Source organism: Pleurodeles waltl, chromosome 12 (genome assembly GCF_031143425.1).
Source record: "Pleurodeles waltl isolate 20211129_DDA chromosome 12, aPleWal1.hap1.20221129, whole genome shotgun sequence".
Classification (NCBI taxonomy): domain Eukaryota; kingdom Metazoa; phylum Chordata; class Amphibia; order Caudata; family Salamandridae; genus Pleurodeles; species Pleurodeles waltl.
In genome coordinates this window covers 222,498,293-223,510,046 of record NC_090451.1, presented here as the reverse complement: position 1 = coordinate 223,510,046, position 1,011,754 = coordinate 222,498,293, and the positions used below count along the sequence as shown (strand labels likewise).

At 44.8% G+C, this 1,011,754-nt stretch overlaps 1 protein-coding gene across 6 annotated transcripts; it reads right to left on the bottom strand.

Moving 5' to 3' along the window:
- Positions 1-100,217: 100,217 nt before the first annotated feature.
- Positions 100,218-743,322, bottom strand: NFAT5 (nuclear factor of activated T cells 5). Of its 6 annotated transcripts, XM_069216880.1 has the most exons (15): positions 742,473-742,698; positions 593,636-593,770; positions 532,318-532,379; positions 531,307-531,859; positions 470,280-470,472; positions 446,191-446,381; positions 409,307-409,479; positions 382,369-382,503; positions 329,704-329,756; positions 288,282-288,414; positions 231,101-231,175; positions 184,459-184,607; positions 154,079-157,028; positions 122,633-122,876; positions 100,218-102,708 (listed from the first exon to the last, which is right to left on the bottom strand). In XM_069216880.1, exons 4-14 carry the CDS (start codon positions 531,834-531,836, stop codon positions 122,641-122,643), a joined length of 4,818 nt encoding a protein of 1,605 aa, XP_069072981.1. In that variant the 5' UTR covers positions 531,837-531,859; positions 532,318-532,379; positions 593,636-593,770; positions 742,473-742,698; the 3' UTR covers positions 100,218-102,708; positions 122,633-122,640. The 6 variants fall into 6 exon arrangements, with proteins under 6 accessions (XP_069072981.1, XP_069072977.1, XP_069072978.1 ...); XM_069216876.1 differs by lacking the exons at positions 532,318-532,379; positions 742,473-742,698 and adding an exon at positions 742,957-743,322; XM_069216877.1 differs by lacking the exons at positions 532,318-532,379; positions 742,473-742,698 and adding an exon at positions 742,957-743,322 and having other exon boundaries at positions 100,218-102,703.
- Positions 743,323-1,011,754: the final 268,432 nt, after the last annotated feature.

The following is a 1,011,754-nucleotide window of genomic DNA, read 5'->3' as shown; positions in this document are numbered from 1 at the left end:
GAGAAACCCATAAAACCTCTGAGGAAGAGCCTGACTTTGAGCCCATTTTACAAATTGTGGATGAGAGACAATCCAGAATACACACCCATAAAGGGACAGGAAGAATTGTCACTGCACCTCCTTTTAAAACAAAAAGAAAGCTGGCTTTCCAAGAGGAACTGGACTCAGTACATCCACCAGCAAAGGTGCAAAAACAAAAGGAGAAGCCAATACCTCTTCATACTTCTCCTCCTCATTCTCCAAAATTATCTGTCTCACCTAACACCAGCCCACCACCAATGCCTTCTCCAACACATTCACTATATTCACAGGGAGATACTGCAGACCCATGGGATCTCTATGACCCTGATCCCATCCCAGATAATGACCCAGATACTTACCCATCAAAACCATCTCCACCAGAAGATACCACTGCATACAACCAGGTCATATCCAGGGCAGCAGCTTATCATGGGGTAACCATGCATTCAGAGTCATTGGAACAAGATTTCTTATTTAATACACTATCTTCTACACATTCCAAGTACCAGTGTCTCCCAATGTTACCAGGCATGGTAAAACACGCAGACCAAATTGTTTGCGAGCCCGTAAAAGCTAGCATTATCTCACCTAGAATTGATAAAAAATATAATCCTGCACCCTCTGACCCAGATTACATTACTCACCAGGTCCCTCCAGATTCAGTGGTGGTCAGTGCAGCAAGAAAGAGGGCAAATAGCCAGTCTTCAGGAGATGCACCTCCTCCTGATAAGGAGAGCAGAACATTTGACGCAGCAGGAAAAAGAGTTGCTATACAGGCAGCAAATCAGTGGAGAATTGCAAATTCTCAGGCACTTCTAGCTCGCTATGATAGGGCCCATTGGGATGAAATGCAGGATATTATACAGCATCTCCCTAAAGAGCACCAGAAGAGGGCACAGCAAGTAGTAGAAGAGGGACAAGCCATTAGTATAATCAAATAAGATCTGCCCTTGATGCTGCTGATACAGCAGCATGGAGCGTAAACACTGCCATCACAATCAGAAGACATGCATGGCTGTGCTCCTCTGGTTCTAAACCAGAAATTCAACAGGCTGTCCTTAACATGCCTTTTGATAAAAAGCACCTCTTTGGCCCAGAAGTGGGCACCACTATTGAAAAACTGACAAAGGACTCAGATACTGTGAAAGCAATGGGTGCTTTGTACACCACCCCATATAGAGGTTCATTTTGCAGGCCACAGTTTTGAGGAGGTTTTAAACCACAATCCTCAGAGGCTTCCACCTCCCAAACAAAGCAACCACAACAAACCCAGTATCAATGAGGTGGGTTTAGAGGATCCTATAGAGGTCAATACTTCAGAAATAGAGGTAAATTCCAAACCTCTAAACAAACATCAACACAACCTAAACAGTGACTTCCTTCCACTCCACACATCCCCTGTGGGCGGAAGACTACAGCAGTGCCACTCTCTTTGGCAAAATATCACCACAGACAACTAGGTATTATCAATTATCCGCAATGGCTATTGCCTAGAATTGATATCCACCCCTCCAAACATTCCACCAAGATATCACAAGTTGTCCCCCGAACATACAGTTCTGTTACAACAAGAAGTACAATCTCTACTGCTCAACAAGCAATAGAATTAGTTCCACAGTCCCAACAAGAAACAGGAGTATACTCACTATACGGCCTAATTCCCCCAAAAGATGGCACCATCAGGCCCATATTAGACCTCAATCTATGCATCTTGTCAGATCATTTTCACATGGTAACTCTGCAAGATGTTATTCCACTACTGCAAAAACAAGACTTTATGACTGCTGTAGACCTCAAAGATGTGTATTTCCACATACCCATCCACCCAGCACACAGAAAATACCTCAGGTTTGTCATAACAGGAAAACATTACAAGTTCAAAGTGTTGCCATTTGGCATAACAGCTCTAAGGGTGTTCACAAAGTGTCTAGCTGTAGTAGCGGCATACTTAAGAAGACAACACGTCCATGTCTTTCAATATCTAGACGATTGGCTAATAAAATCAAGAAATCTCACACAATGCCAAAAAAACATACTCGTTATGTGATAAAAACTCTCCACACACTAGGGTTTTCTATAAACTACCAAAAGTCACACCTTTAACCAGGCCAAGTACAACCGTACCTAGGTGCTATCCTAAATACTCAACTAGCTCTAGCATATCGAAATATACAAAGGATACAAGCTTTCCAAAATTTAATACCACTCATACAGCCAAATCAACAATACACTGTAAGATTTATCACGACGATTCTAGGAATGATGGCATCTTCCATAGCAATAGTCCCACATGCAAGATTAAACATGAGGCCCTTACAACAGTGCCTTGAACAACTATGGTCACAAGCACACTGTCAACTTCAAGATCTAGTGTTGATTGACCTCCAAGCACATATGTCCCTTCAATGGTGGAATCGCAGCAATTTAATGAAGGGGCGGTCATTTCAAGACCCTCTGCCTCAGACCATAATTACAACGGATGCATCAATGATTGGTTGGGTGGGAATCTCACCTAAACAATTAGACCATTCAAGGGCAATGGGATGTCCATCAGAAACAGCTACACATAAACCACTTAGAATTATTAGCTGTGTTCCTTGCCCTAAAACCATTTCATCCTCTTCTCAAACAAAACAATGTTCTCATAAAAACAGACAACATGATAACCATGTGTTATCTCAATAAACAGGGAGGGACACATTCATCTCCGCTGTCCTTTCTAGCCCAAACAATTTGGAAATGGGCAATTCACAATCAAATTCATCTACTAGCACAATACATTCCAGGAATAAACAATCAGTTGACAGATCTCTTCAGTAGAAATCACCAACAGACACACGAATGGGAGATTCACTCCCAAGTACTTCAAAAGTACTTTCAAAGGTTGGGAACACCAGACATAGATCTATTCGCAACAAGCGAAAACACAAAATGCCAAAACTTCGCATCCAGACACCCACATCCCCTATCCAAGGGCAATGCTCTCTGTATCAATTGGTCAGGGATATTTGCTTACACTTTTCCCCCTCTCCCACTCCTTCCTTTTCTAGTCAACAAATTACGTCACTCAACATGATACTCACAGCACCAACATGGGCACGCCAGCCTTTGTACACAACACTATTAGACCTATCTGTAGTACCTCACTCCAAACAGACCAGATTTGTTAACACAAAACAAAGGTCAAATCAGGCATCCAAACCCCAATGCTCTCAATCTAGCGATTTGGCTCCTGAAGTCATAGAATTTGGTTATTTAAATCTTCCATCTGAATGTATGGAAGTAATTAAACAAGCACAAAAACCTACTACTAGACAGTGCTACGCAAACAAGTGGAAAATATTTGTCTACTATTGTCAATCTAAGACCATAGATCCACTTACAGCATCTATACAAGTTATTGTATGTTATTTACTTCATTTACAGAAATCATATTTGGCTTTTTCATCCATAAAAATACACCTTACTGCAATATTTGCATACTTACAAACTATTCAACATGCTTCTCTATTCAGAGTTCCTGTTCTCAAAGCCTTCATGGAAGGATTAAAATGCATCATTCCATCCAGAACACCACCTGTTCCATCATGGATTTGAAATATTGTACTTACCAGACTCATGGGACCACCTTTTGAACCCATGCACTCTTGCCAAATTCAATTTTTAACATGGAAGGTCGCCTTCCTTGTGGCTATTACTTCTTTAAGAAGAGTTAGTGAAATACAAGCATTCGGTCTTGAAGAACCTGTTTTCAAAGTGTACAAACATAAGGTTGTACTAAGAACAAATCCAAAATTTCTACCAATGTTGTATCTCCTTTTCACATCAATCAAACAGTGGAATTGCCAGTCTTCTTTCGCAGCCAGATTCTGTGGCAGAAAGAGCTCTTCATATCCTAGATCTCAAAAGAGCTCTTATGTACTAGATAGACAGAACTAAACAATTTAATAAAACAAAACAACTTTTTGTTGCTTTCCAACAACCACATACAGGCAATCCAATATCAAAACAAGGTATAGCAAGATGGATTGTTAGATGTATACAAACATGTTATATCAAAGCAAAAAAGACAACTTTTAATCTTTCCTAAAGCACATTCTTCAAGAAAGAAGGGTGCAACAATGGCTTTTTTAGGAAACATACCAATGGATGACATATGTAAAGCAGCTACATGGTCAACCCCTCATACATTTACAAAACACTGCTGTGTTGATTCTCACAGCATCAAGCCACTGTAAGCCAAGCTGTTTTAAAGACGTTATTCCAAACAACTTCAACTCCTACAGTCTATGCATAGCAAGTGTATCTGCAGCTACACATGCCATTGAATGGAAAATGTCACTTACCCAGTGTACATCTGTTTGTGGACTGAACAGTTGTCAGGGCACTCTTGTACATATAATTAGAAGTTAGTATTGTGTAGAATCTTCAGTGTGTAATAACACCATAGAGAGTTCATATATCATTTATTTCTTGACGTACAAGGTTCACCATAATAATAGAAACTCATCCTTGAAATTCATTAATGTGTATAGCAACCAAAGCCAACACGTGTTTCGTCCTATGAGAGTATATTCTCACAGACTTCATCAGGGCTGCAAAAGATATACAAGAAGAAAAAAGCCATAGCTGTAGTACATATTCCACAACGTTAAGAGCAGACAAATAACCAACATTAACGTAAAATATTGTGAGAGTCAGAACATGCTGTATGTGAGAAAGAGTGCCACAGTAATCCAATAGAGATTGTTCTTATTAAATATAAACATACTATAAAGTTATCCAACCTATGGGATAACCATTTATTATGACCAGTAAGAAATTATGATTCTGAAACACAGAGATGTGTCCATGTGTAAACCGAAATCCTAACCAAAGTAAGCATATCTACAAATTAGAAGAAAGGGGAAATCACCCAGAGTCTAAAAGTATAAAAGAGTATCAACGAAATCAAGCTAGTTGTGAACCGGAAAGGGAAAAATCACACCGTGCCCAAGTGCCAGTGGGAAAGAAACTAAAGAACAGTACTCTAACACCCATAAAGTCATAAAGCATACCTTAAAATCAAGTATGTCATTACTAATCAACCAGTCAATACCAAAGTCTTATCTAATATAATCTGTGGAAATAACCATAAAGACTCTCAGTAATAATCCAGGACTTATGCACAGTCATAAACTGACCAGTATTATAAACCTGAATAATATAAAATCAGTATAAATATAGCCAAAGGGCCAGGACTGACCTCAGTTGAGTATATATAGTCCCAGAATAAGTCATCTATGAAGAGAATTTTCGTGTATTACCTATATAAAACAATAAGGGAAAAACGAATAATTTAAATAACTAATAATCCCTATGAAGCCAATAATAAGAGCAAGCACTAATGTCACCGCGAGTATACCAAAATTCAAAAAGGGGGCCCAACAGTATCACTCACCAATTCTCCGGTGAATGTAAGTAATATAGGGAGAACTCCGTGGTGCGAGTACTCCCACGGCAGTTCCCAGTATCTGAACGATCAAACGTATGAGGATCGTCCGGGACGGATGCACTTTTAACGCGTCCTCCTGTCCGATGTGAAAAAGAGAAAACGGACTAAGCGTCCATAGATGGGCGCCATCTTGGGCAGCCATGAAACCGCATTACTGAAGAAATAAATTGAAACTAAGCCAAAAACCCACAATTAAAAGTGATGTCTCAATAACATCATTTGTACTGTTATGTGAGGTCAGTGTAAACGATCAACGGAGAAACTAATCCAATCAAAACATCATCTAAGTAGAGAATGAGAAAATGATGACTAGGAATAAACAAACAGCATCTAAACTCCATAAATCAGCACAATTCGAATATTGCAACAATTATGCCATTACGCCCAGATAACGAATCTAAATCGAATGTCACCTAAGTAAAAAGAAGGAGAGAGATAGCAAGAGCCACCAAGAGAGTGAAACAAAATATTATTTTGTTGAAATGCAGAGAAAGAAGCATAACAATGAATAGAAAAAACGTATCTAGACTAAATTAGAGATAAGGAGACAAGAATAATGTGAATTGTTCATACTTCAACCAAGTATTGTTAATGATGGACTGATAAATAGGTTGCAAATAATACATGAAGAAAAATCTGAATAATTGCTATACATTATAGAGAAGTACAAATTTAAGTTGAGCATCCGTCAAGAGGACAGTACAAATCCAACAATCAACAGCAATTATATTACAATTAAGTCACCACAGGATTTGAAAGCCGATTTGAAATCGGCTATTGGACAGTACAGTACTGCCAGAACATAATAGCAACATAAAAATAGAGAACATATTACACAAGAAACATGAGTACAATTGTTTGAATAATTTCAAAATAAGGAGACAAGAGTAATGTGAATTAATCATACTACCACCAAATATTGTTGGTGATGGATTGATAAATAGGATGCGAACAATGCATCAAGAAAAATCCAAATAATTACTATATATTCTAGAGAAGTACAAACTTAAGATGAGCATCAGTCACAAGGACAGTATAAATCCCACCATCATCAGTAATTATATTATAATTAAGTCGCCACAGGATTTGAAAACCGATTTGAAAAAGGTTATTGGACAGTGCAGTACTGCCAGAGCATAATAGATTAATACAAATAGAAACATATTACACAAGAAACATGAGTACAATCGTTGAGACAACCAAAGTTAATCTCCCAAATAGTATTCCATTTCAAAATTAGTGTTAAGACCATCCTCTACCGCTCTGAGTTTGAGGATCCAGTAGCATTCTCTTTTTCTGAGTGCTAACTCTCTGTTACCCCCTCTAGGATCCCTGCTGATGTGGTCAAAACCAAAGAATTCGAAACCACAAGTGTTATTTTGTTTAGTGCAATGTCGCATGTGGCTCACTATGGGGTATCTCTCATCTTCCTGTCTCAGGGCTCTAAAATGTTCACTCGCTCTAACCCTAAGTGGTCTGATAGTGCTACCTATATAATATAGTCCACATCTGCAAATAATCATATAGATAACAAACTTAATTTCACATGTAATGTTCAAATTAATGTTGTATTGTACCCCAGACAAGCTCTTGAAAGAGGAGATACCAGACCTGGCCCATCTACACATTCCACAATGTCCACACTTGAAAAAACCTTTTCCACGGCTAGTAAGCCAGTTATCTTGGTTGAGTCTGCTGCGAAAATTAGGACATAGAAAGTTCTTAAGAGTTTTACCTCTTCTGTAGGTGAAAACCGGGGTATCAGGAATTATTTTCTTAAGAATAGGATCTGATGTTAAAATATACCAATGTCTCTTCATACATTTCTGTAATAAAGTGGCGGTTTTTGTGTAATTCACAATGCAACGAATCATCGTGTCACTAGGTCGGGATTTCTGAGCCAATGTGTCCGATCTTTTCAAAAGACTAGCCCTAGTCCGTGCTCTGTCTATCACCTGAGTGGAATATCCCCGAGCTTTAAATCTCTTACTCATGTCATCTATGCAGAGTCCAAAATCTTCCTCAAGACTACAGTTGCGTCTTGCCCTTACCATCTCACCATATGGTATTGCATTAATTTGATGGACCGGATGTGCACTCTTTGCATGTAAAATAGAGTTACAGGAGGTGCTTTTCCTATATAACCGACTCTCAATTTTATTATTGTGAATGAAAAGTTCCACGTCCAGAAAGGGAATACTAGTAGTACTGTATTCTGAAGTGAAATGAATGTTGCACTCATTACTATTTAAATAGTTAATAAAGTTGTCGAGTTCTTGTAAGTCACCTGTCCAGATCATCAAACAGTCATCGATGTATCTACCCCAATAGAGTATATCGGAAATCCACTTACTGCCCTCTATGCTCCAAATCTTATTTTGTTCGAACAATCCCATAAAGAGATTCGCATAAGCTGGTGAAAATTTAGATCCCATAGCTACGCCTTGTTTTTGGCGATACCAATCATTTTTAAACAGAAAGACATTGTTGTTCAGAATCAAATCCACCATATCTATTAACATTTGAGTGTGGCCATATAGGCTTGCCGGTCTTTTGTAAAGAAAGTGACGTAATGCTTCCTTCCCTTGTTCATGGTTTATACTAGTGTAGAGGGAGGTAACATCAAGTGTGACTAGAATCATCCCTGGTTTCCAAGCAATGTCCGTTAGTATGCTGAGAATGTGTTTGGTATCCTTAATATAAGAAGGTAAGTTACCCACAATGGGTTGTAAAAAAATGTCAACATATTCCGAAAGTTTTTCAGTAGGACCACCAATGCCCGAAACAATAGGCCTGCCAGGAGGGGAAGTAGGACTTTTATGTATTTTGGGAAGTACATATATAGATGGATTTCTAGGTCTGTGAACACGTAGATATATATGTTCCTCCTCCTTTAGGAGTAAGCGATCAAGACAACGTGTAGGAATCTATTGATTTTATTCGCCAGTGCAGGGATGGGATCTGTCAATTTTTTCATAGCAGGTAACATCTTCTAATTGTCTATATATTTCTTGGTCATAGTCAGAAGTGTTCATCATCACGATGTTACCACCTTTATCTGCCTCTCTAATGGTAATCTCCGTGTTAGTCCGTAAAAGTCTCAAATTGGTCTTTTCTGCTTGGGTAAGGTTTTGATGCCAAACGTGTTGTCGACTCTCATTTTTTAACTCAAATTTGTTCAAGTCTCGCCAGACAAATTTAAAAAAAGTTTCTATACAGTTCTTTCGTCAAGGTAGGTGTCCAGGTTGATTTCCTCCTCAAACCGCTTAGGAGTGAATCTGTTGGAATGTCAAGATCAGATAAGATGCGTGATATTGTGATAGGATCCTGTTCACAGTCCGTGATTGACAAAAGAGTAGCTGTATTATGAACGTCCATAATGGACAAATGTTGCCCCTCATTGTGACCATCAAATACAGTACTAGTGTCCCTGTTATCAAAGTGATTAGCAAAGTACTTTTTTAGTTTTAAACGTCTAATAAATTTGAAAAAGTCAATTTTAGTTTTTTGAAAGTCTCCAAAGTCACCTGGACAGAATCCCAGTCCTTTACTAAGCAAAGAAAAGTCATGGGTAGTAAATTCCAAGCTGGAGAGATTAATGACATTGATAGAGCCATTCCCAGAATTATCTATTTCCCCCTGTTCCATGATCTTGTCTTCATTCCTTTCCTTGTGTCTGTGTGTTCTACCTCTGCCCCCCCCGCCTGGTTTGTCTGGGTCTGTTCTGTACCGACTTCCTTCCCTTTGTCCCTGTCTTATCCTCTGCACCTCTGCTAAAAAAGAGGGTGTGCCCTGCTGTAATACCTTATCCTGTCTGGTCAGATTAGAACAAGTACTTGTCTCACTATTATTAGTAGAAACACTATTCAGCGAGGATGAGGAGCCTGCATCATAGTTTTGCGGGGGTAAATAGCTTGTGACTAGATGATCATATTTCCCGAGAGAATGTGAAAATCCTACCATTAATATAGTCCAACTCATCACGTGCTTTTCTTTGTGTAATCTCACTTTGATGTTGCTCAATAATTTCATTCAAAATTTTAAAGTTTTTGGCAGTTGGTTCTTCCAAATTCATATTTTTAATCTCTATTTCTAATTTAGCAATTTCTGCTTGTAGTCTAGTCACTTTCCTCTCTGAATTCTCTATCAGAATATTCATGAGTCTGAATGAACTTGACACCAATTCTTGTTCCCAACTATCGAACAGGTCTGGATCGAGATCATCAAAAGTGGGAAAAAAATTTGACCTTAACCCTCTAGGTATCCTGTTGAGTTTTATATATTGTTTTAAGGTGGCCACATCCCACCATTTGGACACCTCCTGTTTCTTTAATTTTTCTAACCTGAAAAACTTATCTCGAAGCCCCATTTTATTGTGTTGGGCACCGTTAGGGTGTGACTTAGGTATAGTCCCTGTCTGCTCTAAACTACTAAAGATATCTGCTGCTAATTTCTCACGATCCATATTTGCGATATGAAGTACAGGTATACAATATATCAAACTATGCAGATTGGGCTGGAGCAGCACCCCTATGTTAACAACAAAGTTTCAAAACCAAAGCACATAGGAAGAAAGACATTGGATTAGGGCGCTCACAGTGAGTCCTTCAAGTAGCAATAACATTTCCAATAATGCACGGTGCTCCTGGCAAGAGGATCTTCCTTAATCCTCCAATGTTTCAAGAGAAACTAGCCATGAACTGAACAGTTGTCAGGGCACTCTTGTACATATAATTAGAAGTTAGTATTGTGTAGAATCTTCAGTGTGTAATAACACCATAGAGAGTTCATATATCATTTATTTCTTGACGTACAAGGTTCACCATAATAATAGAAACTCATCCTTGAAATTCATTAATGTGTATAGCAACCAAAGCCAACACGTGTTTCGTCCTATGAGAGTATATTCTCACAGACTTCATCAGGGCTGCAAAAGATATACAAGAAGAAAAAAAACATAGCTGTAGTACATATTCCACAACGTTAAGAGCAGACAAATAACCAACATTAACGTAAAATATTGTGAGAGTCAGAACATGCTGTATGTGAGAGAGTGCCACAGTAATCCAATAGAGATTGTTCTTATTAAATATAAACATACTATAAAGTTATCCAACCTATGGGATAACCATTTATTATGACCAGTAAGAAATTATGATTCTGAAACACACAGTGATGTGTCCATGTGTAAACCGAAATCCTAACCAAAGTAAGCATATCTACAAATTAGAAGAAAGGGGAAATCACCCAGAGTCTAAAAGTATAAAAGAGTATCAACGAAATCAAGATAGTTGTGAACCGGAAAGGGAAAAATCACACCGTGCCCAAGTGCCAGTGGGAAAGAAACTAAAGAACAGTACTCTAACACCCATAAAGTCATAAAGCATACCTTAAAATCAAGTATGTCATTACTAATCAACCAGTCCATACCAAAGTCTTATCTAATATAATCTGTGGAAATAACCATAAAGACTCTCAGTAATAATCCAGGATTTATGCACAGTCATAAACTGACCAGTATTATAAACCTGAATAATATAAAATCAGTATAAATATAGCCAAAGGGCCAGGACTGACCTCAGTTGAGTATATATAGTCCCAGAATAAGTCATCTATGAAGAGAATTTTCGTGTATTACCTATATAAAACAATAAGGGAAAAACGAATAATTTAAATAACTAATAATCCCTATGAAGCCAATAATAAGAGCAAGCACTAATGTCACCGCGAGTATACCAAAATTCAAAAAGGGGGCCCAACAGTATCACTCACCAATTCTCCGGTGAATGTAAGTAATATAGGGAGAACTCCGTGGTGCGAGTACTCCCACGGCAGCTCCCAGTATCTGAACGATCAAACGTATGAGGATCGTCCGGGACGGATGCACTTTTAACGCGTCCTCCCGTCCGATGTGAAAAAGAGAAAACGGACTAAGCGTCCATAGACGGGCGCCATCTTGGACAGCCATGAAACAGCATTACCGAAGAAATAAATTGAAACTAAGCCAAAAACCCACAATAAAAAGTGAACATCTGTTCGTGGCTTGTAGTGCTGCAGATTCACATGCACCCTCTCTCCTCCCCCGAAGCCTGTAGTCATTTAAGTTTCTAACATTTGTACATATGTATATACATTTTCATTGACATCTCTTTTATGTTCTATACTCTACCTCTCCTTTCTTCACCCTCTGAGGGAAAACAATCTAACAATGGAGTTGAGCCCAATCGCAGTGGAACTGAGAGGAGGAGTCATTCGATCCCGTGACTCCAAAAAGACTTCTTTGAAGAAAAACAACTTGTAACCTGTCCGAGCCCAACACTAGATGTCAGAAGGGATATGCATAGCATGTGAATCTGCAGCACTACATGCCATGAACAGATGTACACTGGGTAGGTGACATTTTCCATATAAGGGCATTTTTTGATTTTAGGGTGGGCATGGGTTTTGGGGTGGTAAGGGCATTTTTAGATTTTAGGGTAGGCATGGGTTTTGGAATGGTAAGGTTATTTTTAGGTTTTAGGGTAGGTATGGGTTTTGGGGTGGTAAGGGCATTTTTAGGTTGGGTATGGGTTTTGGGGTGGTAAGGGCATTTTTTGGTATTAGGGTGGGTTTGGGGTGGTAAGGGCATTTTTAGGTATAAGGGTGGGTATGAGTTTTGGGGTGGTAAGGGCATTTTTTTAGGTGTAAGGGTGGGTATGAGTTTTGGGGTGGTAAGGGCATTTTTTAGGTTTTAGGGTGGGTATGGGTTTTGGGGTGGTAAGGGCATTTTTAGGTTTTAGGATGGGTTTGGGTTTTGGGGTGGTAAGGGCATTTTTAGGTTTTAGCGGGGTATGTTTTATTTTTATTTTAGGGTGGGCATGGATTTTGGGGTGGTAAGGGTAATTTTAGGTTTTAGGGTGAGTATGGGGTTTGGGGTGGTAAGGGGTGTTTAGGTTTTAGGGTGGGTATGGGTTTTAGGGTGGGTATGGCATTTGGGGTGGTAAGGGGTGTTTAGGTTTTAGGGTGTGTATGGGTCTTGGGGTGGTAAGGTAATTTTTATGGTTTAGGGTAGGTAGGGTTTTGGGGTGGAAAGGTGTGTGTGTGTGTGTGTGTGTGTGTATATATGTATATGTGTATATATATATATATATATATGTGTGTGTGTATATATATATATATATATATATATATAGATAAAATGTATGTAATACTTACCTCTAGTTTTTACCATGCATATGCCTTTACCACAAACTTTACGTGGTCAAGACATCTGTGGTAAAAGCATATGCATTGTAAAAACATTTTGTGGTAAGTGCATGCATGTTTGACCATGCATTGTACTTACTGCGTTGTAAAGGCATGCGTTGTTCCATCATACATCTGTGTCTGCGTGGCCAGTTGTACGCTGATATTTTGACCTGGCAAGTGGACCCACTTGCCAGGCCCAAACCTTCCCTTTTACTACATGTAGGTCACCCCTAAGGTAGGTCCAAGTTAGCACCATGGGCATGGTGCATTGTATTTAAAAGGTAGGACATGTACTGGTGTGGTTTACATGTCCTGATAGTGAAATACTGCTAAATTTGTTTTTCACTATTGCAAGGCCTATCTCTCCCATAGGATAACATGAGGGTTGCCTTGAAATATCTTAAGTGTAATTTCCCATTGGGAGCAGATAGAGCTGTGGAGTTTGGGGTCTCTGAACTCTCAATTTAAAAATACAACAAAAAAAACATCTTCACCAAAAGATTTAAGTTTGAAAAAGGCATTTTTAGAAAGTGAGCATTTTCTTGCTTAACCATTCTGTGCCTCTGTCTGTCTGCAGATTACACATCTGGGTTGTGGATACACTCTAGACAGTCACACAAAGGGAGCTGAGGTGCGCCCTGCATTTCCTGAATGGTCTTCCTGAGCTGGAGTGGTGGGATGAGCTGACACTTGCACCTGAATAGGGCTGTGCCTGTTCTCATACAAAGCAATCTCTAACCACCTGGAGTGCATCTGGGGCCAAGGCAGACTTCTCTTTGAAGTTTGCCTACTTCAAAGACAGAAATGTGTATAAGTATTGGACCTCTGACACAAACAAAGTTAGAATGCTTCTGGACTGAGGATTTTCTGCCAGGAAGAAGAGCTGGATGCAGTAGGAGGGACTACCACTCTTCCTGTTGCTTTGCTGTGCTGGCCTGCCACTTGCTTCTTCTGTCTTGGGAGTGAAAGGACTGGACGTTGCTTTCTACATCCTGATTACAAAGTTTCTCAAAGGGCTTGGCTGAGCTTGCCTCCTGTTAAGCCTCAGGGACATCAAAGACTTCATCTGGCAGCACCTGGGCTCCCCTGCTGAGAGCCCTACTTGCCAAGAGGTGCCAAATCCAGTTCCTGGTCCCTGGGAAGTAAGTTCTGGTGTAATTAAGAAGAAACCAAGCACATCAACTCCAGAGTAACTTCTGAACTGGCACTGCCGTCCAACTCCATGCCGATGCCTGCACCGGAGCCGTGGTCCCTGCTGAGTGCAACGACCGTGACCTGCCACACAAGCCCAACACCGCTGCAGTACCTCTGAAGTCCCAAGTGTCATGTCACTGACATCCGTGACATTCGACTTCGAAGTAGCACCTGTGACCCTGTGATGTGGTCAGGAAACCGCAAAGTCGACGCCTCACATCTTGACCTGGTGGACTCATTGACCCCGCCGGGTCATAAGAAACCGATGCCTCACCTCTGATGCCCCATCACTTCCCCTGCAGCTGTAAGGAACAGACGCCTCACCTCCTCTGCCTAGCAGTAAGGAACTGAAGTCTCACCTCCCGCGTAGCAATAAGGAACCAACCCTGCTCCTGCTCCAGCAACTCCTCACCTTCCTGGTTCTGTGCAACATCTTTATTTCCTCGTTGTTTTCCAAGGTACTGTAGCTGAGATCCGTGCGACTGGCACGCACTCCTACATGGGTGGCGTTGCACTGTTGGGAACGACTCAATCAAGGCGTCAAGATTGCTTCAGTTGGAGCTATTGTGTTTGTGAATGCTTTACTAAGATTTAATCTTTGAAATATTTGAAAATTCATATCTTGTGGATGTTGGATTTTTGTCGTTGTGTGTGTGTGTAAATATTTTACACATTGCCTCTGAGATAAGCCAGACTGCTCGTGCCAGGCTACCAAGGGGGTAAGCAAGGGTTATCGTAGATGTGTGGCCCCCTTACCCTGACCAGAGTGAGGGTGCCTTCTTGGACAGGGTGCAAACTACTGCCAACTAGAGACCCCACGTCTAACAGGAGTTCCTGGAGTTGGGAGGAAAGGGGTTGTGGTGCGATGTCATGCACAATGAAAAACACGTGAGCTCTTAAAGTTGCTGCCAATGCAAAGTGCACCATTGTTTGCACTAGCTATGTCACTCCAGGAAGAAGTAGATTCATGTCACTGTTAACAAAGGCTTTAATATATAGTCGCAAATTGATTACATCAGTTGTTGCTTTATCATTTTTGCACAGTCAACAGCAGTAAGCCATAATATTTGGTGATTTCTGTCCCAGTTTACTCCTTCTGTGAACTATATTGGTCTGTGACTTAACGTGACGCTTGTAATGTAGCAATCGGAATCAGTAAGCCAGGATCAATCAAATATAGCTGCCACATCTCTGCATGTAGAGCTCTGTCAAGGAAGGCTAAAAACCTCATAGATCCTGCCAAAAAGCTTCTGAGTGTGCAGGAGCAATTGCTGTCTTGTGCTGGGGTATCTTTGCTACGTCACAATGGGGGAGAAAATCAGCCTGGGAAAGAGCTTCAGTCGGGGAAGGTTGGACATAGTGGTTGCAGGTGGGAGGCACAGCTGACGTTTGGAGTCTAGTGGTGAACTGAGTGCAACCCTGCTGGGGTCTGTGGCGAGACAGGACGAGGCACAGCCGTGGGGGCCTACAAGCCAGGAAGCAGTGATTGAGATACCAAGGGTCTGCTGCAACGGCACGGACACCCCCGCACTGGAAGATTTTGCAGTGTTGGCCTACTCCTGGTGGAGAGGTGGGGCCCCAAGATGAAAACTGGCCTGAACGGATGTCTTCAGATTACGGAGTACCCAGGCTGGTGGGCCCTTCATGTAGTAAGTGTGCAACACTTAACTTGGTGCACTGTCAGGCCAAAGAAGTATGATCCGTAAGTGTTGGACTACAACGGGTGTACATAGAGGGCCAGGATGGCCCGAGCCACATTTGAGCGGCTACATGATAATAATTGAGGCCCAATAGTGACTGGAGGCCTCTGGGTCAGCCCAGTGAGAGAGATCCTACACAGGTGTAGTGAGCAATACACCCCTAAAGTACAGGGCTCTCAATTTCAAGGACACTGTAGCCAGATAGGCAGGGGCCCACCATGATTTGGGACAAATGGTCTTGCGTGCCTTCGGCCCACAGACTTGAAAAATGCACCTTTTGCGCTCAGAAGCAGAGAAACAAACTGGGAATCGAGGACCAGTTGACACGGGAACGGAATCTGAGTCTTCCATTAAAAAGATACTCCAAGCTTTGTGAGAAACCAAAACAATACTGGAGCACAAAATAGGCACTGTTACCCCCAACAGTAACCTCTTACGCACTGATCTGGAAAAAATCTTGGCCAGAATGGACATGGCAGAATCCACACTTGAGCAATGCAAGGGGGGACATTAAACAACTGCAATTCGAGGTCCTCCATCTCAGGGAGGCTATGACCTGCCTACACATATGAGCGGAAGATACTGAAGGGAGATGCAAAATAAACTTTGCTTGGTGGGCATCTTAGAGAAATTGGACAGCAGAAAGAAATGCTGAACAATTTGTGGAGAACTTTCTCAAAACAATCTTGCAGCCGCAGCACATTTCGGCACACTCTATAGTGGGTACTTAATTATAGAGACCGAAAACGGTACTGTAAGTGGCGAGACAACAAAGGCTGATATCCGGATCTTCCCTGACTACACACAGGAAGTGCAAGCCCAGCGAAGGTCTTCAGACAAAGCAAAAGTGAAATTTAGGATTAGGCATCTTCAACACCTGATGATATTCCTTGCTAAACTGAAACTCCTGTTGGAAAGGAAATTGAGTGACGTTTGGGACTGGCTGGAGGAAAGGAGACCAATGACATGGGGCTGCCAGAAAACAGCGGAAAATAGCCCCTGGGTTCCCCATGCTTGAACGACCAAGATTAGAGCAGCTGTGCACGCTGTCGCCCTTGGGAGAGTTGACCTGAGCTGCGGCTGCAGAGCAATGTCTCCACACATGGACTAGAGATACGCACATGAGGAGGTTGCTGGAGGAGGAGAGCCATTACATTGTGCCAATAGACCGCACATAACACCCACCCACAAGAGTTACTAGGACTTGTATCAAGTGTGGTTAGAAGTTATATAGCAGATCAATAAGTTAATAGGGTGAGGGCAACAGACACCTCAGGCATTGGGGGATGGGTAATTCAGTACCCATCACCTGAGGCATTAGGGAGGATGTTATTTGGAGGGATGGGGAATGACAACGGCATCTAGCGGAGGTATAGTTGAGGGCCGAATTCAACTGAGGACACACTTGTGACAGTGGCACATGTCACAGATACACACGAGGAGCGGTGAGCGCCTAGGTATTTCCATCCTTTCCAGAATGGTAACGGGTTGGGCAACAAGATGAAGAGGGGGATAGTTCGGAGATTCGTGGATAGACATAACCCAGATATACTCCTCTTACAGGAAAACCATTTGAAGGGTAATAATTGTGCACTCATAGGCCAAGGCAGATATAAAACAGCTGTGCACTCATCGTATACAATTGGCTCCAGAGGTATAACAATATTGATGAAAAAAAAATCTTTGTCCTGGGCACTCACTCATTTGTTAATGGATACAGAGGGGTGCAATGCAGTCGCCTTGGGAGTCTGGATGGGGGAACAGGTCTAGATTGTGTCCTGGGATGTCCCACCGGGACTACAAGCATTAGCCCTAGATCATATGGGAAAGGGGCTGAAGCAGTCCCCAGAAGCAACACTGATGTTAGGCGGGGACCCTAATGAAACAGTGTGCTCAGAATTGGACAGACTGACTCAAATACGGTCTACAGGGAGGGTGGACAATAGATAGAGATTTCGCCGGGGTGATGGGTCTACAGGACTTTTGGAGGGTGGAATACCCAGATATGAAACATTTTTCACGTGCGTCCTTCTCTATACAGGCCGGCACACAATTAGACTACTTCCTGGTGCCGCCAATGCAGGGGTATAGATATAGACACACTACCTTCCAGCCAGCGAGGGGGGCATGGGGGTCGGACCACTCACCCTTTGCAACTAGACTGACCACTTCCACACGGATTGAGACCACTGTGGCGCCTGGGACATTAGGGGCTGGGAAATGAAAAAATATCTTAAGGAGGCCACTGTAGACTATTTCAAAGATAATACAGGATCCGTAGATTCTGACACAACCCTATTGGAGCCAGTAAGACAGTGCTTAGATGCTGTCTAATATCGAAGATATCAGAGAAATAAACTGTGTTTATTATTGTTTTATTTTTAAAGGGGCCGAGCCATGGGGGTGATGAGCAGTGAGCGGAGTGCAGAGTACTTCCGTCAGTGCGCATGAATATTGGGCTGGCCGTCTCAGGCTAGTCAAACACACATGCACACAAGGGCTCTCTCCAGCCTTGCCTGTGTTACCGGGTTGGAGGGAGCAAGCCCAGGCTCGCAATCTGCATTGGAGCACCCAGCCAGGGTGCTCCAGCCAATCATAATGCTGGGCAGGCTTGGAACCTGCAGTGAGCGCAGAGCGGCGCCGACAAAGTTCAGGTAAGATATATATATTTTGGGTTTTAGTCCCCCTGCCCCGCCACTTTCCAAGTCGCTAGCAGTGACTCGATACTGGCCCTGAAATCCAACCACTTTTGTAAACTATCTAACCACCCCCTGCCAGCAGGGCACCGATTTAGATGAAGGGCCTCATAGAAGAGATATTCCTACTCAGATTCTAGTGAAAGAAGATATTAGCAGACTAAATAGCAAAATAGACATGGCTGAGATTGCGGAAGCCATGGGGCAGCTGCAGAATGGTAGGACTTCAGGACCAAACTGCTTCCCTGCAGAGTTCTTTAAATGCCCAGTGGATGTGATTATCAAGTCATTATTGCAGATATATTGGGCTGCCCTGTCGGGAGGCTGCCTGCCCAGGTGTGTCTGAACGGCCACCATTGACCTGATCGATAAACCGTAAAGCAAGCAGAGAACTGTGCCTCTGAGAGGTCCATTTCACTGCTGAATTTGTAGGTGAAGATACTGGCAAATGTTTTGGCCAACTGCCTTTATGATGTGGTGGACAAACTGATTAGGGCAGGCTGATCAGGGCTCATGCCACACAGGGCAAGGAAACATAATCTTAGATGCTTATATGGAGTCATAGCAAGCAGTAAATCCATCCAGGAGCCAGCAGTGATACTCTCACTAGATGTCGAAAAGGCATTCGATTCACTCTAATGGCCCCATCTTACTAGCAGTGCTGAACAACATGGGCTTCAGCCCAGCATTTACTGCATGGATCCGGCAGTTATACAATGCACCCCTGGCTAGAGTACGACTAAATGAGGCATTGTCTCAAGATTTTGATTTGGAAAGGGGCACTCAGCAGGGATGCCAGCTCGCCCCTCTGCTGTAAATCCTGGCCATTGAGCCTTTAGCAGAGTGGGTGAAGAAAGACCCCCTTTTGCCGGGCTGTGGTACAATCAGGGATGGGAAGAGACACTCTCACTCTGTGCTGAAGATAGGCTCCTTTATTTGGGAGATCCCACTCAATTTCAAGAGTACTAATAATGCAAAATACATTTGCAAATTACTCAGAGATCTGAACTAACTGACATAAATCAATGGCTTACTCGCTCATGGGGTGGGACTCCCGCGAGGACTGGGATTGCCCACTACAATGGTCTGTGTTGGGTTTCCAGTACTTGGATATTTTTATCATTATGGTCTGACAGACTTTATCTATTGAAACTTGGGGAGGCTCCTCACTAAGTATAAGAATGATGCTGCCTGATGGAAGAATGTTGCCGCTGTCCTTGTTGGGGAGGACTGCACTCTATAAAATGATATATCTACCAAAATTCTTATACCTGTTAGAAAACACAGCATACACAATCTCCAATCCCTTTTAGTGGGTTGTAATAAAGACAACCAGGGTACTGCTCTGGGATGGAGGCACACTTAGAATTGCCCTATGCAGCCTGATGCAGGGTCAATTTGAGGGGGGGGGAGGGTGGATTGAGCTAACCAACCTCAAAATGTACTATTGGGCAGCACAATTGACAGTGACCAATGACTGTGCCTTTGCCTAACAGGGAGACCCTGCTCTAATGGTGAACAGGCAAACTCTGCCACAAAGACTATATCCTAGGGCACTTTATGGTCAGGGCATCCCACAGGGACAGCAGAACTGCACAGTTGTTGTGGTCCAGATATGGAATGACACAACAAAGGCAATCAGCTGGAAAGGTAAGATTACCCTGGAGACACCCCGTATGGGACTCTGATATGCTGGCAGATTTGAAAAACCTAACAGGTTTCCATCAGTGGGATTTGAAAGGCAAATCTAAGGTGGGAGACATATAGGGACCAAGGGATATGCTCTCATTTGAAGAGCTCCGTGAGCATTTCCGCCTAGCAGACTTGCAGAGATTTAGGTATCTCCAGGTGAAATACGCTCTGGCCAAAAACACCTTGCATCTAAGAGAACTGTCCAATGAAACCCTGTTAGAATATAGGGTCTTGATGTCCCCCTTGCATAGGCATGCAATATCTCAGAACTATACAATTCATAGCCAAAACAGTATCCAGCCCCTGGACAAGTAAAAAGACAGGTGGAAGCACAATGTAGGGACGCTGAAGATACGGATTGGGAGACAGCATGTAGATACCCAAGAAAGGTCACATTTCAAGTGGGATTCAGGCTTATTCAGTTTAAGATAGAGCATATTGCATGCAAAATGGTTTATACAAGATGGGCAGAATGTAATGTAATGTAGTAGGTGGATTTGCGCTGCTTGTCACCCGTGAGGGAAGCCAGGCACTAAGTAGTTGAGAGTAGATGTTTGAGAAGGCTGGCCCTGAGTGCACATAGTCTTGATGATCCTGCAAGAAGACTAATTGAAAAGACAGGTTTTCAGCTTCTTGCGGAATTCAAGTACTGAGGAGGAGGCCCTGATGTGTTGAGGGAGGTTGTTCCAGGATTTGGCAGCTTGATAGGAAAATGATCAACCTCCTATTCTGCAGATGCAGGGTGTGTGAGTGAGAGTGATGGCCAAGCAAAGTTGTCTAGTGGGTTGGTGGCAGTGAAGCCAGTGACTGAGGTATGCAGGTCTTGTGTTGTGTAGTGGAGCTCTCTGCGGAGTGGTGTGGTGTGGGATCAGCGAAGGAGGTCAAGGATGAGTCTGGTGGTAGCATTTCAGATAGTTTGAAGTCTGTGAGGAAGATAGGTTGGAATGCTGGCATAAAGTGCGTTGTCATAGTTCAATCTGCTTGTGATTAGGGCCTGCTTGATGGTACGTCTGGAGCCACTTGAAGATTTTGCCAAATGTGCAGAGGATGTGGAAACATAAGGAGGTAGTGTGTTGGCCTGGGTCCTCATGGTGAAGTTGGTGTCCAGGATAAGGCATAGGTTTGTAACGTGATTGGTTGGGGTGGGTGTGAGTTCAAGTTCTGCGGGCCACCTGAGCTCTTATTCTTTAAGATCAGCACTTCAGTTTTGTCAATGTTGAGCTTGAGGCAGTTCTCTTTCATCCAGTAACGACACTGGTTATGCCTTGTTTGAAGTTTGTCTTGGTGTTGACAGTGTCGTCTGAGAGGGAAACAATGAGCTGTGTGTCGTCAGCTTAGGATTAGGAGATAATGTCGATTCTATGGAACCTGATGATGTTAGCCAGAGGAGTCATGTACATGGTGAAAAATGTGGGGCTGAGTTTTGATCCTGGTGGGATTCTGCAGATGAGGTCCTTGGATTCTGATGTGGACGGCATGAACCTAATTCATGTCCTTTCGGAGAGGAAGGAAGCTATCCATTTGTGTGCTGTTCCTTGTATTCCCGCTGTGTGTAGTCTGGCGATGAGTGTGTCATGGGAGACAGTGTCATAGGCAGCAGAGAGGTCTAGAAGGATGACATTGGCAGTCTGTGCATGGTTGAGGATGGTGAGTATGTCTGTGGCAGCAATGAGGGCTGTTTCCGAATCATGACTCAGTTGTCCATGAGTATGGGGCATTTTAGGTGGTGAGGGAGTTGTCTGTTGATGATCTTCTCAATTACTTTGACTCGAAAGGGGAGCAGTGCGATTGGTTGGTACTTGCTGAGTACTTCATGGTTGGCTGAGGCTATCTGAGAAGGTGGCTGTCTCGAGGGAGGTGTTAATGATGAAAGTGAGTGCAACGCTGATCGTGGTTCTTCCCAGGTTGTAGATATGGAGAGGGCAGGGGGTCTGTGGGCTCCCCTGAGTGAACTCTTTTCATTATTGGTGGAGTGTCCTTGATGGATTGAAAGATACATGAACCAATTGCTTTCTCATGTTACCTGACCGGATTACCAGGTTGTCCAAGTAGGGCGAAGCCTTTTACCTCTTAATAGGGGATGAAGTCTTCATGTCGTGTATGCGACGGTACCCTTTTGTGTTCATGCATTTTGTCTAGGGAGGACGTACGGTGGCTGTTTACCTCCCCTTCTTCAGTTGGAATGATTCTAAAGAAAGAAGGATGTCAGGACCAATGAATCAAATAGTGGTCATGTCTAGCATGTTATATTACAGGATCTTGGGTGGGCAGGGAGACGGGCTCTGGATATGTCTTTGAGATGCCAGAGTTCATATATTATGCCCATGTATGGTATGCTGTGCTTGTAACCAAAAACTTTTAAATTGTTTTAAACAAAAAAATAAATCATGTGACCTGTTGCCAAGAGTATCACTCATTATGGCTGGCATACACTGAGGGATGTTAGCCCAACCACTCACATATAGTGGGGGCCCAACCATTCAGTTGAAGACGACCATCTCCTAGCATTTAACCATGCAGAGTTCACTGCATTCTCAATAAACCTGGCACAGGAACATCAGCAACATATTTCGAGCCCTTCCTCGTATTGGTGCAATGCTGAATTGTATCTTTCTGCAGCCCTGCACAGGGCTCCATTCCTACTCCTCTGGTTCTGACAAGCTACCCAACATCTTTGAGTCTGTGCTAAGGAAGCTTTGGTGCCACTGATGACAAACATAAATCTGAGGTTTCTCTCCACACCTATGGATGTAACTAGATTTCTTTGCTTACGTAATATCAAAACCAGAGTCTTCCCCACTGGGCAGCAACTGCCGCCATTGGCATCCCTTAGATCTCCAGCTTTCAGAACACACATTACAACATGCCAAGTAAAGCCCAACACACAAGGATTTTTTTTTCTCCTCAAGCCTACATTTGTAACTGCATTCTGTTTGTTTCTTTTTACTGCAGACAGCTAAACAGTACAGTTAAGTATTAACTTTCTGTTAGGAAAAAACTCAGTTTTCAAGTAACTTTCCCATAATGGAATATAAAAAACATACATTTTGAAAGTCTGAAGACACTTACAGACCACTTGCTATTTATGCATGTGGTCTATGATGTCACCAGAACTCCTTGAAAATAATATTGAACCGTACTACGCACTATAGTCCTCTTATTCGCATTAACCTCTCAGTACTGCCTCCTTGTTTTAGACCCAAAGGGCATGGTTCAGATCAGACCTGCTATAAAGGCCCAGATGGCACCCCATAGGTCTTATACTCAGTGAGAAAGTGTGGAGCTCTTTAGTTTGAGCCTAGTATAAACCCAAAAAGGAACCTTAGGTAATAGACACAACAGAAAAGTGTGGTAGGTCACTGCATAGCAATAGAGAGTAATGACCAGAGGGGTCCTGGGACTAAAGGTACAGTGAAGGGGGTACACTCATTATAGTCACACAACAGCTTCATGTTGACTGGCATGATGCCAGACTGCCTCAAGCTCAGTCAAGTCACGCCACTGCTTAAAAAACGGGAGCTGACCCGTCTCCAATCTTCCCTTCCTTGCCAAAACTCTAGAGGGATGTGTTCTCTCTCAACTAAACCAACACATAGACAACAACAATCTCTTGGACCCTCATCAATCGGGCTTTAGAAAAGGATGCAGCACAGAAACAGCTATTCTGAACTTAGTAGATGACCTTCACAAATCACTGGATACAGACTGAGGATGCATGCCCATACTCCTAGATCAATCAGCGGCCTTTGACACGGTCACCCACAAGCTTCTCCTGGATTCCCTCCAAAAAAGGATTGGCGCTGGTGGAGTGGTCTACGCTGGTTCACATCTTTTCTACAGAACCACTCTCAACAAATAAAAAATAAAAAACTGACCTCTGACATAACAGCAATTTCCCGGGGTGTCCCCCCAAATGATCTGTCCTTTTGCCTACACTATTCAGTATCTACATGGAGCCGCTCAGTATTGTCCTCAACCAAGCAAACATCTCCTTCCATCTATACACAGATGACACCCAGCTCTACATGGGAATCTCCTCTCTACTTGAGGTACACCAGCTAAATGCCACTCTCAAAGAAGTACAACTATGGCTATCCCACAACCACCTGAAACTCAACCAAGATGAAACAGAAATGCGCCTCTCATATCAAAGACAGAGCAGTCCCCCTAAGTGCAAGAATGGATAAACTCCATAGATGCTCTTAAATGCAGTAGTACCCTAGCTGATTCTGTCAAGTCTCTACGAATCACACTGGACCACAATTTGACTGTGAGGACCATTTAAAGAACAGTGCGGAGAATGCTTTCTACAACCTGAAACTGCTGAACAAAATTAAACCCTACCTGCTGCCAGATGATCTTAAAAATGCCACACAAGCACTGGTGCTGTCCAGGTTAGTCTACGGGAACACCACCCTCATAGGCATGGCAAAAGCCCATATTGCACCCCTAAGATCCAATCTCATTGCAGCAACCAGAATGGTCACAGGAATCAAAAAATATGACCACATCTCCCCTGCCCTGAAAGAATTAAAGTGGCACCCAAATGAAGCTTGCTGTAGCTTCAGAACTGCCTGTTTAACTCACAAGCCCTTCCCACTGGCAAAGCAGCATACCTCGCCTCAAGTCAAAAAGGCGGGACAGACAAGAAAACCAAGACGCTCAAACACCCTACTTCTCATTCTGCCTAAATCCCACAAACAAAAAACACAGACACACTCCTTTGCGAGCAATGCCCCTATAATCTGGAACTCCATTCTAGTACACATCTGGACCAACCCCTCCTTGCTGATGTTCACTGACAGCTAAAGGATCTCATCCTCAACCAACATCTCAACTAGCATGTCATCCCCTACCACAAGACCTATTCTCCTCCACTGTGATTTCTCTTCCTAACTTCAGTTTATACTCTGATATGTTTGATACAATTCAGCTATACTGATTTTATGGGTGATCTGTTAGGAACATGTACTGATGTAAAGCACTCTGATACACTTGGATCTTCCCAGCGCTATATAAAACTCTTAAATAAATAAACAAATCCCCAAGTACACGCCTGTAGAAGTACATGGAACAAATTCACTGCAACAAAAGAAAAGTTCAGTTGTGAGTACACTCTCGATCTACTGCTAAAATTAGCAAAATATGATACCTATCAAGTTTCCAAATCTGCAGTCAGGTTTTGCAGATAATGAAGCCAGTCATTCTGTTAAACTACTGTAATATGTTAAATGTACGTGTAAGTACCTGTCAGAAAGCATGCACAGATGAAGGGGTGGGAACCAGTAATCATAACCTAAGAGGAAGCAAAGCAACGTTTTTAAAAGAAGTTTACCTATTCCAGAAAGCTACAGAAATGTAACAGCAAGAACATACAAACATCCACATTAAAGTCATAAAGTCAAATAGTTATATTTATCCATCTAATTTTGGACAGGTTCCTCACAGATATTGCAAATGATAGTTGCAAATCAGGTAATGAAGCACCTTGAAAAACGTAGTATGACTGATATACATATCACAATTACTAAACACTTCACAGTATTGAAAAAACTAAACCTGAATATGTTTAAAAAGACCATTTAAATAACAAGATAAACAGAAAGAAATTCACAGTGGAAATTGTGCATGACTCTGTTACAGTGAAAATAGTATTCAGCAAAACAATTAAAGTTGTTTATGATTTTCAAGAGGGATAAAAGAAATAGGGGGGATCATTAAGTAAGAAACATTACTTCTATCAACATTGCTTTCACAACAATAAATCCAATACAAGGAAGCTGAAGAAATTACAAAATTAAACTAAGAATGACCGTAAACAACAATAATCTATATTGATTAAAAAACAAAAACAGATAAAATATTCATGGTGGTTGAAAGTTTTCCGACTACGTACTATTTGTAGATACCATAGAGTTAGCACTATTATTAAGAAAAGAGGTTAGGGGTGGCCATAGCAATTAAGCTTTACAAGAAGTAAAAAACTGATGCATACACATAGTATCCAATTTATGATATGAAAAAAACAAAACCCCACTAAGTCTTGTATGATAATTTAGACAGACATTTACAATTAAAAGGAATTTGTTGAAAGGCAATTGCTGAGAAAATATGCAATAATTTACAATCTGAAAAGGTAGGAGAATGTATATTAGTTAAAGTTCCTAAAAATAAATGTAGACTTTTGAAGGAGTGTTGTAAATTTAAAATGTATTTTAGCTGTGACTACAATTTGTGCCAAAAGGGAAGTGTATTGGGAAACCAAAATAACACATATCATATCATTGTTGGGAAATTCACAAGACCAACATTGAGATGAGGTGGATGGAGAAAAGCTTTAACACTGTGTGGGTGTAAAATAGAGCCTGTGGTAAATAAAAGATAGGATTTGAGTAAAACTAGCTGTTCTGGAGACTTTATAAATGTGCGACCATACCTTATACCAAACAGTAATAGCCCAGATCACACCAAGGTTCCTTTCCCAAAGAAGTTTGGCTTTGGGTTTGGTTCAAGATGCGGTTGAGGACAAAATAACTCCGTAAATATTAGAAGCTTTAGGAGAAGAAGTAAGAAGGTTGGTTAGGTCTGACTTATGTGATACACAGAGAGCATTGTTCTGTAGGGAGGACGAAGTATCCAAGATAGCGTTTATAAGTAAATGAAAAGTGTTTATGAAGGGATTGAGGGCCTTTAAATGTCAGTTAAAATTGAGGAAAATAGATATAAACATAATTGTCAAAGAGTTGCTCTATGCACATAATGCTTTTGTTCTTCTAAAATTGCCAATAAATCGGTCTGTTATGGATTATAAACAGTTTATTATACCATATAGACATAGTGAGAAAAATTGCAAGAGTCATTATACTGGGAGTAAAAGTAGATCTTATTAAGCAGTGAGTATGTTTAAGAATTGGGAGAGGAAATGATATAGGATTTAGAAGAGAAAGAAAACATTTCTTGTGGAGAGAAAGGGTGAAGAAGAGCTCTTGCAACCTGAAGCCATAAAGAAGAGAAAGGTGAGGTAGAATCTGGGAACCAAAAATAAGCTTGATGTAAATAAAATGTATAATATATACTAACATTTGAAAAATTACCACCACCTTCAAGTTTTGATTTTTGTAGGAGTGATAGGGAAACCCTTGCTTTCTTGTTTTTCCACAAGAATTTAGAAAGCATAGTATTTAGTTTACTAAAGGTGGCTTTGGGAATATGCACTGTTAGCATAGAAATAATATAGAGCAAAAGAGGAGAAATAATAATTTTAATGGTTTCCAACCGACCTCCCCAAGACAAATCTAAGGGATTCCATGAGTACAATAATTTTTTGATTTTAGTAAAGTGTTCTTTAGAATTAACAATAATCATATCCTGTACAGATCTTGTAAACCAGATCCCTAAGTATTTGATCCTAGAGGATGACACCTGTTGAAAATCAGCTTCTATGAAGGATTGTTTAAAAGTATATTCATTTAACAGAATAAATTCTGTCTTATCCTTATTGATTTTAAAACTTGAAACTGCAGAGAAAATGGCTATTTTATTAAGTAATACAAGTAAGGATTGCTCTGAAAGAAAAAAAGATCATCTGCATAAGATGCTAATTTTAGTTGACTATCACCATATGGGAAGCCGGATATGGACTCATTTAGACGCATGCAAGTCGGAAAGGATTCAAGAACAAGGACAAATAATAACGGAGAAAGAGGACAACCCTGTCGAACACCAAGTTGTAGGGTAAACTATGAAGACACTGTACCATTAACCAGAGCAGATGACCATGAGGATTAATATAATTAGGAGATAAGAGCCATTATCTGAGGGCCAAAACTATACCAGGCTAAAGATTTTAACATAAAATCCAAGTTGATCCTATCAAATGCTTTCTCTTCACCTATTGTTATAGCCGCCAATTGAGTTTTAAGAAGAAGAGCTGAATTGAGTACATTAAGTAAAAATCTAGAGTTATCAGATGCTAATCCACCTTTTAAAAATCGTGACTATTCCTTCCCAATATGTTTTGGAAGAAAAGTTTCTAAATGAAGTGCCAAGAGTTTTGCAAAGATCTTAAAATTTACATTCAGTAGGGAAATAGGTGTGAAATTTTTACATAAAGTGGGTTCTTTACCTTCCTTATGTATTAAACATGTTGTGGCGTCCTAAAAAGTACATGTGATAGCTCCTGAGTCAGTGAAATGGTTAATTAAAAGTAGCAGACGAGGGAGGAGAATATTTAAGAAATGCAGAATAAATACTACAGTATAATCATCTGGACCTTGCATTTTCCCTTTCTTTAATGAATTTAGAGCTTGTGAAATGTCATTAGAAGTGGTGTTCATCTCCAAAGAAGCAAAATCTAGTTGAGAGGGGACAGAGTTGTGAGTTTGCTGTATATAACATTGTTATAGAAAGTTACAAATTAATACAAGCTATCTTTACATTTAGTCAAAGGAGTATGTCTGAGTTAATTAACGAATCTATCTGAAAATGTTGTTTCTTCACTTTAAGATAGTTAGCTAGTAGTTTATCAACCTTATTCCTTCTGCCATAATAGCATGCATTAGTGTTTTACAAAATAGAGGAGACTTCATTAGTCGAGAATATATTAAATTGTAATTTGGCGTTTAGTAAATTTGTAAGATCAGGATTTGATTTGGTAGGAAATACTTGCATGCTATGGCTTTAATGGAGGATAAAAAAAGATTTGTATTCTTTATTTCAAATTTTCTTTTTCTTAGAAACATATTCTATGTTGAAACCATGTTCAGCTGCTTTAAAACTATCCCAAATGAGAAGCGGCAGGTAAATGGGAAAATCATTAATCAAGAAAAATTCAGAGGCAAATGAGGGAAAAGATGTAGAAAATTGTCTCTCTTTTAATTAGTTGTTGAATCTCCATCTATGGGATTCAGTCTAAGGGGAAACCAAATCAAAATTGGTAATCACCATGGCATGATCTGAAAGCACAATGGGACTAATGAAGGAGTAAACTATATTGTGTGTCTAAGGCATGGAATCAAAAATATGATCTAATCTTGTAAGGGTACCATGTGTAGGAGAATAGAAAGTGTAATCACGAGAAGTGGGATTGGAAAGTCTCCAGGTGTCTGTAAAAGAGCCACTGGAAATAGTAGAGTGAAATTGCTTGTGTATTTTATGAGGAGAAAATTGGACTGAGGATTGTCTGTCTAAAAACAGGCCCATAACTTGATTGCAGTCACCACCTAGAATAAAGTAAGCATTGCTATACTGTACACATTTTTGAGTGACTGTAGGCCAAAAACGATAACAAGATTTTGTTGAAGCATAGCTATTGAAAACAGTTAAGGGGATATTATTGATTAAAAGTTTAATAATAATTCATCTACCCATGTCATCGTGTTCATGTGTTACTACAACACAATTCAATGTTTTCTTACATAAAATATTAGCACCATTGTTCTTATTAACAGTCGGAGACACAAATACAGAGTCTACCCAGTCATGTCCAAGTTTTAGAGCTTCAGTCTTGGTAAGGTGAGTTTCTTGAAGTAAAACTAAGGCCCACATTTAAGAGGGCCTTGCGCCATTCTAACGCCACAATAGCGTCATTTTTGTTACGCTAATGTGGTGTTAGAAGGCCAAAAACGCCATGCCATATTTAGACAGTGGCGCAATGCATGTAATGCGCCACTTTGTAACCCTTTGCGCCACATTATGCCTGTGCCATAGGAGATTTCCTTGCGCCATTGTTTTTGGCACTTTTAACGCCTGCTCAGAGCATACAAATGGTATCTATAAGTAGCCGGGTAGCAAAACTAGAGTGAACATAACCAATAATGATAAGCCCTCTCACTGAATCAGTCCAAACAGGAGAGGCACCATCTTGACTGCCTCTTTGTTTGCTGCTCCACAGTCTAGATAAGTGTTGCTCTATTTGTCTGTGCATTTTCTTGAACTTATCTACTACTTAGATTATATTTGATATTTTCAATTGCTGCTAGACATACTTAGCCTAGCATTAACATTTGTTTTCCCCTTTCAGTGGAGGATCTGTCTTGCCGGTTCTGGATGTGCCTCGCAACTTGCAGCTCTGTAGGAGTGCATGCCCCCGCTCAAATGCCTCCTGCACGCTGTCAGGCACATGATGTACCACTCCACAGGCTCACCTCAGTGCAAGGACACTCCCAGGCTATGCAAGAATGCAATACATTCTGAAGAAGGGCACGCAGTGAGACACGTCAGACCTATTTCTGTATTCAATGCCCCATAGATGCCTGCTATTTCGCATCCATAGTTCTTGACAGTCACCTATGTGCAGTTCCTGACCTCACACAGAAGCCTTACTGATTTTATGTAGTAATACCAACAGTGGTTGCAATACTTTCTAAATGAAAGTGGTATAACGGTCTTCTCCCCTTTGGACTCACCCATGTCAGACATATTTCCTGCTAGAGTTAAAATAATTACTCACACAGGCTCAGCCTGTAGGAGCTTTTTTTCTGGTACCACTCTTTCCACACCGTACTCCACCATATTTGTGCCCTTTCCTATTTTCACCATTCCTGGTCTGTGATAACCTCCCTCCTATTCACCATTGTGGCCAGTTCTAATTCACATTTGCACTAGTTACCCACTTATGCCTACAGGGTGTACCACTTTTGGATTCCCATTTAGTAACTACTCTCAAGTATGTGGTCACTTCCGGATAAATTCACAGAGAGCTCGCAATCCTTTCACACAGAACTCCATCTCCACTGACCTCCTAATTATTTTTGGCATCCTGCCACAATTTACATTTTGACATTGAGCGGCCTCAGCCTGCCGCCCTGACTTCCTTTTATTCTGGAGGCCTCCCTACTCAATTTACTTGTCCTATGGGAGCAGCCTCAACTTGCTGTCCATGATCCTTTCTCCTCTGGAGAAGTTTCTTGTCTCATCCAACTCCTAGTCGCCAAGTGTCATTACCTTCAACACTAGACATCAATCCGATTAGGTCACCTTCTACCATAGTGTCCTACTCTTGCCTCTCCTACTTAGCAGGAATCTCGATGCACATTTGTGTGCCCACCCCAATTTCTTCTGACCTGATGGTGACCTTGTACTGAGCGGAGATGAAACACCATCAACTACAGACGGTATAGACTGCATTTTTGACCCAGTTTCTGTAAATCATTTGAGGTGTCAAGTCTCATATGTCTTCTTTTTGTTCTGAGGCACCTCTCACTTCTTTATTCACATTAGCACCCTTCCATTTTTCAGCACTTTTTCTCGAATATTTGTTTTCTCAAATAATTGTTGCTGATTTTACTTGCTAACTTTCTGAATACATTTTATAAGGTGCATTTTTGCTATGAATGGTTCTCAGATTTATTGGTCATGTCAGTAAATGCTGTAACTGTGAACACTTTTGATTAATGTGTCACCTGTGGTTACCAGCTATTTTGCAAAATAGTCTACAGTGAACCACTGTTGTTTGTTATAGACTGTTGTTATATAGTCAATGTAACATTCACCTGTGCCCCTAGACTGCCACTTGTCTATGGCCTCCAGTTCCTGCTTGTTCCTGCCTGATCCAGTTGCTGCTGTTTGACCAAGAGACACAGCCGCTGCCCGGGTTTTCACTCTCACTTTTCTTTCTGGCAGCAGACACCCTGCCCCCCCCCCCCAAGATAAACTTAATGCAGGCCACAGCGAGACTGCACTAGTAGGCACCTTGGCACCTAGACTTGCACTTTCCTGCGGCCTCCAGGTCCGGCTTGTTATAGTCTGATTCAGATGCGGCCTTTTCCTACATCATTCTTCCATCCAACAGAAGCCCCGCCCACCCCAGGACCTACTTAATGCAGGCAGCAAAGTGACAAAGCAGCGGGCGCTCCAAAAGCAAGCACATGTTCGCCTGAACTGCACCCAACAGCACAACCCCTGGCCCTCCCACTTCCCGCAGATGCACCATTGCCGAGCTGTACACCCTCAAAATCGGACTCCACAACAAACATTGCTACCGGCCGACCCAAGCTCCACAGTATGACTTTTTTTCCTGCACCCACTGCCACTTCACTTGCCACAGCACACACACATATATATATATATATATATATATATATATATATATATATATATATACCTATACCAGTCCCACCCCGAACACACCACAGACACTACCAGAACAAAAACATCAATTTGCATGCGCCCTTCTCAACGCACACTAACTATACGCACACCACCGAGATTTGGGACCTCATCTCCACTCTCACACCCAATGTCCTCTTCCTCACTGAGACCTGGCTCAACCCCATTTCCATGCCTGACATCACTACCGCAATACCGGAAGGATACAAGATCACCCACTGCACCGCATCAACAAGCTTGGCGGAGGCATCGCCATCATACACAAGGAATCCATCCAATGCACCACCACAAATGACGACATCGCCACAGCCAAGGAACACCTCAACTTCTGGCTCCAAACAGACAGCAAAGCCTCAATCTGTGGCATCCTGGTCCACCATCCTCCAGGACCACATCCAGCCATCTGCAACTTCCTCAGTGACCTAAACTTCCATCTCAACGACCACAGTGACATCAACATTACCAGCCTCCTCAACAGCACGAACAATATCGGACTTACCCAACTCATCCACAACCCCACACACACAGCAGGCCACACACTGCGGACCACACGCTAGACCCCATCTTAACCTCAAGCAACTGCATTAGGTACAGCCACACCATGAAACTCACCTGGACTGACCACTCCATTGTCCACTTCAACATCACCAGCTCACAGACCTCTGCCCCCAGTCTGCACATAACCCCCCAGAGCAACTGAAGCAAAGTCTTAAAGGACACATGGATCAACACCCGCAACACAACCCACCATCTCCTCCAACAACCCACACCATCAACAATTGGATCACCAGCTTCATCAATAGTGTTGCTTCCGTCAGCAAAAACACCCACAGAAGGTCCACCAAACAGGCTAGCTAGTACAATGAAAACCTCAGAACCACTTAACGACAATGTAAACAATTGGAAAGGAGATGGTGCACCAGCAAGGACACACCTTCAAGACAGCCCTCAACCTCTTCCACAGACAGTTGAAGAAAAAGGCCTTAGCCTCACTCATCGAATCAAACTCCAATAACAGCAAAGAACTCTTCAACATCGTCAAAGAATTCTCCAGCCCATCAGCTGCAACAAACAACCTTAACTCCTCACAGGATCTCTATGACAACCTTGCAAACTTCTTCGTTGACAATATTGCAACATCTACAGAAAATTCAAACCCTATGCCACCAACTTCTTCAGGCAACAGAACGACCCTGCTACAACCATAAACATCTGACTACCTGGATGGAGGCAGCTCGCCCCACAGGACACAGGCTCCGTCATGAACTCAGTCCACTCAGAGGCCCCAACTGACCCATGCCCTCACCACATCTTCTACCTAGGCAAAACCAGAATCATGTAGTCACCACTGTGTTCACCACCTCAATTGCCACACCCACCTTTCTCAAGGACTAGAAACAGGCAGAAGTCAATACCCTACTAAGGAAACCATCAGCAGACCCCAGTGAACTGGACAACTACCAAACAATCTCCTTGCTCCTGTTCCCATCCAAAGTATTAGAAAAAGCCATCAACCAACCACTCTCCTCCCATCTGGAATAGAACCTCCTACTCTGGTCTTTCCAATCCAGATTCCACAACATCCACAGCATGAGACAGCCCTAATTGCAGCTGCTGACAACATCTGAGCCCTAGTCAACCAAGGAAAGACTGTCTCTCTGATCCTCCTAGATCTCTTGGCAGCTTTCACTATAGTGTCTCATAACACACTCCACACAAGGCTGCACTACATAGGCATCCAAGGAGCTGCTCTCAGATGGATCACTTTTTTATTTTCCAGAAGAACACAAATAATCCTACTTCACCTCTGAACCACAGGAAATAATTTGTGTAGTGCACTAAGAATCCTCACTCAGCCCCACCAGATTCAACACTTATATGACACCTCTGGCCAGCATCGTCAAACCCACGGACTCAACATCATATCCTACACCAACAACATACAACTCATCCTCTCCCTCCCCGAAGACACCACCAAGACCAACCTACACAATTGCATGACAGCTGTCGCCAACTGGATAAAGGACAACTGCCTGAAGCTCAACATGAATAAGACAGAGGTACTGATCTTCGGAAACAAAGTTCCCCATGGGACGCATTGTGGTGGCCCTCAGAACTCGAACCTACTCCTACCCCCACTGACCACGCTAGGAACCTTCTGGGCAATAAGCTAACCATGACGACTCAGGTCAACTCTGTCTCCTCCTCCTTCATCCTCCACATGCTTCGTGAGATATTGAAATGGCTACCCCAAAACTCAACATGCAGACTCACCCAGGCCCTCATCTTCAGCCTACTGAAGAGCGGCAACGCTCTACACAGGGATCGCAGCTCACCTCCTCCGAGGACTACAGACCATACAGAACGCCTCAGCCAGACTCACCCTGTATCTCCCTAGATGAATCCACATCACTCACTACATCAGAGAACTCCACTGGCTAACTGTACAGAAAAGATGCCAGGTCAAGCTCCTGACCCACTCATACAAGGCCCTACACAACTGTGGACCTGCTTACTTGAACTACTGCCTGAACTTCCATCAATCCAACAGATAACTCAGTTCAGCTCGCCTTTTTTTAGCCCTCACCCCCGCATCCAACGTAGCATATTCAGAGGTCACTCATTATCCTACCTAGCAGTGAAGACATGGAACGAGCTACTCTTTCATCTCTGGACTTCCTCATCTCTTCTAGAGTTCCAAATGTCCCTGAATACCTGACTATTCATCTAACCAACTGGACCCTGTCAATCAATCAGTCAATCAATCAATATTTGTAATGCGCGGCTACTCACCAGTGAGGGTCTCAAGGAGATGTCAGCATCTGGGTACTCTAACAGGTGACAAGCAGTGCTCTACAAATATACTGATTGATTGTTAGGGATCTCATATAATGCCCTCTAAAGAGCCCTACTCCTTGGAGGACAAGGAGTAATATGAGTAAGTTTCCTTTAAGAATTACTGTCTCTCTGTGAGGCCACCAATAATATAGTACAGCAAGCCATCCAGCAGGCTATGGCTTTAGCCTCAAAACCATTCAATAGGCAAATGAAATCCTTCATACCTGCTAAAGAAGGGAATGATTCCCAAGGTTCCCTTTCAGTTCCCATTCTGAAAGGGTCTAGATAGTTTGGGAAACAGGCAAAACAAAAATCTTAGAGCTCTGCACGTTGAGACGCTTTTGAAAGGTTGAAGTCTGTATTTCTAGCACATCATAGGTATTGTGCCCTAGGACAGTCCACTGGGGAAACACCTTCTGATACAAACTCCTTAAGTAAAGATTATTTAATATCCAAATTGGACACTTTCGACCGGTCTCTCATTGTTCTTGATGTCCTCCCTCTGTTTGGAGCAAAACATAGGAGGGTCATTTTTACAGAGGGACAGAATCCTTTTCCACAGTAGCTTTCAAAGAGCCCCTTCTGAGAGGCTTAATTTCAATCCTGAAGACATAGTATACCAGGTCAGCAGATTAGGTGGTAGCACCAGTAGTGGCAGCATATGTCTACTTCCCACTGAAGAAGTCCTTTGATAAACAGATCCGTAATCATCTCAGAGCAGAATGCTCAAGATCTTCATTGCAGAGCAAGATCACTGTTATTAAAATAAGATGACCTTTATGACAGTGGTGTAACACAAAATGATGCCCGTGCCGAATGTAAATAGGGAGTCAGTCTCACATATCTCACATATTTTCATTGGTCTTGGGCTTATCGGGGGGCACCCTGAAGTGTTTGGGACCTCTTGAGGAGTTGCACTCCCCGCACAGCAGGGGCTGCAGGTGCCTACGTTATGCACATGTTTTATGAAGGAGTTCACTAGGGATCCTAAAAAGGATATAAGTATGTCAGGGGAAGCATGTCAAAACAAATCTTCAAACTGTCTGGACCTTTAGTAAGATCTTAGAGTCAGCTTACCAATCCAAAGACTAAGGATCTACTATAAATCCTGGCATTCTTGCAGGGTGGGCACAAGGGAGAATTTGCCTTCTTCGCAATCTGTGTCATCTCATTTAAGAGATGTTGTTCCTTTTTAAAAAAAGGAATTGACCACAATCTAGCTGAGATGCCATTCTTTTAAACATCCGCTTAGGCAGAAAGTTTCCTTTTTGGGGATCCTTTCATCACAATTTTTGTGAATATATTCATAGAGATGGACAAGACACCCTTGCCCTTGAGGACAATTCTCAATAGTTCCCTGACTGTAGGGGGCACGCATCTGTCCGTGTATCCTTTCAACTCTCCAAACTCACACAGACAAAGAAGCAAGCAAAACTAGTCTCCAAAGCCAGAGCTGGATGAACCAGATTCAGAAGGGGCAGTGACAGAAACACTAACAATTTAATCACAAACCTCTAACTATACAGGTAATCACATCTTCCAAGTACAATTGGGAGGGCAGTCAAATCTTGAGTTTTGTTGGATTATGTAGACAATGCAGTGGTTCCACTTGGAGTTTATGATACTCCTTCTCAGTTATTTCCCCCAGAACCCTATTGTTTTTCCCTACAAGATCAGCCCATCATTCACCAGGAAATACAAGATTTGTTACAAAGGTAACAATCTGCAAAATGCTCCCATAATGCAGGCATTCTGTTAGCAACATCTTTATATTTCTGAAGAAAGACAGGGGTATCAGGTTGGTCTTAAACCTTCCTATGTTTAATGCCTGGATTCTTTATCGGCATTTCAAAGTGGAAAGTATCCATCTTTCGAGTGACCTGTTAGGAAAATAGTGTGCATCTTTGAGGTCTAAGTGATTCATCCAGTCACCTTCTCTATCTCATCAGTGATTCCTCCAGTTTCAGTGGCAAGACAAAACCTATGAGTTGACTGCTGTACCATTTGGACTCAGTTCAGACCCTTACTTCTTCACCATGTTAATGAAAATAGTTCTGTAATTCACAAGGGCGAAGGAAGGGTGCATGACAATTTATCTGGTGCATCATACAATCAATAAGAATTGTAGACTCATATACACTGGACAGCCTTCTGCAGAAGCTAGGTTTCATCATCAATGAGGCTAAATAGACACTCAAAGTCAAAAATGGAGTTCTAGGATTTCACACAGAATCTATTTCAACACTTATCCAACCTCAAAGCTGACATCTGTCAAAAAGGAGTTGAAAGCAGTTCTGCTCCGAGGCTAGATATCCCTGCGGCTCCTTGCTCAGATCGAGGGTGTTCTATGTTAATCAATTCAGTCTCATGAGGATTGTTTCACTAGATAGCCCTTCCAAAACTGAAAATTCAAAACCTTTGAAAGGGGCTGTCTTATGTAAATATGATTGCTTTGTTAAATCGATTCAAACAAGAGATTTGTTGGTGGTTAGGTCATATGAGGCTGCCTGGACTGGCCAAATGTGGTCATCAAACCACACATCAGTAGATGTGGTTGGGGCACAAAGTGCAGTTCCCTCTTTACAGGACATCGGTGTTCATAGAACAAATTTAAGTTGCACCTAAACTGCCTGAATTTTCTGGGTGGGGTTATTTGTCATTAAGTCCCTGTCCCCTCAGAAGCTGAATTGCTATCTCTCTTGAAGATGGACATATGTTTGATAGTCAAGTACACAAACAGATTGGGAGTCACACATTCCAAGATTCTGATAGAGATCACGTAAGACTTTTGGTATTACTTCCTTCAAATGTGACCACAGAATACCAATCCACGTTAAGTGGTAGAATACTAGAAGTCCTGGTGATTGAAAGATCATAGGGACTGTAAGCTGAATATACACATCTTCTAGGCATTGATGAGAATTTGGCTTGTGGTTTCTTTCAAATAGAACCATGGCACGTGAACAATTTCTGGACATGATATGATATGGACAGGGTCGGATTGGGATCACTCTCAGCGGTCTCATTTTTTGAGAAATGTTTATGAAATTAAGCATTTTATAGATTATAGAGCCAGTAACATTGGTGAAGACTAGGAGCACTGCAGTTCTGAAAACTGAATACTTACTTGCAGTTTTAACACACTGCCAGTGTAGTTAGATATACTTTTCCAACCTGCTATGTCCTTGACTCTGATCATCACATAAATCAGAAATCTAGTGCAAAGTCGAGGGGAAAGGGTTAAACTGGCATCTCTGGGAATAGAACCTGTAATAACAAAAATAAGAGAAAGAGCAGCTCTGGACCTCTGCCCTGGAGAATAGTACATTTAATGCCAAACATTTTGCATATCAGCCATAAAACATTTTGCAAAACACTTAAAAGAAATTAAATCTAGCTCCCTCACAAATTTTGCACTTTTTCCTGCACACAAGTACCATTTGCACAACGACTTGACTGTGCTAGCTCTTCTATGAGCCACTTGGCTGGGCCTCTGAGAATCAAACCTGTAATAAAAGAGAGAGAGAGAAAAAACATGGATATCACCTACAGAAAGCAGAGTCTAAATCTCCCCAAAATTAGCAAAATCTAGTGCCCTCACAAGTCTGGCTTTAACCCAAATTTATGTAGATTTTGACAAAGTATTTTATGGAACATCTCCTTGACTGGACCTGAAAATATAATACGTTTGTTAATACTTACTTGAAAATTAGAAATTTCCTAGCTAGCGAGAAGGAAAGTTTCGGTTCCATTAAAGACATGGAGGCGAGGATTATGCACATCTTTCTTCACTCTTTATTCAACAGGAGGTTCAAAGTTCAACAAAAAACCACAAAGAACTACAACACCCATGAGGACGTTCCCATGGTAACCAATGTCCAATCATCGCTCCTTCCGACAATGTGTATAAATGTACCTTGTCGCCGTCGTCCACCCTCAGCGTCACTGTGGAAGGAATTTCAGATATTCTCAGGTCGTTGCCGCCTCTGATCCTACGAGAGTAACATCATATTAAGCGAATTAAAGACTCTTTTCCAAATAAAACACAATAGATGAAATAAGCATATTCTGGATAAAGTGCATTTCTCCTTCAAACCATACTTTTTATATGAATCAATTAGCGAGTGAGTAACAAAGACAAAAAATGTTCTTATACATCCACCGTAAGCATATATACCACCTCCAAAGATGATACCTCCAGACAGCTCCCAGGTGGGAAACATAATCCTTGTGTAGGGTGGGATAATCCAAGCCTCCGTGTCCTTAATAGAATTGAAACTTTCCTTCTCGCTAGCTAGGAAATTACTCATTCTATGTCAGGGCGGGAGGCGAGGATTATGCAAGTTTAAAGCTTACTTACCACCAAATAGGCTGCTTCATGATTAGGTTTAAAATATAATTTTTTGAATGTAGACTCTGACGACCCAATCAGCAGCATTCATAATGTCTTCCAACCTGCTAGCTACCTGGATGGCTTTGGAGGCCATAGCACCCCAAGTGGAGTGTGCCCCCAAAAACTCACACATTGATGCCCGCTTCCGCCAAAATCCATCTGATCCACCTATCCATCGGAGAGGAGACTGCCTTAAAAGGTTTCTTCAGTGAAATCAACAATTGTTGTTCTCCAGGTGGCCGAATTTCATCCGTCACCTCTTTGAAGCTTTGAGGCATCTGACCACGCACAATTTCGGTGCATGGGGAAAAGCTGGATAGGTTACCGACCTGATATTACATTTAGTCCGCCTGGAAACAATAAAAGTCACCCCTTTTGGGGAAAAAACTCTTGCTGAGACATCCAGGGCTCTGACGTCCGACACCCTTTTGCACGATATAAGACATAGCAACATAGCCAGTTTAGCTGACAACTCCTTCTGTGAGAGATATTGGTTATCCTGTCACGAGTATAAGAGACGTCGAACCTAATTGATGCCATAACTCTGAATACCTGGGCTCTGGAGGTCTGGAGATTCTGATACCTTTAAGCAATTTGCACACCGAAGGGTGCTCTCCCACCGGCCGATTCTGCAGTGGGGGATGATCTGCCGAGATCGCTGATCTAAAGGAATTTATGGAGCAATAAGACAAGACAGATTCCGCTAGCTCCACAAGAAAATTCAGGGTATCTGTAACCTGGGCCCCCATGGGATCGATATGGCTTTCCACACACCAATGAGCCCATCGATTCCATGCGGATTTGTACAGCTTACATGTCCCCGGAGCCCATGCCTGTCTGATACATTTCTCAGCGTCCTGTGAAAGTCGTCAGTCCTTTCAGTGAGCCTGGAAATCTTTCAAGCCGCCAGAGAGAGGGGTCCCTGAAGTACCAGAGGGTGAAAGTGCCCTGCGGGTTCCCGGAGAATTGATGGAGAGTCCGGGAGAAGAATTGGAAAATCGCACGAGAGTTCCAGAAGGGATGGGAACCACACTTGTGACCTCCAAAGAGGGGTTATCAATACCACCGTCGTCTCCTGACTACACACCTTGGCCGATACCCTCGGTATCATAAGGAAAGGGGGAAACGCATATCCCTGGTGTTTCCCCCAGTCCTGCAAGAATGCATCCACTGCCGCTGCCCCCGGGTCCGGGCGCCAGCTGAAGTAGAACGGAACTTGGCGTTCCATCTGGATGCAAAGAGATCCACCGAACAAGAACCCCAGCGTTCCACAAGCGCCTGAAAAACTACTCTGTCCAGCTGCCAATCGCTGAGTCCCCCAGAAACCTGGGGTTCCAGTCCGCCAGAGTGTTCTGGGAACCCGGAAGGTACTCCGCCGTCACCGAAATCTGGTGCTGAAGACAGAAATGCCAAAAATCCTTTGCCAACTCCACTAGGGCCCTCGAACGCGTGCCCCCTAGGCGATTTATGTACTGCACTGCAGACACATTGTCCATCCTCAGAAGAACAACACAGGAGACTTTGTCCAGAGTCAGAGACCTGACCGCAAAAGAGCCCCCCGGGAGGTCCAGACAGTTGATGCGCATACTGAGCTCCTGTGGGGTCCATCCTCCACAGAATGAGACGTCCCTGCATCGGGTACCCCAACCCTGGCAGCTGGCGGACGATTCTATGATGAGGTCCGGTGAGGCTCAGAAAATGACCCTGCCGTTCCACACCTCCATGTGGTCCAGCCACCATTGGAGCTCCGTTCTCGCCTCCTGGGTAAGGGAGATGAGGTCAGAATCCGTTAGTACATGTCAAAGATGATGCGCCTTCAGACGCTGGAGAGCCCCGTAGTGAAGAGGGCCTGGAAAAATGGCCTGAATTGAGGATGAGAGAAGTCCCACTACTCTGGCTAATTGCCTGAGTGAGATCCTGTCGCGTCTCATAACTTTCATCAGTTCCTTCTTGATCTTGGAGATCTTCGAGCTCGGGAGACTGAGGGAGGCTGATTGGGAGTCTATGAGAAACCCCAGAAAAGTCACACCCAAAATCCTGGGGTTGATCAGACACCCCAAATCCTGGAGGAGTACAATAGTCGTGCGCGCATTGGATATAAGTTGGGCCCTGGATTGATCCATGAGGAGGTTATTGTCTAGGTAAATGATTAGGCGTATCCCCCGGGACCGAAGGTATTCCACCACTGGTTTGAGCAGTTTGGTGAAACACCAAGGTGCCGAAAAAAGGCCGAAAGGGAGGGACGTGAACTTGAACACCTGATCCGTCCAAAGAAATTGTAGAAACCTGCGATGAGGGAAAAATATGGGGACCGTCAGGTAAGCATCCTTGAGGTCCAGACGAATCATCCAGTCTCCCTGTAACAGGAGATCCCAGAGCATATGAATGCCCTCCATTTTGAAATGTCTGTAGATCACCCACTTGTTGAATGTTCTGAGGTTGATAACCGGGCGAAAACCCTTGTCCTTTTTCTCTACCAGAAAGAGATCGCTCACGAAACCTCTGGGGTGAAGAACAGACTTGCTTATGGCCCCCTTCCGAAGAAGGTGGTGGACTTCCGAGTCTATCAGAGCGGAATCCGCTTCCCAAAAGACTAAGGGTCTCGTAAAACACTCCTGGACCGGTGTTCCCCAGAACTGTATATGAAACCCTGTCACTGTCTATAACACCCAGGCACTGGAAGTTATATGTGCCCATTTGTGCCTGAATAAGCGTAATCTCCCTCTGATAAATTGAGGGGAAGAAAGGGTAAGCCTTACCAGTAGGGCCTCCTGGAGCGTTTGCTCCTCCCTGGGCGTTCTTGCTTGCTCTGCCTTTCCCTCTGCCTTGACGACCGTCTCGCCATCCATTATTCCTGTAGCCATAGGAATTGGGGCCTTGCTGATAGAGTCAGCCAGAGGAGCGGCCCCTGCCTTGTCCAGCCCCTCCAAAAACCTTCCCAGAGAAGATTTTCTTGATAGAAGATTGCGCCTTGTCCAGTGCCGAAAAGGTGGCGACAAATTTGCCCAGCTCCTTGACGAACGGATCGTCAAACAAATTACCATGAGCGAACGCCCCTGCCTCTGAGTTAGATAACTCCCCCAATTTGGGGTCTATCCTAATTAAGTAAGGAACGGCGCCTCTCAGCCGAGATGGCACAATTAGTGTTACCTTGGAGGCAGACTACCCTCTGGGCCCACCTGGCCACGACATCCGTTGGCAGGGGGGTGTCTGTCTGTCTTGCATGCTCGGCCAACTGAATTATTTGTGTTAGGGGACCTAACACGTCAAGCTGTTTGTCCTTGCAAGCCCTCCCGGACCGGTCAATACCCTTCTTGGGGTCCTTCACGTGCTTTGCAAAAAAGGTACACCTTTTCTGATCTATGTCCGGAGTCGCTGCAACTTTATCTGGCAAGGTAGAACGTGGACAATCGGCCTTCAAGCGGGCTCGCACCTCCTTGTCAAGAGGCTGTCGAATCTTACTAGCCACATATCCGGCCACCTTCTGCTCCGGCCGCCACTCCGATGATCGAGGATGATAGATTCCCTTGGGTTCAAACATGTCTGAACTGGACACCTGTGAATCTGGCATAGTGGCCCCAGGGTGCCAGGGGCGACCAGAGTCCTGTTCCTCCTCACAGGAGGAATCCCCTTCAGAGTCCCCTGCGATGCGTTTGGGTGACCCCACATCAGGGTCCAATATGTGGTGAAGCTCTTCACCAGTCACTTCGGGTTGAGTTCCCTCCCGGAAGGGTGGGTGCTTATGGGCGCGCACACGCACTCTTACAGAAGACATTGGCAAGGTGCTCAAAGTCTTCTAGGTGCCCTGCGTCGTGCTTGCGCGATTTCTTGGGAGCTGTGACATTTGTAGTCTTTAGTCCAGTCCCCGTCCCCCAATCATGCCAGTCCCCTTGGAAACCTGTTCCGCCAGTGGTGCCACACTCTCTTTAATAGGGGCCAAGGCCTGGGCTATAGCCTGAGAGAGCAACACATCTACCCCAGGGGGTAGAGTGCGCTGTGAAGGGCCCTCCCCTGGGGACATGTTGGGGAAAAAAATCATGGTCCTGGATGGACTGCATCGTGGGACTTCAGAGAGAAAAGTTCTGACAGAAGAACACCCTATAAAAAATAAGGGCAGCCCCCCCACGCTCCTGTCACCAAACCAACAAAATAAGGGACCTAACGGTCTCTAAACGCGCTCTGAAAGTCGCACGTCGTTCCCTAGGGGGAAGCAGTCATACCGCAATGCGGTGTTCCTTCAACCGCAAAGCAGTGTTTTTGTGGGGGTTGGAGGGGTTAAAAATGAGCCTTGGCTTGAGAAAACCCCTGTCGCGCTGAAATTCTAAGCGTCGAGCGCTACCGCGACTCGAACGTTAGAAAAACACGCTGTGGAAACGAGTGGCGCGAAAGAGCGCCCTCCAGAGGAGCCGATGCGTCACCGCATATCGGATCAGCGCTCAGGCAAACCAGCCTACTGCGCACACGGTGAGCGTCCCTGGTAATAAGGAGATATAAACAATCCTCAAGAAGTGAATAACAAATCAACGTGCAGAACAGTTTTTACAGACAATCGCTAGAAATACAAAAGTACTCAAGAGGCAGTAAGGGCAAGACTTAACTGACACTGGAGCAGTGAAGAAAGAGGGCGGACGACGGCGACATGGGACATTTATACATATTGTCAGAAGGACCGATGATTGGACATTGGTTACCAGGGGAACGTTCTCATGGGTGTTGTAGTTCTTTGTTGTTTTTTGTTGAACTTTTAACCTGCTGTTGAATTAAGAGTGAAGAAAGATATGCATAATCCTTGCCTCCAGTCCTGACATAGAATTAAACATCTTGCACAGCTTTGTGCTGGAGATTGATCATTAAACAAATCCGAAATCTCACACACAGTCAAGTGGGAAAGGGTTAGGTCAGGATATCTGGGAACAGAACCTACAACGGCCCAGAAAGAACAGGTCCTAAACTCTCATGAGTTCCAATTCACAATGTAGGGACTTTGGGGAACATAACCTGCAACAAGTTTACTTTTTAACCACACAAACTAGATCTTGCAGATTAAAAAAAAAAATTGATAAAATCTATCATTTTACCTGCAAGTATGGTTTGTGTTGGTTGCAACGCCTTTCTATTTCCAGCGAATGATTCCTTCCTCATTATGTACTGGAAGAGATGGGAACCTGTAATATAAAGAGAAAGAGAAATGACACCAACACCAAACAAATTCACAGATATATATAGTTTTGCCTGCTCACAATTGTTGTTTTTTTACCTAAAAGTATACAGAGATTTTGTCCCACATAATTTCAGGAAACATTCTATAGCGCTAGAGTGGGTTTGAAATTTCTGAGCATCCTTTCCTTTCCATGGTCAATAGAGAAGACTTTGTGGAAAACAGAACCTGGGGGACACAAATAATATATATCTGATTAGGGACAACAAAAATATACTATAATAATAATTCCAAAGCAAGAAATCTAGATCTATCAAATTTGTGTAGTCTTTTACCTGGATGTATAAATGCTTGCCCAAGGTTTTCACTGGTCTCTCTCTGCAAGGCTAGATTGTCTCTGCACCAAAGGCTCTTGCATTCATATCAATAATACCCCTGTCCAGCTTCACTGTGTAGGGCTACAGAAAACAGAACTGCAACAATATAGAAATTCCAAAAACAATATCTAAATGTCACCTGCAGAAAGTACCCTTACATAACTTCCACAAAAACATAATGTAGGTCTACCACAACACCTGATATTTTTCTCAAACTATGCATCATTTCTGCTGAGTATTTCACAGGATTATCCCTGAAGAGGACATTTCTGTGGATTTTTGTCAGGTCCTGTTTCACATGGGAAAGAGGAGTGGGCTAGTAGAGAAAATAACCCATAGAAAGAAAATAACACTTGATTAGGACCTACCAAAGGATATTCCCCAAAAATTAAAAAATTAACTCAAGCCAGCATAATTTGCTATCATTTACCTCTTGCCTAAAGTCCTCACTAGGCTGTCTGCACAGGACTAGAGTGAATCTCATTATTGCCTTCGACATTCATGTAGATACTTCCCTTGTTCAAATTAATTACAGAGGCTCTGAAGAATATAACCTGTACCCACAGAAAAAAAAAAATAATAGAAACAAAATTATGCAAAACCGAGCAACATACATAACATCCGATTCATGTAGTATTTGTGTTTTTTTACCTAAAAATTTGCAGCTTCTAGCCAAACTCTTCACTGGGTCTTTTCCAGAGGTTTGAGTGATGCTTGGTAAAAAGAGCAGCTTTGAAATCAGTGTGGCTTCTAATATCAATTATTCTGGTAAATCTTCTTTTGAATTCACAAACGAGGGAAAGGAAGTCTGGGGTGTAAAGAATGCCAAAAAAATGTATCCGTACAATCTAGTATTAAATTTCTTCCAAAGCCAGCAGAAGATGTTCATATACAGAAAAACACTGTTTTGTTCACATCTGTTGCTACTTTTAGGTCTGGGCTGTGGAGAGACTGAGCATTACTCAATCCAGAGTTCCTGCAGCAATGCACTTTTTTTTGCAACTAAGTCAATAATGTCATTGTTTTTCAACTGAGAAAGCACATTCCATTCAAGTGAAATGAGCATAAAGGATTCAAGGTTTTCCTGACCAGTTTGGTTTCTTAGGCAGGTTTTGATGCACTTCAGTTTAGAAAAACGTCTTTCACAGGCTACTTGTGTACAGGATAAGGTCAAGACATGTGTATGCCAAATACAAATGCTGGTAGGCACTGCTGAAAAGCAAGTAAATTTTCAAGATAGAGTAATAACAGACAGCACAGTTACAGCAAGTATTGCACTTTGTAGGTCCAGCCTCAGGTTCTTTGTCAAATTCTTCTAATTGCAGTGATGCGTCATCATTAGTCTGGTCTTTGTCACACTCTTCAAGTAGTGTCCTTTTTAAATTTGCCCATTTAGCAGCAACATCTTGAAGTTCTTCCTGCAAAGTCTGCACAGTTATAGAGCTATCTATGTTTTGCAGCAAGGAACAAAGTTTCACAAGAGCACTGCCTGGGAGACTCTGATTGAAGGTAGCCATAGGAATTGGGGCCTTGCTGATAGAGTCAGCCAGAGGAGTAGCCCCTGCCTTGTCCAGCCCCGCCAAAAACCTTCCCAGAGAAGATTTTCTTGATAGAAGATTGCGCCTTGTCCAGAGCCGAAAAGGTGGTGACAAATTTGCCCAGCTCCTTGACGAACGGATCGTCAAACAAATTACCCTGAGCGAACGCCCCTGCCTCTGAGTTAGATAACTCCCCCAATTTGGGGTCTGTCCTAATTAAGTAAGGAACGGCGCCTCTCAGCCAAGATGGCACAATTAGTGTTTCCTTGGAGGCAGACTGCCCTCTGGGCCCACCTGGCCACGACATCCGTTGGCAGGGGGGTGTCTGTCTGTCTTGCATGCTCGGCCAACTGAATTATTTGTGTTAGGGGACCTAACACGTCAAGCTGTTTGTCCTTGCAAGCCCTCCCGGACCGGTCAATACCCTTCTTGGGGTCCTTCACGTGCTTTGCAAAAAAGGTACACCTTTTCTGATCTATGTCCGGAGTCGCTGCAACTTTATCTGGCAAGGTAGAACGTGGACAATCGGCCTTCAAGCGGGCTCGCACCTCCTTGTCAAGAGGCTGTCGAATCTTACTAGCCACATATCCGGCCACCTTCTGCTCCGGCCGCCACTCCGATGATCGAGGATGATAGATTCCCTTGGGTTCAAACATGTCTGAACTGGACACCTGTGAATCTGGCATAGTGGCCCCAGGGTGCCAGGGGCGACCAGAGTCCTGTTCCTCCTCACAGGAGGAATCCCCTTCAGAGTCCCCTGCGATGCGTTTGGGTGACCCCACATCAGGGTCCAATATGTGGTGAAGCTCTTCACCAGTCACTTCGGGTTGAGTTCCCTCCCGGAAGGGTGGGTGCTTATGGGCGCGCGCACGCACTCTTACAGAAGACATTGGCAAGGTGCTCAAAGTATTCTAGGTGCCCTGCGTCGTGCTTGCGCGATTTCTTGGGAGCTGTGACATTTGTAGTCTTTAGTCCAGTCCCTGTCCCCCAATCATGCCAGTCCCCTTGGAAACCTGTTCCGCCAGTTGTGCCACACTCTCTTTAATAGGGGCCAAGGCCTGGGCTATAGCCTGAGAGAGCAACACATCTACCCCAGGGGGTAGAGTGCGCTGTGAAGGGCCCTCCCCTGGGGACATGTTGGGGAAAAAAATCATGGTCCTGGATGGACTGCATCGTGGGACTTCAGAGAGAAAAGTTCTGACAGAAGAACACCCTATAAAAAAATAAGGGCAGCCCCCCCACGCTCCTGTCACCAAACCAACAAAATAAGGGACCTAACGGTCTCTAAACGCGCTCTGAAAGTCGCATGTCGTTCCCTAGGGGGAAGCAGTCATACCGCAATGCGGTGTTCCTTCAACCGCAAAGCAGTGTTTTTGTGGGGGTTGGAGGGGTTAAAAATGAGCCTTGGCTTGAGAAAACCCCTGTTGCGCTGAAATTCTAAGCATCGAGCGCTACCGCGACTCGAACGTTAGAAAAACACGCTGTGGAAACGAGTGGCGCGAAAGAGCGCCCTCCAGAGGAGCCGATGCGTCACCGCATATCGAATCAGCGCTCAGGCAAACCAGCCTACTGCGCACACAGTGAGCGTCCCTGGTAATAAGGAGATATAAACAATCCTCAAAAAGTGAATAACAAATCAACGTGCAGAACAGTTTTTACAGACAATCGCTAGAAATACAAAAGTACTCAAGAGGCAGTAAGGGCAAGACTTAACTGACACTGGAGCAGTGAAGAAAGAGGGCGGACGACGGCGACATGGGACATTTATACATATTGTCAGAAGGACCGATGATTGGACGTTGGTTACCAGGGGAACGTCCTCATGGGTGTTGTAGTTCTTTGTTGTTTTTTGTTGAACTTTTAACCTGCTGTTGAATTAAGAGTGAAGAAAGATGTGCATAATCCTCGCCTCTGGTCCTGACATAGAATTAAACATCTTGCACAGCTTTGTGCTGGAGATTGATCATTAAACAAATCCGAAATCTCACACACAGTCAAGTGGGAAAGGGTTAGGTCAGGATATCTGGGAACAGAACCTACAACGGCCCAGAAAGAACAGGTCCTAAACTCTCATGAGTTCCAATTTACAATGTAGGGACTTTGGGGAACATAACCTTCAACAAGTTTACTTTTTAACCACACAAACTAGATCTTGCAGATTTAAAAAAAAAAATTGATAAAATCTATAATTTTACCTGCAAGTATGGTTTGTGTTGGTTGCAACGCCTTTCTATTTCCAGCGAATGATTCCTTCCTCATTATGTACTGGAAGAGATGGGAACCTGTAATATAAAGAGAAAGAGAAATGACACCAACACCAAACAAATTCACAGATATATATAGTTTTGCCTGCTCACAATTGTTGTTTTTTTACCTAAAAGTATACAGAGATTTTGTCCCACATAATTTCAGGAAACATTCTATAGCGCTAGAGTGGGTTTGAAATTTCTGAGCATCCTTTCCTTTCCATGGTCAATAGAGAAGACTTTGTGGAAAACAGAACCTGGGGGACACAAATAATATATATCTGATTAGGGACAACAAAAATATACTATAATAATAATTCCAAAGCAAGAAATCTAGATCTATCAAATTTGTGTAGTCTTTTACCTGGATGTATAAATGCTTGCCCAAGGTTTTCACTGGTCTCTCTCTGCAAGGCTAGATTGTCTCTGCACCAAAGGCTCTTGCATTCATATCAATAATACCCCTGTCCAGCTTCACTGTGTAGGGCTACAGAAAACAGAACTGCAACAATATAGAAATTCCAAAAACAATATCTAAATGTCACCTGCAGAAAGTACCCTTACATAACTTCCACAAAAACATAATGTAGGTCTACCACAACACCTGATATTTTTCTCAAACTATGCATCATTTCTGCTGAGTATTTCACAGGATTATCCCTGAAGAGGACATTTCTATGGATTTTTGTCAGGTCCTGTTTCACATGGGAAAGAGGAGTGGGCTAGTAGAGAAAATAACCCATAGAAAGAAAATAACACTTGATTAGGACCTACCAAAGGATATTCCCCAAAAATTACAAAATTAACTCAAGCCAGCATAATTTGCTATCATTTACCTCTTGCCTAAAGTCCTCACTAGGCTGTCTGCACAGGACTAGAGTGAATCTCATTATTGCCTTCGACATTCATGTAGATACTTCCCTTGTTCAAATTAATTACAGAGGCTCTGAAGAATATAACCTGTACCCACAGAAAAAAAAAAATAATAGAAACAAAATTATGCAAAACTGAGCAACATACATAACATCCGATTCATGTAGTATATGTGTTTTTTTACCTAAAAATTTGCAGCTTCTAGCCAAACTCTTCACTGGGTCTTCTCCAGAGGTTTGAGTGATGCTTGGTAAAAAGAGCAGCTTTGAAATCAGTGTGGCTTCTAATATCAATTATTCTGGTAAATCTTCTTTTGAATTCACAAACGAGGGAAATGAAGTCTGGGGTGTAAAGAATGCCAAAAAAATGTATCCGTACAATCTAGTATTACATTTCTTCCAAAGCCAGCAGAAGATGTTCATATACAGAAAAACACTGTTTTGTTCACATCTGTTGCTGCTTTTAGGTCTGGGCTGTGGAGAGACTGAGCATTACTCAATCCAGAGTTCCTGCAGCAATGCACTTTTTTTTGCAACTAAGTCAATAATGTCATTGTTTTTCAACTGAGAAAGCACATTCCATTCAAGTGAAATGAGCATAAAGGATTCAAGGTTTTCCTGACCAGTTTGGTTTCTTAGACAGGTTTTGATGCACTTCAGTTTAGAAAAACGTCTTTCACAGGCTACTTGTGTACAGGATAAGGTCAAGACATGTGTATGCCAAATACAAATGCTGGTAGGCACTGCTGAAAAGCAAGTAAATTTTCAAGATAGAGTAATAACAGACAGCACAGTCACAGCAAGTATTGCACTTTGTAGGTCCAGCCTCAGGTTCTTTGTCAAATTCTTCTAATTGCAGTGATGCGTCATCATTAGTCTGGTCTTCTCTGTCACACTCTTCAAGTAGTGTCCTTTTTAAATTTGCCCATTTAGCAGCAACATCTTGAAGTTCTTCCTGCAAAGTCTGCACAGTTATAGAGCTATCTATTTTTTGCAGCAAGGAACAAAGTTTCACAAGAGCACTGACTGGGAGACTCTGATTGAAGGTTTTTGGGTCTAGGCATGCTATATCTGCTGCCAAAGTTAAGTGGGTCTTGAAACGAGTGGTCAGACTTTGAATAACCATGTCCATTAATGTATTGTACACCCCAATATGAAATCGATCTTTAGCTAAGGTTATAGGCTCATCCTTTGTGCTCATCCCAGGCATCTTTTCAAAGGACACTCTCCTTTCAGGAAGGGCCATTTCTACTTCTTGGTTACAGTTCCTTTCTTCTAAGCCTGTGTTGGCCCACTCTGCAAATGTTGTGGAAGCAGAGTACAAAGTTTCAAAATTGTGGGAATCTGTGGTAAGGAGGTTTATAATGTCTTACATCATTCTCTGTGCTTGCAGGATATCCATTCCACTTGTTTGGAGGTACTTAGACAGAGATGTGGTTGATGCAAAAAGGCAAAGATACAATTCGGCTGTCAGGACTGTTTGAAATTTGCATAGCCCCTCAGCATATTGTAAGGCTTGGCACCGTATATGTGGAACAAATCTAAGATTGTCAGATGAAATATTATGAAGGACGTTGACCAAATCAATAAACATAGCATTGGCAGGGTTATTGAAATAGCCAAAAACTTTCTTGAGAGCAGCATCTTTTGACCACCACCTTGTTTCTCCAATGATCTGGACTATCCAACCATCCTTTGCCAGCTCACTCCACACATCCATCCTTTCATATGACTCCCGGCTAAAGACTGCACAAGAGTTCAGCAGTCCAAAGAGAGGTAGAAGCTGGAGATGCCTGGGTCACATCAATAAGTACAAAGTTTAACACATGTGGATAGCACCAGATGTATGTGGCTTGGGGATTCTTTGCTTAGCCAAGTACTGAGTCCATTGTACTGGTCTCGATGTTGGAAGCACCATCAGTTGAATGTCCAATGCACTTAGCTATGTCAACACCATTTTGTTGAATTGCAGTTTCTACCAACTCAAACAATCCTTTTCCTGTTGACAAACTGCAATTTCTGACTGCTATTAGGCATTCATGTACAGTGTCTGTGACATACTGGATGATAACTGAACACTGGTCGGTAAGAGTTATATCTTGAGTTGAGTCAATCTAGATTGAGTACATACCTGTGTTGTGTACTTCTTTTACTTCTTTAGTAATGTGTCTTTTATCAGTTTGGAAATTGTTTCTGTTACATAGGCAATAGTGGTCTTTGACATGAAGGTCACAGACGCACCACGGCCACCTTTCTGTTTTGCTTTGGAAGTGAGAGACTCAGTGTGTTGTTTAAGAGGTTGGTCATATTTTGACAGGAGAAGTGTAGGAAAGTACCATCTTGCCTGGCAGGTTACCCCCATTTTTCACTGTATATATGTTGTTTTAGTTGTATGTGTCACTGGGACCCTGCTAGTCAGGGCCCCAGTGCTCATAAGTGTGCCTGAATGTGTTACCTGTGTTATGACTAACTGTCTCACTGAGGCTCTGCTAACCAGAACCTCAGTGGTTATGCTCTCTCATTACTTTCAAATTGTCACTAACAGCCTAGTGACCAATTTTACCAATTTACATTGGCTTACTGGAACACCCTTATAATTCCCTAGTATATGGTACTGAGGTACCCAGGGTATTGGGGTTCTAGGAGATCCCTATGGGCTGCAGCATTTCTTTTGCCACCCATAGGGAGCTCTGACAATTCTTACACAGGCCTGCCACTGCAGCCTGAGTGAAATAACGTCCACGTTATTTCACAGCCATTTTACACTGCACTTAAGTAACTTATAAGTCACCTATATGTCTAACCTTTACCTGGTAAAGGTTGGGTGCTAAGTTACTTAGTGTGAGGGCACCCTGACACTAGCCAAGGTACCCCCACATTGTTCAGGGCCAATTCCCCGGACTTTGTGAGTGCGGGGACACCATTACACGCGTGCACTACATATAGGTCACTACCTATATGTAGCTTCACAATGGTAACTCCGAATATGGCCATGCAATATGTCTATGATCATGGAATTGCCCCCTCTATACCATCCTGGCATAGTTGGCACAATCCCATGAACCCAGTGGTCTGTAGCACAGACCCTGGTACTGCCAAACTGCCTTTCCCGGGGTTTCACTGCAGCTGCTGCTGCTGCCAACCCCTCAGACAGGCATCTGCCCTCCTGGGGTCCAGCCAGGCCTGGCCCAGGATGGCAGAACAAAGGACTTCCTCTGAGAGAGGGTGTTACACCCTCTCCCTTTGGAAAATGGTGTGAAGGCAGGGGAGGAGTAGCTTCCCCCAGCCTCTGGAAATGCTTTCATGGGCACATTTGGTGCCCATTTCTGCATAAGCCAGTCTACACCGGTTCAGGGACCCCTTAGCCCTGCTCTGGCGCGAAACTGGACAAAGGGAAGGGGAGTGACTACTCCCCTGACCTGTACCTCCCCTGGGAGGTGCCCAGAGCTCCTCCAGTGTGCTCCAGACCTCTGCCATCTTGGAAACAGAGGTGCTGCTGGCACACTGGACTGCTCTGAGTGGCCAGTGCCATCAGGTGACGTTAGAGACTCCTTCTGATAGGCTCCTTCAGGTGTTGCTAGCCTATCCTCTCTCCTAGGTAGCCAAACCCTCTTTTCTGGCTATTTAGGGTCTCTGTCTCTTGGGATTCCTTAGATAACGAATGCAAGAGCTCATCCGAGTTCCTCTGCATCTCTCTCTTCACCTTCTGCCAAGGAATCGACTGCTGACCACGCTGGAAGCCTGCAAAACTGCAACAAAACTCTGTAACGCTGATCCTGCCGCCTTCTCAACTGTTTTCCTGGTGGTGCATGCTGTGGGGGTAGTCTGCCTCCTCTCTGCACTAGAAGCTCCGAAGAAATCTCCCGTGGGTCGACGGAATCATCCCCCTGCAACCGCAGGCACCAAAGAACTGCATCACCGGTACCTTGGGTCTCCTCTCAGCACGACGAGCGAGGTCCCTTGAATCCAGCAACTCTGTCCAAGTGACTCCCACAGTCCAGTGACTCTTCAGTCCAAGTTTGGTGGAGGTAAGTCCTTGCCTCCCCACGCCAGACTGCATTGTTGGAAACCGCGACTTTTGCAGCTACTCCGGCCTCCGTGCACTTCCGGTGGAAATCCTTTGTGCACAGTCCAGCCTGGGTCCACGGCACTCTAACCTGCATTGCACGACCTCCTAAGTTGTTCTCCGGCGATGTGGGACTCCTTTGTGCGACTTCGGGTGAGCACCGTTTCACGCATCCTCGTAGTGCCTGTTTCTGGCACTTCTCCAGGTGCTGCCTGCTGCTGAGAGGGCTCCTTGTCTTGCTCGACGTCCCCTCTGTCCCCTGATGCAATTTGCGACATCCTGGTCCCTCCTGGGCCACAGCAGCATCCAAAAACCCTTACCGCACGATTTGCAGCTAGCAAGGCTTGTTGGCAGTCTTTCGGCAGGAAAACACTTCTGCACAACTCTCCACGGCGTGAGGGGTCCGTCCTCCAAAGGGGAAGTCTCTAGCCCTTGTCGTTCTTGCAGAAACCTACGCTTCTACTGTCCAGTAGCAGCTCCTTTGCATCCACAGCTGGCATTTCCTGGGCATCTGCCCATCTCCGACTTGCTTGTGACTTTTGGACTTGGTCCCCTTGTTCCACAGGTATCCTCGACTGGAAATCCATCATTGTTGCATTGTTGGTTTGTGTCTTTCCTGCAGAATTCCCCTATCACGACTTCTATGTCCTTTGGGGAACTTTAGTGCACTTTGCACTCACTTTTCAGGGTCTTGGGGTGGGCTATTTTTCTAACCCTTACTATTTTCTAATAGTCCCAGCGACCCTCTACAAGGTCACATAGGTTTGCGGTCCATTCGTGGTTCGCATTCCACTTTTGGAGTATATGGTTTGTGTTGCCCCTATCCCTATGTGTCTCCATTGCATCCTATTGTAACTATACATTGTTTGCACTGTTTTCTAATACTATTACTGCATATTTTGGTATTGTGTACATATATCTTGTGTATATTTGCTATCCTCATACTGAGGGTACTCACTGAGATACTTTTGGCATATTGTCATAAAAATAAAGTACCTTTATTTTTAGTATATCTGTGTATTGTGTTTTCTTATGATATTGTGCATATGACACTAAGTGGTACTGTAGGAGCTTCACTCGTCTCCTAGTTCAGCCTAAGCTGCTCTGCTAAGCTACCATTATCTATCAGCCTATGCTGCTAGACACCCTATACACTAATAAGGGATAACTGGGCCTGGTGCAAGGTGCAAGTACCCCTAGGTACTCACTACAAGCCAGTCCAGCCTCCTACATTGGTTGTGCAGCGGTGGGATAAGTGCTTTGAGACTACTTACCACTCTTGTCATTGTACTTTTCATAAGAGAAAAATATACAAAACAAGTTCAGTGTGTGTACACATAACTAAAAAGTTTTGCATTTCCTCTTTTCACTCTTTTCTAAAGTGCTGAAAAGTACTTCTAAACTTTCAAAAAGTTCTAAAAAGTTTTAAAAGTTTTTTTCTCTGTCTTTCTAAAAGCTCTGACAAACTTTTTTCTTTTTTTCTATCACTTTAACTCTCTCTAAAAATGTCTGGCACAGGCCAAAATGTTGATCTGTCCAAACTTGCATATGATCACCTTAGCTGGAAAGGAGCAAGGAGTCTCTGCATACTGTAGAGAGAGGTTTGAGTGTAGGGAAGAATCCTTCCTTGGAATTGTTACTTAACATGCTTAGAGAACAAGATAAGGCTAAAAGTGCCCCATCTGTTGAAAAAGTAGCTAATGGTTCCCAATCTGATCCAGGGACTCCCCCAGGAAAAGATTCAGGAAAGAAACTTCTTAGCCTGCCCATTACTAGACAGTCTAGCATAGTTGGTACTGAGGTGGAGTCACATCATACAGATGGTGTGCTCTCACATTACACTGTCAGCCAAGCTGTTAGGGTGCCCTCTGTAAGGGACAGGTCTCCTTCTGTTCATTCTCATCATACTTCTGTGTCTAGGAATGTCCCTCCCACCCACCCTGATGACAGATTGTTAGAAAGGGAGCTCAATAGATTGAGAGTGGAACAAACCAGACTGAAGCTCAAGAAGCAACAGCTGGATTTGGATAGACAGTCCTTAGAAGTAGAGAAGGAGAGACAGAAACTGTGTTTAGAAACCCATGGTGGCAGCAGCAGTATTCCCAATAGTCATCCTGCAAAAGAGCATGATTCTAGGAATCTGCACAAGATAGTTCCCCCTTATAAGGAGGGGGATGACATTAACAAGTGGTTTGCTGCACTTGAGAGGGCCTGTGTTGTACAGGATGTCCCTCAAAGGCAGTGGGCTGCTATCCTATGGCTATCATTTAGTGGAAAGGGTAGGGATAGGCTCCTTACTGTGAAAGAAAGTGATGCCAATAATTTTACAGTTCTTAAGAATGCACTCCTGGATGGTTATGGCTTAACCACTGAACAATACAGGATAAAGTTCAGAGAGACCAAAAAGGAGTCTTCACAAGACTGGGTTGATTTCATTGACCATTCAGTGAAGGCCTTGGAGGGGTGGTTACATGGCAGTAAAGTTACTGATTATGACAGCCTGTATAACTTGATCCTGAGAGAGCATATTCTTAATAATTGTGTGTCTGATTTGTTGCACCAGTACTTGGTGGACTCTGATCTGACCTCTCCCCAAGAATTGGGAAAGAAGGCAGACAAATGGGTCAGAACAAGGGTGAACAGAAAAGTTCATACAGGGGGTGACAACGATGGCAACAAGAAGAAGGATGGTAAGTCTTCTGACAAGGGTGGGGACAAATCTAAAAATGAGTCTTCATCAGGCCCACAAAAACACTCTGGTGGGGGTGGTGGGCCCAAATCCTCTTCTAATCAAAACAAAGAAAAGAAACCATGGTGCTATTTATGTAAAATAAAAGGCCATTGGACAACAGATCCCAGTTGTCCAAAGAAAAGCACCAAGCCTCCTACCACTACAACCCCTACTGCTACACCTAGTGTCCCTACTAATAGCAGTGGTGGTGGGAGCAAACCTACTAATAGCCAATCCAAGGGAGTAGCTGGGCTCACTTTTGGTAATTTAGTTGGGGTTGGTCTGATTAGGGAGACCACAGAGGCTGTGTTAGTCTCTGAGGGGCTATTGATTTAGCCACCTTGGTTGCTTGTCCCCTTAACATGGATAAGTAAAAGCAACTACCCCTAATAAATGGTGTTGAGGTTCAGGCCTACAGGGACACTGGAGCCAGTGTGACTATGGTCATAGAGAAACTGGTCCACCCTGAACAACACCTACTTGGTCACCAGTACCAAGTAACCGATGCTCACAACAACACACTTAGCCACCCCATGGCTGTTGTAAATCTCAACTGGGGGGCGGTTACTGGTCCAAAGAAAGTTGTGGTAGCTTCAGATTTACCTGTAGACTGTCTATTAGGGAATGATTTGGAGACATCAGCTTGGTCAGATGTGGAGTTGGAGGCCCATGCAGCAATGCTGGGCATCCCAGGGCATATTTTTGCTTTAACCAGGGCTCAGGCCAAAAAGCAAAAAGGACAGGGAAGCTTGGATCCTGGAACAATGGACCAAGTGCTCCCTAAAGCTAGGGCTAGTAGAAGTAAAGCACTTCCTACTATCCCTCCCTCTACAGTGGATTCTACTTCTGAGGAAGAAGAATTTCCACCCTGTGCAGAACCTACACCAGAGGAGCTGGAAGCAGACACTGCCGAGCTTTTGGGTGAAGGGGGGCCTGCCAGGGAGGAGCTGAGTGTGGCACAGCATACCTGTCCCACACTAGAGGGTCTAAGACAGCAAGCTGTCAAACAAGCTAATGGGATGTCAGGGACTCTCACAGAGTTTACTGGGAGGACAACCTCTTGTACACTGAAGCAAGGGACCCTAAACCTGGAACTGCCAGGAGGTTAGTGATTCCTCAGGAGTACAGAAAGTTCCTCCTAACTCTAGCCCACGACATTCCCCTAGCTGGGCATCTAGGACAAATGAAAACTTGGGACAGGCTTGTTCCCTTGTTTCATTGGCCTAGAATGTCTGAGGACACAAAATAATTTTGTAAGTCCTGTGAAACCTGTCAAGCCAGTGGCAAGACAGGTGGCACCCCAAAGGCACCCCTTATTCCACTGCCTGTGGTTGGGGTTCCCTTTGAAAGGGTAGGGGTAGACATAGTTGGCCCCCTTGACCCTCCTACTGCTTCAGGCAATAGGTTTATCTTGGTGGTAGTGGACCATGCCACAAGATATCCTGAAGCAATTCCTTTAAGGACCACTACAGCACCTGCAGTGGCAAAGGCCCTCCTAGGAATATTTTCTAGGGTGGGCTTCCCAAAGGAAGTAGTATCAGACAGAGGGAGCAATTTCATGTCTGCTTACTTAAAGGCCATGTGGAAGGAGTGTGGTGTGACTTACAAGTTCACTACACCCGATCATCCACAAACAAATGGACTGGTGGAGAGATTTAACAAAACTCTCAAAGGCATGATTATGGGTCTCCCTGAAAAACTCCGCAGGAGATGGGATATCCTTTTACCATGCCTCCTTTTTGCCTACAGGGAGGTACCCCAGAAAGGACTGGGCTTCAGCCCCTTTGAACTCCTCTTTGGACACCCTGTTAGGGGTCCACTAACACTTGTCAAGGAGGGTTGGGAACAACCTTTAAAAGCTCCAAAGCAAGATATAGTGGATTATGTACTTGGCCTCAGATCAAGGATGGCTGAGTATATGAAAAGGGCCAGTAAAAACCTTCAGGCCAGCCAAGAGCTCCAGAAGCAATGGCATGATCAGAAGGCTGTTTTGGTTCAGTACCAACCAGGGCAGAAAGTGTGGGTCTTGGAGCCTGTGGCCCCAAGAGCACTCCAAGATAAATGGAGTGGACCCCACATAATTGTTGAAAAGAAGGGTGAAGTCACCTACTTAGTTGACTTAGGCACTGCCAGGAGTCCCCTTAGGGTGCTCCATGTCAATCGCCTGAAACCCTACTATGACAGGGCTGATCTCACCCTGCTCATGGCAACTGATGAGGGACAGGAGGAAGACAGTGATCCTCTACCTGATCTCTTCTCTTCCACAGAACAAGATGCTCTTGTGGAAGGTGTAGTTTTGGCTGATTGTCTTACTGCTGAGCAGAAAGACCATTGCATAAATCTCCTGGGTCAGTTTTCTGAACTCTTCTCTACTGTGCCAGGTACCACTTCTTGGTGTGAGCACACTATAGATACTGGAGACAGCTTGCCTGTCAAAAGTAAGATCTATAGGCAGCCTGACCATGTCAGAGACTGCATAAAGGAAGAGGTGCAGAAAATGTTAGAACTGGGAGTGGTTGAGCACTCTGAAAGTCCATGGGCCTCTCCTGTGGTACTTGTACCAAAACCTCATTCCAAGGATGGAAAGAAGGAAATGCGGTTTTGTGTAGATTATAGAGGTCTCAACCAGGTAACCAAAACTGATGCTCACCCTATACCCAGGGCAGATGAGCTCATAGATACACTGCCATCTGCCAAGTATCTAAGCACTTTTGATTTGACTGCAGGGTATTGGCAGATCAAATTATCAGAAGATGCTAAACCTAAAACTGCATTTTCAACCATTGGAGGACATTACCAATTCACAGTAATGCCTTTTGGATTGAAAAATGCACCTGCCACTTTTCAGAGGTTGGTGAACACAGTCCTGCAAGGGCTGGAAGCTTTTAGTGCAGCATATTTGGACGATATAGCTGTCTTTAGCTCCAGTTGAGATGATCACCTGGTCCACCTATGGAAAGTTTTGAGGCCCTGCAAAAGGCAGGCCTCACTATCAAGGCTTCAAAGTGCCAGATAGGGCAGGGGAAGGTGGTTTATCTGGGACACCTTGTTGGTGGGGAACAGATTGCACCACTTCAGGGGAAAATCCAAACTATTAGAGATTGGGTTCCCCCTACTACTCAGACTCAGGTGAGAGCCTTCCTAGGCCTCACTGGGTATTACAGGAGGTTCATTAAGAACTATGGCTCCATTGCAGCCCCTCTTAATGACCTCACATCCAAAAAGATGCCTAAAAAGGTATTGTGGACAGCTAGCTGTCAGAAAGCTTTTGAGGAGCTGAAGCAGGCCATGTGCTCTGCACCTGTCCTGAAAAGCCCTTGTTACTCTAAAAAATTCTATGTCCAAACTGATGCATCTGAATTAGGAGTAGGGGCAGTCCTATCACAACTTAATTCTGAGGGCCAGGATCAACCTGTTGCTTTTATTAGTAGGAGGTTGACCCCTAGAGAAAAGCGTTGGTCTGCCATTGAGAGGGAGGCCTTTGCTGTGGTCTGGGCACTGAAGAAGTTGAGGCCATACTTGTTTGGCACTCACTTCATTGTTCAGACAGACCACAAACCTCTACTTTGGCTAAAACAAATGAAAGGTGAAAATCCTAAATTATTGAGGTGGTCCATATCCCTACAGGGAATGGACTATACAGTGGAACATAGACCTGGGAGTAGCCACTCCAATGCAGATGGACTCTCCAGATATTTCCACTTAGACAATGAAGACTCATCAGGTCATGGCTAGTCTTATTGTCCTTCGTTTGGGGGGGGTTGTGTAGAAAAGTACCATCTTGCCTGGAAGGTTACCCCCATTTTTCACTGTATATATGTTGTTTGAGTTGTATGTGTCACTGGGACCCTGCTAGTCAGGGCCCCAGTGCTCATAAGTGTGCCTGAATGTGTTACCTGTGTTATGACTAACTGTCTCACTGAGGCTCTGCTAACCAGAACCTCAGTGGTTATGCTCTCTCATTACTTTCAAATTGTCACTAACAGGCTAGTGACCAATTTTACCAATTTACATTGGCTTACTGGAACACCCTTATAATTCCCTAGTATATGGTACTGAGGTACCCAGGGTATTGGGGTTCTAGGAGATCCCTATGGGCTGCAGCATTTCTTTTGCCACCCATAGGGAGCTCTGACAATTCTTACACAGACCTGCCACTGCAGCCTGAGTGAAATAACGTCCACGTTATTTCACAGCCATTTTACACTGCACTTAAGTAACTTATAAGTCACCTATATGTCTAACCTTTACCTGGTAAAGGTTGGGTGCCAAGTTACTTAGTGTGAGGGCACCCTGGCACTAGCCAAGGTACCCCCACATTGTTCAGGGCCAATTCCCCGGACTTTGTGAGTGCGGGGACACCATTACACGCGTGCACTACATATAGGTCACTACCTATATGTAGCTTCACAATGGTAACTCCGAATATGGCCATGTAATATGTCTATGATCATGGAATTGCCCCCTCTATACCATCCTGGCATAGTTGGCACAATCCCATGATCCCAGTGGTCTGTAGCACAGACCCTGGTACTGCCAAACTGCCTTTCCCGGGGTTTCACTGCAGCTGCTGCCAACCCCTCAGACAGGCATCTGCCCTCCTGGGGTCCAGCCAGGCCTGGCCCAGGATGGCAGAACAAAGGACTTCCTCTGAGAGAGGGTGTTACACCCTCTCCCTTTGGAAAATGGTGTGAAGGCAGGGGAGGAGTAGCCTCCCCCAGCCTCTGGAATGCTTTCATGGGCACATTTGGTGCCCATTTCTGCATACCCCAGTCTACACCGGTTCAGGGACCCCTTAGCCCTGCTCTGGTGTGAAACTGGACAAAGGGAAGGGGAGTGACCACTCCCCTGACCTATACCTCCCCTGGGAGGTGCCCAGAGCTCCTCCAGTGTGCTCCAGACCTCTGCCATCTTGGAAACAGAGGTGCTGCTGGCACACTGGACTGCTCTGAGTGGCCAGTGCCATCAGGTGACGTCAGAGACTCCTTCTGATAGGCTCCTTCAGGTGTTGCTAGCCTATCCTCTCTCCTAGGTAGCCAAACCCTCTTTTCTGGCTATTTAGGGTCTCTGTCTCTTGGGATTCCTTAGATAACGAATGCAAGAACTCATCCGAGTTCCTCTGCATCTCTCTCTTCACCTTCTGCCAAGGAATCGACTGCTGACCGCGCTGGAAGCCTGCAAAACTGCAACATAGTAGCAAAGACGACTACTGCAACTCTGTAACGCTGATCCTGCCGCCTTCTCAACTGTTTTCCTGGTGGTGCATGCTGTGGGGGTAGTCTGCCTCCTCTCTGCACTAGAAGCTCCGAAGAAATCTCCAGTGGGTCGACGGAATCGTCCCCCTGCAACCGCAGGCAACAAAGAACTGCATCACCGGTACCTTGGGTCTCCTCTCAGCACGACGAGCGAGGTCCCTTGAATCCAGCAACTCTGTCCAAGTGACTCCCACAGTCCAGTGACTCTTCAGTCCAAGTTTGGTGGAGGTAAGTCCTTGCCTCCCCACGCCAGACTGCATTGTTGGAAACCGCGACTTTTGCAGCTACTCCGGCCTCCGTGCACTTCTGGCGGAAATCCTTTGTGCACAGTCCAGCCTGGGTCCACAGCACTCTAACCTGCATTGCACGACCTCCTAAGTTGTTATCCGGCGACGTGGGACTCCTTTGTGCGACTTCGGATGAGCACCGTTTCACGCATCCTCGTAGTGCCTGTTTCTGGCACTTCTCCAGGTGCTGCCTGCTGCTGAGAGGGCTCCTTGTCTTGCTCGACGTCCCCTCTGTCCCCTGACGCAATTTGCGACATCCTGGTCCCTCCTGGGCCACAGCAGCATCCAAAAACCCTTACCGCACGATTTGCAGCTAGCAAGGCTTGTTGGCGGTCTTTCGGTGGGAAAACACTTCTGCACGACTCTCCACGGCCTGAGGGATCCGTCCTCCAAAGGGGAAGTCTCTAGCCCTTGTCGTTCTTGCAGAAACCTACGCTTCTACTGTCCAGTAGCAGCTCCTTTGCATCCACAGCTGGCATTTCCTGGGCATCTGCCCATCTCCGACTTGATTGTGACTTTTGGACTTGGTCCCCTTGTTCCACAAGTACCCTCGACTGGAAATCCATCGTTGTTGCATTGTTGGTTTGTGTCTTTCCTGCAGAATTCCCCTATCACGACTTCTATGTCCTTTGGGAAACTTTAGTGCACTTTGCACTCACTTTTCAGGGTCTTGGGGTGGGCTATTTTTCTAACCCTTACTATTTTCTAATAGTCCCAGCGACCCTCTACAAGGTCACATAGGTTTGCGGTCCATTCGTTGTTCGCATTCCACTTTTGGAGTATATGGTTTGTGTTGCCCCTATCCCTATGTGTCTCCATTGCATCCTATTGTAACTATACATTGTTTTCACTGTTTTCTAATACTATTACTGCATATTTTGGTATTGTGTACATATATCTTGTGTATATTTGCTATCCTCATACTGAGGGTACACACTGAGATACTTTTGGCATATTGTCATAAAAATAAAGTACCTTTATTTTTAGTATATCTGTGTATTGTGTTTTCTTATGATATTGTGCATATGACACTAAGTGGTACTGTAGGAGCTTCACTCGTCTCCTAGTTCAGCCTAAGCTGCTCTGCTAAGCTACCATTATCTATCAGCCTATGCTGCTAGACACCCTATACACTAATAAGGGATAACTGGGCCTGGTGCAAGGTGCAAGTACCCCTAGGTACTCACTACAAGCCAGTCCAGCCTCCTACAAGAAGGATGAGTTCAAGAAACTTTCCATGATCAAGCAAATCATTATCCAACTCAAAACAGACTGATTTTCCATGATAGCGGAGCCCTCTTTTATCAATCACTTTAATAACTTCAACTTCACACTCCAATATTTCTCTTCTTCTTTTGACTTGTAGTGCACGATTTGTCTGCTTAGAGAAGAGGAGAGTGGGTATGTCAACTCCAGACATGGCCATCATGTATGAATCAGTGCATCTTTTGTGGGATTGGGATGCCTCATGCTTTGTAATGTACATGTACAAGTGTGCAAAAGAAAGCTTTTTGGATTTCTGAAAAGCTTAACCAGCGTTGCGTACTCCCATCTTTTCTCATAAATGCCAACTACCCATAAAACTGTTTACTTTTGGAAGGTTGGATCTGGTGACACTGAAAGAAGTCAGAAAACTCATCATGCCTTGGTCTTTGAAACAAAAAAGTCAACGGTCTGTGATTGGTCCATTCCTTGGGTCTCCGTCATATCTTGGATCCCAGTTTCTGGCACATTCAGTAAGATGGATACAGAGATCTCTGACACAGTGGATTAAGTTGCTTCATCTACTGGAGTGGCCTTTTCACTGGATTCTGTTGCTTCCACCACATTTGCTGCAGGTATTGTAGAAAAGTAAGCTATTAACTGTCACATAAAAGCTGCATGCAAATAGTAAGGTATAGATTACAGTGTCATGATTTATTCCCCCGTCTTTCATTATCCTAATGTTGCAAAAAGGGTTCATTTGGTAGAAATCAATTCTTATTATTAAAGAGAACGGCCAACCCTGGTGTCACATTTTTAATGCTGAGTTTGTGCTTCTCCAAAACAAGCACTATTAAAGTATACTGCCTACCAGTATTGATGACCCTTGAGTCCTATACCCTGTAGTCCTCTGTCTTATGTAACATTTCCTATACACTTGTTCACACACATTGGATTGATGATCTCTATGCTCTGACACCCTACCTACACTGGTATGAGTGGTGCTGTAAAACTAATTACATTAATTATTTGAGATAGTGTTTATTGAGACTTGAGTGGCTCTGTCAAAGGGTGGCAGTGAGGGAATCCATGGCATTCATTGGCGGGGGGGGGGGGGGTGGAGAGGGCACCTACAATCATTCTACTTCTATGTTGTTGTTTTTTTTTATTCGGGGAGAATCAGCTTGCACTAGGATAACGTTTTGTTGTATTCATATTTTCCACTGACTCCCTCCTCAGCATGCAATGGGGAATCTAGTTGGCTGAAGTTTGTGGCTTGCCCTCCCCAACAGAAAGGGATATTAAAATGTCCTGCCTCGCCTACATAAGGCAATACCCCTCCCTCATTGCCTGCATGAGTGGGAAAACAGCAGGCCTATGGGATTCTGCCTCGCTGCTCTGACCACACACTCTTTCTCGCACATAATCACCCCTCCTCATCCCACCAATGCCCCAGGGTGATTGCCTAGCAGGGGAGGGCGTCAAGGAGAGGCCACACCTGCTGATCGATGAACGTCCACTTCACACGGCCCCCAGCGCAAGGCTGCTTTGTTCCCCTGTCCAGTGCCCTCTGTGAGCTGGGAAGGAGAAAAATAAACTGGCCCACAAAGGGCACAGACACCGGCCCTTCGGCCAATGCCCGACTGCCTGCGTTGCCTATCTGTCCCTGGATATAGATGAAGGTGCGTTTTCCTCACAGATGAAATGAATTGCAACCACTCCATTTGCAATAAACTGACCACAGTAACCCGTACTCCGTGGCTGAAGGTAAACAGTAGAAGGTATACATGTGGATTTTGGATCCTGCTCAATGAAAATGAGATATTTAGACATGTTGTTTATCTTTTTAGAGTATCCATGTGTTCTGAGTCCTGAAGAGAACCCCCAGCTGGTTTAAGGTTTCAAAAGTGTCAACACACAAAGGCAGAATCCAGAGCATATGAAGTGTTTTTGGGACAACAGAGAAAATGATGAAAGGTTTGTGAAGTATAATACCCCTGTTACGTGCCACAAGTGTTGTTTGGCTTTTTTAGCTTCTGGTATAGTCCCTTTAGGTATGAGCTACTAAATGATTTGAGTTGGTGAAGCCCTTTTTTGATAGATGCTTCCAGAACCAGGATACAAGCAGTACTATTGTTTTTACATAGGTGAAACCGTATTGCACGTGTTTTGGTTTCTTATGTGTATGTGACGTTTTGTAAACATTCTTTTTTGTTGTGGGTTCAAATAATTGTGTTTAAAAAAAAAAAAAAAGTTTTGTTGATCTTTTTGCGCTGTCCTGTGTAAAATAAAGTATGTATGTAAAGGATTGAATATTGTTTTGATGAATACAAATATTAAATGGTGGCCGCATCAATTTATTTGTGTGCCCACGGATTTTCAAGACTTAGTTATTGATACATTAGTGTCAGCATTGCCAGTTTGTTTTGTATACACTGGTAGGACCTAGCCTTGCTGACTGTTACAGACCCAACCCATTACTTTTTGGATATTAACAAGTGATAAAGCGCAGTGCTCAGGAGAGTGGGGGAATAGTGTGTAAAAATGATAATATATACACATGAAAAAAGGTCAAGCTTAGGAAATTAAATACAAATATTAACAATTTCAGGCAAATATTTGAAATCATGATTTTTGGACTTTATAGCTGATATCCAAGTGATCAGATTGTAAAATGGTCAATGTTTGGACCTGTAGAAATAATTCTAAAAGAAAAAACTGGTCTTCGTCAGAAACCAAGAACGTGGATGCAATTTATAAAGTGTAGAAATGAGAACCAATGTGAGCTCAAGAGTTGAGGAATAGGTGCGTGTCTACCAATTTGACCGCCACTTCTCACCTATTAACAGTGTACTCCTTTTACCAATGCATAAATGAAAATCAATCATCTGATAAAACAAGCAGCCTCCCTACATATAGAAAAAGGCCTAGTCCTACTGGCAGTATACTGAATCAAAAGGAAAGAGCTGCATAGCAGGCAGACTGATAAATCAACACTTACCACTGGATAGGAATTACAAGTGGCCTTAGACGTATGTATAGCCCGGAGTGGTATCCTAGATAGATTATGAGAATCTTGTGATTGTCAAAGGAATCATAATAATCATAATGCCAGAAAGCATTTTGTATCATGTAGTCAACATCAGAACCAACAGCATAATTTTGCAAATATATAAGCAGACGGCAGTGACAGCTGTTGTCTATGGGGCAGAACTTTGGGGTCTGTGAATGTGCGACAACTTCAGGTGGCTGAGAATTACTTTCTTAGAGCCCTGTTGAGGTTCTGGTGGCACTTTATGGGGCGCTCAATTTCACCCTAATTTCCAAAAACGCAGCATTAAGACCAATCCTCTATTGGGTTAGGCTGATAAGAAACCCAAAGGCTGCTGTCTAAGAACACTAGAAGATGCTACCCACAAAAAGGAGTGCGGGGTGAGAACGTGGTGAGCTCATGTCCAGAATGGTAAATGACTTACAGATGGGATCCCTATGGGCAGCTCCCAGCAATATCAGACAAAACACTGCAGAGCTAATTGAAGAGCGGTACCGGGTGCATATAATGATGAAGTGGGGCCTAGAGTTGAGGCCAGGGTCTATTGCATTGATCTGGGGCAGACATGAGAGCTGTTTCTGTGTCAGGGAAATCTGAGTCGCTATCACTGCCATCCACCACTTTGGTACGTAGGCAGGCCAGGGTCTGAGCCCAAGCAGTGCCGGTCTTGGGGGGTGTGCGAACCGTGAGATCGCCCAGGGCCTGCAACTTAGGGGAGCTCAAAAATGTCTCTGAAACTTTCACAGAAATTTACCATCGACTGCAGAGCGCCTGCCCCTCAGCACCGGTGCTCTCAGCTAAAGAAGAGCTGGACATTGTCAGCTATGAAGGCAACAAAAGAACATTGGGGTAAGGAGGCAGAAGAGAGCGTGTGTGCCTCAGAAGCCCTGTAAACTGACACATCCCATAGAAAGCGGGAGGCTTTTCATGGCTTCTGTAAACACTGGCTATGCCACTTTTAGCTCTGAGATCGCAGAACAGTAGCAGGTGACGTAAGGGCACAGTGCCTCCGTGAATTACTGTCAGAACGTGCGCTGCGTGTATCGTCATTGTTAAAATCTGCTCCACCGCAGCAGGGGCGGCAGCCTCCCCTCCATTGGTCTGTGTGAGTTTTCAAACACGCACAGTAAGAAAAAAAAAGCAGCTGTTTTCGTGGTACATTTATGAACACATTTCTCAATTAATTCATAGCCAGTAAGAACATTTCCCCATTATCTGCAATGTAAGAAGCTCAAGCAACTTGTTTTAACGTGCATTAGGGATGATGCAGATCTTGTTTTAACTTGTAGACTGGGGCGTCGCTCATTTTAAAGTGCAGACTGCAAGTGGTCAGCTGTTTTCTGCTTTAGGATAGGAGCTCAAGCTGTTGAATGAGGTGTAGAGTCTACAAGTCCTCTGCTGCAGAGCACTGTAGTTCAGGTCCTGCAACCTTTCCAATGTGTTTACAATGTGGTATAGATTCCTGATCAGCAGTGCTTAATTTGTAAATAAAAAGGTGCCGGTGCCCAAATGCCCGCCTCTTAAACACACGACTGCTGCAATTAAATGTGTGAACACGGAATACTGAGGTGGCGTCATCCTGAAGCCAACTCGGGCCTCTTCAATCCATATAATGCCACTCCCTGCCCCCTCAGCTCACGCTTTCTAATTTCTCCCTTTGTGATGCTTTTTTTCGTTTTTCCCTTCCTCTGTCTTTCCCATATGTGTCTTTTGCTCGCAGCAAATGCTTGAGGCAGAAGAATAAGCACCGGCCCTCAGAAATAAGTGCCGGTGCTCTGCACCGGAAACAACAAGCACAAATTAAGCACTGCTGATCAGTTGAACATGAAGTTTGACAAACTCTCGACTACAGTGAAGTAATAAAAGAATTTGCAGACCAGAAAGCAAGGAGAGTTTCCTTTTTGTGAAGAAGTAGCATTATATTTTATTCTATTACAGGTGCACTTGTATAATTACATTTTACTTCTTGTATTTGTTAATCCACTAAAATAAAACTATTATCAATGAAAAACTATTTGACTTGTGTCATGGGGAAAGCCCGTACAGTATACTCTGCACAGGGACTGAAATATCCTAAGGCTGGCATTGGTCCAAGGCTAGCAGGCGGACAGTCCCTTCTATGGAAGCCTTTGACCATGCACAACAAAGGATTGGTTGATGGCCTTTTTGATGCTGTACTGTAATATCTACCTAAAACCGGATATTCCTGAATTGCCTTATTCTGATGTCTGCCAACTGTCAGCAACTTAATTGAACGGTATTACTGGATGAAACGTTTGTTGCTTCCATTGACTGATTTGTCTGATCTTGATTTATGAACAGAAAGCTAAACCTGCTACATGTTTGTGCTTTTATTCAAATGTATCAGCATACTGGCACTTCTTTGACTACAACCCTTAAAATATGCTCCCCTTGATAGACCTGCATGAAATTAAGAACACCAACAGAAAGTTAAACATGGCAAGTTCCTGCTAAGTTTTCAGACGATCCATCAACATGAGCCTAAGGTATTGGTAAATTAAAGATGTTTTAAGTACCTGCCACGTTTAACGTAGCTTTCCTGTCAAGGTCTACAAGTGTTAACCCTTTTTTGGACCACCTGACCCTCTTTTCAAACTGTAATATCTCCAAACACACGGCAGGGCGTATTTTATTCCTTACACTGCATGACTATGCCATCACCCTTCCAACAAACTGCTTAATTCCTTGGTGTAATTCTATTTCATATAGCTTGCATACATGAAGAATACAAATAGAATATGTAGTGGGTAATTAAATACACCAAAAAACAGTTATTTGCACAAAACATATTAAAATTAGATAATATTCCAATATCTCTATATGGTCACAAACCTCCTCAGTGGCTAAGAATATAATTATAATGTATGGTGGGGTAACTTCATGCCAGATATAATTTACAGCGGAGTGCATCCTACCCCATATATTACACTGAGGCAGTTACGGTTTACTTTTCATTGAAAATGCATTTGTCATTTACCTATAACTCTGTAACTCCTGTTGTCTGTTGATTGAGTGGAATATTATGTAAGCTTTCCATCACCCCATGGAAAGATATAGTTATGCTATGGAAAGGAATGCAAGAGATTTGTATTACAGTAAAGTGGATTAGTTCATAGAAGGTGTTTGTGTTTGTTGGTGGAATGATTAGAGCAGGTGATGTCTGACAACAAGGGAGCTATATCGGTATATGATGAAGTATATGAATACTTCAAAGGTTTTCTATTAGTTTATCTGAATGTACTTGAGCGTGCAAAAAGTTTGTAATTTTTGCTATAGGGTGTGCCCTTAGATTGATATACCAGGTCTCCATATGGGAAATATATGAATAACAGGTCTGATGTTGAACAGTACATACTAAAAGTGGGCCATCCACTAAGAGAACATATTTCCGCAATCACAACTTTTAATACTTGGCTTAGGAAATACTTGTGTTGACTACAAAATTATTTTCCAATATTATTTGTCTGTTTAAAGTGGTTCTGTTGTTATATTATGTTGATATTGTAAGGATAACATATGGGTAAATATATCCCAGAAAGATGTTTCTAATTGTTTTTTGGCAGAATGTATCATTATTGCTGGATGCTTAGCTTTATTGACGCTGCAATTCTCAAGAATATTGACGTGTTAAACATTTTGCTGTTTCTGAACTGAATTTTGAGTAGGTAATTGGACAATGAAAATTGTGAGTGATAGAACAAGACTCTAATATTAGGAGTTTGAATGGTTATCGAAATACATTTTTGTTTCTAACCCTTTTTAATTTGGCTTTGGTTGGGATCCATTAGACTCAATATAAAATATGGGTGAACGAATTGCTAGCAAGATGAATCTTCATTTGTTTTGGTAGTATGTATGATTATGATTGGACTGTTTATGTTTAGCATTACAATGGATAGGGAAGTCACTGTTGTGTGATATGGTTTTGTTATTATTAGTTTGAATTTTGATCTGAAAAGTAATTTATCTGATTCAGGTAATAATGTTTTGGTTGTTATATGTTGGGTCTAAGGTAAAACATGGGTGAATATATCTCTAGTAAGATGAATCCTGTTTTTCTTTTCTTTTGGTTTGGGGGAATGGTAATGATTGTTGGGCTACTTATTGTCACTATACTTGTAAATCTCTAGACCATTAACAAAAATATGCCTTTTCAATTTGAAGTTTGAGTAGCACAATGGTCATGGAAGGTCATGAGGTGTTGAGGACAAGTTTCAGTCACTAGGAGTTTGAATTCCGATCTCCCAAGAAGTAGTTCATTTTATATATGACTAGTTCTTGAAGTTTGAATCCCGATAACATTAGTATTTTCTACTTATCTGATCCATTTAATGAGGTTTTGTTTAATATATATGGGATTAAGATGACATACGGGTGAATTTTCCTAGCGGAATGAAACATCTCACTGGTTCACCTTATTGGTCTCAGGGAGCATACAATAACTGATGTTCAAATATTGTTATTAGCGTTGTTACTCGTTAGAATTTGAACAAAAATGTGCCTTTTCAAATAGGTCGAGTGGTATAATGAATAATGGAGTCCACGTGGTGTGAGGATCAGGTTTCGTCACTAGGACTTCGAACCTTGATCTCGCTTGAAAAGTCCCTTTTTTATCTGAGATAGTTTTTGCAATATTGATAATATTGTATTTTTTCCAATTTTTTTTTTTCAAGAACAGTTTGGATTTCAGTATTTGTAATGTGGTTTTAAATTTAATTGTAAGGACTTTTTTTTAACAGTTGATGCTGAATGACTATTTTAATGCCGGTTTAATGAATGCAGTGTGTTTGTGGCAATACAGTTTAATTTTCAAATATTTTGGTACTAATTAGGTAGAGGAAGTGATTTAAGATGCCAGGGCATATGAAGTCTAATTTAAATGAGACTTAAAATCTTTGTCAATTGTTTGTTGTTCAAAGCGTGATCACTGGGTGAAAAGAGAGATCAGTAAGTATTTGTGAAGACACAAACATGAATGGGAAAATTACACATTCATAGCTCAGTGAGTAGTAAGTGTGGCTGCAGTTAAAATGTTGTTTTATTGAACCATTTATATATTTTTTTATTGTGTGTGTCTTTAAGACCGATCTAAGAATTTGAGAGCGATAGGAATGTGATGTAGGTATCATATGGAGTGAATTCTTTAATAACCACAAGATGCAATAATTAAGGAATGTTATGCTGTATTCTTTTGGGCTGGAAATTAGAATTTTGGTATGGGACTGAGTCCATCAGTGTTGCAGTTGGTATCGCGATGGGATGGTAAACGGTGGACACATGACATATACTCATAAATCGTGGTGATTTATAAAGGTCGGTGTAATGATTTGAGAAGGTGTGAAATTTCTATAGTTAGTATCACCTAAAATTTTAATAGGCTGTTTCGTAAGGTGTTTTTTTTCAAATTCTCAATAAGAATTGAGCATGAAAAGAATTTGTGAAACTGGAATGAATGGATGTCAGTCTGGATTACATGAGGTAAGACATAGTTGAATCTCCTTTTAACAAGCAGTAGTATTCCTGCAGTTTTGACTATAATTGTTACAAACATATTTGTGCTTTATTTAGGTGAAGTATATATCCTAGAATTTGAAGTGACAAAGCACACTAAAGAGAAATATTGCCCCTTTTTAAGGTTTATGGATTGAAAAGTATAAGGAAGGGAGGAGTAAGGGATACTGAGGCCTAAGCAAGGGTTATAGATTTGTTTGATAATGTGGGTTCCTGTGAAGTTCAAATCTTAAGCTACTGTCTTGAGAAGTAGCCTATTAACAATTTAATTTAGCTTTCAAATTTATATGGAATGTTAAGTAATATCAAATTTTATCAGCTCCTCTTGCTCTCAAAAGGCGTTCTCACTAAGCTGCTTTTCTCCTGGATACTATAACAATGTTTGTATTGTGAGTGGAGACGAGACAGAGGGTCTTCAAGACGGCCGTACGACAGCTGTGCCTCCATGAGGCTCAGCAATACTGGATTGCTACACAGCACAGAAAATATACAAATGCAGGGGAGGGGATGGGAGGGAGGGACAAATCCAGTAACTTCTGGCTGGCCATGCACAGGGCAGAGAGAAGAGTCAGCCCTGCAGTGATCAGCCCAACCGGCCACAGAGCAATGGGGCACTCACAATTGCAAATACCTTCTCAGACTATTATGAACTCCTCCACGAGAGGAGGGAGCACCCCAGCAGGGAATACCCTTATTGCAGATCTGCCCACCAGTGCCTATCTGAGTACACCAGACAGAACCTTGATCAACCTGTTACGGCTGAGGAGCTTGACATGGCACTCTCTGATACGCAGACGGATATGACCTCCGGTCCAGACTGAATCCCCATGGTGTATTGCCAAAGGTCGAGGATTTCAGGATTTCCCCGGTTGTTGCTGCTACTTGATATGTATAATGAAGCCCTTACTAGGCTGCACCATAGTGGTGTTGCACAAGGAAGGGAGGCCACCAGAGGCATGTGTATATCAACCAATTTCCCTCATCAGTAGCACACTCAAAGCTTATGCTAAATGGTCGGCAAACAGATTTCTTAGGGTAATTCCGATGTGGTACATGTGGACCAGTGCAGCTTCATGCCCCACCGAAGCAGCATACATTGGGCACAAATGCCAGAGGCACTATGGAAGCATCTACAGGGAGATATCGTGCTCCTCCTCGTCAGACTTCGAAAAAGCTTAACACACCACAGACTGGTACTTCCTTTGGGGTGTTTTGAACCGCATGGGCTTTGGATCTAGATGCCACTCGATGGTGAAGCTAATATATGTGAATCTCAAAGCAAAAGTTTGGGCAAATAGAGCCTTACTGTATCACTTCCCTATTGAATGGGAACCTGAAAGTGGTGCCCTCTGTCTCCCCTCACCACACATAGAACCTCTGGCAATATAGGTCAAATGTGATCCACAAATATAGGTGTTCGGTTGGAGAGTAGCCGTAGAGGACCATACAGCATCTTACGCAGATGACATTTTGTTGTTTATTTCACAACCAGAGACTTCTGGTCAACGTATATTACAAATATTTGACCTACATGGGCAGACATCAGGACAATTAAACTGGTCCAAATCATTGGTGGTGCCTGTCATGGGAGTAACAGAAATAATGGGCTGACAGCACTCGATTCCTGTATTTACGCTGTGCTTCCAGTACCTCAGTGTATATGTAAAAGTGCTTCCAGAATTGGCCTGGACCCTAAATCTGAACGATCTAGTGGACATGAGGCAATTGGATTTCTATAGGCTGACCAAGTCCCACCCATTGTGTTTGGGGAAATGTGCCCAATCCACACTTGACAGAGGCATGGCAGCTGAATTTCTATGGTTTTATTACAGGGCCTCCCATGAATAAATGGCTCCACATGGGAGGTTGGGGGGGTGGGGGGGAAGGAGATCAGGCTTTTAGAATGGAGCTGGTCCATATCGGTATCAAAATACAGTAAGCATGCTCTATGGGGTGCCGCTCCCAGCTTCCATGCCGGAGTCGTCATAAGTAAGTTCCAAATATGGAGAGCCGCTCTGTGCTGGATGGGTGGGATAGGAAGATCGGCCTACAGACCCCACTATGGGCAGAGAGATGGCTTGAACAAGTCACACAGTTGGACGGGTTCAGAGCACTGGACCTGATTGGCATCTCCCAACTCAGAGACATATGGCAAAGTACCCATGTGAAAGCCTTTCAAGGCATTCAGGCTGAATAAAACTTGCACCAGTATTAATTCTGCAAATATCTACAGCAGCTCAGACATGTATTTCTGACATGGAGACCTCATGAGAAAAGCAGCGGGGTTCAGTCCAATGGAGACACAGCTCCTGACAGGGACACTGGAACAAGGTGAGACATCCCGGGTGTACAGATCATTAGTTATTAATCGCTCAAATTTATTCTGAGCACTTAAGACTGAGTGAAAGGCATGGATAGGGTAGTTAGATGACAGTGAGTGTGAGAGGCACCTATTTCCCCTTGTGATATCTGCCAACCTCTGTCTGGTCCAGCTGGACTACCTGCAAGCTACTTATGTGACAGGGATGAAGCTTTCTCAGGCTGGCAAGCGACGGATGTCTGCTTCCACAAGATGTAGTGAGGGGGACGCACAAAATGTTCATATGGTGAGTTCATGTCCTGTAATAAAGTCTTACTAGGAAGCTGTTTCTGAGCCCTGACATAGGTATTGATATGCCTTATAGACTGCTCGGCACAGACTGCGCTCCTGGGGCTCCTACAGGATCTGGGAGGTAACGGGCGCAACAGAGTGGACTGGTGTGCCCAGATGGAGGAACCCATCTTTATGGCACAGGGTTGCCCGCATAAACGTACGAGAATCTGGGGCAAACAGAACTATTACGGACTGATTTTAAGGGGATGGTACAGGTGTAGGCTCTAGCACGACAAAATTGATTTGATTCCTGACACTGTACAAGTTTCTGTTAATGTTGAGCACAAAACAATAAAATCTTGGTTGTAAAAAAAATGTAGGTATTGTATATTATTGGAAAAGTATGTTTTTTTTTTAGATCTAGAATTATAACAAAAGCAAGTTGGATATTGTTGGAAATGGCCCTATTTGCAGGGTCATCCCCAGTCTTTTTGCCTCCTTCCTCCTATTTTTTCTGACCTGTTTTTGTTGACTTTAGGACTCTGGGCACTTTACCACTGCTAACCAGTGCTAAAGTGCATATGCTCTCTGTGTAAAGTATACTGTTGATTAGTTTATCCATGATTGGCATATTTAAGTTACTGGTAAGTCCCTAGTAAAGTGCACCAGAGGTGCCAAGGGCCTGTAAATCAAATGCTACTAGTGGGCCTGCAGCACTGGTTATGCCAGCCACAGTTGTAGCCCTGTAAAATGGCTCAGACCTGCCACTGCAGTGTCTGTGTGCGGAGTTTTAAACTGCCAATTCGACTTGGCAAGTGTACCCACTTGCCAGGCCTAAACCTTCCTTGTTACTACATGTAAGGCACTAGGTAGCCCCATGGCCAGGGTGCAGTGTACGTTTAAGGTAGGACATATACTAGTGTGTTTTATATGTCCTAACAGTGAAATACTGCCAAATTCGTTTTTCACAGTGTAAGGCCTATCCCTTTCATAGGTTAACATGGGGGCTGCCTTTAAATATCCTTAAAGCACAGATTCCCTTTGAGAGCAGATAAAAAAGTGGAGTTTAGGTTCTCTGAACTCACAATTTAAAAATACATCTTTTAGTGAAGTTGGTTTTTAAATTGTCTGTTTGAAAATGCCACTTTTAGAAAGTATGCATTTTCTTGCTTATACCATTCTGTGACTCTGCCTGTTTGTGGATTGTCTCTCTGGGTAGGTTTGACAGTTGGGCTGTTTTGCACCTCTCCAGACAGTGACACAAAAGTGGGTGGGGTGTAGCCTGCATATCCTGATGAGCCATCTGAGCTAGAGAGGAGGGAGGAGTGGTCGTTCACTCCTGAAAGGACTGTGCCTGCTGTCACACAATGCAGTCTCCGACCCCCTGGAGTGCATCTGGGGCCTGGCCTGGACAACGAAGGATCTTGCAATCACTTGAGACTTTGTTTTGAAGTTTGCCAACTTTCAAAGGCAGAACTGGGTATAAGAAGAAGCACCAAAACCCCAGACTTTTAGAATCTTTCTGGAATCAAGAGGAACCTCTGCTCAGGAGAAGAGCTGAAGGATGAGTACTGTCCCTTTGCTGTGTTGCTTTGCTGGACTGGCCTGCAGTTGCTGCTTCTGCCTGAAAAGAGTGCAAAGGGTGAACTTTGCTGCGAGTCCTGCTTGAGAAAATGTTCCAAGGGCTTGAAGCAGAGCTTGCCTCCTGTTGGAAGTCTCAGGGACACCAAAGACTTCAGTTTCTTCGACCTGCAGCACTGGGAACTGTGTGTTTTGTGCTGCTCATGAGGAGAAACCACTGCGACGCCGCTGGCCTGCACCGTGACCTGCCGACGCCACACGGAGTCACATTGCCCCGCTTCGCACCCCGACCCTGGTCTCCCCGGTGCTGTCATCGGACGACTTCACCGAGCTGCTGCTCGCACCGCGACCTGTGGGCCCCGCACTCCGGCATCGCCTGCTCACACCGCAGCCTGTGCATCCCAAATGACGCCGCTCCTGCTGACACCGGCGCTGCTGCCTCCACCGTGGCCTGTGGACACTGCTTGTGAGGTACACGAAGCACCGTCCCGCACCGCAGCCCTGGTCCACCAACGCCAGCACCATCGACTCCTGTGTCATCACCAGGCATCCTGCCTGCACAGTGGCATGTGGACACCGCTTGTGAGGGTCACAAAGCACTGTCCCATCTAGCTGGCTTGGGCCTACCGACCACAGCGGTTCAGCAACGCCGCTGCCGCTGCCTGCACTGTGACCTGTGGACACTGCACGTCACCCCACCCCACTTCAGACCGCGGCCCTGGCCTCACTGACGCCGCTGGACTCAGTCACCGAGCCACTGCCTGCACCGTGATCTGTGGGCACCGTACGTCGCATCGTCCCATTTTGCACTGCAGCCCCGATGCCATCCACGCCGGCGCACCTGACTTCATCAGCCTGGAGTTCGATCTGCAATGCGTGTGACCTCAAGGGCCCACCACTCCTGCGCCGACTCCGGAACCGACACCGCAACGTCAGCGACGCCGCTCTCCGGAGCTCACCTCGAGGATCACGACGCCCTGCAAATCCAAGGTACTGTCTGCTGGTCTTCCTGACACTGTAGCTGGCTTGCAACGCCGCGGCCGGCCTGAACTGTTGGTTTTGCTGATCATGATGCTGTGATAGCCCCAGGTGGAGCTATCGACTTCAAGGAACTGCATTTTTGAGAAAATATTGCAGAATTCATATTTTGATTACTGTATGTTGGATTTGTATCGTACATGGTCTTGTTTTGTATAGATAAATATTGGCTATTTTTCTAAAACTGGTGTGGTGTCCTTTTGTAGTGTTTTCACTTATTACTGTGTGTTATGTGCAAATCCTTTACACATTGCTTCTGAGATAAGCCTGACTGCTCATGCCAAGCTACCAAGGGGGTGAGCAGGAGTTATCTGAGCGGGTATCTCCCTTATCCAGACTATAGTCAGGGTCCCTACTTGGACAGGGTGCAAACCGAATGCGAACTAGAGACTCCATTTCTAACAGATATATATTGAGGAGAACATGTGCGTTCATTTCTTTTTCAAATAAGAAGGAGGTTGTACAATGTTAAATGTTGATGAGTCTGTTATTATGAGTATCTTGCAACAACGAAGAAGCATCTCACAACCGTGAAACATGTGCTGGCTGTACTGGATTTTAATTATGTATTATCATGTCTAAAAGATCAACATCATTGATAAAAAAAAAAAAGTGTAACCGGTGTTATTTTTTCTAACAATATTGTCATTCTGTATTGTTATACATTTGAAAAAGAATGGAATCAATACATTTTGATAACAAGACATACAAATAAATATAATATTTAGTGGACTCGATTGAAATATGGTCTTTATTAGAATCACTGATCCTCATGTTTGTATATTTCTCATTTTATGTCCTGTAGGAAAGGTTGTCCTCTGCTATAGCTAAACACGCTTAACAGATTTACATCACACTAGGCATGAATATACAACTTTACTCAGAAAATATGCCTAATGTGGTCTGGGGTAAATTCGTTCAGTTTCTTGTTAAGATATTAACACTCGAAAAGGGTGGCAAGGTAGGCTTAGTAGCACTTCTGTATACACTGGCAGCTGAAAACATTTTTTGATTTGCAGAGTCTGACACATATGCCTGGACGTTGCCAGACAGCCTAGGCAGTTTACTCTGATTATCGTCAAGGGGTGGGTCGTGGGGAGAGGGATGTCGTCTGTAGGGAAGGAGGTAAAAGTGGGATTGGAAGCAATTAATAAGGGAGGTGGAAAAAATATTTTGCTAATAACTGGCCCTGTCTCACAAACTTGCATGAAATGTTGCATACGTTTAGAAGTATTCTTTTGGTATTTCAAGTTAGTACTATTCCATCAAGGAGGGGCAGTAATATTTGTATTTGCTGATATCACTTGCACTGTTAAATGAATGCATGAAATATGGCAGACAGCTTGTTACAACCAGTGCAGTTATGCCACATTTTGTGCAGCTCTAATGGGGACAGCGGTTGAGGGTGGAGAGAGAAATGCAAGTGAGGGTCAAAACATTTTTGGTTTGCTAATAACTGCCACCCTATGACTGATCTGCACAAAAGTAGGCACAGACTCGGCGTGTTTAGTTGATCCTTTATGTTTTCAATTTCATGCAAGTTGATCAAGAGGGTCACATCTGGAGGGGTGGGGAGGGGAGCAAATAAAGAAGTTATTCTTTTATTCTTTTCACAAACTTTGGCGGATATTTAGTAGGGTTAGCTGTCTATTGGTATGTTCAGTTGTAAGCAGATCTATCGGGAATGGGAAAAGGTAAATGTAGCGGGTTGGGGTGGGGGCTGAAAGTTTCATTAGCTATACATTCTGGTGCTGTTAGATGAATCTGCCTCAAACTTGGCTGAACCATTGCAACTTATGCCCAATGCAAGAAAACCAAGCGGTTTTATGCAGATCAGACATGGGCATAGGTGGAAAAGCTTAAGTGGCGCGTCAAAAAGGCCAGACCCTGTGGTCAGCCCCACTATGCAAGGCCAAAGTCCCTTCACTGCTCTGAAAAAGCACACTGCAGGTAAAAGCAGTATTTAATATTTTTAAAAAAAACATAATGCTGGGTTTAGAAAGCCCAAAACCGAAAAAAGCCCTGAATCTTGCCAATCGTGGTATGCAATGCACACCACCTCATGCCCACCTCGATGGCCAGTACATCACTTTGCTAATGGCATGTGATAAAAGAGAAGGATAACAAAAAAGGAAAACCTTGTAGATGGAGAGTTATTGTGTCTACTGTATGTTGCATACCATCACTGTCAAATGTAAGCTTTTTTTCTGTTTTGTGTTCGTTTAATCATAACTAACCTCTAAGTGTGCGGTTAGAGTTGAAACATAAAAATTCCAAAGTAATCACAGTACCGGTATATGAAAGGTAACTCTAATTTAAGAGATAACTACAAACATCTCGTGAGATGGTGAGTCAAAATGGTGGGATGTGCAAGCTACTTAAAGAACACAAATAAGAATACTGCCTGAAAGATAAATATATGGATCCGGGTAGAACTAAGCATGTTTTTCTGACAGAACATGGACAAAGGCTGATCTATCAGCATCAGACCGCCACCAACATAAATGGGAACAGACTGCTCTAATACAAATGTCAAAACGCTAAGAGCAACTTTGTCACATGTAATTTTAAATATAAAAAGTAGGCGATACTTGGGTGAAACTTAACTTGTGCAGCTCCTGGCTTCTACCTCCTATCTCAAATGCAGGGCATGCCAGTCAAGATTCATTCCCTACAGCCAACATTAAGATTAAAACATCTCACAAACGAGACAAAACTGTGGCAAAGTTGTAACTGCAGCTCAACAAAGTATGGGGGTCTGCAGACGTGGGAAAAGCAGAAGAATAATTTGGGTAGACCAATGAAGGCAAATATTAGGAGATGCAGGGGTGAATTTACTCCTTGAAGTTCCCACTGTTATGAATTTGCTGGTTAGTGAACGCTTGAAAAATACCTACTTTCTAGCCAGAACTAGAAACAATACCAAAGCAATTGCAATTTTGATTTACAATAAATATTTTATATGAGAAGAACTACCAATTACTTTTTTATGGACGGCAAAATGTGCAATAGTGCTCAACAGGATAGTCTAATCGGTTACATAACCCTCTAACATATTAATGCTAAATATTGCTTAATTTCCTGCAATTTAAGAAGCAGTATGGATGTCACAGCTGGAAAAACTCTGCATCAATACATTAGAAATCAGGTTAGTCAATCAAATGTGTGACAACACTGAGTCAACTACAGGTGCTTAGTTCATTAAAGCAAGTCAAACAGAATAGGCCAAAAAGTAAACTTCTGTTAGTTGTCACTTAACTATGCGCCTATTTTTATTGATCTGGGTGAGCTTAGTATATGATCCAAACCCAGACATATTAACTTCAAGTTACGTGCTAAAAACATGAGATTTCTGCTCTGCACTAATTAGGGTATTTTAAAATCTTGTCTTTAACCATTACTCAGACTTTGAATATATTCTAAGCTAAACGTGATCTAGATTTCTAAAATGAAAAGGTACAGCAACAAATTGTGTATTCAAGAGTGATGGTACTTGGAGCGGAAAGAACTAAAGGTAAGTTACTGAGTCACAGAAAATAAGATAGTCTCTTGAAAACAATTACAAATGTAACAGAATAACGCATGTTAATATTTTGGCTTACCCGAAAAGTATGCGCAGTGCTGCTGATTCAAATTTAGCCTGGGCTGGGAAGTGACCAGTGTGCTGTTTCCGTCACACACACAATGAAATTCAGATTCATCATGTAGAAGACTACATAGAAGAGTTAGATGGGGAAAGATACTCTGAGGGATAGTGAGAGTTGGCCAGCGAACTCAACCACACTTCCCCATCACTGCTCCAATGACTATAGCCTATTTAAGGGACTGCACTGCTGTAGGCAAATTTGAGAAACTCCTATACATTTTCAGAAAAGTCAGACTCTAAGACGAGCCCAGGCACTGCACTGAAAAGTAAGTGTTGCATGCCTGACTAGCTGTAAAAATATTCCATAATTATTCTGCTATGCAGACAATTTCATCAGTATGTTTTTTCCAAGCTGTGGGCCTCATTATGACCACCGCCGCAGGGAGGAGGCTGCTGTCATAATGGTTTCCACTGGACTGACCGACAGAAATATTGTGTTACAACTTTTCCGCTAGTCAGACTGGAGTAAACAGTGCCACGGCATTGGCCTCGGCTCCCTTAAGGGAACTGAGGCTAATGCGCCGTGGCACACCAGCACCCTCAGAACGCGCACTGTCTGCATTGCAGACAGTGCGCATTCTGAGGGTGCTGGCAGGGTGGCCCTGCACTGCTCATGCTATGGGTAGTGCAGGGACCCTCCTATGGCTCCCAGCTCTGGCTTTCCACCAGCCTTTTCATGGCGGGGACTCTGCCATGAAACGCGGGTGGAAAGAGGAACCGTGATCAGCATGGCAGCGTTAAACTTGGCGCCGCCGCCGCGGGTGGCCATGTCCCCAACTGCCGCTACCCTGTCGGGAACCATGTTCCTGGCGGTGGTTCCCCTGGCGGTCCTACCACCAGAGTAATAATTTGGCGGTCCAACCGTTACCGCTAGTCTGTGTTTTGAAGTTCGAGTTCTTTTTGAAAACGCCAGTGTTTTAGACACACATTTTTCAGAATTGTTGCTAGTTTCATATTCTCTTGCATATAATTTGTATATCTTTTGTGCAATTAGGACACAAAGGAAAAAAGAAAATTGAAAAATAAATAACCTCAGTACAACAAAAATGCTATACTTGAAGTAGAAACCAAACAAACTGGAAAAAAAAGTCAAAGTGTATAAATAACAAAAATAAAAAACAGTGAAATTAAGTCTTTTAAAATATTACATTAAATACAAACAGATAACATTTCTGTTAATTTGGTTACAAAATGCATAACATTAACCTGCAAGTAGACTGCTGAATAACACTTTTGCTTATTTTAAGCCACAAATGTGATAAGTGGTTTGTTGCATGTACCTCGAAAAAGGAACAATGCTTTCCAGACTTAACCCACATCAATCCATGTTGTAGCAAGTTTCCATCGATGGAACACTAATCAGAGGGCTGTCAGATGATAAAATTAAAATCAAAAAAAGAATGCAAGCATACAATACTCTAAGGGTGGGAAAGGGTTGGTTTCTACCTCCCTGTCATACAGTGTCACAAGCCTGGAAGTTTTTAGTTTTTTTAAAATATTTTTTCCCCCAATTTTATTTATGCAAAAGAAAAAGAACATATACATAATCGCACCATACATCAGAAGCGCATCATTAACAATATAGCTCGCCTTGCTCTTCTAAGTATAGCATCTGTTCGTACCAGTGCTTCAAACTGTTCTTTCTTACAAATGTGCTATAGTTTAGTGCGTATGTTTGAACTGGATAGATGTAACTGCATGATAGTCCATCACAAATGGCCAGATGTATCAAAGGATTTTGCATTCTCAAACGGTGTGAATCGGTAAATTCTACTGTTTGCGATTGCAAAATTGCCTTTCATGATGTATGGAAGGCATTCGCAGTGCAAATATACGGATTCACTAAAGTGGCGATTCCTTGCAACTGCGACATGAGTTTGTGGGTCGCAATCTGTGAATCGCAAATAGCGACATGAAATTGCGATTCACATTCTGCAAATTGCAAATAGTGATCTGAATTGCGTGATTCTCAGAATGTGAATCGCAATTTCCGTCTCACGATGCAATGCATCAACAAATCGCAAATCGTCGCAGTGAAATCAGGTGGTAAAAAGATCCAACCTATATAAAGAGGCCCAGAATGACTCAGCCTCTTCCACAATGGCTGCACTCTACGTCATGACGAGGATGATGAGGATCCTGGCAGGTTTGAGGAGAGGGAGGAGGAGACAGAAGTACATTTTTAGAGTGCGCATTACCCTTTTTGACCAGACAAAGAAGGAGATATATGTTAAGTACAGGTTAAGCTCAGCCATGATACTTGACCTGATAGCTGACCTACAACCCCTACTGCAGCAAAACACACACAGGACCAGTAGCATACCCACTCATGCGCAGGTATGATGCTTCCTGCACCCATTAGCCTCAGGGAGCTATCAAGGGGTCCTAGCAGCATCTGAAGGGGTCTCACAGAGTGCTCTCATGCTTTTTCAATGCATTTCTCAATGCTATGCTGAGCAAAATTCAACAGCACATAAGATTCCCCAACACCCCACAGGAATTACAACAGACAAAATTCAATTTCTACCAGATTGCCCAATTCCCACATGTAATAGGCGCCATCAATGGGACACATGTAGCTATCTGTCCACCATCAGCCACAGAGTATGTTTATCTGAACCGTAAAAGTACACATTCCTTGAACATACAAGTAACTAGCAATGCCTCCAACATTACAACGGATCTTGTGGCCAGATAGCCAGGTAGCACACGACTCCTACATCTTTCGGCACAGTGGAATATACACACGACTTCTTGCTGGGGAGTTTGGCGAAGGATACCTACTTGGTAATGTTATAGTTGACAATGTAGCCTTGATGTATATGTGATGTCCCGGATAACAATTACTCATTTTACTCTCCTGTCATTCTAGGAGACAGTGCCTATGCCGTGCGGTCATTCATACTGACGCCCTATCTGAATCCTGCAACGCAAGCCGAAAGGAGGTATGATGCTGCTCACAGGACATCCCGCAATGTTGTTGAGAGGACCTTTGGCCTGCTGAAGAGCCGCTTGAGATGCCTATACAAGAGTGGTGGTGCACTACAATACAGCCCTGAAACAACATGCAAAATCGTGGCTACTTGTGCCATGTTGCACAACATTGCAACGAGGGGCATACCTGTGGAACCCACCGGGCCGGACTCAGATGAGAATGATGATCCCTTGCCACCCCTTAACCCAGCAGACAGAAGCAGTGCAGCAGAGGGCAGACAAAGACGTGCTGACATCATGCAAAACTATTTCTGATGTAAGTAATGACATTACCACCTCTATTTTATGTATTGCTGTAGGTAGCATCTTTATTGCCTTGACTTCAGGTAATGTGTGTGTGATTAGGACATAGGTATGCACTATACACAAACAGGTGCGAGTAACAGTGTCACACTATTAGCATCATAGTATAACTGCTCTGCTAAATGTTATGCAAGTCCCCTGTACCCCTCAACATTAGTTCCTACGTCCACGCACTCAGTGGTACCTATTGTAGCGGGTTCAAAGACAGTACTGTGTCTGGTACTGCGACGCCTAGGATCCATCACAGGGGCTGTGAGACTGCTCAGGCTAGAGAGCTCCTCACTATCCCCACCACCAGGTTCACTGTTTGTAGCACTCCGTGCCGTCTGCATTGTCTCCAAAACATTGGTTATTTGCATCAATCCTTGTGCAACGTCCGACTGCAATGTGCCATCTCCACTTGTATGCTTACAGCACCTCGTGATACCAAGGCAGTTGTGGTAGTGAACCGACTGACAGATCTGCAGAACCCATCCTAACGGCCCATCAATTGGTGATGGCGCCTACGGTGACTGACATGCTCCTGCTGCATCACAGTGCAGAGTTCTCTAATGTCATCTCCTTTGCGTTTTCTGCTGCTGTTTGCTATCTCTCATGCAGCTTGCAAATGTTTTCATTGAGAGACTCGAACTGCTTTGTGCACTATGCCCATGCTTTCATTGAGTGCATCCACCTGCTTGTGCATTGATCCCATGTTGCCATTGTGAGACTCAAACTGCCTGTGCATTGCGCCCATGTTATGATCGATTGACACCAACTGCCTGTACATTGACCTCATGTGTTTACATTGCAGGCGCTGCACTTTCAGCATGGAAGCCTCAAGGCCACCAACCAGTGATGGCCTTTCACTTCCTCTGTGCACTGTCTGCCCGCTTTGCGACACCTGAGGGGAGTGGACTGACGCTGGGGCAGGGACTGCTGTCGGTCCGTGCTTCTAGCCTCTGGGGGTGGTGTGGGTACTTCATCTGGCATTTCATCAGAGTCTAGGTTATACTCAGAGAGAGGAAGCACTCTTGCCCTGCGTCTAGTTGGTGCATGTATGAAGGACTCACTAGTTTTTGAGTCGGACTGTGGCTGAGTTTCCCTATCCCCCACATTTCCACCTGATGCTGCGTCAGGGCCCGGAACATCTGCCACAACAATGTGCAGCATGTCACTTTTGATTAGTAATCAAATAGTTGCGTAATAATATTAAATGTACACTGGCATAGTATCACTGAGAGTCTTTTGTGTTGTTTCTCTATTTGGTTTTACACTATCTTGCTATTTATGTGGTATTTGCACTTTAGGGGTGTGGACTACCACTCCCATAAGGTATTGTTGTGTTGTATGTAAGATGTGGCATGGACTACTTATCACACTGAATAGTAAATAGCTATTTTCCAAGGGCCATTTGTACATGTACATATGGGGAAACACATCATTACTGCCCTTGCCTTTGCTGGGTGTGCCTGAGGTGTCAAAGTCCGTGACACCAATGACAGCTTCAGGATGCAGTGTGGACTCCAGCATGTCTTCCATTGGTGTAGACAGTGTCTAGGTGGGTGGTCCTCCTCCGGTGCTTCTTTAGCCTGCTGGCTACCTTCTCTTTGGCACATGAATGCAAGTCGTACCAGCGCTTCGTATCTCATCAACAGAGCGCTGCGCAACACCCACTGCGCATATTTTGGTCTGGATGTCTGACCACAGTTTCCTCTTCTCACTTTCAGGTACCTGTAGTGAGTTTTTCCCAAAAAGTTTGTTGTGGTCCCTGACCACCTCCTCTGTGAGCACCTCCAATTCCTGCTCACTGAATTTGAGCTTGCACTTCCTGTCTCATTTCTCCTTCACATTCCCAGCAGTAGCCATAATCCTGTTTGGTCCTGACTCGCTCTCCAGGATTCCTCCCTGGTGCTTGGCTAGGTCTCTCCGCCTGCTCCTCTGGAAACAGCATGGGCTGACTCACTTCCTGGTTGTGATGTCATCAGGCTGTTCCACAAGGCTGTTTTCACAATTTGCGATTTGCAAATACTGATTCGCTATTTTTTGCAATTCAGTATTTGCAACTTGCAAATTGCGAATTTTAAGAAATCGCTATTACCGACTCGCAATTTTCATACATCCAATTTTGCATTTCTAAAATAGCAATTTCCTAAAATTTGCTATTTAAGAAATGCGAACCGGGAGCTTGATACATCTGACCTTAAGTGTGAAATATTGGAATGTAGGAGAGGTAAGTACGCTGGTTAATAACAATCGCATTGTATGGAACATTAAACATTAACAACTAGATGGTGGTACTGTAAGGCATGGAGAGACAACAGCTATCGCGCTCTAGCGGACTAGACAAAAGTATTTGGGTGGTGCAGGAGGGGACAGCAGTCACCCAGTAAGCGGTTATACAGCTAAATCCAGTGAGGAGTAGAGGGAAGTCCCAGAGGCAGGAGAGAGAGAGGGAGTCAGCATATCGCCAGCTGTATTCAGCCTCGTGTCCGCAGCCGCCGATTTACTGCCCCATGGGGCTATTCTTCCTCAGCACTCCACTATTAGGATTTGTCTGCCGAGGAGTCCCCCATCTTCTAACTCGGCCTCTCCGTGCAGCCCTTCAGTCATACCACACCAGTCCTCCAAATGCTGCTCAGCATGCTCATCTGTATGTATCTTACGGAGACGATACTCCTCAGCAGTTGCCCATTCAAGGAGATATGACAGCCATTTATCATCCGTCGGGGGGGAGGGGTCAGGTCGCAATGCATCTCTTGGCCAATACAAGCCCCAGCTGTGCGTATCTGTATGCCATTTTACGCCTTTTTTGGGGATGGGGAGCAGTCCCAGCAAGCAGTGACTATCACAGCCGTCGCAGTCTTTGGCATCTGTACTATCTAGCGCCAGAAGAGTAGTAAGGAGCTGCATGTCCATGTGACATGTCTAAATGTGGTTGGGGAGGTGCCACAGCGAGCACACCTGTCGGGTCGTGTTGGGAATAGTATGTGAAGGTGTTGTGGCATCAAATATGCTCTGTGCAGATAGTAAAATTGCGACAGCCTAAATCTAGCATTGCTAGTCCCTTCCTGCACTAGTAAGCAGGCCCTATTCTATTCCCGGTCTGCAAGCGGAGTTCCCAGGTCTGCTTTTCACACAGCTCTCCTTCCATATATGTTTATCTGCCTATCCCTTTTTAGTGCCATGTATATTCGGGAGAGTAGACCACTGTCAGAACCGGGTCTATAAGAGCCTTCACTTGGTGAGATTCAGTGGGCTCCTCAGGGAAGGAGGTCCAGATCTCCCGAGCCCTCTGTGATAGGCTTGCATATTGCAAGAATTGTCCCTGGTCAGTGCCAAATAGTGGCTCGGCCTCCTCCTGTGTGACAAATGTGTCATTTTGGTATAAATCACCCACATTATTACACCCGCCTGCTCCGAAGTCCAACGTATTAGCTACTTTAGCAAAGGAGCGGATCCAGCAGATCGGGAGCAGGCACACACAGGGCGCTCTCCGCAGTACCGCTCGTTCCCATACCCGCGACAGCTGTGATATTAGGAAGGGGGTGCCCTGCGGTAGCTTAGATCCACCTGTAAGTAGGCCTGGAAGTCGGGGTATACATATAGAGCCTTCTAGCAATTTCTTTTCCCAGTTGGAGGCATCATCGCACCACATAGCCGCGTACTGTAGCAAGCCCGCCATGTAGTATAGATGGAGGTCTGGTAGCCCCAATCCCCCACCGGCCAGGTCTAACTTCAGCACCTCGAGGCGGACTCTGCACCTCTTACCTGCCCAGACTAGGGACAGCAGCATCTTATCTATCTGTCAAAACACAGTAGGGGGTAGCTCACAGAATGGGTTTTGCATGACATATAAGTAGCATGGGAGTAAGGCCATTATACTGAGCGTGACTCTGCCCACAACTGATAGGGGGAGCGTGGTCCGTCCATCACCCTACCCATGTTTACTTCAGATTGTAGTTGAGAGGAGTTACGTGGATACCCAAGTACTGGAAGGTCTTCGTCTCCCATCCCAGGCCCACTTGCTCTAGCGCCGCAACAGCCGCCAGAAATGCCATGGGGTACACCATTTTCTGTCAGTTGACTCAGAGGCCAGATATCCCTCCAAAGTCGTCCATCATATTTAATAGGAGTCGGATCAACCGTTCCCGGGTCTGTAACATACACCAGAGCATCATCTGCATAGTGATATGATGTGTGTTCTGGTCCCCACTTGCCCCACTCCTGCCCTTTGGTTGTACAGACATGGGCTCCACAACCAAAGCGAACAGAAGTGCTGACAGTGGGCAGCCCTGTCGAGTGCCTCGTTCAATATCAAACGTGTCTGACACTATTGCCCCAGTGTGCACCTGTACCTGCAGTGCTGCAGCAGGAGGCTCCCATGACAGGAAGTTCGGTCCACTGTCCCATCTACTCAGTACCTCCCACAGGTAGTCCTAGGACAGAGTATCAAAAGCCTTTTCTATGTGCAAGACAACAAGCACAGTGTGAGCTGCAGAGCCACGGGTCTCATGTATTACATGAGATAGCCTCCGCAAATTCATATTGATCATCTAGCACCAGATGGTTAACAACATGTCTCAAACGCATTGCCAGAACCTTTGCAAGTAGATTTACATCTACATTGAGCATGGATAATGGCCTATAGGAGCTTGGGTCAACTGGGTCTTTCCTTGGTTTCGGTATCATGACTATCAATGCCTCCCTCATATGTGTTGGCAAGGTGCCCTTTCTATGGGCCTCGCAAAGTGTTTCCAACAGTCTGGGAAGGACTGATGCAGAGTATGTGCCGTAAATCTCCGCTGGTAGGCCATCTGGACCGGGTGTTTTACTGTGCGACATGGCCACCTAAAGCTTCCTGCAGCTCTTCCAGCGCTACATACCCTTCCAGCTTCTCACTCGGCTAACCGGGGAAGTTGGAGCCAGTCCAGGTACCTGCGCATTTGGCACCCATCCTCGCGCTTAGGCAACGTGTATGTTTTTCTGAAGATCCCACAGGAGTATATTGACACGTGCTTGCCATAAAAACCTTTCCTCAGTTGGTCCACAGAGTAACAGGACTATTGGTGGGGGCGTTTGGGCTTGAGTAGCCAAGCTAACATGCGCCCGAAAGGTCCCCCTTGCAGTGCAGTTGCTGTCTAAAGTCCTTGCAGACATAGCTATCCAGCCTATTCCAAATGGCTCTTATTCTTCTATGTGCCTCTTGTGGCTTGTTTCATCTACGTTACTGATGCCTGCTCAGCTTTTGAGTGTAGCCAGGATATCCTCCTGCTGCATGAGCTCCCGTTCCAATTTGTTCCTAATACCATAGTATTTACCAAGGCTTTCGCCTTCTATGACCTTTAAGGCCTCCCATTCTATGCCGTACATGGGTCGTGGTCCAATTCTTGCTAAAATATCTATTTAGCGCTGCCTGCATGTCTCCCTTATATTCAGGATCTCCGAGCAGCTCAGGCTGCATTCGCCACACAGGATTGGTGGTTTGCATGCTTGTGCCTCACATTCCAGTAACAGAGGGGCATGGTCTTATAGGAATTTGACCTGGTATACCACTCGAACATCAAGCGTGCCGTCGTTTGCTAGCAGAAATCTATCCAATCTGCTATATGTCACATGTGCAGGCATGTAGCAGGCGTATATTTTGGACATGGGGTGAAGTCCCCTCCATTTATCTACAAAGTGCAGGCTAATCATGACCTCGCAGAGCTTGACGGTCATGTGGGACTCAGTGCTCAGTTTCATTGGACTACTGTCCAAGGCTCCATCTAGGACACAGTTAAAATCCCCTGCCCAGATAATGGGCATCCCAATGTAAGGTAATACATTGGTAATACAATAGTTCTTGCTCCAGTTTTTAAAGAACTCAGCATCATCCGAGTTGGGGGCGTATATGTTCAAGATGCAGAGTTCATGCCCATCTAAGTCCCTGTGTAAGAATATATAGCAGCCCTGCACGTCTGCCGTTAAAATTTTAAAATGGAATGGGACCCCAGGGGCAACCCAAATAGACACCCCACTACCATAGGATGAGTATGTCCCCGAATATAACTGTCCCCTCCACTTTTTCTGTAGTTTTTGCGCTTCATTGTCCATCAAGTGCGTCTCCTGTAGGAGGGCAATATGTGCACCTAATCGTCTAAGGTAAGTGTGTACTCTGTAGCGCTTTACAAAGGAGTTCAGTCCCCTCACGTTCCATGTAATAATCCGCATTAGATCACAAATCTTGATCTATTCTGACCAACAGTCGCAATACCATGCCCGTCAACCCCCCCACCCCGCCCGGGCCACCCATACCCTGCACTCAAGCCAAGCGCACACACAACAGTGCGACTCCATCTCCTCTCCCCGTCACCATGCATGCAGTATACCAAGTGTACTGCATAAGTGTACATTAAGTCCAACTCCAACCATGAACCCCATTCAAACACCTATATATCTCCCCAGGTAAACACCTCCAACAACTAGAGTCTGCCCAATCTGTCTGTGCGTCCTGCTACTCACTCCATAATATAGGAGGGGGGGGTAGTAGCTTGCTGTCCCCACTCGATAGCAAGGAGCTGCTCAAGATGGTGCGGTCAGCACGCAAGCAGTTCTCCAGCACCCCTCCCACAACCATCCAGAATACGCCACACTATTCCCAAGTATCTCAACTTATCACTACAAAGAGATCATAAAAAACAGAAGATACGAGCCACATAGACGAATAGAAGAGAGTAAGGCAAGGTTTAGACATGGCTAAAGCAGGGTAGCATGCTTGTTAGATCGCCCCATCCCCATAAGTTGTTGCCATCCGAGTCCCCGCTGCCCCCAGCGCGCACAGAGTGAAACAGAAGAGGAGAGGGAGGGAAGGAGTCAACTTTTCCAAGCCTGGTATGGGTCCAGTCACAGCATTTCATCCCAGTGCCCATTCGATGGCCCTCAGGTGTTGGTATTGTCTAAGTCTGAGGTTAGACCCTCCTCACCCCGTGGCGACTTAGAATGTGAGGATGTACCGGAGGTGACGGATTCCACCAATAGTCTGGCCTTGTCATGCTCTTGTCTCTTTTGTTCCAGGCTCAGGGTGCCATTGGGCACACTATTATCCTGTCGCTGTAGGGTGGCATCTGTTATTCCTGTGTGCAGTGGCCTGCGAATCTCCTGTCCTCCGGTCCTCTCTGCGGCCTCTTCTGTGGGGGCTTTCCAGGGGTCTCTCACCTCCTCTGAGTTCCAGCCAGTCCCAGACTGCTTCAGTTGTTTGGAAAAAATACAAGCGGCCCGCGTGGAGGACTTTCAACTTGGCTGGGTATAGTAGCATATAGGTGTACCCCATTTCTTTTAACTTTTGCTTAACACCTACTTATGATTGCCTTTGGAAATGGACCGCCCTCCTTTAGTCACGAAAGAAGCCTATAGTGCGATTCTCGTATGCAGGGTCAACATGTTTGCGTACTTCCTGTAAAATAATGTTGCGCTTTCTATAGTGGAGAATCTTGGCAATGATCGTTCTAGGGGGAGCTCCCAGCAGTGTCTAAGGCTCTGTGTACTCGCTCCACCATGAACACAGATGATATGGGAGCAGTGGGCATTGTCTTTCTGATCCAATCCCCTAGGAAAGTCTCCGGGACCATCCCCCCCGCTCCCTCCGGGAAGCCCACACCTCATAGATCACATCTCCTCGCCCTCCCCTCTGCATCCTTAGCCCTCTCCTCCAGTCTGCACGTTTTAACCTTGAGGGTGGCCACAGTGGCCTACGGAGTGTCTGTCTGTCTGCATACCATTCACCTGCTGCTCAGTGGCCACTGCACGCTCTGCCACCACCCTCAGATCAGCTCTCACTAAGTTAACGTTTACAGCCACAGCGGCGATTGTCCAGAAGCCTCGATGGCCACCAGGATCTGGGCCCCGGTGAACACACCTTTTCCATGGACCCAGAGGGTTCTTTCTGTAGGTCACCTCCTGTACCCTGGGCTGTGTACTGGTCCATCCAAGTAGGGGCGGCAGCCTATCGCGGCTCCAGATGGTGTGCCAAGTGTGGGCTATGTAGGCGATCTGGCCTCCTGCGTCTCCCAGGGCGCTTCCCTGTTCACCAGTCAGCTCTGTAGTCAACAGGCCCTCAAGCGACATCCAGGCAGAAGGAAATAGGGGGGCAGACAATATCCAAACCAGCTGGCTCGCTGACAGGGCCCCGGCTGCCTCCTAGAGCCTCCCAGCTCAGCTCAGCTCCTCACCAGTCGGCGAAGTCCAGGTAGGACATGTTCTGTGAGGGCCAATCGTTGGATCAGGTGTTCTCCGCTCGCACACCAGCATCTCCGACCCTCCGCTATTGTTCCCCTGCCCACTCAGCACGGCTCCCGGTCACCAGCCAGGTCTCTTCAAGGGGCCTCCCTCACCAGGGTATCATCTAGTGGCTGTGCTTCAACCATGTGGGAGGGGTGATGTGAGGGACCAAAGAGGGTCATTCACAATTCACAGGGCACCCCCGCCAGGCTCCACAGGACCAGGGGCCCCAGGCCGGGTCTGCCACGTTAAATGCCGCTGGTCCAGCGCGCATTAAAAATCAAGGCCGCCATACTGAGGTCAGGCACTCTCCACGAGTGCAGCGCTGCAGCTTCGTTTTGGGCATTTGTGCCCTCTGCCGTCACTCAATACCGGACCCCTGACCCCCCTGAACAGATCTGCCGGATCCGGGGGGCCTTGGGTGGCAGGATGTTGGCGGATTCGGTAGCTGGAGCTGGGAGCACTCATCTAGTGCTTCCAGTCGGCCATCTTGTTGGCCACGCCCTCCAGCTTGGAAGTTAATAAATGTTTTTGCCCAGTGGAAATAAGTCTTGGTTCTAGTTTTATAGTAACAGTTCTTCCCAAACTAAGATGCATAAGGGGGATCTGTGTGTATAACGCGTGTTCAGACATGGGTCCCATGTTTACTGGCCGCAGGAATCAAGCTATACCTCACTGATGTCTAAATAGGCTGAACCCAGCCTAAAATTGCTTGTGTTCTGGTTTGGCAGTTCGGGCTTGTCGAAAGGCGATTTGCACACAGTTCGCCTCTGTCGAAAGCAGAAGTTTTGATGGGGCCCGAGTACTTATCAGCAGCTGAGATTAATTCAAGCTTTGCACTAATCAAGTTTTTGTTTCCTGGTTAATATGGTTAGCGTCAAACACTTTTGGCCTATCCATGTATTTGTATTCGCCTATTTTGCAGAACTTGAATCAGGTCACATCTACATCATTACTGAAGCACTGCTGTATTTGTTCTAAATTCCATGCTTTCATCATTATGTTTGTGAACTGTTCATTAAATCATCAGTTGCCTCAGACCTTCAGTTTGGTTTTGCTTTTTGATGAATGATTATGCTCAATGTCCTTGATATACTGCCATAAAAGGCTTCCAACTAGTTCCTTCGATTGATTCTCTAATGGCCCTCATTAGATACTTCTGTTACTTGGCTTGAAAATATGCTGTGCTACTTTTGTAAAGTAGGATTAGTCAGATATTGCTGGTGGTTGGCACTGCACTTATTCTTGCCAGATGGACAGTAATCGGGGAGCCATCAGGCCACTTTGCACATCAAAGTTGTATATTTTGATCTTAAAGTCTATGGTGTGTCCAGATGTGTGTCTGGAGGCCAACACCAGTTAACTGAAGTTTAAATGTTCTATAAATACTACTCCAAGAGTATCAATCCCTTTCTTCCTTAGGCATTTCCATCCATGTGTTGAAATCTCAAAGTAGTAATTTTGTTTAAGAAAGTTAGTATAGAGTCATCTCAAGGATCCTGAAAGGACTTGTCACAACTACATCCATAGTAAGATAACTGCTTTACAAACAAAGGATTTGCATCTAATACGCTCTTAACCCCTCGGGTGCCCTGGACGTAACCATTACTTCCAGATAGGGGCCCTCGGGGAAAGCGCTAGCGCTCCCCTCAGGGTCCTCGCACCCCCCTCCCCTGGGCAGGGATGGAAGGGGAATTGCTTCCCCTTCCACCCCTGACCCCACGTGGCGTCTGATGACGTCAGGGCGCGATCGTGCGCTGACCTCATCAGAGGCCTACCCCTCCTCGCTGGAAGCTCAGCTTCCAGCACGAGCTTCCATCGCGGATTGGAGGAGAAATGCAAAAGCATTTCTCCTCCGATCACGTGGAGGGGGTGAGAGAGGCATGAAAGGAGAGGAAAGGCCATTCCTCTCCTTTCATGTGTCTCTCAGCATTTCTGCTGCCCGATCGCGATGCAAGTGGGCAGCAGAAATGCCACTTGACACCAGGGATTTTTTATATTTATTTATATTTATACATAAGCAGAGTGGCCGATTGGGCAAGGCCACTCTCCAGGGGGGGAAAAATATTTTACGACCTTTGTTGCCCCCCCTGGGGGCAGATAGGCCTATTATAATTAGGCCAATTTACCCCCAGGGGGGTGGGGGGGAGGGAGGGGGGCAGAAACCCCTAGACACCAGGGATTTATTTTTGTGTTTATATGTGGGAAGCGACCCCTTAGGCAAGGGTCGCGCTCCTGGGGGCAAAATTAACACTAGGCCATTTCTGACCCCCTTAGGGCAGATCAGCCTATTTTTATTAGGCCAATCTGCCGCAAGGGGGGCAGAAACTACTAGACGCCAGAGATTTTTTTTTTTTTTTGTCACTTTCACGTCAGGGGACCGACCCCTTGGGGCACATCCCTGTTGGCCATATCTGCCCCCCCTTGGGGGGTGGTGGTGTCAAATTCTACTAGATGCAAGGGAATAAAAAAAAAATTGTGGGGTGGTGGCTACCAACCAGTATGGGCATGGCTATACACCCACCCCCCCCAATAAAGGGGGTAACAGTTTTTCAGCTCTTCCCCCGCACACTAAAACATCTTATCCCACGGCAAGCAAGAGAACATTTGATTATTTTGGGGTTTGTTTTACATTTGGGCCATGAGAGCTTGGCTAACTCTCAAAATCAGCCCACTTGGAATGGTGAGGGCTGCACTTTTTGGACTTTGGGACGCTGCTATGTAGAAAAATCCACAAGACCTAGACACATCTGAAAACAAAACATTTGGGTGAGACCAGGGTGGTGTGCTTCACATGCACCCCGCATCATTTTCTTACCCACAATGCCCTGCAAACATGCAACTTTGCTGGAAATCACACATTTGTTCCACATTGTTGTGATGGAACCTCCCGGAACCCACAAAATTCCTTCCACCCAGCATTGTCTCATCTATACCGATAAATTTTCTGCCTCACTTGTCAGCCTAAAAATGTTTTTTTCCCCCTCAAAACTGTCCTTTTGGACCCGCTTTGGTTTCCCCTCAATTTCGACCTGTTTTTGGCTCTTCCCTGTCACAGGGACTTGGCCCACCTACACAAGTGAGGTATCATTTCTAGACTGAAGGGAACGTTGGGTGGTAGGAAATTTGTTCTGGTGCGGTGATCCCACACAGAAATGGTCGAAAATGTGATTTTTTTTTTTTAAGCTAAGTTTGAGGTTTGCTGAGGATTCTGGGTAAGAAAACTCTGGGGGATCCACGCAAGTCACATATCCCTGGACTCCCTCATGGGTCTAGTTTTTAGAAATGTCTGGGTTTGGTAGGTTTCCCTGTATGGCTACTGAGCCCAGGACCAAAAACGCAGGTGCACTCACCCCGCAAAAACAGGTAGTTTTGTATTTGATAATTATGATGTGTCCAGATAGTGTTTTGGGGCATTTCCTTTCACAGGCACTAGGCTTAACCACACACAAGTGAGGTACCATTTTTATTGAGCGACTTGACGGAACGCTGGGTGGAAGGAAATTTGTGCTTCCTCTCAGATTCAAGAACTTTCTGTCACCGAAATGTAAGGAAAAAGTTTTTTTCGTGGCCACATTTTGAGGTTTGCAAAGGATTCTGGATAACAGAACCTGGTGAGAGCCCCACAAGTCACCCTATCTTGGATTTCCCTAGGTGTCTAGTTTCCAAAAAAGCACAGGTTTGGTAGGTTTCCCTAGGTGCCAGCTGAGCTAGAGGTCAAAATCCACAGCTAGGCACTTTGCAAAAAAAACAGCTCTGTTTTCTTTGGGAAAATGTGATGTGTCCATGTTATGTTTTGGGACATTCCCTGTCGCGGGCGCTAGGCCTACCCACACAAGTGAGGAACCATTTTTATCAGGAGACTTAAGGGAATTCTGCGTGGAAGGAAATTTGTGGCTTCTCTCAGATTCCAGAACTTTCTGTCACCGAAATGTGAGGATTAAGTTTTGTTTTTTTGACAAATTTTGAGGTTTGCAAAGGATTCTAGGTAACAGAATCTGGTGAAAGACCCACAAATCACCCCATCTTGGATTCCTCTAGAGGTCTAGTTTTAAGAAATGCACAGGTTTGGTAGGTTTCCCTAGGTGCCAGCTGAGCTAGTGATCAAAATCCACAGCTAGGCACTTTCCCAAAAATACGTTGGTTTTTAATGTAAAAATGTGATGTGTCCATGTTGCGTTTCCCATCACGGGTGTTAGGCCTACCCACACAATTGAGGTACCATTTGTATCGGGAGACTTGGGGGAACTCAGAATAGCAGAACAAGTGTTATTGCCCCTTGTCTTTCTCTACATTTTTTCCTTCCAAATGTAAGACAGTGTGTAAAAAAGACGTCTATTTAAGAAATGCCCTGTAATTCACATGCTAGTATGGGGACCCCAAAATTCAGAGATGTGCAAATAACTACTTCTTTTCAACACCTCATCTTGTGCCCATTTCGGAAATACGAAGGTTTTCATGATACCTGTTTTTCACTCTTTATATCTCACCAAATGAATTGCTGTATTCCTGGTATAGAATGAAAACCCATTGCAAGGTGCAGCTCATTTATTGGCTCTGGGTACCTAGGGTTCTTGATAAACCTACAAGCCCTATATATATCCCCGCAACTAGAAAAGTCCAGCAGATGTAACGGTATATTGCTTTCACAAATCTCACATCGCAGAAAAAAAGAGTAAAACGTGGAGAAAATTGGCTGGTTTTCAGCTCAATTTCAATATTTTTTTATTTCAGCTGTTATTTTCTGTAGGAAAATCTTGTAGGATTCTACACAAATGACCCCTTGCTGAATTCAGAATTTTGTCTACTTTTTAGAAAAGTTTAGCTCTCCAGGATCCAGCATTGGTTTCATACCCATTTCTGTCAGTAACTGGAAGGAGGCTGAAAGCCCAAAAGTAGTAAAAATGGGGTATGTCCCAGTAAAATGCCAAAATTGTGTTGAAGTGTGAGGTTTTCAAGTCTGCCTGTTCCTGAAAGCTGGGAAGATGGTGACTTTAGCACCGCAAGCCCTTTGTTGATGCCATTTTCAGGGAACAAAACACAAGCCTTCTTCTGCAGCCCTTTTTTCCCCATTTTCTTTTTTTTTTTTTAAACAACATTTTCGCTGCATTTTGGCTAATTTCTGGGTACCTCTAGAATCCCTAGGATGTTGGAAAACAAGGACACAAATTTTGCGTGGGCAGCTTATGTGGACAAAAAGTTATCAGGGCCTAAGGGGGAACTGCCCTTAAATTGCCAAAAAAAGGCCTGGCAGCAAAGGAGTTAAAAAAGCTAATGAGGAACAATCTGAATTGAGTGCAGGGAAACTTCAGTGTATAATACTGCAACCAACCCTATGTTCCTTTTATTCCGGATGGTTTTGTAGTCCAGCAAGAAACCTCTATGGTAATTAAGTCTCCAGCATAACAGGTGCTTCTAAGACCTATGAGACAATATCTACTTTGTCTGATAATGTAGGTATTCAGTGCTTGTTTCCATGCTGGATATTTGTCAAACCAATTTTAAAATTCAGAATATTAACTGAAAACAGATCGAAGGAAGCCAAGGGGGCACGGTGCTGCTGTATCTTTCGGAGAAACCTCTGTGCATTGAGGACTGGTCACTCTTTGTATCAGTTTAAGCATTCTTATATTTGGCATTGAAACACTTCTCTCTGTCATCTTTAGAGTTGTGGGGGGTTACTGCAGAAAGTGTAGTTTCAGCATGTAATGTTTGTTGTTGTATGAAATGTTCCTTCCCCCCCTCCCCGGGTGCACATTCCCTTACATATAGGACTGTCAAGAGAAAGGCTCTTCGGGACTTGTCACACACTGAGATTGTGGTTGAGAGCCCTTCTACTGCTAATCTGGCAGATTTCAATTACATTTTGATACTTACTGTTTTAGGTAGGGCAATTTAAATGGTGTAGTTCTACTTTTTTACCCTTGTGGTGGGGAATTATGGTGCTTGAGGGAAGCCATTGGGTCCATGTTGAGCAAAGTATCTGCTACTGGTCTCAATTATGTCTCTTAAACTTCCGTATCATCCAGTAGTTTAGTATTTTCAATACATGTTGTCTGATAATCTTCACGCTGCTCTCTTCTCCCACTTCTTTGCAGCTGTGTTCTTGAATATTTTTGTTGATATGTAATTACTTAATTTGAGAAGCTCTCAATGAATGCTTTATTGTGCCAGTGCAGATATCTAGTTCGGGTTCTGAGACGTGCAATTCCTGCTGCGTAATGTTGATTTCCTACCCAGGTCTGTAATCCAGATGATGGAATGGAAATTTTTGTTTACCCAGATTATTGTAATTATGAAAAAGGAAATAATTATGAGACACTGAAGAGTAGATTATGAGTTCCCACTGCATATCAGCTGTCCAATTAATCTCAAAGTAAGACATTGTTAGCAATTTTCTGTGTGTTACAGGCAGTTTCCACAATTAATCATTACTGCTCCGGTAATCCACAAAGTATGGCAAATGTAGGGGTATCCCCGGAGTAGAAAAAAACATTTTATCTACTATACTTAGTACATTACGTTGTGTAAAATACGCTACAGCACAACTGTGGGGGAATCTGTGGCAGGTCGGGTGTTTAGGCATGAAATTGCAGGCGTAACAGCAATGCATTCTACAATGCGAGTCGATATAGTACACATCTTGGGTCACATTCCGTACACATTAACTCTTTAATGCTCAAATGTGTATATGACATTCTTTCCTCAGATTTATGGAGCTCAGAAAGAAACCAGGTAAAGAAACAATCTGTTAAAGGTTAAAATAAGTAACAACTGGCAAAAAGTGAATCTGTTGTAAGGACCACTTTATCTAAATGTAAGATAGTGCAAGGAGGCTCAGCAGATAATTAATGGTTGAGACGAACAATTCCAGCACAAGGCTCACAAAAGAAAAAAGTAACGATTTGCTGACTAAATGAGCCAATATGAATGAATTCAAAGAAGGCTAGAATAGGGTGAATGGAGTTAATGTTTTTCTCATCAATCCTCAATTACAAACTCTGCAAACCAATGGTTGGAGAAACTTTGCCTAAAGATATGTTTCATAACATGCATTATAAATAGCCATCTATAAATATATACTTTGCCGCTCAGTGAAACAGTTCCTTCAACAGGAAAGTAGTCCACATTTATAACTTTAGGTGGTTTTGAGCCACCTCTTTTAATGTCATTATTCTGAAAGTAACATTGACAATCCTACAAAGGACGTAAAATTAAGGAAATTATCCAGAACGAATCCAAATCTGCTAAAGTGAGCCTATGGCACGTATCAGGCAACACATTAACCCCATTCGTACTTCTAGTTTTGCCTCGTTAGGTTTCTAGAAAGAGCACCCAAATAATGATAAACAACTCTTTCAGGTGTCATACAAACACCTACTAAGAGGCCATCTTGTTCATGTAAGGCTCCTCCTGGCTCATTTCTTTCTGTGGGAGGGAGGTCCCCCCATGCATGACTCATGAATACAAGTGGCCCAAGTAAAAGAATACATTATTTATGGTCAGACTATATAAGAAAAACAATAAAACGCTTCATATAAGAGAATAAACCGACTAACGTAACATTATTAGACATGCCCTGTTAATTAAATCAATAGTGGACTTACAAATGAAATTAATATTGTACTTCCAAATCATCATACACACTTAAGGAAGAAAACGTGGTTTGATGTTGACAGTCACAGAGAATTAACATTTTACATGAAGAGCATTCTCACAACCGGTTGTCTGGGCTTGTTGAGACACATAAAAAATCACTGACAAAACTATTAAATAATTTTTCATTTAAGGCATAACAGACCAAGATTATCAATGCTACGGTTTAATTAATAGACCATAATAAAAATAGAAATTCGAAAACGTGATGGCGCACAGAGAGCACTTGGTTTCCTGTGATTCCAAAATACGCCGCAGATCTCATGAAGTCTTCTAGCACCCAATTAAAGACAGAATATGTAGTATCGCTCTGCATTTAAAAATGTACCACGTTTCTTACTGAGAAGGAACGAAAACAAACACAAAGCAAAACAACACTGTACTGTAGTCTTCAAGAGACAGTTTTGCAAATGAAGATTATGCAGTCCTTAATATTCACAGTGACTAACGAGATAAATGGCTTCAAAGTAAACTCCCACAAAGCTGAATGACAACACATGTGACAAGGTTTAATAGGACAGTCAAAGCACTTTTGGAGTGATACAACACAACCATTTCTTTTCACAAAAGCAGTTAACAACGTATCCTAGACAAAACCTTTTTATCAACGTACATGACTCTCCCACTCCCAATCGCATGGGTGCTTCATTTTACGTAGAACTGACCGTCTCACAAAATGACCACTAAAACACGTGGCAAGAGGATATCTTATATATGTATAATATATATTTATATATATATAAAAATTGTTAAATTCACGCTAATGTACCCCTTAGTACAAATAGCAAAATAGTATACCGTTTTCTAAATACAAAATATAGCTTTCCAAAAATTAAGCACACAAAAGATATAAAGCATCCAAAAACTAGAACGATTGAAAACTGTTTTCAAAATTCAATGACCCAGTACAGTTATCTTTCAAAAAGGTTCCCTTCATATTGGTGCCTTCCAATCACTGAGAAAGGCACAGATGCATATTGGGCATACAAAGAAAAGATACAAGAAATAAACTTAAATAGAGAAACGTTTAAGAGTACAACAGAAAAGAGACTTCAAAAAAGGAATAGGGTAGAGCACGTTAAATATGAAGTGAGGGAAGACAGAGAGAGTATGGGTAACTAGAGGTACAAAGTAAGTTAGTTAGAGATATTGAGGCAGGAAAAAACGATGAGGGCCAGGCCAAGATGTCCATGCTAAAGCGGTTAACAACATGGCGAACACAGTCATGGCAAGACATAAGGGAATAGACATAGGGAACACAAACAAATTGCAAAAAGGCAGTGACTGAAAGGTGAAGAAAATGAGTTACAGTTAGAGCCACATGGAATGAAGCAATAATAGTACAAGGAAAAGTCATAACAAGAAAGAGAGAAAAGTCTTAACAGGATGGCCAGGGAGAGAAACTGAGGGAGACAACAGTAGAATATCACCAGTGGGTAAAAACGAAGGCTACCATGCAGCAGCACTCCAGGAAAGGGTAAAAGCACGGAAAGAGACAAGGGCGGAAATGGCCTAAAAACAGACATGCATCAAAAGGATTAGCAGAACGATTTTCGAGAAAGATTCTTTGGAGAAAAGAATAATAATAATACTGTGCTTATTTAGTGCTTTTCTCGAAGATCATCAAAGCGCTTTGGAATAAGTCACAAAAGTATTATTATCCAACTGATATGCTAGCCAAATACACACACAGGTGGAAAAATTTAAAACGCCTAACAAAAGTTAAAAGGGGTCAACATAACATAAAACTTCAAAAATATCTACACCGCTCAAATAAGTGCACAGGTTTAGAAAAATAAACGGTACAGACTAGAAAAAAAGTAACTTAAAAATATATATTCTTCTGTACTCAAAAAGCGTGAATAGAGAGATGAAGTTTCCCAACCAGATAAAACTGGTTAAGAGCGTACAGTGTTACCTTCCTTCAGAGAGAAGTCAGAATGAAAAGTAAAGAATACAACTAAACCAGAGACGCTTAGTCACAACAATAGTGAGGTTTAGCAGCTAGAAACTACTGCAGACTGACTTAAAATTAATTGACGTGTTATATATGCCAAGACAGTTAAACCATTTTACTGTACAAAAATGACTCTGAATAGTTTAACATTTTCAGAGCACCAAAGGAACGCTTCCCCCATTGCACCGGCTAGTTGGAGCACAGGCACAGGAATCTTCACCACCGGATGTCCAACAAGCAGGCACCTTCAAAAATGTTTTACATTTCCCATTGAAAGTATCCAGTATGTATCATAAAATATGTCTCATTTTTTACAGAAACATTGGTTACTGAATGATTGAAGAGTCTTCCTCGTTGTTCCACTGTAAATGGCAGGCCTGCAAACTTCATATAAGGTTATAGCAAATCGTATGTTGACATTAAACTCTAGACAATACCTGGTCGAAAATAAGTAACCATTAGGAAATACTGAAATTAGGGCCAGCACCTGGATAAGCTACTGGTGTCATTACTAAATATTGTGACTCAACAATTTTCAAATGGTCAGACAGAGCAGTGCTAAAGCTTTTTAAAACTATGACAGGCTCTCGAGGGACTTTACTAGACATGAAACCGGAAACCTTCAGTAAATCTGGACCCATGCGTCACAGCTTCTGGTTGCGAATTCACACATTCCTTCTTCAGAAATCCTCAGCATTTCAACACAGTTTGTGAAGAACACAAATAATATTTAGAATAAAGTCAGGTAAACATCATGAAGGTTCATTTCCTTTGAAGATTTTGGAAATTAATGGTAATCTGGCAATGAAAAGCATAGGTTTCCATTTAGCCTCTGTTTAGAAAAAGTCTGAGTTCCACCACCAGTCCAGCCTTTCAAGGGCACACATGAACTTCCGGAGACAATATGGAAACTCAGCTTCAAAAATCACTTGGACTGTGCTGTAGAAAACAACTCGGATATTAGTTTGCATCCACAGAAAGAAATCCAGATGTCTTCTTCCGACCCATCTTCTACACCTGCCCTAGAAATAATTAAATAAACAGTATTTATTGCTCAGCAATCATACCAGACAACGAGTACAGCGGTTAATAAAGCAGCTCAAAGCATTCCAGAGGTATCATAAGAGCTGACCGACTGAAAAATGTGTCTCAATCAGAGAATTTGGTATCCGAACTTGGAGAGAGGCACCTGAACATATTTTGGAGATTTACCTTCCATTACAGTTTATGAAACATTGGCATTAACATTCCGCTCTGAAACAAAAGCTCAAGATTATTATCATGAAACTGTGCTGTGGCGTTCTGAAAAGTTACCAATGAATCAATGATCCTAAATAGAGAATCTGCAGCTCCTAAAATACAATCTGACACCATCTCTCCCTAAACAAAACACAAGAGGAAGAAAATAAGTTACTTACCTGTAACTGTGGTTTTCCAGTATTGGTATCTTTCACAGATTCACATGCTTGAATCATTCCCCGTCGTCGAAGTGGGAGTCCCACGGTACATAGAAAGCAATAAATAGATAAAGAAAAACCTTTTTTTTTTTTTCAATGTAGTCAATAGGAAAAAACACATTCAGTTTTGTAACTATCAGCCTCAGAAAAAGCCCAAACTTCAGCCAATCAGGCGAGACCACCCCTTTAGAATCCTCAGCACAGAGTCTCAGTCTCTCAGATTTCTCCGCACTAGTGATTATATGAAAATTAAAGAGGTGAGCCCCTATGGGGAGGCGGGTGGGTTGCATGTGAATCTATGAAAGATATTAATACTGGAGAACCACAGTTACAGGTAAGTAACTTATTTTCTTCTCCAGTATTGTGGTATCTTTCATAGATTCACATGCTTGAATCAGAATAGTCAGCAGTAAGATGGTTGAGTTCTGAACATCAGTAGCATGTCTGTTCACAATTCTTTCTATGTGCACTCACATAGGTAGTTAAATTATGCTAATCAACCTTGCAAAAGATTATATATCTATGAATATATACATATACAGATATACATATATATATATATATATATATATACCCACATGAAAATATTAGCCTGGTAATACATAGAGGATGGAGGGTAAAGAGATTATAGGCTCACCTTATGCGAATAAATTACGTAACACTGCTTGTCCTACCACGGCATCCATTCTGTCAGTAGCTTCCAGTCAGTAGTGCTGAGTGAAGGTATGGGCACGCGTCCACGTTGCCGCTCTGCAGATCTGGCTCAGCGGGACTCCTGCGAATAGAGCTGCCGAAGTGGATAGCGCTCTAGTGGAGTGTGCTCTGACATTGGATGATAACGGTTTCCCTGCTAAATGATGGCAGAGTTGTATGGCAGAAGAGATCCAGCGCGCTATGGTCTGTTTAGTAACTGCCTTGCCTTTATTGATCCGTCCATAAGTAATAAACAGTTGCTCAGATTTACGGAAACTGCTAGTCCTTTGTATAACATTTTTTAAACATCGTTTAATGTCTAGAGAATGTAATGCGCGCTCCGCTGGAGTTTGCGGATTTGGAAAAAAAATTCTCAAAACCACCGGCTCATTTAGATGAAGTCGATGGAACCTTGGGGATAAATTTTGGATTAGTTCTTAAAATGACCACCTCTGATTTGAATTGGAGAAAAGGTTGTGAGACTGTGAAAGCCTGGATATCACTAACCCTCTTTGCTGAGGTGAGGGCCAGAAGGAGGGCTGTTTTCAAAGTAATGTATTTGAGGTCTGCCTTATGAATGGGTTCAAACGGATGCTTCATTAATTGGGAGAGCACAATATTCAAATGCCACGGAGGTGGAGGATGGTGAATCGGCGGAAACATCCTGAACAAGCCCTTAAGAAACTGCTTTATTATCCTGGATGACCATAAAGATGGTGAATGAGATGTTCATCGGAAACGGGATATAGCAGCAAGGTGAACCCTTCTAGACGAATCGGAAAGGCCTGATTTAGCTAAATGCAACAGATATGGTAGAACCTGTTCCGGAGAGGACTTCAGAGGATGAACGTTGGAAGTTGAACACCATATGCAAAACCTTTTCCACTTATATGTCCTGTTTGTAGACTGAGCTCTGGCACAGGCAAGTACCTCCCTGCAATCTGAAGGGATATCTAGGCCGTCAAATTCATAGAATTCAGGAGCCAGGCTGATAATCGAAGAGATGTCGGGTTGGGATGATGGACCTGCCCCTGATTCGTTGTTAACAAGTCCGGCAGTGTTCTCAGTCATATGTGAGGCTGCTCCGAGAGTAATAGAAGTTCTGTGAACCAAAACTGGCGTGGCCATTTGGGAGCAATTAATAGAAGTCTGCATGGCTCCCTTCATTTTCTGCAGAAGTCGCAGGATGAGAGGAAGCGGGGGAAAAGCGTATGCATAAATCCCTGACCATCTGATCAAAAACGCATTCCCCTGTGATCCTTTCTGCGGTCGCCAGCTTGCAAAGTGTTGGCATTTCTTGTTGTCTCTGGTTGCGAACAGATCCAGACTGGGCTTGCCCCAACGACGAAAGAGGCGGTCAAGAACTGACTGAGTTCCCACTCGTGGCAGCTGGTTCGAGTCCTGCTTAAGGCATCTGCCCAGGTGTTGGTGATCCCCGGGAGATGTTCTGCTCTGATGGATATCTGATGTTGAATCACCCAATGCCACAGCTTCTGTGTTTCTAGGGACAATGCCTGCGATCTTGTGCTTTCCTTGTTTGTTGAGGTAATGCATGACTGTGGTATTGTCTGTTCTTATCAAGACTGAAGAACACATGATGTTGGCGAGGAAGGACTTGCGTGCCAAGGAAACTGCTCTTAACTCCAATACGTTTATATGAAGAGTCGACTCCTGAGTGGACCATTTCCCTCTCACTGATACATCCTGCAAATGAGCGCCCCATCCCTCTAAGGATGCATCTGTTGTTATAATATGCACTAGCTTGTCCTTCAGAAATGAGAGACCTTCCGAGATGAGGGGGGTATCCTTCCACCATTTGAGAGCTTGTTTTGCTGATGGGGTTATCCGAACTACATCGTCGAAAGATCCTTCTATTTGTTTCCATTGATTGTCTAATTGCTGTTGAAGTGTTCTCATGTGCAGACGACAGTTTTCTATCAATGGAATGCAAGACAAAAGCACCCCCAGAAAAGACTTGTAAGTCCGAACAGAAGTGGACCTTCTTTTGCTGAGACGTGTTGCTAGACCTTGAAGTCTCTTTCGTCTGTCGTGCGAAGCAAAGGCTCTTGCTTGGACTGTGTCCAAGACGGCTCCTAGAAAGGTGATGTTCTGGGAAGGATCTAGATGAGACTTGGGGTAATTGACTGTCAAGCCTAGTGTCCTGAAGAGAGACAGACATGTCTTGGTGTCCCTGGCAGCTTTTGACGCTGTTCGTGCCTTTATTAGCCAGTCGTCTAAATACGGGAACACCTGTATCCCTAGTTGCCTGAGGTGGGCTGCAACTGGTGCCAAAACCTTGGTGAATACTCTTGGGGCCGATCTGAGGCCAAAGGGCAACACTCTGAACTGGTAATGAGTGCCTGCAACCCTGAATCGTAAGAATTTCCGATGACTGGGGTGGATGGGGATATGGAAATATGCGTCCTGAAGATCTAAGGAAGTCATAAAATCCCCCCGGTTGAGTAGGCGTAGGACGTCTTGAAGGGAGATCATGCGAAAAGATTGCTTCTTGAGGTATTTGTTGAGAGAACGAAGATCTAAAATAGGTCTCCTGTCTTTTTCTGTATAAGGAAGAAACGGGAGTAAAAACCTGTTCCCCTCTGGTACTTTGGTACGATCTCTATTGCTCCCTTCTCCATTAAGATAGCAATCTGTGCCAGAAGTTCGCTGAGATGGGCCGGCGGGGGACCTCTTGGTGGCACATGAGGGGGAGGCTGATTGAATTCTAGTGTGTGCCCTCGGTTGACAATATCGAGCACCCATTTGTCTGAAGTAATTTTGGACCACTGGTGGAGGAATTTGGAAATTCTGCCCCCTATTAGAGTGTTGATATAGGGGTTGGATGCAGGCATCTGATGAAGGTCAGTGCTTTCTTGCTGCCTCTTTGGCTTTGTAAGTCGACTTTCCTCTCGCTTGCTGTCTGAGATGTGTGGATGACTGTTGTCTAAAGGAATGTGGTTAAAGTTGGAACGAAATTGTCCCTGGTAAGAGGAGTATTGACGGTACTGATGTGCGCCGCCTCTATAAGAAAAGGTTCCTCTCCCTCTCGCTCCCCGAAAGGGCTGTCTCTTGTATTGTAATGTTGCCAGAGATCTGGCTGTCTTAGTGTCTGTTTTAATAGATTGCAACGCATCATCTACATGCTTGCCGAATAAGAGTTCACCATCATATGGCATGTCTAGTATTTTTAATTGTACTTCTGGTCAGAATGATGTAGCTTTCAGCCACCCTTGACGCCCGAGTACGGCCGCTCCGGCTAGCTGGCGGAAACCTGTAGACGAGACGTCTATGGCGCAGTCTATTATCTCAGCCGAGATCTTCTCACCCTCCTGTAAAATCTTGCGCGCTTCTGCTCTACTATCTTCAGGTAACATGTCTATAAACTGCGACATATCGGACCACATCTGGCGGTCGTACCTTCCTAGGATTGCTAGGGAATTTGCTGCTCTAACTGTAGTGGCCGCCATCGTTGAGAACTTTTTCCCAATCAAATCCAACCGACGTCCTTCTTTATCTGGGGGGGCAGTCAAAGATGCAGATGGATTTCTGGACCTTCTCTGAGCTGCCTGTGATATGACGGAGTCTGGTTTAGGGTGACTAACCAAACATGCTGGAGAATTGTCTGCTGCTTTATATTTTTTCTCAAGTCTCGGTAATACTACTGGTATGGAGGATGGAGTCTGCATGACCTTAAGGCCCTCTTCCCAAATGAAGTCAACAATGGGTATAGCTCTTACTGACTTCCTAGTATCCTCCTTGAAGTCATATAGAAAACAGTCTGACTGCTTTGATGTTATTGGCAGTTGAAATCTTTTTGCAGCTCTTCCCATCACACTATGAAAACCATCAATATCCTGCGGTGGAGAGTCTACTGGTGGAGGCGTAGAAGGAGATGGTGTTTGAATTTGATATTCATCCCATTCCGGAATGACTGAGTCAGTGTCCTGAATTTCACCTTCTTCCTGCTCATCCTCAGACGAAGGTGAATCAACATCCTGTCTAGATGAAGGACCTGGGATAGGTTCCGTAGATTCAGATGGTCGAGCAGGGGTGGATATTGGAGTATGCGGAGGTTGCACCGGGGTAGAGGAGCCAGGTGGAGGAAATCTAGAATAATAGTCCTGCATCATTTGATGTAGGTTAGCTATCAAAGAGACAGGCATCTGAACCGTCTGCTCCTGCTGCTCTTGAGGTTGCAGGTGACTCTGCCTCTGCTGATCTAAATAAAGCTGGTCACTTTCTTCTTCATTCTCCTCCTGACATTTAATCCGTAGTTCTGAGGGGCTACGTGCTACCGGGAAAAAAACATAATCGGAATAAACATCATCATCCTCCTCGTCAGCAAAGAGATGTTGTGGAGGTACTGGTGTGACTTTACTAGGTGACGTATGGGATGGAAGTAGGAGAGAAGACTTGCTTTTTATTGGTAGAATTCTCTGAGGCAGGTAAGGAGATGCTCCAAAATGCTTGGGTATAGGATCAGGAAATTGAGCCGTCGACGGTGCGTTCATCGATGGTGTTCTCGTCGACGGTGTAGGTGTCGACGGAGCCGTCGTCAGTGGAACCGTTATCGGCGATGCGAGCGTCGACGAAACTGCCGTCGACGGTGCCAATGTCGAGAAAGTTTCCGTCGACGGGGCTGTCGTCGACGGGTGTGTCGCCGTCGCTGCTTCCGTCGGTGGGATCGTCGATGAGGAGCCCCGGAATTTACCCGTCGATGAGTGCGTCGACTATAGAGATTTCATCTTCTTACCCGTCAACGGTTTCTTAGCAATCTTCAAGGTGTGAGCAGGTGATGGACCGTATTTTAAGCTCACCGACGTTATAGTCGTAGATGACAGTGGAGACGAGATAACAATCATTGGCGACGACGGAGCCGTAAATGTGGCCGTCGCTGTTGTCGTCAATGAAGGAAGACCTGCTGTCGACGATGCGCTCGTCGACGGTGTGGAAACCCTGGACGTCGACGGTGGCAGGGAACTCGAAGATCTTTTGAGCTTCTTTGAGGAGGAAGCAGGTGTAGATGGCTCTGAACGAACCTTACCACCAAGTTCGCTGGATGTTGAAGCTTGTTCCTCAGATTTGTCCTTAAATGCATGCAGCTTCTTGGCTGACTTACTGCTCTTGGGGGAGAAGCTCTCCACAGACCTTTTCCTCTTCTTTGAGGCCACTGATGTGTCGCTGTCCTCCTCCTCAGAAAGAGCTTCTCTGGCTTTTCTTTTCTGAAGCCAAAGTAAGAGCCTGGCTTCTCTGTCTCTCAGAGTCTTGTTGGGAAAGGTCCTGCAGATCTTCCAGTCTTTGACCTTATGCTCTGGATGGAGACAGTATATGCATTCCTTGTGAGGGTCCTCACAATGAAGCCTTAACTTTCCACAGGTGCCACAAGGTCTAAACAAACCTTTTCTTGCTGTAGACATGATGGAAGAATTACTACAGTAAGAACGAAAGTAAAAGTTGAAGAATATCTCTTGAAGAGAAAGTAAACTGAACAGAGCTCAGGGAGACTCCCTTACACACGACGTGCGGTAGAAAATCTGAGAGACTGAGCCTCTGTGCTGAGGATTCTAAAGGGGTGGTCTCGCCTGATTGGCTGAAGTTTGGGCTTTTTCTAATGAGGCTGATAGTTACAAAACTGAATGTGTTTTTTCCTATTGACTACAGTGAAAAAGAAAAAAAGAAAAAAAAGTTTTTTCTTTATCTATTTATTGCTTTCTATGTACCGTGGGACTCCCACTTCGACGACGGGGAATGACTCAAGCATGTGAATCTATGAAAGATACCACAATACCGGAGCAGACCTGTCAAGGTTCTTTTTAATGCCTTTCAGCCATACCTCCGGTTTATTATAATTCATGAAGCTGTAACAACCAGTTCCATGTTCGCTGAGAAAGAGATGTATTCCGTCTTCAGGAAGGTTTGTCAAAGATGAGGGAGAAGCCAGTTAGGTTGAAAAGAATATCTTTCTTAACATGTTTAGCCCTTAGGTACAGTGTCAATTCAACTTTAGTCAAGGCTAGGCCTGGATGAAATTGAAATTATGCTGGCGTAATTTTGGGAATATTATGTTACACTTGTTGCGCAAAATTCCAGAAATTACAGCATGTGTCACTTGCAGTAATAACTTACAGTTAACAGAAGCAAGCAGCCGCTGTTCTTGGTGCTTCTGTTAAATACATATTGTACCAAAAACTTAAGTGTGGATGCATTTTGTGCTGAAATGTAGAGCAAAGTGACAGATTTGACGTTTAATTGTGTCATTTTGACAAAATTACACAAATGCAAATTTCGCAATTTCTGTACACCCATAGTCATGGCATAATTCTCCACCAACTTTAAGTAATTACCAGTTTAGACCCCCTCCTCACCCCACACACACGCATCCAACATTCTATTAGATCATCAATCACTCAACATTCCATACCCCAGCTCAGCTACACAGGATCAGGATCAATCAATCAAATAGGATTTGTAAAGAGCGATTAATAACCCCTGAAGGTTATCCAGGCACTTGCAGGTCTCGGCGGCTTATTCGAACAGCCAGGTCTTGAGGGCTCTATGGAATTCTGGATGAGAGGTGATGGTCTGAAGATGCGTGCGGAAGCTGTTCCCAGTTTTTGCTGCTATGTGGGAGAAGGCACGTCCTCCCCTTCTTCTTCAGTGGATACATGGGAGTGCGGGCAAGTGACAGGGAGGTGGAGCGTAGTCTTCTTGATGGTTGGAGGAAATTCAGGTGGTGGTAAATGTAGGTGGGCCCTTGGTTGTGTACAGCTTTGCGTGCCTGGGTCAGCAGCCTGAATACGCACCTCTTCTGTACGGGGAGCAAGTGGAGTTGCTTGAGCTGTGATGTGATTTGGGATTGCCGGAGAAGGTAGAGTATGAGTCTGGCTGCGGCGTTTTGTTTGGTCTGAAGTCTTTGTAGAAGTTGAGAGGTGATTCCTGCCTAGAAGGCATTGCTGTAGTCTAGTCGACTGGGGATAAAGGCTTGTGTCACGGTCTGTCTCGTGTGCAAGGGTAGCCACTTGAAGAGGTTTTGTAGCATGCACAGAGTGAAGAAGCAGGTGGAGGAGACTGTTAATCTGCAATTCATTGGTGAGCCTGTTGTCAGTGATGATTCCGAGGTTTCTGGCATGTTCGGAGGGAGTTGGTGCAGGACCTAGTTCTGAAGGCTACCAGGACTTGTTCCAAGTGTTGCTGTTCTTGCAGAAGTTCAGAACTTCAGTCTTGTTTATGTTTACCTGGAGGCAGTTTCTTATAACCAGTTAGCAATGCTTGTCATGCATCTGTGGAAGTTGGTTTTGGTTGTGGTGGGGTCATCGGTGAGCGAAAGGATGCTACAAAACCTTCCTAAATAGGGACACACAGTACAGGGACAAGCTTTAACAATCGCTCACCTTCCAACATGTTTAGGTCAAACAACAACCTGTTAATCACTCCAACATCCACACAAACAATCAGAGATAATAAATTCAGTCACAATGAGTGACTGGTGGGTCGAGGAGAAGTTGCAGCCCTAAACAGGAAGCTCCCCACACCTCATACCAAATAAAAACGAGACAACAAACAGGTTATCACTAACATTATACAATGGTCCATGCCCTGCAACCTTGCAACCTCTTTGGAAATGAGGTCCTACCACCACACATATGCACACTCAATTGTCAAGGATGCCTAGTAATGCAAACCCTCAGGCCTCCTTCGAGAAGGAGTTTTTCTGTCATCCTCAAACCTACAACTGCCCACTAAATTACTCAAGTAACAGGCAGAAACACTCATGCAATCTCAATACATACACAAGATAAATCTACACCTATATCCAATCTTCTACATGAACAACACTGCTAATATATGAAATCTCCATATTTTTTGGATTCTGAACCTGTACACAATATCCATAATCAAACAATATGTAAGCCACATTGTACGTAATCTCCATAAATAAATACCATTTACGCCAATCATACTAAATCTCCATACTTATTCTACATCGAAAGCTAGACCTCTACGTAATCCCCGCTGCATAAACATGAAACAATGACATCATCTCCATAACTTCAACACACCTACTTGCAATCAATCAATCATTTGTTAAGCGAGCTACTCACCCGGTAGGGTCTCAAGGAGCTGGGGGGGTGGGGGTGCTACTGCTCGAAAAGCCAAGTCTTGAGACGCTTCCTGGAGGTTAAAATGTCCTGGGTCAGACGCAGATTGACGGGGAGGAAGTTCCAGGTCTTGCCGGCGAGGTGGGAGAAGAATCTGCCACCGGTCATAGTAGGGTGGATGCGGGGGGACGTTGGCTCGGTTAGCGGAGTGGAGCTGGCGTGTCGGGACATGGAAGTTGAGACGCTCGTTGAGGTAGGCAGAGCCGGCGTCGTGGAGAGCCTTGCGAGCGTGGATCAGGAGTTTGAAGATGATCCTTTTGTTGATGGGGAGCCAGTGGAGGTCTCTGAGGGGGGCTGAGATGTGTTCATGGTGAGGGAGGTTGAGGATGGGTCGTGCTGAGGCGTTCTGAATGCGCTGAAGTTTTCTCTGGAGCTTGGTCGTTGTTCCCGCGTAGAGTGCGTTGCCGTATTCCAGTCTGCTGCTAACGAGGACGTGGGTGACCGTTCTTCTGGTTTCAATGGGGATCTATCTGAATGTCTTGGAAAGCACACAGAGGGTGTTGAAGCATGAAGATGAGATGGCGTTGACTTGCTGGGTCATAGTGAGCAATGAGTCCAGTATGAAGCCGAGGTTGCGTGCATGGGTTGTGGGAGTTGGAGCGGCTCCTAGAGTGGCAAGCCACCAGGAGTCGTCCCATGCTGATTTGTTGGAGCCGAAGATTACGACCTCGGTCTTATCCGAGTTCAGTTTGAGGCGGCTTATCTCCATCCAGTTGGCAATGGCGTGAAGTCCGTTGTGGAGGTTGGTCTTGGCGGTGGCAGGGCTCTTCGTGAATGAGAGAGGATCAGTTGTGTCATCCGTGTAGGAGACCATGTTAAGGCCGTGGGATCGGACGATGTTTGCGAGCGGCGCCATGTAGACGTTGAAAGGGGTGGGGCTGAGAGAGGATCCTTGTGGTACTCCGCAGATAGTCTTGGTGGCTTTTGACAGGAACGGAGGGAGGCGGACTCTCTGAGTTCTGCCGGAGAGGAAGGATGTGATCCAGTCCAGGGCCTTGTGGCGGATTCCAGCGTCGTGGAGGCGTGTGCGAAGTGTGTGGTGACAGACGGTGTCGAAGGCTGCAGAGAGGTCAAGGAGGATGAGGGCCACGGTTTCACCTTTGTCAAGCAAGATCCTGATGTCGTTAGTAGCAGGGATGAGAGCGGTCTCGGTGCTGTGGTTCTTGCGGAAGACTGATTGGGAGATGTTGAGCCGGCTGTTGTCTTCCAAGAAGCGTGATAGTTGTATATTGACTATCTTCTCGATGACCTTCACTGGGAGGGGGAGTAGGGAGATGGGTCGGTAATTCTTGAGGTCTTCGTGGTCGGTCATGTTTTTTTTTTAGCAGAGCGTTGACTTTGGCGTGTTTCCAGCTCTCTGGGACGGTGGCGGTCTCGAAGAAGCTGTTGATGATGGTGCGTAGCTAAGGGGCGATGATTTCGGCAGACCCCAAAACCAGAATTACTGGACAAGTTACTTACCTCTGGTAACACCTTATATGGTAGACTATCCAGCTGCAGATTCCTTACCTTAGAATTTTCTCCCAGCGTCAGCCGAGATGCAGAAAGTTTTTGTGAGCGGTAACACTGTGCGCTGGAAGGTGCGTGGCATTGCCAGACTCCTCGAAACATCTGTCACTACTGTCAGAACTGGCTGGGCAAGGCAGAGAGGGCTGCCACTGACCCAATCGCAGTTCACTAACCACTACGGTAGATTTTTTGAAGTGCTCTCAGAGATCTGGACATGTCAGAGAGACTGCTCTGATGCTGCACTCAGGAGCCAAATCGCTAGATTGTTTTGGGACTTGGGTGCCTGATTTGTCCTTTGTTTTGTGTCAACAGATCTGGTCGGTGTGGGAGTTTGGAGTGTGGTACTTCTGACAGGTCTAATAATGTTGTGTACCACGGTTGGCAGGCCCACGTTGGTGCTACGAGTATCATAGTGAGTGAGATTTGACGCAACTTGTTGACTAGAAACAGAATGAGTGGGAGAGAGGGAAAAGCGTAAGCAAATATCCCTGACCAATTGATCCATAGAGCATTGCCCTTGGATAGGGGATGTGGGTGTCTGGATGCAAAGTTTTGGCATTTTGCATTTTCGCTTGTGGCGAACAGATCTATGTTTGGTGTTTCCCCTTGTTGAAAGTATTTTTGAAGTACTTGAGGGTGAATCTCCCATTCGTGTGTTTGTTGGTGATTTCTGCTGAGAATATCTGCCAATTGGTTGTGTATCTCTGGAATGTATTGTGCTAACAGGTGAATTTGGTTGTGGATTGCCCATTTCCAAATTTTTGGGGCTAGAAGGGAGAGTTGGGACGAATGTGTCCCTCCTTGTTTGTTTAGGTAATACATGGTTGTCATATTGTCTGTTTTGATAAGGACATTCTTCTGTGTGAGAAGAGGCTGAAAAACTGAGTGCTAGGAAGACAGCTAACAACTCTAAGGGATTTATGTGTAGCTGTTTGTGCTTGGCATCCCATTGTCCTTGAATGTTGTGATTGTTGAGGTGAGCTCCCCAACCAATCACTGATGCATCTGTTTTAATTATGGTCTGAGGCACAGGGTCTTGAAATGGCCGCTCTTTGTTTAGATTTGTGGAATTCCACCACTGAAGGGACATGCATGTTTGGCGGTCTATCAACACTAGGAGGGTCATTCTGACCCTGGCGGCCGGTGGCCGCCAGGGCCACCGACCACGGGAGCACCGCCAACAGGCTGGCGGTGCTCCAACGAGCATTCTGACCGCGGCGGTTCAGCCGCGGTCAGAAGCGGAAAGTCAGCGGTCTCCCGCTGACTTTCCGCTGCTCGTTTGAATCCTCCATGGCTGCGGAGCGCGCTCCGCAGCCATGAGGATTCTGACCCCCCCCTACCGCCATCCTGTTCATGGCGGGAAAGCCGCCATGAACAGGATGGCGGTAGGGGGGGGTCGCGGGGCCCCTGGGGGCCCCTGCCGTGCCCATGCCAATGGCATGGGCACGGCAGGGGCCCCCGTAAGAGGGCCCCGCAAAGTATTTCAGTGTCTGCCTTGCAGACACTGAAATACGCGACGGGTGCCACTGCACCCGTCGCACCTTCCCACTCCGCCGGGTCGATTACGAGCCGGCATCCTCGTGGGAAGGTCGTTTTCCCCTGGGCTGGCGGGCGGTTTTTCAGCAACCGCCCGCCAGCCCAGGGGAAAACTCGTAATACCCGCCGCGGTCTTTTGACCGCGGCGCAGTATTTTGGAGGGCGGCATCCTGGCGGGCGGCCTCCGCCGCCCGCCAGGGTCATAATGAGGCCCTAGATCTTGAAGTTGACCATGTACCTGTGACCATTGTTGTCCAAGGCACTGTTGTAAGGGCTGCATGTTTAGTCTTGCGTGTGGAACAATTGCAATACATGATGCCATCATCCCTAAAATTTTCATGACAAATCTGACAGTGTACGGTTGATTTGTTTGTATCTGTGTGATTATATTTTGGATGCTTGTATCCTTTGCGTATTTGGACATGCTAGCACCTTTTGAGTATTTAGTATTCCGCCCAACTACTGTTGTATTTGTGCCGGTTGTAGATGCGACTTAAGTAATTTATTGAGAACCCTAGCGTGTGCAAGGTTTGTATTAATAATGTGTATAGTTTTGACTCTGCGTATGACTGTTTGATTTTATTAGCCAATCGTCTAGATATGGAAAGACATGTATATGTTTTCTTCTTAGGTAGGCTGCGACTACCGCTAGGCACTTTGTGAATACCCTTGGAGCTGTTGTTATTCCAAAGGGTAACACTTTGAACTGATAGTGCTTTCCTTGAATGACAAACCTGAGATATTTTCTGTGCGCAGGGTGAATGGGTATATGAATATACGCATCCTTGAGGTCTAACGTTGTCATGAAATCGTGTTTTGGAGTAGTGGGATAACATCTTGTAGAGTTACCATGTGAAAATGTTCTGACAGGATGAAGATTGAGGGTCCTGAGATCTAATATTGGTCTGAGGGTGACATCTTTTTTGGGAATGGGGAAATATAGCGAATAAACTCCTGTCCCTATTTGAGCTTGTGGTACGGATTCTATTGCTTGTTTGAGCAATAGAGATTGGACTTCTTCCTGTAACAGATTGACTTGTTCTGGGGATAGTTTGTGTGACCTTGGTGGAATGATTGGGGGAGTTTGTATCAATTCTAGGCAATAGCCATTGCGGATAAAGGATAGTGCCCAATTGTCTGTGGTAATGTTTTGCCAATTTGTGTGGAACTGTTGTAGTCTTCCCCCCACAGGAGAGGTGTGGAGTGGAAGGGGATGAGACGAGTCACTGCTCAGGGTGCTGTGGAAGTTGCTTAAAGGTCTGAAATTTACCTCTCTTTCTGGGATACTGCCCCCTATATGTGCCCATAAAACCACCTTGTTGGTATTGTGGTTGGTAGGTTGGTTTTGCCTGCAATGTGGATGCTTCTGTTGTCTGTGGTCTAAATCCACCTCGAAACTGCGGTTTCCCAAAGGATCCCCTGTACGGTGTGGAGTATAGTGCACCCATTGCTTTTGCGGTGTCTGAATCTTTGTGTAATGTTTCAATGACTGTGTCAACCTCTGGGCCAAAAAGTTGTTTCTTATTGAATGGCATATTTAAAACTGCTTGCTGTATTTCAGGTTTAAAACCTGAAGACCTGAGCCATGCATGCCTACGTATTGTCACTGCAGTATTGACACTTCTAGCAGTTGTGTCTGCTGCATCTTGGGCAGATCGAATTTGATTATTTGTAATCGCTTGCACTTCTTCCACTACTTGTTGTGCCCTCTTCTGGTTCTTTGGGGAGATGCCCTGTCATATCGAGCTAACAGTGGTTGTGAGTTAGCAATCCTCCACTGATTCGCTGCCTGGGATGCAACTCTCTTCCCTGCCGCATCAAAAATTCTGCTTTCTTTGTTGGGTGAGGAAGCATCTCCTGATGACTGTGAGTTTGCCCTTTTTCTTGCAGCGCTGACCACTACCGAATCTGGAGATACTTGGTGTACTATGTAATCAGGATCAGAGGGAGGAGGTTTGTACTTCTTCTCTATCCTGGACGTTATTATACGCGCCTTAACTGGCTCATTGAATATTTGATAGGTGTGTTTTAACATGCCTGGGAGCATGGGGAGGCACTGGTATTTTGAATGTGTTGAGGATAGGGTATTAAACAAACAATCCTCTTCCAGTGGTTCAGTATGCATGGTGACCCCATGGTGTGCTGCAGCCCTAGCTAAAACCTGATTGTACACAGTGCTATCCCCAGGTGGTGAAGGCTTAGAGGTATAGCTGTCTGGGTCATTACTAGGAATGGGATCTGGATCATAAAGATCCCATGGATCTACATTGTCCTGTTGTGAGTCAAAAGAGTGTGTGGGTGACTGCACTGGTGTAAGACTAGTAGGAGGAGAGGTAGGCAGGTGTGGAGAGTGAGGAGGAGAAAATTGAGGAGGTGGTGGTTTCTCCTTCGGCTTTCACACTTTAGCTGGAGGCTGCATAGTGTCCAATTCCTCCTAAAAGGCTAACTTTCTCTTTGGTTTTAGACGAGGTGCTGTTAAGATCCTGCCTATTTCTTTATGGATATGAATCCCGGCTTGACTTTCGCCCATAACTTCAAGTATTGGCTGAACTTGATACTCCTCTTCAGAGGTTTTGTGGCTTTCTTTTAGTCTCTTTGAAAGTCCAGGCTCCTCTGTATATGCTAGCCTTTTCGGCTCCAAAGCAGGCTTTTTCGGTATCGAAGAAGATGATGCGGTGGATGATCTTGGCTCCGGTAGGGATTTCAGATTCTTCGACTCTGAAAAATTGTGTTTGTTCGAGTCAGACACGGAGCCTTTTATTGCCTCCGATGTTTTGGGAGGAGTTGCCTTTTTCAGTGCCGAACTGGTAGTTTGGTCACCGGTAGTCATGGCCTTCTGGCAGTGGCATACCGAAGGCCTTATGTTTTCGTGAGGGTACAGTGGCAGGCGTACTCATGTTGTCCCGCCGTGACCAGTCTGTCCTCCTCGGATTCCTGTTCGGAGTCGGAACCTCGAACGGAGGCTACTGTCTGCATGATTTCTTCCTCCTCCACGTCAAGATGTTCGGTGCTTCTGGACGCCATCTCGAGCCTTCGTGCCCTCGTGTCTCGAAGAGTCTTTTTGGAACGGAAGGATCGACAGGCCTCACAATTTTCTTCCCGATAATTTGGGGAAAGGCCAAGATTACAGACAAGATGTTGGTCTGTATAAGGAAATTTCGCGTGGCACAGAGGACAGAACCGGAATGTAGTCCGATACATAAGGCTTCCACGCGGTCAGCTCGAGTTGGGCACGCGTGACCCGAAGGGCGAGTAGAGTTCTCTTCTCAGACGGTACCGATGTGTCAATGGAAGATGTAAACCCGATCGATACAATACAGACAAAAAGAAAGCGTTTTCAAAGTTTTCCGAATCGAAATCTCAGAGCGAGAGGAAACACGTCCGAACCTGACGGAGGAAAGAAAACAATCTAACATGAAGTCGATGCCCATGCGCGCTGGAACCGAAGAGGAGGAGTCACACGATCTTGTGACTGGAAAACACTTCTTCGAAGAAAGAAAAACAACTTGTAACACTCCGAGCCCAACACTAGATGGCAGAAGTATAATGCATAGCATGTGTAACTGCAGCTACACATGCCACTGAACACACACATACATATATATATATATATATATATATATATATATATATATATAGGAACAAATGCTACAGCAGTAATAACTTTTGAATTAAACATTAAATGAATTTAAATATATTTAATTTAAAGTATTTTTCGGACGTTCAAATCCCCCTAAAGTAAACATTTTTTATTATACATTATTAAAGGTCAGAAGTGATGTATAGATTTCATTATAATTAATTTAGCTATATTTTATTAAAATTTTGTCCTAAAGTTTTAACATTAACAAATATTTCAAAATGAAATAATGAACACTTTTTTTTATATATATATTCAATGATATTTATATATATATATTTTGTTTTAAAACTATTTTAGTTAGTTAATTTACCATCATTTCCTGTGGGTTTTTATTTCAAGTCCCTACCTCTAATGCTTTCTATGAGACATTCTTGCTTACCAATGGTTGACCATGTATGGTTCTGGACTTACTACTGTTTATTTGCTGGCAGTAAAACCTTACAATTGTATGCTTAGCTCCACTCTCTTTTTCAGGGGGTGGAGACATGCAAGTATACACTTTTGAGTAACTTTACACTTGGATTATGTGACTTGGTCAAAGTAGTAAAGTTACACCAAAGTATAAGAGTAAATCACATGTATTAAATTACTCACGTGTAAGCTACCTTTGCACTAGTGCCCCTCACCATCAAAGTACTTAGTGTCATATAATGCTCATATCATACTCAGAAAACAGAGGCATCCTATCCTATACATAACTCATTCCTAAGAGGCTATATTATAAATTGTAATCATCCATCCCTCGTGTTGGTGTTGTGGATGCCTGGAAGTGGATCAATATGCACATTTTTGCCATGGCTAATGTGGTTGCTAACAAACATTAAGTAGTGAGCTTACATTTATAACAGGGGTCTCTAACCTTTTATGTAGAAAGAGCTACTTCTGATCAGGGAAAATCATTGTGAGCTTCCGAAAGCTAAACTACTTGTGCGTTATTACCAGACACTCCCACTACTGCAGCTTCCTTGACTTTAAGCCTAATGTCCATAGAGCCAGATACTAAGGTTTGAATAAAATACTTTGACTAGGGGCACTGTGGCAGTGCTGCCATGTGTGTCAGTAAGGGCGTGATCTTTGGGGGATGTATGAACATGTGTGCATATGAATGGGATGTATGGGTAACAGAGAGCCTGTGTTATAGTACTTGTGGCACAAGACATACCTTTTGCCATATGTGGCATTGTTACATACACAAACATACAACCATTTTGTTAAATGGGAGAAATTTAAGGTGAATGTGAAACATTTTTCTGTACTTTAAATTACTCCCATATAACAAAATGAGAATTTTTTTCAGTTATAAATATGGCACAGTGTTCGACTGGCCACTGGGAACAAAATGCTTAATGTTTGTAAATTCAATGCTTAAAAAAATATAATTGAGAAAAATAAAATTATAAGTAAATGTAATTATACAGTGACTTTTCATTTTAATTTTCTCTGATTTAAAAGCATTGTGAAACCTCATTTTGTTCTTAACTCCAATACTGAGTTGACAAGGACTTTTATTACAGAGCTAAAAGCCTTAGTGCTTCAATTCTTCACCTCTGTGCCATGGGTCATAAATCGGACTTCAGAACTGGTCCTTATCAGGCCCTGCTATCTGCAGCTTAATGATAACAGTATAAAATAAACACCCTTCCTTTAACTTTAAAAGAAAAATCTGACTCTGTGCCTATTTAAATATGAACTCCAGGTTGAGACCTACTCTAAAGGGATCTGGGAGCAACTGGTAGCTCGTAATTGACTGCCTGGAGACACCTGATTTAAATATCTGTATTATCCTGCAGTATGGCTAGTCTGCCAGTCCCGTGGAGCTAGCAGTCTTCTCCTCCTCAGGCCGACTATAAGGTTTCCCAGGGATGACCAGTGGACACCTCAGAAATCTGAGGTTTCTGCCAGACAGCCCAGTGGAAACAGTGCAGCATAGAGGGTTTTCCCCACCACCCACCAAATACACACTGTCTGCAGCAGCAGACAGTGTGCATTCAGAGGGTGATGGGCAGGGGAACCCCCCCAGCACTGGCTGTCCGCCAGCCTTTTCATGGCAGAGTTCCCACCAAAAAGGCTGGTGGAATCTGGACTTGTGATTAGCACGGTGGCGGTGAACTCAGCACCACCATGGCTGACCATGAGTCTGACCGTGGCCATGCCACCGGGAACTATGTTCCTGGCTGTGGTGGCATCCCCTGGCGGTCAAACCGCCAGGGTCATAATGTACTGGTTGGACCGCCAGGAGTGCAGCATCCTGACCGCCACCGGGAGGCTGGCAGTCTCAAGACCACCAGCCTCATAAAGAGGGCCTTTGCATCTTTCTTAAATGATGTATCGTCAAGAGTTAGTAGTGTCTACTGCATAATCTATAACACAGCTGAAGTTGCCCCAGAGAATAACAGACGCTAACAAATCAAGTAAAAACCGGTTATCACCACTAGGCCCACAAATCAAGCAAATCACATACTTTATGGATTATATAACGTTCATTTACCCATCTTTCCTGATTATCAGACACAGTCTGATCAGTTAAAATCCCCCCCCAGAGCTAACACTGCCACATATGTATAGCCACCTGTTGAGTTGTGCATGTGTACATCATACCCCACGTGCTGTAGAATGCCTCTATATTTATAAGCTGTGTGAGTTTCTTGTAAATGAAGCAATCCAGCTTTAACAACAAGTACCACCTCTCTAATCACCTGATGCTTACTTGGATTAATAAGACCTTTTATGTTCCAGCCTGCAATATTCATGGCGATACGTTGCAGTATACAAGCTGTACACACTGTATTTGAGTCTGAGAATGTTGTGACTGTACACCAACAAATCCACCACTGAGTTTTTTTTGCTGCACCCCATAACTTTAACCATCTCCACCCTTTCCATTCTGTCCAAACTACCCATTCTAACACCTGGAATGTGCTCTGAGGCAAGATGCTAACACCATACCAAAGGGAGGCTAGCTCAAAACTAAAACAAATCTTTTTCGTTTTTTCTCGGTTGCAGCGTTTTGTACTTTTTTGGAGAAAGGAGATTGCTTCATCAACATTATAAGTAGCTTTGAACTTGAGATTGAAGTAGCTTTGAACTTGCCTTTCCATAGCGCTTTAAAGTGTGACTGGTGCACAATTTGGGCTAACCACTTCGAAAATTAGTGATCAGGGACTACAACTGTTTGGCACACCGAGCTGCCTCAAATGAAAACGCAGCGAATACCTGGAATGGAAAACTCGCATATGCTCTGAATGCTGCTACGGCCTGCACTCTACTTGAGATTTCTTCTGTATCACGACAGAACACCAAAGTTTTGCAAGGAGAGCCACTGACTTTAGGTCGTGAAATTGAAATCTGGGAGCTCTCCAAACAGTCAAATCTTGATCACCTCCTTTTGGTACTAATATTGTTTAGTGAATAAGATTGTGATGTTCTTAAATTTATTTATTTCTATTACTGATTTAAATGAATCCTATTTAAAACATGCAGGAGACAAGGATTTCCAGCTTTTGATATTTTTTTTTTAAATTCAAAATACGTACTTAGAAAATGCTTTGCTATCCATCGCAGATGCAAAGATATTCTATTTATGATTATCAGTGAGAATTCTGTGATAGAAAATACACAGTGGCCCTCCAAGGCAAGAATATGGAAGTAGGTGGATGGCACAAGTGCCATGCAGAGCTAGACTCCTCACTTATTTAGGGGATTAGGATCTCGGATAAGATGACCATGTTTTACTTTGAGGGGCTGAACTTCACTAAATCTCAAACATACAATGTAAGGCTTACATTCACTGCCCTGTTTCATGCTGTTTAGAGCTTGGTATAGATAATGTGGCCTCAAAATACCTGAACACTAAACTAAATATCAAATATAAATGCTTACAGTTATGCACCAAAGAAAATGATTGCATCAAACTTTACCATAAACTTAGCATACCGAAACATTCACTTACATGATTAGCTAGAAGGATCCAGGCATGCTGTTCGAATGGCTTTGTAAGGAAACTAGCAAGTCGTTTATCTTTTCCATGTTCTGGTTATTGCTGGCAGATGATGAAATCGAAGAAGTTTCGGACATCTGTTGGGAGAGAAGCGTTACCACAGACTGCTCCTCATCCTGTGCTTGTCCGTCTTGGCTGAGAGCCATCAACTGATCTGGCACTGTGGCTTGAGCTGGGGACAGAAGCTGTCCACAGTCTAGTAAGAAAAAAAAGAATAATTAGCACTCATCTGTGGTTAATGAAACAAGTAGCTGGAGAAACCACTATTTGGATGAGGAAGAAAAACAATTCCGATGAAATGGAAAGGCAACAGTGTCTATAAGTAATTAAAAAGGTTTTTCTAGATCTACTGCTAATTACATCAATGGGGTAGCCTTTACAGTTTAACTATGTACCCAATTTATAAAGTAGTATAGTAGGTAAAATAATACTAACAAAAGTAAACTGCAATTCCATCACCCATGTTTAAAAAAAAAAAAAACTTGTAAATCACTGGGCGCACTATCATCACAGAGTCTGCACTGATTTCGCAAGTGGTCAAATGGCAAATCCGCAAAATAAAATTAACATTCTATATGAACAAAAATGCTCTCTAAAAAGTAATAGTGTTAAATGTACTCAACAGCAGTGTCGGAAGTGATACCACTGTGGGGTCAGCCTATCATAATCACCACTTGTCAAAGTAGGATCTCCTCTTAAGAGGCAAGTAAAACTTTCCTAAATTGATCTAATAGGTATAATGTATTTAGTGCAGCTGTATGTTCATGTATACTTGTGATATCTTGTATATTTTCCAGTATTACGCTATCTCTGTGAGAGGCACTGATGTTCCCAAAGGCTTTTCCATGAATTCATAAGCACATCAGCTGTAAAACACTGAAAAGCATTTCATAGTTTATATTGGAGGTTGGTTTGAAACCTTCTCCAAATTTATGTTTCTGCAATCCATACGTTATTAAAATGCTAATCTCGTATATCACAGGATCTATCGCAGTTCCTTCTGTAGTCATAGTTGCTAAGAATCTTAAATATATCATTGGTTTAAAACACTAAGCAAAACATGCCCAGAAAGAGATTCAAATGGAGAAAATTCACATTTAGTGGGTGGATAATTATGTAGGTGCCCACCAAAATGATTATTAAAAGTATTATTTATCAAAGATTACGCCATCAAGCCTATCAGGATAGACCACTATAAGCTATAGAATGATTACAGTACTCCACCAGTACTCTTACACAAGTAACTGACAAGGTGTTGTTTAGGTGTCTTAATGAAGTACAAAGTTAAATAATACTACCCAGACCACTTCAACTTATACTGGTGCCTCATGCAATATTTTCAAGTAACGAGCATTTGCAACATTGTATTCAAAAGGAAAAGGACTGATATGTGCATGTATTCATTATTTGTGATGTTGAATTTCATGAATTTCTGGTGATATGAATTAAACGAACTGGAGTCAGGATATAGGGGGAAAAAAACCCTTCTCAGACCAGTTGAATCAAATAGCTCCTGTGCAAATGCCTTCTCAACAGCCATGTTGCAATAACATTCTGGAAAATGAGAATGGCTATCTATGGCAACCTAATTAATCACAAAAAAGGGCCTGGAGGTCATCTGAATAGTTTCCCGATGGCTCGCTCATTTGTTGGAATCATAAAAAGCCTTCAGATACCATTGGCGTCCACATTCTTCTCTTCCAGATGGGACAATGTAAGTGAAGTATTGTTCAGAAAAGCTCATTCCTTAACCTGAATAGATAGTTATAACAGGGATCAAGACTGGGTCCTTATTTGCTGGTTTTGCTACAACTGCAGTTTGAGATGTGGTCAAAGATATTCTGCTAAGTTGAAAGAACATATTATGTACTTAGAAACGGAGCCCCAGGTCTCAGATAGTTGATGTGAATCATTTCACTAAGAGTGGTCTAAAGCCAGTGTAACAGAAGTAGACAGTGGAATCCCTAGTTGCACTCGGAGACGCTATAGTGATAGTTATCTAAAGAACAAGAGCATGGTACGGTGAAACTTTCACACGAGTGGACTACACGGTTCACCACTGTACAGTGCCCATATTTACTCTGTGATTCTAAAGAGTGTTATCCATTGAAAACTAGAAAATTTCCAGCCTGACAAAGGAAACTACATTAATCTATAGGAAGCCAGCAGTCGAAGGGCCTGACTATGAGTTCGGTGGTGAACCGCCCAAACTCCAATACGGCAGTGGGGAGACGGCCGTGAAGCCGGTGGCCTCACCACCATTTGTATTACAATGTTTCCGCGGGGTGGCCGGTGGAAACAGTGCGCAGCATTCGCCTTGGCTCCTCAGGGAACCAAAGCCAATGCTGTCACATAGACGGTGTCCCCAGCACCCGATGAACTGCCCACAACATGGTCGTGGGCAGTGCAGGTGTCCCCATGTGACCCCAACTCTGCCTTTCCACCAGTCTTTTCCAGACAGGGCCCCCGCCATGGAAAGACTGGCAGAAAGGAAAGTGGTGATCTGCACGGTGGTGCTGAACTTCGCACCACCATAGCTGACCACAGCTTTCACAGCCACCAACCTGTCCGGTGGGCCTCCAGGGATGTGGCGGTCACACCACCACAGTGGGTACAGCGGTCCTAAGAACCGCCGTACTCGTAATCAGGCCCTAAGTTCAACTATCCTATTATCATAGCATTAGAATGAGAACATTGCATTAATTTTTCTTGTGTCACAATAACTACATTATAGAGGACCTTTACAAAGAATAGCCACAATAATCATAATAAAAAGGTTTTTTAAAGTAGCAGTACTTTTCTCATCACAGCAAACCTGATGTTTATAAAAATCCTTTTACTCACCCTCTCTGAAACCCAGCTTAGCCATGATCATATTATAACTAAGTAAAGCGTAACCTAACCCATATGCCTATTCCCAAGTGTAACCCCCAATTTTTTTCATTGCTACTGAAACCGCCACGAAAACACTAAACGTGTCTAACCCCATCTGTAACCGCAATACATTCACAACATATTCAAAATTCTTAACCTCAATCGGAAGTACATTAAAAACATACAATTTTCCTGAACTTGAAAGTGATGTTTTAATAGTGTACCTGAACTGTTCTTTTAAATGGTTTTTAAAGAAATCTTCGGATGTAAGGTGATGTGGCCTCCAACTGTTGCAGTTCTGGGTTATGTGGCAGACGCCATCTTGTCAACCAGGAGGCTCATAGTGATGCTTTTACTCTTGGGCAAACGTAAAGTATCCATGGCCTGGTGCAAAAGCCCAGCACTCACAACTGAGGCGTAGCTTCAGGATGTAGCTTACTGTAACAAACCTGCTAAAAGCTATGCCATGTTACAATGCAGAAAATGAGGCCTAAAGACATCTGTGGTCCATCGAGAGGATATCTGGTGCAGAAGTCACACTCAAGTGAGTAGTTGCTTAACAAAACTTTAATGGTCTTGACACTCTGATGCGCCTTTAACAATGACCGGCCAGATTACTAATATGTTGGCATGACAATGGCACTGCATGTGATGCTGATATAAAGTATGTAAATGTCTATTTTGTAGCAAACACAGTGACTACATCTATTATGTTCTTCGCAAACTGTTTACGCCATGTATGTGTTTTAACTAAAATTGTGCACCCAAGTCACTATGCTATGTATACTGTTGCCCAGTATGCACTGTACTGTTTGTCAACACTTAATGTTTGAAACTTAAATAAAAATTAAAAACAAACAAACAGGAATTTGTAATATTTTTTTCATTTGTCGATTTGTTGTTATACGATAACATAAGAAATGCCAGGCCTAAGAGCTGTTTCTTGATCCTGTCATGAGCTGAATCCTTTGACAAGGTACTAGTTTGGATCAGATCAGCCTCAAGAAGATATAATGTTAACTGTAGGACGTGAATAGGAAAAGCTGTGGTGTAAAATATGTGCATAAACAATTTCTGAGGAGAATTATGCGGAGTGGGAGGTATTTTTATGGATTATGTAGGTATTTCATTGTAAACTGGATAACCCTTGATCAAAATGGAAATTCAAAGAACCCATCCAATCTCCACTGTTTACACTCTCTAAAATGTGTACCAAAGTCACCATGCTGAAAGGCTCTTTTAACTCGAAATTGTCACAGCCCTAAAGAACCACAATAGGCTTCCCGTCTTTTTTTGGGACACTAAAGTATATGGAATAGAATACTTTGATTCTGTGCAATTATTTCTACTACATCCCAAAAAGAAGGTCTCTGAATGTTCCTCTAGGAGTTCTGACAGTAGACTTTTTTTTAATTTGTTTATTGACATTTATAAATACTTGAGAAATAACAGTAGATTCTCATGTCAAATTGTACATAGCTGAGATCTGTGCACAATATAACAGTTATACAAGCAAAACAGTCATAAATGCTAATTATCCATACACTGTCTAAGCTTGTAGATTACAGGGGGAGGCAGGGAAGAAGTGAATTTGGGAAGGGAGTTCGATCCACTGACTCGAATGTCGGTTGTTGGGTCATATATGCAGGATTGGTAACCAGGGTGACTATGTGAGCATTAGCAAGGAGTAGGAAGACTATTAGAGACTGGGGGATGGGTATATATGGGGAGTAATCTGTGTCAACAAGTGATGGCTTGGGTATCAGGCTCATGTCCTTGGGTGTAGTTTTGCCAGCACCTGGGAGGGAGGTGGGTTGGGGGGGAAGCATTCTGAGGCGTCTAGAGCAACAACTCCTAGCCTGTGGCACTGGGAGCCCCAGCCTTCACCCAGAGAGTCAGTGCGTTGAGCCAGACCTCAGAGGATGAGCGCATCAGAGGATGAGCACTCCAGAGGCTTCCGCCTCCTTGTTATGGATCTTTTGGCTAGATGAGCGCAAGATTTTTAAAAAAGTGTGCAGCCGTTTTCTGCTTGTGTAATAGTTTGTAGACACCTACAGTCTCAATCTCCCAGGATCTCGAGTTCTGTATGCCAGTGACCACCTCGATTCTTGACAGCACTGTCCCTCAGGAGGATGGCAGCTGAGGACAGTCCCATATCTCATGTTTCAAGTCTTCTGCCAAAGTGTTGTACCTTGAACAGGAGTGCAAGACTCCTGCTATGATACTGGCCAGACCAAGGGAAAGAGACAGGCTCTATGAAATATGGAAAAACTAATACATTTAGGTCCGGCATTCCTGGACACTTTTTGGGGCACTCTTCACTCTATCCCACTCCCTGTCATTTAAGGGTCTACTAAAATCAGTTTCCCACATGCCCCTCAAAGGCTGCAGTGAGATGCGCATTTCGGTCACTGTGTGGAGGTCTTAAATAAACTGGTGGGTATCTGGAATGTCTCTGAGGGCGCTCTGAACTGGAGGTGTAGGGTGAATTGACCCTCATGGATGCAGCATTTGTCCATTAGGAATTGAAAAGAGAAACATTGTCCGTTTTGGAATAGATCTCTCATAGTGAAGATCCCAGCCAGATCTCAGGGTTGAAGCTCCCGCCCAGTAAGTGGGCTGCAAGGTGTCCAGAGATTGAGCAGCGGTATCACGGGTGCATAGGAAGTTAAGCGGTATTTGAGCTTCAGAGCTGCAAAACACGAGAGTGCCACTTGTCAAAGGGTGGGATGGGAGACGGAGGGCTGAGTCCCCAGAGCCATTAGTGTTAAAAGCTCAGCTCGAGTAATTCAGGGGCCTGTCATACATTTCTCTTCAAGAAAGTGATCAGCCAGCCAGTGGGACAGCGCTGTAATTAGGCAGCTATGTAGTCATATTCAAAGTTAGGAGCCCCAAGGCCACCATGCTCTGAGAGGAGCTGCAATTTTAGGAGAGCTACCCCTACCTACGCTAGTTCTGCCATGTTATGTCTCCCAAATGTTTTGGGAGTTCCTGGAAGAATTTGAGAAAAAGAACTAAAGGGAAGTTGGCAAAAGTACAGGAGGCAAGGGACGTTCACTATTATGGAGACAGCACTACAACCCATCACGGGGGGGGAAAGACTGCCAGAATGACAACTGTCATTGAATCAATGTCACTGCTGCTGCAACATTCCTGTCTTGTAGGTCTTCGGAAGTGTGGTATATCCGGGCACTTGGATAACGGAAGGAGGCTGGCTCCCAAATTGCATATGTCCAGGGGGATTGGTTTGTGCCCTGAGTCAGCAGAAGGCACAGGATTTAGCCAGCTCATTTGGAGTCCTGGCATTGAGCAGAACTCCGCTAGATGTCTCGCTATGGGGAAGTGAACTAGTAATAAATCTGAGATATAAAATAGAACGATGTCTGCATAAACTGAAATGGCATGAATTCTAACTAATAAAGAAAGAGACTCCCAACTCACCACCTCAGCATCTGGCTCTAACCACCAAAGGTTTCATCGCAAGGACAAATAGAAGCAGCAGGAGGAGACAGCCTTGTCTCGTACCTCTGCCCACTGATATGGCTCTGAGAGGAGTTTCCAAAGCGGATCTTGACCGTTGAGTCAGGGTAGAGTATGCAAATTAATCTGGTGATCCGTGTACGAAAGCCGAAGGATGATAGCACGCTCAAAGAGAATTCCAGCTAAGGGCACTGAATGCTTTATGCCGGTCACATATGATGGTGGAAGCCTCGGGGCTGCCCTGGACTGGCTCCATGATGCAGTAGAAGTGCTTAATATTCGCAGAGTTTTTCTGCTAGGGGTAAACTCGTTTTGGCCCTCATGGACAAGGCAGGAAAGCACTTGTTGGAAATTAATAGCTAATCATTTGTATGTTTATAGGCCGGTACGAGGTGACATCCAAGGGTTCTTTCCCAGGCTTAAGTAGCGTAGCGTGGCCGTAAGTCGTCTGGCTTCTAGGGCGCTCTCATGCAGCCCAGTCAGCTTGGGAGCCAGGAGACCTGCAAATGTCTTACAGAACTCTAACGGGAAGCCATCCGTTCTGGGAGACTTGCTGGTCGTGAGCTCAGATATGACCAATTGGACATCCTGAACCATAAAATACCATTATGACTGAGGATAGATATCAATTGAGGTTGTTTAAGCTCCCTGTTGGTTAGCCACGCTAGAAGGTGGCCAGACTTACTGCCCTTGGCATGTGCCTGGGCAGTATAGGAAGCATAGTCCGGGCGGGGCAGTCACTCGAGCAGCTGGGCCTCGGCCTTGTGTAAGTGGGTCGCTGTGGATCGGAACAAGAGGTCTTCAACTGCCCTTCTTTCAGCTGACATGTAGTCCTCATAGGCTGTGGCAAGATCCTGCAGTTTCGTCTTTTGTACTCCCAGGACTGTGTGCATGCACGTTCACCGAAGAACCACCTTGAAGGCCTCCCATTTGACCTGTGGCAAGAAAGCTGAGCCATAGTTATACTCAAAATAGTCAGACATTTGAGTAGAAATTATGACTCTAAACGGCGAGTCTTCGAGAGAAGAGGCCTGTCTGCACCAAGTGGGAATGGACAAGGGGAATTCTACACCCATCCAGGCTCAGTATGAGGGGACTATGATTAGACAGTTCCCTGGCAAGGTAATCAGGAGAGGAGATAGAGAGGAAGAGTGAACTACCTTGTCTAGGCACTCGTAAACATCAGGAACTGGGGAATAATAGGAACATACTTGGGTTCTAGAGTTCTGGAGGTGCCAGGCTTTGATAACGACCACTGTTGGAGCCATGCTGTCAGGCTCCGTGTGTTGAAATATACCCAGAGGCAGGGCTGAGTGATCGAGCAGGGAGTACATTACATAATTAAATCACCCCTATCAAACAGTTATGGGCCCATTAAGTGAGGTGGGATAATAACTGTATGAGGCATTTTAGTTAGCCAATATTGTGGTGTTGATGATATCCACAAGGATGGGAGAACCATACAACTGGTCTTCGAGAAGAAAAAATCTTCTCTCCAGGTCTATGCCTTGGGAGAAGACTTTGAGGAGGGTCCCAGCTCTCACTCAGATTAAGGTGCACATGTCATAGGCTGAGTAATTGATTGAGTAAAATTGGCCTCTCCATCTCTTTTGGAGTCTATCTGAGTCAGCCTTAGTGAGATGAGATTCGCGAATAAAGGCGAAGTGAACCCCTTTACGCTTGAGATAGGAGTGAATTCCTCAAAGTTTGGCTGGGGTAGTTCTGACAGACTTTTTGAAGTTTGGAGGCGGTGAGAGAGATCTGATGATATGAAAAAAGGTCCTTGAGTAATTGTAGATGCTAAGGACCCTGAGTGATGGTACAACTGGGAACTCCACCTCTTCTAGGGAAGAAGCTCAACCCTAGGGAAGAAGTCAGCATGATTTCTTGCCTGACTGGATTAATACAGGGATTTTTTTTGAGCCATGCATTCAATAGTTTTGGAAGGTATTAGAGTGTATTAATGGTTCAAGAAAATGTTTAAGAAGAAGCCAGGAAAATGGTGCTTATTTTGCGGTAACCATTCCATTTTGCTTTTTTTTTTTATCCGTCTCAGAGGGTGGAAGCAGCTTTTAAGCACAGGAAGGCAAGTCAAGAACCTAATCTCATAGGTCATAACAAAGAGAAGGGAGCAAGTCAAGCATGTCTGTGCATTAACCTGGTAGCCATATCAGTTAGGTGTATGCTAATGTGCATCGGCAAAGTAGAGCTTTTCCTTCTGAAAGCCAAAAAGGTAAATTCCTTTACCAAAATAACCGTGAGAAAAATCAGTAAATATATTCAAGTTCTCAAATTTGAAAATGATAATATCATTAAGTATGGCACTGTACTGTAGTGGCATTTCTATAGCACTTTCTTACCACTTACGAGGCCTAAAGCACAATTGTGATACGCAAGTAATTAAAATATTTATTATGAATGGTTGGAAGTGCGTTGAATAATGTCTGTGCTATGAGTAAGACATTTTAGCGCCATGTGTGAGGAAAGGTCCAATCAAGCTGCAGCAGTCTCTTGCAGCACATTATGGCATGAGGTGAGATATAGAGCTGGAGTTTGTATACAGAGACAAGTAGATCAGTTGGGTACTACCAGGCTTTTATTGCTAAGTGACTGATGTATCTCTTTCTTCTCCCCAAAGATTGTTACAGAGCTTGCAAATCATCTGATTGTTTTGAAAGGAGGGACTAGCAAGAATGAAGCCATTCTGGATTTGAGGTTCCTACTTGTAACCGAGGTCATACTCCATGGATCGACCAATGGGCAATGCAGAATCTTCTGAATGAAAATACCTTTGCTTCAGATTGCCAGTGGAGGGCTTACGGTCATAAGAAATAGATTTAGACCTTGTACAGATGCAGAACTCTGGACTTGTTCTAGTCTGGTGACTAGGTTTCTAAGGAGCTTAACATAGAACTCACTAAAATAGTTTAATCATGACAGTACTAGATTTCTTAAAAGCCCAGTGGATGAATCCCAGGTGAGGGGAAATTCTGTGGAGCATTATCATAGTGGAGATGGCACATTAAGACCCGCTGTTAACCAGAGGTTGGAGTCCATGGCAAATCCTAAGTTCTTTACTTCTTTCAATGTGTTTTGCAATGGTGCCATCTGCTCTGGTGAAACAATGGCGGGGTCATATTTCTGTAAGGCACCACATCTGAGAATCTCTTTAGAGGAGTTGAGCTTCAACTGTTTCTATAACAGCCAACTGTCTACTGCCTTAAGTCAATGGTTGAATCTTGACACATCCGAATTGTGGGATTTTCCAGTCTGAGCTGGGTATTGACAATATTGAATTGAGGGACTCCTACCCTTTGAGTGAATAACGGTGACGGGAAAGGAAAAACTATGTGGGCAATGTCTTCAAGATAGAACTTAATCAAATCAGGGGCCGTTCCATGAATGAATTTCACACTTAGTTTCTGGAGTAGTAGCTGGAACCAAAAATGTTAAAGGCTGCAAACCAGAGGGTGGGCCACCACCCTGTAACAGTTACCAGTGTTCTTTAGGGCAATCCAGATTGAAATTCATGCAGAACTATTCCTTTCTGGTCTGGCACTTGTCTGTCATAAGGTTTAGCTTCAGGAAATTAGAGATATAAACGGACGTTCCTTTTTCCAATGTGCTTTCTCAGGAAACGCACACTTGATACAGGCCTGTGCTTTGCTTGTGGGGACTGATTAATGATCTTGCTTGTTTAGTACTGGCTTGGGGGGAGTGGGGGTCAGCTTGAGAGCCAGCAAAGCAGAGAACATTGATACGTTAATTCCTCTTATGAAGCACAAACTGAAGGAGAAGAGTTTGGGTTGTATGATGGCAGAGGTGGAAGTCAGCGTGACTGGCAAATGGGTGTGGTTGAATTAAAGTGTGTCACAAAGTCGTAAGCATCTTATAGAAAATAACTTGCCATGAGTTGCAGAGGTTCTGAGAGCAGATGGTACATGTAGTGCATTGAGGAAGGATGACTTTTCCTTTGGGGTTTCCAGGCTTTCGATTATCTGTCCTGTACTGAACAATTTTGAGATCCTGGACCCTTACGTAAGAGCTGCTCAAATGTGATTATTTTTGGCATAAAGTGTTTTAGAAATTGAGGCAGGACTCTTACAGTGGAATATCCCACGTAACAACAAAGCTCTCTATCAGTACACTCCATGACCAACTAGGGATATGATTATTCTGGCTACCCAAGAAATTAAAAAGGCAATGGTCTGTAGATTGTACAGGCCTTTAGTCCTTTTCTGAATCAGTAGTGTCAGTATAAAAGCACACTTGTAGTAATTTTTGGAAAACTAGCTTGTTGAGCAGGTGGGGCCTTTTACAGGCTTATGCTACCGTTGTGGGATGTTTCAGCTCACAGCTTGAGGAGTTTTATAAACTATGTTAAATTTGTTTTTTTTTAGATTTTTATAATCGTTTGTTTTTAGTCTTTATAATCTGAACAGAGAATGAATCCACTCCATTAATACTGATAATGTACCAGAGTCCTTTGTGACAGAAGTGGAGGATGCAGCTCTTCAAAAATAGGAAAAGTCTACTAGAAGAACTAACCCTTGAGCCATGCTGAAAAGTTCTGTTTGTTACTATAGGCATTTCACATATAAAGAAAACAAGAGTATACCCAGTCTACCAGACTAGGAACCTAGGGCAATAGTGTATAGCAAACAACCTTGGTTTACTGTAGACTTACTTACGAAAATAACAATTTGATGAACACGTGGATGCAGATACTATCCATGAGTCATACATTAATCAAAGGTGTTCATAGTTTTAGGATTTACTGGCACGCCCAATAAATGTAAAAATAACCATAGAAAAATTGCACTTAATTCAATTCACCTGCAAAAGTTAGTGAGTAATACCAGTAAGAACAATTTATGTGAGAAAGTGCTCAAAATGTGAAAGGTTGCCAATGTCACCTGCAAAGAAGGGGCAGTCTAAACTAACTTACATTAAAAAAAAGTCACAGCACTAACACAAAGGATCTTGACTCGGGGGTTCAAGAGATTCATAGATATCTTTCTTTGAAACTTTAAGCTTCTTCTATTCTATGCAAGGGTTTAATTTATTCAGTAACTTAAAATGTCATTAAAATGTGATTTAAGAAGTCTTTTGAAATGTTAAACATACAGGAGGTAGGCAAACATATTAATGCTACATTAATTAGGGTTGGTCTAAATTTAGTGGCTTGAAACAAACATACAATGTTATGTTTATCATTTTCACCTTGGCAGAACACAGTTTTGATTTAAAACTCTCTGTAGTGAGTTCTGTATTCTTAGCTCCGAGTCAACATATGAGTACATTGCTCAAGCACGAGTTACGATGGTGAGTCAGATGTACAACGTTCGGGATACAATCTGACCAAAAATATTTTTTTTTTTTACCATGGCACGACTGACCTTGGTATTAGCCCTAGAAATGAAACAGAGTAGGGTACTGTGAGGCACAAGTATACCTTTTTCAGTTGACAATGGCCTTAAGAGCTCAGCTAGGTTATAGTCCAACAGATTAGATAAAGTGCAAAACCAGGGATTACTTATGGACTCCAATCTCATTTTTGACTGAAACCTAGACTGTTGCTACATTCATTTTTTCCATCTTAAAATCATGAAGAATGTACCAAAGTTTCACAGTTTTCACATCCTTTGGAACCTCAAAGTTAGTTTAGACAACTATATTGTACTTGGTCATTTGCAAATATTTAATGTGCAAGCTACAGTCGCTGGAAAGTGGTTCACAAAAGCCCTGATGCACTCGATATACAGAGACAATGTATTGATATCCCTCTACTCTTTGCATTTGCTGCCCATCTCATTGACAACGGATTCAAAATAAAAGTGATTATTCTATAATGCAAGCCACAACGAAGGAGTTATGTTTGAGAAATGCACACTTAACCAGTGTATGTACACACACACAAACACACACATACTATGCTCTACTGGCTTGATAAACATCATAATTCCAAGTCCAAATGAAAGCTGCCAGGTCAGCTGCTGAGCTCCCTCCCATGCCACATTAAATGAATAAATGTTCACTGGCCTTTTGGATGGAAAGCCAAAACAAACCTTCTCCCAAAATCAGATTAAGATTACGACTAGGTGTGGTATTTGGGGATCTTTGGTCTCTTTGCATGTTAACTCAGTTGTAGACATAGCCCTTTACAAATGTACCCTATGGTCTGGTCAGTTTGTAGCTGGCTAGCAAAGGAGCACTCTACAGGGAGCAAGCCCTCGTGGGAGGGGACAGAGGGGAGAAGTACAGTTATACAGTTACTGCTATGGTGTTCCTTGAAGAGAAAAGGTTTCATTTTCTTCCTGAATTAATGGGCTGGTGACAGTGCTATTCTGATGTCAGACAGGATGTTGTTCCAGACCCTGGGGGCATAGGATGATAAGACTTTCTGCCATGTTTAGTGTCTAAACGGGGAATGTCGGAACACTTCGTCTGGTCTTGGGGTAAAAGTCCTTATAAATGATGCAGCTGATTTTTCTGATGATCTTTGTGCAGAGGTGATGTAGTCTAATTTTGTCAGCTCCTCGATGAGCTGTGCTACTAGGTGAAAGATGCCTTTCTGGTGAGCAAGGGTGGCCTCTGGGATTCTGCTGAGCAGGGCATCGCCTCTTTCAAAAGCAGAGAGGGCTTGGGCTTCTCAAGTCTTCTCCTTGGAGACAATGTTTCACTTTACTTTAGAAGAGAGTTAGAACCAGGCTGTTCTGATTTTCTAAGCAATGTTTTCTTTGAGCGAGAAGTTCATGCTGAAGGCGAATCAAAGGCATTTTGCCTATTCTGTCAACTGAGGTTTATGCAGGAAAGCCATGACTGATTCAGAGAATGTTTGGCATTGTTGGCAAACAGGAAGAATTCTGTCTTCATGAGGCTTAGTATCAGGTAGTTTGTTGACATCGAGGTATGGATGCATTTGAGTTTCTGTATGTTGCTGGTTGAGGAGAATAAGATGGAGTTAGGCGTTACCAGCATATTGGTGGATTTTAATGTTGATGTGTAGGGATCACAGGACTTTTTCTTATTGATGTGCTCATGTAGCTGTGTGGAGTGTGACCTCTCGATTTCTCTAACAAATGAGAGATGTGTTATAGGATGTTTGGTGATCTAGTGTAGGATTTTTCAGCAGATTGGGTATCTGTCTGGTGATGAAGCTGTACAGGGAGATACCCTGAGTTGGCAAGTAACTGATGAAGTGGAGAAGTGGGTGTGAGGGCTTCATCCCTGCAGAGACCTGGAGGATGGATGGAAGCACACCATCTATGAAGGAGGAGGACTTGTGTGACTTCAGAATGTTAGACAGGTTTGCATGAACACAAAGTACCGAAGGCTGTCCAGTTGGTAGTGTTTTGGCTGGGTATTGGTGATGATGTAGATGAATAGGTGATGTTAAATCAGATTCTGCTGATCTTCTCTGTGACAAAGTGGTGGATATCAGCTGCCTCAGTCAGCTGATGGTGGATTAGGGGTTTCACAGAGGGCTTTGCTCCTGGGTATTGCTCCATTAATGGGTGGTGCAGTATGTGGCTGTTGCTGTGGTGATGACGTTAGAGTTGAGTGCTTTCAGACAGTTGCAGACATTCTAGCATTTTGATTGTTTTTATTTCTTCTCTTGCCACCACATGGCATGCTTGTTTTTGGTAAAATCATGGGAGAACTTGTGTTGATGGATTAGGCTGGAAGTGAGAATTTTTAGACTAGTAGGGGCATATTTATACTCTGTTTGCGCCGGAATTGTGTCGTTTTTTTTTACGCAATTCCGACGCAAAACGAACTCCATATTTATACTTTGGCGTTAGACCCGTCTAGCGCCAAAGATCTTGGAGTTTGCGTCATTTTTTAGCGTGGACACCTACCTTGCGTTAATGATATGCAAGGTAGGCGTTCCCGTCTAAAAAATGACTCCGAGGCATGTGCGCCGTATTTACACTCCCGGGCAAAAATGACGCCCGGGAGTGGGTGGGTCAAAAAAAATGACGTCCAGCCGTTTTAGCGTCATTTTTTAACGCCTGGTCAGGGCAGGCGTTAAGGGACCTGTGGGCTCGGAAGGAGCCCAGAGGTGCCCTCCCATGCCCCCAGGGACACCCCCTGCCACCCTTGCCCACCCCAGGAGGACACCCAAGGATGGTGGGACCCATCCCAGGGAACTTAAGGTAAGTTCAGGTAAGTATTTTATTTTTTTTGTGGCATAGGGGGGCCTGATTTGTGCCCCCCTACATGCCACTATGCCCAATGACCATGCCCAGGGGACATAAGTCCCCTGGGCATGGCCATTGGGCAAGGGGGCATGACTCCTGTCTTTGCTAATCATTATCATTATCATTATTGAAAGCTGGGGCTCCCTAAAGAGTCATTACTGAAACCTGGGGACGTAATCTGTTAATATTATTTAACTTTCGAAGCAGTCCCCGAACACCTGGGTCCCTGGGAACCACTGGCATAGATGATGGCAGCATGGGTTTGGGGAGCAGAAAGGACCTCATTACGAATGTATGATGGTGAAATAACTGTAAAACCCATACCATGTAATCATGAGAGATCTTCATTCTCTGCTTCTACAACGTCTCTTTTGCGCCCTTCATGCAGTGACTGTATCAATTTATAAAAGCTCATATTACAAAAATTCCAAATAGAATCTTGCTGTGTAAAGCGTTAGTGACCCTGCTAGAAGACTTCCATAAATTGCACACAGCAAAACATTACATTTAAATCCGCCCACTTTATGAGTGACTCGCAAAGTACAGCTTCCCACTACACAAAATGGGCATTGGGTTAACTGTTTATTGGAATAATCCAGTCTCAACATTCCTTGATGAGGTCATGCCTATAGAATTTTAAGAGAGTTAGTTGTTCCGGAGAAGAAAGCTGACTAGTTGTGAACTGAATAATTTGTTATTAAACCTCTTTTGACAACCAGATATTAGAAGATTGATCTTTGGATGATCATGAATTTTACAATGGACCAGAGTCACCTGAGGGTGCCTCCCCCCTTCAAGTTTGGAAAGGGGAACAAGGTAGACATCTTTTATCTGGAGCCCCCCAGCTTCTGTGAACACTGAGCAATGTAGAAAGAAGGCCCAAAATAGAATCCAGTAAGAGAAAGCATTTTTGTGCTGGGCCTTCTCATTTGAGTCTATTGTTTGAGTGTGCAGATGTTTGGGATTCTGTCTAAAGATGTCTACAGAAGTCATAAAAACAAAAATGAAAAGTTTAAAGTACCTAGTTTAACTGTGCAGAGACTCTGTTTTTGACTGTGTGTATCTGTCTTTGACTGTGCAAAACACTGGGTCTAGGGATATAGAGAAGGGTTTTCAAAGTTTTGCCTTACCTTCGGCTCCAGGTCAGAAACAGCAAATTGTATTGGAGTAGTCTGTAACCTGTGAATCTAAGAAGAGCAGCAGCTCCTGACTGCTACACTTCTGTGAGCTAAGGTCACCAGACCACTATAGGAAGAATTTACATTGGGTAAAATTACTTCTTTGTTAAGGCTTGTGTACCCTTTGCTCCAGTTCTGGGGGTGTTTGATTGGTACTAAGGCTTAGAGCTTCTGATTTAACCTAAGGCTTAGGGCATAGGTTCATGAGTGGAACCAGGACTCAGGTCTTTGATTGGTTCCATGGTCTAGGATTTCCATAGGTTGTAGGGCTAAGACTAGTGTTACTATTCATGCCTAGGGCTATAAGTTCTACAGGTTGCAGGGCTACAGTATTTATTGGTTCTAGGGCTTAGGGTCTGAGTTTCTATTGATGGCTATGGGTTCTATTAGTTGTAGGGATAGGGTTTTTTATTAGTTTTTTTAAGGTTTCTACCGTTTCTTGGCACTAGGGTTCCACTGGTATAAGGAGTTACAGCTTCATTTTTAACTGGTTCTCAGGTTTAGTTTTAGGGTTTCTATTGGTTACTTTGTTTAAGGTTCACACTGGCACAGGTCACCAAGGTTTCAGCACCTATTTAAAGAAAGCCTTTATGGCGTCCAGGTAAATGGGATCTGGTTGACGGTGTTGTCCGTTTGAGCCTGGAAAGGGCATAGGAAGGGCCTAAGGCCAGAAACCCTGCAGCGCTACTTTTAAAACTTTAGGTAAGCAACCACTCATTTATAAAACCTACAACCATATTTACTAGTAACCACTAAGACTATCTATCCTAAGTAACCGACCTCATATACATTCACAGAGTGAACATTACTACTGAACCATCTACACCATCCATACTGCCCGATTAACAAATCCCGCCACCACACAAGCTATCAAAAAATACACAAACTGAAAAACCACAACCCAAGCAATTGACAAACACAATGTCACTTGCAAGGAGGACATCACAAGAGACCTCCCTACCCCATTCAAGCCACTAGACAATAGCAGTTACAACACCATCACCATTTACAAAAATCTCACACTCGCTTCTCAAACCTCAGAATTCTCAAATGCAACAAACTACACCTTAAGCAGCAGACTACACCCAATCCACCAACACTAATGCCCCATGTTAGAAATTGGTTCTCTAGTTGGTAGAGGTATCTATCCTGTCCAAGTAGAGACCACAAACCTAGTCAGGGCAAGACGAGTATACAACCTAAGTTAACCTGTGCTCACACTCTGTTAGCTTGGTACAGAACAGGTAGCCTTAACTCAGAAGGCAATGTGTAAAGTATTTGTGCAACACTCACACTCAGCAACCAATGATAATACCACAAAAAAGAATCCACACAGATTTAGAAAAATACGTAGTTATCTGATAAAAATATCACAAAAACAATGCAAATCCAATTGGTATAAGACAAACTATTCACTCTTTTGTAGTTCTTTGGATAAATTACAGAAAGTTAAGGAAAGGACTGAGATATGCTACGGGGTCTCTTAGGAATAATACAGTAAAATCTTCAGTTGTGTTTGACTCCAGGGTGCGGATGGTTTGAATGGGGAAGCGGTGAAGAGAAATGCAGCTTTGGGTTGCAGATACACAATGCCCCCGCCGGCACGCCAAACAGGGAAAGGGTGCTGAGCAGAGCAAGGCCGTCTAGTCCATGTACGTTACTGCTGCCAGAGCTTGGAGAGTGACACATAGCTCGAAGTATCAATGGGGGCGCAGCAGGGAGAAAGAAGGCGGTACAGGATGCGTTGAGCAATGACTGCCAGCGGCGCACTATGCAGCTGTAGGATGTTCTGGCCCCCGAATCCCTCAGTACTTGTGGAAAGGCAGCTGCTACTGCTAAGTGCACTGCAAGTTGCTCCTTGTACTCCGGCCCAGTGTGTGGCCCTGAAGCGGTGCCTAGTTGAATATGCTGAGGGGTGACTGTGGAACTCTAGTCGATCAGCAGGGAGGAGGTTTCCTTTTCTCAGGGAGGGTTGTCACTTCGCAATCACACACTGCACTGCTTATAGTAAGGCACACGGCAGCTCAACGCTCTCAGCAAGGTGATGCGTGGGACAAGTTCTTTGATGTCCCTGGGACCTTGCGAAGAACAGAGCGCAAGCCAACAATCCCTTGGAGTCACTCTGCAGTTAGGGATAGTTTTGTAGTCCTTGAGGAGGGCAGAGGTCAGCAGGCAGCACAACAGGACAGAGCAGCAGTCCCTGGGAACAATCAGTCAGATCTGGCAGAGTGGCAATCCTAGCACACAGCATTCTTTACTCCAGCAGTTTCCTTGAGTCCAGAAGTGTACTGATTTGAGTTGGTCAGAGACCCATTACTTATATTAGAAAAAACTTAGATGTAGGGGAATTACTTCAAAAGGTTTCTGTGATGTGAACAGGTCCTCCTTTCAGCTCAGCCTTGGCTCCAGACTATTGGTGCGAGGTAATAAGCCCCTTTGTGAGGGGCCTTGCCACTATCATTTGAGATGTAAGTGGGATCCCTTCCCACTCTCCTCCCCAGAAAGACCCATCAGTATGCATGGGAATGCAGATGCAGCTGAGTATCCTGTGTTGTGGGTTTCTGAAGGGGATGCACAAGTGTAGCTGTCAACTAGCCCAAGCCAGACATGTATTGGACATAGGTTGTAGGCACACAGAGCAGCGAAAGCAGAAACATTCAAACTTTCTAAAAGTGGCATTTCTAAAATAGTAATAATAAATCTGCCTTTACCAGTAGAGGGGAGTTATTACCATTCCAATGGTACTAAACATGATGCAGCTACTCCTCTTAGATCACGAATTACAGCTTGAAAGTATTATAAGGAATTCCAAATGCTGGCCCAGGAGAGGGGCAGGCCTCATAGTAATGAAAAACTACTTTGGGAGCTTTTCATTACTAGGACATGAAAAACTTAAAAGTACCTGTCCTGCCTTTAACTTACATGGCACCTTGCCCTATGGGCTACCTAGGACCTACTTTAGGGGAGTCATATGCAAGAGAAAGGGAGGGAAAGCCTTGGCCAGAGGTTTTATTTGCCAAGTCAGGGCGGCAGTGAGACTGCACACACAGGTTCTGCAGCGGCAAGCCTGAGGCATGTTTACAGGGTTACTTAAGTGGGTGGTAAAATCAGTGTTTCATGCCTACTAATAGCATTTAATTTACAGGCCCTGGGTGTATGGTATACCACTTTACAAAGGACCTATACATTAATTAAATATGCAAATTGATGACACAAGAATGTGACCATGTTTAGGGGAGAAGTATGTGGCCTTTAGCACTGGTTAGCAGTGGTAAAGTGCTCAGAGTTCTAAGGTCAACAAAAAGATACAGCAGCAAAACAGGAGGTAAGAGGCAAAAAGTCTGGGGTAAGACCACCCTAAGGATCTCAGGTCTAACACCCTCTATGCCCTAGTTCCTCCTCCCATACTAGACTACATCTCCCCCAATAAGTACCATTCGATCAAGAGGAAAGATACACAACAACAAAAATGCTTTCAAGATCCAAGAGCAAAAACCTCATTAACATATATGATCTTCTCTCAGAAACAACACCTCACCTTTATTACAGAAATATGGCTGAGTGAAGACTCCGCATCCACGTCACATAGGCGTTACACCTCTATCCGGCATCAACAAAAATCATATTAAAGCAAAGGAGGAAAGACTTTCATCCATTAAAACACAAAAATAGATGATTGCAAACCAAAACTCAAAGTGGACATGAGTGAAGAGGCAGCCCTATTGCTTCTGGATATAATAACAGTATTTGACACTGTCCATCACCACATGCACTGGTATTAAGAACTGGTTTACTTCTTACCTCACAGATGAAAAAACATGGCATCCATACCCCCATTCATACTGGCTCCTCACACTCAGTACTTTGGTGTCCTTTAGGGGTCTCTCATATCTCCTCCATTATTAACCTAACCACCTTACCAGACCTGAGTAAATCATTCAGCCTCCTTTATCACAAGTATGCCGATGGCACACAAATCATTCTAAAAATGGAAGGCCCACCATAGATCTCAAAATGTGATGTTTGCGTTTGTGCCAAAAACACATGGCTGATGAATAAGCACTTAAACCTCAACATCACAGGGACATTCGTCATGTCTTGTGGACAATGACAAAAAGGGCCATTACTCTATACAGAACAAGGAATCTGAGCCCCCAACAGCAATATCAAAAGAAGTAAGAAACCTAGAAGTAATTAACCAAAAATTCCAACCTATGTTAGGAACTATCTCAACAAGGTAACAAAAAGCACCTTCTTCCCACACCTTCTATACTAACAAATGCGCCAAGCTTGGCTAAGCCAACAGTCTATCATACCTGACGTTGTCGTAGGACTCTTACCTTAGGTTTTGGGCAGCAGCACCACCACGTGTGGGTGACTGAGTCTGTCCCTCACCAGTTATAAGCTGTCAGCCTAACCCGTTCCAGCCAGCTAGAAGCACCTCACCCAAACCTAAAAAGTAAAGGTGATTTGTGGCAGCCTAAATGCATGACACTCTGACGCCTCAGGAAAGTTGTGGATGACAGACTGTGCCCTTTTCTCTCATTTACACACTGTTCTCACACATGCAAAGGCAGGCAGAGACATACAGGACACGTTTCAATGCATTTATTGAAATGACTGCTTTGTAATATAAAATACATGAGCTGTGATTATTAGGAGAATGAAACATGACACGGTGATAATTGTACCATTAGGGAGAAACAGATAAATAGTCCCACCATCCTGGAATAAACATGTGTCTATGAATTCCTACCTACACCCTATTCTATACATGAGAGCATAGCAGTGTTGGCCTTTTCTGCTTGTACCAGTCTTATAGAAGGATCACCCACTCCATACCTGAGAAATAGGCCAGGGTCTCGCCTGGTGATCTGTTTGGCAGTTCTCTAGGTTGGCTGGGAAAATAGATAAAAATCAGCAGAGCTGCAATGAAGTGGCCCACAACATAAGATGGCTTCAATGTCCTCCTTTGGTTTGTGTGGTGTTTTATAACAAAACATATTGTGTTCTGAGAACAGGCCTGATGTGATTGTGTGTCCGTGACTCCATACTCTTGTAGCTGCAATACTGAGTAAACTATTGTGGATAAATATAACAGCCTTGAGCAGAGCACAGAAGGAAATGCATACAAAGTGCAGATAAATGCAGAGCACAAACAAAATGTATTTTCTAAGAATGGCAGCTGATAAAACGTATAGGCAACAAGCTGAAAAGATAGCTATGATAAAATATAATAAAATGAATAAAAGAAAATGTGTGCGTGCCTTAAAGGCACAGGCTATGGGCCTGAAGGCTAAAATATGGGTGCCCAAGCTAGGTGCCAAAAGGTGAACCCAAAACAACGTAGCATGATGTCCAAGCAGGCAAGCACTTCAGTGCTATATAAATGTTGCACATAAAATATAATGAAATTGGCATTAAAATATAAAAGGCATGGCATACAGACTGGCATGTAACATGCACAAGAACTACTCTCTGATCAGGAGCCATGAACACTATATAATGGGCTACTGTGCACAATAGGCAACAACTCTACTAAAAAAGAGAGTTTGTTAATAACAGACAGAGACCCGGAAGTAGTCATCCAACTGGGGTGGATTAAATCTCTGTGGTAATTCTTGGTAAAACTTCTGCCATACAGCATTATTTTAAACTGACTCTCTAAACTGAGAGAAGTAAAATCTATTAAATTTGTTTTATGGGGTGAAATTAATTTGGATGCAGCAGGACATTAGTATGTTTCTTTAAGATATGTTAACTAAGTATAAACTGAAGAAAGCCTGAGAGGAGGATACAATGTCCTTTGAAATATTAAAAAGGTCTTCAAGAGTTTATTGAACCCATTTAGTTAATCAGGCATATGATTAGGCTTCAAGAATTGGAACTATGTTGGCACACACCTCTATCATTAGCAGCAAAAGTGTAACTACGGAAAACGTGAACGAGGCCAACATGTATGCATTTTCCATTTCAATATGCCACCAATGGATTTTTGTGGTGTATGGGCTTACTATCTGGTAATCCTATAGGCAAAGGTCCAAGTAACTTTTTTTTAAATTAGTGATGGATCTGTGTCATGATAAACTACATCACCAATTAATTTCCTTAAGCTTTTCCCAGTCCTGTAAGTGTTGTAGGGAAAGACTAATTTGTTTTAAAAAGGATGTTTGCATATTGGTTCATAGACCTTCAGTCTAAATGTTATCTTAGGGGAAAATCTATTTTTGCAACCCAATTGTTTCACCAGGTTCCCGCTATGAAAGGGATGTTTTCACCTTGTCCAGTCATACATGCTGCATTTCTCCCTGCATCAAAGTTTGAAAGCTAGTTTATGATTTGGGAAACAGCTGATGCAGTTAATCTGATCAGCTCTTCTCAACAAAACAAATTCAGAGTTCACAAACACAACAGTCATATTCAGGGGCGAAGGTTTTTGCATAACTTCAAAAAGCTGTGCCAACCTGGTCAGTTTGCACTGTGATTTTCTTCACGTGAACTCAACAATCTTTAAACCCAAGGGAGGAGCTCCACATTGTTACACTACTGGTCTTCATAAGAGAGAGCCTGTGGGTGGGATTTAACATAAGCCCTCCCCATCCACTATGTTGCGTTTGGGGGGGGCAGTGCCCCTTAATCCCTGAATATTTTATATCTAGTGGTAGTGACAGTGATTATAGTTCAGGGGTATAGGCATTTTCCCTGCATTTTTACCTGCAACACTGTGGGGGAGCGAGCCTCTCTGCTCTTCCACGTATAAGTCCCTTCCCTATCCTCATATTGTGGGTTAGGAGGACTCACGCTCTTGCACAATTAACTGTAAAGGGAAAAAGAAGCCTCATTTTTATTTCTGTTTGTTGGAAGGTCGGTTTCTATCCCCTTTCCTCACAAAGATCTTACACCATGCACAACTTTAAATTACAACTCCCTGAGTGATTGTTAAAGTTAGAAAGTTTTACCAAAGTTGTTGAACAATTTACTGTTCTAATGTTAGATTTGTGTTCCTGCTGTGGTAGTTTCATCTTCCTTGTGGTTTGTGTGACACTATACATGCAGGTACCAGAAGAACAACTTGCATACAAAGATTCTGATATTATTCTGAGATTATATGTGTCCATAACTAAATGAGTCCGAACGTAACTATACTAGTTTAATAGTTGCCAAAGGCTAAACGAAGAGAACAATTTGATGTGCTTTTTATAATGTAGTAATATACAAATCAGTAATAGTTGCTCCTTTAGGCAAACATTCATCTTTCAAATTAATTTTCAGTTTTTTTGTGGTAGAAGGGGCAAGAAGTTTAAAAAAAAGGTCGGGTATGTTTTCCATTTGTTGCTTTATCATCAGGAGCAGAACTGGGCTGACATGAGGAAATAATGGTTGCTTGTGTAACCTTGAGTTCAATGGCAGACTTGGACTCAATCATCAGTTGATGTGTCAAACTGCATAATAGTTGACATAGAATAACAAAGTTTGCTGTGTGTTTTGTTTTTAAATAAACGATTACACTTCTACTCTTCTCAACAGTTAGAGGCTCGTTCAGGAGTTCACTTTCATGCACGTTCCACCATACGTGAGTGACTTTCAAAAACAGATATTGCTCCAGTGCCTTAATGTACATACTGGCCCCCAGCAGTAGAGCTGTGCACAGTATTCAGTTAATGTCCCCAAGATAGCTTCAGTGGTTTTACAGCTCTGCATCTTCATGTTTTATTTCTATGATGTCCCTAGTCCCCCATCTGAGTCAGAGCAGCCTGTCTTGCTGTAGCATATTCACCAAGATATTTAGTTCACAGTCCACCTCTGCTCTGAATTCTGAGAGCATGTTGCATACCTTCCACCCACTTACCCCCACCATCTTGTTCACTTGCCATGCGACGTAGCAGATATGTGTCTCTAATTGAGAATTCTTGATATTACTGTGCTGGGAGGAGCTTCTAGCAGGGGTCTTGGATCCAGATATCGGAGAGCTCTTTCTACCATGTATAGAGAGGAAAATTATTCCTCATCAAATATAGTTTTGAAGAGCTGTGTAATAAATTGATCTATTTTTTTCCCCAGTGTTGGCAGACACCGCAGTTCAACAATATGGAAATTGTTTCGCCTTGATCAGGCTTCAAGGTCTTTGTTACAAGCTTTGACCCCCCCCCCATCTAGAACCTTCTCTAGTTACTGCAGTTTTGAGCACTTTGCATTGAGTTATTGAGATCATTCTCAATGTTAGAGATGCACTTCTGGACACATCCATAGATCTGGCAAATGTATCCAACTTGCCTTTCACAGATTGATGAGTTTGGAAAAGTTATCTATTTTTCTGTCAATGGTTTGCAAAATGGTTTTGAAGTCTGCATCATCCATGCCATTATACCAGCTCATGATATATGCCCTAATAAGGGATCAAATATATTTCGGGATAATTTCAGGTGGAAACTAATTGGCATTAGCCTTTCAAATTGTTACTGAATTCACTTTAACAGCTAAATCATTTACTCAATTACTATCATTTTTACCTCCTTCAGTTAATTATTTTTCATCTGACCTAATTCTGCCACTAAGAGTAAAACATATCATCGAAGTATAACACCATACTAAAAAAAAAAAAAGGATCTAAATGTAGTGATACTCAACTCAGCTCATGAGGTTAATGGGCTACAAGCTTTTATGAATTAAAAGATAAGTATTAGTATGAGCCAGGACCGTTTTACCTAACTATCTAAACTAGAAGCTGGTTTTTACATGCTTAAAAGAAAAGCTAATGATTTTGAAAGCAGAAATGGCGTGTTTCTTAGGATTTCAAGTTTTATCTTACGCAGATGACACACAAATCATTGTGTCTATCTCTGACATCCTATCCTCCGTGATGAAGAAATTCAAATAGTGCATGTCCAGCATTAGCATCTAGATGAGGGACACATTTTTAAAATTAAACGCATACAAAACTGAGGTGTTGTTCTGGTCTGACATCTGATGGGCAGAGGCTTATGGCCCGCTACACACTCCTGTGAAGTCAGCTAAAATTCTAGGAGTTATCTTCGATAACAGGTGAGTCAGAAGACCAGCACATGCTTCTTTATTATTAGGACTCCAAGAAAGATTTTTGCTTTTATTCCTCTGGAAATGCGTTAATCAGTTATCATGGCTCTTGTTACCTCCCGTTTGGACTATTGTAATTCATTATATTTTAACATCAACAGCTATTCCTTGAATGAACTTCAAGTGGTTCAGAATGCGACTGCCTGCCTCATTCTGAAAATTCCCAAGCATCTCTGTCAGAGATTGGCTTTGCTACCTTCACTGGCTCACAGTTAAAAATCGGATCACTTTTAAGACTGTCTGCATGGTCTTTCTAGCATTCTACCAGAAAGAGCCCACACATCTGAATTATCACTTTCGTTGGTACATCACATGCAAACCTCCTAGATCCTTCCTCTGTAGGAAGGTGATGATTCCCAGGTATCAAAAAGCCAAATGGGGAGGATGCTCCATCTCTGCCGCCGCTGAGCTCTGAAATACTCTGCCTGCTCATATCCTGGAAGTAGATTCCTTCTCTACATTCAAAAACATCTCAAAACATGGCTCTTTTCCTTATAGGTACCATCATCTGTTGCTGCTCGGTTTCAGTTTGGGAGGCTATCTTTTGGGGCTCAGTGCTTTGACACCTTTGGGTTTAGTGCGCTCTACAACTTTTGTTTCCATTTTCTTTCATGTAACAATTTAAGGTTATATATTCTACAGGAAAATACTGACAGAAATGCTATTTTACAATTCTTTTTTTCCAAGCAGGCTTTGTCTCAACAATACTTCTTAGTTAAATGTACAAAGGTCTAATTTTCTTGCACTGAAACCATTCAACCCATGAAGTAAACCAAGAGGAATTATTATGCTATCCCCAGATTTAATTAAAGTGGTTAATTTAATTAAAAGGTATTTTCTACAAAGTAGGAATTTCTATCCAGGAGAGCAACTTTATAAGATCTTACCAGATGACAAGGCTTAGGATTCATCCAAGCATCTTTAGTATTACTCATGTATTTACTTATGTTTGGGGGTATTTGGGTAGCTTGAATGTAGCCACAGGGCAACAGAGCTCTGTGCCTTGATCTGGATTCTCTGCTCTCTCCCCAAGTCTAGCCACTTTCACCTCAGTCCAGGCACATACTTTCTTTTATGTCCCGGTCCCAGTTGGTCTACCCTTGCCAAGACTTGGTCTACAATGTCAAAAAAGAAACTTTTCATCTGAAAGAGGACTTAAGCCTAGCCAACTACAGGCTCATGTACCTCAGGTTCATGGCATGCGGCTTTTTTTGACTTGGTCAAAGGATTTGCCTTTGTATAGTTCAGGAAGACAAGGATCTTCTTTGACTCAAACAGAAACAAAAATTATTTCACTCTTACTTCCTTCGAAATCAGGTCCCTGTCACAACAGTACAAGAATCGAACAATGATTGGTTGCATAAGTACTTTAGGTGGTGGATAGAGTATGGTGTGCTCTATCAATGACAAAGCAAGGAAGAATTTGCTACTATCAATGATTTGTTTCAGTCATCGCTCCAGGACGTTTTCAGGTTTCATTCCCTCCAATACTTCAGAGAAGCTTAAAAACCACAAGTTGTTGTGTGTGAACGACCCTTTGCATCCTGAGCCCATTGTTGCTTTTCTTGTGCAAAACGGGATGAGCATGCAGCCATGGCCCAGAGACCCTTCACCCTGTCCTCCAACATGAAAATTTGGTCTTCTGCCTTCATGATCTGGTCTGCTGCAGTCACATCTTGACCCACTGCACCAATCTTTGTCTGCAGCACCGATCAGGAGGCCTGGTTTAGCCTAACTGACCATCAAAATGATTGCTTATTCAAATACTTATTTAGCTTTTGAAGATCTAAGATTGGGCCCCAGTCTCCTGACTTTTTCCTGATGAGGAAGAAACCAGAGTAGAAACCGAGACTTTGGGACCTTCTCTATTGATCCTTTTTAAACATAATAGAGACTTCCGTAAGTAGTTGTTTTAGATGAGAAGGGGGTGCCCCTGTGGGTGGGACATTTGGTGGTTTGTTGATGAATGCAAAGGTATGTCTCTCAGCTATAACGTCCCAGACCCATTTGTACATTGTTATAACAGACCATTGATGGAGGAGGAAAATACAACCCCAATATGTTCTGTCTGACTGTACGAAGTAGCCAACACCGGTGTAAAGTCACTGTTTTCTTGCAGTGTCTCGCTCTCTGGTGGGCTGCTTCCCTCTTGCTGGCTGTTTGTACAGCTGTGCATATTGCAAACAATATTGCCCCCGATAAGACTGATATGGTTGCCTATAGGATTGGCATTGTCCTCAATAGGGAAAAGAGCTTCTGCCCCTAGTCCCTCAAAAGGGCTACCTCAATCTGTAATGCTCCCAAGGATCTGGAAGTATTGGTGTCAGTCTTAACAGTTTGCCGAGCGTTATTGATATGTTTGTCGAACAATGCTTCTCCAACGTAAGGCATATACAAGATCTTACTCTGGACTTCTGGTCTGAAGGATGTTGCTTTCAGTCAGGCTTGCCTTCTGAGCACAGCTGCTCCCACTAACTGCTGAAAATCGGTTGAGGAGATCTCAATAGGGCAGTCTATCATGTCCACTGTGGCTTGTTCTCCCTCTTGAAGAATATGTTTGGCGTCTTCCTTAGAATCTTCTAGCAGAAGGTCTATAAATTGTGACATATCCGATTACATCTGCCTGTCGAATCTTCCTAGTATTGCTAGGGAATTGGCTGCCCGCCGGTGAGAACTGCCATGCTAGAAAAACGTTTGCAATGTTGTCAAGGTGGTGTACATCTCTATCTGGTGGTGTAGTGATAGGTGTAGAAGGATTCTTTGAGTGCCTTTGAGTTGCTTGTCTGATAACCAAGTCTGGTTTGGGGTGACCTACTAAGTAAATTGGTGCATCATCTGGTGCCTTATAGTTTTTTCCAATCTGGGCATGACTGCCGATACAGTGCCTGGGTTGTTCATTGTGTGAATGCCCTATTGCCAGATTAAATCTATTATGGGAACCACCTTTATGGACTTCTTCATGGGCTCCTTAAAGTTGTAAAGGAAACAGTCTGCTTGTTTAGTGATAAAAGGTAGTTGGAAGTGTTTTGCTGCCCTTTCCATGATATTATGAAAACTACCTATGTCGTCTGGTGGCGAGTCTAATGGAGGCGCGACAGCCGGAGATGGTGTGTGAATTACATAATCATGCTGCTCAGTAGTGGCTGAGGCCTGATCCATTATCTCTCCTTTCCTCTTGATCTCCTTCTGAAGTGTCAGGGCTATCTGCTGGCGGATCTGCCAATGGTAGTGTCGATAAGGGGGTACCAATAGAGAGTGTGTGCAAGGACGAGTCAGTCGAGTTTGCAGTCGTGGAGAGCTCGTAGGTGTTTATAGGTGCACAGAGGCTTGTATGCTACAGGTTCTGGGAAATTTTGACGACGGAGAAAGATTCAAGCATGTAAAACTATGAAAGATCTAATACTGGAGAAACAATGTTTCTGTCTGGTGATCAGTAAAGTGGGTGAGTGCAAGCCTACTCCCACTTTGACTACCGTGAATGAATTCTACCAGCCGCCTCAACAGAAGAATACTTATAAGAGCAAGCGTATGCTAAAATAATTGAAATAAATACGCTGTAAAATGTGAATAGAAATCAGCGTAGTCTCCAATCAAACCAGCGTAGTAAGGAAGCGACAGGGCTTTGTATGCTGCTCACTACAGGAAGCTGTAAGAAGAGTGTAGTTCTAAAAGGAGAAGCAGGCTTTCCGTTGTGATGTGCTCTTGGATAGTCTGTTTCTTCACTGAGAAGGCACTGCACACATCTGTGTAGTTTGGGATAGGATGGGTCAGACAAAGGCTGATGCAGTACTCAATTTTCTTGCTGTGTGTTTAGCTTCTGTTGGCTGGTTCATTGAAGGTGTTGCTATAATTCCTTACTTTGATTGGGGTGCTCAGCTGTCAACATGTTGTTTAGAGGGACTTCAGTAGAGTGAGGTTATCACAAGTTTGGTGTTTCTATTTTCATTCCTGTCTGTGGATGGCACATTTATTCTCAGAGAGGTCTATGGAGTACAAGGGTGCTGAAGGTTTTAGCATGCACTTGGATGTTTTAGTTGGTGCATGGTGTTCACATAGTTATCCAGAAAATTGTTAGTCACTTAGAAGGATGTTGGTATCAGAGAGTTAGGAAGGACAGAAGGTAAGTTTGAGGGTTTGGTTGTTTACAGAGGAGTCTGAAAGATCTAAAGGTTTGTTCTCTTTTAGGTTAACCTCAGAATGCTGGGTGGATGGATGTAGCATATGGAGATGGGGCTAGCGAGTTGGCCATTTCGGCCCAGAACATTTTTGTCCAGAGCTATGTGTAGTTTGCATTGAATGTCGATGGAGTCAAGAAAACTAGTCCAAGGATATTGACTTTAGAGCATTGGTTGGATGAATGTCTGTTCCACAGTAAGGTTTTGATTTGTGTATTTTTATTTCTTTTGAACTTTGTTTGCCTGGGAGTTTGCATTCATGCAGAAGGTTTGTGTGGGCATGTAGGGTGGAAGAGCTTTTGAGAAGGTCTACGAATTCTTCAAAGTTACAGCTGGTCAGCCTGGAAATTTAAACCCTGTGGAACAGATGGCTTTTCTGTGAATTTTTCGATTTTTCCAATATTCTTATCAGAAAATTACTTGACCTTTATAACTCATTTTTATGCAGGGCTAAGGAGATTTTTTTAATTTTTTTTAGAAGTTTGAACTACACTCTTTGCCAAACTTGAAGACTGCGCGTACTGCATAAGAATCATAAGCCCACTTACTTTACTAATAGTGAGTGGAACATGTCTGATTTTTTTTTTTAACTGTAACATTAACATCTTTCAGCCAGAAACGTACTACAAATTATCATGTTTGTTAACAGTAGACCTCCTGAAAATGCAAGTATGCCCTCCAGCATTATATTAAAAGGATCTTTTCTGGAATACTCCCTGTGCTTTGTTCTCCTTAAACGGAAAAAGCCTTTGATAGAAAAAAAAAATGAAGCCTTACTGTGGCTGGTGTTCCAGATCTTGCTGTGGCGTAAAATTAGCCTCCGTGGTGCAGAGGGCAAGCTCTAGGAAGCCCTCTGAGCACAGCCGGCACTGTTCACGAGCAGTGGGCCCCTGCCCTGAGCATACCCAGTGTTTTCCCAGGAGGCTGGAAGGGTGGCGTCTTCTTATTCGGGGTCTGTTTTGTAGCAGTGGAGCAGTTTTAAAAGCGCTGCTGACTCCCTTATATTTCCAGCAGTTTTCAGGCAACAATAAAGGAGCAAAGATAACTCTGATGAGTAATCTACCTGCTGCAGAGGGATCAGAGTTTTGTGTAGTGGCAGTTTTGAATCATCTATGTAGCGCAGAGGCTTACTATGCCTGCTGCAGAGAACGTGTACTATGCATATCACAGAACAGTAATTTATGTGCAATGCTCAGTGGGATACTGCTGTTGTCACAGAGATCCGTTACTGTGCAGTCATAAGTTACAATCATAATCTAGCACAGTGAGCTATGAACAACCATCAAAGAGCTGCAAACAAACAGCATGGTACAGATTAGAAAGTTATGTGTTTTTCCCAGTATTTGATTATCAGAATTTTGCTAAAGAGGGTTTGTTTAGGTAGAAATACATTTTTATTAGTTAAGTCAACCATAACTACTGTGTTACGTTGTGAATCCTGAGTTTATGCTTCCCCAGACCAAGCACTCTTAAAAAATACTACCATTATGGATAACATGAATCAGACGCCTTGTAGTCAGTCCCCTTTGTCTTATGAAACATTTTTTATATACCGATTTACACACGTATGATTCATTGTCTCTGTATGTGTGTCTGCTGGTAAGAGAGGTTCTATAAAACAAATGAAATGCATGTGAGAGAGAGATTACAGAGAGAAATGAGAGTCACTGTTAGTTGGTGATGCCTATAAAGATTGCCATGACCTAGTGCACTGGCAAGATCATCATTTACTATGCTTTAAAACTAAATTGAATATATAATGGAAAATATGTTGTAGAATGTCCCTCTTTTGCCATTTCTCCCAGATTTTCTTAGAGAGAAAACCCCCAAGCCTCGTATAGTGGCCAGGCTTGCTGGCTATGCATCCTATGGGGCTGGACTCACAAACTTTGCTAGGGCTGCTATGGGTTCCGAGTCCGGGCCTGGACGGAGGTGCCTTCCATGTACCTTGCAGGAGGGTCCCCTCAAGTTTTGTTTTGTCACTGGGTTCAGGGAGGACCTGTCCTAGTAGTTTGGGAGGGACAGTTTCCACTGTAACAGGGTCAAGACTGACTTGCATAAGGCTGGGTACAATGAGGTGGCATGGTGTGTAAAATAACAATGGACTGGGATGTGGCCAGAGTAATTACCTGTGGCTGAGATTACTTCAAGCATTCCATCCATTACTTTTTTACATAGTTTAATTTTTCTAAGTTAACTTGGTGTACAATTAATGTTTTTTTTCTTGAAGTTACTGTGTCTAGATTCTGATCTATCATAAACATGCATACAATATTGACCGTCAGTGTCAGGATACTTCACAAACGCTATCAGAAATAATTGTAACATTTGTATTGCAAAATTAAAAATATTTACCTATGTATTTAAACAAACACCTTTAAAACTGGTACTTACTGTTCTGGATTCCAAAAAGGAACAGTCCTGAAGTCTGCTGTGATGAAGGAGGAGAGTTTTGCAGCTGGTTTAGCGCTCCACCTGCTGTGCTGTGGAACAGAGAAGCCTGTTGTTGTGAGGCAGATGTGCTTACTTGAATCCCTCCAAGGTTGTTTGCAGAAGTGAATAAAGATGACTGTTGTATCTCTTGCTGATTAATGCTATTTTGAAGAGCAGACATTGAAGCTGAAGTGATGAACAGTGTTACTTGCTGTTCTTGGGAGTTTGGAGTCCCTTGGACTATTTGAATCTGTTGGGCGTTGTGAAATATTGATGACTGCTGCTGCTCAGATTGTGATGAGGCAGAATTCTGAAGTGAAGAACATGAACTCTGACCTTCAAACTGCATCGGCTGCTCCTCCTGGTTCATAGATGGCCTGTTTTGAGAGTGAAAAACAGTCTGATTCTGTTGCTCCTGATTTGACATTAGACTTTGACTGGTGGTGTAAAGCATGTTCTGCTGTTGTTCCTGAGAAGACATTGTATTTTGATTGCTGAATACAATTCCTTGTTGCTGTTCTTGTGATACAGACGTGTTTGGAATACCAACAATTGAATGCTGGGACTGAAACATTGACCCTTGCTGGTTTGTGCTCATTGACATCTGTGACTGAAATAATTCCTGTTGCGACTCATGCTGAGACTGAAACATATCTTGCTGTAGCTGCTGCTGGGTCTGAAATAGATCCTGTTGTGGTTGTGACTGGGACTGAAACAAATCCTGTTGTGGCTGCGACGGAGACTGAAACAAATCCTGTTGTGGCTGCGACTGAGACTGAAACATATCCTGTTGTGGCTGCGACGGAGACTGAAACATATCCTGTTGTGGCTGCGGCTGGGACTGAAATAATTCTTGTGGGAGCTGCTGCTGGGACTGTAACATGTCTTGCTGGGGTGACTGATGGGCCTGAAACATATCTTGTGGGGGGTGTTGTTGAGACTGAAATACTTCTAGAGAGGGTTGCTGCTGGGAGTGAAACACGTCTTGTTGAGATTGCTGATGGGATTGAAAAACGTCTTGCTGAGGTTGTTGGTGGGACTGGAACACATCTTGCTGGGGTTGCTGATGGGACTGGAACATGTCTTGCTGGGGTTGCTGACGGACCTGAAATATGTCTTCCTGTGACTGCTGTGGAGACTGAAACATGCCCTGCTGGGTTTGCTGCTGGGGTTGAAACAAACTCTTTTGGGACTGGTGCTGGGACTGAAACATGTTCTGTTGTGGCTGCTGCTCCTGGGAAAGAGGGGTACCCTGCATATGTGACATTTGTGACTGCTGCTGGAAAGTACTCTGTTCTGCATTTGTAGCGACTTGGTGTGGATTGTGAGAATTCTGGTTGGTAAAGAATGAGACATTTTTATCTTGAGATGTGCCATTATTTGGCAGAGAGTTCAGTGAATTTTGGGAAATGAATAAGTGTGCAGACTGATGATCCGGTGAAGTTGATGTCCCTTGTAGCACAGTCATTGTATTTGGAGAATGGAAAAGTGGGGACTGCATCTGGTCTGGCGAGGAGACTGAATTCTGATGCTGCTCTATAGTATTAGGGTTGTGGAATATGGATCCTTGATTTTCCTGGGACATATTCTGAGCATCGCCAATAGATTTTGAAGGGTGAAAAAGTGGACTTTGGGAAATATTTGAAGTTTGCTGAATGAAGTTTCCAGACTGAAGTGTCACCATTTCACCAGACTGCTGAAAAATGCTTCCTGCCTGCTGCTGAGTTCCACTAGTCTGAACAGCCATCATCTCTGGAGATGAGAAAATGCTGACCGGAGGTTGGCTTTCGCCGCTGTGTTGCATCTGAACTATGGCGGCCTGAAATATATTACTTTGCATCTGTTTTGTCTTGCCAGGAGACTCATCACCATCTGCAGAATTAGAAGATTGAAAAATATTTGAGCTGGTGGTAGATGCATCCTGTTGAGCTGCCCCATTGCTTTCATTCCCAGAAACTGAGGGAGAAAACAAGTCACACTGCATGTGCAAGTCTTCACTAGGAGCCAGTCCACTCATGATGTGGGAGCTGGACCCATACACTGGGGACTGCTGAATGCTTCCAGTTGTTGAGCCAGATGCTGCAAACAGATCTGACTGCATTGGGCCCGTGGTCTGATGGATACTTTGTTGCATTCCCATCACTAGTGAAGATGAAGTGTCCATGGCTTGCTGCTGGTTAGATAAGGCGCTCTCAGTTTGTGAAATAACATTTTCAGACCTTCCAGGCAAGCTATCCGGTCTGGAATGGGTTGAAGTATCAGGTGAAGAAAACATCCCTGAACCGACAGTGCTCTGAATTTGATTGACCCGCTGAAAAATCTCCGGATTCATTTGCTCCGACACTGTCTTTGTGCTTTCACCACTACCCGGTCCAGAAAACAACACAGCCGAGAGTTTCTGCTGGGCCTCCAGGACCTGCTGAACCAAGTCCACATTTGCACTGCTAGTAGTGACTGGGCTAGAAGGGAAACTGCCTGTCTGCATCTGTTGTATAGTGTTCTGTAAATGGTTCACAACATTTGCTGGAGAGAACATATTGGAAGACATTTGTTGATGTAATGTCTGTGCTTGCTCTCCAAACGCCTGTTGCTGCTGGGACAGTTCAGCCATTTGTGTCAAATTAACTACTCCTGAATCGGTTTGTAGAACATCAGACTGTGTGTCTCTTCTTGGAAATTGTACAGTCGGCTGCAGCAATGATTCAGTGTTTTGACTGGGGACAGGGACTGAACGGAATTGGACTGAATGAGGGATGTCTTGCGTTTGGAGAGGACTCATGGTCTCCGGATTGTATCCTTTTGTTTGAATAGGAGTTTTTTCCCCATCAAGAAGAGAGACAGAAGATGAGAATGACCCACTGGTAGGCATGTTCGTAAGTTGTTTCGGAGGTGGCCCAACAACATTCGTAGTCTGAAAAAGAAACAAAAATCTATTAAATCATCTGAGTAATGTACAGTACTTAAAATATATTTGTTGGAAAATGCCAGGCATATACATTTTATACTACTGATTAAAAGGTTTAACAGGCCAGATATGAATACATTTCCTTTCACACATTTAAGACTGTTAAAAAGGCATACTGCTTATTTCAAATATAGCAGATTAAGACACAACAGCCATGAAAATGTTTTTACCTGTAACCATGGATCTTAAAGCACTGTTACCTTTAATTGATTCAAACATGCTAGGTTTTCAAAGGCAACATACTGCATGGGTGTTAGTGTATTCAATAGTGTTTTACATCATTAAAGAGCAAAGGTTTTATTTCTTTGTTAAGATTTGTTTAGGATTGCACACAATCTGAGCCATTTCGGAGTGACACTGAGAAGGACATGGATGACGGAGTATGAATTTAATTAAAATACAAGCAAAGAAGAACTGTAACTACATTTAACATTCTCTTCTACAGCACTAGACCTTTTTCACAGAATCATAAGCCTTTGGTCTCCTTGAGCTAGCCAGATGCTTCAGATGAAAATGGCCCACTTTTATTGCTGTTCTGACATCATCAAGACGTAAGTGGTTGATAAACCTGTGAAAGATGATCCTAACACACCCATAGCTTCAAAAGAAAAATGTTACTTACCCAGTCAACATCTGTTCATGGCATGTAGTGCTGTAGATTCACATGCTTTGCATAAGTCAGCCATTTGGTGTTGGGCTCGGAGTGTTGCAAGTTGTTTTTGTTCGAAGAATCATCTCAAGCCACGAGATTGAGTGACTCCTCCTCTCGGTGATACTGCACATGGGCATCGAGTCCTTTGTTAGATTGTTTTCCCGGCAGGTGGTGAGGTAAGGAGTATATATAGAGAATAAGTAAAAGAGATGTCCATGCAGTGCATATACATCTATACAATATTTATATAACAATGTCACTACAACAACCAAAGGCTTTCAGGGAGGAGGGAGGGTGCATGTGCATCTACAGCACTACATGCCACGAACAGATGTCTACTAGGTAAGTAATATTTTCTGTTCAATGGCATGTGTGGCTGTAGTTACACATGCTTTGCACAGACTGTAAAGCAGTCCCCTCCAAGTAACCAGTGGCTATCCTGTAGGAGTTGCAGTAGCTTGAAAAAGTGTCCTGAGCACCACTTGGCCAACATTAGCTTGTTGCCGTTCTAAAACATCTGCACAATAGTGTTTAGTAAATGTATATGATGTAGACCAAGTAGCAGCTTTACAAATGTATGCTATTGGAATGTTGCCTAAAAAGCCATAGAAGCTCCCCTTTTTCTTGTGGAATGTGCTCTGGGAGTATTAGGTAACTGCCTTTTGGCTTTAAGATAGCAAGTCTGAATACACTTGACTATCCATCTGGCTATGACAGTTTTTGAAATTGGATTGCCTTTATGAGGCATAGAAAATGCTGCAAAAAACTGTTTAGATTTCCTAAAGTTTTAGTCCTATCAATGTAATACATAAGAGCACTTTCAACATCTAGTGTGTGAAGGGCTCTCTCTGCAACTTGGTCTGGCTGTGGAAAAAAAGACAGGTAACTCGACTGATTTATGTGAAATGGTGAAGCTACTTTTGGAAGGAATTTAGGTTTTCTCTTAAGAACTACCCTATCTTTGTGTAACTGGAAGAATGGCTCTTCTAAAGTTAAAGGCTGTATTTCACTTAAGTCTTAGAGAAGCGATAGCTACTAAAAGGCTACCTTCCATTAAAGAAATTGCAAAGCACAGGAGTGCATAGGCTCAAAAGGTGGACCCATGAGCCTAGTAAGTACAACATTAAGATTCCATGATGGGACTCGGGGAACCCTGGATGGAATGACTATTTTGAGGCATTCCATGAAGACTATGATAACTGTAATCCAGAATAAAGAGATATGTTGTCTATTTTGGAGGTGAGCAGCTATAGCTGCTAAATGATGTGTAATAGATGAGTATGCCAGGTTTATCTTTTGTAAATGTAGGAGATAACATTGTCTTGAACTGAGGCTTTGAGTGGGTTTAGTGTGTAGGTTGACAGTAGGAGACAAAACCTTTCCATTTTGCATCGTAACACTGTCTAGTTGTAGGTTTACATGCCTCTCTAAGAATTCCAATACATTCTGAGAGAAGATATAAATAACCAAACTCTATGAATTCAGGAGCCACATCGCAAGTGTTTTGGGGTCTGGATGTCTGATTTGACCTTGCTCTTGAAGGTCCGGCCTGATGGGGAGTTTCTTGTGCAGGACTACAGACATATCTTGGAGATGACCCTGTGACTGAGACCACTGATGAGATAGACACTGCTGTAAGGGACACATGTGTAGCCTGGCATGGGGAACAATGGCAATGCAGGACGCCATCATCCCTAGTAACTGCATCATTGTGCTCACTGTTTGTGGTTTTCGTGTAGAATGGAGAGAAAAGTCTGAATTTGAGCTGGGCTTGGATGTGCCAACACTGACTGAGTATTGAGAACTGCCCCCAGATAGGGTTGTTTCTGTAGAGGTGGATTTGAGGATTTTGAGTGTGAATCCAAAGGCGTGGAGAAGGTCTACTGTGTGCTGAGTGTGACACTTACATTGTTGGATGGTACTGGCTTTGATGAGCCAGTCATCCAAGCAGGGGCAGACAAGGATGTGTTGTATTCTGAGATATGCTGCAAATACCCCTAGACATTCTGTGAAGACCCTGGGAGCATTCATGACCCAAATGGTAAAACTTTAAATTGATAAAGTTTCCCCGCAATGACAAATCTGAGGTATTTGCGGTGTGCTGGATGAACGGGAATTTGAAAGTAAGTGTCTTTCAGATCTAAAGCGGTCATGAAGTCGCCTTGCTGTAACAGGGGAATGATATCTTGGAGAGTAACTATATGGAAATGCTCTGAGAGAACGTATAGATTGAGTGTCCTGAGATCTAGAATCGGTCTTAGTGACCCATTTTTCTTGGGTTGAAGGAAGTATAGGGAATATACTCCTAACCCTTGTTGTGAGAGGGGAACTGGCTCCACAGCCCCTTTGAGGAGAAGAGATTGTACCTCTTTTTAAAAAAAAAAGTAAGATGGGCATTTGAAAGTTTGTGAGTGCGAGGGGGAATATTTGCTGGAGTGGAGATGAGTTCTAGGCAGAAACCACGTTGGATAATTGACAGAACCCACTGATCTGTGGTGATATTGCACCATTGTGGATAAAAATACAGTAGTCCTCCCTCTACTGGAGAGGTGTGAGCTGGCGAAAGGTGTAAGTAGTCACTGGCGTGTGTTAGACGCAGACCCTCTAGAGGTAGATGCCTTTCCTTTACCTTTATTATTTGTACCTCTGAAGGAACCTCTATTATGGTAATGGGTGCCTTGCTTGGTTTGGGAGGTGGAAGTCTCAGTAGATGATGATTTGAAGCCTCCCCTGACTTGTAGGCAATGAAACTTACTCGTTTGTGGTGAGTAGGGCCCTCATAGCCTTTGCTGTTTCAGAATCCTTTTTCAGCTTTTCCATGATGGTGTCAACCTCTTGACCAAACAAGTGTTCCCTGTCAATAGGCATGTTGAGAACTGCCTGCTGAATTTCTGACATGAAGTCTGAACATCTAAGCCAAGCATGCCTTCTAATAATAATACTGGTATTAACACCACATGCTGCTGTATCAGCTGCATCAGTGGCACAACTAATAGTTATTTGAAATAGTTTGGCCTTTAGAAACTATTTCCTGTCCCCTTTTGCAATGCTCCTCTGGGAGGTACTGGAGAAGAGCCTCCATCTCATCCCAGTGGGCCCTATCGTAATGTGGCAAAAGCGCCTGCAAATTTGTGATACACCAATGACTGGCAGCTTGTGAAGCCACTCTTTTCCCTGCTGAATCTAGTTTTCTGCTCTCTTTATTAGGGGAAGAAGCATCTCCCGTTGATTGGCTGCTAACACGTTTCCGTGCTGTGCTAACAACTATAGAGTCAGGAGGTATTTGTGGTCTAATAAATATAGGGTCTGTAGGTGCCGCCTTATATTTTTTATTGACCCTTGGGATAACAACTCTTGACCTAATAGGTTCTTTAAAAAAGTCTGTGGCATGCCTAAGCATACCTGGTAACATAGGCTTAAAACTGACTTTCTTAATGGGAGGTAGACAGTGTATCAAAGAGAAAATCCTGTTCAATAGGGTCAGTGTGCATTTGTATGTTGTGATATGCAGCTGCCCATGCAATGACCTGGTGATAGAAGTTGTATCCTCAGGAGGTGAAGGGAGTGCAGGGTATAAATCGGGGTCATTAGGTAATAAGGGATCTGGATTGTATGACTACCATGGGTCAAGATCTTGTTTAATGTCCCCTAAATCATTTCCCTGAGGTGGTGGTGAACCTTGCGGAGAAAACTGTGGCTCAACAATAGGTGGAAGAGAGTGTGGAGGAGTAGGAGGGAGTACAGGACAATGAGGTGGAGAAGGCTGAGGTTGAACTGGCTCCCTGTCCTTGGAGACCTTTTTAGGAGGAGGAGCAGTGTTCAAGGTCTTTTGAAAAGTGAGTCTCCTCTTTATTGGGACGGGGGAGAAGCAATTATTCTTCCTGTTCCCTTTTGGATGTGGAGCTGGTGCTGATGAGTCCATCATTTCGAGGATTGGCCCCACTGGTGAAGCTGTTTCTGAGAAATGGGTGGAGTCTCTGGAGGACCGAATCTTCAGTTTTGAAGTTTTTGGAACGGAAACATTGTGTCGGCTGGAAGTTGTCTGCTCTGAAGCGTATGTGAACGGCTTCTTACTCGGAGCCGAAACTCAGACCGAAGGGGCGACTCGATCCTGAGTGTGTGAGATGCTGCCGGAGGTCGATGCTGAAGACAACTTAGTACTGAGCCGGAAGGCGAGGCATCAAAATTTTACTTTCAGATCCGACCATTGCCCGAAGGCAGTGGTCGACGACGACCTGTTATTGGGGCTTCTTTGGAGTCTTTATAAGGGAAGTCGGGACTGATGTACTCAGGGGTTGCGCTGAGGTGAGAGGCTGACTTTTGATGTCAGATTCAGCATCTGACTCTGAATCTTCTATGGAGAAGGCCTCCTAATGAAAATATCAGGAGTGTCATCTGGTGTCTTTGGCGCCATTTCCAATTGATGAGCTTTTTGGTCCCGGAGGGTCTTTTTTGGATCGAAATACCTACAGGTGTTGCAGTTTTCTTCTTTTTGATCTGTGGACAAGCACAAGTTACACACCAGGTGTTCGTAGGTGTGTGTGAATTTCGAATGGTATTGAGGGCAAAACTGAAATGGAGTCTGTTCCATCAACCCTGCATATCCTGACACCACTTGGACTGTAGGCCCGAGTCAGCGCTGGCTCCCCGACATAGAACTTCACTACGAGTATGTTAGATTGTGAAAATGCGACTGAAATACAATAAGAAGAGTTTGAAACAGACCGAGCCGAGGAATACTGGAGAGAGAGGAAGACACGTCCAAACCAGGTGGCGGAGACAAAACACTCCAACAAAGGACTCTATGCCCAGGGATGTGGAATTCCTATCGCCCGACGCCCGGGACATCTTGTTTGGGGTCAAGGGCAACAAGTTTTTATGTTTACTTTGTCCTTGGGACAAGTGGGCCCAACCCTCTGCAGCACAAACCCTTTGGCTGCCTGTTTATAGAGAGTGGAACTCTCTGCAGTTGAGGTAATGTGTTTCCAAAGATAATGCTGTTCGAACTTGTATTTAAGGTTCATTAGTTGAAAGCCTTCATTATTAGGGTGAGTGCTGTAAATAAATGTTTTAAGGTCACACTTCACTACTGACGTTGGTTCCAGTACCAAAAAAAAAAAACGTGTATACACATGTTTGAAAAGTTTAGGCTATGAGGCTAATTATAATGCTCCCAGAATGCTCTCTGATTAGATGCAAATGAAGTGTCATTTAGTAAAATGTGTTGATGCATACTAGTATTTCCCAAAAATATTTCTAATGAAAAATCAGTGTAACCATTTTCAACACGATTATGGGAAGCATGAAAATAAACAAACACTGACAAAGCCAACTGATCTGACATATTATTATAAGTCTTTTAGTTTCAGCAATGCGTGTCTTGTTTTGACATGGCTTTTGTAACACTTTATTGTTGTGGGAGCTACCAGGCCCTCAACATTGTAACAAACACTGGCAAAAAAAAAACAAAAAGTTTTTGAACTCTAAAAGCACACGCTGCCACCAGTGGCATAACAAAGGCCCTGCAGACGCCCTCCAGGGGGCCCCTTCAGCACAGCACCTGCCCTGAGTGAGTCTGGAGAGGGGGCTCCTCCATGTTCTTTGCAAAGGGGCACCCTCCAGTTTCGTTACGTCACTGATTGCCACTGTAGTTCCTGACACTGAACAAAACTACTTTGTGCGCCAATATGATTCTTGTGGAAGAGCAGAATGCGATCGCTCACAGTAAAGCCAGCCGAAAGAGAGAAATAGAAATTTAATAAACACAAAATGTCTTTGTTAACACCAGACCTAATTAGGGACCAAGACCCACATGTAGGTAGCTTTTTGCATGTCGCAAACAGAGACTTTTGCTGTTTGCGACGTGCAAAAAGGACATCGCGATGCACAAACCCAGTTTTGCGATTCGGTAACCTGGTTACTGAATCGCAAAACGGGTTTGCGACTCGCAATTAGGAAGGGGTGTTCCCTTCCAAATTGTGATTCGCAGTGCAATGTAGGATTGTTTTGTGACCGCGAACGCGGGCGCAAACCAATCGCAGTTTGCACCCATTTCAAATGGGTGCTAACACTTTCGCAAAAGGGAAGGGGTCCCCATGGGTCCCCTTCCCCATTGTGAATGTCACTGTAAACATTTTTTCAGAGTAGGCAGTGGTCCTGCGGACCACTGCCTGCTCTGCTTTCGTTTTTCTAATGCATCTCGTTTTCCTTTAAGGAAAACAGGCTGCATTACAAAAAAACAAAAACTGCTTTATTGAAAAGCAGTCAGAGACATGGTGGTCTGCTGTCTCCAGCTGGCCACCATCCCTGTGAGGGCCGCCATTCGCAAGGGGGTCGCAAATTGCGACCCACCTCATGATTATTCATGAGGTGGGCATTTGCGAAGCCCTTGCGAATCACAGATGGTGTTAGGGACACCATCCTACATTCGGATTTGCGACTCGCAATTTGCGGGTCGCAAATCTGAACCTACCTACATCGGGCCCCAAATTCTTAAAGAAAGTCACAAAAATGCACCCATGGTATATGTCGTACCCCAATAAAATATTTGTGAACTGTATTTTAGCATTGGGTAAATACGATGTGTAGATTTGCTCATGTGAAAATCTATTGAGCATTTGCAAGTTCATTTTCCCTCCAGCCACTTTCTTCCCAACCCTGGAAGAAGTTCTAATTCTGCCATTGTCAGGAGTAAATGTCCAACCTTTCTTATTATGGGAAAATATTAGAGAGAAGCTGGTGAAAATCTTTAAAACATGCAGGTTAGTAGGTTTGCAGACTCAAAGGCATTCCAGCCCTGGAACTATTGCTTACTGCTTCCTCCAGCCCCAGTATACAGATCTGCAGAAAGGTGGCAAAATAAGGAAATTGCTACAGGAGGGATTGAAACTGCAAGTATTCAAGCCCTACTATGGTGGTAGCCCTGGCATAATCAGAGAGGCTATTATCAGAGCTCTTACATAATGAGATTGCTGCCATAATTTGTCGCCACACTACATGGCACCAAAGGGACAAGTAGATCTTTTTACAGGACAAGTAGATTTGAGAAGCAACCTGTCCCCTGGACAAGTAGATATTTTAATAAATTCCACACCCCTGATTATGCCCATGCACAGTATCACCGAGAGGAGAAGTCACTTGATCTCGTGACTTGAAAAGATTACTCGAACAAAAACAACTTGCAACACTCCGAGCTTAACACTAGATGGCGGACTTATGCAAAGCGTTTGTATTTGCAGCCACACATGCCATTGAACATTTAAGTTACAGGCACTCCTCGAAAGAGCATTGAAGACACTCTTTTGCCTCTAACTGAACGAACTTAAGCCTAGCAAAGGTACTTTCTGACTAGCTTACAACCAATTATTACACAGAACCAACAGGTGCCAAGACTTCCTTTTTCTTACAGTCCACTCAGCTATAAGAGATAGAAGGCTTCTTCTTACTGTGCTGTTGGAATTAATTTGCCATCTCCAGGTGAAACTGGTCATACAGCCACATAGGCTTTTCCAAAAACGTTATGCGCCATTGTCTGCAGTTGCTTTTGTCATATAGTGTTATGCCTCACATTGAATGTCTGTTAGTGGGGTGTACAATAAAGAAATTCCACAGCACAACATGGTCAACGTGTACATTTGAAAATGAACCTTAGCACAACTTGTAATGTACTGTGTAGATATTGTCATTTCTCTGTGTTGCTGCCCTAAACATGCCCTGTGCATTTAGTCATCTTACAAATGAGGTGGGGGATTCCTTATTTTGTAAGCCAATCATCACTTTATTTTAGATTTGATGTGCTTAAAACATCCTTCACAATAGGGAAGGAAAATAATAGTTAAACCGGAAGCATCTGTTCAGAGTGTGTAGTGTTGTAGATTCACATGATTACCATAACTTGTCATCTCTATTTGGGCTTGGACGCTTGCAAGTTGTTTTTGTTTGAATAAGTCTTTTGTGTCATAAGATGGGGAGAAACTTCTCTTAGGGCACATTGGTGAACGGGTTCTGACTATATAAGATTTTCACACAGTGGGTGACAATATATATGGAGCGAGCATGTAAACAAGGTTGTGATGTGTACTGTGTAGTGAAAGGAGGAAATCAAGCAATCTGCAAAAGAAACAGGCTTTCGGGAGGAGAGCTGGTGATTATGAATCTACAGCAGTACACATTACAAACAGATGTTTACAGGACAAGTAGCATTTTCCATTCATACAATGTGTGGCTGTAGATACATATGCTTAGCATAGACTGTAAAGTCTTCTGTTTCAAAGTGGTGGCTTGGGTGATGCAAGTGTCTGGAACAAAGTCCTTAAACCATCTGGCAGACCATGGCTTGCTGACAGCCTAGGAAGTTCACACAATAGGTCTCCATAAACGTGTTTGGTGATGACCAAGTGGCTGCCTGGCAAATATATGTAAGCAGGATATTACCTAGAAGCACCATAGTGACTCCTTTCGTATGATTGGATTGTACCCGGGAGGCATGGTATGAACCCTTTTTCCTTTAAGATAGCAGGTTTGAATACACTTGACTACTGGTCTAGCTGTGCTTGCCTTGGAGTTGGTATATCATTTTGGAATCTTTGTAAAGTACAAAGAGCTTGCCCAATTTACAGAAATGCCTGTTCCTGTTAATGTAGTATATGAAAGCCCTCCCGACATCCATTTATTTTTTTCAAATATTTAAAGTAAGCTTTGGAATATGACTTACAAGCAGAGGAAAAGAGACTACAGAATGAGAAATCAGTAAAACAAAACCATACAGACTGGTTCAGGAAATAACTTCAAAAGTGGTAAGTAGGCGCAACAGCATCTTGCTGAAGGAGTCTGTGAAATCTTTGGCATTTATCACATTATTGGTGAGCATTTTGCATCCTGACATGATAGTTGGAGAACAGAAAAGGGATAAAAGGAACTGGGACCGGGGATGGGTGAGGTGATGTGCGGTGAGCGGTCTTGTGTATAAGGTTGTGGTAGTAGTGCGGCAAGTAGGGAAGGCAGTTGGTTGGGTTGCTATGCTTGTGCAGGGTGTAAGATAGTGTTGCAGTATTTTCGGCTGCAATGTCTTATGATGAAGTGAAGCAGCCTGTTAGATGCTTGGAGTTATGAGATGGGGGCAGTATCATTCACCTCCTGTTCGATGAGTACAAGCAACAGGTCCCATTGGGAGGAGAGGTGGGATATCAGGCGCCTTTGCAGGCGGTGCACCTCCTCAAATATGAGGGCATCTTCTTCTGCTGCACCCCACTTGCACACAGCTCCATGCCAGGCAGTTATGTGAGGGGCCACAGGGAGTGCCAATGCAGTGTCAGGGTTCGCTTTGTGAGGAAAAGCGCCAAAGATGCGAAGCAGGCTTGCACTTTCCACCGCTTTGTGTACTTGAAAATGCCCAAGTAGCTGAACTCCCATGTGTCAAGATCTGTGAGCTCTGTAACAGTTTGCAGCGTGGAGTGCACCGAGTGGCAGTGTGTGAGGCATGCCCTGTGAAGGATAAAGAACTGTATGTTTTTAAAGCAGGAGTTTTGGAACACAAGCTTAGGGAATTGGAACGCTGTATCCTGCTCCTTATCTCACAGCACCCTTCCAAAATCACCCTCCCATTTGTGTCGAAGTGTCTGGGAGGATGGGGGGGAGGTGGGAAGTGCATGAGCTAGTGTATTGCTCTGTAGATACATGCAATTAGATGGCGGCCAGTTCCCATTAGGTTGATGGACTGGAGTACCGGGTGTGTAGGAGGTTCCCCCTCTGTTATGTCCCAAAGTTTTTGGCATGTGTGAACAAGTTACCTGTGGAGGAGGAATTGCCCAGGCAGAAGACTAGTTTCCTTAGCCAGCTGTGTGAACGGAAGGAGAAGTCCATCCTGGAATAGGTTGCCCACTGTGTGCATTGAGTTGGCAGTCCACGTCCTTACGCGTCTGGTGGTGTAAAAACCAAATTGATGGGGCACCCCGATTAGAGGGAGCATCTGGGTGTATAACGGGGTGGTGCCGGACAAGTGGTGCACTCGGGCAATGCACATTCTGGCTACTGTTACTTTAATGGCCATGTGTAGGAAGGTTGTGGCTTCGGCAGAAGGAGGCTCTGCAGTGCTGAAATCGGGATGGGTCCCTGTGCATTGGTGGATTCCCCTAGGTAGCGGCCCGCAGTCCAGCGGGATAGCCATTGGAGTTGCTCTGCCAGGGAGTAGGCTTCAAAGAAAAGAGCCCTCTGACCTTCCCGTTCCGTCAGCAGTTGAAATTTAGGAAGGGCACCTCAGCCGGTGTTCCAGATAAGTGCAGATAAGAGAGTGTCAAGTTACACAAAAAAGGAGTGTGGTGGTATTAGTGGGAGGTTTTATGAAATAATAGAGAAGGCAGGGCAGGAGAATCATTTTTGCCAGAGCTATCTTGCTGATGGGTGCCAGTGTGAGGTCTGCCAAAAGTATACTTGGGCCCTGATCCCTGTCGAATCTCTTCGATAATTTCCGTCAAAGAGGCCAGCAGGGGTGTGATCTAGATGGATTCCCAGATATCGGGCTGCTTGTGGGTGCTAGTGGAGATGAGTGTAACCTAAACTCAGCTCACAGAGTCGTTGGCCTGGGCACAGTGGATATACAGCTGATTTCGACCAATTAGCCCACGGAGGAAGCAAAGTCCACCAAGGTGTGTCGAAGCATGGTGCGGTCCATGTTCACGTCATGAAAGTATAAAAGTGAAGTTGTGTGCATACAGGGACACCACATGCACTCAGTCTGTGAGTGGAATGCCCCACCCTCATCCCTCTGTGCGCAGTCATATGGTGAGCAAGGGCAAACAATAGGGGGGAGAGTGGGCACCTCTTCCTTGTGCCACAGCCTACAGGGAAGGGAGCGGAGATAAGGCAGCCCAGTCGAACTTGAGAGATTGGGTTGGTGTAAAGCAGTTGGGTGTATACTAGCAGTTCGGGCCCGACTCCCATACAGGTGGGGACCTCAAAGAGATTATGGCCATGTCAGAATGACAAAAGCCTTTCCCAGATCAAGTATAAGGCTAGCGGTGGTGACCCTGAACCTCGTCGTGTATGTGAAAAAGGTGGTGGATATTTTGTGATGTGTTGAGCCCTGGCACAAAGTTGTTTTGGTCTGTTTGGACAAGGCTGGGAACAATTTAGGCATACCTGTCAGCTAGGATTTTACACAAAATCTTGTAGTCTTTGCCTAGGATAGCTATGGGCCTGTATGAGGCCAGACAGGTCCGCCTCCGGCCCGGTTCAGGGATAGAGATTAGTAAGGATTGCTATAGCGTGTGGGCAAGTTCACCGGCGTGTAGTTCTACTTCGTACAGTTCTGCAAGGTTGTGTGCGAGCAGGGATGAAAAGGTGCTATAAATTTCTAGTGGCAGACTATCGAAGCCCGGTGTTTTATTGTGGGCAAGGTCTCAAATCGCGTGCTTAAAATCAGTGTTGGTGATGGTCAATGAAGAGTCTGGTGGAGACCGGAACGGACGGGAGGGGTACACGTGTAAGGAAGGCCCGGAGAGGTCATCGGAAGAGCTGTTGGAGCTTCATATACAGAGGAAGATTAGTCAGTAAAGGCCTGTAGGATGTCTGCTTGTGTGTGAGCCCTTGAGACCCACCATTTCAGTAATTGGAAGGGCTGCAGAGTCCTGCTGAACAAGCCAGGCTAGGAGCATGCCTGCCTCATCGCCATCTCTGTGTACCCTGAAAGCATACACCTTAAAATTGTAGGACCTCAGGTCCTCCAAGAGCGCTGCATAGGCAGTCTTCACCTCGGCTAGTCAGGGTGAGCTCTGGGTGGTCATCTGTTTCTTTACTCAGGCCGGCTAGCTTTTGTTTGGCCTGTTTAAAGCCCTTCTCCTGGATGCAAAAGACCGCCACAATTTATTGGATGCGTGGCCCATTGGTTACAGCTTTGAATTGCATCTCATTCAAGCATCTTAGTGGGAGCTGTCCTTCAGAGAAGTTGTGTCTAATGTGGTTGTTTAGTTCATGTTGAAACATTGCAGTCCTTTAGAAGTTTCAACGTGGGGACCGGCAGGGTGGCGTAGTCCGATGAATGCCCATTATGTGTACGTCAAGGTCTGAGATTACACGCCCGAGGTAGTCAGAGTGCTGGAGGAGGGGTAATAACTTGGGGGAAGCATAGGAATCTGCCAACAAGGTTCCCTTGTGTCTGTGGGGAGAGGGGGAGCTATCCAGGGCGAAGTCGAGCATACAACTGTAGTCACCCCCCAAAACCCATGGCAGATGGGTCTTATGGGCGAGTGTTGTGGAGCGGGAGTCCCAGAAGGGTCCTTGGTCAGTGCGGGGTGCATAAATGCTGCCTATGAGTATAAGTTGGCTGTTATGGCGGCCCTCAAGGAGGACATAGCAATCCTCTCTGTCAACGGTGAAACCTAACTTCTGTAATGGAACACCGGGGCAAATCCATATTGGAGTGCCTCTGGCATATGTAGAGTAGGTTGTGGCATAAATTTGTTCCTGCCATAGCCTGAGCAATCGGCCCAATTCCAAGACTGTTATGTGGGTTTGTTATGTGGGTTTCCTGCAGTAAGAGGATTTGAGACTGCTAATGCTTATTGTAGGAGTATACAATGTTTCTCTTCCTAGCAGTGTGCATTGATCGAATATTTAATTTGAGGAATCTAACATTAGTTAGGCGAGTCACAGGTATGGAAGAGTGTGTCAGAGTGTGGAAGGAGAATAATCGCTGCTGGGTGTCAGCGACTAGGCGCTTTAAGTGGGGCCTGCCTAGTTGCTGCAGTTGGAGCCGCTGGGTGGGAGCGTGTGAGTGAACAAGGGAAAAAGTATGAAAGAAGTCATAACAACAAGAAGGGGGCAAAAAGAACCAAATACATGAAGAGTGCCACAATGGGTGGCACGTCCAAATGAAACATTTGTTTCTTAGTCTAGCGAATCGTGTGGAGGTGACCAATAAAAAGGGCAGGGTTGTCGTTGTGATGTCTAGGCTGTATGCAAATGTGCCTAGCCAAGCCCTCCAATGGGAAAGGGCATGAGGTTGGACAGCGGCTGCCCAGTGTCCCTGTCTCTGCAACTCACTGTCCAAGGGAGCTCAGGCCAGGGGAGCACAGAGGGAAGGGGTGGGGGAATCCCTTAAAGGGGTGTGCCATGTGCTATATGGTGTTGGTTGTATGATGTATATTGTATTTTGATGTGTTTACCTTAGGAAGAAAGCATATGATCTGTGGGCATTCAGTAAGTTAATCAGTTGAGTGAGGCCAAAAGGGACATGAAGGCTAAATCAAAGTGTCCGCTGGGTCACCAGTGGGGGTGGGGTAGGGCTGTGAGTCACTCTGTGAATCTTGAGATGAGATAGTGCCTTCATCGGAGGCAAAAGATATGTGGTCCTTTTTCATCATCCAGGCTACTGGTGAAAGTTCCAGGTCAGCCGCTGCCTGGAGGGCGCGTCTGCGGTCGGCTAGTATCTGTTCGAGATTGGGCGAAGAGGTCAGCGCGGATCAGGGTGTAGACCTTATTTTAGGTCTTCCCCAGTGTCGCCCTCAGGAATTAGATGGGGCTGACGTGGCTTTGACTTGTGCAAGGGCCATTTTACCGTGATGTCGGTCAGCCCAATCGCATGTTTCCTGGGGGTCGTGAAAAAAGTGGTAGAGCCATCCCCATTATCTTGAGTCTGGCCAGGAATAGCAAAGATAAGTGCACTCCCAGTAGGCGCAATTGCTTCTTGACTTTGAGAAATCAGGAACGCTGGCGCTGAAAAGCACAGGTGTAGTCATGGAAGAGCAGGACAACCTTGTCCTCCCCTCGCAAGGGGACTGCATGTCTGGCATTCCAAAGGATCGCATCATGGTTGTTGAAGTGCAAGAGTTTGGCTAGCATTGGGTGAGAGGGAGTCCGCGAAGTATGGCGCTGGGCCTGCAAGGGGTGCCCCCATTCCAAATAGTAGAACGGGGGAGAGTTGGGGGCTTGGCCAGCCATCACCAGAGACGGCCGCACACTAGCGCGGCTCTCCAGCCATCACCAAATAAAATCCCCAACTATCTGTTACATTATCCTTCCATTGGAACTGGATATCCCTCCTGACCCGTCTGCCACCTGGTAGAAATACCAGCACTCTTAGTCCCGCGGTTGGAAGGTGCTGGAGCCCCGGAATGCGAGAGCAGGGAGGCACTCAACAGTGTACGACACTAGACCCTGTGGACCCGAGATATGGCGGCTATTAAGAGGACAGCACCAAAAAGTACTGCAGGAGCTGCATTTCACAAGGTGGGCCCCCTTGTTGGAGTGAGATTGGCTGGGTCCAAACTGGGGTGGCATGGTGAGCAAAAGAACAATGGATTAAACCCAGATCTATGACTGAGGGTGAGTGTTTGACAATGTTCAGCATTCCGTCCATCACTTGTTGTTTTTGCTTTGTCGCCCTAAGAAGGAAGGGTATGCCCAGACGTGGGTCCCGTGCTTCCCATGCCACTGGATTCAAGCTAGCCTGGCTGATGAGGGGTGAAACCCTGAAACCGGTCCCAGGATGCTTGTTTCCGGTCCAGTGAGGACCTGGCTTGGCAGTTCGGTCTGGACTGTTCCCATGAGGAACAGGGTCAAGACTGATTTGCATATGGCTGGGTCCAAACTGGGGTGGCATGGTGAGCAAAAGAACGATGGATTAAACCCAGATCTATGACTGAGGGTGAGTGTTTGACAATGTTCAGCATTCCGTCCATCACTTGTTGTTTTTGCTGTGTCTGGGCCCGACAGTGGGTGGGGTGGGCTGTGCAGCGGTGAGGCCTTATGTGGCTTGTCTTCTGGAGCAAAAGGGCTCCAGCAGAGGGGGAAGGGGCACTCCCCAGGGGACGGTCTCTCCCAAGCCATCTTTGACAGCGAGCTGGGTCCAACAAGATTCAGAGCGGCCGGGTTGAGAGCGATCTGCTGAAACACGCATGGGTGTGAAGAGATCCCCGCATTGCATTGGAGATATTGACATATCAGCTGCCTAATAGGGGCCTGTGAAGGGCCCAGAAAAGTGAAAGTGATGGTCCAGATGTGTGAGGTGAGCGGGGAGACAGGAACAAGACCCTGCCTACTCTGAGTGCAACCTAACAACGGCAGGATCTCTTCCCCCTTTCATCCCTCCTTCATTTCCCAGAACCTGAGGGCGAGTGTGCCCAACATCTAAGGCAAAAAGAGTGCGCCCCAAGGTCCAGCAGGTCCAGAGGACTCCCCTGGTCAGTTACTGCACCACATACTGATGCCTATCGTGGGCCCGCCACTCTTATTTTTAGGCAGCTATCTGCCACGGGTTGGGGCCTGAGGAAAGAACTGAATCCACGGACAGCAAGGCAACTCTGATGGACCTTGGGGCTGAGGTGGAGGCGACTTCCTGGGGTGATGGTCAGGAACCGAGGATCCTGCCCATCCCAAGCCAATAGCATGGATAAGTACCCAGTGTCAATGTTGGCCACTCAAATGTCAACCAGCCAGCTACCCCCCATCCCCCCCCCCCCCCCACCTCCAGCAAGCCGAGTCCTCCCTACGAGACATTATGGCCACAATACAAAGTGTTAAAGATTCTCTGGAGCCCAAAGTAGATAACGTAACAGTAGAATCAAATTTGATAAGGGCAGATCTACGTAAAGTGAGCAATAAACTGGCAGTAGCAGAAACACAAATTGCGGGGCTCCAGTCTGCTACCAAGTGCTTAGAGGAACATGTTCAGGTCCTAACAAAGCAAAACATGGCAATGGCACAACAAAATTGAGGACCAGGAGGGGGAGCGAAGCAGAATAATCTAAGTGTAGTGGGAGTACCTGGAGTTATAGAAGGTCTAAATGTTGAACTATACGTGGAAGACTTAGCAATACTATTCGCCCAAACAGACTCTCTCACTCCTTCACAGTAGAATGCGCACATCGAGCCCCAGTTCCCCTACCATGCCCGGGGGTTCCTTCAAGAACAATAATAGCGCTAATATTTAATTATAGAGATTAGGACGCAATCCTGCAAGTGACACGTATGCTAGGAGATATCAAAGCGGAAAATGATATAATCCGCATATTTCCTGATTTCACTCTACAGGTGCAGAGAAAGCACAGGTGTTTCGAAACCAATGCGAACGCTCTGTGGAACGAACTCAAATACATAATGTTATACCTGACAAAACAAAGTGATAGCAGAGGGAAAGACCTGGTTCTTCATGACACTGGAGGAGGTGTGGGGTTGGTTGGAGGGGTGGGGAGTGCAGAGGAAAGGGGCCACCACCTGCTGGGTTGTGGCCGGGAGTGGGGGGAGGGTCGAGATATGAGGTCCCTTTCCCCTTCCTACAGGCTGCAGGATACTTGCCAGTTGCAACGCAAGTGGGGATTTCAAAGGCAATACTCTATATTCTTAAAGTTTTGGCTTGATGGCGATGCCACACCCACTAATGTTTGTGCTATTTGGGCGACAGGCTATCTGCTAGATGGGGAAGGTGGGTGGTTTTAGACTCACATTGCAGGGCAGAGGGGTGAGGAGACATGGGACGAGGCTCATTACTAGCGACATGTGGCAGGGCTGATTCTTTCTTCCCTGTGCTACCCCAGACACTGATAATGCAAACACCACATAACCTACTGGTGTGGTCCTGGAATGTAAATGATTTAGGAAACAAAATAATGCGCACAGTTGTCCTACAATACCTTCGGAAACACTCCTTTGATCTAGTGCTCCTGCAAGAGACACACCTCTGAGGCGCAACATGTAAAGCACTGGACAGGGTTGGCTTCAAACTCCTGGCTTATGCAGGCTCCACGACTGACTCAGGAGGAGTGGGAATACTGATTAAGAAATCGATTCCTGGGGGCGTGGCTAGGCGCCAGTCAAGATGGCTGCAATTTGAGACAGCCCCGCAACTGCCACACCCTTGCCCCAACCATCCGTCCGTGAATTTGCCCACATCTGCGATGAAACTGTGCACCAGGGACTGTGAGGGTCCTGGAGTCCCGTGGGTGCAAAGAAATTAAAGACGGTGCTGGTGGGTGCTGCAGCGTATAAGATGGGAAGGCCGACTGACGCCACAGGTCGAGCTCCAGGGTGAACACTGCAGGACTGCAGAGATTTTGGTGGAACTAATCCTGCAGCAGGGGTGTAGTGGTGCTTGTCAGCCCCCTCCCCACGTCGGAAGTTGGTGCAGTGCCTCCCTCCCCCCCGCCTGCAAGGCACAGAGGACAGGATGGCGAGGGTGGCTGGGGGCGGAGGCCAGACTGACCAGAGATGAGGGCAGGCAGAGCCCCCTGTTGGCCTAGATGGTGAGACACAATGCATTGCAGCTGGACGGGGGCCCGCCCGGCCACAGGCGCAAGAAAAGAGATGCAGCAGGTTAGACTAGCAAGGGTCTGTGCAAAGCACGGCAGGCCCACCCATTGGGTTGATCGAGGCAGTCCGATCTGCCGCCTTCGCTTTGGGGCCTAACACATGGGCCAGGAAGCACATCCTGCAGAGCAGAGCCATGTCTGTCTGGACTCTGGGGGCGGGGGTTGCTGCCCGCACGCTCAGCTGCTTGCTGCAGGTGCTGAGTCCCAGGACCCTGTCTCTGGGAGGGGACGTGGGAGCCTGACAGGGAGTGCGGGCTCTCACGGGTGCCTGTAGTGGTGTGGGGAACACCCCTTCCTTCCTGACCCTCTTTTTCACTAGACTGTAGTGTGCAATGAGACAGAAGGAGGGGTCACCTATGAAAGCATCGACAGTACCCATCAGTTAAAGGAGAGAAGGTGAGGCTCCCCTGAGAGAGGGGTGCCCTTGAACAGGTGTAAATAAACACAAACTTATTGGTTGCGATCTTGTGACACAGCAGAGACCTTGGATGCAAGGGTTGAGTGGAGGGCTGGGGCGCCCCCATCTGCGCTGTCGCAGGTTCACCTCCCCGCCCCCTCTGGGGAGTGGCACGATGGTGAAACCTAACAGTCTGGCAACAGCGCAATCAAATAAAATGGATAAGTATGCCACACCTTGACCTCCCCCTGAGGTTGAGGACAGAAGTACAGAGAAACCGGGAGGGAAAGAGCGCTCCTTGAGTGCCACAATGGCAGACATCTGTGTTCTCAAGAGCACGCTCAAACCTAAAATTGAAAATTCAATATAGATGTCACATTCCTGAGGGCCGACTTCAAGAAAATCTCTGAAAAAGTGGCAATGGCTGAGATGCATATCAACGAGCTGAAGTCCACTACCAAGCGCCTGGAGCAGCAGGTTCAGTGCCTCATGAAGCAGCATAGACTCATGGCAGCCAGGATCGTGGACAAGGAGAGCAGAGGGAGACGCACCAACATTAGAGTGGTGAGGGTCCAGTGCTGATATCTTTCTCGCGGATTTGATTCTCAACACCCTCTGGCCCAAGTGCCTCTCAAAATTATTTTCCATTGAGAGGGCACATAGTGCACATGTGCCGCCACCGTGCCTGGGGGCCCCTCTGTGGACCATCATAGCCAGAATTTGCAATCATTGGGACTGGGACGCGACCTGCTATATGAGAACTCTACAATAAGCTTCTTCCCGGACTTCATGCTGCAGCTGCAGTGACAACACTGTAGATCAAAGAGGTGGAGAAGGTGCTCCACTCCTGCATGATGCTGTTTCTGGTGAAGGTGCGGGTGGTGGCAGAGGGGAAATCGTGGTACTTTACTACACTGGCAGAGGCGTGGGAATGGATTGAGGGCTGGTGAATGCCCAAACAGTGCTACCCCAGGGAGTCAAAGAAAGGGGCGCCCTCCGAGTCAGTCCACAGAAGATGGTGTAGATTCACAAATGCAACAATCTATAGCAGCTGCTGAGATGGGTGCAAGACTTACTGGCGAGGGGGGTGGGAGGGTCCCAGTCAAGACATGAGAATATGGCAACGCTAGATTTGGACACAGAAAGGGTGGAGAGAGACTGAACTGTATCCTGTGATCAGAGAACCCTTGCCCTTTTAACCATCTGCCTCTCAGACGTGGTAAAATGATTCTACAGTAATAAGGGACTTGTCATAGGGGGTTAAAGCGGCCTGATATATCAAGGTGGAGACAGTCAACCCTTAATGTTTTTTTCATTGTATTTGGGGCGACAGGTGCTCTGAAAGTTGGGGTGGTGGGTGAGTTACAACTTACCAAGCAAGGTGGCAGGGAGGGGAAGACCTTGTTGGGGTTTACAATGTTGTATCGTTCTCATGGTTTCACATGTATTACTTTGTTTATGCTCAGTAATTCCAGGTTCTGCATGGAGATGACTGTGCAAATGAGGAGGGAGGAAAACACTAGCTATTCCATACAATACAGTGGGTGGGTACACCACATTACTAGTGTCAACATGCTACCACACATGGGGTCGACCTAAAGAACAAGTTACCTACCTTCGGTAACGCATTATCTGGTAGAGGCTCTATCTTGCTGTAGATTCCTTACCTTTGAATTCCCTGGCGCCAGCTTCGAATCCAGAATTTGTTTGCTGAGCAATACACTGCGCACGCCGTCGGGTGGCGTTGTTCGGATCCACGAGCATCATTCGGCTCCGTGTGGCATTGTCAGCATCTCTGGAGCCGTCTTACACGTCATGGTCACCCATAAAGGCACCACCCCAGCACGCGTACGTCAGTTCTTTTACCCACAGAATTCCACACCAGAAGCGCAGAGTCATGGATAGAACCAACAGTTTGTCTGTGCAAAACTAGGGCCCTGAAAGGGATAAACCCTAACCCTACTAGAAATATCTGCAGAGCGGGGAGGCATGGGTGGGTGTAAGGAATTTGTAGTAAGATAGAGTTTCTACCAGATAATGCGTTACCGAAGGTAAGTAACTTGTTCATCTGATAGAGACTTCAAACTGCAGATTCCTTACCTTTGATTAGATACTCAAGCAATAACCACCTGGCAGTGGCCTGCAGATACCTCTACTACAGTAAAAAAAAAAAAGTACTGTAGAACTGAACGGGCAAAGTGTCTGTCTCTCCGTACCTGATAGTCCAGGCAGTAATGTTTTGCAAATGTGTGCAACGATGCTCCTGTTGCCGTCTGCCAAATATCCAGGACTGGAACGCCCGAGCTAGCGCAGTGGTAGAAGCTTTTGCCAAAAAGCAGCCTCCTGAGGGCTTGAGTGCTCATTCTACCAGGGGCAATGCGTGGCAGATCTTGATGCAGAGAACGACTCAGCGCAAAATGGTTCGCTTCTGCACTGCCTGACCCTTCTTTGCTCCAACGTACCCCACAAAGAGTTGGTCAACCACCCCAAACTCTTTTGTGCAGCCAAGGTAGAACGACAACGCTCTTTTTGGGTCCAGTTGGTGGAGTCGCTTCTCTTCAGGGCAGGGTGATGTTCTGATCCAGATGAAATGGGGTCACCATCTTGGCAAGGAAAGAGGCATGCGTTCTGAATAGATAGTGAGATACAGTGGCTTTGATAACAGAGCTTGCATCTCACTCACCCTCCTGGCAGATGTTATTGCCACAAAGAAGGCTGTCCTGAAGGTGAGAAGCTGGAGGGGACAATTGTGTAAGGGCTCGAAGGGAGCACACAAGAAATGGGAGGACCAGATTTAAGTCCCATTGGGGTATAACAAACGGCGTAGGGGGAAACATATATACAAGACCTTTGAGGAATCTATGTACAATGTGGTATTTGAAAAGTGAAGGCTGGCCAGGCAGCCGAAGGAATGCCGATAAGGCAGAAAGATAGTCCTTGAGAGTACCCAAGGCAGAACCCTGCTGGGCAAGGGAAAGTATAAAGAGAAGGATATCAGAAAGAGAAGCAGAAAGACGATCAATAGAACTTACTATACAATACTATACAAAGCATTTCCAATGGAAGGCGTATACCATTTTAGTGGAGGGATGCCTGGCTGCCAAAATAACTTTACAGACTTCAGGAAGAAGGCCAAAAGCCATTAACTGCCACTACTCAATCTCCATGCATGAAGGCGCAGAGTTGACAGGTCCGGGTGGAGACCCCTCCCCTGCTACTGCGACAGAAGGGCAAACTGATCTGAGGATTGATGCTCATTTTCAGAAGCTTGGGATATCAGACTCTCCATGCCTAATCCAGAGCCATTAGGATGACTTGGGCCTGGTTTTTCTTGGTCTTCTTGAGAGCTCTGGGCAAAAGTGGTATGGGCAGAAAAGTGTACAGGAGGCCTGAGCTCCACTCGCGGCGCAAAGCGTCGCTGAGCGATTGCCGCCTAGGATACTCCAACACGCAATTCTCATAACATTGCATGTTCTCTGCGGAAGCGAACAGATCTAACCAAGGCTCTCCCCACTGCTGAAAGAGTCCTTGTGTTACCTCCGGATGGAGATACCATTTGTGATCCACTAGGTATTGACAGCTGAGTTTGTCCGCCCTGGATTTCAGAGAACCTGCCAGGTGTTGAACCACCAGGGTTATGCCCTGCTGTTCCAGCCATGTCCAGAGACGCAGAACTTCTTGACAAAGGGTCAACGACCCCACACCGCCCTACTTATTCTAGTACCACATTGGGGTGGTGTTGTCCTTGAACACCTGCACTATCTTCCCTTTTACAACAGGAAGAAATGCTTTCAATGCCAGTCGGACAGCCCAGAGCTCCAGAAAGTTGATATGGAATCCAGATTCCGCCAGAGACCCGAGGCCTATGATCTCCGCCTCTCCCAGATGGCCGCCCCATCCGAGAGGTGACTCATCTGTCAGTGCTGTAAGAGCTGGATGGGGAAGGAATAGGAATCTGCCTCTCACCTAATCGCAATTGACTACCCACCACTGCAGGTCTTTTGCAGTTCCCTCCGAGATCTGAACCGTGTCGGTACAAGTCCCCTGATGCTGTGCCCACTGAAACTTCAGGTCCCAAAGCAGAGCTCTCATATGCCATCTGGCATGCTTGACTAAAAGGATGCAGGATCCATAAGTCCCAACAGCCTCAGAGTCTGTCTCACCGAAATCCAGGATATAGGCCGAAACATCGGTATCATAACCTGAATATCCTGGACTCGCTGCTCGGGAGGATAAACCCGAAACCGCACTGTGTCCAGAACGGCTCTGATTAAAGGGAGCTTCTGAGAGGGAGTCAAGTGTGACTTCGGCACATTTATAGTGAACCCCAATGTAGGAAAGTACCCTCTTTCTTAACATGGTTACCCCCATTTTCTGCCTGTTGTTAGTATGTTTGACTGTGTATACTGGGTTCCTGTTAACCAGGACCCCAGTAGTTTTGCTTCCTCCTCTAAATTGTACCTTTTTCTTTCCACAATTGGCATACTGGTCGCCCCATGTAACTCCCTTGTATCTGGTACCTACGTACCCAGGGCATTGGGGTTCCAGGCGAATCCTATGGGCTGCAGCAGTTGTTCTGCCACCCACAGGGAGCCCATGCAAAGGGTTCTGCAGGCCTGCGTTTTCTCTGCAGGTCACTACACCAGGTCACTAAAAGTACTCTTATGGAAGGCCCTTTCAGCCCAGAGGGCAGGGTGCATGTGCCTGTGTGTGAGGGAAATCCCTGTGCTAACAGAGGTGCCCCCACAAATTCTGGATCCTTTTACTTGGACTTTGTGAGTGCGGGGACGCCATTTACATGCGTACCGGACATAGGTCACTTTCTTATGTCCAGCTAAATAATGGTAACTCCGAACCTGAGCATATTTGGGATCAAACATGCCTGAATCATATGCCAATACTGTTGCAAGTATTGGAAGTATGATTCCATGCACTCTGGGGGCTCCTTAGAGGATCCCCAGCATAGCTACCATCAGTCTTACAGGGATTTCTGGGCAGTCCAGCTGCTGCCACCCCTCAGACCGGTTTCTGCCCTCCTGCTGCTTGATCTGATCAAGCCCAGGAAGGCAGAACAGAGTATTTCCTTTGGGAGAGGCAGGTAACACCGTCTCCCTTTAGAAATAGATGTGAATGGCTTGGGAGGGGTAGCCTCCCCAAGCCACTGGTTTGCTTTAAAGGGCACATTTTGTCCCCTCCATGCCTAAACCAGTCCACACTGCTTCTGACACGAAACTGGACATTGGAAAGGGGAGTGACCTCTCCCCTGTCTACCACTACCCCAGGGGTGGTGCTCAGAGCTCCTCCAGAGGGTCCCTGGGTCCTGCCATCTTGCTTCCAAGGTTGGCAGGGAACTCTGGGAGCATCTGAGTGGCCAGGTCAGGCAGGTGATGTCAGAGCCCCCTCCTGGTAGGTGCTTACCTGGTCAGGTGACCAATCCCCTTTTCAGGGATATTTAGGGTGTCTCTCTTGAGTGGGTCCTCAGATTCAGCTTGCAAGATTCTAGCAGGACTCCTCTGCAACCTCTGCTTCGATTTCTGGCCACTGGAACCATGACTGGACCCTCCAGGAACTGACAAACACTGCTACAATGAAGAAGACTTCTACAACTTTGTTTCCAAGTCTCCTGCCAGCTTTGCAACATTTCCCCAGCCGTGTATCCTCAAAAGACTAACTCTTCAGGATGCACAAGAAGAAGGAGGAATCTCCCTTGGAGTGGAGTCACTTCCCTGCAACCCAGGCACCTGGAACAAGCGACGACCAGCTGCGTGGATCTCCTCTCACCCTGAGCTGCGTGGATCCTGCACCACAGGTGGTGGTCCGGAGTGGTCCTCTTGGTCCTCTCGGCCAGTTGTCCAACTTTGGTAGAGGTAAGCACTTGCCTTCCCACGCAGGACAGTACACCAGTGCACTGAGTCTTTTGCAGCTGCCAAGGCTTGTTGGCATCGCCTCCAAGGGATTTTCAGGCTACGTAAAGCTCTGGGCCCCAGCAATCCTTCCTGCCACGCACAACCTTCTGCGTCTTGGGTTTCCTTTCTGTAGTGCTGCGTGGGCTCCTCCTGTGTCCCCGTCCTGTGGGACTTCTGTGGGTGCTGCCTCTGCGGGCTCTCTGTGTTGCTGAGGGTCCCCTCTGATTCCCCCTTCTGGGTTGAATCCTCCTGGGCCTTGCTGGTCCCTGGCAGCACTACTTTTCCACTAACCGCGAATTTGCCTTTGACAAGACTTGTTGGTGGAATTCCTGCACAAACACCCTGCCTCCAATCTTTATTCCAGTGTGATATCTTCTGCATCCATCAGGAACTCTTCTCTGGCTCCAGGACTGCAGTGCTGATCTGTTCTTTCTTACCATCGACCAACTACTTCAAGTACAGCTGGGTGGGTAGTAGCTCCTACTCCTCCTGGACTCCCCTTACACTTTTAGACTTGTTCCCCTCTCTCCACAGGTCTTCTTCTCCAGGAAACCACTGCTGGTTTCTTGCAGTCTTGTCTGGGTGTCTTTTTTCTTCTTTTCCTCCCTTTTGGGTGGTTTGGGAAAATTCCAGTGACTTAGTCCTGCTTTCCCGGTCGCGGGGTATTGTGTTAATTACCTCTGTGGTTTTCTGGTACTCCCAGCTCCCCTCTACACATTCCACTTACCTAGGTGGGGGTCCTGTGTTCACATTCCATGTTTTTTAGTATATGGTTTGGGCTACCCCATGGGTCACTATTGGTTATTACTATTTGCACAGTTTTCTGACCTTTTCTATGCCTCTTACTGTTTACTAGCATATATAATTAGAGTATTATTTACCTCCTATTGGAGGGTTGCCTCTAGTATTTTGTGGTATTGTGTGACCAAAAATAAAGTACCTTTATTTTTGTATAACTGAGTGTTTTCTTTCATGTGTGTAAGTACTGTGTGACTACAGTAGTTTTGCATGAGCTTTGCAAGTCTTGGCTGCTCATCCACAGCTACCTCTAGAGAGCCTGGCTTCTAGACATTGCCTACACTTTACTAATAGGGGATGCCTGGACCTGGTATAAGGTACCCACCACATACCAGGCCAACTTCCTTCATTGAAGATCTAGCTTTTGTCCAAACTTGGATTAATTCTCCTAAGCCAATTATTACTTTATGGCTTCTAAAATTCCTACAGGAAATCAAAAAGGGAAAAATGCGTTTTTGGAACCCTCCCTTTTGTTCTACACCCCACCTTGAGGGATCACTCTGAAACTTTCCAGGAAGGAGCTGAGGTGGATGATTTTTTTTTGAAAACTTTGTGAATATTTTCAAAAGTTTCCCAAAGTTATAAGCAAAACAAAAAGCGCTCTTCCTATGGAAACTCTGACTTAACTACACTGTGGCAACAGCCACTGTGATATATGGTATGAAGTACCGCTACCGTACAATATAAGGATACTGCAAGTCATGGAGGAGTCCCTGACCATATAGGGGAATGAGGCATAAGGCAAAATTAAACGCACCAAAAAAATGTAGATACTTGTTGCACAACGATAATAAAATCAGTTTATAACAAGTCCGATTTTAAAAAACTGTGTTGTAAGATTGGAATGAGATTCTATCTTTTCTATAATTACCTAAGGCGTGCAAAATATAAATATGTTGCCATAAATATCTACTTTTGGCTTACCATTGTTGATCTGCAAAAATGGATCATAAGGAGAAAAAGACATTTCATTTTTTTTTTTTTTAACTGCAGCTTTAATAATGCTCAGTGTCCTGGCTTTCACCTTGGCAGTAGGTATTGTGATGGTAGAACACAACTATAATGAGACATTACAGCTGAGCAGCTACGTCATTTCTTTACTACAGGTGATCAGGTGAGTTGTAAGTCGCATTTAACAAGAACATTTTTTGGAAGCTTTTATACAAGGATAGAGGGGTTGAGGGATCCCATCAATTATATGAAAATATATATATATATATACATCTAGCTCTCTACATAATCAGTCTTGTCTCCCTCCTTTTTAAACAGGTGGGCATCATAAAGGTTTTTCCAATGCATTTATTTACTAGGAAGGGTGCTTATTACAGTATCTTGTTCTCTTTCAATATGCTCCTACTTCAAGTCCTTCCTCACTTTCATGCAAATGTCAGTAGGGCACACATGGTAGCTTCCAACCACCTCCACTATCAGCAAAGGCAATGGGTCAGAACACTAATCAAGTCATCCACTGTAAGAGTGCTACTTTCGGTCACCTGTCACTCCAACATTTGTTTCAGCATTAGCCCTGGTGCCACACTACTTTTGACTTCATGGTAGACTCCCAAAAACTGCAGTGACAGAGATAGCTAACTGCACTGTAGGGCTTCAGTGAATATCCACTACTGCGGTCCTATGACTGCTCTACTCTCTCTAGTCCCATCACTTTATTTCAGTCTCCTGTTCGTGTTTCCATTAAAGTTTCATTAGGGTCTGGATACTTCTTTTAGAGGAAGTAAGGGGGGTGGGGGATCATTTACATTTATAAGAGCCTTGCAGATTTTGTTGTTTATGAGCTCCCATCTTGCTCCACCTCACAGTAAGCTACTGTGGCAGTCTTTGTGATGCATAGTCAATGTACTTCATTCCATACGTTGTGATTTATCCATTTGGTGAACCTTGAAAGTCTTGGGTCAGTTGTATCTTTGTTACCTCTATCTCTGATGCATAAAACAAAGATAAGCATAAAAGCAAACCAATCAAATGGAAAATGGAAACGAAATGAGTGATCAGAGTAAACAAGTTATTGAAAGAATTAAAAGAAAAAACCTACCAATATTATGAAAATAGGTAACAGAGGATGTGTCGGGCAAAGTCAATAAAAATACCATAAAGCTAGTCCACCTTACTTAAGAGTCCATATTTTATTAATCCAAAGTGCCTCCAGTTTACTTTTGTATTTCAAGAAATCTCTAAAACATTTAGTTTTTTTAAGCTAGCGTTTCAATAATAAAAAAGGAGAGATAAGGACAAGCTTTCTTTGGAAACAACTGCCAGTAAATGTGGCCTGACAATTTGAAGCACATAAATTAAAGATATAACTTACTTTGAAGACTGGAGAACCTTCTGATTCAGTGGTCAACTCCATTGGATCAACATCTTCACTTTTAACAATAATCGTCTGTATAAGTGGAGATGTCAAGGCACTAGAATGAGAGTTGCTGGAATCCATGTTGCAGCTTGTAGTTTTGATTGCTGTAGATGCAAAATTAAATAAAAGAAGCTGTAAACGTTCCAGCAAGTAAGCACTAGAGCATTTGGGTAGACATCCTTCATTATTCAGGTTCCCCATTACTTCAAATTTAATGTCTAATAAAACTAATGTAACATACCAGCAGTATGAAATAATAGTACAACAGCATTAAGGATAAATGAAAAGAAGTTAATATGTTTCAGTAACAACAGTTGTCTTGTATGTGTAGCCGTAATATCACATGCTTTAAACGTTTCACAGAACCAAGAAATAGTTTTGCAGGTTCTTTAAGGTAAGTGGTGCAAATTGAATGTTAACAGACCACGAGGAAGATCTTTGTAAGATCGAAATGCGTTGCCATTAAACTGCATTACAATCTGCTCTGGAGTGCGAGTTTTTAGTGTCTGTGATACGTGCCACTTTCCTTTGAAGATATATATATATATATATACATATATATATATATATATACATATATACACACACACACACAGAAAAGAACACAAAAACACTAATGTGAGTTAACTGAGTTAATACGTGTGCAAGTCTTTGTACCCTTTCAGAAAAGAAGCTGGAGTAATGGAAATTACCTCCGAGGAAGGATGCTTTGCAATGACACGTGATTACACAGAAGATCTTGGATAACCAGAGACAGTAAAATATCCTTTATATGCAGTGCAAATGCAGTGGTCACAAGTAGGCACAAATATGAAAATATTAACTCCCTTAACGTCATATGCATCAAACAAGACAAACATGCATTGTGGTCTCTAATGGTTCCCAAGAATTGCAATTACAACACTTCAAACCCTTACAAGCAAGAGGAAATGGGGGCCAAAGTGTCCCTACCCAGTGAAACAAGGCAAACATCCTCTGCGAGCGTTCCTGCAATTATACAACAAGTATACATGACTTCTGAGTGCAGCTGGTAATAAATGAAGCTCTGACAGTTATCACTCCGTCCACACTGGCATTCAGAAGATCAGTCATCAAGATGCAAGCAGTGAATTATTGGAAGAGTGGGGTGCGCATATTTTGGATTCATCAAAGGGATTAGTTTTGATACTAATCAAACATGCGGAAATAGCACTGAATAAGATTCAAAACCAATTGAGAGTTTTAGAACAAGAAATTGAGGGCATAAAGCTAACTGAAGAAGAGAGCAAAATCAGGAGTGAAATGGCTATAAAAATTCAACAACATGAGGAGACTGTGAAAACACGCAAACAAACTAAATTCCAAAGGGATAAAAGTGATTATGAAGAGGGGAGAATTTTTACCTTTGCAAGGAGATTTCAAAATGCAAAGTTGAAAGAACAAATCGATGTATCTCAAATCGAAAAATCGGATAAATCAAGTAATGAATCAAGGTCAACTGATAATGAATCCAGTGAAGGAGAATCAAGCTCCCCCAATACACAGGGAGCAAAACTAACTTTGTTAAACGAGATGCGCCTCGCCCTCCAACAACAATCCAAAGATCAGCAAGTGAAAACAAGAGGGAGAGGCAGAGGACGGGGCGCAAAAGGAATAAACCCACACGAAGGGGACAAAGAGGGAAGACAAAGAAAAACCAGGGCACAAACAGCGGCAATTTTCAAGAGTTAAACATCATTAATCTTTCTACCAGAGAAATGTCCCAATCGGAGGAATCTGTCCTAAAAAAGGGGTTACAATTCTGCCCATCTACTGATCTGGATTTAGTACAAACACAAATAGATTTTTACAAGTATATATGTAAAATTAAACTTGCAAAAACATTTGCAGAAGCCAAAATGAAAGAGAAAACTGACCCACTACCATATGAGCATGATTTAACTGTGGGAGATAAAGATACTTTGATGACTTTGGTGAACTTAGACCTAGGAGACAAACCAGTGGAAGCAAGTGACATAGTGAAACCTCTTGGGGCTGGCCTGACAGATAAAAGACCACCTTCCAAGTTTTACCCAGTTTTACCAGCAGGGAACAAAATAGACCTATTCGCGGAGATGGTCATTCATGATCTTTATAAAAAGAACTGGAATAAAAAAGTGGAGAATTTAACGATACCAGAGAAACAGGCGCTGCCCAGACTTCAAATGGAAACAACGGTGGAAATCAAACCCGCTGATAAAGGTGGAAACATCGTAATACAAAATAAACAGGATTATGTGAAAGAAGCCATGCAGCAATTATTAGACAAAACATGTTATGCACATGCTATTGGGAACCCACTAATAAAATTGAAGGAGGAGATAAATCTGTGTATTGTAAGGTGGGAAAATCTAGGTCTCATTGATCAAGTAGAGGCAAAATAGTTACAAGTGGAACATCCTGTAATTCCAACAATATACTTCCTCCCTAAAATTCATAAAAACTTGCAACATCCACTGGGTAGACCAATAATATCAGCCAAAGCATCTTTATTAGAACCTATGTCAGAATATATTGATTTCTTCTTAGCACCTTTAGCAAGAAATTTGAACTCCTATTTGCGTGATACAGGAGACCTATTGCTGCAACTGGAAGGCATACCCTGGCAGGATACCTACAAATTACTAACGATGGATGTGGTCTCACTCTACACAAATATTGAACATCATGTAGGGATCCAGGCATGCAAATTCTTCCTTGACCAAAGGAATATAAGTTTTTATCAACATAATGAGATGCTGTTGGAAATGATCAACATTTGTTTAACGAATAATTATTTCCTGTTTAATCAACAACTATACCTGCAAATAAAGGGCACTGCAATGGGTTTTTCTTTCTCCCCAAACTTTGCTAATTTGACAATGGGTTGGTTTGAACAGCGAATAGCTTGGGCAGAAGAGAATGAGACTTATCAACAAAAAGTAGTGATCTGGCTGAGGTTCATTGATGACCTTTTTCTGATCTGGGATGGCACTGAGCTAGAATTTGATGAATATTTTAAGATTTTGAATTCTAATGCAGCAAAACTGAATTTCACCTATGACATCAGTGCAACACGTGTGACTTTCCTAGATACAGAAATTTATGTCAAAGAGGGGACAATTCAAACCTCATTACATAGAAAAATAACAGACACGAATTCTATACTACATGCTAATAGTTTTCACCCACCACGAACGAAGTGGAATATCCCTTATGGTGAATTCTTATGAATAAAGAAAATCTGTTCAGAACCAAAAGAGTGTGAGGAGCACTTAAAATTATCGGAGGAGAGATTCCTGGCAAGACAATACCCGAACAAATGTTTAGCTGTAGCGAAGAAACGTTTGAAACAATCATCAAGAGAACAACTAATACATGGTGGTAACCAAGTTACTAAACATTCCAAACAACAGCAGTTGAGGTTTATAACTACATACTCTCAGAGTGCCACACAAGTTCGAAAAATTTTGAAGAGTGACTGGGCAATTTTACTTATGGACCCAACAGTGGGAGAAATTATGGGACAATACCCACAAATGACTTTTAGAAGAACAGCAAATCTAAGGGACAAATTAACACACAGTCATTTCCAAATTAGAAAAACAAACTGGTTACAGAAACCTGGGTTTTGGAAATGCAGTATCTGTAAGGCATGTAAAATTGGTGTGAACCAGAAAGAGTACTCTACAAATACTGGCATGGATAGAGTGATACGCAAACATTTGAATTGTAAAAGTCGTTTCACAGTATATGTGATTGAGTGCCCTTGTGGGCTGAAATATATTGGCAGTACTATATGTGAAACTAAAAAGCAAATTTTAGAACATATTCGAGCAACTATCAATACAGATAGGAGCTATGCAACGGCGAGACACATGGAACAAAAACATGATAGCAAGTGGGAACTCATGACATTTTATGCAATTGATCAGGTACCAAAACTGGAGCGCGGTGGTGATAAAGAAAAGAAATTACGCCAGCTGGAATCCAGATACATACTGGATATCCGATCTCTCACTCCGTTAGGTTTAAACCAGGATGAAGAGTTATTTGTACACCTATAAGGGTTAAAAAGCTTGCCATTTATCTAACTGAATTTCATCATTTTTAAGATGCTTCTCCTTGGGGGTTTGTTTTGGCCTATATGTTAGTAAAGAGAAAAGAGAAGAAAATATTCTTCCATTCTTTTATTTCTGAGGGAAGAATTATAGGCTTTTGCTTCACCCTTCACTTTCCCTTCACTTCCCCACCCGTCATACTCTCCTCTTCCCCCCCCCCTCCATCCCCCCTTGTTCTTTCTCACCTCCTCTCTCTGTCTTTCTTAGTTATTATTATGATGGACATATATATATTTTTGGCGCCAAAAATAGAAGTTTATTGCAGTAATAACATCAAAATATACTGATATCAGAGGTGTAGGTTTAAGTACGGGCCATTGTTAAAATAGAATTTTGGGGATTGTGCTATTATAGGCAAGAAATGAATATGATCCTTATTCTATTAATTAAAAATTAATGAGGCTCCATGTAGTATGTTAAAACACCTCTAGAACTGTTCTAATATTGTTTTTCAATCAATTCAAGAAACAAAATCTAAAATAATACATGTTAAAACAAATTAATTTATTTGAGGAGATGTTATAAACTACATCTACCAGAAGACATAGCAAATGGGAAATTCAGGAGACAAACATCTCGGATTTTTGTAACAATATTATTGTTGGTTGAAGAACATTAGTAAAAAAAGCTTTTGTTTTTTCTTGCTAAAGTGTATATATTTTGTGATGTTAAGGAGCATTTTTTGATTTTTTGGATGTTTGGGTGCAATTTTAGTAGTATTTTTTCTGTTGAGTCTAGTTAGTTTATTTAAAGCGCTAAATGAGTACACAGGAAACACCTGTGAACAAGGTCCGGTGTGACCGAAACGTGTCAGGGGATTCCTGTCTTGTTTGTTTGTAATCCCACGAATGGAATAAAAGTTTAATCATTAATTGCACAACGACGGAGTGCGGTTCTTTTCTCTTGACAGTGAAAGAGAAATCCCCTTCTTTTGAAATACGGACGTCCTGCCTTCAATCAGCACCACCGGTGAAATAAGTGCGCCACGAAACGCTTGTCAGGACAATTCTCCTCTTTTTATATATATATATATATATATATATATATATATATATATATATATATATATATATATATATATATATATATATATATATATATACATACACACACACACACACACACAGACAGAAAAGAACACAAAAACACTAACGTGAGTTAACTGAGTTAATACGTGTGCAAGTCTGTACCCTTTCAGAAAAGAAGCTGGAGTAATGGAAATTACCTCCGAGGAAGGATGCTTTGCAATGACACGTGATTACACAGAAGATCTTGGATAACCAGAGACAGTAAAATATCCTTTATATGCAGTGCAAATGCAGTGGTCACAAGTAGGCACAAATATGAAAATATTAACTCCCTTAACGTCATATGCATCAAACAAGACAAACATGCATTGTGGTCTCTAATGGTTCCCAAGAATTGCAATTACAACACTTCAAACCCTTACAAGCAAGAGGAAATGGGGGCCAAAGTGGCCCTACCCCGTGAAACAAGGAAAACATCCTCTGCGAGCGCTCCTGCAATTATACAACAAGTATACATGACTTCTGAGTGCAGCTGGTAATAAATGAAGCTCTGACAGTTATCACTCCGTCCACACTGGCATTCAGAAGATCAGCAAACGGCCTTATGGACAGCTGCATGCACCCCTGAAGTACTCTTGGATCTTATCCACACAACTCTGAATCAAACTCACACCATCAAACAAAGTGATGTAGGAAGGAAAAGGGGAAGGGGAGAGTGGGGGCATGGAAAAAGTAAAACAAACAGAATACCCCCAACTTTAACCCCGCTATATACATCACTACCTATCGTGCAGCTTTAGATATAAAATGTAAGGCAATGTTGTTTAAACCTTGCACAGATACCTTATCCCAGAAGCTCACCTGTTTACTGACCTGGAAGTCTCGATCAGATCGAGGCTGCGTGGAAAAAAAGTTTCAAACCCCCAAATCATAGGCATCCTGGCAGGACACCACAGATAAGCCACGGACGTGCTTGTTGGCAGGCCATGCTTTGCTGTCTGGAGGTCCGACTTAAATCAGGGACAACGAGCAGCTAACAGCCACTGAAGTATCAAGGACTGCAGCAGCTCGTTATTACTTTTGTCTAAAAGGGTTCTTCAAACTCAACTGCAACAGTCCCAGCACCTGCGGTTCTAGACCTGCTCCCCTAGAATAAATCCTTCCTGGCGTGTGTACCACTAGCTGTATCTCAGAGTCCGAACCAGAACCTCACATCTCAAAAAGGAATGCACCAAGGCTTTTAAATTGTATCCCTCAAGATGGGAAGGAACCCTTTAAACTCTGATCCTGTATGTTCTAGCAATATTGTGAAACACTGTGGACAATTACATTTGCCTTAGTCACACATGACGCATTCAAAGGAGGCTAAGAGACTTCAGTGAGAGCCTTTCATGCTTTCAAGTGGAAGAGGTTCAGCTAATAGTGGCAGAAAAAGGCTCAGAACCTTATTTGCTGCCAGTAAAACGTAATCTTGCCATGCTTGCTCAACGGGACAGGGGCTAAGCTGCAGATTCAATACAAGTTTACCTTACAGCTATAGCATTATATAGGAAGGATATCTCCTCCATTTGATTTTATACACAAGGATAACTCTAGTGTTTAGGACTATCAAAGCGGATTCCATGAAGTTGAAAAACTGGTTCTTCATCGTAAGAATCTTTTCTGAAGTCAGCAACTACCTGCACTCCTCCCCAGACATTTCTTCTACCATAAAGAGAAACAATTTTTACATTTGTATTTCTGAGCCTATCCTTCCAAAAGAACAGACTCCGAGGCAGCTGCCCATGCCAGGTATCCTAGATGATGGGAACTCCCTGAGTCTAAAAGAGACCGGATTCTTTTTATAATTTGGCTCTAATGATGCTAAGGCCTATCAGGCTACTTTTTCTTTGTTTTAGAGATGTTTTTACTTCCTCTTCGGTAGAGGCAGCAGGTTGGCTTTAGGTTCCACTATGTAGTGTTGTATGGGGGGGGGGGAAGCTGGGAGGGGGGAGGCCAGGGGAGAGGGGGAGCTGGGGGGGGGGGGGTATTTTTATTAGGTTGGAAGAAACTGAAAACTGTACCTTTTACAGGCTTTATAAAGTACATAGCTGCAATTAAAAGCTATTTTTTCACCCTTATTTGTATGTCTAAAATGTAAAGTGTCCCACAGGTCGCCACAAGCAGAAGGCAATTAGTTTAATGTTTAGCAGTGTAATGAAGATCCTACCATGCAGAATTAACAAATCTTGGATATTCTTCTATACTTAGTATTGTCAAAATTAGTGTCTCCGTATTATTCCAAGAGTAGAATCTCTTTGCTTATGTACAGTGTCCTGGAAGACAAAAGTAAATAAATCTATTTCTTCTAAAAAAAAAAAAAAAAAGTGCCTATGCCTCTTTCAATCCACGTCTTTATAATTTTTAAATAAACCATTTTATTGGAATCTTATATAGTTAGCAACTGGAAATTGACAGACACCAAGTACAGTAACGTGGACATCTGGACTCTATAAATGGGTACAAACGAAAGATGACAGAAACAGGAAGCTTAAATTAAGAACAGGACAGACTGGAATGATAAGGTGGGCCTCTCCTCTCTCCTACTGAAATGTGCCATGCGCGCATTCTGCAATCTCGAAGAAGGACTGCTGTTGGAAGCCTGGGGGCGGGGCCAAGACCCCTTTAAAAATCACATAGCGCGCCCACTTCGCGGGACACGTGCGGGACGTGCCCAGGCAAAGCCCGGGCCAAGGGTGGGCCCGTCCTTTGCCCCTCAGTGCCCGGAAGAGGCTGGGCTGGGCCATACCCCTTGGTTTTTAATTTTTCCTTGTGTTTCTTAGGGGTTTAGTGAGAGTTTCCCCTCTTTCCTTTACTCCCATTATTTAACATGGGGAAGCGTAAGGCGCGTACCAGTCCTGATCCTGCAGTGGTCAAATCTAAAACTTTAAAACTTAATAGAGTAACGCAAGTCCACTCAAACTGCGTCTCCAGAGAAATCGACGACTTAATCGAGGAAGGGGAATCTATTCTTAAAGAAAAGGAGGGTAACGCCTGTAAGAGACTGAAACCAGGGACTCTACTTCCATTTTTAACAACAGGCACTACCATTTCTACCGATGCCCAGTCTTTGAAAACTTCTGTGCAAGCTCCTGCCTCATCTAGGCAGCTGTGTTTGCCTAAATCCCCATCTCCACCTGGTTCCGTGGATAATTTGGATGCTACTCTTCTTGATCCTATCCTTTGTGGCATTCCTTGTGTTAATCGTTTTTCCATTTTGGACCGTTCTGATTTGGTGGGGGATAAACAACCTTTGATTCCTCCACCTCTCATCACTCTTTGTGATCGTCCAGGAGAAGATGTGCTAACAATAGTCTCCAGTTTAAAACGAGAAGTTGTGGAGTTGAAGGGTCTATTGTTTGAGGTTCTCAAACTACTCAAAAAATTTGACTCATCCTCTCAGTCCACTTCGATTCCAGTGTCAGCACAATCTTCCTGTCCTCTGGATCCGGTTGTTTTGACAGTTACTTCTTCATCACTTGGGGATCTCAAGAAGGGCCCCTCCAACAAGCCATCTCATGGGAAACATTTGGCCATGTCGGCAGTACATTCGATATCTCCTTTCTCTAACTCTCACCAAATAGTGGCCCATTCCGCTCATGTGCCTAACTCAAACTGTATTTATTTGTGCAATGTCCCTCCTCTCACATCTCATACCAGAGAAGATACTTCCTCCCTTATCAACAAGGTGTCATACTGGATCCGCCACACTAGGGGCTGTGCCTCTATTATTCATTCTGATATTGTCTTTGCTTCTCGTGTACGTAGTTGTTCGGGTGGACGTGACACCATTAAAATTACCCTTGCTAATTTTGAGCTAGTTAGGGGACTTTTGCAGATGGAAGCCCGCAACATGTTAAGAACTGACTTGGATATACATTTTAGAGAACACTTGCCTGTTACTGACCATAAGATCTTGCCCGCTCATCCTTTTAGGCCCAATAAAAATCCCTGTAACGTTCCGGTTTCTGCTGCTATGTCTGGTCTGCTGCCTCTTCCTGTTGATGGGGCTGCTTTGATCCACATTCCTAAAGGTGCTGATACTCGAGACCCCGTTTTTTTAGGGGATACATCTGACGTGGATTGACTACGCCCCCCTAATTCCTGTAAATCTAGTGTTCCATACGAGTTACCTCAAAGATCTTCAATTAACCTAGGTGGTCCCATCTTGAGTGCTTCATTCTGTATTCCTACAGCAATTCCCATTCCAGTTCCGGACGTTGATTCTGGCACGTTTATTTGTAGCAGTCCATCTCCTTCAGGGAATTTATTGTCCTGGAACGTGTCAGGTATCAAGAGCAAATTGGTTGACTCAGAGTGGGGGGCTTATGTTGAATCTTATTCCATCTGCATGTTTCAGGAAACTTGGGCAACAGATGGTGTGTACAGGCAAGGCTACAGTTCGTTTACAAAAAAGGCAATTCAATCCTCTAGGGGAAGGGCAGTTGGGGGCCTATGTACCTGGGTCAAGCTGTCGGAGATGGGCAAGGTAAAGGAAATTGCTGTTGACTGTTGTGACATTTTAGCTATAGCAATACAGCCAAGATCTGGTACCCCAGTATTATGTATCAATATCTATAACCGACCAGGCCCTTCTAATCAACAGTCTGACACTATCAATCTTCTGCATAATCTTTTATCTGAATTTCATTCTAAATATCGTATCATCATTGCAGGTGATCTCAATGTCCAAATTGAACTTGGCTCAGCTTTTGTTGAGTCCACTCAGGCTGAAGATGAAGTGTGGAATGTTCCCCCGCTTCTATCTCAACCTATGCCACTTATTCCCTCCCCTAGGGCGTCTCAGATAATAGATCTTGCACTTACATACGGCCTTCGTTTTGGAAATGGACGTTTTCCAAACGATAATCCTGCTAGGCCCACCTTTTTCAGAGGCCACTATAGCAGTTTTTTGGATTATGTTATTCTAGGTTTACGAGTTTGGCATTTCATAATTAATGTAGAGGTAGGTCTTCCCCGTACTAGTGACCATGCCCCCTTGCAAATTGCATATAAGACAGCCCTATTTTCAGTGTCTGATCTGCCCACTGTTTTGGTTGAATCCAATCATTTGCTGGAACTGTCGACTAATAGGCGTGCTGTAAAGTGGCCCTCGTTTCTGGAATCTAACTTGTTGAATAACAAGCTTGGCCCTATGGTGTCCTGTCAACAGCTTTTTGAGGACTCCATTGTATTAACTCCTTCAGAAATTATGTCTTCCCATGCAGTTTTTTTTGTGGATCTCAAGGAGCTTTTTACTAAGCCTTTTAAAACTCAATTAAAATCTTCTGCACCCAAATGTAAATGGTTTGACAAAAAATGCCGGGTGGCCAAGCATCTTTTATCTGAAGCCTTAAAGTTAAAAAAACGGGATGCAATTATACATGCGAGAAGGAACTACGCGTCTACTTGCAAGTTATCGAAACTCAAATATGAGGATCACTTATGGGAGTGCCTGGCGGAGGCTGTTAGTACTCGTGATGTCAAGCTCTTTTGGACCTTGGTTTCGCGTAGTGATTCTGCCCTGTCATCTACTCCTGAATGTCATATTGATTCAGGAACCTGGTTCTCCTATTTTGGGGAACTGTATGGCTCTCAGTCGGATTTTGATGACACTCTCATAGATTTTGCACTGTGCCAGCCTGAAATGCCGCCCTTTACCTTAAAAGAAACAGACTTGGCAATCTGCGCTCAAAGATCTGGTAGGGCCCCTGGCCAAGATGGTATTCCTTCGGATCTGTACAAATCAGATTTATCTGTATGGACCCGGTACATCAATAGGGTATCGAACACTGCTATGGCAACTCGATCTTATCCGGTCTCGTGGAAGATGGCAATTATTGTCCCCGTTCATAAAAAAGGAGACAAGAGTTCCCCTGGGAATTATAGACCTATTAGTTTATTAGATAACTTGCAGAAAATCTTTTCGTACCAGTTGTTAACTAGATTAAAACACTGGATAACGAAAAACCAGGTCTTAAGTCATCTTCAGGCGGGCTTTAGGGACAAGGTCAGTACCATCGATCAGATCTTCCGATTTACTACCATCAAGTGGAAGATTGTAGATGCAGATAAAGGCCACTTATTTGTGGCCTTTGTTGATTTGAAATCTGCGTTTGACCTTGTCCCGCGTGCCAAGCTCTGGGAGGTCCTTAGCACTACTGGTGTTCCGCGTTCTATGATTAATATTATCAAGGATCTTTATTCTGACAACTGTGCTAAAGTCCGCTGGGGTGTCACTGGTGACCTGACTCCAGCTTTTTCAACTGCACGTGGTGTGAGGCAAGGGTGCGTTTTGGCGCCCACTTTGTTTCTTTTGTTTATTATTGCTTGTTTGCCATACCTCTTGGATTGCCAAAGCGATGCCCCTAACTTGGGCGGGCAGAAGCTCCCTTGTCTTTTGTTTGCAGACGATACTCTATTACTATCACGTACTGCTATGGGCCTTTCTAGATTGCTCTCCAGATTTCTGGAGTTTTGTACTGATCATGGGCTATCAATTAATTCAGCAAAAACAAAATACATGGTCCTTGGAGACATTAGGCATAAAATGAAAAGGCCTGTATATTTAGAAGGTGTTCCCTTGGAAAGGGTGGGCACCTTTGACTATTTAGGCATCAAAGTGGAAGATTCACATCTCTGGCATGCTCAACGCCAAAAATCTTTATTATGCCTGAAGCAGAGGGCGGGTGGCATTGTTAGATTTTCCACCAGATCCCCAAAATTTGCAATGTTCCCTGCCCTCGAAATATATAAATCTCAAGCTAGGGGAGGCGCCTTATATGGCGCCGAACTTTGGGGCCATTGCAATCTGGCGAATTTGGCAAGGGCAGAAAATCAGTTTCTAAAAATGTTGCTAAAGATCCCATCGAGCACTCCATCTTTGCCTATTCGACTGGACCTAAACCTCTTCTCAATCTCGCAGATTGCTGCTTTAAGGCCTCTGTTGTTTTGGATCCGGTTATGGACAACAGATGCCCTAATTCCTTTTCGTTGTTGGCTTCTTAATTTGGTGGGCCGTGATTCTATTATTAAAATCAAATGGTGCGCCTTTGTTGAACAATCTTTTTCCCAGCTCGGCTTACGGTCCTATTGGCAGGATCCTATCTCCATTCCTAAAAACGCTGCACAGCTGTTAAAGGATGCTTTTTGGCATAATGTTCAGGTTGGCCAATTTGCTAGTTCTATCCCATTGTCTATGTCTGACAATTTCTTATCTGTCAAATGTCATTATGAATTTGAGCCTTTTATGGATGCAGCCTTATCTCCATTTGCTCGTGCCCTTTTTATTAGGTTCAGAATTGGGTCTCTCCCTTTGTGCTGCTTAACGTACAAATGGTCCAGCTCAACTAACCGATCTAAATTATGCCCGATGGGCTGCAAAAGTGAAGAGACTGGTTTACATGTTTTTTTCCATTGTCCTGCGTACCACAAACAAAGAGCACTTTGCCTCATCCCGCTTTGCAAACGAATAGGGGTTAGATCTAGTTTCCATGCTGAGAGAATTTTAAGATGCGACCCGTCCGTCCAGATAGTTTTACCTGTGGCAAAATTCCTCGAGTCAACCTGGCTGTTGAGATTAGCAGTTTTAAGGAAAAAGACTGGGTAGTTAATCTTTAGTTTTATTTACGCATATTTATTGAATTTGGATGCATGATTGTAGTTTCTGTTTCATAGGATATAGACAATGGTTTATTATATTATTGATTATTTATTGACCTATGGAACTGGTCCCTTGTTTTATGCTGTGAGAATTTTTAAATGTGTGATTCATCCGTCTAGATAGTTTATCAGTGGGAAAACATTTTTTAAATTATTTTGACGGTTGAGTTTAGTAATCTCAAGGAGTAAGATTGGGGAGTTAATCTTTATATTTATTTATGTATATTTATCAAATTGGATGTGTGATTCTAGCTTTTACTCTATAGGACATAGATATGGGTCCATTATATTATTAATTATTTACTGATTTATGGAACTAGTTTTTTGTATCAAGAGGTGTTCATCTGGTTATTTATTTTATTTGATTTAAAAAAATTTTTTTTTATTATTTTTCCATAAATTTTGTACTGTGTTTTTATCTTTAGTATCCTTTTGCTCTTAAAAAAAGTCTTTCTTTTCCTTGATGTGTATTGTACTTTTATGGTATGTTTTTACTTACCGAAATAAAGTTAAATGAAATTTGCCATGCAATCAGATGATAAACCCCTCTTAAGGAAAATATAGACAATAAATATAAGTAGGCCGTTCTTTCTTAACCATATTGTATCCTAACTGTGCAACAGTCCATACATCTTTATAATTTAAAACAAGACACAATTACAGCTGTTGCAAATGATTAAATAAATGTACAAGACGCTGACATTAGCCTGAAATGTCGCACATACTATGGTTTGTTAAACAATTAGGTATATCTTTACATGTGGAAAATGCACCCTAATGTATACTATATGTATCACTGGAATTGTACTGTACTGTATGAAACACTTAGGGGGTTATTACAACTTTGGAGGAGGTGTTAATCCGTCCCAAAAGTGACAGTAAAATGACGGATATACCACCAGCCGTATTACGAGTTCCATAGGATATAATGGACTCGTAATACGGCTGGTGGTATATCCGTCACTTTACCATCACTTTTGGGACGGATTAACACCACCTCCAAAGTTGTAATAACCCCCTTAATGTGGTTAAACTGCAAAATCAAAGAAATTATTTAAAAAACAAGCATTTGCAATGCAATGGGCCACACGTTTGCTCAAGTTAGAGATATTAGCGTTGTAAACTCCTAACCAGACTTTTTTTTCTTGCCACAAACCGAATATGAAAAGTAAAACAGTTTCACATAAGCGAGCCGACTTTAGCCAGTGGCGGCCCATCATTTAGGGTTGAGGGGCCACGCCCCCCAATCCATGAAGAGTGTCTGTCAGGCTGAACAAAGGTCAGCCTGACAGACACTCTTCATGTTCAGGTCAGGCAGCCAGGAGTGAGCCATGCGCGATTTGCGCAGACTCCTGGCTGCCTGAGCTGAACTTTGCTGGGTTGAGGAGATCACAGCTCCTTTGGGCGTGACCTCCTCGGCCCAGCAAAGGTGCCTCGAGGCCCTCCCCTGGGTGACGAGGAAAGCGTCACCCATTGACACACTCCTTGGGCGCTTCAGGTTTAAGCCCTGAAGCGCCCAGGGCGAGTGTCAATCAGTGACACTTCGTCACAGAGTGGGGTGGGGTCAGCAGTCTCACTGACCCCATCCCACTCTATGACGAGGGTGGGACTGCTGCCTTCCCTCACTGGCTGACCTAAGGTCAGCCAATGAGGGAAGGCAGCAGTCCCAACCCTCCTGGGACCTGGAGGCTAAAGGTAGGTGTGTGTGTGTGTGTGTGTATATGTATGTGTGTTATGTTTTACATTGAATGTTTGGTGCGCGCGTGCATGTTTGAGTGTTATGGGTGTTGTTAATGGATGTGCGTGCGTGCGTGCGTGTGTGTGTGAAAGAATGAATGTGTGTGATCTTGTAAAATGAATGTTTGGTGCGTGCGTGCATGTTTGAATGGAATGAGTGTTGTTAATGGATGAGCGTGCGTGCCTGAGAGAGAGAGAGAGAGAGAGAGAGAGAGAGAGAGAGAGAGAGAGAGAGAGAGAGAGAGTGTGTGTGTGTGTGTGTGTGTGTGTGTGTGTGTGTGTGTGTGTGTGTGTGTGTGTGTGTGTGTGTGTGTGTGTGTGTGTGTGTGTGTGTGTGTGTGAGTGTGTGTACCCCACCCGCCACTGCCTTTAGTGTAAGGAGACACAGAAAAAGAAGTGCAATTATCTATGTAGCAGGGTCGATGTCATGCGAAGTGCTCGACTACTGCCCAGGAAGATTGAGCTGCCAATGAAATAAATGGAAAAAGTAGTCCAGAAACTAAACGGAAAACGTGGAGCCTCGTATGTTTTCAGTAGTTGGCCAGTGCGCTAGAGGAGGGCTAAACACCAGAAAAGGCATGACGTATGCATGCCTTTCACTTATCAAGTCAAGCGAACTTAAAAAGGCAAGCCCACCAACCAAATAAGCTGATGGATGTGGTTATAAGCCCATTACGAGATAACAACAGGGACAGAGCGTTTTGCGTGCTTGACCCTAAAAATAGAGCTCCAATTTTATCATTTCATAGACATCAGAAAAGAAGCACAGTTTTTTGGCAGGTGCTTACAACTACCCTACTTTCTAAACAGGAACAGAGTGAGGACCTGGCGGTGGGTGGATTCAGCATCATCAAAAGCTGCTACAGTGAAGCTGACGTAACTACTGACACTGCACAGGGATAAACACCTTATTTAACAATAATCTGTCATTAAATGTAACGAGACAGATAGGGCACAGGCTGTTTATTTTGTTTTTTTTAACAGCCAACAAGGCGTAGAAGCTTTGGCTCTGCGTTTTATTGTTGTCATGCCATAAAAAAATACATCACGACTTCAACAGACAAATGAATCTGGTATCCCATGAAATGTCCGTCACTAGGTCTCCTTTAGCCCACAGTACACATCACCCAGTGAAGAATCACATTTAATGCATGTTAAGTTTGGAGCTTGAGACTTAGGTTAGCAGGACACAGATGCTGTTCCTTTTTGCTCGTGCAAGGAGATATGGAAAACTGAGTGATTGCGAGACAGTGTAGTAATCGATAATAAAGACGATACTTTGAAGAGTAGAGTCGCAGTAGAAACAAACAGTTTAGAATGGCTTCTGATGTCACTGAATCAGTTTGGAAACTAGCAGGAGGCAAGGGGCTGATTAGCCTCAAATATAGAAAAAGAACGTTATGTGCATGACTACTAACAAACGATGTATTGTATATTAAAACAGGTATTTTGATGGGCAATTCAAAGTTTTTGGTGCTAAATGATGCAAATTGTCAGACTATGGGAGCTGAAAATGGAAGCAACTGTAATTCCCTATACAATCATTCTGGCTCCCTGAAAATAACTGTTGTCCAGAGTTCCATTTTATTATTAGAATTTTTGAATCATTAGAGAAGTATTTTAGCTTGGCTAGACAGACATTGCTGATTCGGCCAAATTTTTCTGGACAGTTTTAAAAATGGAAGATGTATTGCAGTGATGATGTAATATTTCAGGAACGATGAGACCTATATTATTCATTTTGGTGTCAAAATATAGGTCTTAGGTGTCAAGTAGTCTTATAGAGACCGAAAATAACTCCTCAGAGCAGCACTTACGCCATTTTCCAAAATGGCTGCTATACTAGACGAAGAAGAGACATGTATAAAAAAGAAACAAAAAATGTTTTTTAATCCTTTTATGTATACACTAAACAATGTTTTTGATCTGAATGTGATCAAAATAATGTTCATCACTGTTTCAGCAATCATTTGTGGTACATTTGCAGAATGTTGAACATTTAAGAAGAGCATATCGACAGGGACATCTTATTGTAGCACAGGTTTTGCAAGTACATCGTATGTGTAAGTTCTGTGGGTAGAGGCTTTAGAAATTTTGTAGGCTTTAGCACACTGTCATTATTTTCCCAACCAAATTCACATGGATCTTTCCCTACATATGCATGATCCAGAACTTTTGCACATTTTCTGATCAAGTAGAACACTCTTTTAATGTGTCCACACATTGAATATGATGTCAGTGGAAGGTCACTTAGCAGGACTAATCTCTTGAACTCACTGTACCAAAGATCATCAAATGTATGATAGTCAAAACTTACTTTCCACATATGCACAAGGTATTTTTCTACATCTTTAAAGTCGCATTCTTCTTCTTTCTCAGCAAAACCCTTCAGAAAATGCACAGGTTCAGCAGTTAAAGCTCTAAACTTTGTTCCAATTTTGCTCAGTGTCATCACTCTTAAGAATAGGTGCCTTGATAGGAACACTGGGCATCTCTGTGTCATGTTTTTTGTATAGAATATGAAGCAGGATTAACTGTCTTTTCTTGCCTGTTCCAGAATGTATTCATAACTCAGAAAATCCTTGACTTATGAACATTGGAATAAATCTAAGTAGCACAATAATAACATGTGTCATGTGACAGTACGACTTGATTGGAACCATTTTGAACAGCCCACTCAACATGTGGCACAACAGGGTCAGCTTCCTCCAATTTGCTGTTAAATTGTTGAACAACAAGACCATTACCTTTTGAATATCTCTCTGCAGGTACCAAATCCTCATTGACTATCATTTCACTTGCAATTTTTGGAAATTCAGTGTTTACTGAAGCGTCAGCAATATTTTGTCGAGTTGACATCTCCAAGATCATCTTGTTCAATGTTGATCACCAGAATATATCAAGTTGCACAGGGTCAGGTGTTGAATTGTTGATGCAGGCAAGTCAATTGTTCCATTTGTAGACAGTCTTATTCTCTCACTTTCTTTGACAGATAGTTCAAGATAACTCTCAAAGTTTATGGGCAGTTCTTGCAAGGTGTGCACCGACTTTGATATCTGTAGAACAGTCAGAACAACCTCTCTGAAGATTTGCATGGATAAAATCTTGACCATTCGCAATTGTGACATAGTCCACAACAGCAGCACTTTTCATTGAGGGTAGCTTTTCGAATCAAAATCCTCCAGGTGAAAGGTTTTTTTTTCCTCGAAGTCTTATACAAGTTTGTGCTTCACTGGTTTGGTTGCAGCATCACTATCAAATAATACATTTGTTGGACGAAGATCATGCAACAGAATAACTTTGAAAAATTCATTCCTTTCTTTTGCTACTTCCATCTCTCTATGTGATTGCAAAAGTTGTTTTTTGTAACCTGTTTTGTAGTGGCTGGTTGGACAAAACTCTTACTATGGCAATTAAAGGATGGAAGTTTAGCTTTAGTGATTATGTCAAATAGCTTTTTCTCTTTCAATACAAATCTCTCCTGCTTCAATTCTGCGTATAGTTTTGATCCATGTTCCTGGATGTCTAGTAGACATGTCTCTATATCGATATCCACATATTGTTTGGTCACAAAGTTGCAAAGTCGCACAGGCGCAGTCATTTTAAAAGGGTTTCCTTGCTGCTGCATGAAATGAAGAAAGCTGACAACATTTTTATTAAAACCCACCCCTCTCATTCCCACAAGTTCATGGTGAGGAGCAGTTTCAAAATGGTCCATTAATTTTGAATTTGTTATCTCTCTGAAAACATTGCAAATAGAAAGGACTTCTTTATAAACTAGCTGCCATTGAGCAACATATTCACTTTTACATGTCTGAGCAACAATTCCCATGGAGCTTTTCCGTCATCTCTGGACTGCTCCAGTTTCATATCTGAAGCCACAGCATTGAACCTTCCCTCTCTGTCTTTCACCACATAATGTCTTTGGATTAATTTTCTGTGGAGGTATGGTTTTTCCAACTCTGGCTTCTTCACTCTTTCCAAATACCAGAACCCATATCTCTGGTACTTTCTGCAATCAAGGTTCCTGATCAGCATGTACCAAGTGTTTCACTAGAGCTATCATGTACTTGCAAAGTTCTGATTTTTCTTCACTTTCTTTGACAGACTCTACAAACTTGGTTTCAGGTTTTCTGATTTTGAACTGAGTGTATTGAACATTGCCTGCCTTTGCATTATGTCTTTTCAATAAAGTTCCCCCTGTGCCCTTTTCACTTCTGAGATAAGATATGCAAAACCTAATTTATCATTCTTGTTCCAGACAGCATTCCAACGCAATGTTTCTATAGCCTCCGATAAGATGAGCATACCTTGTTAACGAACTAACAAAATGAGTTCCGCTCAATACTTACTGGACAGTTTTGCTTCTAAAGATTTCAGCCTCAATAAGTGCATTGTTTATGCCACATCCACTTAGATACCTTCCTGCACACCAACCAAACCACAACTTTTGTCATCTGGCAAATGCCCATCACTGGATAAAGATCATAAAATTCTACTGGACTGCTCATAAAATAAAAGTCAGCTGCCATACGGAAAACCCCTTCATCGCAGACAATTGGCAGGATAGGCTGATCTTTAAGCTAAGCACCCACATTTTGGAATTATTTTTAGAGCTGTGTATACTGTTGGGTAGAAACTCGAGGTGGTCTTACTGGTAGAAATGCAACCTTCAGTGGGACAGTATTCTGGGAGATCAGAGCCAACAGAGGAACTGGCTTTTCTTCATCCTTCAGTCCGCACCAAATAGGCAATATGATTAATTCAGTTAAATCAAATTAGTGGACCGTGGTATCAGGTAGAAGAAGATCCATATCCTCAGCCATTTTCAAACTTTCTGGTAGACTAGGATGTGTTGGTGGCTTGTAGTGATTTTGCACACGTTGGCAAGGCAGCTGGGTTACGAGTTTGCAGCTTTATTTGTTTATACCAACAGCTGACACAGATTGTTTTCCAGCAGCTACTATATTGGTGCAGTCTTGAAAAAGCACCATGGCAGGACCAAGTGTGCTGGATGTTCTAGCCAAAGAGGAGCTGTCTTCAAAATCAAAATGATCAAGAGCAGCAATTGTAAGTCATTTCCTGGTAAGGTGACTTGTAAGTGGTGTGCAGTCAGATTCACAAGCTTTTACAGCATCAACTGCTTACAAGTTCCTGCTCTGTACTATGTCATTATACCTGCTGAAACATCAATCCTAATCACTTGAAGTGATTAGCTCTATATTTTTGCACTTGTCAGACTGTGTGGACAGTCATCATGTGTAGGGGAGTTTTATTTTTGCCATGATGTAATTCATAACACAGGCTATGGAAAAGAGAGTACATTTGCACAGCATACACTTGTCGGTTCACAGGATTGTCTTCCACATCTTCGTTTATATCTTGAAAACCATCACTAATGTTGTCGGCTTCTGTTCCGGACTCAAGAACTTAAGTTTGCAACAGTTTTGCTTTGCTGGTATTAAAAAATGACATAAAAATGGTAAGACAACATCAGGCATTCTGTGACTTCCATGATTTGCAGAGCTCGAGCTCATCTTAAAATTTGTCACTAAGTCCAAAACTCAAAAACCTAAAAAATCAGGAGTTTAGGTTCATCACCAAATACAAATTAGAAAGCTCCAATTATTAAAAACATTATTTTTTTTACAACACTGTCACTTAAGTTAAGGCACAGAAGTCTTACATTACGTGAGCCTTAAGCTTTTCATTATGTTTAAACCGGAAACTATACTGAAGAATCCTTTATGCCTCACTGATTCTATAAAATATTCTGAATTACCCATAAGTGATGGTGTTGTAATCAATATTGCTTTTTTTTTTATGTGGAGAATGCATCTGCTGCCCATTTATTGTAAACAAACGTATATCATTTTGGGAAGGTACAAAGGTGATCATATGCAGGAATTTCTAAAACGTAATAGTAAATATTCCATTTACATCTACATTTTTGACTCTGCTAAACTGTATGTTAGCTGTACGATTCGCCCAGTAAAAGAAAGATATAAAAGCACAAATTAGAGACTATAAAAACAGTGATACCAGGGGGCAAGGCAAAGTTGAGCATGGAGTCAGAGGCGCATAGTTACAGCTCCGCTCCTGTTCATGTGTTAGCCCTTCTCAGAGAAGTTTCAGAGAAGCCTGAGCAACCCTCCAAAAATCCATGACTTGGGCAGACTGCTCAGAGAAACTACATCGCAATAGCAACACACCCTTCACAGCAACTGGCCTGTGGAAGGACAGGAGGTGCCTGAGCCGCCGCCCTGGTAGGTGGGAGTCAGGGGAAAACTCAGGACCCACAGAAGCGGCACACCCAGGAACGTCATGTGAAAACTGCCAGATAAACACTGACCTGAGCTGTGGAGACAGAAAGACTTACCATAAGGGGAGGGAGGGTGGATGGTGCCACCTGCAGCTAGAGTGCCCTTGATCTTAGCACAAAGTACGCAGAGCGCAACAGAGATCTAATGAAGCCCCATCTGCTTCATAAATGCTCTTCATTAGCACCTGGAGACGGGGCGAAGACTATCATCTGGGATCCTTCCTGTGCGCTGGGGGCCTGAGGGAAAGGGCGCTACCAATCTGCAATCTGAGAGACTTAAAATGGAACACAGCCCTACTGCTAGCAGCGAGGAACAACTAGTTTGTCTGGTGGTGAGGGCTTTTGAGAGTTGGCAAACTGTGAAGCCTATTAACACAAAGTTTGAGCAACAGGCAAAAGAGAACTCTGGCCACACATTACCATTACACAGTGACCCCCAATGGTCAAAACAAACACTCTAAGGAACACTTAGTAGCAGTCATGTGGAGCAGAGCAGGAGAAGGACCCTCCAAACCTGTGGATGCACCCCTCCCCAGCCATACCCCGTGGTGCAATGCAGGTCACCCAAGACTACATGGACAAACAAAGTCCTGGGGGAGATTAAATTGGACATAGGCCTGTTGTGCCCCAAATTCAATATCTGCATACAGGAACTGAGAAGGATAGTTACAGAAATAGGAGTGGATGATCTGGAACACACAGTAGACATAAGGACTAAGAAATGCTGTGGCAACAGGTTCAGTCCTTGGAGTAACGCACAACCGACCTACAGATGAAGTAGGAAGACCTCACAAATCATGGCAGACACAACAACATCCATATCAGGAGTGTACTGGCAGAAGCAGGAGAGACTGGTATCATGAACTTCACTAAAGAACTACCATAGGCAATTAGAGGCAACCCAGATCTACTGTTTCCCAGAATGGACAGGGCCCAGAGTCTTCACCAATTTCACCAACAAAAGCCTAGCACCGAACATTCTGACAAGGGTACACCTTCAAGGAAAAGGAGTTATTACTGAGGAAGCTCAAAGGCCAACTTGTTCTTTCGGGGACACACACTTGCAGGACCTGTCAGCCAATACTATGACGCCATAGGGAATTGCAGCCAGCTGTAGACTTTCCCAATGAAAAACAAATTAAGTATCAGTGGGCCCACCCCTTCAGGTTATCAGAAACTGTCAACCTAAGGATACCCGGTCGGAAGAGGCCAAAGCGGATATCATCACACCCCCTTAAACTGACGCAAGAACCAGAATCGACATCTCCAGGGCAGTCCCCGGAGGTAAACCCATAGAAAGCAGGTAGCTGAGCAGCTGCGTCCCTCCAAAGCAGGGGCTACAGCAGTGGATTGATGGGTGGGTGACTGGTCAAGAGGTAAGGCACAGCATTGCCTCCTCCCCCTGAACTCAACATTCAGTCCCTGTTAGCAGTCTCAACTATTTGGAAGAGACTTAAGGACCACAAAGCCACAAATGCGAGGATCACTCCTCACATGGACACTCTTGGTGGTGCCCACACAACTTTTGGACTAACCCCACAAGGACTGGCCCCGTTGGTCTCTTATTGTTTACAAATGTCCCCTTCTCAACCTTTCTCACCTTTCTTCCCTGCACCCTTTATGACCCACACAGTACTTTGACATAAGCCTCCACCTGTTACTACAGCACCACAGCAGCCTGTTATTGCCATGACAGATGCAATACTTACTGGGGTAGCCTCACCCTGGACACTCCCCCACTCCACTCCAAAACGCCACTCCCTTAAAATGAAAGGGCTGAATTCACCCACCAAACTCTGTCAGAAAACAGGGTGCTGACTTAATTTTTCTGCAGGATACCGACCACCCCAGGGGAGATCATAGATGCATGCGTCATCCTGCATACCCTCATCAATACTGGAACTCCATTCTCTATAAACCACATATAAGGAAAATCCTCCTTCAGTCACTAGAGACCCTGAGGGCCAATATGTAAAACTCACTCTCCTTGGGGACGGATCAAAAACTACACTCCTCAACTTCTACACCCCCAGCGCAGCACTAGACTCTTACCTCCCGATACTTCTGCAACATCACCTAAGTCAGCAACTGGGCACATCATAGACAGGAGTGACCTAAACTAGTCTAGGACACGGAGCGAGACAGATAATCTTACTTATATCAAGGAACGGTTGTGATGTCTGCATTTCTTAAAAATTAGATTGCAGAGCTTGAGCAGACAGACGCCTAGCGCTACATGCAACCGGACGAAAAGGACTACTCCTTTTACTCCCATGCACATTCATCCTACTAACAAATAAACTATTTCCTGGTCACGCAATCCCTCATTCTCTACTAAATTCTGCATCTACGTCTGATATTTCCATATCCGATCACTCACATGTACCTCTCACCTGGAGAGATAATTTGGCCACAAAATAGGGTCACTGCGATGGTGACTTGATCCACAACTCAAACTCCTCTGTTTAGACAAGCAATTTACACTGCAATAGCTCAATACTTTGAACATAACAGGAGCTGTCCCTGCATACACTGCGGGACACTCTTAAGGCCACCATAAGTCGGGGTTATGATCTCTTTATACAGAGAAATCTAGGGAAACATGCACTGTCGAAGACAAAATCATCCATGTGATCAGGGAAACAGAAAAAGAGGATAAGCGCTCCCCTCTCAAACCATCAATCGCAAACTCTATGACTTCAGAGGCCAATTAAAAACACACAATCAGGCAGAAGGGGCATTGCTCATAATGAGCCAGAGCGTCTACAATAGGGGGGACAAAGTTGGCTCTCTCCTTGCCCATTAACATTAGGCTACATAGATCCCAAACACCTATCTCACAGATTCACAAGGCAGACCGCACCTACTCAACGGGGGAGGCTACAAAAAAGAGGGAAGCATTTTGCACCTTCTACCAGGAGTTGTATACATGAGTCCCAGACAACTGCAATGCTGGAAAAGCGTATTTAGAGGACTGTGATTGGCCCCTACTAGAGTACCACTGCTGGGACCTCCTGGAAGCCCCGATCGCCAAAGATGAGATTAGACCGGCACTTAAACTAATCCCCGCTGGAAATACCTAGGTCTTGATGGCCTAATGCCTGTCTTTCAATGAACGTTCCTTTTCGTCCTATTGACACCACTGGCAACCCTGTTTAACTCCTTTAAGCACAAGACTATCCTAAACCTGAAAATGTGTGAGGCAGAGATTACCCTAATTCCCAGAAACCCAGGAAGGACCCAGCATTTTCAGGGTCCTACTACCCAATTGCTCTGCACAACACAGATGCATAACTCTATGCTAAAATCCTTGGAAGGTGCCTGGACCTACTACTGCTTAGGTTTATTGACCAGATTAAGTTAGTTTCATACGCAAAAGACAAGGGAGGACATCCTTCGATGCCTTGCCAAAGTTATAGAAAAAACAGCAAAAGGGATATCCGGGCACTCCAAGTTTGAAAAAGCATTCACTAATGTCAGCTGGCCATTTATGGATGCAGTCCTAATGAAAATTCAGATGGGTTCCAAAATGAAAGGCCAAATAATTGCACAGCATATGCCTCCTCCGAAAGCAGAATTACATGTTAACAGTCACTGCACAGACCCACTCAAACTCACTAGGGGGATGAGACAACAATGTCCACTCTCCCTCCTGCTGTTTGGCTTTATGGTGGAACCTCCGGTGCTGATGATTAGGCAGAGGCACAATAGCACAAGTATTACCCTACTGGGGCAATGAGCATAAACTAAGTCTGTTTGCCGATGGAATCCTCCTCACCCTAACCAACTTGCCAGACTCCTTGCCAGCATCAATTTCGGTCCTGGACGGTTTTGAAACCGTTTCTAGGTTTGAAATTTAAGAGACAAATTGTTGGTGCTAAACCGCACAGTAGTGCAACAGGACATACCAGCTCTGAAGGCGCAGGCCCCTTTCCAATGGGCCCCAACGTCTGAACAATACCTAGGCCTGGAGATAACCCAGCTGGAAGACTGGTCTTTTATAAACTGGGCGCGCTATGCAAAGGCATTCTTAATAAGCTGAGGAGATGGAAACTGGTTTCTCTTTCCTGGCTGGTAGGATAAATGTTGTCAAAATTAATGTTCTACCTTGCCTAGTGTACCAATCCCTCCTAATACCCATATCTGAAGCAGATATCACCAACCTACAGAAGAGAGTCTGAACTTTTATCTGGAACAAGAAGCAGCCACTTATATATAATAAGCTTCTGATGCTTCCCAGAGAAAGGGGGTGGAGTACTTTTATATCCCAATCTCCTGGAATACTACTGGGCGGCCCAACTATGGCTTATTTTGTAATGGACAGTGCAGGAAAACAAAAAGCACTGGTTCTACATGGACAGGGAGATGGTCTGCCGCCCCTCCTATGGGACCTTGTCCCTCAAAGCTCGGCCCAAAAGTGTCCATGCAGCCACATCAACCAGAACAGCCCTGGATATCTGGGACTGACTGGCCACCAAAGAGGGCTTTACGACCTTCCCCTACCCTAACACACCCATAGCCCAAATTCCCACCTTCAAATCTGTCTAGGACCGTAGAATCTTAACTAGCTGGACAAATGGTGACTGTCGCACACTTGGGGAACATAATGGTTCAATCAAGATGTTTGAACGTGCTCTTGGGAATATTATATCCCTCAAACCCCAAGACTTCAATTCGGTCAATTATGCCATTGGGCCTAACACCCAATTAGCGCACAAGAAGCGATCTGCAAACTGACATCCTTCGAGGTCCTTCTCAGGCACCAAAGGCGGGTACCCAAGTTGTACATGACTGTACAAGCCTCAAAGCCAATTCTCCCCCACCTCTTCCAAACCTGCTGGGAATCTGCGTTAGGGGAACCCGTGGGATCAACTCTTGAGTGACGTTCTTAAAACTCTACTCAGCATCCCTCAGAGAGAAGCTACCTATAAAATAAGTTATCAATGGTATTTATCGTCAGCCTGTCTCCACCAAACGTACCCTAACACTCCAACGCTTTGCTGAAAATGCTGGCAGGCAGAGGGAACTCTCCTAAACATTTGGTGGGAATGCACGCTCATACAGATGTATTGAAAGGAAATCCTCAGGCATATCAGAGGCACTTTGGGAAACCCCACACCACCCTCCTAGGGATTATACCATCCACCATGAAGCGTGTAAAAGTAAAACAAAATGACAAGATTCTCATCTACCATTTGATAGCAGGAGCTAAGCAACTCATCACATCCAGTTGGAAAAATAAACAGCCCCCATCAGAGACACACCAGTTCTATAAAATTACTCACACACTCACAACAGATTTACCCAAGTGTGGCAACCACTAGAAGATTACAGAGCGATTGAAATTCCACAGCTTTCAGATTCAGCAGCTCCGAACCTGGTTGTATGTCAGAACAACGCATTCCATTGTAACACATGCCTTTACCACGCATGCATTACAACGTGAATGCCATTATTCCACATAACCTTAACCACGCATATCCAACAACGAATATGCATTTACCATGCATACTTTTACTAAGCATTTTGTGGTAAAAGCATGCATGTTAAATGCATATGCGTGGTTAAGGTTTTCCCTAGCCCTGCTCTAAACACTAAAACCAGACCTCTGCGCCCCCCACCCACAGCCCTTTTAAAAAAACACACCGACACCTGCCCTGAACTCTAAAACTACCCCTCAAAGGCCTATAGCCGAACACCACCCCCTACCCTGAGCCCTAAAACACATGTGTGGTTGAGGCTATGGGTAGTAACAGCTGTGTATTAATGGCGGTTTCCCAGAAGCCTTACAGCTTTTTTGTTAAGTGACACAATAACATACAAGTACCGTCCCACCACTCCCCCCCCCCCCCCCATAGTCCCTCCCATTCTTTGACACCACCAGTGAGTTCCAAACGCAGTCCCCTCCACTTCGTCATTGACAATGACCTGGAGAAGAACACATGCCTCTACTGGGGCGCCCCTCTGCCTCTTCCCCTCCTACCTCCGGCAGAACCCTCCCTCAGACCTCCTCTACCTACGCTCATTAACAACCACAACTCAGCTGCCCCCAAGAGCCTGGGGCAACATTAGTCATAAGGGAGCCTCTCTCGACCCCATCGCCCTTTTCCTTCCTTCCCTTTCTTCCTCTTTTTGTTATTACTGTTTATACCACTTTGTTACAGCAGCAGTGCACACCAGCTTGGTGATACCAAGCAAACTCTCCTTTTGCAAGGACACAGGCCTTGCCTCATTGGTCTCGAATGTTTTAAAGCACTCATTTGCTAATGGATATATGAATGTGAATGAAAATCCAATAAAAAGATTTATATAAAAACAAAACAATGATACCAAGTGTCCTATGTCCATCCATAAGTTTCTGATTGTTAATTCAAGATTACATACATTTGTTTTAGCAACTGAAAGTGTACACCAGAAGAAGTGAGAATCAAACTTTGACAGAAAAGAAGTTTCTGAATATTTAAATTAGGGTAATTTATTCATGGATTTAATCAGGATGAAGAAATACATATGTTTTTGAAATGTTAAAATATGAGTGCATCAATTTTTATAGTAATTGGCCACTTTACATATATTAACTAAAAGTCCAAATTTTGTGATCAGTTTGAGTAACCTTTGCCAAATGAGCCCTTCTTGTTTCAAATGGGATGAACTTAAGTGTGGTTATACGCAACTCTTTTTAGCCTTGCAAAATGAAAAAATGGGAACACTTATTTCAATTATGATTAACCCTATTAAAACACTTTCACCTTTGGGTTCATTTCTACATATAGGAAATTATACCAAATATGAGTCCTTTTTTAAATACAGTTTTACTGTCCTTATTCCCATCACTTTGTGGACAGTTTGGAAACATTAGGAACCATATATAATTGTCAAATATTAACATGACTGCAGCTCTGAATTCTTCACTAAATGTGTTAATGTCCAAATTCTTGGTCTGAATCTCCTAATGTGAATAAAATCATTAAAAAAAAACAACATATTTGTTGCAACAATGTACAACTGAAACTAGTCAGACAAAACAATTTGTGAAGCTTAACTCATCTGTACCCTGGCACATTCAAATCCAGGTTAGAAGTTTGTACTCCGTTACAGCAGGACTACAAAAGTGTGCTCCTAAGCAGAAATATTTGCAAAACCAGTGTTTAAATTAAGCTGTATTTTCTGACTTTTTTTTAGATTTGATGTATCTTATTAGCTGTATCAACACGTCATGTTCGATTTCAACCCTCCAAAAAAAGGCCACTATTATGTGAAACCTTCACAACCACAGTTAAACAAGTGTATCCTATTTTTTCTCTGATCCCCACACCATACAGTTTGGCACATTGAGGATGCATGCAAGTGTCACACCCAAGATTGTGAGCACAATTTATATCAGCATGGCACTGGGTCCAGAGCCTACATGCTGACCTTGAAACAATCCTTGAGTTATCCCACACCTAATTTTGTATGTACTTTTGACTGGTTTTCATGAAGGCACCCATACTAGCTATATTAGATCCTTATTCACTTCCCTTTTGAGTTTGGGAGTTCACTTTGACTCCAGTCGTTGAGGTTTGGGCTCCAAACCTGGAATACACATGTTTGAAATAAACAATTCTAGTAGGTATAACCAATTGATTCCTATTGATCAGCATCACTTCAGTTGTCTCATGAATACAATTTGTAGAATTACATTTTTACTTCTAGAGAAATGGCTTCACAGTGTTTCCCTTAAACAACCCGTCTGTCTTGAGGGCAGGTCCTTGAATACCCTTGCATCAATCTTGCCTTCCTCAACCAAAGTCTGACATTAATACATAAGCCACTGCACTATCACTCAGGTCTCTGAAGGTCCCAAAGGTTTTCTAATGAGGTAGCCCACAAGCTGTAGCAGATGATTAAACAACAAGACTCTACTACCCCCCTTTTATGGAAAAGAAAAGCTACCCATGAGGAAAGTTTGCATCTTCGATTCTGTAAAAACCTTGAATGAAAATTGTCAGTGTACAAGTATTTTTAACTGTTGCTATGAGACCAACTTTATGCACATCTTCCAGCACTGTGATGGCAACAGAATACATACTAGACAAGTGATCTATGATACTGGGCATGTCTTCTATGCACAAAATAAATGGACCTGTCACAGTGTGGATGGCTACAATGTTGCATGGATACCATTTATCATAACTGACAGACAATTTCCTGGTGACGAGGATTTCAGTCAGGAAGTGGAAAGCATCCATGGCATGGCACCTCGGGAAGCATGGGAAGATGCCTCTCAGGGACCATTCCTGAGATATCAAAAATCAGGTTCACAGATGCTTGGGTAGGAGCATAGCCCTTAACCGTCCTGACTTCTGAGGTTTCTAAACTAGGCAGCCCTACAAGGTCACAGAACCCAGCAATAGCTATGACGTTTTTCCCCTCAGGATCCCTCAATCCTGGAAATAATCCACTTTTGTGTTCTCAGAGCACTGCCCAGAAAGGACAATCAATAGAATACATTATGATTCATCTCAAACCACAGACAAGCAACATTCCAGAAAGAAAAAAGTGGTCCCCAAAGACTGAGAAAAAGTAGCAAAACACAGAGCTTTAAACCCAACTTGCCTCACAGACAAAATGTTTCAAAACTTTGGATGGGTACACAATGTAGAGCGAAGCATAAAAACACTCAGAAGCGTTTATTTGATAAACAGAAAAGAAAGGGCAGAGCCCCCCTGTGTTCTGGGATTCTTCTCACAGAACTAGAAAAAACAGAATAGGCAGCCTACATGCTTCTGTCCTGCCTGCTATTGTTGTGGAGGTCCAATTGCAGCCTTGAAAAAATAGTGCAGCAGTTTTCTCTGTGTTAGACTGTATGTCTATGATAAGAATTTAATTTCATTTTCAGCATTATTAAAAAGAGGAAATGACGAAATGTTCTTGAGCAGCATATATGCTATAAGGTTTTAACCCAATTTGTAGTTTGTATTATGGGGTTATGATCATATGTTACGTTGTATGAAGTTGTTAAAGGTGCAAACAAATAAAATGCACATGTTGCCTATTCACAGCTCTCTCTTTTAAAGCTGTTTATAGTTTTCTCCCAGATTTTGAAAGTATTCAGGGATACAGCAAGTGGGTGGTAAAAATCTGTTTTTATAAAGGTTGTATGAATGACGTCATTTGGACAATCCTGAACGAAATAGAAATACTGAGTGGGTGGTTTATCAGTGCTGGTATTGTTCAAATGTAGTCTGCATGCTTGTTGAAAAATATAGCAAATCGATTATTTCAGTTTTTTTATGGGATGCTGATCCTCAGTAGTTTCAAAGTTTTAGAAATTGTTTAGTTTATAATCTGTGGATTTAGTAATAATTCTAATGACTCAATCTGGAGAGATGAACTGAAAAATAATAAGTTCAATATCAATCATGGTTAAGTAGAATGTATGAATGTAATTCTATGTCAGGACCGGAGGCGAGGATTATGCAATTACTTTCTTCTTTATTCTACTCCAGCAGCAATTTAAAGAAAAACACTACAACAAACAACATTTCTCATGAAGCATAGGGAAAGAAAATGTCATCCAGTCCACCAATCCCAGCACTTCTATCCAGTTAAACTCCCGCGAGGATGCTCTATCCCCTCTTTCTTCGCTGCTCCAGCAGCTAGAGATAAGTGCCTTTTCTTTTCTTGTCTTGCTGGGTAGAATTTTGTCAGTTTTACTGTGTTGTTTTCGAAGTGCAGCGAGTCGCTTGCACTGTTATTGAATTTTATTGATCTATAACGAGGCCTGGGGAGCGTTCGCGCCTTCGCAGGAGTATAGGTGTTTTCCTGTCATACTCGAGTGACGACGCGACCATGGGGGTGTTTCTCCTCTCTTCGTGACTACATCTTCATTTTCTTCAGAGTATTTCTGCCTTCCCCATTTTTGGAGGCTTTGAACGACATCTCGGCCGCAGGAGTAATGGCCCCTTTGTGGCCACATCTCCATATTACAGCTCTCAGTGCGGTGTGGTCTTCCGACCGCTAGGGGAACCGCACTACAGTTTACATGTGTTACACCTTTATACCCCCAGCACGTCATTCACCCGTCTTGAGGCTTGGTAAAGAGCACACGGCCGTTATACGATCGGGGGCAGATTTGATCAATAACCCTTACTTGCCCAAATAAAAGAGCCACTGTCTGGATCTGGACACCCGTTTTCACAGGTAGGTTTCTCTGCATATTGGGACTTGCCCAGTCAGCTTTATTTCCCTCAGATTGTTAGGGAGTGGTGGTCCCAGACCGTAAAGGTCACAACAATTAACCCTTTTGGGGGCTTATTATAATAGGGGACTTCCCTAATTCTGTATTTCCCAGGCATATTTTATACCATCTTGGTCCTAAGAATGAAGTTAGGAAATTATTGTGAGGAAGAGCAGGTTACTTACCTCCCCACTGATGACCGCTTTTGCCAGATAATGGATGTCTCAATTTTTAAGGCAGTTTCACAAGTGGTTGCTCCAACAACTTCAGGCCCAGTGCCTAAAATCCCTTGGCTCGAGGGAAGAAACGCAAGGGTCTCTGGCCCTCTTACCTCCAGGGCAACTGTCCCTTTCAACCTCAGATCCCAAACGCAAACAAGAGGAAGACAGTGGGGTAGACCTGGATGCATTTGTGCGCCTCAAAAAGGCATTTATCGATTCCCATGCGTCTAGGTCACTGGAAATTGAATGTTCTTAATGACCTGAATTCTGGGGACCTTGAAGATTCACCCTATTCTTCCCCTCATACCTTTGACGGAGATGGGGATTCCTGCAGACCCTGGTGTCCGTCGGGGGCCAATCTGTCTGCGGGGCCTATGGACGTAGAATCTGAGGCTACCAATTCTGAAGGGGATATGTTAAACCCGGATGAGCTGGTAAATCCTTGCTCGGCGGAGTGGGCACCTGCCCCTAAAGTAGCGTCCTACATAGCATCCAGGTTGCGTAAACCCTTGGATACGAGGTCTGGAACTGACTGAAGGTGGAATGCCCCACACAATTCTTGGACGGGAAGGTGGCCCTCAACCCAGAGGTAGATATAAAAATGACAACCTTTCTGGCAAAGTTTATCAGAGATCCCAAGAAGGGTATTGATAGGTCCTGGTGGGCATGTCAGAATAAGTTGTTAAATACCACTGGCACCGTAGCAAAAATCCGGGACATGGCGGAGGATGACAAGGCCTCTGGCACTCTAATCTCCCCGGATGCTCTTTCCAGCTGGGCTCAGAGGGCGATCATATTCTTGGGAAATGCAAATTGCGCAATTTCCACGGAGCAGCGTAGATCACGCCTAATAAAGATAGACCCGAAGTTGGGGGAACTTTCCACCTCAAAGGCAGGTCCTATTGCAGAAGGCAACCTTTTTGGTGATCCTTTCTGAAAAGAGTTGGGCAAATTTGTCAACACTTTTAGCTCCCTTGACAAGGCTCAAATGTCAATGAAAAGCATTTGTTCGCCTTGTGTTTTTGCCGGAGCTGGTCATGGCAGGGGGCGCACGTCTGACCGTGCTTATCACCAAGCCTCCTACAAAAACAATGACTCCAGCAAGGGTCAGTGGCAGGACCCGTCCAAGTTCGAAACCTTCTACTCAACAAGAACCTATCCATATTGGCGATGGGCTAGAGGAAGTGGCAATGCTGCCTTTGCTTCCCCACAAAGTGAGTGTTCGGAGCCCTGAAGAGGTACGGATAGGGGGCAGGCCGAGTCTTTTCTTCGAAAGGTGGGAGGTCTTAACCTCGGATGCCTGGGTTCTACAAACAATCAGGGGGTTCCAGATAGAGTTCTACGAGTCCCCAACTACAATCCTCCCATCCCAAACTTCTTTTTTTCAACCCCGATCACATGTCCTTGACAGATGAGGAGATCTCCAGACTTTTGCACAAGGGAGCAATTGTTCCGACGCAGATTCACCCCAAGGGTTTTCTCAGCAACATTTTCCTGGTGTAGACGAGGAATGGAGGTTACCAGCCAGTTATCAATCTACGAGTATTCAATGGGTGGTTGGTATACTGTCACTTCAAGATAGAGGGCATCCATCTTCTCAGGGATTTGTTGCAATTCCAAGATTGGATGGTCGGATTGGACCTCAAAGATGCATATCTCACAGTGCAGATTTTTCCTCCATATAGAAGTTTCCTCCAGTTTCAATGGTGTTCTCGGATATTCGAGTTTGTCTCTCTTCCTTTTGGTCTATCTTCCGCTCCTTGGTGTTTCACCAAGGTAATGAGACCAGTAGTGGAACATCTGCAGGCTTTAGGGATACGATTGATTGTCTATTTGGACAATACTTTAATTCTAAATCAGTGTCTTGTCCGCCTCTCCTTCCAATTGCAGACCACCATCGATCGACCTGTTAGAGTCCTTGGTGTTTATGATCAACAAGTAGTAGTCAGTTCTCTCCCTCTCCCAGAACATTCAAGATCAACAGATCTTATAGGGGTAAAATTGACCAGCCAGAGCCTAGTTAAGGGCCTTCTGGCACTTGATGAAAGAGTGAGACCCGGTGCCTTATCCCAAGTGGCACTTGCCCATAAACTCCCCCGATCACTGACAAATCTGTTTTCCCAAGAGAGAAATAATACCATAACGGCCCAGCATACATGTACCTATAGAAGGGACCAAAAGCACAGTCCAACTTCAGCTATAGATTGACGTGTAGCCCCCATGGTGAAGGTCGGGAGAGATGGCATACCCAGTCTCGACCCTCTTATGCCAAACAACCACACACTATATACCTTGGGAGCGGAGTCAAAAGTGCATTGTCGCGACTTACTAAAGGAGAAGGTCCAGGGAGGAATTGAAAATGTCACTTACCCAGTGTACATCTGTTCGTGGCATTAGTCGCTGCAGATTCACATGTTTGGCACAGTCCGCTGCCTGGTGTTGGGCTCGGAGTATTACAAGTTGTTTTTCTTCGAAGAAGTCTTTTTTGGTCACGGGACCGAAGGACTCCTCCCTCTTCGGCTTCATTGCGCATGGGCGTCGACTCCATCTTAGATTGTTTTCCCCGCAGAGGGTGAGGATGGAGTTGTTTGCTATAAATAGTGCCCATGCAATGGAGTGAATATGTATGTACGTTAAGAGTTTATAATAATTATTTACAAATGTACAAATGTTTAAGATTTAAAATCTACTTCTAAACGGCTACAGGCTTCCCGGGGAGGCGGGAGGGTACATGTGAATCTGCAGCGACTAATGCCACGAACAGATGTACACTGGGTAAGTGACATTTTCAGTTCGATGGCATATGTTGCTGCAGATACACATGTTTGGCATAGACTATAAAGCAGTTACCTCCCCTAAAAGCGGTGGTTTAGCCTGTAGGAGTTGAAGTAGTTTGGAATAATGTTCTTAGTACAGCTTGGCCTACTGTAGCTTGTTGTGCATTTAGTACGTCTACACAGTAGTGTTTAGTAAACGTATGAGGCGTAGACCAGGTTGCAGCCTTACATATTTCGCTCATAGGAATGTTTCCTAGAAAGGCCATTGTAGCACCTTTCTTTCTGGTTGAGTGTGCCTTTGGTGTAATAGGCAATTCTCTTTTGGCTTTAAGATAGCATGTTTGAATACATCTGACTATCCATCTAGCAATGCCTTGTTTAGAGATTGGATTTCCTATGTGTGGTTTTTGAAAAGCTATGAACAGTTGTTTTGTTTTCCTGATTAGCTTTGTTCTGTCAATGTAGTACATTAGTGCTCTTTTGATGTCTAATGTATGTAGTGCCCTTTCAGCCACGGAATTTGGTTGTGGGAAGAACACTGGCAATTCAACTGTTTGATTTAAATGGAATGGTGAGATTACTTTTGGCAGAAATTTTGGATTTGTTCTTAGAACTATTTTATTTTTGTGTATTTGAATAAATGGTTCTTGTATGGTAAATGCCTGTATTTCACTTACTCTTCTGAGGGATGTGATTGCAATGAGAAATGCGACTTTCCAGGTTAGATATTGCATTTCACAGGAATGCATGGGTTCGAAAGGTGGACCCATGAGTCTCGTTAAGACGATGTTAAGGTTCCATGAAGGAACTGGTGGTGTTCTTGGTGGTATAATTCTTTTTAGCCCTTCCATGAATGCTTTAATAACTGGTATTCTAAATAGAGACGATGAATGAGTAGTTTGTAGGTAAGCAGATATTGCTGCGAGGTGTATTTTTATAGATGAAAAAGCGAGATTCGCTTTTTGCAAATGTAGTAAGTATCCTACTATGTCTTTTGTAGAGGCATGTAATGGTTGTATTTGATTGGTATGGCAGTAGTAAACAAATCTTTTCCACTTAGATGCATAGCAGTGTCGAGTGGAAGATTTTCTAGCTTGTTTTATGACCTCCATGCATTCTTGTGTGAGGTCTAAGTGTCCGAATTCTAGGATTTCAGGAGCCAAATTGCCAGATTCAATGATGCTGGGTTTGGATGCCTGATCTGTTGTTTGTGTTGTGTTAACAGATCTGGTCTGTTGGGTAGTTTGACATGCGGTACTAGTGAAAGGTCTAGTAGAGTTGTATACCAAGGTTGTCTTGCCCATGTGGGTGCTATCAGTATGAGTTTGAGTTGGTTTTGACTCAACTTGTTTACTAGATATGGAAGGAGAGGGAGAGGGGGAAAAGCGTATGCAAATATCCCTGACCAACTCATCCATAGAGCATTGCCTTGTGATTCGCGGTGTGGGTACCTGGATGCGAAGTTTTGGCATTTTGAGTTTTCTTTTGTTGCGAACAAATCTATCTGGGGTGTTCCCCAAATTTGAAAGTACTTGTTCAGAACTTGGGGGTGAATTTCCCATTCGTGGACTTGTTGGTGGTCTCGCGAAAGGTCGTCTGCTAGTTGGTTTTGTATTCCTGGAATAAATTGCGCTATTAGGCGAATGTTGTTGTGAATCGCCCACTGCCATATTTTTTGTGTTAGGAGGCACAATTGTGTTGAGTGTGTTCCTCCTTGTTTGTTTAAATAATACATTGTTGTCATGTTGTCTGTTTTGACAAGAATGTATTTGTGTGTTATTATGGGTTGAAAGGCTTTTAACGCTAGAAATACTGCTAACAGTTCTAGGTAATTGATATGAAATTTTGTTTGGTGTATATCCCATTGTCCTTGAATGCTGTGGTGATTGAGGTGTGCTCCCCACCCTGTCATGGAAGCATCTGTTGTTATAACGTATTGAGGCACTGGGTCCTGAAATGTCCGCCCTTTGTTTAAATTTTTGCTGTTCCACCATAGAAGCGAGAGGTATGTTTGGCGGTCTACCAACACCAGATCTTGAAGTTGACCCTGTGCCTGTGACCATTGTGATGCTAGGCACTGTTGTAAGGGTCGCATGTGTAGTCTTGCGTTTGGGACAATGGCTATGCATGATGACATCATGCCTAGAAGTTTTAGCACAAATTTTGCTTGTATCTTTTGGTTTGGAAACATAGCACTTATTACCTTGTGGAATGCCTGCACTCTTTGTGGACTTGGAGTGGCAATTCCCTTTGATGTGTTGATGGTTGCTCCTAGATATTGTTGTGTCTGACACCGTTCTAGGTGTGATTTTGTATAGTTGATGGAAAACCCTAGTTTGTGAAGGGTTTGTATGACATATGTGGTGTCGTTTGCGCATTTTTTTACTGTGTTGGTCTTGATTAGCCAATCGTCTAGGTAAGGGAACACATGTATCTGTTGTCTCCTGATGTGTGCTGCTACTACTGCTAGACATTTTGTGAACACTCTTGGTGCAGTTGTTATTCCGAATGGCAACACTTTGAATTGGTAATGTATTCCTTTGAATACGAACCTTAGGTACTTTCTGTGAGAAGGGTGTATTGGTATATGAAAGTACGCATCCTTTAGGTCTAATGTGGTCATGTAATCTTGCTGTTTGAGCAGTGGAATGATGTCTTGTAGTGTGACCATGTGAAAATGGTCCGATATGATGTAGGTATTTAGTGTCCTGAGATCCAATATTGGTCTTAATGTTTTGTCTTTTTTTGGAATTAGAAAGTACAGGGAGTAAACTCCTGTGTTTTTTTGTTGTACTGGTACTAACTCTATTGCATCCTTTTGCAGTAGTGCTTGAACTTCTAGTCCTAAAAGTTCTAAATGTTGTGGTGACATTTTGCGTGTTTTGGGAGGGATGTTTGGTGGGAATTTGTGGAATTCCATGCAATAGCCATGTTGGATTATTGCTAATACCCAATTGTCTGTTGTATCTGTTGCCAAGATTGGTAGAATTGGCTTAGTCTTCCCCCCACTGGTGTTGAGTGAAGGGGTTGCGTGACTTGAAAGTCACTGTTTAGGTGGAGGTGTTTTTGGAGTCTGGAATCTTCCCCTACTCCTTGGGAATTGACCCCCTCTATATCCCCTGAAACCTCCCCTTTGGAATGAACCCTGATATGGTGTGGTTCTTGTTTGTTGGCTGGTGGTGTCTGTGGGTTGGCCACGAAACCCCCCTCTAAATGGAGTTTTTCTAAAAGAGCCTCTGCTCTGCGGGGAGTAGAGTGCGCCCATGGCTTTGGCCGTGTCTGTGTCCTTTTTAAGTTTTTCAATGGCTGTGTCCACTTCAGGGCCAAAAAGTTGTTTTTCGTTGAAGGGCATATTAAGGACAGCCTGCTGGATTTCAGGTTTGAAGCCTGAAGTGCGGAGCCAAGCGTGTCTCCTTATGGTGACAGCAGTGTTGACTGTTCTTGCTGCAGTATCGGCTGCGTCCAGTGAAGAGCGGATTTGATTGTTTGAGATCGTTTGTCCCTCTTCAACTATTTGCTGCGCCCTTTTTTGGTATTCTTGGGGAAGATGGTCTACGAGAAGTTGCATCTCATCCCAGTGTGCGCGGTCATATCTGGCCAGTAGCGCTTGAGAATTTGCGATGCGCCACTGGTTGGCTGCCTGTGATGCTACTCTTTTTCCTGCCGCATCAAATTTTCTGCTTTCTTTGTCCGGAGGTGGGGCGTCGCCAGATGTATGGGAATTTGCTCTTTTGCGAGCTGCCCCTACTACTACGGAGTCAGGTGGTAACTGCGAAGTAATAAACACTGGGTCTGTGGGTGGTGGTTTGTATTTTTTATCCACCCTTGGGGTGATGGCTCTTGATTTTACGGGCTCTTCAAAAATTTGTTTTGCGTGCCGTAACATCCCTGGTAACATTGGGAGACATTGATATTGGCTATGTGTAGCCGAGAGGGTGTTAAATAAAAAATCATCCTCTATAGGATCGGAATGCAGTTGGACATTGTGGAATTCTGCAGCCCTAGCCACCAGAGTATGAGGTACTGTCCTCTGGCGGTGACGGCTTTGTGGGGTATGAATCTGGATCATTGTCCGGCACTGGGGTGTCGTATAGAGAGGGCGGAGGCGTGACTTTTTTAACCACTTTGGCTTGTGGTTGTGCGTCATCCTTGAGGAGACCGATCCTTCTTTTCCTCATTATTGGGGGAAGGGTTGATATCTTCCCTGTGTCTTGCTGGATGTACAGTCTCTTTTGTGTGTAGTCTGATTCTACACTTTGGAGCTCTTGTCCAAATCTGTGCATCTGGCCACTTATTCCTTGTTCCTCTGTGTAGGATGAAGGTGTGGAAATTTTCGGCGCCGAGAGAGAATCTTTTTTCGGCTTCGGCACCGACAGAATTTTTGTTCCTTTCGGCATGGAGTCTCGGTGCCGATGTTTTTCGGTGCCGGTATCTTGTTTTTGTCTCTCGGAGCCGCTATCTCGGCTCCGAGGTTGCTCCATGGCGGTCCCTCGACCGGAGTCGGGTGTCTTCGCTATGGGCGTGCCCTTTTTCGGCGCCTTCGACGGGTCGCCTGTTTTATGGGTCGAGCCATGGCCTGTTGGCAGTGGCGTCCCCTGGGCTTTCGTTTTCTCGATGGTTTTACTTTTCGACGTCTTACTCACAGTTTGTTGCTGTTGTTCGACGTCGGAGTCTCCGGATTCTGAGTCCGGAACCGAGAATGTTTCCTCTTCGTCGTCGTAACGTTGTTTTGTCGGCGTGGACGCCATTTGTAGACGCCTGGCTCTTCGGTCCCGGAGTGTTTTTCTGGACCGGAAGGCTCGACAGGCCTCACAGGTATCCTCCTTGTGCTCGGGGGACAAGCACAAGTTACAGACCAAGTGCTGATCTGTATAAGGATACTTACTGGGCAGAAACGGAACGGGGTCCGTTCCATCGGCTTCGATGTCGCACGCGGTCGGGCCGACCAGGCCCCGATGGGGGAATCGAAGCTACCCCAAAGTCTTCCGATGATCGGTGTCGATGTACCTAACTATCCCGATACCGAACGGAACAATACCGACGCTTTCTTCCGAGATTCTGACTAACTTTCCGAACCGAAACACGGAGCAAAAAGGAATACGTCCGAACCCGACAGCGGAAAAAAACAATCTAAGATGGAGTCGACGCCCATGCGCAATGGAGCCGAAGAGGGAGGAGTCCTTCGGTCCTGTGACCAAAAAAGACTTCTTCGAAGAAAAACAACTTGTAATACTCCGAGCCCAACACCAGGCAGCGGACTGTGCCAAACATGTGTATCTGCAGCAACATATGCCATCGAACACCTTGTTTAAATGAGACTAGAGAGAAGCCGCCAGATGAGGGGGATGGTCATGATCTACCGATCAGGATTTTATCTTGGAATGTGGCAGGACTGACTCTGAAGACAGCTAACCCTGACTAGTGTAGTTTTATAGATCAACACCATATTATATTTTTACAGGAGACATGGGCTTCATCTGCAATAAACAGACAAGGTTATTGGACCTTCCAGAAGACTGCGCTTCCATCACCATCAGGCAGGGCTTCAGGTGGTTTGATAATCTGGCTAAAACATGATTTGTTTCCAAAGGTAAAGGAGATAGCAACCCCTACGAGGGATCTATTAGCCGTCATGGTTGAAATTAGTACTGCTAGGGGTCCTGTTAGTATAATAATTGTAAACATATATGTCAGACCTGGCACCCAAAGGACCCAGACTGCTCAGATGAGTACGCTATCAGATTTTCTTAACTGCCTTCCTGGAGGGCGGGGCTTAATTGTCGCAGGAGATTTCAATATGCAATTGAGTTGCAGAGACGACAACCAGAAAAGAGAAATCCGGTTTGCAGATGCATGGGATAGATCTGGGCCGGTGCAAGCCACATCTAAGAAAGGAGGAGGAGCATTAGAACTATTGGAAGATCAAATAAAAATGAAGGGACTAAGAATAGTAAATGGAAACACCAGATCAGATACCCCGGCGTCGCCTACATACAGGAGAGGTCAATATTTTAGCCACCTGGACTACGTTCTAGTAGATGATGCTCTCTGGAAATCTCTTATTGACATGGTTGTTCTCCCTCGTATTGATAGTGACCATCAAGCTTTGAGTACCTCCTTTTCTACTATTCCATTCAGCTGTAAGACATTGACAACATGGGCCCAAAATAGTGTCCTAACTAGGACTAATGATTGTAAAAATGTGAAATGGGAATGGGTGGAAGATGATGTAAACTTCCAGCTACTAATCTATAGAATAGTTGTAACAACGCTTTCCCCATTGAAGCATACAAATATGATATTGGTGGATCTGATCAATCTGCATAGCATTCTGATCACCCGGTTAAAACCACATTTCCAGACAGTAAGGAGGCGGACAGAGACTGGGATTAGAGTATCGAGGTGGTTCACTAACACTTGTCGTCAGGCCAAAATTCAGCTATTGGGAGCACTTAAGGAAGGGAACTGCCGAGAGATAAGAAAATCTAGGGCTGCATACAAAATTGTACTTAAAAGCGCAAAAAAAGAGTGGGTAACCAGATATTGGAATAGGATGGTTTATGCACTTCACGAGAAGGATTTTAATTTATTCTGGAAATTAGTGGCAGACAAAAGTAGTTCCCAAAGTGTGGAGAACTACCCAGTAATCCAGCCAGAAACTTGGGTGATGCATTTTTCAAATGTATATAGAAAACCTCATTTTAGCAGTACTGCTATTCCTCCTTTAAAACCTAATGTCCTTTTTGCAAACACCTCAACGGGTGGGAGAGTTATACCACCCAAATTTGACCTGGACCTTTTCTCCCTAAAAGAAACACTGGCTCTTCAATCAATACGTAAAGGGAAGGCCCCTGGTCTTGATGGCCTCCCAGGTGATTTATATTTGTCCCGACCGACAACCTGGTCTCTGTATCTAAATGCCCTCAGTAATGAGATATTGAGGGGGGGGAGGACTTCCTACCACGTGGCAAGGAGCAATCATAGTCCCTATTTATAAGAAAGGGCCAAGGGAACAACCTACCAATTATAGGCCTATTAGTCTAATTGATGTTAGTCAAAAGATATTCAGCAAGCAGGTACTAAATAGACTACAGATATGGATAGAGGATTCTCAAATTCTCTCCGACTCCCAGGCAGGCTTTAGAAAAGGAATGAGTACAATAGACCAGGTTTTTAGGTTTAACCTCCTCTGTTGGAAATATTTCTCACTCAATAAGAGCCATTTGTATGTAGCCTTTATTGATTTAAAGGCTGCCTTTGACATGGTACCTCGGGATATACTATGGAAAGTTATGGAGAGTTATCAACTTGATGGAGAACTACTAAGATTGATTAGATACCTACATGAAGGGACTTATGCTCACGTTCGCTGGTCAGAAAGTGGAGCTCTAACGGAAGACATACCTGTCAATAGGGCGGTTAGGCAGGGGTGCATTTTGGCACCAACACTGTTTAACCTTTACATCAATGGTGCCGCGGACCAACTGTTACACTGTAACCATGATGCTCCAAGGCTAGCTGGATCCCCGTCCCCATTTTAATGTTCGCCGATGATACTTTACTAATCTCAAGAACACCCATGGGCTTACAAAATGAATTGGATGCTTTTTATAACTTTTGTTTTAAAAGAGGACTTGAAATAAATCCAACAAAATCGAAGTTTATGGACTTTAACCCGCATAAACTGTTTAGGGGGAAAATGACTATAGCAGGCCAACCAGTGGAGAGAGTCAGCAAATTTGATTATTTGGGGATCTGGCCAAGTGATGACCAATATTGGTCGCCACAGATCGGGAAGAGTCTGACAGCACTTAGGCAGAGGGCAACAGTGATAGGGAGGAAAATTGCCAATACTTTGGAAGGGGAGATATCACCTGCCATCACTGTCTATAAAGCAGCGGCAGTTGCAGCTTCAACTTATGGCGCTGAGCTTTGAGGACACATTAACTCTAGGTGTCTGTCCACGGTAGAAAACCGTTTTATACAAAAAAAATTGAGGCTGCCGATGGGCACCCCTCTCACCCCCCTTAGATTTGACCTAGCCCTAAACGAGATCCATAACGAAATTGCATTAAGACCACTCATGTATTGGATTCGTCTCTGGTCATCAGAGAATTTGTCCACCCTCCACGTAGCATTAGATGAGTTTCTTCTAAGTGACAGTGCACTAAAGATCCCTTGGTTTAGACATATTAGAGATACGTGTAAATTTCTCAAGATGGAGGAGGTGTGGAGTGCTCCTCATAATTTGACCAAGGAAGTAAAAGAGCGTGTAAAAAGGTGCTATTGGGAGAACATCTTGGCTCAAACTTGGTCTAAAAATTATGGCAGTCGGACATTACAGTTCCTAGACCATAAATGTAGCCCCAAATTTGAGGCCTACATGGATAATGTAAATCCTCCCTATACTAAAACATTATTCATCAAGTTCAGATTAAGGACCCTCCCGCTCAAGACATTTACAGCGCAATGGAGGATGGAGGACCGTAACTTAATATACTGCCATCATTGTCAAAAGACAAAAGAGACACTCGCGCACTTTATGTTTTTCTGTCCTAGATATTTGGTACCTAGGAAGAAGTGGATTGCTCCGTTATGTAGGTCAGTTGGGATAAGGGAATGGAATACAGCATTACGTCTTTTGATAACTGACACAAATGACAAAATAGTTTTTCCAGTTGCGAGGTACTTGCAAAGTGCATGGGCCATAAGAACCAGAGAATTGCTATAATAGTGTGCTTTTAACACATTAGTCTTAGATTTTATTTATTTAACATAGCAATTCTTAACTGGTTGGAGTTAAGACAAAATGGCCTAATATTTTTATTCTGGATCCTAAGATTTTAAGAAAAATGATTGCTTGCTCATTTTCTTACAACTTTGTGATTCTATAACGTATCTAGGGCTCTTAAAGTAAATTGTGGTGTGCTTTGCCTAATTCCTCCTTCTTGTACTCAACAACTGATACAAATGACAAAACAGTTCCCCCAGCTGCGAGATACTTGCAGAATATATGGGCTATAAGAACTAGAGAACTGCTAGATTTGTGTGTTTTTTAACATATTGGTCTTTGATTATATTTATCCAACATAACAAGTTTTAATTGATTGGAGTCAAGACATAATGATCTAATATTTTATATTTAATATTTTGGGTTTTTAAGATTTTAATAATAATGCATGTTTTACACTGTTTTTTTTTTTTTTTTTTACAACTATGCGATCTTATAACTTATTCAGGGCTCTTAAAACAAACTGTGTTACCTCTTTGCTATTTTCTCTTTCTTATGTTGCACAACTATGTTATGGTGTTCTACTGTTCACTTTTATGGCTTTTAGCCGAAATAAAGTTACTGATTGATTGATTGATTCTAAATCAGTGTCTTGTCCGCCTCTCCTTCCAATTGCAGACCACCAGCGATCGATCTGTTAGAGTCCTTGGTGTTTATGATCAACAAGAAGTAGTCAGTTCTCTCCCTCTCCCAGAACATTCAAGATCAAACGAGAACTAAGATGCTCTGTGTCCAAACCCACAATATCTTTACGCCAGCTAGCCAGAATAGTGGGTTTACTTTTGTCCTCGATTCAGGCCATCTTCCAAGGGCTCCTTCCTATCGAGCCCTGCAACGTTTGAAGACGTTTCATCTCCACAAAGGCCTATCATATTCCCAACTCATCCCTTTGTCAGACGAAGCGAAGATGGCGATCCGAAGGTGGAGATCCAAAGGTGGATCGCACATATGGTGGCTTGGAAAGGTTGGGCCATATTTGGCTCTCAACCCGATATAGCGATCGAGTCAGATGCCAGCAGCTCAATCTGCAGAGCGCGTTGAGGGGAGTTCTCCACAGGAGGAAAATGGTCTTCCGAGGAACAAGCTCTGCACATAAATTGCCTAGAGTTGTTGGCAAGGTCCTTTGCAGTAAGATGTTGGACCAAGGGAAAGGCCCGATGTTGTGTCTTGCTCAAGATGTATAATGTGGCCAGGGTTTGCTACATCAGCCATTTGGGCAGCACAAGGCCAAAGATTCTATCAGACTTTGCTCGCAGTCTTTGGGATTATTGCCTGAGCAATCAGATTTTGCTGAAGGCAGAGCATCTCCCGGGAGTCTCCAACCAGATCACGTATTGGCACTCCCGTCATTGGCAGGACAACAGTATTTGGAAACTCCAACCATCAGTTTTCCAGGCGATCCAGAATCTTTGGGGTCTACTTTCCATCTACCTTTTTGCCTCTCGACTGGACTAACAGCTGGAGAGATATTGCAGCTGGCGTCCGAATCCCGCAGCAATAGCGGTGGATGCATTTCTCCAAGTTTGGTGTGGAGAGGGGGTTTGCGTTCCCTCCTTTTTCAGGAGACAGCAGGCAAACCTTGTGGTGGTAACCGCGTTGTGGAGGTCTTAAGTCTGGTTTTCAGTTCTGATGGAACTTTCTTGGGATTTTCCAATCTGTCTACCCTTTTCTCAAGATCTGCTTCTGGATTCCCTGGGGAATTACCATTCTATGATTCTAGTGGGCACCTTCTGTCTGATGGTGTGACGAATACAGGGAACGTTGGCAGGTCCCAGGAATTTCAGCAGAAGCTGCCTCGTTACTATCCAAGGCCTGGACAGAGAGTACCAACAAAAGATACAGGTCTGCAAGGTCAAGATGGGGCAGTTGGTGCCATCAACAGCAGACGGATACGATGGGGGCAGGAGTTGTCCATGTCTTGAATTTCTTAGCCTTCTTGGCCTTGGAAGGTTTAGCTTACAGAAGTATAAATACATTCAGATCGGCAATCTCAGCAGGCCATTTGCCGGTAGAGGGACATCCAAAAGGTGAGCATCCTCTGGTGTACAAACTGTTATGGGGCATTAGTTTGTCCTTTCCTCCCGAGCCTCGCTATTCTATTTAATCGGATGTGAATTAGGTGTTAAGACTGTTTAAATCCTGAACGTCCAACAAATATCTTTCCAGGAAACAGATATCTGCCAAATTGACTCTCTGCTTTGCTTGATATCATGTCGTAGGGTATCGGATGTGAGAGCACTGTATTTAACAGGTAGAATATACACCTCTGAAGGGGTTACTCTCCATATCTCCAGGAGGACAAAAACCATTTCAAGGTCGGTATCATATCCTTCATTTAATGATGTGCCTAAATTATGTATAGTAAAGACTCTTAAAGCTTTTGAGTCGATGACCAAGGAGATTCGCCCTCATGGGGAAAGACAGTTACTCATTGCTCTTACAAAGCCTCAGAGGGCGGTTTCTTCCCCAGCTAATGCACGCTGGGTCCAATGGGCCATGCAACAAGCTGGAATCAACACATCTTGCTTTGGTTCTCATTCTGTGCAGGTAAATATGGCTTCCAAAGCTTTTGTCCTGGGGGCACGTTTGAAAGATATTTTTAATGCAGCAGATTGGTCCTCAGACTGTAGCTGCAAAAGTTTCTACTTCAAGACGGTTTCTAATCTGGCTTCATCGGTTGTTGACAAGATTTAAACTTCCCTAATCCTCGCCTTCGGTCCCGACATATAATGAAAAATGTCCTAGCTATCATAACCGAAAATTTCAATTCTATTAAGGACACTGAGGCAAGGATTAGCCCTCCCTTGACTAAAGTTTACCTTCCCATCCAATGGATCTGCTTTATCTAATGTAAGTAATTGGCTTCCAAGACTATTTAAGGTATTCTCGAAAAATGTCTCTTGTTCTAATGTATTCATTAAGTCTGTTTGTGCAGGATGAAAGTGGTTGCCTGGTGTTTATGGGATCTTTCTATTTCGCAGGGTCGGTTTCGAGTAAACAGGAGAATATATGAAGTTCAGAACCTGTGTCACAGGAAGAAAGAGGGGGATATAGCGTCCTCGCTGGAGTCCAACTGGATGGAAGTGCTGGGATTTGTGGACTGGATGATGCTTTCTTTCTCTATGCTTCATGGGAAATGTTGTTTGTTGTAGTGTAGTGCTGGAGTAGAATAAAGGAGAAAGTAAATGCCTAATCCTCACCTCTGTGCCCTTAATAGAATCAAAACTTTCCGTTACGATACCTTGGAAATTTTTAATTACATCTTAGCCTTGGTGAAGAGCATATTGCTTAAGCCACGGAACTCTGTATTTTCATTTAAACTACCAGCCTGCTTATTCACCTTCTGTTAAAACACTCCAATACCCCAGGCTTGAACAGGCAACATCTTCAATTCCAACAACTGATGTTAGGCTATACCTTAAAGGCCCTTCCACAGAGCTGCACCAGTGCCATCCAAGATGAAATGGCTGTTTCATAGAGTAAATGCATCAAACAAATACTGAAAATTCGGTCCAATTTCTACTCTACACATTTAACAGAAATGGACCAAAAGTGTGTTATTCGTTAGAAATATTAAATTCCTAAACAAACTTAATAATTTCAAGTTATAATTATTGTCCTCCAACTATATAGAGAAAATAACAAAGGATAGCTGTAAGTGGAAGTGGTAGTTAATGTACCTTTCACAGCATTTTCAAAAGAGCAGGGTTGTGCAGATGCAGCTAACTCTTTTTTCACCATGTTTGTTGACACACCTGTTGACAAAAGAATATTCAATGTATTAGAGGCTAATCTTTAATATACAGCATACAGACGTGACATTCCTGGCTACAGTCTTCTTAATTAATCGTAAACATGTTTTTCTTTTAAAGGGTGCAATGTGTTACAGTAATAATGCACTCTACAACAAAACACTGCAATGTAGAAAGCAGTGACAAAGAAAGTTTCTCATCACCCACATAAAATTAATTCACCTTATTCGTATCATCAATACACAAAATATACAGCCTTTATAATTGCCTGGTGGTGCTAATGGGTTTCCAAAGCTACAAAGCTATTTCATGAATCTCAATCAATCATTAACATGAGCAACCATAACATAAATTTCTATTTATTTTTACATTCAGTGCTCCACTTAAGGTCAATTCGGTAATAGAAAAAGCTAGATTGGGGAATTACTTGGCCATGAGTAGGCATGCGCTAGGGTGCACCAGACTCTCAGCCTTTAGCATACTTACATTATCACATTAATACATCCCAAATGTTCCTTTTTGTGGCACTGATTTCCAACTTCTGTGCTAACTACCTTCTCAGGCAGCATACAAGGTTGCTGAATTAACTTTAATGTCTCCAATTCATTATTGAGTCCAGGAAATGCTTTTGTGGTAAAGTATAGAAGAATGCAGTACCTACTTGGACCCATGCCATAGTCTAGCAGTTTACTAAAAGGTAGACAGCACAGCAGGTGTACTATTACAGCCATTCCAAAACCCTAAACTGTTACATTAAGAAAAAAACACGGTATTTGCTGCTCGGATACTGGCGCTTGTAACATTTATTGACACAAATCAGATAAATCTGATGATTTCGCTCATCAATAGTGGCACGTGATCTCTCCATAATAAGACATAATAAAGACGTGTTGTACTCCCACTCAAGAGTGATAGCACAGTAAGCAGTGAGGTGATGTAAAACATGCCAACAAGTGCAGGGAATAATCTCTTCAACCATCTCACCAAGGAAAGAGATGTGGCTAGTGTCTCAGTTGCAGACCCTGACAGAAAGTGACACAGGTTCTCATCCTGGCTACAACACTTGAAATCATAAGCCTTTGACAAGGCCGCTTCATCTCTATATGCCTGAAATGTTATATATGTAGAGTAATTTAAATGTCTCAAATTAGTGTCTATCAGTAATAGTATAATCAAAACCCTACTTAGTTAAGCCACTTCTCTGGCCATCCCACCACATAATGAATTCTGCATTCCACACTAAACCAGAGTTCAGAGATCATTCTGTTTTGTTTACTACAACTCATATTTGAGCTGCATCGGCTACAATAAACTATGTTGCCCCTAGAGCCAGATACCTTTCCATGGCGCTAGGTCCTGTAAGATGCACAGACTTCTCATCTGAGTTACAGGCTCAACAAACAGTTGTGGGACTTGGCACACTGGTGTTTTGCTCAGAGTTTTAGAAAAGGATGCAACAGATCTCCAGCTCGTCAGCATAAGCAGGTGAACAAGACTGACTGCTAGGGTAGGTGGCACGATGGCTGGAAACAACATGGGCAGTAATTCTCATCTAGCTCAATGATCATGGTATGGTGTATTTTTAAAAAGCAGAGTCTGTGAAACTATCATGCATGTACTGGACCTGTCAGCACACTCTCATAGAACATGTGATCTTAGCAGTATATGCCAAACCTGGACACGGCACTTTGGGCAAAAGACTGCTGTAGCCATGGATTTTCGAGAAGTGTTACCACTGGAGAAAATGCTGGCCTGGGCATGATGATTTCCCCCATAGAATTTCGAGGCTCTGACAAGGCATCAAAGAAAGACTAAAGATGAGGCAGTAATTAAAATCAGAAATGAGGTTTCAAGACAGAACGTTTGAGTTTCTCAGCCTGCTGAACATGGTGCTAACATGGCTCTGGGGGATACTGGGATGACTCTCAGGCATCAAGAACTGATGGATGAGCAGATATTTATTACTGTGTACTACAGCTTGACTGAGGTGACAGTCACTTTAAAAGGAGTTTTCAGCAGCAATGAATGTTTTAGGCAAGCATTTAAAGAAACCGAGAACATATGAGAAATTTTCCACCCCATGCTTGGTGGATTACAGTCACAAGCAGACAACTACACCAGGGTTAAAAAGATAGAAGATCCAGCACAGGCTGATGGCAAACAGACGAGGGCAGACTGCTCATTCTGGTGCATTTGGAAGACTAAAGACAACTTTTACGTCAAGCAAAGAAGGTTTGGTATTCTTTCAGCACAGGTCCAGAGAAGCAATATTGATAGGCAGTACAAGCTAATTCTTGACTCGAGACCACAGCAAGAGGAATAGTCTACAGATTCATAGGGATATGATGGCACATGATGAAAACTCATCAGAACATTCTGAGGATGGGTTTGAAGCTGGCAAACTACGGATGGTGAGGAGAAAAGAAGGCATGAATTAGTGTGAGGATAGAAGGGCACATCACCTGGGGATCAGGATGAATAGGGTAAAACTGGACACAAGGGTATATTTAATCCTGGTGAGCAGTAATGTAACATCCTATGTCACACTAGACTCCTTCATGCAAGGTAGTATTCTATGTGTAGTCCACCATGCATAAAACTATTAATAAGGATGTCTATTACCCATAGAAGATAGAATAATAAAGATCTTCAGTTGAGGGAAAAGTATCCTAGACCCTTTGATAGTGATCCCAAAACATCCAGCCTTGAGTACATTTTCTAGTGACCCAAAGAATGGAAGACAGATCCTGCAAGGCATGCCAAAATAAGTTGCTAATTCTGACAGGCCCACTAACATTTCAGATATGTTGAGGCAGCTAAAGCAGAGGGAATTCGTGTGGATCTGACCTCCCCAATTCAACCTCCTTGGTCTCTCGGAGGTGCTGGAGTGGTTTGGGTGACTCTTTAGCAAAATATAGAGCCAGCTGTTTGCATGAAGTCATGTGTTGGTGGTTTTGCATCTACGATCTCCCATGTGGTTCTGGGTATGGGGACTATGAACCTGTACGTAAGAAACTGCCCTCCATGCAGGGCGGACTGATCTTGAAGAGACTGGGTGGATTAGTGTGCCTGGTCTTTATCCTGCATGTGGTGACCAATGGAAAGAAGGCGATGTGGATGGATTTACTGGAGCAGTTTCTAACGTCCTTACAGTTTGCTGCAACAGATCTATGGTCGTAGCAAGTAGAAGATACATTTTACAAACAGTTTATTAGCGTTTTACAAATAGTTTGTGGAGTGCTCTTTGTGAGCAGTTTGTGGCACATGTCCACTACATTACACACAGTACTGAAGATGGACGGACTGGGACATAGTTGCACTAATTGTTTAATAACTGGGTCCTGGTGTTCTACTAGGTAAATAAAACCGCAATGCTGTCACTCGTGTGCCTGAGGAAGACCTTCACAGTTTCCGAAAAGGCTAAATCTCTTCTTGAGCACAAGGTGAAAATATCTTGCTAGTGCAGTGACCAGATAGTCCTTATGAACTTTATTCTGTCACGCTATCAGCAAGGCTTTTATATTGTTCACTGTAAACAAGAAATCAAAACTGGGTCAGAAACAGAAGTGTCGAACTGCCCACAGCCAGCCTTTGAGATAGCATCCTTACTAGAATTACATGTCTTTTGGGCATACTCCCACAACTTGAGGGTCACTAGATCAAAGTGACCACTACATCGACTAAGTACATTATTGCAATTAAGTATTGTAAGAAAATTGAGTTTATTTATTTAAAAAATAAGATACAATATGCAAAAGGGTAACATTTCATTTAAGAAAAAGTATATCTTATGAAGAAGAGGGTTATAAATCTGTGGTGTTACACCCCCTCTACGTCAGCTTGTCCCAGGGCCGGATTATGTTCAATAAGGGGAACATTTGTGATATTCATTTACCTTAACTGAAGTACATTTAAAATAAAAAAGGATGACTGCAACAGACTCAGAGTACTGGGAACTGCAAGAAAAAAAGAAATCTAAACTAATAGGAATGATGATCAAAATTCCACACAGGTCATTGCAAATCAATAATTGTCATCTTGCTATGTTGCTGAAAATTAGTGCCCCAAAATGAAGAGAATAAATGGCCAGGACTCTCTGGAGGCCCTAATTCCAAAAAGGTGCAGCACTAGCAACAAAATAAAAAGTGACACTGAAACTGCTGCCAAATTGATTATTGATTTCCTTCTTATCGAAGCAAACTATGAATCAACTGAAGACAGTAAACTGCTTATAAGAAATACCTCAACATCAGCCATAAATTCAGCAAATAATAACCTGCTAAGTACTAGAAGGAGAACAAGCATACTTAGCTGTATTGTGACAAGTCCCAACTGTGGGGGCCTTGAGAAAAAAACATAAAAACAAGGGGAATTACCTAAATGTGCAAGTCAAAATCTACACTGCAGAAATGGGAAAATATCAATCATGGCCCTTTAACCACATCTCAAGTAGTTCTACCCCCCCCTAGCAATTTCTCACATGATAAGGAATTACACTGTTCTTGAGGGTCCCATCCTAGCCCACCCCAAATCAGGGATACGTGAAAAGGCCAGCTGGCTCTAAGGTGCATGAACACTACTAAATTAATATCTTTATGGGTGAAAATAGCCCCCAGCAGTCTACTAGAAGATCTGAGGTTTTTGAGTGTCCCTATAATGTACAAAATACTTTTGCAAACCTCTTTCAATATGCCACTCTAGGATTTCCTAATCCTAGAAAGCTTGCAGGTGCTCAAATGAATACTAGGTTCTATCCGGTCATTATTTGGGAAATCTATGGCAGAAACGGAACATATCTCTGCACTACTGACTGCGATCTTGCAAGCATTGACAGTCTAGACTATCATTTACTAGTACAATGCAAATAGACACAAAAATACACCAACCAAGTTGACCAACGCCAACTGAGCATGTATGTCTGGAACCTAAAACTTTGCCACCAAGTGTAAAATGAAAACAATATGGATTGATCATTAGCCTGGTCTCTTTGCAGGGCATGGTAGCAAAATTAGATCGAACAATACAAATGAGACAGTACATGAGAATAGGCTCTACAAGAGTGCCCTCATCAGCTGTGATGGGAAAACATCTCCAAGATATAGAAGAAAAAATAAGAACAAGATAAAAAATAAGTGTATAATCTCAAGTGAAGAAACTCTTTGAAGATTCAAAACTGGATGGTACAACTATGTAACCGTTACAAATAGCAGCTGCAGCACATCAAATAAAGGCTGTAGATCTAGCAGCTGACAAACCAGTATATCCAATCTTCCTTTGTAAAGAATAAGGGTCCATTAATGGTGTTACACAAACAGACCACCCGTTGATAACTGCAGCAAAAAAAATAAAAACAATAAAATGCTAAGAATACTGAAAAAAGTAAGCAGAAGAGCTCATTAATGTAAGGCCTCTGGCATCCCCCTACCACTCCGAGATAACTACAATCATGCAAGTGGATGTATTACAAAGAAAGCAGATTTTGTAAACATACTTGTCTGACTAGATGCACTTCAAATTTGTGAATCTATTTTCAGATTTTTCTATATGAAGCCCCTTAAGAATTCATACACCCTTATTATAAATAAAACATTAGAGGCATCAACATTAAATAATAAGCGATTGAGCATGTACATTAAGTAACTGCACTCCTGATGTACTGACTCCCAATGTCATGGCTGATATAAAGCCACTCATGATATAGTGATACACAACCCAATGATTGACATACAAACTCTGCATGTACAGCCATACACTGCCTAGCTGGAAAATAGAGACCTTGTTTGAGAGCTTCCTCCAAGTCCTGACTTCTGCTTTTTGGAGATCTTCAGAGAATCACTACATGGATTCCAAAGCACTCTACCACAAAGTTCTCAAAGGAATCAATGAGTGGCCACCCTCAAAGTACGCTGACATGCTAAAAACCTTTCAGCCAACTAAATCTAATCTACGCTCCTTCTCAGAGTGGTTGTAAGATCTTCTTTTACCTGCTGAATGGGCTAAAACAATAGAATTTATTCATCTTATTTATGAATTTTTATGAAGAGCAATCCACTCAGGTTATCAGTATGCTGTACATCTAAAGCAGAAGACATAGTTTCAACTTATGGATGGATGAAGTACCTAAATCAAAAGACAACCAGAAACAGTCAATCCTAGTAAAGTACAAAAAAATTCCATGACAAGAAAAGGTAAATAGGAGAAGAGCAACAGTCATGTAAGGAGGGATCAGTAAGGGTCACCATAAATGGAGGAAGATCATGAGCCAGGAGGAGTGGAGGGGTAGTGAGGAAAACGGATTAGGAAACCTCTATTGGGAGTATGCATAAAATATAACATACCACAGATTATATGAGATGCAGGAGAGGCACGGGGAGAGAAGCAGTCTAGCAGAAACTAAGGGAGAAATTGGTAGCACACACCAGATTCCAAGCTGTGTAATCAGGAGTCAGCCAGGGTTGGTAGGATATGGGCATATACTAAAGCAGAGAAGTTAAACAGCCAGGTTTGTAAAGGTACATAGATGAGAAGCATCATTTAAAATTATGTTCAAATAAGAACATTTTCAATTTTGTGTGCAGAAGGACTGTAAGGAGTCTAACAAGGAGCTCGAAATAATTGTTGTTGCACCATAGAATCTTTGATTTACTGATGTTTGTATAATAAATCTGTTGTAATCCAAAGAGTTATTTTTTAGCTTATTTCGTTTGTTTCCAGATTTTGGGGGCTACACACAGGTATTCAGGTACGTGTAAGGTCTTATAGGTAGTTTATGACAGGGGAAACGTCATTCTGGCATCAAGAGGGAACTAGTGAAGATCATTAAAAACTGGTGGTATATATTCTTATCTTTTTGCATCTGAAACATGTTTGGAAAAAGCCTTTATGACTTCTCTAATTAACAATGGTAGAAAGTATGCATGACTCTAAAGAGTGAGTTACCATAATCCGTTTTGGATAACACCAAGGAATGCACTCTGTACTTGAAGAAGTTCAGAAGAAGAAAGGGTTTGAACTTTTTACTACCATGTGCAGTGTGAAACATGCTTTGGCAGCAGTTTGCTCATTGCGATAGGCCACACAAAGATGATTAGTCTACTAAGATGCTATATGATTTTCTTCCCTTTGACAATGTGAAAGAGAAGCTATCACATTTTAGTTTTGTAAACCATCCACCAGTTCTTTTGGAACGTTAAGGACATTTAATTAGGGACTATACTGTTTTTTCATCAAGTTAGAGGTTGGTTAACTTGCGCCCTTACATTTTCTGGAGGCAAACTTTTAAGAAGGGAATGCCTTGAGCAATACAACCTTTATGTAAATCTGGGTACCACCAGCAAATTGGTTTTTAACAGACTCAGTGGCTCCAGAAAGGGACTAAAGCACACTTAGATAATCCTTTGAAGCTTTGTTCCCAGTTCTGCTTCATTTGTTTTCAGATGAATAGGAAGCAACAAAACCAGTCCAGTGTAACACTTGACTGCTGCAGCCTATATGGTATTATAAAATCTGCAACCACCTATGAATATCTATGGTGTCAAACACTGTTTGACACCAACAACAGTTGTAAGGGGATCGGCAATGAAGAAAGGCCATCACCCAACAGCAGTGTATGTTGTTTACGATTTTGAGGGGACCAGTATATGCTGTATCCACGTTGGAATGCAGATGTATACAGGGCGAAGAGAATGCTCTCATCAATATGCCTGTTTACCAGATTTGCTGCATACTTCTCTAGTAGTTTCCTCAGCTAAAACAGGCTTGAATTTTTGCATTTCTTGCATGTTTTAGTGATGGAAGAGAGCTGGACGTTTTGCTGCCAAAGCCAGGTTCTCTAAATTCCTAACTTGCTTATTCATCTTGAGAAAACAATTGGAGAACCATGTGTTCCATTTGTTGTTAATAAATGCATTTTTTATGAAGGGGACCTGAAGTCTGCTTCTTTGTAGGCTGCATTATGGCAGGTATTAAATGCATTATTCGCACCACGAGTTATGACCAACAGATTAGATATATTATACATGTTGATTGATAATTCAGTCTTAGTTGCAGGAGGGATTTTTTTTTAAAGCAAACGTCCATTCCATCACTGTGGATATAGAAAGGAACCATTATGTTTTCTGCCCATTCAATGTCAATAGCTGGTTGCATTAGACTAATTAAATGTCATGGAAAAATAGCAAATATTTCCTTTGAAATGGGAAGGAAACTTGAAGGTTGAGGGAGTGGATTAGATTCATTAGTGCTTTGGTAGGGCTGTCATTTGGGCTGTTCCATTTATTATTATGGTCACCCAAATAAACGTCCCGTACACTAGATAATTGTTCATTGGTTAAACATTTGGTCTTGAAAGCTGGTTCTGAGAATTCTGCGACGGTAGCAAACAATGTGCAGTATAATTATGAATAGCATGTTGACTCTGAAGCCACTTTGGATTATTCAATGAAGGAAAACTTAAGGGAGTGAAGTTCTTTCCATGAAAGGTTACATCTATTGATTATAGTGACACTGCCTCTGATGTTGTTTACTATGTCTTATTTGACGATCTCATAATTAGTTGTAAATGAAAGGTCAACGATAACTGTGTGAGTTCAAACAAGATTCTGTTAAGGAAAATAAGTTTAATTTCAAGTCAATAATGATGTCAGCTATGAAAGAATTGTGCGCACTGGCTGATGATCAAGTAAGAGGCCAGTTTTAAGTGAAAAAGAAGTAGATGTGATGTTTGGGTATCAGAAAAGTGTTACTTCTTTTGTATCTGTAGCTTGTATTGCTGAATACTGCTGCCATCTAGTAGCAGATACTACAAGTTGTTTATCATCGAAGATGTCTTCAGTCTCAAAATATTGGGTGACGCCTCCTTTAGCCCACCGTGCACTAAGACAAAGACTCCAACCTCAGACTGTTTTTCACCTAGCAGTTGAATAATGTCAGTCGAGTGCAGTGAAACTTGACAGAATTTGTGCTCTGTGCATTATAAATTGGAAAATTAGGTGTTAACAGTAATTTGGATCAATGCTCTCTTCTGGCAGGTACGTGGGTGCATGTGCATCTACATACCTACAATTTGTGAAGAGATGCTCGAAGAGTGAGTAACCTTTTCAGTTCTTAGCATGTGTGGTTGGATATAAATACACAACATCAACTATAAAGCAGTTTCCTCAAAAGCGGTAGCTAGTTGGCAAGTGATGCAGATGTTTGCGACAATGTTCTGAACACCATTTGCCCAACCAAAGCTTGTTGACTGATGTCCACGCAGTTATGTTTTGTAACAGTGTGTGGGGTTTAATAGGTAGCACCCTCAGTCGCTTCGTTTATGTGCATGGAGTGTGCCTTGTGAGGTACAGTGAGTACAAGTTTGGCTTTGGCATAGCAAGTTTGGATGCACTTCAAAATTCATCAGACAATTCCCTCCTTGGAAATGGAGTGACTTTCGTGCAGTTTAGTAAAAGCTACAAAGATCTAGTTTTGCAAAAGGGCTTAGTTCTGTCAATATAGCACACATGACATGCACTCGCTTGGCATTTAGGGCCTGATTACAACTTTGGAGGAGGTGTTAATCCGTCCCAAAAGTGACGGTAAAGTGACGGATATACCACCAGCCGTATTACGAGTTCCATAGGATATAATGGACTCGTAATACGGCTGGTGGTATATCAGTCACTTTACCGTCACTTTTGGGACGGATTAACACCTCCTCCAAAGTTGTAATCAGGCCCCTAGTGTATAACCCCATTTCTGCTACCAAACCTCGCTGTGCAAAGAATATGGGCAACTCAAAAGTCTGGGTAATGTGAAAAGGTAATACTTCCTTGAACATGAACCTTGTATTAGTTCTGAGGACCACCCTGCTCTTTAACACCTGAATGAATGTTTCTTGAATCGTGAGTGCTTGTAACTCGCTGATGCTTCTGAGCAAGGTTTAGACTACTAACAAGGCAATCTTCAAGGACAGAAAACATAGGTTGCAAGAGTATGGGCATTCAAAAGACAGATCATAAGTCTTGTGAGAACCACATGAAGGTTGCACACAGGGGCTGGGGAAATTCATAGGGTTATTACCCTTTTAAGTCCCTCCATGAATGCCTTAACCAAAGGGATTTTGAAAAGGGTTGAGTGTTCCTTGTTGTGCAGGTATGCTGTAACAGCATAGATCAAGACGTACAGAAAATATACAAAACCTACCTTCTTAAAGTGTAAAAAGTAACAGATGATGTTTTAATGATGAACCTTGAAGAGGTCCAATTTCTTTGAGATGACACATGGAATAAACCTCTTCTACTTGGCCGCATAGCAGGCACATGTAGTAGGCCAACGTTACTCATGCAGAATGGTTATAAACTAAGCGGGAATATCTTGGATGCCAGATTGCTAGTGTGAGCCGCTTAGGAACCGGATGCTGCTTTGGTCATGCTGTTGATTGGGAAGGTCTGGCCTGATTGTAGCTGCTCGTGGAGACTGATGGAAAATTCCAGTAGCATTGAGTACCAGTGCCGTCGGGACCAACCTGAGGCCATTAGGATGAGGGTAATGGGAACGTAATTCATCTGCTCCACAAATGGGATAAGTAGAAGCACTATCCCTGACTAGTTCATCCATTGTGGACTGCCCATGGACTGTGGCTGGAGGAGTACCTTGTGCATTTTGTGGGTCCTGAAGTCAATGCTATTGGAAGTACTTGTGAAAGACTTGCAGTGGAGTTCACACTCATGCACTTGTTGATTCACCCCGCTCAACAGGATTGCAAAGTCTTTGGCCATCTCCCATAGGTGTTCTGCTAAAAAGTGAATCTTATTGCTGACTGCCCAGTACCAGATCTCCTGCGCTAATGCAGACAACTTTGGGGAGTGAGTACCACCCTGTTTCTGTCTGTAATAGATGCTCCTTTGTGTTGTTAATCTTTATGAGGACCTCTCTGCCCTGGTCAAGCACAAAGGCGGGTTTGGGCAAATAACCAGCAGCTTTAGGTAGCTGACATGCTGACACTGATGCTAAGAGATCCAAGTACTTTGCACAGTCATTCTCCCGAGATGTGCCTCCACTGTGTGAGTGGTTTGTTGATGGTGACCCTCACTTGTGGAAGTGGGTCCAAGAAAGGCCTTCCTAGCAGCAGGTTGTTGCTGATCTACCATTGCAGAGAACGCTGAGTACAGGCCTTTATCAACACTAGCTCTTTAGAGTGACCAGTCACTTGTGAGAACTTGCTCCTGAGGCACTTTTATAGCAGAATCATGGGCAGTCTGCCATGTGTCTATTGCTATACAGGATGCCATCACACCCAAGAGCTTCAACACAATTTTTACAGTAAGCAGGTGAGGGAACTGAAATAGAGGCAGCAGCTGCTGAAATACAAGCGCCTTCTGCTGGATGGGATATGCTTTCCTTGTGACAGGGCTGGTCCTGTTCGGGAAGGAGGATGGATTTGTTTTTGCATTTATAATTAACCCAAAGCTGTGAAGTGGGGTTGCAAAGGCTTGGGTCTTTGCTAGGAATTGTTGCCTGCTGCTGCTCTGGATAAACAAGTCGTCAAGGTATGGTAAGATATGGATGCAGCCTCTGCGAAGATGGGCAGCTAACACTGCCAGTAACATGCACTTGGTAAAGACCCTCCAAGTAGTTATGGAACACCTAATATTATAAAATAATGTATCATAATTTTACAAGGTAAATATTACCTACATGAGTGATAATCATATCTATAGTCTTTATTCTAGTTTTTGGTTTCCGTGTTCATTTAATCCTAAACAGTGAACAAGTGTCCTTTCCCATCTAATGGCTTGCAATCCATAATGTAACACTTTTACGATTCTAATGAATGCAATGAGATTAGAAAGCAATTCTTTACATGAGGATACAGGTTAACATGGGTCATAGTTGGAGAATACTCTGTGGGTGATTTTAGATGGTTGGTTTTCATCCATAGAAAGATGTGGCCTAGTCTTGGTAAAATATTTTTGTTTGTGTAGGTCATTTGCCATCAGATTTTGCTTTGCCTAAAATTATGATTAGTTTAAATTAGGTGTTTGCATTCCATAACTACTAAAATCATGCAATTAAATGTTGGTTTAACGGTCATACCCACTAGAGACAGTGAGTGGGTCAGTGATTACACATGGTGGCATACTACAGTGATTAGACGCCTTTGCCCCATTGGTGTGATGATACGAGCTATATTGCACCCTTGTGGAGAAGTGCTTGTTTCGCTTCCTCGAGGAGACTGAGGTGTTCTTGGCTAAGGACGTGCCGGGGGAGGAGGAATTGTATGCATTAGCCCTGCTGAACTACTGCTAAAACCCAATATTGGTCTGATGTGGTTTCTTACTAGCAAGGGTGGAAATCCTTTAGTCTCTCCCCCAATGACAGGAATTATGTGATCTTGTAAAGCGGGATGGGGTCAGGGGTGTGGGTTGGAGATTTGGGTGGAGGTGTAATGGAGAGTAGGCAAGTCAGTGTTGGCCCTGGTAGGTTTGTGACTGGACAGTGGGTGTGATCTAGAGTTGTTGCCTACAAAACGTTACTCTCAGAGTGGCAGGTTATGCAGTTGCGGTGTCCTTTTTGATCTTTTTCAACATCTCATCCACTTGTGGGCTAAAGAGATGTTCCTCAGCGACTGGGAAGTTTAGGAGGAGGTGTTGTACCTCTGGCCTGAACTCAAGAGATGTCCAACCATGCATGGAGGAGGAGCAAGATGCTGCATTCGCACAACAGAAGGCGGCATCTGCTACATCGAATGGAGAACAGATACTGGTGTTGGAGATGATATTCCCCGCAGCCACTAGCTGTTCCCCCCCTTTTTTTTCTAGGTCCCAGGGAGGTGCTTCACCAGTGCCTCTCTCTCCCCAAAAGGAAACTTGTCATATCACAATAGAAAGCCAACTGAATTGGCAATATGCCACTGGATGGTTGCTCCAACCGCCATATGCTTGCCTGCTTAATCTCCTTCTCTAGAAAGGGACATCACCTGTGGTTTGAGGAGGCTCACTTCTGTTCTGTACCCAACACCCGGGAGTCATGGGAAGCCTGGCGAAAGATGTAGAGTGGGTCAGTGATCTTTTAATTTCTTCCCAACCCATGGGGTGACCATCTTTGCCTCGACAGGCTTAAAAGGCCCTAAAAAGTAATTCTCTTGCCATAGGACTTTATTGTGGGACCTGCATTCAGACAGATGGTATAATATTCACTGGCATCATCCAGCTTGCATGGGTCGCAGAGTATGGCTCCAGGTTGGGGTCCTCCGAAGAGTCGACATTATAATCATCCCAAGGACTGTCCTCATCCCATGTCTCAGGAGGGTATTTGTGTCTCCCTTCACCATATTACCTTCCTGGGTCTGATTAGAAGTGTATCTACTTGTTAGGAGAGACTGGTGGAGGGAGAAGGCTAGTATGGGAGTGGTAGAGGTGATGGTGACAGCCTGAGTCTGGGTGGTTGTGTTGGCGGTTTTGTGCTTCTTCAGCATTGGATGTCATGATGCATCCAAAGCAAGCTTCTTATTCAAAAATGTACCTTGGTTTCTTTGGAACTGGGGTCAGCGTGGTTGACAATCACCCTGGGGTGGGTTAGTAGTGATCTTGCTAGTCTGTGGGTGGATGAAGAACCGCTTCTGCCTGCCATTGAGTTCCTTTACCAGCTTCTCTAAGATGGGAGCCTCAGATTCCTATATCGACTTACTGATTGGTTTCAGAAGTGCTTTTTGTTTTGATTTTTGAGTCAAAGGAGAATTTTCGGTGCCTTTGATAGGGAACGGGTAGGTGACGTCTCTGGTGTGACACCCATTCATGGGAGCTTGCTCATTTCCAAAGTATTCTCTTGGTGCAGACTAGACCCTGAAGGCGTTAGTGGACTGGACACTAGCAGTACCCCTCTGCTCAGGACTTCAGCATCACACGTCTGTATCCTCTGTATACACCTGACAACCCACTTGCCAATGCCACCCTGCTGCGGTTAAGCAAAGGCTTCAAATGGTTATTTAGCTCCAGGACTTAATCAACAGTTTTATCTGGGAGGGGAAAGCACTGCTGGTGGCTAGCAGGACACTGTATCATACTGCTTCACAAGGGGGTCTATCAATCCCACATAATCTTTCTCATACAGAGCAGTCCAATTAAAGTACCTGGTGGAGTGGAAGAAGGTGGAGACTTTGAAAACAGTGGTGCTTCATTTACCATCTAATTACTGCTGCCCAACTGTGGAAGAACCCATGCTTACACTATTGTGAAAGAAGCTGGCTGGGTGTACTCTTACCCAGTTATTAGGGTGACACTTTCACTTTGAGACAGGTAATATATAGGAATGATAGATAATGTTTCCCTACCCATTCACCCCATAAACTCCAATACAAATATCACCCCGCATTGGAAGAAAACCAATGTCAAAACTGGAGGGCTTAGACGTGATCATAGTTGGCTCCTTATTTCAAGCTGGGGCAATAAAACCTTTTGGGGACATACAAATACAATACATCCTGTCAGAATCTGAAAGGCTGGTCTATTATCAAGTGCACCGGGGGGTGCTGTATTTTACAATGAAACTGAAAGAATACCATCCATTCTTGGAATTTGAAAAAGTGGCTGAAAAATGGGCAACATATCAGCCACCTCATATTATGCGTCAACAGATAAGACTCCAGAACCATTTCTAAATGTATGAAGTCGATCTTGAAGAAACTTTTCTATAAAAAGAAAATGTCTCTTCCACCTCAGCTTCCTCCTGGGGTGATCAGGTAAGTGGGAGACAAGAAAATGGGTTGAGGTTTCCAAATTGTGTCCTCCTCATGGAATTTTCAATAGGAAAATTAGACACCTACAGTCGAAAAAGCTAAACAGAATTACACCAAATTTGTCAGAAAGCTAGATCTTGATCCATAAGCAGTGCTTTTAGTGTAAGTGTGTGGTTTTGGTGTAAACACGTTCAGTAGTAGAAATTAAGGTGGGCTCAACAGATCTAAAAATAGGATCTGATTGGCTGCCACTGTATCAACAAAGATGTGGTGGCAGCCATTTTAGGACTCAATCCCCTTGGAAATTCATCTCCTATTGTGGAGTTGTTGATGCATCCTACTTAGCAAGTCTGCAAAATTGTTGTTCACCCCAGCAGATGCTCAGATAGCAACTGAACACGAATATGGATGGCCCAGTGTCAAATCCTCTGCACTGACAGCTGGACTGAACTTGTCTCGTTTCTAGTTGCAAAATGTAAGTCATGTTGTCTGTTCTTTATGAGGACCACTTTTTCCCCATTACAAACATTGAAACGTAGTGTGCCATCAGAATTGCCGTCAGCTCTAACTAACTAATATGGTAACCCTCCTGGTGCTGCCACCAGGTACCCTGCACACTTAGGTGGTCAAAGTGTGCTCCTCAACCTATGAGTGAGGAATCTGCGAGGTAATGGTCACTTGTGACTAAGGGCCAATAAATAGCCTGTCCGTTAACACACCTCCCATGTTCTACCATTTTAGGCCTTGCTGGATTCTTGGCTTTTATCAACACTAAATATTGCAGTCAACCCCTCCACCTGTGGCTACTCTCCGGCTAGACACACTTGTAGTGGATGCATGTGCCCCTTGTGAGGAACTTCTGCTATGCATGAGGCCTTCCTTCTCAGTAGTTTCATGAGAATCCTTACAGTAATGGACATGGTGTCTGAATAAGAGGCAGCAGGGTTTAAAATTTAATTGCCCTCTGTTGGTTGTGGAATTGTTTTGTGTGACTTTGTTAACACAGCTACTACTAAGGGTAGAATTTGGAGTGCAAGTAGTTCTGACTTGTTTTTACATTTATAGTAAACCTAAGCAAATGAAAGAGATCTAGCCTCTTGAGTGTGTGCTAAGCATTGCAGTTTGCTGCTGTTCTGCAGTGTGGTGCGTAAGAGCTACCAATACTGCAACCAGTTTGTGAACAACCTTGGGGATCTAGTGGCCACAAATAGGAGAACTCAATCAATCAATCAATCAATCAAAGAGATTTATATAGCGCGCTACTCACCCGTGAGGGTCTCAAGGCGCTGGGGGGGGTGGGGGAAGAGGGGACGGGAGATCACTGTTCGAAAAGCCAGGTTTTAAGGCTCTTCCTGAAGAGTAGGAGGTCCTGGGTCTTGCAGAGGTGGGTGGGGAGGGAGTTCCAGGCTTTGGGGGCCAGATAGGAGAAAGATCTGCCTCCAGTGGTTGTGTGTTTGATGCGGGGGACCGTGGCGAGAGAAAGGTCGGCGGAGCGGAGGTGGCGTGTGGGAGTGTGGAAGGTCACTCTTTCGTTAAGGTAGGTTGGGCCGGTGTTGTTGAGGGATTTGTGTGCGTGGATGAGGATCTTAAAGGTGATCCTTTTGTCTATGGGGAGCCAGTGAGGGATTTGAGGTGTGGTGAGATGTGTTCATGGCGGGGGAGGTCGAGGATGAGTTGTGCTGCTGCGTTCTGGATTCGCTGTAGTTTGCACTTGAGTTTGAGTGTGGTGCCGGCGTAGAGGGTGTTGCCGTAGTCTAGCCTGCTGCTGATGAGTGCGTGGGTGACTGTCTTTCTGGTCTCTGTGGGGATCCATTTGAATGTTTTTCTCAGTGTGCGGAGTTTGTTAAAACATGAGGAGGTGATGGCGTTGATTTGTTGGGCCATTGAGAGGGAGGGATCCAGGATGATGCTGAGGTTGCGTGCGTGGTTTGCAGGGGTGGGTGCGGGGCCTAGCGTGGTGGGCCACCAGGAGGAGTCCCAAGTGTTTTTGTGTGGGCCAAAAATGATTATCTCGGTTTAGTTGGAGTTGAGTTTGAGGTGGTTGGCTGTCAACCAGGCAGCGGTGTCAAGGAGTGCAGCGTGTAGGTTGGTTTTGGCGGTGGTGGCGTTGCGGGTGAAGGAGAAGATGAGTTGTGTGTCATCAGCGTGTGAGAGGATGGTGATACCGTGAGGTTTGAGGATGTTGGCTAGTGGGGCCATGTAAATGTTGAAGAGTGTGGGGCTGAGGAAGGAGCCTTGTGAGACTCCGCAGGTGATTTTGGTGGCGGAGGATTGGAAGGGTGGGAGACGGACTTTTTGGGTTCTGTTGGTGAGGAAGGAGGTGAGCCAGTCTAGGGCTTTGTGGCGGATCCCAGCGTTGTGAAGGTGTGTGCCGAGTGTGTGGTGGCAGACAGTGTCAAAGGCTGCGGAGAGGTCCAGGAGTATGAGTGCAACGGTCTTGCCCATGTCGACTCTGGATCTGATTTCGTCGGTGCATGCGATGAGAGCGGTTTCCGTGCTGTGGTTCTTGCGGAACCCAGATTGGGAAGGGTCGAGTGTGTGGTTTGCCTCGAGGAAGTGGGATAGGCGGGAGTTGACTAGTTTCTCCGTGACCTTTGCTGGGAAAGAGAGGAGGGAGATGGGGAGGTAGTTGGAGAGGTCGTCTGGGTCGGCTTTGGGCTTTTTTAGGAGGGCGGTGACTTCTGCGTGTTTCCAGGGGTCTGGGAAGGTGGCGGTTTCGAATGAGCTGTTGATTATGGCTCGGAGTTTGGGGGCGATGGTGGGGCTGGCCTTGTTATATATTCGATGGGGGCAGGGGTCGGAGGGCGAGCCAGAGTGAATGGAGTTCCACTTACCATGAAGCGCTGATAGAAGTGGTGTGCTGGATGCCTGGGGATGTGGAGGTATGCGGTCCAAGGATGCCATGTGGTCCTTTTGTGCAGAGCAGCAGAAGGACTTCCTGCACTGTGGTAATCTTGAAGAGTGCTCAACAGGATGCAGCAGGTGAGCGGCCCAAGATCTAGGATAGGTCACAGTGCTCAGTCCTATATGGAGATGAGGAAGTAGAGATAGTAACCCCCTGGGCCTAGATGGTGTGGGGCACAGGTCCAATGGCACCCCTGCTAAGAGCTTCCACATCCTCTTGCAACAGCTGCAGGTGCATCTTGGCACAATGTACAGCAACGAAGTGGTATACTTGCCTGTGTTGGGTGAAAGCCTAGGCAGTACCCCTGCCGTACTACTTCGAGAACCCATTTGTCAGTGGTTATTTCCACTGGGGAAGAAATAACTGCAGTCCATCTCTGCCTCCTACTCCCCTACCTAACCCCCGAAAATCCCCCACTGCCCAACAGGTGTTTTGTGATCAGGGGAATGAGGGGTGAAGCACCCCTTCAGAAGCCATCTCTGCCCTAAACCCTATGGTTACCAAAGTAGCCAGCTGTTTTATAGGACTATGATGCCTGGCCTTTCCGAAAGTATTTGTGCTGTTCATTTCCCTGTTTTGCAAAAGGGGTTAATGACTTGCAGCCCCCTCATGGTTGGTTGTGAATATCCACTTTAGGTGTTTGCGATGTCCGGGTACCCATGACCTTGGATGTGTCAGTGCCCTTTTTCATTTTATCCATTGTTGAGTCAACTCGAGGGCCAAACAGATAATCCAATTCAAAAGGCACATCAAGTAGATGGTGGTGTACCTCTGGTTTGAAACCAGATACCCTAGACTATGACTTGGGCAGAGGATGATGCTTATATTAATAGCCCTGAAATATTATCAGCAGAGCCCAAGGTTCAGTGAATACCTGCATTCAAGACTATCTTTTCCTCTATTACTAGCTTTTGCTTCCTTTTACGATATGCCTCCGTAGGGTGCTTTACCGTACACTCCATTTTCTCCCAGGTAGAGCAAATAATAGTGGAAGAGGAGTCTGAGTCCACAGCCAATATTCTCTCCAGGCACGATTGTCTTGCTTTACTAGTCCAGAGGGCAAGTTTGCTTCCTGGTTAGATGCACCACCAGAGACTCAGGGTGAAGATGCCCTCTCATTTAGACAGGATCATCCTGGTCGAGAATGTAATTTCTTTCCACCCTTGGTGTTAAAATGCACGCCCTCACTGGGTTTTTGAAATGCTGCACACTGCACTTGGGTCATGCTCTTGAGAATTGGAAAATATTACAGACTTTTAGGTTCTGGACAGTGTTTCTAATAAAACATCATCCACTTCCTCTGCTCCCTGAAGTTTCACTTTATGATGCTGTGCTGCCCTCTACTTAACAGCACAATACCCTGTGGTGATAGGACTCTAAATTTGTATGGCCCTGAGGGTCAACACAATAATTATCCCAAAGGTAACCACTATCTCTAGTTGATGGGGCATCTAGATATAGGTACAGGTGTTGTGCATTGTACAGACTGCCTGGGTTTCAGTATGTGTCATCAGAGTGTATAGACTACTTTGGGGCTGGAGGAGGTGGTGATGTTTGAAGTCTAGTTGGAGGCTGAGGAGTGAGTGGAGGGAACTGCCGTGGAGGGCTAGTGGCCTTTTCCCTACACTTTTTTGTGACCTGGTAGAACTGCTGATCCTGTCCTATCTGCTCCTCAAAACCGAGTTTCCTCTTGCTGTTGGCTGTGAAATTTGAGTGTCCCACTGAGAGTTGGAGGCACAAGGATCGTTCCTGTTGAGGGATGTATTTCGCTGCGAGATACTTATCTATATAATAATGACGAGAGGGATCACTAGTTTTTGAACTTTTAGATAGACTTGCAAGGTGACTTTCCTAGTCCACTTCACAGCAGATTTTGGCACTGAGGAGACGTAGGGCAGAGCAGATGTACCACATAACTGAGGGGAGACTCAGTCAACATCGGGAACTGAACCAGAGGTACAGTGCCTCTTGTGGCCGGCTTTGGGGCTTGATGCCAGACTCTCTCAGGAGCAGTGCTCTACCTCTTGCTTGGAGTATTGAGGCCACTCACCTCAAGGCTGAATCTTGGGTAGGGGCTAAGGAAAAGTGGCCTTAGGAGTAGTCTTTATTCTAAGCCCTTGGTTCTGCTGTGGAGCCTCGGTCTCCTCCTTGATGTTGGAGCGTTTATGCAGCTTGGGCTGAAAGGAGACTTTATGGGAGTCCCAATATCTTCTGCCTCCTTTGTCACAGTTTCAGTGTCAAAACAGCCTGTACATCAATAGTGTCTCAACACTGTATGCTGTGGTGTACCCATCAGTATACGCATCAGTACTGAGGGGTCTTCTTGTTTTTAAATACCTGGCTAGCAGTGCAGGACGACTCCTTGAGAAAGAGAGAGGTTGCAAACTCTGTCTGAAAACTGAGATGGAGCGTTTGTCCTGGATTCTGATCTAAGACAGGAGTCAAGAGATATGTGTTTAATATTGAAGAGGTTCTTTCCTCTGAAGGAGCATGGTGCAAGTTGATAGTTTGATTGGTGACAGTATCCCATAGGCCTTTGAGAAGACACATTGTGATGATAAATTGTAGTGCAACTGTTTTCTGTTGAGGAACCAAGCAATTTTGTTAAGCGTTAATGCAGACAGCAGCAAGTTTTTGTGGTACAGGTTGTGTTTAAAAATTGTGCTAGAGAATTATTTGTTAAATAACTGCTCAGTATCTTAAAAACCAGAATTATCACAGTGAAATTAGAGACACAAGAAGTCAATTGGTGTCCCAAGTTGGTTTAGTAGACTTGCTGCACAGTGGACTTTTACTACATTCTCTCTTCGGACCTTCAGAGTAAGCCCCATTGAGATCTGCTTTCAAAGGCCTTTTCCCTGCGGGGGATATAATTTAACTGTTGTTCAAAGAGACCACTAGAATAAGCGGGTGACATGCCCTGTAATTTAAGACCAAATCTGCAGTACCTACCCCTCACCAATCTGCTGACCATCAAAGAAGTTTATGAGATTGCTGAGAGCAAACACATTCCTAGAGAAACTGATGAGCCAGCGTCCTTACATCTTGGACTAATTTTTGACTTAGTAGTATGCGAAAGGCATGGAATATATACACTACGGTTAGTAGAATATCCATTTTGAGGACATGGATCCTCCTCATCCAAGAGAGAAAAAGGCACAACGCGCATTGGTCCAGAGGTCAGAACTTAGCTTCAGGAGGATTGCACTGTGAAGTTTTGTGAGTGCCACTGTTATGTTGACACTCAGGTACCTGGTGAACTGAGTGGCCCGGTGGGAAGAAAGGACTGGAAGTAGTGTGTGTACTTACAAAGAGATTAAGAATTTCAGATTTTAGCCACCCTTTTGAAAATTTAGTTTTGCGTCATCAGTTGTAAGGATAAAAAACACTTTGGGGACAATAGGAAATACCATACGTGTATTTGGGACAAGGAGGATCTCATCTACCTAAAATCTTGTTTCTTATCTACCATGCAAAAGTTTCAAGACTATCAGCGAAAGGGCTGGGACTTGCTTGACTCTAGGAGTAAATTACTGTCTAGAGAACATTGTTTCATTTTATCCTAGATGCGGGAGAGACATATTCCGCCATCACCATGGGAACATAAGGTGGATACCTCCTCTAATGTTATGGATGTGGTGGCCAATGATGAAACCCAATTGGTTAAGAAGAACAATGTCAAGTAGCAGGGCCTCTAATCCGTTTGTCTCACTTTTGCGAATAATGGTTTAATGTATGTATCAATAGGGTTGTAGTACTGACATAGTTTAGGTTCTTTTTAAGGTTTAGATTTGAGAAATAACAGCTTCACCCATAGCAGTAGTCACTGTTTTACTGTCTGCAAAAAAATTACAGAGATATGTTTATTTTGGAATTAGAAGATTTGAGAATATTTTGGAAAATCTTCCTGTGAACCTATTCAAGTCTGGAGACTTTTTTATGGCGGGTACTTATAAAGCCATACTTCATCTGGTGTAATGGGGGACTAGCTCTTCACTGCGAGGGGGTTTAGTTGGCAGGGGGAGCTTTGATAGCCACTTTTTTTGCTATCAAATTGGGATGTCTGCCGAATATATAAAAGGCATTCTGTTTGTCAAGATCTGAAGTAAAATCCTCTTCAGTTTCAGTAGCACGCCCTTCTCTGTATATCTGACTTGGGATGTCAGGTGATAAGACCTGTTGGCCTAGTCCTATGTTGTTTTCTTGAGGCAGAGGAGGGTCATTTATTTTTCTCCGTTGCCAAGGCACCGAGTGTGCCACTCCTAGCAGTAAAATTGTGGCGTAGGATCAGAGAAAGAATCGCTATATACCCATGTTCCATAGTTTTGGGTTTTCTATAATTGTTCTTTCTCCTTGTTACAAAGTGTCTTCAGCTCAGATATTATCCCCACACATTTGTCTCAGATGAAAGCTTTAAGGGCTTTCCATTTACTACTCAGTTAAACTTCAACTCTGTCACTAAGGTTAACATATTCTTCAGTTTGCCATCTAAGTTCAGACTTAAGTACAGGCAGTCTTAGGAGTGGAGGGTCTACCACTGTTCCAGTTAGGGACCCTGGCCCATTGACAGGATTAATAGCACTAGACCAAGGGCTGAGATAGTTATTAGGTGCATGTAGATTCCACCTCTGAACAATGTATTACAAAATATAGTCAGTCTGAGATGAAGTCTGGTGTATTTGTGAGAATGTAAAGTCTTGTGTTGGCAGAATACTCTTCTCTTGGAGTCTTGCAGTTAATTTAATGCTTACTTGTAGGTTGTTGGAAAATGCCAACAAGTGTGGGCTATGCCTGCCCGTCTTTGTACTTTTACAAAATGCCTACATACATATTAGATTTTGCATGAATTTTACTTTGAAGAAATCGGTTTTAAAAGGAAATCACATAAAAACGAATCACTTGGGACTACGTAGGCAGCAGCATGGTAAAGCCTAAAAATAACAATAGACCTTTAAGGTGGGAGTCAGCTTGACTTCCTCTAAAATGGCATACATCGGCAATTGGTCTCTGTTTGGTTCACCTAGCTACTAGGAACAGAATCCTGGAGAACAGGACACTCTTTTTTTTCTGACAGAACTGACTTTGTCAACATTTCTCCTAGCAGTCAGTATTTTTTAGGTTCTTGTGCTATCTGTATTGATTTCAGATGGGAATAGTTATGGTAAGAGCAAGTTACTTTGATTACTCTCATTCTGGTGGACACTATCTAACCACAATCTACTCCCCTTGTGAACACCGTAGACACCAACCTGGATCTGGAGATTTTTCAAAATATTTCTTCTGCAGTCCAGCAGGTGGTATTGTGAGGCTCTCACCATTTGCCACATCCCACCCTGGAAGTGATGCTGGGTCTACCTAGAACCATCACTCCTACACGTCAACATCAATTGCTTTATAGACTCAGTCAGCACCGCCTGACTCTAAGCTTAATAACTGATAGGATGTGACAGTGTTCAGATTCCTAGAGAGGCCCTTCTCTTAGATGGAAAAAATATCATGGGGAGGGCGGTGACGAAATCTGTAGTTAAAGTATCCACCAGATACAGCGTTACAGAAGGTAAGTAACTTGTTCTTCTGATTGATCAATCAATCAGGATTTATAAAGTGCAGCAAATCACCTGTGAGGGTCTCAAGGCGCCAGAGTTGCTAGCTGCTTTGCGGTGCTCTGTTAATTTGAACAGCAATGTCTTGAGTACTTTTCTGAATTCCCAAAGCCATGTGGCATACCTGAGATGCAGGAGAAGATCGTTCCAGTCGCTCAGGCCACTAAGTGAGAGAAGGAGCATCCTCATGCTGTTGGATCAGGGTGTGTCTGAGAGGAAAAGGGCAGCGGATCACAGGTGCCTGGTTGGTGGAAGGCCATTTGTTTGTTGATGTATGCTGGTTGTGCAGGTCTTTGTATGTGTGGGTCAGCATCTTGAACTGGCATCTTGTCTGTATCAGGAGTCAGTGTAGCTTCTTGAAGTGCGGGGTGATGTGAAGTCTGTCTAGAGAGGTCAAGGATGAGTCTTGCTGCTGAGATTTATATTGTTTCTAGTCTCTTCAGAAGGAGTGCAGGAATTCCTACGTGAAGAGTGTTACCATAGTCCAGTCTGCTGGTGTCGAGGGCTTGAGTGATGGTCCTTCTGGTGTTGATTGGGAGCCACCAGAAGATCTTACAGAGCATGTGTAGGGGGTGGAAACCTAGCTGACAAGACTATGTTTATCTGTTTCTGCATAACAAGATGATGCCAAGTTTGGAGATGTGGCCTGTCGGCCTGGGAGAAAGGTAGAGTTCAGCAGGCCACCAAGTGTTGCTTCATGGCGGGGTGTTGTTCCCTTGAGACAGCTGTCCTTCACCCAGTTGGCGACATTAATCATACATCTGTGGAAGGTGGTTCTGGTGGCGGAGGGGTCTTCTGACAGCGAGAGGATGAGCTGGGTGTTGTCGGCATAGGAGATGATGTGGAGTTCGTGTGATCTGACGGTGTGGGCCATGTGTGGTCATGTACGTACTGAAGAGTGAGGGGCTGAGAGCTGATCTTTGTGGGATGCCACAGATTATATACTTGGGTTCTGAGGTGAATGATGGAAGACAGACTCTCGGAGTTCTTCCGGTTAGGTATGAGGCAATCCATTTCAGGGTGTCTTCCTAGATTCTGATTTGATAGAGTCTGTTGAAGATGTGGTGGGAGATGGTGTTGAAGGTTGCTAACTGGTCCAGCAGGATGAGGGCTGTTTTAATGCGGTCTAGGAGGGGCCTGATGTCATCGTTGGCTGCAATCAGGACTGTCTCAGTCCTTTGGTTGGCTCAGAATCTGAGAGGGGTCCAGGAGATTGTAATGTTCCAAGCGTTTGATGAGATGCTGTTTGATTGCCTTTTTGAGAACCTTTGCCAGAAAAGAAGGCAGGAAGATGGGCCAGTAGGTCTTCGGGTCTGCTAGGTCAGCAGATGGTTTATTCAGGAGGGGCCTCATTTCAGCGTGTTTCCAGACTTCAGGGAAGGAGGTGGTGGTGATGGAGGCGTTCAGAACTTTCTTGAACTCGTTGCCAATAATCTTGCTATTGAGGTTGAAGAGGTGCTGGGGAAATAGGTTAGGGGGTGCTCCCAAATATACAGAGTTCATGATGGAGTCTGTGGGTTGAATTGTGAGAAGGTCCCAATGGGTGAGCAGGTGTTTGGGGTTTGTGTTCACGGGTGTGAGTAGGCGGATGTCAGCCACAGGTGTTGGGGTTTGAAGTTCTCGTAAATGGTTGGGATCTTGTTGTGGAAGACGTCTGTCAGGGTGTTGCACAGTTATCTGGAGGGGTGATGTTGTTCCCGGTGGCTGTGGGGTTGGAAAACACCTTCACAGTGGCAAAGAGCTCCTTGCTGTTGTTTGTGCTGGCTTCTATGCGGTCTGCTAGAGCGTTCATCTTTGTTTCTCTCAAGAGGCAGTGGTACTGGTTGGGTGCTGTTTTGAAGGTGGTATGATTTTCTGTTTTTTCACTAGTACACCACTTTCTTTCTAGTTGCCGGCGGTTGCGTTTGGAGAATTTCTGCTTTATGGTGAACTAGTTGGCTCTTCTGGCTGGTACTTTAGGTTTGGTTGGCTTGGCAGGGGTGATTGTGTGAGCGCATTCCGTGATCCAATGGGAGAAGTTCTTTGCAGCCTGTTCTGGGTCGGGTGATGTGTCTGGGAGGTTGGAGTTGAGAGCGTTGCTCTATTGGCCGCCTTATACCTTTTTTCCAGTTTCTGTGTGAGAAACTGCGGGGCATGGTGCCAGTGTTGGTAGATCCTGAGATGGTGAAGTGTACGCTGAGATGGATAAATCTAACCGCAGATTACTTACCTTGAAGATAGATACCAAGGCAGTGCCTCCAAAGGTGCTGGGTCTATGGGATTGCTGAGACAAAAGCATCTAGCAAGACTGAAGGATGAACTACTCATCCAGATTGACCCGATTGTCAGGGTAATAATTCTTCATGAACATGTGCTGGATGTCAATGTAACTGCCTCACAGAGGTCTAGGACAGGCACTCCACATGCCAATGCAGCGGTAGCAGCCTTGTCTCAGTTAGAATGAGGCTGCAGACCTTTTAAAGGCTTCTTCTTACCCAATGAACATCAGATCTTGTTACAGAGGACACTTATGATGTAGTAAGCTTCTACACCGATTTGCCTTCCCACAGAAGCAGCTTTCTTTCTGCTCTAACTGGGCAACAGCAATTCTATGTCTCACTGCCTGAAGGAACACAGGGAAGGGAGAAACATATGTGCATTCTACCCAAGGATGGCTCGCTGCAAATTGCCTCAGAGGGGTGTCCTGGTGAGCCCAACACCATTTGTTTTTAAATGTTGGGGACCACGGGAGCCAGCATCTTTATTATTTGAGTTTTTGTGTTCTGTTTTTTAAACTGTGATGCCCCATACACCCCAGAGCATTTGGCACGTTGGGGGCTATGGGGTACCTAAGGCCCCTGCAGCCCCACCAGCCTTCCTCTCAGTTACCATCCCGGGTGCTGCCAGGAAACACATATGTGCTCCCATCCGGCAGGGAAGGACCACATTAGACTTCATGGCTGGTGCTTTCATGGGCAGAGAAATTACAGTTTTCTTGGGAGACAGGGTATCCGGGACAACATCAGTGAGCATACCTGGAGGGTGGGCCATAGTATGGCTTGGGGAGTGGGGCCCGACAACCACCATCCTTAATTTTGGAACTGGCCCAAAGGGATGGAGACCCTGGCGCCTAAAGGAGGCTAGGGGAGGGAGACTGCGGAATTCTAAAGTTGGCCCCAGGGGATGGGGTCCCTGGGACCTCATGCGTGCCCCTTCCCCTTCAATTATGTATGCCGCTCCTCTTTCTCCTTCCCCCAGGGACCCCATCCCTCTCGGCCACAGGGATAGGGACCTAGGGCCTCAGGGTCGCTCGGGAAGGGGGGAGTCATGTGCTCACTCCCTCCCCTTCAGTTATATATCAGCCCGAGGGAAGGATGCACTTTCTTTTTTTTTGTTTTTGAAATTTTATCGTAGATCCAACACAAGTTCATGATAAAATAAAAAAATAAAAAATATATGTTTTTGTTACCAGCAGTGGAGTGGCTCCAGAGAATCCTTACAGTGCCTTCTTATCTGTTTAAAAAAAAAAAAAAAAAACTTCTGTTCAGGACAGGGGAATGAATTTGAATATATATCACCTACTGGTGGGCACCAGTACGTAGTTATAGTTAGGATCTAGTTTCCATTGTAAAAGTGTTTTTAAAAAAAAAAAATGTATTGCCTATATCTTTGGTGCTGGTAGGTGAATCTTCACAGATTTTTCACAAAAAAAATTGGCTCTCACTTCAGCTGATGTCTAGGAAGTGGGTGATCAGTCAAGCAGGGGCTGAGAAAAAGGGGGGGGGGGGCTAAAACCCGTTTTCCCCCATGTTTTTTTCCACATCAATTTTGAATGCAACTACAGCCTGAACACCAAATTTGGCAGAAAGCCCTTTTTGTGAGATGGTGTAAATCCATTCAGTAGTTTTTAAGTTATTAAATAAAAACCAAATTTGTATTTGTGTGTGTCTGTATATGGAAAATGTCACTTACCCAGTGTACATCTGTTCGTGGCATTAGTCGCTGCAGATTCACATGCTGTGCACAGTCCGCCATCTGGTGTTGGGCTCGGAGTTTTCCAAGTTGTTTTTCTTCGAAGAAGTCTTTTCGAGTCACGAGACCGAGGAACTCCTCCCATTTCGACTCCATTGCGCATGGGCGTCGACTCCAACTTAGATTGTTTTGCCCGCAGAGGGTGAGGTAGGAGTTGTGTATGCTAGTAATAGTGCCCATGCAATGGAGTGAATGCGTATGTACATAATAAAGTTTTAAGTAATATATTTACAAATGTACAAATGTTTAAGATCAACTTCGAAACGGCTACAGGCTCCCGGGGAGGCAAGTGGGCGCATGTGAATCTGCAGCGACTAATGCCACGAACAGATGTACACTGGGTAAGTGACATTTTCCGTTCAATGGCATGTGTACCTGCAGATACACATGCTGTGCATAGACTAGTAAGCAGTTATCTCCCCAAAAGCGGTGGTTCAGCCTGTAGGAGTTGAAGTTGTTTGAAACAATGTTCTTAATACAGCTTGACCTACTGTTGCTTGTTGTGCAGTTAGCACATCTACACAGTAGTGTTTGGTAAATGTATGAGGCTTGGACCATGTAGCTGCCTTACATATTTCGTTCATTGGAATATTTCCTAGAAAGGCCATGGTAGCACCTTTCTTTCTGGTTGAGTGTGCCTTTGGTGTAATAGGCAGCTCTCTTTTAGCTTTAAGATAACAGGTTTGAATGCACTTAACTATCCATCTAACAATGCCTTGTTTAGAAATTGGATTTCCTGTATGAGGTTTTTGAAAGGCGATAAATAGTTGTTTTGTCTTTCGAATTAGTTTTGTTCTGTCAATGTAGTACATTAACGCTCTTTTGATGTCTAATGTATGTAGTGCTCTTTCAGCTACAGAATCTGGCTGTGGGAAGAACACTGGTAATTCTACTGTTTGATTCAAGTGGAACGGTGATATGACTTTTGGTAAACATTTAGGATTTGTCCGAAAAACTACTTTATGCTTGTGTATTTGAATAAATGGTTCTTGTATGGTAAATGCTTGAATCTCACTTACTCTTCTTAGAGATGTGATGGCAATTATAAATGCAACTTTCCATGTTAAGTATTGCATTTCACAAGAGTGCATGGGCTCAAAAGGTGGACCCATGAGTCGTGTTAAGACAATGTTGAGGTTCCATGAAGGAACTGGTGGTGTTCTTGGTGGTATAATTCTCTTTAGGCCTTCCATAAACGCTTTTATGACTGGTATCCTAAATAGTGAAGTTGAGTGCGTAATTTGCAGGTAAGCTGAAATTGCGGTAAGATGTATCTTAATGGAAGAAAAAGCTAGCTTTGACTTTTGCAAATGTAGTAAGTATCTTATGATGTCTTTGGCAGATGCGTGTAAGGGTTGAATTTGATTATTATGGCAGTAATAAACAAATCTTTTCCACTTATTTGCATAGCAATGTCTATTTGTAGGTTTCCTAGCTTGTTTTATGACCTCCATACATTCCTGTATAAGGTCTAAGTGTCCGAACTCTAGGACTTCAGGAGCCAAATTGCTAGATTCAGCGATGCTGGATTTGGATGTCTGATCTGTTGTTTGTGTTGCGTTAACAGATCTGGTCTGTTTGGTAGTTTGACATGAGGCACTACTGAGAGGTCTAGTAGTGTTGTGTACCAAGGTTGTCTTGCCCATGTTGGCGCTATTAGTATGAGTCTGAGTTTGTTTTGACTCAACTTGTTTACCAGATATGGAAGGAGTGGGAGAGGGGGGAAAAGCGTAAGCAAATAGCCCTGACCAACTCATCCATAACGCATTGCCCTGAGACTGATCTTGTGGGTACCTGGATGCGAAGTTTGGGCATTTTGCGTTTTCCATTGTTGCAAATAGATCTATTTGCGGTGTTCCCCAAATCTGGAAGTAAGTGTTCAGTATTTGGGGGTGAATCTCCCATTCGTGGATTTGTTGGTGATCCCGAGAGAGATTGTCTGCTAACTGATTCTGAATTCCTGGAATAAATCGTGCTATTAGGCAAATGTGGTTGTGAATCGCCCAATGCCATATTCTCTGTGCCAGGAGACACAACTGTGTTGAGTGTGTCCCTCCCTGTTTGTTTAGGTAATACATCGTTGTCATGTTGTCTGTTTTGACAAGAATGTGTTTGTGGCTTATTATGGGTTGAAATGCTTTCAGCGCTAGAAATACTGCCAATAGTTCTAAGTGATTTATGTGAAACTGTTTTTGCTGAGTGTCCCATTGTCCTTGGATGCTGTGTTGATTGAGGTGTGCTCCCCACCCTATCATGGAGGCATCTGTGGTTATTACATATTGTGGCACTGGGTCTTGGAAAGGCCGCCCTTGGTTTAAATTTATACTGTTCCACCATTGAAGCGAGGTGTATGTTTGGCGGTCTACCAACACCAGATCTAGAAGTTGACCCTGTGCCTGTGACCATTGTGATGCTAAGCACTGTTGTAAGGGCCGCGTGTGCAACCTTGCGTTTGGGACAATGGCTATGCATGATGACAACATGCCTAGGAGTTTCATCACCATTTTGACTTGTATTTTTTGTTTTGGATACATGGCCTGTATTACATTGTGAAATGCCTGAACCCTTTGTGGGCTTGGAGTGGCAATCCCTTTTGCTGTGTTGATTGTCGCCCCTAAGTATTGCTGTGTTTGACACGTTAGAAGGTGTGACTTTGTGTAGTTGATTGTGAAACCTAGTTTGTGGAGGGTTTTTAAGACATACTTTGTGTGTTGTGAACACCGTTCTAGTGTGTTGGTTTTGATTAACCAATCGTCTAGTTACGGGAACACATGTATTTGCTGCCTTCTGATATGTGCAGCTACGACTGCCAGGCATTTTGTAAAAACTCTTGGCGCAGTTGTTATTCTGAATGGCAACACTTTGAATTGGTAATGTACCCCTTGGAATACAAACCTTAAGTACTTTCTGTGTGAAGGATGTATCGGGATATGGAAATATGCATTCTTTAGGTCTACTGTTGTCATGTAGTCTTGTTGTTTGAGCAGTGGGATTACGTCCTGTAATGTCACCATGTGAAAGTGATCTGATTTGATGTAGGTATTTAATGTTCTGAGATCTAATATAGGTCTCAGACTCTTGTCTTTTTTGGGTATGAGAAAGTACAGAGAGTAAACTCCTGTTCCTTTCTGTTGGTTTAGTACTAATTCTATTGCTTCTTTCTGTAGCAATGCCTGAACTTCTAGTCCTAGAAGAACTATATGTTGTTTTGACATATTGTGTGTTTTCGGTGGGACATTTGGAGGGAATTTGAGAAATTCTATGCAATAACCATGCTGGATAATTGCCAGTACCCAAGTGTCTGTTGTTATCTCCTCCCAATGTTTGTAAAATTTGCTTAGTCTCCCCCCCACAGGTGTTATGTGTTGGGGATGTGTGACTTGGAAGTCACTGCTTGTTTTGTGGAGTTTTGGGGCTTTGGAACTTTCCTCTATTCTTTTGGAATTGTCCCCCTCTATATTGCCCCCGAAAACTTCCCCGCTGATATTGGCTTTGATAAGTGGGCCTTGCTTGTGAGGTTGTGGCCTCTGGAGGTTGACCTCGAAACCCTCCCCTAAATTGTGTTTTGCAAAATGTGCCTCTGCTCTGTGGGGAGTAGAGTGCGCCCATGGCTTTTGCCGTATCAGTATCTTTTTTGAGTTTCTCAATAGCAGTGTCGACTTCCGGCCCAAACAACTGCTGTTCATTAAAGGGCATATTCAGCACGGCTTGTTATATTTCCGGCTTGAATCCTGACGTACGCAACCATGCGTGTCTCCTTATTGTTATTGCAGTATTTACTGTCCTTGCAGCCGTATCTGCTGCATCCATTGCTGACCGTATCTGATTATTGGAGATACTTTGTCCTTCTTCCACCAATTGTTGTGCCCTTTTCTGGAACTCTTTGGGTAAGTGTTCTATGAAATGCTGCATTTCGTCCCAATGAGCTCTATCGTATCTTGCCAAAAGTGCTTGTGAGTTGGCAATGCGCCATTGGTTTGCTGCTTGTGCTGCAACCCTTATACCCGCAGCATCGAATTTGCGACTCTCCTTGTCTGGTGTTAATTGCTGCCTAATATAAACAGGGTCTGTTGGCGGTGGCTTGTACTTCTTCTCCACCCTTGGAGTTATGGCTCTGCCTTTTACAGGATCCTGAAATATTTGTTTGGAATGTTTTAGCATTCCAGGGAGCATAGGTAAGCTCTGGTATTGGCTATGAGTGGAGGATAGTGTATTAAACAAAAAGTCATCCTCAATTGGTTCTGCATGCAAAGTGACGTTATGAAAAGCAGCTGCCCTTGAGACCACCTGTGTGTAGGATGTACTGTCTTCAGGTGGCGACGGCCTCGTAGGATAACAGTCTGGGCTGTTATCTGATACAGGAGCATCATAAAGGTCCCATGCGTCGGGATCATCTTGACTCATTGCAGTATGAGTCGGGGATTGCATCAGTGGTGGAGTGGCTACCGGTGATGTGTGCACTGATGGTGGTGGAGATGGTGGTGGAGTTGTTTGTCTTGCCACCTTTGCCTGTGGCTGCTTGTCCTTTTCTTGAAAGGCAAGTCTTCTTTTCATCTTAATTGGGGAAAGAGTGCTTATCTTCCCTGTGTCCTTTTGAATGTGGAGCCTTCTTTGAGTGTAGTCTGCCTCTACTGATTCAAGTTCTTCTCCGAACTTATGTTTTTGCATCTGGGAGGACAATCCCTGTTCCTCTGTGTAGGAACCTGTTTTCGGTTCCGAGGCTGGATGTTTCGGAATCGAAACCTTTTCGGTGGCCTTTTTGGGCTCCGATGAAACCTTCTTTATTTTCGGCGTCGTGGTGTCTCAGTGCCGACCCATTTCGGTGACACTGTCTCGGTGCCGAATCTGCTCGGAGCCGCTGTCTCGGGCCCGAGATTGCTGTGTGGCGGTATCTCGACCGGAGTCGGATGACTTCGCCACAAGCGTGCCCTTTTTCGGTGCCGATGATCGTCACCTATTTTTCGGGTTAAGCCATGGCCTGTTGGCGGTGGCGTCCCCTGGGCTTTTGTTGTCTTCTCGTGAGTTTTATGTTTCGACGTCTTACTCATGGTTTTCGGCGTTTCTTCGGGATCGAGCTCGTCCAAGTCCGATTCCTGGATGGAGAAGGTTTCTTCTTCCTCCTCGAAACGCCCTTGTCCTGCCAACGCCATCTGCAGTCTTGCTCTTCGGTCTCTTAATGTCTTCTTCGACCGAAACGCTCGACAGGCTTCACAGGTATCCTCCTTGTGCTCTGGAGACAGACGCAAGTTACAGACCAGATGCTGATCTGTATACGGATACTTGTTATGACATTTTGGGCAGAAGCAGAATGGGGTCCGTTCCATCAGCCTTGAAGAGACACGTGGCCGGGCCGACCAGGCCCTGACGGAGAATCAAAAAAAACCCGAAGGGCCACCGGAGCTCTTCAAAAGTCGGTGTCGATCTGTTGTAACTAACCCGATACCGAACACAAACAATACCGACGATTTTTCCGAGATTCTAACTAACTTTCCGACCCGAAACACGGAGCGAAAAGGAACACGTCCGAACCCGATGGCGGAAAAAAAAACAATCTAAGATGGAGTCGATGCCCATGCGCAATGGAGCCGAAATGGGAGGAGTCCCTCGATCTCGTGACTCGAAAAGACTTCTTCAAAGAAAAACAACTTGTAACACTCCGAGCCCAACACCAGATGGCGGGATGTGCACAGCATGTGTATCTATTACCTACGAACTTCCACACCAGAAGTGCAGAATCATGGATTGAGCCAAAAGTTTGTCTGTGCAAAACTAGGGCCCTGAAAGGGATAAACCCTAACCCTTTTAGACACATTCACAGAGCGGAAGGCATGGGTGGGTGTAAGGAATCTGCAGCTAGACAGTCTCTACCAGATAATGCGTTACTGAAGGAAAGTAACTTGTTCATCTGATAGAGACTTCTAGCTGCAGAAGCCTTACCTTAGAATAGATACCCAAGCCATAAGCTCCTGGCGGTGGGCTGTAGATAAATCTCCTCACACTAGAAAGTCCTGTAGGACCAAATGGGCAAAGTGTCTGTCTCTTCTGACCTGATTGTCCAGGCAGTAGTGTTTCGCAAACGTGTGCAAAGATGCCCACATTGCTGCCTGACAGATATCTAGGACTGGAACACCTCCTGCTAGCGCAGTGGTAGTAGCCTCGCCCCTGGTGGAATGAGCCCTCAAGTGGCTGCTTCTTGGCCAGTGTGTAGCAGATCTTAAAGCAGAGAACGACCCCACGTGAAATGGTTAGTTTCTGCATTGCCTGACCCTTCTTTGCTCCCACGTACCCCACAAAGAGTTGGTCATCCACCTGGAACTCTTTTGTGCAGTCTAAGTAGAACGTCAATGCTCTCTTTTGGGTCCAGTTGGTGAAGTCACTCCTCTTTCTTAGAGGGATACAGTGGAGCAAAGAAGGTGGGCTGTGTGATATTCTGACCCAGATGAAATGGGGTCACCACCTTGGAAAGGAAAGATGCACATGTTCTGAGCACCACCTTGTTTGGATACATATTGAGATGCAGTGGCTTGGATGACAGTGCCTGCATCTCACTCACCCTCCTGGCAGTTGTTATTGACACCAAGAAGACTGTCTTGATGGTGAGCAGCCAGAGGGGACAGTTATGTAAAGGTTCAAAAAGAGCACACATAAGAGATTTGAGGACAAGATTTAAGTCCAATTGAGGCATAACAAAGGGCGTAGGGGGAAACATATGTACAAGCACATTGAGGAATCTATGTACAATGGGATATTTGAACAGAGAAGGCTGATCAGGCACCCGAAGGAATGCCGAAAAGGTGGAAAGATAGCCCCTGAGAGCAGCCAGGGCAGAACTCTGCTGGACAAGGGATAGTATAAAGAGAAGGTTATCAGAAAGAAGATCAATAGATTTTTCTGCACAGTGATATACAAAACGCTTCCAATGGTAGGCGTATACCGTTTTAGTGGAGGGACGCCTGGCTGGCAGAATAACTTTACAGACTTCGGGAGGAAGGTCAGAAGCCATCAACTGCCGACGCTCAATCTCCACGCATGAAGGCGCAGAGGTGACAGGTTTGGGTGGGGAACTTTCCTCTACTGCTGTGACAGAAGATCCTCCCGACGAGGCAGCCTAATCGGAGGATCGATGCTCCTTTTCAGAAGCTTGGGATACCGGATTCTCCTTGCCCAGTCCAGAGTCACTTGGGCCCGGTTGTTCTTGATCTTCTTGAGAACGCTGGGCAGAAGTGGTATAGGTGGAAGGACGTACAGGAGGCCTGAATTCCACTCGCACCAAAAAGCGTCACTGAACGATTGCGGCCTTGGAAACTCCAACACGCAATAAGGCTGACGTTCATTCTCTGCGGAGGCGAACAGATCTAACCAAGGCTCTCCCCACTGCCGAAAGAGTCTTTGCGCCACCTCTGGGTAGAGACACCATTTGTGATCTGCTAGGTATCAATAGCTGAGTTTGTCCACCCGGACGTTCAGAGAACCTGCCAGGTGTTGAACCACCAGGGTTATGCCCTGCTGTTTCAGCCATGTCCAGAGACGCAGGGCCTCTTGAAAAGAGTCCATGATCCTACACTGCCCTGCTCGCTGTAGTACCATATAGTGGTAGTGTTGTCTGTGAACACCTGCACCATCTTCCCTTTTACGATAGGAAGAAATGCTTTCAATGCCAGTCGGATCACCCGGAGCTCCAGAAAGTTGATATGGAGTCCGGATTCCGCTGGAGACCAGAGACCTCTTATCTCCACCTCCCCCAGATGGCCGCCCCATCCCAGAAGTGACACATCTATCACCCATGTGAGATCTGGTTGAGGAAGGGAGAGGAATCTGCCTCTTGATCCATCGCAGTTCACTAATCACTACTGCAGGTCTTTTGCAGTTTGCTCTGAGATCTGAGCCGTGTCAGTGAGATTCCACTGATGTTGTTCCCACTGGAACTTCAGGTCCCACTGCAGAGCCCTCATATGCCATCTGGCATGTTGGACTACCAGGATCGAGGTGGCCATGAGGCCCAGCAGCTTCATAGTCTGTCTCACTAAAATCCAGGATACAGGGCCAAAACAGCAGTATCATAACCTCAATATCCTGGACTCGCATTCTCGGGAGGATAAGCCAGAAACTGCACTGTATCCAGAACAGCCCCAATAAAAGGGAGCTTCTGAGAAGGAGTCAGGTGTGACTTCTGCACGTTTATAGTGAACCCCAGAGAATGCAGAGGGTTCACCATAGTCTGAAGATGGGTAATGAGAGTCTGGGGCGTAGGAGCCTTCAACAGCCAGTGTCTAGGTAGGGGAAAACTGAAATCCCTAACCTGTGCAGATGAGCTGCTACCGCCGCCTTCACTTTTGTGAACACCCGAGGGGCACTCGTGAGACCGAAGGTAAGCACAGTAAACTGAAAGTGCTCGTGGCCCACCGTGAACCTCAAGTAATGCCTGTGGGCAGGCAGGACGGGGCTGTGAAAATACACATCCTGCAAGTCCAGTGCTACCATCCAGTCTCCTGGGTCTAGGGCAGACAAGACCTGCGCAAGAGTAAGCATCTTGAATTTCTCCTTCTTGAGGAAGAGATTGATGTCCCGTAAATCCAAAATAGGGTGAAGACCCTTGTTCTTTTTGGGAATCAGAAACTAGCAGGATTAACAATCACTGCCTACTACAGACATAGGGACCATTTTTATGGCTCCCTTGGCCAAGAGAGCTGCAACTTGCTTGCGGAGCAAAACTAAATGATCCTCCATCAACCGTTCTTTTAATAGAGGCATAGAGAGAGGGAAACACTGGAAGGGAAGGGAATATCCCTTCTGTATGATCTGAAAGAGCCATTAGTCCAATGTTATGGACCGCCAGTGAGGGAGATGAAACTGAATCCTCCCTCTAACTGGACGCTAGTGGTCTTGCAGAATCATACTAGGAGGACTTGGGCACTGTAGAGGAGGGGGGCTGTGTGGCAGCCAACCTCTAGCTAGACTCTGGGTCTAAAGGACACACAACCTCGTCCCCATACTGGATGTTGAATGACGATGGCTGATTTGTGGGTGGCGTGGTGACACCCCTTCCAAAGCCTCAAAAGGCAGACTGTAGGCGAGCGGGCACTGAGAAGCGCAAGGATCTAGTCGTAGCCTGAGAATCCTTGAACCACTCAAGCACTGAGTCCGCTTTTTCTCCAAATAGGGTTGAGCCATCAAAGGGCATGTCCATAAGGTTTTCCTGGGCATCCCCCAAAAAGCCAGATGTACGGAACCAGGTGTGGCGACGAAGGGCCACCGTCGAAGAAATCGCCCTACCCAGCGAGACGGTTGGGCCAAAACCACATCGTATTGTAAACTTTGCGGCATCTCTCCCATCTTTACCAGCTTGTGAGAAAGTGACCTGCATACCCTTTGGGACCTGCGGCAGCACCTGTACCACAGTATGCCATAAAGTATGGGAAAAATGGCCCAATAGGCATGAGGTGTATACAGACTTCAATGCCAGGCTGGAGGAAGAAAACATTTTCTTTCCAAGCTGATTGAGCCTCTTGGATTCCCCACACGGGGGAGAGGAAGGGAAGGCACCATGGGAAGTGGAGGCATGGACCACCAAACTCTCCCGAGTGGGGTATTAGGTGAGGAAACTAGGATCTTTAGGAGCTGGTCTATGGCAGCGGCAGATTGTCCTATTAACAGGCGCCCCTTTGCTGGGTTTGGACCACGTCCCCAGCAGGACATCAGTGAGGGCTTTGTTAAAGGGTAACATCAGTTCCGATGTGGAAACCCCCAGCTGAAGCACCTCAGTCAGGAGGTCAGTCCTGAATGGCACTGAAGGCAAATCTAGGTCCAGCTGCCCTACGCACCACCATAGCATGTGATGCTCCCTCTTCCATAGCCACAGTAAGAGGTGAGAGCATGCCAGTATCCGGACAAGTATGCAGTCCACTGGTTTCCCCTAGTTACTCATACTACTCCATATGTCCAAACCATATTCTAAAGAATCATGGGACCCCTCCCATTCCTCACCTGTACTTGGCTGATCAAAATAAGCCTCTGGCACTGATCTGGCCCCTGTTGGCGCTGTCGAAGTCAGAACTGGCGTGGTACGTCGTCGTTCCGGATCATCTAGAATGAGGACGGGGCTCGCACCACCGGTGGGTGCCAGCGGAGCAGCAAGCGTCGACGATAGGAACGATGTGGGGGGAGGCCAACTGTGTGCACGCTGAGTCGTTCCAGATCCGGATTCGGATCTTGGAGTCCCCAACGGCGCAGAGGCCGAAGCCGCCAGCGTGGAGTTCGATGGGGCCCCTGCCTACCCCGTGGGACTTGAAGGGGTGGGGTACCTGAAGTTGCCCTGGCATCGGTTCCATGGAACCGTGCTCAGAACATCAGTGTTTCCGAGGCGCCTTGTCGCCCGAAGGGCATGGTGAAGTGGACCTTCGCTTGGACTTTTTGTGCCTCTTCCCTGAGTGCCTGGAGGACCTCTAGTGCGACGAAGAAGACTTAGGGCTCCTGGAGCAGTCCTGTGACCTCCTCCTCGATCAGGACAGTGACCTCCTAGGAGTCGCGCCAACCGAAGTTGACTGCCAGGCTGTCATGAGCTTCAGAGACAGCTCTCAAAGCTTTCGGGGCCATGGCCGGCAGTCGGAACACGACATCGAGCCGTGGTCTCTGTTGAGGCACCAGAGACATACCTGATGGGGGTCCGTCATCGACATGGCGCAATGGCATGTACCACAGGGGTTGAACCTAGTGTTCCTCGAGGACATGCTCGCACAGACTTGAAAAAGTGTAGACAAAAAGGTCGAAAAAGGGCCTGCCAAAAAAGGCAGAGGGTAACTCAAATCTCGACCTGCACTTAACCAGTGCGGAAGGAACAGAACTGACGTACACGTGCCGGGGTTGTGCCTTTATAGGCGAATGATGTCACAGACCGCTCCTACGAGGCGACGCTGATTCGAACGACGCCACCGGACGGTGCACGCAGGGTACTGCTCAACAAAAAATTCCAGTATCCAAGCTGACGCCAGGAAATTCTATGATAAGGAATCTGCAGCTAGAAGTCTCTATCAGATATTGCCCTTTTTTCATCCGATCCGTGGATCCTCCTCGGAAACTGGGGACAAGTAAGGCCTTAATTGGCTGGCCGCAACCTGATAAATATTAACATTTGCGTTAATAAAACCATAGAAATCCACTGAAAAAAACAAAGGACATTTAACCCATCGAAAACCATAGAAATTCAGCAGCTATAGTTATAATTATAGTTACTCATCTGAAGAAACTATAACTCGTGTTGGAACGTAACCATGGGCAACAAGGTATAGATTCTTAACATAGGTATAACGATAACTGCTGAATTTCTATGTTTTTCTATGGGTAAAACATCAACCTAACTATAACGTCCCATCCACATAAATACACCTTTCCAATGCTCATCATGAGTGCTAAAGGCACTAATATGTACCTTCTTGGTAAGGCTGTGTACACCTTTAACCATATGGCATCGAGGGACAGGATACTGGAACAGGTGTTAGCAGTGTAAGGCTAAAATGATGTTGAACCTGACTTACTGCCAAAAATGACCATTGATGTCAAAGCTTCATTGGAAATCAAGATGCACTATACTGTATTATATCAAGATGCAATGCATCTTAATATTTTAGGGAGGTCTCATTTCCTCAAAAGAAGAATTTGAAGGTCTTTGTGAATATCTGCATTAGTTAATTATTTTATGAGTCACTGAATACCACTGTCACCTTTCTTGGATGGTGACTCAAGAACACAGAAAATGTGCACTAGACCAGTGGTTCCCAACCTGTGGTCCGGGGACCCCTGGGGTTCCCCGAATCCTTCTCAGGGGGTCCAGGAGAGACTAGGAAATTAAAAAATATTAACCAATATTGACAAATTAGGTCCCCAGCTTCTAGTAATGACTCAGGTGGGGGGTCCCCGGATTCCCATGGTGATTCAGTGGGGGGTCCCTGGGTTCCATGTTAAAGTGGGGGTCCACAGAAATCAAAAGGTTGGGAACCACTGCAGTAGACCAATGCTGTTCTAGCATGCCTTGCTATCAAACAGTGCATTGTTGAAGAATCTCACATCACTCTAGAATTCCCCACTGCAGGATGGCGAGAACCCCTAGACCACAAAACCCAAGAGAAAAAGTGTAAATCCCAGTGGGATGTCTATTCCTTTGCATCTCCTTCATCACACTGATAGATGACATCTGTACATTACATTACATTTTGGCCAGCAGAGCAGCAAAGTTGAACATCTTGTTTAACAGCAACATTGTGATCTAGATTGTCGTCTACCACATGTTTTACTTCTGTCTCTGCCTAACTGATTACCCAGAAGCTCCGTCTTTGATTTCAATAAACTGCCAACTGGGCATCTAGAATGCCAACTGCTGCACCTCCATTTAATTTGTTGCCAACTTGATCCAACTTGCTATGGTCTTTAGAGGTAGTAAGTAAAGACACTGGCAGCAGTCCCATCCTGACTACAGAACTATGAGTTGCCACCACACCATTTTTAACTTGTCTTTCCAAAACACCAGTTACGTCTCTACACAGCATTATTCATAACATATTAATTTGGCTTTATTTCACTTTGTTGCCTTGTGGTCCTTCGATGACAGGGTCACCCTTTCTGTAACAAGTAGTCCTATATGGCAATCTATGTCATCTTTTAGTTGTTAAAGTGCTACACGTTATAAATGTCTACAAACTAGAAAGCTGATTCAACTCAGAAACACACTATATTTAGTATAGGTTCACAGTGCTACAAATGCCTTCTATCTGCCAAATAGAGTAGAGGCTCTGCAGTCAGCTTTGTCTTTCCACTGGGTTACTCAGTTCTCCAGGTACGTGTAAGTAAACATAACCTCTGTACTCTCAAAACTGCACACTGCAATTCTCCCGAAACTAATCAATCATCTCTGCACTAACCTTTGATGCGCCTTTTTCTCTCCTGGATAAGGAAGATCCATGAGCTCAACATTAATATTCTGCTAAGAATGTGTATATTTCAGGCCTTTCCTATGCTACCAAAGAAAGAAATATATGAAGACCTATAGTTTCTATGAGAAAGCAGTTTCTTTGGGAAAGCTGTTGGCCCCAGCTATCACATGCACTTCTTTAATGCCCAATGAATTAGCGAGGCTTAACCCTTACAGATTTTGTCTTATATTACAGGGCATGCCCCCTGTGTAGTCTGTCTCTTTGAGCAATGTATAAATTGCATCCCCACACAGAAAAGGCCCAGCAGGCAGATCAATATCTGATATGCTCTGGCTATTCAAAGAGAATAGACCCCGCCAATGCCTACCTAAGCACACCAATGAAAACAACCCTCACGATCTGGGATATTGTTTGCAGGTACTAAGGTCTTACTTTAACCTCTTTCCTTTGAACTCCCATTCCCTTCAATCTGGCTTTCACACTATCTTTTAATACTGCCCCCCTAAGACTGATGGATGGTGAAAAAGTACCTCAGATTTGCTTGAGGGGGGGCACTATCAGATGTTAACAAGCCTTCATCCTTGAAAAGGGGAGAAGTTCCAGTATGTTCAACTGAGGCACTGGGTGATGCCTCCGGAAATTAAAGCTGTGGCAACAAGAGACCTTTTTCCATAAAAAAAAATCCAGAACACAAGCAGCTACCACAATACCTAATATCTACTGATTCGTAATTGAATCCCCTGGGGTTCAGTTCAGAATATAAGGAGCGATGGAGGAGAATATTCAGCAAAGACATTCAAGATAAGCAGCAGGAATATCTTTTGCATGACAATAAGAAAAGGTCCTCCAGCAAGCTGGGTAGAGTGGACCATTCTAAGGTGATGTACGATTAGAATCTCAACCTTGCACGGTTATATAAGCACTTCTCAACCGCAAGCCCACTAAACTAGTAAGGCTGTGGTTTTATTGGGCATTTTTAATTTATCTAGTGGTAATGTCTCTCTATTAAATCTTTCTGGTAAGAAAGTGTAGCTGCCATGAAGGATTTCTTAGGATACCCCCATTACAGATGGTACTGCCTTTGTAATTGTGGGAGTAACCACCACCCCTAATAACACCAATCTAAATCCAGCAGACTGCTAATGTAGAATTGTCTAGGGGAGGCAAAAATCTCACTGGCTTCCCAATGAATTAGATCTTCACCTCTATAACACAGTGGTACCTTAGACTGTGGAATACAATGCTCACGGAAAATGTGTCTAGTCCCCCATGATAAATATAACGATTACAAATCTGTATGGAACCTTGTACTCTCATCTTTTCACTAGCATCCCTCTGCTATCATATCCTTCAATCTTTAAGGCTCTGAATTTTTCTTATACAGATTATCAGAAAAGATGTACTAGCTACAATTCTTTGGTTGAGTGATGGGGCGTAAGTCATCAATAAGAATAACCTTACAGCACATTATGTTAAAAAAAAAACCTTCAAAAGTGTATATGTTTTTTTCTGGAGGTGGGGGAGAGACATTGTGAGGGAGGTATGAGGGAAAGAGAATCCTGACACACTCAGTGATGACTGGGTGCACCTCTCTGGACTTTTTAATGAAGATGTGTTGTTTGTCCTCCCACTATTTAGCATCAATAAAAACATTCAATAGAAGGGGTCTCTGGAATCCCACATCTTTGTTTAGTGCTATTAAGAATGATTCCATAGAGACAACTAACATCCCTTTCTCCATAACTGATTAACTATGTGGTTAAAAAGGAGGAGCAGTACAGTCTTTTACATTAATTTGTATCCATCACCAGGAAGTCCTCAATGTCCTGTTATTTTAGTCCCACTGTAGAATATTTGGTTGTGAGCTCTTGTGTACATATTTTGTACTTGTATCTAATCCTTCTGGAAAAGTAACCTCCAGAAGTGGGAAATGTAGTTGAAAGAAGACATTACTGCGTGTAGACTGAGAGGCTGATCCTATTATCTTCAGTACCCTGCAACATTGAATAGACACTTTTTAGTCCTGATGCAACCCTAAGACTTATTTTATTTGCTCCCATCATAACTTTCGTTTACATCATTTATGTAGCTTTAATTTAATGATTTTGTCATTTTATATATTAAATCCCTGTTACAAGATGCCCTATATATTAAATTACTTTTAAATGTTGATCTTCTATACCAGTCATGGTGCAAATATTAGTATAATGACCAAAAGGTTTTATTCACAGTCCTGAATATCTACCATCTCATTTATTTGTGCACCAAAGAAAACACCAGATAAGGACACCCCAATGTTCTGAATGGTCTTCAATAACTGCCTGCCACGCATCCTCAGCCAGATTATTACACATATTTACCACAATGGTACTCATCACAGCACCATTCATCTTCCTTTAAATACTTTAAGGGTAGCTGAAGTCTTGAAGACCAGCACTATTACATTTACTTTACTCAGTTTCCTTTGTCAGCCATTCAAAATCTCAACATGAACTCTGCCATTATTTTCATTGTATAATTAACATGTTTTGAAAAATCGGGTATTCTGTAGTCAGATCTATATGTATACTATTAATATCTATAATAAATGTCTGTCAACCCAGATTCATCTGAACGGCCTCCTACTATTGACAGGCTTGTCCCTGCTTGGCTCCTTTTCACTTGCCCACAGCTGCCTGTCTCCAGCCCTAGAAAATAAAGTGTTTTGTGCTACTGATTATCAGCAATGTTAGTTCACCTGTGTTGGCATCTTTTATAAAGTGACATGCATTATTTTATAATTATGCCTTTTGTAGTAGTAAATGACTGGACAATTTAGTAAGGCTTGGTTCCTGAGCAATTTTAAATTCCAATATTATCACATTGTCTGTGTATATTAAACACACATCTTGCTAGCTATAGATGGGTGGTATATGCACCTGATTTACAACTACCCGTAAATTAAAGGGGCAATAACAAGCACAAATAGCAAGTGTACCAGTTTTGAATACTATTACTATTTTACAGCACAGGTTTGCAAGGGCAATTACCACCAAGAAACATTATAAGGCAATTGCCTGTGTAGACTGAGTGTAATTTGTGCTCACCCAGTATTGAGCTAGTGTAAAATCAGGAACAAAATGTTTTTAAAGTGACAACTGAGTCTAACTGACCCTGTCAATGCCTGCATAAAGAAAGCATGAAGGGTAGTAAGTGAATTTATGAAAGATAACAGCCAACAACGGAGTACTAGTTACACGTAAGTAACATTCTTCTCCAGCATTGTATCTTTCATATATGCACATTTATCTTGAACATAATACTAAGCAAACATTACCTTGAATAGCACGAGAGGAAACTGTTGCTTCATCTGCAGAAGTTTTCAGCACCACTTGCCCCATGTGTAAGTGCACTGCAGTAGTGTTTGACCACGTAGAAATCACAGCAAATATTTCTCAGTGGAGCCCTGTTCCAGGCTTACCTCTAGTAGAAAGCACAATTACTCATCTTGTTAGAGGTCCATTTCCCAGAAGGTAACTGATGCAACCACTTATCAAGCAATTTTGCTGCCTAGACAAGTCTTGGTCTTTTTTCACATTGCCAACAGCTACAATTCACAAATTCATGCATTTAAAGTGATTTAACGTGGCATGAAGTGCTCTCTTGACATCTAGGGAATACTATGCTGTTCTTACAACTCAGGTGGGATTTTGAAAGAAAAGTGGGCAACGGCAATGATTAACTGTCATGGAAATATGAAACAGAAGGAATAGTTTCTTACCTGTAACTCAAGTTCTCTAGTAGGGGTATTTCCATGATAGTCATAAGCGTTGAATAGTTCTGCCCACCTGCGGGGACCCCGGAGCACTTTTTCAAAATATCTTCTTAAGTGTTGATGTTCGCCTTACTTCAGGAAGGCCTGCAAAATCACTTAAGAATGCCAATATGCAGCCTAAAGGGAAAGGCTATAGAGTCCAAATGCCTTCATCTTGTCTGCTTTCAAGAAGGGCCGTATTCTAAGGCACATGCGTTCAAAAGCATGAAAGAGTTGAACATTTTTGCAGAAAAAATCCTTCACAAACCTTTTTGTAATGCAGAATAAGGATGAAGGAGTGCAGGGCAGTGTAGCCCATAGGCTGCCATTATAAATGAAGAAAAAAGGGGACTGTGTCTTTAATAACAGACAGACCTCCAGTATCCCTTCATGGCTAGAGTGAGGCAGTTACCTCAGGTATTTTTGTAGGCAGTTATCGCTGAGAGTCATGGTATACCTGAGATATTATTTTGTCTACTCCACCGCGGAAGGGAGAGGGTTGCTTGTGACTATTATGGAAATACCCCTACGAGAGAACTGGAGTTACAGGTAAGAAACTATTCCTTCACCCGTAGGGGATTTCCATGTATAGTCATAAGCGTTGACTAGAATAGCAAGTCCATCCCAGAAACAGCGGGGAAGTAGACAGAACAATACTGCAATGCATTATACCGCAAAGAGGTTTCTGAGAGAAGCTTGTCCTACTTGATCATCTGTCCTGGCATCAGAGTCAAGACAGTAATGTTTAGTGAACGTGTGGACAGACTTCCAGGTCGCAGCCCTGCAGAGATCTGCCATGGGAACATTCCTAAACAAGGTAGTTGTGGCAGACTTGCCTCTGGTAGAATGCGCTCTTGGTCTGCCAGCTAGGGTTTTGTTAGCTCTTTGGTAGCAATAAAGAATACAAGAGACAATCCACCAAGAGATTGTTGTTTAGAGGTGGCCAGGCCGGTACAAACCGGTCCATAATTAATAAATAAGTGTTGTGATTTTCGAATAGATTTGGTTTTATCTAAAAATAATTTTTAAACCCACTTTACGTTTAGAGAGTGGAGTGCCCTCGCAGCTGGAGTGGATGGGTTTTGAAAGAAAGTTGGCAAGGAAATCGTCTGGTTGACAAGAAAGTCAGAAATAACTTTGGGTAAGAATTTAGGATGCGTTCGCATCACTACTTTGGAGGAGTGGAACACTGTGTAGGGCTCATGAGCACAGAGAGCATGAATCTCGCTAACCCTGCATATTGATGTCACTGCCACAAGGAAAGCCATTTTCCAAGTGAGGTGTTGGAGAGATGCTTTGTGTATGGGCTCAAATGGATGATGCATGAGACGTGAAAAAACCACGTTCAGCTCCCATGGTGGAGAAGGAAGCCTAAGTGGTGGAAAAACGTTTTTTATTCCCTCTAGGAAATCTTTTATGACTGGCAGCTTAAAGAAAGAGGTTTCTGAAGAACCTTCTCTGTATGAAGTCAGAGCTTCCAGATGGACTTTAATAGAAGAGAAATGCAGACCAGATTTTGCTTTGTGTAACAAATATGGTAGGATGACATCCTCCTGGCAAGATGTAAGGTCTATCTTCTTGGAGAAACACCAGATGCAAGGCATATGCAGCTCGGGTGGAAGGTCGTTTTGCCTCTTAGAATTTCCATACAGTCCTGTGGAAGATGTAAGTGCCCATACCGTTCTAGCTCAGGACCCATGCTTGCAAACTCAAGGAGGAGAGGTTAGGGTGTCATCTGACCTCCTAATTTCGCCAGGAGATCTGGCCTGCATGGAAGCCCGAGATGTGGTCAGAGCGACAAGTGAAGAAGGTCCGAGAACCACCATTGTCTCGGCCATTCTGGTGCAATGAGGATCATTCCGGCTGAGGTCATTGAGAGTTTGATTAGGACTGCTGAGATCGGGGGAGTTGGTGGTAAGGCGTACAGAAATTTGTTGGATCAGTCTATCCACAGAGGATTCCCCAACGATTCTGGATGGTAAAATCTGGCGGCGAAGCCGCAGCATTTTCTGATGTCCGCTGTGGCGAAAAGGTCGATAGAAGGTGTGCCCCACAAACGGAATATATCTTGAACAACGTCTTCATTCAGTACCCACTCGTGGTTCTCATCTAGAACCCTGCTGAGGGCATCCGCTTGTACATTCTGAACACCTGGAAGGTGAGTTGCTATTATCTTCACATTCCTGGCCAGGAGCCAGTGCCAAATCGTCTGGGCCTCTTGAGACAAGACTCTGGATTTGGTTCCCTCCTGCTTGTTCAGGTAATACATGGGGATTGTATTGTCCATCTGGACAAGCAGGGTGTCGGTGTTGAACAAAGGGAGAAAAGCCTTGAGAGCTAGGTGAACACATGCAGCTCGAGGAAATTGATGTGGTAAGACTTCTGCCTCGGAGACCAGAGGCCTTGTATTTGTAGGTGATCCATATGAGCTCCCCACCCGAGGAGAGAAGCATCCGTCACTATGGTCTGCGACGGAGCATGTGGACGAAAAGGCATTCCTTGTTGCAGATTGGTTGGAGAGAACCACCAACTGAGGGATTTGATTGCATGGGTGGATAGAATGATTCTGTGTTCCCAGTTTCCCGTATGTTGGTTCCATTGGTCTTTCTGGCACTCCTAGAGGGGTCGCATGTGGAGGTGAGCATTGGGAGTTAGAAAGTTGCAGGAGGCCATGGAGCATAGAAGTGAGGAAACTGTGCGCACTGTTGGGCGACGGATAGTCTTGAGAATGTGGCACTTCTGTAGTATTGATAAACGTTGTTCCTCCGAAGGATACACTTTTTCCTGCAGCGTGTCTATGGTAGCTCTTAAGTAGTGCAGTTTCTGGACCGGTGTTGCCGTGGACTTGGGAAAGTTAACATGAAGTCCTAGGCGATAAAGGAGATCGCATGTCCATTTAAAGTGCTGTTGGACTTCTGGAAAGGTGGGTGTCTTGATAAGCCAGTCATCCAGATATGGGTGGACAAATATTCGGTGCTTTCGAAGATGTGCTGCCACGATAGCCATGCACCTGGAGCAAGTTCTGGGTGCTGACTTGAGACCAAATGTAAGGACAGTATATTGGTAGTGTTGTTTCCCCACCAGAAATCGTAGGAACTTTCGATGTTTTTTTGCAATGGGGATATGAAAGTAGGCGTCCTGAAGGTCGACTGAGCAAAGCCCCTGTTGTAATCCGTTGCCACTCTGTCAAGTAATTGGTGGCACTTTGCCCCCACCGGAGTGGTTAACGGACTTGGGGGAAGAAAACTTTCAGGGTTTTGTGGCTGGTTGTTGTCAAGTACCCTGACTGGGCTGGTGTGCCGCTTGTCCTCTTTGTTGCTTCCGTTGAGGCTGATAGGCTCGTTGGAATTGCTGCTGAGATCTATTAGACAGCCACTGAAGGGTTTGAACCCTCTGAGAAGGGTAGCAGAGCTGGAAGAGATGGAAGGATCTTCTGTCTTTAGATTTTTCAAGACCTATGCTTTCAAAGTGTCCAGTTCTGCCTTCATCCTTGCCATTTCATCGTTGGCATGAGAGCGAACAGTGTGGATCCTGAAAATGGCAAGTTCTGAATGCGCTGCTGAGCATCTGGTTTCAGGTACGTAAGAAGCAGCCAGACACGCCTCCTAAAGGATATTCCTTAGTAGTGTGCCGAGAGCAAGGATGAGTCCGCCGCTGGGCTAATGGTTTGGTTCGAGACCATGGCGCCTTCTTTTACAATTTCTAAAAAAAAATCCTCTTTCTGATCCCTCAGGAGATGGTCCGTGAATTGGAGTAGGGAGTTGAACAAGGCCCTATCGTAGCTTTCCAAGAGGGCTGTTGTGCTTGCTGCTTTTATGGATGTTGTCGCCAAACTACATACTTTGCGGCCAGCCGAATCCACATTTCCACTCTCTTTGTCAGGAGGTGAGGTAGCAGATGGAGAAGTGGCGTGAGATTTGTGGGCCGCCAGGATCACCACTGAATCAGGTGGAGGGTCGGAGCGCAGAAACAAAGCATCCTGTTCTGGAGGACAACACTTTTTTTATTAGTCTGAAAGGAGCAGGCTTTGTTGTGGTCGGTGTAAGGAAGGCTTCCATGGCGGGTTCTAGCAGACCTGGCACCAGAGGAAGTAAAGGTCTTGAGGCCATACGTTGTTGTAGTGTTTAAAAAATGACTGGAGTAGTCGGTGTTGGGACAACCAGAGGAATGTTTAGTTTTGCTGCGCCTCAAACTAGAACTTCCTGAAAGGTGTTAATGTCGTCCACTGGTGAAGTATGAGGTTGAGGTGAGTCAGACAGAGTGGGTGAATAGTAACTGTGGTAGCGTCGGAAAGAACGTGACCTTGATCTTTGTTGCGATCTGTGAAGGGAGTGTCGATCTCATTGTAGAATGCCAGATGTATGATGGCTATGATGTGAATGGTGGTGCGATCTTGAACGCGGTCTAGGAGTAGTGCTCGGTACATGAGGCATCGGAAGTGGTGTAGGTGCTGGGAGCACCGGAGAAGCCGGCAATAGGGTTGGAAGACCTTGAGGTGGAGGATGCGGTGGAAGAGTTGCAGCTGGAAGAGGAGATGTGGGAGGAGAAGGAGATGTGGTAGGAGGAGATGAGGGAAGGAGAACCAGCAAAGGAGAAATATCTCTGGAACGCTGTGACTTCAATGAGGAATAGATACTTCTCCTTTTAGAAGTTTTCTCTGTCCTTGATGTTGAGGGACTCTTCGACATCGACGTACCGACGACAGAGAGGTCGACATAGACCTCGAAGTCGGACTGTGACATTTCCTTCATCTCGTTGTCGAGTCAACCAATGTCGACACACTCCTCAACGTCATGCGTCGAGCATCCAGAGTCCTCGACGTCATGGAGTCTAGCGACTTCTTGCGGCCTCTTGACGTTGTGCGGTCTGTCGACGTTGTGCGATGACGCTTGTGCAACGTCGAGCCAGACTTTTATGGTGAACATGTCAGTGCTGTACCTACTCGACCAAAAGCGTTTTCTCACAGAAAAACGACTCTCAGACCTTCCACGTCCACTGGAGGCTGAGGGAAGAGCTCTGGTGGAAGACTGACCTTCCCCTCGCTCAGAGGTCCCACTGGCTTCTTGCTTGCGTCGCCTCTCTGCTTTCCCTTGAAGGCGAATCTTCTCTCTGTCGTGGCGAGTACGCCTGGGAAATGACCTGCAGATATTACATGAGGCAGGAAGGTGTGAAGAAGGTAGGCAGATGATACAGACATCATGAGAGTCCGTATTGGCCTTTTTTGTGCCACAATGTGGGCATTTGTCAAAAAGAGAAGGCATTTTCCTGGGAAAAATACCTTAAATCCTGTCAGAAAACGACACCATTCATGAAAGAAAGTCAAAAGACGTTGAGTGAAACAGTTGTTACTGAGATGGTCACTCAATTTTTTGTGAAAAAAAAAACCTAAAAAGGTCGAGCTCAATGCTCCAGTGTCCTGTCAGCAGGAGCCAAAAAAAAGAGCGTGTAAGCGGTGGCCACCAGAGTGATTAACACGTTATTGCTTTGCATTAAAAAAACTGAAAATTCGGTACACGCTATATTTATGCCTCACCTAATTTCATGGTTTTTCCATATTCCAGTTGCAAAGGATTCAACCTCTAACACAAAAATCAACATGAAAAGAGCACATCCTAGATGAGTGTCTGCAAGTTAATAAGCCTGATTTAAGCCAAAACTGCTCATGAGTATTCTAGTTGAGGGTTCTCTAACTTGTCATTGATATTTTCCTAAAGCAATCCCCAGACAAAAACATACGAGTTTAAAATTTCCTTTCTACAGAACTTTTAGGTTTGTTAAAACCTGTAATATTAATAGTGTGATAGGAGTGAAAATTAAAAGTAAACCAAGGAGTTCCTAAAATGGAAACCTGTAAGGAGTATAACAGCATAATGCCACAGAAATGCTGCTCAAAGAGCATAGCCTCAGCATAGCACTCTGGGCAGTGTCTCTTCAAGTACACTTGAATTGAACAATGTCTGCAATAAATTAAAAGGAGTGGCAAGACAATTTATTTGTTGCTTTACAAACACTAGAACTTATGGAGAAAGGTGCAAGCTGCACCTACTGCATTGGTTGGGGCTCATGGGGAGAAACCAGATGCATAGAATGTCTTACAACATCTTTGCAAGAATACTGTGAAACGATGCATAGTTTAGCAAGCACTGGCAATGCCAATATGTCTTGCTTTAAAAGAATATTATATACTAATATGAAACATCACAAGTAAATAGCATAGTAATAGATATGTATTTGTGTGCAAGTAATGAACAGTAAAATAATATTGGTGTATGTTAAAAGATGGTGACAGTTGCACCTAAAAAGCTTTGTAAGTTAATGACTGCCTTCCTCAGCTGTGCTAATGCCAGACAGACACAACATAAATGATCCAGTTATCTAAGACACTTAAAAGGCATTACAATATAATCTGTGTGCATATGAAAATATAGGTTTAGGTAGCTGGTTAAATAAATAAAATGATCACGGCTGAGTGGAGGGCAAACACTTTTTTTAGTGGAAGCACGCAACTTCTGCCCAATCAAAACATGTACTTCTGGCTCCCAACATGTGGGTGGAGCTAAAGCCCCTTTCTAGTGATGCTTATGTAATTGTATGGCAAAAGATGGGCTGTCAAGCGAGACCATAAACATGACTTTAATGCATTTGTCTGTATTCCTACTTGCACTGCCCAAAACCAGTACAAAAGAACAAGTTACTTAACATTTTTTTCTGGTGCGGATCGTCTGCAAATTCCTCATAGTGAATCCTTCCCAGTCCATAGTAGCACCTCTTCTTCACTGGAGTCAGGTGGCACTATTGCAGAATCAATAGCAGGTCAAAGAAGCCCCAACCATAAGTGAAAAACTGTCCTACAAAAGTGCCACACAGCACCTATGAGGTAAATTATTTCTGACTGCTGTCACTCAAGAGGTCCAGACAATCATCAAAGACAGAGAAAAGAAATGAAATACTGGCAGATGTTCCAAAGAAAATTACCCATGAACTAATTAACTACGTTTGAGTAAAAGAGGAAAGCTTATGAGGCAGCTACAGGAAGAACATGACAGAAACTAAGTAACTTCCACTAATAAATCATCTTTCACACAGACGGCATATCCACAACCACTGTCAAATCAGAGTCATAAGTAGATAGGTTAGGTTTTATGTCAATCAACCATTAGGAAGTATTTCCCTCATTTAAGCTGCCAAGCTTAGTGCTTTAAACAAGTGGCTAGATGCCTGCTTGGTAAATATGGGCAAATTAGACAACTAGATGCAGCACAGAGACAGCCGCCATACTCAAGGCAGAATAAGCGCTCAGCTCTGTTATGATTTTTCTTTGCCAAAGGTAAGATTCTCTCATGCGCATGTGAAAGCCCATTTGGTTACTTCTGAATGACCTTGCCTTTCTTCTTTCCAGAAAATCCAAAGAACTGGTCATCCGACTTCAAAGGCAGAATAATTTGCACTTGAAAGCTTAGGGCTCTCCTGAATGTGTGCTTGTGAAAAAACTCCACTGTCTCAGACGGATGCCGTGGAGGAAAGGGTTCGTTTGAACTCTGATGGGAAATACAGAGAGATTACAACCTCTGGAACGAAAGTAGGTCTGACGATATCACTTTGTCCCAATGAAAAGATGTGTAGTGTAAAGAAAATAAATTCACTTACTTTCATGGTTGGAAAGCGCAAGCAACAAGAAGGAAACAGTTCAAACGAAGAGCAGGTCTAGAAATTCACCACAAGATTGCAATTCCATCAAGGTACTACAAAGGTTTGGGCCAGTAACAGATTTCTCAAGCTTTTCAAAAACAATGAAATGTGGTAATTTATCAAAAAGAAACCCGTGTAGAAGAGGCAAGGAAACAGGCAATTTACATCCTGAATACCCTTGACTGATAAAACACGGAATCCCTTTTATCTGGTCACTGGTGACAGCATTAAGTGTAGATGTGTGAGAATCTCACCAAAGAGTGGCCTTTTCTGTCTGATGACCATGATGATGAAACAATCTTCCATCTGCTGAAATGTACAGAGTTTGTAGGATGTCTGGCCGTCAACTGAACAGCCACTAGAAAAAACAAAATAGTATCGCAACAGTGGCCTTTGTTCAATATCCTAGCAGAAGTATAACAAGTAAAGGTAATATGGCATAGTGATAAAGATACTAGTGCAAAGACAAAGGAAAATGTACTATGGTATAGGCAGAAGCAAAACTACTAGTGCAGAGGGATCATTAGAGGTACTAGGGAATAAACAGGGAGAAAGGTACTCTGGAATAGGCAGCGGTGGAGTTAGTAGGGAACAGGCAAGGGCAGTCATTCTGAGGTGCTTGGATATAAATTGGGGGAAGAAGAATTAAAGAATGGGGATCAACACTTGTATAAGTACTGCAGTATACATAGGGAAAGAGGTTCCAATGTGTAGGTACAATCATAGTTACCAGGGTAGAGGTAAAAATACATGGGTCTAAATAGGCAGAGGTGTCAAATGATCTATGGGTATCCATACCACGTTACCGGTAAGGGTATTGGCAAAAGCACTAGAGAGTAAGCAAGGGTAGCGTTACTAGGCTATAAGCAAAGGTGCATGCACTGGCATATTAGCAGGGGTACAGGTAATAGATGTATAGTTAGAGGTATACTTGCTAGAGTATAGGTTGTGTTAGAGGTACAAGTACAGGTAGAGTTGCTAGTACAGCCAGTAGTAGATAAAGTAGATTATACTTGGAGGTACTAAGGTAAAGCTGTCAGAGTATGGATAGAGGTGCCAGGGTGTAGGCAGAGGGAGCAGATGAGGAAAATGAAAAAATATACTTCAGGAATTGAGGGGGGGAGAACAGACCAGGTTATAGCATGAGGGATAAGCAATGGGAGAAAGAAAAGAGGAAAGGAGTGTGGGTGCGCCAGCCATCAAACAGGATCACTAAAAAATAAAAATAGAGGATCTATGGTATTTTTCCCCTGATAATAAAAACAATGGAACTAGGTAATCTCAGGAAATAATGATGAATGTTTTTGACATGAAGGAAGGACATTCATTTTTTCATCATTTAGTAAAACAATGAAGGAAAACGTTTTAATGACAATGTTTCTCATGAAAAGTTTTATTTTTTATTTTTAGGAAGTTTAACTACAAAATTACATTGGAGCCATCCAACTCCAGTCTAACAACAAGGCACTTGTGACTAAATTCAGTGATCGATTTGCATGAAGAAAGTTTCCGCAGTAAGACAAACTTCCAGGGCATACCACCAGTGGAGTAGTCACCAGTGAAGCTGTTAAGGCCATCTTCTGACACATATTTTTGAAGAGTTGGTTTGTGAGGAAACAGCCGCTGCGAAAAACATGTACAAAGGCCGAAGGCCTTAGAGACATAGAATGGACCACTCTGACTGAATTATATTGTTGGAATATTGAAACTACAGGGACAAAATGTTGTGTAACCATCTCGAGAGGAAGGAAGGCTCAAACCAGGGCAACGTCCACTATGGCTCTGATCATGCCCATATTATGACAAAACTATCATAGCACGTCATGTGCAACTGCTCATCATGGCTTGGTGGTTGGACTGGAGGAGGAGCATAAGAAGGTAGAGGAAGAAAGCTACTATAGTTGCAAGAGGCACCATGGTTTACCTCTGAGTCTGTAAAGACTAGACTTGAGAAAGTTGACTTGGCTCATTGTATTTTGGACTAAAGGCCCAAAAGGTTTCTGTTCTGCTGCTGGAAAGGTCTTGCAGGAGACATCAACATAAGCTCAGGCTATGGTCTGACTTTACTTCAATGTATCTAAGAAGAGGTTTACCTTTTCGTTGAAGATGGACAGGCCACCAAAAGGCATATCAACAAGTTTAGCCACAATGTTACAGTAGAATTCCCTGGAAATCCTTCAGGGATTGTGGAACAGAATAACTCCTAAACCAAGAGATATTTCTATAGCATCAAAAATATCGAGGCTAGTTTGCATGATATGTTGCAGCTTATTTACATTAATTTAACTACTGTTAAAATGTACCTGTTTTAAGGCAGCATGAAGTGGCCACCTCTCATCTCCCACAAAGAATAGCAAAAAGTGAAACAAGAAGCATGTCATATTTTACTGTCTTAATGGCTGAAGTGAAACCTTACGACCTAAAGCAAATGTATTCCCTCTCTAGTAGAACAGAGGGAAAATATATAGCTTTAGCATGGCTAATGAGACTTGGACAACCAGTCTTTTGGAGCAAGTGATGTGTATGCAAAAAGACCAGATCTGCTGGTGCAAGCTTGGACTTCTTCTGCCTGGCTGTAAGGATATCTGAAGACACTCAACTTAGTTTGTATTGTGTGGAAAGGAAGCTCTAATTTTGGATGGTTGAGACATGAATGGAATGCTCCTAAGACAAGGGATTCTGTGAAGATGGAAAATTCCCTTCATGAGATGTACTCAGAACCCTACTACTTAGGATCAAGAACAATTCTATATGTGTGTTTTAGAGAAAAGATGGCAACAATTGAATAATTTGCTTTATAGAAGGTTCTGTCTGCTTCTTGAAATAAACTGCTATCCTATTTATGGAAATTTGAAGGAGTGGATCTGTAACAAGTGTTAGTAATACACTGGTTGTGTTTGACTTTATTGACTCCTTGTTATAAACTGAGTTGCTGATACTAATTTCAGGGGCTGGCACTGAGAAAATCAAAGGGAAGAAGTGTGTCAGTGATACCCTGCAGAAGCCGCAGATCTATTTTACACCTATAGTACATATCAAACTGGGGTTTGGCTATACCAGCAGATTAAGTTGGCAGAATCTACAACAGCAAGTTACACTCAAGGTACATGAGGAACAGTAGTGGCTGCGGCGGGTGCACCAGGTTTATGAAAAATTGTTGAAGATGCCAAGCATAGCATCTTCAAATGATTTTCTTTGTTCTGCTGATGTCTCAGAAAAGGAGAAATGTACCTGCATATTCAACTTTTCCAAAATAGGTATCTGCAGTGATGAGGAAGAATATGAAGCATGCCTTTTTCTTTGCTTAGTCTTGAGGTGAGAAAGAAGACAGCCCCTGTGTATTATTTTTTTTATTTTATTTTTTTACAATGGCCATCTTTAGAAGAGGGGGTTTGGCAGATCGACTCAGGATTGGTGACTTGGGCTTAGACTTGTCCTTGATTGAAGCCATAGAGAGTTAACCTCCCTTTCTTTCATGAACGGTGTTAATAGTACAGTAAACCATATAACTAACATGGCTGTATGATGCTTAGAACCAAAGTACTACTGATGAAGATATATGTCACCTGCTATTCGAGCACTGTTTAAAGCCTGAGGCCTTGAGCGGAGACATCCACCTATTAAAAGGCTACATTTTCCGACAAAATATTTACCTTACAGTGATCTGGATATTGGTTTGTGAGGCTAAAAATAAAAAGAACTTGTGTCACGGACTCTGTACACCATCCTTATTAGGTCATTTCATCATTTCTTTTTCGTACCTCTCAGTGGGCTCTTGCCACAACTGCACTAGGGTGTGCTAGTATTGGATAACTGCTAGAAAAGCTACTGGAATATACTGGAGGACTAGGAAGGATGGAATATCAATTAGGAAATATTTTCTTTAAAGGTTAGACCTTTATTTCCTCTAAAGAGTGACTAAAAGTCAAACTGTGCACAATTCCTTTTCATACAATAGTTCCTTGAACTAAGTGAATGGCACAGGAAAGAAGCAAACCTGGAAAGACATTAGGTAATAAAATTCTATTCCAATAAAAGTCAATTGTCTAAACTTAATCCTGCAATAAGATATGCACAAGACGGTCCATGTGCAATTTAAATTTGGGAATTAATTAGTTTATTGTTGCAGCCGTATTCCACCAGATGCTGTTCATTATGTAAGGTTTTATGAAAGCGGGAAAACAAACCTTGGAAGGGTGGAACGTTAATTAATCATTGCCACTGGTAGTTATTTTTGGCTTTAATACAAGGGTCACATTTTACATTACTACAATAATCTAAGAAGCAGATGCTGATAGAAAGATGTGTCTAAAACATTTGGTTCTACACAATAAAATCTACTTTTTAAAATGTCAACTACATTAACACTGAGTTGAACTTGTGAAAGTAATAATGTGTCATTCATTATTATCTGTAACAATATCAAAAATGTATTTTAAAAGTCATTTTTATTACACACGTTCTTTAATTTATCTAGTTATACCCTAATTACCCAGTACTACCCACAACACTTCACATCACTGAACCCTTAAAACCCCAAACTGCCTCTTAATCCTATCAAACCTTAAACCCTACCACCACCTTAGTGCCCCTTATTGCTCACTTCTCTGAACCCTAAAGCCCCTTACTACCCTGTTACACACTCGTCCTTGAACCCTAAACACTTACCACTCTTTAATGCTACCCTTCCTTGAACCCTAAAAAGCTGTTACTACCCCTTATTCTACGTTTCTCTGAACCTAAATACGCCTTACTTCCCCTTAATGCTACCCTTTTCTTGAAACCTATAATTCCTTTCTACCTCTTTGTACTATCCTTCCATGGACCCTAAAAATCCCTTACCATTCTTTTATGCTACCCAAACATTAACTCTAAAAACTGAGAGCCATCACCTTGGTATTATTGTTGCCTGATCCCAAAAGACACTTTGCTACCCCACAAATCTTCCCTTCACTGAATCTTAAAAAAACAAAACTATTCCTTAAGACTATCAAGACCTGAAATCAACATCCTTTTATTATCCCTTAATGCTACCCTTCACTGAATCCTAAACCTTTCTTCTCTTCACTGTAAATGTTTTTCTCTACTTCAGCAGCAGGATGCCCCCCTCGCTCCTGCTCCCAAGAAAACATAAATTTGTCCTATAAGGCATGCCATTATTCCATTTGTTTTGCAACCACAAATTTTTAATTCTATTGTTTCAATATGCAATATTTTTGAAAATATTTTTCCCCACAATATGTTTTGCTTCAAATGTAACATTTATCTTTACAATACAAATGTTTCTATCTCATTCTACTTCAGATACTGTGCAATGCAATACATATACACAGTGTAAAAATCTAGATGTACCCAGCACTTGAAGTTCACATTGTTAAATCGTTTTAGGAAGCATTAGGTTTGTCTTTTTGCAGAGTTCCCCTCCCTACATCTCACCCATCATGCTTCTACTGATGTTTAAGTACATACATGCATCTGGAGTGTATGTGAAAGGATGCACTTCATGAGATCTTCCAGCATTCGTCACAACATAAATTCCCACTGAAACTGGAGAGGCGATTTCCTGGTCTTGATATGGAGGAACTTTCACAACTAGATGATTCTGGAGGTAACAACATTAGTTATTGTTATTGAGTGTTTTAGCAGCATAAATAGGTCAAAACACATCTAACTTGTCCAACTTCTAACAAAAAAGCTTAAACCAAAGAGCTAGCAAATAGCAAAATATCAAGCCATATAAAGAGCACGATCTTAGTTCTTAGTTAAGAATTTCTAGAGTAGAGTGCTAGTAATTCTACAGATTTGGTAATAGAAAGATAACTTCAGCATAGGGACCATCTCCCAGGCTTAATATTATGCTAAATAAATTGCACCAGCTATTGAAGTGTCATTATATTTATAGTCACTAGGCTATTTCTGCACATCCAGCCGGCCCACAGAATGCTAACAATCTAAATTATGTAAATCAAAAACAAATAAAGAGCACATTTGTGACTGAAAACTAAAAACGCAGTTTGCTGAAGTTGCTCATGGAATATTAAGGTGATGCCCCTTTAAGGGCTCAGGTTTTTTAGCAACTACCAATGCGCTTCACCAGACTCCGTTCTCACTTCTCTTTGAAGCTTCACAAGGTACATCATAGACTTTTCTTTTTTTTAATCACAGGGATGGATGGAAGGGACGTTTATGAATTAAAATAATATAGCTTTACAAGCACAGGAATAAAAGTTATCTTCTCAGTCATGGGATTAACCTAAACGTTTGTCTGCTGGATAAAGAACCAAGCAATCCCTCCAATAAAGAGAAATGGAGGCAAGATAGCTTGGCCTAGCCTAAATGAGGAAAAGGTCTGTCCCACTTGAAATTATACCACTGCATCCTGCTCAGGCAGCTGTTCTTTGAGAAAGTTAAACACTGACCTCTAAGTGGCAACAACACAAATTTCATAGCCTGGATTTTGCTGATATGGCTACAGCAGACGTTTTACCTCTCATTAAAGTGTCTTTCTGATAAGTCATATACAGGATAATATTCTACTAGCTATAATCGGCTCAAATAATCTTCCAGCTCGAATAGTTCCCTAAAACAAGCTAATATTTTAATTATTTTCCACTTTATTTAGTAATTTTTCATTAAAGGACTATCAAAAGCACAAGTACACTCACTACATTGTTTAACTGGATTTCTCTTATTACCTTAGGGGGAAAAGCAGAACAGACATGAAGGACAATGTTATCTCTCAAGGAAAAAACAAACATGGTGGTTCAGTAATATGAAAAAACGAAATTTCAGTAACAGTTCAAGCTGAATTAACATGAAACCTACACACTGAATTTTCAACTAGAATACATCAATTTGTAATACCATATCCAGACCCCATTTATAAGCCTATCCCCCAATGGAAGGAAAATAAGTACAAGCACTCTCTAAAAGGCCCCAACAGAATGTTTGGTGAAAAAGGAAACACAACAAGAGTTCTGTCAATAAATGGAGATAGCAGTGAAATCAACACATGAAGAATATTCATGGCTAAATTAATCAGAATGGAAGTGCATATTCTTGGTATATGTACACATCAGAACAAAACGTTTTTTCCACTTGCATAGCATCTTCTGATAGATGGTCTCATCTTGTCTTCTAGGGTCTGTGTGCAAACTAAAGAGAAATGTCCAAGTCAGTACCAAAGTACTGAGGGTGTCAATCTATGAAGATCAACAAGATCAGTGTCTGGTGTGATGCTTGCCTGGCAAGCAAGTCTGATCTGCGTGGCAAGGTCTCACGTGGTTAGTCTGGTAAATGGTGAAGGTTTTGGATAACCTCCAGGGGTTTGGAATTTTATGAAATAGCTAACTGTTCAAGGTACAAGAAATAGACGTTTCTCATTTGGTGGCAAGCACTGATTTGACAGTGGTGTTGACCTTGTAGGGTAGCTTTGATAGGACTTGCTCATATTATGGCCTGACATGGTTCCAGCATTTCTCGGATTACACCACACACTGATCTAAACAAACTGAATACACAAGAGCTCAGTGTCACATCTTTGAACAATTGTATTTTCTGAACACGCTCCAGGCTCCTGTTCATATATACCATTACTGTATTAGCCACGCTCTGCAAATCCACATAACATATATGGGTTTTTTATTTGGATGCTTTCTGATCACAGTAGGGCTCTGTCATTATGAAAGAGTTCTAATCACAGCAGAGTTCTGGATGCATCCGTGTTTTAATTATGCTCTTATTCTCTTTCTCATCAGAGTTTCAGAAGAATCATCTTGTCAATCTCTCTGTGTTACTTATTGTGAATGATTTGGGAGATCTTACATAACAGGACTGTAAATAGTCACAGAATAGATGTATCATCCAGTAAAAGAGCGGCCAACTGATAATCAAGGAAATCTCCCGCAGTCACTTCACCTCAATGTACACCAGTCCATTTGCTTTTTAAAAAAAATCAAAATAGTCACTATTTTCCAAAAGCTATACTAATGGCTGGACAGTAACATTTTACAAGAAGATGAACGCTGCATGGTGCTGTCAGGGTGTAAATGCTATGTGCCAGGTTCTTTTAAGTGTAATGTTGCCTTACGCATGGAAAAGGTCGTTGTTTGGCATTTGAGTCACTTATGCAAAGATTTTTATGTGAGTAAATGAACCATAAGAAGTGGGTAGTGCAGGGCAATAAAATGTCACCCGATTCTGTGTACACCTAGAAACTTGCACATTCATATATATTCATAAATGTTACACTTGAAACACAGATGTAAAACTTTTTAAGGTGAAAAAAAGACCCCCTCTGAAAGGGAGGGGAGTGCATTTGTTCTATAGATTTTCATGGAACCAGGTATACACGGTTTTGTTTACTCCTACAAATATGGAATGCACAAATGTTTGCTAAGATTACGCCTGGGAAATGTGACTTTTGCAGGTTTCCAAATGTACCTTGAGAAACATTTATGAACTCCTCAGCACTATGGAACTTAGGATACTTCCAAGTCGCATGTACCCATTGTGAAGGAGATCGCAAGGCAATTTCTCAACCCTATCACTTAGTAAAACGAAAAAAAAGAGGGAAGCAAACTAAACAGGTGTGCCTTTGGCTCTTGATTTCATACTGGTGTCAAGAGGTTTGTGGTAACTTTGCAGTCAAACAAGCTGACCTTCTGTCATCCTCAATGCCCCATCTGTAGAAGTCTCACCCTTGTCTCCCTGACAACTGCCCCTTTCTGTACAGTGCAGACACACTGGCTGCATGCTGTGTGGAGTGTGATCCATGCCACAGTAGTATGTAACATTTGAAGAACCACAGTTGCATGCTTCTCTGTTTTTGAGTCTCATAATTGGCCAGAGTCTAGATGTCGGGACAGTCCCTACACAGGTGCCAATAAACAAAGACTTTGTCTTCATAATAACTGCAGGATGAGACAGGAGAGAGAGAGCAGACTGAGGGAACCCCGAAAACTCTAGAAAGCGACACCTCATACCAAGGAAAAGAGGCTTATGAGCCAGGAACCCTGGAATGCGCATGCTGGAGTCCCACAGATGCCAAAGTCTAGAACAATCCATCCTAAGTGAGGCCAGGTGATCTCACCAAGCATATACAAGAAACTAACCAACTAAGACTAATCACAGCATGAGAACAAAGAGAAATCTAGACTATGGTATTCTCTGGTGGATAAGGGTGTTGACAGGTGTACTCCCAAGGCGCGCAGTATCCACACAACTTTGCTGAGAAGCTGCAGCCCCTTGTTACTGTTATCTGCCCCGCTGCCCACCTCTCGTCTGGAACTGTAGCAGTCACTGAGGTGTCCAGTGAGGACCGACACAAGAGCAACTGGTAGGATGTGGTGGCCCCTGCGCATCCACCCGAGTTGGGAGAAGGGCAATAGGGGGGGGGGGGGGGGTGGGGGGGGGGAATGGGAATGGGAGTATTGTGGCAGTGTCCCAGAGGCAGTTTCTGTTGAAGGAGTGACGTGAGGCCTCGTGCTAGCATACGGGGGCAGCGAGCTCAGTACTACAGGAGGATCATGCAGGTGAGCCTGTTGTGAGGTTAGGAGGCTGCTGCGTGAGTGCAGTGGTCAGATCAGCACCCCAAAGGTAGAGCCAAAGTGATGCAGAGGCAGCAAGGCCAAGTCCTCGGTGCAGCCTGTGCCACTAGTGTGCTCCCATGCACAGCTCACCCACTGCACTCCAATGCCACCAACAAACCGATAGTATAGCCCACTGCAGCCCAGCCACACCACTCTGATATATCAAATAGCAACAGAAATAGCCCTTATTTTGGCCAGCTGCATAACCTGTCTCAATCTGCATAACAACTCAGCCTCTGGCAGTCTCCCTGACTGCCGTTTACCTTGCGGTCCTTACTTCGGGGCCCAATCACCATCCTGGAGCAGTGCAGGGGCAGGAGGCGGACTAGCCCTCAACAGCTGGGTTTGGTATAATGTGTCTAATAATCTGTCAAAAAAGTACTTCGGCAAGGAGTGTATGCGTGCTTGTGCCCACACCCCAGGCCTTGAAAGCTGTCAAATAAACTGCAGGAGAGGTATGGAGACGCACAAAGTGATCACCTCAGTGCCAGTTCAAATTAGGCCTAACTACTGCAGTTACACCGGCCCTACCCGGCAACTTGTGTTCAACTCGTGCTTACAGTAAACTTAGCGGTTAATAGTTTCACCAGGTCGCTGGGCAACTCCCAGTATATTCAATAGCACCCCAAAGCTGGTCAAAGTATCAAGCACCTATAGTCACAACAGAGTATGAGATCAGGCAAAGCTAGACAGCAGCCAGTCCAAAAGAATCAGAATCAAAAGAAGCACCAAAAGGAAAAGAAACCCTGACGGGGTGCCAGGCATATTTGTCAAAAACACCAACAGCACAGGCCTTGATCTCCCTGCCTCAATCACGATTTGGTAAATCGATGTGTGCTTCCAAATTCTCTTTTTCAAAGAACCCAGAGGCAACTATTTACTCAACATCAGCAAACAAGTCCACTCCTAGCCCAAAAAACAAACCAACTAGCAACATGCCTCGTCGAGGGATCCAGCTCTACAAAACTGACTACTGCACCAACTCCCTTAGCGGCGAGCACCGTGCATGTAAGTGGCAACTTAATCACAACGAAGGCTCAGATTCATGCAGGTACTAATGTCTATCCCACCCCAAGGTCAGTCTCAAGCTCAGGACCTATTCGCTCTCTTTCGCACGATCCTATTACTTGTAATATCAACAGTAACACCAAAAGTATCCTTAAGGAGGAGGGTGACAACTCGTGCTTCGCTCAATGTCGCTAACAAACAGCGACCTTGTGAACGCAATGGAGGTCAAGACCATCAACCAGGCCAATAATGCCGAAGAGCATATGCAATTTCCTATTGAAATTTCAAGCGACCTAGACTCTAATGCACAGGCAGAACTAAGATATATTCACAATGCATCAGGGCAAATTAATTCAAAGTCAATACAAGTCACCACACAGCAACGATCAAACAAACCCCTTGTGCCGAGGCCGCAAATGGGGATAAAGTTCAGACAAAGCTTGTCAGGGGAGGGTACTTGGAAAAATAGGACGTGGTGAATATTTTAAACCTTCACTCCTCCTTGTCAAATATCCTCCAAACTTCAATTATGGCACTCAATATGCAATCAGGTAAACTAGATCTTCAAATCAACCTAATTAACATTATAGCCACCCACATTTCTGGTATTACAATGGAAACATTGATGGGCTTCATTTTTAAACGCCAAGGAAGGAACCTCCTTGATCCATCAGACTGCGGGTGTGGGCCAATTATTGATAAACTAAGTTCCATTCCAAAAATTCTTACCAGATTTACTATTTTAAATGAGAGGAAAAACCCTCAGGCAGATAAACCAGTTTTTAGGCACACCTCAGAATGGCCCAATTGCTCCCAAAACCATAGAACGTCTAACAACAGATTCTAGAGTAAGGACAGAAAAGCACCTATCTGTGGCATGGACACACAACTGACCGATTCAAGCCAAGCTGCATCTGTTTCTACCTAACATACCCAAGTCCGGAGGTCCATCGGAGGCTAAGCATCGACCTTCAAACAGGCCACAAGTCGACGAAGAAACAATGCGCTTCACTCCTCACAGCAAACCAGGCGGTTTAAGCCCGCCCGGTGATACATTTCAATTGGCTGACATGCCTCTGGCAGCTGTGGCTGAGTACAACAAGCCTAAGATCGGAGCACAAAGTAAGATACAGAAGAAACGGGCTAGGAAAGCTAGAAAGAGTCTTCATTGCCTAATGAAATTGAATGCACAGGGCAACAAAGTTTATCTGATTTTTTTTTTAATCAAACAGAAGCGACAATTTCCTAGCATAATAAATACCACATCGACCCCATTAAAAGATGCCGAATTTGAGGACCACAAAGTTAAGCAATCATCCTGGGACTCTTTGAACACATCGCAAACAGCTGGATTTTCAAACACTCCTAGGAAAAGGTTGGAAAAGCTTGCCTCGAATCCTAGCTCTGACCCTGGGCCACATCCCAAGATGGAGTGCCCTCGATCCCAACAACAAACAAAATCATGTATCAGAGAGGTTAGTGCCCTGGGGAATACAAAAGCCTTCACAAACCATTTTAACCACAGTAAATGAGGGTCCTCCTCTGAGAATAAAGATTGGTAATGGTAGCAGGATAGTTTAAATGTCTGGGGAAATACTTACGGGCCAGACTGATCTAACTTCTAGTACCCAGGACAGGATTGTCGTGAGCACAACAATAAAAATACCAGAAAGTGTAACTAATGGAAAGCAGTCATTAAACTCAGCCTTAGGAACCTCAGTCCACTCGCCCACATCAACTATAGCCTCGCAGTTAACAGAGGAGACAAATCATCAAGTCATTTTAAACCCACAGTATACTTCGAAAGATGCATGCCCATCCTCAATAGAGGAAATATTCTGAGGCTGGTGGTAATACCTTCTCTGAGGCACGTAAAGTCATCTGATCTGCTATTTATCAAGTTCCTCCCACAAGTTGACACCCGCCAACCTGAACAGACTTTACATTTGGTGAACAGAGGAGATATAATCTCGTATGCTCACTGAAACCCATAGCGCTTTCCAAACATACAAAGCTGTGTTATCCTTTGCCCTTGCTAATCCCTGGTAGCGTCCCACTGGGTAAATCGGGATTAGCTCAAGTTTATTCAGTGCTACACAGTGTGAGTGTGTAAGCAAATGTCCAACAAAACAGGAGACAACATGAGGGTAGGATACATACACAATGACTGGTATTGGTTAGCATAAGCTCTTAACCCGTCAACAAGCGACTGACTTCTTTTGCGGGGGTTGGGGGGGGGGGGGGACTTCATCCTATTGTGAACTGGTAAACATTCTCTCCTGGAATATTGCAGGATTAAAAAACAAACTTTATAACAGTGCTTGCCTGCCAAAGTGGTGTAAATTTGAGATCACTGCTCTTCAAGAAACCTGGCAAATTGAGCCATTGCAGCTGGTAGGTTAAGTCCTTCATCACGTGGAGGCCAGAAAGTCTTGTTACGAAAGACCAATTGGGGGGCCTAACAGTGTAAGTATCAGCAGCCTTAGACATTGCTTCAGAGAAACTACCTCTGTTACCTGATTTACAAATCATTAAACTCAGTAGGAGTCATAAGAGGATCCCTAAAACAGTCTTATTCCTCAACACGTACACCCATCGTAACACGCATCAAAAGTCGGTGTTAAACATGCAATTGTCTCCAAGATAACAGGAATAAAACTAACAAACCGTAATAGGGAGATAATCGTGACCAGCGATTTCAACTCCAATTTGATCTACACTCCAGATGACGAGTTCTTGGCTATCAAAAAATATATATAGGCAGTAGAGCCGCAGATAGATCTACTTAAGTATAGCAAGGTTCAAGAACTAGTCATTGTCTTGGAGAATCTGGGCTTCATAGTGATAAATGGCTGAACCCAGGAAGACAAGCCGCCCAGGTATACTTACTACAGTGCAAACTCAAGATTAACAATAGATAATACTATCTTTTCATTATCCCTTTTAAAACAAGTGAAGAAATATAAAATTAAATTCACCACTCGTAGCGACCACCTGTGTCAGCACCTGATGTTGAGTCTACATACTCCTAGACTTGTGTCCGCGCCGTTTGAAATCGACCTGCTGCGTACAACCAACCTGAAGCAGTTGCGATGGTCACACCAATCATTACAGAGACTAGCTGACACTGCGAAGACAATGCTGGAGGCTAGCCAGACTTCCAACGGCTCCAAAATAACAGAGGAAAAGGGACCAAGCGGTCAGACGGTTTAACATCTAGGTGTTGAATGCCGAAAGAGGAGCTAAGGAAAGCTGTTAGGCATGCAAGCAAAACGGCAGCCTTCACCTGTGTGTGGGATGAAACAAAAGATCTGAGGAAACAATATAAGAAGCAGCTCTGGGAAGATCAAAGAACAAAAATGAATGCCTTCTGGACAATGTTATTCTTTGACGTTAATCAAGTGAATTCCAGAGCATTCTGGGAAATAGTAAATGGCATCCACAAAGATGTACTAACAAATGTCTCAAGTATACCGGAGGAAGTTTGGGTTGCCCATATAACAAACGACATACAGATAAACACACGCAAACATGACTGCCACTGCAAGGATAGAGATGCTAAAGACATTTTCACCATTAAAAAAAAAGAGCACCTCTGACCACTCAATTGTGGTTGATAGATCAAGCAAGCCTTCACCCCCTACAGAGCAGTGGATGTGATAAGTGATGGAGAGTGGTCATAGGGACTGTGTGCATGGGCCAAACGGTATTCCGCAGGCCATTTACAAACTTGACCAACAATACTGGGCCTTCCACCTTTAAGAGCTATTAATTGAGGTGGCACTAACAGGCAGTTAGCAAGGGTCAAAAATAAGCCTGATTATCAAGGGAGGAGAAAGATCAAACCCAGCCAATTACAGATTAATAGCTTTCACTGATGCAGAGGCAAATTATGCCTCACTAATTCTGGAAAAATTGGTAGAATGGTCAAGCGCCAATGAGCTTATCTTTGTAAATCAGACTGTTTTTTGGAGCGTTTTTGGTATCACCACAAACATCTTAACTTTGGCAACAACAGCCAATAAATGCAAGCAATTGGACAAGCTGCATTTCTGTTTTATCGACATCAAAATCGGCCCTTTGACCGGGTGGATTGACATCTTTTGTGGCAAAAGCTAAAATGGTCGGAGCTCCCTCCTAAAAAACTATAAGCTATTGAGAAGCTATATACAAGACCTTACCTGGATTCAAGCAAAATTGGCTGACAGCACCAAATTATCGAAGAAGATTTCCATGGCACCTGGCTTGAAACAAGGCTGCGTTCTAGCTCCGCACCTATTCAACCTGTTTATTGCAGACTTGTCCTCAAAGCTTGACCGGACACATTCTCACCCACCACGACTGGGATCTTTATGTCTGATGAACAAGTTACTTACCTTAGGTAACACCTTATCTGGTAGAGAAACAGACTAGCAGCAGATTTCGTATCTCAGAATTTCCCCCCAGGAATCAGACTGGATCTGGAAACTTTTCTTCAGCAGCACCTCTGTGCATCGTTGGAAGGCGTTGGGTGACTCCATAGCGAAGTTGTCCCTGGATATGATGTCGACGGAGTCCATATAGTCCCTCCCCCGACGTCAGTTTCTTTTGTGACTAGAACCCACACAACAACGCAGAGCCACATAGATAATGGCAATGGAACAGTATATACACCAAAAAGGGTGGACATAATCAAAGTAACAACCACCAAAATAAAAACACAACACAACAAAAGAATGCCCTAAAGCACAACTGAAACCAGAGAACCCAGTTTGCAAAGCGGGGAGGATGGGTAAGTCAGTAAGCCTGCAGTTAGTCTTTGTCTCTACCAGGTAAGGCATTACCAAAGATAAGTAACTTGTTCATCTGATAGAAACAACTAGCCACAGATTTCTTATCTTAGAATTAGATTCCAAAGTAATAGAAACCCAGGAGGAGGGCTACGAACACATCTCACCCAGTCTCACAAGAAACAACCAGTCAACTAAGGAGTAGCAGACCAGCTGTGAGAAAGACAAAGGTGAGAAGTATGTAGTGCACTCCCAAAAAGTAGGAGACCCAAATATCCCAAGCAGATATGAAAAGTTATGGGTGTTTAAGAAATGGCCATGAAAATGAACTGGACATGAAGTGCTCCCAAGGAACAGCCGGATGATTGAGGCACAGAATCATACAATATGGAGCTAAGGCTGCTTACACCAAAATGGTTAGTGAAAATCTGCAAAAAGCAGAAGCACCACACTGAAAGGGATGAACCTTACAGCTGAATAAACATGTATAGGAACAAAGAGAAAATAGTTTGACAGAAAGCAAAAATGGGAGTCATTTAGACAGAACACCCTAAAGGTGTATCAAAAGCTTGTTACCAATGGGTAAAATAGTATGACTGGAAAGACCAGCTGGGGAACCCATACAGAGGGGCAGACTTGTCAGAATTTGGATATAACCAAGCAGAAAGTGTCCAGAAACACAGGCTCGGGTGTCATAAACAAAAACAGAACACCATAGGAGGGACTGACCGGTACCTCCTGGCTTTTCCCTGTGAGGTGCCCACTCCTGGACAACCCCAGGGTGAAGCCAGGCATCCAAGCACTGTCAGGACCATTGTGGAGATTAAGTAAGCTATTGCCCAGAGTTACAGAGTGGGACCCATTAATTAGATTAGGCACCGAGGTGAGAATGATCTGGTCCAAGGGAATTGAGCCCAAGTCCCGCTGAGGTGAGAATTGAACCCTGGTCCCGGGCCAGATCTCTGCATCAGGGTCTGCCGCTCTAACCATTGTGCCACACTTCTGCATGACATCAAAGGCACAAAATCTGAATATTGAGCATTGCTCCTAATGCAAGAAAAGAAGAAAGTACAAGGTTGCGGAGGAGCAACAACACAGGAGGAAAATGAAGAGGTGAAAAATAAAACATGCCTCAATACAGCAAAAGTAACCAAGGCTGAAAATAAGGCCAGTACATCAAAGGAAGTAGATGGTGGAGAGCCACCTTCTCTGATAAACTAACAGATATTGCGCAATACAGTAAGAACAGAAACAATGCAGAGAGACACCCTTTGAGGAGAGTCTAAGCACAAAAAGGGTGGAAGCAACAAATGGAGGAAATCCGTTAAGGAAGACGGAAGCAAGAGCGGTAATTCCCAAAAAAGAACCAGTACAGAGAATAGCAAGCCAAATGTAGACCACTCAGAATACTGCTAAAAGGAGTATAAAAAGAACGATTCCCGGAATGCAATCTAGATACCAGACCATAGAATCCTGTAAGGTCAGAAAGGAATATGTAATAGAAAAAGAGAAAAAAACCTTCACACCCCTGAGCCAACACTAAAGTAGCAATGCTAGGGGTAGAAGTCTGCAGTGAGATACCTGCAGTAGTTGACAACAGGTACCAAAGAAAAAACATACGGAAGGGGAAACAACCCTCCAAGACAGATACAAAGCAATTTATGAAAGAATAGGGGTCAACAACATCCCATATGCACACTATATACCTCCATTAATGATTAGAAAACTTGTCCATGTAATAGGTGGGGTATGCCTGAAAGGAAACAAGGGGTTTGAAATCAAAGGTGAAGGAGGGAAATGACAAACATATGCAGAAGAGAACCCTCACTACTCAGTGGGAGCATCCGTGAGCCTGGCCATGAAGTTACAGGGGAGCGCCCCACATATTTCCCCTGAGGGTCTGCAATCATGTACACCCACAACTTCACCGTAAATTTCCAAGCACAAAAGGAAAACATAACAATGAAGATTGTTGTGCAGAAAAACAGAACAATAAGGGATGACCCTCACGACCACTCTAAAAAGGATAGAAGGAAGGTGAAAGTAGGAACCACAAGGGGCAACAGCCGGTGGCCCCGAGTATGGAGAAAAGAGTTCCAGAAAAAAAGAACTGGAATAAAAGTATTAACCTAATTGACCAATGGAAATGCCATGGAAAATGGACAGAAAAAACCTCTGCCATAAGAGTGGAAAAAGGACACATGCAAAGTCATAGAAATCCTAACGACAATAGGAAACAAACTGCTCCAATAGGAGTACCAAGGAAATTCCCCATAGAGAACAAGAAGCAGGTATAGAGTAGTGAAAAGCTTACCCACCTGCTCCGAAGAGCAGTGGCTGAACGAAATCTCCATAGAAATCACACAGATTGGAAGCAACCCGCCTATAAGTAGAACACAACAGAAATCACATCATAGGTGGAATGAGAAGCAGACCTGGTCTGAAATAGCAACAAAAAGATCCACCATGCGTGAGACGACAGAGAAAAATTATCATAAATGTCACTGGCAGTTTAAAATCGCTGAACAGAAGCGGTCTGCACCACCAGATGCACAAAATTGTGCCACTAAGCAAAATTTCAATGATGGAGGAGAACACAATATTAACAATTGAACCTGCAAGGAGCAGGAAGTCACACTGGATGTTAACTGACAACAGAAACACACTCCAGAATGACAATACAACAGCTAAAGACCGTGCACGTGTACAGAAACGCCAGCAAGAGGACTCTCACAACTAAGTGGGAGGGTGTGAGACCATGAGCAGAATGCCATGGTAAATGCTCCTTAAAGGAGCACTAAAAGAGAAAGAGGATCTGACATTAAATCCCACCATAAGCATCTCTGAAGTGGCGCAAAGCCGAACTGACATGCGCACTAAAAAGCGACTTGCATCAAAGAGCATATCAAGCAACGAATTATGTACAGGTTCTGAGAAATTAGAAGAACATGACCAAGTCCTTTGCAGTAGCGCTGCTCTACCGATTAAGCCATAATCCACCCAACAGAATCGATGGTATCCATACCACAGCAAACACTAAGTTTGGCAGCCTGCTGGTCATCCTGTGGGCATCCCCCACGACCGCAGCACCAACCTGCTGCCTTCTGCCTCTGTCCCACGAGCACGCTGCCGTTTGCGTGTTCGAGGCCCTCCTCCACCCGCAGGCATCCTCCTGCGCCTCATCCCTGGTGGCTAGTGGGCTCACTTGACCCGTGTGCCGCTTCCGCCGTCTTGTAAGTGTTTTTTGGCTTTTTCGTTTTTTCAGCGCCTCGCCGCCGGCGCTTCTGCCCCCTTTGTGCCCCCCTGATTGCTGTCTCCCCGATCGTGTATTGTGCCATTATTGTATTTCTGATTGTATTTCTGATTGTATTTTCTCATTGTAACTGCTTGTAGTTTTGCTCGTTTTCAGTGTTTTTTGCCCCTTGTGCGCTCCCCGTTCCCTGCCGCTGCCTCCCTGCGGCCCGCCCCCCCTCGCGCCCACATTTGCCGCTCCCTCCCGCCTCCCAGCTGCTCCTCCCTCCCCCCTCCCTTCTTAATGGCTGGTGCTGCGCATCCGCGCAGCGGGCGCGCCGCTGGCGCGCCAGAGGCAAGCCCGTCCGCGCCTGGACCGCGCCCAGCGCCACACCCCCTGGCCCTCGCGCCCCCCGCATCCGCTACTCCATCAACGAACTCCGCGCCTTCAACCCCGGCCCCTCCACTGAATGCTGCTGGGCATCCCCGAAGCACACTAAAGGACCTTTTTCCTGCCGTACCTGCAACTTCTCCTGCATCAGAACGACCAATCCAACTACTGAAACACTCAACCCCAACCACCTGAACTGCATCCTCATCAACACCCGCTCCGCACGAAAACACGCCATCGAGCTCTGGGATTTGCTCGACACCACTGCTCCTGACGTGGCTTTCCTGACCGAAACCTGGTGGAACGACTCCTCGTCTCCGGACATCGCCATCGCCATACCGGACGGCTACAAAATCACCAGAAGAGATCGAACCAACGGAATCGGCGGCGGAATAGCCATCGCTCACAAAGCTACCCTCAAAATCCACACCCACTCGGACGACACCCTCAGGACAGCCGAACACCTCCACTTCCAGATCCACACGGACCCCAACACGACCCTCAGAGGAACCCTCATATAACGCCCTCCAGGACCAAGAGCCCCCTTCAGCGACACCATCGCCGACCTTGCAAGCACCCACGCCCTCGCTTCCCCGGATTACATCCTCCTGGGAGATCTGAACTACCATCTGGAAAATGCCAACAACGTCAACACCGCATCACTGACCTCCAACCTCCTCAACCTCGGACTCCGCCAGCTAGTCAACACGCCCACCCACATCGCCGGACACACCCTTGACCCCCTCTTCACCTCAAGCAACCACGTTTCCTTCAGCCACACCTCCGAACTCCACTGGACCGACCATCACTGCGTCCATTTCACCTATAAGAAAACCACAGAGCAACACCGCATCCAGCTACCTCCCCACCGCCGCTGGGGCAAAGTCACCCAAGACCAACTGACCAGCACCCTCATCAACAACCTTCCACCCGACGCAACCGACCCGAGCACAGCCGCCATCAACCTCCATCAATGGATCCTCGACTGCGCCAACACCCTTGCCCCTCTCAAGAAACCCACCGCCATCCAAGGAAAGAAAAAACCAACCTGGTTCACAGACGATCTAACCACCTCCAAAAGCATCTGCCAGAAGCTCAAAAAGAAATGGATCCAAGAACGCACACCCGACAACCTCGTCGCCCTCAAAAACGCCAACCGCGAACACCACCAACGGATCCGCATCGCCAAGCGCGCCCACTTCACCGAACGCATCAACAACAACGCCCACGACTGCAAAGAACTCTTCGGCATCGTGAAGGAACTCTCCAATCCAAAAGCCAACTCCAACGACATCCCGCCCTCCCAGAAACTCTGCGACGACCTCTCCACCTTCTTCCACCAGAAAATCGCTACCATCCACGACAGCTTCAACACTGGTCCACCACCAGACCCCACCCCCGACGTCTCCTCCCGCGACTGCCGCCTCACCGCCTGGACCCACGTGGACGAGGCAGAAACCATAACAACCATGAACACCATCCACTCAGGCTCCCCCACGGACCCCTGCCCCCATCATGTTTTCAACTCAGCCAACGCCACCATCGCCCCCGAACTCCGCAAGATCATCAACCTCTCCTTCACTTCTGCCACCTTCCCGGACAGCTGGAAACACGCAGAAATCCAACCCCTCCTCAAAAAACCCAAGGCCGACCCCAACGATCTCAAAAACTTCCGTCCGATCTCTCTCCTCCCTTTTCCAGCGAAAGTCATCGAGAAGATCGTCAACACTCAGCTCACCCACTTCCTCGAAGACAATTCCATCCTGGACCCCTCACAATCCGGATTCAGACGAAACCACAGCACTGAGACTGCTCTCCTCGCCGCCACAGATGACATCAGACATCAAATGGACAACGGCGAAACCTCAGCCCTCATCCTCCTCGACCTATCAGCCGCCTTTGACACCGTCTGCCACCGCACCCTACTGACCCGCCTCCAGGAAGCCGGCATCCAAGACAAAGCCCTCCACTGGATCTCATCCTTCCTCTCCGACAGAACGCAGAGAGTCCGTCTCTCCCCTTTCCGCTCCAAAGCCACCAACCTTATCTGCGGCGTCCCCCAAGGATCCTCCCTCAGCCCTACGTTGTTCAACGTCTACATGGCCCCCCTCGCTCAACTGGCCCGCCAACATCATCTCAGCATCATCTCCTACGCCGACGACACCCAGCTCGTCCTCTCCCTGACCAAAGACCCGCTCACCGCCAAAACAAACCTCCACGAGGGACTAAAATCCATCGCCGATTGGATGAACAACAGTCGCCTGAAACTCAACTCCGACAAGACGGAAGTCCTCATCCTCGGGCGCACTCCCTCGGCCTGGAACGACTCATGGTGGCCCTCCGTCCTCGGACCCCCGCCCACCCCTGCCAGCCACGCAAGAAACCTAGGCTTCATCCTGGACTCCGCCCTCACCATGTCCAAACAGGTCAGCGCCGTCTCCTCCTCCTGTTTCAACACCCTTCGAATGCTCCGCAGAATCTTCAAGTGGATTCCAACAGAAACCAGAAAGACGGTGACCCAGGCCCTCGTCAGCAGCAGACTTGACTACGGCAACGCACTCTACACAGGCATCCCAACCAAAGACATCAAACGACTCCAACGCATCCAAAATGCCTCCGCCCGACTAATCCTCGACATACCCCGCCGAAGTCACATCTCCCCTCACCTAAAGGAACTCCACTGGCTCCCGGTAGACAAGAGGATCACCTTTAAACTCCTGACCCACGCTCACAAGGCACTTCACAACACCGGACCCTCCTACCTCAACACCAGACTTAACTTCTACACTCCAACACGTCAACTCCGATCCGCCAACCTCGCCCTCGCCATCGTACCCCGAATCCAGCGCAAGACATCCGGCGGCAGATCCTTCTCCTTCCTCGCCGCCAAGACCTGGAACTCTCTCCCCACATCTCTTCGCCAGACCCAGGACCTCCTCGCATTCAGAAGGATCCTCAAGACCTGGCTCTTCGACCGCTAAATCAGCAGCGCTCCCCCCCCCTCTCAGCGCCTCGAAACCCTGACGGGTACATAGCGCGCTTTATAAATACTATGATTGATTGATTGTATCAAGGGCATAAGAGCAGTTCTAGGCTCATCAGGCAGAGAAAGTAAAATACTCTCTACTGAGTCCCACAGAACCTGAAAGAAGCGAGCAAGTACATAAGAGGTGTTAGTAGAATGCAAGGTCAAACTAGATGAGGAAAACATCCTCCTGCCAGAAGCGTCCAGCTGCCTGGCTTCTCACTCTGGTGAAACAGGAGGAATCTGTGTAAGACTGTGTGCAGCCAAATCAGTTGGCACCACAAAACTTTGAGTCATTGGGTGCCTGCAAAGGCATGATGGATCTTCCGGGGTTGGCCGGTGCCGGTGAGAGAGAAAACGCTCCACAGGGGAACCAGAAAGTTGCTGGGACCAGAACGTGGCTGGGACCAAACTCCCAACAGCATATTATAAAGAGCCTCACAATAAGGAAGGACTGGCTTTACAGAAGACTGGTCAGGATGAAATACGTCAAGTAATGATCTGTGGACAATTGCATAGCAGGAAGCTGTAAGTTCAACACCTCTGAAACCTGTTGCAATATATCTGCAAAAGCAGAACAAGCCTCAGTAGCCAAACTAGGGGAGGAGATGAGGCTGGATGCCGGCGAGGAATCAAGACCGCTCGCATTGGCCAAATCAAGCAACAGTCTGAGTGTGAAAACGGAATGGTGTCTGAATGAGGAGGCTGAGGATGTCCAGGTCCCTCCAATGGAGGAACAAGAGGTTGAGGCTCAGTTAATAAAGGAACATCTGACTCCAATGGTGCCGTTCCCGGCCTCAGTATCGACTGACACCGAGAGGGAGACACCTCGACCTCGGAGGTGGCGTCGTCCGGCTCTGGAAAAAATAACAATAGGGGCGTATGCGCCACCACTGCTGAGGTCAGTGTCGGAAGGGAGGAATCCAGCGCATTCGATAGGAGCTGCAAGAGGCTGTGTATCAGTGCCGATCCGACTCTGGAGTCGGAGTCGAGGGCTAAACAGGCAACAAGGACAAGGCTGCCGGTGAAGACCCAGTCGGAGCACCCACCACCTCCTGAAGGTGCTCCAGAAGGACGGGACCCACAAACAGCATGCAAGGACAAATAATAGTGCCACATTAAGGCCAGAGTCGCCCCGGCACCAGTATAAGGCAGAAGAAACAGGGTTGACTCCTGCGCAGACTCGTTCTCAGAAGTTCTAGGTGACTCCCGCGGGGCAGTGAGGCCGGCATAGGACGCGACTTCGCCAGAGGCCAATGTTTACCTGGAGGCGTTGTCAGAACAGGAGACGTTGAGGGACCCACATGTGATCGACTCTTAGAACAGTCTCTGGGATGCAAAGTAGAACATGACGGAGTAGGATGCCTTCAAGAGTCTTCTGAAAACTGAGATACCCGCTCTGCCAAGAGCTTCATCCACAACTCACGCAACGTCTTAGGCCTCAGTTGCTGACAGGCGTCGCAGTCGTCGGCGTCATGGTGGGTGCCCAAGGCACCACATGCAGACAGAGTGCGGGTCCGTGACCAATATCTGTCGATCACATGACCCACAGGGCTTAAAGCCAGTAGGCATTAACAGTGTTCCAAGTAAAAATACAATGAAAAAGGTGAATGCCGAAAATGGCCAGAGGAACTGCTTCTCTGGATCCGCATTGCTGCGCAGAAAAAAATAAACTGACATCTGCGCGTCAGTGGAGGGACTATATGGACTCCGTCTACGTCACATCCAAGGATGATGTCGGTACAGAGTCGCATGACGCCCTCTACTGACACACAGATGAACTGCTGAAGAAAATATTCCGGATCCAGTCTGACGCCTGGGGAAGAATTCTAAGATAAGGAATCAGCGTCTAGTTGTCTCTATCAGATACACCTTGCCTATGCGGATGATACAGTACTATTAAGTCACACAAGAGTGGGCTTGCAAAGGTTATCCACAGAACTGGCAGAATAAGCAATGGGCCTCGCATTTGCTCCAGTTAGAGATATTAGCGTTGCAAATTCCTGACTCGACTTTTCTTGCCACATAAATTGAAAATGTAAAGTAAAACAGTTGACATAAGCAAGCCGATTCAAAGCGCAACGGCCGCCATCAGCGCTAAGGAGAGACAGAAAGGAAAAATACGTTTGCTTGCAGTCAACCATATTGGCCCTAGTGAAATTATCCATGTAAGGGTCGATGGCCAAGGCGGTAACAAAACTGACCAAGGAGGGACAAACATATAGCATTTACCAATGATGACAAAAGATTTTTTGAATGACAAGCCCATGAAGGAGTGATAGTGATGGGTGTGCCATGGGTGTGGTTAAAAGCCCTCATAGATACCAACACGTCGGAAAAGCAGTGCTTGTGCGCTGCTATGCTCAATCTAAAAATGACCATCCAGAATCAATCAAGCTTGATGATTCCTTGCTGGAGGAAGTTAAAAGTTACAAGTACTTAGGGCTGTTCACAGACACAAACTTAACTTTCAACAATCATGAACAGTATATTGTGAAGAACCGCACTGTCATTTGCGATTTACACCCTGGCCAAGAGACTGGTTGGCCCCTCGTTTAAGCTGCTAATGGCATCACTGCAGCCAATCTTCTGATATCAATTACAAATACTAGTGTGGTTCTGCTAGGAAAGGATGTCACTATTGGACAAACTTCAGATTAAGTCATACAAGCATGCGTTTGGTCTCCCGCAGAATGCTTCAATCACACAGGTTCGACTAGAATTAAGCCCTATGAATCAAGCTTTAGGGAGAAGATACTCCACCATACGAGCATGGCACCAAATGAGATCAAATAGAGGTCGATTGTCAATTAATACCCTGTGGCAGTCGTTGGAAGAGGATCCCAAATCAACATACATGGTATATCTTTGTGAATCACTGGAAGCAACAAATACAACAGATCTATGGAATTTGAACTTATTCCTCAGGTAACAACTAAAGCTGCAAAAACGCACTCATTATTGACTGACTAGCAAGCACTAACAGCATGCAAACATGCCTGGATGGTTCTGCAATCTTACTACCATCTTAAGCCAGCAGCATAGCTCAGCACGCCCTTTCCGATGTATTTAAAAAGAAAGCGGATGGCTAGTCGACATGGCGTATTACCATCTTTGGATGATCTCCTATCGTGGAAACATTCTGGATCCAGGTCTTGTAGACCCTGCGGCGCCAACACAGAAAACATCGTTCATCTTGCATGCATATGTCCAATCCTAAAGAACATACAAGTTGCGTGGCTGAAAAGGGCTTTTAATAATCAAGGAATTAGATCCTGTAGAATGGCTATAAAAAAAAGCGTACAATTCATCAGACCCTCAGATGAATTGCAAATTGATGAAGTTTCTGATTACATGTGGACATCTTTCAAACGAGGCGGTACCTGTTAGAAAAAATAGCTCCAAAGACAAAGCACCAAGAACAGCAAATTAGCACAGTGGCAATACATAGGCAACAATATTTAGACATGGTCCTTTGTATATTGTTCATAGTTATATTTGGTTATCAAGTTTTGGTTTTATAGTGGATAGTCTCCATAAAAGTGTTCCATCCATCAGACCCTCACATCAATTGCAAATTGATGAAGTTTTTGATCACGTGTGAACTTCTTTTAAACGAGGCAGTACCTGGTAGAAAGTAACAGCTTTAAAGACAAAGCGCTAAGCGTAGCTAATTAGCACTGTGGTAATGCAGAGGCAACAAATTTAGACGTGGTCCTTTGTAAACTGATCATAGTTAAATTTGGTTATACAATTTTGGTCATATAGTGGATTGCCTCCTATTTTATGCTGGTTTTGCAGCATCGACATTTTTAAATTAACCAATAAGGATGATGTTATCTGGTCAAAGACGTTTCTACATAGGCAACAGAGCCGGCAAGGGATACAGAGTAATAGCTAAGGAAGGCCTTGTAGGAAGTAGCTATCAGCCAATTAAGCCACATTTATTACGTTTTTAAGAGGGGTCTGTCTCATGCGAACATGATAATATTGTTATGGTTTAATGAACTGAAACAAAGTTTTATTTGATTTGGAGACTAAACACAGTACATTGTCAGCTGTCAAAGCCCAGCAACATTCACTCAAATTGCTTCCTGGGGATGGCTAACAGCACATAACACGGTCATTGTAGAGAAGCAATTATTTTAATGATTTTTATGATCATTGTTCAGAAATTAAATACTGTTTTTCCCAGTTAGTGAGGGACATGAATATATTGGCCGGTAGTGAGGTCCATTTTTAACTAGTGTTGGGTCTGAGACCTGAAGGGTCTTGTCCCATGTTAAGCCTTGCACTGCACCCTCTCTTTCCTAAGCTTGACAGAAAATGGAGGATGATAACAGCTTCCCCAAACAGTAGACATCTACTGCCTGCATTTTCTGTGGCTGGAAGGTGGAAATCCAGACACTGAAAACAGGATGGGGACAGGGCACCCTTAAGAAGTTTCATGAAGACTTTGTTCACAAGGGGACTGCTGATTAGTTCTTCATGAGCACTGTCATTTTGTTGATGGTAGGGGTGAGTGGTGAGGCTGCAGTTTCTGTTTTGCAAGGTGAGAAATTTCTAGGTCGGACCTGCCTTTTTGCCTGTCCCTGATTACTCCTCAGTAAGACTGAGAACAATCAGGTGCAGAAACCTCACACTTCACTATGTCCATGCTGCAGGAGCTCCAGCTTTGAGACAGCTTAAGTGCTAAAAGCTTTAAGAATCCGTGTATCAAAGGCTATGTCTGGAGCGCAGTCCAAAGCAGGATATTTGAATGAAAACCATCCCAAACCAGTTTTGCTGTTTGAGACAGCTAATCCACATCCTAGACTTGAGAGTTCATATAGAATTGGAACACAAAACAATCCTTTTTATTCAGATCCAAATTCTTCATAATCAATGGAGTGCGCTCCGGAGAGTACTTGAAGGACTGCTGTGAGAATAGGGCTGATGTCTGCCTGACAGCCAGTCTCACAGATGTGAGGTACCATCTGCCAGAATATAAGACAGGCTGCTAGTACTTAGAAGTCTGCATGCTGGGTGAGGGAAGCAGTCTTCCTAGCCCTGAAAAAGGCAAGACTATCCTGAAGCAGAAGCCCAGTGTGGTCCTGGTCGAGGAACACCTGGAGAAAATGGTTTGCCTGAAGGACCAGCAATGAGCGAATTTCCTTGGGTCTCCTAGTCTCTCACTGCCTTACTTGTCGAGAAATGCACCAGCCCTTTGTTGGGCTGTTACTGCAGCACCCATCGAACTGCGTACATTCCTGCACTAGCTAATGGCAGGATGCATTTACTTGTCGGCATCAGCCTAGAAGGAGATGACGAAAGTTACGACTGAACTTGTTGCTCTTTAAGACTTGTAGGGAACAAAGTTAGCAACTGTACTTACTTTTATGCTCCTGCCACAAGTTACCAGGGAGTCTATCCAGATATGGTCACTCCGGTGGGAGAACAAGAAGGAGTCAACTGGGGAAATATGACCACAGGCATTATTCTGTATACTTTGATTTGACTGGATTGTGTAGGAAAATCTGCCTTTCATGAATGGTCACCCCAGATTTTTCACCTCCTGCTGGACCTTAATTTTTTTCTGGTCCACTTACACCTGCTAAGCAGTGGTAAAGAGCCAGTGCTCCCCCTTTTTAACATTCTGAAACTTGTATATATTGGTTGGTTATATCTAACTTAGCTATAAGTCCCTAGTATGCGGTACAAAATGTAAGTTATTTGTCACTAGTGGACTGCAGCACCTATTGTGCAGTGCACTATGGTGACAGTTTAAAACATGACTTCAGGCCGATCACTGTAGCAGCTTAAACACTCCAATTTAACTTGTCAAAACAAACCCCTTTGACAGGTCAAAAGCGCCCTTCTAAACATTGATAAGTCACCCCTTGGAGTACTTGTAGTCTGCAAGGTAGAGTGCAAGGTATTTAAAAGTAGGTCATGTAGAAATTTAACATTAATAGTTTTTTTTTACAGTGACTAGCACCCAAAAGCTATTTTTCACTGTGACAGGCCTAGCTTTTCTCTGTAAGAAAAGGTTCAGATGAAAATCCTAAAACAGTATCCCGGGAATCGGACTGGCTAGAAAAATAATTCAACAACTATTTTCAATAGTTACTAAAACGCAATTCAATTTCTAATAAATATTAAGGAAAATAATCCTTTTTGACGTTAGTGTGTCAAATCTTGCTTGACTAGTCTATTGGATTTAAACACAATACTTTGGAACACACTTGAAAAGCAGAGAAGAGGATGGCAAGAAAATTCTTGCATATCCACTGCCTGGTTGATGAGGAACCCTGCTTTGTCCTAACAAATTTCTGTTTCCTGGTTTTACATACAACACTGCGGGCACACTTAAAAGGAAGAGAAACAGGATAACAAAAATCTAATTTTGTTCTACCAGCCTTTTGACTCTGGGTTCATTGTGAGTACAGTGGCTGCCTTAAATTGGATTTTAGTGTTAGATATAGGAATATACTAGGATTACCATAGTACACTCCCTACGCATATACCCAGCCCTCAGAGCCGAAGTTGAGTGTGACTGAAGACTTTCGTCATCTTGAAAATGTCCTAAGTGGGTAGGATGAGCCCCTCGAACCTCTACTTCCATTGGTTAGGGTGTGCCCAGGAGTCATTCCCACCCACTGGCTCCTTCCAGGCATAAATGCAGCATTTCCAGGTTCTCGCTTCAGAACACTCTTGGCCTGATGAAGATCCAAAGAGGACGGATCTGCTGTCTGTGACCCGAAAAGAACCCAGACTGACTAGACCTGCTCTCTCTTGTATCCTGGACAAAGAAGGGGACTAAAAGGGTGATAAAGCTGATCTCCTGTTCAGGTTACACGGATACAAGCTACAAGAAGCCTTTTCTTCAACAGCCCAGCTGATCAATGACCATTGGCCCTGAACTGGCCCCTGCTGTTGGCCTCTGCTTGATATTCTAAGTCTTCAAGTGCCTCCCCTGAGATCCTGCTGTCTTTACAAATGTACTTCAGTGTTGAATTGGGACTTAAAGGACTAAGGTAAGAAGGCAAATACCTTGACCAGAATGAACTTGTTTGGTGTATCCAATCCACAGCCCATTGCAGTCAGGGTCGAATATCACTTAGGTCCCAGTCTGCAGCAGCCATTTGCACTTTCTGCTTCATGACTATATTTCTACTTAAACCTTTAAAAAGTAATGTCTATTTCACCTTATTGAAGTTTTGTAATTTTGTTTATTAAATGTTACTCTATTGTTCTAATTTGAATAATAATTTTTATTGATTTGCATTTCAACTTTATTACTGTTTGGTTCTGTATAAATATTTTACACATTTCCGTAAGTTAAACCTTTCTGCTCTACGTCATAGCTACCTGGAGGGTGAGCTCAGATTTATTTAGAGACTTTGATGATTCATCCTGACAAGGACTGTGATTGTTACTTGAAGTAGGAAGTCACCCACCCCAATTAATAATCCAATATCTTACATATAGTATTTAGTTTTGCTGTGTGAGTAAAAGCATAACATTTTCCCTAAAAAGACCCCAAAAAGACTAGCACTAGACTCAAAATAGATTGATAGTTTGTTTTGCTTGTCTGTTGTGTTCTTAGCTCATGCCCTCCCCAACACTACCTCCCTGAGAAGTCTGACAAAGCATAATTGGGCACTGTGACCTTTAGCCCTCCGAACAGGAGCTGACAACATGGCTATCCCTTTTGCTTTTCATATGGAGGACAAGAGGAAATGAAACATCAAATACAGACAGCATGACAATCCGCATCAGTAAGTACAAGCATTTGCAATACAATGGGTTTTGCATTTGCTCGAGTTAGAGCTATTCGCTGTGTAAAATTCTAACTGGAATTTTCTTGCCACTTACATTGAAAATGAAAAGTAAAACAGTTGGCATAAGCGAGCCAATTCAAAGGGCCATGGCCGCCATGAGCACGAAGGAGAAAACCAAAAAGAAAAAGAAGTCAGCTCGCAGTCAAACGTATTGGCAATCACGCAATTATCGATGTAACAGGGGCAGTCGGCAAGGCAGTAACAAAACGCCCCACGGAGAAACAAAGCATTACCAATGATGACAAAGGATTTTTGAAAGGCAGGCCCACAAACGAGTAAAAGTGATGGGCAAAGGCAACAATACTTACAACAGGTAAAAATACTTGTGGACTCGACTTAAAAAATGAGGTGCCTTACATGAGCTATGCATTTCGGTTCTTGCCTCTGTTGGTATTTTCCGTCAGTGGCTTCTGCCAGGAATGCTTACTTAGCCATTCCAGTAACAGAGGAAGGTGTCCTGCTCCGCAGTAACCATGCAAGGTCCTACATCTAAAAAATTAGAGCGCTAATTACAGTTGAGGATACCGGAATGAGTCTTCCTTGTGATATCAGAAAAATAATTAGGCAATATGAAGTTGATGTCAATCATCTGAAGAAAACCCTGGTTCTAGGTTCTACCAGTCAGATTCACAGGTTTGGGCCAGCACCTTTAGGAGTATGGCCTGATTCAATAGGTTCTCTGGCTCTAGAAAACATAACTTTAAGGAAGACACCCCCCCCCCCCCCCTCTATGTTGTGGCTGGTCTGTCTAGCAACCTAGAAGGAAGCATAAGGTATTCTGGTCTGTTCTCTGAATTTTTTTTCAGCAGGGGATGCAGCAGTCAGTAATCTGAATAGTACTGGAGCCAAGGAATTGCCTGGCTTCTCTTTAACTTTCAGAGTTTTAAATAACACCCCCCCTTTTAAGGTTTATAACTGCCCATGTATTTGTTTTCAGACAGCAACAAAAGAATACTGAGAGTTGCCTTTTCTGCCAATTTTCCAAACAAGATTTCTTTTTTTTTTTTTAACCAGATGTGCCATTAGTGATGTAAAAACATAATATGTTTAAAAAACAAGAATTAAGAAGTTGAAGACAAACAGCAGAAAAAGTAGAAGGTTAAGGGTAGTTTTTGGTAAATTTTGGCACCCTTTGGGATCAAGATAAAAAGGAACTAAGAGACTAATGACCTTAATGTGCAGCATTTCATTTCCACATCTGCAAGAAAACATTTTGTTTGAAAAAAGGAAAATGTTACTTACCCTGTAAGCATCTATTCGTGGCATGTAGTACTGTAGAATCACATGCTCTGCATACTTCTGCCATCTAGTGTTGGGCTCAGACTTGTGCAACTTTTTTGTTTTTAAAGAAGTCTTTACAGTTGTGAAGTATAGCAACTTCTCCTATGACTGTTAATACGCACTGGCATTGGCTCCATTGTTCAACTGTTTTCTCGCACAGCAGATGAGAATGCAGATAGAACCAAAAGTGACCCTAGATGACCAAGCAGAAAAAGTGGTTTAAGGTAAAGCATCTGCAACAGCCGAAATCTTCTGTGGAGGAGGGTGAGCGCATGTAAATCTACAGCACTACATGCCACAAACAGAAGCTTACAGGGTAAGTAACATTTTCCGTTCATGGCATGTGTAGCTGTAGATATATATACTCTACGTAGACTGTAAATGATTTCTCCCCTAAGTGGTGGCTAGCCAAAGAATGTTGCAGAGGATTGAAAAGGTGTACCTAGTACTGCCTGGCCCACCTCAACTTCTTAACATGCCAGGACATCCACACAGTAGTGTTTGGTGAATGTGTGTGATGCTGACTAGGTAGCTGCCTTGTGGATGTCAGCTATCAGGATGTTATCCAAAAAGGTGATGAAGCTGCTTTCTTGCATAAAGGATACTGCCTGGGTGGAGCAGGGAGCTGTTTTTTGGCCTTGGAATAGCAGGTGTGAATGCACTTGACTAGCCAGTGTGCCATCCCTGCTTTAGAAATGGAACTGCCTTGTTGTGGTTAAGCATAGGTGACAATTATTGCGATTTATTAAATGACTTTGTCTTGTATCAATATAGTATGTGAAAGTCCTCTCAACAGCTAGTGTATGAAGGGCTCTCTCAGCTACTGATTCTGTATATTGGAAGAAAACAGGGAATTCTATTTGTCTGACTGAGGTGGAAGGAAGAAACCACATTGTGTAGATACTTTGGGTTAGGTTAGTTCTAAGGACTACCCTGTCTGTGTTAACCTTGGAAAAAGGCTTTTCAAGCATGATGGCTTGCTTTTCACTTCCAAGCCTAAGAGAAGTGATCGCAACTGGAAAAACTAACTTTGAAGACAGAAACTGGCGACAGCAAGTATTAAGGGGCTCACAAGAGGGCCTCACATGCCTAGCGAGGACTATATGGAGGTTCCAGGATGGGCTAGGTGTGACGGGTGAGGGCATAACCATCTTTATTCGTTCATAAAATGCCTTAATAATGGGGATCCTGAATAATTAGGAGTGTTCCCTGTTCTGCAAGTCTGCTTGCACTGCAGCCATTTGCAAATAAATGGAAGTATAAGCAAAGCCTGAGCACTGCAAGTGAAACGAGTAGCAAAAGATGTCTTTCACTGCTGGCATGGTTGGATCGATGTGTTTGAACAGGGAGTAGTGGACGAACCTTTTCCACTTTGCCCCATAGAAGACTCGAGCAGTGGGAGTGCAAGCCTCCGAGTATGGACATACACTTAGTGGGCCAACTGAGGTAGCCAAAATCTAGGACCTCAAAAGCTATATGGGTAGGTTGAGCTGCTTGAGGTTGGGTTCTGACTGTGCCTTGGTGCTCATTGAGATGATACGGCCAGTTGGAAAGCTTCTTATGAGGGACTACAGATAACTCTAGAAGGTCTGTGAACCAGGATTTTCCAGCCCACGTGGGAGTCATCAGGATGAGGGACGTCTGCAGTGGCCTCCGTACCACGTAAGGAAGAAGAAGAAGAGGGAGAGGCGGAAAAGCATAGGCAAATAACCTGACCAGTTCATCCATAGTGCACAGCTCATGACTGTGGGCGAGTAAACTTGGAGCTGAAGTTTGGGCATTTGGCAATTTCAGTGGTTACAAACAAATCTACATCTGGGTGCCCCCAATGCTAGAAGGATGGGAGTAGGACGTGTGTTGGAAATCCCACTCATGGACTTGTTGCTGTATCCTGCTGAGCAGGTCTGTAAGGTCATTGTCCACTTCCAGAAGGTACTCCACTAGCAAAATGACTCTGTGGTGGAACAACTAATACAAAATGCTCTGTGCTGACGCAGAGAGCTGGGGAGAGTGCGTGCCCCCTTGTTTCTTAAGGTTATACATTCCAGTCTTGTTTTCGGTTTTGATCAGGTTTGTTTTGTGATGTACCTGGCAGAGGAAAGCTTTGAGAGAAGGCTTGCACTGCCAGTAGTTCCAGATAACTGAGGTGGAAGGTCTGCTGAAATGGTGGTCCACAAGTGCTGGACAGTGAGATCCTCCAGATGCCCCACCCAACCCATAAGAGAGGCATCCATGATGATCGTTACTTGGGGAACGGGGTAATGAAAAGTCCGGACCTCCAACAAGTTATTTCGGTTCCACCACTGGAGACAGCAATGTGTGCTGGCCCAAATCAACACTAGATCCTCCCAGAGATCCTCTGCTTGTGACCACTGCACAGCCAGGCACTCAAAGTATGTAATCAAGCATGGGGAATGATGGCGATACAGGAAACCATCATGTCAAGAAGGCACATTACTGTCCTGATTTAACTGGTAATTTGTCTGAAATCGAGGCAGCAGAAGCTCAAAGGCTTGCACCCTTGCAGGGGTGGGGCAAGCTTTCCCAGTGACGGAGTTTAGGGTTGCCCCTAGGAAGGGCAGTATTTGAAGGAGTTGAAGATGGGACCAGACCATGATGGCGGTGAAACAGAAATCGAGGAGCACATCTAGGTTGATCTGGGAGTGGGTCAAGTGCTGCTGTTAGCTTGCGCTCTTTATCAGCCAATCATCGAAGTACAGGAAAACGTGGACGTAGCTTCTCCGTAGATGAGCGGCTACCAGTGCAAGGCCTTTGGTAAAGACTTTGGGAGCTGTGGTTATCTCGAAGAGCAAAACTTTGAATAGAAAGTACTGTCCGCTTACAATGAACCTGAGGTAGCAATGGATTGGCATGTGGAAACAGGCATCCTTCAAGTCAAGGGCAGCCATTAAGTCACCTTACTGCAGCAGAGCATTAATGTTCTCGAGGGTGACCATGTGGAAGTTCTCTGACAGGATATACTTGCTGAGGGGCCTGAGGGGCTTGTCATTCTTAGGGATTATAAAGTACAGGCAGTACACACCCCTTTGCCATTTTGGTGTGGTAGAGGAGGATCTATGGTCCCCTTCAGTAATAATGCATCTACTTCCTCCTGGAGGAGACACTGGTGTACTGTAGAGAGGGAGTATGCAGGGAGGTGTTTAGTGGTGGAGCAGCGAGTTCCATGCAGTAGTCTTCCCCTTCAATTGACAGAACCCCATAGGTCTGAGGTGATGGTATGCCACTGTGAAAAGAACCCCTGAAGGTCCCCTAAACGGGTGTTGGCTCGTCAGGGGGGAAGGGAGAAGGAGTTACTGTTTGGTGGTCTACCTCTGCCCCCAGAGCTATTCCCCTTATAGGCACCCCTGAGGTAACCTCAGGATGGTTGCTGATGCTGTTGCTCCTGGTACAAGGTGGAAGCCTCTATGGAGGTTGTTTTGGCATGCACAGCCACAAAACTGAGAGCATCAAAGGACCCACGGAACAAAGGGGTCTGAAGAGCTCCTATTGCCTTCCGTGTTAATTTTCTGATCTTCTCCAGCATCTGATCAATTTGACTGCAAAGAAGTGTCCTCCATCAAAAGGCAAATTGATCAGATGCTGCTAGACTTCAGGCTTAAAGCCAGAGACATGGAGCCATGCAGGACTGCAGATAAGGATGCTGGAATTAATGCCCCTGGCAGCAATATCAGTGGCATCCAGAGCACACCTAATGGGGGTGTTTGAGACTGCCTGCCCCTTTGCTATGAGCTCCTGAGTCGTTGCCTGTACTGATTCGGGAGATGTTATTATACGGATCCTACAAGATCAGTAGGACTGTGTGTACATCAACAAGATCTTGAAAAAACAGCGACTCAGTCTACATATATATCATCAGTAAATGTTGGTTTGTTTTGGCCAGCTCACAGTACCACATCTATCCCCTAACCTTACCATGTTAATAGATGTTATTGATAACCTTGAATATAACCACTCTGATTCTCGAGGAATTTGTGGAAACAGATCTGACCCATTTGTTTATTACTCTTTCATGCCCAAGGTACACACAAGAAAGATCCCAAAATGCATTTTCAAAACATTTATTGAAATGATCGTATTCTTGCAAAGAAAGCGTGAGCTGTGATAATTAGAAAGATGAGATATTACTGTAATCAACATTATCAGAATGGTGAAAAATCAAACAATTCAACCATGTTAATTGTTACTAATCACGACTCGAAAAAGCTACTCGCCCACTCGCTATGGCGAGTCATATTTTATCAGGTCGAGCTATTTTAGGACCTTCTCAGCCCTTCTGGCGAGTTGCTAAAGAACAGTTGTTCTGTTCAGTCAGAAAGTGAAGGAGCAATAAAGACGACTTTAAATCTTGTTCTTGTCACATTTGCTCTGTGTTCAGAGACAGAGGTCTAAAGTCAGTTTGTCTTTTTTCCTGCTGACTGCAGAGTTCCAGGATTTTGTAAGGTGAACTGCCTCACCTGCTGTAAAAAGTGTGAGGCTTTTCCTAATCCACATATAAAAACTAAGTCAACTGTACAAACATTTCACAATATATGTCAGTAGTTGTGAAATTCCATTTTTTGTACTTGTGTGATGAAAAAATATTTGAATAGGATAAAAACACATCAGAACACTTTAACTGGTGATGTGCAAATGATAAATACGTTTTCTGAAACCCAATTTTCACAGATTATTGTTAAAACACTATATAGTTTAATCAGTACAACTCCAGGGTAGTGGGAGGGCTTCTGTACATTTAAAAAAAACTTTACTGTCTATAAATGACAGTGTGCTACCACATCATGTTTTAGTAATATATTTTTTTAAGTGAGTATTAAAACAAACTGAGAGACACTCCTGCAGTGATGGCAATGCTATTAGTAAACTAAGAGACAAGTCATGGATCATTTGTACCCTATATGTGGGCTAGATTCTTATTATGCATGGAGAAAACGTTTAGTCTATTTAATCAAACAAAAACGTATTTTTTTTGTACAGCAGAAATGCTGAGCTCACATATTTGAAGAGGGGCTCATATGCGAGAATGAAGAAAAAGGTGACTCTGCAAAATAAAATATTTACCTAGGATCACACAATTTGAGACGCATTTACTGGTCAAGTACATTACATTTAAGTTGAGTAGATTATTCAAGTTACTCGACCTGCAGGTCTAGTAATATTTTTATGATTTTTCAAGGCCTGCTAATGTTACTGTACTCCTATCTCTTACTAATACTATACTAAAAATAACATGGCAGGAGTAACATCTGCCAGATCAAATGGGATAGATTAAACCCATACCTTGGTCATAGGTGACAGGACACTGGTGTAAGTGTACAGGCTATCTTCCTTCACAAGATGAAGGCCCAAGTCAGTAGACTGTATCTTAGTCAAAGTTCACAGCGAGTTCATGATACTTCCAGCATGAAATGTTCCTCTCACTATGAGTCGCATGGATGCTGTTTAGTTAACAAAACATTGTCCTTATCTCACTGTGATACAGGTGCAGAACATCTACTTTGGTTTCTCACACATAAGCAAGTTGTCTTTTAACGGGCACAGGAAAAGAGAAACAAGGGCACTGCGTTCTGATTGTACCACCCTGGACTAAATGTGCAGACTACAGGGACACAATCCTTACCAAGAATTAATGTGTATGCAGGTCAACCTTAAGCTAGTGGAAATATGTAAAAAGTCACCATCAGAAAAAATGTCAAGCAAGTACATTTGTACTTTCTTTATCTGGCGGTGAAGCCTTCCCAGTGCATGTGCTCAGTTAAGGGAAGGTAGGCACAACCAGCATGTCATTTGGCAAACATATACTGAACAGTTTTGAGGTACTGGATAGTTATGTTTTTTTTTTCTTCAGATAAATTCACAGTAATTCTTGGTTTTGGGTTATAAGTCTTCTCTTTCCCATCTTTCCTTCTAGGTTCGTCCGGAATCCTGTTCACCGTTGCCCTCGAAAGAAGGAAAGAAGTACAGGTAAGTTCTAATCCAGTATAACTCACAGTATAGATGCCTAGATTGTGGGGTCAGAAGATTGTGCCTTGTCTCTGGCTGTCTTTTCAGGTTTATTCACTGTGAGGTTAGCCACACAGAATAAAATATAAAGAACGTATTTCTCTTTAAGAATTCCCATAGCTGCGAATTTTTTGCATTTCGCAAATTACGATTTCTGTTTCCTAAGGCCTAAGGCCCCCTCTCCTGCACCCCATTTATTTTTTTTCCACATGTAAAAGTACACACATGCCAAAGGGGCATGTGTGCTTTACATATCAAATTAAAAAATGCAGTTTTACTGCATTTTTAAATTTTGCACCAGGTTACCACCTGGTTGCAGGTCATGGTATTTTGCACTTGCAAAATACCATTCTGCGAAAAATCGCAATTTGCGATTTTTTGCAGAATTGCATTGCGACCTGGATTTTGCGAATCGCAAATTGCGATTCGCAAAATCCAGGTCGCAACGCAGAAAATCGCAATTTTTGCGATTTTCTGTTTTTGGTCTGCGAATACATTTGATGCATTGCAGACCTCGATTTTGCACTCGCAAACGGCCGATTTCGCTGTTTGCGAGTGCAAAATCTGTTCATACATCTGGCCCTCATTGATTTATATGTAGCTGTTTGTGTTGGGAATCCCATTGTCCTTGAATGTTGTGATTGTTGAGGTGAGCTCACCAGCCAATCATTGATGCATCTGTTGTAAGTATGGTCTGAGGCACAGGGTCTTGAAACGGCCGCCCTTTGTTTAGATTTGAGGAATTCCACCACTGAAGGGACATGTATGTTTGGCGATCTATCAACACTAGATCTTGAAGCTGACCCTGTGCTTGTGATCACTGTTGTGCAAGGCACTGTTGCAGGGGCCACATGTTCAGTCTTGCATGTGGAACAATTGTAATACACGATGCCATCATGCCTAATACTTTCATGACGAATCTGACAGTGTACTGTTGACCTTTCTGTATTTGTGCCAATGTATTGTGAAAAGCGTGTGTCCTTTACGTATTTGGACGCGCAAGCGCTTTTTGAGTATTTAGTATTGCCCCTAAATACTGCTGAATTAGTGCAGGTTGTAGCTGTGACTTTTGGTAGTTTATGGAGAATCCTAGCGTGTGCAGGGTTTGTATTACATAATGCGCATGGTTCTGCACTGTATATGACTGTTTGATTTTATTAGCCAATCGTCTAGATATGGAAAGACATGAATGGGTTGTCTTCTTAGGTAGGCTGCGACTACCGCCAGACATTTTGTGAATACCCTTGGAGCTGTTGTTATTCCAAAGGGTATCACTTTGAACTGATAATCCTTTCCTTGAATGACAAGCCTGAGATATTTTTTGTGTGCAGGATGCATGGGTATGTGAAAATACGTATCTTTGAGGTCTAATGTTGCCATGAAATCGTGTTGCTGAAGTAGTGGGATAACATCCTGTAGTGTCACCATATGAAAGTGTTCTGACAGGATGTAAAGATTGAGGGTTCTGAGATCTAATATTGGCCTTAAGGTTCCATCCTTTTTGGGAATGAGGAAATACAGTGAGTAAACTCTCGTCCCTATTTGATTTTGTGGCACAGCTTCTATTGCTTGTTTGATTAATAGAGATTTGACTTCTTCCTGCAACAGAGTGACATGGTCTGTGGATAGCCTGTGTGGTTTTGGTGGAATGTTTGGTGGAGTTTGTATCAATTCTAGGCAATAGCCATTGCGGATAATTGATAATACTCAGCTGTCGGTGGTAATGTTTAGCCAATTGTTGAGGAACTTTTGCAGTCTTCCCCCCACAGGGGAGGTGTGAATTGGAAAGGAATGGCACAAGTCACTGGTTACTTTGTTGTGAGGCTGGTTTTGGTGTTTGATATTTTCCCCTGCCTCTGGGGTACTGGCCTCTATAAGTGCTTTTGAAACCACCTCGTTGGTATTGAGTTTGGTAGGCCAGCTTTGGCTGTGACGTGGATGCCTCAGCAGTTTGGGCTCTAAATCCACCTCTAAATTGGGGTTTACGAAAGGATCCCCTGTATTGTGTGGTATACAGTGCACCCATGGCTTTTGCGTTGTCTGAATCCTTTCGCATCTTTTCAATAGCCGTGTCAACCTCTGGGACGAAAAAGCTGTTTTTGGTTGAATGGCATATTTAACACTGCCTGTTGAATTTCAGGTTTGAATCCTGAAGACCTAAGCCATGCATGTCTCCTTATGGTTACAGCAGTGTTGATGGTTCTGGCTGCTGTATCTGCAGAGTCTAGGGCCGACCTAATCTGATTGTTAGTGATGGTTTGCCCTTCCTCCACTATCTGTTGTCCTCTTTTTTGCTGTTCCTTGGGGAGATGCTGGATTATATCTTTCATCTCGTCCCAGTGGGCCCTGTCATATCTAGCCAACAATGCCTGAGAGTTGGCTATTCTCCACTGGTTGGCTGCCTGAGATGCCACCCTTTTCCCTGCAGCATCAAACTTCCTACTCTCTTTGTCTAGGGGGGTGCATCACCTGCCGATTGTGAACTTGCTCTCTTCCTGGCAGCGCTTACAACTACTGAGTCTGGAGGTAGTTGTTGGGTAATATAGACCGGATCGGAAGGAGGTGGCTTATATTCCTTCTCCACTCTAGGAGTTATTATCCTTGCCTTTACTGGCTCTTTAAATATCTGGTCAGCATGTTTTAGCATGCCGGGGGCATAGGAAGCGACTGATATGTTGCATGCGTGGAGGAGAGAGTATTAAATAAGAAATCATCCTCTAATAGCTCAGTATGCATGGTGACATTGTGATATGTTGCTGCCCCCTAGCTTTCACTTGAGTGTAGCCTGTACTATCCTCTGGTGGTGAAGGCTTAAAGGGATAGCAATCTGGGTTATTGTCTGGAATGGGGTCTGGATCATAAAGATCCCATGGATCCACATAGTCCTGCTGCAAATCAAATGAGTGCAATGGTGACTGCATAGGTGTAGGACTGGAAGGAGGAGAGATATGTAGATGTGGAGAGTGAGGAGGAGAAAATGGAGGAGGTGGAGGTCTCTCCTTTGTTTTTGGCACTTTAGCTGGAGGCTGTGTAGTGTCCAATTCTTCCTGAAAGGCTAATTTCCTCTCTGGATTTGGAGGAGGTGCGGTTAAAATTCTGCCAGTCTCTTTATGGATATGAATCCTGGCTTGCCTTTCCATTGCTTCTATTTGTGAGTCCTCCTCAGTACTTTTGTGGCTTTAAGTGGTTGTGAAAGTCCATGCTCCTCAGTATAAATAGTTTTTTTCGGCTCCGAAGATAGCTTTTTCTGTATCGAAAAAGATGGGGTTGAAGATGATCTCGCCTCTGAAAATGATTTTTGAGATTTCGACTCGGAAGAGCGGTGTTTGCTCGGTTCAGAGACGGAGCTTCGGCTCGAGTCCGATGGCTTCGGAGGGGTGGCCTTTATCGGTGCCGAGCTGGTGGGTTGGTCACGGAGCGTTTTCTTTCGGGTCCAGCCATGGCCTTCTGGCAGTGGCGTTATCAAGGCCTTATGTTTGGGCTTAGATGACACAGGGGCAGGCGTACTCATGTGCTGTCCTGCCATGACTGGTCTGTCCTCCTCAGAATCCGGGTCGGAGTCGGATCCTAGAACCGAGACTGCCACCTGCATGATTTCTTCCTCTTCGATGTCGAGATGTTCGGTGTCTTTGATGCCATCTCGAGCCTCCGTGCTCTTCTGTCTCGGATCGTCTTTTTCGACCGGAAGGATCAGCAGGCCTCGCAATTTTCTTCCCGATGACCTGGGGAAAGGTAAAGATTACAGACGAGGTGGTGGTCTGTATAAGGGAATTTGGCGTGGCACCAAGGACAGAATTGTAATGGAGTCCGATCCGTGAGGCTTCCACAGAGAGGTCTGTTCCGATGGTACCGAAATGTCGATAGAAGATGTAACGCGATTGATACAATACCGTCGAAAATTGAAGCGTTTTCAAAGTTTTCAGAATCGAACTATCGGAGTGAAAGGTATTCGCATCCCAGCTAACTTGAATCCTTTATCAGAGGACAGTCCTTGCACTACTCAAGTAATTTCTCTTCCCCATTGCGCTAGAAAAGTAGTAACAGAAAACGTGCACTTCTCCCCCTTACAGTAGACCCCACCCTGCCCCACTTGTATCTCCCTCCCTCTTCTGCTGTGGAAAACGGAGCTGCTCACAAACCGGTGCTTGCCAGGGTCCTACGGGGGCATGGCGGGGGAAGCGTCTTTCTGGCAGACCTCAGAGTTTGAAGAAATGTTCTCCACCACGATTTGGCTGGTCGGGAGGTGAAGTCATTTTGCAGATTCTGCTCGTGCTCTAGTTGCTCCATCAGCGTCAGCTGGGTTGGTCTCATCTCTTTCTGTGTCCTCCGAGGGTTGCTGGTCTCCCACGTTGTGCAAAGTCTTCTTCTTCAGAGACACACTGAGTCGTCTTCCTTTCATGTCCCTAGCGTGTGCCTGACCTTGTCCTTCTTCAGTATTGGTTCCTTGATGAAATGTCTAAGTTAAGAGGGTCTCTTTGCCTTCAGTCTCAGATGTAACGTTGAAGGCAGACCAGTGAGGAGAATCAGATAAGTAGTCACATTCACCCTCTTCATCCTGACACGGCAAGCCTGGTGTGAGTTGTTGTCTAATCTAAGGCAGGTCCGAGGGGGGGGGGGGTCTTATATTTTGTCAATCCTTGGTATGACTCTCCTGGCCTTAAACAGAGTGCTTAAAGACAGAGTGCTGAGTTAATTTCAACATACCCTTGAACATGGGTAGGTATTTGGGGAATACTGGGAGCGGGAGAGGGTTTCTTCCAGGAAGTCATCTTCCTCTGTGATGGTGGGCAAGTACACCTTGTGGTGGGTGGCTGCCATGTGTATATCCTCGTGATACGAGGTGCTATCATCCAGAGGGGGAAGGCTTGGCTGGGCTGAGGTCAGGGTCGTTGCCACCTGGGGGAACGGCACCATAGTAGTCCCAGGGATCACCCAGGGAATCTGGGTCATACAGGCACCATAAGAGTCCATGGTATTTAGGGGACTACCTTACCCATATGACAAATGTGGGAACCCTCTGGCGAAGACGGAATAGGTGGCCTCTCTGGAGGAGGGGGAGTAGGGACCTTGGGTGGAGGAGTAGGGACCCTGGGTGGAAGAGGAGGTGAAATGGAAGAGTGAAAGACTTGCCTCCCTTCTCGGTGCTCCTTCAGTTTGGTAGGTGGCGATGGCTCCAATGCAGGTTGCTGCTCAAAGGAAGTTTTCCTTTTGTGAGGCGGAGTGTCCTGCACCTTTGACAGCGGTTTGGGAGCAATTTTGCCCGTAGGAGGGAGGATGAAAAGCCACTTCAGCCTACACTGCAGAATGGAGGCATCAAGAGCCTCAGAGCCCACCAAGGAATGTGCCTTGGATGGACGCTGATGGCTGTTTCAACTACGAATCTGTTCTCTACGTCGAATGGTGCTTCAGCTCCAAAGAGCACGTATGCTCCAGCACCGAGGAACCAGGTGGCATTTGGGTGTTGCTGGCACCGATTGAGGCCAGTTCTTTTGCAGCTGTTTCGGAGTCAGAGTTGACTTCAAAGCTTTATGTTGGTGCCGACCATGGCTGGGATGCAGTGGCAGCCTGGAATACTGTTGTGCTGGTGGTAGGCTCGATGCCCACCCTCCTATGGGTGTCCAGTTGTCGCTGGGAATGGTAAACAGTACTCCTGGTCGCTGCCTGAGCATTGGCCCTGCAGGGATGGCTGGTCTTTGGCCTTGGGCTGAAGGACGCTGGTTTGATTGGCGGACGTGGAGGCACACACTTCCCCTTTGACGTCCTCACCAAAGATGTTGGGGTGTCCTGATCTTTTCACTGTGCCATTTTGTACCGACCAAGCAGGCGATCGCATTGGTAGCTGAAGGGCTTCTTGGACCGGTATGCTATGCGGACTTGAGGTCTCTTTGCTCCGGCACCAGACAGAGGTTACAGACGAGATGGTGATCTTGCCATGAGTACTTCAAGTGGCACTGTGGACAGTACTGGAAAGGGGTACTTTCTGTTACAGCATGCTCATTTTTGAAGAGGATGGCAGTGGAGAAGAGCCTGAGAAGGGCGATTGCTCGGATGAGGCATTAAGAAAATCCCCAACGCAGAACCAGTATAACCGAAACAGAAACTGCAAAATATATGACTGCTTCTTGCGAACAGGAGTGGAAGGAACAAAAGGCAACAACGACAAACACCACACGGTGTTGACTCAGCTTCATCAAGATGTCCAGAGAGCAAAAAGAAACAATCTAATAATGGAGCCAAGGCCCATGCACATTACCAGTCACAGGAGAAGTCACTATACCTTGTGTCTCAAAAGACTCCTGCAAAGAAATACAAGTTTTACACATCCAAGCCCAACACAAGATGGCAGAAATATGCAGAGCATGTACATCTACGGCTACACATGCCACAGACAGTTTTTTATTTGTAAAATATAATTTCGCAATATAAATAGTTTCAGTTTTCAGTGAATCAGTAGGCCGTTTGTCATTAGCAATGGTTTCCACTTACGAAGGGCTAAATACTGTTGTAGAACTTTGTTGCAGTCAACCTAAGGATGAAAGGCAAGCCACTGTTTCCAACTAGTGGAACACAGACAACACAATAGTGGACATAAAAATCCAAAAATGTGAAGTGGCTAAGGCATTAATGTCTCTCAGCATAAGGGATCCTTGTAATGTCTAAATCAGTTAGAGTATTGAAAGAAAATGGATGAAATAAGAATGCCCTGAATTTGTTACCAGGAATCTTCATTACACTGAACACTAGTAGACACACTCTAACAAATAAAGATATACACAAACATCCACAGATGCTGGGTTTAGATGCTACCAACGACGAATGCCAGTGGTTTAGACTATTTGCAAGCATTCTTCCCATCACCTTTTGTGTGCTCAATATCCATTTACGGTTCAAACCTTTTCTTGCAAAATGTCTTCCTAAAGACTAAATACATTAGAGTCACTTTCCCAACTAAATTTCCTGGGCCTGCCAAAGCAGGAAACAGATATGGTCAATTTGGCTAGAAAAAATATTACTTCGTGTAATGATGTTTACCAGTAATCTTCCTCCGCAATCCTTAAGGAAACAAAGATAAAGTCTACTAGTACACACAACACACCAATATGCTGCAAAACCAAATGTATTTTCTAAAACTAGCACCAAATCAGCTATTCAAAACTGAAACAGCAAAACCAACACTGGATAAAAAGATATATCCATATACATGCCCAGCCAAGGTTTAAGGGCGACAACGTTTCTAGGGTGTATCAAGGAACTCCCGCTGGACTGCTCTGATCTAGAAATGTCCCTACTTTGTACCATGGATGTGCTATTCTGCTGGTTGAATGATCCTGACCCACAGCCAGCAAAGGTACACAACCCACTAAAAGTGACAGTTGAAGGATTCGCTGTTCGTTTCAGGGCTCAAGGGAAACAAGAAGGGTGTGAGAGTCACCCATCCTGTTGCACCTAATAGAATACATTTTTAGTAAGGATAATACAGTGGAGCTAGCGTTGATCTGCTTCCTTCGGCAAAGGAATCACCCCTTCCGCTGCTTGCAGCTGATATTGGTACAGCTGTAAGAGCCTTTGTCAGTAAAAGCTGGGAGGAAAATGTAAAAGAGGCCGTTCTACAAGATACTTACGCTCTGGAATGCAACAGTAGAGCCAAATCCTGACAATTAGGCAGCTACTTTACCTTCTTCTGTGGACGGGGGGCAAAGATAGTCTGTTTCATGAAGTCTGAGCTGGCTCTGCCTTTAGCCATCACCCAGAAAACAATTCCAAAGGAACTATGATTTAAAGGCCACATCAACTATTGGTCTTGCACCGGTATTTGTATGAGAGCAGTGGAGAAGGAACCGGCAGTATCACAGTATTGACTGGCAATGAAGCAGGAAAGCCTTTGTTACATAGATTAAGTGAACACTGTTCCATAGCGAAACCTTAAACTCACTTGTCTACTACATCAGAGCAATGTCTACATCACAGCAATGTAATTAGATGCCAATAGCTGTGGCTATAAAACTAGAAAGCATGGAATCAGTCATCCTAACAGAATACTTGTTCAACAGTATCGGAAGAACCACATTCTACCATTCCTATAGGAAAATATAACATATTATAAATTGCACAGATAAGTACAAGAGTGCTGTACTGAACAAATCTTAAGGTGTACAGGCACATTGTCTCATCAAATCTCAGATAGAACGGATGACCGGTAGCATATTCTTCAGACATCACCTGATTGTAACTCACAATCTAATCATAGTCATTGTATGCTCTTGGTTATAAGTGCATAAATATTCTAAGGTTAAATGGCGCTGTTTTGCAGGAGCAACCACTTCAAGGGTCGGTGAGCCACAATCATATGTTGTCCAACGGAATCTTGAACTTTTGGCCTAGCCAACCAAGGAGTGATTGCCCCTTCTACTCCTGTCTCACCTTGTGTGCATGGCAAAGGTAGGAGGGAAGACGTGGCTCTTTCTAGATTTGAGCTTCCAATGATTGTCAAGGGACACAGCCTTTAAAGTGGTACACAAGACAACAACGGCTATCCCTCCAAACTAACAGGATGTCCTTTTGGGACAAAATCCACAACATATGTAGGTGCTGCTTTAGCAGCACTTTCCACTTATCGTCACAGGCCTCACCAACTACACTGTGTGGACTGTGCCCAACAGCTGCTCAACAGGATGGCGCATCCTTCAGGTTCAGGTCAGTTGGCAAAGTGCAGAAGGACATTTTTAGTTCCCAACACCATGAGCCACTATTGCAGGCTTCTATGCTTGGAAGCAGAACACTTGACACAAGTAAAACCCCACAGGAGGGAACAAACCCCATATCGACAATAGAGACATGCTATAACCCAGAAAAAAGGTGAGGTCCTGGAGGTGGGGTAAATAGTTAAAACAAAAAGCATTTTTACTAAGGCATTGCAGATGCCTCTGATTGGGGTATAATTGTCTATTGTGGCATAAAACAGCAAGTATGTTGTGCATACTTAGCCAGATTTGGGGAAACCTTATTGTTGTGCCAGTAGAAATTGGGAAAATATTAACCAAGTATATTTTCAAATCAGGAGACTCAAGTTCTATAAGACTCAACTGCCAAAATAATTATATAAACAAATGTTTAGATAGAAGCAATGGCCCTGCGCTTACATAGGGAAATTAGGTTCTTATCAAGAAGAATGTAAGATGTACTAAGCCATGTATATTCTTGACTCAAATACGAGTTAGAAAATAGGAACTTGTTGCTAGGGACTTGTGATAAGGAAAAGATGGAAAAGACAGCTATTTAGATATGCACAATCACAGGCCACCTTACTTCAAATGTAAGTGACATCATTTTTCTGGAAAAAAGAACATAGATCTGACTTGCTACAAAGTGCTTCAACATAAAGCATGTTTCAAACCACATTAAGATGATGGGCCAAACAAACCCAACGTAAATAAAAATGACATACATCACACTAAAGCACAGTTGAGTACTCCTTTCTACATATGTACAGACCAGAAGGTTAAACATAAATCCCTGATAGTCAAAGTGGTTTTATGCTCCTCTTACCTCGTAGTGAGTTTACCATTGTTCCAATGAATAATTGTTTTTTTTATTCATACGCAAATTACAGAACATTAATCATTTTTATCTTTGAGCAAGACATCTCATACCACAGGAACACTTCTGTATACCTTACAATATATATGAATTCAGCTCTTTCAACTTTACGACTGGATGAAGTATGTTTAAAGAAGGCATGAAAAACGAAATACCTGATGAAATAATTCCATATCTATTTCAGCTTCTGCCTTCCAGGAGTCTTCATCTGCATCAAGAAGGAAAGGGTATGTCAGCATATTGCACAATCTCAAAATATTTTGCTAAATTGGTACACATAGCTCATTTAATTCAAATGATGATGCTTTAATAGAAGGCACAATGGCTACCAACCGGTAATCACTATATCTAGCTCAGTCTATTCGGCGACATGCCGTATGTAATACAACACGGTTTATCATAGACCATTTAGACTACAACCACCAACTTTCATTTTGTAGCTGTCACATCAGCTGGACTACACAGAGATTACATCACTTTCATTCATGCACCTGGATGACCAGGACATCAAGCTTTCAAGTCCTAGGCCTTTCTATTACAGCCCATTACTATTAAGTGTCAAAGCAACCCATGGTCACAAAACCCAGAATACAATCAGCTTTGATATAAAATCCCAGAACTGGAAACATCAGGTCCAAAGCTGATACCTGCCATAACATCCGAAAGGGTTGGAGTATGGATTCTTCCTTAACAAATAACATGTCATATTTCCCTCCGGTTGATTCATTCTCCTCTTTTAAATTCCTCTCTTGCTATTATCACCACTTTAAAATACATCTGGTAGCTAATAAAGTCTGGAGGCACTCATTCTTTTCTTTATTCTCAGTGTTGGGTTTAAGTTCTCAGCAAGGCTTTGTGAAGCTATGTCTCAGAGGCCTGATACACTTTTCATAAAAGCCCCATGCATTTTTCCACAGTAAGCGCGAGGTTCCTGCATTCTACTCCAGTTGTAGTGTTGTTAAACATCAGAGCTAGGTTTTGATGTCTTAAATTGACAGTGGTTACTGCAGTCTTGATCCCGGCTACGAGAAACTGACAGTGGACACAGCACAAGCTCTGGTCAGACCCATGCAGAGATGGCCTACTGACTCCTATTAAGTATGGGTTTGTGCTGTCTCCCATAAATGGAGTAACCTATCTGCATGATGTCTGGGACATGCACAAAAGAAGTGAATGTCTGTTTGTGTTAGGTTCATGTGTGTGCCTGATGGGCACAACATAGACTCCATATATTTGTACTACACAAGACGGTGGGGCAGTGAGGCTGGCTGCCAATGTCCACCTTTCTATCCCTCTCCTTAAAACCATTTATCGCTCTCTGAGGCCCTAATTACGACTTCTGCGGTCTTTTCATAAGACCGATGAACCCGCAGGCGCCAGAAGACTGCCAGTGTTGAAGGTCTGAAGACGGCACAGCGGTTTCTTGACCGGCTGTGCGGTGCGGACTGTGGAAACGCCAAGACCCACCCCCTCCCAGATGACCGCCTCGCCGAGACGGGTAAGTGGACCATCCCGAAAAGGGGGAGGGGACGCATGTTGTGTGTGCATGTATATGTAGCATTATGGGTGTGCGTGAGTGCATGTGTGTATGTATGTGTGCAAGGAGGGTGTGTTTGTCAGAATGGAAGGGGGGTCAGGGTGGGAGTGCTTGTGTGTTTGTATGCAGAGGGTTGGGGGTATCTGTCTGAGTGCGTGTATGTGTGGGAATGAGGGTGTCTGTGTATGTGTTTGTCAGCAACCGAGTGGGGGTGTCTGGATGTATGCGTGCGGTTAGGGGGGGCCTGCATGTATGTGGATCGGGTCGGTGTTGGGGTGCAAATGAGTATGTACGTGTATTGGGATGCATGCAAATGGGGGTGTCTGTGTGTATGTGTGTGAGTGGTGGTGCCTGTGTGTGAGTGAGTGGGGGTGTCTGTGTGTATGCGTGTGAGTGAGTGGGGGTGTCTGTGTGCAGGTGTGCAGTCGGGTGGTGGTGTTTGTATGGAAGTGTGCGGATGGGGGTGTGAATGTATGCGTGCGTGGCGGGGGTGTATGAACGTGTGCATGGAGGGGTGAGGGTGTGCATGAATGCGGGGGGGGGGTGTGTGAGTGGGTGTATGCTTGTGTAAATGCTAAGGGGGGGAAGGGGTGTCTGACTGCGAGGGCATGGGTGTATCCGAGTGCGTGTTTGGTTGCGAGTGTGTGGAGGTGTAAGCGAATGCGTGGGTGAGAGTGGGTGCGAGAATGTGGGTGTGTGGTCGTGTGTCTGCCGGTGACAGGAATGGAGATTCCTGTCGCTCGGTGCATCAACGCCGGCATTTTTGTGGTGGTGCAACCGCCACAAAAATGCTGGTGGTCTGCTGAGTCGTAAAACCGATGGCAGTATTATGGCTACCTCCGGGCCGGCTGTACTGGCGGCGTTTTGGCTGTTTGGCAGAAGCCAAACCACCAAAGTCATAATATGGCGGTCTTTACAACCGGCGCGGTAAGACCGCCACCGCAAGTCTGGTGGTCCAAGGACCGACCAGACTTGTAATGAGGGCCTGAGTTTGAGACGGTTGCCCACACAGCCCTTCAGATGTAGCCTCACTTCCCCTGAAAGAATTAAACGTCCCACAGAAAGTCTTGAAAAGAGCATCCCAAAATGAACAAGCCTGCATAATTGGTCTTAGCAGGGAGAGCAGAGCTGCACAACCTGGACTAGAGATATTCATGCCCCCAAGGACTGAGGAGCCTCAGGAAATTCAAATAGTGACAACCCCTTGATTAGCAATGCCTCCCATCAGTAGACCATACATTCTGCCCCATCTGTACAGTATATTGATCAAATGAACAAAGCTGTGCACCATCATAGGAGAGAAGAAAGAAGTGGTAGGAATAGGACTAATGCTGCATGACAAATCTTCCTCATGGCTGATGTAGATCCAGGAAAGACTTAATGATGCCTTGAAGAAAGCTGGTAAGACAGGAAGAACTTATCTCACAGCACAAAAAGCTGAAGTCCCTTGCCAGAAGGAAGCATATATGAAGAGCTGCAATGCACAGCCCATAATCTATCATCCCTACTATCCCCTGCACGCACAACCATCACTCAATCCTCTGACGCCAACAAATATTTGAAATCTATATTTGTGCTTTTCGCTTCTAAATGTCCAAGCCCACTCTCTTGCCCTTTGTCTTAATTATATAGCTATTTTCTCACTTCACTCTCAATACTTGAGCAAAGACAATAACCATCCTTCAATCTTTAATCTATCATAGCACCACCTCTCAACCCTTCAGGCAACAGATATTTAAATATGTTGGGTTCACTTCCAGTGAACTGCCTCTCCAACCACTGTCAAAGCTCAGTTGCTGGGAAAAGAAGCATGGGGCAGTCTCCATGAAATGCCCAGGTTAAAAAAAAAAAAAGGGGTCAACACCAGCTCCCCATGAGAAGCCGGGGGCACGATTAAACCTGTTTCTAGGAATTTCAGAGCCTCCTTAAGTCAAGAAGGTCAGCCTGCTCCATTCCAGTCCCTCCTGGTGCCCTAGGGGTGCCCGGTCAGTATGTGATCAGCGGACTACGGAACGTTCCGCAGACTGTTTTGATCCCTGGTTAGTCTCTTGGTATCAGCTTGTTTGGGATTGTCTTCATTCAGGAACCATTGGAATAATTTTCTTAGTCTGTATAGTCCCAGAGACCAACACCTGAAGCAGCGTTATGGAGATTTTGGTCCTTGTCAGTAGTCCAGTGACCACTGGAATCCCCGGTATCCCTGATCGCTGCTGCACCACTAGGAAATTTCTACTGCAGCTCGGAGCGATACAGGCCAACTATCCCGTTTGGATCTTTACAGCCACTCAAGCAACTCACTGAGCTGTAGTACATCAACAAGTACTTGCCCCAGTGATTAAGCCAGTTCTCCCCCAGTAACTGGAGGTTTGACACCCAGTCACCCACCTTTTGGACAGAGCTGGTGAAACCCCCATGAAGCAGCTGTGGGCACTTCAGGTCTGTGGGAGGTGAGTCCTTGGGGGATTTGAACCATCATTCTGGGCTTTATGGCAGATGTGCACATTCCATAAAAGTTAGCTACTGCATACCAACACAGAATTGTTAGTTTTGGCTTTTAAGTGAATGCTAAAAAATACCTCTATAGTATTCAGGTACCAACAAACTCCAACAAGACCTATGTGCAGCTGAAACTTCTGCATAGGATAGCATTCGCTATATATAGGGCTCAATGATAAACTAAAATCTAATGTCTAATGCTGAGAAGCTAAAAAACTGAGGTTGGTTTTTTACGTCACTTTTGCCCCACTATTTAAGTGGAGCTTATCCCCATTCTCTAGTGTCTGCTAGTCTATCTTACACACCCTTCAAGAAACTTAGTTAAACACCTGGAGCTACCTTTCCTTCAAGACATTATTTATTCTTTACCTTGTCACCACAACTGTCTTTTTGGTTAGAATTTTTCCTTGTCAAACCTTTTTTAAATACATTTTTGTTTTCCAAACATAAATTAATGAAATCTAGTGCCAATCCACAACCTCCAAATGGTCCCAGACTAATTCAACTTGATATTTGAATGCCTTTTGTTTAGTCATATTGCATGCTATGACTCTGCACATGATCCCTCTCAATCTACTTTCTGTGTTCTACATAACAAAATGACCACAAACGCCTATGTTTTCAACATTATCATCTCTATTCTTCACAACCGCCCATGGTTAAACTGGCTTGACCTGTATTGGACAAAATCAACATCCAACACTGCTGACATCTAATTACTCTGGGTTACTGGTGCGATCCATATCACTCTTTATCCTTCCCTTTGTTTTTCTAATTTTCCTCTTGCTCTAAATCTAAACTCTCCTCTTGTCTGTCCCCCCCCTTTCAGTACTAGGATGTTTTCAATCTATCGTTACAGAGTGAAAAACACACCAATGACAATAAGTGTGGTGGTGTGTGCAATCCAGAGGAATGGGAACCCACTGTGACATCAGGAGATATTTCTTGGCATTGTTTACTCAGTATTGTAGGTCATGTCGTATGTGATTCTGCTGGTGATCACTGATGCTTTGAAGGTGGTGCACGTACTGTCTACATTGACTGCTTACATTTCAAGGGTGAAGCAGTTTTCTTTGGTGTGACGGTGATTAGAATCGCCGGTGGTGTTTCAGTGCTGGTCTAGTTTTTGCTATATTTTCTCATGACGCCAACAGTATTGCCTGATGTGAAGAGTATTGCTCTCTGTCTGGATGCCTAGGATGGGAAAGTGATGCACCCCATTTGGGCCTGCCGGTTCCTGCACTGGGGATGGCTGGAAGGGGGGTCTCCACATGCAATCCTGCCTGTTGCCTGTTGGCTGGGGTCTGACTGCGGGGGCCTTTCTGCCAGTCCTGTGTGTGGCCAGCTCCTGGCCTGCTTGACCATTCTGACAACTCCTCAGAAGCCTCTGCTGCTGCCTCAGACCATCTGATCAACCATCAGTTTGCAGAGTCCCAGGCCTCAATCTTACATTCCCAGTGGCCCTCAATGAATTTGGCGGACTTATAACTGTTGCAGCAAGGGGAGACACACCTTACAAACCGCAGTACATAGCAGAAGCCCTGTGAGTGGTGCAGCTCAACAGCCGCTTCCTGGAGGTAAGCTCATCTCCTTGAGCCACACCTTAGCTGAGTGCTCTCTGGACATGTGACGGACCCACGCCAAGGCCGTCCAAGGTGTGCGACATACAAGCATTGGATGATTGCAAGGAAAACCCAGGGAGCCATGGAGAGCTTACGCTCTCCCCGTACTTTGTTTTAATCATGGCTCTGACTCCAGCCATAATGGGAGAGGGCAGGCAGAAGTTGGTGGATGGACCTGGAGTTCTGGTAGGGGATGCTGGGCCTACTACTCACCTCAGCCTGGAAAATAGACATTGTGTTTGGCCGCCTACCCTAGCTTTCTATATACATGACTTGATCTTGCCTAGGAAGCACCAAGAATATGTCATTCTTATCTGTTTTAAGACTGCATGTGATTGCTCTGATCAACTTATCCCATCCTATTGTTAGGGGGCCTCAGCCCCCCTGGTCCCCTGATTCACCTTCTGCGAGACAGACCTGCACCACTAAAACTGGCTTTTGACTCTCAAATGCTCAACAAGGTTGGCCTCCAAGAGAGAATCTGACACTTCGAACCCAGAGACTCGTCCCACTTATTCAGACAAAGACTAAGACATTAATGGACTCCTAAATGTAAGGAATTTGTGGACTCTGTTACCTCTTTGGAAGCAGAAGGAACTAGATTCTAGGCAAAAAATGAAGGTTTGAAAATGTGTTCCCAGAACAATAACCTCCCCATCGTCGGCTTGTTGGAGCCCACCATTACCGGCTGGATGGAGGTGGAACAACTGCAGGGAGGACTGCTGTGCAAACAAAACTTCTATAATCTTTTTGTTGTGGCGTGTGCACACTGTACACTGGGCCCTTTCCTTCATCGGGGCCCCCACCACGCCTCATTGTGACCCACCTGCTTAATTACTGGGACCGAGATGTCAAACTGCTCTTGCCAGGGAGAAAGGCCAGTTGGACTACCAAGTTACTGCAATTTCCATCTTTCCTGACTACCCTTGCGGTCGAAGAGGTCAAGCAGGCCATTAATCTACCCGGCCCCTTTCTAGAGCGCTAAATTTGCAGCTTTCCATCTACTGCATTATCTAGCCCAGTGTTCTGAGATGACATTGCAACAGCGATGTATTTGAGGACTATTCAATATTAATATTGGCTCCCTACTTTAGTTTTTAACAATTGTGGAAGCTTTTAAAGTTTATACAAGGGCCTCACCCTCTCCAAACAAATGGTTGTCTTCCAATATATATGTACTTGACTGTCCCGCCTTGAATCCGCGCTGGTGACAGCTGACCAATGCTACGAAACAACCCACTATGCAGCAGCCCGAGGAAGTTCAAGGTTTATACATACAATTCACTAATCATGAGGTGGTATTTTAGGGCAAACATGCATAGGTGCTAGCGTTCTGCGATGGGGAAAGACTCCGAAGAAAATTATCTAGGCACCCAAAGAGACCACAGTCCAGCATTGTGATTTCATCATTCAGTCTTTACACTGGCAAGACTAATGACTAATGACTAAACAGACAATCCTTCAGTAGTTTACAAATAACTATACTGACCTCCACACATCTAAGGTGCAACACTCCAAGGAGCAACACTCATCCTTCCTGGAGATTACCTCTACACATCTAAGGTAAAACACTCCAAGGAGCAACACTCATCCTTCCTGGAGATTACCTGGGTCTGGGTTGGGGGCAGATGGCAAGAATATATACTTTTTTTATAGCTGTATTTTATTAGTTTTCTCTAACAAATAAGTGTAAGAAAACAGTGTAAAGATCAACCAAACTGTGCTATGGTTAGAATCCACACCATAAGATGATAGAGTAACAGGAGCACAAGAACTCTTACAATGAAATGACATCACATATGTCAGCACAGGTATCAGTAAAGTACCCAGCAGTGAAGTAAGCATACATCAGTACATGAAACAAACCAACAAGCGAAAGTCTTGATGCATCATAAGAAGCCTTTGCACATTTGGTCGTCACTAAAATTACACAAATATAGTTGCAGCAGGTATATCACTCTTCATCATCTGTAGGAGAGTCTGAACTGGAGTCACCCCCATCTGTGAAACGTTCAAGTAGCTGTCCCCAAACCATCATCTCTGCTGTTGCATGTTCACATGGGTGTGCTAGGTGCATATGCTGTTCTTCCACTAGCTCCATTCCATTAGGTCTTTCAGCCATTGTTCCAGGCGTGACCTCCTGGGCCCAGCCATCTGATGGCCACTCTCCTGTTCGCCAACAGACGGGCCAGCTGAGTACACTTGTATGGAATCTTCTGGCCCTTAGGTCTAACCACTACTCCCTGAAAACAAGCTAGCAGCAAGAGTGGAATCATCAGCCCTGTGACATCTGCTATCTGTGGTACCATCTCACTCCAGAAAGTCGACTCCACTACAGGCCCAGGCCAAATGTAAGAAAGCAGCACACTCCTCCACCCATCACATATAGTGAGCACCCCTGCTGGGGCCAATCCTATTAGTTTACATAGTGTTATATAGATGCGGTTAAAAAAAATTGAAATGCAACATTTACATTTTTTTAAAACTATTACTACATGAAATGGTACAATTCAGTTCCGAAGCATGTGCCCAACCAGAATTAGAAATTGTCACCCCCATGTTCCTCTCATAGGCCCCGCATGCTACATGTTATTTTCTGCATATCTCCCCTAAGAGCTTTGTAGAACAATGTGATCAAATGGTGCCCTTCCCCCACCTGAGGAGACCCTTCACTACATCCAATGACTGTGGTGCATCCAGAAAGTCACACCACACTTCCCATGCCACACTCTCCAGTTTAGTAAAGTGCAGACATTTTCCAGTCCTACTCTGATCATCACCTGTGTCTCTTGGGAGGTAATGAAACATTCCAGAGGGTAAATGCCCCCATCAAGTGACAACCTCCCCCTCTCCACTGTTTCATGGACATTTTTTTTTTTTTAAATCGCTCAGAATGGTACCAGTCCTATAAATTCAATTCCCTGCTGACGACCCTCCGGACCACCTGTTCCCATAATATTGCCGCTGTTTTAACTAAATGTGGAACAACTGCGACAACCGACCCCCCCCATCTTCAACAGCCGCTGCAGTGTACCCTCCCGCAATATGCCCTGAAATAATCTTTATCCCAGTCATTCAAGTCTGCAATCCACCTTGCAGTGTGTTGCAAATGCACTGCATAGTAACACAATTGCAGGACTGGGACTAACAGACCCTCATCCTTTAAGTCCCTCCCAAGTGTAGAAAGGGAGACTCTGCTGCGGTGACCGACCCAGATCAATGCGACCAGCAGACTGTGAAGTCTGCAAAATAGGTGGTGTTGAGCAGAAATAACGAGTTCTGAACAAGATACAGGCATTGAGGAAGCAAGACCATTTTTGCAAGAGCCGCTCTGCCCTACATGGACAATGGAAGCCTATTCCAAAATGTTATGGTGTTTTCCAGTCCTCTCACTATTCTCTCCACATTGAGACGTCTATGAGCCTCCCCTGTATTTGTGACCCAAATGCTCAGATATTGGAACCCCTCCAATTCCCAATGTTGGGCTACATCCAGGCGCTGTTCCAGCGGGGTACCAGTCAATCCCCCAAAGGAAAAAACAGCGGCTTCTGGGCACTTACCATAAAACCTGAGAAGCTACCAAATAAGGTCAGTTGTCACATCAACAATGGTACAGAATCCTCCTGGGATCGATAGATTAGAGCATGATCTGCATATAAAGAGATGATGCGAGTCGACATTCCCACCCAAATTCCAGAGTGATCAATCTCCTAGCGCAATAGCAGAGCGAGGAGCTCAATCGCCAGTACAAACAAGAACGATGATAGAAGGTACCCCAGTCTAGTTTCTCTGCCCACCATCCAGGCTTCAGACAGCTGACCTCCCACCCCGATGCGGATAGTGGGGTCTGTGTAAAGAAGTTGTACCCATGCACAAAGTTTGGGTCTAAAGCCCATACCTGTATTTCCGCCATCAAGTAGTACCACTCAACTGTGTCAAATGCCTTTTCCAGGTCTAAGGACATTAGCATCAATTCTCTTACATCTCTGGACATCTTGTGCAAAACATGGGTGCTTTGCGCTGGTATAAAACCACATTGGTAGTCATGGACTTGATCTCAGATCACACCCCTCAGTCTGGTTGCCAGGACCTTACAAAGGATCTGGACATCCATGTTTAGCATAGTGAGGGGACTATAAGAGGAGGGATCTGCCACATCCCCCCCAGCTTTAACATGAGGCAGACAATCCTGTCACACAACAATTCTATCAGGACTTCCTTCCCTGAACACTTCCAACAATTTGTCCTTGAAATTAACAGTATATGATTGATAGAACTCAACTGGTAATCCATTCCCAACCGGTGCTTTAGATTTATTGAGCGCTCATATATCCTCTCCCATATCCTCCAGAGCTATATCCTCCTCCAATTGTTGTCTACGTTCGGGTCCCAGCTGAGGTAGTCCCACCCCCACACAATGAGTCATCCAGCACCCCTTCTGAGCCTTCTGGACCAGATCTTTATACAGCCTGGAAGTGTTCTACAAAGATGGCCATAACTTCCCTTCTACTGATGACTCCCACACCAGCTGCATTCCTGACATGTAAGATGGGAGGGGGTTCGACCTTCTGTCAGAGTATCCAAGCTAGCAAGCAGCCTGATTTGCCACCCTCCCTATGTAATAGTTGATGGTATGTCCTAAGAGTCAGCCCCTCCTAATGCCTATGAATGTCCATGTGCAGTGTCAATAAGTCCCTGCGAGCAGCTGCCGAGTGCGTCTCTGCCCTCTGTAGGGCAGCCATAAGCCCCTTAAGCACTTTAAGCTCAGCCTCCATTTGGTAGCGCATCCCACAAATAGTTCCTATACACATCCTTCTAATGACACCTTCAGTGCCTCCCACTCCACCGCTCTATGTTGCAGTGTGTCCAAATTCAACTCCAAACATTCTGTCAAGGATGTTACCAGTGCTTCCTGACCTACTGTATCAGTGAAGAAGTCAGGAGGCATATGCCAAGAGCACACCACAACCCACCCCACCCCACCTGAGGCCCCAAAGTAGCACCAGCAGAACAGGAGCATGGGCCGATAAGAACCTTCCCAGATGTGCTACCGCAGTCATCTGTTAAACGGTTAGACCTCCGAGCAAAAAGTGATTTAGGTGGCTGTATGTACCATGTAATTTACAATTACGTGTATTCCCGCCCCTTCGGATGCAGTGCCGTCCAGCCATCTAGGAGATCCAAACAGTTCATGACCCTGGTGAGGGAACCCACCATCAGAGGCTTAGCGCCCTGTCTAGGCGGGTGGCAGTCCTGGTCTCCATCCAAGACACAGTTGAAGTCCTAAAAATGGAAGAATCCACCACATCCTCCAGCAGGTCCAGCATTCTATCATAGAACAAGCAAAAATCAGTACTGGGTGCATACTGCCATTCAATGTACCCTGCAGGAGGTGATATCGCCCCTCCACATCTGCTTCACTATAAGTGTGCCTAAAAGGGACCCAGAGTGCAATTCAAATGGCTACTGCTCTCGCAAAGGAGGAGTACGAGGAGGTGAATAACTGCCCCTTCCACGTCTTCACTAGTTTCTTCTCCTATCAAATGTGTTTCCTGTAGGCAAGCTATCTGCATCTGCTGCCTGCAAAGAAACAAGTGTATCCTGTACTGTGTAGGGTACTTTATGAGCACCCCGACATTCTAAATAACCATTTTCAATGTTCAACCATGAATTCAAGTGTTTCCTACCCCAAACGGGGACCACCATCCCACTCTCCCTCAATGTTGGAAATCTCCACAGAAACCACAGTGAAGTCTATCCCCCATACACACTGTACCACCAAACAAGAACATGCCTATAGCAATGCTACAAAATGAACAAATCAGCCCCCCCCACCCAAGATAAGCAGTAGAAACAACAAATAAACATGCTGCACATCCAATAGTATAATCACTGACAGGACCCCCAGCTTAAACCCATAACCGTCAACCATTGCCTACCACTACTGTCGAAGCCCTCTCCAGATCCCTAAAGACTATAATGCCTTATCAGACCATAACTGCAAAAAGTGGTAGAAAACACCCTTCACATTTAACTAGGATGAACGTGTAACAGTTTTGCAGATGCTCTATCGACACATCCCCCCACCTTACCTCCCCCGCAAGAAAGAAAAGCATACAGTGCAGAGGTAAAGTAGGCAGGGCCATATATAGTCCTATTAGATAACCGAAATATAAGTCATCACTCGACTCTCATCAGAAGGTAAGGTCCCCTTTAAAATTGACACCTGAGCAGAGGGAACAAGCACCACTGTGACATTATCCTGGATTACCACCATCTGCAGGTCACTCTCCACCTGCAGGAGGCTGTACTCTTTGGCCGTCGCATCATGCTGCCTCCAGTTGAGACTGCGAACCCCGCCTAGACTCACAGGGACCCAAGCGCCCCACGGGGTAGCCTTGTCTTTGGGCACCTTGTCCCACACCTCCAACTATGGCCATACATCATCCGGGGTATCAAAAAGTGAGACCTGCTCCCCGAAATCACCCGGAGTCTGGAAGGATACCACAACATATAGTGGATGTCTATGGATCGGAGCTTGGCCTTGACTTTCAGGAAGCTCTTCCTTGAGTTTTGGTCCTTATTAGTGTAAGAAGGATAAATGGAAATCCTCTGATTTTCAAAGCGGGCTAGATCAGTCCCCCTGGCCGCCCACAGAACACAATCACTGTCTTTATAGTTCACAATGCACACTATGATGGCTTGTGACGGTGCACCCGCCTGTGGGCCCCACCAGAGGATGATGTGCTCTCTCAATGGCAGACAAAGGAGATAGGGCAGTTGGTTTCAGGGTGGTACAAATCCAATGCTCCACAAATTGTTCAGTAGAGGCCCCCTCAGCTGTCTCCAGAAAGCCCAGGAGTCTCACATTACTACGGCGGGACCGCCCCTCTAAATCCTCCACCCGTGCTTTGAGGGCTCCACTTTTTGACGTAACCTTGGCCCCCTGTTTCCGAATGGTAGCCACCTCAGTCTGCAGTTCCACAATAGATCCCTTAGCCATTCCTACCTTCTGGAAGACCTTGTTAAGATCTGTACAGAGTAGGCTCACCTTGATCGCCATAGTTTCAATTTTCCCCTGCAATGCTTCCCCAGAGCCATGAATAGCTGCGTGCAACTCTACCCCGGAAGGTTCCCCCTCAGGTTTTGGTCATTCCTGCCAGCCATTTGCTGTGTAGAGTGCTGCAAAGAGGTTGCTGTGCTCGTGGTATTGCCTGCCTGTGCCTGCCCATGCCATACGCTAATTGTGGTTTGCATATTTCAGCTCAAACTGCACCAGGCAAGATTATATACCTGAGTCCATCTCCATAACTGAGGTCTATTTGGCCATCGACAATCCCACCAACAAGAAGTGTCCAGGAATGGATGGCCTGACCGCTGAATTCTATAAAGAATTCAAGGGCATTCTTGCCCCTCATCCGCTGACTATATCAAGAAGCCCTTGATTCCAACTTCCAGAGAGGCCATGATCACTTTGATACTAAAACTGGATAAGGACCCAGAAGATACTAAACCCTAGCATCCCATATCGTTCTTGAATTTGATACTTTGATACTAGCCCACATACTGGCTTACAGGCTAAATCCACTAACGGGTGAGCTGACTAGACCTAATCAGACAGGCTTTGTTCTCTGGAAGGCCAAAAAACCTGTCTCTCCTTGTTCTAATTCACCAGATCCGCTCGAAGGTCATGGCAGTCTTGGTTTTAGGCTTTCGATTTATTACAATGGTCCTTTTTGCTGGCGAGACTGCAGAAATTAGGTCTTCATTACAATTTCTTGCGAATGGCCCACTTATTGTATACGTCTTCCAGTGTAAAAAACACCTCATCTTCCACTTCCTACTCATCCCACCCGCATGGTAGGAAGGATGGCCAGGCGCCATTACCTCTTGCTATTGCCATCGAGCCACATGCTTCGCTCCTCTGAGAGAGACACTGTCACAAAGGTACTGTGTTCTCCACCCAAAAGATTCTCCTATCACTTTATGCTGATATATTTTATTGTTTGTGAAAAGACCTAGTGCAAACTTAGAACCTGTGATTTAGATATTATATTATTATATGGTTTGGGACCATTTAATAGAAAAGGGTGGCATGGTCACATTCCCTCTCACCCTGAGCCATCTACAAGCCCTGGGGACCCCACCTCCCCGGGCTGATGTTCAACTGAAAGGGAGGGGGCATGTGAAGGGGAAGCTGGTTTGGGCAACCGGGTCTTGGGGCACCCCAACTGGGTACCCCCTACATTAAAAAGAAAACAGAGTAGCCTGGCTCCCACTTGGGGAGCCAGCTGGGGCTACCGGAACGGTGAGTGCTCATGGTGCACACTGGGACACCCGCTTACACATGGCGGCTCCTGCAGTACCGATTATGGGTGCCAGCTGGGGAGTTGGCTGGGGAAGCGGGGACCCCTGGGTCACCCCCTCCACGGCCCACAAAGAAAATGTGTAATGTGGGTGTCCTGATTTGACACCAACACATCCACCCCAACATTTATTTTTAAAACAAGTGTCAACCTACTTTGAGACTTTGTACCAAAGTGTTGCGGGGATGTCAACCTAAAACATGTGGTGTTTAAACCTTGTGACTTCTGTCACAAAGTGTCTCTGACAGACCCCCATCTGGTTTATCTCTAGTGCCGAGCCTAGACTCCAAGGCCTGTGAGGACTGCACAACAAGAACCCCAAGGCAATGTGGGAGCATTCCATGAAGGTCCTGATCACCAGGGGCACCCTTTCCAGGTGCTCGTCAATGAGCTCAAAGTCGATTGATAAGTTCCACTAAAATCTTCATTGCGCCAGTCCAAGTCATCGGACAAGATGCAGGAACACCTGCTCCCATGCGTCAGCTGCGTAGCTTTCCTATGGGTCCCCTCCGCACATCCTCAAATTTCTCAAAGCTGGAGCGACTACCGCCCAGCTAGACGAGTTCTATGAAGCCATGCACCTATTTTTGGGAAAGCTGACCCCTTCTGGAGTGTCTTTGGGTCTCATTGTTACAGCGGGTGCCCCACTGGATTTCCACAGGTGGGTCTGCCCTTTGTGCCAGTCAGGCACCAAGGATCTGGTGGTGGATCTGGACCAGCTCCAGCTGCGAGACCACAACCTTCAACAGAGCCACTTCCAATTATGTTATTCCCAGAGCTGCACGGACGGCCTTCTTATTTTGACAGGTTGTATGAAGAGGATCCTTATGGCTACCAGAACTCCTCAGATAAGCCAGAGGACAACTAGTATGAGGAACTTGCAAATGCTAGTGGTCGGAACGCTTCCCAGACACTGACCTAGTCTCTCCTCCTAATGTTGCTATGGAGGAAAGGGCTTCCTTTGGCATGGTGGTCAGGAGGACAGCTGAGGTCTTGGATCACCAACATCTTGACAGAGGTGCTTTAGCCAGGAATCGTCCCCAAAGGACCTTTGCTCCTGCTCAGGGCATGGGCCAAGGCCTGCACAGGGGTCTTGTGCACAGAAAAAGTGCCTGCCGCCATAGCCCCACTTTGTGGGATCCAGCTTTCCTTACCCAGCATCTCACCCTGTAGAGTCTGGTTGTCCAGGCCTCCATCTTCAAAGTTAAAGGTGCTTTGCCTTCCTTCCTTACCACCAGATAGGGAAGCCAAGAGGCTGGATAATTTTGGCAAGAGGATGTTCCCTTGTGCCAGCTTTACACTGCAGTCGGTGAAAACCAGGTGCCTCTTGGGCTGATACACCCATATAGTTTGGGATTCAGTTGCGCAAGTGCAGTCCATGGTCTCGGAGAATGCCTGAGCCATACTGATACAGGCTATTGCCGATGGCAGGGATGCAACAAAGTTCACCATTCGCTGCGGTCTGGATACGACCAACTCACTAGGCAGAGCGACTGTGTCATCAATGGCACTCAGATGCCACACCTGTCTGACATTTATTGGCTTTTCGGGGGACCCCCCTATAAACATACCCCTCAATGGCACCTGCTTCTTTGGCAATAAGGCAGATTCCACGCTGGAGTGATCTAAAACGGACAACAGTCTGGTCGCTGGGTCTCTCCATGGCCCCACCACAACACCATTCTGCCTTTTGGCACTTTCGTTGCTGCCGTTAGTGATAACAGCGGCATCCATTCCCACCCAGCCACTAAGGCCCATAGGCTCCCTCAGTCCTTTTGTGGCCATGGACATGACTACCATAAGCCTCACTGAACAACAGCCAAAGGCCTACCCAGTACGCAACCGCTCCCCCTCCCACCTTCACTGGCAGCATCAAATCCATTTTAGTTTGCCGTCTTACCCTGACGAGACAAGTGGGTACTTCAAACTGTTTGATGAAGTTACTCTTTCCCTTTCTTGGAAACCCTGCCGCTCATGCCACCATCTACAAACTGGATGATGGAGGTCCATTTCTCCCTCTTCCATCAGGAAGTGCAGACTCTTTTGGCCAAAGGAACTATCGAGAGGGTGCCAGCATCGTTAGTAGGTCATGGTTGCTATCCCCGCTGCTTTCTGTTGTCCAAGAAGGATGAAGGCCTCCACCCTATTTTGACCTCTCAATTTCTTCCTGAAGAAAGAGAAATTCAAGATGCTTATGCTAGCTCAGGTTCTGTCCCCCTTCGATCCTGGAGACTGGATTGTAACTCTGATCTTCCAGGACTCCAACTTCTACGTTCTCGTACTACCTGCACACAGTGGTACAAAGTGGGACAGTTAGCTGTTCTCACTTTTGCTTCACCAGCATCTCTTGGGTGTTGACCAAGGTGATGATGGTGGTTGCAGCACATCTGAGGAAGTCAGGGATCAATTTTTTCCCCTACCATGACGACAGGCTGTTGAAGGTAAGCCTGTCTCAGGCAGTCATCACCCACCTCCAGACTGCAGCGGATCTCCTGTACTCACTGGGGTTCACTATCAGCCTGCCAAAGTCCCACCTGACTCCCTCTCAGACGTTCCCTTTTGTCTGAGCTATTCTGAACACTGTAGTTTCAGGCATATCTTCTGGGGTGGCAAGTCCAGGATATTCAGGCTTTGATTCAGATATATCAGCCTCTATCCTGGATTTCGGTGAAACTGACTGAGGCTGCTGGGCCTCATGGCCTTCTTCATCCGATAGGTAACACTTGCCCAATGGCACAATGGGGCTCTGCAGATGGCCCTGAAGTCCCAGTGGGCACAACATTAGGGGAATCTCTCGGACCTGGTTCAGATATCATAAGGACCTGCAAAAGATCTGCAGTGGTGGCTGATGAAACACGACAGGGTCACTGGCAAACCACTCTCCCTTCCCCACTCAGGGCTCACTGTAGGTACAGATGAGTCACTCCTGGGTTAGGGCGGCCCTCAGTGAGAGGTGGAGATCAGAGGAATCTGGTACCGAATATCAGCTTGATGGAGTGTACAGTGATTCGCCTGGCATTGAAAGACTTTCTTCCTTCTATCAGGAGTTGGGCTTCTATCAAGGAAAGGCTGGTTCAAGTGATTATGGACAACACCACCGCTATGTGGTACTGCAACAAACAAGGCGGCTGGTGTCATGCACCCTGTGTCTAGAGGCCCTGCGTCTCTGGACATGGCTGGGATGTCAGGACATACTCCTGCTGATTCAACATCAGGCGGGTTCTCTGAACATCAGAGAGGACAAAATCAGCAGTCTGTAACTTGGGAATCTGTGGCTAGAAGTCTCTATGAGATGAACAAGTTACTTACCTTTGGAAATGGTGTATCTGGTAGAGACTATCTAGATTCCTTACTGAACCTCCTATCCTTCCTGCTCTCTGAACGAATTTCTCTACACAAGGTAACCCTTATAGGTCCTTAGTGTCTGCACACTGGTCCATCAGCATTCTGTCATGTCTCTGTGCTTCTGGTGCAGAAGTGTGACAGAAAAGCTGTCAGCCCACTGGGAAGGTGCCTTCAAAGGCAGCACATGCGTCAATTAGGGTACAGACAACACAGTATCGAAGGACACCACCTATCGGCGCACAGGTACTGCTCGAATAGTTCTGGATCCAGTCTGATGCCTGGCAACTATTCCGAAGTAAGAAATCTACACCTAGAAGTCAATCAGATGCACAATTAAAACTGCACTTTAAAAAGAAACATGACTTTTCTGTATTTCAGTTTTTCTGCAAGAACAGTGATAAGTATAAGAGATATTTATCACAGCAGGTTTATTTTTTCCATGCTTTAGGTAATTATGAGAAACATAGAATCTCTGCACGCTTCTAAACATTCTGAGTTACATGGTTTTTAAATCTCACTGGTATCAAACTGATTGTGATATCTTTTTGCAACAAACATCTAACTGTCTTTTAGTGGATTTAATTTTGTGCTTGATATTCTAATTTCATTTTTCATGTTTACAAACGTCCTATGTATTTCATATGAAGGAGCACCACACCAAGGATTTAATTGGTTTGTGGAAAGGGTTATGGTGTAATCATGTATTATAAATAATTGGGTACCCACCTTTATTTTAGGATATTGCACGTGCCCTTGGAGTTCCATAACCTAATAAAGGAACTTGCCCTTCAGCCTTGTAATCCCTCTATATAGTCCTGTAATTTCTTGGTAACTTGCAATGTCCTTTTAACGTACTCATGAACATTAAACGAACATTGCAACTTACTGAGAAACTACATTCTTCAATACATATCTTGGAAGGGGGTGGGCAAAGGTCAGGAAGGGGGCAAACCTCACCACCAAGGAGGACCAGGCACACTGCACAGAAATATTGGAAAGACCAAACAAATCTCACAGTGGGTTCAGGTAGCATGGTGGATAGTACAGAGGATGGCTATATGGCCACATTCTGTACTCAGAACTGCTGCGCAATGTCGGGGATCTCTTATAAACATACCCCTCAAGTGTGGTGGGAGTAGAGAGAGGGTATGAAAAAAAAACTGCCACGCCTTAAGAAAATACAAGGAGTTAAGTCTTTAAGGAATAGCCAAAACCTAACAAGAATGGTTTTCCCAAGGTAAGTTTTGTCAACCTCGTGAAAGCTATTCTGAATGAAAAAATTGTCAGTGGTTTGATTAAATAAATTTGTCAGAACAATTTGTTTCTTGTATGATTTTCATATGAAACACACACAGCCAAGGCAAATAGTGAAAAGAAAAACTTTCACAAACCTTCAGAAGCAAAGTGATAGAAAAAACGGCAAATTAGTTAGAGTGGCTGAAGCTTTAAAAGGCTAAACAACTAACATTGCTCTGTTAAGACAGCACACTCCACCAACATTCCATGAAACTTTTTCACTGACGGTTACTTCGATTATTGTTGATCGGAGACACAGGATCCTGTCCTTTATACAATGACCGTTTCTGTTCTTTCACCGAAGAGTGGAGGGTTACTTATGATTCAAATAGAGATTTCCCCAGAAGGAGAACTAGGATTAATGCTCATCTGCTTTCCCTTCTCCTTTAAGGGATTCTCCACGGATGGTCATAAGCATGAACAGGAAAAACAGGCTCAACCCAAATGTCAGATGGCAAAGAACCAACTCCCTATGTCTTAGGCTTGTGTTGTCTGTTATTACATGTTGTAGAATCTATTTTTGGATTTTGAGAAAAAAAAAATCCTCTATTAAGATTATCCCTTGGACTACCAACAAGGAAAGGATTACATTAGTATGAGGTGCCAGATTATTCTCAATTGGAGCATAAAAACTCATTAGTGCAAGATGCACTAAAGTAATGGAGCAACTAAACCAGCACCAAAGGCACATTGTCACTGTCCCAGGCATGAATTTCAGCACCCACTTTTTCAAGCTGTGAATATAGCAACACCAGTATGTGCCCCTTGTAGTAAAAATTCCCTAAACCCTGCCTATTTCTTAAACATTGAAAACTTAGCCAGATCAGTTGAAGCTATATGAATCTCTTCTAACAGCACAACAGATTGCAACACATTATTCAAACCTTGATGGCATGTAGCTTCTTCCTGTTATTCACTCAATTGAAATTAAATAAGATAATTCACAAAGTATCTATCAGTCAAAAGACCCTGTGCTCTTCATACATATTTCAGACAGTCTACCAAGGGTTTAGCTTGGTCCCCTGTACACATGTCAAACCGAAACAGTCTGATTAGACTCTCCATCCCTCATATGTGAAAGTCACTTAGAAAACTGTGCCAACTCATTTTAACACATTTTTGCAAACATAGCAAAACTAACTTCACAATTCCATAGCGCAAACTGCAGGTGCTTGCATAACTTGTACTTATATAACCTGTGCAAAATACTCAACTGCTTTACTCCTCCAAACCTTTGTTTTTATATGCTCTCCACTACTCCCCATACCTCCCCCTACATGCTCTGGTGGGAGCCCCACCACCTTTCCCCCAATTTCCTGAAGCAATTTGGTGCCAAGACTGTCCTAATCTCCAACTTTACCTCCACTCCACTCCAGCTCCCCCCTCCCCCTTTCTTCTTATCCCTTCAAACTTTCAGTTTAATGTTAAACTATATAAGAGTTATCTTCTGTTTTTCAAAAACATAGCAGCCTCTTTGACAGAGATGAACATTTTAAATGCTCCCTTATGCAGTACTATTAATCTGGAAAGTTGGACTACCAAGGCCTGCGGCATTAAGTTGAGAGGGTATGTTCTTGAACTCTTTGCCTCTTAGAGCCATTTCTGCTGTAAAGTCCGAAACAACACGGAAGACAAAATATTTTGGGTACTAAATGATTTCACCATAATAGCCCTCTTGCAAAAATCATTCTTGTACCCTATAATCTGAAAAATTGACCAGCACATGGATAGAGATCTGTGCTGGCGCTAGGTGAGCGTGCATTATAGGTAAATCCTGCATATACTCTGGCATTACATATGATCTTATTAATCCTTCTACCAAGGAAGCAGGCCCCACACCGTCCTCCTGATGTTCTAGAATTCCTGTTATACTTTGAAAAGAGCACCTTGCAGGATTCTCCATGTGTTCTTGGTTATCCTTGACCCATAATACTTCTTTTTTAAGTTCATCCTTTGATTCAACTAAGGAATGCAACATTCAGAGACCCACTGTTCCATTCCTTCAACTCTTGTGTGTCAACTGCTGGCTCGCACTGTCTAGACATTCCTTTATTTTATCTGCCATTTTAACCTCCCTCAGTACTTCCTCTAACATGGCTACTAAGCAGCTTGAAGTCCTGCACAGTTTTACTCACATCTCCTCATGACTGATCCATGGCCTGTTGTCGTTCTTGTGGCACTGTCAATGGGCTATGTTATTATCAAGGTTCTAGGCTATTTAATTTAGAGGTGGGCCTTTGTGTCTGAACCTTTTCATCCTGGCTGCTGTGGTTTCCTTTGTTTACCACAGTTTTGTTTGCCTGGAATAACAGGTATACTTCACTTATCCCACTACCTTCTGATTCCATAGGGGCCCTGTCCTCCACCTGGGCACCTCTGAGTTTCCTAACTGATATTTACCAACTGAGAATACCAACTGGTGCTGCAGCCTCCAAGAAAGTGTGCCCTAATTTCTCCCGTTGTTGCACTGATTATTTTCATTGCTGTTGTGAAAGTCCCTGCACTTAATGTTGGAGGTGTCCACTGGAGGTCACTGGACTCACTGGACATATCTTGCCCAGCACCCAGGGATGTTAGACGCCCAGTCACTATGTTGATTGAACTTGCAGCACTAGCTTGTGTGGATTAAGTTATTGCTGAGACAGTGACTATGGGCAGTTTCTCTAGAGAAGCCCCCTGAGCACTTGTCAGATCGGAAAGTGATGTTTTCCTTCTTTTAGTCTAATGCTTTGAGGCAGTGATTTTAGTAAATTTACAAGCATTGTAAGGGCTCCCTCGTAGCTGGGGCTGTGAGACTACCGGTTTCATAAGGTTCCCCTACCCCAACCCTCACTTCTCATGCCACAATACCTCTACTATGAGCCCTCTGAATGCTCTACACATGCTAGCAGTGTGAACGACTTATAGCCAAAGGCATGGCAGACATTGCTTCTCTCGGTCTGGGTTACAGGGTGTACACTCTCACTGCCACTACTGGTTTATGTTATGGTAGTCCCTACTTCAAGCTATCTTTGGTCAGTGGAGTGTGGTAGCACTATGAACTCCTATTGGCAAAAGGCACCAGTTGTCTCACTTCATTATCGACATCTGTGGGCTCTACCACTTTTTATTGTCCCATGCTCTGCCGTGATGCCATCATTACTGTTACTGAACATGCCATAAACTTATCCCGTGGGGCATCGAAAGCACAGGTGTCAGATATGACAAAGGTACCGCCACTTCACAACGGACTACCACGTCGCAATCCTGCAGCCAAATCTTAAGATTTTCAATTTTCCCTGGGCCTCTCACTGCACAGCCCTGGCATGCGGACGAAGAGTTACAGCCTTCTGTGAGTCATGCAGAGCCACGTAGCTGCCATTAAGATGCGCTGAATAGGAGTGGAGGGGGAGTCAGAGGAAGAGAGAAGTCGAGTATGTGTAAGAGCAGATCCATAGTCCCCCAGCACCATCTGAAATCCGATTCTAGACATTAGTGTACTGATTGAGACTGAGCGCCATGTGGTCACCTTACAAATCTCTGATATGAGGATGGTTCTCAACAAAGTAGTGGTCACAGCTTCACCTCTACTAGATTGGACATTATGGGGGTCATTCTGACCCACCCGCCTGGAGGGAACCGCCATTTGGCCGCCCCGCGGTCAAAAGACCGCTGGGGCCATTCCAACTTTCCCGCTGGGCCGGCGGGCGCTACCTAAGGTAGCGCCCGCCGGCCCAGCGGGAAAGGGGCCTGCAACACTGAAGCCGGCTCCGAATGGAGCCGGCGGTGTTGCAGGTGTGCGACGGGTGCAGTTGCACCCGTCGCGCTTTTCACTGTCTGCTAAGCAGACAGTGAAAAGCAGGCTGGGGCCCTGTAAGGGGGCCCCTGCACTGCCCATGGATTTGCCCAGCCGGGGGAAATCCGGCGGGAAACCGCCGGACCCGGTTTTCCAACGGCTTTACCGCCGCGGTCGGAATGGCCTTTGAAGCACCGCCAGCCTGTTGGCGGTGCTTCAGTCATCCGCGACCCTGGCGGTCATAGACCGCCAGGGTCAGAATGACCCCCTATTTTTACTTTGTGAAGATCTTTTTGCTTTCTGATTAAAATTGATTATATTAATGACAATCGATCTGGAAAAGGACTGCTTTCAGTTGGGCAAATTTGTAAGATCAGGACCATAATTTACAAATAGACCTGAAGATGTCTTTAGTCTTATCAAGATAAAGAGCCCTCCTTACATCAATTATGTGTAAAGACCTTTCAGCTCGAATGGAAGAAGTGTTTGAATAGAAAGTCTACTTAACATGAACATCAGGGGCTACCAAGGGGAAAAAACGTGTGTGTCCTCATGACCACCGTGCCCTTAGGGCACACTGCTGTGTGTAGGTTATGTGGCAACATAAATCTTGGATTTACCTTACATGCAGATGTGACAGCTACTTAGAAAGCAGCTTTCCACAAAGTAAGGTGCAAGATTTGATAGGGGCACTTATTAGCTTTTAAAGTCCAGCAACGAGTTCCAATGGGGAAGATGATTTCCTGACCGGTGGGAAAACTTTTGATTGTCTTAAATAAAGTCCTAGGGAACAAGGACATGCAAGAAAGAAACATCAGGGACGGTAGGCTGGTGTGTAAGATCTGGCACCTGAACTCATGGAGGAGATCCATATGTACAGACGTCTCACATGCTGTTGGTCCAAAGGATTATGGACCACCTCTGACATGGCCATTTCCAGACTATCAGGATCATCCTTGACCTGGAGCAAGTTAGTTTGACGATTACTTGTGGTATCCGGGGTTCTGGTAGGATCGTGTGCAGAAACCTCTCTGACCAGCCTATCACAAGGGCAAATTTATTTGTTTTGTTCCTGGACTATAGTACATGGCATCTGGATATTTCTTGTTTTCAGGGTTTGCAAACCGATTTGGATGTGGATATTCCCAAGGGTCAAAGATTTGTGCAGCACTTCACTGTCTGTGACTCACTTGTGATTCTCTTGCATAACCCTGCTGAATGAATCTGTCTCTTTATTTTAAAAAAAATTGAGGTGGGCCACCATCATTTGCAAGTTCTTGGCTATGAAGCTTTTCAAAATTGTCGATGTTTCAAGAGATACCAGCTGCATCTGCTTACCCTCTACTTGGTCAGGTAATGCAATGTTGTATTGTCTGTTTTGAGGGCCAGGTGGGCTGATCCCAGCCCCAGAAGGATGATACAATACAGACTCCATGTTAGTCCATTTAACTTGTACTCATAGGTAATCGATATGAGCTCCCCAACTTACCAGGAAGATAGCTGTTATAAATGGTTGAGTCAGAACGTCCTGATGAAAAGTAATTCTTTGGAGAATATTTGCTGCCTTGCACTAGAATGTTAGAGATAGTTTTGTAGTCAGGAGTCAGAGTTAGTATGCATTCTCAACAGTCAGACAACTGAAATCACCAATCGTGAAGGCAATGCTGAAAAAGTCTCATGTTGATACAACCGAACGGGATTAGGAAAATGCAGGACTCAATAGACCACAGATGTGGCGAGCTGATACTTGGTCTATTCTTCAAAGATTTCAACAGTTCAGAAAGATGCACAATAGTCCCTCCTCTGAAGGACATACTTTTGCCACCTGCTCGTCTAGCACCACTCACAAGTAGTGAAATTACTGAACTGGCATTGAAAAAGACTATGGCTGACTCTTAGTGCCAGCCTGTATAGATTTCTCTGTAAATATGACTGATGTTGTTTGGACAACTGAGGAGTTTGACTCCCTGTAGGTAGCACTGACAACCATAAAGTTTGTTGTGTGTCTTTTACTACATTTTCACTTTCAGTCCTATTGCTTTCATGGAATCAATCTCTGTATTTATTTACTGTGTCTCTTCATCAGTGAGCACAACAAAGTGTATTACCAGAAAAAGGTAAAATGTGCTGCTATGCTTTCATTAAGACCCCATTAACGCTCTTACTACAGTCAAAGAGGAAGCAGAAGGCGGAGTGGAAACAATAGGTGCAGTGTCTTTGACAGGAGGGTGACCTCTGCCTGCATTGCCTTAACTGGCTGCAGTGAGATCTGTGATGTCAGGACGGAAAGAAGAAATTTCAAATAGACATAGCATCATTTACTCCACTAGCAGAGAAGAGGATGTTGCAGGTTGTGCACAGAGCTATTAAGGTCGCTTTGAGAAAATGAAACCGGTGTAGGTGGCACTGGCACAGAAGGCATGAAGGCTTATGGTGATTGGGTCTAAGTGATGATATAGGGGACGAGAGACTATGGAGAGGATAAAGCATTCACTGTTGATACACACCAAGAAGAATAGTATGCACAGGAAAACCCAGAATCCATAATCACAAGCATATTTCTCCCTTTAAAACTTCCAACCTATTCTACAGGCAGGAACAGCCTACTGGACAGTGTAGGTGGTGTTGAATGTCTCGAAGTCAAACCCTACTTCAATGTCAATAGTCTTGGTGTTTTCAACATTGTTCCTACTCTTGACAGCAAACAGGTAGCAATCGTCCCTGTTCTTGACCAGTAACAATGAAATGTTCTCCATGTCTGGACTACTCTCTGGACTTCTGAGCAAAAGAGCAGCAAGCTCTGGTACAGGCACACAGCACTCCATGCCCCTGATACCTCCATGACTTGGACCAGGGTTCTCCAACGTTTTCTTTAATAAGAGCTACTTAAGTTCACTTGAAAATCATCACAAACTACACATTTTTTGTGGTGTCATGGTGGGCACATCAAACAAGATTATACTAGCGGCCACTCCATGCAGACTTATCACAAGTGATCACCTCAATTCATCAGGAAGGGTTGTTAGCAGTAATGTGAAAAAAGGCTATATCATTGCTGAATGCCACCACATGGGACAATAAATAACAGCCGTAGCTGCAAAGCTGCAATGCCACTGGCACCCAGGTATCAATATAAGTAATATGTCCCTCCAACACAAAATAACTTTACACTCAAATATGAGCTTCATTAAGTATATTTGAGAAAATCAACCATTTTCCCCAAAACAACAGCCAATGAGCTTTCATGTACCAGTAGCACACAAGCTACTTGTGGGAGAACCAGAATTAGACTCTTGGCTCCTGTCTGTCCCCCAAAAAGCCATGGAAGTGACGTGCTGTCCTCCCTGACAACAGGGAAACTTCTCAATAAGATGTGAATCAGAAAGACTATGTAGAATTCATGAGAATGAGTCTGCATCTTCTTTCTACCAAGACGCAATGCATTCACAAAAAAATACCACTCTTCTGTGACTCAAAAATATTTCCTGGGAGGAAAGAAAAAACTATTCCTGATGTCCAAATATGTGAGCAAAGTTTAGCAAATGTATGGGAAGTTTTTTTCTTTTTTAAAATAAAGCTAAAAAGGCCAGAGTTCTGCAAGGTCAATGCCACCATCAGAGACTAAAACAGCCTCTGTGGTCTCCCTAACAAGACCAACCCCAACTACATTGCCAATAGTGAGTCCAGCTACACCCTTGGATTGGCTATTTTTAGTAGATTTCCCACCACCACTACTATTAGTAGGGGCACTAGAGGTTGCAGTTGGGGTTGTGGTGGTGGGAGATTTGGTGTTTTTCTTTGGACAAGTGGAATCACTTGCCCAATGGCCTTTGAGTTAACACAAATAACACCAAGGCTTTTTCCGATTGTTTGAAGAGGATTTGGACCCACCACCCCCAGAGGATTTTTGTGGGCCTGATGAAGACTCAGAATGTTTACTTTTGTCCCCACCCTTCTCAGAAGACTTGCCATCCTTCTTCTTGCCATCCTTGTCACCCCCTGTATGAACTTTTCTGTTCACCCTTGTTCTGACCCGTTTGTCTGCCATCTTTCCCAATTCTTGGGGAGAGGTCAGATCAGAGTCCACTAGGTATTGGTGCAACAAGTCAGACACACAATTGTTAAGAATATGCTCTCTCAGAATAAGATTATACAGGCTTTCATAGTCAAAAAACTCTACTGCCATGCAACCAACTTTCCAAGGCCTTCGCTGAACAGTCCACAAAATCTGTCCAGTCTTGAGAGGACTTCTTTCTGGTGTCTCTGAACTTAATCCTGTATTGTTCAGTGGTTAAGCCAAATCCATCCAAGAGTGCATCTTTCAAAACTTTGTAATTATTAGCATCACTTTCTCTGACAGTAAGGAGCCTATCGCTACCCTTTCCAGAGAAAGATAGCCACAAGATAGTGTAGTGTGGTTAGGTATATGTATCCTTTACGCGTTTGCTTCAGGCGTTAGGCCTTTGTGCACTTTGCCCTGGGTGTATTTTTATTCCTTTGCTTGCAGCATTGAGCCCCCGTGCACTTTGCTCTAAATGCATTTTATTCAGCTTCGTACTGTTATTTTTTCAATAGCCAATTCTACGGTCTTGTTTTATTTTCCAGTATCATACTGTTTAGCCTATTTCTGCGCTGGAGTTCTAATAACACATTCTTGCTCACTCTGGGCTCCAGTCAAGGATACAGTCTGTTACATTGCCAATAGAAGTGGTAGGAGTTTAGTCTTTGAATACATTCTTGCGTAGGGACATTTTGTGATCACACTGACATGTTAGTTATAAAAACATTTCCTTGTCCTAATACACGCGAGAGGGAGATTCCGACCAGGGAACCACAACTAGACGCTGACTGCCTTGTTGCAGATGCTGAACCAGATCACAGGCATTTGCTCAGGTATGAGGGTTGATGGCTTCCTAGGGAATCTGAAAGGCAAGCTAATAGCTTAACATGCTGTGCTCTAAATATAATCTATTGAGAGTGAATAGAATCTATTAACCCCTTCAATGCGGGCGACGGCCACTGGCCGATGCCTGCAGTACCTCCCTGGTGCGGGTCACGACCAGTGGCCGACACCAGGGAGGGTGTTAATAAATCCTCGGGTGCGTCGCACCTGAGGATTTATTTTTATTTTTTTCTTTCCCCGGGAGACACGGAAGCTTCTGTGTCTTCCCCCGCCCCCCACCCGCCCCTTTGTGACGTCCGTTACAAAGTTGTTTTCCCCATCGAAGCAGGGAGCAGCCTTGTGGCCGCTTCCTGCTTCAATGGGGAAAACGGCCTTCCCCACGTTCGGGAAGGCCTCGTAAGAAAGGGGAGAGTCTCCCCTTTCTTATGAGGCCTTCCTGAAAGTGTTTCCTGACCCCCGGTCGCAGCTGTGCTGCGATCGGGGGGCCAGGAAAACTTTCAAAAGGCCTCGTAAGAAAGGGGAGTCTCCACTAGATGCCAGGGATTTCACTTGGGGGGGTCGGCCCCCTCGGAAAACGGGCTGCCCCCCCCCCCCCCCCCCGGGCATTTTTTTTTTTTTTTTAAAAAGGTAGGTGCCCCCCCAGGGGATTTTTTTTTTCTTCAAAATAAAAAATACAAAAATAAATAAAAGGACAGGGGGTCGCCCGTGGGCAGGGCGACCCCCTGTGGGGGCAATATTTTTTTTAGATGCTGTAGGGTTTCCCTGGGGGCCATTTTGGCCCCCAAGGAAACCATACAACAACTAAAAAAAATAGATCTATATATAGATCTATATATATAGATATATCAATGTACATGGATATATCTATGTAGATAGATATATATATAGAGATAGATGAACGAGTTACTTACCTTCGGTAGCGACTTTTCTGGTGGATACATTAGCTACCTGAGGATTCCTCACCTAATGAATACTCCCATGGCGCCAGCATTCGACGGAAATCTTCTTACTAGTCTCTGCACGTCGACGAGGACGTCACTCTAGCCCACGCGACGCCGTCTGACGTCATACAGGCAATAAGAGGTCCTCGACGACGTGCGGACGTCAGTACCAATCATTTTTTACGTGCATGAGAACAACCAGGTAATGCAATGAAAGAGCAAGGCAACATCCCATTACATTGTAAAAATACACAACATTGCATGAATAACTGTAAATCTTTTATATATATATATATAACTCTCTCTTTTTAAAATATATATCTACACATCAAGTATATACACAAAGATGTATACCTATATACATATAATATATACAACATCTATTGCACCCTCAAAGACCAAGAGGAGCGTACTCAAGGATTACTTGGTAAGACCAGAAAGGCAACGGTGAGGCGTGTGGGACCGTGAGGAATCCACAGGTAGCTAATGTATCCACCAGAAAAGTCGCTACCGAAGGTAAGTAACTCGTTCTTCTGATGGATACAACTACCTGTGGATTCCTCACCTAATGAATAGAGTCCCAAAGCAGTACCACGCCCGGCGTGGGTGCCTAAATGGTCAAACCAAGAAATCCTGCAGCACTGGCCGTGCAAAATGGCCGTCCCTTCTAACCTCAGAATCCAAACAGTAATGTTTTGCAAAAGTGTGAAGGGACGACCAAGTTGCGGCCTTGCAGATGTCGACCACAGGAACACCTCTGGCCAAGGCCGAAGTGGCCGACTTAGCTCTGGTGGAATGAGCTCTAATGCCCTCAGGAGGATCCTTCTTTGCCAAAGAGTAACAGATTTTAATGCAAAGAACAACCCACCTGGATAGTGTTCTCTTGTGGACTGCCTTTCCTCTCCTCTTGCCCACGTATCCAATAAACAGCTGATCCTCCAGCCTGAAATCCTTTGTTCTATCAATAAAGAAGCTCAACGCCCTCTTTGGGTCCAGACGGTGCAGTCTTTCTTCCTCTTTGGAAGGATGAGGCGGAGGATAGAACGTGGACAAAGTAATTGCCTGAGCCAAATGGAAGGGTGAAACAACCTTCGGGAGGAAAGCAGCCTTGGTCCTCAACACCACCTTATCCCCATAAAAAGTTGTATAAGGGGGCTTTACTGATAAGGCCTGCAACTCACTCACTCTCCTTGCTGATGTTATAGCTATCAGGAAGACTGTTTTTAAAACCAAATACCTTAAGGGGCAAGAATGCATAGGTTCAAAAGGGGACCCCATAAGGAAAGTCAGGACCAAGGACAAATCCCATTGCGGCATAACGAATGGCTTTGGAGGATATTTATTTAGAAGACCTTTCAAGAATCTGATAACAATAGGGGATTTAAATAAAGATGGTTGGTCTGGAAGACATATGAAGGCTGACAAGGCCGATAAATAACCCTTAATGGTAGCCACTGCACAACCTTTCTGCGCTAGAGACAGAGCAAAAGACAAAACGTCCGATAGATGAGCATGCAAAGGATCAATCTGCCTCTCTCCACACCACGCAACAAATTTAGACCATCTATTAGCGTAGATAGATTTAGTGGAGTGTCGCCTGGCCGCTAATATAACAGGCGGGAGAGAGAAGGAACTCAGGTTGCCCCGTTCAATCTCCAGGCATGTAGGTGCAGACTCTGGAGGTTGGGGTGTAGAACCTGCCCCTGCGACTGCGAGAGGAGGTCTGCCCTGAAAGGGAGACGGAGCGGAGGGCACATTGAGAGTTGGAGAAGGTCGGAGTACCATACCCTCCTCGGCCAATCCGGAGCTATTAGGATGACTAGAGCCCGGTCCTGGCGAATCTTCCTCAATACTCGAGGAATCAAGGGTATGGGAGGAAACGCGTAAAGCAACTGGCCGCACCAGGTTATTTGAAACGCGTCCCCCAACGCTCCCTGCATCGGATACTGGAGGCTGCAGAATAACGGACAATGCGCGTTCTCTCGAGTGGCAAACAGATCTACCCGAGGAAACTCCCACCTCTGGAAGATTAAACGGACTTGATCTGGATGGAGACGCCACTCGTGGTCTGCCGAGAATTGGCGACTGAGACTGTCCGCACGCACGTTCAAGACTCCGGCCAGATGGTTTGCTATCAAGCAAATCTGATGGTCCTTTGCCCAGGACCATAGTCGAAGAGCTTCTCTGCAGAGAAGGTACGACCCCACTCCTCCCTGCTTGTTTATGTACCACATCGTGGTAGTATTGTCTGTTAGGACCTGTACCGACTGACCACGAAGGGAAGGGAGGAAGGCCTTGAGAGCCAGACGTACAGCCCGTAACTCTAACAGATTGATGTGAAACATCTGTTCCTCTGGAGACGAAAGGCCTTTGATCTCCAGATCCCCCAGATGAGCTCCCCACCCTAGAGTGGAAGCATCCGTTATGACTGTGGCCACTGGTGGCGACTGCTGGAACGGCTTTCCTTGTGAAAGATTGTTGCTTGCAATCCACCACTTCAAATCCACAGCAGCATCTCTGGAGATCTTGATAGTACTCTCTAGATCCCCTTTGTGTTGAGACCACTGCCTTCGGAGGCACCACTGAAGAGCCCTCATGTGCCAGCGAGCATGCGTGACCAACAGAATGCAGGAGGCAAACAGACCGAGCAGACGAAGGACCTTGAGGACTGGAACTACCGCTCCATTTCGAAACATTGGAACCAAATCCTGAATATCTTGAATCCGCTGAGGCGGAGGAAAGGCCCGACCCAATGTTGTATCCAGTACTGCCCCTATGAACAGGAGGCGCTGAGAGGGCTCTAGGTGAGATTTGGGCTCGTTCACCGAAAAACCCAGGTCGAACAACAACTGGGTTGTTGACTGCAGATGATGCGACACAAGCTCCGGGGACTTGGCTTTGATCAACCAGTCGTCCAAGTAAGGAAATACTGCTATCCCCTTCCTTCTGAGTTCTGCCGCAACCACCGACATCACCTTCGTGAACACTCGAGGTGCTGAAGTAAGACCAAACGGAAGGACCGCAAACTGATAGTGCTGCGATCCCACCACAAACCGGAGATACTTCCTGTGTGACTTGAGTATCGGGATATGAAAGTAAGCATCCTGCAAGTCGACAGACACCATCCAGTCTTCCTTGTTCAACGCCAAAAGCACCTGTGCTAGGGTCAGCATCTTGAACTTTTCCTGCTTGAGGAACCAATTCAAGATCCTCAGGTCCAGGATTGGTCTCAAATGACCATCCTTCTTGGGAATCAGGAAATACCTTGAGTAACATCCTCGACCCCTTTCCTGCTCTGGGACTAACTCCACCGCGCCCTTTGAAAGGAGGGCTTGTACCTCCTGTTCTAGCAACAGGAGGTGTTCTTCTGAACAATAAGAAGGACGGGGCGGGATGAGGGGCGGGAACTCCCGAAAGGGAAGGGTGTAGCCTTTTCCCACAATACTGAGAACCCAAGTGTCCATTGTAACAGTCTTCCATTTGGTGAGAAAATGCTGTAATCTTCCCCCTACAGGAGAGGAGTGAGTGGGAAATGGTGGAAGCCTAAGGCTGCTTCCCCTGCTGCACCCCGCCAGAGGATGAGGAAGAGGCAGAGTGCTGCTGAGAGGCTCCTCTGGTGCGGACCCTACCTCTCCCCCTAAAAGATCTATAGGGATGGGAAGAGGCAGGTTGCTGATATCTTCCCCGAAAGGAAGAGGAGGAAGAGCCACGCCCAAATCCACGAAATCTCCTGAAAAATCTGGAAGAGGCCGTGGAAGAAGGAGCTTGGAGCCCTAACGACTTAGCCGTGGCCCTGCTCTCCTTAAAACGTTCCAAGGCCGAATCAGCCTTGGCTCCAAACAGTTTGTCCCCATCAAACGGGAGATCCAACAATGTGGACTGTACATCCGCAGAAAAGCCAGAGTTACGGAGCCAGGCCTGTCTCCTTGCCACCACAGTTGTGCCCATTGCTCTGGCTACCGAGTCGGTGGTATCCAGTCCCGTCTGGATAATCTGGGTCGCAGCAGCCTGGGCATTTGAAACAAGATCCAAAAGACCCTGGGGAAGCTCTGTAAATGATGAGGAAATGTCATCCATCAGAGCATGAATATACCTCCCCAGGATACAGGTTGCGTTGGTGGCCTTCAACGCCAGACTGCAGGACGAAAAAATCTTCTTGGACTGCGCCTCTATTTTCTTTGAATCTCTGTCCCCAGGCACCGTCGGGAAAGAACCAGGTGCTGACTTAGATGAACAGGAGGCCTGCACCACCAAGCTCTCCGGCGTAGGGTGCCTAGACAGAAAACCAGGGTCAGTCGGAGCCGCCCGATACCTCCTGGCCACGGCTCTGTGAACTGCTGGGGAAGATGCCGGCCTCTTCCACACCTCTAACACCGGATCCAGCAGAGCGTCATTAAATGGCAAAAGAGGCTCCGCCGCAGCTGAGGCCGGATGTAGCACCTCTGTTAGAAGGTTTTGTTTAGCCTCCACCACCGGCAAAGGCAGGTCCAAAAAACTAGCTGCCTTCCGTACCACTGCATGAAAGGAAGCAGCCTCCTCAGTGTATTCCCCCGGGGACATAAGATCCCACTCAGGGGAAGTGTCCAGCCCACTGGCCGACTCCAGACCACGCAGCCCATCACCCGAGTCCTCTAGCTCTCCTTCCTCCAGGGCTCGTTGGTACTCCTGCTCCTCTAATACACGGAGAGCACGTCTTCTCGAATGAAGCCGTTGTTCAATACGCGGAGTCGACAATGCCTCCGCCGAAGTCGAAGATCGGCACCGATCTTCAGAAGCCACCGACACCGCGTCCGGCGCCACAGGTAACTTCAGCACCGACGAAAGAGCAGTTGAAGCAGATGGACCCACCGGAGTCACAGGCCAAAATCCCGACGTCGACGGGATGGAAATCCCCGGGGCCAATCCCTCTGAAGCCACCGGAGCGGCCACCGGCGCCGACACTGGCGCCGAGCCCACGTTCCCAAAAGGGAGAAAGGGCATAAAGGGTGCCGGCCGTAGAGGCGCAGGATCACCCAATGAAAAGGCCAAAGGCCCAGCCGGAGCACCCCCTGGAGCCATCTGTTGGAAGATGGCATACATCGCATTCAAGAATGCGGAACTATCGGCTCCAGGGGTGGGAAAAGCCGGATACTGGGGTGCCTGTCTCGGAGGCGACCCCGACGCCGGCCTCGACGTCTGCAACGCCGGAGAAAACACCTGAGGCTCCAATACCTCAATCACCGACGCCTGTCCAGGTGAAGTTGGAGACGCCGGAGAGGGCAACGGCGTCGAAGGATGCGGCGTAACCGTGGGACTGATCTCCCATGTCCTTCGGCGCCGATCCGAAGACCTGGAACGAGTCTCCTTCGAATGACGCCGAGATTCTCTACGGCGCCGGGAGTCTCGATGACGCCGATGTCTTGGAGAAGAAGACTTCTTGTGATGCTTCTCCTTCGATTTCGCCATAAACAGCTTCGCCTCACGTTCCTTGAGGGCCTTTGGATTCATGTGCTGGCATGAATCACAAGTCGAGACGTCGTGGTCGGAGCTCAAACACCAAAGGCAATCGGAATGAGGATCCGTCACCAACATCTTGCCTCCACACTCACGACAAGGCTTGAATCCAGACTTTCTCTGCGACATTATTACCACAGCGAAAGACTACGCAGCAAAAATACACTGTAACCACAAAAGTAACAGTTGCTCCCTCGAAGATAACCGTTTCGAATGCACGGAAAAAAGGGAACTGACGTCCGCACGTCGTCGAGGACCTCTTATTGCCTGTATGACGTCAGACGGCGTCGCGTGGGCTAGAGTGACGTCCTCGTCGACATGCAGAGACTAGTAAGAAGATTTCCGTTGAATGCTGGCGCCATGGGAGTATTCATTAGGTGAGGAATCCACAGGTAGTTGTATCCATCAGAACTATATATATCAATCAATCAATCAAAGAGATTTATAAAGCGCACTACTCACCCGTGAGGGTCTCAAGGCGTGGGGGGGGGGGGTGAAACGGGGGGAGGGAAAGGGGCTGGGAGGTTCACTGTTCGAAAAGCCAGGTTTTGAGGCCCTTCCTGAAAAGAAGTAGGTTTTGGGTCTTGCGAAGGTGGGTTGGGAGGGCGTTCCAGGTTTTGGGTGCAAGGTGGGAGAAGGATCTGCCCCCGGTGGTGGTGTGTTTGATGCGGGGGACAGAGGCGAGAGAGAGGTCAGCTGAGCGGAGGTTTCGTGTGGGGGTGTGGAACGTGACTCTCGTTGAGGTAGGCAGGGCCTGTGTTGTGGAGTGATTTGTGTGCGAGGATGAGGATCTTGAAGGTGATCCTTTTGTCAATGGGGAGCCAGTGGAGGGATTTGAGGTGTGGAGAGATGTGGTCGTGTCGGGGGAGGTCGAGGATGAGTCGTGCTGCTGAGTTCTGGATGCGAGTAGTTTGCGCTTGAGTTTTAGAGTGGTGCCGGCGTAGTGTGAGTTTCCGTAATCAAGTCTGCTGCTGATGAGTGCGTGAGTGACAGTTTTTCTGGTCTCTGTGGGGATCCATTTGAATTTTGTTTCAGTATACGGAGTGTGTTGAAGCATGAGGAGGTGAGAGCGTTGATTTGTTGGGTCATCGAGAGGGAGGAGTCTAGGATGATGCCGAGGTTGCGTGCGGGGGTGGGTGCAGGGCCTAGCGTGGTGGGACACCATGAGGGGTCCCAGGTGTTTTTGTGTGGGCCAAAGAGGATTATCTCGGTTTTGCTTGAGTTGAGTTTCAGGTGGTTGGCTGTCATATATATATATATATATATCACTTTTGTCAATATGTGTGTGGTTTCCCTGGGGGGAAAAGGGTCAGACTTGTCTAGTGGCAGTTTTAGTGCCATAAAGAAGCGCAGAAGGTTTATATGCCTACTGCAAAGAGCAAATCTGTATTTTATGTAAATAGCTGAGTACATTAGTAAAGTCAGCTATTACCTGCGCTATGATACCAATGAAATGTATGTGCGGGGTGGAGGGCGGCTATGGAGAGATGAAGGGCACTTTTGCTGGGTGGTAATGAGGGAATCCGAGGAGGAGGGAGTGGGAGCACCAATAATGATTGTTGGACTGGGCACAGGAGGTGCTAAAGACTGTGACGAATGGTATGTGATAAGGTGTTTTTTGAGTGTCTTGAAAGAACGTGCTGATTGAGGGAAGAAGCGCAGGTAAGGTGGCCTCTACTGTTGCACGTATCTCACACACACAATCGATTTTGTGACTGTCTACGTAGGCTAGTGTTTTAGAGCAACAGTTTAGCCAATAGCAGAGATGGCATCTTGATGGATGACTGCTGCCTGCACTCGGGTTATAGAGGACCGCTCTGACATAGGATCAGAGACTGAGACATCAGATACTGAGACAGCATCTGAGGGATAGGACAATGGCGCAGACTCTGGGAGTGATTTTTCAGTCGGAGGAGTCCCATTCGATAACTCCTCTTCCAGTACATTATGAGGGAGGTGATGAGGACAGTCCTGCTGTCCCTTCGCAAGCTGTTTGTGCAACTGGGTAATAGTGGGTTAGCCCAACCCAGAGAGCAGGTGAATGCGGCGGCAAGCAGAGAGAGAGAGTGCTCTCTTGGGAGCTCCCCAATTTAGTTCAGCCCCAAATTCCACCACCCAAATCGTATTGTGGAGACATCAAAATTATCTATGGCAAAACAAACTGGTTTTGTAAGGCAGGCACCTGTGTTTTTGGTCCTGGATTCGGCAGCCATATAGAGAAACACACTAAACCCAAACATTTCTGGAAACTAGACATTCGGGGGAGTCCACAGAGGTGTGACTTGTGTGGATTCCCCAAAGTTTTCTTACCCAGAATACCCTGCAAAGCTGAAATGTTGAAAAAAAACGTTTTTTCTCGCATTTCTGTCACACAAACTACAGGAATATGCTGGGATCCACAAAATTCCTACCACCCAGTGACTCCTCACCTGTCCTGATAAAAACACTACCCCACTTGAGTGCCTACACCTAGTGCCTGCGTCAGGAATGGATCACCCCAGGGTCAACAGCTGCCTCACGTAAGGACCAACATTGACTGTTGTGTGATCTATTCCTGTCGCGGGCACCAGGTCTACCCACACAAGTGAGGTATCATATTTATCGGGAGACTTGGGGGAACGCTGGGTGGAAGGAAATTTGTGGCTCCTCTCAGATTCCAGAACTTTCTGTCACCGAAATGTGAGGAAAACTTGTTTTTTTAGCCACATTTTGAGGTTTGCAAAGGATTCTGGGTAACAGAACCTGGTCAGAGCCCCACAAGTCACCTCATGTTGGATTCCCCTGGGTTTCTAGTTTTCAAAAATGCGCTGGTTTGCTAGGTTTCCCCAGGTGCCGGCTGAGCTAGAGGCCAAAATCCACAGGTAGGCACTGTTTTCTATGAACAAATGTGATGTGTTCACGTTGTGTTTTGGGGCATTTCCTGTCGCGGGCACTAGGCCTACCCACACAAGTGAGGTATCATTTTTATCGGGAGACTTGGGGGAACATAGAATAGCAAAACAAGTGTTATTGCCCCTTATCTTTCTCTACATTTTTTAAGAGTGTGTGTAAAAAAAACATCTATTTGAGAAATGCCCTGCAATTCACATGCTAGTATGGGCACCTCGGAATTCAGAGATGTGTAAATAACCACTGCTCCTCAAAACCTTATCTTGAGCTCATTTTGGAAATGCAAAGGTTTTCTTGATACCTATTTTTCACTCTTCATATTTCAGCAAATGAATTGTTGTATACCCAGTATAGAATGAAAACCAACTGCAGGGTGCAGCTCATTTATTGGCTCTGGGTACCTAGGGTTCTTGACGAACCTACAAGCCCTTTATATCCCCGTAACCAGAAGAGTCCAGCAGAAAAAACGGTATATTGCTTTCAGAAATCTGACATTGCAGGAAAAAGTTACAGAGTAAAACAAAGAAAAATGGCTGTTGTTTTCAGCTCAATTTCAATTTTTTATTTATTTCAGCTGTTATTTTCTGTAGGAAAACCTTGTAGGATCTACACAAATGACCCCTTGCTGAATTCAGAATTTTGTCTAGTTTTCAGAAATGTTTAGCTTTCCGGGATCCAGCATTGGTTTCACACCCATTCCTGTCACTAACTCGAAGGAGGCTGAAAGCACCAAAAATTGTAAAAATGGGGTATGTCCCAGTAAAATGCCAAATTTGTGTTGAAAAATTTGGTTTTCTGATTCAAGTCTGCCCGTTCCTGAAAGGTGGGAAGATAGTGATTTCAGCACCAGAAACCCTTTGTTGATGGCATTTTCAGGGAAAAACCCACAAGCCTTCTTCTGCAGCCCTTTTTTCCCATTTTTTTGGAAAAAACAAAATTTTCACTGTATTTTGTCTATTTTCTTGGTCTCCTCCAGGGGAAACCACAAACTCTGGGTACCATTAGAATCCCTAGGATGTTGGAAAAAAAGGACGCAAATTTGGCGTGGATAGCTTATGTGGACAAAAAGTTATGAAGGCCTAAGCGCGAACTACCCCAAATAGCCAAAAAAGGGCTCAGCACTGGGGGGGGCTAAGCAGCTAAGAGGTTAACACCACAATAGCGTTGTTTTTATGTTTCACTCTCATAGTGACTATTTCAATCCTACTGTGTTGTATGGTTCTGGTTATTGCGGCTCATGCCTTAATATCTAAACTACAGTCGTTTTATTAAAGACAATCTATAAAACTTAAACTGCCTTTGTCATTTGTATATGAGATCATGCGGTAAATGAGAGAGCTGGTTGGGACCTGAGTGACCACGACTTCCCTGAGAAGTTCTATAGATGTCATGCGCTCGGCTGCTTAATCATCCCTTCCCCTTGGGAGAGATGAGGCACTGCTAGTTAGCCGGAGCAAAACCGGATTGAAGGTAACAAAGGTCCTTCTAAGTGGGTAAGACTCAGTCCCCCACACCAGGAACGACCCTGCTGCCCAGAAATCCAGTAGTCTCATTTAGGATAATGAGAGCCCACGTGACATGGTGCCACCAACGATTGGTCAGGCTCTAATTTTCGGGTCCGGCCGACTCTCTCGGTCTCATATATATTTTGACTCCTCGGTTCCGTTAGCGGAGACGTCCGTGACACTGAGGATTTCCGCCACCACAATATGGGTACATCCTATTTTTGTGGTGGGTTGTTCAAGCTTGAACTCTGAAAGGAAAACCCCGATATTGGTGTGCCTTCTCTGTGCTGTTTTTATAATGGCGAATCCTCAAGTAATAAACATAGCACTTAATATGCGACAACCGCTCACAGGTCATCTGCTAGCACATGGTCTGACGAACCAAGGGGGTCCGGTCACTTTTGTGGTGGACGCCCATGCAGCCTATAGAACAGAGCTCTTTTATTCTTGGGTCGTATTTCCGGCAGGTGATGGGTGTACAAACACTTTTCATGAATACACTATTGCGAACGTCCCTGGACAGTACAGGGCGTATGCATATTTAGAGATACCTTTATCTTATCAAGAACACAATAATTGGCTTGATGGCGCCCTCCCACACACAGTAGCACAAGTTAGGTTAGGTCCGCTGAGTAATTATGGTCCTACCGGGCCTTTATTGACCACATATACACCTTATTCTGCGGTTGCTAACTTGGCGGTGGCTGACCTTCATTGTTTATATATAGATTTGACGACTATATATAGAAGATTAGTTCAGTTTGTGATGCAGACATTAAATACAAATGCAGCGCGTGCTGCTCCGGCACAACCACATGCAGTGGTACCGGGAATAAATCCGGCCACTGTACACTCAGTTATGGGTAAAGTACCAGCTAAATGAGAGGAAACTCCTTTTTGGCTGGCGCAAAAGATTAATACGCTGGAAGCAGTATTTCCCCATACGGGACCTCAGGATAAACATAGAATATTAACGATGTGTTTGCCGTATGGAATGGTTCCAACTGTGGATCATTGTAATACCTGGGGCACGGTTTTTGCCGCGCTTTACACTACAGCACACGGTACACCAACTTTAGCTAATCTACCGGAAGTGCTAAAGCAAATTCAAGATGAATATGGGGCTGCCCCAGCCTTAGATTTAGGGATGCAGCTGATGGGCAACTTTGCCGCAGTTTCTTCTATTATATTGAGTAATATGAAAGGGGAGGCAGTGGCACTAGCGGTGCGTATGCGTCTTCGAGACGTCCCGCAGCTTAATCAAGAGCGGGAGCTGGCGAGAATAATAGCGGAAACATATTCGAGTATCGGTCGTAATAGCCTAGGGGCTCGACCACAAAAACCACAGTTGCAGGGTAAACAGAGTAAGGATTCTACTAAAATACAGCAACCTGAGGGTAATAAGAAGCACTGGGAGAAAAAACAGCAAACACCTAAAAAAGAAAGGGGAGAATCTCCGCGACCGGAGACCCCGCAGACTAGGTATAATCTGAGGAATAGGGATAGTTTGAAAACACCTGATAGATATCAATATACTGATACACGCCAATCTCGTTCCTTTCAGGACTCATCGGAAAAGAGAAATGAGAGAGGTGGGCGGTCAGAGCGAAGAACAGAGTACGTGAAACCGAGACAGGAATCACGACGCCCAACGGAGGTTTCTGTGAAGAAAGAAGAGAAACCGATCCAACAAAAACAGCAATTTAAAAAGAAAAAGGTGGCGGCAGTCTCAGTCAGACATGCCACACAAGAAGAGAGTTCTCTTGAAGAACAAGACATGGGCGTTAGCATTGTTAGACAGCGCAGCAGAGGTCACAATAGTTCGCCGGAATCTTCTAGAGCATCTGGAGGTGAAAGCAACTGATGACTTCATACAAGTCGAAACAGCAGATATGCGTGTCTCTGATCCCGATAGAGTTTATACAGTAACTTTGCAATTAGAAGGGGACATTGAGCGCACTATAAGGATCGTGTAGTCAAATTATATGACATCCTGATGGCTGAACAGGATTGGCCCCCAGACTTTGTTCGCGACTGTCCAGTTGGGGAGGAGGTCATTTCGCCTTTATTCTCACCATTTGTTCCAGGAGAACTCGCAAAGTCCTATAGTGTCAAATGGGCCTGGTACAAGCACCCGCCTTATACAGAAATCATGTGGGGTGGGATAGGGATTCACCTTATCACGTAATTCCAATAAAGGGCGAACCTCAGCCGCAACCGCAATATCCTATAAAATTTAAGGCAAGGGCATCCGTAAGGAAAATACTAACAGAGTTAGAGTACCAGGGAGCTATTGCACCCTGTGTCTCGCCGATGAATAATCCCTTATTTCCTGTAGCTAAACCGGACCATTCTTATAGGATAGTGGTGGATTACAGACATTTAAATGGGCATACACATATGCAATACAAATGCATACATATGCAATACAAAATTCACACAGCGCAGCGCTCATGAATAATATTGTGCGTAAAAAATACAAAACTACTTTAGACATCTCGAATGGATTCTTCTGCCAAAATATAGCGCCCGAAAGTAGGGATTTTACAAGCTTTAGTGCGTTTGGCTCTCAGAATTTTTTTTGCCATCTGCCTCAGGGGTATAAGAATAGCCCAGGACTGTTCTCGGCTTGTGTGACTGAAATTTTACACGAGTTGGACCCTGAGGCTTTGTCATACGTTGATGATATTCATCTGACAGATGATGAGTTGCTACATCATTTAAGATGGGTAGCCCGCATTGTTGTGGGTTTTGCCGATATTGGCTACAAATTTAATTTTAAAAAATCAAAAATTGCCTTCCTCAACGTCATTTTCCTGGGATATGAGCTGTCAAATGAGGGCAAGAGCTTAGCGCCATACTTTTTGGAAAAATTTGACCAGTTGCAACCTCCTAATATGATTCGCAAACTCCAGTAGTTATTGGGATTTCTAAATTTTGGCAGAACTTACATTCCAGATTATGCTACACGTATAAAACCATTATACGAATTGATTCGTCCCAATTTTTCGAGTAGATTTTGGACGATTGAGCATACACATATTCTTCGAGATTTACAAACTGATCTCTTAGCAGTAAAGCATTTGCACACACGGGACAACAAGACACATCTGGTCATCAGGGTTATACCTGGGGCCGCTGGATTTACATATGTCACCTTCAATGAGGGTGAGACAGTCCCGATAGCATACAAGTCCCACTTGTTTTCTGCTGTCGAACAACGCTTTGCACAGACTGAGAAAATTCTCACTGCTGTACAGATGGCTGTGATTAAAGAACGACCTCTTGTCCAGGGCCAACGCATCATTTTTGTTTCCCCGATTCCGGCCTTAGAGGCTGTTACAAAAGCGAGTGTTCCTAATTCGAAAGCCTTACACCCGTGATGGATACAATGGGCAACGTCTTTGACAGCCACTGATGTAGATTACATATTTGACCCTAAACTGCAGACTCAAGAATTTCTTCAATATGAAATGGAGTACCCAGTTCCCGCTGGCACATTGCCTATTGATCAATATCAGGTGGTCATGTACACCGATGGCTCTGCGCAACCAGCGGTTGGGACTAAACAACAGTATTCTGCTGCATGTGCGGTCGTGAGCGGACACATGGAGGGGGAGAAGTTCTTCCCCCAACATACTTATACATAAACATTGGGAGACTGTACAGCACAGTTGGCTGAGCTGGAAGCTCTGTTGTTAGCACTAGAACATGTGGATCCAGCGGTATTAACTTTACTGGTTTGTGATTCCTATTACTGTGTTCAGTCTTTCAATTAATATTTACATTACTGGAGGTTGAATGGGTACAGGGATTCCAAGGGTAACACCATAAAACACAAATTACTGTGGGGGAAGGTTGCGGATCTGAAAGAAACGCTTCCTAAAGTCCATGCTGTGCATACACTTGGACACCAGCGCGTTGGAATACACGTTGCTAGCAATACTTTGGCTGATGAAGCCGCAAAATCAGCAGTGGCTGTTGCCACTGTGGCCGCAGTAACTTGTTTGAGTTCCAGACCAGACACAGAGATTTTGGCTGCTATTAAGGCTACGGCTGATGGCACACCATATCCTAAAGGATTCCCTTCTAAATATGATTACTGCATGGGTGGTATGCTTAACGCTGTAGTTAAAATCCCAGGCTTTGGTGTAAGTGAAATGCCCAATAAAATTGAACGACCTCGATTAATTACTGCAGCACATGAGGGGGCGGCATCTGCACATGCCGGCGTGGCTGCCACGATTTCACTATTACAGGCTCGTTATTGGTGGCCTGGTCTCTATAAAGAGGCAAAGCAGTATGTCCTTTGTTATGACGTCTGTCAACAAATTAAAGTTTCCACAGCTAGACGCCCGCAGCAGACGCCCCTTCTGATTTCCAATAAACCTTTACAGTGTGTGTACTTGGATCATTGTGGTCCACTGACACCAGATAGTGCATACAAATATATATTGGTAGCTGTAGATTCGTGCTCCAAATTTGTGTGGGTCTGGCCACAGCGCTCGGCTGACGCTCGGACTGTTATTAAAGATTTGCATATCTTTGTCGATACATATGCAGTTGCGGCTTTTTATTCGGACCAGGGCCCTGCTTTTGCCTCTGAGGCATTCAGGGACACCATGGCTTCATTGGGGGTCCAGCTCCAGTTCTCGTCTCCATTTCATCCCAAGGGAAATTCTGTTGTGGAGCGTTTAAATCGCGATTTAAAGCAATCCTTAACGGCCAGAGTTATAGGTACGGGTCGTAGCTGGCTAGCCCACCTGTATGGAGTACAGAGAGCACTGAATAACTTGCCTAGAAGGTCCCTGGGGGGTCGTACTTCATATGAGTGCCTGTTTGGAACACGTATGTCTGTTCCTGATCTTGATGGTCCTGGTGTGGGGGCGGCAGAAACGCCCTTTGACATAAATGATCTTGTCACTGTTTTGCAGGATTTACAACAATTTTGTGACGATAACTCCTCTGCCAGTGCTGCCTCCACAGGAATTACGGATGAACCAGTAACGCCTACTGGTTGGATTCCCAGAGTTTGGGATCTTGTGCATGAAAAGGTCACGGTGAAGAAAGAATTTGGCCCTTCATATCGAGCACCAGTCCCTGTACTAGGTATTCACGGCACAAGAACTGTGATTTTGCCACCGTTACAAGGGTCCAAAGGTAATCGCTTGGTCTCCATCGACAATGTCAAGTTACAACATGTGGCCGATTCTGCAGAGCAGACCAAGAGGAACAACCAGTAGTTCCCGAATCCCTCTCACTACTGGGGAAGATGTTCTGCTGCAGGTGATTTGCACCGACACTGTTTCCTCTCCGTGCTTGGCGAGGGTGGAAGATGATCTTGCGATTGTTCCACTGACAGCGAATAATTTGGATTCTTATGATCAAGTTGCTGTACCTACTGATGTTTCTGAAGGTGTTGTCTACAGCGTCCCACGGAGGGAGACACAGTCTGCTCCTTCTTTTATGGTTGCACCATTTGCGAGAACTACCTCCGGCTGCTTTAATAACAATGAAGACACTGTGTCGGACTCTTCATCCTCTTCAACACCAGCCCTGGGTCCACGTAAGCTGTTGTATAGGCTCAAAAGTACCTATTTTGTGTCTCTTTGGAACTATTTTTGGCTTTTGATGACTGTGATGGCTTTTTTCCTGTGGCTGGGGTTTGTTGTTACCTTTTTTCTGGTAATACATGGTCATTTTCTTCCTGAATGATCTGATGTTCAGCACGTGGAGAAGGTGTTGAAACCACATTTTTCATCACACATGGTTCGAAGAGACTTGTCCTTTGTGAACATTTCTGCCGTACCGATTCCGGATGGGATTGTGTGGGATAGAGTAATGTTTGATATATATGGTCCCACTGAGACAATTCAAATACCGTATGTTCTAAAGTTATCAATGAATGATATAGTAATACCAGGCATTGTATCTGATGATTGGGATGTGAAGACAGTTGATTCTATGTTGACAGAATTGCAGTATTATACTGTCTTTGAGAGTGAAGATGCTTACCAGTTTAGAGATAATTATGGTGACATGTTTTGTTACAATTATTATGGACACCACTTTATTCATAAAGCCAGTAGCCCTAAATCAATTTTGGAATATATGCAATGGGAACATTGCCCAACTCCTCCGCAGGGGAGTTCTAAAACTTATTATGATAAATTTGCGTATTTTTCTGGCCATCATCAACAAAATGCCAAGTCATATTATTTTAGGGTAACTCCGTATGTTAATAAGCAAATGTTATTGACTGATACCAAATTATTGTATTCAAATTTGTTTGTGTCCAAATTATCAATTGAAGGTTATGAATATTGGTCCAAGACAATTGATTTGAAAAGTGTTTGGAGAACAAAAAATTGGCAAATGCGGGGTAGGGACACATTGTTTAGGGCATGTATTATTCCTGTCCAGATGATATTTTTAAATGTTACTGTACAATAGACTAGCTGTTTAGGTTTAGCAACGATTAAGGAGTTAAATATGCCTGGCATACCTGTCCCTTCCAAATTGAAAGATTGGCAACATTATATTAATGCCACGTTTAGTGAACTTACAGACTGGGTCCAGAATGGTACGCTTAATGCTTCATTGACACGTCCTGGCAGGTGGTTATTGTGGCCCATAGACACTAATGGGTGTCATCAACGTTTTGTCACCTCTCCGGGGGGTTTCAGGACTAGTAGGGCAGACCCTCGCTACATATCACCAGAACATGCTGATATCATTACTACATATAGCGTGGGGAAGCTTTGTCAACAATGGTTATAGTCATCCACGCTAGATGCAGTTAAGACACATCTCATTTTACTGTCTAATTATACTGACTTGCAAGACTTTTTGTCAGGCCCAAGAGTGCCCTGGAGAAAACGTTTTTTGTGTGAAGTGTACAATGAGATATGGAAGCTTTCACAACAGGAGGCAGCGGCTCGGTTAAGGCAGATAGATCAGGAGAATTTGAAACAGGCATTGTCTGTTGTGGATAATGGAATGCATACCCTGTCCAACCGTGTATATACGATTGATAATATTGTTTCCTCTGCCATTGACATTATTAGATCAGATATGTCTTCTTTATATCATGGTCAGAGTCAGACGCGGTCCATTATGCAGTTGGGCTGGACTATACAGACATTGAAGGCGGGTCGCGTTCCAAGGCATTCCTTTAATTTGACACGTCAACAGCAGCTGATGGCTAAAAAGGAAGCAACATATGTCATGTTGAATATTGAAAAGTTGGAGAAGTTGACTTTTACTGTGGCTGAGATTCCGTCGGCTGAATGGTTAATACACAGGGTTATAAATTTGCCTATTTCTACTCTGCAATTCACTTCTTGTTTGAGGCATATTCTGGTGGGCAGATATGAGAAATTGGGGGACAGTTACATACATGAGGTGTGGGAGCTTCCCTTTTTATACAGATGTCTTAATGGGATGAAGGAGGTTTTTCTTAGCGGCAGCGAGTGTGAAACTTCTGTCAGCCATTCAATGGTTTGTAAGCAGTTGTCCTTGCATGGGGCGTGTAATGCCTCAGTTGCAAATTTAGCTTGCTATCTAAAGGGAGTTCCAGTCCCCGGGATTAAAAACACGTTCCAGGTGCTTTCAAACAGCAGCTACGTCCTTCTTAACAGTGAAGCCTGTTGTGGAATGCGTGCCGGAATAGTTTACGTAGTCGTTGTCACCAAGGCCGTTACGTGCTGCGGGAATGTGTTGTTTCCCCCCACTCAATTTAGGGAGGTAGCAGACATCTGGCCTCACATAGCTACTTCAAAGATTAATTTTGACAAGTTGAGTCGACTAAAGGCTCTATTGTTTCAAAAGCACGTGGCCCTCACATCTGCACGCGAGATCTATGCACTTCAGGTGGCGAGGTCATCGGCGGAAATACAGTCCCTTTTAAATACTAACTTTCCGAGCCACTTTGGTGAACTCATGGGACGTATATTTAATGCGTCCAGCACTGCTGGAATTGCACATTTTTTCAAAACCGTTGGTGTTGGGTTTGCTCATGCCTTCTCTTCTATATTCGGTTTAATACCTTCGGCTATTCATTCTATTTTCGGAAGCATCTTTGGGGGATTTCCGATCACTTTGGCTTTATTGGCTGGTGTTTTGCTGTTGCTGTTATTCTTCCGCAATGGCTGTCCCGCTACGTCAAGATCCAATGTGGGTGCTCCCATCAGTGCAGCTGTGTCGTGAGCGCATGATGCAGCATTTTGGAGCAGCACTCCTGGAACAATTGGAGTGTGACTGGTCTTTGTCATTCCGTCCAGTTCTGGATTGTGTGCAACCCGTGTTTCAGTGCCTCTGGTGCTCGTTTGAACATGCATTGACTCTCTCTCTCTCACTGCAGCGCCCCCCAGTGGTTGATGCTACTCTGTTGATGTTACCGATCAGGGCACATTCCCAGACATGTGCACTGTGGTTGCGTTTGCTTCGTGAGGCAGTTTGCGAGATTCCCTTCCTGGAGGAAGATGGTATTGTCTTGTTCATAGGACCTACACGGGGTGCCGCCTTGGATGGTTCTGGGGCTTTGTAACACACCTGCTCTGTGATACTATTTGGCGTGGATTTTCCGGTGTTGACGTCTGCCGAAGTGGAGGATATCCTGCTTTCCGTGGCTTCCCTTTGACATTGGGTTTTTGTCTAAATTGACATTATTTTTGATTCGGCTTTGCAGTCACATGCTTCAAATTAAATACGGTTCTGTGCTTTGCTATCCTCTGGACTTGTCGAAATATGTACTATGTATATTTTTTATCCGGGGCATATTATTCATGTTTGATTAGAACCACTTACTACCGACAAGGGGAGGGTGTAGTGTGGTTAGGTATATGTATCCTTTACGCGTTTGCTTCAGGCGTTAGGCCTTTGTGCACTTTGCCCTGGGTGTATTTTTATTCCTTTGCTTGCAGCATTGAGCCCTGTGCACTTTGCTCTAAATGCATTTTATTCAGCTTCGTACTGTTATTTTTTCAACAGCCAGTTCTACGGTCTTGTTTTATTTTCCAGTATCATACTGTTTAGCCTATTTCTGCGCTGGAGTTCTCAATAACACATTCTTGCTCACTCTGGGCTCCCGTCAAGGATACAGTCTGGTACATTGCCGATAGAAGTGGTAGGAGTTTAGTCTTTGAATACATTCTTGCGTAGGGACATTTTGTGATCACACTGACATGTTAGTTATAAAAACACTTCCTTGCCCTAATACACAGGAGAGGGAGATTCCGACCAGGGAACCACAACTAGACGCTGACTGCCTTGTTGCAGATGCTGAACCATATCACAGGCCTTTGCTCAGGTATGAGGGTTGATGGCTTCCTAGGGAATCTGAAAGGCAAGCTAATAGCTTAACATGCTGTGCTCTAAATATAATCTATTGAGAGAGAATAGAATCTATTAACACCATGATAGCGTTGTTTTTATGTTTCACTCTCATAGTGACTATTTCAATCCTACTGTGTTGTATTGTTCTGGTTATTGCGGCTCATGCCTTAATATCTAAACTACAGTTGTTTTATTAAAGACAATCTATAAAACTTAAACTGCCTTTGTCATTTGTATATGAGATCATGGGGTAAATGAGAGAGCTGGTTGGGACCTGAGTGACCACGACTTCCCTGAGAAGTTCTATAGATGTCATGCGCTCGGCTGCCTAATCATCCCTTCCCCTTGGGAGAGATGAGGCACTGCTAGTTAGCCGGAGCAAAACCGGATTGAAGGTAACAAAGGTCCTTCTAAGTGGGTAAGACTCAGTCCCCCACACCAGGAACGACCCTGCTGCCCAGAAATCCAGTAGTCTCATTTAGGATAATGAGAGCCCACGCGACAATAGCAGCCCACTACCTTTGAGGGACCAACTGTACCATACAGGCCCTCTCAAGTGCAGCAAACCACTTATTAATGTCATCCCCCTCCTTGTAAGGGGGGGGGACGATCTTATGCAGGTTTCTGGAATCTTGCTCTCTAACAGGATTACTATCTGAAACACTGCTGCTGCCTCCATGGGGAACTAACCCCAATTTCTGTCTTTCCCTCTCTATCTCTAGGGATTTCCTGTCTAAGGCCAGCTGCTGCTGTTTAAGCTTCAGTCTGGTCTCTTCTACCCTCAGCTTTCTGAGTTCCCTTTCTATAAAGTTATCCTCAGGGTGGGAGGGTTGGGTATGTTTGGACACAGAGGAAATGTGGGAATTTTCAGACAGAGACCTGTCCCTAACTGGCTGGACCCTAGTAACCTGGCCTCTAGGAGTGAAAGATGTCCTACTAATGTGTGACCCTCTAACACTACCAGTGTCACTAGGTGGCCTGCTAGGGGGCAGGACTTTGTAAGAACCTCCCCAGCATCTTCAGCGAACTCCTCTGAGTCTGACTGGGAAGTCTCCCCTGTTTCTACCCTCTCCTGAGATGGGCCAGACCTCTCAAACCTTTGTAGTTTAAACTTTCATAAGTTTCCTGAACAACCTTGGAAGTAGCCTCTACTGTAGACATGATAGAAAAAGGTTTAAGGATAGTGAGAGAAAAAGTTTTAGAACTTTAGAAAGCACAGAGAAAAAACTTTCTCAAACTTAGGGAAAACTTTTAGAAGTTTTCAAAACTTTTCAGAAACTTTTTTAGAAGTTTTAGAATAGAAAAGTAAACTGTTTTGGTTCAATGTACATATACTGAACTATTTGGTATATGATTTTCTTATGAAAAGCACCAAATGACAAAGTGGTAAAGCAGTTGCAAGTACTTATCCCACAGCTGCACCACCAATGTAGGAGGCTGGCCTGGCTTATAGTGGGTACCTTGTGGTACTTACACTCTGTGCCAGGTCCAGTTATCCCTCATTAGTAGAAAAGAGGTGTTTCTAGCCACTTAGGCTGATAGAAGGTAGCTATGGCAAAGCAGCTTAAGCTGAACTAGGAGACATGCAAAGCTCCTACTATACCACTTAGATCATATAGCACAATATCATAAGAAAAAACAATACTCAGAGTTACTAAACATAAAGGTACTTTATTTTAGTGACAGTATGCCAAAAGTATCTCAGAGAATAACCTCACTTAGGAGGTAAGTAATATACACAAGTTATATGTACACAAACCCAAAACAGGTAAGTAACAGTAAGAACAGTAAGAAAAGTAGTGCAAACAATGTAGAATCACAATAGGATGCAATAGGCAAACATAGGTTTAGAGGCAACACAAACCATATACTCCAAAAGTGGAATGCGAATCACGAATGGACCCCAGAAATATGGGAGATTGTAGAGGGTCGCTGGGACTGTGAGAAAACAGTAAGGGTGCCCAAAATACCCCACCCCAAGACCCTAGAAAGTAGGAGTAAAGTTACCCTACCACCCCAGAAAGACACAATAGTCGTGATAGGGGGATTCTGCAAGAACCACAAGCACCAGCAAAACACTGAAGACAAATTCCTGGATCTGAGGACCTGAAAAGGAAGGGGACCAAGTCCAAGAGTAGCGATAGTGTCCAGGAGGGGCAGGAGCCCAGGAAACCCCGGATGAAGGTGCAAAAGGGCTGCCTCCGGGTGGAAGAACCTGAAGATTCTGCAACAATGAAAAGGGCTAGGAACTTCTCCTTTGGATGGAAGATGTCCCACGGCGTGCTGAATGTTGCAGAAGTGTTTCCACGCAGAAATACCGCCAACAAGCCTTGCTAGCTGCAAGGGTTGTGGTAGAGGTTTTTGGGTGCTGCTGGGGACCAGGAAGGAACAGGATGTCGCCCCTTGGAGGAGGAGACAAAGGGGGCGCTCAGCAACTCAGAGAGCCCCCGCAGAAGCAGGCAGCACCCGCAGAAGTACAGGAGCAGGCACTTGGAAGTTATGTGAACTCAGAGTCACAAAAGGAGGGTCCCACAACGTCAGAGTCCAACTCAGCGGGTTGAGCACTGCAGGACGGAGTGCTGGGGACCCAGGCTAGGCTGTGCACAAAGCAATCCTTGGAGAAGTGCACAGAATCTGGAGCAGCTGCAAATCAAGCTGTACAAAGGTTTGCTGTCTGGCATGGGGAGGCAAGGACTTACCTCCACCAAATTTGGACAGAAGGGCCACTGGACTGGGGGAGACACTTGGACCCAGTTCCTGTGTTCCAGGGACCACGCTCGTCGGGATGAGAGGGGGCCCAGAGGACCGGTGATGCAGTCTTTTGGTGCCTGCGTTAGCAGGGGGAAGATTCTGTCGACCCACAGGAGATTTCTTCTTTGCTTCTAGTGCAGGGTGAAGGCAGACAGCCCTCAGAGCATGCACCACCAGGAAACAGTCGAGAAAGCCGGCAGGATGAGGCACTACAAATGTTGCGGTTTTGCAGGCGTCCTGGAGCAGTCTACGGTCGATCCTTGGCAGAAGTCGAAGAAGGAAGTGCAGAGGAACTCTGGTGAGCTCATGCATTCGTTATCTGAGGAACAGAGGAGAGACCCTAAATAGCCAGAAAAGGGGGTTTGGCTACGAAGAAAGGAGGTTTGGCTAGCAAGAGAGGTAAGAACCTATCAGGAGGGGTCTCTGACGTCACCTGCTGGCACTGGCCACTCAGAGCAGTCCAGTGTGCCCCCAACACCTCTGAACCCAAGATGGCAGAGGTCTGGGACACACTGGAGGAGCTCTGGGCACCTCCCCTGGGAGGTACTGGTCAAGGGAGTGGTCACTCCCCTTTCCTTTGTCCAGTCTCGCACCGGAGCAGGGCTGGGGAATCCCTGAACCGGTGTAGACTGGCTTATGCAGAGATGGGCACCATCTGTGCCCATCAAAGCATTTCCAGAGGCTGGGGAGGCTACTCCTCCCCAGCCCTTCACACCTATTTCCAAAGGAAGAGGGTGTAACATCCTCTCTCAGAGGAAATCCCTTGTTCTGCCTTCCTGGGACAGGGCTGCCCAGACCCCAGGAGGGCAGAATCCTGTCTCTGGGGTTGGCAGCAGCTGCAGTGGAAACCCCGAAAAGGCAGTTTGGCAGTACCCGGGTTCTGTGCTAGAGACCCAGGGATCATGGAATTGTCCCCCCAATACCAGAATTGTATTGGAGTGACAATTCCATGATCTTAGACATGTTACACGGCCATGTTCGGAGTCACCATTGTGACGCTACACATAGGTAGTGACCTATGTGCAGTGCACGCGTGTAATGGTGTCCCCGCACTCGCAAAGTTCGGGGAATTTGCCCTGAACAATGTGGGGGCACCTTGGCTAGTGCCAGGGTGCCCACACACTAAGTAACTTGGCACCTAACCTTCACTAAGTGAGGGTTAGACATATAGGTGACTTATAAGTTACTTATGTGCAGTGAAAAATGGCTGTGAAATAACGTGGACGTTATTTCACTCAGGCTGGAGTGGCAAGCCTGTGTAAGAATTGTCTAATCTCCCTAAGGGTGGCAAAAAAAATGCTGCAGCCCATAGGGATCTCCTGGAACCCCAATACCCTGGGTACCTAAGGGAATTATATGGGTGTACCAGTGTGCCAATGAGAATTGGTAAAATCAGTCACTAGCCTACAGTGACAATTTTAGAAAGCAGAGAGAGCATAAACACTGAGGTTCTAGTTAGCAGAGCCTCAGTGATACAATTAGGCACCACACAGGGAACACATACATTATGAGCACTGGGGTCCTGCCTAGCAGGATCCCAGTGACACAAGGGCAAAAACAAACACACATACAGTGAAAATGGGGGTAACATGCAAGGCAAGATGGTACTTTACATCAATAGGCCCTTTCCAAAGGCAACTGGCCTTTTTGGAATGTTCCACAATCTTTATTCAGGTCTGTTCTTATTCAACCTCTATTTGTAATATGCATCTATCAAGTCGCATAAATACACGGTGCAATCATTTTTATGTACACTTAAACTACTCAATTCTTAGTCTTAATGACGCAGTTGAAATCTACATAGTCCTTTACACATCATGTGGTGGATGTCAACCAAAGATCCTTCATTTCTCACAAACAGCACTTCAAAGGATCCTGACGTTGCTCTCTTTCGTGGGCCTCTGATTGTCCTATTCCAATGTGGTATGCTGCCACAGCTTCTTACTGGATTTAAGTCTTTGAAAAGCCTCCAGAATGACACACTGATCAGACGAGGAAAGCTTAAAAGCATACCCCATTCTGTCTCTCTCACCACATCACAGAAGTTGACGTCTTTATTATCACCTTGACAATAGGAATATTTTCGACCAATTGGAGCTAAAATGTACAATCAACAATAAGGTTAGCCAGCCAACAGCAAGTCAGACATAAGGTTCTTGCAGGGATTAGTTTTAAACAAATTAATGCGTCTATGGTCTGTGCTGTCTTCACTGGATTTACTCTGGAATGGTACTTCCTTAAAGCAATTCTGCTGCATATGTTGTATGAAGTAGGAACTATTTTAATGGTTTTTTTTCAGCATGTGCCACAATGTATTAAGACCTACTTCCAGGGACAGATGTTTATACCTTATCACCATTTAATGTACAAGGATAAGGAGTCTATCCTTTTGAAAGCAAGTGATCCATGTTTGTGATTCTATTCTCCATACCTTTCAAGAAACATAACAGCTGGACTTAGCAAATGAGAACATGGGAAGACCACCAAGTAGCTGTGAAAGTCGTCAAATCCAAGCACAGATAGGTAAAGATCTTTTCATAACATACTTGAGCTGCTTGCACTGACCTGAGATGTTTTCTTGGAAAAGGACTTTAGCTCCCTTCAAAAAGTTTTTGCCAATTAGGAAAACCTCCTCTCCTCCCTTAACTGAGCAGCTATGGAGGCTCTTCTTCAGGATTTCGGGCAATCCGGCAGGCTGAGCTAAAAGGATGGAAAAACTATAATTCAGACACACAAAAAACAATTTATAAAGCAGCGTTGTCATATATGAACCTGCATAATAAATCACTTATTTTGCTGTAACAGTAGTACTTCAGTGCTGGCAACATACAAAGAACGACGACCTTGAAACAACTTATGCAACACCTTTCTTATTTATTTTAAAATAAACAATATTATCAAGCAAACTGCACAGATAAATATGAGCAGACATACATTAACTGGATAACAGTGTCAGCCCACACTGTCATCTTGGTTAACTTTCAAATAAGAATGCCTCCTTATACAAAGGGTGGGCATGTTCAGCATGTCAGGTAAAAGGCTAAACAATAATTAAAGATGGAGGACCATATCTGAGTGACTCATGTTGCATCAATGGGAAAAATGCTCAAGAGATTGCTTATGAGTTTCTTAACTGGCTTCTGTGTAAGTAGAAAAGTAGCAGGACGATCAAATTCTATGTCAGGAACCAAGAGGCGTCAACAACATATAGGCTCAATAAAAATACTACATTTCCCACGAGTCCTTAGGAAAGGGAAAACAGTCCATCCAATCAGAGCACTGCATTACTTCTTAACAACCCTTGAGTACTATCCACCTTCCTCTTTCTTCGCTGATCCAGCAGCCTAAGGTAAGTGTCTTTTCTTCTTCCCTGTCGCCAAGCAAAAGTTCTGTTTTCTCGCTACGGTGTCTTCTGCTTACTGTTTAATTCCATTTTGTCCACAGTGCGACCCCTGGAGCATTCTAGTCTCCTATGCTGCCCCCTCAGTGTGCCCTGCTCTTGTGCGCGGTGCGGTCTCTGTCTGCTACGGAGCCCACGCATGTAATTTGAAAATCATCTCAAGCACCACTTTCACTCGTTGACAGAAGTGAAGCGGGTCCAGCCGCATACTTGAGCGGGAGGTGTCTCTTGTTAGGTATTTTATTGGATTTAAAAGAGCCACTGCCAGGAAACTAGACACCCGCGACGCGGGTAAGATCTTTCCATATAGGCTCAATAAAAACGCTACACTTCCCATGAGTCCTTGGGAAAGAGTTCATTCCAATCAGAGCGCTCTACTATGCCTTAACCCTTGAGGACCGTCTTCTTTCCTACTACGAACATCATTCCCCTCTGATATCACTCCTGTTTGCTGGGACTGGGCCCTAAAGCGTAATCAAATATCAAGCATTTGAATTTGTGCGACAAGAATTTAAACTGGTGCACACTGCAAACTATTTAAAGCATTCATTGACATATCAGCATGACCAACTTTTATGTACACATTCACATAAATGAAACGAGTCTGTTGTAATTTAATACTGCATCCCACTGGGTGGGCTTATACTTTGTCAAAAGAAAGAAAGGGTGAGTTAATCCTCACCTCCATGTCCTTAATAGAATTTAAACTTTCTGTTACAATACCTAGGGAATTTTTCATTCTATGTCAGGACCCGGAGACGAGGATTAGGATAGTTCAAAGCTTGTTCACCACCACAGTTGCCAAAGGAGTGATTGGTTTGAGATAAAACCTTTTAAAGGTAGAGTCGGGAGACCAGTCCGCTACTTTGAGGATGCCTTCCAATTTAGCACTCAGAGAAAAGGCCTTAGATGCCTTGCCACCACTTAATGAATGGGCACCAAATTGGAAAATATCAATACCAGCTTCTTGCTTGACCCATTTGGCACCTGTAGGGGAATACACCGCTTTGTGAGGTTTAGTAACAGCGATCAAAAGTTGTAGTTCCTCTGTCATAACCTCATAAGCTTTTACTGCTCTGACTCCACATAATTTTGGAACATCAGGAAACATTGGATAAGAAACAGTTTTTGAGTTACTTTTCGTTCAACTAGAAATATAGAAAGTAATCCCTTCCGGGGTAAATACTCTACCTGTTCTAGACCTGTTCTATCCAGAGCTCTCACATTCAAAACTCTTAGTCAGGAAATGAGACATAATAGTTATTAGAGGGCCATTATTAAAAAAAGGCACCATCCTGGCGCACATACGTCAGTTCTTTTACTCACAAACTAAATGAACGAGTTACTTACCTTCGGTAACGACTTTTCTGGTGGATACATTAGCTACCTGTGGATTCCTCACCTCATGAATACTCCCATGGCGCCAGCATTCTACGGAAATCTTCTTACTAGTCTCTGCACGTCGACGAGGACATCACTCTAGCCCACGCGACGCCGTCTGACGTCATACAGGCAATAAGAGGTCCTCGACGACGTGCGGACGTCAGTACCAATCATTTTTTACGTGCATGAGAACAACCAGGTAATGCAATGAAAGAGCAAGGCAACATCCCATTACATTGTAAAAATACACAACATTGCATGAATAACTGTAAATCTTTTATATATATATATAAAACTCTTTCTTTTAAAAATATATAAACACACCAAGTATATACATAAAAATATATACACATATATCCATATATATATATATATAAATATATTATATATATACATCTATTGCACCCTCAAAGATCAAGAGGAGCGCACTCAAGGATTACTTGGCAAGACCATAAAGGCAACGGGGAGGCGGGTGGGACCGTGAGGAATCCACAGGTAGCTAATGTATCCACCAGAAAAGTCGTTACCGAAGGTAAGTAACTCGTTCTTCTGATGGATACAACTACCTGTGGATTCCTCACCTCATGAATAGAGTCCCAAAGCAGTACCACGCCCGGCGGTGGGTGCCTAAATGGTCAAACCAAGAAATCCTGCAGCACTGACCGTGCAAAATGGCCGTCCCTTCTAACCTCAGAATCTAAACAGTAATGTTTTGCAAAAGTGTGAAGGGACGACCAAGTTGCGGCCTTGCAGATGTCGACCACAGGAACACCTCTGGCTAAGGCCGAAGTGGCCGACTTAGCTCTGGTGGAATGAGCTCTAATGCCCTCAGGAGGATCCTTCTTTGCCAAAGAGTAACATATTTTAATGCAAAGAACAACCCACCTGGATAGTGTTCTCTTGTGGACTGCCTTTCCTCTCCTCTTGCCCACGTATCCAATAAACAGCTGATCCTCCAGCCTGAAATCCTTTGTTCTATTGATAAAGAAGCTCAACGCTCTCTTTGGATCCAGACGGTGCAGTCTTTCTTCCTCTTTGGAAGGATGAGGCGGAGGATAGAACGTGGACAAAGTAATTGCCTGAGCCAAATGGAAGGGTGAAACAACCTTCGGGAGGAAAGCAGCCTTGGTCCTCAACACCACCTTATCCCCATAAAAAGTTGTATAAGGGGGTTTTACTGATAAGGCCTGCAACTCACTCACTCTCCTTGCTGATGTTATAGCTATCAGGAAGACTGTTTTTAAAAACAAATACCTTAAGGGGCAAGAATGCATAGGTTCAAAAGGGGACCCCATAAGGAAAGTCAGGACTAAGGACAAATCCCATTGCGGCATAACGAATGGCTTTGGAGGATATTGATTTAGAAGACCTTTCAAGAATCTGATAACAATAGGGGATTTAAATAAAGATGGTTGGTCTGGAAGACATATGAAGGCTGACAAGGCCGATAAATAACCTTTAATGGTAGCCACTGCACAACCTTTCTGCGCCAGAGATAGAGCAAAAGACAAAACGTCCGATAGATGAGCTTGTAAAGGATCAATCTGCCTCTCTCCACACCACGCAACAAATTTAGACCACCTATTAGCGTAGATAGATTTAGTGGAGTGTCGCCTGGCCGCTAATATAACATCCACTACCTCAGGCGGGAGAGAGAAGGAACTCAGGTTGCCCCGTTCAATCTCCAGGCATGTAGGTGCAGACTCTGGAGGTTGGGGTGTAGAACCTGCCCCTGCGACTGCGAGAGGAGGTCTGCCCTGAAAGGGAGACGGAGCGGCGGGCACGTTGAGAGTTGGAGAAGGTCGGAGTACCACACCCTCCTTGGCCAATCCGGAGCTATTACGATTACTAGAGCCCGGTCTTGGCGAATCTTCCTCAATACTCGAGGAATCAAGGGTATGGGAGGAAACGCGTAAAGCAACTGGCCGCACCAGGTCATTTGAAACGCGTCCCCCAATGCTTCCTGCATCGGATACTGAAGGCTGCAGAACAACGGACAATGCGCGTTCTCTCGAGTGGCGAACAGATCTACCCGAGGAAACCCCCACTTCTGGAAGATTAAACGGACTTGATCTGGATGGAGACGCCACTCGTGGTCTGCCGAGAAGTGGCGACTGAGACTGTCCGCACGCACGTTCAAGACTCCGGCCAGATGGTTTGCTATCAAGCAAATCCGATGGTCCTTTGCCCAGGACCATAGTCGAAGAGCTTCTCTGCAGAGAAGGTACGACCCCACTCCTCCCTGCTTGTTTATGTACCACATCGTGGTAGTATTGTCCGTTAGGACCTGTACCGACTGACCACGAAGGGAAGGGAGGAAGGCCTTGAGAGCCAGACGTACAGCCCGTAACTCTAACAGATTGATGTGAAAAATCTGTTCCTCTGGAGACCAAAGACCTTTGATCTCCAGATCCCCCAGATGAGCTCCCCACCCTAGAGTGGAAGCATCCGTTATGACTGTGGCCACTGGTGGCGACTGCTGGAACGGTTTTCCTTGTGAAAGATTGTTGCTTGCAATCCACCACTTCAAATCCACAGCAGCATCTCTGGAGATCTTGACAGTACCCTCTAGATCCCCTCTGTGTTGAGACCACTGCCTTCGGAGGCACCACTGAAGAGCCCTCATGTGCCAGCGAGCATGCGTGACCAACAGAATGCAGGAGGCAAAAAGACCGAGCAGACGAAGGACCTTGAGGACTGGAACTACCGCTCCGTTTCGAAACATTGGAACCAAATCCTGAATATCTTGAATATCTTGAATCCGCTGGGGCGGAGGAAAGGCCCGACCCAATGTCGTATCCAGTACTGCCCCTATGAACAGGAGGTGCTGAGAGGGCTCCAGGTGAGATTTGGGCTCGTTCACCGAAAAGCCCAGGTCGAACAACAACTGGGTTGTTGACTGCAGATGACGCAACACAAGCTCCGGGGACTTGGCTTTGATCAACCAATCGTCCAAGTAAGGGAATACTGCTATCCCCTTCCTTCTGAGCTCTGCCGCAACCACCGACATCACCTTCGTGAAGACTCGAGGTGCTGAAGTAAGACCAAACGGAAGGACCGCAAACTGGTAGTGTTGCGATCCCACCACAAACCGGAGATACTTCCTGTGTGACTTGAGTATCGGGATATGAAAGTAAGCATCCTGCAAGTCGACAGACACCATCCAGTCTTCCATGTTCAACGCCAAAAGCACCTGTGCTAGGGTCAGCATCTTGAACTTTTCCTGCTTGAGGAACCAATTCAAGATCCTCAGGTCCAGAATTGGTCTCAAACGACCATCCTTCTTGGGAATCAGGAAATACCTTGAGTAAACTCCTTGACCCCTTTCCTGCTCCGGGACCAACTCCACCGCGCCCTTTAAAAGGAGGACTTCCACCTCCTGTTCTAGCAACAGGAGGTGTTCTTGTGAACAATACGAAGGCCGGGGCGGGATGAGGGGCGGAAACTCCCGAAAGGGAAGGGTGTAGCCTTTTCCCACAACACTGAGAACCCAAGTGTCCGACGTAACAGTCTCCCATTTGGTGAGAAAATGCTGTAATCTTCCCCCTACAGGAGAGGAGTGAGTGGGAAATGGTGGAAGCCTAAGGCTGCTTCCCCTGCTGCACCCCGCCAGAGGATGAGGAAGAGGCAGAGTGCTGCTGAGAGGCTCCCCTGGTGCGGACCCTACCCCTCCCCCTAAAAGATCTATAGGGGTGGGAAGAGGCAGGTTGCTGATATCTTCCCCGAAAGGAAGAGGAGGAAGAGCCACGCCCAAATCCACGAAACCTCCTGAAGAATCTGGAAGAGGCCGTGGAAGAAGGAGCTTGGAGTCCCAACGACTTAGCCGTGGCCCTGCTCTCCTTAAAACGTTCCAAGGCCGAATCAGCCTTAGCCCCAAACAGTTTGTCCCCATCAAACGGGAGATCCAACAATGTGGACTGTACATCTGCCGAAAAGCCCGAGTTACGTAGCCAGGCCTGTCTCCTTTCCACCACAGTTGTGCCCATTGCTCTGGCTACCGAGTCGGTGGTATCCAGTCCCGTCTGGATAATTTGGGTCGCAGCAGCCTGGGCATCAGAGACAAGATCCAAAAGACCCTGGGGAAGCTCTGTAAACGAAGAGCAGATGTCATCCATCAGAGCATGAATATACCTCCCCAGGATACAGGTCGCATTAGTGGCTTTTAACGCCAGACTGCAGGACGAAAAAATCTTCTTCGACTGCGCCTCTAGCTTTTTTGAGTCTCTGTCCCCAGGCACCGTCGGGAAAGAACCAGGCGCTGATTTGGACGAACAGGAGGCCTGCACAACCAAGCTCTCCGGCGTAGGGTGCCTAGATAGGAAACCAGGATCAGTTGGAGCCGTCCGATACCTCCTGGCCACGGCTCTGTGAACTGCTGGGGAAGATGCCGGCTTCTTCCACACCTCTAAAACCGGATCCAGCAGAGCGTCATTAAAAGGTAATAGAGGCTCCGCCGCGGCTGAGGCCGGATGCAACACCTCTGTCAAAAGGTTTTGTTTCGCCTCCACCACCGGCAAAGGCAGGTCCAAAAAACTAGCTGCCTTCCGTACCACTGTATGAAAGGAAGCAGCTTCCTCGGTATATTCCCCCGGGGACGAAAGGTCCCACTCAGGGGAAGTGTCCAGCCCACTGGCCGACTCCAGTCCACGCAGCCCATCACCCGAGTCCTCTAGTTCTCCTTCCTCTAGGGCTCGTTGGTACTCCTGCTCCTCTAGTACCCGGAGAGCACGCCTCCTTGAATGCAGTCGTTGCTCAATCCGCGGAGTCGACAACACCTCCGCCGAAGTCGGAGATCGGCGCCGATCTTCCGAAGCCACCGACGCCACATCCGGCGCCACAGGTAACTTCGGCGCCGACTGAAGAGCAGATGAAACGGATGGACCCACCGGAGTCACAGGCCGAAATCTCGACGGGATGGAAATCCCTGGGGCCAATCCCTCCGAAGCCATCGGAGCGGCCACCGGCGCCGACACTGGCGCCGAGCCCACGTTCCCAAACGGGAGAAAGGGCATAAAGGGTGCCGGCCGAAGAGGCGCAGGATCACCCAAAGAAAAGGCCAAAGGCCCAGCCGGAGCACCCCCTGGAGCCATCTGTTGGAAGATGGCATACATCGCATTCAAGAATGCGGAACTATCGGCTCCAGGGGTGGGAAAAGCCGGATACTGGGGTGCCTGACTCGGAGGCGACCCCGACGCCGGCCTCGGCGTCTGCGCCGGAGAAAACACCTGAGGCTCCAATACCTCAATCACCGACGCCTGTCCAGGCGAAGTTGGAGACGTCGGAGAGAGCAACGGCGTCGAAGGATGCGGCGTCACCGTGGGGCTGACCTCCCATGTCCTTCGGCGCCGATCCGGAGACCTGGAACGAGCCTCCCTTGAATGACGCCGAGATTCTCTACGGCGCCGGGAGTCTCGATGACGCCGATGTCTTGGAGAAGACTTTTTCTTGTGATGCTTCTCCTTTGACTTGGCCATAAACAGCTTCGCCTCGCGTTCTTTAATGGCCTTCGGATTCATGTGCTGACACGAATCACAAGTCGAGACGTCGTGGTCGGAGCTCAAACACCAAAGGCAATCGGAATGAGGATCCGTCACCGACATCTTGCCTCCACACTCACGACAAGGCTTAAATCCAGACTTTCTCTGCGACATTATTTCCACAGAGAAAGAGTACGCAGCAAGATATACACTGTAACCGCAAGAGTAACAGTTGCTCCCTCGAAGATAACCGTTTCGAATGCACGGAAAAAAGGGAACTGACGTCCGCACGTCGTCGAGGACCTCTTATTGCCTGTATGACGTCAGACGGCGTCGCGTGCGAGACAGTGACGTCCTCGTCGACGTGCAGAGACTAGTAAGAAGATTTCCGTAGAATGCTGGCGCCATGGGAGTATTCATGAGGTGAGGAATCCACAGGTAGTTGTATCCATCAGAAATATATATATATATATATATATATATATTGCATCAAAAGTTTAGCCGTGCACTCCACCATGAACCATTCCTGTCCATTTGGTAAATTTACCAAATGGACAGGAATGGTTCATTAAACATAAAATTACATGTGAAACTAAATATGTAATCTACATAATAGAATGTCATTGTCGTCTAAAGTACATTGGCAGTACAATCTGTGCACTCAAAAAAAGAATCCTTGAACATATCAGAGCTATTACTCACAAGGACTGTACATATGCGTCAGCCAGACATTTACAAACACATACATCGAATGATTGGAGGACACTGAGATATTATGGTGTAGATCATATCCCAGATCATGAAAGAGGAGGGGATCGAGTTAGAAAGTTAAGGCGATTAGAATCGAAGTTTATAATTCGAATGAAAACTAAGGCCCCTTCAGGGATGAACAATGATGAGGAACTTTATGTTCATCTATGAGTGTATAACTCAAGCAGCATAAATGAACTGCAACAGTGATATCTCTGATCGGCTTAATTCTTAAATAATAACTATCCTAATTATCATTGTGAGCATTGGATACAAATCAAAATTAAATTTGATTTATTCTTCTTTGTTCTTAGAGCAAGTTCTAATTTATATCAAATTAGTAAAACTCGTAACAATAATAAAAAAATTCTATAATAGCATCACCAGAATAAGTGAGTCAAAGCATTAGTATAAAGTTAATTAAGGTAACAGGAGAAATACGAGATTGAAATCATACATAAATGAAGTAAATTTGTAAGATAATTAATTTTTAAAAATATGGAAATTTAATTATGATTGTGTTCTCACTATGAATAGATTGTTTGCAAAATTATGGAATCCTGATAATTTGTATTTAATATATGTAATATTTGTTTAACTACAGTTCCCATAATGCACTATATGGGTTTAATATATTCCACTATAAAAGGAACTTGCTTTGTGAATTAGTTGTTGAACTTGACAAAGACCATCCGGTCGAAACGCGTTGTTCTGTTCTTTTTTGTTTCAAATAAAACTCAAGAATTATTTTCACCCTGGTGGAGTGCACGGCTAAACTTTTGATGCAATAATTACTCTTGGGTTGGTTCACCCAGAGCTGTAGCACCGGTACTCGTTGAGCACGGCGCCTTCTAACGAACCGCGTTGTTGTTTGACATTTTTGATTTATGGCGGTACGCGCCCGGCAATCGTAATTGAAGAAACAAGGAAATCAACACAAGCGCGGCACGGCGCGGAAGCCAGCGCTCCGATTCGGAGTCGGAGGACGCCGGAAAGGAGATTGCTGAGCCGAAGGTAAGCCCGGGCATTGTGTTGTTGTTCTTCTTTGAAGGAAAGTGAAGCATTGCCGTTACAGCCCCGAGTTAACGCTACTCAATTAAAAGGGGCCACCGAGGTGTGGTTAACAATTCTATTGAAAAGCTTTGAAACATCAAGATAAAGATTTCTGTATCCTGTTCACGATAATGGAGGATAGGAAAGTAAAAAGAGCTGCGACTGCAGCTAAAATGTTTGACACTACTAAAACATTTATGGAAGAAAAATCGATATTAGGTGATGTAAATTCAAGAAAGGAGCCTTCTTTAAAACAGCAATTTTTTTAATTGGAAAAATATTACAAAAAGGAAATTAATAAGAGTTGGGAAATTTTATCTCTAGAAAAATATATCGAGGTCAAAAGGATTCCAAGGGGCTTACGTATATTTTTAATGCCAACTTATACTGGGATCAAACCTGAACTGTTGACAGAGTGGGCAGAAAATAACACACAATGTTCCCTTAACATGATGAGAATACTAATTAAGCATGCCAAATAGGACTTGGAAGAAACAAATGCTAAAATTAAAGAACTGGAGGATGTGTTGAATAATCAAAATGACACTAATGGGCAAACCACCTTGCGACAAGCTATGGAAACTCGTTTGAATAATTATGAAGATGAAGTCCAGCAGAGAAAAAAGAGTAAATTTTTAAGGGATGAAAAGGATTATAAGTTTGGAAGAGTATATACATTTGCGAAAAGATTTGACCAATTGAAACAAGAATCAAGGATCACTAGAGGACAATCAAACTATAGTGGAGAGGAGACTTCGATTGAATCTGAAGTAGAACTCAGTGAAGGGGAGGGCTCAGACACCAGTAATACTACTTTTTTAGAGGAAATGCAGGTACTCTACTTGGATCAAAAACTGTCAAGAGGAAGAGGCAGAATCAAAGGACGGGGTATGGAAACAAACAAAATCTGGCAAGATCAGTAAAAGACAAACAAGAAGAGCCAAAAGAAACAGGCAAAAGACAATACTCTCTCAGAAGCTTGAGAAAATAACAAAACTCCCGAACTTAGTAGTCAATCTTTCGAACTATGAACTAACGAATTTTGAGTTACAAACACTAAATAAAGGTCTATCCTTCTGCCCTGAAATTCATCACAATTTTGTGGATACTCGTATTGATATTTATAAATTCATCAGGAAACTAAAATTATTAAAATTCCATACACAACAAAGGAAGAAAACACCACCTGCTTCTGAAGATAGCATCATAAAAGAATTGGAGGAACCCCCACTTAAAATTGATCAAGTGACAGATCTCAAAACTTTATTTGACTTGACACATAATTTACAAGATGAGGACTATACGGAAATGGAAGTATTACAGCACTTAGATATAAATACTAAATGTCATAAACCATCTGGCTTAAAAGAAAAATCAAAGTTTTGTCCTATACTTTCACCAGGCAACAAAATTGACTTATATTCGGAATTAGTTTTAGAGGATTTAGAACGTCTTCAAAACAAAAGTTCATTAAATAAAATAGAAAATTTGACTAAGAAAGAGCGGCTGGCATTAAAAAATTTGAAGGCTAATAATAAAATTATAATAAAACCAGCAGACAAAGGAGGTAATGTTGTTATCTTAAACACATCTGATTATATGATGGAAGCCTATAGACAATTGAAGAATCCAGCTGAATATAAGAAATTGACGAAAAATCCTATAAAGAATATGACTAATATGTTACATACAAAATTAGGCATTTGGCATCAACAATTGCTACTTGATTGGGAAGAATATATGTATTTGAAAAAGGAGAATCCAACAATGCCGACAATATATTTTTTACCGAAAATTCATAAATCTTTGACATTGCCACCTGGCAGACCGATAGTATCGGCATGTGATTCATTATTTGAAAGAGTCTCTAATTATGTAGATGTTTATTTAGCTCCAATTGTTAAGACACTTAGCTCTTATATTAAGGACTCTGGAGATCTCTTGAAAATACTACTAGATCTAGATTGGCATGATAATTATCTCCTAGTGACAATTGATGTGATCTCACTTTATACTTCTATCAATCATACAATTGGTTTAAATGCCTGTGAATATTTTCTGAAACAGCGTAATATCTCAGAATTAGAACATTCAAAAATGCTACTGGATATGATCGAGATGTGTTTAAAGAATAATGTCTTTATATTTAACCATGAGGTATACCATCAATTGTGCGGTACAGCCATGGGTATCTCCTTTTCTCCGAATTATGCCAACCTAGTGATGGGTTGGTGGGAAAGGGAGATAGCATGGAACAAACAAAATGAGGAATTTGCTGAGAAAGCATTATTGTGGGTTCGTTTCATAGATGACCTTTTTATAATTTGGAATGGATCAAAAGATGAATTTGTGCAGTATTTCAATATTCTGAATAATAATGAAGTTGGTCTAAAATTCACTTATGAAACCAGTAAAACATCTATAAATTTCTTAGATATTACTATCTATGTTGAGAATAATAAAATTGAAACCACGGTGTACCGGAAGGAGACCGCTTGTAACAGTGTACTACATGGCAAAAGCTTTCATCCCAAACACTTGGTAAATAGTATCCCCTTAGGGGAATTTATTAGAATGAGGAGAAATTGTTCTCATGACAGGGATTTATTAACAAAATTGGATGAAACATATGAGAGATTTAAAACTCGAGGATATAATGAGAAGATCCTCAAGAGTAATATGAGTATTATTCAATCTAAGAAACGTGAGGAATTTTTGTTTAACAAAAGAGAAAGAGAATCTGAAGAAAGAGTGCGAATGATTATGCAATACACCAAGGAAAGCACGTTTATTAAAAATATTCTGTGCAAACATTGGGGAATAATAGGCAAAGATCCGGATTTGGGACCCATAATAGGTTCGAAACCCTTGTTCTCATACAAAAAGGCACCCAGCATTAAGGATATATTGGTTAGAAGTCATCTTGTGCTAGAAAAAGAGAGCAATTGGCTCGAGGTAGAGAACAAGGGCTTCGTCAAATGTAATTCCTGTAAAGCATGCAAAATAGGGCAATCAATGAAAAAAATTAATTTACCAAATGGACAGGAATGGTTCATTAAACATAAAATTACATGTGAAACTAAATATGTAATCTACATAATAGAATGTCATTGTGGTCTAAAGTACATTGGCAGTACAATCTGTGCACTCAAAAAAAGAATCCTTGAACATATCAGAGCTATTACTCACAAGGACTGTACATATGCGACAGCCAGACATTTACAAACACATACATCGAATGATTGGAGGACACTGAGATATTATGGTGTAGATCATATCCCAGATCATGAAAGAGGAGGGGATCGAGTTAGAAAGTTAAGGCAATTAGAATCGAAGTTTATAATTCGAATGAAAACTAAGGCCCCTTCAGGGATGAACAATGATGAGGAACTTTATGTTCATCTATGAGTGTATAACTCAAGCAGCATAAATGAACTGCAACAGTGATATCTCTGATCGGCTTAATTCTTAAATAATAACTATCCTAATTATCATTGTGAGCATTGGATACAAATCAAAATTAAATTTGATTTATTCTTCTTTGTTCTTAGAGCAAGTTCTAATTTATATCAAATTAGTAAAACTCGTAACAATAATAAAAAAATTCTATAATAACATCACCAGAATAAGTGAGTCAAAGCATTAGTATAAAGTTAATTAAGGTAACAGGAGAAATACGAGATTGAAATCATACATAAATGAAGTAAATTTGTAAGATAATTAATTTTTAAAAATATGGAAATTTAATTATGATTGTGTTCTCACTATGAATAGATTGTTTGCAAAATTATGGAATCCTGATAATTTGTATTTAATATATGTAATATTTGTTTAACTACAGTTCCCATAATGGACTATATGGGTTTAATATATTCCACTATAAAAGGAACTTGCTTTGTGAATTAGTTGTTGAACTTGACAAAGACCATCCGGTCGAAACGCGTTGTTCTGTTCTTTTTTGTTTCAAATAAAACTCAAGAATTATTTTCACCCTGGTGGAGTGCACGGCTAAACTTTTGATGCAATAATTACTCTTGGGTTGGTTCACCCAGAGCTGTAGCACCGGTACTCGTTGAGCGCGGCGCCTTCTAACGAACCGCGTTGTTGTTTGACATATATATATATATATATATATATATATATATATATATATATACACACAAATAATTCTACCCGCCCCCCCCCCCCCCCCAAAATCCTCAGTGGGACCAGGGTGACTGGCCTCTAACAGGATGTCCTCTCAGGGGAATCAATCAAGGAGGTCTGATGCTAGGCCAGTAAATGTTACAGCTGCAGGTATTTACAGAAGTGGGTTTTGTGCAGTTTGAAATAATTTTGGATGATCTGGAGCATCTTTATTTGTTTACCCTGCCAAATGTTCCTCAGCTTGGAAATCCCGATGAGGTCCCAGCGCTCAAACTCTTCAAATCAGGCATTGTGGATAGGTCATGTCCCCTGCCAAAGTAGAGCATCAAGAGTGTTTTTAAAACTTCCATCCTATCCAGTGTCGGGTCGAAAGCTAACTCAGAAGGGCTACCCTTTTTACCACTGGGAGCGATTATGGAATAGACAAGGATTTGTGAGGCCCAGCGATAGAGATGGAGGTCAGCCTTAGCCATGACAGTGTCATAGGTAGATGGATGCCTTTGGCAAACAATATACTGCTACCAAATAAAGGAATGTGCTCTGGATCTCAGGTCTGTGATCTGACTGGGGGAAAATCACTAGTAAACAACTATGCGAAACGTACAGGAACCTTGGCAAAACTATCAGTTCGACAAAGGCTACCCTCCCAAGGATACTGAGCAAAAGATGGGATGACCAGCTTTCATGTCCAGGGTAACAGTGGGGATAGATTTAGGGTCCATGTGAGCCCAGGTTGTAAAGCAACATGTATGCCAAAGTATTTGAAACCGAGTTTGCAAATGCAAAGCCAGGTTTGTATTACGACTATCTCCACACCCTCCTTGATTAGGGCAAGCAACAACTTTGTCCAGTTGACCTTCAGACTAGAGGCTATTTTTCACAGCCTAGCATGTATATCTCGGGGGGTATTGTATCTCGGGGAGGACCCACAAATGGGAGCACATCATCTGTATAAAGTGCAATTCAGCCTTCCAAGTCTCCTTTGTAATGAAATCTTCACACCTGGGCATCACACCTAACCGACAACCACCAGAGGCTCCCTCCACAAGGCAAAAGAGAGTGATGATAAGGGACAACATTCTAGTCCCTCTTCGAATTAGAAATTGGAATGGGAGGGTACGGTTCACTTTTAACTGGGCTTACGGTTGAGCGTACACCACGGTAACAAAAGATTAAAAGAGGCTTGTTTTGCCTGCAACTCAGTTAGTTTCTGGAAAGCCTACTGAGCCTTTGCTAAGCTGAAAATAAGATCTACGTTATTATACTGGAAACTTAAATCACTTTGCATCATTCAGACACCAAGTATTTAGATGCCATATGAGGCGTTACCTGCCCTAGTAGCCCCGATTTTGATTGCCACTGCGGACAGGTCTGATATCCCCTGGGGTGAGGTGAACGCTGCCAATGGCTGGCAGAAAGAGGAAATCAATTCTAGACATGGGTTTGTTGGCATTCAAGAGATAGGTGTATTTTTTGACATGTGGAAGCTATACAATCCACATATCACATAATTAAGATGTTTATGCTTTGTGGAAGATACAATACCACTGCTCTAAGTTCATAAAGGGCGGAATGTACGCGTTAAGTTATACTGCTTCTCCTCCAGCCAACCTCCCACTACCACAAACCTACTAAGGGGATCAGTAGTAACCTAACCTGAGAAACCAACAGTGGTAAGGATTTGTGCAATAAAATGGCGGTGCCTATTGAGTCTTTATCATGGCCAGCATGGAAAACCATATTGTAACCAAATTTGCCTAAGAAGGGACAATATAACCAAGTAGATGAGTTTTCTTGAAGAAACAGTAATGCAGGGGAGTGGTGTTTGGAGAATCTGACAACTGCACCCCTTTCTATATGATCACTGAGTCAAATAACATTCAACAACATTACACCAACGTACGTCATGTGCGCTATGGTAACTGGCAATGTAGTTTTCACTCTGCCAACAAACGCCAGAACTGGATGTGCATAGTGCACTGTGGGGAACCCTACACTGAGGCACCCATGGTTCACGTATGTCTTGAAAAAGAAGATCTGTAGGTAAAAACTGAGCATAATAGACCTATAACCAACAGGTTTGTTAACCCAAATCCCTCCCATTCACCCTCCATGCCATACTTCCACCCCAAAACCAGCTGTTGGCCTAACAAGCCCCATATAACAACTTGAACTCCAGGTCAGATGTCCAGGCTTCCTCAGGTGGCGTAGGCTGACTTTAGGAGATGCTGGGAGGGCAGGCCAAATGAGTTCCCGGTGCTAAATGGACAACGTTACAAAGCATGTGTTAATCATGCATGTAATGCAAAGCACTGTATTACATCTTGGTATATATAATGCTTAGGGGAGGGTAGAGGTAGGGAGTTTTTAGGGTTTAGAGAAGGGTAAAGTTAAAGGGAGGTAAGTATAAAAAAAAAAAAAAACGGATGTGAGTTGGTTGGATATATATATATATATCTGTATATCGCCTACCTCTACCCTCCCCTAAGCATAAACAACCCCTTAGCTCAGTTTACATCTACCTTCCACTAAACCGTAACAATCCCTTACCACTATTTACCTCTACCCTCCACTGTACCCTAAAACCCCTTGCCTCTACCCACCCCATAACCAAACAAAACCTTAAATCCATTGACCTATACCTCACCTTGAAACCTTTAAACCCCTTAAATCTACCCAGCTCTTATACTTAAACTACTTACCTGTCTTTACCTCTACCCTTTCCTAAACCCTAAAAAATCCTTCCTATTTCTTCCCTAACCCTTAACCCTAAAACCCCTTATGAACTCTTAACCCTACCCAACCCATTAAACCTATTTTTTAAATGAATGTTTAATACAAGTGTGTATGTATGAATGTGTTTAAACGCCATTTATAAAAATAAAAAAATGCATATGTGTATGTATATATATATATATATATATATATATATATATATATATATATATATATATATATATATATATGTGTGTTTTGTTTTTTTACCTGTGTGGTCAACTCGTGCATGGTTAAGTACCAAACAAAAAGCTCCATCGTACTTACCTTCTAGACCTCTGCCTGCCGAATGATTTTCCGGGAGGGCCATTCCACTAACCTTGGACTGCCTGGCTACAACCCAAGCAAGGCAGACTCCGCCTGTCCAAGCATCCATCCATCTGCCACTGCAACCCAGTGGGCAATCAATAATAGCCTGACCCTTGGTCACTCCCAATGCCCATCATGGGGGGCGAGCAGGAGACCTGCGTTGTTGCCACCCATAAATGCCGGCTGAAGTCAGAGAGTTTCCAAGGGCTTCATCCTCTCCCTGCACTTACCTATTCCTGCAACTGGATGCAGGAGAATGAATAAGGGGAACTGGGCCAGAGGGCTTTAGAATGTGAGCACAATCTTGGCCTCCCAGTCCACGTCCCCTAGTCTCAGTATATTCAATATTTACCCACAGTAATCTTTCAGGCATTCCAGTAAAAGTCACAGATGAGTTGACCCGCAAAAAAAAATACTCTACTCTGAGCTTAGCAGGAAATCCCACAGACGTTTTCATCTATAGTAGCCAGTCCCTTTCTGATTTCCTGCAGAGCTTTTCTGTGTGCTAGCATATCAGGACTGAGTAAATAAACAGCAGTCTGGCTGAGGCCAGGGTAACTGTATTTTGCTTTATCCCAGTTAAACACTTTCTCTCCATTTCGTATTAGAACGCTCCAGCATCACAGTGCCCAGTTTCATCATTCCCTTTATGCACTCTGGAAAGAAGTATGAAAGCTTTTCTCATAGGGATGCCTTTCCTCCAGCTCCGATCATAACAGATCTCTCATCACCGTAGACATTTCCTTGTGCAGGTTTTCTGCAGCACGGTCTGGGTGGACCTCCTGCAGTTCCAGAAAGGTGTCTCACCTTAAATGGTCAACAATCTTACTTCTAGTGTCGAGGCTTGCCACTGCTCTGAGAACACGTAGCTAAATCCTTGACAACTGAGTCCAATTCCAACTGTTTTTTTGTCAAAGTTTGCACCAAATGTATTATCTCTCCCTATTCATTTTTCACAGTTGTCATAGTTGCTATTAGGCTTTTTTGTTTTTGCTTCATTGATTTGACTGCACTTTCCACCCTTTCTGTTCTGAACAGCAGTTCTGATGTATTACTTCACTAAAGAACAAAAGTGTCCTTTCTCCTGGGGTCAGTATATCTTGTCACTCTGGTTCTTTCATCCATTCTTCGTGGGATTTTCTTCTGCTTTTGAGGTTGGATAAGTCTTCTTTTTAATGTCTTCTTTACAGATATGCTCAAAATCTTGATTAAACCACTCTACTGAAGATCCCCCACTTGGTGTGTAAGAAAACAAGTTACTTACCTGTAACTGTAGTTATCCAGTATTGGTAGCTTTCATAGATTCTCAAGGTTGAATCATTCCCGGTCGTTGAAGTGGGAGTCCCACGGTATCTTAGGAAAGCAGTATGCAGAAATCACCATAGGCTATAATGCCAGTAGCCATCAATCAAATGGCCTATATATGCCCTTTAGAAAAAAGGGCCAAACTTGACCTATGGCCAATCAGGCGCCAGCACCCTCTAGATTGCTCCCAAGAGATGCCCTTTCCTCAGATTTTTTAGCACAAGAGTGAAGTATATACTAAAATGGAGAGTGAGCCTCAAAGGGGAAGAAGGTGTGTCGCATGAGAATCTGTTAAAGATACCAATACTGTATAACTGCAGTTACAGGCAAGTAACTTGTTTTCTTATTCAGTATTGAGTCTTTCCTAGACTCACATGCTTGAATCAGAATAGCAAGCAATACTTAAAGCAGCTGTCACAACCCCTAGCGGGTGGTGAACCAGAACAAAAACAGTTCACAATAGTAAACATGAGAAACAAAATATCAATGCGTAAACAGTATTTTAAAAAATATACTCAATCTGATAGTAAATCCTTGCGATATTGTGAACATTCATGCAAGAATACCTGGTTAAGCAACACAGGGAAAACAAGCATTAGACAGTATGAAATTCATTTGCATTAAGAAAGAGACTCACCTTAATGAAATAGATGGCGCAACACAGCCTGTCCTACGACCAAATCCCTGAGCTATGCTGATTCAAGACAGTAGTGCTGCGTAAAGGAATGAGTAGTCTTCCATGTTGTATGCTCGGCATATCTTTTCCAGAGAGATACGAGCAACTGGCGTTGATACTCCTCTATTGGAGTGTACTTTAGGGGGTCTGGTCAGTGGTCTGCAAGCTTTAGAGTGGCAAAACTGAATGGCCGATGAAATCTACTGCACTTATTGTGGTCTTCGTTACCGCTGTTCCCTCACGCCCTTGACTATAAAAGATTAGCAGTTCATCTATTCTGGTCAACTGTTTAGTGTGGTGAAGATAACATTTTGAACATTGTTTGATGTCTAGTGTGTGAAGAGTTCTTTCAGCTGGAGTGGACGGATTTGGAAAAAAAAATCACAATATTATAGGCTCATTCTAATGGAAATAAGAAGGAACCTTAGAAATATATCAGTCATCTGTGAAAAGCAAGAAGGGTTCTTTAATGGTAAAAGCCTATATGTCACTGACTCTCCTAGTAGAAGTGAGAGAGAAGAAATGTGACCTTCCATGTGAGGAATTTCAGCTCAGCTCTATGTATCATTTGGAACTGAGATTTCATTACCTGAAAAAGAACAACGTTGAGATGCCACTCTGGAGGAGGTGGTCACACAGGTGGAAAGCTGCAAAATAACCCTTTCGTAACTGTTTTGAGTCTGGAGGAACAGAGAGGAATGTTTGCGGAGCCCCTGTATCTATAGATTGCACCCAGGTGCTGTTTAATTGAGGCATGGACGAATCTGGATTTGGCAAGTGAAAGGAAATGAGGTAGGAGTGCAAGTTGTTTTGTTGGCATCAAATGCAGAATCTTTGCTGCTTTAGTTTGTTAGTCTTGTTCGTACATTCGGCCTGTGCTCTGGACAGTATCGCCCTACATTTGTGCTCAATATTTATGTTCCAGAATTCAAATAACTCAGGAGCCATGCATGCAATTAGAGAAAGGCTGGTTCTCGGTGTAATACAGGTCCTTGATTCCACGTCAGTAGTGGGTGCTTCTTGTGAAGTCGGATGGGTCTGGTCACAGACAAGAGGTTGAGCTCCATTAACCAGTGCTGCCTGGACCACCTGGCTCTGTTTTCATATTCTTGAGAACCCTGGGGATTAATGGGGGGTGGGGGAGGTATGCAAAGAACTTGGACCATTGCATCGAAAGGGCATTCCCCCACGATACCTGGAGTGGGTATCGACTGGCATTTGGCATTCTTGTTGGTAGCGTAAAATCGAACACCCGTTGTTCCCAGCGCTAGAAGATCTTGTCCACTTCCTGTTGATCCAGTTCCCATATGTGGCAACTGTCTTCTGTCCTGCTGTGTGAGTCTGCAAAAACAGACGCCAGACTTGTGTTCTGCTCTCAGAGAGATCCTGTGCAATATGAGCCAATCCCAGAGAGCTTGAGCTTCTTGTGAAGGGGATAGGGATTGTGTACCTCGTTTGTTGATATAATAGATGTTGGTGGTGTTGTCTGTGTGGACCAGCACAGATGAGCCTGATATCCGAGGGAGGAAGGCTTGGAGTGTGAAAAAAATTGCCTTTAACTCTAAAAGATTGATATGCATTTGTTTCTGACAGTTGGACCATTTTCCCTGGGTGCACATTGTCCTGCAAATGACCACCCCAGCCATCTAGAGAGGTGTCTGTTGTGATGATGAAATCTGGAACCAGGGTAAGCAACGTTAACCCCTGGGAAATGTGTGATCGTTTTGATTCCACCACTGTAATGCTTGTACCATCCTTGGAGTGACGCTGATCAAGTCCTCCAAGGACCCTGGATATATTTGTAGCCCTGCATTCTAAGGCACATGTTCGCTACTGTTTTTCTGCATTCTTTGCCTGGTTACATTAAGGTGGTGCTTCTGTTCATAACTTCCAAATGTCCCATGGCAAATGTCTTACCTTAAGTCGGCCCCAACCTTTTAACAACCATCACAAGGTATTCTGGGACTTGATATCTGCTGGTAATATTGAAACTATGGGCTCAAACACCTGAGCAGTAAAGCACAGTCGGCAGAAAAGACAGGATTAGCAGAAAGTATCACATATAACAACTGGGCACCTTACAGCTATGAATATTGTTAGTAAGCCGTTTGCAGCATGCACTATCTTCACTGTCCTTTCCCAGTAATAATTAACTCTCTGCATAGGCATGTCATCTGAATAAATGACAATTCTGCTTCTCTGCATCTGGGTCAGAAGCAAGACCTTTCAAGGTAAATGTCCTTAATTTTTAACAGGGCTAAACATGCTGTAAGACATTAATATGCACTAATTTAAATCTAGGTTTGCTTGAGACCTCCCTCATTTGTTAGCATGAATTTTACTATTCTGATTCTGGAATGAGTCTTTTATGCTTTGCTCCCATTGTTTTTTTTTCACCTTTAGGATCACCCTTTTTCTATTCGCTGTTAGGGCTCCTTGTATTAGTGAAACCTGTCTGTTTTCCTGACCTAGGTTCAATTGGGACTCCAGTCCCTCCACGGACTCCAGTGTCTGGAACACTTCAAGAATATTTGGGAACCCTATCTAGATTTCTCTGATAACCCTCACCAGTCTAGCATATTGGAGAAATTGGCTAGGTGATATCCAAAAAAAACCTCCTAAACATTGTTGAATGTGATAAACATTTAAGGCCACCTTTAATCCATGGAGTCACTGACATATCTTGATTTATAACCCTGAAAGGCCTGCAACCACCATAGCTCAACTTCTCCACAAAAGGAAGGTCACTGAAGCACTAAACTACTTTTCCCAGACAATTCTAATTGTGTATCAAACATGGGTGGTGAGGTGCTATGATCCATTCTCTTATAAGGAGTGTTGTGAAGGGTTCACTGTTGAAAGATTCCTTTAATAGACTCTCACTGGCATCTTCTGTCAGACCCAATTATGCTGCATGTTGAAGCTGACTTGCTATATAGTCGATTTATAGCTTAGCTAGCAAGAGGTCTGTTCCCAAAATTGGCTTTCCTTGTCTGGGGGATGTGTGCTTTTGATGTGTACTTTGGAAGATGATTAGGAGTGGAGAGTCCATGGATACAGGTGAGACTTAAAACTACAAGTCAGAAAGTTTGAATGACAACCTTTTGAACTCTGGCGAACCAATGAATCTTGGCGAATGATCTATAAAAAAGAAGTCACTAGTAATTACTCAGGCTGCATCCATGTCCATTTGTAATTATTTTGAATACTTCAGTGTGACTTCTTTAGTGGGAAAAACCTATACCAGGCTGATGAGCCCTAATAACGGCCAAACCAGTCCTGGGATGCTTGTGTTTCAGTTCAGGAAGGAACTGGTCGAATTTCAGGCTGGACTGTGCCATTAAAAAGGGGCAATACTGATTTGAATATGGCTGGGACTAAACTGAGGTGGCATGGTGTGCAAAATCATTATGGGCTGAGGTGTGGCCCAAGTAATTACCAGTGGCTGAGATTAATACAAGAGTTCTAGATATCTTTTTTTGTATACATCAGCTTGACTAATGATAACATGACAGGACTGTTTTCCCAAGAATGCAGGATTCCCTAGTGGAATTTGAATCAGCTGCAGATTTTTGGAATAAGAGACAGACACATTTACTGCAGTCCAGATGGACTTGGATGAAAGCAATTGCTGCCAATATACATTCAGGCAGTTCCAAAGATATCAAAATAAGGTAAAGATTTAAGCAATGACCCACATCTCCAAATATAAAACTTTTGATGCTCACTGGGCCACTATCACCTTAGTGACAAGTCTCGCAGCCTTGAGCTCAGGCAGATCATTAAGTGGGCATGGTTCTTGGTATTCATGTGACGCATTTGCCAGAGAAACAAAGTACTGGTTAAATGACAGCACAGATATGGGCAAACCATGAGGTATGTTCACTGAACATTTTCTGTGCTGGATTCCAAAGGATTGCTGATGGATTGTACTCTAGCCAAAAGAAACAATTCAGCCCATGCATAGCACAAGCCTCTAATCCCATAGTCCATGAGCTAGTTAAGGAGGGAGTGTTTGATCATTAGTATGCATACTAAGATGAGTGCACTACATGCAGTTATGCATTTCCATCTTTGTTTCTGAAGGGATACTACAATAACCAGCTATATGCACGACTACTTTGAAATCAACGGTATTGAAAAATCAAAGAAATTGTCTGCTTCCAGGAACGCCCACAGCTTTTAGTTTATCCAACAAAGGAAGATGGGAAATAATCCAATTTTATAAGTCAGAATGATCCAGGGTATATACATGTGATGGATAAACCACATCTGTTTCCCTTCTGGGCATATGTTTGAGAAAGACAAATATTTATGGGATCTCAGAAAGCAACAAGTGCCAAAACCTGCAAAATCTCAGTTCTTTTGTTTTATGACCAGCTTCCAATCTCAGAGCAAAACACTGGGGTTAAAAGATTGCAAAGGGGATATGGTATAGGACAGTTTGCATGGCTAGAATGGTGTTAAAATCATTTTATAACCTAAAAAAATATTTTGATTGGTTTCAGGCCGCAATGTTAGGCAGTGACCCAGAAACCAATGGCAAAGTCATTAGGTATGGCCCACAGAGATCCTAAATATGGGCTTGTAGTGGTGATACACATCACAGCAGGTTGTCCTTGAGAAAAGAAGTTGGTAAATAGTAACTAGGAGGGATAGTTCTTTGCGAGTTGAGTGAGAGATGCTGATAAAGAAAAGCTACTTATCTACAATCCTACTTCTGCTTCAAGGGGCAACGTGTACCTGATGTGGTAGGGTAGTTCCTCACTATGCCCAGAGGGAAGCTAGGAAATCTTACCCTATCAAATTACTCTATCAAATAAGTTGGAGTAAAGTCATGGAGAAACCCGCAAAGTCAATCTTGAGAGAGTGGTTGATGTGACTGTACTAGAAGCCAGTGTAACAAGAATATGTGATGTTTACAAGCAATCAAGTATGATTGAATCTGATTTCAATCCAGGTAGGGTAAAACAGATGGAGGGTCAAACCATATTGATGAAGGGCAACTAACAACTTCAGCAGCAGGTGGCTTGTCTGCATGAAAAGACAAAAAAAAAAGTGGTCAACAATGGGAGGTTGAGGTGCAACAATGTCTTAAGGGTAAGCATTGTAGAAAAGGAGCGTCAGCATATGAAGCGGTTTAAGGAAAACTCGATTACCAAATGCTGGAAGCCTGAGTTCTGTTGTCCTTGTTCTCTGTCAAGAGAATACATACAACATTAATCCCTGCACTCAAACCAGATGACAACTTCAGCAGTGATTTCTGTAAACCACTAAACTACTACGTTATGGAGGCTACCCTTCAGGTGGTCATAAGGAGAGGACCCATAAGGTATGAGAAGGCAAACATAGGGCTTTCAAAAGGCTTTAACAGAATATTGTAGAAATAAAGGAACAGTATTAATTCATCCTAGAAGCAAGCAGCTTATGTCCCTCAAAGTCAAGCATCTGCTTCTGTTCCCAGAGCGTAGTGGACAGTACTCAAAAGCGATTATTTCGGTTCACTAAAGAAATGAAAATATCCACATGAGTGGATGGGGTGCTATGCTCTATCCTCAGTGCAAAAATTATCCTGTTAATGTGAAAATGTATGCAAATGATTAACTGACTAATACTTATGATCGGATACCTTTCTATCTACCGGTTATATTTTGCCAACTGTATATTTATGAAACATTGTATCAGTTTTAAAAGGTTATTGAGTGTTCTAACCCTGTTTAGAAGAGTATGACTTACCAGCTAATAGCCAACTATGTGTCACAGCTTGGCTGTCTTACTGTATTACGTGTTGTGTTGGATGTTTGAATATGACCTATCTCATTCTAAAATCAAAATCGTTGGCATATCTTGAGCCGTGTTGAGTTGCTAATGTGTAGCATTTCTAAATAAAGTCCAGTCAATAATGAACGTAACTGGCTATAAGGAGATGGCAATTAATCAGGGTCATGCATTAGATGGCAAAACTGAACTGTTGCTTCATCATGTAACCTACCACAGCAGATTGGGTGCAATGGGTAATACCTGAGCATTAGACTAACGCTTATAATGTAACATTTAGATGTTTAACAGCAAAAAAACATGTTTAAGTGCATGAAGTAGTAAGATGAATTAAAACAGTCTTTTTTTCTGACTGTGGAATACAGTCCAGTGTTTTAAGCTTTAATTTTCAAATCAGCTACACTGGGATCGCACTTATGAATTCCTCACTTGCCGTGTCAATGGGCTATTAAGTGAGAAGAACTAAGGTTGTTTCTGAACTCTGTGGCCCTTGCCTTAATTTTGGAGTATATTTACAAGCACCTGAATCTATAACCACAATACCATCAAATGTGAACCTTGTCCGTGCCCTTTTTCCTACGGGCTAGAACACTCATCCCTACACACTATTCATATGTTACTCCTGAAAGGTAAGAACAATCCGTTATATGAGGGATCCGTGTACTACCTCTGTATGTGGCCATACATTCTCTGAAAGGAGGTTCCTTTTCTTTCAAAGACACATTTATATTCTTATCTTTAATGGGCTCCGTTCAGTACATCTATACATGGCCATGGCATACTCCCAGTGGAGGCTCCTTTACTCTCAAAGTCTTATTAATATTTTTATTTTAAATAGGCTTAGAGTAGGCACTCCCTTTTTTGGATTATCATACACCTTGGTTCCAGCAGCTTGATATATGCCTCTAAAAGTCTTCAATGTATCGGTAAAACCAAAGATACAGGCAAATGAATAGCTACCTTGTTTGTGGGGCATGGTCATAAACAGAACTTCCCCTAGTTCAATTTTTTGGTCACCAAGTTCACAGGTTAGGTCCCCCCCCCCCTTTACTTCCGGGATCCATGACATGCAAACCCAATCTCTAATATGTATGTTGTGTATCAACGTGTGCTATATGTTGTCTCTGTGTTGTGCATCCTAATGTGCAGGCATCACTGTGCGCTATCACCCTCACCATTATTGATGATATTGTTCACATATGATTTTCACGTTTGGGGTGCTATATCATTATGCAAAGCATATTACTTATGTGCTATTAAGCAAGCCATGATTTAGCAGTTTAGCTCTCCCTTTATGTATTGAAGGCGATGTACCAATGCTCAACAATAAATAGGTGCATTATGTTTATACATTAATCACACTAGGGGTGTGCATTGGCACATTCCCTACGTAAGGAGTGGCACCAGGGAGTCACTCTTGGTCATTATGAAAAGCTGAGGGGTAGGCTTGAAACATGAAGACCACACCCAATAGAAAGGCAGGTTAATTGACTAACCCACCCCTTCCAATAACCCAATTTTAACCATACCACCACTAGGTTGTTAATTAAAACATTAGTTTACCCAGGAGGCAGTTATTTTTAAATCTGTTTTATGCCCTCCCACTCATATTACATCTCATCATAGTGGATTACAAATAAAGTACTCCCACTTATTTTGTTGCTCGCAGCACACCCCGTTCCGTAGCTGAACGGGAAGATTCCAATGATGAAGCATGCCACCAAGGGGTAACCCTGGTGGGTGAAGGTTTTCTTAGGAAATGAATCGGTTTCCAGATTCTGCCTGGGGGGTTAACCTTGTATTAAAGGGCTGGGTTTTTGTTTGGCTTTAGATATATGATCTTGTAGGAGGGTAAGCCCTTGCCCCTGTACATATAAAGTATTTTTGTCTCCTCCTCACCCCATCTGTAGTTCTTTGTAGTATATTTACAAGCACCTGAATCTATAAAAAAATAAAATGCTATAAAAATGGCAGCTGAGATAAAATAACTATTTTTTTTTTTAAAAAAAAGATCATTGTCATTGCTCACTTTCTTTTGGTAGTCTCTACACTGATGTGATGAGAATTTTTCCATTAGTTAAGAATCTGAGACATATCAATGTAAGGACCAGGTTAGATAATTATATTCCTTCCTTCACACAATGTTCACCTATACTCAAAATACATGTCTTTCTTGCCGATGGACTGAGTATCATATTTTTAGTTTCGGAAACACAATATTAACTGCTCATTTTAGGGAAAAGGAGTGTTGCAAAAATCAGAAGACTGTGACTTGCTCAGTACTTAATCACATCACCATCTGCCGTAATGTGTGCGGATTTTATAAGTGGTTTCCTGGTAAATGCGCAAATTCATAACTGCATTTGGAAGGGACTGAGACTTGCTGCCTAATTTCCTTCAAGAAAATAGGAACATTCACAAAGGGGCAGAATACAGAACGGCAGTACTTACTGCAAAGTATTGGAGAGGAAGAAGTCTGCAATGTTAGAACAGACCCATCCTTACGTGTTATATTAACACGAAACACCAGTCGAGCCCTTGTGCTTTTCTTCTTGGAACCAGCAATCCCAATTCGAGCCTCCACATCAGCATTTCTTAGCTTCAGAATCCCGACACAATCAACACTGCGAAAAATAACCAAGACACATGGGTGAGACCGATTTCTAAATAATTTAACAAATATCGACATTTTATATTCAGCAGAAGGTAAGCTGGTTTCCCGCAGAACAAGTATAGGACCGGGCGACTTAACTGTTAAGAAGTAACAGTTCTTTATTACTACAATTAGATCAGCAAACAACAAATACACTTAGCAGTTTGCTTTGAAATAAACTGAACATATACGCAAGGGTGGATAACCAAGCCAAGAAAAAAAAACAATTAGATAAAAATATACATTGTTAAAAGGTTTGTTTTATATATAAAAAAAAAACAAAAGAATCAAAGTCCTAAGTGATTTTATCGTAGAGAAGTATAAACATTGTGCATTGGGAATCACAAACCAGAGTCGATATGTGCAGAAGTTTGATCTTAAATAATGCCCCTCGTTCAATGAAATAAAATCCGGAGGATTATAGCCACCGTTATCATTTATGTTCGTTTTGTTTATCGCTTGTCCCATCGCTCTCCTTCTTCACTACCCTGAAATAACCCTATGAAAGAAAATAACTCTGGGTGAAACATTTGGGCTATCTCCCATTTGGCTCCCATACGAATTACAAGTGAGTGCAAGCCAAGAATTTACATTCTGTTGCACTTTCAGACTGGACTGTATTACTGACCAATTTATTTCCCAAAAATACAGATTGATTCTCAGTTGTGGAGGACCCGAGCTGGAACGGAAACAAATAGGAGGCACATGTCACATAACACCTCCACCAAGTTCAGTATATCCTTTGTGTCCGTAAACTAAGTTCTGGAACGATGTACTTCATCCTCATTAAGCCTACTCTCCATTTTCATGCTTAAAAGTTTCCATGCTGAGGTAGAGCATTGCCTTTAATAAACGTTGTGTAATAAAACTACACCTGACCTTTTGAATTTCCCTTGAGAGGTTTATTCGTCTAGTTCACCTGGTTGTTCATTAAACCACACATGGTAGTTGTGTTATCTGTATGAAGCATGATTGTGTTCAAGAAGTGCCCATAACAAAAGACTTTGAGGAACACAAACGGCAGTACCACCAGGCTGGAGTGCTAATCAGTTCCCCTTTCCCAAACAACAGCCAGATGTACTAACACTGCGAATACCCATTTCCTAATTGCTATTCTCGTGTGAATCGCTTTTATAAAATCGGTACCTCTAATGTATGGAATTAAGTTTTATTAGTGATTTCTGGGAGGTTGCAAATAGACCTATCTCATGAATGTTAATGTTCCAACTGTGCGTCCCATTAGGAATCACAGACATCACAGGGATGGTGGCCTGCTGTGCACAGCAGACCACCATGTATGTGATTGCTTTTTAATAAAGCATTTTTTTTAATGCAGCCTGTTTTCCTTAAAAGAAAACATGATGCGCTTAAAAAAGAAAAACAAAAAGTTTTCTTTTCATTTTTTAAGAACATGCAGTGGTCCGTGGGACTACCGCAGGCTCTTAAAAATGTTTTTACAAACATTCACAAAGGGGAACGGGTTCCTGGGGGCCCCTTTCCTATTGTGAATGGGTTACCACCCATTTGAAACTGGATGTAGAGTATTACTCTTTTGTGACCAGATTCGGTCGCAAACAATCATACATACCATACCAATATTGTATTTGAAAGGGACACCCTAAACACGTTCCTTTCCAAATACTGAATCGTGAAAGCAAAATGCTATTCGGTAACAAGTTACAAATTGTATTTTGACTTTGGTACATTGCAAAAAGCAGTTTTCCATTTGCAAATGGGCCAATAGGCAGTTTGCGACCAAACAAATACTTAGTACATCTGGCCCCAAGATTCCTGATAAAATTAGTTCAAGTGGATGCCCTCACTTCAGAAGCAACCCACACAGAGGACAATACTGCAGAAGAATTTTTAAGGAGGCTCACGTCGTGTTCTTTCCTGTAACCACTAGGGGAACTACTGCTGGTCCACAGTAGTCAATCATCTTTTCTAATTTCTGGGACTACTGGTTGATCAAGAATTACCTGAGAGGCCTAAGGCACAGACAAGCGTATGTGAACAAACAAAAAAAGCACAGTACCATCACACACAGCAGTAACATTATTCATCTTGCTGAAGGATCAGGAGTTGCTCAGTGCACACTATGCTTCTGGCTCAATGATGATAGTCCGTCCAGTGAAGAACACTCTACTGTGTCTACAATACTGTCTCAGGCCCGAACCAAGAAGCTCCCAAGTAATGAATGGCTTGGATTTGGGTGGGTGTCTAGTTGCTGTAAATTATGTGGCACTTCAACCTCTGTATTTTTGTGTATTAGGCATCAGAATTCAATCAGAGAGAAATGGAAATAAAGCCTTTAGGGCCAGATGTAGGTAAGTCACAAATTGCGACTTGCAATTTGCGAGTCATAGTGACTCGCAAATTGCAACTCGCAATTCGCGATGCAGAAAGGTATCTCAGACCCTTCTGTGACTCGCTATGGTGTCGCAAAGACCCACCTCATAAATATTTATGAGGTGGGTCGCAGTTTGCGACCCCATAGCGAGTCTAGCCACTCACGGGGATGGTGGCCTGCTGGAGACAGCAGACCACCATGTCCGTGACTGCTTTTCAATAAAGCAGTTTTTTTTTTTTTCTCTTTTCAGCCCGTTTTCCTTAAAGGAAAACGAGCTGCAAATAGAAAAAATACCGAAACCTTTTTGTTTCGTTTTTTTTTTCCAGAGTAGACAGTGGTCCATAGGACCACTGCCTGCTCTGAAAAAATAATTTTGTGAGCATTCACAAAGGGGAAGGGGTCCCATGGGGACCCCTTCCCGTTTGCGAATGAGTTACCATCCACTTCAAGTGGATGGTAACTGCGAGTTTATTTGCGACCGCTTTCGCGGTCACAAATCAACTCTACATCGCGGTGCGAATCGCAAATAGGAAGGGAACACCCTTTCCTATTTGCGAGTCGGAAACACATTTTGTGAGTCGGTACCGACTCGCAAAATGTGTTTCTGCATCGCGTGAGGCCATTTGCGAGCCGCAAAAGGCTACCTACATCTGGCCCTTAGTTCTTCTGAGAGGTGCAGAAATACTGCTATACATTTGGAAAAACATCTAAAGCTAATTTTTGGTCAAATTCTTATCCCCGACATGCAGGATTATGTTTCTAGAGTTCGTGGTAGACTCCGTTCAGGTGACTTTAAGCTTGCAACTCATAAAGATGACAAAGATCCGGCACAAATTAAAAAAAACACTAAACAAATTGAGGCCATCTCTATGCCAGAATGCTTGTGTGGTGGGCTTACTTTTATCATCCATTCAGGCCATTTTTCCTAGCCTGCTGCACTACAGGGCCTTAGACACCAAGATGTTTCACCTTTGCGAGGGACTCACATAGTCTCATTCTCAGAGGAACCCAAGAAAGAAATAGCTTGGTGGCTCTCCCACATGAAGCATGGAATGAGGGAGCAGTATTCCATTCCCGTCTAGATCTGGTCATAGAGTTAGATGCCAGCAGAAACATTTAGGGAGGGCCAGATGTCGAAAGTTGTCCACAGGAAGAGAGTGCTCTGCTCCAGAGCAATCCTTACTCATCAATTGTCTGGAATTGATGGCGGATTACAAGGATAGCTGGAAAGTTGCAGGCCTTTCGCAACAAGTATTTAGTTTTTTCAAGGCATGGGTTGAAGAGGCCATTAAGCAGGGGGATCCACCTTTCTCTGCCCCAGAACGAAGATATTCCATCCTTTGGGATGTGAACAAGGAACATCATTCTTTCACAATGGAGCATTAAGTATCTCTCTAGGAAAGAGCTATTGGGAAAACTGGTGATGTTCTGATGCCTAATTTCTTGCAGAAGCGTTTTAGATGTCAGAGCTCTGGGTGTAACAGGTGGAGGTTTATCCTGGATAAGGTTGCTTTTCATATTTCCAAGAGAAAGCAATGTAATTCCAGGATTGTGACATACCAATCATTTCATGATGTCCCATAATTGTTTGTTGTGAAACATATTAAGGAATGGGAGAGCATGGTGTAGGGTATTCATGCATGATGTAGGTTATTCATCCTCCAGGGGAAAGGCAGTTACTGATCATCCTGCACAAACCCAATAAGGCAGTGTCTCTACCCACAATCGCTGGATGAGTTCATGGGTCAAGCAGGAGACAAAAATGTTTGGTATGCTTCGATAAGGAGCACCATGGCTTCTAAGGCTTTTACTCAGGGTGCCAGATTACAAGATATCTTTAATGCTGCAGACTGTTCCTCTGATTCTACATTTGAGATGTTTCATTTGAAACCAGTTGCAGACATGGTTTTCCTGGTAGTGAGTAAGCTTTAAGCCAGCATAGTTTTCACCTAGAGTCCTGACAAATAATTACATTTTTCTAAACTATTGTAACAGAAAGTTTCCATTTTGTTAATGGGCCGAGGCGAGGATTATCCCACCCAGATATCTCACATTTGTTTCCTGCCCCCACGTTATTGGTATGAGTGCAGGCAAGCTGGGGGACTACACTTTTGGGTAGATAACCTTTTTGTATTGCATGCTGGTTCATGACTGGTACTTTATATATTTACAGTAATTGCAGAGGCAACATGCTATACAGTTGATTTTTGTTGTGTTTTTCGGATTAAACTATGGCTGGGATAGAGTGGTAATTTGTTATCATTTTTGCAGGGAACAATACCCACAAACAGGGCTGAGCTGAAGAGCTGTATGGGTGTCTGTTGCTCAAAGAAAGAAGGAGCATGACAGTGGACAGATGACTTCAAGGGCCAGCCTCCATTCTGATTACTTGTGATCTTCTTGTTTATCAGATTCACAAGCATTCACAGGGAGGTACTTTTTTTGATGTAAATGATGCTTCTGGAGAAATAAAAGTGTAGGGTTATCAGGATAAAACTCGCCTAAGTGTCCTTAATAGAACTGAACCTTATTGCTAAAATAATTTTGAAATGTTTCACTGGTAGTGACGATTCCTAATTTTGAACCTTATGGAAAATGTTATTTTCTTGCATACGTGAATGTGGAAATATATGCAATGGCGGTATACCTGTGCACTTCAGAAACAATTAAACAAATAAAGTTACAGGTGCATGACTAATTTCTTTCTTGCTCTAAAAATATATATTGGAGGACATTTTCTATTTTGCAGCCTTGATGAGTATACCAAAAGACTATCAGGTGCTAGTTCTTTTACAGTGCGGATACACATTCAGATCCAGAGCAGCTCCTCCAAACATCTTATTTACTGTCATCAGTCCTTAGCACTTAGATGCTGGCTGCTGACTCTAGTAAGTAAAAATAAAAACTGCAGGAGGAGAGGGTTCTGTATCATGATAGGAGCAAACTGCCCTTCTCTTAAACCTGTATGTGCACCCTAAGGAGGGGCCCATACCAAGTTTTCAATATAAAAAATACACCAACATACTTGCTTACTCATTTTCAATCATATACATGATTGAAAATCTCTAAAAATAGAACTCCATTCATATAAGTTATGAACAGATTTAGACCACGTTTTCCAAAGACTGGCTAGCACAAGCTCCTATTATTACACTTGCCTTTCTTTTAATTTTAATGAGTTGAAATCTCAAAGGTCAAAGGCACTTCATTCAGGTTTTTTGTTAGCAGTGCTGCCAACTAAGAATGGTAAATACTCTCTGGACATTAGGAGATGTTACAATGGGTCCCAAAGTAGCCCAAGGAAGAGGCTCAGCTTCCACATGCTGGTATAGGATTCCAAATCTGATGGAGCAAAGTGAATAGCAAAAGTGGCATTTAACTTCTCTGACTGGTCCAACTTTGACAGAAGGCAAGAAAGAAAATGAGTTACTTACCTGTAACTATAGTTCTCCAGTTTGAGACTCTTTCATAGATTCACAAGCTTGAATCATTCCCCGCCGTCGAGATGGGAGTCCCCAGTACCTTTTATCAAGCAGTACTAACATAGGGTTAAACCTGTACCTCTCCGATTAGCATTCTATTTGGGTCATTTTGAGAAAAAAGGACTAACCTTGAGTCCACCAACCAGGCAACACCACCCTTTAGAACCTTCCAGAAAGAAGCTCCAGTCCCTCAGATTTTCTTTGCACAAGTGCGTAGTGGACATAATGGTAATAAGAAAGGTAAATAAATGTGAGTTTCTTCGGGAAGGTGGGTGGGTCGCATGTGAATCTATGAATGATTCCAATACCGGAGAACAATAGTTACAGGTAAGTAACACATTTTCTTATTCCAGTATTGGAACTTTCATAGATTCACATGATTGAATCAGTAGTAAGCAGTAGTGATGCACATTGTAGATTAACTGTCAGTTTCACATATATAAGCATAAATTGTGCAAGTAAACATATGTACATTTTAAAAGTTCATAATGTATCTCAGTTTTTTGGTTGTTATAATTGGATAGATTTACAATAAACAATGTGCAGATCTGATCTTAGGATGGCGGGATGAGAGAGATAGCTCACCTTCACTGGAAAAGATGTCTCAGGATCACCTGGCCCATGGCTACTTCTCCTTGAGACACTGTATCCAGGCAGTAATGCCTGGTAAATGTGTGGCAGCTTTTCTACGTTGCTACCCTACAAAAGTCATGCAGCAGCACACCTTCAAACAGTGCTGTGGATGATGATACTGCCCGTGTAGAGTGAGCACAAACAGAAGCTTGCAGCGGGGCTTGGCCGCTGCTTGATGACAAAATCGGATTACTGAACAAATTCATCTTGCAATGCTCTGTTTGGACATTGGTTGATCTTGTCTAGGCACACTGTAAGCCGCAAACAGCTGGGTAGTTTTGCTGAAGGATTTGGTCCTCTCCAGATAGAACGTTATGCACCTTTTCATTTATAATGAGTGTACAGCCTTTTCCGCTGCAGTTGTCGAATTTGGGAAGAATGTTTTAAAAACCAGCTGCTCGGTTATATGAAAGTCGAAGGGAACTTTTGATATGAATAGTGGGTTTGTGCGTAGGATTACTTTATCCTGTCTAATCTGTAAAATAAAAAAAAGGGTCTTTAATAGACAGTGCTTGAATCTCACTGCCTTGCCTTGCCAATGTGAGAGCAATCAGAAGGGCTAGCTTCCAGGAAATAAACAATGATGAGATTCCAGGAGGGAGGAAGAGGTCTGAAAGGTGCAAAAAAAAAAAAAAAAATCAGAATAGGCCCTTAAGAAATTGCTTAAATATTCTGGATGACCACAAAGAAGGTGAATAGCTTGACTGTCTAAAAGACGAAATAACCACCAGGTGAACCCTAATGGGGGAGTGAGCCAAGGCCTGAGTGTGTAATATGCAACAAATAAGGCAATATTTGTTCTGGTGATGAGGATATAAGATGTATCTGTTGTTGTTGGCACCATAGATAGAACCTCTTCCACTTACATGAATATGTTTTATTGGTGCTAATCGCTCTGTCCATGGATGGTATATCTCTGCACTCTTGAGTAATGTCTAGATGTGCAAACTCATGGTGCTCAGGAGCCATGCTGGTAATTGCTTGATTGAGGATTCGGGTGCAAGACTTGTCTGTCGTTCACTGTCGGCAGATGCAGAGATATTTTCAGTGGGATGTGAAGTTTCACTGAGAACAGGAGAAGCTCGTGAACCAATGCTGTCAAGGCCAGTTTGGGGCTATTAATATCAGCGTGAAGGATTCCCCCTTCATTTTGGCTAGGACCATCGGGATCAATAGAATGGGCGGAAAAGCATAAGCAAAGACTCTTCACCATGCTATGGAAAACACATTCTCCAATGATCCCCGTTGGTGGTGCCAACTTGCATAGTTTCGGCATTTGGTGTTTGACTGGGTGGCAAAAAGGTCAAGGTTGGGTGTCCTCAACTGAGAGAATATGTGGTTGACTATGAACTGATCCAATTACCATTCATGGCATACTGATTTTAGTCTGCTATCGTGTTCTGATTCCCTTGGACATGTACTGCTCGTCGTTAGTACTGCATGCTGTATGGCTCAGTCTCAAATCTCCTTGGAGAGGGGAAGGTATATTGTACCTCCTTGTTTGTTGAGGTAATGCATTGTAGTGGTATTGTCTGCTCTTATTAGCAGCTCTGAATTGGCTGTTTTTGGAAAGAAAGCCTGCAATGCTAGGTGAACAACCTTCAGTTCTAGTAGATTGATGTGCAGTTTTCAAAGCGATGGTGGCCATTTGCCACTGATTTGCAACTCCTGCAAGAATGCTCCCCAACCTTTTAATGAGGCATCTGTAGTGATAACCCATGGAGATGGCCATTGTTGGAACGAGAGGCTGATGGAAAGAACAAGTTACTTACCTTCGGTAACGCTTTTTCTGGTGGATACACTAACTACCTTTGGATTCCTCACCTTATGAATTCGATCCTTGCGCCAGCATCCAACGGAAAGTCTTCTTCCTAGCTGTCTACGTCGACGAGGACGTCATAATGGCACGGCTCAGCGTGACTCCGTCTGACGTCAACGTGCCAATAAGAGGTCCTCGTCGGCGTACTGAAGTCAGTTTCACCTCATTTTTTTTCGTGCTCTTAAAGCAAATAGGAGTAAACCGACCATGAAAATTTATAATTAATATAGAAAGATATACGCACACAAAAACCTTGTCCATTTAAATCATCCATTCTTATTAAGAGCTTAAATACATGAATATACAAAAATATATCGAGAAATATCACTATATACATAAAAATATATACGCATTTATATACATACAAATATATATATAAATATAAGAATAAATATTAAACCAAAGACTGCAAGATAACTGTGTAATCAGGCAGGCAACGGGGAGGCGGGAGGAACCGTGAGGAATCCACAGGTAGTTAGTGTATCCACCAGAAAAAGCGTTACCGAAGATAAGTAACTTGTTCTTCTGATGGATACAACTACCTGTGGATTCCTCACCTTATGAATAGAGTCCCAAGCAGTACCGCACTCGGTGGTGGGTGCCCGCCTGATTACACTAAGAAATCCTGCAATACTGAGCGAGCAAAGTGACCATCCCTCCTCATCTCAGAGTCTAAACAGTAATGTTTTACGAAAGTATGGAGGGACGCCCAAGTTGCCGCTTTACATATATCTATCAATGGAACTCCCCTCGCCAGAGCCGAGGATGCAGATTTAGCTCTAGTAGAGTGGGCCCGGATACCTTCAGGAGGGACCTTTTTTGCCAAAGAGTAACAGATCTTGATACACAAGATGACCCACCTGGAGAGTGTCCTTTTCTGTACCGCTCTGCCCTTTTGCTGACCAGCATATCCAACAAACAGTTGCTCATCTAAACGAAAGTCCTTAGTCCTTTCGAGGTAAAAACTCAGGGCCCTCTTAGGGTCCAACCTATGGAGTATCTCTTCTTCTTTAGACAGGTGGGGAGGAGGGTAAAAAGCAGGAAGAGTGATATTTTGCCCTATATGAAAAGGGGTGACAACTTTCGGTAGAAAAGCAGCCCTGGTTTTTAGAACCACTTTATCAGGGAAAAACATAGTGAAAGGAGGCTTAACAGAAAGTGCCTGAAGCTCTCCAATCCTCCTGGCAGAAGTAATTTCGATTAAGAAAAAAGTCTTGAAGGCTAAATATCTCAATGGACATGAATGCATGGGCTCAAAAGGCGAACCCATTAAGAATGTTAAAACAAGATTTAAGTCCCACTGAGGCATGTGAAAAGGAGTAGGAGGAAAGCTATTCACCAAACCATTAAGGAACCTATGTACAAGGGAGACTTGAATAAAGATGGCTGGTCCGGAAGGCAAAGAAACGCCGACAGAGCTGCCAAATAACCCTTAACTGTAGCTATAGCACAGCCTTTCTTCGCCAAACTAAGAACAAACAAAAGTACATCTGAAAGATGGGCCTTTAAAGGATCTTTTTAGTTCTCTCCACACCACAGTACAAATTTAGCCCACCTTCCGGCATAAATAGATTTAGTGGACTGTCGCCTGGACGATAGTATAACATCCATTACATCCGGTGGGAGAGAAAAGGAACTCAGGTTGCCCTGTTCAATCTCCAGGCATGAAGGTGCAGGCTCTGGAGGTGGGGGTGTAAAACCTGCCCCTGCAATTGAGAGAGGAGATCTGCCCTGAGCGGGAGACGGAGCGGAGGGCACTGAGAGAGTTGAAGTAGGTCTGTATACCATACCCTTCTCGGCCAGTCCGGTGCTACCAATATGACTTGGGCCCTGTCTTGACGAACCTTCCTCAAAACCCGAGGAATCAAGGGTATGGGGGGAAACGCGTATAGCAACTGGCCACCCCAGGACATCTGAAACACGTCCCCCAACACCCCTTGCATCGGATACTGGAGGCTGCCGAATAACGGGCAATGCGCGTTCTCCCGAGTGGCAAATAAATCCACCTGAGGAGTACCCCACATCTCGAAGATGTGGAGGACTAGATCGGGATGGAGACGCCACTCGTGATCTAATGAGAAGTGACGACTGAGAACGTCCGCACGTACATTCAACACTCCGGCCAAATGATTCGCCATCAAGCAAATCTGATGGTCCTGAGCCCAGGACCAGAGTCGGAGGGCTTCTCAGCAAAAAAGATACGACCCCACTCCTCCCTGCTTGTTTATATACCACATCGCCGTAGTGTTGTCCGTCAGGATCTGAACTGACTGACCGCGAAGGGAAGGGAGGAAGGCCTTGAGAGCCAAACGTACCGCCCGCAATTCCAACAGATTGATATGCAACATCTGTTCCGCTGGAGACCAATGACCCTTGATCTCCAGGTCCCCCAGATGAGCTCCCCACCCTAGAGTGGAAGCATCCGAAATCACTGTGGCCACTGGAGGAGGCAGTGAAAACGGTTTTCCTTGGGAAAGGTTGCTGTCCTCTACCCACCAAAGAAGATCCGCTACAGCGTCCCTGGAGATCTTTATTGAATCCCTGAAATCCTCCTTGTGCTGGAACCACTGTCTGCGGAGGCACCACTGAAGAGCCCTCATATGCCAGCGAGCATGAGTGACCAACAGAATGCAAGAAGCAAACAGACCTAGCAGGCGTAAGACCTTGAGCACTGGAACTGCCGCTCCACTTTGAAACAAAGGAATCAGCACCTGAATGTCCCGTACCCACTGAGGCGGGGGGTAGGCTCGAAACTTTGACATGTCCAGTACTGCCCCTATGAACAGGAGGCGTTGAGAGGGCTCCAGGTGAGATTTGGGTACGTTCACCGAAAAGCCCAGATCGAACAACAACTGCGTTGTCAATCGCAGATGAGACAACACAATCTCTGGAGATTTGGCTTTGATCAACCAATCGTCCAGGTAAGGAAAAGCCGCTACCTCCCTCTTTCTGAGAAGTGCTGCAACAACTGCCATCACCTTTGTGAAGACCCGGGGTGCTGAAGTAAGACCAAACGGAAGGACCACAAACTGGTAATGTTGCGATCCGACCACAAAACGGAGATACTTCCTGTGCGACTTGATTATGGGAACATGAAAGTACACGTCCTGCAAGTCGACAGACACCATCCAGTCTCCTTCGTTCAACGCCAATAGCACCCGCGCTAGGGTCAGCATTTTGAATTTTTCCTGCTTGAGGAACAAATTCAAAATCCTCAAGTCTAGGATCGGCCGCAACCGACCGTCCACCTTGGGAATCAGGAAATATCTTGAATAACACCCCTGACCCCTTTCCTGCAACGGTACCAACTCTATAGCGCCCCTTGCCAACATGGTTACAACCTCCTGTTGCAACAACAGAAGATGGTCTTCTGAACAAAAGGAGGGACGGGGGGAAGGGAGGAGGAAACTCCTGAAAGGGGAGAGCATAGCCCTTTTCCACAATTCCTAGCACCCACGAGTCTGTTGTAATTGACCTCCTTTGCTGTAGAAAAAGACTCAATCTTCCCCCTACAGGAGAAGTATGACTGATAAAGTGGGGAAAACTAGGGCTGCTTCTGCAGTTGTCCACCAGAGGAGGATGAAGAAGAAGAGAGCTGCTGGGCTGGACCTCTAGCCCTACCCATACCCCGCCCTCTGAAGGCACGACAGGGCGGATTGGCAGGTTGCTGGGCATAAGATTGAGACCTTCGAAAGGCAGAGCCTCTAACAAATCCTAGAAACCTACGAAAAGGTCTGTACGATGTAGTAGAAGGGGCCTGCAAACCCAGGGACTTAGCTGTAGCCCGACAGTCCTTAAACCGTTCAAGGGAAGAGTCTGCCTTGTCCCCAAACAGCTTTTCCCCATCAAACGGAAGGTCCATTAAAGTGGATTGTACATCTGATGAGAAACCCGAAGATCTTAACCAGGCATGCCTTCTCGTAGCCACCGATGTTCCCATTGCCCTGGCAATAGAATCCGTGGTATCCAAGCCAGATTGTATAATCTGCTGTGCAGCAGCTTGTGCATCCAAGAAAAGGGACCCAAAAGATTTTTGCATATCCTGTGGCAGATCTTTTGCCATCTCCTTAGCAGAGTCCATTAGGGCATGGATGTATCTGCCTAGCACACAGGTGGAATTGGTAGCTTTTAGGGCCATGCTGCAAGAGGAGAACATTTTCTTCGAGGATTGCTCCATCCTCTTGGATTCTGTGTCCGTCGGAACACCTGGGAATGTACCGGGGGCAGACTTTGCAGAACATGATGCCTGAACCACCAAGCTCTCCGGAGTCGGGTGACGAGATAGAAAAACTGGATCTCCTGGGGCACTTCTATGCCTTTTCGCCACTGCCCTGTTTACAGCAGGAGATGTCACCGGCTTTTTCCACAGGTCTATAATAGGCTCCGTCAAAGCCTCATTAAAAGGCAGCAAAGGGTCAGCACTGGAGGAAGATGGATGAAGAACCTCTGTGAGCAGGTTAGTCTTTACTTCTGCCGTGGACAAAGGCAAATCCAGGTCCTCAGCTGCCTTCCTCACCACAGCATGGAAGGAGGCGGCCTCCTCAGTAAACTCCCCCGGAGAAGCAATGTCCCACTCCGGGGAAGTATCCAAACCACTTGCAGTGGCAAGCCCCTGGAAGTCATCAGAAGGCTCTATCTCACCTTCCTCAAGCCTTCTGTATTCCTCTTCCTCCAGAAGCCTCAACGCCTTCCTTCGAGATCTAAGATGAGTTTCCAGAGCCGGTATCGACAAGGACTCCATCAACGCAGACGATCTCAGACCCCGAACCGGTTCAGGAAGCCTCCTAGATTCAACCGGCGTCGGAGCCGGCGCTGGCCCGAAGTCGGCAGATGACCTCCTCGAAGCCGAATGAACAGAAGGAGATGGTGCCGGTCTGGATGAGGCCATCGATGAGGCCATCAATGACGCCGGATGGCGCGGAGAAGGAGTCGGATGAGAAGCCGACGGATCCACGGTGCCAGGCGAAGGACTCCTGCCAGGGGAAACCCCTGGCACCGGACCACCAGGCTCTGTAGGGCAGAAGGGCATGAATGGAGCAGCCCTGTACGACGCCGGAGAGCCCAAATTGAATGCCAATGGCCCCGTGGGACCAGCCGGTGCACCAGCAGGGGCCATGGATTGAAAAACAGCATACATTGCATTAAAAAATGCGGCCGGATCTGTCCCTGGAGTCGGGAAAGCCGGGTACTGCTGTGCAGATGTCTGGTGAACATCAGGATCCCTCGGCGCCGGTGAAAAGTGAGGACTACCTTGAGTGACCTCATACAGGGAGTGCAGAATTATTAGGCAAGTTGTATTTTTGAGGATTAATTTTATTATTGAACAACAACCATGTTCTCAATGAACCCAAAAAACTCATTAATATCAAAGCTGAATATTTTTGGAAGTAGTTTTTAGTTTGTTTTTAGTTTTAGCTATGTTAGGGGGATATCTGTGTGTGCAGGTGACTATTACTGTGCATAATTATTAGGCAACTTAACAAAAAACAAATATATACCCATTTCAATTATTTATTATTACCAGTGAAACCAATATAACATCTCAACATTCACAAATATACATTTCTGACATTCAAAAACAAAACAAAAACAAATCAGTGGCCAATATAGCCACCTTTCTTTGCAAGGACACTCAAAAGCCTGCCATCCATGGATTCTGTCAGTGTTTTGATCTGTTCACCATCAACATTGCGTGCAGCAGCAACCACAGCCTCCCAGACACTGTTCAGAGAGGTGTACTGTTTTCCCTCCTTGTAAATCTCACATTTGATGATGGACCACAGGTTCTCAATGGGGTTCAGATCAGGTGAACAAGGAGGCCATGTCATTAGATTTCCTTCTTTTATACCCTTTCTTGCCAGCCACGCTGTAGAGTACTTGGACGCGTGTGATGGAGCATTGTCCTGCATGAAAATCATGTTTTTCTTGAAGGATGCAGACTTCTTCCTGTACCACTGCTTGAAGAAGGTGTCTTCCAGGAACTGGCAGTAGGACTGGGAGTTGAGCTTGACTCCATCCTCAACCCGAAAAGGCCCCACAAGCTCATCTTTGATGATACCAGCCCAAACCAGTACTCCACCTCCACCTTGCTGGCGTCTGAGTCGGACTGGAGCTCTCTGCCCTTTACCAATCCAGCCACGGGCCCATCCATCTGGCCCATCAAGACTCACTCTCATTTCATCAGTCCATAAAACCTTAGAAAAATCAGTCTTGAGATATTTCTTGGCCCAGTCTTGACGTTTCAGCTTGTGTGTCTTGTTCAGTGGTGGTCGTCTTTCAGCCTTTCTTACCTTGGCCATGTCTCTGAGTATTGCACACCTTGTGCTTTTGGGCACTCCAGTGATGTTGCAGCTCTGAAATATGGCCAAACTGGTGGCAAGTGGCATCGTGGCAGCTGCACGCTTGACTTTTCTCAGTTCATGGGCAGTTATTTTGCGCCTTGGTTTTTCCACACGCTTCTTGCGACCCTGTTGACTATTTTGAATGAAACGCTTGATTGTTCGATGATCACGCTTCAGAAGCTTTGCAATTTTAAGAGTGCTGCATCCCTCTGCAAGATATCTCACTATTTTTGACTTTTCTGAGCCTGTCAAGTCCTTCTTTTGACCCATTTTGCCAAAGGAAAGGAAGTTGCCTAATAATTATGCACACCTGATATAGGGTGTTGATGTCATTAGACCACACCCCTTCTCATTACAGAGATGCACATCACGTAATATGCTTAATTGGTAGTAGGCTTTCGAGCATATACAGCTTGGAGTAAGACAACATGCATAAAGAGGATGATGTGGTCAAAATACTCATTTGCCTAATAATTCTGCACTCCCTGTAGACTGAAGGCGCCGGTGACAAACCCCGGACTCTACGGCTGAGGCGTGACAGTAGGACTCATCTCCCACGTCTTCTGGCGCCGTGACGAACGAGACCTCGAACGACTCCTCGATCGGCTCCACTCCGAACGGCGGCGAGAGTCATGACGGCGCCGACAGTCATGATGACGCCGCTTCTTATGTTTTTTGGGAGAAGCATGGGAGGAAACCTTCTTGTGCTCCCTCTTCTTTGTCTTGGCTAAGAAGAGCTTCGCCTCGCGTTCTTTCAGAGCTTTCGGAATTATGCTCTGGCACGAAGAACAACCTTCCACATCATGTTCGGAGCTTAAACACCAAATACAGTCCGAATGGGGGTCGGTCACTGACATCCGACCCCCGCATTCCCTACACGGCTTAAAACCGGATTTCTTCGGAGGCGACATTGTAACTTCGAGAAATTGTTACAGTTACCAACGGGCCAGGAAGAAAAACCGTTGGCGTCGAAGCACGGAAAAAGGAAAAACTGACATCAGTATGCCGACGAGGACCTCTTATTGGCACGTTGACGTCAGACGGAGTCACGCGGAGCCGTGCCATTATGACGTCCTCGTCGACGTAGACCGCAAGGAAGAAGACTTTCCGTTGGATGCTGGAGCAAGGATCGAATTCATAAGGTGAGGAATCCACAGGTAGTTGTATCCATCAGAAGATGATGCTTTTGAGACCCCTACACCAGAGCTTTGATCATGGCTGGAATGATCTGGATGTGGTCATCGAACTCCCCGTGTGCTTGAACCCATTGCAGGCTGAGTTTTCAGCATTCAAAACGGAACTAGAGGGATGCATTAAGACATCATCCCCAATAACGACTTGTAAAGGCGTACTGAAATGGATTTTATTCTTTGAACTGACTTAGCCAGCGATATTAGTCTTTGCTGTCTTTCCACGGTGAGGCAGGCTATGCTGGATTGGGTGTTCAGGTTTGCCCCTAGAAAAGTGATCATACGTGATGGTTAAGGTTTGGACTTCACCCAATTTATGGTTAGACCTAAGCTGTTGAGTAAAGCAATGCACTTTTTTGTTGACTTGTGTGCTGCTGAGAAGGTGCTTTTATCAGCCAATCATCTAAGTATGGGAATACGTGATTTAATTATCTCCTTAGGAAAGCCGATATAGGTGCTAGGCACTTTGTGAATATCCTGGGGGCTGATTGGAGTGAGATGTGGAAAGATGCGTCCTTCAGGTGTAGGGTAGACAGACAGTATCTGTGGTTCAACCAGAAGAGGATGTCCTGGAGAGTTATAATGAGGAAAAACTGTTTTTTGAGATAGTTGTTTAACTCACAGATCGAAGATCAGTCTCCAGTCTTTCCATTTCTTACGAATGAGTAAGAAGCTGGAGTAAAATCCTTTTTCTCATTGCGAAGGAGGCACCTCTTCTATTGCACCCTGGAGAAGCATTTTGTTGATCTCCAGTTTGAGTTGGTGTATACACTTTGGAGAAGAGGTATTTGTACAAGCTCCAGCATGTGTCCTAATTTCACCAGTTTTAAGACTCACTGGCCCGATGTTATGGATTGCCATTGCTGGAGAAATAAGAGATTTTGCCGCCTCGTCTAAAAGGCACATGTTTGGGGGTAGCCCTGAGCCTTGCATGAATCAGTCTGCGAGCTGAGTCTTTTGCTTGACGAGCTGGTCGTCCTCTGGAGGTAGCTCTATTGTAAGCTGCTTGTGGAGGTTGTCTTTGGGGATACTGCTGGCAAAATTGTTGAGAGATGGATGTGTACGATGGATATCTGTACTGTTGACAGCCTCCCTTATATGAAGGCATCACAAGTCCTCTCATGCCACGAATGGAAGACTTCTGAAATTGTAGCATCCCTAAAGATTTAGCCGTGTCTGTGTCCGATTTTATTGACTGAAGTGCTTCATCAATTTGCTTTCCAAAGAACCTCTGACTATCAAACAGAAGGTCTAGTATTTTATTTTGTACCTCCGGGCGAAACAATGTGTCCTTCAGCCAACCTTGTCTTCTGAGGACAGCAGTCCCTGCAAGTTGACAAAAAGCCGTGGTGGCTATGTCCATTGCACAGTCAATTTCTGACGATGTGTGTTTCCCTTCTGGCAATATCTTTTTAGCCTCTATTCTAGTGTCCTCCGGCAGTTGTTCGATAGATGGGGCGATGTCAGCCCATAATTGTCTGTCGTATCTCACTACAACCACCAGGGAGTTAGAAGCTCTTAATGTTAGACTGGACCTTGAAGAGAATCTTTCGCGGATATTGTCTAACTGTCTTCCTTCCTTATCCAGAGGCGCAGAAATTGGTATGGAGGGATTTTTGGATCTCCTCTGGGCTGCTTGTGTTATCACAGAGTCTGAAAGAGTCTGAAAGAGGGTGACCGTTTAAGCATGCTGGGGCATCCATTGTTTTTTTTTTCTCCTATGGCTACGGCTCAGCAGCTCCAGCAACCGTAGTCAACAACAAACAACAAACATTCCACCAGCATACCCCTCCCCTGCCTGCTGTGCCCCTTCCTGGGTTCTTTTTAGCTCACCCATTACTTATCCACCTTGCTCGCCCTTTGCACCCCCTCTGCCTCACTCCAGCTGGATTGGTACTTCAGTACATCAGTATTTTAGCATCTCAGGCGCCCTCGTGCCCCCCACCACCCCCATCATTCATCTAGTGCCAGTCAATTGCCTTTAGTCTGGAGGCGTGGAGGAGAGGTGGCGCCGAGATCACTAAGCCGGTTGGCTGGCTGTACCAAGCATTCTTAATCCTCTAGTCGTGTGCTCGTGCCCCTCCACTGCCTCCATCACCCATTCATTGCCAGCCTAGTGCTAGCTACAAAGTATAGGCGTGGAGGAGAGGCGGCACCCAGAACACACAATTAGATTGGACAAATTGTCTGGTCCACAAGGAACTTATTCATCGCATTATTCAAGACTAACTTGAATAAATCCCATCATAGGTTGCTGCTCCTTCAGTGTCATTAAGTAAGCCAGTATAATGCGTTCTGGCAAGCTTCGGTGGGGAGGGGGGGGGGGGGGGGGGGGAGACAAGACCCCCAAAAAGAGCAAAGCATTTCCATCCAGTGAACTCCCCAGTAGTATGTTTAAGCTCCTCTGGAATTGAAGGGACACAGCCCACTGAACAGAGGGAATCCAACTTGGAACCATCCTCAATGCCATCAGCAGAAAAAGTAGAGTATAAAATCACAGACTTCTTTTCCATTGAGCATTCACGCCCGCAGGAAAATAAAGTACCAATAGATCTGGCTGATGCTGTGACCGGGATAAGTTCTGAGAAGGATCTCCGTCTGGGAAGTCACTCTTCTACATGGCAAGAGTCTGAGAGGTTGGCCTTCGGTAAGGAGAGCTCGAAGGTCGAACCCGACAGACCAGATTGTTCCGGGTCAATTCTAGACCTAGATTTCAGCATCTGGGAGGATTCATTTTCAAGCTTTCAGGCAAGGAAGTAGTCGGATCTTCCGGATTTGGGTGGGACTCCTGACCATCCCTTGATTGAACTCATTGATATAGACTCCCATGAGGGTGACACAAGCACGGAACAAGGAAAAACCATTCATCCGCATGAATCCAGTCAAAAGCACGAAGCAGATATGTTGCGTACCATCATTTCCCTTAGTCTGTTTCAGGATAGTACCTGCAATTCCCAGCTCCAGTCGGATGTTCCAGCCAACACGTGGGGCACACTTCTGTCAACATTGGACATCATGGCAACCACAATAAAGCACCAGGCAGATAAGTAAGATATTCAAGTCGATTTACTTAATATCATGGCTAAATATATTGTGGGTATTGATTCAAAACTACAAGCCCTTAATGATTTGATTCAGAGAGCCCAAAAACAGAATTACATACAACAAGTGGCGTGTGACTGTGCGGTCTCAGGGGATAATTCCCAGACCATTGTCCCCATACTAATGATATATTAGCGGAGGGCAGAGCACAGGCCCTAAGTACAAGGGAAAGACTCCGTATTTTAGAATTTGAAGAATGAGGAAAAGTGAAGAAGAAAATAATATAATGGAAAATTTGTTAAGAGAACCCTTCAATGCATCTTCCCTACAAGTTACGACACAAAGCCTGGAAACTCACATAGCAGTTCACATGAAGGGGGCCACCAATTAGGGAACCATTGTAAGAATTCAAGTATCCCTAGAGAAATTGGGGTGAATACTCCCCATAATGCTTCACAAAGCTCAGTACTTTTAAGGTCAAAAAGGGAAAAGGAGAAGCAAAGGAAAGCAAGGAAAAAAACAAAACTAGCTAAAGAGAAAAATATATGTCAATTGTTTACGCATTACAAACAGCCAGTCGTTAGTAATGCTAATGCTAATACTTCTTTGCCATCCGATATCAAGTTATCCACAACGGTCCAGGAATGTCTCGGTTCAGGCCCAAGTTCTCAAAGTGTTTTTGTATCTTTAGCAACAGAGGGCCAAGGACACAAGGAACAAATCCGTCTTTTTGGTCAATCAATGGCTGAAACAAATGTGGCCAAAGTGTCATATACTACCAGTAAACTGATTAACAAAAGACCAGTCCCCAAGGTATGCACGCCAGTAAATTCTCAAATAAATACAGAGTCTAACGACATAGTAGATCTTCAGCAGTTAACAACAGAGGATATCAATCAGGAACAGGAAAAGGTAAGAAAGGCCCAAAGACGGATGAAAGAAGTCCATCCAGCTCCAGCACGCCGTCAAAATATCTGTTGCAGCATCAATCGGATACAGGTTATAAACATTTGATCCAGAACAATGAAGCATCCACAAATGCCTCATTGATGGCAGCACCCACAGAGGTACATAAACTACTTCTTATTCCCCATTTAATCCAGAGGGAAACTTTGATATCCTGAATGGAGGAAACATTCTTAAATTAATTGGGGAAATAAGAAGCCTAGCTCACATCTCATCAGTGGATCTGCTCTCTGTTGAGTTTAAACCCCACCCACTTGGGAACGATCGAGAAGCCACACTCACAACTTGGTCCACAGTAGGCCATGTGCATCAATTAATATCACACACCGAGGCGTTCTTGTCATGGGGCATCGAATTACATCAAATAGACCGCCCTTGTTACCCAGGTCCACTGCGGGCCCCTAGGAACTGTAATAAATCAGTGTTTAGAGGGGCGACAGGGGCAGATATAATCCCTTTGGCAAGGGGAAACTTATCAGTCGTAAAACACGATGGTGAAACAGGAATAGGCCACATATTTTGGGCCTCCAAATAATCTCACCCTTTTATTCTACAAAAAAATCCCTGACAGTAGTCAAAAAATCAGAAATAAGGGTGCAGTTAATCCATACGTTAAAATGTGTTCATGGAACGTCCATGGTATTCAAACACTGCTATATGATCAAGAAGTCCAAGCCTTTCTTTAAGAATATGATATCATTTTACTCCAAGAAACCTGGTGCACAGAGCTTATTGTGTCCGGGTACGACACCTCATACATTTCAGCAAGGTCTAACAGCAAACATGGCCATGCAAAAGGAGGCCTGGCAACCCTGATTTCCACGGCTCTCATATGCCATAAAATCCCAATTGACATAGAATCAAATTTGATCCAAGCAACCAAGATCACATTAGGCAGACCGCAGAACAGCCAATTAGATCTAATCCTTATAAATGTGTACATCCACCCAAAAAAAGCTCTTAAGGGGGAAACTGGAAACTGTGTGAATTTATTAAAACCATACTGAGACAATACCAGGAGTCCACACTTATTATTAGTGGTGATTTCAATCATAATCTATTGGCCCCAAAACAAGGAAATGCAAAAAAGCAAGGGGTATACGCCCAAAGACATCAGCTTGAAAAATTAGGCCTAACCTTACTAAATGGAAACAGCGAAAAGGATTCTCTGGCATCTTTTACCTTTGTAAGTGGGAAAAGAAGTTCAACCATCGATTACACCTTCATAAATTCCTCTGCAAGGGCACTGGTAAGGAACTTTCAAATTAAATGCAGAATGGAGAGTGATCATTTCCCACAATCATTGGAATTAGCATATAAACCCGAGTTGCTACAGTCCTCGAATGATTTAATAAATCCTCCAGAGTTGTTTAATCGTAAGAGATTGAAATGGTGTGAGTAGGAAACAGCATCAGTGATGAAGGAGGTGTTCCAGACGGCTGGTGCCCTGGGTGAAAGAAAATCCCTTGCAGATATGCAACAAAAAGAGCCAACCCTCAATGTAGATTGGAACAAAGACTGGGCCGTGCCATGTCGCGGCCTGCTGGCAAAATTCCCAGCCACCTCTAACTCAAACCTGCTGGGGTCATCCCACGAACACAAAAGGGACCATGTTAGTCAACCTTGGTTCAACAAAGCTTTGCGCAAACAGAAAACACAAATTGCGCGTCAAACCAGGAAAATGGTAAAAGCAATCCAATGAGGAAGAGACGAAGAAAAACGCATTTTATGGTCTCTGAAAAAAAAAGTATTGTCTTGATTGTTGGGTCGCAAAAAAAACCTATCAGGAACACGCATGGTCCAAATTATTATGGGCAAGCCGACTGTCAAACCGTAAGCTCTTTTGGGTGTTTGTGAATGATCTGGCAGTGTGGAAAAGCAGACATCATAATTGTGGAATATCCCAAGCAGCCTGGGTGAGCCATGTCAGTATTCTGTACGGGTTGGCAACCAAGCCGTCAAAAGGTGGAGCCAGACTCCTTCCCACAGTGATGGGGTCCGAACTATCAATAAGTAATAATCATCCACTAAATCTCCAAGTCAAGCGTAGGATCTTAGACAATGCCGAAAAAGGAAGATCAAATGCAAGTTTGGAACCTAGAGCAACTAGTCAGTCTGATCACGAAATTGAAGCCAGAAGGGGCAGTCGGACCAAATGGACTTCCAAATGCTATCTTTAAAGCTGACCCAGTATATTGGGCACAATATTTTCTGCCACTCTTTAACGCTATTGTTCACTCCAATCAGGTCCCAGAATCTTGGAGAGGAAGTATAGTACACACCATCTATAAAAGTGGCAATCCCACTCTTCCTTCAAATTATGGGCTGATAGCCCTCACTGACGTAGAGGCCAAGCTATACGGCTCATGTTTGCTGCAGCATCTTCAAGCCTGGGTAGACGAAAATAAGCTACTCCCGAGGTTTCAAACAGGCTTCAGGGCAGGCATGGGAACGTCATCAAATCTAATTGCACTTTCCCTTATAGTGAAAAAAGCCATGCACAAGAGGTTGGGCCTCTATGCATGTTTTATTGACTTTAAATCAGCCTTTGACCGGGTTTGAAGGGAAAGGAGACGGTTCAAGATTAACAAATAGAATACCTACAAAATCAGGCTTAAAGCAAGGTTGTGTTCTGGCACCAATTCTTTTTAATTTATACCTGGCTGGCATGTTAGCACAAGTGAATAGTCTCCCCCGACATTGGGTTCAGAGAAAATTGGGTGCTTACAATATGCAGACTACATCGTCCTGCTGAGCCACACTCCCCAAGGGCTGCAACTAATCCTATCAGCCCTCAACATCTTCATGGCCGAGCAAGGCCTGGAAATTAATCTGGATAAAACTAAACTGATAAGGTTCCTGGGGCAAATGATAAACAATTCAATTGGTACCTGGGAGATAAAAAAGTGGAGATGGTGCAATCGTACAAACATCTAGGCGTTCACCTTGAACCAGGCCTGAAATGGAAATGCCAATTACAGTCGATCAAGGCAAAGGCCAATTCATTAACATATAGCTTTAACCTGCTCACAAAGAAGCTGACTGCTCAAACTGGTCCCATTTATTAAAAATTATGTCTGCTCAGCTGCTTCCAGCCATCTCCTACGGGTCTGAAATATTGAAAGGCCGTGAGATCATAGCTCTGAATACCAGTCAGGTTAAAGCATACAAGGCCGTTTTTAACATCCCGAAAAGTGCCTCCCCGGTGCAGGTCAGACTGGAGATGGGCCTAAAAAACTAGTTTTCAGCAACAGGGTGTCTTCCTTAAATCATTGTGGAAGTTACGTGCGGCAGAGGGTTCTTCCATTCTCTACTCCTGCTGGCAAGAAGTGCAGGCGCAGCAGATTGGCAAAATGAAAGGAACAAGGGGAAGCTACCTAACCCAGGTTATCATTAGCCTGGGAATGGAAGAAGCCTGGAAATGTAACATTGGGAGGGCTGAATTTAACAGATTAGTTAATAAGACGGCTTGTTTACTCTCGCTTATCACAGACAAAGCCATCCTGGCTAAAAGACGGCATGCCTGGGCTGTCCTGGGGTCCTATTCGCATTGTCCCCACAGGGGTACTTGGCAGACCACTTTTCTGTTTATATCAAACATCAATTCCTGCTATACCATATGTATTTTTTTTTTTTTACACCAAAGAAGATCGTCCTTCCTGGAAAGGCCAGTACATCGATAAAAATTGCCGCTTATGCAGCTATAATCAAGAATCTTTGCTGCATGTTTTTTGTATTTGTTTGGCTTTAGGTCTGGAAAGAAGAAAACTGCTAAAACATGATTTTATAATTAATAATATCCATTCATGTAGATCGGCAGTAATATTCTAGCTCAAGGGTGAGTCAATTTCATTTTGCTGTAAAGGGGTAACATTTTTACAACTGCTCCATAAGAAACTGAACAAAGCGGACTTGGGAAAACTGCTGTAGGTTAGTTCTCAAAGGTTGATCTTATAAGTTTATTTTGGTTAGAAATGATTTTTAGCTGTCAAGCTTTTTAAAATGTCTTATTTTTAGTAGTGTTATTTTTATTGTGTAATGTGTTCGTTTTATATTGCAATTGTTTTTATTAACCGAACAATAAATCTAAAAAAAAATCTAAGCACTTTTTCACTCATTGACTACCTTGTCACCAGTGTTGTAGATTACTCCATCGACGGTGCAACAGGTGCACTTGTCATTGTTGTCTTGATCGTGTACGATTTAGATGAAATTTTAACTGTCAATGGCTTCGTGGATGAGGCCTCCGTCGACGAGGTCATCGTTGAAGATGACAGCAATAAAGAAACTAAGGTTGCCGCTGTGGATGATGATGTAGTATACATCTTCATCAACAAAGATGTTGTTGAGGTTGGATAACTCGTCGTCGGTAGAGTCATCGCTGGGATCGACAAGGAAGCAGTCATCGACAGCGGAATAGACCTCGCCGTTACCGCTGTCATCGACGGCAGGGATCTTACAGATGGCCTGTCGATTGGAGGAGCAAAGGAAGGCTTCCTAAAGGCGTGAGATGACTTAATTGGAGGAGTAGGAGGCACAGATGATGACTCTCTAGCCCCTTCTGAGCTGCCAGAATGTCATCTTTCAACTTAAGAAGAGGGTTTATAAGGAGGTGAAGAAGAGCTTTGGCCTTTGTAAGACCCTGAGGTGGTCTTTTTGTAGGCTTTTCTTGGCTGCTCTGAGGAGGACCTTGACTGAGGTGACCTTGCTCTTTTCCTTGATCTTCTGGAGGAAGTAGAAGAGTCGTCACTCTCAGAGTCAGAGACTGGATTATCCCTTGACTCAAGTTTTTGCAGCCATATCAATAATCTGCCTTCCCTGTACTTTAAGGTTTTGGAGGAAAAGGTGCGACATACCTTACAATCCTTTGCAGAATGGTCTGTATAAAGGCAGTATATACAGTTCTGGTGAGGATCTTCTGAATGCAACCTTTTCTTACCACATGTTTTACAGCATCTGAATAAACCGTTTCTTTTCTTGTCAGACATGGTGAAGGCCTTGACAAGTAGAAGTAAGAAATTTGTTGGGAAGAGCTAAATTCTTCTGAAATCCAAAAAACAGTGAAAAGCAGAGCACTGTGGAGACTCCCTAGCACGACGTTCAGTAGAAATTCTGAGGGAATGGAGCTTCTCTCAGGAAGGTTCTAAAGGGTGGTGTCGCTTGATTGATAGACTCTCAAGTTTAGCCCTTTTTTTCTCAAAAGACTAATAGAATGCTAAACTGAGAGGCCTAGGGTCTTTAGGTTTAACCCTATGTAAGTGCTACTTGAAGTTACCGGAGACTCCCATCTCGATGACGGGGAATGATTCAAGCATGTGAATCTATGAAAGTTCCAATACTTGTGTAACATCACCATCATCCAGTTTCCTGAAATACATTCCATACCAAATGCTGCACTCCTTCACAGTGTGACCATCTAGGAGAAAGATTATACAGTCTCTATGATAGTCTTTCAAGTGTATCTTTTTTGATAAACATTTTAATTGAATTTACACACAGAAACATAAAACCAGGTATTTCTGCGGCACAGAATAAGAATCGATACATATTGATTGTGTATTTCTACAGTAAATAATCAGCTGTCCAGAGCAGTCATTCCCTGCCTGGGGTAGTCCCCCAATTTGTCCCAGATCCTGCTGGGTTTTGGGGTCAGCCCTGTCACTTTAAATGAGCTCTTTTTGTTCTGTGCCCCTATGCCACACTGACAGAATAGGGGTGCAGGGATTTCCAAGCGCACACGTCCTTCTTTGCCACTAAAATGACCATGCCAACCATAGTTCTTGCACCCTAGGTACCGCCAAGATCCTCTAGGATTCCCAGTAAAGCAATCTTAGACGTCAGAACTATCGGTCATTCCAAAACTCAGGACAGCACACTGACAATCAGACATCAGCATCCCTCAATCAGGGGTCATTGCCAGACCATGGGATAGAAATCAGCATACAAACATGTGGGGCCTGGAATCAGCAGCGGTGGGGGGAGACATATGTGGTGTGTAAATAATTTAGCTACATGAGCCGAGGCGTTCATCTCACGGTTAGGTGAAGCATTGAAGGCACCACCAATTATGGTAGTACCCTGAGGGAAGACCATGGCGGTAGACTCTCTGTCCTTGCGGGAGGGATAGAGCATATAGGGTTGCACACAGACACTGAGGAGATGACATTGCTTTCCCTCCAGAAGACCCTTTACCTGGACAAATCTACCCTGGTGTTGTACAGGCAGTCACCGTAAGTAAGAAGTGCTTATGGAGGAGTATGGCTGAGCCCTTTGTGAACCCCGAGTGGAAGATCCTGTCATAGCCAAAGTGGAGCAAGAAAAGGCACATGAAGCCCATCAGGTATGTCTTCTAAAGCATAAGAATCATGGGTTGGATATCCTTAACGTAACATAAGTCTTTTGATATGGTCCAATACCCCATTTTTATTAGAGGACATGAGAGAAGGTCGTTGTGAAGTCTGAAATTTCTAATGCATGCATGGAAAGGAAAGCAATAACTGAATAAACATTCCCCACCAATAACCCCTGCCTCATAGTTTTGCCCCAGAAGCATCTGTCACCCCCAACTGTCCTACCAAAACAACGCATAATTGTTACAGGCAGTCAGAATTAGAGGTGGACCTCCTCCTACTGGAGGATAAACTACCAAGTCAACGGAATACTATATTGTAGTAACGTACCCTCTTTTTGGCATGTTTACCCCCACTTTTTGCCTGCTGTCAGTGTGTTTTGACTGTGTTCACTTGGATCCTGCTAACCAGGACCCCAGTAACTATGCTCTCTCCCTCTACATTTGGTTGCTTAGGACTTAGCACTCCCCACAATTGCCATACTGGTGCCCTCATATAAGTGCCACCCAGGGTTCCCTATGGGTTGTAGCATGTATTGTGCCACCCATGGGAGCCTTTGCAAAATGTGTCTGCAGGCCTGCCATTTAAGCCTGTGTGAAAAGGTGCATACACCCTTTCACTACAGGTCACTACACCAGATCACTGTAAGTTACCCCTATGGTAGGCCCTCCTAGCCGAGAGGGCAGGGTGCACGTACCTGTGTGTGAGGGCACCCATGCATGAGCAGAGGTACCCCTCTGAACTTAAGCTCCATTTCACTGGACTTTGTGAGTGCGGGAAAACCATTTTACCAGTGCACTGGACAAAGGACACTCACTACCTGTGTCCAGCTACATAATGGTAACTCCAAACCTGGGCATGTTTGGTATCAAACATGTCGGAATCATACCCCAATACTGTTGTCAGTATTGGCCGTGTGATTCCATGCACTCTGTGGGCTCCTTAGAGGACCCCCAGCATTGTTCCTACTAGTCTTCTGGGGTTTTCCGGGCAGCCTGCGTTGCTACCACCCCTCAGACAGGTTTCTGCCCTCCTGCTGCTTGACCCGCTCAGGCAGAGGAAGGCTGAACAAAGGGTCTGTGAGAGAGGGAGGTAACTCTCTCTCCCTTGGAAATAGGTGTTACAAGGCTTGGGAAGGGTAGCCTTCCCATGCCACTGTAATGCTTTGAAGAGCACATATAGTGCTCTCTTTGCATAACCCGGTTTGCACCAGTCCAGGGACCCCCCGTTCCCTGCTCTGGGGTGAAACTGGGCAATGGAAAGGGGAGTGACCACTCCCCTGACCATCACCACCCCAGGGGTGGTGTCCAGGCTCCTCCAGATGGCCACTTGAGTCTGCCTTCCTGAATCCAAGGTAGGCAGAGGTCCCTGGGAACATCGGATCGGAGTGGTCATGTCAGGCAGGTGACGTCACAGTCCCCTCCTGATAGGTGGTCACGCTGCTAGGTGACCAATCCCCCTTCCTGAGCTATTTAGGGTCTCCCTCTTGGGTAGGTCCTCAGATTCGGCATGCAAGATTCCGGCAGGACTCCTCTGCATCGTTTACTTCATCTTCTGGCCTCTGGGACAGCAACTGGGACCTTCAGGAACCGACAATCTGCAACTTCAGCGACAACTCCACTCTGTAACATTGTTTCTCCGGCTCCTTCCAGCAACTGCAACATTTTCCCAGCTGTGCATCCTCTGATGGTGACAAGTCTTCAGCCTGCACAAGAAGCGAGAAGGAATCTCCCTTGGAATGAAGGAGTCACTCTCCCCTGCATCCGCAGGCATCAACTGCAATGACACCCGGCTGCATGGATCTTCTCTCCTCTGGAGCAGTGTGAATCCCTGCATCACAGGTGGTGGTCTGGAGTGGTCCCCTTGGTCCTCTCTACCAGCTGTCCAACTTGGGAGACAGTGAGCCCTTGCCTCTCCTTGCAGGACAATACTCCTGTGCACTGAGCCTCTTGCAGCTACCAAGGCTTGCTTGTTCCTCCTCCAAGGGAACTTCAGGCTCCATGGAGCCCCAGCCCCCAGCACTACTTCCTGCAAAGCACAGTCTCCTGCCTCCTGCTCTGGAGACTCCTCTTTAGGTGTGCTGAGGGGGCTTCACTGTGACTCCTGTGCCTGCTGCCCATGGGTTTGCCTGTGGGTGCTGCCTCCTCTTCTTGTGACTCACAGCTGCTGATGGTCATCCCCAGACTCCCCTCCTTGGGTCGAGTCCCCTAGGCCTTGCTGATCCTCTTCATCCGTGCAAAACCTTCTCCGACTCTTGCATTTGTCAAGGGTTGTTGGTGTTTTTCCAGCGCCACTGACTAACTGCCGACGTGAGACATTACTTGCATCACCTCTGGAACTCCTCTTCTGCTCCTGTGCTGCACTGCTGGCTTTCTTTGTCCACCATTGTCCTGGTCCTGCATTCACAGAAGGGTGAGTAGTGGCTCCTGCCACAACCAGACACTCCAACTTGAACTGGACTTGGCCCCCTTTCTTTGCATTTCCTCTTCTGTCAGGATCCACCTTTGGGTTCTTTTAGTCTTGTCTGGATCTTGCACAATCCTCTTCCTTCCAAAGTCCTCCTGTTGATTTTGGGGAAAACCAGGTACTTAAATCAGCTCTCCCGGTTGCTGGGGGTCACCCTGGTACTCACCTCTTGGGGTTCCTAGTTCCCCCAGCTCCTCTACTAATTCCACTTCCTAAAGTGGGAGACTGCCTTTCACATTCCACTTTTTTTTAGTATGAGGTTTGGCCCTCCCATAGGGCCCTCACTATGTGCTATCGCTTTTACCAATGGCTATTGCTTTCAATGCTATGTACTGATTGCCGATGTCTATATAATAGTGTTTACACTTACCTCCAGTTGGGTTATTGCCTATACAATATTTTAGTGTTTGTCTTACCATAATAAAGTACCTTTATTTTTGTAACACTAAGGTTCTTTCATGAGTGTAAGTGCTGAGTGACTGTAGTGGTATTGCATAAGCTTTGCATGTCTCCTAGATAAGTCAAGGCTGCTCATCCACAGCTACCTCTAGAAAGCCCTGACTTCCTAGACAATGCCTACACTTCACTAACTGGGGATACCGGGACCTGGTATAAGGTGATTACACCACAGAGCTAGGAAGCAATGTATGCGCTCAATCATGAACCATGGGCAGAGTCGTCCATTAGACATCTAAGAATGCAACCAGGACTCCAAAAAATTCTCCGGTTCCACGAAGCGAACAATACTGCGTCCTGATCTGTTCTCTGCATCCTCCGTGTGACCTCTTTCGAGGGCTGAAGGAAGATTTTTCCTTTGCCCTATCTTCCTGGTGGTAGAATGGAGGAACATCATTTCTGTTCCACTCCCTACTGTTTTTAACCTTGACCGAGACCCTTCGTGTATAATAAACATACTGCTGTGAGGTTCTCAAGCCAATTTTAGCCTTTTCTCCAGCTCCTCTCTTCTTGTAGGCTTGAATCGATTCCTATATGTTACTATGGCATGCACTCCAAAAGATCTCTGGCAAAAAGCCCCCTTGTGGATCCCGTAAGATATTGCATCACCAGTCCAACGAGGAGCAAGCCTATGATGAAGCAGGACATCCAGTGGATGTGCGAGGGCTCTAGCTTCTATCTATAGAAGTGCAGCTTGGACCCATGGTCCTCTTTGTGGAACAGTGTACCTTTTTGATATGTACTGTATGCAGGGAGGCCGTACACTGGACAAATTTCTAATCTCCCTGGTCCCCCTTATCTTTTGATGTTCATCCACAGCTACCTCTAGTGAGCCCTGGCTTCCTAAACAATGCCTACACTTCACTAACACGGGATACCGGGACCTGGTATAAGGTGATTACACCATAGAGCTAGGAAGCAATATATGTGCTCAATCATGAACTATGGGCAGAGACGTCTCTTAGACATCTAACAATGCAACCAGGATTACAGAAAGTTCTCAGGTTCAGTGGATTCTGCGTCCTCTGGGAACCCAATGAAGCGAACATTACTGCGTCCTGATCTGCTGTCTGCATCCTCTGCCCGAGTTTTTAGAGTGGCACTAGTGGAGAGAAGTCTGGATACGTTATTCTTGAGGGCATCCACATCATCTGCCTGTGTCGAGATGCGACCCTACACCTCAGAAAGCCTAGTGGTGATGTTACAGAGATCCTGGCAAAGGAAGGAGACATCAACCTTCACTTTCCCCGATTCTCGTCTCAACTGACTCCTACAAGACCTGCATGGCTTGTCATATGGTGATCAGGTCCTCGGAGTCCGTGGAACTTTGGGACGGTGGGGGGCTGGGAGGAAATCTGTTGGGAAGAGGAGGGCCCTTAGTTGGCTTAACAGTGTAGAGGGTCTCCTAACTCCTCCACTGGCCTGACTTCCCCTTGTTAGTTGTGTGGGGGGGGGGGCAGCACGAGTAGCCAGAAACAGTCCGGGTCCACCATGGTCAGAGGCCCCCCGGAGGGCAGAAAACAGGGATCCAACACGGTCCTCAATGGCCACAGGAATCAGGAGTGGTGTAGCCCAGAATAATAAGGGACCCCCACCCCATCTAGCAATCAATCACATCCAAGCAGAAGAGTGCGGCCACCTGCATAACTGAGGAGCCGCCCGTGCAGCCCGGTGGTGGTGTCAGGGTTGCAGCACTGGTGTTAGGGCACACAGACAGGCATGCCCCCATGACGGAAGTCCAGGTTCAGAGGCGTGCTCCAGGAAGGGTCATAGCCACCTCCCACCTCTGATGCAGCACGGGGGCACCCACAGACAGCAGTGCCCAATGCAACACAGCCGCCGCAATGCAGGTAGGCTGCACCTGGAGCGTGAAGCTGCACTCAGCCGAGCCAGCCACTGATGCATTCGGGTCACTTGTTCAGCCTCTGGGATTGAAGGAGGGCAGTGCTGGGTTGTGTGAGCACCCTGATGCGGCTGTCAGGGCCAGATACCAGTAGATGGCAGGGGAGATCCCTAAGCACTCTTAGAGTGCATCTGCCTTCTCGGCTGGTAGGACCACACCCTCTCCTTTCAAGTGTATCCTAGCCTGGCAGGAAAGAGCTGTAACTAAGTACTTTTTATGATGATTGATCAGATACAAAAATGGAATTCACTGAGGAGAAAGAAACAGCACATGAATCCTACCTTTTCAAAAACATTTTTGGAAGGCAGCAGATGCCCAAAGACATAACATTTGTAACAGGAGAAAATGGGGCTGGAGAAAAGAAAAAACATACTCCTTTGCCTTCCCAGGATTCATATCCTTTATGTTTCGGAATGCTTCCTCTGTTTCCTTGTCAAAGAGTTCATTACCATTAAATGGTACAGCCAAAGCCTTAGCTTCAGCTTCCTGTCTAAACACAGATGGTCAAACCACAAGCCTTTATAATGACTAAAACAAAGTGTTTCCAATACAAAGGGACAAAAGTAATGAATGTATCTTCCACTCCACTACTAGGACATGTGCTACAATGTCTGAACTCTTCTAGGAAAGCTATTAAATTTGCCACTGTGTAATAATTCCCATTTCTATATTGAGATTTTAATTGTGGCATTCATTTTTATTACAGCTATGTTTTACAGATTTATGGATTGTGTCACGTCTCCTGACTGCCTTGTCTGAAGGAAGGAAAGGGTGGGTGCAATGCACAGTTGAGTACTTGTACTTCTAATTTCCTATCTGATATGCTATTGTTAGTTGCAGATGTGGGGAAGGGAGCCCTAATTACTCTATCCCTGCATGCATAACTCTGGATATAAGAATTGTTATGGTGGCTTGTGGCAGACTCTCAAGCTATATAGCTTGTTACCTCTGAAAGGAACAGAGGTCGGATAAATGTACCTCCATGATGGCATAGTCACTTAAGCTTTATGCACTTTCCCAATATTTATTATTTTTGTAAACTTTTTATTTCTTGAAGATTAGACTAACAGACAAATAAGTGGGTACAAGACTAAAACATGAGCTACATACTGCATGGCTTTCCCTGAGGCAACAGTTTCATTACACAGCAGACCATGAATGCTTGAAAGATTGATTAGATAGGAACTCTTTAGCCTGCATATGCATTGCTTAGGTATGAGAGTCTGAAACTACATAACTGAGGTGTGAGAATCTGAACCACTAACCACACTGAAGTATATGATACTAAGACTGCAACTCACCGAGTTATGACAACCTCGTAGAGGTAGGCATAACACTTAAGTTGCCCAATCACATCTCCCCTCTGCAATTACTTTAAGTAGTCTTGTTTTTTATTTCCTCATTGTAGGCCTTGTAGTATTGCACTTGAAATAATAAACTACAAGTACCAAAATGCAAACCCAAACCCTGGACAGGGTTAGACTCTCACTATGGTCCAACATAAGACATCTTCAACACTCAGTATGACAGCCTTGTATTGCAACGCAGTGGAATAGGAGGAACTCAATAGGAATCAATGGCGACATGATGGCCTTAGAGTGTTGTTCAAGTATCTCACAGAGGTAAAAAGGGTAAGTATGATAACCATTAGTATCCTGTTTTTCAACATCCCAGAAAAGATTTCTCCAAGGACTATAAAAGTAGTCCTGGCTGAAGGTGACAACATAGTGTATTGTAACTGCATTTATATAGCACTGACAAAAGTGTCATAACGCATGCCCGCAGGTCTTTACATCTGAAGGGGTAAGGTGATGGAAAGTCCTGAGGAGCTAACAGAATGTAAGTGCAAAAGCACTTTTATTCACTAGTAGAACACAACTTCTGCCAATCAAATGCTGTTGGGAGGAAGATCGACAGTTGATGAAGTCACGGTGGTGTATAGGCACCACCCAGGTACGCTGACATCAGTTTATTTTCACAAATTTCCACTCCAGTAGCACGGGCCATGAAGAACACTGAGAACGGTGCGGCATAACCAGGGTCCTTAAAGGAAAGTCCCTGTCCCTAGAAATCAGTTTGCAGGAATGGGCAGGTCGGTAAGGAATTCGTCTCTACCAGCTACATTGTTACCGAAGGTAAGTAACTAGTTCATCTGATAGAGACTTCTAGTTGCAGATTCCTCATCTCAGAATAGACACCCTAGCAATATCATCTCCAGTAGTGGGCTGCGAATTAAGATCACACCAAAAAGTCCTGTAGGACCGAACGGCCCAAATAGCTATCCCTGCAGACCGGACTATCCAGGCAGTAATGCTTAGTGAACATGTGCAGGGATGCCCACACCGCTGCCCGGCAGATGTCAAGGACTGGGACTCCTCGTGCTAACACTGTGGTAGCAGCTGTTGCTCCAGTGGAATGCGCACACAAGCCATAAGGAGTTGCTTTTTTGCCAAAGTGTAGCACATCTTGATGCAGAGGACAACCCATCACAAGATTGTCCTCTTCTGCACCGCCTTTCTTTTCTTTGCACCCACATAACTCAGAAAGAGTTGATTGTCCACCCGGAATCTTCGGTACGGATGAGGTAGAACGCCAAAGATCTTTTTGAATCCAGGCGGTGGAGTCTCTCCTTCTCATGAGAGGGATGTGGGGGTGCATAAAAAGTAGGCAAGTTGATTGATTGGCCTACATAGCACTATTTTGGGAAAGAAGGAAGCCTTGGGACGAATCACCACTGTCAGGATGGACAGCTAGAAATGGTAGCTTTGAAGAGAGAGCCAGGTGCTCACTAACTCTGCGAGCAGTGGTGATGGAAATCAAGAAGGCAGTTTTAAGAGTCAAGAGCCGCAGGGGACAGTTGTGGAGCAGTTCGGAAGGAGCATACATCAGATAAGTGAGAACCAAGTTGAAATCTGTACCAGTAACATCTGTGGGCCGGCAGGACGGAAATGTGGAAATAGGCATGCTGAAAGTCCAACACATCCAGTCTCCAGGATCCAGGGCAGACAGGACCTGAGCTAGATTTAGCATTGTGAACTTCTCCTTCTTGAGGAATAGATTGAGGGACCGGAGATCTAAGACAAGGTAAAGACATTGTCCTTTTTAGGTACCAGAAAGTAGCGTGAATAACAATCACAGCCTACTTCTGGCACAGGGACTCTCTCTATGGCTCCCTTGGCCAAGACAGCCATGACTTCCTTGCAGAGAAGTGCCAAATGATCCTCTGATGGTGGCATGGCCGGAGGGGAAGTCTCGAAGGGGAGGGAATAGCCCCTTTGGAGAATTTACAACACCCACTTCTCCTTGGTGATGGATTCCCAGCGTGGTAGGTTTTGGCAGATCCTACCACCAACTGGTCCAGGATGTGGTTGTTCCAATGGACTAGGAAGGCTTGGAGGCGTTGGAGTGGATGTACTGGGTGGAACGCTGGCTTCTTGATCCACAAGCACATGGGATCCCGCGGCCACAGCCTTTGTAGGGAGAGGAGCAGCTACGAGGCCAAGGCACAAGCTGTAGCCTGGGAGTCAAAGCTCTTGAGGGATGAGTCGGCTTTGTCTCTGAAGAGGCAGGTGCCACCAAAGGGCATGTCCTTTAGAGATTGCTGGACATCCCCTGAAAAGCCAGTGGTCCACAACCAGGAATGGCGCTGCAAGGCCACCATAGATGCAACCAGTCTATCTAATGAGTCAATCGCATCCAGTCCACAATCATTTATTTTGCTCCATCTCTACCATCAGTAACAGCTTAGGAGAGAACCGTCCGGTTTTCTTCCGGGGCTCGAGGCAGCACCTGCGTGACTGTATCCCACAGAGTACGGGAGTATTGGCCCAAAAAGCATATGGTGTTCACATACCGCAGCACCAGAGTAGCGGAAGAAAACAATTTCTTTCCAAAGTTATCCAGTCTTTTTGACTCCCTATCCGGGGGACCAGAAGGGAATGCTGCAGAAGAAGAGGAAGTCTGGGGCTCTCAAGTGTAGGATGCTGAGTCAGGACTTTTGCGTCGGTCGATGCAGGCTGATGGCCTCGGGCAACCGCCCTATTCACAGGAGCCACTATGCTGGGTCTGGACCAGGTACCCAGTAGGACGTCCGTAAAGAGCTTAATTAAAGAGTAGGAGGGGTTCCGATGTGGAAGTCCCAGACTGAAGCACCTCAGTCAGGAGGTTAGTCCCGACCTCCACAGAAGGAAGCTAGAGGTTCAAGACATCAGCCGCCCTTCTCACCACCATGGAGTATGAAGCTCCCTCCTCCGTAGCCACAGTAGGGGGACAAAGCATGCCAGCATCAGGAGGGGCATCTAGTCCTCTAGCATCGCGCAAATTCTAAACCCAGTCCATGTCCGGGTCAAGCTGGTATTCTAAAGGGTCTAACGACCCCTCTATACTATCCCAATATCTATACCCATAGAAAGAAGGATCAGGTTCAGCCCTAGGTCCAGTAGAGCCCATGGAAAACAGAATCGGCATCGAGTGACGCCATTCTGGCTCTGGATCGTCAGGGATGTGTATAGGAGTGATGTCTATTACAGGCCCGACCGATATGGGGAGCGCTGAAGTTTGTCCCGACGCCGGGAAAAGTCGTATTGGCACGACCGGCATTAGTACAGATCGAAGAGCAGATCTGGAGGTGCCCCCTAGGGACGAAGCCTAAGCTGCCGGTGTGGAACCTGAGGAGTCCCTCACCAACCCTCCAGGGCACTGAGGACGGGTCGGTCTGCCCAAAGAGGAGGCGCATGACCTCATAGAACTCTTGCAACTGGGCAGGGGCGGCTTCAGCTCCCAGAAAGCGTGGAGCCAACCCAGACGCAGGCTTTGAAGATGGAGGCCTAGAGCGCCGATGCTCTTCCCGCATCGTATCATTTGAGCGACTGGACGAAGTCAAAGAACATTTGGCCTTCTTTGACTTCTTCTTGTGACCCGAGCGTCCAGAGGACTTGGAATGGGACGAGGAGGAATAGTGCTGACTTCGAGAGCGGTCTCATTATCTTCCTTTAGACCGGGAGCGACACGCAATCTAGCGCATGGGCCGCGATGAGCTTTAGGGACTGCTCCCTCAAAGCCTTCGGGTTCATGGTCCGACATTCAGAGCAAGACTTCGGGTTGTGGTTGTGCTCCAGACACTAAAGACGGATGAGATGCGGATCCATAACGGACATCATTCGGTGACAGGAGTCGCATGGTTTAAAACCCATCTTCCGGGACATCGCTTGACGCATCCAAAACTTGTCAAAAAAAAATTGACAAAAGTGTCAAGGTTAGTCAATCAATGACTAGCGGTAGCTCTTTTCAAGATTTGCACGTAGGCTCGTGTGGAAAGAAAAGAACTGATGTCAGTGCGATGGGGTGGTGCCTATTTACAACCATGATGCGACCTCGACACCAGCGACGCATGCGGAGTCGACCCACGTCACCTGAAGGCACACGCAGGGGTACTGCTCGAAGAAAAGTTTCAGGATCCAGTCTGACGCCAGGAGGGAATTCTAAGGTAAGAAATTTGCAACTAGAAGTCTTTATCAGAGATAAGATAAACATCACAGTGATTAAATATTTCAGCTTCACAAAATTATTCCTACTGCCTTAATATCAAAAGAATGATCAAGTGCAGATAATGAAAAATCGGGAACTCATTCAGCTCAAATATTCTATTCCCAAAAACTAAGTTATGAAACAAATGGTTTACTTACGCAAGAGTCATCATGCTACTAGGGTCAAGGCTGACCTCTATAACGGTGGTGCCATCAATGTCAACTTCCTTGCAGGGTGTAGTATTTCGTCCAGTAACCCTACAGGCTTGATAGAACCCATGGGGCTTTACACGGCCAGAGTCATTGCCAACAAACACTTGCAGCACCACAGGTTCATTGTAGCCTTCAAGCTGGAACCAAAGACAGAATATGGTGAACAGATTGCAAACTGAATAGGACCAAGTTTTGCATAATTTAACAGTATCCCACATGCTCCCCTGGTCCCATGCTCTATAGTGATAATCGGTGGGCCTCGGTGAAAAACCTCTAAAAAGATTAAAAACTATATGAAACATTTGTAACTTTATCCAACCCATTTAGTATTTAAGATAAGTACTGCATTGTCAAACAAGCTAGCGCATCTTAATGTAATTAATAAAGACAGAACCCAAGAGCAGTCACATTCAGTTCACCTTTTTGGGACCCATATACCCTAAAATGTTCATGACACTGCTGTTCGTCCTCGTTTCTGTGGTCAGCATGTTAGATCAAAACAAATACCGCATGTCTCTTAAGGAAAACTTTTATGACTTAATGGATTCTTGAATTACTGTCCACTGCCTAGGTGAAGAGCCCTCCACAATATGCAGGATGAGAGGAAGATCACATAATAATAGTGTGTGTCAAGGCAAGTTTTGCAAGCAAAAAAAAAAAAAAAATCACCAGTACCCTAATTATTCAACTTTGTCATTTTTGGTTATTGCAGTCTTGGCAAAAGAACACAGAAGCCTTTGATTTAGGTGTAAAAGCCTACTTCAAATTTTCCTATTTTAGTCCAGTCACAATAGCAAATAGTCAACAATAAGCATCACAATGCTTGCTGCCACAGTCAAATGCCACTGTTAAACGAAAAACAAAATCGCTATTGTGGAAACAATGATAAGGAAAGCTAGCTTTTTAATTCTTCTCAGCTATTACTTCCCGACAACAACCTCCTAATAGCAGTAATGTGTTACTTATTTATTGCACTTTTAGAGGTTATTACACAAAAAAGCAATCAATTTACATGTCACTACACCTTCTGGTGTACATATTTTTGATAAAAGTGACATACATTAAATGCTTGAAAATATATATAAATGTCTCATGTGTTACACACATCAGCAACCCCATTATCCTTTTCATATGAAACCAGTTCTTAATTTATGCTTGTTGTTTCCGGTGCTGAGCACCGGCCCTTATTTGTGAGGGCCGGGGCTTATTCTTATGCCTCAAGCATTTGCTGCGAGCAAAAGACACATATGTGAAAGACGGAAGAAGGAAAAACTAAAAAGCGTCATATAGGGAGAAAGTAGAAAGTTGCAGGATGAGCTTAAGGGGCAGGGGTGGCCGTAAATGGATTGAAGAGGCCCGAGATGGCTTCAAGATTACGCTGCCTCAGTATTCAGTGCTGGCAGATTTAATTACAGCAGCCGCGTGTTTAAGAGAAGGGCTTTCAGCACCGGCACCTCTGAATTTACAAATTATGCACTGTATGAAACAGCTACAAATTAAGTATTCTTGCTTTTAGGGAAAATGCCACTGTGTGACTGCATTATTTAGGATAAACTACTCTCTGCTGTATGTTAAAAGGATACTGCAAGTTACCCTAGAACTGCGTGACTCCGTGATATGTGTATAATATACAGTAAAGGGTATGTATATTCACAGACATAACATTTAACTACATTACCTCATCTGAAACTTAAGCAAAGTAACCTTAGGTGTCCAATAAAATGAGAGCCACTAGGACAAGGGGACCATGGGTGTGGAATATTATAAAATATCTACTTATCCAACGGACAGGATGCTTCAGAAAGCAACTTTTCCTGTAAAAATAATCCTCATCCCTTTTGGTGCCCTGCATTGAGGTGACAAATTAAGGTTGCACCCTCATATCAGAACACTGTTACCAGCCTGTCTGATTACATCAGGGATCATATTATATCAGGTTTGGATTCTAGCAAGCTTCTGATTTTGAAACATCCAACAAATTTGCATGTTTAGGGGTGTTCAACTTCTTTACAAATCTCGTTCCACACTCGGAAAAAGGTTGGAAACTTACCTCTGACAAAGGATGGAGCAAAACATGGTTTTAAAAAAGGGGCTGTAAGTAAAGCGTGTTGGCAATCGCGCTGCAGATTTACATTCACAATTGTTTGCTGGGAGTAGGGTTTCTACGCCTATATTAGTAAACTCTTTGACATTTATGAAAGTCATTAATCAGACCCAATTCAAAGAACATACCTGTGGCTGTACTTTCCTGACTTTCTTTCAAAATTGGGACTGAGTTTACTTTAGTGCCATCTATATAGTTGTCCATAAAGATCTGTTTTTTTAATATTTTTTTGGTATTAAACACCTGCACAGTGCACAGTACATAATGGCAGTAAATTAGCAACAGGGTCAGCAACAATGGAGACTCAATTTTAGCCTACACAGCAGAGGTGAATACATTGTAATTATTAACAGTGCAACTCCTGTATCAAAATCTCAATCCTAGCAGCAGGGTCTAATATCCCCTCAGCTTCCATCTCTGTAATTTAGCAAATTGCCCCACACCTTCATCTAGTTTTTAGGGCATACTCTACTTTGGTATATCACCTGTTCAGCACGCTGGCACCAATCTAAGTCACATTCCCAATTTTCGACTCTAGGTGGTCTGTCTGCACCATAGGTTCTCGTTATATTGAATTTAGCCAACCCTGCTGCCAGTGTCAGCTAAATCGTCTGGTACCTGAGCCATACTTCCTTGCACATTATCTGTAGTAGGAACCAACGTGCTTATTACAGGAACAGTAAGGCCAGTCACATGGGCCATTGTTTGTGCTACCTCACTCCAATATTACTGGATAGAAGGAAAGGCAAAAAGTAGGTGGTAGAACGTCCCCATTTGGCCACATCCTCTATTGCACAGATCTAACTCATATCTTCCAAGGCGAAACAGAAGTGTTCTGGAGCAGTACGACCTATGCAGTATTCCCAACTGGACAAGGCGAAATCGGGTCCGGATTGCCACTTCCCTGGGCCTCTGCACTGCTTCCACCCAGTCATTATCTTCAATTAGCAGAAGGTCACTCTCCCAGGCCTCTCTCAAAGCACTCAATGGATCCGAGGCAGTCTTCTTATATGTTCGGGAGACTGCGTTCTGCAACACAGGGTCCAGGAGGAAACAGTCCTCCAGAGGCAGGAAGCCAGGGTATTTTTCTCAGTGCACGCCCTAACTGCAAATGACAGTAGCATTCAGGTGCAGCCATCCCATATTCATTCTGCAGGCCTTCAAAGGAGATGTATGCTCTGTCTCTTCAGATGTCCCCTAGGCAGTCAATTACAAGCAAGCCCTTACTTAGTAAATCCTGGCAGCCCTCCAACTTCCCTCAAAAAGTCATCATAGTGGTGTTTTCTCTGTCAACTTTAATTCCCAGCCCAGAAACCTATTTGTCTCCAGCCAGATGTGTACCACAGTTTGAGTGTGGGTCAGAAAGGTTTTTCCTATGGCTCTCCTATATAGCAGAGGAGATCATCTCGACTACCTCCCCCTCCCCCCAATGGATTCCCTGTCCACCCTGTAGGCTGGCCCCGTCTGCAAAGAAGCAGTGTAGGAAGCTTGCCTGGTGTGTGGTGGGTACCTAAGGTACTTACACGTTATACCAGGTATCCCCTCTTAGTGATGTGTAGGCAGTCTCTAGAAGCCAGGCTCTCTAGAGGCAGCTGTGGATGTGCAGCCAAGGCTGAAGAGTAAGACCTGTGGAGAGACAGGACCAAGTCCAAAAGTCACAGTGGAGTCTAGGAGGAATAGGAGCTACTACCCACCCAGCTGTACTTGAAGGAGTTGGTCGAACAGGTCAGCACTGCAGCCCTGGAGCAGGAGAAGAGTTCCTGTTGGATGCAGAAGATGCCCCAGGCTGGAGTGAAGATTGCAGACGGGTGTCGGTGCAGGAATTCCACCAACAAGCCTTGGCAAAGGCAAATTTGCGGTTAGTGGAAAAGTGGTGCTGCCGGAGACCAGCAAGGCCCAGAAGGACTCAACCCAGGAGGGGAAGTCACAGGGGACCCTCAGCAACACAGATAACCCACAAAAGCAGCGGAAGCGCCCACAGGAGTCCCACAGGATGGGGACACAGAAGTTAAAGAAGGAGCCCACGCAGCAGGGCAAAAAGGGGATCCCACACTGCAGGAGAACCACGCAGAGGGCTGTGTGTCGCAGAAAGGAGTGCTGGGGAATGGAGCTACATGTTGCCTAAAGAGCCCTTGGAGGAGATGCAAACAAGCCTTAGCAGCTGCAAGAGATGCAGTGCACAGGGGTACTGCCCTGCGTGGGAAGGCAAGGTCTTACCTCCACCAAAGTTGGACAGCTGGCAGAGAGGACCAAGGGGACAACTCCGGAACACCACCCATGATGCAGGATCCACGCAGCTCAAGATGAGGGGAGAGCCATGCAGCCTGTCGCCATTGCAGCCGGTGCCTCTGAATGCAGGGGAGTGACTCCTTCACTCCAAGGGAGATTCCTTCTTTCTTCTAGTGCAGACTGAAGACACGCTGCCCTCAGTGGATGCACAGCCGGTGGAAATGTTGCAATTTCTGGCAGAAGCCCTGGAAACAGTGTTGCAGAAGAGTTCTTCTTGGAGGCAGATTGTCAGGTCCTGGAGGTTCCAGTCGCAGTTCCGGAGGCCAGAAGTCAAAGTAGAGGTTGCAGAGGACTCCTGCCAGAATCTTGCAGGCAGAATCAGAGGACCCCCCAATAGAGAGACCCCTAAATGGCTCTGATAGGGAGATTGGTCACCTAGTCAGTTAAGCACCTATCAGAAGGGGGCTCTGATGTCACCTGCCTGGCCTGGCCACTCAGATGCTCCCAGAGTTCCCTGCCAACCTTGGAGACAAGATGGCAGAACCCAGGGACACTCTAGAGCGGAGGTCTTCAAACTGGGGGGCAGTCCCCCCTAGGGGGGGGCCTCCAGTGATCCCAGGGTGGCGCCAGGCTCTGGCCAAAAGAAGCATTATACAGATAAAGTTTTGTTTTAAGCAGAAGCATGCTATTGCATTTTTAAAAAGGTAACAGTACTTAAGGGCAATGTTTAAATAGGTCTAGACATATTTAAACATTGCCATCTTTATAAAATAATTGTGAAAAATTCTGAGGGGGGGAGACAATGATTTTTATTTTTCAACTGGGGGGTGCGGCATTGGAAAGTTTGGAGACCTCTGCACTACAGGAGCTCTGAGCACCATCCATGGGGTGGTGGTGGACAGGGGAGTGGTCACTCCCCTTTTCCATTGTCCAGTTTCGCGCAAGAGCAGGGGCTCGGGTCCCTAAACCGGTGTGTTTACGCACAGTGGGCACCAAATGTGCCCTGCAAAGCATACCAGTACCTTGGGGAGGCTACCCCTCCCAAGCCAGTCACGCCTATTTCAAAAGAGAAAAGGTGTTACCGCCCTCTCCCAAAGGAAATCCTTAGTTCTGCCTTCCTGGGTTTGATCAGATCAAGCAGCAGGAGGGCAGAAACCTGTCTGAAGGGTGGTAGCAGCTTGGGCTGCCCGGAAAGCCCTATAAGACTGGTGGTAGCAATACTGGGGGTCCTCTAAGGAGCCCCCAGAGTTCATGGATTTATACTTCCAATACTTACAAGAGTATTGGGGTATGATTCCGACATGTTTGATACCAAAGATGGACAGGTTCGAAGTTACCATTATGTAGCTGGACATAGGTAGTGACCTACGTTCAGTACACGCCTAAAATACCATCCCCGCACTCACAAAGTCCAGGAAACTGGGCCTGGAGTTTGTGGGGGCACCTCTGCTAGTGCAGGGGTGCCCTCACACACAGGTACCTGCACCCTGCCCTATGGGCTGAGAGGCCCTATCATAGAGTAGGAGTGACTTAAGAGTGACCTGGTGCAGTGAACTGGGGTGAAAAAGGGTGCATGCAACGGTTTCACGCAGACTGCAATGGCAGGCCTGCAGAACCCTTTCCATGGGCTTCCTATGGGTGGCAGAATGACTGCTGCAGCCCATAGGGATCCCCTGGAATCCTAATACCGTGGGTATCTAGGTACTATATACAAGGGACTTACATAAGTGGACCAGTATGCCAATTGTGGGAAGAAAAAGGTACAGTTACCAAGTTAGAAGGGAGAGAGCATAATCACTGGGGTCCTGGTTAGCAGGATCCCAGTGAACACTGACAACAGGCTGAAAATGGGGGTAACCATGGCAAGAAAAAGGGCACTTTCCTACACCCCCCCCCAACGAAGGATAAATATACACAGGACAGAGTTTATCTCTATATTTACAACCGCTGAGACTTAATCCCGAGCCATTAGCTTCTGCTTTTTTAGTTTCTTTTGAGACACCTTTTTCTTTATAGCAACTTCCTCATCTGGTTTAGGCACAATCTGCTCTTTTTCAGTGAATATCATCTCAATATGACAGGGACAGTTCATGTAGGGGTTGATTCGGCCATGAGCTCGGTATGTACTTCAGCGCATTTTGGGTGCCTTGTTCACTTGGCTGTGCTCGATGACCAGTGAATCAACATTCAGACCCTTGAGTTCAGCGTTACTCTCTGCACTTTTCAGCATATGAAGTAAAAAGTCAGCACTCTTTTTAGGCCAACGTCCCTGGGTCCTACCCCACTGCTTGGCCTGGGCACAACTTCCAACTCCACCACTGTAGCGACGGAAAGGGACACATTGCTTCTGAAGAGAGACATCCTTCAGGTATTTGGTGGCTTTACGGATATGCATACTCTTGATGGCTTGAGCAGTCTCGCGGGTGTTCTTGAAATGGACCCCTTGCCTTGCATGATTTAGTCGGGTTCTCTGGGTCGAGCGAGTAGCAAACCATTTTCAGAGATAAACTCAGGCCGTGCAGGAAGAGCGAAGGACAAGAAGGCTAACCTTGCCCAGATGACTCTTCATTGTGTAAGCGGAAATATCTGGAGAGTCTATCTACATTGGAGTGGTTACTCCCAGGTCTATGTTCCACTGTATAGTCCATTCCCTGTAGAGATATTAACAATTTGGGGTTTTCTCCTTTCATCTGTTTGAGCCAAAGAAGGGCCTTGTGATCTGTTTGAACAATGAAGTGAGTGCCAAACAAGTATGGCCTTAGTTTCTTCAAGGCCCAGACCACAGCAAAGGCCTCCCTTTCTATAGCTGACCAATGCCTCTCTCTGGGGGTCAACCTTCTGCTTATGAAAGCAACTGGTTCACCCTGGCCCTCAGTCTTAAGTTGTGAAAGAACTGCCCCAACCCCTACCTCTGAACCATCAGTCTGAACTATGAACTTCTTGGAGTAGTCATGGCTTTTTAACACAGGTGCAGAGCACATGGCCTCTTTCAGGTCCTCAAAAGCTTTTTGACAGCTGGCTGTCAATAAAACTCTTTTAGGCATTATTTTACATGTGAGGTATTAAGCGGGGCTACAATGGAGCCATAATTCTCAATGAACCTCCTGTAGTACCCAGTGAGGCCTAAGAAGGCTCTTGCCTCGGTCTGTGTACTAGGGGGAGTCCAAAAGCATTAATCAATCAATCATGCATATGATGATCAGAAACTAAAACATCCAAATTTGTAAGATGACTGCCATTAAGGTGACATTTTTAAACACATGAAATGTCAAACAAACTGAATGGATGCACCTGCAGATGTGACTAGTGAAATGCAGGTTTCTAATTTACAGAAGTGAGGTGCCATATGCAAGTAAGCATCTTCAAGATAAAACAGTAAATCCCCTTAAAGTAATGTTCGGAAAATGCAGTATGGACAGCAGATGTCTAATGACATTCCTCTTTTTTTGTTACCAAGAATAAGATAGGAATGGAATCTCTTCTAACCCTTCCCACCAGAACAGCTGAGAGCATTTTTAACAGGAGAAAATGGGCCCCCTTTTAGCTCGAGCTTTCAAGACCTATTGTATATAATTTAGCATATACTTTTTTGTGAGCTTAAAACACTGCTTTTCATTTGTTTCAGTGTCCTTTAAAAATCCTTGCTTGCTAATGCACAATCCTTCCTCGTTGTCCCTCCATTTTGTCTTTCGTTCCCTGCCAGGGAGCAGGGATCAAGTACTGTATCTTTATGCTTTAGTTCTTATCTGTCCCCTTGAGGTGCTATTTTTAAAATGTTGTTCCTGAGTGTGTTACACTGTGGGTGCGTGTTCAGCTTCAGCCCCAGTATTTTATTGCACCTTCGCTTCCCACCCAGTGCCGCCCCAGACTGCTCCTTGTATGTGCAGAGCTCGGGTCCATGTCTGCTGCTTTGGCTGGGCTCATAAGGTCTCCAATGGAGCCCTTTCATTGATTACTAAACATCAGCCCCTTTTCCTACCGTCCAACGAGCAGACCATGTGCCAGAGCCATGGGTGAGAGTAAAGGTTACATCCAAGATGGAGGCAGGCAGACTGCAGCATTGGCAGTGATCAGCTGGTGCTTTCTTTGGTGTCCTGCAAGCCTGTGCAAGGAGTATGGGCAGTCTTGGGAAATGCTACCTAAAGTTTTCTTCTATTTTGCCATGGCGGTGCCTGGGCTGGCTCTGCTGCACGTGCTGATGCAAGCCTGGCGTGCACTTTGCAGCCGGGGCTGGGCGCGAGGACATGTGCAGTAATAACTGCACTGCCTGTGCCTGTTGTGCTGGGAATTCGCCCACTTCAGGGGGATGGCTGCAGGGCTCTGCCCGGCAGGGGTACAAGTCGCTGTGTTTCAGGAATGAACACAAGCTGCTCGAGAAGCTGCTGTTGCATGTGGGGTTTTTGGTCGCGGAAGAGGAGCAGAGCTTCTTGGACATAGCAAGCTTGGTGCTGTGGTGCACAGCCAATCTCCTACGTGAGTGTCTACAGCAGTCAAGGTAAGGCTCCATATCCAATAGTTTCCTCTCCAATTCCTTTTCCCTGCTTGCTGAACTGTGAACATTCCTTGTTGATTGTCTGGGTTTCCAAAGTTGATCCAATACTATTTGGAGGAGTTGACTTCACAACTGTGTTGACTTCACAACTGGATTCATGTTTCGTTTGTAAGAGTGTGGAGGTTCTCCAATCCATGTACCCATCCTGACAGCCATAAGCAGAAAACTCAGAGCAAGGGAAAGTAAGACTCAGAACAACCGAGGCTAGATGTATGTCAGTGTTCATCTTCATAAGTCAGCAAAGTTTGCAACTCCTATTTTAAAGCTGAATGCGAGGAAGAAATTAGAACAGTACATGGAAGAAGAGGAGAAACCTTCACAAAGTCAGGCACAGCTCTCTTAACATGAAAGTAAATCCCAGCCACACCATGTCAGGCATGAACTTAAATACTTATACACTACACCTGGTAGCATCAATTACATAAACAATAGGTTAGCAGCTACACAGGTACTTGACTTGGGGGAATGGGACTTCCCTAAGGAAAAAGGCTAGTATCGACATCAGGCAAGGCATATCAAGTTAACCATGCTGTGAGAAATGGATTCCTTATTATCAGAAAACTTAAAAAGATTGTTTCTTTCCCCTGCACCATTATTGTGCTTGTGCAATAAACTGACTCAGTGATCAACTTACAGTTTGAGTATTGCTACACAATGTACAGAGGGCTATAAAAATGCATAATCTTATAACTCCTGAAGATTAATAACCTGGTCACTGGACTGAAGTTTGATCTTTCTTCAGCTGATGGTCTCTAGGCTGACTGTCACTGAAGGGCAGGAGATCCTGCAAGATATTTTTACTATTCTTAAAATGTCTCACTAGAGATGCTCCTGTCTCTTTTTCCATGACATTTGTCCTGTGCCTGAGCAACATATCAGCTCAAAAGGAAGACGCAGCAAATTAAGCTGTTTTGTAGTAGTATTTTTTTCAAACATAATAGTATTAACTTGTTTTATAGCACTTAAAAACATTGAAAATGTAGCAGGTAACATGAGTAGTTACCTATGTTAATGGAATTGAGTGTAATGGGGACCTGTCAGGGAGGTTCCTCCACCAGGCTGGTGTGCGCACAGGGGTCGGCTGACCTGTCATCATATGAGTGACATTCAGCCTGCCCTGGCCTTACAGACAGCAACACTACGCAATCTGGAATCAAAATGACCCTTATTTGCACAGACATATGAGTTCCAGCATGCTCAGGACTTCAAAGTGAAAACCAGGGATGGCTGAAAGACATCTTCATGCTAAGACGCTGACAGCCGAGGGTTTACCAGACAGTGGCCCGGTCAAAGGCACGCGTTATGATACCCCACGATACAAAGACCTTTAGAGAGCTCAGTCAGTTAAGCACTTCCTGAACCACTCTTATGAGTTCTAAAGGCCAAACTCAGCCTTTCTATGTGTGTCATTGGGTGTTGAGATCACCTACAGCTCTGCCCTCGTCGTTAGTGGTGGAACTGGGTACAGGCATTAGTGAAGTTTTCAAAGATGTCCTAAGGAAAAATTAGGCCTGTCACTTATTACCATAATGTAATGCCTCTTGGGTGGACTGAACGCACTCTGTGGGTAATCCTTTCTCTTTTGTGCAGCACTATACCACACTTGAGCAAGTGTAGACACCTAATTGTTTTTCAATATTTATTTGCACTTGGTCAACTCGCACCCTAGTTTACAAAAGTTAAAAGAATAATCTGAGTACTTAAAATAGATGAGAATATAGAACAAAGGCTGTGGGTGTGGATGGAGATGAACAGATTTCTACAGGATAAAAGGGCATTAAAGTGAAGAGGAACATGTGCAGGAAAGTAAAAAAAAGACAATTTGCCCAAAATGTGTACTGTCTATCTATTTTTAGGTCACAGCATAGCAGACAGCACAGCTCTCTGCTTTGCTGAAGACATGTCGGGGACTTTCATAAATTTGAATAAGTAATGCATTCCACTCGTTGACACGCTTTCTGGTTTGTAACTCTCACTTTTTAGCTTCTATTTGCTGGCTTTATTTTTTATAGGCTCTCCAGGTTCAGTTAGTTCCTCCCTTGCGAACACTGTGTTTTCTGGATCCTTTCAGGAACTCACTTTCTGTTAACTGGCCTTGAAATCTTGTTCTTATCTCATCACAACCGCTGTGCATTCAAAGACTGAGATCAAATGTTATGCGCTGTCTGCACTCTACGCCACTGCACTGTGTGCCAATACAGTCTACGCCAATAAACTTTACTCTGTAACAGTAAACTTTATCCGCTGCACTCTATGCCAATCCACTGTACGCCACTCTAATTTACTCTGCACCACTGCACACTATACCACTGCACTCTACATCACCTTACTGTACGCCATTACACTTTATGCCACTCTATGCAACTGCACTCTACCCTGCACGACTCCACTTTATGCCACTTCACTCTGCTCTAAAACAACCTCAGCTATGCCACTGCACACTATTCCACTTTACTCCACTCTGCGCCACTCCACGCCGCTGTACTTTTAACTACTGCACTTCATGCCTAGGCACTCTACACAACTGCACTCTGTCACTGCAGGGCATGCCACTGCACTCTACTCTGCATCACTAACTCCACACCACTGCTCTCTACTCCACTGCACTCTGACACACTACTCTGCAAACAGTGCACTGTCCGCCACTGAACTATATGCCACTCTACTCTGCACTACTCCACTCTACTCCACTGCACTCTATGCCAATCAATTTTACTCTGAGCTACTGCCTTCTGCATCACTCAACTCTACACCACTCTACTCTGCGCCACTCCAGTCTACTATGCACCACTCCACTCTACCCCGCTGCCTTCTAAGCCACTGAATTCAATGCCACTGCACTGTGCAACTCTACGCCAATGCACTCTACACCAATCCACTGTATGGCACTCCAGTGCATGCTACTATGCGATTCCACACTATGCCACTCCAATACACAACACTTTCTGCTACTCCACTCTATAATATTCTGCTCTTCGCCATTCAACTCTATGCCACTTTCCTCTATGTCACTATCTTTTAGCCATGTTGAACAGCAACTACACTGGTGAACAACATGGCTAAAACACACTGGCAAAGCCAATAGCCCACCCACAACCCTTAATATTTGTCCCCAGTAATCAGCCATTTCTGGACTCTGCCAGGCAAACAAACCCCCTCCCTAAGTCAGACGTCTGATGAAATTACATCAAATCTAGAAAATCGACTGATATGTCCTATATAGGAACTTTAAAAAAATCATCTTGAGTCTGTTATTCAATGGCAGGTATTTAACTTCTACACAACTATATTTTCAGACCTCCTCTGTCAGGAAGGGGAGGTTATCTTGGACCCATTGTTGCTGATAACAGGCCCTAAGATTACATCTAGTTTACTTACAGTGATTTAAATATCTGTTGTTTGAGTGTTAAAAAGGTGTGATTCCACGTAACAAAAGGGGAGAAAAGGCATGTGTTAGGGACATCTGCTGCATTATGCTACTCCATGCATGCATCAAACTGTAAGCAGTGCAGAATCGGTTCAGCAGGCAACGAGGTTTACCACAGACTGCAGTCTTCAGCAACCCCTCTCACCAAACAGATGCCTCTCAATAAGAATGTGTTTATAGTGTGGAGGGGGTAGAACCAATATTGTGCATAATGTGCTTGAGTAGATAGATGGAAGTTTTGAGGATACAGCACTGCCAGTCTACCCATCTTCCACTGTTCTAATCCAGCTGTCCCAGCTTACATGTGCAGTTTTCCCAGCCCATATTAAGCATAGTTAAATGGTACTAAGTTAAAAAAATTAAGTCTTAGGTAGTCTGATGGGAATGTTAAGGTATTTATATGGAAATTTCAGGAGGAAGGCTATCTTAACTACAGCCAGTCACACAAAGAGATAATCTTATTCTTTTATCCATCAGTGCCTCCAGGTCTACTAACGCTTTGCCACAGTTTTCTCTCTTCATATTGCTTATATCGCGAACATAGTCATCACAGCGGTCTTCAGTCCACGGATTTCTCAGAACCATACCATTTCATCGTAGATGGGGTGACCGTTTTCAGTTAGCTTGTGTATAAAAAGCAATACAGCATTGTCTACACATAGAGGTTATAAACGGCTTGTCTTATGTAAGCTTATCCATGGGGTGAATGTCCCAATATGAGTAAGCCATGGGTTCCACTTCCAATTGCAAACAGCATAGGTGATAATGGCACCCTTGCCTGGGGTGTCTGCTGATGCCCACTGTGTAACCCACCAATGGGCATCTTGTATAGTAGTGAAATAGGGTTAATAAAATATTGCCTCTCACATAGAGTCTGGTCAGTATCTTCAGAGAATCAAACACCTTTATGGAATCTAAACAAAAGCTTTGTAGCATACAGCCCAGGTTCTATATGAGCACCACTATTAGGGTAAATATATTCAGCAATGTGGAACGACAAAATAAATCTGGAATAATCTGTCCAATTAAATAAGAAATACATGGCGGTAGACTAACAGATTACTTTCACCAGTATGTCAATGTCCGAGTTCAAAAGCGAAAGGGGTCTGTATGGCAAGCAGTGCTATGGCAGCCTGTTGGGTTTGAGGAGGGTAATGATTATGGCCTGCCACACAGATTCAAGGAGTTTGCCATTTTGATTGCCTCCTCGAAAGTGTTAAACAGATAGGGAAAAAGTTTATCTGCAAAGGCTCTGTAAAGATCAGCAGTTAGGCCATCTGGCTTCAGGGCCCTGTCACTCAAACAATGATTTAATAGGCAAGAGTATGGACATATTTAGGGGCTACCTTAGTTGTCCTCTAGCCATGCTAAGGTAGTTTTATTTAACAATTCAGCAAGCTGCCAAGGTGCAGGCAAATTCTTTGATGAATAGAGGATTCCAAAATAGTTAGCGAATTAATGCATCATATGCTGAGTTGGAAAGAGATCTGATCAGTGTGTACCTGAATGTAGGGGATGTTAGGCCACTCTGAATTCAATCAGGACATGTAAAGAAATGTTTTACTGCCTCTGCTCTTTTCTCCTAACACTTGTTCTTGGTCTCCAATGCCAAAGTAGCACACGTCCCCTCTGCTGTTTCCCTCAATTCATGCAACGTGTCACTATCCTTAGCAAGAGTTTGTTCCACATTTGTGCATGTGTATTCTTATTCAAGCTGATTACAGGACTGTTCTCTGCAAATTAGGTGGCCTCGCAGTAATTAAGAATGCCAGCCTCCTTGGCTTTGCAGATACTTCTAATGTAAACTTAAAACATTTCTGGTGCAGCCGTTTCCTGAAGCACTGATCCCAGATTTATTTTTTATTTTTTTTAAATCAGTGATTGCCTTGCTCATCTCCAGTCTATAAGGCGTGTCTAATTGAATATCTGAATGAAATCCCTTTATCTGGATCATTTGGAATGAACTGGATACCTCAGTTTAAGAACTATGAGAGGATGATCCAAATATGTTCTTGGTAAGATGGCAGTGCTATCATGTTGGCAGGGACGACAAAATTATCCAGTAACCAATACTAGAGTTAGATTTGTGCACAGATGAGCAATATGTGTAGTGTTTGTTGGGTACGCCAAATACCGACATAAGGCTAAGTTTGTATTACTTATGAAAGGGTTAAAGAGGCATGTGAATGGGTTTCTGAGTGTTTGGAATGATCTGCCGAAATCCACATGCGTATGAAATTAAAGTCTCCCCACAGATCACATTAGCAGTGCAATGGTATCACAGATATGTTGTATATTGTCAAAGAACTCTAGAGAATCAATGATTGCGCCGTATATATTTATCAAAATCAAATGAACAGAATTCAACCTTCCAGACGTTATCATATACCTCCCATGAGGCTCATGGTCATTTGACAACACCTAAAAGTTTTTTCCTAACAAGTGTAGAAACAACTTTTGAATTTCATGCATGCGAGTAATAATCAAGAATTTTAATCTTGATTAAAACTTTCTAGCACAGGAGATGCTCCGCACACACGGGGAAGCCAGAGGCGCACTGCAGCCCAGGAGGGCACTTGTATCCTGCATAATATCAATTGATAAATTACTTACATTTCTTCTAATAGATTTGAACTCTAGCCATCATTTATCTCATAATTTATCCGACTGCGGATTGTGCATTTCAGAACACTCCCAAGAATCCAGACCGAACTTGGAAAACTCTTCTCTATTAGCGCTCATGTGTACCATGAGGAAGCACCATACAGCTCCATGATGGTTCCATGCCACCCCAAAGTGAGGGAGCAGAGCCGCATCTAAGCACCATCCTGCCTGCTGACAGCAGTTTCTTATTTTTCCCCCTCCACACCCTGGATAGTGTGTTGAATATTATTAACCTTGGAGCTTTGAGATGTTAAAAAGAGGTCACTTCAATGAATGTGATGAATATGCAGTTAGATAGAGCAGCCATATATAAGAGCGTGAACAAATGTAAGGAACTTGATCTTTCTGATGGATACATCTAAATGCAGATTCTTCACCTTAGATTAGACACTATGATCTCGGCCCTCTTCGGCAATGCTGGAAAGGTGGGATGATCAGATAATACCAAAAAACACACACATTTTTTTGCAACATTGTCATTATGGTGGCCAGAAAAGACACAGCCCAGCTATGGGGCAGTAAGACTATTTCTTCATTTGAGTACAGGAAAAAAGCTCATGACTGGTGTATGCAGACATGAGAAACACTATTTAAAGAGAGAGGATTCCTAAAGAAATTCTAGAAGATATGGTCCTCTCTGAAGGAACGTAGAATGTTATACAAAATAAGAGCACAATGTACACAGCATAAACTGATACTCCGGCAGGATGTGCTGGTCCAGGCCCGAAAGCCAGGACTGTTCAAGGGGGAAAAGGCCTATGCTTTTAATGGTCATAGAGAAAGAAGGTTGGAGAGGGGTCCCTATTGCACAATATCCTGCAAATTTGTAAAGCACCCACATGTTGTTCTCCCAATGTTGCATTGTGGTAAAATCAGTAAAAGCAACATTAAATAAAGGAATAGATATCAAAGCATTTACTCCCCAAGTGAAGAGTCTGAAGTGGACATTTCCTACAGGACAAAGCATAAGACGTGCCTCTCAAGCAGGATGTGGCAGTAGTGCTTCATCAACATCAGAGCCTGGCAGATGTCAAGGACAGGTTCTCAACAAATCAATGCAGTGGTAGCAGCCTTGGCCCTGGTCGCGTGGGTTCTCAGACCTTACAGCACTGCTTCTTGGTCATTGTGTAGCATATCTTGATACAGAGGACTGTTCAATAGGACTGGGTCCTCTTTGCACACCTTTTTCTTTCTGTGCCCAAGGGAAACCTGCAAAAGCTGATCATCCGGCAGATCCAGGACTCTTGGGTCACACAAACATGGAGACTGATGGCAACAGTGGTAGTACACCAATATGACTGAAATCCATTCACTGACATGTCACTTTTTTCCAAGAAAATACAGACAGTTGACATGCAAAACATATGTGATTGCACCCTTCTACCCGTAGAGGACTCTATAGGTAGCCAATAGCACATTCCACACCACACTGCCACCTCACTGATGCATTACAAATTGTCAAATAGCTCTTCTGCAAGTTTGCCAACCGGCTGGGACATACAGACACTGCTCTCAGCCTCACCTCAATTTTCTTTTAGCAAGTTAATAAAACATACTACTTACAAGAAGCATTCTAATAAACAGATTTCACAGACGTATTACAACAGTGGAAAGGTATAATTAAATATTACCACAGTACAGCTTAAATTATGTATAAAAAATCTTTTTATGTCCCTTATTCCATTTTATAATTAATTTGCAGAAGAAATCTGGGGTCACCCCTAGCATTAGAAAACTGGCATCTCTACTGAAGACAATTGCACAGCAGAAGGGCTAAAACGCTGGTATAGACCTGTTGATGTCAACTTTCCAAATCCTCAATCTGCACCCTCTAACTCTCCTGCTTCCATGCCTCCCCAGGGTATGTTGACTGTGGAAAGGAATATGAGAGGCAGAGGCTCTGGACGAGGGCTCACACTGAATCTTTACCTTTTAATGATCTAATTGCCAACAGGGTCACTGGAGCTGCAGAAGGAGGAAGGGTTGAATTACCCTGAGCTCTTGTGCCTCCAACAGCTTTGCCTAACAAAAAGCAGCTTGAGAGAGCCAAGGGAGACTCGGGCTGACCAAGTTCCTTTTAAAGCTCCTGCTTTGTTTATGTGCATGCTAGCATCTCCTGGGCACACGTGAATGGAACTAAACTTATTTTCTCTTTATCAACAGATTTAACCTTTTGTGCTCTAGGTATGTAACTAGGTAAGTATCTTGGTGCTTATCACTCCTGCCTATGAAACAACATCACGGCAAATTAAAGGCAGACGCGATATGTTAACATTGTGTAATATGCTATTCATTTCCACTATTTGAGGAGGGGAGTGACCTACTTGAGGCATCAAATTTCGTGAACTTCACCTTGCGTGAACAACAGCTCCTCCCCACACTCAACAATGGTAATAAAAGTATATGCCCTGCACATCTTTGTGATTACACATGCACACAACATGGCAGTGGAAATAAATGTGGTCCATTAAAATGTGATTTAAAACAAACATAGCACACAATTATTAGTGGAATGCAAGGCTCAAATTCTATGCTAATACCATGGTGAAGTCTGCCTCGAGAAATCACTGATTGCTGTGGATCTTTGCGGACGGTCCAAACTCAATTCCCAGTTAATAAGACAGTATTTCACAGTAGGGATTTAATCCCTTATGTTCTGGTTAAATGCCCTATTTTATGATTCCTACACATGAAAAAAAGAGAATTGCTATTAGGCCTAAAGTACTATGCTATTATCAGTAATGGGGGATGAGAATAGAATCACAACACTGAGTTAGCCTCATGTGAAAGCACAGCATCTCCACACCCATAACAAATGAAATAACATCATATGACACTGAACATTTGCACGCTACACACACACAATATTTTATACCAGATTTAGAAAAATATTTGTAAATACTTTTCTGCTAAGTAAATATCTTACACTCGGTTATCAACTCTATACATTATCCTAAATGTAACAATCCATTCCAATTTCAAAGCAGCATCTGTGAAGATCAGTGGCTTTGCCATTCTCAGCTCCAAGTGCAAATAGAAAGGTCGGAGCCTTGAACGGGGTGGAAAAAGCCTGCAAGTATGCCCTGTTTTTTTTGCAAGGTTATTTAGACTTCAAGGCATTTACAATAAGTCACTCCCACAATTAAAAAAAGATTATTTGTTGTAGTGGGGTAGAACGGACTGAGGTCAGTGGATGTTAATTTAGGACCTTTGAGATATAAATGACATGCTCTTGCTCTCCTAGGACATAGGTTGGTCCATGCAAGTTATGGTTATTCATGAAACAATTTGTTTTAGCATTTGTTATTCAGTTAATTGGGAGAAATGTAAAGGTATGGGAAATAATGAGAGAGGAGGGCGACAGGAGGCGCATATTAGATTTAAATAGACTGGAGATTTACTGAACTATTGGGTGATCAAATTTACTCAGAGGTGTAGGACTCTAACCAACGATTTCTGCCCACTTATTAAAGAGTTATGAGACTACGTGGACAGACAGAAATCAGAGGCTGAGTGTAACACAATTATACTGCTTCTTTGGATCTAGTATAATACGTGCAGACCTTCTGTTTGTTTCCCCTCTGCCTACCTTGGATTTTGTGTGGCCCCCACCATGTCCATCTGAAGTGCCCTACTGCCCTCAGACATAATGTAAAGCAGACACCTAGAGTAATCCTTAGCTTTAGCAGTCTTATAGGGTATGACTTCAGTTTTATGTGAGATTCAGAAACCATATCCAACTAGGTGTCTTTGCAAGGCAAGCGCAACTAAAGAAAATTGCTCATAAACAGGGTGAAACAGGTGAAATGTTCCAACATCATAGAAGGAAAAAAGCCAGCAAACAAATGTGAAGTAAATGCTCCGTCCACAGGTCTAATCTTCCACAAACAGTTAAGATGACATTTATGTTTGCTCCTTTAAATTTCCTACCTTTGGGCATAGTAACAAACATAACAAATAGGCACCTTAGGAAACCCTTCCTTAGCCATATATGGACTCTCGATCTGCTCACCTACTCACCCTTTTACCAAACAATGCATACAACCAAACACTTGACCAACAGCAGCCAGCAAAGAGCCCAGATCATCATTATGGATCAGTGGGAAGGTTGCAAGACTCAAATCCCCTCTGGAGACAATCTGGGAAAGATCATAAATTAGCATGTAGAGAGCAGTGAATAGAGAAACAGAGGAAAATTCCCAAGACTGAAGGCAGGGCAGCTACATGAGGAATATGCAAAGCAAAATGTAGAACATTCTGAGGACAGTAGTGAAGAATTAATCAATGAACGTATATTTTATGAAATGCAATATTTTGGTGACATACTGCACTGCTGGAGGTAGACTTCTTAAACTTTTCAGAATATTCTTGAAAGTTCATATAATTACTTCCTAATACAAATGCAGAGGTGGTGCATTCCTCAAACTGGGTACGAGCACGAAAAATTAACACTTTTTCTATTCTCTGCTGGAAAACCTAGGGTACAAATAATAAATTTGTACTTGAGGTTTGTTAAAGATTAAAATGTCTAAGACCCTATCCTCCTCCCAAGTAGGAGACCTCCATACTTGGACAGCCCTGAGAGAGACAGAGAGACAGAGAGAGAGAGAGAGAGAGAGCGACAGAGAGAGAGAGAGAGCGACAGAGAGAGCGACAGAGAGAGCGACAGAGAGAGCGACAGAGAGAGCGACAGAGAGAGCGACAGAGAGAGCGACAGAGAGCGACAGAGAGAGAGAGATCTGCTGCAGCAAGAATTGTCCCACTGAATTACCCTGTGGTTCAGCAAAAAAACCAATAACAGACTGAGGGATAGCAGGCACCATGGTATAAACCGACAGTCCCTAATTCACTAGTAGTCTGAAAATAAAGGCATGGAAGCAATAACTATGCGTACATACAAAAACACTAGCCAATAACTTTTCCATTTCCTATCATCAGCCTCTTAGCCACCTTAAACTGTGATTGGAGTTAGAATACTAATTAACGAGTTAAGACTTCCATGGGGGATGTTTTTGCATGGTCTTCATTTTGCGGTCTACATTTTTGTATTAAACTATTCATCCTGCACCTGAGAATCAATGCTATTGCATTAAATGAATTAAAATATATAATCCAGTACTTAGTTTCTGCAGCTCTCCGTGATTTATGAGATTTTTGTCACATACAGTGTCTGTTTATTTACTAATTAAATGTTTGGTTTGCACTAATTCGCTTTGCTGCCGATAATCACATACGGTTTACTACTGGATTATGAGGAAATCTGATTTAATAAAGTAAAGAGTCCAGTAGAGGGCTTTTGGCAGTCAAGACTACCTTACCCAAAATAACGTCATTACCTCCTTTTTACAATAAATTAAAATTAACTTCATTTTCAAGCAGTGGTACAAGACTAATTTAGCTAACTGAAGGGTTAGATAATTTAGAGGTGTTGCAGGGGCACCTTAAACTGAACATTTCATAAGAAAATGTGGATAAACTGCGCATCAATTTTTGTTACCCTACTATGGAGAACTATAAGAACCGGAAATTGCCCAAATCATGTTTTTCCAAATACTACAAAGCTGTAAATCACCTCTTTCTGCACATGAATGGTATAAAATATATTTTGGAAGAGGATTAAGTGGGAGAATTCTTTTATAAAGAAGATGTTCTATTTTACCAAGCTCTAGTCCATATGCCCACTACTAAGTGGTTGTGCCAGTTAAATGCCCAAAACCTGCCACTGTCTTCACATTGAGACAGAGTGAGGGACCTCACCAGCAAATAGCTTTTCGGAGGCTGCCCCTACTCCTTCAACACATTTAACTCTCTTTCCTCCAGCCCACCCTCACTCCATGATCCCCTTGTCCATTCCAAAAGCACTCAGGTAAGGGTGTCCACCTTACTCCATGTAATCAATGGTACTTTCAGTCCTGAACTTCATCTACAAATCACTGCTATCATGTACATGCATTCAAAAGCCGAGGACTGGAAACTGTGACTGTAATGAATTGGAGTGAGGTGATCTGATGCTGCTGCTGCATTGTGGTTAGCAGTATTTCTCAATATAACATACACTGGCAAAGCCAAGTGGTCTCGCCTATACAGGAGCTACTGGCTTTGGTAACATGTTTTAACCATGTTCTACACCAGTTTGGCTGCTGTGCAGCATGGCTAAAATATAGTGGGATGGGGTGGCGTGTGATAGACTGGAGTAGATTGGAATGGAGTAGAGTGGGGTAGATTGGAGAGGAGTAGAGTGGGATAGAAAGGAGTGAAGCAGAGTGGGGTAGAGTAGAGTGGGGTGGGCAACATCGGGATGGGGTAGATTGAAGTAGAGTAGATTGGGGTGGTGTGAGGAGGGTTAGATTGGAGTGGACTGGAATGGGATAGATTCATGTGGAGTGTGGTAGATTGGATTGTGATAGATTTGGGGTAGAGTGGGGTGTGATAGATTTGGGGTAGAGTGGGGTGTGATAGATTTGGGGTTCAGTGGAGTGTGGTGGGTTGGGTGGAGCGAGTGGAGTGTAATGGGGTAAGCTGTGGTAGACTGTATTGGGGTAGAATGGAGTGGGGTAGATTGGAATGGAGATTAGAGAGGGGTGGAGTGGGGTAGATTGGAGTGGGGTGGAGTGTGGTAGAGTGGAGTAGAATGGGTGGACTAGAGAAGGGTAGACTGGAATGGGATGGGTAGATTGGAGTGGAGTAGATTAGGATAGACTGGAGAAGGGTAGATTGGGGTAGACTGGAGTGGGGTTGAGTGGGTGTATAGTAGGGTGGGGTACAGTGGAATGGGGGTATACTGTGTTGGGTAGACTGGTGTAGAGTGGGGTGGAATAGATTGAAGTGTGGTGTGGGATAGACTGGGGTGTAGTGGGTTGGGTAGATTAAAGTGAGTTGAATGGAGTGGGGTAGGTTGGGGTAGAGTGGGTTGGAGTGGAGTGGGGTAGATTTGATTCGAGTGGGGTAGATTACGGTAGGATGGAGAGTAGTGGGGCAGAGTGGAGCTTATTGGGGTAAACTGGGTAGAATGGATTGGGGTAGATTGGAGTGGAGTAGTATAAACTGAAGGAGATTTGTATAAACTGGAGTGGAGATCGGAGTGGAGTGCGTTAGATTGGGGTAGAGTGGAGTGGGATAGAATGGGGTGGACTGCGTTAGAATGGATTGGAGTGGGGTAGATTGGAGAGGGATAGATTGAATAGAGTGGGGTAGATTGCAGTGGAGTCAAATTGGATAGATTGGAGTTGAGAATGGAACGAGGCAGAGTGGAGTGGGGTAGATAGGAGTGGGGGGATTCGGGTACATCTGGAGTGGAGTAGGGTAGAGTGGAGTAGCGTAGAGTGGAGTTGATTGAGACAGATTATAGCAAAGTTATGTGGGGGTAGATTGGAATGGAGAAGATTAGACTGGAGAGAGTGGGGTAAGTGTTGTGGAGGGGTGTGAAGGAGCATATAGTGGAGGGGCTTAGGGTAGAGTGGAGTGACTGGCATGCAGTGGCGTACACAGGATTGATGTGGAGTCCATCTTAGAGTGGAGAGGCGTAGAGTGGCATGTTGTAGAGTGGAGTGAATGCTTGTTGAATGGAGTGGCATAGAGTGAATGGGAAAAGAATGGAGTAGGGTGGAGTGGAGTGGTAAAAATTGGAGTATGCATGGTGTTATAATGCACTGCCATTACAGACAACATATTTTCATTTGAAATTACTATTACATTTTCATTGACATACTGTTTTACTGCACACAAACGAAAATGTATTGAAATGTCATCACCTAGTGTACTGATGTGTTTTGACTGTATTCAAATATCTGTTTCCATCACACTTCGGAATTACAAAAGAAAATGTGCTTCATTTGCATACATCCTAATTCTGTTATATTTTGAAACATCAGCACAGTTAATTTTTGTTGTATGCTAGGAAATAAAATAACATCAAGCTCCCTTGGAAGACAGACATTTGTCCTCTGTCTTTGAATGCACTGTGAATGTGATAAGATAAGAACAAGATTTAAAGGCCTGTTTACAGAAAGAAAGTACTTGGAAGGATATACTAAACAAGGGATGCTCATGGGAGAGACAAACTCAAACTGGACAGACTAAAGCAAAGAAGGCCAGTAAATAGAAAGCAAGCATATGGGAGAGACAAACCACAAAGCCAATGGTAATCAACGGGCGAATTACATTCCCAGGGAAGCTTTCAGAATGCCCACAGGAAGTCGTAAGCAAACCAGGCAGCTGTGCTATCTGGTAGGCTTCGACCTAAAAAGGAGATGTTGCACACACAGCGTTCTCCTAACTGTACTGAGAGTTAAGGGAATACTGTTGCACCTGCTGTTTGGCTAACCTGCCAATTACGAAGGAATGCACCAAAATCAAATACCTTTAAGTATGCAACTATTCTGGAGAGCAGAAAATTAAATAGCATTGGACAGGGCCTCCTCTAACTGTGCCACTGTTGCACTTTTCTTAACAGCAGCTGGATTCATTTCATGTACAGTAATTGATGGGCTGTAGTAGAAGTATTAAACACTGCCAAGCAAGTGCACGTTGTCAGGCCAGGAACCAATGACACTCACTCAAGGGAGGCTCCTCCACTATGGCGGAGGAGTGTTGCTCCCCTGCCAACAGCAGCAGATGCAAAACATTTATAGTGAAAACATAATAAACTCTGTTTATTATGTTTTTACTATATAAGTGGGTGGGCCACAGGCGTGATGGGGACAGAAGGGGAGTGCACAGCACTCCCCCCTCAGTGGGCATGTATGTTTGGCCGGCCAGCTCAGGCCAGCCAAACATACATGCGCACTCGGCTCTCTCTGACTGGCCGGGTTGGAGAGAGCAGGTAGAGGCTCCCACTCTGCCTCGGAGCTCCCTGGCTGGGTGCTCCGTCCAATCCTACCGCTGCTTTCATGCTGCCAGCAGCATGAAAGCAAGGGTATGACTGGATGCAGAGGAGGCTGGGAGCCTGTGCTTGCATCGAGGGAACAGAGTGGATGAAGCAGTGTGAAAAAAAGATTTTATAATTTTTGGGGGATCCGTCGCCACCCCTTTTCCCTTGCGCGAGCCGCACCTGCACTCACCTTTACAGTGGGAAAACCTTGCTGGGTCCGATCTTTCACCGAGCCACGGCTGCCTTCTGTTAGATACCGAGCTCGATGCTGAGTTTCTGGCTGCACAACTATCTTTAGTTCTTTTCCCTCACATTTACTGGGATGCTGACCACACAAGGTTGGACTCTTGTTTCCAACCTGTGCTTTCTGATTTTCCGAGGATCTGGAAAGAAATAAAAATATGAAACTCAGAAACAAAATAGAATACTGGACTAGTGAGAATGACAGATATGCAACAAATAGGAAAAGAAGCTAAAGCAGCATCTAGGGCACAGTAAGTATGTTAAGGGTTTGGGTTATTAGCCAAGTTTAAGCTAGTAGCAATCCTCTGGTACAGAGAAGAACAAAGGAAGAACATCCTAAAAAAAAAATAGGTCTGAATTTTTACTTGTAATAGTACATTGAGTGCAACCAACACTGATTTAACGCTAATGAAGCGTAATAAAAATATCAGCACATGAAGCAGCAAGTTATGTACAGGACAAAAAAGTTGAATTGCAACATCATAAAGAGTGTACTGCTGATCCTGAAAACCGCATCTAGATTAGTTGTCACTTGTCTCAAGATGTTCAGATCACCCTCAAACTTTACTGGGGCAGCAGCCGTTTCAAACGCCAACAGAGCTTCAAACGTGAAGAATGGGGTCTGGTGTGGATTTACTGCAGCAACAGCTCATCTGAATAACGTCGTCAGTAAGTACAGCAGCGTTTCTCGGGTATTAGTGTTGGTCACTGATCTGTCGCCACATTCGAGAAATCATGGTCGCTTTTAACAGTGTCTGGGCGGCCTCCCCTCGTAGTCTTTCCTTTGTTTGAGTTTGGAATTGTAGTTATCGGATAGCAAACATTACACTCAGTAGGTCAAACTTCGGTCTACGTTGATGTAATCAGCTGGACAGCACTGAAATAAACAGAACAGACAGTTTCACACACTTGATCTGGCACTCACGACACAACAAATAGTGCCTCTGGGGATTTGCAAACTCTCTGAGCCCCAGGGACAAATGCTTCTGGCATAGATCTGTGGCGGGAGTGAGCGATTTTTCAGCGCGGAAGGTTCAGGTTGCGACTGGATCCATGAGTCTGGCATTACTTTCTGCGAGACAAACGTTATTTCTTTGCCGACTGTCACTCGGAGTATACAGGATATCACTCTAAAACAGTACTGTCGATCCCGCAGAGCATGCACAGAGGAGATTATAAGGATCGGATCCACTGGATCTTCTGGTCACAGGGCAAAGGTGTTTGGGGAGGGGAACTTCAAGGGGAGGTCGGTAATCCTGCCAAAGCCATAGATAAGTATACGTTTACTCCCTGGTCTTCTACCCCAAAGGAATTGCAGCATTTGTTATTTCCTATCCTGCCCCCTTTGCCCACAGAAGACCTCTTCTGAAACTCTCTGCTACGACTTCTAATCCAAAGGTTTTCAATGATTTTCAGTGTCTTGCTTGCGACAGATCTGGTGGTTGGGGTTTATAAGCAAATTCCTATTAGCTTTAGGTGTGACTGTACTCAAAAGAAATCTTTCATGAAACTGTCTAGAGCCTGTAGACTGGAGGGGTGTAAGCTGTTGGATGTCTCCCGGTTAGGCACACAAACATGAAGTACGTGCAATAGAAAGCACAAGCAGACATGCATTCATACTTGGAAATCTGCCAGTACGGGTTATGTACGTGGCATGCATAAGAAAGGACTAGGGTAGTTTAAATATAACATCCTGCTTTCATTTGTAAGGAATTGCCTGCGTGCGAGTGCGGAGGACGCCCTAAATTACCTTTCTGCTTCGAAATTAAACTCATTACAATGAACTGCTGAACCGGTAAGTGGTCTTAACCAAGGAAAATAGTTTCTTACCCGTAATCCTAGTTCTATGTCAAGACCGTTATCTCAGAGTATGAGACCTTTTTCCCTTTATTTTCTCAGCAGCCATAACCAATACAACAGTACACATCAACAGTAACCATAGTCCACCAATCAGACTGCCATCCTTCCACATAAAACTCTCTCCAAGGAAGACTCCTCCCTCTTTCCTCACAGCACAGCAGCCAGGTCAATACTTTTCCTTGTAGACTGTTCTATGAACTTAATAGCTTTGTGTGGATCTTCAAGCAATGGCATTTCTACTTGAAGGGTACTATGATCCTTGGTGCCTATTTTATACTTTGGCATTAATCACTGTTTAGTACCTACAGTGTTGGGCCCTGCAGTGCCCTATTGTTTAGAGTGTTGGGCCTTTCATCAAAGCCCTTGGGAGCTTGTGACATGCGGGGATTGTTTGGGGATCCGCGACAAACCCCAGAGACTACAGTAATGCAGCAGCGCCACTAGAGGGTGCTTCTCCGGGCATCTGGATGGTTTCCCCACTGCCAGGTGAATCTGGTCAGGATACATGGCGTACCGAGCAATGGCAAATATAATTTCCAAAGATACGGAGTGCAGAAGCGGGTCTTTTAGCTTAAGTGTAAGTTGAATGTTATTTGTGCATCAAGTAGCCTTCCCGTAGTATCCTCTGGTGAAGGCAACAGTTAGTCTGCAGTGTAGTATATATGTATTCTGCACTACATCTCATAACTCTCTGATTCACTCACTCCTAGGGGAGTAATCTGGGTAATCCTATTACTGATTGCTCCAGAAGGTGCCTTATTATTCTTAGAATACTAGTATAAACTTTATGAGTCGAACACCATGGCAGCAACTCGTAGGGAGGATTTGAAGAGGAGATGAAAAGAGAACAGCCAAATCTTACCCCAGACGAGGAATTTGTAGATGCTATAGGTGCATCATTACAGAGGGCAATCTCGAATGCCCTAGAAACAGCATGAAAGCTTTTTGGTCCCCTAGGCCCTTTAAATCTCTGGGCATTCAGAATACCAGTGACAAGGCTGTTAAATCCTTCTCCGCCCCTTCTCAGACACACTCAAAAGTTTCAGATAGGCCTTTTTTAAAGAGACTGTCTCAGGCCCTTGAGGTTAGTTGGGAAGTAGGCTCAGAAAATGCCCTGAAAGGAGGTGTACATTTTCCATAGGGATATACCTTACCAGGTTGACGAATCAGGAGATTAACCTGGTCTGAGTAGACCCTGCTGACCAGCGGGTGGTCCCAAACACCCCAAGAGAGTGCCAGAAGCTAATAGGGCTGATGTTACACTCACAATCATGCAAGGGATGTTGGATACGGACAAAATGAACATGTTACCTTCAGAAACGCTTTTTCCGGTTTATATAGTATCTACCTGTGGATTCCTCACCTTCTGAATACTCCCCAATGCACCAGCATTAGAAGGAAATCTTTTCTTTCCAGCTCTCCACGTCAACGAGGACGTCACAATAGTATGGCTCCGCACTCAACTCCATCTGACGTCATCCAACCATAAGAAGGCCTCGCCGGCATGCAACGTCAGTTTCACCCACTTTTTTTTTTTTTTCCCGTGCCTTCAAGGCAAATGGGTGAGCACCAACATCACAAGTACAACATGTACGAACTCAATACAAGAACATAAACATTAATTTTGAATATATATACATTTCCAGAAATAGCTATATACAATATATATACAACTAATATCATTCTTGGTATAACCAGACAGGCACCGGGGAGGCAGGTGGGACAGTGATAAATCCACAGGTAGACCCTGTATCCACCAGAAAAGGTGTTACCAAGGGTAAGTAACTTGTTCTGACGGATGCATCTGCCTGTGGATTCCTCACTTTCTGAATAGAATCCCAAAGCAGTACCCCACTCGGAGGTAGGTGCCTGTTTGGCTATACCAAGAAATCCTACAGAACTGAACAGGCAAAATGAACATCTCTCTTCACTTCCGAATCTAAGCAGTAATGTTTTGCGAAAGTGTGGAGGGAAGTCCCAGTTGCTGCCTTGCAAATGTCAACCACAGATACACCTCGAGGCAAAGCAAAAGTGTCAGACTTGGCTCTGGTCGAAAGAGCTCTAATGCCCTCAGGAGGATCCTTCTTTGCTAGCAAATAACATTTTTATGCAAAAAATGACCCACCTTGACTGTGTTCTTTTGTGGACGGCTTTGCCCTTCATCTTGCCCACGTAGCCAATGAAGAGCTGATCATCCGTCCTTAAGTCTTTCGTCCTGTCCACATAGAAGCTCAGTGCTCTCTTCGGATCCAGACGAGGCAGCCTTTCCTCCTCCTTCGAAGGATGGGGAGGAGGGTAAAAGGACAGAAGTGTATAGATTGTCCTAAATGGAAAGGTGTCACTACCTTAGGTAGGAAAGCCGCCCTGGTTCTTAAAACCACCTTATTAGCATGGAAGGTAGTAAAAGGGGGTTTCACACTAAGAGCTTGCAGCTCACAAACACGCCTACCCAACATGATAGCTATAAGGAAAACAGTCTTAAACGTAAGGAACCACAAAGGGCAACTATACAATGGTTCAAACAGTGAATCCATCAAATATGGTAAGACTAAATTTAAGTCCCACTGAGGCATTATAAATGGGGTGGGAGGAAACCTATTAAACAAACCCTTAAGAAACCTTAATACTATAGGGGACTTAAAGAGGGTTGGTCAGGTAAACAAATAGAAGGTGACAGCGCAAATAGGTAACCCTTCACTGTCGCAACTACACGACCTTGATGTGCTAAGGAAAGAGCAAATTGCAAAACATTAGAAAAATGGGCCTTTAAAGGATCAACATGTCTCTCCTCAAACCATTTAACAAATTGTACCCATCTGCCAGCATAGGCAGTCTTGGTGGAGTGTCGCCTGGCCAATAAAACAATATCCACCACTTCAGGGGAAAGAGAAAAAGAATTCAGGTTGCACTGTTGAATCTCCAGGCATGTAGGTACAGGCTCCGGAGGTGGGGATGTAGAACCTGCCCCTGCAAGAGGAGGGCTGCCCTGAGAGGGAGACGGAGCGCAGGGCACTTTGAGAGTTGAAGAAGGTCTGTGTACCACACCCTTCTTAGCCAATCTGGGGCTATTAGTATGACTCGTACCCAGGCTTTGCGAATCTTCCTCAGAACCTGAGTAATCAAGGGTATGATAGAAAACGCGTAAAGCACCCCGATGCCCCAGCACAGCTGAAACGCGACCCCCACAGCTCCCTGTATCGGATACTGGAGGCTGCAGAATAACCGACAGTGCGCGTTCTCACAAATGCAAACAGGTCTATCTGAGGGATCCCCCACAACTGGAAGACGTGACGAACCACCTCCGAAAGGAAACACCACTCGTGGTCAGCTGATGAGTGCCAGCTGAAACTGTCTGCATCTATGTTGAGATTTCCGGCCAAATGGTTTGCTACTATGCAAATCTGATGGTCCTGAGTCCCGGACCAGAGCCGCAGAGCCTCTCTGCAGAGAAGGTACTGCCCTACTCTTTGCTGTTTGTTGATGTACCACATCGCAGTAGTGTTGTCTGTCAAGACTTGTACTGACTGACCGCAAATGGACCGGAGGAAGGCCATGACAGCCAGACATATCGCCCGTAACTCCAACAGATTGATGTGAAACATCTATTCCATTGAAGACCAAAGACTTTTGATCTCCCGATCCCCCAGATGTTCTCCCCATCCTAGAGTGGAAGCATCTGTTATGACTGGGGTCAGTGGAGGTGAAAGACAAAACGGCCTACCATGAGATAGGTTGCCGTCCACACTCCACCATCGAAGATCTGCTGCAGCATCTCTAGAGATTGTTATTGAATCCTTCTTTGTATTGCAACCACTGCTTGCAGAGGAACCACTGGAGAGCCCTCACGTGCCAATGTGCATGAGTAACCAGCAGAATACAGGAAGCTAACAGACCGAGCAAGTGTAGTACCTTTAGGACCGGAACCACCGCTCCATCCTGAAACATTGGAATCATAGCATGTATGTCCCGAATTCTCTGAGGAGGGGGAAAGGCATGATTCAATGTTGTGTCCAGCATTGCCCCTATGAACAGGAGGTGCTGCAAGGGGTCCAGGTGAACAACAACTGGGTTGTCATCTGCAAATGGTGCAATACTAAGTCCAGATAAGGGAATCCTGAAATTCCCTTCCTTCTTAGATGCGCTGCAACCACTGCCATCACCTTTGCGAAGACTCGAGGTGCTGAATTAAGACCAAAAGGAAGGACCACAAACTGGTAGTGCTGCGACCACACCATGAAACGGAGATCATTCCTGTGCGACTTCAGAATGGGGATGTGAAAATACGCATCCTGCAAGTCGATAGAAACCATCCAGTTTTTCTTGTCCAGCGCAAGAAGCACCTGTGCCAAGGTCAGCATTTTTATTTTTTTCCTGTTTGAGAAACCAATTCCCAATCCTCAGGCGTAGAATGGGCCTCAAAAGACCATCTTTCGCGGGAATCAGGAAATATCTTGAATAACATCCTTGACACCTTTCTTGCTTCGGAACCAACTCCGCCATGCCCTTTAACAGCAGATTTGTGTACCTCCTGTTGAAGGAACAGTAGGTGCTTTTGAGAGCAAAAAAGATTGTTCGGGAGGGAAGGGAGTACGAAAGTCACGAAAGGGAAGGGCATACCCATTCCTACAATGCTCAACACCCACAAGTCTGACATTATCAACTTATACTCTTGGAGAAAATGAATTAACCTTCCCCCTACAGGCCACAAATGCTGCTGAAAGGGGCGAGAACTAGGGCTGCTTCCCTGACAGGTTCCCAGCGAAGGATGAAAAGGAGGAGGAAGGCTGGTGAGTGGCACCACGTGTTGTACGTGTTCCACGACCTCTGTAGGACCTGTAGAGGGGGTTGGTAAGTTGATTTTGGAATTGCTGCCTCCCACAAAAGGAATAGTTACGGCCTAACCCCCGAAACCTACGGAAAGGTCTATAGGTCGAGGAGAGTGCTTTACTGTCCTTTAATATTTCACATGCAGAATCAGCTTTCTCATCAAACACTTGGACCCATCAAACGGTAGGTCCATCAGGGTGGATTGTACATCTGGGGAAAACCCCAATCCTCTAAACCATGCATGCCTCTTACTGGCCAGTGATGTTCCCATGGCTCTGGCAACAGAGTCGACTGTATCTAAGCCAGACTGAATAACCTGCCTAGCCGCTGACTGACTATCCTGCAACAATTCTTGAAAATGTTCCTGCACATCCTGCAGACATTTGGGAACAATCTCTCTCGCCACATCCATTGGCGCATAGATATACCTGCCCAACATACATGTAGCATTAACTGACTTTAATGCCATACTACACAAGGAGAAGATGATCTTTGCAGATTGTTCTACGTGTTGTAGGGAATGAACCAGGAGCTGCTTTTGAACAGCAAGACTTTTGGACCACCAGACTCTGAGGTGAAGGATGCGGAGTAAGAAATTGCAGGTCACCTAGTGCAGCTCTATATGTTCCGGCAATACTCTTGGACACAGCTGGAGTAGTGACAGGTTTGTGCCACAGGTCCAGGACCGGCTGCCAAAGCATCATTAAAAGGAAGCAAAGGCTCGGAGTTAGCAGAAGAGTTGCTAAGTACTTCGTTCAGAATGTTTGTTTTTAATTACGAAGTGGGTAACAGCAGTTCCAAAAAATCAGTCGCCTTCCTTATAATCTCATTGTAACCAGCAACATCCGGAGGAGGAATACCACCAGGCGATAACTCCCACTCCGGAGAAGTATCCAATTCACTAGCCTCCTCAATACCTTCAAAACCATGAGAAGGTAAAATAACTTCTACTTCCTCAAGTTCTTACAGCTCCTCATAATACTGATGTTCTTCTAAAAGCCTCAAAACTTCTCTTCTAGATCTCGGTCTAGATTCCACTCTCTGCATCGATAAAGCATGTGCAAACATCGAAGATGTCTTTCATGGCACCGGTGAAGCCAGAGCCGGGATGTCACCCTGAGTGGAGGGACACCATGCTGGATGAGATTTATCAGATGCCATTATCGGTGCCCGTGGCCCAGTCATCTCTGATGGCGTTGGAGCCATTGGCATGAAATGCAAGAAAGGAGTCTGCTTATATGGTGCTGGGAGTCCTCGAAGATTAAGGACAAAGGTCCTGTGGGGCCCACCGGTGCACACGCAGGGGCCATAGCTCTATGAAAAATGCTGAACACAGCATTTAAAAAGGCAGACGGGTCCGTCCCTGGAGTTGGAAAACCCACCTACTCCTGCTGCCGCAGAGCCTGAATTGATTCCTAATTTTCGTTCTCATGATCCGTTGGAGTTAACAGGAAAGAATTATGCAGGACTTGTCGGCGATGCTAAAAATTTCCACCAAAGACGGCGCCAGCGATACATCAGGTGACTTCGGCTGAGGAAGAGCTAAGGTAGAACTAACCACCCAAGTCGACCGGTGCAGAGATTTAGAAGCCAGAGATGGACTACCATCTCGAGAGGAACGACGCCGTCAGCCATTATGACAATGCTTCTGAGACTTCGATGACTGGCAAGGTTCACTCCTCTCGATATCTAGCTTCTATGACCAAGTTTCTCTCTCTTTTTATTTTTAAAAGAACAGTTTAGTTACTCTTTCCTTCAAAACTTCGGGTTCATTCTCTGGCACTAAGAACATCCCCCAACGTCATGGTCGGAACTGAGATACCAAAGGTAATCTTCACGCAGGTCAGTAACCGACATATGGCCTCCACACTCTACACTGCTTAAAGTACAAGTTACTTACCTTCGGTAACGATATATCTGGTAGAGACATATTCTAGTTGCAGATTCCTTACATTTGAATTTCCCCAGACATCAGGCTAGATCCGGAGATTTTTCTTCGAACATTACCTCTGCGCGCCATCAGGTGGCGTTTGGTCGTTGGCATTGTATTCACTGTGATGATGTCGCGGTCATATATAGGCACCATACTAGCGCACTGACGTCAGTTCTTCACGACTTTCCACGCCAGTAGCGCGGAGCCATGAAGAACACAGAGTGGTGCGCCAAAACTAGGGCCCTTAAGGGGAGGTTCCTGTCCCTAGAAATCAATTTGCAGTGCGGGGAGAATAGGCGAGTCAGTAAGGAATCTGCAACTAGAATATGTCTCTACCAGATATATCGTTACCGAAGGTAAGTAACTGGTACATATGATAGAGATTTCTAGTTGCAGATTCCTTACCTTTGAATAGATACCTGAGCAATACCATCCCCGGTGGAGGGATGTGAACCAAGAAATCCTGTAAGACCGAACGAACAAAGTAGCCATCCCTGCGGACCAGACTGTCCAGGCAGTAGTGTTTGGTAAAAGTGTGCAGAGATGCCCACGTCGCTGCCTGACAGATGTCCATGACAGGAACGCCCAGTGGTAGCAGCAGTAGCTCTAGTGGAGTGAGCACACAAACCTTCAGGAGGTTGCTTCTTAGCCAGAGCGTAGCACATTTTGATGCATAAGAGCACCCATTGAGAAATGGTCCTCTTCTGCACCACCCTCCCCTTCTTCGCACCCACATATCCCACAAAGCGTTGATCATCCACCCGGAAATCTATGGTACGATCAAGGTAGAAAGCCAACACTTTTTTTTAGTCTCTCCTCTTCATTAAAGGGATGTGTGGGTGCATAAAAGGTAGGCAAGGTGATGGACTGTCCGACATGGAAGGGTGTCAATACTTTAGGTAGGAAAGAAGCCCTTGTGCAAAGTACCACTTTCTCAGGATGTATTGCTGCACCCTCAGAGTCATTCTTACCAAAATCCAGGATAGAGGCTGAAACATCGATATCATAGGCCGAATATCCTGGACTCGCTTTTAGGGAGGATATGCCCGAAACTGCACTGTATCCAGAACAGCTCAGATGAAAGGAAGCGTCTGAGAAGGAGTCAGGTGTGACTTTGGCACGTTGATAGTGAACCTCAGCGAATGCAAAAGGTTCACCGTAGTCTGGAGGTGGGAGAAGACTGTCTGAGGCAAGTTCACTTTCAACAGCCAATCATCGAGGTAGGGGAAGACTGGGACCTCTAACCTGCGCAGATGAGCTGCCACCACTACCATCACTTTTGTGAACACCCGAGGGGCACTGGTAAGGCCAAAAGGAAGCACAGTAAACTGAAAGTGCTTGCGACCTATCACAAATCGTAGGTAACGTCTGTGAGCCAGGCAATACGGGAATGTGGAAGTATGCGTCCTGCAAGTCCAAACGCTACCATCCAGTCTCTGGGATCAGGTCAGATAGGACCTGAGCCAATGTCAACATTTTGAACTTCTCGAGGAAGAGGTTGAGGGACCGAAGATCTAATATAGGACGAAGATCTTTGTCATTTTTCGGCACCAGAAAGTAGCGTGAATAGCAACCACGACCTACTTCTGGCAACGGATCCCTCTCTATAGCTCCTTTGACTTGGACTTCCTCGTGGAGAAGTGCCATATGATCCTCCGATATGCGATTGTATGATGGTGGCATGGCTGGAGTTGTCTCGAAGGGGAGGGAGTAGCCCCTTCGGACAATCTGGAGAACCCACCTATTCTAGGTAATGGACTGCCATTGGGGCAGGTGATGATGAATCCTGCTGCCAACAGGTTTGTGTACCCGTGGACTAGGAAGGTTTGAAGGCTGAACGGGGGCTTGGGTGGACTGGGTGACCCACTGGCTTCCTGGTCCCCGGGGCGTGGGATCCCGCGGCCGCACAGGGGCTGTACAACATGCGCAGGTCGATGGCCGTGGGAAAAGGACACGGTTGGGTGCCCCTTCTGAAGCCACAAAAGGGGCAAAATGCGGACTGCTGGGGTCTAGGAACAGGCGGGAGGCCAAGGGACTGGGCCGTGGCTCGGGAATCCTTGAAGCGCTCGAGCGCTGAATCCACCTTGTCTCCAAAGAGATGTCTGTCATCAAAGGGCATGTCGATCAAGGATTGCTGGACATCCCCTGAGAAGCCAGATGTTCTCAGCCAGGCGTGGCGTCTCAAAGCAACCGATCTGCCCAGAGAGTCAGTTGTATCCAGTCCACTACGAATCATGAACTTCGCTACGTCCCTCCCATCTGTTACGGCTTGGGAAAGGATAGTCCGGGCCTCCTCCGGAACTCTAGCCAGGACTTGCGCCACTGTATCCCAGAGAGTATGGGAATAGCGGCCCAAAAGGCATGCAGTGTTTACGGACCGCAGCACTAGACTGTTGGAAGAAAACAACTTCTTCCCCAAGTTGTCCAGTCTTTTTGATTCCCTATCCGGGGTGCGGCAGGGAAAGCGCCAGATGAAGAGGAACCTGGATGACAAGGCTCTCAGGCGTGGGGTGTTGGGTGAGGAATGTTGGGTCTGTCGGCGGGCAATTGTCCTATTCACAGGAGCCCCTGTGCTGGGTCCGAACCAAGTACCCAAAACGACGTCCATCAGTGCCTCATTAAAGGGAAGAAGGCATTCTGATGTGGAAGACCGCGGCTGAAGCACGTTGGTTAGGATATTAGGCCTAACCTCCACAGAAGGTAGCTCGAGGTCCAAGACCTCAGCCACCCTTCTCACCACCATGGAGTATGAGGCACCCTTCTCCGTAGCCATGGTAGGAGGAGAAAGCATACCAGTGTCAGGAGAGTTGTCTAGACCACGGGCATCACCCAAATCCTGCACCCAGTCCATTTGAGGGTCAAGCTGGTATTCTAAAGGGTCCAGCGTCCCCTCCAAACTCTCCCCGTATCCATACCCATAAGCATAAGGGTCTGGATCAACCCTGGGCCCAGGAGAGCCCATAGAGAATGGAATCAGCGTCAGGCGGCGTTGTTCCAGCTCTGGGTCGTCGGGTATGAGAATGGGATCGATGTCAATTCTGGGCCCAACCGATGTCGGAACGGATCTGCGATTGGATCCAGAGGAGCCCTCCGGAGTAGTGGGCTAAACCGACGACTTCGAACGCGAGGGGCCTCCCCAACAACTCGCCTGTACCCGAGGGCCCTGAAGTTGGGTCGGTCTGCCCAAAAATTAGGCACATTGCCTCATAAAACTCTTTGAGCTGGGCAGGGGTGGCACCGGATCCCGGGAATTCGGGAAAGTGTGGGGCCGACCCAGATGAAGGCTTCGAGGACTGAGGCCTAGAGCGTCGACGCTCTTCCCGTGCCACATCATCCAAGCAATGGGGTGATGTCAAAGAACGCTTGTCCTTCTTCGACTTCTTTTTCTTATGACCCGAATGTCCAGATGACTTTTGGTCACAATGGGGGTGACTCTGCGGCCGGGCTCGAGACCTTCCTCTAGAATGAGAGCGCGAGCGCCATGGAGTCGAGTGTCGGGCCGCCATGAGCTTTAGGAACCACTCCTTCAAAGCTTTCGGGTTCATGGCCAGACACTCGGAGCATGACATTGGGTCGTGATCGCGCTCCAGGCATGAAAGACACACGAGGTGTGGATCGGACATCATTTGTTGACAGGAATCGCAGGGCTTAAAAACAGTCTTGCGGGACATCCCTAGATGAGCTCATCAAAAAGAGTTTGACAAAAGTGTTGTCATAGTCAAAAAGTGACTAGGGTAGCTCTCTCCGATCTGCGCGTAGGCTGGCAGGGAACAAAAAGAACTGACATCAGCACCCTGAGGTTGGCGTCTAAATAAGACTGTGATGTTATCACGGCGAACACGATGGCAACGGCGCCCGCAGAGTTGACCGACGCCACCTGAAAGTGCACAGAGGTACTGCTCGAAGAAAAATCTCCAGATCCAGACTGACGCCTAGGGAAAGTCAAAGGAAAGGAATGTGCAACTATAAGTCTTTAGCAGATACCTGACTTCTTCGGCAATGACATTGTAACACAACAAAAACTCCAACAAAGAAGCTACCTCGAAACAGTGTTACAAACAGGAGAGGTAGAAACAAATGCTAGCGTCAAAGGTATGGAAAAAAGGGAACTGACATCAGCTAGGACTTCTTATTGCTTCGATGACGTTAGACGGAGTCGCGTGAGGAGCCGTATTATTGTGACATCCTCGTTGAGGTGGTGAGCTAGAAAGAAAAGATTTCTGTCAAATGCTGGTTCATTGGGGAGTATTCAAAAGATGAGGAATCCACAGGTAGATGTAGCCATCAGAAATACACACATATACATACACACACACACATATATATATATATATATATATATATAAATAATATATATCATCCGTGTTCAGCAGATTGGGTTGAAGGGCCCAAAGTCGAGGAGTATTTAAGCACTGGAATCAGAAATCCTTTGAATAAAGAGGTTTAGGGCCACAGTGAAAGCAGAATGCCCTTGAACACTATTAGAGGGGAAAGTAGGGCAAACCCCTGACAAAGATGGTAAAACAGCCACCTTTGTAGCAAAATTTAGAAGAAGAAGGGCATTGATCGCTCATGGTAGGCATGCCAGGATAAGCTCCTGGATATATTGGCACCTTTAACTAAAATCCCACATATGGCAGAGTAAGCGAAGGACACTGGCAATCAAATAGTCACTGATACATTGTCAGACTGGGCACAGTGTGTCATGTGTGTTTTTGGGCAACGTGAATTGTACACTTTCAATGGAAAGATGTCACTCTCTCTTCATCAAGATAGACCCCAAACTGGGGGAACTGGATACTACAGACACCAATGCAATAGCATATGTGGGACTTTTTGTAGTCCCATTTATTGATGAACCGAGTCAGTTTGTAACAGCTTTCTCGTCACTCAACAAGTCACAACAGCCAATTGGGCAGGTCTTCGGCCAAAAGATTTTTGGAGGTGCCAGTAGAGACAGGAAGCGCTCCTCTTGCTTAAGAACTCCCCAGGCTTCCAAAAGTAGGGCAGAAGACATACCAGTAAAGACCAGAATTTTTTTCCGAATCTCCTTCCCCACTAGAGGGACAAGAAGAGGTTATGGAGGAAGAGGATGATTCCGTGGTGCCTCCAATGCCAACGACAGGCCTTCAGGTAAGGAGTAATCTTTCTTCTCTACCAAAGGTGTGCTGCAAGTTGGCAGTTTAACTACTCAAAGAGAGGGAGGTGATAAGGGATGCCTTGGTGCTCCAGACAGTGACAGGCTTTCACATAGTTTCACGGTACTCCAGGGCACAGTGAAAAACTCTGCCCACTCTTCTTCTCAGAGGACTCTTTAATAATAAATCAAGAAGTACAAGCCATGTTAGACAAAAGAGGGAGATCACTCCGAATTGCTGTCTCAGGGAATTACTCAGCAATGTTTAGAACTTCCAGAATAAAGATTAGGGATTGCAGCCAGTAATACATGTACAGGAGTTTAACTACTGGCTTATCTATCATTTCAAGATGAAAGAAATTCACCTCCCGAGGTAGGTTTTGCTACTAAATGACTGGATAACAAGGTTGGATCTAAAAGACCCTTATTTTACTAATCCAATCTTTACTCCCCCCAGACTAATTTGGCAATTCAAGTGGAGTCAGCACTGAGCATCAGACTCTCCTTGGCTGCCTGGAACTTCACCAAGATGCTAAGACCGGTGGTAGAACTCCTCAGTTCCAGGTAGTCTGTCTGGACAACAATCTTCTCATGGTGCAGGACGCTGACTAGCTACATCACAATTTCACCTTGACTCAATTTCTCTTGTAGGAGTTTGGATTTATTATCATTACTCAGAAGTCTGTCTGCATTGTTTTTCTAGGTTTCATCACAGACTCTATATAACAGACCTTGCAGCTCCTACAGAGAAAGATGGCTTTCATTCAGAAGGAATTAAGGAATTCTCAGAGCAGGGAATATCTTGCTGAGATAAGTGCCTAAAGTAGTGGGTCTGCCAGCATTGTCGTTTCAGGTAATATATCCTGGACCATTGTACAGAAGCTGAAAGCATTTCACTTACGCAAAGCACAGACTTATGCCACAGAGATCAAATCGGCTTCTCACAACAGCCCAGAGTGGAACTGCAGTAGTAGCTATACCATATGCAGGCATGGAACAGCAGACCCATCATCGGTTCCTCTCCAGATTTTGTAGTAGAACAGGATGTGAGCAAATCAGGCTGGGGAGCATGATGTGGAGACATAACAGGTCAGTGGTCACCTCAGGAGAGTCGATTACAGATCAACTGCCTAGAACTCTTTGCAGGGGCCATAGAAGTGAAGTGCTTCATGAAAAACAATCTCATGTGCCATTCTTCTGAAGACAGGCTATGTATCAAAAGTCCTATACATAAATCGTCTGGGGCATGAGGTTGAGAGCTCTGGCAGATTTGTTTAGGAACTTCTGGCATTCTTTTCCAGGACAATAAAATCTGTCACAACTGACTACCTTCCAGGAGAAGTTGAATTCCATTGAGGACTGGAATTACAAGCACCTGAACAATTTCAGTGGCTGGAAGCTGGGCCCCCTGAAGTTCAAAATACTGAAGTCACCTTGGGGTACATGCCAAGTGGAACTCTCTGCCTCCTGACCGGATGCTCAACTTCCAAGAGTGATTCATCAGTTGGACACAGTATCTGATGGCAGAGGACATCGATGAATTTCTCCAAGATAGGAGTTAAATTGCAGTCTATGCGTTTCCCTCATTTTCAATGATAACCAGACTGACAGTTCAGGACAGAAGACAGAGGGTGGCAGTGGTTCTGGTGATGCAGTTATGGAGGCCACAAGCACAATGGCAGAAGGCAGCACTGCATATCGTACGGTCAACATCTTTAGATCCAGATTTTCAGCTGGACATATGCCTAGCAACAGGATTCTGATCAGGGAATATTCCTTAGTATGTAGACTTTTGAGAGGACTTCATTTGTCTGTTCCCCTTAATCAATGAGCTCAAACCTCTAGGATGTGAACGTTGTTTTACGCGGTTTAAGTACTTGTTGGAATAATGAATTCTTATGTAGAAACAGTTAATTTATGTATGATTTCACAAAAGAGCTTTGGGTGCAAGGGCTTTGGATATATCGTACAGAACATTTTCTCCTGAAGGTATCACCTTCACCGTATCCAAGATACCAAATCACATACCAAGGTGGTCTATTACCTGGCTTTCCCAGTAACCTAAAGCTGTGAGTAGAAAGATGTATCACAGAGTCTGAATCAGTAACACAAGGGTTGGGATCTCCTGGTACTCGACAATCATTGATAGCAATTGTTGATTTCTTTCTTTCTTTGGAAACTGTTTTACGTGGACAAAAAGCAATTTGATTGATAGACTATGATTACTGTTACTGTGTTAATGTTTTATTCAGAGTCATAGGAAATGTAGTCCAGTTACACTAGTTATGGCTGACAAAATAATCAGAAGAAAGGTTACATAATACTTGCCTCCGTGTACCTTATAGAATTGAAACTTTCCTTCACAGCAGCTAGGAAATTTTCCTTCAGGGGAATCTCCACTGATAATTAAGAACTGAATAGCACTGCCTACGTTTTGGACTACTGAAGCACAAGTTTCAGGTCCCTTCATAGCTCTGAATCTGCTCTCTTATCAGTGACGCTTCATAGTGGTGGATGATGGTAGCTATGTGGCCCTCATTCTCTTAAGACTTGAGGGCTATCTTTGACACCGTCTCACATAAGGTACTTCTACAGTGCATTTATGATGCAGGCATACAAGGTACATCACTGTCCAAGTTTGAATACTTCCTTAGCCACTACTCTTTCCAGGTCACCCCCTTCTCTTCCTCTTCCAGATCCTTGGAACATGGGGTAACTCAGACCTCTTCATTGAGCCCCACTCTATTCAATCTATATGTCAGAACTTTGGCAGAGATAGTGAAACACTTTGGGGTCTCTATTGTCTCTTTCGTAGATGATACCCAACGTACCTTCTCTTCCTTTGCTGACTCCTCTAAGGACGTTACTAAATTCCAAAGCTGTATGCGGGGTCAGTAGCTGGTTGGATGGATGACAATTGTTTGAAATTAAAGTCCAGTAAAACAGCAACCCTACTGTTTGGTAGACACTTATTCGGGGGGGGGGGAGATCTTTGGTGGTGAGACAGCCTGGAGCCCCCTCCATCACCCAAATCATATGTGAAACCTGTGAAAAACCTGGGTGTATGGCTGGAAGACTACCTCACTTTCGAGAAACAAGTAACCACTGTGGTGGACACTTGTTTTGGTCATTTGAAAAAACTGAAACCTATTATTGGCTTATTTAACCACACATTTGTCAGATGATTATCTAATCTCTCCTTCTATCTCGACTAGACAACTACAACATCCTCTACCTAGGTTGCAAGAAACCAGCCTTAAAGAGGTTACATCCTGTGTTACAGTCGGTCCAATACTCAGCTGCCAGATTGCGGTTTCCTCTTCTTAAAGTTTGTTCCACTTCAGGGCTTCTTTGCAAACTCCACTGGCTGCTGTTGAAGAGGCATATTCCATTTAAAGCCTTAGTACAGCACCTAGGATTATGTATGTTTGAGGTACTCTCATGTCTGATCTAATGCAACCTTATTTTCCAAACGGAGCATTTTGCTCTGCCAAGCTAAATTTGGCGGCAAGCCGGTGGCCGCTCCTTTCAAGTTTTATCCCTAGTCATCTGAAACAGCTTGCCTCTCAAGCTAAGAAACCTAAAATTATTTTGATTGTAGGAAAAAGTTCAAAACCTGTTTTTTCCACTTATTAGGAGGCCCTGATCCTCTTTTACTGCTCTCTTGGTGTGGTAATCTGGCTCGGTAGTTAGCGCTGAAAAGCCCCATTGGTGGGGCAGCTCTGCACTTTATAAATTTAATTAACATAACATTTCAATTTCTCTGAGTGCAGAGTTTATAGCGACTGAAAAAGAAGTTTGCCATGATGAGGGTTGAAAAGAAACCTTAAGTATAAGCTCAAAAGGACGATCCATGGTACATGAAAGGAAAATATTAAATTCCCCCTCGCACAACTGGCCCGTCAGAACAACCTCAACATTCTCTCTTACGCCGACGACACCCAGCTCATCCTCTCCCTAACCAAAGACCCCCACATCACCAAAGCCAACCTCCACGAGGGAATGAAGTCCATTGCCGAGTGGATGAAACACAGCCGCCTGAAGTTGAACTCCGACAAGACGGAGGTCCTCATCCTCGGACACACCCCCTCTGCCTGGGACGACTCCTGGTGGCCCACCGCACTGGGAGCCCCGCCAACGCCAGCCAACCACGCATGCAACCTGGGCTTCGTCCTCGACTCCGCCCTCAACATGTCCAAGCAGGTCAACGCTGTTTCCTCCTCCTGCTACAACACACTCTGCATGCTCTGCAGAATCTACAAATGGATCCCGTCGGAAACCAGAAGAACGGTGACCCAGGCCCTCGTCAGCAGCAGACTAGACTACGGCAACGCACTCTACACAGGCAACCCAGCAAAAGACATCCGACGCCTCCAACGCATCCAAAACGCCTCCGCCCGACTCGTCCTCGACGTACCCCGCCGCTGCCACATCTCCCACCACCTGAGAGACCTCCACTGGCTCCCTGTGGATAAGAGGATCACCTTCAAACTCCTCACCCACGCCCACAAGGCACTCCACAACACCGGACCAGCCTACCTGAACAACAGACTCAACTTTTACGCCCCCACCTGCCAACTCCGCTCCGCCGCCCTCGCCGTCGTCCCCCGCATCCAGCGCAAGACCTCCGGTGGCAGATCCTTCTCCTACCTCGCCGCCAAGACCTGGAACACCCTCCAGACCTCCCTGCGACAGACCCAGAACCTTCTCACCTTCAGGAGACTTGTTAAGACCTGGCTCTTCGACCAGTAGCAGACCCCCCCTCCCCCCCCCCCCCTTCTCAGCGCCTTGAAACCCTAACGGGTACGTAGTGCGCTTTACAAATGTTGTGACTGATTGATTGATTGACAGAGTAAGCTGGAGACATGAAAGGAGGAAAACAGAGACTGGTTAGACAGTCTGTATTTCTTCTAAAGATGAGAATGAGACACACCTTGAAAGATGCCGGAGACGGGAAAAGATCCATAGGTGGTTCAATGAAACCAGGGATCAGACCAAGTAATAGCCTCGATAGGGACCATTGGTGCACTGTCTCAAAAATTACAGACGCTGAGTCTGTAGTTGTTGAAGGAGGGATATTCAACTTGTTGGTACCTCTTATAAGAACCTCCTAAAAGGTATTGATGTCATCCACAGGAGATTTCCTCATTGGAGGAGAGTCTATAAGGATACGTGAGTATGGATGTGGTCATGTTATAAGACCTTGAAAATCCATGGGAGATATGGAAGAAGACCTGTAATGCTTAAGTGGAGGCGTCACTGTAGCAGGTGCTTGTGGAGGCCTAGTAGGCATGGCTGGAGGAATTTTCCAAGGAATTACTGGTGGAGGAACAAAAGACTCTGCAGGTGGCAAAGGAAGGGGTGTTTTAGGTGGTGAAGGAGAATCCAATATGATGACTGGAGAAGCCAGCTGGAAGGTGAATTAGTCCTAGAGTGCTTAAAGTCTGCTTTGGAGGAAGGCAGTGCACTTTCATCCTTCAAAGTCACTCTGCTGTCTACTTTTCCCCAGTGTAACAGTGTCTTGACGACAAACTATGTCTCGACATTTAAGGTCCCCTTCTCCTAGACAACAAGCAAATAGGTGCTGTATATGTCTTCTTGATGTGCATGTCCTTGATATCTAACAAGGATGTTCTTCCATACCTGGCCTGTTCTTTTTGGATTTCCCCCTGCGGGAGTCCTCAGAGACATGACAGGGAAACTGGTAGAGAGAGCCTCATCCACCAAATGTTTCTCCCACCAGGGATTCTTCTTTTTTTAACCATTCTACCATTCCCCCTGGCCAGGCAAGCTTATCTTCTCATGCTATATCTCAGTTTGTGCCTGGAGAGAACGCGTTCTCATGTCCACTATGGATGTGAGGATGCATTTCGTGCAAAAATTATAGTGCAGGATAAAGATCAATTAAGGGTCTGTTTGGCCATTGTTCTACTACAATCTTGGTAGTTAGCAAAAAAGAGATGGTATTATGCACACATAAAAAACATTTCCACTCATGAAATTAGAGAAAAATACTCTGTACCCTAAAGAATGTTGAGTGAATCACCTTTAAAAAGGTTCTGAAGTGATTTTAAAAAGAAAATATAATTAAAAAGGCTAAGTAAGTGCTCTTCTATCCTGCCAGCAAGAGCCGGAAATAAAGAACGGAGACAACTGCCAATTACAAAGCATGAGGGGACACTAGAAGTCAAGGTGCCCTTTAAGGCTCAGTGTTGTTTTGTTGTTTTTATATTTGTGTAGTTTACACAATTACAACGCCCTATCGTTTACATTAAAATAAAATAAAAAGGGTTTGTGAAGGATATTTTTAAATGTCATTTTTTTCTTTTTAGTGATATGTCAAGCCTGACTGTATTTTCTTCCATCTTTTAAAGTAAGTAAATAAATTGGCAATATAGCCTGTTTTCAGGCTTCTAAATAATACATTCTGGTAACATGTACTTTCTGTCCTTTCCGAAGTAAGGTGAAGATGCTACACAAAATGTTATTTGCACTTTGAAATTAAGGTGCTCCAGATTCCCTACACGTGGTTGGGAACATTCCGTGCTAATTATCAACGGAGTTCCCTTGATGGATAACTGTAGCTTTTATTTGCAAATTCTCACAAGATTGAAAACATTTTTGTAAGAAAACCACAGGGCTATTATGAAGAAAGAATTTATCAGGTTTACTCTTGCTAGTGGCTTTAAAGATGATCCCAATGAAACTGTAGAAAATCCAGAATCACATGGCCAGAGAGGTGCGGGAGCTTCACACTACTCACATCCGAACCCAGCTATAAAAATGCTTTACCATCATGATTTTCCTCAAAAAGGTGAATATTGGGCTTTGGTGATGGTAAGCAATCAGGATTATCCAGAACACAGGAATTCACCATTTCAGTGGTATACACCCAGAAGGGGATCTTAGTTTAAATGACTAGGAGCTTTGAGTTATCCTATAATTAAAGAAGCGTTTTGCAGGAGGAAGCTGCTGTTCTTTGAAATCAACTTCCTTCGATTTTAAGGATGTACAGGCCCTAAGTGCACTTAAATAAGTTGAACATCTTCTTATTCATTAGGCCTCAAGATATGTTGTGGGGGCCAATGTACAGCACTTAAATACCAATAGGATTTAGGTCTATATAAGCAATTAAGCTTGGTAAGGGACTTTGAAAGTGTGCACATTTTTCAGCTCTCCCCTTCTGTACTTCCACTGGCCCTTTTCCTCAGAAATCAGGTCAACAACTGAACTTTTCTCACTCCACTATTTCCTTTATACTGATTCCAAGTATAATTTTTAATAATGTATACCTTTGTGATCAAGGTCTTCAGAGTACAGTACATAAAGCCTGAGAATTCTGGAAAACGGGAAGTTTTACAACTGTTATGGGGTGAATAACTACAGAGTAGATTTCATGGGCCACAGTCAAATACTCGCTCACCAGATTGATTTCAACTCATCCTTTCGACTATCCATATGTCTGTGACTAGATACTGATCAGTTCAAACATTCCTCTTTTTCTTTTTTTCAGAGAATGTTGATACTTTTCACAATATAAATTTTGTAACACACTGGAATGTTTATGTAAGCAGCATCCCCATATTTTCCACTAGCTTGCTCTGAGAGCCAGCAGCTGTATTAGGTGACCTACATTTCTGTTGTTGGGATATTGAATCTTTGACGAAATTCCCCTCAGGACAGGTATGCCACGGATTGAGACTGAGAAAAATTGAAAATAATCCTAGTAAAGATCTTGTTACGCCTAACAGTGCTGCTTTTCTTACTGGTGCAAAGAGGTATGCTATTCTATAGTCTGAGGTTTCATCGAAGGTTGACAAAACAGAAGCACTTTATACTAAATTAGACACTCTACACTTGCAATGCCATCAACCTGCAACAAGTTCCCCTGCAGATGATTCCGTTTTAGTGTTCATGCTGTCAGGATTTATCTTTCCAATGATTTCTCTTCTGGGACAGAAAGTAAACTCTTTTTGTTTGAGTTACACCTCCGAACCGATACTTTTTTGGCGCTCTTGTTGTCTGGATTCACCCCTCCAACAGTTCATCTTCTGGAACAGATGTTTCTCATACTTTTGGGAACATACAAAAATATGAGAAAAGCTATAAATATCAAGGATCAGTCTATTTATTTTATTTCATGTAAAACAAGAGCATTGATAAAAATATGCAAAGTGAATAGTTTCATGTGAAAAGGGAGTCTGCAAATCAAAGACCATGCAAAAAACCCTTATAAGGAATTCTGATTCTGTTTAGGATTTTATTGCTCATCTCCTATCGAAGGACAGATGAAAGCTAAAGATGGAACGGTTTTTCAGACGTGATTGTTGAAGCCATGCGCCTGGCTCCAAGTTGATCTCTTTCGGAAGCCAGAAGTCGATCAGCAGAATCGGAAGGCGAGGCGGCGTGGAGCGAGGAACAGAGTACAGAGACCCGGGGTGGGCCTTGTGGAAGACTCGCCCAGGGGAAGATGGCAGTGGCTGCTGCTAGAGCACTGAAGAACCAACCAAGGACTGAAATGTCCAAAGGGGTGGGGTGCAGCATGGCATGGGGGCACAGCAGAACAGCATTGAGGATTCTCGCTGGGCCGCTGACTCCCTCCCGTGTGGCAGTTAACCTGCTCACCCGCTCCTGGGCTCCCTTGGCTTGCTTGCCTAACTGGGAGTGGTTGTCTGCAGGGTAAATTGGGCCTGTACCGCTTTTGCCTGCCACCTGCTGCACTTGCGCTTGCTCTACCAGCTGCCTACATGTTTTCACGCTGCTGCCTGTGCCTGCCACCCGCCACCCTGCAACAGAATCATAAATCATCAATAATATTAACAATAAACAACAATAAATAATAAATAAGTCTGTGCATGTTCGTGTCCACCTATCTAGCGTTCTCGCTGAAGGGAGAGGAAGGGCATAATCGGAGCAAACCAGGTCCTCAGGATGTCCCTGCAACTTACAACTGCGACCTAAAGAACGGGAAGCGAAGGCCCAGGAGGGCCTGGAGCAGCAGTCATCTCCTCAAAGCAATCCAGCTCTCCTGCTGGCTGACAGACAAAATGAGATCAGGCACAGAAAGAGGGCCAGTCCCCACAGCAGTCAGTAGAAAGAAAGATAGTCGACAAAGCCAACACCACCAACAGGCCAAAGGCATGAATATTAGTGGAGCTGGCACAAAACCTGGCAAAAGACGTGGCACAGGTCATAGTGGTCCCAACAGCAATAACAGGCCCAGGAACAGCCAGCTCAGGAGGGGGACTGACAAGGGCAAAGTCCCGCAGCCATCAACCAAATAACTATACAAAATTCACCTTTCTAAAGGATGCTGATTCAGTGATATTCTCTTACAACAATGAAATTATGGGGCTCCCATCCCCCCTGAAACCTGAAGTGATAATATCAAAGCAAGGTGTCCGTTCTGGCAGGGAATTGCATCCTCGCTATGAACTGCTCCCTGGAACTTATAGATATCAATGGCTCAGAGGATGTAAAAGACACAAAAGAGGCTTAGGTCATCCCTTAACCTACCCACTCCAGAACACAGCAGGCGAAACTTCATCACCCTTGGAAACGGAGACCTCCATGGCCCAGTATTTTACAGAAGGGTACGGAGGGGCAGGCCAAATTATCACATAGCTTCAGCTTCTCTTGTGACATTCATCAGGAGCCCCCGGAGGGAGCAACCCATGGAGGCTGAAGCTTTCTTTACAAGGCCCAAGGTTAAAGACAACAGAGCAAAGGGGGGACGCTGGACCTCCTGCCTGTAAGGACACCATCAGCCCAGGTCTCTGTCAAGTCAACTCATCAACTAGTAAGTCTGTGCAAATAACGAAGGTAGAGTGCTGTATGTTAAAGAATTCATTAAAAGTTTGCAGGTCTGGCTGGATCCACAGCTTTCAATGTCTCATCACACAAACAGGATAGCGGCAACCTCCTTTGCCCTTCTTAGGATGCTGAGGAAGGCCTTCATGATTCTTCCCTTTGTAGCTAAAAGACTAATTGTTCAGGCACTGATTGGGTCTCAGATTGACTACGGAAACGCCTTGTTCATTGGCTCACCAAGCTATGTTATTAAAAGATTGCAGAGGGTGCAGAATGCCTCCACTCGTCTGCTGCTGGATGTTCCCAAGAAAGAATCCATAAAGGCGGGAATTTCCTCGCTACATTGGCTCCCGGTGCACAATCACGGCCCAGAGATTCTAAGGTCCCTAGCTTCCTTCTACTCACCAAATAGATCACTCAGATCCTCCTCCGCATTGCTAGCAGTGATTCCGAAAGAGAAGAAAGCTGGATGGGGTGGAAGATCACTTGCGTATCAGGGAGCGAAACTGTGGAATTCTCTCCCTTTTAACAATCGAGCAATGACAAAAGAACTCTCCTTTAGGAAGGCTTTAAAGACATGGTTATTTAGAGCTTGATTACTGGGGTACTACTGTGTGATGCTGCTGTTTTGGTTTTGAGCGCTGCGAGGGCCTTGGGCAGTCACGCGTTATATAAATCCATTATATAAATCCATATAACATAACATAACATAACATATCCTTGAAGGGGAGGCACAAGTTGATTCACTTTAATTATCTGAATCGTGTATACTATACCCCCATGAGATGATGGGGGTACAGTCTCCGAGACTCTGCGGAGTGTCCCAGAGGCGGGGACGAGGAAGCGGATTTCCTACACATGGCATGAAACTGCCCATGCATCCACGAATTTTGGTCCAAAGTATTTACAGAATTGGAACAGATAACGAACATAGGGCTTGTAGCCATGCCAATGTTGGCACATTTTGGATATGATAGAGACGTAGATAAGGAGGCTGACTGCTATGGGCTTGCTACTGACAAAAAGCTGTGTAGCGATGATGGGACCAGAGTCCATTACTAACATTAGGAGATTGGTAACGGGATATGGCCTAGTGTAACACACAGAAATATTTGATGAATTGGCTCTGCTACGACTCCAACCACAGAATTATTGGGTCCATACCAAATGTATTTTATTGGTAAAGAGACAGGGGAGGCTGAATGAGTCAACCCTGAGCAACAGGGAAGGGCAGTCCCTTGACCCGTCATTTAAGCTGAATGCAAGGTCCATGTAAGGGGGATGAGGTGAAGAGAAATGGGACTGAGGGGTGAAGCGTGAATGAACATGGCCTTTCGTCAAGATGAGGGGACGGAGAGAGCACTGTGCATGCTAGTCTCTGCCTGTGACAACTGGATGCATGGAGAGGGACAGAGCTAACTGTAATGAAAACTATGTACTAAACAACGACATTGATGTCAAACATGAAATGTATAAGATGTATCCTTTAGCTGTAGACTGTTTTTGATGTTATAAAAGTCATAATATATTTTTTTTTAAAGTGTGCAAAGAAGAAGCAATTCAGCGAAAACAGAAGAGCTTAACGACAACGGCTGTAATATTTCTTATCTAATGACACAAGAGTGGGAAGAACTAGCTGCATCATGCCTACAAAATTCCCCCAGTAAATTGCTGATGGTCCCGTCTAGAGTAGGTGAAGGAACCACCTTGAATAGCGACCAAAGAAGATAAGAAAAGGATCAGCTCCCTGATACCATTTGGCCACCCCTTTTAAACACCTCAGTGAAATTCCTCCAATATCAGGCGGACAAGATGGACATTCAACTAGCTATCCTTGACTCCTTAGTTGCTTCAGTAGTAGGAATAGACGGCAATCTTACTGATTTAAACCACCTGAGGCAGCAAGCTCAAACTGACTCTTAACTATCCCAAGCAGGCTGCTCTTGCGCCTGCAGCCCAGTCTTGGGCAAACTAACCATAATGCTAACAATGACAAGCAATCCACTACCCGAACTTAAACAGACCACCGAAAACAGGAGGGCCATCATCTCCCCTGAACCGAGTACAGTCTAACGCCAGTCACATGCGGTTCCAACAAAAGAGGCCCAAAGGAAGCACTGCAGCTCCCCTGCAAATCAAGTCACAGGGGAAAGGAAAAACACCTCAACAAAAGCACTCAGTCAACTGAAGGCCTCTGTGGGAGATCTCTGCACAAGATCAGAAAGCAACCTGCACCAGGGAAACGAACAAAGGGCACACGAGCAAAGGAACAATGAGTAGACTTGCCAGAAACAGAAAAATAAGGGTAGAAACAGCAAAAAAGTAATCACCAAGTACTTCCGATCGGACTCCACAAGCTCCCCAGTCATTAGGGAGCTGCCATAGGATAACAATATAGCCACTTCATAGAGCAGGCAGAAGTAGAGGACGGGCCAAAGAAAATGAATCTCAAAGAGGGTAAAAGGATCTCCCCACCCCATATTGAAGGCAGTTGTGGCACCAGAACAGGGCTTCCCACATGATAACGTGATGGGTGCTGCAATGCCAGAATCAGGAACCCTATAAGGTGACATTCCATCCCGGGCTGGGGAAGGAGAAGCCACATGGATGGGGGCCCACAACCCAACTTCCCACCTAGCAGCAGGAAGGGCCATGGAGGCAATCCAGCTGACAGAGTCAGCTCCAGATACGCTGCATCCACCTCTCCCCAACTTCATGAGCAGTGAATCCAGCATGAGCGTGGGCGAATTTGTTCAGCAGGGACAACACGTCACTGCACCTCCTTCAAATGCCTTCCTCAACACTAATACCTTGCTCTTTCTACCAGAACACAAACCACAAAGAAAACACAATATTGTGAACAGAGGAAACATCGTACGCCTCATAGCAGCCATTAGGGATCAGAACTACTTGGAATCATTGGACTTGTTTGCAACAGAATTCGTGCAAATTGAAAGCCCCATAGGCTACTGCTGAAATAGCTGGGAAGATCTTGGAAGAACAGATTTTGTTCGAAAAATGAGGCATAACAGTGACTTCATACCATGCCCCAGGCTACCCACAACTTCTACTTGCCACAAAACAGCCTAGACACTGCTCAAACACTTATAAAACTACATGTTCAGTTCTTAAGGGAGCGCGAAGCTCCCCACCAGCTGGAAGAACAAGGCATAACTCTCAACCAGGCACAAATATAATTAGATCCAACACACCAGATTGGCACTGGTTATCTCGCACAATAAATAGTATAACCACATCATGACAAGGCTTACCTGCAGTGACTAGATCACAGATTAAGAAAAGCTCTAGAGCTTTGGAAGAATGCCACAAGAGCAATGCCCCATACACATTTGCTCTTGGAACAATAATGGGCTAGGGGGCAAAACATCGGACATACAAGTCCTACTCTTTCCAATCTTTCGATATCATCCTTTTCCAGGAAACATGGCTGGAACAGCCATTCCACGTGGAGGGCTTCTCAGAACATCACATCCCGGCCCACCAACTCACTAGATTTGGGCGCTCGAAGGGTGGCATGTCAATTTATACTTCCATAATGAGCATTACTGAAGTAAAGCAGCTACAAGTGAAGTCGGTGGAAGACATCAAGATAAAAGCAGTCAGATTACTGATCTGGAGACACAGCAAAGATACATAGGTAGTGAATATAAATGTCTACCTGCACCCTAAAGGCAATGTAAAGGGTTCCAAATTGGTGATCAGCGAAATCAAACGGCTGATGGATGAAGAACAAGACCCTAAAAACCCTAACCTTATTCTTAGGGGGACTTTAACTTACATCTCCTAGGAACAACGGATGACAACTTCATAGTGGTCCATTTATCACAATGAGGAATCCCACAACAAGTGAAGAACATAATGGGTAAATTAACCAAAACTGGCAAATATCTGAAGGAAATGGGGTTTCTCTTTTTCTGGGTCCTAAATGGGTGCTTTTCGAATGACGACCCTCCAGCAGCAACATTTCACTCCCCAAAGGCCTCATCTATGTTAGATTATACCTTTGTTAGCTGAGCATTGTTCCACAAAATCCTCCCGTATCAACAGGTGGCGGAGGACTTTAGCGACCATCTTCCTCAGATATTCATGCTCAACTTAAGGTCTGGACACCTCCACCCTCCCCATATGATAGCTGAACCTCAGAGTGTAGCATACACCATTAACAATAAAAGAATCAAATACAATGCCACGTCCATAGACACCTTCCTATCATCTACCAAGAATATCCTACAAGGACTGCAAGCTGCAACACCAAACCAGTTAGCCATTTGGGAGGCATGGAGGAAACATTTGCTACAACAGTAAAAAGACCCCACATGCAACAAGAAAGGAGTAATTTATATTTCTAGCAAACAAAAAAAAAGTTACATCATACAAGAAACTGATAAAACAAACTATCAGGAAACTGTGCTGGCAACCAAGTAAACTCTATCTGCAATAGGATCTCAGGCGAAAAAAGCTGCCCTGAAAAAAACTAATTTGGACATACAAAAGAGAAGGAGATGAATTATTTTGGGCACAACTTCTCTGCAACATCAAGGGGAATGATTACTCACTATTCTGGGGGAAGGTAAACAAGTTACAACAACCATTTCATCTAGGAGTGGATTCATACCTGTCTGAAGCCGCCTGGCTTATTTTCTTGCAGGAACACTTCAACTCTAACGAGGGGGGTGGGGGAGTCAACGCCCCTCTGAGGCAGAAAGGGCCAGACAATCAGACCTCCCTACTGCACTCCAATGCAGACTGAGGAAAGGCTAGTTGCTGACGGAGGAGTTGGTCAAGCTCATTCTACAGCCACAGCGCTAGTATCAAGCCAACTAAATCAGAAGCAGCTACGTAAAAGGAGACGGAGGGTGCCCCGGGCCCTAATGGGATACCTCTGGCAGTATACAAGCAAGATGCCAACTATTCGTCAGAGCACCTGGAGCTGCTATTCGTACAGATTGAGGAAGACACCAACATCCCAGCTTTATGGAGAGGGTTCATCATCTTTGCAGAATTACAAGCTTGGTGACAAGAACAGTGCAAAAAAGTATTGGCTTGTGGCACTAATCGACAATGAAGCTAAATACTTCACCGTCACTATTCTGGAGGAGCTAACAGCCTGGGCCACAGCAACAAATATCATCCTAATAAATCAGACCTGCTTCCGCAAGAATGTGGGAACCATAACAAATATAATGGCTCTGCCCCTGCTGGTCGATGGAGCTGTCTGTGCCAAGTCTCCCCTCCACTTCTGCTTCATCGACTTTCAGGCTGCCTTCGACCACACTAATCATGGCATGTTATGGAGGAAACAGAAAATACCACCTACTCTTGTACGGACACCTGGGTGCAAGTAAAGCTGGCATAAGGGACACATCTCTCAAAGTGCAAACCAACTACCAAAGGATTGAAGCAGGGTTGCATCCTCGCCCCCACACTATATCTTTTTCTTGCTGATCTAATAGAAACTTTGGACCAATGCAATTCTAATGCTCTTAAGTTGGGTAACCTAGCCATTTCAAATCTTCACTACGCAGACGACCTAGTGCTAATAAGCCAGGCCCCAGTTGGCTGCAAAGTCTTTTGAATGCCACTCATGCTTACTCAACTGCAAACAGTTAAAAAATTAATTTTGATGAAACTAAAGCACTGTTTGAAAATAGCCAGAAAAGGACGATCCCAAGCTGGTGTATTTTCGCCCAAACTCTTGAGACGGTGTCCTCTTATAAATATCTGGGTGTCATTGCTGTTAATAACAAAGGAACCTTTCAATTGCAATGCGACATTCTGGAGGGAAAGGGCACTGCTTTTGCACTATACATAAAGAATCTAAAAAGAAAAGTGTCTGGACCAAACTTAGCCCCACAACTGCAAGTAATCCAGGCAAATTTAATTCCGCTATTAACCAACAGCAGTGAGGGTCTACGAGGGAGGGATGCTCAAGTGCTTGACCGGGTGGTCACCAAGGCTTACAGAACGATCTTCTACCTTCCCAAATAATCCTCTCCTGCTCAGGTAAGGCTGGAGTTTGGTCTCCAAAGACAGGCTTTCACCAGAAGAGACACGTACATCAACTACTGGTTTAAAATAAAGAATACCTCTTTTAATACACCAAATTCTCTCCTGTGGCCAGAACTGACAATTAGAAGTGGCTCCCCTGCTCAAGGATACCTCAATGAATCCTTAACACAAATTGAACTTCAGGATCTCTGGGCAATGTCAGCCTTGCTTACCAGCTTTAAAACCGCAGTAAACAAAACCATGAATCATGCATCTCTGATAAAGGACAAGGCAGCAGTTGCCAAAATAACTCATAGGTGGGTAGTGCTGTAGGCTACCATAAAGTTGAACCACAACCGTATTTCTGTTCAGGATTTTCTAATCTACTCAAAAGAAAATCCTTGAGTTATCAGCTGGGCACCTTACCCTCACGTCTACATCTATCCCCCAGGATCGTAACCTTCCGTAACAGTCTGTCGGCTGTGCGGGAATGAAGTTCTAGTCCATCTCATATGCATTTGTAAGGAGCTAGTAGCGGAGAGAAAAGCAACGGTGGGGCCACTCTTCAAACAAAGAGGTCTTCGGACCTGCCAACAAGTGGTTCTGTCTTGTTTCTCGCCCACGGACATACAACTGGCCTGTCACTTTGTAAAATACCTCATCAAGGCTGAAAAGAAACTGCAATAAATGCAAGACAATGATAAATAAGGTCTCGAATGGACGCACTTCGAGTCACTCCAGCGGGTAAACAGAGACTTTTTGGATATCTCCTTTTGCTCAACATGTAGGCACAAGCTATGCTCCCACATGCTAATGCTTAAATTGTCCTGCTAGCCCACTCATTAACTAAATGAGCACATCAATGGCGCATATGGCTGTAAATACTCAGGAGCCAGGGAAGGCAAGGTATTTTGTAAAAAGCACCTCTGGCCTAGATTGCACACAGTGATCTTGGCACTCAGCATTCATTAGAACTACACGAGATGCACTTTTTGGGCACTGCACGCTTCATTCTAGAGCTGAGCATTTAGGTGGGGCACCACTTCAGTTTAATATGCAGATCTTAAGTCTACTGGTTTGTTTTATGACAAGTGTAACCAATAACGCCTACACAAGCCAATAACTAATATGTCAGACATTTGTAAGGGATTGACTGTCTCCAGAAATGCTGTCTGCCTTCTATGGTCAGCAGAGCTGTGTGTCAGGATCGGCAAGGTCACTATCCAATGTTTGCCTGTCTAAAGGCGTATTGCACACCTTATAGTATAAAGACTATCTGACCAAATGCACTGTGCACTTTTGCTAATAAGCCAGTTTTGGCAGCTTTTATTCTGCTTGGTCTGAAGTTTTTTTGATCAATGTATTAGATATACTCATTGAATTCTCTGTTCCTTTTATTGTTTTTTAAATTGTTGTAATTCATGTTAGGCTTTAATTAACTTATGACATGAAAACAACCCATCCTAAACCCTTATTAGGAAGTGTATGCCCAGGAATTACTATTCTAACTCCAATTACAGTTTAAGTGAACCATGAGGCTGATGATAGGAGTAGGACAAAGATTTGGTAGCTATTTTTTAACATACTTATTTTCTCTTGCTGTAGAGATACAGCCTAGAAGACACTCTACTGAACAGTCTAAGCACTCCAAGCTGTTGGGTGTGCATTTCAGCCTACTGTTTGAAAATATGCCTCATTTTACACCTGCACATGTAGAGATGCAATTATATATTCTTTTGTGCCTCTACCCTGCAGGATACTTCTTCCGTACTGTTGACTAACTGGGAAAGGTTCTGTATCGTTATGGGGTTGTGATTGTGCTTCAACTCTATTAGTTTCCTTTACCCTAGAGTACTGCTGCCTTCAAGAACTGCAAGCCCTGACATGGGTTGTAAAATCATGCTACATGGAAATTTGCCTGGATCTCACATGTTTGTTTTGGAAGGGCCACAAATGCTTGTAGGCCCTTGATTTTTTAATTTTCAATGTGGATACTTGTGTCACCTACACTAACTGCCCGTGCAGGTCAGGGTCAATTTTATTTATTCAATAACTTACCTGACCCCAAAGTGGCTTTCAGGATTGCCTGATCAGTACAAATTATTTTCTTTGCGAGATCAGCTGTGCATCAGAGTTAAAGGACAATGCCTTTTCTAATATCCAATCCACCCGCAAAATGAGGAACAATATTCTTCATTTCATTACTATTTCCTCCGTTTCCATCTTAAACTTAATATGCAGAGTGCTCTATAAAATGACTCAGTAAAGTAAATAGAAATAGGACCATGTATGTGAGCCTCAACAAACTAAGTTCGGATATATCCCCGGAGTTCAAATACAATACCGAATGACAATTTAATCCATGGATCAAGCATGATACAACCAAGAAACTTAGTCAAAGAACCAATCTAAAGGATTAATTGTCCACTGGATTTATCAAGACTATAACTATCCATTTAATCAATGACAAAGCAAACACATAAAAAAAAAAATGGTTTATGTTCCATATTTCTGGGTGGCTACTGTCCCCCTAATTTGATGCCACATTTTCAGATAAAATAAGTTACTGTTTTCCCATTCTATTAACCTCATCCTTGTCCAGATATCTTGATGATACTACTGGATTCTTCTAAGGACATCTTATCTAGCAGCAGACCAGCTTTCTCGATGGTTCCTGGTTTAGGGAACAAATTAGGAAAGATAAGCCAAGTGGAAGAAAATGCGTTTTTCGCTAACTACCTTCAACAGTATGCCAAGGATTTAAATATGCAAACAAAGCAACTAATTCAGAAATTCTCAAACTGAAAAATACTGAGTCATTTGCATTTATTTGTGCAGGTGCATCACTTTGAACTACATACATTGATTTAGTTGTGTAGGCTGGGGTGTCACACTAAAACAACAAATAAAAAATAGAGTTAGCAAAATGAGAACGTTGCTGGTGACTCGGTCTGTCACTCTTTCCTGCCCCGAAACAATAGAATCAATCATTCTGTATGCTTTGTTCCACTGCATTGTTTTGGGGCTTTACAATTTGAGTTTCAGAATTATATTTATTTATTCATCTTAACCATAGAGCAGATGCCTCAATTATTTTATTACTATAAGTGTCTTGTCTTTGTTAACTGGCTGTTGCAGTAGAGAGAAGGCTCGCTCACCCCTCAGATTCAAATATATTAGCTTTTCACTACCAATCAAAAGCACGGTGGTCTATGATGCCAACTATATATGTTAGCTAGTGTGGTTAATGGACCCTTGGAATAATTAGAATATCAATTCTCAATTACTTATAAGTATTTAAAATCCTTGTAAGTTGCCCAATTCCAAATACTAAGGGTGAGACTACTATAAAGGCAACTAGAAAATGGATCAACTAGCCATCAATGAATTTGTAAAACTTCAATGCCTGACCATTGCTTCTTCAAACATTGAAAGTTCTATTTCCCTACTACAGTCATAAGCATAAGAATTAAACCAGCTCATGTTCTGGGCAGTAAAGAAACGTCTATTTATGGATATGCTACTAACTTTTGCCTTGGGGGGGGGCTGGCTCCATTTAATGCACAGAACGTCTGCAGTTTCACAGAACTTTCAACTGTATCAAAAGCTTATTTACAGTCCAATTTAACAACTGTAATTAACAAATTATTTATTGAGAGGAAGCCATTCACATCTTTTCTTATGCCATCAAATCAAAAGTAAATGAAGGTTGAATAATTTTGTAAAACAAACAAAACAACTTTTCACTTGACTGCCAAAGTGAAAAAAAAACCAAAAAAAACATTTTCATCAGACACTCTTCCTAGGGGCGTCCGATTGCTAGGTGGTTTAAAGGGAATGACAGGTTGAGTACACCTTGGACAATATAACTGTTATCAGATTTTATAACCCCTGCCCGAGTGGGTGGGGGGGTGGTGGGCAGTTTTACAGTTGCTTCCTGGCACCAGTGATATACTTGCAATAGGGTCAGGAGTACAATGAATTATGTCCATAAAGGTAAAGACATGATTGAAGAACAATGTTGGAATCATTAGATACAATTTAAATCTGTATAGGGCATACTAAAGTAAGGGTATATGTTTTACCGAGGATTGTAAAACAGACAGAGATGTATTTTCTGCTGCATTAATTTCCTACTTATGTAAAAAATAGTTTTTATTCCATAGGTACCATCAATATATTTTCTACCATTTCTTTCTTCACAAAGGTACCAACAATACATATTGTTTAATAACATACAACCAGTCCTTCACAAGAACAAATAGCAGAGAACTTCACTTACCGAGGTGCAGGAGAGAGATAAAGGAATCCCTCTCTTAAACCCTTAATGCTTTCAGTGCATGTATATTAATTTCGCTTTGAAAGGGACAAATGGGTGACAGTTTATATAAGGTACCTTAATATTAGGTCACACATTATTATTAACTAACTATGAAAGGCAGCCTAGGGCACTTTGGGGTAGTACAATGGAGCAGTGTTTGTAGATTGTAGAGTACGTTGTCTAGTAGGCATTAAAGTGAAGACAACTGGTGATGGCACAGTAGGAGGTCAAGTTAAATAATATTTGTTGTTGGCTTCAAAGTTGTTTGTAAAGGGTACTGCACAGAATCTGAAACACCCATTTGTTACAGTTTCAAAGAGGTGTTATCTAGATGGCATAACAATGAATGTGATCGGGTTTTGTGACACATACAGAAAATGAATTCATGTTCATATCAATTTTTCTGACCAAAATGGGTCTCAGTGGCATTAAGTTAATTAACTATTACCAGACTTTAGCCAGGATGGACTGGTGCTCTCAAGTAGAAAAGCCAATTTATGAGGCATGTGGCTGTGCTCAGAAGCATGAGGCGATCCGGGGGAAATGGAGGGCACAGCTTGGACTGAACTTCTAAACAGTATACTTGCCCTGGGACAGGGGCAGAGGGAGATTGGTCACCAATTACGAGTCATGTGCCGATCTGTTTTATGTACTTGTGCTTCATAGTACTCACTGTCAGGTTGTTGTCTTTGGTCCTCTATTGCAAAAAGAAATAAACTTGGATATATAAAAAAACTATTACCAGACTTATGTACATCTGTAAATTTGTTGACACAAAGTCAATGGTGATCAATTATAACTTTCTAAACTATGAAAACAACCTTTTTTATCTGAAGACCAACACCGCAATCAGTTGAGCTTATCAAATATTTCCAATAGTGCAGGCACGTGCTGGAGTAATGAAGATCATGTGCTTTAAGAAAAAAATAATGTAAAATTTGTTTCACTTTATAGTTCTTCTGAAAGAACAATGAAGAAGACTTTATAGACATCCTAAAATAGTAAAACACGACTTTTCCACTGTCACCTAGCCAGCACCCCTATACAAGTAGATGGGAGCTTGGACACAAACAGATGAAAGCGTGGAACTTTACACCTCTTCCTAGTATTTTTTATTTGTAGAAATTCTCATGCAAATAATTATCAACATATACTAATGGATTACCTAATACTGGAAACAAATATTAGCTTGTCATAACTGAAAGCACAAGCTGTGTGATTTCAGATTCACTTGAACTATATAAAGCAGAAGTTGATTAACTCAAGAAAAATGTATATTTCAATAAAAAAAGGCGTAAATCTTCATACTGCAAATTAGCTCTGCCTGAAACGTGTGTTTACTGACGATGTTTCTTTGTAAATGCAATTCCTTAGAAAAAGAGTTACTTCAAACAACAGTAGTGAGCATAATACAGAGTATTAAGTGGAAGATGAATAAAACTCAGATAAATTAGGCTACAAAGCTATCAGTTACTTGTACCTAACCCTATGAGATGTGTGAAGCATGAATCCATACACTTAGATGGTTTGCTTCCAGAGACCTGTCTCAGTACCCTTAAGCAGCATAGCAGTTAAGAGTACAATAGAAGGGTTCATATCCACAAAGTACCAATACCAATGTACATCCAATGTTTCAACATTTCGGTCAATCTCAGATTCAGGATCCCTCTCAAGCGAACAGAGGGAAAACCTAGAAGATGGAGATTATGTCGATACATAAAGAAAAATAACTATGGGCTAGAGGAAGGAGAGAAAAAGTTAAGAATAGCTTTCTAATGTTAAAGTAATTCATGGGGTGACATAAGTTTCTGAATAAATATTTGGCTTTGTGGATCAAAGAACATTTTTGATTGATAAATGCTTTAAATAATGCTTGCACAGCCCCAATATAAACTCTAGAGTCCATACCAGGCTGATAATACTTGCAACAAGAGTTAATTTATCTTCATACAGCAGCTTTGCAAATTTCTGAAAATGTAATACTAAACAAGCATGGAGTCTTTGAAGCATTCCCTTGGGTACAATGAACTGCGAAACCAACATGTAGTGAATTCCCTAGTGGGAAAAGAGGGTAAATCAAAGTTCCTTCTGGCAGACCCATATTTTGAAAAATACTTTCATTTGGCTGAAATAAACCAAATCTAGTTAGAAATAGTGTCTTCAGTACTATGAAAAAATAGTATCCGTATGGGAAATGAGTCTCTTGTTCACTGAATCCCAGTGAGTATAAGAAAGTATTAAGTGACAGCTAAACATCTGCAGCATAGTATTTGTGACCAACTCTCCTTGATGACAAGGACTAGGATTATCACAGAAAGGCCTTTATTTTTACATACTACAAATGTATATTAATACCTCCTACTTCTTGTTACAAACAACATTTTTAGCAGGGGCTTGTAAAGTGTCTGAAAACCAATCAATGGAAGTCATTTAGCTTTCATCTGAATTGACAATTTAGGGCAATTATCTTCTTTTTCTCCTCTTGGAATACATTTGAGCAAAGGGTGAATATGTGGTGGATTTTATCTGGGAGGATGCAGTGGTGAAAGAGAAGTATTTCAAGTTGGCAATTATGTTGTATCTTGAAAGTACCAATAGCCCTGGCTATGTGACTTTCTGTATGATTCATCCACATGCTTGGCAGATGCAGGAATTGAGGATGTTTAAGGTGGCATTAAGAGGATCGTTGTTTTGCAAATAATCAAATCAATAACTTTCTTGTAGGCTGATTACTGGAGAACAATGAACAACAGATCCAATTTAATTTATGGGGGAAATTTTGCAGAATTGTATTTCACTAATAAGTAAAGCAGAAAATAAGAATAGAATCCTTGGCTAGTTCTAGTGATGTGAATAATGATTACACAATTACAACGTCCGGAGGATATCAGCACGAATGCTTGAAGTTCCAATTGAGTTGCCTATTTAATGGCTGAAGCACAGCAGGAGTAACTCTGGTTTAGTTCTTCTTACAGTTACTGCAATAAGAAGGGGATGGAGCAGCCAATACACCAAACATGAATGGTCATCTGTGTCTCCAAGCAAGACAAACTATCATGTTATCTATACAGTCTCCAGGGTGTATGAGCAAAGAGGATACCTCCTTTGTTTTATGTTCAATGAGCTTGGCAGTCACACTGCAACTACATACTGTTAAAAAAAGAGACTTATTTCCGAGATAAATAAGGCAGTAACATTTTTGACAATGGTAACAAAACAGTTATTAAAGCAATATAAGAATATGTGCGTGGATCTAGGAAATAAGATAATATTAACAGTAATGAGGTGTTGGATGTTGTTTAAATCTCAGGTCCAATCATCTCAGCAAAGTCAAAGAATGATGTCAGTAAGTTTCGAGAGATAGAGATTTCACTGAGGTTCAAGGTAACCAAGATCGTTAGTTTTTATTTTGCATAACATGACTTCTTTAGCCTTCAAAACTGGTTCACCATTTAACATTTTAAAGGAAGAACCTACACTTTATGTATTACCTCTTTTTAAGATTTACAGAAGTCTAGGTCCATCAGTTTTCATCACTTATTGTATGGCAAATTATATACATTTTAGCTATGCAATCAACTTAACTTTTTTATTATTGGAAACCTTGCTGTTCAATCTAAGTTCATTAATAAAAAAAAGACCGGCTTAATTTACCCAAGAGTGATCCTAGACGCCCACCATCCAAAAAATAGGCTGGAGGGAGCAGACTTCTTTTATTTGTTTTATAAACCAACATAAAATTAGAGCACATAATACAAAATGAAAGGGCACATTAATACCTGGAAGGGCTGCAAGGTAGAAAGATGCATCAGAAAACTTTGTGGCTGGGTAGGGAGGTTTTTAGCAGCACAAAATAGTGTCACTGCACTAGAGTAGACTCTGTTATAACTGGTCATTGACAATAGCTTAGTTGTGTCTGAGTGGTTCCACTTTTATTAAAAGGAATTTACTTTTTAGCCGAGAAAGTAACGTATGCTAAGGGCATCTATTTGGACAAAGTGAAAATAGTCAGATTAATTACAATGCATTATTGAAAGCAGTACAGTTGATACAATGTTAGAGATAAGACCTACACTGTCATATACATGGGTTCTAAAGCAAATAACATAATCCATGCTGAAAGAATTACAGCAATCCAGGATTGTTTGACTATTAGGTAGAATTTGTTGTATACCATTTAAGATATTGTGGATGTTTCAATATGTTTGGTAGCTTCAGCAATTCAATTTGCAACTGAAATTTTGTGGCACAGGTATAGAAAATGTAGACCTAAGGATGTGACCTTTTCTCCATCCTGACTTGCAATTACCCTTCACCCATAACACCATTATCTGCCACTGAAAATGCATAACCTCATTTTTCTTGACTCACCAGACACCAAATTCACAAGAGGAACTCTACTGAATCTCTCCTCCTCCATCAATGTATCAGTCATATATCTGAATCCACTCACAACAACTTTACCCTCATCTTTTCAACTGCGCCTTTGGCCTCCACCTCCCTTTCTCAAGGTGGTCAAACATTCCACATCAAGCCGCCAAAACCTGATAAACTAAACTACCAGCATCATGTTCTTCATATACTCCATCAAAACTCTTATTCATAATTTGACCATTTACATTGTTCTCTTCTCATTACATCAAAACGCTCCTTAATAGTATTCCTGGGCCTTCAGTGTCACCATATTAAAAAAGAAAAAAATGCCTTCCACAGCTGCACTTCTTGTCAGTGATCAAAGCAAATACGATCACAATATGTATACACTCATAGCTCTTACATCTAGCTCACACAACATTCAAGGTATTCTGTATCAATTACAAAGTGCTTCACACACAAAAAAAGGCTACATTGTGAAAAACCTTTCCTTCTGCATCAGGTCAAAAACTCTTGAAGCATAAACCACTGTGCTTTGAACATCCCAGTGACTAGGGAAGAGAAGTGAGAAAAGATTGGCCATCTCTGTTTTTTTGCCCATCATTCATGTGACAATCTCTGTTCTGTTCGAGAGTGGTGCGTCTCTCCTGAAATCAGTTAAGACATTATGTTAGTCTTCTCACTTCCTGTCTTTCTGTGCTCGAACCGCCCTAGAACACTTTTTGACTTTTAATCAATTATCCTTTAACTCTTTGCTCATATACAATCACACTTATGCATTAGGAACTATTCTACCAGTCTTCCTTATGCTTATGTTAATGTTCCTTTCGAAACTGTCTAATCCACAAGTTGCAACATAAATAACCATTTGGCTTAGCTGTCCTGCGGGGAAATATGGGATTTGTGAAGGATTAAGAGTGCGGCTTTTTAATAACCATACATAGAGGCAGCTAGTCCTGGGACATCCAACAACTCACTCCCCAAGATGGTTTAGTGTACTTTGACAGCAATTAGAAAATATTTCTTAATTTGTCCTAGTGTTTTCTCTTCACATGTTGGATAGCACCACTAGTGTAGCGGCTGATCCTACCATTAAAAACTCAAATGGAGCCACCTTTAATTTGGGTGGTCAATTACCTAGTTTTTGATTACATGGATAACTCCAGTTAATACTGCGGTGCTGCAGTCACCACTGGAAAAGCTCTACTAAAAGGCATAACAGACTAAGCAGCTCTCTAATTCAATCAGGCCTTGGTGCATAAAATACAACTAAATGTTTGCTTGAACAGGACATTTCTTTTTGGAAAGTCATTCAGAGCCAGTATTTACAAGGAGAAAGAAACATTTAGCTTCAGAATTTATTTAAGCTTTTGGATTTTATAAGTGGAAAATCCCTCAGCAGCGGCTTCCAGCATTAGGATGAGAAAAACAGTTGTGTTAAATAGGGAGCCAAGTGTGCTTTAGTGACATTTTCCTTAATGCTGACAGGAGAAATTTGGGTGATAAGGTATTCTATGCGACTATTGGGTTGTTAGCATCTGACAAGTATTATAAGTCAAAGGCATTGTATATTTCATGATTGTTGGACATGCAAGCAGGGCAAATGCAACTCTCAAATCAAATTTGACATGAAATCAAGGCAAATTAAAATGGGGGGGGTTTCTATTCATGGAGCCAAGTGGACATTATGAGGACAGACATAGGTAAGGTACAAATTGATTAAATATTAAACAAGAAATGGACTGATGCAATGGACCGAAACCTTATAGCAATGTTATTTAAATTTTCTTAAACTTCAAATTTTAGCCTTCAGACTCTTCTATGGATCCGACAGGATTGTAATATGTACCATGACCGTCAGAACTAGTTATGTTTCTAGAACAGGCATAACACACAAGATTTTTTTCACAAATCCCACTCTTTCCCTTCAAAAAGCTGATGAAATGAAGTAAAGATCAGGGAAAGCTCGTAAAAAATGTAATAAAAGTTAACCACTTACCACCAGCAAAGTTTAATTATTTGTATTTTCTATTTTAGTCTAAAGTCACTGAAACAATAATGATGTACCTATCAATAAATCATACAGCTGAATTTTAAGAAATCATAGGGTAGGATACAAAAAAGTGCAGAAGCTATTTAACAATGAAATGTATATCACAGAAGAACAAGTTACTTACCTTCGTTAACACATTATCTGGTAGAGACAGGATCTAGCCATAGATTCCTTACTTTAGAACCTTTCCCAGGCACGAGACTGGATCCAGAAACTTTTTTACTGCAGCACGTCTGCCGGTCAGAAGAGGGCTTTGCGCAAATCCGTACTGACGTCATCCACTGGATGTGACATCAACAGAGTCCATATAACTTCCTCTCTGACATCAGTTTCTTCTGCAACAAATTTTACACCACTGAAAACGTGGAGACACATATATAAACTGCATATTGAAACAGTGTGATAATATAAGTGACACTCTTCTGTCAAATAGGCACTGAATTTTCATTTCAGAATATGAATTTCCATAACAAAATCTTTGAGACGAAAGAGGACTCCATTTGCAGAGCAGGGAGAATGGGAGGGTCGTTAAGGAATCTGGGGCGCGATCCTGTCCCTACCAGAGAAAGCGTAACCGAAGGTAAGAAACTTGTTCACCTGACAGATATCTAGCCGCAGATTCCTTACTTTAGAATCAGATACCAAAGTCACACTAACCACGGAGGAGGGACTGTGAACTGAGACCGTTAAAACGTCTCTAAGTAGGACCAAACCTGTTTAGTATAAGAGAAAAAGACTGGGCATTCACAATAACTTAGATAAGCAATAACATACTCTATGACATAAAAATCTGTGGAAGGAACCACAGGTAAATAAAGCCATCAGACATTAAAAATTGGGCATAAAATTATCTAAGTCAGGATGACAAATGTGTAACAGAAGCGATCTAACAATATGAATAGAAAAGTATTTGAATCTTTAATGGGATCCGAACCCATGTATGCTCACCCCATAAGAACTGGTTAAAAGACCACAGTAATAAAAATCACAAAGCTATTGAAAGCATGGGGATAATGTCACCCATGATAGTAGGACAGTTTGGCGAATTATCCTATGAATATAAATTAATTTGCCCATATATCTAGGCCCGAACTACATGTTCGATACTTGCTAAATGAGGATCAGCGGGCCATGCCACTGAACAATACCTCTTTGCCATATTAAGTTCTATCCTAGCCAGAACTGTTCTGTAAAAAACACAGAGAAAGGTCCATCTCCTATGGATAAAGCTTAAAAAATGCTATATTGAAAAGAAGTTGAAAACAACATAATAACTATTGACACAGAACCAGTTTTTCCCCCTCTCTAGGAAACTTATCTAGAGATAATACAAATACCTCTAGGATATGCGCTATATATATATATATATATATATATATATATATATATATATGACAAGATGTGTTCCAAGGAGTCCCACAATGAATGGGAAAAACGTCCAAGAACACAAGATGTACTATGATAACAGAGAGCATAGCTATTGGAGGAGAAAATATGCCTACCACAAGTGTAAAGTCTTCTGGAATCTCTATCAGATAGAACATGAGAAAGAGAGTCAATATCAAGTGATGTGGAAACAGCCTGTACCACCAAACTGCGAGGAGTAGGATGTCGTAGAAGGCAGGCCGAGTGACATGGGGCTGGTCGGTGCCTATGAGATATTGCCTGATCAACAGGGGCCCCTGTATCAGGCTTAGTCCAAGCCCCTAATAAAATGTCATGTAGGGCTTAACTGTAAGGCAGTATCAGCTCAACCCCTGCTTGGCCATGATGGAGGACACCAACCAGAGAATCAGTAGCCAAATCCACAGAGGGAAGTGTCAGATCTAAAACTTCAGCAACTCTCCTTAGCATGTCAGCTAGAGAGGAGCTCGCCTCTATAGCATGGCAAGGGGTGGGGATGGGGGGGGGGGGGGAATGAGGGGGGGGAAATGAGGGGGGGGGGGGGGGGGGGAATCAAGGCTGGAGAAGAGTCCAAGCCACTAGCTGCCCCTAGTTCAGCCAACCAACAGTCCCCATAGGGGAAAGAGCATTGTGCGAAAATCCTAAGTCCTCCTCAGCACCTTCAAAACCCATGTCCCTCTGAAGGACAAACTTCAGGAGACTTCCTAGAAAACAGAGAGAGCATGACCAGGCCCTACCTGAGGTTGACCGTCTCCGTGATGACCCCGTCTCGACATCGGAAGGGAAGAGGGGCACAACTTTAGTTGGCGTCACCAGAGTCGGTTGATTGGATACCGGCACAAAAGTGGGGAACCCCAAAGGGCTGTGCATCAGCACCATAATGGCTTCAGGCGCTAAAGCCAAAGGCCTAACTGAAGCCGAAGGTGAACCTGCTGATGTGAACACAGTCAAGGCAACTTGCACCTTCTTGGGGCCCAAAGGCACTCCAGGGGAAGGTGCTTTCCCAAAGATAGCGTGAAGTGAGTCATAAAATTTACGCATTTGCATCAGTCTCACCCCGGGTATAGGGAGGGAAACGCACGGTAGACTCAGGCCACTACCTCTCAACCGAGGAATGGTGGGAGGCCGCACTCCATGAAGTCGGTAACTGCCTCAAATTCAATTTCTTGCGTCAGAACTTACCGCATTAAGTCAATGGAGAATGACATCCACAAGAAAAGATCCTTGAACAGGCTTGCGAACAGACCTTAGTACAAGAAGGAGACCGAGGTCGATGGGAAGTCTGGGACTGCTCTGGTAGCTGTGCTGCCAGAAGCTCCATACGATGCTCCCGCAGCACCTTCAGCCGAAGTTGACAAAAGGAGTCGCACTCTACGGAGTTGTGGCTCTCACCCAGGCACCACATACAAATTGAGTGGTGGTCCGTGGCAGACATTTGTCATCCACAGGACCCACAGGGTTTAAACCCTAAAGACAGAAGGGAAAAAGCACACTGTTCTGTTGATGAAAATGTTGAAGTAGGCCGAAAACGGCCTAACAAGCAGTTACTGGATCTGCGCTGGAAGTGTAGAAAAGAAGGAACTGACTTTGGCGTGTCAGAGAGGTGGTTATATGGACTCCATTGACATCATATCCGCAATGCCCTCTTCCAACGCGTAGACGTGCTGGGGGGCAGGTAGTTTGAGGATCCAGTCTTGTGCCTGGAGAATATTCTAAAGTAAGGAATCTGTGGCTCGATGTCTCTTTCAGATATCATACCCAAGATGTAGGCCCATAAAACACTGAGAAGACACACATAATGAGCCTCAAAGTAAAAAAAGATTTGCTCAACCATCTCAACATACTGCACGCATAAAACATAAAACGGTAAAGGACCACAATAAAAAACAAAATCAATAAATTAACTTTAATCACCAGTCAAGAATGGTTGTGATCTACATGAACAAATAAGGCCTTCCTGCAACTTCTTAAGCTTGGCATTGTATTACTTCTTTAAAGTCCTCTTGCTAGCAATCATGTTGGAGGTCCCAAGGCCCACACTAAACAGACGTATGCAGCACACTAGAAAGGTGGTTCATCAAGAAAATTACATCTGTTTATGTTGGGACACGTTTCACCAAGTGAACATCTAAAAGTACCAAGAACTTGCTTGGTTCAAACTTCATGTTGAACAGTTTAACTCTTTCATATCTGCCTAAACAAAAAGGTGATATGCTCAGCCACAGATGGGACAGGCCAATGAGCCCTAATTATTAGATACTTTGAGTGCAGTTTGTCCTATTTAAAGTCATATATATATATATATGCAGCTTGGTCTCTCCTCATGAAAATTCTAGATAAGAAAGATGTCCTAAACACAGCACACTATGCCTCCATCGGTTTTGTACACAGGTTCTACGCAGTTTACCACAAACATTTTCTATTTGATTTTACATTTTTAAATTACAGAACTATTTGATTTTTTGATAACCTTAAACAATGTGCACCATCATGTTTGTACATGACAAGACTTCAAAAAGTTGTAGAACTCACCTATATCTAATTGATGCTTGGCCCTAAGACTAGCAACGCTCACAGGTGACTTAAAATCATTTGAAATTTCAGCCAGCAATATACAGTGCCAGGAGCAAAATTCCATTTTGCCAACTATCATTCTTTTATTACTCCACAACAGTAACAGTTAAGAGAGAACAATTTTATAGGCCAACTTATTATTTGGTTGCAACAATATACTAGACTTACTTAATGGTATAATTTTGGAGCGCAGGAATGGCACACCTTTATCTAAATAATGGGATTTGGAGCACAAAGACCCCTGGCTATCCAGTCACCCTGGAGTGTTACTGGAGTTGGTCTATAATGAGTGAAAATATTGCCTTTTAGGAGATGCTGATTGTTATTTATAAACAGTTTGCCAGAATCAGAGGGAGTCTCACTTTGACCACATGTATTCTCTGCTTTTTACAAATGCATATACACTTCAAAAGGGTTAGAAAAACATATGTAAAGCTGGATTAAAAACATACAGATGACCTAGTTGGCTACTGGTGTAACCATCATTTTGTCCCACCAGTGCGATATGGGTTGATTTGCAGCACTACGAATCCAGGTTTTTAACTGTGTTCACTAGGGCCTTCTCAATATACAATCCTCATTCATGTAAGTCATCATTTAACCAAATACCTAGGTTTGTTTTTAGGATTCCTCTTTTACATTGTGCTCAAATTATGCAGCACCATAGGTGTACATTTTAGATTTACATCAGATTAGTTTCTATTTAAAGTACTGAGCTACCTCTGCATAATCATTGGTTATTTCCAGAAGCTAAGGTATAGAGGGGTTGCAAAAATCGATATTTTCCACAAATGTACTTCAGTGTTCCTTTGGTAAGTCCATCAAAATTCAGTACAGTCCCTAAACAAATGCAGTAGGTGTTTAGTCACCAGATAGAGCAGGACTGGAAAGAGAAGACATCCCTGTCTTGTCCACTTACATACAAAACTTCGACCCCGAGTTAGAAGTTGGTAAAGGGGAGTACTCCATCACAAAGGTGACTGACGGGTATTGCGTCCGCCATATTACTATCCCATTATATCTTATGACGATTGTAACATGCAAATAGGATATCAGTTACGTTTGTAATGGAGTATTCCATCGACCAAGATCTGAATCAGGCCTTTACCCCATTTACTTTAACTGAGGATCTTGGGTGACAAAGACATATGATTTCTAATCATCATCTAATTAAACTTTATTGAGTACTACCGATAGAGAAAACCAGGAAAACCTACAAAAGTCGTTCCTGCATCCAAGGAAAATGCTACAGTTACACTATCGATATGTGGTACTATTGGATAATTTGTTTCTCACAAAATTAATGTGTAAAGGATAGATTAAGTTAATCAGGGTTTGATTCTATCTGAAATTAAGTTATTCAGATTTCGAAATCCAAATGAAGCAGGATAAGCAGGTAGCACATTGACTGGTGTAGACCCTTACCTGTTTTGTGACTACCCACCATGACTGCCAGCAGTCAGCCCGGTGATTAGACCTCAAAGCCAAAAACATTGCTACAATTCAGTAAACACACCTTTAACATGTGATAGCATAGCTAATGAAGTAAAGAGTAATCCCTTCAGCAGGGTTTCACATTTTAATGAGCTGTGATAGGTTGGTCTAGTAAAGCTTTTTCCTCATTCTTGAGGAATTAATTATTTAATCTCTTTGGGTATATGTCACTATCAACTGACCTGAACTTAACTGTGGGGGACTAAATATTTATGTAGCATTGCTGACATACTGTAGCGGTGTCCATAACTTTAGCATGCATCTCAGCCCTCTCAGATTCAATAAGAAATATGGATTGTCTATAGAGTAAAAACTTAAATTCAAAGCTATAGAATTTAGAAGACAAATGCTGCCATTAAACAAAAAAATGAACTACATAGAGGATCTACTGAAACAATAGAAAATACATGATATATGTCCATGCAGAAAAAAAGGTCAAGAGAAATCACAGTATTGTAACAATAGCTTGTAGCTGTGGATAATTTCAAACTAAGGTGCTGCTGGATGGGGTCTGGGTAAATGCGGTTTTCTAGCCACCACAACACTGAAGAAGAAAGAGGAAAGTTTGCACTCTGATGATATGATGCCACCTAAAGTATTTACAATCTTAAACGTGTTTTAACAGGAAACATAGCTGTTTCTGATGACAAGAAATTGTGAAGACAATGCTGCTTTATACGCATGCAGTCTACAGGGTTGGACCTGAAAGTAACAGAATACACTAGATGAACTATTTACTTACCTTCAACAATGTACTTTCTGTTGGATACTCTAACCGCAGATTTCACACCCTCTGAATTTCTTGAGGTGCCAGTCTGGATCTAGAAACTCTTGCAATAACTCTTGTGAGCCTACTGATGGCACTGCCAATGTCTGTTGTAACTGTGTTCCAACTCTGCACATGACACACAGATGTATAAAAGGCCCACACCTGCACGTTGGTGTCAGTTTAAGCATACCTTTAAGCCACAAAACCCAGAATGTTTCATTGGCAGTGTGCAACAATCAACTTAGCCCCCTATTAATTAACACTTTTAAGTCCAATCCACAGACCAGGGAAGAGGGACACCAGTGGAGATCTGCAGTTTTCTAGAGTATCCACCAAAAAGCTAGAAATAACTTTTCCAAAAATCTGTGACTTCTTATCCTGATGGGTACTCCTAACTGAAGGTCCTTCACCTTGGGAATCAAACTCAAAGTAATACCTCCCTGTAAGTAGGAGGGCATGGGGTGTGGCTATTAAAACAGACAGTCCTGCAGAAATGATTGGGGAAAAAGGACCTTCTGCAGACTTGCAGTTGGGTCTGGTGAAAGTACTGCTAGCTGTGCACACTGCTGCCTTGAAGATGTCCAAAACCAGAATACCCCAAGCTCTAGAAGTAGTTATGCCCTTTCTTCTGGTGAATGAGCCTATATGCCCATTGGAAGATTTTATTTCGGCAGGGTAGAGCAATACGATGCAGAGGACATTTCATTGGGAGAATGTCAGTTTCTCTAACAAACAACAAGTGACGCATAAAGTGCTAATGATGGGGTGGAAAGAAAAGTAGGAATCATGATGTATCCCACAGTTACCATCCCACAGCAGGCCTGGCTATCCTGTATTTCAACAATTTACAGAAAGAACCCAGAGCAGGTTTTTGTAAAGTGGCAGTTTGTATTACTCAGCTTTTCTAATTTGGATTTGGAAATTTCTTCTCTTTCTGCACAGCTAAATATCCAATATATCAATACTACAAGGCATTTTAATGTGATTGGTCCCGACTAGAAATTGATTGCTGTGTTACAAGCCAAGTATTACTCTCGAGGTGTGGGTTTGGAGATTCAGGGACTGCTGACTGCAGTCTTTATGTTTTTTTTGTTTTTTTATAAATAGAACTGGTTCTATTCCTAAATCGTGAAATTCTTCCACTCTTTAAATAAAATACCCAGAAAGTGACCCTAAAAACTACATTTAGTGATGAGAAAATCATTATACATTGTGAACAATTTAGTTTTAAATCTGTGTTGCAATGTCAAAAATATGGCCACTGTTTAATCAATTTAGATAAATATGTGTGCTTGGGTCCCGTGAACAAGCTGGTTACGTCCTTGGCGCTCGAGTGCCGAGGACATAACCAGTTCATCCTGCACCCGGCACACGGGGGAGCGCTACCGCTCCCCGCATCGACCTCCCACCCACCTCCCCTAGGCAGGGATGGAAGGGGAAATCGCTTTCCCTTCCACCCTTGAGCCCCAAAATGACATTTGATGACGTCAGCACGCAATCGCGCACTGACCTCATCAGAGGTCACCACCTCTCGCGCTTGATGCTCAACTTCCAGCGCGATCGGAAGATAAATGCTTTCATTTCTCTTACGATCAGGGAGTGGGGGAGGTCAGAGAGATATGAAAGGAAAAGAAAGGCTTTTCCTTTCCTTTCATGTCTTTCTGAGCATTCCTGTAGCCCGATCGCTAGCAAGAATGTCCACTAGACACCAGGGATTTTTGTTTGTTTTGTATTGTATTTGGCATGAGAGGAGCAGCCCCCTGGGAAAGGGCCGCTCCTCAAGGGGGCCACTTTTTTTATTAGGCATTTTCTGCCCTATTTTAATTAGGTCGAACAGCCTAAAAAACTTTTTTTTTTTTTTTTTTTAACTGCTGTTTTGGACTTACTTTGGTTCCCCCTCAATTTCAACATGTTTTTGGCTCTTTCCTATCACAGGAAATTGACCCACCTACACAAGTGAGGTACCATTTTTATTGAGAGACTGATGGGAACATTGGGTGGTAGGAAATTTGTGCCGGTGCCGTGATCCCACAAAAAAATCGATTTTTTAGCTAAATTTGAGGTTTACTAAGGATTCTGGGTAAGAAAACACTGTAGGAATCTTCACAAGTTACACCTCTCTGGACTCCCTCGGTTGCCTAGTTTTCAGAAATGTCTGGTTTTGGTAGGTTACCCTAGATGGCTGGCTGCTGAGCCCAGGACCAAAACGCAGGTGACCCCCCGCCCCTTGCAAAAACAGGTAATTTTGTATTTGATAATTTTGATGTGTCCATGTAGTGTTTTGGGGCATTTCCTGTCACCAGAACCAGGCCTACCCACACAAGTGAGGTACCATTTTTATTGGGAGATGTGGGTGGAATTCTGGGTAGAAGGAAGTTTGTGGCTTCCCTCAAATTCCAGAACTCTGCAGCACAGAAATGTGAGGAAAAAGTGTTTTGTTTTGTTGCAAAACTTTGAGCTTTTCTAACAATTCTAGGTAACAGAACCTGGTGAGAGCGCCACAAGTTACCCCATTCTGGGTTCCCCTAGGTGTCTAGTTTTCAGAAATGTCCAGGTTTGCTAGGTTTTCCTAGGTGCCGGATCAGCTAGAGGCCAAAATCCACTTCCAAAAAACATGTCAGATTTCTTTGGGAAAATGTGATGTGTCAATGTTGTGTTTTGAGACATTTCCTTTCGCGGGCACTAGGCCTACCCACAAAAGTGAAGTACCATTTTTATCGGGAGACTTGAGGGAATGCTGGGTGGAAGGACTTTTGTAGCGCCGCTCAGATTCCAGAACCTTGCAGCACCGAAATGTGAGGGAAAAGTGGTATTTTTTTGTTGCTGAACTTTGAGGTGAGGTTTGCAAAGGATTCTGGGTAACAGAACCTGGTGAGAGCACCACAAGTCACCCCATCTTGGATTCACCTAGGTTTCTTGTTTTAAAAAAATACACAGGTTTGGTAGGTTTCCCTAGGTGCCAGCTGAGCTAGAGGTCAAAATCTACAGCTAGGCACTTTCAATGTAAAAATGTGATGTGCCTATGTTGTGTTTCCTGTCACGGGTACTAGGTCTACCCACACAAGTGAGATACCATTTTTATCAGGAGACTTGAGGGAACACAGAATAGAACAACAAGTGTTATCATCACTTGTCTTCCTCTACATTTTTTCCTCCCAAATGTAATAAAGTGTGTAAAAAAGACATCTATTTGATAAATGCCCTGTAATTCACATGCTAGTATGGGGACCCCGGAATTCAGAGATGTGCAAATAACCACTGCTTCTCACTACCTTATCTTGTGCCCATTTTGGAAATACAAAGGTTTCCTTGATACCTATTTTTCACTCGTTATATTTGACCAAATTAATTACTGTATACCCGGTATACAATGAAAACCCATTGCAAGGTGCAGCTCATTTATTGGCTCTGGGTACCTAGGGTTCTTGATTAACCTACAAGCCCTATATATCCCCACAACCAGAAGAGTCCAGCAGACGTAATGGTATATTACTTTCAAAAATCTGCCATAGATGGAAACCGTTATAGAAGAAACGTGGACAGAAATGGCTTTTTCACCTCAATTTCAATATTTTAGTTGTTATGTTCTGTAGGAAAACATTGAAGGATCTACACAAATGAACCCTTTCTGAATTCAGAATTTTGTCTACTTTTCAGAACTGTTTAGCTGTCTGGGATCCAGCATTGGTTTCATACCCATTTCTGTCACTGACTGGAAGGAGGCTGAAAGCACAATTTTTTTTTTAAATTGGGGTCCAGTAAGATGCCAAAATTCAATGCGTTGAAAAATGTAGTTTTCTGATTCAAGTCTGCCTGTTCCTGAAAGCTGGGTAAATGGTGATTTTAGCACCGCAAACCCTTTGTTGGTGCCATTTTCAGGGGAAAAACACATGCTTTCTTCTGCAGACCCTTTTTCCAATTTCTTTTATAGAGCAAACGAAATTTTAGCTTTGTTTTGGCTAATTTCTTGGTCTCCTCCTAGGGAACCCACAAACTCTGTGTACCTTTCAAATCCCTAGGGTGTTAGAAAAAAATGGACGCAAATATGGCATGGATAGCTTACGTGAACAAAACGTTATGAGGGCATAAGTGTGAACTGCCCCCAAATAGCCAAAAAAAGGCTTGGCACAGGAGGGGAAAAGGCCTGGCAGTGAAGGGGTTAAAGAAGCCAATCTGTTTATACTGATTTTATTGTCTTTTCAATGGTGTTTGGTTGTCTAAATTCAAAACGTCTCCCTCCAGGGCGCATTATATATTTTAAATCAATGGTTAAATCAGCGGGGAAATACATTTGTTTGGGGTCTGTAACGCAGAGTCCCACCAATACTACTTCATGGGATTGGTTATCTCACTCACGGTTTATGGCCTTTCCTTCAAAAAATAAAGGGTAACATCTTGTGTCCCTTATCTATGGATAAATTGTGGTAAATATTCCACTCTAGTACGGGCCTTAGAGTACGAATTAGGCATCTTAAGTGTCATACAGTCATTTAGGAATAGCTCCAAAAAGAGCGAAGCCCCTAGCAAATACCAAATCAGATTTGCTCCCTGTTCTCTTTTTGAAAGGATTCAGTGTGATTGACAATTCCACAATTTTAAATAGGATGCAGTCCAATGTAGTTCTTTCACAAGAACATAACATCAGAAGATTGATATTTCTATTAGGTTCTGACAGAATACTTACTGAATCGGATAGGAGCATGGAAGAACATTCCCCATGAACAGCAGATCTGCTCTCTACGTAACACAGGGGTGTAGAATTTGGGCCATTGTATGTCCTACCGTGTCAGTAAAATGTCAATGATTTTTATCGCCTCCTTTCTCGGGCAGGTAAGTTTAGTCCCAAAAGAAAAACTTAGCTCTTGTAACATGGTCTCAAAAATAAACGTCTGTTAATGCATTTTTAATTTTGTAAATGTTTCCTGAATTTTTATTAATACCCTTTGCTTTTAATGGTATTAAAGCGCCATGCTCTCACCCACCCGTGTTATAAAGCTGATTTGACTGTCCATTGTACTTTGTTGGCGACCTTTGTAGAGGTCTATATCAATATTGTTTTGTAGGAAACATGGTGTACTGATCCACAGTGAAAGGTGACACCACTTTTAGGAGAAAGGATGTCTTCGGCAAGTCAACCTGTTTCTCGTAACACTTGGTAACAAACTTGGACTAGCGCTCAAAATATATTGATTCAGTGGTGGAAGCGAGCAGTAAAAATGATAACCTTTTTAGATGGTAGATCACAGCCTTTCAGTTAGCTCTGCTCAATCTCCACTTACGTAGGTATAAATTAAGTATGGAGCAGCACCTTATTTTAATACTGTGAGAGCAGGTCTTGCTGGGAAGCAAGCTGAAATGGAGGATAGGTGTTCGAGCAAGTCGGTCTACACCCGGATCGCGCCCAGAACTAGGAACATTGGTTCTCTCTCATCCTGCCGATGCCTTGCTGTAATCCTCCACACCTTCAACTCTGGCACTTCAAACCTGACAATACTTTCTCGTTACACAACACTGGGGTAGCATTCTCCTGCGTTTCTGGCAAATTTTCATGCATTTACCCACACCCAACACTCATCGCACCTGCATCAAAAGCACCCATTACCCCACTCTCACATAATCCTGCAACCACTCACACAACACTCTGAACACTCATACATGCTATTCAACATACGTTCACACACCAAAGATGACACAGATCTGAGACCTGCTGCACAACAATGCCCAGACTTACTTTTCTTTGCAGAAACCTAGCTGAGCCCCACATCGACACCTGACATCACCACATTCAACCCATCTCTCAGCCCCAACAAGCTCACCAGGCAACACAGACATCTCAATCTCAGAGGCAGAATTGATATCATCCCACAAGAATGCCATCAGCTGTACCACTTCCATGGACACATCACCCTTCAACATGGAACACCTGTACTTCAAGCGCCACATCAAAGCCAGCTTCACCCCAAGTGGCACTCTCGTCTAGAGACCACTAGGACCACACACCAACTTCACCGATACTATGGCGACTTGGTCTCACCCCTCAACGCTAGCGATTACATCCTACTTGGAGACCTTAAATTTCACACCCAACTGAAATTCCCAACTCAAAAGCACTCATCAAAGGCTGGGCATCACCCAACGAGAAAAGGGACCTACCTACGTCACCTGATGATTCTTGTGCCCTTTTTTCAATACCTTCAACAACATATGAGACAACAAGCCCAAACGAGTCTTCTGGACAGACCATCCCCTCCTCAAGATCAGCATCCCTGTCCCCATCCAGCACACACATACCACTGCCAGCCCAACCTGCAGAAAATGAAACCGCATCACTGACGAAGATTAGAACATTGCTCTCAACACCCACCAACCCCAAAACAGTAACATTCTCCCCAAAGCCATCAAGAATTTCAACAACTGGAACACATTCCTGAACCCCTTGAACACAGCAATACAAGATCTTGACCTCCACAGGCCAGTTGGTAAACGGATGAACTCAGACTGATGAAACATCACTGCAAACAACTGGAGGGCAAGAGAATGAGATAGGCCCTTGCAAACAGGAGCACGTTCAAATATGCCCTGAGACACAACCACCAAATGATCTGGACTACCAAATGTGCTGTACTGGTGGACCTCATCAATGTCAGCAATAACAGAAGCAAAGAAATCTTCCCCACTGTGAAGGATTTCCACTCACCAGCAGCTGCCTACAACTCTATCACCCCCCTCACAGGACCTCTGCGATAATCTCTCTCAATTCTTTAACAACAGAATCACCCTCATTTACAGCAACTTCAACCAGCAACTGGATCAGACAGACCTCACCAAACTTCCTTGATCTTATTCAAAGAACCAATGCTAAACACATGGCCCATCATTACTCAAGAAAAAACACACCGCCACCATGAAGTGCATTCACTCAGAGACCCCCAATGGCCCCATCAAGCCTAATCTAGAGGACTGCAATCCATCAGCGCCATGCTCTCACCCATCAGAACACCTCCACCTCTTCACTTACCTTCCCAGATGCTTGGAAACACACAACTCCCCCACGTCCTCAATGCTCACCAACTACAGACTGATCTCTCTTGTACCATTCCCGGCCAAGGTCTAAGAGAAAATCAACAGACGCCTCACCGAAATAACAACCACCAGCTCTCGACACCACCACAGCACGTAAACTGCTGTCATTACTGCCAAGGAGGATATCCGCATGACTCGGACAGAGGAGACATAGCGGCTCTCATCCTTCTGGACCTCTCCGCAGTATCCGATACAGTCTCCCACCTCAACCTCTTCCAACACCTACACGACATCAGAATCCAAGGACTCTCACTACAATGGATCTGCTCTCTCCTGACTGTAAGGAGACAGTCAGTCAACCTTCAACTGTACATCTCAAATGCCTAGAATCTCATCTGCAGAGTCCCACAAGGATCCTCCTTGAGCCCTACCCTCTTACACGCATACATTATCCCTTTCATCAGTATCATCCTCTTACATCAATGGTCTCTCCTACGCCAACAATGCAACTCCTTCTCTCCTTCATGGACAAAATATCCAGTATCTAGATCAAGTTCAATGACTCCATGAATTATATTGGACACTGTATGAAGACTAACTGAAGCTCAAAACTGACTACACTGAAATAGTGATCTTTGGGAAGAGCACCTCACCGTGGTACTCTAGCTAGTGGCCAGCAGAGCTAGGACCAACACCCATTCCGCCAACAACCTCGGAATTGCCATCAACAGGTAACTCGACATGGTCGCCTCAGTCAACACCATCATCACATCATTTTACCATAACCTGAAGATGCTGAGGAAGATTTTCAAATGGCACACCAATCAGCACCCAGAAAATCTAAATAAACACCCTCGTCACAAGTAAGCTGGACTAAGAAAAATACACTTCAATGCGGAATCAACCAAAAAAGTCATGAAAAGGACACAGACCATTCAAAACTCAGTGGCCAGAATCAATCACAATGCACCACACCTGAAATAATTCTACTGACTCCCCACACAAACACACACAATTCAAACTCCTCATTCACACTTTTCAGGTACAAGGTAACACTGGTCTAGCATGCCACAACAATCGCATCTGGTTTCACAAACCTTCCAGACACCTCCACTCATCCGAACTCCTACTTGCGCACTTCCCACACATACAGAAAACCAAATCTGGCAGTTGATCCCTTTCTATCACACCTAAAGCATAGAACCACCAGCCACTACACATAAGAGCCTCCTTACTTCTTGGATTTCCCAAGAAGCTGAAGACCTGACTTTTGAAAGAGTCCCACTAGGCCCTGCTAGACTCGCACCTGCTCAGCGTCAGTATACCATCATGGGTGATGGTGCACTCTACAAATATGCTTAACATAACAGGGTCAGGAGTTCTGGGTACCAGACCACCCTGCCCCAATTACAGGCCACTACAATCAGCTGTGCTAGGTCTCAGCTATAATTTCTTCAGGAACCACAAGAACAAAAGCAGGGCAAAAGTATGAGCAATGAGAATGCTCTGAGAAGGTTCACAGATTTACTGAGGGCACACCCCCTCAGGGACTCCCCCTCTACACGACGATACCTTTGGTTAAGAACACCATTCATTAACTCCTTCTGTGCCCAGGACGTAATGGTTACGTCCTGAGGCACAGTGCTGCTGTGCCCAGGACGTAACCATTACGTCCTGTGCACAGAGCCCAGAGGGAGCGCTACCACCCCCGACCCCCCCCAACCCCCCTGTGACGTCAGCGCGCGAGCTGATTAGTCACAGGGTCTCCCCCATCGCGCTGGAAGCACAGCTTCCAGCGCGATTGAAAGAGAAATGCTTTTGCATTTCTCTTTCAATCCCATGGGGGAGGCCCCGAGAGGCTTCAAAGGGAAGGAAATGTATTTCCTTCCCTTTGAAGTCTCTCACAGGGTTTCAAAAGCCGGATTGCTTGCAATTTATTTTAGGCCATTTCTGCCCCCAGGGCAATTTTTTTGTTTGTTTTTTTAGAGATGGGGAGCGACCCATCAGACAAGGGTCGCTCCCCTGGGGGGCAAACTGTATTTAGAGCATTTCTGCCCCCCTTGGGGGCAGATTGGTCAATTTTACGTCAATCTGCCCCCAAGGGGGCAGAAACCACTAGGCACCGGGGATTTGTTTTTTGGCGCCAATGTCACGTAGGGGGAGCGACACCGTAGGCAAGGGTCGCTCCTGGTGGGGGGGCAAATTTATTTTAGGCCATTTCTGCCCCCCCTGGGGGCAGATCGGCCTATTAGGCCGATATGCCCCCAGGGGGGGCAGAAACCTCTTGTTGCCAGGGCAAATTTTTTTTGTGTGTTTTTTTTTTTGTTTGTTTGTTTTTTTAGAGATGGGGAGCGACCCATCAGACAAGGGTCGCTCCCCTGGGGGGCAAACTGTGTTTAGACCATTTCTGCCCCCGTTGGGGGCAGATTGGTCGATTTTAGGTCAATCTGCCCCAAGGGGGCAGAAACCACTAGGCACCGGGGATTAGTTTTTTGGCGCCCATGTCACGCAGGGGGAGCGACCCCGTAGGCAAGGGTCGCTCCTGGGCAGGGGGGGTTTGGGGGGGTGGGGGGTCAAATTTATTTTAGGGCATTTCCCCCCCCCCCTGGGACCGGCTGAGCTAGAGGTCAAAATCCACAGGTAGGCACTTTGCAAAAAACACCTCTGTTTTCTTTCTGTGAAAAAATATGTTGGGTCCACGTTGTGTTTTGGGCCATTTCCTTTCGTGGGCGCTAGGCCTACCCACACAAGTGAGGTACCATTTTTATGGAGAGACTTAGGGGAACGCTGGGTGGAAGGAAATTCGTGGCTCCTCTCAGATTCCAGAACTTTCAGCCACAGAAATGTGAGGAACATGTGTTTTTTTAGCCAAATTTTGAGGTTTGCAAAGGATTCTGGGTAACAGAACCTGGTCCGAGCCACACAAGTCACCCCATCTTGGATTCCCCTAGGTCTCTAGTTTTCAGAAATGCACAGGTTTGGTAGGTTTCCCTAGGTGGCGGCTGAGCTACAGGCCAAAATCTACAGGTAGTCACTTTGCTAAAAACAGCTCTGTTTTCTGTGATGTGTCCACGTTGTGTTTTGGGGCATATCCTGTCGCGGGCGCTAGGCCTACCCACACAAGTGAGGTATCATTTTTATCGGGAGACTTGGGGGAACATAGAATAGCAAAACAAGTGTTATAGCCCCTTGTCTTTCTCTACATTTTTCCCTTCCAAATGTAAGACAGTGTGTAAAAAAGACGTCTATTTGAGAAATGCCCTGTAATTCACATGCTAGTATGGGCACCCCGGAATTCAGAGATGTGCAAATAACCACTGCTTCTCAACACCGTATCTTGTGCCCATTTTGGAAATACAAAGGTTTTCTTGATAGCTATTTTTTTACTCTTTATATTTCAGCAAATGAATTGCTGTATACCCGGCATAGAATGAAAACCCACTGCAGGGTGCAGGTCATTTATTGGCTCTGGGTACCTAGAGTTCTTGATGAACCTACAAGCCCTATATATCCCCGCAACCAGAAGAGTCCAGCAGACGTAACGGTATATTGCTTTCGAAAATCTGACATTGCAGGAAAAAGTTACAGAGTAAAACTTAGAGAAAAATTGATGATTTTTTCACCTCAATTTCAATATTTTTCTTTTTCAGTTATTTTCTGTAGGAAACCCTTGTAGGATCTACACAAATTACCCCTTGCTGAATTCAGAATGTTGTCTACTTTTCAGAAATGTTGCGGTTTCTGGGATCCAGCGTTGGTTTCATGCCCATTTCTGTCACTGACTGGAAGGAGACTGAAAGCACCAAAAATCGTAAAAATGGGGTATGTCCCAGTAAAATGCCAAAATTGTGTTGAAAAATTGGGTTTTCTGATTCAAGTCTGCCTGTTCCTGAAAGCTGGGAAACTGGTGATTTTATCACCGCAAACCCTTTTTGATGCCCTTTTCAGGGGAAAAACCACAAGCCTTCTTCTGCAGCCCATTTTTCCCATTTTATGGAAAAAAACAAAATTTTCACTATTTTTTGGCTAATTTCTTGGCCTCCTTCTGGGGAACCCACAAAGTCTGGGTACCTCTAGAATCCCTAGGATGTTGGGAAAAAAAGGACGCAAATTTGGCGTGGGTAGCTTATGTAAACAAAAAGTTATGAGGGCCTAAGCGCGAACTTCTCTAAATAGCCAAAAAAAGGCTCGGCACAGGAGGGGGAAAGGCCTGGAGGCGAAGGGGTTAACAGCAAGAGGAGACCTACAAAGTTTGCCTGACCTGATGTTTGGGGACCAACCCCTCTAGTTGTTTCACCATGAGAGAAAATCTATGAAATGTCAGCCATCTATAAAGCCTCAGAGTCTCCAGACAGAGGGCACAAGAATCTACTCTGCCATGCTTGTTGTACTATCACATGGCAGCCATGCTGTTCGTCAGCAATCATATCAAGTTGCCCATGATGACAGACAACAATGGCTTTCATTCCAGCCAGATTACTTGAAAGCCTGAGAAGATTTATGTGGTGCTGCTGCACTATCTGAGATGTAAGGCCTTTGATCTCCGTCTTCTTCAGGCAACCTGATCAGCCCAGAGACAACGTATCAGTCAATTTGGCTGGCCACACATCAGTTTGGAATCCACCATCCTCAACTGAACGTCCTGTGGTGTATCAATGGCCATGCAAATTCTGAAAGGCACCCCTAGTGTTGGGCCCACTGCAGCTTTAGAATCAAATGAAGGCCTTGCAGGTGCCTAGAAGGGTAAGGCACCAGCTGGATTCAGAATGCCAAGAGCCCCACCAGCCTCAGGACTGTCTAGGTCAGAACAGAAGCTCTTGCCCAAACATCATCCTGAAAGACCCGGAGTCAATGTGTGGATGGTGAGGTCTTCGGAACACATGGGATCAATTAACCTCTACATCGGCTGAATATGAGATATGGGCTAACAAAGCCCCATATGCCATGTCACAGAGTGTGAGTGCAATGACTCCGAAAATTAACAGCATTCAGGGAGCGTATCACCAAACCGACAGAAGAAAAATACATTCATTGCCCTCAGCATCAATTATTTTTTGATTCTCTCTCGTGGAGAAGAATTCAGGTTTACTAAACTCATTGAGGTCTGCGCTACAAGACTCTCTAGAATTAGATATTGCATCAAAAACTGGGGATCAACTGGTTCTGGCCTGTTATGCCTTCAGTGACACAACTGAAATGAAGGGCCTATATTGGCTTAGCCCATGCAGCTGGGCAATGTTAATCGAGGCATTGTAAAAAGGCGTCAAGGGCTCAAAGGCCCAGGTTACAAAATGTATGTGTTACCTGTTCCACAGTAAAAAGACTATTTTAGGAGTGCTGCAGCACTCTGAACCACAAAGTAGACACTTTCCTTCATAGGTGCCTTACAGGTGGACTCCAGAGAGGTGTCAAAGTCACTGGCATTTTGCAAATCCAAATAAAGGCCAGCACCTGTATAATAAAGTTGACGCAAATTATCTGCCACCTCATCTTCATCAAATAAGATATTTGATGCAGTCAACAGGCCTAAATTTGACACCAAAATGCCCTCCATCCCCTGGAACTATTGTTGCAGTGCCAGGAACTGTATGAGACCTACTGTCATCCCCAACATTTTCTTGGTAATAAAGCACATTGACACTGGATGGGCTCTAACCAAAGATGGTTCTAAATCAGTCACAAGAGCTGGTGATCAACCAGAAGTAATTGGAATCATATCCAGCACTGACAGGGGACCTGAATGCAGAGTCTGCAGCACAGGAGTGAAGGCACAACCTGACACAGTTTGCGGAGTGGGTTGATTTAAACTGTGGTCAGTTAGCACAGGGGAAGTGCCCTTCAGCAGAAGTCTCACTGGGGATCGTGATAGGCTAATGGGGGTTGAAAGGTGCACCAAAGTGTGCTGAAAGAAACTTAAATAGCTGCAGCATGGCCCCCTCATGGGCAGTTTCCTACTAGAAAGTGGAAAATGGCCTGGACGATGGCAATGTGAAAATCGATCACATCGTTTTCAAAGTTGGTTCTGGACGGCAAAAAACTATAAATCTGGCAACTGCACATTCTATCCCTGAATCTAGAGCGCAAAAACATACAGCTTCAGTTGTGCTTCTTGTGTTTCTTCCTTAGCTTGTCCTTGGATCTGTCTTTTGAGTTTGCCTTACACCTAGTGTAAAAGGGCGATTTTGACCCAAAATAAACTTATTTCTTGTGTTCTACAAGACAAAGTTTGGCATATCTGGGTCAGATGGCCTTTTGGTCCATCAAGGAACATGTCACAAAACTTGGAGTCATGATCAGTCACGAGGAACCATAAGCAGATATTATGTTCATCTGCTTCCAACATCTGTGCTAGATATAAGTGGTACAGCTTGACATCATTTATCTGCAGAAAAGACATCATTGCACTCTGCCAAGTTTATAGAAGAATTTGAAAATACAGTGAAAACCATAACTGGTAGGAGGAAAGCTCCAGAACAGACTGAGTGTAGGAACTGTCATGAGCACACAGGGCTGGCACTTTCATGCACCTCTATGTCATCATGTCAAGGAGGCAAGAGTTGCAAAGGAGGTTTATGACGTCAACTGTCAACATGCAGGAGCTACAGCATGAGTTTCCAGATCCAGTTTGGTGCCTGAGAAGATTGAGTAATCTGCAATTAGAAATATACATCAGAATTAGAATTTCGGATAAATTTGTTTTAACAGAAACTTAACATGGTCCTGAGATGCCTGAAATCACCAGAAATTTAAATTCAGCGAAGCGAAAAAAGATGCCACTGAGCTAATGGAAAATGTTTGACGAACACGGATTATGCACACATTTAAAGGTTCATCAATACGTTATAAATACATTAAAACAGTTGAAATATTTTCTTTTGAATATGGACGTGATTTTATCAGATCAACGACGTACAGTGACACCTAGCACTTTATTAAATACAAAGAGTGAGAAAGGGAAAGTTAAACCACAAGCAAAGCTTGTCAAAACTAGGAGTCAGGGAACAGATGTCAGTGGCAAAGAAAAATGTCTTACCGCAGATGAGTCAAATGTACATTAATGTTTTTATGAACATCAATTCAAACAGTCATGGTGAATAATGTATTTGCACCAAAGGCAAGCAAGTTATTTTTAAGAATATCTTATGGTACCTTTAGGATAAAACAAGGGGGAAATAATAGCTTATGGGACCCATAGGATAAAGCAAGAGGAAAAGCAAAACAATTCTTGATTTGCAATGAAACTCTGCGTAAGTCACAGCCAGAGAAATATACTTTTCACCCATCCCTTTAAAAACATAATCAGACAATTAGAAACAGGCAAACAAAAAGTACATTCTTTGCTAAACTCTACAGAAAATTATAAAAACGAAAAAAACAAATACCAACCCGTTGTTTCCTTGAGAGCTGCCTTTGTTGTCAGAAGTGAGCTGAGAAAGCACATAGTGAGGTGCTTTGGCACTGTCTGCATCAAACACATCCATGTTGGATTCTTCACAGTCATGTCGTTTGATTCCTGGCCTCTCCTTGGTATTGCGCTTACGGGACTTACGGGGCACCTCTGTATTATCATTGTAAGAATGGGTGCTCATGTTGCTGAAGTTGGAGGTGGAGTCATCCATCCACATAGTGCTGCTCTGTTCAGACTCCACCACGCCCCCATCATCTTGACATGACATCAGACTATTATCCAGCAAGTCCTCGGGTGGTGGTGAGATACTCAGGACCCTCCATCTCATAGGTGTCGTCTGTTGCTGCTGAATTGTTTTACTGGTTAACTGCTTTTCACTTACCCCTCGGTTACTTACCCCAACGGTCAAGGAGCAACTCTCCAATTTCATAGCTTTGCTGTCCGTGACTGAGGTAGAGTTAATGGTGGGGCTGGAAGTGGTGGTAAAGGAGCTGCGAGCACCGGCCATGGAAGAAGAGGAAGATGAAGCATCTGCGGTGTACAATTCAAAAGTAAATACACAGATTTTCACCTGCTTGGGCTAGCAGTCCCATTGTAATTAAGTTTTTGTTCTTTTTTGGTTTGGTTTTGGTATCCCCAAAGGAGGAATGTTTAAATATGGATACATTTGTCAAAATAAATGCTGCAAGCAATACAAACGAACTGCATTCTGTTACGGGGTTTTCACAAAAAGCCCCGGAGAGTCATTCAACTTTCTGTAGCAAGGAAATCCAAATATATGTATATCAAGCTATGTCATTTCAATTTTTATAGTGGCTGAAGAAAACAAACAACAGCCTTTATGGACATATTCTATTATACAATTAATCCCTAGATCCCAAATGTATGCTTGTAGCCAAATTTCAATGCCAATTGAAACAATTATCAGTTTTTGATTTGAAAAGATGGGACTGCGCTTAGCCACAAAATAATTAAAATAAGTGTCTAACCTATGAAGCAGAGAACTACAGGTCATTATTAATGCAGACACTCCCTGCTTCAGAGGCAATTCCTGGAATACAAATACGAGAAAATGCATGAGAAACAGCTGCTGATTAACATTTCTTTTAAAATAATATAAATATTTTAACAAAAAAAGGCACGAGTAAAAAGGAACTGATACCAGACGCAGCATGTATTTTCACTCAGATGTTAAAGTCCTAAATTCTAAAGCATATCCCAGTAAAATAACTAGACTGCACTGTCTAGTAATTGGCAAGATCAAATCTTCCAAACTGTTTTACTTTAATAGCTAAGGGGATTTTATGTTTACCCTAAACGTTAAGGCCACTTTGAACAGATGCTTGCAAATCACAAAGTAACATTTTAATAAATAGCTTTTAAGAGGTTAGTCATTAAAAAAAATATCCAGCTATAATGGGATAAACAGAGAAACAAATGTCATGAAACTAGAACGTAGTACACTAGCATGAACGAACTGAGGTGACATTTTAACTGGTTAATCAAAAAAGAAGCATTCCCGTACCCCTACAGACCAGACGAGAAACACAATCAGCTCTTCTCGGTTTGCAGATATTTCCTCGAGAAGGTCTATTATGTTTGAACAGGCTTTCTGCTTTGCAGAAATATTATGTTCTATGCAGAGTCACGTCAATACAGTTGTAAGGGCTCAAGACCCCTTAAATTTCAACTCGTGCCACTGACTACATGCCCCCGGAGACCATGGGTAGCAAGACACCGTCAGGTTACCAAAAGGCACACTAGGTATACCTACTCCTATCTACAGCCAGCACTAAGATATAGCAGAAGCTCTGCCTAGTGGAGCTGTGTTGTAGTTAAATAGCGGTTTTCATGTTTATATTGGCTTAAGGTTCCCTTAAGTTAGTTCTTCATGCCCACAATTTAGTGTGCATATAGATTGAACCTTCAACTCGTAGTACTCAGCACAGGCAGCTGGCATTTAGTCCAGGATAACTCAAGCAGAATAGCAATTCCTTTTTTAGGCAGGGGAGGCAGTGACACTGCCACAGCAAGCTCCAGCGGTTACAGAGTCTGCCATTAGCCAAACAGGACAACATGTTTAGAACAGGCGATGAAGAATTGCACATATGTCTTCAAGTTGTAAACAGCATTTGGTCAACTGTGTTTGTGACTCTTCGCCCGTTCTAGTGCTCTTGTGAAAGTTAACACCACACAGTTTAAGCCACCATTGAAAGCCCTCTCACTACACCACAACACATTGACGGGAGGTATTAATCTATGATTTTGCAATTTTTTATCCAGTCTTTATTTTATGGTTTTCAGGTGCAAAACAGAAAGAAGGAAAACAAGCTCTACTGACGAAATATCCAGCAACGTAATTTGACGGTCATTAGCTTAATTTCCTACAAACGTTTTTTTTTATAGCCTGGCTTGACAGCTCAGCTGCCCCAGACAACTATGTGATCATCGCTCCCCCCACATAGGAGACAACAAGCCCAAGTTTTGATTGGGCAGAAGTTTTGTGCTTCCACAAAAAACATGCTTGCCCTCTAGCAGCCGCGATAATTTTGTTGATTTATCTAACAAACTTTGCTTGAGCTTTCAGGAGTAGAAACATCCCTCTGGAATGCGATTAAAGTGTCTTAGCTAACTAGACAATGTATATTGTTTGACTCTGGCATCAGCACAGATGGGAGAGGGCAGTCATTAACCTACGTGGAGTTTTAGGTCTGGCTTGACAGTGTAACTATCACCTGACCTTTTAACCTACACCAATATTATTCTACAGTTCTTTGCTTTCACACAAATACATATCTATTCCCTTGCTATATACTTTTAATCCTTCACATTATCATACAACATTCATTTAAAGCCAGACCTATAGGCATTGCCAATGCTCGTCTGAAACTGCGTGCTACCTAAAAAGTTACATTACTGGTAGTGCGTGGAGGTGTCTTCCATATGTCAACTTATCGGAACAATGTGCCACCTTGTGGCAAGTCTGTAAACTCCCTTTTTAGTTGCTGAAGCAGTTATGAACAGTAGGAGTACCTATAAGGGGATTCAGAGACAGACATAAGAAGGTGTAACTATCTTGTTCCCATGTCCAGCTCTTTGCTATTTCCAACTTTTGGAAGGAAACGCTAAACTAGTTTAGCAAAAAAGCTTAGTTTCAAAAGGTTATGATGTAACCTTAAAGAAAAATGCAAAAGAATGAGGGTATCGCTAGAAGGAAGATTCAGAAACCCTAACAGAATGTTTAGAGTAGTACAGGGGAAAAGCTACTGAGCCTGATGATCTAGACTCCAACCGTGGAAAGAGTTTAACATGAATCCATGTGGCTAGATGTCTTAGCTAAGCACCTTGTAAATGTTATGCAACCTTAGAGTGTGCAATGGAATTCTCATCCTTTTCCAGTGCCCAGCATACAATACATATTTTAGTAGTAAGATCTCTATCTTGAGGAACAATTTCTAAGCACTAACAACGCCTAGAGGAATAGAGATGGAGAAAAGCTAATCCCTCAGGAAAAAGAAGCTAGAGTTGAATGTTAGTGGGAGAAGTGGCTTACTTAGGTCACCTACTTGAGACAAACTTTGCTTAGAAAAAGCAAAGCTCATCTTCTTGGACAGCTAGTGAGACTGCGAAGAGCAATTTACCTACCTTCGATTTCACTATTTCTGGTGGATACTCTGTTTAGCCACAGATTTCTCACCTTCTGAATTCCCTCAAGGTACCAAGCTGGATCTGTGCTTTTTGTAGCAACTGTTCCCATGCATCAATAGGTGGCAGTATTGAATCTTTGGCAGCCTAGTGTGATCCTAGGAAGTGACAGAATGTTGACGTTTCCCTTGGAACTTCTCAGCATCCACAGACATGCTTCAACCCTGTAAGTTACAATGTGAGGAATCTAGCCTGGGACCTTATCAGCACTTTAAAAGCTCATTCCACAAAAGGAATGAGGGTGCTGAGGAACTTGCAGTCAGGTAGTGTCAACTAAAAAGGGTGTTGCCACAGGTAAGTAACTTAACTTGTTCTTCTGATCGATATCTCCTTTTTTTTGGACTTATACCAGAAATCCTGTAGGATTGAACTGGAGAAATGGCCATCCCCTTGAACTGGATTGTAGAGACAGTAATGTCAGGCGGAGGGATGAACAGACACACATTGTAGCCTGGCAGATGTCCAATATCGGAACAACCACCACCAGTGCTGTAGTTGCTCCCTTGGAATGCCTTGGAATGAGTCCAAAGGTCCTCAGAAGACTCGTTTTAATACTAACATATTTAGATACCCAGTATGATTCACTTGGAAAAGGCCACTTAAGACTTTCCCCCACTCACCACTGTCAGAGCCAATAAACAGCTGATAAAATACCTAGTGCTCCTTCAAGCACTTGTTATAGAAGCTACAAGCTCTCTCTCCAATTTATCCGGAAAGGAGATGGTATATGGAGGTTGCACTTCACCATCAGTAGGTCACTGAAATGGCAAGCAGAAGTGCAATGAGGAATACGGTCCTAATGGTAAGAAATCTTAGTGAGCAGCTGTGTAAGGGCTCCAAGGGTGTGGAAATCAAAGACCAGGTTAAGATCCCATTAAGGCACAATCACAAGGAGAATGAGGAAACATATGTGACCCTCTATAAAAAGAGAGTCACAAAAGGTTGGTCAAACACAGAACAAAAGGGCCAACAAATTAACATTGTTAACAGTGCCCATCACAATACACATCACAATGAGACATAGATGAAAAACATCAACTATCAGACAGCTATGGCTGGAGAGGGTGAGCTTGATGGTATCTACATTACTCTACAAGCCTAAACAAGCTCGATCTGGTAAAGGGACACCTAGCAGTGAGAATCTGCCAATTCTGCAAATAGATGGAACCAGCTCAGTTGGTGCTGCTCAATCTCCATGCGTAGGAGTAGATTGTGAGGATTCAGGTGAGGGAACCTGCTGTGTTGCTGACAAAGGAAGTACTCCATGACAGACACAAGGATTGGGGGTGGCAGTTGTTCAAGCTAAGGAGATTTGGACATTACAATCTCCAGGGCCCAACTGGGGCTATCAGAATGAATCAAGCCCTGCCTAGTTGGATCTTTCGAACTAGGCAGTAGAGACAGGGTGGTAATGCATACAGGAGACCGAAGTCCCACTTCAGTAGGATTGCATCAACCAGACATCCTCTTGGCTAAAACTCCACGGCAAGAAGCTGTGACAATGTGTGTTCTAAGTAGCACAAAAAGATATAGTTAGGGTATGCCTCACTCGAAGAAGATGCAATTAATTGTCCACTGGCTCGTCTGCCGGGACATTCAGTAAACGCACCAAATGGTTAACCATCAGGCACGTCACCTGGGAGACCAACTATTTTTAGTTGCCGCACCTCCTGCCTTCGGACCTGTGACCCCACACCTCCCAGCTTATTACAGTACAACATGGTATTCAAACTGTCCCTCTAATTGATGGAAGAAGGGCCAAAAGAATGGTGTGAAACTCTAGCACGATGATGGTGTTCTAGTCAGCCAGGCATCCAAGACCCTTGATCTGCACCTCTCCTAGATGAATGTCCCAATCCAGAGAATGCATCCATCGCTACAGTGAGCTACAGATGGCACAGAGAAAATGGTCTGCCACATATCAGGGTGTTGTCTGAGCCACCACTGGAGGTCCAGAACGCCTCCTTCAAAATAAGGATGTTCTCCAACAGACAGCGATTGTTGAGTTCACTGCAGGGCCCACGCATGCCAACCAGGCCAGAGTAAACAGCAGGAGATCCATGAGGCCAAAAGACCTCAAAACAGTTTACACCAGAAACCTGAAGTGAGCCTGCAACCTCAGGATCATAACCTGAGCGTCCCGGATACATTGCAGGGGTGAAAAAGCTTTATATGCAACTGTGTCAAGGATAGTCCCTATGAAAGGGATCCTCTCTTTAGACTGCAGGCACGACTTCAGCTCTCCGATAGAAAAATCCAAGAATCACAGAAGGGAGACGACTGTCTGCAAGTGGTACACGAATGACACAGATGAGCCTACCTTCAGCAGTCACCAAGTTATGGAAACACATGTAACTGCGAAGTTGGGTAGCAACCACCGCCATCACCTTTATAAATACACAAGAAGGTGAGGTGAGGCCAGAGGATAGTGAACTGAATGTGTTGAAATCACACAAAAAACTGAAGGAAGTGTCTGTGTGACTGCAGGACTTGTGCATGAAAATAATGTCCTGCAAGTCCAAGGACACATCCAGTCCTCTGAATCCAGGGTGGGAAGAACCTGGGCAAGGTCAACATCTTAATCCTGCAGAATGAAGGCAAGGCCCTGTCAAAGTCTGAACTGAAACAAGTGGAATATGGGTTGGCAGATTTGAAAGGAAGGACGTAATCATGCTGAACGATCGGCAACAGCCACTGGTCTGAAATTATAGCAAGCCAGCCGGATGGAAAAACAACAAATCCAGCCCCCTAGCAGATATGACGATAGGCGGGGGAATGAAACTTGCTTAGCTGCAGCTGTGGCACAGGAAATTGAAGACAACTGCTCCCAAAGGTAGTGCCAATGGACTCTGCCTGCTGCCACACCCCCTTGAGTGAAAATATTTTGCTGGCTGGTGTATGGGTTTAAAGGGCTACCTCTAGGGACAAATTAGACCCCAACCAAGAGTACCCTCTAATTTTATGGTATTGATGATGAAATAGACTGACTAGTAAGAGCAAGCCTAAAGAGTGAGTCATGGCATTGCTGTAGCTAAAGTGCTCCAGCATAGAGTCTTCTTTTACAGCAAAAAGCCTGGAACTGTCAAACAGTATATCCACAAGGGATGACGGCAAGACACCTAAAAACTAAAAGGCACACATCCAGGACTGATTCCTGAACTTGATACTGGTGCCCATGGTGTGACCCCCCACAATCAGTAATTTCTAGACAAGCCTTCAAGACAAATTTAGCTGTGCCCATTATGTCTTGGATCATCTGAGTAAAGGCATTCTGGAATTCATCTGGTATAGCTTGGAAGATCTCACTGCTCATGTTCTACAAGGCACAAGTGTAGTGTTCTAGAAGCGAAGAAAGACCTCTGAGCCAAGGTGGCTAAGGAAAAGTCTCTTTTGGTGAATACGTCAAAGGACTCAGACTATATCCGCTGTTGCAGTAGGGAATGCATTAGGATTTACTTTGCGGTGGAAAGCCTGTACCACCAAGCTCTCTGGAATCAGGAATTGGGTCAAAAGGGCAAGCAACTAGACAATTTACAGTGGAAGATGAACATGGTTTAGAATAGAATGCCATTAGCTTTTCTCTCAAAGCCTCTTTAACAGGTGGCAAGGGCTGTGACGTAGCAGACTACTACTGTGAAGCAGGCACTATCTTCAGTGGGCGACCCCGGTGGGATGTCCAAGTCAGTCTCCGGGGAGATATCTACATCACTGGCATTCTGCAGGTTACAGTAGAGGCCAGAATCTAATAATAAGGAAGGGGCAAATAGTACATCTTCACATTATAATCCTCATCACATGGAGCATCTTGAAGCCCTTGAAAGGAGTGGGAATCAGAACCAAACAAAGCCTTCAGCCTACAATTGTACTGGCATCGAGGATGAAGCTGGGGATTATTCCAACTTGACAATTGTGCTTCAGTAATCCAATAAGCATACATAAGACTGGAGCCTGCAGATGTCAGCGCATGATCAGGCTGGCATAATGGTTGGATCCAGGTAGGCACAACTGGTACCGAAGCCTGTTACAGGACAGGCTGAATCGACAAGGCATCCTGCGCAGGAGTGGATAAATGGGCTAGTGCCAGTAAAAGACCACACAGAAGCTGAACAGGGTTAGGCAGTGCTGGGGTGGGCACACTTGGAAGCCCAACAGGGGGCAAATGCAACCCAATAGGGCCCTAACCCTCTTCACAGGGAGATGACATCGCCTTGAAGAACTGCAGCAGATCCTCCCTAAAGGCTTCCATCTGCTGCAAGTTTGACGATGGGCTGGGTAACTCTTCGCGTGCAGAGACCAGCTTCGGGATGTGTGAGCCTGACAATGGAATCAGGTCCTTTGACTTCAGCAAGAAGACTTCTTGCAGAGCACGAGTGATGAAATGGAGAGGATTATCTCTTCGAATTCATGCATGTCTCATGACATTGGTCTCTTGCCTTATTTGAAAACGGTGACTTTGTGCAGGACCTGGAGCAGGTGTGACCCACCGCAACTTTGAGTGGAAGTGGGCTCGCTAATCAGAAGGCAACCTACCCTACCCAGCTTGATCTTTCACTCCCTAATGGCCTTCGGGTGAATCAGGGAGCATTTATCACAACACTGGGACTTGTAACTAGACCCTGGACACCAGCGGCAAACAGTATGTGGACCCATGACTGACCTAATCTTGCAGTAATAGCATGGCTAGGAGCCCGTGGTCTTTGGGGTGGGGGCATTTTCCCTAACAGTGCCTGGAAAACAATTTTTTCTTAACGATGGTAAAAACTACTAAAAAGTTGGTAGTGAAGCTCTGGATCCATGTTGAAGGGAATGGAAAGAAAAACTGATGTCAGTACACAGGTGTGGCTCCTTTACATGTCTCAGTGATGTCACTTACTTAGATGGCACAAGGTTGCCACAGAGCCAATGGTGCCGCCTATCGTCATGTAGAAGCAGTTGCTTTGAAAATTTACACATCCACTCTGTCAACTAGCGAGCATTCAAAAGGTAGGAAATCTGCAGTTGGAAATATTCATAAGAACAACTAATACAACAAAGATCAGTGGTGACTTCAGAGCAGTTTGAAATACTGTTTTATAAGCCCAATTAGCTATGTAAGGTTTCCGATGTTCTGCATTCTTGTCTTTGCCCATACAGCATATGGCTGTAGTCGTTCAGTGCATATTTGAATAGTTCAACTTATAAATATAGTTGTATCTATTCATAACTGCATTAAGAACCCACTGTGAAAAGGTGAAACCTTCCAAATTAAATATATTTTAACATACATTGGTTTTTGGCATCCTTATCAAGGGAATGGGAGTAGGCTAAACCCTATTCTATACAGAAGGCTATGGTGACTACAAGCATCTGTGCATCCAGCAAGTTGTATCTCAAATATAGGTTTGGATTTGCCATACTTATTATCCAAGATATCGGAAATTACATACAAAAAAGGCATATTCTGAATCTACACACTATATTTCATCATAACAATCACCTTATGAAATAGTACTGTTTTGGGGCTACCTTTCACTGACACTATTCAAATTAAATGTCCTTGTCATTAAGCACCAGGGAAGGAGAAGAAAAATGAATAGACTGTTCATCTGCTTCTCTTCAAATTCAGCACAGTCTTGATAGTAACTGAGTCGTGGGATTCAGGCTGCTTAATTCAAAAGAAACCGGAGGAACCGGAGCCTTACATTACAGTACAGAGCAAAATCTGCGCATATGGCTAAAAAGCAGAGATGTCCAGCCCCCTTGAAATCATTGCAAAAAAAGATTTATTTAGTAACAAAACACAACCGGAAGGCAAAAGTTCTCATATTCGCAAATGAGTATCTCTACATGGAACGAGCTTTTCTGAGCATAATGGTCTACATGATCAATCTATGATGGAGGCCATAAAGCACAACTGGGAAAGGGATGACCAACTGAAGATATACTTAATTTGTTGACAAAGAACTTAGAGGATGAACACCCTGCAGGGCATAGTTGTATGAAGCTTATTGCAACAGAACATGCAACCAGAATCAGCATAAAAGAAATTAGGAGAAAACTAGATGTTTGTTGTCTTTTCTACCTGATCCTACTTGTCAGAATCAAATAGAAAACAACAGCATTTCTTGAAGATGCTTTTCCGAATAAGCTTAAGGGGACTAATCAAAGATCTATGGTATGGGTCAGAGGAACAGCTTGAATTTCTGCCACAGGCTTTGTGTAGAGAGCCTTTGGTACCCCCTTAAGATAGTACAGTTACAAAAGGGCACTTGATCTACTCTGATCCCAAAGTAAATTGAGAAAGGTTCACTGAAAGGTCACTAAACCTTGCAGTGCCAAAATGCAAAGCAGAAGGCAGCTCTTGTATCAAGAGCTACAAAGTTATGGAAAACAGCTCTGCTGCTTTCAAGTGCAAAGCCACGCTTCCTGACCAGCTTCCAAGCTACACAGGTGAAGAGTATGAAACTATAGCTGATTTGAAGAAGAGTATTGGTTATGTATGCATGGTATAGATAGGTCACAGCTTTGGCTTTAACATATTAATTCAAAGATTTCGGCCATACCACTTAGTACTACAACAATTTTCCAGAAGCAGAAACAGAAGAGAGCTGGACTTAATGAGTTTGTGAGAAGGATCCTTAGCAAAATACCTAATAAAAAACAACTTTGTTTATTTAGAAATGGGTAAGAATGCACTGCTAAGCTTTCCACGGTTGAAAGAAGATGCACTGTGTACTGCTCAAAGCAGGGGGAAACCTCATATATGCTGCTCGAGTATCAGTTCCATTTACCACACCACTATTTCGTTGCTGAATGTAAAGCCTTAATTAAATCTTCATTTACTTTCAAAAGCATTCACATACAAGTAAAGAAAAGGTGATTGTTTATGTATATCATGCATTATTGCACTGTTCTTCAGTTAATCAACATAAAGCATATTTCAATAATTACAATTTATATTCTTTACAGTAATGTCAGTGAACATGAAGAAACCTATTTGCAGCCACTTTGAGGTTCAGATCTGCAAGGATGCGGTCATTCAAGGTGTCCAACTCATACAATAGGGGCAGAAAAAAGCAAGTCTTGATAACCATATTTTCCCAAATACGAAATTACAGTAGGTAGAATAGAAACCAGCCAAAAAGGTAAATTCATTAACCCAAACTTATTTTCCCACTATACACCTGGAAGGTGAAGCACTCCTACACAGCATGTTTCGGTAGGTTCCATCAGTGCTGTCCCAAACTTTTAGTAATTGTTTTAAAGCTCCCTGGGGAAATTTTTAGGAGCTCACCATCAAAGATGGCGAAACAGCTGGAAGTCTACTGAAACAAGCTGGTCCGCACATACAGTTAATTCTCCAAATAGCACTGTTACAGATATGTTATTATCCTGTGCCATTAGGGATCAACAATATGATCTGACCTGAATACGATAACACAAGCTTTAAAAAATCTATCTTTATCTATCTACTCCTACATCTCCAAGCTGACTCATTAGTGGATCCTAAATGATGGAAACAAGCATTGGCAAAAACCAATAGGTTTCGTCTGTGCAAGTTATATTGGCGTTGTCAGTGTTCTTTAAAGATGTTGCACAGCAACACAAGCTGATGTGCAACATGGATGAAAGTAAATAAAAAACATGATGTGCAACATGGATGAAAGTAAATAAAAAACATTATTATTGCATGGCCAGCGCTAACAGCGCCATAACGGTTTGTTTTTACTGTAAGCCATATTGCACAGCAGTCTGAGCTGCTGTGCAACATCTTTAAAAAAACATTAACAAAGTCAAAAAGCTCTGCTTGACATTTCTGGTTTTGTAATGTTCTATAAAATGGCTTTAAGTAAATAAAAACCTAGCGGTATGTGGAGGCCACTGTTGGCTGTCATAATGGTTTTTAGGTTGAGCACACAAGCGCTCTGGCCTGTTGTAATCTATCTGTGGCCTTTTAACCACGCCCACTGCCCGCCCATCAGTAACACGCGTTCACAGGCTTGCCTTTGAAAAATCCTTTGTTATCATTAGTAAATGCTTTATGTTTGTCTCTCCTTGGGGAATTTTGTTCCCGCCTTGGCCATTGACCCTGTTACATGGATAATTGCACTTTTGCCAATACTGTTGACTGCGAGCAAACTTATTTTTCCTTTTGTCTTCTCCTTCAAGTCACGCTCATTGCGGGCGTGGCACTTTAAATCTGCACACATATATCAACTGTTTTCCTTTTTATTTTCAATTTATGTGGCAAGAAAAGTCCAGTTAGGAATTTACAATGCTACTAGCTCTTACCCGAGCACACGCAAGACCCATTGAATTGCAAATGCTTGTCTTCTGAGTCTTGGCAACAAGCAAAAATGAAAATGGAGTGGCAGAAGGGACAGGGTAAACGACAAGGATGGGAGAGGGTGTGGGTGGAGTGGGGGTTGAGAGGGCCTGCAAACACATGCACTCCTAAGGAATACCCGATTTAAAATACATTTTTTTTTTTTTTTTTTTTTTAAGTAGCTTCCAATGGAACGACACTGGCTGGAGAGACAGGGAAATGTAGTTGGTCAAGCCCCATGGGCATCCATAAGAACCAAGGAGAAAGTGGGACCAGCAGGAGGCCTTGGCCAGTGAGAAACAAGGAAATAAGCACTTTGTGGGGGCCAACCGATCGTAAGGATGGCACAGGCTCTAAGCCAGTTTTTAAGCATTTTTAATTTATAACAGATTTTGCTGATAGCACACACATGCTGTAGGAAAAACCTAAAAAGTGTTTTGTGGAAACAGCACTTAAGTGTGCAACAATGACTGGGTGGTCTCGTGAAAAAGAAATCAAGACAGTAGCTTTGTTCAAAAGGCAGAAGAACAGCTGTATGACAGTTACAACATTTTTGTAGAATGATCTACAATGCAAGTATTGGGAGTAAACCGGTTTAACATAACGTGTAAAACTTCCTCCATGACAATATACTTAAAAAGCACACATTTCTGAAGTGCAAATATTGTAAAACATTTAGTACTGTTTATGGTTACTTACAGAGTTCATAAATGGGATAAAACCAAAGCTATATGGTTCCCGTTTCAAAGGTTTGGTTTTTCACAGCAGAGGCCCGTTCACTGATTGTGCCTACCATGGCGTTAAGAACATGTGCCGTTGCCTCACGGTTTATAATATGGCTGAAGATATGTAGGCTTAAACTCAGTGGGAATGGTTAAAACATCAGCAAAATCTCTAGTGGTGTCCTGATATACTCTTCTGATATACTCTATGTATGAATTAAAGTTAATGACCTGGAAAGTCAATCGTCTTTTAGATCATTTCAAAGAGAGGAGCAGTTCTTATGATGCAGAAAAGCAAGCTGTTGGACAACAAGTGCCTCCTGTTGCCTTAGCATGGCTATGCCAGGGTGTTTCACAAGGGTTATTCCAGGTGGTGTAGAGAGGTAGCAATTGTTCTCCAGAAAAGATTCCCAATGGTAGTCACACAAGTTGTGACAACAGCAATATGTAATATTGGATGGGTGCCTGGAGGATAGGCCCTACAATCTACTCAGTATCTATGTTCCCCCCAATAACTGGCCAAATCCACCCTTAAGACACAGGTAGCCAGACTTTAACATGGATATACGATCGGTGTAATCACAGTTCAAAATGTAGGACAAGTGTCCCTGGTGTTCAGGTTCCGGACGTGAGTAATAATTCCGAATAGTCCTCAGTTGGTGATGCAAGTGTCTTTATTTGTAGGCCCAATTTGCCATAGGTTTACGTAGTCATCAAAGAACAGCCAACACGTGTTTCGTCACACAAGTGACTTTTTCAAGGCTGGGCCAGTTGGCCAGGAAGGTAAGTATTGGGTGAAAGTACACGACCGGCTTATCAACCCACCAGGGTCTCCAACTAAGGCTTATCAAGGATTCTTTTGCTTACCGACATATACTGGATCGGTCATACTCACTACCAACCTTTCAACTCCTTTTAACGGTTTCACCTAATACTTACCTTCCTGGCCAACTGGCCCAGCCTTGAAAAAGTCACTTGTGTGACGAAACATGTGTTGGCTGTTCTTTGATGACTACGTAAACCTATGGCAAATTGGGCCTACAAATAAAGACACTTGCATCACCAACTGAGGACTATTCGGATTTATTACTCACATCCGGAACCTGAACACCAGGGACACTTGTCCTACATTTTGAACTGTGATTACACCGATTCTGTGTGCCGGGGTCATTCTGCTGTTATTTCCATTGTGTACCTGTTACGCATTTCTGTGCCTACTAGGGGAGTTAGGCACCCGACCCATCGAGCACCAATGTCTAATTCTCACTGATTCTCTTATTTACTTGTGTTGTTACTTAACGGAAGTGCGGCTGCTCTCACCCTAACTACCCTCATGGATATACGATCATTGGTGGTCACTTTATTACAGTAATGCCTCCTCCTATGAACTCCACATGCCTCACTCCGCCCCCGACTGCAATATCCGAAGGATACAAGATCACCCACTGCAACCACATCAACAAGCCTGGTGGAGGGACTGACATAATACGCAGGAATTTCATCCAATGAAACACTACAAATTACATCAACCCAGCCATGATACACCTCAACTTCTGACTGCAAGCAGACATTAAAACCACCATCAGAGGCATCCTACACCACCGTCCTCCAAAACCACATCCAACCTTTTGTTACTTCATCGCCATTCCTCGCCATAGACTCCAACAACTACATATTCCTCAGCAACATCTACTTCCATCCCAACTACCACATTGTCATCAACACTACCAACCTCCTCATGATTTTCTTGGGTTCAGAGGTGAAGGCGGACTTTTTGCGTTCTTCTAGTGAGAAAAGAGGCGATCTATCTGAAGCCAGATCCTTGTATGCCTATGTTGTGCAGCCTTGTGATAAGTGTGTGATGGGAGACCGTACTGAAGACTGCTGAGAAGTTTAGGAGGATACGAGCTGCAGTCTCTTCTAAATCGAGAAGGGCTTGGATATCGTTAGTAGCTGCAATGAGGGCTGTCTCTGTGCTGTGGTTTCTGTGGAATCCAAATATGGAGGAGTCAAGTAGGAGGTTCCTTTCCAAATGTGAGGAGAGTTGGTTGATGTCTTTTTCTAATACTGTTGCCAGGAATGGGAGCAGGGAGATTGGTCGGTAGTTGTTAAGTTTGCTGGGTTTCTTTAGTTGGCCGTTCACTTCTGCATGCTTCCAGTCCTTAGGGAAGGTGGTCATGGCAATTGAGGTGTTGAACAAGGTGATAAGTATGTGTCTGCTTCTGGTTTCACCTAGGTTGAAGATGTGGTGAGGGCATTAGTCCATTAGGGCCCCTGAGTGGACAGAGTTCATCATGGAGACAGTGTCTTATGGAGCGACCTGGCTCAGTTTGTTTAGTGGGATGTCTGTGGTGGTAGCAGGGATGATGTTTTGCTTGAAAAAGTTGGTGACCTTGGGCTGGAGTTTGAGGATTTTGTAGATGTTGGCAATCTTGTTGTGGAAGAAGTTTGCAAGGTTGTCGCAGAGTGCCTGTGAAGGGGTAATGTTTGTTGTAGCTGAAGGGTTGAAGAATTCTTTGAAGATGTTGAAGAGTTCTTTGCTGTTATTTGAGCTTGATTCAATGCATGTGGCTAAAGCTTTTTTCTTTTCTTTCAACTGTCTTGTAGAGGTTGAGGGCGGTCTTGAAGGCAGTCTTTTTGGTCGTGTCCTTGCTGGTGTGCCATCTCCTTTCCGGTTGTTTACAATGTTGTTTAGGGGTTCTGAGTTTTTCAGAGAACCAACTAGCCTGCTTGGTGAACTTCTGTGGGGGTTGTTGCTGCTAGGAGTGATGATATTGGCACAGTTGGTGATCCAATTGTTGACATTTCAGACGTTCTGTTCTAGGTTTCGGAAGGAGATGGGGTAGGTGGTGAGGCGGGTGGTAATCCACTTGTCCTCTGAGAGTTTGCTCCAGCTGCGGTAGAGGGCATTGGGCAGACTGGGGGCATAGGTCCGTGAGCTGGTGATGTGGACAATGGAATGGTGATTTCTGTAGTGTCACTGAACCTGATGTGGTCGCTGGGAGGTAAAGGTGGGGTCTAGCATGTGGCCTGCAGTGTGCGCTAGGTCGTGGACGAGTTGGGTGAGTCCGATGTCACCAACTGGATGAAGGACACCTGCCTGAAGCTCAACACTGACATGATAGAGGTACTGATTTTCAGAAACAAAAGCTCCCCATGGACGCATCCTAGTGGCCCTCAGAACTTGGACATATTCCTACCCTCACTGACCAAGCTAGGAACCGAACCATCATTCTGGACAAAACCTAACCATGGAGACTCGGGTCAACTCTGTTCCCTCCTCCTGCTTCTTCATTCTCCACCTGCATTGCTAGATATTCAGATGGCAATCCCAAAGCTCCAGACTCACCGTCACCCAGGCCATCATCTCCAGCTGACTGAATTACAGCAACACTCTATGCAGGAATTGCAGTTTGCCTCCTCCAACAACTACAAACTTACAGAACGCTGCAGCCAGATGCCTCTGGCATCTCCCTGGATGAAACGACATCACCCCTACCTCATTCCACTCCAACTGCTCCCTACTGAAAATATGCCAGTTCAAGCTCCTGAACCATGCATACAAGGCCCTAAACAACTGCGGACCTGTCTACTTGAATTACCCCCTGAACATCCATCAGCCCACCAGGCACTTACGCTTTGCATCATTTTCTTTAACCCTTATCCCTGCATCTGACGCAGCAGATGCAGGGGTCACTCCTTCTCCTACCTAGTGGCGAAGAAACGGAATGAGCAACCTTTTCATCTACGGTTTTCCCCATCTCTTACACAGTTTTAAAAGTCCCTCAAGACCTGGCTAGTGGGCTAATGAACTGGACCCTGACAGTTCCTGGATCACCTCGAGGTGACAAGTAGAGCTCTAAAATACTGCCCTGTTTGATTGAGCTATGAATTTGGGGCTTTGTTTTTCGTGGCACATTTGGAATCTGACACTTCGAGAGTACGCGGATACCTCAGCTGTCCATGGCACCAGATTCCATATAAATGTCTTCTTTTCCCAAGCCTCAGACCTTTTAGGAACGACTAAAGTGGACATCTTCAAGATTGGCATCTCAGATCACTTACTGGTTATGGTCAACCTGGGAATACAAGCGGTGGGCTGTCAACCTACTAGGCAACTGAACGCTTGGTGCCTTGTCAATATGGCTTGCCAACATATTCCAAAATAGGAATTACAGAGTTATTCATACCTTAAGAAAGGCTCTGTGGATTCCTCTGGTAACTTCTGGCCAACCTGGAAGGCATTAATTAAGGTAACAGACAAGACATACCTAAATATTCAGGAGACAGAGACAAAAGCTTATTATCTTCCTTGAAGCACAGATCATGGCCCTTGAGTGGGCCGCAGAAGATTTGGCGGAAGGACAAGGGAAGCCTTGACTAGCGCTTCACATGGCAACATTGAGACAGCTGTGCCTTTGGGAAGCAAGACAATGCTGATTGCCTCTGGCAGGAGATGTACGAATGGGGGGGTGGGGGGTTGGTGAAGGGTCGGCAAATTGCATAAACAGTTATATTGGCTGGCCAGATGTGAATCACCACAAGAGTGATCCTGTTCATCGTTGACTCATATGACACTGGCACACCAAAATCTCCAGCCATCGCAGCCGCATTAGAGGACTATTTCCAACTGCTCCATGCACAGAGGAAGAGACCGCAAAAGTAATGCACAGCACATTGTATAGCAAATCTTCTGCTCCCTAGTCTCTCCATATATGACTGTACAGAACTCGATCAGTCTCTCCCTAGCCAAGCTGGAAGATGCCCTGAAAAAAAATGTATCTGGGTAAAACCCCAGGCCCCAATGGGATCCCACCTTGACTATGAAAAATTCCACAAGCTTCTCATACCTCCTCTCCTAGAGACATGTATTTAAGCCATTAATAGAGGCCTGTTCCCACTGCATGTTGGCCACAACAGTGATGCTACACAAACAAGGGCATCCCTAGGAACAACGTGTCTCCTATTGCCCAATCTCTTATCAATACTGAACTGCAGCAGTACACAAAGGTATGGGTGTTACTGGCACTGGTCTGCCCAGACCACATCATATTACCCAGCACTGTATTAATCGGGTCCATGCAGCATCAGAAGTACTGGAGTCTCAAAGGCTCTAGTGTCCTACTACTTCTTGACTATGAAAAAATCCTTGTATTTCCTGGACGGGAATGTCTTGTCAGGGGTACTTTCCAAAACTGAGGTTCTGGCCCCTCTTTCTGGAATATTTACAGCTACTGCACACCAAACCTCCAGTGCAGGTAAGTGTTAACGGCATCCTCTCCAGCTCCTTCCTGATAGAGAGGCACCAGAAAGGGATGCCCCTTGTAGCCATGGTGATGATTCCATTAGCAGTGCAGGATCAGTGCTATGCCCAGGCGTGGGGGGCTTAGCTGGGGAGAAGATATGGAGGACTGTATTGCCTTTTATGCTGATGATGTGCTGTTGGTCCTCTCATGCCCTTTTGACATAGGGCCTAGACTACTCCAAATTCTGGACTTGTATGGGCATGCATCTGAAACTCAGGTGAATAGGCATAAATCCCTCCTAGATACCCTTACGACTGACAGATGCAGTAACTGGCAGGATACCATTCCAGTCCATAGTCTTAGTTTTCAATACCTCAGAATACACATCTCACTGTTGATTAGCCATATGAGGAGCCTCAATCTCACACCACTCCTGGTTAAAATGTGAGTGGACCTCAGTCAGTGGGCAACCTTGCCACTCAATATCCTACGTGGAACAGGGTTATTTAACATGATTGTCTTGTAGAGGTTCCTCAAGGGTATTCTAAACTTCCCGATGCTGATTTCACATGCCTGATTTATTGATGTGCAGGGAAAGGTAAGGGAGTTGCTGTGGGCAAATAAAACTCCTCGCTTATTTTCAGTCAGCTTACGATGGGGGTTGCAAGTGGCACATCTATGCCTATACTACTGGGCGTCGCAAGTGGTGGTGATTAGTGACTAGTTACAGCAGAGTGGAAAGACCCAGCAATTCGGACTAAGGTCTCCCACATGGGCTGTGACAACATAACAAGAATGCTATATGGCGATTCCATCCCATGTCCTACTCCTAAGCGTTCAAGAGTAGTTCTCCTGGCCTGGAGGTTGGTGTTATGCTTGATGGGATAGGGTTGAACACTTACCCTGGAAACTCCTCTCTGGTGGGGACAATGGTTGAGGCAGGTGGCACTGACCGAGGGCTTATGAAAATGGGACCACATTGGTATTTCGAGACTTTGGGATGTATGGCAGGGATCACACATGACATCCTACCAAGAACTACAGACAGACTTTCAACTTTGCAAATCTCAGTTTTATAGATTCTTGCGGTTCCACCATGCCCTACTGCCTTAATACACCCAGCTGACCAAAATAACAGAATGTAATCCAGTGGAAACCAAAGTTCTCATGGGCCCACTTGGAAAAGGTGACATCTCCTGCATTTATAACTCTCTAGAAAATTACCTACCCGGATCTTTTCACTCCTTTACTGGAAAAGTGAGAAGGATGGGTTTGGTCAACTGGATGAAAATGACTGGAGGGACACCAAAATGGCCCCTAAAACAATGGCCATATCCTAGCGCATACAGTTGATACAACTGAAATACTTATACCTTACCCAATAAGGCTCTGGAGGGCTTAGGCGTGTTATTCCCCAGGATGGTTTCATTGTCTAACATACTATCTGGTCTTTCCCAGCAATTGCCAAATACTGGGGTAGGGGGTTATGCTATCAAGAGAGTTAAGATGCTGTGTAAAACCCTCACCCCATATCGCCCTGTTGGGGATACCAGAAGACTAAGGGGCCCTAGGTGAGATCATTCCTTGGTGGAACTGGACACTCTAATAGCCAAAATAATGTGCACTTGGACTCCTAGCATGCCGTCCGTTCTGGCGACTTGGTGCTCTGTATGGACTGGTGTCCCAACAAGAGGAGCCTATCTACAAAACAAGCACTCACCCTCTAAAAATGTGTAAAATCTGGGGCAAATGGTGGTTTTACCATGGATTGGCATAATTGATGCAGGGACTGTGTGAATCGTATTATTGCTGTGATGTATTGTACTGACTGCACTGTACTGTTTTTGATTACTTTAAAAAAATTAAAAGACGATTAAATAAAGAAACTCTGGAGTGAGCAACTTTCTTATCTAAAGAGCTCAGTCTATGTGTTAACTTTAAGCACTCACTAATAATACTCAAGTCTGTGGACTTGATTGCAGAGTGCTGAAAGGAGATCTGATTCACAGCAGTTGAACAGGTCCCAAGGCTAGGTGCTCTAGTCCCCCAAAAACTTTTTTCACGTGCATACCAGCAAATAATGAAAAGCCAGTAATGTATTTACTTTTCCACTAGCTCATAAAAATGTAATATTCCAACAGATCTTAGTCAATTTGAGATTATGCCTTCCTCCAGTTGAGACCAAGGCATAGCATGTACAGTCAATTTCACTAGCAACCCCCAGAAAACAGTTAGATTAACTGAATTTACAAAGTTTTAACTTGATGCAATTCACACTGAATTTAAACAAACATTACTCCAATAGTTTAACCATGCATAGGCTATAGTTTTAAATCTCTAATCAAAGTTCAGTATACTGTTTTCTATGAAACATGTGCACACCAGAAACAACGAAGGGACTAGTATGGCCACAGCACCATGAGCTTAGTAATTTTTAAGCATTCTGTTACATTGTGCTTTTTCAGGATGTGGAAAGAGTGCTCCATAAAAACACATTTAAGTATGTTACAGATCCTGTATCTCTATGCTCTGATCGACACAAGCTGTGTACAGCACATCAAGCAGGTTTAGTTCACCCTGCATTATTTAGGCCACATGCCACTCTCACTCCCTCATGACAGTTATGTAGCCCGGTCAACAATACTAGGGCAGCACTGGTAGATGTTAATGAAACAGAGACGCATTTGTATTGCAACAGGTCTTGCATTTGCTCGAGTTAGAGCTACTGGAGTTGGAAATGCATAACTGGACTTTTCTTGCCATACAAATTGGTCAACCCTGCCACATAATTTGGTCCTCTCTGCCCAAAAATTCTAGTGGCCCTAAATATAACTAAAGCACTTTAGATTCTTCCAGCAGAAAATGAAAATATTGCCATTATTTATTTTATTGTTTTACATTTTATTTTAGGGTACCCCACCTCCCAATCTACTGTGAGGACCCAGAGATGACCCAGACAGAAAGAACACACTGTGAGCCGAGGTATGGGCAACAACGTTTTGTAAAAGGAATGGCCTGCAAAGCACGATGGGAAGAGTGGAGAGAATATTGTAGTGTCTTGAAAGTAATTCTCAGAACAGCCCATAGAGGAAACCTCAATAACAAAACAAAAAAACAAAAAGCATTTGTAAGATACATGGTTATGAAACCATATAGTCAGCCCCTAGAGGGCAAAAGGACATGAAAAAAAGAATAGCAGAAAGTAAAGCAGTGTAACCATATATGTAGATCCTAGAGGGCGTACTGCCTCACACATTTTGAAGCCTAGTAGGCCTACTGAAATACTGTTACAAAGAAGGCCCTTAAAATACAAACTACTCCCAGCTGTAAGACAAAAGTTACAGCCAAGAGAGCTTAAGAAGAAAATAAATGGTGGGGGAGGTTACTGTTTTGGGCCCCCCGAACCTAGTGGGGTGACCCAGAGATGACGTAGATGGAAAGAGAGCGTTGTGCTGAATGTTTTAATAGTGATCCTGTTGTCCTAGGACCATCACAGGCTACGTTATATATAAAAATGTTTTAAAAAAGAATTGTCCCGCAAAGCATTATGGAGTGAGTTTCCCCAAGTGCAGCAAATTTTGTATTATTGGCTCTCCCACTGTGCCGCGAGAGCCACATTAAGGATTCCTTGAGTTCGCGCTCCATGAACCTTTTAAAAAAAATTATGAAATAAATGTAAAATAAATACAAAAACTAACACCACCATTCCCATAACAAAGAAGCAGAAGAAACAACACGCGGCCATGTGGGGGGATGCGGCAAGGCAAAAGAAAAAAAATAGTGCACCACACTAAGGTATCTCGCCAATTGTGTAATAATCCATGTAACAGGGTCAGTCTCTAAGGCGGTAAAGCAGCCTCAAGGAGGGACAAACGTAAAGCATTTCCCTACGAAATTAAAATAATTTTGAAAGGCAGGCAAAGAAACAAATGAAAGAGATGGGAGTGAGATGGGTGTGGTTAAAGCCCACAGAATAGATTACAACAAGTCGAAAAGGACAGCACTTGTGTGCTGCTCTACTCGACCTAAAAAATGACACAGGGCATGACTACTACTAGTATTAACCTCATTTTGTAGAACCTAGAAAGGGGAGGATGTGTCATTACAAGCAAAAAAAACTTTGGTGCCAAAAGACTTATAAGTAACATTAAAGAAACTATGTGGTGTAGGTGCTATCGGGATATCTTGCCCCCTGAAATGCAAGATAGATGAAAGCCACTGATGATTCAAAGAAGCCAGACTACGGTTCTTATCATATAAGCAGAAACCAAGTGGATGCTGATGTTATTGTCAATAGTAGAAGGCAGTGCACGACAGTACCAAAAGACTTCTTTAGGTAAGACTGGTTAACAGTGACATTCTATTACTCATTAAACAGCCTGGTAATCAAAGACCTGAGGAACATTCCCAGTTCAGACCCAGACAGAAAAGAGGTGGGCAGCATGTGCACACCTGCCTTTATGAAAAGAATGAATAAACAATCCCAGTGCTAACAAGACAAAGATTATGCACATCTTTCTGCATGTACCATAAGAATGCACCAAAAACAATATTACCGGCTTGGTCAGATCACGTTGACACTTTACATCACTTCTCTGTATCAACTTAATTCTGGCTGCTGTTTTTTATATTTACCGCAAATGCAAGTTGCTGTTGCACCTACAACGCTGCCATCCAACTCCACTGCAGAAAACCACACACCATTCAAGCAATTTCACAACGAAAGGAAGATGACAATAGAGTGAAATCAGAGAAAGTAGTCAAGTGTCAAGAAGGTCCGATTCTCAAGTTGAAGGGTCCACTACTGTCTTCAGTTCTTGAAGTACAATTATCAAAGAGAGCAATTGACCAATCAAACTCCTTGATGAGATTTGCAGAGCATGGCTCCTATCTGGAGCCTGCCGAGCAGCTGGTCGATAACAGATTAGCACACTGATTTAACAGGAACTCTGTGGGTTTGCTTGAGGTTGGAAGATGGTCATTCCGAAGTTTGTGGAAGCCACAGCATGAAAGATAAAACAACTACAACAACCAGTAGTCTTTGTGCAGTAGACGTTTTATAACTATTTTAACCTGTAGCTTAGCTTATTCTAAGATTTGTTGATTAGTGATTTCAAACTTTATTTTTGTTAAAACCCTTGGCATGAAGATATGATGCCGAGTGCTATGGACTATTACAGGGCGAGAGCTAGAGCAATCACTGGGGGTGCTGGGGACCATGTGTCAGAACTATGTCTGCAAGTTATAAGGATATATATATATATATATATATATATATATATATATATATATATATATATATATATATATATATATATATATATATAGAGAGAGAGAGAGAGAGAGAAAGAGCGAGCAACACAGATATCAATAACAGGGCTTCATGTGTAAGCCTGTACTCATCGAGGAACCCTGTACACTGTACAGGCTGGGGATTTTGTTGTTCTGCTTTTCTAAACTAACTCCTAACACCTCTAGTTAGTTTTGAACTTTAACCTGCCTGACTGAAATTTTTAGGGCAGGAGGTATACATTAGCAGTCATCCAAGAAAGCAACGAAAAGCCTTCAATTAGATTCAGGGGCTGAATTACAGTCAGGATTGCTACAATCATTCAGAGCCTGGATTAATGGAAACTGGTGCCTTGGACTAATACATTTTTTTTGGGGGGGGAGGGGGGGGGGGGGGGGTTGGGATGGCATCACTATTTCAAAATGAAAATAAAAATGATAGCATCAATCTGCTCCCACTTTGACATGGCCAATCCATATTGTGGTTCCTAGACGGTTCTTCACTGTCCAGTTCAGTGTTTCTATCCTGGTCAACACTTACCTCCAACCTGTAGACTATATTAATAACAACCGCAGAATAACTTAGTTTAGTCTCCTTGAGCAGAGATGATTCAAGCACAACTAGTCAAATGAAAGCCTGCCTCCTCTACCTGCCACCCCAACTAATTGTCAAGGTCAGAGAGCATGAGTAGTGACTCTCCAGGCAAAACTATTTGGCAACCACGAGACAGTATCACAAAGAAAACAAGCCTTTGTAATGCAATGGGTCTCGCGTTTACCCGAGTTAAACTATTAGATTTGTAAATTCCCAACTGGACTTTTTTTTGCCACATAAATTGAAAATAAAAAGTAAAACAGTTGACTTAAGCGAGGCAAAGAGCCATGGCTGCCATGAGCATGAGCGTGAAGGCGAGACACAAAAGGAAAAATAGGTTTGCTCACAGTCAAACATATCAGCAAACGTGCAATTATCTGTGTAACAGGGTCGATAGCCAAGCCAGTAACAAAAGTGCCCCAAGGAGGGACAAACGTAAAGCATTTACCAGTGTCATCAAAGGATTTTTGATAGGCAAGCCCACGAATGAGTGAAAGTGATGGATGTGAGATGGGTGTGGTTAAAAGCCCAAGTAGATACCAACGCGTCAGAAAAGCAGCGCTTGCGCGCTGCTATCCTCGACCTAAAAACAAAATAAATCAAGGATGAAGGGAGCATTGCCAACATGGCACACACAGTACATTTAAGATTAGATAGATTAGCAAATATCTAAGTACCCTTGACTTGGCCTTACCAGGAAAACACTGTGCACATTCATATAAGACTCCAAAGTCTTCTAACAACTTTAACATTAATGAAACGCCTGTCAGCCAAATACTATTTGAATAATATACTGCAAACCAAAAATACTGAAATTGAACTTCTTCATATCTGCTAGCGGTCGTATAAACCCTTAATTAGACAACAAAGAGCCAGAGGACAAACCCTAACTCTTCAGCAACCATAGAATCAATGCAGTGCTATACTAAGATGGATAAGTGAAACCCACCCCCTTCACTCTCTGGAGGGGGCAAGGCGAGGGTAAGAGGTAAACTTTTCGGAGGTAAGACACGTAATAGTCACTAGGACACTCAAATTAACAGCTTTCATCTATATCAAGGTACACTGTGAAACACTAAAACAAAAATTGTAATAAAAAAAGAAATACAGCAAGAGGCTCATACGATACTAGCCGAAGAAAGAAATTAGTTCTCAGAAACTCACCTTACATTTAAATGGATTTTGTTGTAGCTTTTCTAACAGCTGAATTGTGAAAATCTAACCAGTTAAAATAAAAATACTGCAGGATACAAGGCCAAATAGGGTGCATATATGTGTTGCAGACATTACATATCTGGGGCACCATATTATGGTAAAAAATGTGTCAATAATGACATCTGCACTTTGAAACAGTCTTTATGGAATCCACCATAGGTAACAAAGAAGACTGAGGATTCGGAATTAAGTTGATTCTTTCCAAGCCTTACCTAGTCGAGGAAACCAGAGGTTTTGGAATTTCATCCAAACCCAAAAAATTGAACACACGTTGTAAACACCAATGGAAAGCAAATTAAGAATCTTAAGCAGCAAAGGGACTGAAGCTTACCAATCCTTTAACAAACGTCATATTAAACATTACAAGATTCAAAACCTAAATTAAGCAAGGGAGCAAGATCTCAAGGAGGCTAATGTAAAGTTTATCAAAGTGCCTTATTACTGTCCCACTAATTAGGAAGAAATTATCTTCTGGCATATTCAGGTGGACTGCAATATCTCAAAGATAATGTCTGTCGGAATAGATGAGGATCCTAAATCAGCAATAAGTTTAATGTTAAGATCATCTGAAGCCTCCAGCAAAAGTTTCATGTTAGGATTAACAGCCAAGCTGCAAAAGCAAAGTCATTAGCACTTATCAAGCAAGAGTGTATTTAGAGTGCTCAAAGTGCCAGGATAAAGTGTCTGTTGTTTTGTTTGTGGCTTTATTATGAGGATCTCAATAAAACACTCAGACAGAATGCACTGCAGATCTTAGTTGGCTATATCCTGTGCCATGCTATACCACAAGCTACCCAGTTGCACTATGGTCTCCGCTGCTGACACATAAGATGTGATGCACAGACTTCACTGGCAAATAAAAAAACGAGTGATGGGTGATCGCTGTGTATATTCAAAGCTGCAGCTCTGGATACATATTTGTTAGTCAAGAATACCAAACAGAAGAGGAGAATGAGTAAAAGAAAATTTGGGATAGCATAGATCATCAGGTGAAAAAGTTTGAGGTAACTGAATCAGTTGAAAACTGTTCCTCAGAAGGCACAGGAACTTATTGTGAAGGTTCACACGTTCATACTGAGTGGACATAAAGACTCAATTATAACTATTACAGTTTTGTTTAAAGGAGTTGAAATTCAGCCTGTGGTATAGGCTGAGACGGAGAATTAAAACTTACAAAGGTGGAAAACGAGGGTGGACTGTGGTGCTTTTTGTCTTTTGCCTCCCTCTTATGTTTTTTTTTTTGTAGTGCAAAAGAATGACCATTCAAGAAAAGTGTGGAGCAGAAACTTGAGAATTTAGGATGTTTGAATACCAGCAAGATGTTTGGGTGAATATGAGCCATTGAGTTCAGCTGCACCAAAACCAGATAACATCAGTCACAAATCAATTTGGGTAGTAAGATGTCCGAAGCCCTGCACTAGCTCCTACCTACTGAGTCAGTACTTAATCAGAGTCACAAATTAAAATTCAATCTATTGAAGAAGTGTAGGTTAGCTTAATACATATTCATACATCCAGTTTTTACCCAAATGTGTTTATTTAGAAGAAATACAAAAAAAATAATATGAAAACAACCTATTATATAATTTTCCCGTTCGGGAACATAATTATGTCCAAAGAAGACTACTGTTTCACGTTAAAGTATTATTCAATTTTTGTACTATTCATAGGCCAAATCCAAATTTAATTAAAAACCAGGTCCAAAAAACACAGCTTCCACCAACACATATTTTGAAACCTTTCCTCTGACAGAGAACATCCTTGGAAACTTCAACCTGTAAAGGTTTCCACAGTGTGTGTTCTGCAGTAGCGAAACGATCAAGCCAGTGTTCTGCCCACTGGTGGAAGACACCGTGTACTACCTTTGAGTGCAGCCACTATTGCGATCCTCTGGGCAAGGTCAGCTGAGTTTGCTGCCCTAGCACTTAAAGATCGTTCCAGGTGCTGTGCAATCAGGTAGATGCCTCAAGCATTCAGTCACTTCCACAGACAGAGCCTGCAGGCACTAAACCCACGACCCCACTCTGCCTTGTTCATTCCAGTATCAGATAGCTGTCATGTTGATGGTGAGAACTTGTACAGGTTCTCCTTTGATAATCGGGAGGAAAGCTTTATGTGCCAAGTGAACTTCCCACAACTCTACTAGGTAGATAAATTGGTGGGCTTCCGGCGGAGACCAGCATCTTCTGATCTCCACCTCTCCAAAACGAACTCCCCAACCCATCCACAATAAATTTGTCATGACCATCTGTTCTGCATGGGGTACGGAAAGAAGTATGCCATCGGGACAATGGCGGTGTAGCAGGAACCACTGTAGGTCTTTTGTAGCCTCCTTCAACACCTGGATGGAATCCAATAAGTTCCCTTGTGCTGAGCCCAGGGAGACTTCAGATCGCACTGCAGAGTTAGCATGTGCCACTGGTGTCGTTCACAAACTAGATGCAGGAGGCTAAGAAGCCTCAGAGCTGCTCTGACTGAGCCCCAAGTGAAAGGTCAAAACATTAGGATCACAGCCTAAATGTCCGGAACTTGTTGAGGCAAAGGGAAGATTTGAACAAGCACTGTGTCGATGATGGCTCCAGTGAAGATGAACCATTGTGAAGGAGTCCGGTGTGACTTTCACATGTTGAAGGAAAACCACCCTGAAGTCAAACTGATCTCCACAGATGGGCAGCAACCACCACCATCACCTTAGTGTACACCCATATTGAGCTGACAAAGCCAAAGGCAAGCACCAAGAACTGAAAGAGCTTGTAGCCTACCTGAAACCGCAGGTGTCGTCTGTGATAGTGCTGAAAGGGAATGTGGAAGTTGTAGGAAGCTGGCCTGGTCTGTGGTGGACACCTATGGTGATGGCACCATATACCGTGTCCAGGCAACCAGTATTAGTGAATGTAGGCAGTGCCTAGAAAGCCAGGTCTCTCGAGAAGTAGCTGTGGATATGCAGACAAGACTTATCTAGGAGGCATGCAAAGCTTATACAATACCAAAATAGTCACACAGTACCTTATCACACCTGAAAGGAACCACACAGTGTTACAAAAATAAAGGTACTTTATTATAGTAACACCACACTAGATTACTTATAACTGGAGGTAGGTACACACTATATACACAGTAATAATTGGTAATTGTTGCAAGAAACAACAAGCATTGCCAAGAATGAATGAAAAATAGTTAGGGCCCATGGGGAGGACCAAACCATATACTAAAATAGTGGAATGCAAAGTGAAATCCCCACCCAAGGATATGGAGTAATTAGAGGGGAGATGGAAGAACTAGGGACCCCAGGAGGTGAGTACCTGAGTGACCTCCAGCCACCAGGAAAGCAGAGGTTAGTACCTGGTCTTCCAAAGGTCTAACAAGAGGACTTAGAAAAGGAACTTTTCAAGAACAGGACCAGACCAGAGGAACCCAAAGGTGGATTCTGTAAGAAAAGGAGCTGCAAAAAAAGGGGACAGAGTCCAGTCCACGATGGAGTGTCCAGACGAGGCAGGAGCCACTACACAACCTTCTGTGGACGAAGATCAGGGTCGATGAGGGAAGATGGAGATCAGCTGTGGAGCCAGAGCTGCAGAGAAGTCCTTGGAGTCGTGCAGGTGATGTCCCACGTCGGTCGCTGGATCGCAGTTGGTCAGTGGTCAGGAAGACCACCAACTAGCCTCCGAAAATGCAAGTTGGAGCAAAAGAAGAGTTGCAAGGCTGAAGAGGACCAGCAAAGCCCAGGGTACCTGACACTTGGAGGGGAGTCCGGGCTGAACCTCAGCAGTCAGGAGAGTCAGCAGAAGCGGTCAAAGCTCCCACCGGCAACCCACTGGCAGCAGGCACAGTAAGTTTCCGTGAGACCCAATCAGCACACCTGGAGAGGTGTCCCACGTCACTGGAACAGCAGAGGCGAGACTGTCTTTGAAAGGATGAAGTGCTGGGGGTCAGGGCTACTGGAAGTCTGAAGATCTTGTGGACCAGGAGTCAACAAGCCTTGGATGCTGCAAGAGTCACTGTGCACAGGGGTTCTGTCCTGCAAGGAGAGGCAAAGGCTCACCATCTTCCAAAATGGGCACAGGGCAGAGAGGACCAACTGGACCACTCCAGACCACTACCTGTGTTGCAGGATCCACACAGTTCCAGAGGAGAGCAGATCCACGCAGCCAGACATCGCTGCCTTAGGTTCCTGCAGATGCAAGAGAGTAACTCCTGCACTCCAAGGAAGATTTCTTCTTGCTTCTTAGTGCAGATGAAGTCTTGCCGACCCCAGAGGATGCACAGTCGTAGAAATGTTGCAGTTGCTGGAAGGAGACAGGGAAACAATGTTGCAAGGTGAGGTAGTCTCAGGAGTTACAGTCTTGTTGGTCACCGAAGTGTCCGGTTGCGGTTCCAGTGGCCAGGATCAGAAGAGATCGATGCTGAGGAGTCCTGGTGGAGTCTTGCATGCCGAATCTGGGGTCCCACCCGCAAGGGAGTCCCTAAATAGCCCTAAAACGGGGTTTGGTCACTTTGCACGGTGACCACCTATCAGGAGGGTTCTCTAATGTGCTCCCAGGGGCCTCTGCACATCGTGCTTTCAAGATGGCAGAATTAAGTGGCCACCTGGAGGAGCTCTAGGCACCACCCCTGGGTTGGTGGTGGACAGGGGAGTGGCAGCCCCCTTTCTATGGCTCCCCTGACCAAGACAGCTTGAGCTTCTCCTCGGAAAACGGACAAGTGGTCCACTCAGAGGTGGTGTTGCGTGGAGGCAAGTTGGGGGATGTGTCAGAAAGAAGGGAATAACCATTGTGTATGACTTGAAGCATCTAGCGGCTGTCTGTGATGCTCTTCCATCTGGGGAGGTAAAAGTTGATATAACCACTCTCTGGGCGATCGTGTGCTGCAGAGGGTGACAAAATGGTTCTGCGACAGCTGTAAAGAAGGGGCATGAGCAGATTGTTTTTCCTGTAGGCCTGGACACTGGCAGCCACATTCCCAGCCTCTGCCTTCAAAGGCGTGAGAGGCCTGTTGCTGCCGAGTCATAATTGGTTGTGAACTCTGATATCCTCTTCCAAAGCCGCAAAATCGCAAAATGGAAACACTGCTGAGGAACTGCCCGCTGGTGGTGCCAGTCCAAGACAGCGCAGTCACTTTGCTGTCCTTTAAGTGCTTTTAGGTTAAGTCTGCCTCGTCTTCAACTAGATGAACCCCATGGAAGAGCATATTCAATAGTGACTATTGAACGTCACTCAACAAAAAAAATTAGGTGGAGGAGATCCAAATGAGGTGGCAAAGCTCCACACTGGCCCCAACTGCTCTATCCAGACAGTCAGTAGTGTCCAAGCAAGATCTTATGCAGTATATCGCAGTGTCTTAGCCATCCTGTTTGAGGCATTGGATGTTGTGACGAAAGTCATCTGGGACCACTGGCAAGATATCTGTCACTATGTCACATAACACATGCAAGTATCACCCCAGGAGATAGCTTGTGTTGACTGATCTTAAGGCAAGGCTAGTGGAGGAGAAAAGACTTCATGTGCGGTGTGTGGTGTGTTTTTTCCACCTTGCAATTTGTCTGTTCACTGAAGGGGAACATCCTGGATTTACCCAGGTGCCCAACATTGTGTCCATGAGAGTCTTGTTGAAGGGGAGGAGAGGCTCACCAGGGACGGATCCACCGGTGGTAGGCCATTTGGAGACTGACAGGAGACCAACAGGAGGCCAACTCGGATCAATAGGGCCCTCAGGCTTGATCGAGAGATCTGGTCTGGTGCCAAAGATTCAGGCTATAGCCCCCTTTAATTTCCTTATCTGCTTCGGCATCGCCAAAGGGTCAGAGAAGTAAAGTTGATTTGGAAGGAGGGTCAGAATAGGTTCCAGGGTGGCGGATAGTCTGCGGCCTGGAGGTACCCATGGCATTATGCAACTCTAAATGGTGAGCGTGGCAGGATGTTGACGAGCCGTGTTTCGATTCCCCATGTTTTTTGGACCATTTTGACTTAGCTAAGGATCTTGACTTCAATGATGAACGTTCACAAGATCGGTCCTGTGAGCGGGGGAGCGTCCATGCCCTCAACCAGGTGGTGTTGATCTTCAACTTCTGTTGATTTTCCACTAGTATAACTTGGCATTGCAGTTCTGGATAGCCTTGGGATTAATTCTAGCACATTTATCAAACAACTTTGAATCATGCCTGGAGCCCAGACACCAGAGGCAGACCTTGTGAGAGTCAGTTATCAACATCAGTTGGTAGCAGTCCTTGCACAGTTTGAATCCCATTATTTTTGGAGGGGAGCTATCCCTTGCATACAGGAAAAAATAATTGGAGAAAAACGTCAAAGCTGATGGACATGTAGAAGCAAGCTCTGAATCCTTATCATATCAGTAAGCAATGATGAATCAGATATAGTGAACTCGATATCACACCTGGGGCACGACAGACATAACAATGCCACAAGTAGCCACCTATGACGCACCAGGAATTTCCTATACAAAATCTTCTAGAGATAATCTTGCGCCTGTGGAAATTCACAAGGTCAGAAATCTGTGGTTAGATGTAAACCATCAGAAATTAACTTACAGGATAAAAATTCCCCACCAACTCATTCAAGGATTACGAGGAGCTGGGAGACAAATCCACTGCACTTTATATAGTGCACAAAGCTGGTCACCAATGGCATTTCTGTCAGAGGATGGCAAATTTGAGGAAGAGTTTTATTTACAAATGGGACCCTTATAAGAAGTGGAGACATAATAAAGTGGGGTAAAACCACGGAAGGTGGAGTGTCAACTGAAGTCTTTACGTGATTCCTCTCTTTATGCACAAAAAGAGGCTCTGGGCAGAAAAGGTTAAAAATGCACTGGGTAGGGGGTGGGCTGATGTGAGAAAAGGATTCCACATTGGGTCCCCTTGTACATTAGAAAAGACAGTAGGTTCCCGAGAGGCTTTTATTTTTTTAATGGTCATGTCTGCACTGGATGCATTTGAGACCAGTTAGGTAGGAAGGAGAGCCAGACTAAGATGAACTAGCAAACTCTACACTTATCAGTCTTCTCCAAATTCTCTACAGTAGTTTGCATGGAAGTGTGTCTCACACAAAACACACACTGTCTAACCGCTGATTTACATGGACTATAGTAAACGTGTGCTTGTAGATAAGGTATTCTCAATGTTAATTCTAAAGCAGACACCATCCCGTGTAGGGCATTTCTGAAGGTAAGATGGTTACCAGGTAGTGAAGAAAGAAAAGACATGCACATTTAGAAAGTAATCTTTCACTATGGAACTTGCAGACAATGTCAATTTGCATTAGATGTGCTTTGCAAATGAAGACATTCTTGTGTTTCTAAGGTCAAGCTGACTCTTGGTACTCCTAACCTTAGAGCTTATTAAAAGCCCAAAAGATGTACAACCAACAGCGACTTCAAATTAGAATTCTTTGTGACCAAAGAATGCAAGACCCATTAAAATACAGCAACTGTGCCTTCCCCGTCTTCCAAAAGTAGACAGTATTGGTCAGAAACACACACACAGGAGGATATCAACAAAAATACTACAAAGCTATACTCTCACCACTTTACCTTCCATTGGAAAAAGAAAAAGAAAAGCTTATCTCACCATCAAAAATTAACCTTTGAAACCTAAATTCCTACCACCTTCCTGCCACATGAAACATACTGTATTGAGCATCCACATTACAAGAGACACAGGATAGTCCTGACTTCCTTCAGCAATGAAACACAACTTACACTGGCATCTATTATGGAGCTGGCACAATGGCAAAACCTACACTAGTAGTGTACACCAATCTGCTCTCAGAAGCAGGATATCAAGATGAAGGGTCAGTGGCATGTGAAGCCTACACGAGAGTGGAATTCCTATAGCCCAACGCCCAGGACATATTGTTAGACGTCACGGCCATCTCCAAAAAATATTCCTGATGGAAAATCAGTGTACCCAGATTCAACACACTTATGGGGAAAAATGAAAATAAATCAGCATTGGCAAAGTCAACTGATCCGACACTGGTGGTAAAGTCTTTTGGTTTTGTCAATGTGTGTCTTGTGCTGACATGTCGTTTGAAAAACATTATTGTTGTAGGAGCTGCCAGACCATCATCATTGTAACAAACATTGGAAAAAAAGTACAAAAAATGGTCTTAAAAAGCACATACTGCCACAGTAGTTCCTGGCACTGAATAAATCTTTGTGTGCCAATATGCCCCTTGTGGAAGAGCAGAACGCAATCACTCACATAGCCAATAGATGGCTAGCGAGAGAAATACAATTTTAATAAAAACAAAAGGTCTTGGTTAATGCCAGACTTAACTAGGGCCAATTCTTAACCGAAGTCACAAAGTGCACTCGTGGTATATGTCATTAGTGCAGAATTATGGCTTTTATGAATTCACACAAATTTACTGAAGGAGAACAGGAAATCATACTCCTAGAAAATATTTGTGAACTGTATTTTGGCATGAGCAAATATGCATGTGTAGATTTGCTCATGCAAAAATCTATTGAGCATCTACAAGTTCACTTTCCTTCCAACCACTTTTTTACCCAACCCTGGAAGAACTTCTACTTCTGCCACTGTCAGGAGTAAATGTCCAACCTTTCCCAGTATGGAAAAAGTTTAGAGAAAAGCTGGTGAAAATCCTTAAAACATGTAAGTTAGTAGACCTGCACAGACTCAAAGGTATTCCAACTTTGGAACTACTGACTGCTGTTTCCTCCAGCCCAGAACGCAGATCTGTTGAAAAGTGGCAAAATAAGGTAGCAATAGCCCTGGCATAAAAAGAGAGGCTAACATCAGAGCTCTTACATAATGAAATTGCTGCCACATTTTGCCGCCACACTACATGGCACTAGAGGGACAACTAGATTTTTTTTTTTTGAAGACAAGTAGATTTATGAAGCAACCTGTGACAAGTTGATATTTTATTAAATTGCACACTCCTGAGGCTAATTTTATTTTTACCTCTTTCAGCAAAACAGTCACATATTGAACTTGGGGATATACCGTGCTATGAATATAAACACCTCACACATAGAAGCATGCACAAAGAAATTCCTATATACGGACTTCATTATATAAATGGGAGTAGGGAGTGGTAGTGGGGTCAAGGTCTTGTCCCATAATGAAATTAAGTCCAACAAACCGCTATCCAGAGTGAGGACTCAAAATTCTAAAGGGAATCGTCTTTCCACCCAGGAGTCGAGTAAAATGAAAGTAATGTCAATAATCAATTACCCCTTAGGCTGTTTTTCAAGTTCTCTCCACTGACATTAGTATATTTATGTTGTTTTCATTTCATATCTTGGGCAATATTGAATTGAACTATTCAGGTTTGATGTTTGACCTGCTCAAGACAAATAGAAAAGAACAATACAAACTCCAATAGTTCCAGACTGGTACTGCCGATGATATAAAATTGACAATCTGAACATACAAAGTGGCTGCAAATACACATAATAATTCCTCCATTCCTAAACGTCTAGGTCAATTCTTCATAACAATATACATGTAACAATAACAACTTTACTTAAAATTTGTTTGCTTCATTCAGTATTATTCCACTAGTTAAAAACTCAAAAAAGAAAGGAAAAAATGACTTAGGAAGAAGTCTGAAACAAGACCGACCTATCCCTGGGTGAGATTGGATGGGATAAGTGTCTCTGGCATTATTTGTCTTCACTACTGACAGACAGATACCGTCACACAACCCACCACACGATGCCTGTCTTTGAATGGCGGAGCTAGAATGCAAGTTAAGTGTATTAATAGAGAAAACAGCTAGCATCCCAGCAAATATAATATGCAATCCAATTTAATTATTACATAGTATTTTATGTAGACTGATTTATTTTTGTTTACATTAAGCCAAAAATAATGTTCAATACTGCTGTTTACATTCACATGCTAAATGAGTAATGCTTTAAACCAGTAAATAACATGTATAATCCAGTCTTTATTTATTCATATTTAACCATCAAAAACTGAAAGATACAAATGTGTAACTGTAAATGTCTTGTATTAGTGTGTAATGTGTAACAAACCTCACTGGTAGAAATCGAAGTCTGTTCCCTCCAGGCCCTCATACCTCATTGAAGCCAATTCTGTACCTCCAAAAACCTGAAGAGTTGGTTGCAGCAAGAATTCTCACTTTGAAATAAATGAGAAATAACTTGGCAATAATGGCAGTATTTTTAAAGGCAGCCACATGCTTAGGTCACATGCTCTTTAATAAAAATAAAAAAATACAACATATAATGTTGCAAAAAATAAGGGTTCTGGAAAACACCTCCACTGAAACATTCTTTCAAGCACACCAAGTTACTTGCATACACAAAATACATCAATGGGCCCATACTACAAAGATATAAAAAAAACTCCAACTAAACACATATAGAACCATTTACAGCAACGCACAGATATTCAGACACAAACTAAATACGATGCTACTACCAGGGAACTGAAGGAAAAGTCTTGAAAATGTATGAAAGGAGATCATTCTTGGCACCACAAAACTAGGACAGTTTCAGATCCCAGGCTACACTGGATCATGTAGTTTACACTCCTTGGTTTTGATCCCTCTGATTTTATCGGTCTCTTACTAGCAAAAGATTCTACAACTTGCAGCAAAGTAGACAAGAATTAGTATCTTGTAACTCCAGTAACAGATGGTGTCAAATTATCTATACATATAAAGAGCTAAGAGGACCAACACCTTTTTGTTCCAAGCTCTATAAAGGGGTTCAGACAACATTCTTTAGCAGAGCTGTACTGCAAGGCCCTAAAGACACCTATACGAAGAAACCTTTTTCCATAGTTAAGACTACATGCAAACAACCAAATGCAAAAATATTTTCATTCAACATGAGATGTGGTGTTAAGGTATAGGAGCACTGGTAACAAAATCTGTGTGTGTCTATGAGTTCAAATACTGTGCTCAGTTAACAGTTACACCCACAAGAATACTCTTCAAAGCCTAATCCGCTAGTCAAAGGGTCTGAGTATTTCTATTATCAATATCTCTGAAACATGGAGACAACATGAGAGTAAATGAGAAAGAAGTGGGTTCGCTCATCACCAGTAAAATAGATGCTATGTTGTAAAAAGGAACCTATAGCAGGCTGTTCCTGTCCAGTTCCATCAGTCAGAGACAATTTTCATTAACTCACCCTGCTCTAAGCACTTCCCAGGCTACAGCAGTTGCCTCGGTCTGCTTTTACCAAGTGTCTATTCCTGGGTCCCTGCTCCTTTCACTTGGACCTCACTAATGAAAGTTACTCTTTCAACAAACACTATATTTGGGATCTCATTTTATGCCATGAAGCACCTCCAACAAATTCAGAATACAGCAGGGCATTTACTGAATGCAGCTTCTAAACAAGAGTGAGTCGTCAGTCATCCCAGCGCAGAATTGGGTTGCTACTGGGAGAAATTAAGGCCAAAGTGTTTTGCCAATTCCACTGCATTCTCCACATTTAACAACCTCTGTTCATGATCAGTGAGATCATCCTCTACCAACTAAAAATTTTCTAAATTCTGAACAAGACTTTGTTTTCTCACTTGTCCTTGAACCTAACTAGAATACGTGGCCACATATTCAGTTATAATTTGCGCCTTGTGGAACTCTGTACCTTTCAACTTCTGTTTCACCACCAACCAAATAGCCTTGAGAACAGGAGTCAGTACTTGTCTCCTACCCTGTGCAGCCTTGCAATATGTATTTTTTTTTTTTTTAAACAGATTTGGTGTTACTGCAAATACTGGGTTATTCATGCCTCACATGCCATAATGAAATGCAAGTCCTTGCATTTCAATTGTGGGGGTTAGCATACATTTTAAAAACTCAAAACCAGTATAGAGTTTCACTTTAAATTTATTTGATAAAACATATCGAACAAGATTCCCATATTACGTACAAACCCCCTTTCACAACTAGGTAGTTGTATTAACTTATAACCAGTCCCTTTGTTTAAAAATCCTATTAAAGCGCTTTTGCTAAATGGATTTCAAGTTTCTATTTCATGTGTGTTTTGTTACTCATTCAGCTCTCTAAATAAAAATTGTATTATGCTTAACTGTTTTGTAAAAATAATCTTCAGGACGCCTGCACATTGTCTGGTTCACCCAATTTAAATTTTAGTATTGTCTCCATTTCAAAATGACAGCTGTGATTTGGAAGCTAAATTCAAATTTCAATCAGCTTTCCTGAAGAAAGGGTTGCTGATGTGTTCTGAAAATAGGTGTTAAGTGCATTCTCCAAATTAAAGAACAAAACAATACGTTCTAAAACCTATTTTGCAAGAATATGTAAATATTATATGTCACAGTAATCACTGAACTCCGAATGAGACATTCTATAATTATACTTAAAGCCTATTAAGGGAACAATACTGGTTTGGGAGTACTGCCAACTATGAAGAAATACAGAAGAAACTAAAACCATCAAAATGAACCCAGGAGCACAGGCGAAACCGCTGAAGAATATACAAGCAACATATTCTTAACTTGTATTCTTATAAACCATGAACATGTCAGACACTTTAAAGAACAATAAACAAAAAAAATTTAAGTCCAAAAATCTAACGAAGACCTAAAACTTTGGGTACAATATTTAGTCACTGATGCTTTAACAAAGAATATCAATGTGCCCCTGTTAAATTTGTGGCCATTTATCCGTCACAAAAAGGAGACTCAACATTGTCAATAAGATTATTTATAGTCTATGGGATCAAGACTCCTTGGTGACTTGAGAAGACAACTGAATAGTCTGTCAACACACAAGTGAGGTAAAAGCAGATGTCAATTGTTTGTATACAAGACCAGCAAATCACCTGCATTGTTGAAACAAGTTCTGAAAATGACTGATTTTATACTCAAAACTACCCTTTCTTATTCACTGAAAACCCATGTGAGGGACCAGGTTCGCTGTCTATCACACCAACTTCTTTATAGCTGTATATAGCTACTTGTCAAACAATCTGTAGAATACCAGATGGAATTGTTGTGATGATAATCTATGGATAATAACATAAGTAGGAAACACCAGAAGATATTTGAGAGAAAGGCTATGGTAACATTTAAGAGCGATAACGTTCTATAGTGGTTTGAAACCAGTATAGTTGATTAAAAGGGAAAGCTAGCTATTTAAATTGTTACATGGAAAACAAGATCCTAATCTGGAAAAGAAAAGACAATGGAGAAAGGATTATCATTGTTACGTCAACCATAATAAAGAGAACAACCATGAGTAGAGCTTGTATGAGTTTTTAGACCTAACTACATTGATGCCAAAAGACCGGATTCAAAAAGATCACACATTTTCACAGTGGAGTCTGAACAACATGCAAAACGTACCTGCCTCCTTGGCAAACAGAAAATAATATTTCAAACAGAGAAATTATGTGAGAAAGACAATTTGAGGGCAGATAAAAAAAAAATAAGCCTGCAAGATAAAGAACCAAAATAGGTGGTTAGAAAGAGTATCAAGTCAATGAATTACTCAGAACAATAACACGCTAAACAAGAAAAAACATGATAAGCTAAAGTAAACAGCATAATTGGTAATGCCTAAGGGATACCGAGGAAAAGATGGCAGCATTCTCAAGGCAGCTGTCAATTTGAATAAGCCAGTATCTGAATTCCCATGAACCATTTACACAAGCAAAGACACTGAAAGACATAAATGGTCTCCACAGAAAAAAAAAAAAAAGAGTGCCTGGCTAGGTGTAGCCCAAATCCTCCATGGTATATGCTTGCACAAAAGCAGCATTTGTTAAACATGGAACAACTAAACAATTCTGCTAAAGCACACAAGAAAACAAAATACAAATACATTTGCATCTTTGTCAGACTAGTTGTGGCCTACTTGATGGGATACCAGGATAATAACCTAAGTAGGAAGCACTGGAAGATCTTTAAAATAAACACTATCATAACACTTAAGAATGATACACAATAATGTGTAGTACACTTGCTTCAATTTACAATAAGGTTCATGAAAACTAATTTGGTAGAACAAAAGCTCCGAAATCTGATGCAACACTGCACTAATGTTGAAGAAAGGTGGAAAACAGATTGGATTTTAACATTATACAAAGTAAGCAACAGACAGAACAGACATTTGGTGAACACTTCTAATGTTAAAAAAATGGACAGCCCCAATAAACTCAAGTAAACAAATCGTCCATTTCGTAGATAAAAATAATGAGAATGAACTAGGCCCACCTCCATTAAACAAAATTGGCTAATCTGACATCTCATGGAAATCAGGAATATGAAAATCAAAAGATGTGCAGAGAACATTGTAATATAATGTAGAGAACAGACAAAATACTAAGCCAAAAAAAAGGTGGAGAAGAGAAAAGAAAACAGCTGAAATAGAGTATATAAACCGAAAATGACTTTTACATTTGAAAGATATGACATAGGCAATGAAAAACACAATTTTAACACTGTAATTAATGTACAAAATAACTGCAATCGAACACTACTCTGGTCTAATATTGGTGGATTTTGGTTCTTTTAGTGCTTAACTTTTTCTAAAGGAATCTTGATAATTGGTTCAAGATGATGGTCAGAAAATGCTATTTGCATTGTATGTGGACTCCCAGCGCTCAGCTGAAATGGCACATATTGAGGAGCACACTGAATAAGCAATGGTGGAAAGATGTTTGAAAATACTGTGCTAAATTAACCTCACAGTGGATTTGGAATTCAGAAAAGACTGCATGGTAGTGCTGCAACCTACTTGAAGAATATCAGGTACTTCGTAAAAGCAAGTATTCACATTGTTTTATTTTCTGGTCTTGAAAGGCGTATGACAAACGAGCCCGTAATGAGTTGTGAAAAATATATAAAACAATAAGTAAGTCCTGTGTATAACAAGTAGACTTTGAACTAAGGAACACAAGATACCAAAAATGTGAATGAAATTCCTAATAATTTATATGGATATGGCAGCATTAGAAGCTCAGTGAAAATACAGGTTGACACGAACGATACATTGCTCAAGCCAGCAATAACTAGAGGTTTCATGCATAACTTTATATAAAACTAGTTGCATAATGCCCTTATGATTAACATTTGATTAAAAAAAAACAATCAGAAAACCTATATGAGGAAGAACCTCAGTTCTGACTTGATATATTCTGGAATCAGCAACACAATTATAATTGATACAAGGAATGAATTGTTAAAAGATGGTGTGCACATACCCAATGTGTATGACCAAATGATGCATGAAAAAAAGAAATTAGTCACCAATTTTAGTGCGCACACAATTTATTTGCCTGTCCGAAATGAAATACAATGAACTGTATTTTAGTAATAGAAAAGTTTCAGAGTAAATTCCCTAAAATCTACATTTGAAGATTTGCTTCTGTGCTAACTCTAGGGGGATTCCTTCCTCGCCACATATATTTATTTAATATGCCCACACAATGTCAGGCTTGTTGTCCATAAACCAGGCTTTCAATCCAGCAATGATAGGTGGTTGAAGGTGATGAATCAGTCTTCCCATGCTGAACTATAGGAACTGGGGGCTGAGGGAGCAACAGAAAGATGTTCGTTTTTCAAGAAGAGAGGGGATTTTGTGAACCGTGAATGGTGGCATCAAACTAGTGCTATCAGAAGTAGTCTATTAAAGAAATCTGAACTTCAGAAGAGTCTCTTAAAACAGGAGTAATTGGGGAAATACATAAACTTACACAACAAATCTGAAAAGGCAACATAATTTAATTAATTCCTGCTGCAAACAGATCGATCCAAGGCCAGAGCCAAGTTTTTAAAACGGGCCTCTCAACATACTGCTTGTTATTTCATTTGTGTGCAGCATGTTGCCATCTACTGAAGAAGTCGACCTCTATTTTTTTCTTCCCTGGTTCGGGACACTACAGGGAGAATGTAGCTCAAGAGGCCAGTACCAAACCTGAATCTCCAAGTTCCGTAGAAGAAAGAAAATAGTTCACCTTGATAGTTTAATCATAGCATAGAGCCGTAGTTTCCTTTGAAAAGAGGGTGATTTAGTCCCAAACAAATAACCATAATCTTCAATGTATTGCTGTAAAGGTCGTTGTCCAGGAGAGTTAAGTATCCTAGAGTTCTACAATTCCTGTTGAATATTTACCAGCTTACTAAGAGGAATCAGGGTAACTAGTGGATTTTGGAGCATTAACTGGAGCCCTCCCTTCTACGAATTAAAGGAGAAGAGGATAAAACCACTGCCTGGGAATTTAATCTTTTTTGGGCTGTAATTTATACTGAAGCCAATTTACTGCAAGTCGCACCGCAGAAACTCACAATGAAGCCAAGAGTACCACAAGCTTAAAAGGACAATACATCCAGTAGTCTTTGCAACTATCAAGTTGAAGTCACATGATACAGCAGAAAATATATCAACTGACAGTTTTAAAAATCCAGTCCTCTGGAAAGTAAGTCCTACAAAATAGTCAATGACTACTTCAATGAACTATGAAACCAAGACTATGACATAATCAGATGGAACTTCTTTAGGTTCACAGAAAATGAATTGAGTACAGTGTTGCTGATAATTTTAAGTTTCTGTGCACAAATAGTGGTAATACTACATCAAGCAGGGACAGAAGAATGAGGACCTTAGCAACAGGGAGCTTCAGATTATGTCCTGAAAGCAGCAGGCTCTGATGTAATGGGCCTATTCTGATAATTTCTTTTAAGACGACTAGTAGAGCAGGAGTCTGACAAATAGGCCTGTTCTGATGATATAACGAGCCAGAGTGAAAGCCTGATGGTCTTTCCCTGATGACATCTATCTGCATACTGCAAACGTCTGATAAACAGGACTTTTGAAATGATGTAAACATTCAGCTAAAGAAGGACTAATGAATGGGCCTTCTGACTAAGTCATCAAACATAACCGGGGCTTGTCAAATGGCACTCCTGCAATGTTATCAAAGGAGAACCAGCGATGATACAGCCAGGCCAGCAGTCCCACTGCACAGATTAACATTATTATAAATTAACCTCTTAATTTACCTTTTTAATTGCACTCAGATTCCAGTAAGGGAATTGTCTATGGCGGTCAAGCTGTCCCATGTCAATGGGTTGACCTTAAGACAGTCCTGAGCTTACAGCCTGCAGCATAAAGCATGCTGCAAGTTCTTTCACTTCTCATTATAAGTAGAATTACCACCCAGCTGGTATGCTACTGGCCAGGACTATATTTTTATGTTCAGGCCAGGAAATAAAATACATTTGGACAAAGCAGTGAAAACAGTTCGTTTCCCCTTTTAGAAATCTACACATAATACAGCAAACACATGAGAAAAATACTGTAAAGATATTTAAAAACATTCAAAATGATTTCTAAATGTTTTTTCAGAGGAACAAATGCTGTGTTACAAAAGAATACCAAGACTTTGCAAAAATTATCTTTCACGTATCAGTACTTGGCTTTTCCAGACTATCAATATACCTCCTAACACTTTATCTTTGCCTTTGGCAGACAGTACGGTACTCTACAATTTGGTTAGGTTTGTGCTATACAAATACCAGATACATAGATATAGATACCAGATACAGAGGCCCTTCATTAGCCAATCTTCTAAACATGGGTAATGGATGATTTCCCTCAAGAAGAAGGGTTGCAACAACTCAGAGAATGTCTGTAACCACTCTAGGAGTATAGTTTGGGCTGCTCACTCTGGTAACCTCAATGTAACTCCTTAAGTTGGTATATGGAATAATGCTTACTGGAAATCCACAAATTCAACCATGTCGTCAAATAGCAGAGCCTCACAAAATCTGAGGTAATGTGGCCATATGAAAGGTGTTTACCAAGATTGAAGTCATAAAAAGCAGGATCCTATTCAAACAGGGGATCCAAGGTCAAAGGCATTTATTGGGGTGCCTTATAACTATTTGGGAATAATAATTTAATTGTTTGGAAGCAGGCCATGGAAGAGGGACCAAACAATTTCAGTTTAGATTTAAATCTAATATTTTTGCCTAAAGCCTGTTGCTTTCCTTTTCACAATAGCTTGTCTTGGAAAGCTTTGAAAACCCAAGAACCTTGCCTCTGGGGTGATTAAATAAAAGGGCTCAAAGGTGTGTTTGTACAACTCGCTTACACTTTCCTAACACCTCAGCCACTGGAGGAGAAAAGAGTTTTCCATCGAACTGAAAGTCAGTGACCTTGTATTGGATATCCTGGTTAAGGGAGAACGTGCGCACACATGTCAATCAATCATTCAATCAGGATTTATAAAACGTGGCTGCTTCACCCCGTGAGGGTCATGAGATGCGGAGGGGCCATGCTGCGGGATCATGCTGCCTGTTCCTGTTGGTTGAACATCCAGGTCTTAAGGTCCTTCCTGAACTGTTGGAGCCCTGGGTGAGGCTCTGAGATGCGGGGGAGGTTGTTCCAGGTCTTAGCGGCCAGATGGGAGAAGAAGTGGTCTCCACTTTTTACCCAGCAGATGCGCTGAGTAGCTACCAGGGAGAGGGATCTGGAACAGAGTTCTCTGGTCGGTTGGTGGAATGCCACTCGATTGTTGAGATATGCCGGTCCTTCATTGTGTAGAGCTTTGTAAGTGTGGGTTAGTAGCTTGAGCTGGCATCTCTTTGCAACTGGTAGCCAATGGAGTTTCCTAAGGTGAGGGGTCATGTGTGTCTGTCTGGGGAGGTCACGCATGAGTGTGGCTGCTGTGTTTGGGAGGTTCTGAATTTCCTCATGAGTTGGGCGGGGATTTATCTACGAAGAGGGAATTACTGTAGTCAAGTCTGCTGGTGCCAAGAGCATGTGTGACATTTAACCTGGTATTCGGTGGGAGCCATATAAAGACCTTTCTGAGCATTCTGCAAACATGAAAATCATCTCATGTTGGACACCATATGTCAGGATCACTGATGCTTTTGCAACCTGGTAAACCATAGAAAATTTTACAGATTGCTTTCTTTGGCTCTGAAGAGAACTTGCAAGAATCTAACCTCTTTCCTTAACTACGGAGATGCTGCTGAATTAGCAAGAAGATTCCACATTGTAACAAATGGTTCATCCTTGGGATTTTTACAGGTTACACACCCAAGGATTTGAATGTATAAGAATCAGAATGTGGTCGTGGCCACAAAGTAATTAATGGATCTATTCAGCAAAGAAATTGTACTACTCCATGAAGGTTGGCACTGTAAAAGGTGCCAATATAGAAAGAAATATCAGATGAAACCAGTTTTAAAGATGGAACTAGAAAAAAAAAAAAACACACACTGGATGAAAGTGCCTTAATCAAATATTTCAATCAGGAATATTGTGTCTAAAACATCATCATAGCACCCAAGAGTCCTCCAGTCTTAAGTTAAAAGGAGAGTGGGTCCCCACTAATAATACACTAGAGAGACCATGCTAGCGAATCTAATGGCTGAGGGTAAACAATGCTTTAAGATATCATGTATATTAGAGAAACAAATATGAGATTTTGAAGAAACCAGACTATTGGAAACCATCATGCAGGAAACCTATATGGAAAAAACACTCAGGAAATTGCCCAATTTAGGACTCAAAATAAGTTTATTCTAGGTAATCTAGAGAAAATCTAAAAACGTATTCAGAGGAATAACATACGGTTACTAAAAAAAACAGAGGGACTAGAAAGGAATCAATTTTTGCAATAGGAATTTTTTAAAGAACCGATTCCCAAGAACATTCCAATGACGGACCTTGATAAGGTACTACTGAGAGTTCATAGGGATCCCTTTAGGACAAACCTTAAACAAAAGGACAGAAAAATCCAAGTGATTTTTCAGACTAACACAGTCAAGCAATCTATAAATGAGACTGCCTTGAAGAAGTCATCACTGGAGGTTGGAGACTCTTCATATACAATACACTCAAGACATATTCTGTACCACAGAAAAGCAGCAATGAGAGCTGGAAAACAGTTTGGGGGGATTGCAGCAACTTCGGGGAAAAGTATCTGATCACCTTTATTCTTTGAAAATGAAATGAAGAAGGAAAAAGGACTGTAGAGACAATACACATTCATTCATGTTAAGTATATTACTACTTAATACAGAAATTGAGATAATGCTTCTCTTTTTTTTCTTCTCACTTCTAAGACTTGGAGAGTGAGCCAGCAGCTACACAACAAAAGTCTGTGCCAGACTTCTAACTATATTGCTGGGGTTTCCAACTGATGAGTTTTAGGATATTCATTGCTTACCGAGATAATTAAAAGTTTGGATTGATGTTCCAAGGAATGCCAAAAGGCATTTATGAAACATACTTCCTTTATAAATTGGTGCCCCCAAAATACTTTGAAAGGCTCAGGTTAAAAGTCCTAAATGCAGCAGCAAGAAAATGGCATGGAGTCTGAAGCCTACTAAGGATACAGTCCTACCGCAAACTGGCAATGATTTCGGATGTACAAGGCTTACCTGAGTTCCTCAGAGAGTACGTGATTGGACCTCTTACAAAGGGAAGCATATTAAGGTGGATCGTAGAAAAAAGTGCTTGCTTGGGACCTCTTAAAAGAACAAATGGAAGGATCATTATCCACACTGGGTTACATACACTGTGCCTCAGTTTAGGATAAATCTGGAAAAAAGAAAACCTTTCAAAGATGGTGTTTAGACTCCAAAATCCAGAACCAACAAAAAAAAAAAAAATAGAAGTGTCACTTTGGTTTGCCAAGTAATGCAAAGCAGCTTACATGAGGCAGTGTGCACTCCACAAAATCTGGGAATCAGACAATGCTGGAGATCGAAAACCTTAGGCACGTATCCTTATTTACAGTTTAGAGTATAGTAAAGTCTGCATCACTGGGAAGAAATTTCTCCATTCTTCACAAAATCTACTAGACAACAAAGACGATCGCTAAGGTGTCTAAGAAACTTGAAGAGAAATGTCAAAATATGTAACATAATACAGACACGACATCCACATGTTTGTGAGTTGCCAGACTCTGGAACATTATTGGAAAGGTAAGATGATTCTTGAAAATGAACAGCAAGAAATTAAGGTAAGTCCATCACTTCTAATATGTGGAATAAGTGACTAACTGATTTTGTGTATGAGAGTAGAAGGATAAGAAGTTGCTGTTTCAGTCATTCCTCCCGGCTAAACTTAAGATATGCAAAAAGTGTATTTGAACAATGCTTCCAACAATCTCAGACTGGTTAACAAGATTGAATTGAGTATCAGGGCTGGAAAGGGAGTGTTTAAATAGCAATAAATAATATTTTGGTCACATTCTGACCACTGGCTTGACTAGAGATCGCTCTCATGACTATACATGAATTAGCAGTCTTGGATAATTGAGGTTGTTCAGTTGAGTCACGTGTCCAGTGGTTCAGAGAGAAGAAGTAAACAGACAAGTTATCAAGGTAAACTATATTCTTCATGAGTAAAAAACAGGAGTTACACACGGATGAGGAATGAGGACTACATAGAAAAGGAGTATCTAGCCTATATCAACGTAGTTTTTAGCTGGAGAAGAACAAGTTGGAGCATACTAACCAATGGGCAGAACAACAATCTGGAGCTGGCAGACGCTGTAGTTGGTACAGGGCTATTTCAGGAACAAACCAGAAAACGTCCCTTTCAAATTATTTAAGAACTTGGCACAAAGTATAGACTTCACCACTGCATCAGTGATATTTTGTGCAAACTCTTACTATTTCATCTTATTCCAGACAAGCAGAAACTGATGGCCTCAATGTTCTATGTGACCCTTGGTGGAATAGTGGTCAAAAAGGAAATGTGATAACAGCACTAATGATGTGGTGGCACATATTAGAAACTACAGTACTGTGCAGCAGTATGTTAGGTAAAAATACAGGCAGAACATCACAAAAATTTAGAGGGAGAGGAAAGCGGGGACCATAGTCTGAAGCTGCTGCCCTCAATGAGCAAAAGCCTAAATTTTAAAGTTAAAGCAGCAAAAATGTGTAAAAATTGGATATCTTTAACAGGTAATAATTATATGACTCGGCGGTACTGTAGAAAATCAAGATTCATGAAACATCTCAGGGGAGGAGGGTAATTACTGCCTATGAACTTACAACCAGTGAAAACCTTCATCATTAATAGAAGGTAATGCTGTCGAAATTACTTATTTACATGTGTTGAAGACTTGGAGTTTCTCACTACCGAAAAGGCAGTAGAAAGTCCCAGTGTGGGAATGGTGGCCATTTCACTGAACTGAGACAGAAGATGACACTTCTCCTGAAGGCCCATAAGTCTGCTCCCTGGAATATTGCAGAGTAGCAATGGCTGAATGCTGGGGAAAGTAAATCAGGCCCCGCTAAGTGTTTTCCTTTTAATTCTGACAATTATTCTTTTTAAGTTATTTGCAGCGTTTCCTGAGTGAAAAATATGTAAGAAATTAATGATGCAATTTATAAAGAACTGAGACCACACTGACTTCAAAGTACAGTTTTGAAATATGATAACAGAGGAGTTTGCTTTTCCTCATAATGCTTATTTTATGTTTCTTAAATAATGCTTTGCAAAGACCGGACACAACAAATAAAATGATAACTCTGAAAAAAAAAAATATCAAAGAAATGCTAACAGCAGCTTTTGAACCCTAGCCAGTACTAGCAACTGTTACCTGAAACACCAGAAATGTACAAGACTGGAACTTAGTAAATGTATAACTTTTTCACAAATACGAAAACAAAAACTCGGACCTTTACTTGGCACATAACAGTACACATTTATGTCCCTTTTAACTGCACACCCAACACACAGAGGCAGAGAGGTGTGGCTGGTGTAATATCATGACTTCTCAAACAGAGAAGAGCCTATGTTAAACGTGCCAGACTGGAATGTTACTAGTCTCAGCTCCACACTTGCTCAAAACTGCCTTATAAGTGAAAGCCTTTTTTGATCTGCCGTTCTTAATTTATGCTCATTAATTAATTATAACTTAATAAAACAGAACATTTTAATTGCTTACTTTGTAAGTTTTGACTTATGGTCTTCAGCCAGAGAATACTACGATGCTTCCTGACGTAATCTACCTATTCTTTGAGCTCCGAATATTTTAAACGAGCAGAGGTTTTTTGTTGTTGTTTTTTTTAATTCTACTGTTCTATCGAAGAATTCAGTTGAAGAGATTAGTGCACCATTACTAAAATCTAAAGGCTGTAATATTTTTAATTAACTACACAATGAAGGGGGCGCAGTTTGCCAGACTCGAAGATGGCAGCCAGCTAGGCAGCTCCTTCGCCGTCATTCAATTCTAAATCATCTAGGCGCTTATATTATGAGGAGCCTGGCCGTGGTCGCCCATTCTTGGCAGCCATAGGTGCATCGAGATAGGTGGTGAACAAGGCTGCAGACCCTGCCTAGGGCCGACTGCGAGATGGTTAATCTCACACTACAGTGGGGCCAACTGGTGGCCGCCGGGGTCGACTGTCATAGGGGAGTCTGGCTGATCTCCATGGCCCCCAGGGCATAAGGGAGCTGTGAACGTCTGCGGCCATTTGCTGAGTGAACCTGTGGTCTGTTTTGTTGGGCCTGGCGACTGGCATACTGTAGAGCGCGATCCCATGAGGCATTGCTGAATGTTGTCTGAGGCCGGAGAACTCGGCCGGCAGTCCGCTCAAAGGAGTCACCACACCACACTGGCGCCCACATAAGCAGTGCAACAGGCCCCGTATTGGCCTTGTACATGGTGTCCAGGTAATAGGGGCCACCCGCATCTTGGCCATGGTGAAGACGTGGCCCCTGCACTTTGGAAGCTGACTCCTTGATGCAGGAGCAACAACCTTGGCATGAACCGGGGCCTGAGGGTTGGGGCAGGCCCCTGACCAAGGCGGCAGCGGGACCTCAAAGAATTAAGTATATTCCACCTGGACCTCAACAGTTGGACCTGCTCTCATGCCAGGGGGTGCACGTGTATGTGTGTGTGTGTGTGTAGTGGCCCATTCAATTAGCCCTGCCTTGAGCCACCTGCTGAGACGCGGTTGTCACTGGGAGGCAACCTCTCTTGGAGCAGCCAGGTGGGCCTGAGCTGATGACTGGAACTATTAGCACCTGCAATGTACATCTGTCCCCCACAGCCTGAGTAATGAAGGGATAAACATATCTGGCCATGAACCTGTATCGGCACTAAGATAGGGATGCACGCTGCACGGGAGACCATTGCAGGTGGGGTGGTTTGGTGTTGGCGTTCTGGATCCCACTGAACTTGCTTTCACTGGTCAAGGTTCTGCACTGGACTGAGATATGGTCTGAGGCTGCTCCATTCTTCCCCTGAGATCCCAATACAGGTAATAGGTGAAGATCACACCGGAAGCCTGCAGCGATGTGGTGACTCGAGCCACTTACAGTATTGGTGCACCTGCCTTTGCATGGTACATTGTTCTACGTGATTGTGTTCATGGTTGGTAGGTGAGCAGCAAACAATGCATGTGCAGTTGCAAGCTGGCGCTCCATGATGCAGAAGGTCGGACATACCTGTGGGAGTTGTCGCCTGGGTAGATCCTGAGAAATTCATTTGAAGCTGGGGAACCCTGTGCAGGGCTTCTAGCGACTCATTGGCAACATGGGCCAGATGGACATGACACAGCCCAAATTACAGTTCGATCTGTGAAAGAGTTTCAAGGCTTGTGATGGCAGCTCAGCAGCAGTGTCGGGGGCCACGCAAAAGGAGGCTGAGACAGAGGTGGGCAAAGACCTGAAACAGACCCTAGCTTCTATGCAACATAGATTCAAGAAGACTGACGCATCAAAATCTATGCTTTATCATTCAGAATTGACAGCATTTCAGAATGGCAGGGCACCCATACTGAGCACCTCAATATGGTTGAGTGGTGTGACTCTCAGGCTGAAGGAGAACAAGTTACTATGTCAGCGTCTCAGAAAAAATAATGCTTGCACAATAGTCGAAGACAAAGGATCTTGAAGCCCGCTCATGAAGGAAACAACCCAAGAATTGTTGGCATTACAGAGTCCACTTACAGACAATCTGGAATGCTACATGGAATGGCTCCTTGTTGATCTTTTGGGGCGAGAGACTGTCTCAGAGATCTTTGTGATGCAGCGTGCCCACCTTTTCCTTGCGCCTCACCCAGTGGCAGGGGCCAAACCTCGGCCCATTATTACAAGACTGTTAAATTACAGAGCTCGTCATGCAGCACTCCACAATGCAAGAGAACTGAAGGTTCTCCGACACAAAGGCTCAGAACTGTCCTTGTATCAGGATTTCACGCAGCAAGTAAGGGAAGCATGTAGGCAAGCCATCCCAGCCAAACAAAGGTTGCAAGAACTGTAAATGGAGTATAGTATGTTGTAGGTGGTGCAGTTGCGGGTAACGGTTGATCTCTGGAGTCCAGAAACAGCTGCAGCAGCTCCCAAAGCGCAGGGAGGCAGCGGGGGTTTGAAGCTGCTCCCCTAGGTCGGACCATTAAGACACATGAAGCATGCAGGACAGAGGAGCAAGTCTGGCACCCACCAGCAGGGAGGTTCAGTGAGTCATCCAAGATGTTCCTGTGTCATCCATGTACCTGGGAATATTGTCCTTAGTAGGGCCCAGTCGGATGCTCCCTCAATGGCCAGCTCTCTTTTCCCCTGCATATCCTGGGTGTCGCCGGAGGTACTCAAACAGACTTGCTGTGGACTATTCCAGATGGTAAGCGCATTGGAATGTGGTAAGGGGACTCCTGCTGCTGCTGCGCTGTCACTGTGTACTTCTATGCTACCCTGGAGACCCTATTTAATCCACTGTGTTCTGTAGCAGGGCAGTGGCTGCGACTGTTAGACTTGAATCATTGTTTTAAATAGTTTTAAGCACACAATATGCATGGTGTACAGCCTCACAGGGCACTATAAGGTAGGAGGAGACGAGCTGGACAAAATCTAGCCCCATGTGTGTTCCACCTAACTCTGTCTGGGGTTTTCTTGAAGGGGTAGGTTTGGATTATGCACTGCTGTGTCAGTTGCAGGGGTTCACTGCGTAGGTGGGTACTGTTTCAGGCAACTGTTTTCTATGTACTGGCTTTGGATGAGGCAACATGCTCTGTGGCCGTGATAGCTGGGCAAGTAGGGCCGCACAATGATGTGGATGACCCATGGAATGCAGTGGCAGGTACTCCAGGCCCTTCACTGCTAAGGTTCCTCATGGGGATTGTCAGGGGGCTGAACAACTGCAGGAAGCTACACAAGGTGGTTGCATATCTACAGATGCACGGAATTGATGTTGCAATAGTGCAGGAAACACATCTAGTTCCTTGGAGTGGCGTAGAATGCAGGATTTCTGTTGTGCAGCAGGCTTCACCACCGTGTCAAGGGTGTACTGATTTGGGTTTGCAGGGGCTAGGGAGTTAAATTGCAGGAGGGGTGTGTAGACCGCGGAGGCAGACATGTAGTGGTGAGCTGTTATAAGGATGATCTAAATGGTTGGGGTTTACGGGCCTAACTACGACGATTCACAGTTTTACGGTACACTTGGTGCCCAACTGGTTCAATGGGGCAACTTACCTCATTCCGGGGTGGAGATAACTGCATGTTGTGCCCCAAGCAGAACTGCTTCAGGGGATCAGCTCGTGCCATAACAGAAATCATTACCCACCCTCGCTTTCTGGCTATCCAACGACATAAGTTCCCCATGGGGACAAGTTACAGTCATTACTCTAACGTGCATGACATCTACACACGCATTTACTTTTGGTTATTGTCCAGAAGCTTGGTTTCACGCGTAAGGTGCTGCGAGTCGCTACCATGCACATTTTGTGACCATTCATCAGTAGTCTTAGAGATGGGGTTGCGCAGCCCTCGGCCGCCTGCGTTCACGTATCGCTTCCGGCCAGACTCTTTCCTGGGCACTGCATTCAGGAAAGAGCTAGTGCAGGCCAGAGACAAGCTCTTTCACACTAATGTTGGTTCAGTTGCCAAGTTTGCAACAGTATATGAGGTCTTTAAGGTTTACATTTGGAGCATCACTAAGCACACTGGGATTCTTAAACTGCGTGGTCATGCGACGCACTTAGAGGTAGAAACTGCAGATATAAAGCAGCAGCATGGGGAGTCATCGAAGGAGGGCTTCCTGGGTGCCACAAGGGGCACAGTGGAGGATTACTACGAGTTAGCGCAGTGATATTAGCCACTTAGGGAAGTATGCAACAAGTCGGACAAACAGCAATGGGGAACACCCGGAAGCAACACTGGTGGCACTACTGTGTGAAAATGAAGCGATTCTAGAGGTGCAAGATGAGCGGGGCTGCCCTTGAGCACAACAGAGCAGGTTTCGGACTGATTCCGCAGATAATATGCTGATCAATACAATCTGTGGGTCTTCTACAGTAAAAATGCATCCACTGAGTATTTTGCACATATTGCAATGAAAAGGCTCACAAGGGAGCACCTTATGGCTCCTCTGCACCAGAGAAAGATACAAGCTGCGCTTAAAGCATTGTCGAGCAGTAAAGCTCCAGGCACAGATGGGCTAACCGTTGCCTTTTATAAGGCATACCAAGATCAGCTTATTCCACACTAGGTTATTCTGTACGAGGAGAAGGTCAATGAGGGTTGTATGCCCCCTGCTATGTGCAAGGCCCTTCTGGTCACTCTTCTGCAGCCGGGTAAACTGGCGGATTGTTGCTCATCTTATAGGCCGCTATCGCTGTTGAATATTGACACTAAAATTTATGTGAAGATCCTGGCCAATCAGTTGGCCCCGTTGTTTCCTGGTGTGATAAGCCTGGAACAGACCAGCTTCATTATGGGTTGTTTCTTGATATTTAGTATCAAAAAGCTCTTTCGTGTGATTCAGCACATGGACCCTGATGTGCATGCTATGGCTGTACTCCTCAACTCAGAAAAAACATTTGTTTAGGTGGCGTGGGGTTCCATGTTTGCAGTCCTGAGGCGTATTAGGGTGGGAGAAGTCTTCCTCCAGCTTGTTCAGGTGCTCTACACACGGCCTACTGCTCGTATGTGGGTCAACGGTGTTGTCACTGCCCCCATAGACATCTTGAGGTGTAACAGACAGGGATACCCCCTTCACCATTGTTATATGCTCTGGTAGCAGAGTCGCTGACTTGCGCACTTTGGGACTACAATGCACACAGAGGTCTACAGTTCCCTCATTACAACCTAATCGCATGCACATACGCTGACGACACTCTCCTGTATGTACTCAACCCGAGCATAACCCTGCTCCTGTTCTACAAGAGGTGATATTGTTTGAGGTGCACTGAGAACTCCAGACAATTGGGATAAGTCCATCATATTCCCACTCACCCCCTCCACAACTCCGGTACAGTTGGATTTCCCTCTGCAGTGGATGACAGATTTGGTACGCTACCTGGGAATACAGGCGCACACAGCCCCGGTGGTGGTGAAATTAGATAACTATGACAAAGTGGTGCAGAAGCTCTTGGAGATGATAAACCAGTGGGTTAGATTGACGCTGTCGCTCACTGGGAGCATAGCCATTATGAAAATAGTGGTGCTGCTGCGTTTATTCTTCCTGTTCAAGAATATCCCTATTTTACTACCTCAAGCGGTATATAACATAAGGACCCTTATGGTCCGACTGGCCTAGGCAGGAAAGCAGCTACAGCTGAGCGGCGATACCATGACCTTATCCTATGATTTGGGAGGCCTCAATGCCCCTGATTTGGAAACCTACTACAGGGCTGTATAGTGCATGTTAGCACACTACTAGAGACACCGCCATCAGGATCGGTCACATTTGTGGCTGGAGTGAGATACTGTAGCCCCACACACGCTACCTCAGGTGATGTTTGGGAAACAGGTGAGGCATCATAAAGTCTTTGATTCCTTGAACACAATGATTTGCTTCTGGCAGAGCTTCCTGGAGAGACACGCTCGGTAGCTGCTGTACTCGCCACGTGCACTTAGATTGCGGTCTGTGGCTCCCCATGGGTCAGGAACAGGGGATTGTAAATGCACTGCAGGAGTTGGGCTTATAGACTATGGGAGACTTCTTTTGTGACAGAACGATGTGCAGTTGGGAATTGACCCGACAGCAGAATATCATCCCCACCATATTAGCCCCATTCCATTACTACAGAGTTGGTGAATTCATGGCTTGTTGAGAGAGGACGTGCTTGAACCACCAGATATATCGGCCTGTCCTTTTTCGTTCAAATGACAGCACCCTGCAGCATCGTGGCATGATTATATGCATACACGCAGGAAACATGGAGGCCGGGAATCTTGAAAGTAAGGCTTGAATGGCAGAGGGACCTGGGGGCCACTATCAGCAACAATCAGTGGACATACTGCTGCTCAGTCGTGAAATCCATTTTAATGAACAGAAGGCCCAGATTATTGCATTTTAAATACGTCAACAGGATATATTACACACCGGCAAGACAGTTCAAGGTGCCTGTGTTTAGATTACAAGGAGGCAGGATCTGTGCACATTGCTTTGTTCTGACCCGGGTGCAGAGGCTTTGGTGGACCGTGTATAAGGAGCTAGAGGAGATCCTCAGGGACCCTGAAAAGCCGACACCCTTATTGGCATTGCTGGGGTAGGAAAGGGAGGTGCACTATTGGGCTATTTCTCACAAGCTATAGGATAGCGATGCGCAAGGCCTGCAGCCCACTCCAGACGTTCAGGAAATGGCATAAGGATATGGCATATTGCAACACGCAGTGATACCTACCGTGAGCTGCTCCCTGCTTGCAGCCGCCCGAAAGATATCTGGGAACCCTATCAGACTCACCTAGTCAGGGCCAGTGTAGAAGAGACAGTTGAAGTGGACAAGGACGGCGAAACTGGAGTATAAATGAGATCTGAGGGATCTTTGGTATATGTTTGAATCGACACTCGATTGGTATAACTTCCGCTCCCATAAGCTTTCAGGTTGCAACCAACATGTGCATCCATGTTTACGAATGTATTCCACTTTGATGGAGGCTAGATCTGACCTTGGCCCTAGAGACATTATCATGTCATGGATATTGTCTAGGAACTGTAGGACCCATCATAAAACTGCACGACCTGCATATAGTCAAGTCACCCTGAATGTAGGTGCATTGGTACTACTGGTTTATACACTGTGTATGCGCAAACTTGCAGTCATACCAATGTCATTCATGTCAATCTGTTGTCTGGTTGATGTACAAAAATAAAATAAAGTATTTTTAAAAACTGCACAATGAAGGGTATTCTCTTCTCTCCCACAATAGGATGTAATTGTGGAGTATCTAATCACTCAACTGTGGTTGAGATTATCTTGCAGAACACATAATTGCTATGTAAATTACCTACAATTTTGATTAGGGTGGGTTTGAATGGAGATAAAGTAAGCTTCTTGGGGAACGAGATTGCAAGTAAAGATAAACAATTAAGAATAAGAATCCAGCCATATTTTGGCTTTCAGAAGGACATGATCCTGTTCTGAACCCCAGGAGATCTGTGAATCAAAATTGACATGGCCAAGCTCTTACGAAGCTTTGAAAAGAGCCCATGCATTTCTCCACAGCGTTTGTGTAATTATGAAGAGAGCGACGACTGAGAGAAACTTCATGCAGTCTAATATGAAGGCAGCTGTTACTGTAGCCATAATACTTCTAACAGTAGGAAAACACACTACAAGTGAGAGACTGGTCACAAAAAATAGACTCCAATATTCACTAGTTACACAGTTCTGCCGTACCCCATAATGCTATATGTGGACCAGTCTTTGCAAAGTTCTCACCTGCATTTTCCACTCACACTTGATTAAACAGACTTGCCCCAACCAAGTTCGCCTCGACTGTGTACTCACTAAAAAAAGTAGGCATGTTAGATCTTGGGTGTTTTTTCTCAGAAACAGGACTATGTTGAGTGTGTGGCTATAGTCCAAATCAGCAAAATGAAGGATGGCTGAAGATGAATCTCTGTTGAATTTCCTAACTAATAAAACAAATTCATGTACCTACAATAATGTATTTTGACAATGAGAAGAATGTGTCCAAAGTTAAATAACTAAAAACTGACCAGAATATTCAAGTATTTTACCTGTAAAGAAAGATAAGATACTTCTATGGTAAACTGGAAATAGAAAGTGCAGAATAAGAAGTTAGGCTTAGAATGATGGTACAACAATTACAATTAAGAGTGACTAGTTGAACTCTCACCAATGCTACTATCCATGCAACTCAATCAGGAAATGCTCTTGAACATCATATATCCATCCCACATGCCTACAACTAGGGTGTCATGACAACGAAACACCAGATCGCTTTTTAAATAGTGTGCTATGGCGCAGAGGAAAATAGGTAAAAGAAGGACTAGGAACACAAACAAAATACTGTGCATGCAATGCCCCATCAGCTGAAGATAAACAATTCGAATTATGAAATTCTCATCCTGTATCTGAAGCATTTTTTCCAATTTCCAAACACACAAACATGAGCTTGAAGATGCTACTTAAAGTGGGGATGTTTCCAGACCCAAGCGGTGAGCATGTTTCACTGTCATTATCTGGACGAACAGCCATTCTAAAGTATGACTGCAAAAACTTAGATATTTATTTTCAAGCTTTTTTTGTAACAGAATACATGCTTTAAATACCTTCTGCATGTGTACTTGCAGTTTTCTAATCACACTACCAAAACTAAAGTTAAATGGAATTTGCACTAACTACTCTGTATGGCTGTATAACGGGCACAAACGAGGAAGAACTTAAGATACAATAAATGGGGAGGTTGTAATTCATTTTGAGGATTTTTAAGCGATGTGTAAATGGAGTTAATTTTATGAAAGTGATCTGCCGTTAGCATTTCATACACAACTGTTTTCAGACAGCTAGACTGAGTGACTGAACAATTCAATTTTAGTTTTAGTAATCGTTATCCAAGCAGTAAGACTGTGGTATCCATTCTGCATCAGCTGTTTTTTTTCACATTCTTTTATTTTATCTACAACTTAATCTGAGCTGCAAATACTGGGCTATAACTTGCTGTTTATATATCACTAGTAAAGAAATGCTTTTACGGTCAGTCACACACTCCTACACGGAGTCATTCTGAATCTCAAACTACATAACCAACGGAATCCACCTCTACTCTGACAATTGACAATGATGCCACTCGTTAAATAAAACGCTTCCACAAATACACAACTTTGGTGTGTTAATGGCTGCCAAGACATCCTACTTACTGGTCGCCTGGAGCTATCAGAAAATGCTATGCTTCATGATGCCAACCAAGTTTGCTGTCCTCCCAATCAGAAACGAGAAACAACGTAAGACCAAACACACGTTACTGTGTTAAACTGAAGGCATCTCCTTTGGAGAGTCAAGGTTACAGCTTTCCACGGGAAGGGACTCTTAACCTGTTAGTGAACAGCAGTACTAACGAGGATGAGGGGCCAAGAAAGGGCCTGCAAGAAAGTTTCACAGTACTGCACTGAAACTAAAACTACGATCGGTTCTAGTGTTAGAGCCCTGCTAAGGCACTCAAGAAAAGCAGAAGAATCCGCCTGGTAAACTTAAAGTAAAATGCTCGGTCTATGCTACACACTAATTACTAGTATTTCCATCACTTGGAATAAAAGATAAAGTAACCTTTATGATGACTGTTAATCTTAGCTCTAAGATGTTTTCCACATTATCAATTTGTAACACTGACACCCAAAAACCTCTTCAGCTGTTTGTAGGACAGAGCTTTTTTCCAGTAACTTTTTAAATAAATATATATTATTTTTTTTAAAGAGTCAGCAGTCTATATTTCTTATCAAATGCACTGGCATGGGTGGATCTCAATAACTGGAAAAACGTCTACAGAATACAATCAGCAGTCAAAGTTAACTTCATCCTACTCATACACCTAGACTAATTCCAATTCTACATCTGTAGGCAGATCTCACTGCAACTAAGAAAGAAAATAGAGGAGGAGACTGACATTTTTACGAAAGGAGAGATGAACAGAGCGGTTTTAGTCAAATATATTTCCAAAATAGCATAACTTCGGGACCTTAGAGACAAGAAAAGGTTATGCGCGTATACATCTTTGGAGGTGTAGGCCATGTGCTCACCTGTAAAATATCTGTGAGGCATGTGCCTTACGCTTGACACAGACACCGCCTTAATGGAGTGTTTCATGACAATGGATGGAGGTTTGCTCCAAGCAAAAACAACATAGGTGATTCATAATAAACTCCGTTTGACACAGATTGCTCAGCTGTCGCTCACCTGCCGTTATTGTCCTCTTAGGACACTAAAGGCTGGTCCAATGACTGTAAATACCTGGACCGTTCACGGAGTCCAAATTGTGAAGAATCGCTTCAAGTAAGCAGATTGCCCCTGATGCAGCATGCTCTTATGCCCAAAGGTCAGGAATTACATACATTTCGACAAAGGCAGCTAAGATCATCTGTATCACAAAAGCTCCACTGAGTAATCAAGAAGCAGGTCAAGAACTCCAGTAGAACAGTTGTGAACTGTTAGCAGCTTTCAGTCTGAGACAATAAAGCTGACCTAAACCATGCTCAGAATTACATCATCCTATTAAAGAAGCAGAAATTAGGATAAACAGCAGGGGTTCTAAGAATTCAGGGCCTTTGCAAAAGGAAAAATTATAACACTTGGAGTGTATGAAAGTTGCAGTCTACGGGTGGATGGCCCCTGACCTCAAAGGTGGGCATGTCAAGAACATACTAAAGAATCTTTCACTCAAGCAATAAACAGGAATTCATATTTCGGACAACTGCTCTGGTGTTGTCAATCCCCTGAAATCTTGGAGACCAGCAGGAAAAATGCCTTGTTGCAATGCCAACTTGCAAAGAGTTAATAGCAAACAAGTGCAACTGTGAAGCATTACTGCCTCCTTGTTTTCTGATGCAGAAGATGGCTTTGGTATGGCTCTGCTTTTGTGGAATGGAAACTTAAGACAACCCTGCCACTAGGGAGGGTCTGTGCTGTGATGAGATGGACCTTTGGTACTAAGATGGATAACAGAGTCCTATAGCTATGCAAGGAAAGCCTATCACCTCCCCCACCGCCCACCATCCTGAAATCACCATCAATTCCTACAAACGTAAGGCTTATCACAGCGAAGGTCAGAGCTGTTCATCCTTTCTTTTATCTGACCACTGAAAAAAAAGTAAACAGAAGACAAATGCTAGTTTTTGCTTTAAAACCCTGTAGCTAAGATGATCCACCCATGGTCAAAAGCAAAGCTATTTTTGGGCAAACTGAAAAACACTAATTCTGAAATAAACTGTTTAAAGTTGAATCCTTGTATGCAAACCAGGCTTAGTTGGCAGATGAAAACATTATTTTAAGATAGTTCCAGGGCAACTTAAGAAGATGCTGTGGACACGTGAAAAAGATTCCACAAATGGTATTCTATACGATGGCGACTATGAATGCCAAACATCAACTAGACCTAGGTCAACTGCAGTCACTGTAAATGTAAGAAAGAAAGAAATATCAGGGGTTTGATGTTTAGGGTCATGGCAGCATATGTGAAGGGCTCCTAAAAAGTAACTTTTCTAGGTCTGAATGATAAACCAACGAAAATGTTTACTTATGAAAATAACAGCTTCCTGGCTAAAAATGAGTAATGATGTCCCTACTACTCATTTATGTCACACAGAGATTTAATATAATTTGTGAGTCGTATATGCAATAGAATGCAGAAGTGCAGAAATACTGCTTTCTTTGCCATGCAAGAGGTTCAGTGTCCTTTTCCCAGGCACAATATGCTCAAGTAGCTCTGCATATATTCTGGAGAGCCCTACATGTAGAAAACACCTGTAAATGACATGACTGCATAAATGTAAAACACTACAAAAAATCCCAAGTAATATACGCTTTTGTAGATTTCGTTTCTATCAAGGGAAAACCCCTGAAACGCGTTATTTAATACAAGCAGGAACATAGCCCTCCAGGTAAACAGGAACTATTGCATTGGATTTGTTCTGCATAAAGAGCTGTGGTCTGGTATTACAAGACTAGAGCAGTGCCCAGGTACCACTAACGATTACACGTGCTATCTATTGACTACATTCCTGGGTCCATTCCTCATAAAATATATTATACTCCTACAAAACCCTTTCGTGTGCCAAGGAATATCTGTGTAACAAAGGATTGGTTCTGTATAGTAGCAGGAATCTTTGTATGTTTACTGGTCAGCCTACAAATGTATTTCAAGGCTCATCTACACAAAGTGAATAGAATAAGCTTAAAGAATCATGAAGGACCGATTACGTATGAGGGTATCAATCCCTTTGTGTGGAGAATAAAAGGGGAACGATGGAGGATGCCCGGAAGGCAAATAAACTGTTCCAATTCTATGTGATAAATGTTACTATTCACAAAGAACATATTCTTTTTGTTTAAAAAAATACGTTGAATAGTTGCGAATGAGGAGAGGAATAAACAATGTATACAGATTGCAGAAGGCAAACTGAACAAATGCTGAAGGCCTCACGTTGCATTTATCTTTCTCATAGACTAGTAACCCTTCAAAACAAAGTTAGAGTCGTTTAACATAATTTCAATCTTTAAATGATTAATAAGAAAGTTCACTGGCCGAATAAATAAATACAATACTTTATACAGAACACGAAGAAAATGTTTTGTTTGCAATTAGGCTGCCAAGGTCACCTTTTCTCTGGCTGTACTTTTGCTATGTTTGGCATGTTAATCCTCTAGCAACTTTTGAATAGGTCGACAGGGACACTGCTACCGAAATACAAATTGCCCATCTCTTGCAAATGCCTACCTGGACGGGACAAAAAATTATTTTTAATTGCTTTTAATGCCCTCGAACGCTTGTCTTTACACTTTCTAAGTTCCCTAAGCGCAAAGTCAAAGGCTCCGAGTGTTTTTCTTAACTACAAGTTTATTTTGTTATGTCGATATTAGTGAGTATGTCTTTGTGTCCCTCCTTCCCCTTCGTAGGACAACACTCTCACCCACCAGCCCTCTCCTACCTACAGACTCCAGGCTTCAAATGAGGATTCCGACTGGCCAGGGCACATGGAGGCAACAGAAATTTCTGTTTATTTAAACCAGTAAAAGCTCAAAGAACAAAGTCAGTGAAAAGAAAATCATCAATTTTCATCTGTGGATTTAAAGAGTGATTGTGTATTTTTAGATCAAAATAAGCTAGCAGGTGTAATTTTCTGACCAATTAGCCAGTAAAGAATTGGTAGAAGAATAATTCAGTAGCAACTGTATTTTCTGAAATCAGAGGCGAACTGCACAGCAAAATAGTCTGTAAAGAAGTGATCACAAAACGAAATACACATCTCTGACTAATACTGTCCTTTGGACACTATTAAATCCACAGATTTTGCTCGGCACCTTAGGCAGCAAATTAACTCTGAGCAGTGCTGTAAAGCTTCTTTATGTAGTATGTCTGAAGTAATCGTGAGGTAGTACGTTTTTATATATCGCAGTGGGAGCATTCTATTATTCTTACTACAACACCAAGACACTTACAATAACTATAATTTTCTGCCAAGGGATGTATTCTATATAAAACATATTAATCCGATACTAAAGTAGGGAATAACAACAACTGCTAATTATATTGCTTTCAGAGGGCAGAAGGTAGAGTGCTCTGCATAATACATTACTTCTGAACATCTTGAATAAATATAAAAGGCAGATAATTAGCGTCATGAACAAACGTTAAATTTGAAATTGATAAGGGTGAGATTTTCATTACTACAGGTAAAACTACTTGACAATGAAGAACAACTTAAGCACTGCGAGCTGTGAAAAATAAAGTAACTAAAAGACTTACACTAATGCCACCAACCATTATTTTTAGGGAATGACCCTAACAAAGGTGGATTATTCCTCGCTGAATTACTGGCATTTTCTACAACAATTTCCATGAGGTATGTGAAGCCATGATATTTCACTAACCGCATCTGAGAATGCAGAAAGAAAACGTACACATATACTAAATAAATGAACATGGTTCCATATCTCCCATCCTTGAGTGACCATTAATAAAAGCTCTGTTTCCACTATTCAAAACAGATCAAGCAATTATTTTGGTTTCTGCTCCTGGCAAGGCATTTACTAATTTGTTTGAAACCACCCAAAACTTGAAATTTTTAATTGGGTGGTTTTCTAGGGACAAGCCGTGTACTCTTATCCATTACTGTGAAACTGTGTGCATCAACATCAGAGAACACAAAATATGCCTACAAAAGGTGTCACTTGTCTTAAAAAAGTTACCTCATCCTAGAAGACTTGTTTTTATACCCTTAACTTTAAACTTTGCCAGCACTGCTCAGGATGCCAGAGAGGTATACAACACAAATACAGAATGACAAAAATGAAGTGCTTACCAGCAGCAACAACAGCTGGGGGTGGAGATCCCACCTCATCTGCCTCACCACCACTTGTCTGACTCATTGGTGCTATTGAGGTTTCTCTAGATGGAGGCAACTGTAGCTCCTTTGGAAGAAGGTCATAGACTGATTCTAGAAACGAGACAAGACAGATTTTGGTTAGGACCATTTTTCTGCAAACGGACTAAATTATACCTCTGTAAAAGAGAAGAGGGTCAGTGGCAGAATGGCACAAATGACAACCTTTCCATAACATCAAGAACGTGGTGATAAGATAAAAATATGATATAGACTGTGTTCTATGTGTTTGCCGTCTGTTAGCATGTTAAGCCACACTGACTAAACAACAAAACTAGATTTTCCATTTACACAAGTCGCCTCAATGTTGCTATGTAACAGCCAAAAAAACCCTCCTTTAAATGCAGAGATTTAGGAAAAATGTTACCATGAACTCCTGCAAACTGTTCAAACGACTGCTGAGTATTTGCTCAGAATGAAGTCTATCGACATTTTTGCTCCACTGCTCATTTGCAAATATATGGCATGCCACTCTGCCTTCTCAGTGAGGCAATTACAATAGCTTAGTTTCTTAGAATTACACCCTTAAACTCAAAATATTTAGGAACTTCGTCATAAGCAAAACACAGCTGTCAAGCTCAGTACCAAGTTATTTGTGCCTTCAGTGTCGCATGGGCTTGCTTTAAATAACAGGTAAAATTCCAAGTAGACTTTAAGGGACCTTGCAACACTGTAAACTATGGGGGGTTTCCCTCTTAAAGTTAAATTTCCGACAACCAGGACTGAACTTGGTTTTGGTAGGTTTCATGTTTTTGTTTTATTTTTATTTTTTTAATTGAGATAAATGGCACACCGCCAGTACTGGGTGAGGCAGAATGGCAGGTTGTATATATGTGCTGACAGCAACCCTGAGGTAGAGCTAGGTATACAAATATGCACTCTGCTGCCACCCAGCTTGAAAAGTAGAGAACCACTGGAGGACCCACTGGGCGAGGCCCATTGAGGACGAGGGGGTAATTATAAGGAACGTGTGATCCATTTTACGGAAAGCCATCAACGGCTTCAACCAGCACAAAAGGCCCATTAGCATAATCCAAAATGTCCTACTCATGATCCCACATTTTCTAGTGGATATTAGTAATGAGAATCAGCAGCATCAAAACGGAAAACAGAAGTCATTAAATTGATATGACCGTCCCAGTAAGCTATACTTTGTTACTGGGAAATATATTTTACATGCTTTGATCTAATCCCATTATGGAGAGCGAAATTAAACTGTAGGGTTCTAAACAGAAAAAGGTTAATACATGAAAACGGTTTGGATATGATTAGAAATCAGCACCACTACTGAATTTTGCTTAATTTAAACTAAATTCTATATGGTCATGGCACAAACCTAAAGGACAGACCACCATAACGTGCCATTAGTTCTTCCACATACAAACAAAGGCCTACACCCTGGAAGAGATTGATTTTCTTACTACTTAGTATTATGTGAAAATCAAACAAACATCTATGTCTTTTTCAGTGGTGTACTTATTATTGAAGATGACAAAAGTCTGAATCAAAGTCAAATCACATTTAAGATGTCAGAAGGAAAAGCACAAAACCCCATGGTGTTTCTCTACACGAGAAGCTCACACAAAGATTAACAAAAGTCACAGAAGTATGAATGTCTATCTTTAACAGCGTGTTGCATGAACATGCAAAATGTTCCACCAAACATTCATTATTTCACAGGCTAGTAATGAGGTCTGAACTTTATACATGCAAGACTGTGGTATAGTTTAATTAAAATTCTTATTAAAACGGAACACAGGAAAAAGAAAAAGAAAATTAACCAACTGACAGATGAGAGATCATGATTTTTTCCACTGTAAGTTAATTTTACTTTTACCATTGTAACCGCATGACTACAAAAAACAGAAAGCCAAAACAATCCGATCTAGATTAAAGAATCCAACTTGGTGATTTTTTATGCCTGCAGTTCCATTTTATTTGAGAAATGTCCCAATGCGAGGGAGAAGCCATTAAAAAAAATGCTGTGAAATCTGTCTCTAATTTTACAAACATTTTTGATTGGCTTCTTGCAGCCATTTCAATTTAATCTAATTATTCAGACAGAATATCGAGATTCTACACCAAAGCAGTAGTTTGACACGGGTTAAAGGAGAATTGAAGGAATAAAATTCTAACGCTGCCACTAACACGTGTTAGAGTTCACGCAATATTTTAAGGAGGGATGTCTATGTAGCAGCTTTCCACATCTCTGCTGGGTTGACCCTACAAACTAAAGCAAAATATGTGCTCGCTCTTTGAGTGACAAATATGCATGCTTCAAATCATAAGAAAACCTGATGCATTTGGGAATACATCTACAAATGATTTTCTTATTGAATGTTTTCCTGCAGCCTACATTTTAGCCAAATATCACACACAGCTATAGCTACAGATCAAGCATGGCATAGGCTGACCGGACTATCGGCAGGACCTGCCTGTCGGAGTTTATGATCTGACCACCGTGGTGAAAATGACTGATTCTGACTCCCACAGGATGGTCATGTGCCACTAATGGGCAAACTAAAGTGGCTTTGAGGCTGGTGCTCTAAGTTCTATGGGCTGGGAGGTTTACTGTCCGTGTGGACTCTGACACAGTCTGCTTGATTCCCCACACTAAACCCAGAAAGGCCTTGGGTACCTGTTGGGGTGGTGGGCCTTGACGCTGCCTGTAAGCAAAAACTCCAACTATGCCTCAACAGGAGCTAAATTATCTGGGATACTGCCTTGCGGTGTGGAGAGTTTAAGGGAGTGCACTGTCGATCTACTCTTTAAAGCCCTCAATGATGGAGTAAGCCTTCTCTCCAAATTGACGAGACCCATCAAAAGATATACCAATGAGCATCGCTTGAACATTACCCGAGAAGCCTGTGGATCTCATCCATGAGCAGTGCGGTAGTACTACACTGGTGCCAACTGCTCTGCCTTAACAATCGGTCTTGTCCAGGCCTGACCATTTGATGTATCCGGCCATGTCCTGGCCTTCCTGAATGGCCTGCACCAGGTTGGCACGCATTTACTCTGGGACTGCTAGCAAGATCTCTGTGACCCTTCATTTCTGGGAAAGCCAACCCAGCAAACAGCTGAAGTTGACTGACCAAAGAGTGAATCTAGATGATGAAAAGATATTCTATTTAAATGACTATATTCTTTTTTTTTTTTTTTTTTTTTTTTTTTTACTCTGGAGAGGTGAGGCATAGGGAAAGAACTGGGATTAGCCCCCCGGTTAGAAAATGCTTGAACTACCAGAATAGCAGGTTTAGGTTGATATGTCAGGGTCACAACAGAGTGGCTGTAGGAGCAGGACTTAGCCCGAGTACCATGAGGATATCAGTCAGGGCTTTGTTGAAAAGCAGCAAAAGTTCTGTGCAGGTTGTAAGACATCAGTGTTGGTTTTCACAACAGATGGTAATTGCAAGTCCAGGACTTCAGTTTCTCGTTTGATGAATACAAGGAATGAGACTGGCTGTTCCGTTGAAGGGCCAGGGAGAGAACTCAGCCCTGTACAAGGGGAAGTGTCCAAGCCACTGGCCTTTGTGTATCCAAATAAAAACTGCTATTGTATTGTGGGGGAAATTCATCCCCAACTTCGCTAGCTTTGAACCCAAAGCAGATTTTGGGATACACAGAGTGTGCCAAAGGGAGACCCGCCTGCGCTTACCCAACTGGAGGCTTGTGAGGAGCTAGGATGGTCAAACATGCCACAGTGAGCTGCCAGGCTGCCAAAGATTCACAGCAGGGTTTCCGTAAATGCCTCAATATGTTGTGGCATCGCCAACAGTCCTGGAAATTCAGGGTGCTCTGGGATCAGCTGAATCTCCTTCATGGGGGACCAGGATCGAGACAAGGGGCACCTTGACGTCCTTGCAATTTCTCCTAAGGATATTGGCAAAGCTGGGATGAGGCCCACTTAGACTTATGTTGGACTCTAGCGTACCAGGATACTTGGACTGCAATAATGGCTTGATGTGGGAGGACCCCGGGAGCGGGAACAGGTCAGTGCCCCCAACTTGAGCAGGGGTTACCCAACTTCCTTCAATTTTCATTTCAAGAACAATGGTCTCAAGTGAAACAAATGAAATTACTCAAAGTCAAATCAGTCAAACAGTTGAATTTATCAACAATAGTCAAGCTATAGAATATTTAAGAAAAGGAAAAGAACAGTTGGACCCATATTGACAGTGTATGTGGTAAAGTATATTTTAATATCCTGATAAGAAACAATCTATAGTGCTCTGTGCTCAAGTGATCGCACCATAGAAAATGCTAAAATAGCATTGAACAGTGTGATAAACAAATGACAATAAAACAGATTCAAGTAATGGAGGTCAGAGTAATTGTTCAGTATTAAAATGCCAACAGTTTATTGAATATTGTGTTTACATTGTTATGGCCGCGACATAATTACATTACTACAACATCTCTCTTTACATCTTTACCCTTGAATGAACATTACCACTCAACCCAGATCCAAGCCCAATTTTAAAACCCTCCCCTCAACTACTCCATGCATAAAGGCAACACTGAACAAGAACATAGTCATGATTAATAAAATAGAAAGTTTTAAAAACACACTTAACTTTAGTTGCTGCCCTCCTGTGAATCCCACATGACCTCTGGCACACAACACTAAACCTGACACAGTCATAACACTGTTCCAAAAAGTATTTCAATGCACCAAAATCACATTCAACATCAATGCATAAACCCACCCCCCAGCACTTAAACCATTAAATTCAAGAACTACACTGAATGAGGTGTAAATACTCACAATCGCTCACTTCTTCAGGTCTTATTGAGCATATTTCCAAGAGCAATGGTTCAACGAACACTGCAAAGAGTTAAAACCTGTGCAACCAAGCATAATCCAAGCAGCTAAAAGATGAGTAGGACAGCACTTTCCATACACTGGGCACCTCTAAGAAAGCACCCCATAGGCAGACCTGATTAATCTAAATAATCTAAATGGCAATAACATGATGCAATCAAGATCGTGCTACTTGGCTGCTTTATATGGTTTATTGTATAAACAATTTTGAGAAACCAATGCTACAAAGCTTCCTCCGGGCATGCAAGAACAGGCCAGTGGTAGGAAGTAAAAAAGAAAGAAAACCCAGAAAATGGCAGAATACGATCCCCTCTCTCATTGTGGAGTCTGACATTCGTTATTCTCAATCAATCCATTAGGTTTGCCCACAAAGCACTCTTCAAGATAATTTCCCATTTTGAGAATCTGTTGAGGATTATTCTGATCTTGAGAGCTGCTGGTGACAGTCACTGTTGGAAGATTTCATTACATCCTTGGCTACTGCACCTTTCATCTCCCACACACATCTCCCAAATATAAATCAATGGTGGCTGAAGCAGGAAGGTGCACAATCAATCAACAAAAATATCTATTATGTAGAGCCTAGCAGTGCAGTGCATCCCTTTGATGGAATGAGTCACTGCATGAAGAGGCCAGTAGATCTTTCGAAGTCAAATAAGGTATTGTTTGAAGATATCCCTTGCAGGCCTAACACAGCCTTGTGACGAAAAAAATTTGAAATCTGCCCAGCACGATAAAAATCTATCTAGGACAGAAAAGCAGGTCACCAATGACTAGGAAGGGTTCTCCTTCGACTATTTAAAAAAAAAAAAAAAACTTTTGCCATTCAAAGTGAGGAGGCAAACATTACTCAGGCATCAACTATAAGCCTGGTTAATACTTAAAGTTTCCAAACCCATCTCAACAAATACTTGTGCTCCACTTTGGAAAGTGCCTTTCCTAATGGTTATGCCACCCTTCTTCAACATAAAGGCCCTCATTTTGATAATGGGGGTAAAAACCACCTACCACCGCAGCGAAGGCCGACAAAAGACAGTCACCGTGGCTACCAGCCGTCTGTCATATTATGACCACAGCTAGATTTCCGCCAGAAGGATGGGGGAAATCCAGCTGTGGCCATGCCGTCAGATGGCGGTAAGGTCTCCGGCAGGACGGGCCACACTATTAGATCGCCGCCAGCTGTATTATGACCCATAATACGGCTTGGCGGCCCGTCCAGTCTCCTGCCGGAGTACCCCTGGACATTGGGTAACTTGGGACTCCGACAGAGGGAGGGGGGGGGGGGGGGGGGGGAAGAGAGAGAGAGAGAGAGAGAGAGAGAGAGAGAGAGAGAGAGAGAGAGAGAGAGAGAGAGAGAGCGCGGATGTACATTGCGTGCTGGATGAGACTCTGCATGCATGGAGGTGTGAGTGTGTGTATGTTATGTTTTGTAACTGCGTATCTGCATGTATGTTTGCAAGTGGGTGTGTGTGAGTGGAGGTATGCATGCGTGGATGTTTGTGAGAAAAGGGTGTGTGTATGTGTGTGAAGGGGGGCGTGAATGTGGGGGTGGTAACTGGGGGGACAACCCTTATCAGTGACAGTGAATGGCTTCCCTGCCACTGATAGTGCCTACTGCCATGGTTTTCGTGGCTGTAAGGAAGCCACGAAAACCATGGCGGTAGGCGGGGTCATAATCCCCAGCCCGGCAGCTGTTATCGATGTGGCGGCCTTAGTGGTACATTGGAGAGTTGGCTTCAGCCAACCCGCCAGTGTCATAATATGGCAGTAAGTACCGCCAGCCTGTTGGCAGTACTTCCCGCCATATTACCGCCGGGGTCGTAATGACCCCTAAAGTCTCCTGACAATCATTGGCACGTGGACCAGATGCTACCCAAAATTCAGTGTCTATAGAACTATACCCTAAGCTAACCAACGTACCTGAGAAAAGAGATATAAATCTTATATCTGGGATACCAAACTCATGGTCAGGAAGACATCCTCAAAAGATGTATCATCATCAAGGTATGTAAAGCCTTAACAGGGTTAAATGTGATTTCCTCCAGCGATATTGTTGCAGCTGCATTCGGTCCCCCAGTTGACAGGAAAGTGAATGAACACACTATTGTTACATTCTTCGAAAACCTCCTTCTGTGGCAGTTGGAAGAATTTTTTTTATTTTTTTATTTTTGGGGAATTCAGGATAGTTACCCCGGTCCTTTCTAAATATCTTGCTATCTTCCAAACAAACTGCTCTCCATGGGCACATAGGTGGCTATTCCACTTACACAGGCACTGGTGCACTTTCCTCTATACGATATGGTGCCAAAGGTGCAGACAGTACAGAAAACAAGGTCACAATTCTAACCGTTACTGATAGAACAGAAGATTGCTTAAAAAGGGCTTTACAACTTAAGGTTTCCCCAGTGATCACTGGTCCTGACTGTCCGCAGTCCTACAAAAGAAGCACCTAATGCCAGCAACTCTGGATAAAGTTCTTATATTTCCCTCTGTTTATGGACCATTAGGGGCATAAAATGGGTTGAGCACCATACCTGAAATATAGAGGATTAAAAAAGGATTTCAACATTACTTATTTTCAGGAAAACTGTGCTCTCGCCTCCTTCCGAATAGCTGAATACTCAGAGTATTTCAAGCCAGCTATCCCTTATTCTATGTCAGTGATACTCAAAGTACGGCCCGAGGGCCACATGCGGCCCCCTGGTCAAACAGCAGCAGTAAGATGCTGTTTACTCGAGTCAGAAGAAACATGAAAAATACTTGAAATAAAAGGTTAGACATCGATTTTAAGATAAAGAAACAAAGTAAATAGGGTGTCCTGCACCACTTAACTTTAGCAACACCTTGATTATTTAAGACATCTTACAATTGGCTTCTAAAAATATGATAGTCTAAACAAAGTTCAAAAAGTGTACTTCATTAATATGAAGACTCGCTTAACTTAGTACTTCATACCAGTGCATTGAGAAGTATTTTTAAAGTGTATTGAGGAGTATTTTTTAAGTGATAGTTTTCAAACATCAATTTAGAAATATTCTTGCTTCTCCTTACCCAGACAACAATGCAAACAGTAAACTAAGAAGCAAGTTAGTTATGTGCACCCTTTGGCTTGGCTGGGTTGCTATTACTCATGAACAACATTATAGTCTAATAAATTAAACACAGGAGAAGGTTTAGTACAGCTCACACCCCGAAGTCATGTATTTGTAGGTCCTCTTATATGTGATAGTGAAGAAAAAGGATGGAAAGTGAAATAAATGAATTGTCTAGGATCACACAGTTTGGTCAAGTACTGAAGCCGGGATTGAGCCCAGATTTTCTGGTTTCACACTGGGCAATTCAGCCACTAGATGTGCATGCTTCACTCCCAACACCCATTTTTCCCCCTCGCCCTGACCGCCACCCTGCTGGCATCAGTACGGCCCTTGGTCATACCACAGATTAAACTTTTGGCCCCTGAGAAAACGTTTGTGAGTACCCATGTACTATGTGGTTGGCATGCATCTGGCTGAGCCTCCATTTACATTCATAAAAGAATAGTGGCTAATGCTTGCCTCCTATGCTCCAACATTGAGAATATCCTCTTCCTAGAAACATATATCCGGTGGTAACAGCAACACCTTTAATTATTTGTAACGTTATCTGAATCCTAAGCAAGTAAATAAAAAGGCAGCAGCAGCTCTTCTTGCAGTGATTCAGCATCTAATGGCAGAAGACCCATCTGCCATGTGGAAGTTACAACGGACTTCAAATTCCTCTCTACTGCCTCAGGCACTATCCGGCATGATGAGAGCAAACAATATTGTGAGCTACCTCAGAAAAGTATAAGCTTTCATATGAGGGACAAAAAGGGTGAAGCCCTTGCATTAAACTAAAACACTTGGGACTGTGGAAGCTGAGTGGGCTTTAAGCCTAGGATCAAACAGCAGCATATACACAATTTTCTACACGGCATCTGGATAATCTCGATTGTACCTGGGCTTCAATCTCAGACTTTCATCGTTTCCCCGAAAGCCTACCAGAAAATTATACTATTCAGCAGTGCTGAGCGCTTCCACAACCACACCATAATTGGTTATGAATCAGAAGTTGGGTCAATTAGGAAAGTTAATTGGCACCCAAGTGACTTAGATAGGGTTACTGAGGCAGTGATGCAAGTTAAGGAGACATACCTCTCCTCCACCGGAAAACAATCTATCCCCCACGAGCCACTGGTCTGCCTCTTTGGACGTTTTGGTTAGGATGTTTACCAAGGAGTCCTCTACAAATACCATGCCACGCTGTCCATCTGGGGTTGTTAACCATAAGCATAAAATCCTGATGAACCAAGATTTTATTAGCCTTAAGAAATCTTTTTAACAGGTTAAGAAGATGCCATCATGGTAACGCAGCATTAAAAGGGATCTAAAATAATGGATCTCTACATGAAAATAATGTGGGAATCCAGGTAAAATAGAAAAATACTGGACTCAGTCACATGAGGCTGCCTAACTTAAAGACTCTAGGAAATTATGGACCCTAGTTCATTAGTCACTTTCTATCATAAACAGAGTCTTGCTCCGCACATTGCACCAGTGGCATGGATCTCACAACTCAGACTGTTGCATGTGGATCACAACATTGGTTCAGTTCCCAAAGATAAATTAAATATACAATTCCACCATGACCCAGTAAATGCTGCAGGCAAGTTCATCTCCACTTGCAAAGTCGAAAGTACCCTCATGTTCATACGAAATAAGGGTGCCCCCAAGCCCCAATGGAATTCTGGCATTTGTCCTTAAGCAAGCACAATACGTATGAACCTCATTGTTGTCTCCACTTTACAATTACTGCTTCCAGGAAAAAGACAATCCAGATAGCTGGAGGGGCTCCCTACTGACTCCAGTACAAAACAGCATCCCGAAATTCCCCAGAGAACTATCCGCTAATCACCTTTCTAGATGTGAAAGGAAAGTGCTATGCAAAACAGATGCTGACAGAAGTGATGGGTAACTGAGAATCAACTGATCCCATATTTTCTAACAGGGTTTCAGAAAGGGTGCAGCACTGAAGATAACATACTGGCCCAAGCCACACTGGTAGAACAAACCTTGTCTGAAAAGGGACAATAGCTGCACGCTGCCTTTATCACAGCATTTGATAACATCCGCAGAAGCAATTTATGACCCAAACTAACCAAATGGAACATTCCATTCCACCTGTTAACAACAATTATCAGCCTCTATACTGACACGCGGGTTAAGATTAAGCTAACTTCAAAAGTGGGAAACCTTAGAGAAACATTTCATGAGTACAGGTCTGAACCAGCGGTGCACATTAGCACCCCTGCTTTTCAGTCTTTATCTGACGAATACGGAGAGGGTCTTTGTGTTTGCCCCGTCCCTTAAATCGGCAGGTTGCGCACTAAAAATCCTACAGTATGAGAGCAACACTATACTTTCAGATCAGATAGCAGGAGGGCTTCAAAGGTCCCTAGATTTATGAGCAGCTTACAGCAAGGAAAATGGGATCCAGCTAAAACAAAACAAAAACTCCAAAATCAGTCCTTCGGCCAGACAGTGAAGAAAAGGGGTGCTTGGCAAGCAAACTGTGTTAAAATAAAAGAGTTAGCACGCATACGTACCTGGGAGTGTGATCTGAGGAATGTAGTCATTCAGACACTCAGAAGCAAGGGCTTAAAAGTGCATCTCAATCATTCAATATGGAATTTGCTTGCTGAAGAATCTTTCAGGACCCTATGGCCCAAGACATGTAAAGGCACGGAACACAAACTAACACCTACATTACTGTACACTATTATGAATTTTAGAAATAAGCTTCCTTGTTGGCTGGATATATTGCAGTGCACCACCTTTCGCCAAACCATCTGTTTGACAGTCACCACATTCAAGCTCAATTTCGATTGACATTTAGTTTAACAAGCTATAAGTTGCTGTTCTACTCACGATTCCTGACATATTGTAAAAAAACTGCATGTGCCCCCTTCTAATGTGAAGAAATGTATTATGGTTAACCCTAGCAAATGGTAACTCCCCCTGAAAATCATACCTTACCCTGGGTCTACGAGATTTAGCCAACGAATGGATCTGGGCTTTGCAATTGCATGGCAAAATAAACACCTATAATTACGTTCTGATATATATAACTCAAACTAAATGTTTGCCCTGAATCTGCCTTTTCTGCTTCTTCTCCTCTCCATTTCCCTCCTCCCACCACCCCGCTCTACCCCCATGACCTACTTAATGGAAGCCGCGGCCAAAGACAGTCCGTCGGTGCTCGTCCACACCTTGACTGAACCTAGTACCAGGAACTCTGGCCCACCAGACATCCACCACTACTCCACCGAAGAGCTTAGAGCCTTGAATCCTGAACGCAACAACTGCTGCACCACATTCCCTTGTGCTACAAAAGGACACTTTCCCTGCCAAAACTGCTGCTTCTCCTGCAGCACTAAACCGCCAGCCCACACAGGACCCCGCGCCACACCAAACCGAAAGGCCACGGTCAACCTGGAACCTCTCCGATGTATCCTGCTCAATGCTTATCCCTCTGTAGACACGCCACGGAAATCTGGGACACCATCACCTTCTCAGTCACCAGACGTTGCCTTCATCACCAAAACCTGACTAAAGCGCTCCTCAGACCCCAACATCGCAACCAGGGAGGAACTGGCTTGCCAGTTCGGGTCAAGACTGATTTGCATATGGCTGGGTCCAATCTGGGGTGGCATGGTGAGCAAAAGAACGATGGATTAAACCTAGATCTGTGACTGGGGGGGGAGTGTTTGCGTTATTCAGCACTCCGGCCATCATCCTTTTGTGTTGCTAAAATATTTATCATGCAGCTTAGAGTACCCATCTCTGACAAGTTACATAGCATTCTTCGCCTTCAGCCAATACAACAGCAATACTCTAACTATAACAGCATACATGGTCAGTGTTTCATAAAATCCTTCAGTGTCCCACTGAAGGGTGCAAAGAGGCACACAACATAATACAGATAGCCATGATGATGGGTGGAAGAGGAGACTGCAGATGGCCGCCTCTCTGGGGCGCCAAAGATGTAGCAGAAGCTTCTCCTCTTAAAATAAATAAATACATACATACATAAATAAATAAATAAATAAAATGGTTCTGCTTTTCTGTACTAGGGCGAAGGGTGATCACGAGGCACCTCAGGCATTAATGACCTTTTTCACGAAGAAGCACTGCACACCTCCATTACCATCAAATTGTTTCAAGATATTCTACATTGAGACCATTCATGAGTAAGGTCCTAAAGACCACAGTAAGTATCACACAGTGTTCCAGTGATGGGTGACTGGTGGGGCTGATATGTAGTGAGGAAGTTACGATATTGATATTTTTGATCAAAGTGAGAAAAAATATATATGGGGTGGCCTACTGGAAGGCTGTTATTGTAGTCTACATAGTTCATGACAAGCATGGATTTGTACTTCTGAAAGAAGGTGATTACAGTTTCTCTTGATGCCGAGTGGTTGAAACGTGGCATTAGTTGCTGCTGAAATTACAAATAATTCCAACTGCACGTTGCTGAAGGAAGACCTACTCTACTGGCTGAGGTGAAAGGTGCTAAGTTGAACGGGGTGCTTAAATTGCCAAGAGGGCTCGAAGGGAGGCATATAGTGAAGCTGGGGAAGAATGGAAAAAAGAGCTGAATGTCATCAGCTTAAAGATAGAATAACAGGAAGGAGATGATATCACCAAGAGTGAGGGCATAAAAATAACAGCGTAAGGCCCAGGACAGATATTGTAGATCAGAGACAGACAGTGGGGTTGGATGGGGGGGGGGGGAAGAGGGAACAACAGAAGAAAAGCAGTTTCAAGACAGACCCACAAAGTTAATTTCCTGCGATGCCTATATTGGTGAAAGCTACAAGTAGGGATGGATGTGTGACTTTCTAATGTTGCCAAGAGGTGGTGAAGAACAGGAATGGAGGTCTCTACTATCAGTTTCTCAAATAGTTGCATTTTGCCTTCTAGCCTCTGTTCATGGTGGGGCGCAACACAGAAATCTCACACTTTATAGGTTGCAATCACGCCGGTCTCCTAGAGCTTGAGTTCATCCTCCCAAATACCAACGTAATTTCTCCCAACACTCTCACTGAAGGCAGTTCAAGTACCACTGAGATTACACTTGCCACTGTAAAAAGCACAAATCAGTCAACTCCACACTGCAATACCACTTAGGATGGACCTTGGATGCTAATATATATCATATTGAGCTGCCTCTAGTCTGATGTATAGACTTGAAACAGGACCACATGAGAAAATCATACCAATCTAGGGTGAAAGCTTATGTCATATGATGGCTATTTCTTATTTTCCTACAACCAACCCTTTTCCATAAGGGTTAGGTAGGAGAATGCATTAATACGCAAAGGTCTGCAATGGTTCTGCACACTTAATTCCCTTTTCAAGAATACAAGAGGTAACAATTACATTGGCTAGCAGACACAACAACTCACATTTAATCTTTATGGTCTAAATGATTATGTATCTTAAATCTTCGCAGCTCTGAAAATACAGGATTATGACATTCTTTAGTAAAAAAAAAAAACCCTGAACAAAAAAGAAAGGGAGCCAGGATCTTTCCTGCACAATTCAGACCATCAATAAGCTTTTGCTACTCTGTCCCAAAAATATGACCTATGCTTACACACAAATATTTGAACTGGGGTGCAAAATGCCCAAATGAAAAGGGGACATTTAGGGCCAATATTAGAGCAGATGGTGAACTGGCTGCTTCTGATCACTAAATAGGCAAATGGACTGATGAATCACAATTCTCTTTCCTTGATGTTTAGCATTTAATAGCAGCTGGATGTTGCTAGGTCTTTTGGATATTTCAGGGTCTTAAATCACCATAAAGTGATCAACGCACTTGCATTCATGACTACTGTGCAACCGGATTGTTCTTGCTTTTCTGTCCTGTGATGGGATTTTCACCCAGTGGACTCAACATCTGTCACCGCACAGGGAGTACATTTTGTATTTTTGCTCTTCCATAAAAGTACAAGTGTTTGACAGTGGGTATAACATGTTCACCCATCAGTACTGTAGAGGGACTATCTCTCTTAGCAGGCCATAGAGCGACTGGCAGTTGGTGACTCTACAGGAATAGTCCATTAATGGTCCAAGTACTTATACAAACCTTAGGAGTCAGAGGTATCTTTTGTTATGACGACCACAAATCCTTTGGCTCCACAGCGAGTGTGTTTTCTCTTCAGTCAGTCCTTCACAGAGATACTCGTTGGCTAGACCTTTCTTTGTCTGTCAGGACAGGACAACCACTCCTTCGTTAAAACTTGCAGATGGCACATTATAATGAATTTGGTCACAGCTAACTTGAAAAAACGAATGATACAAAAAAAATTTAGAAGATGCTCTTTTCTGAATATATTTAATACCAGCAAACTACAAATACCACAAAAGATAAACTCAGAAGAGGTGAAGTTGAAGTGAGTTGGATACTCTGATATGCAGACACTGCCAACTAGAGACCACTATGTGGTTTTTCGAAGGGCAGCTGCTACATTTTTTGGAAGCATGCCTCATCCTAAAGTCCTTTGTGAAGAATGCCAAGGCATCTGGATGAGCTCAAGCTAAGGAGCTCTTGGCATTACAAGCCTGTGGGATCTTGTGACAAAGTTATGGTTCAAATCATGTAATAGGCTATCCCAAAGATATTTTTGTAGGTGATGTCCTCTGGTAGGGTTAAAAATAGGTTGACACAGAGATGAGGATTACTCTAGTGTTACACCTCCGAAGGCCAACATGTTACAGCAGATTTTAGTTGCCCATCAGGGTCACTCGTCCTTCGCTAGGGACGAAGATCCCTTCAAATTCAATGTATTCTAAATCAGTGTGCATGTTAATTGTGTGGAAGGAAAACACTCAAGCAAGCACACACTTTTGCATACATACATTCTCAGGTGGAGTAAGCCCGGATTATTCACTTATTTGGCATGGGGAACCAAAAAGGGAACTACTCCATGTTACATAAACATCTATTTTGGAAAAACAAAACTATGCAAGTGGCGGCAATTCAAAGCAAAACATACTCTGAGCTGAAATAGTTGTGGCAGACAAAACACATGTGAAGTACAAAAAAAGGGCATTTGGTTGGTATTCATAAAATTGCCTTGGCTCAAAGAAACAGCCAGAGGGGAATAGGCAGGATCCCTCCCTTCCAATACCAAGAATGAAGACAGCAACATTGCTGAACTAAGGCCCATACAACACTGGGAATGATAGCCTGATGTATGGAGACCTAGGACAAATTACCCATTCAAAAACTGGATCATTAAGGCCCGCTCGTCTACATCTGTGGACTCTATGTTTCACCCCTAAAAGCTCCCTTGCTGGTTTGGGGTTATAAACTCATATTGGTGGTTACTTCCACCATTATGAGTAGAGGCCCCATGATGCAGCATGTCACCTCTAGGTGGGTGAGAGTTTAGCCCTAAAACACTATCAATTCTTCCAGGAAATGTTACATAAAGCCTAGCTATGTTCACACTACCTCTGCCCAGCTTGTTATGATATTCATAAGAGACATCAGCTGCAATCAGTATTTAACCCTTAGTAAGGTCTTAATAAGGCCCCACAGAGTTCGAGGAAGGCCAAACTTGTAGTCAAACTCTATACATTTGTATATTGTGAAAAAGATGTACTCTGTTAGCGTCTTCTAACAAAGATAATCATGAGAGAAAGATTGTGACAAAACACACATCATACATATAGATAGATACATAGATATATAATAAACAAACAATCTGAAGTAGATGAAAATCTCCAGTAAAAAATACTTAAATTTTTAATTTTTTGCTTAAAAGGTTTGTCACTACATTGAAGCAGATGAATTCAAATAGATGTTGACATTTCGACTCACCTATAATAATTATTAATGAAAACCGGGTCTTCATCAGAACCAATCTCACGGATGCACCCTAACAAACGTGTGAAACTCATCACCACATGTAATGATGATTTTTCACCATCTTCCCAACATGTGGCCAATGTTCCTACGAATCACAAAAAAAGACTACTGTATGTGATTCATAGTTAATTATAGTGGTAAACATGGGCTACATGGATATCAAAGACACAGCTAGATAGTATCAGGATCATCACTCCCCCACAATATTCCTGCGAAGAGCAGTCTGAACTGACTTGAGCACCCTGTGAGGCAAACTGTAGCCAAGCTCCTTAACGGCTTCCTCCATCATCAGTAATCCTGAAGAAATAAGAGCACTGTGCTCTCTCTGAAAGATGTGGTTGATGTGAGTTTACCTGGGAAACTGTAAGAGACGTCATCAAACTGAAAACGGTGCAGTAACTTGGAGAACTTTGTGGTGGAGAAAAGGGAGGGAGAAATGGGCCTGAGACTGAAAATGTGGCGATCGACAGCAAGGCAATAAATTGAGATCTCTATACTGAGGGACTGTGCCCAAAATAAATGGCAGCACACAGGCTTTGGTGTATGAAAAACCAGCCAAGTTGCATTTGTTAGCCACTGGAGAGTGAATGCCTACCATAACGGAACCACAAGCAATACAGAAGACAAAGTGAGGAGAAAAGGCCTGTAGTTTGGCTAGGGGTGACTGGAGGTGGCTAGGCTAGCTCAGCCACCCAAGTAGGAACTGATTGGGCCCAACTGTAACAATTATAAAAGCTTCCGGAGGTGGAGGTGGCCTGCAGGGGCTCAAGGCCTCGAACAGTGAAATGAATTAGTCCTGGCTGGGAAGACACATCAGCAGCGGAGGCAACGTGGCTTCCTGGAAGTCCTACAGTGATAGAGATGCGTCAGAGGGCTCTGAAGACTAATAGGTCACAGGTCTTCCTAATTACACAACAGTTTTCTCAGTAGCACACCTGGGCTGATACAGAAGTATACAAAACTACTCAAATTATTGGAGAAACTCATTCAGGAAGGTCTTAAATGAGCACTGCTGAGATGCAACAGTCATGCTCACTACAAGGAATGTACTAGAACAGGGCACCCTAGACAACCACCAGAAAGTAAAGTGCTCCACCTCTTTGTTCTGTAGGAAGACTCTACCACCTTTCTTTCCTCTCCCCTCCCACGATAAAAATCCACCACCCCCGCGCCCCAACTGTCACAAGAGTACAGAGCTCTAGAGATAGAAACCTTATATTGCAAATGATAACAAAATCTGGCTACTTGGAGAAGGACAACAGTAAGCTATTGATCTTCCCTGATTACACAACAGGAATACAACAGAAAACTTTGTTCATTGCTAAGAGAATTGGTAGTGAAATATGCACTACTTTTTTTTACTCCACATTTAAATACTGGTTGACAATAATATGTGCTTCTTTACTGACCCTCAAGAGGCGTGGGAACTTAGAATTGAATTGACCAAAGCAGAAAAGGTACATGACAATGGTGGAGCTGCCCCAGGAAGCCATCAAAACAACAAACTCAGCAGGATAGCGAGAACAATGTGTGAAAGTCACAGACAGCATCAATGTAGAAAACTGCTGGAAGGATCAACAGAAACAGGAGAAGACTAAACCTGACATGGACTCAATCCACACAAGAAAAACCTGAATGGCTGATGCTAAAACCGACCCAAAGATCAACAGATGATTTTATTTAAGTTAAAGTGATAACAAACATCAAATGGAGAGAATAAACAGGGTCAGTCCCATGTTTAATGTTTATGGTATCTGGACACAAATGCACAATTACAATAAGGCAGCTAAATGGCAAAGGAAACAAGATAAGAAGTTGGAAGAGAGAAGAGCAAATGACTAAGGAAATAATTACTGTTCTACTTAATCCCACAGGGATTTTTCTGAGAGTACTAAATGCCCTCAAATCCTTTAGGGTGTGCTGCCGCAAGTGTACTATTAGGCTGAACCCATATACACCAGGATTGACATAGTACATATTGTGGGATCTGTACAGAAAAAGGGTGGAGACCCATAGCGGCAAAGATAACTAGTGGCTGCTTCAAGATGGAAAGTTAGATGACAGACAAAATGTCACACAATATCACTACAAGGAGTGGCTTCAACTTACAGGCAGGACATTTTTTCTGCATAAATCTATAGTTATAATAATAATGGAGCACAAATTAGGGGGAGGCAATGTGGAACACCCACCACACAAGGGTCAGCGCCTACTGCATTTTATTTGGTGTTGGGACTGATTGTAGTAGTATTAGTCTACTGGGCATTGCTCGACCTCTCATTCAGGTCCTTTCTTGATACTGATCAATCCCTCAAGGAAATTCTGATCAACCCACCAAGGAGAAGTAATGGGGAAGACTATTCGGTGCAATCCAGAGCGTCTCTAGAAATGCCCATTTTAAAATCACAAAATTCAACTTTATACATAAGATTTACATCACCGCCCATGAGATTCGTACATTTTACCAGGTGCAGCAGTTTTCTGTCCCAGGTGTGGCGGGCTGTGGGGTTTTATCATTTTATCACAATTCAGAGGTATTTGAGGGAACTGCTACAAGTTGAGAATCAAGCCACAGGCAGACAATTACAACTGGGCCCTAAGGTTTTCATACTGAGAACTGTACCCCCATCCAAAAATAAGAAAGCCTCAAGTAGATTTGCCGACCTGGCATAGACACTTGCAGAGAGGAAGACAGCACTGTGGTGCAAAGCATTGCAGGTTTTAGTAAAATGGAAATTATGCATGAGGAAATGGGCTGAAAGTGAGAGTACTCTTTTTTACACATGTAAACTAAACAGGGTCTCAGGAACCATCTGGTCCGAGCATGGGATATAACTATTGGTGCCTTCAACTGGAGGGTCCAGTGCATGACTGACACAAAATGAATAGGCAAAGCTGTTCTAAGGACATGTGCGGTAATCAAACAATACAGACATTCAAGCAGGCAACTGTTGTGACACCAGGATGAAGGATTAATGGATCTGACCCCCCCCCCCCCCATAGAAATATGAAAAAATAGATATTCTGAACAGGAAAACAATACCCTAAGCTGAAGATCAAAGCTCATCATTATATTAGATATGTACTGGCCTTAGACACGCTCTATAACATATACACATACACAAGATAAGCATTATTAAACTGTGACATTGGTATGAGAAACGAGACAACGCAACCCACGTTGATCTGAATTATAAGCAATTCTGAAGAGTTCAATTTTCAGGAGTTTCATGACCTTCATGTGGTTGGCTCAGCTATTAAGCATTCACGTGTTGCCTGCTTGAAGAGTTCAATGCTCATCTTGAGTAAAAGTCTCTAGGAGGGATGAAGTACTATTCAGGTTTCTTCAGAAATGTGGGGCATTTACAGATCTGCTTTGTGGGGAGAGTAAAAAACACTGAATTAAATTCTAGCATCTACCAAATAGCAATTAGAGAGCTTAAAGAATTGGTCTGATACGGTCCCACATACTGGTGAAGTGGCTCATTCTGGCTACCTAATGCTGAAGAGTTTGGAGCCGGGTATTGAGCTTCTGGGGCAGACCATATTACATGATGTTACAAAAATTGTGTTAAGTATTACATTAATATGTGTATTATATATATATATATATATATATATATTTATTTTACATACAGGCGCAAGTGGACCCTTGGCAAACTTATGTCTGCTATTTCTCAAACAGTTTGTAATACATCAGTCTATTATTTTCTCAGCTGCAAATAAATCCAGCACAGTATAGTCACTTCTTAATCGTATTAGGATATATTTTCATTTTAACTGGTGTTTAATACTATACTGCTTTTTCTGCTTCCTTGATCTTTGGGATAATTTCCCACATTGGGTGATTATTTCCCAGATGAAACTCAGTCTCTTGCTTTCTCTGTCTCCTATAGGGATTTCTTATAGATTTCTAATAGAAGACATATGGAGTCATGTTGTGTAGATCAGCCTTACTAGTTTTACATCATTGTTGCCACTTCTCCAATGCCCACTTCATTAACACCTTACCGTATTTTGCACTGCAACAGTCCTTCCATCCCGAAAGTTGAAAGGTGTCTGTACGTTCTGTAAGTTCACTAATTTGGGGGGCAGAGCAAGCAGCCATGTAGTAAATAGCTCAGAGCTCGAGCTCCTCACCGGACCATGAACCACCGGCCCTCTCGGACCGCGTCACCCAGCACCAGCTGACAACCCAGGTGCCCCTGGAGCCAAGTGGGGGCGGCAAAAGTGGGAGACTGTGCTTCCAATTGTCGACGGCCCAGGGCGATAGAGGTTGAGGATGCCTCCACCATGCCCCTAAAATGGCATCTGCATGGTAGAGCTCGGACTGTGGTGCCATCCTGTTTAGCGCTCGAGATGGGCCTATAGTGCGCGGCATGATCAGCCACGGAGCCCACAGAAGGATGGAAACGCGACGGCCCTTCCTCCTGCCCGGATTGTTTTTGTGTAAGGGGCCCAGGCTGTGTTTGGTGACTCTCTCCTTTCCAACCTTACCTTGGTTGCAGCTTTTAGGACAGCGGTGCTGGTGACCCCCTCAGGAGGACCAAGACTCTGCAGATATCAATCTGGTACAAAGCCGGACATTATGGGTCTTGGAGCAGCTGGACCTCCCTTACTAACATATTTCCTGGATAGCTGGGTGGGAGGCCCTCAAGCTGCCTAGAGGGACATTCAGAAGTTGACAAAAGTAGGAGCATCGAGGTCTCATGATCCTGGAGCATCTGCTGCAGGGTGGCAAAGGACCCCTCTCGATACGCCCTCCCAAATGACGTCAGTTGAGGGCGATATAAACATAAGTGATAAACCTATGAGGGGACAGGTTTTCGTGAGGCTCGATTCCAGTACACTGAACATCGGGGAGGGGATGTTTGGGGAGCTCTATGACATTATCATAAATGGCTCTGGTCGCTGGGTGGCAAAGAACCCCTGTGGGTACGCCCCTCCAAATTATGTCAGTTCCCGGCCACCTTACCCCCTGGAAGTACCGGTGGGCGACAGATGTGGTCCCAGATGACAATAGATTGTTGAAGCTGGAGAGTCATTGGCTATACCCCTCCGCCCGTTTATTGAGGGAAGAGTGGGGGGTGCAGCTGGATCATCTTGAAAACCCCCACACTTGCACCTAATCCTTGCCACTACCAATTCTAGGGATCAGTGAATACTCTTGAGGGGTGGCACCTCACTTTCCCCCATCTGTTGAACACTCTCCCATTTGTCATACCTCAACAATTGCTGCTCCCCACTTTGTACTGTGGAGGTGGTTTTGGGAACGACTGACAACACTGTTTTTTTATCTTGCATGCTATTTTACAGGAAAGTCTTGTACTCCATCCCCTGCACCAGGCATGGGTCACACCCTGAGACCTAATGGTGATGCCCAAACGAGTGCCCACCCCAAAGAGGAGGGTCAAAACACCATGCTGAAAGCAGCAACACTTCCCACGTGGGTTTCCAGCTCAATAAATTGTTGGCAGTTATCGGGGAGGGTGTTGGCCATCGAAGTGTCAGTTCAAGAGCCGGTACCCAAGGCCCAAACCATGGAGCGCCTCCTCGCAGAGTTGGAAGCACAAACAAAGTGACTGGCTGCCCGGATGGACGATAAAGAGAAGAGGGCCAAGATGTAGCAACATAAGGATGGTGGAGCTGCAGGAGGGTGTGGAGGGCAACTCCATGCTTGCTTTTCTGGAGGATTGGCTCCAGGAGGCTGTGGCCTTGGAGGGACTATCAAGATCCTATGCCCTGGACTAGGCACAGTGTCTAAGCTCTCTCTCCTAAGCCAAAGGCCCCAACCCACTTAGTCCTCTATTTCCACAGCAGGGATTTCCTACCTCAACAGGCCCGCCACCATGGCCCTTCATGGTGGAGAATACCAAGGTCGTGCTGTATCCTGACTTCACCCTCTAAGGTGCAATCTCAGCTTTCCTCCTTTGTCAAGAGACGGTTCCATGAGATGGGGTTGATCTACTCCCTGCTCTAGCCAGCCCACCACTTGAGACCACGGACGGAGGACAAGACTCACTTTTTCCTAGATCTAGCTGTGGCATGGAACTGCTGGAAAGCTATGACAAGGGCACAGTACGCCCAGAACCAGTAGCCAACACACCAATTGAGGAATGAACCACTAGACCAAACAACATCCATGGAGGAACAGATAAGGGCAGTGGAGACAGCATTTTCCCTGCACTCTAGTGACCTCCCCACATCCTGAGACGCAAGTTCTGAGAACTCCACAATTTGGGGACTGGAGAACAATCTTTGGGGGGTCACCCCGGATATACCTGACAAACTCATTTGACTTCTAACAGGAAGGCAACTGTCTCTTTAATGATGCTTTGGTATGGCAGCCTTTTTATACTCTAAACTTTATTTACTTTTCTCCTTTCTATTGGCTGGGGGAGATGGGCAAGCACAGGGTGTGGGGCTCATTTGAGCTTTGCATCATTGTATCACATGTTTTTGACTGATGAATTGGCTGGACGCTTTCCACTCTTGAATGCTCCGACATAGACCTGAATGGCCCTACTTTGTAGGCTTTGTGCCTCTATATGTTTGGACAGGATGTACACATATCTAAGTCCGGTTTGGGAATTTTGGGTGCTTTCAGAGTTTCTTCTGATTGTTTTTGGTGTTAGGTTTTCATGAAATGAGTAAATGGCAGATGTTTATTATGTAGTTGGCAATTGATGCTCTGGTGGTGTGCTTGGTGTAGAGGTGGTGAGCCCGTGGGATGCATAAGTACGTGACTGCATGGTTGATATACTATGTTTGATTACCTAGAATGTGCAGGACTATCTACACAGTATTAACATTATAACATATTGGGGTGGGGTGGCTGGGAGGACATGTATAAATCAGAGGAGATTATCACACACTGTATGGATTCCACACTGACGTGCATGATCTCCTGGTCATCCTGCAATACAGCTATGTAATCACTAGGCCAGGGTTTGCGCAAAAAGCTAGCAGAGGATGTTGTCCCCCTTCTCACCCTCCCCAAGGAGTCCCGCTGGGGCCTACCGTTCCAGGTAGTGTTTCTGTAAGTGCCACCTACTGCACTCTTGTAATTTGGTATGGATAGATGATAGGATAGATATGCTGCGTGTCACATTATTGAAGCTCTAAAGCTCAGATCTCCGCGTTAGGTTGGGTCAAACCCCCTCCCCACTGCAGCACACTACATACCCCGCCTACTTAGTTATGAAGACCCCATGGGTCACTACCCTGAAGGCCTCCCAGATAATGGAGGGGTAGGGGAGACTGATTGCACATTACATTCGAAATATTCAAGTATAGCTGACCACACTTTGCTTCGAAACATCTGGTCTTGGAGGGCACTAGATGGCAAGCCAGGAGAAATCGTGCGACGTGCACTCAGGCGGGGCCATTTCTTGTCCGGGTGTTGGAGTCGGATACCACTTCACCTGTCCATGCGGACATTAAACACCATATTAAAATCACCTCCCCTTTCGCCCCCTCCCTTTTAGGATCGCCCCCAGGCCCACCATAGCAGCTAATCTCCCAACCTCTACAAAAAAGTGAGGGTCATCAACACTGAGACGCTACACTGAAATCCGCATCAGAAGGTGTCCATGCAAAATACCCACAAGTTTAACATACCAACCCTGCCTGTTGCATAGCGTGCAATGCGGTTGCCAAGGTATACCTCTATGAATCAATAGCGCATCCCTCGGAACATAATTACAGAAGTGTGTCACATGTTGCTTCACAAGCCAACCCATCCGCAGACATGTCTATGTCAGCTCCGTAAGATGGAATTCCTGCAGCAGAAAGATGGCAGTACTGGTGATGTCAATACTTTGTCGGGGGAGGCCCACGGGCACCTCCTCCACAGGGTCCAGCCTCTGGGGGAAGAGGCTACAGCACCTCCAAGCGGGCTCCCCCCGCGAGTCCCAGGCAACAGATGTCCTCACCCCTTCTCAAAACCCCTCCAGCCGGCCCATTTCCACAATGATTATACAACAGTCAGTTATTCGTTTGGCAAAATGTTGGCCACAGTTTTATTAAATGTTGGTTTACAGCATGTCTGCCCTGCTTTTATGAGGGTCATAAATCATTATGTCATATCATTGTTATAAGCAATTAGAAGTTGTCAATAACGCTATGTCTCCCATGAGGTTAGCAGACCCCGTGTTTGTGATTCCCATTGGTACATTTGTGTCATACACCGCTTTGTATCTTAACAACCTTATGCTTGATGACAACTTTCCTGTTACATGCCCTTCACTCCTTTGCTTTCAAACAGTGTCGCGTTTTGGTCCTATGCCGTTATTCCTTTTTTATGTAGGAGGGTACTCGTTTCCCTTTAGGCTTAACTCGCTACCTTGTTTAGTCCTTGTGTCTAGCTCTCCGGCGGACCCAGGCTGCGAGTGCCGTGTTTCCGAGTACCTCCCCCGACTGCCTTATCCTGCCGAGAGGCATCCCAAGGTAGGTAGCCCAGCCACCCCGCTGCGTTGGGTGTGGCCTTTGTTGTTCTTTATCTCTCCTTTCCGCCACGCCGCCTTTTGGTTACCGCTCAAAGGCGGCTCCCCTCTTTCTTGTCTGATTTATTCGGAGCCTGCTAGCTGCAAGGCTGCCCATCGGTTTTTCCAGAAGACCTCCGTTCCCTGGGGGGACAGGGTACCCCATCCTTGCCAAAGCATTCCGGTCTTTGCAGGTTCATAAGCCCATGTCTGATACTCTCCCTGCCGTTTTGGACACAGAACTTTTTTGCTGCAACATTCAATTTTTTATGTGACTTTTCCAATGCCCTCGCAGAAGTGGCCCCTCTCCACTTCTGTCTGGGAATGATTTCTGACCAAATCAATGCGGCTTTGCCCAGGCACCTTGCTGCTGCCGCGAGGTTCACCCTAATGTTTTCCAACAAAACTCTCCTATCTAGTTGTGCCAGATTGTTGCCCCCCAGGTGTATGATTACCACGTCTGGATCGGGGGGTTGGGAGGCTAGGACATCCCCTAGTCTGTCCTGGAAATGTTCCCATTTCATGCCTGGGAAACCAAACCATTTTATATTTGTCTGTTGCAGGCGTTGTCCCATCATGGGGCCACCTGGCTCCCACCAGGTTTGGGTTCTGTGTACAAAAGAGTGCCCGATCACCCATGCTGTTCTGTAATCACCTGCATGTGGAGGAGGGGGGGGGGGGGGGGGGGGGGGACAGTGAGGGTTTGTTGTGTAGCTAGTTCTGTTCTTCTCTATGTTTCCTTCTAATGTAACCTTTGTAGGCATTGGAGCTCCACCTCCCGATCACTTTTATGCCTTCCGCCTACATGCCATGACGCGATGCTGTGGTTGCCGCCCCTATCCTGAAGGAGCGGGTGCCGAATGTGCTTGTTGGAAGCCTCACACATTCGGGTGCGCGTTGTTGCCACAATACAGACGCGGAGGTAGAGCAAGTTTCTCCCAGACGTCAGGTTTCTTAGACATGCATGCGGATACTGTTTTGCGGTAAGTCTGAGGCTTGATGGCGGCGCAGGCATACGAATTGAAGTGGCTTTCTATGCATAGTTAAGAGCTTCCGTATTTGTCTTTTAGACTGAGTTTGGTGTCCGGCGCCCAGTATAGTTTCCATGGCCAGTTTATTCTGGATAATAAACGGCTCTGCAGAAGTAAATAAGGTTATAACTTCCAGCAGCTCTTGTTCAAATGAATTCAAGGTAACTAGCAAATATTTAAGTCACGGTTGGTGGTCTATTTGTAATCAATGCATGTTGATTGACAATAGAAAACATGCTCTACACTGGAGAAATAGCCTTTAGTACACTGATAATTATAGTAATCGACATCACCCTTCCACGCAGTGGTGCTAGTGGACTTAAATAATGAAAGACGGGACACACATGGCTTTTGATGACACTGGCTTATGCTTTACTGATATACTTACTAATATAACACCACATGAATGGTACAAATTTATGCTTGTTGTTGATTTTTAGAGAGATGGTATTGCCCTTCTCCAGTCCTGACGAGGCCCTGATTGACGAGGCCGAAACGCGTTGACATTTCCCCTGCAAGTTTGTGGGCTTGTTAAACAATACACTATAATTAAGAGACTTGAGATGCACCATACAATACCTGTGGAAAGAAATATATAGGTTTGTGACAGCTAAGTGCAGTAAAAGCCCACATCCATAGCATTTTGAGTGGATTAAAACTCTAATCTCATGATAGTGACCACAATGAAAATATGTGGGGCATAATTCTCTTTTGTGTTTTGTATACCGTCAATTTTCAGAGATCTAATCAGTTGTCATAATTGTGAGTGTCATTTTGTATATTTTGATGTTTTGCATATAGTATGTATGTTTGTAATGATGTAGTGTTTTAAGGTTTACTGTACAACCATAGTTGACCCTCCCTTTTTTTTTAGAATAATTGAAATAAATAAGGGAAAGAAATTACCCCAAGAAAAATAGAATTGAGTACTGCTTTCTTTAACTAATCAGTGTATTTGTCCCTATCTGCCGCTCTGTTGTGTTTATGATTAGTGGTTGGCCCTGGGCAGGATAGGGTTATAGCCCCCCCCCCCCTTTTTCAAGTATGTGGAAGCCTCACACTGGTCAGTGCCCTTCTGAGTACCGGCCGCCCTTGATACGTATTGGGGTTTCGTGCCGGGCAGCTCCTTTGCAATCCCCCTTCGGCCCTCGGGTCCTGTTGGGGTCAGTTCAAAAAATGCATTGGCCCTATTGGGCCATCTTTCCTTTTATGCCCCCCGCTTTCCGTTTCCACCCTGCACCCCACTTGTGACATGCCGGAACGGGGGGGGTGGGCGCAGGGTGGGGGTTGGGGGGGTTGGTATGGCGCTTCCGGTTCCCCGCCATTTCTGGTTTTCGCACCCTATCCGGCATGTTTCTGCTTGGGGCCTCGGAACGGTTTCTGCTCCGGCCCCTCTGAGCTTCTTACGGTCGCGGGCCCTCGCCCACAATACACCTCAGGCCTGGAGATCAGACCTCCAGCACTTCGGACCCACAAGCAGGCGCTGGCATCCCAGGGCCTGCTCCTGTGAAAGCAGACACAGTAGGCCGCGCGTAGGCGCGTACAGGCTGCACCACGCCCGGCATCACAGCACAAGTTTTGCGTCACCCTCTCTCTGGCAACAATGGTGTCAAAATGTGCAGCACACCGTGAGTATTCTTCTGCAGGCCAGTGTGGCTCGGATGCCACCCAACAGTTAAGATAAATGCTGGATTTTCATCCCCGGCCGGCAGAACCTTGCTAGGCAAGTGCCGCCTTGCAGAGAGGCTCTCTAGAGCCCTAAATGACAAATACTTTGATTGCTCGCCACATCTGTGTTTACTGGGCTTGCATGCTTGAAGTGGAGCCCGGAAAGTGATGGACAGGTTTGCGGCTCTAGCTCTCATACTTGCTCGACTGCAACTCACTATGAGCTGGAAGTCCACCACTGGACCCGAGCTGGGCAAATGGAGTAAGGAGTTCACTATGGGCAGATTGTGAGAGCGACAATTTGATGGGTGGTGAGGGGTGTATATAGTCCCGATATTACCTCCAGTTCCCTAAACTGGACTGCTGGGGAAGGTTTTTACCTGAAGCAGCGCTTTTTGTGTCACTTTCACCGGAGGAAGTGCCGACGCTGCTGTCCCCAGCCACAACTGCTGAGGTCCAGATGAATAAGACCTCTGCTGAGTGAATGATAATAGCCAGGTGCCTGAGTGCTTTTGAGATGAGCGGGATGGAGTTATGGTATTGATGCCGCACCCTGGTGCCGGGACAGCGCAGAGAATTGCTGTGCTAGCGGTTACCTGAATGGCTCGATTGTGAATTACTTGTTTGGATTGCTTCTCTGTTTTGTTCAGTGGGACTGTGCTCGCCACATAAATTGGCCTGTATTCTCCTGCCCATACACATCTGGCTCCTATTTGTTTTGTGTTTTCATTTGTTTGTGATGATAATACATTAAAAAAAAAATCACTAATGCTGCTTTAACCAGGAAAAATACCTATTTTATGTTAAATAAATCGCGAAGTGGGGGGGCCGATAGGGGTATTAACTTTTTCTCCAGGTAATGGTACTTTCAAGTCTTGTTTCATAGTCAGAAATGTTGACGGAATCAGTAGAACAGCAATGCACAATTCCAGTGTATTATTCTGTGAATTGGCCTTGCTACTTGGCGCTGACAACCTCTCCTGCGGTACCAGAGTACAAACATCAAGCCATGCAGCACGCAAAAATGAGGCAACTTCACTTTTCGGCTGTCTCTTGTGAACGAGCCCAGTTAAAAAAACATTACAGTGAGACTTCTAAGATTCACATACTTTTGAGGATTAAAGTCATATTGCAGTCTATAGAGAGCATTATTATTTCATCTATTCTAGCTTTCCATTCTTAACTAGGAGCTGTCAAACGGCTCCCTCTCAAATATGTAAACTATCAGGATTCTTACCAATTACATACCATGTCATACTTTAAACATCAGATGCGTTTCAGACTTCACACGGCACATACAAACACAGAAGACAACAAACGGACACCTTTAAAACAGTCTTTAGTCTTCACATGAATTAAATAACGGTTAGTAAACGGACAACTGCTTTTCTACTAAGCCAGCTCAAATGGGGATTAGTTTGTGAGAATTCTGGAAAATTAAATAGAAAATTAACATCCATAAATAGGAACCAGTCTAAAAGTGACCACCTCCACAACCGGTCTGGAAATAGGCTGTTGGGCTTCCTTGTTATAAATGGCAGTCGTTCTATTTCACATGGAAAGATTGTGTGCACTCAGTGTTGTTCTTTCAGCACAGGGAGTTGCTTCAAACGAGCAGGAGAGGTCGGTATTTCCACCAAGTGGTGTCCTCTTTCGGCTTGAGTAAGCTTCAGAAAAAGGCTTGGTAAAACTCTTGAGATTTTTTCATTTGACGGGTAAGCCTGCAACCAGCAGCACACGAGTTGGGATTTTAAACATTCGGATACTGAACTTTGGCTCCTGTAAATCAAAGGGACTGTAAACAGAGCAATGGGCTGGAAAGGCTAACATGAACAGTATATTCTAGGTTAGATAGTTTCTGCAACACAAGATGCCATCACGGGCATGGCACTGGAAGGCAAGGCTAGACCAAGGAGCAGAACAATTTCATACATCAGAATGAAAAGTAACTCAAGGGCCAGAAAGTTGGGACACTGGTAAATAGAAACCAAGAACAAAAACATAATTCTAGGACAAAAAGTTTCAGCAAAAGGGCGGAGGTCTGCAGTAGGCAACACCAATAGATCTTTACACAAAAAAGAGCACAAACGTAAGTTAAGCAAACCAGTATTTTGCTACTAACATTATTCTAGCATGTCTGGACCATTCAACCAATCACTTGTAAAGCACAGCTTATCACCAGTGAGGTCTCAAGGTGCTGTTGCGGGCATGCTGCTCACTTGAAAAGACAGTTCTTGAGATCCTTCCTGAACTGCTTCAGCGAGGTGGCCTGTCTGAGGTTGAGTGGGAGTGTGTTTCATGTCTGGTCTGCGAAGTAAGAGAAGGATCTGCCTCCAGCTGTGTGCTTCCTGATTCTGGGGGTGGCAGTGAGGGCGAGTTGGGAGGATCAGAGCTGCCCGGTGGGCGTGTAGAAGGTCAGGCAGTGGTTGAGGTAGGCCGGTCCTATGTTGTGCAGGGCCTTGTAGGTGTGTGTCAGTAGCTTGTAGGTGATGCGTTTGTCAAACGGGAGCCAGTGCAGGTCTCTGAGGTGGGTGGCAATGTGACTGCGGCGGGGGATGTCCAGGATAAGTCTGGCTGCTGCGTTCTGGATTCTCTGTAGCCTTGCTTGGAGCTTCTTTGTGATGCCCACGCAGAGTGCGCTGCCATAGTCTAGATTGCTGCTGACACGTGCGCGGGTGATCGTCCTTGTCTCGGTGAGGATCCATCTGAAAACCTCCCAAAGGTGTGGAAGCAAGATGATAAGACGGCGTTGACATGGCGGATCACAGAGAGAGTGGAGTTCAGGATAATGCCCAGGTTGCGTACATGGTCGGTGGGGACGTTTTCTAGGGCTGTTGGCCATCAGGAGTCATCCCAGGCAGATGGGGTGGACCCGATTACAAGGATCTCAGTCTTCTTCATGTTGAGTTTGAGGCAGCTGGTTTCCATCCAGGCAGTGACTGCTCTCATTCCGTTGTGGAAATTTCTCTTGGCTGTTGAAGGGTTGTTGGTTAAGGAAAGGACCAGTTGGGTATCGTTGGCATAGGATATGATGTTTAGGCAGTGCAGTTTGCTGATTTTAGCTAGCAGGGCCATGTAGATGTTGAAGAGAGTCGGGCTTAGTGAGGATCACTGGGGTACTAAGCAGCAAGTTTATTTGGGAGCCGAGGTGAACAGCGGGGGTCTGACACTCTGGGTTCTTCCGGTGAAGAAGGATCAAGGAAGACATTAATTCTCTTAATCAGATGTATGCAAAAATATAACAAAACTGGAAGCACCAACTAACACACTAAACTAAAAACACACCAAGAACTCTGTATGCATTAACCAACAAGAAGATGTGTTGCAACAACAGATTATTGTAGGATGCAAAAAGAAGAGTACCCAAAACTGTTAACAGTCAACTTATTCCAAGAATTGTAATGGAGACATTGTAAATACAACCATTCTCTCCTACATATACAGCAAAAAGAACTGACAGCAAGCATGTTAGCTGCCTTGGTTTCACCCACTAGCCTATTCTGTGCCACTTGGAAGTCATGGGAAGTCATGTGGGTGCTGCAACTAAGTGTCCCAAAGCCTTAGGAAAAGAGTAGAGAATAGATTAAATTTTCTCAGCGCACGTCTTAAATCATTCTCTGCTCGGCATCTGTGTTCATATTCTGCTGTGAGGGAATATCCTGGTGACTCCCAGCAGCAGAAAAGGTCATGTGTGAATCAATGGAGAATGAAAACTGAGAAACCATTTTGGAGGAAACTAAATCATAGAAATCCAATTGTAAGGAAAGACAATTTTTAAAGAAATACAAAAAAACGAAAATTAAAGGCAACACTTCACAGGAAAGTTAATTTTTAAGGAAAAATACAAAAATAAAATTAAACCTGGGTGGAGTTTAGTATTACTGTGAGGTTTCTGGGTTCAGGGATGGGTAATGTTTAGGGTGACGAGTTTTTTAGGAGGTCATGAATAACTGGTGTTCAGGCATAGAAAGTATTTTTTAGGGTTCAGGGATGGGTGGAGTGTAGGGATAGTGAGGGTCCTTTAGGGTTTACGGATGAGTGGTCTTTAGGTGTGTGAGGTGTTTTTATGTTTCAGGGATGGGTGGAGTGTAAGGATGTTAAGGAGTGTAAGGGGTCATGGATGGGGGAGTTTAGGGCTTGTGAGGGTTTTTAAGGTTTAAGTATGGGAATGTAGTGGAAGAGTTTTTGGGGTTCAGGATAGGGTGGAGTTTAGGGTGGTGAGGGGTTTTAAGAATTCAGGAATGGGTGGAATTTAGATGTAGAAAGGGGGTTTTAGGGTTCAGTGATGAGTAGTTTAGGGTGATAAGTTTGTATAGGTCATGGATGGCTGGTGTTTATGGACTGTGAGGGTTTTTCAGGGTTCTGTGATGGGGAGTGTGGGTGTGCTGAGGTGTTCTAAGGGTATGGGATGGGTGGGGTTTAGGTATCGCAAGGGGATTTTAGAGTCCAGCAACTTGTGGAGTTAGGGGTTGTGAGAGATTTTATGTTTCAGGGATGGTGGAATTTCAGGGGTAGAAAGGGCTTTTAGGGTTCAGAGAGGAGTGTAATGAGGAATTTAAGGGGGCAGGGATTGATGATGCTTACGGTTAGTGAGGGGTCAGCGATGGATGGTGTTTATGGGTGGCAATGGATCAACAAATTAAAAGCATCCGAGGTTCTTGTTTGACAGTGTTAAAATTATAAATATGAACTATTTTCCCCTAAAGTAAAGCACTGAAATAAATATCTCAGAAAAAACTAGTTCTGCAACCATTGTATTCACAAGTAAGAAATAAGCATTCAAACGCAAATTTCAACCAAAAGGACATTCTATGAATTGGTTTCTATGGCAATGTAAATTACATTCATTCTGAAAATTCCCATTAAGCAGTTTAGGTGAAAGGGTTTCTCAGTATTCATAGTCCATGAAATTGTTATTTTTTTTTGTGAAATAACATACACCTTCAGATAATTCCACTGACTGGGTTCATCCCAACAACATACAACTTGCACAGTCCTTCCATTCAAAGGGAGCAGTCAAAGAACGACAGGGCGGCAGCGCCTGTACTCAAGCTTTGAGGCTCAATGTCCCACAAACCATGAGAAACTTTCAGGCATTCATTCAGAGTACAAAAAAGTGATTTTTACCTCTCTGGGGTCCACATATCTAAGCCTCATTTAAAGCAAACAAAATGGTGCCTGCCTGACCTACTAGCCTGAATAGCAACATTTAAGTCCAGTCACAGAACATTATAATTAAGGCTCCCAGTTTTCTATTTTTTTTTTTTTAACAGGTAAATACAGCAGAAAAAACATATCTCTCTGTAATTATTTTTAAATGTGGAAAACTACAAAAAAACGATTTTCTTTTGAGTGATCTATGATGTTGTGTATCATGACTGCTAGGCCAAAAGCAGTGCTGACTGCAGACAAAGGAATTAAATAAAGGGACACATTTTCCACTAAAGCTTTAAACAGTTGTAGATGTTCATGTGCACTAAAATGTGAATGCCAATGAGTGTATTGCATTTGGATGACACATTACATATGGCTTCATATAGTACTAAAATCCACGAGGCATCAAGTTAAAAGTGTCCCTTTATGAGCTGAGTAAATGTGGAAAGATACAAGTTTAAGTATTTTTGCACAGAACAAAATAACTCTGGAACGTGCCAATAAAAAGAGCAAAAATAAATACAGTTAATTACAGACGGAGATGTCTAAAAAAAAAAAAAGGATGCCCTAAAATCGTGAGCCCTAATTATAATGTCAGAGGAGGTACGCGTTGCCTTAATAGAAATGCATCATTATCCGGGCCATATGCCATGGTTCTCTAACTTTTGCTGCACAACCTCCCAATGCTCACACAATGCTCCTGCGATTCTCGGAGACAGTTAAAGAGTTCAAAATCATACCTACTCCATTTGTATTACTCTAGCAACCAAAGGATCCCAACTTAGCATTCACTAGACTTTACCCAAAGTGTTTAATTCATAACGACTAATTCGAAACAGCTCGCTTATCAAATCTGTTGCCACCAGGGACCTAAACGAAAGCATTTAAGTAATGCCTCGTCAACCATCATTAAATGCTGTTTAAGTCTGTTACTCTAAAAACAAAAATGACACTCGACCAATCTACTAGCTGTGGATTGGGTAATTAAAAAACATCTGCACACGAGCATTAATATCATAAAGCCCACCTGCACTGAATCCAGACACTGAAAGATTAGCCACTGCATTCCCTAGCTCACCAAGCGAATGCTATTTGTGAAGGTGGTTTTGATGCAGGGTCAGCACTCACTGGTTTATACGATGGTAGCAGAGATGATTTTAAGTACGAACAGAAGAGTGCCTTGGCTAGAGAGTGATTTGTAAAGTATGAGAGTACACCCATTTGTGACTCACAATGTGCACTCCGATGCGCTGCATAACTGGAAATCTGCATTACCTCGATTACGGACTCAAATATAGCCAAGGCATTCCTGGATTGTCTGTTAACTATACCCCTACATCACTGGCAGCGCCCGATTTACGGTTTCGATTGCTGAACCTCCAGTACCGACATAAAAGTTGCCACAACAACCCTGGATTGACTATTAATCACAACATTACACCACTGGTGGAAGCTGATAATCTTGTGCCTTCTGAGGAACTTAGTGACTACAAAACAGCACCTGGTCCAGCAAGCCAATGTTTGGCATTCAAATTTTCCACTTTGCATCTTATACAGTACGTAGAATACTGCACAAACACCACCTAACGTATGATACTATACAAGAACACCTGCTTCTTTCTTTTTTGATAACACAAACTGCTGTAAAACGTTATTGAGGCACTAATCTGCACATGGCGGAACCCAAAGAGAAAGAAACTAAGGACAGAAGAGAAGTTAAAACCAGACAGAAGTGTTCTATTTAGAAGGCTGGAGCTGCAGAATCACTGTTTAAAAGGCATAGGAGACAAGTGCTCTAAAACCTGATTTAACAAAGGCTGGCATCAATTATTACATGACCTGGCACAATCTACAGAAAAGTACACATACACAATGGAATATGAAATTATTGGCATGAAGAAGGATCTCCGCAAAGATGTACGTAGAGAAGCCAGAACTGAGGCAAGAATTAGGCATTTGGAGGATGATAAACTAAAACACTAAAGCACTGCAATCAAAATTAACGTACTTGAGTCACAGATCACAGTTCTATACGACTAAAATAGAAGAGGTAGCCAAGAATTTTTGTTCTTCCTGAGGGCTCAGAGGATACAGCAACCTCTATATTGCCTTTCTTTAAACGTGGATCCTTCAAGCTTTAGGATTTCAAATTTGATGGAAAATTTGAAATTGTGAGAGCTCACAGAATTTTGTTGAGGACATCTAAAAAGGATTCAATCTAAAAACTATCTTCTTCAAGCCTCTAAGATTTAACCGCTGAGAGTATCATTGCACACATGAGGAAAAAAAAACACAATATTTTTTGGCACGAATCCAAAACTAGTGCCACCCACAATTACTCCAAAGTAACTATCAAGCAAAGAAAAGTATTCCTTTCTCAATGGAAATCCCTGAGAGACCTTTCTATCCTGTTCTACTTTGCTGGCCCAGCACTGTTCATGATAATGCATAAAGGTAAAACAAATTTCTTTGATGAGCCACATGTGTTGGATTCCTATATGTATTCTGAAATATTCACTAAATCTAGTTGTCCTGCAACGCTATTCTTGATCCACTCTACCTCTGACCCCTCAATATTATGAGCTGTCTTTTGTATGAATGTCTGCATAAGTATGCTATTTCAGTATCCCGACTAAAAAGGTATGTCAATATCAGGATCTGAGAGGGTTATTTCTTTGTTACCTACAAGATATGTACAATATTTAAAAAAAAGTCAGTACAATGGTTTTATTTAGGGCTCTATATCGTTACCTATGCTCAATGTTCATTGAAAAATAGAGTTGCCAGAAGCTCAATGCTTGTCTCGCAAGGCAAGACCTCTAATGGCTGTCAAGCAATCCTCACAGGCAAACCCACTGACTACTATCCTAGACAGATTTGATCCGGGCACACTATCTGATATCAACCAGCACCAGAAGACATATTAGGGCACAAAACATCTTGGACAACGTTCTCTCCACCTTAAGTAAACACAATCTAATCCTACTTAACAAAAATTAAATATTCCATGCACTTCTCGCTATGGCATTTCCCAACAGGCAATGATTTAAGGGAAAACACTATTTTGGAGGGAATGGGCAGTTAAGGGGATTGTACTTCTTACAGAGCTTGCACATTAAGATTTTCCCCACTCTCCTGAAAAATAAAGATCTATAATGTACTTGACAGATTCTACCATCACCTTTACTCAGGCACTAAACCCATAATTCAAGTCCTTAAAGACCTACCAATTCCTACCATACCCCAGACAAGAGAGAAGTTGTCAACAAACCATTAGACAAATGGGAAATAATTAACACTATATATTCCTTTAAAATAGAGAAAGACCAATGTCCTGTTGGGCTTCCTCCCACACCAAAGGAGGTAATCCTTAATCCCCTAAATTACTATTGACCATTATGCAAACTCTGTAATTGTGTCAATTTCTGCTATGGAAACAATCTGAGATAATTTCAAAAGAAAGCTACATTAGCTACAAAGAACTGCAGACCAATCTCCCTTATTAACATAGACAGTAAAACATCTAAAAATCCCAGCCAATAATTTGGAACCAATCCCAGACCCTCTAATTCAACACACTCATGAGGGATTTATGAGGAAAAAAATTGCCCTGACAACATTACAGTGTTCAAACTATGTTGTTAAGAAAGCCAAATGGCTGAATATCCCCGACAACTGTTGTGGCACTTGACATAGAAAAGGTCTCTGATAAGGTATCCAAGGCTTTTGTGTGCAGTGGTTGTTAGGTTTTTGTTGGGAGAGAACTTCATCTGAAAGGTCTACGCCTTGAACAAAAATTCCTCCACTGAAATCAGAATCAATGGTTCACTCTCAAGCAGTTTTCTTTTACAGCAAGGGACAAGACAATTGTGTCTTCATCCCCTTTACTGTTTTTGCTAGATATACAACTTGATCTAATTGGATTTAGAGTAAATCCCTTAATATCAGTTTTCCGTTTCAAAACAGAACTCTACATGTGGGAAGCGTATGCTGATCAAACCTTTGCTTCTTTTAGCAAACAAGAATAAGAAGCTAATCACTGCTATAGGATAGATGATAGCTCAATATGCTAAAGTTTCAAGATACAGTTTGAAGGATCACACAGAAAAATAAACTGTACCAATGCTCACTTGTAGCCAATACAGACTTGAAATGGGAGAAATTACAGATAAAGTATGCCATATTCGGTTGAATTTAATATTAATGATTCCTTAAATACAATCAAAAGCCAACACTGAAATCTGCCAACAACTCCTGGATCAATAGTCCCCCACTTTGTTGCTTCGTGGGATAGGGTCAAAACAGTAAAATTATGATATCACTGCTTTTTAATTTCCTATTAGTTGCTTCCTGTTTATCTGACAAATTTTGTAAAGTAAAATACTTAATGTATTCATTTTGGATTTGATTTGGTAGTAACAAAAGCCAAGAAATTCTTTAACCACTTACAACTACCAAAACGTCTAGGAAGTTACAAACTATCAGATTTCTAAAGATATCAAACTGCTTGTCTCGCAAGGCAAGGCCTCTAATGGCTGTCAAGCAATTCTCACAGGCGAACCCACTGACTACTATCCTAGCAAGATTTGATCTAGGCACACTATCTGATATCAACCAGCACCAGAAGACATATTAGGGCACAAAAAATATTGGACAACGTTCTCTCCGCCTTAAGTAAGCACAATCTAAACCTACGTAACAAAAATTAAATATTCGGTGCACCTCTCGCTATGGAATACCCAACAGGCATTGATTTAAGGGGAAACACTATTTTGGAGGGACTGGGCAGTGAAAGGGATTGTGCTTCTTACAGAGCTTGCACGTTAAGATTTTCCCCACTGTCCTGGAAAATATAGATCTATAAAGGTTCTTAAAACTCAAGGTCACACCTATTTACACACAATCCCCACAGATGACATACTAGGGGATACATTTCTGCTCTGTTTTTTCAAATCTGTATCCTTGATTCACTGTGATTATTTAGGCCGCTAACGTTACTTATGGGGTTCATAAGGATAACTTTCAGAAATGAATATAATGCACCCACTGAACCAAGGTATGCTGCATACCTCTTTCCTTTCATTGTCCCCTTAAATACACTATGTTAGACATCACGAGTGGAAGCAAACCGAATATAACATTTTCCTTCCGATTTCCTTTGAAAAGCACAAACTGTGTCTTTGCCACCATGAATCGCAATTTCTAGTTAGCCTCCGTCCCTCTATTACAAACGTTTCACTTGATGTTTCTAGAATGCACAGTGTCTAGGCAGGGCTCTAAAACCACAAGTCCCATAAGGCTCTACTGACTCAAACGTGCAAGCACAAATAAGCTCTAATGCAGCACTCTTTGGAAACTTCAACATTTTGCCAACCCTTTAATACAAATGGTCAGAATTCTCTCTCCCTTTCACCATCGGGGAGGAGACAGGGGCACGACTAGGCGTTATGGGAGACATGGTATCTTTGTTAAAGTGAGTGAAGAGGCCTCCATTTAGACTACAAACTGGTAAGAGTAAGTACGGACGTGGCTGTTTGTAAATGGTTATACTTCTCTCCCATACATGTTTTTCACTGGGTTCCTGACAAATTTCTCTCCGGACTTGAAAATATGTTTCGTATGTTGCTACAATGTGTGACTACAGGGGATGCGCCCCACTCCTCCTATGTAACATATGTTCCCTACAGTTCAGGGTAGGCATTTTTCGCATGTGGCTGTATAATTACTGTATAACCTTTTTTTCACTTTTTGCATAGGCTGAGCCATCATGGACATGTGTTTATCAACACGACCATAGTTTTTCCTTTGTTCTATCTTTGTTTTTATCCAATATCGCCAATTATAAAAAAAATAATCTTCCAGGGTGCTGCTGGATTACTAAATGCATGTGCTACAAATTAACACTACAGAAATGTATGAACAGTTTGATAATAACATGAATCCATAATTATTTCTTTACAGGATCCAAGAGAAGAACTTTGCTGCTGAAAGGGTGATTTTGGACTTTGTAGATTTACATGTTGAACGGGTTTGTATTTCTCCAGAGTCAGGCCAGGCCTACTGACAAATTTATATGACATTTCCAGGGCACTATACTGATGTGGTCCTGATGAAAGCACAGATCCCCATGGGCCACATATGTTAAGGCTGTAACATGTTGAATAAATGTAGGCTGTAGGGCCATTATATCCAAGGCACCCCCCTTTCCCCCACCCTTTTAGTACTGTTTTACTCACAGCAATAATAAAGGGATACCAAGGTGTTCAGAGGTATTTTTATTTTAAGATTTCAGCAGAAAACTATCCAAAGTACTACTTGGGATATGGTTGAGCCCATCCTGGTTTTCAGGAACTAGGATGAGACCCAATGAAGCATGCTACTAGCAGGTTGGGTGAAGGTCAAACAAACAAAACAAGAATTGTTTCCATTTCTTTAGGGTCAAGCAGTTTCTTGCAGGGTTCTTGTGTGTTGTTTGCGTGATAAACATTTAAGATACCTTTTGGTGTACAGTTATTGCAGACGGGAGGTCATATCTTATTCTTTTCCTCTTTTTCTCCACTCCCTTCCCCAGTCTTAGTGGGTGATCCTCTGGTCTTTGGCGATAATGGTTATGATATATAGTGAGCATCATACAGCTGTAGGGTCAATAAGGGCCAAGTCAAGCACTGCATAAAGTAAGACTGAGGCAGAAGAAATATTCACCAGTATTCTTTTACAGTTAATTAATTACCAACAATCACTTCACACAACAGGAATTCTCAACAAAATTGTCAAACTATGGCAGTAGAAACAGGTGTGGCTTTCTCTGATGAGATAGCATCACAAATCCTATCAGCACCTCCCCTTATAAATATGACCAACATTAGCCAGAGCCTCGCAAGGGAACAAGACAGACAATCTGATTGAAATACCGATCTTGCATGGAGCTGTCAAGACTGCTTCGACTGGGTTCACGGTTAGTAACAAACTCCAAATTGTCTTTTAGCATAAGAAATTCAGGAAAGACTGGTCCATCCGAGGCACCCAACCTACTTACTAGGGGCAGACAGGAAGCAGAGGACACCAAGCCTATCTTACAACAAAGGCTCCAGCCTAGGACGGAAACTGCGCCATACAAGGCCATGCGTGACTGGGAAACAGACATCGCCTAGGTCCCTAACAGCCAATATAGGGGGCACCTGCAAAAAAAAAGAAGGCCTCCAATTACCAGACTCCCCAGGGCTACGCAAAGGAGCCCGGCCACAAGTCAATAGGCTCAGAAGCTTAAGGTAACATGGTGGGCGGCAGGCTCATAATCTACACAACAACTAAAGACAAGTCTGTCCTCCCAAGATTGGACACCCCCCAGGGCCCCAACACTGATCAGGTAATGGCAGCAAATAAAATAAAAACTCAGCAAGCTTTCACTATTAAGGATCTACTCCTGAAACCGAATGCCCCACAACAGCAAGGACCACACACACACACACAGACCCCCCCCCCCCCACACACCCACACACACACACACACAATAACCAAATCACTGACTCCCAGGCAAAAGCCACTAAAGAAGACAAACCTTGCTCCAGGAGTTTCTTTGTGTCCCCCGCCAAAACTTCAATAGAGCCCTGTCGGACTTCGACCATTCATTATAGCCAAACAGACCCCCATCTGCAACATGTGACGACCACGGTTGCTGACCTGGCTGAAGACAACATCGACCACACCACCTGCTCTGGAAAGGCTGAAGCCGGTAACATGCAGGGCTCCAAGACAAACGTGATCATGAAAACCTATTCAGGAGGAATAACATTGGGAACAGAGGCATCACTCCAGCAGTCATGCCAGTGGACCTTGAAACCATTTCAAGGCACTCGTCCGCCATACATTACAACAGTATGAAGAAACCCCAGTCATTCTAGTCCACACCCACAGGGTCCACTCCGCTTATTAACTACTAAAGAATCTTTCCTTATCTTGGGGAATAAGGGATTTGCACCTCATGGGTGCCCTTTGCCACCACCTAGGAGAGAAAGACTACACTTTTTATTCTAATGTCCACAGAACCCACTCTCACCTCAACTATTTCTTAACCGCAAGGTGCCTTCTATGAAGATTACCTGACTCCTCCATTGATGTGCAATCGCTATCATACTATGCCCCCACCTGGTTAACGGTGAGCACTACAATGCCCCAAAAACCATTCCTGAAGATATGTGTGATCAAGGAAATGACAAAGAAAATCAACCCTGCAGGAACATGGTACAGAGACTATAGAACACTACTTGGCTGAAAACGATAATGGGGAAGTGACAGCCCCAACCCTTTGGGATGCAGCTAAGGCAATTCTCAGAGGTGATTTTATCTCCCACACAACCACTTTTCAGCACCTATCAAAACAAAAGAAAACAGATTTAGAGCAACTATTTATCCCAGGCAGAGACAAGACACAAACAATGGAGCTTGACAAAAACCCTAAAAGCATTGTGTAGGTTAAGAGGGAAACTGGAACAAATCCAGATGAAGGAAGAGATCAACAAATAACTTTACATCAATCAAACCTACTATGCGAAAGGTGACAAAGCAGATAGGCTACTAGCATATAAGCTCCACCTAATGGCAACTCGAAGCTACATCCACGCCATAGAAAACGATGAGGGGGTACTGCACCAAGAAACCAACACTGCATTCCAATGATACTACTCCATCCTTTTTCACACCCAAGACTTAGCTGAACAGTTACAAAGTAAATACCACCAAGACTACAAGCTCTACACCTGGAGGCAAATCTAAGCCTCCTGGTAGAGGACACCTCAGTAGAAGATGTATGTGAGGAAAATAAATAATTACCTCCTCAAAAATCGTCTGTCTCTATAGCTTCGGGCCACATTTTATAAGGCTTACACCTCCTTGTTGGTTAAACCTCTTGAAAACGTATAAACTACTTTCTGACTTCCAAAGTGGTTACCTACACCATGTTGGTTTCATATCTCACTTTACTGCTAACACCAAAGAAAAACTCACTACTTTGCTCTTCTCATCTGCCGACAGCCCATCTTAATGCATCATAAAATTGTTCACCCCCATCTTGGTCTAAGAGCTACACAGGATATGGTCAAGCCTTATTTCTAACCAACAGTAAGTTTGGCAGAAACAAACAGGCAAATGATAACACAAGATTGGCTGTAACTTATGATAGAAATCGCCGAACGTCATAACCAGATGATGGTACTTCTCTCACCCGACGCAGAGAAGGCCTTTCATAAAGTGGGCTGGCCGTTCCTAAATAAGATTGTAGTTAAGATCTATGTCATCCCCAAGATGAAAACGTCCATCCAGCCAAGCTATCAATAACCGACAACTAAAATAAAAGTCAATGGAAATTACACTTCTAATATACCCAATGCGAGGGGAACGAGACAGGGCTGCCCCTATCTCTGCTAATATTTGCCTTATCCATGGAACCCTTAGTGGCACATATCCAGAGAAAGTCCAAGTATGTCAAGATAACTGTGCAAAACAGGGAACACAAACTCGCCCTGTTTGTAGATGACATCCTAAGCTTCATAACTGACCCCACTAGATCAATACTACTGTTGCAGACTGATTTGCTTAGGTATCCGGCTTCAAAAAGAATTCCTCTAAATCACAAGGGATAGCAGCTCGCAAGAACCAGTCCACCAGAGGGGTTCACACAGGCAGAAATTACAATCCGATACCTAGGCATCAATCTGCCATCTCTAATCTGGACCATCTACCAATGTAACGCCCTTCCCTTGATCACAGCTCTGTTTTAAGACGTATACCACTCACAGCTCTGTTTAAAGACTTATACCAATGGGGCAAACTCAAGATATCCTGGATGGGTAGGTTGAACATCCTCAAAATGAACTTTATGCTCCTTCTGTATACACTCCGAACGCTGCCACATACTCCATCCAAGAAAACCTTTGGAAAATACGCCAGAAAATGCTCAACTCTGTATGGCAGGTTAATTGTTGTGGTTGGCACACAAGACCCTTCAATGCTCCATGGCCGAGGGGGATCTGGGATTCCCAGATGTTACGGCATACACGCTAATGCCCAGATACGCCTTTCCCTGGACTGGAAATTCGATTCAGAGGGCAAACAGGGGATACAGCTAGAACAAACATTTTGCACTATCACACTAAATAATTTACTATGGCCATTTACTATTGCTCCCTCGCACAATGTGGCACAGAGCCCCTTTCTTACTCTCTACAACAGTAAAAGTCTTGGAATATTGGCAATACTCCATAAGCAAGCATTCCCCTACTACCTCTTTTCCTTGACCCCGATAGTGAACAAACCAGATTTCCCTCACAGCATGACAAACCCACAACTCCAAACCCAGAATCAGAACCAAACTCCCCCACCCCCATCACCCCACTTCTTCTTCTTCAAGGACACAGAGTTTCGAATCTTAGCCTGGATAGATGCGAAGCCTTTAGACTAATGCAGGTCCTGCATTTGGTGGGAGGGGGAACTATATGAGCTGTAATGTCATGAGAGATAACACCCATAAAGTGCAATAATATAGGTCAGAGGGGCATCACCTGGCTCTGCAGAGACATACTAGCTCTCACCCCCCACAAAAAAGCATACATGCGTAAAACAACGGGTGAGGGATCTAAAAACTAACATTTCAGAAGAGACCTGGACTGCTCTTTGGGGGGAAGTCCACAAAACCCTCAATAAGTCTACACCACAAAGAGCGCATACCTCACTCCTGTGCTCCTTCATAAGATTATTGGTAGGTCAGACCTTTGCTGAAGGGCTGTGGATCCTGAGGTACCCTCATACATACCAGGTGGTCATGCCTCCTTCTGGCAGGAGGTTCTCACTATGATCTGAGCCATAACCAACATAGCCCTACCCCAAAAAAGCCTTTCCATTCTTCTAGGGGACCAAGGGACATACAGAGCATATCCCCCAACTACTCCAATGGGCAAAATGTTCTCTCACCTATTGTTGGTCACATGTCTGAGCATAGCCCAAATGTGGAAACCAGTCTAAGCTCCGACTCAATGTGGTGGGAGCAAAGTATGGACTATATACGGCATGTAGAAACTAACACTGAACAAATACAATAGCAACCCAGAATGTCCACGTGAACCTGGGTATAATTATCACAAAATACATGTCTACGTGAAACTCATTTACAATCAATTTAAATATTATAGCAGAAAAACCTTGCTACTGGTTAACTCATGCAAAAAATTCTTAAATGAAGACGAAAATCATCTGTCTAGAATCTTTAAAAAAAATAAAAAAAAACTCCACTGAATCTAGTACCAACACATATGTGAAAAGTGTGTTTTTAATGTTTTGAAAGAGATATATTGCATACCTTTCACTAGCTTCCTTAAATACATTATGTTAGAAGTCATGAGTGGAAGGTACAGAACAATATAACATTCTCCTGATTTCTTTTGGCAATTTCAAACTGGGTTTTTAACACCATGAAACCTCAATATCTAATTAGCCTCCATCGCTTCAATACACATATTCTGTTAGGTGTTCCTAGAATGTGTGGTCTCTAAGCAGGCCTCTAAAACCACAAGCCCCATGATGTACTACTGACCCAAACATGCATGTGTGAGTACACTCTGATGGGGCAATCTCTCTGGAAATGTTTGCATTTCGCCAACCGCCTAATGTAAATGGTTAACATTCTCTCTCCCGCATGCCATCGGGGAGGAGACAGGGCACAACGGTGTCACAGGAGACTTGGCAGCACATGACCAATGTTTGTCCTTTGTTCTGTCTTTATTTGTTTTTATCCAATAACAATAAACATAGAAAAAATGTCTTCTAGGGTGCTGCGTGATAACTAAATGGGGTATGCTGTAAATTAACACTACAGAAATGAATGGAAAGCTTAATACCAGGATGAATCCATTATTTCCGTACAGGATCCAAGACAAGTAAGTCATTGGTGAAAGGGCAATTTTAACATTTGTATGTTTACATGTTTGTATTTGTCCTTTGAGTGGTTAGGCCTATTGACAAATTCATACAAGACATTTCCGGGGCATTACAACGATTTAGTCCTGATGAAAGCCTGGGACCGCATGGGTGGCAAATGTTAGGGATGAAACATTTCACCTCAATGTATGGTGTAGGATCATTATTTCCAAGACACCACCCTTTCAGTACTGTTTTTAATCATACCAAGAACCCCACTAATAGACCTAGGTGTTTCAAGGTATAATTATTCTATCACCCTGGCAGGAGACTATCCAAAGTGCTCCCTGGAATATGGTTGAGCCCATTCTGATTTTAGGAGCAGGATGAAACACAATGATGAAGCATGCCACCAACTGGGCGGTGAGGGTCCTACAAACAAAAACAAAATTGTTTCCATTTCTTTAGGATCATACTACTTACCTCTTTCTTGTGAGGTTCTTGTGTGCTGTTTGCCTGACACATGGGACCCCTTGTGGAGTAATGTTATTGCAGACGGGAGGACATATGCTATTCTCTCCCCCCACCAGAAGTAGGAAACCCTCTGGTCTCCTTCTGCATTACTGGTTGACACTTTCTAAGGCTCTGACCTAGCAACTAAATTACTGTGTGGAGACCACTGCACAACTATGGTCTAGAACATACTAAGGCCTAAATCCTCAAAACCCACCATCAAAATTAAAAGAAAAACAGGACCCACATTGCCCAGAATCCCATAATAGGCATCCATTGTTCAGCTTGAGAAAATATTTGGCCGATTCTCAATGAATCAAAAAAAATCACCCCCACTTTAGCAAAATGAAGATTTTGGGCAGCCCATAATCCAATATGGACCTCTTTAAAATATTTACAAATGAGAAACAATGACAACTGCTGAAGCTAACTGCATGGCTCAAAAAGGTGACTGACACATTATTTTCTTAGACACATTCTATTAGGATGCCCTCACAATAAATCTTTTTGGAGTAAATTATAAGATTATGTTGTAAGGATCCTGAACGCTGAATGGACACCTGTTTTCCTTCAATCATCTTAGGGGCTCCATCCCTTCTCTGTTCTTATTTCTTTGCGAAAATTAGCTATCCTTCCTGGATCCCATGGTAACTGTGTGTGTCAAATACATTATCTCAAAATTAAATAACTTTAAACTATAAGTACATACGTGGTGGGCATGTGTCCAGTTCAACAGGAGTGCAGACAACACTCTACTGAATACTTACAGTTACAGGAAACATATAGGATAAACCACAGTTTAAAATAGTTTCCTTTAAAAAAAAATCACTTAAACTCGCTTAAAATTATCACAACTTATCATCATCATCACTTTTATCAATGTTATTAGAATAGAATTAATTGGGCTAAAACAATACTATATGCTCTGCAGGGAGACATAGTATTCCCCCCCCCAACCCCACCCCCATCCCCCATCCCCCATTACACCTGCAAAGCACTACTGAAGGATTCAAATACCTTGGTATCTATATGACACATAAAGCGGAAATTGCCATGCTAATAACCTGGGGAGGGTGATAAGAGAATGCCGGGCTGATTGGGCGGGTCACCATGGTTAAGACCCTCTACCAAGATTCCTCTATGTTTTGCAAAACACATACTACCAGATCCCCCCAGGCGTTTGCAGGATCATAGATCGAGACGTTCAGCTCTTTTTGTGGGAGGGAAAACACCTGAGAATAGCCCTCAAGACGCTACAGCGCAATCACCCTGCGGGGGGATTGTCCCTTCCGGATCTAGAGGCGTACTACTAGGCAGCGCACTTGGTTAATGTAAATGACTGGCTATTTTTTACCAGGAAATCATCCTACCTTCCGCCTAGAGAGATTGCAGTGGGAAAGGAAATAAGCATTACTTATATGAGGGAGAGGGGACCAGACACCTTTTGCCGGCCACTCTGGTGGCCTTAAAAGCTTGGATTAGAGCCACTAAGTTGACGGGATGGCACTGTAGCCCCACCAGGGAGACCCTCTTCAAGAGGGAGGCTGGCTGTTAGAAATTAGGAAGTTGACAGGTTTTGAGTGCTGGGACCGCATTGGTATCCCAAAGGTAGGGGACGTGATGGAAGGGGGGGATATTATGTCTTTTACATCTCTCTGGACTGAGTATGAGCAGGGCAAGACACAGTTTTTCCATTACACATGCTTGCGACATGAGTGGAGGGCGGAGGGTCTCCCAGGAGAAGGAATACCCGACTATGCCCCTCTAGAAGGTAGATTATTACTGGAAGGTTTGGTCACTAAAGCAACATCCCTCACATATAAGACTATCAATAATAATATGCGAATACGCTTATAAACCTGCGTAGGCGGTGGGAAGCGGAGTTAGGGGAACTAGAGGATATAGACTGGGAGGCGGCGCTGATGTTTCCCAGGGAGGCGGCTAGCCGGTCAAGACTTAAACTGATTCAATTCAAAATTCTTCTCAGGTTATACTGTGATAGACAATGTCTACATATGATGGGAAGAGCGCAGCATCCAAACTGTATTAGATGCCGAGGAAATATTGGATCCTTATTCCATACACTCTGGAAATGCCCCCTGATCCAGGAGTACTGGAATAGAGTAACAGGAGAGATGGAGGGGGTGATATTGGCACAGATCCCCCCAGACCACAAATTTATCCTACTGGGAATACCCAACGATATTAATTTGCCCTGAAGAAAGCTTATGCTTTGTGGACTTGGACTGATGGTGGCAAATAGAGATATCGCCCAGCTCCGAGATATAACCTTCAGTAGATATGTGGAGGAGAGGAATGGATGGGTTCATGATGGGGGAGAAGGTGACCTATATAAACAGAGGCTGCCCATGGAAATTTAAGAAGATATGGGGAGACTGGATGACATAATACTCCTTAGATGTGTAGTTGCTTGTCGAGTATTGACTCATGGGCTAATGGGAGGGCCATATGCTATCAAATGCTGAAAGGCTTCTGGGATATACTGGAGGTAGAGGAAATATGGAACTGGGGACTGCTCGGAGTGCCAATGGGTTTCTGTGTCTGGGGATGGTTTGAGGGGTGGGAAGGGTTCGTTTGATATATGTTCTTAGTTTTAGTGCTTTGCAGGGATACTGCTATGTAATGTCTATTTGGATATGCTATGCACCTGTTGAAAATCAAATAAAAACACTTAAAAAATAAAAATTAAAAAAAAGTATGTTATTAGAGTCCTATTGACTCAATGGAGCTATATCATCAGTGAAAGTGAACAGACACCAGCATACCTGTCCCCTTTATTTGGATCATCACAAACTCTCACTCTCTTTCTCTCCTGTCTTTCATCTTTCTTTTCCATTACTCTACTTCCTCATTTATGATTGGTGTTTTGGGGCATGCACTAAAATGTCTAAGACTATTCAACAGACATTATACATTGTAAACTATTTACAAACATATATGGTACAAGGATAAATATAGCATTAACTCTTTGCATGAGTCCTGTTTCTCATTGTTTATGTCCCAGATGTTTTGAACTCAATAAAACTATACTGTTTTTAGAAAAGGGATTATAATACGTATAAAGGGGTGTATTAAGTAGTATATGAAAGAGGGAAGTAAAACACTGATTGAATGGAAGAAAGAAACTGAAAGGGATGGAAAAGTGAATGTAATGGAGAAAGGTGAAAAAAGGAGGATGGCATGGAGAAAAAGTTATGAAAGCGCAATGTGACCAACTGGATAGAATAAGGAAATACAAAATACCAGAAAAGATGGCTGAAAGACAAGAAAGGAGAAGGAAAAAAAGTCCTGGATGAGATGGGGAAAAATAAAAATCAAGCACAAGAGTATAGGAAAGGAGCAATAAAGGAATATGGAAGGTAAAAGGAAGAGAAAGAAGAGGTGACAGATGTTTACAGGAGGTTCAGCGAATTAAAAAACAAAGATCTGAGAAAGGGGAGATACTAACACACAAGAGAGAAGGGAAGATCGAAAAAAAAGTAAGCAAACACAGGGGTGGTTGATGGACGGGAAAGAGAATAACCCTGAGTAATGGATGAAGAAAAGCTGCCTAGACTTTGTTGACAATTGTCTAAAGGGTTAAAACATTAAAATGGCTCAAGATGAACAGGTTTCAAAGCGATTTACACCAAAAAGAGCCCTTAAGGACTCCGTTGAATGAATAAAACATAAGCAGATATAATGTTACTTTATTATGTAAAGAAAGGTTAGTTTTCACATGTAGTCTTAAGGTTCACAAAATAGAAATAACTGATTCGTGTTTATTATTTGGATCTGGACATTTTTTGCAAACACAGTAGACACAAAGGAAACAGGTGCATTCCTCACTCTTATCAAATCAATCATCTTCTCCTGTCTAGACTATGCGCACAAGGTGTTTCTTTGCCAGCTAATCCATTTTGATCAGCACTTTTTAGGAGTACAGGATGCAACAGTCGGGGGAATCCAGAGACCTAAAAACTGTTACCCATTCTCTGATCATCTTAAGAAACAGAACAGGCTTCCTCTGGTCAAAATACTTCTTTTCAACTAACTCTCCGATAACTTTTCCTCTTTAGGATGCCACGCCCCTTTACTGACGTGGGGATTGCTAGTACAGAACCATTTTCAAATTTCTTGCTATGAAAGATCATCAGGAAACAGAAGTACCCTCGCCCACACGATTCCCTATGATTGGCACTTTGAGGATGAGCAGGATTTGAGATTCTAGAGCAAATGTGATGCCCACTCCCACATCCACCTGTGTACAGGGGATAACAAACCTAACCAGAATTTGTAAATTACTCTGTAGTGGTCCGAGACAATGTTCAAAATATCACAATATATTGCCTTTAATAAAATAAGTGGAAGTGCTAGCTTCTTTCATACAAACACGGAAATCCAGATAAAAGGTTACTATGGCAAAAGTACCCTCTTTCGAATGTTCCTAAACAATAATAGTGGAAGCAAAATAAAATCTCATCCGTCTGTAATTGGACATCAATATTTCTAGTTGTTGCTGTTTTCACATGCTTACCAACAGCTGGAGAACCTATATAGATATTACGCAAAATTCTGAATTCAGTTAGAGATCAGTGTGTGCGTTGTTCAAAGCTTCCCACAAAATTCTTTCGGAACTCAAAAAACTGAGGTAATAAAACTGGAATAAAGAGACATTGGAGCCAAGATTAGAATTATAAAAGCAAAATGCAGCAATGTTCCACAGACTCTTGTGGTCACAAAACGTAAATTTTGTATAGACGGCCTGAATATAAAGCCAGCAATATAACTGTTGCCCATAAAGGTTTTTTTCATTGTGTAGAACGAAACTTCAGATAACACTTAAAATAAAAAGGAATAGAAATTTGGTAAAAGGATAGAGCATGTATTTTGAAACTGTACCAAAGAATGAGAGTTCAGGGATAGATGACAGACTCACCTCTAGGAAATATGGAATGTCCATAATGTAGTGCAACTGTGAGCCAAGTTTAGTGAAAAACTGATCTTGACACAATCACTATAAACCACTCTAAAATGTTGGGTAAATCAATAATCCTCAAATGCAAGGATGGACACATGAGGGAAGCATGTGCGAACAGACCAAACTGCAACAATTTAAGTGTATTTTGGATCTATAATTTAACAGAAATAATGCAAACTTTGGCCCCGCATTAACATAGCATCTGACGAAGTTTACCAATCACAGACATGTTTTTAACTCTGCGAGGCCGTGGGATTCCACCAGCTTTTCTTCGGTGCTGGTCTAGGGAAATCCGCAACCTCTGATGAAAACTACAAACACAAATATTGATAGCTAGATTTCTTTAAGGCAGTACTTGACCACAAATCTTCCAGTCAAGACGCTTCCCCACATGCAAAGACGCACAGTGTGCACTCAAAACAGGAAGGTCAGAACCGCAGCCTCGTTTAACATTAAAGTAGGGGCAAGAATTCAGGTACTCTGCTGTGGGATCTTGCACCAAAGGAAGACTGGCATCACCATATATTTCTGGTAAGTAAGCAGCCTCATTAATCCAGAACATGGGTATTTCCATTTGTCCTACAAAATCTCACTACTAAACCACCTGGAGAAAACAAAACGCCATTCTGACATAAGAAATACAAGCTATATTCAGATCAGTGGCATAAAATCCAGTGGTTTCTGGGATCTGCAACCCCATCAACCTGAAAAGGAGGTGGTGCATGTGTGGGAGTTAGAGGTAGGTATGCCTTATGGGAGATGATCTGGCTACTGATCAGCTAATGTGATCTATAGAGGCCACGATGTATTTTCAGGAGGCAGAAGACGAGCTAACAAACTCAATCTATTCTCCCAGGGGAGCTGATATGTGGATAATGGGTAGAGGAAACCGAGCAAGCCTTATGCCAGAAGACCAACCCACACAAATGCATTCGCTAGGGTACCCTCGTAAAGAGGCATCTGCCTTTCCAACAATACTTCTTACATCTCCAAGAACCACAGCGGACTACAGATATAGCTACAGAGCTGCAGCTCCCCCGTCCATGGAGCGAATCACTCCGAAGGCTTCTGGGCTAGAGCTAATAAAGGCAACATGCAAATTAAGCCAGGCATCACCAGACCTTCAGGGAAAGGGGGAGAAAAAGGTGATAGGGTTAATCCCCCTCCTACATGTGCCTAGGATTCTTCTGACTTTCGGAATATAGGCTGCATATGTAAGGCCGTGTTCAGGATGTCCTTGGCATTCCAGCAGTTAAAACCACTTGAACAGACTTTCGTTGGACTGGGACTGATTCCCAGTTTCTTCAAGCAAGAATGCTACTCCATCTCCCTGCAAGGGCCCCTGTCCTCGTTTCAAGCTCTTTTGAGTATGCCAAGAACCTTGTGGGCTGGAATTAGTGTATAAACCTTTTGGGGCCCAGTCCTGGGTTAAGCGGGATACAAGACTTGGAATTCTTTATTTCTTTCGCATATACTGTCGTCTGACTTAGTGACATTTCACAGAAGACTCAAGCCCCTTTTCTTTCTTTTTTTTTTAAACAATTAACTTGCCTTAGTAAATTGTCTCTGCCAGTTTGTCAATTCAGCCTTGGTAACAGCACCAGGAAACTGAGGGAGCTGTGAACTTTATAAATGTTCACATTAATTTAACAACAAGGCTTAATACAATCATAACCTCAACTCCCACTGAGCATGACAAATTACGCTGCACTTTGAAAAGTGGAAAAATAAATTTTTTTACCTTGCATTTATTTACACGGTGGAGTACCTGACTTCTTTGCTAACACTCGAATTTTTCACCTAACCTTAGAGCACTTTTATAACGCAAGTCAGATCGATATCACATCCTTTCTTAGCGGCATTACAGCCATTTTTTAAAACATTAAACATTTAATTACATGCTCGAATAACACTTATTCAACCAAAGCTGTTTACAAAAAAAAAAAAAATCTGACAATTCTATGCGATAATCACAAATAATAAAAAAATGCTAACGCAAGTCTACCTAAACTGTTTACTAAGCATATGGAGAAATGAGAGATGATAGGAAAGAATCAAAACAAACTATATTCAAAGTCAGTGTCCAAGAGTGGGGTGGAACTGCCCTCAAGTGGCTACATTTCAGACTGCAATCAACATCAACCACGTTGATTGATGGGAGTTCCTAACTTCACAAAACCCGATTTTTAGCGACGTGCCTGCGACAGCATGCACGTCTCGCTTGTTAGGGTCGAGCCTGCGAGAGCATGCACTGTCGCATGCGTCTCTCTTGCGAGACTGTTTTTTACAGCAAAGGGCTTGAAACTCGCCCCTTACTTACCATTTGTTGGTTTGCGTGTCACTCTTCTTTACCGACTTCTAATTTGTCACTACAGGCCAACCATCATTTCCGTTCCTCTATGTGGAACAGGGACCAAGCACTGATTGATTCAACTTAATCAGTGCCCGTCCGCTGCCCCTTATGATTTAGGTACTATTTTGTTCCTTGTAACCTCTGCAAACAGAAAGTGTGTGATTGGCAAACACGTGCCCAAGCAGGACGTAAAATATTGCAAAGCTTTATTTTCTATAGGAATCTTTCTTTTACTTTTCCAAGTTGTCATTTCTCACTTTGCACTCGTTTTCTTTTGTTTAAGGGCAGTGTTCTCGAAAGATGATGATTATCTTGTTCTAAATATTACAAAGCGACATTGTTTTTTAATGTGAAATTCTGAAAATGATGCTTTAACACAATCATCACGAAATTATGCTTTAACACAGTACACCCCAATCCACACCGCCTGAACACACCAATCCACCCATTCAATCCAATCCAAACTACTCCCCCCAATCCAATCAACTCCACTCCACTCCAATCTTCCCAACTCACCCAACCTAATCTGATCCACTCCAATTCAAAGCAATCTGCCACACGCCAATGCGCCCTACGCCAATGTGCCCCACCCTAACCCAAAACAATATGCCCCTCTCCAACCGCAAACAACCCACTCCAATCCAACACAATCTGCCACACTCCAAATCGCCCCTCTCCAATCCACCTCACCCCAATCCAGTCCACCCCACTTCATTCACCTACTCCCATCCCAATTCATTGCACTCAAATGAATCTCAATCCACCCCACAACAATCTAATACACCCCACACCAATCCAATGCACCCCATCCCACTCCAAATAAAACTCACCCCATTCCAATCAATGCCACTCCATCCCACCCAAACCAAACCCACCCCTCTCCAACCCATCCGTCCTCTCAAATCAACCACCTCACCTCATTTCAATTCACCCATACCACCCCAATCAATTCCACCCAATACAATCCACTTTAACCCACCTCTCTCCAGTCCAATCAAGTCCACCTTAATCCACCCCACTCCAGTCCAATCCAGCCCACTTTAATCAACCTTACGCCAATACGCCCCACTCCAAACCACCTTAATCCACCCCACTCCAAGCCAATTCACCTCAGTAAATCCAAAGCACTCCAGTCCAATCCAATCCATTCCATTCCAATTCAATTCAACCCACTCCAGGCCACACCACTCAATCTGATCCAACCCATCCCACTCCAAAATTCAATCCATCCCACACCAAAATCCAATCTAAACCACACCAATCCAATCCATCTCACCCCATGCCAGTTCAATCCACCCACCCCAATCCAACCCATTAATCCACACCACCTCAATACAATCCATCAAACTCCAATCCACCCCACTCTACCACACCCCAATCAAATCCACCCCATCCCAATCCACTCCACCCCAATTCAATTACACTCCAACCCAATGCACTCCAATCCAATAAACTCTACCCCATTTCAATCCATACTAATCTACCCCAATACAATCCACCCCACTTCACTACAATCCACTTCACCCACCCCGTCCCACTCTTCCAATCCAACCCAATCCAACCCAATCCAATCCACCCCACTGTACCCCATTCCACCCACCCATCCCACTCTTCCAATCGACCCCACCCAAATCCACCCCATTCCAATCCACTCCAATCCACCCCAATCCACTACACCACACCCCAATTCACCACATGCAATCCAATCCACCACACCCCAATCCACACCACTCCAGCCCACCACACCCCAACACACCCTACCCCATTTCAAACAACCCCACTCCACCCTACTCTACCCTAATCCATTCTACCCCATCCCAGTTCAGTCTACCCCATCCCACTCCCACTCCTATCCTATCCACCCCCAACCTAAAACACTCCAGTACAACCCAACCCACTCCAGTCCACCCCGCTCAAGTACAACCCATCCCACTCCACCATACTCCAGTCCATCCTAATCCAATCCACCCCACTACAGTCCAAGCTAAAACACTCCAGTCCAAGCCACCCCAACTAATCTGATCCACCCTACCCCACCCAATCCACCTCAATGTAATCCACCCCATGCCAATCCAATGCACCTCAATGCAATCCAATGCACCTCAATGCAATCCAATCCACCTCAATTCAATTCCATCCAATCCACCCCATTCCAACTCATTCCACCCCACCCAAAATCATCCCATCCCACCCCAATCAAATCCACCCCACAGAAATGAATCCACCCACCTCACTTCACTCCAATCCATCCCACCCCAATCAAATCCACCTCACACCAAACAAATCCATGCCACCTCAATCCAATCCAATCCAATCAAATCTACCCCACGCGCCAATCCAATCCAATCCACCCCACACCAATCCAATCTAATCCACACCGATCCAATCCACCCCACTCCACTGTACCCCAAACCACCCCACTCCAATCTAATCTACCCCAATCCAACTCACCCCACCCCAATCCAACTCACCCCACTCCAATCCAATCCAACTCACCCCCACCCTAATCCAACTCACCCCCACCCTAATCCAACTCACCCCACTCCAATCTATCACACCCCATTTCATTCCAATTCACCCCAATCCAATCCACCCCAGTCAGCATGTTGAACGTAAGTAAAATAAGGAGATGAAACAGCAAAAAAACTAGCGGAGCAGTATCGATTGATATGAAGTCCATCTTTTATTTCGCAAGCATCTTATTCACATTCTGCCTCCCTGATACTCAAAAAATGTATTAGACTTCCATTAAAGATGGTGTCAAAGTGAGTTGCTCGATGCGATGTTCTGCACCCAAAGGTCTCCCTCTGCATCTCATGCACTTCCGAGCTGCACCCAAGGGGTTGCTGGTGAAAGGTAGATGAAGAGAGGTAGAGGAGTTGCTCAGGATCTAGATGGGCATCCATTTCCCCGCTTAGCAGAACCACAGAGCTGACCGGCACAGCACGGTGATATTCTGCGCCATGGCAACATATAACAAGCTAGATACAATCACAGTGACTCGCGGAGCCCCGTGAGGCAATTTGGAGGCAGTCAGAGGCCTGAAGGAAGCCCAGAGGCTTTGACTGCCGCGATCAAGAAAGCAGTCTACGAAAACCCAAAGTCATGACTCCACCATATATATAAGGATCCCAAGCATAACATAAGGTCCCTATAAAATAGCACCTCAAGGCACTATACCTGTTTCTAACTGAATAGTGCTGAGTGTGGAGTGTTTACCATTACATCATACAATGAGAACGTACCCTACTAACACAAGACACTCCCCACGCCCTAACAAACTGAGGAGATGACCAGACATGTGGACATGAGGAACAAGTTACAGGGAATACCTCTGTGAAGCTTATGAAGGGGCTACTGAAAAGCCACAGTGGGACATGTCTCAAGCACACAAACGTCACCAAGCTAGAACCACCCTAGATTTTTCAAGGACCAACAGACAGTATGGACGGTAGCCAGAAATAAACAACTGACACGGTTGACAAACAAGAGCCACTCACGAAACAGGACCAGAAAGTAAACACCTTCAAGATTAAATCTGACCTGGTAAGAAAGTTTCAAGAATGTCTGTTCCAACTACACACATACAATGAGAAATGTTTCACAGGCTTTAAAAAATGCTTTCAACTCATGAGGAAACACCTTGATCAAGCAGAATCATTTGTACAATATGCCACTGACATGGAACAATCCCTCACAACAACCACCTGCCAATTGACGAAACAGAGAACATGGCTAATGACCAAATGCTAGGACCTAGAAAACAGGTCTTGATGGCAAAACATACACACTCGCAACCTGAAAGTAGGGACACAAGGGAATGATATGGTCAAATGTGTCATGGAACTATTCAAAGCAGTTTTGCAGGCGGGCAGACTATCAAGTGGACACAGAGAGAGGTCACAAAGTTTGCCACAAAACCACAGACAACAAAGACAAACCAAGAGACATATTGGCCAAGGTCCCCAATGATCCTCAAAAGAAAAAAATATATATCATTTAATTGGCACGTACTACTTTTGCAATAGCAAGATCGCTCTATTCAATGATGAGGGAATATGAATAGAGCCAATCAAAGGGCAGGTACGCTATGGCTGGCAGTAAAGAAATGTTTTTTTTTGCAGGGTTCACCCTCAGGGTTTGGTAACTTTTGACTGATGCTGCTGGTTTTTCAACTCTTTATTTGCACTGAGTCTTGGCAAACAGGCCTCAGTACCAGTGCTCTGATCCTTTAAAAAAGTTTATATCTAACTGGTTCACCCACAATAGGCACAAGTGAACTTACTTATAAGTTCCTAGTACCCAGGGCCAATAAGTTAAGTGTCCCTTGTGGACTGTAGCACTGGTTGTGCCAACACGAGTACAACAAAGTTAAACATGACACTCAGGTTGTCATTGCGGGCTGGCAGAGCACTTTCTAAACTGCTAACTTGTGTTTGCCATTTAGAGTAATGGCAAAGCCCAAATCTTCCTTTTTTGATTAATAAAAGTCACAGCTAAGGCAGGCGTAACACGCCCTAAGGCAGGATGCTGTAAAATAAAAAGAAGATGTGTTTTTTTTACTTGCCTGGCAGTAAAAAAACACCCACAATTTCGGAAAGGCTAGTAGACCCATTGGCAAGTACAGAGTTACGCATCAACAACTCAGCAGTGCTAACTTCTGAATGGGACTACCAAATATGGTGAGTCAATGTATCAAACAAATTGTTGCATTAAGTGCAACTAGATACTGAAGTCAAATTTAATGTAACTTTTGCAAAAATGGCAATGTTACGCCCCAAAGAGCAGAGTGAGTGACCCTCGGGAAGGAACACAAAGGGCCCACTGTTGGAGGAGGTGTGACCTCCTCCTGGCACGTTGGCTAAACAGGCTATGAGCCCAAAAGATTAGCTTTACAAGGGAAGTCGCCTTTCAAGGGAAAATGGTGGCCACACAAGAGGGGCTGTTCTTTTGTTTTAACAAACAGGCAGGCATCTCAGACAGAGATGGGGAAGCCGGTGCCAAATCATTTTGTTACCCCCAAGTAGCCATACTTATGGGAAGGGCTAGGGAGCTCCACACACCAAGAGAAGGGATCTGTTGAGTTGGGTGTGGGCAGAATAATGCACCTTGGGTTAGCTAGACACCACACTTTACAGGAAGCTGTCAGGCAGTGGGACCTAGCAGCCTGATTGACTAGTTAACTTGTTAACTAGCCCCACCCCCTGAGCTTGTAGCGGGTATAAAAGTGGCACCCAGAGCTCAGATCACATCAGTTACTGAAGGAGGACTTCCTTGCAGTTCCCTGGCCCAGCATAGATGGTCTGTACAAAAGACTGCACTACACTTGGTGCAACATGGACTAGCAAAGAGAGGACTGTTCCTGTGGAATTCCACATGAGGGACAGCCACACCTGAGCCCCAGACAGAGAAGGTGACACCCAACAGTCAATTGGCTGACTTCCTGTTACAGCCACAGGTCTGTAAAAACTGAAGTAGCCAACAATGCCTGTTAGCCACTGACTGCTCAAATGCAGCCTGGGTAACGAAGTCCCGACCCTCAAAAGCTGCACCAGAGTCTGCTGGGCCAGGAAGCATTGGCAGAGTGCTATTTAGATGCCCAGCAAGGAAGTTACTGCCAGTTAAAGGGAACACCTGGTTTCAATGTAACCAGAGACCAATAGACCAGTGGCAACAGTTTTTTGGTTAGACTTCAAAAGACTGCGACCCCCTGTGGCGAAAGCCATCCCATTGTGTTTGTATACCGAGGGGTAGACCCAGGAAGACCCCCAACTGTGGCTCATCATCCTTAAGCATCTTCAGCATCCTGTACCTCTTACATCAGGACCATTCCATTGAAGTATATGAAGGGTCGACCTTAGAGCCTGGAAATGAACTGGAGACTGATTTGACTGCAAGGTAACTGTTTTACTCAGCCTTATTTGTCCCTGCTACTGGCTCTCTGTCGGAGTTGTTCACCATAAAAGTGCCTCTGTAGCTGTTTTCAAGTTACTTATTTTGGCTAACCCTAAACTGCCAGTACCAGTAAATTACAATGATTTATTTCAATAAGTGAACATCTGTGATTAATGGTATCTTTAAAAATTAATATATCAGGAGCCCAGTGGTGAACCTTGAGGGGTCTATTCAGTACTGAATTTTTATTTTGTTGCAATTCTTTCGTATTCAACTGTTTTGGTACTTCTTAATGATTTACACTTGCTCCTTTATTAAAGCCTGACTGGTCAGGGGCCACAGTCACCCAGGACTGAGCTAAGGTTTTTCAAACAAATCTGCCTGGATCTGATAAAGGTTTGTGAGTTTACACACAGTGAGGTTGCACCACACCATATAATAAACTGCTTTCTTCACACTAGCTGATTCTAGATGGCATGCAGCTCTTGAGGAAAGGGACAGACAAAATGAAAAAAAAAAAAAAAAAAAAAGAAATCACCCAATAAAGGGCTTTGCTATCCTGGGCCTGCACAGGCATAGTGATCAATAAAAAGATCAAAATCGGACACATCTAAGATCCAGAGATAAAGCAACAACATTTAAAGGAGTGCACCAATGTCGGCAGAATAAACCCACAACAAAATATTCAGATTCTGAAATGATGCTGGACCAGGTGATCTATGAAGACCTAATGAACTGCCATGTAAAAGAGAGATGCTTTGCAAAGATCTAAAGATTTCAGCACAATCAAGAGTAAAAAGTAAGTAAAAAGTTAAGACTTAACAGTACCAAGAGATGCACGTGTGTGCGGGTCGCATTTTAAAGTTGCTGTACCTATGCTCTAAAATGGAGCCTTTGGGCGAGGGATCAATATATGGGCCTCTCTAAAGGGAGTGCTCCCATGCTAAAATGGAGGTAATAAGGGCTGATGTGGTAATAATGTAGAAAGAGGTGGGTGTAGGGTGTCACTGAGATCGTTGGATGATTTACTCAATATGCATGCCTTTCGTAAATTTGCCACACACATGCAATACCCAACCATCCACCCACCCCCCATATTTTCCAAGGTTAGCCAAGGAGTTTGGGTGTGTAATCTCATTAGCAGTGAAGTTAGGGGCAATAGCATGCCTTAGACTGGAGTAGTTAGTTCTGCACTTACCATTTCTTCTTTTCGTGGTTTAACTTACTGTTCAAGGCACTCAACGTGCCACAACATATGGGGTGAAGGTAGGACATCACTGACAAAAGATACCAATCATTCAAGCTCATACCACTTAACATGAGGGGACTCAACTCTCCTGTGAAAGTATGTATGGTGTGGAGATATCTTGGGTAACAAGATGCTGATGATATCTTCTTCCAGGAACCACACCTTTTGAGAAAAGACCAATTTATTATTAAAAATAGGTGTTACCCACTCCATGCCTGGGCCTCAGGTAGTGGGAAGACAGATGGAGTTGCTAAAATGGTTAACAAGGGCATGGCTTTGCAGGTACAGAATATTACACAAGTTCTAGAGGGTAGATCCCTTAAGATACATGTCTTAGTTCACAGAACTGAATTTACACTAAACATCTATGCTCCCCATAAAAAAACATGAAAAATTCCATACTAATATGGCTGACACACTGATATTACCCCCTCTGCCAAAGCCTTTTCCAAACGGCTGCAAGATAAATTTGCAGATCAGAGCTTGCTACCCTAGAAGAGATATTTTAGCCTTGAGAAGAGAAGCTATTTGTGCTTCTCCCGTGTACACAAGTCAGACACTATTATAGACACGATTTTTGTCTCTAAAGGTATATCAGATAATGTGCTGAACAGGACGATAAAGAGGGGAACCATCTCCAGAGTTAGTCAAGTGATCTTAGAATTATGGGAGAGCGCCTCCAGGGAAGGACGGAAAACGTGGAAATTCTAATCCTACCTCACTAGGGACAGGATGCATAGAGAAGAGCTCTGCAAAAAGATTAATAGCAAGAACAACCCAAAAGATACGCCACTGTGCACAACCTGGGACACTTTTAAAGCTACCTTCATGGGAGCATCCATCTTTAATGGGAAAACTATACAAAGTGCACGGAAATGACAGGCGGTCACACGTTGATTGGATTCACTGAAGAAGATTTATTGATGTCGAAGTTTGAGGTAAAGAAGACTTCTTTAAAGTAAAAGGGGCACAGAGTCCTGCCGTGAGCAACTGTCCGTCGGCTCACCATGGAATCCAATGACATCAAGCACTTGCTATGTCACAGGATTCCAGTGACCGACAAGTATTCCAGACTACGTCATTACACTTCTCCCCCTCTTTTAAAAAAATAAGAGAACTAACAGAATACAATAACACAAACTCATAAAAGTGAGCATATACATCTAACCAGTAAAACTAAAACTTACATAGAATACAGTGTTTATAATTAACATAATGACTTTCTGAATAAGTAATTATTTCAGGACATAACATAATCCTGAAACTTTGTGGGCCTATGGCACTCTCTCATACTTTTTTTCTATCAACCTTCATTTTACAACAAAGTCATCATCAACCGCTTGTTTAGATTCACTTGTGACCAACAAAATCATCATCACCTGCTTGTTTAGGTGACTTGTGACCACACTCCTCACCCCTTTCTTGAACACTGGGATCTAATGCTAACCGTGTGGTACACCACCAACTGCCATCCGTCTGTTTCGCAGCATTTCTGCGTAGCTCTTGAATTTGTTGAGATTCTTTAAACTTTGACATGCCTTTTCTAACTACTATGGGATCCTTTCCTCTCACCCAATCACCAACCTGCAGACTAATTGCTTCCTTGTATCCCACTCAACCTTTTCCTTCCCACAATGTTTGAATTGTCTCTTGCCACCCGCCAAACTTCTCTTAAGTCACTTCCTTCATGAAACAACTTAATCATCCAAAAAGGGCATAGTTCTGTCACTGCAATTCTGCCCCTCATTAATACAAAAGGACTTTTACCAGTGGCAACATGAGGTGTAGTGTGATGGGACCAAACAAGTTCTTTAATAGCTTGTCCCACAGGCATATTGCTTCTAAGAGTAGCTTGGACACATTCCACAAACCCATGATTAAAACGTTCCACAACACCATTGCTCTGTGGATGATACAATCGTGTTCTGATGTGTTTGATATCACATGTGCTCAAAAATTTACACATTTCCCTGGACACAAGTTGAACCCCATTATCATTCAAAATCTGTTCTGGAAAACCTTCCTGACTGAAAACTTCTTTCAAGCATTTAATGACACTTTGTGTAGTGGGAAACCTTACAGGTAGTACCTCAACCCATCTCGAAAGATGATCAACAATCACAATAAAATACCTCATGTCAGGGGGTAACACACGATAGGGACCTAGAAAATCTAGACCAATTTTCTGCCAAGCTCTAGCTGGCGATGGCACAAATGAATCCACCAACCCCTGAGTAACTAATACTTTGTCACTCATGCAACACCTAGAGCAATTCCTCAATTTCTCTGTCCATCCTAGGCCACCAAAAATCAGATTTTAACTTCCTTTTGGGAATGGTGGTACACAGATGACCAGAATGCGCCTTAATAATTAAGTCTTTTCTAAAGCACTCTGGAGGAATACGTTTATCACTTCTAATCAGTTTGTCAGCTTCAATGGATAACTCGTCAGACATCTTCCAGAAAGGTTGTAACTCAGATGGCAATCTTTTCTCTTTTGGCCAACCAGCTTTAACAAAATGCATTACCTCACACAATAGTCTATCTTTTTGTAATGACTTAATCCAAATCCCTTCATCCAAGTTTTTGTCAAATTCAGCAATACATGCTATAAAACATTCTTCAATTTCTGATTCCCACTCTTGTTCATCATCTTCTCTGATGGGTAAATGGGATAGATAGTCCACTCTACGATTTTTCCCACCAGGAATGTACTCAAATGAAAAAATTAAATTCCAACAGTTTAGCTGAGAGTCTGGCTATACGAGCAGTAGAGCGTTTAATTTTTTTTCCTGACAAATTCTCTACCAAAGGCCGATAATCAGTTTTTAAAACAAAATGTCTACCCCACAGATATTGCATAAATTATTCTACACTCCACACACAAGCCAAGAGTTCTTTCTCAATCACAGGGTATTTCCGTTCCACCACTCGCAGAGTCCTTGACGCAAAACCAATAGTACTCTCATTACCTTCACTTGAAACTTGCGTTAAAACTGCACCCAACCCATACTCACAAGCATCCACAGTTACTACAGTTTTTCTTCCTTCTGAAAAGAGTTGCAAAACAGGAGCTTTGACAATGTTCTGTTTAACCTTTTCAAATGCCTCATTGCACTCATCAGACCAATAAAATGTTTGTTTTTTCTTAAGAATAGATCTGAAACATTCAGTGGTTTTAGCAAAATCTTTCAAAAACTTTGCGTAAAATTCACACAACCCCAGAAATGATAATAACTGTTCCTTGGTCTTTGGAGCCGGAGCGTCAATAATACTTCTTACTAATCCTGGTTTAGGTTTAATACCTTGTTTGGATAAAAAATGGCCCAGGTATTCAATCTCTCTAGTTTTAAATATGCATTTGTCCTTCCTTAGAGTAACCCCTCTATCCTCCAATGTCTTCAAAACCTCTTCCAAGATTTTATCATGTGCTGTATCAGTGTCAGCAAAGATTAAAATATCATCTTGAAACACTACTACATTGGGATTGTTGAGAAACATGTCAGATATCCATCTCTGAAAAACAGCAGCAGCTGAAGCTAGACCGAATGGTAATCTACAAAACTGGAATGTTCCATCAGGAGTCACAAAGGCTGTAAGATGTCTTGAATTAACATCTAATTCCACCTGATGATAAGCTGATTTTAAATCCAACTTCGTAAACCAACTAGAAGAACCTACTTTTGTAATAAAATCATCAATTCTCGGTAACGGGAAACTGTCCACCCAGATTACTTCATTCAAGCTTCTGAAATCCACACACATTCTCAAATCCCCAGAACTCTTTTTTGCTAAAACAATGGGAGACAACCACAAGGTTGCCTCCACCTTCTCTATTATGCCTTGTTCACACATGTCTCTCAACAAGTTGGACAAGTATGTTCTTACACTAAAGGGAACATTTCTTAATTTATGTTTAACAGGCACTGCCCCTTGTTTCAACTTAATTGTGTGAGTGAACTCTTATTTTTCCTAAGTTGTCCTGAAATAATTTTAACACAATTGGAATTACTTCTTTCTATAGTCACAGGTTTTTGCCGCCCCGGTTTGATGATCGACTTAAAATCAGCTTGAAGAATCAACCCCAAGACATTAATTCCTTTTTTAGCCACATACACTTTGCCTTGTATAGTTTCACCATATATGGACAACGAAGCCCAAAAGTACCCAATTAAATCAATTTTGCTCCCTTCAAAAGCCAGTGTGGCAACATCAGGAGGAAGAAGAGTTTTTGTCTCCCAAAACTCATTAAATGTTTCTTGTGAAACAATCGTAATGCGTGCCACTGTGTCCAACAAAAGTTTAACTACAACTCCTTCTATTAATACATCAATATCAGGACCTACAACCAGCTTGTTAACCGCAGATGTGTTATCTTTGACCACTAATACAAACTCATTGTCCTCATGTTGTACGTTCTCCTGGTCTTCAGTAAGCACACACCGAACATTATTCTTCTTAGCCCTTTTACAAACTTGTGAAAAATGCCAGTTTGTTGCAATTCCTACACTGTTGATTAATAGCAGGACAGTTCTTAAATGAAGATATGATTCGAAGAACCACACCTATAACACATAGTCTTTTGGTTGTATTTAGGTGAAGAGGTATTCCTAGAAAATTAGATGTTTTCCTGTTTTTTCTCAGCACGTACATGTTTCTTGTTATCATTGATCTGTACACTCATCACCGCACCTGAAATAGAAGTGTTGGACAAAGAAACCCCCAATTGTTTTGCATCCTCCAAAGAACATTCAAAACTTTTTGCTATAGCTATATCAATAGCTTTGTCTAAAGACGGATCTTTACATGTTAGTAACTTCTCATGAATTCTTTTGGAATAGCATCTCGCTACTAGTTGATCACGTATAAGTTGAGAAGTAAAATTCTAAAATTCACACTTTGCAGCTAAGATTTTCAACGCTGTAATGAAAGCGTCCACACTTTCATTAGGATTTTGTGACCATGTGAAGAATTTGTACCTATGTACTACAATATTCTTAGTTTTGGTAAAATGCTTGTCCAATTGTGCAATCGCCATTTCAACTGCATCCAATTCTTCCTCCTCACGCAATTCATAAACTGGTAAATGGTTGAAGATATTCTGTCCTTCCACTCCCAAATAGTAATACATTAAACTTTTTTTTCTTTCAGGCCTGAATTTGTGTCTATCAATGGCTCCCAGAAAGGCCTTAAAAGAACGTAGCCATAACTTCCACTCCAAGGGAGGATCCCCAGGATCTTGCAAAAAAGGAGCAGGAGGCAACACATTGTGCATTTTTCTATTTTTCCTCTTTTTTTTTTTTTTTTTTTAATTAAAAAAATAAATTTTGATACCAAAAAATATATTCAGTCTTTCTGTTGTTCCAAAGAAAGATGGCCGAAATATAAATATATATATATATATATATATATATATATATATATATATATATATAAAAAAAAAAAACACTTGCTGTACTTCCTTTGTTCGTCCTGAAGTCCTTCTTCTATCTTGTTATCTAGAAAAAAAACTTGCAGTCCTTCTTTTGCCTCGCTGACTGGAACACCTTCTACTGGCTACAGGAACAACAATTCCGTAGAAAGCAAAAATCCTGTGAGTGCCACTACTTTTCTTTGTTTATTCCTTGAAGTATTCAGACAATCCTGTAAACGTGCTTGCTTCAAATATAATGCGTTTCCAGGAAATGTCTTAACAAAAGACAAGTGTAGCGCGCGGCACTTGAAGAGGTTAACGCGATTATAACGTTCACCACAACGCGCGGCTATTAACAAGCTTGTCACGGGCTGAAGAAAGTCTTGAGCTCAGCACAGCGTTAAATAAAAACGCACGTTATGCCGAATTTCAACTCTGTGCCCCCTAAATTAAAACGCACCTACAGGATCAGTCAATTCAGAGCTTGTAAACCGAAGAAAATGAGATTCAGTTTAATTTCTCAGCCGACGGAAACGTCTCCGTAGCCGAAATGCGGTGAGTGGAGTCCACCGCTTAGTTCATCCTCGTCCCCACCTTTGAAATGACAGGCGGTCACACGTTGATTGGATTCATTGAAGAAGTTTAATTGGTGTCGAAGTTTGAGGTAAAGAAGACTTCTTTAAAGTAAAAGCGGCACAGAGTCCTGCCCTGAACAACTGTCCATCGGCTCACCATGGAATCCAATGACATCAAGCACTTGCTATGTCACAGGATTCCAGGTGACCGACAAGTATTACAGACCACGTCATTACATGCACTCCTAAGGGAGCACAAACTCTTAGGAGACCTATAGGAAGTGAGAAGGAACCACAGATTTAATCCCCCCACAACACGGGAAAGGGAACAGACACACACACACATGTTCAACTGAGAATGCATAGAAATGCCAAAGCAGTTACAATTCTGCCAAGCTTGAAGCAAAGGTTCTATGAGAAAGGCAACAAATCCAATAAGATGCTTGTCAACAAACTGAGGGCTCAAAACATACATGAACACACTGTAAAATTACATACCAAGTGTGGGTTGAAAGTTACTAGTGAAAAGGGAAAATAGGATTATCTATCAAGTGCCATAAAACCATATACATTGTAGGCCAGGAGAAACAGGAGGATATCTTGGCTTTTCTGAACAGTCCACGTCTCATCTATCACCCAGAATTAGAGAACTTACATACATCTAGGAGGTTGTGCACACTGTTATGTAACTGAAAAGGACTCCTGGTCTGGATGACCTCACTAGAGAATTCTATAGAGAAATGGGGTCTCTTTTGCTGGGCTCCCTTGCGGAATTGTTCAACTCTTTCCAGGAGACAGCTGATTTTGGCCGTACTATGAGGGAAGCAGAGGTTGTGGTAATCCCATATCCAGGTATTTCACCTCAAGAACACTAATCATATAGGCTAACACCTTGCCTGCACACAGACATTAAGATTTTCACAAAAGTAATAGTAGAGCACTTAAATAAGGTTCTAACCATCCTGTTCGAACTTGATGAGGTGGACTTTGTAAAAGAATGACGCGGGCAACAACAAAAGAAAAGTACCCCCACATGATTGAGAACTGTAAAAAGAAGGGAGGGGGAGTCACAGCTCTCCCAATGTCTTTAGATGCTAAGAAAGTGTTTGACAAGGTTAGCTGAGACTTCCTCAATGCAGAATTAGATAGAATAGGTCTGGACTTTAACACAAAAGAATTGGAATTTAGCGAACTACATACAACTGGAAACCAGATTTAAAGTTAATGGCATATCTGAAAAACTCATGCTGTGTAGGAGCATGAGACAAGGAGGTTCCCTGTCACCAATTTTCTTTGTTGTTGTGGCAGAGTTCATACGATGTCACCTTTCGTCATCTTTACAATATTCAAACCTGAAATGTCCTTAAAGTTTCACAGAACACAAAGAGAAATGAGAAATCCTGGGGCTTTAAAATGAATAAAGACAAGTCAGGGTTCCTAAAAATATCTATCCTAAGAGACAGGTAGGCACAATAGAAGAATCTTTGTCCCATGAAGTAGGTAAAATCTCGAGTAAAAACCTGTGGGTGTATATTACTAGGACCATGGAAACTTGACATAGTGCAAAATGGTCTAGTCTTAAAACTCAGATATTACAGATCTACAACACTAAATGGGCCAGTTTATCTCTTGGTTAGGGGAAAATCAATGTTGTGAACTTAATTGTGCCACCTCACTTGCTCTACTTATTTCAAGCGCTCCCTACTTCATGTCCGCAGTCAGAACTGTACGCATTAAAGGTGATTACATTTGTTTAGGAGGGAGAGCAAGCTAGGCTGAGTAAAGAAATACTGCTGACCCCTCTGAATGAGAGTAGCTCTACTATTATATTGTTGCACAATTAAGAATACTGGTTGAATGGTCAGCAAAGGAATCAGAAAAGAGATGGCTCTTTATAGAAAAGGCAGCAGCTGAACATTCTTTATGGATGGTCTATGGCTGGCAAGAAAAGCACAATCCAAATTACTGTACATATGAGAAATCACAAGGAAATCCCCTTCTGATATGTGATCATAATGCAATTAGACAATGCATCACAATAGCCCCGTACACACTGATTCATCTAAATCAGGCATTTTCGAAAGTGGTAACAAGAGGGAGAGGGTGCCTTAAGATAAGTGGTATGTTTGTCAAGGGAGGGATCAAATCATTTGGGGGATGCAAAAAAGGAATTCCACCTGAAACAGAATGCAATATAATGAGATAAGACTTTGGGTTATGAACCCCAACATTAAAACGGCAGTGACTAGGCCCATGACCCCATAGAACATTTAAAGACCAGATAACAAAATTATACCATCTTTTGTTGGAGGGTTGCTACAAAGATTATATTGCCCTACCAAACATGAGGGGAAACAAAATTTGTAAGGGAATTTAATGAGAAAGAATGGTCCTAAATTTGGTATGACCTCTACAAGGGCTTCCAGAGAGCCCAACACAGAGGCGCTGAATAAAACTAACAAATGGTACGTGACCCATAGTAGATTTAAAATTATATCCCCAGGGAATGTGCTAACTGCAAATCAGACACAGGCACATTCCTACATATAGGGTGGGAATGTGAAAAGATTTAAACCTTTCTTGAAGAAATTACTTAGCCACACTGATAACATCACACACAAAAAAGACCCAGCAGTGGTGCTGTTAAATATGAAAGGACAGGAGGAGTGGGCAACACACTAGTAAACTACTGCTAATCATTTATTTGGGGCTACTAAAATTTGATTGAAAAAAAGATAGAACCCTGCCTCTCAGGGGCTCTGGTTATGGAACCTTTGGCACACTCTGGTGATAGAGAAATTGCCCTATAGCCTGACAAACGCTGACAAGAAGTTCGGCACTGGGGAGAGGGGCAGTTTGCACTGCACAAGTGGTTTAATTGTTTGGATATTGTCATAGGGTTTTCAAGTGTACAGGAGAAAGGTATTGTTTTCTATTTTGTATACGAGTAAAATACAATGAATCGGTAAAAACAATAATATTAAATTCTACAAAATAGTCCTAACTATTATTAGAACGGAGGAAAAATACGAGTTGTGTGCATTACATTTTGCTTATGAGTAACACAAGGACAGGTTGTATGAGGAACCTACTTTGAACAGTCCAGTAGAACCAACATCGATGGAAAAAGAGAAGCCTTAAACTATACTAGTTTGTGTTCATTTATTGCCTCGTTACAAGTACTGCGCTACATGAGACATGGGACGCAAAATGTTCGCAACCTATTTCACATTACGAGCTGGGTACAAATTGCACTTGTCCCAGAGTTTCGATCACACAAATGTTTTCAAATATTATCTTGAACGTGGCCGAAACAGTGCAAGAGAAAGAGCAGTTTCCAGGTTTAAGAGGTGCAAACACCGTTCTTGCACATTACTTAACATCGTTAATGAGACTAATCTGAAAGTAGAGTAATAGTGTTCTCCCAGGTGCCCGATTTATATGCAGCACTCACAATAAGGCGATTAGTCTGCTAGATATGTCCTCATGGACCTTGAGGATGGCTTAACATGTCCTGGCACGATTACATATTATAAATGAAAAAGTACAAATAAACAAGAGGATGGAAAAGACATCCGAAGCTTTACGTTTAGCTCACCATTATTACATTACTTGCTTGACTTGTTGAGAATGTGGATCTACACAGCAGACACTCGAATACAATGTTTTGTTGTAAACAGAGCATTTCAGGTTGACATAAAAACACTGAATGTTTATTAAACATTCATGAGCAACCAATGGGAGCGCTGGAGGGGTGGCGGATGGGTACTCGGCAGAGGCTTAGAGTCAAAGCAATGTCTCTCAAAACAAGAGTGCAAGAGATTACAGCACCATGGCTGGATCTTTCTGTGAGGCAAATCATATACAAGGCGCATTCAAAAGCCTATAATCAAGCTTATGAAACTGATGCTAGGCTTTGCTCATATGGTGGAAAAAAAACTGTTTACAGCATTAGGTAACAACCTATGAACTGACATTAACCCCTTTGCTGCCAGGCCTTTTCCCCCTCAGATGCCAGGCCTATTTGGCTATTTGGGGAAGTTCCAGCTGAGGCACTCAATTTGTTGTCCACATAAGCTACCCACGTGAAATTTGCATTCTTTTTTTTCCAACATCCTAGGGATTCTAGAGGTACCCAGACTTTGTGGGTTCCCCTGAAGGAGACAAAGAAATTAGCCAAAATACAGTGAAAACTTTGTTTAAAAAAAAAAAAACGAGAAAAAGGGCTGCAGAAGAAGGCTTGTGTTTTTTCCCTGAAAATGGCATCAACCAAGGGTTTGCGGTGCTAAAATCTCCATCTTCCCAGCTTTCAGGAACAGGCACACTTGAATCAGAAAACCAAATTTTTCAACACAATTTTGGCATTTTACTGGGACACACCCCATTTTTACTATTTTTTGTGCTTTTAGCCTCCTTCCAGTTAGAGACAGAAGAACAAGTTACTTACCTTCGGTAACGCCTTTTTGGGTGGATACACTAGCTACAGTGGATACAGCAATTCATTTGGTGGAATATAAAGAGTGAAAAATAGGTATCAAGGAAACCTTTGTATTTCCAAAATGGGCACAAGATAAGGTGTTGAGTAACAGTGATTATTTGCACATCTCTGAATTCTGGGATCCCCATACGAGCATGTGAATTACAGGGCATTTCTCAAATAGACGTCTTTTTTACACACTGTCTTACATTTGGTAGGAAAAACTTTAGATAAACACAAGGGGCAATAACACTTGTTCTGCTATTCTGTGTTCCCCAAGTCTCCTGATAAAAATGGTACCTCACTTGCGTGGGTAAGCCTAATCCCTGCAACAGGAAATGCAACACAGACACATCACATTTTCCCAAAGAAAACGGACATGTTTTTTGGAAAGTGCCTAGCTGTGGATTTTGGCCTCTAGCTCAGCCGGCACCTAGGGAAAACTACCAAACCTGCGCATTTTTTAAAACTAGACACCTAGGGGAATCCAAGATTGGGTGACTCGTGGGGCTCTCACCAGGTTACCCAGAATAATTTCCAAACCTCAAAATTTAGGCAAAAAAAAAACACTTTCCTCACATGCTCATACTGGTTGGTAGCCACAACCCTACTATTTTATTTATTTATTTCCATAGCATCTAGTAGGTTTTCTGCACCCCCATCCCCCCCCCCGGGGAATGAATCAGGGGTAACTGCCCCTTCTGCCCACCAGTGGGCAGAACAACTTGGGCCCCTTTTATTTGGGGTGGGGGGTATGTTCATACACTCACCCTCTTTTTTTGAAGAAAAAAATAATAATCTTCACTGGTGGGCTTTCTGCCCCCCCTTGAGGGCAGATGGGCCTTCCAAAAATAGGCTGATCTGCCCCCAAGGGGATATGGCAAACTGTAATGTGCCCCCATGGGGTGTGACCCTTGCCCAAGGAATTCACTTGGAATTCTTATGATATAATGAATCTACTGCAACAAGCTGAACCTCTAACGTCCTGGCATGCTGGCTAGCAGAAAAGAGGATGTTAGATTATGTTTCTAGAACATGATATTCCCTCCGGTCTACCTTGTGCAAGAACATATCCCTGCTAAGGACTGATCCCCACATTGGTTCCTCTAGGTCTCCTGAGGAGGGTAGTACCACACATGTATGGGTATTCAACAGGTTTTGCATGCCTATGGGCAAAATACTGGATGTGGCGCATTTGAAAAATTGGAAAGAAACTGAAAGCAAAATACTGCTGCAGACTACTAGTTTGTTGGTGGCAGGTATTACACATGGGCTTCACAGAGACCCCCCACAACTATACATCATAAGGTTTGCACTGCTGGGTGCTAAATCACCCTCGAATAGCTAGGACAACATGCTAAATAAGATATTTTTCAAATTAAAGCATTTCTCTCCACAAAACATGATGGCTTCCTTCAGTCTTACTCAAACAGAAGCACAGCGCTCCAAGCACTTGACCCAAAACTGTGCTCTCTTATAAGTGTGGGTTTTCAGATGTGTGGTGTTACTATTGGCTTAAGCATGGAACTCCAAACTAGACATCAGGGATTGTTTTTGATGATGAGAGAATCAATGAGGGTATTATGCAGCATTCCACACAATGGCAGTCTGGCATTTGTAAGAACCCACCAACCCCAGACACTACTGCTAAGTAGAGACACTGAGGAACCCCCTACTGTGATATGGCTTGAGTGAATCCTGGCACATGGCTACCCAGAATCCCAGTAAATGTAGGGGAAGGGTACAAAAAAACACATTGTTCATTTTTCTGGGACAGAAAACCCACAACTTCAGGCATTCAACATTCTCACTTGTCTACTGACCAAAATAGTACCCCATAAGAAGTAATTGGCATATTGTAGGGGACAGAGACAGGCCAAATGTGTGACCAAGTGAAGACCCTATTCACACTAAATCGACTTCACATGGTCTCACATTTGGCCAGTGCCTGTTGGTTATCATAAGCCTACCAATGTACCTTTTTTTATTGGTAGAGTCATGGGAACTGAGGTAGGAGAGAGGTTTGCTGTTACCCACATATTCCAAAACTTTTCTGCTACAGAAATGTGAGGAAAATCTATGTTTTTTAACTGTTGTACCGCTACAAAAAATTCTGGTTAAGAAAAAATCATGGCATCCTCTCAAGTCCCACCAGTCAGCACTATTACAGGGGTCTACTGTTGAGAAATAGCTTGGGTTGGTAGGTTCCCAGAGTTGTCAGATGGCTGCAAAGTCAATTATGTATTTCAGTGCACCAGCAAAGAGCTATATTCAGTTTGGATTTTTGATCAGGCTAGGAAAAACTCTACACAAGATTAAGTTTTCACAGAGGCACATAAGTGTGTGTCTACGCCCCAACAAGAAACCATGTTTTTTTTTTTTTTTTTTTTTTTAGTTCAGGAGTTTGCCAGTGCCGAAAAGGATCTGGCACAGCAAACTCCTGTCTAGGAACCAAAGGAGGAAGGGTCCAACACTGAGGGATAAAGGAAAGTCAAACAAGCATTTGCCATGCAGCGGGTCTCACGTTTGCTCAAATTATTAGAGCTATTAGTGTTGTAAATTCCTAACTGGACTTTTTTGCCACATAAATTGGAAATGAAAAGTAAAACATCTGACAAAAACAAGCCCATTCATAGCACCACAGCCACCATGAGCATGTATGCAAGAGTTATTGGCTCCCTGCTTGAATGTCTAGAAAGGATCGTGGCTGGGATGAAAGGCAAACCGAAACCGGAGGAGAGGCCATCACATGCTGTAACATGAGAAAGCGTGACTTAGTGTGATGGCCAACAAAAATTTTCACTTAGTTAAATCGTCTGAGGACAGAACGCAGCACACAAAGGAGGGACATTTCATAAAAAGCACCAATACAAATGAAGAATTTAAGACAAGCACAACAAAGAATGAATATCGAGAGGGCGTGGTTTAAAGCCAACAGAGAGATTATAACAGGCCAGAGCGCTTGCGTGCTCGACCCTAATATAGACCATCCCATTTCCCAAAAATTGATTTTATAGATGACACATACAAACACATACATCATGAGGGTGCCTGTCAAAACCTCATCATGAGAAATATATGTTCTGACATGAGGCCTGCAAGGGGTTGAAAGAGAAAACATTATTTAATTTAAATATAATTTTATTGGCAATTCATCCTTTAAGCTTTACAGATATGCTGAAATATGTAAACAATTCATCACATTTTCCAAAAGACACCCGTAACAACTTTCCAAAAATGTCCTATCACTATAAAGACACCCACTGAAGTCATAATAGTTACAAGTTAGCAATCAACTGGCTTTGTAATGAGTATTTAATAATGACAGGACGTAAAACTTTCACACATGCTTGTAATAACAGAATACTATCAACTATCACAGGTTAAATGTCCACAAAATGTCACAGTCCATTATTCCTTAAAATGTGCACATTAAGGCTTGGGTTTGTCAGATGCATTAGTTTTAGTAAATCCAAACGCATTTCTCTATTTCGAAGGTCAAAAACGTACTTCCTTTTAAACAATCACCCAAATTGTTCGTAAACAAGTTCACACTTTTCTTAACCGTTACCTAATCCATAGTTCTCCTCCACTGGCTAAACTAAGTGCTACTCCAATCACCAATCTGTTCTCGCCCAAACTAAAAATAAAGCTTAATTAAAAAAACAAAGAAAAAAAAAAAAAAACACACACACACACACACACACACACACACACACAATACCTCATACTATAGTGATGAACGAATTAGAAGCCACTGCAACACACTGAAGCTGATTATAAATCAACCACTGTGTATCAACTGACAGAAAACAAGCACACAATGAATGTGCTGAAAAGGTGGAACCTGCAACAGCTGCCTTCGCCTGTGATAAACCAAACTGAATATCTTCACCCAGGAACTAACTAGTGGAGCTCTCACTTCTGTTAAGCTAGCCTTGCAACATAAAGAATTACAGTGGGACTTGCTTTCTATGCTTCAGCCTTATTATGTAGGCTAAATGATTGATCAAAACATCCATACACCTCACAAAAACACCTCTGTATAGCATCAATAGGGGTCTCACTGTGTTTAAATTTCCTCAAATGAATAAGCTGTAAAAGAAGGCTAAGGTACCGCTCTATGCGATACGGCTATGCCTAAAGTATGGGTTGTATAGCAGTAGGCACTGAATAAACCCAACCAATATAGCGACATTTGTTACATCTTTGCCAGCACTTTAGAGAATAGAAAGTTGAGATATAAAAATCAATGGGTTTTTACGGCGTGAGATGTGGTGGAAATGACTAAAAGGAGGTTGTTCTGGACATTTATACGAGATATAATAGTGTCCGCTGCAGCAGAATTAAAGCTAGTAGGAATAAAGATCCTTAAACACCCCACAGTAGATTATCTAGATAAGGTCCCAAGAAACAGATCACAAGGACGATAATGTCAAACTTGATTGTATTAAAGAGAACCTTAAAACTCCACATATAGGTGATGAATTGAAGCTTGGTTTATTTAATGGCATTAGATTGCATTACAACTCTGCACAGCATTGGGAAAGCTAATAGACCAAAGAGGGTAAACCTACTAGCTTTGCTAATGCTTGTTTATCACTGTGATCAGAAAAAAACACGTTTTAACAGGTGTTGCTGCTGTGTCCTAGATTTTTACATGAAAGTAAAGATCATTCAAGAACTAAAATAAACCATGCGAGAAGGGTAATTAGGCTATTCAAATGCTTTTTAAGTGTCGATAATGCATCAATTGTTGCAAGTTTCATACAGCATGTACTAAGAAAAAACAGGAACCTTTTTTTTTTTTTTTTTTTTTTTTTTTTTTAAGATAACGGTACTTTAAATGTATTGTATTGCATTTACACAGATGCGTATGTCTTAAATATATATATATATATTTTATAATAAAATGTAACTAATGTTTAGTTGGACCCTGGTGTTTTTTCTGTTAATACATTTTCAATAAAATAATAATTTCAATACAAGATATTATACTACAAGCCACCTAGCAAATGCAGATTCACCAGTCTGCAAAGCTTGAAGGTAAATAACCAGTAACTTCATATCGTTTGTCTCTATCTAACAGAGTAAGAAATCTAGCCAGTCCAGAGAAAGCTGCAGGCTCTCATAATAATAGGCTCAGTTCCAATCACAGAGCAGAACAATTTAGTTCTTTATGAGAATAAACAGCTTTTGACCAGTAAGGATTCTAAACAATGCTATTTGTCTACGTCCTCTAAAGTGAGAAATTATGTACTGTTAAGGTAGTTTGTAGAATTTTAGCCTTAAAAGTTTTCAGGAGTGGGGCAAATGAAAAGCCTGCATAACAGTTATCAAATCAGTAAAGGCATCTCACCATCGATTTTGCTGGCCTAATCATATACAGACAGTAAACCCACCTTACATAAAGCTGAAGTATATTACTAGATATTGTACATACTTCACATTTACATACTATCTATTAATCTTTGTATATTCATTAAGGAATAAATCGTTTGCATAGAGTAAAACAGGAAATATGACAAGAGCCCATTTTTGCAGAGAATAACCAAGACCAGATAATACAGCAGGTAAGAGTGACAGAGTCCGAACAGGGCAGGAGTCAAGAGAAAGCTCTGTTTCAGGCCCAGGCCACTTGCAATTCTTATCAACAAAACATACTGTAAGTCCAACTCATGTTGGGCCCAGTGTGAAGCAGCTTTATTATTTTCATCAGACCGACACTTGTTCCAAAGTATTTCATAGTGCACTAAATCAAAAGTTGCTAGAAAGTCTAAGAGCACACTGCACAACATCCTATCAGTTCTATAGATTTCCCAGCATTAGAACACAAATGATCAAACAATAACAAATTGTGCTATGCTTTTGGCAAAGTCCCAGTTTCCAAAATATTATTTTCCTTGAGTCCTTCAATTGGGTTAATCGAGTTAAAGCAAATCTTTCATACCCCCTTACTAAGACTCCAGCATAGTCAAAAGCAGCTGTTATGTGGGATTAGAAACATCACTTCTCATACGAATGGGTGTTAACACAGAACACTCTCCAGCTAGCTGCAATACTCCTCGTTCTTTGGAGGAGAATTTGACTGAGTTTTTTTCTTAAGTCAGAATTGAAGGGGTACCAAATACACCGGTCACAATGTAAAACTGAGGTGATGAACCCAAAATAATGTTGGCATTGACATTTTTACACAAACAGTGTCCATTTGCTTAAGAAAGCAAATAAAGGTTTAAAAAAATGAGAGAGTAAAGCCTACTGACCAGAAATGCTGCTAATTAAACTTCCCACTTATTGTGCGTATATTGGGAGAACTGTGGCCGTGATTTGCACCTCAACTTTGTTCTGGACAGACTTCCATTGTCAGTGCTATTAGAGTAGTCATAGTCAAGATGCTGGTCTGTCGCACAGCTGCTGTACTTCTTTGCTGATATTCTCACACTGGGAAACTGAACACAAGCTATTTCCCTTTTACATAGGTAGTTATCCTACACTTTCTTCTCAGTTACCACAAAATACAAGGCTATGTGGGGGAAAATAGTGACGATACATAGGACAAGGTCCTGGAATATGTGAAAACAGTGACTAGGAACGCCCCGTTTAGGCTTACCCAAATAAACTACACACACCAGACTTATCTTTCTCCTGCCAGACTAAAAAAGTCTTAATAACACATGCTCAAGGTGTTTACAGGTACACATACGCTTTTATGAGATGTTGTGGAACTGTTGTCACATTCAGGCTTACTGGGCAGAGGTAACTGAGATTATTAAAGAGGTTGCAGGGCTGGAGAGTCCGCTTGAGCCTCTGCAGTGCTAACGTGGCCAATTTCGTAAGCCAAAACCGTCACAGCCATAAAGACCAAGAATTTGTTGTTACAAAGTAAAATATCACAATGGGCAGGAAAGTGAAAATGCTCCCCTGATAGCCATAGGTGGCATGTGAAAAAGGATCAAGTGGAGGCATGCATAAGTGACCAAATTCATGATGCTGTGCATGAGGAATAATACAGGTGAGTCACTTGACTCTTGTGTGCTACTATTCTGGAAGGCAAACCTTATGAACGGCCACCCTGAAGATGCTTGATGGAGGGGTCAAACAGGTATGTATCTTGTGTGTCCAGGATACAGAAGACGAGTTAGGGTGGTTTGTGTGTGGTCGTGGGGCACGAGGGGTTATGCATAGCATTTAAGCAACCTCACCAGTGAAGGTGACATCCATTTAGATGTTTGGTTACAGGGGTGTAGAGTGATAAAAATAAATAAGGGGTCGTTTTGAGGGTCGAGCGCACAAAGCTCTCTGTCCCTATTCTCTCTCTACAGGCTTGTAACCACGCCCATCAGTTTGGTTGGTTCGTGGGCTTGCCTTTTAAAATTCGCTTGACTTGATTAGTGAAAGGCAGGCATATGTCATGGCTTTTCCGGTGTTTAGCCCTCCTCGAGCGCACCAGCCAACTACTGAAAACATACGAGGCTCCATGTTTCCATTCGTTTTTTGGACTACTTTTTCCATTTATTTCGTAAGCAGCGCGATCTCGATGGGCCAAAGTCGAGCAGTTTGCATGATATCGACCCCGTTACACAGTTAATTGCACTTTTGCCGGTTACATAAATAATTGCACTTTTGCAGGTTACATGGATAATTGCACTTTTGCAGGTTACATGGATAACTGCACTTTTGCAGGTTACATGGATAACTGCACTTTTGCAGGTTACATGGATAACTGCACTTTTGCAGATACGTTTCACTGTGAGAAAACATGTGTTCCCTTTTCTGTGTCTCCTTTCCCCTAATGGCGACTGTCGGCTCGCTTATGTGAAACTGTTTTACTTTTCATTTTCAGTTTATGTGGCAATAAAGTCTGGGTAGGAGTTTACAACGCTAATAGCTCTAAATCGAGCAAACGCGAGACCCATTGGATTGCAAATGCTTGTTGTTTTTTTGTCATGGTTTTTTTCAATAGCAACATTTGCTTGGACTGACTCCTGTTATTTATATATCACTCCAAAGGTGGCTTACCTGCATACGTACATGGTCCTATCTATATTTTTTACTTCCTCACAAACGTTTTCCACGGAGTGTGATGTGAATTGCAGACAATGGTCATTTTTCTTTACTGTTCTGTTAATTTATCTTTTATGAAAATCAATAAAGATCTCATTTAAAAAAAGGAAATTCCTACGGGGGAGGTAGGAGGGTGTAGATCTCTTACAGTGAAGGGAGGAGAAAAGCTGGGTGAGATTTAACAAAATGAGAATTACCAAATCTCGGTCATGCTACTGTCCCAGCCCAAACAATGGATGAAGAGTAAATCTCCTTTCACCACATTGTCCATTTTGTACCCTTAAATGTCATTCACTACTAATAATTACAGTGGAAGTTGCCTGGAAGGAAATATTAGGCGGTAAGGAGGATCCTTAGGCCCTCATTATGACTTTGGTGGGCGGTGGAGGCCACCTCCCAAATTCCTGCGGCCATCCCTCTATGGTACCTATTACAAGTTTCCTGCTGGGCTGGCAGGCGGAAACAGCGTTTCTGCCTGCCAGCCCAGCGGAAAACACAGCACAACATTGACGCCGGCTCTAAATAGAGCTGGCGGCAATGTTGCGGTGCGTCGGGTGCGACAGCACCCAACGCGCTTTTCACTGCCCCTAATTAGGGCAGTAAAAAGCACAACGGGCTGTCCATGGGGCCCCCTGTCTGCCCTTGCCAAGTGCATGGGCCCCCATAGAGCCCCCAGCACACCCTTTCCATCAGCCTTTGCAGCTCGGTGGGACCACCATGCAAAGGCTGACGAAAACGCAGGTTGTAATCCGGAGGGCAGCGGTGCCCTGGCGGATTGAGACCGCCAGCACAGCCAGGCTGGCGGCAACCTGGCGGTGCTAGCGGTTGGACCGTGGTGGCTCCGCCACGGTCATAATATGGCAGTTGGACCATCCCTGTCCGAGGTCCAAGCACCACCACGAGTCTGGCGGTTCATGGACCGCCATACTCTTAATGAGGCCCTCATTCTCTTACACTTGCTTGTGCATGTTACCAGTTTCTGAACTTGGCTTCCTTCAGCCTAGTAGGAGGGGACTTTTAAAGACTATGTAGTTTTAGATCAGGTAGCCAGCCTTGGTTGCTCTTCTACTTTCCTCCTCATTCATGAGGTGCATAATTTATTTTACTGGTAGAAAGTACCTCTGACATTGTTATTAGAAAAAAGAACAGGCTGCTGCTCATGCCTCCTATCCTTATAATTGTCCTTTCGGCATCCTTTTACTCATTCAATACCGTCTCTGTCTGGCACATGCTGTCATATGGATTACTGGCCCTTCTCTGACTACTCCCAGTTTTGGGTGTAAAGGCACACAGAAACCTGCTGCCCCTTTAGCTAACCTGGCGTTAGGTCTCTGTCTAAATGTTTTAATGTGTATTACAATTATAACTGGCATGTCTATCACTCACATTCCCTCACCCATCACACCACCAGGAGCTGCATCCCATAAACCACAACTGCACCACGATAGTCATCACGCACAATATGAAAATTCATTCACATAGGCTTCAAACAAAGACACACTTTTATAGACACACCCTACATTGTGTAGCTGACTATCCATATGGGTAAGTGCTTCCGCGTCCCCACCTAAGGGCAGCTAGAGCTACACAAATGCTTCACTACAGCACACAATTCAAGTTCAACCACACAGCACTTATAGCCGTTAGTCATATCAGGTTTTTGCAACAACTGTGTAAATTCTGACAGCAAACAATTCTGGCATAAATCAAATTGTGAGGGATTTCAGGTTTGTCTTTATCCCACATTTAACACATCAGTGACAGAAAACGCTATACGTCAATCTTTGGTATGCATTATTGCAACATTTTTTGCATTTTGTATCGGCCGGTACCATCTGCTAAAGAACGGTGGATAGTGTGCACATGAAACAGAAGCAGACAATTTCTGCTCGACTCCTAATCACCAAAAGTGCACTAACTGTGTTCAGTTGGAGACTACAGCATGGATGCAGGCGTTTTCTTAGTGGCTTGGCATTTGTATAGGAAATACACTAGCACTAAACCAGCCTAATAGAGGTGCTGGCTGTAGTGGCCAGCCGTATCACCATATCACTCAATTCCGAATACAGATCAGCCCATAATAATAGGTTTATGGTTTCATGGTCGATATACATTTTGGTTAGTGTAGTGTACATTCAAATTAATAGGTAATCAGAATATCTCTAATTATAATAGCTAGTTTGAGGCGTTCTGAAACCATTGTGCTGTGGGCGCACAGTGCTTAAGTCAGGAGTGACAGAGAGGCCTTTATCGATCAAGCGTCTTGATACCCTCTCGGGTGATTAGTGCTCTATACAAATACATATAACATAATATAGATTGCTCATGAACCACAGAAATCAATAAGCCATCTGCTCTGCAGGTGGAGATCCTAGAACTGCTTTGTACAAGGTATGAGAAAAATGTAACTGGTGCTAGCACTGTATGGATGTACTTGGCCTGTTCCAATATGTTCTGCTGCTAATTTCTCTTAAAACTTTTTTTTTTTTAAATGCAGGTGTTTAGTAGTCAATATACATAGAAAAACAAAATTCATAATTGAAAACAATCAGGTCACAAGCCACACTTTAACAAATTAAACAATTGAAAATAATTTAAATTTGTATGCATATAGCATCACATATGCAAATTAAATATTTACTTTACACCTCTTCGAGAGTGTTGCAAGATGGGTTTATAGGTTTATCTATAAAGCCCCCAAAAAAGCATATTAGAAACACAAAGACCTGCATGCCTACTTCTCAATTAACAAAGGGCTCTGCATAGGCTTTAGAATATTTTGCAGATTAGATGTACATGGTGCTTACTACTCCTGGCCATGCGTTTAAGTGCTTTATGGTGAGCAGCATGTTATTTCGGAAACCAAGATTAGTACTTAATCCAGTGGTTATTGATTGTTGTTGGTTAATTGGATTAAGTCTGTACTCTCAAGAAAATCATTCCATGCAATTTGTTCCAGGCTCTTTTGATATATTACATTAATAGTAATTTGATGCAATCATTAGTGAGGGCTATATGAATTATTGCTAATGGTTGGTGGGATTAAAAAAATGGGTTGTAGGAGGTAACCTACCATTGGATTGCATTCATATGGTTCACATGGGGGTACGGCCAATTAAATTATGTGTAAGCAATTTGCAGAAGCGCAATAAACAAGATTAAAGGAAGCAGGCAAATTAACTAAATAAACTATATCAAGAGAGCGGAGGCATGCAAAGGACTCAGGTAAGAACAGGGGTGATTTCAAAATGGAAGAAGGAACAGTTGGAAGGTTTAAGTCAAAGTCAGATTTTCATGCAGAGTTTTAAAATATAATAAGAGGAGACTATTTGGTTTGGAATGCAATCCAAGGATGTAAAACTGTATGGGACAGTGTGGTATCAAGTATTCTGACAGGCACTAGCATCAGGCAAAACAGTCATTCTGCCACCAGGACTAATTTCTTTTGGGAAGGGAAAGTCATCTTGATGCTATATGGGAGTGTACACCTGCCTGGAGTACCTGAATGCATTTTGTATCTGCTATCCTGACTTTTTATTTTGACCCTGGCTTCACACTAATTTAGCGTGTGTGGAGAGCTCTAGGCCTGTTCCTGACAATGCAAGGTCTCGGGTCTGTTCTGAGACCTGTTGCATCACATAATTGTTTTAATGATCTCATTAGTTGACCATATTATTTTATCTGTGACAGTGAAGGGTTGAGGTACTAGCTCCGCTTTTGTAAAGTTGTGCATTTCATGTTAAAACCCGGCACCTTGTGCTGACATCCTGAGAGTTTGTGGCGAGCTTATGTATAATGTATGCGTATTATATGTGTAGTAGTAGGACTGTACGTGTAGAAATTTCAGAATAACTCGTTGCTACAGAAACTGAATTCTGAATTTCTGACTGTTATAGAAGTTGATCTCCAACATCTGCAGGTCCAACATAAAGCATGTTTCTTGGTAGAATAAGTTTTTGGGAAGAAAGAAGCACCCTTACAACACCTTAATTTCAAACAAAAAAATGGATTGGCAAAGCCAGTAGGCCTTGCACTGGTTGCTGCCCTTTTCGCTTTGTCAATTTGTTTTTGACAAGGTTTTCATGAAACTTTATTATTGGGAATGTGCCGGATCTTGGGAAAAACAAAAATATTTTTTGGCTTAAAAAAACAAGGTCAACTTAGCCAATGGGTGGTTAAAGTGGCCTGACCTTCTATCCCATGCTGTAGCAATTAAAAGAAAAATGTGACTGATGTAACAACACAGCAATGGGTGAAGAAAACTGGCTGAAAGTCTATATGTATATATAAAACATTTATGGGAAAACAAAAGGTCTAGGCTACTGCAGACCTTAAAACGCATTATGCACGAGGCCAAAATAGTGTGTCTATAGAGAACTGTAAGTAGAACTACCACTTTTTATGCATTTAAGTAGGATCAAGGGTAGCCCCCCCCCCCACACACTACATTCTAGCATTTTCGTGTATTTAAATCACAATGGCAGGCTGTTATCACATCCAACTCATTTGGTCTAATAAAGTGTACAAGTACAGAACCACCCAATGTTAAAATATGAATTGACTACGTTAAGTTTAACATTATTTAACCACTATATTTCACTGATCCACATCCATTTGAAGAACCAGTACATGGGTGTTAGATTTAACCATTATCTTTTTTTTATTTTTACACAAAAAGGTCTAGAATACTCAAACTGCCTTTGAGGCACACCTAGAATAGGTCTAAAATTATTCTTCCCCCATGTAGTAGCGGGATTATGGGTCTATTCTTAACTTTAGATGGAAATTGTGAGCAGCTACAAGACAGAACAGAAACGAGCTGTGAAAAACAGGTGTGCTTTGAAAGTACCTCAAAATAAACTTGTTGTCAAGTTTAAAAAGAAAAAAAAATAGGCAAAACTCAAACGTAGCACAAGAAAATCTAACTAAGCCTAAAACACTTCACTGCAGAAATATCTTATAAACAAACTTACTGTCCTTTGTGTAAAATAAAGCAAAGAAGCACAAATGATGGACGGAATGCGGAACCAATCAAACATTCACCCCCAGTAAAAGATATGGGTTTAATCCATCAGTTATTTTGCTCACCATGCCACCCCAGTTTGGACCCAGCCATATGCAAATCAATCTTCACCCTGTTCCCATGGGAACAGTCCAGACCGAACTGCCAGGCCCTCCCTTGACCAGAAACAATCAATCGGGGACCGTTTTTAAAACATTTTTTTATAAAGTTTCAAAAACCTTTATTAAGTGCTTAAAGTAGGTGATACATAGGTTTTAAAGAGTGGTACCTCTTTCCTTAGGTAGGGCAGTCCACTTCAACTTTGTTTCATAAATACTTTTACATGCCAGTTGATTACATATTAAAGAAGTAAAAAAAAAAAGGGGGGGGGGTTTGGTTTCTTGGGGCAATATGAGGAGATCAGTGGGAAAGAGGGGGTTAGGGTTTATAGTTCCTCTTTCTCACTCTCCTTGTTGCCCTTGGCTGTGTACCATTCTGCGGCTCGCTTCCCTGCTCATAACCTACCCGTTGATCACCAGTCGGGTTCTGGCATACAGGACGATGTAGTTTATGCAGCAGAGGATTCTCCAGCATCCTTTGATAGCCTCCTCTGAGTGTCTTTGGAAACAGCCCCTATAGCACGGCGTGGTGAGTGAGGTTTGGATATGGGATGTGGGCTTCCATTTCTTGTCTTAAGGCTGCCTGCAGTCTCTAGGCCAAAGGGCACACCCAGAACAGATGGTAAGCAGTTTCCTCTGCAGGGCATCCCCTTGGACATTCACGGTGTGGGCACAGGCCCATGCTGTGCATGAATGACCAAACTGGCAGTCCCTCTTTCACGGGAATCCATGCAATGTCTTTGTGCCTGTTGGTCAGGGATGGGGAGGATACATTGAACAACACATGTGTTGCTGTAGCAGGTGACAGGTCACTCACTGGTTCTGTGGTGTCCCTGGACCGGATTAGTCTGTGGAATGTGCTGGGCTTCCATAGGCTTGGTGTGACACAGTTCAGCCCAAATTCCACCACAAACTTTTTAATCTCCTTGTAGTACCAGGGAAGGTCCCAGTTGAACATTGTTGCATTCTCCCACTTATCCCACCCAAGTCTTCTCCATACTGGGATCAGGAAGAAGCGGAAGACCCTGTAGTCTGAGTGGTCCTTGTTCTCGTTAAGCAGGGTTATTCGGATGCAGCCAAACACAAAGAAGGCCCTGAGGATTGTTGGGATGTCAGGGACTGCCTTCCCTCCCTTGTGGTGCTCTTTGTGCTTGATTGACCTTTTCACCCTGTCCATCTTTGAGTGCCAAACAAAGTGGAAAACCATGCTGTTCACAGCCTGTGCTTCATTGGGCAGGAGTGGCCTGTGTCACATACTGCAGCACGGGCAGTGTGTCGTTACTGAGAACCAGAGCCTTTCCTTCAGTGCTCAGGTTTCTCAGGCTCCAGAGCCCCAATTTCTGCTTGAAGTTGGCCAGGCGTTTGTTCAAAACTTTTCACCGCTGCTCTTGGTCCCTCCCCAAACCAGACACAGAGGGTCTTTACCAGTCCTGCCTCAATGGGTAAAGGGAGTGATTCATTACATAGATCCCAACAGCCAAAGAGCTTTGCCTGTGATTTGTCCACATTGATCTTTGCTCCTGATGCTTTGCCAAAGTCCTTACATGCCTCCAGCAGTGACTGGATCGATTTCCCATCTGTGCAGAAGAGGGTGCCGTCGTCTATGTACAGCCCACACTTGACTTCTTTCTTTGCATCTCCTGGTGTCGCCACCCCTCTGATGTTCAGGTTCTTTCTGATGTACTCGGCGAGAAGCTCTATAACCAAAACAGAGAGGGCGAGAGCGGGCAGCCTTGTCTTACCCCAGACCTGATAGCAAAGAGGTCTGTTTTCTAACCATTTACAATGACTGAACTGAAGATGTCTGTATAATTATCTTAACATAATTGCAGAACCGCTCCCCCAGCCCAGAGCCATGCAGTACCCCCTCCATGAACTTGTGGGAGACACAGTCAAAGGCCTTTTCCTGATCGAAACAGACCAGAGCAGCGTGGTTGTTTCAGTCCGAGATGTACTGGCTCGTGTCCCTGATCATTGCTAGGCTGTCCGCGACCCTGGAACCCCGCAGGTTTGGGTCTGAGTAAACTATCTCTCCCATAGCGCCCTTGAGTCTATTCACCATTGTCTTGACCAAGATCTTGTAGTCCACATTCAGAAGAGATGGAACACCAGTTCTTGAGGTCACAGCTCTCTCCCTTATGTTTATACAGTAGCGTGATGATTCCCTCCCTTAATGTGTGGGGCATGATTCCCTCCTGCTTCATCTCCACATACAGCTCCAGAAGAAGTCATACAAATTTCCCTTCCTGTTGCACAGTTTAACAAGAGGGGTATGCAGGGAGTGGATTTTCCTAAAGGAGGAGTTGCATTTCTCCCCCTTTTCCAGGTTCTCAACCTTAGAACGGAAGATGATCCTCCTGCATTCTTCATGAAAGTGCTCGCTCAGCTCTTTCTTGACTTCCTCCAGAGGATTCATGACGTCCCATCCCCGGAGTTGAAGGTCGTGCAGTTCTTGCAACTGTTGCTGCAGTCTACTGAACTCCTTCCTTCTCCCCCTTGCTGCTTTCCTGCCCATGTTCTTAAAGAAGTCCTGAATCCTGCCTTTTGCCCGCTCCCACCACTCCCCTGTGGACTGGAAGGCGTCTTTCATGCCTTGTCAATCAATGTAAGTCCACCTCAGTTCCTCCTGTAAATCCTCTTTCCACAGCAGAGAACTATTCAGCCTCCAGGTGCCTGTGCCTGGACCTGCCAGAACTTGCCTGTCAGGTCCCCCTAGAATCTGATAGCCCTGTGATCAGAAAAATGCACCATTACCATGGAGTGTTGCCTGCTCCTCACTGATCGAGAGGTGAAAAAGTCTATCCTGGAGCGCAAGGATCCATCACGGAGACAACAGAGTGAAGTTCCTGGCATCCGGCCCCATGGATCCAATAACATCTGTCAGGTAGGCCTCCCCCACCACTTCCGCCAGGAGTTTTGCAGCATCGTCCATCCATCCATCCATCCATCCATCCAACCTTCCTTCCTTCCTTCCTTCCTTCCTTCCTTCCTTCCCTCCCTCCCTCCCTCCCTCCCTGCCTCCCTCCCTCCCTCCGTCCCTCCCCAGCCCTGGTCCCACATCGACCACCACTTTCTAGAATACAGTTGAAATCCCCACCCATCATGATTGTTCTTGAGGTGACCAGCTGTGGTATGAGGCGCTGAAACGGCTCCCGTCTCTCACCTACATCAAAAGGGGCGTACACATTAATCAATCTAACGGGCTCTCCTGCCCACGGGCTGTTAACGACAAGAGCTCTGCCGCCTTCCAGTTCGGTGACCGAGTCCACTGTAAAGCACCGCCCTCTGATTAAGGTAGCAACTCCTATAGACCTAGTGCTGTTCCCCCCAGACCAAAAGGAAGGCCCAAATGTCCACTGCTGTTCTAGGTGTATGTATGAAGTTTCTAAGGGGGATGGAGCATTCCTGAATCATATACACATCACATTCGTGGCTGGCAAGAAAGTTCAAGATGCTAGCACATCTGCACTTGTCTCTGCTACTTCTCACATTTATGGAAAACAATGAAATAGCCATCTTAATTAGTGTATACGAGTTAAACTTAGCCTTAAATACTAATTATCAAGTCAGAGAATTTAGCGGCTTATACACAGGGACAAGGCTACTTACAGGGCTGGTAGGCTCCTGGTGGGTCTCCGATGCTGGGACATCGGTCTTGACCACTGTTGCTTGGTGCTTGTCCGAGGCTGGCTTGCACTCCTGGATGGTCCCAGGCTCTCTGTCCTCCAGGTTGGAGGGTAGGCGTTGCTCTCTGTCCTCCATGGAGGCCTGTTCCTGTTCGACTGTTGCTGGCGATGGTGGTAGGGACTCCTCCATAACGCTTGCCAGCACCCTCATATCCTGCAGCACTTTGGTCACTTGGTCCAGTTGGTCATCTGGCCCGTTTTTTTCTAGTTGATCCTCTTCCTCAGACTCCTCAGGATCAGAGTAAGGGTTGTGGTTGCTCAAGTGTTTCTTTCTGGTCTTTTTTGTTGCTTGTGGCGGACTGTGCCTCCTTTTCCTGCGCTCCTGTTTCATCCAGGGCCCTTCTTCCTGGATCTCAGGGGCAGGTTGGGGAGCGTCATCTGTTGGCCCACAGGGCCTGCTGCTCTTAGGGATGGCAGGCATTTCTTCTTCGGTGGTCTGTAGCTTCGGGCCGGGGCCTGGGTTGGACCCTGGTCAGGTTTGGCTCGCTCCTGCCTGGGGCTTTTCCTCCTCCCAGTTTCCTTGGTCTTCCTGGGGGCTGGGACAGGAGGGCTGGCCACGGCAGCCTCCTCTTGCGTGGTTCTCCAGGTAGGTTTGGCCACCAGGGCATAGCACTTGGCTCTATGCGGACAGTCTTTGAAGCAGTGGGCCACAGCCCAGCAGAGGTTGCAGGGGGCTTCCTCTTTGCATGCCCAGGCTATATGTGTCCTTCCCGTTTACAGTTCTTGCAAACTTGCACTGTGCAATCTTTGGCTGTGTGGCCCTGTTTGCTGCACTTGCTGCCCAGTTTGGGCTGCCAGGGGTAGTACAGGAAGCCCAAGTCCCGCCCTTAGGAGAAGGTGGGTGATGGATTCCATCCAGGGCCAATGGGTCCTCTTTCAGCTTCACCCTGACTGTTCATTTACCATCCCATATGCCATCACTGTCCACGTTGTGGGAGGGTTATTTTGTCACTGTGCAGTGGCGGCACAGGAACGCGGTCAGGTCCTGGATATTGACGTGAAGGTTCCAGGCGTACACAGTCATTTTCTTGACCTCCATCAAATGCTGCGATTCCAGGTGAAAGTCGGAGACGGGTTTCTTATCCCGTCTTGACCAGCACATCTGCCAGTACTTGTGCCAACATGGAAGTCAGCAAGTATGTGCCTTTGGGTGCATCTGACATTATGCACCAGATCGTTGCTGCTGTGAACCCCATCTTGGTCAACAGCAGCTCTGTGAAGGTCTTCCTGCTCAGATGCGGTGTGGAGCCGTCAGGTTCCACCTCCCTCTGCAGCTTCACTTTGTTATGGAACCAGGGGTTCAGCGGTCTGCTCATCTTGCATGTGCTTTTGTGGTGTGCCTTGGGAAAGGTCCTTCAGGGAGTTTCAGCAGGTAGGTACTCCTCCGGCCCGTGCCTGGTGACTGGCAGTGGTTCCCCCTCAGGCAGGCAGGGAAGCTTGGCAAGCCGGGGGTCCCCCTCAGCAAGCAGGCAGGCAGGGAAATCTCAGTAGCCAGGCAGCTCCAGAAGGCTAGGAAGAGGATTCAGCAGGCAACCAGCTCCAACAGGCAGGTGAGAGTCCACAGCGAGCAGCTCCAGCAGGCAGGTGAAGTCCACAGCAGGTAAGGTTCAGCAGGCAGGTGAAGTTCCACAGCAGGCAGGTCCAGCAGGCAAAAGCTCCAGTAATAGCATTTAAAAGTGCCCTTGTGTGCATACAGCACCAGGTAGCTCTTTGGCAGAACAGTGACCTCTAGTGGACACTAATGCTACTACACGCAAGGGGTGATCGTGGTGTCTCCCCTGCCAGGTAAGTCTTGACTGATTTGTATATGGCTGCGTCCAAACTGGAGTGGCATGGTGAGCAAAAGAATTGATGGATTAAACCCAGATCTGTGACTGGGGGTGAATGTCCGATAGGTTCCACATTTTGTCCATCATTTGTGTTTCTTTGCTTTTGTCGCTCTAAGGGAGCCAGGTATGCCCAGACGTAGGTCCCGTAATCCCTATGCCACTGGAGTCAAGCTAGCCTGGCTAAGGGATGATACCCCAAAACAGGTGCCAGGATGCTTGTTTCCAGTCCAGGGAAGCCCTGGCCTGGTAGTTCGGGCAGGACTATTCCCATGGGAACAGGGTCAAGATTGATTTGTATATGGCTAAGTCCAAACTGGAATGGCATGGGTAGCAACAAAACAATGGATTTAGGCCCAGATCTTTACACTGGGGGGGGGGTGAATGTTTGACATTGTTCAGCATTCAGTCCACCACTCGTTGTTGTTAAATCATGTAAAATAAACATTCACTGCCACATCGCTCATGAACAGTCTAGACAAAGAGCGAGTACTTTGTTTCTAAACTGACACTCATTGTTTTAGCAAACTTAACAGGACATGGGAAGATGTGTTCCCACAGGTGAGAAGGGGGCAGAATGAAGATTTTTAGGGGAAAAGACAACAATAGTTATTTTGCTTGCACTACAGATTGTTTTCAAAATGACTATTTTTCTTTTTAAAGGATTCTGGTAATATGCCAGAAACCGGACATGGGTATGAAAATGGTCTTCTGGAACATATACAAGGGGAGAAACATTCGCGTCTGTGTGTGCAGGTGCAGAATGATATTTTGGGTGCATAAAAAACTAGAATTTTATGGAAAAGGGCTCCACAAACCAGGCGCCAATAAAAAAAATATTTCTCTACCTTCCTAAGCAACAAAGTAGTGCCCTCTACATAAGGTCTTTAAATAAATTTTACTAAACAAACAACTTTCATGAGCAAACCATATGTTCACTAACATAATCTGAATAAACAAGTAACCATAGCTATGCAAAACTATAGAAATATCAATAGGAATCAGTGAATAATTGGAATTTATTTTACTGAAGTTTGCTGGAGAGATATCAAATAAAACAAAAAGATTGAAGTTTCCCTGGTCTTTGATGTCACTCATAACTCAGATGTGAAAAACTCCTCAGTTTTTACCCACGCACAATTTATGTATGCCCCACTTGTATACTTCAACTACCCTCTGGCCTGTGGAGACTCAGGAAAGGCAGCAGAACGCAGATGGAAGTACCAGCCGATATTCCCCCGCCAGCCTTGGCTTTCCACACACCGAGGTACATTGGAATCAACTTTTGATTCAGACTGCTGCTTTGTCACAGCAGTGACTAGCCAGATTTAAATCTGATTATTCACACAGATGTCTTTCAATGTGTAACAATGAAGTTACTGAAGCGAGATGAAGGGTTTTTATTCCCACTATTTAATCATGCTACTATTAACTTACAGATTCAATTATATATTTTGTCAATTATAGTTTTAATAATGTCCCCATCCATTTTTCTTCAGTATGGCACCTCCTCTGCAGAAAAATACATTTTTGTAATACATCTCTTTATTGCATATTGTGATTCATAAAATGGCATAAATCAACCATAAATGTGCTGAATCACAAAGCACAAGTATACTGATTCTTAGATCATTATTGACATACATCTTATTAGATTAATCATTCTTACATCACAATGCATTAACCTTCCACAAACCAGCTACCAGTCCTATCACTCGTTGACCTTGTGCTTGCCTATGACCTTGAAAACAACAAGGATTCATTTTTAATTACAGGATATTGAAAGGAGGATTAGAATCATACTTCCCAAAAATTATTTAAGCTTGTAATTTTCCCTAAAATTAACAATGAGTGAAATGTTTAACTCGTCACTTTCTGATAATACTTTACTTTTCAGGGTATAGGTTTACGTAGAATAAATTCAGCAAGAGTGAAAGTAGTTACAGAATGATATTCGAAGAGGAGATAACTGAGAACAAAAAAAAGAGTTTGGGAAAGTGACACTGAAAAGTGAAAAACTGATACAGAAAAAAGACAAATGTCCTCAATGTTCCTTGCCTACCTTTCTAAACGTTTGGCTGTGGTGCATAGATACCAATAAATCAATCACTGAAGAAAATTGAGCACTGGAAATATACTTGTGAAATGTGAAGGTGAGGGTTTGTGTGTGTGTGTGTGTGTGTGTGTGTGTGTGTGTGGCTTCTTTTCTAAAGCAATACACAAAATTAAAAAGAAACTGCTCCGGGGTCTATTTCAAGTACAAGAGAAAGAGGGACGATGGTAAAAGTGAAAAAAGGCATATTTTGTAAGAAAAATCCATTCAAGCGACACTTTTCAAGATTAGTAAATTAAGGAAGGCTTTTTAAGCACCTAATTGATATTAAGTAGATCTAGTGATAATGATCTAGGCTCTGGCACTTTGTTGGAGTGAGTCTTAATTAAGTTGGATTTATACTTTGACTGTTGCTTACCTGTATTTTAAAATATCAAACACTACTTGCGCATTTAAATGCTTCCCCAATTGGTTTATTAATAACATACAGTTCAAATAATTAATAATTATTGGAGAGAACTATATATTAGGAGGTTATAAGAGAAGGTTAAGGTATTTCATACGTTTTTTATTTAGGAGGTTTTTTTTTTAAATATCTTAGATATTTAGTAATACATTTGGTTATGGAACCAGAACAAGGTTGCAGAAAGGACATTTCTAGTGTGGAGCTCAATGAAGAATATATCAGAAAAATTATTCAACATGAAATGAGAGGGCAAGTAAAGGATACTTTAGATGGATTACTCAAAGAGAAAAAGAGGAAAGAGTTGTAATCTTGTGAAGAGTATTTTTCTTTAACTGAAGATGATGAGGTGAGAGAAAAGTGGCAAAAGATTAAAGAAAACAAAACATATTGAGAAAAGTGATTTTCAGAAAATAGGAAAACAAGGTTTTAAAACTTTTCTGAAGAAAGCGGTCCTTAGCAGCACGCACAGAACAGGTGTCCTGTGCAGCATGCATAGAGAGTGTCCTTAGTGACACAAATATAAATGACATAAATAATGCAGAAGGGTTGTCTTTATCTGATTTCGATAATGATTTGTATGAATGTGTTGGATATAACACAGGATGATGATTTTAAAGTGGATAACAAAGAATTTGAAAGTACTTTCTCAAAAGAAATTATAAGAAACCCTTTAGGAGAAGAAATGTTCTCTCCTTTTGACATTAAACATCCTCGTAGCGGCGATTGGTGGCCAGATTAAAAAGATGCTTATTTCACTATTCCAATGGGAGAGAAGTCAGAGGTTTCTGCAGTTTAGTTGGAGGAGGAATCTTTATCAGTTCCTATGTCTTTCGTTTGGTTTATCTTCGGCTCCATGGTGTTTCACCAAGGTGATGAGTAGCGGTGGCTTTTTTGAGAGAAAGAGGGATAAGGTTAATAGTATATTTAGATGACATTTTGGTTATGTGTCAAGCTATAGAGCAATTGAAGATATAGAGTTGAGGATAGTGAAGGATTTGTTGCAAAGTTTTGGTTTCATTATAAATTTGGAGAAGTCTATTCTGATTCCAGCTCAGAAGATGGAGTTTTTGGGGTTTAAGGAAGACACTGTGATGGTGTTACTTTGTTTGCCGGAGAGGAAATTGAAGATGATTCGGAAGGAAATATTACATGTATTAAAGAAAGATTTTATTTCTTTAAGGGATTTCGCAAGGATGAAGTTTCAGGGAGCTATTGGCAGAATATGTTGATGAAGATGGACAATGTATCAGCAGTAGCGTACATCAATCATTCAGGGGGAGCAGATCCCACGGCCAATCAGATTTAGCAAAGGAGTTTTGGTATTTCTGCTTGGAGCACAAGATTGTAGTATGGGCAGAATATTTTCCAGGTCACATGAATTCGATAGCAGATTGGAATTCAAGAAACTTGAAGGATTTCAGCAATTGGAAACCGAATCCTTTGTACTTAAAAAAGAAATCAAATTTGGAGTCCGTTGGAAGTGGATTTGTTTGCAAGCAGATTGACTTTTCAGTTACAGAGGTATGTCAGTTAGATTCCTTGAAATTGGTTGGTACTGATGTAATTTGTTACCTACACCCTTCAGGATTCAGGTGAAACCTAGAAATGGTGCCAGTTATGGAAATACCTTTCAAATATAAAGCCATTCCTTTGAAGACTGGTCCCATCCTATTTTGTCCAAATTTCCCAAAGTGTTGTTACCCACCTCAGGCATCTTTCCTTTGCTCTCTATCATAAAATCTTGAGTGCTGTCACAAATCACTGCAGAGTATAGGCTGTTGGCCTCCGTAGACATAACTGTACTGTGCAGCTTTTAAATACAACCAGTCAATATAGCAAGTATCATAAAACACTGGCTAGCAAACTAGAGTTATGATCCAACCTATAAAAGCAGGATGAAGAACTTTTCTTTTGAGCTGCATGATTGGGTGACACTGAGGGACATTGGCCAATTTTTTTAAAAATATGGACACAGAAAAGAGTTTTTGGCTCTCCGTTAACCGTTGAATATTTGTTTGGGGTTGAGTCAGAAAATTGGCTTATTGATGTGATTAATAATGCTGTACTCAGTCAAGGGATGTACTTGGGGAGTTGGCCCCTCGCCTCTTTCTTCGAGGATCGCATCTGTCCCAAATGAAACACTGCATACGAAAAACACTGCATACAAAGTGCCCTCTGGAATTTAGTGCTTGACTACACAAGGAGGAAAAAAGCACAAAAGGCTTCCAAAGTGCTGAGCCCCAACTCTAGGGCAGTACTTGCAAGGCTGAAGTTTCAGAAATAAGAAATAGTAGGACTGAAGCAGAGCTGAAGCAGGCAGGACTGAGGATGAGGTGGTGCGGCTATAACTGAACAGAGATACAGCAAAGATGCAGCTTGAAAAGGCTGGGCTGGAGCAGGAGCAAAGAATCCAACAGCAGGAGCAAGCGGGAGGAGGTGAGGCACATTGATACTCAGATTAGAGGCTCTTTGTATGTTGTTAGGACATACAACACTTGACAATAAAGAGCTGGTCTCTGAAATAAACATACTAGAATGTTTGTGGTCATCTTCAAGTGGAGTCTGTGCTCGGTTGCAGTTTTAGGATGGAGTCTCAACAGAAGAGAGTTGGGCAGTTGTTCCCGTTGCTGATTTAAGAACCATACCAGTAAGAGAAGCATTTTTCTTAGTAATAGTTGTACTTAGACAGCTTTTCATTACTAATGGAAACTTTATTTTTTCCTAAGAGTTGCGGCTTTTTACAGCACAGCATACAAATTAAGGTTCTACATCATAACCTAGTTACAGAATTATGCTACCTCACACCCTAAATACAGAACACCACAAGGCCCTAGGCATGTGCATAGTACATTTGTAGTATTAGATTAGGAATATTAGATCAGTGTTTGAATTTACAGATAGGTGTATCTACACATTACCTACTCCTGCATAAGGACACATTGAAGGTATTAGTTTTGCAAACAATATACTGTTACTATTAGTCTTTGAAGAGTTCGAGGATTTGGGCAACAACTGTGGGAAAAGTCATGGACCAAGCACATGAAGTATAATCCTTATGTAATTGAAGACATCTCTATTCTTCATTCTATCGCATTTTTGTTGTATTGATTGTACTTTTTTTGCTTTAGAGTGCCCAGCAGGATACTATTTTTGATCTAATTTGCATGGCATTTAATGTAGCTCTATGGTACATAAAGTGTGCTACACGATTGGCTGGAAAAGAAGAGTGAGTATTCGCTTGTTGTGATCTGTGTTTTTCTGTGTTTTTTGTCTTTATTTGAGATAATGATTGATGACATGATTCTGGATGTGACCAGCTTTGTCAGTTCTACCAACTGTGCTTAAGCATCCAATGCATGTCACGTCTAAAGATGTTACCGACATGTGCATGTTCTCTTATTTTCAGTTGCCTTCAGTCTAACGGGTAAAATGCAGCATTATCACTTTAATGCTACTCCCACCTCACTTGGAAGTATGTTACATTATAAACAATCTAGAACAGAATACTGGCAACACTTAATTAGTCCATGCATAGAACAATAGAACAATCTTCCTCTTTAGTGCGCGACTTGCTGAATTAAACTTTCGCTCCTTCCTTTCTATAGACGAGGAGGATGCAGAAGCCATCACCACGAACATTAATGTAGACTGACTTAATGTGCGTTATCTGAAAAGAAAAATATTGTTAACGAGTCTGCAGGCGAAAAATACAAGTATCCAAAAAGAAAAATATAGCATATTCTTTAAATATTCCTTACATAACTGTAACACAACATTGTCCTGAAACACATCTATCTAACTATCTTACGCAACCAGCTACTAGGCAAGGTAAGGGAGGGATAATGTTAGCCTTCTTGTCTTTAATGAAATTCAGATTCTCTCAGCATAGAATTTTGAGAATCGCTATTTCATTACAGGACTCTCCATTTACGTCCTTCAGAAGACCTACCGAAGCAGGAAGAAAAAATGGAATGGCACAAGCTATTTCGAAGGCCATAGGGAACCATGTCTGTGAGGTCCAAAGAAGAGTTACTAGGATAAGGGAGCATTTCTCTTTCCTCACTTTGAGAAATACCATCTGAATCATCGCAAAAAGGAGGGAACGTGAATGCATTCACTCCTTTCCAGCGGTAGAGAAAAGCATTCACCGCTAAGGCTCCCGGATCTGGCATCCAACTGTTGGACTTCTCCATGTGAAAATGTCAGCCTGCTGGCAAATAAATCTATCTCTAGTGGACCGCAGGCTCAAATACTACATAATTCCTTCAATTCCCCTACAATTTCGATCGTTCAAACATCTGTACGAGCCAACTGTAAACATTAACATGGTTGCCACATATATAGAAAATATATTTAATTAAACAAATTAAAATTCGTCAATGTACAATTCACCCATAAAAACCTATGTACTAAACACAACAAAGCATAACCACAGAAGAATTTTAAAAAACCAGACAAGTTGGTCAGTCTTTAAAAATGTTCACATCTCCCATGATACATCGCTGTCCAATTATAAACCACTTTCATGTAAGATTGTTCAGTACAGGTGGATTGTGAAATCTACATTGTCAACATGCTTCGCTGGGATTATTTTATATTATGTTCCTTCCTCAGTACATTAGTTTGTTTTTAACTTACATTATTTATTTTAACACTGTGTCACAAAACGGGGCGTGGCCAGCTGCCGAACATAGCAGACATGTTTCTGGAAAGCTCTCGCCAACTACCAGAGAGCCGATGCTACCCAGCATGTATCCTGCCTCTCTATACCATTCGTCAACATGAGAGGACTCTGGGTTGTGCCCAACGCACCTGCGGCTCTCGGTGGTTGGCTGTGCTGTGTCTAACGAGCTGCACTGCGTCTGCCACGAGTAACCTGCATGAAGGAGAGGCCAGGTACGCCTTGAAGAAGCAGACATCGTCAGTGCGGGCTCAGCCACGCTCGATTGATGAGAAGCAGCCGCAATGCGTACTACGAACGCTCTGCCAGGCAACTGGGGCCACAGCGGAGTGAACAGGTACCAACTTCTCCTCCTACCGCTCTCCCACGTAAGCCAGCCGGCCCGAGGAAATAAGACCCATACAAACTTAGCCCCAGTAAACATGGCTTGAGGGCGACTGCCAGATGGGACTGCACCCAGCTAAGAGATAGTGAGGAGTGGGGAGCTACCTGTGTGAGGCACAGACCTGACCACAGCAGGGGTAAAGAGTACCTTTATTGGTGGCCTACCACCTACAGTGACACAAAGGAAATGCACATTACCCCAGACTCAGCACTGAGCATAATTACTAGCCCCCCATTAGGCTTATAAAGACATGTGGACAGGCAATTCAGTTAAAGACGGACTCAAGCTCCCGATAAACTCCTTCATATAGTCATGAGCCAGATCATCAGCGCTTTATACAATCTGCACTGAAACAACCAGACCACCATTGAACAACCGAAGATATATTAATGTGGATACTCCCCTGCCCTACCTACCGCACTGTTAAAGGCGCTTTGCAGGTAGTTGTATCCATCAGATCTACTCCCCACATTTGTCAGCACTCTGCGCCTCACTGGTTAACCTAGCAGATTACTAGGAGACGACACTGATGTGGTTGCAGCTGGGGAAACCCTCCTTTTTTTCATTTCTTTTTCGAGACAGTTACTGCTGCACGTAACGGAAGGACCATGGGTTGAACTAAGTCGAATCGCTCAGTGTCCTGATAGCACGAGGCACAACCACAACACAGTCAGGTCCTAGGCCTTCCCCCCCCCCCCCAACAAAGCAGACTGTATTCCTCCCACCGACCTGTCACACCCAGTGGATAAGCTTGACTTGATCCTGAAAGAGATAAGAGACTCGTGTACAGCCACTGAACACCATAAAGATTCCCTAGCAGGGAACCCAGGGTTATTGCGAGAAGATCACTACAAATTAGAAGACAAAGGCGGTCATTAAGAACATGGCGGGAAAGACCACCGACCGCTGTGTCAGCGGTGAACAGAATCCCGCCGTTGGCGTCAAATGGAAACCCACCATATAATGAACCAAAAACCCAACCCTGCCAAAATTTCCCAGACCACCACTCCCCGCCAGGACTCTGTCGGAGGGAATCCCGGCCCGGCCCACCCCACCCTGCCACCGCCAAGCACACCCACATCCCGCCCTCCAAATGATGATGCACAAATCACCTCGGCGGACACTGGAGGCCAGACGACCATTAGCAGCTGCGACCGCCACAGGCGGCAAGTGGACACAACAGCAGCAAGTGCACACATTGTATAGGCGTATCACCCACACACCTGACACACATCCAGAACCTCATAAAACACCCCCAGACAAACCCCACAATCCCTTGCAAGAAACCAGGACCAGAAGACAGAGAGCAGCAGAGCCAGACAGCGAACAGCAGCATACAGGAGACGCATATCGACCCACAGAAGAGAACCCTTACCCCGTCCCCAGTCCCAACACCATCCACCACACTCACGATGTCCCCCCCCAAAAAAAATCCACGCTTCACCGAAAGGGAGCTAAGGACCATGGTGGACGAGATCCTGAAGGTGGAGCCACAAATATTCGGGTCCGAGGTGCAGCGCACACACCTATCGTGCAGAAATTGGAGCTGTGGCAGACCACTGTCAACAGGGTGAATGCAGTGGGACACCATCCACGCACCAGGGACGACATCCGGAAGAGATGGAACGACCTGCAGGGGAAGGTCAGGGCCATGGCATGTAAGCACCACATCGCAGTGCAGAAGACTGGGGAGGACCGCCACCAACACCACCAGAGTACACCGACTGGGAGGAGAAGGTCCTCGCCATCCTGCACCCAGAGGGACTCACTGGACTAATGGACTCAGGTAAGTCATCTACAATTACCCCCATATACAACACATCTGCAATGCATGCACCACCCCACCCCACCCACCTCGACCTACACCCCACCCAGCCATTACCCACCACCCGGTATCACCTACAACCCACTAACATTCCCACATCACTCCCACTGCGCACAGCCACCCACTCCTGCACGTACCCACAATGGAATAATACCCCCCACCACTGCCACTAAATGCAATGTTAACCTCACAAAAGGTGCCCTGGAAGGACACTGAACTCAACACCAGCACAAAATTGCACAGTCCTGTACACCTCCAACCTACATGCATATGTAACAGACATGTGTATGTCCCCCCAACAGGCACCACCACCTATGCAACCCTAATGGAGGGGACAAGGAGTGCCACAGCCCTCCAGGGAGACAGAGGCACCTCACAAGACCTTGGTCGAAGGATCCCTGGACACTGATGAGCAGGCAGGCCCCTCACACAGTCCTGGATTCCCACCATGCAGCAGCCCCACCCAGGAAACCACTGTCACACCTAATACCCAGTCAAGACCAGCAGGCCAGGGGAGGCGTACCCACACCAGTGTACCCAGGGCACAGACTAGTGGAACACAGCTACAGAGGCCACAATCTCCCACTCCCAACATGCAGGAAGGCGAGGGTCCCAGCACAAGTGGCACTGCCAGACCTGTGCAGGGGACACAGGCACAGGGGGCTAGGGCAAGTTCAAGTGTCCCAGTGGGTCAGGGGGGAGGCCACCGGATGGATGCAGCAGCTCAGGACATTACCGCAGAGGTATTGGGGGCCTACCAAAATACCCAAGACAGGTTGGCACAGATTGTGTCCACCCTGGAGCAAATTCAGAGGATGCAGCAGGAACACCACCAACAGGCCATGGAGCAGTGCAAAGAGCACAATGCCACAATGGCCACCACTGCTGGAGCACTGCTGCAGTTGGTAAACAAGCATTTGCAATGCAACGGGTCTCGCGTTTGCTCATGTTAGAGCTGATCGCGTTGTAAACTCCTAACCCGACTTTTCATCTATCGGCAAAAGTGCTTTTATGTACGTAACCCGAAAAAGTGAAATTAACTGTGTGAAGCGCTCGACTTCTACCAAGCGAAATCGCGCTAGGAAAATAGAGAAAAAGTAGTCCACGATCCGACAGAAAACAGCGAGCCTCACATGTTTTCTGTACTTGGTTGCTGCGCTCGAGGAGGGCTAACCACCGGAAAAGGCATGACGTGTACATGCCTTTCACTAATGAAAGCAAGCAGATTTTACTAGGCAAGCCCACGAACCAATGAAACACACTGACACGACGTCGACAGGGCTCAGAGCCCTTTTCTAATAACTAAAGCGCCTCGCTGGGATACGCATGCGTGAGCGCATGCAACGCAGGCTCGACCCTAAAAAAACAGTCTGACACCCACACCGGACAAGAGGCCCCCACAACAGCGCAGGACAACCAGCAACTGATGACCCAAGCAGCAGAAACATCACAGGAAATACCCTCCCAGGAAACCCAAGGGCCAACCATGCCACCCCAAGAAGCTCCACAGCAGGCGCCCAAACGTAGTCTTAGGCCAAGATATGGCACTGGAAACCCAGCTAACAACAAGGCCCCCTCCAACAATTGACACTGCTACTAATGCAAAGCAACCATTCCACCCATTCACCAACAACACTTAGCTGAGGGCAATTGAAGTACTGTTCTACAAAATGGACCAATCTAAAACATCCAAAAGGGCTGCCACCAAGTTGGTTTTGAGGACACCCAACCCTTACGACTCCCATCACTGGAAATAGCACAATTCACTCAATTCTTCCAATAAAACACATTTCACACCAGTAACACTGTCCCCTGTCTTCAATGGTGAACAAAGTGGAGTATGTATGCAACTGGCAAAGAACAACTTTATTGTCAATTTGTGCTTGATGGTGGTACTGTGTGCCCAAATTTTGGCAAGGAGGGAATGCATATATTTTTTGTCAGTACCATGCAGAAGTGGTCCATGTATCGCCTATCATGACCAATCACCTATATGACAGAGCACACTGACAGTATTAGTCACTAACCCCAATGACAGGCTTAAGTCCCACACAGTTATTGGGAGTAGAGTTGTATCAGTTGGTTCCTGGAATTGACATCTTCCCCTTCCTCATCCTCATTCTCACCATCACCCTCCTCACCTCTCTGAGGTAGCTGATCAGGACCTATAGCACCTTCCACCTCCAAAAGGGGGATAAAATGCCTCACTGCCACGTTGTGCAGCATGCAACCACTATTCTACACACCTTATCAGGCCCATAGGCCAGGGAACCCCCAGAGATATGTAGACACCGGAATCTAGCCTTCAGGAGACCTATAGGACGCTCTATGACCCTCCTAGTATGTCCATGGGCCTCATTGTATTTCCTCTCTGCATCCGTCCTGGGATTCCTCACCGGTGTCAGGAGCCAACGCAAGTTTGGATAGCCAGAATCACCTACAAAATGGTTCCATACAGAGTCATCATTGTAATATCCCTTAGTCAGACAGGCTGGTTTTCTGCAATGTGTCAGTTAGTGACAGGCAAACGTACCTATGATCCACCCTCTGTCCTCTTGTAGTTGTTCCATTTTCTGTGGCACACTACTTTTCCTCAACACAAATGAATCATGGACTGAACCCGGAAACATGGCATTTACATGGGAAATGTACTGGTCTGCAGTATACACCAATTGGATGTTCATGGCGTGAAAGTTCTTCCTGTTTCTGTACACCTGTTCACTCACTCTTGGGGGGATGATAGCTATGTGTGTGCCATCAATGGCACCTATGACATGGAGAATGTTTGCAAAGGCATAGAAATCAGACTTGATGGCAGGGAGGTCAGTACTTTGGGGAAATCGCACATAGGATTGCAGATGTTGTACAAATGCATTCAGAAATCTTGTCAGTACCTGGCTGAACAATGGCTGTGAGAAACCAGTACCCATGCCCACTGTCACTTGAAAAGAGACTGTGGCCAGGAAATGGAGTGCTGAGAGCACCTGCACCTCAGTTGGATTGGCATTCTGATTACGATTTCCCGGACTTAGTGCAGGGTCCACTGATGCACAAAGGTCCTGAATAGTTGCACGTGTGAGTCTGTAAGTGATTATGATCTGACGCTCAACCATGGTCCCCATATCCACAAGTGGTCTGTACACAGATGGTGCCCTTCCTCGCCACAAGGGTCGGTACCTACGAGGGGTTACAAAAATGAGTGATGTACACATACATAGGCATATTTTGCAACATTTCTGCACTGCATTGTTCATTGTAGTGTCTCTACAATAACTGCTACCTGACAGATATACATGTACATCACTAGGAGGGAACAGAGTAATTCATGTGTGCTACTATACGGAATGGATAGAGGCTTAGGTGCTTCATGGGGCTAGTGGGGCCTGGATTGTGAGTAGTAGGAATTACAAGATGCGTAGGTGATGGAAAAATGTCTGCCCACTGTAGATCTGCCCCTTCGTTATGGAAGTGACCTCATACGGCTAGCGGTGGATGTCACATCGTTAGGCGGTGTTGACCGCTGTTCACACCCTCATTGGCTAACATGGATGCCAATGGGGAATCCTGGTGTATCATGATCGCCGCCGGCAGTGAAAGTGCATACCGCCGCGGAACGTACGCGCGTTTGTTGTCGTTTGATCACTTGACTCCCTGATCTTGTGCGGACAGGTACTCCACTCTGTACTGCTGTGGCCTGCCTCTGGCTATGATTTGCCACGTTGTGCAGGTGAAAGGGCGCCGGCCTTCACCCAGGAAGAACTGGAGAAGCTAGTGGATGGGGTCCTGCCCCTGTACGGCAAACTCTGTGGACGGCCAGAGGTACAGGTGAGTCTGGGTTTGGGGGGCACTGTGTGTGTAATGGATGGTGTGGATTGCATATATGTGTGCTCCTCTGAGCCTGCATGGGCCATGGTGCATGGAATGCTGCGTGCGACTGTCCTGTATGTCTGAGAGTACTGTCAGTCCTATGTTGGACAATTTGCCAGCTGTTCCTATCGTGCAAGTGCCTGACCTCTGTGTCGTCCTTCTAAGTCAGCGCCCACCAGAAGAGGGCACATTGGCATGCCATCACCAAGGAGGTGCGGACCCTGGGGGTCTACAACCAGCAGAGCACCCACTGTCGAAGGAGGTGGGAGGACCTGTAGCGCTGGGTGCGAAAGATCAGTGCGGCCCAGCTGGGAAAGTCCTCCCAACGTGGAAGGGGTGCCCGTCGGGCACTGACCCCCCCCCCCTCATGCGTCAGATCCTGGTGGTGGCGTACCCAGACCTGGATGGGCGCTTGAAGGCTGCACAGCAGTCACAAGGGGGTGACTACTCATTTCACATACTTCAGTCTGGAAGGATGACTTGGTGTGCAATAGGGCTCATGCTGCTTAGAGCAGAGAATTTGACTGGAGTCCATCTACTGTATTTTCCCCAAAGGGTGTAGAGGTGTCCCTGTCGGGTTTCACCTACCTCAGCTCCAAAAGTATTTCAGGGGAAGGGTGTAGAGCAGTATGCTGATCAGTAGTCAGGGGCATGGGCATAGTGTACGGTTCTGCCTGTTGGGTGCGTTTGCTGGCTGGGTGTTTGTCTGGCCATTGTGTATCAGCATTCAGCTATTTACAAGTATCTCTCCTGTTTTGTCTCCCCATCCCTGTTCTCTTGTGTTGGTTTGGTACAGCATCAACATCAGGCAAGGGAGCTGAGGCACCGGCAAGTGGGAAGGCAGCGGCCCACTGATCCTCCGAGGCAGAGACAAAGGACGCCCAGGGGACCAGTGGGTGGGAGGGCGAGGGGACTTCCACGGGGGAGGCTACTACCACAGGAGGTAGTGACTCAGACCTCCTCCGATGGGGGTCCCCCGGCAGTGGCAGACCCTCGTGCACACACCACTACCGTGAGATCTTCCGCCACCCCGATACCATCACCGCCCTCCCTTCTGCTCCTCACTGAGTTGCCCGTGCCGGCCCACCCAGAAAGGTGGGCGTCTCCTTCGCCCCAGGCACCTCCTCCCCTGCCCCAGTCAGCCCTGCTGCCCTCACAGAGGAGGCTATTGACCTCCTGAGAACCATCTCTGTAGGGCAGACAACCATTGTCAATGCATCAGAGGTGCAGCAGAACAATGCCTACCTGGATGGCATTCACGGTGCCATGTCTTCCCTAAAGGGATCTTTTCAGGCTCTGGCCTCCTCTTGGACGGCAGCCAGTTTCCCTGCCCATTCTGTCCCCCCTCCAACCTACTCTACCCCTTCCAGCACCCCACTCCCTTCACCCGTCCAAAGCACACAATCAGACCCGCTGACAGGCACATCAACACACAAGAAGCGCACATCAACACACAAGCACCACACCTCCCACCACAAGCATTCACACAGCCAACAGACACCTGACACACAACAACGTCCACTTCCCCCAATGTGCCCACCTCTTCCACCTCCCTGTCTGTCCCCTCCACATCCACACCCTCATGCACTGCATCTTCACTCAATATTACTGCTTCTCTTCCTGCACTCAGCACAATAGCAGACAGCCATACATGCACCCCGTACACTACACCTGCACCTCTACTGTAGTTGACACATGCAGCACACTCACCAGACTTGCACACACCGACCCAACATACATCCACACTGTCTGTCTTCTCCCACTATGTCCACCCCCCCACCTCCCAAGACACACAAACGCACCAAGACACCCACCACACCCCAGCATACTGAGCAGTCACCTGCACCCACTACACGCACACCTACACCCCATACATCAACTCCCCCTGCCTCCACTCCCACCCCAATTGTTCCCCAAAAAAACTTTTCCTCTCCAGTGCTGACCTTTTCCAACCCACTGGCCCACCCAGTCTTGTCCCCAGACGTTCCCACCTCCTTGCCCTTTCCGCTCCTTCAAAATCACAGCCCACCCCAGTCCAGCCTTCCCATTCCTGTGCCCCTTTCCCGGTGAAGAAGGCCCGGTCTGAGCCTAGGCCATCCAGCTCCACCCAAGCCAAACAGCCCCCACCCCCTTCAAAGGAGAAGCCCTCCCCCCTCCACCCTCCACAAGAAAGTCAAAGTCCCACCCCCTGTCGAAAATCTCCCACCCCGTGAGGTGCCTGGATCCCCACATGGTGCCCGTTCCGTGGAGTACCCAGCACTTGTGGGAGTCAAGTGTGGCCCGCTGTGGCCCATGACAATCTGGATTTTAAGGACTGGCCATTGGCCCTGTTTGCGCTGTTTGGCTCAGTGGGCTTATTATTAAAGTTTCTGTGTGGCCTGTGTTTGGGCTGCACACAGTTACACCCTGGTGTTTGTTTTGATTTTTTATGGTTGTGGGGCTATTGTATATACAATGGTCAAGTTGCATTAGCCTTCGGTCGGGTACCGGCCTCTTGGTGTGGGGTGTATGACTTGTGCTACTGGGAAGGGTTGGGGGGGGGGGCGTTGCTGAGCGGGTGGAGTGGGTGGGTATGTAACTGTGCCCTTTCCTCCCTTGTGTCGTAGGTTGCGGTACTTACCGTCATCTTCGTCAGCGGTCTCGGTCGTGTAGGTATATGGCAAGGAGCAGGGCTGGCATGATCTGCAGCTCTCTGTCCATGGCTGCCGCTGCACGTTCTGTCGAACTCCGGTGAGTGTTTCCTTATATTTGGTTCATTTCCGCCTGGCTTTGAGCGGCGGTGATTCCCGCCTTGGAACCGGTGCAGAATGGTGGTTCATAATTTGATGGCCGGGATGGACCTTTCCGACGGCCTGTGGGCAGACTCTGCCGTCGTCGGTGGGACTCCTTTCCTGGAGGTGGGTGGGATGTGTGTGTTTCGTTTGGATCATTATTTGGCGGTCCGGACCACTCCTCAGTTGGTGGTTTCTACCGCCACCACCAGTGTAGCAGAACGGACTGTCATGTTCGTAATGAGGGCCAAAGTCTGTACAGCGGAGGGGACAACATTGGAAATGGGCCCACAACAGGTCTCCAACACTGCTTCTATTACTTCACTAGCAAGCTGACTTTTCTCAATGATAATGGGGAAGACACATGCCACAATAATGTAGGAATTATGGGAAAACCAGAGAGGACGGAAGGGCCAAACACAACGCTATTCATTGGGGACTAGCTCCAGGGCCCCCCAGGGGCTGTCCCAGATGTTCGCAATTAAGTAAGCACAGAGTGCCAGCCCACCACCCCCCTCCCAGTGCACCACCCCGGCCTATAGTAGTAAGAATCCTAAACTACAGAAACCAAGACCATCTTCTCCAAAAGGCCACGCAACTTATGCCTATCATTGTGGAGCAATTTTGATCTTCCCCGATTACACAGTTGAAGTGCAATGACACCGGGCGTCTGGCAATTAGTGAAAAAGCAACTTTGCAACGAGGGGATAACTTATGCTTTACTGTTCCCGTCTCAACTGATGGTCCTACATGAGGAATGTTCATTTTATTTAAAAATAAAAATAAATAAATTTAGACTCTGGAGGCTGCCTAGGAATAGTTAGAATGACAATACCCTACCACTCGCCGCTTGCCCCCATCCGAACTCCACAAGATGGGATACCCAGAGGACACCCTGCCGAGCAGGCAGAGGGCAGACCTGAACAACAGTGCCTTCACCGCGGCAGGTACTGGAGGATACAGCAGCAGGGATAGCATCAGTAATATCAATGGGTGCACTGAAATGCAGCTCTTCTAGAACGGCTCACTCAGGTTTGAATACCAGCTTGGTGCTCTTCCCCACGGTCACACCACAGACAGTAGATAAGATGATTTGATTATAACCACTGCCACAAGCCTACATATCTAACTACCAACACTACCAGAAGACAACGATGCAGCTCATTGATCTTACTATCTTGTTTTGGTCCAACAAATGCTCATTTTGTCTCCCTCTAGGATGCTGCTTATGCTCTTTATGTCTATTCCAGGGGGTTGAATCCTAGCAAGATTTCCTGGCTCATCAATCTTCTGCTGAAAGGGCATATTCTGAGGTAAAAGGATCATTGGCATTATATGCACTTAGAGGGCAACACTCCAGGGAAAACACCAAGGGCTCCCGGGGGGGCTGGGTGGAATCAGCATTGTATGAGATGGTCCCAAACTGGGTGCAACTGACTCATGGGTTACATTTTGTGTTTGGTCCCCTCCTTTAGCAATGGCTCACGGTTCTACAAATTGGTTGTTTTTCTTTGATCAAACACAGGTTTTTTGTTGGACTGAGAATTTGAGAATTATTGTTCTACACACAAATATATATATATATGTGTGTGTTCATCACATACACAACATATACTCTACCCCCCTCGCAGGGAATACTATGAAAGTCATACCATGCCCTCCGTTATACAACGCTACATGTTGTTGACATGGAACGTTCAGGGTCCCCCCACAAGCGACAGTGTCCTGGCACAGATGAACAACAGGAAGGCCTCTATGATATACTTGCAGGAAACCCACATTTCAGCCCGGACCCAATTAAATTGCTAACGAAATGGAGGGAGCAGCTTTTCGCCACAACATACTTGGGATTCGCCCAAGGGGAAGCCATCTGGATCAGGGCAGGGACCCCTTTCCAGTCACAGACAACCAGAATTGGCACACAGGGGTAGTATATTTTTGTACAGGGTCAGTTGGATATACAAGCAGCAGTCCTGGGTAGTGTATGTACACCAAATATAGAACAAGAATTTTCTTACAACAACTATCTGGGGTCATGGCTGACTGGGCACAAAACCTGTGGTTCATAAGTGGGGATTTCAATTCAGTACTAGATGTATCCCTGGATAGGTCCCACCACCCACTACCCAATACTAGTTCAACCAGACACTGGGTGTCACCTGATGCCAGGTCAACAACATGGGACTGTGGGAATACTCCTCCCCCCCCCCCATGGCCTACATGCTCGACTACAACATATACTATGCCCAACTTACCTGACAACTCTTCACAAACGCAACTTACCTAGGGAAGACAATCTCAACACACAACCCTTTGGAAATGGTTCTAAAGTGGGGCAAGGTACCCACTTCAATCCCAACGTGGCAAATGCAACCATAACTCCTACAGGATGCAGCATTTCGATAAACACTGGAGGAAGCCACTTATTTTGCTACTAATGAGGGCACAGCCTCAATCGATCAATCAATCAGGGTTTATAGAGCGCAGCTACTCACTGGTTAGGCACTCAAGCCGCTGGTGGTGGGGGCGTAGCATGTACAGAAGGTGGACTAGAAAAGCCATGTCTTCAGTTCCTTCGTGAAGCTGGGGACGGAGGGGATTTGTCTGATGTGGATGGGTAGGGTGTTCTAGGTGGCGGCGAGGAAGGAGAAGGAGCTTCCTGCTGTTCTGGTTTTCCTGATGCAGGGTACTTCTGCAAGAAAGAGCTGGGTTGAGCGTATGGTCCTGTGGGGTATGTGGAAGTTGAATTGCTGGTTAAGGTAGGCAGGTCCGGTGTTGTGGTGGGCTTTGTGTGTATAGGTGAGGATTTTGAAAGTGAATCTTTTTTCAATAGGGAGCCAGTGCAGTGTGCATATGTTTTGTGAGATGTTGCAGTGTCGGGGTAGGTCAAGGATCAATCTGGAGGCGGCATGCTGGATGTTTTGCAATTTGTGGGTGAGTTTTTTGTCGATTCCGGCGTAGAGTGCATTGCCGTAGTCCAGTCTGATGGTGATGAGGGCGTGTGTGACGGTGTTTCTATGCTCGCGGGGGATCAATTTGAAGGTCTTGCATACGAAACGGAGGGTGCGGAAGTAGGTGGAGTTGACTGTGTTGATCTGATGGTTCATGCTGAGGTCGGGGTCCAGGATGATTCCAGGTTGCTAGCATGGCTGGCGGGGTGGGTGGGTGGCCATCAGGAGTCGCTCAATGCGTTGAGTTGGGGGCCAAGGATGAGTAACTCAGTCTTGTTTGTATTCAGTTGGAGGCAGCTATCTTTCATCTAGTTGGCGACTGCTTTCGCGCCCTCATGAAAGTTGTCTGGCCTTGTCTGGTTCGCTGGAGAGGATGAGTTGGGTGTCGTCGGCATAGAAGATGATGTTTATTCCGTAGCTTCTGACGATGGTGGCTAGCGGGGACATGTAGAAATTGAACAGCGAGGGGCTGAGGGAGGATCCTTGGGGCACTCCGCAGGTGGTGGGTGTGGCCTCAAAGTCCCACATAGAATGGAATGCTTTCAAAGTGGTGACAAGAGGGTTATCCCAAGCGGCAGCGCCTGGAAACAGAGGAAGGGTGTTGGCAAATTTACTCAAAATTAAAAATCGCATGGGAATCCTAGAACAGGCAGAGGCCGTAACCCCTGTGCACTCACAAGAACTGAAAAAAACAAAATACAACATTCAAATGCACTAGAACACCTCAGAGTACTCGACTACACATCTTACACTAATAAGATACATTCAGAGAGTAATCGCGCCGGCGCTCTATTGGTCTGCATGATCCAATCACCCCAAATCTCCAACTCTGACACTATGCGTGTTGTCACCCTCAGGACCACACTTTAGTACACAATTAATAATAAACAACTGTTTTCAAGTATACTATACCAAACAAACAATAAATCATGCAAGCCCAGCACCAACTCTGACACAACAAGAACAGTTTTTTGAAAACCTTTGGCTCCCACAACTATTAGGTGACATGCGCGCAATCCTAGCAGCACCCATCACACCAGCAGAAATACAAGGGGCTATTAAGAATATGGCACATATAAGGCGCTAGTAGATGGGCTGCCTATAGAATTTTATTCTACATTTACTTCCCGTTTGTCACACAATTATAAAAGCTATACAGAGAGGCTATGGAGGCAGGACAGCTACATTCTACATCAAACCAAGCCCTGGTCACATCAGTGTTAAAACTGGGCAGGGACCCAGTGGACTTATCCTCATATAGACCGCTGTCCTTCTTAACCACGGATTCTAAAATCCTTAGCTAGGTGCTGGCCCTGAAGCTGCTTCCCCTATTTTCTGGACTAATAAATATTGACCAATGTGGTTTTATTCCCCGTAGTACCTCCTTGAATGTTAAAGACTCTTACCAAATTATGTGAGCAGCGGGTACTCCCCTTCCTGCGGCATGCTCTCTCCCTAGATTTGCAGCAAGCTTTTGATTCCCTAGAGTGAGATTATCTTTTTCTAGTCCTACAAAGATTTAATTTTCCACCCACCTTCATAAACTGGGTCAAAATTCTTTATCCACACCTGATAGCCAGGGCTGCTAGAGCAGAAAAGTAAATTTCTTCTGAATACCTCATATACCGAGGTGCACGACAAGGCTGTCCATTGTCCTGCTACTATTCGCCCTGGCAATGGAACCGCTGACTCAGACTACACCAGGGGAAGAGGTGGAATATCCCAGATGGGCGACAAGCACAGACAGTCTCATTATACGCGGACTACATGCTCATATATACCTGGGATATGACCATCGACCTGACTCTTATAGCTAAAAAGTTCTCTATTCATTTGTGATTTATGTGGTCTATGGGTTAATCACGCCAAGTCTAGAGCGTTCTTTTTCCATGATACTCTACCCCCAGGCACAATTTCACTGGGCACATATCAAATCCCAGTGGTACAACAAACCTTTTTCTATCTGGGTATTCAGATATACAAAAGCCACACAGACCTACTCAACGGAAACCTCTTGAGGGCAACAGAGGCTCTACGATCACAAGTGAGGTTATGAGTTACCCTTCCCTGTCAGTGGCCAACTGTCTAGCCTTGGCTAAAATGGTGATGCTCCCAAATCTATTATATAATTTTGTTAATCGCCCCATTATTATCCAATCCACAGTTTTTCGCACACTGAATTCGCTTCTAGTACACGCCGTACAGCGTCGCATTAGTCTTCGAAAATTACAGCTGTCAGTAGACGAAGAAGGCATGGGCGCACCAGATTTTAGATCATACTGTTTAGTGACACAACTACAGTGGGGTTCTCACTGGCTAGCTGGCATCACCTTGCAATAAATAGGTTATAAACCACCCCAACTATGAAATGGTCACCTACACTCCTTGTAATTACCTGAGAAAGTAATTAGTTATCAAACATTGCCACTATTATTGCACAATGTCCTTGCATACTGGCGCACAGTGCTTCGTCCTACAAGAACCATGTTCCCATTTGCCCCCAATATTCCATTATGCAGCATGCCCACTCCTACTGGAGTTTTGTCGACAACACACATCTGACAGTGGGAGGAACGGGGAGTATCAACACTGGGAGACCTGTTTGGAGAGGGCTCACTGTTTCCACATCAAGAATTTAGGCAGGTCCCCGATCTCCCCTGGACCCTCTTCCTCACACACACTGCACTCATACGCTTTCTCAGGGCGCAATGGACGGAACTGGAGAAGAGCCACAGACATGGGTTGGTATAAGTAATTCACAAAATGGGATGAGGTAGAAACCAGGTTCGGTGGCTCTACAGGGTCATACACCCTCACCTTCAGTTATCACTGACCCCCATTAATGGATAAATGGGAAACAGATTTAGCCTGACCACTGCGTGACAAAGAATTGCAATTCCTCTTGAAATATGCAACACATACACCCCTCAACACAAGATTTTAATTTATTCAACTCATGATTTTTCACAGGGCAAAGCTGACCCCTCGAGGGTTCATGCCATCTGCGCATCCATTCGTACCAGCTGCCACACAAAAGAAGCACATCTGATACATATGATTTGAGCTTGCCAACACCTGGTGCCCTTCTGGGAGGAGGTTGGTGGCTCACCTAGGTCACTAACGGGAGGTAAACATTGGGACACAATGGAACACTGCATACTACAGCTCTACCCCCAGAGGCACGTTTTATAGACCTGACTCTGCTACTAGCCAAGTGACAAATAACACAACATTGGAAATCACCAACCCCCCTTGGTGTTGCGGTGGAAGTGTGCTGATGGGGAGCCACAGAAATTTCAGCACTAAGCAGGGAGGAATACGGGGGATACAAAAAAAAAACAATATCCATGGCGTGGGATATGATGCTAGAGCACGTTTGCCTGCAAACTGCACCTGGCGAATAATGAGACTGAACCCTCCACAACAAAGGATAGAATATTTACTGAATGTCTCTATTCCCCTCCCATCCGATGTTCCATGGGTAACAGTCGAATATGTTACATGTCCTGTCACTGATAGGTTTTGAATAGCACACGCTTGAAAAGGATGATAATGTTGGTGTTTGAGTTTGGGGTGGGATTTGGGGAGGGGAGGAATGTTAAGTACATCACAATAGCATGTGTAAATTACTGAGTGAAAATGAGAGTGAGCAGGCGGAGATCAGAGACTTGTAAGAATCCATTTTGTATTTCTACTTTTCCTTTAACACATGTAGTTTGAGTTCTCTCTCTCTGAACGCACTGCCTATCAGATATGTTATCTTATGTATATTTGTTTAAGTAAAATAAGCCTGGCTCCATACCACGGGCTTGCAGGTGGTTTCTTTCCCTAGCTCGGGCACGTTACTCATTATAATCATGTGGTAAAAATAACTAACTGACCTCGGCTGTTGTATTTTGGGGAGGGAAAGGCTGATATCTATACCTTTGAACCATGCAATCCTTTGAAGGGTCTCAAGAATGTGGGAAGTCAGGCAGCTGCAGAAGGGAGTCGAGGACAAAGCAGGGAATGGAACCGGTGTGTGGAAAATGATTACCTCCTTAAAATATCTGTATGACGTATATCATTATTTACATACATTATGTATCCTTTGATGTAGGAGTATAAATATCACTGTTAAACGCTCCATGCTAGCACACTTTACTTCGGGCCAGGGATGCCAGTTGTAAATCTGTCTTCTTTGCTGCAGCAAAAATAAATAGACCTTTGGTCATTGATTTTTCACTCCGGCTCTCCGTGTCAAAACTCCTTTGTAAATGCATTTGTAAGTATCTTTAAAAACGTGCCTTACAATTTGGCGCCCGAACAGGGACCTTCCAGACGATGTCTTCAGTAGCGCTGTCACGAGACGTGCTGCCAGTGGGGGGGCGCCATTCCGGAGGTGTAGATTCCAGGGGCCCCTGCACAAAGACTTAGTTTCAAAGAAACTGCATCTTATCCACCGGGTAGGCCTCTCCCCGCTTTTAACGGCCTCCCAGCGAAGACCCTGAACATCGTTTTTTAACTTGACTGATTAGTCTGATACGGGCGGCCGGAGAGAAATCCAGGAAAAACAGATAATCAGTTGAGACTGTTCCTCGCTGGCTGTTTGCCTGCTTTTACTTGCATTTGAGAGAATAATTGTTTTAGATAACGGTTATCAATTTGGGGAATGATTAGTTCTTGGTAAATTTGCATTTGTACAAGGTACCATTTGACAATTTGTATTACACGTGTTTTGTTAATTTTGAATATTTTGTCCAGGCCTGGACCAATTTGTAAGTTGGTAAGCATTTGATAAAAGGGGTTTGAAAAAGTTTATTTGTTGCATGTTACATTTTGAAATTTAAAAGGTTAGATATGGGAAATAAAAAATGCTGACAAGGGCTATGTCATTGTTTTCACCGAAATCATGTTCCACGTTTAGATAAAAAACAACTGATCCCAAAAGAGGGAACACCAGGTTGGGACATGTTAAAGGATTATGGTTTAGAGAATAATTTGTAGAACAGTATATGGTGCAGATATACTAGACATTGTCCTGACCTCCAGTGGCCAGAGGATGGTTCTTTTGATTTAAAGAAAATAACCTACCTACAGGAATGTTCGTTTCATAAAAAGGCTAGACAACACATGTTTGAGGTATACAGAAAATGGGAAACTGAGGCCACCAAAAGAAAAATTTAGACAGATAAATTGATAGAGAAAGAACAAAGGAAAACCATAAAGCAAAAAGCAGCACAATACCACCATTCCCAAACCCAGAAAAGAATTGAGTCTGAAGATAAGAGTCCATAGAGCCCAGGCAGAGGGAAGTTATGTATCAAAGCAGACATAATCCAAACATGCATTAGAGGAAGATGAGGTATTGCTACAGATGTTAGATAATAGCCCCACTGCACCTCCACCTTACACCCCCCCCTGCAGTAGCCCAACCTATCATGGGGGCACAGCAACAGCAGCAAGGGCAAGGGCAACATTTGGGAAATCCAGGTGCACCACCACATCAACACGTGCCACAGTAATCACAGACCCCAGTCCAAGTCCAAATTTCTCTGCCCTCTGCTCCACCATTACCATCCAGCACTGCAAGTTTACCAATAAGGTCCTCTGCCTCTAATACCCCAAATAGACAACGCCAACAAGATACAACCATTCATACACTATCACCCATGTGGAGCACACCTATGAAGCCGATTTCGGCCCCTAGTACACGCTCCACTATTGGTGAGGATGAAAAACAGGTTATCAAAAATCAGTCAGGGACTTGGATGGCAAATCCTATTTACACTCACACCGATATTATGTACACAGTACAAGATATGCCACATTATGAACAGCAATTAGCAATTAAATACATGACTGAAAAATTGGAAGCAGCCTGGTGCTGTGGTAATAGGGACTCTACCCCTGTCCCTTATCAAAAACAATTATACCAACTTTGACGTGATAGCGAAGCCTGTAGACTTAGGGGTGAGGACCTAATAGAGGGAGTACGTATTTGCATTTTAGCTAGAGAACAAGTCCTAAAAATGTATGAAAAGGGATTCCCAATGAGGGAAGTACATCCTGGTCCTCCAACTGCTGCTGCACTCGCAGCTGCATCTGCCGCCAACCAACCGCCTCCGGTATCTAGGGCTCAGTTTGTCCATGCTCCTGGAAAAGGGAAGAGGTGATGGCTATAAAAAAGGATTTGCCGGATCCTCGAAAGAATCCAGCTGGGTTCTATCGTGACCTAAGAACTGCAATTTCCACCACCACCCTCAAAGACATTGATTATTTTTTGGGGGTCTTATTGGGCCCTGAAGTCTGGCATAAAATTTGAAGAGTAGAAGATGCGCCTACTTTGGGAGCTACATGGGGGTTTTTAGAAGAACATGAAGCACGCAGGGCACCAGGAGCCTTGCCTCATTAGGATATTTTAAATTTACCTAACCGAATATTGACTAAATTAGAAACTGTTATTCCCCTTCAAACTGTGGACTGGGGAAAACTTGCCACTTATAAACAGAAAACAGGTGAAGATGTCCCAGATTATTTTACTAGAATTGAACAAGCGTTCATAGATTTTAGCGGTCAAAATATCGCCACCGTAACAGGTGTCATGCTATTTGTGGAATGCTTTGTTAATACCCTTCTACCTGAAATATCACAAAAATTAAAAACAACGGAGAGTTTGTGAATGACGAGGGGACAGGCAGAGATTTTACAGATGGCACAATATTATGAGAGCAGGTATAAGGAAGAATTAGAAAAGAATGAGAAGTCAGTAAAAGAATTATAGAAAAAGGTACTATTACAGCAGGCATATCCCCAGCGGGACACAACCCCCTTAGCCAAGGGGTGGCCCACCAAGAGGACGGGGAAGGGGTCGAGGGCGAGGTGCATCTGCACCACCCCAAGATCGCCGATTGAATATCAACCAATGTGCCTACTGTAAACAAGATGGCCATTGGCGTGATACTTGCCCATTACTGGAAGGAAGGCCAAGTATGTCACTTGATAGAGGGAACGCATCGAGTAATACACAAGGGCGAGGAAGAGGTAGAAATGGTCAGAATTTGCAGAATGGAAACCAGGTCCCGCATAACACTAATATTTTTGACAATGCATTTGAACGACAATATTATGCTGATGATTCCTTTTCTGAATCCTACAGTTATTAGGACAGCCACAGACAGGGCCAGGGGCGAGTAAGTATTCCTGTAGATCAGAGTGGTCCCTAGGTCGATGTAAAAATCAAAGAAGAGGGCCATAAGTTTCTCCTAGATACTGGTGCCACCAGAACATCTATTGCACATTCTGCAGTCCCCGGGGCTCCCCTGTCTGGGCTTCATACCACGTCAATTGGGATTTCTGGGATCCCCGTGGTGAGCCTTATCTCAGCACCTATGAGAGTAACTGTAGGACCATTTACAGTTCACACGCCACTCTCTTTAACCTCAGGTTGCAATGAAAACCTGTTTGCATTAGATATGTTAAAGAAATTAAATGCAGTTATTCACTGTTCAATGGATGGTGTTTATGTAACTATGGATAGTATTGCCCCTACCCGGTGCATGTTTTCACAGGAATACGACTTACCCCCAGAGTTAGCAGAAATAGACCCTCGCTTATGGGCCAAAGGCAAAAATTATGTAGGCATTATGGATATCGACCCTATTGTAATAAAAATCAAACCAGGTGCCCGGTTACCTCATGTTCTTCAATACAAATTACCTAAAGCAAGCGAAAAAGGGCTCAAGGCAGTCATTTCTGACCTTGTGCATTCAGGTGTAATAAAGGAAATAGTGAGCAGCCCCTGTAACAGCCCAATTCTCCCTGTTGTCAAGAAATAAAGTGATGCTAATAGATCAGATGTTGAACAATCAGTTATTGATAACACAGTATATCGATTAGTTATTGATCTCCGAGAAATAAATAAAATAGTCACTCCCCAGTTTCCTGTAGTCCCAGACATGAATAGTCTTTTCACCATGGTCCCACCCACTGCGTGTTACTTCTCCGTCATCGATTAGAAGAATGCGTTCTTTAGTATTCCAATAGCCAAAGAAAGCCAATATTTGTTCAGCTTCGCAATATTTGGTAGATCATTTTCACTGACAAGTGTTCCACAAGGGTTTGTGCAGAGTCCCAGTATATATAGTCAGTGTCTTAAACGTCAACTAGACCAATTCAATCCACCTTCAGGCTCTGTATCATTGCAGTACACTGACGATATTTTAATTGCCTCAGATTCCATGACACAATGTAAGACTGATACTGTTGCATTATTACATCATTTAGCATCCCTGGGCCATAAGGTGTCCCTCCCAAAATTGCAGTATTGTAGAGAGGAGGTTACCTATCTAGGACACCTCCTCTCTAAGGAGGGTAGGAGATTACATCCAGACAGAATAAAACTGGTTCATACAATGACTGCACCACGCACCCTTCTGAAGTCCAAGCATTTTTGGGATTTACATCCTTTTGCAGACAGTGGATTCCAAATTTTTCACTTATAGCGAAACCATTGATTGCTCCGACACTTTCAGATGTGCCCTCTCCTGTACATTGGACTGACAGATGTGAGGAGGCTTTTCAGGAATTAAAAAAGGCGATGTGCTCTGCTCCTGTATTGGGTAATCCGGATTACAGCAAACCATTTATTTGTGTATGAAAAGCATGACTGTACATTGTCTGTTTTGACACAAGATCAAGGTGGGAGACCACTCCCTTGTGCATACTTCTCTTCCACCTTGGACTATGTGGGGCAAGCTTTGCCTACTTGTCTTAGAGGAGTGGCTTCTGCAGCTGCTGCGGTGAAGCAAAGTGAAGGGTTTGTTGGTAGCAATCCGCTCACTGTGATGGTTCCTCATGCAGTTGATATTTTGTTAAACAAGACACAGACGCAGCACCTCACCAGTGCTCGTCTAACGGGTTATGAATTAACATTGTTCAGTCCAAATATTACTTTGAAGCGGTGCAATGTCTTGAACCCAGCTACGTTACTACCCCTCCCTCAGGACAATGTGGAATTCAATCATAATTGCATTTTTGCCACTGAGGAAGAAACCAACGGACGGGTAGACTTAACAGATACTCCCCTATCTGACCCACAGGGGGAGCTGCTTGTAGATGGGTCTTGCTTCAAGTTACCAGATGGTACAACCACTGCAGCCTATGCCGTCACCACATTAAAAAGAGTGGTTGAATCTTATAGAATCACGTGAAATTCGGCACAGGCTGCAGAATTAATTGCCCTCACCAGAGCTTGTGAAATAAGTGAACATCTTAGTGTTAATATCTACACTGATAGCCAGTATGCGTTTGGAGTAGCTCATAATTTTGGGCGACTCTGGGCGAATAGAGGCTTTATCACGTCACATGGCACTACCATTCAGCATGGCAACTTGATTGTGGCACTTTTGAATGCTCTCGGCTTGCCCAGTCAGGTCGCAATCATTAAGTGTAGTGCCCACAAGAAAATTACTGATGATATAGGACGAGGAAATGCTTTTGCAGATTCTACTGCGAAAGCAACAGCACGAGCACCATTTGACAATGTATACGTTTAGAGTAGTATCAGTGGGGAGCCCAAGCACGAAGTATTAGAAAATACCTTGCAGTGTGTGAGAGATATTCAAGCGGAAGCAACAGCAGAGGAAAGGGAACAGTGGGAGAAGAACGGTAGACTAGACAGTGAGGGTTGTTACACAGATGACACAGACAAAAAAAGATGGATGTTACCTAATTGATATGTACACGCTATGGTCACTATGGCCCACAGTCCTGCACACATCAGTGCCCAAGTCATCAAGACAACTTTGGACCACGTTTGGAGTAATCCCATGATATCCAAAGCTGCTAATAACCTGGTCAAGAGTTGTATGGTGTGTGCAGTGCACAATGCAGGAAAAGGGACCCCTATGCCCCCTGGCCATTTTGCCCCTCCTGACGTCCCCTTTGAGGCTATACAAATGGATTTTATCCTCATGGAACCATGTAACAAACTGAAATACGTGTTAGTGGTAGTATGTATGTTTTAAAAATGGATAGAGGCCTACTGTTAGAAATGGGGTTTTTGGTTTGCAGTCAGGTTATCCTCTGTCCAAGCAAGAACCCTCACTCTAGTCAGGGTAAGTCTCACACAATCCAAAATTAGCCTGTGCCCACCCTCTGGTAGCTTGACACAAGCAGTCAGGCTTAACTTAGAAGGCAATGTGTAAAGTATTTGTGCAATAAATCATACAATTCCACCATATAGCACCACAAAAATACACCACACAGTGTTTAGAAAAATATATAATATTTATCAGGATATTTGTAGGTCAAAACGAATAAAGTTGCAATGTGAATTTGTAGAGATATCAATGAAAAGTGATATAAAGTGTCTTAAATCTTTAAAAAGCAAACAAAGTCTTTTTCAAGCACAAAGTACCTGGTTTGGAGTGGAAAATCTCCTCAGAGGGCCACAGAAGAAGAGATATGTGGAAAAATGGTGTGTGCGTCGATTTCTCCCCAGCACACACGGACTTGCGTCATTATTTTTCACGCGGGGAAGTCATGTGTCGTTTTCTGGCGCGCGGACAGTCTCTTTCTGTGGATCGCGGGGTCTGTGCGTGGATTCTCCTGCTTGTTTTCCGGCTGCGCGTCGTTCTGCGGGGCTGCGCGTCGAAGTTTCGCTCTCACGGCAGGCGTCGCGTCGATTTCTCCTCTGGAGGTCGGGCAGCGTTGTCCTTGCGAGGCCGTGCGTCGAAGTTCCGGTCGTCCCGAAGGCGTCGCATTGATCAGCGTCGGTGTGCGGCGTTTTTCTCGCCGCGGAACAAGCTGTGCGTCACAAATTTCGGCGCACGAAGCGTCCAAGTGAAAAAGAGAAGTCTTTTTGGTCCTGAGACTTCAGGGAACAGGAGGCAAGCTCTATCCAAGCCCTTGGAGAGCACTTTCACAGCCAGACAAGAGTTCAGCAAGGCAGCAGGCCAACAGCAAGGCAGCAGTCCTTTGTAGAAAGCAGACAGGTGAGTCCTTTGAGCAGCCAGGCAGTTCTTCTTGTCAGGATGTAGTTTCTGGTTCAGGTTTCTTCTCCAGCAAGTGTCTGATGAGGTAGGGCAGAGGCCCTGTTTTATACTAAGTTGTGCCTTTGAAGTGGGGGTGACTTCAAAGAGTGTCTAAGAAATGCAACAAGCCCTCTTTCAGTTCAATCCTGTCTGCCAGAGTCCCAGTAGGGGGTGTGGCAGTCCTTTGTGTGAGGGCAGGCCCTCCACCCTCCCAGCCCAGGAAGACCCATTCAATATGCAGATGTATGCAAGTGAGGCGGAGTACCCTGTGTTTGGGGTGTGTCTGAGTGAATGCACAAGGAGCGGTCAACTAAACCTAGCCAGACGTGGATTGAAGGGCACAGAAAGATTTCAGTGCAAAGAAATGCTCACTTTCTAAAAGTGGCATTTCTAGAATAGTAATATTAAATCCGACTTCACCAGTCAGCAGGATTTTATATTACCATTCTGGCCATACTAAATATGACCTTCCTGCTCCTTTCAGATCAGCAGCTGCCACTTCAACAGTGTATGAGGGCAGCCCCAATGTTAACCTATGAAGGGAGCAGGCCTCACAATAGTGTAAAAACGAATTTAGGAGTTTTACACTACCAGAACATATAACTACACAGGTACATGTCCTGCCTTTTACCCACACAGCACCCTACTCTAGGGGTTACCTAGGGCAACATTAGGGGTGACTTATATGTAGAAAAAGGGGAGTTATAGGCTTGGCAAATACTTTTAAATGCCAAGTCGAAGTGGCAGTGAAACTGCACACACAGGCCTTGCAATGGCAGGCCTGAGACAAGGTTATGGGGCTACCTAAATGGGTGGCACAACCAGTTCTGCAGGCCCACTAGTAGAATTTAATCTACAGGCCCTAGGCACATATAATGCACTCTACTAGGGACTTATAAGTAAATTAAATATCCAATCATGGATAAACCAATCAATAGTACAATTTACACAGAGAGCATATGCACTTTAGCACTGGTTAGCAGTGGTAAAGTGCCCAGAGGTCAAAAGCCAACAACAACAGGTCAGAAAAAATAGGAGGAAGGAGGCAAAAAGTTTGGGGATGTCCCTGTCAAAAAGCCAGGTCCAACACCTACCCATTAAAAGACAATGGTGCCCTCTCTACCGCCAAAATATTACTCAAAGAATACTTTCCTAGATACGGATTACCAAGATTAGTCTGGAGTGACAATGGATGTCATTTTGCTAATGAGGTAATGGGAAAAGTCTGTACCGCCCTTAACATCAAATAGCGATTTCATGCTGCAAATCACCCACAATCAGCAGGCCTTGTTGAAAGGTATAATTACACTTTGAAGAGCAAAATAGCTCAGATTTGTGTGGAGACCAGTTTGAAATGGCCAGATGCTTTGCCCCAGGCATTAATGTCCATTAGGACGACTGCAAGTAGCAAGTCACGATTATCCCCCTACGAAATAGTCATGGGAAGGCCAGCCAATATCTGGGGGGTACCACGACCAAAGATGCTTTCTGAAGTACAATATCCTTTGTTTGTAGACTATTGTAAACAATTGACTAAAGACTTGCGTTTGATCCACCAATAGGTCAAGGCCAGCCTACCTACTCCTCTTGAAGGCCCTGGTCACCCTTTCAAGCCGGGGGATTGGCTTATGACAAAGAACTTTCAAAGAACCAACAGTCTTCAGCCCAGGTGGCGGGGGCCAGCTGAGGTACTGCTTGCAACACAGACAGCAGTGAAAGTGGAAGGAAGGAAAAACTGGATACATGCTAGCCATTGTAAGCGTACACCAATTCCACTGCAATCTACTCGAGCAGCAGAAGTACCGTTGTCTCCTGATTACAGAGAAGTAGGGAGACAGGAAACACCTCCACATGATTCAAGTACTACCATTTCTGCTCCTGAGGTGACAAAAGCCCAGTGATGAAGGTTTGCTGTTTGAAGATCAACAAACTCCTATACAATCTGCGTCCTCGCCCACCCAAATGAACAGAATTCTGAAGGTGCGTAAAGTGGTGACCCCTACGAAAAGCTACATTTACCTCACCCTGATAGCTCCCAGCCTGGAACTGCAAACTGAGGTCTTTTCTGAATGGCCAAGGAATCCTTTGCTCAGCAGAATACGGCACGCTTGCCTTCATGAAATACAGTTCCCCGCTTTCACCGCCACAGGCATTTCCGATGCCCCTGATGTACCAGCTTTCAAACGAGCTATCCTCACTGTTGTTACGCACACCTTGGGTGACAAGGTTGTAAATGATTGTGATGACTAAAACCTCAGCATGAACATGAAAACGGGTGACTAGCCTGTGCAACAACACCAGAACATTGGTCAGAACAACTGTCTTAACAAGAACACAAGCATAGTGGGATGCAGCTTGTGCAACGATATTATCTGTGATAAGAAAGTGTGTAAGTGGGGTTAACAGTTCTGTGACTGGCGAGAAAAAACAAGTACCAGTTCTACAGAAGCGGCCAGTCATTAGGGTTGGTGCGGTTTATAGTCCCAGCGGGAAAGAAGGTGCCTTTTTCTGTTAAGTACCCAGCACACCACCGATCTGATTTCAATTGCCGGCCTCTGCCCTCATTTTGCTGAAACACTGAACAAAACTGACGAACTATACTGAAGACGAACTTTGAAGTATCGCGACCTACTCACTGGGAGTCGAGTTCTCATCAGGAGTAAAAACTCGACAAGGAGTGGTCAAGGGACCTAGGATCAAGCCAACATCTATTGTCCAGTATTTGAAAAACTAGTTCATGGACCAACAAGTGCAGCCGAACTGCTAGAGTGGGAAGCACAGCGTTGCTGAACTCTAGTGGGTTGTGAACATTGAAGGAAACTCACTTATTTGTATATATACATATATGATTATTAGTAAAGTGGTCTCAATATTTTGCCTTTGCCTATTTGGTAATTGTGTGGGTATATTTTTGAACACACATAGGCGGTGGAGAAGAGTAAAACTGCACTATAGAATGTAGTAGGAACAAGGAGGAGAGTGGAATAAAATTATGAAAATATATCCATTTGGCAGGAAAATATCCCTCGAGAGAATAGAGAAGAGTGGTTGTATAACTATTTCTACAAAACAACAATGAAGTACCTAGCGACCCTCATGTTAATATGTATAATGTCCAGCGGTGTTGCATCATTGTTGCAAAATCCCACTTTACATCCATTGATAAAGGTTCATGGAAAGTTGGCTGAGACACTAAGTCTCACTGACTGCTGGATTTGTCGGCACTTGTCTAGACACCCTGAAGACCCTATAGGCCTTGATGAAGTACCAGTATCACCAGGCGAATATGAAAGAGGGGAACTGTGTCTTGTACCAAATACCACTTGGAGATGTGACCAACGAGAATATCAGTGGTACCCTAGGTGTGCTTTGCTCCCTAATACCCAGGCAGAATACAAGCTTTCCCCGATTCCTGGAGGGAATGTCACACTTAAAATGTTTCCCATATGTTTTGGTACTTATTTTTACGGGCAAACCCCAGAGGCAAAATACATGGGGAAGATCCCACCTGAACAATGTGTTTACACTTTGTTATTTGATATTAAAATGGGGAACTGGGATCTTGAAGGAGAGGAGAAAATAGACAGAAATTGGACTTCATTAATTAATGGGACTCAGCAAAATTACACTGTAAATTATTGGAACTTGACAGTGGGAGGTGAGGAGGTTCTGGTAGATCCAGAAGGATTGTTATATGATCCCTCCAGAGAACGAGATAGAAATGGGAAGAATTCACCTGTAATACTGTCACAGGTTTTCCTTGGCCCCCTCTGGACGGCTAGATGTTCTTATGTTGCACCCTGGGCAAATGTATCATTGCTAAATGAAATTTGGGCGGATTACAAGTATTGTAATAGTTCTGAGCATGACACACCCGAGGGTGTGGGTTTGCCCCGAATAAAATACAGCATTATCAATTCACAATTCCAGGGAGGCATGTATTTTGTATGTGGAAGAACTACATATAAAGTACTCCCTCTAAACTGGGAAGGGATATGTTCACTGGCATACTTGGCACCCAACATTACTGTGATATCAAATATATCATCTTCCCAGCCCCTTAACATGGGGAGTTTTGCTCATAGATACAAACGGGGGACGGCCATATTGGAGGAACGAAAGAACTGGGTATTTCAAGTATTACATGTTCTTATTCCAGGATTTGGAATTTTTTGGTCTTACAGCTGGCAATGATGAACATGTCTGCTGAATAAGCCATTGCATTTAATGCCACCAGGGAGGCCATAGGAAGTGTACAGCTAGAAATAAACTCTGCAGCCCAATTGGTGATACAAAATCGGCTTGCTCTAGATTTGATTACGGTACAACAAGGAGTAGTATGTGTTCTAATCCAACATCAGTACCAGCAAAAATGCTGCTACTTTGTCAACAAATCATCAGAGATAGAATTGGATATTGGGAAAATAAAAGAAGCAGTACAGGTATTTGAAAAGGGGGGCCAATATGAAGGAGGCAATTTAAGCTTATCATGGTTATGGTCTTGGCTCGGCAGGTGCGGATGGTTGTTTAAAGACATCCTTTTTATAATAATAGCTATTATATTAAGCGGTCTGTTAGTACAGTGCTTACCTGCTTTATGTTCCTGTTTAAAATTGTGTAAACTTCCTCCAGTTAAAATACTAGAAACAAATCGAACTATGATGCAGAGAGAAGAGATAAATTCCCTAATGGCTATTGATCCCACTATTCTCACTACAGATACTGGTTTCTCATACCAATCGGTTGTTTATGTCCCCGTGAATGTCAATTCCAAGGAAGTAGGAGTAAAATTCAACATATATGAGGAAATTTGGAACTCTTTTCAAAACGTTGGTTATGTTCAGGGAGAAAAACTCAAAAAATGTTGTATTGCTCCTTTTCCTTTAACACATGTAGTTTGAGTTCTCTCTCTCTGAACGCACTGCCTATCACATATGTTATCTTATGTATATTTGTTTAAGTAAAATAAGCCTGGCTCCACACCACGGGCTTGCAGGTGGTTTCTTTCCCTAGCTGGGGCACGTTACTCATTATAATCATGTGGTAAAAATAACTAACCGACCTAGACTGTTGTATTTTGGGGAGGGAAAGGCTGATATCTATACCTTTGAACCACGCTATCCTTTGAAGGGTCTCAAGAATGTGGGAAGTCAGGCAGCTGCAGAAGGGAGTCGAGGACAAAGCAGGGAACGGAACCGGTGTGTGGAAACTGATTACCTCCTTAAAATATCTGTATGACGTATATCATTATTTACATACTTTATGTATCCTTTGAGGTATGAGTATAAATATCACTGTTAAACGCTCCATGCTAGCACACTTTACTTCGGGCCAGGGGTGCCAGTTGTAAATCGGTCATCTTTGCTGCAGCAAAAATAAATAGACCTTTGGTCATTGATTTTTCACTCTGCCTCTACGTGTCAAAACTCCTTTGTAAATGTATTTATAAGTATCTTTAAAAACGTGCCATACAGACTGTATTATCAAATACCAGATTTTATAATTGTTGAGTTGCCTTGCTTTCCATGCATATTGTGAAATGAAAGTTGTACCATGACTCGTGCAAAAGTATGCTGCTGATAGTCACACTTTATTTCTGTCTTGTTTGTGACAAAATCAATAAAATGAGTTATTAAAATAAAAAAAAAACAATGTAGAAAGAATCTAAAAATAATAAAAACAATTAAATACAAGCAACATACAAAACATTCACAATAACAAATCTTATCTTATTCGTAGAACTATTATTTTGTTTGTATTACTAACAATGGTATCCATGTAAGCCTCCAAACCTGCCCTTACTGTATGTAAAAATCTCCACACTCAAAAATTATCTCTAGAATGCCTGGAGTCTTAGGTTATATGCATTGGTATTAATTCAAACAGGAAATCAAATAATTATTGATCACCTGGTATGTCCTGTTTGTATTATATTTTGTTCCTATCAGTTCCATTTGTTATGTGCAGAACAGTTTTTAACCTCTCTACCTCCACCTGATGATCCGTATATTGGCAACTGATAGATGTTTAAAGGACTAACCTATTTGGTTTCCTAGTCATGAGTAAGTTTTCCTGGCCCAGAATTTCAACCGTACTTCAAGGAAGGCCACCCCTGATTTGGTGCTCCAACTCGGTCTCATTATGAAACCAAACTGTAATACCCTAATGGGGTTTAAATGTTATCACATAGATTAACTGACTGGAGAGTCATCATATGCCGCCCTGAGCTACATAATTTCACTAAATGTACGCTCACATTATCATTTAGAGGGTGAAACCCATATATTGTTTAAAACCCCAATGTTGGCAAATACCACCAGTGGTGTTCCTTTATTTCCAACACCAAAACAATGTTTTAAATCCTTAAAACTGGCGACAACACTTTCACTCTGCAAATCAAGGGAGAACAATAAATTCAAATTAAAACCCTATCTAGAATTGTTGAACATCCTTTCTTACTCAATTAAACTGTGTTTCTCCACGCTGGGCTTCTTTTGCTCCCTCCTCTTAATTTATTTTAGACTTGCCAGGGGAACTGCTGGTCAACATCCCACCTTTTTGGAATGTATATATAGAGGGGATCTCAACTTAATAGCATTCCTCTACTTAACTTTTCATACCAGTAAGCTAAAAAATAAAAAGAATATACATAAAAATGAGCAAGTTACTTATCTTCAGTAATGTATTATCTGGTTGAGGCACGGTCTAGCCACATATTCCTTATTTTAGAATCTTCCCAAGGCACGAGACTGGATCTGGAAACTTTTTTCCCCATAACAAGTCTGCTCATCGGTAGAGGGTGTAACACAACTCCACGTTGATCTGATAGAGACATCTAGTTGCAGATTCCTTACTTTAGAATCAGGTACCAAAGTCATATTAACCCCGGAGAAGGGACTGCAAACCGAGACCTTCAAAAAAGTCTTGGTCACAAAAACTGTCCACAACAAGAGAAAAAGACCAGACAATCATAATAATTTAGGTGAGTATTAACATACCTTACAATATAAAAACTTGTGGAAAAAAACACAGATAAATAAAAACAAAATACATTAAAACATGTGAATAAGCTCATTTATGATAGTATGTCAAATGTGTGTCAGATGTGTCCCAACAATATTGAGTCTCTAACCAGAAGAAAACCGGTCTATTACAAGAAGAATAGACCATGCATTAATAAGAATACCTGTGAGTAATCACACAGCCTTTACTAAAAGAACTGTGTAAAGCATTACAGTAAGAAAAAGTCATAAAAACATTTAGAGCATGGAGATACCATCACCCATGATTGAGACCATCAGAGATTTCTCACAAGAATAAAACTGGTCTACAACAATTCAAAAAGACCAGACATTCATAATAATGTAGGTGAGCCATAACATATTCCACAACACAAAACTTGTGGAAGGAACCACAGATAAAGTCATAAAACATTTGAAAGACATGGAATAAAGAATATCCATGTAAGCATGGTGCCATAGGAGAACTAACAAAATGAATATAAAAGTTCTCGCTCCCTTAACAGAATCCAAACTCGTGCACAAGCACCACGTACGTTCTGTGGAAAGGACCACAGCAATGAAAGTCATAAGGACAATCAACAAATGGGTAAAAAAAAAAAAAAAAAACACTACCCAGGACAGTATTGCCAAATGACCTAGTGAAGATAAATCTATTTGTATTTACATGTAGACCCAAACTGCATGTTCTACACTGTTGGAACACTGAGCATCATAAGATGCCATTGAGCAATGCCATTGAGCAATACCTCTAGCAATGTAAAGATATATCCTAACCAGACCTACTATATAATAAACACAGAGAACGTGTATCTCTTGTAGAGAAAACATAAAATTGCTGAAGACAACAATAGCAACCATTTAGCATAAAAACAGACTTTTCCCCAGGAAGAGTAACTAGAGATAAAAATATCTTAATGATATTCCTAATACATATACAGACTTAGGAGTAGAATAAACAAGCGCCTATGTAGTAACCAACTAAATATATACATTTCTCGTTAATAAATGTATATGTGTGTATTTTTTATATAAAGGAAAATCTGAATAAAATAAGTATGAAAAAGAAACCATGGTAGTGTGGAGGAACCTAGGGTGAGTATGTGACTCATGAATAAGACCCATCTACAGATGAACTAGAAAAGGTTTCAAATGTGTAAAAACAGAAGATTTAAAGGATTCTAAAATAAAAACAATCCATCCCATTTGGTATATTCCATCTTAGGACAACACTTCACAAAGTGCAAACTCAACCTACAACAACTAGAGTCAGGTAAACAATTAAAACAGTTGCACCTAGATGAAGCAAACACCTAACCTCCTCATGCACAACAGATATGAACATCTTCATAGAGAAGACAAAATACCCCTTAAGAGGGTAAACCTTCAGAAAAGAATTAAGTCTTAAATGCAAAAGTGAAGAATAACTCCTAAAGAGTCAATATTAATGATCCTATATAAAAGAGTGAACAGAATCTACAGAGAGATACGTCTCACTGGAGCCCCCAGATAACCTAACATATGCCAGGAAAAAGAAGGAAAAATGTGCAAAGAACATGTCAAAACCATACAAATGTTTACAAACAAAGTGTAGAAAATTCATCAAACTGTGATGCCTATCTGATATAAAACTTTTAAGACTTTCTGTATTTTGGTTTTAAAGTCCCCAAGATTATACTTTATGGTTTCTAATGTAACAAATTAACCAAAACTAGAAAACTGATACTACTATATCATAGGTAAAAGTAGAACATACTAAACATGGTGCAGATCAACAGCTACCTTGTTTGACAGTAGAAGGACTTAGTAAACAGACACCTTTAGCGCTGTATAATCCTTATAAAGAAACATAGGGTTGCCCAGTGCCAATTAGAAGAAACACTTCTTCACAGCGACCCTGAGTAACAAGAGGATTATCTTAAATAAGTCTGTAAACAGAAATTAAATAATTTACTGACACTCCCATTGAGCTGTTAATATTGCACGTTCCCTATAAGGGAACTGTAACAAAGCACTGGTTCAACCCCTGCTTGGCCTTGATGGAGAACATCAATTAGAGGATGGAAAGTTAATTCCACTGAAGGAAGTGTTAGATCCAAAACTACAGCAACCCTTCTCAACATATCAGCAAGAGAGGAACTCACGTCTGTAGCAAGGCCAGGGAGAGAAAGTAGGTCTGGGGCTGGAGGAAGAGTTCAAGCCACTAGCCACAGCTAGATCAGCCAGCAGCTGCCCTCTCTAGAAGGCTGATCAATGTCTGAAATGGGTAGTATACCATCCAACTGTTTCACAGCCTCCCCATCAAGTCCCTCAGAAGGATAAACATGAGGGGACTCCCCAGAATGTAGACGTAGGTCAGGGACAACCGGCATGGCTGGCACCACACCCGGTGTCAACTGGCACCAAGAAGTCAATTCCTCTATGTCAATTTCCGCTTCCGACAGGGAGAGGAATTCAATGCTGATCGGCACCCCAAGCGGAGTCGCTCGAATCAGCTGATCGGATACAGGCGCCGAAGGAGGAAACCCTGAAGAGCTGTGCACTAGCACCCTAACGGCTTTGTCAACTGACACTTAAGGCCTAACTGAAGCTGAAGGCAAACCTTCTGGTGTGGACACAGTCAAGGCACTTTGCACCTCCTTGGTGCCCACAGGCGTTCCATAGGAAGTTGATTTCCCAAAGATAGCATGAAGGGAAACGTAATACTCACGAATCTGGTTTAGAGTCGCCCCAGTCCCTGGAAAAGGAGGAAGACGCAGGGTAGACTTGGGCCTCAACTCCTCAATCGAGGAATAGTGGGAGGCTGTACATGGTGAAGTCAGCAAGTTCCGTGACTTTGACCGTCTGCGTCATGACTTACCTCGTGAAATCGATGGTGAAGAACATCCATAAGAACGGCTCCTTGAACGGGTCTGCAAACCATCCCCAGTACGAGAGGGAGACCTTGGTTAACAGGAAGTCTGGGACAGCTCAGACATCTGCCTGGGACAGCTCAGACATCTGTGTCACCAGACGCATCACACAATGCTCCCACAGAGCTTTCACCAAAGCTTTCACCATTGTGCGACAGGAGTTGCCCTTTTCAGCATCACAGTGCCCGCCCAGGTACCACATAAAAATTGAATGGGGGTCCTTGGCTGACATTCGTCATTTGCACGACCCACAGGGTTTGAACCCTGAAGACATGGACAGGAAAAAAGTACACTGTTTCGTCAAAAAAAATGTCAAAGTTGGCCAAAAAGTCGGCCGAAAACAGCATGACCAACGTTACCGGATCCATGTTGCAAGCTTGGAAAAGAATGATCTGACTTCAGCGCATCGGCGAGGAGATTATATGGACTCCACTGATGTCACATCTGGTGGTCGACTATCCGTATCCAGTCTTGCGTTTGGGGAAGATTCCAAAGTAAGCAATTTGCGGCTAGCTGTCTCAACCAGATAAATATAACATTGTGTGGATCTATCAGGTTACTTCATAAAAGCACTACTTAACTTCATGCATAAAACGCTACCTCAATCTGGCATCCTCGCTCTCTGGGTTTGAAATGACAACGAATCAAGTGTCTGTGAGCCTCTCTATATACAGCGATAGCGAGTTCCACCTGAATTGAATTAGACTACAGAAGGACCTGGTTTTTTCCTCTTTTTTTAATTTCATGCTAATTATATCCTCCCCTGCTATGGGGGAATACTTTCTATGTTCATGGGGAATCGGAGGCGCCACTTTAAAGTAGATAAAACATCCTTTTCTACAACCCATGTTGTGGTGTTTCTAGAGACTAAAATACACCATATATCAGTATTTTTTATTTATTCTGTTGATGACTTGGACTACTAAAAAGAAATATCTCTCCACCAACTATATGCAACATGGTTATAATCCTCCTTTTATTTCACCTCCTGCTCTCAGAACTCTTTCTATATTCATAAGGAGAAAAAGAGGTTGAAGGAGAAGCCATGGTGGCCATCTTGAATGTAAATGCAACGTTCTTTTCAATGACTAATCACATTATACTATATGTAGGGACTAAAATAATCATAGTTTATCACTTAATTCTTTTTCCTCTATGTCTGGATCCACAATTCAACAACCTCAAACTTAAGTATTACGAATAGTTCTCATCCAAATTCCCTAACTCACAATGTGGATTATTAATATCAACAATACAGTCATGTCTACAAACCTGGACATTCTACCATCGCCAGTTCTTACTTACAAATAGACACAGACTAATCATTTGGTTTTTAAATAGGCACCCCACCATAATCAAGTCAAACTAGCAAATTAGGGAAAATAACCATGATATTGGAAAGAGAGCTGTAGTCCACCCAGTCAATAAATATGTAACGTAAACGTTCAGGCACTTTACTTACCAACTCTTTTCAACAGTGTAAGGGCATTTCCAACCCTATTTATGTTAAAATTACAAGATTCATAAACTAATGTAAACAGGAATTGAGTGGAATACTGTTCCAATTCCTCTTCACGGTTCAACCCCACTTAGCACAAATCAAAGTTTGATATAAAGATATATAGGATGTTTCCCTTTGACTTTCAGGGTGGAAATTCTCAAAGTGTACTAGTGCATTCTTGTCTTTATATTTCCTTTATAGTTCTACTTTTAAGTGGCTAGCATCTTCTTTTCTAGTGATATCTAAGGTTTCACATTTAATATTGCTCTCAGTTGAGATAAAACTAAAATTGCTAACACCTTGCTAAATTGCTAGATTTAACCATGTTATATATTGAATTAGTAAATTCTCAGGGTCCCACCAAATGAAGAATGCGTCATCAATAAAAAGAAGGATCAATGCTTAACGAATGGTGCCACCACATTGCAGACATGTTTATTCTCAAATTTGTCTACATAAAAAGCACACTAATCTTGGGGTAGAAGTGGCTCCAATGCTGGTCCCTTTCAATTGAAGGAAAAAGATTATTTTAAAATAAGAAAAAAAACTGTTCTTTAAGATTATGGTTACACCTTGGAACCTGGAGTCCCTGATTAATTTAAGATTTTTTGACTCACCATGATTGTGTCATCTTGAAGGATATTTGTATCCAGCACTTCTATGTCAACTGTGCCTAAATACTGAGCGTTTTTATCAAAACCCAAGCCTTCCACTCCGATCATATGGGCCAAATCCCTTACACACAATCGTTGTAGGCTCACTAGAGGTCTAAAAAAAAAAAACAGTCCATGTATTTACTCAAAGGTACCATGAGATATTTGACACAGCCTATTTTCCTACTAGAAACAAGGAAGGATTGAAAGTGAAAGAGGGGGGGGGGCATGGCTTCAGAGGCCAAGATGGCATGCACTCTTTAATTGAGCTCTGCATCTCATACCCCCACAATCCAACAATTATCCTGATAAGCGCCTGCCTGTAACTGACGGGGACCACCTGGCATGTGCCCTACTATTACCGACCCGCAGTGCTAAGGGCCAAGGCCAAGGCCGCTGCTGGCCCAAGATCTTACCGCATTGGGCGAGCGCCTTTCCTAACAAGAAAGAGCACCCGAGATAGGACGCCCCCTCCATTTATACCAGTGGGGAAGACAGAGTAGCAGCCCTGAGTCTACACGGGCTGAAACGCAGCCCAGAGATGCAGGCCACATATCGAGCGCCCGACCACCCATACTCAACGTGTGGCGCCGCTGGCACATGTGAGGAGTTCTTGCGGCTCCACAGCTAGCTGTGTGACTGCTCGCTGCTTCTGGATCTGGGAGGTCCACAAGGACCCAGGAATCCAATATGCGGCCTTCTCCACTGCTGACCTGCGGCAGACACCAAAACCTGATGGAGGAGGTTGAACATGGCAGACAGTGAGGCACGGTAATGGAGCGAGACCCGGGTGGGGAGCCCCGCTGGGGGGTTATTTGCCGATTTTTAGAGTCCTCACTCTCCATCTTCCGACCCCCTTGCTTTGATTTGCCTGCATGGGGACAGTATGACAATGAAAGCCGCACCAGGGTCCACCATGCAGGTGATTCCTTTTTGGCAGGGGGTAGACCCTCCTCCCTTCCCCCAACATTAAGAAAACCAGGACAATAGGCAACGATCTGCTCTGAAGAGGCGCAACACGAGAGCCAAGGGGGGGCATCTAGGGAGAACTCATGGCACCAACGTACCCACTGCTCCTGCCCTGGGTACGTGTTTCACCATAGTGCACAGTACGCTGTGCAACAAACGTAAAAGCTCAGCGTCGTCTAGAGAGGGTTCTCACCTCCCCCTTCCTCACCCCAGCCTCATGACCCATGGAAACTACCCCCCTTTAAAAATGGCACAGTACACTACTATACAAGACGAACAAAGCTCCTAACCACTGAATGGACCGAACCCCTGTCACCCAGGGGCCCCAGACTGCTGGTTGAAAATAATTGCCACCTTAAATAACGAGGGGAGGCATACCGGCCTGTATGATCATCTGCTGACCTGGGGCTGTCCCCTCTGGGGTGCATGCAGGTCCTAGGCACCTCCCTATGTTTTCTTGGGTCTGGGCCGGTCAACATATACATACCCCCCAGGAACTCCTACTCTGCAGCTACAGGAAGGCCATGAGATAGAAGGTGCCTCCCACCCATCCTTCAGTACCCGGAACACGGAGCTCCAACCTTAAACTGAAATTTAAGCCTACAGTTTGGTTTGTGCGCTTCCCGGAGGGGGTAGAGGGCCCCAATGTGGGGTCTTTTCTGACCAAATGGCTGAGGGTCTCCCTTGCATCAGAACAATTCTCCCCATGCTTTATCATACAGCATGCACACAGGGTGTTAAATTCTAGACCACATCCGGGTGCCTCCCCATGTCCAATAATGGCACGTTCCCTGAACTTCTTGGACAGGGACATCATACTGAGAGAAGCCAGTCGCCTAGGAGAGATCTGCTATGAAAATACTAAAATCATGGTGTTCCCAGACTACTCCTGTGAAGCAACAGCGCACTTTTTACTCTGTCAAAGCCAAATTAAGATCCCTCCTACTGAACTGTATGTTCTTATTTCCAGCTCAAAATCATATTCAAGGGCAAGATATTTTACTTCCAATCCCCTTTCCAGAGGGGCCGAAACCCAAGTCACAACGGATGGAGCGGAGGAGACGGAGCCAGGATGATGGACAATGGTGCAAGGGAACCCCACAGACAGAGCGAATACAGGGAAAGGGGCCGCGGCTGCCCTCAGAGGCCGAGGGAGACACACAGCAGATCTCAAAAAAGTCAAGACTTACCAAGGAAGAGAACGGCCAGACTTCGTATGTCACAGAGGGGGACCTGTCCATGGATTCAGACAATGCACATCTATTGGTTAAGGAAACTGCGCTCCTAAAATGAGAACAAACGGGTACTGCCTCCCCTGTGAGGGATGGCACAAGAGACTAGAATGGGTTTGGCATCTGAACGGCGATGACAAGATCTACTTGAAGCCAAGGGGGCGGTTGGGAATCCCTCTGCCACCCCTCCAAGGTTCTCAGAATCTTACGAGAGAGTGTTTGTACTTGATTCTTTTGCTTCTCCCTTTCTTTCTCCTTTCTTTTTTCTCATCTATTTCTCTCTATTGGGGTTCCAAGTTAATTGTTAACAATCCCAAAATTGGGAAGTTGTAAATAACTTTTTGATGGAGGGCTACAGACCTCTCATGCTCTCTCCATCGATGCTTTGAATCAGAGGTTGTGGTTCTGTGCAGGAGGGAGATTCTGGGGGTTCTGGTGGAGGGGGGAGTGGTTGTTGGGGGGGGGGGTTACTAAGTTTTAGTATAATAATGTGTTTGGTTGTTTTTGAAGGCACGCGGTCAAGGTTCTGCTTCACAAGAGATGCACCTCGAAACACAGAGAAACACACAATGATTTCTTCCAAATGGCACTTCACAACATGTTAGAAGACCCGCCCCTTGCGCTGCTGACCTGGAATGTCAACCGGCTGGGCAAAAAAATAAAAAGTGGTGTGGTGGTGCAATATATCAAACAAATACAGCCCGATATAGTCTTCTTTCATGAAAATCACTGGCAGGGGTTGCACTGCAAATTTCTGGGAAGAGAGGCCTACATCACCCTTGCATATGCAGGATTCTCCAAAGGGGCCAGAGGGGTAACCATTTTAGTGAAGAAGAACCTCAACTTTCGGGTCACATGCACATGGGCAGATCCCAATGGTAGGTACGTGGGAGTGTAGAGAGAGTGTGCAGACCAAGATGACCCTACTGAGTGTATATGCCCTCCCAGCAAGGCTTCATACATCCACTATGGCCCAGGTAACAGACTCCACCCCCTCAGTGTGGGTGAGGACTTTAATGATGTCATGACCTCCAATCTCAACCGCTTGGGGACACAGATAGAACCCCCCCACAGTGCACAGCTTTCGCACAGTTCGTCAATAGAACGGGACTGGTTGACCTCTGGCAAAATATGCATCCGGCAGACAGACAATACTCTCACTTCTCCGGGGCCCACAGAGTATACTCAAGACTGGACCAAATCTTTATCCCCAGGGAGAAATAGGGGAAATATAAAAAGGCAGTTTATTTGGCAGGAGGTTTATCCGATCACTTTCCCCTGTTGGTTCATTTGGGCCATTCGGGGGCAGGCGTAACACAGGGTGAAAACTAAATACATTGGGAATTCAAAGACAAGGATATAGCACCAGGACTCCAAGCCGGTACTGAGCTTTATTTTAAGAAAAACAAAGGGACTGTACAGTTCAAGATCGTGCTGTGGGAAGTGTATAAAACGGTGCTCTGTGCTCCATGATAGAAGGGTCCCCAGGGAAGGAAGCAGACCCTCTGGTTATTAGGCAGATCACGTCATTACAAACAGAACATGTAGACTTAGAAAAAGAGAGGGACAAAAAACAAATGATGGCCATGCTGCAACGTCTCTATGAAACAGGAGATAAGGCCGGTATGCTCCTGCCATGGGTGAGTAAGAGGGAAGAAGAAGCCCATTGGGCACAGACCATTCTCAGACCCAATGGGATAGCTCAGGACACTGATGCCCTCATTGTTAATGAATTTGCTCTGTATCACAAGGAGTTTTAGCTGGATCACTTCATGAATCGGAGGCCATTACACGATTCTTGGCCGAGATTCCCACTACAGTGCCGGAAGCGGAAGCCAGTGACTCCTTGGAGGAAGAGTTAACTCTCACTAGAATACGGGCCGTCATATTCAAAAAGCAATCCGGGAAGACCCCAGGGTCCAAAGGAATCCCTACAGAATTCCACAAGAGGTATGTGAATATACTCGGGCCCCCATTTATTGAACTTTATTCTTAGAAGCCTAGGATGCAGGGGAGCTCTCCCGGGACCACTATCCTGACACTTTTCCAGTTGCTGGGGGACTATGAGGTCCATTTGGTTTATAAGATCAAATTAAACAAGTCAGTACTGTATGCGTCGCACGGACTGCGGGACCAACTGTCATTACCACAGGGACTTCGAGTAGTTAAAGACAGTTTTAATTACTTTGGAAATGTTATCACCTCTAAGAAGGGAAACTGCATGTACCGCAATGTGGGGAGAGTTCTTTCGGAGTTGAGGCTGATGTAGCACAATGGAGAGGGTGGCCTCTTACCCTGATGGGGCGGGAAGTCCTATTCAAATTGATTACAGTCACAAAAGCTTCTCTATGCACTTCAGAATACTTATTACCCAGTCTCCCAGAACATCTTCTCAAGAATCAATAAAGATCTGAAGGCCCTGCTTTGGGATGGGCAACACACAAGAATTTTATTAAAAACTTTGTAACGTAATCAATACAATGGAGGGCTCCCAATCCCAGATATCGAAGAGTACTACGAGGCAGCCCACTTGATTAACATTAATAATTGGATTTACGCCCCACAAGACCACCAAAACGCAGAACTCACCTCCATTATCTGTATGTGGGGGGGAAGGCTCCCACATGTTACTGCCGGCCATGCGGATCGCTCTAGAAGCATGGGGCAGAGCCACGAAGATGTTGTGCTGGGACCACAAAATCTCCAACAAATCACCCTGCTGGAAAGGGAACTGGCCTCAAAAGATTGCGAAATTGTGAGGATTTGAACTATGGGATACCATTGGTATCTCCAAGGTGGGCGACATCCTAGAACAGGGGGACATTACGCGTTTCTCAGCAATGCAAAAGGAATTCATTATACACCGACCCAAGTTTTAAAATATGTACAATTGGGATATGTCTGGCAAGCTGAAGGGCCGGAAGGACAGAGCTACCCGGTTACGCCCCACTCAAGGGTCAAATACTTATGGATGAACTATGCAGGAGAGCAATTGCTGCCACGTACAGCATGATCAATAACAACTTGCCAGATATGCTGGGCCAGGTGCATGAGAGATGGCAACGTGATGCGGGAGTGATTGGAGACAGACTTGGAGGCAGCATTGATACACCCACGTGAGTTCGCTATCAAATCACGCTTATGTCTAATACAGTTCAAAATCTTACACAGGGTATCTTATTATGATTGCAGCAAGCTACATATCACTGGAAAGGCGTCTGATCCACTCTGCGAGGAGGCTATAGGGATCTTTATCCATACAATTTTGGAGTGTCCTCATATTACCATTTACCATACAGCAATACTCGGGGAGCTCTTGGCCACCTTGAAGGTAAGGCAACCACTAGACCTACAGTTTGACTTGCTGGGATTCCGAGGACTTGCTGGGATTACAAGTGATGTGGATCTCCCACGTTTCAAACTGCTCTTTAGTTCACTGGCTTTGGTTGTGGCCAACAGATATGTGGCCAAATACTGAGGAGTGTCTGGGTACCCTCTCTACCGGAATGGCAGAGGAAGATGGACCTACACGACAGGAGAAAAGGTGATATATAAAAGTAAACGTATCTCAGCAAGTTTTCCAAGATTTGGGGGTGGTAGAGAACTAACTATGAGTTGGGATCCCGGGAAGAAGACCCCATCGCAACCAGACCAGATTATTAGCCAGAGGTAAACGCTACAAGGTTGCCTCACATTTTTTTTTTTACGTATACCATCTTTATGTACAATGCGCCTGTGTGTCCCAAGAAGCACGATAAGTATTCCAACGTAATAACACTATCGGAAATCATACCTGAACAATATTGCTTGGTATATGTGACTGTATTGCCTTGGTTGATTTACGTAGTTAAATGAAAACTAAAATAAACACATAGAGAGATAGACAGATTTGGGTTTAAGATTGGTTCTTTTTTCCATGTGAACCTTACCTTTACCTTCAAAGAACCTCTTCAGTCTGATCTTTCTAAACGGCTCCAAGGTCCTGTTCCAGTACAAATCTGACTATAATACTGGTTGACACAAAACTAGGGCCCTTTTCTAAAATCTTCCTTTGTATTATAGTGACGATCCTACTTGATAAATTAAAGGCAGGGGGCTTTGTTTATTGATAATGTTTATGGTCATAATGTATGCTTAGGGTGATTAGGCTCTCCTATATTAGCCTCGTCCAGTCCCCTGATTTTTCATTTGATTTCTCTTTTGGCTGTTACTCTAAAAAGGTTGCTAATCCTTGCTACTAACCATAACCTCACTTTCATCTCTCATATACACGCTTTCATCTTCCGGGACTCTGAAAATGTGACTACTTTTTTGGCATACACTGAAACCCCCTTTCCCTTTGTGGACAAGATCAGTGTTGTTCGTTTTTCTGTTCTTCATAATATGCTTTCTTATGATAGCTTACCCTTATTTCAAAACTGAGTTTATGAACATCATTTTTTTATTTTAAAATGTTCTTATTTATCAAGTACTACTTATACCTATCTATTTCCTGTTTTTCCCCATCAAGCCTCTTTTTTCCTTCAACCAATGCCATGTTATCGCTTAAGGTATGTCCAAACTCCTCCATCTCTTTTTTCTCAAATAAGATCACTTCCTGGGCCATCTCTATAACCAATAACCTCCAAACCCTGCTCCACCGGTTTGCAGTCAGAGTCAGTTTGTATTTAAACTTCTGATAGTCAACAAAAAAAACTGTCTCATTCCTAATTTGTAAACAATTAGGTTTACAATACTAGATTAGGTAATTTGCATGTAACTCTCTGTTTAATTTCTTTTTTTTTTTACTAATCCTCACCTATCAGAATTTGTATCCCATTTTTCAAAACTTTGGAGGTTGAGCATTACATTAATACCCATTTTGCAGTTAGCATTAATAATCTTGTTAAATGTGTCCTCTCTAAAACCAAAGTTTTATGTTATCCATTCTAAAGAAGCCTCACCAAAAAGAAAATCACTCTCCAACCAACTGGTTGTTCCGAAGACCAAACAGTTCCAAGGAAGCAACCCCTCAGTGTCTTTGAACTTGTACAGCGATCAGCTGCCTTTGAGCTAGGTTAGCACTACAGAAATAAGGTGTATGTATATATGTATCAATCAATTAATTGAAACTTTTGGCAGCTAGAAAAGTATTGCACGCTACCTCATACATGCTTAGCACCTTCCCAATACCTTCAATTGACTTTTCAGATAACATGGTTAGTAAAGAACCCAAAATCAGATACAGATCTCATTATTTCTAATCATATATTTATAGTTAAGAAATTCAAAAGAAGATAGCACACAATATGACATTAGTGTGTATTTTTTAAAATCACAGCATTAGTCCAACTCTTTCAGTAAAGACCTTTGCTCTCCAACTTAAAAAGATTAACCCACAAAAATGCTTAACTATGCACAGCATAGTTGATCAGCACTATCATCGGGCCCCCTGCACAGCATCACCTGTTGCTGCCCTGCGTCCTGTGAGCCTGCCTGGCTCACTGTGTTCAAGGCCCTCATCTACCGGCAGGCGCCCACTTGCACCTCATCCCTAGTGGCCAGTGGTAGTCTTTCTGTCTTCCCTTTTGCTGCCTTTCTGCCACTCTGCTCCTTTTTCTTGTCACTTCCCCCCTCTTAATGCCTTCTTCTCTCTTTTTTTGCCCTTTCTTCTGCGTTTCCCAATGCCGCTGCTGCCCCGCCCCTCTTAGCGCTGTGTGTTCCTGTCCATCCGCCTCCCACCTGAGCTACCCCTCCCTTCACTCTCACTTCTTAATAGCGGCCGTGCCAAAGGCAAGCCCGTGGGCACCCAGACTGCGCCAAGCGCCACAGACCCTTGTTCCCACATATCCATCGATACAACGCCAGCTCTCTGACCGACCTCAACACCAGGGGATCCAGTGCATGCCACCAAGCCTCGTCGAAGGACACTTTCGGACCATTCTCCTGCCACAACTGCACCTTCACCTGCAGTCACACACCAAATCTTCCTGTCATTAGACCACCCGGACACCTCAGATGCATACTACTCAACAGTTGATCCCTCGTCAAACATGCAATAGAAGTATGGGACCTAATTGACTCCATCGCCGCAGACGTCGCCTTCTTCATGGAGACCTGGATTACCACCACCTCAGTGCCGGACATCACCAGAGGCAATCCCTGACGGATACAAGATCATACATAAAGACCGCGCCAACCGACCAGGAAGAGGTGTTGCCATCGTCCACAAAAACTCACTCTGCCTCACAACCAGCATCAATATCCAAACCCCCGTCACCGAACACCCACACTTACAGATTCAGATTAATCTGAACACCACCCTCATCTACAGACCCCCTGGACCATGCCCCCACTTCAGCGAAGCCCTGACTGACCTCATTGCTCCCCATGCCCTCTCCTCTACAGACTATATCATCCTCGGCTACCTCAATTTTAACATCGTCAACCTCAGCGACCAGAACACATCAACCCTCATGGAGAACATCATCACCATTAGGCTCAAACAACTGGCCAACCTCCCCACACACTCAGCAGGGCACATCCATGACCCTGTCTTCTCCACCGGAAACAACATCTCCTACTCCCACACTTCCAAACTCCACTGTAGTGACCACAACTATTTCTCCTTCACTAAGACCACCAAATGGCACCACACACTCCCCTGCATAAACAGGACCAAGGTTACAGACGCCCAGCTAATAAGACACTCGCTGCCAATCCCCAGCACCAGACACCACAGATGCCTCAGCCCACAACCTCCAACGGATTGCTAACTGTGCCAACTCGCTAGCCCCCTAAGGAAACCCACCAGCAATCAACTCCACAGGAGACCCAGCTGATTCTCCCACGACCTCCAAAAATCCAAGAGCGCCTGCAGCCAACTCGAGAGAAAGTGGAAAAGCAGTAAGAGCAAGACAGACCAGTCACATCACACCACTGGCTCATCTGAGGAGCCTGAAAATCAGCCATTCAGGAGCTCATCAAACACAACAGAATGAAACTCTTTACTGTAGTCAAAGAATTCATGAAACCTAGCACGAACACCACCGACATCTCCCTCCAACCCCCACCCACCCCAGACCTCTGCGACCACCTGATCACCTTCTTCCACCGAAAACGCTAGGGCATATAGCATATACAAAGGATTCGCATGCAAAGACCCACTCCCTTCGCACACCAGCACCACCACCGCAGACCCCATCCCTGACCAACTCTGGACCACTGGATCCTCCTCACCCCGTAAGCCACCCAGAAGCTCATGTGCACAATCCACTCTGGGGCATTCTCGGACCCATGTCCCCACATCTTCAACCTAGCCGGCGCCACCATCGCACTGGAACTTTGGGGCAGCATCAACTTCTCCATCAAGAATGCCACCTTCCCGGATGAATGGAAACACGCAGAGATAAACCCACTACTGAAGAAACCCTCTGCAGACCCAATGAAGCTGAAGAACTACAGACCGATCTTAATGCTCCCTTTTCCATCCAAGGTAAATCGAAAAAGCAATCAACACACACCTCACAGAGTTCATCGAGACAAACCACAACCTAGATCCCTCCCAATCCGGATTCCGGAGCAACCACAGCACCGAAACCATACGCCTAACAGCCAAGGATGACATCCGTGCCTTACTGGACCATGGTGAAACAGCTGCCCTCAACATCTCCGATGCTTTCAACACCGTCTCCCACACCACCTTGGGCACCAGACTACACAACGCCAACACCCACAGCAAAGCCCTGGAGTGGACCCACTCCTTCCTCACCGGCCAAACACAGAAAGTCAGGCTCCCACCTTTCACCTCAAAACTGACGGAAACCAGCTGCGGAGTACCCCAGGGCTCCTCTCCGAGTCCCACCCTCTTCAATGTTTACATGACCCCGCTCGCAAAGATAAGCAGACACCACGGGCTCAACATCATGTCATACGTCAAAGACACTCAGCTAATTCTCTCCCTTACTGGAGAAACAGCGACAGCCAAAAGCAACTTTCACAGCGGAATTAAGGCAGTCGCCGACTGGATAAAAGACAACTGCCTCAAGCACATCAAGAGTAAGACAGGTATACTCATCCTGGGTCCTACTCCCACTGCCTGGGATGACTCCTGGTGGCCCTCGGAACTGCCCCAACTCCCATCAACCATGCACGCAACCTCAGCATCATTCTCAACTCCTCACTCTTTCTGACGTTCCAAGTCAATGCCGTCTCATTCTTGCGCTTCCACACACTCCGCCTGCTCTGGAAGATTTTCAAGTGGATCCCTATGGATGCAAGAACAGTCACCCACGCACTCGTCAGCGGTAAACTCACCTACGGCAACGCACTGTATGCCGGCATCAACAAGAAACTCCATACAAGACTCCAGAGAATACAGAACACTGCAGACTCATCCTGGACATCCCCTGCCACAGCCACATTTCCGCCCACTTGAGAGATCTACACTGACTCCCCATCAACAAACGCATCACTTTCAAATTCTTGACACATACTTACTTGGCCCTCCACACCATTGGGCCTGCCTACCACAACCACCGCCTCTCCTTCTACACACCCCTCAGCAACTCCGCTCTGCTCAACTGGCCTTCACCACCATGCCTAGGATCCGAAAGAACATGGCTGGAGAAAGATTCTTCTCCTACCTCGCCATGCAGACCTGTAACATGCTGCCGTTTCACCTCAGGCACTTACTGACTCAGCTCAGGAAGGACTTCAAGACCTGGCTCTTTGACTGACCTGCGTCCCGCTTCAGCACCTTGAGACCCCACATGGGTGATAAATCACACTTTACAAATACACACAACTGTTTCCTGTTCAAAAGGGCTTCCCTGAGTCAGTGAGCAGACTAGCTCTGGTTGCAGCACCTGGGTGCTAGTGAGTGGTACTGAAACCTGAGAGGACTTTTGGCAGAATTTCCAGCAACCCCAGAGATAACCCTGCTGCCCTCTGCTGGTGAAGGGATAAACCCAGAAACACGTGTCTAGAGAGATACAGCACTAGGTACACCTACTAAGTAAGGTAAAAATCTACAGACCACTTAATGAAGTAAGAGCGAACTTGTAAAGGGGCTGATGCATGCTGGAGTGTGAGGCAGTGTGCTCCCAAATGTTTCCTCTTTACAAGTGCTTGAATGACAAAATAAGGTAGTTTTAGTTCTCTGCCACAAATATGTAATATTGTTGGAAAGATATGTTCACTGCCACTTTACCTTGCACTGACTAAAATAAGCCTACTTATTTCATCTATTTAGTTGTGTTCTTTTCCATCTTACACCACTGTAGGTTCGATTCCAGCTCTGCCTTAAGAGACACTTAATATAAAAACCTTGACAGTTTATCTATTATCTGTAGTCCGAAACCACCTTTCTTGGCATCCCTAAATAACAGTGCTGAACCCTTTATATTGCCTTAGTTTAGCAATCAGCGTTAGTGTTATGTAGTAAAAAATTCCCAGAGCTAATTTATGAAATGCTGCTGAAAAGCATGTAGCTTGGTTCTAGTAAAAAAATTAAATTAAAATAAATCTGATTTTTGACTGACAAGTTTGTTTGCTGGGAAATAAAGGTGCAATTACATATTTTTTGAAGATAAGTTGAGCATTTTCTAGGTAGAAACATTTAAACCATTATCATTATTAGTACAGGCATTTGTAGCACTTCACCACCGTTAATGCAAACCATCTCAGGGACAGAACAAAAGTGGGCTAAGCAGCAAGATTACAATTAATATTTTCTGAATCAACAAAAGAAAGTTTTGATTGATAAGGATAATGTCATGATTAATACTATACTAGTGCAAGCATCCTCTTTAAAAAACAGAGGGTGTCACTAGCTGAAGTTTGGATAACACTTTGAGAGGAGGGGTGGGAGTGTGTCTTTGTCTACAGAACCTGCTCCAGAGGCCAACTCCACCGCCTCAACACCTTTTTTCGCCGCCCACACCTACAAACCCTATTGGCTACATTCTGTGCCACCATAGTAAGTTGGGTTCTGGTTGTAGTCCCCCCACTTTTGTGCCTGGTGTCAGTATGTTTTGGACTCCAGTGAACTGGGGGACCCAGTATCTAAATTTGGTTACTTGGTAACTTTTTACACAATTGGCATACTGATACACCTATGCAAGTCCCTAGTATAAAGTAACTATGTACCCAGGGCATTGGTACACCAGGGGTCCCCGATGGGGTATTGCATGTATTGGGCCATCCATGAGGGCTCATGCAAACTGTGTCTGCAGGTCTGCCATTGCAGCCTGCGTGAAATGGTGCATGCACCCTTTTCACCACAAATATAAGGCTCCTGGTCACTGCATTTACACACTGTAAGTGGCCCCTCTGGTAGGCCCTTCAGCACAAAGGCAAAGTGTATGTCCCTATGTTTGAGGGTACCCCTGCATGAGCAGGGTGCCAGTACTGACCCCAGGTCCCATTTCTTGGACTCTGTAAGTTTGGGAAAGCCATTTTAAGTTATGTAGTGGACACTGGTCAACACGAGTGGTTCAACTACATCATGGTTTCTCCAAACCTAGGCATGTTTGGTATCAAACATGTTGGAATCATGCAACTACACCATTTCCAGGGCTACTTGCATGATACTCTGTACTCTGGGGTTTCCTTAGAGGATACCCCAGTTCTACCTGTGCAGCCTTACAGGGTCTAGCTAACGCCCACGCCGCTGCTGACCACAGACACTGTTCTGTCCTACTGCTGGCGAGCCTGGCTCGGGCAAGAGGGGCAGAACAAAGGATTTCCTGCAAGGGAGAGGTGTGACAACCTCCCCCTGTCTATTAGGTGTCTAAGGGCTGGGGTAGGGTGGCCTCTGAGCGTCACCAGACTGCTTTGAAGGGCACATTTGGCGCCCTCCTTGCATAATCCAGTTTGCACCAGTTCAGGAATCCCCAGTTCCGCGCTGGTGCAAAACTGCACAAAGGACAGGGAGTGACCACCCCCCTGCCCAGCTCTTCCCCTAAGGAGGTGGACAGCGCTCTTACAGGTAGCCACTTGATTCTGCCATCTGGGAAACAAGATGGGCAGAGGCTCCTGGGAGAATTGGATTGGTTAGGCCAGGAAGATGACGTCCCTGACCCCCCTCTGATAGTTGGGTTACTTCAGAGAGTGACCAATGCCCTTTTAGGGTTACTTAAGATCTCCCCCACGACTGGGTCCTCAGATTCATTGTGCAAGACTCTCCAAGGTACCCTCTACAAGACATCTTGTGCTCCTGGCCTCTGGAACTACTGCTGGTCTGCTTTAGAACCGAAACATGTCTGCTTCTGGTAGGAAGGCTACCATTGCAACATTGTTTCTCCAGATCCTGCAAGAATTCTGCAACATCCATGGTTGTGCATCCTCCAGGGTCACAAGTGCTCTGTTTGTACCTGGAAGCACAAAGGAATCTCCCTTGGAGTGAAGGAGTCACTCCCCTGGATCCTCAGGCACCTCAAGACACCGTCGACCGGCTGGGGGGGTTTGCTGTTCCACAAACATCGAAAGGTTCTGCTTCACAAGTGGTGAGTCTGTGGCCTCCTCCGGGTCCTGCTTGTATTCTGACCAACTTGGGAGACTGTGAGCCCCTGCTCCTGCCATTGGACTGGAACCCCTCTGCACTGTGACTGCTGCACTTGGCAACACATGTTCACTCTTCCTCCAGGAGATCTCCAGGCCCCAAGAAGCCACAGCCTCCAGCACTCTGAAACTCAAAGATCAGCCCCTTTTCTGCAAAGTGGGACTTCTGTTTTGTGGGGCTGCTGAGGCCTCCTTGCAACTCCCTCTGTCCATCTCCTGTGGGTCACTCGATGGGACTCCAATGACTTCTGCTGGTCTTCCTGCATGCTAGGGCCAGCCCTGACTCCCTCTCAAGGGTAGAGTCTCCTGGACTTTGCTGGATCCCAAAACTCTGCAAATACCTCTTCAGCTCCTGCTTACATTTGCCAGTGCTTGTTGGTGACCTGGTTGGTCACTGACCCTCCTTCAATCTGGCGGGGGACAGCTCGTAGGCAACTACTGCAACTCTTGGTCCCCGCAGCTGGACTTCTTCCTCCACTGACTTGCAGGAACTTCACTTCTAAGAGGGAGACCATTGCCACCTGAAACAACATGGGCACCTCCAAGGGTGCTGGACTTTGTTCCCTTCCTTTTCAGGTCTTCCACGTCCAAAATCCACCTTGGTTCCACCTGCCTGGTCCACGGATCATGACAGACGATGGACAATCCAAGGCTTCCACTGACTTCAGAGAGAGACCCTTCTCCGTCCTGCATCTGTGTCCCCTGGTGTAGGTGCTCCTGTCTTCTGTTTATCCTCGGGTGGGGGCACTCTCCAACCTTCCTCTTGTCTGTTGGTTTCCTCGGGGTCCACTGGAAGGGTCCCTAATCACACTAACTCCAACTACTATTTCCTGTGTTAGCCTATATGATGACTGGGTGGGTACTACCTAGCACCTGGCCTTTGGGGACACTTATCGTACTTACCTCTGGTGTTTCCATCTACCCACAGCCCATTTCACTTTCTTAGTATATGGTTTGACCCCCATAGGGCCCTGAATATTTTATGCTATTTCTGTTGGTTATTTTGTGTATATTGTTTGTAAATATCAACAAAGGGAGATATACCAATGCTAGTCTAGTAGTAGTGTTGAAATAAATGATCATTTATTTTTGCAACACTTGTGTGGTTCTTCCTTGTGAGTGAGTTACTGTCTGACTACTGTGGTATTGCAAGTGCTTTACATTCCTCCTGGATACACTTCAGCTCCTTGCCTCAGCTACCCCTAGAGAGCTTTTCTATCTGTACACCTATTCAATATCACTAAGGGTTGCCTGGACTCAGTATAGGGTGCCACATTGTAGATGTGCACCATAAACTGAGCCAGCCTCCTACAGCACACCTACAACGTAAATCACCGCATACACTCCCACCAGACAACACCATTATGCTATATAAAAAAAAAAAAAACTTCATTTTTCCCTTTCTCTACCACAAACCTCTTGCTCAAAGGATTTTAACACGAGCAGACAAAAGCATGTCACTCAATCCATTACCTTCAGTACGAAACGTACACAACCACCTATCACCCACAACCATGTTTACAATAACCACTTACACCCTCATCGACTTGACCTACAATGTACTTAGCTTCATAAACTACAAAATACAATCTACAACACCAGCCTAACCAACACAGGCTCTACAAATGCCATCTCACCGGCAGCAGCAACTCTCCAAAGTGCTACCTGGGACACCAATAAGTCCATACACTTATGAAACGTGCGAAAAAGCATGAGTATTACTTTTACATTTTAAAATCATATTTCAGTAACACTATAAAAAGTTGCTCCTAAAAGTTTGCTTGAACTTTTGCTCACAGAAATGTTAAATAATTACCGTTCCCAAAAAGGCAACCCATTAGTACACTAATGAAGTTTTAATAAAAAGCACCTACCATTTGAACCCTCATTCAACGGCGTTAAGATCAGATTTTTGGAGTACTGGAATGAAAAAAAAAAAAAGGTACAAGGCAGGGACAGATGCAGGATGGCCAACCAGCCAGGACAGACTATAGTACTAATGCAGGTTAGAATCGGTTTACTGAGACGACTGTTTAAAGGGATGATATTTTAAGTACATGGAAAGAGTGGAGATGCTTGGCAAGTACCTGCTTGCATGAAAAGAGAGCTCTTTAGGCATCTTCTATGGCACGGATTGCTCGGAGTGTAAGCAGAAAGGTCCTTCTGCTATGTCACTAACCTTAAACATAGCAATCAGAGAGACATTTGTAGGTCTTCTATCTTAGGAACCAGACCGCAACCTCTATGCGGGATACATGACTTTTTTTTTCTATTTATAGATCACTTTTAGTTTCACCCTTTCGTTATCACCCTGGCGCAGAAGAAGTCTACTTTGGAACCTATCCATATTGTCCTGCGGTGTACCATCCTGATCCACAATGGGCATGTATTTGCCAGATCTGAAGGATGAGGATTAAGTAAACAATCCCTCGTTTAGATAAATTATATATAAAATGTACCACATGCACATACATTGAGTATGTGGAAATTAATCAAGCCCTCATGGATCAACGTTGCAAAACCCTAATGCTTGCTGTCTTTTTTCAGATTCTCTCTCAACTCTGTGAGTGAAGCTTACACTGATGTTTCATATGCTACAACATCCCCTATAAGTGTGCAATGCTATTGCTGGACCTTTAGGAGTGGGGGAGTGTAGCTTACATTGTCAATATTAGAGCTAATCTGTACGTTAGGGAAGTCTGTGAGGCTGCTGTCTATGTGGTACGAGCTATGTGTAGGAGTGGGGCTTGCAAGGCTAAAGCAAGCTAAGTACAATGAGCTGGATGTGTTATAATAAGGTACAAAAAAATAAACGTTTTAAACTACAGTTTGCCCAATGGTGGTAACTGTGCAGGGGAATTATATAAATTCCTGCACGATGCTAGATGTCAATGGGACTTGGATTTCCACTACAGTGCATATCGAGGTCTCCATGCCCAAGAAAGCAGCAGTCACCCTGTCTTTATGCACTTGCCTGTGCCTCAATGCTCATGTGCGTGTCCCAGATAGCGCACGTCACACCTGATCTCAGTGAAAGTTAGGCCACACTAGTCTACATGGGGGTCTCCCTAAACAAAGAGCAGAACGATCATTTTTTTCGATACTTTAAAGGTTACTTGAGATAGAAACGTCCGTGGCAATTCAAAATGTAGAAAAACACCTCAGTTCCTGTCCTGATGTGGGAAACGCGAGTTCTTGACAAGTAAAATAACTCAGCTGTCCTCAGCTGTATGGCAAGCAAAATACTCTAAGGATGAAACTAAATGATATGCAAAATCAGTCCTTCGAATCTTTTTAATGTACAAACTGTGCTTTTATTCGCGTGCTCCGAATTAGACAATATGTACGCTTTGCTGAATGATGCTACATTCATGAACCGTGCAAAATCTTTAGAAGCTTTTATGTTCTTTTTCAGGACGTCTGTTCCGCATGTGTCACCATTAACAACACAGTGGATTTGTAGATGGTTAACACAGGAGTCTTTACGTAAGTGACAACGGTAACATTATTACAAAGATTGCATATTAATGATACAGAAATATACCATCACATATTAAAGCATAGTGCGAAGAATATTTCAAGACAATACACCAGGGCCCTTTTATGGCATTCAAAACAAATATATACGCCAAAAATACAAGGGAGTGCATAAAAACCCTGGCTGTGAAAGGGCCAAAATTACTACACGCACGACATACCGAGCGACTGAACCAACCAACAATTACAACAATGTTTTAGGAACGTGTTATTTGGATGACTCGTCCACCTAGCATTATTATGCCCTTATCACGATACATACATTCATATATACTCGAAGAATACAAGCGAAAGATTATGTCGAAAATCTCATGTTAAATTGTTTTAACAAATAGCTAAATTTTGTTGCACCTGTTTTAAGACATGCCGACTCTAATGCCAATGCCTGTTTCTTTTTTTATCATATTTGTGATTGAACCATAAATACGTCTGCGGATAATGAAAAACAAGCCATTCAAATAACGTGTTAAGTAACATGAAAAACAACACAGATCAGTAATGTTCGAAATAAACGCGGCACTCGACGCCAACATAGTCAAACTACTGTATTTCCTTCTCACACAAGATATGGACTGTCTCCCCACAGCAGCGCAAAGCACACGGGTAGCATTCTACCAAGTTGTATATATGTGTCAGAAAAACAAACACGGGCAAAAAAACGCGTTCCCGTCCACCTAGGAAGCACAGTTCTCTCAAGACTGCCCATTTATCAAGCACATGGGTCATAATAACTTCACTGAGAGAGTAGACAGCGACTATGTAACAGGCGTGAATTACTGGCCTAAGGTAAAGAGAAAACATGGTAAACTATGACAAAGCCTAGAGAGAGGCACAACTAAAGCAGGACGTTAATAAACTCAGACATTCGCTCGTTATGGAGCACAAAGTTCAGAACAAAATAAAACAAATTATGCATTGAGGCTCAGGGGGAAGAGAAGGCATCGGTGGGGCGTTGGATGTGAATTAGGGTAACATTTACTTATATGATTGCATGACCAGAAGCAGACGCCGAAGAACGCAGTCATTTGGAGGTTACGATATGACAGAACGCTCTGACCCAGCTAGATAAATAATATAACCTACAAAAGTGGCAAGCTGTGCATAAAATCGGCAAGACAAGGGCAGTCTATTTACATTTTTGGGTTTTACAAAACACTTACTAACGTGAATAAATTAACAATGGCATAACCCTCACCGAAATGCCACAAGCAGTCCATCAGGAGTGACCTGCACCAGAACCATCCAGCGAACAGACCTGCAGCAGGCCGCGTGAAGATCGGGGCGTACGTTATAGAGACTAGCCTTGTAAAGGGCCTATGTTGTGACATGTGACCGAGGACAGCAGCAGTCTCAATGTGAGTTCGAGGCAGAGGTTTCACACCTTTCTTAGTGCTCGACAGGTCCTAGGGATCCAGAGGTTTCTCCCACCATAGGTGTTCTGCGCCTGGCGCCACCCACTACACTGAGAGACTGACACTCCCCCTCCTTCCCAGTCCCCAAAAACATACCAAGCCTGCCCCTCCTACCTCACCAGGACCCTTCCCGCCCCTGGGGTGCCCTCCCTCCTCTAACCTTGACAGTTCCCACGAACGGTCCATGTACAGAAGTACCCCTTTATCTCGTATGTACCCAAGTTCAACCCCCACACCTACCCCTCTGCCACCTGTGGCGCGACTCACCTCGCGAGTACAGGCACCTTGGCGACTCGAGGTCTAGGTCGGAGCTGAGCAGAGAGATGAAGTCCGAGGGCATCGCAGCACGGCCCGGCGGGAGAGACACCGACTCGGGCCCTGGAGCAGCGGCGCCAGGCGCCGGAGAGTCCTCCACCGCGGCCCACCGGTCACCAGATCGTGACCCTGAGAGCTCGACCCTGAACCGAACCAAAGAACAGGATGAGAGACAGAGAAGAATGCCCTGGCTACTGGTGCACGACAGGGGATCAACACAGCGCGGGGAACAGGGTCCGGGGGGCGTGTGCGGACTCGGAATGAAGAGCCACTGTTCGTCTCTCTTCGGAGCGGAGACGCGCGTGCGCACTGTTGCCAAGACTGACATACGAAAGCAAGCACAATCCACTTTCAAAAGCAGCCCAAAACTAGCACAAACTCTACCGATAGAAGCCCGTTGCCAGCCCAGTCTCCATAATTCGAGAAAAAACGTTAGCAGGGTTTGGGGTTGGTTCTGAACATAAATAGAAGCAGTCCGTTTTAACCCCTTCGCTGCCAGGCCTTTTCCCCCTCCTGTGCCGGGCCTTTTTTTGCCTATTTGGGGCAGTTCGCGCTTAGGCCCTCATAACTTTTTGTCCACATAAGCTAACCAAGCCAAATTTGCGTCCTTTTTTTCCAACATCCTAGGGATTCTAGAGGTACCCAGACTTTGTGGGTTCCCTTGAAGGAGGCCAAGAAATTGGCCAAAATACAGTGAAAATTTCGTTTTTTTCAAAAAAATTGGAAAAAGTGGCTGCAGAAGAAGGCTTGTGGTTTTTCCCCTGAAAATGGCATCAACAAAGGGTTTGCGGTGCTAAACTCAGCAGCTTCCCAGCTTTCAGGAACAGGCAGACTTGAATCAGAAAACCCAATTTTTCAACACAATTTTGGCATTTTACTGGGGCATACCCCATTTGTGCAATTTTTTGTGCTTTCAGCCTCCTTCCAGTCAGTGACAGGAATGGTCATGAAACCAATGCTGGATCCCAGAAACCTAAACATTTCTGAAAAGTAGACAAAATTCTGAATTCAGCAAGGGGTCATTTGTGTAGATCCTACAAGGGTTTCCTACAGAAAATAACAGCTGAAAAAGAAAAATATTGAAATTGAGGTGAAAAAACCATCAATTTTTCTCTACGTTTTACTCTGTAACTTTTCCCTGCAATGTCAGATTATCGAAAGCAATATACCGTTACGTCTGCTGGACTCCTCTGGTTGCGGGGATATATAGGGCTTGTAGGTTCATCAAGAACCCGAGGAACCCAGAGCCAATAAATGAGCTGCACCCTGCAGTGCGTTTTCATTCTATACCGGGTATACAGCAATTCATTTGCTGAAATATAAGGAGTAAAAAATTGCTATCAAGAAAACCTTTGCATTTCCAAAAAGGGCACAAGATAAGGTGTTGAGGAGCAGTGGTTATTTGCACATCTCTGAATTCCGGGGTGACCATAGTAGCACGTGAATTACAGGGAATTTCTCAAATAGATGTCTTTTTTACACACACTCCTATATTTGGAAGGAAAAAATGTAGAGAAAGACAAGGGGCAATAGTACTTGTTTTGCTAATCTATGTTCCCCCAAGTCTCCCGATAAAAATGGTACCTCACTTGTGTGGGTAGGCCTAGCACCCGTGACAGGATATGCCCCAAAACACAACATGGACACATCACAGAAAACAGAGCTGTTTTTAGCAAAGTGACTACCTGTAGATTTTGGCCTCTAGCTCAGCCGCCACCTAGGGAAACCTACCAAACCTGTGCATTTCTGAAAACTAGAGACCTAGGGGAATCCAAGGAGGGGTGACTTGTGTGGCTCGGACCAGGTTCTGTTACCCAGAATCCTTTGCAAACCTCAAAATTTGGCTAAAAAAACACATGTTCCTCACATTTCTGTGGCAGAAAGTTATGGAATCTGAGAGGAGCCACAAATTTCCTTCCACCCAGCGTTCCCCCACGTCTCCCGATAAAAATGATACCTCACTTGTGTGGGTAGGCCTAGCACCCGCGACAGGATATGCCCCAAAACACAACGTGGACACATCACAGAAAACAGAGCTGTTTTTAGCAAAGTGACTACCTGTAGATTTTGGCCTCTAGCTCAGCCGCCACCTAGGGAAACTTACCAAACCTGTGCATTTCTGAAAACTAGAGACCTAGGGGAATCCAAGGAGGGGTGACTTGCGGGGCTCGGACCAGGTTCTGTTACCCAGAATCCTTTGCAAACCTCAAAATTTGGCTAAAAAAACACATGTTCCTCACATTTCTGTGGCAGAAAGTTCTGGAATCTGAGAGGAGCCACAAATTTCCTTCCACCCAGCGTTTCCCCACGTCTCCCGATAAAAATGATACCTCACTTGTGTGGGTAGGCCTAGCGCCCGCGACAGGATATACCCCAAAACACAACGTGGACATATCACAGAAAACAGAGCTGTTTTTAGCAAAGTGACTACCTGTAGATTTTGGCCTCTAGCTCAGCCGCCACCTAGGGAAACCTACAAAATCTGTGCATTTCTGAAAACTAGAGACCTAGGGGAATCCAAGGAAGGGTGACTTGCGGGGCTCGGACCAGGTTCTGTTACCCAGAATCCTTTGCAAACCTCAACATTTCGCTAAAAAAACACATGTTCCTCACATTTCTGTGGCAGAAAGTTCTGGAATCTGAGAGGAGCCACAAATTTCCTTCCACCCAGCGTTCCCCCATGTCTCCCGATAAAAATGATACCTCACTTGTGTGGGTAGGCCTAGCGCCCGCGACAGGATATGCCCCAAAACACAACGTGGACATATCACAGAAAACAGAGCTGTTTTTAGCAAAGTGACTACCTGTAGATTTTGGCCTCTAGCTCAGCCGCCACCTAGGGAAACCTACCAAACCTGTGCATTTCTGAAAACTAGAGACCTAGGGGAATCCAAGGAGGGGTGACTTGCGGGGCTCGGACCAGGTTCTGTTACCCAGAATCCTTTGCAAACCTCAAAATTTGGCTAAAAAAACACATGTTCCTCACATTTCTGTGGCAGAAAGTTCTGGAATCTGAGAGGAGCCACAAATTTCCTTCCACCCAGCGTTCCCCCAAGTCTCCCGATAAAAATGATACCTCACTTGTGTGGGTAGGCCTAGCGCCCGCGACAGGATATGCCCCAAAACACAACGTGGACATATCACAGAAAACAGAGCTGTTTTTAGCAAAGTGACTACCTGTAGATTTTGGCCTCTAGCTCAGCCGCCACCTAGGGAAACCTACCAAACCTGTGCATTTCTGAAAACTAGAGACCTAGGGGAATCCAAGGAGGGGTGACTTGCGGGGCTCGGACCAGGTTCTGTTACCCAGAATCCTTTGCAAACCTCAAAATTTCGCTAAAAAAACACATGTTCCTCACATTTCTGTGGCAGAAAGTTCTGGAATCTGAGAGGAGCCACAAATTTCCTTCCACCCAGCGTTCCCCCATGTCTCCCGATAAAAATGATACCTCACTTGTGTGGGTAGGCCTAGCGCCCGCGACAGGATATGCCCCAAAACACAACGTGGACATATCACAGAAAACAGAGCTGTTTTTAGCAAAGTGACTACCTGTAGATTTTGGCCTCTAGCTCAGCCGCCACCTAGGGAAACCTACCAAACCTGTGCATTTCTGAAAACTAGAGACCTAGGGGAATCCAAGGAGGGGTGACTTGCGGGGCTCGGACCAGGTTCTGTTACCCAGAATCCTTTGCAAACCTCAAAATTTGGCTAAAAAAACACATGTTCCACACATTTCTGTGGCAGAAAGTTCTGGAATCTGAGAGGAGCCACAAATGTCCTTCCACCCAGCGTTCCCCCATGTCTCCCGATAAAAATGATACCTCACTTGTGTGGGTAGGCCTAGCGCCCGCGACAGGATATGCCCCAAAACACAACGTGGACATATCACAGAAAACAGAGCTGTTTTTAGCAAAGTGACTACCTGTAGATTTTGGCCTCTAGCTCAGCCGCCACCTAGGGAAACCTACCAAACCTGTGCATTTCTGAAAACTAGAGACCTAGGGGAATCCAAGGAGGGGTGACTTGCGGGGCTCGGACCAGGTTCTGTTACCCAGAATCCTTTGCAAATCTCAAAATTTGGCTAAAAAAACACATGTTCCTCACATTTCTGTGGCAGAAAGTTCTGGAATCTGAGAGGAGCCACAAATTTCCTTCCACCCAGCGTTCCCCCACGTCTCCCGATAAAAATGATACCTCACTTGTGTGGGTAGGCCTAGCGCCCGCGACAGGATATGCCCCAAAACACAACGTGGACATATCACAGAAAACAGAGCTGTTTTTAGCAAAGTGACTACCTGTAGATTTTGGCCTCTAGCTCAGCCGCCACCTAGGGAAACCTACCAAACCTGTGCATTTCTGAAAACTAGAGACCTAGGGGAATCCAAGGAGGGGTGACTTGCGGGGCTCGGACCAGGTTCTGTTACCCAGAATCCTTTGCAAACCTCAAAATTTGGCTAAAAAAACACATGTTCCTCACATTTCTGTGGCAGAAAGTTCTGGAATCTGAGAGGAGCCACAAATTTCCTTCCACCCAGCGTTCCCCCAAGTCTCCCGATAAAAATGATACCTCACTTGCGTGGGTAGGCCTAGCGCCGGCGACAGGAAACACCCCAAAGCGCAACGTGGACACATCCTAAATTTTGGAAAAAAACAGAGTTTTTTTTTGCAAAGTGCCTACCTGTAGATTTTGGCCTCTAGCTCAGCCGGCACCTAGGGAAACCTACCAAACCTGTGCATTTCTGAAAACTAGAGACCTAGGGGAATCCAAGGAGGGGTGACTTGCGGGGCTCGGACCAGGTTCTGTTACCCAGAATCCTTTGCAAACCTCAAAATTTGGCTAAAAATACACATGTTACTCACATTTCTGTGGCAGAAAGTTCTGGAATCTGAGAGGAGCCACAAATTTCCTTCTACCCAGCGTTCCCCCAAGTCTCCCGATAAAAATGATACCTCACTTGTGTGGGTAGGCCTAGCGCCCGCGACAGGATATGCCCCAAAACACAACGTGGACATATCACAGAAAACAGAGCTGTTTTTAGCAAAGTGACTACCTGTAGATTTTGGCCTCTAGCTCAGCCGCCACCTAGGGAAACCTACCAAACCTGTGCATTTCTGAAAACTAGAGACCTAGGGGAATCCAAGGAGGGGTGACTTGCGGGGCTCGGACCAGGTTCTGTTACCCAGAATCCTTTGCAAATCTCAAAATTTGGCTAAAAAAACACATGTTCCTCACATTTCTGTGGCAGAAAGTTCTGGAATCTGAGAGGAGCCACACATTTCCTTCCACCCAGCGTTCCCCCACGTCTCCCGATAAAAATGATACCTCACTTGTGTGGGTAGGCCTAGCGCCCGCGACAGGATATGCCCCAAAACACAACGTGGACACATCACAGAAAACAGAGCTGTTTTTAGCAAAGTGACTACCTGGAGATTTTGGCCTCTAGCTCAGCCGCCACCTAGGGAAACCTACCAAACCTGTACATTTCTGAAAACTAGAGACCTAGGGGAATCCAAGGAGGGGTGACTTGTGTGGCTCGGACCAGGTTCTGTTACCCAGAATCCTTTGCAAACCTCAAAATTTGGCTAAAAAAACACATGTCCCTCACATTTCTGTGGCAGAAAGTTCTGGAATCTGAGAGGAGCTACAAATTTCCTTCCACCCAGCGTTCCCCCAAGTCTCCCGATAAAAATGATACCTCACTTGCGTGGGTAGGCCTAAAGCGCAACGTGGACACATCCTAAATTTTGGAAAAAAACAGAGGTGTTTTTTGCAAAGTGCCTACCTGTAGATTTTGGCCTCTAGCTCAGCCGGCACCTAGGGAAACCTACCAAACCTGTGCATTTCTGAAAACTAGAGACCTAGGGGAATCCAAGGAGGGGTGACTTGCGGGGCTCGGACCAGGTTCTGTTACCCAGAATCCTTTGCAAACCTCAAAATTTGGCTAAAAATACACATGTTACTCACATTTCTGTGGCAGAAAGTTCTGGAATCTGAGAGGAGCCACAAATTTCCTTCTACCCAGCGTTCCCCCAAGTCTCCCGATAAAAATGATACCTCACTTGCGTGGGTAGGCCTAGCGCCGGCGACAGGAAACACCCCAAAGCGCAACGTGGACACATCCTAAATTTTGGAAAAAAACAGAGGTGTTTTTTGCGAAGTGCCTACCTGTAGATTTTGGCCTCTAGCTCAGCCGGCACCTAGGGAAACCTACCAAACCTGTGCATTTCTGAAAACTAGAGACCTAGGGGAATCCAAGGAGGGGTGACTTGCGGGGCTCGGACCAGGTTCTGTTACCCAGAATCCTTTGCAAACCTCAAAATTTGGCTAAAAATACACATGTTACTCACATTTCTGTGGCAGAAAGTTCTGGAATCTGAGAGGAGCCACAAATTTCCTTCTACCCAGCGTTCCCCCAAGTCTCCCGATAAAAATGATACCTCACTTGTGTGGGTAGGACTAGCGCCCACGAAAGGAAAGGGCCCAAAACACAACGTGGACACATCACATTTTTTTATAAAAAGCAGTGCCTACCTGTGGATTTTGGCCTGTAGCTCAGCCGACACCTGAGGAAACCTAGCAAACCAGTGCATTTTTGAAAACTAGAAACCCAGGGGAATCCAAGGAGGGGTGACTTGCGGGGCTCTGACCAGGTTATGTTACCCAGAATCCTTTGCAAACATCAAAATTTGGCCCAAAAAACACTTTTTCCTCTCATTTCGGTGACAGAAAGTTCTGCAATCTGAGAGGAGCCACAAATTTCCTTCCACCCAGCGTTCCCCTAAGTCTCTCGATAAAAATGGTACATCACTTCTGTGGGTAGGCCTAGCGCCCACAAAAGGAAATGGCCCAAAACACAACGTGGACACAACATATTTTTTCACAGAAAACAGAGGTATTTTTTGCAAGGTGCCTACCTGTGGTGTTTGGCCTGTAGCTCAGCCGGCCCCAGGGGGGGGGGGGGGCAGAAATGCCCTAAAATAAATTTGCCCCCCCAACCCCCACCCTCCCCCGCCGGGAGCGACCCTTGCCTACGGGGTCGCTCCCCCTGTGTGACATTGGCACCAAAAAACAAATCCCCGGTGCCTAGTGGTTTCTGCCCCCTTGGGGGCAGGTTGACCTAAACTCAGCCAATCTGCCCCCAAGGGGGGCAGAAATGGCCTAAATACAATTTGTCCCCCAGGGGAGCGACTTTTGCCTGATGGGTCGCTCCCCATCTCTAAAAAAAAAAAACAAAGAAAAAAAAGAAAAATTCCCCTGGCGCCTGAGGTTTCTGTCCCCCCCCCCCCCGGGGGCAGTTCGGCCTAATAATAGGCCGATCTGTCCCCCGGGGGGGCAGAAATGGCCTAAAATAAATTTGCCCCCCCAACCCCCACCACCCCCCCGGGAGCGACCCTTGCCTACGGGGTCGCTCCCCCTGCGTGACATTGGCGCCAAAAAACAAATCCCCGGTGCCTAGTGGTTTCTGCCCCCTTGGGGGCAGATTGACCTAAAATTGGCCAATCTGCCCCCAGGGGGGCAGAAATGGTCTAAATACAATTTGCCCCCCCAGGGGAGCGACCCTTGCCTGATGGGTCGCTCCCCATCTCTAAAAAAAGAAACAACAAAAAAAAAACACACAAAAAAAAAATTGCCCTGGTGCCTAGAGTGTTCTGCCCCCCCCGGGGGGCAGTTCGGCCTAATAATAGGCCGATCTGTCCCCCGGGGGGGCAGAAATGGCCTAAAATAAATTTGCCCCCCCAACCCCCACCCCCCCCCCCGGGAGCGACCCTTGCCTACGGGGTCGCTCCCCCTGCGTGACATTGGCGCTAAAAAACAAATCCCCGGTGCCTAGTGGTTTCTGCCCCCTTGGGGGCAGATTGACCTAAAATTGGCCAATCTGCCCCCAGGGGGGCAGAAATGGTCTAAATACAATTTGCCCCCCCAGGGGAGCGACCCTTGCCTGATGGGTCGCTCCCCATCTCTAAAAAAAGAAACAACAAAAAAAAAAAACACAAAAAAAAAATTGCCCTGGCGCCTAGAGTGTTCTGCCCCCCCCCCGGGGGCAGTTCGGCCTAATAATAGGCCGATCTGTCCCCCGGGGGGGCAGAAATGGCCTAAAATAAATTTGCCCCCCCAACCCCCCCCCCCCCCCCCCCGGGAGCGACCCTTGCCTACGGGGTCGCTCCCCCTGCGTGACATTGGCGCCAAAAAACAAATCCCCGGTGCCTAGTGGTTTCTGCCCCCTTGGGGGCAGATTGACTTAAAATTGGCCAATCTGCCCCCAGGGGGGCAGAAATGGTCTAAATACAATTTGCCCCCCCCAGGGGAGCGACCCTTGCCTGATGGGTCGCTCCCCATCTCTAAAAAAAGAAACAACAAAAAAAAAAACACAAAAAAAAAATTGCCCTGGCGCCTAGAGTGTTCTGCCCCCCCCCCGGGGGCAGTTCGGCCTAATAATAGGCCGATCTGTCCCCCGGGGGGGCAGAAATGGCCTAAAATAAATTTGCCCCCCCAACCTCCACCCCCCCCCGGGAGCGACCCTTGCCTACGGGGTCGCTCCCCCTGCGTGACATTGGCGCCAAAAAACAAATCCCCGGTGCCTAGTGGTTTCTGCTCCCTAGGGGGAAGATTGACCTAAAATTGGCCAATCTGCCCCCAGGGGGGCAGAAATGGTCTAAATACAATTTGCCCCCCCCAGGGGAGCGACCCTTGTCTGATGGGTCGCTCCCCATCTCTAAAAAAAGAAACAACAAAAAAAAAACACACAAAAAAAATTGCCCTGGCGCCTAGAGTGTTCTGCCCCCCCCCCGGGGGCAGTTCGGCCTAAAAATAGGCCGATCTGTCCCCCGGGGGGGCAGAAATGGCCTAAAATAAATTTGCCCCCCCAACCCCCACACCCCCCCCCCCCGGGAGCGACCCTTGCCTACGGGGTCGCTCCCCCTGCGTGACATTGGCGCCAAAAAACAAATCCCCGGTGCCTTGTGGTTTCTGCCCCCTTGGGGGCAGATTGACCTAAAATTGGCCAATCTGCCCCCAGGGGGGCAGAAATGGTCTAAATACAATTTGCCCCCCCAGGGGAGCGACCCTTGCCTGATGGGTCGCTCCCCATCTCTAAAAAAAGAAACAACAAAAAAAAAAACACACACAAAAAAAATTGCCCTGGTGCCTAGAGTGTTCAGCCCCCCCGGGGGGCAGTTCGGCCTAATAATAGGCCGATCTGTCCCCCGGGGGGGCAGAAATGGCCTAAAATAAATTTGCCCCCCCCAACCCCCACCGCCCCCCCGGGAGCGACCCTTGCCTACGGGGTCGCTCCCCCTGCGTGACATTGGCGCCAAAAAACAAATCCCCGGTGCCTAGTGGTTTCTGCCCCCTTGGGGGCAGATTGACCTAAAATTGGCCAATCTGCCCCCAGGGGGGCAGAAATGGTCTAAATACAATTTGCCCCCCCAGGGGAGCGACCCTTGCCTGATGGGTCGCTCCCCATCTCTAAAAAAAGAAACAACAAAAAAAAAAAACACAAAAAAAAAATTGCCCTGGCGCCTAGAGTGTTCTGCCCCCCCCCGGGGGCAGTTCGGCCTAATAATAGGCCGATCTGTCCCCCGGGGGGGCAGAAATGGCCTAAAATAAATTTGCCCCCCCAACCTCCACCCCCCCCCCTGGAGCGACCCTTGCCTACGGGGTCGCTCCCCCTGCGTGACATTGGCGCCAAAAAACAAATCCCCGGTGCCTAGTGGTTTCTGCCCCCTAGGGGGCAGATTGACCTAAAATTGGCCAATCTGCCCCCAGGGGGGCAGAAATGGTCTAAATACAATTTGCCCCCCCAGGGGAGCGACCCTTGCCTGATGGGTCGCTCCCCATCTCTAAAAAAAGAAACAACAAAAAAAAAAAACACACAAAAAAAATTGCCCTGGCGCCTAGAGTGTTCTGCCCCCCCCCGGGGGCAGTTCGGCCTAAAAATAGGCCGATCTGTCCCCCGGGGGGGCAGAAATGGCCTAAAATAAATTTGCCCCCCCAACCCCCACACCCCCCCCCCCGGGAGCGACCCTTGCCTACGGGGTCGCTCCCCCTGCGTGACATTGGCGCCAAAAAAACAAATCCCCGGTGCCTTGTGGTTTCTGCCCCCTTGGGGGCAGATTGACCCAAAATTGGCCAATCTGCCCCCAGGGGGGCAGAAATGGTCTAAATACAATTTGCCCCCCCAGGGGAGCGACCCTTGCCTGATGGGTCGCTCCCCATCTCTAAAAAAAAAAACAACAAAAAAAAAAAACACAAAAAAAAAAATTGCCCTGGCGCCTAGAGTGTTCTGCCCCCCCCCCCCCCGGGGGCAGTTCGGCCTAATAATAGGCCGATCTGTCCCCCGGGGGGGCAGAAATGGCCTAAAATAAATTTGCCCCCCCAACCCCCACACCCCCCCCCCGGGAGCGACCCTTGCCTACGGGGTCGCTCCCCCTGCGTGACATTGGCGCCAAAAAACAAATCCCCGGTGCCTAGTGGTTTCTGCCCCCTAGGGGGCAGATTGACCTAAAATTGGCCAATCTGCCCCCAGGGGGGCAGAAATGGTCTAAATACAATTTGCCCCCCCAGGGGAGCGACCCTTGCCTGATGGGTCGCTCCCCATCTCTAAAAAAAGAAACAACAAAAAAAAAAAACACAAAAAAAAAATTGCCCTGGCGCCTAGAGTGTTCTGCCCCCCCCCCGGGGGCAGTTCGGCCTAAAAATAGGCCGATCTGTCCCCCGGGGGGGCAGAAATGGCCTAAAATAAATTTGCCCCCCCCAACCGGCACACCCCCCCCCCGGGAGCGACCCTTGCCTACGGGGTCGCTCCCCCTGCGTGACATTGGCGCCAAAAAACAAATCCCCGGTGCCTTGTGGTTTCTGCCCCCTTGGGGGCAGATTGACCTAAAATTGGCCAATCTGCCCCCAGGGGGGCAGAAATGGTCTAAATACAATTTGCCCCCCAGGGGAGCGACCCTTGCCTGATGGGTCGCTCCCCATCTCTAAAAAAAGAAACAACAAAAAAAAAAAACACAAAAAAAAAATTGCCCTGGCGCCTAGAGTGTTCTGCCCCCCCCCGGGGGCAGTTCGGCCTAATAATAGGCCGATCTGTCCCCCGGGGGGGCAGAAATGGCCTAAAATAAATTTGCCCCCCCACCCCCCCCCCCGGGAGCGACCCTTGCCTACGGGGTCGCTCCCCCTGCGTGACATTGGCGCCAAAAAACAAATCCCCGGTGCCTAGTGGTTTCTGCCCCCTTGGGGGCAGATTGACCTAAAATCGGCCAATCTGCCCCCAGGGGGGCAGAAATGGTCTAAATACAATTTGCCCCCCAGGGGAGCGACCCTTGCCTGATGGGTCGCTCCCCATCTCTAAAAAAAAAAAAAGAACAAAAAAAAAAAACACACAAAAAAAAATTGCCCTGGCGCCTAGAGGTTTCTTCCCCCCCTGGGGGCAGATCGGCCTAATAATAGGCCGATCTGCCCCCAGGGGGGGCAGAAAAGGCCTTCCCAAAAAATTGCCCCCCCTGGGAGCGACCCTTGCCAAAGGGGTCGCTTTGTTGCGTGACATTCGCGCGCAAAAACAAACTCCCTGGTGTCTAATGGTTTCTGCCCCCCTTGGGGGCAGATTGGCCTTATCAAAATAGGCCAATCTGCCCCCAAGGGGGGCAGAAATGGCCTAAATATATATTGCCCCGTAGGGGAGCGACCCTTGCCTAAGGGATCGCTCCCCACCTAAAAAAAAAGAATTCATCACAAAAAAAAAAAAAAAAAAAAAATGGTCCCTGGTGCCTAGAGGTTTCTGCCCCCCCTGGGGGCAGATCGGCCTAATAATAGGCCAATCTGCCCCCAGGGGGGGCAGAAAAGGCCTTCCTAAAAAAATGCCCCCCTGGGAGCGACCCTTGCCCAAGGGGTCGCTCCCTTTTGCCAATTTCAAGAAAAAAAAAAAAATCCCTGGTGTCTAGTGGGGTTTCAAAAGCCGGATTGCAAGCAATCCAGCTTTTGAAACCTGTGAGAGACTTCAAAGGGAAGGAAATACATTTCCTTCCCTTTGAAGCCTCTCGGGGCCTCCCCCATGGGATTGAAAAAGAAATGCAAAAGCATTTCTTTTTCAATCGCGCTGGAAGCTCTGCTTCCAGCGCGATGGGGGAGACCCTGTGACTAATCAGCGCGCGCTCGCGCGCTGACGTCACAGGGGGGGTTGGGGGGGGTCGGGGGTGGGAGGGGAAGGGCTTCCCCTTCCATCCCTGACTTGGGGGGGTGGGGGGGAACCCCACAGAGGGAGCGAGAGCGCTCCCTCTGGGCTGTGTGCCGAGGACGTAGTGGTTACGTCCTCGGCACAGCAGCACTGTGCCGCAGGACGTAACCACTACGTCCGCGGCACAGAAGGGGTTAAGATGTCGTTCACCTTGCCCTTGTTTGTTTTGGTTATTCTGGAGGAAAGGCCAGGCCAATGGAAAGGTTGCAATTAGTTTCCATGCGAGAATCCTTACTTAGTAACGTGGTTGCATAAAGTTGTATAATGTGGTTGTTTGCATTGTATTGTAATCGTATTTATATAGCGCTTACTACCCCTGATGAGGCGTCGAAGCGCTTTTTGGTGAGTAGTATGCTACTCTGGAACCCAACAAGAATTAGTGATGGACCCAACAAGAATTAGTAATGGATTAGTATCGGGAAATAATGAGTACAGTTTTAGTATAATTATGAGTTAATTTGAGCCTGGGATATGAGAGTTTGTTAGTTAGATTGACTGGAGTAATGGAGGGGTGAGGAGGAAAAAAATCCAGAAGTGCTAATTGGGAGTATATCCTTAATTTACTCAACCCAAAGGCTTGGGATGAGTAAAAGGGGATGGAGGAGGGAAGAGTATGTGGAAGGGTTAGGGAGAGCATAGTAGCAGGGTGAGATAAATGCAGGAGAATTTAGTAGGGTTGTGTGGGAGGTCACAGTGGTAGAGTGAGGTTTGGTGAGTTAGATGTGGAAGCGGAGGGAAGAGTTTAGGCAGAGTTATTTAGGAGATGAAAGTAGTAGAAAGGATTTGGGATGAGTCAGAGTGAGAATGGAGGATAGTTTGATAGAGACATGACATATGATGATGGGTAGATAAGTGTGATAAGATGAGAGCAGGAATTCATAGATATCTAGTATAACAACCCACCCAGGAGCCATGCAATGACCTACGAACATGCCAAGCACAGAAACAACATATACACACACATACATACACATGAATGCACACACATATGCACATACAATACATAATTAGAATCATGGGTAAAATATACTTAGTCAAACAGGTTTAAACAGTGTGTGTGTATTTTATTGTTATGACATAGTAGCAATACATATTTTCTAAAGAACTATACATAACTAGAAATATACACATAATCTGAAAAAATATTTATCCACATAGGCATATGCAATCCATAGTTGTTTGAATATGGTGGTTATGAAGGAAAGAGCCAACTCTTGAGTAGTTTTATGAAGACAAGAAAGTTATCTGTGGCTCTTATAGTTGGGGGTAATGAATTCCATAGTTTGGCTGCTTCTTGAACGGAGAAGGATATACCACCTATAGTCTTTTTCTTGTATGGTGGTGTTCTAAGGCGCGGTGCCAATCTTGAGCGGAGGTTTCTTTGTTGGATGTATTTGGTTATTTTGTTTCTGATAAAAAGCGGTCCTGTTCCATGTATAGCTTAGTGGGTGATACAAAGCAGCTTGAAAGTGCATCTTCTGGCAACGGGTAACCAGTGTAGTGCTCTCAAGGCAGGGGAGATGTGGGCTTGCGGCTTTACATGTAATAGTAGCCTGGCTGCGGAATTCTGGATACGTTGTCGTTTTTTCATAATAGATAGAGATGATCCATGGTAGAGACCATTGGCATAATCCAGTTTGGATAGTACAAGCGAGATAGTAGCTTGCACCTTGTGTGGAAATCCGAGGTGGGGGAAGATGCGTCGTAAAGTTTTCAAGGTGATGAAGCTTGTTCGTGCTAATTTGTCCACTTGGGCATTCATAGATAACTTGGAATCCATGGTGATTCCTAGGTTTTTAACTTCCTTGGATAATTGAGGGGGTGGTCCGAGATCATAACACCAGGCGGCGAGAGGGTCATAATTTTTCCAGTCACCACATATGAGTATTTCTGTTTTGGAGGTATTTAGTTTGAGATGGCTCCAGGTCATCCACTGATCAATGGCTCTGAGGCAACTGAAGATTTGAGTTTTCAATATTTTTGGGGCATTCTAATTGAAGTAGTATTTGTGTGCCATCTGCATAGTTGTAGCATGTGAGATGGAAATCATTGATCAGTTCTGGTAAAGATATCATATAGATGTTGAAAAGCAAAGGTGAGATGATTGATCCTTGGGGGACCCCTGCTTTTGTGAGGTAGGGTTTGGACGAGAAGGGGGGCGAGTGGATGATATTAGATCTTTTTTGGAGATAGGAAGTAATCCAGTTGAGAACAATCCCTTGTATGCCTGCTTCGTGGAGTCTTTGAATTAGGGTGTCATGGTCAACCGTATCAAAGGCAGCTGAGAGGTCCAAGAGAAGTAGTGCAGCAACTCAATTTCGGTCGACTGTGTTTTTAAGATCATCCCAGATTGCTATGAGTGCCGATTCAGTGCTTCTTCCTGGGCGGAATCCAGTTTGGAAGTCTGAAAGTATAGAATTGTCTTCAATGAATTGTGACATCTGGGCGAATGCTGCTCTTTCTATCAATTTGCCCAGGAAAGGTCCATTTGTGATTGGTCTGTAGTTGTTGGGGTCTTGCGGGTCTAGGTTTGTTTTCTTTAATAATGGTCGTATGTATGCTTTTTTCAGGTCTACAGAAAAAGTTCCTGAAGTTAAAGAGTTGTTGATGATTCTTTTTATTTAATCGCTTGCCTACATGTGTACCACGATACATCGTGTAGGGTGTGTGATTGGAATACGTTTGTCTTTTTTTTATTCTGTGAGGGAAGTGTTTTTGTGTGGTGCGTGCATGAGAACCACCGAGGTTCGGTTATCCTGTAAAGGGATGCAGAAGTGTGAGAGAGATGTGCAGTTTATTAATTTTAGTAAGCTTGCAGCTTTGAGCATCTCTGGTCATAATCTATTTAACTGGTTACTGCACTGGGTTGGCTGTTCTGAGATATTTTGTTTAAATGTAAAGGTCCAGTGGAGACATAGGTTAAAGGAGAAATGGTAGAGAGATCTGCTGGGATGGACTTTGTTAATATCATCCCATATCAAATTGTGATTGTGAGATGTGAAGAAGCAGTTGTATGTAGTTAGTCAGGACCAGCAGTTGAGGTGGGCAAGCCATTGAAAGCTCGAGCTGAAGCCTGATTGTGGCTCAGTTCGAGGTCCTGTTGGAAGCTGAAGCCCATAACAAGCCGACCTTTCACGTAGCTTCTGCCTGCCACCTTCCCTCTACACTTGATGTGGCATTACATCCTGCGCTGTAGACTTTGAAACTAGGGAACCAGGTTTGCATCTCTACATCGTCTCAACATCCTATGATTCTGTATAAATCACTTATTCTCCCTGTGCCTATAAAAAATGAACGTGGCCTTGTGTAATGTAACTGGTACTCATGCAGAGCGCACCAATATGTCCGGGTCTGGTTTGCGGTAATAAAAACTGCTGAAAAATTAACAAGAGATAAAAACAAAGCATTAACAAAAGTGAAGACAAATAGATACCTGATAACTGGCTGAGGTTATTTTAGCGTTTATATAGGCACATTTATTTTAGCTTGGGTCTGATGCCTGTGTCCTCTCACTTACTCACTTGTCATTTTATTCCTCTTACTATTTTAGCAGTGCTTCATTTTAGCGGCAATGTTTTATTATTTTTATCAGCTGCCCTTCCATGCAGAATTTGTTATTCATTTCTTTGCACAACATTTCCATCCTTTGCTCATTCCAAGGCACACAATAGTTCATCGGGTATTGCCATTCTAGAGAGTACAATGTCTACCCTACACAGAAAAATACTTCTTGTCTTGTTGGGGCAGTTCTCAGAACAAGATGTTTTATTATAAAACAGTATGCTGCCCCCACCAACTTAGAGTGGGCATTCCAGCCGCCTGCCATCTTAAGCTGCACGTTGTCGCAACTTCTGCTGAAAACCGCCCTACCTCTTCGTCTACGTGGGAGGACTCCCAGCAGACTAACAGATCTCTTCTTTACCTCTGAACACAAGTATAGGGATTGGGCTTCCTTTCCAGCACCAGAAGGGCAGATTAGGGCTACCACTGCTATGTGCTCTCATGTAGAAAACAGTCGCAGCTTGCGGGGGTCGCAGGGGGCGGGGCGATGCACGGGGGGAGTGGGTGCATTAAAAATATTGAAAAACAATAAATTAAAAAAACAAAAACATACCTCGGTTCATGCACCGCTCCTCTCCTCCATCTCCATTGCTGCTGTAGGCACAGGCTCCCAGCCTGTCCTGCGGCCAATCCTCATGCTGCTCAGAGCAGCATCAGGATTGGCTGGGAGCGCCCTAGTTGGGCTCTCCCAGGCAGACTGGGAGCCTCTGCAGAGAGCCCTGTGTGCATGTGTGTTTGGCCGTCTCGAGACGGCCAGCCAAACATACATGCGCGGTTAGGGGAGGGGACAGTGCACTCCCCTCACTACTTGTCACCCCATATGCCCCATCCTTTAACATAGTTTATTATCCTTTCCTTGTTAAAGGATTTGCAGTGGTTGCTGCTGGTGGGGGGCAACACTTCTCTGCCCAAGCGGAGGAGCCGCTAATGGTAGAAACATAGGAAGATAGGTAGGGATGTTAGACATGTTATTGTGACAATATGGTGGGACTCTTCAGGGGTGTGGCATTTATTAAAATATCTGTTTGTCCATGAGACATGTTGCTTTGTAAATCTAATTGTCCTGTAAAAAAAAAACTACTTGTCCCTTCGGTGCCATGTAGTGTGGTGACAAATTATGACAGCAAACTCATATTAGTGCTCTGATAATAGCCTCTCTGATTATGCCAGGGCTCGCACTATAGTAGGGCTTGAATACTAGCAATTTCTTTATTTTGCCACCTTTCTGCAGATCTACATTCTGGGGCTGAAAGTAGCGGTAACCAATAGTTCCAAACTTAGAATGCCTTTTGTAGTCTGAGCAAACATGTTAACTTGCATGTTTTAAGGGTTTTCATTGGCTCTTCTCTAATCATTTCCCATATTGAGAAAGGTTGAGAATTTACCCCTGACAAGGGTCAGAAGTAAAACGTCTTCCAGGGTTGGGAAAACATGGTTAAAGGGAAAGTGAACTTATAAACACTAAACAGATTTTTGCATGAGCAAATCTACACCTGCATATTTGTTCATGCTAAAATATGTTTCACAGATATTTTCTAGGACTACGATTTCCTGGTCTACTTCTTTAAATTCTTGTGACTTCATGAAATATGCAAATCTGTACTAATGCAAAGACATATATCATGGGTGCACTTTCATGACATTCCTTAAGAATTAGGCCCCTAATTAGGGCGGTGTTAACCAAGATGAAAACAAGTTACTTACCTGTAACTACAGTTATCCGGTATTGGTATCTTTCATAAATTCACATGCTTGAATCATCCCCGTCGTCGAAGTGGGAGTCCCACGGTACATAAAATAGCAATAATTAACAAATAAAAGTTTTTTGCCATAGGCTACAATGGAGACAGTAATTGCTCATATAGCCTATCCATGTCCTTTTGTGAAAAGGACTCAAACCTTCCTGCTGACCAATCAGGCACCAGCACCCTCTAGAACACTCCCCAGAGAAGCTCCTTCCCTCAGATTTTCCAGCACGAGAGTGAAAGATTATAACCTGAGAGGAAATGCGAGCATCAAAGGGGAGGAGGGTGGGTCGCATGTGAATTTATGAAAGATACCAATACTGGATAACTGTAGTTACAGGTAAGTAACTTGTTTTCTTGTCCAGTATTGGATCTTTCATAAATTCACATGCTTGAATCTGAATAGTCAGCAGTACTGTTGTTAAACATTATATCCACCGTGGATGGAGGGTGCGAGAGTGAAGACCCTCTATTTCCAATATAAATAGTTAACTCATACATTTTTCATCCTGAGCTTCAGAGGAATATAGATACCTCTAAGTACATGTACACATATACTGAACATTCATGTTGTAAATGCAGATATACATATATAGATATATATATACACACACACATACACATATATATATAAATATATATATATACATATAAAAAGATATACATACATGCATATACTCATGTAGAAGCATATTAAAATATACATATATATATATAATAATGGAAATCACGGTTATTTGCATCTCAAACCATTTCTATATAACTAAGGAAAGGTCTCACCTTAATGAAAGAGATGGCGTAGAACAGCTTGTCCTACTAGAGAGTCGGTTCTCTGTGATGACTCCAAACAATAGTGCTGCGTAAAGGAGTGCGTAGTTTTCCATGTCGCAGCTTGACATATCTTATCAAGGGCAATAAACAAAGCAGCCGATGTGGAGACTGCTCTCATGGAGTGGGCTCTCGGGCGCCTAGTCAGCAGTCTTCCTGCCTTGGTGTGACAGAATTGGATTGTGGAGGAAATCCACCGGGCTATAGTGGCCTTGGTTACTCCTGTTCCCTGTCGTCCAAGAGAATAAGATACCAGGAGTTGGTCTGATTTTCTGATTTGTTTGGTACTTTGAAGATAAAATTTGAGGCATTGTTTGATGTCCAAAGAGTGCAAAGTTTTCTCTGCGATCGTAGTGGGATTTGGAAAAAAGGTTCGTAGTATCACGGGTTCATTGAGATGGAATGAAGATGGCACCTTGGGAATGTATTTGGGGTTGGTTCTGAGCATAACGAAGTCCTCAGAAAAAAATAAAAAGGGTTCTTTAGTAGTGAACGCCTGTATATCACTGACTCTCCTGGTAGAAGTGAGAGCGAGCAAGGTTGCCACTTTCCAAGTGATGTACTTGAGTTCCGCCCTGTGAATGGGCTCGAAAGGAGCTTTCATGAGCTGAGAAAGGACAATATTAAGGTGCCACTCTGGCGGAGGTATCCGCACCGGGGGAAAAGTGCGGAAAAGCCCTTTTATAAACTGCTTAATGATTCTGGATGAGCCGATAGATGGCATCTCAGCCGATCGTCTATATGAGGCTATAGCTGCTAGGTGAATGTTGACTGATGCATGGCAAAGACCAGCTTTGGAGAGAGAGAGAGCAGGTAAGAAAGAATTTGCTCAGGGTTAATTTGAAACGGGTGAAAATTGTTCTGAGAGCACCAAATACAAAATCTCTTCCACTTGAGTTTGTACGTCTTATTTGTGCTCTCTGCTCGTGCCCTAGATAATATTAGTCTACATTCCTGATCGATGTTCATATCGTGAAACTCTCTGTACTCAGGAGCCAAGCATGCAATTGTAGTGAAGCTGGGTCGGGATGAAGGATGAGACCCTGATTCTTCGTTAAAAGATTGTGGTTGCAAGGAAGGCGGACTGGATTGGCCACGGACCGGAGTAGGAGCTCTGTGTACCAGTACTGTCTGGGCCATCTGGGGACTATAAGAATGATCCTGCAGCATTCGGACTTCATTTTCCTGAGGAGCCTGGGAATCAGAGGGATGGGGGAAAAGCGATATGATGGATACACCTACCTGTGGATTCCTCACCTAAAGAATTCTCCCCTCGCGCCAGCCTCGACGGAAATTTCTTCTAGCTCTGCACGTCGACGATGACGTCACAATCGCCCGACTCCACGCGACGCCACATGACGTCATCCAGGCAATAAGAAGCCCTCGTCGACGTGCAGACGTCAGTTCCCTTTTTTCCGTGCCCGAGTAACGGTTAATTCTTCGAGGCTCACAGGGAGCTACTGTTTCCAACGACGGTTACGATGTCGCAGCCTAGAAAATCCGGCTTTAAACCTTGTAGCCAGTGCGGGGTCGGATGTCGGTTACCGACCCCCACGAAAACTGCCTCTGGTGCCTTAGTTCCGACCATGAGGTCGAGTCATGCGGTTCATGTCAACGCATGAACCCTAAGGCACTTAAGGAGAGGGAGGCGAAATTGTTCTTGGCTCGGTCCAAGAAGAAGAAGGAGAGGCGTCATAGGAGGGAGTCTTCGTCGAGATCGTCGAGGTCTCGTCACCATCATAGTGACTCTCAGCCCCGTCATGGATCTCGGCACCGATCGAGCAAGGGACGGTCCAGATCAAGATCGGCTTCTCCGTCGGCTCGGCGTCATCCGACATGGGAGATAAGCCCGACCGTCACCCCTCCGCCTCCTACGACCCCGACGTCACCCGGGTCGGTCTTCGAGGTCGAGCCTCCCCAGAGGCCTGAAGGTTCTCCTGGCCAGGAGTTACCTGGACCCTCCTCGGCAGCTATGCTGGCGCCGGTGCAGCAGCAGCAGTACCCGGCTTTCCCGACTCCGGGATCGGATCCTGCAGCGTTTTTAAACGCAATGTATAACATTTTTGCTTCCATGACGCCGGGTGGAAGTCATGCAGGTCCGTCTGGCCCTCTGGCCTATGATTTGGGGGTTCCGGCGTCTTACAGATAGGCGCCGTTCACCCCATTTTTATCTGCTGCACCTGAAGCGGCGCCGATGCCTATGACGTCGCCCAGGATGACTACACCTGCTACGGCGCTGTCGGATTCGCCTCGGAACCGATCGACGTCTAAGAACACTTTAGAGCCGGAGCCTCCGGCTTCGGACTGATCCGAGGTTCGGCGCCGACAAAGATCTTCGGCGTCGGCCGACGCCTTGTCGACTCCAGGCTTGGAGTCAAGACTTAAATCAAGACGTCTGGCTCTTCGACTCTTGGAGGAAGAAGAGTACGCGAGGCAACACCTGGAGGAAGGTGAAGTTGTAGAGCCCTCAGGTGACTTCCAGGGACTGGATTCAGCGAGTGGCCTGGACACTACCCCGGAATGGGATCTAGCTTCCCCTTGGAGAGGTCACGGAGGAAGCTGCTTCTTTCCACGCAATCATTCGTAAGGCTGCAGACTTTTTGGATCTTCCCCTTCCTACCACGGCGGTCAAGAGAAATTTATTAACAGAGGTTCTGCACCCGGCGTCTGCTTCTGCTGAGCCTCTTTTGCCATTCAATGAGGCTCTGCTGGACCCCATTAAGGATATCTGGCTGAAACCTGTGTCCACCGCTGCGGTCAACAGAGCAGTGGCTCGTCTGTACAGGACGGCGTCTGGGGATCCGGTGTTTCTCTCCTGACAGCCAACTCCGGAGAGTCTAGTGGTGCAAGCCTCTTGTTCGTCTAGATCCTCTCCTGGCTCGTTTCCTGGGACCCCTGCAGACAGGGAGTCAAAAAAGATGGACCATACTGCAAAAAAGGCCTTTTCATCTTGCAGTATGGCCCTAAAATCTTCCAATGCAACTTGCATACTGGGGCGTTACATCCATGCCCTTATGGAAGAGGTGAAGGGCCACCCTAATTTGTCCCAGGAGATGTTGCAGCTGTTAGCGGATGCTCAGGCGGCTGCGACTCAGGTGATCCAGTCTGGATTGGATACTTCGGACTCGGTGGCTAGGGCTATGGGCACGACCATAGTTTCTAGACTGCAGTCTTGGCTACGGTTATCTGGCTTCTCGTCGGACGTGCAGGCCGCACTTCTTGATCTTCCGTTTGATGGAGAGAAGCTCTTCGGCACAAAGGCTGACTCTGCCCTGGAACGTTTTAAAGAAAGCAGAGCTACTGCTAGATCTTTGGGACTCCAGTCGTCGGCCTCATCCTCCTTTAGAGGCTTTCGGAGGTTTAAAGGATTTGGATGTGGCTCCTTTTGGGGAAGATTGCAAGGACCACAACAATCTGCTTCTACCCTGCCGTACAGATCCTTCAGGGGCAGGGGCAGAGTCCGTACGAGAGGAGCCACCTTGCAGCACTCTGCCTCTTCCTCTTCCTCGGGAGGGGTGCAGCAAGGAAAGCAGCCGTAGTCCTCCTCCACTCTCTGTCCATTTGTCTCTGGTAGGGGGGAGACTTGCCCGTTTTCTTCCAATGTGGGAGGTTATAACATCGGACTCCTGGGTCATCGACATTGTGAAGAAGGGGTACCCTCTTCCCTTTCGGGAATTCCCTCCTACCTTTCCTCCCCGCCTATCCTTCTGTTCGGAAGACCATCTTCTCCTATTACAGCAGGAGATATTATCCTTATTAGAAAAAGGTGCAATAGAGTTGGTTACCGAGCAAGAGAGGGGTCAGGGTTGTTATTCAAGATACTTCCTGATTCCCAAAAAGGATGGTCGGCTGAGACCGATTTTGGACTTGAGGATTTTGAATTGGTTCCTCAAACAGGAAAAATTCAAAATGCTGACCCTCTCACAGGTTCTTTTGGCGTTGAACAAAGGAGACTGGATGGTGTCGGTCGATTTGCAGGACGCGTATTTTCATATTCCGATCCTCAAATCGCACAGGAAGTATCTCCGGTTTGTAGTGGGATCACAGCATTATCAGTTTGCGGTCCTCCCTTTTGGTCTTACTTCAGCACCTTGAGTCTTCACAAAGGTGATGGCGGTGGTAGCAGCAGAGCTCAGAAGAAAGGGGATAGCTGTGTTTCCCTATCTGGACGATTGGTTGATCAAGGCCAAAACTCCGGAGCTTGTGCGGTGCCATCTCCAGTCGACGACTCAATTGTTGTACGACCTGGGTTTTTCAGTCAATGTACCCAAATCTCACCTGGAGCCCTCTCAACGGCTCCTGTTCATAGGGGCAGTATTGGACACGACATTGAATCTGGCCTTTCCTCCGCCCCAGCGGGTTCAGGACATCCAGGCGTTGATTCCAATGTTTCGAAATGGAGCGGTAGTTCCAGTCCTCAAGGTCCTTCGACTGCTCGGTCTGTTTGCTTCTTGCATACTGTTGGTCACTCATGCACGCTGGCACATGAGGGCTCTCCAGTGGTGCATCCGCAAGCAGTGGTTTCAGCACAAAGGGGATCTCGAAGATTCGATAAAGATCTCCAGAGACACTGCAGTGGATCTTCAATGGTGGGCAGCGGTCGACAACCTGTCTCAAGGAAGGCCATTCTCACTGCCTCCTCCAGTGGCTACGGTGGTAACGGATGCTTCCACTCTAGGGTGGGGAGCTCATCTGGGGGACCTGGAGATCAAGGGCCTTTGGTCTCCAGGGGAACAGAAGTTACATATCAATCTGTTAGAGTTGCGGGCAGTACGTCTGGCACTCAAGGCCCTCCTTCCTTCCATTCGCGGTCAGTCAATCCAAGTTCTAACGGACAACATGACCGCAATGTGGTATATAAACAAACAGGGAGGAGTGGGGTTGTATCTTCTCTGAAGAGAAGCTCTTCGTCTCTGGTCCTGGCTTCAAGACCACAAGATCTGCTTGATTGCACATCGCTTGGCCGGAGTCCTGAACGTGCGTGCAGACTTTCTCAGTCGACGCAGCTCGGTCGACTACGAGTGGCGTCTACATCCAGATCTAGTTCTGGGTGTCTTCAGGATGTAGGGATAGCCCCAAATAGATCTGTTTGCCACTCAAGAGAATGCGCAGTGCCCGCTATTTTGCAGCCTCCAGTATCCGGTGTAAGGAGCTTTGGGGGACGTGTTTCAGATGAACTGGAAGGGTCAGTTACTTTACACGTTTCCCCCCATACCCTTGATTCCTCGAGTTCTCAGGAAGATCCGCCAAGACCGAGCTCAAGTCATCCTAATATGTCCGGATTGGCTGAGAAGGGTGTGGTATTCGGACCTACTCCAACTTTCTCAGTGCCCTCCGCTCCGTCTCTCTTGCAGGGTGGACCTCCTCTCGCAGTCGCAGGGGCAGATTCTACACCCCCACCTCCAGAGCCTGCATCTTCATGCCTGGAGATTGAACGGTGCAATCTGAGTTCCTTTTCTCTCCCTCCAGATGTGGTGGAAGTTATTTTATCGGCCAGGCGACCCTCCACCAAGTCAATCTATGCTAATCGTTGGGCTAAATTTACAAGCTGGTGTGGAGAGAATAGTTTAGATCCTTTAAAAGCTGGTTTATCTGACATTTTGTCATTTGCACTCTATCTGGCACAGAAAGGTTTTGCAATTGCCACTGTTAAAGGTTATCTGTCTGCACTATCTGCTTTTCTGTGCCTTCCTGATCAACCATCCTTCTTTAAATCACCAATTGTTTTAAAGTTTCTAAAGGGACTCACTAATAGGTATCCACCCACGCCATTCGTTATGCCTCAGTGGGACCTTAACTTAGTCTTAACTTTTCTTATGGGGGCTCCGTTCGAACCAATGCACTCTTGTTCTTTACGGTACCTAGTATTCAAAACTGTTTTCCTGGTGGCCATAACATCTGCCAGAAGGGTCAGCGAGCTTCAGGCTCTTTCTGTGGGGACCCCATACCTTTCTTTCTTTAAGGACAAAGTGGTGTTGAGGACCAAGGCGGCTTTCCTTCCGAAGGTTGTTACACCATTTCACCTGTGGCAGTCGATTACTCACTCTTCCTTTTACCCTCCACCTCACCCATCCAAGGAGGAAGAGAGGCTCCACTGGCTGGATCCGCGAAGAGCTCTGAGCTTCTACGTCGCCAGGACGAAAGAGTTCAGACAGGATGAACAGCTCTTCGTTGGATACGTGGGGAAGAGGAAAGGTAGAGCGGTCCACAAGAGAACACTATCCAGGTGGATCATTCTATGTATTAAGATCTGCTATTCTTTGGCGAAGAGGGATCCACCTGTGGGGCTTCGTGCCCATTCCACCAGAGCCAAAGCAGCTTCATCAGCTTTGGCTAGAGGTGTTCCTGTGGCTGACATCTGCAGGGCAGCGACTTGGGCGTCCCTCCATACTTTTGCCAAACATTACTGTTTGGACTCTGAGGTTAGGAGGGATGGCCATTTTGCTCGCTCGGTGCTGCAAGAATTCTTGGTTTGACCATTCGGGCACCCGCCACTGGAGGTTATACTGCTTGGGGACTCTATTCTTTAGGTGAGGAATCCACAGGTAGGTGTATCCATCAGAAGAATAAGTTACTTACCTTCGGTAACGCTTTTTCTGGTGGATACAGTAACTACCTGTGGATTCCTCACGGTCCCACCCACCTCCCCGTTGCCTGACTGGTCAAACCAAGATCTCTTTGGGTGCGCATCCTTGATCCTGTATATATATGTATATAGCTGTTTCATGCATATAGTTGTATTCATTGTATATACTTTTCCTTTGCAAATTAAGATAGTGAAAAGGACATTTTGGACTGGAATTATACATATATATATATATATATTTATTTCTATCTCGAATTGAACATTCATAACTGTGATATATGTTGAGTTCTATATTAAATGTTTTATTTTCATCTATTCTGGATGAATGTGTACTCTTTAAGTTTAACCTGTTTGCCTCTATGGCACGTAAAAAAATGTTGATAACTGACGTCTGCACGTCGACGAGGGCTTCTTATTGCCTGGATGATTGTGACGTCATCGTCGACGTGCAGAGCTAGAAGAAATTTCCATCGAGGCTGGCGCAAGGGGAGAATTCTTTAGGTGAGGAATCCACAGGTAGTTACTGTATCCACCAGAAAAAGCGTTACCGAAGGTAAGTAACTTATTCGTCTGGGCCATCTGGGGGCTATAAGAATGATCCTGCAGCATTCGGACTTCATTTTCCTGAGGAGCCTGGGAATCAGAGGGATGGGGGAAAAGCGTAGGCAAAGATCCCGGACCATCTCATCAAAAGAGCATTTCCCCACGACCCCGGGAGTGGGTATCAACTGGCATAGAACTGGCATTTGGCGTTCAGGTTGGTGGCAAACAAGTCTAGGATCGGCCGACCCCATCATTGGAAGATGCCGTTGAGTATGTTCTGGTTGAGTTCCCACTCGTGGCAGTTGTCGTCCGTCCTGCTGAGAGAGTCCGCTAGGGCGTTGTTGACCCCAGGCAGGTGCTCCACCCTGAGGCGGACGTTGTTCAGTGTGAGCCAGTCCCAAAGAAAGTGAGCTTCTCTTGAGAGGGAGAGGGATCTTGTTCCTCCCTGCTTGTTGATGTAAAACATACTTGTTGTGTTGTCCGTTCTGACTAACACTGAGGACCCTGCGATGCGTGGCAGAAAAGCTTTGAGCGTGAGATGGATCGCTTTCAGTTCTAACAGGTTTATGTGCATTTCTTTCTGGAGATTGGACCATCTGCCTTGAATGCGCATGTCCTGCAAATGGCCTCCCCAGCCTTCCAAGGAGGCGTCTGTGGTGATGACAAAGTCTGTTATTGGTGCTAGAAAAGTAAGACCTTGGGAGAGGTGGTTCGTGTGAGACCACCACTTCAACGCCTGCCGAATATTTGGTGTGATAGTTATCAAGTCGTCGAAGGACCCTTGCGACTGGGTTCATTGCAGTTGCAGTTCTTCTTGCAGCGGCCTCATTCTGAGTCTTGCTAGTCGTACTAGGACTATGGCCGAAGAAATCATGCCCAGAAGCGACTTGAACAGTCGTACTGAAACAAACTCTTTTGTGGAGATTCTGACAGCCAAGTGGGTTAGCTTCTGCTGCCTTGCTGGAGTGAGTTATGCCTTGTTTTGGATAGTGTCTAATTCTGCTCCCAGGAAAACTCTTCTGCATGAAGGAAGTATGACTGACTTCTGTAGATTCACTGTTAGACCCAAACTGTGGAATAATTTTAAGCAGGCGTTTGTCGCTTTGGAAGCTAGTAGCGTTGACAGAGCTTTTATGAGCCAGTCATCCAGGTATGGAAACACCTGGAAACCCTTGCTTCGGAGGAAACCTGCGACTGGGGCAAGGCATTTCGTGAAGATTCTTGGAGCTGATCTCAGACCAAATGGTAGGACTTTGAACTGCTAATGGGCACCGGCTACCGTAAAGCGGAGATATTTGCGATGTTTTTGGTGTATTGGTATGTGGAAGTAGGCGTCCTGGAGATCTAGAGTTGTCATAAAATCTCCAAGATTGAGGAGGTGCAGGATATCTGACAGTGTGATCATCCGGAAAGATTGCTTCCGAAGGAACTTGTTGAGTTTCCTGAGATCTTGTATAGGACGCCATTCCCCTGACTTCTTCCTTATGAGGAAGAAACGGGAGTAGAATCCGAGACCTCGTTGTTGAACTGGAACTGCCTCTATAGCTCCTTTAGCAAGCAGGATGAATACCTCCTGTTAAAGCAGACGAAGATGGAGAGGTCTGCCTGACCTTGGTGGATGATGCGGTGGCTTTTGTATGACTTCCAGGGTATGACCTCTTGTCACTATATCCAGTACCCATTTGTCTGATGTTATTTTCTTCCACTCCTGGATGTAGTTGGAAATATTTGCTCCTATTTGCTGATGGTATGACCATTGGGGGAGCATAGCCGGTGCCTGGAGAAGATCATTGTTTTCTGGGTTGATCTCTGGTTTGTGAACCCTGTCTTCTTTTTCCTCCCTGTCTGGCATAGGAAGCAGTAGATGATTGCCTGTACTGTTGGTGGTAGGAAGGCCTATACTGGGATTGCTGGTACTGCCTGTGGAAGGAACCTCGAAATGAGGTGAAACCTCTTCCTCTAGCACCCCGAAAGGGCTGTTTCCGGTACTGCAGGGTACCTAGGGACTTGGCAGTGTCCGTGTTGGTCTTGATGGCTTGGAGCGCGTCATCTACGTGCTTGCCAAAGAGAGATTCGCCATTGTAAGGCATGTCGAGGATCCGGGACTCCACTTCCGGCCTGAAAGATGTGGCTTTGAGCCAACCTTGGCGGCGTTAGACAGCGGCACCTGCCAGTTGACGAAAACCAGTAGAGGCTATATCAAGAGCGCAGTCGATTATTTCTTCCGACGTACGCTCACCCTCTTGGAGGATCTTCCGTGGCTTTGCTTGCTTTCAGGGATGAGGTCCAAGAAAGGTTGCATGTCCGACCACATTTGCCGGTCATAACGACCCAGGATTGCCAAAGAATTTGCTGCTCTGACAGTGATTGTCGACATAGATGAGAATCTTTTGCCTATATTATCTAATCTCCGTCCTTCTTTGTCTGGAGGAGTAGAGATAGGCGTTGATGGGTTTTTAGAACGCCTTTGAGCAGCTTGTGAAATAACTGAGTCAGGCTTTGGATGGCCAGTAAGACATGCCGGAGAGTCTTGGGTTGCCTTGTATTTCTTGTCCAGTTTTTGCGGGACTGGTGGGACTGTAGCCGTGTTGCGCATAATCTTTGTACCCTCGCTCCATATAAAATCGATAATCGGAATGGACCGTACAGACTTCCTTGACTGCTCCTTAAAATCATGTAGGAAACATTCCGACTGGGAGACAGATGTTGGAAGGTGAAAGCGTACAGCAGCTCTGTCCATAAGATTATGGAAACCACCTATGTCCTCGGGTGGAGAATCAGAGGGGCGAGGAGGTGGTGGAGAAGGAGTGGGGGCCAAGTAGTCATCCCATTCCTCAGTAGGATGTTGCGGGGTAGAAATTTCTCCTTCCTCTTCTTCTTCTTCCCCTGAAGTGGAACCTTCATTTCTAGGGGGTGCAGCTAACACCGAGTGGGGTGTCATTCTTGGAGTAGCTGGAGGAGGAGGGACATTGATTGGTGTCACCGGAGAGACTGGGGGTGGTGGCTGATCTTCTGCCTCCACTGGGAACCTTCTCCTATAATCCTGTAGCATAGATTGTAAATCCTGGATTAAGGAGGAAGGCATCTGTATAGAGTCTCTATGCTGAGGCACTCTTGGTTGGTAATAGTGTTCCTGATGAGAGTACTATGGTTGGTACTGGTCATACTCATCATCGTCATCTTCTTCTTGATACTTGACGTGGAGCTGTGATGGTCTGTGTGCATCTCCGAATGGACCTTCATCAGATTCCTTCCAGTCAAGAAAATGACTGGGTACTAAAGTTAACACTTTGCTTGGAGATGTGTCTATTGGATAAATATCTGGTGTGGGCAGATATGTGATCCTGACCATGGCTCGGAGATCTGGAGACCTCGAAGAGGTAGGAGTTGCCTCAAACTGCCTGACAGGCACCAATGCAGTCGTCGATGGTGTGAAAGTTGACAATGCCGTGGACGGTACTGATTTTTCCATCGACGATGGTCTCGCCGACGATGGTCTCGCCGACGGTAGTGTCGTCGACGGTGGTTTCGTCGTCGGTGGTTTCGTCGACTGTGGTTTCGTTGACAACGGCTTCTTTGACGGTGTCCTCGTCGACGGTGAAACAGCCGATGACATTGGCATCGTTGATATGATAGTCGACGGGGCTGTCGTCGACGGTGTTATAAGCGACGATGTTGTCGTTGTCGATGACGTCAACGACTCACTCCGTTCTGGAGTTCTCGTCGACGGAGGTTTGAGTGAGGGGATAAGAGCCCTTACTGTTGATGTTAGAGTAGTCAACGCTGACGACGGTCTCGTCGATGATGTAGTGGAGACGGTAGTTGTTAGTACCGTCGTCGTCGTCACGGTCGTCGACGGTGGTGTCGTCGTCGATCTGATTTTAAGAGTCACTTTTCCAGAAGTAGAAGGCTCTGAAGAAGGAGAAAGACGGTAGGACTCCTTCTTTTGAAGAGGAGAGGAAGGCTCAGAGGAGACTGAAGTCTATAAGCCCTTCCCATGATGTAATTTCTGCCTCTTTCTAGATTTTTCTGTGTGGCCCAGGTCCTCAGATTTGGACCTTTTATGTGGCCTCTCTGACCCACTCTCCTCACCTGAAGTACAGGATTTAGCCTGTAACCATGTCAGGAGTCTACCCTCACGGTCCCTGAGGGTTTTTGTGGAGAAAGTGCGACATATCTTGCAGTCCTTAACCTGGTGTTGTGGGTAGAGACAATACAAGCAGTCTTTATGTGGATCATCCACATGGAGCCTTTTCTTTCCACAGGTCTTGCAAGGGCGAAAAAGACCTTTTCTAGAAGAATCCAACATATTTTTAATTCTTTTGAGAGAAAAAATTTTCTGACGTAGAAGAAAAACTGAGCAGAGTTCAGGGAGACTCCCTTCACACGACGTGCGGTAGAAAATCTGAGGGAAGGAGCTTCTCTGGAGAGTGTTCTAGAGGGTGCTGGTGCCTGATTGGTCAGCAGGCAGGTTTGGGTCCTTTTCACAAAAGGACATGGATAGGCTATATGAGCAATTACTGTCTCCATTATCGCCTATGGCAAAAAACATTTATTTGTTAATTATTGCTATTTTATGTACCGTGGGACTCCCACTTCGACGACGGGGATGATTCAAGCATGTGAATTTATGAAAGATCCAATACTGGATAACTTTTGTTTTATTAAAATTATGGGGGTCATTCTGACCCCGGCGGGCGGCGGGAGCCGCCCGCCTGGAGTGAACCGCCAGAATACCGCTGCGCGGTCAAAAGACCGCCGGGGGTATTCTGGGTTTCCCCCTGGGCTGGCGGGCGACCGCCAAAAGGCCGCCCACCAGCCCAGTGGGAAACACCCCTCCATGAGGATGCCGGCTCCGAATGGAGCCGGCGGAGTGGAGGATGTGCGACGGGTGCAGTGGTACCCGTCGCGTATTTCAGTGTCTACAAAGCAGACACTGAAATACAAAGTGGGGCCCTCTTACGGGGGCCCCTGCAGTGCCCATGCCATTGGACTACCAGCATGGGCCCCACGACACCCCTCACCGCCATCCTGTTCCTGGCGGTCAGAACCGCCAGGAACAGGATGGCGGTGAGGGGGTCGGAATCCCCCATGGCGACGCAGCAAGCTGCGCCGCCATGGGGGATTCCCAGGGCAGGGAAAAACCGGCGGGACACCGCCGGTTTTCCTGTTCTGACCGCGGCCAAACCGCTGCGGTCAGAATGCCCTGCGGGGCACCGCCAGCCTGTTGGCGGTGCTCCCGCCGACCCCAGCCCCGGCGGTCCTTGACCGCCGGGGTCGGAATGACCCCCTATATCTCTATCAATCTATGGGCTGGCTTCACTGTGATTGATCCTACTTGCAGACCACGCTCATACTCAGTGCCTGGATACACTAACATGTGACAAGTTCCAAGCTCTACAAATTAATCTTACATTACATTACAATGATCGCAATCTGCTCTTTCACAAGGAGTGTACCAGCATACAAAGTAGTTTTGTTCAGTGCCAGGAGCTGCTGTGGCAATATGTGCTTATTGCGACCAAAAAATATTTTTCCTTTTTGCTAATATGTGATACAGTGGTGTGGGACCAGCAGCTCCCTTAGCAATAGTTTTACCAAAGCTATGTCAAAACAGACACGCATTGACAAAACCAAAAGACTGACCACCAACGTTGGACCTATGGGTTTTGCCACTGCTTGTTTATATTCATGTTTCCCATAATCTTGTTGAAACTGGTTACACTGGCTTTCCATTATGAATATTTTTTGCCTCATACACACATTTTACTAAATGTTGCTTACAAGAAATGGTACCTCACAGTTTGGCAAAATATTTTTTTCCTGGTTGCACTGTTTGTGAACATTTTATTTTGAAAGCAGAAAATCGTCAATCTTGCATTCAAGCTTCTGCAAAAATTTGCATTTAATCAGAGAGCATTTTGGGAGCATTATAAGTAGCCTCATATTTTAAACTTTGCAAACGTGTACACATTTTTTTGCTGGAACCACTGTCAGTAGTGCAACCCGAGCTTCCAATATTGATTCAGAAAGCTTACCCTAATAATAAAGGCTTTGCATTAAAGAACCTTAAAAGCAATTTCGAACAGCAGTAAGGTATGGACACATTATCTCAACTGCACACAATTCCTTTCCCTGCTCTTTAATGTGGTACTGAAAATTGGCAGTTAAAGGGTCTGTGCTGCAGGGGTTTGGGCCTACTTGTCCCAAGGACAAAATAAACTTGAAAACGTGTTGTCTTTGACCCCAAACAATATGTCCTGGGCTTCGGGCTATAGGAATTCCACACCCCTGCTCTTGCTGTGTTTCACTTTCCTAGTCACTGCTGTAATAGTGTTGTGTTTCCTTATCCTCATAATCGCAATTCATGCCTTTTTACATAGAATGCAATTGCTTCAATGAAACCTATTAAACAAAGATCCTCCTTCTGTTTTGTCTTTGCATGTATGAGACTTGTCTAACTGAGAAAAAGGGGTATGATCTGTTCTACCACGACTTCCCTGAGGAGTCTGACTTTCATGCCATAGGCTGACATAAATCACTTCTACCTCTGGTACTGGTGAGGTGCTGCTAGCTAGCCCGGAAGGGTTAGGCCAACAACTGTCAAACAGTGAGGGATCGGACGAAGTCCCCCATTCTCTGTGGTGCTGCCGCCCAAAATCCAGCAGTCTTGTTACTACAATAGGAGTCCTACAACATGGGACTGCCAATTTTGGATAGGCACTGACTTTACGGATCTCCCAAGTATCTCTGTATCTTTACATCAGAAGGCACTCCAATTACCTTATATGAAGACATCCATGATATTAGGGAATATCCTCAGCTAGATAGGTAGTGCCTATTTGATGCTGTGTGTTGTTCAAGCTTAAATCTTTAAAAGGAACTTCCTATTTGGTGTTTCTATCTCTGAAGAATTCAATTTCATTTAAAAAAATGCCAGACTAAAACAGGGTCATAATTGCAGCTAGCACGAGACTCCCTCTCACAGCACACTTAAGAAATAGTGGCCTCACAGAAGAGGGAGGAGAAGTTACATTTGTCATTAAGGCTCAAGACGGATACAGAACAGAATTGTTTTACTCTTAAGTCACCTTTCCAGCAGCAGATGGGAACACACATACATTTCATCATTACACTACAGTAAATTCACCCGCACGATACAGACTACGCATATTTAGAAATGCTACTATCTTATCAAGAACACCAAAATTGGCTTGATGGTGCCCTACCGCACGTTTCACAGAGTGTTAGACTAGGTCCCTTAAGTAATGATGGACCTACATGGCCAAAATTGGCTAACTATACATCGCAGCCTAATATTGGTACAATGGTGGTAGCAGATGTACGCAAACTATACACTAATTTAGTAGAAATATATAGACGATTAATACAATTTGTAATGCAGACTTTGAATACCGCTCCAGCAAGGGCTGCTCCACCGCAACCATGTGGCCACAGCGGGCATTAATCAGCTACTGTACATTCAATTATGGGTAAAGTACCCACAAAACATGAAAAGATTCAATTTTGGTTAGCACAAAAAATAGTGCCTTAGAAGTATCCTTAATAATATTAAGTAACCTTAAAGGGGAAGCAGTAGCATTGGCAGTATGCCAAAAGCTCATGGATGTTCCTGCACAAGATCAAGAATGTGATCTGCCAAAGATTATCGCTGAGACTTGTTCTAATATAGGGCTGGATAGTGTGGGAGCCAGACCAGGTAAACCACAACTACAAGGTAAATCCAATAAGGATTCTACAAGCAAAGAGCCGAGGGTTCTAAAAACACTGCGATAAACAAAAACAAAATAAAGATAATGTAAAACAAAGAGGAGAATCTCTGCGATCGGAGACCTCAGAGAAATGCTATATTTTGAGAAATAGGGATAGTTTAAAAGCAATATATCGATACACGCCAATCTCGTTCCTTCTAGGACAAACCAGATAAACGCAATTTTATCGACTCCCACAATGGTATAAGAACAGTCGTGGACTGTTCTCAGCACGTGTAAGATCCATTCTTCACAACATTGACCCTGAGGCACTGTCCTATGTAGATGACATCTACCTAACAGATGACAACCAGGTCACACACCTAAGATGGGGTGACCACATTGTGGTGAGTTTCACTGAAATAGTTTTCAAATTTAATTTCAGGAAAACAGAAATTGCCTTTTTCAGTGTCCTGCTTTTGGGATACAAGTTATCAGACAAAGGAAAGAGCCTGGCATCCCACTTTCTAGTAAAGTGTGAGCAATTACAGCCACCAAACACCTTCAAAAAGCTACAATCGGTATGGGCATTTCCAGTTTTGGTAGAACTTACATTTTATTACAATGCATAAAACCACTTTATGAATTGAACGTCCTGACTTTTCAAGTAAATATTGGACTGTTGAACACACATGCATTCTCAGAGCATTACAGCAGGAAATGCTTGAAGCAAACCATCTACATACACAAGATAACAAAACAAACTTGGTCATCAGAGTAATTGCAGGTACCATTGGGTTCACCTGTGTAAGATTCAATGAAGGTAATACCGCCCCCGTAGCATACAAATCATATTTGTATTCAACAGCTGTACTACAGTTTGCTCCCACTGAGAAAATTCTGACTACTGTTCAGATGGCTGTCATAAAAGAGTGACCTCTAGCCCAGGGGAAACAAATTGTTGTTGTGACCCCAATACCAGCCTTAGAGGCTGTGACAAAAGCCAGCATTCCAAACGCGCACCTATTGCATCCACGTTGGATTCAATAGGCCACCTATCTGACTGCCACTGATGTTGATTATTTGTTTGATCCAAATCTTCTGACACAAGAGTTCCTTCAATATCAACTTGACTACCTAACACCTACAAATATTTTGCCTCTTGATTAATTTCAAATGATTATTTACACTGATGGGTCAGCACAACCAGCCGTAGGAACCAAACAATACTCCAACGCTTGCACGGCTGTGAGCGGATTCATAAGGGATGCCATGTTCCACCCCCAAAACACATATACGTAGACCTTATGGGACAGCACTGCACAAACGACAGAGCTTAAGACTCTATTATTACCATTAGAATACATGGATTGTGAACTTTTAACACTGATTGTGTGTGATTCGTATTATTGTGTCCAGTCCTTTAATAAATACCTGAAATACAAGCACCATGATGGGTTCAGAGATTCAAAAGTGAACACCATCAAGAGGGGGCATGGCCAAACGCCAATGGCGGAAGATGTCTCTCGGTGAGGCTCCCGCTAGTACTCCCCCACCCCATAAAATCCTGTCATCCAGAACTGACCCAGCCCCCCCAAAGTACGGCTGCGAATGCAGGAGGAGGCCCTGCATGAAACTACCATCATAGCCCTCGCGTGGACAGAGAGTGCTGAGAGAAGAGAGGGATTGACCAGTGTGATGGACGAGGACCCAAGAAGGGCCCTGCGCCCAGATCCTACCGGAGAATAGGACACCTCCTGGCAGAGATGACCCATGTCAGTGGCATCGCTGAAAGCACGGTGGCGAAGAGGACCCCCATTCTTTGCCCTATTTAACAGCGCACCGCCTCCAGAGTGGGAGAGAGGCAAATTGCTGCACTCTGAGCGGATGTTAGTGGTGGGGACCCTGGAATAGCGGAGAGGAGGAGCACAGCTAAGCCTCGTCCCACCTCGTCAGCGGCGGGGTGTGTAATGAGTGACCCTATCGACACCTGCAGCGTTTAGATGAGTGGCGAGATGGACTCGCACTCCACTTGTGACAGAAGATTTTGTGATGCTCCAGGGCGCGAGGAGAAGCAAACAGGAATAGTGGAGTGCTTCCTGGCACAGATGAGGGCATGAGTGTGACTGAGAGCCGAGAGCTCTCCCCCAGGAGAATGCCATTGAGAATTAACAGGCGGTAATCAAAAGGCTTATAAATAGGAAAGGCCAGAGACAGAGACCCTAGTCCCACCGCCTTCAAGGTTCAGAGACGAGATAGTACAGTCTGGACCAAATGAAGAATCCACAGACTTTGGTGACCAGGAGCATTTATAAAAAGGAAGGAACCCTCTGTTCTGGTGGGTGGGCAGATCTGGAAGCCACTACTAGAAAGAACAACATAGGACAGAGAAGGCCCAATAGTGGGTAAAATAGGGCTCAAGAAAGACGCGAAGGAAGAAAGCAACATAAGCGCCTTACCTGGATCACAAGAAACTAACAGAACCCACCCTACGGAGAAGACGGAGACCCGACTGTACAAGACATTTTGCAAGCTATTACTGCTTCCTGCAAAGTGCTAGAAGGAAAAATTGTTGCCTTGGCAACAAACTTAATCATTCTCAGAGATGGCCATCGTCGCCTGGGGGAAGAAGTAGCCACGGCGGAGAAGCAAATTGAGGAGATCCTCCCGTCGGTTAGCGAAACAACCAAGACTATTCGCAAGGCGGAGAAGCAAATTCATGATCTGGAACTGCGAGGTGAGGATGCGGAAAACCTATCGAGAAGAAACAATATCCACGTGATTGGATTGCCTGAGCACATAGAAAGGAATTATATGGTGGAGTCTCTGGAGAGCTGGCTTAAGGAGGAAGTGGCGGGGGATGGACTTACGCCCTTTTCACACTTGAGAGGATGCATAGGGTTCCGGCGCGACTTCCGCCTCCGGGGGCCCCGCAAAGGCCAGTTATAGCACGCCTGCTGCACTTTAGGGAAGGGACTATCTACTGGGTCAAGTGAGGAAAAACTGAGACAGAACGGTAGAAAATACTACAGTCCACATTTTCCCAGACTTTTCATGCGAAACAAAGGGCCACCTTCAGAGAAGCTAAACAAAAACATCGACAAATGGGGATCCAGTACGGAATTATGTTCCCAGCAAGACTGAGGGTGATGGCCAAGTAGATGTTGAACGGCGATTGTCGGTAATGACCACTGCGCTCAGAAATGAGAACCGCCAACAACAGAAGCACACATTGGCACTTTTAAAAACCACACAGCTGACACATCCACACCACTATAAAACACACTCACACACAACCCATAATCCTTTGCAACAGCAACAGCACCACTGAAAACCACAACCACCACACAAGTCACACACACAACACACCACCCACAACACACACCATGGCACACCCTAAGCACCACTGCTTCACCGACAGGGAGTTGAGGACCACGGTGGACGAAATACTTGTGCTCGAGCCGCAGCTATTTGGGGCAGAGGTGCAGCAGACGCCCATGGTCAAGAAGATGGAGCTATGGCCGAAGACAGTCAACAAGGCCAATGCAGTAGGAATCCATCCGCGCACAAAGGATGACATCAGGAAGAGATGGAATGAGCTGCGGGGGAAGGTGCGTTCCATGGCATCACAACACAACATCGCCATACAGAAGACTGGTGGTGGCCCCTCACCTTCTCCTCCCGAATACACCGATTTGGAGGAGAGGGTCATGGCCATCCTGTACCCAAAGGGCCTCACTGGACTCCCTGGAGGACTGGACTCGGGTAAGTCAACTACACCTGTAATGCTTGTATCACCCCACCCCTTTCACTACCACCATGCCCTCATCCCCTACCCAGCCCACAACACCCACACACACCTACCCATGTCCCCTGCATGCCCACAACCCCCCATACAAACCATTATCCAGCTCCCTGTGCAAGTCACCAACCCATGCATGAAATGGCAGGAGCACCACCCAGAATGCACCACTCCCCCCTCACCAAATGCATCCAAAATAACACCAAGGGACCCTGCATGCCACCACATGGAAATGGAATCACCAATAACTCCTAAGCAGAGCTGCAAGGGGCATGAAAGTGCAGGACACCCACATCTCTGTTCTTACACCCACAGGCACCACCACCCATGCCACCCGGATGGAGACGTCAAGGAATGCCAGTACTCCAACTGAAGACGAAGGCGCCACACAGGAGAGTGCAGAGGGATGTCTGGACATAGAGGATAACCCTGGCCCATACCACAGCTCTGGACACTCACCCCTCAGTAGCCCCACCCAGGACACCATTGAGACTCTTACCACTCAGCCACTACCATCAGCTCTGGCCCAACGCCCCCACACCAGTGTCTCCAGGCCTCGGACTGGCTGCCCACAAGTACAGAGTCCCGAGTCTCCACCTACCATCACGCAGGATGATGATGGGCCCAGTGCAAGTGGGAATGCCAGACCTGTGCAGGGGACACAGGTGCAGGGGGCTAAGGCCATTGGGACGGGAGCAGTGGGTCAGGGGGTTGGGCCAAGGAGGGATGCTGCTGCCCAGGAGGCCAAGGCTGAGGTCCTGGGAGCATACCACCATCCCCAGGACAGGATGGCCCAGATCCCGGCCAGGATGGAGGAGAATCAGAGGCTGCAGGTAGCACACCATCAGGAGGCCATGGAGCAATGGAAACACTTCAGTGCTACCATGGCCACCATTGCAGGGGTGCGGTAATGCCAGTACAACAGCCAGCCTGAGTCCTCCACCCACCAGCAGGCCCCTTAAACTAGCCAGGACAATGCCCTGCCATCCACATCAGCAGCTGCTAGTGGACTGGTGGCACTGACAGAGGACTCACAGGACACCAGCACCCCTTCTACTGCAGCCCAGCTTCCCTCTCGCAAACGTGCCCTTAGACCCAGACATCCTGGTGATACACCAGCCAAGACCTAGCCCAATGCCAGGAAGTGACTCCGCTCTGAATTTTCTCCCTTGTGTGCCACTGAGCTAACTTGTCGACATGCTACTGCCATCTCACATTCTTCCAATGGCCCCTTGGACTATGTCCCTGTGCAACCAACAGCTGTGGAAATGTACCTGTGCCCACTCCTTTACACTGTACCATCAGTCATGGATGGGTTGTGGTTCAATAAAAAAAAACACCTGTGCACTCCAAATATCTGTCCTTCTTTTATATGTGCAAACAAATGCAAATGTGAATATGGTGGGCAGCTTACATCATAATGTGGTTTTATTGCAGGAGGGGGGTCTAACAGATTGCAGTGTTTCAAGTATGTCACACTGCACATTCCATTGCTGTAACACACATCTCCTTCTGCACACATGAAGTCTGCATACCGCTAGCAAGGGACACCACAGCACTTTGCACATAAGTCAGCCTGAAACAATGCAGTAAACCCATTGGTAACATAGAACACTACGTGAGAGTCACTAGAAATATAGCCGGGTTAGCTGGGTCCTGGAGTTGATGTCTTTCCCCTCCCCTTCCCTATCACTCTCATCCATCCTCTGAGGTGGCAGGGGTGGCTGCACAGCATCCACCTCATCCAGTAGTGGAATAGCCTTCCTCAGAGATACGTTTCTGCATCTGTCCTGAGATTCCTCACAGGTGTCAGGAGCCATTGCATATTGGGTAGCCAGAATCCCCTGCAAAAGTGGGAGAAAGAGGGTTGAAACACACAGAATCTACTTGCATACAGCCTGCCTGCCAGCTATGTAACTGATCCAGTGTCATACACACTCACCTATGAGCCAAGTTCTGTCCCCTGTAGTTGTCCATCATGTGTAGCACACTGCTGTTTCTCAGGACAAATGAGTCATGGACTTATCCTGGGAACCATGCATTGACATGAGTAATGGACTGATCAGTGGTACACACCAATTGAATAGTAATGGAATGAAAAATTTTACGATTTCTGAACACCTGTTCATTTACTCTTGGGGGTATGAGGGCTATGCGGGTACCATCAATGGCACCTATCACATGGGGAATATTTACAAAAGCATAAAATCCAGATATGATGGAGGTGAGATCAGCCCTTTGGGGAAACTGGACATAACTCTTCAGGTGTTGCACAAAGGAATCCAGAAATTTTGACAGGACGTGGCTGAACATTGGCTGAGGTACATCGGCTGCCATGCCCACTGTCTCTTGAAAGAGCCTGTGACCAGACAACGTAGCACAGATTATACCCGCACAGTTGTAGGGATGTCATGGGGATTCCTATTAGCTGGCATCAGCACAGGCTCCATTTGTGCATAGAGTTCCAGGATAGTGGCACAATTCAGATGGTAAGTGATGATGATGTGATGTTCCCCCATGGTGGCCAGATCAACCAGGGGTCTGTAAACAGATGGTGCCCTCCCTCGCCACATGGGTCTGTACCTATGCGGGGGAAGAGAGACCCATTGATTTGCCACATACACTTCAGTCACAATATTCCACAATTCAGCTTGTACATGCAACACTATTGCCCCTCACACAGACACAGAGAACATGGTAATCCTGTCTGGGTATTGCCTGGTGTGGTGTGTATTCTGCATTGCATCACAGTGTAGGCACTCTTCCCACTATGATTCCATGAGGAGGATCACTCATCATACCATTACCTGAAGAAAGGTAGAGGGAATGGAGCCATGGATTAGGAACCCGGACAGACTATGAAGGCGTGGTGTATGCAAAATGACAGCCCCCTGCCCTACAGGTAGTGTAGGAAGTGACTACATTCTTCTGACGTTAGTCGTCATGGCGGTAGGCGGTGTTCACCGCCGTGCACCTCTTCATTGGATAGCATTGGCGTCTATGGGGAAGCAGGGCCAATCATGATCACCGCCAGATGTGACGGTGCACACCCCGCGGTAAATAGCGCCATTTTGCGATGCCCTTGCCACTTGACTCCTACACCTCGAGAGGAACGGAACTCCACTGCGTGAGCTGCTGTGTCCTGACTCTGGGCCTAGTAATGGCACGTGTTACAGGGGACTGGGCCCAGGCCTTCACCACAGAGGAGCTTGAGAAGCTGGCGGACGGGGTCTTACCCCTGTATGCGCAGCTGTAAGGGCGACCAGAGGCTCAGGTAAGTTGCTATTAGTCTTCCTTTAAAGTGTGTGAATGTGACGGATTCCTGTAGGCATTGTTGGTAGCTGTGTGAATGCTTATACCTGATTTGTCTGCAGTTATCGTTTTGACTATTGTCAATATGTGTGTCTCCATGGGCCATGTGAGGTAGAACTGGCATGGCAGTTGTGTATGGGACACCCACACTGGCGTCTGTTTCTTTACTCTGTGTGTCCCATGCAGGTCAGCGCCCATCAGAAGAAAGGAATGTGGCAAGCCATCGCCAAAGAAATGCAGACCTTGGGGGTCTACAACCGGCAGAGCATCCAATGCAGGAAGCAGTGGGAGGACCTGCGGCTCTGGGCCAGGAAGACTGGAGAGACCCAGCTGGGGACAGCCTCCCAACAAGGGAGAGATACCCATCGGACCCTGACCCCCATAATGGCCCGCATACTGGCGGTGGCCTATCCCGCTTTGGATGGGCACTTGAAGGCAGCACACTAATGCGATGCTACTATGCTGAGTGTAGTTGGGTGCCATGGGGTGCATGCAGTGTAGTGGCAGGCCCATAAACAGGTGTGTCTCTGCAGTCCTGCCCCCCTCTACGTCTGTGTGATGGTGTCCTTAGGTAGATATGGCTGGGAATGTAGGCCTGTGAGGGGTCCCCTGTTTGGGCTATTGGTTCAGATGTAGCCTCATGGATTGGCAGATTAGTTGTCTTGCCAACGTCTCTCATTGTGTCCCATTGCAAAGTGTTATGGAGTAGAGGGCCAGGATCATCATGTAGTGATGTTGCCTAGCAGTCAGGGGCACATTCAGGTGAATAATTCTGTCTGTTGGGGGTTAGTGCATTAGATGAGTGGGGTTGTATGTGTGCCAACAGGTATTTTTGATCTAGATTTTACCTACTTCTTTCTTGTTTTGTCACCCCCTCTGTGCTCTTGTGCCCTTGTGTGCTTTAGCACCATCTGGCGAGGGAGCTGAGGCACCTGCGAGTGGGGATGCTGCAGCAAACGGGTCTCAGGAGGCAGAGTCCACTGACATCAAGGGGACCATCGGGTTGGAGTTTGAGGGGAGTACCACAGGGGAGGTAACTACCACTGGAGATAGTGACTTAGACACCTCCTCCGATGGCAGCTCCCTGGTGGGGGCAGAGCCTACTTGGCCCAGCAATTCCTTAACATCTTCCGCCACCCCCCATACCATCACCGCTCTCCCAGTAGCTCCACAGCGTATCGCCAGTGCCTCCTCACCCAGCAGGGTGGCCGTCTCCTTCGCCCCAGGCACCTCCTCTTCTGTCCCTGTTAGCCCTGCTGCCCTCACTGAGGAGGCTATTGACCTCCTGAGAAGCATCTCTGTTGGTCAGATAACCATTGTGAATGTCATCCAGGAGCTGGCATTCCAGATGCAACAATGCAATGCAATGCGTTCACGGAAGGCATTCACGGTGTCATGTCTGGCCTTCAGAGATCTTTTCAGGATCTGGCCTCCTCTTTGATGGCAGCCAGTGTCCCTGGTCTTTCCGTCCCCCCTCCCACAACCTCTACCGCTTCCAGTACCCCATTCCCTTCTCCCATCCCAACCACACATGCAGGCAGCCATGCACCCAAATCAACACCCAAGAAGCATGCAGACAAGCACCACACGTCTCAGCACATGCAGGCACACACCCAACATTCAAAGGCAGACACAGCAACATCCACATCCCCCACTGTGTCCATCCCCCCTCTTCCCAGGACCCAGAAACACTCCCAGACATCCACTCCACTCACATCAACCAAACATGGGCATACTGTACAGGCACCTGCATCCAAACACAGCAGACCTACACCTCATACCTCCACTCCTTCATCCTCCACTCCCAAACCTGTCTCCAAAACCCCTCTAGCTGCACCTCATAAGCTTTCCTTTTCCCATGTTGACCTGTTCGAACCCATTGGCCCACCCTGTCTTGTCCCTAACCATTCCCTTGGCCTCCTGAAACCCTCTCCTTCCTCATCTAAGTCCTCTGCAGTCCACCCTACCCATTCCTGTGCCCATTCCCCAGAGAAGAAGAAGGCTTGAGTTGCCCCTGGTCCCTCTGCCAACCCCTCGGTCCAGGCCCACTGCTCCTCCCAAGGGCAAACATAAACCCTCGCCCCCTCCAGAACCTACGCCCAAGACCGCCAGTTCCAAACCTGAGTCACCACACCCGCCACCCACTGCCCTTGAACCCTGAGGTGCCTGGCTGCCCCATTGATGCCCCTTCTCATTGGAGTGTTCCTTTACATTGTGAGAGTCAAGTGTGGGCTATCTTTGCCCTACCAGGACTTTGTACATGCCACTGGCCTTTTGTAAGTAGTTTTTTAAAAATTAAAATTTTCTGCCCAGCAAACAAGTTGGTGCTAATTTGAGCTGTTGTGCAGCGTTTCACTGTTGGGGTGTGGTGTGCATTGTGTGTGCATTGGTGCAGGTATTTGTTTTCCTGTGTCTGGTAAGTACATTTTGTTAAGGTGTGTATGGCTTGGGGTGGTGGGAGGGGTTGGGTGTGCGTTGCGGTGTGGATGGGGTGGGTGGGTGTGTAATTGTGCCCTTTCCTCCTTTGTGTGCTAGGCTGGGGAACTTACCCTCGTCGTCTTCGTGGACGGTCACTATCCTGGAGGAATATAGCAAGAAGAAGCATTGGCATTATTTCCAACTCTCACTCCATGTCGGCGTCTGCGTTTTCTGTGGGCCTCCAGTGAGTGTTTCCCTTTATATGGGTCGTTTCTGCCAGGCTTTAAGTGGCAGTGGTTTCCGCCCCGGAACTGATGGCAGTGGGGTGTTCATAATATGCTGGTCGGGTTGGGTCCTTCCGCCAACCTGGAGGTGGCCTCTTCTATCGTCCGCGGTGCTTCCAAGATGCGGTAGATGGATGGGCCACTGGCTGTTTCTCGTATGCTTCATTATTTGGCGGACTGCACCGCTGGCCTATTGAAGGTAGTTACCGCCACCGCCAGCGGTGCGGTCATTACCAAACGGTTCAAAATGACCAGCTAGATCTAATAAAAGCAGCTTATAAAGGGGATGCTTCTGCCTATGCAGGTGTGGTGGCTACAAATTTCATTATTGCAAAAACGCTACTGGTGGCCAGGTCTACACAAACAGACCAGACAGTATGTCCTTTGTTGTGAAATCCGCCACAAAATAAGAGAATCAACTGCGAAATGTCCACCGCAGACACCCCTCCTAATTTTCAATAAACCACTACAGTGTGTGTACCTGGACCATTGTGGTTGTCTAACACCTGATGGTGCATACAAATACATCTTAGTCGCTGTTGATTCTTACTTCAGATTTCTATGGGTATAGCCACAACAATCAGCTGACACTCGAACTGATATTAAAGATTTGTATGTCATCATCAATACACATTCAGTTGTGGCATTCCATTCAGAACAGGGCCCTGTTTTTGCCTCAAGGACATTCAGGGATACCATGGCAACAATGGGTGTCCAACTCCATTTCTCATCTCCTTTTCATCCTGAAGGAAACGCGGTGGTGGAGGGGAATAACTGAGACTTAAAGCAATCCTTACCAGCAAGGGTACTAGGTATGTGTCATAGTTGGCTTAACCACCTAAATGGAGTCCAGAGAGCACTAAATAATCTGCTCAGAAGGTCCTTGGGAAGGTGCATCCAAATGAGGTTCTGTTCTGCATACCTATGTATGTCCCAGATCTTGATGGCCTCGGCGCAGTGGCGGCAGACACACCTTTTAACATAAATGAACATGTCACTGTCTTGCAGGAATTACAACAGTTACATGATGAAAACTCATTTGCATGTGTCGCTACCTTGGGAATGAGGGATTCACCAGCAACATCTAATGGATGGATTCCAAAAGTTGGGGATCTAGTGCGTGAAAAGATTGCTGTAAAAAAGAAATTTGGCCTTGCATATCGAGTACTGCTTCCAGTCCTGGCAATACACGGTACCAGAACTGTCATTCTACTACCGCTGCCTGGTTCCAAAGAAAACCACTTTGTTTCAATTGACAATGTCAAGTTACGACATGTGGCCAGTCCTACACAGTAGACCACAAGGACTTCTGAGCAGTTCCCAAACCCCTCTCACTGGCAGTCAGGATGTGCATCTTCAACATTTAACCAACAGTAATGAGACTTCCCTGAGCTTGGGGATGGTGGAAAATGAACTTTCATTAGTACCTCTCTCTACATCACTGACAAAGAAATGTCCAACATTCTGAGCTATATTACTGTAATTCAACACAAATGGAATGGATTGTTTATTACAAATTACCAAAGTAAATATCTGCCAGTTCTCCTTCTCCAGCACCAGCACCATTATTTGCACAAACCGCTTCTGGATATTTTGCGGACATCAACAATTCTTTTTCAAATTCTTCAGCATCCTCAACTCCACCTCTATCAAGAGCACGTAAAGTGATTTTGGACATTGAAATTAAAGCCCAAGAATGTTTGGAATCGTACTGAAGATTGTCTCACCTCTTGATTGAAGGGTTTGTATTTCACACCATCCCAAAGATACAGTGTATGGTATTTTAAAGGACAGTTCCAGCAACTTCGGCGGATATTATTGTACTATCTAGTATACTAATGCTGATTTAACGAGTGCCTCTTGTTGTTTTCTATTGGTTATCTGTTTGGTTCACCACACAGTTGGGGATCAGGGGTGTGGTCCTCTAAGAGTGCACCGTGTGAGAACTTATGCCAATACTTATAGTCATCTCGTAGCCTTGAGCGCCAATCTTTCCCACAAGAATACACCCTCATCAAGAGCACGTAAACTATTCAATTGGCTTAAAACTACCTTGTTCATCCATGGAGTTATCGATGGGTCCTGTTAAATGTGCTTGTCTTCCTTCTTTGGATTGGTTTTGTCTTTCATTGTTTTCTTTCTGCTGATACATGGTCATTATTTTCCTGAAGCTCTGCTGTTGAACTGGTGGATGAAGTTTTGAAGCCTCACCTATCCTAGCATAAGCTCCGTGGAGACTTATCCCTAATGAACATTTCAGCTTTTCTGATTCCTGGTGGAATTGCTTGGGATAAGGTTATTTTTGATATATTCGACCAATGGAAATTATTCAAATTCCATATATATTTAAAGATTCAATGAATGATATAATAACACCTGGGGTGGTTTCTAATGAATGTGATGTGAAACAGTTGATTCAATGCTTTCTGGACTTGAATACCATACTGTGTTTGAAAGTGAAGATGTTTACCAAACAACAGCAGATTATGGGGAAATGTTCTGTTACCATCATTTCCGACACCACTTTACATATAAAGCCAGAACCCGAGAACTGTTTACAATTACACACAATGGGAACATTGCCCAACTCTGAAAGTGGGAAGCTCTAAACGTATGTAGAAAAGTTTGCATATTTTATTGGGCATGATGTTAAAAATGCTGAGCCTTATTATTTTAAACTGCCTTCTATGAAATTGAAAAGTGCCCTGTGAACAGACACTAAATCAATCTATTATGATTCCTTTGTTTCCCAGGTGGCTATTGAAGGCTATGACTTTTGGTTGAAGTTGATTGACTTAAAGAGTGTGTGGGGAACTAGAAATTAGCAAATACATGGATGGGGAGCTTTGTTTACAGCATGTCTTGTTCCATTGCAAATTATATTTTTAAATTAAACTGTACAACAAACAAGTTTTTTAGGATTAGCAAAGATTAAGGAACTAAATGTACTCAGTATTCCGTCACCAGCTAAATTTGACAAATGGCAAAAGATTTTAAATGTTACTGAAGAACAGCTCAATGGGTGGGTCTAAAATGGAACATGTAACTCAACACTTTCAGGTCCAAACAGGTGGTTATTGTGGCTAGTGGACACAAGTGGTTGTCATTTGCATTTTGTAACCCTTGTTACATCTCACAACAACAATGCGGAATCATCACCATATACAGCGTGGGCAAACTATGTCAACAATGATTGAAATCCTCCACACTAGCAGCTGTTAACCCCTTCCCTGCCAAGGACGTAACGGTTACGTCGTTGGCTGCAGCCCTCAGTTGCCAAGGACGTAATTGTTACATCCTGGGACTGGCTTATGGGGGGAGCGCTAGCACTCTCCCCATGAGCCTAGGGCAGAGATGGAAGGGGATTCACTTCCCTTTCCACCCCATCTAATGACATCAGTGCACGACCGTGCGCTGACATCATCAGAGGGTGCCGGTCGCACTGGAAGCCATTTGCTTCCAGCGCGACCTCGGAGAAGGAGGTGAGTTTCTTCTCCAGCTGGGGGGGAGGGGTGGATTGCTATAAAAGAGGCATTGGAGAAAAGGAAAGGGTTTTCCTTTCCCTCAATTTCTCTTTCAGCAAGAATGCCCACTAGACACCAGGGTATCTTTTTGTCTATTTCATGCATCCGTGTCTATGCCAGGGGCGGCCCAGAAAAATGTCTGGGTTTGGTAGGTTTCCCTAGATGACCGTCACACCTGGGCCCAAAAACGCAGGTGATAGATCATTTTGATGTTTCCACGTTGTGTTTTGGGGCATTTCCTAACACGGGCACTGGGTCTACCCACACAAGTGAGGTGCCATTTTTATCAGGAGACTTGAAGGAACACTGGATAGAAGGAAGTTTGTGGCTCCCCTCAGATTCCAGAACTTTCCAGCACCGAAATGTGAGGAACAAGTGTTTTTTGCCAAATTCTGAGGTTTGCAAAGGATTCTGGGTAATAGAACTTGGAGAGAGCCCCACAAGTCACCCCATTATGAATTCCCCTAGGTATCTAGTTTTGAAAAATGTATAGGCTTGCTAGGTTTCCCTAGATGCCAGCTGAGCTAGAAGCCAAAGACCACAGCTAGGCACTCTGCTAAAAACACGTCAGTGTTCTTTGGGAAAATGTGATATGCCCACTTTTTGTTTTGGGACATTTCCTGTTATGGGCACTAGGGCTACCCCAACAAGTGAGGTACCAGTTTTATCATGGGATGTGAGGGAATGCTGGGTAGAAGTAGTTTGTGGCTCCCCTCAGATTCCAGAACTTTGCAGCACCGAAATGTGAGGAAAAAGTGTTTTTTTGGCAAATGTTGAGGTTTGAAAAGGATTCTGGGTAATAGAACCTGGTGAGAGCCCCACAAGTCACTCCATTCTGGATTCCCCTAGGTATTTAGTTTAAAAAATGCACAGTTTCGGTAGGTTTCCCTATCTGCCGGCTGAGCTAGAGGCCAAAAGCCACAGCAAGGCACTTTGCAAGAAACAGGTCAGTTTTCTTTAGGAAAATGTGATGTGTCAAGATTGTGTTTTGGGGCATTTCCTGTCGCAGACACTAGGCCTACACACACAAGTGAGGTACCATTTTTATCGGGAGACTTAGGGTAATGCTGGGTAGAAGGAAGTTTGTGGTTCCCCTCAGATTCCAGAACTTTCCATCACTGAAATGTGAGGGAAAGGTTTTGTTTTTTTTTACAAATTTTGAGGTTTGCAAAGGATTCTGGGTAACAGAACCTGGTGAGAGCCCCACAAGTCACCCCATTCTGAATTCGTTTAGGTGTAAAGGTTTCCAAAATGTATGGGTTTGCTAAGTTTCCCCAGGTCCTGGCTGAGCTAGAGGCCAAAATCCACAGCTAGGCACTTTGCAAAAAAACAGGTCAGTTTTCTTTAGGAAAATAGGATGTGTCCATGTTGTGTTTTGGGGCATTTTGTGTCGTGGGCAGCAGGCCTACCCATTTTTATCGAGAGACTTGGGGGAATGCTGGGTGGAAGGAAATTTGTGGCTCCTCTCAGATTCCTGAACTTTCTATCACCGAAATGTGAGAAAAAAAGTGTTTTGGTTTTTTTGCCAAATTTTGAGGTTTGCAAAGAATTCTGGGTAACAGAACCTGGTGAGAGCCCCACAAGTCACCCCATCTTGGATTCCCCTAGGTGTCTAGGTTTGAAAAATTGCACAGGTTTGGTAGGTTTCCCTAGGTGCGGGCTGAGCTAGAGGCCAAAATCCACAGCTAAGCACTTTGCAAAAAACACGTCAGATTTCAATGTAAAAATGTGATGTGTCCATGTTGCGTTTCCTGTCGCGGGCATAAGGCCACGCAAGTGAGGTACCATTTTTATCCGGACACTTGAGGGAACACAGAATAGAAGAGTTATTGCCCCTTGTCTTTCCCTCCATTTTTTCCTTCCAAACGTAAGACATTGTGTAAAAAAGACGACTATTTGAGTAATGCCCTGTAATTCACATGCTAGTATGGGGACCCCGAAATTCAGAGGTGTGCAAATAACCACTGCTTCTCAACACCTTATCTTGTTCCCATTTTGGAAATACAAAGGTTTCCTTTAACCTATTTTTCACTCTTTATATTTCACCAAATAAATTGCTCTATACCTGGTATACAATGAAAACCCACTGCAAGGGTGCAGCTCCTTTATTGGCTCTGGGTACCTAGGGTTCTTGATGAACCTACAAGCCTTATATATCCCCACAAACAGAAGAGTCCATCAGAAGTAACGGTATATTGCTTTCGAACATTTGACATTGCAGGAAAAAGTTACAGAGTAAAACATGGAGAGAAATGGCTGGTTTTTTTCACCTCATTTTAATATTTTTTTTCATTTCAGCTGTTATTTTCTGTAGGAAAACCTTGTATGATCTACACAAATTACCCCTTGCTGAATTCAGAAGTTTGTCTACTTTTCATAAATGTTTAGCTGACCAGGATCCATTATTGGTTTTACACCCATTTCTGTCACTAACTGGAAGGAGGCTAAAAGTACAAAAAATAGGAAAAATGGGGTATGCCACGAAAAAAGGCCACAATTTGGTTGGAAAATGTGGTTTTCTGATTCAAGTCTGCCTGTTCCTGAAAGCTGGGAAGATGGTGATTGTAGCACAGCAAACTCTTTGTTGATGCTATTTTCAGGGGGAAAACAACACATGCTTTCTTCTGCAGCACTTTTTTCACGTTTTTTGCAACAAAAAATAAATAAATTTTAGCTGTATTTTGGCAAATCTCTTAGTCTCCTCCAGGGGAACCCACAAACTCTGGGTACCTCTAGAATCTGAAGGATGTTGAAAAATAAGGATGCACATTTGGGGTGGGTAGCTTATTTGAACAAAACGTTATGAGGGCCTAAGTGCAAACTGCCTCAAATAGCCAAAAAAGGCTTTGCACAAGGAAGGGGGGAAAGGCCTGGCAGCGAAGGGGTTAAAGAACACCTCAGTCTCCTGTCAGAAAACACAGACTTACAAGATTTCTTGTTAGGTCCGAGGAAACCATGCACAAACCGCTTCTTATATGCAATATATAACTACATTTGGAAACTTTCATAAAAGAAGCCACCACGCGGTTAAGGATAGATCAGGAAAACCTCCAGAAAGCTCTAGCCATTGTAGATAATGGTATGAACACTTTGTCCAACCACATTTACACCTTATATAATATTGTTTAATCTGCAATTGACATCATAAAAAATTATATGTAATTTTTACACCATGGACAGAGTCAATTTAGGACCTTTATGCAGTTAGGTTTGACATTACAAGTTCTGAAAGGTGGTATTGTACCCTTGCAACATGTCAGCTGTAGGGACCTGTTTTCTGCGTTTAACTTGACACAAAAGCAACAAATAATGGCTAAGAAAGAAGCAACTTATACTATGTTATACATCAGAAAGTTAGAAAAGTTACCTTTCACTGTGAGAGAAATATCAACTTCTGTTTGGTCAATACACAGGATTATTAATCTGCCCATTTCATCAATTTATTTCACCTCATGTTTGAAACACATTCCTGTAGGCAGATTTGAAATGATAGGAGATAGTTACATCCATGAGGTGTGGGAGATACCCTTTTAAAGTACAAATGGCATGAAAAAGGTCTTTCTTAGCGGACGTGAATGCAAGACTTCTAGGTCATTTGATAATTTGTAAACAGCTATTCTTGCATGGAGCATGTAATTCTTCAGCTGCAAATTTAACTTGTTATCTGAAAGGTGTTTCTGTCTCTTTGATTTGTCCAGCATTCCAGGCGCTCTTGAATGGGAGTTATGTGATGCTGAACGGAGAAAGCTTTTGTGGAATGCAATCCAGAATTGCCTATTTAGTTTTGTTCTCCCAAATTGTGACTTGTTGTGGAAATGTGCTGTTTCTCCTCATGCAAGAGATAAAAGTAGCAGGCGTATGGCCTCATATTGCTACTTCAAATGTACATTTTGACAAGCAGAGCAGGCTGAAAGCTCTTTTGTTTCAAAAACATGTGGCGCTCATATCTGCCCGCGAGACCTATGCTCTGCAAGTGGCAAGATCATACACAGAGATACAGTTCTTTTTGTACAAACTTTCCAAAACATTTCGGTGAACTTATAAGTCAAATTTGTAATATGTTTAACACCACTGAGATTGTACATTTCATTTAAGCTGTTGGTGCTGGTTTTGTCAGCACTTACTCCTCTATATTTGGCATAATACCATCAGCCATACACTCAATATTTTCGAGTGCTTTTGGTGGATTGCCTGTTAATTTGGCATTAATTGGGGGCATTTCGCTGTTGCTGTTTTTCATTCGCAATGCCTGCCTCCTCTCAACAAGGAGGACTGATGGCACTTCCACCAGTTCAACTGTGTCTGGAATGCATGATGCAGTATTTCAGAGCACCACTCATGGAAGAACTCGTGTCCAACTGGTCTTTGTCATTCAGACTGGTTCTCAATCGTGTGCAGCCCGTCTTTCGATGTTTGTGGGACCCATTCGAATCGGGACTGGAAGTGTGTATCGCTATGCAGCGTGTACCTTCTTTGGATACAGATATGTTGAAGTTCTTAATGAGGGTTCATTACCAGACATGCACATTGCGATTGCAGTTGTTACAAAGAGCTACCTATGAGCCATCCTTTGTGGATCAAGTGGTTCCTAGTGCTACTTCACCTGGCAAGGCTTGGGATGCTGCCACTTCAGCCAAGTGTTATGGCTGAGGTAATGGAACATGAGTGCTCCCTCACCTTCTTTGTCAATTACCTGATTAATTTGTCCCCTGTCAAAGTAGAATCTTTCCTGAATTCAATTACCATTGATGATTTTTTAAAGGATCATGATGAAATTTGGCCTTAATTTGATGGAATGTTTTTTATCAAATTTCTAAATTGGCCTTTTAAATTTGCTTTGATGTTTGTCTGTCCTGCTTGGCAACATGAACATTTTTATCTCACATTTTGAGCTTGCTTTTAATAAATGTTTTTGTTGGCATAGTGATTTTAGCAGTATGGTTATATGTTTATAGACCTTGGCACTCTCGAACTGACAATGGGGAGGTTGGTGTGAGGTTATTTTAGCATTTATGTAGGCACATTTATTTTCGCTTGGGTCTGTGCCCTCTCACCTAGTCATTTGGTATTTTATTCCTCTTATTATTTTAGCAAGACTTTGTTTTAGTGGTGGTTTTATTATTTTTACCAGTTGCCCTTCCATGCAGAATTTGGTATTAATTTCTTTGCACAACATTTTCATCCTGTGCTCAGTCCAAGTCTACACGCAATAGTATACCGGGTATTGCTGGTCCAGAGAGTACAATGCCTATCCTACACAGAAAGACACGTGTTGTCATATCAGGGCAGTTCTCAGCACAACAAGATGTTTTATTATAAAAAAACAGGTTGCTCCCACAAATTTACAGGGAACATTCTAGCCACACTGCCATCTTATGCTGCACATCGTTGCGGTTTCTGCTGAAACTCCGCACTTCCTCTTTGTCTATATTGGAGGACTCCCAGCAGACTAAAAGACCTCTTCTTTACCTCTGAACACAGGTTTGGGGATTGGGCTTCTTTCCCGGGAAAAGAAAAGTGGATTAAGGCTATCACTGCTATTTGCTCTCATGTAGAAATTTAGTAGTGTAGGTAGGGAGTAGAGATATTAGACATGCTTTCTGATAATATGGTGAGACTCTTCCTGTGTTTCACTTTCCTGGTTGCAGCTGTAATAGTGTTGTGTATCATTATCCTCATAATTGCAATTCATGCCTTTTTACATAGACCGCAGTTGCTTCAATAAAACCTATTGAACCAAGATTCTGCTTCTGTTTTGTCCTTGCATGTATGAGGCATGTCTAAATGAAAGAAAGGGGTATGATCTGTTCTACTGCGACTTAACCAGGGAGTCTGAGTGTCATGCAATAGGCTGCCTTAAATCATTTCTACCTCTGGTACTGGTGAGGTGCTGCTAGCTAGCCAGAAGCGTTAGGCTGACAGCTGTCACACAGTATGGGATCCAACTCAGCCCCCCATGTTCGGTGGTGCTGCAGCCCAAAATCCAGCAGTCTCGTTATTACAACAGGAGTCCTATGACAATTTGTACAAACGGAAATCAGAAAACCTGGATAAATCACAGCTTCTCTGTTTAAATAATACAATTTTACCTGAATATTTTATTTCACCAAAAATCTGATTTTGTTTCTTATTGTATATATAGTTTTCAAATACATTTTATTGGATTTTCTTACAATGCAAACAGCACACATCTAAGCGTATCAAAATATTAAGGGAAAACCATCACAGCAGTATAACATTTCGTCCCTTTCAGGTAACAACATATTTACCCCCGCACCCCACACCTCCCATGCCCCTACCTACCATCTTCAACACTATGGCCCTCATTATGACATTGATGGTAAATACCACTTACCGCCACGCTGACACCCGCTAACTTACCACCGCGGTGGCGAATATCCGTTCTCCATATTATGACACACACACACCAATCCGACAGAATACAGCCACATACACAAATCCGCCAGCCCAAGGGTCAGTGATAAAGTGGAGATCCAAAAACCCATACCGTTATGCCAACAAAAAAAACGCCCACCACATTATGACCCATGAATCACTACGGCGGACATTCAACAGCGGTAAACCATTGGGGTACACACCGCCGTGCTCAGAATTGACACCCAGAAACAAAACATCAGAACATTGGCCAATACCAAATACACACACCTGACACCCATACACACCCCACACCACTATAAAACACCCACCCACATTACCCACAACTCCTTACGAACACCAACTGCCACCAGGAGACTGAGAAGAAGAGCACAGAGACAACTAGACACACACACCACTCACACACATACACCCCTCACGCACTCCACATCACACACCCCACCACATTACCCAATACACCCTCACCAACATACCTCACACAACACCTATGGCACCACAAAGGCACCCCCGTTTCACTGAGGAGGAGTTAAGGGTCATGGTGGAGAAAATTGTCAGGGTAGAGTCACAGCTGTTTGGAGCACAGGTACAGCAGATTTCCATTGCCAGGAAGATGGAGCTATGGCAGAGAATCGTGGACAGGGTGAACGCGTTGGACAGCACCCAAGAACAAGGAATGGCATCAGGAAGAGGTGGAACAACCTACGGGGGAAGGTACGTTCCATAGCAGCAAGACACCAGCTCACCATACAGAGGACTGGCGGTGGACCCCCTCCTCCTCCCTCACAACTCACAGCATGGGATGAGCAGGTACTGGCAATACAGCATCCTGAGGACTCGCTGGAGTAGCTGGAGAACTGGACACTGGTAAGTCGACATTTAACACTTATCACCCCCAATACCTGCATGCCATCTCACACCCTCACCCTCACTCCCATCAATCCACTCCATCCCACACACTGCACCTACACATCTCACTAATCCCAGTGCCAAGCCCTGCATGTCATACTAATGCATGGACACCCCTCCCACCCCTTCATGGACACCCATCACTAAAGCATGCACAGCATAGGGAAACTAACAATCCCACAATACATCACCATACACAAGCAAAAGCTGTCAGGGTACCACCAACCATAGAGGGGAAGCTACGGAAGTACAAATGTCATATACTTGAAGCATAATAAATCATTTACATCCCCACAGGTACCCCAGCCAATGTCAGTGGAGAGGAGGTGACACCACTATCCAGTCCCCCAACAGAAGAGGTCCCCCAGTGATAACAGTAACTCTGGACTTCAGGATCTGGAGGAGCTACCTGGCCCATCAGGGACCACTGGACAGTCGGTCACCCAAGGCCACTCACAGACCACCACAGAGCCTCCCCCATCAGGAACCAACACCACAGCACCCACTAAGGGTACCCACACCTTTGTCCCCAGGACATATCCATCAGCAGTGTGCCCACCTGTACAGGGACCCCAGGCCACATCTCACAGCCAAGACAATCAGGGACCTGGGGTCAGTGACGGTGGGTACACCGTTAAGGGGACAGAGGCACAGGCCAACAGGGACATTGTGCGAGGGGGAGGACAGGATCAGGGAACCGACTCTCCAGGAGGCACTCTCCTAGATCCTGGGAGCCTACCAACATTCCCAGGACATGATGGGCGAGATCCTTGACAACGTGCAGGAGAACAGGTGGCTGCAGGAGGGACAGTATCAGGGGATCAAGGAGGACTTACACGCCGTCAACACCACCCTGATCACCATAGCAGGGATCGCTGGCAGACTTGGTCAATATCATGAGAGAGGCTACAGCACACCAGCGGGCCTCTGCTACTAGCTAGTCCATCGACCAGCCCTCCACTTCCGCTGCCGCTAGTGGGCTAGTGGCCCCGCCACAGGACCCACAGGCCACCAGCATCCCTCACCCTGCAGAAGGTAAACCACCCTGCAAACGTTCCCTGCGAACCAGACAGAAGCCAGAGACAATTGCCAAGACCACTGCCAGGAAATGACTCTCCTGATTGTCCCCCTTGTGTTCCACTCTGTTACCTTGTCCACCATGAACTGCCATTGCTCCCCTTCCTATGCCCCCCTTGGACACTGCACCTGTGCTACAAACAGACTGGAACAATACCCTGGACTTTCCTCCATCATCACCCCATCCCATTTCACTTTCCCCTCTATTTTTAGCACTACAATAAACTTGACTACTAGTATTTCATGTATTGCAAATTTGTATTGATTGAAACAGCTACAACCATTACAAATGAACTGTACATAATGAGAGTATAGAATGAATGACCTGTTGCTGGCTGTTGTGATCACATCAGGACATTGTTGTCACATCACCAACATCTGTAAAATGACAATCCATAGGTAACAGTAAGAAGGGGAAACAAGTGGGTAATGTCAGCATGCCAATGCCACACAGAATACAGCAATAGTCATAGAAATGCGAAGTTGCACTGTCTCACCTGTGTGTCATTGGAAGTACTGATGGATCACTAATGTTCTGTTGCCCACATCCTCATCCTCTGCCACCTCATCCTCACTGTTCTCAGGGTCCACTGCTGCCAAAGGGGCATCTCCAGTCTCCTCCTCCTGCAGAAAAGGTACATGCTGTCTGAGGGCAGGTTGTGCAACATGCAGCATGCAACTACTATCTGGTAGACCTTCTTGGATGAGTAGCACAGGGATCCACCTGTCAGACGGAGGCACCTGAACCTGGCCTTCAGGAGGCCGAAGGTTCTCTCAATTTATCCTTCTGGTTCACCCATGTGCCTCATTATTACTTTCTGGAGGGTCAGGAGCCATTATAGGTTTGGGTAACCAGAGTCACCTGCAAATATTGAGGGACAACATTTAGCCACACACTATCCTATTTGCCCAACAGCATAGGCATGCACCAACATACACTGGGTGGGGACCAAAGCTCACCTATAAGCCACACCCCTTGCCTTTGTAGTTGGGCCATCACATTTGGGATGCTGCCATTCCTCAGAACAAAGGCATCATGCACCGACCCAGGATATTTAGCATTGATGTGGGAGATGTACTGGTCCGCCAGGCACACCATCTGCACATTCATGGAGTGGAAACTCTTACGATTCTTGTACACCTGTTCATTTTGCCGGTGGGGGAAGCGCAATTTGTGTTCTGTCAATCGCCCCAATTATATTGGGGATATGTCCCATTGCATAAAACTCAGACTTCACAGTGGCCAAATCTTCCACCTGGGGGAAAGCAATGTAGCTGCACCTGTGTTTTATCAGGGCGGACAACACTTGCCAGCACTATTGAGAACATTGGCTGTGACATTCCTGCTGCCAAGCCCTCTGTCACTTGAAAAGAGCCAGTTGTCAGGAAATGGAGAACTGATAGAACTTGCACAAGAGGGGAGATCCCAGTTGGATGACGGATAGCTTATATCAGGTCAGGCTCCAACTGGGCACACTGCTCTGTGATTGTGGCCCTGTCAAGTCTATAGGTGAGTATTATGTGCTTGTCCTCCAGTGTAGCTAAGAACACCAGGGGTCTGTACACGGGGGTATATCTCCATCTCCTATTCATCCGCAGCGGTAGGTATCTAAGGGACACAAGAGTGAGTAGGCTGTCACAATTGGAACAACTATACCACAACAGCAGTCCACACTGGGCAATCATGTTTTGGGACAATGGAATTTAAAAGTATGTGCTTTCTATCCTGTGACGCAGCAATTATCGATAGGCCTGTTCATCCCCCCCGAAATGGCAACCGCCTGTCCTGTGTGGAGGAACAGGTGGAAGTGAGGTAATTCCGCCGACGTTGTGCACCGTGGCGGTAGGCGGTCGTGAACCGCCATGCAATTCCTAATTGGATAATATTGGGCCCTATGGGGTACAATGGCCAAAGGGGATGTACGCCGGCGGTGACGGTATACACCACCGCAGACATGACCGCCATTTTATTTCACATTCCTCACTTGTTTCCTGACCTTCCACAGGAGAGGACCTACACTGCATGTGCTGCTGTGACCTGTGTCTGGAACCTACCATGGCCTGTGTGACTGGGGAAAGGGCCCCAGCCTTCACTTCGGAGGAGTTGGAGCGACTGGTGGATGGGGTCGTACCCCAGTACGGACAGCTGTATGGGCCTCCAGATCAACAGGTGAGTACACTGTGCGCACAATGCATATGGCATGAATGCATGGAGTTATGTGTGAAGGCATCATGCAAGGGTGGGTGGATTTCCTCTTGGTGGTGTATATGTTGTGAGCTGGCATATGTGTTTTGCAATGTTGATGTGATCGGGTATGGTGGGCCATGTGTGTGACAGGCTGGACTGTTCGTTTAATGGAGTTCTCCTGTATGTATTACCTCTGCAGGTCAGCACCCATCAAAAGAAGGGATTACTACATGCCATCGCCAAGGAGGTGGGGACCCTGGGGGGGTCTATGGCAAGCAAAGCACCCACTGTCGCAAACTGTGGGAGGACCTGAGACGCTGGGCACGGAAGACCACGGGGGCCCAGCTGGGGATGAAATCCCAATGAGGAAGGGGTGCCCGTCGGACCCTGACCCCCCTGATGGCCCGCATACTGGCGGTGGCCTACCCCGACCTGGATGGACGCTTGAGGGCATCACAGCAGCCACAAGGGGGTGAGTGCAGTTGGTATCATTACAACTTATGGCTGGCGGGGTGGTATCCGGGTTGTAAAAGAACAGGTGTCAGAGCACTCATGATATTCCTAATTAGGAGTTATTGATGTATCCAGTCTTCTTAGTCAATCAATCACCGACTCATGTTCATCTCAGAGTCCAGATTTTATTCTCAATGTATGGAACTCTCCATAAGTATAGTACAGTACAGCCAACACGTGTTTCATCCCATGAGAAGTTAATCTCTTAAGGACTTCATCAGGGCTTAAGTTCTATGTTGCATCCAAAATAAAGTTGCACCGAGGTAAATTCCAAATCAATCTTCTGTGATAGATTATCAACTTATATATGGGGAACCGAAACGGAGTCAAAATGCATCCCGCTACGTCCCAGTCACAATGAGCCGCATCTCGTCTAATCCGGGTTGTGGTTGTGTGTTAGTGGGTGCCCCTAAGGCCAGGTCAGACATAGCAGCATAGGTCTTCTGAAGGGTAAGGGTTGCATGGCAAATACAGGTATTCTTGCTTGTTAGTATTCACTTCTAGGCAGGGCTGTGTGGGCCCCAGGTGTGCTGCAGTTGGCGGTTTGTGCTCCTCCTCATGCCTTGGTGACTAGGCATATAACTGGTAGTGCACTGCATCGTGCTTAGGCCTGTTCCCAGTGTGTGAGGGTGCTGTGCATGCCAATGGTGGTGTTGGTGTAGTCATTGACCCAGTGTATCCTTTGTCTCTCCCCCCCTTTCTTGTTTTGTCATTCTCTCCTTATGTGCATTAGCATCATCTGGCAGGGAAACAGAGACACCGGCGACAGAGGGAACTGCATCCCACAGGACCCTGGAGGCAGAGTCTACCGACGCCGAGGGAACCAGTGGGATGGAGGGCGAGGGGAGCACCACTGGAGGGGACAACACAAACTCTGATACCTCCTCCGAAGGGAGCTCTCTGGTGGTGCAGATACCTCAGTGACCACCCCAGCTGCAGGTACAGCCTCCACCCCATACCAGCACCGCCCTCCCAGTAGCTCCTCAGCGAGTTGCCCGTGCCCGCTCACCCAGGAGGGTGGGCATCTCCTTCGCCCCAGGCACCTCAGGCCCTGCCCCAGTGAGCTCTGCTGCCCTGAGTGAGGAGGCTATTGACCTCCTGAGATCCATTTCTGTAGGGCAGTCAACCATTGTGAATGCCATCCAGGGGCTGGCATCCCAGATGCAGCAATGCAATGCATTCCTGGAGGGCATTCATGGTGGATTGGCAGCCCAACAGAGATTGATTCAGGCTCTAGCCTCCTCTCTGATGGCGGCCATTGTCCTTGTTTCTACCGTCCCCCCTCCAACTTCCACTTCCCAGTCTCCTCAACCCCAACCCATCCCAAGCACAAAAACAGACAAGCATGAACACAAGACAACACTTACGAGTGTCACAGGCAAACACAAGCACCACACTTCATCCCACAGGCACTCACACAAACACCATACCGTTGCAGACACGACAACATCCCCCTCCTCCTCCTCAACATCACTCCCAGTTACGTTCACACTCACACCTGCATGCACTACATCAATATCCACTACCAGCATCCCCACACCACTGGCAGACACCTCCACAACGTCCATGCATACGTCCCCTGCCTCCTCTCCCACTGTGTCTGCCCCACTCCTAAAGGAAACACATACGCAGGCACTCAGACATCCAACAGCCATCCACCTCACAACAGCATACAGCCCATGCACCTGCACCCACATCCAGCAGACATACCCTTCCAACAAGCACTCCCTCATCCTCCACTCCCATTACTCCTCCCTCCTCTGGCCCCAACGTCCCTAAAAAGCTTTTCCTTTCCCAAGTTGACCTCTTCCCTACTCCTATCCCCGTCCTGCACGTATGGGCAGGGTACCAAGGACACAGCCCATCACCTCAGCCAAACAGTCCACGGGTACAGTAGTAGCACCACCTACTCGTGGTGGTAAGGATACAAGAACTACAACACTGAAGGGGAAGGAGCCAGCACCACCTGGGATGAAAGGGAAGAGTCTTGCGCCAGCTGTGAGGAAGGGGAAGGAGCCCAGGCAGGCAGGCAGAGGGGAAGAGCCCATCCACCCCTGCCAGGAAGGGTAAGGGATCCCTGACACATGAACAGGAGGACAAGAGGCACTCTACGCCAGCGGAAGCGGTAAGGCTAATATCACCACCACCACTAGCTGTCAAGGGGCCCCCACCGCCAGCCATGGGTATGCAGCCCTCAGTGAGTGCAGGGGCTGCCCAGGAGCCTCTCCCAACCACCACACCATGCAGCCATCAGTGAGTGCAGGGGCTGCCCAGGAACCTCCCCCAACCACCACCACCATGTAGCCATCACCGCCGGCGGACGCTATGTACTCCACCCTCCAGGGGCTACTGTGCGGGCTGCCCCCTCCAGAACCAGTGGGCAAGACACCCACTTGAGAGACTGGGACCTTGCACTCCCCAGGACAAAGCAATGGGCATGTTGCCCCCTCCAGAACCAGTGGGCAAGACACTCATTTGAGGGACTGTGGCCTTGCACTCCCCAGGACAAAGCAATGGGCATGTTGCCCCCTCCAGAACCAGTGGGCAAGACACCCACTTGAGAGACTGTGGCCTTGCACTCCCTAGGATAAGGCAATGGGCATGTTGCCCCCTCCAGGACCAGTCGGCTTGTTCTCACATCCGGCTGAGGTGCCCCCGAGGTGCTTGCCTATTTGTAAACTGAGCCCCTGCAGTGTTCTATCCGAATATGCTCAGGATTCCAGTTGGGCCTTAGACTTTGCCCTGTGGCCATGTGGGCCCTTTGAACTTTGGACTGGGCAGTGTCCCTTATTTGTACATGTGTACATATCTGTTTCATTGCCGAATCAACTTATTAATTTTGATTTTGATCTGATTACAATCACTTTCGTCAATTCTTGTTGTCCTTGCATTATTCTGCTGATTTTCAGGGACAAATTCTTTTTGTAGTGCAGCTGGTTGTGTGTATGGTGTGTGTGTGTGGTGTGTGTCATGCGTGTGTGTGTCACTCTCTCGTCTTCGTCGGCGTTGGTGTTCCAGGTGGAGCAAAACATAGAAGATCATTGGGAAAACTTGCAGTTCGGGGTCCATGGCGGCATGGTTCTTCCCTGTGTCTCCAATGGTGAGTACTTTCACTTCTGAGCTCTGTTTCTGCCAGGATTTTGTTGACATTGGTACCTCCCCAGAAAAGGTGGCTGTTTCTTGTGTCAAAATATGGTGGACGGAACTTTGTTTCCGCCTGGCTGTTGGCGGCTAACGCCGTGGTGACTGTTGTTTCCGCTCTGGCGGTTGGTGTGGTACAATGGCTGTCTATGGGAGATATCACTGCCATGGTCATAATTTGGTGGTAGTTACCGCCAGCCCGCTGGCGGTATTACCGCCACTTTATCACCCACCGCCAGGGTCATAATGAGAGCCTATATGTTGTTTTGATAGCCCTTTGCTATTTATCAATTAGCATAGCCACTCATTTGATATAATGCCCATTTCAGGAAAATGTGTGAGTTCATGCTTCATAATTCTGGCTCTCCCATCTCTGTTCACTGGCACTGGAGTCTGGATCAGGTTCTCAAAGACAGTCAGTCGATCAGAAGGTTCCATGCCAGGGCTCAGTAACAGGAGCAGCTGCCTTTTCTCACCTCCTGATGCAATATCACACTTTCGTAACCTGCTCACTGGAGTAGAGCCTCTCTCCACTTTGCTAATCTAGGGTCTCTGGTGGCCTTCCAGTGCATAGTAATCTCTTTTTTTTGCAAAGACCAAGGCTAGATCTATAAATCAATGGGCAGGTATGGGGAATTCTTCCAGTAAGCAAGAGACAGGGATATGTAGAATTCCTGTTTGAGTAATGTCATTGATGCAATCCACTACATCCCTCCAGTAATCGATCAGCAAGGTGGACGACCACATCATATGTAACAATTCCACACCTTGTTCCCTGCACCTGGGCATGCTGCCTCTGCTACTCCAAAGAGTTGAATAATCCTACAGGGAGTAAGGTAAGCTCTGTGTAGGAAGTAGACAATTTAAATCTAGCCTTCCTAAATACTGTGTAAGTGTGGGAGAGTATCTTAGTCCATGCGGCATCAGTAATCAGGTGTACTCTTCCCATTTTTTCCACAGTGCTGTTAGGGGAGTGGTAATGTCGAGGAGCAGTGCCTGGTATAGTCCTTTCACTGTCCAGAACAGACCCATTGAGGTGCACAAGAACTGACTACAGGTATGATGAGGGGTCTCAGCTGCACCGGTGTTCCACAGTTCACGCTGGGCAGCCACCACTGCTCTATGTAAAAGTCACCAATATGAGCCAGCCCTTAGACTGCTTAGTCAGATAGGCCCCTAGGTGCAGCCCCCTGGGTAATCTGTTCCAGACCCCTTAAGGATAAATCTTGGAAGTATGGTCTTCCAGTGTGGATGCACTGAAATGAACGCATGTCAGACAACTTGCAGATCTTCAGGACTTTCCTGCAGTGGGCACTCAGGTTGTAAGAGTATTTGGTACAAGATGTGAGGGCCCGGCATCATAGGTGCACTCGCACCATCGCCATGCACAGTTATTTTGTCAAAAATGTTATTACAAATACTACATTGATATTATCATTGATGTTATCAAAGATGTCATGATTGCCGTAATTCGTGGGGTAATTAGCAGTGCATGGCGAGGGTGCAAGTTCTATTTACTTTAGGGCCCGAGTTATAGTTATTTGAGATAGGTGAATTTCTATAGTTTCGTATGTTTAAAATGTAAGCCTAACTATAACGTCCCTGTAACCTTTGTTTTTTTCAGTGAATTCCTATGTTTTTTTTAACATAAAGTAACTTTAATTACTATACATTAATCCAACCCTCTGCTGTGCACAGACTTTAGCTGCGTACAGTGGAGGTTGGCCGCAGGGCCTATAGCCATCCCCTATAACAACTCAACCCCACATTGCACACAGCCTTCGGCCATGTGCAGTAGGAGTTGGCCACAGGGCCTGGCCACTGGCCAGGCCTGTGCAGCCAATGCCTCTACCCACCCAACCTTTGACCATGCGCAGTGGGAGTTGGCCGCAGGCTATCTCTCTGGGTGTGAGAATAGGTGTGACGGTGTATCTGGGTGTGAGATTGGCTGTGAGACTGACTGGGTGTGAGAGTGGGTGTGTCAGTGTCTTAGTGGTCCGTGAGTGGGTGCGTCAGTATCTGTGTGGGTCTGTGAGTGGGTGTGTGAGAGTCCGAATTGGTCTGTGAGTGGGTGCATGAGGGTCTGAGTGCGGCTGTGAGTGGGTCCATAAGGGTCTGGGTGGCCTGTGAGTGTTTGAGTGGGTGCATAAGATATGTGGGTATGTGAGTGGGAAAGAGATTGAAAGAGAGAGAAAGAGAGTGAGAGGGAGAGTGATAAAGTTTTTTAGGCTTTAAATGGATGATATATTTAGAATGAGATATTTCTGGACAAATTCAAAAGAAAAATGTATTTGTCAATTAAAAAGTGAGATCACCTTTCAGTATAAACCTAAAACTTTTGAAGTTTAAAAGAATTGTAATAAGGAAAATGACCACAGGCACATCTGGAGTAGAATCATCAACTTTCAGTGTGAGGGTCTGTGACCTTAACCTATAGGATATAGGTGACTCCCTACTGTGATGCTTCCAGACATACCTATGATAGTCAACCCACACGTCATTGTAAAGAAACGTGAATGTTCCATCACTAGGAAGGTTTAACAGTCAAAACACTAGTAAATAAACAAACACACTGCCAAGTGATACTAGGATTTAAACCTTCAGCCTACTGAGTGCCAGCACAAGACTTTGACCATTAGGCCAGAAGTGACTGTGTTCTGCTTTGCATCCAAACGTAACTTGTAACAATCATTTTGTTAGTCTAACTCTGTGAAGTCATTACATGGAGATACCATTGCACTGACAATCTCTCTCTCTCTCTCCTCCATCCCATTATGGGATAGAAGAGAGAGAGAGAGAAAGAGAGAGAGAGACAGGACTGTGGGGGAGCCTGAAGGCCCCTGTGGTCCTAGCTTGCTCCTCAATGCTGGCTCCCACAAGCAGGGAGCTGCTTTAAATAGCAGATCCCTGCTTGCGGGAGCAAAGTTTTCATCTATTTCCCTGCACACATATTTGCGTGCAGGGAAACAGATGAAAACTCTGCTTTCTGTCAGCGGGAGCTGTTTGACAGCTCCCGCTGTCAGAAAGTGGACTTTGTTTGATTTTGTTTGGTGGGAGCTGTTACCTCCCACCAAACAAAAGCAAACAGCTATGTACTGGGGGTAGGCATCTCGGGACATAGCAGGAGCCGGCCCTGGGAGTGGTGGTCCCCAGGGCCATCAATGGCTCCTCGAGAGGGGCCCTGCAGCCCCCTCTGATGTAATCTATCCCTGGGGAGGTGGTGGTCCCTGGGGTTTGGGGGTCCAAAACTGACCCTCATTCTTTTATTGAGGCACCGGGGAGGTGGCAGTTCCCAGGGCTGTGAGGGGTCGCGCCCGTATTATATTTCATTAAAGCCCCAGGGAGGTGGCAGTGGCTACGGGGGGTCCACAAAGCCCCCTACATTGTATTTCATTAAGGCTCCAGGGTGGTGGCGGTCCCTGGGGCTGTGGTGGGGCCCCCTGCATATACTCAAAAAAGACTCAGGGAGATGGCGGTCCCAGGGGGAAATAAATGCCCTGCTGGAGGGAGGCCCTGTGCGGCCCCCTCCTTATATTTTCCATGCCCCCGAGACATGGCTCATCTGGAGGCTTATTAAAGAACAAGCGTGGACAACTGCAGTTGATTTTGATTTGAATTATCATTACAGTGAATTTGCACCAAAATGAAAAAAACAAAAGCCCTCATTATGAAGTTGGCAGTAATCACCGCCGACAGGCCGTGCTGATGGTGAACAAAAGACCGCCAGTGGCGGTGAACTGCACACTGCTGAATAATGATGCCAAAAGATAAACCACCAAAAATCCTGCAACCTGCACCCACCGCCAGGGCCAGCAATTGCGGAAAGGCAGTACACCCCGCCACCACCATGCAGGCAAATCCTCCGCCCACCAAATAATTGCACAAAATCAGCAAAATCCGCACTGGCGGACAGTTAATGCAGAACCACCATTGGCAGTACGGACCGCCACTGCCAGCAATGGGACACACCAACAACAAATGCACACATTGGCAAGTTTGAGACCCACACACCCGACACATATCCACAACACTATAAAACACACACATTCACACCCCACAATCCTTTGCAATGCCAATGGCACGACAGATATTGACAACACAACACACATACACTGAACTGAACATCACACTAGTTCCACACACAAACACCACCAAAACCCATACATACTCCAAACACCATCACAAGACACACACAACCGCACAACAGCACCCTCACCAATACACCTACAACACAGCACCCACATCACACACCATGGCACCCCCTAAGCACCCCTGGTACACAGACAGGGAGCAAAGGATCATGGTGGACAACATACTTAGGGTCGATGCAGTGGGAAACCATCCAAGCACAAGGGATGACAAACGGAAGAGATGGAACGATCTGTGTGCGAAGGTTCGCTCCATGGCATCCAGGCACAACGTCACAGTACAGAAAACTGGTGGTGGTCCCCCACCTCCTCCACCCGAATACACCGACTGGGAGGAGAAGGTCCTGGCTATCCTACACCCGAAAGGCCTCACTGGACTCACTGGAAGACTGGACTTGGGTATGTCAACTACAATATTTTAATAGTCACCACACCTGTAATACATGTATCACCCCATCCCCTCACTACTACCAGGACCCCATCCATACCCAGTCCACAACACCCACATCCAAGTCTCCTGCATGCCCAGAACCCCACAAACAAATCTCCACCCAGCCCCCTGTGCACAGTCACCTACCCCTGCATGGAATCCCAGTGGCACTACAGTACCCACAGTGAACCTCCACCGCTGCCAAAAATGCACCAAAATGTACACAAAGGGACCTTGTATGCCACTACAGGGGAATATAATAGTGTTGATCAGTGCAGCAATTGCCAAAAAAGTACAGGAGACACACATGTCTATTCTCCCACACACAGGCACCACCACCCATACCACACGGACGGAGACGTCAAGGAGTGCCAGTCCTCCGCCTGAAGACGGAGGCCCCACTCAGGAGAGTGCAGAGGGATGTCTGGACACAGAGGAAATCCCTGGCCTGTCCCACAGTCCTGGACTGTCACCCTCCAGAAGCCCCACCCAGGACCTAGGACACCACTGACACCCCTACCACACAGTCACCATCATCAGCTCTGGCCAAACGACGGCCAGAGTCTCCACACCCCAACAGGCAGGATGATGAAGTGCCCAGTGTAAGTGGGACTGCCAGACCTGTGCAGGAGACACAGGCACAGGGGGCTAGGGCGGGTGGGAGGGCATCAGTGGCCCAGGGGGGTAGCCAAAGGATGGATGCTGCAGCCCAGGAGGTGATTTCTGAGGTCCTGGGAGTATACCACCATACCAAGGACAGGATGGGCCAGATCCTGGCCACCGTGGAGCAGAATCAGAGGCTGTAGATAGCACACCACCAGGATGCCATGGAGCAATGGAAACAGCTCAATGTCACCATGGCCTCCATTACAGGGGTGCTGCAGCACCAGTACCACATCCAGCCTGAGTCCTCCACTCACCTGCAAGCCCCTACCACTAGCCAGCACACTGCCCTGCCATCTACATCTGCAGCATCCACTAGACTGGTGGCCCTGCCAGAGGACTTGCAGGACATCAGCACCCCTACCCCTGTAGCCCAGCTGCACCTTCGCAAATGTGCCTTCAGACCCAGATATGCCACTGAAACACCAGCAAAAGAAAAAGCCCAGCGCCAGAAAGTGACTCTGCCCTGAACTGTCTCCCTTGTGCGCCACTGAGCTACCTTGCTGACATGCCACTGCCATCACACCATCTTCCAATGGCCACATGGACCATACCCCAGTACAACCAACAGCTGAGAATATGTACCGGAGTATGTTTTTAACTATGTACCCACTCCCTTTCACTGTCCCAACACTTATGTATATATTGCCATTGAATAAATACAGCTATGCACCCAAATTATATGTCCTTCATCAATATGAGAGATCAATTGTGAATGTGAATGTATTAGCCAGTTACTATCATAATAACACTTGTATTGCAGGAGGGGATCCAACACAATGTACTGTCTTAACTATGTCACACTGTACCTAAAATTATGTTCCATGGAACATGCCACTTCAGTCATGATTTAGCATTGTCACTGACAAAGACACCACAGTACTTATTATATGAGTCAGACTGTAACTATGCAGTGAAGACATCAGCATTATTGAACAGGAGCTTAGAGTCACTGGAAGTATAGCTGGATTAGCTGGGACCTGAAGTTGAGATCTTCCCCCTCTTCTTCCTCGCCATCACTCTGATCCCCTCTCTGGGGTTGCAGGGCTTGTTGGACAGCACCCTCCTCTTCCAGAAGGGGGATAGCTTTCCTCACAGCCAAGTTGTGCAGCATGCAGCAGGCCACCACTATCTTACACACCTTGTCAGGGACATAGCACAGGGATCCCCCAGAGAAATGGAGGCAAAAAGATCTTGCCTTTAGGAGTTCTACAGTGCGCTCTATCACCCTCCTAGTACGACAATGGGCCTCATTATAATTTCTCTCTGCATCTGTCCTGGGATTCCTCACAGGTGTCAGGAGCCATTGCAAGTTGGGGTAGCCAGAATTACCTGCAAAAGTGGGCGAAAGAGGACTTGAAAAAAATGCCTTTTTCTTGCATACAGCCTAGCTGTCAGCTATGTAAGTGATCCAGTGTCATACACACTCACCTATGAACCAAGCTATGTCCCCCTATAGTTGTCCCATCATGTGTGGCACACTGCTGTTTCTCAGGACAAATAAATCATGGACTGATCCTGGGAACCTGGCATTGACATGTGATATGTACTGATCAGCAGTACACACCAATTGTACATTCATGGAGTGATAGTTCTTACGATTCCTATACATATGTTCTTTCACTCTTGGGGGTATGAGAGCTATGTGGGTTCCATCAATGGCACCTATCACATGGGGAATATTTTCAAAGGCATAGAATCCTGATTTGATGGCGGTGAGTTCAGCCCTTTGGGGAAACTGGACATAAGTTTGCAAGTGTTGAACAAATGCATCCAGGAAATTGGACAGGATGTGGCTGAACATTGGCCGTGAGACCCCTGCAGCCATGCCCACTGTCACCTGAAATGAGGCCGTGGCCAAAAATGGAGCACAGATAGCACTTGCACAGTTGTAGGGATGGCATGCTGATTCCGATTGGCCGGCTTTAGAACAGGGTTCATTAATGCACAGAGATCATGGATTGTAGCTCCATTGAGTCGGTAGGTGATAATGAGGAGACGTTCCAGGGGTCTGTAAACAGATGGGGCCCTCCATCGCCACATGGGTCTGTACCGATGGGGGAGGAAAGAACACATTTTGAGTGTCAACATACACTTGCATCACATGATGTTACTGTACTTTTAAAAATGCGTCACATAAGTAACACACCAAAACAGAAAGAATGAGGTACACCGTCAGGCCAATGTGTGCTGAGGTTTCTCTGTTATAATGGCATCACAGTGTAGACATACTTCCAACAATGAGTACAGGTGGGGATCACAGAATCATGTCAGCAATCGATGAAGGGGAGAGAGAATGGAGCAATGGCTGAGGCCCCCGGCCAGGCTATGGAGACATGGTGGAAGCAAAATGGCAGCCTCCTACCATCCAAGTATGGGAGAGTGGAAGTGACTTCATTTCGCTGGTGTTAGTCGTCATGGCAGAAGGCGGTGTTCACCGCTGTGCACCTGATCATTGGATTACATGGTTGTCAATGGGGAACCTGGGCCAATCCTGATCGCCGCCTGCAGTGACAGTGCACACCGCCGCGGTATCTACCGCCATTTTGTCAGACCCTTGACACTTGACTCCTGCATGACGTGAAGGGTAGTACTTCACTGCATGTGCTGCTGTGTCCTGACTCTGGTCCCTGAGATGGCGTGTGTCACAGGGGAATGGGCCCCGGCCTTCAACGTGGAAGAGCTGGAAAAGCTGGTGGACAGGGACTTACCCCTGTATGCAAAGTAGTATGCGCGACCAGAGGAGCAGGTGAGTTGCCTTCTGTCATCCTTAGATGTGTGTGATTGTGGCGGATGCCTGTATGCATGTGTGTTCGATGTGTGACTGCCTAGCCGTAGGTTGTCTGGCACTTTCTGCCTGTAATTTGTTCATATACATTTCAACATTGGCTGTTCAGTATGAAAGTCTGTTTCTTTGCCCTGTGTGTCCCATGCAGGTCAGCGCCCATCGAAAGAAAGACCTGTGACAAGCCATCGCCAAGGAAGTGCAGACCATGGGGGTCTACAACCAGTAGAGCACCCACTGCAGGAGGCGGTGGGAGGACCGGAGGTGCTGGGCCAGGAAGACCGGAGAGGCCCAGCTGGGGAATTCCTCCCAACGAGGAAGGTGTGCCCATTGGACCCTGACCCCCCCTAATGGCCTGCATTCTGGCAGTGGCCTATCTGGATTTGGATGGGCGCTTGGTGGCAGCACAGCAGCCACAAGAGGGTGAGAACCAACATTGTTGTGATACCACTTTGATGGGTGAATTTGGGTGCTGTGGGATGTATGCATTGTAGGGCCAGGCACTTAGACAGGTGTGTCCCTGCAGTCCTGCTCCCCCCTCCAAGTCCTTGGAATAGTGTCATAGCTAGTTTTGGCAGCGTCTGTAGGCCTATGAGGGGTCCCCTTTTTGTCATCTTCTATTCACTGTGGCCTTGTAGACTTGTAAGTGCATTGGCTTGGCATGGTCTCTCATGGGTATACTTCACACAGTGTATCAGAGTCGTGTTTCATAAGGGTTATGTGGTGTATTCTGGGGACATGCCTACTAGTCAGGGGCACATTCATAACGTATGTTGTGTCTGCTGAGGGTTCATGCCTGACCTGGGTGGGAGTGTCTGTGACCCAAAATGTACATATATTCAGGATTTTACATACTTCTTTCTTATTTTGTTTCCCCACCCCTGTGCTCTTGTGTCTCTGTGTACATTAGCATCATCTGGCAAGGGAGCTGAGGCACCGGCGAGTGGGAATGCAGCAGCCCACGGTTCCAAGGAGGCAAAACTGACGACGCCAACGGGACCAGCGGGTTGAAGGGCGAGGGGAGTATCACAGGCGAGGCAACTACCACTGGAGGTAGTGCCTCTGATACCTCCTCCAATAGCCAGCTCCCTGGTGGTGGAGGACCCTACTGGGCCCACCCATTCTTTGTCATCTTCTGCCACCCCCATACTATTACCGCCCTCCCAGTTGCTCCCCACCGATTTACCCTTGCCCGCTCACCCAGGAGGGTGGGCGCCTCCTTCGCCCCAGACACCTCATCCCCTGCCCCAGTCAGCCCGGCTGCCCTCACGAAGGATACTATGGGAACCATCTCTGTTGGGCAGACAACCATTGTGAATGCCATCCAGGGGCTAGCATCCCAGATGCAGCAATGCAATACATGCATACCTGGAAGGCATTCACGGTGCCATGTCTGGCCTACATAGATCTTTTTAGGCTCTGGCCTCCTCTTTGCAGCCAGTGTCCCTGGTTTTTCCGTTCCCCCTCTGACCACCTCTACCCCTTCCAGCACCCCACTACCTTCACCTATCCCAAGCACACATACAGACAGCCATGCACACAGATCAACAGACAAGAAGCACACAGAGAAACACAAGCACCACATTTCCCACCATAGGCAGGCACACACCCAATATACCAAAGCACACACAACAACATCCACTTCCCCCAGTGTGTCAACCTCCCCCGCCACCCTGTCTGTCACCTCATCATGCACACCCACACGCACTGCACCCTCAGTCACTGCTGCTGCCCCGATTCATGCAGTCACCACAACATCTGACATCCAGACCTGCACCCCTGACACCACACCTGCACTCACCATGACTACATTTACAGACACTTGCAGCACACTCACCAGACCTGCAGACACCCAGGCAACATCCATCTACACTGGCAGCCTGTCTTCTCCCACTGTACCCACCCCCTCTCCTCCCAAAACACTCAAACGTTCCCACACATTCACACCATACACATCCACCACACATAAGCATACTATACAGGCACCTGCATCCACATCCAGCACACCTACACCTGGTACGAGAACTTCCTCAACCTCCACTTCCAGACCTGCCTCAAAATCCCCTCCAACTGCACCTAAGAAGCTTTTGCTATCCTGTGTTGACCTGTTTGAACCCACTGGCCTACCCTGTCTTGTCCCTAAACGTTCCCATGTCCTTGCCCAGTCCGCTCCTTCCTCGTCTAAGTCCGCCCCAGTCCACCCTTCCCATTCCCGTGCCCCTTCCCCAGGGAGAAAGAAGCCCAGTGTTGCCCCAGTCCCTCTGCCACCCCCCAGTCCAGGCCCACTCCCCTTTCTTCTTCAAAGGGCAAGCCCAAACCCCTGCACCTCCCAAAACTAAGCCCAAGACCCACCCCTCCAGACCTAAGTCCCCACCCCCACTGCCCCCTGCCTCCTGCCCCTGTTCCCTGAGGTGCCTGGCTGCCCCATTGATGCCCCTTTTGAGTGGAGTACCCTTTGCACACGTGGGGTCAAGTTCGGGCTATATTTGCCCTTTAGGGGCTTTACGATGGACTGGCCAATGGCCTTATTTGGACATTAGTTTTGATATTTCAGATACATTTTAAGTGCTCTTCAGTGCTGTTGGCACAGCATAGTGACGTTGTTCAGCATTTCACTGTGGTGTGCACAGGTGTGTACATTGGTGCAGGTATTTGTTGGCTTGTGTCTGGTAAGTACATTTTGTTATGGTATGTATGGCTTGGGATGGTGGGAGGGGTTGGGAGTGTGTTGCAGGGTGGGTGGGTGTGTAACTGTGCCCTTTCTTCCCATGTGTACTAGGCTGCAGTACTTACCGTCATCGTCTTCATTGTTGGTCACGGTCCTGGAGGAATATGGCAAGGAGAAGCACTGACATTATTTCCAACTCTGTCTCCATGTCTGCGTCGGCATGTTCTGTGTACCTTCGGTGAGTGTTTGCTTTTATATTGTTCGTTTCCACCACGCTTTGCCTGGCGGTGGTTCCCACCCCGGAACTGATGGCGGTTTGGTGTTTCATTATTTGGTGGGTGGGTAGGGCCTTTCTGCCAGCCTGTGGCGGCCTTCTCCGTCGGTGTCGGGACTACAAAAATGGTGGTGTGTGGATGGACCACTACTTGTTTCTCATGGGCTTCATTATTTGGCAGTCCAGACCGCCAGCCTGTTGGCGGTAGATACCGCCTCTGCCGGCGGTGCGGTGTTTACTGCCATGTTCAGAATGACCACCAAAGTGCTTTTTTGGCCGGGCGGGTTGTCCCTCTGGGGTCAGGGTTTTACTACCCTGGCCCCTTTTCCTTTTTCTGGGCGTTTTTTGCTGGGACTCAACTGAACCAGAGTCCTAAGATGGCTGCCTACACTTCCTGGTTGAAGTGTTGGCAGCCAATGAGAGCTGTGAATGACCCTGCACAAGCTCGTCATTATTCACAAATTCATTGCGAAGGAACCGCAGCTCCAGATATACACATTTATTTTCCCTTTAATATCTTCAAATCTACTGAACGGATTTACACCAAATAAGCAAAGGCATAATCTGCGTACCGAAAGCTAGCTTCCTGACAAATTTAGCGTAATTCTGCCCAGTGGTTCAGGCTGTAGTCATGTCCAAAGGTCCTACGGGAATTAACATGGGAAACACAACTTTTTTGACCCTTTCTTTCTCTCGGCCCCGCTAGACGGATCACCCCGAAACTTTCTGTGCACAACAAGAACACCAGGGAAGGTTTTTTTGGAAAATTTAGTGAAGATTTATCCAACAGTGCCAAAGATACAAGCAAGACAAAAAACACTTTTTTTGAAACATGGTCCTAACTATAACTACCTAGTAAGGACCGCCACTAGATTTCATATATATATAAATATATACACACAGACACACATCTATATTTAAAATATTTTTACTTACCTGCAATATACTTACATTTATTACAATTTTCATTACAAACGGCATGTTCGTTCTAAACAATTTCGTTGTAAAAGCCTTTTGTTGTAAAGGCATTTTTGTTATAAGGCTTTCATTGTAAAGGCCTCTCATTGTTTGGCTTTCGTGATAAATGCTGTTTTTCCCTAACAAACCCTTAAACATTTTCCTGTTCAGTAGCAAAAACTCCTCACTGCAAAGCTACATTAATCTACAACTTTACCACATATACTCCAAACGTTTATCTTCCTATTGTCTTCCAAATGCCACCCCTCCCACCTTGTCCAACCCCTGCGCCTCTCAACCAGGGCCTCAACATGACCAACATGCCTTGAGAACCTAAACATCATGCCCCAAAACTGCTAAATTTAACTGCTGCACCTGCTTATCAGAGACAACTGAAACAACCATCACACAACATAAACAGTTGACCCTTGTCTAACTATACAAGGCCCTGAAACTATAAGTTTACTTAGTAAACCAACCCTGGAATCTCCAAATGTCGGGTTGGAGGGCGACAAAAAACTATTAGTGTCCCTACCGACTGGGGTGCCCACCTGTCAACAGAATAAAGGAGGGTCAGTCCTAGCTGCCCTTTTCTTTAAAGCCTCTAGCCACGCCCATCCACCATGACTGCCAATGATGTCCCCTGTGGTTACTGAGCGACATCGCCCACCTGATACACCTGGGAGACCGCAAAACTTAATCAGGAACTTGACCCTCCACTAATGAACCCTTAAATATTCTCCTGTACAACAGCAAACTGACCCTACTCCAAAGCTTCATCCATCTACAACATCATCACGTATTCCACAAACTTTTGTTAGCTTCCTCTTGACTCCCAAATTGTTCCCACTACCCCTGCACCACTCATCACGGGACTAAATCTGACCAACTTTCTTTGAAATCCTGAAAATCATGTCCAAAAACTGTCACGAGGCAATGCATTCATCTTTGCTAAATTTCCCCATCTTTCTGATTAAGGCCCTCATTGCGAACATGGCGGGTTGGCCCGCCATGCCGGCTGAAACCGCCAGCCGGCATGGCGGGCCAACCCGCCACATTCTGAACAGGGTGATGGCCACCATTGGTGGCCCTCACTCACTGGCAGGCTTCTGGCGGTGAGTGGAAACACTATCTGCCAGGGTAGCTGCGCTACCCTGCGGATAATCTTCCTATTTCCACCAGCCTTTTCCTGGCGGATTCACCCACCAGGGAAAGGCTGGCGGAGGGGGTGCCCCTGAACTGCCCATGCACTTTGCATGGACAGTGCAGGGGCCCTGGTGCAGTGCCCCGTCGTGCAAAATCGGACAGTGATCTGCGCAATGGGTGCAGCTGCACCTGCCGCACAGAGGCATTGACAGTGCATGGGCAGTGCAGGGGCCCTGGTGTAGTGCCCCGTCATGCAAAATCGGGCAGTGATATGCGCAATGGGTGCAGCTGCACCTGCCGCACAGAGGCATTGACAACGGCTCCATGTGGAATTGCCATCAATATCTCGGCCGGGCCTTTCTGTGAGCCGGCGGGCGGAAACAATGTTTCCACCCGCCGGCCCACAAAAATTTTCATAATTTGGTCGGTGGGGTTCCGGGGTCGCTGGCGATCAGTATTTTGACCGCCAGCATGAACACAGCGGTTGTTACCGCTGTGTTCATAATGACCACCTAAGTTCATTCTGACCCTGTCCGTAACCCCTGGCATCAAATCAGTTCTCCACTCATGCCTGGTCAGAAAGTCAGCCGGTAAAATGGCAGTTTCAGCCCACACCTCCTTAATCTCACCAATATCATCCTTCATGTGCTTCAAAAGGGCCAAACATTTCATTTTCAGTAAATCATTCTCTCCCAAATTAATTAGCAGCACGCCCAGACCCAGGGACCCTCCTGCCAACACTTAAAAGCTTGGGCAACAGCTTGTGCCAGCACATCATCCCTTTCCCAAACCACTTAGGTTGCCTCTGGTGTTGTCGAACCCCATCTGCTTCCAAATTTTAATTTTACTGCTTGACAGGCTGCCCACTTTACCAATGAGTGCCTGTGCATATCCAGACCTCAGTGTATTCTCGCTGAGGCCCAGAGCAAGACAAGAGTAAACAAGGTATTACCAGGGCCACTAGAATTATGGGTCAGTAGAGGTCCAAATTATGCCCCAGGGTTGAGTAAATTATGCGGCAAGAAAAGGCAAATTATGCGGCATATTACGGTACATTTTGTAATAGTATTACTTCATTATTTCGTCAACAATCGCAGAATTCCAGTGGCCCTGGCTATTACTTACAAATTACTATAGCACCCAAGTAAGCCGTACATAGGGGTTCATTCCAACCTTGGCGGTAAAAGGCGCTTACTGCCGTGCAGAAGACCGCCAGAACACCGCCGCGGCCGCGGTAAACCGCCACGGTCATTCTGACCCACAACAGGCAAACCGCCAAAATACAGACATCCACAAAAGTCCGCCACACCAATGGGCAGTGAGAAACTGGCGATGACCAAACCTCCACCGTAACACCAACAGAAATACGCCCATGCCATCACGACCCACGAATCCACGCGGCAGTCTTTCAACCGCGGTATTGTATTGGCGGTACACACCGCCGCGCTCAAAATACACACACTTCTACAAAACACCACCACATTGGACAATTACAAATACACACACCTGAAACACATACACACACCACTCCCACACACAGAATACAATATAAAACACACACCCACATCACCCTCAAACCTCCACGCCAACAGAATCGTGAACACGCACAGAGAAAAGAGATCCGAGCACCCAGACGCACATTTTACTGTCACCCAGCAATATTACCATGCACTTCACACAACACAATACACATCACCACACTTAGCACCACACAATCCACCCCACACATCACCCACACCACCCCATGGCACCGCAAAGACACCCCAGGTTTTCTGATGATGAACTCAGGGTCATGGTGGAGGATATTGTACGGGTAGAGCCATAGCTCTTCGGGACACAGGTACAGCACACCACCATTGCCAGGAAGATGGAGCTATGGAGCAGAATAGTCGATAGGGTCAACGCTGTGGGACAGCACCCAAGAAATAGGGACGACATCAGGAAGCGGTGGAACGACCTACGGGGGAAGGTGAGTTCAATGGTATCCAGGCACAACATCGCGGTGCAGCGGACTAGCGGCGGACCCCCACCTCCTCCCCCAGAATTTACAACATGGGAGGAGCAGGTCTTGGCGATCCTGCATCCTGAGGGCCTCGCAGGAGTATCTGGAGGAATGGATTCTGGTAAGTCAAAAATTCACTACTTCATCCCCCCCACCCCACCTGCATGCCAACTCATACCCCCACCCTCACCCTCACCCCTATCACACCTACTCCCTGCAAATGTCTCACCATCACAACCCACCCATCCCAACCCCAAACCCTGCATGCGACCACAAAGCATGGACACCCATCACCAAAGCATGCCCACTGCACATACCCATACACCCCCCCAAACCACCGTCACTAAAGCCCCCAGACGGGAATGCCAGCACTGGGGTACACGGGCACCCACCCATTGCACGCTATGGCACACACAGATGCAATAACCATACTTTTATACCCCTGCAGGACCCGAACGCCACGTCACCGCGCAGGAGGGTCCACAAATATCTACTCCACCCCCAGAAGAGGCCCACAGTGATGACAGCACCTCTGTCGACCTGGATCTACATGACCAGCCCGGCCCATCGGGGACCTAGGGACAGTCGGTTCCCCTCACCCAGTCACAGGCCTCCACAGACCTTCCCCCCTCTGGAAACACCAGCACAGCACCCACCCAGCGGGCCTATACCTCTGTCCCCAGGACACATCAATCAGCGGTGTGTCCACCACTACAGGGCACCCAGGGTAACCCACCACCCCAACAACAACAGGGACCTGGGGGCAGTGGTAGTGGGCACACAGTCCAGGGGACGGAGGCACAGGGAAACAGGGGAACTGGGAGGGCTGCTGTGCGACAGGGGGCGGACAGGCCAAGGGAACCCACTCTCCACGAGGCCCTCTCCTCCATCATGGGAGCATACCATCATTCCCAGGAGACGATGGCAACAGTACTGGCTAGGTTTCAGGAGATCCGGCTCCTGCAGGAGGAACAGTATATGGGGTTCTGGGAGGAACTACGAAACATCAATTCCGCCCTGGCCACCATCGTAGGGGCTCTGAATCAGGTAGTCACCACATTGCGGGACACTGTGGCACCACAAAGGGCCCCTCACACTAGCATGGACCAAGAACTGCCTACCACCTCTGCCGGCGCTAGTGGACAGGAGGCCCCGCCACAGGACCAACAGGCCACCACCACCCCACCCCCTGCAGAAGGAGAACCACCCCGCAAGCGGTCCCTGAGATCCAGGAAGAAGACAGAGTAAGATGCCAAGACCCCCGCCAGCAAAGGATACCTCCCTGATTGTCATCCCACTGTCCCACATTGTCACCCTGTCCACCCTTAAACTGCCCCTGCTCCACTTTCCAAAGGCATTTGGACAATGCACCTGTGATACTAATACTCTGGACTCTGCCATGGACATTCCTCCACCATCACCCCTCACCAATTTGCAACCACCCACCAATATAGAGCACTGTAATAAACACAGTTATTGCACAAAACAATCAGGAGTCTGGCTGTGATTTGGAACAAATGTATTAGACATGACCATGCCAAAATGCTGATTTACATTGTGATGACAACATACCAATGTCACACAGCTGTAGTCCATGGGGAAACAAAGCAGATGTCACGCAGTGGGGACCACAGCTCTGAAATCGGAAGGGAAAGTCACAACTCAGTTACCATACACTGGGGGAAAAGGTCAGACAGTAGAGAGGGAGTAGTCTTTAAGTAAATGTAATATGCCGGTGTGGATTCTTACCTGTGTGTCATTGAAAATACTGCTGTATTACTGTGTTCCTGTTCTCTATGTCGTCCTCTTCGGCTTCCTCGTCTTCACTCTCCACAGGCTCCACAGCTGCTACAACACCACCATCTGGAACATCCTCCTGCAGAAAAGGCACCTGTCGTCGCAAAGCCAGGTTATGAAGTATACAGCAGGCCACGATGATCTGGCACACCTTCTTTGGAGGGTACAATAGGGATCCACCTGTCATATGGAGGCACCTGAACCTGGCCTTCAGGAGGACAAAGGTTCGCTCGATCACCCTCCTAGTCCGCCCATGTGCCTCATTGTACTGTTCCTCTGCCCTTGTCCTGGGATTCCTCACTGGGGTCAGTAGCCATGACAGGTTGGGGTAACCAGAGTCCCCTAATAGCCACACCTGGTGCCTCTGGAGTTGACCCATCACGTAAGGGATGCTGCTATTCCGCAGGATGTACGCGTCTTGCACTGACCCACGGAACTTGGCATTAACATGGGAGATGTACTGGTCAGCCAAACACACCATCTGTACATTCATGGAATGATAACTCTTCCTGTTCCTGTACACCTGTTCACTCCTGCTGGGGGGGACCAAAGCAACATGTGTCCCATCAATGGCACCTATGATGTTGGGGATATGTCCAAGAGCATAGAAATCACCCTTCACTGTAGGCAAATCCCCCACCTCAGGGAAAACGATGTAGCTGCGCATGTGTTTCAGCAGGGCAGACAACACTCTGGACAACACCTTGGAAAACATAGGCTGGGACATCCCTGATGATATGGCTACTGTTGTTTGAAATGACCCACTTGCCAAGAAATGGAGTACTGACAGAACCTGCACTAGAGGGGGGATCCCTGTGGGTTGGCGGATTGGTGACATCAGGTCTGCCTCCAGCTGGGCACACAGTTCATGAATAGTGGCTCGGTCAAGCCTGTATGTCAGTATGACATGTCTTTCCTCCATTGTCGACAGGTCCACCAGCGGTCTGTACACAGGAAGATTTCTCCATCTCCTCGCATGTCCCAGCGGACGGTGCCTATGAAGGACAACAGCGAGCACAGAGTCAATCAACCCACAGGTACGTTCCCACAGCTTGCATATAACACGATTCCCAATGCATTGAATGGCTTGTATGAGTGTCGATGCAAGGCCTAGGTATGTGTGACGCAGTAGAAAGTAAGCCATGTGGGCCCTTGAAATGGCGGCTGCCTGACCTGTGAAGTGCGACAATGTGATGTGAGGTCAATGCGCTGGCGTGGCACACCGTGGCGGTAGGCGGTCGAAGACCGCGGCGCTAAGCAGCATTGGTTAACATTGAACCCTATGGGTCTCAGGAGCCAATGACGATGTGCGCCGGCGGTCGCGGTATGCACCGCTGCGGTACGCACCGCCGCGGGCGTGACTGCCATTTTCTATCTGCTTAATCACTCAATACCTGATCTTCGACAGGAGAGGACCTACACTGCAAGTGCTGCTGTGACCTCGGTCTGGAAGAGACAATGGCTCATGCGACTGGGGAAAGGGCCCCTGCCTTCACTGCTCAGGAATTGGAGAAACTTGTGGATGGGGTCCTCCCCCAGTATGCGCTACTCTACGGTCCTCCAGACCAACAGGTAAGTACACTGGGACCATGCTTTGTGGGCAATGCCTGTGTTGAGTGGTGTGGATGAAAGATTATGGGGAGGGGAGCGATTGAGGCATGCATCAAAAGACGGATGAGAGCATGTGCCACATGGCAAGGGTGGGGATGGGGGGCCACTCACATCGAGCATGCAGAAGGTGATGAATATTTTTCTCCCCCTGTACATGTCACATAGGTCAGCGCCCACCAGAATATCGATATTTGGTGTGCCATCGCCAAGGACGTCCGGACCCTGGGGGTCCACCACAGACGGGGCACCCACTGCCGGAAGAGATGGGAGGACATCCGACGCTGGAGCAGGAAGACGGCGGAGGCTCAGCTGGGGATGGCATGGGAGGGGTGCCAGTCGGACTTTGACCCCCATGATGTCCCGGATCCTGGCGGTGGCCTACCCCGATTTGGATGGGCGCGTGAGGACATCACAGCAGACACAAGGGGTGAGTACACTCCAATCCTGGTGACTTGGCGCGCAGTGGAGGTGTCTGGGTGGGGGAGGAGGGCTGTGGGTATCCCTAGGCCAGGGCGATTTCTGTAGGCTAGGCCCCTCCGTAAGGCATGGCCCTGTGCCCCCGCCCCCCACCTCTGTAGGGTGCCAAGTAAAAGCTATTCATGGCCCTGTGTCATCTATGTGTGCAGATGTCGCCCATAGGCTTGTAGGCCATGTCCCACGGATTGAGTAGTCGACCCCAAGTGCGCGGCGTAGTGCAGGGGGCTTCTGTGTCTGTCCTGTCCCCCCTTTTTTGTTGTCTTCCTGTTCATGTGTGCATTAGCATCATCAGGCGGAGGAGAAGTGGCATCGGAGCACTCGGGAGCTGCATCTCACATGGCCATGGCGGGCCATGCAACGGATTCGGAATTCACCAGTGAGACGGAGGGCGAGGGGAGCTCCACAGCGGGGACTCGTGCTAATGTCAGTGACAGCGACTCGTCCTTTGAAGCGAGCTCCCGCACCAGCACCGCCCTCCCAGCAGCCCCTCAGTGTTTGCCCCTTGCCCACTCACCCAGGAAGGTGGGCATCTCCTTCGCCCCAGGCACCTCAGGCCCTGCCCCAGTCACCCCTGCTGCCCTCAGTGAGGAGGTCATTGACCTCCTGAGGACGCTCACTGTTGGGCAGTCTACCATTTTGAATGCCATCCAGGGTGTAGAAAGGGAGGTGCACCAGAGTAATGCATACCTGGAGGGCATTCATTCTGGTCAGGCTGCCCTTCAGCGATCGTTCAACACTCTGGCCTCAGCACTGATGGCAGCCATTGTCCCTGTCTCTAGCCTCCCCCCTCCAACTTCCTCCACCCATACCCAATCATCTGTACCTCTGCCTATCCCAGACACACCATCAGACCAGCCTGCACACACCTCAACACCCAAGGGAAGCTCAGCCAGACATAAGCACCACACATCACACAGGCATTCACACAAGCAACATCCACATGCAGACATACCAACACCCACTGCCTCCACTGTGTCCCCCTCCTCCTCGTCTCCCTCCTCCCTCCCTGTCACGTCTCCACTCACACCTGCATGCACAACATCTTCAGCCACTACGTCCATCACCAGCACACCCACCAGAACCCCCCGCACACGTGCAGTCACCACCCCCACTACCATTCACACGTCCCCTGTGTCCTCTCCCAGTGTGTCTGTCACCCCCTCTTCCAAGATACACAAACGCAGGCAGCCACCCACCCAACAGCCATCCACCTCACGACAGCCTCCAGCCCAAGCACCTGCACCCAAAGACACCAGACTTCAAACTCCTACAACCACAACCTCTTCCTCCACTCCCATACCCACTACACCTACCCGTCCCTCTGTTCCTAAAATGCTTTTCCTTTCCAAACTTGACCTCTTTCCTACAACTCCCCCACCCCGTCCATCTCATAGGACTCCAGTCAGCACCTCAGCCACCACAAAAGCGCGACCTGTCATGACAGTCTGCCATGGACTGTGGAGTCCCCCACACTCAAGGGCAGCCAGTTCAGTACGGAGCCAAGGCACGGCCAGCCCACCCCCGGAAAAACATCTGAAGATTGGCAGTGGCCGGCGCGAGAGGCCGAAAACACCAGGGACCAAAATCCCTACCATGGCTCCGGCAGGAAGCGTGGTGCCAGCTGGCACAACGCCAAAGGTGGGGAAGGGCCACAGGCAATCAGGGAAGGCTGGGAAGGGCAGCACGCCCGACAAGACCACCATCAGCCCAGCTGGCCAGGAGGGCCCCGCCAGCCCCATCCCAGGTGGGCAGGAGGACACCAACAGGCCCGGTACTGCAGCCCAGGAGGGCCCCGCCAGCCACACCACAGATGGCCAGGAAGGCCCCGCCAGCCACAGGTCAGGTGGCGAATGACCTCCACGCCATGGCCGGATCTGCTGAACTGGGCACTCATCCGAAGCAACGCTGAACTGGGCACCGCCGTCTCAAGCACCGCTGAACTGGGCCCTTCATCTCAAGCACCGCTGCACTGGGCACTGCCGTCTCAAGCACCGCTGAACTGGGCTCTTCATCTCAAGCACAGCTGAACTGGGCCCTTCATCTCAAGCACCGCTGAACTGGGCACCGCCGTCTCAAGCACCGCTGCACTGGGCACCGCCGTCTCAAGCACCGCTGAACTGGGCACCGCCGTCTCAAGCACCGCTGAACTGGGCCCTTCATCTCAAGCACCGCTGAACTGGGCACCGCCGTCTCAAGCACCGCTGGCCCATTGGCAGCAGGGGCAGGCCCGCATCTGTGTCGGGCAGGGCTGCACGAAGAGCTCTGGGCACCAGTCCCCCTACAGAACCAGTGGAGACTGTTATCCACTTGTGAGACTGTGGCTTTGCACTCCCCAGGATGGACCAGTGGGCAAGCCACCCACTGTAGAGACTTGAGAGACTGTGGCTTTGCACTTCCCAGGATGGAACAGTGGGCAAGCCACCCACTGTAGAGACTTGAGAGACTGTGGCTTTGCACTCCCCAGGATGGAACAGTGGGCAACCCACCCACTGTAGAGACTTGAGAGACTGTGGCTTTGCACTCCCCAGGATGGAACAGTGGGCAACCCACCCACTGTAAAGACTTGAGAGACTGTGGCTTTGCACTCCCCAGGATGGAACAGTGGGCAACCCACCCACTGTAGAGACTTGAGAGACTGTGGCTTTGCACTCCCCAGGATGGAACAGTGGGCAAGCCACCCACTGTAGAGACTTGAGAGACTGTGGCTTTGCACTCCCCAGGATGGAACAGTGGCCATGGAGGCCCCTCGTGGATCTGGCATCGTGGACTCATCTGGCTGAGGTGCCCCCCCTTCCCTTCCCCCTGAGGTGCCTGTAGTTTTCCTATCTGATGTCCCTGCAGTGTTCTCTCCGTTGGAGTCAGGTATCCTGTGTGGGCTTTGCCCATGTGATTTGGGCCCAGTGGTCCACGAACAATGCCTGCTACAATGATCGGACTTGTAAATATATGTATATAAAAGTTTTAGATGTGTGATTTTTTTTAAAGCCAGTATATATATATTCCAATGTTTAGAATCATTTCCTTTTGTCTTTGCATTCTTCCAGGGGGTTTGGGGGGGGGGGGTAACTGTGATGTATTGCTATGCATTGATGTGTGTGTTGTAGTGGGTGAGGGTGGGGGTGGGGGTGTGGCGTATGTGTGTCCCCGTAATTTTTTGCCTCCCCCCTCCCCTGTGTCGTAGGTGCAGTACTCACCGTTGTCTTCTGCGCCGGCGTTCGTGCTCCTGGTAGAGGAGCAGGAAGAGTATCGCTGGGAGGATGTGGAGTTCGGGTTCCATGCTGTCCAGATTCCTCGTGGGGTGTATGGAGGTGAGCGTTTTCCGTTCGATATGGCTGTTTCCGCCATGTTTTTATCGGCGGGGCTACCGCCCCGGAAAAGGTGGCAGATTGGTAGGTTGTGATAGGGTGGCCGGTACATTGACTCCCGCCTGTCTGTTGGCGGTGACTGCCGCGCTGTTTGTTTGTCCCGCCGTGGCGGGCAGTGTGTTGAAGTGGCGGTCTCTGTTGGCGGTTTCCGCCAGGGTCGGAATTCCATTTTTTTTACCGCCAGCCTGTTGGCGGTTTAGCCGCCGCTTTAACACCAATCATAGAACGGGGTGTAATTTGAGGAGATATGGCGCTCAGGGTGCCAATCTACCTATATAAGTGCCGGGGAGCCTCACAAGGGAAACACCCAACCCTCAGAGGTCAAAACAACCTCTAAACTCAAAAGAATACACAATGAGGGGCCCCTAAACAAACACCAGGAACATTAAGATGTATAATTGACATAGAAAATAGTTACACAGATCAGTCCAAATTGCACCATGTAGGTTATAGAATCAAATACGGTCACTTGATCAGTCCAAAGTTTATTCAAAATGTATTTTCACATTGAACAGTCTGCAGTCCAAGGAAATTAGTACTTCCAGCTTTCCAGCCAACACCTGTTTCGTCTTTAGGAATAGTTTACATCCCTTACGACTTCTTCAGGGCTAGAAATCATAAATAATACAAACGAGTTAAGACCAAAATGCTCAACCGTCAAATTAGTAATAAGTATGTGTCAAAGCCCAAAGGGAGGTGAAATGTGAAAAATTAAGTCACCTTAAACTTGGTGAGAGGGAAATAGAACACCAATTGACAATTACTCAAAAAACTTCAAACAAATACCCACAACTACTACGAGAGTAAAAACCAACAGCATACTACAGATATGTGATAGTTTACTTAAAAACTAAGTCTCAACCAACATCGTGCAACCCATAGTGCCGTAGTCAAAATACACATATTAAATAACGCAATACTAGGCTCCAAAGGTATTCTGGCATTTGTATCTTCCTCTTGCCGCCCTGGTGCCACATAACGGAATCTCTGTCACTGCAAACAAGACAGAGCATCCACAATGTCATTATCCACTCCTATATGCGGTGGCTTGAAAACAATATTGTCGCACAAACATTCCAATACAAAAATCCCCAATAACTATAAAACCTTCACACCCACTGCCAACTGCCTGTGAACAATGTTTACAACAGCCATATTATCCATATTAAACAACACTGTTATATAGACAAAACGTTTGCCCCACAAACAGACAAGAAATTGGAAAAACTCCAAGAAAGCAATACTTAAATCACCAAACTACCACTCCCCGAGCCAGGACTCAGCACACCACATCTCTCCTGTCATAAAACTCCAAATCCAGAACCTCCTGCAACATCCAAAAACAGTTCCAAAGACCACTCAACCTCCTCTCCATCCACTCCAATGGGACGACATTGAAGTCCCTCAAAAATTCTGAACAGACTCTAAGATCAGCCTTCGCTCCTATGTTCAAAGGGACCTTGTGATGTGGGAGCAAAAAACCTGATAAGGCTAAGCCCAGCCTTCTACAAGAAGTATGACCTGCACTCACCACCTTGCATGCAAAATTGCAAAATTAAATTGGAGAAGAACTTGTATGTCCTTCACCTACACTTTATCTTTTGCAAGCATCACCTCCAAAAGTTCCAACAATTTTTATTTTTTCTCTATTTTCTCACTTTCTTCCGCACTGAAGAACAAGTTACTTACCTTCGGTAACGCTTTTTCTGGTGGATACACTAGCTACCTGTGGATTCCTCACCTTATGAATTCGTCCTTACATCAGCATCCGACGAAAAGTCTTCTTCCTAGCTGTCCACGTCGACGAGGATGTCATAATGGCACGGCTCCACGTGACTCCGTCTGACGTCAACGTGCCAATAAGAGGTCCTCGTCGGCGTACTGACGTCAGTTTCACCTCACTTTTTACATGCCTTTGAGGCGAACAGGTGAGAACCGACCCATCAAAAACCGTAAAGAAAGATATATATACACACACAATAACATTGTCCATTGAACCCATATATTTACATAGATACCTTAAAATACATATATATACATATATACAAATAAACATATTTCCAACCACTGCAAGATAACTGTGAAATCAGGCAGGCAACGGGGACGCGGGAGGGACCGTGAGGAATCCACAGGTAGCTAGTGTATCCACCAGAAAAAGCGTTACCAAAGGTAAGTAACTTGTTCTTCTGATGGATACAACTACCTGTGGATTCCTCACCTTATGAATAGAGTCCCAAAGCAGTACCGCACTCGGTGGTGGGTGCATGCCTGATTACACCAAGAAATCTTGCAATACCGAACGAGCAAAATGACCGTCCCTCCTCACTTCAGAGTCCAAACAATAATGTTTTACGAAGGTATGGAGGGACGCCCGAGTTGCCGCTTTGATTATATCTACTAACGGAACTCCTCTCGCTAGGGCCGAGGAATCAGACTTAGCTCTAGTAGAATGGGCCCTGATACCTTCAGGAGGGACTTTCTTCACCAGATAGTAACAAATCTTAATACACAAGATGACCCACCCGGAGAGTGTTCGTTTCTGGACCACTCTGCCCTTTCGCTGTCCAACATACCCTACGAACACCTGATCATCCAGGCGAAAGTCCTTAGTCCTCTCCAGGTATAAACTCAGCCCCCTCTTAGGGTCCAACCTATGGAGCCTCTCTTCATCTTTAGAAGGGTGGGGAGAAGGGTAGAACGAGGGTAGGGTAATAGACTGCCCTATATGAAGAGGAGTGACAACTTTTGGCAGAAAAGCTGCCCTGGTTTTCAGCACCACTTTATCCGGGAAAAACATGGTAAAAGGAGGTTTAACAGAAAGGGCTTGAAGTTCCCCAACCCTCCTAGCAGATGTGATCGCAATTAAGAAAACAGTCTTTAAGACCAAATATCTCAACGGACATGAATGCATGGGCTCGAAAGGCAAACCCATCAAGAACGTTAATACCAGATTCAAGTCCCACTGAGGCATGTGAAAGGGTGTGGGAGGAAACTTATTCACTAAACCTTTAATAAACCTATTTACAATTGGAGATTTAAAGAAAGAGGGCTGGTCCGGAAGGCAAAGAAAAGCCGACAGAGCCGCCAAATAACCTTTTACCGTAGCTACCGTACAGCCTTTCCTTGCTAAACTAAGAGCAAACAAAAGAATATCTGAAAGGTGGGCCTTCAAGGGATCTTTTTGATTCTCCCCACACCAAACCATACATTTTGCCCACCTGCCGGCATAAATGGATTTAGTGAAGTGTCGCCTGGATGATAGAATAACATTCACTACATCCGGTGGGAGAGAAAACGAACTCAGGTTGCCCCGTTCAATCTCCAGGCATGAAGGTGCAGGCTCTGGAGGTGGGGGTGTAGAACCTGCCCCTGCGACTGTGAGAGGTCTGCCCTGAGCGGGAGACGGAGTGGAGGGCACTGAGAGAGTTGAAGCAGGTCTGAATACCATACCCTTCTCGGCCAGTCTGGTGCCACCAAGATGACTTGGGCCCGGTCTTGACGAACCTTCCTCAGAACCCGAGGAATCAAGGGTATGGGGGGAAACGCGTAAAGCAACTGGCCGCTCCAGGACATCTGAAACACTTTCCCCCAATGCCCCTTGCAACGGATACTGGAGGCTGCAGAACAACGGGCAATGCGCGTTCTCTCGAGTGGTGAATAAATCCACCTGAGGAGTACCCCACGTCCCGAAGATGTAGAGGACCAGGTCTGGATGGAGACGCCACTCGTGATCTATTGAGAAGTGACGACAGACCGTCCGCACGTACATTCAGAACTCCGGCCAAATGATTCGCTATTAAGCAAATCTGATGGTCCTGAGCCCAGGACCAGAGCCGCAGAGCTTCTCTGCAGAGAAGGTACGGCCCTACTCCTCCCTGCTTGTTTATATACCACATCGCGGTAGTGTTGTCTGTTAAGATCTGAACTGACTGACTGCGAAGGGAAGGGAGGAAGGCCTTGAGCGCCAAACGTACCTCCCGCAATTCCAACAGATTGATATGCAACATCTGTTCCGCTGGAGACCAATGACCCTTGATCTCCAGGTCCCCCAGATGAGCTCCCCACCCTAGAGTGGAAGCATCCGATATCACTGTGGCCACCGGAGGTGGTAGTGAAAATGGTTTTCTTTGGGAAAGGTTGCCGTCCACTGTCCACCAATGAAGATCCGCTACAGCGTCCTTGGAGATCTTTATTGAGTCCCTGAGATCTCCTTTGTGCTGGAACCACTGCCTGCGGAGGCACCACTGAAGAGCCCTCATATGCCAGCGAGCGTGAGTGACCAACAGAATGTAAGAAGCAAACAGACTTAGCAGGCGTAAGACCTTGAGGACTGGAACTGCCTCTCCAACTTGAAACAACGGAATCAGCGCCTGAATGTCCCGAACCCACTGAGGCGGGGGTAGGCCCGAAACATTGTTGTGTCCAGTACTGCCCCTATGAACAGGAGACGTTGAGAGGGCTCCAGGTGAGATTTGGGCACATTTACAGAAAAACCCAGATCAAACAACAGTTGGGTTGTCATTCGCAGATGAGACAACACAAGCTCTGGAGACTTGGCTTTGATCAACCAATCCTCCAGGTAGGGAAAAACCGCTACTTCCCTCCTTCTGAGATGTGCTGCAACAACTGCCATCACCTTCGTAAAAACCCGAGGTGCTGAAGTAAGTCCAAACGGAAGGACCGCAAACTGGTAGTCTTGCGTTCCGACCACAAACCGGAGATACTTCCTGTGCGACTTGATTATCGGAACATGAAAGTACGCGACCTGCAAGTCGACAGACACCAACCAGTCTCCTTCGTTCAACGCCAATAGTACCTGCGCTAGGGTCAGCATTTTGAATTTTTCCTGCTTGAGGAACAAATTCAAAATCCTCAAGTCTAGGATCGGCCGTAACCGACCGTCCACTTTGGGAATCAGGAAATATCTTGAATAACACCCCTGACCCCTTTCCTGCAACGGCACCAACTCTATAGCTCCCTTTGCCAACATGGTGACAACCTCCTGTTGCAACAACAGAAGATGGTCTTCTGAACAAAAGGAGGGACGGGGGGAAAGGGAGGAGGGAACTCCTGAAAAGGGGAGAGCATAGCCCTTTTCCACAATTCTTAGCACCCACGAGTCTGTTGTAATTGACTTCCATTTCTGCAGAAAAAGACTCAATCTTCCCCCTACAGGAGAAGCATGGATGATAAAGTGGGGAAAACTAGGGCTGCTTCTGCTGTTGTCCACCAGAGGAGGATGACGAAGATGACAGCTGCTGGGCTGGCCCTCTAGCTCTACCCCTACCCGCCATCTAAAGGCACAATAGGGTGGATTGGCAGGTTGCTGGGTGAAGGACTGCGACCTCCGAAAGGCAGAGCCTCGAGTGAACCCCCGAAACCTGTGAAAAGGTCTATAAGTTGTTGTAGCAGAGGTCTGTAAGCCCAAGGACTTAGCTGCAGCCCGACAGTCCTTAAACCGTTCAAGGGCAGAGTCCACCTTGTCCCCAAACAACTTTTCCCCATCAAATGGTTGATCCATTAAGGTGGATTGAACATCCGACGAAAAACCAGAGGACCTTAACCAGGCATGCCCCCTAGTAGCCACAGATGTTCCCATGGCCCTGGCTACGGAATCCAAAGTATCCAGGCCCGAGTCGGTTGGCAGGAAGGCGATGGAGCCGGTCTGGATGGGGACATCAACGACGTCGGATGGCACGGTGATGGAGTCGGTTGACGTGAAGGAGGATCCACTGTCACAAGTGGAGGACTCCTACCAGGGGATACCCTCGGCGCCGAACCGCCAGTCTCCGAAGGGCAGAAGGGCATGAATGGAGCCACCTTGTACTGCGCCGGAGAGCCCAAATTAAACGCCAGTGGCCCCGTGGGACCCGCCGGTGCACCAGCAGGGGCCATGGATTGGAACACGGCATACATAGCATTAAAAAATGCCGCTGGATCCGTCCCTGGAGCCGGGGAAGCCGGGGAAGCCGGGTATTGTTGAGCAGAGGTCTGCTGTACATCAGGCTCCCTCGATGCTGGCGAAAACTGAGGGCTACGATGAATGACCTCAAATACAGATGGCGCCGGCGACAACTCCAGACTCTCGGGCTGAGGCGTGACAGTAGGGCTCATCTCCCATGTCTTCTGGCGTCGAGAAGACCGAGAGCGAGACCTCGACCGGCTGTGCTCCGAACGGCGCGAGAGTCATGACGGCTCCGAGAGTCATGATGACGCCGCTTCTTATGCTTTTTGGGTGAAGCATGGGAGGAATCCTTTTTATGGCCCTTCTTCTTCGCTTTTGCCAAGAAAAGCTTCGCCTCATGCTCTTTCAGAGCTTTCGGATTCATGCTCTGGCACGAAGAGCATCCTTCCACATCATGCTCCGAACTAAGGCACCAAATACAATCCGAATGGGGGTCGGTCACCGACATCCGACCCCCGCATTCTCTACACGGCTTGAAACTGGACTTTTTTGGAGGCCACATTGTAACCACCAAAAAGCGCTACAGTTATCAACGAGCCAGGAAGAAAAAACGTTGGTGTCGAAGGCACGGAAAAAAGGAAAACTGACGTCAGTACGCCGACGAGGACCTCTTATTGGCACGTTGACTAATCTCAGGCACTGCATAGAAGTTACTTGTTACATCGCAATGTAAAACTTTCAGGCACAGACATTTGTGCAAAACTGTGCAAGATTTCAGTCAGTCTTTCATAGTGAAACAACAGTCTTCAGAGACCCTTATCATGACTGAAGCATGGACAGATTGTACTGCAACACAGTTCTCCTTAGATGCCAAGGTCACAGTGAAGCTCTCCAAACACCGTAGCCCATATAGTGAGAGCGGCCAGGTAAATACTGACAAATGGGAAGCATGCATTATAAGTGCAACAAAAACAGCAGAGCAAATGAATTCCGTGTACCTGTATTAAAGGTTCCTGTAAATAGTAAATAAGCCCTTTCTAGTCCATGAGATAGAACAACTAGTTACAATGCTATTAAAAATCACAAATAGCCTTGAATTCATATTCTCAAACCAATTCCACTAGATATAAGGGGTATGACAAGTGTGATTGATTAACAATCAGGAATAGTGTGAGATTAGATCTGATAAACATAGTGAACGTTCATACCCTTGGCCACCCTAAAAAGCACAATTGCTCAATCAACTATATCTAATAAATTTCCCTGGAATAATGATATAATCAATTTCATAGCCCAATTGAGGTTTTGTTAATTTATTGAAGAAATTAAACTCATTTGCTGATTTGAAAAGGCCACCTGATATCTGTTGTGGGTTTGGACTGTTGCTACTCTTTGAAGATTGGCATTGTGTATGCCACTGCTTGATGCATGTTCTACAGTTGCTAAATGGAAGCAATGCCTGAAGGATCAGGGCAAGTGGTTATAGAAGCTAGGGGTGACATTTGATAATGATAACCATATGTGCACAAGCAAGCACACCCTCTGGCAGATTAATATGTAGCATCTTTATGAGAGACATTTTAAAGTATAATTGTAATACATTTGTTAATCATCTCCTACATTGATTTAAAAACAATTTCAAACATTCAGTTTGGCCACTGCTCAATGGATGGTATCCTGAAATAAATGTAGAAATGAGAAAATAATGTTTCCCTTAAACCCCCTATGCAAATATTCAAATTGCACTTATTTATAGGCGAATCTGACAAAGAAAGAAAATAAGCCAGCTTGGATGAGATATGCAATACAATCACTTCAATAACACATGCGGAGGTCCCTAGGCCTGCTGTCGCTTTCATTCAAATGTTCACATTAAATCCAGGGACGATACCCTGATGTTATAATAAAGTTACCCCATGTTGGTACCTCTGGGGTATGGTTTGTGTACGTCAAAGTGGAATACGTTTGGCAACAGTTTTACATTTTTTCACATTTATTTGCACTGTTAGTTCCAGATCTCATAATACAATCTGTCGTCAGTGTAGACTATTCTCATGGTAATTTTGTATTGCTTCATTACTCAAAATCACTGTAATGGAAGAAATGAGTAGTAAATTGCATACTATACTTTTTCGCCTTTGTAGCTGGACTCTAAATAAAAAGCTTTGCAACATATATGTTGTGTATGTTAGGCAAACTGATAAATGCTTCCTTTTAGTTTGGGGAATTTCTTGATCATAGTAATGAATTTACTACAGCTGTAATGAAAACAGTTAGAAATTAAAATACCCATACAACATCTGTGGGTTTTATTTTAAAGGAAGGTGCTTTTTCCAGTATGGCCTTATTTTCAAATGTGATTTAACCCCGTAATTTGATTGACTCTTAAGCAAAGAAATATTTTTTAGATTGACAAATAGGTGAATGACTTTCAAATGCTGCAATGTCTCTCATATATTTTACGCTCTAATAGTAGGAAAAATAGGGATGCAGTTGTAGTGTATGCACTGGCAAACTGTCCAAAACTAACACTGTCTAGACTTCATAAGACTGGTGGGGGGAGTTGCTCATTTCCAAGGCATTTCATAATATCAAAAGAATCGTAGGTGGGTGGGGAAGATGATCTTTTAGACTTCAACTTTTCTGCAAAGTAGATGACAAGTGACACTCACATGCAAGTTGGTAGAGAAATGAGCATTCGGCAGAGACAAATACCTTTACTGATGAGATAACAATAATCGGGGCACATTGTTAAGACTTTTTTAACAGTTGGATCGAGTAGGGCCAAGGAGAAACAGTAAACAGGATAATGTACCAATATCATTTAATGGCATATTTGCAGTTACGTCTTAACATTAACATCATACAAGCTCAGCATATTCCTTTGTGTATATTTCCAGCATGATTGCACTGGTTGACAAGAAGACCCTTTTCGATGGCCTCTTTAATCTTTCTCTGGCAATCGTCGAATGAACCAGCTGCTGAGTCTTTGGTGTTATAATTGCCCTAATCCTAATATCTCCTTCTACCTCTCTAAGTGTACCACGTCTGGTATCTCATTTTCATTTAGATGAGATGAAATGCACTTTTTTCCCCTTTTGTGGAGAACCCGTCATACACAGTATCCCCAGCTACTAGAAAGCCTGTTTAAGGTTGGACTATAATTAAGACACGTCCGTGAATCAACCGACAGCATTTTGTTTTTTCGTTAATGCTAAATGGCAGAGGGACACAGACAGGATGCGTCTAATGACCCAAGATGCAGTGAGCAGTTTGACAAGGGGCCTAGACTGCCAACTGCCTACAACTGGTAAAGAGGCTAAAGACCTTGAGAGAGTTTGGAAATATCGCTGGTGCTAGACTAGCTGAAGGGCAGAGACTCTTCCCCTGCATCCAGCTGCCGATTTACTTCACTATTCCACGTAATGAGAGTGCAGTCTGCTCTAGATGATTCAGAAATACTACATGACACTTACCAAAAGACGGGCACAGCTTGTCCTTTTTTGACTAAAAACACTCGTCTCAAAATTGCTAGTAAACAATGTAAAACCATGTTAAAGTCTGCCCTGTATATGTTAGTAAAACACCTTTCCAGACACAGAGCCTCATTACAGGTTTGGCGGTCATGAACAATCCTGGCGGTTCGACTGCCAGATTATGACCCTGGTGGTCGGACCACCAGGAGACCGCTGTCACTGCCAGGATCACAGATCCCGATGGGTTGGTGGTGGTCAAAGTTGTGGTCAGCCACGGCGGTGCTGAATTCAGCACCGCCATGCTGATCATGTCTTCCCTCTCATGAAAGCCATCATGGCAGAAAGGCAGAGCTGTAGCCACAGGGGGTGCCTTCTATTACCATGTCTTGGGCCAGCACCTTCAGAATGTGCACTGTCTTCTATGGCAGACAATGAGCATTCTGAGGGTGTTGGGGGCACCCTCTGTGCAACGGCATTGGCCTCAGCTCCTTGAGAAGCCAAAGCCAATGCCGCTGCTCTGTTTCCATCAGACTGATCAGCGGAAACCTCCTAACAGAGGTTTCCACCAGGCAGCCCAGTGGAAACATTGTAATAGGGCCAGGGGGAGACCTCCAGCTTCACAGCGGTCTCCTCCCCATAGGTCTGGTGGGCCAATGGTCGCTGCCAAACTCCCAATGAAGCCCAAAGAGTATATACAGCAGTGGGATACATGTCATGATTTCTATGTTATCCTGGGTATCTGCTGTCACTCTTCGACCTTCCTCTGTGCCTGTGCTTCAAAGTGCCTTGTGAGTCATCTGTTCCCATGTCCAGTGACATGTGTGTATTTGTATGTGTATGTGTGTGATATACAGTATGTGATTATTGTGTTCTGGTTATGCTCTTGAGGATTCCTTTTCAGGGATGTTGGTGATATAATGTCAGTACAACAGTTGGTCAAGTGATGGCCATTGGAGCGGGCTGGGAGCAGGAGTTTCTGTTGTTGTCTCCCATTTTATACTGCCTACATATGCAACTAACTTGCATCACTAGCAATGAGTGACACAGAGGATATTCGTAGACTCCTTTATTTCCCCAATGTATCAGCCTATGTTGTGGACTTGTTTCGGCTGCCTGTGTTTGATGAGAAGAGGAGCAAGTGGCGTTCCCTCTATTGGAGGCAGAAGACAGCACAACGCTGTACAGCTGGTAACACTTTTAAAGTGTGGATTGAGTTTCTCTGCTGCTCCACTCAATAACTTGTTTTGACATTATATCGTCAAGAGCAATGCTCTTTATATTGACATCTGTTTTTATCGTGGCTTAATCTCTTTGGCAAACCAGCACCTATGCATTGAGATTCGCAGTGAAGAGTATTCATATTGTTTCAACTTTCAGCAATATGCACACTATTTGGCCTTTCCTGTTGTTATTATTGGCTAATCACATGCTACAGTCACTTTAAATAGAGCTATATTCCTGTGGTACACTTGCCACAAATTGAACAAAAACGAAAGTGTGCTTGACGGCGAAGTTGGAGTGTGTAATGTGTGGCGATGCGCATGCCTTGATCTGTCATTTTCAAAATGTAGTTTTCAGCGAATTGTGAGTTTGTTACTTTTACAAATTAATTCATTAGGGATCAGTTAGTGACTAGGGGCCAGATGTAGCAAACGTTTGCGACTCGCAAACGGGCCGATTCGCAATTTGCGACAGTGCAAAATCGGAAATGGGATGCAAAAAGCCCATTTCCGACTCGCAAAAAGCGATGGGACCCGTTTGCGAGTCGCATCCGTTGCGACCCCATTTTGTGACCCGCAAATAGCAAGTCGCAATTTGCGAGTCGCAAACCTTATGCAATTGCAACTCGCAAATTGCGACTAGTCGCAAAAAGCCCAGTTTGCAAGTCGCATTTACCACTAACTCAGAGCAAGTGGTAACCATTACCAAAGTATAAAAGGAGACCCAGAAGGCATCTGGGTCACTTAAGATGGCGGACATATACCTGATAGCAGTGAGGAGGAGAGTCTACGCAGCCCAGCAGAGGAGGAGGAGGGGCCACAGACAGGAGAAGATATATAGAACAAGGCAGACCCTTTTCCAGCAAACTGAAGAGGAGATCTATGATAAATACCGCCTTAGCAGCGCTGCCATTCTAGAATGAATAGATTTACTAAAACCACAGCTAGAACACAAGACTCTGCGTGGCTGCGCCATCCCTACGCATGTGCAAGTACTATGCGCACTGCACCTCTTGGCCTCAGGGAGCTATCAGGGGGTCATTGCCGTGGCAGGTGGGGTATCCCAAAGTGCAGTGTCAAGGTTCCTCAGGGCATTCCTAGATGCCTTAGTAGCGCACAGGTCTCAGTTCATATACTTACCAAGGAATGAGGCAGAAATTAACAGCACCAAGCTGGACTTTTACCGCATTGCCCACTTCCCCCATGTCATTGGATGTGTAGATGGGACACACATTCAGATATGCCCCCCGCTAATCTGGAACATATTTTCCGCAACAGAAAGTGTACCCACTCACTCAACATACAGGTTGTTTGTGATGCCCATTACGTCATCACGGACATCGTAGCTACGTTTCCAGGCAGTACCCATGACTCATAAATTTTTAGACATAGTGGGATACATCAACGCCTGGAACGTGGGGAGTTTGGAGACGGATACCTCCTAGGTAGAGCTGCATACACCTTGCAGACATACACACAGGTCACTGTGCACGACTATCTGGACTTACTAACAGTGTACTTTTGTGCCCAACAGGTGACAGTGCATATGCTCTAAGGCCATGGATCATGACTCCATTTTTAACACCCAGCAATGATTCAGAGAGGCAATACAACAGTGCGCATAAGAGGACCAGGAACCTCATAGAGCGCACCTTCGGACTCCTGAAGGCAAGATTCCGATGCCTCCACCGCAGCGGAGGCGCCCTCCAATACACCCCCATTACCGCTTTCAAAATTGTGGTCGCATGCGCCATCCTCCACAACATAGCCACCCGACGTGGGCTACCTCTCACCCCTGCAGACCCAGATCCTGATGATGAAGAGCAAGAACAACCACATCGCCATCATGGGGATTGGAGTCTAGCTAATCAAGGCAGACTGAGACGGGACCACATTGCAACGCAATATTCTGGACGGTACGTGTCAACTCCCACCATACTCACCTATTAACCATTTGTTAAGTGGAACAAAAATAACTGTTTTATTAATGTCATGAAGAAACTATATACAAGTTGAAATTGTCCATGGGCAGGAAAATGCCAACCAGTCATGTGGCACATTAACGCCATGTGCCACATGAATCTGTCCTGGCTGTTATCTATGATCTCCTGCCCCTCCTGCCAGCCTGGCTGGTCCCTGCTGCGTCCATGGTGCTGTGCCTACCACTCCTCAGCACCCTACTGTGAGTGGCAGAGACACTGCTCACTGTTGAGCCCTCCTCCCAGGTGTATTTGTTAACTTCCTGGCTGTGATGTCATCATCATGTGCCAGGAAGTGTTTCCAGGGTGTTCTGGTATGCTTTCTGGAGTGTTCTGCTGCATCTGCAAGCAATTTTGAAGGTATTCGCAATTTGCGACACCCACTCGCTAATTGCGAGTTCGTTTTTGCACACTCGCAAACAGCGACCTCGCAAACTGCGGACTCGCACACAGCGTTGCGAGTCCGGCTGCGAGTCGCAAAATCGGATCCCTTTTTTTTCTGGCATTCCAATTTGCGACTCGCATTTTGCGAGTCGCATCAACTCGCAAAATGCGAGTCGCAATTTTTATTTTTGCTACATCTGACCCTAGGTGCTTTAATTAAAAAAAAAATACCAGAGCTTTTACTAACTCATAAAAACCCATCTCTTGAGGAAACCATTGACATTGCTATCAACATTCAAGATTCAAAAGAATACTTGAAAGAAATCAATAAAGCCACAATAGACACTCTTGTAGTTAGAAGTAAAAATCAAGGTTTAAATCCTGTGGTTCTAAACACGTTACATGGTACAAACAATGCCCAGTGATGGGTAATAAATGCAGTAAATGCTGTCTAATTAATCACTTTGCTTGTTTATGCACAGGTGCCAAGAATGTTAAAGTTAAGGTTAATTCTGTGATGGAAGGTGAGTCTGATCATTTGTGCGATGACGTGAGAAATATGGTTTTGTTTGTGAAGATACATGAAAAAGTCTTTCCTTTTTGTAAAGATCCAGTAGAAAAACGTCTAGTGAACTGTGCTGAAATTCCTTTACTAACTGATTCAGGACCGAAAAATAAAATTTTCTCTAAGCAAACAATTCTGACGAATGGTCTATTGCTTTATCTTTAACCCCAAATGTTATTCTAGGTGGGTATAATAGTGTCAAACATGATTTGGAGGGTTTTTGCAACTTCCATACAATTCAAGGATCGTGTTGTTGTGGGGAAACGTTGTGTATCAGTTTCAGGTCCTGAGATTTTAGGATGGCACCATCAGGGATGTTTGAGACTTCAGTTGAGACCAGGGTGTTTTCCTCAAATTTTATGTGTAATTGATGCTGAAGTAGCAATCTCAAACATTGATAGTATTCTAGAGGATTACAAAAACATATTTCCAGAACATATTTTACAGTAAGCAACTGTGAACACCATATCAAATTGAAGGAAAGGGTGTTGCCTGTCAAGCACAAGCTTCATAGTGTGCCTTTAAACATTAGAAAAGGTTTGTCTGAATTGGTGAAATATTTGTGTAGAGAGGGAGTTGTAGAACCAACTTAGTCTTCTTTATGGTTATCCTCAATTGTTGTTGCACACAAGAATAAGAAAGAATTGCAACTGTGCATAGAGTTGAGGTGTCTAAACAAAGCCATATGGATTGATGGTCATCCCCTTCCGTAAATTGATGATTTGATGGTTTCATTGTCTAAAGCATCGGTGCTCTCTAAATTGGACATGCGGTCCACCTACCACCAGCTTTTTCTCAGCAAGAAATCCGAGCATTTAACTGTTTTTGTCACTCCAGATGATGTTTTTCAGTTCTGTAGAGTACCCTTTGGGTTAGCATCAGCAGCTGCACCTTTTCAGAGAATAATAGAAGAAGTACTTGTCGGAATTTCTGGTGTTTCCATTGTCCAAGATGACGTGTTGGTTTATGGACAGGATGACTAGGAACATAATATCAGATTGAATGAAGTGCTAAAATCAATGGAAGCAAGGGGTTTGAAGCTGAGAAGAGAAAGATGTGTGTTTGGAGATAGTGAGGTGGAATATTTGGGACATGTGGTGTCTTTTAAAGGAATTTCACCTAGGCCAGTTTTGCTTAAGGCTATAAATGAAGTTGCTACTCCTAGAGATTATGATTAACTTTGCATGTTTAGTGGCATGTGTAAATTTTATGCCAAGTTGGTAGAACATTGTTACACAATTGCCGAACCTTTACCAAAGTTATTGAAAAGATGTGTAAAATGTGTTTGGGGTGCAGAACAGCTAGTAGCATTTGATGTTATAAAACATCAACTTAGTAACCCTCTGTTAAACCTGACAGCCTTAGGGTGGTCACCCCTAACTTTTTGCCTGCCTCCCTCCACTTTTTGGACACTGTTTTTACTGGCTTTTAGACTCTGCGCACTTTATCACTGCTAACCAGTGCTAAAGTGCATATGCTCTCTCCATTTAAACATGGTAACCTTGGATCATACCTGATTTGACTATTTAATTTACTTATAAGTCCCTAATAATGTGCACTATATGTGCCTAGGGCCTGTAGATTAAATGCTACTAGTGGGCCTGCAGCACTGGTTGTGCCACCCACTTAAGTAGCCCCTTTTACCTTGTCTCAGGCCTGCCATTGCAAGGCCTGTGTGTGCAGTTTCACTGTCACCTCGACTTGGCATTTAAAAGTACTTGCCAAGCCTAAACCTCCCCTTCTCCACATATAAGTCACCTCTAATGTGTGCCCTAGGTAACCCCTAGAGCAGGGTGCTGTGTGGGTGAAGGGCAGGACATGTACCTGTGTAGTTTACATGTCCTGGTAGTGTAAAACTCCTAAATTTGTTTTTACACTACAGTGAGGCCTACTCCCTTCATAGACTAACATTGGGGCTGCCCTCATACATTATTGAAGTGGTAGCTGCTGATCTGAAAGGAGTAGGAAGGTCATATTTAGTATGGCCAGAATGGTAATACAAAGTCCTGCTGACTGGTGAAGTTGGATTTAATATTACTATTCTAGAAATGCCACTTTTAGAAAGTGAGCATTTCTTTGCACTTAAATCTTTCTGTGCCTTACAAGCCACGTCTGGCTGGAGTTAGTTGACAGCTCCTTGTGCATTCACTCAGACACACCCCAAACACAGGGTACTCAGCCTCACTTGCATGCATCTGCATTTTGAATGGGTCTTCCTGGGCTGGGAGGGTGGAGGGCCTGCTCTCACACAAAGGACTGCCACACCCCCTACTGGGACCCTGGCAGACAGGATTGAACTGAAAGGGGACCTGGTGCACTTCTTAGCCACTCTTTGAAGTCTCCCCCACTTCAAAGGCACATTTGGGTATAAAACAGGGCCTCTGCCCTACCTCATCAGACACTTGCTGGAGAAGAAACCTGAACCAGAACCTGCATCCTGCCAAGAAGAACTGCCTGGCTGCCTAAAGGACTCACCTGACTGCTTTCTACAAAGGACTGCTGCCTTGCTGTCGCCCTGCTGCCTTGCTGCTGAAGTGCTCTCCAAGGGCTTGGATAGAGCTTGCCTCCTGTTCCCTGAAGTCTCAGGACCAAAAAGACTTTTCTTTTTCATTTGGAAGCCTTGTGCGCTGAAAAATTCGATGCACAGCTTGCTCGCGGTGAAAAATTCACTGCACGCCAACCCGGAAAGACGGCGCTCAACGTGATGCCTGCGGTGCGACCGGAACTTCGACGCACGGCCTCGCCTGGACAACGCCGCCCGACTTCAGAAAGGAAATCGACGCAACGCCTGCCGTGAGGGAGAAGATTCCACGCACAGCCCACCGGAACGACGCGCAGCCGGAAAACAAGCCTAGGATTCTACGCACAGACCCCGGGACATCTGGTAATCCCGTGAACCACAGAAGGAGACTGTCCGCGCGCCGGAAAACGACGCACGACTTCCCTGCGTGAAAAATAATGATGCAAGTCCGTGTGTGAAGGGGCAAAACTGACGCACACACCATTTTTCCACATATCTCCTCCTCTGCGGCCCTTTGTGGAGATTTTCCACTTTAAACCAGGTACTTTGTGCTTGAAAGAGACTTTGTTTGCTTTTTAAAGACTTAAGACACTTTATATCACTTTTCAGTGATATCTCTACAATTTCATATTGCATCTTTATTAGTTTTGACCTGCAAATATCCAGATAAATATTATATATTTTTCTAAACACTGTGTGGTGTATTTTTGTGGTGCTATATTGTGTTATTGTATGATTTATTGCACAAATACTTTACACATTGCCTTCTAAATTAAGCCTGACTGCTCGTGCCAAGCTATCAGGGGGTGGGCACAGGATAATTTGGATTGTGTGTGACTTACCCTGACTAGAGTGAGGGTTCTTGCTTGGACAGAGGGTAACCTGACTGCCAACCAAAAACCCCATTTCTAACACCCTCCTTTAGTAAGTCCTATCTCGCCTTGAGGAAAAATGTGCACAACAGCAGATGCCAGTTCCTTTCGTCTTGTTATTGCTTTGACCCAGGAGTGTGCAGGCAGGGAAAGTACCATTGCGTTTGCTTCGGGCACCCTGAAACCGCAGGAAAGGCCGTTGTAATGGGTTCTTTATCCCGAAACAATTGAAAGGGATATTGGAATAAGGTGACAGGCGCAGAAGGTGAGGGTTTAGTTAATTTATTTGTGCTTCGGTTTTATGGGTGTCGCCTTTTATCCTATGTTCCTGGTTCACAAGGATAAAGCACCTGTAGTCCAAAAGAAAATTAACAAAGTTCCCTTTTTTCTTTTCTTTCAGGGTTGTGAATGATAGTCCACAAGTGGCCGGGTCCAGCTTTGGGAAGGTCTCCGATCTTCCTCTACGTCAGTGGGCCAGGTTCTCCAAAACAAAAATAGAAGAAGGACAACAAAACAGGTAAGTGGGATATATATATTGCAAGGATATAAGGTTAGTAGGGTGGTGGGGGAATAGGCATAAGTGAAGGGAGGTGAGGATACAACAGCTCTCTAGTTTGTGGTTCTATTTATAGGTGCTCTCAGGCATTCCTTTCTGTCTAGAAGTCTTCTGGCTGTCGGTACCTTGGTGCGGTTAGGTTTATTTTTAGGATTTTCTACTAGATGGTCTCCCCTTCCTTGCAGGATCTCCCTCTCTTTCCCTTGTCCCCCCCTGTTCCCAACAGCCACCCTCTCGTAATACCCCAGCTGTGGTACGAACGTACCTGAGTTGGCCATGCCCCTCCGGGGACGCGGCCGGCGCTTTCGCAGTCTCCCGGCTTCTCAATGACGAGGGCGGGAGGGCCCCTGAGGCTTTCCTTCTCCTTCCGATCCTCTGCTCCTTCGACGATTTCCTTCCTCTCGGTCTCCGGCGTCCGAGCGTCCTTTTCTCCTGGTCGCGTTCGGCGAGAGTCTTCTTCTGTCTTCCTCTCTCCGTTTCCTCTTGGTCCGTCTTTTCTTTCAGTTTCCGCCCAGACGCCGAAGGCGTCTGACGTCATAGGGTTGCGTCTCCCTCGAGTGTGTTGGGGGCCGTCAATCGCGGCCGTCGTGGTATGTTGTATATCGGCATCCGGAACCGTCCGGTTACACATCCCCTCCCTTGAATGGGGCTGTTCGAGCCCCAAAGGTCCCGGGAACCGGGATAAATAGTCAGCTTGTCCCATAAGATCACCAGGGAGATGGCAAACCTGGAAGGAGAAAGGTTGAAGCTCCATAAACCATCTCAATATGCGACTGTTAGTATCTTTATATCTTGAGAGCCAGGTGAGGGGGGCGTGATCCGTATATAATAGAAAGGACCTTCCTAGGAGGTAGTATTGGAGGCTTTCAATCGCCCACTTGATGGCGAGACATTCTCGCTCTATAATGGGATATTTTTGCTCCCTGGGAAAAAGTTTACGACTAATAAAGACCACGGGGTGACTAATGTCTCTCTCATCTTTCTGGAAAAGTACGGCCCCCAGGCCCACGTCTGAGGCATCTGTTTGGAGGTGAAAGGGGACAGTGAAGTCAGGACATTTTAAAATTGGTTGGGTAGTGAGATATCTTTGTAGGGTATGGTAACTACGGGATTGTACTGGGTTTAAATTCGTGATATTTTTGGGCTGACCTTTCCTCAGGAGATCGGTTAGGGGAGCGGCCACGGTGGAATAATGGGGTATAAATCTTCGATAATACCCTACCAAGCCTAAGAATGACCGGACCTCCTTTTTCGTTGTGGGTGTCTCTACGCGTAGGATGGCTTCAACTTTATTCATTTGTGGTTTGAGTATACCTTTCCCTATATGATATCCTAGATACGAGATCTCATTGAATGCCAACCGGCTTTTGGAGGCGTTGGCTGTTAATCCAGCCCCTCGCAATGCTGTAAAGATGTTGTTTAAATGTGTCAAGTGGTCCTCCCAAGTCTCGCTGTGGATAACGATATCATCCAGATACGCGGCAGCGTACCTGGTATGAGGTCGTAGAATGGTATCGATGAGACGCTGGAAGGTGGCGGGTGCCCCATGTAACCCGAAAGGGAGAACATTAAAATGATATAGTCCCGAAGGAGTAGAGAAGGCCATTTTCTCTTTATCTTCTGGCGTCAAAGGAATCTGCCAGTAGCCTTTTGTCAAGTCGAGTGTAGACATGTACTTAGCTTTTCCTAACTTCTCTAATAGTTCGTCCACCCGTGGAAGAGGATATGTGTCAAACTGGGATATAGAATTGACTTGTCTAAAGTCAATACAGAAGCGAATAGACCCATCTGGTTTTGGTACTAATACTACCGGTGAACACCAGGGACTCTGGGAAGGCTCTATAATACCTAGGTCTAACATCTTTTCTATTTCGTTTTCTACCAGGATCTTTCTAGCTTCAGGGATACGATATGGTCGTAACCGTATGACCTTGCCAGGTGGGGTTATGATTTGATGGTGTACTAACTTGGTCCGGCCTGGTATCACGGAGAAGACATGGGCCTGATCATGGAGGAGCTGGGTTAACTGCCCCCTCTGTTGGATTGAGATTTCGCTGTTTATGGGAGGCACCTCGTTTCCGCTAGGATGTTCAGTGGGACACCACCCTATCTCCAGTTCCTTAACGGTGTTAACTAGGCAACCCCTGGTTGGTTCTCCCTGTGGCTCTTCCCACTTTTTCAATAGATTAACATGAAAGATTTGTGACCGGTTGGAATTGTCTGTGAGCTGGACCTTATAGGTCACTGGTGTTACTACCCCTATCACTTTATAGGGTCCCTGCCACTTTGCCAGCAGCTTGTTGTCTGAACTGGGGAGAAGCACTAATACCCTATCACCTAGGGAAAAGGTCCTTAGTTGGGTATTCCTGTCGTAATATCTTTTCTGCTTTTCTTGGGCCTTCTCCATATGTTCCCTTACGTTCTCCCACACATTTTGGATGTTGGATTTTAACTCCTGGGTATATTCTAAGAGGGATTTTTCTCCATCCTCCTCTTCCCATAACTCTGCAGCCATATCTAGCAAGGTCCTGGGTTGTCGTCCGAACAATAATTCAAATGGACTATGGCCCGTGAAGGCTTGCTCATGGGTCCTGATAGCGTATAACACTAATGGGAGTTTTCTATCCCAGTCCTTACCTGTCTCTGAAATAGATTTCTTTAACAGAGTTTTCAGAGTACGGTTATACCTTTCCACCAAACCATCCGTTTGAGGATGATAGACCGCTGTCCGCAACTGTTTGATCCCCAGAAGCTGACATATTTGTGACATCAAGGTGGACATGAACTGGGTACCTTGGTCTGTTAAGATTTCTCGGGGAAAGCCTATTCGGGAGAAGAACCCTATCATGGCATGGGCTACGCTCTTGGAGTTAATAGTGCTGAGTGGGATGGCTTCTGGGTATCTAGTGGCATAATCTACCAATACTAGTATGTAACGGTATCCCCTAGAAGAAGGTAGGAGAGGGCCTACAATGTCCATTCCTATTCTTGAAAAGGGGATGTCTATTATGGGAAGCGGTTGCAGGGGAGCCCTTCCTTTGGGACCAGGATCAACCATTTGACATTTAGGACATTGTTGACAGAACCTCCTAATTTGTGAAAAGACCCCCGGCCAGTAGAATTTCCTCAACAGATACTCCTCTGTTTTCTCTCTTCCATAGTGACCCCCCCCCGGCTGGCTATGGGCTAGGTGTAGGACTTGTGGTCTATAAGGTTCGGGAACTAATAGCTGTTTCTTTTCTTCCTGGTTATTACCAGTGACACGGTATAAGAGGTTTTTAATTATGGTGAAAGAAGGGCTTTTGTCTTGGGGTTTCCGGGGTCGTGCACTTTTCCAGGCATGGACCAAACTCGGGTCTTCTCTCTGACAACTACGGAATGGGGGAAGGTCAGTAAGGGTAAGGACCTTTGTAATTACCCGATTTGGACTCATGTTTCCTTGGGCGTAGACTTTTCTATTTTCTCTTTTTTCCTTTCGGGAGGGTCTGTATCTAACCACCGGTGGCGTTATAGTTGTAGTAGAAAAGGGAGCTCTTTTCCACCATACACTCATGTCCTCAGAGTCCTTTGTACTGTCAAGAAGCTCCGAAAAGTCAGGGAAGTCGGTTCCTATGATAGCTTCTTCGACTAACAGTTCTACCACCCCCATCCTTATGGGGACTTCTTTTCCATCCCAGGACAGGGTCGTCCAGATTAGGGGGTATTCTCTCGTATCTCCATGAATACAACATATGGATACTGTAAGTCCGGGAGTAAAGGTTTTTCTTTCCAGTAAATCAGCACGTATCACAGACTGACTGCAACCTGAGTCGATAAGTGCCACTGTGGTTCTGCCATTGATAACAAGTCTCTTCCTGTATCGGGTCTCCTTTCCCCCTGTATAGAAGACTCTCCCCCTAGTAACTCCTATTTCCATCGGTTCTGATTTTTCCGTTTTCAGCGGGCAAACCCGGGCGATATGTCCCCACTCTCCACAGCTAAAACACTGTGGGTGTTGGGTATTGGTAGGTAGGGCATCTAGATACTGTTCTAAGAGAATAATCTCAATGATATCCTCCCTATTTGTCCCGATGGGACCTAGCCATTTGAGTCCCAAGTCCTTAATCCGGAAATACAGGGCCCGGGGATTCGCGGAGGGCCCCCGTTTGGCTTTCCTAAACCGGACCCGGTAGTGTTCTGTATCAAACCCCACTCGCTCCAGGATACTCTTCTTAATATCCTGATAGGGTGTCGTTCCGCCTGGGTTTACAGCTTGATAAGCCGCTTGGAGAGTTCCTGTTAATAACGGGGCGACATATTGGCCCCATCTATCCTGGGGCCAGGTGGCGGAAGTAGCAACCCGCTCGAAATTGGTGAAAAAGGCATCCGGGTCTTCGCCCTCCTGGTATCGCTGCAGGACCGAACTGGGAACGTTCGGATGTACCCGGGTGGCGGCAATAGTGTCCGTGAGGTTTTTGATTGCAGTCTCATGGACCAACTGATTGTTGGCCATGATAGTGGCCTGACTTTTAAGAGCGCTTTGTAGGGCCTCCCTTTCCACTTTAGCCTCCTTTTGCTGCTCTTCCCACACTACTTGCAGATGTCTCTGCCCTGCGGCTAGCTGCTGCATCATCTCTGATAGGGTAGGTGTACCCTCCATCGTCTTAGGTTACCTGTCGTTGTTCCAATATCCCACTTCTGACACCACTGTAATGGGTTCTTTATCCCGAAACAATTGAAAGGGATATTGGAATAAGGTGACAGGCGCAGAAGGTGAGGGTTTAGTTAATTTATTTGTGCTTCGGTTTTATGGGTGTCGCCTTTTATCCTATGTTCCTGGTTCACAAGGATAAAGCACCTGTAGTCCAAAAGAAAATTAACAAAGTTCCCTTTTTTCTTTTCTTTCAGGGTTGTGAATGATAGTCCACAAGTGGCCGGGTCCAGCTTTGGGAAGGTCTCCGATCTTCCTCTACGTCAGTGGGCCAGGTTCTCCAAAACAAAAATAGAAGAAGGACAACAAAACAGGTAAGTGGGATATATATATTGCAAGGATATAAGGTTAGTAGGGTGGTGGGGGAATAGGCATAAGTGAAGGGAGGTGAGGATACAACAGCTCTCTAGTTTGTGGTTCTATTTATAGGTGCTCTCAGGCATTCCATTCTGTCTAGAAGTCTTCTGGCTGTCGGTACCTTGGTGCGGTTAGGTTTATTTTTAGGATTTTCTACTAGATGGTCTCCCCTTCCTTGCAGGATCTCCCTCTCTTTCCCTTGTCCCCCCCTGTTCCCAACAGCCACCCTCTCGTAATACCCCAGCTGTGGTACGAACGTACCTGAGTTGGCCACGCCCCTCCGGGGACGCGGCCGGCGCTTTCGCAGTCTCCCGGCTTCTCAATGACGGGGGCGGGAGGGCCCCTGAGGCTTTCCTTCTCCTTCCGATCCTCTGCTCCTTCGACGATTTCCTTCCTCTCGGTCTCCGGCGTCCGAGCGTCCTTTTCTCCTGGTCGCGTTCGGCGAGAGTCTTCTTCCGTCTTCCTCTCTCCGTTTCCTCTTGGTCCGTCTTTTCTTTCAGTTTCCGCCCAGACGCCAAAGGCGTCTGACGTCATAGGGTTGCGTCTCCCTCGAGTGTGTTGGGGGCCGTCAATCGCGGCCGTCGTGGTATGTTGTATATCGGCATCCGGAACCGTCCGGTTACAGCCGTATTTTGTAATAGAATGCAAAATTTTGGTTTATTCCTGGACCATGGAAAATTTTAAATGTTATATTTGGGGAACCAATTTGGTTTTAAAACTGGATCACAAGTCGCTGATTCCCATTCATAGTGGATCTAACGCAAACACTTTAAGAGCCACTGCCAGGTTGGTCAGACTTAGTTCGAAATTGTTAGAGCACCACTTTGTTATGGTGTATATCCCGGATGGTAAGAACAAGAAGGCTGATTGTCTTTCAAGACTACCTATGCCTCTAGGAGAGGAGGAAATAGATCAATGTGTTGACCAGGAAGATAAAAATGTAGAATGTTTAGTTGCCAGTATTTGTTGGTAAGACGTGAGATGTGTGTCTGAAAAAGACTGGATTGATTCTATCAAGGAAGGCAGTGTTCTGAAGGAGGCCAGGAAAAACATGATTTCTAGGTGGCTAGAGAAAAGAACTTACCTTTTGCGTTGCAGAGTTACTGGAAAATTCAGGATGAGTTGTCAGTTGAAGGAGAGTTTCTTTTCCGTGGGGATAAACCTATCCCGTGGTCAAACACAAGGGGAAAGTTGCTCATTCTTAGCCATGAAGGACATTTGGGCAGGACTTCTAATAAGAAAAGGTAGAGAGTGTTGTATTGGTGGCTTAGCATGGATAGGGATATCGAGGAGTGTGTTTCTAAGTGTTTTAATTGCCAACAGAATCACAAAGGATTGAAAACAAGAGTGCAACCCTTGACACCAGTTGATTCACCTAAAAAGATATGGGAGAGAGTAGCAATGTATTTTGTTGGGCCATTTTATTATGTTCCTGTTCAGCAAATTTTTTCATTGTTTTGGTAAATCATGTGTCCAACTGGTTGGAAGTCAGATTTGTAATGGAAACTCACACTAAGGGCTTCATTCCGATCTTGGCGGTCTTTTTGCAATACCACAGCAGTGGCGGCCGCCAAAAGACTGCTATGTTGGCAGTCATCCAAACACCGAATTACGACCCACACCATGAAGACCGCCAAAAAACAGCCAAATTTCCAAAACCGCCAGGATACAAACGGGCAGGAAAGAGGCAGTTTCACCTCCAGCACAGCCACACCGACAAAAACCTGCCCACCAGATTACGAGCCACAAATCACCACAGCAATTCTTCCATGGGAGTAAAATATTGGCTGTGCGAGCCTCCGCAGTCATAAACCACCAATGACAGAACACAACACCACATTGGACAGTTTAAATACCCCACACCTGACACACATCCACACACCTACACACACCCATATATAACACTCCCCTGCACAAGCCTTTGCAACTACAACACAAAATTGAGAAACAGAGAGCAGGCACATCCACAGCGAGAGTACCCAACACAATAGGCACACACACATCACAAGCATCACACATCAACTAAACAAACACAATACACACAACGAGCACACACATTCCGCCACAACCGTCCATCCCTCACAACACACCCAGACTCCATCATTCAACCAGCACGGCACCCTTTCATACACATCACACCCCATACCGTCACCACAATCCCAACCATGTCCCCAAAAAAGCACCCACAATTCACTGATGATGAGTTGAGGGTCATGATGGATGAAATGGTCAGAGTAGAGCCACACTGTTTGGAGCACAGGTCCAGCAAACGTCAATCGCCAGAACAATTGGGTTATGACAAAGAATAGTCGACTTGGTCAGCCATCCACGCACAAGGGACGATATAAGGAAGAGGTGGAACGACTTATGGGGGAAGGTGCACTCCATGGCATCCAGGTACCAAATTGCTGTGCAGAAGACTAGCGGTGGGCCCCCACCTCTCCCCTCTCAGTTCACATCTTGAGAGGAGAAGGTCTTGGAAATACTGCATCCTGAGGGCCTGACTGGGATACCTGGGGGACTGGAGTCTAGTATGTACCCACTACATCCATGTTACACAATTGTTGTGTCTTGCATGCTTCCTCACCAACCTACTACCCCATAGTTCACTGAATGTCCCACTACACCTATCTACCAATCACCCAATTCCCCTCTCCTGCATGCCACCCCCCACCCCACAGCCCCCCTGCCCACACAGCCCTTGGCAAGGGCACGAATACCAAAGGCTAATCCTATCAGTACGACTCCCACAATGAACCAGCCCAATAAGGCGAAAACCTGCATTGTGCACATCACGTCACCTGGTCTAACTAGAATGTACGACTGAGGACCAGTACATGGCAATGACAGCAATGCAATGGCACACCCCAACGGCAAGCAAGGCAAAATACATCTACAGCTCTATAACCTCATGGACACTGATCTATATCCCGAAGCCTGCAACGGACTGACCATGGGTTGGAAGAACGAGTTACTTACCTTCGGTAACGACTTTTCTGGTGGATACATTAGCTACCTGTGGATTCCTCACCTAATGAATACTCCCATGGCGCCAGCATTCAACGGAAATCTTCTTCCTAGTCTCTGCACGTCGACGAGGACATCACTCTAGCCCACGCGACGCCGTCTGACGTCATACAGGCAATAAGAGGTCCTCGACGACGTGCCGACGTCAGTACCAACATTTTTTACGTGCATGAGAACAACAACCCAATGCAATGAAAGAGCAAGGCAACATCCCATAACATTGTAAAATACACAACATTGCATTAAAATGGTTGTAGATTTAATATAACTCTCCTTTTTTTTTTTTTTAAACCAACAAATATATGTAAATCATGTATATACCCAAAAATATATAAATATATATATATACATATAAATATATACAAGTATCCATATATACATCATCTATTGCAATCCTGAAGACCAAGAGGAGCGCACTCAAGGATTACTTGGTAAGACCAGAAAGGCAACGGGGAGGCGGGTGGGACCGTGAGGAATCCATAGGTAGCTAATGTATCCACCAGAAAAGTCGTTCTTCTGATGGATACAACTACCTGTGGATTCCTCACCTAATGAATAGAGTCCCAAAGCAGTACCACTCCCGTTGGTGGGTGCCGAAATGGTCAAACCAAGAAATCCTGCAGCACTGACCGTGCAAAATGGCCGTCCCTTCTGACCTCAGAGTCCAAACAGTAATGTTTCGCAAAAGTGTGAAGGGACGACCAAGTTGCGGCCTTGCAGATGTCGACCACAGGAACACCTCTGGCCAAGGCCGAAGTGGCCGACTTAGCTCTGGTGGAATGAGCTCTAATGCCATCAGGAGGATCCTTCTTTGCCAAAGAGTAACAGATTTTAATGCAAAGAACAACCCACCTGGAGAGTGTTCTCTTGTGGACTGCCTTTCCTCTCCTCTTGCCCACGTATCCGATGAACAGCTGATCCTCCAGCCTGAAATCCTTCGTTCTATCAATGAAGAAGCTTAACGCCCTCTTTGGGTCCAAGCAATGTAGTCTCTCTTCCTCCTTTGAAGGATGAGGCGGAGGATAGAACGTGGACAAAGTAATTGTCTGGGCCAAATGGAAGGGTGAAACAACCTTCGGGAGGAAAGCAGCCTTGGTCCTCAACACCACCTTATCCCCATAAAAAGTTGTATAAGGGGGTTTTACCGATAAGGCTTGCAACTCACTCACTCTCCTTGCAGATGTTATAGCCACCAGGAAGACTGTTTTAATAACCAAATACCTTAAGGGGCAAGAATGCATAGGCTCAAAAGGGGACCCCATAAGGAAAGTGAGGACCAAGGACAAATCCCATTGAGGCATACCGAATGGTTTTGGAGGATATTTATTTAGAAGACCTTTCAAGAATCTGAGAACAATAGGGGATTTAAATAACGATGGCTGGTCTGGAAGATAAATGAAGGCTGACAAAGCCGACAAATAACCCTTAATGGTAGCCACTGCACAACCCTTCTGCGCAGAGCAAAAGACAAGACATCCGACAGATGAGCATGTAAGGGATCAATCTGTCTCTCCCCACACCACGCAACAAATTTAGACCACCTATTAGAGTAGATAGATTTAGTGGAGTGTCGCCTGGCCGCTAATATAACATCCACTACATCAGGCGGGAGAGAGAAGGAACTCAGGTTGCCCCGTTCAATCTCCAGGCATGTAGGTGTAGACTCTGGAGGTTGGGATGTAAAACCTGCCCCTGCGACTGCGAGAGGAGGTCTGCCCTGAGAGGGAGACGGAGCGGAAGGCACAGCGAGAGTTGGAGAAGGTCGGAATACCACACCCTCCTTGGCCAATCCAGAGCTATTAAGATGACTTGGGCCCGGTCTTGGCGAATCTTCCTCAATACTCGAGGAATCAAGGGTATGGGGGGAAACGCGTAAAGCAACTGGTCGCACCAGGTTATCAGAAACGCGTCCCCCAATGCTCCCTGCACCGGATACTGGAGGCTGCAGAATAACGGACAATGCGCGTTCTCCCGAGTGGCAAACAGATCTATCTGAGGAAACCCCCACATCTGGAAGATTAAACGAACTTGATCTGGATGGAGATGCCACTCGTGGTCGGCCGAGAATTGGCGACTGAGACTGTCCACATGTACATTCAAGACCCCGGCCAAATGATTTGCTACCAAGCAAATCTGATGGTCCTTTGCCCAGGACCATAGTCGAAGAGCTTCTCTGCAGAGAAGGTACGACCCTACTCCTCCCTGTTTGTTTATGTACCACATCATGGTAGTATTGTCCGTCAGGACCTGTACCGACTGACCACGAAGGGAAGGGAGGAAGGCCTTGAGAGCCAGACGTACAGCCCGTAACTCTAACAGATTGATATGAAACATCTGTTCCTCTGGAGACCAAAGTCCTTTGATCTCCAGATCCCCCAGATGAGCTCCCCACCCTAGAGTGGAAGCATCCGTTATGACCGTGGCCACTGGTGGCGACTGCGCGAACGGCTTTCCTTGCGAAAGATTGTTGCTCGCAATCCACCACTTCAAGTCCACAGCAGCATCTCTGGAGATCTTGACCGCACCTTCTAGATCTCCCTTGTGTTGAGACCACTGCCTTCGGAGGCACCACTGAAGAGCCCTCATGTGCAAGGGAGCATGCGTGACCAACAGTATGCAGGAGGCAAACAGGCCGAGCAGACGAAGGACCTTGAGGACTGGAACTACCGCTCCGTTTCGAAACATTGGAACCAATTCCTGAATATCTTGAACCCGCTGAGGCGGAGGAAAGGCTCGATTCAATGTTGTATCCAGTACTGCCCCTATGAACAGGAGGCGCTGAGAGGGCTCCAGGTGAGATTTGGGCACGTTCACCGAAAAGCCCAGGTCGAACAACAACTGGGTTGTTGACTGCAGATGATACGACACAAGCTCCGGGGACTTGGCTTTGATCAACCAGTCGTCCAAGTAAGGGAATACTGCTATCCCCTTCCTTCTGAGCTCTGCCGCAACCACTGACATCACCTTCGTGAAGACTCGAGGTGCTGAAGTAAGACCAAACGGGAGGACCGCAAACTGATAGTGCTGCGACCCTACCACAAACCGGAGATACTTCCTGTGCGACTTGAGTATCGGGATATGAAAATAAGCATCCTGCAAGTCGACAGACACCATCCAATCTTCTTTGTTCAACGCCAAAAGCACCTGTGCTAGGGTCAGCATCTTGAACTTTTCCTGATTGAGGAACCAATTCAAGATCCTCAGATCCAGGATCGGTCTCAACCGACCATCTTTCTTGGGAATCAGGAAGTACCTTGAGTAACAACCTTGACCCCTTTCCTGCTCTGGAACCAACTCCACCGCACCCTTTGAAAGGAGAACTTGAACCTCCTGTTCTAGCAACAGGAGGTGTTCTTCTGAACAATAAGATGGGCGGGGCGGGAGGGGGTGCGGAAACTCCCGAAAGGGAAGGGTGTAGCCTTTCTCCACAATACTGATAACCCAAGTGTCCGTTGTAATAGTCTCCCACTTGTGGAGAAAATGCCGTAATCTTCCCCCTACACGAGAGGAGTGAGTGGGAAATGGTGGAAGCCTAAGGCTGCTTTCCCTGCTGCACCCCTCCAGAGGACGAGGAAGAGGCAGAGTGCTGTTGAGAGGCTCCTCTGGTACGGGCCCTACCTCTCCCTCTAAATGATCTATAGGGGTGAGAAGAGGCGGCTTGCTGGAACCTCCCCCGAAAGGAAGAGGAGGAAGAGCCACGCCCAAATCCACGAAACCTCCTGAAAAACCTGGAAGAGGCAGAGGAAGAAGGAGCTTGCAGCCCTAACGATTTGGCTGTGGCCCTGCTCTCTTTAAATCGCTCCAAGGCCGAATCTGCCTTTGCTCCAAACAGTTTGTCCCCATCAAACGGGAGGTCTAATAGGGTCGACTGTACATCCGCAGAAAACCCTGAATTACGGAGCCAGGCCTGTCTTCTTGCCACCACAGCCGTGCCCATCGCCCTAGCCACCGAGTCGGTCGTGTCCAGTCCAGACTGGATAATCTGGGTTGCGGCAGCCTGGGCGTCTGAGACAACATCCAAGAGTCCCTGGGGAAGCTCCGTAAAAGAAGATGAAATATCATCCATAAGAGCATGGACATATCTCCCCAGAATGCAAGTTGCGTTGGTGGCCTTCAACGCCAAACTGCAAGAAGAAAATATTTTCTTGGATTGCGCATCCAGTTTTTTGGAGTCCCTGTCTCCAGGCACCGTCGGGAAAGATCCAGGCGCTGATTTTGATGAACAGGAGGCTTGCACCACCAAGCTCTCCGGCGTAGGGTGTCTTGAAAGAAAGCCAGGGTCAGATGGTGCAGCCCGATATCTCCTGGCCACAGCCCTATGAACTGCCGAGGAAGATACAGGCTTCTTCCACACCTCCAACACCGGATCAAGCAAAGCCTCATTAAACGGCAAGAGAGGCTCCGCTGCAGCAGAGGCCGGATGCAGCACTTCTGTCAATAAATTCTGCTTCGCCTCTGCCACCGGCAAAGGCAGGTCCAGAAAGTTAGCCGCCTTCCTCACCACCGCGTGAAAGGTAGCAGCCTCCTCCGTATACTCCCCTGGAGATGAAAGGTCCCACTCAGGGGAAGTATCCAGCCCACTGGCCGTATCCAGACCGTGCAGTCCATCACCAGAGTCCTCAACCTCTCCTTCTTCCAGGACTCGCTGGTACTCCTGCTCTTCCAACAGACGGAGAGCACGCCTCCTTGAATGTAGTGTCTGCTCAATCCGCGGATCGACATGGCCTCTGCCGAAGTCGAAGATCGGCGCCGATCTCCAGAAGCATCCGACGCCGCATCCGGCGCCCCAGGCAGCTTCGGCGCCGATGAAGGAGCAGGACAAAGAGATCTTGGAGCCGATGGACCCACCGGAGTCACAGGACGAAATCCCGACGTCGACGGGATGGAAACCTCCGGAGCCAATCCCTCTGAAGCCACCGGAGCGGACACCGGCGCCGAGCCCACATTCCCAAAAGGGAGAAAGGGCATAAAGGGTGCCGGCCGAAGAGGCACAGGATCACCCAATGAAAAGGCCAAAGGCCCCGAAGGACCAGCCGGAGCACCTCCTGGAGCCATCTGCTGAAAGATGGTATACATCGCATTCAGAAATGCGGTACTATCGGCTCCAGGGGCTGGAAAAGCCAGATACTGAGGTGCCTGGATCGAAGGCGACCCCAACGCCGGCCTCGACGTCAGCGACGCCGGAGACATCACAAGAGGCTGCATCACCTCAACCACAGACCTTGTCCAGGCGAAGTCGGTGACGCCGGAGAGGGCAACGGCGTCGATGGATGCGGCGTGACCGTTGGACTGACCTCCCAAGTCCTCCGACGCCGAGCCGAAGGCGACCTCGAACGAGTCTCCTTGCTTGAATGACGCCGTGAATCTCTACGGCGCCGGGAGTCTCGATGACGCCGATGAGACCTTGGCGAGGAAGACTTCTTGTGATGTTTTTCCTTTCTCTTCGACTTCGCCAGGAATAGTTTAGCCTCACGTTCCTTGAGGGCCTTCGGATTCATGTGCTGACATGAATCACAAGTCACAACGTCGTGATCGGAGCTCAAACACCAGAGACAGTCGGAGTGAGGATCTGTAACGGACATCTTGCCCCCACACTCTCGACAGGGCTTGAAACCCGACTTTCTCTGAGACATTGTTACCGCAGAGAAGAACTACGCAGCAGAAAACACACTGTAACCACTAAAGTAACAGTAGCTCCCTCGAAGATAACCGTTTTCGAATGCACGGAAAAAAGGGAACTGACGTCGGCACGTCGTCGAGGACCTCTTATTGCCTGTATGACGTCAGACGGCGTCGCGTGGGCTAGAGTGACGTCCTCGTCGACGTGCAGAGACTAGGAAGAAGATTTCCGTTGAATGCTGGCGCCATGGGAGTATTCATTAGGTGAGGAATCCACAGGTAGTTGTATCCATCAGAAAGTAAGGTGCCAGACTCCATGCACATGAACAAGATCCGAAGACAGGAGTATTAGCCTTGTATACACACATACTCTGTTCCCAATGGGACATCATGGTGCTATTTGCAGCTGTATTGTGTGACAACTACCAGGCTTGACTACTCACCAGGTAGCAGAGACCATTAGTCATGTCAAGAACAGATAGTAACAGAAACCCATCAGCAGTGCCAGATGTACAAATCATTGATGACAGCACACAACATGGAGTATGGCACTCTTATCACTGACTTGTATGTACCACTAAGCTATGCTGTGCAGCATCTGCATTGCCATTGCAGGGAATCATGCTATGCTATTGTCTATATCACACAAATAGGGTACCAAAGACACTTTTTTAAACTGTACTCTGTGTCTTATTACATTCACAGATAACCCTGCCATCTCCACCAAGAAGAGTGTACCATACCTTGCCAGCCTCCTCAGGATGAAGGCCCCAGCGAGGACAACACGCCTGGATTTCTGGACAGTAAAGACCTACCATGGCCCATCTGGGACACCTGGTCAATCGACAACGCCTAGCCTTACCATGCCCACATCAATCCCCCCACCCCAGTTGTTCAGACATCCCAGGCAAGCAACCACCCCCAAACCTGGCTCCCAAGGACTGTTCAATCTTATGTGTGCCCCACAGTACAGGGACCTGAGTCGGACCTTAACACCCTAGATAATGATGGTCCTGCTAATACTGGAAGTGGGCACACATGCCAGGGGAACAGGCATCTGGGGGCGGGGGCATGGGAGGGATGCTGTGGGCCAGAGGATGTGGTCTCAAAGGGACTCCACTGAACAGACACAATCTCCCAAGTCCTGGGAGCAAACCAAACTTCCCAGGACACAATAGGCCAGATGAAAAGCATGTTGGGGGAAAATCAATGGCTGCAGAGGGAATACCACCAGGAAACCATGCAGCAGTGGCAGGCACACAATGCCACCATGGCCTCCATAGCAGGGGTGCTGAGGGACATCAACACCACCCTGCGTGATATTGCTACCCATCATTAGGCTCCTTCCACTAGCAACGTTACATTTGCCCCCTCTACATCTGTGACACAAAAAGATGATGAACGGAGTGCTGAACAAATAGAAACACTTACCCCCAGTCTCAGATATGGGTTTAATCCATCGTTCTTTGCTCACCATGCCACCCTAGTTTGGACCCAGCCATATGCAAATCAGTCTTGACCCTGTTCCTCATGGGAACAGTCCAGCCCGAACTGCCAAGCCAGGTCCTCCCTGGACTGGAAACAAGCATCCTTGGACTGTTCCCATGGACAATAGGGTCAAGACTGATTTGCATATGGCTGGGTCCAGACTGGGGTGGCATGGTGAGCAAAAGAATTGATGGATTAAACCCAGATCTGTGACTGGGTGTGAATTTTTGATTGGTTCCGCATACCGACCATCATTTGTGTTTGTTCTCTCTACATCTGCGGCAGCTAGTGGAATGGAGGCCCTGCCAGGGGACCCCCAAGTGTCAGACACCCCTCCCTCTGTAGCTGAAGAACTCCCCCACAAATGTGGACATCCATCCAGACATCTGGCTGGAGCAGAGGCCAAGACCACACCCGCTGCCAGGAAGTGAACCAATCATGATTTGACTCCCTTGTGTGCCACTGAGACACCCTGTAGACTGTTCTAAAACCAAACTCCATTTTCCCATGGTAAAAGGACACTGGACTTGTGTGACCAAATGTTGTTGCAGCTACTCTGATCAAACCCTCTACCGTGACTCTACTCATCACCTGTTTGTCATGCTGTACACAATAAATCACTTATAGACACAGCTACTGTATATGTATGTTTAATGGTACTACAACTATTGTCCTTCTACCCAACTGTTGTCTGGGAAAGCCCCCCTAAATCAAACTGGCAGTGTAATGGCCACCAGAAGGAGGCCCCCTCAGCAGGACACGCATGACAACGGTAATGTCACTGGACAGACGTCACAGAGTGAGTTTGAATTCCACAGTAACAGCAGGGTGAAGTCAGTTGAGCCATCTGCAAATAGAGCAAGACTGAGAGTACCATCAGGATGGAAGCCATGATGACACAGTAAGCACATATACAGGTAAACAACTGGGTGTCCATTGCAGTATGACTCCAAATGATGGGCACCCAGATAGGAGCTATACAGCAACTGGTTCAGGCCCTTATTAATTTCCAGTTAACAAGCTATCTGTCATGTACACCTCTCAGAACTATACTCTTTCACCATTGAGTACTGACAAGGTATACCTTAAACCCTAGGTAGCTGACCCACACATGATATCCACATCCTGTGGGTGGGAGTTGATGGCAATAAGAGAATGCAGGAATTCCTGCTCTAAACTGGTCAGTCCATGAGAGAAGTGAATGTTGGAATCAGTTGCTACAACACGTTAGGGGTGAACCACTAATACTGTACACCTTAAATTTCATCTGTCTGCTACCACAACCCACACACAGGCATTGGACATCATTACACCATCACATATGCTAAAGGTCAGGAGGTGTAATGTAAGCCATCCACTTCTGATTGTGCACTGACAATACATGAAAAGGTCCACCTCACATACCTGCATGTCACTAAAAGTATTGATTGATGAGCTCAGTCCTACAGTCAGCTGCTCCTTCTTCCTCTGCCTCATCATCACTTTCCAAATCACCATGTGCAGGCATAGGTACCGCTTCCTCACTCTCATCAGCTAGCAATGGTATCCGATGCCTCAGAGCTAGATTGTAGAGCAAGCAGCAGGCAACGAGGGCGAGTACAGGAGGGCACCTCCAGATAGGTCAAGGCACCTGAATCTTGCCTTCAGGAGGCCAAAAGTATGCTCGATTACACGCCTTGTCTTCTCTTTGACCTCACTGAAACAGACTTTCCCTGGTGTGGCTGGGTACCTCACTGGTGTTAACAGCCAAGGAAAGTTTGGATAGCCAGAGTCACCTATGAACACAATGGTAATACAAATTCCATTGAAGGTACTGCAGGTTTGCAGATCGTGATGACAGGTCACATGACATACAAACACATAACAATGTATACACACCAACCACGACTGTGTGTAGTCGTGCCAGCATGTTTGGGACATTGCTGTTCTGCATAATGTAGGAGTCATTCACTGATCCAGGAAACTTGGCTGTTACTTTGGAGATACACTGGTCTGCCAGAGACACCACCAGCAAGTTGATAGAGTGGTAGTGCTTCCTGTTCCTATACACCTGTTCACTGACACTGGGAGGAACCAGGGATACATGGGTGCCATCAATGGCCTCTACCACATGAGGAATCTGTCCCATCTGATAAAAGTCCCTCTTCACATTGGCCATATCCGCTCTTTGGGGAAACCTGATGTAACTGCCCAGATGCTGCAAGAAAGCACACAGTACATCCCTCAACAACTAACTGAACATCGGCTGAGACACCTCAGCTGTTAAGTCAACAGTATTCTGGAAAGACCCTGTGGCCAGGAAGTGTAACACTGACAATACTTGAATGATGGGAGGTATGCAATACGGATTGTGATTGCCTGGAATGAGATCTGGCTCCAACTGTCTGAACAGATCCATGATGGTCTGGCGATTCAGATGGTAGGTCTGGATGACATGCCTGTCCTCCATAGTAGCAAGGTCTACCATTGCACGGTACACTGGTGCATTTCTCATTTCCCTCAGGGCAGGATATCTATGTTGAGAGGAGATAATGTACTATAAGTCATACAGTTGGCACACATCAGCAGCACATGATATACTTGCAGACACCTAACATGTGTGCGGGATGCGTAGCAGTGCTGACATAGACATTACAGACCATAGGAATGCACATTATAGACCGTCATTGCGGCACATTGGCTGAAATATCAGTCGGATAGGACATATGACACATATGTATGTGTAAATGTGTGGTTGACTGTGTAGTCCTGTGCTGATGACACATATGTAACTAAACCAACCTATAGTTATCCAATGCCTATGTACCTCAGAGTAACTACACAGGAGTAGCCACATGTATACAGGAGCAACACATCATATTCTCATGATTCTCCCATTATGTAGCATAACCATGAAGTCACAATATTGGGTGACATAGATTTCTGGACGATCAGGTGTCTGATGCACTTATTTAATCACATGCAACGAGTACATGTTCCCAAAATGGCAGGCGCCTGACCTACTGTTCTGGATAATTGGATATGACCTAAGTCTGCCGTCAGAAGTCGTCATGACTGCCGGCGGTGGCGGTCCTATTCACAGTGGCCATGACCGCCATTTTCTGCAGTCTTGCTCACTTGACTCTTGACACTGTTGCTAGCAAAACCTCCACTACGTGAGCTGCTGTGTACTGCTTCTGGGAGCCATCATGCCACGTCCTGCAGGTGATAGGGCCCCTGCCTTCACACAGGAAGAGCTGGAGAAGCTGGTGGAGGAGGTCCTACCACTGTATGAACAGCTATATGGGACACCAGAGGAACAGGTGAGTCCAATGCCCCAGCCATGTGGGATTGGTGTTGTGTGTGAGGGTGAGTCAGCCATGTGAACTGTAGTTGGTGTAGATGCTTGCATGTGGCATACCATACTGGTGTGTGTGCTGAGAGGATGGGTATATGTGCTCAATTGCTGTTACAGTTAGGTAGTGTCAACTCCTGGTGGAATGGGGCATGTGTACATGACTTTCTCTTTTTGTATGTGTCATCCATGCAGGTGAATGCCCATCAGAAAAAGGGGATTTGGCGTGCCATAGGCAAGCAAGTGCGGACCCTGGGGGTCCACAGCAGGCAGAGCACCCATTGTAGGAAGCGGTGGGAGGGCCTGGGACTCTGGGCCCAGAAGACTGGGAGGCGCAGCTGGAGATGTCCTCCCAGTGAGGGAGGGGTGCCCGTCGAACCCTGACCCCTCTAATGGCCTGCATACTGGTGTTGACCTACCCTGAGGTGGATGGGCGTTTGAGGGCAGCACAGCAGCCACAAAGGGGTAGGTACAGACAGTTTTCTGGTACTTGGCTCTGGTTGTTTGCTGTTTGCTGTCTCACTGTAACTTCTGTGACAACGTAATGGTTTTCTAGACTAGTCCTAATCAGTTGATACCAACTTGGCAGTGTATGAGATGTTGAACTGTCATCATGATTTACTATATGTAGGTTTTGGACACCTGTATCAAGACATCTGTCTGACTGCATGTTGTGATGCCCTAATGTCAATGACACATGTTTTGCACATCCTGCCATTCCTATGCATGTGAGCTGGTGTTTGGCCCTACCCATTGACTGTATCCCGAACCATCCCTCTGCATATGTGCATCAGTGGCTCTAAGGTGTCTGACCACTCCCATCTGTGTTGATCACCAATCATACGAACAGGTTGACTCGCTTATTTGGTTCAGGCTCCAAACATAACCTGTTCTGGTACAGGTAAGGACTCCATATGAGCTTGCCATCTCATGTACAACACATATATGTACTGTCTAGGACAGTACATATATGTGTTGTCTGTTCATCTCGATTGAATTGGAGTATGTGTAGGTGGCAACAAAGGGACATTCCATTTTGAAGATCAGATTTGTGTATTTGAAATCATGATGCTTTTCCACGTGATTGACATGTGGACCTTTCATCTCTGTCACAATAGGTGGGTTATAGAGAAGGTAAGTGCCTTATACAATTAGTGATGCCAACAGTATGTGTGCAAATGCCCTACCAAATATTTGCAACCTTGATAATATGCTATCTACATCATGTCTCAATGGTTACTTGGGGGCACACCATGTTGAGTAGGATAATCTCTGCTACCCTTGGCCTAGCTGATGTGTCCAGTCAGGTGAGGATTAGGTATTGCATCACTTATGCGTTCATGAAGTGATGATGTTGTTATCCCACTATTTGGTAAGCTGGTAATTGTTGTGCAGGAAATTATTCTAATGCACTGGCACTCATGTAGGTCCATGTGTAAATCTTGTGTACGTCATTTCTGTGTGACATTTGTGTAATCAGGAGTTGGGCACAGGTAATCACATGTCAGGTGTGGTGTGAGTGATGTTGATTTATTAATTTTGTCAAGTCCTGGAACTGGAACTGCATGTCAGGTGGAATGGTAGGTGGCCTATGATGCCAATAGTGGCTGCCTGAATTGTAGTTGTTGTGACACTGCACTCAGTGATTGCCTATGGCTGTGTAATGACTGCTATGTAGGCCACTGTAGCTGCAATACTGAAGTGAAGTGGTCTTTCTGTGTTGAGTGTGTACAGATTTTCTTCTGTCATTGTGTGAATGTCTTGCCATGCCTGTTCACCAGACATGTATTCTACACATCAGTTGTTACATGTATTGGTGTGCCACTTGTTTAGGCTTCAACATTTCAGGTACCCATGTTGGCATATATGTTTCGGGGGTCAGCCAGCAATGTGATATATAAAGCAGGTGCTGTGTGCTCAGTGATTTTGGTAGTCTCCACTTTCAAGAGACATTAGTAATTGAGATGGACTGGTCAGGTGTTGTTTCTGGACATGCATGATGTGTTGTGGCCATGCACCTGCTCTTCCAATAGGTGACAGGAGTATGGAGTGATATGATCTGGAATATTCATTTTATATTTACTTCTGCCAGGTCATGTGTAGCATGTTGACATGGCTTTACAGGTGTCCAACTGGATGACTCCAGTCGTGCTAACTTACTCTGAATGTGATGTTGGTGTGAGGGATGACATGAAGGGGTGGATAGTTGTAACAAGCAAGTTACTTACCTTCGGTAACGCCTTTTCTGGTGGATACACTAGCTACCTGAGGATTCCTCACCTAATGAATTCTCCCAATGCGCCAGCATTCGACAGAAATTTTCTTCCCAGCTCTGCACGTCGACAAGGACGTCACTATTGCCCGACTCCCACACGACTCTGTCTGACATCAACATTTTTTACCTGCTTTTGAGGCGAACAGGTGATCCCTGACATCAGATACTTGACATGACTACATCAATCAAATATAATATGCAATATTTAATCAAATAAAAACAGCAAAAATATACAAATATAAATATCTATATATCACACATATATGTACATATATATACATATCCAATCAAATATAAATACACATCCTTATATACATACACCATAGGAAATCTTGGTATGACCAACCAGGCAACGGGGAGGCGGGTGGGACCGTGAGAAATCCACAGGTAGCTAGTGTATCCACCAGAAAAGGCATTACCGAAGGTAAGTAACTTGTTCTTCTGATGGATACAACTACCTGTGGATTCCTCACCGAATGAATAGAGTCCCAAAGCAGTACCACACTCGGTGGCGGGTGCCTGAATGGTCACACCAAGAAATCCTGCAGCACAGACCGTGCAAAATGGCCATCCCTCCTAACCTCCGAGTCCAAGCAATAATGCTTTGCAAAAGTATGGAGGGAAGCCCAAGTTGCGGCCCTACAAATTTCATCCACAGGAACACCTCTAGCCAAGGCCGAAGAGGCCAACTTAGCCCTGGTGAAACCTTCTTTGCTAAGGAATAACATACTTTTATGCAAAGAATGACACGCCTGGACAGTGTTCTTTTGTGGACAGCCTTGCCTTTCCTCTTCCCCACGTAACCAATGAAGAGCTGATGGTCCTCCCGGAACTCTCTCATTCTCTCGATGAAGAAACTTAAAGCTCACCTCGGGTCAAGCCAATGCAGTCGCTCCTCCTCTTTTGATGGATGGGGAGGAGGGTAGAAAGACGAGAGCATTATAAATGGTCCCAAATGGGAGGGTGTAACAACCTTTGGTAGGAAAGCCGCCCTGGTCCTCAGCACCACCTTGTCCGAATGAAAAGAAGTAAAAGGGGGTTTAACGCTAAGCGCTTGAAGTTCACTCACTCTCCTAGCTGATGTGATGGCTATGAGAAAAACAGTCTTTAATACCAAAAACCTTAATGGACATGAATGTAAAGGTTCAAACTGCGAACCCATCAGGAATGTAAGAACTAAATTCAAATCCCACTGAGGCATAATAAACGGAGTGGGAGGAAACCTATTGGTCAGACCCTTTAAGAACCTTATAACTATGGGGGACTTAAATAAAGAGGGTTGATCGGGAAGGCACAGAAAGGCCGACAGTGCCGACATATAGCCCTTAACCGTCGCAACTGCACAACCCCTCTGCGCCAAGGACAACGCAAACAATAAAATGTCTGACAAATAGGCCCATAAAGAATCAATTTGCTTCTCTCCACACCAAGCAACACATTTTTTGCCAGCATAGATAGATTTGGTGGAGTGTCACCTGGCTGATAAAATAACATCCACCACTTCTGGTGGGAGAGAAAAGGAACTCAGATTGCCCCGTTCAATCTCCAGGCATGAAGGTTCAGGCTCTGGAGGTGGGGGTGTAGAACCTGCCCCTGCGACTGCGAGAGGAGGTCTTCCCTGTGAGGGAGACGGAGCGGAGGGCACAGTGAGAGTTGGAGAAGGTCTGTGTACCACATCCTTCTTGGCCAATCTGGAGCTATTAAGATGACTTGGGCCCGGTCTTGGCGACTCTTCCTCAGAACCTGAGGAATCAAGGGTATGGGGGGAAATGCGTAAAGCAACTGGCCGTAACAGGACATCTGAAATGCGTCCCCCAACGCTCCTTGCACTGGATACTGGAGGCTGCAGAACGACGGCCAGTGCGCGTTCTCCCGAGTGGCAAAGAGGTCTACCTGAGGGAATCCCCACATCCGAAAGATGTGAAGGACCAGGTCTGGATGGAGACGCCACTCGTGATCGACGGAGAAGTGCTGACTGAGACTGTCCACACGTACGTTCAGAACTCTGGCCAGATGGTTTGCTACTATGCAAATCTGATGGTCCTCAGCCCAGGACCAGAGCCACAGAGCCTCTCCGCAAAGAAGGTATGACCCTACTCCTCCCTGCTTGTTGATGTACCACATCGCAGTAGTGTTGTCCGTCAGGACCTGAACCAACTGACCGCAAAGGGAAGGGAGAAAGGCCTTGAGAGCCAAACGTATCATCTGCAATTCCAACAGATTGATATGAAACATTTGTGCCACTGGAGACCAATGACCTTTGACCTCCAGGTCCCCCAGATGAGCTCCCCACCCTAGAGTGGAGGCATCCCTTATAACCGTGGCCACTGGTGGTGGTAGCGAAAACAGCCTTCCTTGGGAAAGGTTGCCTTCTGCTGCCCACCACTGTAGATCTGCTGCAGTGTCTCTGGAGAACTTTATCGACTCATCGAGATCCCCTATGTGCTGAAACCACTGCCTGCGGAGGCACCACTGAAGAGCCCTCATGTGCCAGCATGCATGAATGACCAAAATGATGCATGAAGCGAACAGACTGAGCAGACGAAGGACCTTGAGGACTAGAACAACCGCCCCACTTTGAAACATTGGAATCAACGCCTGAATGTCCTAAATCCGCTTAGGCGGAGGATAGGCCTGATTTAATGTTGTGTCCAGTACTGCCCCTATGAACAGGAGGCAATGAGAGGGCTCCAGGTGAGATTTGGGCACGTTTACCGAAAACCCCAGATCGAACAACAACTGGGTTGCCATCTGCAGGTGATGCAGCACGAGCTCCGGAGACTTGGCTTTGATCAACCAATCATCCAGGTAAGGGAATACCGATATTCCCTTCCTCCTGAGATTTGCTGCAACCACCGCCATCACCTTCATGAAGACTCGAGGTGCTGAAGTAAGACCAAAAGGAAGGACAGCAAACTGGTAGTGTTGCGACCCTATCACAAACCGGAGATACTTCCTGTGCGACTTCAGAATAGGGATATGAAAGTAAGCATCGTGTAAGTCGACAGACACCATCCAATCTTCTTTGTTCAATGCCAGAAGGACCAGCGCTAAGGTCAGCATTTTGAATTTTTCCTGTTTGAGGAACCAATTAAAAATCCCCAGGTCCAGGACCAGCCTCAAATGACCATCCTTCTTGGGGATCAGGAAATATCTTGAATAACAACCCTGACCCCTTTCCTGCTCTGGAACCAATTTCACTGCACCTTTCAATAAAAGGACTAGAACTTCCTGCTGCAACAACAGGAGATGGTCTTCCGTACAAAAGGATGAAAAGGAAGGGCATAATCTTTCCCCACAATATTTAGGACCCAGGCGTCCGATGTGATCAACTCCCACATGCAGAGAAAATGAAACAACCTTCCCCCTACAGGAGAAGCAAGGGATGCAATGGAGGGAGGACTAAGGCTGCTTTCCCTGCTGCACCCCCCGGAGGAAGAGGCAGGGTGCTGCTGGGTGGCCCCTCTCGTTCTAACCCTACCCCTCCATCTATAGGACCTATAGGGAAGGCTAGACGGTTGTTGGCCTGCCGGTTGGGGTCTCCCCCGAAAGGAAGTTCCTCGTCCAAACCCCCTGAATCTTCTAAAAGACCTGAACGGGGTGGTCGTAGAAGCCTGCAGGCCTAGGGACTTGGCTGTATCCCTGCTCTCCTTAAAGCGCTCTAAGGTAGAGTCAGCTTTAGAACCAAACAACTTGTGCCCATCAAATGGCAAGTCCAACAGGGTCGTCTGTACATCTGTTGAAAATCCAGAAGACCTCAACCATGCATGTCTCCTGGTGACAATGGATGTGCCCATTGCTCTGGCCACCGAGTCCGACGTATCCAGCCCCGAATGAATAACCTGAGTCTCTGTCGCTTGTGCATCAGACAGGAGACCCCGCATATCCTGAGGCAAATCAGGTAGCACAGCCTTGGTGACGTCCATCAGGGCATGAATACACCTGCCCAAAACACAAGTGGCATTTGCAGACTTAAGGGCCATACTGCACGACGAGAAAATATTCTTGGAGGACTGCTCCATCCTTTTTGATCCCTGTCTGATGGAGCCCCAGGGAAGGAACCAGGAGCCGAAGGCCAGGAGCACGAGGCCTGAGCCACCAGACTCTCCGGAATCAGATGCCGAGATAAGAATCCTGGGTCCCCAGGAGCCACTCTATATCTTCTTGCGACCGATCTGCTTACAGCAGTTGAAGATACAGGTTTCTTCAAGACTTCCAGGATTGGCTCTGTAAGAGCCTCGCTGAACGGAAGGAGTGGTTCCGCAGCAGCCGAAGCCGGATGCAAGACTTCCTTCAGAATGTTCGTCTTTATCTCAGCTGCCGGTAGCGGAAGGTCTAGAAAGTCTGCCGCCTTCCTTATCACCGTATGAAATGAGGCAGCCTCCTCAGTAAATTCCCCAGGAGAGTCTAAATCCCACACAGGGGAAGTATCGAGACCACTTGCGGAGTCCAAACCCTGAAAGTCCCCCAGGGGCTCAGCGATCTCTCCTTCCTCCAGGAGCTGCCTTCTATACTCTTGCTCCTCCAAAAGCCTCAGAGCCCTTCTTCTTGAGCGCAGCCTGGCCTCTATAGAATTGGCTGACGTCGACGACCTCGGCTGACGTGGCCCAGGAGACACACCCCGGTCTCCGGATTCGTCCGACGCCAGATCCATCCGCGCCATGGATAAACCGTCTCTCTTCCCTGCCGTTGACTGGACTCGTGGCAAAATCGTCAGTGCCACTTGATCAACAGAAGCCACCGGCGTCAAAGGTCTCTTGGGTGACGCCAACGGCACCGGTGCCGGACCAGCATCCTCTGCTGGACAGAAGGGCATGAACAGCTTGTATGAAGCCGGAACGCCCAATCCAAAAGCCAAGGGACCTGAGGGACCAGCCGGTGCACCGCCAGGGGCCATGGGGCCATGGAGCTAAAGATATTAAACATAGCGTTCAAGAATGCCGCCGGATCAGTCCCTGGAGCAGGGAATGCTGGATACTCCTGCAGCGTCAGCGCTGGATCAGGCACCTCCGACTGTGCTGCAGACGAGAAGCAAGGACTCTGGTGAGGCTTGACCACCTCAAAGACCGACGGCGCCAGAGAAGCCTGAGGGCTCTCAGGCTGAGGAGTCACAGTCGGACTGACATCCCACGTCAGACGATGCCGAATAGATGGTGACCTCGACCGGGATCGGTCTCTTTCCGAACAGTGGTGGGAATCATGTCGACCCTATCTCTTATGTGACCTCAAGGACTTCCCTGAAGATGACCTCTGATGCCTATGCTTCTCTTTCTTTTTAGCCTTGGCCAAAAACAGCTTGGCCTCTCGGTCCTTGAGCGCCTTCGGGTTCATTTTTTGACATGAACCACACTCCTCCACGTCATGCTCGAAACTCAAACACCAAGAGCAGTCATTATGCGGGTCCGTCACTAACATATGACCCCCGCACTCTCTAGAAGGCTTGAATCCTGATTTACGAGGTGGAGACATTTTAACAAAGTAACACCTTTGAGAAACAGTACCTCCCCAATAGCTAGGAGAAAAACCGTTATTCTTCGAAGGCACGGAAAAAAAGGAACTGACGTCAGCACGCCGGCAAGGTCCTCTTATTGCCACGATGACGTCAGACGGAGTCGCGTGGGAGTCAAGCAATAGTGATGTCCTCGTCGACGTGCAGAGCTGGGAAGAAAATTTCCGTTGAATGCTGATGCATTGGGAGAATTCATTAGGTCAGGAATCCACAGGTAGTTGTATCCATTAGAAATGATGTGACATGATGTTGGATTTGTGTAATGCCAATGGAGATGGTTAGCCTCAACAGGTTTACCTACAGTTGTGCATGTGTGTATGTAAGGAATGTGATAACCCTTTCTCTCCCTCTCTGTCTCTCCCTTTCTCTCTCTATTTGTGTGCATCAGCATTGGCAGCCGAAGGAGATGGGGCACAGGTGAGTAGGGATGATGCTGGCCATGGAACCCGGAGCGCTGCGACCAGTGACAACGAGGGACCCAGAGAGCAAGGGGAGTGTCACGGGGAGACCAGATCTTCCACATCTTCATCTTTAGAATCCTCCTCCAGTGTACACTCCGAGATGGTGGCAGACCCATCTGGGGCCACCCCAGCACCATTTTTGTCCACCTCCCCCCTACAACCACTGCCCTCCCTGTAGCTACCCACCCAGTTGTCTGTACCCAGGAGGGTGGGCTAGTGACCTCCTCAGGTCGATCTCTATGGCTCAGTCGACCATCGTGAATGCCATCCAGGGACCTGCAACCCAAGTCCAATAGAGCAATGTGTTCCTGGAGGGCATTCACGGTGAACTGGCTGGCCTACAGAGATCCTTTCAGGCTCTGGACTCTGCATTGACGGCAGCCAGTCACCCCTTGTCTTCCATCCCTCTTTCATCTTCCTCTACCCAATCCCACACCCCTCCTCCTCCCCCCAGCCAGAGCACACAGACAGACAAGCCTGCATCCACCTCTACAGCCAAGGGTACCACTTACAAACACAAGCACCACAAGACCCACCACCAGCATGCACACAGACAACATCCACCTGCAGACACAGCAACACCTACTAGCTGCACAGACACCCCCAACACCCCCGTCTTCTAGAACACTACACCTGACACGCCAGCAGACACCAAACCAACATTCACTGATCCAGCCACAACTCTAGTCCTACCCAGAGCCACCAAAATAGCAGACCCGCAGACATCCACCCCAGTCACCACATCTGCAGCCAGTACAACTACAGACACATCCATATGCAGCACATCCACCATATCTGCAGTTACCATCCCAACAGTCACTCATCCATCCAGAATGGCATCTCCCAGCTCCTCCACACCCCTCCTTCCAAGACACATACATGCCAACACTCACCCATGCAACAGAAACCCAGCACACACAAGCATTCATCTCACACGTCAGCACCCAAAACACCCACCAAGACACTTCCTACAGCCACTCCTCTCCCTCCACTCCCAAAATCTTTTGGCTGTGTGTCCAAAAAGGTGTTCCTCTCAGAGCTTTCCCTCTTCCCTACTCCTCTCCCACCACGTGATACCCCCAAATGGTCTGTGTACCCCCCCCAAGTCTGGCCCTTCCACCTCCAAGTCCTCCCCTGCCCTCCCTGTTAGTACCCATGCCCCTCCCCCTGCCATGAAGCCAACCCCTCCCAAGTGTTCGCAGCCCTCCTTAAACCTCGCCTTAAGCCCCCCCCCCCCTCCCAAGCCCAAGCCCAAAGACCCCCTCCACTCCTCAATCCCTGAGGTGCCTGCTTGACCCCTTGTTGCCCCTACCCTGTGGAGGTCATATAGCAGTCAGGAGTCATGTAGGGGCACACAGATGTGCTATATGTGCATTGTGCAAATTGTTGTTTGGACTGGTCTATGGCCTTTTATTTTGTACATAGTTATCTATTTATTTCTATAATTATTTTAAAATTTATATATGGGCCAACCTGTTGTTGGTTCCATGCTCACATTTTTGGTCTTGCCTGCTTTGGTTTGTGTGTGGGTAACTTTGGTGTGTGCTGGTTGTGCTACCAGTTGTGTCTGGGCAGCATGTGTGGGTGTGGTCTTAGCATTTGTCCCGCAGTAATGGCTGTGTATTGGTTGTAGGACATGTTTGTGTTTGGGACATGCATGTATGTTGATGTGGTACGTATTGTTTGTGTTGACATGTGTTATTTGTAGTGTTGTGTGCCCTTGTGTGGTTGTACTCTGTGTGTACATGTGTGTGGTGATTGGTATATCAGAAGCATTATGTGTTGTGCTCGCGTGGTATGATGTATGCTTCGTTCATGTGGTTGTGTATATGGACTGTCAGGTGTTGTTACCTGTTGTATGTATGTAATGTCAGCTAGAGGTGTTACAGTGCAGTTGTGTGAATTGCTATTGTCATGTATTTTTGTGTTCGACTGTGCCGGTGCTGTGTGTCTGCGGGTTGGTGTATGTTTTGGAAGTGTGTGTTGGCTGTGGTGTGTGTAGTATGTGTGCGTGTGTGTATGTGGCGTGTGTGATTGTGCGAATCAGTGTGAGGGTACATGTGTGTGTTGGACTTGCCACCTGTCCCTGATGTGTATGTTGTGTTGTGCCTAGGTACACCAGTAACAAGTACGTGTGTGTACTTACGATTGGTGTAGTTGTCGCTGGTTCCGGAGTCATTGGGCAAAAAGGAGCAGCAGAAAGACGTGCAGTTCAGGTTCCATGGCGGCTGAAGGTGAGTGTCTCCTTTTATACTGTTGGTTTTCGCCAGGGTTTCAGTGGTGGTGCAACAGTGACAAACACAGGTTTTATATATTTTTTAATGTTTTTATTATTTTTAAGGACAAACATACATGAACTACAACACAGAGTCAGTGCAACAGTATAGACAGTATGCATGTGAATTATCCATCTATACAGATTGTAGGCAACAGAGTAGTCAATGTTATACACTTGGAAAGCATACAATGGCCAATACGTTTGAGAGACTGTGCAGAGGAGACTATCATTTAGAGAAGGCATGGTAGTCCACTGTAAGTGGTTAATGTATCTCAGCAAGTGTTACAAATAGACTCAATAAAACATAATACAAACCTACAATTAGGAAGAGATAAAAGCCCAAAAAAGTGTTTCTCCAAGAAAGATTTAGAATTTTGCACATTGTTTGTAAAGCATCCATATCTCGTGTCATGTAGTGTACGCTAGAGCCAGTAGGAAGACCGGGGGTTGGGGGAGGTGGAAGTGGCAGGGAAGTACGCTGTGAGCAGTCATATTTATTGCATGCATGTACACATGTACTACATTTAAGTTGTTTTTTTAAATATATACATTAGTGTTGTACATTAGTGATGAAAATGGACATATTCATTTTGGTGCAAGCATTCATGTCGTTACTGGACACTTACACCAAAATTATACGTGTTTGAGTTTTTGTGAGTGGAGAATGCATGTGTGTTTATTTTCATATGATGTGTCAATAATATGCACATGTGCATTACATAGATGATGTGGCACTTTACAGTTGAATGGGATCTTATGTTTGTGAATTATGGCACACACCAAAGGGACATGCAACCTTCATACATCTCTGCCATGGTTTCAGTTCAACAGTAAAAAATGTATTACATTCTATGTACACCCACCTAATAGCATGTTGTAGTGTAATTGCTACTTTATCATGGGATTATTTGGTTTAAATTGGGGATACTTAAGATATTTTGGGGACATTATTGCACACACATTCAAAGACACATTTCTATTTATGATTGTTGAGAATTTTTGTGTTGGTGTCCATTGCCATGAAGGCAGTCCGTCCCAGATTGGCAGATGCTACTTAAATCTTGTGGTCTGTTCTGATATATTTTCAGACTTTAACATTACATGCTTCAGCATTGTGCAAGATTATGGTGGTGTTTACACAAATTAATGAGCAATGCACAAGTCCAGTAGTAATGTGAAGCTACAACTCCAAGGGTAACAGGAATGCCCATGACTTACCTTCTGTTCTGGCGACAAAGGGGTTGATTTTCATCTTGGACCTGGCCCAGGAGCAACTGGAGGACTGGTAGCAGCGGGTTTATGCAGCAGGATACGTAGAAAGCATTAAAAAGGTGAGCTTTGTGTTTATATAGCTCCCAAACCGTCAGCTCAGGTTTGGAGGTTTAGCCGCCACAGTTGTGTTGGCAGCATTGCACATCGTGATTGGCTCAGCGTTAAAAGGGGATGTCGTCCCGCCACCAGCCACTTTTGCCTGTGGCGCCGTTGACATGAGTGAAGATTCTTGGCAGTGACGGTGGACCGTCGGCTGTATTTTGCCTATGCTCCTGTTGACATATAAATATGGAGGGTGGGGGGGCGTGTCCAAGATGGCGCTCATTTTGTAGTAGATTCTTGGAGCTCTGCTGTCAGCTCGGTAAAACTGGCGGAGATTAGGCCACCCCACCGCTGGTGACCAGAGGTGCGGCCTCCGAAGCAATGTAGGAAGGTGGGTGTACGATCATGCACCGAAGCAACGAGCCTCATGCCTCATCTCTGAGGCTCGGATGACGTGCTCTGCAGCCTGCCCGACCTTAAAATGGCAGCCGCCTGGAGCTAACTGCGAGAAGGCCTAACTACTACGTGGGGCACCGCACACTGCAGCATTTGCTGCCAGAGGCCTTGGCCCAAGCGGCAGCCAGGGACCTACCCCATAGTCCCAGACTAAGCTTGTGGGACTCGATTGCTCCACGACGACAAGACTGCAGTGGTGAACGAAGCAGCCGAGGGCTCAGTATACAGTATCGTGAGGAGCACGAGGCGGTGAGCCCGCCTGCCCTGGGAGACATTAACAGAACAAAACGTGGCTCTTACACCCTTAAAGAGCAATGCCACACTTGGTAGGGGGGTTCCTCTGACAATAACAGGGAGCGGATACGGCCACATGATACTGCGGTGCATGGGAAGTCTGGGGCACTGCCTACCGTTCACTGGACAGCGACCTCTCGTCAGGCGACAGCACCACTGCGACCCCTATCTATGCTGCACAAGGGCGTGGGCTCGATGGTTAAGTTGTAACTAAAAAGGTGCCGGTGCCCAAAGCTCTCCTCTGAAACATGCAGCTGCTGCAATTAAATGTGCGAGCACAGGAAACTGAGGGAGCATAATCCTGCAGCCATCTCATGCCTCTTTAGTCCATTTATAGCCACTTCCTACCACTTCATCTCTCTTTCTGCTTTCTCCCTTTGTGAAGCTTTTTAATTCTTCTCTTCCTCTGTCTTTTGCTAGCAGTAAACGCTTGAGGCAAAAAAATATTTGGCGGTGCTCCGCACTGGAAACCACAGGCTCAAATTAAGCACTGCGTGGGCCCGCCTTCCTCTGGTCATGGATGGCGAATCCCTGGGAGTGCAATAGGCACTGTGGAAAGCACAGGAGGTGAGTGTTGCCCGACTGCGTGCCGCACACTCCAGCATAGCTGCGGCTACTGGCTTTGGCCTGCGCATGGCTGATTGGATCGGGCCTTCTGGCCTGGCTTGGCAGGCCACTGTTGGGCCACTCGTGGAGTGACTGGTCCTCTATGATAGCGTTAGAAAACCAGAGGTGAGAGTTATTGATTGATGGCTGACGGAATAACACCTGCAGTGACACAGGAGTGACTTACACAGTGAGCTATGGCTGCCTACTCAGGGAAAGAGCATGGGGGGACCACGCACCCACAAGAAAGACGCCTCTATTAGGGATCTGCTTGCCAAACCAATGGGGGAAAAAATGGACCATCACAAGGAAACCACCTCTTTGGCACCTCAACCGACAGGTGGTGAAGCCACAGGAACAGCCAACAGTGCTAAGCCCATCACACACACCTCCCTAGAGACCCTCTTTGGAGCCCTCCGCACAGACATCGTAACATTTAAGCAGGACATCAAAGGCCTCACAAAGAAATGAACGAACTGGGAGATCGAATGTCTGGCTTTGAACAAACCAGCGACACGCAGGGAGTAGAATTGGATGCCCATTGTCATGAAATTTTGGACTTTCAAGTAAAAAATGCAGAATTATGCTACCTGGTGGAAGACCTCCAAAACAGGTCCAGAAGGGCCAACATAAGAATTAAGGGAGTCCCACTGCAAGCTGCTGGTGGGTATCTGGAGGACTATGTCCGGAAACTCTTACATCATGTTGTACCAGAACTTGCACCCCAAGATATTATACTGGACAGAACCCATAGGGCTGGGAGACTCCCTACATTCCCTGGACAACCCCAAGATATCTTAACTTGCCTTCACTACTTTCACTAAAAAGACACGATTATAGCGGCAGTGCGGGAATGCAATCACATAGGCTTCCAACTGCGACCTGCCGTGGGACTTCTTCAAAAGAAAGGTGTGCGCTTTCGATGGGGTTACCCCTTTCGCCTCACATTCGTTTGGGACAATGAGACACATAGGGGGTCATTCTGACCCTGGCGGCCAGTGGCCGCCAGGGCCACCGACCACGGGAGCACCGCCAACAGGCTGGCGGTGCTCCCACGAGCATTCTGACCGCGGCGGTTCAGCCGCGGTCAGAAGCGGAAAGTCGGCGGTCTCCCGCCGACTTCCCGCTGCTCGGGGGAATCCTCCATGGCGGCGGAGCGCGCTCCGCCGCCATGGGGATTCTGACACCCCCTACCGCCATCCTGTTCCTGGCGGGTCTCCCGCCAGGAACAGGATGGCGGTAGGGGGTGCCGCGGGGCCCCTGGGGGCCCCTGCAGTGCCCATGCCAATGGCATGGGCACTGCAGGGGCCCCCATAAGAGGGCCCCACTGTGTATTTCAGTGTCTGCAATGCAGACACTGAAATACGCGACGGGTGCAAACTGCACCCGTCGCACATACCCACTCCGCCGGCTCCATTCGGAGCCGGCTTCCTCGTGGGTTGGGGTTTCCCGCTGGGCTGGCGGGCGGCCTCCTGGCGGTCGCCCGCCAGCCCAGCGGGAAAGCCTGAATGGCCCCCGCGGTCGCGGTTCCCGCGAGGCGGGCGGCGGTATGAGAATCACCCCCATAGTGTGCGACCTTGGCAAAGGTTCAGGCAATACTGCATATAACGAACCAACAAAATGAAGAGGCGTACCAGATGCCAAAGTAGAGCCTCCCATGCTCGTCCATGTCCTTCAGAAGCTCTTTGAGATAGAAATAAGTGAGGGGGGTTGGACCCACTGAAATAGAGAGCCAGGGCGAAAGTGCAGCCCTTTTTCGACAGCTGAAACCCCGGGATCGAGCCTCTGACCCAGAAAATTACTAAGATCTGGTTACACAGCTATGATGGTCCTAAAGGCCCTAAAAATGTGATAAGTTGCTGCCTACACAATACATGGAAGGGCAGCTCATATGGACCCCATCTCCTTAGTTCGAGAATGAGACTCTCTGACAGCTGAGTCTCACACTCCATAGAAGCAACCTGTGCCCCATCTGCGATGCTCTGACATGGACCCCAATCTGTTTGTTTAATGCGGTGCTGGGAGGGATTGCTTTGGTTGTATTTCCTCCTCTTACCTCTGTCAATCTATGCTACCTCTCTTCTAATTTAATCCTACCTACCATTACATGCGAGAAGAACGAGTTACTTACCTTCGGTAACAACTTTTCTGGTGGATACATTAGCTACCTGTGGATTCCTCACCTCATGAATACTCCCATGGCGCCAGCATTCTACGGAAATCTTCTTACTAGTCTCTGCACGTCGACGAGGACGTCACTGTCTCGCACGCGACGCCGTCTGACGTCATACAGGCAATAAGAGGTCCTCGACGACGTGCGGACGTCAGTACCAATCATTTTTTACGTGCATGAGAACAACCAGGCAATGCAATGAAAGAACAAAGCAACATCCATTATATTGTAAAAATACACCACATTGTATGAATAACTGTAAATCTTTTTATGTACATATATATATATATATATATATATAAAACTCTCTCTTTTAAAATATATACACACACCAAGTATATACATAAAGATATATACACATATACCTATATATATATAAATATATTATATATATACATCTATTGCACCCTCAAAGACCAAGAGGAGCACACTCAAGGATTACTTGGCAAGACCATAAAGGCAACGGGGAGGCGGGTGGGACCGTGAGGAATCCACAGGTAGCTAATGTATCCACCAGAAAAGTCGTTACCGAAGGTAAGTAACTCGTTCTTCTGATGGATACAACTACCTGTGGATTCCTCACCTCATGAATAGAGTCCCAAAGCAGTACCACGCCCGGCGGTGGGTGCCTAAATGGTCAAACCAAGAAATCCTGCAGCACTGACCGTGCAAAATGGCCGTCCCTTCTAACCTCAGAATCTAAACAGTAATGTTTTGCAAAAGTGTGAAGGGACGACCAAGTTGCGGCCTTGCAGATGTCGACCACAGGAACACCTCTGGCTAAGGCCGAAGTGGCCGACTTAGCTCTGGTGGAATGAGCTCTAATGCCCTCAGGAGGATCCTTCTTTGCCAAAGAGTAACATATTTTAATGCAAAGAACAACCCACCTGGATAGTGTTCTCTTGTGGACTGCCTTTCCTCTCCTCTTGCCCACGTATCCAATAAACAGCTGATCCTCCAGCCTGAAATCCTTTTTTCTATCGATAAAGAAGCTCAACGCTCTCTTTGGGTCCAGACGGTGCAGTCTTTCTTCCTCTTTGGAAGGATGAGGCGGAGGATAGAACGTGGACAAAGTAATTGCCTGAGCCAAATGGAAGGGTGAAACAACCTTCGGGAGGAAAGCAGCCTTGGTCCTCAACACCACCTTATCCCCATAAAAAGTTGTATAAGGGGGTTTTACTGATAAGGCCTGCAACTCACTCACTCTCCTTGCTGATGTTATAGCTATCAGGAAGACTGTTTTTAAAACCAAATACCTCAAGGGGCAAGAATGCATAGGTTCAAAAGGGGACCCCATAAGGAAAGTCAGGACTAAGGACAAATCCCATTGCGGCATAACGAATGGCTTTGGAGGATATTGATTTAGAAGACCTTTCAAGAATCTGATAACAATAGGGGATTTAAATAAAGATGGTTGGTCTGGAAGACATATGAAGGCTGACAAGGCCGATAAATAACCTTTAATGGTAGCCACTGCACAACCTTTCTGCGCCAGAGATAGAGCAAAAGACAAAACGTCCGATAGATGAGCATGTAAAGGATCAATCTGCCTCTCTCCACACCACGCAACAAATTTAGACCACCTATTAGCGTAGATAGATTTAGTGGAGTGTCGCCTGGCCGCTAATATAACATCCACTACCTCAGGCGGGAGAGAGAAGGAACTCAGGTTGCCCCGTTCAATCTCCAGGCATGTAGGTGCAGACTCTGGAGGTTGGGGTGTAGAACCTGCCCCTGCGACTGTGAGAGGAGGTCTGCCCTGAAAGGGAGACGGAGCGGCGGGCACGTTGAGAGTTGGAGAAGGTCGGAGTACTACACCCTCCTTGGCCAATCCGGAGCTATTAAGATTACTAGAGCCCGGTCTTGGCGAATCTTCCTCAATACTCGAGGAATCAAGGGTATGGGAGGAAACGCGTAAAGCAACTGGCCGCACCAGGTCATTTGAAACGCGTCCCCCAACGCTTCCTGCATCGGATACTGAAGGCTGCAGAACAACGGACAATGCGCGTTCTCTCGAGTGGCGAACAGATCTACCCGAGGAAACCCCCACTTCTGGAAGATTAAACGGACTTGATCTGGATGGAGACGCCACTCGTGGTCTGCCGAGAAGTGGCGACTGAGACTGTCCGCACGCACGTTCAAGACTCCGGCCAGATGGTTTGCTATCAAGCAAATCCGATGGTCCTTTGCCCAGGACCATAGTCGAAGAGCTTCTCTGCAGAGAAGGTACGACCCCACTCCTCCCTGCTTGTTTATGTACCACATCGTGGTAGTATTGTCCGTTAGGACCTGTACCGACTGACCACGAAGGGAAGGGAGGAAGGCCTTGAGAGCCAGACGTACAGCCCGTAACTCTAACAGATTGATGTGAAAAATCTGTTCCTCTGGAGACCAAAGACCTTTGATCTCCAGATCCCCCAGATGAGCTCCCCACCCTAGAGTGGAAGCATCCGTTATGACTGTGGCCACTGGTGGCGACTGCTGGAACGGCTTTCCTTGTGAAAGATTGTTGCTTGCAATCCACCACTTCAAATCCACAGCAGCATCTCTGGAGATCTTGACAGTACCCTCTAGATCCCCTCTGTGTTGAGACCACTGCCTTCGGAGGCACCACTGAAGAGCCCTCATGTGCCAGCGAGCATGCGTGACCAACAGAATGCAGGAGGCAAAAAGACCGAGCAGACGAAGGACCTTGAGGACTGGAACTACCGCTCCATTTCGAAACATTGGAACCAAATCCTGAATATCTTGAATCCGCTGAGGCGGAGGAAAGGCCCAACCCAATGTTGTATCCAGTACTGCCCCTATGAACAGGAGGTGCTGAGAGGGCTCCAGGTGAGATTTGGGCTCGTTCACCGAAAAGCCCAGGTCGAACAACAACTGGGTTGTTGACTGCAGATGACGCAACACAAGCTCCGGGGACTTGGCTTTGATCAACCAATCGTCCAAGTAAGGGAATACTGCTATCCCCTTCCTTCTGAGCTCTGCCGCAACCACCGACATCACCTTCGTGAAGACTCGAGGTGCTGAAGTAAGACCAAACGGAAGGACCGCAAACTGGTAGTGTTGCGATCCCACCACAAACCGGAGATACTTCCTGTGTGACTTGAGTATCGGGATATGAAAGTAAGCATCCTGCAAGTCGACAGACACCATCCAGTCTTCCATGTTCAACGCCAAAAGCACCTGTGCTAGGGTCAGCATCTTGAACTTTTCCTGCTTGAGGAACCAATTCAAGATCCTCAGGTCCAGAATTGGTCTCAAACGACCATCCTTCTTGGGAATCAGGAAATACCTTGAGTAAACTCCTTGACCCCTTTCCTGCTCCGGGACCAACTCCACCGCGCCCTTTAAAAGGAGGACTTCTACCTCCTGTTCTAGCAACAGGAGGTGTTCTTGTGAACAATACGAAGGGCGGGGCGGGATGAGGGGCGGAAACCCCCGAAAGGGAAGGGTGTAGCCTTTTCCCACAACACTGAGAACCCAAGTGTCCGACGTAACAGTCTCCCATTTGGTGAGAAAATGCTGTAATCTTCCCCCTACAGGAGAGGAGTGAGTGGGAAATGGTGGAAGCCTAAGGCTGCTTCCCCTGCTGCACCCCGCCAGAGGATGAGGAAGAGGCAGAGTGCTGCTGAGAGGCTCCCCTGGTGCGGACCCTACCCCTCCCCCTAAAAGATCTATAGGGGTGGGAAGAGGCAGGTTGCTGATATCTTCCCCGAAAGGAAGAGGAGGAAGAGCCACGCCCAAATCCACGAAACCTCCTGAAGAATCTGGAAGAGGCCGTGGAAGAAGGAGCTTGGAGTCCCAACGACTTAGCCGTGGCCCTGCTCTCCTTAAAACGTTCCAAGGCCGAATCAGCCTTAGCCCCAAACAGTTTGTCCCCATCAAACGGGAGATCCAACAATGTGGACTGTACATCTGCCGAAAAGCCCGAGTTACGTAGCCAGGCCTGTCTCCTTTCCACCACAGTTGTGCCCATTGCTCTGGCTACCGAGTCGGTGGTATCCAGTCCCGTCTGGATAATTTGGGTCGCAGCAGCCTGGGCATCAGAGACAAGATCCAAAAGACCCTGGGGAAGCTCTGTAAACGAAGAGGAGATGTCATCCATCAGAGCATGAATATACCTCCCCAGGATACAGGTCGCATTAGTGGCCTTTAACGCCAGACTGCAGGACGAAAAAATCTTCTTCGACTGCGCCTCTAGCTTTTTTGAGTCTCTGTCCCCAGGCACCGTCGGGAAAGAACCAGGCGCTGACTTGGACGAACAGGAGGCCTGCACTACCAAGCTCTCCGGCGTAGGGTGCCTAGATAGGAAACCAGGATCAGTTGGAGCCGTCCGATACCTCCTGGCCACGGCTCTGTGAACTGCTGGGGAAGATGCCGGCCTCTTCCACACCTCTAAAACCGGATCCAGCAGAGCGTCATTAAAAGGTAACAGAGGCTCCGCCGCGGCTGAGGCCGGATGCAACACCTCCGTCAAAAGGTTTTGTTTTGCCTCCACCACCGGCAAAGGCAGGTCCAAAAAACTAGCTGCCTTCCGTACCACTGTATGAAAGGAAGCAGCTTCCTCAGTATATTCCCCCGGGGACGAAAGGTCCCACTCAGGGGAAGTGTCCAGCCCACTGGCCGACTCCAGTCCACGCAGCCCATCACCCGAGTCCTCTAGCTCTCCTTCCTCTAGGGCTCGTTGGTACTCCTGCTCTTCTAGTACCCGGAGAGCACGCCTCCTTGAATGCAGTCGTTGCTCAATCCGCGGAGTCGACAATGCCTCCGCCGAAGTCGGAGATCGGCGCCGATCTTCCGAAGCCACCGACGCCGCATCCGGCGCCACGGGTAACTTCGGCGCCGACTGAAGAGCAGCTGAAACAGATGGACCCACCGGAGTCACAGGCCAAAATCTCGACGTCGACGGGATGGAAATCCCTGGGGCCAATCCCTCCGAAGCCACCGGAGCGGCCACCGGCGCCGACACTGGCGCCGAGCCCACGTTCCCAAACGGGAGAAAGGGCATAAAGGGTGCCGGCCGAAGAGGCGCAGGATCACCCAAAGAAAAGGCCAAAGGCCCAGCCGGAGCACCCCCTGGAGCCATCTGTTGGAAGATGGCATACATCGCATTCAAGAATGCGGAACTATCGGCTCCAGGGGTGGGAAAAGCCGGATACTGGGGTGCCTGTCTCGGAGGCGACCCCGACTCCGGCCTCGGCGTCTGCGCCGGAGAAAACACTTGAGGCTCCAATACCTCAATCACCGACGCCTGTCCAGGCGAAGTTGGTGACGCCGGAGAGGGCAACGGCGTCGAAGGATGCGGCGTCACCGTGGGGCTGACCTCCCATGTCTTTCGGCGCCGATCCGGAGACCTGGAACGAGCCTCCCTTGAATGACGCCGAGATTCTCTACGGCGCCGGGAGTCTCGATGACGCCGATGTTTTGGAGAAGACTTCTTATGATGCTTCTCCTTTGACTTGGCCATAAACAGCTTCGCCTCACGTTCTTTAAGGGCCTTCGGATTCATGTGCTGACATGAATCACAAGTCGAGACGTCGTGGTCGGAGCTCAAACACCAAAGGCAATCGGAATGAGGATCCGTCACCGACATCTTGCCTCCACACTCACGACAAGGCTTAAATCCAGACTTTCTCTGCGACATTATTTCCACAGAGAAAGAGTACGCAGCAAGATATACACTGTAACCGCAAGAGTAACAGTTGCTCCCTCGAAGATAACCGTTTCGAATGCACGGAAAAAAGGGAACTGACGTCCGCACGTCGTCGAGGACCTCTTATTGCCTGTATGACGTCAGACGGCGTCGCGTGCGAGACAGTGACGTCCTCGTCGACGTGCAGAGACTAGTAAGAAGATTTCCGTAGAATGCTGGCGCCATGGGAGTATTCATGAGGTGAGGAATCCACAGGTAGTTGTATCCATCAGAAATAGATGTTGAACTATGCTTACCTTTGAGATGCTAGTTGGTCCTACTCAGATGACCTATGGTCAGCTTCCCAAGCACCCCCCCCTCATTCTTCCCAATGGTACGCAGTCTCTGTTATAACGTGCAGGGGCTCAATGCACCCACAAAACATTTAGCATTTTTGTCGCTGCTTTGAGTCTCCAAATGCAATATATGTCTAGTACAAGAAACTCACATCCTACAGGCAGACTGGAAGTGGCTACAGTCTAAGTGGTTTGATCAGCAATATTTTTCCTCTTGCATGGGTAGAAAAGCAGGTGTGGCCATCCTCCTGGCCTTCCATTTCCCAGGCAAGGTGGTCCAGGTGCAGGCTGACATCCCCGGTAGGCTCTTATCACCTTTACACTTGCTACTCTCTATGCACCTAATGAACATCAGGAGGCCTTCATTCTAGAATCATTAGGTCGGGTGATGACCACCACAGATAAGGATGTTCTAATCAGAGGGGACTTCAACTTAGTGCCCAATACGGGGCTGGATAGATCTGTGCAATGGGTGGTTCAAACAGTAGATTTTTACGCACAGAGTTTGGAACAACTGACTAAATACAGGCTTACAGATGTCTGGTGCATCCGCCACCTCACTGAGAGAGACTACACTTTCTTTTTGGCAACACACCTGACGTATGTATGAATAGATCTCTATCTAGCTACACCTCAACTCTTGCAATCTATCTCTCGTGTAGACATAGGCATGTGGTGCTCTCAGACCACGCCCCCCTTCACATCACCAGATACCTCCCAGGCCTGGCCCCTCAACACCATACTTGGCGCCTTATTCATTGACTCCCAACTAAGTACAGCACATCACAGTTATCTGGCACCATTACTGAATTTTTGAGATGCAAAACCTCCAAGACACACCCATTGCAATGCTCTGGGACGCACTGAAAACGGTCCTTCCCGGCCACCTGATTGCTGTGGCGACACGCCTTAATAGAGACTGGACAGATAAAAGAGCTTTGCCAGAGGGACAGGTGAAAGAACTAGCAATAGAACACAAAGGGACAGGGTCTCATAAGATACGCTGACAATTAAATACAGCGCACAAACAACTTTGGATGCTGGACATGAACAGAGTGGCATATGCCCTCATGCGCACCAAACAAAAGTTTTATATAGGGAGTAATAGAGCTGGACGTCTCCTAGTGCATCGCTTGTGGTCCCAAGCTGTACAACAATGGATGGTGGTGCTAGAAGGACTCCAGGGAGCATGTATGGATCAGGATGAACAAATTGCCCACTCCTTCGAGCAATTTTATACACAGCTCTGCGCCGCTGATCACTTAACTGAGGGGGACTTTTTGCATACCTAGAACACACTCCGCTGGAGCACCTCTCTCCATCAGACGCTCTGCGTTTGGACCAGGATATCAGGGAAGAAGAAGTGAGGTCGGCAATTGCCCATTGCAACCCGAATAGGCACCCCGGCATGATGGTTACACGTCAGAATTTTACAAACTATTAGCCAACCAACTGGCCCCTATACTCACTCGCCTTTATAATTCCTTCAGCACCATGGGCACCCTTACAGATACTATGTAATTTTCCACTATTACAATACTGCTCAAACCGGGGAAAGGCCCACTGCAGTACTCATCCTACCGACCGATCTTGTTACTAAATGTGGACACCAAGATATTTACCTCTATCTTGGCGAGCCGAAGAGCCCCCTACATGCAAGGCCTAATCGACCCAGATCAAGCCGGGTTTATCCCCGAGCGCAACTGCAGTGATAATATGAAACACCTATGCCATTTGGTGGATAAAACCCAACGCTCCTGGATACCTGCTCTGATGTTATCAGTTTACGCTGAGAAGACCTTTGACTGGGTGCATTGGCCCTATTTGTTTCCGGTGGTTTGGAGGCTGGGCTTGGGCGAGCAGTTCTTCAGCTGAGTACAGTGCAGATACAATGGTCAGTTCGGATGAATGGGCTAACATAGTCCCCCTTTCAGATTGCTCGGGGTACGGACAAGGTTGCCCATTATCCCCACTACGTTTTGCACTGTGGACATATGGAGCCCTTTGCCGAACATATCCATTGAAACTCCACAATAACCGGCATTCAGATCGGGGGAAGCTTGCTACGCAGGCAATGTCATGGTGGCCTTGACGCATCCCCTTCAGTTTTTGCCCCCAATGGTGGAGGAGTTGGCGGCTTTTGGAAGGGTCTCTGGGTTAAAGGTGAACCTACAAAAATCTCAGAGCCTAAACTTGACAGTTCCAGGGGCAGATTGAAGTCTTCTACAATGCTGCTTTCCCTTCTCCTGGGCTGCGCATGGTGTGGTGTATTTGGGACTCTGTATTCTTTCCACTACAGTTCAAATTGCAGTATCTAACTATGGTGCTTTGCCGTCAAACATGCGTGCAGACCTTCATTCCTGGAAGGCCTATGCGCTATCCTGGCGAGCCCGTATTGCAGCACTTAAGATGACTATGCTACCCAAAATACTGCACGTCATGCAGAGGTTATCCTTGCCCCCTCCTCTACTCCCACACAAGTACTGACAAAATTACAATGGCACATAGAGGACTACATTTGGGAAGGGACAAAGCACGCCTGGCCAGGAAACAAACTTACCTGCCTGCAGGGGCGAGAGGCCTGGGAATCCCTCACCTTGCTTATTACTACCAGGCTGCTTAACTGCGGCATATGGTAGAGTAGACCAGACCCCTCACGGAAAAACACTGGTGCTTCACTGACCAGGCCGTCGCAGACATACACATCGGGAAGATACCCTGGCTGCCAAAACACCATAGACCGTCAGGAGTTTACATTTCCACAATTTCAAGAGCCACCATGGGAGTCAGGGCAGAAATCTTTCCACTCGAATCTCCCCTCTCACTCCAATACTAGGTAATCCAGATTTTCCCCCCGCTTATTGGGGATACAGTTATGAGGTGTGGCAGCAGGCCAATTGTAAAAGGATTGGCGACTTGTTTGATGAGTCAGGCCTTCTAACCTTTGCACAGATCCAACAACAATGTGGTATTCCCTAAGCCGCCCGGTTGCAGCATATGGCCATCTGCCATTGGGCCACTCAGCCCAAAACCCCACTGCTATTGGTCTAAAGTCTTTGACACCATTGACACAATGTATAACATAACAATCCCTAGATTTCCGAGCTATATCCTTTTAGGCCTGCCAAATGTCTTAAAGTACCCCTTGAAATCTTTATGGGGACGAACAGTTACATTGACCCTGTGCGCTGCTAAACAGGTTTTGTTAACACGATGGGGCACTGACATCATACGCACACACTTAGATTGGCTACATAGACTTCGGGATCTATTAGGTATGGAGAGGCTGACGGCCACAGTCTAACAAAATTGCCACTATTTGATAAAACATGGGGGCCGTGTATGCAATACCTCTCACAAGAATTTGTAGAACTCACATGCCCTGCTTATTTAGAGATTCTGTGTCCACCTCCAGCGACTCAATTCCGACCTCACAACAGACATAGTTCGGGGGACCTCGGCTTGATCAACATCAGGCTCTGCACCTCAGCTTCATCGCATTAGTCACCTTCTTACCGGAATAGGTAGCCAACCTTTTCTCTTCTGCCTTTTCTTTATGCTATCCTTTCTTCCTATTGTTTCGTTGTATGTGAGATGTTTTGTACTGTTTCATAATTACTTTCAAACTCAATAAAAAAGATTTAAACCTAAATATGAAGGAAAGACAGCCATGGCGGAGGCAGGATTTTCCATTGAAAAGTCAACAGCGAGACCGTTACCACCAACATCTACATCAAGCCCTAAATCTTTTTTAATAGCCTAAGAAAATATATAAGGCGATTCAGCACACTCTTGAGGAAGCTGGGTCCACAACATTTAATACAGATAAATGAGAATGCAAAGGTATAGAGGACTACATTAAAAAGTAAAGAAAGCAGAATATAAAACCAAAAATGTAAAACAGGTTGCCGTTGGTGGAGTACAAGAGAATATTGGATAACATAACAGAATTAATACCTTGGAGTTTTTCCACAAAAGGATATTTGTTTTACTAAGCTTCTTAATTCGCAGAGACGGGGTGTTGCAAATGTTAATAGTGAGAACTAACACAACCTGCTTTAATAAAGCAGTAATATTATGAATTGCTCTTGTATAATAAAGGTGGTAGGAGCTTTTGTGGTATATGAGAAAGTTTCATCATAGGGTTTACCCAAATATTTACATGTTCAGCACTTAAAATACACCCTACATTGCAGTGTATTAGGAACATAAAGAATAGGGGACCAGTTCTAAAACTCAGACATATTTTAGGAAGAAACATTTATATCAGCATTGGTAGTAGAAGAACGCTCGCTGATTACAGCTACAACAGTACTTACATTTTCAATGTAAAATCTAAGACTGTCTTATTAGTGCAATACATGGTAAAGTTCAATTTACACAGTAGATTGCTAAGCTACAAGTTAGCAGGGTGTGTGGGTTATGGAGAAGGATGTGGTAAGCCATAATTGGACCAAGGGGAAAGAAATACAGGCTAGTAAAGAATGGAGAACATGCATATTCATTAAGTTGGCTGCATCAACAATTTTACTCAAGAGAGGAACTGAGGGAAAATATGTTGTTTTCTAGGTACATCAACTAGCATCAGTATCAATAATGCCTGAGTAGGGCCTTCCTTTGATTACACATTGAACATGTGTCTCTGTAATCTCCAGGGATATTGGCATGTATACAGCAGTTGGTTTCTCTCAAGCTGGCCTAAAGTGGTAGGTATTCATGTTAAGGAGGGGAAAAAGAAGAAAGCAATGTGGCTGTAATGTTAGACATTGGATTATTAATTGGGGCTGGAGACTACCTACCTCAAGGAATGATTACAACCTTTGACATGGTGAGCCCTCAAACTCAAAAACATTATCTGAGCTCAAGGCCCTGTTAGCTATGGAACTGTCAAAATGCCAAACAATAAAAATTCTCTGAATTAGAAAAACAGAATAAAATGTCACTAATAAAATGACACCAAAATTATACAAATCTAATAAAGGGAAAAGGGGACATTTATTCTTAAAGATTTAAGGGAAAAATATTGCCAAAAAGACCAAAGTTCCAATGATAGTTTATGGTTATGGTGGATCAGAATCTAGACACAATTTCAGGTTGACCACGACAGAGCACAGATCAACTACACGAACCAGGTTCATCCTGGTCAAAGAATTTACCTTCTGACGTAGGGCCTGATTTAGAGTTTGGCAGATGGAGTTACTTGGTCACAAATGTGACAAATATGCGTTGGCTCTCTTAAAATTTCATTATATTCTATGGAGCCTGTAATAAGGTGGCAGTGAACAGGATATCCATCACATTTGTGATGGAGTAGCCCGTCCACTATACTTTAAATCAGTTTCCACATCCTCTATGTCCCTATCCATCAGAGGAGTACACTTTCAAAGTGCCCTGGGACCTCATGGGAGGCACTTAGATACTAACAGGATGTCAGGCAAAGGCTGATAGCAGGCTACTGTTCCGATCCAGTTGCCATTGGTCAGCTGGGTTCTTCTAGGAAGAGGCCTTTTGCGGCTTGTTGTCCCCTATCCACTTTGAAAGTCGTTCCTGTTTGCCATACAGCAAACAGACCCAAAATATCATGCATCAAGGCATTTCCAAGACTGCAAAAGTCTTTGACCACGCTACACTTGGGGTCTGAGGGATGGGAGTGTGTGTGTGTGTGTGGGGAATTTACTATGGTAATCCTCTGAAATCTAACACTAAAATCCAGATTGGGGCCGGCACTGTGTCCACAACAAAACACAGAAACAGAAAACTGTTAAGACAAAAGGAGGGTCCTCCAGAAACTAGACAGTGGATACACAAGAATCGTCTTGGAAACCCATTCTCTTCCATCCAAGTGTGCCCTAAGTCTTATGTGTGGCTCCACAGACCTGTCAAGCAGGATTTAATTTCACACTGTATTGTCAAAAAGGATGCCCGCAGCCCCGACCCTATATGTTCTGTACTGGTCAGAGGAGTCACCTCTGTCCATTCAGGTCAGCCTATTTTTTGCTCCTGAGAGGCAGAGACTTATATTAATTAGTTTGATGACAGTTTAGGCAGGCAAAGGGTAAGTTTGTAAAAGTTATTTTACTTAATATTTATTAAACATCCAACTTCATAATCAAATTGGATTTTGTAATTAATATTCAAAATAGTTGTTTAACTATTTATCTAGCTGGTCCAATTCCAGAGATACTGTATTAGTATATTAATGTGTACTCTGGTTTTCTATATAGGACAATTAGGCGTCTCACAATGGAAAAGGTATATAAGGACTTGTCACTGTAAGAGCATATTAATATTAATTTTCTACAAGCCCCAAAAAACAGGCACCCTATCTTGCAGACCACAAGGATCATATAGGGGTGACTTACTACTATTTAAAACAGAGGTTTTTACCTGGCAAAAGGTTTTATTTTGACAGGATGCAATGCATTTTTACACTGCAAGAGCCAGGCTACACATCGTAGGCCTGAAGATATAATTGTACTGCCTCTGTATTAGATGGCACAGTAGATGCTGCAGGCCATAAGTGACATGTAACTTCCAGGCACTGAGTGCACTTTTTACAACATATGCTAAGGACGTATAAATTAAATAAGTTAAATGTGGCCGCTAAGAAAAAGCCAATTTATCAAATTATTAAAGGGGGAGCACATGCACTTTACTACTGAGTATTAGGGGTAAGGTGCACAGAGTTCTAAAGCCAGCAAAAATATAGGACCAAAAGGAAAACAAAAACTGGGTGACTATGAAGAAAAGGTGCATTTCCTATAGTAGGTAGCTGTGATAAGGAGGCAAGGGGTGGGATATTTGGCTGTTTGTGCAGGTCAGGAGTTCCCATATGTCTCATGTGAATGTCGAATGACCCAAATTACCACAACTGAAACTGGTGGTACGGTCAGGCAGAGCAACTTCTCCTTGTCCCCCTCCCTGTCCCTTCCACTTACCTCTCCAAGCTCTTCAACTTCCTTGTCCACCTCTGCTGTTCCCCTTGACCATCTTTTGGGAGGAATACATTTGACAAGACATTAATTTTATTTCTCTGGATGCTAGTTTTTTTCTTTTGCTGGACTGACACACGGATTAGCCACTGCATACTATTCAGACAAATTCTTAGACAGGTCACAGAGGCATTTTTCAATTGTTCTTGCGCCTTTGACAGTAACCCTTGAACAAAACCAGCACCCACAGCCTCTGTAGTGTTTTTCATTACTAGAATGATATTCAGAAACAGGGAGGGTGCCCTTCGCCAGGGTCTGGGCTTTCACTCTAACTCTCTGGCACTATATTCAGCTGTTGGTTTAGGGCGAATCCAGGTGACATTAACCGGTTCGATGCTATGGACGTAATGGTTTCGTCCATGGCTGCGCCCGTTTGGCGCCATGGACGAAACCATTACGTCCATACACCCCCCAGGTCAGGGCTGGAAGGGGAATTGCTTCCCCTTCCACCCCGACCCCCCTGAGCACCCAAGTGACGTCAGAGGTCACCTCCCATCGCGCTGGAAGATTGCGGAAGAGAAATGCTGAGCATTTCTCTTCCGCTCAGGAGGAGGGGGCCAGCAGAGACATGAAAGGAAAGGAAAGGCCTTTCCTTTCATGTCTCTGCAAGAATTTCTGCATCGGGCAGCAGAAATGCCCACTAGACACCAGGGATTTTTTTATTTTGTGAAATAAACATGAGGGGAGCGGCACCTTGGGCAAGGGCCGCTCCCCAGGGGGGCAAATACTCTTTAGGCCATTTCTGCCGCCCTGGGGGCTGATCGGCCTACTATGATTAGGCTGATCAGCCCCCAGGGGGGCAGAAAACCCCCTAGACACCAGGGATTTTTTTTTCTTTCTTTCTTTTATGTTTAGGGAGGGACCCCTTCAGCAAGGGTCGCTCCCTGTGCGGGCAAATTGTTTCTAGGCCATTTTCCATTAAAATAATTAGGCCAATCTGCCACCGAGGGGGCAGAAACCACTAGACACCAGGGAATTTTTTTTGGGGGGGAAATGAACATAGGGGCCGCTCCCCAGGGGGGCAAATAATTTTTAGGTCATTTCTACCCCCCCCCCCCCGGGGGTAGAAAACCCCCTAGACACTAGGGATTTTTTTATTTTTTTATTTATGTTTAGGAAGTGACCCCTTCAGCAAGGGTCGCTCCCTGGGGGGCCAAATTGTTTCTAGGCCATTTCTGCCCTCCCTAGGGGCAGAAACCACGAGACACCAGGGAATATTTTTTTTGTGGGAAATAAACATCTGGGGGAGCGGCCCCTTGGGCAAGGGCCGCTCCCCAGGGGGGGACAAATAATTTTTAGGCCATTTCTGCCCCCGTGGGGCAGAAAACCCCTAGACACCAGGGATTGGTGTGTGTGTGTTTTGTTTGGGGGTCTGCCCCGTGGGCAAGGGTCGCTCCACATGGGGGCACATTACTGTTGGCCATATCTGCATCCCTTGGGGGCAGATCGGCCTATTTTTGGAAGGCCCATCTGCCCCCAAGGAGGGCCATACCCCCACCCCAAATAAATGGGGCCAAAGTTGTTCTGCCCACCAGTGGGCAGATGGGGCAATTACCCCGATCCACACCCCGGGGGGGCAGAAAGTCTACTAGATGGCATGGAATAAAAAAAATAGTGGGGTGGTGGCTACCAACCAGTATGGGCCTGGTTATGCCCTCATCCTAACTGAAGGGGGTAACAGTCTTTCAGATCTACCCCCACAGAATAAAACATTTTATCCCACGGAAAACAAGAAGACATTTGATTATTTTAGGTTTTGGTTTTACATTTGGGCCATGAGAGCTTGGTAACTCTCAAAATTGTCCAACTTGGAATGGTGAGGGCTGCACTTTTGTGGCTTTGGGATGCTGCCATGTAGAAAATTCCACAAGACCCAGACATATCTGAAAACTAAACATCTGGTTGATTCCAGGGTGGTGTGTTTCATATGCACCCTGCACCCTTTTCTTACCCACAAGGCCCTGCAAACCTCCAACTTGCTGAAAATCACACATTTTTCCTACATTTTTGTGATGGAACCTTCCGGAATCAACAGGAATCCACAAAATTCCTACCACCCAACATTGTCCCATCTATACCGATAAATATTCTGCTGCACTTGTCAGCCTAAAAATGTTTAGTTTTCAAACTGCCCTTTTGGACCCGCTTTGGTTGCCCCTCAATTTCGACATGTTTTTTGGCTCTTCCCTGTCACAGGCACTTGGCCCACCTACACAAATGAAGTATCATTTTTACTGGGAGACTGAGGGGAACATTGGGTGGTAGGAAATTTGTCCCGGTGCGGTGATCCCACACAGGAATGTGGGAAAATTTAGATTTTTATTTTAGCTAAATTTGAGGTTTGCTGAGGATTCTGGGTAAGAAAACATTGGGGGATCCATGCAAGTCACACTTCCCTCGACTTCCTCGGGTATCTAGTTTTCAGAAATGTCTGTGTTTGGTAGGTTTCCCTAGATGACTGCTGAGCCCAGGACCAAAAACGCAGATGCCCCGCCGCCGCAAAAACAGGAAGTTTTGTATTTGATCATTTTGATGTGTCCAGATAGTGTTTTGGGGCATTTCCTTTCACGGGCACTAGGCCTACCCACACAAGTGAGGTACCATTGCTATCCGGAGACTTGGGGGAACGCTGGGTGGAAGGAAATTTGTGGCTCCTCTCAGATTTCAGAACTTTCTGTCACCCAAATGTGAGTAGAAAGTGTTTTTTTAGCCACCTTTTGAGGTTTGCAAAGGATTCTGGGTAACAGAACCTGGTCAGAGCCCCACAAGTCACCCCATCCTGGATTCCCCTAGGTGTCTAGTTTTCAAAAATACACAGGTTTGGTAGGTTTTCCTAGGTGCAGGCTGAGCTAGAGGCCAAAGTCTACAGCTAGGCACTTTGCAAAAAACACCTCTGTTTTCCTTGGGAAAATGTGATGTGTTCACGTTGTATTTTGGGGCATTTCCCTGTCGCGGGCGCTAGGCCTACCCACACAAGTGAGGTATCATTTTTATTGGGAGACTTGGGGGAAAGCTGGGTGGAAGGAAATCTGTGGCTCCTCTCAGATTCCAGAACTTTCTGTCACCGAAATGAGAGGAAAAAGTGTTTTTTTGGGGCTAAATGTTGAGGTTTGCAAATGATTCTGGGTAACAGAACCTGGTCAGAGCCCCACAAGTCACCCCATCTTGGATTCCCCTAGGTGTCTAGTTTTAAAAAATGCACAGGTTTGGTAGGTTTCCCTAGGTGCTGGCTGAACTAGAGGCCAAAATCCGCAGGTAGGCACTTTGCAAAAAACACATCAGATTTCAAGGTAAAAATGTGATGTGTCCATGTTGCGCTTCCTGTTGCGGGCATCAGGCCTACCCACGCAAGTGAGGTACCATTTTTATCGTGACACTTGGGGGAACACAGAATAGCAAAACAAGTGTTATTGCCCCTTGTCTTTCTCTTCATTTTTTCCTTCCATATGTAAGACTGTGTGTAAAAAAGACGTGTAATTGAGAAATGCCCTGTAATTCACATGCTAGTATGGGCACCCCGGAATTCAGAGATGTACAAATAACAACTGCTTCTCAACACCTTATCTTGTGCCCATTTTGGAAATACAAAGGTTTTCTTGATACTTATTTTTCACTCTTCATATTTCAGCAAATGAATTGCTGTATACCCGGTATAGAATGAAAACCCATTGCAAGCTCATTTATTGGCTCTGGTTACCTAGGGTTCTTGATGAACCTACAAGTCCTATATATCCCTGCAACCAGTAGAGTCCAGCAGACGTAACGGTATATTGCTTTAAAAAATCTGACATTGCAGGAAAAAGTTACAGAGTAAAACATAGAGAAAAATTGCTGTTTTTTTACCTCAATTTCAATATTTTTTTATTTCAGTTGTTATTTTCTATAGGAAACCCTTGTAGGATCTACACAAATTACCCATTGCTGAATTCAACATTTTGTCTACTTTTCAGAAATGTTTAGGTTTCTGGGATCCAGCATTGGTTTCACACCCATTCCCGTCACTGACTGGAAGGAGGCTGAAAGCACAACAAATCATAAAAATGGGGTGTGTACCAGTAAAATGCCAAAATTGTGTTGAAAAATTGGGTTTTCTGATTCAAGTCTGCCTGTTCCTGAAAGCTGGGATGCTGGTGATTTTAGCACCGCAAACCCTTTGTTGATGCCATTTTCAAGGAAAAAAACCACAAGCCTTCTTCTGCAGCCCTTTTTTCCCATTTTTTTGAAAAAAAATATTTTTTTACTATATTTTGGCTAATTTCATGGTTTCCTTCAGGGGAACCCACAAAGTCTGAGTACCTCTAGAATCCCTAGGATGTTGGAAAAAAAAGGACACAAAGTTGGTGTGGGTAGCTTATGTGGACAAAAAGTTATGAGGGCGTAAGCGCGGACTGCCCCAAATAGCCAAAAAAGTCTAGGCACCTGAGGGGGGAAAAGGCCTGGCAGCGAAGGGGTTAAGCTATGCACCATCTTGTCGGATGTTGTAAATGGGGTATTGTAGTGTCATACTGCTGCCTTGTTCTTGCATGTGCAGCACTGCAGCTAGCCACACTGTCACTTGCAGCTCACCACACTAACCTGCGACTCTACTATCTGTGCTGCTCCTGGTCCACCACATAGGGCCCCAGCTCCACTAGACGGCTTGGGGAAATTTAGGATGTCTGACAGATAGTCTATGTCTTCCTTAATTTCCTCAGTTATTTGTTTAACAGGTAAAGGGAGGTGGTGCAGTTGCAGAATAGGCCCTAATTCCACCCCTCTGGTTAGTAATTTGGTATCTCACTTTATTGTAGCTATATTTAGAACCCCTCACTTGTGATTCCTGCTGGCGTATTAATGCTTCCTTGTAAAAAATTGGGACAGCTTGCTGTTGATCGGTAGAAATCGTATTTTGGAGTTCTTTGAATTGATTATTTATACATTCAATATTGAAGGTATCCTTCTGTGGAAAATGTTTTCTCCTGACTTCTTCAGTACACTTAATTCAGTTGCTTTATACACGCTTGTTCTTTTACCATATTGGGTATACTTAAAGTGCATTGGGGACCCAAGAAGAACCTCTGTAGCTTTTGATTTACCTATCATACGCACAGTTGTTCAGGGGAAAAAGGGTTTAGATCAGTGGTTCTTAACTTAGGGTCCGTGGACACCTGGGGGGTCCACCACACCTACTCAGGGAGTCTGCAACTGTTTAGAAAATTTAGTAATTTTAGTAGATTGATTAATTGAAGAAAATGCTCTGTAAATGTCAAGGATTTTTTAAATTGTAGCTAACAACAAAGCTGGTATCATTAGCTTGATTTGTGTGAACGTCGCAAGTACATTAAATAGAATCTAGTTTGGGTGACTGATGCCCCAAATAAAGCACTTCTCTAAGAAAACAAAAAGAGAGCAAGCATTAGGAGCAAAAAAAAAAAACAATATGCTAGAGTCTAGCATATCTCTTCATCTTTCAGAAATAATAATTAAAAACAAATATTAAAAAGCTCCAACCTTCTCATTAAAATTATTTGTATTGGGGGGCGTGGCCAAGATGGCGGAGCGCTAGGACGTGTTTGTTAGCGCTCCACCACCCGATCCAGCAAAGTGCTTTGCGGCCCATGGGGGGAGGTAGCCTGAGGCTCCCCCCATAGTGTGAGGTGCCCCCGGGGGTTTGCTTCACCCGGCGGCGGCCGCGAACGGAGTGTGCTGCTCCCGCAAGGGGAGCTGGCCTCGGCCCTGTAGTAGGGGCGGGGCTGCGGAGTGGTGCAGGAGGTGGCCTGGGCTGCGGAACGGGCCCCTGCCAGGCGGCTCCTCTGGGCTGAGCATCGAGGAGCGGAGGGCCTGGGGATCACCCTGGGACCCATATCAGGTGGATCGGCCAGGAAGACCTGGGGCCTGCTGATCTGGGCACCTGGGGAAGAAGGTGCTCCCTCGTGTATGGCAGATTGAGGGGGACAGGCAAGGCCTCCTCATATTTGGGCCTTGGAGAGGGTCGTTGGAGCTGCGGGCCCCCAGCAGAAGGTAGGGGCCTAGGGGTCTGGCCTCACCCCATTATAGGAGTCTTTGATGATCGTGGCCCCGCGGTTCAGAGGAAAGGGCCCAAGAGTTGACTGCTGCGGAGGAAGTCGCTGGAGGTTGGATCTGGGCGTGGTCCCTGGCCTTGGGGGACCATACAGATCGGCCCCGGACAGAGACTCTGGATTTCCCGAGGTGAGCAGTGGTGTGGAGCGACCAGACCGGCGTACCATGGCGGTGTCAAAGTCGAAGCGTGAGCGCTCTGTGAGGGACATGATGGCAGGGACGCGCCCGACTTCTGGCACGGCGGCAGAGGACTCACCTGAGACGAGGGCTCCGGAGTGCCGTGGGGAGACGGATCCAGCGGAGTCTTCCCCTGTCACGAATGGCTTTTTGACCTCCTTGTTTGAGTCGCTTCGGGGAGACATCCAAGAGCTGCGCAGGGACATCTCACAGGAGCTGAAGGAGTTGTGGGGTGAGGTCTCCTCCTTGGGTGAGCGTGTTTCGCAGCTCGAAGATAATGAGATCCCGCGCGGCGAGGAGGTCGCGGGCCTACAACAGGAGGTGGTCCGTCTCAGAGAGCAGCAGGACCTCCTTCAGATGGCGGTTGAGGACCTGGAAAATCGCTCACGGCTGCAGAATATTCGCATTAGAGGGGCCCCGGCCGGGTTTGAAAAGGAGGACATCGTGGGCTACGTGGTGGACCTGTTTCGCTCCTTGCTTGGTGCGGACGAGACACAGGAGGTGGCCCTGGACCGGGTACACCGAGTAGGGCGCGCTGGAGGGCCTGGAGATCGCCCCCCTGACATCTTAGCCTGTCTCCATAATTATGTCCTTAAAGAAAAGATTCTGCAGCGGGCCCGCAATCTCCAGAGTGTACACTTTCGTGGGCATGAACTCCAGCTATCTATTTAATGATCTGTCGGCGCGGACTCTGCAGAGGAGGAGAGAGTTTAGACCAATCACGGATCATTTGCGGACACACAACGTGTCATATTCCTGGGGCCATCCCTTCCGACTGGTCTTCCGTTGGGAGGAGCAGGTTCGGCAGGTGAAAACCGTCTTGGAGGCTGGTCGCGTCCTGGGTCTGGAGGAAGTTGGCTGTGAGTCGAGCGGGGGAGCGGCTCTGCCGGCACGGGGCTCTCCTCGTTGGCGGAGAAAAGAAAAGAAAAGGAAGCTGCAGCGCCCGACGGCCTCGGAGCTGAGGATCGAGAGAGAGGCCGCTTTGAACAATGTGGCTGCCGGAACTTCGACCTAGTTTGGTCCCCCGGGGGCGACTGGGTTTGCTACTGGCTGCTTCGCTAACAATATATTGATTGTTGAAGTGGGTCGAAGCGGCGGAGGCTGTGGACCTGAACACTTGATCTGGTCGGATATACTGCCCCGTGGAAATCACACCTCGTGATTGTAGACAATTGAGGACTTTTGTGTTCTATGCACCTGTTGTGCTTATCATTTGTTGTGTTTCCCTGGGGTGTTGGCTTTTTATGGAAATGCTCTCGGGCCTGATCGCTCCAGGTGGGCTAGATGTTAAAGTAGGGGGTAGCCCTCTGCTGTGCCCTGTCCCTCTCTGTTGGCTCTCCTCAGTATAGGCTATGATTATTAAATGTTTAAGTTTAAATGTGAGGGGGCTCAACAACCCTACTAAGAGACTTGCCTTCCTGTCGGCTCTAAGGAGATCGGAGAGCCATGTTTGTCTCTTGCAGGAAACGCACCTTGTCTTGAAAGACACCTACCGTATGCGTTCTAAGTGGTTCCCCAGACAGTTCTGGTCATCGTTACCATCAAAGCATGCAGGGGTGGCGATACTTCTATCACGTTCATTCCAGGGGGAAGTGATATCAAAACTGCATGAGATCCCAGGAAGGCTTTTGGCTATGAGATTTAGACTGGGAGGCTTTTCCTTCACGATCACTTCCCTTTATGCACCTAACTCCCAACAAGAACCCTTCCTGAGACAGTCTCTGACTCCGCTGCTCCAATCCCCTGACGGTGCTATCTTGCTGGGGGGCGATTTTAATCTTGTGATGGATGGGGCCCTGGATCGCTCAGGTCAGCGACACGGGCAGACGGGGTCTCTCTCGGACGCAGGGAGGCAATGGCTCAGCGAGTGTCGTCTAGTGGATGTCTGGAGAAATGTGCACCCCTCGTTAAGGGACTATTCTTTTTACTCTTCAGCAACCAAAACATACGCTAGGTTGGTCCTCTTTCTGGCATCACAGGAGCTTCTCTCTAGGGTTAGAGACGCAGAGATTGAGCCGAGGGCCCTCTCAGATCATGCCCCCATTACAGTTGAGATCCACGTGGATGTGGAGAGGGTTGGTATATCGGGATGGCGCTTTAGGGATTCGATGCTTCAGAACGCTGAGACGGTAGAGGCGATTCGAGGGGCAATAACAGACTACCTTAGTTTTAACGACGATGGGACAGTAAGCGTTGCAACACTGTGGGAGGCACTGAAGGTTGTGGTGAGAGGTGAAGTGATGTCCCTTTCATCTAGAGATAATAAGGCAAGGAGTAGACTTGGGGGGACCTAGAACAGCGAGTGAGGGTGTTGGAGCGCTCTCATAAACGTACGGGTGCTCCTCGAATATGGCGAGAGCTCGAGAGGGTGCGGAAACAGCTGAGTAGATTGGATTGGGATAGGGCAGAGTACGCGGTAGCCCGCCTTAAACATAAGTACTACGTAGGAAGCAATAAGTGTGGGAAGTTGCTGGCACATAGGTTAAGAGCGCAGCAAGCAGTGTCAATGATAAAAATGGTGCGCTCCCCCTTGGGAATAGAAGCACACTCGAGTGACCAAATAGCGCAGGCTTTCGCAGAATTCTATCGGAATCTAGACAGGGCTGAAGAGCCTGGTGCCTTAACCCCAGAATCCTTCTTAGAGGATATAGCAATCACTCCCCTGTCTTTGAAAGAGGCAACCGCGCTATATTTACCTATAAGGGCGGAAGAGGTTATCTCAGCGATCGTTCGGCTGCAGACTGGGAAGTCACCCGGTCCTGATGGATTCTCAGCCCTTTTTTATGAATCTTTTTGTGGGGAACTTGTTCCCGTCTTTGTGCGACTCTTTAATTCCTTTCGTCAGGCCGGCGCTCTTACACCTAGTATGTTAGATGCGACTATCGTAGTTATTCCGAAGCCGGGGAAAGATCCTGAGGAATGTGCCTCGTATAGGCCGATTTCCATTCTGAATATTGACGCTAAATTATTTACTGGCATCTTGGCACACCGTCTTAACTATTATATGCCGGGGCTAGTGGAGCCTGACCAGGCGGGATTTATACCGCATAGGCAGTGTAGCGATAATACCAAGCGACTGCTTCACCTCTTGGATAAAACCGAACGTTCTCATAGGGCGGTGCTATTTCTATCCATTGACGCTGAAAAGGCGTTCAACAGGGTTCACTGGCCATACCTGTTCAAGGTGCTTGAGTGCTTTGGTTTGGGGCCGGGCTTTATGACATGGATTCAGTGCATTTACCAGGCACCTCGGGCGGCGGTACGTGTTAATGGGATACTTTCCTTGCCATTTGCAGTCCAAAGAGGCACCAGACAGGGGTGTCCTCTCTCGCCCCTTCTTTTTGCGCTCTATATGGAGCCTATGGCGCAGAGGCTTCGGGATAATCCTCAGATTAGGGGCGTGAAGTTTGGGGGAGATGAGCATCTCATATCACTTTACGCGGATGATGTCATTCTTACTCTGGCGGAGCCGACGACTTCGCTCCCGGCGTTAATGGGTGTCCTGGAGGAATTTGGGCAAGTCTCGGGGTTCCGAATGAATATGCTTAAATCGCAGGTTATGAGCAAGTTTATTAGCGCGGAACAGGAGCGGGACTTGAAGGCCCGATTCCGCTTCACGTGGTCCTCCACGGGGCTCCCATATTTGGGGATGGAGTTGGGATCCACAGTCGCTCGTACAGTGGCGGTGAATTATGCGAAACTGACTCAGGAGGTCCACCGAGACTTAGAGGCATGGGGGAAACTTAAATTGTCCTGGTTGGGCAGGGTCGCAGCAGTGAAGATGACTATTCTACCACGCATATTGTATCTGTTTCAGGCGCTCCCGTTAGAGCCCCCGCCGCGGAAGATAGCGACCCTCCAATCGACGGTGCTAAGATTTATATGGGAAGGGAAGCCGGCGTGGTTATCGCGGCAGATCCTGTATTGCCCCAAGAGAGAAGGGGGACTGGCGGTCCCCTGTCTTCTTCGATATTTCCAGGCTGCCCAGTTGCGTTTCCTCTTGGAATGGAGCCACCCGTCCTCCGAGAAGCATTGGTGTTTTATGGACCAAGCAGTAGAGGGCTCTCATATATGGAAAGAACCTTGGCTTAAGCGCCGTCACAGAGCACAGGGTTTGTATATATCTCCTGTCACGGGGATCTCGATGAGAGTGTGGGATCGTGTGGCCGCCTCGGCGGGCTTGACGTCATTTCTGTCTCCAATGACCCCTCTGGGCGCGAACTCTGACTTTGGCCCGGGCTTACAGTTTGAAACATTGCATCGGTGGTACGAGGAGGGCTGTAAGAGGGTGGGGTTTTTATTTGATGAGCAGGGGGTCATCCCTTTTGACCGGATGAGGGAGCTATACGGCCTAACCGAAGCTGACATGATGATGTACTATCAAATAAGACACTGGGCCCTGCTTCCGGCCAATAGGTCATTAATAGATAGGCCATTAACACAGTTTGAAAAATGTACTCTAACAAAAAAAATGACAAGCGCGTGGTTTCTGAGCTCTATGTCCTTCTACAGGGGGCAGTTCGCCCGACCAAGACTAAGGGGCAGCTGAGATGGGAGAGGGAACTCGAGAGAGAGTTATCGGAAGACGAGTGGGAGAGTGTCTTCTACAGGGCGCATCACATAGCTTACCACTCAGCAGGTACTGAGACAGCTTATAAAGTGGCCTCCTCCTGGTACTATACCCCAAGTAGGATTCACGCCTGGGATCCTGATAAATCTAGTCTCTGCTGGAGGGGTTGTGGGGGTGGGGGTACACTCGTGCATCTATTATGGCACTGTCCCAAGTTATATAGGTATTGGAAGGATATACTAGACATGGTGGACAGGGCTTTTGATACTCAGATCCCTAGATTCCCTGCATATGTTTTGCTGGGCCTTCCCAATTCTCTGACATTCCCCCTGAGATCATTGAGAGGTCGGCAGATGGCTCTAGCCTTGAACGCAGCAGTTCAGTTGTTGTTATCTCACTGGGGGTCAGAGCGAATCCCAACAACAGTCTTGTGGCTGCACAGACTTCGGTTTATCCTTGCTATGGAAAAGCTCAGCCTGACATCTCAACAGCGAGCTGAGGACTTTAGGGATCTCTGGCAACCATTTTTGAGTATTTTGTCCGAAGAGTTCGCAGAGCTGACATGCCCAGTTTATTTGAGGGTTTTGAACCTGACCCGATTGTAAGGGACGGTACTTGTAAAGAGATATGTTTGTATTATTATTTCCACCGGGTATCAGAGCCTGGGAGGGTATGATCATGGAATGGATAGCTGGCAGCGGGGAAACGTAGTTGCATTAATTATTAATTTTATTTTCTATTGTTTCGCTTTATGCAAGATGTTACTGAGTCTTCTCACAATATAGTATTGTATTGCATATGCGATGTTTGAAATTGAAAATTGAAAATTAATAAACAGATTTGATCCATAAAATTATTTGTATTTTTTATTTGTTAATTAATCTTTATGTTTCTGAATTTAATAGAATATGTCTAAATTTGTGTATTTGTTTGAGGTATGCTTTTTGCGGTATTTTTGTTATATTGTTGGTTCATACCGTAGCAATTGCTTAAGCAGGAATAGTTCTAAAAGTTAATCTATAGAAGGCAAAAGATTGAGAATCACTGGTTTAGATATTATGCTGTCTAAAACAGCAGCTCATCCCATTAGAAGGTGGACAAGAAGGTATCGCCTGCGAAAAAGGAGCAAAAGATGCAATAGTTACCCTTCTTAGCTTTACATAAAAAGGGAGAATGAAATCATCATATCCAGCTCCCCCTTACAATTGGAACACCTCCAGTTATGACCAGATGGGGTTTACAAAGTGCCTGAGGTAGCTAAACCAGCATGCTACAATCAAAAGCATTACTCCAATAGGGTCTATACCAGGTGTCTCCAACCAGTTGATCTCGCGAGCTACCAGTAGCTCCCATACCCCTTCAGAGTAGCTCACAACCTAGAGTTAATTTTTAAATAAAAACAGAGTCACATATTTCTTTATAAAGTTAAGGGAAAGCTGTGTTTATTGTACATTAACCCCTTGTGTGCCCGGGATGAAACAGGTACATCCTAGGCAGCACCACTTGGGTGCCCAGGACGTAACCATTACATCCTTTTATGGGCCATCGGGGGAAGCACTAGTGCTCCTCCTGATGGCCTGGCACCTCCCTCCCATGGGCAGGGATGGAAGGGGAATTGCCTTCCCTTTCACCCCCAGCCCCCCAGTAACATTTAATGACGTCAGTGTGCGATCACGCGCTGACCTCATCAAAGGCCGCCCCCACAGATCGAAAGAGAAATGCAAAAACATTTATCTTCTGATCATGGGCTGGGGGCGGGTCAGGCATCAAAGGAAAGGGAAGAATTTTCCTTTCCTTTGATGTCTATCTGAGCATTTCTGCAGCCCGGTCGTGAAGCGATCGGGCTGCAGAAATGCCCACTAGACACAAGGGATGTTTTAAAAAAATATATTTATGTATAAGGGGAGCAGCCCCTTTGGCAAGGGCTGCTCCCCAGGGGGGCAATTTTTAATTAGGCCTTTTCTGAAACCCCCGGGGGCAGATCTGCCTACTGTAATTATCCCGTCTGCCCTTAGGAGGGGCAGAAACCCCTAGACACTAGGAATATTCTGTTTTCTCTTTTATTGTTTACACGTGGGAAACGACCAATTAGGCAAGAGTCGCTCCCCTGGAAGGCAAACTGCATTTTGGCCATTTCTGTCCCCCTTGGAGGCAGATCGGCTTATTTTTGTTAGGCCAATCTGCCCCCAAGGGGGTCAGAAACCACTAGACACCAGGGATTTTGTAATTGTTTTTACTAATGCGGAGCGACCCATTAGCCAAGGGTCACTCCCCTTAGGTGGCAATTTTATTTTAGGCCATTTGGGGACAGATCGGCCTATTTTTCTTAGAAACCACTAGACACCAGGGAATTTTGTTTTGCGCCAATTTCACTCAAGGGGAGCGACCCCTTGGGCAAGGGTTGCTCCCCTGGGGAGCAAATGTAACTTAGGCCATTTCTGTCCTTTCTGGGGCAGAAATGTCCCCACATTTTTGTGATGGAACCTTACGGAATCTGCACGAATCCACAAAATTCCTACCACCCAGCATTGTTGTATCTATACGATAAAAATTCTGCCCCACTTGTCAGCCTAAAAACGTTTTTTTCCAAACTGCCCTTTTGGACCCACTTTGGTTCCCCCTCAATTTTGACATGTTTTTGGCTCTTCCCTGTCACAGGGACTTGGCCCACATACACGAGGGGAAGTTTGGGTGGTAGGAAATTTGTGCCGGTGCAGAGATCCAACACCGAAATGTGGGAAAAATTTGTTTTTTTTAGCTAAATTTGAGGTTTGCTGAGGATTCTGGGTAAGAAAAAACTAGGGTATCCACGCAAGTCAAACCTCCCTGGACTCCCTCAGGTGTGTAGTTTTCAGAAATGTCTGGGTTTGGAAATTACCCTAGATGGCTGCTGAGCCCAGGACCAAAAACGCTGGTGCCCCCCTCCGCAAAAACAGGTTGTTTTGTATTTGATCATTTTGATGTGTCCAGGTAGTGTGTATTTCCTGTCACGGGCACTAGGACTACCCACACAAGTGATGTACCATTTTTATCATGAGACCTAGGGGAATTCTGGGTAGAAGGAAGTTTGTGGCTCCCCTCAGATTCCAGAACTTTGCAGCACCGAAATTTGAGAAAAAGGTGTTTTTTTTGCCAAATGTTGCGGTTTGCTAAGGATTCTGGGAAACAGAACCTGGTGAGAGCACCACAAGTTGCCCCATCCTGGGTTCCCCTAGGTGTCTAGTTTTCAGGAATGCCCAGGTTTTCTAGGTGTTCCTAGGTGCTGGATGAGCTAGAGGCCAAAATCCACAGCTAGGCACTTTGCAAAAAACAGGTCAGTTTTCTTTGGGAAAATGTGATGTATCCATGTTGTGTTTTGGGGTATTTCCTGTCGTGGACACTAGGCCAACCCACATAAGTGAGGTTCCATTTTTATCAGAAGATTAGGGGAATGCTGGGTGGAAGGAAGATTGTGGCTCCCCTCAGAATCCAGAACTTTGCAGCACCGAATTGATAGGAAAAAGTATTTTTTTTTGCCAAATGTTGAGGTCTGCTAAGGATTCTAGGTAACAGAACCTGGTGAGAGCACCACATGTTACCCCATTCTTAATTCACCTAGGTGTCTAGTTTTCAAAAATGTATAGGTTTGCTAGGTTTCCCTAGGTGCCGGCTGAGCTAGAGGCCAAAATCCACAGCTAGACGGTTTGCAAAAAACAGGTCAGTTTTCTTTGGGAAAATGGGATGTGCCCACATTGTGTTTTGGGGCATTTTCTGTCACGGGCACTAGGCCTACCCACACAAGTGTGGTACCATTTTTATCGGGAGGCTTGGGGGAATGCTGGTTGGAAGGAAATTTGTGGCTCCTCTCAGATTCCAGCACTTTCTATCAACAAAATGTGGGGACATTTTTTTTTTTGCCGAAATATGAGGTTTGCAAAGGATTCTGAAGGATTCTGGGTAACAGAACCTGGTGAGAGCCCCACAAGTCACCCCATCCTGGATCCCCCTAGGTGTCTAGTTTTCACAAATGCACAGGTTTGGTAGGTTTCCCTAGGTGCCGGCTGAGCTAGAGGACAAAATCTACAGCTAGGCACTTTGCAAAAAACAAGTCGATTTCAATGTAAAAATGTGATGTGTCCATGTTGCGTTTCCTGTCGCGAGCATTAGGCCTACCCAAGCAAGTGAGGTACCATTTTTATCAGGAGACTTGGGGGATCACAAAATAGCAAAACAAGTGTTATTGCCTCTTGTCTTTCTCTACGTTTTCCTTCCAAATGTAAGACAGCGTGTAAAGAAGACGTCTATTTGAGAAATGCCCTGTAATTCACATGCTAGTATGGGGCTCCGGAATTCAGAGATGTGCAAATAACCACTGCTTCTCAACACCTTGTCTTGTGCACATTTTTGAAATACAAAAGGTTTCCTTGATACCTATTTTTCACTCTTTATATTTCACCAAATGAATTGCTGTATACCCGGTATACAATGAAAACCCATTGCAAGGTACAGCTCCTTTATTGGCTCTGGGTACCTAGGGGTCTTGATGAACCTACAAGCCCTTCATATCCCCGCAACCAGTCCAGCAGAAGTAATAGTAATAGTAACTTGCTTTTGAAAGTCTGACATGGCAGGAAAAAGTTACAGAGTAAAATGTGGAGAAAAATTGCTGTTTTCTTCACCTCAATTTCATTTTTTTATTTTTATTTCAGCTGTAATTTCCTGTAGGAAAACCTTGTATGATCTACACAAATGACCCCTTGCTGAATTCAGAATTTTGTCTATCTTTTAGACATGTTTAGCTGTCCGGAATCCAGCATTGGTTTCACACCCATTTATGTCACTAACTGGAAGGAGGCTTACAGCACAAAAAATAGTAAAAATGGGGTATGTCCCAGTAAAATACCAAAATTGTGTTGAAAAATGTAGTTTTCTGATTCAAGTCTGCCTGTTCCTGAAAGCTCGGAAGATGGTGATTTTAGCACCTCAAACCCTTTGTTTTTGTTTTTTTTTAATCTCTTTTATTGTTTTATAACTGCATGATAACGCATATATGACAAAATAACTCCACAATTTTGTGATTCCCCATCCCCCTCCCTTCTCCCTTCCGCACATTCTATCAATTGCATAAATGTGTTAGACCAATTCACAAATAAACAACAGATGTATCCTCTTGTACAATCTCCTGTATGAGTATCTTGGTTAGTTATGCAGGGTCCGGTTCTGAGAGATTAGCCTCAGCATCAGAATTAGAAGTGTCGGGTGCTCTAAAATTGTCCAGTATCGTATTCCAATGCTGAACATTGTCTCTAGTTCTTAGGCCTCTGAGGGCTTCCCTCAATAGCACTGTTCCTTCGGCTTCCGCCCATTTAATTAACGCATTTCTCCAACGGTTTATCTGTGGGCCCTTCGGATCTTTCCATTGTGAGGTTATTTCTCTCCTTGCTAATATCAGGGCCAGGTCTATGAACCGGTTTGTAATTTTATGCTTGCTGGGCCGTGGGAAATCCCCCAGGGCCACTACCATGGCTGATCGGGGTAATGTTCTGCCCGTGCAGGAGGAGAGCGCCCCAAATATCTCCGACCAGTAATCCCCAACTAGTGGGCAACTCCAGAGCATGTGTAACAGTTCTGCTGCCAGTTCTGCACAGCGAGGGCAACTGGCATTTTCTACACCATAAATCTTTGATATCATATAGGGGGTTAAGTAGGCCCTATGAAAGACATATAAATTTATTAATTTAACCCTGGCATTCCTGGAAACTGTGTATATGTGTGAGGTTATTCTGGACCACTGTGTGTCGTCTATTGTAATGCCCAACTCCCCCTGCCATTTGGTCTTAAGTTTACTTAAGGGAAGACATGTGCTGGTTAGCAAAGAGGTATATATCCCTGATATCATCCTCCCCTGGTCCCCAATAGTGCATAGTTGGTCACAAGTAAGATGTCTGGGGGGTTCCTCCAGCCCTGTGCCCCATTGCTTACGAAGAGTTCTAGCAATTGCGTTATAGGTTAGGAACAGCCCTGGTGGGAGCTGGAACTTTTCTTGTAGTTCTGCATAGGTACATAGTCTCCCATTATTATATAGAGCCCCTATGGTGTCGATCTGAAATGATATGAATCGGGCGATGCCCCCTATCACATGATTTCCCGCGATGGACTTCAAGCAAGTCACGGGGGCTTCTGGTGAGTATGGAGCTCTGGTGTGCGTATTGTTCCCAGCAGTAACGTGATGCCTCCCATTCTACCGGCAGTGGCCTATTCTGTTTTTTGGGGTTTAGTAGCATGCCCAAAATTCTATCTCGGGAGCAGTGGAGAGGGGCTCTCAGGGCCTCCCCCACTGGAGGTGCTCTGAGAAACCGCGCCAGCCACTGGAGTTGGCTCGCCCAGTAATATAATTCGAAGTCGGGAACGGCTATACCACCCTCCGCTGTCGATCTCTGGAGGGTGCGCAACGCAATCCTATGTCTGCTGGGTCCCCATATAAATCCTGTAATCAAGGACGTGATTGCTTTAAATACTACCCTCGGTATTATGAGTGGAATGGTTGCGAAGTAGTATAACACTCTAGGCAGCACTATCATCTTAATCAGCGCAACTCTCCCAGTGACCGCCAACGGAAGCGTCTGCCAGAATGTCATGCTGTTTTTGATATTCCTAATCGTGCTCTGTATGTTCCCCTCAAGTAGTTCTTCAGCGGAGTGATAGATATTAACCCCTAGGTATCTGAATGTGGACGGGGACCACGGGAGGCCTTGACTGTCCGTTGGCTCCCTGATGCCCCACCTCAAACCCTTTGTTGATACCATTCTCAGGGAAAAAACACAAGCCTTCTTCTGCAGCCCTTTTTCCCATCTCTTTTTAAAAAAGAACTTTTTCGCAGTATTTTGGCTAATTTCTTGGTGTCCTCCAGGGGAACCTACAAACTCTGGGTACCGCTAGAATCCCTAGGATGTTGAAAAAAAAGGACGCAAATTTGGCATGGGTAGCTTATGTGGACAAAATGTTATGAGGGCCTAAACGGGAACTGCCCCAAATAGCAAAAAAAATGCCTGGCATCTGAGGGGGAAAAGGCCTGGCAGCGAAGGGGTTAATATCGCCAGGCTTCAGATAGCTGGGCCTGATAAGGAGCAGTGCTGGAGTCCAATTTATGACCTAGGTCACGGAGGTGAAAAATTGAAGCACTAATGTATTTAACTCTTAAATAAAAGTCCTTGTCAACTCAGTATTGGAAGTGAGAACAAAATGATGTTACTCAATGTTTTTAAATAGGATAAAATAACTTTTCATTTTAATTTTTTCAAATTATTTTTCAAAGTGTTGCATTTACAAACAGCAGGCCTCTTGCTTCCCATGGCCAGTAGACCACTGAGGAATATTTATAACTGAAAAATACAATCATTTTTTTTTTAATGAGAGAAATTTAAACTGCAGAAATTTTTTCCACATTATGACCATTTTGCACTTTAAATTTCTCCCATTTAAAATCATGGTTGTATGTTTGTGTTATACTTGTAACTGTGCCTCATATGGTGAAAGGTAATGCACAGTGCCACAAGTACATATGACACTGGCTCTCAGTTACCCATACACATATATCCCATTCATATGTACACATGTTCATACATCCCCAAAGACCACAGCACAGAAACCGCCCTCATCGCAGTCACCGCCGACATCAGAACCCTGATGGACAACGGAGAAACAACCGCCCTCATCCTCCTGGACCTCTCGGCTGCCTTCGACACCGTGTGCCACCACACCCTAATAACCCGCCTCCGCTCCACTGGAATCCAAGGACAGGCCCTGAACTGGATCATCTCGTTCCTCTCTGACCGTACCCAAAGAGTCTACCTCCCGCCCTTCCGCTCAGAACCCACAGAGATCATCTGCGGCGTTCCACGAGGCTCTTTGCTCAGCCCCACCCTCTTCAATATCTACATGAGCCCCCTCGCCAACATCGCTCGCAAACACAACATCAACATCATCTCCTACGCCGACGACACCCAGCTGATACTCTCCCTCACCAAAGACCCAGCCACCGCCAAAGCCAACCTGCAGGATGGAATGAAAGACGTCGCAGAATGGATGAAGCTCAGCCGCCTAAAGCTGAACTCTGACAAGACGGAGGTCCTCATCCTCGGACACTCCCCGTCTGCCTGGAACAACTCTTGGTGGCCCTCGGAATCATCCTGGATCCCCTCCTCACCATGACCAAGCAAGTCAACGCCGTCTCATCTTCTTGCTTCCACACCCTTCGCATGCTCTGAAAAATCTTCCACTGGATTCCCGCCGAAACTAGAAAAACTGTTACCCACGCCCTCGTCACAAGCCGCCTGGACTACGGAAACACCCTATACGCAGGAACCACCGCCAAGCTACAGAATCGTCTTCAGCGCATACAGAACGCCTCCGCTCGCCTCATCCTCGACATACCGCGCCACAGCCACATATTCGCCCACCTAAAACACCTGCACTGGCTCCCCGTCAACAAAAGGATCACCTTCAGGCTCCTCACCCACGCACACAAAGCCCTCCACAAAAAGGGCCCCGAATATCTCAACAGACGCCTCTCGTTCTACACGCCCACCCGTCAACTTCGCTCAGCCAGCCTCGCTCTCACCACCTTCCCTTGTATCCGCAGATCCGCCGCTGGAGGTAAATCCTTCTCCTACCTGGCAGCCAAGACATGGAACTCCCTTCCCGTTCACCTAAGAACCACCCAGGACCACCTCGTCTTCACGAGGAGCCTCAAGACTTGGCTCTTTGAGCAGCAGTACCCCCCCCCAGCGCCTTGAGACCCTCACGGGTGAGTAGCACGCTCTATAAATGCCTTGATTGATTGATTATCACTGACAAACGTGGCAGCTCTGTCATAGTGCCCCTATTCAAAGTATTTTGTTAAAGCCATAACATCTGGCTCTATGAACATTAGGCTTAAAGTCAAGGAAACTTGCCGTTGGGGTGTCTGGAAATCATGTGTGAGTTGTATAGCCTTCAGTAGCTCACAATGATTTTCACTAATCAGAAGTCGCCCGTGCTACAGAAAAGGTTGGAGACCCCTGGTCTATACTCTGTTACCAAGACAGCCACATTAACCTCATATTATCTTGCACTCCCTCCGTTCCTACATAACCACTTCATATCATCATTTCAAGCCCAGATATATTTATCCAATTAGTTAAGGTAATGAAAATAAATCTTATCCCCACTATGAATAATGAAAACCATCCTAATCTGGGCAATGAGCGGCGCACAGGGCTATTCACCTCACAAGTTCCCCTACAGAAAATTCTCCATCTTGCTTTGGTATCATGTATCCTACAATGGAGGTCTGGTCCCACTCCATTTACTTCTCTCAGTATAGTTGTTGGTATTCCTGGCCAATAAACTAAGGTTGTGGAAGAAAGCTCCAAGTTCAAGTTTCTGATGTGTTTGAAAATATGTTTATTAAAAGAGTCTTTCATTCAGAGATTAAAGGAGTGAGGGGGATCTCTGCAGGTCTACAGAGGAGTCAAGCTGAAGCTCCCAGAGGTGAGACAGAGCAGACATTTACAGAGCCCAATATTATACAGAAGCTTTTGTAACCAGTCAGCTGCTTGCACAGTGGATTCATGGGAATGAGTGCAGAAGACCTTCAAAAAAGCATTTATCTTAGTATACACCTGAAGAACGAGTTACTTACCTTCGGTAACAACTTTTCTGGTGGATACATTAGCTACCTGTGGATTCCTCACCTAATGAATACTCCCATGGCGCCAGCATTCGACGGAAATCTTCTTCCCAGCTTCTGCACGTCGACGAGGACGTCACATTTGCCCACGCGACGCCGTCTGACGTCATGCTGGCAATAAGAGGTCCTCGCGGACGTGCCGACGTCAGTACCAACACTTTTTCACGTGCCTGAGAACAATAATCCAATGCAACGAAAGATAAAGGCAACATCTCATAACATTGTAAACTACACATCATTGCAAGAAAATGGCTATAGATTTAATAAAACTTTTTTTTTTTTTTTAGATCAATACATATATACACTAAACATGTATATACACAAATAAATATATATATATACAAATATCCATATATACATAATCTATTGCAGTCCTCAAGACCAAGAGGAGCACACTCAAGGATTACTTGGTGAGACCAAAAAGGCAACGGGGAGGCGGGTGGGACCGTGAGGAATCCGCAGGTAGCTAATGTATCCACCAGAAAAGTCGTTACCGAATGTAAGTAACTCGTTTTTCTGATGGATACAACTACCTGTGGATTCCTCACCTAATTAATAGAGTCCCAAAGCAGTACCACGCCCAGTGGTGGGTGCCTGTATGGTCAAACCAAGAAATCCTGCAGCACTGACCGTGCAAAATGGCCATCCCTTCTGACCTCAGAGTCCAAGCAGTAATGCTTCGCAAAAGTGTGAAGGGATGACCAAGTTGCGGCCTTGCAGATGTCGACCACAGGAACACCCCTAGCCAAGGCCGAAGTGGCCGACTTAGCCCTGGTGGAATGAGCTCTAATACCATCAGGAGGATCCTTCTTTGCTAAAGAGTAACAAATTTTAATGCAAAGAACAACCCACCTGGAGAGTGTTCTCTTGTGGACTGCCTTTCCTCTCCTCTTGCCCACGTATCCAATGAAAAGGTGATCATCCAGCCTGAAATCTTTCGTTCTGTCAATGAAGAAGCTTAACACCCTCTTTGGGTCCAAGCGATGAAGTCTCTCCTCTTCTTTTGAAGGATGAGGCGGAGGATAGAACGTGGACAGAGTAATTGTCTGGGCCAAATGGAAGGGTGAAACAACCTTCGGAAGGAAAGCAGCCTTGGTCCTCAACACCACCTTATCCCCATAAAAAGTTGTATAAGGGGGTTTTACCAATAAAGCCTGCAACTCACTCACGCTCCTTGCAGATGTTATGGCCACCAAGAAAACTGTTTTAATAACTAAGAACCTTAAGGGGCAAGAATTCATAGGCTCAAAAGGGGACCCCATGAGGAAAGTCAGGACCAAGGACAAATCCCATTGAGGCATTACGAAAGGTTTTGGAGGGTATTTATTCATAAGGCCCTTCAAGAATCTAAGAACTATAGGGGATTTAAATAACGATGGTTGGTCTGGAAGACAAATGAAGGCTGACAAGGCAGACAAGTAACCTTTAATAGTAGCCACTGCACAACCTTTCTGCGCTAGAGACAAAGCAAAAGATAAAACATCTGACAAATGAGCACGTAAGGGATCAATCTGTCTCTCTCCACACCATACCACAAATTTGGACCACCTATTAGCGTAGATAGTTTTAGTGGAGTGTCGCCTGGCCGCTAAGATAACATCCACTACATCAGGTGGGAGAGAGAAGGAACTCAGGTTGCCCCGTTCAATCTCCAGGCATGAAGGTGCAGGCTCTGGAGGTTGGGGTGTAAAACCTGCCCCTGCGACTGCGAGAGGAGGTCTGCCCTGAGAGGGAGACGGAGCGGAGGGCACAGTGAGAGTTGGAGAAGGTCGGAATACCACACCCTCCTTGGCCAATCCGGAGCTATTAAGATTACTTGGGCCCGGTCTTGGCAAATTTTCCTCAATACTCGAGGAATCAAGGGTATGGGGGGAAATGCGTAAAGCAACTGGTCGCACCAGGTTCTCTGAAACGCGTCCCCCAAAGCCCCCTGCACCGGATACTGGAGACTGCAGTATAACGGACAGTGCGTGTTCTCCCGGGTGGCAAACAGATCTATCCGAGGAACCACCCACATCTGGAAGATTAGACGGACTTGATCTGGATGGAGACGCCACTCGTGGTCGGCCGAGAAATGACGACTGAGATTGTCCGCACGTACATTCAAGACTCCGGCCAGATGATTTGCTACCAAGCAAATCTGATGGTCCTTTTCCCAGGACCATAGCCGAAGAGCTTCTCTGCAGAGAAGGTACGACCCCACTCCTCCCTGTTTGTTTATATACCACATCGCGGTAGTATTGTCCATCAGGACCTGAACCGACTGACCGCGAAGGGAAGGGAGGAAGGCCTTGAGAGCCAGACGTACAGCCCGCAACTCCAACAGATTGATATGAAAAATCTGTTCCTCTGGAGACCAAAGCCCTTTGATCTCCAGATCCCCCAGATGAGCTCCCCACCCTAGAGTGGAAGCATCCGTTATGACCGTGGTCACTGGTGGTGACTGCGTGAACGGCCTTCCTTGGGAAACATTGTCGTCCGCAATCCACCACTTCAAGTCCGCAGCAGCATCTATGGAGATCTTGACAGAACCTTCGAGATCTCCTCTGTGTTGAGACCATTGCCTTCGGAGGCACCACTGAAGAGCCCTCATGTGCCAGCGAGCATGCGTGACCAGCAGTATGCAGGAGGCAAACAAACCGAGCAGACGAAGGACCTTGAGGACTGGAACGACCGCTCCATTTCGAAACATTGGAACCAACTCCTGAATATCTTGAATCCGCTGAGGCAGAGGAAAGGCTCAATCCAATGTTGTATCCAGTACTGCCCCTATGAACAGGAGGCGTTGAGAGGGCTCTAGGTGAGATTTGGGCACATTCACCGAAAAGCCCAGGTCGAACAACAACTGGGTTGTTGACTGCAGATGATGCAACACAAGCTCCGGGGACTTGGCTTTGATCAACCAGTCGTCTAGGTAAGGGAATACTGCTATCCCCTTCCTTCTGAGCTCTGCCGCAACCACCGACATCACCTTCGTGAAGACTCGGGGTGCTGAAGTAAGACCGAACGGGAGGACCGCAAACTGATAGTGCTGCGACCCCACCACAAACCGGAGATACTTCCTGTGCGACTTGAGTATCGGGATATGAAAATAAGCATCCTGCAAGTCGACAGACACCATCCAATCTCCATTGTTCAACGCCAAAAGCACCTGAGCTAGGGTCAGCATCTTGAACTTTTCCTGCTTGAGGAACCAATTCAAGATCCTCAGGTCCAGGATTGGTCTCAACCGACCATCCTTCTTGGGAATCAGGAAGTACCTCGAGTAACAACCTCGACCCCTTTCCTGCTCTGGAACCAACTCCACCGCACCCTTTAAAAGGAGGACTTGAACCTCCTGTTCTAACAACAGGAGGTGTTCTTTTGAACAATAAGATGGGCGGGCGGGATGGGGGTGGAAACTCCCGAAAGGGAAGGGTGTAGCCTTTTCCCACAATGCTGATAACCCAAGTGTCTGATGTACTAGCCTCCCACTTGTGAAGAAAATGCAGTAACCTTCCCCCTACAGGAGAGGAGTGAGTGGGAATTGGTGGAAGCCTAAGGCTGCTTCCCCTGCTGCACCCCTCCAGAGGATGAGGAAGAGGCAGAGTGCTGCTGAGAGGCTCCCCTGGTGCGGGCCCTACCCCTCCCTCTAAATGATCTAAAGGTGAGAGAAGAGGCAGGTTGCTGGAATCTCCCCCGAAAGGAAGAGGAGAAAGAGCCATGTCCAAATCCACGAAACCTCCTAAAAAACCTGGAGGAGGCAGAAGAAGCGGCTTGCAGTCCTAATGACTTGGCTGTGGCCCTGCCTTCTTTAAACCTTTCCAAGGCCGAATCCGCTTTGGCTCCAAAAAGTTTGTCCCCATCAAACGGGAGGTCCAACAGGGTCGACTGCACGTCCGCAGAGAACCCTGAGTTGCGAAGCCAAGCCTGTCTCCTCGCAACCACAGCCGTGCCCATCGCCCTAGCCACTGAGTCAGTCGTATCCAACCCAGATTGGATAACCTAGGTTGCAGCAGCCTGGGCATCCGAGACGATATTCAAAAGTCCTTGGGGAAGCTCCGTATGTGAAGATGTTATCTCGTCCATAAGAGCATAGATGTACCTCCCCAAGATACATGTCGCGTTGGTGGACTTCAACGCCATGCTGCAGGACGAGAATATTTTCTTGGATTGTGAGTCCAACTTCTTGGAGTCTCTATCCCCCGGCACCGTCGGAAAAGATCCAGGTGCAGATCTAGAAGAACAGGAGGCCTGGACCACCAAGCTCTCCGGCGTAGGGTGTCTGGACAGAAAGCCAGGGTCAGATGGTGCAGCCCGATACCTCCTGGCCACAGCCCTATGAACAGCCGAGGAAGATACCGGCTTCTTCCACACCTCCAACACCGGATCAAGCAAAGCCTTGTTGAATGGTAAAAGAGGCTCCGCTGCAGTAGAGGCCGGATGTAGGACCTCAGTCAACAAATTCTGTTTCGCCTCCGCCACCGGCAAAGGCAATTCAAGAAAGTTAGCTGCCTTTCTTACCACAGCGTGAAAAGTGGCTGCCTCCTCAGTATACTCCCCTGGAGATGACAAGTCCCACTCAGGGGAAGTATCCAGCCCACTAGCTGTATCCAGTCCATGAAGACCCTCGCCAGAATCCTCAATCTCTCCTTCCTCCAAGACCCGTTGGTATTCCTGCTCCTCCAAGAGACGGAGAGCACGCCTCCTATAATGTAGCCTCTCTTCAATACGTGGCGTCGACATGGCATCCGCCGAATTCAAGGAACGACGCCGATCGCCGGATCCATCCGGCACCATGTCCGGCGCCACAGGCAGCTACGACGCCGAGGTAGGAGCCGGATGCAGAGAGGCGCGTCTCGGAGTCTCCGATGGTCCTGTCGGAGTCATTGGTCGAAACCCCGAAGTCGACGGGATGGAAACCTCCGGGGCCGAAACCTCTGGGGCCACCGGAGCGGACACCGGAGCCGACAAAGGTGCTGAGACCACATTCCCTAAAGGGAGAAAGGGCATGAAGGGTGCTGGCCGTAGCGGTGCCGGAGCACCCAAGGTGAAAGCCAACGGCCCCGAAGGACCAGTTGGAGCACCTCCTGGAGCCATCTGCTGGAAGATGGTATACATCGCATTCAAAAATGCGGTATTATCGGCTCCAGGGGCAGGAAAAGCCGGATACTGGGGTGCCTGGATCGAAGGCGACCCCGACGCCAGCCTCGACGTCTGCGACGCCGGAGAGAACACCTGAGGCTGCGTCACTTCAATCACTGAAGATGTCTGCCCAGGCAAAGTCGGCAAAGCCGGAGAAGGCAACAGCGTCGATGGATGTGGAGTGACTGTGGGACTGACCTCCCAAGTCTTACGACGCCGAGCCGAAGGCGACCTCGATCGAGACCTCTCTTTGCTGGAATGGCGCCTTGAATCCCTACGGCGCCGGGAGTCTCGATGACGCCGATGAGTCTTCGGCGAGGAGGACTTCCTATGATGCTTCTTCTCCTTCCTTTTCGACTTCGCCATGAAGAGTTTAGCCTCTCGCTCTTTTAGGGCCTTGGGATTCATGTGTTGACATGAATCACATGTTGCAACGTCGTGGTCGGAGCTTAAGCACCATAAACAGTCCGAGTGTGGGTCAGTAACGGACATCTTGCCCCCACACTCCCGACAGGGCTTGAAACCAGACTTCCTCTGAGACATAGTAACCTCAGAGAAAAATCACGCAGCAGAAAAAAACACTGTAATTTCGAAAGCAACAGTAACTGCCTCGAAAATAACCGTTTCGAACGCACGGAAAAAAGGGAACTGACGTCGGCACGTCGGCGAGGACCTCTTATTGCCAGCATGACGTCAGACGGCGTCGCGTGGGCAAATGTGACGTATTCGTCGACGTGCAGAAGCTGGGATGAAGATTTCCGTCGAATGCTGGTGCCATGCGAGTATTCATTAGGTGAGGAATCCACAGGTAGTTGTATCCATCAGAACAAGTGAAAATGTAGAACCCTCGCCTCAAGTGTCATTGCCTCATGCCAAAGCCTCGTATCATCTCAGCCCTGAAACGGGCACTTCAAGTTAACACAGTAAGCATGAGCAAGAAAATATGGCCAGGCAAGGGTTACAATAGTTAAACAGGAACAGAGGATAATCTGTGTACTTTCACAGCTGTTAACATTGAGCTATACAATGATCAGAGATAATGTTTCGAGATGACCAGTTAAAGGGTGGATTATTATATAATGTCAACTATGCTATTCTCGAAATGTTGAGGAGATGTGGAAGCTTACACAAAGTGAAGTGAGTATCTTTTGCAAGCGGTTGCACATAGCTTTTCTTGGAATCTGGTAAAGTAGTAGACTAAGTGGTCTTGGGATTCCATCACATACTTCTCCCTTTTGGTGTGGTCCTTTGCCCCGAACGTGATATAACGTTCTTCGAAAGAACCAATCCTGGCAGGCTAATGGGAGAAGGCAAGATGGTGGCTGAGTGACTCGGTCGTTCTGTGCTCCCTCCTTCCCCCCCACCAACTGAGTGTAGATGTCTTTCTGCCCTTATCCTCCTAGTGGACATTGGAAAGATTGTATTTGGGATCAGCCTCTGATGCTACGCGAGTTCACCTGGCTGTTTGGAGTTCGCTCGTTTATCTTCCTGTGTGGTAGCGAGTGTGCTACAGTTACTGCTACAATGTTTAACTGCACTGGTGAAGAGGCGCAGTGTACGAATGCCAGTGAGAGGATCAACGGCGGAACCCACTGGTGTTGGTGCTGGGGCTGCTGCGAGGCAGGAAAAAAGCTGTGGCTCAGGTGGTGCAAGTGAGAACAAGACGCTGAGGGCTTCTACACGATCGGCAGCTGAGCCGGACAAAGTCAGAGCAGCCTCCTTGGCAAAAGTGGTGAGTGCCCCGCTAGTGAAAAACTTTAAAGCAAAGTCACACGCTGATATGGCAGCAAAAACGCAAGTTATTACTGGCAATAATAGTGATAAATCTGGAAATGTCGAGCCAAAAGTAAATACACCATTTGGTGATTGTGTGACTAATCGACAGGAAGAAACACGTAAGTAACCTCCACTAATAGAAAAGGCAGATAATCTTTGTACCCCAGTATGTGTAAATCCATCCACGGAAGAAGCAGATGTGGGCAATAATCTGGGAAAAGTTAACAACTCTGTCTCTAGAGATATCCTAGCCCAGGCAGAAGTACAGGCTGTGACACAGGCCCTGGTTTGTGATCTTACAACATTAAATATCGGCGAGGAAACACATAAGGGCGAGCAGACCCAGTTAAAAAGGTGGGTGATTTCAAAAAGTGGTCAAGATTTAGACCTGGGGGACAGATTTCTTTTCCCTATCAGATCAATCTAGCTGGACTAGTGACGAGGCTACGGAGTTCAGGGAGGGGAGTAGCCGGGCTGGTAGATCATCCTGGTCTGAAGTAGGATCTGAGACGACTACACCGGGCGAGGATGAGGATGGAAAGCCTGAATGGGGGAAGAGGTCAGGTCTATCCGAAAAATCAAAAGTTGCCATGGTTAGAAGAAAGACAAAAAAGAGAATTGCTGGCTTAGGCTCACCCTCCCGCCAATCATCTATTACAACATCTAAAAACTAACAGTGGGACTACTCCTCTGCATCTGGGTTTGGCAGCCTTGGCTCCCTGGGGGGCCCTTCAGTAGATACAACTCAAATATCATTGGAGATGATACACCAGAGTATTATAGAACACCGGAAGGAGAGTAAAGCGGAAAGCCGTAGAACACAATTGGCATGCCGCAAAATGCAAGAAGCTATTTGACAGGTTGGTAAGTCATGCACAGACGTTGCGATACGTATAGGAGAGGCTGAAACACGCATATAGAAACTCGAGGACGACACCGCTACGCAAGTAGAAATTGGAGAATCTTTGAGGAGTCAAATGGAGGATAGTCAGTGTAAGTTAGCAGATTTGGAAAACAGAGCAAGGCAAAATAATCATTGTGTCCTCGGCATCCTAGAGGAGTCGGAAGGGGCAGACCCACAGATGTTCGTGGTTGAACTGTTTAAGGAAGCTTTTCCAGATTTACCGCAATGGGACTGGGAGAAGGAAGTTCAAAGAGCCCATAGATTTCCCTTTAAACTGTGAAAAACGGATCTAGAAGCAAGGAAACCCAGGGCTATTTTAATATGTCTTCATAACTACTTGGAAAGACAGGCGGTGTATCATCTTGCTCGCCCAGATCACACTGCTTTAGGATGTAACTTTGTTGTTAGGCTGGATTACTGTCTCACCACGGTTGAAAGAAGGTGGAGACTTAGACAATTAATCTCTCCATTCCAGAATAAAGGCGTTCAGGCTTTCTTGATGAAACCAGCTGACAGAAAGTAATCGCTGGTGACAGGACCCTTTTTTTTCTCTCTGAAGTAAAGGCTCAGGAGTTTTTGGCTCATTTTGACATTATAATGAATCTATAATGGGGGCTGGAAAGCTGTAATGCTATCTCTACTACATGATGTTATGCTGTTTCTTTTTTTCCTTTCTCTGTGACTATACATGGGGGGGCAGAAGGCAATTCAGGTTAGATGGGGAGCACTAATCCATCAGGTGAAGGACCTGGTTGGTCCTTTGCCTTCTAATTGTTGGAGGGGGTTGGAGGGAGTTGAGGGGTTAGGGGGAGGGGGAGTATTGGATTGTTGGGGCAGGGGGTACTCCAACTGGGGCAAGTGTTTAGGGATGGGTGGGTGGGGAGAAATGGGGGCTGTTGGATGTGGGTTGAGAGGTCAGGAAGTAAGTCGGGTTAAGGAAGGGCAAGGAAAATAGTTACATGATGATACATAAACAGGATCTTTGTATTGGATCTATAGAAAAACAGGAGGACAACAATGGCTGGGGGACTTGTGTTCTCGGAAAAATAAGTCTATCTAAAGTGGGATGGTTAGAAGAAAGAATATAGCACATAGGTTAAAAATATGCTCGGTTAATATATGTGAACCTAACAGCCCCCAAAAGAGAGGTAAGCTAGCTTTGGCTATAAAAGCAATGCAGGCAGATTTGGTCTGCCTCCAAGAGACTCATATTCCCTGGGGGAACCACGAGGTGCTGAGAGGGTTAGGTATGACACTTTTAGCCTGTACTCAGCAGACGGGGCAACACAGGGAGTTGCAATTTTGGCTATGGGGTCTATATGTAGTATTGGCCGTATGATGAGAGATAAAGGTGGTCAGTGGATCATCATTGAATGTAAAGCAGGTGCTGCTAAATTTATTCTCTGTACTGTCTATGGCTCTAATTCTGACAAAGCTGAAATATTTGATGTTTTAAATGTGGGGAAAAAAAAGAAAGAACCAATCCTGATAACGTTGGGTGAATAGGCAAAGACTAAATGGATCGGTGGGAGGGGTAATAAAAGTCTGTGGGTGGGGCTAAAGTCTACTGAAGTGTCTCTAGGTGGGAAGAAAGTGCAATTAATATTGAAAACTTTCTGCACGAGTGAACAGCCCTGATAACTACTGCAAGTGGAGAACAAATCCGATAACCATCTGTACATGAGGCATTGACAGCATTAGAGTAAAGCATTTCTAGGGGCTGCTATATATGTCAGGAGTAGATGGCACTAAACTGTCAGTAAAAGAAGCAAGTGAGCCCATTGCCAAGGAAAGCAAGGTTACATTTACTAGCCCACCATATTTCCTGCCAGTGACTGTGGCATAGGGTTGAAGCTTTGATAACTGTCTGTGGGTGCAAAATACCAATATACATCTGTGGTTGGAAAGAAAGCTCCAAAAATGGGTATGCAGACAGTACTTAATTCTATTCCAGGGGCAGAGTCCATTGAACTGCATTGTGCTACATGGCAGTTTGTGGGATCACAGCAACACCTCATATGATACACAAAACTCAAATTTCACACATTGCGAGTGAGACTCACGCATTTAGAGTTAGAGATTCATTCTCACAATAGTCTAATTGGCATTCTGAGGGGTGTGAAAACCTGACCCCTAAGAGAGAGTCTACAGAGGTCTCTGCTTTGTGCCGAACAGCTCCTAAGAGCTTTAGAGGCTTCAGGAAGCAGCTCCACTACATATGGAGCCCTCCTATACACACTCTTTTAGTTTGTCTGAGGAACTGTTTGTAACATGCTGTTCCACTACTTTTCTAAGTCATCAGTCAATGCTGTAGGAAACTACCATCTTGCCTGGCATGTTACCCCCATATTTCACTGTATATATGTTGTTTTAGTGTATGTGTCACTGGGACCCTGCCAGCCAGGGCCCCAGTGCTCATAAGTGTGCCCTGTATGTGTTCCCTGTGTGATGACTAACTGTCTCACTGAGGCTCTGCTAACCAGAACCTCAGTGGTTATGCTCTCTCTTTGCTTTCCAAATTGTCACTAACAGGCTAGTGACCAATTTCACCAATTCACATTGGCATACTGGAACACCCTTATAATTCCCTAGTATATGGTACTGAGGTACCCAGGGTATTGGAATTCCAGGAGATCCCTATGGGCTGCAGCATTTCTTTTGCCACCCATGGAGAGCTCTGACAATTCTTACACAGGCCTGCCACTGCAGCCTGAGTGAAATAACGTCCACGTTATTTCACAGCCATTTACCACTGCACTTAAGTAACTTATAAGTCACCTATATGTCTAACTTTTACCTGGTAAAGGTTGGGTGCTAAGTTACTGAGTGTGTGGGCACCCTGGCACTAGCCAAGGTGCCCCCACATCATTCAGGGCAAATTCCCCGGACTTTGTGAGTGCGGGGACACCATTACACGCGTGCACTATACATAAGTCACTACCTATGTATAGCGGCACAATGGTAACTCCGAACATGGCCATGTAACATGTCTAAGATCATGGAATTCATTGGGAAGACAATTCCATGATCCCCCGAGTCTCTAGCACAGACCCGGGTACTGCCAAACTACCTTTCCCGGGGTCTCACTGCAGCTGCTGCTGCTGCCAACCCCGCAGACAGGTTTCTGCCCTCCTGGGGTCCAGCCAGGCTTGGCCCAGGAAGGCAGAACAAAGGACTTCCTCAGAGAGAGGGTGTTACACCCTCTCCCTTTGGAAAAAGGTGTCAGGGCTGGGGAGGAGTAGCCTCCCCCAGCCTCTGGAAATGCTTTGATGGGATCAGATGGTGCCCATCTCTGCATAAGCCAGTCTACACCGGTTCAGGGATCCCCCAGCCCTGCTCTGGCGCGAAACTGGACAAAGGAAAGGGGAGTGACCACTCCCCTGACCTGCACCTCCCAGGGGAGGTGCCCAGAGCTCCTCCAGTGTGCTCCAGACCTCTGCCATCTTGGAAACAGAGGTGCTGCTGGCACACTTGACTGCTCTGAGTTGTCAGTGCCAGCAGGTGACGTCAGAGACTCCTCCTGATAGGCTCTTACCTGTGTTGCTAGCCTATCCTCCTTCCTAGGTAGCCAAACCTCCTTTTCTGGCTATTTAGGGTCTCTGCTTTGGGGAATTCTTTAGATAACGAATGCAAGAGCTCATCAGAGTTCCTCTGCATCTCTCTCTTCACCTTCTGCCAAAGGATTGACCGCTGACTGCTCAGGACGCCTGCAAAACCGCAACAAAGTAGCAAAGACGACTACTGCAACCTTGCATCGCTGATCCTGCCGCTTTCTCAACTGTTTTCCTGGTGGTGCATGCTGTGGGGGTAGTCTGCCTCCTCTCTGCACTAGAAGCTCCAAAGAAATCTCCAGTGGGTCGACGGAATCTTCCCCCTGCAACCGCAGGCAACAAATGACTGCATCACCGGTCCTCTGGGTCCCCTCTCAGCACGACGAGCGTGGTCCCTGGAACTCAGCAACTCTGTCCAAGTGACTCCCACACTCCAGTGACTCTTCAGTCCAAGTTTGGTGGAGGTAAGTCCTTGCCTCCCCACGCTAGACTGCATTGCTGGGTAGCGCGTGATTTGCAGCTGCTCCAGCTCCTGTGTACTCTTCCAGGATTTCCTTTGTGCACAGCCAAGCCGGGGTCCCCGACACTCTAACCTGCAGTGCACAACCTCCTGAGTTGTCCTCCGGCATCGTGGGATCTACTTTTGTGACTTCGGGTGAGCTCCGGTTCACTCTTCTTCGTAGTGCCTGTTCCGGCACTTCTGCGGGTGCTGCCTGCTTCTGTGAGGGCTCCCTGTCTTGCTGGGTGCCCCCTCTGTCTCCTCACGTAAGTGGCAACATCCTGGTCCCTCCTGGGCCAAAAACCCTAACGCGACCCTTGCAGCTAGCAAGGCTTGTTTGCGGTCTTTCTGCGTGGGAACACCTCTGCAAGCTTCTTCACGACGTGGGACATCCATCCTCCAAAGGGGAAGTTTCTAGCCCTCTTCGTTTTTGAAGAATCTACAGCTTCTACCATCCGGTGGCAGCTTCTTTGCACCCTCAGCTGGCATTTCCTGGGCATCTGCCCAATCTCGACTTTGTGGCGACTCTTGGACTTGGTCCCCTTGTTCCACAGGTACTCTCGTCCGGAAATCCACTTTGGTTGCATTGCTGGTGTTGACCTTCCTTGCAGAATTCCCCTATCACGACTTCTGTGCTCTCTGGGGAATATAGGTGAACTTTACACCTACTTTTCAGGGTCTTGGGGTGGGCTATTTTTCTAACCCTCACTGGTTTCTTACAGTCCCAGCGACCCTCTACAAGCTCACATAGGTTTGGGGTCCATACGTTATTCGCATTCCACTTTTGGAGTATATAGTTTGTGTTGCCCCTATACCTATGTGCTCCTATTGCAATCTACTGTAACTTTACATTGCTTGCATTACTTCCTTTTGCTATTACTGCATATTTTTGGTGTTGTGTACATATATCTTGTGTATATTTGGCATCCTCATACTGAGGGTACTCACTGAGATACTTTTGGCATATTGTCATAAAAATAAAGTACCTTTATTTTTAGTATATCTGTGTATTGTGTTTTCTTATGATATTGTGCATATGACACCAGTGGTATAGTAGGAGCTTTGCATGTACCCTAGTTCAGCCTAAGCTGCTCAGCTATAGCTACCTTCTATCAGCCTAAGCTGCTAGAAACACCTCTTCTACACTAATAAGGGATAACTGGACCTGGTACAGAGTGTAAGTACCCCTTGGTACCCACTACAAGCCAGGCCAGCCTCCTACAAATGCTACTGAAGTTTTTGTGTTATATTATTCATTTAAAATGTATTAAATTTTTTATGTTGTCACTTCTCATCGTCATAAGGTCAAATTTGTGTGATGCCACTTTCAGTGATGTCATCAAATATGGTAGTTAGTTCTTACTCCTAACAATTCTAAACAACCATTGGCAAAGCGCATAGGTCTCGCCAACAAGAGTGGTACTTACTCTTTGCCAGTCAAGTGACACCTAGAGACTTAGCAATAGTATTGGAATCCATGTGAGTCAAAAAAGAGTGAAAATGTGTGATAGTAAATGCATGTCCTTGATATTTAAAACTAAGGCGGTCATTAGGAACATGGCGGGAAAGACCACTGACCGCCGTCTCGGCGGTGAACAAAATCCCGCCGTTGGCGGGAGTGGAAACCGGCCATATAATGATTGAAAAACCCAACCTGGCAAAATATTCCCAGACCACCACTCCTGGCCCATCCCACCCCGCCACCGCCAAGCACACCCACATCCCGCCCTCCAAATAATGATGCACAAATCACCTCGGCAGACAGTGGAGGCCAGACGACCATTGGCGGCAAGTGGACACAACATCAACAAGTGCACACATTGGTTAGGCGTATCACCCACACACCTGACACACATCCAAAACCCCATAAAACACCCCCAGACACACCCCACATTCCCTTGCAACGAAACCAGGACCAGAAGACGGAGAGCACCAGAGCCAGACAGCGAACGCCAGCATACAGGACACGCATATCGACCCACACAGGAGCACCCATACCCCGTCCCCAGTTCAGACGCCATCAACCACACTCACCATGTCCCCCAAAAAAAATCCACACTTCACCGGAAGGGAGCTAAGGACCCGGGTGGACGAGGTCCTAAAGGTGGAGCCACAAATATTCGGGTCCGAGGTGCAACACCCCCCCAACGGAAATTGGAGCTGTGGCAGACCATTGTGAACAGGGTGAATGCAGTGGGACACCATCCATGCACCAGGGACGACATCCGGAAGAGATGGAACGACCTGCAGGGGAAGGTCAGGGCCATGGCATCTAGGCACCACACTCTCCACCTCTAAAAGGGGGATAGAATGTCTCACTGCCACGTTGTGCATCCTGCAGCAGGCCACCACAACTCTACACACCTTATCAGGCCCATAGGCCAGGGAACCCCCAGAGATATGTAGACACCGGAATCTAACCTTCAGGAGAACTATAGTACGCTCTATCACCCTCCAAGTACGTCCATGGGCCTCATTGTATTTCCTCTCTGCATCCGTCCTGGATTTCAAAGTAAAAAATGTTTGGCAAAAAGTGAAAAGAGGTTTCCCAGATTCCAAATGACATAACAGGGTGGGGAGAAAGCACCCTATGATGTTCTGGCGAATTAATGGTTTTGTGGAGCAGGATTATGTGAGGATTGGGAAGGATGTCTTAGCGAAGCTGAGCCAAAATCAGTTTTGCTCTGTTTACAGAAAGTGCTAGTAGAACAGGGATGTTATTTATTTATTTTAGGCAGGCGGGGCTGGATCAAGTTATCCGCATATAGAAAAATGCACTAAAGATATGTGCAGTTGGAACATGAAAACCAGCAATTAGAGAGGCAGATAGTTGGAAGCTAAAAATAACGTAACCATGTTATCTTGTCAGAATAAGTTACTACAAGATCAAGCGGATACTTATCAATCTGTTGTTGAGAAGGCAGCTGACCACGTTGCTCATTACAGGTATTGGAAACGTAGGGGTAGAGTCAATCAAAAGAAAGTTCATTTAGCTATTGCTAAAGCAGGGTTAAACTGGGTTCCAGAAATCTGGGACGCAAATATCTGGGACTCAACTGATTTTTCTGATTACAGTGATGAGTCAGTTAAAAAATGTAGGTGCCAGCTTCAGCCAGACAAACAGAAAGTGGCTCATGCACAGCCAATATTTAGATAAAAAATACAACCCGGGGGGGGGGGTTCAGGTGCACTCTCTAGAAGATTACACACAGCAGGAAGTAAATTATATTATAGATAGATTCAAGCAGAGATCTGGGGAAACATTACATATATGGATGGTATGATTATTTCACACAGGCGTCTCTGGAGTAATGTTAGATATAGGAGACACTCCTACGTTTGGTACTCTTAGCACTGACCCCATAATACAGGAGCAGTTTAGGGGCTATCAGGGTAACCAACAGATCACCCTACTGCAGCTAGCAGCTGTGGGTTGTAACTATAAGTATCCTACAGGATTAGACTGGCCACAAAATGACAAGCTGTGGTATACCTTAAGAGATGCAATGCAGAGAATTAAGGAGAAGGGAATGAAAACTGCTATTATCCTGGGTGATGATCAACGTCTGTTAGATGGACCGCACTCTTTGTCAGTGTGAATAAAATTATTCGCCCTGCTCCTCCAACTTACAAGAAGGTAATAAAGACTCTCCTAATTAATCATACAGGGCAGCCATTGAAAGATGTACTGGAGGCAGTTTGCGAGTTAGGAGAGCTTGGAGACTGGACAAAACCTGAGAGAGCCTCGAGGTCTGAGGGTCGCACAGATAATAACAGAGTATTTAGGAGAGACATGTTTATGGCATTACTAAAGGGTGGTGTCAACAACGAGCAGATTGATGGAATAGATACCAAAAGCTTGTGGGAGATGTACCGTAAGTGAGGTCTGGACAAAAAGGAGGGCAGCAGGAAAGTGAACAAGCAAGATAATAAACAAGTGAATCGGGGCCAGGCCCAGATGCAGGAGGACGGAAAAGAGAGGGAGGAAAATGTTTCTTCACAAGGGAAAAAGGAGGAAGATTTGGACAGCGATCGGTTAACTGCTGAGAACAGGGAAGAAAAGGAATTTCCTCACAGATATGAGAGCATATATCCAGACCTGACTTGGGCAAAAGTTGATAGGTTTAATTCAGATTACAAAACATGCCAAGCTCTGGTACAGGGATGGGCTTGTAAAGATAACAGACCCCTTGTTGATTTAGAAATTCACTGGAAGCACAAAAATGTTCAATGGGTTCAGGTCTTAGTCGACACCGGCCTCTTTATTTTATAGAAATCCAAATGAGTTTACAGGTTAGCACTACACCATCACAGGGTTGGGTGGAAAGCAAACCCCTGCAGTGCAGACTACTGTTCAAATGAAAATAGGGAGAACACCAAAAAGAGAATATACTGTTTTGATTGTGCCCCTCCTAAAGTATATACTGGGAATTGACATTCTGAAGGGGATGACTTTATACTTAGAGGATGGTTGTTACCCGTTTGGATCAAAGAGATACATTTCAGTGGCACTAGTGAGGGTGGGTCATCTGAAGATAGCCCCAGTGAAGGTGCCTTCAGCCACAAAGGTGGTTTGTTTGAAACAATTCCGAATTCCAGGAGGGCATGAGGAAATAAGTGAAACTATACAGGAGTTGATGGAGGCAGGTGTGGTGGCTCCAGTGATCACTGAGTGGAAGAATTCTCTGTGACCTGTGCGCCGACCGGATGGGTGCTATAGAATGACTATTGGTTACCGCAAATTGAACAAATATATATCCCCCCCTTGACTGCTGCAAATTCCAGATACCATCACTTTGATTGAGAGAATACAAAAACATGAAGGGAACTGGTATGCAACCATTGGTATTGCCAATGCTTTCTTTTCTATACCATTGGCCCCTCAGACCCTGGAGCAATTCAGTTTCTCATGGAATGGCAGACAATTTTGAATGCTAATGCTCCCCCAAAGGTATGTACACCCCCACCATCTGTCACCATCTGGTAGCAGAACACCTGGATGAAGTATCTGTCATTCCAGGGGTGCAATTGTCCCATTATATTAATGATGTGATGATTCAGGGAGAGACACAGGAATAGGTGCAGACTCAGTTGGACAGGGTTGCGGAACTCTCGCAGAGCAAAGGGTGGATGATTAATCCAGATAAGGCACAAGGACCCTCTCAAAATGTGAAATTTCTAGGAATTCATTGGATCAGGGACATCGTGAGGTATTGCTGCAGGCAAAACAAAAGATCTTAGGATTTGCCACTCCCCTTGTTTGGGTTTTGGAGATAGCATATCCCTGACTTGAGTCAGATGTTGGCCCCTTTGTACAAAGTGACAAGAAAGAAACATGGGTTTGAATGGGGAGAGCAGCAGCAGTATGCTTTTGACTTGGCAAAGGAGGAGATTCAAGAGGGTTTAGACTTATGGCCGATACAGGAAGGAGACATTGAGTTACATGTAACCATTTAGGGGCAATATGCAAATTGGAGCATGTGGCAAAAGCAGGGAAGAAAGAGGAAGCCCCTGGGTTTCTGGACCAAAAAGCTACCTGAGCTGGAGAGTGATATACTCCATGTGAGACATAGTTACTTCCTTGTTACTGGCCTCCTAGTGGATATTGAGCAAATCACCCTAGGTCATAATGTGATTCTGAAACCTGAGATTTCAATAATGCAGTGTGTGATGAGTTCACCTAAAACTCACTGCATAGGACATGCTCAAGATGCCAGTATAATTCGATGGAAGTGGTACATAAAGGACAGGGCCCGAGTGGGACCAGCAGGGACAGCAGCCCTGCATGAACAGGTGGTGTCGCCTAGGCTCTCATTATCCTAATGAGACTACTGGATTTTGAGCGGCAAGATCGTTCAGAGTGTGGGGGACTGAGTCTGACCCACGGTGGATGACACTTGTCACTCTAAATCTGGGTTTTGCTCCGGCTAACTAGCAGTGCCTCATCTCTCCCAAATGATAGAGACAATTGGGCAGCCGAGCGCATGACATATTAATACTTTTCAGGGAAGCCGTGGTCACTCAGGTCACAACCGGTTCTCTCATACACAATGCAGTCTCATATATAAATGACAATAGAAGCAGTATAAGTTTTAAAGATTGGTTTAATAAAACAACTGCATTTTAGATAGCAAAGCGTGAGCTGCAATAACCAGAACTACACAACACAGTAATATTAAAATAGTAATGATGAGAGTGAAGCACAAGAATAAAGCTATCATAGTGCTGCTAGATTATTCTCTCTCTAAGTTATATTTTCGAGCCCAGCATCTTAAGCTCTAAGCCTGCCTTTCAGGTTCCCCCGGGAGGACATCAATCCTCAAACCTTAGCAAAGGCCTGTAATCTGCATCAGCATCTGCACAGGGGCATTCAGCATACAGTTGTGGGTCCCTGACTGGAATCTCCCTCTTCACGTGTACTAGGACTAGAAAGTGTTTTTATAACCAACACGCAGATGTTCTAAGAAAATGTCCCTACGTAAGGATGTGTATTTTCTACGAATGCTGGAGACTAAATTTCTACCACGTTTACCGGCAATGTACCAGACTGTAGCCTTGACTGAAGCACAGGGCGATCAAGAATGCATTACGTGAGAACACAGTGCTGAACTAAGCTGAACAGTGTGATAGAAGAAATTAAAACAAGACCGTAAAAACTGGTTATTGTAAAATAACAGTGCGATGCTGAATAAACTATATCTAGAACAAAATGTGCACAGCAGCCTAGTATGTAAAACTAACGTGCATGAAGCTATATTAAAAATGGCTACACTACAGTGGCACAGGCCCCTGTGCAGGATGCTGAGAGGGTGCAGGAGGTACTAGAGATGAAAGAGTCACCAGTGAGGTGGGGTGAGCCATTTGAATCCTTGTCCCCTAAGGACAGGAAGCATGTATGGTTTACTGATGGTTCAGCCAAGTATGTAGGGGCCAAAATACATTGGAAGGCAGTGTCATATAACCCAGTCACCAAGAAGGAAAAGGGAATAGTAGTCAATATGCAGAATTGTATGTTGTATACCAGGTACTGAAACAAGAATTGCCTGGTACCTGTCACAGAGTTACTGATTCTTGGTCTACCGCCAAAGGGTTAGTCACCTGGCTTACAACGTGGCACGCACATAACTGGCAAATGCATTCTAAGGAGATGAGGGGCAAAGACTTGTGGCAAGAAATTTGGGAAATGCTAGAGCAAAGTACAGTTACTGTGTATCATGCAGATGCCCACTGTCCCACCAACTCACTAGAATGATGGTTTCATCTCCTTACAGATGACAAAGCCAAAATCTCAGAGGCAGAAGTGGCGACACAGGATTGTGACTTGATGGGGATGGCTAATGTGTGCACCAAAAATGTGGACATCTGAGAGATAAGGTCACTAACAGGTGGGCAGAGATTAGAGGGATGCACATTCCCCCAGATTTGATCAAAACAGTGATCATGCAGTGTCCTATCTGTCAACACACACAACAGAGATCTGTCCCGAAAACTGTCAATGGTCAGTTGGGGAAAGGGAAGTTGCCAGGGCAGATATGGCAAATTGATTACATTGGGCCACTACCGACTGGTAGTGGGCATCAATAAACTTGAACAGTAGTGGACACTTATTCTGGTTATGTCAACACTATGGCAGTGCGCGCAATCTAGGGCCCGCCTGAAGCGGGAATCTGTGCATTTCGGTGTTCATCGCCTAGTTCAGGAATTGGCGCATTGTGCGCGCGCATTGTGTGCTGTTTGCAGAGTCCAGCTGCTGCAGCGCGTTGTGCACACTGTGAGTAGTTCATGGCACTGGGTGGGGACTTCAGATCCCAACTGTCTTTATGGCAGCCATCTTGGGCGGGGCACTTTGGGCATGGCACTTTAGGCAGGGCACAAGCCTATTTAAGCGAACCCACCCAATTCTCAGTGCTCACTATTCTGAGATCGTCAATGGAAAGCTGGGTCTCCTGTTTGGTGCTCCTACAGTCCGCCTGGCATTTCCCTGTGTGCTGTGATTCCCAAGTCAGCGTGCAGTGTACTTTCGGGACGGTAAGACGGATGGTGGTTTTTACCTTTTCGCCATCCGTTTTCAGATTTGTAAAATTGTTTGAATGTTGTGTTTCTTTTTTTTTTAGAGGCATAACTATCTCTGGCAGTCATCTGTAGATACGCAGGCCAAGTATAAGTTATAGCATTCGTTTTGGCTGTTACATTGTTCCTGCTTTCTCGCGATCTCGTTACACTTTCAGCTGCTACACACGGAGTTGTTCTGTTGCGGCAGAGATACATTGTATAGCGCGTGATTGTATCTCTAAACAAATCAATGTATTTAACTTTGGGCTGTCTGTCCCAGGCTGCTTGCTCCACCTCGCTTTGAAGTAGGAGACGGAAGCCAGGCAGTAAATCAAATTCTTTGCACTGTGACGTACGACACAGGGCTTAGCTTCCTAAATCTCTTTGTTTCCATTGTGGTTTACAGTGGTATCCACTGTAGGCCAGTGATGCTTTTAGTGTCATGGTTTTGGGCGCTGGAGTCCTCATCCCTGCATGATGGCACCCATCTGTCATTTACAGGCATTGATCCCACCCTTTCCCTTTTGTCACACAGTAGGGGTGAATACAAGCATGTCTGGTTTAGTGCCTTGTCCTCTGTAATGGTAAGTGTTATAATGCTAATAGTGGGTTATTTGTATTGGTCTGAAACCTTTTGTCACCTTACCCTCCCCCACTTTGACACCCCAGGCCCTGGCTGCAGATCGCAGGCCCCTTCAGAAGTGGAGCTGCTGTGTTTGTTCCTCCACTAAATTATTACGAAATAGGAGCAGGGTTCTGATTTCCCTTGCAAACCTTATCCACATATATATGAGGAATGCAGGAAAGACAGTTATCTGCTATAGAACTGGCCTTTTCTTCATGCACTTAATATTAATGCTAAACACATGGATCACATGGATTGATTTGCGAACAATGAATGTTAAAAACGTTAAGGTAATGTGTGGCACTGATTTCGTTCCTCTTTTTTTCATGTTTTACTTAATGTCGCATTAGCCAAGGGAGCTAGCTGTTTCACCATGCTCTGTTTCTGTATTTCTTTTCATGCATTTTATTACTCTTGCATAGTGCATACTTTGACTTGTTTCGGGTGTTTATGAGGGGCTTTGATTGAGAGGGTTGGTGTTGAGGATGAAGGCAAAGCAAAGTGTCTGTCAGTGTGTTGGCGCCTCCGCAGAGCACACAGAACAATGGTCATGTAATCCAGCTACAATTGAAATTCAGTGTAAATGTGTGTGAAGATTGTGCAAAGAGGTCAACATATTGAGAAGGCAAAAGCAAAAGGAAATAAAGTGCTCAATTGTGTATGAGTGCAGCATATGTTTCAGATGGTAAAATGAGGGAGATGCAAGGAAGTGCATTCAGGCAACAGTGAAAAGAGGGTGCTGAAGAGGAAAGAGGGGAGATTGTAAACATGCAGATGGGTCGGATGTGCAGAGAAAAAAGGGCATACAAATCTAACATAAAGCACACATAACTGAAGGCCATACACCTATAGGCCTCAATAATATTTAAATCATGGTGTCACAATTTCAGAATTTAAACATTTCCAATGTTAATTATTTATAAGAAATCATTGTTGTTTCTCATTTATCTTAAACAGATAACAGCCATTGACAAAGCCAATAGGACTGACACATTTTAGGTGTATGTCAGTTGTTGTGTTATATTTTTGGATGCAATAACATCTCAGAGATAAACCAAAATGCAGGTTTGGTGGTACACTAAGGAAACCACAGAAATGTTTTTTAATGTCCCTTTTAGAGTGCCCCCACCTTTTTCATCCCACTTAAAGACCTGTCTTCACATATTTCTGTATGATTTAATGCAGTCAGCAGCAGTGGGTGCTTCCTGATGCCTGGTTAGAACATTTTCTTACAAAGTTGATGCCACATGCGGTGCAAGACACTGCACAATCACAGACTTTAAAGGGGCTGAAGTTGTTGCGCTGTACAATTTGCATATTAAAATAACTGTTGAACTTATTATTGCAGTAAGGTATGGGGCAGTTTTTATGTGTTTAATATTTCAAGGCTATACATTTGCCAGCTTAATAAATCTTGCTTTGTCATTAAATTAATTTTCTTTCAAATGCACCATTTGTCCACTTTTTTTTCAATTTTTTCTTGGGAGGAGGACCTACCCTGGACCCCACTTTTGTCCACTGGGCTTGCTTGCTTCACTCGTTACATAAAAGTCATACCAAACTTTTACGCCCTACCACTTTCAAATGTCACCAGCCACCACTGTAAAACGGGGCAGAGCTGGAGCACGCAGATAGGGCCACACGGTGCTAGGCACTGGCAGGGTGGACTGGGGCAATGGGGGCACAACATATTTGCATGTGCACCATGGTGGCTATGGCCAGGTGCAGGGAATACCTTAACCCTGTCTGCCTTCCCTTCTTCTGGCCGGGTGTGGCCCTTTGGCAAGGGCAGGAACAAAGTGGGGAGGGGACATGGCAGGTCCCAGCTAGCGTCGGCAATCCGCAGACGGCAGAACCCCCTAAGGGGGCGTCAGCTAAGCCAAACGTTTCAAGGGAACAGAGTGGGGTGCAAACAACAGAGGAGGCTAGCAAAGAGGAGAGCCCCACAACAAGCAAGAAGCCAGTCCCAGCTGGGAACATTAATCCTACAAAGGCTTGGACAGGGGTCTAGGTCCCCGGGGGAGGGGAAGGAAAGCCTGCCAGTGAGTATGTGAGACCGTCCCCGGGCAACCCTCCTATCGTAGCCAGTGAGACTGCCCTGGAAAGCCTCATCCTATTGTCAGTAAAAGAAAGTATCTGGCGTAAAGTATAAATAGATATATTAACACTAGTAGATGTAAGCTAGGCAGGGTTAGACCTAATGGTGCATGATAAGAAGGAAGATGATAAGAAAGATAGGAGGAAACTAAGGGTAAAGAGAAACACAGATTTCGGTGCAGGCCTTAAAGACACTGGCATGAGTCTTTGTGAAAAAATTTCCCCAGAGTGCTGCAGCTCTGTTTCTGCATGAGCAAAAGGTGCATGAGGTACAGCAAGGACACCAAGGGTACGAAGGGCTTTGCTATGATGAGGGCTAAAGAGAGAATGCAAACATGGCAAGTTATAGACTGGGATCATCAGGCTGTGGAAGGCTTCACAGCCCATATGGTAGCAGTCAGAGAAGGGGTCTGCACTGACTCAACACAGGGGGTGCTCTTGAGTAGCTAGGGTTCAACTAGGTCCCCAAGGCAGAGATTGTGAGGGGAAGCTGCCTGAGGTCGATAAACCATAGGCAGAGTGGTGGAGGTGGCACAGAACAGTGGGGTGAGTGCAATAGTCAAAGGAGGAGCAGCTCAAGTGCGTGCCCTTGGGATGACTCACAGCAGGGGCATAGGGAGCAGGCCAATGGTCATTAATGAGTCAGCAGAGGGTGGTTATGGCACTTGCAGCCCGGGCCAGGCACAAGGGCCATCCACTACAAGTTTGGCAGTAAGGTGTAGCCTTAAAGCCGCATAAGTGCTAGATCCCTGCAGAAAATGGGGCTATCGCTCAAGGCAAACAGACAAGTGCTTTCGGTACTACATGGGCTAAACCAGAACCAGTACCAACAATGAAAACAAGGTGGGGTTATGCTTGGGGAATGAATTTTGATCAGTACGGTTTGGTCGTGGTATGTGAATAAACTGCAGTCGTTTTTGCACCAACAAATGTCTTATATGGTAACAGTGGGTAGAAAGGGTGAATGACAGTGTACTGGGAGTCCACGGGGCACTCGCCCGTCTGGGAGGGATTATGCCATGGGCCAGGGGGGCACAGCCGTACCACTGAGGCACCCAACCCAAATGGCTACTGGGGGGCGGGACCCAATAGACGAGAAGGCCACAAGCCTGCAAAAAGGAAGAAAGTGCCGGCGTTGTTTGAAAGATCCAATTACTGAAGGACCTTGGGGATGTCCACTGGGTTTCAAGGGCCTAAGGCAGCTGGGAGTTTCATGTTCTGGCCGATTGGCCCATCTACCCGCACCAAGTACGTGGGCATCGCAGCCGTGGTTGCAGAGTTGGCTCGGGTGGAGGTGGCACAGAAGGACAGTGAGGTGAGCGCAGTAGCCTAAGGAGGAGCCACTCTAGTGCGTGCCCATGGGATGCCTACCAGCAGGGGCACAGTGAGCCAGCCAGCGGCCACAGCCGTTGCAGGCCAGGCTAGGCACAAAAGCCGCCCACTACAACTTTGGTAGGAAAGTGTAGCCTTGAAGCGGCATAAGTGCTAGATCCCCCCAGCGCAAGGCACTGTCAGGAAGTGCTGTCGGGACTACATGGACTGAACCAGAACTAGTAGCAACAATGACAACAAGATGGGGTTATGATTGTGGTGTGAATTTTGATTAGTATGGTTTGATCGTGGTATGTGAATAAACTGCAGCTGTTTTTGCATCAGCAAATGTCTAACGTGGTAACAATGGGGAGGAAGTGTGCATAACATTGGCCTGGTTGCTCACGGGGCACTCGCCCAACTAGGTGGGGGTAGGGTCTAGCATTATTCTTCAGGTTGTGTTCTGTTGGAGTTGCTGGAGCGAAGAGAAGGGAGGGGGTTTATTAAGCAGGAATCGCATGATGTTTCACGTCAGGTGCAAGGAGCTTCCCGAGTGAAGCACGAAACCAACGACATGAGACACCCCAAGACGATATCAAACGCAGTTTAAAACTCCTCCCCTATTTTCAGGGGCCTCGGTCCCCTTTACGGATTCAATAGTACAGAATTCGAGGGAGAAGTGCTGTTGATAGTTACATTTTTGTAGACGCCTTCGTTTGCTGCCCTTGTTGTGTTTTTAAATAACGCCTTTGTTCTTTCTGGGCCGCAGCTCTTCAGCCGACGTTTGTTAGCGGTACCATACAACGCGGCTCTGTCCTCAGAAATCATTTTGCCGCGCCAGTTGCTCCAGTGACATTAAGGCTGGGCGCGCGCATGTTTGTTGTCCCTCCAGTGCCCTAGGCTGGAGTGGGCACGAGGAGATACGTTTCTTGAGTTTGTGACGCAGCACGCCCAACCTGTCTAGCAGGGGGCCCACAGCGTCACATCCTGTGAAAAGGAGCGCGCTCTATCTCAAAGATCGCCTCAGAACTCTGGGGAGTGGTGCTAAATCACACGGTGGTTTAAATGATTAATAGCAAGAATTCGATTTTTGAAAAAGTAGCCTATATTTGGATCAATGTGGGACAGTTTGCTTGCTACGCGGGAACAACCTACATGCCAAGCGACGTTGGACACACCGCTCTGCCAGGCCAGGACCGCGTCTCTCAGAAAGCTCTCAGAAAAATGGCCAACGACACAGAAGCCTTATCAGCTTTGATATCCTCCTGAGCAAGACACTGAGACACCACTGGACGAACCACGCCACCACAATGGAACAGCTAAATGTCAGTCTCTGTTCGCGTATGTCACACACAAGAGCGTAGCTTGGTCAGTAAGATTTGGTATGGTGGGGGAGCTTCAGATTTTCCGGCAATCATGCTGGCATATAATGTTAAAATACATTATATGACAAGCAGGGCGCACGAGAGAAGCTCAAGAGACAGTGGAAAGGGACGCGGATTGGTAGGAGTACTATGTGAGAGAAACAATATTTTGTAAAATAAGGAACATTTTTTTAGGCTTTCAAATCAGAGATGAGGGAGTGTGTGTGTTTTTGTCAGTGTGCATGTGCAAACATTCTATGTGAAATCCGACAGAGACACCACCATATCCTACTGAAAGATACCTTACCCAACTATTAATCTGAAAAACATTTATTGGGGGTATGACACCCCAAACACACCCCTGAAGCGACGCCCCCTGGTCACATCAACAAACCCAATTGCCAGAGAGGTCAACTGATCCCTGGACATCTGAAGCCTTTCTGCACTGGATCATGGTGTCAAGGTTCCTTCCCACACAACCCTTGAACCAGAGAAAGTATCAACCTGACCAGAACAAGCAAAGACCTGAAAACGTTCCATCCTTTGCAACAACTATTTGTCGCGCATACTGATCAATGCTAGATCTCTAATAGAATAGCAGACATGTACCAGCAGTGCCACCTTAGGGTGTGGAACAATATACTTATAGACAGGGCCCCAAGGTATTAGGTATTTGCCTCCAGTAAGTTTGGATTTTGGGGTGATCCCATATAACATGATAAAATGTGTCTAGAGTTTTGTTGCAACAGGTGCAGCACAGGGCTGGGGATTACCCATGTTCCACAGTCACTCAGGATTATAGTATATCCTGTGGAAGTGGCTGAATTGAATAAGTCTGGAAGATGTTGGCTGGTGAGCACGCCGTCCTTCATCCGTTAGTTTGCAAATGTCTAATTCCCACTTAGGGCCAGATGTACGAAAGGATTTTACCCATTCTGTGTTTATGGGAAAAAGCTTTCGTACATATGGCCCAAAGTTCTCACCTTATTCTTTGAGTCCTGAGCATTAAGAATTAGTGGACCGTATAGCCTAGATATATTCCTGCGACTGAACGGCCTCATTGTTATTTTGGGTTTAAATGGGCTAATATCAGGGACCTCTACCAGTTTATTTCTTTGAGAATCGAGTGCATATCTCAGCTGCTAATATAAAAAAACTGTATGCTATGCAGCTTGCCAGACCTTTTCTGCTAGTTGTGTAAAGGATTTAATGTGGTTGCAAGTCCAAATATCACCTGTGCTCAAACTCCTTGCAAGTTTTGCCACATGCACAAGCCATCCCATGTGTCATAGGTTTTTGTTGTTGTTTGTGGGCTTACCATACCTCTTAATATACTTACCACACCTCTTAATGTATTTTAAGGCATCTTCTCAACAGAGAAGTGGTAGTCTCCTAATTGGAGATAGCATGTTGAGAAAGGCTTGCAGTACAGCAAATTCAGGATACCAGGCTTTCCCAGTATCCAGTTGCAATAGGATTGTTGGGTCATGTCTATCACCAAACAGCCAGTCAATCATTGGGATAAACTGTGAGAATCAGTAATAGGGGTGGTTGTTTGCTACTACTAAATCTCCATCGTAGGGTACTTGGGTACACTTTTGGAAGGAGATACTGGGAAGTTTGCAAGCCCATTTGACTTTAGTAATCAATGACTGCATTTCAGAGAAAATGTTGGTGGGATAACATTCTATAATGTGTATAGCAAGCGAGGCACGGGGATCATTTTAAACAGGGCTGTCCTGCCCAGTATGGAGATTGGCAAAGAGGACCAGACTTTCAAGTCTCCTCTTGTGTACTGCAGCTGGGGAACGATGTTTAAACCCAAGCATTTCTGCTGGTCAAGTGACAGCATCAGGCCAAAATAATTAAAGAGGTCCCTCGCTTTCCGCATCTGTGTCTGAAACAAATATTGCGGATGGGAGCCACGTGTTTCGATGTAGGTAGACTTCTTTCAGTTTTCTTTCAAATCAGAGGCCTCACCATATACTTGCGGCATCTTGGTCACTCTTGGTAGTGTGTCATCAGGTAGCTGCAAAAATAGCATTATTACATTGGCATGTAATGACACTGTGCCTTCCTCACCTCAGAAACCTCCAACGCCCTGTTGTCTGAGCATCCATCCTCATCCATTCTGCCAAGGACATTTAGTTAGAGCAAAGAGCAAAGAAGAGAAAGGACTTCAGTAGTGCATGTTTCTCCACGGGGTACGGGTGGTAGTGCACTCCACTGTCCTTGGCACTTCGTACAGTCTCACAACATACCTTAGGAAGGCAGGGCTGAGGTTCATCCTTCAAAGCACCTGAAACAGAAAGAGACAAAAGACCGCGTCTCAGGCGTTTTTGAAGTCCACTAGGACTAGCACAACTCGTCCCCATATTTCCTTTGCCCTCACCAAGGACACTTGTAAGTGTCTCAAGACACCTTCTGTTTCCGCCTGGTATGAAGCCAATTTTATCACTGTGCACTAGTGTGCATTACACCTTTATCAGTCTGCTAGCCAGAATTATTGTCAATAGTTTGGCTTCCACATTGATGAGCGATATGGATCGATAAGATATGCATTGATCTGCTGGTTTATTAGGCTTTGAGATTACGGCTATAGTTGCATTTTACAGGTCAAATGGAAGGGGGGCTTTTGTCCTTGATCTCAAATAATGCCAGCAAGTGTGGTGACAGCAGTGAGGAATTTTAATGAAAAATTCGGCTAGCCATTTAACTCCGGTGTCTTGCCTGTGAGTATTACCACCATGCCTGCTGGAACTCTTCGATCGTGATTGGGAGTTCCAGATGCTCTTGCTTCGTAGGTGTTAGTCACCTTGTAATCAGGTCATCCCCAATGGGGTGTTGTATTTCCAAAAAGGGAGGGGTCCAATCCCTATAGTGAGAGCTGTAGTAATTAATAAAGGGAGCTGCAATGGCTAAGGAGTCAGCACTCCCCGTGGAACGAACATAGATTCTCTGTTCGCTAGCCAATAAGGAAATTTGACAGCGTTAGTACCCAGCCCCCTTATCTCAAGTCATCCCCGCCATTTTAGTCGTGTCTAATGACTGCGTTTCAACAATAGTTTGACCAGTTCAGGCCTCCTACGGGTGTCTTTAGTAAGACTGCATGTAAGCTGCTATTCTAGCACCGTGATCTGCTCTTTGAGTGCGTTTAAACTTCTCCTTCCCCCGAATATAGGAGAAGGCTCTGCCCTCAGCCACAGCCTTGACCCCTTCCCGGTGGTTGGCTGGAGATGTGACCAAAGATACATTAACTTTGAAATATTATTCTATTGCATCTCAAAGAACCTCTATTGAGGTTGAATTTTGTTACCACCAAACTTAAAGTGCCTCCTGTGGCCAGAGTCTGGGCGGCGGATCAATAACTCCACTGGGAAGTGATTGGAAACACCCACTCAGCAAAATCCGCACTCACAAGGTGCTGCTTCGAGCTATAGCTGGGATAAATAAATAGTCCACTCATGAAAATGTTCGAGGGGGTAAAGGGTAATGGGTAATGGTAGGGGGTGTGAACTGCACAGAATTTGCTTTTGCATAATTATGCAAAATTTCAGAACTACAGTAATTAGATGACATCCAAATCCATCACTTAGCACTATATGATGGTGTATAATGTGTACTTGCATCCGTTTTTCATCTGAGGATGCACTTCGTGTTAAAAATGTAGCATGAAAAACACAATTGTTGCGCACAACAGCTGTTCATGTTCTGGTTCTTTGCGTTGTTCCCGTCCTACGTGTTAGCAGGAATGGCTGCGTAATTACGCCCATGGCATATTTTCGGGAATTTCGCATAACAAGTGTAATGCAAAATTCCCAAAATTACACCAGTGTAATTTAAATCTTCCTGAGCCTACATCATGGCAATATATATACTAAAGATCATGGTTGTCAATTCACTGAAATGCCAGAGGACATCACACTCCCTTTCACCTCCACTTTCACTCACACAAACATACTTATACATACACACAAATTGACACTTACATACACACTCTCTCAAATAAACACACCCTAACCCGCAAGCACGCACACAACATACATCTAAATGCATTTTTTACTTACCTCAGCTGCCATGGAAGGGCATATTCCAGCTAATTGCACTACATTTTTATTACACTAATAGTGAATAATACATTATTATTCACTATTAGTGTAATAAATTGAGGGAAAACAAAGAGAGAGAAGCCCCAACTGACGTCCAAAAGCACGAGCTACCACTTTTCCAGGCACTGAATTTGCCATCTCTGAGGCCAGGGGTCACAAAGGCAGTGCCTGGGTTTGCAAAGGACATACTAGGGTTCGCAGAAGCGACCCCCTAAATGACATCCATGCTAAAGATGGACCAAAGTTCCCGTTATCATCACATATCTACCTAAGTCATCTGCCCGGTCAAAGGTAACCACCAGCTAACGTAAAAGGGTCGCCGATTGGGGGCGGAGCTCCGAAAGCAAGATGGCTGCTTAATAAACGTGCTCCGCCGGTCACCATCAATCCGAACATGATCCTGCAGCCTGTAACACCATACCTCCCATGATGTGCTCCCCTGGAGACCCCCGCACGTAAGGAGCAGATGGATGCGTCTTTGGGGATCCTGCGACCACTAGAGCCTGAGATGCGAAGCGTGGGGCCCAAACAGCGGGCTAGAGAACGCGAGGCCTGGTCGCGGTGGACACAAGACTGGGAGGTGTCTTGTCAGAGCCGGAGTGCACGAGGCTACCCGAACAGGTGGGCAGACTGGTGCCCGGGCAGCGGGGGGACCTCCGAGATTGAACTTCCCCTTGGGGGAGGACAACGGCGACCTGCTGGAGTGTGAGGAGGGCCCCAGTCACTGCAGCCTCGGTGTGGCCGAGCAAGCCCCCGCAGGGACGGCGAAAAAGCGGACAGGACGTGGAGTGTCCTAAGACAAGCAAACGAAAACCGAGAGCCGCTGCGGGACGCTGCTGCTGTCGCTGGAGCCTGCCGGTGTGGGGGAACACGGGCCGGGCCCACACAGCAGCACACCGATAATTGCCCTCTTTCGACCGGACGGTGGCGGAGTTGCAGACACACCGGGTCCCCCTACCTTTCATGCCATCATGAGCAAAAGTGACAGAAATCAGCCTGAGTTCCAGTTCGATCAACCAAAAGCCAATAAAACACGAGGAGCAAATGGATGCCCCAGCCCCCCGCGCTGGCTCCCCAGACGCTGAAGCAGAGCCAGAACTGAAGCAGATACTAGCAGCTATGCAGAAAAGCTTGTCCACAATAGAAGGGAAAATCGACTCACTGTCCTTCAGGATGGATAGAATGTCCAGAAGACTTGAGAAACAAGCAGAGCGACTCAACATGGCGGAATGACGCATATCGGACATGGAAGATGACCACACGACCATGACAACCACCCAATTCAACATGGACAAGACGCTGGCGGCTTTACAGATGAAAGTTGAAGATTTGTAACAATCTGCGTATAGTGGGCATAGCTGAGTCCACTTCCATTGACAACATGGAGAAATGTATTGAACAACTGCTTATTCAACTGCTAGGTCGTCAAACATTCTCAGATATGTTTGTGGTGGAGAGAGCGCACAGATCGCTGGTGGCACGTCCTCCCCCATGGGCACCGCCTTGACCGGTGATAGCCAAATTTTTAAACTACAGGGACAGAGATGTTGCTCTGCGACGAGCGAGAGAACTAAAGACACTGCAACATGAAGGAATGGACATCTCTCTCTATCCTGACTTCACGCAGCAGGTCCAAGATGGAAGGTGTCAATTCACCCCGTTAAAGCACCAATTGCAGGAACTACAAATGGAATACTCTATGTTATATCCAGCAAAGCTACGGGTAGTAGAGGACGGCAAACCAATACTCTTCATGGATCCCAACCTACTATCGCAGTCTTTGAAACACAGGCGCACTAAAGGAGGGCAACATGATAAGCCCACCATGTCTCCCTCTGGCAGGGATGGAGAAGACTTACATTTTGTGAACAATACTGTTGTAAATATTGGGGAGACCAAGAGGTAAAGAGTACAGGTCAATTCGATGTATAGTAGACATCCTAGGTACATGGATCTCCAACTATTGCCAGACAGACTCATCCAGCGCCACCAGTGCGGGAGTAGCTGAGAGGGGGAAACATTTCTGGCCTACGCACACACCCAGTAGTTAAGGGGGGGAGGTAAATTCTGCACATGAAAAGGCATACTAAATTTGAAGGTGGCCGACTGGACACAGACAAAGGGGAGGTCGGGCAACATCCACCCCAACGTTTATTCCATTTGCTCTAAGGGGTGACTACAGAACGGGATAATGGGTGGGAGGGGAAGGACACAGGAATGGGGACGGGCAATTTGGGGAGCTGCTGTTGTGGGTGGGGGGAGGGACATGTTTGTTAATTTATCAAAGGGGTTTGTTGGGGAAATGCAACAGGTGCAGATTCATTGTAGAAATGAAACGATGATAGAACACGGTACATCATGCATGACATGTCTGATCAAGCAGTGGAGATCGCCGACCAGGTGGGTGTCAACAAAGTGAGGCTACTAACATGGAATGTGAGAGGGTTGAATGATAGCAGAAAAGTGAGGAAGGTAGTAGCCTACCTTCAAATGCACATTTAGCCCCTGATAGCAAGGTCATCACCTTTAAGGGAAAGCGAGGTCAGATTCTGATGGTGGGGTTCACTTCACACGCCCAGGGAGTAATGATATGGGTGACTAAACAATCTAACATACACTTGCAGGAACTCCAGACTGATCCACAGGGCAGATACATCATAGCACGCTGCAGCAAAGGAGATCTCACTTTCCTATTGGTTGGGCTCTACAGTCCCAACTATGATGACCCCCAGTTTTACCTAGACTTAATTGCCCACCAGACCAGGCAATAGATCGTCAGGAGGCACACACAGGGGACCTGCCGCTGCGGCGAGAACGGTGACCGCTATCGCATCAGATATCGGGCTAGTAGACATTTGGAGACAGACACCCGGATTGGGGGGATACACACACTACTCAACAGGGCATGATTTACATGAACTTACGCGCATAGAACTGTGGTTGGTGTCAAGGAGCCTAGTCCTCAGAATACATTCGCAGGACCCATGGCCCAGAACATACTCGGATCACTCACAAGTCTCCCCCTTAGTTGAAGAGGAACCGCGCCGGGTCGCCCCATTCATTTGGTGTTTTCCGCCATACTCTTTACTGGGCGCAGCATTTCGAGAGGACCTAGCCAAAGCGATCAAGTAAATATAGGCTTGGTTCCTAATTTTGGCACAGTGTGGGAAGCATTCAAAGTGTATATCCGTGGGATCTCAATAGCTAAGCAGGGCGGGATTTTGAACTCACTACGCAACCAATTAGATTGGGAGATAGCACAGCTGGAGAGCAACACTTGGCAACAGAAGACAAGCAATTAGTGGGTCAAATTCATGAGAAGCTAATAGAATTCAACAAGATAGCTCAAAGCGAGGTCTGGCACATGGGGAAGTCTGCATCAGCATGAATTTATGGAGAGGGGAAATGACCTGGGGCGACACTGGCAGGTATGCTGCACCCCAGTAGAAAGAGGGACACAATCCTTGAGATGCAGGATGAAGACGGTACACTTATCAAAGACCCAGTAAAGATAGTCAACCGTTTTTGCGAATATTATGTACACCACAAAGATAACCCCAGACACAGATGCAATCACAGATTATCTGACACAGATTAATATGCCATGGTTGACTGATGCAGCCAGATAATATTTAATGGCACCACTAAAACCAACTACCCTCAAAAATATGGCTGAAGGAAAGGCCCCGGGGACAGAGGGGCTCACAGTATCTTTTTAGAAGACATATCAAGCCTTATTGGTCCCACATTTGATGACACTGTATGAGGAAATACCACCTTCTATGAGAGAAGCACTAATTATTACACTACTCAATCCCGGCAAATCCCCCACACAATGCTCCTCATATAGACCGCTATCTCTGATCAACGTGGACACTAACATTTATGCTAAAATCCTGGTAGATAGGCTGGCAACATTGCTACCGAAAGTGGTAAAGTCGGAACAAGCGGGATTTATCCCCGGTTGCAGCCTAATGGCTAATTTGCGCACAGTATTTGGTGCTATACAACACATAAACCCAGAGGTGAGTGCGATAGCAGTTTTTACCAATGACGAAAAGGCATTTGATTCAGTGGAATGGAACTTCATGCTGGCAGTGCTGCGCCGTACAAGAGTGGGAGACATTTTTATTCAACTAGTGCAAATCCTTTACACAGCTCCCATAGCCAGAGTTAGAATTAATGGATCTAACTCAGGAGGTCATATCTATCACTAGAAGCACCAGACAGGGATTCCCACTACCGCCCCTGTTGTATGCATTGGTTGCGGAACCGCTGGCGTCTGCACTACGTGAATACCATGGACACAGGGGCATCAGATTCTCAGGATATAACCTGATTATCTCTGCCTATGCGAATGATACATTGCTGTATGTATGCAACTCCAGGTATAACCTCGCAGCTGCACTCCAAGAGTTGACAAAATTCTGCACTCTTTCCAGCTTGCGGATTAACTGGGATAAATCCATAGCATTCCCCTTCACATAGGCTACGACTCCAATAGTCACGGATTTCCCTCTCAAATGGGAAACAGATTCAGTGTGCTACCTAGGCATTCAAATGCACACAGACCCCCATATAGCCATGAGGAACAATTACAGACCAGCAATACAAAAGCTGACAGAAAATGTGGAGAGGTGGATTGGCCTACCACTGTCACTGGTGGGATGCATACCCCCTATGAAGATGGTGATATTACCACGTTTTTTGTTCCTTTTCCAGAATATCCCTATCCTGCTTCCGAGGACAGTCTTCTCCATCTTGAGGTGAGGACTCTTCTCATTAAGTTAGCATGGGCTGGTAAGCAGCCCAGAGTACAGTGGAGGGTACTGACCCTGCCATATGAGATGGGCAGATTTAATGCTCCTGACCTGGAGACATATTACAGAGTAGCACACGCAACATTTGCACATCACTGGATGCACGGCCCCCCTGAGATGCCCCATTTGATACTAGAATGAGATATGTTAGCGCCGCACCATCTGACAAGTCTGTTGTTTCAGCCCCCGGTCCGCAGGTATGGAATATTTGACTCTCTAAATACCACCACCCTCCCATTCCACAGCCTCATGGCTAGACAAGCGCTATCCCAATTATACTCTCCTCACATACAGGTTGAATGGTGCACATCGTTCCCGTTGGGTCGTGACAAGAGTGCGGTTGCAACCTTCCGTAAACTAGACATTAAGAAGATGGAAGATTTTTTTAGTGAAGGGGTAATGTGTTTTTGGGCAACAATCATGAAACAGATACAGGAAATGACTCCACTCATGCGCACACTACTGAAGGACGATCTGTAAGAACCACCAGAAATTCAAGCACTCTCCATGATCATTACAGATACCCAGCCCCGCAAGCTAGTGATCAGATTATATGCATATACACAGGAGGCACAAGGAACGGGGTTAACGAAAGCTAGAGTGGAATGACAAAGAGACACAGGGACACATTTTGTGGACATAGAGTGGTGATACTTTTGTGCGGTGACACAAAACATATCACTAAATGGAAATCACCGGTTGATCCACTTCAGATACATTAACAGGACATATTACTCACTTCTTAGACTATTCAGATATAGGCTACATGATACATCAGAATGTCCCAGATGTGGGGAGGTAGAAGCAGGCTTTTTCCACATGGCGTGGGTTTGCCCGGGCATACAACGCTTTTGGGGGAGCGTGTTTACTAAGTTGGAGGTCATTGTGGGTGGCCAGCTGGAGCGCACAGCACTCCTGGCCCTCCTAGGATACAACAGCAAAGTGGCGAAGTAAAGCCAACGTCTGGTCTCAATGGGTATGCTGCTAGCTAAACAAATGATAGCTATGAAATGGGACCTTAGCCCCCTGTCGACCTTAAAAGAGTGGCACTCAGATACGTTATACTGCAACACACGGACAGGCACATACAATGAATTAATTCCTCCAAAAAGTTGGCCCAAAAAATACTGGGAACGTCATAATAGGTACTTAGTTGGAAAGGAGACAGGTGAAACAGAGGGAGAATAGATGAGAAATAGTGATATGCATAAGTCACATGAATCGACCGTTTGCAACGTGGCAGGTTGCAAGTTTACGTTTAACGCGAATTTGCAGCATGCACTATTAAGCCGGTGAGCCAGGGCTATCGATTCGATGTTGCTACTGTAATATGCTGTCATTATGCGTCCATTGGAATGGGCATGGTCTATCACTGTGAGACTGTTTACAAAGATCCAATGTATTGCATGTATGTAACCAAAGATGTCGCAACTGTTGCTAGGTTGAATTTGAATTGATGTATACGTAGAAGTATAAATAAAATAATAAAAACAAAAAAAGGGTGACTGATTCCCTGGAGCCCCTAGTGAAGCCAGCTCTGTTGTATCTGCACCTGCCCAAAAAGCTGCACTGCATGCTTAAGAAATACACTTCCAGTACTAGGAGGATATTAGGGGTATATTTTTTAACTAACATAATAAAGGACCCTCTTTTAATTTTGTTTTGAAAATCATTTACATTCAATGTCATATAATATTGTTTCTGTGTGATATCCCTATCACCGTTAATGTTGAGCGCATGTTGTATATCTTTGCACCTTTGTGCCAGTGCCTGCAATGTCTAACCTACCCTAAACTGAAATTAGATCTCATCCCCTCAACTCCCCCCACCCTTTTGTTTCATACTTAGAAGCATCTGTCACTCTCAAAACAAAAGTATGTTTCCCTCACAGTATAAGTCAGCAGTGCCAAGGGCAGCTACATTTGACTCGCTTGGTAAAATAAAGGCGGTAAGAGAGTAGGAATAGCACCAATCAACAGTCTTTTCCTCACTCATTCAAAGCATCTTATGTTATGTAGGGTTACGGTTTTTAGCCAGTGTGGGTGTTGGGTCTATTTTATCTTCTGTGTCTGTAGGTTTCCCACCTGATTCTTCCTTGCTTCCCTCCGCCATTTAGATTACCACTCCCCGGTCAGCCTTTACGTAGATTTCCACCAGTGTACGTGATACTGTTTCTTTAGCTTTTTGGGTTTCTAACCATTCATGTCTCTGGGCCTACTGTCCCTAGGTCCCGGTGGTTGGCACATTCTCATAGTCAGGAAGAGACCTGATCCACAAGTTCAAAGAATTGTGCCTGCCTTGGTAGATTAATTTAAATTTTGTGGGATAGAAAAACAACGTTTACATCTGTCGCTGAAAGCTTTTGTTCCACCAGCTCATATGATTTCCTCTCTTTCTGTATGAGCCTGGTGTAGTCTGGAAAGTTCACTGTTTTTTTGTGAATGGTGTCTCAGTCCCCCTTTTTCTTACACCTTTCTGAGAACCAGCTCTTCATCCATGTAGTTACGGCATCTTGTCAAGTAGTTAGTTAATTGGGCAATCAGGTACTTGGGTGTGGGCCAAGGCAGTGGCCTCTGTGTGAGGGCCCGTCCCAATTACGAAGCAAGTAGAGATTTTATCAGTAGGCAAGATGCTCCTAAGCCATGTCTCCAATATTTGCTCATGTCATAAACCCTCTACAGTTTCTGGCAGACCTACAAACCACAGATTGTTACAACACGAGTGGCCTTCTCCTTCTTAAACTCAGGAAGTCAGTTCACTAGTGGAGCCTTGGCCATATTGGTACCGTCTTCTAGTACTGATACACATCTTTCGGCCATTGTGACACGGTCAACAGTCTTGTGCAGGTCCTGATACAATAATGTTACGGCCACTTCATGTATTTTGGTCTTAAGAGCATGCCTTGAGGACTGAATAGCTTGTAGGATTAAATTTGGAGGTGATGAAGATTCTGCCTGAGAGTCTGTAGTCGTTAGGGCCTCTGATGCCTGATTCTGTCTCAAAAGTGAGAACTTTACTAGACCTTTCCATTTTGCCTTGTTTAGGAATTGTTGGTCTCTAGTCATAAACACAGGGTGTGGACAGGCAAGTCTTGATTTTAGCCTGGAGAAGCAGTATTTTTGGATTGGGCTTAGACTAAACCAGCCTCTGTTTCTCCCTGTTCCAATCTCCTGCTTCTCCCTTGCTGTGTATCACTGAAGGTCCCTAGGATCTAACGCAGCGGGTTGCACGTGGCACCCTCCTTTCTTAGCTTTCATGCTACCAATTGTGCATGCACGTATTGTCACGAAGGAGTAAGCGTGAGCCCAGTTCAGCAGGCCTTATCCTATGTTTTTAATCTTCTTTGAGGTGGAGGAAAGGGGTGTTTCCCCCTAATTTCCAGGCAAGTTATTTCACCTAATCTCAGTGCCCCCAGCTGTGCTCAGGCTTACACAGGGCTGCAATGCTGATTTTCGCTCCAACCCTGAGGCCGTGCTCCAAGACTATCTATGTTTCACCACGTGGTAAAGGGCCATGTATCTCAGGAACTCGTCCTCCTCCACTGCTCTTTTTACCCATGTGCCCAGCCCCACACTGCACCTGCCTGGGCCTAGTACTACCTCTTGATGCTTTCTTGCAGTGCTCGTGTTCGTCCTCCTCAGCTGTTCAGCCACACAGTGTCCAGTTTTCCACAACCTAGATCTCTGGGACTATAAGTCCCAGTGGCCCATCCTCAAGCCTGAACAGGAAGGAACCACAGTCAGGGCTGCACCAGGTGTGACTGCCACACTCTCAACCAAACCATCAAAGGCCTTGGTCCATGGGCGGCGGATCCACCTTCAGCACCCACCATACAGTAGCAGGATCCCAAAAAGCTCGCCACAACAGCAACCCAGGGTCTGCTTCTCATACCCAGGTGCAAAATGGCAGGAGTGGGATCAGACGAATGTCGAATACAGGCGTGGGTGAGTTAGTACATGGCATCCACCATCTTGCAATGTCAACTACAACCCCCCCCACCAAACGTACGTTATCAACGAATAAGGTGATAGAAGGATTGACTGAATTAATCTCAGACACTGGCCTTCGCTTGAGACCACACTTCTGCCCATTGTTTTTTGCCCATCATGCCACTCTAGACACGTGCAAATCAGACTTGGTCTTGCTGTAATAGGAGCAATCCAGCCTGATCTTCCAGGATAGGACCCCTCAAGATGGGAACAAACGCAACCCAAGAACAGTTTTGACCAGTTGAGAGAAGTGGGCAGTGTGGTAGACTGACAAGTCCATGAATTTAGACCATTGGCCAAACAAAGGCTGCACTCTGCTCAGATACCCAGAGGAAAGGTATGAGGAATTTGGGTGCATTATTAAATGTTTGGCAGATAATATAAAGCAGGCTTCTATTAGCTCCTTATTAAAGTGTTAAGAATCTACTCTTTTTTCACATTCCTAATGCTCAACTATTCTAGTGCTTTACTAATTATTACTGTAATTGCTTTATTGTTTCTTATGATCTAGGCTATTGTGTAATAAGGACTTCTAAATAAAACCTAGAACGGGGATGGCTGAAAGCTTATTTCCAAAGAAACAAATGTGAATATCATACAAAAGATGCAAATATAATTACCTGGTCAGGAAAGCGAAAATAATCTATTATTCTGATATGATTCCAAAAGCCAAAAAGTTATCACAAGGACTTTTCAGAATTGTAGAATCTTTATATAATCCCGTAGCTATAAATTGTAATATCATCCTAAAACATAGTAAACTCTATCTCAGTTCTTCTATGATAAAGTAAGTAAGACATGGGATCATTTCTTCACTGGGTATAACAGAATTGAACATATCAATGGTCAGTCCAGCCAAGAATAAACCTTATTTCCCTACCTGCACTCTTATTATGGAGGAGGAATGAGGAAAACTGATCAAATCCAGGAAGCTGTCCAGCCCCCCTCTGTATATCTGCAAGTGGTGTTCAGTCAAGCCATCACCTCAATCAATAGTGTGGCTGATTATTAATGACTACCTTGAGCCTAGAAAAGTCCTTTCAGCTTTCAAAAACACCATTATAAGACCGATTTTAAAACAGCCCAAGGCGGAACTCCCGGAGTTTCACTCTGCAGATTTCCAAGGAGTTACATAAAAAGTGTGTGAGATTCTGCGGAGTTCTGCAAGCAGGTGGAATTCAGGCACATTGCGCTGCTCACGCTGAGTTTTAGTGCTGGGTGCTTGTTCTGTGCTGGGAAATCATCACGAACAGCACTATGGACCCCACCAGAGGGTGCAGCTTATTTCTGCCGTTCAAGTAGATTTTCTACTCGAGTGGCAGCTTCCTCAATGCGAACGTTCATGACCTGCTGTAACTGCCTGTAGAAAATCGAGCTAGAGGATGCAAATTCTTGCTCTCATTCGTCAACTTAACGTTGGCGAGCCACGCACAAAAACAACTCTGCCACGCGGTGGGTGGTGGAATTTTGCCAGAACTTCACTCTCCACGCGGAGTGCAGAGTGTGCATAACACCATGAAGTCTGCCGGTGGAGCAGAATTGTTCGTCAACTCCTATCTTAAAGAAACCTTCACTGGATCAGGAACTTCTGGACAATTTCTGCCAATATCCCTACCATATTTAGCTTAGGTTCTAGAGAAGCTGGTCTCTGCACTATTACAAATGGTTGTTGGAATGAACAATCTCTTGGATAATTCAAAGGTAAGATTCAGGCCAGGGTATGGGGCTGAGCCCGTAATATCTTTGGCTACTGATGATTTGAGAATGATAGCTGATGGAGGAGGGGGGATCCAGAGCAGTGATACTCCTCAACCTGTCTGCTGCATTAAGTACTATTGATCATAGAACCTTGCTGAAACGTTTAAGCCGTTTTGAGGTCAAAGGCACTGCATTTAAGAGGATTTCATTTTTTTCGCTGATAAGTCATAATGGATTCATTGAGGATCATTTAATCCTCACTGGGGTGCCTCACCAGGGTCTGCTTTATCCCACCTACTTTTTAATATTTATGTTTAACCCTTAGCAATCCTACTTGAACAGTTCAAAGTGACCACTTATCTACATGCAGATAACATTCGAATTATTATTCATTTGAGTGATTACACAGGAACTCCAAGCTCTGGCTTCTCTACCAACTTAAAAAACAAAAGAATGTATGAATCAAAGCTACCTTAAATTAAATCCCTCCACGTGTGAAATTTTCCCAGTATTTAACAAAGTAAATCTCTGAGATGCATCTCTTTGGCCACCTTCTGTGTTTGAGTGTGTGGAATAGGTTTCCCCTATTCATAAACCTTGACTTTATTCTGGATTCCAAGTTCAATATAGAAAAAGCAATTGCTAATATTACTAATACATGTTGTTATCAGCTCTGAGTTATTAGAGAAATCTAATATTTTCTTGCTGTTAGCCACAGAATAATGTTGGCCATTGCTTTTATTCAGAACAATGGATTATTTGAAAAGTTTCAGCACTCCGCCCATCATCCTTTTGTGTTGCACTGCTTTTATTCAAACATGATTTGATTATAGCAATCCGGTCGATTTGGGGTTGCTGACGAAAAATATTAGTTTATTGTAAAAAAAAACCAATTCAAAATGTGCTAGCGAGATACATTTTTAATTTAAAGAAATTTGATTCAATATCTAATTATTTGAGACAATTACAATGACGACCTGTGGGGAAGTGTATTATTTTTAGGTCCTCCGTTATGATGTACCAAATGTATCACGGAATTTTGTTGACGTTCCTCATAAACAAATTTGAGAAATGCACCCCTCCTTGTGCACTGAGCTCTAGTACTAAGGCACTGTTCGAAGGATGTCCCACAAGTTACAACAAGTGGTTGGAGAGATCGTTTTACGTCCAGGGATCCACATGGAACAAAAAAATCCTCTAGCGGTTTTTAGCTTATGCATAAAATCTCGGGTTGCAGACAGTTGTGCAGTGCCAAGAGACTCCTTATGGATTGTTAGTTTGTGCTCTGGAATAAAAACGAAAATAAATAAATAAAATACAACATTACTGTTGTGTTCCTTGACTTCTCAGTACCCAAAAGTGGAGGGAATTGAAAACGGAGGATTGATAGGTAGGGGATGGAGAGGGTTAAAAGCCTTAATATTGACACATTCTCTGTTACTTAGCTGAGCCAGTAAGACCCCTTTCTATTTTTCTCGCTCTAAGGGCCCACAGGCTATCCACATGGGTCCGGGAGTAGGGAACGGAGGGGCAAAATCCATTTGGCTTGCCTCACCTTTCTGTAACACAGTATATATCTATTACCTTGGAAATAGGAAAAGTATTTATTTATTTTGTTATTATTTTTTATCATGTTCACATTAATTAATAAATGATAGTCTGTTTTCTTCTCTCTTCTTTCCCTAACATCTCACACCAGATGCCTATTACTCAAGTCATGTCTGATTGCGCTACTACATGGATATGTAATTTACCAGTGAGAGACCACCATTGTTCAGCTTGCTATGTCCTAGTCCTTCCCCCTATTTTTTCTCCATTCCCTTTCCTTCCTACACAATCCAAAAGCCTACCTCTTATAATTGTGTTCTTCCCATCTCTTTCCCTGTGTTACTACTTCCTGTTTCGTGCTGTATTTTAATCAAACAACTGCAGCGTACTCAGTTGCAAAGGGGAAAAGCATGTGTATTCTCTCTTAGAAAAGCGGAGTATCAAGAATACCCATTGGATAGTGCACTTATGTTCTGAGTGATAGATGCTGATTGTTACCTTTCACCTTGCTACATACCCCAGCCTTGCCAGCCACTGAGCCAGCATTTGGCTCCTCACTTTCTTCCACTGTGGAGCCACCAGTGGTTTTGCTGAAATTCTCATTAGTTTTGGGTCATTCCCATAAATGCCCTGGGATGTATGCCCAAAACAGTGGCTGCTAAATATATGCTGTGATGGGGTATCTCATTACTTCTTTGAAATGGCTAAGGACTTCCTTCCAGAATATTTGTATAACCTGACTTGTCTACCATATAAAAAACAAGGTTTGCTCATGTTCTTTTCACCACCAGCAATGATTTGATGTTGCAAGGCAAATGCGGTGTAAGTGCATCGGGTTCATGTACCACTGGTACATTATCTTAGATGCTGTTTCAATTTTTGGAATATTTTTGAAGAATTTGCGTATATCCATTTACACTCCCAATACAATGTGGGCCTCTTCAGACCTCCCTCTCACCTTGCCGGTTAGGTCTATTAGTATTTCAGATCACTCACCTGTTTGTCTAGTACATAGCTGAAATGATCCCCTTTGATCCTACATGCACTAATTTCTCGAATTGTGTGTGGCCCCTTGTAGGAAGTTGGCTCTGTATATACTATTTCAAAGTAAGAAATAGTGTGCACAGAGTCCAAGGGTTCTCCTTAGAGGTAAGATAGTGTCAAAAGTAGATAATTCTAATGCTCTATATTGTGGTAGTGTGGCCGAGCAGTAGGCTTATCAGAGGGTAGTGTAAAGCATTTGTTGTACACACACAGACAATAGATGAGGAACACACATTCAAAGACTTACTCCAGGCCAATAGGTTTTTACATTGAGAAATATATTTTCTTAGTTTATTTTAAGAACCACAGGTTCAAGATTTGCAGTAAACACTTTCAATGCAAGGTACTTCACTTAGATACTTTAGGAACTTTGAATAAAAGCAATATCATATACAGTCTTTGTAAAAATGGCAATAAGCTATTTTCAAAGTGGACACAGGGCAAAAATCAACAGTTCCTGGGGGAGGTAAGCAAAGGTTAGATTAGGAGGTAAGTAAAGCTCTTACAAGTCTCAGTTCTGGGGCAGCCCACCATTTTGGGGTTAAGGCAACCCCAAAGTTAACACACCAGCAGCTCAGGGCCGGTCAGGTGCAGAGGTCAAAGAGGTGCCCAAAACACATAAGCGCCTATGGAGAACAGGGGTACTCCGATTCCAGTATGCCAGCAGGTAAGTACCTGCATCTTCGAGGGGCCAGAACAGGGGGGTTTTGAAGAGCACTGGGGGGGGACACAAGTAGGCACACAAAACACACCCTCAGCAGCACAGGGGCGGCCGGGTGCAGTGTGCAAAGCAGGTGTCGGGTTTTACATAGGAATCAATGAAGGGACCCGGGGGTCACTCTAGCGGTACAGGCAGGCACAGGGGGGGCTTCTCGGGACAGCCACCACCTGGGCTAGGCAGAGGGTCGCCTAGGGGTCACTCCAGCATTGAAGTTTCGTTCCTTCAGGTCCTGGGGGCTGCGGGTGCAGTGTTTGTTCCAGGTGTCGGGTCCCTTGTTACAGGCAGTCACGGTCAGGGGGAGCCTCTGGATTCTCTCTGCAGGCCTCGCTGTGGGGGCTAAGGGGGGGTCGTCTCTGATTATTCACGGGCTCGCAGTCGCTGGGGAGTCCTCCCTGAGGTGTTTGTTCTCTGGATCTCGAGCCGGGGGCGTTGGGTGCAGAGTGTGAAGTCTCACGCTTCGGGCGGGAAACGTGCAGTCTTTGAAAGTTGCTTCCTTGTTGCAAAGAAGTAACTGGTTTGGAACAGGGCGCCGTTCACAGGGGTTTCTTGGTCCTTTAGTCCAGGGCAGTCCTCTGAGGCTTCAGAGGTCGCTGGTCCCTGTTGGATGCGTCGCTGGAGCAGGTTTTCGAAGTTGGAGACAGGCCGGTAGGGCTGGGGCCAAAGCAGTTGTCATCTTCCTCCTTCTCTGCAGGCTTGTAGGTCAGCAGTCCTTCTTGTTTCTTCAGGTTGCAGGAATCTGATTTCCTGGGATCTGGGGAGCCCCTAAATACTGAATTTTAGGGGTGTGTTTAGGTCTGGGAGGGCAGTAGCCAATGGCTACTGTCCTTGAGGGTGGCTACACCCTCTTTGTGCCTTCTCCCTGTGGGGAGGGGGGCACATCCCTAATCCTATTGGGGGAATCCTCCAAACTCAAGATGGAGGATTTCTAAAGGTAGGGGTCACCTCAGCTCAGGACACCTAAGAGTCTGTCCTGACTGGTGGGTGACTCCTCCTTGTTTTCCTCATTATCTCCTCCAGCCACGCCGCCAAAAGTAGGGGCAGTGGCCGGAGAGGCGAGCATCTCATCTAGCTGGGATGCCCTGGGCACTGTAAAAAAAGGGGTGAGCCTTTGAAGCTCACCGCCAGGTGTTACAGTTCCTGCAGGGGAGGTGAGAAGCACCTCCACCCATTACAGGATTTGTTCCTGGCCACAGAGTGACAAAGGCACTCGCTCCATGTGGCCAGCAACATGTCTGGTGTGTGGCAGGCTGGCAGAAATTGGTCAGCCTACACTAGAAGTTGGATTGGTATTCAGGGGGCATCTCTAAGATGCCCTCTGGGTGTATGTTACAATAATTTGCACACTGGCATCAGTGTGCATTTATTGTGCTGAGAAGTTTGATACCAAACTTCCCAGAATTCAGTGTAGCCATTATGGAACTGTGTGAGACAATTACAATGACGACCTGTGGGGAAGTGTATTATTTTTAGGTCCTCCGTTATGATGTACCAAATGTATCACGGAATTTTGTTGACGTTCCTCATAAACACATTTGAGAAATGCACCCCTCCAAACTCAAGATGGAGGATTTCTAAAGGTAGGGGTCACCTCAGCTCAGGCTTTGTTCCTGGCCACAGAGTGACAAAGGCACTCGCTCCATGTGGCCAGCAACATGTCTGGTGTGTGGCAGGCTGGCAGAAATTGGTCAGCCTACACTAGAAGTTGGATTGGTATTCAGGGGGCATCTCTAAGATGCCCTCTGGGTGTATGTTACAATAATTTGCACACTGGCATCAGTGTGCATTTATTGTGCTGAGAAGTTTGATACCAAACTTCCCAGATTTCAGTGTAGCCATTATGGAACTGTGGAGTTCATGTTTGACAAACTCCCAGACTATATACCTTGCACTTACAATGTCTAAGGTTTTGCTTAGACACTGTAGGGGCATAGTGCTCATGTACATATGTCCTCACCTGTGGTATAGTGCACTCTGCCTTAGGGCTGTAAGGCCTGCTAGAGGGGTGACGTACCTATGCCACAGGCAGTGTGAGGTTTGCATGGCACTCCGAGGGGAGTGCCATGTCGACTTAGTCATTTTCTCCCCACCAGCACACACAAGCTGTGAGGCAGTGTGCATGTGCTGAGTGAGGGGTCCCCAGGGTGGCATAAGACATGCTGCAGCCCTTAGAGACCTTCCCTGGCATCAGGGCCCTTGGTACTGTGGGTACCAGTTACAAGGGACTTACCTAGGTGCCAGGGTTGTTCTGATAGTGGAGACAAAGGTACAGTTTAGGGAAAGAACACTAGTGCTGGGGCCTGGTTAGCAGGGTCCCAGCACACTTTCAATCAAAACTTAGCATCAGCAAAGGCAAAAAGTTAGGGGGTAACCATGCCAAGGAGGCATTTCCTTACACCCCTAGTAGCTACCTCTAGGTTAGGAGGGAACAAGATCTAAGAGGTCAATATTACAACCTTTCTGTTTCTGGGACTCCCTCCTCCCATCTGCGGAATGTATTACCTGTCATCGCCAGGATGAAGTCTGCTTTGTGGTGTATTGAGGTATGCAGTGTTGGGAATGAGGTAAGACCCCCTTTCTCTACTAGTTTGTCCAAACGTCCTGCTCGGTTTTGACCGGGGCTGCTAAATAGGTGTTTTGGGTCACTGTGATTTTCTCAGTAACTCTGGGTACCAAAGGGAACACCCTGCTGCTACCCGGTCCACAAAGAGCCACATGTAAGCACCACCCCTGTATGCTGATATTTAGTTTCTTGTCTTTTCTCTTTCCTCATTCTCAGATGTGGAGTGTAAACAATTGTGGGTAACTGTGTGCTGAATACTAATTTAGGGCTTTTTTAAAGGTTAAAAAGAAGCTATTCCACAGACTGGGGAGGCAGAAAAGCAGTGAAGAGCCTACTATTAAATAGAGTATCTACCAGAGAGAGAGCATTACTGAAAGTAAGTAACTTGTGTGTCAGGTGAATAATTGTAACCACAAATTGCTCATCTTAGAATAGAAGCCAAAACAATACCTCCCCAAAGTGGAGTGCTGGTGGAGTGGACCCAGACTAAAACGTCTTGTAGAACTGAGGAGGCAAAGTTTTGTTCCTGCCAGACGGGGCTGTCATTACAATAGTGCTTCATCAACCTATGCACCAATGCCCACCTTGCAGCATGGCAGATATCAAGGGCAGGCACCACTTGAACCAACACAGTATTAGTGGCCTTGGATATGGTGGAATGGGCCTTCAGATCTTTCAGGGCCTGCTTCTTGGCCAGTGCATAGCATATCTTAATGCAGGGGACCACTCACCTCGACGAGGTCAGCCTTCCGTTTCTTTGCTTCAGTGAACTCTACAAAACATTGATCATCCAAATGATGATCCTTGTTACAATCTATGTTAAAGCTTACAGCCCTTCTGGGGTCCAACCAATGGCGCCTCTCCTCTGGCTTTGCGGGGTAAGGGGGAGCAACCTACCTGTTTACAGGCAGACAAGAACATGATTTCCAAACAAATAGCCATCAGAGTGGCTTTATAGTGTCATTAAATGAGAGGAATGGCTCACATATTGTTGGCCCAGGCTACAGGATTCCCATCAAAGCACGTCTTTTAGTCTCATTAGAGGGCAGCTGTAATTTTAGTACATCTGCTGCCCTCCAAACCACTACTGCAAACAACGTACCATCTTACATTCATGGGACATGTGACGAGTCAAGCTGTATCTCAGGGGAGGCATCAAGCCCACTATTGTTTTGTTAATCAAGGTATGAGCTATCACCCCTGTATTATAGGGGGAGTAAGCCATACTCCTCACCATCATCATCATTAATATCCTGGGTCAGAGTCAAAGCCGAAAAGAGAATGGAGCCTCTGCTGTAACTGTGACTCCGTGGAGGCACAGGGTTAGAGTCAGGGTGCATGACAACAAGTTGTGCTTTTGTAATCTGATAGCTTGGCACCTGTCAAGCTTGTGCCAATGTCTATTTGGGATCCGAAATGGACACCAACACCAGGTCATCCACTAGCACTGGTGATGCTTGAACTGTCGTCGGAGCAGCAGGTACTGATGTAGATCTAAGGACTGGGGTGGAAGTTTGTACCAGAGTCAGAATGGGCTCAGCAGCTGGTCTAGAGGAGACAGATGGCACCAGGTAGGGACCAGCCAGAGCTAACCAGACTGGAAGCCTCTCCAGTTCCATGGGGCCTGAAGACAAAGCAGAGATAGACAGAAGTGCACTGAGATTTTCCAGCATGGCCTCTCTGCTGCAGGCTTTACAAGAGCCTGGAAAACTCAGGAACTGTTGTGATCAATTGAGGTATCAGCTCCATGGACTGTGACCTTGATGGAGCGCAGCTGACATCTTGAAGTCCTAGCGCCTTCTTTTTGGAATCAGTGTGGCAGGACGATGGGGTCACACTGCTTTTCTTTTTTATGTTGGAACTTACTGGAGGACTTGGTGTGGGCCTTGGAGTGGGAAGTGAACCAGTCATGTGAACGTGACCGGGCCTGCAACTTGGAGCAAGAGTGGGATCTCGACTAGTTAATGTGTTCGACAACATACTTCACCTCTCACCGTCAGGTGTATGAGGGGGCACTTATCACATGACGTTGAGTGGTGTCTTGGGCCCAGGCACCAAAGGCACACCTTGTGTGAGTCCATGACATACATCTGCAGACAATAATGGCATGGTTTGAATTGTCTCACTTTCGGTGGGGACATTGTCCCCTAGCTCAAAGTGGAAAAAGTTTAGGAGTTGTCAGAAAACTGACAAAGTAGGGAGCAGAGTTCCAGACCTATGTCAGAAGATGCAAAAGGGAAGGAACCGTCAGCACATGGAGTGGCTGTATGGTTATATGCGGCTCTGTTTCGCCACTTATGGGACATACAGAGTCAGCTCAGAGCTGCACAGTGCCACCAAGAAGAGTGCAGTAACACTGCTAAAATAAGATCTCCAGGAGATATTCTAAGGTGAGAAATCTGTGGTTGGAAATAGCCATCAAAAGTAATATAAATGCATGGGTCTCTATCCCCCCATGCAAAAAGAATGGTAAAAAAGGGGCATCCCCTGCCTTGTGTCTATTTGGACAGAAAATCTCTGTGATCCGCCTCCAAGTACCTTAATCACTGCTGTAGGGGATTTATAACTTGCTAATACCCAGTTTTCCATTTTGCTGCCTATCCTCATTTTGTCTGGTACCGCCTCCAAGGGCCTCCAGCTTACCCAGGTGGATGCTTGATTTGCATCCAATGACATCAAGAGTACCAGGAGGTTTTTTCTTTTGGCCTTTTCCACAAGGTGAATGAGCCACCAGACATTGCCATTATCCTGTCTGTTTTTGATAGACCCGACATGGCGTGGGCCTATCAACCACAGGAGGAACTCCTTCATCATACTTGTCAAGATTTTCACAAAAATCTTTTCATCATTATTCAAAATGGCAATGGGCCTCTACGATGAAAAGTGTTTTTTTGGATTTTAGAATTAGAATTATATCCACCTCACACATAGAGGAGATTAGCCCTGATGCCTGGGAAGAGAAGTTATATAGGTCTTCCACTTGCATCCCCAAATACAGTGTAACTATTTAGTAAGAGAATAAGGGGAGGCCACTAGGCTCTGGGGCTTAATTTGTGCTCATTGCTCTCAAAGCTGCTTTAATTTCTGGTGTGTCAATGTGTGTGTCCAAAGACTCATAGCTATGTATGATCATTTATGTAGGCCTGAATTTCCCTGGATTCTCCAGGCCTCTAGCACAATATACTTCAAAGTGACCTCTAAATTCTGCTTGTTTATTCCACTCCAAAGGTGCGCAGGGACCATTATGACTACGTATTTTTGCTATATGCATTTTGACTTGTTGACATATAATCTTTCTAGCCAGGAGGGAATCTACTTTATTTTCTCCTCCATAAAACCACTGTCACCTATGAAGAAGAGCAGCTCCTGCCCTATTTATCCTATATATGGCTAGTTGCCTTTTAGTTTTACTTAAGGGATTTCACTCTCTCCCCATAACATTATCATTGCGCCGACCCCATGGGCCCCGGCCCACCTCCATGCAGCACACCCATCCTGTTGGCAGAAAGAACAGATACCACCTATTCCAATGGCAAGCAATAACGTTTGACAAGAGGGTGCTAAAGAATATTCAGAAGGGTTATACCCTATTCTTCTTGGAGACTCCATCACCCTTGTCATCACCCCCAGATCCACCATCCCCAGTTGACGAAGGACCATTTCTTTTTGATCTGTCAGGAAGTATAGGCTCTATTTGCCAAAGCAGCCTGTGAGAGGCTGCCAGCAGCAGAAGTAGGATTTTGTTAGTATGCCTGCTACTTTCTGGTGCTGAAAAATGATAGAGGCCTTTGTCTTATACTTGATCTACAGAAAGAGGCTCACTTTGGCTCAGGTTCTATTTGCCCTGGAGACTGGATGGTAGCGTTGAACATTCAGGATGCGCATTTCCACATTCCTGTCCTGCAGGTTAATAGGCATTACCTGTGGTTCAAGGTAGGCCAAGAGCATTTCCAATTCACTGTGCTCCCCTTTGGCCTCACCAGTGCCCCTCTGTTGTTGAGGAAAGTGGTGGCGATAATTGCCGTACATCTGTGTAGATCAGGGGTCCCATTCTTCTCCTACCTTAGCGACCGCCTTTGAAGGCGGGCTCGCTCCAGGCAGACATCACCCACTTCCAGACTATGAAGAACCTTTCAGGCTCACTGGGGTTCACTATCAACAGTCCAAAGTCATACCTGGCTCCATCTTAGACGTTTCCTTTCATCTGAGCTATTCTGGACATGCTACAGTTCCGCACCTACGCTCTGGAGCAACATTTGTGCTATGATCCAGCTGTTTCAACTTCAGTCCTGGATTTCAGTGAGACTGACGCTAAGGCTGCTGGGACTGATGACTTCCTTCATTCTCCTGGTGAACCATATTCAAGGGTATATGCATGCTCTGCAGTGAGATTTGAAGTTGTAGTGGGCACAACACCAGCAGAATCTCTCTGACCTGGTTCAGATTTCGGGGGAGACCACGAAAGATCTGCAGTGGTGGTTGACGAACCATGATAGATCCAGTGGCAGACACCTCTCCCTTCCCCACCCGAGGCTGACAGCGATAACCGATGTATCACTTCTGGGTTGGGGCAGCCACCTGGGAGTGGTGGAGATCAGAGTACTCTGGTCTCCAGCAGAATCCCAGCTCCACATCAACTTCCTGGAGCTGAGGGCGATTCGCTTGGCATTGAAAGCCTTCCTCCTATTCATCAAAGGAAGATTGGTTCAGATGTTCATGGACAACACCACCACCATGTGATATTGCAACAAACAGGGCAGAGTGGGGTCGTGGACCTGGGCCTCTGGACTTGGCTGGAGTGGACATCTTCCTGGTCGTGCAGCACCTGGCAGCACTCTGATCAACCAGACAGATGATCTCAGCTGTTGATGCCTTGCAGATCACAAGTGGCATCTGCTTCTGGAGGTGGCACAAGGTTTCTTCCCACAATGGGAAGAACCTTGGCTCAATCTATTTGCCACCACTGACCACCACGCAATGTCAACACTTCTGAACTGGAGTTTCCAAAGTGGCTCTCGCTCTAAGACATGTTCCGGTTAGACTGCAATCGAGGACTCCTGTACACCTTTCCGCAGATACCACTCCTGCCCTGAGTTCCAACAAAGATCAGGACTGACTGGGCACATGTCATCCTAGTGGCTCTGGTCTGGGCAAGGAGAGTTTAGTATCCAGAACTCCTGAGCATGAGCATCTGTTCTCCTAGCAGGCTGACCCTTTGGGAGGATGCACTGTCACAGCATCAGGGTAGGGTCTTGACCCGATTCTGCGCACACTCCACCTTCATGCTTGGAGTTTGAGTAGAAACAGTTGAATGCCTTTGACCTCCCTCTTGAGATTTGTGTTGTCATTTTGGCAGCCAGACGTCCCTCAATAAAGAGTGCATATGCCTGCCATTGAGACAAATTTGTGGATTGATGCTCGTCCCATCATGTTGACCCACTTTCTGCCCTCTTGTTGGAGGTATTATTGTTTGTGCTGTCATTAGTTCGACAAAGCCTTGCCTTGGGCACTTTTTAGGGTCGAGCCTGCGTTGCATGTGCTTACGCATGCGTATCGCAGCGAGATGCTTTAGTGTTTAGAAAAGGGCTCAGAGCCCTGTCGACGTCACGTCAGTGTTTTTTATTGGTTTGTGTGCTTGCCTAATAAAATCTGCTTGCTTTCATTAGTCGAAGGCACGCATACATCATGCCTTTTCCGGTGGCTAGCCCTCCTCGAGCGCAGCGACCAAGTACAGAAAACATGCGAGGCTCGCTGTTTTCCATCGGGCTCGTGGACTTCTTTTTCTCTAATTTACGAGCGCGATCTCTCTTGGCAGAAGTCGAGCGCTTTATATAGTTAATTGCACTTTTTTGGGTTACGTATATAAATGCACTTTTGCCCGATAGGTGAAAAGTCGGGTTAGGAGTTTACAACGCTATCAGCTCTAACATGAGCAAACGCGAGACCCGTTGCATTGCAAATGCTTGTTTAAGGTTATCTTTCTGCAATCTTGGCTTTTTTGCAGGGGCCAGATCAGCCCTCACTGTTTAAGTCACCTGTGACACAATCTCTTAATGGTTTGCAACATTTGTGCCCTCCTACCTCTTTCATCATACCCCAATGGGACCTTAATTTTGTCATAACGTTTCCCATGGCCTCCCCATGTAAGCCCCTACATAACTGTCCACTGTGATTCCTGACTCTTAAAATGGTCTTCTTAGTAGCATCAGTCAGGACTGTCAGTGAGCTTCAAGCTCCTTCATTTAACTCCCAGTACACCAGCTGCTATCTGGTCAAACTGGTCCTTAGGGCTCGTGACTACTTCCTACCAAAAGCAGTGACAACATTCCATGTCGGCCAAAACATCATGTTGCTGACATTTTTTGCACCACCTCATCCTTCTAAGGAAGATGAGAGGCTCTACTGTCTGATCCAAAAAGAGCTTTGTCCTTTTACATCGAGCATACCAAAGATCACCCTGTTGATGGGCAACTTTTTATAGGATGCACAGGACTGAAAAAAGGCAAGGCAGTGTGAGAAAAAAACATCTGTTGATGGATTATACTTTGCATTAAGATCTGCTATGCACTAGCTAAGACTTAGCCTCCTGGGGCTTGCGGGGCTATTGCACCAGAGGCCAAGGCCACTACTTCTGCATTAGCCCACATGGTACCTGTCCTGGACACCTGCCAAGCTGCCTGCGCGGGTGTCCCTCCACATGTTCACAAAGCTCTACTGCTTGAACAGTCAGGTACGTTGAGACGGGTATGTTGCCCATTCGGTCCTCCAGGATTGCCTGGTTTGAGCCAATTCGCAGACCTACTTGCGGGGGGGGCTTGGTAAGGAATCTGCAGTTAGAGGTCTCGGTTAGTCTTTGGTAATGCTTTTTGTGGTAGAGACACTATTTAACTGCAGATTCCTCACCAAGCCTCCCATCCTTCCTGTTCTACAAACTGGATTGTTCACCTTAACATCGTGGTAGATTCCATATACTGGTCATTTCTGACATAGCTGTGTTTTTGGCGCGGAAATAGTAAAGAAAGATACTGATGTCATCCGGTATGGTGACTATGGGCATAGTGCACATCAGTTCCCACAAGAACGACACTGATGCAGACTTTAATGACACTACCTACTGGTTTGCAGAACTACTGCTCAAGATTTTCTGGATCCAGTCGAACGGCTGGGGAATATTCTAAGGTAATTAATCTGTGGTTAGATATAGTCTCTACTAGAAAAAGCGTTGCTGAATGTAAGTGACTTGTGCTCAACAGTTGTTACAAATTTCACCACGATTGGTTTAAAGAGAATAGCCATAATCTCTAAAATGACTGTTAATAAGTTACTATACTAACTATGGCAATTACCCAGGCCTGAGAAAAAACAGGGGCACAAGAGAAACACCAGACAGACAACATGCTCACCATTTGTTGTAGTTGTAGAATAAGTAATGCTCAAGGTAGTATTTTCAGTGTGCAGTACTTTTGCACTGGTAACCTATTACACACAACGTAAGAGTTGTGCTGCTTCTGAGAGACCCAGGCTTAGTTTGATAGCAGAATAAGGTTTCACAGACATTTTGTTGCCAACTACACTAACTTGAAGAGGCAGGACACAGCAATACAATGCCTACACAAGAGGAGTGTGAGTGTACAGCCTTTGCATAGTCATCAACCTGGAGAGAAAACACACAAGGTGTACATTAAAGCAAATTCTACATGTGCCTCGCAGTGTACTCGAACAAATCGATCATGGAGGTGTTTGTTTTAGACGGCAGAGGTATGACTCTGGATAGACATAAATGATGTGTACAGGCTGCACATGGCAGAGCTATCTCTCAGCCTATCCCTTGGTCAGGTGTCAGACACCTAAGGTATCCCTCATGTTACAGTGCTCCATTACCAAAGCACATATACACAGCCTATCATTTCTACTCAGTTTATTCTGAAATTGCTGCCAGCCCTGAGATTTGTGCCTGAGGGAATCAAGAATCAAATTTCCTAAACTCATGACAAATCATGCTGTCATATTCTGCCATCTGGTAACCTGTTGAAGGACAATGTAGCAAGCATTGGCATAGTTCAACCTAGAAATGATAGCAGCATTAACACTAAGCTTTCAGCTGGCATAGAATAGGAAGGTTTTTCTACAAGATCCTCATGTGGAGGTAATAGAACAACACAACTGCATAAACAGAAAGAGGCAGGTGGAAATGCTATCATTGTAATCTTGCCTGGTGTTATTCAGTACAGCCACAGGGGCAGTCTCAATGCTTACACCAAGCCTTAACCTGATCTGGCTAGACTTTAATAAATGGTGCTCTTCAAGGTGTTAAGAAAGCCAATGAGTTAGCATTTCTCACCAGTTTTTAATGACTGCTGACTGAAAGAAAGATGTGTCTATAGTTAGCTGCCCTGGGGTTAAAGTTTGACTTTTTTTAATGAGGGTTTCTTCCTTCGAATATAGCGACAGTGCTATTTGAAAACAGGTGTCATGGATGAAGGTAAAAGCAGAGGTGTAACAGCCACAGATAAATATTTTGAAGTTCTGATTATCCATTGTCTGGGGTGCCCAAATTTGCCGTAGTGAACAAAGACGAAACATCCTCCTGTTACTAAATCATTGGGAGCGCTTTGAAAGGAGTGACAAAAAAGAGTAAATGCTTGCAAGCATGCTGCATGAGAGAATATGACACCGGAAGCTGAGCAATACCGTGATGAAGCGTCTTGATCTCACAGAAAAACGAGTCCAAATTATCACAAACAACTTGGGAGGGAGAATAGTAATTTTGACAAGGGGCATATTGGTGAAAATAGAGAATGCCTGGAAAACAGTCACTGAAAAGTCAGAAGCCAGGGAAATAAAATTTAAAATAAAACTGGCCTTAATAGAAGTAAGATGCAATTTGTAATGCATAGGTTGTTGACTTTTGTTTGTTGCTTTCAAACTTTGATATAGGTGCCTGTGTAAATGAAATTTTGAATGACTCCTTAATTTACTAATTTGTAAAGCACATGATTACCTCAGAAAGGGGCATACTGGCTGTTTTTGTTTTGCTCAATACAAAATTATATATTTTTTGCATACAAATATGGAGGAGTTGCAGCGCTATTTCTCTTCCTCGGACATCAACTTGATATGCCTAAACTACCTTCAGCCGGTCCTTCTCTTTAAAGATTGATACTTTACAGTTTACAGATAATTTTGGGTGTTTTCTATAGCACTATGCAATTCAGGCATGCTGGCTGCTTCAAGGCACCAGGAGCAAAGACAGAGTTGAAACTAAGGGCATCATTTAGTTAGCAAAGGGGGGAACATCCTCATAATTCTGTGGTGCTTCTGTCCCGCAAATATCACAGTTCTTCGCTCTATTTCCAGTTGGCTGCAGGGAGGTGTTTACATCTGTGGAGTCTCCAATGGTCCTGTTGGCAGCTTATCTGCTAATGGGCCACCAAGTCACAATGATTGTTGTACAATCCAAGTAAGGGTGGGTTACCATCACTAAAATGACTGCCTGGGGCATGGTGGTTAAAGGCAGGGGAGATGTAGATTACCCCACATATGGAGGAAGAAAGCTCCCTGCATGTCAGGCCATTTGTGTCATGTATTGAAAAAACAAACCCCGACTATGAAAGTTTATTTTCCCACTACAAAGACATTTGCTGAGTGGGTGTTTTAAAATAAGTGCTCATGCAGCAAGCCTGAAGTGCTCTGATGGGCCATTGCTGAAGCTGCCCTCACATCACAGAAATTCCAGACAGGCAAGTTGTAACTCTAAATACAGTAGACGATACACTGCCTGAGTGGCAAAAACTATGGGGTTATCCCCCTGGCAGATCTGCTGACTGTCCACCATGTTTTAAATCTCCCTGTAAGCATGGTCTACAAGGTTATAGAAGGCAGAGCATTTGACATATCAGGCGAGTTTGGTGGTCTTTGTGTATCATCAATATATATGCATCATGCTGGATAGCTGTTTAACTATCCTCTATGATGTTGTCATAGAGAGAGCAGGTGGCTGTAGGAAAAGGGACAGAAAAGATGGTCTTCGTCTCTCCCCACATATCAGCACCCTCTACTCTGTTCATAGTATGTAATTGTACTATCAGGACAAAGATAATACAGAAGGTAGAAAATGGGCAATCTAGATGGACTTGGTGACCCGATACTGAGATTAATACATTGTAAGCTATGTACCTGTATGGATATCATCATAATAGAAGCACAAAGACAGATTTTTAGACTAAGGTCAAGGTTTCAAAATTTGCAGAATTTGGGTGATAATTTGTGCATACAGTAATTACTACACTCTGGTGCGTGTATTTAATGGATAACATAATTAACTTCTCCTGAGCTCCCTACTTCAGTATGAAGACCAGTGTGTGGATATGGTGTGCACTACACTAATTACTGCATGTTTTGAATTTATGTTTTAGGCTTTTATCCTGATAGATTTTCTTTTGTTTTTTTCTGGTAAAATCTGTCAGGGGCAAATTGCAACATGTGGTCAATTATAAAAAAAACTCAGAATTCTGGTCTGTGCACAAACAACCGTTTGTGCATGGATAAGATTTAAAACACAACTCTGAATCAAGGTTTTAGCGACTGATTTATTATTTGGCGGATGGATCGTACTCCATTAGGGAGGCAGAGTACATTACTTATCCGCCCTGACAGAGTAACCGCATGCCAAATTTAGAGAAGTCCGTCTGTCCGACAGACATTTCTACCATTCACAGAAACACGCCGTCAAGGCAGCTCCTGTTAATGTATTGGAACTTTACAGTGTGGCTTTGTCAAACCCAATGGAGCTGTACGGTAAAGTTTCAAAACTATTTTTAATTTCAGAAACAAAACTCCAAAGTGGGTTTTTGTTTTCGGAAAAAAAAAAATGCCTGCTCACCCTGAGAGTTTTAAACTGCCTCTTACCACCAGTGATTTCCTGGCAGTGATAGGCAGAAGAAAAGGCTGTATGTACCCACATTTAAATTGGGCATGCAGACCTATAGCCATTTATCCGATGGCACTTACTCTGTTGGGCTGTCAGACACAGAGAAGTTCCCCCTCTTGGCAAACTATGCCCCGCTGCATATAAATTCATCAGGGTGGACCATTCTACTGGCGGTAAGTATACTCTGTCCCCTTTGCAATGGATTATGCTTACCGCAATATATAAATTGAACTATAAGTAATGTCTGTATGTTTATAGAAGGCATGCATAGGTTAGGTCAATAAAGATTGGCCTAGATCAGTATTGCCATTATTACGGTCTCACAGTGCTGTAGGGTCTGATTATATTGTATTGTTGAGCATCTTGCAAGTGCATTTGTACATTCTACTCTATGGAACACAGGCGATGGAATAGTGCTTGCTTGCTGTGTTGTTTGGGCCTACATGGGGAGTTTTTTTGTGTCATGCGTGAGGAGTAGATGTATGCTCTTAGTAAGGTTTGTTACTATGCCTCTGCATTAATTTATAGGGAAAATGAGTGAGAGATAGTTTGCTAAAGTATTCGATTCTATTGATAAAACCTGACCGGAGAATATACATTTTTTTTCATTTAGTTTCTGTTTAAATAGTGTCTTATGTTATGAGTGAGTTCAAAGCCAAGTGCTTTAAAAATTACAATACAATACAATATCACTGCCTCTTCCGACAACATTCTGGTGAAATCTTGCATTCTCTGCCTTTTGTTGAAGATAAAGTGTGGAGAAGAACCCCTGGTGTATTTGTAGATGTGTTGGGATGTGATAATGGCCTTTCATCCTTGTTGGTCTATCCCCAGTAGCTCACCATGGTCTGTGTACAAGTTGCACAGTACTGTCATGGTGCAAACTCCTCACCAGTAATTACAGATACTGTGTGGTAACAACCCACCGGTGCTGTGCAGTTACAAGTCAAACACCATGGAATGGGAAATTACTGTGCTGACCATGATCTATGGGGTTTAACACACACATTTGCCTCCTGCTCTGAGCATGTGGTAGAAGTGTGCAGGGGCTGTTGTGAGGTGGGGGTGGAGGAAGGGGGAAACAAAGGTGATGGAAGAACTGGAGAAGGTTGTCTGGCATAAGGGGGTTGTAATGCTCTCCCAGTGCCTTCTCTGAGGTTTGAGCAGTGATCGTGCATGGGGTGCAGGCTACAATTCAGTCTTTCCTCAAAGTGATTGTATCTGCTAGATCTTCCGTCTGGTAAAATCAGGTGTGTTGTTCTTGCACCCAGTAAATCTGGATGCAGGAACGCTGAGCCTCTTTTAATTGTGCAGATTGGAATTCCACATGGGAACTCTGCTCTGCACAGTTCCAGTGTGAGGCACATATCTTTTATGGGCACCTAGCAAGTAGGCGGATAAAGCAGAGACAACGCAGCGCTCAGTCGCGGCTCGCTTCACTCATAAGGAGCGGGGTGGGGCGGGGTGGCGCGCGGCTGTTTGGGGGTGGGAGCGGGTCTAAAAATTAATTTAAAAAATAATAATAATAAAATGAAAACATACCTTGTTCCTCGCTGCGCCACTCCTCTCCACTGTCTCGCTGCAGGCACAGGCTCCCAGCCTGCCCTGCAGCCAGTCCTGACGCTGCTCAAAGCAGCATCAGGATTGGCTGTGAGTGCCCAGCCAGGGTGCTCCCAGGCAGACTGGGAGCCTGTGCAGGCTCTCTCCAGCCCAGCAACACAGTGCCAGGCAGGAGAGAGCCTAATGCGCATGTGTGTCTGGCTGGCCCAAGACGGCCGGCCAAACATACATGCGCACTGAGGGTAGTGCACAGTGCACTCCTCTCACTACTCGTCACCCCATGGCCCTGCCCCTGCCCCTTTCACAACAAAGGCATAATAAACATAGTTTATTATCCCTTTGTTGTGAAAGGTTTTGCAGCTTCTGCTGATGGCGGGGGCGACGCTCCACTGACCTACTGGAGGAGCCGCCCCTGGAAGCACTATGAAAGCACAAAAAGCAATGAAAAAACAAACCAAGCCTCCACTAACTGCAAATGACTTTTGTGTGACCTCTGTGGTTAAAGTATACTGGATCTATTGGGAATAATGTTCCCAATCTATTTTAATATTACAACAGTTCTGAAATGGATAATGCTGACCTTCAGTAGCCTCTAGCTGACAGGGAAGACAGGTAGTTTCCTCTTCTGTGAAGCCAAGGTAGAGGCAGACAGCGAAAAAAGAAACAAGACTTCACAATAAGGTGCTTGCTGTTTCCTGTGTGTCCTTTTAATGGAAATATATTAAAAAAGGTTTGCACTAAGTACAGTCTGATTACCTATAACTAAGTATAAACATTTTAACACACGTGTTTTACCTCAAAAACGAAATCTCTGTCTGCATTTTGTAGCAGCTTATCTTATAATATATGTTATAAAATGTTTAAATAATTACTTGCATAGTGATGGTTGCAAGCTGGGATCCCTTAGCACTATAAATACATGTCACTATCCCCCATGCACCAACAAGGATTCCGTTCTGTGACTGTATTGTTACACACACACACACATAGATCTGCAGTAATTACATTAAACAATTGAGCTTTCATAACATAAAAGAATGGATTTCCTGCCAATTACGTTAACTTAACTCAGTGCCTTTGCTGCAAGTCTCAGGTTGCTTCAGTGCTTGCTTTGTTCACCCCTGGTCTCTGTCTGCATATATGTGGCCCTTAAGGCTCTTCTTTTTGGCTGGGGAGCAGGCATGGACATCATTTAGGGGTCATTAGTGGTCTCAGCTGCGACCCATGGCTTGCCCTTAGTGACCCCTGACACTACCTTTTCCACCCCAGACCTCAGAGGTGGCGAAATCAGTGTCAAGACTAAGTGCAGGTCACCATCCTAGTTCTGCCTATTTTTCTTATTACACCAATAATTAATAATTGGTTATTATTCGGTAATAGTGTAGTAAAAATGACGCACAATGTGGTATAATGAAACCTTTGCTGGCAACTAAGAAAGGTAAAAGAAATTCTTTTTTGAAGTATATTGCGTGCATGCTTGTAGGTGAGAGTCTGTGAGAGGGAGTATGTGCATATGTGTGACTGTATGACAAGGAATGTGTGTCTGAGAGTCAGTGGCAGATGGTGAATGAGAATGAGTGAGATAGAGTATCAATGAGTTTGACTAAGTCAGAGTGAGAGAAAATGAGTAAGAGTGATTGTAAGTGAGTAAGAATAAGTGACAGCGAGCTCACGCCAACAGACCCGGCTGTAATCAGGTTGGCTCCCGCGTCAATACACGGTCAAGCAGAGCGTTCCCCACACGCCCACTCTCCAAGGCTGACATTTGGATATCCCAGGCTTTGCCTGAGGGAGAATAATTATTATATCATTATTATATATATATATATATATATATATATATATATATATATATATATATATATATATATATGCTGGTTATACATACACCTCCCTGAGGAGGTTCTAGAAGCTACTGCTTCTACCTTATTCTTGCCTCCTATATGGCCACACAAGCTTGGGGACACCCTATTTCCCTCTTGCAGGAGAGCTTTCTTGCGCAGATCTGTACATTCTGACCACCATGAGTGAGCGATAGAAGCCAGAGGATACAGCTTTCGTTAATGAACAGGAGGATTTACTCCTCGCTGAGGACATTGTCCATGCCCTGGACGCCTCAGTTATGCAATCTGTAAACCGAACCCTGGCAGTTGCGCTCCAGCCTATCGCCGGGCAGCTTAAGCGCTATGCCTTGATTGTTCCTCCCTATGGTAACCCCATAACCCTTTTCTCCAATAGTCAGGAAAAGCCCCCTCCAAGGCCCTGAATGGCCCCACGCAGCCACAATGGCCTGTCTCTCCCAGTCTCAGTCTCCCTCCGAGTACCAGTATTCAGTACAACCATCCTCAGCGCCCAGGCCCTTTCCTACCCCTCCCCAGATGATGCCTCTGACGCCTTCTCATCCCTGTCAGATTCCGACAGCGAATCAATCCCTTACAAATGACGCAGACACTCCTCTGACAGGCAGCACGGACCGCTCCCTTTGAAGGTTCAGGCCCTTCATCTGCTCTCAGCTTTAACCCTGATTTAATTATCCATCCCAGGTCCTCAGACTGGGTTCCCCTCCCTGCAGTGACAGACTATGTCCATGTACGCATATGGAAAGCCCTAGACAAGGACATCCAGAGTCACCCCCGATCTGAGTGTCCACGTCCAGACATACCCGACAAAGTGGCTATGACCCCGGAGCTGGATCCGAATTTAGCAACCTTCCAAAAGCGCTCTGAAAAGGACCTCAAAAAAGGCATAGACAGGTCCTGGAAGTCCTGCCAGGAAAAAAGTCCTGGACCTCTCTGGTCCATTGTGTAATATCTTAGACTTGGCAGTGGCAGTGAAAGAGTCCGGCTCGCAAGCAGACCCAGACACTCTGGCCGGATGGGCACAACGCGCGCTCTGCCTATTGGGGAACACTAACTGCACTATCTCCATGGAGAGGAGGAAATCTATTGTACTTCAGATGGACTCGAAGCTAGCAGATTTTGAAAACGCTGAACCTGGTCCCCTTGCCGGTGGACTCTTGTTCGGCAACAAGTTTGTAAAGGATCTGGGAAAGTTTTTCTATACTTTCACTTTGCTGGACAAAGCCCAGACCTCAATGAACAGGGTCTTTCAAAATCGGGTTTTTGCCAGGGCCGGCAGACTTCGAGGGTGCCTGTCCGGTTGTGCTGCCTCCAATGGCCCTCAGTCATCCTACAACGCGGCAGGCAGAGGATTCTCGGCTCCCCGAGACACCTTTTACCCAGCCAGAGCTCAAGCCGGTCATGCCCGCTTCAACCGAGGTGGTTTCAAGGCCACCTACAACTCTGGCCCCAACACTCAAGGTAAGCTTGATTTTATCTGCTCAGGTAGCCCTAGGGGGGAGGACCAGGTTTTTCCTAAGCAACTGGTTGGCACTAACATCGGACCAATGGGTTCTAGAGACAGTTGCAGGTTTCCGCCTATAATTCTTTGGGAATCCTCAACCGATGTCCTTGTTGCCTCCTATACATTTTTTCCAACTAGATCTAGTTTTTATTTGGCAAGAAGTCCAACAATTGTTACTCAAAGGCGCAATTGCTCAGTATCAGCCAGACCCTTCAGGGTACTGCAGTAATATTTTTACAGTGAACAAGAGAGGTGGAGGGTCACGCCTCGTGATCAATCTGAGGGAGTTTAATACCTGGGTTCTATACCGGCACTTCAAGATGGAAGGGATCCATCTGCTCAGGAACATTCTCGGGGAAGGTGACTGGATGGTACGCCTGGAACTGAAAGATGCCTATCTCACAATCCCTGTATTTTCCCATCACAGGAAGTATCTGCAATTCCAGTGGGACAATCAATGGTTCCACTTCAAGGTTCTCCCGTTCGGTCTTTCCTCTGCACCCTGGTGCTTCATCAAGGTTATGCGTCCCGTAGTAGAGAGCCTGCGGGCCAAAGGAGTCTGGATGATCGTCTATCTGGACGATATGTTGCTGATAGCACAGGATGCTCATCTCCTAATGCAACATTTAGATTGGACCATACGGTTGCTCCAGGAACTGGGATTCTTGATCAATGTAAAGAAATCCGCTCTGACGCCATTTCGCCAGATGGAATTTCTGGGTTTCCAGATCGACTCTGGTCCCTCTCTCCTATCCCTTCCAGCCAGAAGTTACAATCAACCCGGAAGGAGATCAAGTCCACAATTCAGAAGGACAAGATATCTCTAAGGGTTCTGGCTAGGATAGTGTGGTTTCTAACATCTTCTATACAAGCCATATTTCCAGTACCCCTACATTACAGGGCGCTACAAGGTCTCAAAATTTGTCACCTTCAAAAGGGTCTTTCTTACACAGAACTCATCACTCTCACTCAAGAGATGCAGTGCAAGCTTCAATGGTGGCTCGACCACAAGGCAGTGTGGAACGGCAGGGCCATCTTTGGATCTCGCCCGGATGTCATTCTGGAATCGGACGCCAGCAGGTGGGGTTGAGGAGCCAGATGCAACTCCTTTTCCACAGGAGGACGTTGGTCTCGCGAAGAGTCTCAACTACATATAAATTCTTTGGAGCTGATAGCACGCTCATTTGCCATAAAAACTCTGGCCCCTTGTTCCAACTGTTGCGTTCTCCTGCGCATGGACAGTGTCTCGGTAGTAAGCTACATCAACAAGGTAGGCGGGATGAGGTCTCGGGTCCTAGCAGAGATAGTAAAAGCATTTTGGCACTATTGCCTTCAGAATCAGATCCCGGTAACAGCAGAATACCTGCCCTGTCAATTCAATATGGTAGCGGACTGGAACTCCAGATTCCTCAGAGATTCCAGCGAATGGAAACTCCATCACTTGGTATTTCAAGCCCTTCAAAGGAGGTGGGGACAATGTCACATAGACCTCTTTGCATCCCGCCTCTCCCATCAGCTGCAGCAGTTTTGCTCTTGGAGACCAGATCCCCTGGCAATCACCACGGATGCCTTTCTTCAACAGTGGACAGGGCTACTCTTATATGCTTTTCCCCCCTTTATAATGATACCCAAGGTGGCGTCTCAGTCTTTCAAGCAGAAAGTGGAACTGATTTTGATCACTCCCCTCTGGCGGGCTCAGCCTTAGTTTCCAGTTTTCATGAAAATGTCCAGGGATTTCCCAGTTCAGATTCCCTCAATCCTGGAATTACTGCTGGACCTGCATGGCAGACACAGCCTCTTTTGATACATGACAAATTACAACTCATGGCTTAGCGCATTTTGGGCAACGTTGACTCCTGCTGGGCCTTTTGGAGCAATCTGCTTCCTTCATATCAGCATCTTGGTCAGACTCCACCAATAGACGTTATGCCTCGGCATGGCACAGATGGGTGGGTTGGTGCAACCCTCGGGATTTGGATCTCTTGGGGGCCCCAGTTGCTACTTTAGTCAATTTTTTGGCAGAGCTAGCATCAGAAGGGCTAGGTTTCTGCATGGTAAATATAGATCAGCTATCTCAGTGGGTCATGCCTTCCTAGACGGGAAACCAATAGGGGAACACCCTCTTGTGTCTAGGGTTATGAGGGGTATCCGATAGGCTAACCTCCCTCAATCGAAGTACACTCATCTTTGGGATGTAAATATCATCTAAAACTTTTTTTGGCAATGGCCTTGTAACGCAGACTTATCCAGAAAACAATTGTCAGCTAAACTGATGACCTTATTGTGTTTAGTATCATGCAGACGGGTGTCTGAAGTGAGAGCTTTAGACATTTTGGGTCATGTGTTTTCTCCAAATGGAGTTACTTTTTCGATTTCCAGGAGAACGAAGACTTGCTCAAGGTAAGTAACTTATCCTTGTTATCCAGACGATACAAAACTGTGTATGGTACATTGTTTAAAGGAGTATGAGGACCATACCAGAGAATTTCGTCAATCCCCTGGGGGCCAATTGTTAATTGCGCTTCAGAAACCTTTTAATCCAATATCTTTGGCGACTTTAGCTATCTGGGTGAGATGGATTCTGACTGACGCAGGAATAGATCCTTCTGTCTTTGGCGTCCACTCTGTGAGAGGTGCTATGGCATCAAAGTCTTTTTCTCTCGGCTACGAGAAATAATGAGGCCAGCAGACTGGTCATCCGACTCTACATTCAAGACGTTTTATTATAAGACAGTTTTGGACAGAGCCTTGTTGTTTTAAAACAGCTTCAAACAAGCATAATCCGAGCCTCCGGTCCTGCTATCTAGAATGAAAAATGTTCAAGCGTACTCTACAAGAATTTTCAATTCTATTAAGGATTCAGAGGCGAGGATTATTCCATCCAATGCATCTAGTTTTTACCCACCCAGAAATGTTGTATCAGCATAGTGTGTTCATTCAATTGTTCACTTAATTCGATACCATTTTGATCTTGTTGTCTTTTAATTACCGCTATATATACTGCAATGTATATTTCTCTAAGATTGCATGGTGTAATGCATTTATTCACATAATATCCAACTGAATATTACATAGACATTTTTTCTTTTATTCCAGTATCCAATCGTAAGACTTTGTGATGCATCTAACGGGGAATACATCTTCATTCCGCTATATTTGCCTGCTGTTTTGAGGAACCTGACGATTCGACAATGCATCCAGTTATCAGTTTCTTGATAAGACTGTTTATTGCATTTAAGACTTTATTCCTCACTGCAAAGAAAGAGGAACGAGTATGGCGGTTAACGAAGAAATGTGACAGTAGTATGGACGTCCATTGGTAGTGAGGATTGATGTCATGTTAATGGGATTTGTAGTTTTTGTCAAAGTATTATTTTATTGGCTGCTGTGTTTTGTGATTAATAAACAGCAAAGAAGGAGAAGCACAATCCTCGCCTCTGTGTCCTTAATAGAATTGAACATTGTTGTTGCGGATGCTTGAAAAATGTTCATTCACACTTACATACATTCTCAAATAAACACATACAATATACATTTTAAAGCATTTTTTACTTACCTTAGCTGCCATGCACGGGCATATTCCAGCTAAATGTACCCTATTTTTATTATACTAATAATGAATAATACATTATTATTCACTATTGGTGTAATAAATTGAAAAAAACAGAGTGTGGCCCCAACTGACGTCAATAAGGACCACCTGCCACTGTGTTCTTGGCACTGAATGTGCCCCCTCGGAGGCCAGGGGTCGCATAGGACATAGGTCGCAGCTGCGACCCCTAAATGACGTCCATGGGTCTGCGCTGGCACTGCAGCCCCGCAGCGCACACATCCGCTCCATTGCCACAAAGGTAAGGTATATGCGGTGAAAAAAACACATGTATGAGACTCAGTCTATAATTTGGTGACAGAATTGGCAGCAGCAATACCGGCATTTGTCCTCCGTCTGGTCATCCCGTTTGCCTGCCTTTTGGAGAAGGATAGTGGCTTAAGCACCTCCTGCGATGTAGAGTATAAGCGCGCGATAAGTCTCGGGGAGAGGGTGGTGGTGAACAGCAGTCTAGAGCATTCAGCAGCTCAGGCTCGCGGAGAAAGGAGACCGACACATCCCTGCACGCGCGCAATCAGTAATAAAGAAAGACGTCCAGGGGTGAGCACGCGGGGCAGGCGCGCGGGGCAGGCGCGCGGGTCACGCAGTGGCAGGAACTCGCCAGCTGGATAGAGGTCACCTGTTTTATCCAGGCCCAGCTTACGTAACTGGTGCTTAGCGGATTTATCAATCGTGGGGGCCAAAGCCGAGTTGTCAGCAATGGAGGGATTACCAGAACAGAGGCAGGCAAGTACAGCTCTGCGGCCAAAGACAATCCCAGGTCCAGATGATACACTGATTGGTGAATGTCCTAGCGTGGGCTTCGCGGAATAACGCCAACGGCAGAGGGCCTTCGCCAGTGTTATATCTGCTATTGCCGCGGTATGCGGCAGGTGTTGAATGGGACGAACCCAACACTGAGCAAAATGTTCTTGGGTATAGAAAAAGTACAGCCAGTGCTTTAAATGGGCCTGCACTCTCCGGTACTGAGTATCGGCACTTCTGTATTTTGAGAGGGAGAGTACAGGCATATCTCAGGAAAAACTTAATACTTTTAATTGGAGAGTACCGCCACTTCTCAGAAACAAGCAGGTACTCTATTACAGAGTATCTGCACTTCTATTTTTCCATTTAAAGCAGAGTACAGCTTAAAATAGGGGGCGCACTCGCACCCCCTCCCATTCAAAGGGAAGCGTCAGCGCCTCCCAGGACAACTACCTGTCGGCCCACACCAGCTGAGTTAAGAGGGAGCATGAGGAATGCAGTAGTGAGTGGCATCGGAATGTTCACAAACAGGTAGAGAAATTTCGGTAGCACCATCTTAGCAAAAGCAACACGTCCGGTGAGGGACAGGGGCAATCTGAACCACACCGGGAGGCGCTCCTCCGGCCAGGCCGCGGGCCGTACATGGTTCGCTTTCTATCGCTGGTTCTCATCCCTGCTAATTTGAATCCCTAAATACTGGATGCTGTCAGACGACCATTTAAGAGGGTACGTAGTGAAAAATCATTCCGTGCACTCTGAGTGGGAACAGAGTGGATTTTGACCAATTGATCGTAACTCCAGTAAGGACTGCGTAAAGAATGAATTCACGCAGTCGGGGTGCTTTGATTTTTCACACAGGATGGCATCATTCGCATACATAGGCACGACCAGCCATCTCAGCATGTAGCAAAGGCCATGATCAGCATGGTGCTGCCGAGGGCCCGCCGCCATGCGCTCCATTGCAATACCGTAAAGAAATGGGGAAAGCGGGCAACCTTGTTCCCTGCCTCTATTTACGGCTATAGGTTCGGATACATTACCTTTGCTGTGCATTCTCACGGTCGGTAGAGTATATATTAGGCAAATCCATTGCAGAAGTCCGGACTGAAGCCCATGCGCCAGAGGAGTTGGAGAAGAACAAAGAGCACACAGGCTTTGGCTAGTTGACCAGGGACAAAGACTGACTGGTCCGCTTTAACAGGCTGAGGGAGGTGGGGTTGGAGCTAAAAATTTAGCCAGTATTTTACTATCCTCATTGATAATAGAGAGAGGCCAGTAAGAATCGCAGCTGTTAGGTTTATCCGGCTTGAGGAGCGTGACCAAAGGGGCCCACCACACAGAGGGCAGTAGACATCCAGCATTCCTGGCCGCCTGGTATATTGCTAGGAGATGGGACAGTAAAGCCATCCAGGGCTAAGGCCATGCTGCTAATAGCCTGGACAATCTCTTCCGTGGTGAAAGGGGTGTCTAGGTAGAGCCTGTGATTATGCAACCAAAGGAGTGGATAGAGTCAAAGTACCCAGTGAGCCTGTCGGGGCACACCTTCCTTTGGCAGGCGTGTAGGTCAGCATAGAATCTAAGCATGGTCTGGGAAATTCCCTCGGAGGAGCAGTAGGGATCCCCTTCGGCATCCAATAATTTGGTAATGCAAGAGCTTCTCAAGTGCTTCCGAAGAAGTGCCACAAGAGTTCTACCTGCCCTGTCTCCCTTTCCATAGCGACAGGCCACAGCCTCCTTGCGCAGAAAGCAAACCTCACTGTCAGCGCAATCCTCATACTCTGACAGTTTATCACAGAATTGATCGAGATATTATGCACTGATTGTATGAAAATAGTGCAGCTCGAGCTCGAAGGTGTGGAGCTGCCTGCACGGGTCTAGCATGCATGCCAGAATGTCTGCAGTTGCAGATTCCCTGCAAAAATGCAGTTAAAGCCTTCCGAGCACTCCAGGAGAGTCTACAGAGCCCATATTGTGTTCAAAGTACTTGATGATAGCAGTACGTATCTCAGAGTTAAAGAGGGGGTCGATGAGCGCATTGGGGACAGTTGACAACTGAAACCGCGAGCCAACAGCACATCCCAGGACAAAGTCATGAGCACAGGTGCATGGCCTGAGAGCATCTGAGCAAGCTGCTCCACTGTGACCATGCAGCCACAAACATCTCAGGTGAGGAGCCAGTAGTCAATCTGAGACCATGCGCCTCTAGAGACGGTCATGCACATGCCCTCAGTCGCATGGGGATTCTGAATGCGCCAAAAATCAGCTAGAGCATGATCAGTCAGAAGAGCATGGAGTTGTGCAGTCGAGAGGGTGTGCTGACGCCAGCTAGAGTGAGACCTGTTGGCAAGGGGGTCTAGGACAACATTCAAATTACCACCTCAAATCACAGCAGTGTGACCAAGGGCAACAATCTCGTCCATACACCCGCAAAGAAGCCTGGGGAGCATACATTAGGGCCATACACACATGACATTGTGCCACATTTATCTAAGAAGACCCCACACAAGATTACATATCTGCCCTCCACATCAATAAGGGATCTCATTGTTCGTCATTCTAGCCCTCTATGGAATTACACAGCCACAACATAGGCATAAGTTAAGTATGTGGACGTGTGCGCTTCACCTATCCAGCTGGATTACAGATGATCTCAGGTGTGCAGTGCTAAGGGGGTCTCTTGCAATAGTGCAATATCCACCTGGTAGCGGCGGAGGTAAGCAAATGTTAGTTGCATTTACAAGCATCATTCAGGCCACGGACATTCCTGGTCAGCATAGTGACGACTGTCATAGTTAAGGGGGTCCATGCAGTAAATCATAGGCAGCGTGGGAAGGCATATCATGTGAAGCAAACTCCTAGAAGGGAACCAGAGTGTTAGAAGTACATGCATATGACATGTGTAAAGCAAAGAGTAGCATGATGGGAACTTCATACAAACCCATAAACCAGCATTCTTGCCCTCCACCCACTTCAACCACTCAAACTAGTTTAAGATAGACACCCTCCCAACAAACAAAAACACAGGCAGAAAACAATGTGGGACTCTATCTTGGGTAGGCCAGAGAGATGATCGGTCTTCCGATCCCACTATTGAGACAGGTGTCCCAGAGTGAACATATGAGAGCTGGAAAAAAGGATATTAGTAATTTTCTTTGAGGCCCTCGCATCATCCTGAGAATCCGTATCTTGGGGCCAGCAGGATCGCCTGTGACAGAATTTAAGAGCCGGTCTGGGATCTGTGAAAAAGTATGTCTTCCCTTTAAGAGTGATGTGGAGCTTGGTGGGATAAAGAAAAGCATACGAAGGTCCAATTCATCAGCAGACGTTTGGCAGGGATAAATTGTTTGTGAGCAGTCTGTACAGTGGAGGTGAAATGAGGGTTTGTTATTTTGGTTCTGGAGGTCTCCATGCTCCTGTGCGAGGCGTAGGATAGTGTCCCTGTCTCTTTAATGTGGAGTAGGTGAGCTATAATGGGTTCTGTAGGGGGTCCCTAGTCGAGGACGGGGGCATAAGGAGCGGTGCAACTGCTCCACCAAAAATACAGGAGTTAGATGTTCTGCAAATAGGAAGCACTTTAATCCCCTTAAGCACCTTTTCCATAGTAAGGAGTTGCTCTTTTTGCGATCTGGCTCCAACCTCCGAGTCAGAGACCCACTGCTCTAGCCGGGCCAGATGATCATCATGTTTATCCAGGCTACCTCCCATACGATCTAGGCTGCTAGTTAGTGTCAATCTTTGGGTCTGTGCTCTTTAGGCGATTCTGCACCTCTGCAAGTAAGTCTGAGAAGTCGTGGGCCCCAGAGGTTTCTCCTAGGCCTCTATTGGTGAGGAGACCCACCAGAGGCACTACCTTTGCAGGTCTCTGGGTGCAGGGCTTATCAAGGACCAATTTGGACGGCTGCTTGTCCAGCTTCCCTATCTTCAGGTCCTTAACAAGGGAGCAAGGCGGCAGAGATGCAGGAGGGCCAGGAAGGGGCAGAGAACTCCCTCTACAGTCATCAAGCCTGCCCCACTGTCATGTCACAAAGAGCACACCAATGTCCCCCTTCACCACTGGTCCTTTCCAGGTGGGGGTACGAACAGGCTGCAAGCTCAGGATGAGTCCAGTGGGGACAGGTGGGTTGAATCCTCAACACTCCTGGTGAGTCTTATATCAAAGGCAGTCCTACCACTTCCCAGCCTACACCAGAGGTCTTTAACTTCTTTTGCAGTCATGGACAAGACCACTTTCCACTACCTTGACTTTTTAGATCTTGCCTGAGAGCGCATGCAGTACAACATGACTAAAAGAAATTGACAAAGCCAATGCGAGCTCTATTGGCTTTGTCAATGCTTGTTTAAATAAGGGTCACCTCTGTTATATGGACAGAATTATTGGCAGCATTCTGCCACTTGTGTATTATAGGTAATGTTTGGCATATTTAGACATCCATGGCATATGGGCATGCCCATGCAAAAATGCTGATCTTGGCACAATAGTGGTAATGTTTGACACATGCAGGAATCCATAGTACATTATGAAAAAACTGGGGCAAAATCCTGGAGAGAGTAAGGTTTCATTGGCTTGGTATATCATGGAATTACGTGAATATTTAACGAGGATTCTTTCAGGATATATTTTCTTTTCAGCAAATGTATGTAAAAATTGTACTTTAAAATGCACTGTTTGAACCCATTTTGTAACCTTTCTCTGGAGGCACTCCCCTGAACCCATCCTATTACAGGTCTGGCTCACTGGCTCGGGCTGACGGTACAATTTAGGACAATTATGATCCAAAATACCTTCAAAGATCATGTTGGCAACCTGATATAGAAGGTATCTAAAACAGACATTTGTGTTGTTATATTACTAACGCAGTTATTAATGGTACTTCAGCAATCTCAATTACTGTGATGTCTTCAGGGTTAAAGTCATGTGACACCACTCCTGGGACGAGTAGGAGGCCACAGTTTATATGACATGACTTCTTGTGATGTCATTAACGTGAGTGGGTATGTGAGGTTACTTCTGTTTCTGCAGCCACTTTGGTGAATCAATGTCCATCGGAGCATATCCTTCAATTCCCTGCAGAAGGTGTTATATGTATATATTTTTAATTTTACAGTTTCAGTTTTACTTGCTTGACGCTGCTCTTACGTTTTTTTCTTTTTTTTGATTTTCCTGTTTGGAATGTTAAACTTGTGAGCGTTCTGTTTCGGCCGCTGTCCTGCAATCACAGCCAGAAGCCTTTCTGGGTTCTTTCATGTATTTTCCAGTCAGGCCGCATACCGGTCATTGCTTTGGACTGACACATAGACTCCATGTGGCTCCTCCAGCAGTATTTCAGAAGCCCTTTGTTAGTAAGTACTCTTCTTCAGTCTGTGACAAGGGCTGCAGAGTTGCTATATGGGGTGTTCACCCATTTCTTCCCCTTCTGATCTCATTCCACTGGATTATCCCTTTCTTGGCGTGGGGAGGTGGGAATTCACCTTACTCAGAGCTGTGTGAAAACGCTTTTACAAAGCCAGTTATTTTTTTAACACAAGCCATGATCTTGCTGTGCAGGTTGAACTACCTCCCCATACATTCTTGGTCGTACCTTTAACTTTTAAAACCTAGAGGGTTTGGGTTGCGAGGGAAGAACTTGCTGTGCAGGTTAGTTTCTCAAGAGCTGGGACCAGGGTTACAGCTGCTCACATTACTCCACTGGATTGTTGTTTGCAGCCTTGCCATTGCCAGAAGATGGATGTTCTTTCATCAAGTCAAGGAGCAATTATTTTTGACGGCTATGATATGTCACCATATTCTAAGTCGTTCCACAGAAGTGGGTGCTCTACTCTCCCAGGTTAACCATACCAAAAACCCAAAGGACAAATTAAATACATCAAAAGAAACAAATGGAAAGGCCACACCACAAAATGAGTAATAAAAGAATGAATGCCATTCATACATACACAACAGAACACATCCAAAGGACCATTAGTCCAGAGCATGTTTAAAAAAACATCATTTGTAATGGCATTTCATACGTTTACCAGTTACCTTTCCGAGTCTGACAGCCAGTCACTTGAGACACAACATGGGGATGAAGTAACACGCTGGTTTGGCTTCCCACACAGGATCCTGTGTACTTGGATATCAATATCAAAAGGAGTTCTTGTTTAGATGGGGACATTAGCGGTCCGAAAGTCTTGTTGTTAAATGAAATAAGGGATATTTTCAGAAACCTATTCAATGCTCTGGACTCCTGGCACTTTGGCTTTGTTTTCCCGAGTATCTATGAGTGGACTTGATTAAGTTACTGCTAACTTTGTGGTGTGCCCTTTCCATGTGTTTTTTGCCAATTGTTAACTCTACACGGAGGGGTAAAGAGAAACATTCTAGGTTCACCAACACAATCTGCCGAGGTCTGGACTGGAAAGGTTTGACTGGGTGAGTGAAGTAGGTTGGAGTTTGGTATATTGCATGCTTTCTGTACTAGATGGTGTGGCTTCTTAGCCACTGTTCTCCAGTAATATTGGTGGCTGGTGTGCTCTCTGGTTATTGGTCCATTAATGTTGATTTTTTTGTGACTTTTAGTGTTGCGGGTGGGCAGTTTCATAAACCCCAAATATGGGCTTATGATGCCATCATCCATACCCAGACCATTGATAAGATCCATCCTTAAGCTGTGCACTAATTTTGAGCCAGGCCCACAGAGGTCCTGAGAGGTGCAAGACCCAGGAAGACTATAAAAGGCTATTGTGTGTCTACATGGCACTGCTTGGTGTAGCTTAAATCACTAATGACCATGTGGAGAAAGAAGATGAGCGAAGTTGTAATGCTGTGGTTACTTATCAGTAATCCTCATTACTCAGGGTACTGGTCGGTCTCGTCATAGTACTAGGATCCCTCCCTCCTGTCAGGTCAGGATCTTCAACCTCTGCTGTGTACTGTTTTGGACAAACAGGACTACTGGTGAGAGGACAAGTGTTTTCAAATTCGATAGATTGCATACACAACTACTGACTCACCATCACACCACAGGGCTGTGATGAGTATTATCTGAATGTACTAGGATTGCTAATTGATATATAGACGCAGTGCCAAATGATGTTCAAAAGATGTAGTGCAGTGGACGCTTAAGGAGTTGCATCTTCATCTAGCCCCAAAAACATGGAGTGATTCATCAATATCGTTGCATCTATGAACTGAGAAGAGGGACGTACAATGTTCAAATGTCCTCATCTAATGGTAAGTAGGCATTCCTTGGTGGAAAAGCACCCTAAAGAGTGCGCTACCATGTGTGAGCACACAGGGCACTGATCTGCGTGGACCTCCGTAAACCACTGCACCCAGTTCCTTGCAGACCCCTGTTCTCCAACTACATGTTGATAGTTGCTTGTAGCACCATGAGGCAAACAGACCTAGAACGCTGAACTTGGACTCTTGTGTATTAAAGGGTTTTACACATTCTGTCTATGGGCCTCAACCTCCTTTTCTAGATAACTCCAAAGCCACCTTTCTACACCACTGCATTCCATCATCCCGACTTTGCAATCTTTTTAGAAGCCAAGGAAGCTGCTCTATGAATCGGTGAGGCATTGCTGCCCTGCTTTGCTAGAGTACCAGCATAAGGGAAGTCCTGGATTCCACTATTGTGTGCGACGCCCGAGGCGAATACCAGTAAACCTGTTATGCTGGCTGTTTGTTTGGAGTCGAGCACGATTGCTCGGTGTACTATTTGGATGCTGTCAACTGCTTCTCCGAGATTCTGTCCTGAAAGTACTGTTCTCATCAATGGAATACTCTCAGCCTAGGAAGAGTAAAGATGATTGTTTTCACATTTTTTCGGTTTTGTTTGCAAAAGAGTGTTGTTGGTTACATTTGGAGTTGTTAACGATCTTACTTTTCAATGATGGTTGCATAACAATCTCACTAAGATTACTGATGGCTTTTCTCAATAAATATTTTACCACACTGCAGCCCTTTTCCAGCTTTCAGGGGGAGTGGTCATTGGTATTTCAAGGTAGAATGCACACTTATTCAAAGGGCGAGCTGAGACTTAGTAGTGACATTGAGCGGAAGGTCATCAAACCTGGACGCCACAGAAACCTCTATTTCACCTGACCTTAAGCTATTTGAGACATATTCTGTTTTTATATTGTGTTCATCTTATCTATTTATGACATTGTTAAAGCTCTGTCTGGTTTGGAATAGAATCTCGTCTTCAGGCTAATTTTGTTAGACGTGTATACGGTGACAACTTGTGGAGCCGGTGACAATTTGTGTAACTGGTGCTCAACTTTTGTGGACTGAGCTATAGGTTGTAGCCCAGTGATGGACACTCGTAGCTGGTTGTTTCTTGTACTCACAGCTTTTAAGTCTCCAAAGGAGAGGGGTGGGGTCAGGACTGCCCAGAAAAGTACATATTTCTTATACTACTACTATGTACTCAGCATTAAATTATTTCCACCAAAGATGTACCAGATCAATGGGATCTCATTATCACCACAATATACCACACAAGAGCCATCATCTGCTTGAATTGGCATTCCTTTGCCATATGTCTTGATATGTAACCACTTTTTTGTTTACCTACAAAGGCCATTTGCTCTACAAGGGACTAAACTTCATAATATCTGTGGTAATTGTTTTCTGGAAGCTTTCAATAGCAAAGTTATTCCCCGGAGCAGAGCGTATTCAATTACCCTGTTGACAGCCTAATATCAGGCAGGAGAGTTGAGTCTCAGAAGTAAACTCTCAACCAGGTAAGCCTACCATTGGCAGATGCTGGCCTGATACTCTCAAAAGGTTCTTCTTTCACGTGTGGATGTTCAAATTCTAGGCACACGTTTTCAAAGAGAGGATTTTAGTCACACACAGATAAATTGATAGCACTGAAGGATAAAATAAGTTCCTTAAAAGGTTGGCGATCTGAGGTCATTCCTGGAGATGGCAACTAAATGCTGGAGATAACAGATTACACTGCAAGAATCATGCCACTCAAGAGAATTCATGAAACAGATGCCCACATCTGAGTGGACCATTGGCACATCACTTGGCACTCCAGAAGGTAAAGGATGCAATAGCATCCGCGACCTCACAGATCACTAGGGCATAAAACTGTGCACTAAGCTCATAGCCGATGCTAGGCAAAATTGTGGCACAGCTTTAGCATGGCAGTGATTCAATCAGGCAGATGGTATCCTATTTCAGCAGATGCCTTATTCAAGTAGAAACACTACATCCTAACATCATTGCGTTTTCTGTTACAGCAGGTTCTTCATTACTGTTATCAGAAGGTCATTGTAAGAACAGGACCAAAATGCCACCATTTATTAAGAAGATGGTTGACAGGACAGATCTCTCTGAGAGACTGCTCAGGACAATGCATATTAGCCCACTACAAGAGCTACAGTAATTAATCATTGAACAAAGATGATGACATGTGGGTGATGTGGAGAACCTAAAGTCATTTGAGCACATCATTAAGGAACTGTTGGAAACCAGCGGAGGAGTGGTGTTCTGTGGAGCATACATTGCCCTTCTGAAAAACCTCTACCTATGGATCATAAGCACGACACAGAAGAGGTAAAGAGGAATTCTGATTTTAGTAAAATACGTGAGAGAGGAGATAATAGGGTTCCTAGCAACGGACCAGATGTCAGAAAACAGACTTATTTAATTATTTGTTTGAGGAGTTTTATATAGCAGAGGAACAAGACCCGTCAGTGTATCAGAGCACTGTACAAATGGCAGACAAGTTATACTTACAGGAAGATGAAATAAGGAAACAGCATGCAGCAATACAGTTACAATATAATAGACGGCCAGAAGATCCAAGATCCATGGGAGCCAACAGTAAACTAGTCAAGCTGAGGGGCTTCAACACTACTATTGAAGGAATCTATTGAGCATAAGCATTGTTACTTCTTTTTTGGAAGAGGAAGTCGAGGGGTTTGACCTGATTTCAGGAGGCAGTCCGTTCCAAATTCTTGGGGCCAGACCAGAGAAGGAGCAATTTTATATTTTCTTTTTGTTGCTGTGGTTTTAACAGTAGGGAATTAGTGCTTCTTAAGTTACCACTACCACCAGACAGGTCGAGTTTATTGGCCAGGTAGACAGGCATGTTATGGTGAAGGGCCTTGTGAGTCATGCAGACTAGCTTCAGCTGGATCCTTGCTTCAGACAGGATCCATTTTAAATGTATTAGGTCTGGTGTGATGTGGTTGACTCTTCTGGATACAGTGATGAGCCTAGCAGCTGAGTTCCGTGTGGCCCTTAGCGATGCTAGACCTACTTTGGGTAAGCCTGCAAGAGTTGCACTATTGTAATCTAAACTAGAGATGACTAGGGATTGGACTGCTAATTGAGTCATAGAGGGGCAAAAAGAGTTTGAGTTTCCTTAGTGTGTTCAGTTGGAAATTGGCTCCCCGGGTGGTTGCACTGATATAATCTTGCATTTGTCCAACGTTATACCTAGTGATCTAGAAGAGTCAATAGCGTGGGGGGCACAGTTGAGAGCTGTAAGTTGTTTGAGCCATTCTTCAAAGAAATGCAATATCTGCCAATACATGAGCTATCAGCCACCCCATAAATCAATAGTGAAGCAATATGGTCACAGCTATCAGCTGATTTCTTTGGAACGCTCTACTCCGGGAAACGTTTGATAATCATCATGAACAAACATACAAAGGGCTTGAGATTTGGAGTTGAGTGGATGGTTACTCTGTCGCAAGATGGCAGCCATCTAGTCGACCTTCTTTCTAGTGCCATAGGATATAATACCCTTGTAACAAGGCAGATATAATTCCTGCTATGTTTGCGACAGAGTACCCCGAACATTTGCCCTTCCTACCCTCTTCAACATGTTGCTGCTTGTGGGATTTCAGAGATTCTGAAAATACACAGTGAGCACCCCATTCAATGGTGCAGACTTTCTATATTTTCTCAATTAAAATACTTGAGAGAAAACTAGCAGATATCACTATTATGGTTCAAACATGTTGCAAAATAAAGGTCTCATGGTCATACTCAAAAGGTCCAGACAAAAGAAGCTAGGAAGAACTGTATAAAACAAACACTATACATAGCTGTTTTTCGGTACGTGTGCACTGGGCATATCTACTATGTACAAGGCTTCCTTGATGTTTGTCTTTGTGCCTGTATAACTCTATAAACAGATGTCTTTATGGCTTTTTTTATGTGGGTGAGAGCTGCTATGTCTGTTAGTTTACATACATGTATTTCTGTGTGCCAGTACCCTGGTACACATTAGTGTATTGTGTTCAATGTTTGTCTCGATGTGTATGCACTACACAATGCCAAACTACAGGCTTTGTCAATGCCTTTTTTCTACATAAGGTGACCGGGCATCAAGTCATACTTTTATTGTTTTCAGGGAAGGAGGTTGGGGGGGGAGGGAGTTATGGCAGGGGTGTGGTGGGGTAGAGTGCTGTGTCCTTGGTTTGACAGCACAATTAGTAGTTCACTTGCACTGCAGTTCACACCACCACAGCCATTTTCTACATCAGTCGCGCAACAGACCTGTCTTTAGTTGGTCATGATGTGTCTTTTTTCGAGTAGGAAAGCACTCTGACCCAGTTGGGTTCACTGTGAGGCCTCTCCTTCCTCATTGCAGGTGGCGCCTGTCTTGGTGTTTGATGGACAATCACTGCTTTTAGGCAAATTGTTAACATTTAGCCTTTACCTAACTGAATTCCTTTTGCATTCCAAAGTTACAGGGTCAACTTCACTTTCTACCTGTCCTTCAACATGTCACACAAAAAGTATTCTGTCATTTTATTACAAGAGACTAGCATTATGCATTACCATCCGTTAAAGCCACTCCAAGCAACAGTCGTTTAAAGAACACATAAGAACATTCCAGAATTAGAACCCTTACCACATAATCCCTTGAACAGAATCCGCTTCATCTTTTAATTGCTGCTCCTGAGCAGAAAAGTGGCAGTTTCCAATTTTTGGAAACACGGTTCTTAGGCTTTAATTTTTCATGGTTTTAACCTAAGTGTATGTCTTGTATGATTTATGAGTAATTTACTCCTATTTGGGTTAATAGAGGGTTCAATACTCTTTTACTTTGTTTAATGCTGAATATGTTGCAATTCTTTGTGGTTTGTTTCTTTTGATAATTGTTTCACTCCTGCACAGTGCTCACACGTGCTGCCTTGAAATACCTTTAGATATTTGTTTTCAAGTCGGGCGCAGCGTTCTACGTGCCTTTAACTTTTGTGAAGCCCACGCTCAGCCTGTGTGCTCTGGTATATTGGAGTAAAGCTGTTGGTAGCGACAGTTTTTGTTCTTGTGAGATTTGACGCCCATTTTAGTTTGGGCCAGGACTGATTTGTGGACATGAAGTGTATGGTAGCATTTCTCTTGGTTACGTTATAGTGATTTGTTAGATGACAGTTGATGGTGTTTTACCTCAGGGTGTTAACAAATTGATACTGGTCTGAGGGGGATGTGTATTTTGTGCAGATTTTTTTATTTATTGCATATACATGTGGTTGTTTATAGCTTTTTTTTATTCTAAGATGTCTAGTACTGAGGTTGCGACTGTGGAGTTTCCTGAGGGAAAGATAAGTGAGTGGATATTTAAGATATTTAAGAATTTGATTTACACTGAAATGAAGGATAGACTATTGAGAAGGCTAGGGTGAAGAATAAAAAAGGGTAAGTTCAGATAACGAGTTTTGGTCTTTGTCAGATGAGGATGTTGACAAGGTAGTGAAGTAAGGTAAGGAAAAAAAATGAAGACTACGCATTTGAATGAGGAGTCAAGAGGATCAGATAGAGTTGTTGGTCAAAGCACCAAATGCATGAAAGGTGTCCCTTGCGACACAAGACAAAAGAAAGGTGTCCTTAGCGGCACAAATAGAAAAGGCGTTCTTAAGCAGCGCAAAGGATGTAAGCTCACAGAATGATGAATTTGGGTCAGAACTTCTTTCAGGAAAGGAAGAGGACAGTTTTGATGAATATGTTATGTTTTGGATCATGATGGTGAGGATAAAGATGATTTGTTTGATGCTGATGAGGATCCTTCTACATCTAATGATGTGATTAAAAATCCTCTTGGTGAGATGTTTTCTCCTTAAAATATTAGCCATTCTGGGAATGCAGATTGGTGGCCCTTGGACCACGTGGCTCAGTTTATGAAGGAAGATGGATTAGAACTCCGTTGGACAAAGATGTTAGAAATATTTTGAGGCCAGAGAATTCGAGGCCAGTTTTTGAGGGGAAAGTTTGTTTTACACCAAACTTGGATCCGGAATTGATTACTTTCTTATTTAAAATGGGAATGGATCCAAGAAAGGGAGTTGAAAGGTCTCTGAAGCAAGTGCAAGACTAAGTCTTAGATGTTTTAGGTCAATTGGCACTGATTTGTGATATGGCTCAGGGGGTCTATATAAATGAAGCTCTTCTAGATCTTCGGTTGGTAAGAGGATGGGGTCAAAGAGCCTTGATTTTGTTAGGTAATTCTAACGCAGCACTTAAAGCCAAGAGAAGGAAAGCAATTCTAAAGAAAAGTAATCCTAAATTTAGTGATCTAGCAGCTAAGGAGACCAGTGATGATCCAAAAGGTTTTTCTTGGTGAACACATGTTCAAGAGTATAGGAAAGTATACATCTACATTTACAACTTTAGATAAGGCTCATTATGTGCAGGATGTTTAGTAGGAGTGTTTTGGAAGGGCTGGCAGAAGGGTCCTATCTGCTGGCTGAGGATTTCAAAAGTCCCATTTTGGTCAGAGAGAAGAAAGAAATTACTAAGGAGGTGCGAACTCCTATTTTTACTCTCAAAGGGGTAGAATTCAGCGGGTAGAGGAAACAGGGCTCAAGGACAAAATTAATCAGGATTTCAAGGAGAGTACAGCGACTATTCCTGTTTTTGTTCAAGAAAATAGAGGTTTAAAGTTCTTCAGGAAGGAGTGGGAAAAGAATATTCAAGATCCTTGAGTTTTGGAAACTATTCAAGGTTACAGAACAGAATCTTTGGAAACTCTGTATCAATGCAAACAACCAGAGGAATTGTTTTTGAACAAATAACAAGAGTTAGTAGTACAGAGCGAAATTGCACATCTGTTAAAAAAAAGGGGCAATTATGTCTGTCAGAGTGGAAGATGTGTTTCTAAGCACTCTTTTCTTAGTAGAGAAAAAAAAGAGAAAGGATGGAGACTGGTTATAAACTTAAGGGATTTGAACAACTTCCTGATACACAGACATTTCAAGAAGGAGGGTATCCATTTTTGAGGGACATACATTCATTAAAAAACGATTGGTTTGTGAAGATAGACCTCAAAGATGCTTACGTCCCTATCCTAATGTCAAAGGACAGTCAGGTTTATCTTCAATTTCAGTGGAAAGGTCAGATTTCTCAGTTTTGTTGTCCTCCTTTTGGTCTATCTTCAGCTCCTTCGTGTTTCACCAAGGTTATGAGAGCATTGATTTATTTCCTGAGGGAAAGAGGAGTGTGACTGATTATTTAGACAACATTTTGATAATGTCTTAGAGTGTGGACCAGCTCATCGGGGATCTACAGTTGACAGCTCCTGGAGACTTTAGGTTTCTTAGTGAATTTGGAGAAGTCAGCTTTGACTCCATCTCAAAGTTTAGAGTTTATAGGGTTTTCAATAGATACTGTGAAGATGATGATATGTTGTACAGTCAAAAAGGTGAACAAGAGAATGAAGGCTGTTCGTTATGTGTTATGAAAGGAAAGTTTAACTCTGAGAGACCTAGTGAGATTGCTAGGATTGTTGATGTCATCAACACAGGCTGTGTTTCCGGGACCACTGCATTATCGTGCTCTCCAAAGGATGAAGTCAAGAGCTCTTCAGTCAGTCAGGTTTTGTTGTGGAGTGAGGTGCAAGTCTTTCATGTTGGGGTGCCTGTTTGGGTGCACAGGAGACTGGTGGTTTATGGTCATGGAAAGGAATCTTCAGATCAGCTGTTTAGAAATGATGGCAGTTCTATATGCTCTCATGAGTTTAAAAAAATGTTTTGAAGAACAGTTCAGTTGAAGATGGACAATGTTTCAGCAGTGGCTTATATAAATCGGTTGGGGGGGGGGGGCTCGTTCCAGTGCTCTTTCCAATTTAGCAAAAGAAGTTTGGGTCTTTTGCCTAGAACAAAAGATCAGCTTGAGAGCAGAATATTTGCCTGGGAAGGACAATATTTCTGCAGACTGCAATTCAAGGTATTTGAAGGATTTTTCCGATTGGAAGATTTGCAAGGAGTATTTTCTGAAAAATAGACCATGTTTAGGGTCCTTTAGAGATGAACCTATTTGCCAGCAGATTTGCTTACCAGATTCAGAGGTGTTACAGTTGGCTTCCAGATCTGGGAGCTTCTGCAGTGGATTTTTTCAGCAGGACTAGACAGCATTGAGAGCATATACTTTTCCCTCTTTTGCAATGATTCAGAGGATTGTGCAGAAGGTGAGGAGAGAAGTATGTAAGTTGGTGCTGGTGACTCCATTTTGGGTGTCATAAGGGTGATTTCCAATGTTGTTGGAATTCGCATGCAAGATTCCTTTTTATTTACCAACGAGGGAAGGTCTTTTGGAAAATGTGGATGGAGAATAGCATCCCATGGTAGTCGGGGGTTTTGAACCTTCTTGTTTGGAGAGTGTCAGGAAATCTTCTGCTGTCTCAGGCCTTTCAGGAAAGGCTGAGGAGTTGCTCGAGGAGTCTTGGGCTCTGGGTACCAAATGCAGATACAAGGGAATCTTGAATATGTGGGTCTGTTGGTGGTTGGAAAGGGGTTTAGATCCCTTGAATGCACCTGTTGTGAATGTAGTGATTTTTTAGTGGAACAGTTTGAGAGAGGATTGTCCTATAGGACCATTAATTGTTATAGGTCAGCAGGGTCTGCAGGTCATAATCGTAGTGTAGGTAATAATGTTTTGGTCTGTAGAGTTATGAAAAGCATCAAGTTGAGGAGGCCACCTGTGCCGAGGTATAAGGATTTATGGGCTGTGAACAGAGCACTCTCTGTTTCATGGCCATATAACAAGTATTTAGAACTTAGGAATTTAACAATGAAGCTGGCTTCTTTGTTGTGCTTGATAGCTTGTCGTAGAATATCTGATGTGAAGGCGCTGGATATAAGTAATACATTTATGATCCTTTGGGGGTAACTTTTGAGATAACGAAAAGAACGAAACCAATGTTTTAAATTATTTGTTATCTGAAATTTGCCTCATTTAAAGAACTTTGTGTGGTACAATGTATGAAAGAACATGAGTTCAGAACTCAGGAACTGAGACTTGGAGTGGATGAATTATTAATTTCTTTAGTAAAGCCTTGTAAGGCGGTAACAGCAACTATTGCTAGATGGATCAAATGGACAATGGAAGAGGCAGGTATTGATTTACAAAAAATTACTTCTCATTCCATGAGAGAGGTTATTGCCAGTGATGCCTTTTGCAAGGGTGGTCGGCAGATTAAAAGCAGCTGCTTAGTCTAATGCTGAAACTTTGGTAAGGTATTCCTGTAAACCGCTTGAGCATATGACTGATGTGGTGTCGGAGGGCTATCAAGATGCATAATGATACCTTTTGGTCTTGTAATGAAATGGCGATTCTCCAATTGTAATGAAGAGGGAATCTAGATTTCATTAAAGACATACAGTGAAAAAAAGGAAAGAAAAATTAATAAGAGGAAAAGGAATAGTTGAAATATTTGGTTTAATGGATATATATTATTGAGAAAATATTGTAATGCATGTTTTTAGTAGGGTGATTTTTGTCTATTGAGGTTCAAATGATGTAATGGAAAGCAATTAATATTTTGTGTTTTGATTTGTAGAGAGCAACCAATGACTTATTTTAAGTTGGGCGGATGATGTGAGAATTGGACTTACTGGATGAAGGTTGAATTCAAAATTAAAAGAGGAAGAGGATTCTGTTCAAGGACTATTCATGTGTTAAGGGTTCCAATTCTGGAATGTTCTTTTGTGTTCTTTAAAGAACTGCTGCTTGGAGTGGCATTAAAGGATATTACTGCATAATGCCAGCCTCTGTGTTTTTAATTAAATCTAGATTCTCTACTCATTACACTTGGAGAATCGCCATTACATGCCACCTCACATATCCCCATGCCCTCCAGGGTGTCAAAATGGTTCTGCATGTTTAAAAAAAACAAAAAAAACATTGTAATTATGTTGTGCTTCTTAACACAAGGGGTAGTTTTGTAACGGTGTTATGAAAATATGATGCTACTGTGTAACGTAATGGAACTCCCATTATTGATTTTTGTAGAATGAAATGGTAGGTTGGCCTTGCTACCGGAACAAGGTACAGTCCACCGGTCTGTTTCAACCCATTGTCTTAATGCTCAGCTTCTTGATCCGTGCAAACACGTTATATTTGACGGTAGTCTATTTTAATAATAAAAATGGCAGGACTACGAGGCTAGGCTGCAACACAAGGCACAAGTCAGTAGTACAGGCAAGTAGTTCACTATGCTATATTAGAAGAATTACAATTTATGAACTGTAAGTAACAAAGGGATCTTTATGTTAAAAGCAGTAACCCACTTAACCCGTCAGGAGATAAATTAATTCTCTATGCTACTTTGACTCTAAGTTAGGGCTAGATGGAACACAGCTCTCTCCAGCAAATGTGTTAACCTCTAGAGTTACCTTACCATTATTATTATTATTGCCTGAGATTTACCTGCCACACAAAGATTTCTGCAGCATATGACCCCCTATATGATATTTTAAAATGCAGACTTTGCAACCAATTAAGCAGAACACATTTTACTGCCACATTTCTCCTTGCTACCAGTTTAATTGTGCCACATTTATTAAATAAAAAAAAAAGGTATAAATTTAGGCCCAGATTTTGTGTTGGGTTGCTCTCCTTCTTTGGCACAACACTCAACGCAAAATCACACTTGTTAAATCTTGTAATTTGCTCAAATGTGCCTGCGCTAGAACTGTTAAATGTATATCTGAAGTGCTAATATCTGATGTCACTTACATCTTGCCTCACGTGGATAGTTCCCCCCCACTTCTTTTTTAGGTCAAGCGCAAGCACTTTGACCTGTTGTAAATATTGTGGGCTTTTAACCATGCCCATGTCACGCCAATCACTTACACTCGTTTGTGGGCTTGCCTTTCAAAAATCACTTGATGTCATTGGTATTGCTATACGTTTGTCTCACCTTGAGGCTGTTTTTGTCACAGGACTGCCGATATACTTCAGCATGGGCAAAAATTTGTTATCTCTCCCGCAACAGCGTGAATACGATTGGCGGTATTGACACGCTTGTCATAATGTTCAAGTTACAAAATCGGTGTCATTTCTTGTGGCTCTCCCCTTAAAACACTCGAAATTGGTAAATGCTTTAATAAAACAGAAATCTTCAAAGTGAAAGTGCCTCTGCCTGCACAGTAGGAGAGCTGATACTACAAAATTCACTACACTCGGGAAAACTCAACCCATAATGCTTTGCAAGCATTCTTTTTCACAACATTTTTGCCCATAGCTCAGCCTGTGGTGGTCCTAGGACAATGGGACCACCACCAAAACAACACACTTTGTCTAGGCCATATTTGGGTCCCATCACTAGGTTAGTGAGGGCCCCAAAATAATAACCCCTCCTACCATTCAGTGTCTTTCTAAGCATTCTCATGGCTGCAACTTTTGTTTTCCAGCTGGGAATAGCTTGTGTTTCAAGGGCCTTGTTTGTAATATCATTGCTACAGGCTTGTTACCCCTGAAAATATGTAATGCACTATGCTCTCTAGTGGTTACATAGATGGTTATTCTGCATTATTTATTGCCATTTTATTTTTGTGTGGTTATGCCTTTTAGGGGCTAACTACATAGTTACATGACAATGTTTCTTACAAATGCTATTTTTATTGTGGTGTCCTCTAGGGGCTGTTCTAAGCATTACAGTCATATCAACATTTTTAAATATTTGTGGCACAGAAACCTGCCCCATAATGCTTTGCAGGGCATTACTTTTACAAAACATTTTTCTAATAACTCTGCCTGTGGTGGTCCTAGGACAATGGGACCACCTTCAAAACATTAACCACAATATGCTCTTTCCATCTACATCATCTTTGGATCCCGACACTATGTTACTGGGGACTCCGAAATAATATCACTTCTCACCGTTCAATGTCTTGTAAGCTTTCTCATGGCTAGAACTTTTGTGTTATAGTTAGACATTTTGTTTTGAAGGCCTTGTTTGTAACATTATTACAGTAGGCCTACTAGTCCTAAACACTCTAGGGGTTAAGTATGTGGTTACACTGCATTACTTTCTTCTGTTTTTTTTATGGGGTTATGCCTCGTAGGTACTAACAGAAAGGTTACATGACCATGGTTCTCACAAAAAATATTTTTGTTAAGGTGCCCTCTAGGGGCTGTTTGAGAATTACAGTCTAATGCCAAAAGTAAATTTCTGACAAAGGCTTAAATGATAATTTTAATAGTCTCTCCTTAGTACAATTATGACCAGAATTCAGGCCAACTGAACATCCTTATTACACTAGGCTGTTTGAACACTCTTGAAATGTTTGGGTGACCCTTCTAGTTTATTACTCCTCTGTGGCTGGCTTGTGTCTTTTTTGGGGGAAATGTTAGCCAGCCAGCAACTCTTAAGGTAGGGTGGTGAAAGTGGTATTCTATTGGCATTAGCATGGCAGATTTAAATTAGGATCCTAAATGGCAACATTTTCATTTTTTGCTGCAGGTGGAGGAAGAAGATAAATGGAAGTGCTTTAGTTATATGCAGGGCCACTGGAATTATATGGCAGGAAAAGACAAAATTATGAGGCAGGGTTGACCAACCTATGTGGCAAGAAAAGTCCAGTTATAAATTTATGATGCCAATAGCTCGGACTCAAGCAAATGCAAGACCTATTGCATTGCAAATGCTTGTTTAGGACTTGTTTCTTGCTAGAACACTTCTGCAGCTTAGTTTGAAGAGAATAACGCTTTATCGGACATGAGCCAGGACCCCAACTTAAGGCCACTGTTACAACTCGGGAGGATGGGTTCTAACATGATTTTTTTTGCAAGGTATGGATGCCTAGAGATGAAAAATATGTGATAGCAAGTCATCAACTTTGCTTTTTGGCAGATATTATTGGATTAACAACCATAGCCGAAAAAAATAAAGGTTTTCATATTTTTGAAAAACAGCATACAAATTCATCATAATATGTGAAAAAAATAATCTAATTCTACCAGATTTGTTAAATTCAATATAAATTTAAAAATAATTGTTTATTAATTGTAATAATAACAATATAGTCCTTAAAATAAAACATAATTGCATTCCTCAAATACGGATAAAGATTATATGCATAATTTTCACTTACAATTTCAAATAATAAAAGCTGTGACATCTTACATAGGTAATGTATGTCATGAGTGAACATAAACACAATTTTATCATTCACATTTGTCGTCATCATCTTCTTCTTCTTCTGAATAGGTTTCCTCATTCTCTGCGTCTGTTTGATTTTTATAGGCCCGAATTCTGCACGTCAGTGCACTTGAGGTCATTTACACAGCAGAGACATGTTGGCAGTTTGCAGTTCCAAGCTAGCAGATCTAACACAGCCTGAGGTGCTGGCTGACCCACCATCCAGTCCACTACCAGTTGCTCTGCTCCCTTGTGTTTTTCCAACTTCCACCCTCTCCCAATTGGGCTAGGTGTCTGTGGATAATTCTGAAAACATATCTTGCTTATAGTGGCTTGTTAATTCGTACATTCAGCATGTTGCTCCTGACAGTCCCTGCAAAGTGGAAGTTGATGACTGTCTATCTCACCCTTCTTTGTGCAGAATAGGTGATATCTCAAGTCATTCATGTGATGAACTGAAGATTTTGGTGCATACTGAAAGTAGGAGAATTGCTCCAATTTATCCATTAGTTTTTCAGAGAGATCCCATTTGTCTCCGAGCTGCAAAAATGTTTCCTGTGTATGTCCGTTGGCACAGGATTTTGAGTACACTTCCTTTTCCCACAAATAAACTTATTGTGTCACATCCAGTAAACATATGGTGACCTATCATAGCTCGACAAACATTTTTTTACCAAGAGTTGAAGCTATTTTCCATATGTCAAGGACTCACATGCGTATTTTAGTACCACATTTCAGAACAATTTAGCCATTTTTCTGTCAAATTTATACATTTTACTTGGTATAATCATAATTGCTATTATAATCAATTTATATAATCACATTTACTGTAATTGTAATTTTTAATAATAAAATTCACAATAAAAAATTACGAAAACATTTCCATTTACATCAAGGTAACTTGGAAGTGGAGTGTAACTCACAAAAGGCAGAGTTATGACTTGCTATCACATATTTTCCATCTATATGCTTCCAAATCTTGCCAATTAATCATATTAGAAACCATCCCCTCCCCCCAAGTGGTACAATTAACATGGTTGGCTCCAGACCTATTAGACAGATTTATCTTTCATAGGCAGTGTCAGGCAGCTATGGCATGCTGGGATTCTAACTCCCTCAGAGCCTGAGAGCTTTGTCCCGTCGACACAATTGTTTAGCCTCCATAACGATGGGATGAGTTTCAAAACTTTACAAATTATAAGAGGAGTGTTTGCCCTCTCCTGGTTATGATGTTAAAACACACTGGGAATTTGACTTGGATATGACGATCTCTTGCAAGAGAGGATTCTGTTGTGAGCAGACAAAACCCGAGTCAGTTAACTGTAGACATGAACTTATCCACTTTCACTTCCTAAATAGATTATATTACACATCTTGCTGTTTGGTAATACAGATTTCACACACCCTTCCAGATGCTTGGTTGACTCTCTGGATTTCTTGCACTTGGCCTGGTCCTGTCCTCCCATAGGCTGGATCACCTCCTTCCTCACCGGTAGCACCCAGAGAGTCCGCCTCCCTCCATTCTGCTCTGAAACCACAAAGATCATCTGCGGCGTACCCCAGGGGTCGTCCCTCAGCCCGACCCTCTTTAACGTTTATATGGCTCCGCTCGCAAACATCGTCCGATCACACAACCTCAACATCGTCTCATACGCTGATGACAGCAAGCTGATCCTCTCCGTCACCAAGGACCCCGCCACTGCCAAAACCAACCTCCACGAAGGAATGAAGGTCATCACCAAATGGATGAAGAACAGCTGCCTGAAACTGAATTCTGACAAAACGGAGGTCCTCATCCTCAGCTCCACCCCCTCCGCCTTGGATGACTCCTGGTGGCCTGCCACACTGGGAACTGCACTGACATCCACCGACAACGCACGCAACCTGGGGTTTATCCTGGACCCATCGCTATCAGTGACCCAGCAAGTCAACACCGTCTCTTTCTCCTGCTTCAACACCCTCTGCATGCTTCGGAAGATCTACAAATGGTTCCCTACCGGAATCAGAAGGACAGTCACCCAAGCCCTTGTAAGCAGCAGACTGGACTTTGGCAACGCCCTCTACGCAGGAACCACGGCCAAGCTGCAGAAAAGACTGCAACGCATACAGAACGCCTCCGCATGGCTCATCCTGGACGTCTCCCGCCACAGCCACATCACAGCCCACCTGAGAGACCTGCGGTCGCTCCCCATCAACAAGAGAATCACACTCAAACACCTCACCCACGCTCACAAAGCACTGCACAGCACCGGATCAGAATACCTCAACAAACGGCTCTCCTTCTACACCCGACCCGACAGCTTCGCTCCACTGACCTTGCCCTCGCCACCGTCCCATGCATCCACAGAATGACCGCCGGTGGCAGATCATTTTCCCACCTCACCTCCAAGACATGGAACACTCTTCCTATCCACCTGCGGCAGAAACAGGACCAACTAACTTTCAAGGGACACCTCAAGACATGGCTGTTCAAGCAGTAGCAGCACCCCAACGCCACTCCCCCCTCAGCGCCTTGGGACTCTCACAATTGAGTAGTGCGCTTTGCATATGCTTTGATTGATTGATTGGTAGCTTATAGGTTCAGGTTCCGCAGACAGTTGACAACATATTCTCCGTCAAAGTGGCTTGCACGTCCTTGTCTCTGCTATTGGGATAGGTCACCAGGGTCTTACATGCTGTTTGGTGGTCGACTGCCTTGTCGATATTGCTTACTATACTAAGCGCTGAGTGATGAGGGCGTGAGAGGCCCCACTCCGGATATATGGGGATGACTCAAGGATGCCGTGCTTTGATAAAAGAGCTCACACACCTATGTCACAGTTAACCCCCCAGGGGTGAGGCCAGAGATGCATGGAGACCTTTCAAAGACTGCGTGCTGAGTATGAAGGATGTGGCTGGGGCCTCTGGTGATTCTTAGTGCCACCTCAGGAGATTTCTGCTGGCTTTCTGGTGGTGCCTCTTTATGTCCACGGGATAACTTACTTTGAAAAGTCACTCCGCTACCTCTATCCCTCTATAAGTGGCTCAACGTACCTACCTTGAACGTCATTATGAGCATGTGTTATTGCCTTTGTCTAAATAGTTCAATTTTACATGCATTTGTAAGTGTGCCACATGGCTCTGACTTCTCTATTCCAGATGTTGATTGTTTTTCGATTCTGATCATACAAAAAACTCAATATACGGATGTTTAAATAAACAGATGTGCATATTAAAATTTGTGAATGAGGCCTTAAGAAAAAGAGCAACTGAAACTAACCAGCCTAAAACAAGATCAACAAACTAAAACATTCTTAAAACTAGTATAACAGCCAATTTGTTCTCAATTCTTCTGTTTTTAGGGGAAGTTGTTGCACAGTTTTGGGCCCAATGCTGTAAGGAGTGACCTCTATCATGAGCTACCCTGATCCGCTCTACATTGAATAAAAACATTTTCAGATTGCAAAGAACTAGTACGAATATAGGGCTGCGTGACAAAGAAAGTGCAGATTTATCTTGTCCATAAAAGTTTTTGTGAGGTGTGCATACATCTGAAATGCAGTCTCTGTGCTACTGTGAGCCAATGCGGTTCTTTTTAGGCTATCCATATACTGTCAACCTGTCATAGCTATTGTACTTTATAGGTAGCAAAATTCTGTGACACGTTATCAAGAGCAATAAATAGGCAAGCCTTGTTAAATACATTTGCAATAGCCAATTTTAGACAAAAGACAAGCTGCCACTATGAAGACCTAGTCAACCTTAGAGTGAAAAGTGAGAATCTTTCTTGATTTACACAACACATGGAATCAAGAACATGCTGCGTCATTTATAGGCGTCCTCATACAGGCTCCCATTAGTCAACCCAACAATTTGAATTCTGCAGCAGGTTTTGGAGAAGCATTCATCCAAGGAGGCAAAGGGCAGTGTTTAAACAATTTGGGTTGTTACCTATAGCAAGGAGCTTGGTTTTTCCAGAATGGAGTTTCAGGAGATTGTGCTTCATCCACTTATGAATGTCTGTCACACAATTCATGGGCCTCAGGGCAAATATGGAAGTCTGCCTTTCCAACCTGATAGTAAGGTGAGTACCATCAGCATAAGACAGAGACTTGCATCTGAAAAGATCTGATCAGATCTCAAAAAGGGCAGTCATAAATGTTGAAGTGTCTGATGAGAAGCAGCCCTGTCGGCCTCCACACCAAATAGCTGCCTTACTAAGCACCCGTCTTTGTGACCAACAAGCAGCGGCAGCAGTGCATCCCTTCCCATAGCATATTATTGGCAGTTTCTTTTGCTTTTCTGTTCAGAAAGTTTCAGATGTCTCGTACAAATCTAGTGAAGAGGTCCCCCCGACAAAGGTGCAACCTTCAGTCATTTTTAATTTTCACGGCACTTCTTTCATGTAGGTTAAGCAGCAGTGGTCCCTTGGTTTATGATGGTTTTCCCACCCGAGAGCTTGATGTGGGTGGGTGGTGAAGTGTGCAGTTTGGGGTAGGATGGGAAGATGGTTTTCCTCCATCTGTAGGAAGCATTTTCTGCCTCTTGTGGTACTGAGATTTGTGTTGAAAAAGGGCAGATAACTCTCCCCCCTCTGAGCTACTTGTATACCGTGGCTTATAAAAATCATCTATCCTAGTGTTCCTTTTTTCAATACCATCAGAGTGAATTTCTTTTAAAAGCACAGTCACATAAGGGAAAGCCCAGGTTCCTTTGCTGAACAAATAATTGGAGTCCTAACAAATGCAGCCAGAGTGGACACCAACTAGATATGCCATGAGAGTACCTATAACGTGAATAGCATGCCATGTCTACAGCCACACTCCATACTTAAAAAGTGTTCATTCACAATCTGTTTACCCCCTCAAACCGGACAGATTGCCATGGGAAAAATGAGTTACTTACCTGTAACTGTGGTTCTCCAGTATTGGTATCTTCCATAGATTCACATGCTTGAATCATTCCACATCTTCAACGTGGGAGTCCCACTGTACCATAATGAAGCAGTAGGTATTATTATCATGGGCTATAATGGCAATGAACAATAATATAAATAGCCTATCTATATTCTTTTTTTTTTTTTTTAAACAGACTCCAGTCAATCAGGTCATAGCACTCTAAAACACTTCCAACAGAGGCCCAAGACTGTCAAGTACTAGTGGGAATAATAATCCCGAGCAATTAGGGGAGCCTTTAAGGGGAGGAGGGTATGTCGCATGCAAATCTATGAAAGATACCAATACAGGAGAACCATATTTATAGGTAACTGATTTTCTTCCCAGTATTGGATCTTTCATAGAGTCACATGCTTGAATCAGAATAGCAAGCTGTTACTGTATCTGTACACTTCTTATGTTAATAATGCTAAAAGCAGATGGTGGGTAGAAAACATATATGAAGAAATATACATATGTGCGTAAATAAACATTTCATGTATTATTAATTATGATAAATACATAAAGACATCTATGTAAACAAAACTGACTTGCTTTATTGAAATAGATGTCACAGCACCGCCTGTACAACAGCTGCATCACTGCGCTGATTTCAGGCAATAATCCGGCGTGAATGTGTGTACATTCTTCCATGTCGCAGCACAACATATCTTATCTAGAGGCACCCCAGCAAACATAGCAGTTGAGGTGAAAACTTCTCTAGTTGAGTGCGCCTTGGTCAATGGTTTGCCAGATTATGAGTGGCATAACTGAATCTCAGCTTAGATCCATTGAGTAATGTTTGCTTTTGTAACTGTGCACTGTTACGAGCATGCCTATATGCAACCAACAGTTGGTCTGTTCTCCTGACTTGCTTGGTGCGATGAGTATCATTTCAGACATCTCCTGATATCTAGTATATGCCAGGATCTTTCTGCTGGTGACTGATTTGGAAAGAAAGTTTGCGGTATTACAGGTTCATTAAGATGAACATCTGGAGGGGGCCTTGGGGATAAATTTTTGATTGGTCCTGAGAATTATCGAATGATCTGTAAAGCTTAGGAAAGGTTCTTTAAAGCCTGCACTTCATTCACCCTTCTGGCCGATGTGAACGCCAGTAGCAGTGCGAGGTCTGCTGTGTATGGTTTTGAATGGACTTTTCATGAGTTGTGATTGCACAATGTTCAGGTGTCAGTCAGGGGGAGAAGCCCTCACTGGAGGGAACACCCTGAACAATCCTTTCATAAATTGTTTTAATATTCCTGTTTGACCACAAAGATCAAGAATTTGACAAGTGTCTGTATCTTGATATTGCAACGAGATGCACTTTAATGGATGCATGCTCCAATCCTGACTCTGCTAGCAACAAAGATAGGGTAGAATGTGTCCAGGTGATGCTTGAATAGGAGGTACATTTGATTTCTGGCACCATAAGCAGAAATGTTTCCATTTAAGCCTATATGTTTCTGTAGTGACATCAGCCCTTGCGTTTGAGAGAATGTCCCTGCAGTTCTCAGGAATATTCAGATCCTTGAATTCAGGAGCCATGCGCCCAAGTGAAGAGAACTTGGGTCTGGATGGAGGACCTGGCCTTGGGTCATCGTCAACAGTGTTCGGGATGGCTGCAGGTGAATATGACTGGATTCTGATAGTGGGAGCAGCTCTGTGAACCAATGCTGCCTAAGTCACATGGGGGCTAGCATGATGATGCAACACTACTCTGCTTTCATTTTGCTAAGAACTGTTGGTATAAGAGGTATCGGGGGAAGGCGTATGCATAGATCCCAGACCATCTGATCAAAAAGGCATTCCCCCAGAACCCTGGATGTGGATGACAACTTGCATAGAATTTGCATTTACTGTTCTCACTTGTTGCAAAGAGGTCTAGTGCCAGCTTGCCGCAGAGAAAGAAGATCTTGTTCAGCGTCATCTGACCCAGCTCCGATTTGTGGAATCCGTTCCAAGTTCTGCTTAGCGCATCTGCTAAGAGATTGCTTGTCCCAGGAACATGTTCTGCCTGAAGTGTTATCCAGTGTTATTAACCAGCTCCAGATTACCCGAGTTTCCCTGGAAAGACACCGGGATCTTGAGCCCCCTTGTTTGTTCACATAGTGCATGCTGGTGGTATTGTCTGGAAACTAACACTGATGACCCTGCTATCCTTGGTAGAAAAGCTGGGAGGCTGAGGTAGATATCTTTGAGCTCCAGACAACTGATGTGCATGCTCTTTAGATTGGAGAGACAACTTTCCTCTGATTCTTAGATTAACCGCCCCAGCCCTCTAAGGAGGCATCCATGGTTATTACGAAATTGGGTATTTGAGGTAGGAACGTGAGGCCCTCTGTCAGGCGGTTTCGTTTGTGACCACCAGGTTAGCAATTCCCTCATACCTGGCATAATCTTCACTAGACTGTCGAATCATCCTTTTGTCTGAGTCCATTGTTTGTCATGCTCCTCCTGTAGGGGTCCCATTTTCAGGTATGTGAAAGGGACCAGATTGATCACCGAGGACATCATGCCTAGGAGCAATTCAAACAGATGCACAGAAAAGGACTTTTTTCTCAATAGTTTGAAAGTCTTCGTTGTCTGCCTTGGAATAGAAAGTCTTTCTCTTGGATGGTATTCAAAGCTGTTCCCAGGAATATTCTCCCGGATGGGATAGGTGCCAATTTTTGGTAGTTTACAGTGATACCTAATCTGTGGAACAACCTTAGGCAAGCGGTGAGCTACTGCGGGGTATGTGAACCTCGAGGCAGGATGATGTCCCGGCCTCCTTCCCAGAGTCAGTGCACCAGAGGACCTCACTCACCACCTCTGGACAGCAGTGAGTATCGTCAGCCCCCACTGCTGCGGGGCACACAAGACAAGGCGTGGAGGATTTGCGACTCCTGCCAGCAGAGGCCGCAGGATCGGCTACCAGCCGCATCGTGTCACTTGGGGGGACCAAGAGTTGGGTCTATGTCACGCTGCGCTGGAACACAGGGCGTACAGCTGCCGGAACACCTTGAAGGGGGGGGGCACCTGCATTGAATTTGATGGGCTGCAGCCCCTCCCTTGATCTTTCAGTACCTGCATGACTCCTGCACAACAAGGGACAGCGGGGGTCCATTAATATATCAGCTCGCTTACAGATCCGCATACCTCCATTGTGGAGACTAACAGCAGAGGTGCACAAGCAACTTGTTCCTTGTGTGAGGCACCTGAGATTTCCTCCTCCTTTTTTGCACAGCTGTCCAGGGTTGCATACGTTTGCCTCTGCGCATACCCATGAGGAGGGCGGCTGGATGCTGTGGGAAATCACAACCTGACGGTCAGCTGACAAGTGGTAAAGGTGTGGGCAGACCACAGACATGGCACAGTGACACATTGCGGCTCTGTGAAGTGTAGGATTCTGAAACAGTTACTGCTGGGTGTGGTAAAGGCAGTCTGCAGGGGTGTTCCTATATGAACAATCAGGAGATCACGTGCTGACAGTCAGTAATCCTCAGACTACTGTATCTGCTGTGTGCGGGGTAACACCTGGCAGGAACACCGAGGATGCCCTGCTTGAGGAGCAGATGGAGCTGGTTTCTGACAGGGAGTCATCAATAATTTGAGGTGGGGAACAATGCTCTGAGGTCAGATTGGTTACAGCTAACAGCATCTGGATATGTTCCTCATGTGCCTAGGCTGGGGGGGGGGGGGGTGGACGACCTTCCATGTGTTCCACAGTCTTGTTGCCATTTTCACCAGCCATGTCTAGCTGGTCTGGGGTGCTGTGTTGGAACCTGGTCTGGTTCACCAGCACTTTTAGTGTAGGCAGGTGATTAGGTGAGGCCCACCTGTCGTAATCGTTGCTTGCTTCCCAAAAAGAAGGCCCTGCAGCGCTCTGTACCATTAGCGTATAATCAAGAAAAAGAAGATGCATGCATTATCATATGGCAGTGGAGCTGCGGTCTGAGCCGTTTACAGAATAGTTTCTTTGTCTACGATATTCATAAGTCTGATCACAGTATGAAATCTCTATGTTAAAGAAGCTTTCAAGTACCTATTAGAAAAGAAACAATATAAAAGCAATGTAAGAAAAAACGGCATTTGCCTACTAGTTCAGAAAGACAAGTGTAGAAGATTTTACTAAGGCTAATGAATAGTGATCCACAACTGTGGCACAATGTAGGAAAAAAGAGAAGCCATCGTATAGAAAATTGTAGATATGAGGAATCTTAAAGAGATTAACATTGGGGGAATACAATGCTCTAGCCAGGGACAGAGAAAGCACTTTAGATGAAAGAAGTGTGAGCCGTTTTATGCACTGTGTGAGATACTATGCAAAGTGTTTTTGAAGGCCACTCTTTTCTTTACATTTCTTTTTATGAGGTTTCCTACCACAACAGTAAAAGATTACCACAACAACATTTCACTTTTACCCATATGCACTGTGCCTTGCTAGGGTATGGAGGAAGGTCCAGTCATCTACTATATGCTCCAACTATCTTTAACTTGCATCATCTAATTCCTGTCTGTAGGGGGTCCCTTTCCCTCTGGCAAGTTTGCAATATTATATAGTACTCCCCTCACTGTCCCCATATTTTGCTGTGTTTGTGTGGACATCTCCTTGATTTATACACTTCTTCTTCTGCAACAGAGAAGTAATACATTCCTCTTAGCCACACCAAAATTAGTTGAAATTGGAGGGGCTACTGCTGATCTCCAGCGACTCTCTATATCCCAATCAGCAGCTTTTTACCTGTTCCCGTCCCATCCCCAGAATTGCAATTTTCTGGTCTTAGTCTATCAGGATTCCCACAACTACTTTCAGTTTTCCGAAAAAGGGGCCCCAGAATCTTTTAATAACCAGGCACTCCCACATTACATGTAACGGGGTGTCTCTAGCAAGCCCGCCATGGAGGCATTCGGGTCCAATATCCCTCCCCCTTGACCATAGTCTGTCTATGGTGAAGTATACTCTTTGGGAATACTTAACTGGATCAACCGCAACCAAGCAGGGATAACCAGCAATTTAGCTGGCATTTTGGCTCTGTCCACTCCTCCTTGTCCAGTGGCCCCAGGTTAGAATCCCGTCTCTTGCAGTTTTGACATTGGGTCGGGACATTGATCACCACTGTTTTGTATAGATTAGAGAAACCATTTCCCCAAAGAGTTGACATAGAAAGTCTGACGTCTAGTAGGCTACATCCTGGAAGTGCAACGGTGCGGGCCTTATGGGTGTTCAATGCGTCTTAACTGTAAATACAGTAAAAACTGGGATTTATGCAACTCATATTCTGCAGATAGTTGGTCATAGGATACGATGTGGTCCATCTCACAGACATCAACTAGCTTGGAAATGCCCCACCTGCCCCAAATCATAAAGCCTTTCAACCATGCATTTTCGAACAACAAGGTATACATCCGCAGCGGTGTTTCTTTAGTGAGTACACTATACCGGCCTATCTACTGCAGTGTCTCCCTCCAGCTTTTTTATCATGATAGCTGTAATGACCAGAATCACATTTGGGAGCCTCCCACCATACAGCATGGACCATGGTGGAGGCATGGAAAAGAATGCCCAATCAAGTCTTGTCGCAGGGTCCTCGAATATTCAATCATTGATCGGAAGTAACTTGGCAGCCCAGTAGTACAGCTTCATGTCAACTGCCCCTAGCTCACATCAAATGTGGATCGTATACATTTCTTGTGTGAAACTTTCAGAGCAGCACCCCCATGCTCATGTGCATATTTGCGTACCACCACAGAGGAATTTTGTATGGGTAATTGTGTAAAACATAAAGCATTTTCCACCATTTCACATAAGGTGATTCTCCCCAGCATGTTTATTGGAAGGGTGAGCCAGCATGCCATCTGTCCCCTGATTTTGTAGGTCGAAGTCTTCATGGTCCTGTCCCATGTACATGCCGAAGTATTTAAATGGTCCCTGTTCACACCTAATGGTGGTAGACCCCTGGCACAGTGACGAGGAAGGCCCGCCAACGATATAAAAGCCAATGTCCCCTAATTCATGCTCAGGTTGGCTGTCTCTCCATATATCTCTAGCATGTGAATCAACCTTGGGATGTATAAGAGAGGGTGCTTTACTTATATAGAGCCTTATCCGCACACAGAGAGATGCGGTCTTCCTGGTTTGATGACTATTCTTGAGTTAATAGAAAGTCAATGTAGCTAAGAATGGGATTTGTTTCACTGTACCTCGCGATGAGGTGATCAAATGGTCACTCAATTTTGAAGTGTAAAGGGGTTGAATGAGTGACTTATTTATAATAGGATTAACTGTACTGTAGTACTTTAAACATAAGCACACACATCATGATCAAAAAACCACAGCCTTACAGAGTAGCGAAAGGCAGGATACTGAGAGATGAAGGATGAGACATCTCAGTCAACACCTGAGTGGACAGATTTAGCCGATTATCTTGTAATTTTTTTACTCATAGGCTTTTCAACATTAGATCAGTAATGGGATTTTGTTGAATGCCATCAGGCCAGAGGACGTTTGCAGTGCTGCCTGCCACAATCACCTCGTTTTTATGGGCTGGCTTGATAGTGCAACTGTTTGGGAGACAGGAGTACATGTTTTGATTGGGCAGAAGTTGTGTGCTTTTACAAACAAAGTGCCTGCCTCCATGTAGCTGTGATAACTTCGTATATTTGTCCAGCTGCCCGAGCATGAACATTCAAGGGTACACACATGACATTGTCATGATATGAAAGTATCATAGATAAATAGATAATTTATGTTGTTTTTCCGTGGAAGCAGCACAGATGGGAGTAGGGCAGTTAATAATCAACATGGATTTTTAGGTCTGGCTTCACAGTGCAACTATCCCCTGACCTTTTAACCCACAGCTAAATATTATTTTGAAGTTCTTTGCTTCCTCACAAATACAAATACATTGCCATGCTATTTTCTTGTAATGCTTCACATTACCATACAACATTCCTTTAAAGCCAGACCTATTGGCAATGCCAATGCTTGCTAATCTCTTTTATGTATAAACTACTAGCTTCCACCCAGTCCCTGATCTCCAACAAACACAGTCATACAGTGTCCTCATCAGTGGCACGGTCACTGAGAAAAAGAAGGTATTATGGCAGAAAATAAATAAATATCATCAAGAGAGTTAGTTGGTGGCTTCAGGAAAAGAGCAGAAGTGGTCTGGCAAGTGATGTACAAAACATTTTGTGACCAACGGTGCAAATGAGATAGGTCTACAGTTAGAAAGGGGTCAAGGTTTGAGGCCTTGTGTCCGTTTTAACGGTAAAACCATCGCTTCTTTAAGCATGGTGGGCCAGAAAAGCACCTGTCAAATGAGAAGTATTCCGAACTGAGTCAAGAAGAGAGAGGATTGCGACCAATTTTATGTGAAAACGTAACGTGAATGGTGTAAATTAGAAAGGTCATATGTTCGGGGGAAGAAGGTAAAGAAAACTCGTTATATTTTGAATGTGACAAAGAAAGGGGGAGCCACTGTAGAATATTTCTCTGCAATACTATCTTAGAAAAACAAGATCTTATACATAAAGCCACTAATTGCTTAAAAAATAAGAAGAGCAGGAAATGCTAGAAATTGGAAGGAGGAAAAATGGTTTCGTTCTGACACTATTTAATGAATTTCTTTGTTGCTGGAAGTTCAGCCCATTTAGCAGGATCATATTCTTGGCACCAATTTCTTTCTGCATTCCAAGAAAGTCATTAGGTCTCGCCTACACAGCAAATACGCTGTGCTGCAAGATGTATTCTTTACAATTCAGTGAGCTTACAACCTGCCCACAGCATACCATTTGTTGTTTTCATTGTCACTCTCATTTGCACTCTTTCAGTTGCTTTGCTGCCATAGACTTCTCTTCCTTTCTTATGTTATCTCCTCCCTGTGGCATGGACCAAGTACACATGTTCTTTATCGTTGTTTTGCAACACACTATTTTGTTGTTGTAAGTATTTAAGTATTATTCCTAGACGTGTTATGTGCTTTCCTACTTTTAACACAGGCATACAGCTACTTATTTATGTTGCTTTCACCATATCTGTTGTCTCTTTCGATGCTTTAGTTACCTACACCCACAACTGCACTGCTCCACACCACTCTATTCTATGCCATACTACTCATTCTAAGTCACTCCATCTCACTCTATGCCACTCCACTCTCCTCTACATCACTCTACTCACCACTGCCCCACAACACTAACTTTTAGTCATGCTGAAAAGAAGCCATGCTGTTGTATACCACAGATAAAAGACATTGGCAAAGCCAATAGCTATCACATAGGCAAGATCTACTGACTTTGACAGTGTTTGTTTTAGACTGTGGGCCTGTTTCAAGAAACAAGGAGTAGCTGTAGACATATTTTTTGACCTCACACTAGTAACAGGACAAACAGAATTTAAAGTAGGTTAAATTCAAGTGCTGAAATTAGAACAGTGGTTGCTGGCATTGCTTAGATTGGGTGAAGGAGGAATAGCATAATACATGATGTTGGAGAGTTCATTTTCCAGTTCCTACATGCTTTCTCCAAGCTATATTAAGAAAGATAAGCAGAGATGGGAATGAATAATTCAAATAGTGGTCTGACAAAACGATCTGAGATGTAATGAATGAGTGATTGTACATCTACTTGAACTGCTCTCTACTAGTAAATAACTGTTGTTAGCAGACAATAGTTAATGATCTACTTTCCCATCCTCCAACTGCACTGAAAGGGACATAACAGGGTTCCCACCAAAACTGTCTTTAAATAAGAGGCCAAGCAAGAGAGCTTAATTTTCCATCATCCATCTACTCACCACCAACAGCCCCCTGCACTTCTCCCCACTCACTGGCCCTACGTAGTGGCAGCCGCAATGTGGATGCAAGTAGTGGAAGCACTGCTGGCACACCAAAGGTGTGCCAAAAGAAATCTCCATCTGTGCCTGAACTGAGCCAGGAACCCTGGCTCCCCCTTCACCCTCTGCTACCTTGCTGCACTCCCCTGTGCTCTTAACCAGCCACCTGCTCACACAGACCACACACGCCTTACACAACACACCACACTCGCATGCATGCTTCTTAACACCAGCTCGCTCATCTAAACACACCACAGAGATACAAAACCTACTGCAAAACTACACTCCCTACCTGCTTTTTCTCATGAAAAGAGAGCTACAGCCAACCTCTGTACTGGACACTGAGAAATCCATGCACATCAGCTACAAGACTGCCAACAAAGACAATCAACATAAGCCCAAAGGCAGAGTAGTCATAATATATTCAAAGACACCATCAGGTGCACCACCTACATGGACACACCCACCAGCTACATGGACACCCCCACCAGCTACATGGAACACCTTAAGTTGACAGCCCTCTTCTCCCTGGGCGGAACCCTCAAATCAGACCACTGAGTTCCTATATCAATTTTGTCAAAATCGCTGACTTCGTTGCACACCTCATCATCAACGCCAGCATCTTCATCCTCTTCAGAGATCTTAACTTTCACCTAGAAGACTACAATGACCCAAAACCTTGGTATCACCTAGCATG

Coding starts and splice junctions, on each gene's coding strand:
- NFAT5 (XM_069216878.1), bottom strand. CDS start 742,605: ATGTCACAACATAGGCCCTTTACAAGGCTAGTCTCTATAACGTACGCC. Junction 531,860..593,635: donor CCCAGCTGTTGTTGCTGCTG/GTAAGCACTTCA, acceptor TGTACACCGCAG/ATGCTTCATCTTCCTCTTCT. Junction 157,029..184,458: donor AAGGTTCTCCAGTCTTCAAA/GTAAGTTATATC, acceptor TTTCTTTTTCAG/ACTACGAATGTTGTTGGGCC.